Source organism: Dendropsophus ebraccatus, chromosome 7, assembly GCF_027789765.1.
Source record: "Dendropsophus ebraccatus isolate aDenEbr1 chromosome 7, aDenEbr1.pat, whole genome shotgun sequence".
Classification (NCBI taxonomy): Eukaryota; Metazoa; Chordata; class Amphibia; order Anura; family Hylidae; genus Dendropsophus; species Dendropsophus ebraccatus.
In genome coordinates, this window is record NC_091460.1 from 118,558,408 (window position 1) to 119,711,840 (window position 1,153,433).

Sequence of the window (1,153,433 nt, forward strand, 5' to 3'; positions counted from 1 at the left end):
GATGCCTTCTGGCTCGGAGGAGGAGGGAATCTGGTTGGTTGGGGGCCGATCTTTTTTTAGAGTGGGCTTGCAATAGACCGCATCCTTGTTGTACTTTTTTGTGCGGCACATTTGTACCTTTCTGTGCACCTGGGGTAGAGCAAGCTCCTCGGAAGAAAAGCAGTTCTGTATTGAATAGACACTAGACAATGTTTTAAAATAAGCAATTATCTGCCAATAAATGACGGCCATCCAATAAATTTTAGTGTGTGAACATAGCCTGTGTTTTCAATCCACTCCTGGTTTTGGTTGCAAAATACTGAATGGAAAGAAGAAAAGCAATATGTGAACAAGATTCACATATTTTGCAGCCCTCCCTCATCCAAAACTATTATTTGCCATTAAATAATGGTCATCCACCCAATGTCAACAGTGTGCAAACATAGCCTCTCTGTGTTTTCAATCCAGTACTGGTTTTGGTTGCAAAATACTAAGAAAAAATACTGCGTGGGAACATAGCCTGAGGCTGGGTTCACACTACATATATTTCAGTCAGTATTGTGGTCCTGATATTGCAACCAAAACCAGGAGTGGATTAAAAACACAGAAAGGCTCTGTTCACACAATGTTGAAATTGAGTGGATGGCCGCCATATAACAGTAAATAACTGCCATTATTTCAATACAACAGCCGTTGTTTTAAAATAACAGCAAATATTTGCCATTACATGGCGGCCATCCACTCAATTTCAACATTGTGTGAACAGAGCCTTTCTGTGTTTTCAATCCACTCCTGGTTTTGGTTGCAATATGAGGACCACAATACTGACTGAAATATACGTAGTGTGAACCCAGCCTAAGGCTATGTTCACACTAGGTTTCCGGCCGTAGCGCGTTCCGTGAATAAGCAGCAGTTTTACATAGTTTGTGTACAATGGAAAGTATACGATCTACGCACAGTTCACACTACGTACGAACTTACGCCCGGATCGAATGCGGCGCCGTAAAAAATTAACCAGACCATTGTTTCAGGACGGAAATGCTGTAACTTACGCCCGTAGCGTAACATGCGGTCCCGTACGGAGTGGTGATTTCTTCATTTTTGCACTTTGATTTGCCGATCCAAAAGGTTCTGTGGGATGTCCGGGGCTAGCCAAAGATATCCAAGTAAAAGACCGCTGTCAGATCGCTACGTACGGCGCTCGGGAAGCGTAAGTAGACTACGGGCGTAAGTTCGCAGACCGTACGTAGCCGGCCGCAACTTGCGTAAGTCCCCGGCCGGAGTTTCACACGTATATGTCTGGCCGCATAAAATATGCGGCCAGACAAATACGTAGTGTGAACATAGCCTAAAGCTGTATCATGCAAAGAAGAAGCCATAGGTGAATAAGTTTCAGAAATTTTTTCGTCCTCCCTCAGTCAAAACAAATTTAAAATGGACTGAGGCAAAAAGGAAAACTGTTCTGTGGTCATATGAATTAAAACTTTGTTTTGGAAACCATCCCCAGTGCACCGATACGCGTCCGGGTGCCCCTTCTAATGAATATGAACAGAGACGGACATCTGGGGACAGGCCACAATTATGCACTGTGTACAGTAGCCCCGCCCCCAGTGCACCAAAACACCCAATTGGCATAAAGATTAAACTAATAGCAGGGAAATGGCGTTGAGGATGCAGTTAAGAAATATACCTTCATCGCCCTGTGCACAATAGACACATATTAGCAGGTGAGGTTCTTCTAACCTGCCGATAGTTTCCCTTTAATGCCTCTGATGCAGGAATCTTCAATATCTGGAAAGTCACTACCAATGCACAACAGTATATAAAGAATTATAAAACATATACTCCCATCGAGACAATGTCTCTTTTAGGGAAGGAACTCTTGATTAAATTCTAAATGAGTAAAAGTTTTTTTATCACATAGTAAAATGTCTCACCGATACATGTTCTATCTTCTATTGTGAATAAGAGGGGTATATGAGATTTGCAAATTATTGCAGTTGTTTTTTTTCTTACATTTTACACACTGCCACAACTTCTTTAGGACGTTGGGTTTGGTAAAATGGAGAGTTTCTGCTCTTATATACTAGGAAAATACACAGAAAATACACTAAGATTTTTCACGTTTTAAAAAGGTTTATTTTCGTGTACAATGATGACGTTACATTAAAACATTATTTCTTCAGTATATATTTTGCTACAAATGCAGCCAGGAGGTCCTTATAAGGCGTGTCGGAGTCAGTCTTTGTGGGGGGAATACGGAACAGGCGACGAACAGCTGGAGCACGCAAGAGCAGATTGTGAAATAGACCCACAAAACTGGATGAAACCCAGTAGAGTGCCATACTCTGCAAAGAAAAAAAGATTCATTAACAACCATAAAAAAGTCTTTAAGCGGGCTAAAGAGCAATCTTTAAAGCGAATCTGTACCCACAATCTGACCCCCCCCCCAAACGCTAGTACCATCAGATAGCTGCTTTAAATCCAAGATCTGTCCTGGGGTCCGTTTGGCGTGGCCTAGAGTACCCATGTCCTAGCATTATGAGACCCTTCTGTCCCTCCTCCCCGCCCTCTTCATCATTACGAATGCCCCTAGAACAATTTCTCCTATTCCTCACCTGTCTGAACACTGCACATGTGCTGGATCGTTAAGGCATATGTGCTTTGTTCAGACAACTGATGAATAGGAAAAATCCTGGCCAGGGGCATTCTTAATGATGAAGAGGGCGGGAGTAGGGACAGAGGGACGCAGACACTCTTGGCCACACCAATTTGACACAGGGCTGCAAGTTTAAAAGTTGTTTTATAGGACAATAACTGCAAAAGCAGCAATCTAACGGTACAAGCGGTTGGGGGGGGGTCAGACTGTGGGTACAGAGTCGCTTTAAACTCACGTACTTGAAAAATCTTACCGGATTAACTCATTATACACAAATAAAGTTTACCATTGATACAGAAAAAGAAAACCCTGAGCACAGTATACCTAGGACAAGCTGGTTTAGTCTAGCCTGAAAGAATTTTCCAGTAAGAATCGTGTCTCATGTGGTTATTGTATATAATGATACTTGTGGTATACCGAACAATAGTGCACAAAAACTAAATTGTGGCACCATTGCTTGTTATTGCTGACTTTCATATTACTTTGATTAGCCTCTTAATGGCTGCCAAAATGACTTTTCACGGCAGTCATTAAGGGTTCTTAATCTAGGTCACCATCTTTTTACGGCAGGCTTAGAATAAGGAATTGCGCTCAACATAAAAAAATAAGTATTAGGTGTTGCCACACCCGTTATGACTCGAACAATAAAATTATATTATCACTTATACCGCACAATGAACGCAAAAAAAAAAAAGCTTGAATTTTTGTAGCATGTTATTCCGCCTCCCAAAAACAGTGAAAAAAATGGTACAAATAAAAAGTACAACAATAAATAAGCCCTATATGGCTATGCTGGTGGAAAAAATAAAAAGGTTATACCTGTCAATAAAAAGGTCATACCTGTCAATGCTGGGTAGATATTGCACTGAAGGGCAATGAAAGCAGCTGACATAGTGTAACTGTCATTTAATTTTATTTTTTTTGCAGAAATTTTTAGTACAAGCGATTTTAATAAACTCTGTAATAAGTTTTATTAGGCAAAGAAGCCTCTTTCTATACTCAAAAAGTTTCCCAGCATCCCCCCCTCACTTCTTATCTGTTCATTATCAGGCAAAGCCGTCTTCATTACTGAGGAGCAAAGTGAAGACGGGTTTATGAGTCCATTATAACCTATGGAGGGGGGAGGCGTCTAGGGGGATGAGTGAGCAAGAAGAACAGACAAGTAGCCCATATGTTTGGAGACTGTCTGGGCACAAAAAACACTGGACTCAGAGGTCAGAAAGGTCAGTGCTTATCTGGGAACTTGGTGAGAGAAGACTGCAGGATGTTGTGCTGTACAGTGCTGCCTTTTCTCCTCTCTGTGGTCACTCACTCCCCTCGGCCCCTCCCATCTCCATAGAGCATAATGGACACAGAAATCCAGCTTCATCTGAAGTGAGGGTGGGGGGAGTAAAACAGCTTTTTGAGTACAGGAGAAAACTCTTTTGCTTAATAAAACCTATTACAGAGTTTCTTAAAATTGCTTGAACTATTCATACTATTCATTGATTGCTGAAAAGTGACATTTCAATGACAGTTACACTTTAAGATGCTGCCTTTTGTACTATATCCAATAACATCGGGAGGTATAAACCGTTAAATACACATTCATGAAACATTTAAATGAGGTGAATGTTATAATCTCACATTATATAAATTATGACACATGCAGGGTTCCTATATGAGGGCCCCAAAAGTGAGTTACTTACTGAGGGAACACTGGCAGCAATAGGAATCATTACAATAGAAATTACTCGAACAATGTTGGTTACGTATTTCTGAAATCTAGACAGCTCCACTGTCCGCAAGGCAAACATCTGTTTAGAGGTGAAGAAAAATGGGGCATTTTTGAAACGTCTATTATGCGTGATAACATTGGCATCATCTGTATATTTTCTAGTGTTTAAGAGCCTGCGGCTAATGAAACGGTACAAAAACAATAAAGAATTACAAGATTATATACAAAAGTGCCCTTTAAAAGTTAACCTCTTTTAGTAGAGAGGGAAGGCTGGATTCTCTAGACCAAATGGCTTGAACTAATGGTCCGTTTACACTAAGCGATAATTCGCCCAATCAATCGTTTATCAATCGATTTTGAAGCAACGATTTGGTATTTTATAACGATCAGCGTTATATACAAATAAATTGTTAGAAAAATCGTTATTGCGCTAGTTTTTAAGATCACTTAAGCCCATCTCATACATAGGGAGAGTCTTTGAAAGACTGTTTACACAAAGCGATCTACGAATTTTTAGAGAACGACCAACGATTTGAAAACATGTCGAAAGATCACAATAAACGAATTTTCGCACTCGTCGTTTGATCGTTCGCTGTGTTTACACAAGCCGATTAATCGCTCAAATGCGATCGTCACAGCGAAAATTTGAACGATAATTCTTCCGTGTAAACGCACCATTAGGTATCTTTGTTCTCAAACCGAACACATTCCCATTGATTTAAACTTATTATTCCAGGCAAGTTTCCCACCCTTTAAAGCGACTCTGTACCCACAATCTGACCCCCCAAACCACTTGTACCTTCGGATAGCTGCTTTTATTCCAAGATCTGTCCTGGGGTCCGTTCGGCAGGTAATGCAGTTATTGTCATAAAAACAACTTTTAATCCGGCAGCGCTGTGTCTAATGGCCGGGGCTTACATTTGTATATGCATTAGGCTGGCACCACCTCTCTGTTCCTCCTCCCGGCCCTCCTCATCATTAGGAATGATGCAGGCAGATTGCTTCCTATTCCCCACCTGTGTGTATAATGAACATGGGCTGGATCGTTAATACACCTGTGCAAAGCTCAAACAGCAGTAAATGTTCCTGGATCATTCCTAATGATGAGGAGGGTGGGGAGGAAGGACGGAGAGGTGGTGCCAGCCTAATGCATATACAAATGTAAGCCCCGGCCGTTAGACACAGCACTGCAGGATTAAAAGTTGTTTTTAGGACAATAACTGCATCCCCTTCCGAACGGACCCCAGGACAGATCTTGGATTAAAAGCAGCTATCTGAAGGTACAAGTGGTTTGGGGGGTACAGATTGTGGGTACAGAGTTGCTTTAAGGGTCATTTCATACAATGCAATGTACACCTGTGTACCTGATTTTCACAACCACATAACAGGTCAAATCGACCAACGAAAAGAACCTAGAGCTGGCCCAGGAAAGGCATATCTGTAGTGTAGGGTGAGAGGTCACCTTACGTGATGGGATGTTACACACTATATTATCACATGGAACCTTATTCTGTCTATAAAAATATATACACAATGCAAAAACCTTCGCATTTACAGTGTGCTAGAGTACTTTGTATGCCTACATCTGTATTTCAGCCATGGCTGCACGCACCTACTTAGTTCTATTGGATGTGCTAAAGAGACCTGTTAAAAGTTTGGATCAGTTGGAGGTCTTGGTGCTAAGACCCACATTAATTGCTTGAACAAGTGTGGAAGACTGGCTGAGCACTTCCCTCCCCGTTACGCTACAGGAGATGGCCTCTATGGATTGGGAGCATTCACACAGTTCACAATTACAGTCAGTGCATAGAAGATTTGATACAGACCAGAATCACAGAACTCCCATCATCACGATACATGATGTGGCCGGGAGCTCCAAATCTGCTTAAACCTTCTCGCCGCTGTATCAGTACAGTAGCACATAGATTTAAACAGTTTCGGAGCTCCAAAAATCATCCTGAATCATGATGCCGTTCCGTAGCACGTGGTCCATATTTACAGAACGTGTGAATGCCTCCTAAGTCTTTGGCGCGGGTCATAAGGATGATTTTAAAAAATAAAATAAAGTCTTTTTTTTTTTTTTTTTGCAGGAGCAGTGCCAAGTGTCAAGTGGTTCTATATGGTATAGTCCTGAGACAGTCCACATTTAAAGTGGCTACATTTGGGAAAATAATAGAATAAAACAAAAAGTTTGTTACTCAATATCCATACCTCAACTAGCAGCAAGTTGATAGAGCCCAAAAGTACTGGGAGAATCCAAGTGGAATCTGGCATTGTGAGGTCTGGGAACCACAGCGCTCCCCCATTCTGTAGCTGCCTGTGAACCAAATCTGAAAACAAATGATAACAAATGAAGGAAATGGTTAATATAAGGCCCTATTTCTATGGTACAAAGATTACCAGTGTACAACAGTGTATAACTGCGACTACACCCTACCACTGGGGTTGTAGGAGCGGTTATAGGAACACTAACAGTACTAACATAGTAGACCTGGAGGACTCCACTAGGCCCTCAACTGCAATGACTGGCACTGTGAATGAATGCACAGAAGTCATAAAGAAGTTTCCATGATTAATGATTAAAGGTCCTATTCCACCAACAGATCTGACGACAGATTATCTGCCAAAGATTTGAAGCCAAACCCAGGAACAGACTATGTAATCAGAGAACAGGTCCTAAAGGAAAGACTGGATTTCTCCTCTTTTCAAATCCACCCCTGGGTTTGGCTTCAAATCTTTGGCAGATAATCTGTCATCAGATCTGTTGGTGGAATAAGGCCTTTAGGCTAGCTTCACACGTACCGGATTCACAGCGGATTTCACAATGTGAGTTTGCAGCGAAATCCGCTGCGAATCCTGGTTGTGTGAAGTTCTTTGGGGTTACATATCCGCTGCAGAATTTTCATTTCACTGCCAGTATGTGACCCAGTCCCTTTAAGCCCCCACTGCCCCGGAACATAAATTACCTGCTCGGCACAGCGAAGGCTGGGTTACATATCAGCAGCAGAATGAAAATTCCGCAGCGGATATGTAACCCCAAAGAACTTCACACTACCAGGATTCGCAGCGGATTTTGCTCCGAACTCGCAGAGTGAAATCCGCTGCGAATCCGGTACGTGTGAAGATACCCTAGGTCAGTGCTTCTCAATTCCAGTCCTAAGGCCTCACCAACAGGTCATGTTTTGAGGATTTCCTTAGTATTTCACAGGAGATATAATTATACTCAGTGCATCAGGTATCATCACAGCGGCTCTTTGTATGGGAAATCCTAAAAACATGACCTGTTGGTGAGGCCTGAGGACTGGAATTAAGAAGCACTGCCCTAGGTGGTATTCCAGCATAACGGCATCCCCACTGATCAGCCATATATAATAGGGATGGGATTTGCGCAGTTTGGAGCAAGACGTACAGGAAAACCCTGCCAAATACACTAAGGGCTCTCAGACATATAATAAATCTGAAACTAAAAACCATAATGTGTAGGGATTTTAATAACCTGACAATCTTAATAAATCTGAGCCAATAAAAACAAAACAAAGTTTGCAAACAGTGTCCCCCCCCCACCACCACCACCACCACAACTTAGGGGGCTTGCACACATTCCGTGATTACAGTCCATGCATGGAAGATGTGCTACGGACTGGGATCACGAACCTCCCAACATCATGTATCATTAGGATGCCGGGAGCTCTGCAACTGTTTCAATCTTTGTGGTAGTGAACTGACACAGAATATCATTACAGTACCATGAAGATTTAAACAGTTGCAGAGCTCCCGGCATCATAATGATACATGATGGGAGTTCCAACAATCCATTCCACTGCCTACTGTGCACGGAACATGGGAATAAAGCCTAAGGCTATGTTCACACTACATAGAGAATGCCTTGAGAAAGCGCCTGACGGCGAGAAACGTGCGTGGGCGGGGAGTGAACCCCTCTCAGATGCTGTCTGATGAAATAAAGGTGAAGTGCCGTTCTACGGCTTCTTTATATTGTATATTCATGGACTTCTGTCAAGAACAGAGCACCACCAGGACCATCTAAGGTGAAGGTAATACCTATCTGACAACGTGGGGCAGCCGTGATCCCGTAGTGCCGGTGTAATCTCTGTGTGTGTGTGATATATTTTCGTAAAACTACCGATTGTAGAACTGTCGATTGCAACAACGGCTGTGATTAATACGAAAATATACGTTACGTTGCCGCCTATGGAATCCAGGACGGAGTGTATACACATAGTTTACACTCTGACGGGATTCCTAGCGGCACCGCGAGAAACTGACATGTCAGTTTTTTCTATTTATTGAATAGCGGACGCAGAAAACCCTGTCAGTGCACACTATGGAGCGAGCGACTCCGGACGCAGGGCCCATTGTGTGCAGTGGGAAGTTCTGATGCAGGCGCGCACGGATGTGTCCGCATCAGAACTCAGCTGCGCTAAAGATTATCCGGCTGGTACTGCAGTACCGGCCGGGATGATCTTTTCTGAGACCAGCCGTTCCGCAAGAATGTCCTGTCTCATACAGTGTGTGAACATGGCGTAAGGCTGGATTCACACTATGTTTTTTCAATCCAGTTTTTTTTCATCTGTTTTTTTGTAAAAAAAAACAAAAAAAAAACGGATGCATCTGGTGTATCTGTTCGGATCAGTTGTCCATTGACTTACATTATAAACGAATGGATCAAAATGCATCAGTTTTTTAACGTACATGAGTCAAGTATGCTTTTTGGTACGTTAAAAAAAAAAAGGATGCATTATGATCCTTTTTTTTTATAATAGCAGCCAATGAAAAAAACGAATAAAAACAGATGCACACAATTATATCCATTTTTCAATCCGTTTTTTTGCAGAACCGGATGAAAAAAAAAAAATTATTGCAAAATCGTACTTTGAACCCAGCCTTAGGGTGGGTTCATACTATGGAATTTGAGCGGATAAATTCCCCCGAATTCTGTTGCTAAAATGCGCTCACGGCCGCGCGCCTTTCCGCCGGCTCCATAGACACCATTCTATGGGCCGGCATAAATATAAAGGACACGGACGGGACAGATACTAAAAGTGGCAGAATAATATTACCTGTGTTTGAGCCGTTCATATTAAAGCTGAAATTCCTCAGAGCCAAGGAAACAAAGATCCACATGGGTATTTGGATCCACATGATGAGACTGGCCTTAAAGGGGTGACAGTTATCCCGCACATAGAGCTGCGTTATTAACCTCTTCATGTTTTTACGAAAATGAAACCTACCATTAAAAAAACAGATTACAAACATAAAGACCCAGTTATATAACAATGTAATGTCAGCTACTAATCCCAGAATATTCTAAAAGGACAAAGGTAAAGAGAACACTCAAAATCCCACTAAACAATGCAACGTTATTAGTCACAGAACACACAATGGGGTCATCTTTGAGTAAGTTGTGATATGTAAAGCAGCTCTCCCACCACCACTTGTCTCAACTAGGAGTATAATGGTGGTCATACACCTTCAGTAACCGACAGCTGCTCATTCGTCCGTCAGTTATCATTCCCAACCGAGTGTTCTCTATGGGAAAGGGGAAGCTCTAGTTGGTTTCACATATATCCCTAGTAATGTTTCTTCCTACAATATGTATATTTTGCTCCTGGAGAGATCGCTGGTTTCACATATATCCCTAGTAATGTTCTAAGACTCCTAGTTGGAGTGAAACATTGAATTGAAGGGAAAGCTGGAGCGCATACACATAGTAAATGCTCCTGCCGGGATCTCTAGTGGCGTCACAAACAACTGACATACATTGAATAGCGGCCGTAAAAATCCCTGTCAGTGCACACAGCGGAGCAAGTGGCTCCGGCCGCACGCTCCATAGTGTGCAGTGGAGAGTTCTGATGCGGGTGCGCACGGATGCGCCCGCATCAGAACTCAGCGGCTCTAGAGATCATCAGGTGATCTTTTCTAAGGGTCACGGAACGGCTGGTCTCATACTAAATGTGAGCATAGCCTAATAAATAAACTAGACAAGCCTTTCACCTGCAAGACGAAAGGTCACAGGTTATCTATCAAACGTGTAACATTTAAAGCAGAATATTCCAGTCTGGTCTTGATGGTACTGAGGCATACCAAGGTCTGTACAGCTCTGTGTGGCTTTGAGCTACATTGTTTTATTAAATCCATTTCTACTCAACTGACTAATGACTGCCCTTCACTGTCCGTCCATCCCATAGACTCCATTCTATGGTCAGGCAGATTCCGCCGTCCACCCAAAAAATTACAGGTTCATTCTTCAGGCAGACGGTGGAATCTGCCTGACCATAGCATGGACAGACAGTGAAGCGGGGGCGTGTGAGGACGAACAGCGGAATCCACGTGATTTCCTTAGTGTGAACATACCCTTATTGCTGGGTTCACGCAGCCTTTTTGGCAGTGAGTTTAACTGACTGCGGATAAGTTTCAATCTGTTTTTTTTTTTGTAAGTCAATGGAAAACGGATTCTACGGATTGCATGCAACAGTACAGTACACACCGACGGCTCTCCATGTGACTGCAGTGAGAACCGGGATCGGATCGCAGTGCGTGGCGCAGCAATATTGTTATTCTGGTGCACAGTGTGTGATAAAGTGATCGCAGTACATGGATCAAGGCCGCTGCATCTATCGGGCTACAATAACAAATCAAAACAAAACTGGTCATATTTACTGTTGAGCGGATCTGTCAAAATGTTCAAGTTTGGCAATTTTATCCGAACCGAATGCAGCAGTTGCAGAAGTTGGATGCCGACCCAGCGCTGCCTATGGCCGTATCCATTTTTCCCAGGACTCCCTAGTGCTGCATCCAACGTCTTCATCCACTGGTTTTCCAATGCCGAACGTACTACAGTCGCGCTCAGTTCTAATAACGTGTAGTAAGAGACATCAAAGCATGAGAAACCTACCTGGCAACTTTGTCACTCCAACCATGCTGCTTCCCATACACAGCCACCTCATACCGCAGCTCCTTGGCTAAATTTTGTATTTCTGGCTGTAATTTTTCCACCTAGCTGAAAACAAAGAAAACACTTTAACACAGTCCCAATCACTTCAGTCCTTTAGTGTCCACATCAGCAGGTGTCAGAACGTATGGTGATAAAACGTTGGGACTTCGAGTCCTATCACACGGAGCGATAATCGTCCGAATCGGCCTAATAGAGACACCATCGGCTGATCGTTTCTTTAGGACCAGACCTAAAATCACTAGCCGTTGACCGCACATTGCTATGTGTAATAGCGATATGTGGCCAACAAACAGTTAATACTTCACCTGTCCACACTCCCTGTTTTTTCCTGCGTGCCGGCCATGACCAACAATTGGCTGAGCGGCCTGTCAGCTCAGACAGGCCACTCTGAAACTACAGCGCACTGTGCCAGGACGCATACAGAGCACAGGAGAAGAACAGGAGCGTAGACAGATGAAGTATTTACTGTATGGGCAAAGGCTGCACGGACATCGCTAGCGATAGCTGTGCAGCCCTTGTTAAACAATTAACAGGCCATATAATAGGCCTAGTAAAAATGTGCCGATCTGTTTACAGTATAGTCGTAATATCGGACCCCTACACTTCTATGAAGTAGTAGAATACGCACCTTACCCAGAATGTGCAATTGATATACAGACAGAGGGAGAGTGACAGCGGTCCTCAGTGCTACTGTCGTGCACATTATATTCGCCCACCATGGCAGCCCTGTGACTTCCTGAATAGACATTAGCACATTCTCAGCCAGATGAACAGGAGCAGAGTCGGCCATTTTTGCAAAGACGCCATAATTGCTGCCGATTTCCCCTGAAGATGCGGCAGCAAGAGGAGCTCCTGAGCTGACAGTCCGGTGATGGTGGGAAACAGGCACATAGGGTGCAAGCAAAGGACTCTTACAGCTAACAGAACAGCAGCTGTGACTGTGCAGCAGGAACTGCCCCGGATTGTTTAGTCCTCGATCATGGTTTCTTATGTCGGTGGTTCCAAACGACCTCGCATGCCGACATCTGTTTGAGAACAATACTTTGGAAGAAAGATGTTCAGTGGCTCTGGTCCAAATGGTCAGGGTCTTCATGGACTGAAAAGACATTGCTTCAAGTCTAAAGAAATAATAAATACATTGTATAGAATTACATTTATTCACATATATTTTTCTTTCACATGTATTTCTTAAAGGGGTACTCTAGAGAAAACAAAATCTTTACAAATTTCTGGAACTAGGTGATTTTAATTTACTTCGATTAAAAGTTTCAAGTCTTCCAGTACTTATAAACTGCTGTATGCACTGCAGGAAGCAATGTATTCTATCCAGTCTGGAGAGCAGGTGAGGTTTTGATTTTTTTTTTTTCTCTGAGTACTCCTTAAAGTGAACTGGCGACAACCTGTTTTGCACGCTGGTGTACATACTCTTCTCCCCGTTCTGGGCCATGAAGAAGCATCTTCTGAGATCTATGCGGTCTCCCCCGGTAAGGGGGCAGAAGTCATGCATTCGCTTTCTATGGTAGTGGTGTCAAACTCAGGTCCTCCAGCTGTTGCAAAACTACAACTCCCATCATGCTTTGGCTGTCCAGGCATAATGGAAATTGTACTTCTGTAACGGCTGGAGCGCCTGTGTTTGACACCTGTGTTGTATGAGAACCGATGAAGAAGTTGGTTCCCTTAGAGAATGAATGGTACAGCAGGACATTGCACTCTCAGGGGAGACCTCTCCATTTCCAGAGAAGAGTCTGTCCTCTGTTGTAGAGTTTGCAGGGCTCCCAGCAATCGGACCCCCACCGTCAGCTATTTATCCCCTATTCTCAGAATAATTTGTATTCATAGGCAAACCCCTTTAGTACTGATGCTTGGTAGAACAAAAAGTTAAGGTCATTAAAATAAAATAAAAAAACTTCAGCCATTATAGAGAGAGTTGGGTCAGGGTGCTGTGACCCCCACTAGTTACTAGAAAGATGGAGGAGAAGCCCTGGGCTGTGCCCTTCTTCCTACACACTGGGAGAGGTGGGATACATAGAGTTGCTGGACCCTCTCACAGATCATGCCTCTCATTGTACTGTTCCTATGAAGTGCAATCTGTGACATGGGGCTGGGCTTGCTGCAGGTCCTGAGGGGGCGGGGCCTGACAACCTGACAACCTTTTATACACCTCCCCCAGATATTAGGGTATAGATTACAGCCCTTATAAATGCTGCGAAACTGGACTTTAATAAGCTGCTCTGATCAACCAGGCCAAACCTATAGGGACAGAACCACATGAGTGCCGGATGACTGGGACTGGCCTGGTATCTGCTCACAACATAAACAAGATGTCACACCCAGGAGCCCCGCCATGTCTTATCACTGACCCTTGTACAGAGAACCAGACCCGCACAATATCCCTGACAAGGTGCTGACTTACTGTTAAGCGCGTCCATTCAATCAGGCTATTGCTTATGTGCACTACCACCGCACAGCCAGCAGATGGCGCCGGTGTTAAGGAAACACGACGTTGACCTTGCTCTGCGTATAAGAGAGTCGCATGCTTTCCTTCGCTTTCCCAACTCTAAAATCACGTAAAAGTCCCCACTTCCTGTACACGTCACCGGTGACTTCCGGAGTGCGCGCGGCGCTTCCTTATGACCGAGCGTACGACTTCCTGTGATGGCGGCGTCCTCATAACCTCGGTGGACAGCGGCTGTTCACCTCAGTATTATAGTTGTCCGGTCACACCTCAGTGAGCTCGGACACTGCCAGGCTCTTATTGGCCCCCGGTACTTTCGCCTCATTATATTTTTGATAACGTAAACACAATGAACTATCTACCTGACCGGACACTTTTATATTTCTCTAGTACGTGCAGATTTCCAAGCTAAAATCGCCTTTAATTTTTTTTTTTTTTTAGTATTTTTTTGAAAACATATAGCATTGCTTACCTATCTATCCGTTTTGAAACAGCTAAAAATCCATTTTTTTGTTTGTTCTGTTTTGTGTTTCTGCACTTCCTGGTTGAGCAGTTGTACACAGTACTACAGGTTCCAGAATGCAATGCTTTCCCTCAGCTGTTCATCACAGTCCTCCATCTGCACATTTCCCGCCCAAACGGTTGCAGAACATCTAAGCTGTATTCACACATTGCAGTACTTTATCATTTCATTATAGTCTCACCCACACAGCACGCTGTATTCTCTACCTGTAACACCACTCAGCACGCTGTATTCTCTACCTGTAACACCACACAGCACGCTGTATTCTCTACCTGTAACACCACACAGCACGCTGTATTCTCTACCTGTAACACCACACAGCACGCTGTATTCTCTACCTGTAACACCATACAGCACGCTGTATTCTCTACCTGTAACACCACACAGCACCCTGTATTCTCTACCTGTAACACTACACAGCACACTGTATTCTCTACCTGTAACACCACACAGCACGCTGTATTCTCTACCTGTAACACCACACAGCACACTGTATTCTCTACCTGTAACACCACACAGCACACTGTATTCTCTGCCTGTAACACCACACAGCACTGTATTCTCTACCTGTAACACCACACAGCACGCTGTATTCTCTACCTGTAACACCACACTGTATTCTCTACCTGTAACACCACACTATATTCTCTACCTGTAACACCACACAGCACACTGTATTCTCTACCTGTAACACCACACAGCACACTATATTCTCTACCTGTAACACCACACAGCACACTGTATTCTCTACCTGTAACACCACACAGTACACTGTATTCTCTACCTGTAACACCACACAGCACGCTGTGTTCTCTACCTGTAACACCACACAGCACACTGTATTCTCTACCTGTAACACCACACAGCACACTGTATTCTCTACCTGTAACACCACACAGCACTGTATTCTCTACCTGTAACACCACACAGCACGCTGTATTCTCTACCTGTAACACCACACAGCACGCTGTATTCTCTACCTGTAACACCACACAGCACACTGTATTCTCTACCTGTAACACCACACAGTACACTGTATTCTCTACCTGTAACACCACACAGCACACTGTATTCTCTACCTGTAACACCACACAGCGCTGTATTCTCTACCTGTAACACCACACAGCACGCTGTGTTCTCTACCTGTAACACCACACAGCACACTGTATTCTCTACCTGTAACACCACACAGCACACTGTATTCTCTACCTGTAACACCACACAGCACTGTATTCTCTACCTGTAACACCACACAGCACGCTGTATTCTCTACCTGTAACACCACACAGCACGCTGTATTCTCTACCTGTAACACCACACAGCACACTGTATTCTCTACCTGTAACACCACACAGCACACTGTATTCTCTACCTGTAACACCACACTATATTCTCTACCTGTAACACCACACAGCACACTATATTCTCTACCTGTAACACCACACAGCACGCTGTATTCTCTACCTGTAATATCACACAGCACACTGTATTCTCTACCTGTAACACCACACAGCACACTGTATTCTCTACCTGTAACACCACACAGCACGCTGTATTCTCTACCTGTAACACCACACAGCACGCTGTATTCTCTACCTGTAACACCACACAGCACGCTATATTCTCTACCTGTAACACCACACAGCACGCTGTATTCTCTACCTGTACCACACAGCACCCTGTATTCTCTACCTGTAACACCACACTGTATTCTCTACCTGTAACACCACACAGCACACTGTATTCTCTACCTGTAACACCACACAGCACGCTGTATTCTCTACCTGTAACACCACACAGCACACTGTATTCTCTACCTGTAACCACACAGCACGCTGTATTCTCTACCTGTAACACCACACAGCACGCTGTATTCTCTACCTGTAACACCACACAGCGCTGTATTCTCTACCTGTAACACCACACAGCACGCTGTGTTCTCTACCTGTAACACCACACAGCACACTGTATTCTCTACCTGTAACACCACACAGCACACTGTATTCTCTACCTGTAACACCACACAGCACTGTATTCTCTACCTGTAACACCACACAGCACGCTGTATTCTCTACCTGTAACACCACACAGCACGCTGTATTCTCTACCTGTAACACCACACAGCACACTGTATTCTCTACCTGTAACACCACACAGCACACTGTATTCTCTACCTGTAACACCACACAGCACACTGTATTCTCTACCTGTAACACCACACTATATTCTCTACCTGTAACACCACACAGCACACTATATTCTCTACCTGTAACACCACACAGCACGCTGTATTCTCTACCTGTAATATCACACAGCACACTGTATTCTCTACCTGTAACACCACACAGCACACTGTATTCTCTACCTGTAACACCACACAGCACGCTGTATTCTCTACCTGTAACACCACACAGCACGCTGTATTCTCTACCTGTAACACCACACAGCACGCTATATTCTCTACCTGTAACACCACACAGCACGCTATATTCTCTACCTGTAACACCACACAGCACGCTGTATTCTCTACCTGTACCACACAGCACCCTGTATTCTCTACCTGTAACACCACACTGTATTCTCTACCTGTAACACCACACAGCACACTGTATTCTCTACCTGTAACACCACACAGCACGCTGTATTCTCTACCTGTAACACCACACAGCACACTGTATTCTCTACCTGTAACCACACAGCACGCTGTATTCTCTACCTGTAACACCACACAGCACGCTGTATTCTCTACCTGTAACACCACACAGCACGCGGTATTCTCTACCTGTAACACCACACAGCACGCTGTATTCTCTACCTGTAACACCACACAGCACACTGTATTCTCTACCTGTAACACCACACAGCACACTGTATTCTCTACCTGTAACACCACACAGCACACTGTATTCTCTACCTGTAACACCACACAGCACACTGTATTCTCTACCTGTAGCACCACACAGCACACTGTATTCTCTACCTGTAACACCACACAGCACACTGTATTCTCTACCTGTAACACCACACAGCACACTGTATTCTCTACCTGTAACACCACACTGTATTCTCTACCTGTAACACCACACTATATTCTCTACCTGTAACACCACACAGCACACTATATTCTCTACCTGTAACACCACACAGCACGCTGTATTCTCTACCTGTAACACCACACAGCATGCTGTATTCTCTACCTGTAATATCACACAGCACACTGTATTCTCTACCTGTAACACCACACAGCACGCTGTATTCTCTACCTGTAACACCACACAGCACGCTATATTCTCTACCTGTACCACACAGCACGCTGTATTCTCTACCTGTACCACACAGCACCCTGTATTCTCTACCTGTAACACCACACATCACACTGTATTCTCTACCTGTAACACCACACAGCACACTGTATTCTCTACCTGTAACACCACACAGCACGCTGTATTCTCTACCTGTAACACCACACAGCACACTGTATTCTCTACCTGTAACCACACAGCACGCTGTATTCTCTACCTGTAACACCACACAGCACGCTGTATTCTCTACCTGTAACACCACACAGCACGCTGTATTCTCTACCTGTAACACCACACAGCACACTGTATTCTCTACCTGTAACACCACACAGCACGCTGTATTCTCTACCTGTAACACCACACAGCATGCTGTATTCTCTACCTGTAACACCACACAGCACTGTATTCTCTACCTGTAACACCACACAGCACGCTGTATTCTCTACCTGTAACACCACACAGCACGCTGTATTCTCTACCTGTAACACCACACAGGACACTGTATTCTCTACCTGTAACACCACACAGCACACTATATTCTCTACCTGTAACACCACACAGCATTCTCTACCTGTAACACCACACAGCACCCTGTATTCTCTACCTGTAACACCACACAGCACACTGTATTCTCTACCTGTAACACCACACAGCACTGTATTCTCTACCTGTACCACCACACAGCACGCTGTATTCTCTACCTATACCACACTGTATTCTCTACCTGTAACACCACACAGCACGCTGTATTCTCTACCTATACCACGCTGTATTCTCTACCTGTAACACCACACAGCACGCTGTATTCTCTACCTATACCACACTGTATTCTCTACCTGTACCACCACACAACACACTGTATTCTCTACCTGTAACACCACACAGCACACTATATTCTCTACCTGTAACACCACACAGCGCGCTGTATTCTCTACCTGTAACACCACACAGCACACTGTATTCTCTACCTGTAACACCACACAGCACGATGTATTCTCTACCTGTAACACCACACAGCACGCTGTATTCTCTACCTGTAACACCACACAGCACGCTGTATTCTCTACCTGTAACATCACACAGCATACGGTTACTACCTGTAATGCAGATATTGGAATAAAGTAAAGAACTTTTTGAATTTTATTTTTAAAAAAATTCTTCTAATCTCCAATTATCAAGCATCTTTAACCCTTTAAGGACAGAGCAAATTTTGATTTTTGTGTTTTCGGTTTTTCCTCCTTGTGCATAAAAGGCCATAGCAGTTGCATTTTTCCACCTAAACACCCACATGAGCCCTTATTTTTTGCGTCACTAATTGTACTTTGCAATGACAGGCTGAATTTTTGCATAAAGTACACTGCGAAACCAGAAAAAAATTCAAAGTGTGGTGAAATTGAAAAAAAAAACGCATTTTGTTTATTTGGGGGAAATGTGTTTTTAAGCCATTCGCCCTGGGGTAAAACTGACTTGTTATATATGTTCCTCAAGTCGTTACGATTACTATGATATGTAACATGTATAACTTATATTGTATCCGATGGCCTGTAAAAAATTTAAACCATTGTCAACAAATATACGACACTTAAAACCGCTCCATTCCCAGGCTTATAGCGCTTTTATCCTTTGGTCTATGGGGCTGTGTCAGGTGTAATTTTTTGTGCCATGATGTGTTCTTTCTATCGGTTTCTTGATTGCGCATATACGACTTTTTAATCGCTTTTTATTACAATTTTTCTGGATTTGATGCGACCAAAAATGCGCAATTTTGCACTTTGGGATTTTTTTGCGCTGACGCCATTTACCGTGCGAGATCAGGAATGTGATTAATTAATAGTTCGGGCGATTACGCACGCGGCGATAGCAAACATGTTTATTTATTTATTTACTTTTATTTATAACCTGGGAAAAGGGGGGTGATTCAGACTTTTATTAGGGGAGGGGGCTTTTTACTAATAATGACATTTTTTTTTTTACTTTTACACTTATACTAGAAGCCCCCCTGGGGGACTTCTAGTATAAGTGCTTTGATCTCTCATTGAGATCTCTGCAGCATAGATATGCTGCAGATATCCATGAGATAGGCACTCGTTTACTTCCGGCTGCTGCAGCCGGAAGTAAACGAGTGCCGAGCCGGGGACGGTGCCATCTTGGAGCGGTCCCCGGCCGGCTTCATTCACGGAGATCGCTCCTCCGGGATAACATCCCGGAGGAGCGATCTCCCCACTAGACACCAGAGATGACGCTGCGTCCGGTAATCGGATGCAGCTGTCATGTTTGACAGCTGCATCTGATTACTGTATTAGCGGGCACGGCGATCGGACCGTGCCCGCTAATACCTACGGTCCCGGGCTACACGCGGCATCGGCGCGGTTCACCGCTCTGAACTCCCTTACCGGCATCAGGGCGTAAATTTACGCCCGATGTCGTTAAGGGGTTAATGTTTGAAGTTTAGCACCACAACAAGGACTTTATTAGATAAATTAGATGATATACATGGGATATACTGTTTATGTCCAGCTTTTGTCCAGATGGGATTGGCAGTGCCTCTCTGCCGTTTAGCATCATTTAATTGTGTTACTGCATCATTTTTGTGAAGACACTGCAGTACTGCAATGACACTCCAACATGTGTGAACACAGCCCTAATTTCCATAGTGGGCATTGAGAGAGTATTTTGCCCGGTCTGTGGAGGTGATAGAAGACAAAATCTATTAAACCGGAAAGGTAATTGGATTCTTATGCTTAAATCTTCATCTCCAAAAGGACTGAATTATAGACTGGATTTACTCATGAATTATTAAATGTTTATTGTAATATTGTATTATGTATTTCTATGGAATGTTTTATGCACCACCTGTGTATGTCTATGCTTGAGCTTAATGGGAAGCAGGTGGAGATTGGGAGGGACTATGTTTGTATTCCCCTACTAATGTCCTAGCTTACGTGTGTACAGAATATCTATAATTAAGGACTTATAACCAGAAACGTGTTTGTTATGTTTTTCCTATTTTTTTTAATGGATCGAAAAATAAAGATTTTATTGGATGTGCTTACCTGCTTCTACTTCCATTATCCAGCCTTTACTTTGGTCGTGCACAATTTGGGTGAGCTGAACTGCTTGATTCTTAACATAGCCCTAAATTCACTGCAGACTTTTGCACAATCAGTAAAGTTGCAGCAGTTTCTTTTACTCCTTGTCTGCTTTGGTGTAGGCTGGAGAGGCTGGTCAGGTATGGGGAATCATTCAGGGGGGTGGGAGACAAGATCCAGCCAAGCCTCCTGTGACATCACGCCCTGCCCTCAGTCTTCATCATCGGCCTGTGCTCAGCAAACACACACAATAAGACAGAGGCATGGAAGATTTGTCTCCTGAGGGGGGATAGCAGAGGGAGCAGGAGACAATGTGGATTGGCACAGGGGCCAGTTTCTTCACTTCCTGTATGTCAATCAACTACCAAATGAGGCAGAACTGCACAGATATGGTACTACATTATGTAGGAACATCTATATAACTTTTAATTGATTTTTTTTTCCCTTTAAAGTGGTATTCCAGGAAAATCAACTTTTTCCCTATCCACAGTGGCTCATTCCTGGGGAGCGTCGGAAAGAGTTGAGTACACCAGAAGAGCACTGTCCTCATCTCTTTCCGTCTGCTCCATAGAAATGCTAGGGCTGCGGGTCACGCGACATACCTGCTGCTCTATGCATAATACAGGAGCCAGATACGGAGATCAGCGGGGAGTACAGAGGTCAGACTCCCAGCGATCTCCTGCTTTTCCTCTATACCTTGAATGCACATTTCCTAGAACCTGCTGCACCTCTCCTAACATACCAAAATCCCATGAGAGGGTGGAACCAGTGCTGTGTGCCTGTCAAGTCTGTATAGAAAAAACTGTGATCATACTTTCATCAACATTCTCCTAAATAATCAGAGAATATATGCACAGACCCTGGGAGCAAAAACTGTGATCATCTTATTAAGTGTGAAGGCAGTAACAATAGAAATCCCCTGGAGAGGCTGAAAAAGCTGAAAGGAAAGGTGTTTAGATGTGTGTGTATAGGTGTGTGTGTGTGTGTGTGTATAGGTGTGTGTGTGTGTGTGTGTATAGGTGTGTGTGTGTGTGTATCTCTATCTCTATATCCATCCATATATCCATGCTCAGGTAGCGCTAAAATAAAACAAGGAAACATTGTATGCTTATTAATAGTTTAATGTATGAAGGAAACATCCAGATTTCTGAATATGAAGGTACATCTCACATTAATTTAAGTCTACATAATGTAGAGCCTCTATACTGACATACTGAATTCTCTGCTTAGCCATTTCTGTTATGTAAACAATTGTACATTTATTTGCCATTCTAAAACTTCAGAATCAGTTAACGTAATTTTTGCTAATTTTTCTGTGTTTGCTCAGAAGCAGTTTACAGTACTAAAACCAACCAGCCAAACAGCTTCAGGGAAAAGGAAACGTTATGTCCATAAACAAAGAAAAAAGGGGGAAAAGTAAAAGAAAAAAAAAAGGAAAAATAAAAAGGTGGGAGAGGGCTAACTATAGTGAAATTTGTGGTAATGAGAACTGGGCGGTCACAACGGTCACAGAAAAAGGTCAGTTAGTAAGTTCATCTGCAAAAAGCCTACACACTTCAGTCAAGCACATCAGTAGAATGATCTGGGAGTATGTCATCTTTTTGCCTCTGTGGTATGAAGGTATTGTATTTTATTTGCCCTACTCGCTGAAGGATTTTCCATGCTAGCGAGGTCATTCAAATCAACCCATCTGGTTCATGTGTACACTGTTCATGTGGGGATTCCAGGTTCCAGTCCATACCTGCAACAACAAGGAAGAATATGTTAAGTTTACAAACAGATTTTAGGATGAAAAAGTAAACCTAGCCGGGATGTTTACTCCATGTTTCCTTCACACCATTTCTGACTGGGGCGCCCGAACACGGATCAAATAAACTAAGGGTCTGTGTGCAAATTTAAAGAAGTCCGGTGAAATTTTTTATTAAAGTATTGTATTGCCCCCCCAAAAAGTTATACAAATCCCTAATATACACTTATTACGGGAAATGCTTATAAAGTGATTTTTTTTCCCTGCACTTACTACTGCATCAAGGCTTCACTTTCTGGATAACATGGTGATGTCACGACCCGACTCCAGAGCTGTGCGGGCTGTGGCTGCTGGAGAGGATGATGGCAGAGAACACTAAGGGGCACAGGGCACTGGAGGGACACTGAGCATCCCTCTGCCATCATCCTCTCCAGCAGACACAGCCCGCACAGCTCTGGGAGTCAGGTCGTGACATCACCATGTTATCCAGGAGGTGAAGCCTTGATGCAGAAGTGCAGGGAAAAAAGCACTTTATAAGCATTTCCTGCAATAAGTTTATATTGGGGATTTGTATACATTTTAAGGGGGTAATACAATACTTTAATAAAAATTTTTGCTGGACTTCTCCTTTAAGTCATGGAAACTTATCTTCAGATTTAATGTTTCTTCCCAAAGTCACTTTTTTTTGTACACAAAAGATTAAGTTCCCCTAGGGTACTCTTAAAGGAATCAATATATTGCCAACACTGGTCAATGCTATGCCATGCTATGCTGAGGCAGACTATGAGAAGATAGCCAATCGGACTGCACGGAGGTGAGTATTTTACTTAATGCAGTGAGGAAAAACCATCAGGATCCCCAGTGTCACACTGCAGGGGTCTTGATCAGACAGTGACGCTTAAAATGCTGCCAATCACCGTGTTTATGGGTGTTAATGGACAACAGTGCAATTGCTACTGCCAATCATTAACATTCAGGACCTGGCTTCTGCTATTAGCTGCTCCCCCTCTATGAAACTAGCTTAGCTCCCGAGCTGGCTTCCTAAAACCACTGGACTTAACAGCATAGTCCTATGCCATTGGTCCTTAAGAGGTTACATGATGTGTGGGCCATGATCAGTGTAAACAATATTCTTCAATTTAAAAACTTATTTTTACTTTTTTTCTTAACCAACTTACAGTTTGAGGCCCATTCTCTGTGGAGTTTGATACCATCTTTATGAGTGAATTCCAAGAAGGATCAGCAGCATGAGGTCCATTGAAAATCGGTCCCCCAGTGCCATCCGGCATTGGAGCTACAGAAGGAATCATTGCATTTCCATACATTGAGAATGGCATACCCTGTAAACAAAACAAAAACTTCATATGGGCAAAAATACAAGACAACCGATCAGAAATAAACATCAAGACAGTTGTGGTTTTAAGTTAACAAATGGGCTTTGACCCGCAGTAAGCCATAAATGAAAACCAAGTAAAGAACGACTATTACCCCAACTTTTGGAAAGTCCATGTAGCCAGCAGGCACATGTTGATGGAATGCTCCTGAAGCCGTTACAATGCCAGATGTATCTCGCTCAATTCCTTGATGTTGGGAAAACACTCCTGGATCGGACATAGGCCTGTGCATCATGTGATTTCCCATGCCTGTGTGGCACCAGTCTGATACTTTATCTATAACAAAAAGTAAAGACTTTGTTGCTGGACATGTACTATCAGTAGGGACATTATAGGTACTAAGATTTAAACCTAATAATCTGAAACAGGGATGGGGAACCTTTGGCCCTTCAGTGGTTGCAAAACTACAATTCTCTTCATGTCCAGGCTTAATGTGAATTTTGCCGAAGGTTCCCTATCCCTGGTCTTAAGCATGCATAATGACCAAAATAGAACAGGAGAAAAAGTCTAGAATCCGTGAAACACAAAAACAATTTCTTTGTACACCAATCCTTTAACCTCCTCACGACTGCTCATAGTATATTTACATTGGTGGTCGTAAGGTGGTGTATAGGGTAGGCTCAGAAGTGGAGCCTTCTCCATATACAGGAGGTGTCTGCTAAGGACTAAATCCCACTGACATGATTAAACTTTTTAAATGCTGCGATGATCAATAGTGTGTTTACAATATTTAAAATATCCAAATGTCCAAATAAAAGGGGCTGCACCTCTGATCTGCACCCCTGCAATGTGACTCCACTCTGCTAACAGGGGTCACTCACTTAAACCTAACATTATCTCACTAACTGAAAACAACTAATTTAACTTTTAAAATTATCAGCCAATCCTAAAGCTAATCCTAATATGTTCACACATATTGTTTAATTAGTGATATTTTACTGCAAATTGTAAAATTGTGGTTTAATATAAATACTTTCTTTATAAATCGTGGCAAAAATAGCGCGATTCTAGCGCAAACTGCACAATTCAAAGCAAAAACAGCACTAATTAATGCTGTGTGTAAACATAGCCTAAATGTTCACATACTTTTGCCCCACACATATATGATAATGGGTCAATCTCTACAATAAATGTCTAAAATTTTAGTTTTTTAATGAATTCATTTACTTGACTTGTTTCCCTTCAGCTCAATTTAGGACTTGGAGAATTGAGTTTTAGGTGAATTTGGGTATAAATTAAGTTTGCCAGCCCAACAGAACTTTCTAACACCAGTGTTTGACCGATGCAGGGCCAAAAAAATAAATAAAATAAAAATAAAAAATTGTGAAGTTTCAAATATCCTGGTGCTAACAGTGTATAAGAATTGCCTCTTACATGGACTTTGTTGCTGTATCCTGAAGGTCTATGTTCAAGTACAACTGTATATACAGCACAATTACACCAACACAAATGAAATATTTTCCCGTTACCTTGGCTGCCTCCCATTCCTTCAAAAGACCATATTCCACTGTGTCCCACGGACGCTGCCAAGTTACTCCCAAGTACAGATGGTGTAGAAGTCCCAGTCTGCCGTATTCGTGCAGATCGCTCTGTTCCAATTGGCACAGGGACTTTCCTGTCTTGAGACACAGAATTGGGTTTCTCAGCCACCATAGGAACTCCTGAAGGTGAAGGAGACTGTGCTCGAACGCCAGTAGACACAGCCTGGGCTGAAGAATCTAACAAAAAAAGTATAAAAGCACAAAGCGTTTATTTTTTGTTTTTTTGAGCAGCTTATACAGGCCTCTGTACATAAATGGCATTTTCCAATAGTTGCACCTTTCTCCAATCTGTGACTGCAGATCAAACATGACTAATACTGCACCTGGTCCTGACATACACCGCCCAGCAGTACATTAACATTTTTTTAAATTGCGTTATTTTACTCTTTACTAGGCCCACAGGGGGTCTACAACAGCGATCAGTAGATCTCTAATACAATACACTGCACTACTCCAGTGCAATGTATTAAGCCTGTCAACATAACACAATGTACCCAGCCATGCTGAAGCCATGGCTGGGTAGTCGGATGTCCATGGAAGTTCTGAGGGCTTTTACAAGGTCCCCAGCTGCAATGGAAACCTTTCGCCACCAAGGATCCTTGGTGATGGTGAGAATGGTGCACACAAATTGTTCACATTTCATGGTCACGATTTGACTGTAGCATGAAAGGTGTGAATCTACCAGGAACTGAGGTGTCTGAGCTCATAGTAGTTACAGTGAAAGCCAGCCTAGCTGTCATACTACCAGCCCAGCTTCAACAATCGTAGCATAAAAACAGATAAACCAAGCGTAGGGGTGGTCCAAGCACACAATGCACTTGCACTTTTAACGTGACTTTTTAACACTAACTTGGTAATTGAGTTGTGCTATTGGATAGGCACAACTCTACTGTGAGCAGACTAAGTGACAATCCTGCAGCCAAGCCTGTGAACGCAGCAATCCACTATCCATCATAATATGATGGCCCAAACATGTAACCTCCAAACGACCAAAAGAATGCCCTCGGTGCAGGAATATAGGGACAGCTGAACTTAAAAGCAACATTTCATAACCAAACGTGAGCAGCAAAAAAAAAAAAAAGTGTTTCTACACCATACAGACCTAATCCTCAGGCTCTTCGGGCCCTATTCCACGGGTCGAGCAATGATGTAAACGAGCGCCGATCTAATAGATCGGCGCTGGTTTACTGGGCCTATTCCACGGCCCCGATGATCGTTAAGCGACGGCTGCAGGGACATAGTTACCAATGTCCTTGCAGCAATACATTACCTGCAGGGCTTCTCCTCTGCTCAGTCTTCCTCCCCGGGTCACGCTCGCAGCATCTGCTCTGGAGCAGCCTGACTGAGGTGACAAACCGCTCAGCCAATCACTGGCCGCGGCGTTCCTGGACAGTGATTGGCCGAGCGTCTGACAGCTCAGTCAGGCCGCTCCGGAGCTGATGCTGCGAGTGGGACCTGGGGAGGAAGACTGAGCAGAGGAGAAGCCCTGCAGGTAATGTATGCTGCTCTGCTTGAATCGTCGGTCGCCCTCGCGCACCGCTATTCCACCGTAGCGATGCGCGGGTGGCAAACGATTTTAGGTTTAAACCTAAATGAACGATCAGCCGATGACACGATCATCGGCTGATCGTTCTCTCTATTCTACCGAGCGATAATCTGCCCCATTCAGCCGATTATCGCTACCGTGGAATAGGCCCCTTAGGCTCAAGGAGAGGGAGACGCTGGTATGGTTTAAGCTCAAGTTTGGTTATTATATTGCTTATAACCAGTTAGACTGTCTCTATATTCCTACACTGAGGCAAAGCAAGTGATTCTTTAGGTCGTTTGAAGATATTTGCATGGAAGACCTGTGTCTCGAATATATGCTGGACTAGAAGTTTAATAACAGCATAGGTGTTGGCTGATGTGCCTTTTTACAATTTTTAGACATTCAATCAGTATATAAAGCAAAAGTTAAGTGTCACTCTTGTGTTTTGTTTTTTTGGGGGGGCAGAAATCAATAGTCCAGGCGATTTTAAGAAACTTTGTAATTGGGTTTATTATTAGGCAAATATGCCATTATCTGCATTCAAAAATACCTTCCCCAGCCCCCCCCCATCCCTCATTCACTGCTCATTATCAGTAAATCTCAGCTCTTAAATCAGTCGAGCCCTGTGTAACCTATGGAGAGGGGAGGGGGGAGATTAGTCACCAGCAGAGAACAAAGGATTTCACAGTGGCAGCTGTGTGAAAGCCAGTATTCAGAGGTCAGTGCAGACTTCAGAGGAGATAGCCCGGTTATGTAGCTGTAAATTAACTTTGTTGTCGTGTTTTAGTGCCTCATCTCCTTCCACCCCTTCCCTCTTTATAGAAAACTATGAAGACAGGGGGGAGAGCTTCAAACTGCTTTTTCATGATAAAAATACATTTTTCGGCTAATAAACCCAATTACAAAGTTTCTTAAAATCACCTGTACTATTGATCTCTGCAAAAAAATAAATAAAAAAATAAGGAAACAGTGACACGCTCACCGTTAATGACACGCTGCAGCGTGACATTAAAGGGGTAGTGCGGCAGTAAAGAATTATTCACAGAATAACACACATTACAAAAGTTATACAACTTTGTAATGCATGTTATGTCTGTGAATGGCCCCCTTCCCCGTGTCCCACCACCCCCACCCGTGTACCCGGAAGCATGGTGCGCAGCCGATGACAAGGCAGAGGGCCGTCCGAAGATGACTTCAATGACTGAAGATCGGAGACGAGTCGGCACGTGACAGGTATGTATAGCGCACCACACTTCTGGGTACACGGGTGGGGGGTGGTGGGACACAGGGAAGGGGGCCATTCACAGACATAACATACATTACAAAGTTGTATAACTTTTGTAATGTGTGTTATTCTGTGAATAATTCTTAACCGCCGCACTACCCCTTCAACTCCTTAAACGCCGCGGCGTTTAAGTGTGACAGGGGGCGTCCCCTTTCACTTACCGATCGGGACCCCTGCAAAGTGACTGCGGGGGTCCCGATCTTTAAAACGGATCGCCGGAGGTCTCTCACCTGCCTCCGTGCGGTCCGATTGGCTCAATGAGCAGAGCGCCGATAACACTGATCAATGCTATGCCTATGGCATAGCAGTGATCAGTGTAAAAATCAAAGTTATTTATGTACGAGTCCCCCAAAGGGACTTAAGATGTGTAAAAAAAAAAAAAAAAAAAAAAAAAAAAGGTAAAAATCACTAAACACACTACCCCAAAACCCCTCCCCCAATATAAGTTTAAATCACCCCCCTTTCCCATTATATGAATAAAACATATAAAAATAAACATATAATATACCGTAGTGTGCGTAATTGTCCGATCTGTTAAATTATAACAAGCGTCATTGGGAACGGTGTACACGAAAAGGGGAAAAAGTGCGCGGATTACCGATTTTATGTTACATTATATATAAAAAATTTTTATAAAAAGTGATCAAAGTGTCCGATCTTCAAAAATATGGTAATAAAAACTAGAGATCATGGCGGAAAAAATGACACCCCATACAGCCCCATAGGTGAAAAAATAAAACTGTTATAAGCGTCACAATAGGCCCATTTTATTAATATTTAATTGCCAAAAAAAAGGATTTCATTAAAAAAAGAGGATTTTTTTGTACTCACCGTAAAATCCCTTTCTTGTGGTTTCATTGGGGGACACAGCACCAGTGGGTATAGGCTACTGCCACTAGGAGGCGACACTAGACAGAAGAAGTGACTCCGCCTGGCAGGCTATACCCCTCCTACAGGCACCAGGCTAACTCAGTTTAGACACAAGCAGTAGAAAGTAGTAACAAAAACAGGCAAAAAAACAGGCTGGTCCCGGGAACGAAAACCCCAACAACAGAACAAGCCCCGGGAGCACAACCTCAAACAGGGTGGGAGCTGTGTCCCCCAATGAAGCCACAAGAAAGGGATTTTACGGTGAGTACAAAAAAATCCTCTTTTCTTGTGCCTGTCGTTGGGGGACACAGCACCAGTGGGACGTACAAAAGCAGTCCCAGAGGGTGGGGAAAGAAGATTACAATCCCCATGCGGCCTGCCTAACGCACGGCGGCCTGCAGAACCTTGCGGCCCAGACTGGCATCAGAGGAAGCCAGGATATGGACCTGATAAAACTTTGAAAAAGTGTGAACTGAAGACCAGGTGGCGGCCTTGCAGACCTGGGACACTGAGGCCTGATGGCGAACCGCCCAAGAGGCCCCCACAGCTCGAGTAGAATGAGCGGTGACCCGAAAAGGTGGAGCCCTGCCACGAACGCGGTAGGCCTCTGCGATGGCTGCCCTGATCCAACGCCCAATGGTTGTCTTGGAAGCCGCCAGCCCCTTGCGCGGACCCGACGGGACCACGAACAAGGAATCCAAGCGGCGGAAGGAAGCAGTGACGGACAAGTAGATCCGTATGGCCCGGACAAGGTCTTAACAATGCAGGGATCGTTCCCTAGGATGGGAGGGCGCAGGGCAAAAAGAGGGGAGAATGATGTCCTCATTAAGGTGGAATGCAGACACGACCTTCGGCAGGAAGGAAGGAAGAGGACGAAGCACCACCTTGTCCTTGTGAAGGACCAGATAAGGGGAGCGACAAGAGAGCGCTGCCAGTTCAGACACCCTACGGATGGAGGCAATCGCCACCAGGAAGGCAACTTTCCAAGAAAGGAAACAAAGAGACACCTCCCGAAGAGGCTCAAAGGGAGGACCTTGTAGAACCTCAAAGACTAAATTAAGGTCCCAGGGCTCTAAAGGCTGACGAAAAGAAGGGGCCAAATGGACCACCCCCTGAAGAAAGGTCTTCACCTGAGGGCAGAAAGCAAGAGCCCGCTGAAAAAGAAGAGACAGGGCGGAAATCTGCGAATGCAAGGTGGAATGACTGAGGCCTTTATCCAGCCCGGATTGTAAAAAAGAAAGAATCTTGGGCGTGGAACACACCAAGGAGTGAAAATTATTCTGTTCACACCAAGAAAATAAGGCCTTCCACACGCGATGGTAGATCCGAGCTGACTTGAGGCTTACGGGCCTTAAGCATGGTTTGGATGACTGGTTCCGAGAACCCACGAAACCTCAATACCGCGGCTTCAACAGCCACGCCGTTAAACTCAGCTGAGGTAAATTGGGGTGGAATATTGGCCCTTGTGAAAGGAGGTCGGCCCGCAGGGGAAGGCGCCAGGGGGCGTCGGCCAGGAGGTGCACTACGTCGGCGTACCAGGACCGGAGCAGGCCAGTCTGGAGCGACAAGAATGGCGGGAACGCAGAGTGCCTTGATGCGCTTCAGGACTCGTGGGAGAATGGGCAGAGGAGTAAAGGCGTAAACCAGGGAGAACTGCTGCCATGTGGTCACCAAGGCGTCGACTGTGAACGCGCAAGGATCCCGGGCTCGAGTCACATAGATGGGGAGTTTGTGTTTCAGCCTGGAGGCGAAGAGATCCACGTCTGGGAATCCCCACCGCCGGCAGATTTGAAGAAACACCTCGGGATGTAGAGCCCATTCGCCCTGATCCAGTCTTTCACGGCTGAGGTAGTCCGCCGCCCAATTGTCCACCCCGGGAATGTGGACTGCAGAGAGAGCTGGAACAAACCGCTCCGCCCAATGGAGAATGCGAGCGGCCTCGGTCATGACAGAGCGGCTCCTGGTGCCGCCTTGACGGTTCAGATAAACAACGGCGGTGACATTGTCGATCTGAACACTGACCAGGTAACCCCTCAGGAGATCGGTCCACTGAGACAGGGTGAGAAAGATGGCCCGGAGCTTCAGGATATTGATGTGAAGCCGAGCCTCCATCGGCGACCAAGAGCCCTGAGCTGTGTGGCTCCCGAAGACAGCCCCCCACCCGGACAGGCTGGCATCCGTAGAGACGACCAGCCAATTGAGGGGGAGGAACGAGCGGCCGAGGAGGACCACCGGAGACGTCAACCACCAAAGAAGCTCCCTGCGAACAGCAGGGGACAGGAGGATCTTCTTGTGGAGAGACAGAGGGGACCTGTCCCACTGAGACAAAAATCGCCCGCTGCTGAGGGCGCGAATGAAACTGAGCAAAGGGGATCGCCTCAAAAGAGGAGACCATCTTGCCCAGGACTCGCATGCAAAGGCGAATCGAACAGGGGGCGCCTGAGCGGAGCAGAGAGACTGCCGAGCGCAGGGAGGCAACTTTGTTGGGAGGAAGGAGGACGCGGGCCGTCTCGGTGTTGAATAGCATCCCGAGAAACTCCATAGAGCGGGAGGGAAGTATGGAAGATTTTTGGTAATTGATCACCCAACCGAAATTGGTCAAGAGATCGAGTGTGATCTGGAGGCTGGACAAAGTGTCCTGTTTGGAGCAGCCCTTTACCAAGAGGTCGTCCAGGTATGGCAGGACAGCCACCCCCTTTGACCGAAGCAAAGCCATCAAAGGTGCAAGGATCTTGGTAAAGACCCGAGGCGCCGTGGCGAGCCCGAAGGGCAGGGCAACGAACTGGAAATGTCCAGAACAGACGGCGAAACGTAGGAAATGTTGATGACTGGCTGCGATGGGAACATGCAGATAGGCGTCGTGGATGTCTATAGATGCAAGAAATTCGTCCTGCTCTAGAGACGCGACCACCAACCGCAAGGATTCCATGCGGAACCGCCGAAGACGAACAAACCTGTTCAGCCGTTTCAAATCCAGGATAGGACGGACCGAGCCGTCCTTTTTGGGGACTGTGAACAGATTGGAATAGAATCCCTGGAAGTGCTCGGAGGGAGGAACTGGGACCACAACTCCTTGAGCTAGGAGATTCTGAACCGCCCGAAAAAGCTCGGAAAGCCGTGCCGAAGAGCGTGGGAGATTTGATGGAAAAAAGCGAGGAGGTGGAATGCACACGAACTCTATTTTGTACCCTGAGGACACCACCTCCCAAGCCCACACATCGGACACATAGGCGAGCCAAATCTCCTTAAAGGAGAGCAGACGACCCCCTACTTGAGGGAGAGACCTGAGTGGGGAAGGACCCTCAGGAAGAAGACTTGGGGGCAGGACCCTTAGAAGGGCGAGAACGGGGCTGCCAGGAGGGGCGGGGTTTGAAGGAGGGCTTCCTAGAAGGAGCTGGAGGCGTATCCTTAGCCGGGCGACGACGCGGCGGAGGCTCAAAGGAGCGGAAAGGGCTGGAACGCCTGGGAGGCTGAGGGCGCCGGGATCGGTTTTGAGGAAGCAAGGAGCTCTTCCCCCCCGTAGCGTCCGAGATTTTATCCAGCCGCTCCCCAAAAAGTCTGTTTCCTGCAAAGGGAAGAGAAGTCAGAGCCTTCTTGGAGGCGGCGTCAGCTGACCAGCATTTTAACCAGACAGAGCGTTGGATGGCTACAGAGTTTGCCAGGGCCCGAGCAGACAAACGAGCAGCTTCCTGAGAAGCGTCGCACAAGTATTTGGACGCATGTAGAATCTGTGAGGCCAGAGACAGGAGATCCTCATGCGGGGTGTCCAGGGAGAGGTCATGGACTAGCTGCCTGGCCCAAGACGAACAAGCCTTGCTGACCCAGGATGCAGCAAAGGTAGGACGTAGGGCCGAACCAGCTGCAACAAAGAGACTTTGAAAAAGCGTCGATTTTCTTGTCCACCGGGTCAGTGAGTGAAGCACCATCTGCCAGAGGCAGAGTAGTTGACTTGGAAAGTCGAGAAACCGGAGGATCCACAGATGGGGGCACTGTCCATGTAGTGACCAAGTCAGGGGAGAAGGGAAACAAAGCCTCAGCACGCTTAGAGGATGGAATCCGCCGGTCAGGGTGATTCCACTCCTTGGCTAGGAGATCCTCAAAATCCTTATGGCTGGGAAAAACCAATGGCTGTCGCTTATGGCGACGGAAGGAAACCTCACTCTTGGAGGTAGAAGAGGACTCTTCCTCAATATGTAAGGTGTCTCGCACTGCACGGATCAAGGCTTGCACTGCAGAGGCCAGCTGATCCTCCCTGTCAGACTCTGAAGCAGAGTCAGAGGGGTCCCCCGAGGTGGCGGAGAGGGGTCGCTGGGAAGCGGAACCGCCTGCAGTGGATCTGGGAGGAGAAAGGTCTGAGGAACACCTAGAGGGCGACCGTGAGACAGAGTCTAGGTCTCTTATGAGACAGTCCTCTGGAAGGGGAGTCAGGAGATACCCTGGAGGGTCCTGCTGCTGGAGGCGCGCTGGAGCTGAGGCACGCTGGAACGGCTGCACTGGAAGCTGTAGCTGGTGCACGCTGGAATAGCTGCACTGGATGCTAGACTGCTGCTGTGCACAGGGAGCTGAGGCTGCTGTACTGGCAGACAGTGATAACAGTAGGTGGCCACGAGCTGAAGCTGCTGCCGGCAAGAGGAGGAGGAAGGGAGGGGGAACAGGAAGAAAAGGTGGGGGCTACAGAGTAGCCAATAGGAGAAAGGGCTGTGGCGGGAAGAGCCGAAAAACGGGCGGGCGCCCCCAGTGACATCACTAGCCTGCGCCGACGCAGCCTAGCTCCGGCAGAAGCCGGGGCCTAAATTTGTGGGGCATGCCGGCAGCAGTGAGACGGCGCCGCGGAGCGCCAAAAAACGCGACCGCCGGAGGCAAAAGGAGGAGAGAGGTGCCCAACAACCCCCCAGCTGTCCCCTATGAAGCCGCTGCGTGCTGCAGTGGCTCCGTGGGAACGTAGGAGGGTGATGAGGAGGGGGAGCAGGAGGCAAGCTGTCCAGCTAGGACAGGGGATAGGGGAGGGAGGGCTGTGCTGCAGGGAAGTGTGCCCCTTTGGCAATGGGGAATAGGGAGAGCAGGGAAGAGGCTACTGGTTGCCCTAGCCAGGATGACCCCCCGCCCCCCAAGGACAGGACTACTCACCTGTCCGGCATCTTCGGGTGCTCGCAGGGTCACCCCCTCGGTAACCTTGCACCATCCTGCCGCAGGGAGCTGACAATGGGGGACGGGTGACCGGCGCATGGGAAGTGAAAACTTCCAGTGCACCTTTAGGGGGAGGCTACGTCTGGTGTGGCAGCCCACGCCGACGGTCCCCCTGATAACCTAGGAAAGAAGAAAAAGAAATAAAACTAAAATAAAGAGGTGCGTGGCACCTGTGTCTACCTCCTACGGAAACTAGACTAAAACTGGGTTAGCCTGGTGCCTGTAGGAGGGGTATAGCCTGCCAGGCGGAGTCACTTCTTCTGTCTAGTGTCGCCTCCTAGTGGCAGTAGCCTATACCCACTGGTGCTGTGTCCCCCAATGACAGGCACAAGAAAGATATATATATATAACATTAGAGAATATGTGTAAACCTGCATATGGTTGTGTTCGGACTGACATATAGAATAATTGTATCATGTCGCTTTTACCATATAGTGCATTACGTGGACACGGGAACCCCCCAAACGTTACTATATTGCATTCTTTTTTTTACGATTTCACCTATTTATATCTTCATAAATAATATATTTGGGATTCCGTCAAACATGTAATGGTAAAATGAAAAAGACGCCATTACACAGTACAACTATTCCTGTAACAAACAAGCCATTACTGAAAGTGCAAGAGCTCTTAGAAGGGGAGGAGGGAAGAACGAAAGTGCAAAGATCAAAATTTGCGCGGTCCACTGGGTCATTTTGGGCCTGGTCCTCAAAGGGTTAAAGGAGGTACAACTAAGCACAAGGCCATACTCCAAGCCTGTTTGCGTACGCCTAGATGGGCTGGCTAAAATTAGGTTGCCGCCGGATTGCCAGACCTTTTACAGTCAATGATCAGGGACAAATTGTCCTACAAACATTTGTTTGATAATCTCTATGTGTGAAAGGGCCTCAAAATACACAGTATGCATATGCCTTCTCAACTTACCACTAGATGCTGATGAACACGGGGTCAGTAAACTGAGGGGAGAAAAATGTTGTCTGTTGAAATTAGCAGCTGCAGGTGCTCCTCCAGGCACATACATCTGACCGCCAGAGATGTTCGAGGCAAAGGTACCCAAATGAGTGGTGGATGAGGCCACAGATGTGTAAGAGGAATCCATGTTCACAATACCTTCAGTAGAAGAAAAGCAATTTTAATATATTAAAAGAATCAGCGCTGTTATGAGAACTTTTTGACACATTTCTTCACAAATTTTTTATAAAAAAACAAAACAGGAACGTACAGCACATTTATGGATCAATAAATAGATCATTCATTTAGTAAAAATATAATATATCTTACCTGACTGACTTGGAGTTGGCCTTTGCATTGGTGGCCTGAAACCTGGGGCTTTGGAAGTATCAGATGGAAGCATAGACTCTGGATTTGGCAAATATGAAGACTGTGTGGAAAGCATGGAATCTGAAGCAGACTGTGAGGAAACCATAGATCCACCCCAGAAGGGATGTGTGGGATTTGGATTGTTTTCAAAGAGTGTGCTAAATGGACTAAAGGGTAAAGGAGAATTGAAATTGGGGGCCATGGGCTTAGCTGACGGATGACTGGAACTCTGAGCAGCACTTTGTGTACTTAGATTGGAAGGATGTGGACCTGAAGGTACACTTTGGGGTCGCTTAATATTTGGGTGAGAAACAATACCTGACACAGAGGAATTCTGAACTGTGACTTGGTTCTTATGTGCGGGGTTTGTTCCGTGTAGATGAGATCTAACTGCAGGGGATTCGATTTTAGCAGCAGATGGTGTAGACACTATAGAGGACTGGGTCAGGGGATAAGATGCTGGGATATTAGAAGGAATGGGAGCAGGCTGGTGAGTGGGACCACTGACTGCCATGTTGAGAGATGGTGCCATTCTTGGGTCTGGAGGTGGAGGGACTTGTGTCTGCATCAGTGAAGGTCGGGAATCCTGTGATACAGACACTGGTGGGTGTGGATGAGCCGAGTGCATTGTGGTACTCCCAGAGGTAGAACTCGCTTGCTTACTGTTGCCTGAGCTAGTAATCTCCATGACAGGTTGGATAACCAAATCCTGTTCAGTGGAAAGTGAGGTCCCTTTGTTTGGAGAACACGTCAGGCAATCAGAGGGACTGCTTCTAGATCCCCCTCCAGGCAAGGATGGTGGGGAAGGTGATGAGGGTGATGACATAGGATGATGTTCTTTGGCAGTGGGAACAGGGCAGGTTGAGGCTGTCGGTGTGGTGATGTGATTGCTTGCAGTTGTGGTAACTGTGGTTGTAGTAGCATTAGAGGTTTTGACAACTGTGACAAAAAGTTGTCTCCTGACTGAAGGTGAGTTGAGGCTCCCATTTGTAGACGAGACAGGCACTGAGGCCGCAGAGTTTGTGGTAGCTGTTGGGCTAGTAGACGAAGGGACTCCTGGGATCACCTGAGGGCTACTGATATTCTGGTTAGTATGACGAGGCATCACGTGAGATTTAGGAGAGTTGGTAGCTCGTGCAGGACTTAGAGGCCTGACAGGAAATGGGCCCCAGGTGGATTGGGCTGGGGGGAATGGTCCTCCAAAGTGTGTCATGGGTAACCGTGGAGGACGGATCTGCTGGAAAGTCTGAGCAGCAAGTAAAGCATGAGCAAACTGTGGAGGTGGGTACGCCAAAGGTAAAGATACTGGAAATCCTGGCCGCACATTATTCACTGGGTTTTTTATGGGCTTGTGAGCAGTCGCTGAAGTAATAGCCGGTACAGTGAGGGCGGAGGCAGCTTGTGATGACGAGGAAACTGTGACAGCTGTTACTTTGATTCCCATTACTGAATTGTTTACAGAGCATACAGTGGTAGAGGTTGAAGATACTGAAGCTTTAGAATTTGCAGAGGAGCTTTTTAAGCGATTCTTTGGGATCAGTTCATCTATTTCTTTATCAGGATCCTTAATAAGTGCATTAATCAGATGTGTAGCTTGTCTGGTGGATTCTGTTCCTCCCCTGTGGAATCAAAGAAAAAAGAGCTAGGAATCAGGTGACACTCAAAGAAGTTTGCTCAAATCAAGACAAGTGTAAAATGGCACAAAGGGGGAGATTTATGAAGCTTGAAAAAAATTTAAAAAAAAAAAAAAAAAAAAAAAGTGTTTTGCTTGTTGCAATTTCATGCTTTGTTGATACAGCTCGAAAGATGGAGTAACAAAACCTGCCTACCCTTTCCTGTTCTCTGCCAACATGTATAGCAACAGTTTATATAGCCAAAAAAAAACCCACATCTATCCAGTGCATTTCGGAGGTTTGTAACCGCACTCCTCATCCGAGGTAGGTGCTCTGTGGAAATGGGTTCCTCAACCTCTAGTCAGCATGTAGGAAAAACCATGGCACTAGTAGTAATGCAATGTCACACTCCACCAGATCCAGGACCGTCCTAATACTTCTCACAGACTTCTCAGGGACTAAATCGTTGCCATAAACTATTATTGTCTGCCGTTTCTGGTTGGAATTAAGGAATAAAGCACATTTTCTTTGTAATAAACTTTCACCTATATTGCATTACTATTAATGCATACATACATCTATCCAGGGCAGCTGTCATCCTGCAGTTTTCAGCTAGACTCTGACCACTAATCATCCCTCTTCAGTCTGTTTACCTGATGGTTATGATGCGATCACCGGTTTTGTCCTTCTGCTTGTCTATATCAATGTGGGCTCCTGTGAACTCTCTGATAGCGTTGATGTTACAGCCACCCCTGCCAATGACCCGTGAAATGACTGTTGATGGTACAGACACTTTCTTTGACCTACAGGCAAAAAAAAGAACCAACAAGTAGTTAAACTACTTCATCTGCAACGGCTTGATTTAAATGGGCAATACACAAAAAAAACAACCCCTGCTAGAACAAGCCAGTAGTAGTGAACATTCAAAGGAAAAACATCATCTAAAAAATATCAGAACCTAACCTGCTGATATCTCGATATATCACACGGGGTGCAGAGGATGAAGGAAAGTTACCCTCATTATTGGTCTGTTACGGTTTAAGACTCATGCTAATTAGGGTTTTGGGGTTCTGTAATAATTCTCCCCCCTCCCCGAGTCGTGACATTAGAACCCAGGGAAAAAATGAGTTCCAGCGGGGGTCCGGGAGCCTGCGACACAGCACTTCAGGGGAACGGCCATAAGTAAGCAGTGCTTGTTTATAATGTTCCTGCCTGCTGGAAAATGTTCCCTGGATTTCTCCTTGAAGGTAGGAAACTTATTTAAAAAGGAAAATATCAGCAAGTTAGATACTTCATATATCCCTAAAGTGCACAGGGCGCTGAGAATGAAGGTGTGTTTTCTTCTAATCTCTGTGCGCTGGAGACAGACTCCTAGTGCAAGTTTAAGGCAGTGCTCCTCAATTTCAGTCCTCAGGACTCAAAACATGTGAGGCCTGAGGATTGGAATCGAGAAGCACTGGTTAAAAGGGACCATCTTGTGTTGGGTGCACAGAATAAGGAGAGAAGTGTTCAGCTGTGAGCTCTTCCACACTAGTGTTCAGTTGGGGTCTGAACACCCAGGCCAACAAATATATATATATATATATATATATATATATATATATATATATATATAAAAAGTCAAAAGTATACATCAATAAAGTCATTAACAATAGTCTAAATAATAAGCCTTTGCTATAGTAGCAATTTTTTTGTCATAACATCTTGATTATGCAGTATGCTCCTAGGCTCAGAGCACTGAAACGTACCTTCTAACCACTTCTTTCCACCCTTCTTCCCTCTTCTGTCCTCTTTTAGGACTGGCAATAGTTAATTTTCCATTAGGAGATGAAAGTGGAGAAGGGCCCGTTTTACTTGTGGACAATGAATTGCTTGTTGTTTCAATTATAGATTCTGATAACCTTCAAGACAATGAAAAATATAAATGAAAATATACAACGCATCAAGAAACAATTCTTAATAATTCACAACATGAAAGAAGAAATTACAAGACACCAATTGAACCCTTCCGCTACCCCATATAATACTTGATAACTTAAAAATGCTGTTTTCAGTAAAGCAATTTAGGTTTCTGTGCGGTTTTTCTCCACCACAGATCTGATCACTCTGGACACAAACGCTTGTTCATTTGAAATGTGTAATGTTTACATAATGTATCAGCTTAAAGTTTTCTTAGGGTGCATTCACACGTTAACGACTTGCAGCTTATTTTCCGCAGGAAATACGCATGGTACAAATAAACGCACATAACACGCTGCCGTGGGAATACGTTGCCATTGAGTTACATAGTAATCATTATCGCAGCGGATTTCATTGCAATAAACTCACAGCGTGAAATCTGCTGTGATATGCCTCCAGTGCTTCATGCCCGGCCAGTACTCTGGAATAGACCAGCACTGTGCACGGGCCCGCAGTTCAAAAAAAAAAAAAAAAAACCCGCCTTTTAAAGGGGTTATCCAGCGTTGGCAAAACATTGCCACTGAGTTGCAAAGCACCATGCAAACTGGAGATCAGAGGGGTGCTATCTCTTGAAGAAAGTGGCAATGTTTTTTGTATGCTAGATGAGTTTAACACCTAAGCAATTTTAATTTTATATTCAGCTGCGCAACAAGTAAAAATAAATACCTAGAACTATAATAACACTAGATTCACACTGCCCTTTTGCAGTCTGTTTTTTATTCTATTTATGCCAAAAAAGGGAACCAAACGCATACAAAAAAACCTGGTCTTTCACGTTTTTGTTTACATTAAATTTTTTTTTTTATTAAATGGATAAAAAAAAACAACTGCAAAAGAAGTGTGAACCTACCCTAACCCTTTAAGGAAACCGATACGTTTATACTTTTTTTGTTATAAATTTTTTTTTTACTTACAGAATGCACACAAAAACATGCACAAACTTACTTTCCCAATGTTTTAGAAGGTATTTTTCTTTCTTCCTTTGGGGAGGAGACTAGAACAGACGGCTTCTTTTTGCTCTGCAGACCACCATCATTGGTAGAAGAATGATTGTCACTCTTATTGCTGCTGTTGCTGCTTTCATCGCTGCAGCTCGAGATCCTCATGTTGTCACTGTCTCCGCTTTCTGAGGTGCTGCTACTTTTGGACTCTCCATTTAACTTTTCTTGTTGTGCATAAGATATGGGGAGCTGGTCCTCAAATATTATCTGCACATTTTCAGCAATTTTATTCTTTCTGCTTTTCCGTTTCGTGCTGTTTGTGGTTATAGTGTTATTTCTTTTCCCATGTGAGCCCGCCAATGTGGTCCAGGTAGCAGATATCCCAATAGTGGTGGTGGTCGTTGCACTGGGTGGCTCTGTTAACACTTGCGGCTCATCTGTTATCCAAAAATAATGATGAATGTTCATTATTTGTGCCCATTTCTCACATTAGCAGAGTACTGAACATACAGATTGCTAGTCAAAATGCTAATAAAAATGCCATTAAAGCAAAGTAGTGCAACTCAAGGATACATGCACATTGGTTTAGGTCATAAATATAGGTAAAAAATGACCCTCATTACCTTCAACCTTTTGCTTCTCTTTCTCAAGAGCGGCCTGGAGCTCAAAGTTCTCTTTATTTTTAGCCTCAATTTCCTCGAGTTTCCTTCTCTGCTCCTCTTTCTTCTTTCTTCGTTTCTCCTTGCGCTTCTCTCGCTTTGCTGCCAAAGCCAACCTTCTGCTTTCTTCTCGAAGCTACAAATAGAGTTAAAAACAAATAAGGGGATAGGGGAAGCATGAATATTGTGCTAATAGGTGTAATTCAAGTTTTTTATATATTTTCTGCAACAATAAAGCAGCTCTGTCAGGTTTATGCTGCCCTATTTTCAATTTAAGGATTGCATAAACTAGTGAGAAAGAAGCTAGAGAGAATGATGTATCCCTTTTTCGGAGATATCCTCCTAGATATTCATGAGCAGCAGAAAACTCCGCCCACCAGCTGCTGACTGGCAGTTATCTATCCATGCTGTGTATATGCAGTCAACTGTCAATCAGGGGCTGGAGGGCGGGGGGAGTGGTGAAGTAGGAATCCCATTCTCCAGCATATGAGGAGAGCCGCTGAATAGAATGATATCACTAGTTTTGCTATCCTCATTTAAGGCAGCATAAACTTACTGACAGATTCCCTTTAAAGAAGCAGTCTGGGGGCGGGAGGGCCTTTCTTTAAAGTGAAAACTTTTTAAAAACTAGTGTTTGCATTGGTCATTTGGGCCATGAACTTGAATGGATGAATGGATGTGCGTATTTTAGTTTTTGAAGCCAAAGTCAAGAATGGACTTGAGGAGAGGCCTCCATTTACGATCTGTTCCTGTGTTTGGCTTCAGAAACTACATAAAGAAAAACCAGATGCAGCCAAACGTCAGCAACCTACATTTATATTAGCAAAGTCCTTAAGCACATTTACCTTCTCTAGATCCAGCTCCTCCAAGAGGATACTTGCATTCTTGTTAGCTTCAGCAGCTTGCCTGTCTTTGGCTTGTACAATTGATTCCATACAAAGGTGGCACTTCTTCAACATCTCCTGAAATTACATCATACATAAAATTGCTTGCCCAACAACAATCACGTGAGTCATCAAGACCTAATCTTGATCCCTACGGACAATGCTGACATTTTCTTTAAACAGAAGAACAAGAAATACTACTTGCAACATCCCTAAGTAAATGGAAATTTTTGGACCTGAAATGTAATCCTAAATACAGCTGGTCCACACTGGGTGCTTACAACCTTACCAGCTATGCAGATGTACACCAACTACTGTTTGGCTTTTCTAACGTGCCTATAAAACAGAAACGTGAGTACAACTGATATAAGCAGAATTCTAATATTTTATACACTGTAATACCCTTGCATTCACTACAAGCGTTATGTAGGTATAAAGGTTAAAAAAAAAACACAGAAAATGACAGCTGCCTCCATCAACTGATAACAGGTGGTGTAACCTATACATAAATGATTTGTGCGATTTATACTAGACATGCTAACATACTTGCTAAGGCCACCTTACCTTATCTGTGATGGTAGCAATGTATCTCATGCACTCAGAATCTGATGGGAACTGGTTTACCTCTTTTACAAGGTACCGCACTACTTTAACATGACCCTGCAATAGAAGACAGAAACAATGTTAACTGCAAACCAACCACTTTAAAGTGTACCCATCACGATGGGCTGCCTCTAAAATCAGCAGCGACATCCTTTACTGATGCAGAAGCTATTGTGGCCTCATTGTGCCTCCATATCCATGGAGACCCGAATTTTCCAAATGATTATCGACTGTACTAGGCCGATTACCAGCCATTTCGGCCAATAATTGCTTGGTTTAATAGGTCATGTTAAAAGAAAATGATCCACAATAGGGACGGTCGGTTATCCGTGTATTAAAAGCGGCAGCAGAAAACCACCGCTATATTCCATCTGACAGGTCGGCGCCCGCTTGCTCATTAATATCGGGCTGTGTAATACGGCCCTAACAGAGGCTCTTGCCGCTGATCTAAAAGAGCAGAACAGGTACAGTTTAAATGGGTACTGTCAGTACAAATAACTTTCAACACATCTGACGATATGTCAGCAGTGAGACCCTCTGTTATCAGTAACTTAAGACCCAGTCTAGCCATGGCGAGATTGCGGCAATGGAACCACGCTCCAGCCTGCTGCCACTTATTTCGTCAATGTTTTCTCATAGACTTCCATTTACTTATATTGATGGAATGAGTGGCTGGGGAGTGCCACAATCTCTCCACAGCTATATCACCTAATCACAGTGGGTCGCAGGACATGTCTAAAGTTATTTGTAGTGATAGGTATGCTTTACCATAAGCAAAATGGACAATTTCTGACACATAAAACAAGTTTACAGGTCATAAATACCTTTCTGAAAGCTGCCATTAGTGGAGTTATTTTTCTATTATCTGCTGCATCCACATCTGCTCCGGCTTGAACAAGCAGCTGTACGACATCTAAATGACCACCATTTGCAGCCAGCCAAAGTGGAGTATTGCCCTTCTTGTTGCGCACGTCAATGTGAGCTCCCCTGTAAAAAGAAAACTGTTCAACAAATACTGCCTTATGTATTAGATCCTTCAAGCAAGTAAAAACCTCTGACAAGACAAAACGCCAGTAGGAATTTTAAATGATGGTCTGGTCGTAAGTGGGGACAAATACGAATGGACAGCCGGATGAGAATATCAAACACACAGTGATAATAGTTTCTGGATGTACCTGCTAATAAGTAGCTCACAAAACTTGTAATGGCCCTTGTCAGCAGCAATGGTTAAAGCGGTGTCCCTCGAGGATGGCACAGGGGGGGCATTAACATCTGCACCTTTGTCAAGAAGAACCCGTCCTACTTCTGCATAACCACCAGATGCAGCTTCCATTAACGGCGTTAGGCCAGTCTGTAAGAGGAATGGACAGCGAAAGACAAGTCAGTATATTACACAGACATCAAAGCAGTCCTCATTCTATACTAAAAAATGGGAAGGCATGTAATCTCTGGTGCCTTAGAATACAAGGTAGGGCATGGCAATCGTATTACTAAGCTGCTTTCCCGTAAATTGTTACAGGATGGAAGTCATTTGAGAAAAATACTTGTCAAGGGCAAGGGTGACGCTTAAGACATCAAAGCTGGTATAACAGCTGTATAAATGGTGCAATATTAAAAGTCTTATCCTTGCTTACAGGGAACAATAGCTTTATTAAAGGGGTGCTTCAAAGGGAAAGAAAATATGTTTTTAAATCAACTGGTGTCAGAAAGTAAAACAGATCTGTAAATTATGCTAAATGCTAAAATCTCAAGTATTCCGGCACTTATCAGCTGCTGTATGTGCTGTTTGTATAAGATTCTGGTTCTTACGTTTTATATGTCGGAAATTTATTATAAAAATTAAAACAAAAAAAAAAAGCTGCTGTATGTCCCGGAGAAATTTTTGTATTCTTTCCAGTTTGACACCGTGCTTTCTGCTGCCACTTCTGTCTGTGACAGGAACTGTCCAGAGCAGTAGCGAATCCCCAAAGAAAACCTTTACTGCTCTGGACAGTTCCTGTCACGGACAGAGGTCACAGCATATAGCGCTGTGTCAGACCTGAAAGAACACACAACTTCCTGCAGGACATACAGCAGCTGATAAGTACTGAGGAGTTCCCCTTTAACTGCACAAGAGTAATTGCAACCTGGAGGAGCTGACACTCCATTTCTTCAATGGAATTGCTCACTGTAAGTAAAATAAGTGCCATTCCATGACCAATACTTAAGCTTGCATATCTGTGCAACAACCTCCAGAAATACCAACACTTACTATATGGAGCACTCTAAGCAAATTCTACAACCTGGCTACTAACATTCCATCCGTGTTATTTACCTTTGCTCGATGCTCCACATTAGCTTTCCTGTCAAGCAGCAAGCTAACCACTTCGGTTCTTCCCTGAAAGCAGGCAAGAGTAAGTGCTGTATTTCGATTAGTTTCTATCTGTGCGTTAATATCTGAACCCATATCCAGGAGTAACTTAACAGCAGCAGTGTGTCCGTTCATGGCTGCCAACATCAAGGGGGATATTCCCAACTTGCTTCCAGTTCTGGAAAAGAAAAAGACCATGTGATTTTTTTTACATTTACAGCAACAGTTTAATCTTTCCTTAATGTGACCTTAAAGGAAAAGACGACTCTAACCTGCTGTTATGTTTCTATAGGGCTGAGGACACTAAAGAGAAAGAGAATTTTCTTATCTTTATCCTCAGCTCCATTTTAGTGAAATCCTCAGTAGTATTAATATGCTAATTAGGTGGTTTGTGCACTGGGGTCGGGACTAGGGCCCTTGGTGCACCAATCCACCTGCCTGTCCGCCCCTCTTCATGAATATTCATCCAATGATCTGCAGTGATGAGCAGCCTGTGTCTTTACTGCAAAGCACCACCTCAATATTCATAAAGAGGATCAGCTCAAAAGAATGGGGGGGGGGGGGGGGGGGGATGTATGTTTTTTGACATAGAAAATCAGAGTTTTTGCGCAATCACTCTACTGCACAAAAAGTTGTACCTTTTCTAATGTTAACATTACTCACATCTGTTCTCAGAATTGCTCTATTTGTATGTATATGTTAAGTGCTATGTTTGATTTTGATTTGATTTTAAATCCACTCCAGCTCGAAAGCACACTAACAAGTAGGGCAATGTATGCCTTAAAATGGCGCAAATATGAAGATGAACCATTTTATTGGGCGAAATGGCGCAGATACTCCAAGTCTTGTCTGCTCCAAATTTATGACTGTGCCTGTGCACTGTGATAAACTTAGCGCAGGGAAAAAGTGCTCTGTTAGCAAAGGCACAATATAGACCCTTTTCCATTTATAACTATTTACATGTTATCCAGGAAGTGAAGCCTTGATGTGCAGGGAAAAAGCACTTTATAAGCATTTCCTGTAATAAGTGTATATTTTTGGTGATTTGTATAACTTTTGGGGGCAATACAAAATTTTAACAAACATTTTCGCCGGACTTCTCCTTTAGGGTGCGTTCACACCTACAGGATCTGCAGCAGATTTGATGCTGTGTTTAGTTATTTAAATGAAATCTGCTGCAGAAAATCAGCTGCAGATCCTGTAGGTGTGAACGCACCATTAAGGTCCAACTTAGAAGTTCTGCACGTACCTGGAGTTGATTTCAGCACCAGCATTTAACAAGATTTTGATGATGTTGACATAACCACCAGAAGCAGCCAAGCTTAGAGGGGTATAGTCTGAAACATTTCTATGTTCTTTATTTGCTCCACGAGCCAATAGCAGCTCAACAACCTAAATTAAAAAAAACACAATTTTACAGATCAGTAAATTATTGGCGTCACAAATTGATGTTGTAGTGGGGGAGAGGAGTCATATTTCCTGTTACTTTTTATTCTCCACAATAGTCTAATTATAGACCGTTGACCCATACAAGCACATGTTGGTGTTTTTTGGCAGCCAAATCACTGATGTTAAAGTGTCACGGCCGTTTACTTTTTTTTTTTTTTTTGCAGAATTTTTATTAGCCAAAAATGCATTTTTGCATGAAAAAAAAAACTGTTTGAAGCTCTCCCCCTGAATTCATGGTTCTCTTATGGAGAGGGGAGGGTTTGAGGGAGATAAGGCACCAAAACAGGACAACAAAGTTAATTTACAGCTACCTCACCGGGCTATCTCCTCTGAAGTCGGCACTGACCTCTCTGACATCTAAATACCGGCTTTCACACAGCTCCTAATCCTTTGTTCTCTGCTGGTGACTGATCTCCCTCCTCCCCCCTCCATAGATTACACAGGGCTTTACTGGTGCAAAATAGTCCAGATTTCCTGATAATGAGCAGTGGATGATAGAGAGGAGAGGGGGGGACCTTGGGAAAGGCTTTTTGAATGCAGATGACGACATATTTGCCTAATAAACCCAATTATAGTTTCTTACAAATCGCCTGTACTATTGATTTCCGCAACAACGCCACTAATAAAATAGATCAAGAATGATTCTGATACCTCTTGTCTACCGCCAGAGCAGGCCAATGATAACGGTGTGTCTTTGGTCCTTTCAGACTGAGCTTCTATATCGGCACCATTGTCCAACAAGATTTCAACTACGCCAACATGACCAGCGGTTGCTGCCAAGATAAGTGGTGTAAAACCTGGGGAAAAAAATAAAAAGTAAAAATGTGTACAAGTAAAAGATGGCTTATTGTTAATACAGACTTCCTTATGCTGTATCCAATCATTTCTTTGACAAAGATAAGAGGATTCTAAGGCCAACCACTTATAGTGAGAACCTGTACCATTATCAATAAAAGAACGCCTTTACCTTTTTTATCTCTGTGCTCAATGTTGGCTCCTCTTTCCAGAAGGGTTTGCACAAGCTCTTCATGCCCACCAGCACAAGCAAGCGTTAAAGCTGTATCGTGATTACTTTCAGTCTGTTACAAAAAGGAAACACTGCAGTAAGGACATACACAACAAAATATCTAAACACCTAATAGCTTAAAGGTAAGGTCTGGTCAAAGAAGAACACAATGCAGGAAGGGGATTGGGGGGGGAAACATAAGAATCAATTGATATCCTTGCCGGCAGCGGTGCATCACCAACTCCCTGACCACTGCCGGGCTCTAATTTCTCCCAAGTTCTGATGTCGTCACAACCTAGCAAGAAGGGCCCACTCAGCCAGTCAGTGACTGGGATCCCACCTCAGCCACTAACAGGCTAAGCAGGCATTCCTGAACCCAGTTGTGATAGGAGAGAGCTGTATGAGGCCAGCGCGGGTCCGGAGGTGGTGACATAGGGCTGAGGGATGGGTAAGCATTGATTCTTTATGGAGTGTGACGACTATGCCACTGACTATGTCAACCTGTGCATATACTTCTTTTTGTCAGCTCCAACAGCAGCATTTGCTTTTAGATATCTTACCTGTGCATCAATATCTATGGAAGGGTAGATTGGTAGCATGGCTGAAGGGGATATAATGGGACTTGGAGTTGGCGTCTGAGGTTGGGATATCGAAGTTGCAATGCTGTGGGTAGGAGTGTTTGAGATTGCAGACGTTCTTCCACTCACTGCTGTTGGATAAAATATCTAAACTTAGTAGTGCTAGGAAAAAAAAAAAGTACCTGGTTGCATCAAAAGTCATGTCGGATGTCAAACTTGGTCGGTCATAAAGATGCTCCCGAAGTGGTTCACTACATTTCCCGACACTTCTTACATCTGCATTGTGGCTCTTCTATAAAATGGAAACTACAACCCCCTGTCAAAGCCCACCGACCTAAGTGAGGACTGTCAAGGTGTCACTGCACAAAGTCATATGAAAACAATACTGCAGATAGGAACAGATCCATTACATTCTAAACTAATAATGGAACCTACATGACAATGTATTTTCAAACCCAATTCAAATAAATTTGGGATGTTGCCTCTGGAACGTGTGCTACATCTAACGTTAAAGGTCAGGCTGTTACAGGGGGGCAAGCCTTCAGCTCTATGCATTAGGTAAGCACCAAATGGAAATGGTAACACAACATTGCTAGGTTATGGGTTGCCAAGAAGATATTCTGCTTCCATTCAGTGCACGGTAAGCTTTATATCATATACTTACCTAACAGGATAAATAGAGGCACTTACATTATCAATAGGTGTTCTAAAGTCTACACCAGCAAATGTGGCAATGCATAATCCTAGCATGTACACAACCACCTAAAGCATACCTATCCTTCTATATTAGTAATCCAGAGCCATCCTGATAAATAACAGGCAACCCGCCTCATTGCATCACATAGAATGTCACTATACTATAGGCCAAACAGTGTAAAACTATCTATGATAAAGAGTTAAAGGGGGTGGTGAGGGGAAGGGGAAGGTGTTTCAGCAAACGGAGCTTATTTACTGCATAAGGGTCCTTGCACAGTGAGGAAATCACGCAGATAACTTACTGCGGATTCCCTGCCAATCCCATAGACTCCATTCTATGCTCGGTCGGATTCAGCCGTCCACCCAAAGAATTGATACGTCACTTCTTTGGGTGGACGACAGAATCCGCCTGAGCGACGGAACCTGTGGCACTTTATCCACAAGATTCCCTCAGTGTGCAAGGGCCCTAAGTTGTTATACAGTCAATTCCTTTTTATTATTATTAGTTGTGTGATGATCACCCAGGTACATGGCTTGTCACAGAGGCAGACCAGAAAGCCTGGGTTCACATGCCATGGTGGGTGTGCTGAAATGGTTTTATGGTGAAGTGCTGAAGTTTTGCCTTGAGGTTATTGGCTGAAAAAGCCTATAACCAAAATGCAAAAGTGCAAGTCACAATAAATAAAAAAAAAAAAAAACGCCTGCAGACACTTATTAGGCAGTCTCTCCAATGAGCCCTGCATGCATCACATGAACCCAACACATGCTCTGGAAGTTAAAAGGTGGACGTTGTTGCTGAATGACTGCACGACCTTTCATTACACAGTGAATATTTCTCATCTGCTGAAACACGACACCCTAACAGATCTAACTGCGAAAAGAAATTTACATACATTAGCGTGAGACACTGAAAGAGAAGCTTTACATCTATAACCTCTCTCATAGGTGGCTACATAACTGTAGAGGTTAGGAGATGGGTACATCTCCCCAGGAAATCAGAACTTTTGTAAAACTCATAAAGAATTGACCAGCTGACCCCTAGGCTTTGTTCAGATAGGTTTTATGGTTTAGCGCTCCTTTAGAAGATAATGAGAATTTTAATAGCAATTTTTAATAGCAATTTTAAAAATTAAAGAGACACAAGAACATTAAAGTGTCACTGTCATTTAAATTCTTTTTGCAGAAATCAATAGTACAGGCAATTTTAAGAATCTTTAAAATTGGGTTTATTAGCCGAAAAATGCATTTTTATCATGAAAAAGCAGTTTGAAGCTCTCCCCCGTCTTCATGATTTTCTACAGAGAGGGGAGGAGTGGAGGGAGATGCGGCACCAAAACAAGATAACAGAGTTAATATACAGCTACATCACTGGGCTATCTCCTCTGAAGTCAGCACTGACCTCTCTGACCTCTGAATACCGGCTTTGACACAGCTCCCGCTGTGTAATCCTTTGTTCTCGGCTTTCTGCTGGCAACTAATCTCCCTCCTACCCCTGCCCTCCTCATAGGTTACACAGGGCCCGACAGATGTATAAAAAAAAAAAAAAAAAAAAAAAAAAAGGGTCGAGATTTCCTGATAATGAGCAGTGAATGAGAGGGGGGGGGGGGCTGTGGAAAGTCTTTTTGAATGCAGATAATGGCATATTTGCCTAATAAACCCAATTACAAAGTTTCTTAAAATCGCCAGGACTATTGATTTGGACAAAAAAGATAAAAATAAAAGAATGAGTGACACTTTAAGTCACAAAAGTTATAAAAAGCAAAGTCGTAAAGATATTTTATTTGTCAAGGTTATGAGGAGGCAATTTGTATTAAAGGGGAACTCCGTGAAAAAAGGAAAGTGGTGTATTCTTCCCAGTCTGACACAGTGCTCTCTGCTGCCACCTCTGTCCATGTCAGGAACGGTCCAGAGCAGGAGAGGATTCTGTATTGCTCTGGACAGTTCCTGTAGTGGCAGCAGAGTAAAGAAAACACCACTCCCTGCAGTACATACAGCAGCTGATAAGTACTGGTGACTTGAGTTAAAAAATAAAATGGTTACACATCTGCATAACTGTCTGGCATTTTTTTTTATATTTCCCCCTGGAGTTCCCCTTTAAAGTATTTAATAACCAAACCTGCTGGTATGTACCTGGAAGCAGTATGATGCCAAATAAAGTTATCTTTATCTTGCCAATCCGTTGTGCCATTTATAACTTATAAAAACCCAAATAGAGATATGAGGTCCTTTGAAGCACCCCTACTTTAGCATATGCATAATGTAGTGTCATCTCCTTACCCCACCGCCTGGAGAGAGTTACTGTGGGATGTTGGGCTGGGGAAGAAGATGCCACTGAAATCATACATATGCATAAGTGGGCCGCGCAGAAACAGCTGGTGGGTCAGGGAGCGCCCCCAGTGCATCAAAAGACCTCACTTATTTATTTGGATATTTATAAAGTTATAAATAAACAGAAAAGCATATCTTTGAAAAAAAGCATCAAAATGCCTTCAGGTATCCATCAGCGGGATTGTATGTACAAACCTGCTGCCACCCTGTAACATAATCAGCACTACAAGGGTATATTTACAGTGAGTAAATTAGGCAGAATTCAGAATCCCACCTGTCTCAGTGTGCCATAGCCCATCTATGGGGGGAGTGTGCGCTCCTCCGCTGCCACCACTCTCCGCTCGGTAGAGTGGCATGTCACTTCTTTGAGCAGAGCGGTAGCAGCGGAGGAGCATGCGCTCTTCCATAGAGATGCTATGGCACACAGACAAGCGGGATTCAGTGGCGGGAAGTTCTACCACGGAACTCCACCTAATTTACTCAGTGTGAACATACCCTAAATTAGAAAACATATACTTAGAAAAGTACCAAATGGTTACATGCACATGGTATGACTACCTAACTACCAGGAATGTTCTACTCGATATGATAACAGATGGGCACCAACTTTCTTTCCATTGTAAAAACTTTTGCAACACTAACTGCGCACAATAGTGTCAACTCTAGAACTGCATTGTATTGCAATGACATGGATGGAGGAGTGTGATGTCACCCTGAGGGGCAGATTCCCAAATAAACTTTTTCCTTAGAAAGTCATCAGGCCATTACAGTAGCAAGACTTTTTTCTGGCTACAATTAAGCTGGCACCTAAAAATAAATAAATAAATGCCTACCCCGCACAGCCACTGCATGCATCCTGGTTAGTTAGGGCCCTAGTACATGGAACGATTAAGAGCCAAGGTAGGCTGATATCTCCCTGTATAATAGGGCTAGCAGTCAGCCAACAAATAAGCAAACTTGCTTGTTGGCCCTTAGGCCTGCTCTGACATGTCCCCATAGGGAAGAACCCTACTGCAGCGCTGGTGCAAGCCCAGCAACTGGTTTACATGTTTAACTGGTATAAGCTAAATGATAACTAAGAAAATTGGGATGTGGTGACAACTTCTTACACTTAAGGAATCTGCCTATGTGTTCACAGACTAATATTTTTGGCATTAAATGAAACATCGAAGAGCACAGAATAAATATAATTTCCAGGAGCCTAAAAATGAATGCAAGTTAATGTTAGAGTTCTCAGATCAGATCTGAGCTAAGGTCACAGTCAAAGTAAAATTAAACAATTATTGGGCAATCATGTGCATGTGTAAATAAAACGGAACTATGTTGAACCATCATACCCACCTGCCATGATGTCGTCCAGCGTGTCAGTGAGGGTTTGAGCAGGACTGGCTATCATTAACCCTTCTTGTGTTTCTGCCAGGACACCTTGCCCAAGCCCTGTTAGCTGTGCTTGACCCAGTTCTTGCTGTCCCACTATAACTCCTTGGAGGTCTGCAAGATTTGCAATGGGCCCAGGGGATAATGTACCTGCTGCCAATGGCAAAGCTTGAGGCATTGCCAACGGCTGCATGGGAGTAAAGCCCATAGGTACTGCAGTCTGCTGGGAGTCCTGTTTGAGCAGGATGGTGTCAACCTGCTGTAAATGAGCATAGTCTACCTCTGTGATCTCTTCCCCATCCCCTACAGGAGTTAGCAGTCCAAGATGTTGGCAAGACTGCTGCTGTTGCTGCTGCTGAAGCTGGATCCTCTGGGCTTTGACTTCTAGGTACTGCTTTTTAAGCTGCTGTTGGGTTTTTAGCTGCAGCTCTCTTTCTACTTTCTGGAGCTCCTCCAGTATCTTTTGCTTCTTCTGGATCTGCTCTTCCCGAGTTTTGTTCAACTCCTCGATTTTCTCCTTCGTCAACTGATCTGCATGGGCAAGCTCCAGAGACTGTAACTGGGCGTTCTTTTCAATGGCTTCTTTGATCCTCTGCTCCAACTCGGTCAGCTTCCCCTGAGCTTCTTCTACAATGCTTTCCGGAGACTGACTGTTGATGTATCCCTGTGCATCTTGGCCGCTGTCTGGCACATGGCCACTGGACTTCTGCTTAGATGCAGCTGTGTGAAAAAGAAACCCCCTCAGAACCAAATGGAAGCGCAAAAAAAGGAATGGTAACCTCATGACCGCTACTGCCAGTCATGGGGAAAGTGGAAAGGACAGGCACAATAACTACATCCACACAACTATGACACTATTACAAATGGAAACCAGAAGCAGCCACATATTGGTAACAGTACAGAAATGCATTGCCATAGTATTAGGAGACCTAACGTATTAAAGTGATGGGGAAAACCTGTCTACTACAGAGTTGTAGATGATGGGACTAGTATGCTCCATGATTTAAAAGTAACCATATTTATTAGTAACCTGCACCTCACAATTTCCATTGAATTGTTACACAAATGACTGCCCAAAAACTAAAACGGGTTAACAAAAAGGCTTAAAGTGTACCCAGCATATCACGCTGGCGGCAGGATGAGCTGTCTGTTCAGGCGCACTGGCAGCATTTTTACAGTGTATCCTGTCGCCAGCATGAAATCAAAAGGTACGCTTTAAAGAACTAAATTCACTGCTACTGTGCTTCTCCAGTCTGAGCTTGAGACAGACACTGGTGCTAATATCTTACATACAACTATAGGGACTCTCAAGCAAGGAAACCTTAAATGAGCAAGAATGTGTTTTCTCTCCGGACCTTGAGTTACCAATACATAAATAAAATAGGGCAAAAACTATGGCATTAAAGCAAGTCTGATGAAGACATCTTGCAAAAATAGTACAATCAGATTAGATATACATTTCTTCTTTAAATCAACAATACCAGCTTCATGTAAAGTGAAAAAAGACACATAAGTGTTTTGGGAAAAGCGTATAAGATTATAGGGGTACTCCGGAAACTAAAAATGAATGTTTAAAGCGACTGTACCCACACTCTGCCCCCCCCCAAACAACTTACCCAAACAACTTATACCGTCAGAGATAGCTGCTTTTAATCCAAGATTGGTTCTATCCTGGGGTCCGTTTGGCAGGTGATGCAGTTATTGTTCTACAAAACAACTTTTAGACTTGCAGCCCTGTGTCAAATTTGTGTGGCCTAGAGTGTCTGTGCCCTAGGCCTGTGACGCCTCTATTCCTCCTTCACACCCTCTTCACCATTAGGAATGCCCCCGGGCAGGATTTCCCCTATTCATCACCTGTCTGAACACTGCACATGTGGTGGATTGTTAAAGCACATGTCCAATGTTCAGGCAGGTGATGATTAGGAGAAATCCTGCCTGGGGACATTCCTAATGATGAAGAGTGCAGGAAGGAGGGCCGGAGAGGCAGTGCAAGCCTAGGGTGCAGACACTCTAGGCCACACCAATTTGACACAGGGCTGCAAGTCTAAACATTGGATCTTGGATTAAGAGCAGCTATCCGACGGTACAGGCGGTATTGGGGGCGGGGTGGGTACAGAGTTGCTTTAATACATTGCATTAAAATAAATACTTATATTACTTTGTAAAATAACCTTATTTGAAAAAAAGAAAAAAGTTGACTGACATCAATAAGGGCGACACGGCCCACTCTGCTGCCACCGTTTGTGTGGAGAACTGCAGGACTACGTCCTGCAGTGCCTGATCCCCTGCTCCGAGTCCCTTCCCCCCCCGTGTACTGCATAAATTATACAGTACCCAGGGCATGGATGGACAGGGACCATGCTCTGTAAAGTGCTTTTTGGCAGTACTTAAGCAGAGCTGGGGATCTGGAGCAGAGTTCCCACCACAAATGTTAAAGGCAGCAAAGGGGGCCGTGTGACTCCTTACTGGTGCTGGTCAGTGCATAAACAAAAAAAAAAAAAAAAAGTTATATTACAAAGTAATATTACTTAATAATGCAACGTATTAGGAAGAAAAAAAAACCTTAGTTAACCCCTTTATATAAAAATCCCAGGCTTTGTGTGTTTAAAAAAAAAATAATAATCTGCCCATCTTGAGGACATTTTGTGTACAATCCCCCATAAATTTTCTGGTTATTCACATGGCACTATACAAATTTACAATATTACCCAAAAGGGGCAACTAAGTACCTATAAGTCACTAAATAAAAACCTACTGGAAAACATTAAATAACCCCTTGTTTGTCCAGCTTTCTGTCCTGTCCTAATGGCTCTCAAGTCCACAAGATGTTCGCAGACCGATGGGACATGTGTCATTCTACCTTCTCCTTTAAAGGGGTTGGCCACTTTATAGTAAAATTACTCAGCGTACTCACTGTATATACTGACATCAGCTCCCTGTGTACCTCAAAGCTAAAATCACACTCCCCTCCTTCGGGCTGTGCTGAGGCGGTGCATTAGATGGCCGACATGAAGAAGCACGCGACTATGCCCCGGATGCCCCGCCCCCCAGGGTCCACCATAGAAATATACACGGATTTCACTTACAATTCTAGGGCATTATTCTAAAAATGTATTTACAATGTAAAGCATTAAGAAGCTGGTATCGCTGTTTGAAGAGAAATGATGTGCAGGAAAAACATGGACACAGGTTGCAAAACACAGCAAACTCCAAGAAAAAAAGACAGCTATACATATTATAACACTATTGCTATAGCTATTAATGGTTTGATAAATATTACAACATTTAAGTACTGAAACTAAGAAAATAATAAGAAAAAAAAAAAAAAACAGAACAATTGCTGTGAGGAAGGTAAAACTTCACCCCATCTTCTAAAGAAGCCGTAACCTTTCAGGTTACGTTCACACACCATCAAAATATGACGGACTTTATATAAAGGCAAGTAGTGTCCGATATTTTATAACAACTGCCGTTATAATGTGAATAATGGCCATTGTTATAAAATAACTGCCTTCATTTTGAAGGTGTGTAAACATAACCTTAGAAAGCAAAAGATGCCTAAGTATTGAGCCCAGGAGTAACCAACAGATGAGGACCAATTCCCATATTGCAAAAGGGAGAGAACAAAATGGGTCTTTAAACCAGCAAAGACAATTCACACTCACTAACATGACAATAAACCTGTATGAACCCTCCCACAGGATCAAAGGCTTAGGCCCCTTGCACACTAGTGTGGTTTGCAGTCCACACACTGTTGCATTTGCAGACAGTATTGGGGCCAATGCACATAACCATGGATTCCATTAGCCCAGAGGCCGCAGGGGGCCATCCATTCATTTTGTGGTCCATGGTTTTGCAGACTGCAAAAGCACATGCATACTAACCTTTCAGGGTATGTTCACACTGAGAAAATACGGCGGAATTCCGCAGCAGAGAATCCCACCGTGCTCAGTGTCCCGCTGTGAGTAAATGAGAGGGCACGCGCTCCTCCGCTGCCGCCGCTCTCCGCTCAAAGAAGTGACATGTCACTACTTTTAGCGAAGGGCGGAGGCTGCGGAGGAGCGCGCACCCTCCCATAGACTGACTATGGGACACAGACTGACTAATGGGAAAATGTATCTAATGAATGTCAGTGTGCATGCGGCCTTCCCTGAAATTTAAGATCAAGTAGAGGTTACCATGCCGAGTACCTCTGCAATATACTCAGCTGGATATGAGGTTTTCAGTGAACTAGATCCAGCTGTAAATTGTGGAGGGCCATTGCACCTGTTACTGACCTAACAATCTACCATATAAATTTGCAATCCAGAAGAGTGGGCAGCTGTCAGATATTAGATGGGACAAGCCCTTTAGAGCTCATAGTTCTTGCAGAGTTACTGAGCACTAACTTTTGCAAGTAAAAAATAGGGAATAAAAAACTTCTGACTACATGTAAACTTATTGCAGCTTGCCTTAATTTTTTTTCATTATTATTGAGGTCCAATGTCTAAAAAGCAGATGGATGCGGTAACATAACATTTTAAGTTTGAATAGTTGGGTGTGGACGGCAGCTAAGAAACCAGAGTAAAAGCAGGTATAATACTAAAACTGAGCTCTGAAACTGAAATAGGACTTGTGATAACTTGAAAAAGATATTTACCCAGATCATCTCACTCTTTTGCAGTATGCAGCCAACACCAGGTTCCCCAAGACTGGGTATACATTGCATTTACTGGCTTCCATGGGAGGTATATGTTATTCACTATACACAGGACAATTGCTATGGCTTAGATGTACAGCCTAATAACGGCCTTATACCTAAAACATTCTTATTCTGCTTAAAGTGCTGTTGTGTGGAATATACACTAAAAGTCACCTTCAATTTGAAATGTGCGCACCCTTACTTTCTAAGTTTGTGTGCCGGTACCTTAGTAAACATCCCATCAACTAAGCAACATACACAAAAAGTTTGATAAACCCAGCAGGAGAATGCTGCCCAGATAACTAACAGACTTAGGATGTATACATCCAATGGAAGCCTGTAGTGGGCGCCATAATTTCTATATAGCTGAAAGAGTATGCGGATGCCTAACAGTGTGATGGGTGCCTATGTACATATTTGACATATGCTGGAAGCTTTTCCTAAATTAAATGCAGGAATTTTGTGTGCAAACACAATGGAGCATAGTGTGACTTGCTTATCACATGACTTAGTGTATACACGTCTAGTATGACATAGCAGTAGAAGAGAAAGCTGTGGACGCAGAAACTGACCTTTATTTCTGATGGGAAGGTTTGTAGCAACATTTGCTGGGGGTTTGTCTGGCTCTTGGGGTGGTACAACCATTGGCAGTGCCTGCATTGGAACACGGGGAGCCTAGAAGATTTGTAATTATGGATTTAAATATATAGTTATATCAGGATTGAAAGTTACCAAAAAAATAAAATAAAAAAATAAAAATACCAAAATCATCATATCCTTATAACTAGAAGAAAAACAGTAGGTTACCCGATTCAAGTCATGGGAAGGAGGGGTGAACTGTGTAACATCAGGTGGGGGAGCAGATAGGAGGTTATTAGGATAATCCAACAGGTAGCAAACCACACTGGTGTGACCTCCTTTGGCAGCTTCAATTAGCATTGTGGAACCATCCTAAAAAAAAAAAAAAAAAAAAAAAAACTTTTAGAATTAAAAAAAAAAAAAAAAGTGCAATGGAAAGTTACTGAACATATATTACAGATATTCATCCATATTATTAATTATTCACTTTATGGCCAGGGTGTGATTTTATATTACAGTGGGACTTTCTACAGCCTGTTCCTGCAGCATCACAGGCAAAGTTGCTATAAATGTCAGCTTCTTTATGCTAACAGATGCTTATGGCAATGGAGAAAAATTCCCCAGGAATACATGCTCTTTGATACAAAGCCTGGGCTTTAACATTTAAACCAAAAAAAATTGGTATTATCAGACCAAATGTATAAAAATGTTTTACCTTTAGCCTGTGCGTTGGATCAGCCCCATGAGCTAAAAGCAACTCAACCACAGCTAGATGCCCTCCAGCACACGCAAGAGACAGGACAGTGTGGTCATTGTTCAGTGTTGTGCGATTCACATTTGCACCTAAAAGAGAATTTAAACAATTACTTATCACCAGTTGTCCGTAAAGGCGCAAATGTTCATGATTTGATGTCAATTTGACAGTATCAGCACAGATGGCTTTGCTTTTTTAAATGGATTCTCTGGAGACTGAAGGATTTCCCCTTCCCTCCAGTACACTACTTTAGTAACAATTTTTTAAAATAACAATTTTTATAATATAAACTTGTGTTTAAAGGGACCAATGAGGCCTCTACCAATCATCCCTGCAGAGCGCTGTGACTAGTCACAACCTGCACACCTCCCAGATGACTAGTCATGGCTCTCCCCCTGAAGCATGTGCCGGATTAAACAACGTTTGACCCCGATTTAAAGCTACCAAGGAAGGAGACCTGTTTACCCCATCTATGCAGCCTTGCTGGGAGCAGTCACTGCTATCACTGCTCCCGCTGCATCTAGCACAGTGACAGCAATTACAGCTCCCTGAGTAGAGGCTGCTGGACATTGCAAACACAACTTACAAATTGCTAGAAGAGGGCTTCTTTCTAGAAAACTACTCAAAAATGCACAAAAAATAAAAGATCACTGTATGATTGTGAAAAAAAAATATTTGAAGTAATAAAATGGTGACTTTGCATATGTACCTTTACTAATGAGAAACTGAACAGTACAGACATGACCAGCCCTTGCAGCTTTCATTAGTGGGGTCCGCCCTCCCTCAGATTCATGCTCCTGAAACAAAAAAAAAAAAAAAAAAAAACACCACATCAAGATATTTGAATGATTCTTACTTTATACTGAACAAGTATAAAACGATAAAAAGAAAACGTACCAAATCTGCACCGGCCTGAAGCAGAACATCGGCCACATCAGTGTGCCCATTTTCACAAGCATACGTTAGAGCTGTATCACCTGTTGCGGTTGTTGCATGGACATTTGCACCTACAAAAAACAAAACATTATTATTCCTGAATGTTATTGTAAATGCCAACTTCCTAAATGCTTTAATAACCAATCCAATGTGGGTCTTATTGCAGACACTGTTTTATTCATTTTTTTCGCCATCATTGACATTCTGAGGGCTGTTATTTTACTTCTTCCTTTATATAGCCGAACCTACTGCATATGAATATCGGCGGCTTAAAGCGTAACTATAATTTCAGTAGCCAAAAAATGAAATTCCTCAAATAAAAAGCCCATGTGTTACCCTTTATAAAGAGCCCTAAACTGTGTTGGTAGTGTGTGCGCTTGCTGAGATATCCCCAGTTGTTTGGCTCAGAAGAATAAATGAATTTTTCTTCTGGCTGAGACAAAGTGGGCGTGGCCTATCCCTCATCTCCCTGGCTGCGTCCTTCTATCCACTGAGCAGCACCTTAGCAGATGTATCACACACAGTGGGATTAGATACAGCCCCAGCATACAGTATCACACAGTAAGATTAGATACAGAGCCCCAGCAGATGGTATCACACACAGTGGGATTAGATACAGTCATCTGCTCTCATTACACTGTAGGATAATGTCAGCCATGGAGGTGGTGGCACCTGCTGCAGACATCTGTTAGTGAGTGTTATATGTACTATGGAAGGACTACAGCTGTGTTGTGCTGGGACTTGTAGTCCTCCCCTCAGTGACTCACCCACTCTCCCTTATGCAGTACATTGGAGTCATGGTGGCACTGGATACACTTGTCCCTCCATCCAGCTCTTCCCCTGCGCTGCTCCTCACACACAACACCCTCAGCTCTGCTAAATCGTGCTGCTAGGAGGTGAGGGGAGGGGGGAGGAGGTTTTGTTTATGTTTCTCTCTGTGTCAGGTCTGTTATCTGATCCTCCTGTCAGAGTCTGTACACTAAGTATGGGTCTGCAGTGAGGGGGAGTGTCCAGCAGGAATGCAGAAATAAGTCAGAGGCTAACACTGCTTAATGGGGACTTTATGCTTCATGTATTTAAAAAACTGTTCATTTTAGGTTATTAATATATATTGCAAAAATTCTTATGCCCTAAGCTAACTAAAACTGAAAAGGTCAAAATATTTTTATAGTTACGCTTTAAGTTGGATGCAGCAGTCTCCAAGTTTCCCAGGATTCCCTAGGGCTGCATCCACCTTCTTCAGCCGCAGGTAATTAAATGCAGAGCATTTTCTCATTTCTAGAATGGGTAGTTAAAAACATGGAGATCCCAAATGTGTCTTTTTTTGTTTTTTGTTTGTGATTCCCTAGCAGTTTGTGCAGTTTTGGCAACTTATCCCCATAGGGAAAACAGTAAAACCATGGTGGTCATTAAAGGCTTTAAAGAACCCAAAAACACGCCATCACATATTTAATAAAGAATAAGAACCTACCAGCTGCAAGCAGGTATTTGACCAGTTCCAGGTGACCCTCTTGTGCAGCTTCCATCAAAGGCGTTGAACAACCGAGCTCTATGTCAGCTCCAGCTTTAATGAGGAAGTCTGCAACTTCTAGGAAACCTCCACAACAAGCCAGAGTCAGGGCAGTTTCTTGAGTCTCTTCAGTCTGAGCATTGATATTTGCTCCTGTAGAACAAACAGTGATTGAAACAAACAGAACATTTAAATTTAATTTTTCGTAGAACAGTGTAGATCAGGTTTGTTTATTTTTTTTATGCCTATTTCACAACAACTTTTTTGGCGCTGGAAAAACACGCAATGCCATTAACGCTTTCTTGTTCGTTTAATCGCTAACTGCTATTCAACCGAACAATTATCGCTTCAGTCTGAACAAATTAACGATTATGCGAACAATAATCGTCCCATGGAATAGGGCCCATAGTTTGCAGATCTTTTGCCATTTTGGATGTAGAGGACTCTGGTTTGGCTAGTATAGAAGCTTTCTTCCCTTTAGAGGAGAGTGTAATTTGCATGGTGCATTGCCCCACTAAGGTGTTTTCTAATTATATATATTTAAAATGTAAGAAAGGTGATTGCTAGATATACTAAGGGCCCTATCAAATTTAAAGTATAATCGTTCTGTGCAATTGCAGGCAACGATCGATAAATTGTTCGTATGTCGTTGATCGTTGATTTAGAGCTGAACCTAAAATCATTGTTAATTGTTCGCTAATCGTCCGCTGTAATTCCACATTCGTTCGCTCAAGTTCCGAATTTTTTCACTAATCGTTCAGTGTAATTGCACATTGTTCATTGTTTTGCTGGGATCAGGAGTAAACAATCATAGTAACGATCGTAACTAACGACCATCGTTCTGTGTAATATGGTGAACGATTTCAGGTTAACAGTAAACAATCTCGTTTGCGATCATTTATCGTTAGCCGTTAAAAATCGCTGTGTGTAATAGGACCCTAAAACAAGTAGGAGGCATGTAACAAAAGCTTACCTTGCCCAAGTAATAACGCAACCATTTCTTCATGTCCTTCCCGTGCAGCCTCCATGAGAGGTGTATATCCTTCATCATTTACCTCCTCTAGATTGGCACCTCGCTCTATGAGTAAAGCTGCCAGCTCTACATGGCCACCACAAGCCGCAAGAGTCAGTGGAGACTCAAACGAATCAGCTGGCATATTCACCTGGGCTCCACTATCTAGCAGCAGTCGTGCCACCTCAACGTGGCCATCCTATAGGACATAGGAAAAAGTTATTAAAGCATGCAAAGTGTGTCTGTCAGGCTTCTAGATGTCACTACTAAATGATACAGTCTCCACATCCTGTGGCTGAGATCAACAGTGGTGATCAGTCTTATGACTGCTATTGACACAGACTATACTAAACTTGCATAATAAGTGTGAACATAATTGTGAGAAGATGTAAAAAAGTTCTGTTCAGAAACCATATGCATTAAGTTAAATATGGACATTAAAACATTTCAGTACCATGCAAGCTTCCATTAAGGCAGTGTGCATCTCATCTGTTTTATGTTCTTGGTCGGCCCCGGCCTCCAACAAAAACCGCACCATTTCTAAATGTCCTACAAGGAGGAAAACACACAGCTAAGATACATAAAAAATGTATCACAAACAATGTCCTCCAACAATCTGGATGACACTGATCAATTCAGGTGCAAATCTAGGGTAACCGATTTCTACACACCGCAGTATACTTACCTTTATAGCAAGCCAATGTAAGTGCACTCTCTTTAAATTCATTGGAATGAGTATTAATTCCAGCTCCATTCTCCAGAAGAACTCTGGCCACTTCCACATGCCCAGCACTCCCTGCCTCCATAAGGGGAGTGTGACCATTTTCATTGTGGTCCTCAATGCTAGCACCTGATTCTAGCAGCACCTTTACAACATCTACATAGCCGCCAGCACATGCATAGGTAAGTGCTGTGTTTCCTGGGTAAGTAAGAACAGATAGATTGTAGTGTAATGAAAAAAAGAACAACCACAGTGAATAATAATATTATTATTATTATTATTATTAATTATATATTTATATTATTATTAATTTATTTATTTTTAATGCACATACATACATTATATAAATGCATTTTTTTTAAATATATGAATATATATTTTAATCCGTAGATGTTAAGAAACAACAATATACCTGTGGATGACTGAGAGTTCACGTCAGCATCATGAGCTAAGAGCAGCTTCACAATTTCAACATGTCCCCCATTAGCAGCAGCCATTAAAGGCGTAATATCTCCTTTTATACCTCGATCTTCCACATTAGCATGCATAGCCAAAAGAACCTATAGAAGGGTTTAAAAATAAAAGTGCAGGTTGGTGCCTGTTAACTACAACTTACAACTTAAACTGGTATCAACTTTAGTTTAGCAAAGGCTGTGTTCATTTTCACACATTTCCCAGTACAGCCAGTACAGTGAAGGTATACTTTGGTAAACCTGTCATACAGGTAGTCAGCTAGACGTGTCTTCCCGAACTGTTCTAGTGCAGCTGTGAAGTGTCAGAGGTGTGGCTTGGGTACTTATGTGCACTATACTGCACTGTGGATCAAGCACTAGGGTGAGCTTTAAAGGGGGATATCTAGCACTACAAAAACATGGCCACTTTTCCCTCTCTCTCGTTTTCAGATTGGGTGAGGTTTTAAACTCTGTTTCAGTAAAGTAAATGAAGCTTAACTGCAAACCGCACCTGAACTGAAGACAAGAGGGGGGGGAAAAAGGCCATATTTCTGAAGCGCTGGATAACCCCTTTAACACTCACGTTGATCTTGTGCTGACACCAAAATCATTGTTAATCGTTGGCTAATCATTCAGTGTAATTCCACATCCATCACTCTTTTGCTGGGATCAGATGAAGCAAACGATCATAACTAATTACTATCGTTCTGTATAATATGGTGAACAATTTCAGGTAGCTCTCATACGCGATCGTTTATTGTTAAAAATTGATTCGCCTAATAGGACACTAAGTCCGGCCCTGTTGAGTCTTTAAAAAAGGCGCCTGATGCCTTGGTTAGGGTAAAGAATGATCTTTTAATCTGCAGCAAGTCAATGTGGCGTGGCTGAGTGTCTGTGCCCCAGGCTAGTGACACCCCTCCATTCTTCCTCCACGCCCTCCTCTTCAATAGGAGTGGAAGAAAGTGGGGATGGTGGAGGTACAGTCACTTTAAACTGTGCAAGCAGTCTACTGTCATAGGAAGGTACATACAGCTCAGAATAAAAAAAATAAAACACATAGATAAAAAGAGAGGAGGGGGGGGGGTATATATATTCTCACCTGTGCAAGTTCATAATATCCAGCAGAACAGGCAAGGCAAAGGAGTGATTCCCCTTCTTCTGTGTGCTCATTTACACTGCGGCCTTCAATAAGCAGCTTCCTCACAGCGTTCACATCTCCTTCAGAGCAAGCTTCTGCTAAACTGCGGCTGTCAAATCAACATCATTGTTAGTATGATAAACGGAAAAATATAGACCTGACACTGACACAGCAAGCTCAGCCACCAGAGATCATGCCATGTCGACTGAGAAAACCTCTCTAAAGGTGCCTTCACACCTACCGGATCCACAGCGGATCTCACTTCTGCGGATTCGAAGCGAGAACCGCTGCAGATAAGGTATCAATTCACCCCTATGATAGCACATATTCGCAGTGGGATTAACATCCCGCTGTGAATATGTGCTTTAACTCCCTGGCGCCCGCAGCCCCGCCGTCGCATCCCCCATCCCAGACGGCGGCACATCCCCCCCATCCCAGCCACATCCCCCCATCAGCCCATCTCCGGCCCACCGCCGCAAGCTTACATTACCTTATCAGCTGATCTGAGCAGGACCGGAGCCGGCAGCCTCACTGCAGCCGCGCCGCCGAGCAGGTACTGTATGCTCTCGGTGGGGTGGGGGTGGGCTGATATTGGGGGGGGGGGGGGGGAGGGGGGGTGATGCGACGGCGGGGCTGCGGGCACCAGGGAGTTAAAGCACATATTCACATATTCCGCTGCGAATATGTACTATCATAGGGGTGAATTGATACCGGATCCGCAGCGGTTCTCGCTTCGAATTCGCATAAGTTAGATCCGCTGTGGATCCGGTAGGTGTGAAGGCACCCTAAGCGTGCATTCACACGTACAGGATCCGCAGATCTGCTGTGATACAGTGTTTGTGAAGCTACCCTAAGGGGAATCTGTCTGCTGAAATTATTGTCCCATACTGCTGACAGTTAGGTCAGGTAAACACATAGGGGGAGATTTATAAAAGGGTGTAAATATACATCTGGTGTAAACTGCCCACAGCAACCAATCACAGCACCTCTTAATTTTGCCAGAGCTGAAAGCTGAGCTGTGATTCGTTGCTGTGGGCATTTTACACCAGGTGTAAATTTGGGGCTCAATTTCCAGTCAATCCAGCAGGGACAGGAATGGGAGGAGTAGTCAGGAGGTATTTCAGCTTGTAGCAATTCAGAGGCTAAGGAACACCTCGGATACTTTGCACAGGAGCATAAAAGCATCCAAGTTCTGGGAGAGCAACTGGGTATATGAAAGGTACTGTGCGTCTCCTCAACGTCACAGCTATCGAAGGCTGCATCTATTAGCACAAAGAAAAAAGAATAAAAGCAGTGGCTTTCCTGGCGCAGTCCGTCTGGACAAGGAGTCTGACGTCTGGATCACTGGGTTTCCTTAATGTTACCGGACACGGACTCCACGTTCTGGTGAAAAGTTCTTTATTTGCATTCAGCTACGCGTTTCAAGGAGGCAACCTTCATCAGGCATGCCCGATGAATTGGAGGGTGGCCTCTTAGAAACGCGTAGCTGAATGCTAATAAAGAACAACTTTTCACCAGAACGGAGTCCGTGTCCAGTAACATTGAGGAAATCCAGTGATCCAGATATCAGACTCCTGGTCCAGACGGACTGCGCCAGGAACACCACTGCTTTTATCATTTTTTCTTTGTGCTGAGTTACCGGAAGTTGGTGGGTTGCAATCCCACTGCAATTTCAAGCTCTGAATAGTGTTGTGCCTAATTCAGTATGACCACATCAGGTGAGCGTGCATACTGTGTACTTGTGTTTGTGGCTCCCTCAGTTAATTTTCCTGCACATGCAGCGCTTATTGCTTTTTTCTTTCATATATCCGTAATGCTGCATCTACACACAAATTGACCAATTTGACAGTTTTTTTAAGCCAAAGCCAGGAACTGGACTACAAACAGGGAACAGGTCATAAAGGAAAGACTGATATTCCTCCTTTTTTCAACTTCATGCCTCGGTTTGGCTTCAAAAATCTGTTAAATTGGTCAATTATCTGTGTGAGTAAACGCAGCCTAACAGTGTCAGCAGTTTGGACTTGCTGACAGATTCATTTTTAAGATAAGGAAAGAAAACTAAGGGCCCTATTACACCAAAAGATGTCTGACAGATTATCGAACAGATTTTTTCACCCAAAGTCAGGAATGGACTATAAACAGAGAACAAGTCGTAAAGATAAGACTGAGATTTCTCCTCTTTTCAAATCCATTCCTGGCTTTGGCTGAAAAATCTGTAAAATTATCTGTCAGATATCTTTTGGTGTAATAGGGCCTTAAAGGGTTAAAATCCAACCCATTCCACTATTTCCTATGATGGGTATACCAAGAGATAGTCCAATCCCACTAACTACATACTTCCCCCCGCTTGTCTGTGCTTTACAGGGATTTTTAGCTGTTACTTGCCATATGCAAATAATTGAAGTCTAAGGGCCTTATTACATGGAGCAATAATTGGCCAAATCAGGCTGTTTTGGGCAATTATCGCTGCATGTAATAGAGAGAACGGTCAGCCGATGAAGCAATCGGTTGATTGTTTCTTGATGTCCAGACCTAAAATCATCGGGCGTCAGGTGCTCATTGCTACGTGTAACAGGGCTGAGGATTGTAGCATAAAATAAAAGTATTAAAGAAGCATTCACAAAAAATTATTATTGTCCCTCCCCCCCCCCAGGGGCTGGCACGTATACTTACCGCAGCTGATCAGTGGTCCCACGGCGCCGTTCAAATCTGGCACTCGCTCAGTTCAGCCTCTGCTGTGACTCCTCTTCTGTCTCCTGTGATTGTATGCTGGAACTCACACGCTTCAATGCATTCTCTATGGAAGCACGTGAGTTCCGGCGTTCAATCACAGGAGACAGAAGAGTCGTCACAGCAGAGGCTGAAGTGAGCGCGCGCCGGATCTGAATGCCACCTCAGGACCGGAACGAAGCCGCGCCACAGGGACACAGATCAGTGGCGGTGAGTATACGTGCCAGCGCCTACCAGGGTGACTGTAATATTTTTTTTTTGTCAACTGCTTCTTTAAGTTACCTTACCACGTTCCTGGGTGTCCTTGGGCCTTCCCTGGTATCTCCCGTTCTGCCTTCTGCTCCTTTCTTTTCTGATCTCTGCACTGGCAGGCCACGGCCACTCAATGTACAGACCGGAACAGAAGGCAGAACTGCAGACATCGGGAAACAACCAGAGGACACCTGGGAACGTAGTAAGGTAAGTAAATACTTTTACACTAAAAGGCAAGGGCTGCAAGGACATCACTAATGTCCGTGCAGCCCTTGCTGCTAAAAGTCAGCCAGGGCAATAGCTAAGTAAACGAGCGCCAATCTAGCAGTTTATCATCGAACCGTCTAATAGGACCCCAAGCGACACATTTCTATTGTCTAAACTTGCCCCATGTATCGAATTTCTATCGTCTAAACTCGCCCCACGTACAGGACGCAACAAACATAAGATTTCTACAGTGTTGACAAAATCCACTTACTTGTCCGTCTGCCCTGCACTTGAGGTGCTCTCAGCTCTCATTCTCGTAAGTGCAGCAGCAGCTTCATCCAACGCACAGCTGACCGAGGACGTCAATCTGCGAAGTACCTCAGGATCTGCGAACGCTTTACCATCAGCAGTGGATAATTTACCAATTCCTTGTTAGCACAAGTCGCCAAGCCAGTTAGTAGGTAAATGTAAGAAACCAAACAAAAATAGGGAAGAGGCCTACTGTTAGTTCAGTCATGCAAAACTAACAAACAGCTAAGCTGAAAGCTGACTGGCTGCTAAGGAAATTAATTCTTAACATGCTGCAGAGACATCTGCTTGGCGCACAGTGGCAACGCAAAATACAGGAACTACTGTCATTTATCAGCCAAATGAAAAACATATACATCCTAGCGAAAAAGCACAAAAAGGTTCATGTTTTAAGCAAAATGAAAGTAAATTGAAGGGCATTTCCACAGCTGATGACTTTACTAAATCTACATAAAACACCTAGGAGCTCTGTAAATACATTGCGTTTCTTCATCTTGTCCCGATTCTATTACAAGCTACATACACAGGATTGTGGTGTGTCATTGAAAACAATTGACAAGCTTGTTGTGGGCACATTCCTAACAGCTCAATTGGGTGCCTATAGGGAAGCATGCATATGGCGTAGGGAAATTGCTTTAGAGCGATGCAATTTTCTCCGTTTTTCAATAGGTTTTCATCATGTGAACACACCCTATTGCTGTATCAGTTCCTTTCCTATTTCAGATCACTAAACAGTACACAGAACTTTACAGACGTGATGTCTCAAGCCGCAGCTCAGCTATTCAGCGGCTGAGGAGAGACTCCGCTCCACCTGCTGATTGGCTTAGCTGCCTTGAGAAGTAACGTCTCAAGCCGCAGCTCAGACCAGGAAGTGGCGGACGGACGGGAGAACGGGGCGGTGCGATCCGGAACACAGCGCTGGAACTAGGGAGGTAAGTGACCGGCGGCCTCTATTTCCACCCCTTCCCCGGCCGTACCCTAAAAATAATTCCGCTTAGAGTACCCCTTTAAATGGGTATTTATATAGATTTGTAAATTACTATTTACAAATCTTCAGTCTTCCAGTACTTATCAGCTGCTGTACTTCTTGCAGGAAGTGGTGTATTCCTTCCAGTCTGAGACAGTGCTCTCTGCTGCCCCCTCTGCCTGACAGGAACCCTCCAGAACAGGAGAGGTTTTCTATGGGGATTTGCTACTGCTTCGTACAGTTCCTGACATGGAAAGAGGTGGCAGCACTGGGGGGAAAAAAAACTTTCTGCAGGGCATACAACAGCTGATAAGTACTGGAATACTTGATTTTCAAACAGAAGTAATTTACAAATTTGTAAAGCTTTCTGGCATCACTTTAAGGGGTTATCCAGCATTAGAAAAACAGCCACTTTCTTCCAGAGAAAGCACGGCTCGTCTCTAATTTGGGTGGGGTTTTAAAACTCAGTTCCAATGAAGAGAATGGAGCTTAATTGCTCTTGAGAACTGGAGACAAGAGTCATGTTTGTCTCTGGTAGAGTGGCTATGCTTTCCTAATGCTGTAAAGACCCCCTTTCATTAAAAAACATTAGAAATAGCACATTTTTTAAGGATTTTGACTACCCCACTGAGGTCACCAGGGAAAATCCACAGTAAATTTGCAGTGTTTCTGCAGCGAAAATTGGCATAACGCAGATTTAAAAGGAGAAGTCCAGCAAAAATAAAAGTATTGTATTGCTCCCTAAAAGTTATACAAATCCCCAATATTCACTTATTATGGGAAATGCTTATAAAGTGCTGTTTTCCCTGCACTTACTACTGCATCAAGGCTTTATTTCCTGGATAACATGGTGATGTCACTTCCTGGATAACATGGCGATGTCACTTCCTGGATAACATGGCGATGTCACTTCCTGGATAACATGGCGATGTCACTTCCTGGATAACATGGCGATGTCACTTCCTGGATAACATGGCGATGTCACTTCCTGGATAACATGGCGATGTCACAACCCCAATCCCAGAGCTGTGCGGCTGTGGCTGCTGGAGAGGATGATGGCAGAGGGATGCTCAGTGTCCCTCCAGTAGGGCTGGGCGGTCTACCGTGAAAATACCGATACCGTCTCTGGCGTCGGTAAACAGACCTCAACTGCGCCAGGACAGTATTTGCGGTATTTCAGTGCTGCACAGTGTGCTGTATGTGTCATAGCACTTGCTGTCCCGCTATGCCTGACAGAGCGCCCCCCAACGGCCCCTGCCAGCCCGTCCCTCAGTGCGCCCTGCAATCCTGCACCAGCCTATAACCTCCCCACCCCCAGCCGGACAGGCGCTGACCCGCTCCACATACCCGGGATAGAACGGCCGGGGGTACATAAGCTGTATCTCCTCCTCCCCTTGTAACCCGCTCAGCATTGGTATGCTTGTGGCCCCGTCGGACGTTTGCACAGGCAGATCCCGGTCTCTGGAGGAGGAGACTGCAGGATCATGTGATGGCGTCCCTGCGAGTGCTGGAGCTGAATAGCGGGATCGGGGATCTGCACTGCGGCCCTAGATCCCGCTATTCAGCTCCAGCACCCGCAGGGACGCCATCACATGATCCTGCGGTCTCCTCCTCCAGAGACCGGGATCTGCCTGTATGAACATCCGACGGGGCCACAAGCTGCCCCCCCCCTTCTGCCCAGATCCCCCCCAGCTGCTCCCCCCCCCTTCTGCCCAGATCCCCCCCCCCCAGCTGCTTTCCCCCTTCTGCCCAGATCCCCCCCAGCTGCTTCCCCCCCCTTCTGCCCAGATCCCCCCAGCTGCTCCCCCCCCTTCTGCCCAGATCCCCCCCAGCTGCTACCCCCCCCTTCAGATCCCCCCCAGCTGCTTTCCCCCTTCTGCCCAGATCCCCCTAACTATTTCTTGTAATTCCATAATACATATGAATGCTCAGCTTAGCTGAGTGTGCATGAGTTATTAATGGAAAATCTGCATAGCTGTATACCTGTATATACATATCTTGTAGTGTGTGTGTGCATAAATACATAAATACTGCCACTACAGGACTTGCATATTTGAGTATACAGCTACGTAAACACTACAGAACGTGTATATACAGGTATACAGCTATGTACACACTACAGAACATGTATATAAAAGGTATACAGCTATGTACACACTACAGAACATGTATATAAAAGGTATACAGCTATGTACACACTACAGAACATGTATATAAAAGGTATACAGCTGTGTACACACTACAGAACATGTATATAAAAAGGTATACAGCTATGTACACACTACAGAACATGTATATAAAAAGGTATACAGCTATGTACACACTACAGAACATGTATATAAAAAGGTATACAGCTATGTACACACTACAGAACATGTATATAAAAAGGTATACAGCTATGTACACACTACAGAACATGTATATAAAAAGGTATACAGCTATGTACACACTACAGAACATGTATATAAAAAGGTATACAGCTATGTACACACTACAGAACATGTATATAAAAAGGTATACAGCTATGTACACACTACAGAACATGTATATAAAAAGGTATACAGCTATGTACACACTACAGAACATGTATATAAAAAGGTATACAGCTATGTACACACTACAGAACATGTATATAAAAAGGTATACAGCTATGTACACACTACAGAACATGTATATAAAAAGGTATACAGCTATGTACACACTACAGAACATGTATATAAAAAGGTATACAGCTATGTACACACTACCGGATGTATATATACTGGTATAGGGCTATGTACACAGTACAGGACATGTATACAGCTATGTTGCTGTATACCTGTATATAAACGTCCTGCAGTGTGTACATAGCTGTATATACAGATACTGTACTATGTACATAGCTGTATACCTGTGTATACATATCCTGTAATGGCTGTATACCTGTATATACACGTCCAGGTCTCTGCTGAGACCCCTAATAATGACAAATAATAATAAGGACAATAGCCTATATGGCCCAGCCTTGTGTTGCTGCTCAGTGAGTTATTTTTTTTTAATAAGAGTATAAAAAAAAAAAGTATCACCAGGTTTGCACGGTCAAGTGGGTGTGGCTTGCAAAAGGGGCGTGTCATAATTATTGCTCAGTTATCGTTACCGCGGCTATATGTACGATTAACCGCGATAATAATTTAGGCCAATATCGCCCAGCCCTACCCTCCAGTGCCCTGTGTCCCTCTGCCATCATCTTCTCCAGGAGCCATAGCCCACACAGCTCTGGGAGTCGGGTCGTGACATCATTTTATCCAGGAAGTGACATCACCATGTTATCCAGGAAGTGAAGCCTTGATGCAGTAGTAAGTGCAGGGAAAAAAGCACTTTAAAAGCATTTCCCATAATAAGTGTATATTTGGGATTTGTATAACTTTTGGGGGTCAATACAGTACTTAAAGAAAAAAAAAAATTGCCAGACTTCTCTTAACCCCTTAAAGGGGTAGTCCACCCAAAAAAATTTTCTTTCAAATCAACTGGTGCCATAAAGTGCCAGCGATTTGTAATTCACTTCTATTAAAAAATCTTAAGTCTTCCAGTACTTATCAGCTGCTGTATGCCCAACAGGAAGTTGTATTATTTCCAGTCTGGAGAGCAGGGGAGGTTTTCTATGGGGATTTGCTGCTGCTTTGGACAGTTCCTGACATGGACAGAGGAGGCAACAAAGAGCACTGGGTCAGACAGGAAAGAAAACACCACTTCCTGCTGGACACACAGCAGCTGATAAGTACTGGAAGACTTAAGATTTTTTAATAGAAGTGAATTACAAATCTCTGGCACTTTATGGCACCAGTTGATTTGAAAGAAAAATTTTTTGGGTGGACTACCCCTTTAAGGACAGAGCCTGAAATGGCCTTAAGGACAGAGACAAATTTTATAAATGTCACTTTATTCATTAATAACTTCGGTATGCTTTTACCTATCCGGCTGATTCTGAGATTGTTTTCTCGTGACATATTGTACATTACATTTCTGGTAAAATGGAGTCGATACTCACAACGAATCTTTATGAAAAACACCAAAATAACGTGAAAAATTGTGAAAAAAAAGGCATTTTTCAAACTTTGAAACCTTTCTGCTTATGCAGAAAATGGTTATGCCACATAAATTATATATTAAATAGCATTAGCAACATGTCTACTTTATGTTGGCGGCATTTATTAAACTATATTTAATTTTTTTTAGACAATAGGAAGCTTAAAACATAAGCAGCAAATTTTCTGTAAAATTTCAAAATCAGATATTTTTAGGGACCTGTTCAGGTTCTAAGTGTATTTGAGGGGACTGTATGTTAGAAAGCCCCACAAAGCACCCCATTTCAGAAACTGCACCCCACGAACTCTGCAAAAGCACATCCAGAAAGTTTTTTTAACCCATTAGGGGAGTCACAGAAATAAAAGCGAAGTGTGTAAGAAATCAGAAAAAAATTATTTTCTGTGCAGAGATTTTATTGTAATCCAATATCTTTCATAATGATAAACCTATTAGCAGAGAAATGCACCCCAATATTGATTGCCCCGTTTCTGCAGTTTATAGAAATACCCCATATGTGGCCCTATTGCGCTATTTGACGCAACCACAAGCCTCAGATATAAGGGAGCGCCTAGTGAATTTCAACGCCTCTGTTATATTATACCTGACTTCAGGTTGGCAGATGCTCTGGGGTGCCAAAACCTAAGACACCATTTAGAAAACTACACCCCTCAAGGAATGTAACATGGGGTGCGGTGAGCATTTGGACCCCACAGGTGCTTCGCAGATTTTCAGAACAATGTGGTGTAAAAAAGGGAAAATTCTATTTTTTACACTAAAATGTTGTTCTAGCCTTAATTTTTCATTTTTGCAAGGGGATAAAAGAAAAAAAAAAAAAAAAAAAACACCAAACATGTAGCGCAGTTTCTCCCGAGTACGGAAATACCCCACATGTGGACATAAAGTGCCAAGCGGGCGCAGGACGAGCCTCCAAAGGGAAGGAGCACCAATTGGCCTTTGCAAGCTGGATTTTACTGGAATGGATTTCAAGGGTGTTTTTTTCTCTTTTAACCCCTTGTGAAAATGAAACATTTAAGGCTAAACCAACATTATAGTGTAAAAAATGTAACATTTCATTTTCACGCCATATTGTTCCATATTTGTGCCCATCACCAGTGGGGTCCATATGCTCACTACACCCCTTGTTACATTCCCTGAGGGGTGTAGTTTCCATAATGGGGTCACTTGTGGGGGGGTTCAACTGTCTTGGCAACACAGGGGCCTTTTAAATGCAACATGGCCCCTCAAAATCCAATCCAGCATCAAAAAGCCAAATCGCGCTCCTTCCCTTTGGAGGCTTACCCTGCACCCGCATGGCCTTTATGTCCACATGTGGGGTATTTCCGTACTCAGGGGAAATTGCTCTACACATTTTTTTATCTTTTAACCCCTTGTGAAAATGAAAAAAAATCAAGACAAGATCAATGATTTAGTGTAAGAATTAAACATTTTTTACACTAAATGTTGGTCTAGCCTTGATTTTTTCCTTTTCCACAAGGGGTTAAAAAAGAAAGTGAACACAAAACGTGTAGGGTAATTTCCCCTGAGTACGAAAATACCCTACATGTGGATATAATGTGCCATATGGGCACAGGGCAAGCCACCAAAGGGACAGAGCACCATTTAGAGGCTGGAATGGAGGATGGAAGCCATTTCGCAATTACAAAGCTCCTGTGCTGCCAGGACAGTAGAAACCCCCCACAAGTGACCCCATTCTGGAAATTACACCCCATAAGGAATCTAACGAGGGGTGCAGTGAGCATATGGACCCCACTGGTGACGGGCACATAAGTGGAACATGTGCCATGAAAATAAAAAATACAATATTTTCATTTTCACGTCCCAAATGTGGCAGTCACCAGGGGGCCATATACCTGCTGCCCCCCTTGTTAGATTCCTTATGGGGTGTAGTTTCCAGAATGGGGTCACTTGTGGGGGGTTTCTACCACCCTGGCATCACAGAGGGTTTATAATGTTGAAAAGGACAGGTGTCCATCAAATTCAACCTGTGTTGATCCAGAGGAAGGCAAAAAAAACCCTCATAAGGCAGACGACAGTAGCCTCATCACAGGGGAAAAATTCCTTCCCGACTCCATAATGGCAATCAGAATAATCCCCGGATCAACGTGACCCCTGAAATAGGAATAAGGGACAGAATTTAGATAATTTGGAACTCAGATGACGTGTGGTGCACCTTGAAGCGATCCAGTATGCAGAGGCCAGGGGGGGTGATCAGGACAGGTGTCACACTGGAAAATGGTGTCCTTCCTGATCCCCCTGTTACGCCACACTCTGCACTTCTTCTGGGGTCTCCTATTTTCCAGTGTGGGGGACGTCACGTGGAAAATGTTGTCCTGGTGCGATACGGGGTCCTTCATATCCAGAAGCGCCGGGTCCGCTCCATGGCTGCTAAATATTAGGGCTTTATTACTACTTCTGATATTTACGGATCGTGCCGCAAGCTACAGTAGCTCGGGCAGCGAGGGACCGGAAGAGGGGGTGCTGGTATAAAAGTTATCCCCGTACGGGTGGTAACCTTTATCCAGCAGTGGGAAGATCAGTTCCCGGACAATCTTTCCACTTGTTCCGAGGATGGGGGAGGGGGCATCTGGGGGCTGGATTCGGGTGTCCCTTCCTTCATACACTCTAAGGGTACGTGCACACTGCGGAATGGCGAAGGATAACCCTTTGTGCATTCCGCAGCTGGCACCCGCCGGCGGACTGATGGAGGCGCGTCTCCGCTCGTGTCACACTCCATTATATGCACGGGCGGATTCCGCCCTCTGTCCAATGTGTTCATTCTTTGGACGGACGACGGAATCCGCCCGTGCATAGAATGGAGTCTATGACACGGGTGGAGACGCTCGCCTCTATCAGTCCGCCGGCGGGTGCCAGCAGCGGAATGCACAAAGGGTTATCCTTCGCCATTCCGCAGTGTGCACGTACCCTAAATCTGTAAGAGTACCCTGAGGTACTCTCACAGAGTTTGTAGAATTTCACGCCATACCGTGATCTCTTATTGGAAAGGTACTGGGGGAAAAGACGTGTCTGGGGGGCAGCGTACGCTACTCTACCCCCCAGACACGTCACTGGATGATGAGGATTATGAGGATGAATGGAGGAAAGAAGGATCCCCCCATTCATCCTCACTGGCTGTTTCGGTGTCGGAGGAAATAATAACGTATGCGTCCGACACCGAACACACCCTGGGGGCCATCTTTATACGGGGATTGGTATATGGGGTATGTAAATGTGTAGTGGTGTAGTGTAAAACTTTATTTAATGTAGTGTAGTGTTTTTTACGTGTTTTTTTGACAGTAAGAAAAAATATCCCTTTGCCAAGAAAGGAGCTGCTGCTAAATGCCGCACTTATGTGCGGCACTTATCAGCAGCCAGTGGCGGTAGGATATAGGGGGGAAAAACGCCCCTACGCCAAAAAGGAGGAGTTGCTGATCAGCGGCGCACTTACGGGGGATGCTGATCAGCACTCAGCGGTGTTAGGGCGCAAAAAAAGGAAAAAATCTTTTTAACCCAAAGCAACTGATCAGTGAATGATATTCACTGATCAGCCGCTAGGGGGCGGTAGAGCGACGCTGCCGGAGATTACCGAGGCCCGCCAAACACGAGGACCCGAGCGATTACGAAGATTTCAGACGCTGGACGACCGAACCCGGAAGTGACCCGAAGACGACGTGAAGACGGCACAGACCGCAGATCATCGCTCCGGAGGCCCAGATCAGGTGAGTATGCTACAACTGCACCACACACACCTGTTTTGCACCCCTCAGCTACCTAGCTGAGGGGTGCAGAACGCGACTAAACTTTTTTTTACAGTTTGATCGCCATGATGGGCCGGCCGGTACTGGCCGGCCTATCACGGCGATCGTGGGGGTGGCATCGGCGCCATCTTTGGTGGGGACACTAATGGCGATTGGTGCTGTCTCGGACAGCACCAATCGCCATTGCTTTCCGGGTCACCGATGACCCGGAAAGCTGTTTTCAGCTGCTATATGCTGATCTGTATAGATCAGCATATAGCAGCGATCGTCGGCACGGGAGGGGTTAATCACTATAGCAGGCCATCTTCCCCGACCGCTGTGTGTGAACACACAGCGATCGGGGAAACATCGGGCGTAAGTATACGCCCGTTTGCGTTAAAGCCCACCCTGCAGGGGCGTATACTTACGCCCGATGTCGTTAAGGGGTTAAAGGGAATGTTTCACTTTGAATTTCTTTTACTGATTATAGAGTCAGAAAGGGTGGGTTCACACTAAGGAATCCGCGCGGTGAAGTGTAAATTCTTTCCGCGAATGGCAGAATCAGCCTGTGCATACAATAGAGTCTATGGCACAGACGGAGATGCGTGTGGCCGCGAGTGAGGACGAGCGACGGAATCCAATGGCACTTGTCCGCGCGGATACCTCAGTGTGAACCTACCCATACTCAAATGAATTAGATACTTTTTTCTGTTTCTATTTTATGACTAATTTTTTTTATTCCTTTTGTATATTGTTATAGGGGGCTACCATCTTTAGTGACAAGCTTTACAGGAAGCCTCATGGCCATAGACAATAGACTTTCCCCTTGAGATGATTGGGAAACATTACTCTGACCTTTGCAGAGGTCATTCCACAGAGGAGCTGCTGTATTGTCGTATACTGATGCTAACTATACGCTGGTGTCACCTGATGCTGCAATGCTGTACAGTTCACTTTACAGCAACCTCCTCTTATCTCCACAGACACAACAGGAAGTCACAGCTCAGCTTTAGCATCAGTGGTGAGAATAAAAACTGCAAGATATCACGATTAAATTAAAAAAAAAAAAAAAAAAAAAGTTTTTGGATGAATACACCAGGTACACACTTACAGCTCAGCCTGGAATGCTGCATATCTTTATTAGAATGTGAAAAGAGTAAGATTAAGGATCAATCAGAAGCAGCAGGTAAGAATATTGGAAATGTAACATAAGGCTAGTAGATCCTTCCATAGACATGAACAGGACATGACCATCACAAACCTAAAATAGCCTATGAAAGATGAAACTAGCCGGCTATGTGTGAACCTATTGAGGACTATGAGAGGAAAACTGGCAACAGCTGCATTAGCCAACAGAAGGCGGCAAATGAAGGCAAAAGTCAATATACGTATACTCCAGTATCCTTATACGATAAAATAAAACTGGATCTAGCTTAAAAGGGTTGTCCCATGGCTAAATAGTCAATGTTAAATCAAACAAGGCTACTTTTCAATTGGAATCTTTCTTTTTTAAATGTTCCTAGCTAGACATTGCTGTTGTACAACTGTTATGGCGCCTCCTAGTGTTTTTTTTTTTTTGTTTTTTTTTTTGCTTCTCTCTCACAACTTCCATCTAATGTTAGTGACAGAGGATACCCATGGCCAGTAGCCTGGTCCTACCACTCAGATCCTCTTGAATACAGGTAACAGAGTGATTACGGCTTTTAGACAGGTACTGGAGTACTAGAAGAGGCTTCTTCTCACCAGCACAGACCAAACTGGACCAGATTTACTAAGATTTTAAGATTTCTAACACATTAAGCTGGTGATTTTTGTGTGATTCTGAGAGCCAATTCCCCCAATGAGTTTTAAATTGAGATTAGCGAACAGGGTTCGGGTCGATCCGAACCCCAACGTTCGGTATTTGATTAGCTGGGGCTGCTGAACTTGGATAAAGCTCTAAGGTTGTCTGGAAAACATGGATACAGCAAATGACTATATCCATGTTTTCCACAAAGCCTTAGGGCTTTATCCAACTTCAGCAGCCACCGCTAATCAAATGCCGAAAGTTCGGGTTCGGATCGACTAGCATGCTCGAGGTTCACTCATCTCTAGTTTTAAACACTTCCGTTTTAAATTATGTGCAAAATTGAGACGTGACCTCGATAGAAGGCCCCAGCTTTATAAGAGGGGGTGTGGCCTAAAGTAATACTGTCTCACACCCTCTAAGGCTTCGTTACTGAGCAAAAGTAGCGGAATTCAGTTACCCTTCCACTCATAATGGGAGTCTATGGGAGGTGCGCGCTTCTGCTCTGTCCGCGCTGAAGAATGAAGCCTTACTTTATGTGCATCTCTCTGCCCCATCCACAAGCTTTAACACAGCATAATTGATATACTGTATATCAATATAAAACTTTTGTTTCTGTTTTCTGCTCTAAAATTGCTTCATCAGTGAACAGTGTCATCTAGGTGGGGCTACAAAGACGGCAGATGGGGCCCAACTGCTGTGAAGCCCTGCTCAGGCGACACTGTTAAATTAAATAAAAAGAAGAGTAAGGGGGTGACAGGATGACTAAGATGCTACAATGTGCTCCAGAAATGCACCAGAATTCTGCAGCAAGGATGGAGCAGTTTAACAACTAATAGTCGGACTGCCTCAGCCTCCGTGATAAAGCCGGACTCTCTAATCCAAGCTTTTATTGTTTAAGAATTAGACAGTTTCTCAAAACCCCTGCGTCATCAGCCGCTCAGCCGCGATCGGCTGAGCATAACTGTGCTCAGCCAATCGCGGCTGAGCACAGTTATGACGCAGCGGAGGGGGAACGGCAGCAGCGATTTGGCCGTCCATCCGAAGATGACGTTTGGCACAAGATGGCGGACAGGCTCGACACGAATCAGGTAATTTATAATGCACCACGCACTTCCGGGTATACGGGTGGGGGTGGTGGGACACGGGGAAGGGGCGATTCACAGACATAACATACATTACAAACTTGTATAACTTTGTAATGTGTGTTTTTCTGTGAATAATTTTTTAGCGCCACACTACCCCTTTAAAATCAGCTATCTGAAGGTACAAGTGGTTTGGAGGGGTCAGATTGTGGATACAGAGTCACTGTATGGGGGCAGACACACACACCACGACTGGAGAGGGGGAGAATGAGATCACTGCAACACATCAAAAGTTTTTTTTCTAGGCTATGACCAGACCATGTTTTTCAACAGCCATTATTTTAGACTAAAAATAACAGCTGTTGTCTAGCATACTTTGGCGGCTGTCATTGCAGTGACCGGCAGTGGTTCATTAATCAGATTCAGGTGTAATACTGGCCGCTTTTAACAACCTTTTGGGTTCAGCTATTAAAAAGTTAAATTGAGTTTAGGGAATAAAAAGATTGAATGATAAATAGAAACTAAATCATTGAATGATAAATAGAAACTAAATCAATGTGTGAACCACTAAAAATAACAGCAGGAAATCAAACGTCATGATCGCTAATTTGACGGCTGATGCGAAGAACGGTCGTTATGCTATATATTGTGTGAACAGGCAGCCATTGTTTGCACTGACTTCAATGGGAATCACAGAAGACTGAAAACAATGGCCATTATTTTAAATAAATTTGGCGGCAGTTATTCTAGCAAAAAAGTGTGTGAACATGGTCTTATAGTGACAAGTGCACTGAAACCTGTTCTGTCTGTGGTGACAAGAGGAGGCTGCTATAAAGTGATCTGTACAGCATTACAGCAGCAGATAGATAGATAGATAGATAGATAGATAGATAGCATCATTATAATACAATAGCTGCTCCCTGTGAAATGACCTCTTCACAGTACACAGTCACATTAATTTCAATGACTGTCTATTGTCGCCTGTGTCAAATGAGGCTTGGTGTAAAGCAGGTCACTAAATGCTGTTAAAAACTGGTGTATTTTATCAGTGCAACTACACTACGTAAAGCCACTTCTGCAATTATGATATGGCATTACAGTTTGCTTCCCTCTACACTCACAAAAGATATATTGCACAAAAATCATAAATCCTACGTTTTTAGGGGCAAATAAAGTGTAAAAATCATTGAGGAGTTAATAAATGTAGAAGTGTCTGCTAACCGTACCTGCAGCTTCTAGAAGAGCCTCTAGTCTTGCCTGTGTCTCTGGATCGACTGTTCTTAGATCTGTCCCATCGGCTGTGCCTGATAGGAGGAGCTTGGATGCAGTCTCCAGCATGGGATTCTCCAAATCATCTTGGTCCAAAATGAAAGATTCCACCTGTGTACAAGAATGGTAAGAAAATACAGCTTAAAATACTGCATTTAATGACAAAAATTATAACGGCTCCTTGAGAAGACCAACTAATTTCTATAGACTGTGTTCTGCAATATTTTTGTAGCCGCCCCTCCATCCTCTGTAGACAGATATACATAGACACTAGCTGCCCAAGAAAAACGTCAGAACAGATTTATCCTGTCAGCCATGATAGCCAGCGAGTGTGCAGGACCTACAGCTTGTAACATCTGTGGGATGCCACACAGAACCTGTATCCTCCACGCCCAACTATATGTGGTATTGTTTTACAAATGTCAGGTTTTCACCATGAAACTTGTCCTTTGGCTCTAAATATTGTAATCACTTACATAACCATTAGTCACACATTTTATTTGATTCAAACAACATCTTAGTGCATTAAAGCGACTCTGTAGCCACTGTGGACCCCCCCCCCCCCCAAACTATTATACCTTGTTGTAGCTTAGGCTTTCTGGTGGTATGTTTTGTAAAGCAGGTTAGGCTTTGATGAGGCAGAAAATCCACTTTTAGTAGCGGGGCTGCCGTGTCTAAGAGGCGAGGCCGAAGCGTTCGTGCCCTAATGCAGCGCCGCTTTGTGGTGTTGCTGGTCGTCTCCCCTGCCTCCCGTGCCGCCCCCTGCCCGCCTTCACAGGGTTCCATGTAAATGCGCATGCAGCATTTTTTTGAGCTCCGGCGCCGCTGTAGTGACATGGCCGGGTCCGCACCGCCTCCTTTGGCCATCTTCCACGCCCTGTTTAGTGACGCTCTTGGCCCAGCCCCGGCTCACATGCCTGTCAGCGGCCACCCCGCCCCATCGCGTAACATGTTGGCGCACACTGCCTACGTCATCTTGTAGAGTTCTTGGGATCTGGCGCACTAGTTATCAAACTAGTCTAGCCGTTCGTGTCAGTGCGCCTGCGTGGGATCCGATCCCAAAAACTCTACAAGATGACGTAGGCAGTGTGCGCCAACATGTTATGCAATGGGGCGGGGTGGACAGTGATAGGCATGCGAGCCAGGGCTGGGCCAAGAGCGTCACTAAACAGGGCGTGGAAGATGGCCAAAGGAGGCGGTGCGGACCTGGCGGCACTGCGGGGGCACGTAGACAGGCAAGTATACACTTATGTTCCCACATCCCCCTGAATGCTGAGGATTTTTATTTTATTTTTGCACAAGTTAAAGTGTTACTGTGATTTGTAGTAACTTTTGATATGGCACGAGACGTCAAAAATTACTGGGTTTTCACTTCATTAGTCTATGCAGAAAAAGAGTGGGAAGTTCAGACTGCAGAGGGTCTCAGGGGTGAGACCAGATGCAATCAGTGACTTGCGACATACCTGATGACAGGTCAAAAGTTACTACAAATAACAGTAACACTTTAAAGTCCCTGTTAGAGGTGACTTCTGAAAGCTAGAATTTTTTACTCAATGGTTATGTGACAAAAAGCACACAACTGCAAATCACAAGAGACGAAGAATCATTAGTCAAACTGGACTTTTACTGGGGAACCACTCATTCACATAATATGGCACAGTGGGCACCAACAACAAACTACTACAGGAATTGGCTATCTGGTTCCTGCAGCTTGTCATGTTTTGTGTTAAATCCAACCAACCAGACAGGGTTCCAGATCTCAGCAGCAGAGATATGTATTGTCAGATGCCGGCAGTAGGTCAAGTTATGCAACTAAGGCATTTACTTCTATGTTGCAATAACACACTGTTCATATTTCCTTTCAATATGTAAAAGAAGTATAAAGTTCAGGGCTTCGTATGACAACTAAATATTAGGGAAATGCAAATTTCAAGACCAACCTGCACACTAGTCTTGCCTAAATACCCACCCCTATGCACAGGCCTCTCAATAAATCAGGCAAATCTGAGGCTTCCATGTGGCAGGCACTCTCAGAAATCTTTACTTGTTGTCTGTGCCTTTACATGGCACAATCAATAGAGTGACCGAGACGCATGAACGATGTGCGGACATTATTGATAATCTTACCCCACAAAAGATCAAGCCAGCCGGTGAGCGAGCCTTTCTACACGGTCCACAGACCAGGTGAATGAGTGCTTGGCCCGGGTAAAAGAGCCTTTAGACAGCTCAAGCCTAGACAGATGTAGGTGTCTCATCCATCTAGCAAACTAATCCTACAACGTGGTCTAAGTTTCTAAAATTTTTGGCTGACTTACCTTACAACATCTAATAAGGCTAAAACACAGGATAAATGTTGTGCACGGCACATGTGTCAGTCTTCTGGCATATAATGAGCCAGCTTCTGGAGCGTAATACAGATAGTTTTATAGATTTGTAATTTACTTCTATATAAAAATCTCAAGCATTACAGTACTTATCAGCTGATGCATGTCCTGTAGAAAGTGCTGTAATCTTTCCAGTCTGACACAGTGCTCTCTGCTGCCACCTCTGTCCATGTCAGGAACTGTCCAGAGCAGGAGAGGTTTTCTATGAGCATTTGCTACTGCTCTGGACAGTTCCTGGCAGGGACAGATATGTCAGCAGAGAGCACTGTCTCAGACTCATAAGCTGCTGTATGTCCTGCAGGAAGTGATGTATTCTTACAAGTATGGGAAGGCTGGAGATTTTTAAATAGAAGTGAATTACAAATCTATATAACTTTAATAGATTTTTGATGGGGTACGCCTTCAAGGACACCTTAGTACCCCATCATGTGCGGTGACCATATGAAGGGCAGAGCAAGCTGCAGGTGTCAAGAGTAGGGAATAAGAGAGATGCGGTAGAGTGGTGCTTCGCCCGTCTGGCCGCCCTTGTATCCTACCAGAATCTTTGCCCTTCTCTGCCTCTCAGATCTCGCTGCTGTCTGATGGTTTTTATTAATTTTTTATTTGGTATGCATTGGAAGAGGGGTAAGTGTTATACGGCGAGTATATCACTATATTTTAACTTGAGTATATCCCTATGACTATATTTTAACTTGAAAAGGTGTGCATTGTCTTATACGCCGGAAAATAAGGGGCAACAAGTGCATCAAGAGAGCCTGCCTTCTATATAAGGTATACTGTTTTTCCTTATTTAGAGTCAAAGCGTGAATTTGCAGGGACGCCCCCTAACTGGAACACCTACTGGTCATGTGCAGCCCACAGGAGACAGCAGATCTCCTAAAAGAACACAAGAGCAGTAGAGGCCTACATCATCCCCCTGTATGTTTGAATATATAAAGGCAGCGGGCGGATGTAGACTACATAAATAGTATTTAGATATTGTACAATAAGTCTTTTTGGAGGGGGTTGTTATGGGGTCCTGTAAAGCATTTTACTAAAGCCAAAAGTGACACAAAAGCGGATATAAAACTCCTTCAACTGCTGTCACCTACATTATTATACAGTTTTCTACTGACTACTATTGTGGTCACATGATGGTCTGATTGACACTACACACATTGGGATCAGGGATGTATAGAAATTAGTAAATAAAAATGGCACAAGGCCCTGTGGAAGAAACAGTATTGGGGGGGGTCCTCCTGCTGGAAAGGAAAGTTGCTTCCATAAGATTCTTCGAGAGAGAGAGACGGATACTTTACGGTGTATGGCAACGCATTTCAGGAGATATATCTATCTAACCGATACATGCCTGAGGAAGGGACTGGCACAGTTACGTAAACTTGTCCCATTCAGAATAGAGGATCCATCTTTCTCAAGTGATCTTGTGGGAGCAACTTTCCCTTCCAGCAGGAAGACCCCTTCCCCAAAGAATCAGGCCCTAAGTAGTGTTGTGCCTAAAAGTAAGACGTACCAAGGTGAGTGTACATTGCAGTTCACTACTCTGTATCTGACTGCCTCAGGTAATCGTGCCTTTTTGTGGCTTTTTTTCCCCCCCATATTTGCTACTATACCATCAGGTACATTGGCTTCAAGATCGACGCTGATGCAGGGAAGCCGATTCCGCAGTCCATTTTTTTTAAACCGCGGCCCGGTTCCCGTGTACGACGCCGTTCTATCCATGTTTACTGGGTCTGGCTGATGCAAGCGGAAACCCCATGCCCCTCTACGACGCAGCTCCGGTAAAATCATTGGAGCCGCAACACAGATGGGCCTGGCCCGCCTCCAGTGCTTCAGGCCCTGCCCGATACCAGTGGATAGAACAGCGCAGTACACGGGGAACTGGGCCGTGGTGCAAAAAATGGACCGCGTCGCAGATCTATCCATGGGTCAAGTTAAAGCGAATGTACCTGATGGTACGTTCGCTTTAAATATTTTAAAGGATTGGTACTCCAGCAGGAAAAAAAAAAAATCTATCATCATATCAGTATCTATCATTCGCAGTAAGCAGTCATGTCAAACTTAGGAGAGGCAGACTGTGGAAGTGAAAAGTCCTGGACAGCACACGTGCCTAGTAATGACTTCGGGTTGTACAGATCCATAGATGTGTGACTGGTCAGGTGGTATTATGGAGTAGCTCCCCTTATGACACAAGCTGCAATAAATGCAAAGCTGTATATTTTTATAGAGCTTTCCGGGCTGCGGTTCGCTCAGATTTGTACCTCTTTGCTGAGTAGATACAATACACTTCAGCTGCTGACTTCCAGATTCTCTTTAGTCTGTCTCAAACTGGCATTGTGGGTAGAAATGTCAAGAAAGATCACTATGAAACATCTAAAAGGAAGAGACTAGAGGCAGATTATTTTATAGTAACTAAGCTCATAATAAGCCTGCGAGAGGTTCTCAGGAACGTCAGGTGATTCATTCGCTTATGTAGTACAAGCTAAAAGCTGGAGCATTTCTTTTCTTGCAAAGTCAGCTCCAGGCAGAGCTAAGGACGACAGAATCTGCTCATTGATCGGGCGGCTTAGTGTGACTAATCCTTCCCCTAAAATCGGTAGCTGCGGTAAACTGAGGCTAAATACACGAGGTGGGAAGGCTACGGATTTACACAAGTAAAACCTGCAGTGGATTACGGTGGCAGGATAAGGAATCGACAGCATGCTCACTCTGTTCTGGATTTGCTGTGGCATTAAGTCTGTGTATCTTATACTAAAGTCAGCCGACAGTATAAGGTGTATGGGGGCCTCCCAAATCTCTACCGACAGATATGTTGGGGAAGATAGGGCATGGGCATGATAGGGGTTGGGCAGTGAAAATCCATCATGTCTGACCTCTATCTTCACCAACATCATCTTGGTTCTCAGAGATAAAAGCCGGCAGCGGACCTACTTGGGGCGGCTTACCCTTCCCCTCACCATAAAGTGTAGATGAACGTTCATGTGTATGGAAAGGACCGCACAGACATCAGTCAGCCGACAGATACTGAAGGTGTCTAGGCATCCTCTTTACTCTTCCTTCCATACACATGTATGTTTGGCTTAGCTGTGTGTTCATGTGTTCCTAAGGCCGGGTTCACACTACATTTTTGCAATCAGTTTTTTTTCCGCCTATTGTTTGCAAAAAGTGGATGAAAAAAAAACTTTTGACCCGTTTTTCCATTGACTGCCATTGTAAAAAAAAAAAAAAAAAAAAAAAAAAAAAAACACCAGATCAAAACGGATGCACTCAAAAGGCATCAGGTTTTTTTTTGCAAAAAACGAATTGCAAAAACGTGGTGTGAACCTAACCTAACAGGGAGGAGGTAGCAGCACCAGACAACTCCTAGCTGGTTATCTTGCCAAGAACTACAGTATTACGTGGATGAAACCCACCAAGTTCAATCTTTTACTACCACATCTGTTGCAGGGATTGACCATTAGATGGTTAACGGAACCTGTAAACATTGGCGAGGTTACCGTCATGTTTCTTAGGTATATGAGAGCCTTTAGGCCGCCTTCACACAGATCTATTGCTTCTTATACTTTTCCTTTATGGTTCTCTCAATTTATGCTACACTAAAAATACCAAACTAAAGAAGAACTATCAGCGGGTTAGACCAGTGCTTCTCAAACTGTGAGGCGGGCCTGACCAGTGAGGCGCCCCTAGTTGTTGGCGAAGCCCAGCTGGGGAGCCAGTTTTTACAAATTAACTATGATCTGCACAGTCCTTTTGCTTGTTTGCAAAAATCTCTATTTTAGCAATATTAATAATATATTTTGTACTGATTTATTAGTATATAGAGCTTGGGAGGCATGTGAAAGCATTATTTTCAGCTTTTAAATAGACTTTCACCACAGATAGTGAGGCCCAGGCACCCTCTTGGTCAGTCTGGTGAGGCCTAGGCATTGCCTTGGTCTGTTGGGTGAGGCTCCAGTAGAAAAAGTTTGAGAAGCACTGGGTTAGACGACTCTAATCTGCTTATAGCCCCCCCAACAGCACAGAAGTTCATAGGATGAAGGTATGTCTGTTACCTTCATCCTCCGTACCATTCCTGTGCAGTTAGTAATTTACTCTTCGGGTCCAGTAAGACTATTAGGAGCACTGCTTGCCCCCATAGGGAAGACAGGTCAGAAAGGACAAACCTGGCAAAAATGAGCACAGCTGTGGGCTTTGTGATCCCTACTGACAACTAGACTATAAAGGGCTGCAGCTCTCCTCCAATGGCTCCACAGCTCTGCATCCTACTGTACCACCACCTAATTCTGTCAGCTTCCAGGAAAGCTGGGTGACAACCAATAGGTTGGAGGATGCTGCACTTGCATAACAGGACTGAAAAGGCCAGGGAAGGAAAAAAACATTGGTGACAGCTGTCCCTCCACTATCCCTTGTGTAGAGAAAAGTAACTTGTATTATGTGCCCATGTGACTGGTACACGCACAATGGGATGAGTGCCACTCCAGCCCAGTAGGTTTTATAATGTGGTTATAAATGTGTGCCAGTCCCCGTCCTGTCCTGGGTGTCAGCCCCCCCCCCGTCCTGTCCTCCTGTCCTGGGTGTCAGCCCCCCGTCCTGTCCTCCTGTCCTGGGTGGCAGCCCCCCCCCCCCCCCCCCGACCTGTCCTCCTGTCCTGGGTGTCAGCCCCCCCCCCCCTTCCTGTCCTGGGTGTCAGCCCCCCCCCTCCTGTCCTGGGTGTCAGCCCCCCCCCTCCTGTCCTGGGTGTCAGCCCCCCTCCTGTACTCCTGTCCTGGGTGTCAGCCCCCCGTCCTGTCCTCCTGTCCTGGGTGGCAGCCCCCCGTCCTGTCCTCCTGTCCTGGGTGTCAGCCCCCCCCCCCTCCTGTCCTGGGTGTCAGCCCCCCCCCCCCTCCGGTCCTGGGTGTCAGCCCCCCCCCCTCCTGTCCTGGGTGTCAGCCCCCCCCCCGTCCTGTCCTCCTGTCCTGGGTGTCAGCCCCCCGTCCTGTCCTCCTGTCCTGGGTGTCAGCCCCCCTCCTGTCCTGGGTGGCAGCCCCCCCCCCCCCGTCCTGTCCTCCTGTCCTGGGTGTCAGCCCCCCCCCCCCTTCCTGTCCTGGGTGTCAGCCCCCCCCCTCCTGTCCTGGGTGTCAGCCCCCCTCCTGTACTCCTGTCCTGGGTGTCAGCCCCCCGTCCTGTCCTCCTGTCCTGGGTGGCAGCCCCCCGTCCTGTCCTCCTGTCCTGGGTGGCAGCCCCCCGTCCTGTCCTCCTGTCCTGGGTGGCAGCCCCCCGTCCTGTCCTCCTGTCCTGGGTGTCAGCCCCCCCCCCTCCTGTCCTGGGTGTCAGCCCCCCCCCCCTCCTGTCCTGGGTGTCAGCCCCCCCCCCCTCCTGTCCTGGGTGTCAGCCCCCCCCCTCCTGTCCTGGGTGTCAGCCCCCCCCCTCCTGTCCTGGGTGTCAGCCCCCCCCCCTCCTGTCCTGGGTGTCAGCCCCCCCCCCTCCTGTCCTGGGTGTCAGCCCCCCCCCCTCCTGTCCTGGGTGTCAGCCCCCCCCCTCCTGTCCTGGGTGTCAGCCCCCCCCCCCCTCCTGTCCTGGGTGTCAGCCCCCCTCCTGTACTCCTGTCCTGGGTGGCAGCCCCCCGTCCTGTCCTCCTGTCCTGGGTGGCAGCCCCCCCCTCCTGTCCTGGGTGGCAGCCCCCCCCCGTCCTGTCCTCCTGTCCTGGGTGGCAGCCCCCGTCCTGTCCTCCTGTCCTGGGTGGCAGCCCCCCGTCCTGTCCTACTGTCCTGGGTGGCAGCCCCCCGTCCTGTCCTACTGTCCTGGGTGGCAGCCCCCCGTCCTGTCCTCCTGTCCTGGGTGGCAGCCCCCCGTCCTGTCCTCCTGTCCTGGGTGTCAGCCCCCCCCCCTCCTGTCCTCCTGTCCTGGGTGGCAGCCCCCCGTCCTGTCCTCCTGTCCTGGGTGTCAGCCCCCCCCCCCTCCTGTCCTCCTGTCCTGGGTGGCAGCCCCCCGTCCTGTCCTCCTGTCCTGGGTGTCAGCCCCCCCCCCCTCCTGTCCTCCTGTCCTGGGTGTCAGCCCCCCCCCCCCCCCCCGTCTTGTCCTCCTGTCCTGGGTGTCAGCCCCCCCCCCCCCCCCCCCCCCGTCTTGTCCTCCTGTCCTGGGTGTCAGCCCCCCCCCCTCCTGTCCTCCTGTCCTGGGTGTCAGCCCCCCCCCCTCCTGTCCTCCTGTCCTGGGTGGCAGCCCCCCCCCCCTCCTGTCCTCCTGTCCTGGGTGTCAGCCCCCCCCCCTCCTGTCCTCCTGTCCTGGGTGGCAGCCCCCCCCCCCTCCTGTCCTCCTGTCCTGGGTGTCAGCCCCCCCCCCCGTCCTGCCCTCCTGTCCTGGGTGTCAGCCCCCCTCCTGTCCTGGGTGTCAGCCCCCCCCCCTCCTGTCCTCCGGTCCTGGGTGTCAGCCCCCCTCCTGTCCTCCTGTCCTGGGTGGCAGCCCCCCCCCCTCCTGTCCTCCTGTCCTGGGTGGCAGCCCCCCCCCCTCCTGTCCTCCTGTCCTGGGTGTCAGCCCCCCCCCCCGTCCTGCCCTCCTGTCCTGGGTGTCAGCCCCCCTCCTGTCCTGGGTGTCAGCCCCCCTCCTGTCCTGGGTGTCAGCCCCCCCCCCTCCTGTCCTCCGGTCCTGGGTGTCAGCCCCCCTCCTGTCCTCCTGTCCTGGGTGGCAGCCCCCCCTCCTGTCCTGTATGACATGGAGGCCTCCCCTCAGGCGCAGGTTGTAGGGCCGGAGGCCTGGCTGCCGCTCGGGGAGTCGTGTGCAGCCGCCGCCGGGGAGCACTAGGCCTCTGGCCGGATTGTATAAGCTCCGCAGACCGCACCTCCTAATGAGTTAATCTAAAGGTCACACACGCAGCATTAGTGTAATGGAGGCCCCGGCTGCCGCTGCCAGGATCCGGCCACCACACCGACAATCCGCCGCACCGGACACAGCGGGGAGACGGCAGCGGCCAGCAGCACGGAGCGGGAGGAGAGCGGACAAGGTCCAGCTCCCCGTCTGCCCTGAGCCCGGCCGCCTCCCCCCTCCCCCCGCCGTACCTCCAGGATGTCCTCCAGAACATACGCTTCCATGTCGGCCTCCATCATGTTGTCACTCAGCCATAGCCCGAGCTGCCGCTGCACTGGGATCAGCTCTGTGCCAGCAGGATCCCTCCTCTGTCAGCCCGGGAACAGGAAATGGAACGTTCTATTCTGTCCCGGAGCAGCTCTGCAGTCACCGCGCAGGCCGCTACCATCACACACGGGGGGAGGCACGCAGCCGGATCTTAAAGTCACACGCTTGTTTTTCCACCCGTGGTTCTGTGTAATATGGACGCGGTGACCGTGGCCGGCACGTGACTGCACCTACAGTATCATATAGCACCCAGGGCAGGACGGAGGAAACCACTGCACAGGGGGCGCCAACTCCTGCCCCAACAGGGAGCGATCAGTAGACCCGGCACCCCCCCCTGTACATGGCACAGTACACCCGGCCAGTGCCCCTCCCCTGTACATGGCACAGTACACCCGCCCCCCCTATACATGGCACAGTACACCCGGCCAGTGCCCCCCCCCTTGTACATGGCACAGTACACCCGGCCAGTGCCCCCCCTGTACATGGCACAGTACACCCGCCCCCCCTATACATGGCACAGTACACCCGGCCAGTGCCCCCCCCCTTGTACATGGCACAGTACACCCGGCCAGTGCCCCCCCCTGTACATGGCACAGTACACCCGCACCCCCCCCCCCCCCGTACATGGCACAGTACACCCGGCCAGTGCCCGCCCCCCCTGTAAATTGCACAGTACACCCGGCCAGTGCCCGCCCCCCCTGTAAATGGCACAGTACACCCGGCCAGTGCCCGCCCCCCCTGTAAATGGCACAGTACACCCAGCCAGTGCCCCCCCCCCTGTACATGGCACAGTACACCCGGCCAGTGCCCCCCCTGTACATGGCACAGTACACCCGCACCCCCCCCCCCCCCCCCCGTACATGGCACAGTACACCCGGCCAGTGCCCGCCCCCCCTGTAAATGGCACAGTACACCCGGCCAGTGCCCGCCCCCCCTGTAAATGGCACAGTACACCCAGCCAGTGCCCCCCCCCCCTGTACATGGCACAGTACACCCGGCCAGTGCCCCCCCCCTGTACATGGCACAGTACGGCCGGCCAGTGCCCGCCCCCCCTCTACATGGAACAGTACACCCGGCCAGTGCCCCCCCCCCCTCTACATGGCACAGTACACCCGGCCAGTGCTTGTCCCCATGTATCCCAATCCCTCCCCCCATACACATCCTATAACCACCATGTATCCCAATCCCTCCCCCCATACACATCCTATAACCACCATGTATCCCAATAACCCCCCATACACATCCTATAACCACCATGTATCCCAATAACCCCCCATACACATCCTATAACCACCATGTATCCCAATAACCCCCCATACACATCCTATAACCACCATGTATCCCAATAACCCCCCATATACATCCTACAACCACCATGTATCCCAATCCCTCCCCCCATACACATCCTATAACCACCATGTATCCCAATCCCTCCCCCCATACACATCCTAGAACCACCATGTATCCCAATCCCTCCCCCCATACACATCCTAGAACCACCATGTATCCCAATCCCTCCCCCCATACACATCCTATAACCACCATGTATCCCAATCCCTCCTCCCATACACATCCTATAACCACCATGTATCCCAATCCTCCCATACATATCCTATAACCACCATGTATCCCAATCCCCCCATACATATCCTATAACCACCATGTATCCCAATCCCCCCATACATATCCTATAACCACCATGTATCCCAATCCCCCCATACACATCCTATAACCACCATGTATCCCAATCCCCCCCATACAGAGATCCCTTACTAGCCATGTATCCCAATCCCCCTTATATACAGAGATCCCTTACTAGCCATGTATCCCAATCCCCCCATACACAGAGATCCCTTACTAGCCATGTATCCCCCCCCATATACAGAGATCCCTTACTAGCCATGTATCCCAATCCCCCCCATATACAGAGATCCCTTACTAGCCATGTATCCCAATCCCCCCCATATACAGAGATCCCTTACTAGCCATGTATCCCAATCCCCCCCATATACAGAGATCCCTTACTAGCCATGTATCCCAATCCCCCCCATATACACAGAGATCCCTTACTAGCCATGTATCCCCCCCCCCATACAGAGATCCCTTACTAGCCATGTATCCCAATCCCCCCCCATATAGAGATCCCTTACTAGCCATGTATCCCCCCCCATATACAGAGATCCCTTACTAGCCATGTATCCCAATCCCCCCATATACAGAGATCCCTTACTAGCCATGTATCCCAATAACCCCCCATACACACAGAGATCCCTTACTAGCCATGTATCCCAATCCCCCTTATATACAGAGATCCCTTACTAGCCATGTATCCCAATCCCCCCCATACACAGAGATCCCTTACTAGCCATGTATCCCCCCCCATATAGAGATCCCTTACTAGCCATGTATCCCAATCCCCCCCCCCATATACAGAGATCCCTTACTAGCCATGTATCCCAATCCCCCCCCCCATATACAGAGATCCCTTACTAGCCATGTATCCCAATCCCCCCCATATACAGAGATCCCTTACTAGCCATGTATCCCAATCCCCCCCATATACAGAGATCCCTTACTAGCCATGTATCCCAATCCCCCCCATATACACAGAGATCCCTTACTAGCCATGTATCCCCCCCCCATACAGAGATCCCTTACTAGCCATGTATCCCAATCCCCCCCCCATATAGAGATCCCTTACTAGCCATGTATCCCCCCCCATATACAGAGATCCCTTACTAGCCATGTATCCCAATCCCCCCATATACAGAGATCCCTTACTAGCCATGTATCCCAATAACCCCCCATACACACAGAGATCCCTTACTAGCCATGTATCCCAATCCCCCTTATATACAGAGATCCCTTACTAGCCATGTATCCCAATCCCCCCCATACACAGAGATCCCTTACTAGCCATGTATCCCCCCCATATAGAGATCCCTTACTAGCCATGTATCCCAATCCCCCCCCCCATATACAGAGATCCCTTACTAGCCATGTATCCCAATCCCCCCCCCCCATATACAGAGATCCCTTACTAGCCATGTATCCCAATCCCCCCCATATACAGAGATCCCTTACTAGCCATGTATCCCAATCCCCCCCATATACAGAGATCCCTTACTAGCCATGTATCCCAATCCCCCCCATACACAGAGATCCCTTACTAGCCATGTATCCCCCCCCATATAGAGATCCCTTACTAGCCATGTATCCCAATCCCCCCCCCCATATACAGAGATCCCTTACTAGCCATGTATCCCAATCCCCCCCCCCCATATACAGAGATCCCTTACTAGCCATGTATCCCAATCCCCCCCATATACAGAGATCCCTTACTAGCCATGTATCCCAATCCCCCCATATACAGAGATCCCTTACTAGCCATGTATCCCAATCCCCCCCATATAGAGGAAGATTCATGTGTCCTCAGGGGAGAGAATATTAAAGGGATTATCCAAGGCTACAAAAACATGGCCACTTTCTTCAACACCCCTCTATTAACTTTAGTCTGGGCGAGGTTTTGAAAATCAATTCCACTGAAGTGACTGGAGCCTAATTTCAAACAAACACCAGAACTGGAGACAAGAATGGTGCAGTCTCTGGAAGAAAGTGGCCATGTTTTTGTGGATAACCCCTTTAAATGGGTTATCCAGCGCTACAAGAACATGGCCGCTTTTCCCTCTCGTCTCCAGATTGGGTGGGGTTTCAAACTCCGTTCCATTGAAGTAAATTAAGTTTAACTGCAAACCCTACCTGACCTGGAGAAAAGAGAAGGGGAAAAGTGGCCATGTTTTTTGTAGCATTGGATAATCCCTTTAAGCCACTAGCAGACGGCTCTGACCTTGACCTATCTGAGAAAAAAAAAAAAAAAAAAAAAAGGGTCAGGTAGCCAAAACCCAACAAGCCCACCCCATGATCTTTCAGGGTGTACTCTGCACCATAGTGATATGTGTGAGATGCCTAATTTACCATTTAGTAGATGGGGCAGAGGTAGTGGATAAGCAAACATCCAAACCTAAGTGTCCATTTGATTACAGCTTGCTGAAGTTGGATGAAGCCCTAGGAATCCTGGAAAACAAGGTTGACCCTTCCACTTTTTAGAAGTTCTGCATCAGTTTCTGCGATCAGGAGAAGGAATACAAAGTAGAAGGAATACAAAAAAATTTTAAAGTATATCATAAAAAAAAAAAAAAAAAAGGTATATTAGGGGTTATCCAGGATTATAAAAACATGGGAGCTTTTTTCTAGAAACATGGCTGGTCTCCAGTTTGGGTGAGGTTGTGCAATTTACTCATTAACTTCAATGGAACCAAGTTGCAAAACCCCCACACAAACTGGAGACAAAAGTGGTATTATTTCTATATAAAAAAAAAAAAAAAAAAAAAAAAAGAGCGGCCATGTTTTCTCTAAGCCTGGATAACCCTTTGAAGGCCCCCATACACTGTATAATTTTATCGGCTGTACCAGCCACTTAAAGCGACTCATGGACCCACAATCTGACCCCCCCCCCCCCCCCCCCCCCCCCCAAAACCACTTGTACCTTCGGATAGCTGCTTTTAATTCAAGATCTGTCCTGGGGTCTGTTCAGCAGGCGATGCAGTTATTGTCCTAAAAACCATTTTTAAAAATTACAGCCCTGTGCCCAATGGCTGTGGCTTGAAGTATCTGTGCCCTAACTTTGCACTACCCCTCTGTACCTCCTCCCCACCCTCTTCATCATTAGTAATGCCCCTAGAACATTTCTCCTGTCTGAACATTGCACAGGTGCCTTAACGATCCAGCTCATGTGCTGTGCTGACACAGGTGGGGAATAGGAGGCAATCTGCCTGGAGCATTCCTAATGATGAGGAGGGTGGGGAGGAAGGACAGAGAGGTTGTGCCAGCCCAAGGCCCCGTTCCCACTGAGCAAAGGTAGCGGAATTCTGCGATGGAATTGTCCGCCGTGGAATGCCGTTAGCCTCCCGCTCATAATGGGAGTCTATGGGAGGCGCGCGCTCCTGCTCTGTACGCGCTGAAGAATGAACATGTTGCCGCCTGTAAGCGCCGACACCAGTGAGGGGGTATAGTCATCAGGGGGTGAGCTCTGGGGCTGGGGCCACACGGTGCGGGTGACAGGGGTGGCTGCTGTTAGAAAGGGAGACAGTGACCGCTGCACTGATCACTGTCTCCCTCTCTTACAGAAGCCATCCCCTGTCAGTGTCCTCCATCACTTCTGTTTGGCTGGGATAGAAGTGCTAACCCGGCCCATTGAAGAGAAGGGGGACACGTGATGCCGTCTCGGAGGGTCGGGGCCAGGAGCAGGGAGTGTGTCGGAATGGACTGAGAGCTGATTATTCTCTGCAATCCGTGGGGGTGAGTGCTTCTAGATAACAGCAAAACTGTGCAGAATCCATTATAACTTTATATTGGAAAGATAGAAAGCTACGGGTGGGCAACGTATTAATGCAAAAAAAATTTAATACCCCTTTAAAAAGCTCTATTTAGACCAGGCTACAACCTACAACCACGCTGCTGTCATCTCCCTGCACTGTAACTAGATAGTTTTGACCCCTTTAAATAAGTCATTACTGATATAATTAACATGCACCCACATAACACCTTTTAAATGGCTTATGGTAATGTTACCAGTGAGAGTCAGCCCACTGGGACCTCACAACCCACAAGTTCCGTAATACTGTGTAGGTTCCGCAAAGGCCACCAAACCTGCTCTTACTAAGGGTGCACACTAAGAAATCCGGGTGGATCACCTGCCGCGTGTTCCGCCGCTCATCCCCACCCATGCCATAGACTCCATTCTAAGGTCAGACGGATTCCGCCATCTGCGGAATCCGCCCGACCATAGAATAGAGTCTATGGCGCAAGTAGGGACGAGCGTCGGAATCTGCAGCGGGTGATCGGCCCAGATTCCTCAGTGTGCACATACCCTGATGGTGGGTTCACACCTACAGGATCTGCAGCTGATTTTCTGCAGCAGATTTCATTTAAATAACTGAACACAGCATCAAATCTGCTGCAGATCTGCTGCAGATCCTGTAGGTGTGAACGCACCCTAACAGAGTAATATAGACTCCACAAGACCTATGACCTATAAAGCAGAAGTTCGTTTAAAAGGGAACCTGTTACTAGATTCATGAACTGCATAGGCACATGAAGCGCTGCCAGGGACTGTTAACACACCATTTTAAGATGCAGTCTGAGGGGCCATGTGGTTTCACAGCAACCATAGATAGGAGTTAAGCCAGAGCTTAGAGTGGTCTGGACAGATCTTTCCCTATACACATATAGGTTCCCTTGGCACACTGCTAGGATACAGCCTCAGACTACGGAAACCTCCCACCAAGAGTAAATTCAGAACTGCGGCCCCTCACCACCTTCCCCTGCACAGTGATTCCTCCAACTTCCAGCTCTGCAGACAAACTCCATCATAGCTCTGTTTAAGGGAATGGGGGCTGCTACAGTTTCCTGCATGACTAGGAGCGACACCACCGTGGCCCCCTCATTCTCAAGCTCTGCATTATGTTTGGTTCCAATTCCCAATGCAGTATATGCCCAACGTAACGCTGCACTCACACTAGCACAGTACTGAAATGTGTTGGTCACGCCACAGTTCAGATTCTCTTTATAACATGCTGCTAAGCTTTGTCATGATATAGATCTGTAAAAATTAAAGCAAGCTTTACCGTGCGCCATTTTCACAGAGGATACAAAAGAGTACTTGTAAAAGTGCATGAAAATCTTGGTAGATTTGAGTCTACTGTTTTCATGGTAAGTTACTATAAAAGATTAAAGTTCTTTCGACTGCATTGTGATGAAATATTCCCTCCCGGAGAGTCAATGTATTGTTTGTATTCATGGACAAGTGGGATACAATCAGCACTTTATACACAATTCTGTACAAATGATGTCATGCTCTGGATTTAGTTCTCGCACTGATATTCACCAGTACAGACAACCATATCTGAAGAATCGCTCACTACCCTGATGGACGCCAATACTGGGGTATCAGGACAGAACGGAGGCTTCACTTCTCTGCATACAGCCCCCTAAGGAGATTTTATACCACCCACTAAGCGCATTTCATTGGCACAGAGACAAGTGGGAGATGGTGTTTGTCTGGGCAGCATTGTGTATACCAACGCTGCACCTTCTTCTCAAAAGGTTTTATTGAGAGTCAAATACTAAACTATTGAATAAAGCCAGAGACTGCTGCATGGAGCAGAATAGAACAAGCCTATTAGTTATATCAGTCCAACTCCTAACCAGTACATCTCGTTACACAACAGTACATGGTCGGTCGGTGACATACGTCGCAACAAACCTCATCTGTGTCATGCAACTTGTCGCCTGACAAAATATAGCTAAGTCACAGAGAAGCTTCAAGCAGCAATGGGGGTAAAGACACATGTGACTTCTCACCTGCTGCCAAATATCCAACAAAACAGGGTTTTTTTGCGATTTTTGTGCCGCAGTCACACTTTGTCGCATGTCACAGTGGGTGTGACTATAAGAGTATAGTAAGATTCATAGAGCGTTTTTCAGGCCCACAGAACCCAAACTCACTCTTTACTGCCAGATTTCTTTTCATATAAGATTCCTTACTGGGATTTTTTTTTATTACAGTCATAGTTTAATATAAATTTTACCTGTTTTTGGTGAATAGGAAGAAAGGCTTAACTGTTACTGAATGGTAAACTGTAATTGACACCAGTATTACATGTAACCATGCGCAATGGTTGTTTCACATGACCAAAGTTGCTGTGCGGTCTTATCATTAGGGGAACGGTGGTTATAAGCCGCTCTCCTTCCACCCAACCTTATGTTAAATACTAGTTTCTAGCACAGTGGGATATAAGGGTGCTACTAAGGAACAGAACTGAAAGACTAGAGAGAAAAAAAAAAAAAAAAAAACACAATACGATATAGCAAAGTATTAAAAATGAGAGTGTTTAGACCCCAACCAAACAGGAGAATGACTTAGGAAAAGAAATTAGCACATTCTTCCCCGACTCTCATGACCACTGTATAATGTAAGAATATAGGGCCATCTTGTTGACACTGATGATTAGTCATGGTCTATACCAGGGATGGGGAACCTTTGGCCCTGCAGCTGCTGCAAAACTACAATTCCCATCATGCCTGGACAGCGAAGCTTTGCTTTGGCTGCACAGGCATGATGGGAATTATAGTTTTGCAACGGCTGCAGGGCCAAAGGTTTCCCATCCCTGGTCTATACACTCGGACCCTGACCAATAAAAACTTTTGGCACATCAACAGTTTTTATTTGTGACAGGTACTCTTTAAAGCGTACTTATTTAAAGAAAAAAAACTTCGGACATGTCAGAAATTTGCCTCGGTCAGGGTCTGGATGCTTAGAACCTCGCCGATTGCTTGAACGAAGGTGCAGCTCTGCCCCTTAGAACCCCGCTGATTGCCCACGCTCTGCCCCTTCATCTCTGCTTTAAATGCTAACACAAAATGGAATGATAAAGGGGGCCTATGAAACTCCGGAAAACCCGGAATGTCTGTAGGCTCCCATTATAATTCCGTAGACTCCTCGTATTAGCAGTTACAGCAGAAATGAAGGGGCAGAGCGTGCAGTGTGGCTTCATTCCTACCGCAAATCCGCTCATCTCTAATGACCTCACACACAAGACAGCCATCATCTAAACATCGATATTTCTACAGATTATCCCAAACGTGAGCTTGGCTTGAGAGTTCCTTTATTCTGAATATGGAAAAGGGGAGGAAGCCACTTCGGTGGCATCATAACTCACAATAAAAAAAAAACAAAAAAAAAAAACAGGCTCCTGAAATCCAAAGTGTCTTACCCCTGCCATCTGTCATTGGGAGAGACTTGGCAGGCCACCACATACCTCAGATACCTGCTGAAATTAACTAGCGCCAAGAGAGGTGGGAAATAAAAAAATAAAACACCTCTCTTTCTCCACTGCTGGTGCCGGGACCGTGCAGCTCTATTGTCTGTTTCAGAAGGATTCCAGTTTTGTGGACATGACGTGTTATTAAAACAAAGACCAACTCTTCCCAAGCAAAACCTGCACTGTGTAATCTACAGCGAATGAACCCCTTCAAGACAGGACCCCTTCCTGACCCCCTACATGCACCCCCTTCACCTGCCTAGCCTGTTCATTAATGTGGGGTAGGGGTTAGGGGTGTAGGGTTTAGGCACATGCGAACTTACCCTAAATACAACAGGAAAGTCAGTAACCTTGGGTAGCAGTCTTTAAAAAGGATTTTAAATCTAAAACAATACATGAAAAGTTTAATCAGAGTTTATCAAATTAAAAATTAATAATTAAAAATTGCCACCACAAGGGAGACAATGGAGAGCACAGCTGTAAAGGGCTGTGTTCCAACATTTGCATTTGAGAAATGCAGAGATAAACACTCGAAAAACGCATTGCAATAAATAAATAAAGTACATGCATTTTTTTTAGATTGTGCTTAATGATCTGGAGCTGGGAAAAATGATTTGGCAACAGTCTTTAATACAGATAATCCGACAAGCCCGACCAATGTCCAGACAATTTAGGATCTATGAGGAAACAAATCAAAATTGCCAATGTGAGACCCCAACCAGAAGCAGTAGTCTCATACTGCAATGAATATATGTGGCTGAAACCATGCCCCCATGCATTTATCAATAGCCAACACTGCGATCTCCCTCCTACAGACTGGCCTACTGGTGTGAGATATCATTGCGACCATACAGGGAAAAAAACAAGCGCCGATCTGCTAGATTGGCGCTTGTTTACTGAGCCTATTACATGGCACGATAATAGTGCAGCAAGGGCTTAACGGACATCGTTAACAATGTCTGTGCAGCCCTTACTTAGGGGGAAAATTCAACAGGTTAGACGTATTTAGCCTTCTGATTGCCCCTATTCATCCTCAACGCCCCCGGCACAATAGTGGGCTATCAGCAGGTTGAATTTGTGAAAAGGTACGTATAAACTTTTTTTTTTCACCACAATCGTCAGCCGCGCATCATTATTGCACATAGTGATGCACGCCCGGCAGCTGATGATTTTTAGGTTGGAATAAGTGACAATGATCAGTCGATGATTGTTTCATCAGCACGCTGTGTAATTTGGCCCTAAGGTATATCGGTACCTTTAAAGGGGTTATCCAGCGCTACAAAAACATGGCCACTTTTCCCCCTACTGTTGTCTCCAGTTCAGGTGCGGTTTGCAATTAGGCTTCATTTATTTCAATGGAACAGAGTTTCAAAACCCCACCCAAACTGGAGACAACAGTAGGGGGAAAGTGGCCATGTTTTTGTAGCGCTGGATAACCCCTTTAAAAGGAAAATCCACATCTTGCTCACATCTAGGTCTGCTAAGAAGCGTCCATCACGTAACCAGCAGGACGCAATGTATACAGCGATGGTAGGAAAAAAAAGTCTCTGCTTTCTCTTAGGCCAGTTGGCTTCCCTCTCCTGTAGCTGTACAATTTCAGTAAAAAAGTATGTTTAGAATGAAGTACTCTATATTATAAAAATATAAAACTAGGAATTCTTTAAAGCAAAAAAATAGCATATAAAAATTGGCATCACCACACTTGCAACTATGGCGTACTATAAGACTATCACACTATTTACCAGCAAAGAAAACTAAAGGCGGCAAGAAGTACTCTTTTCCTCATCAAGTGTCACTTTTTTTTTTTTTTTTTTTTGCAGAATCAATATTCCAGGCGATTTTAAGAAACTTTGTAATTGGGTTTATTAGGCAAATATGCCATTATCTGCATTCAAAAAGACTTTACCCAGGTCCCCCCCCCCTTCCTCTCTCTCATTCACTGCTCATTATCAGGAAATCTTGGCTCTTTTACATCAGTCGAGCCCTGGGTAATCTATGGAGAGGGGAGGGGGGAGGAGGGAGGTTCTCTGCTCTCTGCTGGCGACTAAAGGATTACACCGTGGGAGCTGTGTGAAAGCTGGTACTCAGAGGTCAGAGCTGACTTCAGAGAAGATAGCCCTGTGATGTAGCTGTAAATTAACTCTTTGTTGTCCTGTTTTGGTGCCTCATCTCCCTCAATCCCTCCCCTCTCCATAAGAGAACCATGAAGACAGGGGGGAGAGCTTTTTCATGATAAAAATGCATTTTTCAGCTAATAAACCCAATTACAAAGTTTCTTAAAATCATCTGGACTATTGATTTCTGCAAAAAAATATTTATATAACAGTGACACTTTAAAAATAATTCTTTACTGAGGATTTGTCAGAGATGAAAGGACGGGGCACACCGGCTATAATTGTTGGTGCTGTACATGCAGCCATGCTGATCTGTACTTTCTATCCTTCCCATCACTTGTCCAGGCTTGTACATTAATGAGGCTGTCTATATAGCATTCTCCCAAGACAATAAACCCTATGGAGAGGGTTTACAGGTAAATTACACATAGATCATGACTAGCCAAAAATTCTGAAACTGACTCTTCATAACACATGGAAGCTGTTTAAAATAAATATTTTCACAGTTCCTTTGTTTTATGTATAGAATATATTACGTTTTTTTTTTAATATTATGGTATAGTCCCTCGTGGCACATTTTGACTTTCATTGAAGTTAATTGGGAAAGTCTGCACAATGGGTCACAATGGGTCTGCACCTTAGGATTTTGCTACATCTGAATTAGGGCCGCCTGCTCGTCAAATGTCGTGTGACCATGTATAATGGATTTTTTTATTCTTCTGTTTTTCAGTTATAAACAGTTCTTTATGGAACTTGCTTTGGAAATATTAAATTATGTTTACAGGGGGAGCATATGCTGCAGATTTACAGCAGGAAAGTAGATGGGATCATTAGGCCCCTCGTCCATGTGCTACAGAATAATTTAAGACCCCCACAGGGACTGACCAGCACTACAGATCTTACATAATCACTCCATATGGCGTATACGCTGAGCTTTTATTTTTCTATTTTCCGCATTGACTTGGGTAAGGAATTTTAAGGTAATTTTCAAAACTGATGACTTTATTAGATATTTGTTAGGTCAAGGAGACACTCTGTACCTTTCATATATCTGAGACTTTAGAACCTAGAAAAATGTGGCAATTTTTTTTTTTTTTTTTTTTTTTTATTAAAAAAAACAACACCACACCCTCAGCATGCTGCCTTATGGAAAAACTGCCACTGGGCCTCAAAAAACCCCAGAGGGGAGAGAAAAACGTCACAAAAAATGAAAACAGGCCAATCTCAACCCCTTCCCCGCTTGAGGGCGTAACTGTAAATCCCGGGTGCTATCTGCAGCCCGGGTCCGCGGCAATTAGCGGGCACGGTCCGATCACCGACCCCGCTAATTAGCCTTTTAAATGCAGCTTTTCCCCTTCCCTGGTGTCTAGTGGGGGGGGGGGGGGGGGGGGGAGCAATCCTCGCAACTATTAAACGACTGGGGTCTGCGCCATAATGGCGCAAAATTGTAATAAAAAGCAATCAAAAAGTCGCACATGCGCAATCAAGGTACCGATAGAAAGTAAACATGGAGCAATAAATGACACCTCACCCCATAGACCAAAGGATAAAAGCGCTATAAGCACAGTTAGAGAGCAATTTTAAGGGACATTTATTTTTTAAAAAAGGTTTCAATTTTTTAAAAGCCATTAAGTTAAAGTTACACAAGTTACATATCGTTGTAATTGTAACAATTTGAGGAACATGCAAAACAAGTTAGTTTTACCCAAGAGCAAACGGCATAAAACATCCCCCTCCCCACCCCAAATTAAAAAAAAAAAAAAAAGTGGGGTTTTCCTTCTTTTCAATTTCATCACACGTTTAATTTTTTTCTGGTTCTGCAGCATACTTTATGCAAAAATTCAGCCTGGCATTGCAAAGGACAATTAGTGGCACAAAAAATAAGGGCTCATGTGGGTCTGTAGGTGAAAAAATGCAAGTGCTATGGCCTTTTAAACACGTGGACAAAAAAAAAAAAAACGAAAGTTAGCCCGGTCCTGAAGTGGTTAAACTTCCATTTACATTGACTTCCAGCTAACATCTGGCCGTTGGCGTTTTTGCAAAAAAAAGCCATGGCATTTTCATTGGCGTTTTTCAGAGATTTTAAGGCAGTGTGAAGCAAACCTTAATATACAGTATAAGTCAAAGCAGTTTTCCTGAGCTTCTGAAGTGCAGCAAGCTGTAAGACCTCCTTAGGGCCCTATTCCACGGGCCAAGGAGGGCCCGATCAACGTTGTAAACGAGCGCCGATCTGCTAGATCAGCGCTCGTTTACTGGGCCTATTCCACGGCCCGATGATCGTTGAGCGATGGCTTGCAGCCCTTGCACCATACATTACCTGTCCGGGCTTCTCCTCCGCTCCACTCTTCCTCCCTGGGTCCAGCACGCTCTAGCTTCAGAATGGCCTGTCAGCTGACAGGCCACTTAGCCAATCATAGGCCGCGGCGGTCCCGGCCTGTGACTGGCTGAGCGCTCTGACAGCTGGCAGGCCATTCTGAAGCTAGAGCGCGCGGGACCCAGGGAGGAAGACGGAGTCCAGGAGAAGCCTGGACAGGTAATGTATAAACGATCAGCCGATGACACGATCATCAGCTGATCGTTTTCTCTATTCCACCGAGCGATAATCGGCCGATTCAGCCGATTATCGCTCCTGTGGAATAGGGCCCTTACTCTCCCTCTGATACCTGACCCTGCTTGGGACTCCAGTTGGTAATCCCGCCAGGGAGGGGGGTGGGGTACATTCCAGCTTGCAGCAGATCAGGATCTTGGGAAAGGGTCTGACACTTTGTACCACAGAATAAAAGCTCTCTACATCCTGGAAGCACAGACAGATACCTAACAGCATTTAACAGTGCCAGCAGTTTGAAACATTAACTATAGCTGACAGATTCCCTTTAAAACCCTCAGTGCAGTCTTTGCTGGAGAAATACTATGGATCTACACCAGATAACAACTTTTCAGTTTTCAATATTTATTTCATCCTCGCCTTCTAGAAACCCGATTATTCTAAGGCCTTAATCACACATTCTATAAATTTGATCAGAATTGCGAATCTGCAGTTAGACAAATTTAGGGCCCTTATTTTAAAGTGTCACTGTCGTGAATTTTTTTTTGGCAGAAATCAATAGTCCAGGCGATTTTAAGAAACTTTGTAATTGGGTTTATTATCTGAAAAATGCATTTTTATCATGAAAAAGCAGTTTGAAGCTCTCCCCCCTGTCTTCATTGTTCTCCTATGGAGAGAGCTAAAGAAAAGACCAAAACAGGACAACAAAGAGTTAATCTACAAATCCCTCACGGGATATCTCCTGTGACAGTCACCAGTGACCTGTCTGAGCTCGGATTACAGCTGTCACCCAGCTCCGTGCCTGTAATCCTCTGTTATCTGCTTTCTGCTGCCGGCTAACTCCCTCCTTCCTCCTCCCCACTCCCCTCTCCCTAGAGCAGACAGGGTACGTCTCCTGCAACAAGTCACAATTTTCTGATTTTTCAGAGTGGATGAAAAAGAGGAAGGAGGGGGGGACCTGGGAAAAGGCTTTTTACATGCAGATAATGGCAGATTTGGCTAATAAACCCAATTACAAAGTTTCTTAAAATCGCCTGGACTATTGATTTCTGCCAAAAAACCTAGAAACCCCCATGACCCCTTATTTTTTGCGTCACTAATTGTACTTTGCAATTACAGGCTGAATTTTTGCATAAAGTACACTGCGAAACCAGAAAAAAATTCGAAGTGTGGTGAAATTGAAAAAAAAAAACGCATTTCTTTTATTTGGGGGAAATGTGTTTTTACGCCATTCACCCTGGGGTAAAACTGACTTGTTATGCATGTTCCTCAAGTCGTTACGATTAAAACGATATATAACATGTATAACTTATATTGTATCTGATGGCCTGTAAAAAATTCAAACCGTTGTTAACCAATATACGTTCCTTAAAATCGCTCCATTCCCAGGCTTATAGCGCTTTTATCCTTTGGTCTATGGGGCTGTGCGAGGTGTCATTTTTTGCGCCATGATGTGATCTTTCTATCGGTACCTTGATTGCCCATATACGTCTTTTTGATCGCTTTTTATTACATTTTTTCTGGATTTGATGCGACCAAAAATGCGCAATTTTGCACTTTGGGATTTTTTTTGCGCTGACGCCGTTTACCGTACGAGATCAGGAATGTGATTAATTAATAGTTCGGGCGATTACGCACGCGGCGATAGCAAACATGTTTATTTATTTATTTATTTGTTTACTTTTATTTAAAACCTGGGAAAAGGGGGGGTGATTCAGACTTTTATTAGGGGAGGGGGCTTTTTACTATTAACACTTTTTTTTTTTTTTTTTACACATATACTAGAAGCCCCCCTAGGGGACTTCTAGTATATACACTCTGATCTCTCATTGAGATCTCTGCAGCATAGATATGCTGCAGAGATCCATGAGATCGGCACTCGTTTGCTTTCGGCTGCTGCAGCCGGAAGTAAACGAGTGCCGAGCCGAGGACGGCGCCATCTTGGACGCGTCCCCGGCCGGCATCAGTAACGGAGATCGCTCCTCCGGGACAAGGTCCCGGAGGAGCGATCTCCCCCACTAGACACCAGGGAAACGTTGCCTCCGGTAATCGGAGGCAGCTGTCAACTTTGACAGCTGCCTCCGATTAGCTAATTAGCGGGCACGGCGATCAGACCGTGCCCGCTAATAGCGGCGGTCCCGGGCTACACGCGGCACCCGGGATCGCGGCACTTCAAAGCGGGGCCGCCGCGCGGCCCCGCTTTGAAGTGCAAGTGAGGACATAGGACGTACCGGTACGTCCTATGTCCTTAAGAGGTTAACTACCACTATTACAGATGCACCATGACTTTTTGTGGATTGCGGACATAATATGTGGCCCTGAAAAACTAATGAATGTTTGAGTGAGGTCTTATATTTTTTCATCTACAGAATCATATAAAGGCTTGTTTATTTGCAGCACTAGTTGTATGTGGCCATTACTCTTATGTTACTAGAAAATGTACAGCAAAACTGGGGGGAAAAGTCTGGGGTGAAATAAAAAATAAAACAGGGGGCGAATTTTGTTCTTACACGATGCAAGTTACAGTAGAACTGACATTACCTGTATTGCGTAGTTCAGAGCGACAACCAAGTAATATAGCTTTTTTTTTTTTTTTTTTTATTACTTTTGAAAATTTACCATGCAGGATTAACATGATATTTTAATAGACTAAACAATTCTGCATGCAGAGGCACTAAATAGGTTAACTTTTGTTTGAAAAATGGGAACACTGAGGTGATTTAAACTTTTTTTTTTAAGTGAGGGTTTTTTTTAAAAAAAACTTTACATTTTAACACTAGGTCCCCCTCTAGGGATCTTTCATAAGCGATTGTTACGTTGCTAATACTGTTATATGCAATGCTACAGCACCACATAGATCAGTGAAATGGGTGCTCTGCTGATGGCAGCGACAGGACATAAGTATGGACCTCTGGCTTGTGATTTCACCCATCAGCACCTTGCAATCACACTGGGGGGTGCCTGTCTGACACCTAATAGGTGTGGCACACTGGAGCCGGTAGGCACCAATACACATGGATGGCCTACCTCATAATTTGTCACTGCAGGGCGCTGGATGAATATTCATGAGAGAAAGGTGGACTGGTGGGGTGGATCAATGCACTGAAGATGGTAATGAAGTCCTCTTAAATAGCCCAATATGGGGCCCATCTATGGCAGTAAGTGAACGCTGATCAGCAAGATCTGTACTTGTTTAAATGTATTACTACTGGCCAAACATTCCGTTTACACAGGGAGATGTACAGTCGATAATAAATTTTACCGCCTGTACAAAAGATGCGATGAGCGGGCACTTTCCAGCCCTCGGCTGATCGCTGGTAGATTGGCTGAGGAAGTGTTTTGAGCAGCACTCCTGGCCTATAATCGGTCTATGTAAAATGCCCTATAGACTTGAGTTCTATCAAAAAATGGTTAAACCTATCTCCACAGATAACATATAGGTGTTAGCGCTTTGGTGGGCTCTTACCCCTTAGTGACAAAGCAATTTTCTTAGCAGTTTCATCAGCTTCCAAAAGCCAAACCCTTTTTTAATTTTTAGTTAACCCCTTCAAGACATAGCCCTTTGATGCCCATTGATTTTTCCACCTACAGAGCTAGTTGGGGTGTCATTTTTTGCGCCATGAACTCTAGTTTTTATTAATATCATATTGTTGTAAAATAAAAATTGCTAGTTTTTTTTTCTGATATATAATTTAATAAAATCAGCAATCCTGGTGTTTTTTTTTAAATTTGTTTACGCCATTCACCATGCAGGAACAAGAATGTTATATTTTATTGGATCAGACAATACGCATGCTATGATATATAATATATTATTTATTTCATATTTATTCTTTTTTAATTTAACCCCTTAGCGACCCATGACGTATCTAATACGTCATGGTGCCGCTCGGGGTGTTCAGAGCGGGGTCCCGCCGGGACCGCGCTCTGAACGACGCTGATCCCGGCTGACACGTGCAGCCGGGCAGTGCCTCTATTAGCCGGCGCGGGTCCCGTTGCCGCGCCAGCTAATTAAGCCTCTAAGTGCAGCTGTCAAACCTGACAGCTGCACTTAGAGGCACTGCGCCGCACGTCCCTGGTGTCTAGTGGGACGGATCTCCCTCCCGCGATGCGATCGCGGGGGGGAGACCCGTTCTTCTGCCAGTGCCGGGCCTCAGCGTCGGAATGACGCTGATCCCGGCTCGGCAATAGATTGCTATGGCCTGCAGCAGGCCATAGTAATCTATGACCGATCTAATCGATCTTTGCTGTGTATATACACAGCATTGATCTCTATGAGAGATCAGTGCTGTCTATATACAAGTCCCCCAGGGGGGCTTCTAGTTACAGTAAAAAAAAAAAAAAAAGGTAAAAAAGTGTTTTTATTAATAAAAAATCCCCTCCCCTAATAAAAGTCCAAATCACCCCCCTTTTCCCATTTTATAAATATAAATTAATAAATAAACATATTTAGTATCGCCGCGCGCGTAATCGCCCGAACTATTAACCACATTCCTGATCTCGCACGGTAAACGGCGTCAGCGCAAAAAAATTCCAAAGTGCAAAATTGCGCATTTTTGGTCGCATCAAATCCAGAAAAAATGTAATAAAAAACGATCAAAAACTGACACCTGACACAGCCCCATAGACCAAAGGATAAAAGCGCTGTAAGCCTGGGAATGGAGCGATTTTAAGGAACGTATATTTGTTAACAATGGTTTGAATTTTTTACAGGCCATCCGATACAATATAAGTTATACATGTTATATATCATAGTTATCGTAACGACTTGAGGAACATGCATAACAAGTCAGTTTTACCATAGGACAGACGGCGTAAATGCAAAACTCCCCGGAATCAAAACAAATTCGTTTTTTTTTTTCAATTTAACAGCGCAAATGATTTTTTTCCGGTTTCGCAGCATATGTTATGGAAAAATAATGCCTGTCATTGCAAAGTACAATTGGTTTCGCAAAAAATAAGCGCTCATATACATCTCTAGGTGAAAAAATGCAAGCGCTATGGACTTTTAAACTTAAAATGGAATAAGCAAAAGCGCAAAAACGAAAATAGGCTCTGACCTTAAGGGGTTAAACTTTAATTGGGAGGGGGGGGGGTTCATAAGAGGTTTCATACTTTTAAAAACTTTTTTTTATTACATTTTTTTTCCCCACTGTAAAACATGCGATCATTAGATTGCATGTACTGATCTATGCCATCTATAGGCGATCTGTACATAGAGCCTGCCGGAGAGCAGACTATGCACAGATCGCCGAAGTGACAGGACAGAGGTAAGAGGCTTATCCCCGCCCGTCGGAACATGCTATCGGGACCCCTGCATCATTTGTTCCATCACCGAGCAATCGCTATAGATCACGGCGTTCAAGGGGTTAATGAGACGCAGCTGCCTCTCATTACCTCCGGACCCGGTGTGCAGGACCGCTTTCACTGCAACGGTACTGTACACATCAGAAGCCCCTCAGTCAGAAACGTATAATATATATATATATATTCTTACTGCACGGGGTATGTGCAGTAGGAACGTATATATACGTATTACTGACGGGAAGGGGTTAATATAGCCATACGAGGGCTTGTTTTTTTTGTGTGACAAAATTTTAATTTTTCAAGAGAAACTGACAACACGGATATGCATGAATGATGACAGCAGGACATCTTCAGCTATGTTACAATTCTATGCAGCCTAAGGCTACGTTCACATCAGCGTTTGACCATCCGGCACGATTCAGTCTAACTTTTCCGTTTTGGAGTAAGCAAACCGGAAACTGTCGGATCCGTTAAAATCCCCATAGACTCCCATGATATTTTAGTGTGCTCCGTTTGCCCTAATTGTGCTCCGTTTGCATGCAATCCGTTCAAGATCTGTTTTTTTGAACGGAAGAAAAAAATTGTGTTTGCAGTATTTTTCTTTCCGCTTAAAAAAACGGATCACGAACAGAAAGTGCACTTCCGTTTTTTTTTTACATTGTAGTCAATGAGGACGGATCTAAAACGGAAGGTATTTCAGTTCACATCCGTTTTTTTCATCCGTTTTTGCACTGAGCATGCGCAGAAGCAGCAAGAAACCAAAGAAGAAAAATAAACGGATAGAAAAACGGATGCTGACTGATGCAAACTGATGTACAAAAGTCAGTTTTTTTAAGCCAAAATACAAACGGACCATAAAAAAAAGAAGATGAACATTTTGCAATCAGTTTGCATCAGTCTGCTCATCAGTTTATGCTCATCCGTTTAATTAATAGACGGATCTGTAGAAACAAAGAAAACCGCTAGTGTGGCTGAGCCCTAAGATGAGCAGTCAGTCATTCATTCTCGGAGGACGCGGGTGTGGCCTTGAGACAGAAGTAGCAAGAGAATGGGGCAGGAGCAGACAGGGTCACATTTACACATTCTGCAATTACAGTCCGTGCACAGCACATGTGCTGCAGACCAGATTCCCAGACTGACGGCATCATGTATCATTATGATGTCGGGAGCTCCAAAACAGTAAATGTTCGTGCTACTGTAGACACAGCCATGCTACTATGCATGTACAGTGCTGCAGAGATTTAAACAGCTGCAGCGTTCCCGACATCACAATGACACATGATGGCAGGAGGTCCGTGAAGCCAGTCCGCAGCACATGTTCTGTGCACTGACCATATTCAAGGAGATGTAATTGCGGCCTAAAGGACTGATCCAAAACCAGAAAACACAGCTCGTGTTTCCCCAAAACAGTACCACACTTATGTGGGATACTGCAGGTCATGTCCATTCATTTCAATGGAGATGAACTGCAATAGTAGATAATACACAGACGTGTATGATGATGTCGCAATAAGACAGCAGACATGCCTTTAGGATCCTGAACAAGGCTTTCCTCAAACAAATAATTTTGCTTCTGCAAGCAGTTTTTCTAGTTTTCATTTTAGTGTAAATTACTACAGGTGTTTTTTATCTGACGTTTTATCCCCTTTAAATACTGCCTGTCGGTATTTTGTTTCTTTTTTTCCCTTTGTATCTCACATATAACAGCTGGCCCGCAACATATTTGAGCCAAAAAAAAACATGCACCATGTTTTTAGATGTGTCTTTATGGAAAAGCACCTATCCAGCCTCAGAGTCCATGGACACATACAGGATGTGCAGAGTTAAAGGGGTTATCCAGCGCTACAAAAACATGGCCACTTTCCCCCTACTGTTGTCTCCAGTTCAGGTGCGGTTTGCAATTAAGCTCCATTTACTTCAACTGGAACTGAGTTTCAAAACCCCACCCAAACTGGAGACAACAGTAGGGGGAAAGTGGCCATGTTCTTGTAGCGCTGGATAACCCCTTCAATGCCATCTTCAATCACTGACACTGATTTCTGCAGCAGATCCTGTACCTGTGAATGTGCCATTAGGGTAACTTATAGGGGTATTCCACTATAAAAAAAAAAAAAAACAAAAAAAAAGTGGACGTCTTTTACCTCGGCCACCTCCTCCCCGATCCCAGCTAAAAAGTGCCCCCCCCCCCCGCTGGAGTACCCCTTTAATAGTACGTAAAAAGTTAAATATATATGGGCCATTCCATCCAAACTGAACCTTTCGTAACACCTAGTTAAACCTAGTAAAACTGCAATTTAAACACTAAAGTTATAAATATACATTATGAGTCTTAATGTATATTTATAACTTTTGTGGTTAAATTGCATTTTTTTTTTTTATTAGCATAAAACTAGGTGTTACGAAAGTTCGGATGGAATGGCCCATATGCAATTGGATGTTATTACAACCTCTGCACCATTTTTGATATTTTTTTATGTCTTATCCCATGTCAACACAAAAATGCTGTTGCACTGAGACTCCTCCGTCTTGTTTATTACTCTTCCCTCCAAGACGATGGTCACATGTCCTCTGTCTCTGTTGTGGGCTGGGTTGTAAGGTTGAACCCTGCTGCTAACCCAGCCCACTGCAGAGACACAGGACAGTATAGGCATGTCTGCGGTGTGAGGGGTGACAGAAGATACAATACCCCAGCACTGCAGCCCCTGCGTACGTCTCCCTGGCTGAGGACTTCAAATTAGGGCTGGGCGATATGGCCAAAAAAATAAAATCCTGTTTTTAAATTTTGGACCATTCTCAATTTAAATCTTGATTTTTTTTTTCTTTTTGCTAAATAAACAGGACATTTTTCTCCCTGCAGCATCAGATACTATTTTATTAACGTTTGAGACAACTGTATTGCTTCCCAATGTAACAGTGCTCCTCCTGTGCCCCCATGTAGTAGACAAGCCCCCTCTGGCCCCATATAAGTAGTTTTCTCAAATATGTGCCCTATGTACTCTGTACCCCCATACTGTATAGTATAGGAGATCTTCTATGTGCCTCCATCTAGGTAGGGTGTAATAGTGGGGGTATAGTGGATAAGGGGTGTTGTAGTACAGGTAAAGATGAGGGGTGTGGTAGTACAGGAATAGATTAGGGGGACTGGGGCAGCTGAGGGGGACTGAGGCAGACTGGGGGTCACTGAGGGGGTATGGGGCAGCTGAGGGGGGCTAAGGCAGGCGCGGTAAAGTGACGGGTCCGGCGCGGTGAGGTGCAGGGCCGGCACAGACTGCAGCAGAAGGATAATGTCGCTGCCCGCTGTACAGCTCCAGGACCCTATCTCCTTCTGCTGCAGTCCGTGCCGCCTCCTCCTCAGACCGGGGACCTGCACGTGTGACAGAAAGAGAGCGGGACGCCGCTCAGCGCGTCTCTGCCATGTAAGGGGCGGGGACAGCTCAGCCTCGGCTCTGTGGAGAGGCTGGAGCCGCCGGTACCACATCTCTCCTGACTGCCGGCCCTGCACCTGACAGCGCAGCCCTGACACTCCCCGGACCCGACACTTTACCGCGCCGCCCGTCCCTGCACCGCTCCGCCCGCAATGATTTTTTATAAAAATCGAACTTACGATTTTCAGAAAAAAATCTAATCGATTCTAACTTTCTGGGCGAATTAATTCGATTAATCGCCTAGCCCTACTTCAAATTGCGGTGGCAGCAGCAGGGACCCTGCAAGGCAGCGACCCCGCACCTGTCCACAGCTCCCCCAGCTAAACAGATCCCAAGCTGCACCAGCAGCAGGGACCCCTCAAGGCAGTGACCCCAACACGTCCATAGCTCCCCCAGCTGCCAATGGCCGCCATTACACTGCACCCCTGATGTCTTCCTGCACAGCATGGCCCCAAATACAAGTACACTTGCAGCCACTGACAACGCTGGTAACGCAGGAGCTATGGCGGGAACCACTCTGGGCAACAGGAGCCCACTCCTGACTCACTTCATGGAGCCACTGCAAGAACAGAAGCTCACTCCTGACTTCTTCCCACAGTAGCTCTATATAGTCTGTCAGGAGTGAGCTCCTGTTCCTGCAGTGGCTCCATGTAGTGTGTCAGGAGTGAGCTCCTGACACAGGAGCCACTGGGCAACAGGAGGCCAAGTGGTTCCTGCAGTAGCTCTATGTAGTCTGTTGGGAGTGACCTCCTGTTCACAAGCTGCCACCCCCAGGAGCGTTACAATGGAAGCTCCCATTAGTGGCCACAGGTATAAGTGTATTTGGGGTGCCACGCATTCCCCCTCTGTCACCCCCCTCCCTCTGTTCTATCGGACGGCCCTCCTGTGTGTCCTATAATAGATATTGATAGTGGTTGAGTGCCTATAAAGCACCAATCACTGCCAATCTTTGTTTTAGTGGGCTTGCTCCATGGATGACAGGATGGATAAGGGGGAGGGAGAAATAGGAGGTGTGGTGCATGCTGGGAGTTGGAGTCTCCTGGCCAGCGCCATATTGAAAAGCATGACAGAATTTTAAAGACTTTGATATGGAGAACAGAAGCATGCAGAAATGTAGGAATGGTGTCAAAACACTCAGGGGGACACAGTGAATACAACAGGGCTGCTTTTGTAATTCTTTTTTTTTTTAACCTGTATTGGGTGGAATACCCCTTTAACACGTAACATGCTTTTGGCAGAGATTTCTATGAGTGCAAGTCACTTCCATACATAAAAGAGGATGTAATTTCTGCCACGCGTGAATATTTCAACTTAACAGTAGGATTTACAAAAAAAAAACCTCCAAAAACTTTTGTAATGCAACGGGTGTTTTTTTTTATCAATCTGAAAAATTGTGTTCCTATTGTAAAAAGTGCAGTCAGTGCTTAACAATTGGATAATGACAATCCCCCTGACTGTATAGGGAGCAGAATAAACGCACGCACAACCCCCTTAAACCGCTGAGCTGTCACACTACACTTCTGCATGCATGGATTAATAACCCTTGAATGTAAAAGTGGGCGATCGGTGAAACATTCACATGCTGAACAGCTGTTATGTCTACCAGTGCCAATAGTATTGTATATATACATTGTCCATCCAGTTTTATAACTGCTTATACTATCTAGTGATACAACTGAATACAGAGGCAACAAGGAGTAAGAGAAACAGAACTGCTTCACTGTTCTCAGCCATGAACTGGTCAGGTTCTTTCTGCTTATGATCTGTGGAAATCTACATGCTACTCAATGGCGTTCTCCAATTCAAGTGAAATGGGGCAGCACTGCATTACCTTGCTCTTCTGCAATAAACAGTACAGCAATGCAGGTACGTTGACATCGTCACCATAAATGTTATGTAATATAATGTTTAACTTTCGTTTGTTCTCCCTTTAATAAACAAAAAAAAGCAGAGACAGAAAGGATACAAACCAATATGAACTAATACAAAAACAGAAGAAAAAAAAACACAATGGGATCAGTTCATTTCAATTTCTCTGATGCCAGAACAGATAGGCAAGATAAGGGTCCATTTACACAGATTATCTGCCAAAGATTTGAAGCCAAAGCCAGGAATGGATTTGAAAAGAGGGGAATCACAGGCTTTCCTTATGACCTGACCTCAGTTTATAGTCTGTTTCTGGTTTTGGCTTCAAATCTTTGGCAGATAATCTGTCAGATAATCTTTCTGTGTAAATGGACCTTCAGAGGAGAAATGCAGGTGTCCACTCATCCAAACCATATTACACCTTCATATAACCTTTTAGATGTGCAACAGGGCACCTACAGACCTCTCCCTGGTCTTACTATACATCTGTATGCCTCTAAGTTCCCATGTTTTTCTACCAAATTTTTCATGAAAAAATTGAGCAAGCTCCATGGGAAGCGTTATTATGGAGGACTTCTCCCTTAGAGAAACTGCTTCTAGAGAAGAAACCTCAGACAATACTTCACAGAGCACAATATGGCGGCTGACAAGCTGCTCAAAGGTCTACAACGGGGGTGTCAACTGGACAAAGTCGCTGGACAATCTTGCTGTTTATTGAAGTATGTGTGCACCTGGCGCTGTGCGCTACGATAAATTATATCATAAATTGCTATGACATTACAAGTATAGGATGGGATGTTACAGGGCAAGTACAGGAGAGGAAAGCTGCACGTACCATCATCCTATGGGGATAGCCTGACTGCAGCATAGGATGCTGGCTCCCCTATGGCAGGAAGCATCCAGCATCATGGGCATTACCTATGGCAGTGACGTGGCTATAGAGAGGTGTCAGCTCACCAATAGCACCATTCATGTGAAGCACAGCAGACCAAGACAGACCGACTCCTGATAAATTGACTGTAACAGGCAAGAATGTCTCTGGCTTCAATAGATTAAAACTTACATTAAAAACAATAGATCGATGCGTCCAAACAACAATGCATTTCGGAGCGCAGCTCCTTAATCATAGCTAATGCCATGATTGGTGTTTGGCCACATCAATGTATTGTTTTTAATGGTTCTGTTCCGCTCCTCCAGCCACCCGCTCTGCCCCACTGTCCGTATTTTGAAAAGATCCAATGATGTGCCGCTCCCACTGGAAATGACCGCTCAGCGTAGAGTCCATGCTGGCCAGCCACTTCCTATGGAAAACACAGACAGCAGCGCAGGCAACGTGGAAACCGGCAGTGACAGGGGAGCAGGTAAGTATACATTACTGATACATCCCCAACAGCATGGCTAACTTTGAATTTCTACTGGACAATCCCTTCAAACGCAGAACAAATGTATATTTGCATAGGATCTTCATGACAGTTTTCCTGTGGCCATTGGTCTTGAATACTATAAGGACGGTTTCAATTCCCAACCTGGAGAGCACCATAATAAGTGCATGTCTCAGGGGAGGTTAAAACTATGCGTATAGGCTGCATCATTTCTGCAAAGAGCATACAAAAGGGTGAGATTTCCAGAAATCCTATCCATACACTTCAGAAAAGAAAAAAAAAAAAAATTGCAGAAAACCTGTGCAGAAACTGATCCAAAGTGTGCCATGTAAAGCCATGTACAAGATGACCACCAGTAAGGCCAGGGCTACGGATGGTGATTCGTATACCATCTGTATTTTCCCTTACAGACCCACTGACTTCTATAGGCTCCTCAGCACTGCAAATAAGGACCATATAAGTGCAGGTCTGGATTAAAAAAAAAAGAAATGAAAAAAGAAAAATGGAGGAGTGCATGGGCATATAGACATTAATGGGTCCACACAGTGTTTGCAATTGTAGACAGAACACCCAGCTGTGTGCATGAGGCCTAACGCTGGATATGCAGCTACATTTACTGGTCTTTATTGAATGGTTGATGAATGATCCTTTTAGCAGAGTGATTACAGAACTCCGTCACCTGAAAACAAGGTCGCCATGTTTAATATTTTTGGCTGATTCATTAAAGAATATTCTTTACATAACCAGAAAGATTATTGGTTCTTAGCCTGGTGTTGGAGATCATGTATGACAAGCTGGAACAACTACCATAACTTGTATGGACAGACATGTGTATGGCTCAGTTTGTGAAATGATCGCTCACCTGTAGAGATGAGCGAACCTACAGAAGGACCGAGGCGACGCGCTTCCCTCCTATCTGCATTCTGCTAATCAGGCTGCGGCCTCTGAAGACTGCTCCGTGCCGCTCCTCACCAGGTGCTGGGAAAAGATGGATCCAGTCCTAAAAACCCAGTTTGGATCCATCTTTTACCAGCACCCGGGTAGGAGCAGCAGGAAGCAGAGCAGACTTCTGAGCAGAACACAGATAGGAGGGAAATGCTTCACTTTGTTCCTACAGTAGATTCGCCCACCTCTATTCACCTGCTATGTAATGTAAACCCTGTTCACACTATCAGGTTCCATTTCATCAAATTCCAGTTCTCATAGCACCTGTGAAGCTGCACACAAAGAGAACCAGATCTAATCTATAATAATCCCATTGGGTACCTTACATATCTGCTGAAGGAAAGAGTCAACACAAATGGGAAATAAAAAAAAAAAAGTGCAAACCAATTCCTACTGGGCCCGTCCCCATCTCTATGGTTTGTAAGCTCACATACACTAAACAGAAAGCCCTGATGGTCGGCCTGGTCCCTGTGAGCCAGGCACATGCCGCAGCCCTTCCCAACACCTTTAATGATCCAGACTGAAGAATTTTTTACGGATTGGGGTGAACAGAGGCGCCATGAGAGGGAAAACATCAACATTTTACCCCGGCGGCGGGGAGGTTTACCTTCAAAGCTGCGAAAACCCTTGCACCTACACCCAAAGGTGCAGGGAGCGCGGCCTGCCGGCATCATACATCAGCGGGAGGTGTATGAGCCCCTTACTCAGAATAAAGTCACAGAAAGCAACACAACTCAAGACATTGGTACCGATGTGGCATCAGCCCATCGTGGACATAGAAGATTGTCAGCAGAAAAGAGACCTCCGGGTCCATCCTGTCTGCCCCCTTAGTGATGACTCATTACCTTAGGCCCCGTTCCCACTGAGGAAAGGTAGCGGAATTCCGCGACGGAATTGTCCGCCGCGGAATGCCGTTAGCCTCCCGCTCATAATGGGAGTCTATGGGAGGCGCGCGCTCCTGCCCTGTCCGCGCTGAAGAATGAACATGTTCATTCTTCAGCGTGGACAGAGCAGGAGCGCGCGCCTCCCATAGACTCCCATTATGAACGAGAGGCTAACGGCATTCCGAGGCGGACAATTCCGTCGCGGAATTCCGCTACCTTTCCTCAGTGGGAACGGGGCCTTAGGGTAGATATAGGTTCATCCCAGGCATGATTAAAGTGACTGTACCACCAGGCCCAGGCTGAAGCACTGGAGGCGGGCCGACCTACCCCCAGTGGGAAGAAACTCCAGCCCCTCCATGACGTGACTCCATTAGAGTCAATGGAACCCTATCATAGAGGGGTTAGAGTTTCCTCCCACTAAGGGTGGGTCAGCCCGCCTCCAGTGCTTCTGCCTGGGCCTGGTGGTACAGTCACTTTAAAGTCAGAAACCATAGACTTACCAACCACATCTGCTGGAAGTTTGTTCCGAGCATCTACTACTCTTTCAGTAAATATATTATAATGTAGTAGATGTAGTAGGGACATGTCATGGCCACTAATGAGATTATGTATGAGCAATGTCTGCCCCCAGGTGAGGCTGTGTGCTGCCCCTACACCAGGCCCTAGCCTCAGCCACAGGTAGGTGGGCAGCAGCAGGGGTGCCGGCGCTAGGACCATGGACAGCCCCGCCGCCCGACCTTCACACACACGTGCCCTCCTCCCTCCTGCCCGGGGCTCCCACCTCGGACACCTCTTCTTCCTCCTCCTCCTCCTCTTCGTCGTCGTCGTCCTGGCTGCTGCTGCCGCCGCTGTCGCTGCTCTTGTCCGTGTCGCTGCTGCTGGCCGTGCGGCTGCTCCTGCTGCGTTTCTGCCTGCGGCTTCTCCCCGGGGGCCCGGCCCGTGTGGGTGAGGCCGCCCCGGCTCCTTGCTGTCTCCGCTGCTGGCGCTGTTGCTTCTTCTTCAGCAGCAGGTCGCACATCCTGACCAGGCCCCGGGCCGACTTGCTGAGCTCCGCTGGCGGCTCGCTGGCCGCTCCTCCGTGGCCTCCGCCAGTGGGCCGGCTCGGGCTCTTCTCTTCGTCGTCGTCCTGGTGGTTTCCGTTCGCCTGCTGCGGTTCTTGGGTTGGCGGTAACGGCGGCTCCATCATCATCATGTCTCCCTGGCCTCCTCCTCCTCTCAGACACTGCGCTGCCTCTCCAGCCAGGATCTCGCGAGAGCTATGACGTCACCGAGTTCTCACGGACCGGACCTGCAAAGAGGGAGGGGGTGAGGGTGACTAAGCGGGCGCCCGCTGCTTATAGTGACAACGCTTTATTACTCGCTCCAGACGGAGGCGGCGCCTTTCTACGTACACCTCTCAGTCTGTAGATAGATACTGTATATATTTACACGGATACAGCTTGTCTTTCCTTAGTTGGACACGGGCCGCACGGTCCCCGCGTATTCTGCCCGCGGGTGCCCGTCTCTGCGAGTCCCCTGGAGTGTCCTCTGCCTCTTACGTTCACGTGACGGGGCCTGTGCGCGCGCAGTGCTGCGGTGGGCGGGGCCAGGGGTCAGGTGAGGAGAAGCCGGGCGCGGGCGCCACCTAGAGGCGAGAAGCCGCTCCCCAGGCTCTCTCCTCTCCTCACCGCGTACTCTCCTTATGTAACACCTCAGCATCCTAGCGGCCATACTCCCCGACTCCCCCCTTATAAAACATGATGCAATGAAGTGAAGCATTACATAGCTCCACATGACGTCAACGGGACTGTCATATGACGTCATATAGCAGGCTGCTCTGTGCGCAATTCACGTCAGACACAAACTGCATCACATGTGCTACATACCTCAAGTAATGCTGCTTCTAAGGAGCCACATAGGGAACAATACTAACTTTAAGGGGAACCAGGCAGCCCAATTGGGCCAATATGGTTCCCTGGAACTCAGTACAAAGCTCCTGTGCAGCTTTATACCCGAGAAAATGACGTTTAATCCCAACACACACGGCAGGTAGTCATCTGGGCAGCTCCCCGCCCGTGTCTAGTCACCGCTCTCTGTCCGTCACTCATGACTACCTGCCATGCACAGGGAGATTAAAGGGGTTATCCAGCGCTACAAAAACATGGCCACCTTCCCCCTACTGTTGTCTCCAGTTTGGGTGGGGTTTTGAAACTCAGTTCCATTAAAGTAAATGGAGCTTAATTGCAAACCAACAATAGTGGGAAAAGTGGCCATGTTTTTGTAGCGCTGGATAACCCCTTTAAACTTTATTTTCTCGGGTATAAAGCTGCTGCAGCCATGGCCGTTACACCCCACAAGCCGCACAGGAGCTTTATACTGTGTTCCAGGGAACCATATCGGCCCAATTAGGCTGACTGGTTCTCTTTAATACTGTGTAAAATTTATGCCCAAGCCTCCAGCTTCCCCAAATCCCTCTGTAATACCGTGTTTCACCGAAAATAAAACACCCTTCTAAAATAAGACACCCCAACTACTCTACCCTCTAGCCTAAAGTAAGGCATCCCCTACTCTAAACTAGGGAACCCTCTGAAAGTAAGGCCGTCTGTTGCCGCAGCCCCCCCTCTGGCAGACAGCTGCACATCTAACTACTCTGGCGTTCTATCTGTCTGCCAGAGCGCCCCCCTAGCTGTCCGCTCACCCTTCGAGCACAGTGGTTGTTTTGGGGCGCTCCTAAAGACAGTTCCGGTAAGCCCCGCCGATAAGCCCCGCCCCCGGCGCGTACCGCGAATACGGACTCTCTCCTTGAAGTGTGGCCATGAGATTATCTGGGTCCCCCTCACCATGTCATCCTCTGTGCCTCCTCCTGTCTCCTTCCAGCACCCCCATCAGTATCTCCACGTTACCGACCTCCATAGTGTTATGTGGACACTGATGTGGTTGGGGATCTCAGACATTAGGAGGATTGTACAGCATTAGAGAAACATGGCTGCTTTCCTCCAGCACACAGCGCCACCCCTGTGCACAGGTGACACCAGGTATTGCAGCCCCCTCCAGTCTCTTCTCTGGGGCTGAGCTGCAATACCACAAACAACCTGGAGCGGTGCTGTTTTATTTTTAAGCAAATTAAATGAAATCCTTTGATGTTTCTCACAGCTGAGGGTTTGCTATTCCCTGACAGACAGCAGAGATACTGGAAAGACATGCAACTATTAGAGAGTTCCAGAACTTTTCATACAATAATCCCTTTAATTCCCCTCTGACCTCGGGAGTCTTTGCCGCAGTCACTCGTGACCCCTCGGTAACTCTCCATTTAAATCAAAAATTTTACGTTAATCTCTGTCAGTGTGGAGTCATCTTCCTGTACGGCGGTGGCGGCTCTCAGGAGCTGAGGTACCGAGCAGCCAGGACAGTTCCCTGAGGAGCCATGAGGGGGCGATACTGAGAGCTCACTGATTGGTCACCAGGAGCGGCTATCTCCAAGGCCTGATGATAGACATGGAGGTCACGCAGCGCCGTTTCTAGGTTACGGGCTCTCTGTGTTATGGCGGGTGTCTGTGCGCCATGTTATCCTGTATGTGCTGAAGCCGCAACGTGTCTGCTGTGGTGCTGATACAGTATCTTATACTCAGTATGATGGAGGTCACGCAGCTTTCCCAGTATCTTATACTTAGTATAATGGAGGTCACATAGCTTTCCCAGCATCTTATACTCAGTATAATGGAGGTCACCAGCTTTCCCAGTATCTTGTAGTCAGTATGATAGAGGTGACCCAGCTTTCCCAGTATCTTGTAGTCAGTATGATGGAAGTCACCCAGCTTTCCCAGTATCTTGTAGTCAGTATGATGGAGGTCACCCAGCTTTCCCAGTATCTTGTAGTCAGTATGATGGAGGTCACCCAGCTTTCCCAGTATTTTGTAGTCAGTATGATGGAGGTCACCCAGCTTTCCCAGTATCTTGTAGTAAGTATGATGGAGGTCACCCAGCTTTCCTAGTATCTTATACTCAGTAGGATAAAGGTCACCAGATTTCCAGTATCTTGTAGTCAGTATGATAGAGGTCACCCAGCTTTCCTAGGATCTTGTAGTAAGTATGATGGAGGTCACCCAGCTTTTCCAGCATCCTATAGTCAGTATGATGAAGGTCACCCAGCTTTCCTAGCATCTTGTAGTAAGTATGATGGAGGTCACCCAGCTTTCCTAGTATCTTATACTCAGTATGATGGAGGTCAGTATAATAGAGGTCTCACAGCTTTCCCAGCATATTGTACTCAGTATGATGAGGGTCACCCAGCTTTCCCAGTATCTTGTATTAAGTATGATGGAGGTCACCCAGCTTTCCTAGTATCTTATACTCAGTAAGATTGCGGTCACCAGCTTTCCCAGCACCCTGTAGTCAGTATGATGAAGGTCACCCAGCTTTCCCAGCATCCTGTAGTCATTATGATGAAGGTCACCCAGCTTTTCTAGCATCTTGTAGTAAGTATGATGGAGGTCACCCATCTTTCCTAGTATCTTACACTCAGTATGATAGAGGTCACACAGCTTTCCAGCATCTTGTAGTCAGTATGATAGAGGTCACACAGCTTTCCTAGCATCTTGTATAGTAGGCAGTATAATGGAGGTCACCCAGCTTTCCCAGCATCTTGTATAGTACTCAGTATGATAGAGGTCACCCAGCTAGATATACTGTAGATTGATAGGTAGATACCTAGATAGATAGATATAGAGATACAAAGAGAGATAGATAGTCTGTTACTATTGGGAATATCAACAGAAGGGGCACCAAAAGAAAGTTTCGCACAGGGCGCCATCTACCCTAAGGCCGGCCCTGCACCCAGGACTCACCTAATCCCCTTGTGGACCTCCAAAGTCTGCACCACGGGCAGCCTGGTCCATGGCCCCCATGTTCTCCACAGGTCCCGACGCATGCAACGGCATGCCGCCGCATGCTTGATGCATGACCCACTTCCGGCTGCTGATGCACTTTTGGTCCCGAGGTGAGTATTCAGGGGAGAATGTCTTATTTCGAAATAAGGCATCCCCCGAAAATAAGACATAGGGGAGATTTATCAAACATGGTGTAAAGTAGAATTGTCTAAGTTGCTCCTAGTAACCAATCAGATTCTATCTTTCATTTTCCAAAGAGTCTGTGAGGAATGAAAGGTGGAATCTGATTGGTTACTAGGGGCAACAGAGACAGTTTCACTGTACACCATGTTTGATAAATCTCCCCCATAGTGCCTATTTTTGAGAGGAAATAAATATAAGGCACTGTTTATTTTCGGGGAAACACAGTATTATATTAAGATTTCACACCGCGCATATTGCAGCTAATCCGCTGTGATACTCGTTACCATTAGAGTTTATAGGCCTGCATTCTAAATGAGATTTAAATTCTGCTGCGAGAATGTAGTGGCAACAGGAGAACTCCAGGCTGGGGTGATTGTTGCACAGTGCTGGGGAGGATGAAAGAAGTGACATGCTCTCACCTCCCCCTCGCTCCAGCGCTGGTGCCGGTTAGAGATGAGCAAATTTACAGTAATAACGAAGCACTTTTTTATCTCTGCAATCCGCTCATCAGCCTGCTGCCTTATAACTGGAAGTTTCCCAAGACCGGATCCAGCTTTTCCCAGAGAAAATTTGCAGAGATAAGAAAGCGCTTAGCTTTGCTATCAATGTGAATTTGCTCATCTCTAGTGCTGGTATCCTGCAGCTTTGGTCCCCTGGTCCCTGATGCTTCTGGGTCCTCGGTCTGGGTCCCTGATGCTTCTGAGTAAAGACTTGGGAAGTGACGTGTTAGGCCTGCTCCGTCATTTCACAGCCGAGATGGGTCCCTGCTACAGCCACTGACTGGCATGTAACTTCCCAGGTAACTACTCAGACCCAGAAGCTCCCGGGATGGGAGCTGCAAAATACCTCCCTATCACCACTGCCCGGAGTTCTCTTTTAACTACTTTTATGCTGGGTTGGAAAAATAATAAGGCAAGTTTCACGCTCATTGTATGTATAAAAAAAATGGACAGAATAATATACAAATATATTTTGAATCTAGGATCACAAAATACATACAAACACATAAAATATAATGAAAACCTAGAGAAAAAGAAATGGCTGCACCTCACACCAGGGCTGTATTAACAGCTGCTGCTGCCCAAGGCACTAAACCTGAAGACGCCCCATCTTCACACACCTATTGGCGATACCAGACCTGACCAATACCACCATACCCCCTACCTCCCTGGAAAAGACACCAGATTTACTGGCAAGTCTGAACGGGAGGAGGGAAACTAAAAAAATAAAAACAAAAAAAATAGTTTTTTCTGTCCCCCTGCTCCCTGGTGCTGCCCCCCTGCAAGGTGCTGCCCTAGGCACCAGACCACGGGTGCCTAGTGGTAAATACGGCCCTGCCTCACACCCTCTAAGCCTCGGCTACATTTAAAAACCAAGGCCAGGATGTTGGTGTATAATTTGATCAAACCATATTGCCTCATGTACCGCGTGCAGGTCTCCTAGCCCACATGAGTCCCTACACTAAAAACAACACTGTGCTGGTCAGCAACCGCCAACCCTGCCAAGCGAACACCAACAGGGAAGGGGGGGCACAGAATGGCCCTGCAACCCCACTGTCACAGGACCACAGGTCACACAAGTGTCTCTAGGTTTGCATTTTACATGTTCTCTTTTCTCTGTGTGGCTATCACTCATCCCCAATCAGCACGAAGCACCTGTGCATATATGGTAAGTACCTCCTCTTTCTCACATTCTACCTGCTGGGGCATTGGTGAGTAGTAATACCTTGTTCACACTTGTGTTGCTTGGCAGCCACCTTCTCCGCCGGCGGGATATGGGGGGGCCCATGGGGTTTGATCCTGTGACAGTGGGGTTGCAGGGCCATTCTGTTGCACCCCCCTCCCATTTTGGCGTTGGGTTGGCGGTCACTGACTGGCACAGTGTTGTTTTTAGTGTAGGGACTCATGTGTGCCAGAAGACCTGCACGCGGTACATGAGGCAATATGGTTTGATCAAATTATATACCAACATTCTGGCGTTGGTTTTTAAATATAACCAAGAGGCATTAGTGTCACCATAGGTGCGAGGTGGAGCCACTTTCTCTAGATTTGCATTTAACATAAAATATAAATAACATGATGTTACAGAATTCCAGATAATACTGACATGGTATGATGTGGATTATCACTAAGCCGAACCAGTCTCTACACTCCCAAAAATATCAGGAGTGTATAATACTATATAATATCAGGAGTGTATAATACTATATAATATCAGGAGTGTATAATACTATATAATATCAGGAGTGTATAATACTATATAATATCAGGAGTTTATAATACTATATAATATCAGGAGTGTAAAATACTATAAAATATCAGGGGTGTATAATACTGTATAATATCAGGAGTGTATAATACTATATAATATCAGGAGTGTATAATACTATATAATAAGGAGTGTATAAAACTATATAATATCAGGAGTGTATAATACTATATAATATCATGGGTGTATAATACTATATAATATCAGGGGTGTATAATACTATATATTATCGGGGTGTATAATACTATATAATATCAGGAGTCTATAATACTATATAATATTAGGAGTGTATAATACTATATAATATCTGGGTGTATAATACTATATAATATTAGCAGTGTATAATACTATATAATATCAGGGGTGTATAATACTATATAATATCAGGGGTGTATAATACTATATAATATCAGGGGTGTATAATACTTTATAATATCAGGAGTGTATAATACTATATAATATCAGGAGTCTATAATACTGTATAATATCAGGGGTGTAAAATACTATATAATATCGGGGTGTATAGTACTATATAATATCAGGAGTGTATAATACTATATAATATCAGGAGTCTATAATACTGTATAATATCAGGGGTGTATAATACTATATAATATCTGGGGTGTATAATACTATATAATATCAGGAGTTTATAATACTATATAACATCAGGAGTGTAAAATACTATAAAATATCAGGGGTGTATAATACTATATAATATCAGGAGTGTATAATACTATATAATATCAGGAGTGTATAATACTATATAATATCAGGAGTGTATAATACTATATAATAAGGAGTGTATAAAACTATATAATATCAGGAGTGTATAATACTATATAATATCATGGGTGTATAATACTATATAATATCAGGAGTGTATAATACTATATATTATCGGGGTGATAATACTATATAATATCAGGAGTCTATAATACTATATAATATCAGGGGTGTATAATACTATATAATATCTGGGGTGTATAATACTGTATAATATCAGGGGTGTATAATACTATATAATATCAGGGGTGTATAATACTATATAATATCAGGGGTGTATAATACTATATAATATCTGGGTGTATAATACTATATAATATTAGCAGTGTTTAATACTATATAATATCAGGGGTGTATAATACTATATAATATCAGGGGTGTATAATGCTATATAATATCAGGAGTGTATAATACTATATAATATCAGGGGTGTATAATACTATATAATATCAGGGGTGTATAATACTTTATAATATCAGGAGTGTATAATACTATATAATATCAGGAGTCTATAATACTGTATAATATCAGGGGTGTAAAATACTATATAATATCTGGGGTGTATAATACTGTATAATATCAGGGGTGTATAATACTATATAAAGAAAGGACATATACTTCTGCTGGATACATACAATATACTACTGGACCCACTTCTGGCCTTGGCTCAAAAACTGCCGTATGTGATAGGAGCCTTAAGACACCATGTTTACGGGCTCCTATTCCTCCAGTGCACTCCCGTCTGCTTCTCCAGGTCCCGGCTCACTGACAGTCCGCTTAGCCAGTTAGTGTGCTATCCCACTGCAGACAGTGATTGGCTGAGGGGACTGTCAGTGAGCTGGGACATGGAGAAGCTGACGGGAGCGCACCAGAGGAAAGGGAGCCAGTAAGCATGGTGTCTTTATTATTTCTACCAGCCTGGCATGGAAGTAGATAAAGAAAGTTGCCACTACATTCTCATAGCAAAATTAAAATCCGCTGTGAGAATGTAAGGCTATATTACCCTTATTTTACCCTAAATAAACATCTGATCCAAAGCCCTGCGGTACCCCACTTGCACGGGGAGGGGGTGGGTAGAAAAACAATGTGCACTTACCTCCCCTGCTCCAGAGCTGGTGTCTACTGTCCTCCACTCCAGTTCCCCAGTTGCTTCCTGGTGTAGAGAGGGGACTGCTTAGCCAGTCAGCAGCTGTAGCGGTGTCCTGCCTCTGCCGCTGACTGACTGAGCAGGCCTGCAATGTCACATCCCAAGTCCCCTCTCTACACCAGGAAGAAACTGGGGAACTGGAGCGGAGGACAGTGGACACCAGCGCTGGAGCAGGGGAGGTAATTGCATGTTATTTCCTCGCCCACTTCCTCCCCGGCAGTTTAAAAAAAAATGTCCCTGCTTGGAATTCTCCTTTAAGGGACAAACCTTTCATGCAGCACAATTTCAAATACAGATACACAACATCCACAGCCTCCCCCATATCCAGTCGATAGCTAACTTCCTCATAGAAGCTGATCAGATTAATCTGAGAGGACTGATCCCTCATAAACCCATGCTGGTGCTGTGTTATAAGGCTATTGTCATGAATCCGAGTTGAAAACCATAAAATATTTTACCGACAATAGATGTTAAAGGGAAACTGACAGCACAGATATTCATATAACCGCAGTGCCAGTCCCCCATTGTCGATCACATGAGCTGTGTATATATAATGTCCACGCTGCTCTGTGATCCAGCGTATTCTTAAAAAACATTCTTTTTTTTATCCCCGGGCTGATAGTGTGACACTGAGCGCCCAAACCGCACAGCCACTGCCCACTCACCTCTGGCTTCCACCCACCTCCTCTGGCTGTCAACTATTCTGGAGGAGGCAGACGGCAGCCTGAAGATATTGCACTGGCTGGAGAGTGAGAGGCACTGAGGCTGTGCGGGGTGGGCGCCCATTGTCACACTGTCAGCCTGGGGATAAAAAAATTTTTTTTAAGAAAACACTGGATGACAGAGCAGCGCAGATGGTACATATGCACTGCTCATGTGATCAACAACGAGAAAGTTATATGCATATCTGTGCTGTCAGTTTCCCTTTCAATGCACAGTCCTAGAGTTTCCAGGGTTTTGCTCAAAAATGGAACCAATATGTACAGGATATAGGTGGACGAATAATTAGGAGCACACTTCCCCGATGTCCTTCTATGGGTCTCTGGGTCGCCCGCCGAATGGTCCCACCTCCACTTCCAAGATGGACTCGTCTCGACAGTGACAGCCCGCTCAGCCAATCACAAGTGTGTCTTAGAAATGAAGGCAGGATCATTAGGCAAAGGGCCCAGAGACCCATAGTAGGACACTGGCTGAAGTGCGGAGAGGTAAGCATAACTTTTTAATTGTTTTCTATATAATTGTAAAAGTATGTAAAAATTTTCCATCGGTGGATAATCTAGGAGGCTGAACACACACCCTAGAGTCCAGAGAAAGAAGTGTAGCAGAGTTGGAAGCATGGAGCCCAGGCCAGTAGGAGAGAGGATGCTAATGGACACCAGCTGTCATGGACCGAGCAAGAAGTGCAGTGGAGGAGCAGGCAGGACAAAGCCTGAAGGAATGAGCAGCAGCACAACTGTTAAAGCGACTCTGTACCCACAATCTAACCTCCCCAAACCGCTTGTACCTTTGGATAGCTGCTTTCTATCCTAGATCTGTCCTGGGATCCGTTTAGCAGGTGATGCAGTTATTGTCCTAAAAAACTACTTTTAAACTTGCAACCCTGTATCAAATTGGCGTGGCCTAAAATACCCCTCCGCCCCTCCTTCCCGCCCTCCTAATTATTAGGAATGCCCCTAGAACAATTTCTGCTATTCATAACCTGTATGAACACTGCACATGAGCTGGATCGTTAAGGCACTTGTGCAGTGTTCAGATAGGTGAGGGGTATAAGAAAAATCCTGCCTGGGGCATTCCTAATGATGGAGCGTGGGTAGGAGGAATGGAGGGGCATCGCAATCCTAGGGCACACACACTCTAGGCCATGCCAATTTGACACAGGGCTGCAAGTTTAAAAGTTGTTTTTTTGGACAATAACTGCATTATCTGCCGAATGGACCCCAGGACAGATCTTGGATTAAAAGCAACTATCTGACGGCAGTTTGGGGGGGGTCAGATTGTGGGTACAGAGTCGCTTTAAGGCCATTTTACACAAGCCAATTGTCAGCAACTAGCCGCCCTAGAAACACTTAGCTGGAAATAGTCCCCCAAGTGGCAGCTATCATCCGATGAGCCGTAATACACCTGCTCATCGGCTGATCACCTCAACTCCACGTCTCCCTCTATAAACAGGATGTTCAGCCACTAGCGAATTAATTGGGCGCGCAAACTATGCAGAGATTGTTCATGTGGCACGGCAACTTGTTTTCCCATACCTTGTGAGGCACTGCAAACTGCTGATCGGTGATTGTGGCTGTGGACAGCCAAAGATTTTTATGTCTAAAAGGACCTTTAACCCTCAAGTGATGACTAGCAGAACATTGTCAGTGGCTTACAGTACTCCTACCTTCCCAGTCTTGGGCCTGAAATGGCAAAATAATTCTTGAAGAGGACAGGTGCATGACTATTGTATTTTCCAGGATCTTTCTTCAAACCTGAAATTCTTCCAATTCAGCAAGAAATATCCCTTTCTAACAACCTTGCAATCCAGGATATTCTTGACCTCATATTCTGCAGGGGCAGATGTGGATGGAGATGTTTTAATGTACCTGTTGAGGATTGATGATTTGAGGAGTGACACATTAACCAGGTGTTAGCAATGGGAAGAGAAGGTAGTAATCTGCGTTTGTAAGAAATCAGATTAATTCTCTTCAAGACCACAAAGGGACCAAGAAACTCCTTTATCCTTTCCTTTATGACCTGTTCTCTGTTTATAGTCTGTTCCTGGCTTTGGCTTTAAAAATCCATCAGATAAATCTGTCTGTGTAAACGCACCCTTACCTTTATCTTCAGAGCTCTGTGCACAGTAGGGGGCTATCAGCAGGTTAGCTCTTTAAAGAGGTTGTCTGGGAAAAATTCATAGTTAGCCATGTTGCCTTGGCTACAGGGAACATATCAGTAATGTATACTTACCTGTCCCACTCCCCTGCTGCTGCCAATTCCTTGGTCTTCTGCTCTGCGCCACTGTTAGCGATTTCCTATTGGAACATGTTAAAATACTGACAGAGGCACAGAGCAGGCGGCTCAAGAACTGGTAGTGGTGGGGGAGTGACGGTGTTAATAAATGTCCTTTTAATTTTTAGGATCTTATAGGGTTCAGGAGTTTAGCTGCCGATTTTTCCGACGTGTGCCGGAAGACCTGCAGCAATGGGGGAGCATAGAGGTGATTTTTTGTTGTCGTTTTTTTTTTCCCATCATTTGATGTGGGCAGTTTGGATGGATGTGGGCCCCCCTAGGAGCCTCGGGCCCCAGGCGGTTGCCCAAATCTACATTATAATCCGCCACTGGGCGGATGGAAGTTTGTTAGACTGCAGAGATGCCCTGAACCTAGCATACCCCATCCCTCAGATAAATTACTGAAAAATACGTTCCAACATCCATTACATGTTTTTAAAACTTGAGCTGGGTAGTGTAGATGAGTGGAGCAGGCATTTTTGAGCCTGGACCTGACATCACAGGACCAGGAGCTGCAGAAGACTGGCAGGGGTCTGTGAGTGGTGACGCTGTGCTGCAGGAGCTTGCGGACAGGTAACCATACATTACTGACATTTTCCCTGCAGCCACAGAAGCATGGCTAAGTAACTCCGGAGCTCTCCTTCAACAAAAGGTCAGTGAAAAACTATCAAGCCCGAACGCTCTCTCCACCGACATCATCTTTCAGTGAAGAGTTAAGAGGCCCCTGTACACTTTATACTGTAGCAAGAGGGAGAAAAAACAGGCAGAGGGCGGCGCCTCGTGTGATACCGTAAATGTTGGTGGTGATAAGAAACCGGATGATAACCAGCGCTGCCCAACAAAGTATACAGGAGTAGAATGGGAGTAAAAAATGTGAACATTTATTAGATAATGCACATATAACACGTTTCAAGAGTACTAGGCTCTCTTCATCAGATTGAGTGCATGGTACAGGTAATAACAGGAAGGTTTAAATACAGAAAAGGGCGCCAATCACGCCCCCTAGCTGAGAGAGAAGAAAAAAAAAAAAAAAAGAGTGTAAACAATAACACACTGGACACACATGTGAAAGCAGAATAGCGGGATGGAACTGTATAGTGATCATATGGATACCGGTGATTGTATAGTCTGGGGAGCGGACTATACTTTTGCACTTTATACTGTCACAGTCATCAGTGATATACATTTACTGGTGTGGTACCTTGGTTTTAGAGTAACTTGAATTAATAGCGTTTTGCAAGAAGAGCTCACAGTTTTTCAAAATTGTAACTTGGTTTAAGAGCATTGCTTTGTAATAAGAGCTCCCTGTACTGGGTGGGAGAGCAAGTGGGGGAGGGGCATGGTCTGCATAGCGTGGTCTACAGCACTGTACTCTGACCCAGGAAGTCTCCCCCACCTTCCAAATCATAGTACATCCACTTCAGGCTGGGGCTTGCATCAGGGAAAAGGACTGTGGAGGTAATCTCTTCATAGCTGTAACCCCGCTCTACCTGGACAGAGAGTGTTGCTATACTGTGCCCATTGTGGCTACTGTGCTCATTCCTTCATGCTCCCTGCAGTCTCTGTCAGCCCTTGTGTTTCTTATCCTCTCCATTGCTGCTATAAGGTGCCTGCACTTACACTCAGCTATACACACTGCTGCTATAATCTGCCTGTACTTACACTCAGCTATACACACTGCTGCTATAATGTGCCTGCACTCACACTCAGCTCTGTGATTCTCACTTCCTGATTGGTCCATGCTGAACACACACCCCTTCCCCATTGTGTTCATGTGACCACACAGACCTCTGACAGCAGCCCTGCTTCTCTATTCTAGCCTTTTATACTACACTACTGCATTATGGGGATCTGCAGTTCCATCCTTTATCTACAAACTGCTGCTGTGTTATCAGGTTTATGCTCTTACTATACATTATACATCACATGCTGGTTGCTATACTGTACAGTAACTTATAATATCACATATTCAGTTGTTTCTAAATGTTTGTTTCACTTGTTTTACCTGTTATTCAGAATAAAAAAAATCATTATTTTTGGAGTGTGGAACCAATTGTCTGCATGTCAATTATTTCTTATGGGAAAATTTACTTTGGTTTAAGAGTGGATTTGGATTACAAGCACGGTCCCGGAACGAATTATGCTCGTAATCCAAGGCACCACTGTACCTGGTGTGGGGTCTAGTGGTCTGGTTTGATTAGTTTAGGGGTCTGAAATAAAAGTCTTTTCCAGGACTTTCATAGCACGTACGTTCCTTAGGATACACCATACATTTTAGAACTCCGGGATACTGAAACCTGTAAACCTGGCTGTTTGACAAAGCTGTGGCATTGGCTTATATACAGTGAACAGAGCAGGAAGCAGATGGCTCCATATATATTTACCAGGCTGGATAACTGAACCTCAGCTTCTATCAACACCCCAAAGATAAGATATTTATGGCCTACCCTGAGGAAAGACCAATAATATAAAAGTCTATAATATAAGTCTTCCACAGGATAGCTCATCAGTCACTGAGCAGTGGCTTGCTGACACCCAGCATCGGCACCAATTAGCTGTTCGGTGCCCGAACTAGGACAAACTCCATTCACTGTGTAGCGCTTGGCTCCTGTTCACTTGAACAGGAGCTGAGTTGCAGTTACAGGTCACCACTGCTACACACAGACATTCAAAAATCTACAAAAAGCAACAATGTTGGCACTGTCCCAGCAACAGGAATCCATATGAAGACCTCAGCGTGACACTCCCATATGCAATACCACTCGACCACTCGTGGTGCTCTGCTTTAAAAGTCCAGCAATATCTTGGCAATAGAGAATATAATGAAGGCGGCACTCACCAGTATTGGTTAAAAGATGCTTTATTGGAACAGTAAAGGCATCAGCAGTAGGTGCTTTCCACAAAAATTACAGAGCAACGGCTGTTTCACGTGTAAAACACTTCTTTTTGGCTCACACAACGTTTTACACTTAAAACAGGCGTCGCTCTGTATTTTTTTGTGGAAAGCACCTACTGCTGATGCCTTTACTGTTCCAATAAAGCATCTGGTGAGTGCTGCCTTCATCATATTTTCTATCGTCATGACATTCAAAAATCTGTCATTTTTTTATCAGAAAGAAACCAGTCACAGTTTATGAAAACTGATCTGTGATTGCTTCTTCGGGTATGTTCACACTACAGAGTAGGCGAGGACTAAAGGCCCTATTCCACGGAACGATTATCGGCCATATCCACCCGATATCAGCCGTTACGGCCGATAATCGTCCTGTGGAATTGACAGCAACGATCAGCCGACATCATTCATGTCGGCTGATCGTTGCAGTCGTTTGTTTTTTAACATGTTGAAAAACAAACGACTGATACAGCAACGATCTGCTGCCAGCGCTCCGTGGAATAGGAGCGTCTGCAGCAGACGCTGCTGTATCCTACGGGCTGCCCAGACGATCAGCGAGCCCCCCGTAGCTTCCTGGGCCCCCCCCCGACTCACCCGCTCGCTGCAGCCGCGTGGAGTAGCAGCAACAGCAAGCGGGGAACGAGGAGCAAACGAGCGCTAATAGCGCTCGTTTGCTTCTGTCAGTCTGACCGTGGAATAGGGCCTTTCTGCCTGTCCCATTGGTTCAATGGGATTTCTCAAACACAATCTGCACCTGCCTAAAGAACTGACATATGAGATCTTTAGGCGGATTGAGGGTTGCGCTTGAGAAATCCCATTGAATCAATGAGACTGGCAGAATTTCAAATGAAATTCCTTGCCTATTCCGTAGTGTTAACATACTCTAACTTGTCTAGGAAGAAATCGAGGCCGATGTTTTTTTTTTCTTTTTTTTTATCTCTGTCTGCCACTAGGTGGCAGATGTGTTTCATTGTTCAAACCAGCTGTTTGACTTTCTAATATCTTATAAGCGCCACTGAGATCACTTTTAAGACTATAGATATTACATTAAACCATATAATAAGATAATAAGATATAATAATTGTATGACAGCATACAAATATGAAAAACTATTAGAGAAAAAAAATTATTATTCCTGTAAACCATATAATAAGATATGCTAATTGTATGACAGCATGTAGAAAAAAATATAAAAAAAACTATTAGAGAAAAATTTTAATTATTCCTGTAAAGTGAAGGAAGAAGCATGCTTTGCGTCTATGGGAGTGAGATGGTCCATATCTATACATGCACATGATGACTATAGCTGTGACCACTGAGACCTATCCTGACTGTGCCTGGTACGCCACAGTTAAAGTAGGGTAGAATGTAGTGCCCAGGAGTAAGGTTATCATGGACATTTGTGGACATTCGCTATAGTGGTGACATGAAATGCTGGGAATTGTAGTGTTTAGAAATGTTTGTGAACCACAAGTGTCCCTCCAAAAAGTTGGGCGGTATGGAGGAAGGGCTGACTGCAAAGCATTATGGGGAAGCTTGATGTCATGTGTTTGCAGTCATCATCATTATCATAAGCTTTACAGCAATGGAGCAGCTTTATCAATCTGCCAGAGACAAAACACGGTCTGATTTGCCCATAGCAACCAATCACAGCTCACCTTTCATATCTTAACAAGTGTTTATAAAGTTAAAGCTGAGCTTTGATTGGTTGCTAAGGGCAAGTCAGACTGTCTAGGTTGCGCATAGGAACCAATCACAGTTCAGCTTTTATTTTACCAGAGTAATTTGAGAAACAAAAGCTGAGCTGTGATTGGTTGCTATCGGTCACATCAAACCATATTATTTAGTGTTCTTAGTGTGGCCTAACCATAAGCTGTTTGCTTGGTGACCAGTGTGTTTAATGACCTCTGCAGCGAAGTGCATCGCCAGTCTGTAATGGGTTAATGTTTCAGATGTGTTTACCTGCAGTAACCATGGCAACCGTGCACTGTGATGACAAGCTCTTATGTCATAAAGACGGTTCCATAAAGCAATGCGCCGCACCCTGATCAGTGCCATCTTGGCCAGAGGACCTTGAGCTTGACCACTTTACTGCCTCCTACCCTTGATGTAATTTGGAGGTTCTAGCAGGGGAAAGGGATGGTCTGCTTTAGACTACCCCTCCATCGAGTCTCCAATTTCTTTAAAAGTGAACCTGGATCTCTGAGAGAGAAGAGATACATCTGCCTAGCGAACAATAAGGTGACAGATATTGCAGCCGGATTTCTCTCACATCCAGTTTATTATTTTTATAGCACAGTGAGCGGGCAGAACATTAAAGCGATCAGAATACATATTCCCTCCCATAGGCTGCCGGCACTTCATACCAGCAGCCTATGGGAGGCCGGGACGTGACCTCTCCGGCAGGCGTGATGATGTGACGTCATCACGCCTGCCGGAAGTCCCGTCCCTGCGGCTCGCAAGATGAAGCCCGAAGAGGAGGAAGAGCTGCTGCCTGCAGCCACAGCGCGGATTAGGTGAGTTTTTTTAGGGGCACCTCTGGGGGCATTATTAGTTCATGGGGGCACCTCTGGGGGCATTATTAGCTCATGGGGGGCACCTCTGGGGGCATTTATAGTATATAGGGGCACCTCTGGGGGGCATTATTAGATCATGGGGGCACCCCTGGGGGCATTATTAGTTCATGGGGGGCACCTCTGGGGGCATTATTAGTATATAGGGGGCACCTCTGGGGGCATTATTAGTTCATGGGGGCACCTCTGGGGGCATTATTAGTTCATGGGGGCACCTCTGGGGGCATTATTAGTATACGGGGGCACCTCTGGGGGCATTATTAGCTCATGGGGGCACCTCTGGGGGCATTATTAGTTTATAGGGGGCACCTCTGGGGGCATTATTAGTTCATGGGGGCACTTTTGGGGCATCATTAGTATATGGGGGCACCTCTGGGGGCATTATTAGCTCATGGGGGCATCTCTGGGGGTATTATTAGCTCATGGGGCACCTCTGGGGGCATTATTAGCTCATGGGGGCACAGCAGGGAATCCTACATACAGGGGGCATCCCACACAGCGCAGTTACTTTGGGAGCCTACAGGAGGGAGAAAGGAAAGGAAGTTGCTAGAAATGTGTGGAGCCTAAATTGTTTTTCTCGCAGGTTCTGAAAAGATGAAACATATCTGGAAGAAATCATCATGGAGGTCTGGGCCAGATGGAGAGGAAAAGGGAAAGTGACGCCTCAGATCAAAGAAGACGTCACCTGTGAGTCCCTGTATGACACTTTTCTTATTTTGTAGAACATTATTTAGTAGGGGTGCCCCGAGGTGACAGCTACTACATTATCTGTACTCAGAGATATCACTGTGTTATCTGTGGTGTTACATAGGACTGCAGGTGACAGCTACTACATCATCTGTACTCAGAGATATCACTGTGTTATCTGTGCTGTTACATAGGACTGCAGGTGACTACTACATTATCTGTACTCAGAGATACCACTGTGTTATGAGGTGTTACATAGGACTGCAGGTGACTACTACATTATCTGTACTCAGAGGGATATCACTGTTATCTGTGGTGTTACATAGGACTGCAGGTGACATCAGGTGACTTCTCCAGGTTGCAGAAGTTCAAACTTCATCGTGCCCTGCTGACAGTTTATTATGGGAGTTGTAGTTTTGCAGCATGTGGCTCTTCAGGTTGCAGCACTACAACCCCCATCGTTTCCAACTGGTAGTTTATGATTAGAGTTGTAGTTCTTCAGCTGGAGAGTCAAAGATTGGAATACAATGATTAGACAATGACTCAGTACAGTCCATTAATTATAGGGGGCAGTAGTGCAGTACATGAGGTGGAGGCAGTGACAGTGCATTAGAACATGGTGGCACATTAAAGTAATTGGATATAACGTTAGATATGACTTTGCCTGATCGGGTGAGATGGGGGGGCCCCAAGCTAACATTTTGCACCAGGGCCCATCAGTCTTTAGCTACGCCCCTGGGTAGCACCCTCTAAGCCCAGGGGAGGGGCAACTCTCTAGCCATGGCTCCCTCAAGGTTTTCCCCACAGGGGTTTTTTCCTCGCCTGAGTGCTGGAGGGTGACTCTTCGTGAGTCGGGGGTCTGCCATTTTCAGTGTCATGTATTTTTAAATAAAATTGGGACCCTTTGACAGCTGATTGCAATGTATTGTGTCTTTATTTTGCGTTCTTTGGTAGAACTTATTATGCTTGGGAGTTGGGGATCCATCACCGCCTGAACTTCCAAAAGTGTGAACGACCCCTCCCCCCCGTTTCCATCTCAACTTGCCATCCGAACCATCACCCCACCGTCAAGGATGGCCAGAGCAGGATTAAGGACATTATGCCCTCCTGACAGTTCATAATGGGAATTGTAGTTGTGTAGCCTGTTGCTCTCCAGGCTTCAGAACTACAACCCCCACCATGTCTTATTGGCAGTTCATAATGGGAGTTGTAGTTTTACAACAGATTAGAGGACAACACAGTATAGGAGCTGGGAGGCAGTGGCACAGTAGAACTACATCTTCCATCATGGTGTGTGATAATATGCAGGACTACATCTCCCAACATGGTATATAGGGTAGGCTGTAGAACTACATCTCCAAGCATGCTGTGTGGTAATATGGAGGACTACATCACATAATGGAAGTTGTTGTTCTATAACAGATTAGAAGATGACACATGGCATGAGGGGGACATGGTGGCACGGTACACGAGGGGGGAGACAGTGGCATGGTGCACAAGGGAGACAAGGTGTCATGGTTCACGAGGGGAAGACGGTGACACAGTACACGAGGGGTAGGCGGTGGCACGGTGTACGAGGGGAAGACGATGGCACTGTACACAATATAAATCTGGTGGCACAGTGCACAAGGGGGAGATGGTGGCACGGTACACAAGGGGTGATGTGGTTAGTTGTGCTGTAAGTTGGCATACTAGACCATAACAAAAACAATTGTTTTTGTTCCTGATCAGGAAATCCTGAAAGCATTTCTTGATGTTTTAAGGAAATTCTGATGCTTTCCTGAAGCCTATTGAGGCTCTATTCACACGTCCGTGTCAGGCCCCGTCTTCACACGTACCATAGGGGTACATTAGTGATGGACACTCTTCAGGATTTTTCCTGAAGGGTTTCCATTCCAGAAAAAAGTCAGGATTTTTTCGATCCTGTCCTATTTTTGTTTGGAATTCCGGCATTGGACGCCCCCATAGAAGTCACAGATGTACATCAGGAAAGCATCCGCGATTCCGGAATGGTTGAGAGCGCCCCCAGTAGCTGCCCCCTCTCTTCCCCCCCCCCCCCCGACATCCGCCGGACATAATCAGCGCTGCCCCTGACCCCTCCAAGGTACACCCCCCCAGACCGCGGCAGCACTTAATCACGCCTTCCTAACCAACCGACCTACCTGCACTATGCGAACCATCACCATAGGTCACCGTCAAGTGCAGGATCCAGGACAGGTGAGATTACCCCTAAACCTGTAACCCCCTCCATGTTCTGCTAACAGTTCATGATGGGGTTTGTAGTTCTGTAACCTGTGGCTGTCCAGGCTGCAAAACTACAACTCCCATCAAAGGCAAAGGCAGGGTACACGAGGGTGAGACGGTGGCAGGGTACACGGGGGGAAACGGTGGCAGGGTACATGAAGGGGATACGGTGGCAGGGTACACAAGGTGCAGACGGTGGAAGGGTACACAAATGGGAGACGATGGCAGGGTACACGAGGGGGGTTGACAGTGGCAGGGTACACGAGAGGGAGGCGGTGCCAGGTTACACAAGGGGGAGATGATGGCAAGATATACAAGGGGAAGATAGTGGTACAGTACACAAAGGGCTATGGTGGGCTTGGGGGGGGGGGCCGTACCGAGACCCGTCCGGCAGGCCGAAGTCCGCGGGACAGGATCCTGCGCAGCCAAGGTCCGGGGATCGGGCTGTGCTGATGTCTGCAGATAGATGAGCGCTGCTGCTGTCTCTCTGCCCCCATGGAGAAAATGGATGCAGCCACTGTGCTGTCTCTCACGTACAGGGGAAGGGGGGGGGGGGTCACTCCCTGCAATCACCAGCCTGTCACACTAAATCGCGAAGGGTGTCTGTCACTAATGTACCCTTGGTCCGGAAATCCGACCAGATTTCCTGATAAGGAATCCAGGCGGGTTTCCCGAACGTGTAAAGGGGGCCTGAGGCCTCCTGATCAGGATTTCCTGATAATAAAAACTGACACGGACATGTGAAGGGGGCCTTATTCATTTTATTGGAGCCGGCTGCAATAGCAAATACAATCCTATAGACAGTGTCGGACTGGGGTACCCGGGCTCACCAGAGGAAATGATCCTTGGGGCCCACCAATATAGATCCACGAAACGGCCTGCTGACCAGCTTCTTTCCTGGATTCATCTGTATCTGTGACAAATCCCTTGTGAACATTGACGCCACCATCTGGCCTCCCGAACATCATGGAGGTCTCTGCTGATTGAAGGATACGAGGACTCTAACAGCTGCCATGCTGGAAGCAACGATGGGGTCCATTTAAGTATCTTTTGCACTTGGGTGTGAATTATTTTCATGAATTTTCTATTGTAAAAGTATGAAATACGGAATATAAAAGAAAAGAGAACTGCAACAGTTGTGTCAGTATATTTTATTTTGGAGCAACATTTTCAGTCGAACTCTCAGAACAACCTACTTTTTTACAGCTCTCAGGGTATGCTGGGCCGCCATCAGGGCATTACTGGCAGTACAGGTGTATGGGGCCCGGCCTATGGGGGGGCTCGGGCCTCCCACACACTTCACTTTGTGAGAAGCCTGGTATACAGACCCCTCTACTTAACTAATATCATGAGGCCCTCCTCCCCCCTGCACTGTCTGTGGACCGGGCTGCAGAATCCCCCCCCTCCACAATGGACCGGCCCCCTCCTCAGCAACTCCCAGGCTCGTGCAGAGCTGGTGACTTCTGGCCTGTGTGCTCTCCCAGGTGACAGGAAGATGCAGCGGGCCCCCTCTCCTCTCTCCTGCCTCCCCCTCCCTCCCTCCTTCCATCTCACAAACTTCTCTGGCTGCCGTCGTCTCTGCTGCAAGGTCGGAACATAAGGGGGAGGGGCGGAGCCGCTGTGTGAGGAGCACTGAAGACTGAATGGGTCCTGGAGCTTCCCTGCTACTGAGCCTGCCCAATGTGACCGACAACTCGGCTCTGCTGTGCCTGCCCAATGTACCCGACAACTCGGCTCTGCTGTGCCTGCCCAATGTGACCGACAACTCGGCTCTGCTGTGCCTTCCCAATGTAACCGACAACTTGGCTCTGCTGTGCCTGACCAATGTAACTGACAACTCGGCTCTGCTGTGCTTGACCAATGCAACAATGCGTCTGAAGCACAGGAGGCGGGCCGGCTTGCCCCAGTGGGAAGGAATTCCCTCCCCTCTATGACGGGGCTCCATTATAATTAATGGAGCCGCGTCATAGGGGGGCAGGGGATTCCGTCCACTGGGGCAAGCCGGCCCGCCTCCAGTGCTTCAGACCTAGCCCGGTACCCGTGGATAGAATGGCGCCGTACACGGGAATCGGGACGCAGTTCTAAAAACGTACCACGGCATCGGCTTCACCGTGATGGCGGCGTTCTATCCGTGGGTCATATTAAAGAGGATGTGTGTGTGTGTGTGTTGATTTCTGTGGACATGGAGTCTGGAGGGGTGATGCTGTATGGCTATCTGTATATTATATCCAGGCTGTATGGTATCTGTATACTATCTCCTGTATGGTATGTGTTTACTATATCCCAGGCTGTATGGTATCTGTATACTATATCCCAGGCTGTATAGTATCTGTATACTATATCCCAGGCTGTATGGTATGTGTATACTATATCCCAGGCTGTATGGTATGTGTATACTATATCCCAGGCTGTATGGTATCTGTATATTATATCCAGGCTGTATGGTACGTGTATACTATATCCCAGGCTGTATGGTATCTGTATACTATACCCCAGGCTGTATGATATCTGTATACTATATCCCAGGCTGTATGATATCTGTATACTATATCCCAGGCTGTATGGTATGTGTATACTATATCCCAGGCTGTATGGTATCTGTATACTATATCCAGACTGTATGGTGTCTGTATACTATATCCCAGGCTGTATGATATCTGTATACTATATCCCAGGCTGTATGGTATCTGTATACTATATCCCAGGCTGTATGGTATCTGTATACTATATCCCAGGCTGTATGGTATCTGTATACTATATCCAGGCTGTATGATATCTGTATACTATATCCCAGGCTGTATGGTATCTGTATACTATATCCCAGGCTGTATGGTATCTGTATACTATATCCCAGGCTGCATGGTATCTGTATACTATATCCCAGGCTGTATGGTATCTGTATATTATATCCAGGCTGTATGGTACGTGTATACTATATCCAGGCTGTATTGTATCTGTATACTATCTATCTATCTATCTATCTATATATATATATATATATATATATATATATATATATATATATATACACACACATAATCAGCAGCGGCTGACCAGGCATGCTGGGGGTTGTAGTTGCAAATCAGTGGCTGACCAGGCATGCTGGGGGTTGTAGTTGCAATGCAGCGGCTGACCAGGCATGCTGGGGGTTGTAGTTGCAAAGCAGCGGCTGACCAGGCATTCTGGGGGTTGTAGTTGCAATGCAGCGGCTGACCAGGCATGCTGGGGGTTGTAGTTGCAATGCAGTGGCTGACCAGGCATGCTGGGGGTTGTAGTTGCACAGCAGCAGCAGACAGCACATCTAATTTCAATTTGTAAGCTAAGTGTGCTGTTTGTCTGCCGGTGCATCCCCGCCCCAGCTAGCCGGGAGTGATGTGCCCTGTGCCAGCAATCTGTAAGTGACAACCATCAGCCCTGAAGGTCCAGCAATACATCTGTCTACAGCGGCTATTATCAGAGGATCCTCTCTTTAGGGTGCGTTCACACTACCAGGAAACTCACAGCATGAAATCCGCTGTGGATCCTGTACGTGTGAACGCACCCTTACTGTACTACCAGCATATCCTGAGGGCTGCAGACTGTCAACTTGGGCCTCGACCAAGAGATATATACATATACAGTATATATATATATATTTATATATACATATATATCTTGGTCGATGCCCAAGTTGACATTACCGACAAAATCCTGTTTACTGACCACTATTGCCAATTATACCAGTATACAAGAGGGAAATATTACTGCCACACCACAACCACTACCATCACCACCACCATATTGTTACTGATCAAATCCTGTATACTAAGACAAATAATACCACCACATACTGACTAAGGCTATGTTCACACTGCGTATGAGTCCGGCCGTAGTGCGAACCGCGAATATACGCACGTACTTTTGAGGTTGATGCAGTCGCTTGAAAGTATACGATATACGCCCGCACAATGCACACTACGTATGAGCTTACGGCCGGATCGTATGCGGCGCCGTGAAAAATTAACAAGACCATTGTTTAAAGACGGAAATGTTCCAACTCACGGCCGTGGATTTCCATGCGGTCCCGTACGGAGTACTTGTTTCAGCCAAATTGAATATGATTTTTCGATCCAAAAGGTTCTATGAGTTTTATTGGGCTGGGCGAAGATTGCCAAGTACAAGCACATGGCGGCCGGACTCATACGCAGTGTGAACATAGCCTAATACCCCCACATACTGACTAATGCTACCGAATAAAATCCACTGTACACAGATCACTGTCACCTCACCCAGTCATATAGAGGTAGGCGCAGCTCACAGTTTCTGTACACCATTTACATTCAGTGCAGTTATATCAAGTGACTCAGAGGGGACGTCTCCTCTGATCAGCGTCGTTTTCATTTTCTTCCCCATCTGCCCTGGGCCATCATAAGAACTTCTCCGAGCCACGAATCCACAGAATCTGCCAGACAGACATATCAGGCTCCTCACTCTGGCACCATCCTCATCTCTCTACAAACTGCACATCTGTATTGGCCCCTTTAAACCCTCATTTAGTGGGTTTTATCACCCTTATAGATGTCCCCCTGTATTATTTCCCCCTATAGATGCCCCCCTGTATTATTCCCCCCTATAGATGCCCCCCCCCCGTATTATCCCTCTTATAGATAGCTCCCCCCTGTATTATCCCCTTTATAGATGGCTCCTTCCCTGTATTATGCCCCCTTATAGATGGCTCCTTCCCTGTATTATGCCCCCTTATAGATGGCTCCCCCCTGTATTATTCGACCCTATAGATGCCTCTCCCCCTGTATTATTCCCCCCCTTATAGATGGTTCTCCCCCTGTATTATTCCCACTTATAGATGGCTCCCCCCTCTATTATTCCTCCCCTATAGATGGCTCCCCCCCTGTATCATTCCCACCCTATAGATGGCTCCCCCCCTGTATTATGCCTCCCTATAGATGGCTCCTTCCCTGTATTATGCCCCCCCTATAGATGGCTCCCCCCTGTATTATTATTATCCCCCCTATAGATGGCTCCCCCCCTGTATTATTCCCCCCATAGATGGCTCCCCCTGTATTATTCCCCCCTTATAGATGGCTCTCCCCTGTATTATTCCCCCCTTATAGATGGCTCTCCCCCTGTATTATTCCCCCCCTTATAGATGGCTCTCCCCCTGTATTATTCCCTCTTATAGATGGCTTCCCCCCTGTATCCCCCCCCTATAGATGGCTCCCCCCTGTATTATTCACCCCTTATAGATGGCTCCCCCCCCCCTGTATTATTCCCCCTTATAGATGGCTCCCACCCTGTATTATTTCCCCCTATAGATGGATTTCCCCCTGTATTATTCCCCCATATAGATGGCTCTCCCCCTGTATTATTCCCCCCTTATAGATGGCTCTCACCCTGTATTATTCCCCCCTTTATAGATGGCTCTCCCCCTGTATTATTCCCACTTATAGATGGCCTCCCCCCTGTATCCCCCCCCATAGATGGCTCCCCCCTGTATTATTCCCCCCTTATAGATTGCTCCCCCCCTGTGTTATTCCCACTTATAGATGGCTCCCCCCTCCTGTATTATTCCCCTTATAGATGGCGCTCCCCCTGTATTATTCCCCCCCCTATAGATGGCTCCACCCCTGTATTATGCCCCCCTATAGATGGCTCCCCCCTGTATTATTCCCCCCTTATAGATGGCTCTCCCCCTGTATTATTCCCACTTATAGATGGCTCCCCCCTGTATTATTCCCCCTATAGATGGCTCCCCCCTGTATTATTCCCCCTATAGATGGCTCCCCCCCTGTATTGTTCCCCCCTATAGATGGCTCCCCCCCTGTATTATTCCCCCCTATAGATGGCTCTACCCCTGTATTATTCCCCCTATAGATGGCTCCCTCCCCCTGTATTATTCCCCCTATAGATGGCTCTCCACCTGTATTATTCCCCCTATAGATGGCTCTCCCCCTGTATTATTCCCCCCCTATAGATGGCTCCCCCCCATGTATTATCCCCCCTTATAGATGCCCCCCCCTGTATTATTCCCCCTTATTGATGGCTCCCCCCTGTATTATTCCCCTTATAGATGGCTCCCCCCCTGTATTATTCCCCCTATAGATGGCTCTCCACCTGTATTATTCCCCCTATAGATGGCTCTCCCCCTGTATTATTACCCCCTAAAGATGGCTCCCCCCCTGCATTATTCCCCCTTATAGATGCCCCCCCTGTATTATTCACCCCTAATAGATGGCTCCCCCTGTATTATTCCCCTTATAGATGGCTCCCCCCCTCCGTATTATTCTCTCCTATAGATGCCCCCTCTGTATTATTCCCCCCTATAGATGGCTCCCCCCTGTATTATTCACCACTTATAGATGGCTCCCCCCCTGTATTATTCCCCCCTATAGATGGCTTTCCCCCTGTATTATTCCCCCATATAGATGGCTCTCCCCCTGTATTATTCCCCCCTATAGATGGCCCTCCCCCTGTATTATTCCCCCCTATAGATGGCTCCCCCTCTGTATTATTCTCTCCTATAGATGCCTACCCTGTATTATCCCCCCTATAGATGCCTCCCCCCAGTATTATTCCCCCCTATAGATGGCCCTCCCCCTGTATTATTCCCCCCTATAGTTGGCTCCCCCCTCTGTATTATTCTCTCCTATAGATGCCTACCCTGTATTATCCCCCCTATAAATGCCTCCCCCCTGTATTATTCCCCCTATAGATGGCTCTCCCCTGTATTATTCCCCCTATAGATGGCTCTCCCCTGTATTATTCCCCCCTTATAGATGGTGTGTGTGGGGGGGGGGGGGTTTGGAGGGCTGAGGAACCCTGAACACTGATGCTGTCACCAGACTAGGTGAGGGCCCAGTCAGGTGACAGCATTGTAGAAGGGGCAGCATTGTGTCTGTCGGGGGGCCCTGCCGCCCAACAGTCAGTGTGCCCCTGCGTGTCGTGTCCTCCGGTCCTCCGATGCCCCAGTTCGACACAGCCTATAGATAGGAGTGGAGCTGTTTCTGGGAGAAGGCTTTGTTCATACAATGCGTATATCTGTTGCGTTTGTAACATACATTTTTATTGGTGAACTTATTGAGAGACTTGGGTGTTCACGAACCAAAGCGCCAAAAGCTGCAGGAGTGTTTGGGTTCGGATAACGTTACTGAACCCAAACATTTTGACAGATCTGCCCAACACAACTCAGCAATACGCCTGGAATATGTGACATTTCAGCCTTCTTATATAATGTATATAAAAATACAGTGTGAACTGTCGCATGTACTGTAGACATCTCATACATTTTTTCAGCACATATTTTGGTGTGTAATAGTTGAGAGGTGCTTTTTTCTAATATATATTTTATAACATTTGCTGCTCTTTACATTTTTTATTTTAGTTGTAGAAAACTCCTTTAAAAACTTAAAGGGGAAGTCCAGCATATAAAAAAAATCTTTCAAATCAACTTGTGTCAGAAAGCTATATAGATTTGTTATTTACCTTTATTAAAAACCCTCAAGCTTTCCAGTACTTATCAGCTGATGTATGTCCTGCAGAAAATGGCATATTATTTGCAGTCTGACACATTGCTCTATGCTATCACCTGTGTCCATTGCTCGGGACAGTTCCTGACATGGACAGAAGTGGCAGCAGAGATTACTGTGTCAGACTGGAAAGAATACAACGCTTTATGCAGGACATACAGCAGCTGATAAGTACTGGAAGACTGGAGAATTTCCAGGTAGGGATCCCCTCCTTCTCTATTCATTTTAACAGCTTTATTTGTAATACTCTTTGGCCGCCCTTTCCTCATACAATTACATCGGATTGTCAGCAGTCTCCTTCATATTAACAAATCTGCCGTATATAACTGTATACCAGGGGATTGTAAACTAAGTCACAGGAAATGCTGGGAATTGTAGTGTATAGTAGTGATGAGCGAATAGTGAGATATTCGAATATTCGATATTCGTACGAATATCCCGCGAATATTGATCGAATATTCGATCCCATTAAAGTCTATGGGAACAAGTATTCGATTAGTGAAAGACATCTATTTGACAATTTGGAGGGTGAAACCGGAAGCTGGGGGACTTGAACGCTTATCGAATATTTATCGAATATTCGCGGGATATTTGTACGAATATCGAATATTCGAATATCTCACTATTCGATCGAATATCTATTTGATCGAACAGTATTTGCTCATCACTAGTGTATAGAAATGTCTGTGAACCACAAGTGTCCCTCCAAAAAGTTAGGAGGTATGGAGGAAGGGCTGACTGCAAAGCATTATGGGGAAGTTTGATTCCATCATAAACTTTACAGCAATGAAGCAGCTTTATCAACCTGCCAGAGACAAAACACGTCCTGATTTGCCCATAGCAACCAATCACAGCTCACCTTTCATATCTTAACAAGCTCTCATTAAATTAAAGATGAGCTGTTATTGGTAGCTAAGGGCAAGTTAGACTGTCTAAGTTGCGCATTGCCACCAATCAGAGTTATTTGAGAAACAGAAGCTGAGCTGTGATTGGTTGCTAGGGGCCACATCAAACCATATTAGTTAGTGTTGTTAGTGTGGCCTAACCATAAGCTGTTTGCTTGGTGACCAGTGTGTTTAGTGACCTCTGCAGTAAAGTGCATCACCAGTCATTAATGGGTTAATGCTTCAGATGTGTTTGCCTGCAGTAACCATGGCAACCGTGCACTGTGATGACAAGCGCTTATGTCATAAAGAAGGTTCCATAAAGCAATGCACCGCCCCCTGATCAGTGCCATCTTGGATGTGTCAGAGGACCTTGAGCTTGACCACTTTACTGCCTCCTACCCTTGATGTAATTTGGAGGTTCTAGCAGGGGAAAAGGGGTGGTCTGCTTTAGACTACCCCTTCATTGAGTTTCTACCTCCTTGAGAAGTGGACCTGGATCTGTGAGGGAGAAGAGATACATCTGCCTAGGCATCACTAAGGTGACAGATATTGCAGCCGGATTTCTCTCCCATCCAGTTTATTATATTTATAGTATGGTATTACCCTCTAAGCCCAGGGGAGGGGCAACTCTCCAGCCATGGCTCCCTCGAGGTTTCCCCCACAGGGGGTTTTTCCTCGCCTGAGTGCTGGAGGGTGACTCTTCATGAGTCTGGGGTCTGCCATTTTCAGTGTCATGTAGTTTTAAATAAAATTGGGATTCTTTGGCACCTAAATACAATGTGTTGTGTCTTTATTTTACATTCTTTGGCTTAACTTATTATGCTTGGGAATTGGGGATCCAGGTTTTTTCTAGTGACAGGTCACATCAACCATAGCATATTATAGCAACATGGACGCCTCCATAAATATACATCATATACACACAAACCAGTGGCTCTTGTGTGTGTGGGCAGCATCAGGGGCAGGGCAAGCTATTGCGCCCCCACGCACATACATCCAGGTGTGGCCTAGGTAGTTGCCCCTTCTCTCAAATAAACAGTAGGGATGGTGTTCCATTAATTCTCTATCGGTCTTGTTATTACTTATCTACAACCAGATCTTAGCGGATAGTTAATGGGGAAAAACGCAATACAATTCCTCTGCTTTGGTGTTTTTGTTTTGTTTTTTTGTTAAATCAAAGCAGGCCATGTGTTTGGTGTTTTGCCACAGACTTCTATGGGGGGGGGGGGATATTGTGATGTGTATATGGAAATTAGTGTTTTCTCCTCAGTTCTTTAACAGAAAACCTGGAATCACATGATAAAGAATCACATGACTTGTACTGAAAAAAGAATAAAACACCAATAGTAATTTACACTAAAAAGAGGAAATAGCAGAAAAAGTAATAGAAATAGAAGTAATTTAAAAATCTATTTAATTTTCAAATAAGAAAAAAACTTTTTGCTGAAGTACCTCTTTAAGAGTGCGTTCACACATACAGGATCAAATCTTCTGGGAATCCTGTACGTGTCAAGCTACCCTAAAATAAATAAAAAAAGTTAACGAGAAATTAGCTTGGCTGTAGAAACTTAGACTAGAAAGTCTAAAAATGTAACTGCACTGTAATAACTTATGTGGGGTGCAGAACCTGTGTAAAGCTGGTAACTACCTCTATATGGTATGAGGTGTGTGAGGTCTTTTTGCAGGGGATTTTATTTAGTAGCAATGGTTCTATTAGTATTAGTCTTAGGGCCCTATTCCACCGGACGATTATCGTTTGCATAATCGTTAACGATTAACGATCTCAAACGACCACTATTGCGAAAGACCTTTCAATGTTCACTCATTTCCATGGAACGATAATCGTTACTTATGATCGTAATTGCGATCGTTTTTCTTCGCTATTTATTCGCTATTGCGTTCATATCTATTGCGAACAACCGAACGATGTCTTATTCAATGCGAACGATTTGCAACGTTTTGCGAACGAGCAACGATAAAAATAGGTCCAGGTCTTATAAAGCGATCAACGATTTCTCCTTCGGTCGTTAATCATTAACTGCATTTCAACCGAACGATTATCGTATAGATTCGAACAATTTAACGATAATCTGAACGATAATCGTCCGGTGGAATAGGGCCCTTAGTATACTGGATTTGGTTTAATAGTATGCTGGTAGCAGTAGTACAAGTAATGTTGTGGCAATATTTTTTGCCCTCTGTATACTGGTATTATTGGTAATATTTGTCCCAGTTTATTGGATTTCTCAGTAACAGTGTGAAGGGATTTTCCCTTTATATAATACCTGTACCAGGAGTTAGTCTCTTCTCCAGGACCTAGCATTAGCATGGCTGTAGGAAGTTGATCATAGATGGAAGTAGACAGGATAGAGAGAACTGAATATAAAATGCTGAATGTCTGGCATATACACATTTAGAATATTATAACCTTGTTGTCGCATAGCTTCTATATAGTATGTGAAATTTGTGCCCATCTGGGCTGGCAGTCCTCCATTATTACACAACAGGTTGCTTACATTCAGATGTTAAAGGGGTTGTCCAGCGAAAATCTTTTTCTTTCTTATCAACTGGTATCAGAAAGTTATATAGATTTGTAATTTACTTCTATTAAAAAAATCTCTTTAAAGTCTTCCCATACTTATTAGTTGCTGTATGTCCTGCAGGAAATGGTGTTTTATTTTCAGTCTGACACAGAGCTCTCTACTGACATCTCTGGCCGAGACAGGAACTTACTAGAGAAGGAGAGGTTTTCCATATGATATGCCTATAGAAAACCTCTCCTGCTCTGGACAGTTCCTGTCTCGGCCAGAGATGTCAGCAGAGAGCACTGTGTCAGACTGAAAATAAAACACCACTTCCTGGTGGGAAGTATGGGAAGACTTGGAGCTTAGGTGGAGGGGTTCTTATTTAGGGTGTGTTCTCAATTACAGGATTCACAGCAGATCTGCATCAGATTTGATGGCCCAGATTTGATTTTCTTTAAATCTGCACCATCAAATCTGTTGCAGATCTGCTGCGGTTCCTGTACGTTTCAATGCACCCTTTAAGAGAACCCTGGGCAAATGTAAAAAATCACAGGGGTTGGTTGGAACATCAACAAACAAGAGATACTTACATGTCCTTGTACCCCCACAGTATAGCAGCACAGTACCACCTTAATCATGGTATGATGATTAAGGGGGCATAGCCTGAAACATGTTGGTGTACATGGACGATAGAGTGTTCTTTTAATGACTAAAGATGTAGTGGGCTCGTAATCCGTCATTCATGGACATTCATCTTTTCCTGTAGAAGTGATTGGTTGTTATGGACAGTTTTCTCTATTTGCTATTATTCCCACCTTGATAAATCTAGGCCTGGTTTAAACAACAGAACATCACAATGTATTACCTTTTTACATTTTTTGTTTGTAAATTAGCTAACCCCTTTTTAAGTGTTTATTCAGCCATATAATATTGGTGGCTATCTTTGGCATTAAAGAGACTCTATCAGTAGGTTTATGCTGTCTTATCTAAGAGTAGCATAAACTAGTCACAGCTGAACAAAAGGATCTATCACTCATATTGTTCTGTGCAGTTGATTTGGAGATATCCTCTTGAATAACATTGACTTTGAGCACCGCACACTAGTCCTCTCCTTTATGTGCATGAGTGGTGGTTTCCTGTCTATACTGTGTATATAAACTGTGTATAGGCAGACAGCTGTCATACATTAAAGGAGAAGTCTGGCGAAAATTTGTATTTAAGTATTTTATTGCCCCCCAAAAGTTATACAAATCACCAATATACACTTATTACGGGAAATGCTTATAAAGTGCTTTTTTCCCTGCACTTACTACTGCATCAAGGCTTCACTTCCTGGATAAAATGGTGATGTCACGACCCGACTCCCAGAGCTGTGCGGGCTGTGGCTGCTGGAGAGGATGATGGCAGAGGGATGCTCAGTGTCTTTCCAGTGCCCTGTGTCCCTCAGTGTCCCTCTGCCATCATCCTCTCCAGCAGCCACAGCCCGCACAGCTCTGGCAGTCGGGTCGTGACATCACCATGTTATCCAGCAAGTGACATCACCATGTTATTCAGGAAGTGACATCACCATGTTGCAGTGTCCCGGAATAGCCATTTCTCATGCTCACACTTTCAGTATAAACAGTTCTGTTCCGGAAACCTATGGTCCACTGCAAACTGCGTGTATTGTGTCACCCCTGCAGTATTCAGGTCTGCCATGTCTGTCATTCATTGCATAGATATTCAAGTATCAGTGTCTAATGGTATTATGTCGCCTCCTAGTGTTCAAGGATGGTATTTCTCATGCAGATTTCTCTGTATGTGCCTAATGGTGTGATGATGCAATGGCTGGATGTCACGTGACTGTGCCCTGCTTCCATGGTAACACCAATGGTCATCGAGCTTTTGGCTGGGTTACCATGTGACTTCCTGTGCTACCTCAGTGTATTCCCCACCATCAGAGGGAATAGGTTGTGTCTGTCCTCTCTCTCCCTGCTAAGGAGAGGGGCCTGTATTGTGCTCTGCTGCTTCAGTCCACTGGCTGTGTTCCTGTCTCAAGTCTCAAGATCCTCATCTGGGTGTCGATTCTTCAGTCATTCTTCAGTTCCTCTCATCATCATCATCTTCTCAAATCATCAACAGCAAGTATTTCATTCAAGTCTCATTCCACCCAGCATCTCTACTTCAGTATCACTACAACTCCCATTATTCAGCACGCTTATCTCACAGCCTATTGCAGCATCACCCATTACTCCGCTTCATTCAACATTGCCTTATTCCCGGTTGCATCCGGAGAGACTGTTACTACTAGTTACCACCGTTACAATAAATACACAACTACCGTTGTTTCTGAACCTTGGCATTGGTGTGTTCATTGGTGCCCTGACTAAGGACAACGAAGAATCGCATGCCCAGTAATCCCGCATGGTCAGGACCCCGGTTTCCAGCTGTAGCACCCTCGTGCCTACACCGTGACAATATTCTCCTACAGCTGCCCTGATTCCTGCACCCTCACAACATCTGTATACTGCGGAGTGGCCCCTAGGGGCCAGGGCATCGCATCTGGCGTCACGAACAGGATTATCGTTTGCATTGTGTCCCCAAGTCTGTGCCGCAGCCCCAAAAAGACTTTGCCATATCACCATGGGGATAATCGAGGCACTCAGGGCCCTAGACTGTACACAAGATGGCCGCCGTCTTCTTCAATTTCTGGCTGCGCCATACCCCGGAGAGGAGGGGGTTAATTGCCATGCTGCCAAAGCGCGGGAATCGCCCGGCGCCATAGACTTTGCATTGAATACTCCTGATTGGCTGCCTGGACTGGATGACGTCACTGTTGCCGGGCAGACTTTGGAACCGGATCCTCCAGCCTGGCGCTCCTCCCCTTCCTGCTACAAGTTCCGGCCAGAGCGTGACAAGATGGCGACCCCCGAGGAGTGCATCTTCGCTGCTGCTGCTCCCGTTGTGCCTGAATGGCCTACAAGCCTAGCGGAGTTAGATCCTGCCTGTCTCCTAGCTCCGCTACCTCCAGACAGCGACTCCAGCTGGTGCTCCGTTGCGTCGGACGACATAGGTTCCACCCGGGCTTCCACTCCACTCTGCACTGACCCGGACGGGGGACCATCATCCGACACCAGTCCTTCCCCGGAGCCCGGCCGTTCCAGCGAGTCCGACTTGGCCTTCTCCACCGGAGGATCGACTTCACCGGAACGGGACGAAATAGTGAATACCGGACCTCCGGACACCCCGTTACCCGGCCCTAGTAAAGGGAAAAAGCCGAAGGCCTCCTGTTTCACCAGCCCCTGGCGACTCCCTGGGCCCGAGACACCTTCCTTGCCGCAGTGGGTGTTTGGTGATGACCCCATCATCAGAAAAATAGCAGAGGAGATTCAGCAGGCCCTCTCTCTCTTGCCTCCGGTGACTCAGACCGCCCCTACCATGGCTAGCACCATGACGTTTAACTCCACTACGGCCCAGCCACCCACTGCTTCTTCCACTAAGGGGGGCATGCCTGCCAAGTCTGGCCTAGTGCCGGAGGAGCCCCCGACTGTGCCCTATCCAGACTATGCTCCCCTGTGGGACCATCCATATACTCCATTTGCTGAATCCAACGCTGCTTCCGAGCGACTGTTCATCCGGAAGCTGGAGAGGCCTAAGCCAGGTGAGGCTCCCCTAGAGCGGAGACGGGGGACCGTTACTAAATTTGATAAACAGCGGGGGTATGGCCTCATCATGGATTCCTACACCAGCCTACTGGTACTCGCTAACAGAAGGGCCGTGATGCGCGAGTATCAGCCGGGCTACCTGAATAACCTCAGTCCCGGAGAGGTGGTAGAGTATACCCTGGTGGGTTCCCCGAAAGGCCCCTGGGCAGCCGCTATCACCAGGCCAAAACATGCGGTGCAACGGCCCTTCCTGCCTTCTCCATCAGAGCAATTGGATGAGGACTGGCCTGATTTCAAGCCCCTGGGCTCACTTGTCGCCGCGCCTGCTGCTCTGGGCCCATCTACTTCGGCTGCTAGCACCGCTCCTTCCCCTGCCGTGGCTAAAGCTGCTGTCTCCTCCACTACCACCACCTACCACGTGGCCCCTACTGTCTCTCCTGTAACCACCGTAGCCCCTACTGTCTCTCCTGTGACCACCGTGACCCCTAGCCTCGTGGTCACCACCGCAGCAGACGATGCTCCTGCTCCGGCTTCCTCCCGGTATTACCCCTGGGAGAAAAAGAGAGGTGCCACTTGGGGTCCTCCAGGACATTTCTGTTAAGTGTCCTCCCAAGGGCTGAGTTCTATGACTGTGTTTTTTTTTAGGGTTTGTATGCTGTTTCACCGTTTTGTTTATGCAACGTTCAAGGTTCGTGCCTGGTCCTCCTGATCAAGTTCCCTGTACTAACCAGCTATGTGCTGATGGACACTCAGTGCCTAAACTGTTCTTCAGTGCCTGTCCCAGAGCCTTTACATGGACTATGGTGTATATTGCCTAAAGAGACTCTACCACACAGAGACACTAATCCATTCCTTCCTAAAGCATTTTCCAGAGTATGTGATTGTCAGAGGTTTATTATTGCATTTCAGTATTGCATTTCAGTATTGCACTTCAGTATTGCACTTCAATAGTCAAGTCTATTTTCTTGTCAGAGTCATATATATATTTTCCTACCTCTGAGTAAGCAGACAAGTCATTTAGATAGTCTCAGAGTAAAGTGTGTCTTTTGAAAAGGTATTTCTTCGCATAGTGTATATTCTCATGTCAGAGTCAGACAGTTTCCTCCTCCTCTGAGTAAAGAAGTCAGTCTACATGTTTATATCTATAGCCTCAGAGAAAGTCTATTTTCTACAAGTGTATTTTCTAAAGAGTGTATTTTTCAGAAGGATTTTCTATTTTCTCCATGCATAATCTCATTGTGTTTTATTGTCATATCTACAGCTGGAAAGATTATGTGAGCCAGTTCTCCTCAGAACCTCGCAGTGTTTGTTGTCTTTTGTATTTCCCTTCCTTTTTGTTTCCAGTATTTGTTCACCTCTGTCTTGTCTCAACATAGTAGTTGCTACACATAGTAATACTCCAACATTTACACTTGTCCATACACATTGCACCTTGGATGCCTTTTCGTGTGTTTGGCCTATTGAGTGCTTGTGCCGCATGCTTGCTTGTGTGTATGAGGGATCCCAAAACTGTGTGCTTGCTTTTGTTATTTTATTCTTTCTCTTCCAGGTGTCCAAGACATTTCACAAACACGCCAAGGGAATACACAGGTCTTCACAGTTCTCCTCCAGTAGGGTAACACTTTATACAGGAAACCTACTGTCAAACTGACTGGAATATGGAGGGTCGCCCGCCAGCAGTTAAGTTGTCCTGACTTCCATGTCAGATGGTCCACGCACTAACTACCTGTAACCAGAGTACGTTAGGCACCCCTAGGTGAAGTCCTGCCACTAGGGTTTTCATTCTCTCTCTCTCTTGTCACCTGTGCCTTGAGCGTGGGAAACACACATCTACACATTCACTCACACTAACATTCCTTCCTCTTTTCCTGTTGTCCTGGTCCTCTATGTTCATTCAGCCACATCTACCTCAGCTTGTGGTTCGCCGAGGTCGGCTCATTTCTAGTAGGGAGGTATGCAGTGTCCCGGAATAGCCATTTCTCATGCTCACACTTTCAGTATAAACAGTTCTGTTCCGGAAACCTATGGTCCACTGCAAACTGCGTGTATTGTGTCACCCCTGCAGTATTCAGGTCTGCCATGTCTGTCATTCATTGCATAGATATTCAAGTATCAGTGTCTAATGGTATTATGTCGCCTCCTAGTGTTCAAGGATGGTATTTCTCATGCATATTTCTCTGCATGTGCCTAATGGTGTGATGATGCAATGGCTGGATGTCACGTGACTGTGCCCTGCTTCCATGGTAACACCAATGGTCATCGAGCTTTTGGCTGGGTTACCATGTGACTTCCTGTCCTACCTCAGTGTATTCCCCACCATCAGAGGGAATAGGTTGTGTCTGTCCTCTCTCTCCCTGCTAAGGAGAGGGGCCTGTATTGTGCTCTGCTGCTTCAGTCCACTGGCTGTGTTCCTGTCTCAAGTCTCAAGATCCTTATCTGGGTGTCGATTCTTCAGTCATTCTTCAGTTCCTCTCATCATCATCATCTTCTCAAATCATCAACAGCAAGTATTTCATTCAAGTCTCATTCCACCCAGCATCTCTACTTCAGTATCACTACAACTCCCATTATTCAGCACGCTTATCTCACAGCCTATTGCAGCATCACCCATTACTCCGCTTCATTCAACATTGCCTTATTCCCGGTTGCATCCGGAGAGACTGTTGCTACTAGTTACCACCGTTACAATAAATACACAACTACCGTTGTTTCTGAACCTTGGCATTGGTGTGTTCATTGGTGCCCTGACTAAGGACAACGAAGAATCGCATGCACAGTAATCCCGCATGGTCAGGAGCCCGGTTTCCAGCTGTAGCACCCTCGTGCCTACACCGTGACAATATTCTCCTACAGCTGCCCCGATTCCTGCACCCTCACAACATCTGTATACTGCGGAGTGGCCCCTAGGGGCCAGGGCATCGCAATGTTATTCAGGAAGTGACATCACCATGTTATTCAGGAAGCGACATCACCATGTTATCCAGGAAGTGACATCACCATGTTATCCAGGAAGTGACATCACCATGTTATTCAGGAAGTGAAGCCTTGATGCAGTAGTAAGTGCAGGGAAAAAAAGAACTTTATAAGCATTTCCCATAATAAGTGTATATTGGTAATTTGTATAACTTTTGGGGGGCAATAAAATACTTTAAGAAAAAATTTTGCCGGACTTCTCCTTTAGTAATCATACATTTCTGTCACTAGTTTATGCTGCCTTCATTTAATACAGCTCAAACCTAGTCTTTTTAATATTAGATTGATGGGGATCTATCTCCGAGCACCCCCACTGACCCACACTGAAGGCGCAATAGCACTTGTGGGAGCTTTAAGTGTTTTTACTCATGCTTGTAGCTTGCTACCGCAGCTCTCCCCCATTTAAGTGAATGGAGCACTGTTGTAGTACATTGCAGCACTGCTACTAAAAGTACCACAATGCACGTATGAGCATGGGTAAATGAAACTATTTTAATACTATTATTTTGATATTGGAACTATACAATTTGCTCACAAGTGTAAATTAGGATTCCTTATACACTATTAATGTTTGTGTAAGACAGCCTGATCTTTGATGCCGTCGTCGATCACATGACTATAATTGACAATGTGCCGTAAGCTAGTTTAACATTCCCTGTGCAAATTTATACTAGAGAACAAATATTGACTGTTTTCTGCTCAAGAGTTCAGTGATATTTTGAGTGATAAATGATTTGCGTAGCATGTGGGTGAGCAAAGTATTGCTGTCAGCATTGTCATTTATTGGCACAGAACCAGATTGAGCTCAAGATAAAGAATGAAAAGAAAGTTAAAATATGCTAACATCATATGTTTTTCATTTGTACGTGACTAAGCTTAGAGTTCACAACACAGGAGACCAATAGCAATCCTAAATATTTATAATGCATGTATCTCTACTATACCCTCTCTATTTATTCTATAGACTCAAAGGAGTATTCCCATCTCAACTAATATAGTTAGGCCTTATTCACACGTTCCGTAAATGAATTCATAATGGCAGATCCCCAATTATGGACAAATTTAGGGGATATTGATTTCTATTTGGGTTATTCAAGTTGTCCATACTTTTTGTCCGATTCAAAATCCATCCTGCCATGAAATACAACATGTCCTAGTACTGGCCGCAGCACAGATTCACTGTCCGTGGTTTTGTGGAAGAAATGTCTATAAAAAATATGGATCGTCTTAAAGGGAACCAATTATGCCGAAAATCACCCTAATGATAAGGAAACGTGCTGGCACATCACCCAGCACGCTTAAAAAACATCCCCCTGTACCCTCCGTGCCCCCCCTCTATTAGACCGTATTCTTACTTTTATGATGTCAAGCGCTGTATGTAAATGCCGGGCAAGTAGTCGTGGGTGGTGGAATCGCTGTAATCACGCCCAGAGGGGCATGATTGAAAGACCTGCATTCCGCCGACGTCACCCGGGGCCTGCGTTCCACGGCGGCGGTGTGCCAACGTCTTTAGGACGCCGTGCATGCGCAGTACATCAGCATCTTTTCTCGCCATACAGTGCATGCGCAGTGTGCTTAAGACGTCGCTGCGCCCCCAACGTGGAACGCAGACCCTGATTGATGTTGGCGGAACGCAGGTCTTTCAATCACGCCCCTCTGGGCGTGATTACAGCGATTCAACCGGAACGTGACTAGATACGCCCAGGACCGTGACTAGATACGCCCACCCTCACTACTTGCCCGGCATTTACATACAGCGCGGGACATCATAAAAGTAAGAATACGGTCTAATAGAGGGGGCACAGAGGGTACAGGGGGATGTTTGGGAAGCGTACTGGGTGATGTGCCAGCACGTTTCCTTATCATTAGGGCGATTTTTCAGCGTGATTGGTTCCCTTTAATTTAACTATCAATTTCCCATGTTTAGCGGATCTGCAAAAAATACGAATTACAGATGCATTACAGACAAAAAATTTTTTGTATTGCAGGCAATTATTGCAGCCATAATATACGGTCCTTAAAAACAACTGAATGTGTGAATGAGGCCTTATACTTGTAAAACTTTTTTGAAAATACATTCATTTAGCAAATTTGCATACACAGCATATATACATTATGGGGCATGTGTAACTCTTTTTGTGCCATTATTTTTTATATATCAATCCATTTGCCCTAATTTTGAGCAGTTTATGTTGGCTGCACGTTTTTAATTTTTTTTTTGCTCTGTGGGGAGCGTGGTTTATATTAGCTATTTTTTTAAACCAGTTTAATCACATGTAATTTTTTTAAATTATTGCACAGCAGTACTCCAGTCAGATCTAGGCATAGTTTTTTAGCCAAAGGAAAAAAAGCAAAAATTGGGCAATATTTTTTAAGGCCCATGCTTCTAATGATAATTTTTGTACATGAACCAGAAATTGTTATATGCAAACACCACTGCGGACGCACAGCCCTAACAGTACTCCCCCTCTTTCTTGTCTGCAGGACTTTCTTGATGAGATCCCGATCCAGGATGTTGGCTTCAGGCTCCTAGGATCTCTCTCCTGGACCGAAACCCTTCGAGTCGACCAAGAATAACTGTCTCCCTCTGATCGTCTTAATGGCCAGGACATCCTTGACAGTATAGATGTCAGACAATACTGCTAGTGGAGGAGGAGAGACAGGCTTTCTGGAAAAAACGGTTAAGGACCACTGGCTTTAGAAGAGAGGCGTGGAAGGAATTTTAGATCCGCATGGTGGATGGTAGACGGAGCTTTTAGGTGGCCGAGTTATTACGCTTCAGCACTGTAAATGGTCCAAGAAACTGAGCCCAACTTGTAGCTTGGGATCTTCAGCTGCACGTACTAAGCAGACAGCCAGACTTTGTCACCGGGAGCAAAGGTTATAGCAAATCTCCTCTTCTTGTCTGCCTGGGACTTCATCCGACTGGTGGCAAGCGTCAGGGATTGATGCGCCTGTTCTTAAATGGATGAAAAATCCTTACCAGTTCATCCATGGAAGGTACCTTGGAGGGAGTTGGCAGAGGTAACGGAGGTCAAGAGTGTCGCCCGTACATGAAGAATGGTGACTTGCCCGTGGAACTTGAGTTCAGATGGTTATAGGAGAACTCAGCCCAGAGAAGCAGACTAGACAAGTTGTCCTGGCGAGCAGAGACAAAATGGTGGAAATAATTTCCCAGGACCTCGTTCACTCTCTCAACCTCTCCATTGGTTTCCGGTTGGTAGGCCGAAGAAAAATCCAACTTGACCTGAAGCTAGAAACACAGGGCACGCCAAAACCTGGAGACAAATTGAGGCCCCTGTCTGAAACGATATGTAGTGGCAGGCCATGCAGATGGAAGATATGCTGAAGGAAAAGACTGACCAGAGGGGGAGCAGCAAGCTGTGAAGAGGCCCGAAATGTGAAATCTTAAAAAAACGGTCTGTAATTACCCAGATGATAGTGTTACCCACAGATGCAGGAAGATTGATAACAAAGTCCACAGCAATGTGCTCCTAAGGGTGATTGAGGATGGGCAAGTGCTGGAGCAGACCAGCAGGTTTTAAAGGGAAGCCTTGGTTTGGGCACAGGTGGTACAGGAGGCCACATAGTCCTTGATATCCTTGTAGAGACTTGGCCGCAAGTAATTTAGAGAAATCAACTGCTTCATCTTTTTGAATACTGGGATAAACAACGACCAAGGAGACATGACCCCATTTCAGTACCCTCCTACAAAGTACAGGGCACACATAGGTCTTGCCAGGAGGGATGGTCTGCAATATAGAGGCGGCCACAAGAACCAGGCACTCAGGTGGAATGATGTGACGGTGTGCATCTTCTTGCCCCAGGACATCACATGCCCATAAAAGAGTGTTGGCCTTGTTCTACTCTACCAGACGGAAATGGTTGATAAAGTTGAACCTGGTGAAGAAGAGCGACCAGCTGGCTTGTCTTGGATTGAGACGTTTCGCTGTCTGAAAGTAGAGGAGGTTCTTGTGATCCATATAAATATTAATTGGATGCTTCGCTCCCTCAGGAGATTACACCACTTTTCCAGAGCTAACTTAATTGTCAGTAGTTCCCGACCTCTAATGATATAATTTCTCTCGGCCTGTGAAAAGGCTCCCACCAAAGAGGCATCCACCTCCAGGGAGAATGGCCTAATGTCGTCTGGGCAAGACAGAACAGGAGCTAAAGCAAAGGCAGACTTCAACTTGGTTAAAGCTTGCTCTGCTTCAGCTGGCTACCGCTTAAGGTTAATCCCCTTTTTGGTCAAGGCCACAATTGGTATGACTAGGTTGGAAAAGTGGGGAATGAATTACAGATAATAATTGGCAAACCCTGCGAACCATTGTATGGCTTGTAGTCCAGTCTGGTGTGGCCACTGAAGAGCTACTGAAAGTTTCACAGGGTCCATCTGCAGACCACAGTAGGAGACTATGTAGCCAAGAAAGGGAAGGCTGGACTGGTGGAACATGCATTTCTCTAACTTGGCATACAAGCGATTTTTTTGTTAACTGTTGCAGCACCTGACACACTTGTCCCACATGGGTCCGCAGATCTGGGGAGTAGATCAGGATGCAGTCCAGATAGATGACACAGGTATAAAGGAGGTCCTGAAATATATCATTGGTAAACTCCTGGAAGACTGCTGGGGTGTTGCGCAAGCCAATCTGCTCTAAAAATATATCTGCCAGATCCTTCTGTTCTGAAAATATATCTGCTAGATCTTGGTATTGAGCCGAGAGACCAGGAAATGGCTTTAAGGAATCTGACAGTGGCGATAAAGTCTGGGCCTGAAAGGACCGCAGACAGCAATGAAAGATTGGGGCGTGCAGCTGCAGCAAAGGAAGACCCAACAAGATAACCGAGGAAGAACAGGACAAGTCATAGAAGGCAATCTTGTCTGAGTGTAGTGTCCCTTCTGAAGGGTTGTTGGTTCGGTCTGGGACTAAATGACTTCATGCAAGGACACAGGAGATGGTTAACAGTTTAGTGAGGTGAACCACTGGGAGTCGGTACTTCTGGGCCAGGGATGCCGCAATAAAATTGCCTGCTGAACCAAAGTCTAGGAAGGCAGTAGACTGGAACCGCTGTCCAGAAGGAGGAGAGAGGGTGACTGGCAAGGATAAGCATGGAGAGGCTGCATTCACATCTAGGGAGGCCTCTCCTACCAGACCTAGGTGTTGGAGTTTCGCTGGCGCTGCGGACACTGAGGGCAGTTCTGGCGGAAATGGTCGGGGCTGGCACAGTAGAGGCACAGTTTGAACTCTTTCCACCTGCATAGGCTCCTCAGATACTGTCGGGGACACAGAAATGGGCGGCTTCTGAAATGCTGGTGCCAGCTGGAATGGGCTGTTAGGACGGTGCAGCTCATGTTTTTGTCAGACCTCCTCCTCTCTCTTGGAGAACCGGACATCGAGTGGACAGATGGATCAGGTCAGTCAAGGAGGTCGAGAGGTCCTGGCTGGAAAGCATGTCCTTCACTTAACTAAAAAGGCCCTTTTTGAAGGTGGCTAAGAGGGCAGTATTATTTAGGTCAAGATCGGCTGCCAGCGTACCAAATTGTACAGCATACTCTCCAACGGAAGAGTTCCTTTGGTGTAAATTGAGGAGGGCAGTCTCTGTAGACGAGGCTGCAGACGGTTCCTCCAACACTCACTGGAACTCCAATAAGAAAGAATGGAGGTAAGGGGTGACTGGATCATCTCAATCCCACAGCAGTGTTGTCCAAGCCAAGGCCTTCCTCTCACGGAAGCCGATTACAAATTCACAATAAATAACCAACACCGCACTAAATCTATAGAATGTAAAGTCCATCCACATCACACCGGACACCCACTCTGTCCGAAATAACTCAGCAATAATGTATACCAAGATGTGTATAGCGTACGAGAAATACCTTGTGTAGCAGTTCCTCTGTGTTCGCTCTCCGTATCAGCCTGTGAGCACCTTACTACCTTGTCCTGTACGAGTAACCGAAATAAACAGTTAAAGTTTACTTGCAAAGCCAGCACTCGTGTGAGTATATGTTCTCGTGACTACGGAGAGCGAACACAGAGGAACTGCTACACAAGGTATTTCTCGTACGCTATACACATCTTGGTATACATTATAGCTGATTACAAATACCACCTTGGAACACTCTGTGGTGAATTGGTAGGCCATAAGCTTGATGTGCATGGTGCATTGAGACACGAAACCTCTACACATCTTCAGATGACCACCATACTTGGATGGCAATGCCAAGCACAGATTCAACCCAAGAGGAGGTGCTGGTGGAGCCTGCTGAGCTGTAGCAAGCTGCTGCGGCATGGCAGACAACTGCTGGAGCTGCTATGACTGCTGTGTGATCTGCTGAGTCTGCTGGGCAACCATTCTGGCAATCTCGTAGACTTCTGGCACCTTGCCTGTATCCATGGTTGGAGCTTACGTGTAATGGCATGAGCCACTGAAGTACCACTAGGGATAGCATAAGCCACACTAGGGAGCAGAGCCCAAGGGCTTGCTGTGTCAGATGACCCTTAGGTCACTACCCCTTGCTTGGCATGCTAGCAGAGGCAGGCGAGGTGCAGCTGGTGACATGCAGGTGGCAGGCAGGACCACAGTAGCACTCACGGCTAGAAGCAAGGCTGGTACCATGAGCAGCAGTCACAATGACACAGACGGCAGGAACCATGGGCAGGAATCACGGGCAACATGACCACATGTTAGGAATCAGGCAGAGGCTCGAACATAGGGGCCAGGGAGGCGCAGGGATTTATAGGGAAGTGTTAGGTGCAGCAACCAATTAGGCACGTACTATCCCTAAATCTGTGAAAGTCAGCACGGGCGCTTGTGGAGGCGGGGACGCGCGGCAGGCGGGAGGCCACTGTATGGAAGTGTGGAGTTGTAAGTTGAAGATGAAGCTCCGATGGGCCCGGACACGTGGGCCCATCAGGAGGAGAGGAGCCAGGAGAGTAGGTGCACCGTCAACCTTGAGCACAGGACTTCATCATAGCCCTAACAAAAACTTTAGAGCAGATTGGTGGTCGGTAACCTACACAACAAGCTATCAATTCTAGATGTGCTAATGTTTTCCTTTTTTGTTTGTTTGTTTTCGAAAAAAAAATAATGCTATAGATCACTTATGGCGTTTAGCCCCCCCCCCCTTTTTTTTTTAAATATCTTGTGTGAAACCAGCGCTCTGAATATGAAGGTCTCTTATGCTGTTGTTTGGTATATATCATGACAGAAGAACCATAATCAGAATTCTTCATGGCTTGAATCACAAGGGTTCTAGATAGTTCTGTCAGTAGAAATCCCCATTTACACTGAGACAAACAGCAGTATCTAAAGTCAATTAGGTATAGAGGAACAAATAACACGAAAGCAAACAAGCAGGGACCAGGTTAGAGTAACATAGTTACAGTCTAGACAGCTTGCCAAAAATCAAAGTCAAGTCACCTTTGTAAGGTCACAGTTAAGAGGAAGAAGAGAGAAGCTAAATTAACTGAAATAAGAATTGGACACTTCAGAAAGACACATTAAAGTGCACCTGTTGTTCCAAAACGTAAAACAAACAAACAAAAAAAAAACAACAGCATTTTTTATTAGATTAGATCAGGAGTGGTGACAAGGTGATGTTAGTGCTATCTCTGTCGTGTATACCTATTTATCATTCTCTCCATTTCAAGGCGTGGTACAAAATCTGGGCTGTTTCATATTTCTTTACACACAGGGACTGCCTCCCTTACTGCTCTGGTCAATCACTGTACATCACATGTACCACTCTGCTATGCCTTGACATAGTGCTGGCACAAGTGCACTGAACAGGTTGCACTGATGATTAAAGGGGTTATCTAGCGCTACAAAAACATGGCCACTTTCCCCCTACTGTTGTCTCCAGTTTGGGTGGAGTTTTGAAACTCAGTTCCATTGAAGTAAATGGAGCTTCATTGCAAACCGCACCTGAACTGGAGACAACAGTAGGGGGAAAAGTGGCCATGTTTTTGTAGCGCTGGATAACCCCTTTAACACAGTACACTACTATAGATGATATTGGGAGGGAGAAGGGATTACTGATGCACTAGGTTTTTACAAGGTGCTATGTCAGCAGACAAAGAAACTGCAGGTTAACAGTTCCCCTAAGCACTGAACAGACTGGAGCTGTGCTGGGGGGGTTATTTATAAGGTACACTACTATAGGTGGCATTAAGATAGGAATACCCATTTGTACAGGTGAAGAAGAAACAAGATAGGTAAATAGGGTACACAAGGCCCTTTAAATCCAGGAAAGCTTGAAGTACAGGCAAGGAGAAACAAGGACAGTGGCAGGCCCCCACCACCATGGACCAAACAGGGACTGTGGGAGAAGAGGAAGCAGGACTAGACTGGTAGCAAAGAGACGCAGGGTGCCAGCCTGCCAGCGGAGAGGAGCCAAGACCAAGACGGCACACACACCTGACAGCAATACAACAAAGTATGACTTTGGAAACGTAGGTGTTTCAGGACCTAGTTTTTCTGAAGTTCTACGTGCTAATATTCTGTGTATAATAGAGCACATTATGGGGCAATAGTTTCTTTCCCATTAGTTGCCTCTTTTTCATGGAAATTATTCTACCTTAAAAAAAAGTATACTAAAGTATATTAAGAGAGTATAAAAGTACAACAGCTACTCTCTTGCAAAAACAGCACCACAACTGTCTTCAGGTTGTGTGTGAAATTACATTTCAGCTCTATTCTCTTAAATGGAACAGAGATTCAAAGCCATACCCAAGAGAGAGGTGGTATGCTTACATAGGCTGAAAGGGAGAGATGGGAGAGCTGGCAGACTGCGCTGCCATGATCTCTGCCACCTCCCCCCTCTTCCCTGCACAGGATGTACACAGATGTACAGTAATAGAATGGTGTATAAAGGTGATATAATAGAAAAGTGATATAATAGAATGGTGTATAGAGCTAAAGCCAATGATGTAATAGAATGGTGCATAAAAATGATACCAGTGATGTAATAGAATGATGTATAGAGCTGATACCAGTGATGTAATAGAATGGTGTATACAGCTGACACCAGTGATGGAATAGAATGGTGTATACAGCTGATACCAGTGATGTAATAGAATGGTGTATACAGCTGATACCAGTGATGTAATAGAATGATGTATACAGCTGATACCAGTGATGGAATAGAATAGTGTATACAGCTGATACCAGTGATGTAATAGAATGATGCATACAGCTGATACCAGTGATGTAATAGAATGGTGTATACAGCTGATACCAGTGATGGAATAGAATAGTGTATACAGCTGATACCAGTGATGTAATAGAATGATGTATACTGCTGATACCAGTGATGTAATAGAATGGTGTATACAGCTGATACCAGTGATGTAATAGAATGATGTATACAGCTGATACCAGTGATGTAATAGAATGGTGTATACAGCTGATACCAGTGATGTAATAGAATGATGCATACAGCTGATACCAGTGATGTAATAGAATGGTGTATACAGCTGGTACCAGCGATGGAATAGAATGATGTATACAGCTGATACCAGTGATGGAATAGAATAGTGTATACAGCTGATACCAGTTATGTAATAGAATGGTGTATACAGCTGATACCAGCGATGGAATAGAATGGTGTACAGAGCTGATACTGTACTTATGTTATACTGTATTCAGTTCCAAGAATAGTTTTAGGGCTGTGCAATACTTCCCATATGTAGGGATGTATGACAAAAAGTTCATAAAACAGTCCTGTTTGCTGTATGATGACTGTCTCATTAAACACATGATAAAAGACATGATTATACATGTACATGTTCCTGCTTCAATTAGACACTAATTCTGCATTTTCTATCATTTGTTTTTAAACCTTTCACTGTAGTTATACTTGTCGGGCGCATCAAGTTACATATTTTTGCAAGTTCATTTATTTATCAAACTTGCCCCCTTCTCCTGATATGCTGCTCTTTTCCTCCCATTGTTGACAGCTCATTGTCTAGGTTACCAACCACCACTCTGCTCAAAAAGCAGTGATCTAGCTGGTGTATATATAGATATTTAGCACTTTTGGGCATAAACGTACACTGGGCTCATTTCATAGCCTGTGAGTCCTCACTGTCAATGACAAGCCACAGCAATCGTTCTGCAGCATGTCATTAACCCCTTAAATACCGCGACCGCAGCATTTAGGGGAAGTGACAGGAATGGCTGCTGTCACTTACTTTTTGGGGACTCCCGCAGCATGACTGTATGGGTCCTGAACTGTTTCCGTGACTGCTGGAGGTATACTACTTACCGCCGTGCTGTCTAAACGCCGATCTTCTCATCTTCTGAGTCTGGCTCAGGCAAAAAAAATTTTTTACTGTAAAAAATCTATATAAACATGCATACCGCTGTATTCAGAGTGACCTATAGGATAAACATATGTCAGTTTTACTGAAAAGTGCATAATGTAAACACGGAACCCCCCCTTCCCCAAAATATTTTTCAATTTCACCCCATTAATAATAATTTGGGGGTTTCATCATTGATTTCATGGTACATTGAAAGGAGCTATTAACCCCTTAACGACCAAGGGTGTAAATGTACGCCCTTGCATCGTTAAGGGTGTTCAGAGGGGGCCGCTCGGTGCTATTTGCAGCCCGGGACCGCGGCTATTGGCGGCCACGGTCCGATCGCCGTTCCCGCTAATCAGCTTTTTAAATGCAGGTGTCAAAGTCGACAGCTGCATTTAAAATGCTTCTTTTCCTGGTCCCAGGTGGTCTAGTTGAGGGAACCGCATCTGTACCGTGCTGGGGTCTGCGCCGTAATGGCGCTGATCTCAGCTCGGCATTCTATTGCTTTCGGCTGCAGCAGCCAAAAGCAATAGAACACTGATCTCATCAATCTATGCAGTATATCTATATCTCAATGAGAGATCAGAGCAGTCATACTAGAAGTCCCCCAGTGTGTGTGTGTAAAAAAAAATTATTATTAAAAAATCCCCTCCCCTAATAAAAGTTTGAATCACCCCGCTTTCCCCATTTTATAAATAAAAATAAATAAATAGTTTGCCTGAAAAATCCAGAAAAATTGTAATTAAAAGCAATCAAAAAGTCGCATATGCACATACAAGGTACCAATAGAAAGTACAGATCATGGCGCAAAAAATGACACCTCACCCATACACCAAAGGATAAAAGCGCTATAAGCATGGTAATAGAGCAATTTTAAGAAACATATATATATATATATATATATATATATATTTTTATTAAATTTTTTTTAAAAGCCATCAAATAAAATAAAAGTTATGCAAATTATATATTGTTGTAATCGTAACAACTTGAGAAACATATATAACAAGTCAGTTTTACCCTAAGGCAAACGGCATAAACAAAAAACCTCCCCCAATGTTTTTTTTTCAATTTCAGCACACATTTAATTTTTTTCTGGTTTTGCAGTGTACTTTATGCTAAAAATTCAGCCTGTCATTGCAAAGTCCAATAATAAGGGCTCATGTGGGTCTCTAGGTGAAAAAATGCAACTGCTATGGCCTTTTAAGCACAAGGAGGAAAAAATTAAAGTGCAAAAATGGAGGGGGTTAAAAAAGGATACTCGTTCCTGAAAAAAAAAATGCTTTTTTTGCCTACGGCCAGGGAGGAGGTGGATGAGGGCAATGACGTCCCCTTACCTCCCCGGTTCCAGCGCAATTTCCCTGATCGCGCCGCCCCGGTCCGTGCTGCCCAGCCGCTTCCTGGTCTCTGCAGAGGCTTAAGACGAGACATTTCAAGTCCGCTCAGCCAGTCAGTGGGATTCTGCCTCTGCCACTAACTGGCTGAGCGGACTTGAAACGTCACGTCTGAAGCCCGTGTCAGAGACCAGGAAGCAGCCGGGCAGCACGGACCGGAGCAGCGCGATCCGAGACACGGCGCTACACGTCATTGCCCTTGTCCACCTCCTCCCCGCCCATAGGCAAAAAAAGCCCCCCAGCCCCGCGTACCCCTTTAAGTGGCCCTGTAGATGGAAAAATAAAAGAGCTATGGCTATTAGGCCATGTTCACACGGCCTTGTCAAAGAACGGCCGGTGTCAGTGAAGATCGTCCCGGGCAATCTTTTTTTGTGCTGAATTGGGATATGGGGGCGCATCCATGTTCGCCCGCCCCCCAATTCACCATAGCCAACAATGGAGAGTGCGGCCAGAGCCACACTCTCCATTGTGTAACCTGTCAGGCTTGTGCAGCCGCTATTCATTGAACCCAAGCATGCTCAAAGTTTTCTCAGTCCTACTCCGCACATCTACAGTACATTATAAATACACCCACCAGCCAGACAACCACTTTTAGAACATAGTGGTGGTCAGTAGCCTAGATAATGAGTTGTAAATAAGGAATGGAAAAGAGTAGCATACTGGGAGGAGACACATTTGCTAAATTGATGTATTTGCAGAAATATTTAGCTGGACAAGTACTACAAGTTTAGCTATGTTAGCTGAGATGGGAGTATCCCTTTAACTGCTGGTTTTATAGACTAATGTGTATCTGATCTAAGTGATTTGTTAAAGGGAATGTACCATAAAATAAAGTTCAAATAATACGGAATTTTACAAACATGAAATCTCATTTAAACAATTTGGTAATTTGAGGCCAAAGAACAGCCAGTGAAATTTAGGAATAAACATGGACCCTGTATTTCAAAACTCTCATATTTACCCAACGAGAACTGCAGATTCTTGCAGTATGTAAAGCTCCGAGCCAGTTAGAGCAAGATTGCAAGTATTTGCTTTTTTATTTGTTTGTTTGTTATATAACTATTTTTTTTTTAAACTATTAAACTTTACCATCTAGATTTATAGCTATTACAAGACCACCTATAACACAGCAAAGGCTTTATTAGACATATACCTTTTAAAAAGTGTAAAAAAATGAATGGAATTGAACGGTACACTAGTTACAATTGCTTTCAGTTCAGTTGATATTTATTTGATGGATTTTCTTTTGAAGGTTTTTTTATGGTGGATCGGAAAAAAATTATACATATATATATACTCTGCTCAAAAAAAGGGAACACTTAAACAACACAATATAGCTCCAAGTCAATCGCACCTTTATGAAATCACTATGTCCAGTTATGAAGCAACACTGAATTAATTTTCTCCTGCTTTTGTGCAAATGGAACAATTAAAGTGGAAGTCTGGTGAAAATTTTTATTAAAGTATTATATTGCCCCCCAAAGGTTATATAAATTACCAATTTACACTTATTACTAGAAATGCTTATAAAGTGCTTTTCTCCCTGCACTTACTACTGCATCAAGGCTTCACTTCCTGGATAACATGGTGATGTCACTTCCTGGATAACATGGTGATGTCACGACCCGACTCCCAGAGCTGTGCGGGCTGTGGCTGCTGGAGAGGATGATGGCAGGGGGACACTGAGGGACACAGGGCACTGGAGGGACACTGATCATCCCTCTGCCATCATCCTCTCCAGCAGCCACAGCCCGCACAGCTCTGGGAGTCGGGTCGTGACATCACCATGTTATCCAGGAAGTGACATCCCCATGTTATCCAGGAAGTGACATCCCCATGTTATCCAGGAAGTGACATCACCATGTTATCCAGGAAGTGACATCACCATTTTATCCAGGAAGTGACATCACCATGTTATCCAGGAAGTGAAGCCTTGATGCAGTAGTAAGTACAGGGAAAAAAGAACTTTATAAGCATTTCCCGTAATAAGTGTATATTGGTGATTTGTAGAACCTTTGGGGGGGCAATACAATACTTTAATAAATTTTTTTGCCAGACTTCTCCTTTAATAGGTAGAAATGATAGGCAAATAGCAGGACAACCCCTATAAAGGAGATTCTGCGGGTGGTGGCCACAGACCATTTCTCTATTCTCATCCTTTTTGGCTATTTTTTGGTCACCTTTGCACTTTGTCATTTCCCTTTGCACTTTGAGGTAAAATGAGGCGGTGTCTACAACCCACAGAAGGTGCTCAGGTAGTGCAGCTCATCCAGGATGGCACATCAGTGCGAGCTGTGGCAAGAAGGTTAGCTGTGTTTGTCAGCACAGTGTCCAGAGCATGGAGCAGATAGCAGAAGAAAGGCAAAACCCCAGCAGAAGGACCGCTACCTCCCCCTTTGTGCAAGGAGGAGAAGTGCCAGAGCCATGTAAAATGACCTCCAGCAGGCCACGAACATGCATGTGTCTGCTCAAACTGTCAGAAACCGACTCCGTGAGGGTGGAATGAGGGCCCAACTTCCACAAGTTGGTGTTGTGCTTACAGCCTAACACCGTACAGGACAATTGGCATTTACCAGAGAACACCAAGAGTGCCAGATTCGACATTGGTGCCTTGTGCTTACGGATGAGAGCAGGTTCACCCTGAGCACATGTGACAGACGTGACAGAGTCTGGAGATGCTGTGGAGAGTGATCTGCTGCCTGCAACATCCTTCAGCATGACCAGTTTGGCAGTCGGTCAGTCATGGTGCGGGCTGACATTTATTTGAAGGGCCGCACAGCCCTCCATGTGCTCGCCAGAGGTAGTCTGGTGCATCATTGCACTTCATACAAACACATGGTTCTATTAAAGATCTGATCATTTATGGTATAGAAAAGGTGATCTAGCTAAATATCTTAGAGACAAAGAAGCCTACTGGAAGTATATACTTAAAACTAGTATGCCGCAGCGTCTGAATATTCGCAGGGAATTACTCTTTCATTACTAATTATATAGCGTTTGGAAATACATATTACTTTCATAACAAAAATTGGTTCCTACTGTGAGTCTTATTGTAGTTTTCTAATCTTATAATTTACTCTGGCTGCACAATTTCCGTTTTACGCACATAAGTACATAATAAAATACATATTGTTATAGGTACGTATTCAGACCCATATTTTGGATCTGGTGCGTTTTTCGGAACAAAGAAAGTATTCTGCTCCTTAGATAATATAGAATATAGCTGTACAAAGCATAAGGCTATGATCACACTACGTAAAAGTTTGTGCGGTGTGTAACATAGCCTATCTTCTATGGGATCCCAGCTGGAGCGTATACACATCGTATACTCTCCAGCCGGGATCCCAGGTGTCGCCGCAAATAACTGACATGTAGGAATCCCTATCAGTTCACACAATGAAGCGAGCGGCTCCGGCCGCTTGCTTCATTGTGTGCTGTGGGAGGTTCTGATGCGGGCGCACGTTGATGCAGCCGGAAAGATCATTCGGCCGGTACTTAAGTGATCCGGGCAGAGACAGGCCTTTTCGTGACCCAGCCGGAGTCACGGAACGGCCGGTCTCTTACGTTGTGTGATAAATGTGCATAAGAGTTAATTTGAGCCATATTATATTGTATTGTTTTGTATTTGGAATGTTCATAGTTTGAATTTTCATTCCATAAGTATTTTACATCTTAATATATGCTATGTACATAGCATACAGCAGTAACATGTATATATTTTTTTGCGTTTATATATTTTTAACGATTGGTATTGTAGTTTTGTATTGCACAATGAATTTAACTCTCAAAGGTTTCTTGCACCTATGTAATTAGTGAAATCACCTGTATATTGTGCATTTATACCTATTAGGAGGGTTGGGCTGTAGTCTGTGAGCAAGGGCGCATGCGTCCGAAACGCATCATCAGAGACTGAAGGGTGTACTGCACGATGGTGTGATTTGTCCTGGTTTTATGTGAAATGGAAATAAAGCAATAGCAGAAGTTTTACTCACAAGTGCTGGATCAAGTTGTCTTTCTTCTGGCTCACCTGACTGCCATTAGTCAGGATCCTCAGACCCCTTGTGAGACCATATGCTGGTCTGGTTGGTCCTGGGTTCCTCCTAATGCAGGACAATGCTAGATCTCATGTGGCTGGAGTGTGTCAGCAGTTCCTGCAAGATGAAGGCATTGAAGCAATGGACTGCCCCGCCGATTCCCCAGACCTGAGTCCGATTGAGCACATCTGGGACATCATGTCTCGCTCCATCCACCAACGTCACGTTGCACCACAGACTGTCCAGGAGTTGGCAGATGCTTTAGTCCAGGTCTGGGAGGAGATCCCTCAGGAGACCATCCACCACCTGATCAGGAGCATGCCCAGGCATTGTAGGGAGGTCATACAGGCACGTGGAGGCCAAACACAATACTCAGCCTCATTGTGACTTGTTTTACAGACATTATATCAAAGTTGGATCAGCCTGGAGTGTGTTTTTCCACTTCAATTTTGTGTGAGACGCCAAATGCTGACCTCCATTGGTTAATGCCTATGGTTCCTGCACCGTTTCTGCCGTTCCTGGTTCGGGCAGCAGCCTGTGGTTCCAGTCAGGGGCGTAGCTAGGATTCATCGGGCCCCATAGCAAAAAATTTTAACGGGTCCCCCTCCCCTACGCACAACACAAAGCACTTTCCATATATCTGCTTTACTGCTGGTCCACTGATAACCCCTGACCTCTGCCCATTTTACTTTCCTACTTGATTGCTGGCTGGAAAACAGAGGTAAGAGGTTATCAGAGCAGTGAAGCAGAGATCTCTGCCTTCTGCTTGTTAACACCTTTTTTTGTGTTGCAGCATGTAAGTAAACATTGGGTCACTTACACACTGCAGTACATAAGGGGATAAGCAGAAGGACACAGCTCTTACCTTCTCTCCTGGGCCCCATAGCAACTGCCTACCGTGCCTCTATGGTAGCTACGCCACTGGTTCCAGTCTGTGACTGCTGCCCTGGTTTCAGCCGTGAGTCCTGCTGTGTTCCTGCCCGCCTTTCTGCCTATGTGTCACCAACTGCACCTCGTCTTCCGCCGCTAGCAAGTTCAGCATTTCTATCACTAGTTTGTGCTGCCCTCACTTAAGGCAGCATAAGCCTAGTTACAGAATCCCTTTCAGCACCCTTATAGGCTGCAGCCTCTCATCTTCTAGGGACGTCCTGTTCACTTTGTTGTTCCGCTGGCCCTCTGTAACACAGGGTGAACCGGCTAAAGATTAAAGTGAACAGAATGGAGCAGTGTCCTGCTTCTTCACTCATTCCCATACACTGCAGGCACTTCAAGCTTGCAGCCTATAGAGCGCCAGAACATGATCTCTCCAGCAGGTGCAATGATGGTGAGGGAGGAGTCTTAGTTGAGATTCTGTGGAGAAAGGACGCAGCTCGGATAGCTCTCCACAGTGGTTCTGCCTGGGCCCTGGCCCTCTGCCAGGTCCCTTCTAACAGTTGCAGTCTTAGTCAGTGCCCTGCATGGGTAGGACGCAGGACAGTCACCTTTTACAAACTTCTTTCTTGAAGCACCCGAACCCTGCATAATGCAGTGCTTAACCCCTCAGGAGAGGACTAGCAAACAGATAATCTCAACCCACGCCGTGGACTAGGAGAACTACAGTGCAGGACAGTATCCATTAAAGAGCCAAAGAGCTAGGAACTGATCCGGGCGGAGCAAAGTTACTGAAAAGTCTATGAACTCCATCTCGCAGCACAAGTGTCAGCCAGGGATTCCTCAACACTCTGCTCATCCCAGGTAACAAGGTCTGGGGCCTGTGTCACCCATTAATACGGTTAAGCCAAAGCTAGTGGGCATAAGGTGGTGTGAAGACTATAAGAAAAGGTCAATACATGGGAACAGGTTGTTTCTTCTTCTTCTACAAGTATCATTCTATACACTCCAACATCCCAGCAGAGCACATTACTACTTGGGTTGAGACTCTCACGGCACCCCCCTCTCTACTACGCTACCTCTCTACTACGCCACCTGGTGGTTCTATGTTCGAGTATTTATTGGAACTGTATCAAGTGTATATTAAGATCCATTGTATTACCTGCTGCACATTTACAAGAGTAAACCAAATCAACGTTATCAACTGAGTCTGTGATTATTCACTACCACCTGCACAGAATTTACACCGCAACCTTGGGACATCTCCCCTTTCTGTGGGTAGCGGGTCCTTCCACTATTCGGGAGGGTCATTACACTGCTCTGGCTATCTGTGACTACACCATCCGTGACTACACTATCCCAAGGGACCCAGCAGCAACCCGACAGGACACCGACCACAGGGGAAAAGGGTACAACCGGCCTTACACCTTAAAAGCAGGCGTGAAATCACATCTTTGTGTCCACAGGCACTGGCGTCATGTGACAAAACCCAAAGGTCTGGCTGTATCTCCGCCATTTACCACAGTAGTATCGTCACACTTCCATCTAGCAAGTGACCGTCTGTCCCACTGCTACAACGTCATCCGGGGGCTCACCACATTAGTACTATGGAGGGCTAAGCAGGGGGCATTATTACTATGCAGGAAACAGCAGATGGCATTATTACTATGCAGGGAACAGCAGATTGCATTATTACTATATGGAGGGCACAGGGGTTAATACTATGAAGGGCACAGCCGTGGGGCATTATTAATGTGTAAAATACAGCAAGGGGGCATGATTACTATTGAGGGCACAGCAGGGGGCATTACTACTAGTATATGGAGGAAACAGCAGGGACATTATTACTGTATACAGGCATAACCCACAAGAAAGGAAGAAGGTGGTTTGGCAGGTTTTGAAGGGATGAATTGGAGCTGTAAGTAATGATAGCGGTATCCCAGACCAGGTGAAAAAGAAAAGTGAAAGTGAACGTCTTAGATCGAAGACAACATCACCTGTGAGTCTGATGTTTTTTGTATTTTGTAGAACTTTTCTTTTAAGGGGTGCCCCGAGGTAGAAAAGGTTGGGAAACACTACCTTGGTGGATGTGCAGTATTATGTAACATAGGAGAAAGGAATTCAGGGGCATTATGGGTGACAAAACCATAGTTTAACATTCATGGCCATTTGTACTGTTGGTTAGGTCTGACGAGGGTAGTAGTCCCTTGGGCAAAATCTATAGTAATCTCACAGATGACTTTGCAGCTTGCTAACCCTGTAGATCCCCCTGTGGACCTCGACAACCATTCATAAATTAGGGTCTTCACAATATAGGAAGTCTTTCACCCTGGGGTACACTTGAGTGAGGTGGCTGGGGATTTACTTGTGATGGTGTATGTGCAATTGAGACACAAGCTGCAAACAGGGGTCAATGTTAATAAATGGGGTCAATGTTAATAAATGTGCTCACAGTTCCCTTGATAGTTGCTTTATTAAACCAATGGAGATGCCACACGGTGCCATAATCACAGCAACCAACTCAGCAGGCTTAGCAGGAAAACAGGTTGACTAAACTAGGCCTAAACCTGTTCTCCTAATCTGACTTAGCATGACAGACTCTGACTAGATGTTTACATGTCTCTGGCCAAGGCCAGACCAACTGCTTTCTGGGTAGAGAGGCTTGGACTTTGGTTAGAAGTGATTGGTTCCAACTTGGAAAAGAGATTTAGAACAGTATTCTAGAAAGTGCTGTCTAATGAATGGTCATGTGGCCAGAGTTTCATGCACCCTCTACAAATGTAGCTTACTAATAGTGATAGTAAAGATGAATGTTTTAACCCTTGCGTGTCTTTAATACCTTAGTATATGCAGAAAGGGCATTGTCAGTGTGACAGATTTTACATATAAGACTCACATTATCAAATCCCACAGCATGATGCTGCTTTAGGCTATGTTCACACTACGTACGTCTCCGGACGTAGCGCGTTCCGTGAATAAGCGGCCGGAGACTTACGTAGTTTGCGTACAATGGAAAGTATACGATGTACGGCTGCACAGTTCACACTACGTAAGAACTTAAGTGAGGATCGAACGCGGCGCCGTAAAAAATTAACCAGACCATTGTTTGAGGACGAAAATGCTGTAACATACATTCGTAGCGTAACATGTGGTCCCGTACATAGTGGTGATTTCTTCATTTTTGCAGCTTTTTGTGCCGATCCAAAAGGTTCTGTGGGGTGTCCGGGGCTAGGCGAAGATTTCCAAGTAAAAGACCGCTGTCAGATCGCTACGTAGGGCGCTCGGGAAGTGTAAGTAGACTTCGGGCATAAGTTCACGGTATGTAGCCAGCCGCAAGTAGCGTAAATCTCCGGCCGGAGTTTACCGCGTATATGTCCGGACATATACGCAGTGTGAACATAGCCTTACTGTGGAGATAGTATTGGACAGGCCCATGTGGGCTTTTTTGCGTTGTTTTCTGAGAAGAGGATTTTTCTGGCCACTCTACCCTAATGCCCAGGATGGTGAAGTTCTGCAGTGATGATGACCTTCTGGAAGTTTCTCCCATCTGCACACAGGATCTTTGAAGCTTAGCCAGAGTGACTGTTGGGTCCTTGGTAATTAAGGGATGTTGCTAGGATCTAAAAACAATCAGGAACACAAGCCCTAAGGCATGATATATATATATATATATATATATATATATATATATATATATACTGTATATGTGTGTATGTATATATATATATATATATATATATATTAAAATGGGGCGGCGCACCTGATCAAGTGATAGACAAGATTTACGCACCGATAAAATGTGCAGAGTTTCAATCTCTTTTTCTTTTACTCAAACTTAAAAAAAGATCTCATTGAGAAATGTAAACATTGCACATTTGATGGGTGCGTACATCCTGTTTATCACTTGAACCTCGTTGGAGTATATTTTGTGAATCGGGCAGCCTGGGTCTGGCTATCTGAGGTTGAGCACCCACCAGAGCTTTTGAGCCGCACAGTGCCATTCAGCAATTCCATTTGATTGTATATATATATATATATATATATCTCAAATTGTAAAATATATGCATAGCTACACCCCATCTCCTGACACAAATACTTTAATATAAACCCTGTAATCAGTATTATTTGTCCCCTTTCCCTTTTCTTGTAGTAATAATGTCCCCATGTGTTTTTGTAATAATAATATCCCCCTGTGCCCCCATATAGTTGTAATAACTCTATCAATTATACTACTGTGACCAGACTAAACAACAACATTTAATACTTACCTAGCCTAGTGTGGACTTCCACAGTACGGCCTTCAGCTCCCGGCTTGCATCACATCATTGCACCTGGTAAGGACCCTTTTCCCATTTGTTGGGGCAGCCAGTTCTGGGAGTCTTGGTTGTTCCAAATGTTTCAATTTAAGAATTATGGAGACCACTGTACTCTTGAGAACTTTTCGTGTAGCAGAATTTTTTTTACCTTTCTCCAGTAGTGTTTTTCCCTTCATATTCTTGACATAACAAAGCAGAAGGACTCACCACAACACAATTTGAAAAAGTGAAGGTGTCTGAAGACTTTCTGAATTTTATAACTCTAATTGTCATAGAGTGATATTGGCCAGATGTGTTACTAAACTGACATACACCGGTAGATCTATTTTGACTGCATTGGAAAGCCTAGGATGCTGCATTGGAAGCATAGGATGTTCACTCTGTAATATAATATAATATAATATAGGGGTTTCACTTTTCAAATTTAAAGAGGACCTGTCACCCCCCGTGCCGGGGTGACAGGCTCTTGACCCCCTGTTAGATCCTCCTATACTCACGTGATCCCGCCAGGTGCCGCTTCCTGAGCCGGTCGGGTCACGGAGATATCAGTGCCTGAAGCCTGGCGCGCGCGCTGAGAGATGAGTCCGATGCCCATAGAGAATGAATGGGGAGTCCGATGCTCCGTCATTCTCTATGGGCATTGGACTCAGCGCGCACGCCGGGCTTCGGGCGCTGAAATCTCCGTGACCCGACTGGCTCAGGAAGCGGGACCCGGCGGGATCACGTGAGTATAGGGGGATCTAACAGGGGGTCGGGAGCCTGTCACCCCGGCACGGGGAGTGACAGGTGTCCTTTAATTACTGAAAAAAAAAGCTAAACTTTTTGATGATATAATGTATGAAAATGCACCTGTACTTTGAAGAATATAAGATATTAAATATATTCTGGTTTAACATGTTTTTTATTTACTACTTATAGGGGTTATCCAGTGCTACACAAACATGGCCACTTTTGCACTACTTTTGTCACCAGATTGGGTGGGGGTTTGAAACTCAGTTCCATTGAAGTAAATGGAGCTTAATTGCAAACCGCACCTGAACTGGAGACAATAGTAAGGGGAAAGTGGCCATGTTTTTGTAGTGCTGGAACCCCTTTAATTCCTTATTCCTTCAGAGTTTTTATGTCTTTAATATAAATCTACAATGTAGGGAAAAAACTATAAAAGCTATGGAAAATTTAGATGTGCCCAAACTTCTGACTGGTCCTGTTGATAACTGTATGAACATATAGTTACATTCACCAGAGAACACATGCGCCCATATTGTGTAGGCCAAAAATGTGTAGGCTGACAAAGAACGATGGATCTTACACAGACATTTTATTGTGCGTCTCCCTTCAATCATTAATATTACTCTGTATGCTTAGGATCTCTATGTGTTGCCTTTGACCTAAATATTGCCTTTGTACGTCTATGTACTATGCACTTAGCACTTTAAGCCAGTCTACTCAGTGTGCAATGTGTACATACTTTTTTTTTTATGACACAATTAACTCTGTGTACTCTGTGATCCCCTTTGCTGCTTAGTTGTTCCACCTCCTATATTGTATATTTTGTCTGATATATTTATTTGCAAACCAATTTACTTCCCATGTTTAAATTCCTTATTAATAAAGAGTATTTTATGCATTAATTTGTGGTGTTTGGCCATATATTTAAGGTGTTACTGTTGTTATAACTTTCAAAATCTAAATTTAAAGGGAATGTGACATAAAGCATGTTTGCAAAATTCTTTTTTTTCTTTTTTTGTTATCATGCTTTAAAATAAAGCTATACTTACTTGTATCCAGGTTCAGTATCCCGAAGCTTTTTAGTCTTTAACACATGAAATCCCGGCCAGTACCGAGAATCACGGCTTAATGCATCCATCAGTCACATGATTAATGCTATCTCTGTGAGCGTGCTGATGACTTCCTGCGTTTAGTCTCTTTTTTTCAACCAGCACAAGGCTAAAAAGCTGCCTTCAGGAGACTGGACCTGGATAAAAGTAAGTATAGCTTAGTTTACAGCATGAGAACTAAGAAAATAATTATTAATGTAAATTGCAAACCTGCTTTATATCACATCCTCTGTTCATTAAGATTTTAAAAAGTTTTAACTACAGGTATACTTTAAACCTTTGGTCACTATAAAAATTAGTCCCTGAATAGAAATCTACAGTGGTACCTTGGTTTAAGAGTAACTTGGATTGAGAGCGCTTTGCAAGAAGAGCTCGCAGTTTTTCAAAATTGTATCTTGGTTTAAGAGCCTTGCTTTGGTTTAAGAGCTCCCTGTACTGGGTGAGAGGTAAAGTGGGCGAGGGGCATGGTCTGCACAGTGTGGTCTACAGCCCTGTACTCTGACCCAGGAAGTCTCCCTCACCTTCCAAATCATAACAGATCCACTTCAGTCTGCTAGTTACATCAAGGGACAGGACTGTGGAAGTAATCTTTCCATAACTGTAACCCCTCTATTCGCGGGCAGAGAGTGCTGCTGTACTGTGCCTACATATGTCCTGCTCATTCCTACATGCTCCCTGCAGTCTCTGTCAGCCATTGTGTTCCCATCCTCTCATCCTATCATTCCTGATATATTGTGCCTGTACTTACACTCAGCTATACACACTGCTGCTATAATGTGCCTGCACTTACACTCAGCCAGTCACACTGCTATATAGAAAAGTTTCTGTCACTGTACTCCTGCACAGCTCTGTGATTCTCACTTCCTGTTTGTTCTATGCTGAACACCCCCCCCTTCCCCATTGCTGTCATGTGACCACACAGACCTCTGACAGCAGCCCTGCTTCTCTATTGTAGACTGTTGTACTACATTACTGCATTATGGGGATCTACAGCTCCATCCTGCATCTACAGACTGTTGCAGTTTTTTCATTCTTATGCATATAGTATAGTTTATACACCACATGCTGATTGCTATACTCTACACTAACTTATAATATGACATATCCAGCTTTCTAAATGTTTGTTTCATTTGTTTTACCTGATATTCAGAATTTAAAAAAATCATAAATTTTGTGGTGTGGAACCAATTGTCTGCATTTCAATGATTTCTTATGGGAAGGGAAAATTTGCTTTGGTTTAAGAGTGATTTGGATTACAAGCACAGTCCTGGAATGAATTATGCTCATAATCCATGGCACCACTGTATTTCCAATTGACTTAAATGGGTACTCCAGCAAAAGGAATTTCTTATAAACTAACTGGTGTCAGAAAGTTGTGTAGATCTGCTATTTACTACTATTTACTAGGGGAGTGCCATTTCAAGTTATGCCTCAGGCAGCAAAAAAACTAGAATTGTCCCTGCACCTCTGTCCATGACAGTAGCAAATCCCCTTAGAAAACTTCTCCTGCTCCGGACAATTCCTGACATGGACAGTGGTGGCAGCAGAGAGCACTGTGTCATACTGGAAAGAATACATTTTTTGCAGGACATGCAACAGCTGACAAGTACAGGAAGATTTAAGATTATTTTAAATAGAAGTAAATTACAAATCTATATCATTTTCTGACACCAGGTGATTTGCAAGATTTTTTTTGCCAGAGTACCCCTTTAAGTATTACCTGAAACCAAACTGATCAAAGAAATTTGGTGACTATAAAAAGTAGTCCGTGGATAGTAATCTACAGTGATATCTTGGTTTAAGAGTAACTTGGATTGAGAGCGCATTGCAAGAAGATCTCACAGTTTTTCAGAATTGTATCTTGGTTTAAGAGCATTGCTCTGGTTTAAGAGCTTCCTGTACTGGGGCGGAGGGGGAGTGGGAGAGGAGACGGTAATCTCTCCATAACTGTAGGCACAGTACAGCAGAGAGTGCTGCTGTGCTGTGCTTACATATGTCCTGCTCATTCCTTCATGCTCCCTGCAGTCTCTATCAGCTATTGTGTTTCCCATCCTCTCCATTCCTGCTATAATGTGCCTGCACTTACACTCAGCTATACACACTGCTGCTATAATGTGCCTGCACTTACACTCAGCTATACACACTCCTGCTATAATGTGCCTACACTTACACTCAGCCATTCACACTGCTGTATAGAAAAGTTTCTGTCACTGTCCTCCTGCACAACTCTGTGAATCTCACTTCCTGAATATTGCAATCTGAATGCACATCTTCCAGCAACTACTAATAGTAATATGTCAGAAAAAAAGAAACTGGAAAAACAGATTAATATTATATCTTTTTTCCCCATTATTTAACCTTTATACACATTTGGAGTAGTGGATGAACTACGACTGAGAAGCTGTCATAATCCAGGATCACTTTACTTAACCTTTTGTTCATTGCTTCATAGACTAATTACCAAAGTCTGATTTAGTTCATCTGTGGACATCTAGCTGATATACAAGGACTTTACAAGAGATAGGTGCCAGCACTAACCAAATACATAGTTGATTAAATATTGTGTTTGCCATGCTGTTATGTCAGTCTCAAGGTAAGTATTAATAATTTATAGAATCAGTCTGGTTAATCATTTGCACTTGGTTCCAGAAATCATATATATTCATCAGCTTTTCTCATCTTCTCCAGGCTTCCAAGAGGTCCTCCCCAAAGATCTGCAGCCATGAAGTTGGTCACTCTGATTTGCTTGCTCCTCTGCACCATAGTTACTGAGTCAAGACATCTGCAAAAGAGGGATGCAGGTAAGCATTGTTTAGTCTCAGAACTACTTAATAATAATGTAGACGGCATTATTCAGCATTTTATATACTTATTTTATATTTTTAAGTTAAAGGGACCTTGTCAGGAAGAAAAACTTTATAAAAACAGCACATAATAGCTCTCCTGATACGGAGCCCTACTATGTGCCATAGAGTACAGGTTGTTTCCAATATGTTTAAAAAATAGTTTACATATATAAGTTTCATCTGTTTCAGTTTTTTTTGTAAGAAATTGACCACAATTGATAAGTTTATTCCACTAGTTATGACCAGTTTTTTCCTCCTTAGCCTTACAGGGGGGGCATCTATTATAGGGGGCGGCAGCACAGGAGGCCATCTACTTTAGGGGTACACCTCACAATAGGCCATTTACTATAGGGTCAGCTACTATAGGAGGCAGCACCAGAGAAGGTTATGTACCATAGAAGGGACAACTCACATCGGAGCCCTCTTCTGTGGGCAGCGGGACATGGAGACATCTCCTATAGGGTGCTGCACATGTAAAGAGGAGCTGCCAGGGGCCACTCTGCTGCAGGGCCAGGAACACAATGGTTAATGGGGGGGAGGCTCATGACATTTTCTCTCCTTGGAGCGCCGGAGTCAAAAGCTGGAGGAGGCACAATACACTCCTCTGTAGACGGCATGCCTGTGGCGCTCCATAGACTTTCATGGATGAGTCGCCGGATAACCGCAGCGTTCCAATGTGCGGTCTGTCTGGCGGTAGTATTGAAAACAATGGGATCAGTTCAGAGATGCATTTCCCTCTAGCGGTTTTCTACTGTGTCAGAGTGAAACGCTGCCGGATATATGTAAACTAGGCCTAAACTGGTGCACGCTTTATGGTAATGACCAAAAATTAGTCATCAGGATGGGCAACTCCCAAGAACTAGGGTGTCACGCCTGTTATCACACCTATTGAGACTTGATTGGTAAATCAGAGAGACCCCTGTCATCTACTCTGCATGCTGGGAACTCCAGGGGAAGGCAATGGCTAATGCCTTGTCAATCATACCTCAATAGGTTTGGTTACAGCTGACGGGAACTGTCGGCCTTCATAGGAATAAGACATTTACATGTATATTTTACAAAGTGCTTAGTCTAATAGTAGTGTCAAAAGGAGATGACTGTGGTCTACAACCAAATGTTGCATAACAGTGTAATACGTAGGCTCATATAGCAAATGTTTCATACAGTAGTGCCTCAATTAGCCTTTCAGTGTGTTTACACCTAAGTGATTTTTGTTAAATCCATCCACAATTGTAAAAACAACTGAATTCATAAATTACTAATCTGCCAGGTAATCCGCGACTAAACTGCCAGGTATGAACAAGGGGGTGGAGGGAATCTATCAAGACTGACATATGTCATCCCCGCCAACTCATGGGCATGCTGCATTTATGTAGAGGCGCAAAAGTGGAATCTGATTGGTTGCTAGGGGCAACTGAGCCAGTTTCAATTTAAACAATGTTTGATAAATCTTCCCCTGATTCATAACCCTATCACATACACATACTGTCCACCTACATTTGGACCACCCTGTGTATATATATATATATATATATATATATATATATATATATATAATGTGTACTCAAATACATATAACTAATACCTTCCTTTCCTTTCCCTCCGCCTGTATAGAACATCATTCCCGGCATATTGGTCAAATATATGTTACTGTAGGTGAAAACAACTTCAAGCACTTGTGAGTATTATTGATCTTCTTCTTTCATAGTTTTCTATTAAGCTTTAAATAATTCTGCATTGTATTATATGTGGTCAAACAATAACTTAAAAAAAATAATAAAATAATAAAAAAAATTATAATTATTCTACATCTATATTCCCTAAAACTGTATGAAAAAAATTAACTCGCACCTGGTACACGGTAATGATAGTGCCAAGATTTGAATTCATTCATGAAGATCTAGGTATAACAGATAAATAACATGTTGTAGAGTTTTAAGAAAAGGTGCTCCAAGATTAATATATTATGGAGACTACAATAAATTACGGTACTTGGACTGATGAGTGACAGGTCCTCATTAAATGAATCAATATTACTATTCCCATATGTACAGGAGATTTTCACATACAAGTTGCCCATCTGCAAGAAAGTATGTGAACCCATTGCTGCCCATAATCTAATGTGTCATGAGTAAGGGACTTTACCATACAGTTCTTTTCTCTTTCCATGTCCCTTACATGCTATGTAGTATAAATTAGGAGGTGCCAGGTCCCCTTGCCTCCAGTGCCCTGGTGCAAGTAGGTGATGTCTGCCCTTAGTGGGCTAGGTAACAATAATTTACAATATATATATAAATATAATTGATAAAATTATATATACAATATATAAAAAATGTATATAAAGGTATACCCTTATGGATATCAAAGTATAAAATATTTTTATAACCGTAGTTACAATTCCAGGAATAAAGATGTCATTGTGCTGATAATATTCCCATGTTGTTATTTTGTAGAATGATAGTTATTCTTGCTCAGAGCTTCCAGGGATGTTCAGTTGAAGAACATGAAAAAGAGGCAGATGAATTTACCGCCTTTGCTAAAGACTGTGCAGATCACGAAGAAAAGGAAGAATGCAAGAAACCAATGGTAGGAAGGTTTGCTAGTGATAATACCATAGTGATGCTTTCTACAACAGCCCCACCTTGCACTCTCAATAGAAATCAGTATAAATGATGAACCTTCAATCATTTTATAGTAACACAGAAGACTGAAAGCCGAAAAAGATCACCTGCTCCTTCTAGTCCGCCCTTTTAGTATTTCCCTTCTTATTATCTTGATATATGTTCATCCAAGGCAGGTTTAAATTCAGTTATTGTAGATTTACCTACCACATCTGCTGGAAGTTTGTTCCAAGCATCTACTACTCTTTCAGTAAAGTAATATAATGTAATATAATGTTTAAATTTAGTTATTGTAGATTTACCTACCACATCTGCTGGAAGTTTGTTCCAAGCATCTACTACTCTTTCAGTAAAGTAATATAATCTCAAGTTGCTTCTGGTCTTTCCCCCAACTAACCTCTCACTGTGTCCTCTTGTTCTTGAGTTCAGTTTTAAAAACACTCCCCTCCTGAACCTTATTTAGTCCTTTAACATACTTAAAGGTTTCAATCATGTCCCCCCTTTCTCTTCTTTCCTCCAGACTATACAGATTCACATCCTTGTTTTTATGCCTGACACCCTCCACCATTTTTGTAGCCCATGTTTGGACTTGTTCTATTTTATCAATAACCTTTTTTAGGGGAGGTCTCCAGAACTGGACACAGTATTCCAGATGTGATCTCACTAGAGCTCTAAACAGCAGGATCACAATCTCCCTCTTCCTACTGGTTATATCTCTAGCTATACAGCCCAGCATACGATTTGCTTTCCCCACCGCCTGGTTGCCCTGGTGACTCATTTTAAGGGTGTCAGAAATCACTACCCCTAAATCCTTCTCTTCTGAAGTCTTTGCCAACACAGAACTGCCGATATAATATTCAGATTGAGGATTCCCTCTCCACAAGTGCAGGAGGAATCCTGTATCTGAGTATAATATAGGCATATCTATGGGTTGACACCAATGCCAGTAGAGAAACATTCCATATTACAGGATCTTAATGGAAATAAATCTGTTTGATACTTGATTTTAAGATGCCTCACACATCATCTCACACCCAAATAATAAAATGCCATATCTGATTACTTTTCTTTTGTGTCCTTGCAGATAACTATATTCCACGATAAAATGTGTAATCTTCCAGGATTGAAAGACCGTTATCCCTGGAGTGAAACGTGTTGTCCCATGGCAGAGCCAGAGAGAGAGAAGTGCTTCCATGACCACAGAGATATTATAGAAGAGGAATATCAACCGCCAGAAGCTGAAGCTGCATGTAAAAATCATAAAGAACATCATGAACATGCTTACCACCTGTAAGTGCTTACACATATTCATTCTTTTCCTTCTTTATCACAACTTCCTTCTCTAGTTCTGTATTTTTATTTAGTATATAAAGTAGAGATGAGTGAACCGAACTTTACGAACCAAGGCTTATTGTGAACGTACAAGAGAACCAAATTTATTGCAAACTTCATAACCAGTTTGTAAAGATGGCAGCTGCACAATTTAATAGGCATAAAAAACAAAAAAGAGCCTATGCTTACCTGTTTGCACTCCTCCTAAGGGTCTCCGGTGTCCCCTGCCAGCTTCTTTTGTGTATATTTATTTATCACAGCATGTTTTTGTTCTAATGTTGCTGTTGGAACCAAAAAATATCAACACTGGAACCAAAACATGCTAGTAGAATGAAATATACACAAAAGAAGCTGGCGGGGGAGAAAGCAATCAGCGTATATAGCCTCTGTTCAAAGCAAGCATACAGAAAACTAACTGTATGCAACTGTTTAATCCCCTAAAATAATATAATTTACATGGGGCAATCGATGACAGGGTGCAGATACCTGGCACCCACACTGATAATCTGGCCAGCATCCACATTGTGTAGCTGTGGCGATGTGTAACTGCAGCTCATGTCCTGTTTACTTGAACGGGACCTGAGCTGCAGTTGTGCATTGTCACCTCTACACAATGAACGGAGACATCTATGTAGTGTGGGCACCTAACAGCTGTAGTGTTGGCACCCCATCCATCAGTCCATTAGGCCCGGAAAACACTGGGGTTTATTGTTATTTATTGCCCAATAAATTGTTTTGAAACTTTACATTATACTTTATATTTTTATTCCCCACAAATTTCAATGCTTCTGCTTACAGTCAGTGAATGGAAACAGATTTTTACATCTAGAGGCTTATATAAGCTTGTCTTGATCATGTCCTTACCCGGCATCTACTTTTAGCTGGGAAAGTTCCAGAAACTGATTAGTAATTGAAGCAGAAAGTATATCGGGAGCTGCATAATTTTTAGCATATAAACAGGAAAGCCTATTGTAGTAAATTAGATGTATGGTTGTTCCCACTATACTAACTGCATTACTTGTATATTTTTAGCTACATTGATAGTGTCGCTAAGAGGCACCCAAGTATGTACCCCCCAGCAGTTTTGGGAATTGCTGATCAATATGACCATCTTATCACTGAGTGCTGTGCGGCTGAAGAGAAGGCAAAATGTTTCCAAACTAAGGTACGGCATAAAGATCTTACAGCAACATTATAGTTATGAATATGTTAAATAAAAAAAAAATGGGTGCAGCATGTGCAGGAAATTAATTTGAGTAAGAGAGCACACATATGTCATACGACCTGGACCGGTAGTACTATTAGGCACACCACTATATAAAGGGGAGAGCACCCCTCCACCACCCGACGTCTCTCAGCTGAGCTCAGTAATGATACAGGTCCATCCACCAGCTCCACTTCCGAGGGATTTGCACCACTGAGTGCACCCTTCCTCCTATTCTTTATAATATATCTTATAGTATTATAATAGTCATCTTATGCAAAAAGGGAGTAAACAATTACAGTTTTATTTTTTTGTATATTTAATTTATAATACCAAGCCACATATAATATAATATAATATAAATAACTTATAATACCGAGGCATAAATAATAAAATATAATTTATAATAACGAGGCATATATAATATAATTTACAATACCGAGGCATATATAATATAAATAATTTATAATACCGAGGCATATATAATATAATTTATAATAACGAGGCATATATAATATAATTTATAATACCAAACCATATAAAATATAATATAATTTATAATACCAAGGCATATATAATATAATTTATAATACCAAGGTATATATAATATATAATATAATTTATAATACCAAGGCATATATAATATAATTTATAATACTGAGGCATATATAATATATAATATAATTTATAATACTGAGGCATATATAATATAATATAATTTATAATACTGAGGCATATATAATATAATATAATTTATAATACCAAACCATATATAATATAATATAGTATAATTTATAATACCAAGGCATATATAATATAATTTATAATACCGAGGCATATAATATATAATATAATTTATATTACCGAGGCATATATAATATAATATCATTTATAATACCAAGCTATATATAATATAATTTATAATACCAAGCCATATATAATATAATTTATAATACCGAGGCATATATAATATAATTTATAATACCAAGCCATATATAATATAATATAATATAATTTATAATACCGAGGCATATATAATATAATATAATTTATAATACCAAGCCATATATATAATATAATATAATTTATAATACCAAGCCATATATATAATATAATATAATTTATTATACCAAGCCATATATAATATAAAATAATTTATAATACCAAGCCATATATAATATAATATAATTTATAATACCGAGGCATATATAATATAATATAATTTATAATACCAAGCCATATATAATATAAAATAATTTATAATACCAAGCCATATATAATATAATATAATATAATTTATAATACCGAGGCATATATAATATAATATAATTTATAATACCAAGCCATATATATAATATAATATAATTTATAATACCAAGCCATATATATAATATAATATAATTTATTATACCAAGCCATATATAATATAAAATAATTTATAATACCAAGCCATATATAATATAATATAATTTATAATACCGAGGCATATATAATATAATATAATTTATAATACCAAGCCATATATAATATAAAATAATTTATAATACCAAGCCATATATAATATAATATAATATAATTTATAATACCGAGGCATATATAATATAATATAATTTATAATACCAAGCTATATATAATAGAATTATGCCTCATTGGTGCCGTTCTTTTCACTATACAACAGACATCTATCACATTATCTGTCCGTTATTGTATTTTTTTATGTACAATGCATTGATAAATGTTCTGTGTGAACCTTTCCGTAGAGAAGTTCAGACACAGTAGTTGCAGTCCCTAGTATATGTTCTCAGGAATAAAAGAAGAATTCTAGGTCTTTAGTTTATTTCTCCCCCCGCAGCAGGCAGGCAGGCAGGCAGGCAAAAAACATGATATCGGTAGGACGGTAATGTCTTGCAGCAGGACAACGATCTTCATTGGTTAGTTTATGTGCCAGTCTGCAGCGGAGAGAAAAATAAAAAGAAAACTGGAGTGCTTCTTTAAGTGGCTACAAAAGGAACCCATTTAACTTGACTTTGCTTTTACTTTTTGTCATTAACCTTTTTTTTTTTTTTCCTTTTTGTTTCGTTTCTTTCAGTTCCCTGAAATCGTAAAAACTACACTTTACATTGAGCATAAGCAGAAGCATGTTTGCCATATTCTTTCCAAATTCCCAGAAAGAGTCTATTCAGCCATGTAAGTTCCACCTACAGAAAAAAAAAACAGCTTGAATATTGCTCAATACAATCATGGTAGAGAGAGCCAAGGGATTGTATTTAAAGGGGTTATCCAGCGAAAATCTTTTTCTTTCAAATCAACTGGATTCAGAAAGTTATATAGATTTGTAATTTACTTCTATATTAAAATATCAAGTGTTCCCATACTTATCAGCTGCCGTATGTCCTGCAGGAAATAGTGTTTTGTTTTCAGTCTGGCACAGTTCTCTGTGCTGCCACCTCTGTCTGAGGCTATGTTCACACAACGTCAAAAATGGAGAAAAAACTTTTGATTTCGCTATTTAAAAAAACGTCCGTTTTTGCAGTAATTTAACTGACTTCAATGCAATTGTATTGAAGTCAATGGGAAGACGGACGTCCTATGCACACAATGCATTGAAAAACGGACGTTTTTGCCGCGGACGTCAAAATAATGAACATGAACATTATTTTCGGACGATTTTTGCAAATAGCGGACGTTTTTAATTAGTTGTTCACACACAGCTCTTCTTTTGTCACCGTTCTTTCTCCGTTTTTACTATTAAACTCAATGGATTATTCAATTAAGCCACAATCAAAGGCCAATTAGTAACCCCAAACTAAAATAATGTGCAAACACCCGTCATTGCACTAAGGGGATGCCAGGCTTCGAAAAACGTCGGTTATTTTAGACTCAAAATAACGGACGTCATTTTAAACGTTTTTTAGTGAGAATTAGGGGAGGAACAGAAAGCCATATACCTGCAGAGTCTATAAAGGCACATACGTTGACTTGTAGGAAGATGTAGACCATTTCCAAAATTGCTTCATTTTTCATTTTCGATGCTTGGAAACAATGAAAACACATTGATTGAAAAAGTGAACGTTCCCCTTTAAATGTGATTAAAGTGTTTCACGTTTGGCGCTGCATCAATAAGACACTAACCTGTTTTTATTCCCCTATGTGTTTTTCTCTACATCAGGAAAATAGCCAAAATCTCCCAGAAACACCCTGCCGCTAGCTTCGAAACTGTGCAAAAATTCACTGCTGAATCTCTGCATATGAGTAAGGACTGCTGTAAGGGCGACGTGGTGGAATGTATGGTGGAGAGGGTAAGACGACTGTCGCATATATAAATGGATGTAGTTAGGTGGTACATTGATGAAATTATCCTATAAAGCAGGGGCAGGGAACCTTCGGCCCTCCAGCTATTGCAAAACTACAATTCCCATCATGCCTGGACAGCCAAAGCGATGTAGTAAAGCAATAGATAGTGTACATAAAAATGATCTCATCAATATAAAGCAGTCTGCATTCATTACAGCTGTTAAAGAGGTACTCCAGCCTGGGGTTATTTTTATTGTATGGCCGGGGAAGGGGTGGATATAGAGGCGGCCGGTCATTTACCTCCCCAGTTCGAGCACCGGGTCCCAGATCGCACTTTCCCATTCCCCCATCCCGCAGACGCTTCCTTGTCTGAGCTGCCTTGAGACATCACGTCCAGACCAGACCAGGAAGCAGATGCGGGACGGGAGAACTGGGCGGCGCGATCCGGGACCCGACGCTGGAACCAAGGAGGTAAGTGACCGGCAGCTTTTATATCCACCCCTCCCCGGCCGTACACTGATAATGACCCCAGCCCGGAGTACCCCTTTAAGGACTAGAGATTCAGGATTATAGATGTGCTGTTATATATTTTATATACGTTGAATCCCACAGGTTCACATTTTAGAGACATAAGGGGGGATTTAAGAAGACCGGCCGATTCACTAAGAGGCGCATGCGCCCGACGTACCAGATCCAGCAGTTGTAGATTTGAATCATGATTTACACCGTAAATTATGATAAGAGAGGCGTGGGAGGAGGCCACGCCTCCTCCCCGCCTTGCCGCCTTCCCGAGCCATGCCTCCTCCCCGCCTTTCCACGCCTCCCGAGCCCTTCCACCCGCCCATCCGGGAGCAGGGGATACGCCAGGGAGAAGGGGCGAATCTGCGCCTTCTCTTTGGCGTATACCTCGGACGCGACATTCATAAATGTCCCCATTGTATTCTCTACTTGTATCAATTCTCCCAAGGGTAAATACCACTATAACATAGCATACAATGGAACATTCCACAAGTCATATACAATCAGGCAAACAGAAGTACACTATATATGCCCTATAGTCTAATAACTATCTACTCCTCTGGATTGGTCATCGGTATTAGATCAGAGAAAGTACCATTAATTAAATTTACTATAGGCCCTGAGCTGTTCACCAAGCCTGGGCCCCTCAACCCCACTGTAACTATGGCAACACTAGCGTGGTGTTCCTAGTACAGGACAGATAATGTCACGATGCCCTGATTTGTGCAAAATTGTGGTAAAAAAGCTGCGATTCTTTGCAAATCATGGCAGAACTGTAGCCAGGAGACAATACACCACTGAAAATATAAGTCTTTTTGGGTGGCCATGTACCCCCTGGAGCTCAGGGCCCCGGGCTACCACCCGAAACGGACCTATTATAATCCGCTACTGGTACCACTCCTGACACCCCCCAGAAGCGCTGTGCTTGCTCAGGCACTGCAGACTCCTTAAAGTTTATTACTTCTCATCTTTGCGATACTGTATTTTTATTAGTGGTATCTTCTTCTAGGACCGATTTTATTGTAGGTGGTTAAAGTATTGATATGGCCATATAGCGTTGCACATATGGTTAATACTGTATATCTTTGCTTGGCAGATGGAATACACCCAACATATCTGTGACAATAAGGAAAAGCTTTCACCCAACTTGGCCCCTTGTTGTGAAAAGCCTTTACTTGAGCGCACACCCTGTATCATGGCCTTACCTAAAGATGACATCCCAGCAGATCTGCCTAAAGAGATTAAGGAGTTTGTAGAGGATGAACATGTGTGCAAGAATTTTGCAGATCATAAGGACGTTCACCTAGCCAAGTAAATATACATATATTGACATTCAGAAAAAAAAAAAAAAAAACAACCCTGTCCTGGACTCTCAGCTTACAGTGTTCAATACTGCTCTATAATGTCATTAAAGGGAAACCGTCACCATAAAAAAAAGCATCATATTATTGAGCAGAGTGATATACTCTATATATTTATGGGAAAAGATTCTGTATAACTTTTAAGTTATTGACTGAAATATCTAATCATTTAATGATAAAGAGTCCAGTCTATTGAGTAACACCGCCCACTGGACTCCTCAACACAGAATGATCAGGGATTTCAATCAACATGTTACAAGTTATACTGAGTCTTTTCCCATAAAGATATATATCAATCTACTCAGCTCTTCCTGTTCTATAACATGATAGCAATAGATTAAATAGCATTGTCTTGGTGACAGATACCCTTTAATGCTGCTGTTGCTACTAATCTCCATCCCACGTATTATCAAAACATTTGACACGTCATCAGGCATGTCAAAAGTAAGTTGGTCTCACTGCTGTGATCATGTCATTTATTCCTGACAATGTAACTCTATGAGACTACATTGTCGGCACTTGTGGCCGGCCCAGGGAGTGGATTGCACTACTGCCGTGCTCTCTTCCCGACTATATCTCTTGATCACAGCAGGTCTCAGCAGTGTTCAAAAACTTTTGATACTTTATATCAGAAAAACGTCTTTTTCTTATGTACAAACACATGACAACTTTAACATGTCATAGAGACGTGAAGTTTTGATCGGTACGGGTGTTAGTACCAATCGGGAGAACGAACGGGAGAGGACCCCGCTTTGTGTTAGGCTCATAATGGAGCTCTATGGAGCCCGACTTTTTTTTTTTTTTTCTTAGACCGAACAGGGCTGCAGTGAGGTCTCCTCCCGATTGGTACGGGTCTGAACACTCAGACCTAGACCGATCAAAATTTTTGACATGTCTCTGACATGTCAATTTTCTTTTTTTTTTACAAATGACAGGTACACTTTAAGTTTTCAGATGTTTTATTCATATGAGGTTTTAGTATCTACCGATCTATTGCCTAATTTGTATTTTCTACATATTAAAAATTTTTATGTCAGTTTTTCCCTCTGTGCGAAATGTTGTGAAAAGTTATAAATAAACCCTATAAAAATGTAGTTAATTAGGGTAATATCATAAAATATTACTATTTTATGTATATGAGAGGAGATAATGACCAAATGCTTGCAATATACCATACAATATACCTCTAATTCCATACAAATGTACACCCAATACCATGCAATATATCCCTAATATTGCTTTAATGTTTGTGCTTTTGTAGATTTCTTCATGAATTTTCAAGAAGGCATCAAGAACTGTCTGTGCTGTCTCTTCTGAGAGTCGGTAAGGGCTATGAGGGTGTCCTTACAAAGTGCTGTGCACAAGAAAATTCTCTGGAGTGCCTCAAGCCTGTGGTATGACTACTTACCCAGACACTTACCTCTCAGTTAAAGTGATACTGTACATCCTGGAGTTTTTTTTTATTTACTGTGATCTTTTTGTTACTTTGCAGCATGAAATGCTTGCAACTGGAATCAAAGACAGCCAAGCTCTAATAAAGCAAAACTGTGATATTTATGAGCATGTTGGACCTTATGGGTATCACATTGTGTAAGTGTACACAAAAATGTTAAATCTTAAATTATCTGAGAACACATCATCTGCCTTGATAAGTATAGTGGAACTAGGAGGGTGGGAGGTACGTACAGGTCCGTAAGTACAGGTAAAATCAGGGCAAAAAATTTGCTGTGGTATAGACGACAATAGGGGGCAGAGTTTCATTAAAGGGGTATTCCAGAAAGGGAAAATAATTTATATATATATATATATATATATATATCACATTAAAAGTTATACAGATGTTTCTAAATAATGTATTACCTCGTCTGTGCAGTCCTGCGACACTGGTGGTTCGATGACATCTGGCCTCTGCAATCTCCTGCTCCCTCTGCTCCCCCCATTCTCAGGAGACAAAGATCATGTGACCACTGTCTCACATTCAGTTTGTTTTCTGAGCACAGACTGAGAATGCAGATTTGACAGGGGCGATGGGGGGTTAAGAGGAGTCAGGCATGGGCGGAGAGGAGCAGAAGGGCCTTAAAAGGAGGTGGAGGAAACAGGACATTCTAAGTGTGCACAGCAAAGACTACTGGGAAGTAGCCTGATAGCAGTGTAGAGGAAGAGATACAGAGCAGGCAGAAAACTGAGCAGGACTACTGTAAAACCACATGAAAAGTGTCGGGGGGAACATAGGTAGGGACCTTTAACTGTTTGGAAGTTTTAGTTTTTTAATAATGCTACTCAAAGTTTCCCTTTAAGGACTGATAGGTATAGAGGAAAGTGTTAAAGTATAAATGAGCTGGATTTGGAGGCTATGGGGGAGATTTATCAAACATGGTGTAAAGTGAAACTGGCTCAGTCGCCCCTAGCAACCAATCAGATTCCTCCTTTCATTCCTCACAGACACTTTGAAAAATGAAAGGTGGAATCTGATTGGTTGCTAGGGGCAACTGAGCGAGTTTCACTTTACACCAGTTTGATAAATCTTCTCCTATATTTATTGAGATACACAGAATCCAAGTGCTTCAAAATTGCAAAATAAGCACAGAACACATATAATATCATTCTACTTAGCTTTGTGTAGGGATAGTCAACATTTTTTTTCCAAAATACTTAACAGGAAAATGTGGGAGATGTATGGGAGATTAAAATACTTTTTTTTTGTTGTTGGTATCAGGTTGCTTCAACGCTACGTACCAAGGATGCCGCAGGTGTCAGACAAGACTCTCTATGAAATTACTGGCAAAATGGCGAAATTTGCTGGCAAGTGTTGTGCACTTCCTGAGAACCAAAGAATGTCTTGTGCTGAAGACAAGGTATTTTTTTTTACTTCTAGGCTTACTTCCTGAATCTAAGATCTGAAGTTCTGTTCATGTTCTGTGCAGTCATGAATCAGGTGCCTGCAGGAAAAAGAAATGAAGAGAAAATTATACTATCCTAAAACAACATAGTACAGGCGATTTTAAGAAACTTTGTAATTGGGTTTATTAGCTGAAAAATGCTTTTTTATCATGAAAAAGCAGTTTGAAGCTCTCCCCCCTGTCTTCATGGTTTTCTATGGAGAGGGTAGGGGTGGAGGGAGATGAGGCACCAAAACAGGACAACAAAGAGTTAATTTAGAGCTACATCACCGGGCTATCTCCTCTGACAGTCAGCACTGACCTCTCTGACCTCTGAATAATGCTTTCATACAGCTCCCGTTGTTTAATCCTTTGTTCTCTGCTCTCTGCTACTGACTAATCTCCCTCCTCCCCCCTCCCCTCTCCATAGGTTACACAGGGCTCGACTGATGTAATAGAGTTGAGAATTCCTGATAATGAGCAGTGAATAAGAGAGAGGAGGGGGGAGGGGCAAAGTCTTTTTGAATGCAGATAATGGTATATTTGCCTAATAAACACAATTACAAAGTTTTTTTAAAATCGCCTGTACTATTGATTTCTGCAGAAAAACTTTAAACCCTAGAAATTACCTAGATATTGTAAAATGGTCTTAGAAAGTCAATGCAAAAACAATCAGCTCACCATCTTAGCTAAAATCCTAGGTGCCTCCTCCACATCTGCACACACATAATGTATAGAATTAGAATGATGCAAACTCCAGCACATTCACCCTCATGAAAAGAGATGCATGTTTTATTAAAACCTGGCTGTATTACACCTTAGTTTTTACTTGGCTAATATGACTACCACAGAGATCCATAAGGTCCTCTGACAGATATTCTCTGTTAGGCTGGGTTCACATTCCATTTTTGCGGTCCATTTAATGGATCCATTTTTAAATGTTTTAACGCAGAGAATAGAGATGAGCGGACCGGGTTCGGGCTCGAGTCGATCCGAACCCGAACATTCGGTATTTGATTATCTGGGGCTGCTGAACTTGGATAAAGCTCTAAGGTTGTCTGGAAAACATGGATACAGCCAATGACTATATCCATGTTTTCCACATAGCCTTAGGGCTTTATCCAAGTTCAGCAGCCACCGCTAATCAAATGCCGAACGATCAGGTTCCGATGGACTCAAGCATGCCCCAGGTTCGCTCATCTCTAGTAGAAAAACACATGGCAAAAAAACGGATCTGTTTAGATTTTTTCTATAAGATGGATATGTTAAACGGACAACAAAAACTCAGTGTGAACCTAGTCTTAGAAGCACTGGCCTATGGAATGAACTTGACTATACATTTAGTTCCCACAGGGACTTTTATAGCAGCTCATGGAGGCCTTAGGGTACTATACATTCTACTTGAGCTTCTATAAAGCCCTTGAACTCAACTGTATGTATGAGTCCTAGGATTAGGCGTTTCCAGGTGTCTTTTTATATAATTTTATATCAAGCACTGGTATCTGTATAATGTTTAGTCATTTAGTCACAGATCCAGGCCTGCTGTTGAAAAAAAGCTCTAATGAGAAATAATTTAGCTAATCCCAAAGTACAAAATTCCAGAAACATCTCTCCTACACTGGGGCAGAATTTACTACAAGCTGGCGGAAATTGTAGCGGAAATCCATGCCAGCTCTGAGCTGACATAGACTTTTGAGGCAGCCTCAGATGTGCCAACCAAAAAATCTGGGGCGGTACTTTACTTTAGTTCAGGGATGGGGAACCTTCGGCCCTCCAGCTGTTGCAAAACTACAATTCCCCACATGTCTGGACAGCCAAAGCATAAGCTTTACAGGCATGATGGGAATTGTAGCTTTCCAACAGCTGGAGGGCCGAAGGTTCCCTATCTCTGTTTTAGTTGCTCAACTACTGCATAAGGTTATAAGCCTTGGTAAATTTACCCCTTTAGGCTATGTTCACACAACGGTTTTTCATCTCCGTTTAAAATGACGTAAGTCATTTTGAGTCTAAAATAACGGACGTTATTTAGCTGCCTCCCCTTAGTGCACTGATGGGTGTTTGCACATTATTCTAGTTTGGTTACTAATCGGCCGTTGGATGGGGCTTAATTGAAAAGTCCATTGAACTTAATAGCAAAAACGGAGACAAAACAGTGACAAAATAAAAACTGTGTGTAAACTACAAATAAAAAACGTACGCCGTTTGCCAAACCCGTCCGAAAATTGTTCATGTTCATTATTTTGACGTCCGAGCAAAAACATCCGTTTTTCAATGCATTGTGTGCATAGGACGTCCGTCTTCCCATTGACTCCAATGCAATGGCATTGCAGTCAGTTAAATCTCGGCAAAAACGGACGTTATTTTAAATATGAAAATCGTCCGCCTTTTTTAATATTTTTGACGTTGTGTGAACATAGCCTTAGAGAGTTGTGCATTGATAAATTCCGAATTATATGGAATAAAGAGAACACAATTTATTAGATACAGATTACATCCTTTTTTACGCTCATTAAAGGGGTTCTCCAGCAAAAATCTTTTTTCTTTCAAATCAACTGGTTTCAGAAAGTCATACAGATTTGTAATTTACTTCTACTTAAAAATATCAAGTCTTCCAGTACCTTTCAGCTACTGTATGTCCTGCAGGAAGTGGTGTATTGTTTCCAGTGTGACACAGTGCTCTCTGCTGCCACCTGTCCAGAGCAGGAAAGGTTTTCTATGAGGATTTGCCACTGCTCTGGACTGTTCCTGTCTCGGACAGAGGTGGCAGCAGAGAGTACTGTGTCAGACAGGAAAGAATACACCACTTCCTGCAGGACAAACAGTAGCTGATAAGTACTAGAAGACTTGAGATTTTTAAGTAGAAGTAAATTACAAATCTATATAACTTTCTGAAACCAGTTGCCGCCTACGGGTGTTCAGAGCGGGGCCGCGCCGCATGTAGCCCGGGACCGCAGCTATTAGCAGGCACGGTCTGATCACCGTGCCCGCTAATTAAGTAATCGGATGCAGCTGTCAAAGTTGACAGCTGCATCTGATTACTTGTATGCAGCCATTCCTGGTGTCTAGTGGGGTAGATCACCTCACACAGCCCCATAGACCAAAGGATAAAAGCGCTATAAGTCTGGGAACGGAGCGATTTTAAGCAACATATATTTGTTAACAATGGTTTGAATTTTTTACAAGCCATCAAATAAAATAAAAGTTTTACATGTTACATATCATTATAATCGTAACGACTTGAGGAACATATATAACAAGTCAGTTTTACCCCAGGGCGAGCGGCGTAAAAACGAAAAAAAAAAACAAATAAAAGAAATGCGTTTTTTGTTTTTTTTCAATTTCACCACACATTGAATTTTTTTCTGGTTTCGCAGTGTACTTTATGAAAAAAATTCAGCCTGTCTTTGCGAAGTCCAATTAGTGGCGCAAAAAATAAGGGCTCATGTGGGTTTCTAGGTGAAAAAATGCAACTGCTATGGCCTTTTAAGCACAAGGAGGAAAACCCGAAAACGCAAAAATTTAAATTGTCCCGGTCCAATAAGGGTTAAAGTTGTTTGAGAATTAAGATATATATATATATATGATATAATATAATATAATTCTTTTGTATTTCCAGCTGGATTTATTGTTAGGAGAAATGTGTGCAAAACAAGATAAAACATTCATAAATGACCAAGTGCGTCACTGCTGTAATGACAATTATTCGGAAAGAAGACCGTGCTTCGCAAAACTTGGAGTTGACCCATCATACAAAGCACCAGCATTTGATGAAGGTGCCTTTCAGGTTGGGGCTGAGATCTGTGAAGGTACAGAAGATCAGCAGAAAGAAAAAAGACTTGCGTAAGTTCTGAAAAAAAAATTGAATGACGGTTCAATCCAACATCCTTATTGTATTGGTTCCCAGGTATAGGTGACTAACATATCATCTCATTATGGAGAAACTCTGCATTTTATATATCCCATTATAGCACGAAATGATTTCTAGGTGTAGAAAAGTTTGGGTGCCAAATATGGTGCAGCTGTAAAGAAGTAACCCATAGCTCTACAGCCATGAGTAATAGAGTAAATAGGAAATAAGCTGTAATTCTTTTAGTTAGTTCTTGTTGCCTTTATAAGAAACATTGCAGATTGGTGGAAGAAAAAGACCACCTGGCCTCTCTAGTCTACCCTAATATTATTTCCTTATTATGTATCCCTGGCAGGTTTAAAATCAGTTCAGGTTTACCTATCACATCTGCTGGAAGTTTGTTCCAAGTATCTACTACACTTTCAGTAAAAGAATATTGTTGCTCCTGATCTTTCCCCTGAATAACCTCAGAATATGTCCCCTTGCTCTCAATTTCTTATTAAAACAATTTCCTCCTGAACCATATTTAGTCCTTTAACATGTTTAAAGGTTTCGATCATGTCCCTTCTTCACCTTCTTTCCTCCAGACTACACAGATATAGATCCCTAACCCCTTCCCGCACGAGGTGCGGTCCCGGGTGTGACATGTAGCCCGGGGCCGCGGCTATTAACGGGCACGGCGATCGCTATAAAGTTGACAGCTGCCTCTGAATACTGTATTTCAGCCTTCCCTGGTGGTCTAGTGGGGAGATTGCCCCCGTCCGCAAACCCCCCCCCCCCCCCGCGACGCTGTCACGGAGGAGCGATCCCCGTGTCTGGTGCCGGTCGGGGTCTGTGCCGTAATGGAGCTAATTTATAAATGTTATAAAATGGGAAAAGGGGGGTGATTCAAACTTTTATTAAGGGAGGGGATTATTTATTAATAAAACAACTTTTTTTTTTACACATATACTAGAATGGGGTTTGGGTTATTCCCCCTGGGGGACTTCTAGTATATACACACTGATCTCTCATTGAGATCTATGCTGTATAGTTATACAGCATAGATCGATGAGATCAGTGTTTTATTGCTGCAGCCAAAAGCAATAGAACACTGATCTCATCGATCTATGCTGTATAACTATACAGCATAGATCTCAATGAGAGATCAGTGTGTATATACTAGAAGTCCCCCAGGGGGAATAACCCAAACCCCATTCTAGTATATGTGTAAAAAAAAAAAAAAAGTTGTTTTATTAATAAATAATCCCCTCCCCTAATAAAAGTTTGAATCACCCCCCTTTTCCCATTTTATAACAAAAAATTAATAAATAAATAAACAAACAAACATGTTTGTTATCGCCGCGTGCGTAGTCGCCTGAACTATAAATTTATTTAATTCCTGATCGCTCATGGTAAACGGCGTAAGCGCAAAAAAATCCCAAAGTGCAACATTTTTGGTCTCATCAAATCCAGAAAAATTGTAATAATAAGCGATCAAAAAGACGTATATGCGCAATCAAGGTACCAATAGAAAGAACACATCATGGCGCAAAAATGACACCTCACACAGCCCCATAGACCAAAGGATAAAATCGTTATAAGTGTGGGAATGGAGCGATTTTAAGGAACATATATTTGTTAACAATGGTTTGAATTTTTTACAGGTCATCAGATACAATAAAATACATGTTACATATCGTTGTAATCGTATCGACTTGAGGAACATATATAACATATCAGTTTTTCCATAGGACACACAGCGTAAAAACTAAGCCAATCCAAAAAAAAATTATTGCGTTTTCTTTTTCAATTTCACCGCGCATAGAATTTTTTTCTTTCACAGCATATTTTATGCAAAAATTAAGCCTGCAATTTCAAAGTACAATTAGTCACGCAAAAAATAAGGTCTCATGTGGGTCTGTAGGTGTAAAAATACAACTGCTATGGCCTTCTAAGCACAAGGAGGAAATAATGAAAACACAAAAACGAAAATTACTCGGTCCAGAAGGGGTTAAGTCTTTCTTGATATGTTTTACGCTTTAGCCCGTCCACCATTTTTGTAGCCCGTCTTTTATTTTATTTTATCAATATAGCTTTTCAAAGCATTTTAATATGTTAAAATCGGTTATGTTAATATGTTAAAGGTTATGATAAGGTTAAGGAGGATATATATTTCTAATATCTTTATGTAGTTGAGGTCTCCAGAACTGGACACAGTATTCCAGATGTGATGTCACTAGAGCTCTATACAGCACACAATTTCTCTCTTCCTACTGGTTATATCCAGGGCCGTATTAACAGCTGCTGCTGCCCTAGGCACTAAACCTGAAGACGCCCCATCTTGGGGTGCGTGGTTTCAGAATCGCGATTTTCATGGTTTTTAACTACTTAAAACATAAATACATTTTCACATTGAATCAATGATTAGAGCCGTCTGCATATTGTCTGAAGGAATTTTCACCACAGGATTGGTAGGTAATAGCTCCAGGCGGCACATTTACCAAACACCAGACCTAAATAATTCCACCATACCCCCCCTCGAAAAGACACCAGATTTACTGACAAGTCTGAACAGGAGTTAAGAGATTAAATAATATAAAAACAAAAATAAAGTTGTTTCCTTCCCCCTGCTCCCTGGTGCTGCTGCCCTAGGCACCGGACCACGGGTGCCTAGTGGTAAATACGGCCCTGGTTATACCTCTAGCTATACAGCCCAGCATATGATTTGCTTTCCCTACTACCTGGTTGCACTGGTGACTCATTTAAGGCTGTCAGAAATCACTACCCCTAAATCCTTCTCTTCTTAAGTCTTCACTAACACAACTGCCAATACAATAATTAGATAGAGGATTTCTTTTCCCCAGGTCCTTTCCTTTGTTTGACTAGTTTCTAGGAAAACTAAATCATTTTGTATAGTACTGACACCTCCAGGAATATCAACCCTATTGCACACACTGAACAATAACCATTAGTAATAACCCTCTGATATCTATTTTTAAGCCAAGCACAAATCTACTGAGCCAAGTGATTAAAATGGTATTCCTATCTGATCTTGTAAAGAAAAAGAAACTGATCGCTGCCAGGACCCCCAGTGATCCAGAGAACAGGGATGCAATCACCCCACAATGAATAGTGTATTCAGCACAGTCCAGAAGCTTGGGACCCTATTGATCAGCTTGTTGCTCCCTATTCTATGGATAGGGAATAACATGCTCAGATGGGAGTACCCCTTTAAGCCCTATTTTCAGTAACTTCTCTATCAGCTCTATAAGGGAACTATATAAAAGGCTTTGCTGAAGTCTAGATAGGCAATATCCACGGCCCCACCTTCGTCCAGCTTCTATGTTATGCTCTTAGTAAAGACAATCTGGTTTGGGTCCATCAAATTGTTGATTTTTAGTTGACCGATTATCTTTTTTAGAAGAGTTCTCATCACTGCAGATGTCAAGCTAACTGGCCTGTAGTTTATTAATGTTATCTTTATAATTACAGATTACTCACTCATGTCCTAAAAACAAAGCCTGACATCTCAACGGATAAAATGAAGGGAACCATTGGCGAATTCTCAACAGTAAGGGAGAAATGCTGTGCCGCAGCAGATCGTCAACTTTGCTTTAATACAGAGGTAAGTCACTTATGCTGTTTGCTTATTTTTTATGCAACTATTTCTTTTAGATTTAAAGTGAGTAACCTGTGTGAAACAAATCCTTTACAGATAAATTTCTCTTAAAGTTTAGAAAACTATATTTAAAGTGCCACTCTTCTCTGTTGACTCATTGACTTATTCAGCTGAATTCGATAGGTCGGCTTAAAGAGGTACTCCAGAGATTTTTTTTTCTTTCAAATCAACTGGTGTTAGAAATTTATATAGATTTGTAATTTTTTTTTTTATTTGAAAATATCGAGCTTTCCAGTACTTATGAATAGCTGTATGCCCTGCAGAAAGTGATGTATTTTTTCAAGTCTGAGACAGTGCTCTCTGCTGACACCTCTGTCCATGACAGGAACTGTCCAGAGCAGGAAAGATTTTCTATGGGGATTTACTACATCTCTGGACAGTTCCTGTCACATACAGAGGTGGCAGCAGAGCAAAGTGTCAGACTTAAAAAATAAATTCCCATGTCTGACTGGAAAGAATACACCACTTCCTGTAGGACATAAAGCAGGTGATAAGTACTGGAAGGCTTGAGGTTTTTTTTTAATAGAAGAACTAATTTACAAATCTGACACCAGTTAATTTAAAAACATTCTGTCTCTGGAGTACCCCTTTAATAAGGACAAAGCTCTGATCAGTGACTGTACTTTTGCTGTATTAGTATAAACTGCAAGGGTATGAGGTAGTGTGAAACACACCTCAAGTCTCATTAGTGCCCCAGACTACTACTCTGTTTATCCCCCATACTTTAGTCTGGGTTCCCACTTAGTATTTGGTTAGTATTTTAAAACTAGGAGTAGAAGTGACACAGAGAAAAGCTAGAATGGAAAGATTTGCATCTTTTTCTGTGTCTATGACCAACTCCTTGAATTGGCTAAAAATACTGATCAACAGACTACTTGTGAACCCAACCTCATGTTGCTTAAAGTGTCACTGTCAGTATAACTTTTAAACTTTAAATCAACAGTACATGTAATATAAAGCATATTTGCAAATTACATTGATTATTTTATTCTTAGTTATCATGCTGTTAAACAAAGCTATACTTACTTGTATCCAGGTCCAGTCTCCTGAAGGCAGATTTTAAGTCTTGTGCTGGTTGAAAAAAGAGACTAAACACAGGAATTCTGTACAGTACAGAGAGTCACGGCTCACTCTGTCCATCAATTAAATGATTGATGCCTTCCTTGTTCACAGATGACCGGGACTTCCTGTATTTAGTCTCTTCTTTATCAAAGAGTCAGTAAACAGGAAGTACCGTGTTTCCCTTGATAACTAAATAAAAAATAATGAATGTAAATTGCAAACTTGCTTTATATCACATCTACTGTTGATTTAGATTTTGAAAGTTATAACGACAGGGACACTTTAAAGAAGGGTTGTGTTTTATTGGAACATGTATGCATGTCTCTTAGAGTCTTAGCTGATTGGTTCATTTTATTTCCCCTTTTTCATCCCCAGAGACCAACTTTGCTTCTGCATTTGAAAGAAGCGCTAGCACACTAACATACAAAAGGTAAATATGTCATATCTGACTGTGTTCTCCAGCTAAGGAAATTATAGGCCAATAGGATTAATTTACTTGTATAGGCAATGCAGCTGTGTACTTTTTGCATAACAATGCTAAATTTCTTAAGGGTGCATTCACACGTACAGAATCTGCAGCAGATATGATAGCACAGATTCGAAATTGCACATTCAAAGCAAATCTGGGCCATTAAATCTGCTGCGGATCTGCTGCAGATCCTGTATGTATGAACGCACCCTAAGGCTATGTTCACACTGCGTAAGTTCCGCAGAATTCACGGCCGTTGTTACAAGCTAAAGGAATCCCGGCCGGAGTGTATACACATAGTATACACTGCGGCCGGGATCCCTAGCGACGCTGTAGAAAACTGACATGTTAGTTCAAAACCCTGTAGGTAAGATGGGATGTGAAGGGGGGATCCTTCACATCCCATCTTACCTACAGTATGGCTACATTGGCCTGAGGAAGGTCGGACGCACGACCGAAACGTCGCCAGTAGCATTACCTTTTTGCAATTGTCCCTTGCATCTTGATCTGGTCGGATTGTGACACTTTTCATTTGAATAAATATTTCTTCACGCGCAACAATTTTTTGGAAGTGCAGTGTTTTTGTCTATATGCATTACGGGATTGAGGAATCCTTTTACACTGGCACCCAATACTACTAAATTATAAAAGGGAGTGTGGTCTGTTGCTGCTGTAAAAAAGATCATCTGCACTAGCGGCCGGGATGATCTTTTCTAAGACCATTCGTTCCGTGACCTGGTCATGGAATGGCCGGTCTCATACTACGTGTGAACATATCCTAAAGGAGTTATCCAGTGAAAATCTTTAAAATCTTTCTTGAAAAACAACTGGTTTCAGAAAGTTATATAGATTTATAATTTACGTCTATGTAAAAATCTCAAGTCCTCCCATACTTATCAGCTGCTGTATGTCCTGCAGGAAATGTTGTAGTCTCTGCAGACATCTCTGTACAAGACAGGAACTGTCCAGAGCAATAATATATTCCCATAAAACCTCTATATATCTTTCTGAAACCAGTTTATTTGAAAGAAAAAGTTTTCCACCGGACAACCCCTTTAACATCTAACCAAGTCTAAGTTTGCTGGTTGCTTATTTGTCTTATTTCACTATAGTAAAATCTATCTTTTAATTCTTTCTACAGACTGCAGCCTCACTGAGGAGGAAGACCAAAAACTTGTAATGTTTGATCATTGATACAAGTTTCGGAAGACTCAAGTAAAATGTATACTGAGCTATTATACAACGTGAAATAAAGCTCGTGTGACTTAATGCAGTCTCTTGTTCTCTCTGTTATACAATTGGTACATATAAAGAAAGTGAATGGGGAATTTTACATGTTACTCCTACAGTGGCTAAATAATACCACCATACTGTTACTAAATAAAAACCACTATACAATCACCAATGTTGACAAACAATAATATCAATATACAAGGGACAAATAATTCTGCCTCACCATGACCACTACTATTACCCCCACATAGTCACTGTATAATACCATCATACCGATACAACATAAAAACCATTGTACACAGACACTGCCCATTTAGTGGTGATCCCAGCTCTATACAAGCTTTCAGACAGAATAAGAGATTACACTGCAGTGACATCCAGTGATTCACAGGGGGCATCTTCTTGGAATCATTCTGTTTCCTTTTCTTCTCTGTCTGGCTCAGCCCACCATGAGGATATCTTCCAACCATGGGTTGTCTCCACAGAATCTTTAAGACAAATATCTTTGGCTTTGCATTTTTAGCACATTTCCCACCCTTTCCCAACCTCCTGTGTCCCAAATATTGCTTCCTCTGGTGCCCCGCATTGTAAGAGTAAGTAGATAAGAGGGTTGGGGGAGGGGTTGAGGTATGGGTGGGTAGGTCTCTAGTGGGTAGGTCATTTCTCTCATTAGGTAGAAGCCCTATAAAGAAGCTAATCCCCCCATTAGGTTGAAGCCCTTTCTCAATTAGGTAAATGCCCCTATTAGCTAGATCACCCTTGCCCAATTAGGTAGATACCCCCAGACTCCATTTGGCAGCAGGTTTTCCCACTACCTTAGCATCTTTCTTGCAGTCCATAATCAGGGAGACTAATTTGTTGCCAAGACCCCCTTAACTGATTTGTTTGCTGTCTCCCTGGTGCCAGGATGTGGTAGAAAGTGTGGACAAATTACTTGGGGGGCTGGGGATGACCCAGCTGTCGTGGTCCATGAAAATGCTACCTAAGCTGTTGGCATTATGTTATAGAGCAGAAGGAGCTGAACGGATTGATTTATATCTTTATGGGGAAAATTCATTATAACTTAATTTATTGATTGAAATGTTTCCATGCTAAAGAGTCCAGTCCCATGACACCGCCCACTGGACTCCTTAACACAGAGTGGGCAGGGATTTTAATGAACATGTTACATGTTATACAGAATCTTTTCCCACAAAGATATATATCAATCTGCTCAGTTCTTCCTGCTCTGTAACATGATAGTGATAGAATAGATGACATTGTCTTGGTGACAGGTTCCTTTAAATCCATGTATCCATGTCCATCCTAGGATCAAAGTTCACTCAGTCCATGTATATCAGTTCCACCTAGGATGGAAGCAGCTCAGTCTGTGTATCTCAGGCCACGTATCTTAGTCAATCCTAGGATTGACGTCCACTCAGTCCATGTGTCTCAGTGGGTGACTGGTTAGGGTGATCGGGGTTGTGGGTCCCAGCTAGGGGCTCCTATACAGTAAGTGGCTGAGTGTCTGCAGCTTTTTCCCGCCCTTTAATCAGCAGCAAATCCCCATAGAAAACCTCTCCTGTTCTGGACATTTCCTGTCTTGTACAGAAATGTTAGCAGAGAGCACTGTGTCAAATTGGAAAGAAAACAACATTTCCTGTAGGGCATACATCAGCTGATAAGTACTGGAAGACTTGAGATTTTTAAATAGAAGTAAATTACAAATCTATATAACTTTCTGAAATCAGTTGATTTTTTTTTTTTTTTTTTTTTGCTGGACAGAAGAGATCTTACTGTTTTTGGAGGGTTTAATGATAGTCCTCTCCTCCTCCTTTATGATGAAACAAAATATGTTAAAGAGGTTATCCAGTGCTACAAAAACATGGCCACTTTTCCCTCTCTCTTGTCTCCAGTTCAGGTGCGGTTTGCAATTAAGCTCCATTTACTTCAATGGAACTGAGTTTGAAACCCCACCCAATCTGGAGAGAAGAGAGGGGGAGAAAAGTGGCCATGTTTTTGTAGCGCTGGATAACCACTTTAAACATTTTGTGTATATATATGATCATTTTATACCAGAGTGTTGGGTGAAGTATATTTAGTGACATGTGTTACCTATAGTTCCCTTATTTCTGAAGGTGAAGTCAATACATAGTTCACTAATTTCACTGTATAATGCATAGACAATTTGTAATTGGGATATCTGCGGCTGCGGACGTGCAGACCACTCACATTATGTCGCCGACGCCATTTTGGCGTAGTCCTATATTCAATTGAGGTGACACCTGCATGGGGATTCCATTTATATTGTGGGCACAGTTGTGAATCCAAGTTGCACATGCGCTGATCTCTATTAGCGATGTGTGTCTGCGCTCCTATGAGAGAGTATATATGCCTGGGCTGCACATGCACAGAAAGCTTGCTACACAACACAGCACTATAGCACTTTTTGTATTGGTATTCACCATGCCTCTATATTGACTTTACATGCTTTGGTTATTAGGGGGACATTTAGAGTGAGTACATATTGGTATTGTGGGTCCTTGGGATTCTATGTATCAGGTAGATTCCTTTGTTGGGAATTTTTAAAAGGATTTGTGCTCTTTCTCATGTTTTTGTGGATGTAACAATAAAGACTTGTATTCTTTCCACCTCTGTCCATGTCCAGAAGTGTCCAGAGCAGCAGCAAATCTCCATAGAAATTATTTCCTGCTCAGAACAGTTCCTGACATGGACAGAGGTGGCAGCAGAGAGCACTGTGTCATACTGGAAAGAATACATCACTTCCTACAGGATGTACAGCACCTTCTGTTAGTGTTATACTGGGCGTTGTCCATGGTGGCCTGTATTCTTTCTATAGAACAGTTTTAACTATTAATGGTATGCAATAAATAGTGTGACAAAGTTAAAAACCGATGTACATAGTCACCAATATACATTATTGAAGTGTTTAGCAGTACATGATAGGCAGGGTGTACACTTTATTAGATGACAGGAATTTCAGGTATAATTTTGTTTCTACACCAAGGACACTAGAGGTCAGTATAATACCTCATGAAACATTACAATATTCAGTTGTGTATACATACACTATATATACAGAAGATAGTGGTTCAGAGAGATAGGGGAAGATTTATCAAACATGATGTAAAGTGAAACTGGCTCAGTTGCCCCTAGCAACCAATCAGATTCCACCTTTCATTTTCCAAAGAGTCTGTGAGGAACGAAAGGTGGAATCTGATTGGTTGCTAGGGGCAACTGAGCCAGTTTCACTTTACACCATGTTTGATAAATCTTTCCCATAGTCTCTATCTATCTAATAGCAATGGTAGAATGCCAGGATAGGAGGAGAGAGGGATTCACTGTTCTTAGTGGTCATAAACCAAGTCAGTCAAGTCCTGCAGAAAGGCACTGACGCTTGCCAGCGTGAAGCGTGGGAGTCACAGCAGGCGGACCCCACTGATCAGCTTGGTCTCCCCTATTCTATGCATAGAGGATATCAAGTTTAGATGGGAATACCCATAATAAAATGAAAGCTAGCAAAAGAGCAGGGTTGCCTAAGCTCTTATTTCAGGTGCATCGAGAAGGCCTGTGGGCTCTAAAGTGGAACCATCAGCAGGTTTAACAAATCTAAACTGCTGATAGCCCCTTATAGCACCCGGAATGCTGAGGAGGAAGGTATGTGTGTGTGTTACCTTCCTCCTCGGCACCGATCCCATGCTGTTAGTTGGAGTAATCTTCGCTCCAGTGCAGTTAAAAGTACTGTCGCATTACATAATGATAATCAATGGAGCGGGAGGGCTGGATGATGTGGCAGTGCTCCTAACAGTGCACCGGAGCAAAGATTACTCTGACTAACTAACTCTGATTACTCTGACTAACAGCGGGGCCAGCGCCAAGGAGAAAGGTAACACACATACCTTCCTCTTCAGTGTCCCCAGGGCTATAAGGCACTATCAGCAGGTTAGATTCGTCTAGCCTGCTGATAGTTTCCCTTTAAATTGTTTGTCCAGTAATTAATCAAACACATTTGAAAAATATTTGCACAATAACTTTTTATTATGGGGGGAGGGGAGGGATTTACTAACCTTTACTAACCAACCTGTAGGGTAGCTTCACACACACACCGTATCGCAGGGTATTTTCTGCTGCAATACGCAGCAGATACGCAGCAGATTAGATCTAAATAGCTGAACACAGCATCAAATCTGCACCATCAAATCTGCTGGGTATCTGCTGCATACAGTATATGGTGTGTGTGTTTGTACCCTTAGGGTGTTATTACACGGACCGATAGGGACCCGATAACAACTGTAAACGAGCACCGATCTGCTAGATCGGAGCTCAGTTACTGGGCCTATTACACAGCCCAATAATCATTTAACAAGGGCTGCAAGGTTACTGATGTCCTTGCAGCCCTTGCTCAAACTATATACATTACCTATCCACGCTCCAGGGCTGCTCCTGCGCTCTGCTTCTCCCCCGGTCCCGTGCGCTCTACCTTCAGAGCGGCCTGTCAGCTGACAGGCCGCTCAGCCAATCACAGGCCACAGCGGTCCCGGCCTGTGGTTGGCTGAGCGGCCTGTCAGCTGACAGGCCGCTCTGAAGCTACAGCGCGGGATCTGGGGAGAAGCAGAGCGCAGGAGCAGCCCTGGAGCGTGGATAGGTAATGTATATCTTCAGTCGCCGGCCATGCACCGCTATTACACGCAGCGGTGCGCGGTCGGTGCCTGACAATTATAGGTTCTAACCTATATCAACAATCAGCCGATGATCGTTGTCATCAGCTGATCATTGTATTTATTACATGGAGCGATGATCAGCTGAATCGGGCCGATTCAGCCGATTATGGTTCGGTGTAATAGTACCCTTAGTGTCTTTCAATTATTTGATCTTTATACACATGTTGAGAACATGAAGAACTAGGACTTATGGTGTGTTTACACAGAGCGATAATTAGCCCAATCGTACGATTAACGATTTTGAAGTAACGATGTGTTTTTTTTATAACTATCAGCATTTAGACAGAACGATATATCGTTTGAAAAAAATCGCTATTGCCATCATTTTAAGATCACTTAAGCCCATCTCACACATAGGGTGAATCTGTGAAAGACTGTTTACATGAAGCGATCTGCTATTTTTTTGGGAACGACCAACGACGATTTGAGAACTTGTTGAAAGATCACAATGAACGATTTCTCATTTCTCGTTTGATCAATCGCTGTGTTTACACAAGCTGATTATTGATCAAATGCGATCGTTATTGCGAAAATTCGAACGATAATCATTCCGTGGAAACGCACCATTAGCTGCTGTCATAAGCCAGGATCACTTTACTTAAAGTGTCACTGTTTTTTTGCAGAAATCAATAGTCCAGGCAATTTTAAGAAACTTTGAAAAAGCATGAAAAAGCAGTTTGAAGCTCTCCCCCCTGTCTTCATTGTTCTCCTATGGAGAGAGCTAAATAAAAGACCAAAACAGGACAACAAAGAGTTAATCTACAAATACCTCACCCTTTATTTCCTCTGACAGTCAGCACTGACCTCTCTGAGCTCTGATTACGGCTGTCACCCAGCTCCATGCCTGTAATCCCTTTGTTCTGGCTTTCTGCTGTTGGCTAACTCCCTCCCTCCTTCCTCCTCCCCCCTCCCCTCTCTATAGGAACAGACAGAGTGTGACTCATGCAACAAGTAACAATTTCCAGATTTTTTGCAGTGGATGGAAAAGAGGAAGGAGGGGGGGACCTGGGAAAAGGCTTTCTAAATGCAGATAATGGCATATTTGGCTAATAAACCCAATTACAAAGTTTCTTAAAATCGCATGATTTCTGCAAACAATAAAAAGTAAAAATACAACAGTGACTCTTTAACCTTTTGTTCATACTGTTGTAGACTGTAATTACCAAAGACTGATTTGGTTCATTTGTGGACATCTACAGTACCTGATATACAAGGACTTTGGAAGGGATGGGTGCCAGCACTAACCAAATTTTATAGTGTTTTTCCCATTCTGTTATTTTAAGCTGAAAGTAGATATAAATAATTTATAGAATCAGTCTGCTTAATCGGTTATTCTAAAAAATCATATATATTCATCAAGTCTTCTCATTCTCTCCAGGCTTCTAAGAGGTCGGCCCCAAAGATCTGCAGCCATGAAGTTGGTGACTCTGATTTTCTTGCTTCTCTCTGAAGGTCCATCAATAAATTATTCTCCAGCACCAGCAGTTATCAGAGGATTGTCTGCTCATATGTACTACAACTCCCAGCATATCCTGAGAGCTGTAGACTGTCAGTAAATGCTGGGAGTTGTAGTGTTTACAGCTGTTGTAGTTGGAGGGTCTTTGGTCCACTGTATACTGGATGCTTTGTGGGAGGCTCAGTGTGTTAAAAAGGTCCCAGAACAGCACTTATAGGGATAGAACAAATACACACACATATATGTAATATTAACATGTTATCACCGTTACACTGATACTGGCCCAATTCTGTAAACCAAGACTAATATTACCAATAATACCGGCACATAAGAAACAAATATTATCACAACACAGAGACCATTATCATTCCAACTAAGTAGTGACTAATACCGTCATACCAGTACTAAACTCCTTTCTTAGGTCCATTTTTACCCCCCCCCCCCCCCCAGTTCCCTTGTATGGATGCGCTGGCACATCCTTGAAAAAAACGGCCACAGAAGCTGTGCTTATGCCATCCACAGCTGGTCCAGCTGTCAGTGACAACCTGGTGCCAGTTAACCCTATAGATGCTGCAGTTGGTGCGACCACAGCATCTATAGGGTGAACAGAGGAAGAATTTGCAGAGTCCCAATGGTAGCTATGATAACTGGAATCCTTCAGCGTCATAACTATGAAAGCCCTAAGGCAGAGTCTATTCAGCTATGCGGAATTCATTGCAGTGTAGAATGCTTCTGCAGTGTATTATTTATCGGATCAGACAGCCAGAAAGTCTAGTCCCCTAGGTGAAACAGTAAAATAACAAATAAAAGTAAAAAAAAAAAAAAACCACAAAAAATAAAGTAAAATAGACACATAATTCCATATTCACCAATGCAAATAATTGTAGGAAGTAAAAAAAAGTACACACATTTGGTATTGCCAAGTGCATAACGAATTTGGCAGTAAAGTTATATGATATAACCGGCATGATGGCCACAGAAAATGTAATTTTCTTTAAATGCTAATGCAAATTTACACGTACTGAGTGTGAATTCACAGCAAGCGTTGCATACATTACATTCAGCTCTTGCTCCAGATCTTGGTACAGATTCGGGCTTTGTTTACACTACGTAACTACCGTAGTGATCAGAGCCATTGTTGATCACGGCCGTGATTACTACGGTACTTACGTAGTGCTGCCGCTGAGGGAATCCTGTCCGGAGTGTATACACATAGTATACACTCCGCCCAGGAAGTCCTAGCGGCGACGCAAGAAACTGACATGTCATTTGGTGAATAGTGACCCTGTCAGTTCACACAATGGAGCGTGTGGCCGGACGCAGTGGGGAATTCTGTGCCAACATCCGAATTCAGCGGAGGTTAAGATCATCCAGCCAGTACTGCAGTACCAGCCAGGATGATCTTATCTGACACCGGCCGTTCCGTGACCCGGCCAGGTCATGGAACAGCCGGTGTCATACAAAGTGGGAACATGGCCTGCAACAGAAATAGACATGCTGTGGATTTTGATTCTATGGGGAAAATGTTCACAGCATGTGAAAGAGATAAGTAAAATCTTATCCTCTGGCTTGCTACTATATTTTTCTTCAGATTTTTAAAGGGAACCAATCAATTTCCTAAGAAGGGATGGGGCGGAGCTGTAGAGGCATGAAGTCATGCTGCCGCCGCCGCCCTCTTCCCAGCCGCTCGCACTTGATTGGCAGTTTGAGGGCCCTATTCCACAAGACGATTATCATTCAGATTATCGTTAAGTCGTTTAAATCTAAACGATAATCGTGCGGTTGAATAGCAGTTAACGATTAACGACCGAACGAGAAATCATTGATCGTTTAATAAGACCTGGACCTATTTTTTTCGTTGCTCGTTCTCAAATCGTTCGCATTAAATAACACGTCGTTCGGTGGTTCGCAGTAGTGACGAACGCAATAGCGACGACAAGATGACTGCGAGAACGATCATGAGTAACGATTATGTAAATGGATGAACGATTTCAGGTCTTTCGCAATAGCGGCGGTTTGGATCATTTATCATTAACGATTATGCGAACGATAATCGTCCCGTGGAATAGGGCCCTGAGCGCTGAGAATCAACATGCCCTACCATCCAGAAAAAAATACTCACAATCATGAAATAAAAGTTTATAATTTAAGGCTGAGGTTTTCTATTAATAATTTTTATAAACCTTGAGATTTACATTAAAACGTCTGTAGACAGCGGAATCAGTTTATTCCTTGTCAAATAGATGCACTTTAAGAAGTCCGATCATTTGTCCGTCTCCATTCTGAGCTTGTTGCATTGCAGTGTTACAGTAATAGTCCAAGCACTGACAGCACTTCATTTGTAAAAATTATTTTTTCAAAAATATTTGATCACAAAAAAATCCTTATGATGACTGATGATATTTCCTAAGAGTCTGATAGTAGTATTATAGATGAACTCCCAACATCCATCCCGTTGTAAAGTATGAGACTGAATAGAAAAGTTCTGCGTAGACTCTTGCCATCTAAAACATTGACAAGTTTTATGGTCATCCAGATCCTCTTTAGAATTGATCCGCATCTATTATTATACTGTAGTTTCAGTCTTTTTAGCAGTTTTTGAACTAAGATATTGATGCAATATGGCTTTCTCATGGACATACCTAGAAGCACAAAACAATAACCTGTTAATACAAAGTATGCAAAGGGAAAACACAAATGTAAGGCTATGTTCACACAACAAATGTTTTTGTAAAAGTACGGCCGTTGTTGCAATCGTTGCCTCGCTTTATAGTATACGCTCTGGCCGGGATCCCTCACAGCGCCGCAAAGAACTGACATGTCAGTTTTGTGCGGCCGCTATTCAGTGAATAGCGCCCGCAGAAAGCCATGTCAGTGCACACTATGAAGCGACCGGCTGCGGCCGCAAGCTCCGTAGTGTGCTGTGAGGAGTTCTGATGCGAGTGCGCTCAAATGCGCCCGCATCAAAACTTTGCGGCGTGAAAGATCATCCGGCTGGTACTGCAGTGTCGGCCAGGATGATCTTTTCAGAGACCGGCCGTTACGTGACCCGGCCGGGTCACAGAACGGCCAGTCCCTTACAACGTGTGAACATGGCCTAAGGGTGCGTTTACACAGAGATTTATCTGACAGATTATTGAAGCCAAAGCCAGGAACAGACTTTAAACAGGGAACAGATCATAAAGGAAAGACTGAGATTTCTCCTCTTTTAAATCCATGCCTGGCTTTGGCTTCAAAAATCTGTCAGGTAAATCTCTGTGTAAACACACCATAAGTAACGTTTTGCAGGTTCATACTAGTTGCTCTGTCTTTTACAAAAAAAAAAAATCAGAACAAAGTGCTGGAATTTTTCTTTCTTCCTTATTCTTTCTCATTTTGAGTAATCATATTTTTTGTGTGTAAAAAGGTGAAAACATGCAATCAGGTTGTGTTGCAAAGCTTTGGTTGTCCAGCCATGATGGGAATTGTGGATTTACATAAACTGTAGGGCCATAGATTCCCACCACTAGCTTAGGCTGGGTTCACACTGTGTTTTTTCCAGTACTTTTTTTTTTGCAAAAAAAAAAAAAAGATGAAAAAACGGATGTATTTGTATGCATCCATTTCAATCTGTTTTTCTATTGACTTCCATTATAAAAAAATAAAAAGGATCAAAATACATTCTTTTTTTAGCGTACACACAACTGTGGTTGACCGCATATTTGTGTATGCTAAAAAAGGATCAGTTTTTATCCATTTTTTTATCCTTTTTTTTTATAATAAAAAAAGGCAATGGAAAAAAACAATCAAAACGGATGCGCACATATACATCCGTTTTTCATCCGTTTTTTCATCCACTGATAAAAGAAAACAGACTGCAAAAAATGCAGTGTGAACCCAGCCTTAGAGTAACAGCTGCATCTAGTGTTAACTCAATAGGGGACAATGTCTCATGTTTTTTTATAGTGGGTCTTACACAATGTACGTGGGTAAATTATTAGAAAAGTCCTTTTGCCTCTAAAATAAAAAATAAGCCATACTTAGCAATTGTTCTTTGTATTTCTTGCTCTTCCTCCTCATTCAGTCGCTGCAAAAAGGTTTCCAAAAGAGGAAGGCTGAATTTGATATATTGTGCTACCTGTTGAGTATAAGACATACGTTTTGGTCATTGTTCTCTAGCAATGCTAACCATTATGTTAGAAAAGAATTGTGCACATACATCACTGCTGATCTCTTCTGCTTCTCTGTCCATGAGGAACATCCGCGCTATGTTTCCTGAAGGGCCTTGTAACAGCCTTTCCCATAGCGGACAGTCTGTGCTCTTCAGTTTTTTCTTTTCTAAAAAAAAAATAAAATATGTAGAGCATATACAGCTCCCTCTAGTGGCAGCAACAATAAACATGAATATTTCTGTAAAGATTTTTAGATGCATAGCACATATTGCACTGTGACCTTTGACCTGCCTAGCTGCCAGGCGCACTTTTTTAGTAAGTGCTGGGGAAGATATAAGAAATAACATGCTCTTACCGCCCCTGCTCCAGTGGCCGAATGCTGCTGCTCTGGTCCCCGGCTGCTTCCTGGTCTGAGTGGGGACCCGGGTCCAATACAGAGATCGCCGGGGGTTCAGGGGGCGGACTTTCAATATCTCCTACTTTTCACTTTTCCTGTGGATAGGGGAAAAGTAAATTTCTCCCGGGATAACCCTTTAAGGAGGTTTTCCACTATCCACCGGATAAGAGACAAGTAAGAGATTGCAGGGGTCCAACCTCTGTACCCCTTGGCATGTGACCCGCGGGGAGAGGGGGCCCAACTGTCCCACCTAGGTGACACTGTCCACTGATGAAATGAAACAAGAGTGGGGGGAGGGGATGACAATATCATTTTAAGTACTTTGCCCCCTCATTTCTAACCAGCTGTCCTTTAAGACTCAAATGAACTGTTTGTGAGTTAGATAAATAGTCTTTCCGACTTTTTAAATCCTTACAGTGCACGCTCTGCACTCTAAGAAGAGTTTCGATGAGCACTTCTGCCCCTTCATTTTATCAATTAAAAGGGTTCTCCACACCCAGACCCCAATGATCAAAGCTTATGACATGTCAAAAATGTTTTAGGGTATGTTCACACTTAGTAAATTTGGTGGAATTCCGCAGCAGAACTCAATTCTTTGAGTGGAGAGCGGAAGTGCGCGAGCCCTCTCATAGACAGGCTATGGCACATTGAGGCAGGCGGGAACTCTCCACCTCAGAATTCCGCCACATTTACTCAGTGTGAACATAACCTTAGTCTTTACCAATTGTAAAGGAACCTTCATTTATGTTATATTTATACTGATCTCTGATGCTATGTAGGCAGAATAAGGACTGTCCTCAAGCTGTACCCAAATAGTCTCTTCAAAGGTGAAGAAAAAGGACAAAAAATAAATAAATACTCACCACCCGAGGCATGAATTATGTAAAGTGCAAATTCATTCGGACTAGTCTCAATCTGTCAAAAAAAGAAAATTTTGAAAATTAATGGCTGATTCTAAAGAGCTAATACAAACTTGGAACATGAAAAAGGTATAATATATATGTGATTTTGTGAATTTTGGTGCAAAGTAACTAACTGATAGAGATCATGCTGGAGTCCGATCCTTCAGTATTTGAATACCGGTGGCTAAAGAAGATGGATGCAGCCCTAGAAAGTCCAAAAAGACATGGATACAACATACAGCCTATGCCCATGTTCTCCAGGACTCCCTAGGCCTGCATCTTCAGCCACTGGTATTCAAATGCTGAACAATTGGACTTAAAGGGAACCTGTCACCTGAGAACAGAGGGAAGAGCCCTAGAGCAGTGATTTCCTATGGACGTCGGACTCATCTCTTCCCATTTACATATCGCGTGAGCAGACCATCGGGCGGGAGGTAAGTATACGGGGCTCTTCCCTCTGTTCTCAGGTGACAGGTTCCCTTTAAGCATGCTCATGGTGGAATCATCTCTAGAATAGACATTTATTTACTAGAGCAGGTGCTTCTCCTGCAAGTATTGTTTCGCTAGGGCTTATTGTTCAGAAAAACAATGGTTCTGTGACAGCAGTTCCACTAGGTGGGGGCGGGAAGTTTAATATAAAGTAGATGTCAAAGGTTGGCAGAGAAAGCAGGGAGAGGGGGTCAAGCCACACCTTGAGGTTCACACATGCTTTACACATGTATTATAGGCAATGTGGTAAAAGAACTAGAACAATGAACATACAATACCTTACTTACCTTAAACTTGTGCAATAATTGTTCAATCACTTCTTTTGTTTTCATATTGCTGTTGATCATGACTTTTGTCTCTGATCCGAATGCTGGAGTGAAGATTGAGGTCTAGGGATAAGAATGAAGAAACTAGTTAAGAAATCTTTAGTTAAGAAAAACAGTATCCATCCAGCCATGGACCAGCCATGGACTATGCTTGTGTCCATGATTCCAGGCTAATTTTTATTAAAATATATTTATAAATGTTCAATTTTATAATCAACACCTTAAATTTATAAGTGTATGTCTAATAAATGCTGACATAACAGGCAAGAAACGTATGCAGTAGTGCCCCCGTCATATAGCCTTCATCCTTTCTCCCTGCCTCTTGGAGTTCCCAGCCCCGATAAGGGATTTCCCCAACCAAGGAGACATTCCCTTCTTTGTAATGCTGAGAGGGATAATCTGAGGTCAAGTTGCTGATGAACTCATTATGATTAACCCTACCAGCGGAATCTACAAGGTTGCAGATAAAGCCTGCCAGGGAATTTACATCAGCCATCTGAGAAGGGGGAGGTGGGAGACAGAGAGGAAGGCTCACACACAGATTTTTGTGTTTTTAGCAGGAAGCAGCAGCAGATAACTGGGTGAAGGAGACTGAATAGATAATAACAAGTATGGACGGAATTGTTCGTCGGACCATGGGCAGCAACATGTCAAAAGTTATGTTTAAGTGGAATACCCCTTTAACATTGCATGTGGGCGAAGTTTTTCCTGTATTTGATATGGTTGTGACTTAGTCTTTCCATATCTAAGAAGGCTTATACCCAAGATGTGCAATCTCAAGAAGTGAGCTATAAGGAGCAGAAGGCTTCAGCTATCTTCTGCTCCCCAGATAACACATGCAAAGAATTTTTTTTTTTTAACTACACTAAATATTTTATTATTATTATTATTAACGCTATAAATTATATTAGCTACAAAGTCCTTACTCTGAGTAAAAAAAAAAAAAATTTATTTTGTCTGCTGGAGGAGGTGACCTCTCCTTACCTTGAAGTTGTAGAAGTGTCCATTGATAGAAAACCGTTGCTGCTGTAAGTGAGTTCTATCCGGAGTGTTGGGGCGAACCCTTTTTTTCACTAAAGCAGCATCACTCATGGTTCTGTACAAGGATGGTGAATCAGGAGCGTGATCATTAAGGTTAGGCCGGAGAGTGCTGGTGTCATAGTCATATTTGGAAGAGTCTAAGGATCGTAAAAAGAGATGCCATTGTGAATTTAGTAGTAAAATGGTATGGGCTATAAAGTAAATTAAAGATAGATAGAATGATCTGTCTATTGTATGCTGGTCTTTAATAAGTTCCAGTCTACGGCTATGTTTACACAACGTATATTTCCGTAAAATTATTAAGAAAAATTACGTTATTACGAAAATATATGTTACCTCTCCGTCTATGGGATCCCGTCCGGAGCGTATACACATAGTAAACGCTCTGGCCGGGATCCCTAGCGGCGCCGCAAACAACTGACATGTCAGTTTTCTGCGGCCGCTCACTCCATAGCGTGCAGTGGAGAGTTCTGATGCGGGCGGGCTTTAATTGTTTTATTATAATCTGTTGTGACGTCAGGCGGGCCAGATTTAATACAGCAATGGAAAAGCTCAGCGGACCAAAAACAATGGCACCATGAGCCAGAGTTTGACAGGACTGACTTACATCGTTTGTTATTCCCCCCCCCCCCCCCCCCCCCCCCCCGTGCCCTGCGGTTTCTAAAAAAAATGTTGTCGCCAGATTTCTCCTTTAATGAAAACACATATTGGTTTATTGGAAGACAGGTTACAATATAATGGCATTCCAATATAGTAGGAGATAAGTAGTGTAAATAATTAAAAAGAAAGATACAAGACTGTCCAATAAAGAGTCCTGGGGCATAAAAAACCTGAAATCCTAGCCTGTGTACCTGTGTATACCTGTCATAAACACGTCAATAGAGCCCTTTGTAAGCCTAGAGCCTGTGCCCCTATATCACATTACCTTTTGTCCAGCAGATATCAATTACATATTTGAACCTCGTCAATGGCTCTTCTGCATATACAGGGCACTAGCGTTTTATGTACTTCCCAGCATAACATGAAAAAAGAGTCATGTGACCAGCGAATGAAGCAAATACTGTATACAGCCATTAACACTAAGGATCCACTTGTAATATACACTAAGAAAACTTGACGCTACATTGTGAACTATAAGGCCAGCTATTTAGCATGATCTTTGTAATTAGGAAGATTTTAAACCAGCATGGCTTCATAAATATCTGCATGCAATATTATAATTCCACCAGAGATGTTCCCGATCCTTTTATTACAACATGTTTTGAAAATAGACGCACTCTTAGCCATAGTTCATAGCATACCTTTTATGTTATTTGCAACAACAACAAAAGAAAACGCCATGTGGTGCGGTCAACAAATTTCTATAGCTCCGTTCATAGGGCATCATACTGATTATTTTGATCAGTTACAAAATATTTATATATAGAATTAGAATTGGTGAGAATAGCATGTTTATGATTTAGGACTCTCTGACCCCTATTCCTATTTGGTGTAGGAACTCAGTGGAAATGGGAGTGGAGAGCTAGCCTCCTCGAATTAATACCCTGGAAATCATAGCAGGTTCTCTTTAAGGGTCAGTTCACACGAACAGACTCGCAGCGTAAATCTTGCTGCGAGTCTGTCAGATCCTGGTAGTTCAATGTCACTACATACTCGCAGCTGTCTGAACGACCGCTGCGTGTATGTAATTCTGCTGGCCCCTTAACCCCTTCTGCTGCTGCCCCGCTTCCGCTCTGTATACATTACCTCTCCTCGCTGCACGGGGTCCCGGCGTACTGCTCTCCCGCCCGGCCAATCAGTGTGTTGCCCAGCCCCAGCCACTGATTGGCCGGGCGGGAGAGCAGTACGCCGGGACCCCGTGCAGCGAGGAGAGGTAATGTATACAGAGAGGGAGCCGGGCGGCAGCAGAAGGGGTTAAGGGGCCAGCAGAATTACATACACGCAGCGGTCGTTCAGACTGCTGCGAGTATGTAGTGACATTGAACTACCAGGACCTGATAGACTCGCAGCAAGATTTACGCTGCGAGTCTGTACGTGTGGACAGACCTTAAATGTGTTTTAAACTTCAATGAAACTCTGCCACCTAGTGGTTGCCACTCAACATATACGCTTTGAAAATAAACATAATTTACCAGTTAAGGTAAAAAAAATCATGTAAAATCCCACACCTATTCTGAGTCTTGTAGAGGTTTGTTAGTGATGTTATTTGGGGGAAATATCCGAAGCAACATGAGAAAATATTACTTTACTGAAAGAGTAGTAGATACTTAGAACACACTTCCAGCAGATGTGGTTGGTAAATCTACAATAACAGAATGTAAACCTGCCTAGGATATACATATATCTATCCTAAGATAATAAAAAAAGGAAATACTAAAAGGGCAGATAAGATGGACCCAGTGGTCTTTTTCTGCCGACAATCTTCTATGTTTCTAAATATATAAACACAGTTAAAAATCAGTTATGTATTACCATCTTTTGAGTCCAACTCATAATCTGAATTCATTACAGGCTCATCTATTTCTGCAATGTGATAAAGGTCATCAAATTCACCCCAGCGCATCATTCCACTAGAAAAAAAAAAGACTAAGTTATAATATGGTTGACAACAATAAGATACAAACATACCTGTTTGTTAAAAAAAAAAAAAAAAAAGCTGTCAACTAGGGATGGTCCGAACCTTCCGAGGTTCGGGTTCGTATGAACCCGAATGCTCGCCATCAGAATTCCCGCTGTCTGCCCGTTCCGTGGAGAGGGTGGATACAGCGGGAGGACCGCCTGAAAAACTGGGATACAGCCTATGGCTATGGCTGTATCCCAGTTTTCCAGGCGGTCCTCCCGCTGGATCCGCCTGCTGCACGGAGTGGGCAGACAGCGGGAATCATTACCGAGAGTTCGGGTTCATATGAACCCGAACCTCGGAGGGTTCGGACCATCCCGACTGTCAACCTTCACACAGAACCCTAATCCTGCTGCATAGCATGTCTGTGTTCTGAGCTGGGACTTAGAATTGCTTACACAGCCAATCAATGACCTCAGCAGTGTCAAGCCTCTGCTTGATTGGCTGAGCGGGCAATTCCACATGCCAGTTCCGATACTCTAAGCACTGCAAAAGAAGACCAATGTTAAATATTTTTATCAAACAGGATTAGGGTGTTCTGACTCCATCAATCACTTAATAGATCACTTAATAATTTGCTTACTTCACCACTGACAGAAAATGGAAAACAGAAGAACTACAAAATGTGTATTGTCTAAAGCTTCCCAGTTCCTTCCTCTCTCCCAAGACAATGCAGCATCCACTGATGTCACAGGGGTCATGGCTGGATTGTCAACCTCACCATGCATCACCATCTCCCTGAGCAGACAAGGAGTGAAAAAAGCAGGTGCTACAACTCTAATGATTGTGCAGTGAAATGATATGTTCAGATTTGGGAATTGGCAGGAGTGCTGTGGGAGGGGAGTAGGCAGGGTGGGAGAACTGTGACGAACAGCTGAAGGAAAGTTAATCATTCTGCTCAACCAGGAATTACTACCACAAAGTACAGAATAAGACCCCCAAGACTTTTAGTTCTGCAGCATGTTTTTTTTTTTTACCTGATGTCTGAGTACACCTCTAATGACAGTTCTGAGTATGATATTTACGTAGACATTCATTATCCTCAAGTAGAATACAAAGCGAATTCTGGAAATAAACCTTATTATATGTTTTCACTTCTCATGAAGCTCACCTCTTTGTCATACTTGATCCAATCACTTCTGGAAGTTGAATAGAATCTGAAGAAACACATTTTTCATCTTGCATTTGGAATCTAATGGGTCGTTGAACTCCCCAAAAAATCTCAATAAGTCCAGATAAAACTATTTTCTCTCTGTCATCCTGCAAAAACATACATTGTTTTGTATTAGACAGTCACATAAAAAAGTGTTACAACTTTTTATAATTATCAATGTTACTACTGCTTATAATGTTTTCATCATTCTTAGAATCTTAGGGCCCTATTACACAGCACAATAATCCAGGGGAAGTAAGCGCCGACCTGTCAGTTCAGCCCGTTGACTGTGCTTTTACACACACAGACAGCGAGCAGGGAGCAGCAGGAGGGGCTGCCTAAATGATCCTTAGATTGTTTGGGTGGCCCATTGAAGTCAGGCTACATATGAAGAGGCTAAATAAACATTAAAGGTAAGGTACACATTCAAAGCCCAGTTTTCTTATTATCACAATGAAAGTAAAATCAAGAAATTTTGCAAAATGTCTTTATTAATCATTCCTTTTTATACCATTAAAGTGAACCAATCATGGCGAAAATGCCCCTAATGATAAGGAAACATGCTGGTACATCACCCAGCATGCTTCCCAAACATCCCCTTGCACCCACCGTCCCCTCCTTGATTACACTGTAATCTTACATTTCTGAAGTCCCACGCTGTTTGGTCCTGGGCATAGCTAGGCAGGGTCCTGGGCGGTTGTGAGGCTGTAATCACGCCTAGAGGGGTGTGATTGAAAGACCTGCGCTCCGCTGACGTCACCCAGGGCCTGCGTTCCACATCGGCTGCGCGGCGACGTCTTTAGCACGGCACGCATGTGCTGTATGGCGGGACATGGAACGCAGGTCCCAGTTGACGTCAGCGGAATGCAGTTTTTCAATGATGCCCCTCTGGGAGTGATTACAGGGCTCGCAACTGCCCAGGACCCTGTCTAGCTACGCCCAGGACCGTGACTAGATCACCCCCCATGACTACTTACACCTAAATACAGCACGGGACTTCAGAAATGTAAGATTATGGGTTAATCAAGGATGTACCAGCACGTTTCCTTATCATTAGGGGCATATTCGCCGTGATTGGTTCCCTCTAATCTGAAAATGAAACATCTTCATGGTGGCAGCAAATAACATTCCCTAAATCTACCATTAGCCACTGGCATGATTTAAAGCGACTCTGTACCCACTGATTCTCCCCCCCCCCCCCCCCCCCAACTACTTATACCTGCTTGTAGTTTATCTGAAGTGCTGTCTCCTGGTATGTTTGTCCCCTCTGTTTGTACTTTCTTTCGGCTGAAAAACAACGTTTACTTGAGTATATGCCGTGTCTAAGAGGCGGGGCCGAGAGCGTTCGCGCCCAGGGGAAGCGCCGCCTGTGTGGTCTTGGGCTTGCCTCCCCCTGCCTTTTGTTCCGCCCTCAGCCCACCCTCTGCGCCATGGCTGCCGGGTCAGCGACGTTCCCGGTTCAGCGCCGCCTCTGTGGTGTGTCCCTGCACCGCCTCCCATGCCTGTGTGCGGCCAACCCGCCCCCCAACACCCCCACCCCTCTTATGCTGTTAACGTCCGCTTCCTGAGTACTCTTCTCGGCTTCCGTTGTGCGCAGGTGCAAACCAACTAGACTGGCTGGAGAAGACCGCTTGAATCAATGCGCCTGTGCGGGATACATTCACACCTGCGCACAACGGAAGCCGAGAAGAGGACTGAAAGAAAGTACAAACAGAGGGGACAAACATACCAGGAGAAATAAATGGAAATAAGTGGGTACCCATCCTCAAAAAGCTCAAAAGCTTTGTCCAGCTACCAGCCTATCTTACTTCTCCACTTTGCTTTAAAGCTTCTTAAATAGTATGTCTACCTTGAACTTTCTTCCCATTCCCTCTCTGCTGACACCTCTGTCCGAGACAGGAACTCTGTCTCGGTTTTCTATGAATCCCCATAGAAAACCTCTCCTGCTCTGGACAGTTCCTGTCTTGGCCAGAGATGTCAGCAGAGAGCACTGTGTCAGGCTGAAAATAAAACATTTCCTGCAGGACATACAGCAGCTAATAAGTATGGGAAGACTTGAGATTTTTTAATAGAAGTAAATTACAAATCCATATAACTTTCTGATATCAGTTGATTTGAAAGAAAAAGATCTTCGCTGGACAACACCTTTAAATCATGACATACAAGGTTGTCCACAACATGACCTGATCTCCCAATACCACCCCTCACATAATCTCCAATCCTCTCACACCCTTCACTTGTGCTCTACCCTTGTCCCCTCCTCAATATCTCCCATGCTTTCCCCATACACTGTAACTGATTTCCCCTGCACATGGGGCCCTCAACAACCATCAAGACCCCCGCTACTCCTGCTTCCTGTCTGTGCTCAATAGCACATGCAGCAAGCAGGGAATGAGGAGGAAGCGAGCACTGAGCTGACAGGTTGGCACTTGCTTCCTCCTCTAGATCGTGCCTTGAAGATGACCATCTCCATCTCCTACTGTTTTCCTCCCCTCCCCTTGTAGTTTGTAAGCCCTTACTGGCAGAGCCCTCTTTCCTTTTTTTACTAGTATTGGTCTTTTACTGTTGTTCTTGTTTGTGTTATGATAAATGTTTTAATCCATTCAGTGCCCAAGGGTATTCTAACAATAAAAAGCAATCCTGACATCTTTTCCACTAACTTTATGCTAATATATACTTGATAGGTTAGCCAGAGAATGACAGATAAATGGGAGTGTGGCTGCAGGGTTTGTTTGTTGTCTGCTACCATTGAAGATATGGAAACAAAACATTTGTAATTAAGACCTATTGCATTGTTACGTCCTTTCTGAAGGACCTACAGTATAAGAAACACAAATAAAGTTAGTTCTGAGTCTTCAATATATTACATACTTTATCTTAACTTCGTCTTATTGCTATTTATATGGTTGTTTAATTATCCACAATATATATATTGAATGTACAGTACTGTGCAAAAGGTTAAGGCAGATGTTGAAAAAATACTGCAGAGTAAGATACCAGTGTTAATAGCATTTTTATCAGTAAACAATAGAGATTAGCGAACTTTTCAAAAAGTTTGGGTTTGTCTGAACTGAACCTTAAACGGACCAGTCTAAAACAGCTGAACAATTGTGTTTAGCTGTTTTAGTGCGGTTCAGCAGGTTTGCTCATCATTACTTCCCCCTCGGTGTCCACCCGATTGTAGCCACTTCCTGACCGAGATGAGAGTGACAGCCCACACAGCCAATCACTGGCTGCACCTCTCTCCTGTCTCAGTCTCTGATTGGCTGAGTGGGCTGGAGGTGGCTGCAATCAGCGGGGGAGTAGGGACAGGTAAGTATTGTTCTCTATCTGTATTAAAACGTTGCTATTTTTATGAATTTTTCAAAGTTCGTCACTAATCTCAGTTCATAAAGTTTGGTTCGCTCATCTCTAGTTAACAAAATGCAAAGTGAACAAACAGAAAATGTAAATCTAATCAATATTCAGTGTGACTGCCCTTTGCCTTTAAAACAGCATCAGTTCTAAGTACACCGGTCACACCAAGTATTGATTGGATTAAGATTTCTCTTTAGATTTTTTTTTTCACTTGGCATTTTGTTATTTGATAAAAAAAAAAATAAGCAAATTAAACTTACATTTTTTTAAATTTATTTCTCACTTACTTGCTGATATGTTATTTGTAAGTTCTTTTTGTCCTTGAAATAACAGTTGTATGACTTCAGAAGTGAATCAAGCTGACCTCTAAAATACAAGAGAATGTTTATATGGATAACATGTACATTAAAATGTCTATAAAGCTCATGAAGCTATCAGAAATATAATGATGTTATTAAAGTTGTCAGGACACAACTGTGCTGGCAGGAGGCGGGACAGCACTGTGGCTGCTGATTGGATGAGCAGGTCTATGACATCATGTCCCTAAAACCTGAAGTGGCGCTTAGTATTTGCTGAGCATATGTATACACACAGTATATGCACTCAGGGAGTGCTGAGCGCCACTTCAGTTTTTTTTTTTATAGTGATAAATATATTACTATGCACATACCAGTGGCGTAGCTACCATAGGGGCAGGGTAGGCAGTTGCTATGGGACACGTGCAGGAGGGGGGCCCGGGGGAGAAGGTAAGAGCGTGTGTCCTTCTGCTTAACCCCTTATGTACGGCAGTGTGTAAGTGACCCAATGTTTACTCATATGCTGCAACACAAAGAAAGGGTTAACAAGCAGAAGACAGATCTCTGCTTCACTGCACTGATAACCTCTGAGCTCTGTTCTCCAGCTGCACAATCAAGTAGGAAAGGAAAATGTGCAGGGCTCTGTGCAGAGGTCAGGGCTTATCAGGGCACGAGCAGTAAAGAGAATATCTCATTGTCTTCTGAGCTTTGGGTCACTTACACACTGCAGTACATAAGGGGTTAAGCAGAAGGTAGTCTGCTCCTGCACGTATGTATTTAACCAAAAGAGCTCCTAATGGGCTGTTATAGGCAAAAACAGTAGACTATCATAGCATGCAGCCATTGGCTCTCTACTCTGCCAGTCACTCTTGTGGCTGCAGCCAGGTTTCTGCCACAATAGATTGAATTTTTTTGGCCACATCACAGAGCATATAGTGTATATATATATATATATATATATATATATATATATATATATATATATATATTAATATGCAAAGTGCTTTGTGTTGTGCATAGGGGAGGGGGACTCTTAAAATTTCTTGCTATGGGGCCTTGTGAATCCTAGTTACGCCCCTGGCACAGACGGTATTTTGCGGACATGTGAGTGGCCTCTCAGGTTGCCTAGAGATTCTGCTTGAAATTTCTGCCCAAATTCCGTATTGTGCACATACCCTAACCTGGTAGTGCATTAAGAAAAAAACACATTAACCATTCCTGCAATTAGATTTCTGAAAAGGTGTAGTAAGATCCCGCTAGGCAGTCCCAGTTTATGCAGGGAAATGTCCCGGTTTAGTTAAAATTTTTGGAGATTTAGTTAAAATTTTTGGAGACATTTGCTTTTGGTATTTACTCCACATTTAAGTCAAATGACAAACTAATTGTAGTAGTTACATCATGGAGAAGACAATCTAGTAGTCTTCTCTTTATGTCCCAGAATTACACTTGTCTGCCGAGAGGTCTGGGATAACAGAATTCGGGTGCCGTTCATGATAAGATCGGGATGGCTATGTGCATTTCTCAGCATCTGATATCTTGTATTTGGCTGCCCGAGTATCTTATTGTATAGTGACTATGGGCCGGAGCCATTATCTGTATGCATATACCAGTGATTATATTTCAATGTAACTGTTTGCACCTCTTATCTGACGCTGCTATAACCTATTGTGCTCAGTACTCTGAACCCTGTTATAATTAAATAGGGAAAAACACATATAAGCTACGCTCTCTGGCATCTCCTCTCTGTCAGGATACGGGATCGTAAGGGTGGCTCCTTGTGCCCTGTGTAATAAAACCCAACGAATTAAAGCTGAATTGAACGGTGTCGGCTGATCGTTGTAGTTGTCTGTCTTTCAACATGTTGAAAGACAAGCGACTCATATAGCAGCGATCTGCTGCCATTGCTCCGTGGAACAGGAACGGCAGCAGCAGACCGCTGCTATATGCTATGAGACCCCCGCACCTCTCCGCCCCCCGCCCCCCCAGCTCTCACCCGCTCGCGCTCCTCGGTCACCCCGTTTAGTAGGGGCTTTAGTCTCCTGATGAGCTCACATAATGGGGGAAACACGTCGAGAGTTTGCAGTAGCGCAGACTGTTACACAACTTGATGCTGCGCTTCTATATATTACTGAGAGGTGGATATATATTTTTGAGTTAACGCCCTTAGGTACACATGCACCTGCCTAGGTTATGTTTCACGTGTTACCTTGTAACCCCACACCCTATTTCTTACAATTCTGGAGTGTTTTCTTTTTGATGTATACCAATAAATCTTAGTGATAGTTTGTATAAGCTATGACATGTATTGAGGTACATAGTATCTGAGAAGTAATTACAGAATGTAATAATACAGGTGGTCCTCGACTTACGACGTTGATCCGTTCTTGCGCGGCGTCGTAAACCGAATTTCGACGTAAGTCGGATCATACATTCATACAGTACTGTACCATAATAACAGTACTGTGCTGTAAACACTTAGCCTATCCTAACACCTACTGTATGCTAACACAGTACCTTACATAAGTATCAATAAACACATAGGTACAGTAAAATGTTGTGCAGTATGTTTAATAATGATAAACAGTATTAAAGAGTGTACAGTACTGTAATGAAAAAACAGTACATACGTACTGTACTGTAACAAAGAGAACAGTACTGTAAGTACTTTAACAGTAATAAACAGTGTACAGTACTGTACAGTAAGAAAAAAAAATTCTAAAGAGAAGAGGCTTATTAGGAGGAAGCTGCAGAAGGTGCAGGAGATACTGGGGCAGGTAAGTCAAGAGGGGCAGCTGAGGTAGAGGGTACAGGTACAGGATCTGTTGCAGGCCTCTCAGCCGTCTTGAAGTACTGCTGCAGGTTAGTCTGGAAGGAGACCATCTTCTTCTCCTCTAAGATCTCCTTGTAACATCTAAGGGAATCCATGACTCCTCTGGCAACACTACTGTACCTCTCCATGTTGGGATCCTCAGCCTCAAACTTAGACAACCCTTCTTTAATCAGGGCAAACCCTCTTGCCAAGCCCTGCCTTGTGAATCTCTTGGGTTGTGGGGTTGGCATGTCTTCCTCTTCCTCTATGATTTGCTTCTCCAGCTTTATAAGGTCCTCAGCAGATAACTCCTCTCCATGAGATGCCAGTAGCTCTGTGACATCCTCCTCCTCCACCTCCAGATTCATTGTCTTACTCATAGCAACAACGTTCTGTATGACACTAGTCACTGACTCTTGAACCTCTGTGACATCAGTCACAAACTGGGGACACAGTTTTTTCCACACACCATTCATACTGGTCTGCTTCACCTCATCCCAGGAATCAGCAATGTTCTGCACAGCATCAAGGATGTTGTATTTTTTCCAAAAGTCCTTTAGAGTTAAGTCCTTATTTTTTTCAGTTGCTTGTAAAGCATTGCCAATGACCCTTCGGAGGTAGTAGGCCTTGAATGTAGCAATGACTCCTTGGTCCATAGGCTGTATTAGAGCAGTGGTATTAGGTGGAAGGTAAACCACCTTGACATTAGGGTGAAAGTCATCCACATCAGCAGGGTGTCCAGGGGCATTGTCCAGAAGGAGCAACACCTTAAAGGGGATATCCTTGGAGGTACAGTAGCGCTCCACGCTTCCCACAAAATAGTTGTTGAACCAGTCCTCAAACACTGCAAGTGTCACCCATGCCTTCCTGTTAGACTTCCAGATGACTGGTAGTTGAGCCTTAGAAATGCCCTTGAGTGCCCTGGGATTCTCAGCCTGATACACCAGCATGGGCTTCAGTTTGTAGTCACCAGCAGCATTGCCTCCAAGAAGCAAAGTCAGTCTCTCCTTGCTGACTTTATGACCTGGTGCTGACTTCTCCTCCTTGGAGATGTACGTGCGGTTAGGCAAGCGTTTCCAGAACAAGCCTGTCTCATCCACATTAAACACTTGTTGGGCACAGTAATCCCCCTCCGCAATTATCTGAGCCAGTGCTTTAGGAAACTCTCTTGCGGCTTTGTCATCACCACTAGCAGCTTCACCTTGCACTTTAATGTTATGGAAATTGGCACGCTCCTTAAACCTCATAAACCAACCTCTACTCGCCACAAACTCCTCACTTTCACTTTCTTCTCCCCTTTCTCTTTTCAGCGCCTCAAACAATCGCCGAGCCTTCTCCTGAATGACCATAAGGCTCACAGGGATACGGCGTTGGTTTTGGTCTTCCAACCACAGCACCAGCAATCTTTCCATCTCAATGATAAGCCCACTGCGCTGCTTTGTTATCACTGTGGCTTTCATAGGAGCAGATCCTTTCACATGTTCAAGAATACGATCTTTATCCTTGATAATCGTAGCGACAGTCGAACGACTAAGTCCTAATGACCGACCAATGTCTGTCGCTGTTTCCCCCTTATCATATCTCTTTATGATATCTAATTTCACCTCCATGGTGATAGCCTTCCTTTTCTTTGATGCACTGGCATCAGCAGAGTCTGGCTTAGGTTTGGGAGCCATAATGCAGGGCGTTATAGCAGCCAGGAGACTCGTTTTTCTCAGTCTGGAACCTGTCACTGTATAGTATAGTACAGTACTGTACTGTATTCTTCCGCCACTGCACGTACTCGACTTACGACGGAACCGCGTAGGTCGGAACAAGGCGTCGGAACAAAGCGTCGTAACCACGAAACGTCGTAACTCGAGACCGTCGTAACCCGAGGACCACCTGTATATATCCTGTTCTCTGCATTTAGGTGGTAGCCAACTTTGGCTTGTAGCGTCGGATGATGGCTGCCGGCCAAAGGATCCAGGAAACGGGACTCTTCCAGTGTCGGGACCCGTGGTTTCATGCAGTGGAGAGAAGAAAAAAGTACCTGGGTAGGTATCCTGGCGCTGCTAAAAATTCCAACGTGTGGAGTATAAAACATAAAACGGCTGATTTATTGGATGAAATCAGTACAATAAGCAATTACGCGTTTCGGGAGTTGGATCTCCCTTCATCAGACTGCATGTCATCTGATGAAGGGAGATGCAACTCCTGAAATGCATAATATTTACATTTGTACTGATTTTATCCAATAAATCAGCCATTTTATGTTTTATACTCCACTTGTTGTGAAATTTTTGTTGGCAGTGCCAGGATACCTACCCAGGTACTTTTTTCTTCTGTCCACTGCATATTTTTTGAAGAAACACAGATGTCCCTACACTGTAGACCCAGTCTATAAGGTAGTAGCTACAATACTGTGTGTCCCACTATTTTATACAGTATATCTCCCTCACTCTTCTGCAGGTAGTACCCATACAGTATACATCCCCCTTCTAAAGGTAGTCCTCATACTTTATCCCTCATTCCCCCTCTGTAGTTGTCCCACGTACCCTCTGTCTCCCCATATTCAATGTCCCCTACTGTGCTTCTTCTTACCACTCTTCCCTCCCTGGAGCTTGTGCTGAGCAAGTGGGGGCGGAGCATAACAAGTCTGGTACTGATTGGCTGATTCTCAGCCACCCAGGATCAGGTATCTGGTCAGCTGACTGTTAGTACGGCTTATATTTCAAGCCTACTCCAAAAAGCCTGCAAAATGAAGGTAGGTCTTATTTTCGGAAAAACAGTGTCGTTTTTGACCAGTTATAATTTTGGGGAATTGTATCTTGTGAATTATTTAAAGCTTAGTTTCACTTATCTTCTCCTAATTTATGTTCAGTGGGATAAGATCTTGATAATTTACTGTTAAACAACTGCAGCCATCACAAAGTAAAAATGAAAAAAAGTTAGAAACAAAAAAAACTAAATTCCTCTAAATGTTGTATATGTTATACTTGTTTATATGTTGCACTTAGACTAAAGTACAATGCAATACATGTAAATGAGGCATTGAAAAAATTGATTTTCGATTTTTTTTTTCTAGATGTGCCACATAAGGCATCAGGGCATTGCATCTTTAATCACAGGGGACAGTAGAACCACAGTCTATGGCAGGGATGAGGAACCTTCGGCCCTCCAGCTGTTGCAAAACTACAATTCCCATCATACCTGGACAGCCAAAGCTAAAGCTTTGGCTGTCCAGGCATGATGGGAATTGTAGTTTTGCAACAGCTGGAGGGCCGAAGGTTCCTCATCCCTGCCATAGACTGTGGTCCTTGGTCTATAGGAAAGTGTACGGGATGTGTAAACAAGGATGAATACAATGTGCTCCACTACAAATAAACTCCAGTCATTCGGCTTATTTGATAAGCTCCAGCCTCAGCTATTTACATTACTCCACACCCAAATGAGTTTCACGGACATGCCCTGCAAAATCCTTTGTGCTTATAGTTACCAGGATCATATGCAAAGCAAAAACCATGACAACATCTTTGCATTGTAAATAGGCTTTTGTGTCCTTTTCGCAAGCTTTCACCACAATTTCCTATGACAATAGGACGGGTTGACCAGATTTTTAAGCATCTTGTTTCTCTGTCATCCCTGGCATTACTCAGCTCCATAAGGGGACTTCCATTTGAATCTGTCTTATCCTTTTTCCTGAACATGTCACTGTCACTAAGTAATCATATAACATACCACCTCTAAACTGCCTACTTACCATAGCACTACTGCTTTATTGTTACTGTGCAGCTCCCCGAGGCTACCAGCCATGTCTGTGCCAGTAGCTTTAGGTGGGGAAAAAGGTAGTTTCAGGTGCACAAGGTCGGGAGAAGGGCGGCAACTATTCATTTGGGTGGGGAGCCACCCATGACTAGTCATGGCTCTCTGCCCTGTCAGCGCCCAGTGCAGGGGAGCCGTGACTAGTCATGGGCGGCTCCCTGTCCAGATGACTAGTTGCCACCCCTCTACCAGCAAAGCGCCTTGGATTAAAACTACTTTTTCCCCATCTAAAACTACTGTCACAGACGTGGCTGGTAGCCTCGGGGAGCTACACAGTAGCTCTATACTGTGCAGCTGGGAACCGTGTCATCACAATCGTGCTGATTGGTTCCCTTTAAGTACATGTATGTGATGGGTAAATAAACAAGCCCTATTTGGAATACTTTGGAGTGCTGCTACCTGAAAGTGACTCTGTACCCACAATCTGCCCACCCCAAACCACTTGTACCTTTGGATAGCTGCTTTTAACCCAAGATCTGTCCTTCGGCAGGTGATGAAAGTTATTGTCCTAAAAAACAACTTTTAAACTTGCAGCCCTGTGCCCAACAGCTGTGGCCTAGTTTGTTTATGCATTAGGTTGGCACCACCTCTCTGTCCCTCCTCCCCGCCCTCTTTATTATTAGGAATGCCCCACGCAGGTATTCTCCTATTCATCAGCTGTGTGAACACTGCACATGGGCTGGATCGTTAAGGCACCTGTGCAGTGTTCACTGCAGAGGAATAGGAAAAATCCTGCCAGTGGCATTCCTAATGATGAAGAGGCTGGGGAGGAGAGACAGAGGGGTGGTGCAAGGTTAGGGCACTCAAGGCCCTAGGCCACGGCAGTTTGAAACAGGGCTGCAAGTTTAAAAGTTGTTTTTTAGGACATTAACTGCATCACCTGCCGAACGGACCCCAGGACAGATCTTGGATTAAAAGCAGCTATCTGAAGGTACAAGCAGTTTTGGGGGACAGATTGTGAGTACAGAGTCACTTTAAGTGAATTTGTCTGTTATTAGACCCTGGCTTAGGTCTGCGGGAGCTCTGCGACCACTTTGGACTATTAGGGAAGGGCTACATGGCAACTTTGCACACACTACCTCATACCAAATATTAGTTAATAGTGTCACGACTGGCCTGTGATTGGCTGAGTGGTCTGTCAGCTGACAGGCCGCTGAGGCACTGCAAACTCTGGGACTGGGAAGCTGCAGAGCACAGGAGAGAAGACTGGGAGCGGGAAAGGTAAGGTATCAGGTGTTTGGACAATTTTCAGGTGTCGGCTTCACATTGCTATTACACCTAAATCAATGATCGTTTTATTGGTTGATCACTGTCTCTATGACACGGAGCGATAATTGGCCGAATTATCGCTTTGTGTATTAGGGCCCTTAGTCTTTGTTCACACAGTGCCATTCTGCTTTGACACTTTTGAACTTCAGTAGGACAGGATGGTCATACATCTTCCATTTACAAGGCTTACCTAGTGATATACTTTGATTCTTTAATGAATGCTACAGGAGACTCCGCACCAGAATTTTTGGCCATTTTAACTTAATTCAAGTCAGCTACAAACCTGAAAAAAAGAAGAGAAAAATAACAATGTGCTAGTTATGTTATGAGAATGTAACCTACCTACATGTCAGAGTACATTAAAGTCATTTGCTGTGATTTTTAAATGTGCTCTGTCATTACCAATAAATATTGTTAGATCAGCAGGGGAGGTGATATACTACAACATTGCATAAAATGCAATGCTATGAATTCCGCCACTAGGTGTCTCACTTACTGGAAAAGTGCAGTTGAGGCTCTGTCCAGGCCATTTGGTCTTTAGTAACCGCAAAAAAAGAGACCAAATGCAGGAAGTGATGTCAGATATCTCTCTGCTCTGCACAGATTTCTATTTTTATTTCAAATCTCCAGTCTTCCAGTACTTATCAGCTGCTGTATGTCCTTCAGGAAGTGGTGTATTCTTTCAAGTCTGACACAGTGCTCTCTGCTGCCACCTTTGTCTGTAACATGAACTGTCCAGAGCAGCAGTAAATCTCCACAGAAAACCTCTACTGCTCTGGACAGTTTCTGTCATGGACAGAGATGGCAGCAGAGAGCACTGTGTCAGACTGGTAAGAATACACCATTTCTTGTTGGACATTCAGTAGCTGAAGACCTGTGGAGTCTGATTCATTGTAGAAGGGCTTCGCTGTAACTCTATAGAGTCCATCTCCTGCAATTAGAGTATGAATGAACAGAGAACCAGGGGGTGAAGCACATAGCCATGCACTTCTCCTCAGTATATCTAGTGATTGGTGAGTGCATTACATTACACAGCTATTTATTAGGAGACACGGCGGTCATGATTACATGTAAATTACTGGTTTGCTGACATTGTCATTTCTCCCTTTACAAAATATCAAGCAGCTCTGGAAACTACCAGACTTCCCTGAGAAGAAGCTGCACATACAAAGTGTGTATTTGTACATTATGGGGAAGATTTATCACACATGGTGTAAAGTGAAACTAGCTCAGTTGCCCCTAGCAACCAATCAGATTCCACCTTTCATTCCTCACAGACTCTTTGGAAAATGAAAGGTGGAATCTGATTGGTTGCTAGGGGCAACTGAGCCAGTTTCACTTTACACCATGTTTGATAAATCTCCCCCATTGTGATCAAATCCATAAGCAAATATTTTGTTGCTAGTCGCGCACTGTTTGATAGCACGCCTAACATGTTTCAACTAATAATAAAATAATGTAACCTTCAGCATTCTGTCACCTCTCCTGACCTGTTTCTTATAGGAATTACTAGTGCCAGTAAATACATTTAGAGCACGTTCACACGTAACATATCCCTGCCCAGTAAACTCTATGGGCAGATGAACTTGCAGCATGATGGACATCCCGCTGTGAGTATGTCAGTAGCCCACCGTTAACCCCCCGGCCGCCGGAGCGTATACTTCACCTGGTCCCCGCTGCGGCTTGCTTCGGGGCTTCCTGCCATGTCCCGCTCGGCCAATCGGTGCGCTGCCCCGCCACATCGCACTGATTGGCTGAGCGGGACGTGAAGACACCGGGAGTCCCGAAGCAAGCCGCAGCGGGGACCAGGTGAAGTGGCGGCCGGGGGGTTAACGGTGGACTACTGACATACTCACAGCGGGATGTCCATCCTGCTGCGAGTCTGTCTGCCCATAGAGTTTACTGGGCACGGACCCTCAGTGGATCTCGCTGCGAATACGCAGCGAGAAATCCGCTGCGGATCTGTTACGTGTGAACGAACTCTAAAGGGGTATTCCGGAAAAAAATTACTTTTCTCCTATCCACAGGTTCAGGAAACTGAACACAAGAAGAAGAGGACATAATATGAGGTTAGTTGGGGGAAGAATCAGAAACAACACAAGAAAATATAAAAAAATTACTGAAAGAGTGGTAGATGCTTGGAACAAACTTCCAGCAGATGTGGGTAATAAATCTACAATGACTGGAGAATAAACATATATCGAAGATAATAAGAAAAGTAAAAAGCAAATACTAAAAAAGCAGATCAGAGGGACCAAGTCGTCTTCTTCTGCCAACAATCTTTTTTATGTTTCTATGTTTTAGATGTAACTATAGTTCAAGGAAAAGCCTATGTGAAGGTACATATGCTACTTTGGTCCATCTAAGAAAATAAGAAAGAATTCCATGAGATAACAGCACATGATATGGGCGCTTCCCACATTGACCTTGGGCGCTACATTCTTTGGAGAAAAGGAGCAGAACATGAGCTTATAAATTGCAAGGACTATGTGGATAATTTACTCTAACCTGTGTATCACACCCTGGTCTTAAAGAGACACTCCAATATCAAATAACCCCAAGACATATAACTTAGTGTTATCATTAGTATCAATAGTATTGGCTTCAACTTTTGCATAATTCACCACCCACAGGGAATGGAAAATAGTAGAGCGACAAAATGTGTATTGTTTACAGCTCCCCAGCTCCTCCCTCTTTCCATAGACAACACAACAACATCATCATCATCATCTTCTGATGTCACAGGAGACTTGGCTGAATCTTCTCTTTGAGCTCTAGCACTGCCCTCTGGGTGAAGTTACCATCTCTGACCAGTCTGTTTAGCCTACATCCCCATCTCCCTCTCATATACCTTTATTGGGACATTTAGTTAGTGTGAGGTATGTTTAGAGCATTGCCAAAGCAGAAGAGTAGACAGCGTCTAAAAGAAGCAGGTCCTGTAACCTCACTGGTTGTCTAATAGTCTGCAGTTAAAAAGATGTTCTGCAACATCTTTGGGAGGGAAACTGGCAGTAGTGCTGTGGGAGGGCAACAGGCAGGGTGGGAGGACTGTGATGAAGAGCTGAGAAAAAGCAATGCACTCTGGGAATTGTAGCACTGAGCAACTGCTCAACCAGGAAGAACAACCAGGAAGTACAGTAGTAAGACGCAGAAAACAAATTAATTTTTAGTAGTTTCAGAACCAGGCAGAAAGGTAAGTAATTCTATCTGCTTCTGCAGCATGTTTGCTTTGTACCTGAGGCCAGAGTTCCTGCTGCTGTTCATCTAGGCAGATTTATTTAGAGGTGCTGGCCACTTCATAAATCTGCCTGTGTAAAGGTGGCCGAGCAGAGCTCATTGAAATCTATTAGCTGAACTGGTGTAGTTTTCAGCTATGGTTTACACCAGTGCTTATGACCTTTTTACACTGGCTCCACCCACTTTAAAAAATATTTTTCCTTTTTCACGCCAGAAAACAGGCTAATAATCTTGTTGAATTGCTCCAATCTTGTGTGTAGGAACCCTAATAGTTATTATGTCCCCTACCCCCGCCCACTGTCCCTGCCTACTTGCCACAGCTCTATGTGGCTGCGGCACATAGAGCTCCTTAAACTGCGCTATCTGTACAGATGTTAAGCAACCTGGACAATGACAATACCACAGTATCTCCCCCCCCCCAGAATTAATTATTGTTGACAACACTAGTAATAATACATACCTGCATCAATGAACATCAATAATTATTATACTCTAATATTCAGCTCAACCAATTGGCAAATAAGGTTACTGCACTAGAAGTTTTTCTACTACACTTCTCATAGACCCATACCGTGGCCCCTGAAATTTATTGACTTACACACCTTATTCCCTAAAAGTTATTATATTATACATCGGACCCCCTAAAATTAATAATATTACACAATATGCTCCTCCAAAACCCATTATATTACACATTAGGCTCCCAGAAATTCATCACATTATACACCGTAGTACCCCCGGATGTTACTATAATACACACTGTACTCCCTGAAGTTTATTATAATATACATCAAGACCCTTGAAATTCATTATATTAACCCTAATAACAAAAATCAGCATGATAATAAATATAGGTAAGGGATACAGCCTGTAATGATCACAATCACTATGAGGTAAGAATTGCAATGGATTACTGAAATTTATCTATACTGAAAAATGGAGTTCAAAGGCTAAACATATACTTTAAAGGGGTACTCTAGCAGAAGTAAAAAAAAACAACAACAACAGGGAGAAAAGGGGAGGTGGGGTGGAAACATAATAAATAAGTGATACTTATCCATTTAAGTGCCCCAACAGTGCAGCATCACCACTCATGGTCTCCTGAAGCCCCTGATCTTGTGACTTTACAGCCCCGCTCTTAAGTGCTCGCTGACTGGCTGAGTGGTTAGTTTCTGTGGTGTTGTGATGACACAGAAACCCAAAAGATTCAGGAGACCATAGGCTGACTGTAAGAGGGGACACTGGGACAGGTAAGTATCACTTATTTATTATGTTCCCACCACCCATTCCTTCCTCATTTTTTCCCCCCTGGAGTACCTCTTTAAACTCTCTTTTTGTTGTACACTGTTTATCATCTCTCTAAATGAAGCCAACATTTATGGACCCCCAAATATACAAATAACTGCACTAGGGATGGTCCAAACCGAGTTCAGTTCGGGTTCGTACGAACCCGAACCCTCGGTAATGATTCCCGCTGTCTGCCCGCTCTGTGGAGCGGGCGGATCCAGCGGGTGGACCGCCTGGAAAACTGGGATACAGCCATAGCCATAGGCTGTATCCCAGTTTTCCAGGCGTAACTCCCGCTGGATCCGCCCGCTCCACAGAGCGGGCAGACAGCGGGAATCTGCTGCCGAGCGTTCGGGTTCATACAAACCCGAACCTCGGCAGGTTCGGACCATCCCTAAACTGCACCTATCAGTGCAATGTAGCTTCTGTTTATAGTGGAGCCATGACAGCTATGCTGAAACCCTGTAAGAAATCCATTCAAAAAGTTGAGCCTAAGATTGTACATAGAAGTTACACATAGTCATAATATATCATATTACTCTCGATTACAAAATATCTTTTAGGCGCAAACCTTTGTTCGTAGGTACGGTAATATCTCCCATTGCAATAAAAACTACAAGCGTTGCTTCCTGTGAAAGGGTTGAGGCCGTTCAATAAGTCAGCACATGTTACGCATGGCTTCATGGCAAAAGACACAGTGTAGACTTTCATCTCTATTCTGTAGACGCGGACTTAGTTAAACATTGATTCAAAAGGGATGAAGCTGAATTCTTTGATAAGTACATAAGGGAAAAAAAAAAAACGCATGGAGGATTCTATCCTGTTATGGTAACGGCATGTATGTCCTCAATGTCATCCGAGGAGCCTATCGATTCACTAACCCACCATCTATAACCTTTAATAAATCTAAAGGACCTACTGAACATATACTTTCTATAGACAGGAGAGGTTATATTCATTCAGTTCCAAACAATCTTAGAAATCGACTTGTCCGGTCTAAGTGAACAAGCAGCAGATGTCTCTTACCTTTTTTGAGGAACCCGGCCACCACGCGTTTCATTTTCTGATCTAGAGCTTCCCCAAGAAAACATGACAGTCTTGGTATGACCTGACGGCTCACCTGAGTAGTTTATAAAAGACAAAGGAAGGAAAGTTAATTATTACTCCTCCAGCCGTCCAGGTATAGGAAATCTTAGCCACTCCTTATTGCCTCAGTGCATTTTGGGAGTGTTTACCAGAGCTGACAGCTGACAGGAACACTCCTGTGTGCACATTCATCCATACCTGAGGAAGGGGTGTGATCTCGCTCTCGCTAGGAAGAGGTTTAATGCTGCAGGGCATGTAGACTTTTCTTGAAACTTTTTTTTTTTTTTAAGGTTGATTTAAAAAAAAAAAAAGAAATAACAATGAGTAATATGTACGCCTTGTGTTATACACCACTATGCAAAAGTAAAACTGGAATTAGAGACGATTACTCAAGATTTATTTACAGCAATTACTGGAGAATGAAAGAGAAACAATGCCGGGAATTTACAACATTATCATGTGAAGGAAAGTAGTTCTGGGCAAAACTGAAAAGGGTTTTTTCCTCTTCACACTTTGAGGCTATGATGTTGTTGCGAAATGTGATCATGATCATTAATAATGCCCGTTATTTGGCCTTATTTTAACAATCCGGGAACATAGCCTAATGGAGAAAACAATGGTACTAAAATAGAAATGGACTACTATATAAGTACTCTGATATATATAGTGTGGTAATCAGGGCTGTATCAATATTTGCCGCTGCTCTAGGCACTAAACCTGAAGCCCCCCCATCTTCACTGACCAATAAGCATCATGATTTTCTAGTTTGTGAACATGATATTGATATCTGATCAGTCTTAGGCTGTGTTCCCACATTTACTGTACAACACCACGTGCAGCTAAAAACTGCTTAAAACATAAAAAAAATTCCACAAATCAATGATTAGAGCAGTTTGCATATTGTCTGAATGAATTCTCACCACAGGATTGGTAGATTGGTAGGTAATAGCTCCAGGCGTCACATTTACCATCACCAACAAAGACCTGACCAATACCGCCATAATGTGACTGGATACCACCACCATACCAGATCTGACCAATGCCACCATACTGTGGACTGGATAACACCACCATACCAGACCTGAACAATACCGCCATAATGTGACTGGATAACACCACCATACCAGACCTGAACAATACCGCCATAATGTGACTAGATACCACCGCCATACCAGATCTGACTAATGCCGCCACACTGTGACTGGATAACACCCCCATACCAGACCTGAATAATACTGGCATACTGTGACTGGATAACACCACCATACCAGACGTGACCAATAACACCATACCACACACACCCCTTGAAAAGACACTAGATTTACTGACAAATCTGAATGGGAGGTGGGAGACTAAAAAAATAAAAACAAAAAAAAAAGTAGTATCTTTCCCCCTGCTTCCTGGTGCTGCACCCCTGAAAGGTGCTGCCCTAGGCACCGGACCACGGGTGACTAGTGGAAAATACGGCCCTTGTTATAATAAAATGTGGCTTCTGTGGCCCCCGCCAAGTACAGGCACCTAAGTCTCCCTTTAGAATGTGCACCGCCACTCATTCATCATCGATGGAAACAGCCAAGTACAGCGTTTGGCACTAAAACGTCCAACTGATTGTAGGCGTTTAGCTGTTTTAGTGCGGTTCATCATGTTGACTCATCACTTCTTTTCTGTCCGTGCTCCACCGGTGTCCTCCTATGGGTCTCCAGTGTCCCCCACTGATCGTAGCTGCTTCCACATTTCAGTAGTGACAGCCCGCCCAGTCAATTACTAACTGAGATGGGACAGCATCACAGCCAGTGATTGGCTGAGCAGGCTTTTACTCCCGAGCCGAGTTTGTCTTAGAAATAGAGGCGGCTGCAATCAGCGAGCGACTTTGGAGACCCGTCGATCAACCCCAGGACAACACGTACAGGTGAGCATAGATTTTTTTTGTTTTCTATGTGTGTTAAAATGTGTGTCCGGTTCATTACGAACTTTGCAAAAAGTTTGGTTGTGTAATGAAAGAAACCTTTTGCAAGGTTCGTAACAAATCTTGGTTCGTCAAGTTCAGTTCACTCATCTTTAGTAGCAACGTGTTTGTATGTACCATTGCTCCATTCTATCAGAAGATGCAGGTCACTGTTCTCGAGATTGCGGGAGGCCCCAGCAGCTAAACAGACCTCCCAGGATCAGATAAGTGTCCCCTATACTGTGGATAACTTTGTAAGATGGAAAAAATCTGTTTGAAGCAGACAATGGACACCTGCACATTACACCTACATGAACTTTTAGGACATCCCTTTCTAAATCTATAATCCGTAATATGGAGTCTCCCTTTGCAGTTATAATAGCTTCCAATCTTCTGAGAAGATTTTGTAGAAGACTTTGGAGTATGGGTGCGTGCACACTATGGAATCCGCGCGCATGACCTGCGTCGGATTCCAGCGCTCGTACCCGCACGCGGCGGCGTGCATCTCCGCCTCTGCCATAGACACTATTGCATACACGGGTGGAATTGACATAGTGTCTATGGCACAGGAGGAGATGTGCACCGGCGCGTGCACGCGCCCTGTGTCTGGGAATTTTTGCTGGATGAGTAGGCCTGGCTTAAAATTTCCATTCTGGGTTATCTCAAAATTGTTTAATAGGGTCGAGGTCGGTGCTTTGTATAGGCCAAACAAATTCTTCCCCACCACATATTTGGAAGCATACAACTGACTAAAATATGTTGGTACACTGAAGCATTAGGATTTCCCTTCAATAGAACCAAGGGGACATGGCCAACACCTGAAAAATCTAATTTTTGGGTCTGTTCCTGCCTGCCTCACTGTCTCAATGTGATGTCTTGCAGGGAGCGGTGGAGCTCAGCGGAAGCGCGCGGGACATCACATAGAGACAGTGACGCAGACAGGATTCCTAGAAGAGCCCATGGTGCGGGTTCTCCTTGGAATTTCCGCCTGCACAGTATACAGTACCAGTTTTCTGCCATGCAGAAACTGCAATTTATTGCATATTTCTATGCCATTCTTAACCTTAAATAAAAAGAAAATTGGCTGTGCCCTCTACTGCCATGCAAACTTGCAGAAATTCACACCCAAGAATAGTACATTAACAAGACCAAAAAAATAAAAGACTAAACAAAGGGGAGGAGACAAGGAAGTCCCAAACTGACAGGGAGGTGTCTAGTTTGTCAATGAAGAAGGCTGTGAGGTATTGTGATGACTAAATCTCTTTGATTCTCCTATAAAGATCTAGTCCAGAGGGAGGGTCTGGCTGTTTCAAAGTCATAGGGATGAGGGATTTAAGTATGGACAATAAAGTAAGATGTTTCTATAAGTCTTCAGGAGGAACATTGAGTAGGTAGGTCACAGGGTCTAAGGGGATGGTCAGATGAAACAGAGATTCGAGCAGGGAGTGGACATTAGACCAGAAGGTGATAATCAGAGGACAAATCCAGAAAATGTTACAAAAAAGGTACCTACAGAGGAGGGAAATGTCCAGCCATAGGGGGTATAGAAGCGTTTAGGGAATTCAAAATTGCAGGAGTATGGTGCCAATGAGAAATAAGCTTATATTGAGTCTCTTTATACATACAGAGGGAAGGGCGGGATACTTTGAGGGACCTATAAGTGGATTCCGCCAATTGGGTGATATCTCTGTTGTGTGGGGGATACGATAGGGGATAACAAGCCCAGATAAGAATACCCCTTTAAGTTTTATCTGTGGTCTAGGTTTCCTGGAATAGTAAGTTAGGTTAGGCATTGTTCCCCAAAAAACTTGGCAGGAGACCATTCCAAGTCATTGGAAAGGCTGAACAAGACCAGAATAGGCTGAACAATCCAGTCAAGGTGTTACGTCTATGTATTTCGGAGGGGGGGTGTATAATAGGAGTCCCAATGAGTTGACAACACCTAGTCATGTCACTCCTATGGCTTGTCTTTAAACATATACCACCAAAATAAGCAAGGCCCATGTGTATATTAGACCAGCTAAATTAACACAATGCCATTCCTTAATATGCCAAGTCCTCAAGAATGTCCTTTATTCACAATCCCTAATTGTCTGGCATGTCAAGTTCAGCAAGCCACAGCCTGCTAGGAATCTGACAGCCTATGGGAGGGATAAGCCAAAAAACGAGTTCACTGTTAACACACAACATACATTGTAATCCTATGTACCCTAAAACATCATACTGTGTTGTCACATTAGCTTGATCAGGTCCAGAGTGATGCCTGTTGGATCAATAAGTGAGTAAGGTTACATTGTGTGATATAGGGTATTACCAAAAAATGTTTTTTCCACACTTGCATTTTATTGTAATAAAGTCCAAAGTTTGAGAATTTTCAGGCTATATAGCATAGTAAGGAGACTACATCACCCATTGCTGACACTATTGTTAGCCCCACCTGTTTTAAACTTGCTAAGTGGATGGACTTTGCAATTTCTTGCTGTCACAATTCATGGTTATGTATACAGGTGACATGGTCCATTCTAGAGTATTTAATACCTTCTTCTATGTCACTCCATGCATCATTTATGTGCTGTACAGGTGGCTGGATCATCCAATAAACATGCGGTGATCTATGCACGCTCCATCAATGTGAGTGTGCATGTGTACACTCGCAAGCTTATTAGGGTACGTGCACACTACGGAATGGCGACGGAAAACCAGTCTCGCATTCCGCAGCTAGTACCCGCTCACAGACTGTAGCGGGCACGCGCGTCTCCGCTCGAGTCATAGACTCCATTTTATGCATGGGCAGATTCCGTCGTCCGTCCAAAGAATTAACATAGAGTCTAGGACACGGGCAAAGACGCGCACTTGCCACAGTCCGCGATCAGGTGCGAGCTGCGAAATGCACAACAGGTTTTCTGTCGCCATTCCATAGTGTGCATGTAACCTTACACGGAATGAATCTTCTGCACATGAGCCACATTACAGGCTGGAAATGTAGTATTTAGTATCATCCTCAAGTTACCAACTCACCCCATTTACCGATTTAAACAATTTTAAAAACAGTTGCACATGTTCACACGAGAGGCTGCAGTGTGTTCAGAAAGTCATCAGTAGAGGCAGGACATCATCAGGTCAAAATGGTTGCTTAAAGCGTACCTGACACTAGGCTGAGAAGAATTGCTGTTATAAAGTAAGGCCCTGGCGCCGAGATAGAAGCCCAGGGGGCATCCCCCTGATGCAAAAGACCCACTATATATGTCCCACTGCTTGCCTGCAAAGCCCCTGTGCACACTGCTATCCATCTCTAGAATGACATCCACTAACCGTTCCTTCCACCTTTGATAAAAATAATGGATGTGTCTCTTAAAGGGGTTATCCAGCAAAAATCTTTTTCTTTCAAATCAACTGTTTCAGAAAGTTATATAGATTTGTAATTTACTGCTATTTAAAAATCTCAAGTCTTCCAGTACTTATCAGCTGCTGTATGTCCTGGTGGAAGTGGTGTATTCCTCCTAGTCTGACACAGTGCTCTCTGCTGCCACCTCTGTCCATGTAAAAAACTGCCCAGAGCAGCAGCAAATCCCCATGGAAAACCTCTTCTGCTTTGGACAGTTCCTGTCTTGGACAGAGATGTCAGCAGAGAGCACTGTGTCAGACTGAAAAGAAAACAACAATTCCTGCAGGACATACAGCAGCTAATAAGTACTAAAATACTTGAGATTTTTAAATAAAAGTAAATAAAAAATCTATATAACTTTCTGAAACCAGTTAATTTGAAATAAAAAGATTTTCGCTGGATAACCCCTTTAAGGTACAAAAGCCAAGAAGGCCTTATATTGCTTGATGCCTATGTGGTATGAAGTGACAAAGCACAGACAGCTCCAGGGCTGGGATGATAGGTATGTTACAGTACATACCCTAGAGAGGTACAGTGGCCCAGGGGAGAGGCGCAAGTGCTGGCATTCACTAATATCGGGGGATCCAGAGTGCTTGCCCTAGACCCCTGTGTGAGCGTGCAACACTTTTCACACTTATGTTGTTCATTTAACCTCTTAAATGCCGTGCTCAATAGCTTTTAAAGGGGTAGTGCACCCAAAAATTTTTTCTTTCAAATCAACTGCTGCCATGAAGTGCCAGAGATTTGTAATTTACTTCTATTAAAAAATCTCAAGCCTTCCAGTACTTATCAGCTGCTGTATACCCAGCAGGAAGTGGTATTATTTCCAGTCTGAAGAGCAGGAGAGGTTTTCTATGGGGATTTGCTCCTTCTCTGGACAGTTCCTGACATGGACAGAGGAGGCAACAGAGAGCACTGTGTCAGACAGGAAAGAAAACACCACTTCCTGCTGGACACACAGCAGCTGATAAGTACTGGAAAGCTTGAGATTTTTTAATAGAAGTAAATTACAAATCTCTGGCACTTCATGGCAGCAGTTGATTTGAAAGAAAAAATTTTTTGGTGCACTACCCCTTTAAGAGGCGACAAACAGCTGCAGCCTTTCTAAAGCCTCTGTGCCTGCTATGGTAGAAGAGAACCAATTAAAATGATTAATGCAATAGCATTGCATGGTATAGTATAACCAATCTCTTGCTTGTAAAAGGCTCCTAGGGACTTAAAGGGGTACTCTGGAGAAAAAAAAATCTTAATACATTGCTTTAATAAAGTTATATTGCTTTGTAATATAACTTTATTAAAATAAATGAACAGTTTTTTTTCCTTGCATATTCACTTCTGTTGAATGGCAGCAGTAAGGGGTGACAAGGCCCCTCTGCTGACATCAACCTGCCATCTAAGCCTTGCCAGTTCCCAGCTGGACGTCCTGATCAGCCAATCAGTAGCTGCGGTGGGGCAGCGCACTAATTGGCTGAGCGTGCAGGCACCGGGAACCCCTGAAGCAAGCCAGAGCGTGGAGCAGGTGATGTATGCTCCAGCCGGCGGGGGGTAACTTATATACTCTCAGTGGGATGTCAATCCCACTGCAAGTATGTATTATAGGAAAGAACTGGATCTGCAGCGGATTTGGTACGTGTGAAGGCACCCTTAAAATAGTAAATTAAACTAAAAGCTACATATATTTGGTATCACTGCAATCGTGATGTGTTAGTAGAGAAGGAAATTAGTTAAAAAATCTCTTCAGCTTTATTTCTCCATAATTAAAACAAAAAATTCAGGACAATGTGCAGACAATACATGAGCAAACGCCAAAGAGATGTTGGTGACAGACTGTTTCACGCCCTCATGGCGCTTCTACGGACTGTAATCGTGATGACTTAAAGAATCAATATAATATGGTAGTTTTATTGTAAAGTGCACTGCAAACGTTTTTTACTTTGCAGTACACTTTAGAGCGACTCTGTACCCACAATCTGACCCCCCAGACCGCTTGAAGCTTCGGATAGCTGCTTTTAATCCAAGATCTGTCCTGGGTTCCGTTCGGCAGGTGATGCAGTTATTGTCTTAAAAAACAACTTTTAAATTTGAAGCCCATGCCAAACGGGAGTATCTGTGCCCTAACTTTGCACCACCCCTCTGTCCCTCCTCCTCCCCATCCTCCTCATCATTAGGAATGCCACTGGAACATTTTCTCCTGTCTGAACATTGCACAGGTCCTTAATACAGATGAGCGAACCTGGAGCATGCTCGAGTCCATCTGAACCCGAACTTTCGGCATTTGATTAGCGGTGGCTGCTGAAGTTGGATAAAGCCCTAAGGCTATGTGGAAAACATGGATATAGTCATTGGCTGTATCCATGTTTTCCAGACAACCTTAGGGCTTTATCCAAGTTCAGCAGCCCCCGCTAATCAAATGCTGAAAGTTCGGGTTCGGATGGACTCGAACCCAAACCCGATTCGCTCATCTCTAATCCTTAACGATCCAGCCCATGTGCCAGGCTGAAACAGCTGATGAATAGGAGACAATCTGACTGGAGCATTCCTAATGATGAGGAGAGTGGGGAGGAGGGACAGAGAGGCTGTGCTAGCCTAATGAATACACAGTCTAGGCCATGGCAGTTTGACACAGGGCTGCCAGTTTAAAAGTTGTTTTTATGACAATAACTGCATCACCTGCCGAACGGACCCCAGGACAGATCTTGGATTAAAAGCAGCTATCCGAAGGTACAAGTGTTTTTTTTTTTGTTTTTGTTTTTTTTGGGGGGGGGGGGGGGGGGGTGTTAGATTGTGGGTACAGAGTCACTTTAAGGTAAAGTGAAATCCTCATGTGGCTCTGTGGATGAAAAAAAGTGTTATGGCTCTTAGAAAGCTAGGAGGTAAAAATGAAAGCAAAAATAAAAATTGGTTGTGTGTTCAGGGGTATAACACATCTAAAACACTGACAGCATAAACTTTAAGTTGTCATATTTTACCTAATCATATTAACCAGAAATGTGAATAAACGTAGAAATAAATCACTAATGTGTACGATGAAACACCATTTGGGAACAAGTGACGGAAAGCATATTTTTTTTTTCCTGTACAACACTGCCCTCTGCTGATCATACAGAGGTAGCTCCTTTTTATTTATTTATTTTTTTTATTTTTATCTTTCCATACATTTTATTTTCTTACAGACATTGCAGCAGCATCGTAGAGCGGTTTTGACATCAAATAAATTTTTCACATGAACCACTAGTAAAAACAATCACAAAACCTCAGCAATGCATAGTAAAATTCAGTGACTCCCAGGTGATAGCTCTTATTGTAGACATTCTCTTTTCTTCTAAATCCAGATCACAGGGAAAACCTCTCCTGATGATAACTGAGTTATATGAGACATCTTTGAGCCTTCACTTTTGAAGCTGTCCCCAGCCTCTACAGCAATTCGGACCTCTAAACTGATTTCAGACCCAGGACCACCCCTCTCCCGATGCCAATAATAAGGGGAGCATTCACATGTTCCATGATTACCATCCGTGCACGGATGATTTGCTACGAACTGGAATGTGGAGCATCATGATTCATGAAAGGGGTTTTCCAATAAAAACTTAATTTTTCCCCCATACACAGGATAAGGGACAAGTAAGAGATCATGGGGTTCGACCTCTGTGCCCCCCTTGGCGATCTCCAGATTGGCCCCCAGTTCCATTGTTTTGAATACAGCATGTGAGTCGCGACTCCATTAAAGGGAAACTCAAGGTAGGGCTATGTTCACACAACGCAAGTTCCGTACTAATTACGGCCGTTGTTGCAACCAGGGCAGGCCTTTGGGGTGTGCGACCTGTGTGTTTGCACAGGGCGCATTACTCCCGGCCAGCTGGGGGGCGCTTTGGCAAACATTTAGAGATAGAGATTTCTTATACTGCGTTTACACGGAACGATTATCGTGCAGATTTGCATGATAACGATCGAATTTGAAAGATAATCGTACGCGTAAACGCAGCGAACGATCAAGCGACGAGTGAGAAATCGTTCATTTTGATCTTACATGTTCTAAAATTGTTGTTCGGCGTTCGCAAAAAATTCGCAGATCTTTCCATTTGAACAGTTGTTCACCGATTTTTCCTATGTGCGAGATAGGCTTAAGCGATCGCAAAACGAATTTTCCGTGCGATATATCGTTCTGTCTAAACGCTGATCGTTATAAAAAAAAAAATTGTTACTTCGAAATCGTTAATCGTACGATCGGGCGAATTATCGTTCCATGTAAACGCAGTCAGGTGTGCTGTCTGCCTGCTGCAGCGCCCCCCTGACTGAATGCCTCCGGCAGACAGACAGCACATCTAACTTAGAAATCTCTATCTCTAAGTGTGCCATTCCTCTGCGGGTGCGCCCCTGGCCGCCCTCCTCCGGCAGGGGATAGTTCCCTTGCCTTCTCCTATACGGCCCGGCAACGTAGCATGAGGTGACCCCACACCTGCACTGCACATCGTTGTCCCCTGCACTCTGGTACGAATGGGGTGTGGCGGGTTGTGGGGGTTAGATTGGCTGAGGGGCAGGGGGCTGAGGGGCAGGGGGCTGAACAGGGCCGTCTTAACAAAACTATGGGCCCCTGGACACAGCTGTAAACTGGGCCCCCTGACCCCAAATCAAGTCCCCGCACCCACCCCCACCCCCCCTGACCCTTTAACCTTGTGCTGTGCAGCCCCATGTGGGGGGAAAATAATATACTTACCTTAAACATTCCTCCCCAGCTAAGTCTTCTTCCGTCAGGAGCTCCGGTACCCAGCAGCTGCGGTGGCCCCTGAATCCTCAGCGGCACGTCCAGGAAGTGACGTCAGTCGCCGAAAGGGATGTCAGGGAAGCAGGAATTTAGGAATTTAAAAGTCAGTGGTCCATAAATGTTAATGGGGAGAGGGGGGTACAGCGTGGCTCATCAGCTTCCCTGAACACGGCATGTCTGCAGAGTAGCAGTAAAAGCCGCGGCCCATAAGTGTGTGTTTGGGAAATCTTTCCCTTCCTGCAGGGTAGGCCCCCCATGAGTCATAGGCCCCCAGGCAGCCGCCTACCCTGCCCAATGGGAAAGATGGGGCTGAGAGGCTGAGGGGGGGTGCACTGCTGTAAAACTACAACCCCCAGCATGCCAAGGGTTCAGATAGTTGTTCATATTGCTGGGGGGGGGGGGCGCTTTCTGGGCTGAGAGGCTGAGCGGCACTGCTGTGGAACTACAACCCCCGGCATGCCAAGGGTTCAGGTAGTAGGCTGGGCTGAGGGGGGTGTTACAGTGCTGTGAAAGTACAACCCCCAGCATGCCTGACAGCATGCTGAAGAGCACTGCTGTGAAACTACAACCCCCAGCATGCCTAGACAGCTGCCCTTTTTAAAACTACAACCCCTAGCATGCCTAGACAGCTGCCCTTTTTAAAACTACAACCCCCAGCATGCTGTTGTTGTTCAGAGGGGGTGGGGGGGGGGTGGCTGTTTTTTTGTATGGCTGGGGGGGGGGGGGGGTAGGGTTGGGTGGTAGGTGGTGGATGTCCTCTTGAGGGGTGGGAGGCTGTAGGATTTAGTGTGTGGGGGGCACCGAAAGAAATGTTGCACAGGACACCATCTACCCTTAGGCCGGCCCTGGTTGCAACAGCCGTGATTAGTACGGAACTTACGTTGTGCTGAGGGGTAAGGGAATCCCAGCAGCCCGCACGGCTCTGGGAGTTGGGTCGTGACATCACCATTTTATCCAGGAAGTGACATCACCATTTTATCCAGGAAGTGACATCACCATGTTATCCAGGAAGTGACATCACCATGTTATCCAGGAAGTGACATCACCATTTTATCCAGGAAGTGACATCACCATGTTATCCAGGAAGTGACATCACCATGTTATCCAGGAAGTGACATCACCATTTTATCCAGGAAGTGACATCACCATGTTATCCAGGAAGTGACATCACCATGTTATCCAGTAAGTGAAGCCTTGATGAAGTAGTAAGTGCAGGGAAAAAGCATTTTATAAGCATTTCCTGTAATAAGTGTATATTGGGGATTTGTATAACTTTTAGGGGACAATACAATACTTTAATAAAATTTTCGCCGGACTTCTCCTTTAAGTGATTAATGGCCATAGGGTGTATCCATGTTTTTTTTAGATCTGAGAGTCAAATTTGAGAGCATTTGGGTCTGGATACCTGAACAGTTTAGCCTCGGCATCAACACTACTTAGATTAATACTTAAAAGCTGAGCTGTGATTGGTTCCTATGGGCAATAAAGGATTTTTTCCTATAAGCCTTCCTGTACTGCCTGATTTTGTTTGTTCTTCCTATACGATGGCTCAATAAATCTCCCCCATGCTTTTTAAAGTGAATGTACTATCAGGTACATCGCTTTAAGATTTTTACATTAATAGACTGGCGCTGACATGGGGATTCAGGTGCAATGGTCCTTTCTCTGAACCACGGCCCGCTTCCCGCTCACAGTGCCTGTCTATTCCCGGCCACTGGCACGGCCTGAAGACCTGGAGTCGGGCACACTGGAGAGGGAAGGGGAGATCGGCACACTGTGCAACAGTGCTTCAAACAGCCTTACTGGACACAAACTTACACTACAAACTGCACGGGGATCGAGGATGAAGGTAAGAGACATACGGCACCTTCATCCTCAGTGGTCCTTGTGCAATAGGAAGCTATCAGCAGTTAGAGTAATCTAACCTGCTGACAGTTCCCCTTTAAAGTGATTCTGTATTACCGTACACCACCCCCAAACTCCCCGGTACAGTTTGTTAGGTCTTTTCAATCTATGCCTGGTACGGGGGGGAGGGCGGGGATGTCTAGCTGTTTCCTGGGGCCAATATTCCGTCAGTGTCAAAGGGGTGGGGTGATGCCTCTCTCCCTCCCTAGGTTGGACGTTCATCTTCAGCAGGCCTAGGGTACGGATTCCCTAGGTCCCGCCTCTTTACCAACGCACTGACCAAATAAGTTTTTTTTTTACATAAATACTGGCCCAGGAAAAGGCATGGGAAAACCTAACTTATAGTAATAAAATTCCATAAAGCTGCAATGCATTGGGTTTATTTATTAAAACTATGTAAAAGCAAAACTTTGTTTCTATAGCAACCAGAGCTCAGCTTTCCAGCTTTTCCTTTACCAGAGCAGAGGAAATATAAGCTAAGCTGTGATTGGTTGCTATGAAAGCTAAACTGTGATTGGTTACCATGAAAGCTAAGCTGTGATTGGTTGCTATAAAAGCTAAGCTGATTGGTTGCTATGAAAGCTAAACTGAGATTGGTTGCTATGAAAATTAAGCTGTGATTGGTTGCTATGAAAGTTAAGCTGTGATTAGTTGCTTTGAAAGATAAGCTGTGATTGGTTGCTATGAAAGCTAAACTGATTGGTTGCTAAGAAAGCTGAACTTTGGTTGCTATGAAAGCTAAGCTGTGATTGGTTACTATGAAAGCTAAGCTGTGATTGGTTGTATTGAAAACTTAGCTGTGATTAGTTGCTATAAAAAGCTAAGCTGTGATTGGTTGCTATGAAACCTAAGCTGTGATTGGTTGCTATGAAAACTAAACTTGGATTAGTTGCTAAGCTGTGATTGGCTGCTATAAATCCTAATCTGTGATTGGTTGCTGCGAAAGCTACGCTATAATTGGTTGTTATGAAGTCTAAGCTGTGATTGGTTGCAATGAAGGATAAGCTGTGCTTGGTTGCTATAGAACAATCAAGTTTTCATAAATCTGAAAATAAAGTAAGATCCCCCTGTACACAGCCAGCGCGGACCCGCTGTGACCATAGTCCTACAGGGACTCTAGAGATGGCGGTTCCGCCTCCAGGACAATGACGTCACGACCACTAATGAAGTAGCGGCGGCCGGAGACTCCCACACGACCGGAGATGACAGGACCCGCCCCCTCCCCCGCCCGCCCACTGACGATCTGCCTATGGGCTATCCTATTGGCTGCTGGTTGCTGTCAAGCGCCCCCGCCCCCGTACTGCGAGGCGTGTACGCGTAACTACTATTGGCTGAGCTCGCTGTCAGTCAGAGAGCAGAGTGGGCGGTGCTTGTGTGGGAGTCGCTTGGTAAACTTCCCTGTTATTATGTGACAGAGAGGCTGGGAGGTCCGTGTGCCCGGGGACAGGTAAGCCCTGTGCACACTGTATACACTGTGCGGTGCGTTATGCTGCTGCTGCCGCCTGTGGCATGGGATATAGCCGTGCTTCTATAATGCCTGGCACTGACAGTAATGGCTGATGCTCTGGGGGTGAGCTGTGTGGTAGTGCCCGTCATGTCTCTGGGCATCTGGTGTTGCTGAGGGGGGTCAGTGCTAGGGGTGCTGGGGTGGGTGCTGGGTGTGCTGGTGTGGGTACTGGGGTGGGTACTGGGGGTGATAGGGTGGGTGCTGGGGTCAGTGCTAGGGGTGCTGGGGTGGGTACTGGGTGTGCTGGGGTGGGTGCTGGGTGTGCTGGGGTGGGTACTGGGGGTGATAGGGTGGGTGCTGGGGGTGCTGGTGTGGGTACTGGCTGTGCTGGACTGGGTGCTGGGAGTGATAGGGTGGGTGCTGGGTGTGCTGGTGTGGGTGCTGGGGGTGATAGGGTGGGTGCTGGGGGTGATAGGGTGGGTGCTGGGGGTGCTGGGTCACTGTCAGGGCACTGGTGGCCACTCACCCCGGCTCCTCCTAGTGAATAGGATGTGGCAGCTGCTGGCAGCAGGGATTTATGTGCAGTAAGCTGTGATCAGGACTGGGAGTGCCATAAAGCTGCTGCCTGGATGATAGTACGTGGTCACACATCTCAGTCCCTGGATGGGACATCCCCAGCTCTTCTGGTCATTAGGTGTGTTCCCTGGTGTCCTAGAGGTTAGGACGTCTCTGTGGTCATTCAGGACACCCTAAGAAATCCTCTTCTGATCCCCAACTTCTACTGTCAGGGGCGCTCGTATAACCCTAACCTAGGGGGGCAGGCATCTTCACCATGCCTCCTCTATACTGTGACTAGCTCTACAACTGCTGAGCTAGTGCTTCATGGCCACTCAATATTACTGCTGGTCTAGAGGTTAATAGTAATACCATCCCTGGTGGTCTAGAGGGTAATAGTAATATCATCCCTGTTGGTCTAGAGGTTAATAGTAATATCATCCCTGTTGGTCTAGAGGTTAATAGTCATACCATCCCTGCTGGTCTAGAGGTTAATAGTAATATCATCCCCGCTGGTCTAGAGGTTAATAGTAATATCATCCCTGCTGGTCTAGAGGTTAATAGTAATATCATCCCTCCTGGTCTAGAGGGTAATAGTAATATCATCCCTGCTGGTCTAAAGGTTAATAGTAATATCATCCCTGCTGGTCTAGAGGTTAATAGTAATACCATCCCTGCTGGTCAAAGGATGAGAACTTTATAACAGAGTAATGGGGTAACCTAGGTGGTCTACAGCAATGGAAGGGTTTAAAGTATTGATGACCTTCCATTGGTCATAGCTGGTGCTGAGTGGACTTGTCAAACTGTTCAGGTTCAGCAACGTTCTCCATACATGAGCTCTTGGCATTTGATTCCATGCGGCTGCAGAAGTTGGATGGCACCATAGGGAGTCCTGGAAAATATGGCCTATGGCTATATTCATGTTCTTCTGGTAGACTTGATGAGAGGGGCAGCACATTAATGGTAGGGTGACACTAGAGATGGCCGCCTGCTTGTGGTATATGTTGGAAAGCTGACCCACCACTATCCCAATATATATACCCCAGCATATAACTGTGGGATCCTCAGAACGCATGGCTAGTACAAAGTATAGGTGAGGAGTCCGGCACCCCAAGACCTGTAATTCTTGTAAACCATAGATTTTGTTCATCCATTATAGACCAACCAGGTGTGAACAAACCCCTAGGATACGTCCACACTTACATGATCCAGATCTAAGCTTACCATGCTACATATTGGCAGCAGATATTTACTAACCATATACGTCAATGGGTTTGAGGCAGTTCTATAATATTGCACGTTTGCTGCAGGCCCATTGAGGCCAGTTGGCAGAGAATTATGAATGTATCTGATGCTGTTAAATAAATATCAAGAAATAGTTGAGCGCGGCACCAAATCCGCAGCGTATCCGTACGTGTTGAGGTACCCAGTAATTACCCTCGGCACATTTGTTGGTATATAGGGGGGCATTTATTAAGTACAAGTGAACCAGTCTCCAGCCCACATGCCCGTGCTGGACTGACTGAGAGGTGCGGGAGGAGGCCACGCCCCCTACCTGCCCATCAGGTAATCAGGGTGTATGGTTGCAAAAAGTCTCCGATTTTTTTTGCGTGTACACCAGGCGGAAATCCCCCTACTATAATTTTTTTTATTCTGGGACTTAAAGGGGTACTCCAGCGAAATTGTTTTATTCTTTCAAATCAACTGGTGTCAGAAAGTACCAGAGATTTGTAATTTACTTCTTCATTCTTCCAATACTTTTCAGCTACTGATGCCTTGCAGGAAGTGGTGTATTCTTTCCAGTCTGACACAGTGCTCTCTGCTGCCACCTCTGTCCGCGGCAGGAACTGTCCAGAGCAGGAGAGGTTTTCTATGGGGATTTGCTCCTGCTTTGGACAGTTCCTGACACGGACAGAGGTGGCAGCAGAGAGCACTGTGTCAGACTGGGAAGAATAGAGCGCTTCTTGCAGGACATACAGCAGCAGTTAAGTAATGGAAGACTGGAGATTTTTTCTTTTTAAATAGAAATAAACTACAAATCTCTGGCACTTTTTTGAAAGATTTTTTTTTTTTTTTTGCTGGAGACCCCCTTTAAAAACACGGCCACCCACACTGGTAAGTCCTACAGATAAACCCCAAGCGGAAGACTACTAAGAGAACCATCTTTCTTCTCCCTTTCATTTACAGATCTCTAGGCGGCAGGGAAGACGTCTTCAAGCTTTCCTGGCTCAGTGCTGTACAGACTTTCAGGTAACATTACAGGACACAGGAGAGCTCGCCCGGGAGGGGTGTGGCTGACATCAAGCTTGTTGACTGTTTCCATTAGCGGCAGGCTGTTAGAAGTATGTACAGAGTTACCAAGGATCTGTCAGCCGTCCTGATATGTCTATTATAGTACATGCTTGTATTCCCTGTAAAATAACTATGCCGGAAATGTATGAAAAAACCTTTCTTGTAGTTACTAGGACTTAGACAGTAGGGGGGACATTTATCAAACATGGTGTAAAGTGAGCCTGGCTCAGTTGCCCCTAGCAACCAATCAGATTCCACCTTTCATTTTCCAACGTGTCTGTGAGGAATGAAAGGTGGAATCTGATTGGTTGCTAGGGGCAACTGAGCCAGTTTCACTTTACACCATGTTTGATAAATCTGCCATATGTGTACGCCATCATGTTGTATGCTTCTAGCTGTAATACGATACAGACCACATTCATGTTATGTTTTCCCCCAATGTTTAGTGTGTACATCGGATAAGCACCCAGTGTACGTACTAAACATGACTACAGGGGGCAGGTGTCAGTAGACTGCAAATATTACAGTATGAAGTAGAGTAATATACTAGGGATGAGCGAATGTACAGAACTAGAGAAGCCGGCTGTCTTCAGTAACAGATTATAATAGGTCCTTTTTGGGCGGTAGCCCGGGGCCCTGAGCTCCTGGGGGGCCCATGGCCACTAAAAAAAAATTATACTTTTAGTGGTGTGTTGTCTCCTGGCTACAGTTCTGCCATGATTTGCAAACAATCGCTGCTTTTTAACTGCAATTTTGCACAAATTAGGGCATCATGACATTATCTATCCTGTACTATATACACCAGGGGTGTCAAACTCAAATACATAGTGGGCCAAAATTAAAAAATTGGACAAAGTAGCGGGCCAACCATGATTTTTAATGAAGATTGCATGCAGCGGTTCTGGCACTGTCAGAACAGCGTGCGGCATTCCTGGCACTGCCTATCCTAAAGTAAATTTCATGACATGAAATTTATATCTTATTATATCCCTCAAGCAGTAGGTAATCCCATAATTGTGCCCCATGTAGTAGCCACCCCAAATAGTGCCCCACATACTAGCCAGGCCTACTATTTGAGACCTACATAGTAGCCAGCCCTCCTAAGTACTCAATATAGTAGCCAGCCCTCCCAATAGTGTCTTATATAGTAGCCAGTCCTCCCAATAGTGTCTTATATAGTAGCCAGTCCTCCCAATAGTGTCTTATATAGTAGCCAGCCCTCCCAATAGTGTCTTATATTGTAGCTAGTCCTCCCAATAGTGTCTTATATAGTAGCTAGTCCTCCCAATAGTGTCTTATATAGTAGGTAGCCCTCAAAATAGCCTCTTATAAAGTAGCCATCCCTTCCCAATAGTGTCTTATATAGTAGCCAACCCTCCCCAATATTCTCTTTTGTAGAAGCCAGCCCTCCCTAATAGTGTCTTATATAGAAGCCAGTCCCTAAAATAGTCTCTTATATAGTAGCCAGCCCTCTCCAATTGTTTTATAAAGTAGCCAGCCCTCCCCAATAGTGTCTTTTATATAGTAGCCAGCCCTCACCAATATTCTCTTTTGTAGAAGCCAGCCCTCCCCAATTTTGTCTTATATAGAAGCCTGTACCTAAAATAGTCTCTTATATAGTAGCCAGCCCACCCCAATAGTTTTTTTTATAGTAGTCAGCCCTCTTTAGTAGCCAGCCCTCCCTAACAGTCTCTTATGTAGAAGCCAGTCCTCAAGAATAGTCTCCAAAATAGAAGCCAGCCCCTACTGTAATTGTTCATGACTGCCCCCTTAGCTTGGACTCATTTTTACTGCGGCTCCAGAGGCTGCAGGAGGCGCCCGTCAGAGGATGCGCACGTTGACTTCACCACATTGCCAGCGTTGGAGCACTACTGAGATACTTCTAGGCCACAGGCTAAAAACTGCCTGCTGTCTATGAGATTATAATATGGGTGGTCCAAGCTCTATGGACCACCCATGTTATAATCTGCTGCAACGTCATGTGGGCCAAATTTAACACAGCAATGGAAAAGCATGGCGGGCCAAAAATAATGGCACCACGGCCCAGATTTGGCCCGTGGGCCAGAGTTTGACATGACTGATATACACCATGCTCGTGCTGCCATAGTTACAGGGTGGTGCGGGCGGGGGCAAGGTTTGGTGAACAGCCCGGGGCCTATGGTAAAGTTAATCTGCCCCTGGCTGTCTTTGAACTCTGCGCCCCTTTGCTGTAGGTGCCTTGAAAGCTGGACCCAGTCCTAGGAAACTGGGAGAAGCTTCCCAGGACTGGATCCAGATTTTCCAGGCACCCGGGGAGGAGCGGCACAGAGTTCAGAGTCAAAGACAAGCCGACCACCGAGCCTAGTGAAGCACTTGGCTTTGCTAGTACTGTAAATTTGCTCATCCTTTTAATATACTATACTGTTCCAATCCTCGAGATGTTTAAAGAGGTTATCCAGTGAGTAATGCACACTACTATTCACTAGCACTACACTAGCCATGTTAAAACGGCCACAATTGTTGTGTCGTTTTCATTCTTTTTAGCCTAGCAGTATTCCCGAGGTATTTCCATTGACCCCTGGTAATTGCCTACTTACCGCAGCTTACCTCTCCTGTGTACCTCCACTGACCTGTATAGAAAGCAGTCCCTCTCACACAGCTCCAGATCTCACCCCTAGTAACCACCTACTTTCCGCAGCCTGCTTCTCCTGTGTACCTCCACTGACCTGTATAGAAAGCAGTCCCTCACACACAGCTCCAGATCTCACCCCTAGTAACCACCTACTTTCCGCAGCTTGCTTCTCCTGTGTACCTCCACTGACCTGTATAGGAAGCAGCCCCTCACACACAGCTCCAGATCTCGCCTCTAGTAACCGCAGCTTACCTCTCCTGTGTACCTCCACTGACGCTTAGTTACTGCAGCTTACCTCTCCTGTGTACCTCCACTGACCTGTATAGAAAGCAGTCCCTCACACACAGCTCCAGATCTAACCCCTAGTAACCGCAGCTTACTTCTCCTGTGTACCTCCACTGACCTGTATAGAAAGCAGCCCCTCACACACAGCTCCAGATCTCACCCCTAGTAACCGCAGCTTACTTCTCCTGTGTACCTTCACTGACCTTTATAGAAAGCAGTCCCTCACACACAGCTCCAGATCCCAGCCCTAGTAACCGCCTACTTACCTCTCCTATGTACCTCCACTGACCTGTATAGAAAGCAGTCCCTCACACACAGCTCCAGATCTCACCCCTAGTAACCGCAGCTTACTTCTCCTGTGTACCTTCACTGACCTTTATAGAAAGCAGTCCCTCACACACAGCTCCAGATCCCAGCCCTAGTAACCGCCTACTTACCTCTCCTGTGTACCTTCACTGACCTGTATAGAAAGCAGTCCCTCACACACAGCTCCAGATCTCACCCCTAGTAACCGCAGCTTACCTCTCCTATGTACCTCCACTGACCTGTATAGAAAGCAGTCCCTCACACACAGCTCCAGATCTCACCCCTAGTAACCGCAGCTTACCTCTCCTGTGTACCTCCACTGACCTGTATAGAAAGCAGTCCCTCACACACAGCTCCAGATCTCATTAATATATAGGATCTCTTTTCCCTGAATTGTCTTAACTGTCAACAAAAGTTTATTCCTCATATTTCATATTTGTGCTTCCCTTACTTCCTTCTCTCAGCCCGTATAAATAATGAGGGTAAAAGACCTCTACACACACACACACACACACCGCTACACAGGACACTGTGCTGTCCTGCTCAGTGAGCCGGACCATGAACCATCCATAATATGGCTGAACACCGTAAGGCGAAGTGGCACCAAGTATACATGATAGCAGCACAAAAACTTTTTCATACGGTGACTTTATTTCAATAAACTGGAAACCCCCTTTAAGATATTCAGCATTGCAAAACGTTCATATTGGAGGAAAAGGGGGTAAGCAACAGCAAAACGTCTCTGGCGCCTCCTTATCTCTCTGGCGATAAAAATCCATTGCGGCGGACCATGTTAGGCACCCCGATAGCAGTCCCTGTTCATGTAATGCAGGAGAGACCAATATCTAGAGATCTATGACTGTATGAAAGCAGGTCAGGAAATAAACAAGCTCTGGGTTGTGTAATTCAAAAGGGAAAATGAAAATGCAGCCTTTCTAGATTACAGGCTGGGGAATAGCTTGGGGAGTTTTATCCTCTCCCCTGACGTGCCGTCCCTGTTCTGGGGATTTCCAGGGATGTGAAGGTGCAGATCTGTGAAGCATTGTGAAGAGTGCTGCTCCGGGGAATTCCTAGCTGCAGCCTGCGCTACAACCTAAGGTGTGGCATACGTCCAGGTAGCCATATATGACTAGACAGATGAAATGTGCCCTCTAGTCTGTAATAATAATCTAATAAAGCTCAGAGACATCGGCCACGACAGGGCTGTGGAGTCGGAAAAAAATCTGTTCATATGAATTTTATAAATGTAAGGCTGGGTTCACACTATGTTTTTGTAATCCGTTTTTTTTGTGTGCAAAAAACAGATACAGATACATGTGTGTGCATCCGTTTTGATTAGTTTTCCATTGGATTTCATTATAAAAAAAGGATCAAAACGGATCAGTTTTTAACGTACACAAAAACGTAGTCTACCTCATTTTTGCGTCCATTAAAAAAACGGATCCGTTTCTTTTAGAATGGAATTCAATGGAAAAACTGATCAAAACGGATGCACACACGTTCACACAGCGTTTTTTTCTATCTGTTTTTCATCCGTTTTTTGCACAAAAAAAAAACCGCATTGCAAAAACGTAGTGTGAACCCAGCCTTACTCATCAATAAAGTTTGTTTTAGCAATCACTCGCATACATTTAGTAGAGGGTGAAGCGTTTCCTCCATGTATCAGTAATAAAGCACTGGCCCTGTTAGATGTGTGTGTGTGTGTATGGGTGCTATGATGTCTTTGACAAAACCCAGGACTCGGATGGCCAACACACCTAAAAATGCTATCACATTTATCAATATGTCTTATTGTGAGAGTCTGTTGTTTTCCATAGCAACCAATCAAAGCTCATCTTTCATTTCACCAGAATGCATTGAGATATGAAAGCTGAGCTGTGATTGGATGCTATGGGCAACAATATTCTTACTTAAAGGGAAAGTCTGGGCAAAATAATTTTAAGATATGTTATTGCCCAACAAAAGTTATGAAATTTTCTAATAGACACTTATTATGGGAGATGCACCTATAGTGCATTTTCCCTGCACTTGGTGACATCACGTCACATCAACTGCCGACTCCTGCTGCTCCAGTCTGTCCCACCGCTGCAGCAGGTGTTGGCAGTTTATGTGACGTGACATCACCAACTTTACAGACACCTGAACACGCCATGCTGTAGGAAGCGCATTGAAAATGCACTATAGATATGTTTCCCATAATAGGTGTCTATTAGTAATTTTTATAATTTTTGTTGGGCAATAACATATATATATATAAAAATTATTTTGCCCGGACTTCCCCTTTAAAGGAATTTTGTCACAAAGAAAACTAGATTGATAGCGATGCTTTATATTAAATAAAACACATTTGCAATTTACAAGCATTTCTTAAAAATATCTTGTTACTTATATTTACTAATCCCCCATGTGTTGCTTTGTTTGATGTGGCCCTTGGTTATGGCCCAACAGACGTCCACTATCTTCTTGGGTCACTTATGCTGAGTTTAGTCACCGTCACATGATCTGTCCTATTAGTACTGGCAGTTGGTTTTCACTTCACATGCAAACAAGGGGGATTATGGGAAAGTGTCTGCACTGTTGCATGGTAACACCAGGGTCACAGTTAAGAGAGGAAACCAGGAAGTGAATAGATCCATAGGGAAGAAAAATGGTACAGGGATGTAAGTTACTTTCCTAACAACGGCATATTTGTTCTCCCGTACATATATGTATGTGGTACACATCTGATTTTACCTTCTTAGCTTTGAGACATAAACCCTTTAAGACTGGTGTTCTGGTACTTGAAGTGTTTTGTAAAGTCTACAGAAATTAGTGTACAGTTGATCTTGACAAAAACTGGAAAACCCCTTTAGTTTTCTCCTTTTAAGGGTGCGTTCACACGTAACGGATCCGCTGCGGATCCCTCCCCTGTACACTCTATGGGCAGACAAACTCGCAGCATCCCGCTGTGAGTATGTCAGCAGCCCACCCCGTTAACCCCCCCTCCGCTGGAGCGTATACATCACCTTCTCCATGCTCCGGCTTGCTTCGGGTTTTCCCGGCACGTCCCGCTCGGCCAATCAGTTGACTGCTTCCCCACAGCGCACTGATTGGCTGAGCGGGACGTGAAGACGTCAAGAGCCCCGAAGAAAGACAGTGCAGGGAGCAAGTCATGTATACGCTCCGGCGCCTGGGGGTTAACAGAATGGGCTGCTGACATACAGTGGGATGTGCATGCCGCTCCGAGTTTGTCTGCCCATAGAGTGTACAGGGCAGGGATCCGCAGCAGATCCGTTACATGTGAACGCACACTCAGAAGGCACTTTTTGTGTCACAGAATACATGCAGCAGGAAATCTGTATAATTTTTTATCTTATAGTCACAAGAAGTTTGCATATCAGATAGGTAGGAACTCATTGTAGCTACCCAACAAACATCAATATTTTTTCGTAGACAGCCCAGTTTAGCTCAGTTATTCTTACAATCGCTGTGTGTGTACAAATAAAGTGCAAGGTGTAAAAAAAAGTATAATTATCAAGCATCAGCTATCTTACCCGTGATAGCTGGTGCTTTGGTGACCTTCAGGTGACAACACCTGCTCTCTGTCTTCTTCAAATTTAAAGGGCTTGTAAGAAAAAATACATAAATGTACCTACGTGTATAAATGCTCACCATAGCCCAAAAGGGATAATTCTTTTTAAATTATTATCTGGCCTAGTTCTGTATACCGCTTTTGCTTTGTGCGGCTGAGATTACTGATGTGACTACAGTTCGCTTGAGTCCTCTCCCTCCTCACAGACATCACATATAGCTGCATGCATGCTCCTCTACTACAAGGTGTATGGTATTTTTACATTTACACACTGGTTTGGCAAGCATTCCTGCTACTGTAAAATTCCTCTGCTCTGCCTCTAGTCACTGGACACTGCTGCCCAGGATGTAAAACAGGATTCTTCCTTAGACTTCATTAGACTTGGCTACTTCCGTTAAAGAGGTTAATAAGCCACTTAAAAATGCATGTTTTTTACATTAATATTTCAGGGGAGGTGGGACCAGAGTTGGGCTGTTTGCCAGTAGAACACACACAGGACTTCCTTTCCCTTACTTCATTGACCAATGACAACAAATTACTTACTCCTCTTTGCTATGCCATGACAAAGTGCTGAAGCAAATGCACTGAACAGGCTTGCACCGTGCTGGGAAATGATTTACATGGTACAGTACTATAGATGTAGGAGCAGAATGGGTTGCTGATACACTGAGATTGTAAAGTGTAATGTGAGCAGAAATTAAAGAAACAGCAAGGAAGGGGTTAAACTAAACCCTGAACTAAGCAGCTACACAGCCCTTAGCCTCTCAGACACTCTCCCTCTCCTCCTGCATACAGCACATACTAAAGTCCAACCTTACTTTCTGTGCTTTGTCCTGCTCTAGCTGTTACTAGAGACAGATTTCTGTCTCTGTCCTGTGCTTTGTCCTGCTCTAGCTGTTACTAGAGACAGATTTCTCCTAACAATAGGCAGTGGACATCAGATTGCAGGGAAACAGCTCACTTAGTACACAGTACACTTTTTATTTCTGGGGATGTATGATTTATCCAGAGCCATACAATATAAGACATCCCATACCTGCATTTTCTCTAAACAGATGTGCGCACCAAGTTAGTTCCCCTGTGGGAACAATGTAAGTTGCTGCTTTATCTCCAAATACGGTGAAGAGTGGTAACTCAGTTGGAGTAGTACTCTGGAGGATACATTGGAGTGATGTGTAATAGCTTGTGCATAGTAGTACACAATCGTAATAGCGCTGCTAACAGTATGTCGCTTGTGTCATTTTATTGCTAATAATAAATCTGCTGTTTCATGTTAACTTTATGACACCACAGCGTACAACATGGAGAGCAAACAAGGGAGTGTAATGCACACTGCACTCCCAGAATTGGATAGGACACCCTCTGGAGGTAAAACAATGGTGCAATAAGCCACAGTCTAACAATAACAAACCAATGTTTTCCTATGAAGACAAGAGGGGTGAAATGTTCTGGGGCTGCACTACTGATCTGCAGGAACCTCACAATGCTCTTACATGCTAGGATGATTCAATTTGTAGCTCTGTTTTTGAAGGCAAGGGTAGGATTGGATTAACCCCTTAAAGGGGTTGTCCAAGCTTAGAAAAACATGGCCGCTTTCTTCCAGAAACCACACAAAAAACTGTGTGTAAGCTTTGCTCTCCGTGTCCCCCCTCCCTTCCGAGATAACTGATGTAAACAAGTCCCTGACTGGCTGTATCTGCAACTTTGTATCTTATTTGTAATGCTGGGAGTGTTAAACTGAGGTCAAGTTGCTGGGATTATCCTTCCCAGCATTACAAAGTTGTTTACATCAGCCGTCTCAGAAGGGAGGAGGCAGGAGGGGGAGACAGAAAGAAAAGCTCACACACGGTTTTTTGTGTCTTTAGCAGAAAGCAGCAGCTCAGAACTGGAGGAAGGAGACTGAATAGATAATTAAAAGTATGGCATGAAGTGTTTCTCACCATGGGCAGCAACATATGAAAAGTTATGTTTGAGTGAAATACCCCTTTAATTCCTGTTTTTGTATTTTTTAGGTATCGGGAACTTTATGACTAGCCATGTTATGTTGGGGGCACTCTGCTTTTGGACAACTTGGATTTAACCATGGATCTTTAACTATTATCCCCGAGCCCAGAAAATCGACTTTCCCCCTTTCTTTTTGTATCAAGCAAGTCGCCTGCGGAGAGAGTCATTCAGTGTTTCTGCTAGAAGATGGGCGAGTGTACAGCTGCGGTTGCAACAGTGCGGGACAGCTTGGTCGCGATCCTGAGGATGTGTCACCAGGTAATCCTGGTTTGTAATATGAAAGAGCTGTACAGATTATAAGATTGTGTAACATTACAATGTCTAACATAGAGGTAGGCCTGAGAATGTCATCAAATACGGGAAGCTGCAGAATATACCACGTGCGCTTCCTTCACCACAGGAGACTGACTCAATTGTTAGTCTGTGAAGCCCTCTCCTGCATTATGTCAAATCGAGAGGCGAGCCAGGAAGTGAAGCGCACAGCCACGTGCTTCTGCTGGCTATATCTAGTGATCAATGGGGTCTCAGCACTAAAAACCTTTAAAGGGGTACTTAGGCTCAAGTGTTTTTTTTTTGTTTTTTGTTTTTTTTTCAAATCAACTGGTTTCAGAATGTTATGTAGATGTGTAATTTACTTCTATTTAAAAATCTCCAGTCTTCCAGTACTTATCAGCTGCTGTATGTTCTGCAGGAAGTGGTGTATTCTTTCCTGTCTGACACAGTGCTCTCTGCTGCCACCTCTGTTTGAGACAGGAACTGTCCTGGGCAGTAGCAAATCCCCATAAAAACCCTCTCCTGCTCTGGACAGTTCCTTACATGGACAGAGGTAGCAGCAGAGAGCTTTTTGTTAGACTGGAGAGAATACACCACTTTCTGCATGACATACAGCAGCTGATAAATGCTGGAAGACTTGAGATTTTTAAATAGAAGTAAATTACAAATCTATATAACTTTTTGAAACCAGTTAGTTTGAACATTTTTTCGCTGGACAACCCCTTTAATTCCTACTAGTTATACTTGGACACATAATTGTAAGAGCAAAGCAGTTATGGACTTTGCGTCTTTTTTCTTCTTCTAGGATATGTGAATGCTTTGGCAAATGAACATATAATTCACGTAGCATGTGGACAGGCACACAGTGTTGCCCTCAGTAGCCAAGGTCAGCTCTTCTCATGGGGTGCTGGGAGTGAAGGACAGCTCGGTCATTCAACTACAGAGCCTTCTGTTCCAGTTCCGAGGTATGAAGCTTCAGATCCTTCAGATCCTAGTTCTTTATACCATGGCTATCTTAGCTTATACTTTCAGTGCCATAATATTGAGTTTCTCACCGCCGGCAGAAGCCACTCCACACTGGAAGCTGTGATTTACCTTTTTTTTTTTTTTGTGTTACTTCTAGCCCGCTGCTCCTGTCCCACAATGCATTTATATGATAACATCAGCATAAAGTAAAGGTTGTGTTAGATAGCCCGACACGTGCTGCAAGAGCCGATTTGCTCTTGACAAAAATGCGACCATGGCTTGCACGGACATCACGATCAGCCATCGCCAACACATTTCCTGTTACACAGAGAGAAAGCAGCACAGATCTTCCAGGACCTTGAAATGCCGTTATGAAGCCACTCCTTAGTTACCCTGGCTGTTTGTTTCAGGTCACTTGTCATGCTGGAAGACAACAGTTGTTGCTGCTATCCTATTGTCCTTAGACCATCCTAGCCTTGTGCAGGTCTACAGTTCTGTTCCTTAGACAGCTCTTTGGTCTGGGCCATGGTAAAGAGGTTTGAGTGTGATTGATATAATGTGTGGACAGGTGTTTTTTTTTTTTATATATAGGTAACGAGTTCAAACAGGTGAAATTAATACAGGTGATGAGTGCAGAGTAGGAGACCCTTCTTAACTCCTTCACATATATGTTCCTGCTGCACACACCTCGTGCAGCAGGAACATATATAAACGTTCCTGACTGTGAAGGGATTTTAATGTGTGCAGGGCTGTTTTTAATGCGATCATCCCTGCACACATTACAGTCCCCAGACCCGGGCATAATGACAGGCAGCCACGGCCATGCAGTTACCTGTCATTAACCCTCTTAAACGCCACATTGCATAGTGATTGCGGCATATAAGGTACTCAATGACAGGACTAGCACCTTTCACTGACTGATCGGGACCCCCGCAGCATGGCTGGGAGGGCCCCAATCACTTGTACCAGCAGGTGAGGGTAAGACACTTTCCTCTGTCCTGTCGGATCTTTGATCTGAGTATATAGTCGATAGTATATGGAAGCATAAAACCCCTAGATAGATGACAGCTCTTGCCCTGGTATATAGAGGGCAGACCCTTGGTAGAGCATGTGGACATGTATACTTTATTTATACTTGTACAAAGCTATATAAACCCTGTATTCCCACTAAAGTGATCTGGGTTTTGTATGACTTGTTGTCAGGGCACTAGAAGCTTCTTTGGTTAGGTTCCATTGTGGCAATCACTGGAATTGGAATCTGACACTAAACAAGGATTTATAGTGCGTGTGCCAGATGAATCATAGTTGTGAAATGTGAACAAACAGTACAGAACACCTGATGGCTAGTAGACAGAATGCGGATGTGTATGTAGCACTGTTATTAGAAATCACATCCCAGCAAACAGCCCCAGCCAAGTGTACATGTATATTATGGCTGGTGTAAGGTGTGCTACCGGCTTCTTGTAGAGTGATTCATTATATTCATTCTTACATCAAAGGAGAAGTCCCACGAAGACTAAAATCAACAGGGGTGAGGGTGAAAATAATAAACATGTAAAATCACCCCTCCTCGTCCCTTGCTCTGTTCCAGGGTCCTGAAGCCAGCTGCCTGGAAACCAGGTATGTCACGTATTTGACTGCAATGTCACGGCCCGGATGAACTATTGCCCGCTCAGCCAGTCAGTGACTTTGGTGGTGTCCCGCCCAAGTCACTGATTGGCTGAGAAGGCAATCACTTAGCTAGGCCATAACGTTGCAGCTAGCAGAGCTGTAGGACCCTGGCTGCGGTGAGGGGGACCCCAGAGCAGCGCTACAAGACTCGAAGAAGGGTGAGTTTCCATGTTTATTATTTTCACCCCCACCTGCCTACTGACTTCTCCTTTAACTTCAAAGATTAAAAGATCAATGTATCTCTTATCAGTGGCAACAGGTTTTGCAGAAGGAAGACTGAGTCATATTGTAAACCCACAAGTATGTCATAGCGCCTTCAGATCAGTGGTTTGACGGGAATGTATCACCTAGATTTGTTACTCATTAAAGACCAATACTGGAACATGTTCTTTTCCTAATCTTTGTGTTTTCTGATTGTAATATAGATATATTTGTTTGTACATTATTATAAGAACTGTCTTGCCTGAGCTGTTGTAACAGCATTTAGCAATGTGCTTTACAGCAAGCCCTGTGGACCAGAGGGCATAGTAGACAGGATCTGCCCCATTTAGATGAATGTGAAAGACTTTCATGGAGATCCTTATACAGGGAGGGGGCACTAAAGGCCCCATTACATGAAACAATTATCGTCCATATGCGACCGTTAATCATCTTGTGTAATAAAAGGCAACGATCGACCGACATGAACGATGTCGGCTGATCGTTGCTGTTGTTTGTCTTTCAATAGGAATAGGAGCGGTGGCAGCAGACCGTTGCTATCTGCTATAGGCTGCCCGAATGATCTACCGATCACTCGGGCAGCCTTCCCCCAGCTCCCTGCTGCCCCCCCTGTACTTACCCGTTCTCTGCCAACACGTGTAATAGAGGCTTAAGTTGGGAGAACACAGCTCATCGCTGTTATCTATATACTGGTGTTTAATCAGAGCTGTAGGCGTCAGGCTGCAGTGACACACCCCATTGACAAGAGGAATGCCGATACCCAGTTGTCAGTTTCGTAAAATATTTTCTGCTGCAATAAAGGTCCCCATACAATACATCTTATAGTTTTGTCAGCCGTACCCATCATTCGGGGAATGGGGCTCTACTGACTGACCACTGACAAGTGATGTTGGTGGAGCTCTCTGGCTGCGGCTTAACCCTCCCCATAGAGAACACAGAAACGCTCGCCCATGCTAAACTTTCCTGTTTATGGGGAGGATGGGGGGGCGGAGGGTAGACATAACTGATGGCCAAACAATAGCTATTGAAGGTGTAAAGGGGTTATCCAGTGTTAGGGCCTTATTCCACGGGACGTTTATCGTTTAGATTATCGTTAAGTCGTTTGAATCTAAGGTTGAATAGCAGTTAACAATTAACGACCGAACGAGAAATCGTTGATCGTTTAATAAGACCTGGACCTATTTTTATCGTTGCTCGTTCGCAAATCGTTCACATTGATAAAGACGTCGTTTGATCGTTCGCAGTAGTGACGAACGCAATAGCATAAGTAACGATTATCGTTCCATGTAAATGGGTGAACGATTTCAGGTCTTTCGCAATAGCGGTCGTTTGGATCGTTTATCGTTAACGATTATGCGAACGATAATCGTTCCGTGGAATAGGGCCCTTAGAATAACATGGGCACTTTCTTCCAGAGACAGCACCACTTTAGTCTCCAGTCTGAATGGGTTTTGCACCTTTTGAAAACCAAACCTAAACTGGAGACAAAAGTCATATTTTCTACGGAAGAAAGTGGCCATGTTTTTCTAACGTTGGATAACCCCTTTAACAGAGAGACAGCTCACGGCTCAGCTGAATTAATTTTTTTTTTCAAGAATTGTTATTTTATCTGGAATGCAGCAGGCATGCCAAGAGAGCTGACAGACGCTGGGAGTTCTTTGTTTGCTGCTTAGAATGCAGGCTTGTGTGCACGCTTCTATTACTAAATACTAAATATTTCCTTGTTCTAGGCAAATAAAGAAATTAAATCAGCAGAAGATCCTGCAGGTATCATGTGGAAACCAGCACTGTTTGGCGCTCTCAGATGGTAGGATATTTTTTACCAACATCATTATGCAGCTTGACTAAGTAAAAAAATACTATATTAAAAATGATGGGAGTCTATGGGAAATAATCCTGGTGTTTACCACTTTGATATTATGTGAACAGAGCCTAAGGGACCTCTTACATGGGCAGACTACGGCCCAATCATTTTAGTAAACGGGTGGCGATCTGCTAGATTGGCGCTCGTTTACTGGACCTATTAGATAATCGGGCAGTAAGGGCTGCATGGACATCTTCAGCTGAAAGGACACTCAGACACTGGGGAGCTGCGGCGCACAGGAGAGAAGACCGAGAGCGAGGAGAGGTAAGGTGTCAGGTGTTTGGGGAATTGTCAGCCGCCGGGCGCGCGTCTCTATTACACATAGCGATGCGTGGTCGGCGCCCAACGATCTTAGGTCCAAACCTAAATTAACGACCAGTCGATGATCGTTGTCTCTATTACACAGAGCGATAATCGTCCGAATCGGGCAGATTAGGCCGATTATCGCTCCATGTAATGGGGCCCTAAGGGTCTTGTAAGATGTCTACCTTATGAGATATGGGTCTAGAGACACACAACACTGTGCTTTTGTTTCATGTTTGTGGACACCTTTTATTCTCTATTTATTTATTTATTTATCTTTTTCTTTATCTATTCCAGATGGACAACTATTTACTTGGGGCCAGAATAACCATGGACAATTGGGTCTTGGCCCTGGATTTACCCAACAGTCCAGTCCTCAGCGTGTGAAATCTTTGGAGGGGATACCACTCGCTCGGGTCACAGCTGGGGGTTATCACAGTTTTGCCTTGTCCCTGTCGGGGGCTGTGTTTGGCTGGGGAAAGAACAGCTCAGGACAACTTGGCTTGAGTGACGAACAAGGTAAAGTAACAAGACTATTAAATCTAAGCTGAAAATTGACAATCATTTTAATATGTATGGAAAGAAGAGGTTTGATCCTGCATAGAAATCGATGCTCCACTTAAAAATCCAAGGTGCATTGATTGGAACCAACCTCTTTTATATGTCTATAACAGGGGTACTCAAAATTTTTAGTGAAGGTCCACTTACCGGGGTCTATTGTCAGGTGAAGGTCCGAGCTGAACATCAGTAGGAAATGTGTTTTGTTACTTTTCACAAATGTTGTTCAACTATTTACATACAAATTTGCTGCTTATTAGTGGCAAAACTGACATTTTTTCTCTCTCACCAGCCCTTTGAAATTAGGTACAAAGCAGGTGACTGCCCTAGTAGTATATGGCCCCCCTGTGAGCTCTCCCCCAGTAGTATATACCCCCCTGTGCACTCTCCCTCAGTAGTATATAGCCCCCCCTGTGAGCTCCCCCCTGTAGTATATAGCCCCCTGTGCACTCTCCCCCTGTAGTATATAGCCCCCCCTGTGTTCTCTCCCCCAGTAGTATATAGCCCTCTGTGCACTTTCCCCCTGTAGTATATAGCCCCCCTGTGTGCTCCCCCTGTAATATATAGCCCCCCTGTGTGCTCCCCCTGTAATATATAGCCCCCCTGTTGCTCCCCAAGTAGTATATTGCCCCCCTGTGTGCTCTCCCCAGTAGTATAAAGTCCCCCTGTGCGCTCTACCCAGTAGTATATAGCCCCCCTGTGTGCTCCCCCAGTAATATATAGCCCCCCTGTGCACTCTGCCCCAGTAGTATATAGCCCTCTGTGTGCTCTCTCCTGTAGTATATAGCCCCCCTATACGCTCTTCCCCAGTAGTATATAGCCCCCTGTGTTCTCTCCCCCTGTGCGCTCTCCCCCTCCCATATAGCCCCTTTGTGCGCTCTCCCCTGTAGTATATAGCCCCCCCTGTGCGCTCTCCCCTGTAGTATATAGCCCCCCTGTGCGTTCCCCCAGTAATATATAGCCCCCCTGTGCACTCTGCCCCAGTAGTATATAGCCCCCTGTGTGCTCTCCCCTGTAGTATATAGCCCCCCTGTGCGCTCTTCCCCAGTAGTATATAGCCCCCTGTGTGCCCTCCCCCTGTGTGCTCTCCCCAGTAGTATAAAGTCCCCCTGTGCGCTCTCCCCCAGTAGTATATAGCCCCCCTGTGTGCTCCCCCAGTAATATATAGCCCCCCTGTGCACTCTGCCCCTGTGTGCTCTCCCCTGTAGTATATAGCCCTCCTGTGCGCTCTCCCCCTCCCATATAGCCCCTCTGTGCACTCTCTCCTGTAGTATATATCCCCCCATGTGCGCTCTTCCCCTCCCATGTAGCCCCTCTGTGCGCTCTCCCCTGTAGTATATAGGAGTACTGAAATCTAAGGACAGTACGCCTATGGGGCGGGAGGTGGGGGGGAGCGGGACACATGTGGGCCGCCGGATCTGGGCGGTTTTCGAGTCTGGGCGGTTCGGACCGCGGTTCGCCAGTTTAGGACCCCTGGTCTATAAGAACATTTTGATATGACATGTATGTTTTTTTTTTTATTTATTTTATTTTTTTTAAGGGAACACTAAACCTATCTAGGCTGTAAAAAGTTTTTTATGGATATACAAACACAGACACAGATATCATGTGATTGCTTTTATTAACATCTGCCAGCTTTTGGGATTTTTTTTTGTATTTTTGGTGTGTCTTAAAGCGTAACTGTCATTTCAGGGTCATTTTTCTGAAAACATTAAATATCAACAGTACAAGCGATTTTAAGAAACTCTGCAATAGGTTTTATGTACTAAAAGAGTTTCCTTCTGTACTGAAAAAGCAATCTCCCAGCCTCCCCCTCACATCAAATGAAGCAGGATTTCTGTCTCCATTATGTGGCTATGGAGAAGGGAGGGGCTGTTAGGAGTGACTGAGCACGGAGGATTTCTGCACAGCACAACACCCTGCAATCTTCTCTCAGTAAGTTCATAGATAAGAACTGACCTTTCTGACACCTGAATTTAGCAATTTAGGTGCCCAGAGAGTCTACAAACAGCTGACCTTCATGTCACCTCTTCCTGCTCCCTCATCTCCCTCAGCCCCTCCCCCCTTCATAGGCTTAGGGTATAAACACACACACCGTATACGCAGCAGATACGCAGCAGATTTGATGGTGAAGACTTGATGCTGTGTTCAGTTATTTAGATCTAATCTGCTGCGTATCTGCTGCGTATTTGCTGCGTATCGCAGCAGTAAATACGCTGCGTATACAGTGTGTGTGTGTTTGTACCCTTACAATGGAGAGAGCAGAACCCGTCTTCACTGGCTTCTCTGTAATGAAGACGTGTTTGCCTGATAATGCACAGATAAGAAGTCAGGGGGGGGGAGGCTGGGAGATTGCTTCTTGAGTACAGAAGGAGGCTTTTTTGGCTGATGAAACCTATTACAGAGTTTCTTAAAATCGCTTATACTACTGATTTCTGCAATAAAAAAAAACATGACAGTTACGCTTTAAATTTTTTTTTACCTTGCAAAGCCAGTGCATCAGTATACCCTTCTCCCCCCACATGCTATCTATAGTACTGTACTATGTAAATCACCCCCAGCACAGTGCTAACCTGTTTAGTGCTTGGGGCACCCTTTACTTGCTGTCCTGCTGTTTTTTATTTGCTTACATAGCATGGTGCAGAAACTAGGTGCATCAGTAACCCCTCTTCCCTCAACATGCTATCTAGTACGGTACTGTGTATTTCACTAGCCCACTGTCAGTCTGTTCAGGCCACTTTCACTAGCACCGTGTCATAATATAGCAGAAAGGAGTATATGGTGTGTTGTGCCGTGCTGTGATTGGCTAGCGACAATTAAGGACGGAAAATAGCTGTGTGTGGACTACTTGCAAACAGCTCAACTTTAGTCCTGCCCCCTGAAATGAGAACTAATTATTTTAGGAAAATGTATTATTTTATTTTTTTTTTACTTTAGGTATAAGACCTGTCTCTGGGATCTTCATGTACTTAATCTTTATTGTAATTTTTGGAATATACTATGTATGAACAGTGCATGCCTGAAACTGGTTGTATCAAGGCTATGCCATACATCTATGGTATGGATCCCAGCCTTCAGCTACCAGGAATGTATATAAAGACACAGACAGTCAACACCTACCATAGGATAACTATAATATAACTTTTATTGTCCTATTTTTTTTGTGTGATGAATAAGTACAACGCTGCTACAGCTGTAAGCGCTATACGGAGCAGGTATGCATGGCTTATACTTACAGCCGCCATAAACTGATCATCATCTTTATAATTGGTTTTGCAGACCGGGTATCGCCATGTCATGTAAAACCTTTGCGCTCCCAGAAAGTTGTGTATATTAGCTGTGGGGAGGAGCACACGGCCGTCCTAACAAAGGTAACGGTCTCTCATAGAAGAAATATTATAAGAGTCGTTCTGCGGGAGGTCACTGTCTCTGCTTCTTGTTCTAGACTGGGGGTCTGTTTACATTCGGAGCTGGGGACCATGGGCAGCTGGGACATGACTCGCTTCACAATGAGATCAATCCAAGGCGTGTACTGGAACTGATGGGCAGTGAGGTTTCTCAGATCGCATGTGGAAGGTGAGAATACATTCTGTAGAGTTGTGCTGACACTATGCACCCTGTGTCACATTCCATGTGCCTCATTTTACATAGGACTGCTGGGAAAACTAGTTCCTATAGTGCACAAAAGAAACTGCTATGTGACAAACAGAACGGTCTCTTACTAGGTTTCCAACTAGGCTATCTAAGGGCAAAAGTACTGTTTAATCCTAAAATAGCTCTTTAATCCGTAATCTGATTTGAGCCCAGGTCCTAACTTTTAATCTAACTCTAGACTGAAAGCTAAACCAGTCAATTGCTAATCTTCTAAAGATGGTTTATTCTGTGAATCCATTCTATGAATCAGTATTAGAGCCCCCCATAGCTCATGCATACCTCAACATTGTGGATTGTCCTGTTTGGATTCCTGCAGTTTCCCCTTAATAAATCTATCAAGGGGTGGGTTATAATGGACAGTGGGGAGGACACCAGGGGAGCATGGTGAGCTAAGAACAGGGCTGGAGTGGCCCTTTGAATATCTGCTTGATTATGAGTGTGTATATCTATTTATCTATCACATGTGTGTCTATTCAGATATTGTCATAGGAAGAAAGGAGTACAGTGGTATATTGGTTTAAGAGTAACCTGGATTAAGAGCGTTTTGCAAGAAGAGCTCACAGTTTTTCAAAATTGTAACTTGGTTTAAGAGCATTGCTTTGGTTTAAGAGCTTCCTGTACTCGGTGGGAGGGGGGAGGGGCATGGTCTGCATAGTGGGGTCTACAGCACTGTACTCCAAGAAGCCTCCCTCACCTTACAAATCATAGCAGATCCACCTCAGGCTGGGGCTCACATCAGGGGACAGGACTGTGGAGGTAATATTTCCATAGCTGTAACCCCCATACAGAGAGTGCTGGTATCCTATACCCTGTTCATTTCTTTGTCCTGCCGAAAGTCTCTGTCAGCCTTTGTGTTTCCCATCCTCTCCATTCCTGCTAAAGTGTGCCTGCACTCACACTCAGCTATACACACTGCTTTTATAATGTGCCTGCACTTACACTCAGCCATTCACACTGCTGTTTAGAAAGGTTTGTGTCTCTGCCCTCCTGCACAGCTATGTGATTCTCCCTTTCTGATCCATGCTGAACACACACCCTCATGTGACCACACAGACCTCTGACAGCAGCCCTGCTTCTCTATTCTAGCCTGTTGTACTACGCTACTGCATTATGGGGATCTGCAGTTCCATCCTGTATGTACAAACTGCTGCTGTTTTTTTTTTTTCAGGTTTACTGCACTTACTGTACAGTAACTTATAATATCACATATCCAGCTTTCTAAATGTTTGTTTCATTTGTTTTACATGCAAATGTCTGCATTTTATTGATTTCTTATGGGAAAATTTGCTTTGGTTTAAGAGTGGATTTGGACTACAAGCAACGTCACGGAACGAATTATGCTCGTAATCCAAGGCACCACTGTATTTGTATTTTATCGCTAGCTATGTAACATCATTTTTTTTTCTTAGCTAACACTAGGTATCTTATCTGTAAAATTGCTGTTTCTTTCTTTCTCTTGCGTTCTCTGTCTCCGGAGCTATCTCTCTTGCGCACAAGCAGGCAAGAGCGCGCGCAAGAGAGTGAATGAGAGTACTCGCACTCTCTCTTGCACGCTCTCGTTCACTCTCTTGTGTGCTCTACCTTTCTGTTGCTCCCGCTCTCTCGTGCCCTCTTGCTCCCGCTCTCTCGTGCCCTCTTGCTCCCGCTCTCTCGTGCCCTCTTGCTCCCGCTCTCTCGTGCCCTCTTGCCCCCGCTCTCTCGTGCTCTCTTGCCCCCGCTCTCTCGTGCCCTCTTGCCCTTGCTCTCTCGTGCCCTCTTGCCCCCGCTCTCTTGTGCCCTCTTGCCCCCGCTCTCTCGTGCCCTCTTGCTCACGCTCTCTCGTGCCCTCTTGCCCCCGCTCTCTTGTGTCCTCTTGCCCCCGCTCTCTTGTGCCCTCTTGCCCCCGCTCTCTCGTGCCCTCTTGCCCCCGCTCTCTCGTGCCCTCTTGCCCCCGCTCTCTCGTGCCCTCTTGCCCCCGCTCTCTCGTGCCCTCTTGCCCCCGCTCTCTCGTGCCCTCTTGCCCCCGCTCTCTCGTGCCCTCTTGCCCCCGCTCTCTCGTGCCCTCTTGCCCCCGCTCTCTCGTGCCCTCTTGCCCCCGCTCTCTCGTGCCCTCTTGCCCCCGCTCTCTCGTGCCCTCTTGCCCCCGCTCTCTCGTGCCCTCTTGCCCCCGCTCTCTCGTGCCCTCTTGCCCCCGCTCTCGCGCATGCTTGTTTTTTTGGGTGCTCACCCTCTTTTGCGCTTGCTCTCTTGCGCACTCTCTTTTCTGAGCACAAGCCGTACTGAATCAGAATAGGTCTTGTAAATGGAAGCACCATATTGTAGTCATATTTATAGTTACACAAACTTCCGGTGGCAGAAGTATCTGCACTCCAATCGGATGAGGAATCATAATAACCGGTATGCTTTAACCACCAATAGGGGGGTTAGATAAAGGGCTATATGAACTGAAAAGTTTTTGAAAACTATTCTAATAATTTATGTAGGAGAATGTAATTTCTGTTCTCCCAACATTAATCTTGTATTTTTTATTTTTATTTTTTGCCTCCAGACAACACACTATTGCCTTTGTGCCTTCTTCAGGTGTTCTCTATGCGTTTGGCTGTGGAGAACATGGCCAGCTCGGTACTGGATGCACAAATAATGTGATTTGTCCTACAGCAGTAAAAGGGAGATGGTTCCCTTACAATGTCCGGATCCCACCTTCAGTAGGTTAGTAAGGGAAGCAGTTTGCTACCTGTTCTGTACCCATACTTATACTCAGCAGTTTAAAATAACGTAAAGGGAATGAATTGACTAGATTTTTTTTTTTGTTGCGTTTAGGGAACGGTTTGTCCTCTAATGCCAAGTTGTCCTAATAACTTTTCTGACTATTCCTTTGATTCCTTGAGGTGCAACCTTTTGTTCCCATTTTCTGCTTGTAATTTTATTTTTTTTCTTGTACTTTAATTTGGATCATCATGTCTGAGCTGTATTTAACAGCATTTAGTGTTATGCTTTACAGCAAGTCCCATGGTCATAGACATGATAATCGCTTTAATTTAAATGGGAGAGGTTTCTGGCCATGCTTTGTGACCTGTATGGAGGTCATTCTAGGTGGAGACTGAGCCCTAAGCATCAGCTATTGTGAATAGATGTCTTATCTATCTGTCTATCTGTCTATCTATCTATCTATCTATCTATCTACTAGTCACCTTTCACTGTACTTCTCTCTGTAATCATAAAGACACTGCTTGAATGTCATCTGTATAAAGAAGGTCAGCTCACTTTTAGGCTTAGTGGTTAGAATGAATACTGCAAGAGTTCAGGGTTATATTAAAATATAGCTAATATACCTGAAAAGGGAAAATAAGAAAAAAACTTCACCACAAATGTAAAAAATAATTTGTACAACATTATGTTGTTTAGTAGAAATAGGTACTTACCGCCCTGGCTCTCACAATGCTGCTGGTACTATGCCAATCCAGTCGCCGTTGTGGGGCCACTTCTGGGTTCACAGACATTACATGGCTGGCCCACTTAGCCCATCAGCAGCTCTAAAGGTGTCCCACCTCAGCCACTGATTGACTTAGCGGCCCTGTGCTGTCACGATTCTGAACTTGGAAGGGTTTCCCAATGGGGACTGAAGCAGTATATGGTGCTAGCAGCATAGGAGCCAGGGTGGTGAGTACTTGTTCTTGCCCTGACGAAAATAGAATATGCTGTAAGATGTTCCACACCAAGACATCTCTACCATCTATTTATTGCCAGTACAACTATCTACAGAACAGGGCTGAACAAAAAGTACCAGCCTTACTGGAGGATCTCTTGTTGCACCTAGCCACCTGGCAACAATACCACAACAGCCAGGCTGTGCATGATACATTATTTCTTAGCCTGGGCATTGTAACTACTACATGTATCCCTGTCATACAGGGGGATGTATACATGCTTCACCAAGTGTGGCTACTGACTGTACTGAGCAATTTCTCTAATTCTCCCCTGATGATGATACTACACAATGGCAGAAACATGTTGTGAGAAATTGAAATTTTGTTAGGTGTTGACTTGATTACTTAGATAGCTTGTGTATTCCCCTATATGATGCAGTAACAGTTTTGACGATACCTGGCTAGCTATTACTACTATAGTTTGGCTTGCTTGAACACAGTAGCTAACCTTATGTTGTTGGTGATGGTTTCACTATTTATTGGTGGCTTTTAAGTAATTAGAATAAAGGTTATGGTTTAAGCCACTTCCTTATTTGTAATATTAACCAGACATCCCCTTCAAGGCTTTGTTGGGAGAAATCCTCGCTGCATCCATTACATTGATCTCACACTAACCCTCTGGTTCTTCTCCTTACACAGATCCATCTTTGTTCAGCATCATCAAACACATTTTTTCCGGATGGAATAAAACATTTGTGATTTGTTCAAAGCCAGAGGTGAGTTAGGATTTATCGCCTCATGTAATAGGCATCAGGTTTGGGCTTCATGTCAGAAGCATATGCCTGGGAATACAGGCAAAAAGGTATTCTGCTGTAAACTGTGGTGCTTTTGCCGCCAGCTCATTCCCATTTAAAGGGGTAGTACTACAACAACAACAGCAAAAAATTCTTTAACTGGTGCCAGAGATTTGTATTTTACCTCTGTTAAAAAAATCTCCAGTCTTCCAGTACTTATCAGCTGTTGTATGTCCTGCAGGACGTGATGTACTCTTTCCAGTGTGACACAGTGCTCTCTGCTGCCACCTCTGTCCCTGTCAGGAACTGTCCAGAGCTGCAGCAAATCCCCATAAAAAACCTCTTCTGCTCTCCAGACAGGAAATAATACACCCCTTCACCATTCAGCAGCTTTTCTGACCTATACCTCCAAAATGGAGCCCAAACGTGATGTGAGCCTAGCCCAACAGAATGTTACTGTGCGTACGCTGTGTAATGTCCTAGTGCTGTATACAGTGTAGGATGCAATGAAGCATCTTCCTCCCAGTTACAGCCCAGATTATTAGCCTGTACAATTTGGAGCTTGCTGTGTCTGTGTATAATATAATATCAGTATTATCATCCTGTCCTCCTGATTATCCTAATCCCATGAGATGGTCATCGGTGCTTCCTGTAAGTAATGTTTAATACTTTCCTGATGTAATTTTCTTCTTCCAGAGCCCCGAACCTGCAGACGATTTCCGCCTCTGCCAAAACGGCAATTACACCAGTCTGATCAACAATGAGACCATTGATGGGTGGAGGCAGAAAGTGATTGATAACAGTAATTCAAACACTATCAAGTATGTATTTTCCAGCAGTATTCTGTATACACATCTGTTTGTGTCTGCTTTAGAAAATACTTGTATTCTCCATGAAATAACACTTTCTTTTACCAGAAAAGTTCTCTTATTCTTCCTGGCAATACTATGACATTACAATTCCTCTTGTCAATGGGGTTTGACTTTAACCCCTGCCGATGCCCCGTGCAGCAGGAACGTATATAAACGTTTCTCATTTCAGGGGCTTACTGATATGTGCGGGACCGCTGCAGTGAGAGCGTTCCCGCACACATTAGTGTGTCTGGGGACGTAGATAATGACAGGCAGCGTTTAAGGAAGTCAGTGACAGGACAAGCTCCTGTCACTGACTGATCAGGACCTCCGCAGCCATGCAGGGGTAAGCCACTTACCTCCTTCCTGTCGAATGGGCTATCTATGCATAGAGTCTGCTCTCAGGCAACAGACATGTCGTGAGATCTGACAGGTTTTCTTCCATTTAGAGTTATACACAGACATGGATGCATAGAGGTGGCCAGGGAGTGACAGCTAGAGGTTGTACTAACATAATAGCTGTTTTAGGGTGCCCTTAGGCCCCATTCACACTACGAAATTGGTGGCAAGATTCTGTGCAGAACCCCCCTGTGTGGACTCAATGCCAAATCCTGCCTGCTATCAGTTTGAATGGGAGGGCTTGCGCGAGTCTGGGTGGGGGTTGTTCCGCACAAAGTCTCAGCGCCGATTCCGTAGTGTGAACTGGGCCTTACACAGAGAGGTTTAGCTGACAGATTTTTGAAGCCAAAACCAGGAACAGACTATAAACAGAGAACAGGTCATAATAGAAAGACTGGGATATCTCCCCTTCTCAAGTCCAGTCCTGACTTTGGCTTCAAAAATCTTTCAGATAAATCTCTCTGTGTAAAGGCCCCCTTGCTGTTGCGCAGTGCATCCGAGCCTCCTCTAGGTGGCATTCTGTGCTCAGGTGTACAATAACTAATCTCTCCCCCATATATGTTACAGTGGCATTGTGCAAACACTGTCCTCTTCAGCTTGCTGGAATGGGAGTTTCTTGGATAAGAAGTAAGTCTAAATACATCAGTCTTCTGACAATGAGTGATATGAAACATAATGATATTTCAGAATCCTCCATTTCCTTGTATTTATCCTTATAAACCTGATATAGCGAGGGGCAGAGGGACGGTCAGATTAGTCAGGTTCTTCTTCTACATACTGTATATCCCGCTTTCTTTTCTGTTTATTTTTATATTAATGTAATACACTACGATAATAGGTGTATTACGATGGCATACCCATTGGTATAGCTACCCTGAAAACTCCATGATCACAGGGCAAGGGGGCAGTGAGCGGCTAACAAAGGGAGCCTTTTTTATATCATATCTATGTAGCGGTTATTACGTTGTATACATTCATCTAAGGACTGTCTCCATTTCTGCTTTGTGAAGCAACGTGTGCTGTTCAATACTTACAGAAACGATGAGCATTTTAAGACCAGTCCCAAGATCCCAGGACTTGACATGCTATCTGTTAAAGTACTGTTTGAGAAGCTGATGAACAGCCATCATTCCAGATTACTAGAGCAGGTAACCTCCAATTTCTGGTGCAGGTGTGAATTGAATTATTTTAGATTTTGTACAGCTGATATATATATATATATATATATATATATATATATATATATATATATATATATATATATATATATATATATAAAATTTTCCAGTACTTATCAGCTGCTGTATGTCTTGCAGGAAGTGGTGTATTCCTTCCAGTCTGACACAGCGCTCTCTGCTGCCACCTCTGTCCGTGTCAGGAACTGTCCAGAGAAGTAGCAAATCCCCATAGAAAACCTCTCCTGCTCTAGGCAGTTCCTGTCCTGCAGCAGAGAGTACTGTGTCAGATTGGAAAGAATACGCCACTCCCTGCATGATATACAGCAGCTGATAAGTACTGGAAGACTTGAGATTTTTAAATAGACGTAAACTACAAATCTATTGATTTGAAAGAAAAAAATATTTCTGAGTTCCCCTTTAAACTCTATGGTGTAAAACCCTTTGGTGTAGGAAAATAGTACTGCAGCCTCTTTTAAACTGAGCCATGACTGCTGTGCCATATCCATATTAATTTGATACCAATGAAACCTGATGACGACAATTGACTTGTCAGTCAAAGTTCCAGAAATCCTGATAGCAAGAATAGTATTACAGACTGTACTATTCCTGCTGATAAAAGTCGTATAGAGCACCCAGCAGAGACTGTGAACACAAATCTAACAGGAGCCTTATATCAGGCATTTGTTTATTGCTATTTTATCATTGATGAAACAACTTTTTTGTTGTCAGATCCTTAAGGGCTTTGAAAGTTTTCTGATACCACAGTTGCCCAGCTCTCCACCTGATGTAGAAGCTATGCGGATTTACCTAATTCTCCCAGAATTCCCTCTGCTCCAGGACTCCAAGTACTACATAACGCTGACCCTCCCATTAGCCATGGCCATACTGAGGCTGGACAGGAACCCCAGCAAAGTGCTAGGTAAACATGTCATTGGCTGTACATTGTATCATTTCCCGTACATTGTTATGTCTATTTCAGGGGTGTCAAACTCAGGCTCTCCAGCTGTTGTAAAACTACAATTCCCATCATCCAGACATGATGGGAGTTGTAGTTTTGCAACAGCGTAAGTATCCCGAGTTTTATACCTGTGATCTAGGTTTTCCTAATTTTTTATTGCACATATATCCTCATTGTCCTATAAGCTGACATGGGATGGGAGAGAGAAGTGTTTACACCAGTCTTATGATAATATAGTATTTTTCCGTCAGATAACTGGTGGTCTCAGGCCTGCCCAGACTACTTCTTCAGATTAATCGACCTGTATAAAGGAGCAGTAGTCTACCTTCTGAATGGACGCAAGACCTTGCTGATTCCTGTGCTGTTCACCAGCTACATCACCGCTGCTTTACGACTCCTGGAGAAGCTGCACAAGGTGACTATAAAACTATTCTACAGAATGCTGAAGATGCATGTGAGGGATTGTAGATTACTATTAGAGATGAGCTTGTCTCAAGCATGCTCAAGTCGGATTAATCGATGGCTACAGAAGTTGGATGCAGCCCTGGGGAGTCCAGGAAAACATGGATACAACCATAGGCTGTATCCATGTTTTCCCAAACTCCTTAGGGCTGCATCCAACTTCTTCAGCCACCGGTAATCAAACGCTGAACGCTCTGCCTTGAGATGTCCAGTTGTCCTCATCTCTAATTACCATGTCATACATCTCTTTACAATGGCTAACTGTCCTGCTAAATGCATTTTTACCCATAGTAATAGTGGCTACTGGTCTGCAATAGGATTCCTTACATGTCAGGATTGTAATGATTTCATGTAACCCCAGGTGAATGTGAAGGTCCGGCATGTGGAACATGATAAATTTTACATTCCTGAGATCTCCAGCTTGGTGGACATACAAGAAGATTACCTCATGTGGTTTCTCAACCAGGCAGGACTGGTATGCATGATTATTTTTCCCTTTACTTTTAACTTTTAGGCCATGTTCAGACTCCATATGAACATTGGCCGTTGTTTGATACGGCCGCAGTTTGACGTGTCAAACAACCGCCAATGTCTCAGATGTTCAGCCGGCCAATACTGCAGTATCGGCCGGGTGAACATCACTTTGTTTTAATTGAAATGCGGGTATATTCGGGTGTGCCGCACTCCATTTAACCATAGAGCACAATGTAAAGTACAGCCGGGAGCCGTACTTTACATTGTGAGAACAGGTTGTTCTGTATGGCCGCTGTACACTGAAAAGCGGCTGCGCAAAATAGACCTGTCAATTGTTTTGTGCAGCCGCATAGAACACCGTCCGTAGTGTATACAGTGTGTATCCACCACAGACTCTATTCTATATACTTCAGTGCAGTTGAGTATTGTTATTTTACAACGGCCGTTGTTGCAAGCTGCAACAACAGTTGTTGTTTTACTAACAAATACCTTGTGTGAACGTGGCCCTAAAGGGAATTTCTGATGTCAACAAATAAATGTAATTTTTTTGTATAAAGAAAAGGTATACATTTTTCCAGTACAGTTTTTGTACTCCTCACTTGATCTATCTGCACAGTTATGTAAGGCTGGGTTCACACTGCGTTTTTGCTGTCTGCTTAATGGATCTGCTTTATGGCAAAAAAATGGATGCATAAACTGATGCAATTGTGTGCCATCCGTTTTTTAATTGCAGTATAGGAGCAAGACTGCACTCTGTAGAGAGATGGTGCTTGTGGTAGGAATAGATCCAAGCAATTAGTAAAGAATTATCCCGGCACTCACCAAAGTGTGTTAAAGGTTGTTTATTAGTGTCACATCAAGCAGGTACAGGTAAAGAAGACGCGTTTCAGCCTATGGCCTTCATCAGCTCCAAATGAGCTTTACCTCTTTACCTGTACCTGCTTGATGTGACACTAATAAACAACCTTTAACACACTTTGGTGAGTGCCGGGATAATTCTTTACTAATTGCTTGGATCTCTTCCTACTCTTTTGCTATCTGTTTTTCAATTGACTTCCATTATTTAAAAAAAAAAAACTGATCCTTTTTTTTTTTTTAATTATTTTTTTTAGTATACACAAAGGCGTGGTTGACCACATTTTTCTGTACGTTAAAAGTAACCATTTAAATGGAAACTAAGTGCAAAAACGCAGTGTGATAGGAGGAAAACCCTTCCTGGTGATGTGATGTGAGACTGGTTACAGAGCACAAATCTGCAGTCGTGTGTCCATCACATGACCAGGAGAGCTTTGTATGTTCAATAAAGGTTCTTACTGGATGATTGCAGGCTGAGAACGTGAAATCACAAGGAATTCATATAGAATTTATATCGGAAAATTGCATTGTGTTTCCTTATACAAGGGATAATTGTTATTTGCTGAAACTGGAAAATGCTGTTATAGTGTCTGTACCAAACAAGGGGCCTGGAATGGTTATTTCTTTCTTTTCTTAGTAATTTAGTAGTCACAAGTTTCTTTGAAATCTGTAGTGAATGAATCCTGTTGGTAATGCATAGACAGCAGTGTTAGATCTCTCCTATTCCTTCCACAATCCAGTGTATTTCATGGTCATGTTCACTTTGACTAAGCTGTCCTTGTGTCTTGTTTGCCTAAGGCTAGGTTCACACTGCGTTTTTTCATCTGTTTTAATATGTTAAATTTCAACATACAGAAAATTTACATACGTCAAAAAAAATTATGTTTTGATCTTCTTTAAAAAAATAAAAAATCATGAAAAAAGCTCCGTTCACACGGAGCAAACCTGGCGGAATCTGTCCAGCCTCCCTGTCATAATGACAGTCTATGGGAACATGTCCATTCTTCAGCGCGGACAGAGGAGGCGCACCAGCCTCCTATAGACTGTCATTATGACAGGGAGGCTGGCAGGAGTCTCTGCCGCGGAATTCCGCCAGGTTTGTGTGAACGTGTGAACGTAGCCTACGTCAGTGGTGAACGAATTCTACGGTATACCATACTACATCATCCGTTTTTGCTATCTGTTTCTTTCCTTTTTAACGTACACGTTGAACAGATAGAAAACACATTGTGAGCCTAGCCTAAGATCATCGCCTTAAAGGTCAATCAGATCTGTTTGTTTGCATGCAAAGAAATTACAGCAAAACATCAACAATTTCTGCTTTCTTCTTTTTATTTTTATTTTTTTATTTTTATTTGTTTTTAGAAAGTCCGTCCTTCAATTATGCAGGTAATTGTTTTGCTTTTATTTATTTATTTTTGTAATTGTGCAATATGTTTTGGTCTGTATAAATGTTTGTTGTTTTTCCCCCCTTTTTGTAAAAAAAAAAAAAAAAAAAAAAGGGGGGGGGGCAGCTTTAGTATCCGTAACATCTAGGGGGTATAGGTTTGTTGGCGTCTGTTGCTCGACCGATTTATTTTTATTTATTGCTTTTTCAAATGTTGAACAATGGAACACAATACAATGGCCGTATTACACGGGACGATTATCGTTTGAAAAATAGATAGTTCGGATTTAAACGATAATTGTTTTGTTGATAGAATCTCGACCTATTTTCATTGTTGATCGTTCAAACAACGTTTTGGTGAAATAACACGTCGTTTGGTCGTTCCCTGGTCTGTCAGCCAGGAAAAGACGAGCGCAAGAACGACCATAAGTAACTGTCATTGTCCTGTGTAATAGGGTGAAGGAATTAAGGTCGTTTATCGTTAATCGCTAAAGAATCATCTAGTGTAATATCACCCTAAAGCCCCTATTACACGGGGGGAGTCAGAGGAGCAAATAAGCTTGCTCCTTGTTCCCTGCTCGCTGCTGGCACTATTACGGGTAAGAGCCGGGGGGTCGCGGGGAGCTGTGTATATAGGTGTGTGTGGGGGGGGGGGGGGGGGCTGCCCGGTTGATCGCTAGATCGTCCAGGCAGCCTATAGAAGATAGCGGCGGTCTGCTGCCACCGCTCCTATTACACAGTGCGCCATCGGAATATAGCTGCTATTGGGATCGTTGAGCCTTTTAACATGTTGAAAGGCAAGGATCAGCCGACATCGTGCGTGTCAGCCTATTGTTGTCTTCTATCACATGAGACAATTAGAGTCCGTAATGGCCGTGACCTATAATTGCTTCGTGTAATAGGGGCTTAACTGTCAGATGCAACAACGAACCTGGCAGCACCATAATGACCGCTTCATTAGAATGTAATGTATTGTGATACTGGTACAAGGCATCCATTGTATGTGCTGTGCCAATATCTATTCTACAGTGAGACCTTTTTTGAGACAACCAACCAAAATTTCATTAAAAAGTGTGTGAGGATGGTCTTCTCAAGGCAAAAGAAGACTATACATAATGTTTGATGGACTGGAAGTTATCGTGTGTGGATACGGAGGTGTGGTGTGGATGTAGAGGTTTCACTGTAGTTATAACTTTTTTTTTTCCTCCTTACCTATAGACCAGTGTTATGGCTTTTATCCCCTTCTTTATATTCTCTCTCCAGGATTCAGTGACCCTTTGCTCTTATCCATTTGTGTTTGATGCTCAAGCCAAGACCAAAATGTTGCAGACAGATGCGGAGCTACAGATGCAGGTATACAACAGGGCAATGCATTGTGCAATGTACATTACAGATACACTGGGGTAAATGCCTGGCACCACATTTATTATGTGTTTTAGACATTTTTGTGTCTCCCTTGAAAGGAGTGTACTTTACCTGGAGAAGAGGCCATTGTTTTTTTGTGCCAAATACATGGCAGCATTAGCCACAAGCACCATAATTGCCACAGTATTTTATATTGACTGAAAAATCAGGTTTTAAGTGCAAAGTAGAAACCTACATAATGGCCCGGCTTCTATACTCCTACACTTTTACAAAGCATTACTAGTCCATAGTAACCAATGACGCCATTTGTGCTTATAGGTGGCAATAAATGGAGCTAACCTACAGAACGTCTTCATGCTGCTGTCTCTGGAACCCATGCTGGCCAAAAATCCTTATCTGGTCCTGCACGTGAGGAGAACGAACCTGGTGTCTGATGCGTTGCGAGAACTCAGTATTCACTCTGATATCGACTTGAAAAAACCTCTTAAGGTATGGAGAATCATTGACTGTGTCTGTTGCATAGGATTTAAAGTGTATCTGTCGTTATAACTTTAAAAATCTAAATCAACAGTAGATGTGATATAAAGCATGTTTGCAATATACATTCATTATTTTTTTTTGTTGTTATCATGCTGTCAAACAAAGCTGAACTTACCAGAAATCAAGGTCCAGTCTCCTGAAGGCAGATTTTCTGACTTGTGCTGGTTGAAAAAAAAACCAGACTAAACACAGGAATTCTGCCCAGTACAGAGAGTCACGGCTCAATGTGTCCATCAGTCACATGACTGCCTTCTCTCTGTGAGCGCTCAGATGATCTTGAAAATACAGGACTTCCTGTTTTCTAACTCTACGAGAAAAAAAGTCAGAAAACAGGAAGTGCCGTGTTCTCCATGATAACTAAAAAAAATTAATGTAAATTGCAAACTTGCTTTATATCACTTCCGCTTTTGATTTAGATTGAGAAAGTTTAAAGGACATTGACACATTAAAAGATTTGAAGTCAGTTTCTAGTTCTTTGAAATATATACAATATGTGCGTATTTTAAAGGGGTTCTCCAGTCATAGCAATTAAGCGGTCACCAGGTTAGGATATACCATCACTTGCTAATAGATTGGGCACCAACTGCATCACTTTAATTGGGATAAGTGGAAGTTCCCTGTACGGCACCTGGACAGAAATGACGCTGTTCAGAGAAAACTTCTGTTCTATGATTATCAGGGGTGTCTGCAGTTGAATCCCCATGAACAAGTGAAAGCATATACTAACAAAATGCAATGATATCTGCTAAGGGCCCTATTACACCAACTGATGTCTGACAGATTTTTTCAGTCTGGAACGGACTATAAACAGAGAACAGGTCGTAAAGATAAGACTGAGAGTTATACTTCATCCCTTGATGGGATGTTTAAATTAAATATACAAAAATTTGAACAAAAATATGTAATAGGTTTAAGACACATTAGAACTAGGTTCACAAGGCACCCTCTATTGTGTTGAGCAGGGGGCACCTGGTTAAATGCTCAAGTCTCACATTCATTTTAATGGAGTTCATTACTCGAGTCAGGCACTCAGCCGGAGTTCTAATGTGTCTCGCAGAAACCTATTGCATTTTTTTAGTTCTAATTTTTGTATATTTTGTTTACACATCCCTATAAGGGACAAAATATACAAAAATTAGAACAAAAAATGTAATAGGTTAACCAGGCATCCACAGCACTGCTGAGCAGGGGAAACCTGGTTAAATTTTTTGAGTTTCCCATTGATATCAATGGGGCTTGTTACTCGACTCAAGCACTAAAAAATGCCTCGCTAGTATAACCCTTTAAAGTGTTATGGTCATGTCACCCCCACAAGTTATAGTGGTAGTAATTATTAACAAACCTCATTATTCTTCTGGAAATAAATTGGAATGATCACATCTGTTTATTACAGGTGATATTTGACGGGGAAGAAGCAGTGGATGATGGTGGCGTCACCAAAGAATTCTTTCTCTTGCTTCTTAAAGAACTTCTGAACCCCATCTATGGAATGTTCACCATCTATCCGGATTCCAACCTGATCTGGTTCTCAGATATAGTAAGTGACAAAGCAGTACAGACTGTTACACCTTTAACTTTTTTATTGTCCGATGTAAAAGAAATCTCTGCGTTAGTATGGATTACAAAATAAAAGAGATCCTTAGGCTGGCTTCACACACTTTTTTTGTAATCCATTTTTCTCAAACGGATCAAAACGCTTCTGTTTTTTTGACGTACACAAAACCTGGTTGAATTTTTGTGGAATTTATGCGTTTTGATCCGTTGTTTTTTTTTTTTTTTTATAATGGAAGTCAGTGAAAAAACAGATTGCAGGATTTACACAAATGCATCAGTTTTTCCATCCGTTTTTGGACAAATGGATGAGAAAAAATGCATTGCAAAAACATAGTGTGAACCCAGCCTTAGCCAAAATTAATATTTAATTTATACTTGTACTTTCTTTTACTCCTTAGTGTTTTGTAGAGCACAACTGGTTCCATCTGATCGGTATTATGTGCGGTTTAGCCATCTATAACTTCACAGTGGTTGACCTCCACTTTCCTATGGTGCTATATAAGAAGCTCCTGAATGTGCCAGCCACTTTAGAAGATCTCAAGGAGCTGTCGCCTACAGAAGGAAGGTGAGTGACTCAAATCTTTAAACTTAGACAAACGTGTGAAATAGATTTGTTTTCTAGAAATTATTAGTTTTGAAGCATGCGGACTCTCACTCTTGCTTTTGCAGCACTGGGGTCCTAGGCAATGCACATATTCTCGACTACCTTGGCGGATAGCTATTAGAGATGAGCGAACCTGGAGCATGCTCGAGTCCATCCGAACCCGAACTTTCGGCATTTGATTAGCGGTGGCTGCTGAAGTTGGATAAAGCCCTAAGGCTATGTGGAAATCATGGATATAGTCATTGGCTGTATCCATGTTTTCCAGACAACCTTAGAGCTTTATCCAAGTTCAGCAGCCACCGCTGATCAAATGCCGAACGTTCGGGTTCGGATGGACTCGAACCCGGTTCGCTCATCTCTAATAGCTATCTTTCCCAATCCCACCATACACTTGAATGCTTGGTCGGAAAAAGAAACGTTTTTTAAAGGCATGGCAAACCCCTTCCCCCAATAAAAGTTTAAGTCACCCCCTTTCACAAAGAAAAATATGTAAACAAAATAAACATATTTGATATCGTAGCATGTGGTATCGTCCAATCTATTAAAATATAACAATATTAAGAGTGTAGAGTGTTAACCAATTATTATTATTATTATTTTTTTTTTAAGACCAGTTTTATTTATATGTGTGTATATATCAGGATTTTTTTCTATTATATATCATTAAAAAAAATTATTAAAATGCAATCTATAACTTATATGACCAATAAAATATGTCACCAATAAAAATTATAGATCTTTTAGAAGGTGAAGAGGAGGAACGCTGTTTCATTGTGACCTGGACATCCGGGCATCAATGACCTTTGGTCAAGAAGGAATTAATGACCAAGCCATTTTTTGGTTGTAAGGGTGCCTTCACACCTACCGGATCTGCAGTGGATCTCACTTCTGCGGATCCGCTGTCTGCAGCCCTGCCGCCGCATCCCCCATCCCCGGCCGCATCAGCCTATCCCCGGCGCATCCCCCATCCTCGGCCGCATCCTGCAGCCCGCCGCCGAGAGCACACATTACCTGCTCGGCGGCGCAGCTGCAGTGAGGCTCCCGGCTCCGGTCCCGCTCAGCTGCTGGGGATGGGGGGATGCGGGCTGCTGGATGCGGCCGGGGATAGGGGATGCGGCGGCAGGGGGTTAAAGCACGTATTCACAGCGAGATGTCAATCCCGCTGCGAGTATGTGTTATCATAGGGGTTAATGATACTGGATCCACAGCTGATCTTGCTGCGAATCCGCAGAAGTGAGATCTGCTGCGGATCCGGTAGGTGTGAAGGCAATCTAAAGATGTTTTGTCATGAGGTTTATGTAAGAACCACGATAAAACTTTCCTGACTGCCATTATCTCCTTGTTTTCAGCTGTATTTCTATTTAGTGATGGATATGATAGCTGGATATGCCCCCGATACAGTCTAGATTATATACAAATCGCTGGTCAGCCAACTCAGCAATTCACTGTAGTCCTTTCAGTGTGAGACGGCTTGCCGAGAGTGATCAACCTTACCTGGGATAAGCAGCCTCACACTCATGGGACCGCTTCAGAGGCTGAAAGAGAACTCCGACTGCAATAAACCACTGGCTCTCACACCGCTTTGGCTAACAAGTGTTAAAAATGTTTAATTTTGTTAAATGAAAAAAAAAAAAAAAATACAAGAGTGCCTGGGTGGCATTTTCTCGATGCTCTAGATGTTTCCTTTCTGGACTATAAGCCGTATACTGTTCCAACCCAGTTTCTGTTTGTGAGATATATGTTTATTTCTTTTTTTTACATTTCACCTCTAGGAGCCTTCAGCAACTCTTAGACTACCCCGGAGAAGATGTTGAGGACACGTTCTGCCTTAATTTCACAGTAAGGAGATGCCAGATTATAGTTCACTATTTGTCTACATTGCGGTTATTTCACACGCTCAGATGCCTCTGGTTGTATAACTTAATAGGCTGGATGTTAGAAATACTAAATGGCTAAAGAAAGGCTTTTCATACATGTAGCTGTATTATCATGGCTGCCTCTGCACGCTAATGGGCACAGGGATTTTTCATCATGGGTCCCCTTTAACTGTGTGGTTGTCTGACAGATGCAAATTACAGGAGAAGCTTCCCCATCAAATGCATGTCAGCTGATGACAGGAGCTGTGCTGTTTCTGGAGGAAGGCAGCCATGTTTTTGTTAGCCTGGAAGACCCCCCCTTAATGCTAAAACATACAATTGTAGGGTAGAAAACGTCCAACTTCTGAATTCATGGAAACTGTGGGAGAGGGCACTATTAGTAGAATAATAAAAAGAACTAGCTACAGAGGTTGATGAATGGAGTCAGGGCTTTATGTTGGCTAGTCAAGCTCTTCCACCCCAAACACCTTTTGGATGAATATATTGGCCACTCAGCATTTATACTTACCCTCACTAATGTCTCACCTAATGAACACCATCCTCTCAAACCATGTTCTAAAATCATATTAGAAAGCATTTAAAGTGGCACTGTTGTTTCAAACAAAACTTTTGACTCGTCAGAGACATAAACAGAAAGAAGCAACAGCAACCTGTAAGTGCTAGGACTTACTGAATACGACCCCCCCCCCCCCCCGCATCATGTACACAATAAAGATATTTGAAATGGAAAAACTGTTCAGATTTATTTAAGTGTCGCAAAGCTGTACTTACCAGAAATCCAGGTCCAGTCTCTTGAAGGCAGATTTTCAGACTTGTACTGGTTGAAAAACACTAAACACAGGAATTCCGGCCAGTACAGAGAGTCACGGCTCAATGTGTCCATCCGTCACATGACTGCCTTCTCTCTGTGAGTGCTCAGATGGCCTGGGATACACAGGACTTCTGTTTTCTGACTGTTTTTACAGAAAACGGGAAAAGCTGTGTTTTCCATGATAACTAAAAAAATAATGAATGTAAATTGCAAACTTGCTTTATATCACATCTTTAGATTTTGAAACAACAGGGACACTTTACATTAGGTTCTTACCAAACAATTTGCTCAAATAGAGTGTAGCGTCTCACCACTTTAAGGTGACCGCAGAAAGGCTTGGTCCTACACTAACGGCCTCTCTTGGACTAATACAAAGCTTGCAAAACTGGGTATAAAGGACCCAACTAATCTTTATTTAAAATCTTTAGGAGTTGGGTGGAGTGCAAGCCGAAAGGAGGTAGCCACTACCCCCACATATAGCACAATAAAAACTAAAAATAATGGCCAGCACTCCAATACCACTGTTCACACTGTGCAGGCTGCTGTGGCCAAAATTCAGAAAAATGCTACAGTAACCTGCAAGTTCTAGGACTTTCTGTACGCAGGTTTCTGTTGCATCTTTCTGTTCTTGCTTATATTCTGGCCACAGCAGTGTGCAACCTGCATAGTGTGAATAGTGGTATTAAAATGCTGGCCACTTTTTCATTTTTTTTTTCTGTCAGAGAAACATGACAAAAGTTTTGATTGGTCTGTGTCTGATTGTTCAGACCTGTACCGATCATAAGAACATAAGCGGAGAGAGGGTTGTGCTGCAGCGCTGTCCGCTCCCTGCTCTGTATCAGTGAAAGAGTCGGGCTCCATAGACTAACATTGTGAGTCTGACTCGTCATGTGACACAGAGCCAGGATCGGACCATGCCCAGCTCGCTCTCATGATCGGTACACAGACCACACTGAACGCACAGACCCGGACCGGGGGGGGGTCTGTCGTATATATGAGACGACTTCTCTCAGGCAGACACTATTCCATAGACATGCTGTGTCCACAGAAAGCGTTGGAATTTACATATACAAGATCTATTAGGTCCAATAGACTCTTGAATTAATTACACTGCTGTCTTGGAAGTCTCCATGTAAATCAAATGTATATGTGTATTTATAGATCTGTAGGGAAAGTTATGGAGTGACTGAGATGAAACCCTTGGTGCCCGGAGGAGACCAGAGAACTGTGAATAAAGATAACAGGTGGGTCATCCGTCCTGCGCTTGCTGTTGCTAGACTGTACACTAACGCTCTAACCATTTTGCCTGAACTCTGCTTGGGCTGAAGGTTAAGCCCAATACAGCTTTGCACGAGCAGAGTTCGGGTTGATCCATGCGAACAACCATTTCTCTGATGTTGCTTGTGGTCACATGACCTGTACTATATAGTTGTTCAGGGAAATTTTGGGATTTTATTGAGCTTTTTCTTTTGTAGGAAAGAATTTGTCGATGCTTATGTTGACTATGTCTTCAACCGGTCGGTACAAGAATGGTATGAAGCATTCTCCACAGGGTTTCTAAAAGTTTGTGGAGGGAAAGTGTTGGAGCTTTTTCAGCCATCTGAACTCAGAGCCATGGTCGTTGGCAGTAGTAACTATAACTGGCAAGAGCTGGAAGAGGTAAGGACTATGACAAGTAGGATGATGTAGACAGATCATGTCATATTGAAAGATTAGTGAAAGGAACTATCAGCAGGTCAGAAGAATTTAACCCGCTGATAACTCCCTATTGTGCACAGTGCGCTGAGGATTAGGGCATGCCTCTTACCTTCACCCTCTGCGCCATTCCGGTGCTATTAGTAGTTTAATCCTCAGTCTGGAGCACCATTAGGAGCTCTGCCCACCCACTTCATTGATAATCATTAGAAGAAGTGGGCTGGCTTGGACGTAGATCAACACTCTGGGGGGGGGGGGGCGGGGGGAGTGCCCCTAACAGTCACATGTTATGATCAATTTCCATTTTCTATAGTAGATCCTGAAAACAACCAGTGAGCTGTAATGTAGTTTTGGTCATTTCTTAAGAATCTGCACTTAGGGTACAAACCCACACACCGTATACGCAGCAAATACGCAGCAAATACGCAGCAGATTAGATCTAAATAACTGGACACAGCATCAAATCTGCACCAAATCTGCTGCGTATCTGCTGTGTATACGGTGTGTGGGTTTGTACCCTTAGCATACGTTACTAACAAGAAGACGTTACTTGGATCTTTCATAGAACGCTGTCTACAAAGGTGACTACTCTGCTGTGCATCCTACTGTGAGGATGTTCTGGGAGACATTCCATGAATTCCCGCTGGAGAAGAAGAAGAGGTTTCTATGTAAGTTCTCATGGATTTTACATATTCATTGGAAAGATCAAACAATATTTAAAGATAAATAGCGGCTTGTGCAGAAAACATATGCTGTAGCTTCCCAGTGCCCTGAATCCTCATGTGCTGTGCATTAGTGTAAGGCGCAGTTGTTTGCTATACAGACTTCTGATTTGTAATTTAGTTGCTAGATCTTGATGATGAGGCTGCTTGGTTCTTCGGTCCCCCAGACTATCCAATACCACTACCCCCCTTTTCTCTGCCAGACACAGTGGCACATGGGGAGGGTAGAAATGTGTCCATAGACACCTTACTATTTTGTATATTGGTATCCACTCTGGAAAATTGGCTCTGTCCAGTCCTTTAGCTAGTACTGGGATCAAGTTACAAGTAAGTGGGAGAGGGTTCTGTAAGTAAACATAAACATAATAACCATATTACTGTATTTTCCGGCGTATAAGACGACTTTTTAACCTCGAAAAATCTCAGAAGTCGGGGGTCGCCTTATACACCAAATATGGTTGCCGCATACGGTGGAGGAGCTAAAATAACGGCCGCATCCCTAACGTATGTGGCGACCCCTATAAGAAAGACAAACAATACAACTCACCTGTGACCTGTACCCGACAGCCCGCGCGTCTCCCATCGTGTTTCCGGCACAGGCAGTCTGATGCAGAGACACTGCCTGTGCCAGAGGTCCCCAAAACTCTCCCTGCAGCCGAGTGTCTCATCGGAGAAGCTCAGAGACGTTTGCCTGCCAGGAACTTCAGTTAACCTCTGCCTGACCGCAGCTGGGCTCCAGCTAGTAAACCCTGCTGTGGTCAGGCAGGGGTTAACATTTTCCGGCGCATAACACAAACCCCTGAAAAACTTCTTAAAAGTCAGGGGTCGTCTTACACGCCGGAAAATACGGTATTGTGCTTACCTCTCTGTACTTCCCCGATGTCTCAATGCAGCATCCCCAGTGTTCCCGCTGACTGCAGCTCTGCACATGCTCTAATGCAGAATATCCTCCTTTGTGTGCACCGATACCACAGACATTAGGCTCCATCCATCAACTGCGGGAGAAATGAAAATGACAGATTTAATCAGTAGTAAATGACAGAAAAATACTATAAGGTGTATGATGGGCAAATATAGTGTTGCTCCTCATGTACTCACACGACAGCTTATCCTGAAAAGTCACCAAAAAGAACAGATACACCTTAACTGGAAACTCTGGCAAAAAAAAGCTATACAGATTTGTAAATTACTTCTATTTAAAAATCTCAAGTTTTCAAGTACTTATCAGTTGCTGTATGTCCTGCAGTAAGTGGTGTATTCTTTCCAGTCTGACACAGTGCTCTCTGCTGCCACCTCTGTCCTTGACAGGAACTATCCAAAGAAGAAGAGATTTTCTATGAGGATTTGCTACTGCTCTGGACCGTTCTTGTCATGGACAGAGGTGGCAGCAGAGAGCACATTGTCAGACAGGAAATAATACACTATTTCCTGCAGGACATACAGCAGCTGATAAGTACAGGGAGACTTTAAAACGTTGCCACTGTGCGCTGTTACAAGAGTTATAAATTCCCTCTTAATGGCCATTCACACGTCCACAAGATACTATCCATCCACAGACATTATTCTGCAGACCGGACCTCAGAGCTCCCGGCACCAGTATTCATTATGATGCTGAGAGCTCAAACTGTTTAAATCTTTGTGCTGCTATACTGACACGCTGTTTTATTACGCATCTGTCTCGATTCCTATAACCTGCTGTCTTTTCAGTGTTCCTCACAGGCAGCGACCGTATTCCTATCTACGGCATGTCCAGCTTGCACATAATCATCCAGTCTATATCCTGCGGGGAGGACCACCTGCCTGTAGCCCACACATGCTACAACCTTTTGGACCTGCCCAAATACAGCAGCAAAGAAATCCTCAGGAACCGTCTCACCCAAGCCATAGACCATTACGAGGGCTTCAGCTTAGTATGAGCCATAGCCCCCCTGAGTTTCCATGCTTCCCTCTGTCTATTTGCACTTTATCTCTGATGGGCTTATTTAATATTAATGTAAAATACACTCATTGTATACATAAAAATACTTTAGTTTCTATTTTTGTAAAGGAACCAAGTTTTAAAAAAAAGATAAAGAAATCCGATGTCGATAGCATAACATATAACTTTTTATATGTGTTATGATATCTGCCGTTTTTATTTGTAGTTTTTATTCTTTGCATTTGACTCATTCTATGTGAATAGCATTCTATCTTGATGTAGTGAGAGCAGTGTTATCAAGAATATACATGTCTCAGGCTTATGATCAGCTGATCGTCCCACCAAATGATTCCATAGCTGCATAATTCTCTTCAGGCCATTGAAGGCTTCAGGTATAAGAAATACTGTGTTGGTATGAAGGTTGATCTGATGTATTCCTAGTTCTGTTCAGGAGACATCGGTAGGTAACTTCCATATGAACTTCTGAAATGAAGTGAATATAAGGCAATGTTTCCATTTGGATGGAGACAGTTATCAATTTTTTTTAGTACAAAAGCAAAAAAAAAATATATATATATATATATATCTGTATGCAAAGTAAGAAGAACGAACAGTCATGGCTGTACTGCCATTTATTGCATGGGCCTTTGCCAAGTCCCTATGTTTTAGGGCCTGATAATCATATCAGTCAGTATAAACCTGTAAAGACTCTGCTACCTGCATATCCGCAGTACTGATTTTCATCTTACATTTTCCAACCTGATCAAAATGATTTACTAAGATCTGAAGAAGCCGGATAAAAACAAAAATTTCTGGTTTTGTATAGTTCTTCAAATGAATAAAAAAATGTTTTAAAGTTGAAGTGTTTGTCTAATTTTTACTAGAGCAAGTTGTCTTCTCGACGGATATACAGACTCCAGCCTGAACTCAGACTAACAATCCCATTCTTTTCCAACTCAGGCGTGGGGAACCTTCGGCCCTCCAGCTGTTGCAAAACTACCATTCCCATCATGCCTGGACAGCCAAAGCTAATGGCCCTATTCCACGGAACGATTATCGTTCATTTTCGGACGATATCGACCGCTACGGACGATAATCGTTCCGTGGAATAGAGTGCAACGATCAGCCGACATCGTTCATGTCGGCTGATCGTTGCAGTCGCTTGTTTTTCAACATGTTGAAAAACAAGCGACTGATATAGCAGCGATCTGCTGCCGTCGCTCCGCTGAATAGGAGCATCGGCAGCAGACGCTGCTATATCCTATGGGCTGCCCGGACGATCAGCGATCCTCCGAGCAGCCCCCCCGCAGCTCCCCGCCGCCCCTCCCGCACTCACCCGCTCGCTGCAGCCGCGTTGAATAGCGGCGGCAGCGAGCGGCGAACGAGGAGCAAACGAGCGCTAATAGCGCTCGTTTGCTCCTCTAAAACGGCCCGTGGAATAGGGCCATAACGCTTTCCATTGGATAGCCAGTGGGATTCCTAGTATTTACATAAATAACTTCATTTACCAAAAATGACTCCAGAATAAAAAGCTCTAAAGTCTTGGCCATTAGGTGTCTCCCTTCCTAATCTGCCTTTGTTAAGGGAACTGTATCTCTAGTAGCAATGTGCGAATTTGCCGAATGCTCAGCACCCTAGGGCTGCATCCAACTTCTCCAGCTAATAGAAGTCAAATACTGAGTGTTCAGGCTTGTCTGAATACGAACTTTCGATAAGTTCGCTCATCATTAATCTCCAGCCAGACACAGCAAGACAGAACACCAAAATTGGATTGGGGACAATGCACATGAGGGAGAGGCTGTGAACCTACAAAGCTGTGTCTACTCTTCAGAGGGAGGTAAATTAAGGCTTGCCTCATTACTAGAGATCTTCGAACATCGGAAAATCTTAGGTTCTATCGAACATTTTCGAACCTGCAGCATTTGATTCCTGATGCCTTCCCGGTCCGTGGGGAAGGAGGAGGCAGCCCAGGTACCGCCTGGAATTCCGGGATTCAACCTAGGTAATAGCCGGGCTGTCTCCTCCTTCCCCACCGACCGGAAAGGCATCAGGAATCAAATGCTGCATGTTCGAGTTCCATCGAACCTAAGATTTCTCGATGTTCAATCATCTCTACTCATTACAGCAGTATTTTCAGTGATCAGTGTAATCTGTTCCTTTACGTGTTGTTGTTGTCTCATTCATATCTACTGGCATCCTGCAAAACCAGTGCATCAGTAACCCTCTCCCACGTACCTTTTATAGTAGTGTACTTCACTAAGCCATGGCATAGCAAAGAGGTGTACTGTATTTTCCGGCGTATAAGACTAATTTTTAACCCCGAAAAATCTGCGTAATTTTGCACTTTGGTTTTTTTTTGCGCTGACGCCGTTTACCGTGCGAGATCAGGAATGTGATTAATTAATAGTTCGGGTGATTACGCACGCGGCGATAGCAAATATGTTTATTTATTTGTTTATATTTATAAAATGGGAAAAGGGGGGTGATTTGGACTTTTAATAGGGCAGGGGATTTTTTATTAATAAAAAAACATTATAACTTTTATTTTTACTTTAACTAGAAGTCCCCCTGGGGGACTTGTATATAGACAGCACTGATCTTTCATAGAGATCAATGCTGTGTATATACACAGCAAAGATCGATCAGATCGGTGATAGATTGCTATGGCCTGCTGCAGGCCATAGCAATCTATTGCCGAGCCGGAATCAGCGTCATTACGATGCTGAGGCCCGGCACGGGCAGAAGAACGGATCCGACCCACTAGACACCAGGGATGCACGGAGGAAAGCCTCTAAGTGCAGCTGTCAGGTTTGACAGCTGCACTTAGAGGCTTAATTAGCCGGCGCGGCAACGGGACCCACGTCGGCTAATAGAGGCACTGCCCGGCTGCACATATCAGCCGGGATCAGCGCCGTTCAGAGCGGGGTCCCGGCAGGACCCCTCTCTGAACACCCCGTGCGGCACCATGACGTATCAGATACGTCATGGGTCGCCAAGGGGTTAACTGCAGTTAACCCCTGCCTGATCGCCGCAGGGCTCCAATTGATAAACCCTGCTGTGGTCAGGCAGGGGTTAACATTTTCTGGCATATAAGGCAAACCTCTGACAATCTTCTTAAAAGTCAGGGGTTGTCTTATATACCGGAAAATACGGTAGGTCCTGTGACTATGTGTGTATTACTTCTCAGCCTCACCCTCTAAGGGTGGGTTCACATTGAGGAGTTCTCGCGGATAAACTGCGGAATTCCGCTGGCTCCATAGACACCATTCTATGGGCCAGCTGATTCCACATTCCGCCGAAAGAATTGACACATAGAATGGTGTCTATGGAGCCAGCGGAAAGGAGCGCGTCCGGCTGGCAGAATTCCGTGGAGTTTATCTGCGAGAATTCCGTAGTGTGAACCCACCCTAAGGGCCGGTTCACACTGAGCAAACACGGTGCAATTCCGCTCCGCTCCCTCTCCTCTCAAAGAATGAACATGTTCAATCTTTGAGCGGCGGCAGCGGACAGGCGCGCGCTCTACCATTCACTCAAAGCAGCACACTGAGCACGGCGGAATTCACACTGAGCTCTCCGCCGCGGAATTGCGCTGTTTGCTCAGTGTGAACCGGCCCTAAAATAGATTAAAAAATAGCTGTGCTCCATGTAGCACTAGTGCAAATCACTTTGTCATTATTCTGAAGAGTAATCTAACAAAACCATGCAGGTTTTTAAAAATTGCTTGAATTGTTCACTGTTGTAACCCCAATCATGACTTACTCTAAGGAGTCTAGGAAGTCAAGATGTGGGGTTCTATTTTGTAAAGTCCTTTTAAAGGACTTGTTCTAATAAGTAGAGTCGACATGGGCAACAGTAAATTATTTTTCTAGTAGCTTTGCAAAAGCCAAACATTTTGGGGTGGAGCAATTAATCCACTAGTGACCCACTTCCTTCTTTATCAGCGCTGCCTACTAGGTGGAGTACTGCCCAAAATAGGTCACTGTGACCTGCAAGGTGAGGCCGAACATCCTTCTATGGCCAGTGCTGGTATACGCACGTCTAGTTACTCACATATATCCTCTTGTGCATGGGTGGTGGAGTGATTCCCATTATTGTGCAGGGCAGCCATTAAGAATACACAAGGGCAGGTTCTACCTAATTGTTCCAAACACTAGGTGCACTATAAGTCTATGTTCCCACTTCAACATTGCAGTGGCAGATTAAGTTCATTCCCCTTAAAGAGAACTCGTCAGATCTCTTCCGCTATATAATCAATCCCCAGTAGATGCCTCCACCTTCTCTTCAATCGTTTAGGCTTGATTGACACCTGGAGTGCTAGAATCATCATGCACAGCTCAGCACCTGGTGCCAAGCCTTGGTTGGTGGGTGGGAGGGGGACGGAGGCAGAGGGATTACATACCACTGTGGCTCCGTCTCTACGCCTACTTACTAAGAGGGGGGGATTAAAGTTTAATATTTTGAAAATGCTGCCACGCAGCAGACTACACGTCTGAGTGCTGTGCTCCAACTTCTATAAGGTACTGGGGAGGGGGTTATATAGCATACGGGACCTGAATGGTTTTAAACTGTGGTTTACACAGCTATGTTGATCTTTGATGTCAGCAACTTGTTGTAACTACATTGTATGGACTTGATGTTTGAGTTTACTATAAGCTTGAAAACAAATTATTCACAAGGCCTCCTCCTTAGTTCTATTTTCTTCACGTCAGGACATTGAGAAGTCAGCACTAAATTGCTCAAAATCTTAAAGTCCTTTTACCCTTCAACTTCCCACTCTTACTAAAAAATTCCAAGCAGCTCAAAAAAGCTCAAATCCTGGAGGCAATTTGACCTTTTTGAAGAATATTTCCAGTCAATGCAGCTTACAGCAGGGCTGGGTCAGTGTGGGTCACGGGACATCACATGTGCAATGCTGTTATTCCACTTTATTATCTCATACTACAGGGATTTTCACTAGTTAATAAGGGGGTCTAATCCAGGAACATACATAAATAGGTCATTTGAAAGTGACAGCGATAGTTCAGCTATTGAGATCATAGCCATCTCAGTCTAGGCAACCTATGTATTCTTCCTACAATATGCCAACATATTAAGGCTTGGATGACATTAGTTTAACTATTTGCAGGAACAGAATCAGATACAAAAAGAATAAACTCACAAATTCTCACAAAGTTTGTTGCATTCAAAAATAGCTTTTATTTTTTTTATACAAAATACAAAAATGTACACTTTGTTTTCTTTCTGATGCACATACAAAAAGGGACACATCTATCCATTCCATACAAAACAGCTTGAAAATACTATGAGCATGGAACTTGAACATACATAGTAAAGAGCATTGTACAACTGTGCAATATATAGAATAGTCGATGGCTGGCTTATTATTCTGAATGAAGCTTTATAATCACCATTTGCTGCTATCTGGATAGTTAGTTGTCTGATCACCGTAATTTGAATATGTAAGACCAAGCACATTATATGTATATTACAAAATATATAGATATATAAACAGAGTTGATTCTGCCTGCACAGTATAACATAGCATGGGACAGAAATAGCAGAGCACAAAAGGTTCTAAGGCTGGTAAATCTTTGGGAAATCTGGTGTCCTAGTCTAAAATCTCTAAACCAAATGGAAATTCTCTGTAGTCACAAGTCATATTTTCCCATTTGTGGAATAACGGCCACTGTTTTTAAATAATGGCCGTTATTTGGACGTAAAAGGAGGGCCGAAATGGCCAAAAAACAAGACTGTGTGTGGTCGTGGCCTAAGGAGTGTCTCCACGTGTGTTCAGATTTCCCCCGTTCTTTCCCAACAGCGACGTGATGTTGCCAAGATTATTAATAACACTGCATGGCTATTGGGGGAGGAGGGTGGGAAGTTCCAAAATCTGAACACATTTGTGAAAACGCTGCCTAATGGTGCGTTTACACAGGCAGATTTATCTGACAGATTTTTGAAGCCAAAGCCAGGAACGGACTATAAACAGGGAACCGGTCATAAGGAAAAGACTCAGATTTCTCCTCTTTTCAAATCCATTCCTGGTTTTGGCTTCCAAAATCTGTCAGATAAATCTGCCTGTGTAAACGCTGCCTTACTGAAACAAACATGTGAAGCGATACACCTGTAAGGTATTGATCTAGAATAATCTGACCGTGAGAAAATATCTTAAGGCTCAAAAGTGAATATCCGCTACTTATCATGATGCCAAAAAATTCTTAAAGGGGTTATCCAGTGCTACAAAAACATGACCACTTTCTTTCAGAGACAACACGTCTCCAGTTCAGGTGCGGTTTGCAATTAAGCTGCATTTACTTCAATGGAACTGAGCACCTAAACCCCGCCCAAGCTGGAGACAAGAGTGGTGCTGTCTCTGGAAGAAAGTGGCCATGTTTTTGTAGCGCTGGATAACCCTTTTAATATACTTTCATTTTATAGTGGTCAAACTTTGTTTTTCTAAAACAGAGGTCCAAATCCTTTCTTAGGCATAAACCTAACAGAGAACATGCTGGCGCTAACGGCATAATGTGTTATTATTAGAGATGAGTGCAACTGGAACATGCTAGAGTCCGATCATTCAGCAACTGAATACCCGTATTCAAATGAGAAACGATTGGACTCGAGCATGCTTAAGTTGCGCACATCTCTAGTTTTTATTAAAGAAATTGGCCACCATCAAGCCTGTTTTTGTAAATGAATAGTAACCATGCGAGACGGTCACTGATATCCCCCATTTATTTCTATTATGCAGCTCAGCCCCTTACCGATCCTGTGTCCCCTGTGTGGCTGCACGGCTCCTCTGCCCATCAGAGGTCTGGCTATCTGAACAATAGCTTTGCTTCTCCCTAGTTATAGAACGGCTCCATGTGGTACATATGACCAACGTCCTGCACATTAATTCACTAGAAAAGGTTATCCTGCATTTACCCACAGAACCCAATCCCAATTTTAAAGCTAAATATATAGTTCCCACATGAAGGCATAATCCGTAAAGCCCAATCCTAGATGTGGTCCATTAATGCAGGTACAGAATATCTAATACTTCAACCCTCCTTGTAACAAACATGCTTGCACACACAACACAGGGAGGCCAGGCACACTACTACTGCCACAGTCGGGGGATTCACTGCATACTAAATGGACTTTATTGGCCATTTGACACTTACAGTAATGTTATAAGATCCATAACCTATATTTCTATATTATGTATATCCATTCACTACAGAGTAATGCCAAAAGAAGAAGATATACATCCCCAATTATTGCTATGTTTTCAGTTTTACGGCAAGTGCAGAGAACAAACAAGCAGATTTCCAGTCAAATAGTCGGTTATGGTCCCACTACCAAAAAAATTACGGCTATCCTTCTGGACAGACGTCATTTTATCACCAAATGACGTCCGTCTATTGGCAACAAATCACGATCATGGACATTATGTGCAGCAGTCATTACCAAACGGTGGCCGTCTGGAAAGGCGGACATCATCTTTACATAGTGGGACCATAGCCTTCGGGGGTCTTTTTCACATCAAGAACAACAAAATATGGCCAACATATCTGTAACGGCCAAACAGAGATGGAGAGTTGGAGGTAAATATTCATCTATAACTCCAGTAGTAGTGGCAACAACTTTATTACTGGACCATGGACTGACAAGTATGTATTCTGTTCTTTATACTTTTAATGTAGTGTATTTGCAGACTGGGATAGGGGAAACAAATAGTCTCCTAATGTTTTCTTCCCAACACATGTAAAGTAATAGGGACACATTACAGAAATATTGTAGGCTCACGTTTGGCAGGGCCATCTGAATTGGTCTGGAAGATGTATATCTATAGAGTTGCTTAATGTCGTCTATTATAGAAAATGTATATTATGCAAGACTAGGGATGAGCACATTTACAGTAGAAGCAAATCACTTTGCTAGGTTTGGCTGTCGGCTGGTTGCTTTTGAACTCAATGCTGTTCTGGGTGACAGGAAAAGATGGCCCCAGTGCTAGGAAACTTGAAGAGGTTTCCCAAGACTGGATCCAGCTTTTTCAGGCATGCAGAGCATCAGAGAGTTCAAAGGCAGCCGGCTGACAAGCTGACCGCCGAGCCTAGCAAAGAGATTTTGCTTCTACTGTAAATTCGCTCATCCCTATGCAGGACAAATTTCTCTTGCATAGAGTTGTTATGCTGAAAAGTGTTTGTCACTATACCCTTGTTTCCTTGTGTTAAATGTACAGAAAAGGTCAATCATATGCCAAAAAGACACTTGTTGGCCAAGATCCGTCAACTGACACTTAAGATGTATTTATCTAAAAAATTCCCAGAAAATATTGTGAACATACTGTACACGTAGTCCAACATGATGTGAAGTTAGATCTAACCTACTGATACCTCCCTATAGTGCGTGGGTAGTTTTCTTACCTTCATCCTCGGCACTGCTTCTGTGCTATTAGGAGCTTAATCACTAAGCCAATACGAATACCAACCCCCAGTGCACCAAACTGCCTAATGAGCATAGCGATTAAACTCCTAATAGCACAGAAATAGCACCGAGGATGAAGGTAAGAAACGTACCTTCCTCTTCAATATCCCGTACCCTATAGGGACATATCAGCATGTTAGATGCCTCCATTCAAACAGAATTTATCACTGTGCTAGATTATAGTTATTTTTGACCAACTTTAGTGATAAAAAGAGAAGTTTGCTAATAAAGACATAACGGTGTGCTTGTGCACTTGCCTTTATACAACAAAGCTGGGCAGATGTCACCTTCAACAGACAGAATCAAATGGTTAACGCACATCAGTTTTTAATGTTTTATCTAAACCAAGTCAAACATTACTATGAATTATTCAGACTCCTTACAATGGGTTCTGGAGGATATAACTAGAGATGAGCGAACCGGCCGAGGTTCGGGTTCGTATGAACCTAAACGATGCATAAGCAGAACAAGTAGTTCTGAATAAACACTTGAAATTCAGTGTTTTTAAGATTGTCTGGCACCAGGCAATGTGCCGTGTATATTGTCTACACAAATTCTAGCAAAACACACAGTGATAAGACCGCTACCTGAGACTTTCTTTTTTTTTTTTTTTTCCAAACGCCACACAATTTTTTTTGTGCCCACTAAATCAAAGCCATTCATCCAACCCAACCAAATTGTATGTATATGTCTTGGGTGAAAAATTGTCAGGTATACAATGAAATATATTTGGTATTTCAGAGGTAAAGTCATCACTTTAGTGGAAATAGTTCCCATCTATAAAACATAAAGAAGCATTATATAAGGAATCACAGAAGACGCCTTTCCCGATTCTTACATTCTGTTATCCGCACTTTGCAATGTGCAAGGTGGGAAGCGCTGCAAACCGTTTCCCCAGCTCTAGACTATGGGAGAAGTTACCATGGAGACAAATGGGCTCAGGAGCGTTATTTTCAAGGCGGAGAGACAATGCTGTGTTACATGTTCTTTTTTTTTACAATATAGATTAAAATGATAAAATCCCCATTATCTAGATAAGCTGAAATATTTTAACCATCACTGACTTTCTCCTAGCTCAGCGCATGGATTCTCCATGTCGTGAAAATGGCGAACAGTGTCTTTACCCCATTAAAAGCAAATCTGTATCCAACCCTCCCAAACCACTGGTACTGTTTGTTTACCGATTTAATGTCATATGTTTCAAGTTTCTCCTGGTGCAGTCTTTATGGTTAAAAATTATCTTTTATTCAACTGGAGCAAGTGTCAAGGAGGTGGGACCCAGAGCGCCTGTGCCCAAGGCCTGCAACGCCTCTCGGGTCTTCCTTCTCGCCTTCCTTGTCTCTATTAATGCCCCCGGATGGGATTTCTCCTTTGCAATCCTAAGCGGCTGGGCTCCTTGGTCATTGCGCCTGCGCTGTCTTCTTCACCAGCGTTGATCCGCACAAACGACAGATTCCGAATGCTGGTAAAGACAACCACGCAGGTGCAAAAACACGGCAGCTAGAACAAAGAGCCCCCCTGCATCAGATCCTCGCCACTGCCGATCTCTTTGGGGAATGAGGAGAGTTTAAAGAGCAGGCTGAATAAAAGAGCATTTTTAACCCTAAAAAAAAGGAACCAGAAGCAATTTGAAACAGATGACAGGGGGGAGTAATGAGCAGATACAGATTCGCTTTGCTATTATGCCTATAGTGTAGTTACTTGAATCACTGTCTTTTTTTTTTTACATGGCCAAATTAATAATTCTTTTTTTTTTTTATTTCATTTCACTTTCTTCACGGGACATAAAACTTTCATTAAAACTGCCCTATAAAGTCTACAGACCGTTAAAATGAATAGTTTTTTTTTTTGCAGGCTACAAACAACGTTTTCAGAATACTTTTCACGATTCCTCTCGGTCTGCCATCACAACAATCCTAGATTAGCAAAAAAAAAAAAAAAACACAAACAAAAAAAAGACAAATCTAATTTGTTTTTGTTTTTTTTAAAGATACAATTTTGTAGTGTCGGAGGATCACACCGAATATGAAAATTCACAAAAATAAATATCTTAGCAAATGGATACATTAAAAATTCAAATTGGATAATTTTTTTTTTTCAAAACTAGATTCATTTATTTATTTATTTATGTTACCCCTGAAACATTTCTCTACATTAGGAGTAAAAACACTAAAATAAAATGCCATCAATTCACCATCAAACAAGTGGAGAAAGTGGAACTGGGAAGTGACGTCCCTGCTCATACACTAAGCACATGAAATACAGATATGAGAATTCAATGCCCTTTGGCACAATGTATCCACATCAACCTCATTTTGTACTAAAAACTTTAAATTGGATACTTGAAGAAATTACTTTAAAGCACAAAAGGTGTGTATGGGATTTCCATAATAATTCAGGCATATGTGAATATATATAGGTTATACCACACTCATTGTATACAGATGTTGGTTATTCTTACATGAATATCATGAGCTACCAAAACCTCATATGTAGTGGCATTGTTGGTATAGGCAGTCCACAGCGGTAAGGATGGCAGAACTAGAATAATATTCTCTGAAACATTACGGAAATTGCTGGGCTGAATGTGCTAGAATAATCACTCTCATGCTGGTAGATGGAGTTGTAGGAAAGAAACTAAATACTACTCTCCAACAAGTCAGGAGGAAAAAAATGAGCCCTCGTGGTTTGGGGTAGACAAAGCGAAATGTCGCTGGACAGGGAGACCAAGCTTAATGAGAATATATACTGAAGAATCACGGGAATTTGGTAGAACACATGTAGTCTTACTGGAGAGATTGGTAGCATTATAAATTACAGTCATAATATAAAGAAGAAAGTGCATGCTGCAGAAAAGGATAAGGGGGGCAAGGTCTTATACACGTGTAACCCCCCCGAGACAAATCAACTCAGTTATGTCATCCGTTAGCTGATAAGAGTGTCGAAAAAACACCATGAGTAAAAATTGTCCATCAGGCGCCAACGCAATTTGCAATGGCCATTCACCTGAATATGTTCTCAAGTTTTTCCAACATGCTCTGGTATAGATCTTGTTCCAGAACGGTTTGTTAATGCAAGGTTTTTCATCCATTTGCCACAAACCATGACAAGGGCCACTGATGAATCACCAAAGTAGTGTTCAAATGAGGTAATAACTTGTCCTAGATATGTGTTTCAGTGTCAGTACTTGGAACGCATACCCGCAACAAAGGTTCATAATATAAAGTAATATGGCAGGACCCAAGAGTAGGCCTGCGTTTCCACTGGGAGAACCATGTGATCATCGCTAAGAGGTCACTGACCAAAGCAATGGAGCAGTTCCTACGGTAAAAAGTAGACCGGGAGCGTCCATCATTCTTGTAACTCCAGTTAGTTTTCACCTTTATTCGTACCTTTAATTTGGAGTGCACCAAAACTAGAGGAGGAAACTCCATGTTAAATCCAGTTGAGCGGTATACAAGTTGATTTCTAAAGCCACCGTGCGTAATCAGAAACTGGCCATCGTTGATTGTTACATACATGTGAGATGGTGGGTTCCTCTGCCCCCTGTTCTTTCAAACTTGAGTGAAGTTTTTTTTTTTTCTCCATAAAGGCCGCCTTAAACATCACACCGTCTGTGACGTGCCTCGCTTGCTGATTAGGACCTCAAGCAGCCGGAGTTTAGCCTTCATGTGCTTGTACTCGCTGTACTCTTCTGCCATGGGACTGCGGTCTTCTTTTTGAACATTTCTATTGTGGCAAAACAGAAAAGTAATGTTTAGTCTGTTAGAATTTTTTTGATCATTGGGACACAGGCTACTAGGCTAAAACAAGCAATAATAATAATAATAATAATAATAAGAATGTTGAAATATCTGAACCATAAATGCAAAAGATGTTAAATGTTATGAGAATGGCAATGCTCCTTGTTCCCCGCTTGCTGCTGGCACTATTACAAGCGCCGCAGGGAGCCCATAGGAGTTAGCAGCAGTTTGCTGCCGCTGCTCCTATTACACGCTATTGTTTTATTTTATTTTTTTCAACATGTTAAAAGACAAGGATCAGCTGACATCGTGCATGTCAGCTGATAGGTTGCCTTTTAACACTATAACACCAAGCGATTATCTGCCGTAACAGCCTATAATTGCTTGGTGTGATAGGGCCTTTATCCTTCCTTGGACCACTATTCGAGAAACACCCCAAAACACCTGCCGTTTTTGTGATGCCCTGACCCAGTAGTTCGGCTATTAAAATTTGGCAAAGTTGCTGTGATTATAAAAGTCGTATTTATAAAAGTAATTTTATAAAGTAAGCCTCATGACCTTTAACATACAGGACATCACCTTTAAATGGTTATATAACAAGGAAGCTTCCACAAAATAAAATGAGGGTCAAAGGTCCTGCTCACACATTAACTCACCTTCCATTTTGTCTAAAAAAATTATCTTCAAAATCTCTGAGTTTTTTACGAATTCGCTTTTTTTCTTCCCTAGCTTCCTGAAGCTGCTCTAGAAGTTCTGACCTGGAAGAAATAAAACACAAAATTGGGTCATGCAATAGATTCCTAGTATTAGATTCGGTTTACATTGGTGTCATGGCTTCCTTTTTAATATGGAGACCAAGGGTCGAGTACAGCCGGCTTCTTAGAAGGTAGACAGGAAAGCTCAAATGTGAACAGTGACTAGTGTGTATGTGGTGCTCATTCAAACTCCCTGTCTTTTATATACTAAAATGTGTATAAAAGCTGAATGAAAAGGGACTGTGAAAAATAGTTTAAAGCACAGAAACAAATCATTGAATTTGAGGTCTCTCGCACTCTTGCGACTCAATTTTTAACATAAATTTTTAAATCCAACATACACGGATGCAGAATGCAGGTTGCCAAGTCCGAGGTCTTGAGTACTCTTTGATGGGGTCTTGTCATCTACCGGAGAAACAAAGCCATCAGCTTCATCTTCAAGTTGGTCCAAGAAGCTTCGAACAGTAAAACCCGGCTTCATGGTTACGGCAAAGTCAGTGTTTTCATTGCCATCATCTTCAGAACCTTCCTCTTCCTCCTGCATATACAACAGTCACCAGGTCACATGATTTAAATTCTAAGAGACTGATGTTAGCAAAGTTTGGTCTTTAGGGAAGTGCGACAGGATACAAAAAGGTAAATCAGGTTAGTACATTTCAACAAAACACCAGCACAGAGTTAGTAAAACACACAACAACAATGATTCCTTACATGCTACTAAGACCTATGACTGTTTCTTATTTATTTCTACAAAATATTACAATTTTACCCCAAGAAATCCTAATGGCGGGTAAATGATAAGCTAATTTGCAAAGAGGTGAACATGACTAATAAATTCACTCATCTATATCTAATAATTTCTCCAGAGCTGACACAAGTGTTAGGGCCTTACTAGAACAGTAAATAAATGTACTGCCAAAAAATAAAACCTGTGCTACTATGAAAAAGATCTAAAACCATAAGAGACTGTGTGGTCGCTCAGAGGCCTTGCAGCACCCGCACCTGACCAAGCCAACATCTGCATGGAGCTTGCACATCTTTGGGGGTGAGAAGCCATACGCTGTGCTAAATTGATTAAGAAGTGCACGCCTCTTCGGGTTCAGCAACGTTATCGGAACCTGAATGTTCTGCATTTGATTCCCCGCGCTGCAGAGGTTGGATGCTCCCCTAGGACTACCTGGAAAACATTGATAATAGCATGTGGCCGTATCCCTTTTTTCCAGGACTCCTTAGGGCATGGGTCTCCAAACTGCGGCCCTCCAGCTGTTGCAAAACTACATTTCCCATCATGCCTGGACAGCCAAATCCAAAGCTTTAGCTGTCCAGGCATGAAGGGAGTTGTAGTTTCACAACAGCTGGAGGGCCGCAGTTTGGAGACCCATGCCTTAGGGCGTCATCAAACTTCTGCAGCCGCTGGGAATCAAACGCAGAACGTTCAGGTTCGAAAGACTTGCTGGATCTGAACGCTTTGACAGATCCTCTCAATACTGCTCTTCATACAATGCCATGCCCCCCTTCCTGACTACTTGGCGAGTGCGGTGCAGACCAGGAAAAATTGCTAAAATTCTGTGCAAAAATTTGCAATTTTTTTCCAAGTATTTGGAAACAGAGCTACCAGAGTTATCATTTATGGTCTTTCAGCTGTAGACGAGGAGACTTGCAAAGCTAAATTTTTTATTTAAATGGCGTAATGTATAGCCGTAAGCAGAACCTGTCATCCCTTTCACGCGGCCTGAATCCCAAGTCATAGGGCAGTCCCGGTGGTTTCTGCCTACACTGTCAGCTGTGACTGATGGATCTTTCCCCCCATTTGGGTATAGGGAGACAGCCATCAATCAAGGATGGAAGGGCCCTGTTGACTTGTGGTTCAGGCAGTGTAAAAGTGATGGCAAGTTTCTAATAATATATATAAATATGCACAGTGTGGGGTGTTACACTGGTTTGGAGCAATACAGTGCAATGGTCCCGAGCAGTAATTTCAATGCAATGCAAATAACCTTTTGGTGACGTCACACAGTTAAATGAGGTCCAGTGTGAGGTTCATTTCCTTTTTAATGGAAGGAAATGCACGGCCTGCTGCTATATTCTCGCAATGAAGGAGAAATAGGAACGCTGACTACACTCAAAAATAGCAGCTGCAGTGTCTGGGAACTTCCAGAATCTAACTGGATGAACTCCACATAAAGGTATATGTACTTACACGTGTACAATAGTATTACCACCAAATATGTAGGGCCACTGTATACACCTTTAGGCTGGGTTCACACTATGTATATTTGAGGCTGTATTTGGTCCTCATGTCAGGTCCTCATAGCAACCAAAACCAGGAGTGGATTGAAAACACAGAAAGGATCTGTTCACACAATGTTGAAATTGAGTGGATGGCCGCCATATAACGGTAAATAACTTCCATTATTTCAATACAACAGCCGTTGTTTTAAAATAACAGCAAATATTTGCCATTAAATGACGGCCATCCACTCAATTACAACATTGTGTGAACAGAGCCTTTCTGTGTTTTCAATCCACTCCTTGTTTTGGTTGCTATACAGCCTCAAACATACGTAGTGTGAACATAGCCTTAAACTAGAATGCCATTACAGGCTATGTTCAGGCACAGTATTTTTGGTCAGTATTTTGCAACCAAAACCAGGAGTGGATTGAAAACACAGAAAGGCTCTGTTCACACAATGTTGAAATTTAGTGCATGGCCGTCATTTATTGGCAGTGTGTGAACATAGCCTTTCTGTGTTTTCAATCCACTCCTGGTTTTGGTTGCAAAATACTAATCAAAATACTGAGCAAAAATACTGTGTGCCTTATATTAGCCCTCTTCATTATATTGGTCTGGAACTACAAAATATAGCTTCTACATTTGTAATACTTGCTAAGGTAGAAAAGATTTCATTTTCATGTAACATGATGACATCTTGTTTTTCACATGTTTTTTTTATTAAAGGGGTACAGATATTAATATTTCTTCATACATTGCTGACGGTTGCATATAAAAATCATATCCTCACTACTTCTGAAATGGATTAATCTCTGCAGTGACAGCCACTCAGCCAATTAGTGACTGAAGTGGGACAGCGCCGTGACCAGTGATTGGCTGAGCGGGCTGTCACTGCGACTGAAGTGTTTAATGGGAGACTATGGTAGGTAAGAATAGGCTTTTTCTTATAATTTTCTATGAAACCCTCAGCAATATATGAAAAAATATCAATGCCTAGGGTACCCCTTTAAGCATAAATGAAAGAAAAAGCTCCAGATTAATACAGGCATTAAAACATAGGCTGTGAAGCATGCCATTCAATGGCATTCTTCATCCACAGGTATCTAGAATCCAGTTATCAGATAGTTCATGAGCTTGTCTTGACTTGATGCCATAATATGTAATGGGTGATGGCTGCCATTGTTAGTAATCCATCGCGTATAGGCTTTTGTGTTGGAACAGCATGTAATAGCTTAGACTAATACTTTTTTTCCCTTCTACTTTCAGGATACTCATGAACACCAGCCAGTGGTCCAAAGAACAAACTTTTGGCCTCCATCTGACTAACAGACCACCGTGGAGACATTCTGGATGTATGTCTGGAGCTTTCTCAGGGTACACACAATATATAGAAATAAAGCACCATGTTAATGGTGCCTTAAACTTGGAACAAGCACAGTATACAGTGACAATATATATATATGCATTCTAAGTAACAATGAAGAGGATAAATATGTTCTCATGTGAAAAATATCTACTTGCCCAATAAATCTTTTAACTAGCTATTTGACAGGACAATCCCTTTTTGTTAAAGGGAGCAACCAATAAGCAGATGAAAACTGGACTGTATAATGCTGGAAACTCTTCTACTAGAGATGAGCACAACTCGAGCATGCTTGAGTCCGATTGAATACCGGTGACTGTAGTAGTTTGGAAGACATGGATATAGCCATAGGCCGTAACCATGTTTTCCCAGACTCCCTTGGGTTGCATCCAACTTCTTTGGCCACTGGTATTCAAATGCCGAATGACTGGACCTGTGCTCATCTCTACTCTGTACCTTACACTGCCCCGATAACCCACGTGGTCATTTCCAGTTTTCTGCTGATATTTTTACTATGAAATTGTAAAGTTGTCTTGGCCCCCAGTACATGAGTTTTCGAACGCTGGACATGTTTTCCTCTTCGTCGGACACAGTACATAGTTTCCAGTAAAACACATCTCGCTTCCCTAGGCAAAATGATTGTATTTGATGCAGCGAGTAAATCATATCTTTAAGCAAACATCAATGCAAGACTAACAAGGAGAGTAGGAAAGCAAAAGTCACAGGGAAATAAAGAAATAAGCTGCAAAATCATGTAGGACTTTAAAAAAAACACAAAAGCCGACGCAACCAGAGCCATGGGCAACGTAAGGAAGCTTGGAATACAATTGGCTTAGCTAAAGCGGCTACTGATTTTGAGAAGCACTGCAAGGAATCAAAGCACTAGGTACAGAAACACAGTCAGTATTAAGTGGTTGATCGCTTTGTGGGATTCGGATGCAAATTTAGCAGTCATTGTCATTAGCAGCTGAAGTCTTATCTTTACCTCCTTGAAGAAGGATGCTGTTTCACCCTCGATTATTGGCTGCAGCAAAGGGCTTCTCCTCTTGCTTGAGGGGGATCCCTGTGATGAGTGTTAACAAGTAAGTTATACTGTGACGCCCTCTCTCTGAACACATCCCATGCTCAACAGCTATCGTGTTTACGGTGCGCTCATTGGTGTGTCTTCATTGGTAACAGGTGGTGATATTTTTTTTAGGTTTGGCATTAAATTATGAACGACAATGTGATAAACCACCAGTGTGTGTGTCATGAAAAAAAGTGACTATTCGTGTTAATCGAACCTGCCAAAATGTAGGGGTTCGGCAACACTGGCCGAACCCAACCGCTCAGCGTTTGATTCTCCGCGGCTGTATAAGTTGGATGTAACCCTAAAGCTGGCAAGAAGACCTAGATATAGGACTCCCTAGGACATCATCCAACCCATGCAGCCTCAGGGAATGAAACACAGAGCGTTCAGGTTCGCTTACGCTGCCAAACCTGAACATTTTAACAGGTTTGTGTAATACCAGTGACTATGGTAATTGGAAACATTCACTATATAAAATTCCTTCCCTCCAACTTCATCTATCAGTAGTATAGTAAACTTGCTAACCTACAGACTTAGAGACCATTTATTCTATTATAAACAATCAGATATGTCCTTTTCTTTACGTCTTCTGTTCTGTTTTACTTAGCTGGCCATATACATTAGGTGTCAGCAGAACCAGCGGGGTGGGACCAGCTGACAATCTGATGTGAATGGCGGCCTCCCAACTCTCCACCGACGACAGATGTCCGAGGAGAAAAGGATCGGGCATGTTGGATTCCAACTACAAATCTTTTAGTTCTTATAAATATAGGCAAAAGGAGCCTGAACACATGCATATATTGTATTGGGAGGCACAGCTGTAGGCTGAATACTTTTTAACTTATGTGTATGGCCAGCTTTACACTACACAACATTTACTATTACGTTACAGAAAATACACAACATCGTTCTAACTAATGGCTATAAAGATGTATGGAGCATTATCAGTCCAATGGGCACCAAAAGGAAGTATACTGAAAATTATGTTCTACCCTTCATACGCAAAGCAGCTTAAAGTGTCACTGTCAATACAAAAAACTTTTGACATGTCAAAAGTTTTGATCGGTCCAGGTCTGAGTGTTCAGACCAGCACCGATCGGGAGAACAATGAGGGTGAAGACGCGGCTGCAGTGCGTCCTCTCCCCGCGAATTAGAATAAAAAAAAAAAAAAAAAAAAAAAAGAGTCGGGCTCCATTATAAGTGCGAATCTTTTTTTCTGACTCGGAACGGAGAAAGGACGCTGCAGCACATCTTCTCCCCGCTCGTTCTCCTAATACTTACCAGTCTGAACACTCGGAACTGGACTGATCTCTATGACATGTCAAATCTTTTTTTATAACAGTGACACTTTAACATAGACAAGTTATCTACATTTGTAAAAGCATAACATGACAAATACATATATCAGAAACATCACCACTAAACTATTTAGCTATTAACTTATATCACAGTGAACTTCGAAGAATGCACTGATCCCTAAGGACCAGTGGTTAAAAATTAAATGAATATAATATAGATTGGATATCATGAGCACAGGCGCTATATTTCTACCTGGAAATTCCACCTGACCACCAATATCATCATAGACCACCATTAAGGTCCAAGAAACAGTCCTACTTTATACACCAATGCTGATTTCCTATGTTGATGGGTGGCCATTGTGCCAAAGTGTTACTGCCCAGTTACAAGCCTTACCTCTATCGACGAACCATTTACGTGGCAAAGGATTGCGACTTAAAGGGTCACAATTTTTTATTAGAGTAATCAAATTTTTTGCACGCTCAGGTTCATCAAACCCGAATGTGCGGCATTGGATTAGCGTTGGCTGAAGTTGGATGCAGCCCTGGGGAGTCCTGGAAAACATGGATACAGTCTATGGCGTGCTTGAAGTTTACTTAACTCTACTCTTTATGTTGCGTGCTTCCTTTTACACTAAAAAGAAATCTGTCAAATTGCACTGGGTAACCCTGACCTAAAGCTATTAAAGCTGATTTCTCCACTTGGGATAACCGTATTTGTCTATTGAAAAGGTATAGACTAATATGGTTTATGAAGGGTCTCAGCTATACCTGATGTACGGATGGAGGTACCATATTTGACTACACATGGTCTCAGAAGATACCCCAGTTGATCAAGGACTACACACATACAGCCTAATGTTAGTAAATGTTTTACTGTGAATGAGGCCACAACCTACTGAATCATAAAATCTGCCTCTAAAAACACCATGTCAAAATAGAAAATGCTCTCTCCAACATAAAGTACGCTTACCATACAGCAGTCACATATGGCACAAAATATTTTACAGCAGACAATCATGCATACATCAAAATAGGGGGGAATTACTAATACAAAAAAAAAAAAATCAGCTGCTTTACGGCCCAAAATACTGTGTACGGTGTGTGAACTAAGCCTCAAGAAAGGAAAGTGGTGTGGTTTAGAGGGCCCATTAAACACATTAAAGGGAAGAACCATAGTTAAGTGCAAGCTATTGGTCTACATATGAATGGTAAGCCGCAGTCCTAATTTTAATAAATATGGTGCCACTTTTGGAGGCTTGTAAAATCATGCATCTTACGGTAATCGGAAATCTTCCACAGTGCATGAACAACAACAATATGGAACGACAGACACCATCCTTAAAGCTGGACCTGTCAGCAGCTAAGCAGGGGTATAAAAAAAAACAAAAAAAAACAAATGGCAACGCTTACCTCCTGTAATTCACCACCACCATGCCCCCTGTCACTCAAAGAGAGGTAGGTGTACACGCAAGCAGACACGAAGGAGGTGAAACAGAGGAGATGGGCTGCCTAATGCAGAACTTTTGCCGCACTGGGAAACAACACCCCCACCCCCCTTCCCCGGCACTTAGGGTACTATTACAAGGCCCGATAATAACTGTAAACGAGTGCCAATCTGCTAGATCGGCAATCGTTTACTAGGCCTATTACACGGCTTGATAATCACTTAACAAGGGCTGCATGGACATAGTTACCGATGTCCTTGAAGCCCTTGCTTAAACTGCATACATTACTGTACCTATACATGGTCCAGGGCTCCTCTTGCAGTCCGCTTCTCCCGGGTCCTGCGCTCTGCAACTTCAGAGCGGCCGGTCTTAGCTGACAGGCCCCTCAGCCAATCACTGGCCGCGGTGGTCCCGGCCAGTGATTGGCTGAGCGGCCTGTCAGCTAAGACAGGCCGCTCTGAAGCTGCAGTGCATGGGACGCGGGGAGAAGCAGAGTGCAGGAGGAGCCCTGGACCATGGATAGGTAATGTATGCACTTTGCAAACCGTCAGCCGCCATCCGCGCACCGCCATTACACATAACGGTGCACAGTCGGTGTCTGACAATTATAGGTCCGGACCTATATCAACAACGATCAGCCGATGACAACGATCATCGGCTGATCGTTGTGTTGATTACAAGGAATGATAATCGGCCGGATAGGGCCGATTCGGACGATTATCGTTCCGTGTAATAGTACCCTTACAAGCCTTTTTTTATTAACATAAAGGCTCATATCTGGAATCACTGGCTCTGGCTTATTTTTTACCCCTGTTTAGCCACGGACGGGTCCATTTTAGGTGAAAAAAATGCTGCTGTGCTATTGTAAATATAATGTACAGTAAATAACGTGCAAGCAGAAAAGAATGTTAACCCACATTCATAAAAGACTGCCTACACTATATACAGCTCCAAGCTGGCAGGAACAGCCTAAGGCTACATTTGGCACATTAAATGTTGCATACTTCTACAGCCTACATTACTATACAGCATATGTAGGGAGCAACGCAAAGAGGGCATCAGCAGCTAAACAGCTATGCTATAGAGAGTAACTTCACTAATTTTCTCCATTCTCTACTGGTTGATTCTGCAGGATCTGCTGCTGACCTTACGTATAGCAGAAGCTGTCAGATACCTTTAAATCGGCAAGATTAGCCTATTGCCCTATAGACAGTCCACATGTGATACCAGAGGTGTCTATTATCTTCTTTCTTCACTTTGGGATTACAATTAATGTCCATTGACCACTAAGCTTAAAGAGAAACTGACATCACGGATATGCATATATACCCGTGCTGCCAGTTTCCAGATGCTGATAAAGCATTGCATACATACTTTTGCTAATGCTCTTCAGTAAGATGCGTTTTACCGAAGATGCCAGATAAAACAGCACCGCTCAAGGTATATATGTGATGCTCCTGTGATCAGCATCTAGAAACTGGCAGCGCATATATGTGTTGCAGTGAAATGATCGAGAAATCCAGAGAAATTATGAAATGACCGCGCTGTTCCATCATTTCCCTAGGGAATTGATCAAATCCCTGACCCCTTTCAGGGAAATGAATAAATTCCCCCCTGCGACATAGAATTTGCTTACCGTATTGCCTCTCTGCTCCCCCCAGCCTGTCCGCTCTGCTTCCCAACCACCTCCGCTGCCTCTCTGCTCCCCGTCCCGCTCATTTCCCCTGCTACACGCCTCCTGCTCCCCGGCCTGCCCTCCCTGGCTGCCATATGCCTGCCGGAAGGTGTGCCACTCTGTTCCCCGTCTGCCTCCGGTCCAGTCCGCCCCACCGCCATATGCCTGCCGGGAGGCGTGCCGCTCTGCTCCCCCGCCATACGTCTGCCAGGAAGGTGTGCCGCTCTACTTCCCTGTCCGCCTCCGCCACCATATGCCTACTGGGAGTTTCCGTCCGCTGCCGCCGCCATATGCCTGCCGGGGAGGTGTGCCGCTCTGCTCCTCAGTCCGCCTCCACCGCCAAACATAGAGCCGGGCGACTCCTCGATCGTTCATTCCATCATTTCCCTGAAAGGGGTCAGTGATTTGATCAAATCCCTAGGGAAAATATGGAACAGCATCTTTGTTTCATCATTTCCCGGGATTTGATCAAATCCCTAGTCATTTGATCAAATCTCTGGATTCTATCATTTTACTGCAACATATGCACATCCATGCTGTTAGTTTCCCTTTAAGATCCCCTTACACTTTATAGGTCCACTGACAAATGATGTTGGTGGAGATAAGGACTGGACACGTGGGGTACGCTAACTAGGCATCGGAGACAGGGCCGTGACTAGTCATGGTTTTCTGCCTCGGTGACTGACAAGAAAAGAAGCTTTTATATCCCATCAGCATGTGATGCAAACACCTCTTTTCCTGTCAGTCACCGAGGCAGACTACAGAGTCTCTGCCCCGTACCCCATGCAGCATGCTGTAATAAAAGTCTGTTTTCCTGCACCTAACATTACCAAAACAGCCAATGAAGATATATGGTAGGAAAGCGTGTTAGCGCAACTACTGGCCATTGCAAGTACCTTTATCTGTAATATTACTGTGATTGGTCCCTTTAAGCATATACACAGTCAATTCACATTATTATGATCATCAGCTAAAATCCAGAGTAATAGCCGTATGCAGCACAGACAGCAGTGGCTCAATAAGGTTCTGGTAGGTTGTCCCTTATCTAGATCCATGCTGACTGCAGCTCAAGCCACAACTGCTAGAAGGTGCGTGAGAGAAGATCAGTAGAGTGAACACATCGACAATCACAGGGGTCCTCAAGACTGAGCAATAAGGGGGCCAGGTGTACTTGGAAGTCTTGGTCATCCAATCAATGTCAGACACTTCTAGCGAGGTGACATGTTACATTGTCTTACTGGAAGATCCCATCTTCTCCTGCAAAGTAATTCATGTATGGGTCCATCTAAAAGGATGGATTCATTACCAAATTCGTTCAGACTGCCGTCTACGTGGATGAGTGGGCCCAGATAATGCCATGAAAACTTTCAGTAGTAGATGTAAGCATTCAGTAGACCTCAAAATAGTGGATCATCTACTAATAAAACTGTTTCATCAACCAACTAGTTCTCCGTGCACTGGGATTAATAGACTTCATGGATCATACATAATGGATGAATAGATGCCATACAACACCAGGTTGAGCCAATCCATTTTGTGTGTATTGACAACGAAACCATTCCCGAGACCATGATGCTGCCACCATTAGCTTGTGTCCTTCCAGCACTAGTTGCAGAGTGCTTCGCTGATGCTTCTTGTCTTACAAGCCAACATCCAAATAATCGATGAAGCGGAAAACATGACTCATTGGAGAAGGCAACCCTGAAAAGTGAAGCCTTTTCTGACGATGCAGCTTCATCAGGAGACATGAAGTGACCACTCGTCTCCTTCGGAGCCCCTTACACAGTAGGGATCACTGAGCTGTTTCAGACTCTGGTAGCCCCTGGTGGTAAGCTGCTCCACTGTGGCATGCTGGTTCACCTTCTTGCAACTTTGTAGTCAAAGTTTACTTCTCACATCAAAGACACAGGTTGCTCTGCAGTTTCTACAATGGTCCCATTGGTTCAGTCACCACAAGCACATCAACAGTTCACAAACTACCGAATGTTCCAATAGTTAATAATAATCAATAAACAATATTCCTCCCTTTTGGCAACTCTGAAAAAAATCACCCCCCTTATTCAACAATGACAGCAGCAAAAGATAAGTTTGCCAGACAGCCTATTGCACACCTTACATACCCACCAAGCCAGCTCGCGATACGTAACTTTTTTAAAAAGCTAAGTGCTGCTGACGTCGAAAATAGTCATAATAATGTGACTTGACTGTGTAACAATCCCATCACTATTGCCAACAAGTGCTTCCATTTACTATTCTTGATATCCAGTTAAACAGTACGTCTTTCTCTGCCGAGATTAAATTCCAGTGAAGTCCACTTTCCCATGGGAGCAGCAGCAGCTCCAAATAAATGGACAAGGAAATAAATGAGTGATGTCAGCAGCTCCATAAATAAGACATGCAAACAGGAAGCTCAACTTACAATGACGGGTATAGTGTTTGCGCGATAGAGGATCTGCTTGAACAGTCTGTAGCGATCATAGAGCGGCTTCATCACTTGTCTCTCGCCCTTTGTTACCTGGAAAAAATAAAAACACAGGTAGCAAAGTTAACTAAGTATAACTGATGGCTTCCACTTAGTAGATGTTTTATTCCATAGCAATCCATAAGAAGTGGGAAGATTATCTGAAGCCTTCTTCAGGCCCTTTGCATCCAGACCCTAAATACACTTTGACTATGAATGGTAACATGCTCGGGAAGCTCTTAAATTCCTAAACGTGTAACTTGTCGCAATGCATCATGCACTATTTGTAGTTTTGGCGCACAACTGTATTTTAGTTGAAACAATGGACATATATTACAAAGGTAAACAGAAATACAGCTCCGCAGCACAAGCAACTCAAGGATAATGATGGTTTTGGGAGATGTGAAAACATTTAAAGGTTTTATACGTAGATCCATTAACCACACACCAATAGGGGGACATGCCCTAATTTAAAGGCGACGGACGTCTTTTTTAGTACGATGGGCACAAACAGCAATCACATTTAGGCTATGTTCTCACTACATACTAGCAACGGCCATTTTTTAGTGAACAGCCATTGCTTAACGCTAAACTACATGTATTGTTGTAAAACTACGGCAGTAAATAATGATCATGATTAATTCTGGATGTGGTTTTACAACAATGGCCGTTGTTTGCTCTCATCTGTACTCATTCGGAACATAACCTAACTATGAGTTTTTGACACTTTTGTTAACAATTTTCTGTTGGGCCCAAAGAGGGGATGTGGTCTACCTAAAATGGGGTGTGGCTTCAGCAAAACGGGACTTTAGCTTTAGATGCAACAAATTCTGGCCCAAAATGCAGCGTATGTTTAACTAACATTTGGTGTAAATTGAAATCAACAATTTTAGATGCACCGGATTTATTAATGAGCCAGATACATTGTGGTAAATGTGGCACATGTAAAGTAAATGTGGCACATGTAAAGTCTGTCTGTTTGAAGGAGAGGTCCGACCAAGATGAAAAATCTGTTGCAGGCAGGGGGTGCGGGAACATAATAGAGCGGCTCACTGACTGCCATCGGGCTCCATTTTCTCCCAGGTCCTAGATTTGTCACTATGCAGTGGGAAGGGCCTGCTCTGCCAGTCAGTGACTGCAGCAGTGTCCCACCACAGTCGCTAACTTGCTGAAATAGCATACCTGAACCGGGTTATGATGTTGCGGGAAATCCAGAAGCCTGGTGGCAGTCAGTAAACCTGTGACATGGGACTGTGGCGACATGGGGAAGGGTAAGTAGAACTTTTTTATGCTCCCGCAACCCCCCTGCCAGCAGACGATTTGTCATTTTGGATGGACTTTAGGTCTTTTAAGTTTGAACTGTCTAAGTCAGTTTCACTAAATTTTGGCCACTGAGTCTACCTAGCTCAATTCAATTGACTGTATTGGGGACAAATGAACCTCTAGAAAGATGAAATATTACAAATGTTTTAGTTATTTTAAATAATTTTAAGTCAATAACTGGGCCATATTTTAGCCAGTCCATCCAAAACGTTCACAGGCTACATGGCAAATGGCACGTACATGTATAAATTTCATAAGATCTCCTGCAGCTTCCTTTAATTCTCCAGAAAGCACAAGCTTTGATACGTGATTGGTTCTAAATTAATAGGCTTACAATACTTTGTACTCTTTGGCCTCCTCATTTTTGGCTCAACTGGATTTAATAATGAAAAAAAAGCACTCGGTACTTTTCCACATACCAACCGTGCCAAGACAGGGGCAAGAACAAAGTTATTTTAATTAAAGTTTTGGCATGAGCTGACTGGCTTTATAAGCAAGCAGGTAAAAGGAATTCATTGTCATTAGAACACTGGCACTTTAACCAAGGTCATCTGGATGAAGACATCCATTAAAAACTTAAATCTGGGATTACAGAAAAAAACTTCCCTCTACAACCTTTCTGTAAAACATAACAGGGCCACGCTTCACAAAAAAAAAACCTGTCCATCTGTCCACATAAAGGTCTGACACAGACGATTGAGCAACAGGCCTCATCATGTGGACCCCCCTTTCACAAGAACTAAGGAACCGGCATGTGGAGCTCCACCCACTAATGGCTCATCCGTCTATTCATGGCTATGAATGGACACTTTACTGAGCCTGCTCTATAGCAGTACAATGCGTATCATCACATGCTCCTCCATAGGCAGACACATATGGATGGAGGAGGCATCCATCTACATATAAGGATTTTGTGAATGTGTGTGTGTGTGTGGGGGGGGGGGGGGGGAGAGGGTACGCAAAGAATGGAGATTCCTCAAAGAGAATACACCCTGTAGCAGTAAGCCATACACTATACTACTGTTTATCCTAAAATAAATAAATAAATAAATAAATCTTGTTAAAACGTGGCCAACTACTGCTCTAAACTGTTTCCATAATAAATTAAAAGACTGGACATAATCTACTGATGCATACGTGACTGTGAAAATTAAGTGTTTTTATTATAAAAAAAAAGAATGCATAACACGTTGAAAGAGCATCTTGTAATAGCATTATTAAAAGACTATTTCCTTATGCTACAGATTTGCAATATATATATAATTTATTTTTTTACATGTTGCTTATTTATATGCTAATTAGGCATATTGTGCACTCATCTGGTGCTCCCTAGGCCGGCCTGCTCCACTGATATTCATTAGATCTGGGTGGATCTGTAGTCCCACCCCCAGTGGGGCAAAACGCTGAATTAGCATAAAGATTAAACTTCTAGCAACATGGAAACGGTGCAGAGGATAAAGGTAAGAAACCTGCATTTATCCTCAGCGTCCCATGAACAATAAGTACAGATCAGCAGGTTAGATTCTTGTAACCTGCTAATAATTTCCTTTTAAAACTTCATCTTTCAAAGAATTGCATGTGACCACCACACAGAATAGTTGTATGACAGAAAAATTTTCGTGCATTTATGTTCTCAAAAGTTGAAGAAAACAACCCAAAAAGTCAGGAGTGCGAAGACTACACCACTGGAGTTGTGTGTATTCCAGCTATGTGGCCTTTTATTCTGTTACAATGGAGATTAAAAATAAGAAAACTTCATAGTATACAATGGGATCAAGAGGAATACTCACCGGTCTGCCGTGAATACTTTCATAGTAAAGCAAAGCTTTCTGAAGTGATACTTTTTCAGCTGCGATCTGATCTCTGGTCATATCCTGCAAATAGGGGCATATGGTTATATTGGTTCAAACTACTGCTGCCATTCTCAACAAACTACAGACAAACACGAAAAGGACAAAAACAATAAGATAGAGAGCTGCAGCACTTAGCTTTGTATCGCACTATTTAAAGGAATAAAGATGGCTGCCTATGTTATATAATTGGGTACACTGCACTCATAGAGATTCAATAAATGATACATTGCTATGGAGGTGACTGAATACTGTGGCATGCATAAGGGTCCAGTCAACAATACACACATATAATTTTTTTTTTTACCTTTATATCTTCTGGCCGGCTGACCTCCGCTCTCTTCTCCTGTAACTTCTTTTGGATGGTTTCCATTGTGGCTTCTATTGAGGGTTTAGCTACTTTCTCTGCCTCTTTTCGCTCTTCCTCCCTCTCAAGCTGAGACCCAAAACTTTTCGGAAGTGTGTTACTTCTCTGCCGCATTTGAGGAACTAGATCTTCTTCAGAAATCTTAATTTTTGACTCTAGATAATAGAAAATCATGTACAATCCATCACAACAATTTCTTCTTATCATAAGCACAGAAGATACGGCGGCAAAACAAACCAGAAAGCAATGTATTCACACAGTGAATGTCGTGACTAAAAAAAACGACCTAAAATTCTGGCATTATGGAGCAAGAAAATGAGCCACCAATCAGCTTTGTAGACATAAAAAGATAGGGGTCAGAATAAGGCAATTTTATAATTTTTTTTATTTTTGTAAAAAAAGTTTTTTTTTAAATTCAGTGACATGTCAAAAGTTTTTTTTTTTTTCAATGATGGGTACGCTTTAAAAGCCATATACTGTACACATCTGTAAAGCATTTTCCAAGGAAAACATACTGATCAGCAGCACCCCAGTAGATCAGCGTTCGCTAAACTAGGCTGGAAGCAGTTGTCTCCGTTCAGTGTCCAGACCTGGTTACTGCAGCTCAGCTTCCCCTTCTTCCCCATTCCGACTTTGTACTGAATAAAACATTTTCTTATTCATCATTATGTTTTACTGCATCTACAGCCGTTACAGTTTACTCTATGAGCTCTATCTTCATACTAGTTAACATCCTATATAATTCTCCACAACCTATAGACTGGTATCTGGCTTGTCAGACTTCAATTAAAGTAAGTCCGCTCCAGTCAGGACGTGCCAGAAGAAGCACGCTGCGCATACGCGCGAAACTGCTGTAGCCATTCTTGTCAGCGTCCATGACCCAATTCTTCATGGAATAAAGTCTGTTATTGCAAGTATTAAGTCCGGTGAGTGCCACCTTTCTTGAAGTCTTCTGTCATTTATGTTTGGTTAGCAGCTAAATGGTAGTTAATTTCTAATAAAAACTATGTAGAAAGTTGCTTTATTTTGAATTTGCGAAACAAACCAACAATAAAAAAAAAATTTAAAGGGGTACATCGTGGAAAATGTTTTTATTTAAAATAAACTGGTGTCAGAAAGTTATATAGATTTGTCATTTACGTCTATTTAAAAATCCAGTACTTATCAGCTGCTGTATGTCCTGCAGTAAGAGGGGTATTTTTCCAGTCTTACACAGTGCTCTCTGCTGCCATCTTTGTCCATGGCAGGAACTGTTAAAAGCAGTAGCAAATCCCCATAGAAAACTTCTCCTGCTCTGGACAGTTCCCGACAGGTACAGAGGTGGGGGCAGAGAATGCTATGTCAGACTGGAAAGAATACACCACTTCCTGCAGAACATACAGCAGCTGAATGTACTGGACGACTTGAGATTTTTAAACAGAGGTACATATTTTTTTTACACCAGTTGATTTGAAATAAAGATTTTCTTTTGCCGGAGTACCCCTTTAATTTCCAGATTAGGAACGACTGAAGACCAAAAGAGCATGCATGTTACTGTAACGATACTAATGCTTCTGGTCTGATTTTCTAATTACCTTTAAGCTGCTTCCGGAACTTGGTCAGCTCATTCATCCATTTCAAAACCTCGGGATTTGTAGCCTTGTCTCGATGGGACGGCTGGAGGGGGGTAAAGTATGTGAAAAAAAAATTAAATACCCAGTTTTCTAGGTTATTCCATTCTATTTGGGAGCATTAATCCAAAAGTTGCATTACAGTCAATAAAAAATAATTCATGGTAAGGCCCTTACTCTGTATTTACGGTCTTCCTCAAACTTCTCCTCAAACTTGCGAATCTTTTTCTTCAGGCTTTGTATCTTGCGTGTGATCTGAGCTGGTGTTAAGTCCTCATCTCTATCCTCTTCATGTGAACCCAAGGAGGAGCTCCGTCTCCTGCTGAAAGAGCAACAAAAGGATTACCAGACACATACAGGTCTGACCTTAGGAGCCTGGCTTAACCTAGTAAAAATCAGGTCAGTATAGCAACAGACAAGCACAACACCAATAAAAAAGGACTGGGTCCAAGTGTAATGGTATCAAACTATGACCGGATACTGCAAGTTTCTGGCAAGTTGTATAAGATTTCATTTTCTAATTTTGTTGATTGAGAGCTGTCTGTCTAGTTGCAGTATAGACAGACAACTGCCAATCAGCAGCTGGTGGACTGAGTGTGCTGGTGCTCATGAATATCCAGGACTACTGAGCGCACACACATAATGGAAAAAAATAATATGTGGTGCTTGTTGTTAAGGCCCTATTACATGAAGCGATTGTCAACTGCTTTCGTCTGATACTAACCGTTATGGACGATAATCGCTTTGTGTAACCAAAGACAACGATCAGCTGACACGCATGATGTCGGCTGATCATTGTCTTTCAACAGGCTGAAACGCCAACGATCAGCCTGTTAACAATCTGCTGCCGTTGCTCCGAGTAATAGTCTTCCATGAGCTGCCAGGATGATCTGACAAACACCTGGGCAGCCTGACATGTTTAAGAAGCTCAATAAGGTGCCCCTGTGCTTTATGTTACATGATACAAAAAAAAAACCCTAAAAACATTTAACAGAAAAGATAAAAGAAGAAATAATACCTCATAAATGAATGTGAATTAGGAGGAGATGGAGGCACTTCTGTGTCATCTAGATATTGCTGACTATGTCCGTATGCATAAAAACGAGGCGATAACATAGGGTCACTGTCTGCCTCAAGAAGGTGACGGATAAGACGGCCGGCCTGAGGGGAGAGCCGGGCTTCATCTGAGTCTGCACCATCACGGTCCCATGATGCCAGGACGGGAGCGGGTTCTGTAAATGCCATACAACCATTAAAGGGGAACAACAAAATACAAAAAGGTATACGAAATAAACCTTGTCAGATTAGAAACACATTAGCTCCTCACCTTAGTGCAGGAGGAAAATATTTTAAAAATTATATGTAAAGATCCTGACGGAGGAATTCTGTTCTACTAAACTGGTTTGTTCCTCACAGGGTTATCCAGGTTTCCGGTAGTGGAAAAACATGACTGCCTCCTTCCGAAAACAGCATAACGTCTGTCCTTAGGTTGTGTATAGTGTTACAGCCTGGCTCCACTCACTTCAATGGAAGCAATACCAAGTCACAAAGTCTTACTTTTTTAGAAATGTGTCCACTGCAAACTTGGCTTACAGAAATAAAGGGACAAGGGGGAGATTTATCAAACATGGCGTAACATGAAACTGTCTCAGTTGCCCTTGGCAACCAATCAGATTCCACCTTTCATTCCTCACAGACTCTTCGGAAAATGAAAGGTGGAATCTGATTGGTTGCTAGGGGCAACTGAGCCAGTTTCACTTTACACCATGTTTGATAAATCTCCCCCAAGGTTTTCAACTAAGCGCTTTGAAACCCCTTTGTTTAAGCAATTGGTGCAGGACCTGCGCACCTGAATCCCCACTGATCAATACTTTGTCAACAGTATCGGAGCACCAAGTCCTTCCCCCAGTGCCTTGAACTGCCCAATTACCATATTAATAAAAAGGGGATAGCCAGGAAATGCCGAGCATGAAGGTAAGATAACTAGCTTCTTTATCAGAGTATCCTGTCCTATAGAAACAAAGAAGCAGCTTACATTCTTCTAGCCTGCCATTACTTTCCCTTTAAAAACATTTCTTTTACTATCAAAAAGTTACACAAATTTGTATTTAACCATTTAAAAATATCAACTATTCCATCACTTATCAGCTACTGCATGTCCTGCATGAAGTGCTGTATTCTTTCCAGTCTGACAGAGTGCTCTCTGCTGCCACCTCTGTTCATGTCAGGAACTGCTCAAGGTGGGAGAGGTTTTCTAGGGGGATTTTCTACTACTTTGGACAGTTCCTCTCATGGACAGAGGTGGCAGCAAAAAGGACCGATTAAAAAAAAAACAAAAAAAACAGCACTCCCTGCAGGACGCAGCTAATAAGTACTGGAAGGCTTGAGATTGTCAAAAAGTAGTAAATTACAAATCTATAGAACTTTTTGACACCTGTTGATTTGATAGAATTTATTTTTCTCCCCGCTGGAGTACTCCTTTAAGTTTACATTTACCAGAACCATAGTACTGCAGGAGAAACCAAACAAGATGTAGAAATATGACACATTGGGGGAAAAGCAAGTCTCTCATAATTCTATTTTCCAGAGCGTATTAGGATATACTGTTTGTATACATACACACACACATACATGCACACACACTTATTTATTTATTTATTTTATTTATTTATTTTTTTTGGGGGGGGGCTAAAAGTAGATAAAGAGCTTTTATGGTATATAAAACACAAAAGACAGGCCCTTAAAATAACAGATCAACAAAAAAAAAAAAAATACAACACAAGAACAGAAACCTTCCTCTCTTCAGAATTATTTGACCCAGAAGTTTCCACCTTGACTAATCTGATTTGCGTGCTACTGCTTAGTATGGCTGGATTAAACCGGGGCTTTGATCATGCATGCTCTAATAAACGGCCAGCGTTGCCAAATGGAGGAAATGGTTTTCATCACCTACATATAAACAACCTTTGTTACTATTCTCACCGTCCCTAGTTATCTAGCTCTTCCTTCTCTTATCAGAGCAAGAAGCCTGAAATGGCGCATAATCTGCTGGTACTTACATAATGTGTGCTCATATACAGTCATACTGCTGTCAATAAATAACAATAATAGTAATAATAAATATTATATATATATATACACTCACCGGCCACTTTATTAGGTACACCATGCTAGTAACGGGTTGGACCCCCTTTTGCCTTCAGAACTGCCTCAATTCTTCGTGGCATAGATACAACAAGGTGCTGGAAGCTTCCTCAGAGATTTTGGTCCATATTGACATGATGGCATCACACAGTTGCCGCAGATTTGTCGGCTGCACATCCATGATGCGAATCTCCCGTTCCACCACATCCCAAAGATGCTCTATTGGATTGAGATCTGGTGACTGTGGAGGCCATTTGAGTACAGTGAACTCATTGTCATGTTCAAGAAACCAGTCTGAGATGATTCTAGCTTTATGACATGGCGCATTATCCTGCTGAAAGTAGCCATCAGATGTTGGGTACATTGTGGTCATAAAGGGATGGACATGGTCAGCAACAATACTCAGGTAGGCTGTGGCGTTGCAACGATGCTCAATTGGTACCAAGGGGCCCAAAGAGTGCCAAGAAAATATTCCCCACACCATGACACCACCACCACCAGCCTGAACCGTTGATACAAGGCAGGATGGATCCATGCTTTCATGTTGTTGACGCCAAATTCTGACCCTACCATCCGAATGTCGCAGCAGAAATCGAGACTCATCAGACCAGGCAACGTTTTTCCAATCTTCTACTGTCCAATTTCGATGAGCTTGTGCAAATTGTAGCCTCAGTTTCCTGTTCTTAGCTGAAAGGAGTGGCACCCGGTGTGGTCTTCTGCTGCTGTAGCCCATCTGCCTCAAAGTTGGACGTACTGTGCTCGAACCAGTCTGCCCATTCTCCTCTGACCTCTGGCATCAACAAGGCATTTCCGCCCACAGAACTGCCGCTCATTGGATGTTTTTTCTTTTTCGGACCATTCTCTGTAAACCCTAGAGATGATTGTGCGTGAAAATCCCAGTAGATCAGCAGTTTCTGAAATACTCAGACCAGCCCTTCTGGCACCGACAACCATGCCACGTTCAAAGGCACTCAAATCACCTTTCTTCCCCATACTGATGCTCGGTTTGAACTGCAGGAGATTGTCTTGACCATGTCTACATGCCTAAATGCACTGAGTTGCCGTCATGTGATTGGCTGATTAGAAATTAAGTGGTAACGTGCAGTTGGACAGGTGTACCTAATAAAGTGGCCGGTGAGTGTGTATATGTATATATATATATATATATATATATATATATATATATATATATATATATATATTACACACACACATACACACATATATTATATATACATATATACACTAAACCAGCAATCACTGAACTCCATTCCAATGGAGTACTCATTTACGAGTCTCCATTGATTGTCCCATACAAAATTTGAATATGCAAAAAAGGGGTCCGTGGAGCCTCAGTTACGAGTCTCAAAACACGGGAATAGCCAGATATTTCTCTCTCCAGAGAAGGAAGCCCATTGCCAAGGGGTGCCTCCTAGTGGGGAGAGCACCAAACCACCCTGATACGTAGTCCCTCAGGTCCTCACTCTGTTGCAAGCTTTGGGACCTAAATAGGGAAACACCAGGGTGGCCCCTGTAAGTCAAAGTCTAACTCTGTGGCGAGTATAACGACATAAGACAAGGGTTACCAAGGCTAGGCATCCATCCACAGACTGCAGTTTCGGGGTATTTGCCCCTCGTCAGCGTGGAGCAGGATATATATATATATATATATACACATGTAGAGTAAAGAATATATACCATAAGTATAAAATATACAAACACAAACTATACCCAACCGCTTAAAAAGCACAAGTCACTGTACGTACTAGGAATGACTTCACTGATGTGATGGCATTTCCTTTGTAAGTCAGCTGGTCAAGTCGGAAACTAGCAAATTCCATAATCATAAGACCAATAACCGCAAATATGAATGAGCCATCAAATGACACCTGTATTGTTCTTCTGAGGGCTTTGTGCTTTTACATTAGGAGATAATGGATTGAATGGTGATAACATCCCGTACATGGGAAGACCATGTAAGATATGCGGAGACCTGGTAGAGATCTTTCTATGACCTACTATAGAGGAATGAGATTGTAAGACCAACCCGACCCTCGCTAGAATACAAGCAGGAAAAGAAGGAAATGTGCAGGTTAGTTTCACAATAGAGACATAGGCCCTTTATAGGCCATGCCCTGTCAGGCTGGAGCGCATGGCAAGATGGAAATGAATCATTGATGAGATCTCAATCTGTGCATTACATTCCCTGTCTGGTTTGGCTCATAAATAAGAAGGGATACACACCAGCCTTTCTAAGTGACCGGGAAAGTGCGACAGCTATCACATACTGAGTGGTGGCGTATGACTGTCCAGAATATACATCCACCAACGTCTTATTGAGGCTTCATGAACGCTCCCTTTATGGGTTATTTCATATGCTGCTGATCTGTTCTGAATCCATGAGCAGTTGTTCACACCTCCAGTATTGAAAGTGTAACTGTCTGTTGTTGTTTTTTTTTTTTTTTTTTTTTGCAGAAATCAATAGTACAGGCGATTTTAAGAAACTTTGTAATTGGGTTTATTAGGCAAATATACCATTATCTGCATTCAAAAAGGCTTTCCCCAGCGCTGCCCCCCCTCCTCTCTCTCACTTACTGCTCATAATCAGGAAATCTCAACTCTTTTACATCAGTTGAGCCCTGTGTAACCTATAGAGAGGGGAGGGGGGAGAAGGAAGGAGGGAGATTAGTAGCCAGCAGAGAGGAGAGAACAAAGGGTTACACAGCAGGACCTGTGTGAAAGCCCTATTCAGAGGTCAGTGCTGACTTCAGTGGAGATAGCCAAGTGAAGTAGCCGTAAATTAACTCTTTGTTGTTCTGTTTTGGTGCCTCATCTCCCTCCACCCCTCTCCTCTCTATAGAAAATCATGAAGACAGGGGGGAGAGCTTCAAACTGCTTTTTCATTGGCCAAATTATATACTAACTTCTGATGTTGGTTTTAAATGTAGCTGAATAAGCTTTCGTGCCATGGGTGCGATGTGCAGCCATTTCTGTCTTTTTGGCTTGTGTATATTTTATGTATTCTGGTCCTTTTTTTATTGTGGCTAGCACTCGTGCTTTGTAAGACCCATGTGATCCAAATTAGCAGGAAGCACCTGTGTACATAAGGGGAGGATCTCCTAGTATTCTCTCATTCTACCTGCAGAGGAATGAAGAGAGAGGTAAGAGCTTGTTCACACTTGTGTTGCTTGGCGTCCACTTTTTCTGCCGGTGGCGCCTGCGGGGTCTGGGGGGGCCCTTTAGGGTCTGGTCCTGTGACAATGGGGTTGCAGGGCCATTCCGTGGCCCCCCTTCTCTGCTTGCGCACGTTTTGCGGGGATTGTGGTCGCTGACCGGAACAGTGATGTTTTTTGGTTAGGGACTCAGAAGACCTGCGTGGTACATGACTCAGAAGACCTGCGTGGTACATGTGTATCAGAAGACCTGCACGTGGTACATGAGGCAATATGGTTTGGCCAAATTATATACTAACTTCTGATGTTGGTTTTAAATGTAGCTGAATAAGCTTTCGTGTTAGCCATGGTTGCAATGTGCAGCCATTTCTGTCTTTTTGGCTTGTGCTTTTTCATGATAAAAATGCATTTTTCGGCTAATAAACCCAATGACAACTTTTCTTAAAATCGCCTGTACTATTGATTTCTGCAGAGAAAAAAATTAAACAATGACACTTGATATATAATACAATATGCTGAGGACTAGACTTGAGCGAACCCAAGTGTGCAACATTTGAATACCGGTGGCTGCTGAAGTTGGATGCAGCCCTAGGGAGTCCAGGAAAACATGGATGCAGCCTATAGTTGTGTCCATGTTTCCCAGGCAGCATGCTCGAGATTCGCTCATTGGCCTCTTTTGCCAAATCCAACTTCAGCAGCCACAGCTAAACGAATGCCGTACGCTCAGGTTTGGGCGAATCAGAGTATAATCAAAGTCTGCTCAACTCTACTGAGGACTGAATGTACAAAGCTTACATTACTGCTGTCAGCTGTACTGTATGCAAAGCTAACACTAACAAATATGGAGGTGGTCGGGAACATGACTTAATATACATCAGTTGCTATTTCAGCAACACCCCTAAAGACCCGTATATTCATTCCTGCAGAGAACAATATAACATTTGCCAACAAAACACAGTCAGTACTTTGTTCTGAGGTTTAATACACTACTAATTCGTATAATCAGTGAACAAAAAGCTTTATAGAATTACATATACTTTGATAAATCTCTCCCATAGTGTACAATGTACAAACATGCTGTAAAGTGAAACTGGCTCAGTTGCCCCTAGCAACCAATCAGATTCCACCTTTCATTTCTCACAGACTCTTTGGAAAATTAAAAGTGGAATCTGATTGGTTGCTAGGGGCAACTGGGCCAGTTTCACTTTACACCATGTTTGATAAATCTCCCCCTATGTCCCTCGCCAGCTTTCGTATATTTTTGTTATGTACTTTACTTAGTAGATTAAAATGGAATATGCGCAAACATCCATTCACTGCCATACCATTCCATATCAGACAGTGATTCCCTGTAACCGATACGATTCTAGGGGACTATCTAGGGGCCTTCTTACCAAGTAGACAGGGTAATCCTGCACCAAATCTCCCAGTCTGAGGTCACTCCCAATGGATATGGGCAGGGGACAAGTTAGGACAAGTAGGATGTCCAAGAACTGTCCTATGGGTGAAGGTCTCAACTAGAGACGAGCGAATTTACACTATAAACTAAGTGAAGCGCTTCATTAGCTCCGCAGTCAGCTTATCGGCCCCCTTTGAACTCTGTTCTGCTCCTCCCCGGGTGTCTGGAAAAGCTGGATCGAGTGGTGGGAAACTTCACCAGGTTTTCCAGGACTGCATCCAGCTTTTCCCAGCACCTGGAGAACAGCAGCACAGAGTTCAAAGGCTGATAAGACGACTGCAGAGCTAACGAAGCGCTTCACTTAGTTTATAGTGTAAATTCGCTCATCTCTAGTTGAGACCTTTAGGACTCACACCTGATTTCATAATAGCGGTCCCCCAACCCCCATCCAGCCTGACAAGTCATAAGAGATGACCATGTACGTCTGCAGCTAGGGGAAACAGTCCCTCAGGTCAATCACAGTGCCAGTGACCATCTTACTTGGTGGAACAGAAGTCCGCGGATCCTTGTTTTAATGAAGGCTGTTGGTTCCAGAGGTAGGAGCTGCCTCTATTAGACATATAGGACAGCTTCTTTGTAAATAGAGGGGCCATTTATAATAATAGAAGCAACACCTGTCCAGCTCAGCTTCCTTAGTAAATCAGTACAGAGAAGGAAATAAATAGCATCTTAAAGAGACTCTCCCAAAACCACTTGCTGCTTTTAATCCAAGATCTGTCCTGGGGTCCGTTCGGCAGGTGATGCAGTTATTTTCCTATAAAACAACTTTTAAACTTGCAACCCTGTGCCAACCGGCTGTGGCCTAGAGTATCTGTACCCTAACTTTGCACTACCCCTCCGTCCCTCCTCCCCACCCTCTTCATCATTAGGAATGCCACTGGCAGGATTTTTCCTATTCCTCTGCAGTGAAAACTGCATAAGTGCCTTAACGATCCAGACAATGTGCCGTGCTGACACAGGTGCTGAATAGGAGACAATCTGCCTGGAGCATTCCTAATGATGAAGAGGGTGGACAGGAGGGACAAAGGTTGTGCCAGCCTAATGCATAGTCACTCTAGGCCACGGGCGTTTCGCACAGGGCTGCAAGTTTAAAAGTTGTTTTTTTAGGACTGCATCAGCTGCCGAATGGACCCAGGACAGATTTTGTATTAAAAGCAGCTATCCGAAGGTACAAGCTGTTTGGGGTGGGTCAGATTGTGGGTACAGAGTCACTTTAAAAGGCAAGAAGGGCTTCTGACCAAGTCTCAGGTCTAAGGCCTTGTTAGGGGGCACCACCGATGTCCATGCACACTGACAGATCCGACATAAAACACATTCAGAAAGGGAGACGACCAGAGATCCACAGCTATTACATATATCACATCATCGAATGTAATTGCTACATAACTAATGACTATATATAATAAGTATAGTAAATAGAGCATGCTCAAGTCAGATCATTCACCATTTGATTACCGGTTGAACGCAGCTCCTGAAAAACATGGATACAACCATAAGCTATATCCACTTTTTCCAGCATTCCCTAGGGCTGCATCCAACTTCTTCAAATGCAAAAGAAATGATACATCTTGAGCATGCTCACCTCTGCCAAACATTCTTAATCTAATAATATTGGGGGGAAAATTATCAAACATGGTGTAAAGTGAAACTGACTCAGATCAGATTCCACCTTTCATTTTTCAAAGAGTCTGTGAGAAATGAAAGGTGGAATCTGATTGGTTGCTAGGGGCAACTGAGCCAGTTTCACTTTACACCATGGTTTTTGGTCATTGATTTTTTATTTTTTTTAATTCTGTACATATTTCTATTTTACTTTTTACTGTAACAATGTCATACAGAAGAAAACTTTAAATGGGCGACCCAGGTTTTCTGTCGTTGTACACCCACCCACACGTACAAGATCAATTACATTCTGTCATCCTCAGCCACTTAATGACAAGACGAGGACTGCGACTGTTGTGCCATCTGCACAGATATGCGAAGCAGAACGACAAGGACGCGGCCACAGGCACCGGGATGCAAAGAAAACATGGAGACACATGCCCCAGAAATGAGAGGGAACTGGTAAATTAGCCGCCAATTACTATCCTATAGATAATGTACAGGAAGCTTTTCATCAAACTTATAAGCTATTGTAAAATCACAAGGATTTGTTTATTTCCCCATCATCATCATCATCCTCATCTGCAGGCTAGGTGTTATTTGCAATATGAAAACGTGTGTCGCTCTCCCGAGTATTTATTTGCCATGGTAACCTTCAGCACTGGTGACTGAGAAAACAATTGGAAATAAAGCGGAAATCTTCTAAGCCTAAAGAGATTAGCATAACTGTAGTAAAACTTTTGAGTGGATTGTGTGGCCGTTGCTTCATACACAGACTGTCATCACAAATGAATTGTAGCCTATGGTTGTACCCTTTTTTCCTTTGGGAACAGACTGGACAGTTCAGTGAAATAGTAGTGTTCCGCGACTTGTGATATTCTTTTAAATAAAGAAAAACAATAAATGCAGAACAGCAGATGTCTAGCAACCATCTGTTCGGCGCATGCATTACATTTACACTCTGATATTTTCATCTGAATCTGCTTCTTGCTGAGAAAGTTCAGCACACAGTTGTCATGGGAGAAAGAGCTACTGCGACCAAATGACCTCTTGCTACTTATTGTACTTTTTACCTGAATTTATCTGCTAGAATAATATATACATTTATATAGTCCTGGATAAAGTGACACAGCAGAGAAGATCTACTGGATCAAACGTTTTACTTTTATGAGCAGTGTGCCCAAATGATCAGATAAAGAAAGATGTCAAGTATATGAGATTTCCCCTAGTACACTTAAAGGATTACTCCAGTGAAAAATAAAATGTCACCCCCCCCCCCCCATATATCAACTGGTGTCAGAAAGTTGTACAGATTTTTAATTTACTTCTGTTTAAAAATCTTAAGTCTTCCAGTACTAATCAGCTGCTTTATGTTCTGCAGGACGTGGTATATTCTCTCCAGTCTGACACAGTGCTCTCTGCTGCCACCTCTGTCCATGACAGGAAGTGTCCAGAGCAGGAGAGGTTTTCTATTGGGATTTACTACTAGTCTGGACAGTTCCTGTCATGGGCAGAAGTGGCAACAGAGAGCACTGTGTCAGCCTGGAAAGACTACCTCACTTCCTGCAGGACATACAGCAGCTGATAAGTATTAGAAGGCTTGAGATTTTTAAATAGAAGATTAAAAAGAAGATTGACCAGTTAACCTCTTGCAGTCTCTGACGACAACCTACTCTTCTGCGGCTGCTGGCTGAGACTGTCCCCTGAATACTCACCTATGCATGTCACTGTATACTGTTACATGTTAGTGTATGTCATATATGAGGCAACAGATATATCGTACCGTGGGATTCTTGGTTAAATATAAAAAAGCACAGATTTCTGACCTTGTTTTTAAATGAAAACCTCAAGAAATGGTGATGCAGATTCCAGCACCATAATGTGTGTGGGTGAAGTCTGGTGACAACTCATGACAAGCAGGTGCAGAACAACTAAGTGTCTGATGTGTCCACATCTACAGCTTCATAACCCAAAGCTCTCTAGCATTTCATACGTGGACTATGTTACCTTCCCGCCACTCCAGTATATACCTTATGTAGCATGGATATAACTGTGCTCCACAGCTTAGGCTAGGTTCACACTGCGTTTTCAGCATCAGTTTAACGGATCCGTTTTTTTAACAGTCAAAAAAGTAGTGTCAACGGTACTTTATTGTGCGTCAAAAAAAATGCATCCGTTTGGATCCGTTTTTTTTTTTTATAATGGAAGTCAATGGAAAAACGGATCAAAAACGGATGCACACAAATGCATCCGTTTTTTGCAAAAAACGGATCCGTTAAACGGATGCTGAAAACACAGTGTGACCCTAGCCTTACTGACTACATCTTACCCACACATGTACAGGTCATACATAGTAAATCATGTTTATTCTGAAACTATGGTACAACTCATTCTCAGATTAAGGAGCGCAAGTAATAAACTACATTATATAACAGTTTTGCTATGTATGTAAGGAAAGTATTATACTGTGTGCTAAATTCGCTGAACCGTATCATATAACAGCGGATGATCAAATCAGTCGGACGGTACTTCTAACATCTCAGATCTTACTGCATTATGTACTGAAAAGGACAGATCTACAATAAATTCATGGATCCATCTGCTTTAAAAGTTTGCAGTGTATCGACGTATGGTCCATAAATCTTTAAAACCATACAGAAAAAGTTAAAAAATAAATAAATAATTTTTTTTTTATTATTTTTTTTTTTTAATAGATGAGTAGCTTACCTTCCCAGTTGCGGTCATCACAAAGAGAGGTGAGGTCCAGGCGAGGGACCTCCGGGACAAAGCCCTCCTGACCAACATCAACCTCGAGGCTTCTTTGTGGTCGGATTTCAGAGTTATTCTGCTGCTCCTGAATCTTCATTTTCACAGTCTATAAAACATAAAAATCCCCCTTTATAAATAGAAATCAGCAGCACATTACGTGGGCTGGCGAATTCCCGACAATGCAAAGGACACAACATCCCCAGCTCAATCTTTTCGCCTGCCCGGCGGTGAATCCATGCTTTGTGACCCTTGCACGCTAATTGGTCAAATGATCTGTCTGAAGGATACAACGCCCCTCTGTGTGCCCAGAACTTTCCCTCCCAGCCGCCTCGTTCCTCAGACCATTCGCTTATTCGGCAGCATCACTGTTATTTTGCACAAATTCTCAGATTGGTCTTTGAGGAATTACCACTCCCTTTTGTTGACAGCAGCAATGACAAGACAAAAAAAAAAAAAAAAAAAATCCACAGGCACGGTAATATTCTTGCTGTTGCTAGGGCTGATGCAGCAACGAGCACTTTGCAGGACTCCCTCAGGCGAGAAGAGCGAGCAGACGAGAGAGAGCGAGGGAAAACAAGCCTAAGATTCTCCCCTCTGTAGGTGCCGCTGAGCAGGTTCGGCCAACTTCATGGTGTTCTGGTGGTGTCCTGTGGAGATTTTCTAGCAGGGTTGTATGAGGAGGAGGAGGGCACGCTCGCATTCTATTTATAGGGGAGCTTCGGCTATTGAGACTGCATGGAGCTTATACAGCCAGCAGTGGAGTTTGGCAACTCAGCTGGAAACAATACAAGTGTTGGGCTGGAGCCAAAATCACACAAAGATTGTACACTGGATAGCATGAGAGAGAGGAGTGTCAGATCACTTGGAAAACTGCTGCCTCTCAAGGATCCAGAACAGCTGACGTTAACCCACTGGAAGCCAGGGCACTTGTTCCCGCGTGTATATAACAGGCTTATCCTTGCACGGTAGGATATTCACTTATCACACCCTGCAAGGAAATACCTGATCTTATACTTAGATGTATATTGTTCTAACATCTCTTGTGGCCTAAGAAAAAGAATTGAGCCTTACATTGTAGTATTTATGACCACAAATACAAGACCAGACCGTTATGTCTATATACTAGGCTCTAGCTGTGTCAGTACAGTAGCACAAACATTTACACTGTTTTAGAGCTCCTGGCATCACAATGACACATTATGCTGCAAGCTTTGCATTTTCTGTTCATATATCTTTCACGCATGGACCGTAATCGCAGAATGTGTGAATGCCCCCTAAGGCTGGGTTCACACTACGTTTTTTTTTTTTTTATCCTTGTGTGCATCTGTTTTGATCCGTTTTTCCGTTGACTTTCATTATAAAAAAAATTAAAATAAAAGGATCAAAACGGATGCACACAATGCAATCCGTTTAAAAAAATAAAAAAAAAAGGATGAAAAAACGGATTGCAAAAACGTAGTGTAAACCCAGCCTAAGGCCACGACCACACTAGGTTTTTTTATTGGTCATTTGCCTTTCGCTCTTCTGGACGGACGTGATTTTGCTGCCATATATTGAGTGTTACTTTGGGATATCGCCCGCTACTTTTGAGATAACGCCTGTTACTTTTGGGATAACGAACGTTACTTTTGAGATAATGAACCTTACTTTGAAATAACAAACAATTCTTTGAAGTAACAAACATTATTTGTCCACAAAATGGCGGTCGTTCCATAAAACAAGGGGAGATCAAACTGGTGTAAAGTAGAATTGCGCAGTTGCCCCTAGCAACCAATCAGATTACACCTTTCATTTTTCAAATAGTCTGTGAGGAATGAAAGGTGGAATCTGATTGGTTGCTAGGGGCAACTGAGCCAGTTTCACTGTACACCCTGTTTGATAAATCTCCCCCATTGTGTGGTTGTGGCATAAGGGTGATATCCAGTAAAGATGATCAAACGTCATGTGATATAAAAAGATTGAGAAATCACAGGAATTCAAATCCTAAAATCGCCAGACCGCCAGAAGCTAATATATTGCATGAACATCAGAACCCATCTAAGGGTGCCTTCACACCTACCGTATCGCAGTAGAAAATCCGCTGCGGATCCGCAGCAGATTTAACTAAATGAATGAACACAGCATCAAATACGCACAGTCAAATCCGCTGCGGATCCGCAGCAGATTTGTAAGTGCGGATTTAATGCTGTGTTCATTCATTTAGTTAAATCCGCTGCGGATCTGCTGCGGATCCGCAGCGGATTTTCTACTGCGATACGGTAGGTGTGAAGGCACCCTAAAAATCTTTTCCTCCCACTCCTAAGCCTAATCTGAGCGCCCATCGGTGATCCAAGTGACAAGTTTGTAGCCGGTTGTATGTTTACCAGCTCTCCCGGCAACAAGCTTATACCGCACGTAGGAATTCAAAGGAATTTCACATTCATTTGACCTCTTAAAACCACCTAATACGATTTTGCTGCCGCTGTAGATGTCTTTTGTCCGTCTTTTCAGTAAAATCTCCTTTTTTTCCCTCTCAATACTCTTATTCCTGCCAGATTTAGAGGTTTTCAAGAAAAAAAAATCACACACAATCTACTTTACGGAATGTAAGTAAGGAGAAGACAGATGATGTCTCTGTACATACTGTAACAACAGTAACACATCGGCGTGGTCCCTACGGAATCACATCAATCTCTATCCCAAACTAGAGAGATTCTTCATCCATCGCCGTACACAGCTGATGAATGCAGAGACGCATAGTGCTTCTCGCTGCTTACTCACCACGTGCGGATTGTTAGTTGTGCCTCCGGGCCATGGAAAATTCTGTAAGCTTACATGAAGACCTAACACTAAAAAGCTAGCAGTAGCATGGTGATAGGGAACTGTCAGACAGCTGCCTGTTCTTACATTGGCACAGGGTGTCACTAGCTAGAACAGTACACACAATTTCTGGCACTAGGATCTAAAAGTGGCTCTCCAAGCGTAAGTCAAAATACCCAGTGCTCTTCCGATTCCATTGTTTCTCTTTATTTAGGTGAATGAAGTGATAAGTGATTACCTAAGACATGTCAGTATTTTAAAGGGAATATGTCAGCTGTAGTTTGTGTTCCAAACTAGACACCTAATAGTTGTTAGGTCTAGGAGACACATGGCCCCTCATCTATCTATCCATCTATCTATCCTCAAAAATTATCTGGTATAAAGCTCCTGATCTGCTGCACGTTGTAATGTCTCCTCTCTCCCCTTCCTCCCTGGTTGATTGACACCTGGAAGCTGAGTCCCAAGCACGGTCAAGTATGGGAGGGGGGAGTACGAAGGTGTTACAGCTTGCTGCACTTCAGGACCTCGGGAAAGCCTCTGGCTTTTTGAACTATACAATAAAAACACAACTGGATATATAAAAGGTACCATGTGTTTGCCTGATCCAATGGATATCTAAAGATGACAGCAGTTTGGAATGTGAATTGCAGCTGACAGAGTCCCTTTAACTGTACGGTCGTTACGTATAGACAGTGTGGCATAGTTAATTTTTATAATGCTGAGAGCACCGAATCAGTTTAAATCCTGGCGGTACTGAACTGACACAGCGGCATGGCTGTGTCAGTACAGTAGCGTGAAGGTTTGAACACTTTTGGCGCTCCAGGCATAATAATGATACATGATGCCAGGAGTTCCGATAATCCGATCCAATGTACTGTATGTCTCTATGTACTGAGCGTACATGGAATGTGTGCACAAGGCCTTACACATGAAGAGGGCTGTAAACTTCAAAATCTAAAATGGCCCTCAAAGAACTACGGACACTCGAAGCTGACTAGCAATGGGTTTCATGATTATCTCAGATTCTATATTCCATTTTATTTTTAAATTCCACATGACTGTGCTGACAGGAATACTATAGATCAGTGGGAAAAATGTAACCAACATCCCTGTGACACCATACCCCATAAAGGCTACACAAACACTATCCAGATGTAGCTAGGAAAAGAGCAAAAGCATCCAATGCCTTATGTGTTGAGAGCACCGACATGACAAAATCTTATCTTCATAGGTGGCAGCGTGAGGTTCACACAAGGAAAGACGTAAGACAAAAGATTCTGTCCAATTCAATCTTGGTGTTCTTAAATCTAAATTCACTAACACACGCAAAACACCAAAAAAAAAAAAAACGCAACAAAGCAATGATCTGTAAAATACAGCCTAACAGCCTTAGCAAAGAGCCTTTGCTTCCATTTTAAAGCATCAAGCATAATAATATTGCACAATTACCATGCACCATAATGCCTTTACAATACTAAGACAAGACTCATAAGAGAATCTCACCGGTGGTAGTCGCAGACTTTCTTTGTCCTGGTCATTCTCTTTGCTGAAGTAGGGAGGAAAAAAAAAAAACAGATTACAAAAAAGAAAAAACAGATTTATTATGTATCCAACATGAAATAATGCAGGATGCGTTTCGGCTATGCGCCTTTTTCAAGGGCTTAGGCAAAACGTGTCCTGTATTGTTTTGTGTTCGATACACAATAATACTTCAGCAACTACACTGGTGAGTGCCGAGACTGCTGTGATTTGCTACGTGTGGATCCGTTCTAAGTGCACCAACACCCAAGGAGAGCCGATTACTTCTATTTTTGGATTTCCAGTCATTTGGTCATCACACTTTAGGTCTTGTTAAACCCACTCAGATCCTTACACTATTTATCCTGCTTCTAATACGTGAACTTTAAGGGTGCTCCTACACACAATGCTACTGGTGGAAGCACTTGCTACTATTTAAAAGTTTCAGGTCTAGTTCCAACCTGTAGGATTGTAAGTACAGTACAGTTGTAGAATGGTGAATGCAGCTCTACATATTCAGTTTTCCTGACTATGTAGAGCCTCCTAAAAACTACCCATCTCACAGTATATGTATACCCCTATAGTAAAGAAAACCTCTCCTGCTCTGGACAGTTCCTGACATGGAGAGAGGTGCCAGCAGAGAGCACTGTGTCAGTCAGGAAAGAATACACCACTTCCTGCAGGACATACAGTAGCTGCTAAGTACTGGAAGACTGGAGATTTTTTTAAATAGAAGTAAATAACAAATGTATGTAACATTTTTGCGGAGTTCCCCTTTAAACATGCTCCACAATGCAACTATGTATGCTGTTCATACCTTCCCTCAGACAACACTTCCATGCCACTGAACTCTTGTCTGTCCACACTCCTGGAGGTGACAAAGTTTTCTGTATTCTGCAACGGAAATGAAGATAATAAATTTCACTTAAGTAACACATCTATGCTAAAGATATATGCAATATAAGCATCACAGATAATTCCTTATGTGCAGACAAGGGCATACGCAGGATTTTCTCAAGGTTTTTCTATTATTCCCAATAAGTAACTAGTAAGTTGCTGGAGGTCTGGCACCATCATCTTTATCAACGTCAAGTGCTCCCTCAGCAAGGCTACTCACCCAGTGACAAAACTTATTGGCTTCCAGCTAAGAAGGGTAAATTTACCCAGAAAGAGGGGAAGTTGTCCATACATTCAGGCATGTGCTTCAGAATATGTACTGACAGGCTGAAGCAGTCAGTCCTCCCCCCACCTGTCCGACTAGTACTGCTCCACCTGGAGTATGAACACTTGTCAGCTGCAGCACTGCAGAGCTAGCAGGACAGGATGGGGAAGCAAGCTGTTCCAGCCTGTACAATGGCTGCGATCATCAGTGCTTGCCATTAAAAAAAATAAGACTCCAGCCAGGACAGAAGCAAGCTGTCCCACCATTTATTATTACATTTCTCTGTTAAATCAGATAAGACTTTGTTTGCCTAAGAGGGTCCATGAAATGTGCCCTGGTGTACCTGGCCTGCACAAGTAGTGGGAATTCTTCTGCTCCCATACAGGTAAGGATCCAGGTGGTCGGGGCTGAACTACTGTTCACCAGGCCTGGACACACTAGGGAAGGTTCTGCGATAGAAGCCAAGGCAAGTATGTAAGGCTAGGTTCACACTGCGTTTTTGCAATCCGTTTTTTGCTAAAACGGATGAAGAAAAACGGATGCATTTGTGTTCATCCACTTTGATCTGTTTTTCCAATGACTTCCATCGTAAAAAAAAAAAAGGATCAAAACGGATCCAATTTTTTTGACAGACACAAAAACGTAGCTGACACTACTTTTGTGTCCGTTAAAAAAACAAATCCGTTTTAATCTGTTTTTTTTTTTTTTTATAAGGAAGTCAATAGAAAAACGGACCAAACGGATGCACACAAATGCATCCGTTTTTTGCAAAAAATGGATGGAAAAAACGGGTTTCAAAAACGCAGTGTGAACCTAGCCTAACAGTGATAGCCAGATACAGTTTAAGCTGAAGACCTGGAAAACGACTGATTATCGGCTGATCGCAACTTTAAAAATGTAGCCGCATGTTTTCCTGTGTAAACAGGGTATTTGCGGCCGAGAAAGACAAAGGGGAATGGACAACATATATATGTATATGTCCGTGATGTCAGTTTCCAGATGACAAGCAGCAGTCTATACTTACTAGCCACACTGCTTGTGATCCGGTATCTGGCTCTCTGGTCCTCATGCCAGCTGTCTGTCAACTCTGGCTGTCAATCATTCCAGAGAAGGCGGGGCCTGAAGTTATAGCAGTGTCCGGAGGACCGGAGAACCAGATGCCGGATCACAAGCATCGTGGTAGGTAAGTATAGATTGCTGCTTGTCATCTGGAAACTGACAGCACGGATATATACATATCCTAGATACATATATATCCTGTCAGTTTTCCTTTATCTTTCTAGGCCGCACAGACCCATGTTTACACAGAAAAACGTGCGGCTGATAAAGATGGATTTTTAAACAGGCTCAAAAGATGCGATCAGCTGATAATCGTTTTCCCAATCTTCAGCTGATCGCTGTCACTTTTACATGGGCCTATTATGGGCTGAAGTAATTATGGGGCCGAGGTTCGGGTTCGTATGAACCTGAACTATCGGCTTCTGATTCCCGCTGTCTGCCCGCTCCGTTGAGAGGGTGGATACAACCTGAGGACCGCCTGGAAAACTGGGATACAGCCTATGGCTATGGCTGTATCCCAGTTTTCTAGGCGGTCCTCAGGCTGTATCCACCCTCTCAACGGAGAGGGCAGACAGCGGGAATCAGAAGCCGAGAGTTTAGGTTCATACGAACCGGAACCTCCGCCGGTTCGTTCATCTCTAATAATCAGTCCAGTTATTCAGTTATTCCTGCATCCCCTGTATATTTTCTTCTTTCTATATTGATACATAAACTAGAACAGCAATCACGTCATGATAAAGGCTGCTGAAAAATCTTGTCTTGTTAGTTTATTGGTGATGCAGAACATCACATGGAAACAGTAAGTGTTCCACACCTACACACAGATCTGGTGAGAAATATACTGTCAGCACAACTATAGACGCTGCCCTATATACAATGAGCATCCAAATGTTATAACAGGCACGTGGCTGCTCTTTGTTTGCAAGTAGCTCGTGTACCACTGGCCTCGCCATATTGTAACAAAATCTTTAAAAATCTTGAATATTCTATTAAAAATTGCTCACTTGAAGATCAATACACTCAATACATCAATATCTGTGGCCAACCCCCCAAATATGAGCTTTTCATTACATAGTGTCGAGTGCCCCAGATACCCAAAAAAAGGTAGCATGGGGGCCCTTAAAAATGAGGCAACTACACCTGCAAGCCTCCACAGCTGCTGTTCCAACTGCTCCGAATCTCCGCGGCTTTACGCTTCCTTTGACCCGCCAAGCCTGCAGGAAATGCCTTCTCAGCCACTCGGAGGCAGGTCACAGATCTGGCTGGTGACATTTCCGCTGACATGTCAGAGGAAGTAGTGAGAACCTGGAGAAATCAGATCGGCAGCTATGGGGGAATCAGGCCAGGTGAGTATGCTTAGTTTTGGAGCCGCGTCATAAACAGGAGGAGGTTCCTCACCCTGCTTCAGGCAGGGGGGAATGGACCCGCGCCATGTGCAGGAATCGTGTCACAGTTCACAAAAAGCACAGCGCCAAGAACATCCCCGTGCCAGGACCGGTCTATTCATGGTAAAAACAGAAAAGGGATGTATTCGCTTAATAGTAATTCTTTTCACCAAACTAGTCTGACCATATTACACCTACCACGGTGCTGTCCTGATTGTCATTGAGCTCGGACAGCTTGCTGCTGGACTTCTGTCTCTTTGGTTTGCTTCTTTCATCTATGTATCCAGAACAATTCTCCTGGAGCTTCTCCACTTCCTGCATCAAACCACAATCATCCAGGCTTCCACACCCAGAGGGGATATTTTCTTTATTAATCATCTCCCTAAAAACACCATAAGGGAACAAAAGTAATTGATGAATGACTATAGAATATTACAGGGATTGGGGAGCAGTAACCTGAAAGCCGAAACCTTCTGCTCCCCGTCATGATTATGAAGTAAGACCTTCAGAGATGTGGAATCGCCAGAAGTGAGTGCCGGGGAGCAGAAGGCTTCAGCTGTCTTCTGCTTCTTGGACAAGGGATTATCCAGAAAAACACGGCCACTTTCTTCCAGAGACAGCACCACTCTTGTCTCTAGTTTGGGTGCAGGTTTTGCAACTAAGTTGCATTGAAGTGAATGGAGCTTAATTGCAAACCGCCCCTGAACTGGAGACAAGAGTGGTGCTGTCTCTGGAAGAAAGTGACCATGTTATTCTAACACTGGATAACCCATTTAAGAATAGTTTACATAAGGACCACTGAATTAAAAAAAAAATAAAGAAATCAGAAAACAACAAGCAAGAATCATGAGATGCAAGTACAGGGCCGCGATGAAACTGTTGTCCCCAATCATACAACATTGAAGTAGATCTCTTGCCCCCAGATCAGTGAGTGACGATCACATTGGATAGTTGAATTTTAACTGCCCAACCCTTTTGTTTTTGGCAAGATAAGCTGTTGCCAGAGCTGCCTGACCTTCCCTCTCTGCATTCACAACACATGAACGTTCGGCTGAGCTGAAGGCTGATGTGTATGGACAGATGGGGAGAGATAGATGTTGGCTATCAGCCCACATGTATTAAAGGTGTATGGCACCTTAGTTAAAAAAAAAAAAAAAAGCACCTGAGAGCTGCTAAATACTCTGGGAGGAGGAGGGGTGATTTTTCATCATTGCGACTGCGTGCAGACTGCACCACTTAGACCTGATGGGTAGGCATGGGGTGTGTGGCATAGAGTGCAGGAGAAGGCCTCGTACTCCACGCTAACAGGCGTACGCCAGAGTTATTGAGAGGCCTAAGTCTCCTAATAAATCTGGTGTAGGCAGGGATTAAGTTAAAATCAGGAAACAAAGACGCCAGCCTTGATAAATTCCCCCCTTACCTCAGCTTACTTTGGGAAAGAATTGTCTAGGAGTATCCCTGATTTAAAGGGAAACTTTGGAGAAGAATCAACTGGTATCAGAATATAAAAATCTCTTCTATTACTTATCAGCTGCTGTATGTTGTGCAGGAAGTGGAGTATTCTTTCTAGTCAGACATAGTGCTCCCTGCTGCCACCTCTGTCCTGGAGAGGTTCTTCCCCCCCCTCAATATTTATTTATTGAAAATTTTAAAATGTTTACAACAAAACAATAAGGAATAAAAAGGGAACAGGGGGTACACAGACCAATCCCAAATACAGCCTGTAAACTAAGAGCACGGTAAAGGTGTGAATTACAATTCACCAGTAATCTTAACTAAAGGAATAGATAATGTAGGGAGAGTCTTGGGAAGAGAAGAAAAAAGGGGGAGGGATGTTAACAAAAACTAGGGGAGGGAATATAGGGATACAAGAAGGGAGGAGGGAAGGCCTTACATCTCACCACATTAAGTATTCGGCATAAAAGACGATTACAAAGAGGTTTTCTATGGGGATTTGCTACTACTCTGGACAATTCCTGACATGGACAGAGGTGGCAGCAGAGAGCACTGTGTCAGACTGGGAAAAAAACATCACTTCCTGCAGGACATACAGCAGCTGATAAGTACTAGAAGACTTGAGATTTTTAAAAAGAAGTAAATTACAAATCTTTATAACTTTCTGGTACCAGTAGATTTGAAAAAAAAAAAAAAGCAGGAGTTTCCCTTTAACATAGTAAATAATTCTTGAAGGTCAAGTAGTTGTATTTGTAGGGAACACCATATTCCTGTATTGAGAGTACTGAAAAGAATAAATTTTAGGTTACAATCCTATACAACGCCACCAATTCATCCTACGTTTAGACAAGAACAAATGTCTATTATTTAGCCGTAAAGATTATGAGAGAACACAAGAGACGGATGAGGGCAGGCATGGCTGGGATACAGAAAGTGCCCATTATGGAGATCTCATAACAGGTGATTTCAGATGGCAAACTACAGTGAGCAGGCCCAAACATTTCTAAGTGCTCTCAGAGGATACAATACAATATCATTAAATACTGTTTTTACTCTTTCCACTAAAGACTAAATCACATAGGAAAAATATATGAATTATTCACTAAATTACCTTAACATAGTACTGTGGGAACCTGCTAGGGGGTGCTATGTCATTCCTGTGGGCAAGATGGTGACAGGGTGCGCTGTGTCGTCTATGGCTGTGGATGCGGTGCTCTCCAGCTGTTGCGAAACTACAACTCCCATCATGCATGGACAGCCAAAGCTTTAGCTTTGGCTGACCAGGCATGATGGGAGTTGTAGTTTTGCAACAGCTGGACAGCACAGCATCCACAGCCATAGACGGTTAGAAGGTTCCCTACCCCTGAACTAGATCAATGGTTGGTGATCACTTATATCTACTAAGTGTTAACCAAGTAACATTTGCTTTTACGCTTTCAGCTACTGCTAAAAATAATTTGTGTGCCATCAACTTTGATCAAGGACAAACAAGAAATCTATTGTTGTTTCTGGGTATTTATACTAAACAATAAAACAGTCATAACAACTGTCATTGTTACCGTTAACACATCATAACATAATCATTTGGTTTCAGAAAGTGATATGTTTGTAATTTTCTTCTGTTAAAAAAAAATAAAAAATATCTCCAATCCTCCAGTATCAGCTGCTGTATGTCCTGCAGGAAGTGGTGTATTTTTTCCAGCCTGACACAGTGCTCTCTGCTGACACCTCTGTCTAAGACCGAAACTGTCCAGAGCAGGAGAGGTTTTTTTTATGGTGATTTGCTGCTGTTCTGGGAAGTTCCTGTCATGGACAGAGGTGGCAGCAGAGAGCACTGTGTCAGAATGGAAAGAATACACCACTTCCTGCAGGACATACAGCAGCTGATAAGTACCAGAAGACTGGAGATTTTTAAATAGAAGTAAGTTACAAATATATTATATATATCTTTCTGAGTTGATTAAAAATAAACTGGAGTACCCCCTTTAAGAACAATATCAATACATATACGTATACATTTAAAAATGATGGTGAATGCAATGGCTGCTTTTTCCCAGAGGAAGTAAGCTGTAAATAAAACTCTTGGTATGATATACAAGCGGATGCTTACATGTCTCTGGGCTTTTTCCTACTCTCATCCTGCTCCTTCAAATGTCTCCTCCTCTGTCTTGCAGACAAGCTTGTGGAAGGGGAGGATGTTCCAGACTCGGATTCCTCTGAACTTTGACTTCCAGGGCCAAGTACGTCAAAGAGATGCTGCTCCACGGCAGTCCTGATTGTTCTCTCCAAGAGTCTGTGAAGAAGAGCAGAAAAAATACAGAAGGAGGAAACCTACAGCTAAGGGCCCTACTACACGAGACTATTATCGTTCGAAAAATCATTATATCGTGTAATTGCAGGCAAGGATCGAAAAATCATTCGTATGTCGTTGATCGTTGATTTAGATCTGAACCTAAAATTATCGTTAATCGTTCACTGTAATTCCACATTGCCTGTTGTTTTCCTAAGATCTGAAGGAATAAACGATCGCAATAACGATCGTAATAACGATTGTATCTAACGACCATCGCTCTGTGTAATATGGTGAACGATTTCAGGTTAGTGATAAACAATCTTGTTTGCGATCGTTTATAGTTAGTCGATAATCGTTAAAAATCGCTCCATGTAATAGGACCCCAAGGGGCCTATTCCACAGAGTGATAATCGGCCGCATCGGCCTGATTCGACCGATTATCGCTCGATGGAATAGAGAGAACGATCAGCCGTTGATCGTGTCATTGGCTGATTGTTTATTTAGGGCCAAACCTAAAATCATCGGTCACCCACCGCATTGCTGCGTGGAATAGTGGTGCGCGGCGGGCGACCGACAATTTGAGAAGCAGCATACATTACCTAGCAGGGCTTCTCCTCCGCTCAGTCTTCGTCCCCGGGTCCCGTGGCGCAGCATCAGCTTCGCTGCGGCCTGACTGAGCTGTCAGACCGCTCAGCCAATCACTGTCCGGGACCGCCGCGGCCAGTGATTGGCTGAGCGGTCTGACAGCTCAGTCAGGCCGCTCCGGAGTTGATGCTGCAAGCGAGACCGGGAGGAAGACGGAGCGGAGGAAAAGCCCTGTATGTATTGTATGTAATGTATGCTGCAAGGACATCGGTAACGATGTCCCTGCAGCCCTCGCTAACGATTGTCAGGCCGTGGAAAAGGCCCAGTAAACGAGTGCCGCTCTAGCAGATCGGCGCTCGTTTACATCGTTGATCGGGCCCTGCTCGACCCTAAGGTTTTCTGTAGTACACAACACGGTATTGTCCCGTGGCTGTATCCAAGGAACATTATCTAAGGAGGTATGCCAGTTATGTGGACACCGGGATTCTGCCAAATGCAGAGATTAGGTGGGCCGCCAAAATAGAGAGCCTAACCCTAAAGAACTAATATTATTGGGGGCTATTATCTACAAGAGGGTCTTGCAGAGTGAAAAGATAATTGAAGCTTAAAGGGCCCCAGTCATGATTCTCCGTCACCTGATCGGTATGATTGCATGGATAGGACCACACCAAGTCTGTCCTGTGCACGAGCTCTATTAGATTAGGAGCAACTGCACGCCAATGGGGTGAGGGAACGTCATGACCTGTAGCTTTTGAGCTGGACATCAAATAGCCAAACACTCTTTTAGCCTAAAGCCATCCCTCCCGATTTCTTGGCTGAAACTAAGCGACCATTGCCAAAGCGACTTATTTCTTCTAAGATGAGGATGATTGGGCATATAGACATCCAAGTCAGGATGTTACCATACTCATTAGATGGTCAACAGGTCCCGCCAAGAGCAGCAGGGTTAGCCAACAATGATCCAGTTTGTGTGACTAGACTTAGACTATGGCCATTTTCTAACTTTTTAGGTAACACTACAAGCACACTAATAAAAGATAAGTAAATGGTCAGACAGTGAGGAATATTACACACATTGGGGGAGATTTATCCAACATGGTGTAAAGTGAAACTGGCTCAGTTGCCCCTAGCAACCAATCAGATTCCACATTTCATTTTTCAAAGAGTCTGTGAGGAATGGAAAGTGGAATCTGATTGGTTGCTGGGGGCAACTGGGCCAGTTTCACTTTACACCATGGTAGATAAATATCCCCCAATATATATATATATATATATATATATATATATATATATATATATATATATATATATATATATTATATTATATTATATATAGAGAAAAAGTCCAGAAAAATATCCAGAAAAAGTCAGGGGTTCCTCTTATAAGGCGGGTGCCAAAAAAATTCACAATTGGCCTGGAGTATCTGGAGTCACCGCATACGTCCGCATCCCCACCATATGCGGTGACTGTATAAAGGGCAGAGCAAGCTGCAGGCGTCCGGGATATGGAAAAAAAAGAGACACGGTAGAGTGGCGCTGTGCCCAGACAAAAACACCAGTTTCACCCGTCTAACACAGGCTCGTATCCTACCGGTACTACTGTACCTCCTTCTCTGCCTCTCAGATCTCGCTGCTGTTTTTTATACATTTTTATTTGGTGTGCATTGGAGAAGGGGTAGTCTTATACACTGAGTATACCCCAAACTCTATATTTTAACTGGAAAAGTTAGGGGTCTCCTTATACGCCGGAAAATATGGGCGTGTGTATGTGTGTGTGTGTATATATATATATATATATATATATATATATATATATATATATATATATATATATACACACACACACACACACACATATACATACACACATATACACACACACATTATATACATTATACACACATAGAGAGTGATTACACTGGATATCTCATCAGGCTCATAGAAGTGCACATGAATGCCATTAGGAAATGTCATTAAGAGGGCTGGGTCCACACTGCGCTTCTGAGTACATTTCACTGTCTCCATTTCAATCTTTTTTTTATACACAAATGTGGTTACTTTAAGTCAATGGAGTACAATTCTTTTTTTTAAGCAAGCCAATGGAAAAACAATCATTTTTTTCCCTTTTCAACAGTATAAAACTATATAGTATATAAATAAATGTACACATAAGCGCAGTGTAAACAGTACAAAAATAAATAATATTCTAATATACAAAAGGTGCACTGCTGGAAGTATGGTGGCGCACAGTAAATGCACAGAGAACACAGCTACAGAGAGAGGCGCTGCCCCTGCCATCACGCTAAGCTTCTATCACACAGACAGACACAGATCTTTGTGACTTACTCTCTACCAGCAGGGACGGTGCTGACTTGGGCCACGTGACCGCTGCAGAAAGAAGACAAGAAGAATAAAGTTGCATTAAGTGAGGCAGCTCTGTCAGAACGGCGGGTAAATAGGAAGGAGTCTTGTTTGCTTCCCCTGTTCCAGGAGGTTTGCATCATCTCCAAAAGTGGATTAAAACGTGATCCTCTGTGAGGACCTAATCCCCGGCACACACGCACCATGCAAACTGCTTTTATATTGAAGTCATCCCCATGTTAGCATAATGAGATTGACTGCAGGGTAGTGAATGCGCTTGTCATTTCAAAAGAATGTATCAGTGCTTGTTTATAACATGGTCACTGGCACAATGGGCCTTTCTACCGGGATACTGAGGGGTCATGTCTATGGGTTACCACAAATGTATATAAGACACAGCTTCAAATCAACAAATTATATTTTATATATATATATATATATATATATATATATATATATATATATATATAGTTTTGTTTGTATGCTACATTAGATCCCATAGAAAGAATTTGCATGTTGCGAAAAACATGTTAAAGCAAATCTAACGTCTCATTCCTCATTACTGAATCTCATTACTGAATCAAAGAAATAGGATATTCATCTTGTATCAAGGCAAAACTATAAAAGGTTTTGTTACATAAGACCGCAAATGCAAAGCTGACAACAACACATGGGGTTAGCTGCGTTCCTAAACAAGTCGAATCTCGGGGGGAGAGCGGCGTCCGATCTCTGGGGATATTTTAAGAGTTACGCAGATCCCAATGGAACTTTGAAGCTATTATTAAAGATGAGCTTAAAATGACCATATACTAAAGAAGTGTACAAGTCAGACTTACCGGACCCTGATCGTCCCACATAATACACCCAATAATGCAGGCAGCAGCTATAGGGAACAATTCTATTACCTTAAAAATGCATTGAGTTAATAATTTACTGCACACGTAACTATTAGAGATGAGCAAACTTGCCGGATTTCTGGTTCGTATGAACCAGAAATCTCGGCGTCTGATTCCCGCTGTCTGCTTGCTCCATGCAGCGGGTGGATACAGCGTAAGGAACGCCTAGAAAACTGGGATACAGCCATTGGCATTGGCAGTATCCCAGTTTTCTAGGCGTTCCTTACGCTGGATCCACCCGCTGCACAGAGCGAGCAGACAGCGGGAATCAGACGCCGAGATTTCTGGTTCATTCGAACCAGAAATCCGGCATGTTCGCTCATCTCTAGTAACTATATACCGTAAGCCGTAATGCAGGCGACGCTGCAGCTTCCAATAGGACATGCTTCAAGCACTGCTATAAGGGTAAATGCAGACTGAGGAATTCTCATGGACAACTTGCCACGGATTCCGCCACTCACCCTCGCGTGACTCACCGCCCGTGCCATAGACTCCATTCTATGCTCAGACAGATTCCGCCGTCCGCCTAAAGAATTGACACGTCAATTCTTTGGGCGGACAGCAGAATCCACCTGAGCATAGAATGGAGCCTATGGGACGGGCAGAGAGTCAAGCGGGAGTGGGCTAACTTAATGTGGCCTATTTTTAAAGGGGTACTCCAATGAATTTTCTTTCAAATCAACTGGTTTCAGAAAGTTAAACAGTGGTGCAATTTAAAAATCTCTAGTCCTCCAATACTTATCAGCTGCTGAATGACCTGCAGGAAGTGGTGAATTCTCTCCAGTCTGACACAGTGCTCTCTGCTGCCACCTCTGTCTGCGACAGGAACTGTCCAGAGTAGTAGCAAATCTCCATAGAAAATGTCTCCTGCTTTGGACAGTTCCTGACATGGACAGAGGTGGCAGCAGAGAGCACTGTGTCAGACTGGAAAGAATACACCACTCTCCACAGTACTGGAAGACCAGCTTTTAGATAGATTTAAATTACAAATTTATATAAAAAAGAAAAACTTTCTGAAACCAATTCATTAAAAATAAAATTTCGCCAGAGTTCCCCTTTATCTGTCACTTGAGATAGGGATACCCCTTTAATATACATAGTAGGTAATACTGACCACTTAAAGGGTTTATTCAGTGCTACAAAAACATGGCCACTTTTCCCCCTCTCTTGTCTCCAGATTGGGTGTGGTTTCAGACTCAGTTCTATTGAAGTAAATGGAGCCTAATTGCAAACTGCACCTGAACTGGAGACAAGAGAGGGGGAAAAGTGGCCATGTTTTTGTAGTGCTGGATAACCCCTTTAATACATATAATGGCATACAAGATATTTGTAACAGACTGCTTGCACTTTTGTGCACGTGGAGGGGAAAAAAAACAAAGAGTGATTGTAATTCAGGTAATCTTATTAATGGTTTAATTTTGCCACAATAAATAAGGGGATTTACTTTTGGGTTCATGAGATGTTTGTAGTGCTGGCACAAGAACTAGAAATAGTTGATGAGTGACAACATTCATTCTACATAAAGGACATATTGTTGTGTTGCATTTACATTGGATGCTACATAAAACACTGTGTTCAGTGACCTACTCTTAGGACTTATTCCCATGTTCCGTGACTACGGTCCGTGCACAAAAAAAAAAAATCATGGACCTCCCGGCATCATGTATCACTATGATACCAAAAGCTCTGAATCAGTTTAAATCTTGGCTCTGTTGACACAGCCAATGTGACTCAGTACATAAAAGATTTGAACAGATTCGGAGCTCCCGGCATCATATTGATACATGATGCCGGAGCTTCGTTCTGTTGCACACAGTCTGTATATATGAGCAGTGCGTGAAACTTGAAAATAAGGCCTTAAAGCAGGGGTGGGGAACCTTTTCCATGTCGAGGGCCGGACGGGCATTTATAAAATCATTCGAGGGCCGCATACCGTGCGCGGCAGTTAGTAGCGGGGGTTTGCAGCACCCAGGGCAAGGCAAAGTATTGTTCGCCTAGTGCCCCTGCTATTGTAGTTAACCCCTAGCCATGTCCCTGGTAGTCTAGTTAACCCCCCCAGCCATGTCCCTGGTAGCCTAGTTAACCCCCATCAGGCATGTCCCTGGTAGCCTAGTTAACCCCCATCAGTCATGTCCCTGGTGGACTAGTTAACCCCCATCAGTCATGTCCCTGGTAGCCTAGTTAACCCGCATCAGTCTTGTCCCTGGTGGACTAGTTAACCCCCATCAGGCATGTCCCTGGTAGCCTAGTTAACCCCCATCAGTCTTGTCCCTGGTAGCCTAGTTACCCCCCATCAGGCATGTCCCTGGTAGCCTAGTTAAACCCCATCAGGCATGTCCCTGGTGGCCTAGTTAACCCCCTTCAGGCATGTCCCTGGTAGCCTAATTAACCCCCATTAGTCATGTCCCTGGTGGCCTAGTTAACCCCCAACAGTCATGTCCCTGGTGGCCTAGCTAACCCCCATCAGGCCTGTCCCTGGTGGACCAGTTAACCCCCATCAGGCATGTCCCTGGTAGCCTAGTTAACCCACATCAGTCATGTCCCTGGTAGCCTAGTTAACCCACATCAGTCATGTCCCTGGTAGCCTAGTTAATCCCTCAGTCATGTCCCTGGTAGCCTAGTTAACCCCCCATCAGGCATGTCCCTGGTAGCCTAGTTAACCCCCCATCAGGCCTGTCCCTGGTGGCCTAGTTAACCCCCATTAGTCATGTCCCTGGTGGCCTAGTTAACCCCCAACAGTCATGTCCCTGGTGGCCTAGTTAACCCCCAACAGTCATGTCCCTGGTGGCCTAGTTAACCCCCAACAGTCATGTCCCTGGTAGCCTAGTTAACCCCCAACAGTCATGTCCCTGGTAGCCTAGTTAACCCCCAACAGTCATGTCCCTGGTGGACCAGTTAACCCCCAACAGTCATATGCCTGGTGGACCAGTTAACCCCCAACAGTCTTGTCCCTGGTAGCCTAGTTATCCCCCCCCCCCCATCAGTCATGTCCCTGGTGGCCTAGTTATCCCCCCCCCCATCAGTCATGTCCCTGGTAGCCTATTTAACCCCCAAATAAAAAAAAATAAACATCCCTCTCACCTTTCCTCCGCTCCCACGCTGCCCAGGTCCTCTTCTCTCCCAGGTCCTCTGTGCCGGTCTTCTCCTGCAGGCGGCGCGCGATGAAATGACGTCATCGCGCGCGGCCCGCAGGAGACTGAAGACACGCGCCGCTTTGGAGGAGGAAGGAGCCAACACAGACAGCACGGCAGCTGTCACAGAGGATGCTGTGTGCGCCGGCTCCTTCCTCCACCAAAGCAGCGCGTGTCACAGGGGAGCCGCGGGCCGCGGGCCGCATCGGGAGGTCTCAGGGGCCGGATGCGGCCCGCGGGCCGGAGGTTCCCCACCCCTGCCTTAAAGGGTATCTGTCACTGTTTTATAGTTTAACAAAATGTTGTCTTGTGAATACTGAGATGAAGTATGTTTTTGAATACTTTACAACTAGAGATGAGCGAACCTCGAGCATGCTCGAGTCCATCCGAACCCGAATGTTCGGTATTTGATTAGCGGTGGCTGCTGAACTTGGATTAAGCTCTAAGGTTGTCTGGAAAACATGGATACAGCCAATGACTATATCCATGATTTCCACATAGCCTTAGGGCTTTATCCAAGTTCAGCAGCCACCGCTAATCAAATGCCGAAAGTGCGGGTTCGGATGGACTCGAGCATGCTCCAGGTTCGCTCATCTCTAATTACAACAAATTTCACAGTTTTTTTTTCACAAGTTTTATGTTGAGGATAAGCCTAAAACTAACCAGACATTAGAAATCAATGGCCATGACAACTATTACCTCCAACTCCCCCTAGGACCTGACAGGTGCAAATCCAAGCAAGCTAGCCATACACATTAATGTGGCTGAACCCAGTTATTTCATTGGGGTCAGCCGATGATTTTATGCATATGGCGGTCTGAGATTACTGGTAATAATAACCTATAAGAAGTTAAATATTTCCCAAAGTGGTATTCGTGTCAGGACCAAATGGTCATTACCGCTAATGGGGAACATTAATTCCCATGTAGAGCCCCATTCATGATTAATAATTCACTATTAAGAATGCTACTGTATATATGGCCTCACGGAACACTATAGAACTCACTAGCCATGTGTAACTCCTCCGTCCTCTCATGACCCCCCCCCCCCCCCCCCCCTGCTACAAGGATTTCCAAACTTGTTTGGTTTAGCAGATTACTAGAGTAGGCCTTCCATTTCGTATCTTCTTATACAATCAGTTTTCAATGGGCCTGCCCAATCATTACAATGACAACTGACATGGTAGAAGTTTAACTGTCATTGCAAATATGTTTTGTTTTGTTTTTTTTTAACAGTGAGAATTTTTGTATTTTTGTGATATTTTATTATCCTATTCTGAGCACAGGGATGCAATGTTCCTTACTTTACCCAATGCGCTCTCTTGTTCTCAATAGCTGTACTGGATGCCATACCCGATGCTTGACACAGAGATCATCAGGTACTGGATGGCTACGGCTAAGGGTCTTTTTACATTATGCTTTGCAAACAATGGCCGATCAGTGAGATTTGCGCTCATTTGCACTGCCTTTACATACCACAAGAAATTGAGGGGCTGGGCAGCACTAACAATGCTTGTCAGTTTCCAGATCGCACAGCATTACATACTTACCTAGTGCGCTGCTGCTGTAATCTGGCATCCTGTTCGCCCGCTCTCGTATCCAGCTGCTGTATCTTCTGGCCAACCAGCCTCCTCTAGTTGACAATTATTCTGGAGAAGGCGGGGCCTGAAGATAGAGCAGGTGGATGGGAGAGCTGGAAAACAGGATGCCTGATCATAGCAGCAGCCCAGTAGGGAAGTATGCACTACTGTGTGATCTGGAAACTGACAGCATGGATATAGGCATGTTCTTGCTGTCAGTTTGCCTTTGTCGTCATCGGCTCCACATCCCTTGCTTACACAGGAAGATGTGTGGCATGATGAATTTTAACGCCAGCGCTAAAGACGTAATCAAGTGAGGATCTGGAGTTTCCCACTCATCGGCCGATCGATCACTTTTACACAGGTTGATTATCGGCCGACTGAAAGCACTGGGAACAGCCAAGCACAATGCAGGTGTGGCTCTGCTATCTTGAACACGGGCAGTAGCAGGGCATGTCAGGGCACTCTTCTAATTTCTCTAAAGCTGCCTGTATAGAATCTTAAGGGTGGTATACAATGCCTCTGGACTCGTCCTCCACACAACAGCACAAACACAAGGCCTAAGGCAGAACCACACCTGCAATTGTGCTCAGGATAAAGACAAGCATGGGTATGCTCACAACACACTAATTATGAGCAGTAAAAAAAAAAAAAAATCTATACTTTAAATGACATGCCTACATTACACGCAGACCATACAGCAGACGCGAAAGGAGATTGATCAGCTATGTTCACTACCTGACTAATGAGAATAATCGTACAGAACAGTATAAATTTGGATTCCTTATTATTTACCAGAAAGGATCCCGCTGACCTATTAATGTTACCACTGCATATTCATGTTTTCAAAGCTTATCTTTAATACAAGGCTTTACACAAATCCCAGCAGAACGATGGAGATAGATGGGAGCCAGATGATGTAAGGCGATCATTAACCAGCGGCCAGTGTGAAGTAGCTGCCCGTGATAAGACTGGGAACAAGCCGCGCTCTATAAACCTGGCCGGCAGCACTCTGGAAACACCCGAAAAAAAGTTTTCTTCTTCCCCCCTCAACAGAAAGCAAATATAAACCACGGTTCAACATAACAAATGGGCAAAAGGTCATACATCCTGCTGCACGACTGACAAGCGCATTAATAAAAGAGGTGAATGGGGATTCTGTAGTTTGCCCAGTGGTGGGCAGCTGCTCCCGGCAGGTCTCCACACTAGCGGCCTATGGTATTTATCATACACTGGGATAAAACTAGACACTTGTAGCCCACAGCTGATGTAATAAGAGCCTATAGTTCTCTATACAGAATGTGTGTTTTCTGGCGAGTTTTAAAAACCATATTTAATAATAAAATCTGTTATTTGTAGACTGCTTTTTTTTTTTTTTTTTTTTTTTTTTTTTTTACAAGTTAGTTCATCCTGTGCTTCTTAGACACTTAGAGAGGTAATATCGTGATTTGGTTTTCTTTTAAAATCCAACTGGTGTCAGAAAGTTACAGATTTGTAATTTACTTCTATTTAAGGCTGCGTTCACACTACGTATATTTCAGTCAGTATTGTGATCCTCATATTGCAACCAAAACCAGGAGTGGATTAAAAACACAGAAAGGATCTGTTCACACAATGTTGAAATTGAGTGGATGGCCGCCATATAACAGTAAATAACGGCCATTATTTCAATATAACAGCCATTGTTTTAAAATAACAGCAAATATTTGCCATTAAATGGCGGCCATCCACTCAATTTCAACATTGTGTGAACAGAGCCTTTCTGTGTTTTTAATCCACTCCTGGTTTTGGTTGCAATATGAAGACCACAATACTGACTGAAATATACGTAGTGTGAACCCAGCCTAAAAGGGGAACTATCAGCAGGTTAGACAAATCTAACCTTATAGCATCGGGGACCCTGAGGAGAAAGTTATGTGTCTTACCTTCCTCCTCGGCGCCGGGTCCAGCACTGTTAGTCGCTCCAGTGCACTGTTAGGAGCACTGCTGCAACATCCGGCCTGCCAGCCCTGCTGATTACATTAGAAGGAGGGGGTCGGTGACGCGGCAGTGCTCCTAACAGTGTACCAGAGCAAAGATTACTCCAACTAACAGCACGGGACTGGCGCAGAGAAGGAAGGTAACACACATAACTTCCTCCTCAGAGTGCTGGATGCTATAAGTGGTCTAACCTGCTGACAGTTCCCCTTTAAAAATGTCAAGTCTTCCAGTACTTATCAGCTGCTGTATGTCTTGCAGCAAGTGCATTTTTTCCAGTCTGACAGTGCTCTCTGCTGACATTTCTGTCCGTGACAGGAACGGTCCAGGGCAGGAGAGGTTTTATGAGGATTTGCTACTGAACTCACGGACAGATGTGTCAGCAGTGAGCACTGTTTAAGAATGGAGATATACACTACTTCCTGCAGGACATACTGCAGCCGATAAGTACTGAATGACTGGAGATTCTTAAATATAAGTAAATATATATAACTTCCTGACACCAACAGATTTGAAAGAAAAAGAGAGTACCCCTTTAAGTTGAATGCCTAGGACATAGTAAGATCAATTATCACCGGCAGATGTGTAACATATGTACGTGTGAAGGTAATTTGTCACTCTCAATATCAAACCCTATCCTAAGTCAATGACCATAACCAACAGTTTCTATATACATACTCCGCCAATTGTAGAATTTGTGTACTGTATCAGACAAATGGATCTGAATAATTTATAAAATGAACGCTCCACTCCCAATTTTATGCACTAAAGTTCCATTTACTAGCAGACAAGTTACGTGCCAGAAACCACACGTACTATAGTCTACATGGAGCAAGAATCACTAACGCTAATCACTTTACGACTATATTGCCTGCCGATAGCACATACAGAGTGTGACAATGTGTACAAGGCAGGCACACCTGTTACTGGGCACTATTTAGGAGAGCGGCAAGGTGCCTGGGACTGTCATCCTTTTGGAATGTCATCTACCGAGGAGAGGATCCTGTTTCTGGGAACCTATGACAACTTCAGGGAATGTGGTTACATAAAGGACTGATGATAACATTTATATGCAGTTATAAAGGGAGGCATCTTATGACATCAGGCCGCTCGCTGGGCACAGATCTTATGTCTCATACTTAAGCAGCCGCAATGCTGAACGGTCACACCCACATACACTAAATCAGCCCTCCGAATAGCTACACTAATGCCTGGGGAGATTTATCAAACATGCTGTAAAGTGAAACTGGCTCAGTTGCCCCTAGCAACCAATCAGATTCCAACTTTCATTTTCCAAAGAGTCTGTGAGGTATGAAAGGTGGAATCTGATTGGTTGCTAGGGGCAACTGAGCCAGTTTCACTTTACACCATGTGTGAAAAATCTCCTCCCATATCTACATATTCATATCCACAGTGATATCTATGGGGCCAGGAGGGATCCCTAACTGTACCTCTAACTCTACATATAACACTCCTATAACTTACAAGTCAAGGTGGCTGGGAAGCTTGTCCTGTGACAGTCCCCTCTCAGCTCTACTAAACCAGTTACAAAGAAGCGAACAGAACACGGCGCACCACAACACAACAATGCACAAGTCATCTTGGTCTTACAGAGTCTTAAAGTGAAACTTAAAGTTAAAAGCTGCTCACAAGTAGTCATCTGGGCGGTGACTTAAAGTGAATGTACCAGTTCAGTCCACATATTAGGCTTCTCATACGACCTTATGGGTGCCACTGCGCTGATTCTGCTGGTGTGGTCCTTTTTTTCAATCCCCTGCCAGATTCCCATGATCTGTGCAGTTTAATTATGCAAATGAATTCGCTTGATGCACTGGAGGCGGACCCCGTGCTCCTAGCGCATGGATACGCAACCTTTTTTGTATATTTAGAAAAAGGCGCAGATCGCGGAAACCAGGTGGCGGTTTAAAAAAAGGACCACATCAGCAGAATCGGCACAGCGGCACCCATAAAGTCGAATGAAAAGCCTAATATGTGGAATAAACTGGTACGTTCACTTTAAAGTCCTGCTTAGCGTAGTTAGCGCTGAGTTCACATGACATCAGTATGTCATTTTAAAGTGGGTATGACAAGAGCCAGGACAACATGACTATTCACGGCTCCTGCAGTGCCCAGATGGTAACATGTTCACAGTGAGATAATATCCTGATGCCTGATAATAACGGTGGTTAACCCTAAAAACGCATAACATTACAATAAGGAATACATCTGGTTGGTAATACCAGGAATCTCTACCTCTTGATTGAAGTGGAATGACTGTGCCCGAGCTTAGAGGTTTGAGCACCAAGGAATACACCATTGTTGCAAGGTTATCTGTCTAAATAAAATTTGAAGGATTCCCCTATATTCACATGTGTTTCTCCCAAGTAGTCCAGTCTGCTCCTATACTTAAACTGGCACTGTCATTGCTAATAAATAATGTTAAATTTAACAGGTGAGGTGGTATACTACGTATTTACAAATTTTTGTGCCCTTTTTCTATATGAAATACAATCCTTTAAAATTGCCCACTAGGTGTCTCACTTACTGGAAACTGCAGTAAGGCCATTTGGTCTTTAGTAACAGCAAAAAAAAAAAAACCAAATGCAGGAAGAGATGTCAGTTGTCCCTCTGCTCTGCACAGATTGGCCCAGAGAAGATGAATGCTGATTGGCCAGCAGCCCTTCTAGTCTTTATACACTTCTGCAACTATGTAAACTAATGGTGTGTTTATACAAAGATTTATCTGACAGATATGAAAGTCAGGAAGAGACTATAAAGAGAGAACAGGTTATAAAGGAAAGACTAAGATTTCTCCTTATTTAAAACCCATTCCTGGCTTTGGCTTCAAAAATCTGATAAATCTGATACATTTTTCTGAAAAAAAAAAAAAAGTCAGATAAATCTGTCTGTGTAAACGCAAAATAACTCCACAGCTATGTAAACTAACTCCACCAAGTGAAATCAAAATCCACAACATACATAAGGCAAGCATTCACTATTGGAGATGAGCGACCCCCTCCCCCCTTTTTTTTTTTCAATATGTCATGACAGGTACACTTTAAAGCATGTGCATAAATAGATGGCTTCCAATGAGACTATGCCTAGTGAGACTGGAAAATTAACTCAGATTAAATGTGCCCCTATATAAACAAAGGCAAATGGAAAAATATTTGGGCGAAAAGGTATATAATTTTTTTTTATAAAATAGTGGGAAAAAAAAATAACAATCCTACCTCATAAAGAAAGGAGACATGGGCCGGTCATCTTCCTGAGAGCTGTAGAAAAAAAAAAAAGAAAAATAGAAGTAAATAAAGGAATTAACATACATCACATAAATCTATACAGAATGAATGGAGAACTATCATACATTAAATCAATTAACTAGAGCTTCTGCACAATACATATAATATAATGACAAACTACAAAAAAAAAAAAAAAAAAAAAACGATAAACAAGCAGCACAACAACAGTAAGGTAATACAATACATCAAGCCCAGAACGCCACCTACTGGTGGATACGCTTGGCTGGCGACAGGGAAAAGAAATGTACACAAGGCACATAGACTATTAGCAATGAAGCGTGCAGGACAAGTTTATGAGATGAAAAGTGTCAGTACACGTTCATAATCTGCACTAAATGGAACATAAATTTAAAGATGTATATCAGTGATATAACTTTCCTGTGAATGAAAAATACACAGACACATAGCAACATAGCAATTTTTTATGCAGTCTTTTGCCTAGACACAATATACAAATAAAACTATGCTCACATGTCCGGACATGACGACTTATGTAAGAGAACAAGCTCATGTAACATCCAAGAGATGATTCACCGCCATTCAAGAAGCCTCCTAACCATAGCGGAATGTATGTGACGTCTAGCAGCAATAACAATGGAAATACTTTAAAACAATTCCCTTACAGAAGGCTAAAAAATGCGTGCATACATACATACGGGCATGTATCCGCCAGCAGAGAGATTCCCATGCTATGGCCGGACGGGTGCAGCAAGTGTTGTGCTTCTCTTGTGTTCTGGAAAGAATACGGCAGCTGTTCCCTGTAGCAGGCACTAAACCACCAAGGTCACTTTTACAGCTCCTGACGGAAAGCTAGACTAAAGAAGTCAGAGCAACTAACTACTCGCATGCACTTTTGCGGGAACCCTTGTAAACGGCAAAACAATAATAGCCAAGTGCACTTCTCACAATCCGCTGTTTTACAACTCTGTGGAGACTATTCTGTCCATTGTCAGTCAGAATTTTTATTTTTTTATTTTTAGCTTTCGATCCTTGAGTCTAAAAAGAGAGTGTGCATCTGCCAGGGTCACCGAGCTGTGGAATGTGAGTGAGGAACAGTATACAAGTGTTTACTGTACACACACCGCAAGCTGTCTGCTCCGCGCTGCCAATATGCCAGGCTATGACTGATCAATGTGCTAGCCTCACCAAAACACCGCTCTCTACCCGATCAAAGTCTATGTGATAAAAGGACAATGAAAACTGATCTCATGTCATATATTAGCTACGTAAATCTCTGGTACTAAAGTCAATTTGACAAGATATGTTCATAGGCTGATAGGGTTCACAGCTGCGTTGTACCAGACACTATATCCTGTAAAATGCCAGACACAATGTTGAAAACCTGGTTGACCCCCATTATAGTCAAAGAGGTCCATCCGGCACTGTTGGCGTTTCATTTGTTCTTATTTTTGCTCGGTCCGGTGGTCTTTTAGCTTAGAGTTTCGGAACGTCCAATAAATATAACTAAGGCAAAAAACGGATGAAAAATCGGATGCATTTTTGTGCATCTGTTTGATCCGTTTTTCCATTGACTTCCATTGTAAAAAAAAAAAAAAAAAAAGGATCAAAACGGAACTGTTTCCTTTTAACAGAAACAGAAGTAGGGTCAGCTATGTTTTTGTGTACGTTAAAAAAAATACGGATCCATTTTGATCCTTTTTTTTTTTTTATAATGGAAGTCAATGGAAAAACGGATGGACACAAATGCATGTTTTTTGCAAAAAACATGAAAAAGGATTGCAAAAACGTAGTGTAAACCCAGCCTAAGGTCTACGGACACACTGGCTATAAAAGCATGCGACAACTGGTTTGTTATTCATATGACATCAGCATTTCGCAGATAAACACAAATGCCCAACCTTCAACAAGCTGGAATCGGGTCAATGCACTTGGCATTGTTCTAGCGTTTTGCTGGAGGGAAGGAACACATTGAACAACGTGTACGGTCTCCACCCATACCATTTACCCACAACTTTATTTTCTCTCTCAGAAAAACATTGGTTACCAGGTCAGTGAGAGAGAAGTAGGTTCTGGCACATTTCCCTACAATTACATGGTACCGAAGATGTCGTAATTCTCCAAACCCCAACTAGTGCGAACGCTGGTGAATACAGTTCAGATACTGAACCTCTGTATCTGCCACAATTTTGCAGGTGTACCTAGATGTTCCATCCAGGCAGTATGCTCCCCCCATGTTTGTGTGGGTTTCCTCCCATGCTCAATAATAGGTGAATTTGGAATTTAGATTGTGAGCCCCAATCGGGACAGGAGCGATTTGAGTAATGACAACCTTGTAATGCACTTGTAATCCAAATCACTTGTTTATCAAAGCACAATCTCCCTTAAAGTGTCACTGTCGTTTAATTTTTTTTCAGAAATCAATAGTACAGGTGATTTTAAGAAACTTTGTAATTGGGTTCATTAGCCAAAAAATGCATTTTTATCATGAAAAAGCAGTTTGAAGTTCTCCCCCCTATCTCCGTGGTTCTCTTATGGAGAGGGGAAGGGTTGAGGAGATGAGGCACCAAACAGGACAAAGAGTTAATTTACAGATACATCACCGGGCTATCTCCTCTGAAGTCAGCACTGACCTCTGAATATGGCTTTCACACAGCTCCCACTGTGTAATCCTTTGTTCTCTGCTCTTTGCTTGCGACTAATCTCCCTCTTCCCCCTTCCACTCTCCATAGGTTACACAGGGCCCGACTAACTTAAACAAGACGCGATTTCCTGATGAGCAGTGGATAAGAAAGGAGGGGGGGGGGGACCTGGGGAAAGTCTTTTTGAATGCAGATAATGGCATATTTGCCTAATAAACCCAATTAAAAAGTTTCTTAAAATCGCCTGGACTATTGATTTCTGCAAAAAAATAAAAAAAAACGACAGTGACACTTTAACAAATGAAATGCAGATGACTCGTTCCGCAACTCCCCGGATGGCTGCAAACCTGCTGGTACTACTGCCGGCTGCAGGGGTTAATTCAGGGGTTAGAGGAAAGTAGGAGTCATGCGACTGGTCAGCAGAGGAGACCTGGAAGAAGTCTGATCACCAGCCAAGTTGATCAGGTAGCAGTGGGTTAAAGAGGAACTATCAGCAGGTTAGACTAACCTGCTGATAGCCCCCTATTGCGCACGGGGTGCCGAGTAGGAAAGTATGTCTTTCATCTTCCTCCTGACTGCGCCAATAGCAGTGTAATCCTTGGCCTGGAGCACCATTAGGAGCACTGCCCCGCCCCAGAGCTCCAATACACATGTAGCCAAAAGCCAGATAACACTAGTATAATATAGGCAGTGTTTGTATTACAGCCACAAGCCACACCTGACCCCAAGTCTGATAAAACTGACCTTCATCAGGCAGAGACTTGCAACAGTAATACGGATTAAAACACACACCTGTATTGGGGTCCTATTAGACAAAACAAATTTTTGTTTTCTCAGATTAACGTTTGAAAACGACCTGAAAACTTTCACAGAACGATAGTCATTAGTTACAATCGTTGTTGCAATGGTCAGTATACGCTATACGCCTTCTGAACCCAGGGAATGAACGACCGAAGTGTACATACACCGAAAAATTTGCGAACAGTTAAATGATGATTGATTAATGACACACGAACAAATTTTCTTTACTCGTTTGATCGTTGCCTGCAAATCTGAAGATTAGAACGATATTTATCAAACATGGTGTAAAGTGAAACTGGCTCAGTTGCCCCTAGCAACCAATCAGATTCCACCTTTCATTCCTCACAGACTCTTCAAAAAATTAAAGGAGGAATCTGATTGGTTGCTAGGGGCAACTGAGCCAGTTTCACGTTACACCATGTTTGATAAATCTCCCCCAAAGTCCATAAAACAAACACGATTAATCGTTACCCACTCCTGATACATCTGCAATACCAGTGACAGTGACAATGACCATTTTACTTTACTAGCTTACCTAAAGTATATTTTGCAAGACTCAGGAGACAGATGGGAAAGGGACAACTGCAGGATCGAACCACAAAGGGTTTGTATACAATGTCACCCAGAGACACACAAAGCTATAGGCACGACTATAGCAGAGAATCCTGGGAATGCTCACATTGTATGGTCAGCTCTCCTGTCAGACAACACCAAAGCCTCTGTAACTACACAAAAACATTATACTGACTGAACTGTTGCATAACAAAGAGCATTGTCTCCTGGTAGGCATGCAGAGCCTACCAGTTAGCAAAAGTTAATAATATAGTTACCTAAGGTAACTGCCCTCAGTTTATATAAAACCTTCATGGTGAACAGGTGCCTTTCCTTGTGTGAGCACAGCACAGAGGGAGCACGGACCACAGTTTGGCCATATGTATAATGATTATTTGAACATAGAATACAAAAAAAAGAGAGTCTATTACAAAACTGCTTGAGATCTCAACCCCTGTTGGGTTCTTAAAAAAAAAAAAAGTCTGACATTTTGGATACACAGGGATATTAAAATAAAAAAAGGGTTGTAGAGGTTGATGTAACCTTTAAAGTGTACAGACGATTTTTGGAAACTTTGTAATTGGGTTATTAGCCGTTTGAAGCTCTCCCCCCTTGTTTTCATGGTTTTCTATGGAGAGGGGAGGGGTGGAGGGAGATGAGGCACCAAAACAGGACAACAAAGTTAATTTACAGCTACATCACCGGGCTATCTCCTCTTAAGTCAGCACTGACCTCTCTGACCTCTGAATACCGGCTTTCACACAGGTCCAGCGGATCCACTTAATAATGTATTTAATAGGTGTGTTTTTTCTGTGAAATTAATTTTCGGCCAAGGTAACATATGTAACGTATCCTTGGAATGTGCACGATAAAAAACATATCCAGCATCTTTACCTTCATTCAAAACTTTCCATTACAAATAACCGAGATTTAACCAAGCTGGAGAGTCATCAATATAAGTGTAGTCCTGCAGGGGCATCCCGACCACTATCCTCCAGATATAATACAGAGAACAATAGACTGCACTGGCTTATGTAATAATAATGATAAAGAAACCAGTGTCACAGGGCAGATTCTACCAAGAATAAAGTCCTTAATACTCCTCAGAAGATAATGTGTTATACTAGGCTTAGTGCGTATGATGAAAGTAATTTGGACTGAGCTGTCTGAGGCAATGATGCAAGATTAACTTCTTGAGCTATCCATTTTATGAGACTACTGTAGAGATAATGTCTGCGGGGCTGAACAATGACTGCCGCTATTATACATCATTTTATTAGCTGGAATGAGTTTTGGGCCGCCTCCGACTTATACAACGCTGGCTGAGGGGAACAAAATAAAAACTGAAAGAAGACTACAGCACAAGTGCTAAAATGGGTTTAAAACTAAATCCATTACATTGGCCAGCTAAGTTACCAAGAGACGCTGTTTGAACTTTACATCATGCCACCCTCAATACCGGCCACCAGCAAGGCAGGCACCGGAGGGAAAAGAGGGGACACCTAGATAAAAAAAAAAAAATAATAATAATAATAAAAAAAAAAATAGTATATATATTATACACACATATATACACTTACACATAAACATATCCCAACATAATACCATCATAAATGACTCACATTTCATTAAAAATTAAAACTGGTTGAAATATAAATCACATTAACTGCTAATTACCTTAATGGATAAAGATTACCTTAGTTACCTTAGAGGGTACCTGTAAGTAAGGGGGCAATCACATGTTCCGTGATTATGGCCGTGCTATGGACCAAAATCACGGAACTCAGCATTGCGACAGCCACATGGCTGTCTCAGTACTGTAGCGCAAAGATTTGAAGGGGAACTATCAGAAGGTTAGACTAGTCTAAGGAGGAACGCTGAGGAGGAAGATGTGTCTGTTACCTTCCTCCTCGCACTGGTCCAGCGCTGTTAATCTTCGCTCCGGTGCACTGTTAGGAGCACTGCGGCGTCTTTAGCACACTACTTCTAATGATAATCAATGGAGAGGGGGCGGGACAGATGATGCGGCAGTGCTCCTCAGTGGGACCGCTGCCGAGGAGGAAGGTAAGACACATACCTTCCTCCTCAGCCTCGCAGGTGCTATATAGGGGTATCAGAAGGTTAGATTCCACTAACCTACTGATAGTTCCCCTTCAAACTAATTCGCAGCTCCCAGTATCATCATAAATCATGATGCCAATAGCTCTGTTATTCCGGACCATAGTACATCGTGCACGGACCATAATCACAGAATTTGTGAATGTCCCCTTACTCTGCAAGCTCGAGGAAAAAAAAAAAACAACAACAACAACAACAACTACTATCTATGATTTCCAGTTGTTCCTGAACTAGTCAGTGGAGTCTTTTCAAAGACAATTATGAATTTAGTGGGAGGGAAGCAGGAAAAGACTACATGCATGTTTCTATGTAAAACTATAACAGTTTCTCGTATTTGCTTCTACTATTGATTTGTACAAAGTCCTAGACCCCTATACTGTCATCCTGGTCACTCGGTGGTGGTGACACAGAACATCCCTGAAGTCCTTTCCAAAGTCTCTCATTCCTCCACCCCATTTTCTCCTCCCATCCTCCTTCCACTTTCACCAAATTCCCTTTCTCCCATTACACTTCCTTATTATAGTACATTATAACTTAATCTAATAAATGTTTAAGCAAACCAGTCTCCCGAGTTTACGGCATCCCGCATCTTCTCCTCTTTTCTGCACGCCATGACTCACGCACTGACGTAGTTATTTTCCAACTATTGCATTGCTTTATTGCTCATCAAGAAAGTCATTCATAATAATGGTTTTCTCTTTGTAACTGCCTTTCCTCATTGTTGAAGTCTATAAGGCGAGTTCACACAGTACTTTTCTCTGGAGGGGAAAAATGCAGCATGCAATTACGTGACAGAAATTCTGAGGGTGGCCTTGGATTTCTATCACATATTTTACTAGCCATCAGGGACGCAGAGCAGCCGCACAGAGTAATTCAGATAAAAAGATATGTTGTACGTGTTAAAAGTGGAGATAAGAGGCGGTACAGTATGGACCTATATAGAGTTGTATGGGTGCCAAATCACAGATCCATACATATAACAGTGTGCATGAGCTGTAACAATAACCAAATTAGATAGAGCAGTCGCTTCTTTACACAGTGCAAGCTGGTGTCATTCTAATGTTTTACTTTAACAAATAAAATGTATTATGTGAAATCTATTATACTTAATTTAGAGGTTGTTTTAAAATCCAAAAAAGTTTGACTAACATGCAAAAAAAAAAAAAAATTTTTTTTCGAAGTGGCAGAAAAAGTATTTAAAGGGGTATTTCACTTGGGTAAAATGCATGTTGAATCATCCCCCCTCCAATCTGTTCCATAGTTATTGGGGGGGATTTATGGAGACCAGCGTACAAGTACGCCAGTCTTATATTAAGCTCCGTCCCCTTTTTCTTAGCAGGATTCAATAAGAGGCGTACGCCTGAATCTGCGCCCGGTGTAGATTTGCATCATGATTTGCGCCTGTGAGCAGGCGAACATCATGATAAATGAGGCCACACCTCCTCCCCACCTCATCACGCCCCCGCAAGCTCCACCAGCCCGCCCATCAGGCGAGCAGGGCGTACAGGAGGCGTACGCCAGGGAGAAGGGGCGAAACTGCACCTTCTCCCTGGCGTACGCCTCAGGCGTACACTTCGTAAATCCCCCCCATTATCTTTTCAGTCTCTTTCCCCAAATTGTGAGCCTACTGCTGATGTGTGCTGAAGACACAAAGCCTGTAATGCAGGGAGGATTAATCACAGTTAGGTCACCAGCAAAATGATTAATTGTCCTGGCATCACAGAGTGCAGAGACAGCCAACCAGGGGACACTGTTTACATGAGCAGTCTCGGAAGGGAGGGGGGAGAAGGGGAGGATGGACAGAAAAGCTCACAAACTGTTTTCTGTGTCTTCAGCATAAAGCAGAAGCTCAGAACTGGGAGAAGGAGACTGAATAGAGAACAAGTATGGAATGAATTGTTAGTCTCCAGGAGGAGGGGGTGAATGATGATTCAACATGTTAACTGACCGGAACACCCCTTAAAAACTAATCAAATGTTATTGGGAGTTATGTAAGACTTCTACAGCATTTGCAGCAATAATAATAATAGACAGTAAATCTGGAGCATAGTTATCCTTTCCACTGTATAATGAGTGATAAACTTAATATTTACAAGGCGATTTACAACAGACAAAATCCACGCTCAGCACTTTGTCATCTTACATTTGTTCCTGCAATAATAATGAGCGCGCAAGGAAGAGAAATGACAGCATCTGAGAAGACACGGTACAATTATATAATGTAGTTACATAAGCATAGCCTCTCAGGTCTGTCAGCAGAAACATCAAAAGGTTTGATTTCCAGTCAAGCATACAGGTTAATAACTGCAAGGACTACACACGCCACAGTCCCAGTCTGTGAAGACCTGTAAATGCAGACAACAGACGGGAGCAGCTGGACTGGATAGTGCAATGTAGATGTAAAAATGAAAAATAATAGATTACTGTAATGATAGAAACTGTAAAAGGAAACTGAAAGGGGTAGATCACCAATAAGATGTAAATTTCCCTGTAATATAAGTATTCTAGTACTTATCAGCTGCTGTATGTCCTGCAGGAAGTGGTCTATTCTTTTCAGTCTGACTCAGTGCTCTCTGCTACCACCTCTGTCCATGACAGGAACTGTCCAAAAAGGTAGCAAGTCCTACTGAGGGGACTTTTAAAGGGTTTATCCCCCTAAGAGCTAAAAAATGAAATGCTAGCTGGTCTTGGGGCCCTATTCCATGGGACGATTATCGTTCGCATAATCGTTAAAGATAAACAAGCTCAAATGACTATTGCGAACGACCTGAAATCGTTTACCCATTTACAAGGAACAATGATGGTTACTTATGATCGTTCTTGCGGTCATCTTGTCGTCACTATTGCGTTCATCGCTACTGCGAACGACTAAACGTCTTATTCCATGCGAACGATTTGCGAACGAGCAACGATAAAAATAGGTCCAAGTCTCATTAAGCGATCAACCATTTCTCGTTAGTCGTTTAATCGTTGACTGCTATTCAACCGAACGATTATCGCTTCGTTCCGAACGATTTAACGATGATGATAATGACGACTCACCAAGTTCAGGGTCCGGGTTACCAAGTCAACAACTAATACAGCCCCCAGAGAGAAAATCACATGTCCTGTGTCTAAAACAGGGGGGGGGGGGGGGGGGGGGCAGGAAAAGGAAGCAGCGTGTTGTCAGAGTGGACACAGAATTGATGATTTTAGACATCTGGAGCGGGTAAATATGAGAAGAAAAAAAACTCAGGGAAAGGGTGCAAGATAGGTTATACATGTATATTAGACATAGGGTGGTATTAGGAAGGGGGATTGTTTTTGTTACACAAATAACCCCTTTAATTAAACAGAACAAAAAAGGCGGGACTGACAGAGACCAGAAGCACAGCCGTGCAATCATCAGGTACAGAGCTGGAGGGGGATATGAGCCTAGACAACCAAGGATCCTGGCAGTAACCCCTTTTAAATATACAGACATAAACTTTCCTAGACCACTAGAAGTGCAGACAAACTACTTCTCTACCCTAGACCGCAAGGATGTTACTATCAACCTACTAATTACCCTTGCTAATCAATGCTTTGGAGTAAGGGTAATAATACCCAGAGTCTAACAGCCTTGGTGCTTGGTAATCTAAAAGTGAACAGCTGCTTAACCTTACTCTTCTAGCTTTCAAGCTCCTCTTCAGGTCCTGTCTAGGGATGGTCCGAACCCGCCGAGGTTCGGGTTCGGCTTACCGCTGTCTACCCGCTCCATGCAGCGGGTGGATACAGTGGGAGGACCGCCTGGATAACTGGGATACAGCCTATGGCTATATCCCAGTTTTCCAGGCGTTCCTCCCGCTGGATCCGCCCGCTGCACGGAGCGGGCAGACAGCGGTGATCATTGCGGATGGTTCGGGTTCGTACGAACTCCGTACGAACTCGGTTCGGACCATCCCTAGTCCTGTCACATTAAGCCCCATCAGAACCCAGTGGCATGGCATCTGGGCCCAAAGGAGAGTCTGTGAGCAAGAAGGGTAAATATATAAACCTGGGGGTTAAAAAAAAAAATAGGGATCTGGGGCAGCATGATGTGGCAGTGGGAAAGGAAGGGTCCATGTTCGAGGAACAATCCAGGGTCTACTTAATCCTTCAGTGAGTATCCCTTTAAGTTGCCCTGTGATATCCCCTTTGCTAACAAGGTCATTGCCAAGTACCATAAAAAATTTGTATAATTCCTCAGATAAAGCTCCGTTTTGTCAGGAGGCTCAAATCCCCCACAGGTATGTGCTTAAGATATTTAGTTCACCCTAGAGATGAGCGAACCTCAAGCATGCTCGAGTCCATCCGAACCCGATCGTTCAGCATTTGATTAGCAGTGGCTGCTGAAGTTGGATAAAGCCCTAAGGCTATGTGGAAAACATGGATATAGTCATTGGCTGTATCCATGTTTTCCAGACAACCTTAGAGCTTTATCCAAGTTCAGCAGGGGTTCGGATGGACTCGAGCATGCTCGAGGTTCGCTCATCTCTAGTTCACCCCTATTACGTCTTTGTTCCCACCAAAAGTAAAGCATAAAATTAAGATCTGAAATGTACAAACAAATGAATGAGGGATATTATTCAGATTACAGCAGCTACATGGAGTATGATGAGAGGTGAGCTTCTTTCCCTATTCTACAGTGTGAATAATTGTTGTTGTTAAGCAGGCAAAACAAGCAATAGCTAATAACTCATGTTATCTATATAATAAAAATGTCCGTTCCTCTGTCCTCTAGAGACTTCTGAATGCCTGAAAAGTATGATCGCAAATTTGGCATGCAGGTACATTGAGTAATCGGGAAGGTTAGAGTGAAGCTCCAGTCCCTGCCAGATGTACAAGAAGGGGGGTGGGGAAGAGCACCCCGTAGAAATGAATCGGAGAATCTCCACACACTTGGCATCATTAGAGCTGCGTGTCTCCCCCGCAATGCACAGGTGAGGGAATTGGCCTCAGCCAGAGCTATAGAGACATGAATGTGCAGATCCAAAGAATCAAAATCACAAATATGACAGCCAGGCCTGTTGGTAGCTCATGAGGAGAGGGTTGGGGGAAAACAGACCAATAGAAATAAATAGTAGAATATTCTGGAGATCAGATTTTACCTCACAAAGGTGATGTCAGTGTCTGGAGACCAGATTTCGCTTACTTGACAGGAAATCTCACATGGCTATGAGGAAAACTGCATCACGAGCTGCAGAGACACCTCAGCAAACTCACCTTGCTGCCTGAGGTGTTTCAGCAGCTCAAGCAGCAGCATGCTGTATTTTATTGATTTTCAATGTGCCTGAGGCGTGCCTGCTCCAGAGTTGTATCAGGTAAAATCTTTGGGGGAGATTTATCAAACTATTGTAAAAGTAGAATTGTCTTAGTTGCCCCTAGCAATCAGATTCCACTTTTCATTCCTCACAGAGCCTTTAAAAAATAAAAGGTGGAATCTGATTGGTTGCTTGGGGCAACTAAGGGTGCATTTACACGGAAAGATTTATCTGACAGATTTTTGAAGCCAAAGCCAGGAACAGACTATAAACAGGGAACAGGTCATAAAGGAAAGATTGAGATTTCTCCTCTTTTCAAATCCATTCCTGGCTTTGGCTTCCAAAATCTGTCAGATAAATCTCTCTGTGTAAATGCACCCTAAGACAGTTCTACTTTACACCAGTTTGATAATTCTCCCCCTTTAGGTCTATGCACCTGGCAATAAAGCTGCTAATGTTGTTTATAAACAGGCTCTGCCATAAAGTCTTATGACATGACATCAAGTTTGGCTATTAGGTATTTAGGAAGTAATTTATTTATTTTTTTTCTAATGTGCAGTGCAGAACTGACAGGTATATAGGGCAGTTCCCTTATAAACAAAAAAAAACGAGGGCATGGATTGGCCTCCTGGGCACCCTTGGAACAAATCTAATTTACACACTGACACTTTATATACGGGCAGCGCCGAGTACATTTTCTAGTACTTCATAAAGTACAGTAACAGATGCCGCAATGCATCACTCAAATCATCGTTCACATCCAGCTATGCTACAAAGGGACATAAAAAAAAAAAACCTGGGCAGAAATGCCTGAATAGGCATGGGAGTCCGGATTAGAAATGAGTGCAACTTGAGCATGTTTAAGTCCGATTGTTCGCCATTTGATTACCGGTGGCTGGAGAAGTTGGATGCAGCCCTAGGGAGTCTGGGATAACATGGATACAGTGGGAAAGTAACAAGTAAACTCATCCCTCCACGTGCCTCGTAGTGCCGCTCCCCGGGGCCCGTTTACAGCAGCCAGGAGGTTTGCAGCTCTGCTAGCTGCAACGGCAGCTGAGTGATTGCCTGCTCAGCCAATCGGTGACTGGGACAGGACACCGCCCCAGTCACTTACTGGCTGAGCAGGCAATCTCAGCTGGGTCGTAACATTGCTGCAACAGAGCCCGGTATGTGACGTACCCAGTTTCCAGCAGATGACGACATGTTGCTGCTGTGAACGGGACATGGGAGTGGCGCGACGGAGGCCAATTTTTGTGTTCAGGGGACTTCCTCTTTAAGGCTTCATCCAACCTCTTCAGCCACCGGTAATCAAATGTTGTACGATAGGACTCTAGCATGCTCCAATAGCGCTCATCTCTAGACAGGAAGAAAACCCAAGAGCCCACAAGACATACAGTCATGTTGATAGCAAAGGCTATTAATCAGGGCGGACAACAATGTATGTCAGCTGCCATTCCTTAGGATATTAAAGGGAGAAGCAAAACAAAATTCTGACCTAATAACAGTGAACTCGCATTACCAGTGATGGAGGCATACACATAGCCATTCCCATTATTATTAATAAACTGAAATGATTGCTATGGATAAACTGGCAAAATGGTCAGAAGCAGCAAACTCCATCATAATCTAAACTAAAGCAAAAAAAATAAAAAATAAAATTATTGTAATAATAGCATAAATGGTCAATGCAATGTAGAACCCTATTCTGCTCCAATGGGCACAATCTTTTCATTCCCATTCTGGCTAACTGTTTAAGTGTATTGTAAATGTGTCTCTCCCTCCTTACACAGAAGCCTTCTCCACCCCCCTTACTGCTTTCCTACTTATTCTTCCCACACTCGCCTGCTCAGCCTTGACATGTGTACACAATGCTGTGTTTATATACTGCTTTTGTGCAGTCAAGCTGGAATACCGTTACCACCCCCACCCCCCCACCCCAAATCTCACACAAAAATTCCACCCACAGACGCAAAACTATTTCCCCGTATAAGAATCTCAGCAGGAAAAAAATTCTGCAGCGTAATGGTTTACGCTATGACCTCCCTCTCTCTGCGCTGTATGATTCTTCTAGACTTTTTTTTTTTTTTTTTTTGCTGTATGACAGGAAGTAAACAAGATGAAAAGCAAGCTAGCAACTGTACGGCAGTAGCACTGCAGTCTCACCAGAGCAGCCCCATGCACCTGCCTGCGGTATACCACTGCACTAGTCTGCGGATGGATGCACAGGAGCCAGAGATGCCGTAATATGCTGAATACAAAATAAGAAGATTCCGGCTTCTTATGCACAATACCATATTCCCTTGCCTTTTGTATCAATGTTAAATATTTATTATACACATGTAACTAACCATAAATATAGAAACAGAAGAAAAAGAAAAAAAAAATTATACATGAGTGTGTGTGTATATATATATATATATATATATATATATATATATATATATATATATATATATATATATATTTTACACACACACATATTTTTATATATATATATATATATATATATATATATATATATATATATATATTTTACAAACACACACACACACACACATATATATATGTGCGTGTGTTTGTATGTACAGGTGTGTGTGCGCGTATATATGTGTGTGTATATATATATATATATATATATATATATATACATACACACATACATACACACACATATATATATTATACACATACATACACACAGCGCAGTATATAAAGTGTACAACCATTAGACCAATATAAGCATGCAGCCGTGCTATAGTATGGCGATAAATTCAGTATACTATAACATGATCTCTACATGCATCCAAACGCAAAGTAGCCATCTGTGCAACTCCGAAGGTAGAAACGATTTGCATCACTAAAGAGAAGTATGTTCTAGAAAAGCAACATGACCAAACCCATAGAACACCAAGACTAGAAGAAAATGGACTATATTACATATATATACATACACACACACACACACATATATATATATATATATATATATATATATATATATATATATATATATATATATATATATATTTTAGCCATTTCCTTCGCGAATGCAATTTTGTAAAAAACTTAAATAAAAAGAGACAAAGGGCGAGTAACGCTAAGGAATATACTGTATACCTTTGTAAAGACATGAGTTCACAGGCCATCCCAGTGAGAAGCCGCCTGTGCTGCGTATCCTGGCTCTCCAGCAGCTTGCCTTGCAGTGACTGCCTGCTCACCAGCCCAGACACCGCCTTCTCCTTGTTCTTGTTCCAGTGAGAACAGGGCGGAACTGGAATATGTGCATGGAAGAAAGGAGGGATGAGGATGTGGAGGCTTTGTCATGAAGTCAAAACTTCTTTATGAAGGAGAGCTTCTCTTATCTGCTGGATTTCTGCGCCCGGTCCCCTCCTTCTACATATATATATATATTTACAACTGCAGCTTGCAGGAAATGTAGCTGTCAGGAGGCTTGGCTGGGCTCGCCCGCCTTCCTTGTAACTTGACTCCCATCGGCAGCTACACAGTCAGGTCTGTCAGTCACCTCCGCAGGACCAATGGCTGCTGTTCTACACTCTGTCTCATGAATGGGGAAGTGCCCAGCAACAAGAGGCAGTACAGGCACTATTACACAGAGCTCACTAGGCCTTGTCACCTTGTAGTTCACATGCTACGTTCCTCAGGGCACGTTATGTATAGCTCCAAGGTACATACTCCTCTATTTACACCAAACCACAACGTTTAAACAATAGAAACATTCTTTTGTGTCAGTGATTGTCTACCATTTAGCATAGAAACATGCCGCAATGATGCTACCTGCATGCTGTACAGTCACCTAAGAATCCATCATCCCTTATTCTATTCAGGAAGGGAATACAGAATGTACAGATTGTCAGGCTGGCCGGAGACATGAGATGAAAGCTGAGGCCACATACTATGCCCAATACTAACACATACATAGAGCCCTCTTACACTGGAAAAAACAAACAAAAACGTTATACCCTTTAAATTTAATCGATAACATACGGGCAACGATCAAACGACTAACGAAAATTAGTTTGCATCTTGTGAGCTGACCATAAAATCATTGTTAATCGTCCGCAAATCTTTCAGTGTACGTACACATCGTCCGTCCATAATTACGATTGTTCGAATGCTAGAGTTTTCCAGAAAAATCTTTCATCACAATGTCCAGCTGCTACAGCACTGTATAGGTCTGTATGTTTTTAGGGATTATTTATTTATTTTTTTACTTTACAACATTGGACATTTCAATCTTATTTTCCTCAGTTCTAACGACGATTATTTTTACTTGTATTTTAAAATTTTAGGCCAGTTTAACATCCAAACTGCATCCAAATTATGGCCGTGTGTCCTGGTCCAACCATGGCTCTAAATACCTAAACTGTCTGCATCCTATGGATCTACAGCCACGTTTGCGTCATCAGGCAAGGATTTACATCCGTAACATGGACAAAGAAATATAGCTTTAATATGGTAGTCTGAAACTGGTCTTAAAGGGGTTGTCCAGAAAAATTCATACTTAGCCACGCTACCAGGGCTACAGGGGACGTGTCAATAAAGAATACTTACCTGTCCTGCTCCCCCACCGCTGCTGGTTCTGGAGCCGCCCGCTCGGCGTCGCTGTCAATGTTTCCCTAACATCCGACAATGTCCCGTTCCCATAGGAGATCGCCAGTCTGCATATGTCTGACTATGTTGAGAAGCCATTTCCAGTGGGAGCGTCAGTGGTGCAGACTGGGCAGTGAAGCAGGAAAGGGAAGTATACATTACTGTCATGTCCCCCGCAGCATGGCAAGTATGAATTTTTCTCTGATAACCCCTTTTATGTCTTCAATGTATACTCAGTGGGAAATTAACCATGCTTCCTGGTCAAAAATGTCTGGCTGCATGAAATCCTATTTTAGTCTTAGTTTTATTAATGTGTGCAAACTTTATTTATTTTTTTCACCACAGAACATTCTAGAAGATCAGATAATCAAGTCATGTATATAAACACTAGTCATGACTTCTGAAGAACAGCCGTTACTGTTTGCGAGTAGACATGTGGAACAGGTCTTCAATTCCTCAAGGGACTGTATTCTGAAACTGCTTATGGACATCTCATTCCTGAGAGGCCACAGCGCCAGGCGAGACGTGCCAGCATATCTGCCGCTCTCAGTCATGGGCCAGGAGCGAGAACAGATCAGCTACATAATACTGATGTAACCTGTCATCCTTATTTCATACTCTAACAGCACATTTATTTCAGGAAGTGCGCCGGCTCACTTTACCAGCACAGTCCTATTTAAATGGCAGCTATGACGGAGATATTAGTAAGGAGCCCTCTATATTTACCCCAAGCATGTCCGCTCCCAAACCATTGGTGACACCAAATGACTCACCATTCATATGTTAAATGGTTGTCTCTTCTATGACGACCATTTGCCACATACCCCCCTTGCTGCCAGTTCTGATTTTCAGGTAATGAAATCATATAGGGGAAGCTTTATACCTCTTTCTTCTATAGTGGATCCTCAGATAAGCCCCTTAGTATGGACTTACAATCAAACGGCAGATTTATTTAAATTTATTTCCATATTCCACACCAAAATCCACAACAAATCCTCCAAATTTGGTGCATTTTTGTTTCTGCGGATATCCTTGAGAAAATTTGCAACATTCATGCTGTGTGTAGGGCATCTTAAAGGGGTTATCCATTGAAAATCTTTTTCTTTCAAATCAACAGGTGTCAGAAAGTTATATAGATTTGTCATTTACTTTTGTTTAAAAATCTCAAGTCTTATCAGCTTCTGTATGTCCTGCAGGAAATGTCTTCTTTTCGGTCTGATACAATGCTCTCTGCTGACATCTCTGTCCGAGACAGTAGGAGCTGTCCAGAGTAGGAGAGGTTTTCTATGGGGATTTGATACTGCTTTGGAGAGTTTCTGTCTCAGACAGAGGTGGCAGCAGAGAGCACTGTGTCAGACTGAAAAGAAAGCAACATTTCCTGCAGGACATACAGCAGCTGATAAGTATGGGAAAACTTTATATTTTTAAATAGAAGTAAATTACAAATCTATATAACTTTCTGAAAACAGTTCATTTATAAGAAAAAGATTTTCGCTTTATAACCCCTTTAAAGCGAACGCACAGAGTGTTTTTTCTTCTTCTTTTTTTTTTTTTTTAACACAGAGATCATGGTGGCGCAGCCAGTTTTTCAAAACGCCAGCTGGTTAACCATGATCTGCACTGTTTTCTTCATGTCCACTGGCCCGCCCTATGCGGTGGAGGAGGGTCCAGCGTCCCCCAGTGTAACAATATCCTCTCCCCTCGGTGACACAGCCAGACTTTATTCTAATGGCGGCACGCTTCCGAGGAAAGGGGATATGGTTACACTGGGGGCACTAGGCCCGACTAGTGCATAAAACAGGTGGAAGTGCACATGAATAAAATAACGCTGTTCGCTGGAACCGGCCAGCGTTTTGAAACTAGATTTGCATTTCCAGGGAAATACATAGTGCTTGAAAAGAGCGCTCCTTTACCAGTGACTTCCAGAGCGCCCCTTTACCAGTGACTTCCAGAGCGCCCCTTTACCAGTGACTTCCAGAGCGCCCCTTTACCAGTGACTTCCAGAGCGCCCCTTTACCAGTGACTTCCAGAGCGCCCCTTTACCAGTGACTTCCAGAGCGTCCCTTTACCAGTGACTTCCAGAGCGCCCCTTTACCAGTGACTTCCAGAGCGCCCCTTTACCAGTGACTTCCAGAGCGCCCCTTTACCAGTGACTTCCAGAGCGCCCCTTTACCAGTGACTTCCTTTTAAGAGAAACTTTAATCCTGGGTGCCGTCTCTTTAAGACTTGAGTCGCATCCCTTTAAGAGCAACTTGGCTCCCGTCCCTTTAAGAGCGACATGGGTCCCTTTAGGAGTGACCTGGCTCGCTCTTAAAGGGAGCAAGGTCGCTCTTAAAGGGACATATTTCGCTCTTAAAGGGACCCAGGTCGCTCTTAAAAGGACATATTTTGCTCTTAAAGGGACCCAGGTCACTGTTAAAGGGACCCAGATCGCTCTTAAAGGGACCCATTTTGCTCTTAAAGGGACATTTTTCGCTCTTAAAGGGACATTTTTCGCTCTTAAAGGGACCCAGGGCGCTCTTAAAGGGACCCAGGGCGCTCTTAAAGGGACCCAGGGCGCTCTTAAAGGGACCCAGGGCGCTCTTAAAGGGACCCAGGGCGCTCTGAAAGGGACCCAGGGCGCTCTTAAAGGGACCCAGGGCGCTCTTAAAGGGACCCAGGGCGCTCTTAAAGGGACCCAGGGCGCTCTTAAAGGGACCCAGGGCGCTCTTAAAGGGACCCAGGGCGCTCTTAAAGGGACCCAGGGCGCTCTTAAAGGGACCCAGGGCGCTCTTAAAGGGACCCAGGTCGCTCATAATGGGACCCAGGTCGCTCATAATGGGACCCAGGTCGCTCTAGCAACATGGGTTTCTTTAAGAGCGACATGGGTCCCATACCTTTTGGAGTGACTTGGGTCCCTTTAAGAGCAACATGCGTCCCGTCTGTTTAAGAGCAACTTGGGTCCTGTCCCTTTAAGAGTGACTTGGATCCCTTTAAGAGCTACATTTGACCATTTAAGAGCGACTTGGGTCCAGTCCCTTTAAGAGCGACTTGGGTCCCTTTAAGAACGACTTGGGTCCCTTTAAGAGTGTCATGGCTCCCGTCCCTTTAAGAGCGACTTGGGTCCCTTTAAGAGCGACATGGGTCCCTTTAAGAGCGATCTGGGTACTTATAATGGTAAAGATCATTGCTCGGTTACCATGACAATCTTACTCATGTCAGTGAGACAAAATCGTTAAGGACCTTCCATATATTACATCTTCTATTGGCCAATAGTGGACATGTGACTGTGGATGTTGTGATACATGCCTGACAGGACCTTAGAGTTCCTATTGGCTGCTATATTTCAGCTATTTGCATATGTGCTGTGATTGGCTGTTAGTGGTTAGAGTGTGGCCATTATTTTCTATGGGAAATTCGGGGTCTTTAAACGTAAATTTCTTAAAAACGACAAATCCGATCGAAACGAAAAATAGATAGCACACCACACACCGCCGAGGGCTTCGAAACGCAGTTTGAACGGAGTGTGTGCGCGAAGAAGACGAAAGAAGAAAGAAGGAAGAAGGAAGAAGGAGGAAGAAGGAAGAAGAAAGAAGAAAGAAGAAAGAAGAAAAAGGATTACAATATAGTGCTTTTCAAGCACTATAAAAAAGGATCGCACCACTGGGATCTCCTCAAATTAGTACTTTTGCTTTAAATAGATGTAAACAGACTGCCTGTTTCCCTGGCTTAAAGGGGTTATCCAACGCTATAAAAACATGGCCCCTTTTCCCCCACTCTTGTCTCCAGTTCAGGTGTGGTTTGCAAGTAAGCTCCATTTACTTAAATGGAACTGAGTTTCAAACCCCACCCAATCTATAGACAAGAGCGGTGCAAAAGTGACCATGTTTTTGTAGCGCTGGATAACCCCTTTAAAAGGTGTTATCCAGTCCTACAAAAACATGGCCACTTTCTTTCAGAGACAACACGACTCTTGTCTCCAGTTCAGCTGCGGTTTGCAATTAAGCTTTATTTACGTCAATGGAACTGAGCAGCAAACCCCGCCCAAGCTAGAGAGAAGAGTGGGGCTGTCTCTGGAAGAAAGTGACCATGTTTTTGTAGCACTGGATAACCCCTTTAAACTGACTGCCCAGTTCCAATGCCGTAGTGGTGATATACTTATGTGGAACCTTCTTGAAATCCAGAATATTCCTGGAAAAAGCAAAGTCATAGATCCACTAAATTTCAATGCACAATGTGCTGACAACCATTATTCCAGCAATCTTTACTGTTGATGACTAATCATGGCTGTAAAATTATTTCAGGGCATTTTAATCACGGTTTGGGGCAAAGTGCACCGAGCAAGAAACGCACTTATTAGTCCATATTCACGTGCTTAGTAGCTGATAATAGCTTCTCAAAGGTATTCTGGTATCAGAAAATTGTTATTATAAGAAACTACTGTCCCAATTTCTATAAGGTTTTAATATAGTATTCTCACTAGAGATGAGTGAACCTTGTCCAAACCTGAATGCTCTGCATTTGATTACCGGTGGCTGTAGAAGTTGGATGGAGCCCTGAGGCTGCCTGGAAAACATGGATACAGCCAAAAGCCCCCTTGCTTCCCTATTTTGCTTTTTAACTTTGCCCAGAATATCTATTTAAGTCTTTCCTGATATGACTCTTCAGACCTTCCACAATTTTTGTAGCACGTCTTCGGACCAGTTCCATTTTATCAATACCCTTTTTTCGGTGAGGTCTCTAGGACTGGACACAGTATTCCAGATCACTGGTGACTCATTTTAAGGCTGTCAATAGCCACCACTAAATCCTTCTCTTCTGAAGTCTTTACTAACACAGAACTGCCAATATGATACCCGGATAGAGAATTCCTTCTTCCCAAGTGCAAACACTGAATGGCAGTTTTTACCGTTTTGACCACTTATCTAGTAATGCTAAATCATTTTACATATTACTGACACCTCCAGCAATATCAACACTATTGCACACTTTTGTGTCATTGACTATTAACCCCTTAGTGACCGCCATGCTGTCTTTTCACGGCGGCCACTAATGGGCTTTATTCCAATGCGTACACCTTTTAACGGCAGGCGCATCGGAATAAATTACCGCCCGGCGGCGGCTGCAGGACGGGTGGTCAGTGTGACCGCTGACACCCTCCTGTAACTGCCCGGAGCGGAGGATTCTCCGCTCTGGGCAGTTTAACCCGTTAAATGCCGCTGTCAAACCATGACAGCGGCATCTAACGGGTCCCGGTAGATCCCGGACGGCGCCGTGGGTCATTTACATGATCGCGATGTCCCGCGGCGCCGTCCGGTCCTCCGATGTCTCCATGGTGATCCCGAGGTCCTAATGAAGGTCCCCGGGGTCACCATGGAGATGCCTCATGCTGACAGGGGTGGCTGTGGCTATTGCCTGTCAGCATGAGGCATGATACAATACATTGTAGTACATCAGGTACTGCAGTGTATTGTATCAGTGATCTAAGTATTTTACACTAGTGTACAGTAATGTACACTAGTGTAAAAGTAAAATAAAAGTGGAAAAAAAATGTGCGCCAAACACAACACAGCCCCCCCCCCAATAATAAAGATGCATTACATTCCCCAAACACTATAAAACATTACATAAAAGTGATCAAAAACACAAATTATATTCATATTTGGTATCGCCACGTCCGTAACGACCCAATCTATAAAACTACATCAATAATTATATCGCACGACACGCTGTAAAAAAAAAAAAAACAGTACCAGAATAGCTGTATTTTATCCATCCACTTTAGAAAATACGTCATAAAAGAGATCAAAAAGTCATATACATATAAAACTTGGTATCAATAGAAACTACAGATCTTCCTGCAAAAAATAAGCAAAAGATGAGAACGCTATGGATCTTGCAATGCGGCGACAGTTTTTGTGGGTTTTTCCTAGGAAGATGGTTTCTATTGCGCCAAAGTGGTAATAGTTAAAAAAACCTACACAAATGTGGTATCGCCATAACCGTAGCGACCCAGAGAATACATGTATTATGTTACTAGTGACCGCCGATACGAATTTTTACGGCGATCACTAATAGGCTCTATTCTGCTGCCATCAGCTCTTTATGGCGATGGTGCAGAATAATGCAGCGGCGCCGGTAATGCCCGCAGCCCCCTCCTCTCAGCTACCGAAGGTAGCTGAGGGGTTGGGGCAGAGTGTGGGGTCAGTCCCGGCAAGTCCCCTCACCGGCGATCACCGTTATTATCAGTATAACGGCGGCCACCGGTAACAGACATTGCCAGCGCAGCTGAACGCTTTCATCTCTTCTCACCGTGAATCCACAGTGAGAGGAGATGAGAACATGTCCTGCCCCCCTGTCCCCAGAATTAACCCTAGTGACCTGGTCACTGACCCTCCCCTCCCAGGGCGGCCATCTGATCCAAGATGGCCGCCGCCATCACTGTGAACAGACTCTGTTCACAGTGATGGATTCCTGAAAATGATCAAAGCTTCATTCTCTCCACCACCGGAGGTGGCGGAGAGCATGGGGCAATGATCAGTGACCACCCGGTGTGGTCCCAGTACAAGTGATCAGCGGTATATACTATATACCACTGATCGCTTGTTCCAAATGGTGCCGGCACTTTTTTACGCCTGTCACCAAAGTCAAGTGCCCTGGATTACCCCTAACCACCCCAGATTGCCCGTAACCACCCCAGATTGCCCGTAACCACCCCATATTGCCCGTAACCACCCCAGATTGCCCGTATCCACCCCAGATTTCCCGTATCCACCCCAGATTGCCCGTATCCACCCCAGATTGCCCGTATCCACCCCAGATTGCCCGTATCCACCCCATAACCATCTCAGACAGCCCATAACCACCCCAGACAGCCCATAACCACCCCAGATTGCCCGTCACTACCCCAGATTGCCCGTCACTACCCCAGATTGCCCCTAATCTCCCCAGATTGCCTGTATCCCCCCTGATAGCCCATAACCATTCCAGACAGCCCATAACCACCCCAGATTGCCACAGACTGCCTGTAACTACCCCAAATTGCCTGTAATCACCACAGATTGCTCGCAACCACCCCAGATTGCTCGCAACCACCCCAGATTGCCCATCACCACCCCAGATTTCCCGTCACCACCCCAGATAGTCAGTGAACACCACCAGATTGCCCATCACCACCCTAGATAGCCAGTAAACACCCCAAGATTGCCCATAACCACCCCATACAGCCAGTAAACACCCCCAGATTGCCCGTAACCACCCCAGATTGCCCATGACCACCCCAGATTGACCGTAACCACCCCGGATTGGCAAAGACTGCTCGTAACCACCCCAGATTGCCCATAACCCCACCAGATTGCCTGTTGCCACCTCAGATAGCCAGTAAACACCCCGAGATTGTCTGTTACCACCCCAGATAACCAGTAAACACCCACATATTGCCTGTAACTAAAATGACACTCCTTCTCTTCTGAGCCCTGCTGTGTGTCCATACAGTGGTTTATGCCCACATATGGGGTATCATTGTACTCAGGAGAACCTCAGTTACAAATTTTGGGGTGCTTTTTCTCCCCTGTTCCTAGTGAAATTGAGAAATTTCAAACTAAACAAACATGTAATTGGAAAAATTCAATTTTTTTCATTTTTACGGTCTAGTTTTGAATACTTTCCTCCAATACATGTGGGGTCAAAATGCTCACCACAACCCAAGATGAATTCCTTGAGGGGTGTACTTTCCAAAATGGGGTGACTTTTTTGGGGGGGTTCTATTCTGCTGACACTACAGGGGCACTGCAAACGCACCTGGCGCCCAGAAACTTCTTCAGAAAAATCATGCACTGAAAATGCTAATTGGCGCTCCTTCCCTTCTGAGCCCCGCTGTGTTCACACAGTGGTTTACTCCCACATATGGGGTATCGTTCTACTCAGGAGAACCTGCGTTACATATATTGGGGTGAGTTTTCTCCCCTGTTCCTCGTGAAATTGAGAAATTTTAAATTAAACAAACATATTATTGGAAAAATTCTATTTTTTCATTTTTACTGTCTTCTTTTAAATACTTTCCTCTAATACCTGTGGGGTCAAGATGGGTCACCACACCCCAAGATGTATTTTTTTGAGGGGTGTACTTTCCAAAATGGGGGGACTTTTTTTTGGGGGGGGGGGGGGTCTATTCTGCTGACACTACAGGGGCTCTGCAAATGCACCTGGCGCTCAGAAACTTCTTCAGCAAAATCTGAACTGGAAATGCTAATAGGCGCTCCCTTCCTTCTGAGGCCTGCTGTGTGCCCATACAGTGGTTTACGCCCACATATGGAGTACCATTGTACTCAGGAGAACCTGCGTTACAAAATTTGGGGTGCATTTTCTCTCATGTTTATTATGAAAATGAGATACTTTAATCTTAACAAATATATTATTGGAAAATGTCTATTTTCCATTTTTTTCCGGCCTAATTGTGAATACTTTCCTCCAGCCCCTGTAGAGTTAAAATGCTCATTAAACCTCTAGATTAATTCTTTAAGGTGTCTAGTTTCCAAAATGGTGTCGCTTATGGGGGTTTCCAGTATACAAGCCTCCTAAATCAACTTAAAAAAAGAACTGGTCCCTAAAAAAAATCAGTTTTGGAAATTTCATGAAAATTTGATAATTTGCTGATACATTTCTAAGCCCCGTAACACCCTAAAAAAAGTGAAGTATGTTTACGAAATGAAGCCAGGATAAAGAGGACATATTGATAATGTGACTTACTAACTACTTTTTGTCATGTGCCTTTTTTTTTTAGAAGCAAAGAATTTCAAAGTTCGTAAAGTGCAAAATTTTAAAATTTTTCATTATATTTTGATGTTTTTCACAAAAAAACACACAAGACAGTGACCAAATTTTGCCACTAACATAAAGAACCATATGTTACGAAAAAACAATCTCAGAATCGCTAGCATACGTTAAAGCATCACTGAGCTATAAGCGCATAAAGTGAGACAGGTCAGATTTTGAAAAATGAGCCTGGTCATTAAGGCCCAAACAGGCTTGGTCCCTAAGGGGTTAAACCTTCTTCTATGTCACTTACAAACATATTAAAAGGAACTGGACCCAGAACAGACCCTTGTGGCGCACCGCTTGTAACCAGTCTGGTGGAATATACACCATTAACAACAACCCTCTGATATCTATCAACCATCAACAAATCCACTGAACTATCCAGTTCACTGAAATTTTTCACAAAATTTCTCTATCAGATTTTTATGGTGAACTGTATCAAAGGCTTTTGCTGAGGTCCAGATATCCACGGCACCACCTTCATCCAGCACAGTCAAATAAATCAATGAGATTAGTTGTATACCAACCAGCAATGAACATATACCAGTTGTGATTACACCCCAGTGCTTTCATTAGGTCACAGTGTGGAAGAGACAAGGTGACATAACCCCTCTCACTCTTAAGTAACAAGGATGAAAAAAAATCCACAGGAAATACACTGTCCTAGTAACACCACATCAGCTACTACTGTATAATGTTTAACCCACTCTCACTGACACAGTGGAGCCTTCTCAAGGAAATTACACTTATGTCATCAGCTTGCACTGTGCTAACAAAAAAAAAAAAAAAAAAAGTCCTTCCAAGGGAGAAGAATACTCAACAATAGCTCACAATGTCGGAGTACTCCAGAGACATTTTTATTTTTTCAGATCTATTTATGTCAGAGTGTTATATAGATTAGAAAATTACTTCATTTTAAAATTTATCAAGTGTTCCAGTACTTATCAGCTGCTGTATGTCCTACAGGAAGAGGTGTATTCTTTCTAGTCTGACACAGTGCTCTCTGCTGCCACCTCTGTCTGTGACAGGAACTACCCAGAGCGGTGACAAATCCCTACAGAAAACCTCTACTGCTTTAGACAGTTCCTGAAACTGATGCCACAACTGATGGCGAAAATTCATCAGTTGTCATCAGGCGTTGTATCCTTTTTATTTTTCATTACCATTAGCTGTTTGACAGGCTGGATGGAAGAACGCTACAAGATGTGTTCCTCAGTCAGCTGCAGAAACATCTGCTACAATTTAAAGGGCCAATGTACTATTAATTGGTGCAGACCCTATTCCAGCCCTATATAGGCCAAGGCTCTTTCTAGGATCTTTAGTGCCCATAGCCTATGGAAAAAGCATTGCAGTGTGGCAGTTCCCTTTGCTGCCATCCCTGGACTCTGTTCTTGCCTGCCCTGACCTGTCCCCGACTATGCTTCTGCCCTACGTTCCCGGACTTCGGCTCCACCTCACCACCTACGCAAGTACCGGTAAGTACCAGGAGTAGTGCGGCGGGCTCTAAGGAAGACAGGCGCCCGTTTAGACTCTGCTCCCTGGTGTGATTTACATCATCGCTTGCGAAGAACAGCGGATCCACTATACTCCAGCCATTACATCTACAGGTATTCTTGTATCTACTGTCATCCTATGAGTACATAAAAACAAGCTTTAAAACAGTGTGTGCTGTCAAGTTTCACTATTAGAGATGAGCGAACCGGGTTCGGGCTCGAGTCCATTCGAACCCGAACGTTCGGTATTTGATTAGCTGGGGCTGCTGAACTTGGATAAAGCTCTAAGGTTGTCTGGAGAAGATGGATACAGCCAATGACTATATCCATGATTTCCACATAGCCTTAGGGCTTTATCCAAGTTCAGCAGCCACCGCTAATCAAATGCCGAACGTTCGAGTTCGGATGGACTCAAGCATGCTCGAGGCTCAGTCATCTCTATTCACTATATACATTTAGTCAGAAGCTGACTACCTACAAGGAATAAAGCTTAAAGGCACTGCAGGTGACAGCTTAGAAGAATGGACTGGTGTGGACTATGCGGTTCTACTGAAGCACTGCTCCATTCTACTATATGCTCTTAGGCTGGGTTCACACTGCGTTTTTGCAATCCGTTTTTTTCATCCGTTTTTTTTGCAAAAAATGGATGAAAAAAAAAAACATTTGTGTGCATCCGTTTTGATCTGTTTTTCCACTGAACTCCATTGTAAAAAAAAAAACGTATCAAAACGGCTGACACTACTTTTGTGTCAGTCAAAAAAAAACGGATTTGTTTTGTTCCGTTTTTTTTTACCACAATGGAAGTCAATGGAAAAACAGATCAAAACGGATGCACACAAATGCATCCGTTTTTTGAAAAAAACGGATTGCCAAAAAGCAGTGTGAACCCAGCCTTACTGGGCTCTTTGTCCAAGACTGCTAAATCTTTTTTCTAATTATATTGCATCACCAAAATGTACAATATAACAGCTTATATATTAAGGATACAGATTTGATGGTGCAAATTTAGCCAGTATAGATACGGTTTGATAATTTGTTAATACCATATAAGATGACTTTTCCTGCCTCCCGCTTAATTTAACCCCTGCCTGACCGCAGCAGGGCTCCAGCTGGTAAACTCTGCTGCAGTCAGGCAAGGGTTAACATTTTGCAGCGTAAAACACGAACCCCTGAAAATCTTCTTAAAAGTCAGGGGTCATCTTATACGCCGGAAAATACGGTAATACATTTGTATTCATTATACAGAAGCAACATATCCCGTAACAACGTATGAACAAACAGTGAGACAAAATGTGAGAGGTTGAGAAAGAAGTGGTCCTGGTCTACAAGGGGGAAAAATCCACCTTACCCTGTAAACAGCAACAGCATTTATAAGTTAAAAGGGCAAATTTATCTGTCCAAATATAACATCCAGTGAGTAACACGCAGATCCATCACAGGCAGGACAGGTTAGGTACAACACACTCATGTAACTTAAGACCAGGCAGAAAGGACCCAGTCCACGCTGGAAATATCCGGTGCCTCTTGCAGCTATTCTATAGGATCAGCAAGATTGGTTTACAGTACACAAACATGACCATAGCCTCCCCTCCCAGTGTGCCTCAATATCAGCTTTGTAGTAGTCTCTTCTTGTAAACCTTGGTAACACTACTCCTATTGTTTCACGGAGAACAGCAGCAGAGTTTGTGGGTTTTTTTTGTTTTTTTACATTCATCCAGTTCAGCAAACTACCCTTCACTGACCATAAGTATACATTGGTATATATAGTCACTCTATTTATTTATGATAACAAGAGAATGTAAATAATTATAAGGAGAAAAATAGATTTGATTCTATTAGGGCTTATTCCCACATTCCTTGATTAAGGTCTGTGCCCGGAAGATGTACGAGGGATAAGAATCCCGGAACTCCAGCATCATGATATGTTATGATGCCGTGAGCTCCCAATCACGTTGACTGTTCGCAGCCGCACCATGTGACCGTAATCACGGAGCATGGGAATATGCCCTTACTGTGTTCTATGAAATCACGATCACTTTAGTAACAATGGGGGAAATTTATCAAACATGGTGTATAGTGAAACTGGCTCAGTTGCCCCTAGCAACCAGATTCCACCTTTCATTCCTCATAGTCTCTTTGGAAAATGAAAGGTGGAATCTGATTGGTCACTAGGGGCAACTGAGACAGTTTCACTTTACACCATGTTTGATAAATCTCCCTCTATATGCCTATTATATGATGCACATTTTTTTTTTTTTTTTTGGGGGGGGGGGGGGGGGGGGGTTGAGGCGTAAAATGGCCTAAAAATAAAACACGTCTAAGTAAATAACCCTTGCACCCCGATTCCCTGACACAGGCAAGGATGGGTTTACAGTATGTTACCTGCCTGAGTGAGCACCGTTGTCTTGAAGGGCAGTGCCGGTATGGAAAGTTTAGGTAGTGAGGGAATTGCCCTAACTAGCTCACAGTGCCTATGCTACTCTGCAAGGATATCCATTGTAAGCAGATCCATGTCTGTGTCAGATAGCGGGGGACAGCAATAGTGACATAGAGGCACTGTGCTCCTAGGGCACAGCAGACCCTAGGCCCTGTCTCTATAACACTTTAATGGCCCAGTAAAGAGTGTTCTTCTCTAATATAAAGCCAGGCGGAAGACTTTGTGCAGGAACCATAGATGTTGTATTATTGCCCTGGCAACTTAAGCACCCAGCTTGGAATCTGTGCCTTTCCTTAAGGCCCTATTACACCAAACCATTATCTGCTGTACTTGTCCGATAGTCGTTGGTGTAATATCGGATATTAAAAGACAACGATCAGCCGACGTGCACGATGTTGGATGATCGTGGTCTTTTAACATGTTGAAACGGCCCGATCATGACAGTGACGGTATGCTGCTCGTGGCACCACATAAGCAGCGCCGGCAGCAGCAGACCCCCGCTGACTTCAGTTGGCAGTCCGGACAATCTAATGATCGTTCGGACAGACGCTCCTGATCCCTGCTCACTGTCTGTGCGTGTAATAGCACAGGCAGCGAGTGGGCGCTAGGGATAAGCAAGCGCTGACCTGAGAGATAAGAGATGAGCAAATCAGATTCATTTTGCTTCTTACAAAGCAAAACTAACCTGTGCTCATATCCCTCAGGCTGCCGACTCCATTCAGAGGGAGGATACCGCCGGAGGACCACCTGGAAAATATGGATACAGCTATGGCTTTATCCATGTTTTCCAGATGGCTTCTGGGCGGTATCCACCCTCTGCACAGAGCCGGCAGACTGAGGGAGATGAGAGCAGGTTAGTTTTGCTTCGTACAAATAAAAACAAATCCGATTTGCTCATCTCTAGGAGGCATACAAATGTAGATGGCTATTTTGTTTTCCAAGCACTGTGCAATGTAGGCTGAACGGTTACAAACAAGAAGTCCTGCCAAGCGTACATCACAAGTTTTGCAGAGTCACTGGCTTGCTGCCACATCTGCATGTTCCTACACATTATGTCTGCGGGGATATTTCATTTATGCTATTGCTTCATTGTCTGAGGGTAGAATGCCTTGTTCTTTACTTTCACAAACAACATCCCGAAGACTGGCAATTTGTGTCTTCTTCTAGAACAGCCACTGACGTGAATGCTACCTACGACGTAAGCTTTTAGCGTTCGGTCTATTGTGCATTGTGTAATGGCTGAGTGGGAGCAGTCACTTAAGGAGATGGTTTCTATTGGGTGATTGTGTATGCTCCTAAAAAGTAACAATTAGTAAGAAAGGAACTTAAATAGTGGATCAATGCTGAAGGAAGAGAGCAATTCTTCTAAAGCAAATAACTAAGAAAAAAAAATTAGGAACAAGTTCCTTCATGTGGAGATGTGGTTAAATAGGGTTGGAATGACCTAAGTCCCCACGATCTTTTAATGGGCTCCAGCACTGACATGCCCGCCTGTTTTTAATGTAATGATAGCATAATAGAGTGCAGGTTATCAAAATTATTTATAATGGACCAATTTACTGTATCCCTGCCTGGCTGGATCCTTCCTCCCCCAAATCGAAATAGAACAATGCATGGCTACAGCATGCAACAAAATAAGAGGAGCCTCGTTTAAGAGTCTCAAAACACAGAAAACACAGGACTAGCCAGATATCCCCCCGGGAAGGACCCAGTCAAGGGGTGGCTCCCGTAGGGAAACCACCAAAACCACCATATTGAGTGGCCCTATAAGTCAATGTAATGACAAGGGAAAAACCAAGGCCAGGTGTCCATCCACAGACAGCTTTTTCAGGGTGTTGCCCCTCATCAGTGTGGAGCAGGATTCTGGCTAGGAGGGAGCAATGTCTGGCAGAGCCATAAGAGGAACAGATCACTGGCTAGTCCTGTGTTTCGAGACTCTTAAACGCGGCTCCACGGGCTATTTTTTTTTTATTATTCATGTTTCCCAGGGAGCAATGCACCTAGGATTTCACGGTGTTAAGCGCTTTAACCAGCAGACAAGAGTGTTATCTTTGGCTAGTCTCCCTGAGATTAGTGATCTGCTTCCCACATGGCTACAACGAAAGTTATGTAATCACACCTTCTAAAAAATATATATATTCAGATGTCACACAATGGTATAATGAAAATGATGTAATATATTCACCTTATTCATTCTGCCCCATTTCTACACCATCAATGTAAGTCACCTCCCAGCCCTGTTTAAACCTTGATATTACAATAAGACCATCAATGTGTTCGGCATTTGATTACCCGTGGCTGCAGCCCTAAGGCTGCCTGGAAAACATGGATACATAGGCAATAGCCATAGGCTGTACATCTATGTTTTCCAGGACTCCTTAGGGCTGCATGCAACTTCTGCAGCCACCAGTAATCAAAAGCTGGTTCGGACGAATCCAAGCGTGCTTGAGATTTGTTCATCTCTAATGTTGACCAATCATCATTACTGTGACTGACCGCCATAGTCACATCATGTAGCATAAATATCACATCTACAGTTCAGGAAAGCGACAGGTGAGTATAAAATAATTTTTTATCCTGCCATTCGCTTACATTTAAAAAACACTAGTGTTATAAAGGGGGAATTCCGGTTAAGAGTCAGTTAAAAGAAACGCTGCTATAAAACACGTCCCATAAAAAGCAAATTGTAGGAAATTTAACCCCTTAACGACATCGGGCGTACCCATACGCCCCCGTTGCCTGGGCTTTAACGCAAACGGGCGTATGGGTACGCCCGATGTTTCCCCGATCGCTGCGTGTTCACACACAGCGGTCGGGGAAGATGGCCTGCTATAATGTATAGCAGGCCATCTTAGCTTCACGGCACGGGGGGTGGTTAACACCCCCCGTGCTTACGATCGCCGCTATAGGCTGATCAATTCAGATCAGCCAATAGCGGCGATCGGAACCTTTCCGGGTCATCGGTGACCCGATGACCCGGAAAAAAATGGCGGTCGGTGCTGTCCGAGGACGGCACCGACCGCCATTACTGTAAAAAGTAATGTTGATCGCCGTGCCACCGGCCCGATCGCCGTGAACGGCCGGCCGGCCGTTCACGGCGATCAGAGTCCAGCAAAATAGTAAATACCTGCCCTGGACCCCTCAGCTAGAGAGCCGAGGGGTCCAGAGCAGGTATTTGTACATTACTCACCTGTCCCGGGCTCCTGATCGGCGTCTTCCGGGTTCGCGGCGTCCTCCGTCATTCCGTTCGGTCTTCGGGTCTTTCCGGCGGTCCTCGTCGTCTTCTTTCGGCTATTTTCGGCTCCAGCCTCGTCATTTTCCGGATTTTGCGCTCTGCTGCCCCCTAGCGGCTGATATGTGTAATACACTTATCAGCAGCTACAGGGATATTCAGAATATAAAAAAAATTATTTTTTTTTCCCAAATTTTTTTTTTTCTATTTTCCGCACCCTATCGCCGCTGAGTGTTCATCAGCATCGCACGAAAGTGCGCTGCTAATCAGCAACTCCTCCTTTTTGGCGTAGGGTGTTTTTTTTCTATATTCTACTGCCACGGTCTGCTTATAAGTGCCGCACATAAGTGCGGCATTTATCAGCAACTCCTTTGTTGGCGTAGGTTTTTTTTTATACTTACTGTAAAAAAAACACGTAAAAAACACTACATTACACCACACTACATTGAATAAAGTTTGACACTACACCACTACATACCCCATATACCAATCCCCGTATAAAGATGGCCCCCAGGGTGTTTTCGGTGTCAGAGGGATACGTTATTATTGCCTCCGACACCGAAACAGCCAGTGAGGATGAATGGGGGGGATCCTTCTTTCCTCCATTCATCCTCATCATCCTCATCATCCAGTGACGTGTCTGGGGGGTAGCGTAGCGTACGCTGCCCCCCAGACACGTCTTTTCCGCCAGTACCGTCCCAATAAGAGATGGCGGTATGGTGTGAAATTCTACAAACTCTGTGAGAGTACCTCAGGGTACACTTACAGATTTCGGGTACGTGCAAACTGCGGAATGGCGAAGGATAACCCTTTGTGCATTCCGCAGCTGGCACCCGCCGGCGGACTGATGCGGGCGCATGTCTCTATCCGTGTCATAGACTCCATTCTATGCACGGGCGGAATCCGTCGTCCATCCAAAGAATGAACACGTTGGACGGAGAGCGGAATCCGCCCGTGCATAGAATGGAGTCTATGACACGTGTGGAGACGTGCGCCCGCATCAGTCCGCCGGCGGGTGCCAGCTGTGGAATGCAAGAAGGGTTATCTGTCGCGATTCCGCAGTGTGCATGTACCCTTAGAGTGTATGAAGGAAGGGACACCCGAATCCAGCCCCCAGATGCCCCCAGATGCCCCCCCCCCCCCCCATCCTCGGAGTTAATGGGGAGATCGTCCGGGAACTGATCTTCCCACTGCTGGATAAAGGTCACCACCTGTACAGGGATAACTTTTATACCAGCACCCCCTCTTCCGGTCCCTCGCTGCCCTGTAGCTTGCGGCACGATCCGTAAATATCAGAAGCAGTAATAGCGCCCTAATATTTAGCAGCCATGGAGCGGACCCAGCACTTCTGGATATGAAGGACCCCGTATCGCACCAGGACAACATTTTCCAGGTGACGTCCCCCACACTGGAGAAAGGGAGACCCCAGAAGAAGTGCAGAGTGTGGGGTAACAGGGGGATCAGGAAGGACACCATTTTCCAGTGTGACACCTGTCCTGATCGCCCCGACCTCTGCATACTGGATCGCTTCAAGGCGCACCACACGTCACTGGGGTTCTACATTATCTAAATTCTGTCCCTTATTCCTATTTCAGGGGTCACGTTGATTCAGGGATTATTCTGATCGCCATTATGGATTCGGGAAGGAATTTTTCCCCTGTGATGAGGCTACTGTCGTCTGCCTTACGAGGGTTTTTTGCCTTCCTCTGGATCAACACAGGTTGAATTTGATGGACACCTGTCATTTCCAACCTTATAAACTAATAATTGGCCTAATACCCCCAAATAAATTAATAATTGTCCCTTTTCCCCAGCTAAATAGGTATGGCCGCCATTCCCATTAGAGGATGCCATGATGCAATTACAAAGCCTCTGTGCAGCCAGGACAGTAGAAACCCCCCACAAGTGACCCCATTCTGGAAACTACACCCCATATGGAATCTAACAAGGGGGTCAGCGGGGATATGGCCCCCTGGTGACGGCCACATTTGGGACGTGAAAATGAAAAAAATTGTATTTTTTATTTTCTCGGCACATGTTCTACGTAAGTGCCCGTCACCAGTGGGGTCCATATGCTCACTGCACCCCTTGTTAGATTCCTTATGGGGTGTAGTTTCCAGAATGGGGTCACTTGTCGGGGGTTTCTACTGACCTGGCAGCACAGGAGCTTTGTAATTGCGACATGGCCTCCATCCTCCATTCCAGCCTCTAAATGGCGCTCTGTCCCTTTGGTGACTTGCCCTGTGCCCATATGGCACATTATGCCCACATGTGGGGTATTTTCGTACTCAGGGGACACTACCCTACACGTTTTGTGTTCATTTTCTTTTTTAACCCCTTGTGGAAATGGAAAAAAATCAAGGCTAGACCAACATTTAGTGTAATTTTTGTAAAATTTTTACTCTAAATTATTAATCTTGTCATGTTTTTTCATTTTCACAAGGGGTTAAAAGATAAAAAAAAACATTTAATGTGTAGAGCAATTTCCCCTGAGTACGGAAATACCCCACATGTGGACATAAAGCGCCATGCGGGTGCAGGGTAAGCCTCCGAAGGGACGGAGCGCCATTTGGTTTTTGAAGGCTGGATTTGGATGGAATGGATTTCGAGGGGCCATGTTGCATTCAAAAGGCCCCTGTGTTGCCAAGACAGTTGAAACCCCCCACAAGTGACCCCATTATGGAAACTGCACCCCTCAAGGAATGTAACAAGGGGTGTAGTGAGCATATGGACCCCACTGGTGACGGACACAAATGTGGAACAATGTGGCGTGAAAATGAAATATTACATTTTTTACACTATAATGTTGGTCTAGCCTTGAATTTATCATTTTCACAAGGGGTTAAAAGAGGAGAAAAAAAACAAAATGTGTAGCGCAATTTCCCCCGAGTCCGTAAATACCCCACATGTGGACATAAAGCGCCATGCGGGTGCAGGGTAAGCCTCCGAAGGGAAGGAGCGCCATTTGGTTTTTGAAGGCTGGATTTGGATGGAATGGATTTCGAGGGGCCATGTTGCATTCAAAAGGCCCCTGTGTTGCCAAGACAGTTGAAACCCCCCACAAGTGACCCCATTATGGAAACTGCACCCCTCAAGGAATGTAACAAGGGGTGTAGTGAGCATATGGACCCCACTGGTGACGGGCACAAATGTGGAACAATGTGGCGTGAAAATGAAATATTACATTTTTTACACTATAATGTTGGTTTAGCCTTGAATTTATCATTTTCACAAGGGGTTAAAAGAGAAAAAAACACACAATATGTGTAGAGCAATTTCCCCCGAGTCCGTAAATACCCCACATGTGGACATAAAGCGCCATGTGGGTGCAGGGCAAGCCTCCGAAGGGAAGGAGCGCCATTTGGATTTTGGAGGTTGGATTTGGCTAGAATGGATGATGAACGCCATGTCGCATTTACAGAGCCCTCGTGCTGCCAAAACACTGGAAACCCCCCACAAGTGACCCCATTCTGGAAACTGCACCCCTCAGGGAATCTAACAAGGGGTGCAGTGAGGATATGGACCCCTTGATGACGGACACATTTGTGCCATGAAAGTGAAAAAATGAAATTTTTCCCTTTCACGTCACATTGTTCCACATTTGTGCCCGTCACCAGTGGGGTCCATATGCTTACTGCACCCCTTGTTAGATTCCTTGAGGGGTGTAGTTTCCAGAATGGAATCACTTGTGGGGGGTTTCCAGTGTCTTGGCAGCACGAGGGCTCTGTAAATGCGACATGGCCCTTGAAATCCTTTTCAGTGAAATCCAGCTTCCAAAAGCCAATTGGCGCTCCTTCCCTTTGGAGGCTCGTCCTGCGCCCCCTTGGCACTTTATTGCCACATGTGGGGTATTTCTGTACTCGGGAGAAACTGCGCTACACATTTTTTGTCTTTTTTTGCCTCTTATCCCTTTAAGAAAATGAAAAATTGAAGGCTAGAACAACGTTTTAGTGTAAAAAATAATTTTTTCTTTTTTCACGCCATATTGTTCGGAAAATCTGTGAAGCACCTGTGGGGTCCAGATGCTCACCGCACCCCTTGTTACATTCCTTGAGGGGTGTAGTTTTCTAAATGGTGTCCCTTTAGGGGTGTTTTTTAGGTTTTGGCACCCCAGAGCCTCTGCCAACCTGAAGTGGTACAGTCAGAAATGACCAAATATAACGGAGGCATTGAAATTCACTAGGCGCTCCCTTATATCTGAGGCTTGTGGTTGCGTCAAATAGCGCAATAGGGTCACATATGGGGTATTTCTATAAACTGCAGAAACGGGGCAATAATTATTGGGGTGCATTTCTCTGGTAATAGGTTTATAATTATGAAAAATATTGGATTACAATAAAATCTCTGCACAGAAAATTAAAATTTTCAAATTCCTTACACACTTCGCTTTTATTTCTGTGACTCCCCTAAAGGGTTAAAACACTTTCTGGATGTGCTTTTGCAGAGTTTGGGGGGTGCAGTTTCTGAAATGGGGTGCTTTGTGGGGCTTTCTAACATACAGGCCCCTCAAATACACTTTAAACCTGAACAGGTCCCTAAAAATATCTGATTTTGAAATTTTACTGAAAATTTGGAAATTTGCTGCTAATGTTTTAAGCTTCCTATCGTCTAAAAAAAATGAAAGATAGTTTAATAAATGCCGCCAACATAAAGTAGACATGTTGCTAATGCTATTTAATATATAATTTATGTGGTATAACCACTTTCTGTATACGCAAAAAAGTTTCAAAGTTGGAAAAATGCATTTTTTCACATTTTTTCACATTATTTGGGTTTTTTTCATAAAGATTTGTTATGAGTATCGACTCCAATTTACCAGAAATGTGAAGTACAATGTGTCACGAGAAAACAATCTCAGAATCAGCCGGATAGGTAAAAGCATCCCGAAGGTATTAATGACTAAAGTGACACTGGTCATATTCATAAAATTTGTCTCTGTCATTAAGGCCATTTCAGGCTCTGTCCTTAAGGGGTTAAGGAAATGAAGAAGTACCAGACGCGTGTGACAGCGACTTATCTCCCTGCTCCTATTAAGAGAGACATGCAAGCTCTGCCAGTCCAAGAGGCTCATCTGTGTATTTGGATACTGACCTTTCAAGACAAGATATTCCTGAATAGCAGCCTTATCTTGTCCAACTATCTCCTAACATGTCCCCAAGCAGGACTTAACTGGGCACATTTAGGTGGCAGGTCATTGGCAGACTTACCTGACTGCTTCCCTAATTAATGGCAAAGCGCATATTAAAAGAGTTATCTAGAATTACACAGCTACTTTCTTGTCCCCAGGTTGTGCGCGGTATTGCAATGTAGCTTCATTCACTTCAATTTAATGGAGCTGCAAAACCACAGAGGAAGAGGAATGTTTAAAACACGGCTTTTGGCTTTTTGGCTTTTCAAAAATATGTTCAAAAATATGTTGTGTGAACATACCTTAAGGGGTTATACGGAATTATAAAACCATTCGAGCTTTCTTTTAATAACAGCACCGCACCCATTTTCAGGTTGCGGGTGGCATTACAACTCTGCCCCAGGCTAAGAGTGGAGCCAGTGGCGTAGCTAGAGGCAAGGTAGGCAGCTGCTATGGGGTCCCTGGGGGAGGGGGGCCCAGGGATGCACAGGGGAAATAAGAGCTTTCCCGTGTCTTACTGCTTAACCCCTTATGTACTGCAGTGTATAGGTAACCCAGTGTTCACTTACAAGCTGCAACACAAAAAAAGGCTTAATAGGCAGAGGACAAGGAGATCTCTGCTTCATTGCTCTGATAACCGCTGACCTCTGTTCTCCGGCTGCAGCAATCAAGTAGGAAAATGTGCAGAGCTCCATCCAAAGGTCAGGGGTTATCAGTGCAGGAGCAGTGAAACAGAGATCTCCTTGTCTTCCTCTGTGTTGTGCAAAGGGGAGGGGGGCCCCTTACAGTTTTTTGCTATGGGGCCCTATAAATCCTAGCTACCCCACTGGGTGGAGCATTAAAAAATAGATTGCAATGGGTGTACAATGGCATAAAATGAAAGGGTATGTGAGAAAAGAAGACAATGCAACACCACATTGTTAAAATAAATATGAAAAAAAAATTAAAATAAAAATTAAACTAACAATATAGTACAAATCAGATTGTACTATATGGTTACATGCTCCTCCACGCCGGATATCTTATAGGCAGACTCACCCAAGAGCAGGGCCGCTCAGCCTGGGGGAGGGGAGTCTTATCTTAGCTCTATGAGGTACATAGGGAGCTGCGGTCAGTACACTTACTAATAATGTACACTGAGCAAATTAAAACAGGCTACATATACAAAGGGATATCCAAAAATTAATGATTATTTAGAAATATGGTTTGTTACAGTTTATGCTTCTTTGTCAGAGACATTCGGGCTGGGAAGAACAAATAATGTCAGCTGAAATGCGTTTAGAGAACAGGCGGTAAGAACGTTGGCAGCCGCAGACTGCTCTCAAGTGTCACTAATGCCAAGTGGAGGGAAAAGAGATTAGACTTTGGCCCATGAACCAATTTGCAGTGGAGACTTTCATATCAGATGTAACTATATTTGTCTGTCACAGCTGAACTCAGCAGGCAAACATTTAATGTGTTGAACACGATGTTCCAAATTGTTGTCTTGCCTAAACTGGACGATGTATATAGCCTTAAAGGGGTTATCCAGTGCTACAAAAACTTGGCCACTTTTGCACCACTTTTGTCACCAGATTGGGTTCTGACACTCAGTTCCATTGAAGTAAATGGAGCTTAATTGCAAACCATGCCTAAACTAGAGACAAGAGTGAGGCCATGTTTTTGAAGTGCTGGATAACCCCTTTAACCTCTTCCCTCCACACGACATACTGGCACGTCCTGCGCTTTTTTGCAGCCTGGGACTGCGGCTATTAGCCATCGGCCGCACCTGCTAATTAGGACAATTGAATGCAGCTAAAAAACCAGAAGGTGCAACAGCAACCCAAAGGTGCAAGGGCTTACCGAATATACTCCTCCCAGTGTATTCATGATAAACACCTGCTCTGTAGATATTAAAAAGTGAGGATCTTAGCAAACTATTTATTCAGAGTGTCACATGTCACCAACGTTAAGGTGTCCTCAGAGATAACGGTCCCTACTCTAGCATTTTCACACTAGCAATGGCCTCTCCTGGGCTGAACAAGCCTACAACTGGGCAGATAGGAGCCAAATGATCTCTTTTATAGCAGCCTTGGGACATGGGTGGAGTGCAACCCAACAGGAGGTAGCCACACACCCCACATTCAACTGAAAAAAAAGGAAATTTTGGCAGCACATCTATGACTCTGTTCACACTGCAGGTTGCACGCTGCTTGTGGCTTAAGTACAGACAAAAAAAAAACAGAAGGTGCAACAGCAACCTACAGGTGCAAGGGCTTACCGTATATACTCCTCCCAGTGTACACACGGTAAACACCTGCTCTGTAGACATTAAAAAGTGCAAACTATTCAGCCCAGTATGTCATGTGTACACTAGGAGGAGTACATACGGTAAGCCCTTGCACCTGTGGGTTGCTGTTGCACCTTCTGTTTTTTTGTCTGTACTTAAGCCACTAACAACCTCGTGCAACCTGCAGTGTGAACAGAGTCATAGATGTGCTGCCAATTTTTTCCATTTTCTCAATTAAATGCAGCTGTCAAACATGAGGAACACCCAAGGAACAGGCAGCAGCGGGAGAGCAGGACAGGTTAGTATACATTACTGACATGGCCCCGGCAGTATGGCTAAGATTTAAATTTTGTAGATACATTTTTATAGCATTAGACTACTATGGTCGTAAAAACTAAGGAAAAAAAATCCTGCCACTTTTGTTCCAAGAATCTCTTTATGGACAATAATAGTACAGGAATTCAGACCCGTCCGGGTCTTGCTCAACAGCAGTTGAGAGTGCTGGGATTCTTATTCCTTAGTGATATTTGTTTTCACAAGCACCACAATACGCTGCAAGGAAAATAATTTTATAGATAATCATTAACAAATCTTGACAGACAAATTCCTGGGTCTAAGCCAGCTTTTAGACCTCAAAGAAGGTCAAACAACTACATAAAGCAGCTAGTCAATAAACATTAATATATACACATTAATCTGCACTGAATATACTGGCTCATTCCTGACAAATGGTGCAACAAGAATGCTGGGCTGTATAGCTAGGAGGTATAATCATTTAACAAAATTAATTTTGGTTATCTTAAAGTGACTCTGTACCCGCAATCTGTCCCCCCCAAACTACTTGTACCTTCCGATAGCTGCTTTTAATCAAAGATCTGTCCTGGGGTCCGTTCGGCAGGGGATGCAGTTATTGTCATAAAAACAACTTTTAATCCGGCAGCGCTGTGTCTAACGGCCGGGGCTTTGTATATGCATTAGGCTGGCACCACCTCTCTGTCCTTCATCCCCACCCTCCTCATCATTAGGAATGCTCCAGGAACATTTACTGCTGTTTGAGCTTTGCACAGGTTTATTAACGATCCAGCCCATGTTCATTATACACACAGGTGGGGAATAGGAAGCAATCTGCCTGGAGCATTCCTAATGATGAGGAGGGTGGGGAGGAAGGACAGAGAGGTGGTGTCAGCCTAATGCATATACAAATGTAAGCCCCGGCCGTTAAGACACAGCGCTGCCGGATTAAAAGTTATTTTTATGACAATAACTGCATACCCTGCCGAACGGACCCCAGGACAGATCTTGCAGATTAAAAGGAGCTATCCGAAGGTACAAGTGGTTTGGGGGGGGGAACAGATTGTGGGTACAGTGTCGCTTTAAGATAACAAAATTTGTGGCATGATTTTGGTTAAATGGTACAGAGTCGCTTTAACACTATTGCACAATTTGCAGCAAAATCCAACACACATAATGGAGGAGATTTATCAAACATGGTGTAAAGTGAAACTGGCTCAGTTGCCCCTAGCAACCAATCAGATTTCACCTTTCATTTTCCAAAGAGTCTGTGAGGAATGAAAGGTGGAATCTGATTGGTTGCTAGGGGCAACTAGGCCAGTTTTACTTTACACCAGTTTGATAACTCTCCCCCAATATGTTTATTACTGACTTTGTAGAGGGGCTACAGAGTAGCTACAAATGAGAACATAGTTTTGCCTCTTTATAAATCACTGGTCAGACCACACATGGAATACTGTGTACAGTTTTGAGCATCGGTATATAAGAAGGACACAGCTGAACTAGAGCGGGTGCAGAGGAGGGCAACATAGGTCATCAAAGGAATGGGTGGGTTACAGTACCGGGACAGGTTATCAAGCTTGGAATCATTTAGTTTAGAAAAAAAGATGTACAAATATATGAATGGACAGTACAGAGATCTTTGTAGTGATCTAGTCTAGGTCTGTAACCATGACAAGGGGGCATCCTCTACGTCTAGAGGAAAGAAGGTTTCACCACCAGCACAGACACGGATTCTTTTCTGTAAGAGCAGTGAGACTATGGAACTCTCTGGCACATGATGTTGTCATGGCTGATTCATTGAATAAGTTCAAGGGAGGCCTGGATGGTTTTCTTAAAAAATATAACATTAGAAGTTATGAGCACTAGATTACATGTAATAGGAGGTATGATTATTCATTCAAGCCTTTCCTACTATTAGGCCCCGTTCCCACTGAGCAAAACTAGCGGAATTCCACGGCGGAATTGTCCGCTGCGGAAAGCAGTTAGCCTCCCGCTCATAATGGGAGTCTATGGGAGGCGCGCGCTCATGCTCTATCCGCGCTGAAGAATGAACATGTTCACTCCGCTAGTTTTGCTCAGTGGGAACGGGGCCTTAAAGGGAATCTGTCAGGTCCCTAGTAGGTACAGAGCTGCGGATACATGTGAAACTGCAGCTTCCAAGGAAAAAAAAAAAAAAAACTCACTTGCTCCCCTGTTCCCCACTCACTGACTGCGTTATTACACGCATTGACAGTGAGCGGGTAAGACCCAGGGGGGCCCGGGAAGCGGCCCGGGTGATCGCTAGATTGTCCGGGCAGCCCATAGAGGATAGCAGTGGCCTATTCCATGGAGCAACAGCAGCAGATCGTTGCTATCTTTTTTTGTCTTTCAGCATCGTTCATGCCAGCCGATCATTATCTTCTATTACTCGTGACGATTAATGGTCGATACAGGTCCTATTCTACAGAGCGATTATCGACCGTTACGGCCGATAATTGTCCCGTGGAATAGAAGGCAACAATCAGCCGACATCATTCATGTCAGCTGATCATTGCAGTCATAAGTCTTTCAAACATGTTGAAAAACGACTGATATAGCAGCGATCTGCTGCCGTCACTCCGTGGAATAGGAGCGGCGACAGCAGACCACCACTATCCTCTATAGGCTGCCCGGACGATCTAACGATCACCCGGGCAGCCCCCCGCAGCTCAGGTGGCCTCCCGCACTCACCCGCTCACTGCTGCCGTGTGTAATAGTGTTGGCAGCAAGCAGAGAACGAGCAGCAAAGAGCGCTGACAGCGCTCGTTTGCTCCTCTGAGTTGGCCCATGGAATAGGGGCTTTAGTCAGAACAATAATTGGAAAGGATGTTTGCTGGGGCCTATGTTTAATTCCAGGTTATTTATCCACTGGGATAATAGATAAAAGGTAGACCTTTGTAAAGCAAACAAGAAGACAAATCTTTCTTAATCTCTACACAATAGGCCTCATAATGACCCACTGAGCTACTATACAGCATCTGAAAGCAACGAACCTGTGCAGGGAGTCCGAACTACTGGCCACAAAGTGATCCACTAGATCCTTGTATTCAGGAGACGTTGCTCGGTTTGTCACAAGAACGCTGGGCTGAGGGACTCCCACAGACTGCTTTGGTTTTGGCACCTCAATTTGCTGTGGTTCTTTTTCACAACTGGGCTTGTTGGTCTAAGGAAGAAAAAAAAAATAAAAATAGGTAAGCAGCCAGAAATGAATAAAATGGACACCTGTGCTTGTCAAACACATAGCTGTAAGAAATACAACAGCTGTAGTGAAACAGAAGGACCCGGTGACCTCTAGCAAATAAAAAAAAAAAAAGAATGATAGAAAACACACACACAAACAACAAGTTTATCAGCAGAGCCAGAACAAACAACTGGCAAAAAGCAAGTGTCAGGCAATGAGTCATGTAGGCAAAAGGGAGACGGCATCTTCGCACAAGCACAGATTTACAAACTAGTTTTACAGTCAAAAAATGCAAAGCTACTCAAACCATAAACTATGTTAAAAGGGGTACTGCGGAGATTTGTTTCTTTTCTTTAAAATCAACTGGTGTTATATAGGAAAGGGTTATATAGATTTGTAATTTATGTCTGTTTAAAAATCTTCCAGTACTTATCAGCTGCTGTATGTCCTACAAGAAGTGGTGTATTCTCTCCAGTCTGACACAGTGCTGTCTGCTGCCACCTCTGTCCATGTCAGGAACTGTCCAGAGCAGGAGAGGTTTTCTATGGTGGTGATTTGCTACTGCTAAGGACACTTCCTGTTATGGCAGCAGAAAGTACTGTGTCAAAATGGAACGAATGCACCAATTTCTGCAGGGCATGCAGCAGCTGATAAGTACTGAAACACTTGAGATTTTTTAAAAAGAAGTAAATTACAAATCTATTTAACTTTCTGGAAGCAGTTGGGGTTTTTTTCCTCCGAAGTACCCCTTTAAGAGGTTGGCTGGTCCCAGTGGTTTCATAAAGACATTCTTCTAACATGTATGCGCGGTTTAAGCACATGGGGGAATTGACCATAGACTTTTTTTTATGTGTATAAAATGTATCTATTTTTCTCATAGCGCAAAAACTTAAACAAGAGTGAATGTTACTCCCTACCAGGAGTTGACGATCAGCTGTGCAACAATTTTGTACAATTTATACATTTTTGAGCAATAAATTAGTCTAATTTAACAGCACAATCCACTTTACACTTAGGTGAATATAAATACTGTCCCACGTACTCTACTTTCAGCATGCTCAGTTTGATCGTTCGACATTTGAATACCGCTTATGGCTGTACTCACATTTTCCCGTACTCCCTAGGAGTGCATCCAACTGTAATCAAATGCCGCACGCTTGGGTGTGGGCGAGCAGAGCATGCGCCAACTTTGCTCAACTGTACACTGTACCATAGCTATAGGAAACTCAAAACTCAAAATATAATTAAAGACTCCCATACACACTGGAAAAGGTTGTCTGAACCTGACAATTTTGGCAGGATGATCAGACTGTCTAATGAATATTGGGCCCCTACGGAGCGCTAAAGGACCGGGCAGTTCCTTTTCTTTCCGAAAAGATGAGCCACAGCCTGAGGCATCTGGCAGTGACTTATCTCTCCTCTCTCCATTTGGAGAACAGGAATACTGTTCCGATATTTGAATGTTCATATGTATGGAGGCATTGGGGGGGGGGGGGTGATGTCAACTGAAGAAATGTTTGGCTGACATATGCCAAGTGTATTGGTACTTCGAGGGATATTACTGGAGCATAGCCATAGGCCGTATACGTCACTCTGGCTCCCTAGGGCTGCATCCACCGGTACTCAAATGCCAAACAATCAGACACAAGCATGCTTCAGTTGCTAGCAGGCTGTAATTTTTTATACATATCTCAAACAAACTCTTTAAGGCTTAGTTTACACATATCCGGCTGCATTTCCCTCCGGTGCAAGAGAGAAGCACCGGAGGGAAACGCATCTCTGAACTGATCCCATTGTTTTCAATGGGACAGTTCGGATGATCCGTTCTACAACTGATGCCGCTGGACTGACCGTACGGGAGAACGCAGCATGCAGCGTTCTGACGTACGGCCCGCTAGGCTATCCGGCACCACATCCACTTAAGTCTATGGAGTGCCGGAGGCATGCTGTATGCAGACACATGCATTATGCATCCTCCGGCGCTCCATAGAGAAGTCCCTGTCCCTGCCCTCCCTGTCACCCTGGCTCTGCAACAGAGTGCCCCCTTGCAAGGGGGAAGCCCCCCAGCTCCTCTGTACAGGTGCAGCACTATAGGACAGGGGTAGGGAACCTCGCATCTCCAGCTGTTGCAAAACTACAACTCTCATCCTGTCTGGGATATCTAGGCATAATGGGAGTTGTAGTATTGCAACAGCTGGAGAGCCAAGGTTCCCTACCTCTGCAGTAGGAGATGTCCACATGTATTGCTGCCCAAGGAAGAGGGCTCTGGTGTCCTGCTGCCCCCCTATATAGATGGCCCCCTGTAATGCCGTGGGAAAAAAACTGATGAAATAAACGTATGGACACTGGTACAACTGATAGAAACTGATAGAAAACGGATAGAAAACCTGATGACAACTGATGCCTTTTTGGCATCAGTTGTGACATCAGTTGTGGTCAATATCTACAAAAAAAAAGGATGCAACTAATATATGTAAACTAGGCCTAAGCTGTATAAAGCATAAATGAAAAGTGTTTTCCACTTTGTATACATCTAGGCCCAAGTAATAAAGATTTGCACTATTGACGACTCTGCTCGTGCAAGTTTAAGTTTGGCCCATTTTAGCAAGTAACTTAAAAGGGAAACTTCAGCAATTTTTTTTTCTTTCAAATGAACAAGTGTCAGAAATTTATAGAGATTTGTAGGAGAGGTTTTCTATGGGGATTTGCTACTGCTCTGGACAGTTCCTCTCACAGACAGAGGTGGCAGAAGAGAGCACTGTGTCAGACTGCAAAAAATACACCACTTCTTGCAGGACATACAGCAGCTGATAAGTACTGGAAGACAGGAGATTTTTAAATACAAATAAATTACAAATCTATATAACTTTTTAACACCAGTTGATTTGAAAGAAGTTTTTTTTTTTTTCTGGCGTTCCCCTTTAAGGGGGTTTAACTTTCTTCCTGGCCACTAACTCCCAATGGCAACCTGGCTAATTAGTCAATTTACTGGTAATAAACGTTCCCTACTGTTTTGGCTCTGGAGAAACCATTCAAGTGACCTCAGAAGCAGAACGTTCTCCTGGTTCTCCTCTAATGAGGTGTCATTCATCAATCACATGATCTTAATTGTCATTATAAAGGCCTTTATGTACATGATGTCCCTGTGTTCTTTCCTGCTTGCCCACCCACAGCCTCAATGCCCCGACACTCTTTTATGTGACATGTGCTGTTATTATACAGATGTGCTTGTGCCATACTATTTACTGTGGTTATGCACATTGCTGCAAAAATGGTGACGTTTCCTAACAGAAGTGGGTGGGGACACATGGGAGCAAATAAAGCCTAAAGGGCACAGGATATGGTATTTCTAGTGAGGGGTTCAACTTGTCAATGGGATGAGCTGGAGGGGGGGGAGCAGTCTGCTAGGAGGATTAAAGGGGTATGTCAGCAACAACAACAAAAATTCTCACAAATTCTACTTAGAATATCAAGACTTGCAGTACAGTACAGCTGCTGTATGTCCTGTAGGAAGTGGTGTATTTTTCCCAGTCTGACACAGGTCTCACGTCTCTCTGCTGCCACCTCTGGAAGTGTCCAGAGCAGTAGCAAATACCCATAGAAAAATCATCACCTGCTCTCGACAGGAGTGGCAGCAGAGAGCACTGTGTCAGACTGGAAAGAAAACACCACTTTATGTAAAGCATACAGCAGCTGATAAGTACTGGAAGACTTGACATTTTCAAATAGAAGTAACTTACAAATCTAAATAAACTAAAAAAAAAAATCAGCCTAAGTTCCCCTTTAATGGGAGGGAGCAAGCTGAGAAAGACTAACACTCCTCGCCCCCAACCAGAAAGGGTTTCTGCACAATGAGCAGCTGAGTAATGGTCCATTTACACGGAACGAATTATCGTCCGAATTAGCACGATAACGATCGAATTCGAACGATAATCGTACGTGTAAACGCAGCGAACGATCAAACGACAAGCGATATATCGTTCATTTTGATCTTTCAACATGTTCACAAATCATCGTTGATCGTTCGCAAAAAATTTGCAGATCGTTCAGTGTAAACAGTCTTATAACGATTTCACCTGTGTGAGATAGGCTTAAACGATCGCATAGCGAATTTTCCGTACGATGTATCGTTCCGTCTAAACGCTGATCGTTATAAAAAAAAAATTGTTCATTCAAAATCGTTAATCGTGCGATCGGGCGAATTATCGCTCCGTGTAAAAGTACCATTAGAGTAATGTGGAATAATGTGGAGTACCTGGATGACCCCTTTAAGGCTGAGTTCACAAGTTGCGGTCATGGGACAGAAGTATGTTGCAAGAAAAACTATTGCAGTTTACCAAGGTTTTTATGGGTTTTAGCTGTACCTACCATTTTGTAACCAACTTGTCCATGTCTAAAATATAGCTGACTGTCGGAAATTAGTCTGAACAATTGCTGTGGCCTAGAGTATCCGTGCCCTAGGCCTGCACCGCCTCTCCATTCCTCTTCGTAGGATTTCTCCCTTTCATCACTTGTCTGAACACTGCACATGGGCCTTAAAAGGACCTTTGAGACTGAGTAAAACACATTTCCTTTTTCAGAGTGAAGCATGCTGGGATATTGGCACCGAGCACTTGTGTACAGCTATACAATATTACCTCTATAACCAGTTATATCAGCCCAACTCAAGCACACCGGGTAAACCAGATCAGAGGCGGCATAAAGGAGTGCGGATCAGTGACTGGCGTCTGTTGGCTTCAGCTCTTGACATCTATACACGTCTACCTGACCTGTAATTCATCAGACCGTTTGCCTTTATCGTGTGGTGAACGGCTCACAAACATTTGCAATACAAAGGAGGGAGATGTGGAACATACAGAAGCATGCAAATCTCAGAATTGGCATCTGGTGTTCTGTGCGTATAGCATCAGTGAGCGCTGCCTGCAAAGCAAGGAATGAGTTACCAAAATAAAGCCATCTTATGCTAAATCAATCTGGAAGAAAAAAAAACAAATTACACATTTCTTCTGATAAAGACATTTACGTTTAGGCCTACAGGGCGAGTCCAAAGTCTCAGGACACCCTCTTATTTCAGGGACCGCAAGGAGGGAAAATGACATATGTGCCTACCCCAGCATGTGATGGGTGAGGAGGCCAATGTTTTAGGCTATGTGCAGAGCATGGTCGCCATCTTGAAAGCCAACATACTGGATCACGGAAAGTTCTTCCAATGGGAAGGTGGTCATGTAGCAAAGCAAGACCAGATGGACCAGAACTGAATCAGATTTGCATGATCTATTGTGGTTCAAATGGAAACTAGTTCTCTTTAAGGTGAGTCCGCCATAAAGTCAAAAGACATGTGGAGACTTAAAAGGGGTTGTCCAGGATAAAATTATTTTTTACTATGCTGCCGGGGCTGCGGGGAAAATGTGAGGGACATATACTCATCTGTTACACTCATCCGCCATTGCCGGGTCCTGCGACACCAGGGATCTGAAAACATCCGGTGACGCGACGTTCCTGACAAAAATGCAAGCTCAGTACAGACCATGCTTCCCATTTACATTGGGTATATTTTCATGATATTTACCTCGCAGCATTGCAGAATAGAATTATGCAAGCATAGAAGGAAGATGAAACTGCACTCACCAGTTAAAAATTCTTCATCTTTATTGGCACATCGTAGTAAGATTCAGACAAGGTGCAGACGATGCGGCGGCAGGCGCCACGGAGGTTAGGTTACAGGCTGTTTCACGCCCTTATGGCGCTTCTACGGACCACCCTCCTTCAAGACGTCATCACGTAGCTTAAATGGATTCACTACCAGTGACCTCAGTATCATGTGAAAACAATAATATATACAAAAACATATACACACATATTAAAATATGACATCCACTATATCCAATGAGTTACAACAGAAGACTACGATCAACTCTATCATTCAAGCCTCCTGGACCCTCTGCCTCCGTTCGAATAATCCATGACAATTCTGTTTTCAACAAGGCTTTTTGTCTGTCTTGTCCTGCTCTGGCTTGAACCCTTTCTATGCCAGCAAAGGTGAAGACAGAGTAATCATTACCGTGGCTCTCCTGCATATGATTAATTAGCCGGGTAGCTCCTACCCCAGTCTTCAGGGAATATATATGCTCCCTGAATCTGGTACACATGGCTCTTTTAGTTTGGCCGATGTAAAAATCGGCCACACGGGCAGCAGATGCAATAAATCACATGAATAGACTTGCAGCATATAAAATCCATTACATCTATACAGTGGCGGTCTTTGGCACCAAGCACCCCAAGCGATCGCTTGGGGCCCCCAACATCCAGGGGGCCCCCACGCCCTGCTCTTGTGCTCAAGACCGCTGGACAGGGCCTTTGCCCCGCTCGCTGCTGCTATCTGAACTGTAACTATGAGCACTCGTAATGAGCGCTCATAGTTACATGCAGCAGCACTGACAGGGCAGGAGATATTGGCCCCCTTCCTGTCAGTCACTCTTGTGGCCGCAGGAAGGGTTTTCCCTGCAGTCACAAGTGGCAGCTTTGTCCTGCGGCCACAAGAGTGAAGAGAAGAGGAGACGCCCGGACCCAGGTGAGTATAAGTGTTTGTTTTATTGTGTTATATACTATATGGGAGGGGGAGCACACAGGGGTCTGTTTAACTGGGGGAGCGCACATCGGGGGTCTATATAAATGGGGGGGGAGCACACAGGGGGGCTATATAACAGGGGGAGCACACAGAGGGGCTATAGACTACTGGGGCTTCACAGAGGGGTCTATATACTCCTGGGGGCAGCACACAGGGGGTCTATATACTACTTGGGGCAGCAGAATGGGGTCTATATACAACTTGGAGAGTACACAGGAGGTCTATATCCAAGTGGGGGAGCACACAGGGGGGCTATATACTACTGGGGGAGCACACAGGGGTCTATATACTACTGGTGGGGCACCCAGGGGGTCTATATACTACTGGTGGGGCACACAGGGGGTCTATATACTACTGGGGGAACATACAGGGGGTCTATATACTACTTGTGAGGCACACAGGTGGTCTATATATATATATAACTGGGGGAGCACACAGGGGTCTTTATACTACTGGGGCAGCACACAAGGGGTCTATATAATACTGGTGGGGCACACAGGGGGTCTATATACTACTGGGGGAACCACACAGGGGGTTTATATACTACTGGAGGAGCACACAGGGGTCTATATCCAAGTGGGGGAGCACACAGGAGGTCTATATCCAAGTGTGGGAGCACACAGGGGGGGCTATATACTAGTGAGGGAGCACACAGGGGGTATATACAACTGGGGGACAGCACACAGTGGGTATATACGACTGGGGGCAGCACACAGGAGGTCTATATCCAAGTGGGGGAGCACACAGGGGGGCTAAATACCCCTGAGGGAGCACGCAGGGGGCCTGTATACTAGTGGGGGAGCACACAGGGGTATATACAACTGGGGGCAGCACACAGGGGGTCTATATCCAAGTGGGGGAGCACACAGGGGGGCTAAATACCCCTGAGGGAGCACACAGGGGGTCTGTATACTAGTGGGGGAGCACACAGAGGGTCTATATACAACTGGGGCAGCACACAGGAGGTCTATATACTTCTGGGGGAGCACACGGGGGGGGGGGCTATATATAACTGGAGGAACAGACAGGGGTCTATATACTACTGGGGGAAGCAAACGAGGGGTATATACTACTGGGGGCAGGACACAAGGGGTATATACTATTGGGGGCAGCACACAAGGAGTATATATTACTGGCAGTAGCGCTTGAGGGGTATATACTACTGGGGGCAACACACAGCGGTCTATTGTTTTGGAACGCGTGTCGAGGGGGGGGCCCCAGACATAACTTCGCTTGGGGCCCCAGAAATGCCAAGACCGCCCCTGCATCTATATGTAACCCATTAAGGCATAACGTAGGGCCCTTCATTATCGCTGAGCACCACTTACAGGAGCCACATCTATAGTTCCTCTTTAATTCATTCTTTAGCCAATGTTCTTTTTTTGTTTTTGAAACATATTTGCTATGAATTAAATTATCCTTTAAGTTGGCACTCCGTCTAAATGTCACATATGGTTTATTTTTAACCCATTCTTCCAAACTAGGATCACCCTCCAACAAACTCCAGTATTTATTTATAGTACTACTAATCTGTGGAGCCATCGGAGATAACTTGAACGTAAACGCAAATCTGTTGTTCTTTTTCATTCGCTTACGGTTGGAAGTACCTGAAAGGAGGAGGTTTCTATCTTTCATTTTAGCTCTTTGGCATTCCTCATCAAGTAGTGCTCTCGGGTATCCTCTCTGCAACAGGCGTAGAGTAAGATCGTCCGCCTGGCGCAGAAAGGATTCCATGCTACTATTTATCCCTCGTAGTCTGAGATATTGGCCATACGGTACTGCTCGTTTAGTTGTTTCTGTATGGTAGCTGTTATAGTGAAGTAACGTGTTGGATGATGTCGGTTTTCTAAAAGCTTCTGTTTCTAGGCCCTTTCCTTTTTTACACACCAATACATCCAAAAATTCTAATTTTTCTTTATCTGTCTTCGATGTGAAAAGCATGTTCATGGTGTTTGAATTATTTAATGTGTCTACAAATTGGGAGAATCCATCTGCTGTGCCCGTCCACACTATAAATACGTCGTCGACAAAACGCACGTATTTATGAATGCAATGCAATGCAATGAAAGCAATGCTTTTCAGTTCGATGGAAAGTGGTACCTGCAGGTCTCCGGAGTTGCCAAGGGCACTCCGGTGGCTTGCAGTGTTGCCAATTTATTTTTGGCTGCTTTTGAGATGAAACATGTCTTCGCCCTCTCTAATCAATTTCTTGGATTAATTCATAAATACGTGCGTTTTGTCGACGACGTATTTATAGTGTGGACGGGCACAGCAGATGAATTCTCCCATAATTTTATATGCTGCAAGTCTATTCATGTGATTTATTGTATCTGCTGCCCGTGTGGCCGATTTTACATCGGCCAAACTAAAAGAGCCATGTGTACCAGATTCAGGGAGCATATATATTCCCTGAAGACTGGGGTAGGAGCTACCCGGCTAATTAATCATATGCAGGAGAGCCACGGTAATGATTACTCTGTCTTCACCTTTGCTGGCATAGAAAGGGTTCAAGCCAGAGCAGGACAAGACAGACGAAAAGCCTTGATGAAAACAGAATTGTCATGGATTATTCGAACGGAGGCAGAGGGTCCAGGAGGCTTGAATGATAGAGTTGATCGTAGTCTTCTGTTGTAACTCATTGGATATAGTGGATGTCATATTTTAATATGTGTGTATATGTTTTTGTATGTAATATTGTTTTCACATGATACTGACGTCACTGGTAGTGAATCTATTTAAGCTACGTGATGACGTCTTGGAGGGTGGTCCGTAGAAGCGCCGTAAGGGCGTGAAACAGCCTGTAACCTAACCTCCGTGGCGCCTGCTGCCACATCGTCTGCACCTTGTCCGAATCTTACTACGATGTGCCAATAAAGATGAAGAATTTTTAACTGGTGAGGGCAGTTTCATCTTCCTTCTATGCTTGCATAATTCTATACGTGCCTACATACTTTGAAGCTAGCACCACCTGGTTTTATCGCTGTTTATGGACTGTGAGCAATTGGATTGCTGGGAGTAGTGGTTCCACCTTTTTCTGGTTGTGGAGGCATTGCAAAATATAATTTCATCCCAGACAACCCCTTAAAAAAGGACATTCCTGCTTTACTGGGAATTCTGGGAAGAAATTATATGCAAACAGCTGTCAAAACACATAGGCAAAGTGGTGTCAGTTTTTCACTCCCTCTAGGAGTCTTACAACATTGACTAAAAAGTTATCAACACAGAGGGGGAGATTTATCAAGAGTGGCATACTCATAAGAAAGTCTAAAATTAAAGGGGTACTCCGGAGGGGGGGGCTTTTTCCGATCTGGCCGGGGAGGAGGTGGCTGAGGGCAACGACGTACACTGACCTCCCCTGTTCCAGCGTCGGGTCCCGTATCGCGGCGCTCCGGTCTCCACTGCACGGCCGCTTCCTGGTCTCTGACGTGGGCTCGAGACGTGACATTCAAGTCCGCTCAGCCAGTCAGTGACGGAGGTGGGAGTGGACCTCGTTGCCTTCGGCCACTTCCTGCCCGGCCAGATTGGAAAAAAGACCCCCCGCCGGAGTACCCCTTTAAGCATGGTCCCTTTTTCCTTGCTGGATTTACTAAAAAGGTGTATGGCTTTTAGTAAAGCCGGCCGGCCCTGCGCAGGCATTGCGGCACAAGTCTACACCTACTTGGGAGGAGGGGTAGATTTGTATTATGATTTATACTTGCATAAATTCTGATAAATCTAGCGTGGGAGGAGGCCACCTTTCTGATTAAAGGGAACCAATCAGCCCAATCGGGCTGATATGGTTCCCTGAAGCGCTGTATACAGCTCCTGCAGCAGTCGCAGCACATACCGGCCGCGGCTGCAGCAGTAGCTGTATACCTGGAAAAAAGGACTTTAAACCCTTGGGCGCGTGACAGGCAGCGGCAGGAAAGTAGTCATCTGGGCGGCTCCCCGCCCCGTATCTAGTCCGCGTGCTTGGAGGGATGATTAACAGGCAGAGAGGCCAGTAAAGGACCTCTCTGTCTGTTATTCATCTACTACTTGACTACATGACTACTTCCCCGCCGCTGTCTGTCACGCGCCCAGGAGATTTAAGTACTTTTTTTTCGGGTATACAGCTACTGCTGCAGCCAGTATGTGCCGCGGCTGCTGCAAGAGCTGTATACAGCAGTTCCCTTTAACACTACGCCCCACCCCACCCGCCCATGAGGTGAGGGAACACGGCTGTAGCAAATATAATCACCAAAAAGTGAGTGACAAGGCCCCAAATGAGAAGAGTTCTAAACAATAATAGTGCCCCCTTTATGCCTCACACAGTAACAGTTGAAGTAATGCCCCGAACAACAACAAAAAAGTGGTCCCTAGTCCCCCTTGCTCCACCACAGTACTCAATTACATCTGGGTTTCAAGGTCACAGTTGGAAGGAGCACGAGAGCTCACTTTAACCGCCATAGTGAGTGCCCTACCACGTACGTGGCTTGGAGCCACCGCTCCCCTTGCCCACGTATGAAGTACGTCTAGAATATGACCAGACCAGGGAAAAAGCACAATAATGAGAAAGGTGCAGAATCCTTCTACACAGTAGAGGACAGGAAACACTCTCCTAACGCAGTCATAAAGAATGGGAAACACCCAACCTCTATTAATAATAACCCAATGGCCACTTCTGATTCCTGTAAACAATCCTCAAGTCTACAAGTAACAATGTCCACTGGTCAATGGAAATCAAAACCGATCATAGTAGATTACTGGATGACATATGGAAGAGCACACAGCTAGATCGACCGAAATTATGCTTCACATGTAGTTTACTTCTCAAATCAAAAAGCAGCATTGCCAAGGATCCAAGACAATACACAGCCCTACAGCGGTCCTGATGTCAGCAGAATGACAGATGTCTTGTGGTTTTCCTGCTTTTTAACATTTTGTACCCTGAACAACACTGACAGACACACCGGAAACAATTAGCGAGTGCAAAGAGGCCATCGACGTGTAATCTTTAAAAATCTGTTTATTTTTAGTCCGTTCACAGAAACATAATGCAGTTTTGTTTTACTTTGGTTCAGGCCTACGGAGCGTACGTGCTTTATATCACTTCTCCAGAGAGCTATAATTCTATAAACACAGGCTGTGCTTTTAATCTCTTCTCGTGTTAAAAGTAGTATGCGGCAAGCTAACTGAGCAAATACAAAGACGTATCCCCATGTGATAGAAGCTCCGGCTTACCGAGAACGTTTTGTGCTTGTGTATATCCAGAAGACCAAAGGGGAGATCTGTAGCAGTCATTATTAATGAAATATGTGACGTAGAGAGTGCTCAAATACTGTATTTAACACAGTAGGATAACTAATGGAAAGCTGGAAAAAAAATCATTAAAAATGTCGACTTTTGACAATAGGCTGCACTTCACCACTTCCAGTTTCTTAACATGGATTTGTACAGAATTAACCTTTATCCATTTTTACAAGGGGTTCAATAAATAGGTGTAATTATTTGAAAAAGTCCAAAAAAAAACAAAAAAAATAAAAGGTTTTCAAGCGCTGATAATACTCCAGTAATAGTATTTGTGAACTCTGGCAGGATGCCTTCATTTGCCGGCATCCCACCTGCATTCTAATGTGTTTTGTCGAACATTTTTATATATTTTTTTTAACAATTGTTTAGCCATCATCCCGCAGAAGCATAGTTACATTTCCCACATAAGCATATTTAATTTTTATGCTGTAATTTTTGTATATTCTCACATACAACACCTTGCCAGCAAAGAGGGCACCACAGATAGGGGAATAGGAAGCTATATAAGGCATGCGGGTGCACAAGTACATATAGCACATTTCATCTAATACAGGTGTGAATATTTATCCGACACTACAATATACTACAATTATGCCATATATCTAAATTTTACCTTTTTCCTTGGTGAAATTATTTCTGGATCAGTTCCATGCCTTACTGGAGCATCGGCCAAAGTTTCCTGCCAAAAAATAATCCATTAGCTTTTACAATTCAAACCAACACACTTTGAATACTGAAATATTTATATATGTCCCCCAATTACAAGAGATGATGTGGCACTACTGCAATAACTAGACAGGATATCGGACTTTACACTTAAAGGGAACCAACCACAGAGCTGCTAAAGTGTTCTCTTACTATACTTTGAGTGCCGTCCTCCTAGGCGGTATATAGGAGAATGCACGCACTAAAGCAAAGGAATGCCGGAACTAGTTATAGCTCTCTGCCTGTCAATTGACCCTGCAGAGCGTGCCTGCAGGCAGGGAGGCGTGACTGGTACTGGATGTGCCTGGTAGACAGTGAAAATATCAGCTGATTAGTGGAGGTGCCAAAAGTTGGGTGCAAACCAATCTGATATTGATGGCCTATCCTAAACATAGGCCACCAATACTGGAGTCTCAAAAAATTCAATCAATCACCATGAAATTGCTTAAAGTGACACTGTCACCCCCTTTGTGCATTCTGACTTCTCTACACAGGTGTAAAGGGTAAATTTAGCGTTTTTCATACCTTATTTCATATCATACTTCATGGTGTGTGTTCAAGTAAAAAGTGTCTTTTTATCAACTGCAGATTGTATTAAGTGGGCGTGGCCTCGCGGCATTAGCGCCACTTACCTCCGCCCACAACGGCACCGTTGGCCCCGCCCCCTCTCCGGCCATTGGAACAGGCTGGCCGAAAGGTCTAGACCCCACCCCCTTACGTCTGCCAACCAATGGACGTCAAGGGGGCGGGGCCAACTGTGCCATTGTGGGCGGGGTTAAGTGGCGCGAATGCCGTGAGGACACGCCCACTTAATACAATCTGCAGTTCATAAAAGGACACTTTTTACTTGAACAAGCCCCATGACATATGATATGAAATAAGGTATGAAAAACGCTAAATTTACCCTTTACACCTGTGTAGAGATGTCAGAATGCACAAAGGGGGTGACAGTGTCACTTTAAGTCTAATCTATTAGCATCATGTTATAGTGGGGGAATATTGGATTGATAAATATCTTCGTCGGAAAAGATTCAACATAATTTGTAACATATCGATTGAAATGCTTGCTCATTCTAAGCTTAGGAGTCCAGTGACTGTGCCACTGACGCATCATTGACTTGAGTCCTACGCTTGAAAGGATCGGTGACTTCAGTGAAATAACAGCTATACTGAATCTTTTCCCAGAGATATATAATCAACCAAAAAGTAAAAAAATAAGAAGAAGGTCCCAAACCCTGCTGGTTTTACTCACTGCTTCCCCATGATTTTTTTGAGACCTCGCCCATGCTTGTTGAAAAGCATGTTCATGGTGTTTGAATTATTTAATGTGTCTACAAATTGGGAGAATCCATCTGCTGTGCCCGTCCACACTATAAATACGTCGTCGACAAAACGCACGTATTTATGAATGCAATGCAATGCAATGAAAGCAATGCTTTTCAGTTCGATGGAAAGTGGTACCTGCAGGTCTCCGGAGTTGCCAAGGGCACTCCGGTGGCTTGCAGTGTTGCCAATTTATTTTTGGCTGCTTTTGAGATGAAACATGTCTTCGCCCTCTCTAATCAATTTCTTGGATTAATTCATAAATACGTGCGTTTTGTCGACGACGTATTTATAGTGTGGACGGGCACAGCAGATGAATTCTCCCATAATTTTATATGCTGCAAGTCTATTCATGTGATTTATTGTATCTGCTGCCCGTGTGGCCGATTTTACATCGGCCAAACTAAAAGAGCCATGTGTACCAGATTCAGGGAGCATATATATTCCCTGAAGACTGGGGTAGGAGCTACCCGGCTAATTAATCATATGCAGGAGAGCCACGGTAATGATTACTCTGTCTTCACCTTTGCTGGCATAGAAAGGGTTCAAGCCAGAGCAGGACAAGACAGACGAAAAGCCTTGATGAAAACAGAATTGTCATGGATTATTCGAACGGAGGCAGAGGGTCCAGGAGGCTTGAATGATAGAGTTGATCGTAGTCTTCTGTTGTAACTCATTGGATATAGTGGATGTCATATTTTAATATGTGTGTATATGTTTTTGTATGTAATATTGTTTTCACATGATACTGACGTCACTGGTAGTGAATCTATTTAAGCTACGTGATGACGTCTTGGAGGGTGGTCCGTAGAAGCGCCGTAAGGGCGTGAAACAGCCTGTAACCTAACCTCCGTGGCGCCTGCTGCCACATCGTCTGCACCTTGTCCGAATCTTACTACGATGTGCCAATAAAGATGAAGAATTTTTAACTGGTGAGGGCAGTTTCATCTTCCTTCTATGCTTGCATAATTCTATACGTGCCTACATACTTTGAAGCTAGCACCACCTGGTTTTATCGCTGTTTATGGACTGTGAGCAATTGGATTGCTGGGAGTAGTGGTTCCACCTTTTTCTGGTTGTGGAGGCATTGCAAAATATAATTTCATCCCAGACAACCCCTTAAAAAAGGACATTCCTGCTTTACTGGGAATTCTGGGAAGAAATTATATGCAAACAGCTGTCAAAACACATAGGCAAAGTGGTGTCAGTTTTTCACTCCCTCTAGGAGTCTTACAACATTGACTAAAAAGTTATCAACACAGGGGGGGAGATTTATCAAGAGTGGCATACTCATAAGAAAGTCTAAAATTAAAGGGGTACTCCGGAGGGGGGGGCTTTTTCCGATCTGGCCGGGGAGGAGGTGGCTGAGGGCAACGACGTACACTGACCTCCCCTGTTCCAGCGTCGGGTCCCGTATCGCGGCGCTCCGGTCTCCACTGCACGGCCGCTTCCTGGTCTCTGACGTGGGCTCGAGACGTGACATTCAAGTCCGCTCAGCCAGTCAGTGACGGAGGTGGGAGTGGACCTCGTTGCCTTCGGCCACTTCCTGCCCGGCCAGATTGGAAAAAAGACCCCCCGCCGGAGTACCCCTTTAAGCATGGTCCCTTTTTCCTTGCTGGATTTACTAAAAAGGTGTATGGCTTTTAGTAAAGCCGGCCGGCCCTGCGCAGGCATTGCGGCACAAGTCTACACCTACTTCCCCGCCGCTGTCTGTCACGCGCCCAGGAGATTTAAGTACTTTTTTTTCGGGTATACAGCTACTGCTGCAGCCAGTATGTGCCGCGGCTGCTGCAAGAGCTGTATACAGCAGTTCCCTTTAACACTACGCCCCACCCCACCCGCCCATGAGGTGAGGGAACACGGCTGTAGCAAATATAATCACCAAAAAGTGAGTGACAAGGCCCCAAATGAGAAGAGTTCTAAACAATAATAGTGCCCCCTTTATGCCTCACACAGTAACAGTTGAAGTAATGCCCCGAACAACAACAAAAAAGTGGTCCCTAGTCCCCCTTGCTCCACCACAGTACTCAATTACATCTGGGTTTCAAGGTCACAGTTGGAAGGAGCACGAGAGCTCACTTTAACCGCCATAGTGAGTGCCCTACCACGTACGTGGCTTGGAGCCACCGCTCCCCTTGCCCACGTATGAAGTACGTCTAGAATATGACCAGACCAGGGAAAAAGCACAATAATGAGAAAGGTGCAGAATCCTTCTACACAGTAGAGGACAGGAAACACTCTCCTAACGCAGTCATAAAGAATGGGAAACACCCAACCTCTATTAATAATAACCCAATGGCCACTTCTGATTCCTGTAAACAATCCTCAAGTCTACAAGTAACAATGTCCACTGGTCAATGGAAATCAAAACCGATCATAGTAGATTACTGGATGACATATGGAAGAGCACACAGCTAGATCGACCGAAATTATGCTTCACATGTAGTTTACTTCTCAAATCAAAAAGCAGCATTGCCAAGGATCCAAGACAATACACAGCCCTACAGCGGTCCTGATGTCAGCAGAATGACAGATGTCTTGTGGTTTTCCTGCTTTTTAACATTTTGTACCCTGAACAACACTGACAGACACACCGGAAACAATTAGCGAGTGCAAAGAGGCCATCGACGTGTAATCTTTAAAAATCTGTTTATTTTTAGTCCGTTCACAGAAACATAATGCAGTTTTGTTTTACTTTGGTTCAGGCCTACGGAGCGTACGTGCTTTATATCACTTCTCCAGAGAGCTATAATTCTATAAACACAGGCTGTGCTTTTAATCTCTTCTCGTGTTAAAAGTAGTATGCGGCAAGCTAACTGAGCAAATACAAAGACGTATCCCCATGTGATAGAAGCTCCGGCTTACCGAGAACGTTTTGTGCTTGTGTATATCCAGAAGACCAAAGGGGAGATCTGTAGCAGTCATTATTAATGAAATATGTGACGTAGAGAGTGCTCAAATACTGTATTTAACACAGTAGGATAACTAATGGAAAGCTGGAAAAAAAATCATTAAAAATGTCGACTTTTGACAATAGGCTGCACTTCACCACTTCCAGTTTCTTAACATGGATTTGTACAGAATTAACCTTTATCCATTTTTACAAGGGGTTCAATAAATAGGTGTAATTATTTGAAAAAGTCCAAAAAAAAACAAAAAAAATAAAAGGTTTTCAAGCGCTGATAATACTCCAGTAATAGTATTTGTGAACTCTGGCAGGATGCCTTCATTTGCCGGCATCCCACCTGCATTCTAATGTGTTTTGTCGAACATTTTTATATATTTTTTTTAACAATTGTTTAGCCATCATCCCGCAGAAGCATAGTTACATTTCCCACATAAGCATATTTAATTTTTATGCTGTAATTTTTGTATATTCTCACATACAACACCTTGCCAGCAAAGAGGGCACCACAGATAGGGGAATAGGAAGCTATATAAGGCATGCGGGTGCACAAGTACATATAGCACATTTCATCTAATACAGGTGTGAATATTTATCCGACACTACAATATACTACAATTATGCCATATATCTAAATTTTACCTTTTTCCTTGGTGAAATTATTTCTGGATCAGTTCCATGCCTTACTGGAGCATCGGCCAAAGTTTCCTGCCAAAAAATAATCCATTAGCTTTTACAATTCAAACCAACACACTTTGAATACTGAAATATTTATATATGTCCCCCAATTACAAGAGATGATGTGGCACTACTGCAATAACTAGACAGGATATCGGACTTTACACTTAAAGGGAACCAACCACAGAGCTGCTAAAGTGTTCTCTTACTATACTTTGAGTGCCGTCCTCCTAGGCGGTATATAGGAGAATGCACGCACTAAAGCAAAGGAATGCCGGAACTAGTTATAGCTCTCTGCCTGTCAATTGACCCTGCAGAGCGTGCCTGCAGGCAGGGAGGCGTGACTGGTACTGGATGTGCCTGGTAGACAGTGAAAATATCAGCTGATTAGTGGAGGTGCCAAAAGTTGGGTGCAAACCAATCTGATATTGATGGCCTATCCTAAACATAGGCCACCAATACTGGAGTCTCAAAAAATTCAATCAATCACCATGAAATTGCTTAAAGTGACACTGTCACCCCCTTTGTGCATTCTGACTTCTCTACACAGGTGTAAAGGGTAAATTTAGCGTTTTTCATACCTTATTTCATATCATACTTCATGGTGTGTGTTCAAGTAAAAAGTGTCTTTTTATCAACTGCAGATTGTATTAAGTGGGCGTGGCCTCGCGGCATTAGCGCCACTTACCTCCGCCCACAACGGCACCGTTGGCCCCGCCCCCTCTCCGGCCATTGGAACAGGCTGGCCGAAAGGTCTAGACCCCACCCCCTTACGTCTGCCAACCAATGGACGTCAAGGGGGCGGGGCCAACTGTGCCATTGTGGGCGGGGTTAAGTGGCGCGAATGCCGTGAGGACACGCCCACTTAATACAATCTGCAGTTCATAAAAGGACACTTTTTACTTGAACAAGCCCCATGACATATGATATGAAATAAGGTATGAAAAACGCTAAATTTACCCTTTACACCTGTGTAGAGATGTCAGAATGCACAAAGGGGGTGACAGTGTCACTTTAAGTCTAATCTATTAGCATCATGTTATAGTGGGGGAATATTGGATTGATAAATATCTTCGTCGGAAAAGATTCAACATAATTTGTAACATATCGATTGAAATGCTTGCTCATTCTAAGCTTAGGAGTCCAGTGACTGTGCCACTGACGCATCATTGACTTGAGTCCTACGCTTGAAAGGATCGGTGACTTCAGTGAAATAACAGCTATACTGAATCTTTTCCCAGAGATATATAATCAACCAAAAAGTAAAAAAATAAGAAGAAGGTCCCAAACCCTGCTGGTTTTACTCACTGCTTCCCCATGATTTTTTTGAGACCTCGCCCATGCTTGTTGGTACCGCCATTCTACCATCCTATTTTGAAAAGCCGGTCTGTTTCTAAGATGGCGTTGGGCGGGAAACTACATTTCCTGACATGCCGGGCACCTCCTTGTGGTCTATGCAATGCCCAAGGAGGGCTGTACAGGAGGCAAAGCCGGAGTTCCTACCCCCAGCGATGATGTCAGTGGCGGGGCTAGCTTGCTTGTACAAGGCCAAGTCAGCCTCTGAGACAAAGACCAAGTGGGCGCGGTCTACAATTGGGGGGGAATGAATGAGACAGAGAGGAGCAGCAAAAGAGGGCTTTTCAGCATTTCAGGGATAAGTCACTCAGAAAAGCCCTGGAACACTGTTAAGCCCTATGTTAGAGAATATTACATACTTTCAGAGCTAGGGGTTTACGGTTTATTGCTCAAATAATTTTTTTGTGCGTAATACCCCTTTAAGCCTCACAGGTGGTGCGTTCATTACGGACCAATAAAACAGTCATCCCGCTGGCATAGCTCTTTAGTTATATTGCTGCCGCAAAACTTTAGCCTTTACTCTTGAACATCTGGACGTACAGGTACAGTCAAATAATTACCCAACATCCTATTGTGAAAAAGTAAAACGACCTCCTACCGTAAATCTTGGAGATAATTTGGGTACGTCTAATTCCACATTACTTGTCTTCAGTGGTTGTTCTTGGAAGAATGCCTGCGTAAAAGCAGAACTTAGTAATTGTATAAAATTAGCAGGTACAGAACACACACCTCTGCTCACAAACACGGGTTATGACTAGAAACTCAACTCGGCCACACTCAAGTGCCACCGTTCGCCATTCGAATGCTGGTGGCTGAAGTTGAGTGCAGCCCTAAGGAGTCCGGAATTACATAGATACAGCCATAAGCTCCTCAGGGTTACATCCAACTTCTTTCAGCCACCAGTATTCAAACACTCAAATGATCGGACTAGAGGATGCACGAGTTGTGCTCATCTCTAGTTATGACTGGGTGTGACTTATCTTAGACTGTTCTGTAATCTGGCTTTCTTGCCAGGTTTGGCCCATGATAGAAGTGTGCTTGAAAGTTTAAGTGGCACTGTTGTATTTTTTTTGCAGAAATCAATAGTACAGTGGTACCTCGGTTCTCGAACTTAATTGGTTCTGGAAGGCAGTTTGAGAACCAAGCAGTTTGAAAACCGAGCAGTGTTTTCCCATAGGAAATAATGTAAATGTGATTAATTGGTTCCAGCAGCCACCAATAATTACCTACAATACTCATTTATTACTCAGTATAATCACTACAGTACAGGACAGAACAGCACTATACTGTACAGGACATTAAACATAAGAAATGTTCATCAGAACCAGCAATTATAGTCCAGTAGTCACCAACTCCTCACCCATCCTTTACTGTATAGCGTCCCCCCATCCAAGCACCATAATGTATGGGAGATGGTGGTGCACTGCCTGTACTACTACTGCACTGTATATGCACTCCAGCAGTCTTATACAGCACTGTACTGTATGTGAAGCCTCACCACTGCTAAACTCGCCAGGTACAACCCACCATCCACGCTCGCAAAAACGTTCGAAAACCGAGCAAAGTTCGAATTCCAAACACTATTTCTGGGTAAATTTTCGTTCGAATACCAAGCAGTTCGAGTTCCAAAGCGTTCGAAAACCGAGGTATTACTGTACAGGCGATTTTAAGAAACTTTGTAATTTGGTCTATTAGGCAAATATGCCATTATCTGCATTCAAAAAGACTTTCCCCAGGTCCCCCCCTCCCTCCTCCCTCTTATATACTGCTCATTATCAGGAAATCACGTCTTGTAGCATCAGACGTGCCATGTCTAACTTAGAGAAGGGAGGGGGGAGGAGGGAGATTAGTCGTCAGCAGAGAACAAAGGATTACACAGCGGGAGCTTTGAGAAAGCCTCTATTCAGAGTTTAGAGAGGTCAGTGCTGACTTAAGAAAAGATAGCCCTGTGATGTGGCTGTAAATTAACTCTTTGTTGTCCTGTTTTGGTGCCTCATCTCCCTCCCTCCACCCCTCCCCTCTCCATAGAGAACAATGAAGACGGGGGTAAGCTTCAAACTGCTTTCTCATGATTAAAATGCATTTTTTGGGGCTAATAAACCCAATTACAAAGTTTCTTAAAATCGCCTGTACTATTGATTTCTGTAAAAAAAAAAAAAAAAAAAAATTAAAAACGACAGTGACACTTTAAAGCAGACACTTGATTTTCTCATGTACTGGTAGGCTTCTCTCTCTCTGACACCCATAAAGACCATCTGATCAGCACATCCCAAAGTGTCTATATTGTGGATGGCTTATCACCAGCTATCCTCATTTACAGGATGTGCTAACCGAAAACTCCAACTACTCTGAAGGACCTTTTCCTTCACTATTGCTTGTTTACAATTTGCTTACAATTTGCTGGCCTTTCTGACCTACCACAGTTCATGTGGTCCTGGGAAAGCGAGGTATCAGTATGTGCACGAAAAAAAAAAATCATACTGGTGTCCTCTACTGGTATATGTCATATATCCCTCAGTACCTGAGGTGTTCAGGCTCTATGGCCCCAGGGAGAGGGGCAATGATTTACATGTACTGACAGTGTACAAGGCTACAAATCTCCTGGGTGTGTTCAGGAGATCAATTCCATGATGGGGATGGAGGAGTTGGTGGCAGAGGACTTTGATTATCCCAATAAGTGCTTTATACTTTGGGAACCATGGTCTACTTTCCGAAACACCCCAGACAGAATAAATAAATAGAAACAAGTAATTTCTATGTCCCCACCGTCCTCCTTTCCATCTTTCTACTTCCAATTCCTTATTTTGCCTTCCCAAGGCCATTACTTGGTTAGAGTTATACCGGGACGGTTACAATAAACCTAACATCAGGTAATGGACAAGATTCAGGGACGATGGGTGTCATTTTCACTTATTCTCCCTTCCACCATCCTCTAACACTACCTGTAGATTGCTTACATGTAGGGCTGGGCGATATTGGCCTAAATCAATATCGCGGTTTATCGCATATGTAGCTGCGGTAACGATAATTCAACGATAATTATGACACGCCCCTTTTGTAAGCCACAACCCTTTTTACAAGCCACACCCACTTGGCCGTGCCAAACTGGGGATATTTTGTTTCAATAAAGTTAAAAAAAAAAAAAAAAAAGTACAGTAACTTAATGAGCAGCAACCCAAGCTATGTACACACTATAGGACTTGTATACACAGGTATACAGCTACGTAAACCCTACAGGACACAGAGTATAACTGATGGGTATACAGTATATACAGATGACAGTGCAGGAATATACAGTATAAATGATGGGTAAAGATTATATTATATATAGGTGACAGTACAAAGGCACTGTTATGGGGACACTATTAGTAACACATTATAGGGGGGCTGTAAATGGCACTGCGCTCAGACACGCCATGGAGATATCTATCTATCTATCTATCTCTCTCCTATCTATCTATCTCCTATCTATCTCCTATCTATCTCTCTCCTATCTATCTATCTATCTATCTATCTATCTATCTATCTATCTATCTCCTATCTATCTATCTATCTCTTATCTATCTATCTATCTATCTATCTATCATCTATCTATCTATCTATCATCTATCTATCTATCTCCTATCTATCTATCTATCTATCTATCTCCTATCTATCTATCTCCTATCTATCTATCCATCCATCTATCTCTCCTATCTCTCTCCTCTATCTATCTCTCTCTCTCTCCTATCTCTCTCCTCTATCTATCTATCTATCTATATCTCTCTCTCTCCTCTATATCTCTCCCTCCTCTCTCTCTCTCCTCTATCTATCTCTCTCTCTCTCCTATCTCTCTCCTCTATCTATCTATCTCTCTCTCTCCTCTATATCTCTCCCTCCTCTCTCTCTCTCTCTTCTATCTCCATCCTCGTTACATGTCCCCTTTAAATCTCTGGCAGGATGCCGGGCGGGGAGGCGGTCCCACGGGACGGACAGGTTAGAGGCCGCTGGGATGGACAGGAGGGAGCGGGGCCAGTCTCACACTCCCGCAAGTTCGGGGAGCCCCTGCAACGTGCGGGCAGGCATTCTCACACGCCGGGCAGCAGTGACGGACGGACGTGCGGGGGCCGGTCTGATACGTCGGGCAGCTGGGGGACCGCTGGGACGGGCGGAGAGGCAGTCCGACACGCCGTACAGGTTGGGGCCCGCTGACATGGACAGCGGGGTGGGTAGGTAGGCGGGCGCTCTGACACGCCAGGCGGAGGATGGACGGGGGGCTTGGGGTGGAGAGGAGAGAGGCGCTCAGACATACAGTGCAAATCTCCTATGTGCTGTCTGTGCGTCCCTGCACAGACAGCACACAGGAGACCTTCAACCTGTGCAGCTCAGCGCTCAGACGGGTTGATAGTGAAAATACCGCAGATACCGTCCTGGCAAAGTTAAGCTCGGTTAACCGACGCCAGTGACGGTATCGGTATTTTCACGGTATACCGCCCAGCCCTACTTACATGTTTGTTCTAATTCCATGTAGGTTTACACACATTTCAATAAAAATTATAGAAAACAAAAAACAATGAAAAATGCCTTCAAGAGACCTGAAATAGTCGACTAACCTTTCTTCTAGGGGACAGAGAATCTACTTGAATTTTAATCAATCTTGGAGGGACCAAGGGCTTGTCAGAGTTGTATTCCTGTGAAAAAGCAAAAAACGCACCATGGATATACAGTATCATGAATTTAGAACACTCACCCAAACAAAGCAGGGGAAAGACTGGTTTATTTACCGGAACGGATATTTAACATGCCTGAAATGACCTGACAATTTACCAGAGCATTACTGAACAGCGGATATAAATGAGCGCTGTTATTAAAACAGAGGCATCAATATCTAATACACTTGTAACTCACTTTACTTAAAACAAATGTTGTTTTCTGTGTGTAACTCTAAGTTACACACAGCCTGATTATGCATTTTTTTTTAACAGACCACTGTAAATGTAAATTTTTTTTTATACTACTTTCAAGCTCTCCACAGAAACGTCTATCCTGGTGCGTTATTAAACCACAATTGTGAAATTTGCAATAAAATAACAAAATTTCTGCCTCGATTTTACAAAATCTGCTGCAAAATCACTGGAAAAATGGCTTATTTGATGTCTATGTCATCATACATACACTGAGGGAATCCTGCTCTTCTACATCCCTATAGCCCAATAAGAGGAGCAGCAGCAGTAGTATGGATGACATTATAGACCTGTACTGAGCAGTCTAAGCTGTGAATCAAGGCCTGAGGTGATATAGAACACTTACTAGGTCTTTCAGCAGTGAATTTCAGAGTCTCTCCAGCCACTGCTCCCTACTCCCTATTCTCCTCCCTCCCCTCTATACCAACTTTTATACTGTATGACTTCATGTACTATGTAAAAACCTGTGTCACATAATTGGAGAGTTTAGAAAAGCGAGAAAGAAAGGAGCCTGATAAGTGGGAAAGGGGCATTTTCCCTTATAAGATATATTAAAAAGTCACTTATACTATTGATACATGCTATTTGTTTAAAGACTGATGCTCATCAAGTATAGTTTGTCCTCCCTGACAACTTTTATTCTATCCAGGATTCTTATACACAAGATTATGCACTCTCTGCACAGCCTCCACGGCATCAGCAGCCTGTAGTTGTCCTGCAGGTCTCCACTCCACAAGCTAATACAGATGAGCGAACCGGCCGAGGTTCGGGTTCGTATGAACCTGAACTCTCGGCTTCTGGTTCCTGCTGTCTGCCCGCTCCGTGGAGAGGGTAGATACCACCTTGAGGACCGGCTAGAAAACTGGGATACAGCCATAGCCATAGGCTGTATCCCAGTTTTCCAGGCAGTCCTCAGGCTGCATCCACCCTCTCCACGGAGCGGGCAGACATCGGGAATCAGAAGCCGAGAGTTCAGGTTCATACGAACCCAAACCTCGGCCGGTTCGCTCATTTCTACAAGCTAATACATTTCCAGATAAGTAAGAAATCTAGAAGGTTATTGTATATGTCTGGAGCTATTTATCGGACTTTTTGACCTACATCATCATCTCACATGACTCTGCAAGCTGTTTAATAGGGTAGGGCTGTAAACCCACCATAAACTAGGAAACCAGAAGGAATAACCCAAGAAAATATCACACAGTAGGGTAATTATTAACAGGGAATCTATAGGCAGGTTAGGGCATCCTGCTAATACATCCAACAAAATATGTGTGTTGCATTGTGATAATTCGGCAGCAGCTGTATATGCGCTACTCTACCAAGCCCCTAATGAATACAGGGGCCTCCCCTGTATAGTACTGGAAGATGAAGGGGGGCAGCCTCCATAGAACACAGTCAAGGGCAAGTACATGGTCATGTAGTATATTAAAGAAGACCACCAAAATTAGCTGCAAATCAGACTTGGATCCAATTTTTTAAACTTTTGACTGAAAACAATATCTAAATGTCTGATCAGTGGGAACCCCATTACTCATAAAAACAGGGGTCCACAGCGTCCCCATTTGAACAGAGCAGTAGCGGAACATGTGCATTGCCACTCAACTCAAACTCTTTGGGACTGCCAAAAATAGAGGCGCCCTGTACTCTGCCATCATAGGCAGCCCCACAGAGCAGCAATGCCTAAACAACAGCTACTAAGTATGAACAGGAGCACTCTAGCGATGCTCTTGTGATCTCAAGAGATCCCGGCAGTTGAACCCTTACCATTTAGTTATAGATCCCTTACAAGGGGATAGTAGACAGGCTGTCAATATAATACAATCCCTTTAAGGGTCACTGCCATTATGTACTGCCTAATCAACCTGGTCTCCTGACGTGAACAGCATCTCTCCATATCGAACTGTGGAAAGCGCACGGCAGCACAGAGTGGCAGTGCTAGATTAAACATTCCATGTCCAGTACTGGAGCGTGAGAACGATTTTACCAGTGAGTTTAGAGTAGTTAAAGAGGCATGGAACGTTGTTTAGAACTTAAAGTGTTATTTTAATTTTACCCCCAGTTCTAAACAACGTCCCATGCCCCTTTAAAGGGGTAGTGCACCAAAAAAAAATTTCTTTCAAATCAATTGCTGCCATGAAGTGCCAGAGATTTGTAATTTACTTCTATTAAAAAATCTCAAGCCTTCCAGTACTTATCAGCTGCTGTGTGTCCAGCAGGAAGTGGTGTTTTCTTTCCTGTCTGACACAGTGCTCTGTGTTGCCTCATCTGTCCATGTCAGGAACTGTCCAGAGAAGGAGTAAATCCCCATAGAAAACCTCTCCTGCTCTCCAGACTGGAAATAATACCACTTCCTGCTGGGCATACAGCAGCTGATAAGTACTGGAAGGCTTGAGATTTTTTAATAGAAGTAAATTACAAATCTCTGGCACTTCATGGCAGCAGTTGATTTGAAAGAAAATTTTTTTTGGTGCACTACCCCTTTAACTACTCTAAACTCACTGGTAAATAGTTCCTAGCTCCAATACTGGACACGGAATGTTTAATCTACAATTATAACAAATCAAATAACACTTCCATCTAGGAACAAGATAGGAAACAGCCTGTTCCAAACCTACAGTAAAAGCAAACAAATACAAAAACATATCCAGTAAGTTGATAACAACAAGATGCTGATATTGCAGAAGACAGAACAGCATGCAGGCCGCCATGTCCTGACCTGAACGTCAATAAGTGGTAGAAGAACCAGACTATACTTGTGCAATAACAGCTTAAACTACTGGCAGACAATTTGTTGCTTGTAGTAAAGCATCTGATGGCCGCACTTAAGACAAAATTTGTGGATGTCACACCAGTGTTTTATCCTCCGCCACAATTCAGTTTTTTCCTCATTTTGATAACAAAGAAATAGAAACTAGTAGAGATGAGCGAACCTTGAGCATGCTGGAGTCCATCCGAACCAGAGTGTTCGGCATTTGATTAGCGGTGGCTGCTGAAGTTGGATAAAGCCATAAGGCTATGTGGAAAACATGGATATAGTCATTGGCTATATCCATGTTTTCCAGACAACCTTAGAGCTTTATCCAAGTTCAGCAGCCCCCGCTAATCAAATGCCGAACGTTCGGGTTCGCTCATATCTAGAAACTAGCAGATCTGTCTTTTGAACTCCCCATTAATTTAAATAGGTTTCTATTAAGTTCCGTTTATCAGAGTTGTGCTCTGTTTTCATCATCAATTTTCATATTGGACACTTACACAAAGACACGTCCTTTTACACAGGCCGATTACGATGACGATCAAAAAACTAACGAAAAGTTGTTTGTATGTCGTTTATTGCATCTCTTGAGCCGCCCTCAAAATCATTGTTAATTGTTTGCAAGTCATATAAATATATATATATATTTTTTTTTATTTATTTATATGCGATATAATAATACATATCTTTTGCTTACTTTTACAGTGATAACTCTGGCCATGTCATCACACAATGTGTCCTTCTCTGTATGCTCAGATTCAAAGAACTTTGCATAATCTTCTAATAACTTAGCCAAAATTTTGTTGCATATTTCCTGCTGTTTCATGCCTTCAAAGCCGGGAGACACGCTGTGAAGAAGAGAAAATATATACATTATAGAGCCTACATTTTCCCCCCCGTTTTTTTTTTTTAGGTCTCTACATTTAAAAATGGAATTATGTGCAATATTATATAAACATATATACACACACACACGCACGTACATATGTGATGTTTATGATGATCCTGCTTGTCTGAATGTTTTCAATTTAAACATGACCATACAAGTTAGACTGTCGGCCAAGCTCAATGATTTTAGCAGGACTGGCCAATCATAATGTATGTCCCAGAGCCTCCTAACTCTTCTCTGACAGCAGAGGTCAAGGAGTAGAAGTGAAGGGTAGATGAAATATCAAAAATCTGGACGCAGCTCTCCCTTTAGAACACATGCTTGGAGTAAGAAGAAATACTGCAGCTTCAGCTGACCGCTATCTGAACTGTATGGTCACCATTAGAGAACAAGCAGCAATGTACATGCAATCAGGATCCCTTCAATTATCACTGTGTTCCTTTTACCGACCTTGATAACAAAAGAAAGCCTTGTGTACTTTTGACTTTGTCTTGTGTTTTGTACAGGACTGTACCTGTACCTTTCACTCTCAAATAATCAAATAAACCCTATATATAATATATAAAATAATTAAAAAACAAAAACACAACAACCTTCCAGCTATGATTCCCAAGATCCCAAAGGAGACAATATTTACAATAGTGTAACTCATTTTCCAGTGTAAAAAGTCACTCTATCAGTTTTGTGGTGCACAATCAACTTTGTTCAGAACAGTGGTGCCTTGGATTACGAGCATAATTCGTTCCAGGACTGTGCTTGTAATCCAAATCCACTCTTAAACCAAAGCAAATCTTCCCATAAGAAATCACTGAAATGCAGAAAATTGGTTCCACACTGCAATAATGATTTGTTATTCTGAATAACATTTAGGGCCCTATTCCACGGGACAATTATCGTTCGCATAATCGTTAATGATAAAGGATTTCAAACGACCGCTATTGTGAACGGCCTGAAATCATTCACCCATTTACATGGGATGAAAATAGTTCCTTATGATCGTTCCTGCGGTCGTCTTGATTTCTCGCTCATTGTTTAATCGTTAACTGCTATTCAACCGAACGATTATCGTTTAGATCCGAACGATGTAACGATAATTCGAACGATAATCGTCCCGTGGAATAGGGCCCTTAGAACAGATGAAACAAACAATGAGAAACAGCAGAATATGTGATATTATAAGTTACTGTACAGTATAGCAATCAGCAAGTGGTGTATAATGTAAAGTAGGTGTATAAACCTGAAGAAACAGCAGCAGTTTGTAGATACAGGATGGAGCTGCAGATCCTCATAATGGCGAAGATGGGAAACACAAGAGCGGACAGAGACTGCAGGGAGCATGAAGGAATGAGCAGGGCAGATGTGGGCACAGTATAGCAGCACTCTCTGGCCAGGGAGAAAGAGGTTACAGCTATGAAGAGATTACCTTCACAGTCCTGTCCCCTGATGCAAGCCCCAGCCTGAAGTGGATCTGCTATGATTTGGAAAATGAGGGAAACTTCCTGGGTCAGAGTACAGTGCTGTAGACCCCGCTATGCAGGCCATGCCCCTCCCCCACTCCCCTCCCACCCAGTGCAGGGAGCTCTTAAACCAAAGCAATGTTCTTAAACCAAAGTCACAATTTTGAAAAACTGTGAGCTCCTAAACCAAAACGCTCTTAATCCAAGTTACTCTTAAACCAAGGTACCACTGTATTTTTATCCAAAACTCAAATCACTGCCTCGTGGGTAATACATGGCTTCCACCAACGATATCTATGTGATTCAGCCAGAGCATATACATTGTACCCAGGGCAATGATAATAAATACTAGTTCTGTAGCCTTCGTTTATTGCAATAAGTCCACTTTAACAGACTAATAGACTGAATGGGCTTAAGTGTAACATTCGGTGTGGTGTTGGCATTCCCTGCATCGCCTGATGTTTTAAGGGTGTTGATCCCTTACTCATGTATTAACATAACATTGCACACCTGTGGTAAATGGAGTCCTATGGTATCCTTTAATAGGCAGTAAAAGAGGTATTCCTATCTCACCTATGAAGCTTCTCAGTCCCCTCTGGTCTGTTTGGGGCCACTGGTGATGGTTAAGATGTAGAGATGAGCGAACCGGGTTCGGGTTTGAGTCGATCCGAACCCGATTGTTCGGTATTTGATTAGCGGGGGCTACTGAACTTGGAAAACATGGATACAGCCAATGATGATATCCATGTTTTCCCACATATCCTTAGGGCTTTAGCCAAGTTCAGCAGCCACCGCTAATCAAATGCCGAAAGTTCGGGTTCGGATGGACTCGAGCATGCTCAAGGTTCGCTCATCTCTATTAAGATGCCAAAAACTGTCAAAGCCAGGGAGTTACGCTATTTGCATAAGGGGACTTTTTACATAGACTGATAGGAGGTTGCAAACAAGCAGTGTTCGTGTCCAAAGTCTTTACAAGGCACGGACAATTGTGCTGCCTGGATGCACGAACGATTGTTCGATTGTTCACATGACCATCTCAAATGCATTGTTAGCCACCGCACACCCTTTTTAGTGTTGGCTATAACAATAAATAATATGGCCACACAAATGATTCCATCAGCCAAAAAGCCTAGGAACATTGAATACCAGGGCATTAACTCCTATTGACTTTAATGGGAGTTGCTGTAGTCCTTGCCGGAAAGAGCCGGAAAGCCAAAAGGGTGAGATGGAAACACCCCATTATTGTTTTCTTCATTTTTAGTGCCACACTGTGCTAGGACCAGAATACCATTATATCGAGGTTTTGTACAGGCACAAGTTGTCAATGACATTGCAAACTGCTGTAATTCATAGGTTTTGTTTTTGTTTGTTTTTGCTGCGCTACAAAACAGAACTTAACATAAAATAAACATAGGTTTTATATTCTACAGGATATTTAATAGCCTTTTATCTAAGGTATGCCTTCCTATTCTGTTTGTTGAAAAAAAAAAAAGACCCCCCTGAACTATTGTGCATTTCAATAATAGAAAACCAAACCTTATTAACGCCACTTAAAGGGGAACAGGAAAACCATGTACAAATAAAACTGCCCCCCATTAGTGTTGCGTATGCTTCCGTTACCATAATCCACTCACGCACTGGCTCTCATAACAATACACTGGGAGAGTATTAGATCAGAATCTATTGAGTATTGTTCTAAACAAGTGTGCACTTCAATTGCAATTTTAATAGCTTTTTCTTTGCCAAAGTGGATAAACCTATACATCACCATAAAGGTTTTCTTTTATACAGATTACATTGGCCATCTGAAGCATACTCTACATAACCATGGTCTTTTTTTGTTACTAACCCACTCATTCCGGATATACATGGGCCTTTACTAATACTGATGGCTTGTATTCCGGATAGGCCATCCATTTTTATTCAGCTGTATGAAGGGGCACTTGTGCGGGCGTTGCAGCCTCTCTCAGCGCTTACCTCTGCTCACCCTTGCAATTGCTTTGGCTTTTAGCTGTGGTAGTACTGGGCACTTGTTCTATATAATCTAACAGACTTTCACCAATGGCCCATCCTGAGGAATAGATAACCTTTTTAGCTACCATAACTTCTCTTTTGCTAGGATGTGAAATTGGTTGCACTTATGCTACGTTTACACGGAACGATAATTCGCCCGATCGTACGATTTCGGAGTAACGTTTTTTTTCCATAACGATCAGCGTTTAAACGGTACGATATATCGTACGGAAAATTTGTTTTGCGATCGCTTAAGCCTATCTCATACATTGGTTAAATCGGCGAATGACTGTTTACACGGAACGATGTGCGAATTTTTTGCGAACGATCAGCAACGATTTGAGAAGTTGTTGAAAGGTCAAAATGAACGATTTCTCGCTCGTCGTTTGATCGTTCGCAGCGTTTACACATACGATTATCGTTTGAATGCGATCGTTATCGTGCGAATTCGCACGATAATCGTTCCGTGTAAACACAGCATTGGAGACGAATGCAACTCGAGAATGCTCAAATCTAATCATTTGGCATTTGAGTATCGTTGCTGAGGAAGTTGGATGCAGCTGTATCCATGTGTTCCCGGACTCCCTAGGGCAGCATCCATCTTGTGGAGGTGAGGTGCTGACTAGTGTTGAGCAGACCCATCAAACAGTTCAGGTTCGGAGAACGTTGCTTAACCACAATGCTTGGCATTTGGTTCCACACAGTTGCAGAAGTTGGATGCTGTCCTAGGGGTCCTGGAAAACATGGATAGCCCTAGGGCTGCATCCAACTTCGGCAGCTGTGGGGAATCAAATGTCAAGCATTTGGGTTCGGAGGATATTCCCGAAGCCAAACAGTTTGACAAATCCACTAGTGCTGACTTTATTGATTTTAAACCTCTGCTAAACTCCTATGTTGGTGGCAGCTAAACTCCTATGATGGGAAGAGGCTGACATTTGGCCGGTTCTAATGAAAATGTCCAACTTTTTTTTGTATTATGTAGGAGGGTTTTTAGCCACGCCACTTTGCAGACAATTTTGCTCAACTCAAATGGAAACTTTGCCTAATATGAAGGAAGTACATTTTTCTTCGTAAACTTCTCACGTACTATAATAAAAGAGAAAATTCAAAGATGCAAAGATTTAAGGGCCTTCTACACGGACCAAAAGGGACAACGATCAGCCGCTGTATGTTCAGGCTCTGACTGTCAATCGTTCTGGAGTAGACAATGGCCTGAAGAGGCCACAGAGGTGGCTAGAAAATAGGACGGTAGAACGGGACAGCGGAATCACTCAGCAGCACAGAAGGCAGGTATGTTCTGCTTCTGACAGCCTGGATATATACATATCTGCGTTATCAGTTTCCATGTCCGCACAAACAATAAAAGGATTGTTTGTGCAGCCCTGCCACTCGATTAACTGTGACGTGTAAAGAAACTGCAAACAAGCATCGGCCAGAGCTTGTTTGTGGCCACCTGTGGACAAGAAATCTTTTTGTGTAGAAGGACCTCTACACAACCAAAACCAGTTCAGATTTACACTTTCACATCGAGGTGTTCTTATCATTGCTCTCCACATCACTATCTCAAGTGCTAATACATATAGATGTACCAAGCTGGGTGCAGCATAATTACCGGTGACACAAAACACAAACACAATAGGCAAATATGAGTCATAAAACACTAAGAGCACACTACAGAGTGACCCGAGAGTTTAATTTATAATGACAGCAAGGCTTATTGCACTATTCCAAGTCCTGATAAAAACAGCATATCAACATATAGTCACGCAAAGCAAACTCATTGCTTCATGTAAAACAGATGTGACACATGCAGCGAGCTACTGTACAATTCACAGGCCTGGCAGATTAATGTGTATACCAATATAGTCAGTGACAATAGCTCTGATAGTGTGAGATTGATCAACTAATGTGAGCATAGGAAAACAAGTAGGTAACCTCACCCACTGCCCACAAATAGCCAAAATCAATACTCAGTCCAGAGGACAAAGATAAAACTATAAAAATACCAACCTACTTCTACCTGTCAATATTCATAGTACAAGCTTTAAAGGGATCAGCTATAGTTTTATTTACTAGAGAATAACAAATACACATTTTATTAATCTGTTCTGTGGTCTGTCGGTCAGGGGCTTAGCGTTCAGACCCTAACAGATCAGTAATCGTTGATCGTTGCGTCACTTGTTTTTCAAACATGTTGAAAAACAAGCGACTATGATAGCAGCAATCTGCTGCCGTCGCTCTGTGCGACAGGAGCAGCGGCAGCAGACCGCCACTATCCTCTATGGGCCCCTCCCCCTGTAGCTCCCCGCTGCCCCTTCAGTACTCACCCGCTTGCTGCCACTGCGCGTAGCGGCGGCGAGCGGGGAGTGAGGAGCAAACAAGCAAGGCCCTATTCCATGGAACGATTATCGGCCGTATTCGGCCGATAATCGTCCCGTGGAATAAAGAGCAATGGTCAGCAGACATCGTTCATGTCGGCTGATCGTTGCGTTGCTTGTTTTTTTAACATGTTGAAAAACAAGCGACTATGATAGCAGCAATCTGCTGCTGTCCCTCCATGATGTAGGAGTGGTGGCAGCAGACCGCCACTATCCTCTATGGGCTGCCTGGACGATCTAGCGATCACCCGGGCAGCCCCCCCCCCCCTGCACTCACCCGCTCTCTGCCACTGCGTGTAATATTATGACGTAGGAGGACATCGAGGGAGCACAGAAAGGTAAGAATAAGCCATTTGCTATGTTCTCACCAGGTTCAGCACTCAACAGTATTTAGTGCAAAATAATTCTTTATTCCGATATGGTGCAGTTACATCTTAGCTGCACAAGCAGAGGAAGATGCCAGCATGTGATCAGGTAAGTATTAGTTACAGTTGTTTCACACTAACATGTGTCTAGTTGAGCCCCACCTGAATTGTGTTTTTACTTATTCCTTGAAAGATTCTATGCTAGTACACTTTACATGAAATAGCCTCCATAGGTTGAACCCTATCTGAATTCTGTTTTCACTTTTACTGGCCCCCCAGTAGGCACTGGAACGTATACTCACCGCAGCTGATCGGTGACCCACGGCATGGCTTCGTTCTGGTCCTGCGGCACCGTTCAAATCTGGCGCAAGCTCACTTCAGCTTCAGCAGTGACTTCTCTTCTCTGCCTTGTAATCGAACGCCGGAAGTCACACGCTTCCATAGAGAATGCATGGAAGAGTGTGAGTTCCGGCGTAATATCACAAGACAGAGAAGAGGAGTCACAGCAGAGATGGATGTGAGCGCGCGCCAGATATGAACAGCACCGCAGGGCTGTAAAGAAGCCACGCCGTGGGTCACCGATAGCTGCGGTGAGTATACGTTCCAGCGCCTACCGGGGGAGGGCAATAATAATTTTTTTTTTTGTGAACTGCTTTTTTTAAAGTCTTTACGTTGGGCAGAATAGCCCTTTAACCCCTTCTAGACCCAGGCTAATTTTCATTTATTCCTCCTTGTGCTTAAAAGGCCATAGAAGTTGCACTTTTACACCTACTGACCCACATGAGTCCTTATTTTTTGCGTCACTAATTGTACTTTGCAATGACAAGCTGTATTTTTGCATAAAATATGCTGCAAAACCAGAAAAAAAATTATATGCGCGGTGAAATTGAAAAAAAAAAAAACAACGCAATTCTTTTTCTTTGGTGGGGCTTTGTTTTTACGCTGTGTGCCCTATGGAAAAACTGACTTGTTATATATGTTCCCCAAGTCAGTACGATTAAAACGATATGCAACTTGCATAACTTTTATTTTATTTGATGGCTTGTAAAAAATTTAAACCATCGTTAACTAATATATGTTCCTTAAAATCGCTCTATTACCATGTACCATGCTACAGCGCTTTTATCCTTTGGTCTATGGGGCTGTTTGAGGTGTCATTTTTGCGCCATGACGTGTACTTTCTATCGGTACCTTGATTGCGCATATGCGACTTTTTGATCGCTTTTTATTACAATTTTTCTGGATTTGATGCAACCAAAAATGGAATGTGGAATGTGATAAATTAATAGTTTGGGCGATTACGCATGCAGCGATACCAAACATGTTTATTTATTTATAAAATGGGAAAAGGGGGGTGATTCACACTTTTATTAGGGGAGGGGATTATTTATTAATAATACAACTTTTTTTTTTTTTTCAAACACATATACTAGAAGCCCCCTGGGAGACTTCTAGTATATGCACACTGATCTCTCATAGAGATCTATGCAGTATAGTTATACTGCATAGATCGATTAGATCAGTGTTCTATTGCTTTTGGCTGCTGCAGCCAAAAGCAATTGAATGCCGAGCCGGGATCAGCGCCATTACGGCGCAGACCCCGGCCGGCACAAGACGCAGGGATCGCTCCTCCGTGACAATGTCACGGGGGGCGATCTCCCCACTAGACCACCAGGTATGGGCTGCAGTAAGTCTTCAGATGCAGCTGTCGGTCCTGGGCTACATGCCGCACCCGGGACCGCGGCGGTTCAGAGCAGGGTTGCCGTGCTGCCCTGCTCTGAACACCCCCACCTACGTGAGGATGTACAGTTACGCCCTCGTGTGGGAATGGGTTAAACAAACCAGTAGTTTTCTGACAACACATTCATTCTAATGTATCTCATACATAAACCTGTTTATCGGTATGTATAAATTTTGCCTTATTATTAACATGCTATATATCGTGTGCTATGTAGTTTATAGATCACTACCCTGTGCCCTGAACAATTCATGTCAAACAATACCATCCCTGGGGAAGCAACAATTGAATTTAAAAAAGTAATTATAGATAGATAGATAGATAGATAGATAGATAGATAGATAGATAGAATAGAATAGATATACACACATACATACACAGATATATATATATATATATATATATATATATATATATATATATATATATATATATACACAGATATATATATATATATATATATATATTTATTTATTTTATTTTTTTTTTTTTTTAAACAGTACATGAAACAGTACACAATGCAAATTTGAGTCCGATTTACCTTAAAATGTACTTGTAGTAATACTAAGATTACAAAATAGTAATGTATCTACAAATGAACACCATTAAACCTTGTATAAGTGGAAGATGTGCCATCTAGTGGTACTATATTAGAATAGAAAAGAAAAATCCTTCAATAAGCCTTCACAGGCCACGTTCATGAACATGGCCTGTGAAGGCTTATTGAAGGATTTTTCTTTCCTATTCTAAGCCAAAGCCTGCAACCCAACTGTAGAGTAAAAACCGGTGCTCATTCATATGCAAGTATGTGCAAATTTTCTAATCGGTTTTTACTTCAACCCCTTCACGTCAGCAATACGTAGATAGACGTTGCTGCGGCACATAAGTGCAGCAGTGTAGTAAAAAGTGAAAGTGTAGTAAAAAAACAAAAAAAGTATTTAAAAAATCTTATACCTCCACCCCCAATAAAAGTTCAATATACCCCCTTGCCCATTATAAAAATAATATTAATTACCATATTATATATTGTAGCGTGCGCAATTGTCTGATCTATTAAGATTTTACATTATTCTTCCTACACGGTGAACAGCGTAAACAAATAAAAATATATTAATAACAACAAGACATCACTGCGCATAAAATGACACCCCAACCAGCCCTGTAGGTGGAAAAATAAAAACGCTATGGCTCTAAGAAGGCGGGGAGGAACATTGCATTAATTTGACCCAGACTGTTGTGCATCAATGGGCTCAGTCTTGAAGGGGTTAAAAAAAAAAAAAAAAAAAATCACGTTTTGGATACTTCTATGGAAAAATTGCAATTGCTTTTTACATAAACATGTATACATCATTTTTTCTTCCTGAATTTAATAAGGAATGAGAAAACCAAAAACCTTTGGCAGGTAAAAAAGGCAATAAATTCACAGAGCAAGGTGGATTTTCATATATTTTTTTTTTGTTTTACATACATGCACACATATTGACAATGCAAATGATCCACTGTATAAACAAGGCACAAATATACAAGCTGTGAACCTACAATAGCTACTTAAAACTTACTGGAAACAGCTGGGCCCAAAAACTGTAGACAAATTGTACACATTCATTTTGTTTTCTGCATGATGCTGAACGACCTGTGTCAGAAAGTGGCAGAGATACTTCAGCAGGCTGTAATGTGTGTCCGGCAATTCTTTTATGAGCTCCTTCAAGCTTCTTTCCCTGCGTGCGTCACTCTCACTCTCTGTGGAGACAAGTAACAGCAACTTAATATAGTCAATGCTGAATGTAAACCAGTGCAAATCCAACCTACTAGATTCAGGATAAAATGCTGACAATCCCAGGGGACTAGCCAGAGGGGTCATTACTCAAAGCTCCTGGGCCCGGCACCTCTCATATGTCGCTTATAAGTACCCTCTTATATATGTCACAAAGGGTCTTTGTGATCCCGCAGCCAAAGCTATATATTGAGATGACGTGGAGACACAACTGTGTGACCACTGACAGCACAGCAATGTAATGTAATCATGGAATGCTACGTTTACACACAGCGATAATTTGCCCAATCGATCGTTTAACGATTTTGAAGCAACGATTTGGTTTTTATAACGATCAGCGTTTAGACGAATTAATCGTTAGAAAAATCGTTTGAAAATTCGTAAGAGAAATAGTTATTGCAATCGTTTTTAAGATCGCTTAAGCCCATCTTTTACATAGGGTAAATCGGTGAAAGACTGTTTACATGAAGCGATCAGCGAAATTTCAGCGAACGACGAACAACGATTTAAGAACAAAGATCAAAATTAACGATTTCTCGCTCGTCGTTCGATCGTTTGCTGTGTTTACACGGTACGATTATCGCTAAAATGCGATCGTTTATGTGAAAATTCAAACAATAATCGTTTCGTGTAAACGCAGCATTATACAAACCTATTAGGAATGTCCCCGGGCAGGAATTTTCCTATTCGTCACCTGTGTTAACACTGCACAGGTGCCCTAACGATCCAGCTCATGTGCAGTGTTCACACAGGTGATCATTAGGAGAAATTGTTCTAGGGGCATTCCTAATGATGAAGAGGGCGGGGAGGAGGGACGGAGAGGCATCGCAATCCTAGGGCACGGGTACTCTAGGCCATGCCAATTTGACACAGGGCTGCAAGTTTAAAAGTTGTTTTTTAGGATAATACCTGCATCACCTGCTGAACAGACCCCAGGATAGATCTTGGATTAAAAGCAGCTATCCAAAAGGTACAAGTGGTTTGGAGGGGGGGGGGGGCAGATTGTGGATACAGAGTAGCTTTAAGGGGATTAAAGACTATGGAGCCCGGACCATATAAGTACAGGTCATATTTTGGGGGGTTTGGGCTCCTGGCAAGTGCACGTACTGTAGAATTCACAGTTGTATACACTGGCCCAGACTGTAATGTGTAAAAACAGTCCGTATTTGCAGGTTGGCAAAGTACGGCTGTGTGGACAAGCCTGAAGTGTATGCACACTAGATTAAGTTGTAGTGAAAATCATGAATACTTAAAATATTTTCTTTGGGAACAAAAGACAGGACATATTGAAAGCAAACATAAAAAAAAAAACAACCACTCTAACACCAAACATTACCCTAAACACATTGAATAGTCAACCAATTTGCTGAAATCACTGTGTTCTGCCTGTATCTAATGTGTACAGCTATCTTTAGGCCATGTTCACACTCTGTAAGAACATCGGCCATGTCAAACAACGGCCACTGTCTTACATGTTCACCTGGCCGATACTGCTGTATTGCCCAGATAATCATCATTTGACTTTAACTGGAACGCAGACACATTTGGGTGTGCTTGCACTCCAATTTACCATTGACAACAGCGTAAAGTACGTCCGGGAGCCATACTTTACACTGTGAGCACAGCCGCTGTTCTCTGAACTGTGAGGGAGATTTATCAAACATTGTGTAACGTGAAACTGTCTCAGTTGCCCCTAGCAACCAATCAGATTCCACCTTTCATTTTCCAAAGAGTCTGTGAGAAATGAAAGGTGGAATCTGATTGGTTGCCAGGGGCAACTGAGCCAGTTTCACTTTACACCATGTTTGATAAAACTCCCCCCTCTCTGGCCGTAAAATATAGACCTTTCAGTTATTTTCTACAGCCGCAGTAAACAACGACCGTAGTGTATACACTGTGGACGTTGTCCTATTCACATCAATGCAACTGAGCAAATAAACAACGGCCGCTGTTTAACAAATACAGTGTGTGAACATGGCCTTAGAATGTAATATGAGACGATAAATTGGTATTTATATATGAAAAAAAAATTATTTCCGTGACACTCCAAAGTGCATTATTTTTGCTGAATAGTTCATAAATCCTCAGTGTAGCAGAAACCAATCTAAACAAAGGCTTGTTTCATTTCAAACCTTCATTTGTTACGAAAGTCCATTTCATAAGGACCTATTGCATAATATATGATAAAGATTGCTTAACATATCCCCTGAATAAGTGCAAAGCAAGTGAGAGAACAATAACAGAGACTGTGTTAAGCTATCAGGATGAAGCCAAGAGACTTTCCTGGCAGTCTCCATTCTGGACCAAACGCTCTCAATAGCAGGCCCTCTATTCAGCACTTGAAGCAACGTGTGTTCAGACACTCCAGCCCATTCACTGACAAGACAGTGGGATCCCTCGGAGAAGTATACCACATGGCATGCCTGCAGCCTTCACACAGTTACTTGCCAACAGCAGCGGCGGGTTGCCAGTACATCAACTGAATAAGACTGCATGCTGATCTAAAGCAATAAACCCTATCATTATAACAGTACACTAGGCTCGGTTATGTTCACAGAGATTAAAGCGGACCTTCAATTTAATATGAAAATGTTAGAATATTACAGTGACTCGAAAAAGTATTCTAACCCCTGAACTTTTCCACATTGCAAATGTTACATTTGCAAACGTAAATGTATTTTATGGGATAGACAAACACCATAGTAACAAGTACAATGGTCCTTCAACTTACAATGTACTCAGTTTACAATATTTTCAACATACAATGTTCCTTTCTGGACCATCGCAACTTGAGTCCAGACTCATGTGAATAATTAGATGATCGATCGATAAAAGTGGCCATTTTACTGATACAACCCCAGTATATTAGTGAAGTCCCTGCAGTGACTGGCTGTCTAGTATCTCCTCTCTACAGTATAGTGTGATACTACATGTCCTGTACTGCTGTGTGTCTAGTATCTCCTCTCTACTGAACAGTGTGATACTACATGTTCTGTACTGCTATGTGTCTAGTAATTTCTATGTACAGTATAGTGTGATACTACATGTCCTGTACTGCTGTGTGTGTCTAGTATCTCCTCTCTACAGTATAGTGTGATACTACATGTCCTGTACTGCTGTGTGTGCCTAGTCCCCATCCCTGTGATAAAGGGTTAAATACATATAATACAAACACAAGTACAATGAACATAAAGCAGTAAATGACTGACTGACAGGGAGAGAGGGCCCTCCCTGCACAGGCTTACACGCTACAAGAGAAGGATCACTGCCTTGTCCAAGGTGCAGAAGATGACTAAAGCCTTTTGCTTCCCGGCACCAAAAATCCCCTCTCCCCTTCCAAGGCGTGCTTTCAAGTTGCGGCCATCGCGTGCGGGCAAAACACATCCGCACATAACATCCAATAGCTGCAGTGTCTCCACAACAGACACTGTGCAGTTATGTGACATTGTGTGTGGGTGTAGCTAATGATTGCAACTTAGACCTGCCCTACTTACTGAAATGTGGAATTTCAGTAAGCGAGCTCCGACACAACCCCTAATACATAGCCACCTCTTTTTAACACTTTTCAAATGTTTTGACAGCAAACCGGTCATATGGTATGTACTATGTATCTGCAAGCAGCATGTTATAAAGCAGGAGGAGCTATTCGAAATACAAGTATTTTACAGATATAAATCCCTCAGCCTGTCCACAGACAGCCCCTACTGTGATTGTCAACTATTTCTGTCCACACACTCAGATTGCACTATGCCCTATTCCACGGGCCAATGGGGCCCGATCAATAATGTAAAGAAGCGCCGATCTGCTAGATCGGCGCTCGTTTACTGAGCCTATTCCACAGCCAGATAATCGTTTAGCGAGGGCTGCAGGGACATCCACGTAGAGATGCACGGTCTGTGCCTGATTATTTTAGGTTTGCACCTAAATAAACGATCAGCCGATGACCCGATCGGCTGATCATTGTCTCTATTCCATGGAGCAATAATCGGCCGAATCGGGCCGATTCAGCCGATTATCGCTCCGTGGAATAGGCCCCTTAGGCTCAGAACAAGCAGGTATCGTACCCAGGATATCCTTATTTTTTTTTCTGCAGACTACACATCAATATACTCAGCATCTCCTGCTCTAAGATATGCTGTCTGCAGATCAGACAGTATTTACCAGGAGACGTTCCCTTTAACATTTGGAGCCAATGAGACCATCTTGGGACCAAGACCCAGAGAGCAGTAAGAGAGGCACTCGAAAATCATTCAGACCCGGACCAAAAAAACTTTTCACATGTCTCTAAGCCATGTCAAAAGTTTCTTTAAAGTGACAGGTAAATCTAGATAGAGAATGGTGTACTTACCCTGATAAACCTGAATGAACCTGGGCAGCATTGCAGAACTGATAACTCCGTCTGGCATCTCTCGGAGAAACAACTTAAGCAGACTGGCAGCAGAATGGACATCTCCATCCTCCGGCAATGTCACCTGTTCCCCATTTTCATATTTTACTCGCAGTTGTTCAACTACTTTAACATTTCCATTTATTCTGAAAAGGCCTTCCTGAGTAATCCCTGGAATCATACAACATGTTAGTAAGTGAGCATCCGTATACATCTACAGTCAGTATTCCGCAATAAGTTTTTATAGACCATACAGTGCTAGCACTCATGCACAAGCAAAGCACCATTTTAAAGTAACTTTTGGCACATAGATCTACAGAAGTGTGATGAATAGGACACATTCAGATACCTGAAATAAAAGTAAAAAAAAAAAAAACCGAACATGGCAATGGCACTGTCAGTGTTTGGCCATGCAGGTATTCTTTGTGTGTACAGCCATGGAAGAGGTGCTGATCAACAGGGACTGGGCACCAACAGAACAGCAGTAGCAGCAGGTGAATTTCCCTTATTTTGAATCCAGCCTGAGCTCTTTGAGAGCTGATCAGCCTATGACCATATCCATGTATTCCAGGACACCCTAGGGCAGTATCCAACTTCTCCGGCCATCGGAAGTCAAACGCTGAGCGTTCTGAGAAACATTGCCGAACCCTAAACAGTTCAGAAAGTTTACTCAACACTAGAGATGAGTGAATCGCTTATCTAAATGAAGTGAAGCTCATCAGGCCTGCCGGCTGCTGTGTCACCATGGGTTCCAGGGAAAAGCTGGAACCAGTCCTGAAAAACTGGGAGAAGTTTCCCAGGATTGGATCCTGCTTTTCCCCCCTGCACCCGGGGTGAAGCATCAGGAACCTGAGCAGCGCTGAAAGCAGGTGGGCTTGATGATCGGCGGAGCACTGATCAAACGAAGCGCTTCGCTTTGTTTAGATAAGCAATCCACTCATCTCTAGTCAACACTAATTATTCCTAATATCCAGTTGTACAAGAGGGAAAAATAAGATAAACTGAGGCTAATGCATAGGATGTAATCCCAAAAGCCCCTATTACACGGGGCGATTTAGAGGAGCAAACAAGCGTCGACCTGTCAGGTCAGTGCTTGTCTGCTCCTAGTTCCCCGCGTCGGCAGCGAGCAGCTAAACGAGGGGGGACTGCGGAGAGGCTGCCCGGGTGATCGCTAGATCACCCGGGCAGCCCATTGAAGACAGCAGCGGTCTGCTCCCGCCGCTCCTGTTACATCTTTGTTGCTTCAACATTTTGAAAGACAGTGATCAGCCGACATTGTGCATGTCAGCTGATCGTTGTCTTCTATTACAAATACGTTCGATAATCGCTTTGTGTAATATTGCCTTAAGGGCCCTAATATACCATGCACTATATCGTCTGATCGTTGTCTTTCAACATCTTCTAAAAAAACAATAACGATAGCGATAATCTGTTGCACGCCACCCTGTGCAATAGGAACAGCGGCAATAGACCGCCGCTCTCTTCAATAGGTCACCTGGACAGCCCCTACCTTCCTCCTCAATATCAGCCCATGTAGTAAGGCCCAAAGTCTTGCATTCAAATAGAAAAATTACAATGGCTCGTCTCTGCCATAGAATGTATGCTCGGAAGCTTCCCCCCCAGCTTATGAAACAGGCAGCATGAGGCAATGTATAGCATTTATTTGCCACTGCATATTTCTGTCCATTAAAACGTGAGGCATGTATATACCTGTGCTATATCTAAACAGCTCCCTGCAAGGCTTCCCTGACAACGCTCAAGCCAAAGTACATTTACGACCCAAGGTAAAGTGTAAAGCAATTTTTTAACACTACATCTTGCGGCATATATATTTATTCTAAGCTATATGTCACAGAGATCCCCAATCATATACATCTCTCTCTGTGAAATCTGTCATTGACAGGCACCTATATTACGCAGACTATACTGCACAGCATACCTTTTCTCTCTGCACCGCTCTACAGAATTGTGTAGCTCCAATGATAATTTATACTGCAAACTCCAATATATAACACTCTTTGGCCTCTAGGTTATAGGAGCCTATAGATACACATACCGGCGGTATTCCCTATGGGTATGGTGGCATGATCCAGGAACAGGAAACCTTGGCTCTCCAGCTGTTGCAAAAGTACAACTCCCATCATGTCTCGACAGCCAAAGCTGTCGCTTTGGCTGTCCAGGCATGATGGGAGTTGTAGTTTTGCAACAGCTGGAGAGCCAAGGTCCCCCACCCCTGCCATGATCTATTAGGCAAACTACATACTAGTACTTATCCGTAAACTGTGCTCTAATATCAGCATGGATACGACTTACCTTCACTGCGCAAGTACTCTACCACGCTCCACACCACGGCCGGCACACCGTTCATGACAAGACCCTCCTTATGCAAGTCTTTGAGGGGAACGCCAAAAACTTTCCTGCCCGGCATGGGGGGCTGTGCTCTTCCAGGCCGCCCCACCACTTTTTTCATATCTTCCTTCAGTCTCACGGCCGCTTTGCTTTGCTTGAAGGAGCAGAGGAAAAGAGAGCAGTCGTGAGCAGAAACAACAGGAGGCTGCATTTCTGGTCCGAGTTTTGGACTCAGTCGCTCAAGCATGTTGTGCCATATCAGAAACAAGGCAATGAGGAGAGGGTTAAGGATCTCGAAGTGGAAGATGTGTGGAGGCTGGGAGTGATCCTTTCACAGCAGCACAGGCGGGGGGCGGTGCACTCACACAACTTCCCTGTAACTAGGATATCAGGCAGGCTTTCCTCTCAACACAGACGTCTCCAAGCCGTATTACCACAGTAACGTCTGGGCGGAACTAGGAACCACCGCACAGCCTTAAGCCTCTGCGGCAGGAGCAGAACTCATGTGAGATGGCAGGCAGAGGCTAAAGCAGGACTGGTGTCTGGACAGGAAGTGTGCGGTGCAAGAGCCATACCAGCACCTCTACTACTACTCACATACGGAGCACACAGGAACCAGATATTTATCATGGGACACTCAGATCCATCACACAGGGAAACTATTACCATTCTACAAACTAAATGAGTGTACATGTATAATAGCTGCAATGCTACAAATGTATATGTATAATAACTGCAAGGCTACAAATGTATATGTATAATAACTGCAATGCTACAAATGTATATGTATAATAACTGCAAGCTACAAATGTACATGTATAATAACTGCAAGCTACAAATGTATATGTATAATAACTGCAAGCTAGAAATGTACATGTATAATAGCTGCAATGCTACAAATGTACATGTATAATAACTGCAAGCTACAAATGTATATGTATAATAACTGCAAGCTACAAATGTACATGTATAATAGCTGCAATGCTACAAATGTACATGTATAATAACTGCAAGCTACAAATGTACATGTATAATAACTGCAAGCTACAAATGTACATGTATAATAGCTGCAATGCTACAAATGTACATGTATAATAACTGCAAGCTACAAATGTATATGTATAATAGCTGCAATGCTACAAATGTACATGTATAATAACTGCAAGCTACAAATGTACATGTATAATAACTGCAAGCTACAAATGTACATGTATAATAGCTGCAATGCTACAAATGTATATGCATAATAGCTGCAAGGCTACAAATCTAGTCTACCTCATTTTATGTGACAAGAGGAGTTTACTATAAGTATCAATCTTTCTTTTATACTGTTTCTCTCTTCTGTATCCACTCCCGGGTTTGGCTCAAACACTCCATGAAAACTGCATGTGTGAACCTAGTCTTATGTTGATGAGTTGGTGCTGATTACTTAATTTTACACACATGCTATAATATGGGATGGGGAGGGGGGGGGGGGTATTAACCCGTTCTCTACCAGGGACATATAATAGTTCCTTCTGCAGACTTCACTGGCTGAATTTCCGGCATAAAAATAAAGATTATTGTAGTTAAATTCACAGGTTTTTAAAATAAATATGTACAACTTTGTTATGTACACACTAATGCGGCGTTTACACGAAGCGTTAATTCGCCCAATCGATCATTTTCTGAAGCAACTATTTGGTTTTTATAACGATCAGCATTTAGACGAATAAATGGTTAAAAAATTTGTAAGAAAAGTTGTTATTGCGATCGCTTTTAAGATTGCTTAGGCCTATCATTCACATAGGGTGGATCTTTAAAGGACTGTTTACACAAAGCGATCTGCGAATTTTTTGCGAGCGACGATTCAAGAACATGTTGAAAGATCAAAATGAACGATTTCTCGCTCGTCGCTTGATCGTTTGCTGTGTTCACACAGAACGATTATCGCTCAAATGCGATTGTTATTGCGAAAATTCAAACGATAATCGTTACGTGTAAACGCAGCAATAGTATTTGTCAGTGTTTTTTCAATCAAAACCAGGAGTGGGTTGTAAATACAGAAACTGGGCAAATCTTTCCATTATAATTTAGCCCTGTCAGTTCCACGTCTGATTTTGTTTGAAAAAAAAAAAGACTGACGGAAATACTATGTGTGAACATAGCCTAATGCTGCATTTACACAGAACGATTATCATTCGAATTTTCGCATAAACGATCGCATTTGAGCGAGAAATCATTCATTTTGATCTTTCAACATGTTCTTAAATCGTCGTTCGCTGAAAATTCGCAGATCGCTTCGTGTAAAGTCTTTCACCAATTTACCCTATGTAAAAGATGGGCTTAAAGAGTAATTGTCATGTTTTTTTTTATTGCAGAAATCAGTAGTATAAGCGATTTTAAGAAACTCTGTAATAGGTTTCAACAGCAAAAAAAGCCTCCTTCTGTACTCAAGAAGCAATCTCCCAGCCTCCACCCCCCCCCCGACTTCTTATCTGTGCATTATCAGGCAAACACGTCTTCATTACAGAGAAGCCAATGAAGACAGGTTCTGCTCTCTCCATTGTAAGCCTATGAAGGGGGGAGGGGCTGAGGGAGCAGGAAGAGGTGACATGAAGGTCAGCTGTTTGTAGACTCTCTGGGCACCTAAACCGCAGGATTCTGGGGTCAGAAAGGTCAGTGCTTATCTATATACTTACTGAGAGAAGATTGCAGGGTGTTGTGCTGTGCAGGACTGCTCCGCGCTCAGTCACTCCTAACAGCCCCTCCCCTCTCCATAGCCACATAATGGAGACAGAAATCCTGCTGCTTCTGCAGTGAGGGGGGAGGCTGGGAGATTGCTTTTTCAGTACAGAAGGAAACTCTTTTAGTACATAAAACCTAATTACAGAGTTTCTTAAAATCGCTTGTACTATAGATATTTAATGTTTTCAGAAAAATGACCCTGAAATGACAGTTACGCTTTAAGCAATCTAAAAACGATCATAATAACGATTTTTCTTACAAATTTTCAAACGATTTTTCTAACATTTATTCGTCTAAACGCTGATCGTTGTAAAGCCCAAATCGTTTCTTCAAAATCAATAAACGATCGATTGGGCGAATTTTCGCTCCGTGTAAACGCAGCATAACTCGCCTGTATTAGAATGTTTCAAGTTTTCTGGTATTTTTATGCCCCCCATATTGTCTGCAAGTAGTAGTGCACAGAGATCTGACACAGTCTGCTGCCACCTGTGAGTCGGCTAAGTGAGCTTGATGTCATAATATTTTGCTGCTATTTGCCACATACCAAAGCCCTGCTATACACAGCAGTCTGATCTGCCGGAGATAATGTGCACACCTTGGAAATTTGATGGAAAATCAGTTGCGGAATCCGCCGCTCGCGGACTGCGGCGGGAACATGTGGATGATGGAATCTGCCAATGCATAGAACGGAGTCTTTGACACGAGTGGAGAGGCGCCCAACCTCGGCAGTCCGCGAGCGCCGGATTCCGCAACAGATTTTCTGTCAAATTTCCGAAGTGTGCACATACCCTTACTGTGAGTAGCATCCAGTTACTGTGCTGTGGCAATTCAGAGAGTTTCCCCGCTGCCGGTATGATGCTGACACATAATGCCGGGTGGGGAACTAATCCATGACGTTCCTTTCCCGTCTGTAAAGTCCGCGTGAATGCCCCCTTAGGCTATGTTCACAGTCACACACCATCAAAATGACAGCCATTTTTATTGCTTAAGGGTACAAACCCACACACCGTATACACAGCAGATACGCAACAAATACGCAGCAAATACGCAACAGATTTGTTGGTACAGATTTGATGCTGTGTTCAGTTATTTAGATATAATCTGCTGCGTTTTTGCTGCGTATTTGCTGCGTAAATACGCTGCTTATACGGCGTGTGGGTTTATACCCTAAGGGTACAAACCCACACAACGTATACGCAGCAAATACACAGCAAATACGCAGCAAATATGCAGCAGATGTGATGGTGAAGATTTGATGCTGTGTTCAGTTATTTAGATCTAATCTGCTGCGTATTTGCTGCGTATCGCAGTAGTAAATACGCTGCATATACAGTGTGTGGGTTTATACCCTGAGCGTACAAACACACACAACGTATACGCTGCGTATTTACTGCTGCGATACGCAGCAGATTGGATCTATATAACTGAACACAGCATCAAATCTGCAGCAGATCTGCTGCATATACGGTGTGTGTTTGTACCCTTAGGGTACAAACACACACACTGTATATGCAGCAGATCTGCAGCAGATTTGATGGTGAAGACTTGATGCTGTGTTCAGTTATTTATATCTAATCTGCTGCGTATCTGCTGCGTATTTGCTGCGTATCGCAGCAGTAAATACGCTGCGTATACGGTGTGTGTGTTTGTACCCTTAGGGTACAGTCTGCCAAATCTTAGGGTACAGTCTGCCAAATCTTTGGCAGATAATCTGTCAGATAATCTTTCCGTGTAAAAGGGCCCTTAGGGCTTATTGCCACGCCCTGTATTTTCTGGACGCTACAGACAGAGAAGGCCTGTAGTGGAGTGCTCCTCCGCTCAGCATAGTGTATCAATACGATGCCGGGAGCAGAAAAACTGTTTGAATCTCTGTGACAGTGTAGTGTGCCATTACAATGCCGCCGGGATTCAAACAGTTTCCCCTCTCACGACATGATGTTGATACATCATGCTGGGCAGGGAAACACTCTACCTCATGCCTTCCCCGACCGTAGCGTCCGTAAGATATGGGACATGGAAATAAGTTATTAAACTGACTGGCTTTTGCCATATGATTACTAGGCTATTTGTATCCTAGCTAGACTTATTGTCATGTTTTCCACTTTGTAAAGGTTTTCTTTTCTTTCAATAAAGAAAAAAAATAAGATAAATCAAATTTCTCATCCTAAATTCCGGCCAGATCTGAGTACAAGGCTTCCCTTTTTCTCTCAATGCGTTGTATTTGCAATTCTCAAACAGCAACAACAGCTGCGTAAGATGGCGCCCTAAGCTTCGGCACCTCCTAATCTCCGAGCCTCCTAATATGGTTTATATAGTTACGTTATTAAATGGCCACAACAGCTGAACAGACAAATGTGCGGCCGTAAATGTTCAGCAGATGTTGTGATCTCTACAGCTATGTGTGATTCTTTTGTACGTGTGACTATCTGAGTAATTTACATATCCAACATGAACACTGTCCGTACGCTACTAAGCCTTTTATTATTATATAGAAGCAATTTCTCACATTTATTCTGGATGGTTAAATGAGCACTTAAAGTAATAGCATGCTGCTTACAAGCTGAAACATGAACAGATATCTCTACATTAATAAAGTAGCGATTATGGAGGCAGACATTGGGGGAGATTTATCAAACATGAGGTACAGTGAAACTGGCTCAGTTGCCCCTAGCAACCAATCAGATTCCACCTTTCATTCCTCACAGACTCTTTGGAAAATGAAAGGTGGAATCTGATTGGTTGCTAGGGGCAACTGGGCCAGTGTCACTTTACACCATGTTTGATAAATCTCCCTCATTGTTCTTAAAGTGACTGTACCACCAGGCCCAGGCTGAAGCACTGGAGGCGGGCCGACCCACCCCCAGTGGGAAGAAACCCCAGCCCCTCCATAACGTGACTCCGTATCATAGAGAAGCTAGGGTTTCCTCCCACTGGGGGTGGGTTGGCCCGCCTCCAGTGCTTCAGCCTGGGCCTGGTGGTACAGTCACTTTAAGTTTCTGATTCTCATCCCATTGAATAACAGGACAGGCTCCCCCAGCCTCAAATGGCTGCTAACAGAGCAAAGTAGAATATGACGTAGATTTAATGGGAAACAAATCTGATCTGCTGGGGATGAAGTCTGTTACCTTCATCCTCCGCACTGTTTTTGTGCACTTTGCAGTTTAATCCAGCGCCTAGGCCCTTTGGAACACTGGGGGCGGGCTAACACCCCTAGAACACCCATCCACCCCCCTACTGATTAACAGTGGAGTGAGTCGGCTAGCGGCGGGCTGGATAAGTGCTATATGGGCAGTAGCCCCACCCCCAGTGCTCCAACCAGCCTTACTAGACGCTGGATTAAACTGCAAAGTAACGTTAGATTCATCTGACTTTCTAATAGTTACCCTTTAATGTTACTTTAAAGCGAATGTACCATCAGGTACATTCGCTTTAACATGACCCATTTCTTGAAGCACTGGAAGCGGGCCGGCCCCTTTATGATGCGGCATTGATTCTAACTGAGCCACGTCATAGAGGGGCGGGGGATTCCTCCCACTGAGGGCGGGCCGGCCCGCCTCCAGAGCTTCAGCCCCGGCCCGGTACCCGTGGATAGAACGGCGCCGCACATCGTAACCGGGCTGTGGATCAAAAAATAGACCGTGGCACCGACTTCCCTGCACTATCGCCAATCTATCCATGGGTCATGTTAAAGCAAATGTACCTAATGGTACATTCACTTTAACCATCCAGAATAAATGTGAAAAATTGTCCTTTTAAATCCTTTTAAGGGATGTACCCTTTTGGGGAAAGCACTTTCGCACCCTGTTCTGGCAAGCTCTCATGTCTAGTCAGACCACACCTGTAATCATTTACATAACTACCTCTACCTGACATCTGCATGCCTAGTTCTGCATCAATCCAACATCTCAATCTAGGTGTGTTATTTTATTTTTTTGTTAAAGAGGTTGTCCCCAGGATAGGGGACAAGTAAGAGATCACGGGGGGTGGGGGTTATGACCTCCGTACCACCCTGCTGATAGCCATATTGGCCCCCAGCTTCTTCGTTATGAATACAGACGTGGGTGTGGCATGTGGCCCATGGCTCTATTCATTCCTATGGAGACACCGGAAAGAGGAGAGTGCTGTACTTTGTCTGGCAGCTCTATAGCGAATAAATAGAGCCACCAGAGAGAGACAAGTACAGCACTTGGGTCTTTACAGCGGCTCCATGGTAATGAACAGAGCCGCGGGTTATGTGCCGTACCTGCGGCTGTATTCATAACAAAAAGAGCCGGGTGCTGATATAGAGATCAGCGGGGGGTATGGACAAATCTCTTACTTGTCCCCTTATCCTGTGGATAGGGTACAAGTTAGTTTTGCCCGGACAACCTCTTTAATGCACAAAAGATTGCGGCACTCCAAAAATAGCAGATCGTCAAACGTGCAAGCCATGCAGGACTGTAACAAAGAGGGAACAGAAATATCACTGTAAAAACTGAGCCTAAAGTACTACCCCTCCTAACACTACACAAAGGCCTATGCAGTAACCATGGGGCCTGTAACACTGATACCAGCTACAAAACAACATACACTGGAACGTATCAAAAGACTAATTACAGTAACAGTTTCCTAGTAAATATTTCATTATCCCTATCTCCTAAGCCAATATTTAATAATGAATCCCGGAGCGCTCACAGACGCAGCATAGTGTTATAGTACTCACAAGTCATTTTACCCAGAGGTGGGAAAAGTGGCAGCTAATAGTGCCAGGCTCCAGTGACTCATAGGACATGTCTGTACTCACACATATAGTAAGCGCTCCAGCCCCCATCCTCTCAGGAAGCGTCTGGAAGAACTGATGGATATGAGGAGAAGAAGAAAACAAACTCCGCTTCGTGTAACGCTGCAGTAATCCCGGGCCGGAGAGGATTAATCATAGGAGGCACTGGTGAAGTTTTCGGCGTCCATCATATACACTACTCACTAACCCTGATTTACAAGCATGCACATGGCAGAGAAGAGCACCATCCAGGAGAAATCCGAGGCGGTAATTGTAACGGGGTCATGTGACAACAGCTTATACCCTTAAACCCCAGAAGAGGTTGAGCCATGTAATCCTACTATCACAATAGCATTCATTGTATTAGGAAATCGCCATAACACATGTCAATCTGGAAGCAATCTTCCGTCAATCTTTAAATTTTTTTTTTATCTATTTCCAAATGAAAAATTGATAAAAACGGATTATAGATGGTTTCTTTTTTGTTTGTTTTTTAAAGGGGTACTCTGGGGAGTGATGATTTTTTTTTCTTTAATTTTTTTATTGCTATATTACTTCTATAACATAATTAGAATAAATGTATATTTTTTAATGTATAAATAATGTTACGAGCAGCAGGAAGGGAGTGATATGGGCCCCACTGTTGCCATCAATCTTAGTGTCGGGAACTGCAGGGCTGTCCAAGCCCTAATCCAGACCTACTGCACAGCCCTATTGATACAGAACATATAAGAATATAAAATACTCAGGGGGAAGCTGCCTGTCAGTGTTGCTCTGTCTGGATGGCCTCTGCACAGTAAGCAACTTTATCAGTAGCTCTGTGTGGCAGCAATGGATCAGAGTAGGAGACCAGGGAGACCAGGGTTTGGACAGCCCTGCAGTTCCCAACATGAGGGTACGTTCACACTTACCTGATCCGCAACGTATTTTCTGCTGCGGATCCGCAGCAGATTTCATTTAAATAACTGAACACAGCATCAAATCTGCAGCATCAAATCTGCTGCGGATCTGCTGCAGATCTGCTGCGGATCCTGTAGGTGTGAACGCACCCTGAATGTCGTGGCACCAAGGGGGGCCAGTGTCGCATCTTCCCGCTGCCGCTTAAAATAATATGATGTAAAAATAAAAAATATATATAAATTATCATTTATTTTAATGACATTATATTACAAATTAATATTACTTTATTAAAGGGAAACCATCAGCAGGTTAGAAGAATTTAATCTAATTTTATTAGAATCTTACCTACATCCTAGGTGCTGTTTCCATGATAGTAGCAAATAAATCCCTATGCTAATCAGGTGTTTTGGAGCACTGGGGGTGGGACTACAGAACCCAGTGCACCAATCCACCACGGCCAGCCCACTCTGCTGATGTTAGTTAGAAGGGGTTGGACGGCCGGGGCAGTAGCCCACCCCCCATGCAACAAAGCACCTAATTAGCATATGGATATTAGGGTCCATTTACACAGAAAGTATATCTGACAGATTATCTGCCAAAGATTTGAAGCCAAAGCCAGAAACAGACTATAAACAGAGATCCAGTGATAAAGGAAAACCTGAGATTTCTCCTCTTTTCAAATCCATTCCTGGTTTTGGCTTTAAATCTTTGGCAGATAATTATCTGTCAGATAATCTTTCTGTGTAAATGTTACTGTTACTATCACAGAATCAGTGCTGAGGATACCTTCATCCTCAGCACCCTGTGCACTATAACTGACCTGACATCCTGCTGAATAACCCATCCTGTGCTGCAATGGTAGAGACTGGTGCAGTGTACGATGTACTGGCTCCAGGTATGGTGTACTGGGGCAGAGTATAGTGTACTGGTGCGGTGCAGTGCAGGGTATGGTGCACTGGTGAAGAGCAAGGTGTACTGGTGCGGTGCAGGGTATGGTGTACTGGTGCAGGGTATATTGTACTAGTGTGGGGCATGATGTACTGGTGTGGGGCATCAGGATATGGTGTACTGGTGTGGGGCATCAGGATATGGTGTACTGGGGCAAGGCATGGTGTACTGATGCGCTGCAGGGTATGGTATACTGGTGCAGGGTATGGTGTCCTGGGGCAGGTCATCAGGATATGGTGTACTGGGGCACAGCATGAAGTACTGGTGCGCTGCAGGGTGTGGTGTACTGGTGCGCTGCAGGGTACGGTGTACTGGTGCGCTGCAGGGTGTGGTGTACTGGTGCGCTGCAGGGTAAGGTGTACTGGTGCGCTGCAGGGTAAGGTGTACTGGTGCGCTGCAGGGTACGGTGTACTGGTGCTCTGCAGGGTATGGTGTACTGGTGCGCTGCAGGGTATGGTGTACTGGTGCGCTGTGGGGTATGGTGTACTGGTGTGCTGCAGGGTATGGTGTACTGGGGCTCTGCAGGGTAAGGTGTTCTGGTGCGCTGCAGGGTATGGTGTACTGGTGCTCTGCAGGGTAAGGTGTACTGGTGCGCTGCAGGGTATGGTGTACTGGTGCGCTGTGGGGTAAGGTGTACTGGTGCTCTGCAGGGTATGGGGTACTGGTGCGCTGCAGGGTATGGGGTACTGGTGCTCTGCAGGGTACGGTGTACTGGTGCTCTGCAGGGTATGGGGTACTGGTGCGCTGCAGGGTACGGTGTACTGGTGCTCTGCAGGGTAAGGTGTTCTGGTGCGCTGCAGGGTATGGTGTACTGGTGCTCTGCAGGGTACGGTGTACTGGTGCGCTGCAGGGTATGGTGTACTGGTGCGCTGCAGGGTACGGTGTACTGGTGCTCTGCAGGGTATGGTGTACTGGTGCGCTGTGGGGTAAGGTGTACTGGTGCTCTGCAGGGTAAGGTGTTCTGGTGCGCTGCAGGGTATGGTGTACTGGTGCTCTGCAGGGTAAGGTGTACTGGTGCTCTGCAGGGTAAGGTGTACTGGTGCTCTGCAGGGTAAGGTGTTCTGGTGCGCTGCAGGGTACGGTGTACTGGTGCTCTGCAGGGTACGGTGTACTGGTGCTCTGCAGGGTATGGTGTACTGGTGCTCTGCAGGGTAAGGTGTACTGGTGCGCTGTGGGGTAAGGTGTACTGGTGCTCTGCAGGGTAAGGTGTTCTGGTGCGCTGCAGGGTATGGTGTACTGGTGCTCTGCAGGGTAAGGTGTACTGGTGCTCTGCAGGGTAAGGTGTACTGGTGCTCTGCAGGGTAAGGTGTACTGGTGCTCTGCAGGGTACGGTGTACTGGTGCGCTGCAGGGTACGGTGTACTGGTGCTCTGCAGGGTATGGTGTACTGGTGCGCTGTGGGGTAAGGTGTACTGGTGCTCTGCAGGGTAAGGTGCTCTGGTGCGCTGCAGGGTATGGTGTACTGGTGCTCTGCAGGGTAAGGTGTACTGGTGCTCTGCAGGGTAAGGTGTTACTGGTGCTCTGCAGGGTACGGTGTACTGGTGCGCTGCAGGGTACGGTGTACTGGTGCGCTGCAGGGTACGGTGTACTGGTGCGCTGCAGGGTACGGTGTACTGGTGCGCTGCAGGGTACGGTGTACTGGTGCGCTGCAGGGTACGGTGTACTGGTGCGCTGCGAGGTACGGTGTACTGGTGCGCTGCGGGGTACGGTGTACTGGTGCGCTGCAAGGTACGGTGTACTGGTGCGCTGCAGGGTATGGTGTACTGGTGCAGGACACTACCACACATACATTCTGCTGGCCTCTTGTGACTGCTCCGTAATGTCCATGCCGTATGTAAGGAACGGAGCTCGGATCGGACACATTCTTGCAATTTTTTTCTATAGAAACGCATGAACGAAAGCAAACGTGCCCGACATGTCCGGAGCCGCCAGCAGCACACACCCACGTGTCACACAATACACAGCTACACGGCTATACCGGACACTACACGCCCCCCACTCGGGACACAGACACGCAGGAGGCCGGAGCCCACAGCGCCCTTACCTGGAGCATCCCCCCGCCGCATATAGCGCCCAGCATGGTGACCCGCGGCCCGCTCCTCCGTACACCGCCGACACTCCCACACCACTGTTTGTAAACACGCCACACGTGCGCACGCCAGCTCTACGCCATTCACAGAAGCCGCTCCCTCTACATCTGCTGTCCGCCCAATCCGAACAGCTCTCCGCTACGTAAAACTGTAACGTAATTAGCGTACAGAGGAGACAAATATAATACAGCCGGACGACCGTGTGTCTGCGAATCTGCGAACTATTCTAATAATAATAATACAAGATACATATAAACTCACAGACATGAAAACCCACATACATTATATTGCTATATACATATGCACATATATTGGTATATATATATATATATATATATATATATATATATATATATATATATATATATATATATATATATATATATATATATATATATATATATATATATACACATATAGGGCGCATTGCAAATCATGTGCATTTTCTTTTTTCAACCAAATCCAAGAGAACTGCAAATCTGATCATTATAATTTGCCCTGTCAGTTCCACTCCTAATTTTGGTTGAAAAAAGACTGACAGAAATACTATGTGTGAACATAGCCAAAGGGTCCTATTACAAGGTTGACTACGGCTCGTTCGTTTTAGTAAACAAGCGCCAATCTGCTAGATTGGTGCTTGTTTACTGGACCTATGAGATGGCCCAATTATTGTGCAGTAAGGGCTGCATGGACATCGTTAGCGATGTCCAAGCAGCCCTTGCCCACACACCTGATACCTTACCTCTCCCTGCTCCCGGTCTTCTCTCCTGTACTCCGCAGCTTCCCGATCCTGGCGGCAGCATCATCTGAGCGGCTTGTCTGCTGCCAGGCTTCTCAGCCAATCACAGGACAGGACCGTGATTGGCTGAGCGGCCTGTCAGCTGACCAGCCCCTCAGACGCTGCAGCCACCGGGACCAGGAAGCTGCGGAGCACAGGAGAGACGACCGGGAGCGGGGAGAGCTAAGGTATCAGGTGTGTGGGAAATCGTCAGCCGTTGGCCATGCATCGCTATTACGCGTAGCGATCATTGGCACCCGGCGATCTTAGGTCCAAACCTAAACCAACAATCAGCTTATGATCATTTCATTGGCTGATCGTTGTCTCTATTACACCGATTATTGCTCCATGTAATAGGGCCCTAAGACTGGGCTTACACTAGGCATAAAAAAAAAAAAAAAAGAGCCAATAAGTATGCCAGAATTGGTGCATGGCCTTTTTGGAGATAATACACCTATAATCGTTTACACTAAAATAAGAAAACACCAGAAAAACTGCCAGAAAATACATCTGATAAGAAAAAGGGAAAAAAAACCAAAAAGTATGGTCCTAGGTCAGCGCTATCCAAAGGCAGTGCCCAAAGACGTCCGGTGGTAGGTGACTAAAAGAAATTTGAGTTTCTTTGACGCAAAGAAAATGAGTCGTTTTGGGAGTAATACCCCTTTATCAGATAAAAGTGTATGATTTGTTTGGATAGCGCTGACCTAGGGAGTACCATACTTTTTTGCCTTTTTTTATCTCTAAAGTGATGCCTCTGATTATGAGCATGAATTGTTCCGGGGCCGTGCTTGAAATGCAAATCACTTTTAATCCAAAGAACATTTTCCCAATAGGAATCATTGAAATGCAGACAATTGGTTCCACACCTAAAAAATTATGATTTTTTATTCGGAATAACATGTAAAACAAAAATTTTGAAAGGTGGATATGTCCTATTATAAGTTACTTTACAATATAGAAATCAGCATGTGGAGTATAATGTAAAGTAAGTGCATAAGAATAAAAAAACAACAGCAGTTTGTAGATACAGGATGGAACTGCAGATCCCCATAATACAGTTTAGTAGTACAACAGAGAAGCAGGGCTGCTGTCAGAGGTCTGTGTGGTCACATGACAGCAATGGGGAAGGGGTGTGTGTTCAGCATGGACCAATCAGGAAGTGAGAATCACAGAGCTGTGCAGGAGGACAGTAACAGAAACTCTCTATACAGCAGTGTGAATGGCTGAGTGTAAGTGCAGGCACATTATAGCAGCAGTGTGTATAGCTGAGTGAGAGTGCAGGCACATTATAGCAGGAATGGAGAGGATGGGAAATACAAGTGCAGACAGAGACTGCAGGGAGCATGAAGAAATGAGCAGATGCAGCCCATCTCTGTGCCCTCCTGTTTTATGTGGACCTTACTCTGGCTCTTAATCTGGATGTCTACTGTACCCTTGGTTTCATAAGGGGTGATAGGCACAAAGCCCAAGGGGCAATCAGATGAGCATCTCTTTACCTACACATTCTATCCACCCTCCTAAGGTGTTGCGTGGGGCATCTGGGCCTTGTTTTTTCCAGCTTATTTTATTAACTGAATTGTCAAACTATAATGATGCGTTTTCACAGACAGATTTATGTGACAGATTTTTGAAGCCAAAGCCAGGACCAGTCTATAAACAGAGAACAGGTCATAAAGGAAAGACTGAGATTTCTCCTCTTTTCAAATCCATTTCTGGCTTTGGCTTCAAAAATCTGTCAAATCTGTCTGTGTAAAGACACCATAACCTAACATATCCTGTAAAAGGGAAGGAATATAAAAAAACTGTAATACGGTGTAATCAAGATGTCCCACACTATTTAATGACCCTCTTTAGTGGATACTAAAAGAAGCACAATGCTTTGTTCCTGCAGCCGTATCCTAAATAAATGGACATCTGTTCTCCTGATTTTTCTTAATCATAATCCACTTAAAACCCTATCATGGCACCCTGCTCTACACCATGTGCATATCTGTGCCGCCATCTCATTACTGCTTTGTGGGAAACAACTGCTGGATTCTCCAGGCTTCTGATCTATTTCAGAACACACATAACAGTAGATGACTCTAAGAATATTTACAGTGATATTTGTTTATTTGTAAATAAATATAAATATAATAAATAATATTTGTAAATAAATATAATAAATAATATTTGTAAACAAATATTGTAAATAATTGGGGAGATTTATCAAACATGGTGTAAAGTGAAACTGGCTCAGTTGCCCCTAGCAACCAATCAGATTCCACCTTTCATTTTCCAAAGAGTCTGTGAGGAATGAAAAGTGGAATCTGATTGGTTGCTAGGGGCAACTGAGACAGTTTCACTTTACACCATGTTTGATAAATCTCCCCCAATATTTGTATTATTTACAATGTATGTTTCTTATAGGTGGCGCTGGCTGTCTGTAAAATTTTTTGTTTAGGATCCTTGAAAATCCACAGTTTGTACTTCAGCTCCGTCACGACGAAGCTGTTTTTCCACATTTGCGGCCAAGATCACGCCCTTATTTTTTTATCCGTGCAATGTTACTGTGGTGTGAGCCCCCGGTGATGTTGTGTCGGAGCATTGGCCGGTGACTTGCTAGATGGTAAAGTATGACTCCGGTGGTGATAGTCCGAGATACAGCCGGACATTGAGGTGTTATATTGTGACACCAGTGCCGGTTGGGCACACAGGTGTTATGGCACGCCTGTTTTTATTTTACAAGGCCGGTTGTACCTTTTTTCCCTGTGGTCAGTGTCCTGCCGGGTTGCTACGGGGTCTCTTGGGGTAGTGTAATCACGGATGGCCAGAGCGGTGTAGTGACCCTCCTGGACTATCGGATCTGCCACCCACAGAAAGAGGAAATGTCCCAAGGTTGCGGTGTGTGTTGTGTCGGTGTGAGGCAAAGGATCACGGGGTCTCTTTACCATAAATGAGCTTGTTTTTACTAGAAAAGTACGTGTTTTCAGCAGGATACACAATTATGATGTTTCTCTTGATAAAACACTTGATAATACTCTTGACAACACTTGTAGACAAATACTTGACAATACAGCATCTGCGATAGGAATGTAGTATAGAGTACAGTCGTACTGATCGAGTAGCGTGTTGAGTGATGCAAAGAAGCAGAGAGGACGATGTTGTGAGAGTCTCAACCCATGTAGTACTGTGCTCTGCCGGGATGTTGGAAGATGAGGTAGAAGAATACTTAGAAGAAGAATACTTGTGCCCGTGTATTGACCTTTTGTTAGCCTTCACACCACCTTATGCCCACTAGATTTGGCTGAACCAATCCCCCATCATAGGGGGTGGCACAGGGCCCAGACTTTGTTACCTGGGATGAGCAGAATGCTGAGGGTTCCCTGCTGACAACCGCGCTGCGAGATAGAGTTCCTAGGCTTTGCGCAACTTTGCTCTATCTGGATCAGTTCCTATCTTACTGCTATCTGTGGATACTGTCCTGCTCTGTGACTCTCCTAATCCACGGCGTAGGTTAAGGTTGTGTCTGACTTGTCCTCTCCTGAAGGGGGTTTAACAGTGCATAGTGTTGTCTAGCGTTACTGAGAAGAGAACTGTTGGCTGTCTTGCGTCCTACCCCTACGGGGTTCTAGCTAAGGCTGACCCTTGAGGGTACGGGGACCTGGCAGAGAGACAGGGCCCAGAGAGGACCACTGTGGATAGCTGTCTAGCTTGTGTCCTTCCTCTACAATGTCCAACATGAAAGACATACACACTTCCTCTACCCATGTGACTTCCTTCCTCAGCGTACCGTGCCCTGTGAGTGGGTGAAGAGTGCAATAGAAGAAGTAAAGAGAGAGAGATGATAGGAGAGAAGAACAGATTTCTATTGGTTTGAAGACCCATGTGATACAGAGAAACCATAACCCTTTATACACTTAAGCTGTGCAGCATCTAAACATACATATTCAATACAGCGACATTTAGTGGCGAAACTTTATCACTATTTTCATTACCACACAAGTACAATAAGTACAGGCTTTTACGAAGGGTGTATATAATAGTAACACGGTAACACCTGTGGTAGGACACCATATTACCAATAATCATGGTCATGATTAGGTGCAAAAAGCATTGGTTATGCTGAGAAGCCAGGTTTTTAACTTGGATACATCTAATAAAGGACTAATATTTTAACTTTTTTTGGAGTGCTATTTTTAAAGCTTCTTTTGGACTTGGTTGGTTGGATCCATGCACCCTCATAAGTGAACTGTGACCACATGATATTATCAGTGTGAGCCAACTACTATTTTTTGATTAATGTGTCAGTCATTGACCTCAGTTCAATCATTGTTCAATCATTGACCTCAGTAGTAGATGGCCAATAACTAGGCATGTAATGGGCATGCAGGGAAGTACACTGCTCAAAGAAGGGAACACTCAAATAACACATCCTAGATCTGAATGAATGAATGAAATATTCTCATTGAATACTTTGTTCTGTACAAAGTTGAATGTGCTGACAACAAAATCACACAAAGTTCATCAATGAAAATCTAATTTATTAACCAATGGAGGCCTGGATTTGGAGTCACACACAAAATTAAAGTAGAAAGCACACTCCAGGCTGATCCAACTTTGTGACTTGTTTTAAGGACATTACATCAATGAGGCTGAGTATTGTGTGTGGCCTCCATGTGCCTGTATGACCTCCCTACAACGCCTGGGCATGCTCCTGATGAGGTGGCGGATGGTCTCCTGAGGGATCTCCTCCCAGACCTGGACTAAAGCATCTGCCAACTCCTGGTCTGTGGTGCAACGTGACGTTGGTGGATGGAGCGAGACATGATGTCCCAGATGTGCTCAATCGGACTCAGGTCTGGGGAACCGGCAGGGCAGTCCATTGCTTCAATGCCTTCATCTTGCAGGAACTGCTGAAACCCTCCAGCCACATAAGGTCTAGCATTGTCTGGCATTAGGAGGAACCCAGGACCAACCAGACCAGCATATGGTCTCACAAGGGGTCTGAGAATCTCATCTCGGTACCTAATAGCAGTCAGGCTACCTCTGGCAGCACATGGAGGGCTGTGCTGCACTCCAAAGAAATGCCACCCGACACCATTACTGACCCACTGCCAAACCGGTCATGCTGAAGGATGTTGCAGGCAGCAGCTGGTTTCATAACTGGTTTCATAAAGTTATATAGATTTGTATTTTACTTCTATTTAAAAAATCTCCAGTTTTTCAGTACTTATCATCTGCTGTTTGTCCTGTACCAAATGTTGTTTTCTTTCCAGTCTGACACAGTGCTCTCTGCTGCCACCTCTTTCCAAGACAGGAACTGTCCAGAGCAGGAAAGGTTTTCTATGGGGACTTCTGCTCTGGACAGTTCCTGATATGGACAGAGGTGGCAGCAGAGAGCACTGTATCAGACTGAAATGAAAACACAATTTCCCACAGGACATACAGCAGCTGATAAGTATGGGAAGACTTGAGATTTTTAAATTGAAGTAAATTACAAATCTGTAGAACTTTCTGAAACCAGTTGATTTGAAAGAAAAAGATTTTTGATGGAGTATCCCTTTAACATAGCCCAATTCCTTTCCTCCCAGCTGCAGGTACCTGCATCCTCTATCTAAGGGGTGTTTCCCATGTATTATTATGCGCTGCCTGTGTGTTAGGGTATGTTCCCACTACGGAATATGCACAGTAATTTCAAGCGGAGGCGGCACAGCGGATTCCACTTGAAGTTTCGCCTGTTCCTTTGACTTAAAGATATTCTCAAGCTCAATCCGCAGTCCTGCCAAAGAATTGATATGTCAACTTCCGTGCATATTCCGTAGTTGGAATATACCCTCAGGCTGTGTTCACACGTGCAGTAATGCAATGAAAATGCAATGTAAATGCATCATGAAATTGCAGGAATTGATCACTTCTTGAAGTAATTAAAGAAGAAGTCCAGCGAAAATTTTTATTAAAGTATTGTATTGCACCCCAAAAGTTATACAAATCACCAATATACACTTATTACGGGTAATGCTTATAAAGTGCTTTTTTTCCCTACACCTACTAATGCATCAAGGCTTCACTTCCTGGATAACATGGTGATGTCACTTCCTGGATAACATGGTGATGTCACTTCCTGGATAACATAGTGATGTCACGACCCGACTCCCAGAGCTGTGTGGGCTGTGGCTACTGGAGAGGATGATGGCGGAGGGATGCTCAGTGTCCCTCCAGTGCCCTGTGTCCCTCAGTGTCCCCCTGCCATCATCCTCTCCAGCAGCCACAGCCTGCACAGCTCTGGGAGTCGGGTCGTGACATCACCATTTTATCCAGGAAGTGACATCACCATGTTATCCAGGAAGTGACATCACCATGTTATCCAGGAAGTGACATCACCATGTTATCCAGGAAGTGAAGCCTTGATGCAGTAGTAAGTGCAGGGAAAAAAGCACTTTATAAGCATTTCCCGTAATAAGTGTATATTGGTAATTTGTATAACTTTTGGGGGGCAATACAATACTTTAATAAAAATTTTAGCCTGACTTCTCCTTTAGGGTATAAACCCACACACCGTATACGCAGCAGATATGCAACAAATACGCAGCAGATTTGTTGGTACAGATTTGATGCTGTGTTCAGTTATTTAGATCTAATCTGCTGCGAGTTTGCTGCGAGTTTGCTGCGTATCGCAGCAGTAAATACGCTGCATATACGGTGTGTGGGTTTATACCCTTAATCATTTAAATACCGTCCAACCGTCCTTCATTGCATTAACTCAATAAACTTCAACGTGAGTGAACATACCCATACATACATATTTCTGGACAATAACATAAATTAGCATGGAGCATTTGGGGAGTCGTGGCAAATAAACAGTTTAGTTTTTGGGGAAAAACTAAACAAAACAAAACACCTATATAAACCTTGTTCATAATTCTTGCAATACCCCTATGGTGTTATAAGCCAAATACACATTAGAAAGATTACTTGTTTCTTTTATTAAGTTTTAAGATTTTAGTGACACATCTCAAATAGTATTTTGTGCAATGTTTTTCTCGTAACTGTATTTTTTTATCTTGTCCTCAACCCACTCTCTGTAGGCCGATACTTTGGTGAAGACCTGAGGTTTTCTTTCCACAAGACAATTATTAGGTCCAAAACTTGTAATTCCTTGAACTTCCCAAGTGGAGTGTGAAGCAGATTGGCAGATCAGTGCTCCCTCAGCCCCGCTCTGGAAAATACAGGCAGTAACATATTACAGACATAAATGAAAACTACAATGAAGAAAGCTAAAGGGGTTGTCCAGTGAAAATCTTTTTCTTTCAAATCAACTGATATCAGAAAGTTAAATAGATTTGTAATTTACTTCTTTTAAAAAATCTCAAGTCTTCCCATACTTATAAGCTGCTGTATGTCCTTCAGGAAATGTTTTATTTTCAGTCGGACACAATGCTCTCTGCTGACCTCTCTGGCCGAGTCAGGAACTGTCCAGAGCAGCAGCAAATTCCCATAGGAAACCTTTCCTGCTCTGGACAGTTCCTGTCTCGACCAGAGGTGTCAGCAGAGAGCACTGTGTCAGACTGAAAATAAAACATTTCCTGCAGGACATACAGCAGCTGATAAGTATGGGAAGACTTGAGATTTAAAAAAAAAAGTAAATTACAAATCTATATAACTTTCTGACACCAGTTCATTTAAAAGAAAAAGATTTTCACTGTTCAACCCCTTTAATTCTCAGACTTTAGAGCCCCACTAACCATAAAGCATTGACATATCCTAGCTCTACGTCTTTGCTTTATGAGATGGCAGTACCCCTTTAAGATTTTAACTTACCCTGCAAGTAGACCTTAATTTTTCTGGAGAATCAAAGCCGCCACAAACCATGGATGCAGTGAGCTCGTTCTGCCAAAAGCTGGGCTGGCTGCACATTTTGTAGGACATGATAGGTATTAGCACCTGGAATTTTGTGCTGGTAACTTCCCCACCTAGAAAATAAATGTCATATTAATACTGCAATACAGACTCCCTGATGTATTTTTTTCTTTTATGAAGTTTGTCTTAAAGGAGTACTCCAGCGAGATTTTTTTTCCCTTTCAAAACAGCTGGGGCCAGAAAGTGCCAAAGATTTGTAATTAACTTTTATTTAAAAATCTCCAGTCTTCCTGCTCTTATCAGCTGCTGTATGTTTGAAAGAATTTTTTTTTTTTGCTGGAGAACCCCTTTAAAAGGAGAAGTCTGGCGAAAATGTTTATTAAAGTATTGTATTGTCCCCCAAAAGTTATACAAATCACTGATATAGACTTATTACGGGAAATGCTTATAAATTAATTTTTCTTTGCACTTACTACTGCATCAAGGCTTCTCTTCCTGGATAACATGGTGATGTCACGACCCGACTCCCAGAGCTGTGCGGGCTGTGGCTGCTGGAGAGGATGATGGTAGGGGGATGCTCAGTGTCCCCCCAGTGCCCTGTGTCCCTCAGTGTGCCCTGTGTCCTGCCATCATCCTCTCCAGCAGCCACAGCCCGCACAGCTTTGGGAGTCGGGTTGTGACATCACCATGTTATCCAGGAAGTGACATCACCATGTTATGCAGGAAGTGAAGCCCTGATGCAGTAGTAAGTGCAGAGAAAAATTACTTTATAAGCATTTCCCGTAATAAGTGTATATTGGTGATTTGTATAACTTTTTAGAGGCAATACAATACTTTAATAAAAGTTTTTGCCCGACTTCTCCTTTAAGTTTTTAAATATCCTTACGTGTTCATAGAAAATGACTCTTTGTCGTTTAGAACAGTGCTTCTCAAACTGTGAGGCGGGCCGCACCAGAGAGGCGCCCCCTAGTTGTTGGTGAGGCCCAGCTAAGGAACTAGTTTTCACAAAATAACTATGATCTGCACAGTCCTTTTGCTGTTTGCAAAAAACTCAATTTTAGCAACATTATTCATTTATTTTGTACTTATATGTACTTTATTAGTATATAGAGCTTATGTGATGGGTGAAAGGAAGCCCTAGCATTATTTTTTAAGCTTTTAAATGGACTTTCAACACAGATAGTGAGGTCCCAGTGTCCTCTTGGTCAGTCTGGTGAGGCCCAGGCATTGCCTTGGTCTGTTGGATGTTGCTCTAATAGAAAAAGTTTGAGAAGCACTGGGTTAGACGACGGCACAACACTTTGTTTCTGCAGCAATGTCTTTTTAGATAATGGAAATTAGTTTTCCTAATTTTCCTAATGATAATCCACTTAAACCCTAATCATGTCACTCTGATCTTCACCAATTGCAAATCTGTGACTTCCTGCTTTGGGGGGAAGGGGGGGGGATTGCTAAATTCTTTATTAGAGCACACAAAAACAGTAGATGAGTGACTCTGAAATGTGAAATATATAGATTCATATGTTTTGTATTATCCACCTTGTACATTGTTATACATGATGCCAGCTGGTCTTCTCTGAGGAAGTTACTTAGTAATGATATGCATGGGGTTTCTACTTTATTCTTTTTACAGGTTTGTTTATTTATTTTATGGTTAACTCAGAAAGTTATATAGATTTGTAAATTACTTCCATTTAAAAATCCAGTTCTTCCAGTACTTATCAGCTGCCATATGTTCTACAGGAAGTGGTGTATTCTTACCAGTCTGAAACAGTGCTCTCTGCTGCCACCTCTGTCCCTGTTAGGAACTGCCCAGAGCAATAGCAAATCCCCAAAGAAAACCTCTTCTGTTCCTGACATGGACAGAGGTGGCAGCAGAGAGCACTGTGTCAGGCTGGAAAGAATACACCACTTCCTGCAGGATGTACAGCAGTACTGAAAGGAGTGAGATTTTTAAATAGACGAAACTTTGCTAGAGTGCCCCTTTAACTTCCCAGGGTTCCCAGTTTTACCTGACTTTCTATTTCACTTGTGTTGTGGGAATCATTGTTTGTTTTTTGTTTACTTTGTGTATCATTCTTTATTATGGCACATGATTTAAATTGATGATAAAAACACAAGATGTACATTGCAGTAAAGTGCGGAGATTCTTTGTTATGTATTACTTTGTGCACACACACACACACACACACACACACACACACACACTCATATCCAGATTATCCTGTTTGTTTTTTATCTTAAAGCGACTCTGTACCCACAATCTGTCCCCCCCAAACCACTTGTTCCTTCAGATAGCTGCTTTTAATCGAAGATCTGTCCTGGGGTCCGTTCGGCAGGTGATGCAGTTATTGTCCTAAAAAACAACTTTTAAACTGGCAGCTCTGTGTCAAACTGCCGTGGCCTACAATATCTGTGCCATAACTTTGCACCACCCCTCCGTTCCTCCTCCTCACCCTCTTCATCATTAGGAATGCCACTGGCTTTTCCTATTTCTCTGCAGTGACCACTGCACAGGTGCCTTAACGATCCCGCCCATGTGCAGTGTTCACACAGCTGATGAATAGAAGAAAATCTGCCTGGAGCATTCCTAATGATAAAGAGGGCGGGGAGGAGGGACAGAGAGGGTGTGCCAGCCTAATGCACACACACTCTAGGCCACGGCCGTTGGGCACAGAGCTTCCAGTTTTTGGGTATAAACCCACACACCGTATATGCAGCGTATTTACTGCTGCGATACGCAGCAAATACGCAGCAAACACGCAGCAGATTAGATCTAAATAACTGAACACAGCATCAAATCTGCCCCATCAAATCTGCTGCTTATTTGCAGCGTATCTGATGTGTATACGGTGTGTGGGTTTGTACCCTAAAAGTTGTTTTTTAGGACAATAACTGCATCACCTGCCAAACAGACCTCAGGACAGACCTTGGATTGAAAGCAGCTATCCGAAGGTACAAGCGGTTTGGGGTGGGTAGATTGTGGGTACAGAGTCACTTTAAAGGGGTTGTCCGGGATAGTATGAAAATTGGGCATCCTGCCAGAGCTGCGGGGGACATATCAATAAAGTATACTTACCTGTCCTGCTCCCTCACAGCTGCTGAATCCCAGGTGCCTCTACTCCATGTTTTTTTAGTGTTTTAGCAAAATCCTGTGATGTTCTGCACCCTCCAGAAATAGCCTGTCTTCATGGAGTCTATGCTGAGCAGCCATTTTTGCTGAGAGCAGCAAGTCATCGGATGTGTTCAAAACACTGACAGCAGAGCAGGTGGCCTGGGATCCAGCAGCAACAGCAGGGGAGCAGGACAGGTAAGTATACTTTATTAAATGTCCCCCGCAGTATCGGCAGGATGCCCATTTTTCATATTATCCTGAAAACCCCTTTAAGCAATGCACTTTGCCAGACGCGGCAGACAGAAGGAAAAACACACAGACTTTTACGGACTGTCCATAAATTCATAGACAGTTAACAACTCTGCCTATGGCATCACCTGTGTAACTGCACCCCATCTAGTATATGAATAATTGGCCTGTATTATATGTGACTGGAAGCAATGATGATACTGTACCTGTTTCGTCAGTATCCCAGCCTGCCCAATAGCAAATCTCTCCAGATGAAACCGTCTCCTCGGCATCAGGCAAGCAGACAGGCTGTATATTGGTCACCTTATCTGACAAGTGCAATAGGGCTATATCATGAAAATAGACATTGCCCTGTGAATGTACAAAGTCTTCATGTCTGATAAAAGCGTCAGTCCCAACACATGTCCCAGTAGCGTCAGATGCCAAACAAACCCTCCATGAATCAAGCTGCTGGTTACTGCAAAGGAAGAACAAATCCTGCATATTATATCGCATTCAGGCTTTGTTCACACTTGTGTCTGAGCTTTAGCTTTGGCTTTGGCTTTCCAGACATGATGGGAATTGTAGTTTTGCAATAGCTGGGGGGCCGATGGTTCTCCATCCCTGTTTTAGAGGGTCACTCTGGTTATACTGTTATAAGGGCTATATAATGGGTTCTACTATGGGTGCACCATGGCATATGAAGAATGTGTTGTGGTATGCTGCATGCACCACGTAAAACCGTCTCTGTTCTACAGAAGAAATAGTGGGGAAGGCCTTTAAAATAACATAGCAATATACAGTATCTGAGAAGGCGGCTTCTGCAGGAACAAGTAAGAAGGATCAGCTGCCAGAGGGGGAAGGAGACTGATTCTGTCCAGAGCCCAGCTCAAGCTGCACAGCATCAAGGGGGAACAGAAATCATTTGTAATGAGGCAGACAATGATATATCCTGAGATGTAACTCTAATACTTACCTGTCTATACAATGAGCAGGAAGAAGGATCCACTCTGAATGTATTAGTGACCCTGCACATTTATGCTGGAATGGTAGATATAGTTTGGAGTGAGTCTGTAACCAATTACATAAGACAATATTTTAGTAAAAAGGCAGAGGACAAGTATATGTAGTTTAAAGGGGTATTCCGCTCAAACATAACTTTTTATATTTTGCTGCCTATGGTGAGACTAACAATTCATTTAGTACTTGTTATTGTCTCCTCAGTCTGTTTCTGCTGAAAACACAAAAATCCATGTGTGAGCTTTTCTCTCTGTCTCCCCCTCCTCCCACCTTCCTTCTGAGACAGCTGATGTAAAGAAGTCTCTGGCTGGCTTTATCTTGTAGCTTCATTGTAATGCTGTGAGGATTATTCGTGAGTTCATAAGCAACTTGACCTCAGGTGATCATCCCTCTCAGCATTACAAAGAAGCTACAATGTTGCAGATAAAGCCAGCCAGGGACTTGTTTACATCAGCTGTCTCAGAAGGGAGGGGGAGGAGGGGGAAACAGAGAGAAAAGCTCACACACATTTTTGTGTCCTCAGCAGAAACTGGGGGGAGAACTGGGGGAAAAAGGCTAAATAGATAACAACAACAATTATTAGTCTCCCCGTGGGCAGCAACATATGAAATGTTATGTGGAATACCCCTTTAAGCTGTACATCACTCTCCATTTAGTTCTCTTCACAGTCATAGCTGCTTGTTTCATGCATATAATGCATTCCAGTGACAATGATAGATTTTTTTTTTACTTAACTTTTTTCAGAGATTTTTATTTTTCTAGCACTATTCTTGCTAAAAGGAGTGTTCAAGGAAAAACAACTGTTAGACACCTCCCTGCACACTGAAAAAATAAATAAAAATAAAATGATTATATATATATATATATATATATATATATATATATATACACCCTGCATACTCACTTCCACCGATCCCTAGACGCTTTTTTCCGACAACATTTCATGTAGACAGAAACTGCCCTCTCAGCTTAGTGTTTGGCTGAGCAGGCTTGAAATGTCATGAGAAGTTTGAAGAGGAGACCTCAAACGGGGATCTGAATACTTCACAGCAACAGGGGGAGGTGAGTATGGGGGCTAATTTTCTTGAATTTTCCTGAATTACTGTTTTCATATTTTTATGTGTTTTCCCTGCTAAACACTGCAGTTAATCTGCTGCCATCTAGTGGATAAGTAGTATCACTACAAGATGATTGCGGTTTCATTTCCTCAAACATACTTAAAGAGAATCTGTCAGCAGCAATGCAGATTTCAAACTGCTGAAATATAGCTGTTAGATTAAGAAGACACATTATACCTTTTATATATGTGTCTGTACTTCAATAATGCTAAAAATGCTTTTATTATATACTAAGAAGAGTCAAAGAGGCTTTCCTGAGCTCCTGAAGTGCAACAAGCTGTAAACCCATCCTTACTCCCCCTTCCCAAACCTGACCCTAATTGGGCTTCCAGGTGTCAATCAAGCAGGGAGGGGGAGAGAGGAGACATTCCAGCTTGCAGCTTTTCAGGAGCTTGGGAAAGCCGCTTTGACTCTTTGACTACCAGAGAATAAAAGCATGTATCTACATCCTGGAAGTACAGCTGGATATATGAAAGGTACCAGGTGTCTTCTTTATCCAACAGCTATCTAACAGTGTCAGGCATTTTGAAACTGAATTACAGCTGACAGATTCCCTTTAAAATGAAATAAATAAATGGGATAAATAAATGGGTTACATTACCCACTAGTATTTCTTACATCTCTCCTATATGGCACAGTCCCTTACTAAGCGCCCCATAGTCAAAAGTTGACTAGAAAGGAGCACATAATATCAGACCAAATAGTCCTAGCTCCTATCTCTTAAAGGGGTTTTTCTGATTAAGGCTATGTTCACACGTTGTCCTTTTTCAGTAAAGAACGGACGCTGATTGCAATGGAATCAGCGTCCATTCTTTACTGCAGGGGCAGAATTGCATTCTAGTCAATGTAATGCCGTCCGCTGTATGCACACATCGCTATTTTAACGCCCGTTCTTTAAAACGGGCGTTAAAATAACGTACATGCCGGAGTCCGGAAATAATATCTGTTCACACAATGTAAATTCGTCCGGCGGCTGCACCTTACAATAAATTGAATGGCTAATTGATATGCGGGCACACCTGACAGTGCCTGCAAGTCAATTGTAAAAAAAGAACGTTCCTGCAGCCGATACAGAGGTATCGGCTGCAGGAACATCCTGATTGCAGCCCAGCGGCCAGCATGTGTTAACATAGCCTAAACCTACTTGATCCCTATCCACAGGATAGAGAACGAGTATGAGATTGCAGAGGTCTGACCTCTGTGCCCCCTGATGTGAAATCATGTCAAAATTCTACAAACAGAACGCTGTGTGTAAGGCTACAAACACACACGGCATATACGCTGCATATTTACTGCTGCGATACGCAGCAGATTAGATCTAAATAACTGAACACAGTATCAAATCTGCTGCGTATCTGCTGCGTATTTGCTGTGTGTGTTTGTACCCTGTATGACGCTCACCTGTATAGAGACATGCCAGTTCTGGTGTGAAGAACCACTGGGTATGACTGATTGTAGATGACAGTGTGCAGGCCAATCTAAAGTAACAGAAAAGGTCAGTGGACTGTGATTGATATTTGATAGCTTGCTTCAAATTAACTCTTATTGCTTTCAGTTATTTAATGGTGATTGCAAAAGCAAATAAATGTTTTGGTTTTTTTCCATGCAAAATGCAGATTTCACATCAGAATGTGTGCAAATATTGGGTAGACACTGGACGCAAGTTGTAAGTCGCATGCAATTTTGCTTCCTCAATGCAGGTCACCTGCGACTGGGACTTTCTTGTGACCTCTTTGCGACTTGTCTATTTTGTAAACAGCCAAGTCACAACTTAGATTAGACTTACTGTCGCACAACCAAGCTTGACATTGCTCTGATACCACGCCACATGCTCGCCTCAGATCCACCTGCAGAGACGCAGCTCATGCCGCAGGAACAGGTCCCGTCGGATTCTGTGCATGAACCCTATTCCAATTAATAAGGCTTGTGCATATCTGTGTAAGGAAGCAGAGCTCTCTCTATAGTGGGAGGGCTTCCCAAGCCAGCCCAGCTGAGCCATCCAAACAATCAGTTAGGAAAACCCCTGTAGCAGGTACAGTATCTTCTCCCTCACAGTACTTTCCAGTCTGACACAGTGCCTATGCTGCCACCTCTGTCTGGACAGTTCCGGACATGGACAGAGGTGGCAGCAGAGAGCACTGTGTCAGATTGGAAAGATGTACCAATTCCTGTAGAACATACAGCAGTTGATAAGTACTGGAAGATTGGAGATTTTTTTTTTAATAGAAGTAAGTTAAAAATGTTTTGTCACCAGTTGATATTAAAAAGTTTTTCTTTTTTTTGCTGGAGTGATCAACTAATGGGGTGATCACCTATTTCCTATGAAATCCTGGGAAATGTAGTGTTACATGCCACCCATACTGCTTGTCTTGTCTCTGGAGGATTTCCAGGTAGGGATCCCCTCCTTCTCTATTCATTCCAACAGCTTTATTAATATTACTCGTTGGCTGCCCTTTCCACATACAATTACATCAGATTGTCAGCAGTCTCCTTCATGTTAACAAATCCGCCGTATATAACTGTATACCAGGGGATTCTAAACTGAGTGACATGAAATGCTGGGAATTGTAGTGTATACAGGGCCGATTCTATCTTGTCTGCTGCCTGAGGCAAAAATGTAAATTTTGCCCCCCCCCCCCCGACTCTAGATTAAATTATGTAGCAACTATTCCCACATCACCCCAGCTATCAATAAACTTATTATTTTGTCATTTTGTATTACGAGGGTCTGTAGTTGTTGTGCTGTATTATGATGTTCTGCAGCAGCTGTGCTATATGCTGGCACTTGTAGTACAACAATTGCAGCTAAAAGATGATGTTTTTATAAAGTAAGAGGCCATTACTTTTAAAGGTGAGCAGTGCTATACAGATATCATAATGCACATAGATTATTGTAATACACCTCGGCTGCTGCAGAACCTCATTACACATCTCAGATGCCGCAGAACCTCATAGGTCTCTTACTTTAAGGAACCAGAATCATCTTTTAGCTGTAAGTGTTGTACTACAAGTTCCAGCATATAGAACAGAGGGGCTGAGAGCTGGATTCTGACATAATAAATGATGAAGCTGTGCACACCAGTGCTACCTGCCCTGCATGAAGTGGCAGCCTGGCTGTCTGGATACAGCAGGACAACTGCAAGTTTACAGCAGAAAAATACTTAAAAAAAACTGCAGCAAATATGAAATATAGAGCAGCTGAAGCTTGTGTGCATGCACTGGTATACACACTGTACATATGAGGTCTCTGCCATGATGAAGGGTCTGTGTACAAATGAGGGGAGCAGTGAGGGAAGTGCTGGAGATCTTCTAAGAGGTTCAGGACAGGACTTACAGATTGTTATGGTCCTAAGCCTGTGTTTTCTGCCTGCCCTGTAAGAACTGAGCAGCCTGTTGCTATGGACAGACTCTCCCCTTACTGTTTTATCCCCCGACTCGACTGCTGAGAACATGTTATAGGAGTCAGGACACAGTAACTGCATGAGAGAAGCAGAGCCCTTCTATACAACTAGGAGGAAGGGAGGGGGTTAACCCTTGGATGACACTGACAACAAAGAACAGTAGTGCAGAGCAGCTGTATCTCTACTGCCCGGCTTTCCTGCTCTCTGCATGACTTATCTCCTGGTTGCCCTGTAACATAGATGAGTGTTAGGGATTACACTCACCTTAGTTTTTAACTTTGCCCACCAGTGCTGCATGCCAGGAACAGATCGATAGCCTGTATGAGCAGCTGTCCGCTCTCAGAATACTGCCCCCTGCAGGCGGGGAGGAGCCTTGTCTGAGGCAAAACGCTATCTGCTTCTCTGCCACAGATTACACAGATGTCGGACACTGCTTGGGGAGGAAGCTGAGACAGAGCACAGGGACACAGCACACTGGGCTGCAAATGACAGCAGCAGGGAAGATTCTGCCGCCCCTGCAGGCTCCCAAAATCTGCCGCCTGAGGCGGCATCCTCATTCTGCCTCATGGCAGAAACGGGCCTGAGTGTATAGAAATGTCTGTGAACCACAAGTGTCCCTCCAAAAAGTTGGGAGGTATGGAGGAAGGGCTGACTGCAAATCATCATGGGGAAGCTTGACATCATGTGCTTTCAGTCATCATCATCATCATAAGCTTTACAGCAAAGGAGGAGCTTTATCAAGCTGCCAGAGACAAAACACAGTCTGATTTGCCCATAGCAACCAATCACAGCTCACCTTTCATATCTTAACAAGCTCTTATAAAATGAAAGCTGAGCTTTGATTGGTTGCTATGGGCAAGTCAGTGTTGCGCATGCCCACCAATCACAGTTCAGCTTTTATTTTACCAGAGTAATTTGAGAAACAAAAGCTGAGCTGTGATTGGTTGCTAGGGGCCACATCAAACCATATTATTTAGTGTTCTTAGTGTGGCCTAACCATAAGCTGTTTGCTTGGTGACCAGTGTGTTTAGTGACCTGTGCAGTAAAGTGCATCATCAGTCATTAATGGGTTAATACTTCAGATGGGTTTACCTGCTGTAACCATGGCAACCGTGCACTGTGATGACAAGCGCTTATGTCATAAAGACGGTTCCATAAAGCAATGCACCGCGCCCTGATCAGTGCCATCTTGGATGCGCCAGAGGAACCTTGAGCTTGACTACTTTACTGCCCCCTACCCTTGATGTAACTTGGAGGTTCTAGCAGGGAAAAGGGATGGTCTGCCTTAGACTACCCCTTCATCAAGTCTCCAGCTTCTTGAAAAATGGACCTGGATCTGTGAGGGAGAAGAGATACATCCGCCTAGCCATCAATAAGGTGACATTGCAGCCGGATTTCTCTCCCATCCAGTTTATTATATTTATAGTATGGTATTACCCTCTAAGCCCAGGGGAGGGGCAACTCTCCAGCCATGGCTCCCTCGAGGTTTCCCCCACAGGGGGTTTTTCCTCGCCTGAGTGCTGGAGGGTGACTCTTCCTGAGTCGGGGGTCTGCCATTTTCAGTGTCATGTAATTTTAAATAAAATTGGCACCCTTTGACACCAGATTACAATGTGTTGTGTCTTTATTTTGCGTTCCTTGGTTGAACTTCTTATGCTTGGGAGTTGGGGATCCATCACATATTGCATAAAACTGGACATCTGCCTGCTACACAGATCTATCACCTGCACAATGAGCGCAAGTAGGATGGAGGAGTGGATAGAAGAACTACTGCATGTATGTGCATATCCCTGGATAAAAGGGACAATCAAATCCTGAAGAAAAAAAACACGAATTGCAAGGTTTATACTTACATCTGCAAGGTTTGCTAAAAGGTTTTATCAAATGACAGGGTAACACCAATCATAGCGTATCATAGCAACATGGACACCACCATAAATATACATTATATATACACAACCCGGTGGCTCTTGTCTGTGTGGGCAGCATCAAGGGCAAGGCAAAGTATTGTGCCCCCAAACACATACATGCAGGTATGGCCTAGGTAGCTCCACCCCCCCCCCAATCCACAGGATAGGGGATATCAAGCTGATTGGGGGTGTCCCAGTGGTCACTAGAATGTGGGGAACCTGTCCCCCCTCAAATAAGCAGTGGGGAAGGTGCTCCATTAATTCTCAATAGGTTTTGTTATCCCTGAGAGTATGTTCACACTGAGGAATAGGTGAGTATTCAGCAAGGAATTGAAGAGGAAACTTTTCTGCTTGAAATTCCTCACCTATTCATCTCTGTCAGAATTCGAGAGGAATACAAGCGGAATGCAAGGGCAATTTAAGCTGAATTTTAAGCAGAATTCAAGCCCCATTGACTTCTATAGGATTCCTCTAGTGGAATCCGCCCAAAGAATTGACATGTCAAGCGGAAAGCCCATTAAAGCCAATGTACATTCACAATGTTCATTTTTTACAGGCGGAATTGCGGGCGGATTCCGCCGTATTCCTTAGTGTGAACATATATATATATATATGTGTGTGTGTATATATATATATAATGTATATAATTTTTTGTGTGTTAAATCCTAGCAAGTTATGTGTGTGGTGTTTTGCCACAGACTTCTATAGGGGGAATATTGTTATGTCTATTAGTGTTTTTTACCCAGTTCTTCAACACAAAACCTGGAATCTAATGTTAAAGAATCACGACTTGAAAAAAAAACAAAAAACAACTCAGGATAAAACACCAATAATGTTTTACACTAAAACGAGAAAATGGCAGACAAAGTGCCAAAAGAAAACACCAAAAAGTAGGAAGTATCAGAAAGTTATAATGATTTGTACTTCTTTTCTATTTAAAAATCTCCAGTCTCCCAGTACTTATCAGCTGCTATATGTCCTGCAGGAAGTGGTGTGCTCTCTCCAGTCTGACACAGTGCTCTCTGCTGCCACATTTTGTCCATGACAAGAACTGTCCAGAGCAGGAGAGGTTTTCTATGGGGATTTGCTACTGCTCTGACAGAGAGCACTGTGTCAGCCTGGAAAGAATACACCACTTTCTGTAGGACATACAGCAGCTGATAAGTACGGAAAGATTTTTAAATAAAAATTATTTATAAATCTATATAACTTTCGGACACCAGTTGATTTGAGAAGATTTTTTTTAAATTATTATTTAAAGAGTATCTCTTTAAATAAAAATAAAAAAGTAATTGAGAAATTAGCTTGACAGTGGAAACTTATAGTAGACAGTGTAAAAATATGCCATATTAGGGTCTCGTTTTAGGCTCCTTCCATCTGCTCTCTGTGCTGCTGCTGGCAGTCAGGACACAGGAGGAGGGGCAGGAAAGGGTCTGCAGCCTGTACAGTGTGGCATTGGAAGTTCCTGTACCAGAGGTAAATCTGTGAACATGAATTATGTATATGAGTATGTTTGTATGGTGCATGTGTGTATTATCTATGTATATATGTAATGTGCATTTGTTTATATCTGTATATGATGTGTGTATGTACATATCACGCACATGAGTGTGTACTATGTATGCATAAAGGTAATGTGTATTTCTTTATATGTGTATGATGTGTGTATTGTGCATGTGTGAGTGTACTATGTATGCATATGTGGTGTACTACTACTACTTGACCGGTGACGTGCTAAGTTGTTACTTGTTACAGCGTAGTTGTACAGCTCAGCCAGTGATGTCAGTCCAGCACACAGGTGTGATGTTAGTACCCGCTTTTGTTGTGGCTGGCTGTACTCCCCTGAAATGGTCAGTGACCTGCCGGGCTGTGAAGGGACCCTTGTCACGGTAGTCCTGAGTGGCAATTGACCCACCCGGACTATCAGTACCGCCACCCACAGAATAATGCAGAACACTTTGGCAGCAAATAGATAACCTTGGTACAGGCAATAGTGCTCAACTGGGTCTGTGCTGCAGAGATACTTGAAAGTGCTGAATATAGTGGAGGTAGTTGAAGCAGTGCTTGGAGAGTTTAGAGTGAAGTGGAGCAGCATAGAGTAGAGGAGTTTGTCAAGAGAGTCCCAACCTAAGGTAAGTATGCTTTTGTTATTATGCTCCCGCACACCCCTGCATGCCTGAGATTTGTTAATTTCATGATCCTTCTACTTTCAAGAAAACTAAGGATCACGCTATGCTGTTGGCATAGACTGACCAGTTAATAGGAGTGAGATAGCATCGCTGGTCCCATACACAGCTCTGTGCCAAGTCCCTATAATAATGTGAAAGGTTTTGTGCTGGTCACATCTGGTATATGTAGGGTGGGCGCCTAGACCTAAATTCCCTGGTGGGCCCAAGTACCCCAGTCCGACACTGTCTGCACCACATTATCAGAAGAGTGCGATCTGTCTCACAGGCTGCAGTCACATTATCAGAAGAGTGCGATCTGTCTCACAGGCTGCAGTCACATTATTAGAAGAGTGCGATCTGTCTCACAGGCCGCAGTCACATTATCAGAAGAGTGCGATCTGTCTCACAGGCTGCAGTCACATCATTTTTCTATGTCATTTGTCCTGCAGACTACAGTCCCATATCTTTAGTCACAATAAGCCCTGTGCTGATATTCTGAGTGCTGACCATACAACTTATGTCTGTTATGAAGAACCAGGAAAGATGGCTGTAATTACCTTAACTGTCAATGCAGAATGGGATAAAGAAAATGTAGAATCTTTTCTCATCTTTTTTTTATTGGTGGAAAAAAGGTTTGGTGATGATGATTTACAGTTTGGGATGATTAAGAATCTTACCACAGAAGGCATATCAGCTCAGTGACATGTTCGGCAAATAGTCCAGATCTCAATCTCATTGAAAATTATGATGTACATAAAAAACCCTGACCCCATGGTAAAGCTCAATTTCTCAAAGTTCATGTGTCTACTACTCTCTGAAGAAATTATAACCAGCTTCATCTACTATATTCCTTATTACTGAAGACCATGCCTCAAATAACTTTCTTAAAAAAATAAAATAAATAAATATATATATATATATATATATATATATATATATATATCATGTTGTGATTTCCTAATTTTTGTCAGGGTTATAGCATACATTAATAAAATTCATCAACCCACCTATGACAGTGTTATCCCACGGTTTGGGCTGTGTCACTTCTTTGGTTGGAATGTCAGTTAGATTTGTCGTCCAATATCCATAGAAGCCTCTGGCGTTCTGGACATGATTGCTGACAAATTTAATAACAGCCGTATTCCCTGTGGTATTTAGGGTTTTTGGTACTGTAGTACCACAGAAGTGACCTGTAATACAAATCAGAAGTAAGATATGAGCCACTTATTTGTCATAGACTAGAATAATTATCGGAAGATAAAGATATACTGGATTTGCTATAAACCCTTAAACTCTAAATCCCATAAATTATACCTGAAATCATTCCCCGGTCATTTTTTCATATATATATATATATATATATATATATATATATATATATATATATATGTATGAAATGGAAGTAATAGAAAACAGGGACACTTATCTTGGCACTGCTTTATTTAACCAAAATATTCAACATGGACTCTTTCTTATAAATAAAAAAAACGCAACTTTTTAAAGGAGAACTCCATCCGGGAACCATTTTTTCAGAATGGCCCAGGGAGAGAGTCTGTGAATAAAATAACATCTACTTACCTCCCCTGCTCCAGCATTGCCACCAGCATTTTGCCACTCCATCTTTTCCCTGGCTGCTTCTTGGTATTGAGACAGGCCTTGGGACATGATGTGTCAGGCCCAGTCAGGTATTCAGCGGCAGAGGCGGGACACAGCTACAGCTGCTGAATGGCTGAGCGGGCCTGCCACGTCATGTCTCAAGACCAGAAAGCTGCTGGGGACCAGAGTGCTGTAGTGTGGGCGATGGAGCCGGGGAGGTAAGTGGATGTTATTTTGTTTCATTTCATCCCCTCCCCAGGCGTTTTTGAAAAAATGGGTCCTGAACAGAGTTCCACACATATGGTGAAATAGATTGGGGGTAAAAGAAATTCTCCACTCTTCATTTCCATTTATGCACTTTCCAGAGCCTTGAAGATATCACACAAGGTTCTATACTTAAAGGGAACCTGTCACCCCCCATGCCAGGGTGACAGGCTCCCGACCCCCCGTTAGAGCCCCCTATACTCACCTAATCCCGCCAGGTCCCGCTTCTGGAGGTGGTCGGGTGATGAAGATCTCAGCTGCTGCAGCCCGGCGCGCGCGCTGAGAGATGAGTCCAACACCCATAGAGAATGACAGGAGAGTCCAGCGCTCCGTCATTCTCTATGGGTGTTGGACTCATCTCTCAGCGCGCGCGCGCCGGGCTGCAGCAGCTGAGATCTTTATCACCCAACCACCTCCAGAAGCGGGACCCGCCGGGATTAGGTTAGTATTGGGGTCTCTAACAGGGGGTCGGGATCCTGTCACCCCGGCACGGGGGGTGACAGGTTCCCTTTAAAACATATTTATTCAACAAATGTATTATGAGGCCTGTGTCTCTGCACATATATTATTTAATGCAGCCATTCCTCTGAGATCTGTTCAAATATCCAGAACACCACATTCAAAAAAGTAGTCCTCCCCATTATGTGTGCATGCTCGGTAGTCCTCAATATTCATGAGGTCTTGCTCATCCCATCAACTGGCCACTGACTGACAGCTATCTGCCTATGTTTTGTATAGGCAGACACATCTCAATCAGTGGTGGGTGGGGCTGTGCAGTGTTACGCTCAGTCTCCAAGATAATTTACTGCATTATACAGTGTAATAAGTGATAAGCTTCTCTGTCACTAGTTTATGCCCTCAGGGTAGCATAAATCTAGTGACAGATTCTCTTTAAGCTTTCCTTAGTGGTATTAGATGTACAGTAAATAATTTAAAGGGGTATTCTAAAGGTGGATATACACCTTTAATAACTCATGGCCACCCCTTCTTCCCATACATAGGAACGTTCAGCACAGTTCCTGTTTTCTATGGGGAAGGGTAAGTTGCAGAGAGAGGAATCTCACTGCGGCTTTTTTTTCTCCGAACAAATGTGGCAGGGATGATTTTCCATCACGGTGGACCCTATCACTACCGACATCATCTGTTGGTGGTTGTTCAGGATGGCCCTATACACCTTAGATTGATGGCCAAATCTTCCACGAGGAGCGGGTTCGCCATCTAAAGTCTAAGGTGTATGAGAAGACTGAGATAGCAAACAAAAAAAAACAAATACTTAACTTCCTCCCACCATGGTTTAGCTGACCTCAACAGAAGAACAGCAACAGTCGTGGGAGCGAGAGAGGTAAGTATTTGTTTTTTTTTGTTTTTTTCCCCAACAGGCTGTGTCTTTAATAACTTTGGATACCTCGTTAATTTTATAGCTATGTAAGAGATTTGGAATCCTATATATATGTTACAAATAATTAAACATAAAATAAAAAAAAATGTAAAAATCAAAACAGTGTATAAGGGTGTCCGCTTTAAGTCAATAATGGGTCAGTGTAAAAGGCTTTTGTTGCAAAGTCTCTAACCAGTTGTGGGCATACAGATGAACCATACTTACCCAATTTAGTTGCTCCAGGCTTTTCTCCATCAAAAACTTCTACAAAATCTTGACAACCGCCTGTCAGGTTTGCAAATTGTAGGTTAAAGTTTGTAAAGACGATGTGGATGTTGTCACTTGGGTCAACTGTTATTTTCCAGGTGCAAGCTTTACTGCTTGGATAGGAATTGGGCCAGTTTGGTGAGGTAAGCACTCCTTTATCAGCAGTAAAATGTCCTCCACAAGTTGTAATGTCTGAAAAAAAAAATGCATCTATATTTTAAGACATTCATTGCATGATGTCCTACAGTACAGTCCCATTGACGGGATAAGTGTCCCCACTTTCTGCTGGGACCTTACAGTTCCTGAGAATGGACCGAAAATTGCTGAGTGCACCGAACATAAGTGGCCAATGCTCAATTCATTCTCTATGGGAGCTCAGGATCTTGTAGTAGTAATAAAAAGAGGACTTTTAGATCGAAATAACATAACACAAAAAAGTGTAAATTTTTGTAGGAATGTCTGGAAAGTAGGAAAAGTTGTGACTGATAAACTGGAGATTTTTTTTTCAAATCAACTAATGTCAGAATGTTATACAAGTTTGTAAATTCTTTCTATTTAAAAATCTCAAGTCTTTGAGTACTTATCAGCTGCTGCATGCCTTGCAGGAAGTGGTGTATTCTTTCCAGTCAGACACAGAGCTCTCTGCAGCCACCTCTGTCCATCACAGGAACTGACAGCAAATCCCCATACAAAACCTCTTCAGCTTTGCACAGTTCCCGTCAGGAAGAGCTGTATATTACAGGCGACACTTATGGTGGAATCATAGTTAGTATGGCCTATACTTATCATTGCTTTAGGGGGCAGAGGTAACATTATAACTAGCGTATATGGAAGCACAGGGGACATTTTTACTCTATAAATCGGCATTAATACTACTGTTTGGAGGGGCAGGGGACACTATTATATTCTCTTATGGCTCTACTAGGCATTGCTCCCACCTAGCCAGAATCCTGCTCCACACTGATGAGGGACAACACCCCAAAACAGCTGTATGTGAATGAATACCTGGCCTTGGTTTTTCCCTTGTCATTAAATTGACTTATTGGGCCACTTAATATGGTGGCTTTGGTGGTTTCCTTACAGGAGCCACCCCTTGGCTGGGTACTTCCTGGAGGGATATCTGGCTAGTCCTGTGTTTCGAGACTCTTCAATGAGGCTCCACATGCTCTTCTTTTGGATATTCATGTTTCCCATGGAGCAATGCACCTAGGATTTCACTGCATTGAGCGCTTTTACTAGCAGCGGACAGTGTTATCGTTTGGCTGGTCTCCCTGAGATCAGCGATCTGTTACTATTAAAATGTGGAGGTACAGGGAGGCATCATTGCTATACAGAAGCACAGAGGGATGTTATTACTGTATGGGCACTGTTTCTGTAAATATAATGTTGTATATTACTATATATAAATATATATATTTTTTTTTTTTTCTTGGAGGGGTGGGGGTGTGTGATGTGGGGTGGGGTTTGAACATGCCTTAGGGTCCAAGCTTCTGATATCTTGAAACCCTACTGAACCCTCTGCTTGCTGTAATCCTGATGCTGTTTCTTTCCTTCATTTTGTCTCACATAACACCTTACAAAGTCAGTGTATCAATAACCCATTCACCCGATTCATGCCATCTAATACTGTCCTGTGTAAATCATGAACCCAGCACAGTGTAAGCCTGATCAGTGCTCTTGTTGTGGCGTAGCACCGAGCAGTATGTTGTGTTTTGCTGTAACTGTCGAGAGAAGTAAGGAAGGAAATACTGTACGTCTATGTGTGAGTGTGTAAACAGCCCAGCTCTGGTTCTGCCCCCTGAAGTGGAGTGCATGAGAAATAGCTGTGCTCCCTGCAGGCACTAAAATCAACTTGTCAGTGCTCTGAAGGGTTAATCATTTAAAACCATGCAGTTTTGTAAAACCCTTATGAAATGGGAGGTATGCTTTAACAGTGACGCTGTCTTTTATTTATTTATTTATTTTACCTCTTTTTAATTTAACTTACTTGGTATTGAAGCCGGTTTCATAAATTGCCAGCTTGCACGAAATCCAACATCTACCAACCTACTGTTGGATCTGAAGTTCACAGATAACTTGTTGCTGAAACTAACTAGATCAGCTGGTAAAAAGTCTCCACAGTGGGCACCTAAAGAGGAAACACATGGCAGAAATGCAGTTTAAAGGGGTTATCCAGCGCTACAAAAACATGGCCACTTTCCCCCCCTCTCTTGTCTCCAGTTCCGGTGCGGTGTGCAATTAAGCTCCATTTACTTTAATGGAACTGAGTTTCAAAACCCCACCCAATCTGGAGACAACAGTAGGGGGAAAGTGGCCATGTTTTTGTAGGGCTGGATAACCCCTTTAAGGAAAAAGTTACTGATACTGTCAAAAGAGTACACAGACATGTTTAAGTATATGTCAATACCAACGGCCACTGGTTAACCCCTTCATGACCGAGGTAATTGATGCCCGGATTTCTGGGTCAAATTGAAGCAATGTCGCCTCCTTGTTCTCTATATCCCCTATTCCACGGGCCGACAGTGAGGAGCAAACGAGCGCTGTGACTAGCGGCAGCGGCGTGGAATAGCGGCAGCACCGAGAGGGGGAGTCCGGGGAGGGGCGAGGGAGCTGTGGGGGGGCTGCCCGGGTAATCGCTGATCGTCTGGGCAGCCCATAGAGGATAGTGGCGGTCTGCTGCCGCCGCTCCTATTCCACAGTCCGATTGCAGCAGATCGCTGCTATATAAGTCCTTTGTTTTAAAAACGACTTCAACGATTAGCCGAATAAGGCCAATAATCGTTCTGTGGAACAGGGCCTTAAGAGTTACCTGTTTTTTTTTCCACCTACAGGGCTGGTTGGGGTGTCATTTTTTGGGCCATGATCTCACCTTTTTATTGGTGTTATATTGGTGTAAAAGAAAAATTTTTATTGTTTTTTTTTTAAATTTTATTTCTTCTAATATATACAGTAATTTAAAAAAAAATTGCAATCCTGGGGTGTTTTTCCTGCTTTTCATTTACGCTGCTCAGTGTGCTGGAACAATATTGTTATAGTTTAATAGATTGGAAAATGTTGCATGCTACGATATGTAACATGTTTATTTTTTATGTTTTCTTTTTAATTTTTTTGTATAATGGGAAAATATAGATCTTTATTGGGGCATTTTATTAGTTTATTAAAAAAAAAAGTTTTAAAACTTTTTTATTTATTTATATTTACACATTTTCCATTGCATATATAAGTCCCTTAGGGGACTTATATATGCACTGCTCTGATTGCATATACTGATGAATGCTATGCCATAGCATAGCATTTATCTGTGTTATTGGCAATCTGTACATAGAGACTGCATGAGAGAAGACTCTATGCATAGATCAAAGATCCAACAGGACGGAGGTAAGTGGCTTACCCCCGCTCTTGGCACATGTCACCAGTCAGTGACAGGTCCTTGTCCTGTCACTGACTACCTTAAACGCTGTGATCGCTTTACATAGAGGTTTCACTTTTTAAATTAAATTGCTGAAAAAAAAAATCTTTTTGGTGATATTCTAATTTATTGGAATGCACCTGTACTCTTGGAACCAGAGGCGTAACCTAAAGAGGTTCTCTGATTAAAACTTACTTGTCCTGGTTCCTACACCAATTTCCAGATCGCCCCCTGACTCCTTTGTTTTGAATACAGCCACGGGTTGGCATGTGACCCTGGGCTCTATTCATATTCTGTGGAGCTGTCAGAGAGAGAGCTGAGTACAACACTGGGCTCTTTCCTGCGGCTCCACAGAGAATGAATAGAGCATTGGGTTGGCACGTGTATTCAAAACAAAGGAGCCGGGGGCCAAACTCGACATTTGCGGGGGGATACCAAATTTGGAACCCCCACAATCTCTTACTTGTGGATAGGGGACAAGTAAGTTTTACATTTAGTAAGATGAGGCTGCTTAGTGCAACAAAAGCTAGTACTTAGCTTAGTGCACCGAAACAGCTGCCTATCCACTACCATGCCCCTAATGAAGCAACCGTCACTGCAGAGGGGCAGCCTCAATATTCATTAGGGACATGGTAAGAGGAGTGAGCAGGCGACAGGCAACAGATTTGTATATTAATAAAACATTTATTTCATATGAATGCTGCACTGGAGCACAGAATTACTATATGACTCTTCTCAATGTCCCCTATAGGGCTGGATGGATTCCCTTTAAAGAGGACCTGGGGTCAGTCCATCCAAATAGATTTTTTTTTCTTTTTAACCCTTTGAGGACCAAGCCCTAAATGACCCAGTGGACCGCGCAAATTTTTGTGTTTTCCTTTTTCCCTCCTCCCCTTCTAAGAGCTCCAGCACTTTCAGTTTTCTATCTACAAGGCCATGTAAGGGCTTATTTGTTACAGGAATAGTTGTACTGTGTAATGGCGTCTTTCATTTTACCATAACATGTATGATGGAATTCCAAATATATTATTGATGAAGAGATAAATTGGTGAAATCGTAAAAAACAATGCAATATGGTAACTTTTGGGAGGTTCCTGTGTCTACGTAATGCACTATATGGTAACAGCGACATGATACCATTATTCTATAGGTCAGCCCGAACACAACCATATGCAGATTTACACAGATTCTCTAATGTTAAATATTTTTTTTTTATTAAATCCTTTTTTTCCAATTAATTATTAATAAAATAAAATAATGCTTGTAGCGTTTATTAATATACATACAAAAAAGAAAAAACAAGTGAAAAGAAAACTTACCAACACTGCCAAGTTCATCTGATATCACAACCCTGTCATTGTTGCAGGATCCACTTTCCTCAAGCACAAAGCTATTAAAATGCAAATGAATGACTTCATCAGCAGGGGCAACGATATTCCAGATACAATTGGCGTTATTACTGTATGTGGCGGGATATCGCATAGATGTAATTTCCCCAGTTCTGTCACTGAAGTCCATGGCACTGCCACAGCCAGATGCTGTCGATTAAAAGAGCACAATTTATTAATGCCGAGCCGGGATGCCGGGATGCCATTACGGCGCAGACCCCGACCGGCACCAGTCACGGAGATCGCTCCTCCGTGACAACGTCACGGGGGAGCGATCTCCCCACTAGACACCAGGGATAAGCTGCTCTGAAGTCTTCAGATGCAGCTGTCTGATCGCCGTGCTCGCTAATAGCCGCGGCCCTGGGCTACATGCGGCACCCGGGAGCACTGCGGTTCAGAATGGGGTCGACGCGCGGCCAGGGGCAAAGAGAAGGGGGGAGAGAAGACAGCCCTGATGTGTACCCCTGCCAAGCATGAAGCACTCAGATGAATGACCATTAAGAGACACCCTCGCCCTGGGTTTACAGTAAATAATTTGCAACCACCTCAAGAATACGTCCCTGAACCCGAATTCCCTCAGTGTCCTCCAGAGATAAGGCCACTCAACACTATCAAACGCTTTAGCTTCGTCAAGGGACAGTATAGAATGGCCCCCCTCTGGTCTGCCCCCCTGGATGTTTGCATGTACACGTCGGATGTTATCATGTATAGCTCTTCCAGGCACAAACCCGCATTGATCTTTACCAATGAGGCCAGAAAACACCTTCACCAATCTATTAGCTAACCTTTTAGATAGAAACTTCATGTCAGCAATAATCAGCGATATAGGTCTATAGGATTCGGTGTGTCATTTAAGATTCTTACAGTTGGAGAATGCAATAAAGGTCACGGATAGGGATGTGTGTTGGACCACAAAAATTTCAGAAGGCATTTTGCAAATGGTCGAAATGCCAGGGAATGTAAAAGGGAAGGTCACAAAGATGTATAAGGTTTTGGGGGAATTATATAAAAATAAAGTATGTATTATTGGGGATAAAGATCAGGAATTTGGGGTAAAAGTGTGCGAAAAATGATATTACTGATAAGAAGCCATACGGTACGTGTGAAGATACCCTTACACTAAAAATTGCACTTTATTGAAAATGTATCTAATGAGCACCTACAGTAAGTATCGTATATATCCTTTTTGATAATGTTATCTATCCAGTCAAGGTGAGCAGATGTACGAGTAAAAACACTTGGTTTTTTATCCATAATACAGCCTATGGGTCCAAAACTGGTGACTCCATGAACTTCCCAGATTGAGCTGTTTTTTGTAGATGGACAAACCAGTGGTCCTCCCGAATCTCCCTGGAGCAGTAAAAAAAAGAGAGAGTGAGAGATTAAAAAACTACTTTTTTTTCTTATATATGGTAACATAGCCTATTATTAGAGAATAATGTAGAGGTTCTTGCCTTCCAAACTTAGCTGGTAATGCTTCCAAACCTAGTTACAAGTTTTTCTAAAAGCCGATCTATATCCAAGATGGTTCTGGCCAGGAAATAACATTTCCCATCATGCATCTGCCTGATTGGTCCATTTGCGTACTCGCCTCCTTAGCTTTCTTTCCTGCCCCCTGCTGTCATTACTATTGCACAGTAAACACAGGACTGTTTTTTTCACTGATTTTGCATCACATCACCCCAGTATGTATTCCATACTAGCTGATGATGTAGCAGAGCTGATGCGTGCATGGTGTAGCTATGTGCTGCAAAACGGACATCTGTTTACCAGGGGTTGTAGTGTAGTTTTAGATTAGAGATGAGGGAATCGCTCATCTAAACTAAGCAAAGTGCTTCGTTTGATCTGCATTCTGCTCATCAAGCCACCGGCCTGTAAGTGCTGGAAAAAGCTGCATCCAATCCTGGGAAACTTCTCCTAGTTTTCCAGGATTGGATGCAGCTTTTCCCTGGCACCTGGGAATGGAGCAGCGAGGAGAGGCTGGCAGCTTGGTCAGTGGAGTGCAGATCAAACAAAACGGTTCATTTAGTTTAGATTAGCGATTCGCTCATCTCTAGTTTAGATCTCTGCTTACTTACTGTGAATAAAAACATTTTAGTTCCATCCAGTCTCTAAGAACATCCATAACACTTACAATTTACAGAGCTGTAACACAAAGACAAGTACATATGCCTGTATTCACACAGCAAGCAGAGATTGAACTATAACTTTTCATATTACAGAAACGGAGGCTCGGGGACACATGTAAGTCTATGGAAACAGCACTTTTACATTCACCAGCAGTGAACGGGTGCAGATGATGTCTCCTGGGGGCCAGGTTACCAAGTCAATAGACATCTAACCTGGCCCCCAGAAAGGAGATCACGTGTCCTGTGTTAACAAAGGCCGGGGGGAAGAGAGAGCAGCGTGTTGTCAGAAAGGACACAGAGAAGATGATTTTAGACATCCAGAGTGGACAAGTATGAGAAAACAACACGGAAAGGGTGCAAAATATAGGTCATACAGGTATAGTAGACATAGGGCGGTATTGGGAAGGGGGATCTTTTAGAATATTGTTTCTGTTAGCCAGATAACCCCCTTAAGGAACTGAAAAGGCAGGTTTCACGAATTATCCAGTATAGGTAAGGTTACAATGGGCCTGAAGAGTTGGCAAACTCAGCCTTACTTATAATAGGAGAAAAATACTAACCTGACAGACAGACTTTAACTCGTCTGGTTTAACATAGCCAGCACAGATCATTGATTCCTTAATTTGGAACCACCAGTATGCGGGTGTTTTACAGACTTCATATGCAATAACTGGTAGTGCCACCTGATTTAGCCCTTCAGCTGCTTTTGGTACCGTTGAATTACCTGCATGAATCAATATTACAGAATTCTTAGCTATACTTCCATGTTTTATTCATTTGATGTAGAAGACTGTTTGGTATAATGGTTTAATTTCTTTACACCGTATTTTATATTACTGTGGTAACATTACCTGTCTCATCTCCCCATCCAGTTGCATGACAACGATAACTTTCAGATAGAACCTGGTCGAGTGGTGGCAGACAGGCAAAATCGATATAGTCATTGGCCACCACTTCTCCATCTAGCCTCACCAAAGCAATGTCAAACTCTAACGCAGGTATTTCTGGGTAGACGAACCCTTCATGACGGTAGATACCCAGGATTTTGTAGCACTTTTCTGTAGGTTCAACCAGAGTTAAATTGTGCTTCCCAAGACACATTTGCCAGCGATGTAATTCATCTGCGTAACTTATAACATAAAAATAATACATTAAACAGTGCAAACTGGACGTGAATAGAAGAACTCAAATGTGATCATTCATATACAGGATAAACTAAGTAGCTGGGGAACACAAGTCTAATTATCATGTTTATGAATAACAATATTAGATATTCTAGCTATTGGATATCTACATATAAAACATAGGACTGTGTGGGAATACACAAAATTTACACAATTACCATAGGCGCTTCCTATAAGGCATGTAGAGGAAACTATATTGTTAAGTATCTTGCTGTTGGGATCTCTTAAAGGGGTACTCCAGCGGGGGGGGGGCACTTTTTTGCTGGGTCCACTCACCTCCCCGGTTCCAGACGTGACGTCTCAGGTTCGCTCAGCCACTCAGTGAAGGAGGCGGGATCCGTTTCAAGTCCGCTCAGATCCTGCGCCGCGATGCGGGACCGGCCGCTGGAACCGGGGAGGTGAGTGGACGTCTTTTCTCTCGGTCCCAGCAAAAAAGTGCCCCCCCCGCTGGAGTACCCCTTTAAAGAGGCACTGTCGCAATTTTATTTTATAAAGGAATCAACAGGTTGTGATCGCATGCAGTTTTGCAAAATATTCGCTTTATCTTTTTTTAAGTTTTCTAGGTTTAAATCAATGTTAAACATATGGCCACTAGGTGTCTCCCTTTACTGCATATGTGTACAGCTGCTGCACACTCTCATTCGGTAGCAGAGAATCCTGGGGGTGCTTGCATTGTATGGTCAGCTCTCCTTGTACAAAGCACCAAAACCTCTGTAACCACACAGTGACATTATACTGACTGAATTGTTACATAACAAAGAGCATTGTCTCCTAGTAAGCATGCATAGATAATATTATAATTAGCAAAAGTTAATAATATAATTAGACTAAGTTAATTGCCCTCAGTTGATATACAACCTGCATGATGAACAGGGGTCTTTCCTTGTGTGAGTGCACAAAGGACTGGGACTTCCTGTGTGTGGTCTCTCTTTTTTTTTAATAGAGAAAAGACCAAATATCATTATTGGGCGAAATTAATTGGCTAGAGGCCGTAGGAGAGTGAGACCTGGTGTGATCAGTAACTTTTGACATGCCAAAAGGTACTCCAAATGACAGTAACACAGTAAGGACATGACATTTTGGGAACTTGGGTACACTTTAAGTATGAAAGTAAAAGCTTTCTCAGTTACTAAGCTTTCCTTGACACAAAAAAATTATCCTGAAAACAATTTTGAAATAAATGATAGACTTACTTAATGAAGCAATGGGCAGCAGTAAGCACCCAATTCTTGTGGATGAGAGTCCCTCCACATGTGTGGAGAAAAATGGTTTCATTACGTGAGCTTGGCCACACCTAAAATACAAAGCATAGGTATAAGGAATTGCTATAGGGCAGAGTTCACACAGTCTTTTTCTGCATAAATTGTAGCTCCTATTATGCTGCAAAATATGCCCCAACAGAACACTGAGAGTGGTGGCATACAGTATATTTTTTAGTGTGTATTTTAAAGTCATAAGAATAAGTGACATGTCACTTTCTTTTCCCACATTCCGCATGGCTATTCCTGTGTTAATTTTTTTTTCCAATGATTACCGAGAGACATATGACTGTCTAATATAGTGTTATTACTAATGTATTGGCTTCAGTATGTTTTTGTTTGGTTCACCCGACAGGAAGTTGAAAATGAAAGAACTTCATAATGTGGTGTTGTCTCCAGTTCCCTGGCTCCTCCCTCTCTGAGACAACACATCATATTCTACTGTTTCAGAAGGCTTGGGTGGAGCTTGTTTCTGAGCTCACACCCCACCTCCAAGTAATGTCATCACCTCTGTCTAGCCCCTACTTCCCCATCTCCCTGTCGAATACACATATACATACATATATTTATTTATTGGGACATTTGGGGAAAAATGAGGTGTGTTTAATGCCTAGTGCCTAGAGGTGAAAAATAATACAAGCAGAGGAGCAAATAGTAGATTTTCCAGACTTGCTGTGTGGAGAGAGAGAAAATCTTCTGTTTAAAGCAATGCCCTTCAGCTAAGAAGAGGAGAGGGAAACTGGCAGTAGTGCTGTGGGAGGGTAGTGAGCAGGGTGGGAGGGCTATGATAAACAGCTGAGGAAAAGCAATGCATTCTTGATGTTGTAGTACTGAGAAACTGGTCAACCAGGAAGCACAGACATGCAAACATGCAAAACAAAATGTTTTTTTGAGGTTTTAGAACTGGGACAGACAGGTAAGCAATGCTATATGCTTTTTCAGTAGTTAATTTTCTTTAACCCGAAGCAGTGCCCCACCTCCAACCATATGTAAAAAATGGTATCTATCTAAACGACAACTTGAAAAAGGACCTGTCATAATTAGAGATGAGCGAACCTGGAGCATGCTGGAGTCGATCCGAACCCGAACTTTCGGCATGTGATTAGCGGTGGCTGCTGAAGTTGGATAAGGCCCTAAGGCTATGTGGAAAACATGGATATAGTCATTGGCTGTATCCATGTTTTCCAGACAACCTTAGAGCTTTATTCAAGTTCAGCAGCCACCGCTAATCAAATGCCGAACAATCGGGTTCGGATTGACTCGAACCCGAACCGGGTTCGCTCATTTCTAATCATGATGTTTATGTATGAGAGCCAGTGGCCAGCAGTGCCTGAAATAAATAGCCTAACACTGATAGGATGTAAGAGGCTAAAATTGAGCTCTGCAATAAATTGCTGGTGTTTGCACCCTCCTGGCTAGCCAGAGATTAATTTACATATAGTATGTGTGAAGCACTAGGGGGATATATCTGTTTTACTGTGGGTCAAGGGGCGTCTGCTTATAAAGAAATAAAAGTCACTCAGGAGGCCATGAACACCAGTTAGGAAAGCCTATTGGTTCCTGTACATAAACCTCATGACAGGTCTTTAAAGCGACTCTGTACCCACAATCTGAGCCCCCCCAAACCACTTGTACCTTCGGATAGCTGCTTTTAATCCAAGGTCTGTCCTGGGCCCCATACTGAACATGGGCTGGATCGTTAAGGCACCTGTGCAATGTTCAGACAGGAGAAAATGTTCCAGAGGCATTCCTAACAATGAAGAGGGTGGGAAGGAGGGACAGAGAGGTGGTGCCAGCCTAATGCATTTATAATCTAAGCCCCGGCCGTTGGGCACGGGGCTGCAAGTTTAAAAGTTGTTTTTTTAGGACAATACCTGCATCACCTGCCGAACAGACCATAGGACAGATCTTGGATTAAAAGCAGCTATCCGAAGGTACAAGTGGTTTGGGGGGTCAGATTATGGGTACTTTTTCCCTTGACTTCGGCCATTGATCTGAGCTGTGCATGCCAGTTTTATACTATATATCTTACCTGCATGGACACTTGCCAAGGCCAGGTGTGAGGTATAGCAGGTTCACCATTGACAATTCTAGAATAAATTTGGGGAGGAAAAGTGGGCTGTCCACATTTGTTTGGCCATTCTGAAAACAATAGTAAAATAAGCAAAATACAGAAAATTCCAAAAATCTAATTTATTTATTTTCTATGACACCTTAATGCTAATTTATGTGCATGTTCGTCTGGGTGATAGATTAACTTTAAGTGATGTCAGCAATTGAGGACAGATTAAAGTGTAAAGTAATGTAAGCAAGTGGCGACAGGTCCTGGCAACCTGCCAGGGACCAATCACTGCTCGCAACAGCCAGGGATTGCTGTGATTGGTCCTTTATCACAGACGGGCCAATCACAGTGTAAAATGACAGGAGGGGCCAGCTTCTGACAGCCCTTCCGACTCATAACACACAATACAGAAATTAACACCTTACTACCTTGATTGTTGCCCCTGTCCCCTGATACTGTACCTAATAGTTTCCCTTGTCCCCTGTTACTGTACCTAATAGTCTCCTCTGTCTTCTTTTGCTGTAACTGATAGTCTCCTTTGCCCCCTGTTTGCTGTACCTTACAGTCTCACTTATCCTTATTACTGTACCTTTTGTCCCTCCTGTTATTTAACTGATTGTGGTCACTGTCTCCTGTTGCTGTACATATTGTTCACCCCTGTTAGTGTACCTGATCGCCGCCTCTTTTAATGTACCAGATCGTCGCCTCTGTAAGTGTACCTGATCTGCGCTTTTGTTACAGTACCTAATCATCGCTCCAGTTACTGTACCCAATTGTCGCCACTGTCACTGTATGTGACATCTGAAAAAATTTACTGCTAAAAATATTAGCCCTTTGAGGTCCAAAATAGTAGAAGGACCTTTACCAAATAATGTCAACATACAAAGAGTAAATATATTATAAATGCAAATATTATCTCATTTCTGTTGCGGGATTTTACATGCAGTTACAAGCAGAGTATTCTAAACCTAGAAAAATGCAAATTGTTCAAATTTTTTAAAGGGTTAATATATCAACCAAAATTTAATACTATGAAGTTCAATTTGTCATGAGAAAACAGTCTCGGATTCACTTGGATAGCTTAAAGTGAACCCTTTTTGCATTATGATTTCTCTACACAGGTGTAAAGGGTAAATTTTGCAGTTTTCATACCTGATTTTATATGATACGTCATGGTGCTTGTTCCAGTAAAAAGTGATCTTTTATAATCTGTGAATTTTGCTACCTGGGCGGGGCTTCACGTCCGCAGTGTCACTTAGCCCCACCCACATCTTCACCATAGGCACTGTCCCTCTGTGACATTATCGGCACTTCAGTGGACATTGGTATGGGCCGACCTAGAGGGAGTGGGGCCTAGAACTTTAGTTCCAATGGCCGTCGGGGGGCGTCACAGAGGGGTTGGGCCTACGACACCATTGTGGGCGGGGCTAAGTGGCCCTTTGGTCAAGAAGCCCTGCCCAGATGGCACAATGTGCAGATGATAAAGATCACTTTTAACTGGAACAAGCACCATGTCGTATGATATAAAATGAGGTATGAAAACTGCAAAATTTCCCCTTTTACACCTGTGTAGAGAAGTCAGAATGCAAAAAGGGGGTGACAATGTCACTTTAAATTTCACAATCTTATTAGCAAATAAAACAGATGTTGATTTGAAAAATAGGTCTTGATCTTACATTCACCTGTATGTTTGTGAAACCAGAATTAAAAATTTTACGAAATTTCAACTTTGGTTACTCCTCTATATGCCAATCTTGTCAATGTTGGATTATATGGTGATTAAAGCAATACCTATTTGTATATTGTCCCATGGATTGGGGGCCGGAGGTGCTTCAGTTGGAGGTGTCTGTAAGAGACTGGTGCTCCAGTAGGCTCTAAATCCTTTTGACTCTGTGAAAATGTCACTGTAGAAGCGAAGTATAAGGGTGTTGCTATTACTAGTGATTCTAGTTGGCACTGTAGTTCCACAGAAAGGACCTAAAAAAAAAAATAAGAGGATCAATAATACATGATATCATATAACTGATTTTATATTACACAGTAGTCAATATAATCAGTAGTAAGTATGTAAACTTATTTAAACTGACAGTACTGGGAATTTCAGCGGATTTCACTGCGGAAATCGCATCGGGAAATCCGCTGCGATTCTGCAACGCGTAAACCCACCCTTACTAAAAATAAAAAATTTTTAAATATGAGAAAATTTTTTGAAATGTTGCACAGCTATCTGTTATAGACCTATAATTAATAGGAAAGTAACATAACGGGGGGGATTTACAAAGGGTACGCCACAGTGCAGATTCCCCCCTTCTCCCTGGCGTACGCCTCCCGTGTGCCCCGCTCGCCCGATTAGCGGGCTGGCGGAGCTTGGAGGGGCGTGATGAGGCGGGGAGGAGGCGTGGCCTCCTCCCGCACCTCATTTATTATGATTTACGCCTGCTCCAGGCGCAAATCATGACGCAAATCTACACCTGCTGGAAGCAGGTGTAGATTTGTTACGCCAGGCGCAGATTTGGGTGCCTGGCCGGCTGGATTCACTAAGAGGCGTACACCTCTTAATGAATCCTGCCGCGAAAAAGGGGGCGGGGATTAATATAAGACTTCACAAATCTGCAGAAATCACCCCCAATGTGTTGCTACTGGATGAGCCCTAGACGTTTACTGATGACAATTACAAGAACATACCGCGTTTAATGGTCTGTCCGGAGCTCTCTTCATATGCTGCCACGTAATCATAACACAGTTTACTTGTTATGTCTACGTCTTCCAAGTCAAAATGAGTGAAAGTTAGGATAATCTTTTTCCCTTCAGGCACTTGAAGATGCCATACGCACAGTTTGTTAGGTGCATAATTATTCGGCCAGTTTGGGGACTTAATGACTCCACTTTCCTCGGTGGAGCCACCGCCACAAGACTGGATTTCTGTGAAAAGTCAGTTAAGGTAATGTTATATATACATATAAATACAGTATCTTTTGAAGTATTAAATTATATGTTGTTCAATAACGTGGTCGTTAATAGTGTTGAGTGGAGACGCCAAACCGTTTGGGTTTGGCAACGTTCTTTGAACCTGAACGCTCGGCATTTGACTCCCCGTAGCTGCAGAAGTTGGATGGAGCCTTAGGGCCAGTTTATACAGAGTGATCAGCTGAATCAGGCCGATTCGATGGATCATCACTTCGTGTAATTAAGACAACGATCAGCTGATCTCTTTTGGTCCTGACGTAAAATCATTGACCACCGGCTGCGCATGACTACGTGTAATAGTGTTGTGCGGCCAACTGCTAATGAGTGTGTATAGAAAATCATAAAGGTCATACATACCTGTCCTCCCCTGTGCTTCTGCCCGCTGCCCTAACTTCCTGTCATCTGCCCGCTGTCCACAGCCGCCAGTGGAACTTCAGAACTGGTCTCTGAAGTGACAGGCCTATCACTTCAGAAGCCGGCTCTGCAGTTCTCTCGGTGGGTGCAGGACCGGGTGAGAATCGGGTGATAGCTGAGCTGTGTATTGGCCCAGTCACAGTAAGCGAGAGCCAATCTAGCAGATCGGTATTGGCTTACATTATGGGGGAGATTTATCAAAGGGTGTAAAATTTAGACTGGTGCAAACTACCCACAGCAACCAATCACAGCTCAGCTTTAGGCAGTGCTGAAAGGAAAGCTGAGCTTTGATTGGTTGCTGTGGGCAGTTTGCACCAGTCTAAATTTTACATCCTTTGATAAATCTCCCCCTATGTCGTCGGGCTGTGTAATAGGGACCTTATCAAGTCTTAGAAAACATGGATAGAGCCATATGCTGTTTTCAGGACTTCCTAAGGCTGCATCCAACTTCTGTAGCTGCACAGAGACGAATGCGGAGTGTTCAGATTCGGAGAGTGTTACCAAACCTGACCAGTTTGGCCTCTCTACTCAACACTAGTCTTAAATACATAACATAATGGAGGAACAAATGGTCAACAACAGTTGTTGTGGGTGCCAAAAAATAAATAAATAAATAAAGCTGCATAAAACTGGGAAAAAAATTTTTATCCTCTGAAAAGTACTTGAGAAGATCCTTTATGTCAACTAAAGGTTAAAGGGGTTATCCAGCGCTACAAAAACATGGCCACTTTCCCCCCTACTGTTGTCTCCAGATCAGGTGCGGTTTGCAATTAAGCTTAATTTACTTCAATGGAACTGAGTTTCAAAACCCCACCCAAACTGGAGACAATAGTAGGGGGAAAGTGGCCATGTTTTTGTAGCGCTGGATAACCCCTTTAATGCTGTGTATCTCTTAGGCTTGAACATGCAGACACTCTAAAAGAAGTCAGACAGTCTACCAAGAACATAGATTGACATATAAACAGTAGACTGATTGCAGACCACATGGCCCCTCTAGCAGGAGGAACCATATGCAAACATGGAGAATACATTGGAACTCCATGCAAATACTGCCCTCTAATTCAGGATAGCTGAATAACAATTCTATCACCTGACTAGCACAGAATGACAAAAAGGTATTTTTTTTTTGTAGATAGTGGGTAATAACATACCTTAAGATGAATTTGAGTTTTTACCAATAATTACCTTCTATATCATCGGGCTTGACCTCTTCCCATTTTAACTCGAAACCATGATCGGTTATAACTTTATCTGTGGAGAATTTCAGGAAAAGCTTGTTGGTTGAGCTGATGATCACCGGAGGCTTCAGAAACCCACAGTAAATGCCTGGGATGACAAAAGAGATTAAAGTGGCATCCTGGATGCTCTGTTAGTCATTAAAAATGATAAATAACCTGTCATATTTGGAAGGATGACAGTGGAAAGAACAATGACCCTTGGGGTCCACGGATGGAAAATAAGTGCTATATCAAAAGTGACTTTTATGTGCAAAGTTAATCACAGAAGAAAATTGGATATTCACTGTACTAAGCTGACCTCAGTGGTTGGTACATTTTGTCGGTGCCCCTATAACACCCCCTATTTTTGTGGATGGTCATAAAGTGTGAAAACTGCAATACCGTACAATGTCTGATTATACAGTATGGTGCTCAAAAAACAGCACCAAACTTTGACCAAATAACACTTTCATACAAGTGCCACCACTATCACACACTGCACAAATATTTTACTGTATTCAAAGTAGCAGTGCCACGCAATGCCTAAAGCATTACTGCCATTGACTGTAATGCTTCCATACAGTCTTCCAATAGTATCAACACCGACCAAACATAATTTAAAAGGGTATTCCTCTCAAACATAACATGTTGTTGCTCATGGTGAGACTATCAATTCCTTCCACACTTGTTATTATCTATTCTGTCTACTCCCCCCAGTTCTCAGCTGCTGCTTTCTGCTAAAGACACAAAAATATGTGTGTGAGCCTCTGTCTCCCCCTCCTCCCTCCTCCCTTCTGTGACAGCTGATGTAAACAAGTCCCTGACTGGCTTTATCTGAAACATTGTAGCTTCTTTGTAATGATTGGAGGGTTAATCACAGAGAGTCCATCAGCAACGTGACCTCAGAATAACCTTGTCATCATTACAAAGAAGCTACAGTGTTATAGATAAAGCCAGTCAGGGACTTGTTTACATCATCTGTCACAGAAGGGAGGAGGGAGGAGGGGGAGACAGAGAGAAAAGCTCACACACAGATTTTTGTGACTTTAGCAGAAAGCTGTAGCTCAGAACTGGAGGAAGGAGACCAAATAGATAATAACAAATATGGAAGGAATTGCTATTCTCACCATGGGCAACAACATGTCAAAAGTTATGTTTGAGTGGAATACCCCTTTAGGCAATCTAACAACAGTGTTAAACAATATGTAAATAATACAAATTATACAATAAACTCATGGTAGTCAGTTTCCTCAGGTATGGCCTTCATTGGTAGGTATGACCATCAGGCTAGCCGATAGCCGATAGCCGATATGGCTTGTCCAAACATTGCACAGGTTGCTTTCCCTTAAAGCCCATCTGCTGACCATTGTATCTGCCTATTTTAATTCTAAATAGTTTTTTGTGTTCATGAGAAGCAAAATTCTCATATCTCCTATGCACTCCTCCCACAGTTTTCTGCATCCCCCCACTCTGACCCTTTCGCTGTCAGTGCGTATAATAGTCCTGGCAGAGAGCGGAGAACGAGGAGCAAGTGAGTACTGATCTGACTGATTGGCTCTTGCTTGCTCCTCACCCTCGGCCTGTGTAATATGGGCTTTAGTTCAAGTCTAAGGGAAGTGGTGGCTTACCTGGTTTCATAATTTCCACATGTTTTCATGAAGTGTGTGGATCAATATGTGGTTGCAAAAGGGCTAAGAGCCCTATTCCACAGTAACGATAATCGGCTGGATCGGCCCCATTTGGCCTGATTCGGCCGATTATCGTTTGGTGAAATAGAGAGAACGATCAGCTGATGATCGTGTCATCGGCTGATCGTTCATTGAGGGCCAGACCTAAAATCATCGTTCCCCCACCGCGCATCGCTACGGTTGAATAGCAGTGTGCGGCGGGCGACCGACGATTTGACAGGCTGCAGCAGCATACAATACCTGTCAGGTCTTCTCCGCGCTGTCTTCATCCCCGGGTCCTGCGCGCTCTATCTTCAGAATGGCCGGTCAGCTGACGGAGCGCTCAGCTAATCACAGGCCGGGATCGCTGCGGCCTGTGATTGGCTGAGTTTGGCCGGTCAGCTGACCGGCCATTCTAAAGATAGAGCGCGCGGGACTTGGGGATGAAGACAGCGCGGAGAAGACCTGACAGGTAATGTATGATGCTGCAAGGATCCTGCAGCCCTCGCTCAACGATCATCGGGCCCTCCTCAACATTGATCGGGCCCTCCTCGGCCCGTGGAATAGGACCCTAGGAGTCTAAAGTCTCAACCTTATCTCAGCTCTGAAAATCTTTTGTGAAGCTAAAGGGGCCCGACACGAGGCCATGCAAGGACGCAAATGGCAGCGATACAGAAAAATCTAAACAATAGACCCATTGACGAGTTCAATCTGCCAAATAGCTTTTAAGTGTTTTCTAGACTTTTGTTTACCTATCATATCATAGCTGTCAGATATTTCCAGCTTGTCTCCGGTACATTGTCCTAATTCCCCATCCATAGAAAGGTCGAAGAATGTCAGTTTAACAAGCCATCCTGGAGTAACGGAGATGTTCCAGTTGCAGGTGAGATTAGCTGGGTAAGTATCAGGGTAATTCATGGAGTAAAGAAAACCCTTGCGACCTTTCTGTAGGGCATTACTTCCACAACCCGAATCTGCGGGTAGCAATGCAAAGAAATACACAATACATTAGTAACATAATTGATGAATATTTTTCTGAACTATAACCTGTCATTGAAATGTACTAACAACATCAGCCATGGAAAACCTATAAGGGTGCTTTCACACCTACAGGATCCGCAGCAGATTTGATGGTGCAGATTTGATGCTGTGTTCAGTTATTTAAATGAAATCTGCTGGTAATCGGATCTGGTAAGTGTGAACGTACCCTAAACAATCTTTTTTTGTGCTGTGATGCATCTAAAATAAAGGATAAAGCAACTTTGCAAATAGTTTGCACTGGTGTACACACACACACACACGCATTCCCATATACACACGGGTGTACACACACACACACACACGCGAAATTCCCACATACACACACGGGTGTACACACACACACGCACCTACAATGCATTTAAAAAAGCCTCTCACTATTTTAAAATTTAGATCTGTTATGGCTTTGTGCTAAATAAAACTAAGAAGATTTAAGCAATTCAAGTTTTCTCATCATGATTCTGCACTGAATACCAAATTTAATACAGAAAAAAAAAAACAACTAAAATTTTGCATTTACATGATCATCGAGATGTTTCATCAACTGAACTGGAGTTCACTTGTAATTTAAATTAGCTGGACATGATTAGTAAAGATACACGACTGTCTAAAGGAGGTCTGATAATGTCTGAGCAAACGCAGTCAAGAGGAGGAAAGGATTGCCTGTAGAGCTCAGAGTAAGAATTTTTTTCTGAAGCGCACAATTTCTTTTTCTGATGCACTGAAAATTCTCTAGATTATAGTGGCCTTCATAATTCTTAAACGGAAGAAGTCTGCAACAACCATGCTGGAGATGGCCACCCCACCAAACAAAGTCATTGAGGGAAAAGGTCCTTGTTAATAGAGATCACTAGGAACCCAATGGTCCCTTTTAGCTGAACTTCAAAGATTCTGTGTGCAGAATTCTGTGTGCGTTTTGGCATCAATTCTAAGTGTCATGTATGTGTGCTGTGTTTTTTTTTTTTTTTTCGGCGGCTGGGACAGGCAGACTGGTCAGGGAAGAGGGAAAGGGGAATCGAGCAAAGTACAAAGATATTGTAAAAGAAAATCTGATGTATGTCAATTTAGTTTTTTTCTTTTCAATTAATTTATCACATTCTTGTTTTTCTTCTTATTATGGGTACTAATGGTACTTTTACACGGAGCGATAATTCGCCCTATCGCACGATTAACGATTTTGAATGAACAATGTTTTTTTCATAACGATCAGCGTTTAGACGGAACGATACATCGTACGGAAAAATCGTTATTCGATCGTTTTACGATTGCTTAAGCCTATCTCACACGGGTGAAATCGTTGAAAGAATGTTTACACGGAACGATCTGCGAATTTTTTTCCAAACGATCAATGACGATTTGAGAACATATTGAAAGATCAAAATGAACGATTTGTTGCTCGTCGCTTGATCGTTCGCAGCGTTTACACGGAACGATTATCGCTCAAATGCGATCGTTATCGTGCAAATACGAACGATAATCGCTCTGTGTAAAAGGACCATAAGTGTAAAATAATGGGGGAAAACTTTATATTTTTTTTTATTTTAGCAGATGTAAAACAAAATGTAAAAAAAGTGAAAGGGTCTGAAGACTTTCTGAATGCATTGTATCTCCATAGTAATAGTCTATAAACCCACCCTGTATAGCTTCGTCCTGCAGCCATACAGTACTCCTTTCCATCTCATTCCTACTAATTTGTTTTCCTACATTACCTATTATTCCTGTATATTCCTAGTTTCCCCTTATGACTTTTTGTCCACACTCCTCCCTCTGATGAGTTACCTGGATTTCCTGGGATTCCATTCCTATTGCTCAATTAGTTTATTTGTCATTACTGTAAAACTTCAATAAAAAGTGACATGAAATATGTAGCTAACTATAAAAGCACAATGATAGTTACCAATATAAGACGGACTTTCAGTTGGGATAACACTTCCTTCGAATGCAATGTATTTAGCTTGGAATGATCCTCGTACACCCCCTTGATTTGCTCTGAAGCGGACTAGCATTGAGTTGGAGCTAGCAGACACAGACTCCGGGATTTCTTTGCCACAAAACTGTCCTGTTAAAAAAAGCGATATCATTATATAGGTGAAGAATGAATGCAGGTCAACGTGTCGGCTAGTGTGTTGCAGGATGGTTTCTTAGCTATATAGTGTCTTGGTAAGGGTGGTCTACTAAGTGCCAGGTGTCAGGTATCGCACTTAAGGGTAGGCAATGTGATATGTATTTTTCCCACTAGGTGTCACTGTCTTATTTATTTTCTGTATTGTCCAAAAGCACAGCTGAAGGAAAGTCATGGGTTAACTGTTTATGTCACATGTTGTTTAACCAATCACAGGTGCAGGTGTTTTCCCTCACTTTTCTGCCAGTTACACTTCTTCTCTCTCTTCTCTCCTTCAACCCTGCCAATCACAGTGAAGCTTAGTTGCTCCTATAAAAGGGAGGTCAGTTCCTGGGGGAGGGCTCTTGTCATTTAGTTTGGAGGGAGTAAGACACAGCCAGAGAGAGTTCTTCTGAGCAAGTAACCTGTTCCAATATGCAGTGCTAAACCCTCAGGAGGTGTAGCCATCCTCTGAGGAAACCTTATCCACATCTGGGATCCCTTTCCTATATTCTCAGAGCAGTATCCACAGCTAGGTTTTGACCCCCCAGTAGGACAAATAGCTGAGGCTGACGCATCCTACTGACTAACGCACGGCTCTTCTGGGAGGCCTTGGAAAGTCTGCTACACCCAGTTGTATAGGCTTGGGGCTCATACTACCCAGCTTGGCACTAGCTGAACTAGTTGGGCAAAGGGCGGTAAAGTAGCACACTGTCTAAACATGAGTATGGGTATTCTTCTCTTCCATACACTTGTACTACAAGCTCATCCCAGCAGAATACACTACTACTTGGATAAGATCCCAAGATTGTCCCCAGCTCACTTCTCAAGCTACCTCAAACTCTACTTTCTCCTTACTCTGTCACCTGTTCCATGCTCATTAAATGGGTACTCCTGCCAGGGGGTATTTTTAAGCTATGGTAAGGTAAGTTACCTCCGCTGTCCATAACCACCCCCTCCCCGATTCCAGCACCAGGTCCCGCGGCCGCTTCCTGGTGTGAGCTGTCGTCATGACGTCTCATGGCAGCTCACACCAGGAAGCAGCCGAGGGACGGGTGTACCGGGCGGCATGATCTGGGACCTTGCGCTGGAACCGGGAAGGTAAGTGACCTCCACCGTCCATAACCACCCCCTCCCCGCCCATAGCTTAAAAATGCCCCCGGAGTACCCCTTTAAGTTTTTGTCAGTATTATAGTATTGTTAGCAGGAATATACCATATGGCATGGCAATATTATCTTTATATATATATATGTATAACTGTTGAGACAATACTGATTGCAGAGTAACTATATTAATTCAATAGAAGGAACATACCCAATTTCTGAGATCCTTTTTTTTCACCATCGTAAATTTCCACCATTTCATTACAGCCCGCTGGTCCTGGAAGTTCTAAGTCGAAGCTTGTAAAGGACAGTTGTACTCTATGGCCAGCATCAACCGAGATTTTCCACTACAGAAAAAGAAATAACACAACTTTTGTGCAGCACCTAAAAAACACATAACCCACAGAGTGCTAGGGTACTTTTGCAGGAATACTTGTTGCTGATTGCTGGCCTGTGTAAAAGGGCCTTTAGGATATTACAGCAAAAGGACAGTACAGAGAGTAGGAAGAGACGGGGAACGCTAACAAACATATATTATAATTGTGTGTGTCTATATAAATGACTAAGACAATTGTGGTATATTGGATTTTCACCTTTTGCTTTATACAACTGTTCATTTATTGTTTCAACCTGAGTGATAGTTACATTAACAACAAACAGTCAGATGCCTGAATGATAAGACTTGAGTGATATGATGGTAGTTTTGGCCTTGTTTCTATAGGACACAATTTACCTGGTAAACAAGGCCGCACCTGGTGTCAATTCCTAATTCAAATAAGGCAAGCCAATACTGTAGAAATCCTTCAGCACCCTTTGATAGAGAGGAGTAATTACCTGGTACAGGTCATAATTCTTGTTGTTATATGTGCTCGGAGATTGAAATTCTCCTGTGTTGCCCTCTAAGAATCCTCCACCTCCCACAATATCTAGAAAAATAGTTTAAAAAAATAAAAATAAATAATAATTATAAAAAGTATTTACGTTTTTCTTCCATAGTCAACCCTATAAAACATAGCAAGACATAAAACTATCCAGTGCACTACTTACTTATTGGAAATACAACGGATTAGTTTAAAGCAAAAACAGACAGATAGATATTATGGATTTGGAAAGCAATTCCAACCTCCAGTCCTCTTGGATATGATGCCACAAGGTTTGTACATCTGGATTTGAGTATTTTCTGTCACTAATCCCCCATGTGCTTGCATTGTTGGCCTAGAAATGGTCAGTTTAAAATCTTGGTCGTGTAATTCATGGATAGGTTGAGGCCTCCAAAGAAGATGTTTTTTTGTAATCACTGGGAGGTGCTGGTTAAAGCAAATGTACCACTAGGTACATCGCTTTGTGTTTTTTACATCAACAGAGCATTGTCGGTTTTCGCGCACTGCATCGGTCTATTCCCTAGCACCGGCCCAGCATGAAGCACTGGGCGCGGGCCCGCAGGCTCCCCAGTGGGACTAAACCCCCTCCCCTCTGGGACAGAATCAATGGAGCCGCATCACAGAGGAAGGATTGTCATACTGAGGGCCAGCGGGCCCACTCCTAGAACTTCATGCTGGGCCGATGCTTGGGAATAGACCAGCCCTGTGCGCAGGAAATGGGCGGTAGTTCAAAAAAAGGACAGCAGCACCGGCATCCCCGCACCGGTCTATTAATGTAAAAAACACAAAGCGATGTACCTAATGGTAAATTCCATTTAAGGCGCTAAAGGATATAAGCCTAGACATATCAATGTGTTTGAGACAAAACTAGGACATGTTTTTGTATCAGACAGATAGAAAATAGACAAGAGTGCGACTCCAGCATGCTTGAGTCTACTTGTTCTCCATTTTAATAGCGGTAGCTGACAAAGCTGAATGCTGCCCTAGGGAGTCCTGGAAAACATGGATACAGCCAAAGACTTGCATGGCCATGGACGAGATGAATGCCAAACATCTGGTCAGTAATTGCTGGCATTCTTTTTTAGGGGTTGTGTTGTGATTTAAAGTGTACCCCTAGTGGTGGGAATCTCTTTTGTAAAAAATGACTATCCTGCAGCACTGTGCATGGTAGACATTTCTATAATATACATCTATTTTTTATTTGACATCGGAATAGACTTTTGATCTCTCGTTCTCCCTGATCCCCATAGCATATATTATATACATTATGATGAGACAGGCTTCCTGCTGTGACTCCATAGCTCCCAGGGGCGGATTAACTTTATCATAGGCCCTGGGCTGTTCAACAAGCTTGGCTCTCCCACCCTACTGTAGCACTAGCTTTAGTCTTTTTCCTCCATAGTGCAGACAATAAAGGACCTGTGGTGATATCATGTTAAGGTCCTTCAGTATGTTCTCTGATGTTACTGCATTGTCTCCTGATTTGTGCAAAATTGCAGTAAAAAAAACTGCGTATCAGTCTGTTTGGGCAGCCATGGGCCACCCTGGAGCTCAGAGCCCTGGGCTACCGTCCAAAACAGACCTATTATAATCTACTACTGATAGCTCTCATCTCTAGTATGAGGACAGGCACCATAGATTTACATGAAACTAAGTCTCGTGATTGAGACAGGAACTATGGAGAAGCTTCAGGGGAAATATCAGCAGGTTAGAATCTAACCTGCTGATAGCCCCCCAATGTGCATGGGGTGCCGAGGAGGAAGGCGTGTCTCTTACCTTCCTCCTTGGCGCCTTTTCCATGCATTAAGTAGTTGAATCCCCATCCCGGAGCACCATTAGGAAGACTGCCCCGCCCCCATGGTACCGATCCGGAGCTGGAGAGGGCAGGCTTGGTGCCATGTGGGCGGGGCACTGCTCCTAACTGTGCTAGAGCATACATAAACAGAGTATATTAAGAAGCATAAAAAATAATTGCTTGGTGTACTCACCTGCTATATTTTTGGGATCTACAGCTTCATACTTGGCATGAAATCCTTTATCACTGGTTTCACTATTAGTGATGAATGTCACAAAAATTCTGTTCCCAACTGACACTAGAGGCTTGGGAAGAGTGTGCCCACAGTGTGTACCTGATCATAGAGGAGGAAAAAAATCTATTTAGCGGAGCAGATTTAACAATAAAAACGGTTGAAACGGTTAAAAACTGTAAAAAGTTGGGCTGCTGACAAGTTTATTCCTGCTGAGTTGCTCAGTTAAACTAATGATCAAGGTCAAGGAGAAATAAAACTTTACGTAAAGTAGCATGAACTGCTGACACTGTTAGATAGCTGTTAGGTCAAGGCGACACATAGTACCTTTCATATATCTATTTGTGCTTCCAGAATGTAGACAAATGCATTTATTTTCTGGTGGAAAGTGTCAAAGAGGTTTTCCCAAGTCCCTGAAATGTTGAAGGCTTTAATGCCTTCTTGCTACCCCTCCCCTCCCTATCCCTGCATGGTAGTTTCCAGTTCGGAGCCTGTCCTGTGCATAAAATTGTGTATGGGTGGAAGATTTGGAAGCAGGGCTTAGCCAGTCAGTCAAGCAGGTATCTCTATTTGAAGCTACAGTAAAAGTTGTAGCTACAATTGCAATCATCATTAGGGAGAGGATATGTCCATCGCATCAACCCTTTTTTTCACCTTTTATTCAAAGATCTAAAATTTTAAATATATCAACTAAACTAAGGTTAGGTTCACTCTACATTTTTGCTGTTTGTTTAATGTATCTGTTCTATATAAAAAAAAATAAAATGGATGGTTAAAACGGATGCAGTTGTATGCAATCCCTCTGGATCTATTTTTCGGTACATTATAAAAGAAGTCGATCGAAATGAAACATTTTTTTTTTTAGCATACACAAAAACGTGGTTGACCACGTTTTTTCTGTACATAAAAACTAAACATTTCAAAACGGATCAGTTGAACAAACAAAAAACTAAGCCTAGGTTCACACTGCGATTTTGCTAATAGTCTTTGTCTTAAATCTAATAGTCTTAGGGCCACATGTATCATCCGGCGAATGGATGATTTTCTGCGGAAAGTGCCGATTTGCGTCTTTTTTTAAGCAAAAATGGCGGATTTGCAAATAAAATATTCGCAAATCGGCACTTTCCGCCGAGTACGCCAGGGGGCGGAAAGGGGGCGGAAAAGGGGTGGAGAGTGGGCGGAATGTACGCCGAAAACCTACTCTAGTCCTCAGCTGGCGTAGGTTTTCGGCGGTGCGCAACGGCGCGCACGGGATTTATGTAGAGGCAGTCCGCCTCTACATAAATCTCCGTAGCGCCGGAGCTGCGGGGGCATTTTTACGTCCGGCGTAAAAAACGCCGGACTTAATAAATGCCTCTCTTAGTCTTTTGTGCTTAAATCTACTATACTGGTTTTATTTGTGCTTTTAGTTGCCTGTCCTAATTAAAGTAGCTTTTTTTCCATATTTAATAGTTTGGGACAATATTATAAAAACAAGTGCAACTGTAGATGTGTATTGCTAGACCTATTTATTTGACTTCTCATCCAAGAATTTCCGTCATTTGTATATACTTACCTTGATTTTTCAAGCATAATATTTTTTTTTGATAACTTTTTTTTTTTTTTTACACATATTTTGCACTGGTGGTGACATATAGGGTAAACACTCCTATCATTTCACCTGCACAGATGGACATTGATTTACTCCTATAGAAGACAGACATAATTGTTGATGGACATTTGTTTACACCAATGAATTGGGACTTTTGATGAATGACACTTGTATTTAAAGTCTGTGAGGGACATTTATGAATGGTCCACCCTTGGTGTACTCCAGGGAGAAGGTGCAGATTCGCCCCTTCTCCCTTGCGTACGCCTGCTGTACGCCCCGCTCGCCCGATAGGCGTGCTGGGGAAGCTTGGGGGCGTGACAAGGCAGGGAGGAGGCGTGGCCTCCTCCCACGCCTCATTTATCATGGCACCCGCTATCTGACTGAAGCTCCAAGCTGTGCTGCTTACTTTCCTGTTCACTAGACCTATTTAAAGATATACTGTACTTCTGGACTTTTCAAAACTAAATTTTAAATCTTACATATTTGCCATGTACAGGGAATTTTTTTTAAAACAACTTTGTTCACTCTACATACCTAAGACCCCAACATTGTCTTCAATGGTGACACGATCTTCACTACATAATGTGCTGGCTTCCACGTGAAACTCCTCAAACCAGAAGTGGACAACCTGCAAAGTCACATTTGTTAGAAAGAGTTCAGTTATTATGAGTTTGCTTGCTATTCCATCATGATTTTAGGAACTTTTTGCACTAAAAGGGTGCCTTAATATGTACCATATGGCAGCGGATTTCACACTGCGAGTTCCGCAGCAAAATCTGATGTAATACTCTACTGTACTATACTGTTAACCACGGCTTACTTAACTCAGCAGCTGCCAGGCTAACAAGCGGATAAGTTACCTGTCCGCACTCCAGCTTGCTTCTCCGGCTCCCGGGTCACTACCGTCCTGCTCAGTCAGCTGCAGAGAGAGGGGGGGGGGCAGCTCACTGATTGGGTGAGCAGGACTTCAGTGACCCGGAGCGCGGACAGGTAATGTATTCACTTGTTGGCCTGTCAGATGCTGAGTTAAAGGAGAATTCCGGCACCTGACATTTTTTTCAGAAGAACTGCTGGGGTCCGCTGTTGTCCGATGTGTCAACCCCGCTCAGCCAGACAGCGGTCCCGGCTTGGCCCGCTGACTCAAATCAGGAAGTGGCTGGGGAGCTGGGAACCGGAGGGACCGACAGTGGACTTCAGCATTGGAGCCGAGGAGGTAGGAGCATATGGTTAGGTTTAGCCACCTCCTTCATGGCTCTTTTTTAAAAAATGACGGGTGCTGGACAACTTCTTTAAGTAAACCGTGGCTACATTCTCACAGCGGAATCAAAACCAGTGTAAGAATGTAGAGCCCATTGGCCTGTAACAGTCACAGTATTGCAGCAGATTTCGCTACGGAACTCACAGGGTGAAACCCGATGTGATACGTTACATGTAAAGGCACCCTAAGAAGGAATGTGGTTGTTGAAACGCAATGCATTTATTGCTGTGAGCCAATTAAGCCTGCTGCCTTAGATTAGGCCTAGGACCACTTACTTTATTATCAGGAACAGTGATCTCCCATGCGCACGTTTTACTGTTCTCATAATTCGATGGATAATTTAGACTGTAAATACTTCCTGAAGTTCCCGAGAGATGATGTATGGAACTGCAGGTGTCAGGTTCTAGAAAATTTTCAGATAACACGATTATTTCAATACAGCTTATTGGTATCAGCAAATGTGTTTCATGGACACATTACACGTAACATTATTGTTTTCTGTCTTTTTATACAAAAAGAGTGCTGGAAGCGATGCCCCCTTTATGCCAAGCCCCCCACTTTACGCATAGACCTGCCCACTTAGTAAGCATAGCATAAAGTGGCAAAAAGTTGCACATTTTTGCACAGTATCTTGCTTGTACAATTATTTGAGGGGTTTACTTATACTGGACAACTGGTACACTTTCTTAATACCCCCCCCCCCTGTGTTTCTAAAACTATTGTTCTACTAAAAAAAAAGTTGATGGTCTTGGTCAGCAACAGGTTGCAAAAGCGCTGTAAATCTGTCGGGGGAATTTCCTGTCTACTGCCCGTTTCAAATAAACATAGATTTTTAATTAGATTTAGGCTTCAACTCTTTTTGGGCCATTTCAAAACTTTGAACTTTTGTTGATGTAGAGGTATGCTTTCGGACACTGTCATGCTCAATGAAATTCCTCTTTATCTTCTGCTTTTTAGAGAGGCCCAAAGGTTTTGTACCACAATTGACTGAATTTTCCTAATTCCCTCCACCCTAAATAAACCCCTAGTTCCATTTAGCCTTCACCATGCTTCATGTGGGTATAGTGTTCAAGGGTAAAAGTTCAACCTTGGTTTCATCAGCCCCTAACAAAGTTTTCCACATGCTTTTGGTGGACATGCTTTTCTTTATAAGAAAAGGCTTCAGTCTTGCCCCCTACCCCACAGAACAGACATTGGAAGAATATTGGATACTATTGTCACATGCAGTACACAACCAGTACTTGTCAGAAATTCTTGCAGCTTCTTTAATGTTACTATAGGCCTCTTGGCAGACCAATTTTCTTCGTAACTTTTGTGACAAATTTTATCCACTTCTTGATGACCATCCTCATTGTGTTTCATGGTAATATAGAATACAATTAGATCCAATTGATGTGTTTGCAGCCCATGGTTTTTGCTGAAAATGGCATAAAAATCCTTCTAGAACATGTTATTTTAGTTTTTAATTAAAAATCTAAATTTAAAAAAAAATTACAAAATTTTTTATCCCCTTTAAATTATTTTTGTTTGTTTTTCAAATGGAATTGTATAGATTATAGGTCACATTAAGGATATTTTGCCACTATGTCTTTTTACGTAAAATAATGGGCGTTATTTTATAATGGTAGCTGTTAGAGATGAGGGAACCGGGTTCGAGTCCATCCGAATCCGAACGATCGGCATTTGATTACCGGGGGCTGCTAAAGGTGGATAAAGCTCTAAGGTTGTCTGGAAAACATGGATACAGCCAATGACTATATCCATGTTTTCCACATAGCCTTAGGGCTTTATCCAAGTTCAGCAGCCACCGCTAATCAAATGCCGAAAGTTTGGGTTCGGATGGACTCGAGCATGCTCCAGGTTCGCTCATCTCTAGTAGCTGTACATATTGATCATGATTATTATTAACAGCCATCATTATCAAACAATGGATGTTTTTTTCACCTAAAAATGACGTTGTGGAAACATAGCCCGAAAGTGGAAATAAATCTAAAATAATTTGTCTTGGTCTGATTATTTTACATGACAAAAACCTGGCATATTAATAGGGATGTGTACATGTTTTATACCCACTGTAACTCCCAAAAACTTTAAGTGCCTCTCATCTCTTCATTTATTTCAAAGGGCAAAATAAGTCTCTCACAGCCATTCTGAGCCAGCAGACAGGGTTGTTGGATTTCCATTGATCGTCACTCAATGTTAATGTTCTGCATTGGATCAGAACCATAGTCATTTATCAGGTCTGCACCGCAATGATGTATGGAAGCTTTCCAGTGTGTGAAACAGCAACTCTCAGAATACCTGGAGATAACGTTTCCATGGCTTTGTAGAGAATCTATTACAAAAAAACATAGCTCTAACCTTTGACCCTCAGTCTCTAATGAATTCACTGGGGAAAAGGTGTTGTTGACAGCAGCTTCGAATTAGTGAATGGGGAATTCTATAGCTATGTCCAAAGAAGTGGGGGATTTGGAAGACTTTTACAGAAAATACTGAGCTCTCGTCCTCTCTAAAGTTCCTTAGTATGAGTATTGTTTGGCCCCATAAAATATTTGCAAAACTTTTTTTTTTTTTTTTAATTTAGGTCTTTTTATTTTAAATTTAAAATCAAACAATTTAATACTACTCTTATGGTTGTATCAACTTATAATCACCACTATACAGTAGACAATAGACATCCAATATCTTCCAATTAGGTCCTCCCTTTCCTTCTCCCCCCTTCTTCCATCCATAATTCACTTTCCGTAAGGGCAGATTCGGACAAGCAGGTATAATAAAAGAAATCAACTAAACCTAATTACTATTTTGCTCCCCCGATCTCCACCTTCCAATCGGCCATTCCCTTTCTCTCAACCTCTCTCAACCAATAGCGAATACCACCTCACTCCATTCTTTCTGGACTATAAGCCAATATTATCTCCTAAACTCCCAACTTTACTTTCTTATTGTACTTTATTCTTTATGGACTATAAGCCAATAACTAATTTTACCTCCTAAATTCCCAACTTTACTTTCTTATTGTACTTTATGGGGCAACACTTTTCCGGTCCAAGAGGTGAGCAGGAAAGGCCAATTCCTGTCTAGATCTCTCATAACTTATAAATTCCATTTGCGCTTTAGTGCTTGCCATATCCCGACCTCTCAAAGACCCTCTTCCCCTTTTTGATTTTCCCCTTTACCAGGGAGGTACCCTTGGGGGAGTTGCCTTCTTTTCTATGCCACACCTAGGCAACCTGAAGACCACTATGAGCATAGGTTTCTACTGGATAAACTCCACAAACTCTTCAGCTTGATAAAATCCAAAATTATTATTTCATATTCATCATAAAATTGCCGACGCATTTTGGACCATTAGGTCCTTAGTCATGGCTCTACATAAAACATATAACAGTGGACAAATGTCAAATTAGTGACAAAATAGGTTTGTGAATGAAAAAGAAAAACACAATTAAAAAATATAGACTCAAGGACATACAATACATATTATTTTAAATGCTGAGGAGTTCATTAATAAGGCTTTTTACGCATATATAGAAACAACTTAGAAGACGCAAAACTTTCATGTGACAGCACTTCTATGGTACACCACTTTGACATAGTGTTGATGTAGAATGTATGTCCTTGAGTATATATTTTTAATTGTGTTTTTCTTTGTCATTCACAAACCTATTTTGTCATTATTTTGACAGTGTCACTAACATTTGTCCACTGTTATATGTTTTAGGTAGAGCCATGACTAAGGACCTAGTGGTCTGAAACGCGTCAGAAATTTTATCCAGTAGAAATCTTAAGCCTTGGAGTCCAACTGAGTCTCTTCGCGCTGATTTATTTATGTTGATAGCTCAGGGGGCCCAATGTATTGCAAGAGTGGCCCATGTGGCCCCCTGATGCGGCAGGCCCTGTAGCAGCTGCTATGGCTGCTACAGTGGTAGTTACTAGAGATGAGCAGAACTTTCGGACTTTCGGTCCGAAAGCCACTCACTCCAGTGCGATGCCTGCGATTCCGGGTGCATAGTTGCGCTCCCGGGAATCTGCGGCCGGGATCTTCCACGGAATTCAAGATACATTCCCTAATTGAGCGAAGATGCCGTCGGACCAAAAGTCTGACGGTTCGCTCATCCCTAGTAGTTACACCCCTGCTGTTCTAATGCTTCCTGAGTTTCCTGTAAATTTTTACCTCCTTCCTGACCCAGATGTGACCACTGCAGCATATTACTAGTTGTAGCTTTAAGCCATTGCAGCTAATGAGACGCTCCAGCAGTTACGTAATCATATCAGAAGTAGAGACTGGTAGGGAACTTAGGAAGTGTTTGACTGTGGGATCAATAATAGGGATGGTACGAAACCGCACTCGCGGCAATGATTCCTGCTGTCTTAAACCTCCGTGCAGAGGGTGGATAAAGCGGGAGGACCGCCTGGAAAACTGGGATATAGCCTATGGCTATGGCTGTATCCCAGTTTTCCAGGCGGTCCTCCCTCTGTATCCACCCTCTCCACAGAGGTTTAAGACAGCAGGAATCATTGCTGAGAGTCCGGGTTCGTACGAACCCGAACCTCGGCAGGTTCAGACCATCCCTAATCAATAAAGTTATCATGATTCTTTTTGTCATGTTAGGACATTGATTTATTTTCTTATAAGGGGAAAGCCCTTTACTTGCTAAAATAAAGCTAAATGCGCTTATTTACAGGGGAACATTTTTAAGAAAAAATCAGAAAACCATTTTCATTATATTTTTGTTGTACTTTTACCAGCTGGAAACAAGACTTTGTCTTTTACAATCCAGAGTACTTACTTATCTATGTTGTTTATCCCTGTCTTTATACTGTACGAGTAGATAAATTCAGGTCTTTTTAAGATAAGAAAAGATTTGAAATATTTGAAGGAGAAATGTGTCATAATAAAGGTCTGTTTGAAGATAGACATTATCTATTCACCTTTCATATTATAGATAGAATTACATCAGGTCATGAGAAGTAACTACAGGATAAGTGAAAGCAGGAACCACCCAAAATAAATAAATAAATAAATAAATAAACAAATAAAATAAATAAAAATAAATAAATATATGCACAGCTGTTATTAATTGACACATCAGTTACTTTCATGGCTGCACGAACAACTCCCGAACACCAAACAACTCCCTACGTGTAAACAGGGTGGTGGCAATTCACTGATTTCAATGCAATGCGCGCCAGGCTGAAAAGAACGGCTGTTGTTTTCTTGTTTTCATTGAAACAGTGACCGTCCTTTTTTTTTTTTTAAAAAAGTACATTTTGTGAACATACCCTAAATCAACAGGGGATTTTATATTTTTTTCCTGTTCTGATGTTTAAAAAAAAAAAACAAAACAAAACAAAAAAAAACCTATACTTACTTGTATCCAGGTCCAGTCCCGCAAAGGCAGATTTTTAGTCTTGTGCTGGTTGAAAAAAAGAGACTGTACTGGCAGGGACTTCCTGTTTTTAGAGTGTCACACATCAATGTGTCTGTCTATCGAATCACTGTCTTCTCTGTGATCGTGTAGATGATCGGGACTTCCTGTATTTAGTCTGTTTGTTTTAAACCAGCACTGGATGGGAAATCTATAACATAAGGAGTCCAACTAGTCAGATATAGGCTATGTTCACACTAAGTAAAAAAAAGAGAAAAGGCGTCTGCAATGCAATGTACTGCATTGAAGTCAATGGAATGATGGCTGCCCAATGCACACAGTGTATTAAATAACGGACGTTGTCTGCGCAGACGTCAAAATAACGATCATGACAATTATTTTCCGACATCTTTTGCAAACACTGGACGTTATTTTTTAGTTATTCACACACAGTTTTTCTTCTTTCACCATCTTTTCATTGTTTTTACTATTAAACTCAATGAACTTTTCAATTAAAAACACAGGACAATTAGTACAATTAGTCCACCTACACTAGAAAAATGTACCAAACAGCCTACATTGCCGTCATTTAGCCAGGCGGTTAAACCGTGAAATGACGGACCTCAAAATGACAGGCGTAAATTTTTTTCTTTAAAAAAACAGACAGGAAAAAACATCATGGGAACATAGCCATATGATGTAGTCTTGTACTCCAATAATTATATTTGTCAGCTGCAAATAACAAGCCATGCCTATGTGACGACCATCTGATGCCCTTTTAATATATACAATTTTTTTAAAATTTTTACATCATTAGTGCTTTAAAAATGGTGCTAATATGTGATATAATTTGGGACCCTCTTCAGTTTATAATGTGATGCATTAGTAATTCTGTCTGATTAGTTGTATTATGCATTGCACATAGCAGCTCTGCTACCTAACAATATAGCAAATTTTATTTTATTATTAATAATCTTTGTATCTGTTCTAGTTCTGCTATCTGGAGTGTAACATTTATATAAACGAAGAATTAGAGAAGACAGTGCCCTAACCTTTTCCTCCAGAGCTGAAGGGCTGAGTACAGATTTGACCTCTATTTCTTGGTGACTGCCTCCTGCACACAGTCTTTAATTTCCATCAGTCATTCTTAATGAAGTCCCCATTGGGGCTGCTCTATACTTAATTATTCTCACCTACTGTACATTTTATTCAGGTCACTGTACAGGAGAGATCATTATAATGTCTTGTGACTAAGATGTGTAGATGCTGTAGGCTTAACTGAAGTCTCCCCTGCTTCTGTGCTGAATAATAGGTAGCATCGTCATTGATGGTTTGAAACAGAACAAAAAACACAAACCAGCGATAAAAATGTAGAATGTAGTGAAAAATTTTCATTTCAGTCTATTGTTATCAAGCTTTGTGTTTTTTTTTTTTTTTTAATTAAAGCGCACCTGCTGCAAAACAGGGTTTGTGATCACAATATACTCGCTTTATTTATCTATTTTTTTTTAATTTTTCTATGATTGAATCAATATTATACATATGGCCACTAGGTGTCTCCCTTCTCTGCCAAACTGTGCTCCCTGTTCCCTCCATGTTGATATTTGGTCTTTTCTCTCTTCAAAAAAAAAAGAGACCAAACACAGGAAGTCCCAGTACTTTGTGTACTCACGCAAGGAAATACACCTGTTCATTATACAGGTCGTATATCAACTGACAATTAACTTAGGCTAATTATATAGCGCCAAGGAGGAAGCATGGACTGCAGTTTGATATAAACATTGAAAAAATAAAGACAATATATTCTAAACTGCTTGCAATCAAACCCCCTGTTGATTTCTTAAAGCGAATGTACCATCAGGATAGATTGGCGCGGGTGCAGGGAAGCTGGTGCCGCGGTCCATTTTTTGAACCCGTGTATGGCGTTGTTCTATCCACGGGTACCGGGCCGGGGCTGAAGCACTGGAGGCGGCCCGGGCCGGGCCGCCCCCAGTGGGAGGAATCCCCCGCCCCTCTATGATGCGACTCCGTTAGAATCAATGGAGCCGCGTCTTAGAGGGGCAGGGGATTCCTCCCACTGGGGGCGGCCCGGCGCCGTTCTATCCGTGGGTCATGTTAAAGTGAATGTACCTGATGGTACATTTGCTTTTAAAAAAAATTGTGACAGGTACACTTTAAGGCTGGGTTCACACTACGTATATTTGAGGCTGTATTTGGTCCTCATGTCAGGTCCTCATAGCAACCAAAACCAGGAGTGGATTGAAAACACAGAAAGGATCTGTTCACACAATGTTGAAATTGAGTGGATGGCCGCCATATAACGGTGAATAACTTCCATTATTTCAATACAACAGCCGTTGTTTTAAAATAACAGCACATATTTGCCATTAAATGGCGGCCATCCACTCAATTACAACATTTTGTGAACAGATCCTTTCTGTGTTTTCAATCCACTCCTTGTTTTGGTTGCTATACAGCCTCAAACATACAGCCTCAAATATACGTAGTGTGAACATAGCCTAAATGTAATTCACTAAAAGAGAATGGCCCATAACAACCAATAAACTTTTATTTTCTCTGATCTGAATGCTGAGCTGTGATTGGTTGCCATGGGCAGTTTACACCAGACTTCAGTAAACCTGGGAAAATACGTATTTAACTAATGAAGCATGAACATTTATGATAAGAATATTCAAAGGCTATTTTTTTTTTTACATTTTTTGGTAGTTACTTTGAGCTGAATGTTAAATTTGAGTCCAAAATCTTCATTCCTTTATTCATTTTCAGACAACCAATCTGCTCCTAGAGTCAGACTTTTTTGGTGTGCAATGCCAGATGTGTGTTCTGTGTATTCAGGAGTTTAGAACTTGCTCTGGGTGTTTTTTCGCTTATGACTTGTACAAAGCCCATCTGATTTTCCATTCTCCTCCTCATCCTGTAAATTGCCCTGTATCTACTTTCCTCCCTATCTACAGCTTGTGTGTGCTATCCTCCATGTATACTTTGAATAACTTTCCATTCCTTACTGCTGGATCATTTTTTTATTAAGAATCAGAGGACCCCTTTGTAGTGACCTTTTGTAGTAACACTTTTATACATAATAAGGGGGCATTCACATGGAATTTAGAACTCCCGGAATCATCATTCATTATGATGAACAAAGCTCCAAAACTGTTTCAGTGTCAGTACAGTAGCGTAAAGATTTAAACAGTTAATGAGCTTCCGGCATAATTATGAATGATGGTGCCAGGAGCCCCAAACTACGTTCCGTAGCTCATTGCCTATGCAGGGAAGGTGGAAATCCCTCCTAAGTCATGCTTAGCCATATTTCCCCCCCCCAAAAAAAAACACTAAATAACCCTGATTTAATAATGTTTTAAAGGTAGTGTAAACAACCAAATCCATGTTTTACTTTCCTTTTCTAATTTTGCACAAAAGTCTTCTAAGCCTTTCTTCTGTAAAGACGGTGTTTAAAAATGTATTCCATATGTGGATGGATTGTACATCTGTGACCCTTGTGATGCGCCCCATTACTTGAAGTTATAAAAAAATTTAGCTACTAAATAGACTACGCCATGTCTAAAAAACATTTTTTTCCCATAATTAAATTAGGTCATAAATATATATTTAGAACTTACCATTTCTTTTTTCTTCGGGTTTCACAAAATGGAGCACTATCAATGCAATGCAGGCCCCGGTCATCAACACAAAAAGGACAATTAAAAATATCTCCAAGGATGTTAATTTTTTCGACTTCATCCTCTTTTTTACTTGGAGCCCACTGTGCCTGGACTCAAATCCCAAAGTCTGATGGAAACATGTATGAGGTGACGTGCTAGTGAATAAACAACGGCATATTATACTTCACTTTATCATTTTATCTATATTGCTGTGGACTTTGATTGCATCTCTAAAGATTCTGCATTGCATTGTAATCTGTAAAGGTTCTGCATTGTACAGTACAGCCAATGGCTGTTACCTATGCTGCGTAATTACAACCTGCAGGTATTTGTGATGCATTACTGCACTGTGTAAGAGCAGCCGAAAATGTGATATTTCAAATTGTATTCGTAATTACTGTGTACAAAATCTATAAATCTGATTTTCATTTGTTATTTGGGAATATTTTGTGCAAATTAAAGGAGAAGTTCTGCAAGGGGGAGGGGGGGGGGCAAAAATTCATAACGGGCCAATATGCTTACCGCTCCCAGAGCCTGCTTTGTGCCGCATCATGGAGCTCCAGTCACTGGCTGGCTGAGCGGGACATCCGTCAGCCGGGTCGTGACATAGCCAGAGAGGAGCTCAAAAGATAGCTGGCGGGGTCCAGGAGCGGGATACGGCTCTGCGTTGCCTTCAGGACAGGTGACTCCTGTTTTTTTTTTATTTTTTCTCCTGTTCTTTTTTATTTCTACTTCTAACAGGAAGACACTTGCGAGATGCAGTGTTTTCCTTGTTGAATTTAGGTGAAATTTAAAAGAAATAGACTGTGTATACAGGCCTGTATTTGCCTGTTTCTTGCTAGGGCGAGAGTGTTGAGGGCAAAAACACTTAAATTAAAAAAAATGGTAAATGTTTCGATGTAGATCAGCAGTGTCAAGCTTGCGGTGTCCCATCTGTTTCAAAACTACATTTTCCATCATGCCTTAGCTCTCCATGCATGATGGGAGTTGCAGTTTTACAACTGGAAAGCCACAGTTTGTCACCCCTGATGTGATCTGGAGGAAAAAAATAAAGTGGGAACTGCTAGAAAACTGATGCCTCAGTAGTTGATTTCACAAGACATCCAGCGTGGAAACTAAAAAATCATTAAGGGCAGGGGGGTGGGGGGAAATAAAAAACAAGTTAAAGTTACCTGTCCCAACTCCCACACAGAGCCGCGTGTTCCGCTCCTGGACCCTGATGGTTGTCTTCTGAGCTCCTAGCCGGTTACGTTACAACCCGGCTGACAGAGTCAGGCAGTCAGTGACTGGGGTGGACACCACTGCAGTCACTGCTTGGCTAAGTGGGCTAAATCTCTCCTTTTGGTGACATGGAACCTGGGTCGTGATGTACCCATAATCGGGGGAGAAAATTACCACCTGTAGGGTCCAGAATCCCTGTGATGTGGTGCAGTGTGTATTTCAGGAATGGTAAGCATAGTGTGTTTTTTATTCCCCACCCGTCCGTAGCTATTTTTAAGGTCCCTTCCGGACTTATCCTTTAAGTGGTGGCTGTGCTGTGGCTCTTTGCAAAATTAAAAAATCTAAGTATGGTGCTAGGGTTCTACGTGCTGTGCCCCACATTATAAAGTAAAACGCCTGTTGCCTGCTGTAGGACATTCTTGCATCATATTAGTCAGGGTATATGGCTGTATACTCCTTGTGTGCCAATTTAAAAAATCTAAGCGTGGAGCTACTGTTCTGTGTGCTGTGCACCACATTATAAAGTAAAACGCCTGTTGCCTGCTGTAGGGCATTCTTGCATTATATTAATAAGGGTATATGGCTGCATACTCCTTGTGTATCCTTGACCCCCGGTATAAAGATAAGGAGTCTTTTTTTATTCCGGTGGAGGAGAGGAGCCATCGATTTCAAGAATACCATAAAGAAATCTTGCAGAATATGATGGAAATATTGCCACCTACCATCGCTGGCGGCAGAGAGGAGAGTTCCTCCCAAAGGCTGACAACATCCATCAGGTTCACAGCCACCAGGGGAACACTCTCCAAGGTGTGGGATACGTAAATGGCACCCCTCGCAAATCTTCCATCACTGCTGGGCCTGTAGTGAGCAGAAGGGAGAAGTATCGGTGGATGTTGAGGGAGTCCCTGGCTGACCACAGCCCTATCCTCCCCGATCCCTCAGAGCCCTACACTTACTGGGTGTCCAAGTTGGACACGTGGCTGAAATTGTCTCTGTACACTTTGGAGGTGCTGGCCTGCCCTGCCGCCAGCGTTCTGCCAGAAAGGGTGTTCAGCGCAGCTGGGGGCATAATCCAAGCCGCCTGTCAACTGACAGTGGTGACCGGCTGATGCTGGTAAAAATGAACAGCCACTGGATTGACCCAGACTTTGCTTCTCCACCAGTGGAAAGCAGCCGAAAGTGAAATGCCATGTGTCTGCTCCAGCTCATTTCCTCTTCCTCAACCACTGTATAAAAAAACAGCATTGAGGCTCACCTGAAGGGCTATGCTCATATTTTTTTCAGAGGCTTTTTCAAGGGCCTCCATATAATTTTTAAGAGAGTTATGCTCATAATTTTTTCAGGGGCTCTTTCAAGGGCCTCCACAGAATTTTTTAGAGGGCTCACTTTAAGGGCCATACATACAATTTTTCTGAGGGCTTACCTCAAGTGTCTAAAGCTAATTTTTGGAGGGCTCACCTCAAGGACCTCAAGCTAATTTTTGGGGGGGCTTACCTCAAGGGCCTCTAACTTCACTTTTAAATGGCTCACCTCAAGTGCCTTAAGCTAATTTTTGGAGGACTCACCTCAAGTGCCTCAACTCTGCTTTTAAAAGGCTCAACTCAAAGGCTTTGTGAGAAGGTACAAGGTGTCATAGTATAGCATGCTCAAGACATCAGAATACAAGAAGCTGGAGGCTGATACAGAGATCGCTGGGGGGTTCAGAAGTCAGACCCCCCCCCCAATCTCTTACTTGTCCCCTATCACTTTAAGTATCCCTTTAAGTATAGTAGCATCCATACATGTTATTGTTAAGAAAAAGAAAAAAATAATAGCTGTTGAAGCAGATATTTTATCTATGAAGGACATCAACCTTTGGTCTGATAAAGAAGAATACGCTGAAGCCTTACTGATTGCTGCCCTTTACACGTATGAAGCTAAAACACTTCCATTATATAGTTATAAAAAGGTAAAGCAAAAAAAAAGAACAAAAAACTAAAACAAAACGTGTTTATTACATAATATGTGAAAAACAAAACACAGCAACATTTTAATCAACTCTCGGGATCCTTAGCAAGCAAGATGTGTCTCAAAAGTGCTCACAATATAAAGCATACAAACGTGTGCAAAACCTCATGATGTGTTAATGAGATAACCAAGTACTATTAGTCAACCCCAGTGCAAGTAAACATTGTATCACATCCTCTATTGTACGAGCAAACATTGTGATATAGTCAGCCAAAAAGATATAGACATTGTGATATAGACAGCTATATATTAAATGCATAGTCAATGGAGAAGATTTATCAAACATGATGTAAAGTGAAACTGGCTCAGTTGCCCCTAGAAACCAATCAGATTCCACCTTCCATTTTCCAAAGAGTCTATGAGGAATGAAAAGTGGAATCTGATTGGTTGCTAGGGGCAACTGAGACAGTTTTACTTTACACCATGTTTGATAAATCTCCCCCAATATATCTATTTGTACATCGCTTCATTCTGATCATGTGACTATGTGGGTATAATAATAAGCATAGCAAAGAGGATGGGGGCATCCCATGCACCACAAATACGGCATCATGTGTAGAAATCATATGAGTGTATAGTGTACAAGTGTACTGGCATGGGGCAGTTCCCAGCATGTATGTCTAAACACAACCACCCACCGCAATTTTTGAGAAATAAAACCTATGGGATCTTGGCCAAGGAGCCAGTTAGTGCCAGCCCTCAGTGTTACTAACAGACAGAAGTCTGGTTTGAAGAAGAACTGATTAGTGCAATCAGGGATGGAACGGGTAAGTATGGGTAAGTATAACATGGATTGCAAGTTATTATTATAGTAATGATATGTTGTGAGCAGTTTTGAACACACATTTGGCTTGATAAGGATCCTGAGGGGAGACTGAAACATTGCTGTGTTTTTCTATGGCATATGATATAATAAAGCACATCACTTATTCGCTTCACTGTTATGTGGAGTGCTGCTGTTTTTTGTATATTCTTTAGACTCTGGGCCCTATTACATGGTGCGATAATCAGCCAAATCGACCCTATTCGGCTGATTATCACTCAGTGTAATAAAGACAACCATCAGCCGATGAAATGATTGTGCATTGCTACGTGTAATAGCGATGCGTCGCCAGTGGCTGACGATTCTACAAACAGTGCCAGCCCCAGTCCCGGCCAGCGATTGGTGAAGCAGTCTGAAGCTGCAGCGTGCAGGACCGGGGAGGAAGCATGCAGAGCGCAGGAGGGGCCCTGGAGCATGGATGGATAATGAATACTGTTTGGGCAAGGGCTGCAAGGACATCGGTAACAATGTCCATGCAGCCCTTGCTTAACGATTATCGGGCCCTGTAATAGGCCAGGTATAAGCGTCAATCTAGCAGATTGGCGCTCGTTTACAGTATCGGGCCCCCATCGGCCCGTGTAATAGCACCCTTAGATTCTGCTGTGCTGCTCTTCTCGCTTATTTATATAAAAAAGGTGAGCTAGGTTATGGCTAGCTAATTGTGGACAGTATAGTACCCATTGATTTAAATGCACCCTTTTACACGTCCGTAGTTGCTACAAATTCGTCAAAGGGCCGTGATCTGTGCCGAAAGAAATACTGTCAGGCTATAATATATACTCAAGAGGTCAGTGCAAATGTGAACGGGGACGGATACACATCTGAATCTTGTCCGTAGTAGCGGGTCCGCAATTACAGACAGGATTACTGATGTGTGAATAAGGCCTAAGTCCTTCTTTTAGATTTCCCATTTCATGTGAATCTGCTCCAGGTTTGGTTAAAAAAAACTGAGTAAAAAACTACAACAACAAGTTTTGTGATCTAGAGTTTCTTTTTTTTTAATGTGGGTTATATTTTACGTTTTAGAGTTCTTTAGAGTGCTGAACCAACATGTTTCCCAAGTAACTGATTACCACTATTTGTGTTATTTTATTGCACTGTCCTTGCTGAGTCACAGATATCACCTGGTACCACGATCCACTATCTAAGCAACATATAATATACTATCAATAATATCTTGGAGCATTCTCGCAAGACTTTTATTACCCCAAAATGGAACAGCTGTAAGAAGGTATTTAGAGTTAATCCATTTAGTGCCTTTCTGGTATGTTAACACATTGCAATAAATGAAAACTAAGCCAGGAATGTATTTAACATGAATAATTTAGGGGGAAATTTACCAAGGTTTTTGTACCGATTTTTAGGTGAATAATTGAATTTTTCCACCATTTTTGGTCTATTCTATTCGTGAACCAGTATTTGTCGGGTAATTATTTTTTAGATGCGCCTTTTTTTAATCTGACAGTTTTGAATATTTTGCAAAAATTTGCATAATAGCTGATTTGCGCAAAATTTGTCATTTGCAATTTTTTTTTTTAAAGTCACACAAACAGATGCAGGCCTATGTGTCGTCAGTACTAGCAACCAGTAACATGCTTGTGCAATTTTTTGCAACTATACTGTAAATATTCTGCAAATATTCTATTCACAAATTCCTGAATAATTTGTTAAATAAGTCCTGTTTGGCTGGGTAAAAAAACTCTGTACAAAAATCGCACATTTTAGACTCAATGGGAAATGTCCCCCTTAGTCTTTTATGAGCAGTACTCCATTTATAATCTGTTTCTGACTTTAGCTTCAAAAACACACGTAGGGTATGTGCGCACTACGGAATCCACGCGGATCACCTGTGGCGGATTGCGCAGCTCGCCCCCGCTCGCGGCCACGGGACGCATTTCCGCCCGTGCCATGGACTCCATTCTATGCATGGGCGGATTTCGCTATCCATCCAAAGAATGAACTGGTTAATTCTTTGGACCGACGGCAGAATCCGCCTGGCCATAGAATGGAGTCTATGGCATGGGTGGATATGCATGCGGCCGCGAGCGGGGTTGAGCTACGGAATCCGCTGTGGGGGATCCTTGTGGATTCCGTAGTGTGCACATACCCTTAGGGTAGCTTCACACGTACCGTATCGCTGCGTATTTAACGCTGCGTTTTTATCGCTGTGTTTTTTGTGCGATTTTTACATGCGAGTTTTTATTCTCACATGAACGCAGCGATAAAAACGCAGCGTTAAATACGCAGCGATACGGTACGTGTGAAGGCACCCTTAGGCTGTGTTTTCATGTTGCAGTTGAACTTTGATCGTCACAGCCCCTTCAAACAGCTCATCAGCTAGGTTCTCGGAAGTCAGATCCTCATCAATCTAATGATAATGACTTATCCAGATGATGGGCCATCAGGTATTACAGATATAAAACCTATTACCCATTGAGCACTTTCCTCATTATAAATCAGCAGGTTAGACGACAATAACCTGCTCATATGTCCCTATTGCGCAGAAGGCAACAAGGATGAAGTTATGTCTCATACCTTGAGGCCCTATTCCACGGAACGATTATTGGCCGCACAAGGATGAAGTTATGTCTCATACCTTAAGGCCCTATTCCACGGAACGATTATTGGCCGCACTCGGCTGATATCGGCCGTTATGAGCAATAATCGTCCTGTGGAATAGGAGGCTGATCGTTGAATTCATTTGTCTTTCAACATGTTGAAAGACAAGCGACTTATATAGCAACAATATGCTGCTGTCGCTCCGTGGACAAGAGCAGCAGCAGACCACCACTATATCCTATGGGCTGCCCGGACAATCAGCGATCACCCAGGCAGCCCCCCCCCCCGGACTCACCCGCTCACTGCTGCCGCATGGAATAGCGGCAGCAGCGAGCGGGGAACGAGGAGCAAATGCACGCTAATAGCGCTCCTTTGCTCCTTATTGTCGGCCTGTGTAATGGGGCCTTTAATCCTCTGTGCTGTTCCTGTGCACTTAGCCGTTTACTCTACGGTATGGTAAGACTGTCAGGAGCTCTGCCCCGCCTCCATAGCGCAGATCCGGCAGTGCTCTTAATGCTCTCACTGTACCATGGAGTAAACAACTAAGTGCATGGGAACTGCACTGAGGATTAAGGTAAGAGGCATACCTTCATCTTCAGCGTCTCCTGCACAATAGGGAGGTATCAGCAGTTTACATTCGTCTAACCTGCTGATAGTTTCCCTTTAAGGTGAAATACAGTAAATGTCCCCAAAAGCTGCAAACACACATTTTAGTTACAAAAAATAGTATAGCAGGAAAAATCCATATCGTGGTAGATACTTGTGATCAAAGTATTTTGGAAGTGTTACCTTTATTGGCTAACAAAAAATTGTTAGAATTGTGAGCTTTTGGGATTCAAAAACATCCCTTCGTCAGACAAGTTCTCAAACTTCTCTGACAAGTACACCAGTCTTGATAAATCCCCCTTATGTTTTGAAAAATTTGCCACTGACCCCAAAAATGCCACAAACACAAAAAATTCAAATGAAAAAAAAAAAAGAAAAGAAAAATATGGCACTTGTGATAACCAGCACTGTTCAAAGGATTTTCACAACAGCCAGAGCAGGTAAACAAGAGTTTATTCCTAATACCTAATATTCCTAATACCACAAGTATTACGTGTTTTCCTCACACACAGTAATTTTATCATGCACTGCATATGAGGAAAGGAGCTAAGCTTCCGAAACGCGTGATACTTGTGCTAATATACATATTGTATAAACTCTTTTTTTACCTACTCGGGCTGTTGTGGAAAAAATGTGGACAGTGCTGGTTATCACAAGCACTATATTTTTCTTTTTTAATTTGCACCTACGAGCCCCTTTTGGAAGCATCCAGTCTACAGATACAACCGGCTTCAGCAGTCCTTTGGTTCCCAAGCTACACTTGGATATCGTCCTGCAAACCACATTGGCAGTTGTACCCCTCATATGCTGCAAGGGTTGATATGCATCTAGCTCAAGTGAAAAATGGGTTATACATTATTAACTTATTTGTTTAATCTCCAAAGGATTCACATGAGGTGCCTGGCCATCATTTTCTCTCCTTCTATGCCTACAAACAAAAAATACTCAAAAAAAAAAATATATTTTTATATTTTATTTGCTTATAATATTTTTATATTTTATATTTTTTTTATGCTTTTTTTAAGTAACCACATGTGTTCCCCATTGCATTTTTTTTTAAATAACTTTTCCACAAAATGTTATGTATGAAGCTGCCTTTGTAGCCCCCAATGATCATCTGCTTGTGTGATCAGCCGTATCTCAGGGTTACCAGGCTGCACATCCAAGCTGTACTGGGTATTTTTTACCATGAAATTAACTAAAATTATATATCATAATTTAACTTTTTAGCATAGTCTAAAAAAGTTCTAAAGATACACTAAATATTAGTATTTACAGATACATCATGTTTTTTGCAGAATAAGGCTACGTTCAGACGTTTTAGGAGACCGGCCGTTCCATGACCAGGCCGGGTTACAGAGTGGCCGGTCTCAGAAAAGATCATCCTGGCCGGTACTGGAGTACTGGGTGGATGATCTTTAGCGCCGCTGAGTGATCATATACTTACTGTATAACTTAGACACTTATGTCCTTGAAAGGCTAGGTTCACACATAGTTTTTTTTTTAGTAAAGAACGGACGCTGATTGCAATTGCCTCAGCGTCCGTTCTTTACTGCAGGGGCGGCATTGCATTGAAGTCAACACAAGCCAGCTGTGTTCATACATTGTTATTCTAACGCCCGATCTTTAGAACGGGCGTTAGAATAATGTGCCTGTCAATTATTTCCGGAAGCTGTTCACACAACGCAATGTGCAGCGGCGGCACATTGCATTGAAGTAAATGGTTAATTGATTTGCGGGAACAACCGCCGGTGCAAGAATGGGTTGTGTGCAGCCCGGCGGCCGGCTGTTAAACGATGTGTGAACATAGCCAAAATATGTATTAGCCGCGTATCTGGTTTATGCAATTTTTTTTTTTAGTATAATCAGAGTCAAATTCAGTAATACAGTTTCGTTTTATTATAATTAGTAAATGTACACAATTCTAGGCTATGTTCCCACAACATCTTTTTTTTGACTGTTCGAGGCCAAATAACTGATGATATTTGAAAATAAGACACTAGCAGAAACATAGCTTTAGGCTATGTTCACACACAGTCAAAATGATGGCCGTTATTTCATATAACGACTGTTCTTATAAAATTATGCCTATTATTTGCATTGTTTGCATGAATGGTCGTCCAATAAAAACAGCTGTCATTTAGAGAGTGTGTGAACATAGCCTCAGAAGGCGGCAATTGACCTGGCAATTCTAATTTTGTTTATAGTGAAAGTGGACTACAGTCCAAAGGGACAAACCTGTGTGACCCCTGTCAGACAATACAAATTCCATGCAAACGTTGCTAGATTGGAATTTATGGTCACAGTGTCCAAGGTAACATTGTAAACCGTTAACCCTTTAAGGACAGAGCAAATTTCGATTTTTGCGTTTTCGGTTTTTCCTCCTTGTGCATAAAAGGCCATAGAACTTGCATGTTTCCACCTAGAGACCCACATGAGCCCTTATTTTTTGCGTCACTAATTGTACTTTGCAATGACAGGCTGAATTTTTGCATAAAGTACACTGCGAAACCAGAAAAAAATTCAAAGTGTGGTGAAATTGAAAAAAAACCCGCATTTTGTTTATTTGGGGGAAATGTGTTTTTACGCCATTCGCCCTGGGGTAAAACTGACTTGTTATATATGTTCCTCAAGTCGTTACGATTAAAACGATATGTAACATGTATAACTTATATTGTATCGGATGGCCTGTAAAAAATTTAAACCATTGTCAACAAATATACGTCACTTAAAATCGCTCCATTCCCAGGCTTATAGCACTTTTATCCTTTGGTCTATGGGACTGTGTCAGGTGTCATTTTTTGCGCCATGACATGTTCTTTCTATCGGTAGATAGATTGATTGATTGATTGCGCATATACGACTTTTTGATCGCTTTTTATTACAATTTTTCTGGATTTGATGCGACCAAAAATGCGCAATTTTGCACTTTGGGATTTTTTTGCGCTGACGCCATTTACCGTGCGAGATCAGGAATGTGATTAATTAATAGTTCGGGCGATTACGCACACGGCGATAGCAAACATGTTTATTTATTTATTTATTTATTTACTTTTATTTATAACCTGGGAAAAGGGGGGTGATTCAGACTTTTATTAGGGGAGGGGGCTTTTTACTAATAATGACATTTTTTTTTAAACTTTTACACTTATACTAGAAGCCCCCCTGGGGGACTTCTAGTATAAGTGATCTGATCTCTCATAGAGATCTCTGCAGCATAGATATGCTGCAGAGATCCATGAGATAGGCACTCGTTTACTTCCGGCTGCTGCAGCCGGAAGTAAACGAGTGCCGAGCCGGGGACGGCGCCATCTTGGAGCGGTCCCCGGCCGGCTTCATTTACGGAGATCGCTCCTCCGGGATAACATCCCGGAGGAGCGATCTCCCCACTAGACACCAGGGATGACGCTGCGTCCGGTAATCGGATGCAGCTGTCATGTTTGACAGCTGCATCCGATTACTGTATTAGCGGGCACGGCGATCGGACCGTGCCCGCTAATACCTACGGTCCCGGGCTACACGCGGCACCCGGGACCGGCGCGGTTCAGAGCGGGGCCGCCGCGCGGCCCCGCTCTGAACTCCCTTACCGGCATCAGGGCGTAAATTTACGCCCGATGTCGTTAAGGGGTTAAAGAGAAACTCTCAATTTTTTTTCTTCAAATCAACTGGTACCACAAAGTTAAAAAGCTTTGTGAATGACTTCTATTTAAAAATCTCAAGTCTTCCAGTACTTATCAGCTGCTGTATGCAGTTACGGACTGGCCCACCAGAGGACCAGTCCGACACTGGCTGTATGTCCTGCAGGAAGTGGTGTATTCTTTCCAGTCTGACACAGTGCTCTCTGCTTCCGCCTCTGTTCATGTCAGGAACTGTCCAGAGCAAGAGAGATTTTCTCTCTCTGATAAGTACGGGAAGTCTTGAGATTTATAGGTAGAAGTAATTTACAAATCTATTTAACTTTCTGATACCAGTTGATTTAATTTCTTTTTTTTCTGATGGAGTTCACCTTTACAGAAGTACTCCAGCGAAAATCTTTTTCTTTCAAATCAACTGGTGTCAGAAAGTTATATGTATTTGTAATTTACTTCTATTAAAAAATCTTATGTTTTCCCATACTTATTAGCTGCTGTATGTCCTGCAGGAAATGTTGTTTTATTTTCATTCTGACAAAGTGCTCTCTGCTGACATCTCTGGCTGAGACAGGAACTGCCCAGAGCAGGAGAGGTTTTCTATGGGGATTCATTGAAAACTGAGACAGAGTTCCTGTCTCAGCCAGAGATGTCAGCAGAGAGCACTGCGTCAGACTGAAAATAAAACAACATTTCATGCATGACATATAGTAGCTAATAAGTATGGGAAGACCTGAGTTTTTTAATAGAATTAGATTACAAATCTATATAACGTTCTGATATCAGTTGATTTAAAAGAAAAATATTTTCGCTGGATAACCCTTTTAAGCCATCCAGGTGCACATACAAATGAGTAAGACTCTCAGTCAATTTTAACTAACTTGTTTGGGAGTGTATATACTGTAACAGTTTTCAATATGTAATGCTTCCTTTTTCCTTACCAATCTATATTTTGTAACTAATGTACTTAGGTACACATTTTTTATGTATCTCAAGAGAGGAAAAAAACCACATAAAAGGAGCTGGTCTGCTCCCATCTAGTGGCAATCTTACACCACTACATCATATAATAAAAATTCTGATTTCATAACTTAAATAATATTTGAACAGAAATTATATATATATATATAATATATATATATATATATATATATATATATATATATATATATATATATATATATATATGGGGCAGCATTATATCCGGCCGTTATCTTATATACGGAATCTATATACTGGTGTCACCTCCTGTACTCCTGTCGGTGTTATCTACAGGTATATACTGATGTCACCTGTATAGTGGCATGCCAGTTCAGGTGTTGGTGTGAGTTTTGGTTTAGTTATTAGTGGCAACTTAATTATGTACAACTAATTTTGTAGACTCATGTGATCTATGTTTTTTTCTGAAATGGTGAAAGAACATTACAATCACCAGTTATCAGGCAGTTGTCTATACAACGTGTTCTACTATATGAAAATGCTGCCTGTAAAACTGTAAAACAGGACAAATTGTAACATACAGTTGTGCTAAAAGGTTTTGATACCTTGGCAGAATTTTCATCCTCTCCAGCAGCCACAGCCCGCACAGCTCTGGGAGTCGGGTCGTGACATCACCATGTTATCCAGGAAGTGACATCACCATGTTATCCAGGAAATGACATCACCATGTTATCCAGGAAGTGACATCACCATGTTATCCAGGAAGTGAAGCCTTGATGCAGTAGTAAGTGCAGGGAAAAAAGCACTTTATAAGCATTTCCTGTAATAATTGTATATTGGCGATTTGTATAACTTTTGGAGGGCAATACAATACTTTAATAAAAATTTTTGTGAGACTTCTCCTTTAAACAAAAGAGTTTCCTACTGTATTCAAAAGGCTGTTTTGCAGCCCCCCTCACCTATCTGTGTCCTTTATGGTCTATAGAGAAGGGAGGGGTCGAAGGGATGAGGGAGCAGAAATTGAAGGCAAACAGCTCATGTATAGCAGAGTGCACAACAGAACATCTTGCAATCATATCTCATCAAGTTTCCAGATAAGCAATGATCAATTTGACCTATGAATCCAGCATTTTATGTGCCCAGACACACAGTCTCCAAACTGCACAAGCTTGTCTTTGTCTTCTCTTCCTGCTCACTCATCCCCCTTGGCCCCTCCCCCCTTTATAGGTTATCATGGATACACTTTGATCCTGCAGATAACAAGTAAGGGGGGATTGTTACTTGTACACAGACTGTAGTATAACTAATTACACTATATAAAGGCTTAATACCTGATGAAAAATTATACACTAATGTTTGAGGGCTCTATGAGCAATTAGATATATGCAAAATAATAGCTCATACATGACATCTATATAGGCAGGCAGTAGCAAATTATGAACATCAAGATTTACATTTGAAAACAACTGATGCTTGGACACAGACTGATTTAAAAATAACAGTGCTGTGTAAATACTTGATGTAGACTATATGGCAGTAATATCCATTCCATATATGCAAAACAATGAGTGGCTACACGTCCATAATACATTGACATCTGTTTCACAAGGCAGAGCAAACTATCAGTCCTGTGACTTATAAATCTATGTGCATAGCAGGCAACATTTCAGCTTAGTCCGGAGCCCTTTTTGGATCGTCTTGAATGCATATAATTTTGGGTGCTGTGATTCTTCTCTGTTATGTTGCTTATAAGGCTGTATGAACCCATCCCAAGACAAGTAGTTACCTCTCGTATAGTTGAGTCAATGCTTTCACCTTAACTACAATGCATGACACATAAGTTTTAGCAACACATTCACATCTAGCTTCACTGTGTTAGTGTAATTATGTGTGTGTCTATCTGCATTATTATGAGATAATTACATATTATATGGCTTTATTATCTTCCACTTTAGTAAGAAATTGATTATATGCAACTGTTTCATCCTAGGTGATAGTTACGTTAATAGACAGTCATGGAAAACATGGGCAGAATTGCAAAACTTGAGTGATTTGAAGGTAATTGTAGCCTTATTTCCATAGGACATAATTTAACAGGTAAATAAGGCCGCACCTGGTTCCAGTTCTTAATCTAAATAATAGAAAAGATAGGGGTGCACAGCAGGACTGGGTGGTGCTGGTTACGGATGGATCTTCATCCAAATATAATCCAATATAAAGACTCCGTAGCACTCGTTTTCATATGCAAAGTGTTCAAACGTTTATTTACAGCGTGAAAAACGGCAAGGCCAGGAAATATACAATCATTGTCACACAGCGCTTGACACGCCACGGACCAGCGCCAGGAGCGCATCACCCTTCTACACACCTAGCGACGTTGAGAAAGACCCTGGATAGGGTCGAAACGTCCACTGTCGCCATAACCCAAAGTATTTTGCAATGATTGTATATTTCCTGGCCTTAATCTAAATAAGGCAAGCTAATTGTCAGACTAACACAGACACAACCAGACAGTGGGCCCTATCTGAACCACCCACTGTCCCTGCCTAATTGCCTCAGCCGACCCTAGGTGGTCGCGGACAACCACGGAGACGTTCCCTGCGCTATATACGTGATACACAAAACAATACGGACAGACGAACACAATAAGGAATAGTAAACCAGGCCGGGTCAAACCACACGGGCAACGTAGTACAAAATCAGTAATCCAAAAGAGTAGTCACAAGTCAGGCAGGAGGTCATAAAAACGAGTCGAGCAGTAGAAGGGATAGGACGGGGAGCGCAGGAATATACAAGGGAGAGCTGGGACCAGGAATACACCTAAATTAGCCAGCGCTGGGACTCAGTCTGTGCTTAGCTTTTATGCTGACCAAGAGCCCGGTCTGGATCCTCATTGGACCGGCGCTCTGATCTTCCAGGTACAGACAGGCAGAGAAACCTGTCAATCACAGCAACAACACAGGTGTAAAATCAAGACCAGGAGCTTCTCAGCTTAACTCCTGCATAGCCAGAAGCTGAGAAGCAATCGGGTGTGGCACACAAAGGAAAAACACCAGGTCCAGTTCACACAGGCTACTGCAGATTCCTGACAGTACCCCTCCTCTTATGAGGGGCCTCAGGACCCTTATTGAACGGACCTGGCTTAGACGGATTACGTGCATGAAATTGTCGAACCAGACGTGGGGCATGCATGTCTTTCCCAGAAACCCACGTCCGTTCTTCTGGGCCAAAACCCTTCCAGTGGACCAAGTACTGCAAAGACCCTTGTACCCAGCGAGAATTTAGAATTTTTTCTACCTCATACTCCAACTCCCCCTGGATGACCAGGGGAGCAGGAGGAGAAGACGGCGCAACCGGAGGAACATACTTTTTCAGAAGTGCTTTATGGAACACATTATGTATGCGAAATGATGCAGGCAGTTTTAATCTAAAGGTAACAGGGTTAATCACTTCCACAATAGTGTATGGTCCAACATATTTAGGTGCCAGTTTACCGGATTGTACCTTTAACCTCAGATTTCTCGTAGACAACCAGACCTTTTCCCCTACTATGTATTGATGGCCAGGTATGCGTCTTTTATTAGCATGTTTTTTGTATTGCTCTTGGGCTTTAACCAAGCTCTGATGAGCTTGGGCCCAAACTGTGCACAGTTTAGAGAATATGCCTTCAGCGGAAGGGTTAACTGATTCAGCAGCATGAGTAGAGGAATACCTAGGATTAAAACCAAAATTACAAAAGAATGGCGACATACCAAGTGAGCGCTGTTCATGATTATTTAAGGCAAATTCAGCTAGAGATATAAAGTCTCTCCATTTGTCCTGGGCATCAGTCACGAAACACCTCAGAAATTGCTCTAGGGACTGGTTAATTCTCTCGGTCTGACCATTCGTCTGCGGATGGAAGGCAGACGAGAAAGATAACGAGATACCCAACTTTTCACAGAATTCTCTCCAAAACTTTGCCACAAACTGAACACCCCTATCGGAAACAACATTCTAAGGGATGCCATGCAAACGTAGAATATGAATAATAAATAGCGTAGCTAAAGTACGAGCATTTGGTAGCTTAGACAGAGGAATAAGATGGCACATCTTGGAAAATCTATCCACAACTACCCAAATGACAGTTTTTCCCCTGGACAGGGGCAGGTCAGTAATGAAATCCATCGATATATCTGTCCATGGTCTCGTACAGGGTCGGACTGGGCCACCGGGGAGCCGGGGGATCCCCCGGTGGGCCCCACCCCCTCCTCCCTCTTGCAGGGCCCTTCCCCTAAGCCAGAGAGGGGCCTCCCGTTTGGAAGCTGCCTGGTATCGGGAGCTCCCACACTGCTGGGTGAGTTAACCACGGTATCAGGGCCCGTTCTTTCTGCAATCATGGGCCCTCCCCTCCCCCTGCTCACCTGACTCCCTTACATCTGCTCCCATCTTCAGCGCTGCCCTCTTCCTGCCTGTCACAAGATGCCGAGAGCAGCAGCAGCAGCAGCAGGGCCCTCTGCCCCCCCTCCCCTCTGCAATCATGTGACTCTCCTGTTGCTGTGTGCAGTCGGTGCACAGGAGATGGGGAGAGGCTGGAGGCTGCCCGGCCTAGCTGGGAGAAGAGAAGATGGAGACAAGAAGACTGAAGCCTCCTGCCCTGCTGAACATGTGAGTGTTTGTGTATATTCTTGTCTAACTTTGTCATCAGTGTGTGTCTGTACATGTGTCATGTGTTTATGCATGTGAGTGATATATGTGTGTGTGTGTGTGTTTTCTATCATGTATATAGTGTATATATTATGTGTAATCTGCATGCTTTTGTATCTGTGTATCCATGTTGGTGAGTCTGTGTGTGTTAGTATGATTAGATGTATATATGTAAGGTGTGTTGTGTCTGCATGTTTGTGTATGTCTGCAGTATGTCTATTTGTGTATATATGTATACAGTGTGTATGTCTGCAGTATGTCTATTTGTGTATATATGTATACAGTGTGTATGTCTGCAGTATGTCTATTTGTGTATATATGTATACAGTGTGTATGGCTGCAGTATGTCTATTTGTGTATATATGTATACCGTGTGTATGTCTGCAGTATGTCTATTTGTGTATATATGTATACAGTATGTATGTCTACAGTATGTCTATTTGTGTATATATGTATACAGTATATATGTCTGCAGTATGTCTATTTGTGTATATATGTATACTGTATGTATGTCTGCAGTATGTCTATTTGTGTATATATGTATACTGTATGTATGTGATGAGAAGTTCACACTATGGAGGTGCAGTTGTGCCGGAGATCCGTGAGGCTTGGGCTCTGATCAGCTGAGGATTCTCACATCACAGATGATAGGAGTTGTAGTTGATATAATAGTAAGACTTTAATCAATGGATGACGGGTTTCATCAGATGAGATCATCAGATCTATTGAGGATTCCCTTAGAAACACATTATCCATTGATTTAAATCTTACTCCTACGTCTACTACAACTCCTATCATCTGTGATGTGAGAATCCTGAATCAGCTGATCAGCGCCCAAGCCTCACGGATCTCCTGCACAACTGGGACCTCCAGAGTGCAAACTTCTTCTCAACTATTGTACCGACTCAAAAATAAAGATATAAGCAGCAGACACATACACAAGTGGGATAATGCCCCCCTCACCTGACTGCACCCCCTCTGGAGCAGCAGTATCAGTGATAGGTAGGATTATGCCCCCCTCACCAGACTGCACCCCCTCCGGAGCAGCAGCAGTATCAGTGATAGGTAGGATTATGCACCCCTCACCAGACTGCACCCCCTCCGGAGCAGCAGCAGTATCAGTGATAGGTAGGATTATGCCCCCCTCACCAGACTGCACCCCCTCCGGAGCAGCAGCAGTATCAGTGATAGGTAGGATTATGCACCCCTCACCAGACTGCACCCCCTCCGGAGCAGCAGCAGTATCAGTGATAGGTAGGATTATGCCCCCCTCACCAGACTGCACCCCCTCCGGAGCAGCAGCAGTATCAGTGATAGGTAGGATTATGCCCCCCCTCATCTGACTGCACCCCCTCCGGAGCAGCAGTATCAGTGATAGGTAGGATTATGCCCCCCCTCATCTGACTGCACCCCCTCCTAAGCAGCAGCAGTAGTATCAGTGATAGCATTATGCACCCCTCATCTGACTGCACCCCCTCCGGAGCAGCAGTATCAGTGATAGGTAGGATAATACCCCCCTCACCAGACTGCACCCCCCCCCCCCGGAGCAGCAGTATCAGTGATAGGTAGGATTATGCCCCCCCTCACCAGACTGCACCCCCTCCGGAGCAGCAGCAGAGGCAGCACTAAAGTAGTAAAAATTATTGTGACTTTATTCTCACTCTCTAGCGCGATGTTTCGTTTTAGCTCTGATAAGGCAAAACATTGCACAAGAGGGAGTGAATAAAGTCACAAGATTTTTGACTACTTTGGTGCTGTCTTCGCAGCTGAATTATTGTACCAAGTCTCCTGGTTCCGTTGAAAGGGCTGCAAGCGGCATCAAGGTGTACAAACCACCGCTAAAGTGACTGGCGGTGTTGGGCTTGTAGCATGATCGCCCGAGGTGAGCAGCAAGTTTAGCCACTTACACACATTTGTTCTGCAGTAATACGCTATGTGCGCCGCATGGTGTTCTCTCTCTTCTACTAGTAGATGTATAAAATGGCAGATTACATTTTAAAGCCAGGTTTACACGCTGACCACTGATATGCCTTTCATGATGGTCCTTTAAAGTCTTATTCTAGCCCAACACCTTATGGTGAGGCTAGAATAAACCGTCATGGGTCTCCTCTGCTGGAGATTGTAATAGAGGAGCAGACTAGATGGTCATTTTTTCCTTCTTCTTCTGAGGCTGTGTTCACACATGACATTTTTTATGTGTTTTTACAGCAATATTGTTGGAATTTCATTAAAGTTTCTACATAAATGGTGCAGTTTTACCACAACTGCATAAATCAGTAACAACTGTATAAGTGACTGGCACTGCACTAGCGTTGCTGGTCACATACACAGCTCTATGCAAAGTCGCTGTACTAACGTGAAAGGTTTGGCGCTGATTATGTCTTTATATATTGGGTGGGCCCCAAGAATCAATTTCCCTGGTGGGCCAATGTACCCCAGTCCGACACTGGTCTCGTAGGCACCGGTAGCGGATGTAATAATCCTTCAGGTGGCCTTCGAGGGACCTTGGACCTAGCACAAGTCTCACATGCCTCAACAAAAGCTTTCACATCTCGGGCCCAGGAAGGCCACCAGTAGTGGCGCGAGAGCAAGAACCTGGTTCCTGCCACCCCTGGGTGTCCAGCCAACACAGAGCTATGAATCTCCTCCAAGACCCGGAGACGAAGATCCGGAGGTACAAACAAGCAGGAGTCCGGAGTATTTCGGGGTGCCAAGGACTGAGACTCAGCGATCTGGGTCACCAGGTCCTGTTGTAGGACAGACACCACCACACCGGGTTTTAAAATCGTATCGGGCTGGTTCATGGGAGAATTTTCTATGTCAAAACTACGAGACAGGGCGTCAGCCTTGACATTTTTGGAACCAGGCCGGTACGTGATCTCAAAGTTAAAACTTGAGAAAAACAGGGCCCACCTGGCTTGACGTGGGGTGAGACGTTTAGCACTGTCTAAGTACATCAAGTTCTTATGGTCAGTAAGCACGACCACCTTATTTTTGGCACCCTCCAGGAAGTGTCTCCACTCATCAAACGCCAACTTGATAGCCAATAATTCTCTATTGCCAATATCATAATTACATTCGGCCTGGGAGAACTTCCTGGAGAAGTAAGCAACAGGACGAAGGTTGGTAAAAGTGCTAGATCCCTGGGATAACACTGCTCCCACACCCACCTCAGATGCGTCCACCTCCACTATGAAGGGGCGCTCAAAATCAGGCTGAGCCAGCACTGGAGCTTCTGTAAAACATCGCCGAAGTTTATCGAATGCCATGATTGCTTCTGGGGACCAGTTAACTAAGTCCGCCCCCTTCCTAGTCAAATCCGTAAGGGGTTTGGCTACCAGTGAGAAGTTTTTAATAAATTTTCAATAGTAATTTGCAAATCCCAAGAGCCTTTGCAGGGCCTTCAGGTTATTGGGTCGCTCCCAGTTTTCAATGGCAGTAACTTTAAGGGGGTCCATACCAAACGAATTAGGGGTAATGTAGTAACCAAGAAACGAGACTTCCTGGATACCAAACTGGCATTTCGATAACTTGGCATACAGATTATTCTGCCTCAGAAGGTCCATTACTGTACGTACATGTAATATGTGAGAAGCCCAATCAGGTGAAAAAATCAGAATATCATCCAAATAGACAACAAGGAATCGTCCCAAATGTTCACGAAATACATCATTCACAAAGTGTTGGAAGACCGCCGGAGCATTACATAACCCAAAGGGCATAACAAGATACTCGAAATGGCCCTCTGGGGTATTAAAGGCGGTCTTCCACTCATCCCCCTCCCGGATCCTTATAAGATTATAAGCTCCACGTAGATCCACCTTAGAAAACCATTTGGCACCGACAATTTGGTTAAACAAATCCGGAATGGGGGGAACGGGTGTTGATTTTTAACCGTAATTTTGTTCAACTCCCGGTAGTCAATGCAAGGCCGAAGCCCACCGTCTTTTTTGCTGACAAAAAAGAAGCCCGCCCCCAAAGGAGAGGAGGAAGGACGAATATGGCCTTTACGTAAACTATCCCTTATGTACTCTCGCATGGCCTCCCTCTCAGGACATGATAAATTAAAAATACGACCTCTAGGATATTTTACACCAGGAATTAAATCGATAGGACAATCATACGGTCTATGAGGAGGCAATACTTCTACTGCCTTTTCATCGAACACATCCGCGTTGTCAGACAGGAATTCTGGAATCTCTCCCTCCCCAGGGGAACATTCTGCCAGCGACACCGGGATAAAATGGGAACTACATTCAGGACCCCACCGAGTAAGTTCCCTACTAGACCAATCAAAAACAGGGTTATGCAGTTTCAGCCAAGGCAATCCCAGAATCACATCTGATGACAAATTATGCATAAGGAGAAAATCAAGATGCTCCACATGAACAGATCCCACCTTGACTTCCAAGCGTGGGGTTATGTATCGTACGTCCCCCTGGGCAAAAGGAGCCGAGTCAGCCCCAGTAACATTCACTGGGCACCTGAGTCGGAGGGGACATACCTCTAAACCGGAAAAAAACATGGGGTTAACAAAGTTCGCTGACGACCCAGAATCGATCTGGGCGTAACCTGAAACACTCCTATTCCCTATTACCAAAGAAATAGGTAACAACAATTTATTCTTGAAGGTTACCTGTGCGCCTGAGAGACCCCCTCGATAGTCTCTCAGGCGCTGAAGTTTTCCGGCGGTGATCCGGGCCTGGACGGACACTGCCGCACCCGATGTCCTGCCTTCCCACAATACAGACATAGGTTGTTCTGTAACCGATGTGTTCGTCTGGCCTTGGCGTCAGTAGTGTCCACCTGTATCGGTTCTTCTGGTGTGGGCGTAACAGGAGGGGAAGGTTTAGGGTAGGAGCCTGGAGTCACTGGGGTTCTGGGAAGGTCTGGGGTACCTCTCTCTCTCTGCCTGTCTCTCAGACGTCGGTCAACCCTGATGGCTAACGTCATACTCTCCTCGAGTGAGGCAGGAGTGGGGTAAGCTATCAGCATGTCCTTTAGTCGGTCACTTAACCCTGCCCGGAACTGGAATCGGAGGGCTGAGTCATTCCAAGTGGAGAGGACGCTCCACTGTCTGAACTCAGAACAATATTCTTCTACGGGTCGCCTGCCCTGCCTTAACCCTGTCAGCTGACGCTCAGCATTGGCGGCACTGTCAGGGTCATCATATAGTAAACCCAAAGCCCCAAAAAACTGGTCAACTGAGAGTAATTCTGGTGAAGCAGGTGGTAAGGAAAATGCCCACTCTTGAGGTGCCCCTTGGAGAAGGGATATGATAATGCCAACCCTCTGAGACTCGTCTCCCGAGGAGCGGGGGTGTAATCTAAAGAACAGCTTGCACCCCTCCTTGAACACACGGAACCTCCTCCTGTCCCCCGAGAACTTATCCGGGAGCTGAACGGGTGGCTCAGGAGGTGGCGGAGGGGTCACCGTGATTTGTCGGGGTGTCGTCTCCTGATCCTGAACCCTTACAGCAAGCTCCTGCACCATGGTGTTGAGCCGCTGCATTTGGTCCACGATGTTCGACATGGCGGTCCTATTGTCCATGGGGCAATGGCAGTATATATGGCTGACTAATATGTCAGACTAACACAGACACAACCAGACAGTGGGCCCAATCTGAACCACCCACTGTCCCTGCCTAATTGCCTCAGCCGACCCTAGGCGGTCGCGGACAACCACGGAGACGTTCCCTGCGCTATATACGTGATACACAAAACAATACGGACAGACGAACACAATAAGGAATAGTAAACCAGGCCGGGTCAAACCACACGGGCAACGTAGTACAAAATCAGTAATCCAAAAGAGTAGTCACAAGTCAGGCAGGAGGTCAGAAAAACGAGTCGAGCAGTAGAAAGGATAGGACGGGGAGCGCAAGAATATACAAGGGAGAGCTGGGACCAGGAATACACCTAATTAGCCAGCACTGGGACTCAGTCTGTGCTTAGCTTTTATGCTGACCAAGAGCCCGGTCTGGATCCTCATTGGACCAGCGCTCTGATCTTCCAGGTACAGACAGGCAGAGAAACCTGTCAATCACAGCAACAACACAGGTGTAAAATCAAGACCAGGAGCTTCTCAGCTTAACTCCTGCATAGCCAGAAGCTGAGAAGCAATCGGGTGTGGCACACAAAGGAAAAACACCAGGTCCAGTTCACACAGGCTACTGCAGATTCCTGACACTAATACTGTGGAAATTGTAAATGACTTGGGCTGAGACCTTCCTTCAGCAATTTACTGTACACATTAATGAAGCATTAACTTATTGGCAGAGAGACTGTCATGCTCTGCCCCTTTATGGGAATAGCATCTTGCATCAAATAGCATCATAGTATCATAGCATCAAATGATCTTATAAAACTGTCATGCCAAACCCGTGGGCCTAATCTAGCCCGCAGTGCCATTATTTTTGGCCCGCCAGGCAATTCAGAGTTTTAATTACATCTGGCTACTATATAAGAGACTATGGGGGAGGGCTGGCTACTATATAAGACTATTGGGGAGGGCTGGCTACTATATGAGAGTATTGGGGAGGGCTGGCTACTGTATGAGATTGTTGGGGAAGGCTGGCAATTATATGAGACTACTGAGGAGGGCTGGCTACTATATAAGAGACTATTGGGGAGGGCTGGCTACTATATGAGACTATGAAGGAGGGCTGGCTACTATATAAGACTACTGGGGAGGGCTGGCTACTATATACGAGACTATGGGAGAGGGATGGTTACTATATGAGACTATGGGAGAGGGCTGGCTACTGTATAAGAGACTATGGGGAGGGCTGGCTACTATATACGAGACTATGGGAGAGGGCTGGCTACTATATGAGACTATGGGAGAGGGCTGGCTACTGTATAAGAGACTATGGGGAGGGCTGGCTACTATATGAGACTATGGGGGAGGGCTGGCTACTATATGAGACTATGGGAGAGGGCTGGCTACTGTATAAGAGACTATGGGGAGGGCTGGCTACTATATGAGACTATGGAGGAGGGCTGGCTACTATAAAAGAGACTATTGGGGGGGGGGCTGGCTACTATATGAGACTAGTGGGGAGGGCTGGCTACTATATAAGAGACTATGGGAGAGGGCTGGCTACTATATGAGACTATGGGAGAGGGCTGGCTATTATATGAGACTATTGGGGAGGGCTGGCTACTGTATAAGAGACTATGGGGAGAGCTGGCTACTATATGAGACTATGGGGGAGGGCTGGCTACTATATGAGACTATTGGGGAGGGCTGGCTACTATAAAAAAGACTATTGGGGAGGGCTGGCTACTATATGAGACTATTGGGGAGGGCTGGCTACTATATGGGACACTTGGGGGGCTGGCTACTATATGGGCACTATTGGAAGGGCTGGCTAATATGTGGGGCACTTTTTGGGGAATTGGCTATTATATGGGTTGGGGTTTAATCATGTCATAGCAATTTATCATGTTGTGTCGTTTATCGTAGTGCATGGGGCTGGGAAACAAACACCACTGACAGTGCCAGGAACAATGCACACTGCTCTGACAGTGCCAGGCATTCGCGCTTCATAATTATCAAGGTTGGCCCGCAACTTTGGCCAATTTTAATTTAAATTTTGGCCCATTGTATATTTGAGTTTGACACCCCTGGCATAAAAGGTCACAGACTTATGGGATCTCCAACAAGTGGACCTATCGGCTAATTTGAAAAATCCTAAGGTAGCATGATTCTGCTCCCTGCACAGGAGAGAAGGCAAACAATAGAGAGATACAGCCAGCTCCCTGCTCCCTGAATATCTTTTGGTTTGTTCAATGTAGATCCAAAGTAAAGAACAGGATCAGCGCTGGTGAAGTTTCCAGTGTAGTTAAGGCCCATTAAACCAATGTGTGAGTCACAATAGAAGTACCAGTCTAGGGCAACGTGTTTCTGGTTACACATAGAGATGATCAAACATCGGGAATTGTTAGACCTTCATCATTTGATTCCCGATGCCTTCCCGTTCCGTGGGGAAGATGGAGCAAGCCCGAGTACCGCCTGGAAAACAGGGATAAAGCCTATAACCTAGGCTGTATCCCTTTTTTCGAGACAGTACTCGAGCTTGCTCCATCTTCCCCACGGAACGGGAAGGCATCGGGAATCAAATGATGAAGGTTTAAGAAGGTTCGCTTTTGATCGAACCTTACAATTCCCGATGTTCGATCATCTCTAGTTACACACTCTTAGTCATAGCTGGTGAGAAACCTAGAATGGGACTTCCATCCTAGAAACCTGGACTGGGACTTCTATCGTGACTCACCCGTTGGTTTTATGGACTTAAATAAACTACACTGGAAACGTCACCAGCACTAATCCTGTTCTTTACTTTGGATCTACGGAAGAGAAAAGCCAGGGGCTCTGGATGAAATCACTATTACATAGAACTTCCATCATGCATATGATTTTTGTAACCATACCAATTATCTCAAAGGTGATACAAGAAGATCAAACAGGGACAAGGTCTCAGTCATTGTCATCTGCCCTTATTGGCCCAACAGACCGAATCTTGATAATGTCCTGAGGAAAGTTATTGGAGGCTTTCATAGATAACATATCTCAGGAGGGATTGTCCTCACTTAGGTGGCCTGGAAGTTGAAGGGTCTATATGCCTAGCAAGCTCTGGCTGCCCAAATCCATGATTACCTATTTGTCACAATCTTGAGAATTAGGAGAGTCTTCTCCAGTTGGTATTGCATGAATAAAGCTCCTTTTATTCCTCCCCAACTATCCAGAATATCCTGGGTAGCCTTAAATCCCTCTGTGGTGAGTCTGTCCATAAGATGGCCGTCATGGAGGAGCATGTGACCCTGCCCCACCCTCCAGTGTCCACCACTGAGCCTGTATATGCCTATTGTGAACACTAGGGGGGGGGGGATGGTTAGATACTCATCGGCCATCTTATGGACAGACTCACCACATACTATAAAGTGGCCAACCCTTTAATGATTGTGTCTCTCAGCTGCAAATAGACTGTACTCTTGTCAATAACATAAAGTAAATAATAATATAATATATAATATAAAGTTCATCCAATTTTTAGGTTCAACTAGCTCTTAAATAATGGCTCCAATATATAATGATTTGGACACCTCTCCCACAATAGTTTAACATGATGCATTAGTAATTCTGCCAGGTATATTAGCAGTCTCACATTTGTCATTACAGATATCAATCCTTAATATCTTTATCTGCACTAGTCATAATATCTAGAGCGTAAAATGTAAGTAAAGGAAGAATTCTGATAATACTCCTAATATATAAAGTATTTCCATTAGAGAAGACAGTGACCTAACCTTTTCCTCCAGAGCTGAAGGGCTGAGTACAGATTTGACCTCTATTTCTTGGTGACTGCCTCCTGCACACAGTCTTTAATTTCCATCAGTCATTCTTAATGAAGTCCCCATTGGGGCTGCTCTATAGTTAATTATTTTCAACTACTGTACTTTCTATTCAGGTCACTGTACAGGAGAGATCATTATAATGTCTTGTGACTGCGATGCAAAGTAATATATTAGATATGCTGGTAATATAGTTTGTCTTTTGGAAACATAACATGATTATTCAGAGAGTTCTTGATTGTTATTGATGATTATTATTAGAGATTATTTATTATTACTTTATTGAGTATTATTATTATTATTATTGATTATTTATTAATAGAGTGGTACCTTGGTTTAAGAGTAACTTGATTTAAGAGCGTTTTGATTTAAGAGCTCACATTTTTTTTTTAAATTGTGACTTGGTTTAAGAGCATTGCTTTGGTTTAAGAGCTTCCTGTACTGGGTGGGAGTGCGAGTGGGGGAGGGGCATGGTCTGCATAGTGGGGTCTACAGCGCTGTACTCTGACCCAGGAAGTCTCCCTCACCTTCAAAATCATAGCAGATCCACTTCAGGCTGGGGCTTACATCAGAGGACAGGACTGTGGAGGTAATCTCTTCATAGCTGTAACCCCTCTCTCCCCAGACAGAGAGTGCTGCATGTATGTGCCCACATCTGCCCTCCTCACTCCTTCATACTCCCTGCAGTCTCTGTCAGCCCTTGTGTTTCCCATCCTCTCCATTACTGTACAGTAACTTATAATATCACATATTCTGCTGTTCCTGAATGTTTGTTTCATCTGTTTTACATGGTATTCAGAATAATAAATCATTATTTTGGGGTGTGGAACCAATTGTTTGCACTTCTATGATTTCTTATGGGAAAATTTGCTTTGGTTTAAGAGTGGATTTGGATTACAAGCACAGTCCTGGAATGAATTATGCTCATAATCCAAGGCACCACTGTACTTGACTATTGAGTATTATTATTAATTACTTGATTATTGAGGATTATTAATATTATTATTATTAATAATAATGATTATTTGTAATGGTACAGTAATTAAAGACACAGATTTTATCAAGATGCTATATTGTAATGATTGTGGTCTGAACTTCACAGTAATGCGTTCCAACGTGAGCATCAAATATTTGGACCTTTTAGGCATGCATGACAGGCTTATTTTACATAAGTTAAATAGACTCCGTACCCACAATCTGACCCCCCCAAACCGCTTGTACCTTCGGATAGCTGCTTTTAATCCAAGATCTGTCCTGGGGTCTGTTCGGCAAGGGGATGCAGTTATTGTCCTAAAAACAACTTTTAATCCTACAGCGCTGTGTCTAACAGCTGGGGCTTACATTTGTATATGCATTAGGCTGGCACCACCTCTCTGTCCTTCATCCCCACCCTCCTCATCATTAGGAATGATCCAGGAACATTTACTGCTGTTTGAGCTTTGCACAGGTGTCTTAACGATCCAACCCATGTTCATTATGCACACAGGTGGGGAATAGGAAGCAATCTGCCTGGCGCATTCCTAATCATGAGGAGGGTGGGGAGGAAGGACAGAGAGGTTGTGCCTAATGCATATACTAATGTAAGCCCTGGACGTTAGACACAGCGCTGCCGGATTAAAAGTCGTTTTTAAAACAATAACTGCATCACCTGCAGAACGGACCCCAGGACAGATCTTGGATTAAAAGCGGCTATCTGAAGGTACAAGCGGTTTGGGGGGGACAGATTGTGGGTACAGAGTCACATTAATGAAAATTAAACTTCCTATTGGTCAATTTAAAAGAATAGGAAGAAAATTGTATTGAGGACATATGTTTTTCTAAGTTGTTAATATCCATTTTTTGGGCAAAGAATACTGGTAATGTGATCCTTTCAGAGGGTATCTAGATGTTCTGTTTTGATCCTAATTCTAATCTCCCCAATAACACCACTTATACCAAATATATACTAAAATATATAGACTATGCACTACAGTATACAATACAAATGACAAAGTCATTGAAGGGAATCCTAAAGAATCACTGGCTGATTTGGAGATTGCTCAAGCCGACATCCTGATAGGCCAAAACATTAATCATTTTGGCTTAGGACACCCATAGGTCCCATAAAGTGTAACAATGAGCAAGGTAATTCTAAAAGTGGCAATGAGAGAGGTAAAGATGTGTGACAAAATTACTGTTATTCCAGCTATTCCACTGGTCAGCAATTCAATATTAAAGTGGACCTGTCAGAAACTTTTTGCTGACTAAAGGTAGTGTACAAAGGCTTCTTACCCTAAATTAGGATATATAGCTCAGTATTTGTTGCTCCAATGCTGAGATATAAGCTTTTATATTAAAATTAGGCGATAAGGCCTACAAAGCTGTCCCCTGGGCTGCAGAAGCACGTAAATGAGGGGGGTAGTAAGGGAGCCACCCCTGCCCCTGAGAGGAGGGGGGGGGGCGTAAGCCCCCCCCCCCCCCCCCCCCAATACACAGCACCTCTGTCAGAAGCCTTATTGTGACTGAGGTGCTGTGTATATGAAGCCATTTGTATACATACATTTTTCATTTTCTTGTAGTACACCTTACATATTGTAAAGGCTACTACACAAAAATTAGAGTCTGCATTGCAGAACACCTTGTGGACATTTTGACTGCTACTAGCCTGGTACCCCATAAGGCAATGTTGGGTGTCTCCATACATTTTATGGAACACCACTAGAGTGATGTGACTGGTTTTAAGGTGTTCTAGGAGAGCTGACCAAATTTGTCTTTTTTTCTGGTTTTAGGCTATGTTCACACTACTTAAGTTCTGCAGAAATCGAGACTGTTGTTACAATGATTCCTGCGGTACTTACGTAGTGCTGCTGGCTGAGGGAATCCCGTCCAGAGTGTATACACATAGTAAACACTCAGGCCGTGATCCCTGGCGGCGCCGTACAAAACTGCTCCGGCCGCTCACTCCATTGTGTGTAGTGGGGAGTTCTGATGCGGGCGCGCACTGATGCGCAGAAGATCATCCGGCGCAGAAGATCATCCGGTTGGTACTGCAGTATGATCTTTTCAGAGACCGGGTCACGGAACAGCCGGTCTCTTATAGCGTATGAACATAGCCTTAAGATATATCATATGGAGAAATTACGCAAACCCAGGAGAGGGGGAGATTGTCCCAAGCAGTACTAACCCGGAAGCCTTTTGAATTCTGAAATTAGGTAGTAGATATCCACAGTTTCTCAATTAAAGACGTGAAAATTTATTTTTATATTATAAAATACTATACGGAGGTACAGAGGGGGCTTGTCTTCTATTTGGAAGCACATATTGAGAATATCTGCTTATATGGGAGTGCAGAGGGGCACTGATACTGTGTGAAGCAATACACATGGGGTGTTTGTGTAGAGATGAGGATAGTCAAGGGGGAAGGGGGACAAGTTTACCTCAGGTCTCATGAGATGTTAGCTACACCCCTGGCTATATGTTTTAAGGGGTACATATGTACAATACAATTTCATGTGTAACTTACCTTTTAACATGATATAGCAAGTTGCTAGTGGCTTTGAATAGCCGAGCCGCACCATCCCGTGGAGGGGTTGCTTTGGCCGTATCATGGAGGTGGGCCACCCTCTGCCACACAGACCCCATAGCAGCTGCGTGGCCTGCCTTCATGGTAGCTACACCAGGTGTGCTTTGCAATTAAGCTCCATTCACTTCAGTGGAACTGAGTTGCAAAACCTGCACCCAAACTGGAGACAAGGTGCTGTTTCTGGATAAAAAGCAGGCATCTTCTTCTAATTCCGGATAACCCTTTTAAGTTAATAGATGATAGACATGTGGTTAACTGCACATTATTGTGCTTACACATTCTCAAAATAATATGTTGTTGGCATAACATGGAGGATTATACGATTTCTTTACAAATTGGAATTGCAAATTCATCTTTTGTAAAGCAGTAAAAATGTATCTACCTTAGCTTTCAGACCGCTCATAGTGAATGTTCTAGACGGTATATGCTGTCAGAAGCAGTTTTCTGAAAGTTCACAAATGCCTGGGAATTTTGCAGAACCAGAAATAACCAATATCCTGCTGCTCTATTTAACAGGGCTTTCAAATCAATGCCTTGTGTACACAGTTACAGCTGCCTCACTTTAATTAATCACAGTATCCTTGCTACCTACTGTATGACACACTAGCACAGTTTTCTACCATTCCATTCTCTGTCAGCCTACATAGTCTACAATATATTAGCATTCTATTGTTCTGTTTTCAGTCTGATATATGTTACAGATATAATTGGAAAGCAATCCTAGCATCTGTATTTAGATGTAGTGCACTGGGGGACATGCACAAAAAAGGTCACTCGCTCTTCAAGAAGTCATTGGTAGCATTGTGACTCGCGATCACAAGAGTGTCACCTCCGCCCCGGGACAACATAAGGGGGCTATATAGGGGGATGGACAATAAAAGGGGGCTGTTTAGGGGGATGGACAACAAAAGGGGGCTATATAGGGGGATGGACAACATAAGGGGACTGTATAGGGGGATGGACAACATAAGGGGGCTATATAGGGGGATGGACAACATAAGGGGGCTATATAGGGGGATGGACAACAAAAGGGGGCTATATAGGGGGATGGACAACATAAGGGGGGCTATATAGGGGGATGGACAACATAAGGGGACTATATAGGGGGATGGACAACATAAGGGGACTATCTATATGGGGGATGGGCAACATAAGGGGGCTATCTATATGGGGGATGGGCAACATAAGGGGGCTATCTATATAGGGGATGGATAACACAGGGGAGCCATTTATAAGGGGGACAACATAGAGGAGTCATTTATAAGGGGGACAACACGGGGGTGTATACAATAGGGCATGCACAGAGGGGGTCATATACTATAGGGCAGGGATAGGGAACCTTGGCTCTCTAGCTGTTGCAAAACTACAGCTTTAGCTGTGGCTGTCCAGGCATGATGGTAGTTTTGCAACAGCTGGAGAGCCAAGGTTCCCTACCCCTAGGGGATGCACAGTGGTTGTCATCTACTATAGGGGGACTGCACAGAGGGGGATTTCTACTATAGTAGATGCACATGGGGCCATCTATATGGAGGACTGAACAAGGCACCCTATATAAGGTGTCTACAGAGAGGGGGTATATACTATAAGGGATGTATATATATTACATAGTGTCAGGGCTACCCAGCCCATAGTGACTCCATAGTGCATCTCATTGCATATACCACCCATAATGACATTGCATCCCATAATATATACAGCCCATAGTGACAGTGCATCCCATAATATATACAGCCCATAGTGACGGTGCATCCCATAACATATACAGCCAATAGTTACAGTGCATCCCATAATATATGCATCCCCATATTTATACAGCCCATAGTGACAGTGCATCCCATAATATATACAGATCATAGTGACATTTCATCCTATAATATACTTTACACAGTAAAGTATAGTGCATATATAGTGCCCATATAGTGCATCCCATAATATAACAGCCCATAGTGCATGCCATAATAATACAATAGGTACATTAAAAATACATAAGGGAAGATCTGTAACACTGAGGACCAATCATATCCAGGCATGTCTGATGATGTCACAATGACAAAGTAACAGCATCAGTGACATCATCGGCTTCTGAGCCCATATAATCCCCTGCCGGACAATAATCTGCCTTCTTGATCTGTGACAGCAGAGACAGAAGATCATGCAGATCCGCGGTCTGGCATTCCTGCCTGTTATCTGGGTTCTATGGAATCTATGGGGCCTCTATGTGCTTGTTATCCTGACCGTCATCTCAGGACACAACCACAGGCCATTCATCAGGTAAGATTCCTAGGATTACTATCATTGTTGTATTATTATTATTATTATTAATATTATTATTATTATTATTATTATTATTATTACTATTATTATTATTATTATTATTATTATTATTATTATTATTATTATTATTATGTTATTATTAAGCTCCATGTTAAAATGGATGGGAACATAACAATGACTGTCAGTCTTTAGAACTCAGAATATAGATGGAGGGAATTATTATTATTATTATTTTTTTCCTAATGGATGTCACCATGTTCCTCTCTTCTCCCTGAGGATACCATTGGATGTATTGGGCAGGTGAGGAGTATATGATGGGTCCGGTAAGGCTTCACAGCGTCTTCTCTGCTAGATGAGACAATTCCTCTTGTTTCTTGATAACTCCCAATATTTCCCTCTCTTTCAGTGACACGGCTATACAACCACCGGAGTCAGTGATATATCGAGTCGTCTTCCTGGTATCATCCATCCTAGGTAAGTGGCTGCAGCTTCCTATAGGGAGGTGACATTATGAAGAGCTCAGCGGCTCCAGCGCTCAGTGATGGCGGTAAATCTCTGATCACTATATACCGCTGACCGGCAGCCATCACTGCAGATTATATCCATCACTGGGTCCTGGAGCATCTATAGGCCTGATCTGTGCAAATCTGGGGCTGATAACACTTGTTCTCTATTTCAGGACCTGGCGTCGCTTTCCTCCACTATAAATTCATGTTACATCGGTCTGAACCATCGGAGAAGGGCTTTGTGATCAGCCAGAGAATCCTGTTTGTCATCGGATGGATCGTGTCCATTGGCACCTCTGTGAACGCCATATATACAGTGAGTTATCAGTTTCTGTATACAGTATATAGTGGTATACAGGACCTCAGGCCAAGTGATATATAGAGGGGCTATGGCTTGTATGACACTGACATGTCTCTTTATGTTCCAGATGAGAAGCAATCCCACAGCCCACAGGGTCGGCGCAGCTATGGGGTTTGTTGGCGCATCAGTATACAACCTTTGCCAAGCTGTATACCTGTACAAGAGATCTTACAGCAGCCGATTGTTGTGCCCAGGGCCGCCATCAGGAATTTCGGGGCCCCATACAACCAAAGTGTCTGGGCCCCCCACATTAATAAAAAAAAAAATAGTGTGTTCGCCCCACGCCTTGCTGGGAGGTATAATTTGGTTTCGATCAATTCTAGAGAACTGGCTCATATACCCCATCTTCCCCAGTGGCTTAAAATGTGACCTCTGTTATACAGTTATAAAATTGTAGAAACTAAATGTGAACAAGGTGCAATGTAAATGTCACCATACAGACACTTACTTGTATAGCTGTCTCTTGTGCTCTGTATGCAGTGCATTATATTCACCCCTGCAACGTACAATTTATAGCGTGTCTACAAGCCCAGCGGGGCTCATTATGATGGAGACTAAAACTTATACAAGAGCGGGGTAGGGGTTCCCCTGTATTCAGAATGCTGTTAAGTACTAGGCAATGCCCCGTTTGGGGTTATTGAATTTCGATACCCCCCCCCCCGGTATGCTCACTAACATAGAATATGTTGATAAGGCTAATATAATGAGGCTGTTCCATGTTAGTGAGCATATACAAATCACACCACCCCCAGGCAGACTAGTTTAGCTCACCCAAGACAGTGATAGCGAATACATGGCGGTGAGAACGCTTTCTAGGAGATCCTGTTTGTGCAGCAGAGGTGTCTTTATCCTGCTCTGCATAGACCCTCGAAATTCAATAATCCCAGACGGGGCATTGCCTAGCACTCAACAGCATTCTGAATACAGGGGAACCCCTACCCCACTCTTGTATAAGTTTTAGTCTCCATCATAATGAGCCCAGCTGGGCTTGTAGACACGCTATAAATTGTACGTTGCAAGGGTGAATATAATGCACTGCATACAGAGCACAAGAGCCAGCTATACAAGTAAGTGTCTATTTGAATTGCACCTTGTTCACATTTAGTTTCTACAATTTTATAACTGTATAACAGAGGTTACATTTTAAGCCACTGGGGAAAATGGGATATATGAGCCAGTTCTCTAGTATTTATCTCACACACAGACACCAGCACACATGTATACAGACACCAGCACACATGTATACACACATACAGACACCAGCACACATGTATACAGACACCAGCACACATGTATACACACATACAGACACCAGCACACATGTATACAGACACCAGCACACATGTATACAGACATACAGACACCAGCACACATGTATACAGACACCAGCACACATGTACACAGACACCAGCACACATGTATACAGACATACAGACACCAGCACACATGTATACAGACACCAGCACACATGTATACACACATACAGACACCAGCACACATGTATACAGACACCAGCACACATGAATACAGCACAGATAACACAGTGATATCTCTGAGTACAGATAATGTAGTAGCTGTCACCTCGGGGCACCCCTACTAAATGATGTTCTACAAAATAAGAAAAGTGTCATACAGTGACTCACAGGTGACGTCTTCTTTGATCTGAGGCGTCACTTTCCCTTTTCCTCTCCATCCGGCCCAGACCTCCATGATGATTTCTTCCAGATATGTTTCATCTTTTCAGAACCTGCGAGACAAACAATTTAGGCTCCGCACATTTCTAGTAGCTTCCTTTCCTTTCTCCCCCCTGTAGGCTCCCATAGTAACTGCGCTGTTTGGTGTTATGTGCAGTAAAGCGAGTAGGAATGTGGGATTCCCCTTGTATGTAGGATCCCCTGCTGTGCCCCCATGAGCTAATAATGCCCCTAGAGGTGGCCCCCATGAACTAATAATGCCCCCGGAGGTGCCCCCATACACTAATAATGCCCCCAGAGGTGCCCCCATACACTAATAATGCCCCCAGAGGTGCCCCCATACATTAATCATGCCCCCAGAGGTACCCCCATACACTAATAATGCCCCCAGAGGTGCCCCCATACACTAATAATGCCCCCAGAGGTGCCCCCATTCACTAATAATGCCCCCAGAGGTGCCCCCATACACTAATAATGCCCCCAGAGGTACCCCCATACACTAATAATGCCCCCAGAGGTGCCCCCATACACTAATAATGCCCCCAGATGTGCCCCCATACACTAATAATGCCCCCAGAGGTGCCCCATAGCTACCCCCATACACTAATAATGCCCCCAGAGGTGCCCCCATACACTAATAATTCCCCCAGAGGTGCCCCCATGAGCTAATAATGCCCCCAGAGGTGCCCCCATACACTAATAATGCCCCCAGAGGTACCCCCATACACTAATAATGCCCCCAGAGGTGCCCCCATATACTAATAATGCCCCCAGAGGTGCCCCCCATGAGCTAATAATGCCCCCAGAGGTGCCCCCATACACTAATAATGCCCCCAGAGGTGCCCCCATACACTAATAATGCCCCCAGAGGTGCCCCCATATACTAATAATGCCCCCAGAGGTGCCCCCCATGAGCTAATAATGCCCCCAGAGGTACCCCCATACACTAATAATGCCCTCAGAGGTGCCCCCATACACTAATAATGCCCCCAGAGGTGCCCCCATACACTAATATTGCCCCCAGAGGTGCCCCCATACACTAATAATGCCCCCAGAGGTGCCCCCATACACTAATAATGCCCCCAGAGGTGCCCCCATATACTAATAATGCCCCCAGAGGTGCCCCCATACACTAATAATGCCCCCAGAGGTGCCCCCATACACTAATAATGCCCCCAGAGGTGCCCCCATGAGCTAATAATGCCCCCAGAGGTGCCCCCATACACTAATAATGCCCCCAGAGGTGCCCCCATATACTAATAATGCCCCCAGAGGTGCCCCCCCTAATGCCCCCCACCCCCCCCATACCTAATAATGCCCCCCCCCCCCCCCCCCCACCCCCCCCCCCCCCCCTACCCCCCCCCCCCCCCCCCCCCCCCCACCCCCACCCCCCCCCCCCCCCCCCCCACCCCCCCCCCCCCCCCCCCCCCCCAGACCCCCCCCCAGCCCCCCCCCCACTGCCCCCAGCCCCCCACCCCCATAAAAGCCCCCCATACCCCCCCACCCCCTGCCCCACCCCATACAATGCCCCCAGGTGCCCCCATATACATAATGCCCCGCAGGTCCCCCATACAGCTAATAACCCTGCCCACATACACCCCATACACACACCATAACCCCCCAGCCCCCAAGATCCCCCCCCGTGTCGCCCCCATATACTATATAACCCCCCCAGAGGTACCCCCGCACCTAATAAATACCCATATAACACAAATACCAATTAATAAACCCCCTCCCCCCAGAACAATAACAGAGGTGCCCCCATACACTAATAATGCCCCCAGAGGTGCCCCCATATACTAATAATGCCCCCAGAGGTGCCCCCATACACTAATAATGCCCCCAGAGGTGCCCCCATACACTAATAATGCCCCCAGAGGTGCCCTCATATACTAATAATGCCCCCAGAGGTACCTCCATACACTAATAATGCCCCCAGAGGTGCCCACATACACTAATAATGCCCCCAGAGGTGCCCCCATACACTAATAATGCCCCCAGAGGTGCCCCCATACACTAATAATGCCCCCAGAGGTACCCCCATGAGCTAATAATGCCCCCAGAGGTGCCCCCATACACTAATAATGCCCCCAGAGGTACCTCCATGAGCTAATAATGCCCCCAGAGGTGCCCCCATACACTAATAATGCCCCCAGAGGTACCTCCATGAGCTAATAATGCCCCCAGATGTGCCCCCATACACTAATAATGCCCCCAGAGGTGCCCCCATACACTAATAATGCCCCCAGAGGTGCCCCCATACACTAATAATGCCCCCAGAGGTGCCCCCATACACTAATAATGCCCCCAGAGGTGCCCCCCATGAGCTAATAATGCCCCCAGAGGTGATCCCATAAACTAATAATACCCCCAGAGGTACCCCCATATACTAATAATGCCCCCAGAGGTGCCCCTAAAAAAACAAACATCCTACTCACCTAATCGGCGCTGTGTAGCTGCAGGCAGCAGCTCTTCCTCCTCTTCAGGCTCCATCTTGCGAGCCGCAGGGACGGGACTTCCGGCAGGCGTGATGACGTCACATCATCATGCCTGCCGGAGAGGTCACGGCCCGGCCTCCCATAGGCTGCTGGTATGAAGTGCCGGCAGCCTATGGGAGGGAATACAGGAGGAGGACGCTGACAGGTCCTGCTCCTGTATTCTGATCGCTTTAATGTTCCGCCCGCTCACTGTGTGGGCGGAACATCGAAGCGATCAGTGCATCCCGAGAAGCTGCGCGGCCACAGCTTCTCTGGATGCTCAAAAACAAGTGGCAAGGGGGGCCGTGCGGGCCCCCCTAGTGTAGCGGACGGGGGGGCGGCGGCCGGCGGGCCCCACCCCATGTCTCTTAGGGTCCGGGCCCCATACGGCAGTACCAGTTGTACTGCCCTATCGGCGGCCCTGGTTGTGCCACTTCAGACTGGCCGCAGCCTTGGTGACCAACCTGATACTTGTTCTGCGTAAGTAACATGTTGTGTGCTGGATATATTGGAGATTTGCCGCTGCTCTGTGACTCCATTGTAAAATAGATCAGACATGACGGTATAGGAGGCGATATAACAGTATGATTCTGTTTCTTTCCAGTTGCTGTAGGAATGGCCTCCTTCAACGCTGAGCTGTGTACAGGAAGGTGTTTTGAGGTGAGTTCCTGTCACTATTCCATGGCCACACCATCTTGAGTAACCCACATGTGTCCTATGTAATATAGAAACTCTTGGTGGACATGTCATCTTCCATCTCCCTCCACACCAGAGCCCCTGGTCAGTACAGCCGGACACTAACATCCTCTATTCTTTCCTTCTGCAGATCTTCTATGTTTCTGTCCTGCTCTGCGAGTATGTGGGATTCTCCGGCCTGACGTTAAACCACCTAAACAGCTATACAGATCTCCAGGTGAGTAGATGACGTGTGAAGGTCTCATTGGGCTCCAGATATCATCCTATTCCTCATATATAAGTTTCTGGAGATTAGTGATGTCTGATCATTAATGTTCTTTTTTCTTCTTCTTTTTCTTAGTGTTTGACATTAAAGATCTCCCGAGAAGGCATGTCCATCTGCCTCAGGGAGAAGATCCAGGACCCTGAAATCCCTGTTTAAGATCCAGGAGTAAGAACGAGGGCTGTATAGAATGTACCGGACGATGTGGTGAGGTGAGTTCCTGTCACTATTCACCATCTTGTGTAATCCTCATGTGTCCTATATAAGAGTAATATAGAAACTCTTGGGAGACATGTCCTCTTCCATCTCATTCCATACCAGAGCCCCTGGTGAGTACAGCCGGACACTAACACCCTCTATTCTGTCCTTCTATCTCCTGCAGATCTTCTATGTTCCCGTCCTGGTAGCTGAATATATAGGACTCTGAGACATGACTTTATATCAAGTAACTATACAGATCTCCAGGTGAGTAGATGACCTGTGAAGGTCTCATGGGCTCCAGATATAATCCCCTCCCTCATATATTCATAGAGTTTCTGGAGATCAGTGATGTCTGATCATTAATGTTCTTTCTTCTTTTTTCTAGTGTTTGTCTGTAATGTTATCCTGAGAAGGCGTCCCCATCTGCCTGAGGGAAAAGACCCAGAACCCTAAAACCCTGAGTAACATCCAGGGATAAGAACAAGGGGACTGGAGAAAGATAAAACAGCAACCATCCGGACAACGCTGGATTATAACATCTCATCAAACTACAGAATCTCCCACATGTCATCTCTGTGGACGGAGAGTGGAGACGCCCGAGAAATCCCATTGAAACAATGGAACAGCGGCTTGAAGTGGCTTGAAATTCCACCACTCTTGCTCAGTGTGAACGGCCCGGATAGCTGGAGTCATCCCACCCAGAGAGTAAATCTTAGTAAATCTGGCAGAGTGAATGGGGGCAAGGTTTTCTTTATGACCGATGTACAAGTTTTGATAAATCTCCCCCTATGGGTCCTAAAAAAAGATTTAAAAAAATGACCACTAGTGTTTTCTTCATGATTTGTAATAATTCTGTATAGTAACCACAGCGGGAAAGTGCGGACCTTGGCAAAATTCTATGAAAAGAAGAACTTCTATGTATTAGTGGGCACCATGTTAGCCCCTTGCTACTATCTTAAAGCCCACAAGACCTCCTCCGGCCTCCTAATGCTGAGCGTCACCTTAGAAGTGTTTAGAGGCAGTGAATTATCTTTTCACTCCAGATGGTTGAATTGTGTGAAAAAAAGGGACTAAGCTATTGTGCCTTCTGTACAATAAGGTCAAAAGCCACTGGAGCCAGGACTATTAGTGATAGTAAGACTATGTTAGTAGGTTATACATATTGGGATGATAGTTTAATAGAAATACATGTTCTTAAACCGGAGTACCACTTTAACCCCTAGGCGACCTAGGACGTACCGGTACGTCCTGGAAGTCTGTCCCCAGACGACCCTGGACGTACCGGTACGTCCTGAGCAGGTGGGGGCCGGCTACAATCAGCAGCCGGGACCTCACCGGTAATGACGCGCGGCCGCGGCGTTTAAGTGTTAGTAACAGGGGGAGTCCCCTGTCACTTGCCGATCGGGTCCCCCGCAGTGTGACTGCGGGGGTCCCGATCGGTAAAATGGACCGCCGGAGGTCTCTCACCTTCCTCCGTACGGTCCGATCGGCGATCTGCTGCACTAAGCCTGCACAGGCAGGCTCAATGAGCAGATCGCCGATAACACTGATCAATGCTATGCCTGTGGCATAGCAATCATCAGTGTCTAAAATAAAAGTATTGTATGTACAAGTCCCCCAAAGGGACTTAAAATGTATAAAAAAAAAAAGTTAAAAACACCAACACACAACCCCAAAACCCCTCCCCAATAAAAGTTTAAATCACCCCCATTTCCCATTATACAAATAAAACATATAAAAATAAATAGATAAACATATAATATACCGTAGCGTGCATAATTGTCCGATCTATTAAACTATATCAAGCGTCATTGCGAATGGCGAACAAGGTACACGAAAAAATGGAAAAAAGTGCGCGGATTACCGATTTTATGTTACATTATATGTAAAAATTATAATAAAAAGTGATCAAACTGTCCGATCTTCACAAATATGGTATTATTAAAAACTAGAGATCATGGCGGAAAAAATGACACCACATACAGCCCCGTAGGTGAAAAATTAAAACCACTATAAGCATCACAATAGGCCCATTTTATTAATATTTAATTGCCAAAAAAAAGGATTTCATTAAAAAAATATATAACATCAGAGAATCTGTGTAACCTGCATATGGTTGTGTTCGGACTGACCTATAGAATAATGGTATCATGTCGCTTTTACCGTATAGTGCATTACGTAGACACACGAACCCCCCAAACGTTACCATATTGCATTGTTTTTTAAGATTTCACCAGTTAATCTTCATAAATAATATATTTGGAATTCCATCATACACGTTATGGTAAAATGAAAGACGCCATTACACAGTACAACTATTCCTGTAACAAATAAGCCATTACGTGGCCTTGTAGATAGAAAACTGAAAGTGCTAGAGCTCTTAGAAGGGGAGGAGGGAAAAACGAAAACACTAAGATCAAAATTTGTGCGGTCCACTGGGTCATTTTGGGCCTGGTCCTCAAAGGGTTAAGCATTGCTTATTGTGGCAGTGCATGCAGCAAACCAGTTATTTTTAGTATATAAAACCACTTCATTTGGCGAGTAAATGAGATACTAGTTATAAATCACTTGTGTACTAGATATGTCAATGAGGCTTTTGTAATTGTTGCATGCGGAAAATGACAGCAGAACGCACTGAACTTTTGCAGTTTTATAATTAAGTTTCATACAAGTGTAAACAACAAGACAGTGACTAATTATTGGGTAGCATCTAGCCACAAATGAGGCAGCTAGTACGACAAAACAACTAAAATCAGAGAGAACGAGACTGAGAGAAACATCATTCATAGTGTTATTTAGGAGGACTCTGTACTGTGGATGTATAGTGGTGCTAGCACAGGTATTATGGTTAAATTAATTGTCCAATATGGAGAATACAGAACCTTCGCAGTATCCAGGCTTCCAGAAACAGGTTGGTTATGGGGTTACTTTTCTGGGATCCCATCAGTCATCTCTTATAGCCAAGAAATGGCAACATACAGTAAATGCTCAGGTTCATTTTTAAGCCACCAGGCAAAGGAAAAGAATACCTCTTTTTCAAAACTCGTTGAAGCTTTTTTGTCCTGTTTTGCTCCCGTACAGACTGCTTGTGACATCACAAGAACTGAGGATGGAAGCTTGTGGTGCACTCGGCCAGCCAGAGCGTGGTCACAATTGGAACTGCGCATGACCCTGCCATCCATCCAACTTGTGTAGACAGCTGGATCTGCAATAGAAGTGCCACCTGAAAACCTAAAGTATTTTATCCTGAATGGAAACATCTCCACAGATCGTCTCCAACTTGCACTCCGGACTCCCTACTGCGTTCCAAGTTACCCAGGTATTGCCAAAAAGTTTTCCTGGCAACCTTAGAGCCCTATAACACGGATCAATAATTGATTATCGCTCCTTGTGATAGAGACAATAATCAGACGATGAAATGATGGACCTAAAATCGTCAGGCGCCCGACTGCGCATCACTACGTTTAATAGCGATGCACGGCCAACAGCTGACGATTGCCCAAACACCTGATACCTTACCTCTCCCCGCTCCCGGTCTTCTCTCCTGTGCTCCGCAGCTTCCCGGTCCCAGTGGCAGCAGCATCTCAGCATCCTGCTCAGCCAATCACATAGCGGTCCCAACCTGTGATTGGCTGAGCAGCCTGTCAGGTAATAGGCTGCTCATAGGCTGCTCAGAGGCTGCAGCCGTTGGGACCGGGAAATTTCGGAGCACAGGAGAGAAGACCGGGAGCGGGGAGTGGTAAGGTATCAGGTGTTTGGGCAAAGGCTGCATGGACATTGCTAATGTAGCCCTTGCAGTCCAATTATTGGGCCATCTCATAGGTCCAGTAAACTAGTGCCGATCTAGTAGATCGACGTTCATTTACTAAAATGATTGGTCAGGAGTCGGCTCATGTAATAGGACCCTTAGTGCGGTATCTACAAGCACTTAGACCTGTGCATGCAGGCATTGGTTGGTGACTGGTTTACCCACCTTTACCTGCACTGCCTTATTTATAAAGATGGCCGGACCATGCTAAAAAGGAAGGACTTTGCCCCTCTGCCATTTTGTCTCAAACCCCCTCCTAATAGTCTGTAAGCTCATGCATGCGAGCAGGGACCTCACTCCTCATGTATAGATATTTATATGTATAGCTCTATAATGTATGATTTTTGTCTATGTATGTACCCCAGAATTGTAAAGTGCTACGGAATCTGTTGGTGCTATATAAATAAAAATTATTATTATTATTATTCACCCTACTAAAGTCAAACGCCAAGCCGGAGAATCTTGCAGAACCTAAACAGTTTGGTGAGTCTGCTCAAGACTACTCTAAGGCTTTAATCATGCCATTTTACTTCATTCAGATAAGGCACTTGGGTAACCACATGAATATGCACCCCAGAATTTACTGTATGTTGCCATTTCTTGGCTATAAGGCACAATTGATGGGTCCAAGAGAGAAGCCCCATACCCAATCTGTTCTGGAAGCCTGGAAGTGAAGGGATTCTCCATATTGGACAGTTAATTTAACCAAATATACCTGTGCCAGCACAACTATATATAAGTATCCATCACACAGTACAGAGTCCGCTCAACACTATTTAGGAGTCATTAGCAGTAGGGGATGTCTGCAGTGGACCTAATATATGTTTTTATGTGTGTTATTTTTTATTTTATACACTTTATTTTATTGTCCCACCATGGGGACTTCGGGGACTTTGGGGAAGCCTCCTGACGTCATAGCAACCACTGGGGCTGTGCGATCTCAATGCACAGCCCCGATGGGGGACGAAGGGAGGATTCTCCCTTCTTGCAGCACTATAGGTGCTGCGATCGCACAGATCGCACCACCTATAGCGTTAACAACCCATCCCCCTACGGATGACACAGACACAGCTCCTTGCGCCAGTGTCATCCCTCTCACGTACTGGCACGTCCACATGCCAGAACGCTGTGCAGATTTGGACGCGTCGATACGTGATTATGCGGGAAGGGGTTAAAGGAGAAGTCCGGCGATTTCTGAAAGCCGCCAGCCTGCAAGGGGAGGGAGGAAATTGATTACAAGGAGAAACTTACCTCTTCCTATGCCTGTGACGAGTGGCTGCAGCGGCCGCTGGATACCTGCTGGAAGTAATTTCCCCCCGAGGTGTGATGATGTCACGACTCGGGGAAAAATGCCTGTCCTGGCTGATGGACTGGCCACTTAGCCAATCAGTGACTGGGGCGGCGTCCCACTCAAATCACTGACTGGCTGAGCAGCCCGTCTATCAGACGGGTTGTGATGTGTCAGCTTCAGAGATTCCAGGGCACAGTGGGGGTCCGGCAGCCGCTCCCGCCACTCACCGCGGGCACAGGGAGAGGTAAGTTGTCACTTGTAATAAATTTCCCCCCTCCCCCTGCAGGCTGATGGCTTTTAGAAATTAGAAAAGAATTATTTGTTTCACTCTAGGCTACAAAACTCAGGCTACTTTCAGGCTACTTGTTGGCATTCATGTAATGAGTGTATGGTAACATTTTGCTTGAGATTTGCTATAAATACAAAAAAAACTTCCTCAAAAACAAAGAAAACTTGGCTCTGCCACTTCATTAGTTTGACATAGTGCAGGAAGCACAATTTCACCTTCGTTGTCAGCATGATTTATAGCTTAAGGCTCTGTTCTCTGCACTACCCAGAATTCTTGTACATTCTACTCTCTAACAAACTTAAGCTGCCAAATTCTATTAGAGAAGGATGGTAGCAGTTGTTGGCTAATTAAAGAATAAATCACAACAAAGTCCGACATAATTATACATGTCAAGTGATCAGCCTTTTATAAGGACAATACCAGAGCCCATGACGAAACCCTGTAATGTCTGTCATTTGGCAGACCTAGAGGTCTAAAGTTTCATAATTTTATAGTTCATGTTATGATTTATAGAGATCAACATTGTAGTGGTCATTAATGATGTGATGATGAGGACTGAAAGTGATCAATCTTAATATATTCATATTAGGCCTGTATTTGGAAGTCATGTTGCCCAAGGCTCTGGTCTGGTCCTCTATGCCACCTTTGTTCACTTCCCTGCAGAGATTACATGTCCAGTCACTGGCTTCTGGATCTTGTGCCATCTTGATTGACTACAATATATACAGGCACATCTGCAGGGAAGTAAACAAAGATGGCGGGAAGGCCTGGAGCAGCAGCACTGGACATGACGGAGCTAAAACCAATGAGTATAGTGTAATTTTTTTTTTTTTTATAACTCCGGCATGAGACACTGTGTGACAATAATAGGTAATAGTATAGTGTTGACATCTGGGCAGCAAACTTTGCATACAGTAGATGAGGTGTGACTAGGGATGAGAGAACCGGCCGAGGTTCGGGTTCGTATGAACCTGAACTATTGGCTTCTGATTCCTGCTGTCTGCCCACTCCGTGGAGAGGATGGATACAACCTTGAGGACCGCCTGGAAAACTGGGATACAGCCATAGCCATAGGCTGTATCCCAGTTTTCTAGGCGGTCCTCAGGCTGTATCCACCATCTCCACGGAGCGGGCAGACAGCGGGAATCAGAAGCCGATAGTTTAGGTTCATGGCAGCCTGGGCTGGACAAAGAAGACATCACCTCTGAGTTACTGCCATATAACTTCATTCTGCCTCAGTGTGACAATGTTTCTCTATGGGAGGGCTCGCACGCATCTGCTCGCTACGGCTGTCCGCTTAAAGAACTGACAAGAATTGAGGCAGGCGGGATTCTGCTGCAGAGAGTTCAGCCACAAAATTCCACCAATTTTACTCAATGTGAACTGGCCCTAAAGGAGGGGGGCATGGGATGAGCCTTTAGCTACACCCCCCCCCCATATGGACACTAGGACTTGAACAGTTTTACTGTTTAGGAGCCATGATTGTTTGGCACTAGTGATGAGCGAATACTGTTCGATCGAATAGATATCGAATAGTAGGGTATTCGATCTGTCCAATATTATCAAATAGTTTGCCGAATATTCGAAAAATATTCGATAAGCATTCAAATCCCCCAGCTTCCGGTTTTTACCTCCAAGTGGTCGAATAGATGTTTTTCAATAATGGAATACTTGTTCCCATAGACTTTAATGGGATCCAATATTCAAATATTTCACTATTTGCTCATTACTATTTGGCACTTAAAATCTGGAATGAAAATGCAGATTTACCTCTATTGTTGTATAATATTTTTTTCTCTATTTTTATATAAAAATTCTTGAATAAAAATTCTTGAAATGAAAATGCAGATTTGAGTAAACTTTACCTTTGTAAGTAACACACAAAGTGTCAGGTTAAGGTTATTCATTTATTTTGTATAATCAGATAATCTCTCTTTCTGGTTAAAACAAGCCAGAAGGTCAGACAGCAGCATAGTCAGGCCTATGGCCAATATCTGGTTTAGGACAGGAATCAATAGTGGGAACAATAGTCAGGCAATGCTGTACTTTGCTCTGTGGATTCCAGGCAGCCTCCCACTTTAAATAAACTGACAGCCCTGATGTCATCATGGCAACCCAACACAGTACGCAGATAGGAACAGAGAGCCACAGTTACTGAGACATCACTGAAGCAGGAGAGGCAAAGGAGATTTTTTTGTTGTTGTTGGTTAACACCCAGGCCTGGCTGGCAACTGGAGTTGATTTTGAGTTTATTTTGGCTGGAAGAAATAACGCTGTTGCTTTCTACAGCTGCTGCTTTCGTCCCTATTACATTGGCCAATTAGTTGTCAAATCAAGCTGAGTGACTCAATTCTGACATCATTAACAATCATCTTAGAGATTGGCTAGAAGGGGGATTACTGATGGCCCTATTCCACGGGTCGTTTTAGAGGAGCAAACGAGCGCTATTAGCGCTCTTTTGCTCCTCGTTCGCCGCTCGCTGCCGCCGCTATTCAACGCGGCTGCAGCGAGCGGGTGAGTGCGGGAGGGGCGGCGGGGAGCTGCGGGGGGGCTGCTCGGAGGATCGCTGATCGTCCGGGCAGCCCATAGGATATAGCAGCGTCTGCTGCCGATGCTCCTATTCAACGGAGCGACGGCAGCAGATCGCTGCTATATCAGTCGCTTGTTTTTCAACATGTTGAAAAACAAGCGACTGCAACGATCAGCCGACATGAACGATGTCGGCTGATCGTTGCACTCTATTCCACGGAACGATTATCGTCCGTAGCGGTCGATATCGTCCGCAAACGAACGATAATCGTTCCGTGGAATAGGGCCATTAAGGAGGCATTACCTACATGCAGGATACAATTTATTGGTGCAGGGCTAACTTCTAGGGGTCTACCTACAGGGAGTATACCTACATGATGAATAATACCTACTGGGTGGGCTAACAACTGGGGGGATTAGTACATTGAGGCCTAACTACTATATGGTTACACAGGGGGATCATATAGACTCTGTGCTGGCTCATATACACACAAAAAATGTGATCCTGCACGTCTAACTCACTGTAGCGAGCCTTCAGAAGTTCCTAGACATAGTCTAACCAGTGAATCCAGCGTTTTCTCTGGCCAGAAAGTCTGCAAACTACATTGGCTGCTCATCAACTCTTGTTTCTTACTCATTCTCCTCTTCCCCTCCTTAGTGGTTCATGGACAATGCAAACCCGTATTCATCCTACTTCACTCTGCTGTAGCTGGCTTTCTCTAAGGGATAAATAGATAAGATGTGAGGTGGGACAGTCTTGTGAGTACAGAAGGATGCTGTTTTGCCTAAAATCCATTACATACTTTCTTATATTCTTTTGTACTACATTTTCTGCAAAGTTGTTCGAAATGAGCTACCCTTTTTTAGGTTTTTAAACCTTTTTTTTACAATTTTATTATAAGCAATCTTTAGACTGTTTTTTAGGGTACAAACCCACTTGACGTATTTGCGGCGTGAATCAGTCTTAAAAATAAGCAGGCAAAACGCAGGTTGGCTTTATACAATTGTTCTGTGTTAAAATCCGCAATTGCGTATTTTTGAAGTGTGAAGCTACATGCGTTTTTCGCACAGGTTGTTAACAACTGATGCTTTGCTAACAACAAGCTTCACGCTTCAAAAATACGCAATTGCGTATTTTAACGCAGAACAATTGTATAAAGCCAACCTGCGTTTTGCCTGCTTATTTTTAAGACTGATTCACGCAGCAAATACGTCAAGTGGGTTTGTACCCTTAGAACTATTATAAGCAATCTTTAGATTGCTTATACTGATCAATGCTATGGTAGATCATGCTCAACTAGTAAAGCCTGCCTGTGGCAAACTTGATCAGCAGATTTACCAAGACTGGTACGAAGGAAAAGGCCTCCAGCTGCCATAATAACCAATCAGCACCACAAAATTGCGTTCTACTGATACCTGCAGGTACTCACTCCTCAGTTACTCCTTGACTTCTCAGTCATACCTCCCCATGACTTATATGCTGTACAAGGTACAGAGCATTATGGGTTTTAACTTGAACGTGTTTGGCCATAATGCTTATATAAGCCTTACAGTCCATCCATGGATATAAGGAGACTCAAGGTGTGCCAAGGAAAGGTAGGTATAATTTATTCATTGCTGCTGTTTGTGGCAAATACTGACCCTCCCATGGTGCAACAGAAATCTAGATTTGTCTGCTCAGTGTTTTTCCCCTGGACAGTTTCTGACATGGACTACAACCTATACCATTTCTGCATCACACTTTGCTGCCTGCACTTTACCTACTGTTTCTCTCCCCGTCCCTTATAGATTGTAAGCCCTCACGGGCAGGGTCCTCTTCCCCCATGTACCAGTCTGCCATTTTCCTTCAAGTAATGTGTTTTTAATCTTGTAATGTTCCTGTTTGTTACCCTTATTGCTTGTATAGCTCTCTGGAATTAAGGGCGCTTTTTAAATAAATAATAATAATTATGGACAGAGGTGGCAGCAGAGAGCACTGTGTGAGACTGGAAAGAATACACCACTTCCTGCAGGACATACAGCAGCTGATAAGTACTGGAAGACTTGAGAATTTTTTTTAAATAGAGTAAAGTAAACTACAAATCTATATAACTTTCTGAAACCATTTGATTTGAAATAAAACATTTTAGCCAGAGTATCCCTTTAAGGCCCATTACTATTACACAAAGGAGTAAACTACTCTCAAATGCCTGGAGTACCCCTTTAAGATCAATGGGCTGCTAATATAATGATGGACATGATGTAGACACTCTCTATGCACGCTAGTTGATAAGGATATCCAATATGGGACCCTTCCTCCTCCTACTACAAGTAAAGGATTTTGAAATCTTGTAAACCTGTCAAACCCTTTAATATCCTACAGAACTAATACGAACACATGTCTCTTTAATGAGTCCAGGTGTGCTGAAAATATTAAAAGGTGACCCATGGAATCTCCGATAACATTCTTTAGCAGCAGTCCTTCCATTTCTTGTGGTTTTCCATGTGTGACCAGAGTTTTTTTTCTATATGATCAAATAAATGAAATAAAAAAATAACTAAAAGTTAAAATATCAAACTAAACAATTGTAGTAATATATAATACATGTGTGCAATATCATGTCTGATGGGACAGGTCTCCGTTAGAAATACAATGCAATGCATGATTCGATTTATATTTATTACAGATCTGTGACACAAGTGCATTTACTTATTCCAGATATATTTTCATAAATGTTACATACTAATATAATAAAAATCAACGTTGTTTATAACATTTCCATTGTTTGTTTTTTTTTTGTTTATTGTGATGATGTAGCTTTGAAAAATGTGCCAGAAAATATTTCTTCATTCAAATAGAAAAGTTTTTTTTTTTCCGCTATACACGTAAAATGACATTCTTCTTTTTCGATAACGTTTTTTTTTTTTTTACTTTATAACATTACAATACATACAAATTATATGGATTTCAATGCGACGGATGAAAACTATTCAATAGCTTTATGTAACATTGTTTACATCGACATCAACATCAACCAACTCCATCTTTCTATATCACAGGTTGGAAAAACACTGAATGTGACCTAGGTCAATGGGACAAGAAATTCTATTAGTACACCTTGGAAACGTTTGCATGAAAATTTATGGGGGGAAAAAAACAAAAAAACGACAGTCACACAGACTCACAGATTGTTTCACGAACCTCTTCGGTGTTAGTATACATTAACACGATGAGAGCAATCATTTCATCATGGAAGGGAAATGCACATCTCGGATACATTGAGAAAATACATTGCAAATTAAATCAATGCATATATATTTACATTGAAGAGCTTTTATATTGCTTTTAGAGGAAGCACGATCGACAGAGGAACAATAGATTGAATTCATTTTAAAGAATAATTAAAAAAAAAAATCCACTCCCTGTATTCTCTTATTTACTTCTGGGCAGTATGCACAGTTGTACCCAGCATGCATTTGGGTCACACCGCAGTGTTAAGCATGTCCTAGGATTAGCATGGATTGATAATTTGGTCATTCTGATTAATCCTCCTATACTCATGAAAGGGAAAATCCTTTAAAACTGCAGTTCTGTGTCTGCTGGAGACAGAAGGTTTGAAAACGAAAAAAACAGTGGTCATTTGGAGGATGGAAGATATTGCTCAGTAGTAACCCATTATCCTGTTTGCATGCCTAAGTTCAGTGTATTAACGTATACAGTTTAGATAGAAATGAGGTCAGTGAAAGAGCATTCGAAATCGACTACTACTACAGATTTTCCGCATGACTTCATTGTTTCCTCTAAGAGGTGTCAGCCGTAGTCTCATGCCTCCTATATTTATAGGCATTGTTACACACGCTACAAACATGTTAGTTGTCGACAGAACTCATCCCTCCCTAACGCTTTCCGAATTACAAAAATATAGTGGTCCATGGGGGGACGGCACAATTGAACATTGCTGTGGTATAACTGTCAGGCTGGTAAATCATGCTGTAAAATACTTCGGCAGTATGGCGTGTGCCAAACATAATTTTCTGTGTTATCTGGAATTACACACTGACAAACGACACTGTCTTAAGTGGTCTTTTTCTTCCCTTCTTAAAGGGAATGTGTCATGAAAATGACATTTTGTTTAAATAATGTTTTTATGATAACCCCCTCCCGCTGCACAGTAAATTAACGTCGCTGCAGCCCATGCCTGAGGCTGCAGCAACGTTAACTTACAATCGAGGATAACACAGGTGCAGAAGCTGCGCCTGTGTCATCCCCGGCAGGTCCCGGCTATCAGTGATAGCCGGGGACCCACCGCAACTCTCAGCACTGGAGCCGCGCTCCAGTACTGAGAGTAAGCCCTATAGATACTGCGGTCAACATGACCGCAGCATCTATAGGGCTCCAGACAGAGAGTTCTCCCTCTACAGAGGGAGAATTCTTCGTCCTGTGTTCATCAGGGCTCTGCAAAGTGATCGCAGAGCCCCAATGGTAGCCATGGAAACCGGAAGCCTCAGGCTTCCAGTTTCTTGGCTACGGAGGCCGGTGGGGGGAGGGTGGTAATCCAGGGCGCACACCGGGGGGAGAGAGCGAAGGCTGGGCACGTAGCAGGGGACAGAGGAGAGGTGGCAGACATAGGGAAATCAGCTTATGGGATCATTATGATCCCATAAGCTGATGTCCAAAAACAACCTGGGCATGGAGGAATCAATGACCCATGGTCGTGAAAGGGTTAAACTAATTTATTTTAAAGAATTTTTTAGAATTTTTTCTAATTTTCCATTTTATTGTCTGTATTATAAAATAATACTAAAATCTTGCAGTTTTCATTACCACTGGGGCAAAAACTAAGCTGGGACTTCCTGTTCTGTGTCTTTTAATAAGAGGAGGCTGCTCTAAAGTGATCTGTACAGCATTGCAGCGACATGTCACCAGTATATGACAACAGAAATCCGTGTAGAATTACCTCTTTAAAGGTCACAGAGCACACTCAGTAATGTTTGACATTCATCTCAAGGGGACAGACTCTGTTTATTGTCCTCTGTGTCCATGAGGCATGCTGTAAAGCATGTCACTAAATGCTGTTAAAAACAGCTCAGCCAAAATGGCAGCCTCCATAACAATGTATAAAAAGGGAAAAAAATTACAGACAGAAAATAGAAACAGATTGGAATCAGTAAAAGAAAATTTAGGTGACACATTCCCTTTAAGAATATATAGTTGAGCTTAAAAATGAATGCAACTAAACTGAATGCAACTAAAAAGTAAAGGTGATGCAAGGTACATCATAGGACTAAAGACTGAAAATTGAGTGATAGTTATAGGAAATGCCTCCATTTTGTTGCACTAATTCTGATAAATACCATTCATTATTTAGGATAAGAATAATTTTAAGGGGGTACTCCGGATTTTTTTTTTTGCTTTGAAATCAAGTGGTGTCAGAAAGTTATATACTGTAGATTTGTAATTCAAATCTATTTAAAAACTTGAAAAAATGCACCAAAAGACTGGAAAAAATGCACCATTTCCTGCAGGACATATGGCAGCTGATAAGTACTTGAAGACTTGAGATTTTTTAGATAGAAGTAAATTACAAATCTATATAACTTTCTGATACCCCTTGATTTGAAAGCAAAAAAAAATAAAATAAATTAAAACATTTTTAAGTAATGTGCTGGGGTCTCCAAATGATAACCTGAAATATTGTATAACATGTTTTCTATTCTACATATATTTGTGGTTTCCATGGTATAATTTGTTACAAACAAGTTATTTAAACTGGCTGACCTTTAAGATTAGGCATGATTACTTTGATTTTAGAAGTCAATGCCAGAGATTGTTTTGTCCCATTGATTTAACGCCAATAATATAATTCACAAGAATACACAAATTTTACTACTGTACCATGGCTGCAACTGTGGGACAATCCATTGTCACTGTTTGAGGGGTTCCGGGGCAATCACCACTGTGGGAGTAATATGCCTGGTATATAATTCAGCGTGTAATATCTTATTCAGATGTTTCTTTCTATCTGAAAATTCCTGGAAACCTTTTCTTTAGTTGAGTCATGTGATCTCATGGTGACCCCCTGGAAATGACACATGTTTCTGAGCTTCCAATGCAATCATCATCTTAGCCAGAACTTCCTGTATGAAGAAGCTGCATGCTTTATTACTTTAGAGTTACTGATGATGACTATGCATCTCCTGTTACACAGTTATAATGGATTTGATGACAGTTCAGTCTCCCTGAATGTATAGTTATAATCTCGTAGATGGTATTGGCTCTAGCTGCCCACGTGATGCTATGCTAATGCATCATGGGATTGGCATCAGATTTGAAAGGGGGGGGAATGCAGTTTGAAATCTGAAAGTCAAGATGATAGCTGTTGAGCGGTCACATGACCCAGATCAATTGTATGGATGCAGCAGAGCTAGGATGAAAGAGACGACACTGCAGGAATAGTGATGGTCAGTGTGCATTATATGGGCAAAAAATAAAATCAATCAATCGATCAATATAGAGCTGCTTCTTTAAAGGGAACCTATTACCACTCCTGACCTGTCTGTTTTAGTAAATACTTGTAGTACTGGAATATTATTTCCCTATCGCTCTGTGATGTTTTATTCCTGTTTTATTCTTAAAGGGGTTATCCAGTGCTACAAAAACATGGCCACTTACTTTCAGAGACAACACAACTCTTGTCTCCAGTTCAGGTACTGTTTGCAATTAAGCTCCATTCACTTCAATGGAACTGAGCAGCAAAACCCCGCCCAAGCTGGAGACAAGAGTGGGGCTCTGGAAGAAAGTGGCCATGTTTTTGTAGCGCTGGATAACCCCTTTAATAACAATGACTGGGTGTTGCCAGTTGGAGGCGTGTCCCTACACTATTTGGCACTGTCAGCTCTGATTGGATCGTGCCAGACAATATCCGGAAACGCCCCCAATTGGTAACACCCAGTTGGTTATTGAGTCAGACACCTCTAGTTAGAATAACACAGGAACAGCACAACACACAGCTATACAAATAGCTGATTCAGAATTTTCAGAAATTTCATGGGCATTGCATTTATTTACTAAAACAGACAGATCTGGAGTGGTGACAGGTCCTCTTTAAAGGGTGGGCACAGTAGTTGTAACTCTTTACAGGTAGCACTATGCCTTTTGCTGCATTTATGGTGGAACTTTGATAAACAGTGTACTAAGTGACATTGTGCACAGAAGGATAGTATTATAACCATTAGCGATCATGGTATGCTTAAAGGAGAAGTCTGGCATTTTTTAAAAGCCTTCAGCCTGCAGGAGGAGGGGGGGGAAATTGATTTCAAGTACGCACTTACTATACCTCTCCCGGTGCCTGCGGTGAGAAGCTGGATCGGCCTCAGGACCCCGCCGGAAGTCATTTTCCCCTGAGTTGTGATGATGTCACGACTTGGGGGAAAATGCTTGTCCTGGCTGATGGACTGGCTGATCAGCCAATTAGTGACTGGAGCGATGTTCTGCCTAAGTCACTGACTGGCTGAGGGGCCAGTCCATTAGCTGAGTTGGGAAGTGGACACCCTGGAGATCCATGAGCTCGGGCGGGCCCTGCGGACGTTCCCGCTGCTCACAACAGGCATGGGGACAGGTGAGTTGTTACTGGAAATAAATTTCCCCCCTCCCCCTGCAGGCTGACGGCTTTTAGAAAACACCAGACTTCTCCTTTAATGTGTTGGTAGTTGTAATATTAGTACTAATTTAAGTGGAATATATGTACTGCTGTAGTAAATGTAGTGTGCTTACTGCCAAAGTAATTCTCATAGTAATAATATTTGTATTGTTACCATTGTTACCTTTAGGATTGTTAAGTAAGTCAACGAAAAGACTCTGGAGGGCCCATAAGTGTAAGCTAAAATGCCGATTTAGCCCTAGTAGTCCTACTACTGTAGTGTAATGTACCATTAGCAATAGAAAAATCATGTAGATTCTACAGTGTGATACTGTGCAAAATGTAACTCTTACTTGGGTGGTTATTGGATGTGTCTAGACTTTTCTTCTCTTGGGCTGCTTGTCGTACCAAGACCCTATTTCTGGATTAGGAGAGTGTACTAATATTGAAGGTGAGGACGTAATACTAACACGGTGCAGACATCTGTGTTGCTTTTATATTGCTCTTATATACAACTCATCACCACTCATTCTTTTATTAACGTCAGAGTCAAAAAAGGCCGTTGTGAAAAGGCGTTTCTGGCACTGCATTTAACGGCACACTTATTGACATTTCAGCAGCTTAGCCTAATTCTGTTTGCCTATCGAGATGAAAATACAAATTCAACACATATAAAACAGTTATCAAATGTTGGTGCTGGAAAGACAACGTGTGAATTTATCTATTAATATCCACCCTATCATGAAAATAAAAATGGTATTGAATTACAAAAAAAAGGGCGATGCAGCAATCACCCTAAACCCTGTACAGTAATCAAATAAAAAAAAAAAAAAACACAAAATCCATGACATTCTTAAGTGCAAGGAAACATATTCGTCTACTAGTTGATGTGGCAATAAATTTTAACAATTTTAGAGGTTACTCTAAGACAGCAGAAGGAGGGGGATGACTACAGCAGTTGGGCCGTCTAAAATTCTTCAGTATGGATTGAAATACCCTGTGCTGTCGTCTTTTGTGCTTTTTCCCTGAAGAATCGGAACAAATTGATTTACGGTTTTGCTTTAATTGAGCCCTAATCATCTTCTCGTGTTCTCTGATTTGTCTTTGCAAGTGGTTCTGTATAGCAATCCCTAAGGCCTCTGGGTCCATAGAAGCTCCATAAACTTCCCACGTCATGCCCTGTTCATCCCATACCACATCTTTCACACTTTTTTCTGGCTGCTTTGCCTGGCTTTTAGCCTCTCCACTTGAACTTGGACTTGACTTTTTCCCATGTGACTTTGGAGGCTCAGAGGTAGGTAAGGTGACCAAAACTGGTTCCTTTTTCTCTTCTCTAGCTTTTCTTAGTCGGGGTGTGAGCTGAACTGCGCTTTGATTAAAGTCCGTTGCTGGTCTGGTTTGCAGACTTAAACTACTCGACCTTTTGGCATTTTCCCCTTCATCTTGATCCTTCCTCACCAAAACTTCAAGGATTTCTTCTACTTGACCTCCGGTGGCTCCAATAGTGCTGTTAACTTCAACTTCAACATGAAGTGGTGTTGGCCTTTCTTCCTTCTTTGGCTTTTTTATATCTGTCGTCATAATAGCCTGGGTGGAACCCTGTTCGTTGGTAATTTTAAAATGAAAAGGTTTCCGATCAGAACTACCTTCTCCCGGGACACTTAGAGTATCCGTCTGTTCATTGTCTTGACGAATGTTATGTAGCTGAATGTGTTCTACTCCGCTTAAATGATGGAGCCTAGCTTTGCTGCCGAGATCATGAGCTGCCCTAAATTGGGGCTGCTCATTGAACTTGTCCTTCGTCATCTGCGAAGCTTTAGGTTGATTGCTATTCTCTATGTTGATTTGGTAAACAGGTTTTACATTCATTAAAATTGGAGAGGCATTAGCCTTTTGCATCTGTGGCATTGGGTGATTGGGGTGATTTTCTCTAATACACAGTCCCTGTCCATCTAATTCACTTCTATATAAAACCTGTGAATTTCTCGGCAGCTCTGGTCTCTGAAAGGGGGACCGTATCACATCAGGAGGACTTTTTGTGTGCAACTGGAGAGGCTGAGGACCCATTGCGTCAGGAGGCTGGAAACATACTTTCGGGGTCAAGTGGTTTTGAGAGAGTTGGGAATGCAACGCAAAATTAGCACGGTCCATCTGAGGATTTCCCGGGTTGCCCTGATAAATTATACACACTTGTTCTTGCCTTTCTTTAAGTAATGGAGAGGCTTTCAGAAATGCAGAATATATGCTTGGGCTTGTCGAGACCGATTTATTTTCTACATTTGCTACAGCTTGTACTTCGGCATCCTGCTTAGCCCAGCTCTCCAGCTGGGACGTCATTGTACCCATTTCCTTAAACTTGCAAACCAACTGCACTTCCAGAGTATCATCCCCATTTGTATTCACCTCTTCCTCAGTCCGACTAAAAGGAGAACATTGATTGGGTAAAGCTTCATTGTCACGATCCTCTATATTTGCTACATCTTGTACTGGATCTGAGTTGAGACTTGTTTCTGTCTGTGTATTCTCGCTTATCGTTTCTTGGCTAGGGGAAGGAATGTGTCCATTTTTATCATTGTCTAATAACGTAACGTCCACATCTTTTGACATTTCGGATATCTGTGTGCTTGTTCTACTGCTCCCTACTTGATTTTCTGTTGCTATTTGTAACTCAGTTACATCTTTTGGCAAGTGACTCTCTTCTATTGCTGTTTGCTGGATTGGCAATGTCAAGTCTGTAACAACAGATGGTACAATAGTTGACTGTGGCTGTATTGTGTTGTCATCAGTGGCAGCATGTTGACTAGTCTCATGAATGGCTTGTGTCTCTTTACTTGTTGAACATAAGGGATAAATGGTATCTGATTGTGTACAAGTCCTGAATGATGACAATGTTTTATTGATTTGCTGGTCGTCACATATATTTTCATTGCCAGGACTTTCTGTGGATAGTTTGCAGTTTAGATCTGAAGAACATGTACCTGTTATTTGTGCAACATTCCCGTTGCTTGAGGTTGCCCGTTTAAGCTCGAGAGTATCCTCCTGGGATATATCTCCAGCGGGGCATTCCTCTCCTATTGATGTAGGGGATGACTTGTCAGATCCTGAAGGATCTGTTACAGTCCCCATGGAATCTGACTTTGTGGTACAGAATCTTCAGGCAGAATTACTATGTTTTATAAGGCAACAGATCGGGTCTTCAGTTTTCAAACCTGTGTAAGAAAAGAAGAGTTTTAATGATAAATTGGAAAAATAATGTACACTATTATAAGAAACAAATCTGATAAATAATAGGTATATCAACATCATGAAACATCAACATATACAATGAGCCATGACATTAACCCCCTAAAACCAGGACTGAAAAGGCCTTAATTACCAGCTAATTTTTTTTTGTTTTTTATTTTTTTCCAGTTTTTTCATACTTCATTTGTTAACTTTATTTTTTTTTTTGTTCATTAACTTTTTTCTTTAGCAATATAAGGGATCACTATTAAATAACTTTAAAGTTATAATGTATTAGCATACTCCTGTATGCTAATACATTATGTCTGTGTCTCTGTGACACAGGCTGCAGAGTTGATAGACAACCCTAGGGTCCTTTCTAGGTCCCCAGGGCTTGCTGTGGAGCATTTTGCTTGTGTTTGATCGGGTCACTGTGGAAACCCAGTAGATCTGATTAGATCAGGGAATCTCCTTTTATTATGCCGCGACACTTGAAGGGTTAAACAAGCAGGATCGGTGGTTCCTCTTGTGCTCTAGACGATACCTTGGTGAAGGAGCAGCCCTGGAACTGCTACCCCCCTCTAAACCCCCTGGAGCCGTAATTCCCCCCAGGCAAACCGCCATAAAAAAACAGTGAGTGGTCGCAAAGCGGTTAAAACTAGGGATGGTCCGAAACTCCTGAGGTTCGGGTTCGTATGAACCCGAACGCTCGGCATCAGATTCCCGCTGTCTGCCCGCTCTGTGGAGCGGGTGGATACAGCGGGAGGACCGCCTGGAAAACTGGGATACAGCCTATGGCTATGGCTGTATCCCAGTTTTCCAGGCGGTCCTTCCACTGTATCCACCCGCTCCACGGAGCGGGCAGACAGTGGGAATCATTACCGAGGGTTCGGGTTCGTACGAACCCGAACCGAACTCGGTTTGGACCATCCCTAGTTAAAACCATTAAAACCATTAAAACTCGTAACATCTCATGACAATAGCATGACATTGGCAAAGGGTAAGATAATAGGGGTAAGTTACAGACAGGGCAAAAAAAATCTGCCCTGGGATAATTTGATAGGCCCAAATTGAGTTAGGGCAATTTCACAATGGCAAGTCTTGTGGGTTGCTCCCAGTATGCAGTGGTTACAGCTTACCAAAAGTGGTCCAAGTGAATGATGACATGGGTCATAAGCACCTAAAGTCCATTGATGCACAAGGGCAATGAAGGACAAACTAACAAAAAAGATAAAAAGGAGCTGAAATGCAGAATGCCTGTGCTAACCCCTGCCCACCCCAAGTGCCTGCAATGGGCATGTAAACATCCTGGTTTGCTGGTGTATGAATATTTTTTTCATGTCGATGAGCGGGTACATGTGTGTCACTTTCTTTGAGGAGTCATTATCCTGTTATACACTTTGAGAAGAGGGGAGGGGGACTGGCAGAGGCAGTGTGATAGCCTGCTCAATGTTCTGCTGGGAAACATTTGGTTCTGTTATTCATGTAGATGTAACGTTGATATTTACTATGTAATATGCATAGCAACTACATCCTTCATGGCAACAGTATAGCAGTGGCCTAAACAATGTCCAGGAATAGTTTGAGCAAAAAACATGATAAAGAATTTAAGATGTTTTTTTGGCCTCTAAATTTCCTAAATGAACCCCTTCACGTCAGCCATCCGGCTATAGGCTATGTTTACACAATGTATGTCTTTGTAAAAAACGGCCAATGTTGCAATCGGCGACAATGGCCGTACTTGGTACGAGAACATACAGTATGTTGCCTTGCTTTCTATGAGATCTCGGCCGGAGCGTATACACATGTCAGTTTTCTGTGGCCGCTATTCAGTGAATAGCAGCCGCAGAAAGCCCTATCAGTGCACACTATGGAGCGAGCTGCTGCGTCCACAAGCTTCATAGTGTGCTGTGAGGAGTTCTGATGCGGGTGTGCTCAGATGCGCCCTCATCAGAACTTTGCGGCGTCAAAGATCATCAGGCTGGTACTGCAGTATCAGCCGGGAATCGGGATGACCTATTTAGAGATCGTCTCTTACGACGTGTGGACATGGCCATATACTGTACTTTCCTGACATAGGGGTCATTTAATGTGTTTGAGGCCGCTTAAGTGTGATCAGCCTTGCACACATTATTGTGCCAGGAGTTGGGCATAATGACAGGCAGCAGCAATCACACAGCTGCCTACCATTAACCCTTTAAACTGCAGGGGTACCAAACTGTTTTCCTGACAAACAGAGGAAGAATTTTTACCTTTTTACCTGTTGGATAAGTGATTTGCATCTAGAGTCTTCCTCAGGCAGACTCTATCTACATGGAGAGCACTGATCTCACTAATCAATGCTAAGCAATGGACAAGTATGAGATCCTAGGATGTCTCACCTCCTTGCTCCTTGGGGGATATCTCTATTGGCGACCCTTTGTTATGAATTAAGCTTTGGGTCAGCGGGAACAGAACTCAACCCCGGTTGCCTGAGGGTTTTTGGGGGTAGGGGGGACCTTTGGGTTTTGGTCCTGTGACATTGGGGTTGCAGGGCCATTCCGTGGCCCCCCCTTCTCTACTTGCGCATGCTTTGTGGGGATTGTGTTCACTTACCAGCACAGTGATGTTTTTTGGTTAGTGACTCATGTGTATCAGAGACCTGCACGTTGGTGCATGAGGCAATATGGTTTGATCAAATTATATACTAACTTCTGATGTTAGTTTTTTAATATAGCTGAACAAGCTTTTGTGTCAACCATGGGTGCGATGTGCAGCCATTTCTGTCTTTATGGCTTGTACAGCACTCAACCCTTTCCAGTGGCTCCATTGGGTCACGCCAAAGCACAGATCCATTCATGACAAAGAGAGCACCGATAGAGAGATCCCCGGGGTACTCCAAGGCCAGACCCCCTGCAATCTTATACTTGTCCCCAGCTCACTGCTCTGTGTATTTCACTTTTAGACCACAGGCTGCATTAGGCCCTGCAGTCTGGTAGTGATCCGGAGCAGCTGGTGATGTCTGCCTAGCACACTTACACTTACTCACTTGAGGGCACAGAAGGGGTAAAAGGCAATCATGGCTAAAAAAAAAATCTTCATGATGGCCCAGAATAAATGGAGAAGAAAAGATAAAGTTAACAACTGATGAGAGAAGATGTCACCTGTCAGTCACTGGTAGAGATGAGCGGACTTTTCAGATTTCTGGTTAGTGAGAACCAGAACGATTGGCGCCGGATTCCCGCTGTCTGCTTGCTCCGTGCAGCGGGTGGATACCTCCTAAGGAACGCCTGGAAAACTGGGATACAGCCAATGCCAATGGCTGTATCCCAGTTTTCCAGGCGTTCCTTAGGAGGTATCCACCCGCTGCACGGAGCGAGCAGACAGCATGGAATCCGACGCCGATCGTTCTGGTTCTCATGAACCAGAAATCAGAAAAGTCCGCTCATTTCTAGTCACTGGATGTAACTGCAGTTTAATCACAATATTGTCATGTGGGGGTAATGTAGGACCCTGTACGGTGTTTTTTATGCAGTAGCACTACTGGTGGTATAATTCAGTAATTAGCCAGTGGTAGCATGTAGTCAGGATACAACGGTATTATTTGTACCTTGTGTAGTGTTACTATTAGTGAAATTGGTAGTAGTATTTAGTCACTATGGGGTGTTAATATGTGGTCATTGTGTGGTGGTATTATTTGCTCCTTTTATAATGTTAGTAACAATTCTATGTACAGGGCAGCTGTCAGGCAGGAGGATAAGAGTAGTAGAAGAAGGTTCCGATACTAAATATGTATTTATGAAGAAATAAATGTTTGTCCATATTTACAGATATTTATATGCATCATACTGTATATCCTTCATAGGTTTGTGTATGCCCATATGTATGTATCAATACAGTATATGTATCTGCTCTATAGTTTATATACACATTGAAAGGGTTGCTAAGAAAATCTGGATATGTTTAAGTGTGTGTGTATTTTGTACCATCTGGATGTACTATGCAATGTTTGTATAAGGATAAATTATCCTGAGATAAAAAAGGAGGGGTTTGCATCACAATAGACATCCAGATGGTCATTATGTGGCATTAGGGAAGCTTCTGATTAGGAACTTAGCCAATACTTGACTTAAATTAGAAAAAACATCATTAACATTATTATGGCTTAACTTGTCTATCGAGGTATCTCTTCTATTCTTTTAAAAAAGGACCTGTAGTCCACCCCTCCACAAATATGATGTTACTATCAATACATACTGTAGGGTGTCCCTTTTTTTTTTTTTTAACGGTTTCTTGATATGCCCTTCTGTTCTCAAGACGTTCAAGTTTATAGTTTCTCTGCCAACTCAGTTAACGAGGTTGTCCAACATTTTTTTCTTATTAGAAAAGGGAATAATTTGTAATCTGTCCCTTTCCCTTAGTAGTTTCCTTGTCCCCAGGCCTCCTCCTCTGTTGCTGCTTTTTGGATTTGTGTTTGTTTACATAAAGACCTTCCAGGTCACAGGGGTCAGGAGTGACATCACAGTTCTACAAGCCTATAGCTCCACCCCCTCCTTTCTAACTCTAGCTCCACCCCCTCCTTTCTGACTCTAGCTCCACCCACTCTACCCATAGGCAGGAAATGTCTGTATTACTATAAGTGTCTTTTGAGCAGCATGGTGGATCAGCGTCTGCCAAATACTTATATTATCAAATACAATATTTAAAAAAAAAACTTTTATCCATTGTAGGACTATAAACCCCAGCACACATGTACATGTTAGGAGTTGTAGTCCTGGATTACATACACACTACAGCATACCTTCCAAGTGTCCCTATTTTGGAGGGACAGTCCCTACTTTTGACCCACGTCCCTCTTTGCCCCTTACATGTCCCTCTGTTTGACCAAGGAATTAGATTTGCATCAATAAACTTTCTATTTTGCTCTAGAAAGTGTCTGATTTCTTTCTGTATAATAGTCCCAAACTTGCATAATATCATATTACCTGGGGCAAAATCCTAAAAATTGTTATATTCAGATGTAGGGATGGTCCGAACCTGCCGAGGTTCGGGTTCATACGAACCCGGACACTCGGCAATGATTCCCGCTGTCTTAAACCTCCGTGGAGAGGGTGGATACAGCGGGAGGACCGCCTGGAAAACTGGGATACAGCCACAGCCATAGGCTGTATCCCAGTTTTCCAGGCGGTCTTCCCGCTTTATCCACCCTCTCCACGGAGGTGGAAGACAGCAGGAATCAATGCCGAGAGTCCGGGTTCGTACGAACCCAAACCTCGGCAGGTTCGGACCATCCCTATTCAGATGAATCATGTGACGTTATGGCCGCTGTGACACATCATTTCGCACATGCAGAGTCATTGATTTCTACGGCCCCATACACACTTCTGTGTTACTGATCTGATTTGGGGACATGATCCGTGCTGCAAAAAAATGATTAAGCCATTGTATGTCCGTGTCAACTATCTGACAGTGAATCCTTGTAAATGCAGACAGTAAAGGCCCTATTCCACGGAACGATTATCAGCCGTATTCGTAATCGTCCCGTGGAATAGAAGACAAAGATCAGCCCACATCGTTCACATAAACCCACATAAAAAAATGTATAATTAGTGCATTCTATGCTATTTAAGGAGAATAACAGCTCATTTTTGGGGGCCATATCATAGGTGCATAGAGGCTAGCAATATATACCCTGGTATGTAAGAATATATCCTAGAGGGTCCATTTTTACTATATATCCAATATGTAAATACACAGACACACATGTATAGATATATACAAAGACAAACCAATCAGCCATAACATTAAAACTACTGACTGGTGAAGAAAGTAACTATGGCACTTGTCAGTTCTTGCAGTTGATGTCCAGGAAACAAGAAAATTTGGCGCGTGCAACCTTGTCACATCTCCCAATCTGCAGCTCTTGTGGGGTGTTCCCAGTATGCAGTGGTTATGCTGATTTCACATTGTAAGCAGTGTTCCTTGAAGGCATATGTCTGAGGACTCCCTGATGTATACCTCCAGTGTATACCTATGACAGATGACACTTAGTGGCATCATACCCAAAAAGACTGGAGGCTGTAATCGCTGCCAAAGGTGCTGAGGAAAGGGAGCAAATACTTAGAGCTATTGGAACATGGCTGAAATGCAAACGCCTATATGAGAAAAGTTTGCAGCAGCCACTGTACATAAAGGCACCACACACCATAATCCCTGGATTAGGATCAATACGACGTTACCTGAACAACATGGAAATTGCAAAACAAAAAAAGGAACAAGCCATAAAGTTATGAAGCAAAGCAAGACTGAAAAGGGGGCTGGATTGGAGTCTATTCTCTTCCCCAGTTTTGTCCCAGATGCCATAATAGCCTGATATCTGTCTGGAGACCACATGGGCAATGCCGAGAAGAGGCCTTCAAAAAACTTCACACCTATTCTCGGGTGGTATCTGGTGGGGTGGTATAATGTATGGTAGCCAGACCTTTTTACTCTTCATTTCAGTACACTAACAGCTCAACACCACATTGACTTGGTCATGAGAATAGTGATACTGCTTCCCAAGCCAGACCACATGTAAGCATATTGTGTGGCCTAAAAGTGGCCTACAGCATCTCTGGACCTGTCTCTTATTGAGCATATCTGAGACATTATTGGTTGACAACTGCAAAGGGAGCTGTCAACAAAGGATCTTGATAATTTGCAAGCTTAATGGTCCGTTTACACAGAGCGATTATCGTTCGAATTTTCACGATAACAACAGCATTTGAGTGATAATCGGCTCGTGAACGATCAAGCGGTGAACGAGAAATCGTTAATTTTGGTCTTTCACCATATTGCAAATCATCAATGGTCGTTCACTGATAAAACGCAAAACGCGAATTTTGCAGATTCACCCTATTGTGTGAGATGGCCTTTAGTGATCTTGAAGCGACTCTGTACCCACAATCTGTCCCCCCCAAACTACTTGTACCTTTGGATAGCTGATTTTAATCCAAGATCTGTCCTGGGGTCTGTTCAGCAGGTGATGCAGTTATTGCCCTAAAAAACAACTTTTAAACTTGCAGCCCTGTGTCAAACTGCCATGGCCTAGAGTATCTGTGCCCTAACTTTGACCACCCCTCTGTCCCTCCTCCCCACCCTCTTCATCATTAGGAATGCCACTAGCAGGATTTGTCCTGTTTCTCTGCAGTGAACACTGCACAGGTGCCTTAACGATCCAGCCCATGTGCCTGGGGCATTCCTAAAAATAAAGAGGGTGGGGAGGAGGGACAGAAATGTTGTGCCAGCCTAATGCACAGACACTCTAGGCTATGGCAGTTTGACACAGGGCTGCAAGTTTAAAAGTTGTTTTTTAGGACAATAACTGCATCACCTGCCGAATGGACCGCAGGACAGATCTTGGATTAAGAGCACCTATTCGAAGGTACAAGCGGTTTGGGGTGGGAAAATTGTGGGTACAGAGTCACTTTAAAACGATCAAAAAAACGAATGTTTTCAATGATTTATCGCTTTGTCTAAACGCCGATCGGCATAAAAACAAAATTGTTGCTTCAAAATCATTAAATGATCAATTAGGCGATTTATTGCTCCGTCTAAACGGACCATGAGTGCAGTCACTAATAACCTCTTTGATAGCATGCCAAGACATGTAAGTGCTTATATTTCTGTTCATGGAGCCTGTACTGGATACTGAGTAAATCAAGATGGTTTGGATATTTTGTTTCCATTTTATATCCCTTGAATATCATTAACATGTCTAACAATCCTATGTTTTCCATATTTCCATGACACTTCCTTTTTGGTGCTGCAATTTCAAAGTTGAGTAGTGTTTAAATGTGCATAGACAAAAGTACTGGGACACACACACACACAGCTTACAAATACACCGTTTAGGATATCTCATTTTAAACCCATAGTCATCAATAAATGTGAATTTGTTCCAACCTTTGCAGTTATAACAAGCCGACCCCTGAAAAACCACATAGAAATTGCCGCCGCTCCCCGCTGTCTACAGGTAGGGTCACACCTGTGCACAGATTGCTGAATGGCAGCTCCAACTCCAACGAACGCAATAGAAGAAAGTCAGCATGATGGACTTCCAATCGGTTACGTCTTTATTTACAATAGAAAACACACTCCATAGTCCCAGGCAATCAGTAGCAGTGGATGGAATTATAATGGAGCCCTACGGAACGTGGATTACCGGAGAGGCAAAGTGTGCGCTGCTGCACCGTCTGCCCCTTCATTCTAAAGATCAGCGGGGGTCTCAGCACCCCGACCCTGACTGATACAAACCTCTGACATGTCACTATGACATGTTAGAAGTTTGTTAAATGATATGTACCCTTTAAAAAGAACCTGTCTTTGACTGATTGACTTTCAGGGTAGTGCCGTCCTGACTTGGCTCATCTCCACAGAATCTGCCAGACCTTTTAGGCTCTTCACTTCAACACCATACTTAACTCTATACAAAATCCCTGTCGGTATGGCCCCACACAGTAATAGTGCCCACTTTATGTTCTGATAGATCCAATTTGTGCTTAAAAATAATAGCCAGGCCCCTATGTGCCCCCATATAGTACCAAAGCCTCTTCTGTTTCTTTATTTAGTATCACCTCGCTCTGTACTCCCCCATATAGTATTAGGCCCCCTCTGTGCCTTTTAGTGTTAGGCTACCTTTGCCTTTAGGCTCCTATGGTACTGAACCCTTTCTATGTCCACATAGAACCCAAGCCTCCACTGTGTCCCCATTTGGTATTAGTCCCCTCTGTAACCTCCTCTGTGCCTCTGTAATCTCCTCTGCGCCATCATATAGTATTAGGCTCCCTCTGTGCCCTCCTATGATATTATGTCCCCATGTAGTAGTTAGGTCCACCTGCCATACTAATGCCAGTACTATTGCTTTGCATCTTGTCTGCCTATAGAGAACAAAAAAATTCTAAATAAACACAATAAAAAAAAAATATTAGGCAAAAAAATAAATAAATAATAATATAGTAAAAGATTTAGCCTCCTTCTAAAACTTACCGAGCTGGTGGCACCACTGAATAGTTATCAATAAAAAACATTAAGCTTTGTTACCTATGCCTGTGTTGTTATTCACATTAAAAAAATCTTTATTTGAATGCATGCCACTGTTTATGCAAAGGAGATGTTTATTTTCATCATAAGGGGGTACAGTGAGTGAGGCGATAAAGGAGAGCCATTCTGTTGTTGGGGCAGCCTGAGGCCTTTTGTGGGTGTCTTGCTGTACCAATGGAGCGCTTTGTCTGCTGTGATGCCCTGATTTGAATGTTTTTTGCTAATGCAAATTTTTTTTCTCAGGGGGCGAGGTGATCCAGCTTTACGCCCACCCTACACATTGATTCATGCCCCTTCACCCTCATACTTACCCTGAGCTCAGAACTCACACTACTTTTTGAAGTAAAGTCCATGTCCATATAATGTATCTTGGGAACAGGGGCGACGGGAAGGGGGAGTCGAGATAGGAACATTACTGAGGCTACAGGATGATTTTCAAGATAATCAAACACTTTTAAAACTATAGATAATTTTAAGTGATATACAGTATATATATATATATATATATATATATATATACTATAGAATTCAAATTAAATTTTATGAGGAACAACATCAACCAAAGCATACTATTTTAGTATAAAGCACAACCATCTCACAAATTTTAACAAAGTTTTAAACCTCAGAACAAAGAAAAGCACAATGGGACCATTATTACTGTGGCCTCAAAGGGGCATTATCACTATATGGAGGCCCATTTTAATTTAATCTTTTTGTATCCATTTAAAGGGGTATTGCCACCATGGACACTTATCCCCATTCCACACAATAGCGGATAAGTGTCTGATCACTGAGGTCAGGCTAATGATCCATGGTGACCCATGATCTTGAGAACAAAACTCTCAAAGCACCCAGCTGAATTCTTTATACATACTTGACCACTTCTCCAGTCACTGTTTAGGGAAGTGCTAAAGTTAGCCAAGTACAACTTACATTATCTTAAGGGCAGCAGAGAAGGTATTAGAGATGAGAGAAGCAGGCTTTGTTAAGGTTCGTATGAAGCCAAACTATCGGCTTTTGAGTCCCACTGTCTACCCGCTCCGTGGAGAAGGTGAATACATCTCAAAGACCGCCTTAAGAAACATGGATACAGGATGGCATATAGCTGTATCCATGTTTTCAACTTCTCCATGAAACGGACAGACAGCAGGATTCAAAAGCTGATGGTTCGTTTTTGTATAAACCTTAACAAAGCCCGCTTTGCTCATCTCTAGAAGGAATGATATGTATCTTCCATGCTTGTCAATTCCATAAAAATCTAAAAAAAACAATCAAAGTTTCTCATATTATTACCAGCAGATGTTAATGTTATATACTGTAGAAATAAAGTAATGTGACTATGTATTACACAATAATTATGTATTAAACACTAAATGTATTTGCCTAGGGTGGATTTACATGTAGAGTGGAGTATAAAATAAACCGAGTACTGCATCTTTTAGCTGTTTTAGAACTACAACCCCCACCATGTACGTGCTAGAAGTTATTGTCCTGGAATACATAAAAAATATAGATAGTAGGCAACCTGAGGAGATCAGTGTTGCTATTAGAATAGGTGTTGCATCCGTCAGTGCTGACACTTAAAGGGGTACCGAAGAGGTCGGCACTGAAACTGGGTGAAAGTGCTGTGGTGGCCTGTGTTGCCATTGTAGAGGTGCTGATGGGGTCAGTGCTGCTATTGAAACAGGTGTTCAGAACTAAAACTGCAAAAGGTGCTGAGGAGGTCAGTCCTGATGTTAGAAGAGGTGCTGAGGGGTTCAGCGCTGCCATTTAACAAAGTACTAAAGCAGTCTATGGTGCCATTAGAAGAGGTGCGGAGGGGGTCAGCACTGCTACTGGAGCTGTGATATGGATGCTCCATGGTGGCATTTTGTGCAATAGATTCCTGAATGAGGTCCCAGCATAGATTGGCTGGTGAGGCCCAAGTAGAACAAGTTTGAGAAGCTCTGTTCTTGAGGGACCGTAAACAGCTTGCTAGATACAAGGATAAAATCCCTACTTGTTGTCATATTTTACATTGAGCCTTTGGTTTTATCTAGTGCAGGACAATGCTTGGCCTCATATGTCCCTTTCATTCATAAATCTTAGGATGTTATATTTCAGTGCATTGAAAGCTGCCAAGTAGCTTCATTGGCTTTCCAAAAGATCCCTGATGCCCTGATCTAGATTTAGGAAACGATCCTTTAGGAGACAATCTGCTGCCTGTTCCGTATGATATTGCAATTCAGCTCCATTAACTTCAATAGAACTGAGCTGCAAAACCCACCACCAAACTGAAGACAATGTTGGTTTGACATATGGCAGTTTTTTGTTCTAAAACCATAAGAGGATCCCACTTGTAAGAGAAGTCCAAGTCCTCCCTTTCTATTTTCCATCCCTTTTGGATCCATTTCTGGCTTTGGCACAAAAACTGCAGTGGCAGTTTTCCAAAAAAACTGCCATGTGTGAAACCAGCACATGAGTGGTCCTTCTTCTGGAAAAAAGGGGCCATGTTTTTTCAAGCCTGGATAACCCCCTTAAATTGCCATGATGAAATTTGCCTGTGATCTGTGATTTTAATGTTTTACATTTTTTCTTTGGAATTTGGTTTTCGTTGCTCTGTTAATGTGTCATTTTATTCTGAACGAATTACACAATTTATATCAATAAAGTTTTTTTTTTCAACTACATTAATCTTTCATGTCTTCTTTTCCTGCCAAGGAGGTATCCAATACATCATGACAGAAAGAAGCTTCAGGAGCACTTTAACCAGTAGCTGACAGTGTTATCTTTGGCTGGTCTCTCTGAGATTAGTGATCTTCTTCCTGTAAGGCTCTACTAGGCATTGCTCCCACCTAGCCAGAATCCTGCTCCACACTGATGAGGGGCAACACCCTGAAACAGCTGCCTGTGGATGAACACCTGGCTTTGGGTTTTCCTTTGTCATTACATTGACTTATAGGGCAACTTAATATGGTGGTTTTGGTGGTTTCCCTACAGGAGCCTAGTCCTGTGTTTTGAGACTCTAAAATGAGGCTCCACTGCCCAGTCAGACCCTGGCATTGTGTTTTATCCTTTTTTTTTTCAACAAAGGTGCAAAATTGTGCAATATTTATCAAGGCCCATGCTTCTTATAATTTTGTGCATGTTTGAACAGGACCTAAAAGCGCAATCTGCTGCATGTTTGATACCCACGCATTTCTAGGAAATGGACCCACAGTTGATAAAACAACAATGTAAAATACTTAATTAGTAGCAGCAGTTTCTTTATCCCCATCAAATAGTATTGATATAGCAATATCATGTGCACCAAGAGCTGTGTGCAGTGATTACCAGCAGCTCTTACAGCTCAAGTGCTTAATAAATATGGAGCAAATACGACTAGTAGTCCATGTCATGCTGCTCTTATTGCTGCGGTTTCTACTGGGCTCCGATATTATCGCCATCTACAGCGGTGGGGCTAAATCAAGGTGGATGCATAGCCCCACCCACCTGATGACTCTTACTGTGTTCACAGGAACAGGAAACAAACAGGGAACGTGACATCACAGGGAATAAAGAAAACACAGGCAGAGTGGTCATGTGACTGAGCCTGAGAACACAATAAGCGCCCTAAATAAAAAATGAAAGTGTGTATAGAGCATACAACACCCACAGAAGTCAATGCAATGCTAGTTTATTGAAAATCCTGGACAACCCCTTTATGCATGTACTACACATCCTATAATGTTAGTATAGTTTAGGAAATATTCTTTAAAGGGTACCTAGTTTTGTTAGTAGTTTTTATTGGTAGGGTAACTGGTGCTGAGACCCCTTTTGGAAGCGTGGTATACGTAAAAAAAATTACAAATTTATAAATTCTTTGCCCAGTGTAAAAAACTTTAAACAATAGTTATTACAATGAGAATTTTAGGAATTTACTTATTATGCTTAGAATATGTTCTAAAATGTAAACCCTAAGAATTTGGGTACGATCCCCAGCATAGTAGTAACATATGCACTGAAGAGTTTGGTACATCGGATAAGATGTAGAATACATTGAAGCTATGTGCAAAAGCTTCAGAGGTGGTTTCTTTCATTTCACATATTTCTGAATTCTAATACTCCCATGCAGTTGTCTTACACAACAGATCAAGGATATATCCTCATGGAATCTTCGTAGAAAGGTCAAACACAGATTTCTGGGTAATTGCCATCTGTTGCCTTCTAGGAAGTGTAAGACCCAACCAAATCTACAGTATCTTCTTAGTCACTGGTTATTATGTAACACCCACATGGTAAAGTCATGCTTTATCAACCTTTCTATTAGTCGGTCAAAGATAAATGGGTAATAGCGCATCATTATGGGCATATTATATATATACATGTATAAATTATTTTGTGCCTTCTTTTCTAGCCCCAGATAAAGCCATCACGTCAGCCAGAGAATAAAAAAAACCGGCAAGCTTCTATGACATTTACTTTTTATGATAAGTCTTATTTCATTCAGATTGTCGTGTTACGTTTGGCTCTGTCTTAGGCTAGGTTCACACTGCGTTTTTGCAATCCGTTTTTTTCATCCGTTTTTTTGCAAAAAACAGAGGAAAAACTGGTGAAAATAAACGGATGCATTTGTGTGCATCCGTTTAGAGCCGTTTTTCCATTCAAAATCAAAAGATCAGATCAAAACGGATCAGTTTTTTTTAACAGACACAAAAATAGCGTCAGCTACGTTTTTTTTTTGTCCGTCAAAAAAAACGGATCCCTTTTGATCCGCTTTTTTTTTTCAATGGAAGTCAATGGAAAAACGGATCAAAACGGATGCACACAAATGCATCCGTTTTTTTCATCTGTTTTTTGCAAAAAACGGATTGCAAAAACGGATTGCAAAAACGCAGTGTGAACCCAGCCTTTTACTACAGATTAGCCCAATTAAAAAAACAAAACGAATTGTCACTTTATTAAAGACCCTACACTTTTCTTATATCAAGAGATAGGCAGGAGGCTCAGCACTTTAAAATTTAACCCTTAAAGGGAATCTGTGTGCTGTAATTCACATTCCAAACGGCTGACACTTAGGCCCTATTTACATGTCTGTGGTTCTGCTCGTAGTTGCAGACCTGCAACTGCAGATAGGCCATAGGATCAATAGATTGCAATGGCTGCGTTCACACGTCCATATGTGTAGGTGTGTATGGGGCCACGATCTGTGCCACAAAAAAAAAGCACAGATACTAGTCGGCGGCCACAGGTCCACAGTCATGGGCTGCACTATGGACGTGTGAATAGGGCCTTAGATAGCTTTTAGATCATGGGACCTTTCCTCTATCCCGAACATAGGAAAACACTTACTGCACTTCAGGAACTTAAAGGGGTTGTCCAGCGAAAAAATGTTTTCTTTCAAATCAACTGGTATCAGAAAGTTAAATAGATTTGTAATTTACTTCTATTTAAAAATCTCAAGTCTTCCCATACTTATAAGCTACTATATATCCTGCAGGAAGTGTTGTTTGTTTACATTCAGAAACAGTGCTCTCTGCTGACATCTCTGGCGGAGTCAGGAACTGTCCTGAGCAGGAGAGGTTTTCTATGGGGACTTGCTGCTGCTCTGGACAGTTCCTGACTCCGCCAGAGATGTCAGTAGAGAGCAATGTTTCTGAATGTAAACAAACAACACTTCATGCAGGATATATAGTAGCTAATAAGTATGGAAAGACTTGAGATTTTTAAATAGAAGTAAATTACAAATCTATTTAACTTTCTGAAACCAGTTGATTTGAAAGAATTTTTTTTTTCGCTGGACAACCCCTTTAAGAAAGCCTCTTTGACTCTTTTTACAATAGTGCAAAACCATTTTTTACATTATGGAAACACAGACAGATATATGAAAGGTACCATGTGCCTTCTTGACCCAACAGCTATCTAACAAAAAGTCAAAAGTCAAAAGTATGAAATGTGAATTACAGATTCCCTGTAATAAATTATTTGACATATAACATATTACACACCATGTTTTTTTTTTTTATAAATGTAAGTAATAATCTCTGTCACAATCCACCAGTTTTATTGTTTTGCGTCACTTTTAGCTAGTATCATGTAAATTTATGTAAAAAAACAACAAAAAAAAACCTCTGCCAGTGTCTCAGTGGCAAAGCCTGTTGTATACTTCAAGCTTAACACAATATAAAGACTAAAAAAAATCTGCGTAGTGATAAGTGAAGGCTATGAATTCATTATTTGTAGAATAATTAGCAGTTTTAGTGTTTATGCGAGGATAATGGCAATTACGCTTTCAATGCCTACCTTGGTGTTAGTATAAACACACATTTAGAGGATTTGTTTAGCTAATTAATATTTTTATTGCTCTTTGACTGTTAGCTAAAAGAATCTAGACTCTATGAAATTAATGCTAACGAAAAGCATTTTATAGTTGTGGAAATCTTAGCAAATGACGGAAGTAACACTTGTCCAATATTGGCCTAAGCCCCATTAAGATTTAATTAAATTAAAGCTTCTGCATGAAACTATTTTACCTCCTATTTAAGGGAATAACATAATACATTTCACAACAAAATATAATATATGGCAATATAATATTAAATAATAATAACTCATATATTGTAACTACTGGGATCAATTTTTAACTTCTTCCTTAAAGACTTCATCTACGCCTGTTATGATACCTTCCATCGATCAGCGAGAACACCACTCAGAGAAACTTAAGTTTTGCTTGAATAAAAATGTTGTGCTGAGATCAGGAGACAAAAATAAATTAACCCTCAGCAACATTTTGTTTTTGTGCTTTTGTTTTTTTTTATCCTTATGTTTAAAAGGCCATAGCACTAGCATTTTTTCACCCACAGACCCATATGAGAAAATCATTTTTGCAACAATGACAGACTTAATTCTTCTAATGGGAAAAATTACTTGCACAGTAAAAAAAAATATATATATATTCATTTTGGGAATTTTTGTGTTTACGCTGTTCACCCTGGGGTAAAAATGGTTTTTATTACAATTTTTCAAAATTTGATGTGACTGCCATTTGCACTTCGGCGGGTTTTTGCGCCTAAGCTGTTTACTGTGCGAGTTCAGGAATCTGATAATTTAATAGTTCGGGCGATCACAGAGACAGCGATAGCGAATATGTTTGTTTTATATATTTATTTATTTTTATTTGTAAAGTGGGTGACTTAAACTTTAGATATGGGATGGGATTTTTTTTAATTTATTAAATTTTTTTTTTTTTTTTACAGTAACTTGAAGTCCCCCTGGGGGCTTCTATTATGACTGCACTGATCTCTCTAGAGATCAATGCAGTACATATGTACAAAATGGACCAAACCCTAAGGGGGCATCCATGTGTTCCATGATTACGGTCCATGCCAGGAACATGTGCTACACACCGGAATGCAGAGCTCCCCGCATCATGATTCATTATAAGTTTTGCATTCCGGTCCGTAGCAGATCTTCCTTGCACGTACCGTAATGAACGTGTGAATGCCCCCTAAGAGGTTTAATTAGAAAAACATCTCTAGGAAAATCTTCTATGAAAATACAATAGGAAAATCGTATAAGTTTGTTCTCCATGGTGTTTTGAGCATTATGATGATCATGATATGACAAATGTTTTAAAAGTCTGGCCGAGACCACAATTGTTTCACGGTAGTCATTCAACATCACCCTAATTAGGGCAGAGGTCACATTTAAATTCAGGCATCCATTCCCAGTTTATGTTCCAATGTTCTGACTTTAATAGACTGAATGTATTCTAATGACTCAGGTTACTCAGTTTTCCCAAATGAATATATTTTGCTTGTGAGGCAGAAAGTGTGACAGAAAATCCGAACATGTAATGGTGACTGAGAAACATGATGCCTTAAAAAATATACAGAAGCTTACAATATAATTTATATATTGACAGAATAAAGTCCTCTCTTTTTTAACCCCTTAACGCCCACAGGCATACATGCCTTAACAGAAACGGGCGTATATGTACGCCCGGCTGGGGATACAAGCTATGAAGTGAGCTCAGGAGCCGAGCTCGCTTCATAGCATGTGAGCAGGGCCCTCACCCTCAATGGTGAGCTGCCATGATAACATGGCATCCCGCCATTACCCCTTAAACACCACAATGGCATAGCAGTAATCAGTGTCAGACATCTAAAGTATGTATGTGAAAGCCCCCTAAGAGGACTTAAAAGTGTAAAAAAAAAGTTTAAAAAAATGTGCCAAAGCCCCTCCAATTAAAGTTGAAATCAACCCCCCCTTCCCATTGTATAAATAAAACACAAAAAAATAAAAACTAACTTAATTAACATATTATATACCGTAGAGTGTGTAATCGTCAGATCAAAAATTATTGTTCCCGCATGGTGAACAGCATAAACAGAAAGCAGTAAAAACACGCCAGGATTGCTGGCTTTTTAATCATATTTTACATATAAATTTTTTTTATAAAAAGTGATTAGTACGTCTGATGTACACAAATATGTTATAAATGAAAACTAGAGAACAAGGCGCAAAAAATGGTGCCCCACACAGCCCTGTAGGTGAAAAAATAAAAGCGCTATAAGAGTCACATTAGGGACATTTTAAATATACCTATTTGCAAAAAAAAAAGTTTTACAGTTAATAAAAATAGTAAAACATTAGAAAAGAGTTATAGTTCTTAAAAGGGAAGAAGGAAAAAACTTAAATGCAAAACTGAAAACCCATTTTGGGTTCTGTCCTTAAGGGGTTAATGACTAGTAATCTTCAAAATGTACTTTCAGAGAATAAACGTTTGTCCGGGTCTGTTTTGTTTATGTTTCTGTTGTCGTATAACGGTTTATTTTCTTGTGCCATAGGATGAGTGGATGCCACATAAATTTTTAGATACGTTTCTTTTGAATCCCAAAAAAGGACATGGCCTTGGTTAAAGGGGGTGTGGCTTTGATAAAAGGAGCGTGATTTAAGATTTGACTTTGCATCACATCTTCCCAGGATTCAGGGGCAAAATGGTGGTGCAGTTTACACCAACTATAAGTTGGTCTAAATTTAAACGGCTGGTCTGTGCCCGGATCATCGCGGCCAGCAGGGCCGGTTTTAGACAAAATGTGGCCCTGGGCAAAGTTGAAGGTGGGGCCCCAAATGCTAAAACATTGTAGCAGCAATTTAAGGTCCCGATACTTTTTTGTCAGCGGTTGGCGCGCTGCTCGAGGTGGGGTGATCTTCTGTGACCTTAAATAAGACCCCTCTGTGCCCTATATAGTAGATAGGTCCCTCTGTGCCTCCATAGTACATATAGTCGGTATCCCTCTGTAGGTAATTCTTCTGGTAGTTACCTCCACCACCCAGTATGTAGTATCCACCAATATAGGAGGCATCTCACTGTAGGTTTTACACCTGTTAGCTAGCCCCCTGATAGTTGCCCCCTCAGCAGATAGCAGCTCCCCTGATAGTTACCCCCCCCAGCACATAGCATCTCCCCTGTTCCCCCCCCCCCCCAGCACATAGCATCTCCACTGATAGTTGCCCCCTCAGCAGATAGCATCTCCACTGATAGTTAAATGCCCCCCCGCCCCCAGCACATAGCATCTCCTAGGGCTGGGGTGATGTGGGCAAAAAATAAAATCTCGTTTTTTCTTTTCTCGATTTTTTTTATTTATTTTTTGATGGGTGTAGTAGTATAGGCATAGTGGATAAGGGGTGTAGCAATAGTAGAAGCATATAAGATGAGGGGTGTAGTAGTAGATAAGGGGAGTAGCAGTTTTGGGAGTAGTAGTAGTATCAGGAGTGGAGGTAATAATAGCAATGGTAGTAGAGCAGTATTGGGGGTAGTAGTAGAGCAGTATTGGGGGTAGTAGTAGAGCAGTATTAGGGGTAGTAGTAGAGTAGTATTGGGAGTAGTAGTAGTAGAGCAGTATTGGGGGTAGTAGTAGAGCAGTATTGGGGTAGTAGTAGAGCAGTATTAGGAGTAGTATTGGGGGTAGTAGTAGGGCAGTATGGGGGTAGTAGTAAAGCAGTATTGGGGGTAGTAGTAGAGCAGTATTGGGGGTAGTAGTAGAGCAGTATTAGGAGTAGTATTGGGGGTAGTAGTAGGGCAGTATGGGGGTAGTAGTAGAGCAGTATTGGGGGTAGTAGTAGAGCAGTATTAGGAGTAGTAGTAGGGCAGTATTGGGAGTAGTAGTAGAGCAGTATTAGGAGTAGTATTGGGGTAGTAGTAGGGCAGTATTTGTGGTAGTAGTAGAGCAGTATTGGGAGTAGTATTGGGGGTAGTAGTAGGGCAGTATTGGGGGTAGTAGAGCAGTATTTGGAGTAGTATTGGGGTAATAGTAGGGCACTATTGGGGGTAGTAGTAGAGCAGTATTAGGAGTAGTATTGATGGTGGTAGTAGTAGGGCACTATTGGGGGTAATAGTAGGGCAGTATTAGGAGTAGTATTGAGGGTAGTAGTAGAGCAGTATTAGGAGTAGTATTGGGGGTAATAGTAGGGCACTACTGGGCGTAGTAGTAGGGCAGTATTAGGAGTAGTATTGGGGTAGTAGTAAGGCACTATTGGGGTAGTAGTAGAGCAGTATTAGGAGTAGTATTGATGGTGGTAGTAGTAGGGCACTATTGGGGGTAGTAGTAGAGCAGTATTAGGAGTAGTATTGGGGGTAGTATTAGGGCAGTATTAGGAGTAGTATTGGGGTAGTAGTAGGGCACTATTGGGGGTAATAGTAGGGCAGTATTAGGAGTAGTATTGGGGGTAATAGTAGAGCAGTATTAGGAGTAGTATTGGGGGTAGTAGTAGAGCAGAGAAGAGATATGGGGGTACTTTATCATACAGGATACTGTGTGATTCAGCACCCACCTCCATCATGTACTGCTCAGGGCCTGGTGGCCATAGATACAGAGGGAGGAGGGCCCTGAACAGTATATGGTGGAAGGGGGAACTGCATCATACAAGATCCCCTGCCCCCTTCCTGTATACTGTTCGCTAGGCTAGTATATGGGGAGGGGGTTATTGTTTGTTTTATAAAGACACCCGAGGCTCCGCCCACCCGCGACCGTAAGCACCGCCCCCTGGCCGCAAGTCCCGCCCCCAGTCTCCGTGACCCTCTAACCCCCCCCCCCCCTCTATTTATTTACCTGGGCTTGCCGTTCCTCCTCTTCTGTAGGGCACAGGCAGCTCTGCAGGAGGGGCGCTCCGTCCTCACAGCTCAGCTCCTTCGTTCATTAGTGGAGCAGGGGAGCTGCTTGTGCTGCTCTGCTTCCTGCTCCACTAATGAAGGAAGGAGCTAGGGGGCCCCTGGGGGATGGGGGCCCTGGGCAAGTGCCTACTTTGCCCCCCCCTAACGCCGGCCCTGGCGGCCAGTACCGATCCATCCAGTCGCAGAGCTCTGATGTAGGCACATCAGCGCGCGCCCGCATCAGAGCTTTCCATAGCCCACAGTGAAGCGAGCGGCCGGAGCCGCTCGCTTCACTGTGTGCACTGACAGGTCTTTCTGCAGCCGGAAATCACTGAATTCCGGACGCAAAAAAATGACATGTCAGTTTTTTCCGGCGCCGCATGGGATCCCGGCCGGAGCGTATACGATGTGTGTACACTCCGGCCGGGATCCCATTGCCCATAAGACTATGTTCAACTCTTCAAAACTATGGCCGTAGTTTTGCAGCGAGAACTACGGCCGTAGTTTTATGTAGTGTGAACATAGCCTAAAGGTGTATTAACCCCTTTATATCACAGCCAATGTTTGCTTTTGCATTCTTATTTTTTCCTCATGTTTAAAAAGCCATAGCGCTTTCATTTTTTCACCTACAGACCCATATCTGCACTTATTTTTGGCTAAACCAATAGTACTTTGTAATGACAATCTTTATTTTTCCATAAAATATGCAGTGAAACTGAAACACCCACAAATATATATATATATATATATATATATATATATATATATATATATATATATATATATATATTATTGGGGTGGGGGATGGGTGGGTTTGTTTTTACGCTGCTTGACCTGTGGTAAAACTTACATGTTATCCCAAGTCAGTATGATTACAAGGATAGGAAATGTATATAACGTTTATTTTATGACTGCTTTTTTTTTTTTTTTTTTTTAAATCTTTGAAAATAAAGTAAATGTATTTAAAATTTCCCTATTACCATCCTTATAACTCTTTTATTTTTTGGTCTATGGGGCTGTGTGAGGCATCATTTTATGCACCATGATCTCTACCTGTTATCACTTTCTTGCTTGCATATTTGTGACTTTTTGATCGATTTATATTCGATTTTTTTCTGGGATGTGATGTGACCTAAAATCAATTTTGCGTTTTGGTGGGTTTTCGAACTTACACCGATTATCGTGTAAGATCAGGAATGTTATCATTTAATAGTTTGGGAATTCTACATGTGGCAATAGCAAATATGTTTATTATTATTATTATGATTATTATTATGAAAAGGGGAGCAATTTAAACTTTTACTATGGATAGGATTTGTATTTTACATACTTTTGTAGCCCCCCTAGAGGACTACTATGAGTAATACCACGACTGCTCAAAAGGATCAATGCAATACATATGTGCTACATTGATCCATTGAATCTGCACCTGACTGCAAGGGGCTGCTGAGGGCAGTCTCTAAAAATCACCGAATACAGGCAGCCTGGGAGGTATAAAAGAGGACCTAGGCTGCCTGTACAATGGAACTGCTCCTCAAAATCTCCCTGTGGGGAGCCAATCTGGACCACTGGACCACCAGGGAAAGGTAATACAGGCTATTTAAATACCACTGTCAGAGAAACTGTCAAAACTGACATTGCTCAGTCTAAAAAAGAAAACGATCTGCCAAGGAGACGATCTTCAGCTTATTATTGTCTTTCAACAAGTTTAAAAATCATTGGCCACTGGCCGTGCATCACGTGTGTAGTAGGTGATGTAAGTCTGACAGCTGATGAAAGGGTATAGGGGTACTCCAGCAGAAAAAAATTTCTTCAGATCAAATGTTGTCAGAAAGTGCCAGAGATTTCTAATTTACTTCTATAAAAAAATATATCCATTCTTCCACTACTATGTCCTACAGGAAGTGGTGTATTCTTTCCAGTCTGACACAATGCTCTCTGCTGCCACCTCTGTCCATTACATGAACTGTTGCAAGCGGTAGCAAATCCCAATAGAAAACCTATGGGGATTTGCAGTGTGTCAGAATGGAAAGAAAACACCACTTCCTGCAGGATATACAGCAGCTGATAAGTACTAGAAGACTTGAGGCTTTTTGATCAAATAAATTACAAATCTCTGGCACTTTCAGGTACCAGTTGAGTTAAACTAATTTATTTGTTTTGCAGGAGTACACCTTTAACAGAGTCAGCACTTGCTGTGCATATAAAAAACATACATGAGTGCTTAAAGGGAACCAATCACATAAAAAACGCATGTAAAGCTATGGGAATGTGCTGTAGCAGCACCCAGCACACTTCCCAAACATGCTTTTATACCCCCCGTCCCTGCAATGTACAAGCCAAAAAGGTACTTTATAAACTCGGCGCCCTGTATGTAAATTACCCCCAAGTAGTCCTCTGGGCGGGGAGCTGCGGGCAAGTAGTCACGGTCCCTGGGCGTTCTGCAGTGCTAATCACGCCCCTCTGGGCGTGATTAGCCTGCATAATTGTGGCGGCGTCATCGGAGGCGCGCTGTCTCTAACGTTAGCACGCCTACGTTCTTGCTGTGCCGCTCATGCGCAGTACAGCGGGTCCGGTCTGCGCCGTACTGTGCACGTGCAGAAAGCCTCAAACTCATTGCTGGAGATCCGGCAATGAGTTTGAGGCTATTTTGCACCTGATTGGTTCCCTTTAACCCCTTCAAGACCAGGCTAATTTTAGTTTTTGCATTTTCGTTTTTTCCTCCTTGTGCTTAAAAGGCCATAACACTTGTATTTTTACACCTACAGACTCACATGAGCCCTTATTTTTTACGTCACTAATTGTACTTTGCAATGACAGGCTGAATTTTTGCATAAAATATGCTGCGAAACCAGAAAAAAATTATATGCGCAGTGAGGGGGATTGTGTTTTTACGCCGTGTGTCCTATGGAAAAACTGACCATTAAAACGATATGTAACATGTATAACTTTTCTTTTATCTGATGGCTTGTAAAAATGTCAAACCATTGTTAACAAATATACGTTCCTTAAAATCACTCCATTCCCAGGCTTACAGTGCTTTTATCCTTTGGTCTATGGGGCTGTGTCAGGTGTCATTTTTTGCGCCATGATGTGTTCTTTCTATCGGTACCTTGATTGCGCATATACGACTTTTTCATCGCTTTTTATTACATTTTTTCTGGATTTGATGCGACCAAAAATGCACAATTTTGCATTTTGGGATATTTTTGCGCTTACGCCGTTTACCGTGCGAGATCAGGAATGTGATAAATTAATAGTTCGGGCGATTACGCACGTGGCAAACGTGTTTATTTATTTATTTACTTTTATTTATAACCTGGGAAAAGGGGGGTGATTCAGACTTTTATTAAGGGAGGGGACTTTTTATTGACAACAACACTTTATTTTATTTTTTTTACACTAAGGCTACGTTCACACAGAGCAAAAGGGGCGGATTACGCAAGGAAATATTTCCGCCTGAATTCAGCGAGTATTTGGCGAGTAAACTAGACTATACCAGAATATATACATACTAGAATCCTCCTCCCCCCCCTTTTTACCCATTTCCGCGCTGATTCAGCGCGTAATTTCCGCTTGTATTCCGCTTGTATTCCGCACTGAATACGTGCGTATTCCGCGCTGAAACAGAAAATCAGAGCCCCATTGGTTTGTATAGGCTTGCGCTAGTGGAAGAATGAACATGTTCATTCTTCTGGCGGAAAGCGGATTAGTTCAGTGCGGAAATTCCACCGTGTGAACTGCAGAGCAGAATTTCCATTCAACACAATGGAAATTAGCTCTGCATCTATTTTAACGGCTGAAATTTCAGCGCTGATTCAGCGCAGAAATTCAGCTGCTTTTGCTCAGTGTGAACGAGCCCTTATACTAGCTAATAGCCGCGATCCCGGGCTACATAAGGCACCTGGGATCGCGGCGGTTCAGAGCGGGGTCTATAAAGAACAAGACAAAGAATAAGCTTTATACAATAAAAGCTTTCCTATACAATAAAAAGAAGGGTATACCAAGGTATACTTCTGTAGGGTAAATCTAAATCGCTAGGGATACATGTGTTGGATATGCAGGAAAAAGCTATATACCAAATGTATGGATCCAATGTGCTACTAACAGGGTCTTATATTAATATTATCATCATTTTATGTACATGTTTATAGGTAAACACCGTGTTTAACCGCTCTGTAAAAATGTTTCACATTCTACACAAGCCCTTTCTGTTTAATTTACTGATAATCTTTAATGATATTCATGTTGAAAGCATTTGCGCACTGACTGTGACGCCATATCTCAAGGAGAAAAAAGGTAAAAAATTAAACAGCGTTGACTCTGGAAAGATGTTTTGCGCAGAGCTATCTTGAATAAGATTAGATAAGGTTCCTAGACTTTTCCAGGGCATGGTGTTACCAGGGGGACATTAAAAACATAACTACGAAACCTTTTATTTACATTTGTATTAAGCAGATTGCTCACAGCCATGTTCCTGCACATAGATGGAAGGACAGGGCTGGTTTAAGGGACCGTTCATACTATGGAATCGGCGCCGAAAATCCATGCAGAACCACCCGCACGGACTACCAAATCCTGCCTTCGAATGGGAGGGCTCGCGCACCTCCGCTCTCGCATACGGAGGTGAGAACAGGCCCTAAGACTGAAGGCCCAATTCTGAAGATTAGCGCTCCATGCAATAAAGACAACGAACAGATCGGCGCTCGCATATCTGGAATATGGGGCCGTGTAATCGCACCCAAAAGGTGGCCTTGGAAAAAGATTGGCAGCTCAAATATGGAAATATTTCTCAGAAAACAGATCAATGTAAATAACACTGCAATACAGGTTTTATGTACTAACAGGTTTGTTATTCGGGTCTCTAAAGATCAGAGGTGGTTAGTGGCGGTTCAGTGGATCCATGACTCCAGTCCAAACCATTATGATATCACTATACAAGGCCCAAATAATACTGCCACACAATGACATCTACTGTATCATAACTAGAGATGAGCGAACCTATCGAAAGTTCAGGTTCACACGATTGGCATTTGAATCTCGATGCCTGGAGAAGATGGATGCAGCCTGAGGACTGCCTGGAAAAAATAGATACAGCCTACGGCCTATGGCTGTATCCATGTTTTTCAGGCAGTCCTTGGTTTTCCCACTCTTACTAAATAATGTAAATAATACAAATACTAATACTACTACAACACAGTGAGCATGTAACGGTAAATACCAGTCCCACATGTGATTGTAGTTCTTCACTTTTAGGCTATGTTCACACTACTGTACGTAAGTTCCGTAGTAATTGTAACCATTGTAACAACGGTTGTGATTTCTACCTTACTTACACAGTGCTGCCTTCTAAGGAATCCCGACCAGAATATATACACAGTGTATACACATGGGGGGGGATTTATGAAGACCGGTATACAAGTATGCCGGTCTTATATTAGGCCCCGCCCCCTTTTCCACGGCAGGATTCACTAAGAGACGCAAACCTCTTAGTGAATCCGGCCGAGCGCCTGAACCTGCGCCCAGTGCTAGTGTACTAAACTTCCAGCAGGTGAACTTGTGAATCCTGATTAACGCCTGTGAGGCCAAGCCTCCTCCCCGCCTTGTCACGCCCCCCAAGCTCCCCCAGCCCACCCATCGGGTGAGCGGGGCATACAGCAGGCGTACGCCAGGGAGAAGGGGCAAATCTGCACCTTCTCCCTGGCGTAGGCCTCGGACGGACCATTCATAAATGTCCCCCATAGTATACACTCCGGTCGGGATCAATATCGGCGCCGTGAGAAACAGACATGTCAGTTCGGAATTTGGATGCGGGCGCGCAGGGATGCGTCCGCATCTGAATTTAGCGGCGCAAAAGATCATCAGCGGCGCGGATGATCTTTGCTGTCACCGGCCATTCCGTGACCTGGCCGGGTCACGGAACGGCCGGTGTCATACAATGTGTGAACATAGCCTTAGGCTATGTTCAAACGGTGTAAAAGTACGGTCGTTGTTACCATCGGCAACAATGGCCGTGTTTTGTACGCCAAAACACCTTGCATGTTCTTTTATACGCTCCGCTAGTATACGCTCCGGCCGGGATCCCAAGCGGCGCCGCAAAGAACTGACATGTCAGTTTTCTGCGGCCGCAATACAGTGAATTGCGGCCTTAGGAAACCCGGTCAGTTCACACAATGAAGTGAGCGGCTCTGGCCACTTGCTTCATTGTGTGCTGTGAGGAGTTCCGATGCGGGCGCGTGCTGATGCCCCCGCATCGGAACAGCCGGTCACATACGCCATATGAACATGTCCTTATTTCTTCACCTACAATAACTCCCCATTCTGCCGGGACACAGTACCCTTAATCACTGTACTTGGTGTCAATGACAACAGTTAGGCTCCTATTAGACTAAGCAATTTTTTGTTTTCAACGATAAACAATAAACGATTTGCAAAGGATCGCTTTGCAAACTATCTTAGATCATTCAGCATAATATGATAATGGAACGATGGGCGTTAGTTGCAATAATAATTACAATTGTTTCTAAGCTAAAGTATACGAACGATCATAATTACCAACGGACAATGTGTACGTACACCGAAAGATCCGCGAATGATTAATGGTGATTTTATGGGTAGCTCATAAAATGCGATCAACAACATATAAACTAATTTTCTAGTCCTTTAATCATTACCTGCATACATGGAAAGATTATTGCTTTATTTCGAATGATATAATGATTTTTTGCACAATAATCTTTCCATGTAATAGGGCCCTTATTGGCGTACAGACATTGCTCTTGAGAACAATAGTGCCCCTGTAAAATAATAGTGCCAAACAGACAGTGCCCTTCATTGGTCCACAGACAGCGGTGGTGCCTCAGCTGGAAGTTCACAATGATGGCCGCCTTTCATAATAACGACCATCATTGTTCGAAGAACGTCCGTTATTTAAAAAATAACTGACGTTATTTGCACATTGACGACTGTTGTTTCTAAAGACAGCCATCACTTTTTACACAGTGTGAACATAGCCTAAAAGTGCTCTCTTTAAACCATCTTTTGTAGCCAACCTCTTAATGCCCCACACAGTAACAAAGGCCAACTTTGTGAATCCTATATAGTAACAGTGCCCAAATAAGGCTGGGTTCACACTAAGTTTTTGCAATCCGACGAAAAACAGATGGAAAAAACGGATGCTTTGTGCATCCGTTTTTCTCCATTGACATCCATTATAAAAAAAATGGATCAAAACGGATCAGATTTTTTTTTTTTGACGGACACAAAAACATGGCCGACCACGTTTTTGTGTTCATGAAAAAAAAAAACTGATTCGTTTTGATTCGTTTTTTTTTATAATGGAGGTCAATAGAAAAACGGATGCACGCAGTTTTCCGCGGGTTTTTTTTTCTTCAAAAAACGGTGTGAACCTAGCCTAATACTGCCACACAATGACATCTATCATTGCATCTATCATTTACCCTATATAATGCCCACTATTGTGCCCCCAACAAAATAACAATACCCTTTGTATTACTCCATGTCCCCTAGATGCAGGTGCCACCTCTGGGACGCTCACCCATCTCAGATAGATGTTGGTCACAAAGCTGGGACCCGCACCTAGGGGACACTATAAGAAAGCTGTCATTTTGTAGTTCATATTATAAGTGCAAAGCAGTGGCCTATGTGAGCTCTTTATCCTTGTCTTTGCACTTGTTTTCATAGAAGGAGGCCCGCTGTGTGTGAGCTTATGGTGTACAAAGATATATAGAATTATACATTACTCATTGTTATTCCTGTATGGAGGATATACAGATATCCCAGAGTGAAACTTCAGGACAGGTATACCGGGGTTCTCAGGCTTTTATAGTAATATGAGATGAGCCCACAATGTGCTCCAACCAGGCAACTCAGAGAACAGATCTAAGAGCTGTCGCTACAGACACATCTAGGGCAGGTTAGTACATTCAGCTCTGTGTAAGCATAACTCATCCTCATTTACATATTAGGCCTCAAAATGCAAACTAGCAGTGAGAGTGTTTTATGCCTCTGTTTAATAATGTTAAAGTTATACAGATTTACCATTTACTTCTATTTAAAAATCTGAAGTCTTCCAGTACTTATCAGCTGCTGCATGTCCTGCAGAAAGAGGTGTACTATTTTCAGTCTGACACAGTGCTCTCTGCTGCCACCTCTGTCTATGTCAGGAACTGTCAATAGCAGAAAAGTTTTCTATGGGGATTTGCTACTGCTCTGTCACAGACAGAGGTGGCAGCAGAGAGCACTAAGTAAGACTGGATCAAATACACTGTTTCCCGCAGCACATACAGCAGGTAATAAGTACAAGGATATTTGAGATTTTGAAATACAAGTAAATTACTAATCTGATATTAGTTGATTTAAAAGAAAAATACTTTTTCTGGAGTACCCCTTTAACTAAAGGACTGTGTATCCAAACACCCCATTGGACTGCAACCCCTCTCCCAAAGCCATTGAATATAGGACTGGGGACGTGGCTTTGATGAAGTTCGGATCACAGGACCTTTTGTGCTCTCTGGATAATCCCTTTATTGATAGAGATAACAAGCGGAGGAGAGGGGCCTCCGCTTGAAATTTCCATGCCTGTTCCGTAGCGGGAATATACCCTAAAGGGGTATTCCACTCAAACATAACTTTTAATATGTTGCTGTCCATGGTAAGACTAACATTTCATTCCAAACTTGTTATTATCTATTCAGTCTACTTTCCCCAGTTCTGACCTGCTGCTTTCTGCTAAAGACACAAAAACTGTGTGAGCTTTTTTCTCCATCTTCCTGTCCTCCCATCTCCTTTCCGAGATGGCTGACGTAAACAAGTCCCTGGCAGGCTTTATCTGCAACTCTGTATCTTCTTTGCAATGCTGGGAGTGTTGATCTAAGGTCAAGCTGCCGACAGACTCACTATGATTATTCCTTCCAGCATTACATATTTGCTACACAGTTCCAGATAGGGACTTGTTTACATCAACTGTCTCGGAGGAGAGGGGGAAGGAGGGAGAGATGGAGAGAAAAGCTCACAAACAGTTTTTTGTGTCTTCAGACAAAAGCAGCAGCTCAGAACTGGTGGAAGGAGACTGAATAGTTAATAACAAGTATGGAAGGAATTGTTAGTCTCAGCATGGGCAGCAACATATAAAAAATGATGTTTCACTGGAATATCCCTTTAATGATCTAAACAGTTTTTACATTTTGCAAAAAATGAGCCCTCACACAGGTCAGAGGGTGAAAAAATGAAAATGTTATATGAAAAAATAGCCATGCACAGATTAAAAAAAGTATAACAAAACAACAATTATCCAAATGTTAAGGTACATTATGAGTCTTAGGTGAGGAGGAAGGTAAAGAAATGTGAAAGGTGAAGAAATGAGGAAGAAAATGTAAATTCAGGGGTCAGGAGGGAAGTTAAAAGTAACAGATCTGATGAAATGCCATCAGTAAGGGCCGGTAAAAGTCCTTTTTTTTTTAATTAACGCCTTCATGACCACAATTCATATATATATATATATATATATATATATATATATATTTATTTATTTATAAATATGTTCCTGATACACATGCCCCGTGCAGCAGGAACATATATATATACATTCAGTACAGTAAGGGGCTTTGATGTGTGCAGGATCTATAGCGACTGTGGCGTTTAAGGAAGTCAGTGACAGGTTAAGCACCTGTCACTGACTAATTGGGACTGGTTCCGATCGCTTGTACCGACGAGCGGGGGTAAGCCACTTATCTCCGCCCCGTCGGATCGGCCATCTGTGTATAGAGTCTGCTCTATACAATAATAAAAGTGCTATGGCACCGCGGTCCTGGGTGACGTATGTAGCCCAGGACTGCGGCTATTAGCGGGCACGGTCCGATCGTGGTGCCCGCTAATCAGGTAATCAGATGCAGCTGTCAAAGTTGACAGCTGCATCCAATTACCTTATGCAGCTGTTCCCAGGTGTCTAGTGGGGTGGATCACTCCCCCGTGAGGTTGTACGGGAGGAACGATCCACACATCTTTACCGGCCGGGTGTCTGCACCGTAATGGCGCTGATCCCAGCTGGGCAGTCTATTGTTTCCAGCTTCAGCATAGATCTCAATGAGAGATCAGTGTACTTATACTAGAAGTCCCCCAGGGGGGCTTTTAGTATAAGTGTAAAAAAAAAAAAAAGTGTTATTATTAATTAAAAGCCCCCTCCCCTAATAAAAGTCAGAATCACTCCCCTTTTCCCATGTTATAAATAAAAATAAATAAATAAACACGTTTGGTATCACCGTGTGTGTAATCGCCCGAACTATTAATTACTCACATTCCTGATCTCGCACGATAAATCCCAAAGTGCAAAATTGCACATTTTTGGTCGCATCAAATCCAGAAAAATTGTAATAGAAAGCGATCAAAAAGTCGCATATGCGCAATTGAGATACCGATAAAAAGTACATATAATGGTGCAAAAAACTGACACCTCACACAGCCCCATAGACCAAAGGATAAAAGCGCTATAAGCATGGGAATGGAGCGATTTTAAGGAACATATTTTTGTTAACAATGGTTTGAATTTTTTACAGGCCATCAGATACAAGAAAAGTTATACATGTTACATATCATTGTAATCGTAACAACTTGAGAAACATGCATAACAAGTCAGTTTTACCCCAGGGTGAACGGCGTAAAAACAAATACCCCCCAAATAAACAAAATGCGTTTTTGTTTTTTTTTTCAATTTCATCACACATTTATTTTTTTTCTGGTTTTGCAGTGTACTTTATGAAAAAAATTCAGCCTGTCATTACGAAGTACAATTAGTGGTGCAAAAAATAAGGGCTCATGTGGGTGTTTAGGTGAAAAATGAGTGTGATGGTCTTTTAAGCACAAGGAGGAAAAAACAAAATTGGCCCGGTCCTTAAGGGGTTAATATGACCTCAGTCATGAAAGGGTTAAACGCCATTTCTTTTTGAAAAAAGGCCAAAGAATAAATAAAAAAACAAGAGCATTGTGTAATTAATAATCTGTTCAGACATGCCTGTGAGTGCAATTCCTATAGAGCTAATATTGGGCCCAAGCCAAAATATTTGTCATTAGATCTATTACCACCAGTGGAGACAACAAGGGAAAGTGGGAACCATGAAGGCTAGGAGAGAGGTTTGCATGAGCAGTTCTGTAGCTACTATAGAGGCAGGGTAGGCAGCTGCTATGGGACCCGTGGGTTAATAAGTAGAGGACAAGGAGATCTCTGCTTCACGGCTCTGATAACCCCTGACCTCTGTTCTCCTGCTGCAATCAAGTAGGAAAATGTGCAGAGCTCCATCCAGAGGTCAGGGGTTTTTAACTCTTTTTTTGCATCATGTAAGAGAACATTGGGTCACTCGCACACTGCAGTACATAAGGGGTTAAGCAGAAGGTAGTCTGCTCCTGCATCTACAGTATATATTTAACCATAAGGGCTCCTCATGGGCCCTTATATTTTAAATACAGTGGACTGACAGAACAAGCAGCCATTGTCCCTCTGCCAGTAAATTTTGTAGCTGCAGACTGGTCACAAGAGATTTTATTTTTTGGCCACATTACCATGCAGTTTTTTGCTATGGGGCCCCATGAATCCTAGCTACGCCCATGTGCATGGGGCTAAGATGTAGATAAAATCAAGTATGTGGGTTACATTTGGTTCCCTTTAAAAGGGTACTTCAACAACAACAAAAATTGTTCAACTCAACTGGAAAGTGACAGAAATTTACAATTTAATTTATTAAAATTTCTCAAGTACTTATCAGCTGCTGTATATCCTGCAGGAAGTGTTGTATTCTCTCTATTCTGACACACTGCAAATCCCCAGAGATTTTCTATGGGGTTTTGCTACTGCTCTGGACAGTTCCTGTCACGGAGGTGGCAGCAGAGAGCACTGTGTCAGACTGGAAAGAATACACCACTTCCTACAGGACATACAGCAGCTGATGAGTACTGGAAGACTTGAGATTTTTGAATAGAAGTAAATTACAAATTTATATAACTTTCTGACACCAACTGATTTGAAAGAAGCATTTTTGTCCCCTTTAACTACAGTATGTTAACTGAGATGAAAAAAGCTTAATAGACCATATCTGTTGGGAGCTAAACATTGGTATCAGGTGTCCTGCCATGCTTCGCAGCTGGTCCTAAGGAACGATGATCAGCCTGCAAGGGTAATTTTAGGGTTAGAGGGGGCTGTCTGCTCCATATAGCCTCAGACTCTCAACCTCTCTGGATAGGGTACATCTATTCTCAGGAAATCTGTTAAAAGCCAATAGGCATTTGTTGGAATGGGACACTATATGGGAGGTACACTACATTCTTTTAGATGAAAGAAAAGATAACACAGAAAGACAATGGCTTAGGGAAAAGTCAGAAGACATTTAAAACAACAAGACTTTCGCTGTAGGTCAGACTAACAAAACACACAGTGCAAATCATTTTAATAAGTGTTGAAAGTCCCCTCTGGTCATTGGAGTTTACATCAAATCAATAGATTTAGTCGGAAAAACAAACCTCGCTGAAGCTTAATTGGAAGTAATCTAATCATACATTTTGCCAAATGCTTCCAGTCCCTCCAGTCAGCGGGCGGCAGAAGTAATTCCACAAACTGGCATGTATCAGTGGAATATAAATGCATGGAAAATAGGTCACACATTGACACTAAGGCCACTAAGTAGGTTAGATATTATATTATTCACTCTATAAAATAATATACTAGGATGGTTTTCAGACCACAGCTGCGTGGAATAAATCCATCATAAGAACTAGTGGTAAAGAGCACCTCACCTCACCTAATAAAGTAATAAGAGGACAAGGTATCATTTTTTTTTTCAAATACATATAATTATGATAAAAGCTGCGGCCTTTCAACTGCCCGTGCCATATGTTTACATCGTGAGAACTAAGCGATTCCTGCGACCTGACATAACTGTGTGGCATAGTAAAGGCAAGGGCTCATATAAAAAATCAAGTCTTCCAGTGCTTATCAGCTGCTGTATGTCCTGCTGGAATAGGTATTTTCTTTCCAGTCTGACACAGTGCTCTCTACTGCCACCTCTGTCCATGAAAAGAACTGTCCTAAGCAGGAGAGGTTTTCAATGGGGATTTGCTACTGATCTGGACAGTTCCTTTCATGGACAGAGGTGGCAGCAGAGAGCACTGTGTCAGAATGGAAAGATTACACTACTTCCTGTAGGACATACAGCAGATGATAAGTACTGGAAGACTGAGATTTTTAAATAGAAGTAATATACCAGTCTATATAACTTTCTGACCCCTTAAACAAGTTTGATACAGTAGTTAATAATAACTGTAGCATCTAAGAGACTAGATAATAATAATAATAATAATAATAATAATAATAATAATAATAATAATAATTTTTATTTATATAGCGCCGACAGATTCCGCAGCACTCTACAATTCTGGGGGTACATAAATAGACAAAAATCAGACATTGCATAGATATACATATAAATATCCATACATGAGGAGTGAGGGCCCTGCTCGCATGCATGAGCTTACAGACTACTAGATGCTGGATGAGTCAAACACAGCAGTGCTCTAGAGATCACTAAAGGCCAATGAGGAAGATGTCGGTCTGCGACCACAGGACTGGGGCGGGTGAATATTTTTTACTGGGGCTGCTCAGCAAATCTTGAAGCAAATAAAAAATATGGAACAAATTGGATTAGTTTTGATTCGATTCGATTTGCGCATCGCTAGTAACAGATATCTAATCTCTCCCTGGTTGAATTCAACTTGAGAATTAAAAAGGGGGTTTGTTGTTTTTAATGTTCATGGCTGTAATTCTATGTGCTAATAATAAAGAAGAAGTCCGGCCACAACTAAAAAGCCAAGGCAGGCCGGGGGCATACTTACCTATGCCTAAATGCATACTTACCCATCCCTGTGCCCCTGCAGCACCACATCACTGCTCTCGGACTCTTGCCAGCCTCCTCCAGCTCCTGGCCATGCAACATTATGACCTGGGCTCAGGAATGCCTGCTCAGCCAGTCAGTGACTGAGGCGGGACACAGCTGCAGCCACTGACTGGTTGGAGAGGTACCTGTAGGGGTAAGCATTCCTAATTATGTTTCCCCACACCCCTAACGACACATTTTTTTTTAGTTGTGGTCTGTAGTTCTCCTTTAATGAAATTGTCAAATTAGGACAATCTTATGGTCCATTTACACAGAAAGATTATCTGACATATTATCTGCCAAAGATTTGAAGCCAAAGCCAGAAACAGACTATAATTAGAGATCAGGTCATAAAGGAAAGCCTGAGATTTCTCCTCTTTTCAAGTCCATTCCTGGCTTTGGCTTCAAATCTTTGGCAGATAATCTGTCAGATAATCTTTCTGTGTAAATGGACCCAAAGGGGGATATTCATCAAACATGGTGTAAAGTGAAACTGGCTCAGTTGCCCCTAGCAACCAATGTGATTCCACCTTTCATTCCTCACAGACTCTTTGGAAAATGAAACGTGGAATCTGATTGGTTGCTAGGGGCAACTGAGCCAGTTTTGCTTTACACCATGTTTGATAAATCTCCCCCTTAGTTTACAAAATCAGCTCAAACAAGTGACAAGTTGATCTGTGGAGGTTACCCTAACCATACTCAATCCTATGTCTGCCATTACTAATGCTTGTCACAAATAATCCCATAACCCATATAAATCATTCTGTCCCTAAATATGTTTGCATGTACTTGAAGCGGCTTCATGACCTTGTTAACGTGACAGTATTCCAATACGAATGGAACGTGCTGAAAAATATCCACACAGGATACCCATGTAACATAGTAACATAGTTATTAAAGGGGAAGTACGGGTATGTTATGTTATTGCCCAACAAAAGTTATGAAAATTACTAATAGACACTTATTATGGGAAACTAGTGCATTATAGTGCACTATATAGTGCACTATAGTGCATTATCCCAGCACTTACAACAGCATGGTGTGATCAGGTGTTGGCAGTTTATGTAACATGACATCACCAACTTGACAGAGACCTGATCACACCATGCTGTTGTAAGTGCTGGGATAATGCACTATAGGTGCGTTTCCCATAAAAAGTGTCTGTTAGTAATTTTCATAACTTTTGTTGGACAATAACATATCTTAAAATTATTTTACCTAAACTTCCCCTTTAAGATAAAAAAAGAAAAGAATCCATCAAGTTCAACCCACTTGACAGGTTTATATGTATTTAAATCTCTCTTTTATTTGGTCTGGACTGATGTCTTTTTACAGCTCCATGTCATATTTCTGCCTCTGACTCATACAGTCTAGCGATATCCTTATATGATATAATTCCTTCACATTATTATTTTACTGTTAGGTTCTAGAGAAATGGGATTTCAGATTTAGAGAGAGGTTTTTGATGTGTTATTTTAGTGGATCTTTTTTTTTTAAAGTCTGGCAGCCGGCAAAGTTAGGGGGGAATTTGATAAGTAGGAACTTACTTCTTCCCATGCCTGTGGTGAGTGACAGGAACGGCCTTGGGTGCCCAGCCAGGCTATGGGATCTTGGCGCTGCACACATCACGATTCGGCTGATGGACTGGCCGCTCAGCCGAATCGTGAGGGGGGCAGTGACAGGGGCAGGACGACACTCCAGTCACTAATTGGCTTAGGGACCAGTCTATCAGCTGGGACAGGCATTTCCCCCCGAGTCGGGATTCCATCAAAACTCGCGGAAAAATGACTTTCAGCGAGGGTCCCTAGGCCGGTCCCGCTGCTTACTGGAGGCACAGGGAGGGGTAAGTTCCTACTCATTATCAAATTCTCCCCTGCCCTTGCCGGCTGCTGGGAAACTATTAGCAGGTTATAAGTATCTAACCTTCTGACTGTCCCTATTGCGCACAGGGCGCTGAGGGTGAAGGTAAGTTTTTTACCTTCATCCTTGGCTCTGTTTTCATGAACTTTGTAGTTTAACCAATATGCTAATGAGGCAATTCGATGCACTGGGGGCAGGACTACGACCCTCAGTGCATCAATCTGCCCCAGCGGCCCATCCCTTCTAATGAATAGGTGCCCATCACTGCAGAGTGCCAGATAATTGTTCATTAGGAGGGCAGGCCCCCCCGTGCACCAAATCACCTCATTAGCATAAGAATTAAACTGAAAAGTACATGAGAATCTCAATGACCTGCATTATGGTACTAGAAAATATCCATAACTAATCCCAATCAAGGTAAGTAAACCTTCATCCTCAGCCCCCTGTGCATTAGGATGTTTGCTGCTCTTAGTTTCCCCTTAAAGCTATTTAAGCAGAGATCAACGAGAGCAGTGAACAAAAAGTATAGCTTTACTGCCCCCGAGCTGCTGCCCCGTACATAGGTAACTGTGTGCCAGCCGTACATAGCAACTAGAGATCAGCGAAAGTGTGGGTTTGCATGAAGTTGGATCATTTCTAACAGCAATGGCTCTTTATAAATTGGGGAGGGGGGGGGCGAATGTTAAGCAAGGATTTTCTCAATAAAGGGGCCACAGTAGGTTATTTAAAAAAAAATACAGAAAAATTGCATATATACTGTAACAAAAAAAAAACAAAAAAAAAAAACTTTTTAACATTGATTCACGGATTTAATATTTGCTATATGCGGCATGTTTACCCAATGAATGCATGAATGCGCATAAGTCATGGACAGTGTCACATTTGTAATCAATGACTGGAAATGTAGTACACTGCAGACACCCGGACCTGCTAGTGCCCTATAATGGAACCAAAGTGAATGGCACAAGATAAACATTTTTCACATAGCTGAGATTTATTGGATTTGCTTTTACGTCATGCTATTTTTATTTCATAGTTAAACTAGCACTCGAGTTATTCTAGAAATTGTAAAGACAGGGCTGAAGAATTCTAAAGTACCAGGAGGTCAATGTGCCTAGGAATCTGCTGTTGGCATCTGCAGTTCTTACCACTGACCTGCTTGGCTGCTTTCTACTGATATCCCTAACAGTACCTATGGATGATGAAATAGTACGTCTCATAGGAAGTAGATTTTGATGAGCATACACGGCTCTATTTTATTCCAGAAAAACGGGATTGTACAGTTGTCTGATCTATGACCGCAATGATCAGTTTAGGATAGTGGGGATATTTATGTAGACTGAAGTTTTATTAACCAACAGAAGTCTTCTGTAGTAACTAGCTTATTTAACCTCTTAAAGGGGAACTATCAGCAGGTTAGACACATCTAACCTACTGATATGTCCCTACTTCACAGGAGACGCTGAGGAGGAAGGTATGTCTCTTACTTTCCTCCTTCCCTTTCGGTTCAGTCAGTCTTTTGCTTCTTAGTCTGCTGAGATCGGCCCACCTGTTTCTCATGATAAGGAATGGAATGGGACGCCTGGGGATGGTCTGGATCGGCGCTATGGGGGCGGGCAGTGCTCCTAACCGGTGCCCTAGTGCTCCTAAAGGTCTCACTGGACCATGGAGCAAAAAACTAACTGCACCAGAACAGAGCCAAGGAGGAAGGGAAAGGACATCCCTTCCTCCTTGGCTGCTACTGTACAGTAGAGACATATCAGCAGGTTATGTTGTGTTTACACGGAACGACTATCGCTCGAATTTTCACGATAACTATCGCATTTGAGCAATAATTGGCTCGTGTAAACACAGCCAACGATCAAGCGACGAGCGAGAAATCGTTTATTTCGATCTTTTAACATGGTCTCAAATCGCCGTTGGTCGTTCACTAAAAATTCACAGCTCACTTTGTGTAAAGTCTTTCAAAGATTCATCCAATGTGTGAAATAGGCTTAAGCGATCTTAAAACGATCGCAATAACGATTTTTCCAAACAATATATCGTTCCATCTAAACGCTGATGGTTACAAAAAAAACACATCATTATTTCGAAATCGTTCGATTGGGCGAATTATCGCTCTATGTAAACGCAGCATTAGATTCATCTAACCTGCTGATAGTTTCCCTTCAATCACCAGCCAAATTTTAGGCCTTTACCACCTAATGACCAAGGCCAATCTTTTAAATATTACCTGTCTCAATTTATGTAGCAATCACTTTGTGATGCTTTAACCTATCCAACTAATACAAGAAGGGGGGAAGGGAAATGCACAGCCTACAACTGGGTGCTCATTACCAACATACCAGTAATAACACATAGCAAAGAGCATAAAGAGCAAAAGAGGAAAGGGGTATGTTATAAATTGTAAAGGTCCTATTACATAAAACAATTATTGGCCTTACTTGGCTGATTACCAGATGTTTAGGCCTAGCACATGTACTAGTGCATTTTGAAAGGCAACGATCCACCGACATGCTCAATGTTTACTGATCGTGGCGACATGATTGCACTGAAAGATCCTGATCATGTAGGCAACGGTCTGCTGCTCATCGCTCCTAGCAAACTGCGCTGACTTTAATGGGCAGCCTGAACGATTTAAGGATCATTCGGGCAGCCCCTTCCCCTCCTCCCTGCTTGCTGTCTGTGCCGGTAATAGCACAGGCAGCGAGCTGGGAGCGAGAGGGAAGTGATCGCTGACCTAGCGGGTTGGCACTTGCTTCCCCCGGAAAGAATTGTGGCTTATAATACAGCTTTAAGGCACACCAACAAATTGATGAATGAAAGGTATTATTGGAAGTCACACATAACAAAGCCTAAAACATGTCCCTATACCCAAACTAAAATCACTGAAAAACTCCCCACTGCAGAGACCAAATCAGAACAATAAATCCCTAAGGTCCACAACCTGGTAAATGTAATGTTAACCCCCTAGATGTAAATGAGCAACACATGTGTGGTAATACAGGAGTTCCTGTAGTGTATACCTGCATATAAAATGCAAGGGGAGATTTATCGAACATGGTGTAAAGTAGAATTGGCTCAGTTGCCCCTAGCAACCAATCAGATTCCTCTTTTCATTTTCCAAAGAATCTGTGAGGAAGGAAAGTGGAATCTGATTGGTTGCTAGGGGCAACTGAGCCAGTTCTACTTTACACCAGTTTGATAAATCTCTCCCAAAGTGCTAATAATTGTAGGCCTTCATCACCCAATGACCAAGGCCCCATTTTTTAAATCTGACCTGTCTCAGTTTATATAGCAATAACTTTGCGATGCTTGAACCTATGCAACTGATTCTGAGAAAGTCTTTTTCATGATACATTGTACCTTATGTTAGCGGTAAATAGCTGGTTGATATATTTAACATTTATTTGTGGGAAAAACTCCAAAGTTTTATGAAAATTGGAAAACATTGTTTCTCTAAATTTTTAAATTCTCTGCTTGTAAGAAAGATAGGCCACATAAATTTCAATCACCTAAACCTTTGTTAGATGATGGGGAATGCAAAAGAAAGCAATTTAGCAAAACCCATTGCGTTAGCAAAATTGGTTTCTTTTGATGTGTGGGTTGCCATGGATCCCGACCACTGCTATCATTGGTGGTAGATAATAGAGATGATCAAAAATCGGAAAATCTTAGGTTCTATAGAACTTGAACCTTGTTGAACCTTCCGTATTTGATTCCTGATGCCTTCCCGGTCTATGGGGAAGGAGGAGGCAGCCCGGGTACCGCCTGTAATTCTGGGATACAGCCTATTACCTAGGCTGAATCCCGTAATTCCAGGTGGTACCCGGGCTGTCTCCTCCTTCCCGACGGACCGGGAAGGCATCGGAAATAAAGAACTTTCGGCATTTGATTAGCGGTGGCTGCTGAACTTGGATAAAGCCCTAAGGCTATGTGGAAAACATGGATATAGTCATTGGCTGTATCCATGTTTTCCAGACAACCTTAGAGCTTTATCCAACATCAGCAGCCACCGCTTATCAAATGCCGATCGTTCGGTTTCGGATGGACTCGAGCATGCTCCAGGTTCGCTCATCTCTAATCGGGAATCAAATGTGGAAGGTTTGAGTTATATAGAACTTAAGATTTTCCGATGTTCGATCATCTCTAGTAAAGAACTAGTAAGTATGTATTTACTTATTTCATGTCTCTGTCTGACATCCCACATGTCTTTAGGGCTTGGATTGTCCTTGAAGACCTTGAAGACACATGTTATATCAGAAGGAGATACAGCAGAGCCGAACACATTCAGCTCTGCACTACTGCATCCCATCCTTGCTCCCCTGTGTCAAACCCAGAAGTGAGAGTGGGTCGCAGCAGAGCCTAGCAGATTGTGGGGAGACGGGACAACCCCTTCAATAACTGACATTAACAATATGTCTGTCAGGACACAGAGATAGGGATGAGACACAACAGTTAGCCCTAAGCCTGAACACTGTCCATACCTACTTGCCTCAAATGGCCCTAGGCAGCGGCGGACAACAACGAAGGCGGTCCCTACTCTGGTATAACACAGAACGAGACAGACAAATAAACACAAAGGTAGAGTCAACAAGCCAAAGTCATAACCAAACGGGCAGCGCAGTACAAAACCAGGAAACAATGGGGTAGTCAAAGGTCAGGCGGGAAGTCAGGTAACAGGTCGAGTAAGCAGAGGAATTAGGAACGGGGATCACAGAAATAGACAAGGGGAGCTGGGATCAGGGGATCACCTTAATATCCAGCAGGGAAAGACTAGCTCAGCTTTCATTTATGAGGATCAGGAGCCCAGTCCGGATCCCCACTGGACCGGCGCTCTTATCCTCAAGGCTCCGGAGAGGCAGAGGCATGTGTCAATCAAACCACACTGCTCAGCTGCAGCAATCAAGGCTAGCAGCTAGCAGTGTAACTCTTGCAAGTGCAAGCGGGTGTGTCAAACAAAAAGTAAAAACAGGCCCAGTTTACACCAGGCTTACTGCACTTTCCTGACAATGTCTACTTTATGTTGCCATCATTTAGTAAATGTCATTTTACTTTTTCAGACAATAGAAGGCTTAGAAGCAAATTTCCATAATTTTTTTAAAGAACTAGTTTATTCCCAAAGTCAATGTGAGAGGCCTGTATGCTAGAAACCCACATAAGTTACCTCATTGTAAAAACTGCCCGCCTTAAAGAATTTACAAGAAGATTTGGGAACTTTGTTTACTCTTAAGTTAACAATGTAGCACATTGTTAGAGTAAAAAAAAAAGTCCACGTTTTGTACCTATTTCACTGTCGTATTTTGCTTTTATTGTACTGTGGCTACGTTTGCTTGTCTTTTTAATAGGAGGAGAGAAATAGTTCAGATCTCCCTAAGGAAGGAAGGCTGGGGCAAGGTAAAATTCAATTAGTCTGATACTTTGTGCCCTTGAGAAACTGCAAAGACAAGCTATCAAACGCATTCTTTTTTTTTGTCAAGAGCCAGATGGAACAGCTAGAATTCACAAGTAGTAGAATTGGAGGAATGGCTAATATGTATCTTTTTAGAATGCTGTAAAGGGCTATTTTAAGCATTAATAAATAAGACGTCATCTAATAAGCCTATTTTCCAAATTCGACATATACATTTAAACTTTAATTTAGAATGTAAAGGTGGGATGTATCGGTTGTTTGGCTCTCTTCTCTTGCAGGCTGCACTTTCCATTATTAGAAACTACTAGCTAAATGTATTAAGTTATGCGCTTATAGTAGACTCTGTGCTAATACAAGCAGTTTATGGCAGTGTACAAAAAGGAACACAAAAGAGAAGGTGGTGCAGGTATAACAAGAATTAAAAAAATTAAATGTGACAAAGCTGCAACTAAAGGGCACAGCTAAGGATTCATGGGCCCCATGCAAAAGCTTGGCTAGTATCCCCCACCCCCCATCTATTATCTTACAGATATGCAACATAAAAAATAAATAAATAATACAATGCTAATATTGCCTTGGCTATACAGTAGCTATATATTATTAAAAATTATTTATTTTAATCCTTTTCTAATCCAGTTCTTCTTGTTTTACGACTTTACTTGTTTTAAGTCTTCACTCCTCTGATCTGTGTGACTTATTTGCTCCTGTTAGTGCTGCTGCACAGAACTGTATATACTGCCGAGCATTGGAGCTGATTTTTAGCAGGTCGGGCATAATCAGTCAATCTTAAAGTGTACCCGTCGTTTAATTTTTTTCTGCAGAAATCAATAGTACAGGCGATTTTAAGAAACTTTGTATTTGGGTTTATTAGCCGAAATATGCATTTTTATCATGAAAAAGCAGTTTAAAGCTCTCCCCCCTGTCTTCATAGTTCTCTATGAAGAGAGTAGGGGTGGAGGGAGATTAGGCACCAAAACAGGACAACAAAGAGTTGCTTTACAGCTACATCATTGGGCTATCTCCTCTGAAGTCAGCACTGACCTCTCTGACCTCTGAATGCAGGCTTTCACACAGCTCCTGCTGTGTAATCCTTTGTTCTCTGCTGCCAACTAATATCCCTCCTTCCTCCTCCCCCTCCCCTCTCCATAGAACAGACAGGGGCATGTCTGATGCAAGAAGGCATGATTTCCTGATAATGAGCAGTGGTTAAGAGAGGAGGGGGGACCTGAGGAAAGTCTTTTTGAATGCAGATAATGGCATATTTGCCTAAAAAAACCAATTACAAAGTTTCTTAAAATCATTTGTACTACTGATTTTTGCAAAACAAAAAGGGGCAACAACTATTATTAAGGTACTGAATGTTCACACAAAGTGGATAGAATGAGGATTTTCAGCAGTAAAGAACCTGCAGCTTTCATACACCAAAGTCTGCAGCAGAAAATCATGCTAATTTGTTCCTAAGGATTTGATCTGGAGACTATGTTATGATGGTGGTAGAAAAAGACAATGTATAACCACAGTTGTGGATATTGCCATGGACCAACATAACTTCCACAGCAACATCAGTAACATCAAGGACATAAATGTTGCATCTTTTCATCTTTACGCCATTTGCTCTATGGTAAAACTGACATGTTCTCTGTGTTCCCCAAGTCAGTATGGTTACGATTACAGCTCATTTTATCTGACAGCTTTTAAAACATTAAAAACCTATAAAAAAAGTAAATGTGTTTAAAATTGCTCTATTCTGATCCATATAACTTACTTATTTTTTGGTCTATGGGGCTATTTGAGGCGTCATTTTTTGCCATGATCTGTACTGGTAGCTTGCACTGCACTTTGGTGTTTTTTGGGCCATTTATCATGCAAGATCAGGAATGCTATAATTTAATAGTTCGGGCAATTTACAAAATGGGAAAGGGGGGGTGATTTAAACTTTTAATATGGGAAGGGTGTTTTTATTAATAAAAAAACCTTTTTTTTTTTTACACAATAACTTTTTGTCCCCTTAATGGGCCTCAATGAGTAATGCACTAAATGCTCATAGGGATCAATGCAGTATGTACGTACTGCATTGATCCATGTATCTAGTGCTTGATTACTAAGCACTGCTGAAGCCCACAGTAATCGAGCATCGAGAAAGGACCAACGTCATTGTGTTGTAACAGCATTTAAACTGTTAATTAGCTGCAATGGCAATCAGGCCACGCTGGCTAACAGCAGTCAAGAGTGGCATGGTACAGAGCAGGGTCACGATGTGGCCCCAAGGAAGTTGGATGCAGCCCCAAGGAGCCCAGGAAAACATGGATATCGGCATGGTTAGGTAAAAATAGGATTTTCTTTTCTGTGCACCTGCAATATTTAAAAAAAACATAGATAGAAAGAGTACCCCTTTAAGCTTACTCCCTACTGCATTGTTTCCAGTTGTTTGTAGTAGCTGGGAGATGTCGGTAATAGCTAATAATTTATTATTTCATGATGGAACAACCTCGAAACAACCTAGAATTATACCAAAAGGTTTCAGTCTCTTCAGTGCAAATCAATGGATTGTTGGCTAATGTGAATATTATAGTAAGTACAGTATTAGATCTACTAGGCTGCTCAGCCTTTTTCAGTGTAAAATTTTAGGTACAGTATAATGTCCTAAACAATCAGAACCATGTATGTAAAAGCTTGAAGGGAGTGCAAATGGGCTGCCGCATCTCATGTCTTATTGAGGAGCAATTGGTTGCTTACAGTATTACAGCTGGGAGAACACATGGTGCTTACCCAAGACACCAATCAGAACCTTCTGCTAGTTCACTGAAAGCAGACAGAGAATTGCCGGTTCTGGCACAGGATATAAAGTTTCTGAGCATGGAACTAAATTATAGCCAGTCCCATCTGAAGCTGACCCCATTAAGGATGGAATCTGTAGGGATTGAAAAATCTGACAATGAACATTATGCTAAAGAATAATTCTATGGCTCAACATCACAGTGACCTAGTTTAAAAAAATCACCCAAATTCACTTTTGTATTGTAGTTATTATTTATTTTTAAAATTAATTTTATAGTATTCACCACATAGTTTATATAATAACATAATATAATAATTATTCTATGGGTCATTACGATTATAATGATACAAAATTTATACAGTTTATGTATTCATAACTAGTGTTGAGCGGACTAGCGGAACCCAAACAGTTGAACAAGGGGACTGTGGGGATATGCAATTTTTTATATTGTAATCTAGTTACAGATAACACTCTATTTATCTTCTTTTTTTAACTTATTTGATAATTGTATATCCACACTTTCACCAAATATTACTATCCAAGGAGAGGGTACAATTTCCTTCACTAACTTTTTAGCTACTAAAATGCCAGAAGTATTTAATTTTTCTACAGTCCCAAAAGACGTGTGAGGCCTACTGAAAGTTCTCCACATCTACAACACCCAGAAGGTTGTCCCCTTTTGATTTTTTGCATACATTTTGGAAAATAATATAATCAGTGTATGATATTACAGAGTGGAGTGCAGTTCTCTTTGGAGCCTAAGACCACCAGTATGTAGTGCTGAGCCCTTAGAAGTGCAGTAACCATGGGTTGGACACCCTTGTCTTTGCCGTGGATCTTCTTAAATGTCAGGACAGTCACCTCCTAAAAGAGAGGAAGAGTGACTGATCCCCAGTAGGACAAAGCTGCTAAGTGCCGACGTAACTTACTGACAATGCTCATCCATTTGGGGTAATCTTCAGTCGGAGCCCGACCTAGAGACAGAGACCTATGACTCTTACTAACTCATATGGCAGTCTTCGAACTTGTGTAGGCAGAAGGCGGTCATATATGTCCAGTTCATATATATATATATATACATGAAAAAGAGAAGTTATTCTTTTAACTATCTACACTAAAATCCCGGCAGGGTACCACACTAACCTTGCTACAAGTCTTTCTCTACCTTCTTCACCTCTGCCTAAAATCTACCTCCAGAGTTGTATTATGCTTGCACTAGCACCTGTAAGCAGTTCCTTTTTTGTATATCCTTTGTATTCCACTGAAGTGTCTACAAGTAAAAGTATCAGCTGTTGGTTAAGTGCTGGACTCTGTCACCTTACTTGCGCTGCACCTGCGCTAGAGATGATCGAACAGCGCTGATGTTCAGGTTCGTACGAACTCGAACCATCGGTATTTGACTCCCGCTGCCTTCCTGTTCCGTGGGGAAGGTGGAGACAGCCCAAACAGGAATACAGCCTGGGCCATAGGTTGTATTCCTGTTTTCCAGGCGGGACTCGGGCTGTCTTCACCTTCCCCACGGAACGGGAAGAATGCGGGAGTTAAATACTGATGGTTCGAGTTTGTACGAACCTGAACATCAGCGCTGTTCGATCATCTCTAACCTGCACCCTCACACAACTGTCCTATTTTCAAGTGCAGTGCCCATGTGTCCAGGGGTGGGAATTGCCACTCCTGGCCACCATGACAAAACCCACCCCAAACACCAGAAGCCCACCAGCTGCCACAACACCAATGGACCATGGCATTTTTGCCAGAAATTAGCCTTGCTTTTTCTAATCCAGGATCCCCCCTTTAAGGTTACTAAATGAGCAGAATCCAGAAAGTCATTTATTTATAAGAAACTACTTCTTAAATAGGGCAGTCATTTTTCACAGTGCATCTTCCATGGGTATGCGTTACTGTTTATACTGTCGGAACTAGCTGGGGCAACCGAGTATTGTGATCTTTCTCAATGTTATAGTTTTGCAAGAAGTATGTGAACTCACAAGGGGATACGGTGGCCTACATTTAGGCAAATAATTTATATTGTGTAAAATATGGCATCATACCATTCCATTCCATTATTCATTGAGAAGTGAGTTAGATCCTTTGAGTAATTTTTATCGGAGCCATTACTTCCTAATGTGAAGTGGGACTGGATACATGTGGCTTATCAGCAGGGGCTTTTCACCTTGCTTGTTTCACTGCTGCTCTGGAGAACTTAATCATTGCATCTAGGTCAGATGAGTGAAACATGGCTATGTCATACTATTATATGATCCGGCCTCCTACCCGCTGTACTGTATTTGAAACACAAAATCCATAGCTTGAATTTTTTCCTAGAATCCATCAGGATTGATGGGATTAAAGAGAAGAGACATTTAGAACATGTGTGGAGCCAGATGGACATTCATATGCAATGTCAGAAAAACAGCATGATATTGTCATGGACATCACAGTCTGAGAGAATACAGACGAAAATGAGGAAATTCTTATAGTTTCTTATTGGACGGAATAAAATAAAATGCAATTTCAGTCCTGTTCAAAGTTTTATAATAAATGGGAGTAATATATGTTCTACATTGTAAAAGACAAATATAGGGGAAAGCGATCGTCACTTAAATGGGTCATGTACACAGCATGGATCTTTAGACTGTTCTGTATAGCCAATGTTCACGCCTGTAAAGACTGGATTCCCTAGAATATGGTCTGATGGAGTATAACAATTTTTTTTCTGCCAGATTTATATGGCATCTGACAGGACGGCATCTGTAGGTCTGCATATCAAACTGAAGAATTATGATGGTAGAAAAGAAGTGTCATGTAGTATAGCCCCGACAAAACAGAAATGTAAAACTATTATATTATATATATTTTTATATATAGCATTTTATATTGGTGTTTGTATATAGAATTTTATTATATTATATTATATTACTATGTTATATTATATATTATATCATATTATATTTTTATATATAGCATTTTATATTGGTGTTTGTATATAGAATTTTATTATATTATATTACTATGTTATATTATATATTATATCATATTATATTTTTGTATATAGCATATTATATTGGTGTTTGTATATAGGGCTGCAACCTACTATGGTATATAACAGGGTTAGGGAACCTTGGCTCTCCAGCAGTTGCAAAACTATAACTCCCATCATGTCTGGACAGCCAAAGCTAAAGCTTTGGCTGTCCAGGCATGATGGGAGTTGTAGTTTTGCAACAGCTGGAGAGACAGGGTTCCCTACCCCTGTTATATATGTTGTTATTCATACTGTGGTAGATAGTATGCGGCTGTTCTCACTGGCAATGTAATGAGATATAGATGTTCCGATACCTTGATAGACTGCAGTGCCCTCCATCCCGCACTTATAGATAAACTTCTCAGTCCTTCTATTATCTGTGGGAGGTCAGCAAGATAGTTGGGAGTGTGATCCCAACTACAGTATATTCCTGAGAAGTTTATCTATAAGTGCGGGATGGAGGGCACTGCAGTCTATCAAGGTATCGGAACATCTATATCTCTTTACATAACCAGTGAGAACGGCCGCATACTATCTACCACAGTAGGTTGCAGCGCTGCTTGCAAGTTTATCTTGAAGTACAGGATTGAGGACGTTACGGTTTATTCAAGTATCAGAACATCTTTATTACAATATATTGCCAGTTAGAAAAAACACATATTATATACCGGGGTAGGTGGCAGCGCTATATATGCAAATACCAATATAATATCTTTGTTTGCAGTACGGGACTCCTATGGTCATATTAGCAGCAAGCAACATCCCCTGCAGTACAGCGCTATGTTTATGTGTATTATGCTGAGTTAAACTGTGTTAAAAACACATAATAGAAATGTAAAACTGCAATGCCCATGAGCCCTTAATGTGAGCCTATCTACACAAATTAAATACATGACAATGCTAATCCTCAAAAATAATGGGTTTACATAACCCGTTGTCTAAAAGTTACTGATCAGTAAAAAGATTTTCTGGTGTAAATATAACAAACAAGTTATTCACACCTGACCTAAAGCCACTGCTCCCGCCCCCCTGCTGGTCATGTCACTACAGCCAATCAGAGACTGAGGCGGAACACCACTGCAGCCACTGATTGGCTGAACAGGTATTTCCTGTGGTTCTGTGACGACCCAGGAACTGTTAAATAGAGGAGACCAGGAGTGGCAGCGAGGGGACTGGGAAGGACTTGTTAATTATGTTTACATCATACCCTGACATTTTTTTAAATGTTCCCTGGACACCCCTTTAACAAATCATTACCCTAAAAGGCTATGTTCACACTATGCAAGCGAACGGCTGTTCTGTGCCCCAGCCAGGTCACGGAGTGGCTGGTCTCAGGAAAGATGACCCTGGCCGGTACTGCAGCCGCAGAGTTCTGATGCGGGCGCATCCGTACGCGCCCACATCAGAACTCCCCACAGCACACTATGGAGCGTGTGACCGGAGCCGCTCGCTCCACAGTGTGCACAGACATGGTTTTCTGGTTTTATACGTTGTGTGAACCTAGCCTAAGGCTATATTCCCACTACGGAACAGAACGGCCATTCCGTTACCCCGGCCGGGTCACAGAACGGCCAGTCTGTGCCCGGATCATCGCGGCCAGTACTTAAGTATGTGCGCCCGCATCAGAGCTTCCATTAGCCCACAGTGAAGTGAGCAGCCGGAGCTGCTCGCTTCACTGTGTGCACTGACAGGGCTTTCTGCGGCCAGAATTCACTGAATTCCGGCCGCAGAAAACTGACCTGTCAGTTTTTTCCGGCGCCGTATGGGATCCCGGCCGGAGCGTATACGATGTGTGTACGCTCCGGACGGGATCCCATTGCAAATAAGGCATTGTTCCACAACGCAAAACTACGGCCGTAGTTTTGCGGCGAGAGCTACGGCCGTAGTTTTACGTTGTGTGAACATAGCCTAATAATGTAATGTTTGAGCTAAAAAAAAAATCAGATAAAAATAATCTCTATCAGATAAAAAAGTCTATCAGATAAAATTAATGATAAAGTGCTGGGACAAAAACTGCAACTTTCACATGGATTAATGAGAAAATAGACGTATAGACTGCACAAAAATTGGAGTTCTCTATTTTCAATAGCAAATTTCCATCCGAATTGAAAAGGTATTGAATCTGTATTTTTTTGCTGATGCTCAAAAATTTTAATCCCATAAGGTTCTATTGGTGTGTCTATGGAGGAATTTCAGTCCACACTAGGACTAGGTAAGGATCATGGCCCTGCAGACAACTATGGATGTGTGAATGAGGCCATTGAAATACATTGATCTTATTTTCTCTTCGCAATTGCAGATGTGTGAATAGGGTCTAAAAGGGGGATTTATCAAACATGGTGTGAAGTGAAACTGGCTCAGTTGCCCCTAGCAACCAATCAGATTCGACCTTTCATTTCTGACAGATTCTTTTATAAATGAAAGGTGGAATCTGATTGGTTGCTAGGGGCAACTAAGCCAATTCTGCTTTACACCATGTTTGATAAATCTCCCCCTAAGTCTTTCCTTTATATTCCCAATTGCTTTTAAATCCACTTTTATGGGCACATTCACTCGTTCCGCAAGATATTTAAATTTATACAGTTATTTTTATTCCCCTGGCTGTACCTATGCAGTTTGCTATGAGGCTTTGGAGAGAGGAGGCCCAGCTTGGTTGAAACTAATAAACACTAACTTTGTTGTGGTGCAAAATCAGATGTCATAACAAGAGGCCTATAAGGTCCTGTTTATTCTAGGTATGCCAGTGGCCAGTGCTATTTGCTACCACCTGTTACTGACTGTTGTATTTGTTTGTGGTCCCTCCAGGGCCGGATTAAGGTTGGTGGAGGCCCTGGGCAACAATTTTGTTGCCCCCCCCCATTTTCTTCCCCCACAAATAAACCATACAGCAATCTATACAGGTGGTTGATTACTGTAGCAGACTTAGCACCTACCCCTCCTCACTCCTGGCTGTATGGCTCAGCATCCTCCTCTGTTCTGCATATGGTGGTCCCTAGAGGCTGCAGTCCAGAGGAAGATGCCAGGCCCTAGAGACAGGATGGGGGAGGGGTGAGCATCGAGGTGTGTTCCCACTTAATTCAATGTGAGAACACAGCACTTAAGTACTTTCTGTGCTCTCTTGCCCACTGTGTTAGCCACCACAGCTAGCATATGCAGTTGTAAATCGCAGGCAGAACCTGGACTTGCAAGTCTAGGTCCCATCTTCAGTTCCCAACCATATAAACTACCTGAAGCAGTAAGGAGTACCCAGAAAGTACTTAAAGGCTATGTATAATCTATAGCGGATATGGTACATGTGAATATACCCTAAGGATCATGGCATATATAGCTGCACACAGGCTACATGTCATATGCTGCACACAGCTTATATATACACCATATGCTGCACACAGGCTACATGTCATATGCTGCACACAGGCTATATACAGTATCATCCACTGCACACAGACTATATACAGTATATACCATATGCTGCACACAGGCTAAATATCATAGGCTGCACACAGGCTACATGTCATATGCTGCACACAAGCTATATATACCATATGCTGCACACAGGCTAAATATCATATGCTGCACACAGGCTATATATCATACACTGCACACAGGCTATATGTCATATGCTGCACACAGGCTATATATCATAGGCTGCCCACAGGCTATATACCATGCACTGCACACAGGCTATATATCAGAGGCTGCACACAGGCTATATATCATAGACTGCACACAGGCTATATATATATCATACACTGCACACAGGCTACATGTCATATACCCCTGCTCTGATATATGCCCCCATAGTATATACACCCCTGCTCTGATATATATGCCCCTATAGTATATGCCCCCTGCTCTGATATATGCCCCTATAGTATATACCCCGGCTCTGATATATGCCCCTATAGTATATACCCCGGCTCTGATATATGCCCCCATAGAATATGCCCCCTGCTCTGATATATTCCCCATAAAGTATAAACCCCTGCTCTGATATATGCCCCTATAGTATATATCCCTGCTGATATATGCCCCCATAGTATATACCCCTGCTCTGATATATGCCCCAATAGTATATACCCCTGCTCTGACATATGCCCGTATAGTATATACCCCTGCTCTGATGTGCCAATACAAAACAAAACCTCTTACTCACCTGATCTGGGCAGATGACAGGTCTCTCTTCTGGCTCTTCTCTGTTCCTTTAGCCTGTCAGCCACTGTGACAGATCCTCCAGCATGCTCCATGATGTCACATCCCTGCTGCAGAGATCAGGTTTCCTTGCTGAGGTCCCACGCTGTCCTCTCCTCAGTGGGGGGGGAGGGGCGAGGGGGGAGTGAGGACCGTCGCAGGAGAAAGGCACCCGGAAGCTTGACAGGAAGAATCCATTCAAAAACCCACCAGGGGGGTGTCTGAGCCTGCCGGGAGGGAGATGCTTACACAGGTTTAACCCTACACCTCCCTCCCTCCCTCCCTGGACAGCATGCAGTGTGGCCAGTGCTGTGTCCAGGCAGGGTTTCCACATGCTTTTTGTGCGTGGGACTGGCTCCCAGACACCACTCCAGGGTTTGGGCTGGTGGAGGCCCCCTAGTGGTGGAGGCCCCTAGACACGTGCCCCTGGTGCCCTCCCTTTAATCCGGCCCTGGGTCCCTCTCTTCTTAATATGCATCGCTAACCATGGTAAGTTATTGACCCTGTTATTGTTTGTGTCCACCTGCGCTACATTTGGCATCTGTCTTCCTCTGTTCTGACCCCAGCTAGTTTTTTTGACCATGTATTTGTCTTTAAAGCGAATGTACCATCAGTGCAAAAAGGACCGTGGCACCGGCTTCCCCAAACCGACGCCGTTCTTTCCATGTGCAAAGCTTAAAGCGAATGCACTGATGGTACGTTCACTTTAAGGCCTACTGTCCTGTACTTGCTGTTCAGTAGTTGACTACAAAAACTCCCCCTGAGACTAAGCAACTGCCTTCAGCTTTACAGTTCCCTTAAAGTGTTATATAAGGGGGGGGGGGGGGGGTGTTGGGGAATCACTAAAAAACACCATCTGAAATCCTGATGCCAAGAGACCATAGACAAAGTTAAAGAAAGAGGAGTGCTACAGGTGATGGATACAGTCTGGTACAGTTCTTTTCCATACCTTATTTTTTTTTGCATATATTTTACTATAGGAGAACTGTGACCTGATGCAACAATTTCTGTTGCTGGAAGCAGAACACACAGTGGTTAAAGGGGTTTTCCAGGCAAAACATGCTAATGAACTATTCACCAGATAGCTCATCAGTAACTGATCGATGGGATACCGACACCAGGCACCTGCATCGTTCAGCTGCTTAGGATGTTATCACAGCCACCCAGGCTCTCGTTGGCAGCTGCGTCTTCCTACAGAAGTATACAAGCCCTCACAATGCTTAAAGGAATATTCAGTGGCATACCCTTTATATGATTCAACCATTTCTCTTCAGAATACCCCTTGAAAAAAAATACATGTGTTACACACAGACATGTTTTTAGGCCTTCATTCAATTTTGTAAACTCTTGGTCCTATATCTTCAGTATGTTGGCACAGGGAGACTGGTTTGTGCTGTAAAAAGTGGCTGATCTACCAACCTGGTCACTCCTCTCATCCAGCAAATACTATCACACAAGGTCCGTTTTTCTATTTCTTCATAGATTATAGTTATCATCCACTATATTATCTTACATAGTATGAGCACAGGGGCGTAGCTAATGTTCCTTGGGCCCTGGTGCAAGAGTTCAACTTGGGCCCCCCCTTCCTCGCCCAAGCGATGCAATAGATAGATAGATAGATAGATAGATAGATAGATAGATAGGAGATAGATAGAGACCAATATTACCAATCATACCAGTATATAGGAAATATTATAACCATACATATTACCGCCACAGTGTTACTGTCCAAATTCTGTTTCCTGAGACCAATATTACCAATAATACCAGTATACAAGGAAAAATATTACCACCACAACCAGCACCACCATATTGTTACTGACCTAATCCAGTATACAGATTACTATCACTTCATACAGTTACAAAGAGGTAGCCCCACCTCCACACAGGGTCTATAAACCATATACATTACAATGCAGTTATATCAAGTGACTCACAGGGGACGTCTTCTCTGATCAGAGTTGTTTCCTTTTCATCTTCTTCTCCATCTGTCCTGGGCCGTTATGAGAACTTCTCCGAGCCACGAATCCACAGAATCTGCCAGACAGACATTTTAGGCTCCACACTCTGGCACCATCCTCATCTCTCTACAAACTGCACATCTGTATTGGCCCCTTTACACCCTCTTTCAGTAGGTAGGCTGACTCTATGTGATCCCCCCTTATAGTAAATGCCCCCCTCTGTGTAGCTGGCCCCTTGCTGAGTCTTCCATATAGATGGCCCCATGTGCATCTCCTTGAGAGCCCCTCTCTGTGCAGCCCCCCTATAGTAGATGCCCCCCATGTAGTCCCCCTTATAGATTGTGCCCTCTGTGTATCCTCTATAGTATACGCCCCCCTTTGTGTAGTCCCCCTTACAGATGCCTCCCCTCTGTGTTGTGTCCCTTACAGATTGCCCATTTCTGTGTATTCCATCTTATAGATGGCCCCCTCTGTGTAGTCCTCCTTACAGATGCCCCCTGAGTTGCCCTCCTCTGCCCCCCTTTTAGATGCCCCCATGTGTTATTCCCCTTATAGAACCCCCCCTTATAGATGGCCCCCTTATGTTCCTACCCATTATAGATGGCCCCCTCATGTTGCTCCCCCTCCCTTATAGATGCCCCCCGTGTTGTCCCCTTAAAGATGGCCCCCATAAGTTGCTACCTAATATAGATGGCCTCCTCATTTTGCCCCCTCCCATATAGATGCCCCCCTGTGTTGTCCCCCTTAGGGAAGGCCCCCTTATGTTGCCCCCCCTTGTAGACGGCCCACTTATGTTGCTCCCCCTCCCTTAGATGGCCCCCTGTGTTGCCCCCCTTGTAGATGCCCCTCCCCCTGTGTTGTACCCACTTATAGATGGCCCCTCTGTGTTGCCCCCTTATACATGCCCCCCCTTATAGATGGCCCCTGTGTTGTCCCCATTGTTGCCCCCCATGTAAATGCCCCCTTATACATGCCCCCCGTGTTGTCCTCTTATACATTCCCCCCTGTAGATGCCCCCACTGTGTTGTCCCCTATACATGCCCCCCTTATACATTGCCCCTGTATTATCCTCTTATATTTGCCAATCGCAAAGCAGATAAAAACAAAGAAAAAAAAACCCAACTCACCTAACACCTCGCTCCTCCGTGGCAGCTCGCTTCTCATCTATTCTTCTGTGGTGTTGGACGGGCCCCGGGTGATGCTCAGCTCCCTGGGGGTGTCCCTGGGATTCCCGGGCAGAACACGCGCCAGGGAGCTGTGTGCACTGGGGATGTTACTTTCAGGTCAGGGAGCGTACCCTGACCCGGAGTAACAGTCTCAGCGCACACAGCTCCCTGGCGCGTGTTCTGCCCGGGAATCCCGGGGACACCCCCAGGAAGCTGAGCATCACCCGGGGCCCGTCCAACTGACTCTTGTGACCGCAAGCAAATCACAAGAGTGATCAATCAATACGACGGGAACCTGAGGGCGGCCGGTGGCAGGGGATAGGTTGTGGTGCGCGGGCCCCCCTCGACGCCGGCTACGCCACTGTATGAGCAGTGGATTATGTTAGTGCTATTAAAAACCCCAGATATTATCATTGCACAATAGTTATACGCTTCTAAAAGCGCTAAGAGATACAGGTCTCTGCAGTCTCAACTAAGATCTGGGCTCATATCATACAATATTAAATGGATTGGAGTAACCATTGTTATCCAAGGTTAAGCAAACATAAGGGATAGAATTTTTTCTTTAGTCATTTTAGGCCGTAACTCTCACATTCCAAGAGCAGTAACATATATTTCGTTTGACAAAGCCAAAGGAGGGTAACCTTTACAAAGACATCCTTTTGGGGGGTTTATATACTTTAAAGAGTCATTATCATTAAAAATAAGTTTTGATATGTTATCAGACATGTTAAAAGTTGTTGATCACAGCGAGTCTCACTGCTGTGATCAGGAGATATAACCAGGGAGAGAGCACAGCAGCAGCACCATCCAGGCCCGGACTGGTAATCTGGCAAGCCGGGCAAATGCCCGCTGGACTGGCCAGATTACCAGTCCGTGGGCCGCCCGGGCTGCATAAAAAAAAAAAAAATCACCGCCGCGGCCCGTTTCTCTTTCCTGTCCGCTTCTGCCCGCTCCGGTCACTGCAGCCCGCTCTGTCCGCCTCCTGTCACCGGATCACAGCCTCTGCCCGCTCCGGTCACTGCAGCCCGCTCGGCCCGCCCCTGACGTGCTCCGCTAATCCAATCAACGTGGAGCAGCGTGTGGCCGCTGAGGCCGGCCGTGGAACGCGCGTTTCGTGCACCGCAGCGGCCCCACGCTGCTCCACGTTGATTGGATTAGTGCACGTCAGGGGCGGGCCGAGAGGGCTGCAGTGACCGGAGCGGGCAGAGGCTGTGATCCGGTGACAGGAGGCGGACCGAGCGGGCAGCGGTGACTGGAGCGGGCAGAGGTGGGCTGCGGTGACCGGAGGGGGCAGAGGCGGGCTCCGGTGACAGGAGGCCACAGGAGCGAGCTGCGGTGATAGGAGGTAACAGGAGCGGGCTGCAGTGACCGGGGGCCATCTATAAAGGAGGGGGGAGAAGAGAGAGGGGGCCATCTATAAAGGAGGGGGGAGAAGAGAGAGGGGGGACATCTATAAAGGAGGGGGGAGAAGAGAGAAGGGGCACATCTATAAAGGAGGGGGGAGAAGAGAGAGGGGGGACATGATGTCCCCCCTCTCTCTTCTCCCCCCTCCTTTATAGATGTTCCCCCTCTCTCTTCTCCCCCCTCCTTTATAGATGTCCCCCCTCCTTTATAGATGTCCCGGACATCTATAAAGGAGGGGGGACATCTATAAAGGAGGGGGGAGAAGAGAGAGAGGGGGCCATCTATAAAGGAGGGGGGAGAAGAGAGAGGGGGGACATCTATAAAGGAGGGGGGAGAAGACATAGGGGGGACATCTATAAAGGAGGGGGGAGAAGACATAGGGGGGACATCTATAAAGGAGGGGGGAGAAGAGAGAGGGGGGACATCTATAAAGGAGGGGGGAGAAGAGAGAGGGGGGACATCTATAAAGGAGGGGGGAGAAGAGAGAGGGGGGACATCTATAAAGGAGGGGGGAGAAGAGAGAGGGGGGACATCTATAAAGGAGGGGGGAGAAGAGAGAGGGGGCCATCTATAAAGGAGGGGGGAGAAGAGAGAAGGGGGACATCTATAAAGGAGGGGGGAGAAGAGAGAGGGGGGACATCTATAAAGGAGGGGAGAGAAGAGAGAGGGGGCCATCTATAAAGGAGGGGGGAGAAGAGAGAGGGGGGACATCTATAACAGAGGGGGCCATCTATAAGGGAGGGGGAGAAGAGAGGGGGCCATCTATAAGGGAGGGGGAGAAGAGAGGGGGCCATCTATAAGGGAGGGGGAGAAGAGACTGTATGAGGTGATAGTGATATGTGTACAGTGGAAGTTATTTAGTAGCAGCGGTGGTGTTAGTCAGTATGTGATGGTATTAGTCAGTATGCGGTGGTATTAGTCAGTGTGCGGTGGTATTAGTCAGTGTGCGGTGGTATTAGTCAGTGTGTGGTGGTATTAGTCAGTATGTGTTGGTGGTGTTAAACTGAGCACAGTGACCAGGCCAGAAGCAGTCTGTCTCTGTACACTGTGTAGTGGTGATGACCTGTAACTGCAGCTCAGCTACACAGTACAGAGACAGAAGCTTCTGACCCCATTTACTGTGTTATTATCTGTAATTCCAGTCATGACCGTGATGATACAACATGTAGCCGTGCTGCGCTCACAACATCCTTTCATAACCTATCACCGCACGGCGAGTGGGCCTGTGTGCTCTGAAATGCCAGGGCTGATTTTTAGTCCCAGTCCGGCCCTGGCACCATCCACTCCTGGATCTCCGTAACAGTCAATTCTGAGAATGTAAGTCGATGAGGCTACATTGTTGGAATTAGTGGCCGACCAGGGAGAGAGCACGACAGCAATGCAATCTACTCCCTGGCCGGCCACTAATTCCAACAATGTAGCCTCATCGACTTACATTTTCAGAATTGACTGTTACAGAGATACAGGAGTGGATGGTGCTGCTACCGTCTATATCTCCTGATCACAGCAGTGAGACCCACTGTGATCAATAACTATTAAAATGCCTGATGACATGTCAAAAGTCATTTTAATGACAGGTGCTCCTTAATAATTAGCTTTATTAACTTTTATAAAATGTGTCATCAAGTAATGCCGATAGGAAAAGGATGACCTTAGTGACCTCCTTAAAAAGTTTATTGCCAGTCATTATGGGGTTAAAGGGGTTACGCAGAGAGCAGAAAAGGTCCTATCTCTTCTGCTCTTCTACGCTCCACTTCCTCCCTCTGACTGTCTCTGGTGATAACTTCCTAGACGAGGGGAGGGGGAAGCATGTTGCGGGCATTGCGTACTGCAAAACCACGCTTAGGGTCCTATTACACTGAGCGATTTTTAACGATAAACGACTATCGATCGCAAATGAGATTGTTTATCGTTAACCTGAAATCGCTCACCATATTACACAGAGCGATAATCGTTAGTTACGATCGTTACTATGATCGTTTATTCCTTCTGATCCCAGAAAAACAATGAACAATGTGCAATTACACTGAACGGTTAGTGAACAAATGCGGAACTTGAGCGAACGAACGTGGAATTAGGGTACAAACCCACACACCGTATACGCAGCAGATACGCAACAAATAAGCAGCAGATTTGATGGTGCAGATTTGATGCTGTGTTCAGTTATTTAGATCTAATCTGCTGCGTATTTGCTGCGTATCTCAGCAGTAAATACGCTGCGTATACGGTGTGTGGGTTTATACCCTTACAGCGAACGATTAGCGAACAATTAACGATAGCGATCTAAATCAACAATCAACAAGATACAAACGCTTTTTCGATCGTTGCCTGCAATTACACAGAACGATTACCGTTTAAATTCGAACGATTTAAAGGACAACTCCGGCAAAAATTTTTTTTGCTTATTTAACACACATTACAAAGTTATATAACTTTGTAATGTGGTTAAATACCCGGTCTGGCCCCCTTCCCCCACTTTCCGACCCCCCACCCCGGAAGTTAAAGAATGTATACATTACCTATTACGGTCGTCACGGTCCTCTTCTCCCGGGCGGCATCTGGTGACGGGTGACGTCAGAGCTGGGGGCGGTCCGGGTCTTCTTCCTCTTCGGTGTCTCCATTGAGAGTGAATGGGAGAGAAAAGGCTGCTGGTGCACATGCGCACCAGCAGCCTTTTCAATGGCTGGAGCGCATCACATGGCTTCCAGCTTGCTCAGCCCTGATTGGCTGAGCTTGCTGGAAGCCATGTGATGCGCTCCAGCCAATGAAAAGGCTGCCGGTGCGCAAGCGCACTGGCAGCCTTTTCTCTCTCATGGACCCGGAAGCAAGAGACATCGCTGGACGGCGGACGCAGGTGACGGTGAGGCGGACGGCGGGCGAATGGAGTGGCGATCGTCACTGGAGGGATGGTGAGTATGGTGTCTGTGTGTGTCTGTGTTTTTTTTTGGGGGGGGGTCCCGCGGGAGTTGTCCTTTAACGATTTTTAACACGCTAATAGTAATAGGGCCCTTACTTGCAAAATTGAACAGCTGCTTGATGTCTCCATTAGTAACATCACTAACATTGGGCAACTTTTGATCATTGCCTGAACATGCTCCCACCCCCCTCGTCTCAGAAGTTATCACAGGAGACAGTAAGAGGGTGGAAGTGGAGCGCCGGAGAGCAAAGAAGGTATGACCTTTTCTGTTGTGCAGATATCCTCTTTAGGTTACAAACCCACTTGGCGGGTCTGCAGCGAGTCTGCATGCTGCGTTTTTGCAGCGAGACTCGCTGCAGATCCCAGCCCTATACTTTCAATGGCAGACAAACACGCAGCAGGGATGTACATCCCTGCTGCGAGTTTGTCTGCAGCCCACCCCATTAACCCCCCGGCCGCCGGAGCTGATACTTCACCTGATCCCGGCTCCGGCGGTTCCCGATGTCTTCAGCAAGCCGGAGCGGGGACCAGGTGAAGTATATGCTCCAGCCAGCAGCCCGCAGCCCCGGCCGCCCGATCGCCCTCCCGCAGCCCCGATCGCCCCCCCGCAGCCCCGATCGCCCCCCCCCGCAGCCCCGATCGCCCCCCCCCGCAGCCCCGGCCGCCCGATCGCCCCACCCGCAGCCCCGGCCGCCCGATCGCCCCCCCGGCCGCCCGATCGCAGCCCCAGCCGCCCGATCGCCCCCCCGCAGCCCCGGCCGCCCGATCGCCCCCCCGCAGCCCCGGCCGCCCGATCGCCCCCCCGCAGCACCGATTGCACGCCCCCCCGCAGCACCGATCGCACGCCCCCCTGATCGAGCGGCCGGGGCTGCAGGGGGGTGTGTAAGCGATCGGTGCTGCGGGGGGGCGTGCGATCGGTGCTGCGGTGGTGCGTGCGATCGTTGCTGCGGTGGGGCGTGCGATCGGTGCTACGGGGGGGGGGGGGGGCGATCGGGCGGCCGGGGGGGCGATCGGGCGGCCGGGGCTGCGGGGGGGCGATCGGGCGGCCGGGGCTGCGGGCGGCTGGAGCATATACTTCACCTGGTCCCCGCTCCGGCTTGCTGAAGACATCGGGAACCGCCGGAGCCGGGATCAGGTGAAGTATCAGCTCCGGCGGCCGGGGGGTTAATGGGGAGGGCTGCAGACAAACTCGCAGCAGGGATGTACATCCCTGCTGCGTGTTTGTCTGCCATTAAAAGTATAGGGCCGGGATCTGCAGCGAGTCTCGCTGCAAAAACGCAGCATGGAGACTCGCTGCAGACCCGCCAAGTGGGTTTGTAACCTTAAGAAGAATGGCCACATATAGCTGGTTACTGCCACCAGTTAATAAAGAAAAACTCCACTGTCATACCTTACTTATAACATGCCTCACTTTAGATCTATATAAAAATCTGAATAACTTTCTACTTTTCTTCACTATTGCTTTTAAAATTTACAAAGTTTTATTGTCTCTTCAGACAATGTTAAACTCAAAATACTGCTGGACTCTGGGAACATAACAGCAGGTTAAAGTCTTCTTTAAGGGCACAGACTGCCTTAAAAAAAAGTTATACTTACCTGCCACGCCACTCCACTGCTGCTATTCTAATGGTGCAGAGTCTCTGCTTTTTGTTACACCTCTCAACATAAAGGAACTGCCTGCTCAGCCAATCAGTGACTTCCTGTGTCTAAAGACATGAAACCAGAAGTGCTGATCAGTGGAGACCAGGCAGCATTGCAGTGGCAGTGGTGAAGGATTGGCCAGGTGAGTATAACTTATGTATTATGAAAAAGCATTTTTTTCTAATGCTTGACAACTGGCCCCTTAAAATAATAATATTCTAACAGTCTAGGGCACAGCTGTCAAACTCATGGCCTTCTGGCTGTTGCAAAATTAAAGTTCCCATCATGCCTGGCCTTTGAAAGCTAAGCTTTGGCTGGCCAGGCATGATGGCAATTATAGTTTTGCAACAGCTGGAAGTTGGACACCCCCGGTCTACGGGATGTATGCAGCTCTTAAGCCCCCTCTAAAGCTTGGTAAAGACATCCAGAGTGTAATCATTTAACCCTTTAGTTTAGATCAGGCACATGAAGTTCTGATCACTATTCAGGTATATTAGGATACATATCCCCCTGAGGATAGGCTATCAATAAAACCCTTTTACATTATGAAATCACTACTTGCACTGAAACTTACATATACCTTTCTTCTATATCTTATCCAACAGTACAGTACAAGAACTTTTCTACAGTAATGTCAACAGGACCACTTAGATCTCATGAATATTTGATGGCCCTGGTAAACAGCATTGGCTTTTTGAGTAAATGACCTTGATTTGGTTAATTAAATGACAGAATGGAGCTGGATGTTAATGAATGTTTCTAAACTGAGACAACAGCCACTTCATTCAATTGTTTTCGTTCATACTCCTTTCCTTAGCCAGAGATAATATAAGCAGATTTCTATTTCAACCATACTTAAAGAGACTCTGTCAGCAGGCCTAGGCCGTCCTATCTCAGGGTAGCATAAAGTAGTGACAGTGAAGCTGAACAGAATGATGTATCACTTACAATATTCTGTGCAGCTGATTCGGAGATATCCTCCTGAATAACATGGACAATAAGAAGTCCTTATAAGAAGCAGAAAACCCCGCCCACCAGCTGCTGATTGGCAGTTATCTTTCTGCTGTGTATAGGCAGTCAACTGTCAATCAGCAGCTGGAGGTCGGGGGGAAGGGTGTGGCAAAAATTCTATTCTCCTGCATATTAGGAGAACAGAAGAACAGAATAAAATGATGTAAGTAATACACTGACCTGTTCAGCATTCATATCACTAATTTAAGTTGCCCTCATTAAAGGCTTCATAAACATAGTCACAGATTCCCTTTAAAGAGTTCTACAGTTAAACTCACATGAACAACCCAAACCTATTTAAAAGGTGCCCGAATGAGAAGTTCATTGAAATCACTGGTTCATCTCTGTGTCACTGACCTATGCTCCTGGTGTGGAGATACATAAAGATGACTGAGCAGGAGACTGCCCTTTCATTGTATCCTTATACACTATTAACCAGTTAGATAATAGAGACAATTCCTTTAATAATCAGAAAACTAGATTAATTACTAAAGTTCATGATATATAAAGCTCTCCGCATCATACTACATATCATGCAGATGAAGCAAGCATTAATCATGTTTTCTACAACTATATCCCAAAAAGTTTAGTCTTTGATGTGAAAGTAGACCTAACTTTACCATCCAATAATTGTGTATAAACCATCAAATCGTTATTAATGTATCTAGCATAACATCTCAGCCATTGCAAATATAGAACAATCCAGTATTACTGCTATATTACCTGTAAATATAAATAGTGTACCTGCAGTATACACCGCCTATTGATTGAGATGCGTGATCGCAGCTGCCTGTCATTATCCCTGGCTCTTGGCACAGTAATGTGTGCAGGGCTGATCACACTGAAGCAGCCCTGCACACATTAAGATCCCTTCATGCCAGGAATGTTTATATACATTCCTACTTCACAGGACATCTCCAGTAGGAGCGTATAAAGCTGTATGGCTGATGTGAAGGGGTTAATAAAGATTAGATTTTTATACACAATTATTAGATGGTAAATTAGGGCTTTTTGTGGCCACCTATGTAGTTAAGGAAATGATATCCTCCACCCAATGGTCTGCAATTTTTGTTTGTTTGCGAATACAGACACAGGCTCCTCCAAACTGACATGGGCTATGTTCACACAACGTCAAAAATAGAGAAAAGACGTCCGCTTTTGCAATTTAAAGTAATGTCTGTTTTTGTAGCAAATTAACCGACTGCAATGGCAATATATTGAAGTCAATGGAAAGATGGACGTCTAATGCGCACAATGTATTGAATATTGAATCAACGTGGATCCCAAATCCAAATTAGAGTAATGTATCAACAGCCGTCATTGCACTAAGGGGAGGCCAGGCTGCTAAATGATGTCCATTATTCAAGACTCAAGATAATAGATGTAATTTTAAATGGAGCAGAAAAAACGTTGTGTGAACATAGCCGTGTAACGTTTTAATAAAACCATCATACAGTGATTAAATGACAGTAGTGTACTATACAAAAACAATGACATTAAAGCACGTCTACTACTAGGAACACTATTGCTTTGTGTTTTTTAACATTAAAAGATCGTTGTCGGCACAGGGATGTTGGTGCCGTGGTCCTTTTTTTGAACCGCAGTCCAGTTACCGCGCATGTCGCTGGTTTATCCCCAAGCACTGGCCCAGTATGAAGCACTGCGGGTGGACCCGCTGGCCCAAGTGTGATCAAACCCTCTTCCCTCTGTAATGCGGCTTCACAGAGGGAAGGGAAGACGAGCCCCCAGTGCTTCATGCTGGGCTGGTGCACCGCCATCCCCGCACCGGCCTAGTCATATAAAAAGACACAAAGCTATGTGCCTAGTGGTACATTCGCTTTAAAAAGTTCTATACAGTGTCCAAATAGTCCTGCAGTAAATTGATAGAACAGTTTCAATAGTACAACTATCTTGTGTGTGAATATGTACCACTATTTTCATTTATTGCTGCCAATCAAAATCAAATAAAATCTGTATTCCCTTGTCCCTTTATAATACTTGACATTAATGCGATTTGATGTGCGAATGTAAGTGCTGCCCAACGGATGCCTAGCAGATCAGTGGATGGAATGGGGGTATCTGTTGTAGGCATACTGGCAAGGTTTGTACCTGTGGTTGGTTCACTAGGGGCAATTGTTGCTGAAATAGGGGCATCTTTAGCTATGGCAGGGCATCTGGGGGTATCTGTCACTGGCACTCTAGCGGACATTGGTGGATGACACTCTATGGAGCATTTGCATCCCTCACTTTGGAGGCGTGATTACAACACAAATATTTTCCAATAAGAGAATGTTTCCACCATGTTTTTACATCCTGTACGAATCTCCGTTTCCTCTTTATTTCAAGGTTAAAAAAAAAAGGAAGTACATTTTAAACAACAGGACACAACGTGATTCCTTTCCTGCTGTTTCCTGTTGCCATTGGAACCGGCATCATTTTTGTTTAGTGCTGTATTCTGTTTTTATTTGCCCCCACTCCAAAAAAACAAACAAGAAAAACACCCAAACAACAGGAAAATGTTACATGAAGGCTCCGTGCAAATGGAGCAAAAGTGTCGGAATGCCGCCAGCCTCCCTGTCATAATGACATTCTTAGGGAGGCTCACGTGCCTCCTCTCTCCGCGCTGAAGAGTGGACATGTTCATTCTTCAGCGCAGAGATAGAAGGCACGCAAGCCTTCCATAGACTGTGTAGGGATCTTCCCGGGGGATGGTGTGTTTGGACACAGTTCACAGCAGACTTGGATTAATAAAAGAGCAGCTTGGCGTTTATTTGCAGCATAAACCGTCCAGCAAACAGAAATACTGCAACACCGTGCTTTTCAGTATTCAACAAACAAAAACGTCTTGTCCGTCTGAGCGCTTACTAACAGGTTTCTTCACCTATCTGCCACTGTATAGCATGGCGTCTTTCACCTGGATACCGCAGGGTGTATATTAGCTCCAGCCGTGGCTGCGTTCACAGTTTCCACCAAACACACAGGCTGTTCACTCCTGGCTGAGAGCAACCATCTGCACACTCTGCAGAGCTTTTACCCTCTCAGGCTCATTAGAGCGCACCTGATGACAAAACCCAAACTGGATCAGGGGAGAGGGAATGACAGGTCCCCCTACCAAACCTACCTGCCATTCCATGTAAATCCAGGCCCGGCAACAATAAATAATAACTCAGCAGCATAACACTGCTGAGCAACAGATCCATCCTGGACTTACCATCTCACGCTGTGTAGTAACCTAGGTGAGATGTACACCCCCTCGATCACTTCTCCAGTGACATCTCTACAACTGTCATTATGACAGGAAGCCTGGCGGCATTCCATGGTGGAGAGTTCCGCCAAGGAATTCCGCCACTGTTGCTCTGTTTGTAAGAAGCACAAGAAGCTATAATTTCGTAGGCAGGTTTGGGCTATGTTCACAGAGTGAGTGATTTTTTTTACAAGAACGGCCTTTGTTACCGATTTTAATGACAGCTGTTCTTGTAAAAAAAACTGAAAAAACACTGTGTTGAATCCTATGGGAAACAGTGGGCGCTGTGCACACAATGTATTGCACAAAGGCCACTGTTCCCCTACGGCCGTGGAAATAATTAACTTATTTGACTCAATTATTTCAGAGCGGCAGACCGAGCAAGAGCCGTTGTTTACATTCTGTTCACACAATCTATGGCCGTTCTCCCGGCTGTACACTGAAGGTAAATGGTTAACTTAGTTATAGGCACACCCAACTGTGCCCACAATTCAAATAACCATTTGGTAATGTTCCTATGGCAGTATCAGCAGCAGGAACATGTAAAAATGTGGCTAATGCTGCGCTGTAATACAACGGCCGTTGTCCCAGAGGACAGAGTGTTGTATTGACCATAAAAGATTTTTCTAGAATTTTTCAAATAGTGTATTGTTAAAAATGACTAACACGGAACGATAATTCGCCCGATCGTACGATTAACGATTTTGAAGTAACGTTTTTTTTTATAACGATCAGCGTTTAGACAGAATGATATATTGTACGGAAAAATCGTTTTGCAATTGCTTAAGCCTATCTCGCACATAAGTAAAATTGGTGAACGACTATTTACACAGAACTATCTGCAAATTTTTTGCGAACGACGATTTAAGAACATGTTCAAAGATCAAAATGAACGATTATTCGCCCGTCGTTTGATCGTTCGCTGTGTTTACATGTACGATTATCGTTCGAAATTCGATCGTTATCTTTCAAATTCGCACGATAATCGTTCCGTGTAAACGCAGCATAAGGCTGGGTTCACACTACGTATATTTCAGTCAGTATTGTGGTCCTCATATTGCAACCAAAACCAGGAGTGGATTAAAAACACAGAAAGGATCTGTTCACACAATGTTGAAATTGAGTGGATGGCAGCCATATAACAGTAAATAACGGCCATTATTTCAATACAACGGCCGTTGTTTTAAAATAAAAGCAAATATTTGCCATTTGCCAAGTGGTGGCCATCCACTCAATTTTAACATTGTGTGAACAGATCCTTTCTGTGTTTTTAATCCACTCCTGGTAGAAAAAAAATCGAGCTGTGATTGGTTGCTGCGGGCAGTTTACACCAGGTGTATATCTACACCCTTTCATAAATCTCCCCCGAAATGTGACAGGAGGATCCCAGAAGGAGCATGACTGGTTAGAATGGGCAGTTTATTATTTTTTATGCAATCACAATAATATATATAAAAATATAAATTCCTACAGTACTCCTTTAGGGTATATTCACACGAACGGGCTCGCAGCGAGATTCTCGCTGCGAGCCCGGCAGGTCCTGGCAGTTCCCATACACTACATACTTGCTGCGGTCTAAACGACCGCAGCGAGTATGTAATTCTTCCGCCCTTAACCCCTTCTGCTCCCGGCCGGCTCCCCCGCTGTAAGCATACTTTACCTGTCCTTGCTGCATGGGTCCGGCGTCCTGCTCTCCCGTCCGGCCAATCAGTGGCTGCGGCTGGGCAACACACTAATTGGCCGGACGGGAGAGCAGGACGCCGGGACCCCGTTCAGCAAGGACAGGTAAAGTATGCTTACATCGGGGGAGCCGGCCGGGAGCAGAAGGGGTTAAGGGCGGCAGAATTACATACTCGCTGCGGTCGTTTAGACCGCAGCAAGTATGTAGTGTATGGGAACTGCCAGGACCTGCCAGGCTCGCAGCGAGAATCAAGCTGCGAGCCCGTTCGTTTGAATATACCCTTAAGGCCATTTTACACACGCTGATGCGTGGAGGACGCATTTAGAACCAGCTGATGAATGGTTGCTACTTCATCGGCTGATTGCTTTTTACACGCGCTGATTGCCGGCAATAGGCACTTCTAATGGTCCGTTTACACGGAGCAATAATTCGCCCAATCGATTGCTTAACAATTTTAAAGCAACGATTTGGTTTTTATAACAATCAGAGTTTAGATGAATAAATTGTTAAAAAAATTGTTAGAAAACTCGTAAGATTCGAACTATAATCGTTCCGTATAAATGCAGCATTAGAATGCTCATTTGTCCCATGATCGCGGTCGGTATGCTTCTAAGTATAATGCTACTGTTTAGCCAGTCTTTCAGAAGCCATCCATCACGTTTGGCTTAAGGCACTGTCAGAGCGGGCGGCCCCCCTTTTGCAAGTGCCGACTGGCGTCCCTGACTACCGGCCCGACCAGTTGCTTGGTGCCAATTAAGGGAAACTTTCAGCAGGTCCATCCATGCAAACTTGCTGATATGTCCCCGTAGCTGACTACCTTCTCTTTCAGCCATCGTTTTTCCAATTTTCGTAGGTGCCAACGTTTTGGAGCTACTTGCTTCTAAAGAAATATGCTAATTAGTTCCTTTGGTGCAATGAAGGCGTTCCTCGGCCCCTCAACTTACTGTCCTGCTCATCCACCTGCGAACTCCAAAATGCATGCCTACTTATGTATATTCAGCTATGCATAAGCAGGCAGGTCTCGTTCTTCTGTATGGAACAGTGCATGTACAGAGATGTCAGAATCAGGACATCGGAATCGGTAGGCAGAACTGTGCCCTGAGGGGCCGAGGAACACCCCCAGTGCACCAAAGGAAATAATTAGTATACTTCTTTAGATAATAATTGATCCTAAACAGAGGCACCTAGAAAAATAAAAACATTGACTCCGGAACAAAGAGCTAGGCAGCTACAGGGACATATTAGCAGGTTTTTATGGATGACCCTGCTGATAGTTTCCATTCTTCTAAGATCATTCTAATTCACCGGCTGAACACAGATATGCAACACAGATGAATCCTACACAACGGGTCAGATAGTAGACAGAAGGAGACAGGCCAAAGACAGAAGCTTACACAGGCTGGAAAGAGAGAGAAGAACAGATACGAGGCTGCCAGCTGGTGAGAATCATATAGGCTGTGTGGACAAGTCTAGAGAGTAAGCACAGGTCATATGGCACATGGTAGATGTCTTTAAAGAGATTTGAGGGAATTTTTTATTGCATTCCTTGAAAAAAGGAAAATATATTTTTTAGGCTATGTTCACACAACCTCTTTTGAGCTCTGTTATTTGAGTCTAAAATAACGGACGTCATTTAGCTGTCTGGCCTCCCCTTAGTGCAATGACGGCTGTTGGTACATTAATCTAGTTTGGGTTACTAAATGGACTTTGGGTGCGGCTTAATTGAAAAGTCCGCTATTCAATACATTGTGTGCAATAGACGTCCGTCTTCCCATTGACTTCAATGCATTGCCATTGCAGTCAGAACGGACGTCATTTTAAATTGCAATTTTTAAATTGTCCGCCTTTTCTCTATTTTTGACATTGTGTGAACAAAGCCATAAACAGATTCTTGTTCTATGTAAATGGAATTGAAAATGATTTGCTTTATTTTGAGGAGTAAGAAATGATATGACGGTGAAAGCAAATATGCTCGCTGTGATATGTCAGAGAGAGATTAATATATAAAAGGCAGCACTTGTTCTGAGTTCAAAGTCCAAAGAAAACCTTCCATAGATACAAAAATATGAAAACACAAACAGAATACATCACCAGTATGGAAGAGCAATGGAACAATTTTTCTTTCTATTGAAATATTATTGCAGCTTGAAGCACAAAAGTATGATTTTGGTATAGTATTAAAGTATAACAAATGTAAAAACAGTTTATAATTAACCCCTAGATGACCCTTGACGTACAGTTACGTCATGGTTGTCTGTCACCTGACGACCCTGGACGTAACTGTAAATCCTAGGTCTCTAAGGAGCTATGAAGAGCTAACCGGAGCGGAGCGCGCTTCATAGCAGGTGGGAGCCGGCTGCAGTTAGCAGCCGGGCCTTCACCGTTAATGACAGGCTGCAGCAATCGCACTGCAGCCTGTTATTTACCCTTTACACAACACGATTGCAGCATTTAAGTGTAAGTGACAGGAGCAGCTGCATGAGTAGTGTGACTGCGGGGGTCCCGATCGCTTTCACGCACCGCCGGAACGTCTCTTACCTTCCTCCGTGCAGTCCGATCGGCGCTTTACTGATTAAGTCTGCCACAGGAAGAGCGCTGATAACACTGATCAATGCTATGCCCATGGCATAGTAATGTACAGTGTATGTACTAAACATCTTATATACCAAAGTATATAAAATAAACATCTTATATACCAAAGCTAAAACTAAAAGCGTTATAAGCGTCACAATAGTACAATTTTATTAATAATTACAAAAAGTAAAAAGGATTTAATAAAAAATATATATATAACATAAGAGAATCCGTGTAAACCTACATATGGTTGTGTTCTGACTGACCTATAGAATAATGGTATCATGTCGCTTTTACCATATAGTGCATTACGTAGACACAGGTACCCCCCAAACGTTACCATATTGCATTCTTTTTTACAATATCACCTATTTATATTTTCATAAATAATATATTTGGGATTCCGTCATACATGTTATGGTAGATTGAAAGGCGCCAATACAAAGTACAACTATTCCTGTAAAAAACAAGCCACTACATGGCCTTGTAGATAGAAAACTTAAAGTGCTACAGCTCTTAGAAGGGGAGGAGGAAAAAACAAAAACGCAAAAATGAAAATTGACGCGTTGGTCCATTGGGTCATTTTGGGCTTGGTCCTCAAAGGGTTAAAAAAAACAACAACACAAAGCTGTGGAGGTACAGGTCACAATAAAGTTTTTGTCTTTCTAGGAAAAGTCTGCTAAGGACATTCCTACTGAGATATCACAAACACTAGGGGAGAAGTGTCCTTCCTACAGCACCAAAATCTCGGTTTCTTGTTTCAAGACGTGGTATTTCTCTGTTGAAGATGAACCCTGCAGTGGTCGACCCACAACCTCAAGTAGCAACAAGTGATGCTGTCCATAAGCTGATTCTTATGTCTGCCAAAAAGATACTGGACATCTCCCTGGAGTGTGTTTCACTATTACCAAAATTCTAAACATGCGTAAGCCTTCTGCAAAGTTTTTGGCCAGTGAACAATGCACCTTCACACACCTCCAAAGTAGTGGCTGTCATGTTAAAGGGGTTATCCAGTGCTACAAAACCATGGCTACTTTCTTCCAGAGACAGCCCCACTCTTGTCTCCAGGTCAGGTGTGGTTTGCAATTAAAGGGAACCTGTCACCCCCCGTGCCGGGGTGACAGGCTCCCGACCCCCGTTAGAGCCCCATATACTTACCTAATCCCGCCGGGTCCCGCTTCTGGAGGTGGTCGGGTGATGAAGATCTCAGCCGCTGCAGCCCGGCGCGCGTGCTGAGAGATGAGTCCAACACCCATAGAGAATGACAGGAGAGTCCAGCGCTCCGTCATTCTCTATGAGCGTTGGACTCATCTCTCAGCGCGCGCGCCGGGCTGCAGCGGCTGAGATCTCCGTCACCCGACCACCTCCAGAAGCGGGACCCGGCGGGATTAGGTAAGTATATGGGGCTCTAACGGGGGGTCGGGAGCCTGTCACCCCGGCACGGGGGGTGACAGGTTCCCTTTAAGCTCTATTCAATTTGTTGTTACATTACCATGAATATGGGGCTCGACCCTGAAACGCGTCGGCGTGTTGATTTTAACCTGTGTGTTTTTTAATATGCTTCGGAAATAAAGAATTTTTGATATTTTTTCTACTTTTGCTGGAGCTGTGATTCTTTCCTTATTTTTAAGCTCTATTCACTTCTACGGAACTGAGTTGCACAACCTGCACCCAAACTGGAGACAAGAGCGGTGCTGTCTCTGTAAGAAAGTGGCCATGTTTTTGTAGCACTGGACAACCCTTTTAAAGACCTTGTGTTTCCACCACCACTGTTCACCTGACCTGGCCCCTTTAGACTACTATTTCCAGACTGGTAGATATACCTAAAGGGTCCATGTTATAACATTGCTGACGTCTAGCATGCCGCTGAGAGCTGGTTTGACAACTTTTCACATGATTTCTTTTTAAATGGACTAGAAAAGCGGCAACAGCGATGTAACCAGGGCATCAGTCTGAGGAGGGAATATGGCGGATAAATGTGTCCTTTCAAAACTCTGAAGCGATTATTTTTATGTAAAGCCAGGAACATCTTATCCCCCTCCCCCCCTCGGACATCTAAAATTTCGTCTTGCTCAATACCATTTTCATAGAATTATTATCTAATAAAACATGAAACTTCCACTAACGTTTGCCCGTTTCCTAACTATAGTAAAGCTGCATTACTTTAGTCAGCAAACATACCGAGATAAGCTGGATAACAGGTATGGTATCGACATAATAGTCCGCATAATGAGTCAGTACAAACTAGCTTGTAAATCTCTGCTAATGATTAACGGAATGTTTTTACAATACATTGTAACAGATCTTCTCCTAAACTCTGCGGCAGCCTAATAGGGGGAGTTCTCTGAGGCGCCCACCAAGCGATCAGGGTACTTGTACAATGTACAAATTACTGTACATTGTGGTGACTAATAATAACGCATTACTGTATGCTTTAAAGCATAATAATATAGTTTGTCCAACTCACATCACGTTCAGATGCATCATGTGAGGTCCTTATAGTTTCTGTGGGCCAAATGTAACAGGTACTTTTTACAAAACATTATTTTAAAATGTTATTTTCAGGGCATGATGAGCTGCAATAGGAAGACTCCAGGCACTCACCAAGTTAAATTATGCTTGTTAATTCAGTGCAAAACATCATAGAGAAGAGGAGGGCATGTTTCAGCATATATCAGCTATGAGCTGATGAAGGCTATATGGCGAAACACATCGTCCCGTACCCTGTGATGTTTTGCACTGAATAAACAAGCATAATTTAAATTGGTGAGTGCCGGGATTCTTGCTATCACTATTTCTGGGACGCTGCCCTGCCGAGAGCATCACCACCACAGAGTGCCGTTTCCCCAACTATACACAACATAATGAACTATAAAGCATACGTTTTCGGATCAGCTCTTGTAACTGAAGACATTGGATGAAGACCTAGGGAGTCTGGAAAAAATGGATACAGCCTATGGCCTATGGCTATATCCATGTTTTCCCAGACTCTCTAGGTCTTCATCTAACTTCTTCAGGTAAGGTATGGTTCATATAGCTGTACAATTCTCTTATAAAGTCCTAATAATAAATGGGGACAGCACTGTCTCTATGGTGTATTTGATCTGTCGATGGACAGCTATCCTCATCACATTTCAACTCTCCTATTACTGTAACACATTGGCTTAAAGGCTATACACATCTTGGAGTGGAGTTTTTGTTCTTGGTTTGAAGTTATGGTAAAAAATGTTTTTTGTAGGTCTTTACTAAAAATTTATGTTAGGTTCTGTGTCTTTTACAGTGCAGCCCTGTACTACATAAGGATGTTTGCCCTGTGTCAGTTTCCTTTCCTTTCTCTTCTTCTTTTTTTTATTTATTTATCTTTATTTATAATTAGGGGGAGGAAAAAAAATACATCAGTATTAAGTTTCAGGGGGGGAGGGGTATCCCTGAGAATGCATCCAAAGTCATATCACTTTTATTTAGCTCTATACTAGCATATAGCACTTAAAAGAGAGCCTTGCCTCACCTCCCCCACCTCTTATTGACATCCTTTAGAAACAGAGGTATTATTAGCTTACTACTACTGAACAAAGTTTAAAGGGGTAGTTTACAAAAAAATTCTGTCAAATCAACTGATATGAGAAAGTGCCAGAGATTTGTAATTTACTTCTATTAAAAAAATCTCAAGTCTTATTAGCTGCTATATGTCCAGCAGGAAGTGGTGTATTCTCTCCAGTCTGACACAGTGCTCTCTGCTGCCACCTCTGTCCATGTCAGGAACTGTTCCGAGAAGCAGCAAATCCCCATAGAAACCCTCTCCTGTTCTCCAGACTGGAAATAATACACCACTTCCTGTAGGACATACAGAGGCTGATAAGTACTGGAAGACTTGAGATTTTTTAATACAAATAAATTATAAATCTCTGGCACTTTCTGGAAACAGTTGATTTAAAAGAAAACTTTTTGGGTGAAATACCCCTTTAATCTCACCAAACTGTAATAGTACCTAAGGGAAACTTCTCAAAGGAAATAACACCAGTAGGTAGCTTATTGCACTAGTCAGGGAACAGGACCCAGCGGTCCTCAGTCTCAAACATACTATAGGTACATTTGTCCAAGAAAGCATTCGTGTCATCTCACTTTTTGTGGGTGCACCTAATCCAACTTGGTACAGCGGATGTCCTTATATTCCTTATCACTCTTCCCCTGAAATTACACCTACATTGATTTAACATCAGATCTAAGGTCACGTTTGATGTGATCTAGTTTCTTCAAGGGAGAAAGAATGGCTGATAACAAAGCCATTAGAAAAAGGACTTCACTGCAGGAGGTTACAGAAGGGAAAGTGAGCAAAATTTTTAATAAAGACCTGTGGAGAACATACTTTGTTTCTTTGTACCATAACAACTGCAAGAATAAAAAAAAAAAAGGAATTCAAAGCCTTTAAAACAATGAGAGTATCCTGCTGATTATACCTGGATGAGCAGATTCAGTCGTTTTGATTTCCCTAGAGCTGCTCCCAACTATTATGTGCATTGTATCGCCATGTAAAGGAAACGTTTGGGAATTGGAATATATTAGGAATGTTATCCGAAGAGGGAAAATGTATCTTTTATGTAAAAAAAACAAAGATAGACATTAAAATAACGCTGATGTACACAGGGCCTAAACTAATCCCGTGTAATGGCCTGAGCCTTGTAACAACAGATGCTATCTCACGGTGGAAACAATACAAGCCAAATTATTAGCAATAAATTGTTTTCCCACATGCGATAGCATCTGCATGTTTCATTTCAAATCATCCTTCATCAAGGTCACAAACACCCTGCAGATGTCTATTCTCTTCTCTGACTATGGTATCCCCCTAGCTGAACATTGTACTGTGCCTCATTCTGACGGGTTAAAGGTGGCCAGAACACAGACACATTTTAAGGTCTGTATTAAAGCTAAAATGACCGGACCCCCCCCCCCCCCCCCAGGGTACTGCTGAAGTATTATTACGGCAGAACCTGCTGTTCACTTGAACTAGATAGTCTGGGTCTTGTGGCCATAAGACATTTCTAATCTGCTGTGAAGTGGTAAAAAATTTTTTGCATAGCTTAAAGGGAAACTAATAGCAGGTTATAAAAATTTGACCTGCTGTTATGGTGCTATAGGGCCGGGGACTCTGACCACTTTTGTGGGTGGAGTGCTTTGTTTGTATATATACCTTGTTTGGTTAGGAATAGAATGTTGCTATCATTATGTACAACTACTGATAATGCTAATTGGTTACCAGTTTGGCGGCAACCAACATTGTGCAGCTACTGGTCACCGCATATGGCTGAGGCTTTCCCTGCATGGGGTGGAGCACCGAAAAAAAAGAAAAAGTATTAATTTTCCTTCTCCAGGAGACCTGTTTAACATGATTCCATGTTTAGGCTATGTTCACAAAACGTATCAGACCGGCCGTTCCGTGACCCCGGCCGGGTCAGGGAACGGCCGGTCTGTGCCTGGATCATTGCAGCAGGTACTTAAGTGGGGGCATACTTAATGGGGGCGCATCAGTGCGCGCCCGGATCAGAGCTTCCCATAGCGCACAGTGAAGCGAGTGGCCGGAGCAGCTCGCTTCACTGTGTAAACTGACAGGTCTTTCTGCGGTCAGAATTCACTGAAATCCGGCCGCAGAAAACTGACATGTCAGTTATTTGTGGCCCCCGTATGGGATCCCGGCCGGAGCGTATACGATGTGTATACGCTCCGGCCGGGATCCCATATCAGATAAGGTTATGTTGCACTCCGGAAAAAGTACGGCCGTTGTTGCCATCGCCTAATGGGAGGTATGGGAACTCTTTTTATGAGACATTTATAGGACATCCTACAGAAAAGCGCAGAGGGGAAGGGGGCACTGACATTTGATCTGATGCTATTCATTTGAATGTTGTGTTCTTCCATCCATCGTCTTGAACAAGTGATGGTCAATGAAAAAAAAAGATAGGACGCCTGATGACAACTGATGCATTTTTTTTGGTATTGGTTGTCATCAATTTCTGGTAAAAGAAGGATGCCGGAACTCCTGATATATGGGAACCCAGCCTAATTCCCATAATGCTCCCTCTAGCACGATATGGCACCTGTGAAGTATGCTGTGCAGAATGAAGGCCCCCTTAAAAGGAATCTTTCAGCTCCAGGGCCCTACCTAAGGTGCTGACAGTGTGCTGTAGTTGGAAGTCCCCTTGTGAGCACGGTACCTTTTGTTAATTTGTCTGTGGATTATGCACAATCTCAGGATAAGGCTATTTTCACACACTGCTGAAATTTAGTGGATGGCCACCATATATTGACAAATACTGGCCATCATTTCAAAACAACAGCCTTGTTTTAAAATAACCGCAAATCAGGGGATTTGAACAAGAGAATGAACTGCTGGCAGGTCTTTAGACAGGTGTGTCACCCCTAGAACACAGCTCCAATTTGGGCTCAGAGATTCAACTATATCTGAGTATAGTATGCCTACAGAGGACTGATCTGCAATCAGAGACACTGGCTAACAGCAGAGCGAGCAGGAGGATGAGCAAAAGGAAAGGGAGGAGGAAGGAGTGGTGAAATGTGGCACAAACATCTCCTCTTTGACACTTCATTACATTGTGCATAATCCACGGCACAGACAAATTACCAAAAGGTACCATGCTGACAAGGGGACTGCCAGCTACAAACCGGGAGCTGAAAGATTCCCTTTAAATATCCAACAATGTTTCTTCTCTTTTGCGATATCTACAAGATAGGGAATAACAAGTAGATTGGTCATCTATTGCTGTGCTGTGTATATACGATGTGCAGCAGTCATACTGGCGACAACTTTGTCCCACCTCTTGCGGCGGGTTGGGGGGGCGGTCGCTTACATATTCGCAGTGGGATAAAAATTCTGCTGCAAGTATGTAAAGCTATTGAAACTAACGGTACGGGAATTGCAGCAGATTTTCGTTGCAAACTCGCATCGTGAAATCCGCTGCGATTCTGCTATGTGTGAACCCACCCTAAGGCACAACGTATATTTCCGTAAAACGACGGCCGTTGTACAACGGCTGTGATTATTATGAAAAGATACGTTGCCTTGTCTTCTATGGAATCCTGGGCTGAGCACATATATATAGTATACGCTCCGGCCGGGATCCCTAGCGGCGACCCAAACAACTAAATAGCGGCCGCAGAAAACCCTGTCAGTGCACACTGTGAAACGACCGGCTCCGTTCGCTCGCTCCATAGTGTGCAGTGGGGAGTTCTGGTGCGGGCATGCATGGATGCGCCCGCATAAGAACTCTGCGGCTGCAAAGATCATCCGGCCGGTACTCCAGTATTGGCCGGGATGATCTTTTTAGAGACCAGCCGTTCCGTGACCTGGCTGGGTCACGGAACGTCCGGTCTCATACGTTGTGTGAACATAGCCTTAGGGTGCATACAGGATCTGCAGCATATTTCATGTTGCAGATTTGAAGCTACATAGTTTATGCTGCAGATATCATTGTAACTAAAGGATGGAGCCAAGCATTAAATCTGCTGCAGATGTACATGAGTATGGACCCTAAAGCCTGCTTAAAAAAGCTGGTGTGCGGTTGTTGTTGCAGTGTGACGCTAGAGCCTAGGGACGCACAAGGATTGCTCCCTGACATGGTTCCTTGTTCTTAGTGCACGGTGCTTTCAGGATATGGCTTTATCAACATTTACTGGTTCTTATCCGCTATACTGTACAGAGAGAGAGGAGAAAGCCAGGGGACAGATAACAGTAATGTGAGTTGTACAAAGCCTCCGAGCTTTGGAGGAACTATTGCATTCTGCAAGAAAAGAATGCACCTGGTGTGAACTGTATCATTGCATTGCCAATGGACTGCTGTCCTGTAATCTGGGACCAGGACTCTCCTCCCCCTGCTATGTGGTGATCCACTTAAAACTTGTCCTTAACCCACTACAAGACTAATGCTGGTTTCACACATAGTAGTTTTTGGAAAAGCACCACTGCAGTTTTTGTGCCCAAACCAGAAGTGGATCCAACAGGAAAGGAAAGTACAAGTCCTCCCTTATTTTCCATCCTACTTCTGGCTTTGACCCAAAAATTGCAGTGGCAGTTTTCCAAAGAACTGCCATGTGTGAAACCAGCATAAGGAGTCCTTATGCTGGTTTCACACATGGCAAATCTTTAGAAAAGGACCCCTTTTTCAACAGGCTAATCCCTTAAACCCTTCTTTAATCCTCTCCACTGTACATCACATGATAACGAGACAAAAAGCAATAGCAGTAAGTATCAATTATTAAAGGAAAAGTCAATGAAAAAAAAACACAGAGGAGTATGGGAAACATAATAATGAATCAATACTTACCCATCCCTGTGCCCGTCGCCACTACCGAACCCCTGCAGGCCTCCTGTAGATCCCGCTGCTGCCTTGTCATGATTCGCTGGATCGTGACAACATCAGAGCCCAGGAGGAACTGGAGCCCGGAGTGGGGGGGGGGGGGGTAGCTGGTGACGCAAAGCTGTGAAGGCACAGGGACAGGTAAGTATTGCCTGCAATACATTTTTTCTTTTGGCCAGATTTCTCCTTTAAATGTAAGCCTGATTTGGATCTAGGAATAAGTGAAAGTCACGTAATCTTCTGACATCAACTGATTCCCACAGAGAGCTTGTTACTACCGTCGTACCAGCCCGGGCGGCAACTGGGCAACAGATGTCCAGAGCGGTGACTTATTATTCCTGAAGCCGTTTAATCTTCTACACACAGATATGAATGAGACATGTCATAAAGTGTGCCAACTTATTTACAGTTGTCAATGAAGCCTGTATAGGTAATACTGTCACCTCTGGTGATTTTCACTGCAGATGCCACAACAATCACATGGGGGAGAATTTTTTTGCATTGTCATTGTCTCATTGTTGTTAATATTAACCAATCAGAGCTCAGCTTTCCTTTCTCATATGATTCTAGTAAAATCAAAGCTGAGCTGTGATGGGTTACTATTGGGCAAAAAATTAATCTTCCACTGTATCATATATGCTTTAATATGATCCTGAGTAGTGCCCCCTATACAGATCCACTATGTGAACTCCCCTATACACACCCACTACGTGCACTGATTAGTGTCCCCTACACACACCCACTATGTGGACTGACTGGTGCCCCCTATACACACCCACTATGTGAACTCCCCTATACACACCCACTACGTGCACTGATTAGTGTCCCCTACACACACCCACTATGTGGACTGAGTGGAGCCCCCTATACACACCCACTAAATGGGGGCGAGTGGTGCCCCCTATGCACACCCACTATGTGGGCTGAGTGGTGCACCCTATACACATACAATATGTAGACTGAGTGGTGCCCCCTATACACACCCACTACGTGAACTGATTAGAGCCCCCTACACACACCCACTATGTGGACCGAGTGGTGCCCCCTATACACATCCACTATGTGGACTGAGTGGAGCCCCTATACATACCCACTATGTGGGCGAGTGGTGCCCCCTATGCACACCCACTATGTGAGCTGAGTGGTGCACCCTATACACATCCAATATGTAGACTGAGTGGTGCCCCCTATACACACCCACTATGTGGACCGAGTGGTGCCCCCTATACACATCCACTATGTGGGATGATTGGTGCCCAATATACACACCTACTATGTGAACTCCCCTATACACACCCACTATGTGCACTGATTGGTGCCCCCTATACACACCCACTATGTGGACTGAGTGGAGCCCCCTATACATACCCACTATGTGGGCGAGTGGTGCCCCCTATGCACACCCACTAAATGGGGGCGAGTGGTGCCCCCTATGCACACCCACTATGTGGGCTGAGTGGTGCACCCTATACACATACAATATGTAGACTGAGTGGTGCCCCCTATACACACCCACTACGTGAACTGATTAGAGCCCCCTACACACACCCACTATGTGCACTGATTGGTGCCCCCTATACACACCCACTATGTGGACTGAGTGGAGCCCCCTATACATACCCACTATGTGGGCGAGTGGTGCCCCCTATGCACACCCACTATGTGAGCTGAGTGGTGCACCCTATACACATCCAATATGTAGACTGAGTGGTGCCCCCTATACACACCCACTATGTGGACTGAGGGGTTCCGCCATACACACCCACTATGTGGACTAAAAAGTAAGCTACAGGCATGGTTACTGCCCATGAAGAGGAAAGATAAACAAGATTATCTTCATACTCCAGGGATTAATAGGAAGTCAGGCTATTATCTCCATATGCCTTTATATTTTAACCTACTGATATAAATCCCTTTTTCTTTTAAGATACTGAACTCTCTAAATAGGACCGTAATCTATTAATCTCACATTTCATTTCAATCACAGACTCAAATTTTATTTCTCGTTTGAAAAAAAAAAATCGACATACATAATTTATCTTATATTGTTACTGTACAATAATATTTATCGGTTATAATAAGTAACTTGTGTTCATTGTGTTTCTGACACTTTCCTTTAGTCTCAAGTACTCCAAATCTGAAGTCTACAAGCAGGCTTGACAGGCCATCGTCCTTGAGAGAGAAAGCCTGCAGCAACAGTAGTAGTCAATAACTTAGGGTCAGTTCACACTGAGGAATCAGCTCTGAAATTTTGAGCGCAATCCCCGTTGCTGACTGCGCTCGGAATTCTGCCTGCCTCAGTACATCAATGTAAGGTATAGGGCAGGCGCCTCCGCTCTCTTATTAAAGAATTGACATGTCAATTCTGCACTCTGCAAAGCCAGGGCATCAATAACTCCCTTGTCCCTCCACGTGTCATTTAGTACTGTACCATTTAAATCAGCACTAAAATTTACCTAACAAAAGCATTTAGATTTATAAAAAAAAACAAAAAAAAAAACAACTTTCCCCCTTTTTTGTATTTCCAATGTCTTCCTTTCAGAGTTAACTTACAATTTATATCTGACAGGAAGAACAGTGCAGTATGCATCTCTAGCCTATGAAAATGACGGCCATCAGGGTCCGTCCATCAGGGCCAGTCATGTGACAAATCTGGCGTCCATTTATGATAGAAACCAGATAAGAGCCCTAGCCGTAGTGAATGCAGCGAGGCTAAAAACACCGTCCAGGTGACTGTACTCTCACCTGTCTATAGCAACAGATCAGCTGCAGTCAACAAAGTGTTTGCCATCTATTAACCCAGGCTGATCTAGTCACCGACCGTGTATATAAAAGAACATGTTGTCACAGAGACAATGCTTGCATATTCCACATAGATAAAAGCACAAATGAAAAGCAGAACTTCCACAAGTAAAGAGAAGATATGTGGATATACAAGCAAACATTTAGCGACCTAATGAAATTATGTTCAATCGACATTTACTTGTATAATACAACTTTACTTGTTGGAGCAGTGCTTCTTCTCAGCACTGAGCTGTTCAATGCAGTAAGTAGCAAGCTGGAACCTCCATGGATCAAATTTTCTTTCACTGATTAAAGGGGTACTCCAGCAAAAAGCTTTTTCCCAGTAATTGAAACATTATAAAGTTATGTAACATTGTAATATGCTTCAATCACCTATCTGCCCCCCTCCCCATCTTTTCACCCCTTAATCCCCCATCAGGAAGTGAAGTAAACTCATTCTTTCCTAATGACTGTTGACCCCAGGCTGCTCTGTGGCAGCCATTTTGTGACAATAACATCATCAAGAGGGAGGCGGGTCTAAGCCCTGTGAGGCCAGCCTCCCTTTGTCAGATGACTCAGGTTGCTCAGCTCTGAACAAGCTGTAAACCATCTAACAGTTTTAAAGAGTCAGTTAGACATAACAGAAGACAAAGTGCATCATTGTAAAGCCCAAACCAGGAAGTAAAGAAAAAATGAAGACACAAACTGGAGGTTCAGAGACCTGCAAACAGTGGGAAATTCAAATAGAGACAGACTCGGGAAGGATGATAAATGTAAAAACTATGTTTATTATAATTGTTTTGTTTTTTTTATCAGCGCCGGAGTACCCCTTTAAACTTCCATTCCTTTTTCCATTCCTACTGGGTCACAGTACTAAAGCTGCTGCATTATCTCCGACCTCCCAAATAATGGGCCAGGTATCAGACATAGCTCTCCTCAATCAGTGTTATTCATGGGGCTCCAATAATAGTTCCAGCCTGTAATGGCAATGCCATGTGTAATGGCACTTAAGTGTATAGTATTAGTAAGTGTATTTACTGTATATACTGACAGCATAGAGCTAAAATCACAGTCCCCTCTTCCAAGCTGTGCTGTCCTGCTCTGTGGTGATTCTGTCCATAAGGCCAACATGGAGGACCATCATGTGACCATGTCCCAGTCTCAACCACTGAGCCTGTAAATTCCTATGGTGGACACTGGAGGGCAGCGCATGGTCACTTGCTCCTCCATGTCGGCCATGTTATTGACAGCCTCACCAGTGGGCAGGGCAGCACAGGCTGCAGGAGGGGATTGATATTAGCTCTGTGAGGTACACAGGGAGCTGCTGTCATTATATACAGTGAGTACACTTACTAATACTGTGCACTAAAAAATGTTACTATAAAGTGGCCAACCCTTTAAGAATGCTAGCTATACTGCACTTCAAATAGTGCTAGTCTTAATACTCTCTGCAAATGGCATTACAATGTGCCACCCAGAGGAAACCTATATTTGCCTGCTCCACACCCATTCACCACTGAGCACACACAAACAATGCTTTAAACTGGTATAAGAGCATAGGCTCCTATTTCTAGGGGTGTAGCTGGAACTATCAGCAGATTAGATAAATCTAACCAGCTGATATCTCCCTATAGAGCACCATTGCTGTGCAGTTTTAATGTAATTCTGTGTCCAGTAAGGCCATTTGGAGCACTGCTCTGCCCCCAGAGCACCAATCCCTTCCCCAGCCAGGCCACACCACTGATAATCATTAGAAGGGGTAGGCTAGCCAGGGGAGGATCAGTGCTCTCTGGACGGGGCAGTGCTCCAAGCGGCCTTACCAGACACAGGTTTACATTAAAATTGCACAGGTACTGCACCGAGGATGAAGGTAAGAGACATAACTTCATCCTCAGCGCCCTTAACAGCCTGGCTAAGCAGCCGCTCTGAAGCATACAGAGCGCAGGAGAAGACCGGGAGCGCGGAAAGGTAAAGTATTTATTGTTTAGACAATCGTCAGCTGTCGTCCGTGCATTGCTATTACACGTAGTAATGCGCAGTCGGCAGCTGATAATTTTACGCCTTGGCCTATGATCGTCAACCAATCGTCAACCAATGATCGTTTTCTCAGCTGATCATTGTCTCTATTACACGCATCTATAATCGGCCAATTATCACTCCGTGTAATGGGGCCTTAAGTCTATGGAGCCTGACTCTTTTCTTTCTCGCAGAGAGCGGTCCTTTCCTGGCTCGTTCTCCTGATCAGTACAGGTCTGAATACTCAGACCCGGACCGATCAAAACTTTTGGCATGCCTCTATGACATATTGAAAGGTTTTTATAACGTTTTTTTTTTATATGACACGTTAAAGTTACTTATTCTGCAAATGTTGGGGGAGATTTATCAAACATGGTGTAAAGTGAAACTGGCTCAGTTGCCCCTAGCAACCAATCAGATTCCACCTTTCATCCCTCACAGACTCTTTGGAAAATGAAAGGTGGAATCAGATTGGTTGCTAGGGGCAACTGGGACAGTCTCACCTTACACCATGGTTGATAAATCTCCGCCGTTGTGTCTGACAGCATTAAGGAGCAGACTATCTATCTATCTATCTATCTATCTATCTATCTATCTATTTATCTATCGATCTATCTATATATAATTTTTTATCCCTTTAACTATATTATGCCCACTGCTCACCTTGCTTATTTAAATTTACCATTTGGGGAGAGCTTAAGTAGCCGTACAATTATGGGGCATCAAAATGCTCCATGCAACTATGTGACTTTAACTATGGGTGGGGTTAGAATTTCGGGTCAGCTGTAGTCACATGTCAGTTCCGAGGCTTTGAGATAAGTTAGGCTTTAATCAATGCTTGGCTTCTTCAACACAAACACAAATCATAAATAATCCATCACAAATATACCAATATAAAAGCAGCGTTGTAAAGCTCAATGGCCATGAAATACAAACCTCTGCCAGATGATCCTCTAAGGTTTGTCTTTCAGTTGACTGATGTTTTATTTCTCGCCACCTTTGTTTAGTGTTCATGTAATCAATTATTTACAGTTTTTCTTTCTTTCTTGCTTTCTCACAGTATACACTTCTTTCAGTGTATTGATATGACATATATTATATTTATACAATTTTTGCAGCATTTATTTATTTATTTTAAGAAAGAAACATAATCCATAGCGTTATCCCCTGACATGGTTTTAGGTTATGTAAGCTGTTCATATAAGTCTTGTTTTAATTCCCATTCATCCATCAGGAAAAGGCTTAGAAATCGACAAATGATCTGTGTCAATCACATCTAACACCCCACTAAGCCCTTATAAAAGATATATATATATATATATATATATATATATATTTTTTTTTTTTTTTTCCGTGCGACATTACCAGCCTGGGCGCCAGACATTCCTTTCTCAGATGTTAGATTCCCTTTTAGAGCACGTAGAAGCTACTAATTGAAATCACACCGGCTTCCAACAGCTTATAGTCTCTGTTGTCAATACCTTTCGCTTTCCACAGAATCAGACAGATTTCAAGTGACAACCAAACCCTCAAAGGATTTTTCTACAGCATCAATGCATGAAAACACCTTGTCTTTTCTTAACTAAATGTTAATGTAAAATTCAATGATCTGGAAAAGATCTGTCTAGAAATTCACAACAAATGACTGCTAATGTTACACTACTCTAAGCCACAATGAGGTTAGTGTAGGCTAGACTGGGGTAAAGAGTCTAAAGCCCCTATTACGCGGGGCGATCTCCAGGAGCAAGCAGCGCTGACCGGTCAGGTCAGGGTTCGGTTGCTCCTCGTTCCCCGCTCCCTGCCGGCGCAATATGTTGAAAGACAATTGAAGACAAAGATCAGCTTCCATCATTGCCTTTTATTACACAAAGCAATTACTGGCCGTAATAGCCGATAATTGGCCAAATATGGCCGATAATCGCTTTGTGTAATAGGGTCTTAAAGGACAACTCCGGCGCTGATAAAAAAAAACAAACCTGAACTGAAGCTCCAGTTGGTGTCTTCATTTTTTCTTTACTTCCTGGTTCGGGCTTTCCCATGATGCACTTTGTCTCCTGTGATGTCTAACTGACTCTGTAGAACTGTTAGATGGCTTACAGCTTGTTCAGCAAATCAGAGCTGAGCAACCTGAGTCATCTGACAGTGGCTGGCCTAACAGGGCTTAGACCAGTTTCTCTCCTGATGATGTCATTGTCACAAAATGGCTGCCACAGAGCAGCCTGGGGTCAACAGTCATTAGGTAAGAATGAGTTTACTTCACTTCCTGGTGGGGGATTGAGGGGGGAAAAGATAAGGAATGGGGGGCAGATAGGTGATTGAAGCATATTAGGAAATTATATAATTTTGTAATGTGTTTCAATCACTGGGAAAAAGCTTTTCACTTGAGTACCCCTTTAAGTTATCTCTTCCTTGTTCAAAACCCTAAACCCTATGCAAAGAGGTATAGACTTTACCTGTTGGATTTCTAGGTCCTGCTTCTCAGAATATTCACCAACTGGTATCGGTAATGTTGATGCATGGAGCCATGGGTCATCACATGGAGAATGGTAATAATTAGTGTTGAGCGAGTGGTTCTCGGGTAAAGGTGGCCATACACCTTCAATAACTGATGGCCAAATTTATGGCATAACGCGGGAGTTTTTATGTGTCTTGCAGTAACTTATTGCATTTTGTTCGTTGAAATTTTTGTATAATCTGTTCAGACATCCCTTCAAGGGTTGAAATAAACAAAAGTTTTAACAAAAAATGCAACTGGTTACTTAAAGGTGAACCAGGCACCATCTGCTCTGCAGGAGGCACCTGGTTAAATGTTTAAGTCTCTCATTGATTTCAATGGAATTTGTTACACTAATCGAGCCTTTAAGCACTCGAAATAACAAGCACTCGAGCATTTTAGTGCTCGTCCAAGACTGATCACAATATGATAGAGCAGAGGATGATGGGAGATTGTTCAGGAATAGAGTCAAGGGTCAAAGCTAGGAGAACAAAAGTTACCAGACAAACAATCCCAAGGGCGAGGCTTAAGAAAAATTCAAGAACAAGGAAAAGGTCAATGTCGGCAAAGATTAATAAGAGGGAATATGTAGAAATTTGTAGAGTTTTTTTTATATAGATTCCTATATAAAAGCACCTCCTTTCTAACACTGGATGTCCATGTCCATCATGAGTTATACAACTAGAGACGACTTGCACCTCCATCCCAATTGCTGCCTATTTAAAAAACAAAAAACTATCTTTTGCAGGGAACCAGGCAGCTCTCTTGATCCGTCTGTTTTAGTACATAGTTGTTTTTCCCAAATAACAATTCTGGTGCCATAACAACCAATCACAGCTCAGCTTTCAGCTCTGGTAAAATGAAAGAGGAGACGTGATTGGTTGTGGTAGACAGTTTACACCAGCGTATACTTTACCCCCTTTGATAAATCTGGGAATCCGGGCCGATGTGTCCTTACACAGTTGGACACTCCCTGTTTAGTGCTGACAGTAGCAGACGGTGTAAGGGCAAAAGGAGTAGTAACACTTGGTTGTTATCTATTCATAAATGGGGGAAATAAATAAAGGTATGTCATGCCAGTTGACATAAAACATCCCTTTAAAAAAAAAGAAAAGAAAAATTAATAACACATAGTTTTCAGCTCAAATAGAGGAAAAAATATTACAACTCGAAAAATGTTAAGAAATTATCATAAAATCAATGAAACGAATACCACTACTGCACAAAATGAGAAGAAACAGAAAATATGTGTGTACTGTCAGCCATATTATGAAGCTTTCCGTAACAGGAAAATACATCTGACCCCGGAATCACATACTGTAGTTAAAGGGGATATCCAGTGCTACAAAATCATGGCCACTTTCTTTCATAGACAACACAACTCTTGTCTCCAGTTCAGGTGCGGTTTGCAATTTAGCTCCATTCATTTCAATTTAACTGAGCAGCAAAACCCCAACCAAACTAGATACAAGAGTGGTGCTGTGGCCATGTTTTTGTAGCGCTGGATAACCCATTTAGAACACAGTGGCATGCTTTAGAATTTAATGAGCTGTAAAATAAGTAATCACATAGGGGGAGATGTATGAAATTTTGTGCAAAGAAACGGTTGCCCATATGAACCAAATAGATTTGAGGGTTCATCTGAAAAGTTGAAGGGGTTGTCCAGCAATTTTTTTTTCTTTGAAATCAACTGGTGTCAGAAAATTATATAGATTTGTAATTTACTTCTATTTAAAAATCTCAAGTCTTCCCATACGTATAAGCTGCTGTATGTCCTGCAGGAAATGTTATCGAATATGTCCAAAAATGAAAGATCAGAATAATAATGTAGAAAAAAACCCTGTGGAAGCACATAAAAAAAGAATATGAAAGGAGTAGTAACTCCAAGAGTACTATTCACAATACAAGCCTTAACAATTCTGTGCCTTAGTATGAGTCTCATGCATCATGACAGCTTACTCAGGGGCGGATCTGGAAAAACATATCAATTAATTAAAATAATTTACTTTTATGGGTATGATGTTTCATGAAGTCACATGACCAAGAGCTGAGCCGAGACACACTGCTTCCGCCCCTATTCAAGATGCAGTGCGGATGCCGATCAGTTGATAGGTGCCTGTGCCAGGTGTCGGTAACCCACCGATCAGTGACTGGTGAGCTATCCTGTCGACAGCTTATCAGTATATTTTGGCCAGAAACTCCTTGATTTGCGTAATGTCTGTGATTTTTGCCAAGGGTTTGCAGAAAGTAAGTCTTTCATTCAAAAGGGTTATCCAGCGCTACAAAAACATGGACACTTTCTTCCAGAGACAGCACCGCTCTTGCCTTCTATTTAGGTGTGGTTTGCCATTAAGCTCCATTCACTTCAATGGAACTAAGTTGCAAAACCTGCACCTAAACTGGAGACAAGAGTGGTGCTGTCTCTGGAAGAAAGTGGCCATGTTTTTCTAGCAATGGATAACCCCTTTAAGTTTCTTATTTGCACAGTGCTGTCCCTGCCATAGATGTAGATCATGTCAATGCTATATGGCTCCAGGTAAAAAAAAGAAAGAATCTTTTTGGTTTTGTATTGTTTTATTATGGAAAAAACCTTAATAAAAATTGAATGTGAAAAAAAAGAAAGAAATATATATATATATATATATATATATATATATATATAAAAAGATTAATAACGTTCTATTTATATACAGAGTGGTCTAAAAGTATGTGGACAGTATGTTTAATAGGGTTATGAAAGAGTTATCCCCTAGCAACCAATCAGATTCCACCTTTTATTCCTCACAGACTCTTTGGAAAATGAAAGGTGGAATCTGATTGGTTGCTAGGGGCAACTGAGCCAGTTTCACTTTATACCATGTTTGATAAATCTCCCCCTTCATAACCCTATTATACATACTGCCCACCTACTTTTGGACCACCCTGTGACTGGACGGTGACTGACAGATACGATTCAATAAGGCATAACCACCCAGTAAAAAAATAATAAAAAAATACTTTTTAACATGGAATCCTATAGGCAGCCAATGCCCAAGTGAGATATGACTACGACTGTAAGCTCAAAATCTAAAACATGAGCCCCTCCTACCATGTGTTATTTATACTACTAGTGTCTTATGTGGAAGAGGAACCTTTCCTTCCCTTCAGGCACCAGGTGTATTTATTTATGTATTACTAGGTAATGCTGGCATCTGTAATACCTCAGTGTTCTACTATGTAATTATTTACTACTAGGTTATACTACTCGGGCTGGTCGTATAGGAGCCTTTTAGAATTGCATTTGAGAATTACAGTTAAAGGGATTGTTTGAGCAGCAAACTCTATACACATATGCTCGCCGAGGGGGTCATTTAAAATAAATAAATAAATGTACTACCTTTCTCGCTCCCACCCTGCTGCCTATACCATTCTCCAGTCTCTGCTGTGTGGAGCTTCTAGTTTAGGGATGGGACATCTCGGGCCTGCTCAGCCAATAAGCAGCTTCAGCGTGTCCTGTATAAGGCACTGATTGGCTGAGCAGGCCTGTGACATCACATCCCCCAAACCCGGAGTTGCCGCTCAGCAATTAAAGGAAGGATCTCCATGGTGGTGCTGGAGCAAGTAAGGCACAGGTGTAGCAGACGTAACACTGACAGTTCCCGCCATCTGCCAGGGTTTCTCAATCTGTATATATAGGGCTGCTCAATGAACTGGAGGCGGGCCCAGTGCCCCAAGTTCACCGATATTCCCTACTCGAAGATGCGCCTCTTTCAGAAACAAGTCTGGCTGTGTCACCGAGGGGAGGGGATATCATTGAACTGGGGGGTGTTGCGTCCACCTCTGGTTCCCCGGGCAGCCCTAATTGCAGATCAAGAAACTGGTGCAGATGGCAGGAAGCGGGCGGCAATATGAAAAATGGGCCGCGCCACTGGGATATACGCAACTGTGACGACCAGGTGATATAAAAATTAGCTGGTTGGCTGATGTAAGAAAAAAAAAGATGTACCTGATGGTACATCCCCTTTAATATTGCAGAAACGGTGCTGAGGATGGAGGTAAGAGACATACCTTCATCCTCAGCCCCCCATGCACATTAGGGACATATCAGCAGGTTAGATACTTCTAAGCAGCTGATAGCTTCCCTCTAATATTGCAGGGCCATATTTGTACCTGAAACCTCTCTATATGCAGGTGCCTGATTGGTTTCTGACGGCGAGATCATGTGGTCTTCAACTAGTCATCATGGGGTCTTTGACTAGAGATTAGGGGGCATCTAATACACATATGGTCCTACCTCTTGTCATATGCATTTAAAATCTTTCTGGACAGAAATTAATATGCAAGCATGGTCTCCCTCCAGTACATGTCTACAGATGACAGTTCACTTTACAGCAGTTTATATTCTGCCAACATGATACGATATATCCCTACCAGCCATAACCTATAAGCACACAAACTTCTTTCCCATACACAGGCCTCTCTGCTTTTAGTTGCAAGGGTTAAATTTCACTCCCAGTCCAGCACTAAACCAAATCATGGTTGAATTCTGAACTGACCCTTTAAACTTGAATACATGGCAGCCATCTTTTTTTTTTTTTTTTACCCCAAGGCTATATTACCTGGCATGATGGCTGAAATCTATAAATGAGTTTCATATTTAAATAAAAAAACAACCTTGTGGAGGCAGCACTGTGTATAATAACAATAGACCTTGCAAAACAATAGCTCCTGATCCCTATCTATTTGTAGTCATGTCATGCGGTCTTACAGTAATATGGTGGTGTTACAAACAGAATAGATAACATAAAAGATGAATAAATAATGGATGGAATACAGACACAAAGTGGATAGCACTGGTAAAGTACCACAAGAAAAAAAAACGTGATACAGTATACAACGGGATGGCAGATTTTCCAAGAACTATACTACTGTACATTCCCATTGTCACTCTACACCTGGCGAATATATTACCTGTATGTGCGATGCATGCAAGGAATCAATGCATCTTATTATATATCTTATATATCTTTATTAGCATAACAGCGTGATGTTTTTTTTTTTTTCAAAGGAACTCTTTATTCTTGCAAGTTTACGATGTATTAATACCACACTGCTACAACTATACCTGTCTCACACCAGGCTGCTGCCTATATATGATTCCTGGGATGTTGTATATGTGCGCTTCGGAATCTATTGGCACTATAAATATTATTATTATTATTATTATTATTATTATTATTATTATTATTATTATTAGTGCAACATTATAAAAGATCTATGTTTCTTTATCTGTATATATAAAATTATAAAAAACAATAAAAAAGATTAAAAAAAAAATAATTTTATATATATATATATATATATATATATATATATATATATATATATATATATATATATATGCACAAGGTGAAAAGACAAAAAGCAGCCCATATATGATGCATAAACAGTAACCTAACAACACGTACACTTTCATATATGTCCCCTTATGTATTCAGGTAAGTTTTACACTTTATTTTAGGATTCCATTGGAAATCAATCCCTTATACTGTCCTCTGCAGCCAATAAATCCCTAAGAGCTTGCAGCATCCCAAGCTAGGCAACATATAGATGCAGTCTATTAGTCAGTCATGTCCACAGAGGATTAACTCTGCTTGGTAAACATGGGAATAAAGAGACATTTCTCCCAGAAGTGTGTCCTAGTTATTGAAGGGTATCCCTGCAATACATGTTCTATGCTCATAGACCAGTATACATGGAGCCTCTGTCACTGGCTATTAGCATTCCTAGGCACATCCACACTGCAGTCACAGAACACTAAGATATTAGTTGCATTTTTTTTTGTTTTTTACCATGCACTTTCTATTATTAATTCTGGTGTTGGGAAGAGATGACATAAGGAATGCTACTACATAGTGATGCATAGAGGTCATCATCATCATCATCATCATCATCATCATCATCATGATGACAGCAGCTTTGTCCCTGCTCTGTAATTAAACATACTAATACGTGATGCTGCATAATCCCCTGAGTCCAGTCTGGAGAGATGACAAGTAACAATCATTGGGAGGTTACAGGAATAGCTGCAGCAAATACCTGGAGCAGCACATACACTGTATAGTACAATGCTGGAAACAAAGGCTCACAATGCATCTCTTACCCTCAGTGCTGCACACAGGAGAGACAGCATTGACCTTGCAGGGAAATTCATCATCATCATCTGCTGCTGCTACTGTAAATGATAATCCAATAGTAAATGAGGAGTCACTGGTGATGATATCCATCCATGGATGTTACTGACAGGGCATCCTGGGGGGGCAGGTAAGCCACAGGAGGGGGGTGCTGGGGCAGATCAGCCACTGCTTGCCCTATATGTGTGTTGTGCTTTTCCCAGCGTTTCCCCTTGTCCTGGAGCTGAGCACAGCAGCAGCAGCAGCAGCTCCACAGGGAAGCGTTCCGGCTGTCAGTGCTGCCCCGCCCCTGATGATGCTAACTGCCAGTCAGTGCAGGGAGGAGGAGGAGGGGACCGCCTCTCTTCTATCCAATTCTGTAGGCAAGGTCTGCAGTGTGTACAGCTGGATAAGGGAAGTAGCCTTCAGTAATGTCACTGATGATTGTGAATAAACCGCTTTCCCCACTAAGGACCTATATTACTTGGATAAATGTGGGGACTGCCCCTTTATTAAAGATGTTATACTGGTAATGCCTGCTGCTTTACCTGGGCAAAAAAAAAAGACAGGCACAAACCTGTTCTGTTATCCCAATGATGGAGAAGCAAAGAAAAAAATGGACACACTCACCTTAAAGGAGAAGTCCGGAATTTTCTTTTTAATTAAAGTATTGTATTGCCCCCCAAAAGTTATACAAATCGCCAATATACACTTATTATGGGAAATGCTTATAAAGTGCTTTTTCCCTGCACTTACTACTGCATCAAGGCTTCACCTCCTAGATAACATGGTGATTTCACTTTCTGGATAACATGGTGATGTCACTTCCTGGATAAAATGGTGATGTCACTTCCTGGATAACATGGTGATGTCACGACCCGACTCCCAGAGCTGTGCGGGCTGTGGCTGCTGGAGAGGATGATAGCAGAGGGATGCTCAGTGTCCCTCCAGTGCCCTGTGTCCCTCAGCGTCCCCCTGCCATCATCCTCTCCAGCAGCCACAGCCCGCACAGCTCTGGGAGTCGGGTCGTGACATCACCATGTTATCCAGGAAGTGACATCACCATGTTATCCAGGAAGTGACATCACCATTTTATCCAGGAAGTGAAGCCTTGATGCAGTAGTAAGTGCAGGGAAAAAAGCACTTTATGAGCATTTCCCGTAATAAGTGTATACTGGTGATTTGTATAACTTTTGGGGGGCAATACAATACAAACATTTTCGCTGGACTTCTCCTTTAATGCCGGCTACTTTTCTTTTTTTCTTTTAAATGAACTGGTGTCAGAAAGTTATATTGATTTGTAATTTATTCTATTTAGAAATCTCAAGTTTTCCCATACTTACAAGCTGCTGTATGTCCTGCAGGAAATGTTTTATTTACATTCAGACACAATGCTCTCTGCTGACATCTCTCCCAGTACTTATCAGCTGCTGTATGTCCTGCAGGAAGTAGTGTATTCTTTCTAGTTTGACACACTCTCTGTCCCTGAAAGGAACTATCCAGAGCAGGAGAGGTTTTCTATGGGGGTCTGCTACTGTTCTGGACAGTTCCTGTCAGGGACAGAGGTGGCAGCAGAGAGCACTGTGTCAAACTGGAAAGAAAACATCACTTCCTGCAGGACATACAGCAGCTAATAAGTACGGGAAGACTTGAGATTTTTAAATAGAATTAAATGACAAATCTTTATAATTTTCTGAAACGAGTTGATATAAAAAAAAAAAACTTTCTCCTACCAGAGTACCCCTTTAGGAGGTTGTGCTGCAAGCACAACACCATAGAAAATATATGGACTATATTAGCAATGTAGTTGTGCCTGTTTGAGGTGCAGTGTGTGATGTGGCAGTGCTTGGAGTCCAGGAGTATCCATGGAAGATAAAAAAAAATGGACTGTGTCTAAATTAGGCTTGGGAGGAGGTCACACACCCCTTGTCTTGCTGCGTCCCCATGCCCGCCCATCAAGCAAGCTAGGCATACATTCTAAAAAGAATCTGTGACGTTTGGCAGACATATGCCAGGTAAGGAGATGTAGAGTCTCTCCAATTGTGTATATACTATATCTTTAGTATTGCTCTTCCATAGTGCAGACTGTACAGGACCTGTGGTGACATCATAGTCACATATTAGGGTTCTTTAATGTTACAGAATTGTCTCCTGGCTACAGTTTTGCCCTGATTTGTGCAAAATAATGGTGCAGTGATTTTTTGCAAATCATGGCAGAACTGTATCCAGGAGACAATACACCACAGAAAGTATAAGTCTGTTTGGGTGGCCATGGGCCCCCCAGGAGCTTAGGGCCCCATTATATTCTGCTATTGTATATATATATATATATATATATATATATATATATATATATATATATATATACCATAGCTATGTAAATACCAGTCAGAACACTGTTTTAGAGTACATTTGTGGTTGGTAACCTAGGCAATGAACTGTCAACAATTTGCTAAGTGATTGTATTTGCAAAACTACTTAACTTGACGAGCCCAAAACTCCTATCACCAGCATCAGTGGATTAATGCCAGCACTGGAACGTTAAATCCCAGGTACCAGTACTTACTTGTGGTTCCAAAATCCTGGGATGTTGTTCCATCTTCATGTCATGTGACACACTGTGATTGATGGATCTGTCGGATCCACCAATCACAGTGCAGGGAGGGAGGGACCAGCGTCACATGATGCTGGTGCCTCCCTCCCTGCACTGTGATTGTGTGAATATACCCTTAAAGGGGAAGTCCCACAGAAGTACAAAAACTCAAGACAAGCTGGTGGGGACAGGAAAATAATAAACAATCGAACTCACCCATCGCCGTGTTTCCGATGTGCCGCTCCCGGGTCCCATTCTCATCAACTGGTGAGCTTTGCTAGCTACAATGTCACATTCCTGGCTGAGTGATTGCTCACCTAGCCAATCAGTGACTTGGGGCAGGACATTGCCCCAGTCACTGACTGGCTGTGTGAATGCTCAGCTAGGTCGTGACATTTCAGCTGGAGGAGCTGGGTACGTGACATACCCGGTTTCAAGCTGAAGATGACAGCTAATTTATGAGAACTGAATTCAAGAGCGACATATTGGAGGCATGAGGACGGTTGAGTTCAGATGTTGATTATTTTCCTGCCCCCACCAGCCTACCTGCAGTTTTTGTACTTCTGTGGGAGTTCTCCTTTAAATTATGTCTTTGGCTGCAATGCAAGAAAAAAAAAAAAAATTAATTGTCCAACTTAGAGGTCAAAGAGGTGTGGTTTGCACACTCAAGTGCACAGGTACACTTTAAGAATTAGGAAACACCATGGGGGACATTTATTAAGAACGCCGGTCTTAAATTAGGTCCCACCCCCTTTCCTCAGCCAAATTCACAAAGAGGCACACGTTTCTTAATGTATTAGACGGACGTGTGCCTAACGCAACAATTTACACCTGCTTTGGGAGGAGGTCACGCAGGAGATGCGGCAGGCGTACACCAGGGAGAAAGGGTGAATCTGCGCCCTCTCCCCGGCTGTAAGCTTGAATAATGTCCCCCCATATGTTTTTCTATTGAACATTTTCTTTATTGGTTGTGTCTGTGCAGTGTCCCAGAACACGCTGTCTGTTTCTCACTGTCAGTTTATTTTTGCTATTACAGCCATGCCTGTTCTAGAAACTATTTGCACTGCAACTGTGACTATATAGTCCCTATTACTCTCAGGTTCCTGTATATTGTACATGTGTTTAACTCTGTGCAGTGGTATGCAAAGGCTGAGGATCACGTGACCAAGCCCTGTAACCATGGTTCCTCCAATGGCCGTCGAGCTTTGGCCAGGAGTACCATGTGACTTCCCCTTGCTAGTTAGTTCCGGCCCCTGCTCCCAAGCAAGGAGGTCGTGTGTTTTGTGTCTCTCTTCACCTTCAGAAGAGAGGCTGGTGCTCTGCTGTAACAGATTCTGGCTGTCCGTCTGCTCAAGTGCCTGGAGTATCTTCTCATCTGGGTGTCGTTCCTGTTATTCATCTCCTCATCAAGTCAAGATTCATACTGCAAGTACTCTAAATCCACCCAGCATCTCTATTCTTCTCTCACTACTACTCCCATCATCCGGCACGTTTCACCTCAGCCTATGCAGCACCACCTTTGCTCTGTCTATATAAGTCTGCTATATACCCGGTTGCATCCGGAAGAGACTGTTGCTACCAGTTACCTCAGTTACAATAAAAGTGTAACCACCGCTGTTACTGAACCCTGGCATTGGTGTCCCGTTTACTGGTGCCCTGACTAGGTACAGCGAAGAATCGCATGCCCAGTAGCAAGTATAGCGCAGTATCTGCAGACCGGTCCCTCAGCTGTGCCATCCTCAGGCCCTGTACTGTGACAATCCTATACCCTGCAGCTGCCCCGGTTCCTGCCCGCTCACAACACCTGCACTGCAAAGTGACCCACACGGGTCAGGGCATCGCATCTGTTCCATAGTAGCCCATGCATGTTGGATATGTAACCCTTGGTACTTGTCACAGTACCTTATTTATCACATTGTTATCTTTAGATCTTATCTTCTTCCTCTTTTTAATTCCGGATTTTCGCACATTTCCATAAAATATTTGCATTGATGATTCTTATTGTGTATCTACTGTATCAAGTTAAAATATTGCACATGTAACAGCTTTGCAAGTTTACTTGGTTTACAACCATCAACAATCCTAGATTGCCACATACAGTTATGCTATGAGATGATATTTTAATGGATACAAACCATAATGGCGTTAGTGCGGGCGGATCATGTCATAACGACATGGAGTAAAAATAGCTGCTGCACCTCACACCTATGGCTGACACTAATGCCTCTCGGCTACATTTAAAAACCAACGCCAGGATGTTGGTATGTCATTTGATCAAACCATATTGCCCCATGTACCACCTGCAGGTCCTCTGGTTCACATGAGTCCCTACACTAACTCCACACTGTGTCGGTCAGCGACCGCCAACCTCGCAAAGCGTGCAGAAGCAGGGAATGGGGGCCATAGAATGGCCCTGCAACGCCAATGTCACAAGACCAAACCCAAAGAGCCTCCCCCAAAACCCAGCAGGCACCATCAGCGGATAAAGCTGTCACCAAGCAACACAAGTGTGAATATGGTCTTGCTACTCACCATTGCTCCTGCAGGTAGAATAGGAAGGATAGGAGGTATTTGCCATATGTGCCCAGGTGCCTCCTGCTGATTGCGGTCACTTGGGTCTTACAAAGAGGAGTGCTAACTGCTCAGAAAAGTGAAAAAAGTAGAATACGACATGGAGAGAAAAGAGCTGCTGAACCTCACACCTATGACTAAAACTAATGCCTCTCGGCTGCATTTAAAAACCAACGATGTTGGTATATAATTTGATCAAATCATATTGCCCCATGTACCACGTGCAGGTCCCCTGGTTCACATAAGTCCCTACACTAACTTCACACCGTGTTGGTCAGCGATCGCAACCCCGCAAGGCGAGCACAAGCAGGGAAGGGGGGCATAGAATGTCAGACTAATTTCATTGATTTCTTCGATTATGTCACAAAAGTGCTGGACGAAGTTGGTGCCGTGGATATCTAGACTTCAGCAAAGCCTTTGATACAGTTCCCCATAAAGAGCTGATAGAAAAGTTAGAGAAAGTTGGACTTAATCCCTGCATAGTTCAGTGGATTTGTTGTTGGCTGAAGGATAGATACAGAGGGTTGTGGTGTAATGGTGTATATTCCGAGCAGAGACTGGTTACGAGTGGTGTGCCACAAGGGTCTGTTCTAGGTCCTGTTTGTCTTTTTGCTGATGACGCAAAAGTGTGCAATAGGGTTGATATTCCTGGAGGTGTCAGTAATATGAAAATTATTTAGCTTTACTAGACATGTGGTTCAAACAATGGAAACTGCAGTTCAATGTTTCCAAATGTAAAATAATGCACTTGGGAGGAGGAATCCTCTAAGTATCATATCTTTGTTCTGTGTTGACAAAGACTTCAGAAGAGAAGGATTTAGGGGTAGTGATTTCTGGCAGCCAGTCACCAGTTCAACCAGGTAGTGGGCAAAGCAAATCGTATGCTGGGCTACTGTATATAGCTAGAGGTATAACTAGTAGGAAGAGGGAGATTGTGATCCTGCTGTATAGAGCTCTGGTGAGGCTACATCTGGAAGACTGTGTCCAGTTCTGGAGACCTCACCTACATAAAGATATTGAAAAAATAGGGAAAGAAGGAAAAGGGGGGGGGGGGGCATGACCAAAACCATATGTTACAGGACTAAATAAGGACTGGATTCAAGAACAAGGCAGCATACTCTTAGGTTAGTTGGGGAAAAGATCAGAAGCAACATGAGAAAATATTACTTTACTAAAAGAGTAATAGCTGCTTGGAATGAACTGAATGTAACCCTGCCTGAGATAAGCCTATATCTATCCTAAGATAATACTAAGGGAATTACTACAAGGACAGACTGGATGGACCAGGTGGTCCTTTTCTGCCAAAGATCTTCTTAGTTTCTACCATTGCATGCTCTTTATACCATTCTATAAATAAAAAAAACGTATATTTTTTTATTTGATACTATTTACCGACGTATTGCCAACTTAAGTTCTTAAGGCACTATTCCAAGTTTTTTTGTGACATGCCATAAATGCCTGCCTCTGAGAGCATCATCTATTAGGATGACAGAGATTACCTTGATTGATTGACTGATTGACCCACTCTGTGTTGGGTGGATGACGGAGCCTACATGCAGGGGCCTGGCGCCTCCATCTATTTGCCCCCCAGGGCACCTAACCTTTCCCCAATTCTGTCGCGCTGTTCACATGTCCCCATCTCCTAGGGTGCACGCACGGTGGGTGCTTGAGATTTAAAGGGCCAGTGCATCCTTAATTAGTTGTGCACCCAATCACCTCCCCTATAAAGCTGCACCTTCCCTTTCACTCCCCGTTGGAGCCTCTGCATGCTAACCCTAGCCTGTGGTCCCAGCTGTTCCTGTCTGGGATTCCTGCCCCTGAAAATTGCCTTGGTGCCAGCTGTGAGTCTTGCTGCAATTCTGTCTGTTTGCCTACGTGTCTCCAGCTGCACCTCGCCTGCCAGCGCCAGCAAGCCAAGCCAGGGGTAGCGACCTGGGGGTTGTTTGCAACAGCAAGTCCAATCCATCTGGTCGGGGCTCGGCTGAAAACCAGCGGCCCCTTAGACTCCACTCCTTGGCACGGTTTACGCCATCGCTAGTGGTGGTACATCGGATCTACGACCTGTCCTTACACCAGTTAGAATTCCGGGCACCTTAGTTCTCTTAGTACCCTAACCAGGTCAGTTAATGCGCCATATCCTAAAGATATTTCATGTCTCAGATTTAAAAATCTCTTAGACTTAAGACTCAAGACTTAAAGGGGTAGTGCGGCGGTAAAGAATTATTGACAGAATAACACACATTACAAAGTTATACAACTTTGTAATGTATGTTATGTCTGTGAATGGCCCCCTTCCCCGTGTCCCACCACCCCCACCCGTGTACCCAGAAGTGTGGTGCGCTATACATACCTGTCACGTGCCGACTCGTCTCCGATCTTCAGTCTTCGATGCCGTCTTCGGACGGCCGGGCCGAATCCCTCCGAGTGTCCTGAGTGCCGGCCGCCCTCTTCAGCGTCATCAGATGCCCAGATCTATGACTCCTGTCCTTACACCAGTTAGAATTCTGGGCACCTTAGTTCTTTTAGTACCCTTACAGGTCAGGCATATGTGGCATATCCTAAAGATATTTCACGTCTTAGATTTAAAAATCTCTTAGTATTTTGAATAAAATTATTTGGTAAAAAACACTTTTCTCAAGAATCATCTCAGATTTGCACATTATGTACTTAATGGGGTATCCTCAACTGACAGGGAATAGGGGCTATCAAACTGATTGGTGGGGGTCCAACCACTAGGAGCTAGGTGTCCCACCACGGGGGTCCCAGCAGTCAGTGTGCATAATGAGGTTACTATGCCCACATAATGAGCAATAGCTCAGTCATCTAGATTTTCTTTTACGTTCTGTAAATAACAAAGGGGCAGGTGCACCTTCAAATTTAAAAATTTACTTTTGTTGATCATTTTTTACATTTTGTGTAAACATCATTTTTATGTTTTATGTATTTTTTTTCTTTTGACATATATTTCATAGTTTATATTTAGCAGTGCTATTTCAAAATCTCCGCGCTCCACCAAGAAGCTTGCCTAATGGTGTAGTTACTAATAATGTGTAGGAAGAAAAGAACAAAGATGAATAATAATTAAATAAAACATCTGTCTTGTTCTGGGAGTTGCCTGACATTTTATTTGCTAATGTATTTTTACAGCATGCTGTCTGAATCACCGTGCCCTCAATAAGTCAGAGGTTTATTCTAAAGGGAACAGAAACAGGTAAAATGACATACTGTTTCCTCGCTATAGACATTTGCCAGGGTGATATAGTAGTATAAACATTATCTTATGGTATTTTCTAATTTTACATGCTGATGCCTCTGTTCAGTAACAACGATATTGCCTGCTATATTACAGAGATATCCTAGGGGACAATGCCGCCCTATTACAGACTACAGAAAAGAGACCACAATTATAGTGACTCTGTACCCACAATCTGTCCCCCCCAAACCACTTGTACCTTCGGATGGCTGCTTTTAATCCAAGATCTGTCCTGGGGTCTGTTCGGCAGGTGATGCAGTTATTGTCCTAAAAAACAAATTTTAAACTTGCAGCTCCATGCCCAAGACCGGGGCTTAAAGGGAACCAATCACCCAGAAAATCAATGTAAAGACAAGGATAGATCACCCAGCACACTTCCCAAATATGCCCCTGTAACCTCTGTGCCCCCTCAATTAGACAGTAATCTTACTTTGTTCAGGTCACGCGCTGTATGTAAATTTTTGCTAAGTAGTCCTGGTGGGCGTATGTAGTCCTGGTGGGCGTATGTAGTCACGGTCCGGGGGCGTATGTAGTCACGGTCCGGGGGCGTATGTAGTCACTGTCTGGGGCTGTAATCACGCCCAGAGGGGCGTGATTCGGAGGCTTGCGGTCCAGTGACGTCATCCGGCGGCTTGCGTTCCGCGTCGCGGCCGCGCCGACGTGTTCGGGAACCCGCGCATGCGCAGTACGTCAGCGTCGTCTCCCGCCGTACTGTGCATGCGCGGGTTCCCGAACACGTCGGCGCGGCCGCGTCGCGGAACGCAAGCCGCCGGATGACGTCACTGGACCGCAAGCCTCCGAATCACGCCCCTCTGGGCGTGATTACAGCCCCAGACCGTGACTACATACGCCCCCGGACCGTGACTAGATACGCCCCCGGACCGTGACTACATACGCCCACCAGGACTACATACGCCCACCAGGACTACTTAGCAAAAATTTACATACAGCGCGTGACCTGAACAAAGTAAGATTACTGTCTAATTGAGGGGGGCACAGAGGTTACAGGGGCATATTTGGGAAGTGTGCTGGGTGATCTATCAGCACATATCCTTGTCTTTACATTGATTTTCTGGGTGATTGGTTCCCTTTAAAGTATCTATATCCTAACTTTGCACCACCCCTCCATCCCTCCTCCCCACCCTCTTCATCATTAGGAATGCCTCTAGAACATTTTCTCCTGTCTGAACATTGCACAGGTGCCTTGTCGATCCAGCTTATGTGCCGTGCTGACACAGGTGATGAATAGGAGACAATCTGCCTGGAGCATTCCTAATAATGAGGAGGGCGGAGAGGAGGGACAGAGAGCCTAATGCATACACAATCTTGGCCACGGCCGTTGGGCACAGGGATGCCAGTTTAAAAGTTGTTTTTAATGACAATAACTGCATCACCTGCCGAACGGACCCCAGGACAGATCTTGGATTAAAAGCAGCTATCCGAAGGTACAAGCGTTTTATTTTTTGGAGGGGGGGCAGATTGTGGGTATAGAGTTGCTTTTATTCAGATTGCAGGCCAAGGCTATGTTTACATACAGTATTTTTGCTCAGTATTTTGCCCAGTATTTTGCAACTAAAACCAGTGGATTGGATTGATAACACAGAAAGGCTATGTTCACACACTGTTGAAATTTAGTGCATGGCTGCCATTGACTGGCAAATAATTGCTGTTATTTCAAAACAACGGCCGTTGAATGATGGCCATTCGCTAAATTTCAACAGTGTGTGAACATAGCCTTTCTGTGTTTTCAATCCACTCCTGGTTTTGGTTAGAAATTACTGACCAAAATACTTAGTAAAAATACTGTATGTGAACATAGCCTAAATCTTGAATTAAAGTCAGACGGCAAATCAAACCTAAAAATGAATGGAAACTTCCAAACCACACCAGAAAACATTTATAGACCCCAGAGAAACTATGCAATTGACCCCAGGCAAAACTGCAAAATAATTCCAGATTCCCAGATTTGACCCCAAAGTCAATTCAGACATTAAATCACATTAACTTCCTCTTCACTCCTAGATCAAGTCCATCTTTAGGTGGGACCACCAGTCCGCTGGCTGCTCAGGCTTTTTAGAGTCTGTTTTTCTATAACACGAGTCGATCCGAACCCGAACTTTCGGCATTTGATTAGCGGTGGCTGCTGAACTTGGATAAAGCCCTAAGGCTATGTGGAAAACATGGATATAGTCATTGGCTGTATCCATGTTTTCCAGACAACCTTAGAGCTTTATCCAAGTTCAGCAGCCCCCGCTAATCAAAGGATCGACTCGAACCCGAACCCGGTTTGCTCATCTCTAGACAGGATCAGATGTGGTACCAGGTACAAGAGGTATGTGTAGAATCAATGGAGCGTGTCACAGAGGGGAGGGAGTTTCGCCACACTGGGATTTTTTTTGTAACATTATATATGTGATCAAAACGTCCGATCTACACATATATGGTATTAATAAAAACTAGAGATCATGGTGCAAAAAATTACATCCCATACAGCCCGTAGGTGAAAAACTAAGACTGTTATAAAAGTCACAATAGGCCCATTTTATTAATTTATTACTATATATATATATATATATATATATATATATATATATAAATTGGACAATCTGTGTAAACCTGCATATGGTTGTGTTCAGACTGACCTTTTGAATTATGGTATCATGTCGCTTTTACCATATAGTGCATTATTTAGACACAGGAACCCTCCAAAAGTTACCATATTGCATTCTTTTTTCTAATTTCACCAATTTATATTTCCATAAATAATATTTTGGGGTTCCGTCATACATGTTAGGTAGAATGAAAGACGCCATTACAAAGTACATCTATTTCTGAAAAAAACAAGTCATCACATGGCTCTGTAGATAGAAAAATGAAAGTGCTAGAGCTCTTAGAAGGGGAGGAGGAAAAAAACAAAAAACACAAAAATAAAAATTGGCGCGGTCCACTGTGTTATTTTGGGCCTGGTCCTCAAAGGGTTAAGATGAAGAAATTAAAGAAATACCTTTTCATTACAAATATATGAATTTAACTTGGTACTTGGTTTCTTGAAATCCCAGTTTTGCTCAAACAGCAAAGCATCAATCTTTGTTTCACCTCTAATATGAGCAGGCCGATCATTGGTCTGTGAATCTGGAAATAGTACAAGTTAATCAGCAGGGATCTGCTGTGCTAGAAAGCGGTAATGGTTTCCAATAGAATAATAAATCATTCAGTTTCTCATATTATTACTATGTCAGTATCGATGTATAGGAGATGTTCGTCAATATTAAATAAGCATCTCCTCTCAGAAATAGCCCCTGTTTAGGAATAAAAATCAAAAACAAAAGCAAAGAAATATTATAAATAAATATTATAATTTTCCTAATAATAACAACAAAAATTCTTACAGGTAATACAATTTTCAGCTTATATTTTTCCTCTATACTTGGCAACTCTTCTTATTTCCCAAAATAAATGTACTCATTTACTACTTATCAGCTGCTGTATGTCCTGCAGGAAGTGATTTATTCTTTCCAGTCTAACACAGTGCTCTCTGCTGCCACCTCTGTCCATGTCAGGAAATGTCCAGAGCAGTAGCAGGTGCCCATAGAAAAAATCTTCTGCTCTCCAGACGGGAAAGTATAAGCCAAGGGTTCCATGTGATAGATATATATTCAGTATTTCATGGAAGGACATAGAGATAGAGCTTGGTAATGACCAAATAGTTCCAAAGAAAATATAACGGTCCACTCCATAGTTGTGCATAGTTTTATTTTCTTTGTAACTAATATGCTCATATGTTTCCCTTTACATCATTGCTCATTTCTGCTGAAGAGCAAAGATCAAGAATACATCTATAAGATTATTATCCTATCAACTCCATTGCAGTACAGTAACATAATATTATCAGAAACTTTATTCCAGGGGGTTTATGTTCTTATTTATGTCCTATACTTTTTAAAGTGAGCCTGTCATCATAAAAAAACTTTTGACATGTCACAGTAGGTGTCCCCACTATTGAGTGCCTTATGCACCTGTCACAAAGTTCTCACTCCAGGTTAAAAGTAGTGATGAAGTATTCTGAAGTTTCACCACTAGGTGTCAGTATTTTCTATATGTCTGTGTATTGCATAGCTGAAGTTAGTATTGGGTTAATGTTTCTGTTGTACCATGTGTTTTGTGCTAACCAGTAGGAGACTTTCTCTCTCTTTCTACCTCTCCTTGTTCTCTACACATTTACCCTCTGTAGGACGGGTTAATTAGCTCTGTGTTGGAGGAAGTGCAGTACAGTCTAGTCTAGACACTGTAGTGTACAGATGCAGCTGGAGACCAACAGTTCCTTATCTACTCCTACTACCTTTAGTATGCAGTGCTAAGCACTTTAAATGGAGAGGTCACCAAGGAACACCCTAACCCACGCCGAGAACACATCTAAAAGGAGCAGGGCAGTATCCTGAGCACAAGAGGAACTAGCCTCGATAGGACAAAGCAGCCAGTATTGAAAGCCTAGGTATCCTATCGTGCAGTGCAGGTAACTGGCACATCTTGGACAATTAGCTACATCCAGAGAACCACGACTGGGGCTTATATTACCCTGACAGGACGGGTAACTCGCAACTGTAGGGCAAAGGGTGGTCAGACCAAAGTCTAAACTCAAATACAAGTAAACACTTCACTACTGAGTATATCTTCAGGTTCCGGCATAGTACACAGCTACATTGGGTTGGGACTTCTCTGGCAAACTCCTCTACTCTTCAAGCACCACTACAACTACCTCTCTTCTCTCTTGCTACTCTCAAGCACCTTCTCAAGCACAGCAAGGTAAAGCACTAAAAGTCTGTGTTAAGATTTATCCTGGATATTAGAGAACTTGACAGTTCTAAATCAAACGGCCGTGATCTATAAAAAACATACGTTGTATGTGAATGACGTGTGTGTGAATGAGTGTGTACGAATGACGTAGTGTATACCGGGATTCCATCCAGGCGTACGAAAAACTGACATGTCAGTTCTCTGCGGCCACTATTCATTGGATAGCGGCCGCACAGAACATGTCAGTGCACAGAATGGAGCGTGCGGCTCTGGCCGCACCCTCCATTGTGTGCAGCAATGAATTGGGGTGTGGACGCACACAGATGCGCTCGGATCAGAATTCACCAGAAATGAAGATCATCCATCTGGTACAGCAATACCGGCCTGGATGAACTTCAGTAACACCGGCAGGTGTTAAAACATAGTGTGAACCCGGCCTTAGGATGTAAGGAATTACCCAGAAAGGATATTGCTAGTAAATTAGGCTTATACGTGACTTAAATTTGCTCTTTTCTAAGCTTTCCTATATCAGATTACTGTGCATGTCCTGTGGTAAAGACATATATCTCAGGATACACATCTGAGATATGACCCGAGGAAGAGGGGACCCTCTGCTAGCAATTCTTGTTCAATGCCTACGATAGTATTGTGTTTGTATGACGACAACACAAGGTGAGCATATACCTGCTCTTGTCATTTAAAGGGGCACTCCAGCAAAAAAAAAAATTCTTTTAAATCAACTGGTGCCAAAAAGTGCTCGAATTTTTAAATTAATTCTATTAACCCTTTGAGGACCAGACCCAAAATGACCCAGTGGACTGCGCAAATTTTGATCTTAGTGTTTTCGTTTTTCCCTCCTCCCCTTCTAAGAGCTCCAGCACTTTCAGTTTTCTATCTACAAGCCATGTAAGTGCTTGTTTTTTACAGGAATAGTGGTACTTTGTAATGGAGTCTTTCATTTTACCATAACATGTATGACGGAATCCCAAAATTATTATTTATGAAGATATAAATTGGTGAAATCGTAAAAAAGAATGCAATATGGTAACGTTTGGGGGGTTCCTGTGTCTACGTAATGCCCTATATGGTAAAAGCGACATGATACTATTACTCTATAGGTCAGTCCGAACACAACCATATGCAGGTTACACAGATTCTCTAATGTTATAGATTTTTTTTTAATTAAATCCTTTTTTTTGGCAATTAATTATAAATAAAATGGGCCTATTGTAACGCTTATAACAGTTTTATTTTTTCACCTACAGGGCTGTATGGGGTGTCATTTTTTCCGCCATGATCTCTAGTTTTTATTAATACCATATTTGTGAAGATCGGACGTTTTGATCATTTTTTATAAATTTTTTTTAATATATGATGTAACATTAAATCGGTAATCCGCGCACTTTTTCCCCTCTTTTCGTGTACGCCGTTTACCGTTCGCAATGACGATTGTTATATTTTAATAGATCGGAAAATTACGCACGCTACGGTATATTATATGTTTATTTGTTTATTTATTTTTATATGTTTTATTTATATAATTGGGAAATGGGGGTGATTTCAACTTTTATTGGGGGAGGGGTTTTGGGGTAGTGTGTTAGTGTTTTTAACTTTTTTTTCTTTAAACATTTGAAGTCCCTTTGGGGGACTTTTACATACACTACTTTGATTTCTACACTGATCATTGCTATGCCATAGGCATAGCATTGATCAGTGTTATCGGCGATCTGCTCATTGAGCCTGCCTGTGCAGGCTTAGTGCAGCAGATCGCCGATCGGACCGCACGGAGGAAGGTGAGAGACCTCCGGCGGTCCGTTTTAACGATCGGGACCCCCGCAGTCACACTGCGGGGGTCCCGATAGGTAAGTGACAGGGGACTCCCACAGCGTTTAAGGAGTTAATGACACGCAGCAGCGCGATCGCTGCAGCGTGTCATTACCGGTGAGGACCCGGCTGCTGATTGCAGCCGGCCCCCACCTGCTATGAAGCGCGCTCCGCTCCGGAGCGCGCTTCATAGCTGGAGAAACACCCAGGACGTATAGTTACGCCCTAGGTCGTCTGGGGATAGACTTCCATGGTATAACTATACGCCCTGGGTCGTCTAAGGGTTAAATCTCCAGTCTTCCAGTACTTATCAGCTGCTGACAGTATCAGCTGCTGTCCTGCACAAAGTGCATGTTATTTAATATGTAAAATGGTGTTGGGGCCCAGGTGTACATACACTCGAAATAAGTGACTGACGTAGAGCCCACATTAGCTATTTTATACTTTGGCATTTGTCAAGAGAAGCTGTGTGTAAAGTTCAGAATTATCCCTAATGAGAAAAGGACCTGACAGATTTCATGCTTTTGCAGTACGGCCAAGAGAAGATTACTTATATAGCAATTCTGCTGGATTTCACTTTCTTAATTCAGCCGACTGGTTCTCAGGCTAGCTTTGAGCATTTATCCTCCCGGAGAAGATAAAAAACAAGTCAAGTGTAAACAATTCGCTTTGCCGTTCTCTGTGCATCAGTGATATACATATTACAAGCGGGGGTCTCACCCACATTTGTATTTAAAAAAGTATCCATTACAGACATTTCTCCATAATCCGAGCTCTTTACACATTACAGAGAAAGTTAATTATTCTGTCCTTTCTAAGCATGATGAAGCTTTTAAACCTCCTCATCTAAAAAGCTCCAGCCTACCCTAAGTCAAATGATTTCAAGCTTGCTCAAGTACAATCAATATAGTACTAAAAAGATTACATATATTCTCAACTAGCTTGCTGTATGGCTTTCTATGGAAGACTAAACAAGAGAAATAACCAAAACTGTCTAGTAATCTTTTGTGAAAACTATGGAGGAGATTTATCAAACATGGTGTAAAGTGAAACTGGCTCAGTTGCCCCTAGCAACCAATCAGATTCCACCTTTCATTCCTTACAGACTCTTTGGAAAATGAAAGGTGGAATCTGATTGGTTGCTAGGGGCAACTGAGCCAGGTTCACTTTACACCAGGTTTGATAAATCTCCCCCATTGCTCGTTACTCGAGTCAAGTGTTTTCAAATGCTCAAGTGCTCGATTCAAGTAATGAGCCCCATTAAAGTCAATGGGGGGGCTCAAGTATTTTTTTCAGGGGACTCCTTTTCGGCAGAGGGGAGGGTGTCTGGTGCACCAGAAAACCTCAGAAAGTGATGGAAACATCATGGAAATCCAACTGGTACAGCAGAAGGAACATGCATGGATGCATTAAAGAGTCCAAGGTCCTGTATCAAAAGGACTTTTTGATGAGAGGGGGCAATATTGTAGACCAGCCTGTGCTGCCACACTATTAGTGCCAGGTCAGGGACCACAAAGCTACTCCTACAACACCTCCTGGCATTACTCCTACAACACCTCCTGGCATTACTCCTACAACACCTCCTGGCATTACTCCTACAACACCTCCTGGCATTACTCCTACAACACCACCTGGCACTATTCCTATAACACCTCCTGGCATTACTCCTACAACACCTCCTGGCATTATTCCTAAAACACCTCCTGGCATTATTCCTACAACACCTCCTGGCACTATTCCTATAACACCTCCTGGCATTACTCCTACAACACCTCCTGGCACTATTCCTATAACACCTCCTGGCATTACTCCTACAACACCTCCTGGCATTACTCCTACAACACCTCCTGGCACTATTCCTATAACACCTCCTGGCATTACTCCTACAACACCTCCTGGCACTATTCCTATAACACCTCCTGGCATTACTCCTACAACACCTCCTGGCATTACTCCTACAACACCTCCTGGCATTACTTCTACAACACCACCTGGCACTATTCCTATAACACCTCCTGGCATTACTCCTACAACACCTCCTGGCATTATTCCTACAACACCTCCTGGCATTCCTCCTACAACACCTCCTGGCACTATTCCTATAAGACCTCCTGGCATTACTCCTACAACACCTCCTGGCATTACTCCTACAACACCTCCTGGCATTACTCCTACAACACCACCTGGCACTATTCCTATAACACCTCCTGGCATTACTCCTACAACACCTCCTGGCATTATTCCTAAAACACCTCATGGCATTATTCCTACAACACCTCCTGGCATTCCTCCTACAACACCTCCTGGCACTATTCCTATAAGACCTCCTGGCATTACTCCTACAACACCTCCTGGCATTACTCCTACAACACCTCCTGGCATTACTCCTACAACACCTCCTGGCATTACTTCTACAACACCACCTGGCACTATTCCTATAACACCTCCTGGCATTACTCCTACAACACCTCCTGGCATTATTCCTACAACACCTCCTGGCATTCCTCCTACAACACCTCCTGGCACTATTCCTATAAGACCTCCTGGCATTACTCCTACAACACCTCCTGGCATTACTCCTACAACACCTCCTGGCATTACTCCTACAACACCACCTGGCACTATTCCTATAACACCTCCTGGCATTATTCCTACAACACCTCCTGGCATTCCTCCTACAACACCTCCTGGTATTACTCCTACAACACCTCCTGGCATTACTCCTACAACACCTCCTGGCACTATTCCTATAACACCTTATGATTATACTTCTGAACATCTAGTATAACTCTTACAATACCTCCTCGCTTGAAAATGACAGCGTAGAGGCTGTCGAAACGTCGCGTATATTGCTACATGTTACCACTACTTTATGTTATGATTTATTTGGAATAAATTTCACGTTTGCTTCACTATTCCGGAGTGCTGCGGACTATTGTTTGTCTATCTATCTATCTATCTATCTATCTATCTATCTATCTATCTATCTATCTAGTTCAATAGAATATATGTATTGCATTGGATATCTATCTATCTATCTATCTATCTATCTATCTATCTATCTATCTATCTATCTGTTTTTGTCTGTACAGTATATCAACCACAGCATTGTGCACCTTCATAGTGTGAAAAGTGGTATTGGTGTGCTGGCCATTTTTTATTTTTTATTGTGCTATATGTGGGGGTATGGCTACGTCATTTTGGCTTGCACTCCACCCATCTCCTGTGGGTGTTTTAAGCAGAGATTTGTTGGATCCTTCATGCCTAGTTGCAGGCTCAATGTGAGCCCAAGAGAGGCTATTGTTAGTGTAGAAACCATCTCCTTCTGAGGTCATCTTAACATGGTAAGATGGTATGCTGTATTTAATCAAATGGTTTGCTAAGAACCTTATTTAAAAAAAAAAAAAACACTCTAGAGCAGGGGGGTGGGGGTGGTGTGTGTGTGTGTGTGTGTGTGGGGGGGGGTTGTATATGTTAACTCCTAGCACTTGCAGGTTGCTGCACTTTCCACTTTTGTCTGTATATTAGCCACAGCAGAATGCCCCTGCATAGTGTCAACAGTGTTATTGTTTTGTTTTTTTGTTTTTTCTTCATTTTTCATTTTATCCACCGTTTCCCAGAAAATAAGGCATCCTCCGAGAATAGTAGTGGAGGAATTACAGGATAGCTTAAAATAAACCATCCCCCTGAAAATAGGGCAAAATAAGACTCCCCTCTGGAGGGGGGAGGGAGTGGTGGGAGATGGTGTGTTGTCTGGTTATGCTGGTTTGGGATGACAACTACTATACAGTATATAATAAATGTTCATTTTTTTTTGTTCAACAAGAATTGTGAATTCTTCTTCATGGAAAAACAAGACACCCCTGAAAATAAGACTTAGTGCATCTGTGGGAGCAAAAATTCATATAAGACACTGCCTTATTTTCGGGGAAACATGGTATATATTAATCTACATAGATTAGAGAAAGAGAGATGAAACAACAGTGTCTCCTTCTCCTTTCCCTATATTAATCAGGAGAGGCTGTTGCTTCCCCACCTTTGGCCAGGTGATCACTATGTGATGTCAGTGGTGGGTGGGGTTACAGATGAGGTGTTACAGCTTGCCTGGAAACAGAAGAGACAGAGATCATGTGACATCTGTCTCAGAAGGGAGGGGGAGGACAGAGGAATGGAGACACAACATTACTATTAGATTAAGGTCAGAACTTTGCCTTGGCCATTCTAAATTGTAAACTTAATCCTTCTTTAACTATTCTTTGGTAGAATGATTTGTCTGGTTATCAAGGTTGTCCTGCTGCAGGACCCACATTCTCTTGAGATTTGGCTCGCATAGATGTCATTGTTTAATTCAGAATTCATTTTTCCATCAATAAAGGCAATGTTTTTTTTAATGCTGGAATGCAGTGCTTTTCTTTCTCCAAACATAACACTTATTCCAACAAAAACGTCTATCTTGGTCTCATCTGTTCAAAACACATTGTTCCGTCAGACTTTTGGCTTGTCCAGATGATCTTTAGTAAACTGCAGATGGGCAGCAATGTCATTCAGCTCTGTCTTTGCAATCTTGCCAAGTACACCATTGTTCAGTGTCCAATTAACCTGACCTCAGATTAACCCTCCCGGCATTACAGAGTGCAGAGACAGCTTACCAGGGACACTGTTTACATAAGCCGTTTAGGAAGGGAGGGGTCAAAGAGGAGAAGAACAGTTTTTGGTGTCTTCAACAGAAAGCAGGAGGCTCAGAACTAGAGGAAGGAAACTGATAAGATAGTAACAAGTATGGAAAAAATTGTTACTCTCCTGAAGTGGAATACCCCTTTAAGCATTTTTTTTTTTTTTTAAGTTTTAATTATTTTAAATTAGTAAAATAAAAGCTATATAAACTGGATATTGTTGTAATTGTGCTGACTTGAGGAATATAGATAAGTCCAAGAAGAAATATTTGGGGGGTACTCAATGGTATGTAGAAGTGACGATTTTATTTTTCTTCTTAGGGGGAGATCAACATTTAGATAACAGGCATGGACGAAGACACGGGCATGAGCGACAGTTTTGCATGCATGCATACTTACCAGATGTCTAAAGAAGCGTACATGCACATGAAACATGCTGCGATTTTGACAGATTTTTCACTTCAAAAATGGCAATATTTTACTGCAATTGTGTAATTTGCTGTAGTTAACCCACATATCCTCAGTCCCCCCATATTCAAAGTCCCCTACTCTACATTCTACCACTCTTGCCTGCCCTGTAGTTTGTGCTGAGCAGATGGGGGCGGAGCATAAAAGGTCTGGCACTGATTGGTTGATGCTTAGCCACCCAGTGCCAGGGATCTGGTCAACTGACTGTAACTGGGGCTTATATTTCAAGCCTACCTTAAAAAGACCTGCAAAATGAAGCTAGGTCTTATTTCTGGGGTAGTTTTATTTTCTGAAAAACATGAATAATTGCCAGAGCTGTATTTACAGCTTGTTCTGCTCTAAGCACTTAGACTTAATAAATCCCATTAGTTAGCTAGCGTTGCATGGAATAATATTAGCAATCTAATGATGGTTTATGAAAGTGTCCAAAAAAAACCCCGAACATATTTGGTATCACTGTGCACGAAATTGTCTTAATTAAATTAAAATATTATGTTTATTCTTAACAGAGAATCTTGGAAATAATTTTTTTTTTTTTAAACTTTTAAAATCTAGTACTTATGAGCTGCTGTATGTCCTGCAGGAAGTGGTGTATTCTTTCCAGCAGGAAAGGTTTTATGGGGATTTGCTACTGCTCTGGACAGTTCCTGTCACGTACAGAGGTGGAAGCAGAGAGCACTGTGTCAGACTGGAAAGAATACACCACTTTCTGTAGGATATACAGCAGCTGATAAGTACTGGAGGTCTTCAGATTTTTTTTTTTAAATTAGAAATTGCAAATCTCTAGCACGGTCAGGATGTGGTACCAGGACAAAAAGGACAGGTGCAGCCCTTACACTGGCATCCACCCCGCTGTCCCTGCCTAACTTGCCTCAACAGCCCTAAATGGCAGTGGACAAGTGGGTGACGATCCCTATCCTATATAGTGTGGACACCTAACAAGGACAAGACAAACACAACACAATAAGCCAAGGTCAGAAGTCCGAGTCAGAAACAAGATAGCAGCACAGTACCAAACCGTGGCCGCCCCCCCCCCCCTGCAGCTCACCCCATACTTCCCCCCGCAGCTCACCCACGGCCAGTCACCAACCCCCCCACGCAGTTTACCCGCGCCTGCTGACCCCGCCCCCTGCTCACCCGCAGAAGCCCCACCCCATGTCGCTGCCTCAACTCTGCTATGTCACTGCCTCAACTCTGCTATGTCTATTCCTCAACTCTGCTATGTTACTGCTTCAACTCTGCTATGTCGCTATCTCTGCTACATCATGAACCAATCAGGCATAAGCATTGCATGATGGGAGATGTAGTTTTCTGGCTGGCCCCATATATGGATATAGATCGGCTTTTTTTTTAAAAAACTTGTAACTATGGAACAACAGCAGCTAGAAAGACAGGAAACTGCTCAAAATACTCAGGGAAACTTGGTGACTAAGACCAGCTAGGTTTGGGAGCATTTTATTTTTTTAGCTGTTGGGGGCTACAACAAAAAGAAGCGCTGTTGCATTCCTAGCAACTGGTTGGCCCAGTAGCCAGGGACGCCGTTGGCGTTTCGTGCACCTGGCCGAGATGGTTACCAGGGATGCTGTTGACAGGGAGTTGGCCACGTGGCCTGGCAATGCCGTGGGACTGGTGTGCGGTCCACTCTTTCACAGACACTTTCTGGAACCAGTTGATTTGAAAGGATATATATATATATTTTTTTTTTTTTTGCTGAAATACTCCTTTTTATTTTGCAAAAACTAAATCTCTTCGTTCCTCAAAAATGTTATATGCAAGACTGGAAAAAATCTGTAGAGTAGCCATATCCATGACCCTTGTAAAATACTGTACAATATCAAAGCACCATAGAGTGTACCAAATAAATAAAATCTTACTTCAAAAAGAACTGAGTGTAAGAGTGACATTTTTCCATTACAATATAATTGCCTTCCTAGATGTGTGATTTTCCAAACCAGTTGGCTGAGCACTCATCACTTTAAACACTTCAGTATTTAGTGAAGACATTGATGATTAACCTTCATGGCTGAGATGCTATCCTACATATGTAGCTGTGCCACAGACAAGCAGCTGAATGGATTAGTAAAAAAAAAAGTGCACTGCTTTGAAAAAAAAAAAAATCACAGAAAATGTGTCAGCATGAGTTATTGTACAAGGACAAAATCAGATAGCGAAATAATATGAATAGGACGCAATTAGATGTGATATCATTTTCATATTTTTCAATGGAGCTTGATCTTGTTCTATTTTCATTTTCGTTGCTTAGACTCAGGAACGAGACAGGAACTGTCCAGAGCAGGAGAGGTTTTCTATGGGGATTCATAGAAAACCGAAACCGAGTTCCTGTCTCGGCCAGAGATGTCAGCATAGAGCAGGGTGTCAGACTGAAAATAAAACAACATTTCCTGTAGGACATACAGCAGCTAATAAGTATGGGAAGATTTGAGATTTTTCTGACACCAGTTGATTTGGAAGAAAAAGATTTTCGCTGGACAACCCCTTTAATGAAGAATTGTAATAAGGATTGTCCAGACAGGGGTCTTTTTTGATATATACCCAGGGAGGGGGTGTTTGAAGATAATGTTATTACCTTACCACTTTGTTCCATCTGTGCTCCGTTTTCTGTGTTCTAGGGCCATGACGTCACATGCCTCCTCAGCCAATCAGCAACTGAGGTGGGACACTGCTACAGCTGCTGAGTGGATGAGAGAGCTTGCTGTGTCACTGTCCTAGAACACAGAAGGTAACGCACAGCTGGGACAAAGTGATAGGAAACCCACAGCACAGGAGCCAGGAAGGTAAGTGCATTTCCCTGGGCAGATATCAAAAAAATTCTTCTGCCCGGACAAGCTCTTTAAAGGGGTTATCCAGCAAAGATCTTTTTCTATCAAATGTATGTCCTGCAGAAAATAGTGTGTTCTTTTCTGCCTGACACAGTTCCTGTCCAAGAGAGGAACTGTCCAGAGCAGGAGCAAATCTCCATAGAAAACCTCTCCTGTTCTCGAGAGTTCCTGTCTTGGATGTCAGCAGAGAGCACTGTGTCAGACTATAAAGATTACACCACTTCCTGCAGGACATACAGCAGCTAATAAGTACTGGTAGACTTGAGATTTTTAAATAGAGGTAAATTACAGATCTATGTAATTTTCTGAAACCAGTTGATGTGAAAGAAAAAGATTTTTATCTGAGTACCCCTTTAATAACAGAAAAAAAAGAGAACAAATGCAGGATGTCAGTAACTGGCCCAGTAAAAATGAATGCTGATTGGCCAGCAGCTGTGCACTACTGCAGATTAGTAAACTAACTGATAGGAAAAGGCTCACCTGCCAGCTCAGAGTGAAATGCAGTAGTATGAACAGCGCAATGAGGCGCTAAAGCTGCAGAGTAAAAAAAAAAAAAAAAGGACTACATACATAATCCAAGCATTAACTGCCGTATATGTTTGCTGTTTTTTAAATTATTTTTTTATGTGACAGTTATACTTTAATTATTTAATCAATATACACTAAATGCATAACTGCACCATTGTCTCTAGTTACCATTTATCATGTATGAAGATTTTTTATTTAAGGAATCCTAAATATATTAATTATGCATTCTAAATATTATTTAAACTATGTATCGTCATGAATTATAGCATAGTAATGTACAATATATGTTAAGAAATATGAATAATGCTAAGGTATGCTTTTTTACATATCTTGTCACAGGGAACGCAATTTCTAAATTATGTTAATTTTCTAAATTTACAGATGTGAAGAGCCTATATGAATAGTTACTACCAGAGGCATGACTAAGAAATGCAGGGCAGTGAAACTGTGTGATGAAGGACCCCTAGATCCTTAAAGGACATCTCCGGTCTAAATGTTATTTACGTTATTACATATTATTACATAAGCAAAGTTAAGCAAATTCCTAATGTACACTAATTATGAGAAATGCATAAATAGTGCTATCCCCCTTAATTTAGTAGATCAGACAGGCTTCAATTTCTCTGAAAATAAAGTGACATCACGACCCGGTCAATACCTGAAGGTTCCAGCAGGGGGCACAGTATATGTAAAAATTACATGAAAAAAATGATGTTATTATTTTTTACATGTAATTTCTACATAAACTTCTGGACCCTTAACCCCTTAGCGACCCATGACGTATCTGGTACGTCATGGTGCCACGGGGGGGGTGTTCAGAGCGGGGCCCTGAACGGCGCCACTCCCGGCTGTGATCTGCGGCCGGGGAGCGCTTCTATTAGCCGGCGATCGCGGGGGGACGGGGGGGGGGACACATCCGTTCTTCTGCCCGTGCTGGGCTTCAGCATCGCAATGACGCTGATCCCGGCCAAAGCAATCTATGACCGATCTAATCGATCTTTGCTGTGTATATACAAGTCCCCCAGGGGGACTTCTAGTTCATGTGAAAAAAAAGTTTTAAAGTGTTTTTATTAATAAAAAATCACCCCCCCCTAATAAAAGTCCAAATCACCCCCCTATTCCCATTTTACAAATATAAATTAATAAATAAACAAATAAATAAACATGTTTGCTATCGCCGCGCATGTAATCGCCCAAACTATTAATTAATCACATTCCTGATCTCGCACGGTAAACGGCGTAAGTGCAAAAAAATTACAAAGTGCAAAATTGCGCATTTTTGGTCGCATTAAACCCAGAAAAAATGTAATAAAAAGTGATCAAAAAGTCGTTTATGCGCAATCAAGGTACCGATAGAAAGAACACATCATGGCGCAAAAACTGACACCTCACACAGCCCCATAGACCAAAGGATAAAAGCGCTATAAGCCTGGGAATAGGACAATTTTAAGGAACATATATTTGTTAACAATGGTTTGAATTTTTTAAAAGCCATCACATAATATAAAAGTTATACATGTTACATATCGTTGTAATCATACCGACTTGAGGAACATGGATAACAAGTCAGTTTTACCATAAGGTGAACGGCGTAAATGCAAAACTCCCCGAAATCAAAACAAATTCCTTTTCTTTTCAATTTGACAGCGCAAATGATTTTTTTCCGGTTTCGCAGCATATTTAATGGAAAAATAATGCCTGTCATTGCACAGTACAATTGGTTTAGCAAAAAAATTAGCGCTCATATACGTCTCTAGGTGAAAAATACAAGCGCTATGGACTTTTAAACATAAAATGGAAAAAGCAGAAGCGCAAAAATTGGCTTTGACCTTAAGGGGTTAATGTATAGTCCGGGTCGTGATGTCACATTTTCTTTTAGAGAAATTGAAGCCTGTCTGATCTTCTAAATGGTAGGAAATAGCACTATATGCATTTCTTATAATGTGTACATAAGGAATTTGTCTAACTTTGCTTATGTACTGTATTTTTCTGCGTATTAGACTACTTTTTAACCCAGGAAAATCTCCTCAAAAGTCAGGGGTCATCTTATACGCCGGGAGTCATCTTATAGGGCAGGTGTTGAAAAACTGACCAGACTGAAGAATCAGTGGTTGTCGCATATAGTGGGGCGATCAGCGACCGTATGAAGGGCAGAGCAAGTTGCAGGCGTATGGAAAAAAGAGATATGGTAGTGTGGCGCCGTGCCCCGAAAAACACACCTCTTTCACCCGTCTGGCCGCCCTTGTATCTTACTGGTATTACTGTACTTCCTTCTCTGCCTCTCAGATCTCGCTGCTGTCTGATGTTTTTTTATTAATTTTTATTTGGTGTGCGTTGGAAGAGCCTTATGCGGCAAGTATATCCCAAACTGTATATTTTACCTGCTAAAGTTGGGGGTCACCTTAAATGCCCAGTCGTCTTATAAGCCGGAAAATATAGTAATAGCATATTAAAAAATAAATTTTGGCCACAGTTCTCCTTCAAGTTGGTAAGGACTCCTTGGTTCTGTCAGTTATTATTGGCATCCTCTTTTTTACATACAGTGTACATCAACTTTTTTTAAATGATGGCTTATAGTGGCTTTCCTCTGTAAAGAAGCTTATAGGAGTAATGAGCAAGGGAACCTCCTCTGTGCACATATTTGATGTCAGCTCACCCGCTTCATCCTAGGGCACGGATCCAGCGTGCAACAATGCATTCAAGAAGTAGGAGGGAATGTAGCACTTTGGGTAAAAACTTGTAAACTTTTATTAAATGTCCGTCTAAAATTCACTGATAACACCCAAGTGCAGTGATTACAGTGATTTTGGATACATTCGCACCATTTGACATCTATGTCAAAGGGTGTGCTTGCACCTGAAATGCTGGATCCCCTTCTACTTCTTGAACCTCATCTGTGACATCTATATTTCCTGATAGGGCATATAAAAGGCATTTGTCTTTGTGAGGGTCAAATGGGATAAAAAAAAACTCATTAAATATAACTGAGCTTAGTTAGTGGGCCCATGATTTCACTAGGAAAAGTGGTGAGATATACAGTGGCTGGCAGTGGGGCCACAGAGAGGACATCCCATGAGATAAATATACCTTACTTGCTGACCTTGTGACTTGTTCATTTGTCTTCATGGCTAATCAGACTAGCACACCATAAATCTGTATTGGCAAAATATATTTATCACGATTTTGTATGATCATGTACTTCACATTTATTGGTACTAATGCTGTAGCTAAAGGAGTATTCCACCAGAACGATAGAAAAAATTAAATGCTTCCAAACCTAGATTGTTTTACCAAATCCCCCTTAGTATTTTGAGTCATCTCTTTTTTGCTGCCACTGTTCCTGAGTTCCAAGTTTTTCTAAAAGCCGGTCTATATTCAAGATGGTGCTGGCTGGTAAACTACATCTCCCAGCATGCATTGTACTAGAGCCAACTGACAAGTATCCCCATCTCTGGCTCAATTTGCTTCTGCTTTACACTGTAAACAAAATATCTATCTATCTATCTATCTATCTATCTATCTATCTATCTATCATAGTGGCAACGAAAATTACAACTCATCCTGCAAAAAACAAGCCCTTAAACATTACCTTTTTTGACTGAACAATAAAAATTGCCTTTGGAAAAGTCAGGAAAGGTCATTATTACCTAGAGCATAAAGTTTGCATTTTATTTATTTCACTTAGTGAACACTGTAAAACAAAACCCAAAAGACAATGGCGGAATTCTATTTCCTCAAACAATTATTTAAAGTTATGCAAAACATTGTATATACACCACAGTGGTGTAACCATGAAGACAAATCAATCATTCAGCTACATCTATGGAAAAATAAAAAGTTATGCCTTTCAAAATAAGAAGATGGTTAATAACTGAGTTAATAAAATTATTTTGTTATGTCTCATCAGTTGTGCAATGCCTATGCAAATTAAAGTTCATCTCAAGGTTAATGTGATGGCAGATGTGTGAAGTGGAGGAGAAAAGAAGTAAAGGCGAAGGAACAGTGAAGTAGAAAATACAGATAACAATAAGTGATAAGTGTCCCTGTGTAATCTCCGGATGCCATGCACTTTTATATTAAGATAATCTTAAAGTGTCCCTGTGGTTATAACTTTTAAAATCTAAATTAACAGTAGATATGAAATAAAGCAATTTTGCAATTTACATCCATTATTTTTTTTACTTATCATGCTGTGAAACAAAACTTTACTTATCTGACATCCAGGTCCAGTCTCCTGAAGGCAGATTTTTAGTCCTCTGGTGGTTGAAAAAGGGGCTAAACACATGAAGTTTGGCCTGTACAGAGAGTCACAGCTCAATGTGTCCATCAGTCAAATAACTGCCTTTTCTGTGAGTGCAAAGATTTTAATAATAGGAACAAAGATTTGAATAATAGGGTAAATGAGAGGTGTCATGGTTTTTAAAGCGTAACTGTCATTTCAGGGTGATTTTTTTGAAAACATTAAATATCAGCAGTACAAGCGATTTTAAGAAACTCTGTAATAGGTTTTATAAACCAAAAGAGTTTCCTTCTGGACTGAAAAAGCAATCTCCCAGCCTCCCCCTCACATCAGAAGAAGCAGGATTTCTGTGTCCATTATGTGGCTATGGAGAGGGAAGGGGCTGTTAGGAGTGACTGAGCACGGAGCAGTCTTGCAAAGCACAACACCCTGCAATCTTCTCTCAGTAAGTTCATAGATAAGCACGGACCTTTCTGACCCCAGAATACTGCGTTTTAGGTGCCCAGAGAGTCTACAAACAGCTGACCTTCATGTCACCTCTTCCTGCTCCCTCATCTCCCTTGGCTTCTCCCCCCTCCTTAAGGATAGAATGGAGAGAGCAGAGCTCGTCTTCACTGGCTTCTCTGTAATGAAGACGAATTTACCTGATAATGCACAGATAAGAAGTCAGGGGGGGAGGCTGGGAAATTGCTTCTTGAGTACAGAAGGAGGCTTTTTTGGCTGATAATACCTATTACAGAGTTTCTTAAAATCGCTTATACTACTGATTTCTGCAATAAAAAAAAACATGACAGTTACACTTCAAGGGTAATTATTAATTAATTGTTTACTCTTATATGTATGTTTGCCCCCTGTATGTAGGCTCTCCTGCTGTGTCCCATATAGTAATGAGGCCACCTGCTATGCCCTTCATATAGTAATAATGTCCCTGCTGTGCCCCCATATAGTAATAATGTCTCCTGCTGTGCCTAAATATAGTAATAATGCCTCCTGCTGTGCCCCTATAGTAATAATAACTCCTACCCTGTTGTGCCCAATAGTAATAATGCCCTCTAAGCTGTGCCTCATAGTAATGATGTCCCCCTGTGATTTGCCCCCATAGTTATAATGCCCCTTGGGCTGTGCCATAAGAGTAAGAATACACCCTGTTCTGTGCCCTCATATAGTAATAATGCCCCCTGCTGTGCCTCTTTATAGTAATTATGTCTCCTGCTGTGAGAAGTAATGCTCCCTGTCCTGCAGTGCCTCATAGTAATAATGCCCCCTAAGCTGTGCCCCATATTAATAATGTCCCCCTGTGCTGTGCCCCCATAGTAACAATAGCCCCTCTGCTGTGTCCCTATAGTAATAATGTTCCCCTGAGCTGTGCCCCCATTGTAATAATGTCCCTTGTGCTCTGTCCCCATACTAATAATGCCCCCTGTGCTGTGGCCCCATAGTAATAATGCTCATTGTGCTGTTCCCCTATAGTAATAATGTCCCCTGTCCTGCCCCCAGGGTGGGTGTGGGTGGTGAGCTCAGTGGGGTTGCAGGGGATAGTGGGTGCTGGCTGGTGAGTTTAGTGGGGCTGGAGGAGAGGGAAGGTGCTGGCTGGTGCTGATGATCAGCATAGAGCATCCGTGCTGATGATTAGCTGACCTGCTGACATCAGCTGATTGCAGTGGGGGTCGGGGCGCTGTCAGGTGCCACTAGATGAAGTCTGGGGAGAAGCTATAGGGGTTGGCGTCAGTATCCCGTGCAGTGGCTATGCTCACCTAGTTCTAGAAACGGTCCTGATCCTTTTTCTCGAAAAAACAAATATAAGAGTTTTATTTATTCACGGTATAGCAACAGGTACTCTGCAAACCAAAATGCATACCACAGAGCTGTGCAGATTGTTGCAATGTAATCTACTTTAATTTTCATCTTATATGAGACAACCTTTATATCAATTAGTTGTACATTATTAATCATAATATTCCTTGGCCCTTTATAACAGTGATTTATAATTTAAATTCATTATTATGTAAAGAAAATATACTATGTGACAAAGACAGTTCTGCTGTTTTTCCCCCATCGACCAGATTGTTTGTGGCTCTAGTTCAGAATGGCTTGTAACTTTTTAATCAGTACTAAGTGCTGCATGCTGTTTAGCTGCAAGATTAAATTGACTCTGAAAATAGGTTTTACAGCTCTTTCCTAATCTGTGGTAGACATATTCATGATAAAAATGAAACACTCAAACATTCTTTATATAGGTTATATTGTATTCAATATGTCACTTGTCTGGAAGCTTCATTTGTTATCATGTCAATAGTAATTTTTAAATCATTGTATTACTTATACCAGAATAATTTTTTTCCACTTGAATTCAGTATATTTTTTATATTCAGAATATGAACTTTCATCATTAGAGATGAGTGAACCGAACTTCATAAACTGAGATTCGTTCAGAAAGTTGCAGAAAGTTTGGTTACAGGACCCAATTTTTTGCAAAGTTTACAACGAGTTCGTAAAGATGGCTGTCAGGTAATTTAACTGCTAACTGGATATTTAAAGGGGTAGTCGGGCGCACCCCTACCCCCCCCCCCCCCAAAAAAAAAACAAAAACAAACAAACAACAACAAAAAAAACATAGATATACTGTACACTGAAAATATACTTACCATCCCACCGGTGACAATCACCGTCCAAATTTCCTGCTGGCCGCGTCCCCGCCATCTTCGGTCGCCGTCATCACTTTCGGGTCAGACAGCTTATTAACATACATTTATACAACTTTGTAATGTGTATTAATTAAGCAGAAAAAGTAAAACATTCCATAGCAATGATTGTGATAGGTAAATTCATAAAATAATGGCCGTGGTTGCAAACCTGCAACTATTGTTTAATGAATTTACAAAATATGGACTGCGTTTTTATAAATGCTTCTTCAGGGGGTTGGAACACATGCAAAGCAGAACCACTTTCATGACTGAAAGACCAATTCATTAGATTTCTTACCGTAGATGCACTAAGCTAATAAACCAGAAATCAGCCCTAATCTGTGGGAGAACACAGCACCAAGTGCTGAATTTTCCTTCAATGCCCCCACAGGAAGAGGTAAGTATTACACAGTTGTAATCAATGGCATTGTCAGGCTGGGCAAAGTCCTAAAGCTATCATTGCAGCTAAAGGTGATCCTAATAAGTATTGATGTGGGCGTGTGAATACATATGCATGCCAAACTTTCGAGATTTTCATTTTAAAACATTTTTATTCATCATTTTTTTTACACTTCACAATTGCTTGATAGTTTGTGTTGGTCTACCACATTAAATACGAATATAAAACTTTTAAGGTGATATATGCAGGATTTTACCATGTAAGGGTTTCATAAAGAAAATAAATGACACCACACCATAACAACTTATCACCATACTTTTAGTAAAAATAAAAAGAAAATACACAGACCAATATGCCCCCATACTGTGGTAGATATCAGCTCTACACAGTCTCGGAAGAGCATATAAGCGATTTAAAGGGGAAGTCCGGCAAAATAAAAAAAAAATTGAGTGACGGCAGGGGGTGGGGAAAACATTATAAAGAAAGTATGCACAAGCCAAAAAGACAGAAATGGCTGCACATCGCACCCATGGCTGACACGAAAGCTTGTTCAGCTACATTTAAAACCAACATCAGAAGTTAGTATATAATTTGGCCAAACCATATTGCCTCATGTACCACGTGCACGTGTAAAGAAAGTATACTTACCGGACTCCACACAGCGCCGCATCTCTGGGCAAGCAAGCCTTCACTAGCCTAAAGTCTGCCTTTGCCTCTGCTCCTGCTCTAGTCCGCCCGGATGCCACCAAGCTGTTTTCGCTTGAGGTCGACGCATCTTCAGTGGGCGCTGGAGCCGTCCTATCGCAAAGGGATGCATCAGGCAAGAACAGAACCTGTGGGTTCTTCTCAAAGACTTTCTCTCCTGCCGAGAGGAACTATACTATTGGTGACCGAGAACTCTTGGCGATTAAGTTGGCACTGGAGGAGTGGTGTCATCTCCTAGAGGGGGCTAGACATCCGGTCAACATCTACACGGACCACAAGAACCTTCTCTACCTCCAATCGGCCCAATGCCTCAATCCCCGGCAGGCCAGGTGGTCGCTCTTCTTCTCACGATTCAATTTCCTCATTCATTTCCGGCCAGCTAAGAAGAATGTGAAAGCCGATGCACTTTCCCGAGCATCTGATGTTATGGGACAAGAGGAATCCCCTCGCCACATTATATCTCCCGATTGCCTAGTGCTAGTCGCCACCTCTATTCTTCAGAGAGTGCCTCCCGGAAAGACCTATGTACGCCCTGCACTTCGAAGACGAATTTTGAAGTAGGGTCATTCCTCTTTGGTGGCCGGGCATCCGGGAGCTCAAAAGACCAGGCAATTGATCTCCCGCCACTACTGGTGGCCAAATCTCCTTGTGGCTTCCTGTGCCATTTGTGCCACAAACAAGTCATCCCGTAAAAGACCTGCCAGCCTACTTCAGCCCTTGCTAGTTCCAGACCGTCCCTGGCGCCACATAGGGATGGACTTCATCACTGATTTGCCTCCATCTGCGAGCAACACAGTTATTTGGGTGGTTACTGACCGCTTCTCAAAGATGTCTCACTTTGTGGCTCTTCCTGGACTTCCATCTGCTCCCCGTCTGGCCCAGTTGTTCTTTCAACACATCTTCCGCCTCCATGGTCTTCCCCTTCACATCGTGTCCGACAGAGGCTCACAATTTGTCTCAAAGTTTTGGCGTGCCCTCTGCTCACAGCTCCAAGTGAAGTTGGACCTTTCGTCTGCCTATCACCCCCAGACCAATGGGCAAGTGGAGAGGGTCAACCAGATCCTGGGCAACTATCTACGTCATTTTGTCTCAGCTTGCCAAGACAACTGGTCCAGCCTACTTCCATGGGCAGAGTTTTCCTACAACCATCTGGACTCAAGTTCCACAGGCAAGTCACCCTTCTATGTGGTCTATGGGCGTCACCCTCATCCTCCTCTGCCTCTCTCTCCATCCTCCGAGGTCCCAGCCGTGGAGGAGTTGTTGTCTGACCTGCAGTCGATCTGGGAACAGACTCGACAGTCTTTATGCAAGGCATCTGACCGCATGAAGGACCAGGCGGATAAGAAAAGGAGACCTGCCACAAACTTTCTCCCTGGTGACAAAGTCTGGCTCTCGGCCAAAATATGTTAGACTCAAGATTCCAAGCTACAAGTTGGGTCCTCGATTCCTTGGTCCTTTCTCGGTGCTAAAACGCATCAACCCAGTCACCTACAAACTCCGTCTACCCCCTATTATGTGGATCCCGAACGCCTTCCATGTTTCCCTCTTAAAGCCAGTGGTCCTCAACCTATTCTCCAATAAATCTTCGTTCTCTGCTCCACAAGCCGTCTCAGACGACGTCTTCATTATTAAAGACATTCTGGCGTTGAAAACTGTCAGAGGAAGACGTTTCTTACTAGTGGACTGGAGAGGTTTTGGTCCTGAGGAGAGATCCTGGAAACCCGAGTCTAATATCCTGGATCGGGACCTTCTCAAGAGATTCTTGCAGGTTAGAAAGAGGGGGAGGCCAAGGGGGGGGTACTGTCAGGGCTGTGGCGGCGTCCCGTGCTCCGGACCGCCGCCGCACCCCCTCACCTTGTCCTGCAGCCGCCGGTGTCCACATGCAGGGACCCGGCGCTGCTGCCACTTCGGCCTCTGGGGGCGCCTCACCTCGCCCCGCTCCTGTCCGTCGCTGTGCCAGCTAGCGCGCGCATCCCCACCTCCTAGGGCGCGCCGGCTGTCTCAGAGTTAAAGGGGCAGTCCGTCCCTAATTGGTTCCTGCTCACACACTCTCCTATAAATTCCAGCCCTGCCCCACCACAGGTGTTGGAGCCTCTACATGCTTTCCATAGCGTTTGGCCCAGCTCCCTGGTGATCTTCTGCCTACTGCTCCTGCTACGCCTCGCCTGCTGTCACTAGCAACCAAGCCAGGGGTAGCGACCTGGGGGTCACCTGCCGCAGCAAGTCCATCCTGCCTTGCGGCGGGCTCTGGTGAAAACCAGCGGCCCCTTAGACTCCGCTCCCTGGTGCGGTTACTGCCATCGCTAGTGACGGTTCAGTGGATCCACGACTCCAGGCGTTACAGATAGTCCCCAGTAGGCAGTTTCTCCTTGTAGATAGCCCCTAGTAGGTGGGCTCTCCCTGTGCTCTATCATCTAAATAAAAATAAATAAATAAATAAAAATAAAAATGTAATGGCATTCTTCCAATCATCCTCCAGGCAATAGGTAGCTTCCTGTCTGCAGCCAATTGAGGTCAGAAGCATATATTAAATAATAATAATAATAATAATAATAATAATAATAATAATAATAATAATAATTATTATTATTATTATTATTATTATTATTATTAACATTATTTACATTTAATTCTATGCAAAAATCCATATTTTATAATTAATAATAGTTAATCAATGTAGTTATAGCATGTTTCTTCTTTCATTGTTTAAATGTATTATAGCAGTGCCACATAGTGGAGTTCCCGGAGAATAGCCATAAATATTTTTGCTTCACAAACAGCATTTCTCTGGGAAATAGCACACTTTTCATTGTTTTTTTGTTTTATTTTTAATTTGTGGCCAAATATAACTTTAACGTCTATATTGAAATGTGAAACACTAAAACACTTCTTAAGTATTTTGGTTTGTAGCATTTTTTGGTATTTTATATCAGTATTTGAAGAGTCAATACCAGGAGTGCGTCTGAAATAGCGAAGCATAATACTGACCAAAATACTGCCATGGAAAGGTGCCCAAGGGAAAATACATTCCTATTCAATCAATGACTCTCCAATTTTGGTGATTTTCTTCTCCATCTATCTCAAACTCCTGGTGCTACCATTAACCCCTTCACATCAGCCATATGGCCAGTATGTTCCAACTGCAGATGCCAAATGCAGTTAGAATGTATTAATATATTCCTGGCATGAAGGGTATCACCGGGCTCCCCAACCCCAACGGCTGACGCTTTCTACTGGCTTCAGGGTACGTTATGACCTGGCTAACACGTCACTGGAGGGTAGGACTTAGCCTGCTCAGCTAATTAGTGACTGCAACCACTGACTGGTTAAGCGGGAATCCATCAGCGGGATTGTAAGTAAGCCCCCCCCCCCCCCCATACTTGTTAAATGATCTATTTATCTTTAAAAGAAATACATAGGATCCCCACGTTTCCTCTATCTTCCAGAACCAGACAGATACTGTAAAAGCCCAGCAGTAACAGCCTGGCTTTGGCTTGCATCTGTATTGTATTAAAGCATACCTGTTATCATTAAAAAATGTTTAACTAGTCAGAGAGTCAAAAGTTTTGATTGGTCAAGATATGAACACAGTCATGAGAACGAGCTGGGAGAAAACCACACTGCAGTGAAGTTCGCTCCCCACTCTGTGTCAGTGATACCAGTTGGGCTCCATAGACTTACATAGACTGATGACTTGACACAGAGCCGGTTTTCTCCCAGCTCGTTCTTACGGTCAGTATGGATCTGAACCCTCAGACCCAGACAGGACAAGTCTCTTTGATATTGCAAAAGTTTTTTTTTATGATAACAGTGACACTTTAATATGTAAGACTTCTGGCTGACAGCTTGTCAGGGTTTTCCGCTACTCCAACCATGGAATGCATTAGTTAGAAACATACTCCCTTATGTACGTATTACTCCCTTATTTATTCTGTATCAAACTTATAGTTTTAATAAAGACTGATAGATTAGTTAGATTGGTTACTTGTGACTCCTTTTGCACTCAACTTAAAAATGGATCAAAAATGCTACTTTATTTGAGTAATAGGGCCATAAATCCCTTCTAGATGCAACTCTACTTACCCACACTAAAAACATCATAGATCACCATGATGTTTTTATTTTGGATACCAGTGGTGAGGTCAGCACTTTGATCTGTAATATGGACGTAAACATGCATCCATAATCTGCTCTCAAAAGGATCAATGAATGTTATCACCCCTAGGTGGCAGCATTACTCCACTTATTTCTGTAGTCAGAACTGTAAATATATTTTTGGAGTACAAAAAAAAAACCATTTGAGTTTGCAAATAATAAAAATCCCTATGTCTTTATAGTTTGTACGTATGCCGCACCAGTGACTGACCCACGACATACGTGGAGAGGCAGTGCCTAGCTGCTAAATTGCTCTTTTCACGGTCTTCATAGTTTTTGTGAAGTTATTTACCAGGCTTTATGGTTTTATAATAAAACCCAATAACCGGAGAAAGGGGGAAAAAAAAGGAAAGAAAAGGAAAAACATTTTCTTTTTCTGGCAAATTCTGCAAAGGAAAATATTTGCCTCTTGTGGGTCTAGTCTTATCATTTCAATAGACAGCATCATAGTGAAGCTAACGCTTTCAGCTTGGTTCATGCAATAGTATTCTGTGTTGGGTGGGAATGTGCTGTACGCGGACTGTACACTGGTGGGCTGTTACCGCAGAGGTGTTGCCCTGCCGGTGAGCAGTGACATACGGCCGGTCACAGGTTAGCTGAAACAACGTGACTCCACTGATGTAGTGGTTGGCCGAGGTATAGCCCTTCCCTGCGTTCTGTCGTGACGCCACAAGTATAGAGGCACACCTGCTATTATTTTTTGTGGGCTGGCCATACCTTGTTCCCTCGGGACAGTGACCTGCCGAGCTGTTGCGGGGTTCCTTGGGCAATTATTACGGTAGTCCGGAGTGAAGTAGTGACCCACCCGGACTATTGGCATTGCCACACACAGAAAGGGAAGATACCCAAGGAAGTGATGATTACTGTGTCGGTGCTTAGTGAAGAATTACAGAGTCCAGTTAAAATAAATATAATCTTGTTTACTCTCAAGATATTTGATACAGAGGAATACAGTACACTTTAGTCTTGATAAGTTACTTAATGCTTTAGGGTTCAGATTTGTATTGAAAGTAGAAGGAGTGATACAGCCGTGCTGACTGAGTTGCGTGATGAGAGGTAGAAAAGAAGATCAGAAGAGTAGAGAGGAGGATGTCAATAGAGTCCCAACCAAAGTAGTACTTTGCTCTGCCAGAACTTCAGAGGTAGAATAAGAAGAATACTTGAAAGTAGAGAGAATACTCTTTGCACCACCTATTGCCAAACAGTGTCGGGTGACCCGTTCTAGAGGGTAACACAAGCCCCAGTTCTTGTTACCTGGGATGGGCAGAGTGGACAGAGTTCTCTGATTACACCCGCGCTGTGAGATAGAGTGCATAGGCTTCTAGCAACTTTGCTCTATCCGAATCAGTTCCTTTACTTCTGTGTGGATACTGTCTTGCACTGTGTTCCTCTTTGTTCACTGGGTAGGTTAGGATGATCCCTGACTTGTCCTCTCTAGTGGTAGCTTTACACTGCATAGTGTGGAATACGGTTACTTGAAATGTGTAGAACATCCTGCCTCTACAGAGTCTAAAGGAAAAAGACCTTACACTTCCTCTACCCATGTGACATCCTTCCTAAAGCTTGTGTAAACTGTGCTGTGAGTGGGTAAGGAGTGTGTGTGAAGAAGTAAAGAGAGAGATGATAGGTTAGAAGAAAGGACTCTCATTGGTGTACAGATCCATATGGTCATAAACAAAACAATAACCCATGCGTTACTACACCTGTGCAATATCTGGACATACATACTTATAACAATGACATCTTGTGGCAAAACTCTGGTACTGCTACATTACCACTTACACTTAAAAGTACAGGCTTTTACGAAGGGTGTAACACCCTGCACAATGTGTGTGTGTTGGGGGGGGGGGGGGGGGGGAAGGTGGTTACACTGGACACTGTGGAGAATGTGTATACTAAGGGAGGAGGGTCAATTTGTGGCTTTTTAGGTTGCAGAACCCTAACCCCTATTATGAAATGCTGATAGTTCGTGATGATGGTTGTTGTTTTGCAACATGTAACACTTCAGCTGGCAGGACTACAACCCCCATCATGTCATGCTGACAGTTCATTATAGGGGTTGTAGTTTTGCCACAGCTGGGGTACCATTTGGTCACAGTGGTACATCATTAATGGACAGTGGAGTAGATAATTTGGGCACAGTGGTACATAATTAGAGGACAGTGTAGATCAGTTCACAATGGGACAATGGCGCTTGGGCGGGATGGAAAAGAAAGCAAATATGAACTCTTATCAGGGAGGATGTCACCTATAAGTCACTGCATATAACTGCTTATTCTGCCCTTGACCCCATCTGACTGTGGGGGCCCAAGCTGAAAATTTGCACCAGGGCCCACAAGCCTTTAGCTATGCCCCTGCTTTATTGTACTACATAACAAAGAACAATAGGAGGATAATGTGCTTATTTTAAATTGTTTAGGAAGTACAGTTGTACTGAAAGTGGGAAGAACTACAGCAGAGAGGAAGCTTACAGCTATTCAGGATGTCAGATATTTTGCAAGAGATGAGGTACAAAAGGGTAGAGAGTATCAAATGACCATGTACAGTATTTATTTAAGGTCCTATCCTCTAAACATGCAACATGGAACATTTGTATTGTCTAGTGCTGAAGCAAAGGAAATCTGCATAAACTCTGCATAAACTCTGCCCTTTTCTATCATCCATTCTGATCACCATATTTTTAACTGATCACAAATGGAACAGATATTTATAGTAAATATTACACTGAACAAATTCTGAAATGAGATGCCACATAGTTATATTTAAATATATCTTTGCCAGGAAAATTGGCTTTTTTTAGTGCAAATGTTCTGTACTGAACTCTACAGTCAACCAGCAGCGAAAAAAAAATAAAAAAAAAATGAGTGAGGCATTTTACGATAATGGGAGGAATTCCAAACAACAATCTTAAACAAGATTTTCTGGGTTTATTAAGGGGTGCACAGCAGTTTGCAGTGTCCCAGATGCCATGTGCCACTGCTGGTTCTGTGTATGTTTAGGTCGGCACTGAAGCTGTGTATTGGGTATTTTGTTAATGGACTATTGTATTACTGGATTTTGGACACTAGATGTCAACCTGTTTTCTTCTATTGCAAAGCACATCTGAAGGGAGCTATTTAAAAAGTGTTAATGGTGTTGATCCCTAGGCACATGTATCAGTAATACGGTGAGTATTTTATTATTCTTCCTCCCTCCCCTGATTTCCACCCAAAGAGACTCCACATTATCATCACATATATCCTCCTGCAGAATGGGTTTAAGGCAAGATTTAACATATAGGAATACCCCTCCCCTTTCTAATTTGCACGGTCATTTCTGAATAGGCTTTACCCCTGCAGATTAACTGCCCAGTCATAACTATCATTCAGCCATGTCTCGCTTATCCCCACTATATATCATATTTCTGTTCTACCATTATCAGTTCTGATTCCTCAGTTTTATTATTGAGTTTTCTGGCACTAATATACATACACTTAATATACTTATCCATATCTCTTTTTTTCTTATGACTACTAACAGTTCTATCTAGAGATGAGCGAACCGGGTTTGAGTCGATCCGAACCCGAACGTTCAGCATTTGATTAGCTGGGGCTGCAGAACTTGGATAAAGCTCTAAGGTTGTCTGGAAAACATGGATACAGCCAATGACTATATCCATGTTTTCCAGATAGACTTAGGGCTTTATCCAAGTTCAGCAGCCACCGCTAATTATATGCCGAAAGTTTGGGTTTGGATTGACTCGAGCATGCTCCAGGTTCGCTCATCTCTAGTTCTATCTCCTCCGGCCGCTCCACTCCCAATGCCTTTATTTAGCCCAAGCTCTCCATCTACTTTGCCTTCACCTTCTATGTAGTAGTTGCCCTCCCCCCGGTCCATAGTTTAAAGGGAACCTGTCACCCCCCCGTGCCGGGGTGACAGGCTCCTGCCCCCCCCCCCCCCGTTAGAGCACCCTATACTCACCTGATCCCGCCGGGTCCCGCTTCTGGATCCGGTCGGGTCACGGAGATCTCAGCCGCTGCAGCCCGGAGCGCGCGCTCCTCAGATGAGTCCAACGCTCATAGAGAATGACGGAGCGCTGGACTCTCCTGTCATTCTCTATGAGTGTTGGACTCACCTGAGGAGCGCGCGAGCCGGGCTTCGGGCATCGATATCTCCATGACCCGATCATCTCCAGAAGCGGGACCCGGCGGGATCACGTGAGTATATGGGGCTCCAACGGGGGGTCAGGACAGGTAATATTTCCTGAAATAATATTTAAGGACCCCCCACCTACCTCTAACTTTATCATTGATGCCAATGTGCATCATGACCACTGGGTCTTTGCCAGCCCCTTCCAGTAATCTGTCAACCTGGTTTGCATGGTTGAGCGCTAGGTAGGCAAAACACTGTTAGATGATCCTGGTCCTTCAATATCAGTACCTGTCTGCCCTGCAATCTAATTCCCCACCTTACTGAAGCAGACACCCCCCTGGCTGTCAGAGGCAGTGTCCTGTGGCATCAATGCCACTCCTGAACCAACATCCCTTCCACCAACCTGACAAACTTGTTGGGATGTGCCAGATCAGGACTAGCCTCAGTGTCACTCTTCCCTTTACCCCATCTTCTAACTGTCACCAAACATCTGCTTCATCTACCTGCACCTCCATACTATCACTCTGTCCACCCTCTGCCTCTGTGAGTGCTTGCTCAGTCAGCAGCTGACTCCTTTCCAAGTTGTTAATGGATCTCAATGTTGCCAGCTGCTCATTTAGATCCATAATCTGGGCTTCCAAACCAGCTTAAGGCCATGTTCACACAACGTAAGTACCATACTAATCACGGCCGTTGTTGCAACGGCCATGATTGGTACGGAACCTACGTTGTGCTGCAGGCCGAGGGAATCCCGGCAGGAGAGTATACACAGGGTATACACTCCGGCCGGGATCTCTAGCGGCGACGTAGAAAACTGACATGTCAGTTTTCTGCAGCTGCTATTCAGAATTCTGAATAGAGGCTGCAGAAAACCCGGTCAGTGCACACTATGGAGCGAGCGGCTCTGGCTGCACACTCCATAGTTCTCATGCAGACGTGCATGGATGCGCCCACATCGGAACTCAGCGGCTATAGAGTTCATCCGGCCGGTACTGCAGTACTGGACGGGATGATCTTTTCTGAGACCAGCCATTCTGTGACCCAGCCGGGTCATTGAACAGCCGGTCTCATACTACGTGTGAACATAGACTAACAGTGCATACCCTCAAACAGTTGTTCAAGGATTGCATACATCGTACAAGATGTCCATTAGACCCCTTTGTACATATGGGGATATAAGATATAGATAAACAAAAACACATTTTAGATCATAACTACTCGCACGCTCCCAAAAATCGATTTTTTTAGTTAGTTTATATGCTCCACTGCAGTATCTGCTGCAAGTGTCTCCTTTCTTGCCAAAAAATGTTCCTGTATGCTAGCCTTGTAGGGTGAGGCTACCAGGGACTAAATCCCAGGGCCGGGACAAAGGGTAGGCCAGGGTAGGCGATGGCCTAGGGCGCCATCTAGTGGTGAGTTACAGGGGGTGCAATTTCAATCTCCAAAAAAAAAAAAAAATTACTCCAGGCTCCTGTACTCCTGGTGGCCTCAGAGTGCTACCCCTCCCTGCTCACCTTCAGCATCCTCATGTCCTCCCACTCTCTCCCCTCCTGGGCAGGCAGTGTGAATATCCCCTCACCCCGAGCAGGATCATTGCTCTGCCCTGAAGATGGCCTGCTAGGACCTGCTAGGACCTTTCACTCGGACTAGAGGCTCCGCCCCCCTCCTCACCATGTGACCTCCTCACTATCTGACTGCTGGAGGCCGTGCCGACTGCTGGGGCTAATGTCTGGTGAGTTCACTGACTGACTCTCATCATCCTGTAGGTGTAGGGAGGCTGGGAGTGCTGGGAGAGGGAGGTCACCTAGGTCACAGGGCTGCCCCATATAACACTGCCCCATATCCCTGCACTGCTCCTCTATACACAGCACTTCCCATATTGTTCCCCAACCTGTGGGTCACCAGCTGCTCCAAAACTACAACAGTCACAACATGATAGGAGTTGTAGTCCTGCCACAGCTTGGGACCCACAGGTTGGTGAACACATGTGTTTATTATGTACAGGCTAATTCTCCTGACACTGGTGCTTTATATCCTTATTGTATTGGGTCCTTGTACTGGGTCAGGCAGGATCAGTATATGATGTGTATATGGCGCTGTGCTGTCATGGTATAGGGGAGGCGTATGTGGCAGGATCAGTATATGATGTGTATATGGCGCTGTGACTGTGCGGTCATGGTATAGGGGAGGTGTATGTGGGAGGATCAGTATATGATGTGTATATGGCGCTGTGCTGTCATGGTATAGGGGAGGTGTATGTGGCAGGATCAGTATATGATGTGTATATGGCGCTGTCAGGGCCGGCCTTAGGGGTGTGCGAGCAGTGCGGCCGCACAGGGCGCTGTGCACTCCCGGCAGGAGGGGGGCGCCACCTGCATCCCCCTGAGGCCATATATCCGTCCCCTGCCTCAGCACAGCAGCCGAGGAAGCTCTTCTCCCCGGACATGTGACTGCAGCCTGGCCCCCATCCCCCGCCCCCCACAGCGTCTCCCAGCTCACAGAGGCCCATAACCCCGCCCCCTCCCCCGACGGAGACATCAGCAGTGTGATCCTCCGCTCTACCTGCTTCTCCTCATGGGCAGAGACATTCTCCACTACTACTGCAGTGTGACTGTGAGTATATCTATCTATCTCTGTCTGTGTGTGTTAGTGGAGTTTGTGTGTGCTCTGTGTGTGTTAGTGCTCTGTGTGGTAGGACAACAACTCCCAGCATGCCCCTGTGTGGTAGGACAACAACTCCCAGCATACTCCTATGTGGCTCTGTGTGGTAGGACAACAACTCCCAGCATACTCCTATGTGGCTCTGTGTGGTGGGACAGCAACTCCCAGCATACTCCTATGTGGCTCTGTGTGGTAGGACAACAACTCCCAGCATACTCCTATTTGGCTCTGTGTGGTAGGACAACAACTCCCAGCATAATCCTGTGTGGCTCTGTGTGGTGGGACAGCAACTCCCAGCATACTCCTATGTGGCTCTTTGTGGTGGGACAACAACTCCCAGCATACTCCTATGTGGGTCTGTGTGGTAGGACAACAACTCCCAGCATACTCCTATGTGGCTCTGTGTGGTGGGACAACAACTCCCAGCATACTCCTGTGTGGCTCTGTGTGGTAGGACAACAACTCCCAGCATACCCCTGTGTGGCTCTGTGTGGTAGGACAACAACTCCCAGCATGCTCCTGTAAGGCTCTGTGTGGTAAGACAACAACTCCCAGCATACTCCTGTGTGGTAGGACATCTCCCAGCATACTCCTGTGTGGTAGGACAACAACTCCCAGCATACTCCTGTGTGGCTCTGTGTGGTAGGACAACAACTCCCAGCATACTCCTGTGTGGTAGGACATCTCCCAGCATACTCCTGTGTGGTAGGACAACAACTCCCAGCATACTCCTGTGTGGCTCTGTGTGGTAGGACATCTCCCAGCATACTCCTGTGTGGTAGGACAACAACTCCCAGCATACTCCTGTGTGGCTCTGTGTGGTAGGACATCTCCCAGCATGCCCCTGTGTGGTAGGACAACAACTCCCAGAGTGCTCCTGTGTGGCTCTGTGTGGTAGGACAACAACTCCCAGCATGCTCCTGTGTGGCTCTGTGTGGTAGGACAACAACTCCCAGCATACTCCTATGTGGCTCTGTGTGGTGGGACAACAACTCCCAGCATACTCCTGTGTGGCTCTGTGTGGTAGGACAACAACTCCCAGCATACCCCTGTGTGGCTCTGTGTGGTAGGACAACAACTCCCAGCATGCTCCTGTAAGGCTCTGTGTGGTAAGACAACAACTCCCAGCATACTCCTGTGTGGTAGGACATCTCCCAGCATACTCCTGTGTGGTAGGACAACAACTCCCAGCATACTCCTGTGTGGCTCTGTGTGGTAGGACAACAACTCCCAGCATACTCCTGTGTGGTAGGACATCTCCCAGCATACTCCTGTGTGGTAGGACAACAACTCCCAGCATACTCCTGTGTGGCTCTGTGTGGTAGGACATCTCCCAGCATACTCCTGTGTGGTAGGACAACAACTCCCAGCATACTCCTGTGTGGCTCTGTGTGGTAGGACATCTCCCAGCATACTCCTGTGTGGTAGGACAACAACTCCCAGCATACTCCTGTGTGGCTCTGTGTGGTAGGACATCTCCCAGCATGCCCCTGTGTGGTAGGACAACAACTCCCAGAGTGCTCCTGTGTGGCTCTGTGTGGTAGGACAACAACTCCCAGCATGCTCCTGTGTGGCTCTGTGTGGTAGGACAACAACTCCCAGCATGCTCCTGTGTGGCTCTGTGTGGTAGGACAACAACTCCCAGCATGCTCCTGTGTGGCTCTGTGTGGTAGGACAATAACTCCCAGCATGCTCCTGTGTGGCTCTGTGTGGTAGGACAACAACTCCCAGCATGCTCCTGTGTGGTTCTGTGTGGTAGGACAACAACTCCCAGCATGCTCCTGTGCGGCTCTGGTAGGACAACAACAACTCCCAGTGGTGGGTATGTGTGGTGTGTATGTGTATATGTGACTGTATGTGTGCCTGTGTTTGCAGGATATATATACTGTGTGTCTGTATGTGTCTGTGTAAGCAGTATATACACTGTGGGAGAGATTCATCAAACATGGTGTAAAGTGAAACTGGCTCAGTTGCCCCTAGCAACCAATCAGATTCCACCTTTCATTTTCCAAAGAGTCTGTGAGGAATGAAAGGTGGAATCTGATTGGTTGCTAGGGGCAACTGAGCCAGTTTCACTTTACACCATGTTTGATGAACATCCCCCGTGTGTCTGTATGTGTATATGTGACTGTATCTGTCTGTGTAAGCAGTATATACAGTGTGTGTCTCCAAGAGATAGGCTTGGGATGGGCTACAATCAGCCGGGAGGGGGGGGGCGCCAAAAGAATATTCTGCACAGGGCGCCATCTACCCTAAGGCCGGCCCTGGGTGCTGTGCTGTCATGGTATAGGGGAGGTGTATGTGGTAGGATCAGTATATGATGTGTATATGGCGCTGTGACTGTGCTGTCATGGTATAGGGGAGGTGTATGTGGCAGGATCAGTATATGATGTGTATATGGCGCTGTGCTGTCATGGTATAGGGGAGGTGTATGTGGCAGGATCAGTATATGATGTGTATATGGCGCTGTGACTGTGCTGTCATGGTATAGGGGAGGTGTATGAGGCAGGATCAGTATATGATGTGTATATGGCGCTGTGACTGTGCTGTCATGGTATAGGGGAGGTGTATGTGGCAGGATCAGTATATGGCGCTGTGACTGTGCTGTTATGGTATAGGGGAGGCTCCTGTGCTGCATCATTTTCTCTGTTCCTGAAGTCTGTAACGCTGTATATTCCTGTTATACCTATAGCACAATGTGCACCATCATTATACCCGAGGGGCCTGGTGTGTGACACCTAAATTCTCAGGATGCCATGTGTGACACTACTACATTCAGGTGGCATGGTGTGTTACAGTCAGGGGGTACAGTATACACGGTCCTGTTACAGTCAGGGGGTACAGTATACACGGTCCTGTTACAGTCAGGGGGTACAGTATACACGGTCCTGTTACATTCAGGGGGTACAGTATACATGGTCCAGTTACAGTCAGGGGGTACAGTATACACGGTCCTGTTACAGTCAGGGGGTACAGTATACATGCAGGGGCGGTCTTGGCATTTCTGGGGCCCCAAGCGAAGTTATGTCTGGGCCCCCCCCCTCGACACGCATTCCAAAACAATAGACCGCTGTGTGTTGCCCCCAGTAGTATATAGACCTCTCTGTGAAGCCCCTGTAGTCTATAGCCCCCCCTGTGTGTTCCCCCTGTTATATAGCCCCCCTGTGTGCTCCCCCCATTTATATAGACCCCCGATGTGCGCTCCCCCAGTTAAACAGACCCCTGTGTGCTCCCCCTCCCATACAGTATATAACACAATAAAACAAACACTTATACTCACCTGGGTCTGGGCGTCTCCTGTTCTCTTCACTCTTGTGGCCGCAGGAAGGGTTTTCCCTGCGGTCACAAAAGGCCGCACTCCCCTTGTCCTGGCGCCGATGCTCCAGTGATGTCACTAGAGCGCCGACACCACAAGGACAAAGCTGCCACTTGTGACCGCAGGGAAAACCCTTCCTGCAGCCACAAGAGTGAAGAGAAGAGGAGACGCCCGGACCCAGGTGAGTATAAGTGTTTGTTTTATTGTGTTATATACTATATGGGAGGGGGAGCACACAGGGGTCTGTTTAACTGGGGGAGCGCACAAGAGTGACTGACAGGAAGGGAGCCAATGTCTCCCGCCCTGTCAGTGCTGCTACATGTAACTATGAGCGCTCATTACGAGTGCTCATAGTTACAGTTCAGATGGCAGCAGCGAGCGGGGCAGCGGCCCTGTCCAGCGGTCTTGAGCACAAGAGCGGGGCGTGGGGGCCCCCCTGGATGTTGGGGGCCCCAAGCGATCGCTTGGTGTGCTTGGTGCCAAAGACCGCCACTGTATACATGGTCCTGTTACAGTCAGGGGGTACAGTATACACGGTCCTGTTACAGTCAGGGGGTACAGTATAGATGGTCCTGTTACAGTCAGGGGGTACAGTATACATGGTCCTGTTACAGTAAGGGGTACAGTATACATGGTCCTGTTACAGTCAGGGGGTACAGTATACATGGCCCTGTTACAGTCAGGGGGTACAGTATACACGGTCCTGTTACAGTCAGGGGGTACAGTATACACGGTCCTGTTACAGTCAGGGGGTACAGTATACATGACCCCCACATACAGTATAGCCTCCTGGCTGTCCCCGCATAGCGTACAGTCTATTCTGGGGGGGGGGCGCCATTTGTCTTCTCTGCCTAGGGCACCAAAACTCCTTGTCCCGGCCCTGCTAAATCCTATCCACACTGAGGGGCTATTCTGTTCTTCTTCTTCCGAGCCCTGCAACTTCCACAGGAGCTTCAGTCTTCAGTCAGTGGATTGGGAAAGTGCAACTAAGGGTGCGTTCACACCTACAGGATCTGCAGCAGATCTGCAGCAGATTTGATACTGTGTTCAGTTATTTAAATGAAATCTGCTGCAGAAAATCAGCTGCAGATCCTGTAGGTGTGAACGCACCATAAAGCTGGTTTACCCCACTACAACCCCCTCCCCAGGAACCCCGAGTGGGGCCTGTACTGCTCTGTGCCCTTGACCAGCAACAGGCAGAGACAGGTGTTTTCTTCAAGTTTATAGCCACTCCAAAGTGGTTACAACCCCTCCAGCTGATTACAAGACTATTTGGAGAGGACCCCCACCACTTGGTGGGGGGCGTGTTGTTACCCACGGAGGGCTTATACCCTCCAGTACCTTACAATCAGCCTTTGCAAGTACCAGCTAACACTCCTGGGTTTCCATAAGTGGCTGTCCTCGCGTTTGGGAATCTATGTCAGCTCTTTAGTTACAATTTTAGTTACGATTTATGATGTACTTTTTATGCCAAACTCAGCAACATCTTCTCTAAGTGGCAAATGCGGTGAAAAAAAAATATGCTGAAAAGTAGCAAAGAATTGTGACTATCTTTACTTCAGAAACCAGGTTTATACTTTTAAATGTCCAACTGTTCGGTGTTTCAGTAATTTTTGCACAATTTGCTGTTCTCTAACAAGGTGCTTGTTAGAGAGGGATGCCATGCCTCAGCAGACAATAAGTCGACTTCATTTTCAAGCTGTAATTGATTCTCCAGGAACATGACAAGTTATTGAGACATTGACATTATTGGGGGGTATACCCACCACAGGTGTTGGCTTGTGTTTTAATAAATTGTTTGAGATGAGGAAATCAGCATTGCTGCTTCTCCACAAAGGGAACCAATCAGCTAATCTGGTTCCCAGCAGCACAGTATAGATCTACGGCTGCAGCAGTATCTTTATGAAGGGGAAAAAGATGTTTTAGGGAACAATGTTTTCAAGGAAACAATTGCTTAGATACATAAAGAAGAGACGATAACAATGATAGATCATGTTTACCAATGAAAATGTGCCAAAAACTGGTTTACACCAGTTGATGCACACCACATTTATTATGTACAGGGCCGGATTAAGGTTGGTGGAGGCCCTGGGCGAAAATTTTGTTGGGGACCCCCCATTTTTTTTTCAAATATAACCCATACAGTGCTCTATTTAGGTGGCTTCTTACTGTAGCACCTAAACCTCCTCACTCCTGGCTGTATGGCTCAGCATCCTCCTCTGTTCTGCTTATAATGGTCACTAGAGGCTGCAGTCCAGAGGAAGATGCCAGGCCCTAGAGACAGGACAGGGAGGGGTGTGTTCCCACTTTGTGTTTATGTTAATAATGTATAATGCGAGAACACAGCACTTAAGTACTTTCTGTGCTCTCTTGCCCACTGTGTTAGCCCCCACAGCAGTATATGGAATTGTGAATCTATAACATAGAAAATGCTTTTAGTCTCAAAGAGTTGTTCACAAGCCCCTGAATTGCTGCAAGCTAAAAAATACCTCCTTACTCCCCTTCTTATCCCTGACCCTGCTTGGAGCTCTGTAACGGATGGACCAGGGATGAGGAGTAAGATCCCCTGGATCACTGTGCTGAGTGTTGATGTACTTTCTCCAAGGAGCCCCTGGCTTCCACCAGAAACCACTGCAAGTCAGGATGGGCTTTGCTGTACAAAACTCCCAGGTTGCTACCCTCAGAGAAGGGTGACCACCTGTTGACCACCGAGTGATGGAAGTGAAAAAGTACAGAAGCCTGGAACTAGGTGCTCTTCTTCTGCGGTCACACTTCAATTATGAGAAGATGCTGTTTAGACTGGAGCTGAGCTAAGAATTAGAAATGGGGCAAGATCCAAACGGCTTGAAAGAGAGCACGGCACAGACATGGTTTAGAACACACTAACAAAGGATCCCAGAGGTGTGGAGGTGGTGACAATATACAGTATAACCTCAGGTGAACAGCCTTGCATTCTCCAGAAACTGTGGGCTGAGCTATAAATACAGGTGAACAGGTTTATGCTTGCCACTAGAGGGAGCCAAATCCTCCAAAAGGCTAGGAGAAACTGCCGGAAGACACGCATGTTAAAGGCGAGGTCTGGTGATTGATAAAATCCAGCAGCCGGCAGGGGCAGGGGGGAAATTGATTACAAGTACTAACTCATTTGTCCCTGTGCCCACGGTGAGCGTCGGGGGCAGCCTTGGGGCCCTCGCTGTGCTACGGGATCTCTGGCACTGACATGTTACAATTTGAGGCAGGACACCGTTCCAGTCATTGATTGGCTGAGTGGCCAGTCCATTAGCCGGGACAGGCCTCTATCCCCAAGTCGTGATGTCATCACAACTCTGTGGAAAATGCCTTCCGGTGGGGGTCCCAAGGTTAGTCCCGCTGCCTACTGCGGGCACGGGGAGAGCTAAGTTCATACTTGTAATCAATAGGAGCGAGGGGGCTTTCCAACTTTCCAAGCGATTTAGAGACTATAAACAAGGATGAGCTGACAGCAAGGATGAGGCTGAATAGATGACCTGGCTTTTAGAACATTTCCTTTATGTTGACATCAGAAAGGACAGGGAAAGTGTAAAGTCAAGCCACGTACTATGGCAGATAAGTAATAATAATAAACAATAGACCGGTGGTTGTGCTTTGCTGCTCCATGTCTACTGAACTTTTGAACATACTGTTACAGCTCATGTACTTGTTGATGATAACCTATTGTTTAGTACTCTGTGCTCTTACACAGGAAGAGCGGTGTTCTCATGAATAATGCGTTTTGATGGATAGGTCTACAATAATCAAGAAACACTTTCCTTTACTTCTATTTGCCCTTTCAGAAAACTAATGGATCAGTCAGGCTGCAAGTAATTTAATCCCGATAGTGACTTTTTTATATATTTTTTTTATAATTCTATGATCTTTTATTACACATCATTGTCTGCTGATTGTATTATTTGATGTTGAGACTTCTATCCAGGGATCCTGCTTTTTATGTTATTCCATTAAAATACAGAATAATAAAACATGAATCTAAATGTGCTATAATGTACTCTAATCATTATATTTATTCGTCTCCATGCATTTATTTCTTTTGACTTGTATATATATTTTTTCTATTCAAAATTGACAATGGGCAGGCGTATACGTTGTATATTGTTAAAAGCATATGCTGTCAGAACGTAGATAGGGTAAAACCAGTGGAGGGAAAGGCACGGACAGTGAGCCCTCGCCTAGTCCATTAGCTAACGCTTCCTACTTGCCTCAGCAGTCCTAGGCGACTGTGGACAACCGCGAAGACGGTCCCTTCTTGAGGATACAGGGATAACACAGAACAAAGTCAAGACATACATGGGGGAAAACCAGATGGGCAGTGAAGCACAAAATCAGGATCCTGTAGTAGTCAGGGAAACAGGCGAGATTAGGAGTAATCTAGACTAATTCTGTCATCCAGAGGGGATTGTATATAAATTTATGTAGTAGATTTATAGGCTTAAAAGTGTAAATGACCACAGTGATATGACCTCAGAGTAGTGATAATCACAGTTAGAATGAAGTGGTTGTGGTACATGACGGGCAACAATGAGGTGCAGTGTACTGTATGTTCAAACCTTTTGCTTCTGCCCAGGAAACCCCATGGCAAGCCAATGATGGATACACAAGCTACTGCTTGCTGTAGTTTGGGTGGGGAGTCAATTCCTAGGATCGAGTCAATACCTGGGCCTGAAAATCTACTGACAGTAAAATAGGGATGCATAAAGCATCCCTAGTTTACTGTCCCTACAGTTGTCTCCATAGCACACTATGTTACCATGGAAACTATGCAAAGGAGTATGGACATCTGACAAATGCTGATGTCCCTTCTTCTTGTAAATAATAGCATAACACATTTTACTTTAGATGTAAGATGCCAATGTCATGTTAGTGCTGGCTACATCTGTATACACACATTTTCTTTAACCCTTTGATGAACTGGTCATTTAGGCCAAAATGGCCTAAATGACCAGTTCAATTTTAATTTTGCCTCCTCGCCTTCTAAGAGCTATAGTGCTTTTATTTTTTAATCTACAGATCCATGTAGAGGCTTGTTATTTTTTTCCCCAAGAACAAGTGTACTTTTACTTACTACTTATTAAATGGATGACAGAAGCCAAAAATATTGTGTTTGGGGTGAAATTGGGAAGAAAATTGCAAAAATGTTTTTTTTTTTACTTTTGGGGAGTTCCCGGGTCCACGTAATTCACTTTGTGATAAAACTGACATGATATTATTATTCTATACATTATTCTGAATACAGCGATATGCATGTTCAAATGGATTTTCTGTTTTACTATTTTTTTCTACAGTAAAACTTTTTTCTGTAAATAATTTTTTTTTAATTTTAAAATTGCTCTATGGAGACTCCTATAAGGATTTTTTTTTTTCAACCTATATGGGGTAGTATGGGATGTCATTTTTTGCGCCATGATCTTTAGTTTTTATTGGTATCAAAATTATGTAGATTGGAAGTTTTTATCACTTCCTATAATTTTTTATATGTAATGTAACAAAAAATCAGAAATCCTAACATTTTGTGTTCCCTTTCATTTACTCTGCTCCCTGTACAGGAATACTATTTAAACATTTTAATAGATTGGACAATTGCACTGGCTACAAGATATAATATGTTTTTATTTAAAGTTTTTTTTTATTTACTTGTATAATGTTGTATAATGGGAAAGAGGGGTGATTTAAACTTTTAATAATGGCGGGGAGCTTTGGCATATTTTTTAAAAACAGTTCTTTACACTTTTTAAGTACCCCTAGGGGACTATTGTCAAATATACAGTATAGTGTTATCTGTGATCTTCTCATAGAGTCTGACAGAGTCAGACTCTATGAGAAGATCGTGGATCCAACTGCACTGAGTTAAGCAGCATACTTCCATCAGTCATGGAAGTTGATCGGAATCCAATCAGAGAGTGATAGGAGTGGCTCATTTTACTTACACGTAAAGTAGACCGACCCCCCCCCCCCCCCCAACTGCTGGAGCCCCTTATACTTACGGCTTCCACAAAGTCCCGGTCCCCGACCCAGTCCCGCCGCCAAGATATTCCTGTCGGAAGCCGTGTGCGCGCTCACCAGAGATGAGTCCGACACCCATAGAGAATGACTGCTCCAGTCGGGGTGACAGGTCTACTTTAAACACTACGATGGTTGTGTTTAAGGGCTTAAAGGGGTTATCTAGCGCTACAAAAACATGGCCACTTTTCCACCTCTCTCTTGTCTCCAGTTCAGGTGTGGTTTGCAATTGAGCTCCATTTGCTTCAACAGAACTGAGTTTGAAACTTCACCCAATCTAGAGACAAGAGAGGGGGCAAAGTGGCCAAGTTTTTGTAGTGCTGGATAACACCTTTAATATTGGAAGCGGCAGAGACAAAAGGGGTGCTGTCTCTGGGAAAAAGTGGCCATGTTTTCTAACCCATTCAATATTTAATAAGAAATAAAATAATTATGGCCATTACTTTATACATTTTACTTACAAAACTATGAATTAAAAAATTTGTTCTCACATTCAGTTTTTTTCTAGCAGTTTTTTAAGCCGAAGCTAGAGACAGATTTTTTTTAAAGGAAATACTGAATTGATTCCTCCTTCATAAATCCATTCCTGGCTTTAGCATACATACCATTAAGTGATGAAAAAAAATATTGCAATTTTATTATTTATCTTTATTATATTAATTACAAAGATCGTGCTCTCAGCTCTTAATATACTTGGAATATTTTTTTTCTTCCCATCATTTTACTTTTTGATAAGAAAGCATGTATCAGGGTTTCGAATCATCTGTTTCCCTTAAGTATTTCCATACCAATTAGCTGCTTAACATGCTTCCCACACATTCATTAGTCTTAGTCAACGCCATCTGACTTGGTGCGTTTTTTTAGCCTTCTGTCATTGCAACATTGCTATTGTATATAAAAAAACTGTACTGTACAAGGAGGAGTCTTTGTAAAAATCTATTCCCAGTCTGCTATGTTGAGATTGATTGTTGCCAATGTTTTTTTTTTTTTTGTGGTAACGTGAGCCTATTATTCACCTTCATTTTACAATAACGTTTCCACCCTTCTGACAATTCAATGAAAAGTGTAGACAGACAGGCCAAATAGTAAAATCCTTATATCTCGGGAACCAGGGGACATAGAAAGAAAGTAAAAATTATTGTTGGAATTGGAGGACCCAGAAATAGCATATGTTTTTTTGGTCTACAGGTCCTCTTTAAAGGACAACTCCCACAATTTTTTTTTTTTGCTTATTTAACACACATTACAAAGTTATATAACTTTGTAATGTGGTTAAATACCCGGTCTGGCCCCCTTCCCCCACTTTCGGACCCCCGACCATAAACCCCCGCCCCCCCCCCGGAAGTTAAAGAAATTATACATTACCTATTACGGTCGTCACCGTCCTCTTCTCCTGGGCCCCATCTTGAGACGACGTCAGAGGCGGGGGGGGGGGGGGGGGGCGGTCCAGGTCTTCTTCCTCCTCGGCGTCTTTATGGAAAGTGAATGGGATAGCAAAGGCTGCTGATGATTGGCTGAGCTTGCTGGAAGCCATGTGATGCGCTCCAGCCAATGAAAAGGCTGTTGGTGCGCAAGCGCACTGGCAGCCTTTTCCATCCCCTGGACCCGGAAGTGAGAGACATCGCTGGACGGCGGACGGTGGTGATGGAGAGGCAGACGGCAGGTGAATCGAGTGGCGATCGTCACCGGAGGGATGGTGAGTATGGTGTCTGTGTGTGTCTGTGTTTGTGTATGGTGTCCTGTGTCTGTCCTTTAAAGCTATGTACCATATATAAAAACATGATTTTGTGATGCTCTGTCAAAATATATGTATATGCTATACATGTCATTGTCCGGCCACCCACATCCATTACGCCCTTTATAAATCCTGTAAAGCTAGAACCAAAGGCAAGATTGACAGTGTAAAATAAAATACTGTAGTTGCAATAGAAACACTTCTGAAATACATGTTCTACATGTTCTAGAGAGGTATTTTGTTGCAGGTGTTTTTGAACCTCATTGGAAACTTTTTTTTTTATTATTGATAAGTTTTTATTGATCCTATTGATTTCAGTAGAAGCATGAGATGAAGTACTTGTGTAAATAAGGAAGCAAAAGCATCGCTTTATTTATTTATTTATTTATTTTTTTACACAACGAAAAAGTGCCGAAAATAGCACATATTTCATTCTGTTCCAAAATACATGTGAAAAACACCATGTAAATTTGACTTTAGAGGAAAGTTTGGTTTAAGTTTTATTTCCCATGCCACTTCCCATAAAACATAAAAACATAGAAGATTGTCGGCAGAAAAAAGACCACTGGGTCCATCTAGTCTGCCCTTTTAGTATTTTCTTTCTTATTATCTTAGGATAGATATATGTTTATCCCAGGCATGTTTAAATTCTGTTATTGTAGATTTACCAACCACCTTTGCTGGAAGTTTGTTCCAGGTATCTACTACTCTTTCAGTAAAATAATATTTTCTCACGTTGCTTCTGATCTTTCCCCCAACTAACCTCTCACTATGTCCTCTTTTTCTTGAGCTCAGTGTTTTTTTTTTTTACTAAAAACACTTCCCTCCTGAACCTTATTTAGTCCTTTAACATACTTAAAGTTTTCAATCATGTCCCCACTTTCCCTTCTTTCCTCCAGACTATACAGATTTAAATCCTTAAGTCTTTCCTGATATGTTTTATGTTTCACACCCTCCACCATTTTTTTCAGCCCGTCTTTGGACCCGTTCTATTTTATCAATGTCCTTTTTTAGATGAGGTCTCCAGAACTGGACACAGTATTCCAGATGTGGCCTCACCAGAGCTCTATACAGGGGGATCACAACCTCCCTCTTCCTACTGGTTATATCTCTAGCTATACACCCCAGCATATGATTTGCTTTCCCCACTGCCTGGTTGCACTGTTGACTCATTTTAAGGCTGTCCAAAATCACTACCCCTAGATCCTTCTCTTCTGAAGTCTTTTCCATCACAGTACTGCCGATGTGATACTCGGATAGAGGATTCCTCCTCCCCAGGTGCATTGTTATACATTTTGAAACATTGAACTTCAATTTCGACAGTATGGACCACTTATCTAGCAAAGCTAAATCATTTTCCATATTACTGACACCTCCAGTAATATCAACCCTATTGCACACTTTTGTGTCGTCTGTAAACAGACGAATTTTACCTACCAAACCTTCTCCTATGTCGCTTACAAACATATTAAAAAGAATAGGACCCAGAACAGACCCTTGTGGCGCACCACTTGTAACCAGTCTCTGCTCAGAATATACACCATTACCATTACCCTCTGATATCTCTCCTTCAGCCAACAACAATTCCACTGAAGTATCTAAGGATGAAGTCAAATTTTCTCCATTTCTCTATCAGCTCTTTATGGTGAACTGTATCAAAAGCTTTGCTGAATATCCACAGCACCACCTTCATCCAGCACTTTTGTGGCATTATCAAAGAAATCAATGAGATTAGTCTGACATGATCGGCCCTCAGTAAAGCCATGCTGGTTTGGATCCATCAAATTGTTGATTTTTAGGTGATCCATTATCTTATTTTTTAGAAGAGTTTCCATCATTTTCACTACTACAGATGTTAAGCTCACTGGCCTGTAGTTACTGGGCTCTTCTCTACTCCCCTTCTGGCCATTGTTGCAAAAAAACAAAACAAAAAAAAAACGGTCGTTATTAATGATTGTGATCATTAATAAAGATTGTTATTTTGCAACAACGGATGGTATTTGCCCTTATTTTTACATTGTGGGAACATAGCTGAAAAGTGTTAGTGTTTCCACTAGAACGCTCTCTGTGAAAATCCATATTTTTTTTTACTATGAAAGAGAAAATCTATGACCACACAATGGGGGAGATTTATCAAAGGGTGAAAAATTTGGTGCAAACTGACCACAGCAAACAATTACAGCTCCTCTATCCTTTCACCAGAGCTGAAAGCTGAGCTGTGATTGGTTGCTGTGGCTAGTTTGCACCAGTCTAAACTTTACACCCTTTGGTAAATCTCCTCCAATGTTTTTTTTTTTTTTAATGGCGTTTTTTTTTTTGGACGGTTGTCAGTTCGTGGCCAAGTAGTGGCTGTTGTTTCAAAACATGTGTGAAATAGGGGCTGTAGTTTTAAAATAAAGGCAGTTGTTTGGCTGCTAACTGATTGCCGTCCAAAAAAACAGTCAACCGTCAAAGTGTGTGCGTTACAGTAATATTTACCCCTCTCAAAAGTCTGTACTTATTTTACTTGTGTAGTGATGAAGGTAGTACTTAAGTTTTGCCACTAGATGTCACTGCATTGTATATGCTTATATGTAAGCATTGTTTCTCTATGTGTCACCTGAATCTGTAGACCAGTAGGAGTCTTGTTTTCTTCTCTCCCATCACCTCTCTTCTTATTTCTTCTGTTGCACTCTTCACCCATCCACAGGGTACCTTAGTTAAGCCCCTATTTCACGGGTCGTTTGAGAGGAGCAAACGAGCGCTCTCAGCGCTATTCAATGCGGGTGAGTGCGAGCGGGTGAGTGCGGGAGGGGCTGCAGGGGGGAAGGCTGCCAGGGTTATCACTGATCGTCAGGACAGCCCATAGGATACAGCAGCGTCTGTTGCCGATGCTCCTATTCAACGGAGCAACACCAGCAGATCGTTGCTGTATCAGTCGCTTCTTTTTCAACAACTGATTGTTGAAAAACAAGCGACTGCAACGATCAGCCGACATGAACGATGTCGGCTGATCGTTGCACTCTATTCCATGGGACGATTATGGTCCATAGCGGTCGATATCGGCCGAATACGGACAATAATCGTTCCGTGGAATAGGGCCTTTATGCAGGAGACAGGAAGACAAGCTCAGTCTTAGCTAGAACCCTGCATGGGAAGGATGCAAGACAGTACACCTCTAACAACTTTGTGAAGACTAAGGTCAATACTTCTTCTTCTAAGTATTCTACCTCATCCTCCAACATCCTGGCAGAGCAAAGACCTACATAGGTTGAGACTCTCACGGCATGCTCCTCTCTACTACTCTGCTTCTTCGTATCACTCAGCACACCATACAGTCGGCACGACTATATCCTACACTGCATGTCTATTACAGATCAGGTTTTTGTATTGTCAAGTATTTGTCAAGAACTCTTGTCAAGCGCGATATCAAGTGCTTTATCCAGAGAACTATTATACTGTTCTGTATGACCTGCTGGACATTTGCAACTTTAAGTAAACCAAACTTATCCACGCTCAAGAGACTCTGTGATCTTTTATTATTCACTGATACAGCACACACCGCAACCATAGGACACTTCCCCTTTCTGTGGGTTGCAGTTTTGCTAATCCGGGAGGGTCACTACACCGTTCTGGCCATCCGTGATCACTCTAACCCAAGGGACCCAGTAGCATCCCGGCAGGACACTGACCACGGGGGAAAAGGGTACAAACAGCCTTTTCAACTAAAAGCAGGCAAGCCATCACACCTGTGTGCCACCAATGCTCCGATATAACACCACATCGGGGGCATACCACACCACAGAAAGCCAAAGGAAGATGTTGTGCGGTTGTAGCCAAAAAGAGACTGTCTCATTTTGTCTCTGTCCTATTAAACAGCAAGGTCCTGACTATTGTGGAGCAGACCTGTCAAACTGTTGCGATGTTATTGAAACCCAAACACTCGGAATTTGATTAACTGCAGGTGGAAAGCTTTGATGCAGCCATAGGACTGCCAGTAAAATATAGATACAGCGTATGGCCAGGACCACACAACATTTTTTTTTTTGACTGTTTGATGACTGTTTTTTGGATGGCCATAGTTTTGCACCCAAATAGTGGCCGTTATTTCAAAACAACAGCCGTAATTTGTGGAATAAAGGCCAGTGGTATAAGGGCCATTATTTGGGTGCAAAATGGCGATCGTCCAAAAAAAGTCAGTCAAAAGGCCAATAAAAGACGCGTGGCCGTAGGATATAGCTTTATACATGTTTTCCAGAACTTTCTAGTCCATCCACCTTCTACAGCCTTGCAAAATCAAATGCTGAGCATCAGGGTTTGGGGAACAGTTTGACAGGTCTGCTCAACACTAGTCCTGACAGATCAAATTTTTCTTTGTACAATGCAATTCTATGGCAACAGGATGCTACAGGATCCTGCATTTTGTTCATGATACATTTATGAATTTATTCAGCTATGATGTGTGTTCTTGGTGATAAGAACAGGAACAACGGCTGCTGTTAAAAGAATCCTTTGCATTTTTGCCTCTTTGTTCCTTCAGAGCTGGCAGTTCTTTGAAATCAGCATAATGTTTCAAAGAAAAAGAATGAGACTAAGCTAAGCATAGATGTGCAAATTCACCAAGGTCTTTATCCCACTCATTCTTGATCTTTTAAAGGGGTATTACCATCTCAACTAACATAGATAAACCTGTAGACACTTCACTTAAAGAAAGGTGGTACTCACCGTACTTCATACTAATAAAGGTAAACCTTATTCCATAATGAATGGGGTCATGGACCTGACTAGTGTGGCTTCAGCTGTTTCGTGCGCATGCGCGGCCCGCTTCCTCTGGCCCTTGGGAGCATTTTGCGGGTGCTACAGGCATTGCATGTGGGCGAAATTCAATGTCACCGTGACATTGGTAGCATCGGTTAGACCTCTCCTACTTTGCCGATAAGCCCTTAAAATTTTAGACTGCCCTGGTTAACCATTGCCAGATTTACCAGTTGCTGGTGGCTGCCAAACATCAGCTGAGTATGCTTTTTCTAAAGTGAGCTAACCTTGCAGTCATTTCCAACTAGGTGTCATAATGGTGAAGTTAAAAGCCACTTTTCAAGAAGGTTATATCATTTGTATGTCTTTATTCAATCACCTTACTTTAGCATATCATTTCCATATTAATGATGAGATGTGAGTTTTTGACCACCTGCACCCCGAGAACATTGTCTATCTTTCATATAACATTATTTAAATGAAAGGAATTTTTCATATGCAAAATGAAGCAATGTGAAAATGCAAAAGGAAATATAGTATTATTATTCCAAACTCATTTCTCCAAGTTGTATGTCATTAAAATCTCATTTATCAGTATGCCTTAGAAGCCATTTCTCTAGAGATACGGCACATCTCAAGTTGGATTATTTAGAGAAAAAAAAATGAGCAAACAAGTTATTGCTCATCTAAATGGGACTAAAAAAGTGTAAAATAATAAAAAACGCTTTTTTTAAAAAAAATAAATCCACGCCATAATAAAAGTTTAAAGGGGAACTATCAGCAATTTCATGTTCACACTGCTGTAACTGATTTTTCCCTGTGTCCCGTTCTTGCCGAGCTTTTTGACAAAAATTAGCAAATCGGGGGGGGGTTAGGAGCACTGTGGGCATTAGGAGCAACCACTTGGCCCGCCCCTCCCACTATCTCCACTATGCATAGTAATGAGTCTCATAATGGCGCACATGCAGGGGAGACCTCGCAGACAAGACACCTGTTTCAGACGCGTGTGCACTTCTTCCGGTGTTCAGGCTGTATGAGTTTTGTAGCTCTGTTCCATTGAAGTGAATGGAGCTGAACTACAATGACATATACAACCTTGGGACAGGGGTTCATTTTAAATATTTCTCCCTTACACGTATGGCAAAACTTTTATTCAGAAATAACGTACAACTGAGCTTCAGAATCACACTTTTGACATTTATTTCTTGTTAGATTACAATGAATGTACAACATAATAACATTTCAGAGTTTTTTTTTCTCCCATAAAGTTTACAGATCTTCAATTGTATTCTATATTTTAGTAACAGTTTTTTTATGGCAAGCAGCATTATTTCCATTATTCGATATAGACTAAAAATATATAAATTCTTTCTCCCCAAAATAAAAAAAAAGCTATAAAAAGGGATATGGTGGGAAATAGCTAAATTCACAATTGAACCTACATTTAGATTTTTTATGTAAATCCCCTTTATGTATGAATTTCATGCGTTATAATTCATAGTTGCTGAGCATATTTAATTTCAACAGCCTTAGGCGTAAATTTTCTACTAATCACGGCTGTTGTTGCCGATTTGCAACAACGGCTGTGATTGATAGAAAATTTATGTTGCACTGCAATCAATGGAATCCTGGCCGGAATGTATACACATGGGCGAGATTTATCAAAGGGTGTAGAATTTAGACTGGTGCAAACTGGGACCAGCAACCAATCACAGCTCCTCTATCTTGTTACCAGAGCTGAAAGCTGAGCTGTGATTGTTTGCTGTGGGCAGTTTGCACCAGTCTAAATTTTACACCCTTTGATAAATCCCCCCCATAGTATACACTCCAGCCGGGATCCCAAGTGGCCACACGAAAAACTGACTTGCCAGTTTTCTGCGGCCACTATTCAGTGAATAGCGGCTGCATAACACTGACAGCTCACACAATGGAAAGTATGGCTCCGGCCGCAGTTCTCATTGTGTGTTATGGTAAATTGGGATGTGGGTGCACACGAATGCCCCCATCCCAATTCAGCATAAAAGTTCATTCATCCGGTACTGCAGTTCCAGCCAGGATGATCTTCACTGACACCATCGGTTCTGTGACCCGGACGGAACACAGAAAGACCGGTGTTTTACAGAGTGTGAACCCAGCCTAAGGCTGGGTTCACACTACGTATATTTCAGTCAGTATATTTCAGTCAGCATTGAAACCAAAACCAGGAATGGATTAAAAACACAGAAAGGATCTGTTCACACAATGTTGAAATAGAGTGGATGGCTGCCATATAACAGTAAATAACTGCCACTCCTGGTTTTGGTTGCAATACTGACTGAAATATACTGACTGAAATATACATATACTGACTGAAATATACCTAGTGTGAACCCAGCCTAAAAGTGTACCTGTGACAATTAGCCCTTCTGAATCAGTGGTGAGATCCTCTTCTATTCCGGAAAGTAGGGTCTCCGTGGATACGGAGATGCAATCAGATGATGCATCATCGTCTGATTGCGTCTCTGTATCCATGGAGACCTGACCTTCTGGATTAGCAGAGGAGCTTGCCACTGATCTGGAAGGTCTGATCATAAAAGGTACACTGTTTGCATGAGGTCAGGAGCGGGAAAAGTATACTTACTGCTCTGGTCTTCTGTCTTCACTATTGCCACTGAGCGGTGTCCTGCCTCAGCTGCTGATTGGTTGAGCAGTATTAATGAAGACAAATAGAAGACCAAAATAGTAAGTATACTTTTCCCGCTCTACCCTTCACACTAACAGAGCATGGTCTAGCCTCCAGGGGGTTAACTTAACCCTTTGGGAGCCATACTGTCACTTTCAGATTAACCAGATACCCATGAGGGCACCTGGTTAAATACTCAAGTCTCTAATTGATTTCCATGGGGCTCGTTACGGTGGGCAATCGAGTGTTGGAAAATACCTGACTTGAGTAACGAGTATTTTGGTGCTTGCTCATTTCTGTTTCATACTAGTGATAATCGAACAAGATGCCAAACACTCAGCATTTGACATGTGGCTGAAGAATTTGGCTGCAGCCCTCAGACGGCCAGAAAAATAGGGATACAGCCTAGGGCTATGTTCACACTACGTAAAAGTACGGCCGTTGTTGCCATCGGCAATAACGGCTGTACTTAATGCAGTGTGGAACATTGCCCCTTGTTCTATGGGATCCCGGCCGGAGCATATACACATAGTATACGCTCCGGCCGGGATCCCATGCCGGGCCGCAAAGAACTGACATGTCAGTTTTCTGCGGCCGCAATTCAGTGAATTGCGGCCATAGGAAACCCTGTCAGTTCACACAATGAAGCGAGCGGCTCCGGCTCATTGTGCGCTATGGGGAGTTCTGATGCAGGCGCGCACGGATGTGCCCGCATCAGAACACTACGGCCATAAAGATCATCCGGCCGGCAGTGCAGTACCGGCCAGGATGATCTTGGCAGAGACCGGCCGTTCCGTGACACGGCTGGGTCACGGAACGGCCGGTCTCTTCTGGTGTGTAAACAAGGCCTAGGACTGTATCTATGTTTTCCAGGACTCCCTAAGACTACATCCAACTTCTTGTTCCCAAACTAGTATCCTTCTTTATGGCTAATGACAGAGAAGGGGGTTGTATTAGAGGTTTCAAGCACAGGAAAGACACAGTGGAGGGGAAAGCTTTCTGCTTGTATCAGAACAAATGTGTAGGTGGGTGTGCTAGGACTGCAAAAATGTTTCTGGAATTGGGACATCAGTGTAGTTTTAATATTTTACATTTGGGAAAACAACCACATTTTATGTCCCCAATCAAAGGGTGGATAAACAGTAGAGAGTAAAACATTAAACTTTGGGGCTACCACCAATGTTTGTAGTCTGTAATAATGGAGAAATCTATCTCTGCATAGTATCTGTACTCATGCAGCATTAAAATATTTTATTCAGATACATTTGTACATTGAAAAATATATGTGGGATGTGTGGTAAAACAGGAAGATAGGTGTTTTATCTATTCTTTTTACATCCATCTTGATTTGAGCCTGCATGTGGCATTATACTGTTACTTATCCCAGTGGTATATATCATATATCAATATTTAACCTTCCACCAAAAATTGTTCAAAATCTAAAAAAAAAAATCCTGTAAAGCACACAGCTCTGGAAAAGTTACTTATCCCTTCCATTGCCTCAGTCATATCAGAAAATGGATGAAATCCATTCATGCTGTAGACTGAGGTTTGAAGTACCTCCTGGGGGACAACATAAGTTGCCATAGAGGATTGTCTCAAATAGAAAGGCTCTGTGAATCATTCATGAAGTATTGATAGATTTTTATATAAATATAATGATTGTTGTGCTTTGTCTTTTAAACTATAGAACACAAATATATAGTAAACATATTCAGCCGAATCTTATACCTGTATAACTAAAACATTATTGAATCTTTAAAAGGATTTTACTCACATACTGTATAATATAGACTTTCCATTCAGGCATGCCCACAAACAGATGATTGTGTTCATTTCAATAGTTTTATAGTTTTTTATGTTTCATATTTGGACTGTATTGTTGGTCAATGTCCAGTATCATCATTGAAGAAACGTAAACCATCGAAAAACGTCGGGTGTTGAAATTGTTTGGTGCATAGATCATGCTTACAGTCAGAAATACTAGTTACTTAGAAAGAGATCCCACAATGTCATGTTACAGAAGACAGTAATAACATATGAAACATACAAAAGCATAGGAAAAATAGAAACATTACGAAACCACTAGGAAACAAGCAATATTACAGGTAGTACAGTAAGTTAGACATTAATAGACACTTAGGTGTTTTTGTTTCTTTTTTTCTTTTTCTTTTTTTTTGTTATTTGAAGCCACGACATCCATAGCACAAAATAACCACTCATTGTTGACCCCCAGAGTGGAATTGTCTAACCCGGAATGGAAACCAAGGTTAGTAATACTTTGCTGATGGAAGACTTCCATTAACAGTTGAAAATAAAATATAAATAAAATCTTAGGACTCGGTACATTGGAATGCATCATGATCCATTGAATATTTTATGTGTTTGACGACTGCTCACAATATTCATGCTTCAGGATCGTAATCTTGATATTCCACCTACACAAATTAGAATAATAGAGTATTAATAGGGTGCCAACAATAGACCTCTTGTTCGTGGAAAGAACTGCTCTCACTACGAACAGTAAACAAAATTACAATGACAAGTCTGTTTATTGCAAAACAATGTGTCATTCATGTTCCAGACAGTAGAGTTGAATATGACCATTTGTTAGTTACAATTATCTTGGCTACAATACAAAAGGGGAAGACTAAACATAAGGCACACACCAGCCATCAACATTCTCCACCATAGTCCCTATAAAGCATGTTTCCTTCCGAAAAGGAGTAAGAAATAAGTGGTTGGCAGACCATGTTGTCATTCTGAGGAAACACAGGATCAAATCCTGTGTTTTCACCAACAGGAGACATTGGAGACAGCTGGGCTGTCCCAATACACATTAGGAAGTAGATATGATCTGCCAATGATAATCTAATGTTTATACCCAGCATTCGGGGGTATAGTTCTTTACTGAGCTGGATATTTCTAGTCTATTGTTGTTGTTTTCCTTGATGGCACCAGGGCTGACCAACTGTGCACCAATGACCATATAAATATGTATATTTGGAAGACCCCATATCTGCCAGTCCGCACTGATACTTTCACAGACGAGAGGGGGCAGCGGCATATTGTGGGCACTGCAGGCTTTGCAATGTCCAATAGCTGCCTAATGTCGCTGCAACATCAGTAACATTGGACAGCTATTTATCATGGTTTATCATTTATCTGGTTGAGAACTCAATAGTTTGTTTAATAGTTTTAAAGGGAAACTATCAGCAGGTCAGAAAAATCTAGCCTGTTGTTATCTCCCATTAAGCTGAGGATGAAGGTACCGTACGTTTGTTACCTTCATCCTTGGTGGTGTTTATGTGCAGTTTGTAGTTAAATCCCAAGGCTAGAAAGGGGGTTTGGTGCACTGGGGGTGGTACTGCCGCCTCCAGTGTACCGATCCGGCCCGAATCGGTGTGGGTTAACCAGGGGTGGATTGGTGCACTGGGGGCTGTAGTCATGCCCCCAGTGAACCAAACCGCCTTACTAGCCTTGGGATTTAAGTACAAACTGCACAGAAATGGTGCCAAGAATAAATGAAAAAAAGATGCTGATAGTTTCCCTTTAATAAAATAGGTCTAATGTTTTCCAGGTATTCCCTCAATCCATAACAGAATAAAAACAAACATATATTAGAATTCATGATAGCCTGCAAGTCTACACTGAAAAATTGACTGCATAATAAGCGATGAAAGGAAAAATGGTTAAGAAGATATACTGTATTACAAACATGCAGACTTCACATATGCTCACCAAAGCCATTGTTAATCTTTGGTGGAACTTCACTTTAACTGAAAAAAAAGCATTTAATCTCAATTTAAAACAATGAAAAAAAAAAATGCAAGAACACATTACTTTTTATACGATTTTGTTATTTCAGAAAACTGTCAATAAATTGTCAGAGCTTTCGAAATAGCTGGTATGTTACGGCTCCCGATGCAATACTAATTCACTTGTCATTTTTGTTATTACATTGTCTCTGTGTTTTATGAGTTTCCTTTGATTTGCATTGACAAAATGATGATTATAAAGATAGAATTGCACCATATTAGGGACCACATTTATAATTCCTTAGTTTACCTTTCTATCGATTAAGATTTTTTTTTTATCATCAAATATTCATGACATCCAACATGTTCCTTCATTGTTATTGTGAGGTTGTCAGGGCTCTAGTTATTTGCAAGCAATGTCAGAGCTCGGAATACCAAAAAGTTCTCTTCCAATGAGCTTAAAGTGACACTGTCACCCCCTTTTTGTATGAGGACTTCTCTTCACAGCTGTAAAGCTTAAATTCTGCATTTTTCATACCTAACTTTATAATAAATTTCTTGGTGTTTGGTCCAGTGAAAAATGCTTTTTATTGTTGGTGGACTGTGCCACCTGGGCGGGGTTTTGCGGCCACTGTGCCCCTTCACCCCGCCCTCATCAGCATATTGGACCACACCCCTCCGCGGCATCATAGGCGTCTAGGCCCCCCTCAGCAGCCATCGGAATGGTCCGTCCTAGACCTCTAGGCCAGATCATTCCAATGGCCGTCAAGGGGCAGGGCTTAGACCACAATGATGTCACAAAGGGGCAGGTTGGCGCCGGTGTGGGCAAAGGGAAGTGCAGCCCCACCCAGGTGGCATTATATTTTATATTTATATTATAAAGTAAGGAATGAAAACTGCAGAATTTAGGCTTTACAGCTGTGTAGAGAAGTCCTCATATAGAAAGGGGTTGACAGTATCACTTGAACACGTTCAACATAAAACGTAACAATGTTTCCAATTGAAAAATTATCAATAGACTGTTTTAGGATCAGAATATATGAATTTTTTACTAAAAATGGACAAAATGTTATTTCCTTGGATCTTCATATGCAAATGTACTGTAGTTAAAATAACTAATGAAATTACCATATAAAATAGTTGTCTGTGTTCCTACACATAATTTAACCAAATATGTATATATGTTTTGTCAGATGACTTATCCAATATGCCAAGCCAGAACATAAAAATGGTGGATAAAATGGTGATGTCAAGACTAGAGATGAGCGAACCTCGAGCATGCTCGAGTCCATCCGAACCCGAACTTTCGGCATTTGATTAGCGGGGGCTGCTATACTTGGATAAAGCCCTAAGGCTATGTGGAAAACATGGATAAAGTCATTGGCTGTATCCATGTTTTCCAGACAACCTTAGAGCTTTATCCAAGTTCAGCAGCCACCGCTAATCAAATACCGAACGTTCGTGTTCGGATCGACTCAAACCCAAATCCGGTTCGCTCATCTCTAGTCACGACCCAACTCCCAGAGCTGTGCGAGCTGTGGCTGCTGGAGAGGATGATGGCAGGGGGATGCTCAGTGTCCCTCCAGTGCCCTGTGCCCCTCAGTGTCCCCTGCCATCATCCTCTCCAGCAGCCACAGTCCCATAGTTCTGGGAGTAAGGTTGTGACCATTTTATCCAGAAGTGAAGCCTTGATGCAGTAGTAAGTGCAGGGAAGAAAGAACTTTATAAGAATTTTCCGTATTAAGAGTATATTGGGAATTTGTATAACTTTTTTTTTTTCGGGGGGGCAAGACAATAAAAATTTTCACTGCACTTCTCCTTTAGGAAATATCAAATGTCATGAGAAGATAATTTCACTGGTTGCCAATCTGTTTTGTGCTAAATGGGACCATCATTTGGTTTTTAACAGGACTATGACCCGAAACATATTTCCAGGGTATGTAAGAGCTGTTTGACCAGGAATGGAAGTGATGGAATGCTCTGTCAAATGACATGGCCTCCACAATTACCCGATCCAGTTGTGATGGTTTGGAATTAATTGGACTGTTAAATGAAGGAAAAGCAGACAAATGCTGAGCTCCTCTAGGAAATCTTTCCTGAGAGACAAAGGTGTAAAGTTGTTAAAGCAAAAAGGTGCTACTTTAAAAGTTTAAAAGTATTTTTTTGGGACAATAACTGCAGCTTCAGCCAAACGGACTGCAGGACAGACCTTGCTTTAAAAGCAGCTACCTGAAGGTACAAGTGGTTTGGAGGGGTCAGATTGTGGGTACATAGTCGCTTTAACCCATCCTGCTGGTCCCACTCCGGATACCAGTCCTGCCGCGGAGATATGGCTGACCACTCAAGTGCACGCCTTTATATCATTGGAGCAGTATTTTCTTATGGACAGACTCATCTCCACTCATTTGCGTATTGAGCACGCAGATAAGTGGTTGGTGGTATCTCCGCATTGTAATCAGGATCTGGAGCAGGATCAGCAGGATAGGGTAAGTATGAGGGCTGTATCCAGCTGAAGGATATCAATCCAGAGTTGACAGGTTTCCTTTAAAGAATTGTATTTTGTTTTGTTTACTACCTGTAGTCTCTGGTAACCTGATTACAACTGTGTTTTTATTTTGTTTCTATGATTCAGTAGCAACTGGGCACCACATTTTGATAAAGAGGTCATGTGAATGGGGGGAAACATTTTGTAAGATTTAAATAGGCTAAGCTTGAGATTCACCCATCTTGAAACTCAGAACCATAACGGACTAAAAGTATTTCGACCACATGAATTTATTTTTCGGAATAAGTTAGGGTGCTATTAAAGTGTCACTGTCAGAGAGACGTGAAAAGTTATGACTGGTCCAGAATGTTGGGATGGAAGTAGCAGGGGATCAGGACAGATGAGGTAAGCACAGGTTACTCACTAAAAAAAAAAATTCTAGGACTATAATAAGCCCTGACAATTCACGCCCTATTACAAAAGAAAGTTACCACAAAGTTGACTATTGTGAGAAATGTGAAGATTAGCACCCAAATATAAAAATTTGGGGGTTCACAAAAACTCCAGATCAGGGCACCAGGGGCTACTAATTCATATGAATAACTGTTTCGAAAAGGACTTATTGCATGCCATAATAGAATCCCTTTGGCATATGCTTGGGTGGTATGCTTCAATATACTTTTTTTTTTTTTACCTATGTTGAAAATGATAGAAGATGGTTTTCAAAAAGGAGATGACATTGTGGATGACGTCGTCATGTGTAATTGTTGCATATATTAGGGCGCTATGTTCGGCAGAGAGCCTTAGCTCCTAAAAATAATTTTTTACTGTTGTAGTGTCAAGCAAAGGATCTAGTGAAAAATAATCAAAAGATCCTGGCAGCTTATTAGTATGTTCAGTTTTAGGTAAAGATTGAATGGGGAAAAAGGAAGAAGGCGATCTACAAGGAAAGGTCCATCAGATGTTTTAATCATATACTGAAAAAAGTGTTTGACTTTCCTTGTGCTTGATGTACAGCCAAATCATTACAGTTCTGTAAAACAGCTACATCAAACATCCCATATGTCGCACCATTTAGTTGTCCTTACTTGTAGCTCTGCATAATTTCTTTGCTGTGTATATCACTATGGTAACACCTACAAATAAAATACCGTACAGTATACAGTAACACTTATCTGGATGAGAAGAGCATAAAAGAAAATCATTATTTTATATATGTGTATACTATATTAACCCTTTCACGACCAATTGGCATTGATGCCTCAATGCCCAGGTTGTTTTAGGATTTCAGCTTATGGGATCATAATGATCCCATAAGCTGAAGTCCATAGATCTGCTTCCTTCCCTCTGCCGCTAGTGGAAGCTTGTAACCGCAGCAGGGGAGAGAGGGGAGGGAGAAGAGCTCGCGGTCGTTCGCCGGCCTTACCTCCCTTCCCTGCCGGGATCCGTACCAAGGCTACCGTTGGGGCTCTGGGATCACACCACAGAGATCCGATGGCTAACGGACAGAGAATTCTCCCTCTGTAGCGGGAGAATTATCTGTCTGGAGGCCTATAGATGCTGCGGTTGTACTGACCAGTACAATATCTATAGGGTTAACTGTTGGCACCGGAGCATGACACTAGGTCTAACAGTTGCGGCTGATCCCTGGCTATCACTGATAGCTGGGACCAACAGCAGATGACACAGACACAGCTCCTGTGCCTGTGTCATCCTGGATCGTAAATTAACGTTGATGCAGCTTCAGGCATGTTAATTTACTGTGCAGCAGCAGGAGGGTGTTAAAGAAGTCCGGCATTTTTTAAAATTTGTCAGCTGGCAGGGGCAGGGGGAATTTGATTACAAGTATGAATTTTCCTCTCCCCGTGCCCATTGTGAGCGGGGTGCTCCGATGCTGACAAGTCATGACTTGGGGAAAAATGGTGTGCGCCAGCTGTTCCTGACGCTCACCGCAGGCACATGGAGAGGTAAGTTCGTATTTGTAATCAAATTTGCGACTTTACACAAAATCTTAGTCTGAAATGTTACCTGGGGTGAAACAGTGGGTTCAACACATCATGAATAAGAAACCCCAACTCATATCCTGTTGAATATCTAAGATCTCCAGTGAAAATGCCTGAGATTCATCTTTTTCCAAAATCTTTAGACAGAAGTGACATAATGACTTATAACCATGTGAAGCAACCTATAAGTGTTATACCATTTTACTAAAATCACCATAGTAAAGTGCTGTGTACAATAGTTATTTTATCACTTTAATTTTGAATTTGGTGGCAAAATGGAGCACCAATCCCACGCTCTCTGCCATTCCTAAATGGGCATTAGGAGAAGGAGCTTCCCACTCCATCTCCATAGCAACATAGGCAGCGTAAGATTCATTGGCAAAGAACCACTTAATACTTGCTATGGGTGCCATGGAGATGGAACAGAAGGCTCAATTTCCTAATGCACACGAGCATCAGGTAACTTTGCATTAGGTACTCTATAAAGGTATTTCAGCACCAAATTAAAAAATATCAAAATTACCATTGTATTCTTTATAAGGCCATGTTCACACATCGTTAAAACAGGGGTAGTTCTGTGACACAGCCATCACACAGAACGGCCGCTGTCTGTGATGTTCTTCCCACCATCACTTGAACATCACTTTATTTGAATTTTAATGTGTGCACATTCGGGTGTGACTGCACTCCAATTAGCCATAGCACACAATATAAAGTATGGCCCGGAGCCATACTTTACATTGGATGCACAGTCTATTTTTCGTGTTCGCTGTTCCTTGAATAGCAGCCGCACAAAATAGACATGTCAGTGTTCTGTGCGGCTGCATGGAATCCCAGCCGGAATGTATACAGTGTGTATACACCACGGCCTCGGTTCCATAGACTGTAATGTAATCGGCTGCTGTCATTAAACAATGGTTTAATGAAAAATACACTGTGTGAACTTGGCCTAAAGCCGCATAACACTTTAGAAATACATTATAAAAGGCTTATTGGAGATTAAAAACATTTTTATGATTATAATTATCTGCATCTGGTATTGCAGTATAATCCCAGTCAAGTGAATGAGGCTGAGGGCATGTTTCATACCTGAGGGGCAATTTCATATGTCTCATCTGGGTTCATATTGTCTGTATGTTCCAACATTCCCTCTTGTCCAAATCCTTCTTCATTCTGAAATAAATATAAGAATATTAAAATACAAAACCATAGGAAGAAGTAAATTTTAACGTATGTATTGCTACTAGATTTATCAACTATGTCTTGAATAAAGTCTTTTTTGTTATGGAACATATCTCTGAAAGGAACAGGAATAGAACAAAGGAAATATTTGATACTTTTTAGGTCTAACACAGCAGGCTATTAGACAGGAGAAAACACATCTGCAGCAGATCAAATCAAATCTGCGCCATCAAATCTGCGCCATCAAATCTGCTGCAGATTCAAATCTGCGCCATTAAATCTGCTGCAGATCTGCTGCAGATCCTGTATGTGTGAACCTTCACACGTACTGGAATTTCAAAGGATTTCACGCTGCGAGTTTGCATCGAAATCCACTGCAAATCCATGTACTGTGAAGTTCTATGGGGTTACATATTTCCAACGTAATTTTTATTCTGTTGCGGATATGTAACCCAGCTCTTGTAACCCCCCTCGCCACCCGCAGCCCAGAGCATTCATTACCTGCTCGGCGCTGCGGCTGTGTGTGAGGCTCCCGGCACTCCTCGCTCCCCATCAGCCAATCAGTGCTGCCATGCGGCGCCGACCAGGTAATGTATGTTCCGGGACGGGGGCTGCGGACGGCGGGGGGTTAAAGGAGGCGGGTTACATATTCGCAGCAGAATGAAAATTCTGCTGCGGATATATAACCCCATAAAACTTCACAGTACATGGATTCGCAGTGGATTTCACTGCAAACTCGCAGCATGAAATCCACTGCGAATCGTTACGTGTGAAGCTACCCTAAAGGGGTATTTCACTCAAACACAACTTTTCCTATGTACTGCTCATGGTGAGACTAACAATTCATTCCAGGCTTGTTATGATCTATTCAGTCTCCTTCCCCCAGTTCTGAGCTTCTGCTTTCTGTCAAAGACAAAAAAAACTGTGTGTAAATGTTTGTCTCTGTCTGTCTTTTTCTCCCCCCCTTCCTTCCAATATGGCTGATGTAAACAAGTCCCTATCTTTAATTTTATAGCTTTTTTCTGTAATGTGGAGGTATAATCACAGTACATTCATCAGCAACTTGACCTCAGATTAACCCTCCCTGCATTACAAAGAATCTACAAAGTTGCAGATAAAGCCTGACAGGGACTTGTTTACTTCAGCCATCTCCAAATGGAGTCAGAGGAGGGGGAGACGGTGAGAAAAGCTCATACATGTTTTTTGTGTCTTCGGTAGAAAGCAGCAGTTCAAAACTGGGGGAAGTAGACTGGACAGATAATAAGTATAGAATGAATTGTTAGTCTCACCATGGCAGCAACATATGAAGAGTTTAATACCCCTTTAAGAGCTTACCAGCTATAGTTTTATGGTTGGATTTTCTGGAAAAATACACACGTCTTTGTTATGGCTGGAAAAATACGCTTGACATATGGAAGCAGAGTAATTGATTCAAAAGAAAGGGTCCTAACACTACTAAATCCATTAACATTAAAGGGAATCTGGCAGCCCCGTACCATGCACAGAGATGCAGACACAGGAAGATGTTACAGGTTATATGAAGCTAAAACACCTGATGTCTTTGCTGATCATCAGATTTATAAAATTTTATAAGTGTTATAGAAATGATACTGAGCCACAACATACAAACTGACAAACAGGGCTAATTTTCTAGCCCTCTACATCAATTGGTCAAGGAAAGGAGATGCCTGTGCCTGCAGCTCTGTACTTCTGAAAGATTAAGCGTACTTCTGCTTGTTTTCTTAATAGGGAGAGGGGAATAAACTACAGTCAGGTTCCTCTGGCAGCAGTCTACCTCCATTGAGAAGAAAAGCATTGGCTATTGAAATCCCAGGCAACTCTCCTATTCATAATATGGCCTCATATTGGGGCGTACATGAAGATACATTGTTCTGCTTCCCTGCTGGAGCGCAGTGTACTGCTATGCTATGCTTCTCTATAGGTGGCCATGTATGGATGGACGAGTTGCCCGGCCAGACACTGGGACAGAGGATCGGAGGAGGCTGAGCTACAGTATATACTGTAATTATACTGAATGAGGCTACACCAGAGCACTACTATATGAGCGAGTGCTTTATTGTTTGGTCTAGTATGCCTCAGATACAGAGCGGACAACCCTTTTAAAAACAAAAAATGATGTACCTAGTTATTAATATATTTGTAACTATTCCATCAGAAAATTGTGCAGGAACCTTTGGGGCCCAAGACCCTTTGGACAACAACCCATCAGATTATAATAAACATACTGTAAGAAACGACGTGACTATACCATGAGAAACAGTAGGCTTTATTCATTTTAATGGCCCAAATTGAGTCAGGCCAATAAACTTTCATTCAGGCCACTATCTGCTGGTATATGCTAATTTAACAGGACTCAATAGTGTGGTCTGTTGTGCTATTGAGTCAAGTTAAATTAGCATATACGTTCAATTTAGAAGTCTTCTATGGATAACTAAAGAAGCTAACCATCACAGCATTGTTTTGGAGAGAGTTCCGTAGTCTCACTGCTCTTACAGTAAAGAATCCCCATCTGTAATAATAGTTTCTTTGTACTGTTCATTTATACAGTATATTTGATCACTATACCTAGATTATCCCTAAACCAACTTTATTCCAAACTGAATAATCCCATTAATAATTGGAAACACAGGTTTGTTTTTTGTTTTTTTCTTTTGTTTTGGATAAATCTATTTATATTAGCTATATAAGAGTAACTTGGTTTAAGAGCATTTTGCAAGGAGAGCTAACAGTTTTTCAAAATTGTAACTTGGTTTAAGAGCTTCCTGTACTGGGTCGAAGAGCGGGAGGGGCATAGTCTGCATAGCGGGGTCTACAGCCCTGTTCTCTGGCCTAGAAAGTCTCCCTCACCTTCCAAATCATAGCAGATCCAATTTAGGCTGGGGCTTGCATCAGGGGACAGGACTGTGGAGGTAGACTCTTTATAGCTGTAACTCCTCTCTCCCCGGACAGAGAGTGCAGCATGTGCCCACATATGTCCTGCTCATTCCTTCATGTTCCCAGCAGTCTCTGTTAGTCCTTGTGTTTCCCATCCTCTTCATTCCTGCTATAATGTGCCTGCACTTGCACTCAGCTATACACACTGCTGCTATAATGTGCCTGCACTTACACTCAGCTATACACACTGCTGCTATAATGTGCCTGCACTTACACTCAGCTAAACACACTGCTGTTATAATGTGCCTGCACTTATACTCAGCCATTCACCCTGCTGTTTAGAGAATTTTCTGTCACTGTCCCTCTGTACAGCTCTGTTACTCTCACTTCCTGATTGGTCCATGCTGAACACACATCCTTTCCCCATTGTGTTCATGTGACCACACAGACCTCTGACAGCAGCCCTGCTTCTCTTTTTAAGCCTGTTGTACTACGCTACTGCATTATGGGGATCTGCAGTTCCATCTTTTATCTACAAACTGCTGCTGTTTTTACTGGTTTATGCACTTACTATACATTGTACACCACATGCTGGTTGTTATACTGTACAATAACTTATAACATATTCTGCTGTTTCTGAATGTTTGCTTGATTTGTTTTACATGTTATTCAGAATAAAAAAAAGTCATTATTTTTGCGTGTGGAACCAATTTCCTGCATTTCAATGTTTTCTTATGCGAAAATTTGCTTTGATTTAAGAGTGGATTTGGATTACAAGCATGGTCCTCAAACAAATTATGCTAGTAATCCAAGGCACCACCACTGTATATATATATATATATATATATATATATATATACAGTGGTGGTGCCTTGGATTACTAGCATAATTTGTATATATATATATCACATTTCAATGTAATGTAAAGTCTTCCCTGGACAACACCTTGTGAACTATATTATTATACTTTATACTAATGTTACTGCATTGGATTATGTGCATTCAAGCAAACCAATGTAGTTAGAATAAGAACCCCCTTGACAGTGATCGGCTAGAAGGGACGCCAAGACTGCATAAGTAAAGCTAACGGGGAGAACCTGAGCAGTGGTGCTGGGTGCAGCCAGGATGCAGCAAGTGTGAAGAGTGTGTTTTTTATTTGATCTCAAAAACAGGCTGTAAAAATAATCCAGACATTGTAAAGTGACTCTGTACTCACAATCTGTCCCCCCCAAACCACTTGTACCTTTGGATAGCGGCTTTAAATCCAAGATCTGTTCTGGGGTCCACCAGCAGGTGATGCAGTTATTGTCCTAAAAAAACAACTTTTAAACTTGCAGTCCTGTGCCCAACGGCCGTGGCTTGGAGTATCTGTGCCCTAACTTTGCACCACCCGTCCGTCACTCCTCACCACCCTCTTTCCTATTCCTCTGCAGTGAACACTGGACAGGTGCCTTAACGATTAAGCCCATGTGCCGTGCTGACACAGGTGATGAATAGTAGAAAATATGCCTGGAGCATTCCTAATGATGAGGAGGGTGGGGGGAGGAGGAATGTAGAGGTTTTGCCAGCCTAATGCATACACAATCTAGGCCATGGCCGTTAGGCACAGGGCTGCAAGTTTAAAAGTTGTTTTTTAGGACAATAACTGCATCACCTGCTGAACGGACCCCAGGACAGAACTTGGATTAAAAACAGCTATCAAAAAGGTACAAATGTTTTTGGGGGGTCAGATTGTGGGTACAGAGTCGCTTTAATGCTAAAATAAGAATTAGCAAACTGACTACATTACAGTTCCTATTTAAAAAAAAATTATCTATAACCATGGACTTAAAATTTTGCCATTTTAATTTATCATAGCTTTAAAATAAGAATGAACTTTATACATTTTAAAAATACATGTAAAACATCTAAGTGTGTCTGGCCTTGTCTAGAAGGGGTTAATTTACAGCCAGTCCCAGTCTAACATCTGACTTCTTACAATATAATGACACGATGACAAATTAAATAAGAAGATTCTTTTGTGTATGTAAATGACTTGGGCTATAGTCAGCTTTGAAATAGCTATTACAGGACTGGAGGTTAATAGAACGGGTCATAAGATAATAAAACGAGGGCAGATCTCAGGTTAACAATGAGCTCAAGTGTTTTCTAACACATCAATTACAGACATTACACTCATGAGCTGCTTAGATTTTTATTTTTTACATCTAATATGCTTTCCAACATGAGGGAGACTTGAACTGAGTATTGGGGCCCTATTACACCAAACGGTCTGCTGCTGGTCAGTCCGTGTAACAGTAGACTCAACCTTTAAAGGGGAACTATTAGCAGGTTAGTCGAATCGAACCTGCTGATAGTCTCCTATAGCACCGATAGCAAAGATTACTCCAACTAACAGAGTGGGACTGCCACCAAAGAGGAAGGTAACACTATAAGGGGCTATCAGCCAAGTGGATTGGTCTCAGGGCCCTATTACACAGAGAAATAATCCACCCAATCCGGCCAATTTGGATGGTTATTGCTCCATGTAATAGACACAACGATCAGCCGATGAAACGATCATCGGCTGATTGTTGGTTTAGGTTTGGACCAAAAATCTATGACGCATCGCTATGTGTAATAGCGATGCACGGCCAACAGATGACAATTGCCAAAACACCTGATACCTTCCCTCTCTCTGCTCCCAGTCCTCTTTCCTGTGCTCTGCAGCTTCTCAGTCCCGGCGGCTGCAGCGTCTGAGTGGGTTTTCAGCTGTGGAGCACAGGAGAGAAGATCAGGAGCAGGGAGAGGTAAGGTATCAGGAGTTTGGGCAAGGGCAGCATGGACATTGCTAACAATGTCCATGCAGCCCTTACTGCTCAATTATCAGGCCATCTAATAGGTCCAGTAAACAGGTGGCGATCTAGCAGTTCGGCGCCCATTCACCAAATTGATTGGGCCGTATTTGGCCCGTGTAATAGTACCCTTACCAGTTGATAGTTCCCCTTTAAGGTCCCCATACACCTTAAACTTTAGTCACTCGCAGCGCTGTGCCGAGCGTTCCTGTGTCGTAGGGAGAACGGGTGTCAGGCGGCAGAGAGAACTGACAGCTAAACAATCCATCAGTGGCGACGGCTGCTAGTTATTGAAGGTGTATGGCCAGCTTTAGATATCCCCTAGAATACTAAAGTCTATTTCTAATCTGGACAAGCTCACAATCATTTATTTCAGCCATATAGATTTAGACATTTTTTCCCGCTTTTGAAAGAATGTTGAAGTCTACATTGTTCCTTTATATCTTATTAAAGTTGGCGAATGGCAGTTATATAAGGCATGGCACTACACAATAGAAAAATGGAGGGCAAACGCCAAGCTCCACTTGAATAGCCTCCTTATTCATACATTTCTGCACTACCAAATGGATAGTATGTGAAGGTATTGATTTTGACATTTTGCAGACAATGTAAGATCTGTTATCAGAAATCAAGAAGAATCTCTGGGGGGAATGTAAGCCATCCAGATCTGAGATTCCTCAATATGAGGAACACATTGGCAACAGAATTGCTTTTATTTAACATTTCTATTTATGAACAATGTCCTTTGACTGTAGATAACCTCATGTTTAAGAATAAGGAAAAGATGCTAAATAACTAAAAATAAAAAACAGAATATCAGGGCAAAAAGTTCTTTATGTTGTAAACTTTAATTGCCCCCCCCCCAAACAAGCAGCAGAAGCACTGAACCCAAGATCTGATCCCCAAATGAATTCAGACCCAAGACCAGACAGAAGTAATTCAAACCTCAGACTAGTCTGCTCCATTTACTTATTATTACTGGTCCTCTTTACTAGAAATGAGGAGGAATAAAAAGCTTGAGTGCTTGTTACTTGAGTGGAGTATTTTTCAATGCTCCTGTGTTAGAGCAACCAGCCCTATTAAAATCAATGGGAGACTTGAGTATTTAACCATGTGCCCCCTGCTTGGCAGAGCAGAGAGTGCCTGATTAATCCAACAGCTACAGTTAAGTTAACCCCCTAGGGGCCAGACTGTATTATACATTTAGTGTACCTCTAGCTTTGCATAGAGGCAGTCCCTGTGTATGTCAATAGCTTTGTCCCTCGCAAGCTTCTTTTGTGTATGTTTATGACAGCATGTTTTTATTCCAATGTTGCAGTTTTTTGCTTCCTAAAACAACATTGGAAAGAAAACATACTGTCATAAGCAAATATACACAACAGAAGCTGGCAGGGAGAAAGCAATTGTTATACTTGGGAATCACTTGTATGCAATGCTAGCATACAGAAAACTGGTCATCTGGGGGCCAAAATAATATAATTCATATTATTTTTGGAGATAAAGCAGTTGCATACAGTTAATTTTCTGTATGCTAGCTTTGCATACACACGATCCTTTAGTCTTGCTTACTATCTGCCTGCTTTTTATGTGTATATTTACTTATGAGAGCATATTTTCGTTCCAATGTTGTAGGTTTTTTTTTTTTTTGTTTCCAAGAGCAATAATTCCGTCTATTAACTTGTAGTACTTAGCAAATGAACCTTGTAAATGTGTTTTTATTATAATTCAATCAGAAAGAATTAAAAAATAGAACATCGTGACACCACCGCATCTGTATTCAAACATATAAATTAATTTATTGCATGACTCTTCCCATGCCAACATTGTAAAGAGAAGGTCTCAGTTATAGACTACGCCAAACTGCATATAAATCAAAGAGAGATGTCCGTAATTGCATTTAATTCTGTTCTGTATGTCCCTAATCCATTATTATATTTGAAAGCTGCACAAATGAATTACATTTTACATCTGCTCTTTGGTCAAGATGGTCCCTTGTGGTCTGGAGAGGGAAATGTCTCCGTGGCTCCATTCCAACTAATTAGAAATCCATCAATACCTTAACCTTTACTTAAGCATTTTACATTCAAAAGCCCTTTAACATTTCCCGCAGTAAGAAGATACAGTGATGTAAGGCAGCTTATGTTAATAGACAAGGTTATTTGCTGCTTGTCACACAGTCCACTGATCACACCATAAATACCCATCTTGTCATGTAGTGGATCATGTCATCTACCCAAAACACAAAGCTTACATCTGTAAAATAAAACTTCTATTTTCAAATGCAGTCACATTGATGTCTCTTTTTTTTTACCATGCAATGCTCTTATTTAGTTACTACAACAACAACAACAACAACAACAACAACAAAAAGCACTTGTATGTATTTGCAATATACTCTATCTGCAATATGTATCTGCAATATGTATCTGCAATATACTTTTTTAAGTTATCTATGTTTAAATCAATGTTATACATATGGCCTCTAGGTGTCTCCCTTCACTGCTCATGAGTACAGATGCTACTGGTCTACATTCAGTAGCAGAGAATTCTGGGGGTGTTTGCATTGTTTGGTCAGCTCTCCTGTCACACAGCACCAAAACCTCTGTAAGTGCACAGTGATATTATACTGACTGAATGGTTGCATAACAAAGAGCATTGTCTTCTGGTAAGCTGCATAGTTAATAAAATAATTAGCAAAAGTTTATTATATAGTTATCCTAAGTTAATTGCCCTCAGTTGTCATACAACCTATATAATAACCAGGTGTCTTTCCTTGTGTGAGCGCAAAGAAATACATATACACACAAAGTATAATGAAAGTAAAGGTAGGTTTACATCACAAGTTTGCTATCTGTTTCATGTATCGATTCTATAAAAAAAAAAAAAAAAAAAGATGCAAAAACAGATGGTGTCAGGCTGGGTTCACACTATGTATATTTGAGGCTGTATTTGTGAGGCTGTATAGCAACCAAAACCAGGAGTGGATTGAAAACACAGAAAGGCTCTGTTCACATAATGTTGTAATTGAGTGGATGGCCGTCATTTAATGGCAAATTTTTGCTGTTATTTTAAAACAACGGCTGTTATATTGAAATAATGGCAGTTATTTACCGTTATATGACGGCCATCCACTCAATTTCAACATTGTGTGAACAGATCCTTTCTGTGTTTTCAATCCACTCCTGGTTTTGGTTGCTATGAGGACCTGACTTGAGGACCAAATACTGCCTGAAGTATACAGTGTGTGAACCCATAAAAATGGATGCTTTTGTATGCCATACATGTTGATCAATTTCCCATTGACTTACATTATAAAAAACAGGATCAAAACATATCACTTTTTTTTTTTACACAAAAACATGGTTTTTCGTAACATGTTCCAAAATGTATACAGTGAGATGCCAAAACTGAATTTGGGAACAGTAATATTCTACTAAAATGAATGTATATACTAAAAAGTTATAAAGTATCCACGGCTAGAAAAAAAATCACAAAAAACAAAAAGTGGTGGACCAAATAAAACAATAGTGAAAGATGTACAAAATATAGTACAATGCTACATTGCTACATGCTATTAGCAAAAGAAATATATATATATATATATATATATATATATATATATATATATATATTTTGTGCTTGAAATATTTATTAGTGGTGTCCACCTAGTATATATTGGAAGGAAAGTACATGATTTTATGTTTTAAAGATAGTTGTATAGTATATGTTAGTGCTTTTTAACCACTGTGTGGTTAATTTGACTATTTTGGAGCTCATAGCATCATAATGGAGGATGATGCCGGGAGATCCGAATTCCATTCTGTAGCACAATGTCTGTAAATACAGTCCGTGTATGGAACATGTTATTCAGCCCTTAGTGTCTCTGGTGCACTGTCGGACTGGGGTATCTGGGGCCCACCAGAGGAAATGATCCTGGGGGCCCACCAACGAAGAACCAGTGAGAAACAACATGTCAGTCAGTGTTTGTGCAGGTACTAAAGCTATGGGCCACCTGAGGATTCTCCAGTCCTCTGGTGGGCCAGTCCAACACTGCTCTGGTGCGACACACTGTGCTGCGTTTGATAAAGAAGTCTCTGATATCCTCAGATTTATAGGTTGTAACCATTTACACACAATTTCCCTCCACATTTTGCTCAAGTTACTGATATTTCTACCCCCCCCCCCAGTCTTTACATCACAGTATTTATTAAATACCCCCTCAATTTCTGCCAGGGCCAGGCTTTTTACATTGTCTGTGATTAAGATCTTAAAGAGGTATTCCAGAAAAAACTCACAGGAAAAGTAGGAGATCATGGGGGGGTCTGACCACTGTAGCCCCCGACTATTTACAAATCAGGCCCCACCGTCTCTATTCATTCAGTCTGCGGGGCAAGATATGAAGATTGGCAGGGTGTACAGAGGTCGGACCCTCTGCAATCTGCTACTTTTCCCTGTGATTTTTTCCTGAGCACTTTATCTATCTTTTCCAGTTTCCACTACAGGTTTTTGCAGGCCTTAGGGGTGACAGAGCCTCAGCGGGCCCCTCATTCATCCACTATGCACCCATCATCAACACACTATCATACCTCCCAACTATCCCTCTTTTGGAGGGACAGTCCCTACTTTTGACCCACGTCCCTCTGTCCCTCTTTTCCCCTTCCATGTCCCTCTTTTTGACCTATAAATCTATGTTATTTTAGAAAGAGTCTCGTTTGATACTTTATAATAGACCCAAACTTGCATATTATTCTATCATGTAATGCAAGTTGGATTCTAAAAATTGTTATATTCGGATGAATCATGTGACATTGTGGCCCCTTTCACACATGTAGATTTCTATGGCTCCATACACACATCTGTAAGTGTTACGGATCTGTTTTGGGGACATGATCCGTGCCACAAAAAAAACAAAAAACGATTAAGCCATTGTGCGTCCATGTCACCTATGTGACAGTGGGTCCCTGCCAATGCTGACACACATTTTTAATCCTGTCCACAATTGTGTGTCCGCAATTACATACAGGGCTACTGAATGGGACCTAAGGATGCAATCACACACATACACACATACACAAACACACATTATTGACACAGACAGTGACTGACTGACTCTGACTGACTGACACTGACTGACTGACACTGAGACACTCAGACATATACAGCACAGTTTTCTCCCTCTTCCTCTCTGCCTGGCTGCACTCCACACTGTAGGGTTGAGGACCTTCAGGTCATGTGATCAGGTCCTTCACCCTTTTCTCTCTCTGTGCACATCCTACTCCATCACCTGTGTCTTCTGATGTTCAACCCCTTACCCTGCACTACATAAGCAGGTTAAAAATTAGAACAGTGGGTTCTCTTTCTCTCTGGGCCCCTATAGGCTATGTAAGCTCAGGTAAACGCTGTGCTGATGCCGGCCCTGCTGATACTACAACAGCTGTACTCTCCTTATCACTGTGGCAGAGTGTGGCTTTCTGGTGAACTACAACCCACAGTTAGAGGCCATACACATAATATCACATACAACTTATACAAATACACATTTATTCCCTGTCGGATAAGCAAAAATAAAAAAACCTTTAATATACTGTATGTCATACAGAAAAATACTTCTTGCTCCACTCATCAGACTCCTATACTGCTTCCCTCTACATTCTGTACTGATCACTTACTTTTCAATTTGTACACAGTCGTCCTTACACTAAGAGATCAAGTAACAAGGTCACCTATCAGGTCCTTTACCTGTTCAAATATACTGTATTTATTTATGGCTAAACTGGTATATAGCAGAAGATACATCCTCATAAGTATACATATATACATATCTGACTGTAACCATAGAAACCGAATAAGAACATCCATTGCCTACATATCTGGTTGCATTCAGAGAACTGGATATTGAAGCATAATAAGACGTATATTACAGAATGACTTCTTCCCCCCTTTCATGAGTAAATAGCTTTATACAGTATATAAAAGGTTTACAGCTTTTTTTTAGGTAACACAGCAATCGCTGGCTGATAAAGATAAATGGAATCTAAAGTAAAATGTAACATTAAGGCTATGTTCACACTACGTATGAGACCGGCCGTTCCGTGACCCCGGCCGGGTCACGGAACGGGCAGCCTCTGGCCGGATCATCTCGGCCGGTACTTAAGTACCGGTCGGGTGATCTTTCCGGACGCAGAGCTCTGATGCGGGCGCATCAGCGTGCGCCCGCATCAGAGCTTACCATAGCCCACAGTGTGAACTGACAGGGCTTTCTGCGGCCGGAATTCAGTGAATTGACTGACCTGTCAGTTTTTTCCGGTGCCGTGCGGGATCCCGGCCGGAGCGTATACGATGTGTGTACGCTCCAGCCGGGATCCCATTGCACATAAGGCTTTGTTACGCACCACAAACCTACGGCCGTAGTTCTGCTGTGAGGACTACGGCCGTAGTTTTACGTTGTGTAAACATAGCCTAAGGCTATGTTCACACTACGTATATTTTCGTCCGTAGTGCGAACAGCGAATATACGCCTGTAGTTATGAGGTTGATGCGTACCCTGGAAAGTATACGATATATGGCCGCACAATGCACACTACGTATGAGCCTACGGCCGGATCGTATACGGCGCAGTGAAAAAAAACCAAGACCATTGTTTGAGGTCGGAACTGTTCCAACAGTTCCATGGATTTCAATGCGGCCCCGTACGGAGTACTTTTTTCAGCCAAATCGAACTTGATTTTTATATTAAAAGGTTCTGTGTGGATTACTGGGCTTGGCAAAGATTTCCAAGTAAATGACCTGCTTCAGATCGCTTCGAAACAAGCTAGGAAGCATAACTGTACTACGGGCGTATGTTCGCAATTCGCCTGCATGTCTATTTTTCACACGGCCGTAGTTTCAGCCGCACATGTCCGGCCATGTACGAACTACGGCTGGACATATACGTAGTGTGAACATAGCCTAAAGCTGTACTCTCACCTTTAAAAGTGTATCACTTGGATGTGCTAGTGCTTCATGATCAGTGATCTGTAGCTGGAGTATGGAAAGTAAACGGGCATGTAAAAGTAGCCATGGGGGATGGCCAGGAGTCCTAAATCAAGGATGCATGCCAACTGCTGTACAGAATATAAAGATAATGTGGTGGCTGCCCTGTAGCTGCGATTGGTCACTTGCTAGGTGGTCATGTGTGACACCACTTCTACGGTGGATGGTTGGTGGAATATAGCTCAGCCGGTTAGGAGGTTGTCGTGACGACAGTGATAACTCAGCACACAGGTGTGATGGTATACCTGCTTTTTAGTTTTTTTGTGGCTGGCTATATTGCTCCCCAATGGTCAGTGACCTGCCGGGTTGTGATGGGTCCCTTGGGCGCTTGTCATCATGGTCCGGAGTGGAAATATGACCCACCCGGACTGTCAGTACCGCTACCCACAGAAAGGAGAAATGACCCAGGGACAGTGTAGCTTTTGTGTAGGTGCTGGTGCAATGATCACCAAGTCCCAGTAAAATAAATAACACTTTCTTTACTAGCAAGTCTTCTGTGATACAGGTGAATAATATAATTTGTGACTTATACAGACTTGCTGTCACTAGATCTGTACTGAGAGATACTGAGGTACAGGGTGGGATAGCAGTGCTGACTTGGTTGCATGTTGAGAAGAGTAGAGAGTTCAGAGTAGTGGAGAGGAGTTTGTCCTGAGAGTCCCAACCCAATGTAGTACTGTGCTCTGGTGGAACTTTAGAAGAAGAAGAATACTTGTGAAGAATACTTGAAAGAAGAAGAATACTTGTGCCCGTGTTTCGACCTTTGTCGCTATACCACCTTTTGCCCTGTAGTGTCGAGTTACCCGTACTGCCAGGGTGACACAAGCCCCAGTCCTAGTTACCTGAGTTGAGCAAAGTGTCCGAGGGTGTCCCAGTGTCACCTGCCCTGCAAGCTAGAGTATGTAGGCTCTTGGTTGCTTTTCTCTATCCGGATTAGTTCCTCTGCTTTAGGATACTGTCCTGCACTTTAAGAGATGTACATGGCGTGGGTTGGGGTGATCCCTGACTTGTCCTCTCTTTAGTGTTTAGCACTGCATCATGAGGAAAAGTGTTGCTCTGAGAAAGGAAGTCTCTGTGTTCTCCATAAGTGTCTGTACACTACAGCTGGTCTGGCCTGGACAGGGAACCTGGCAGAGCCAGGCTCCTGGTTAAGCTCAGCAGGGATGCCTGATCAGTGTGTCTTGCTCCACTGAGAAACAAAGCAAAACTAACTTACACTTCCTCTCCCCATGTGACTACTTCCTACAGGGTGTATACAACAACATCTGTGAGTGGTGGAGAAGAGAGTGTGAGAACAAAAGAGAGTAGAGATAGGTAGAAGAAAAGAGTCTCTCTCATTGGTGTACAGAATCACAAGATACAATACACTAACCCTTTCATGACTACAGCTGTGCTACATATATACATAAATATTTATAATAAGTACCAGGCTGTTGCGAGGAGGTGGTCAAAGTAGAAACACCTGTGGTGGGACACCACACTAATACCAAATTGTGCATTGTGTGTCAAGTTTGTTTTGTTAGACACTGTATTTGGTGCTATTATGTAAGGAAAACCTATAATGTATACCAGACTTTTATTTATCTGGGGTAAAGGTTCAGTTTGTTGCCCTAACATTGTACTTAAAGTGCATCATGTAGGCTTGATGTGTAATACTGTTTCAAATGGGGTACATGGTGGTTTGAAAATCAAAACATGACCCCAAACAGGTGTATTTGCTTTAAAAATAAGGTGCAGAATACACACAATTGAAGGCCAGGTCCCCTTGGCATGCAAGGTACAAAATTCACAATATTTTGGTGCAAATTCTTAAAAAATTTTGTGCAATAAAGTGTCTGCTCCTTTTTAATATTGCATTCATTTGTTGAATTTTAAACTATTAAAAGGGTTATCCAGGATAAAATGATATTCAGTTATGCTGCTGGAGTTGCATGTGTACTTTCCTGTCCTGCTCCGCTGCAGCTGCTGTGTTCTGGGCCGCCCTCTCTCCACCACCGTCAGCAATTTCAAAACAACTGGTGATGTGCAGTGCCCCCTGGAAATGGAAGCTCAGCATAGACAGTTTAGAGTTTACACCAAGCTTCCATTTCCGATGGGAGCAGCACATTACCGGATGTTTTAACATAGCTGACAGCGATGGAGAGTGGGCTTTCCAGAGCAGGGCAGCTGGGGTGAACTGGGATAGGTGAGTATACATCATTGACATATCCCCTGCAGCCCCTGCAGCACGGCTAAATATCATTTTATCCCGGAAAACCGCTTCAAAAATCTGCAAGTAGATATTATGGGGGAGATTTATCAAACATGGTGTAAAGTAAAACTGGCTCAGTTGCCCCTACCAACCAATCAGATTTCACCTTTCATTTCTCACAGACTCTTTGGAAAATGAAAGATGGAATCTGATTGGTTGGTAGGGGTAACTGAGCCAGTTTCACTTTACACCATGTCTGATAAATTTTACAACCCCATTTAAAAAAAGTTGGGATGCCATGTAAGGTGTAAATAAAGACACAACACAATCGTGTTCAAATCTCGTAGACCCATATTTAGTTCACAATGGAACATATAACAAAACATAAAACATATGTTGAAAAAGAGATTTTTTTTTAACAAAAAACTAATAATTTATTTAGAACTTGTTCTAAAAAAAAAAAAATCTTGGGACATGGGCAATATAAGTAAGCAGTTCTAATAAAAACAGCTGGAGGAATAATTTGCATCTAAGGCACATGACTGGGTATAACCAGAGCATGTTTGAGAGTCTCTTGAAAAAAAAAAAACAGGGGGGGGGGTGTTTGCCAATCAGTGAGAAGCTGAAAATTGTAGGACAATTTCAGATAAATGTTCCTCAACATAAAGTTTTGCAGACTTTGAATATCCCACCATATACAGTGGTGCCTTGGATTACGAGCACAATTCACTCCGGGGCCATGCTTGTAATCCAAATCCACTCTGAAACCAAAGCAAATTTTCCCATAAGAAATAATAGAAATGCAAACAATTGGTTCCACACCCCAAAAATAATGATTTATTATTCTGAATAACATGTAAAACAAATGAAACAAACATTCAGGAACAGCAGAATCTGTGATATTATAAGTTACTGTACAGTAATGGAGGGGATGGGAAACACAAGGACTGACAGAGACTGCAGGGAGCAGGAAGGAATAAGCAGGACATATATGGGCACAGTATAGCAGCGCTCTCTGTCCGGGGAAAGAGGGGTTACAGCTATGAAGAGATTATCTTCACAGTCCTGTCCCCTGATGTAAGCCCCAGCCTGAAGTAGATCTGCTTTGATTTGGAAGGTGAGGGAGACTTCCTGGACCAGAGTACAGAGCTGTAGGCCCCGCTATGCAGACCATGCCCCTCCTCCACTCGCGCTCCCACCCATTATAGGGAGCTCTTAAACCAAAGCAATGCTCTTAAACTAAGTCACAATTTTGAAAAACTGTGAGCTCCTAAGCCAAAATGCTCTTAAACCAAGTTACTCTTAAACCAAGGTACCACTGTATTGTCAAAACATTCATAGAAACTGGAAAAGTCCATGTGCACAAGCACAATTACTGCAAACAAGATCCTGTACTGCAAATAACTGCACAATGGAAGATATGTCCCTTTCCTACCTTTTTTTTAGATGGGTTGCAACCATCAAGTTCAAAATGAATTAATTTTTTGATATGGTAAATGTCTCTTTTTCAACATCTGATGTGTTCTGTTGTGATGTGGATCTATGAGATTTGCAAATCAATTGGGGTTGGTTTTCCATTAAACATATTGTTGTTTTTCAGCTATCATCTTTCTCCCACTGAATTATCGGTTCACTACCTGTAGTTTAGTCAGCCCCCGCAGTACTAGAGACTAGACCTGTGTTTCTCAAATCTTGTCCCCAAGTACTCCAGGCCATGATTCGACAAGTATGTCACCTGTGAAATCTTGAAAAAAATCCTGAAAACATAATCTGTTAGGGGTACTTGGGGGGGGGGGGGGGTGAAATAGAGAAACACTGCTCTAGACAGAATACAAGAAGTAGAGACAGGGTCATTATCATGGACGCATTGCAGTGTACAGAGCCTGCCTCTGCCATCAGCCATAAGACTGCATTTCTCCTGCCTCTGCCATCAGCCATAAGACTGCATTTCTCCTGCCTCTGCCATCAGCCATAAGACTGCATTTCTCCTGCCTCTGCCATCAGCCATAAGACTGCATTTCTCCTGCCTCTGCCATCAGCCATAAGACTGCATTTCTCCTGCCTCTGCCATCAGCCATAAGACTGCATTTCTCCTGCCTCTGCCATCAGCCATAAGACTGCATTTCTCCTGCCTCTGCCATCAGCCATAAGACTGCTTCTTTTCTGCCTTTCCTGCCTGATTTGACTTTGTAATTGGTTATATTACTATCTGCCTATTTCTGTGTACTAGATTGATCTTGCAGGCTTCTCCATTGAACTTCTTCCAGGCATGCTCACTTAGCTAAGCTGTGTGTATTCTTACAATTCAAAGTATTCTTACTCATCCTCGTATTCGATGTGTATTGAAAGTATTCTTACTCATCCTCGTGGCCTGTAGCGATACTCCCAGGTTCTATTGACACCGGCTGGCCTCCTGCAGCTCTTCCAGCTGCAACGTCACATACCTGGGTAACTAATTGCCCGCTCAGCCAATCAGTGACTGGGAGGGGGGGAAACTGCTGCAGTCAATGACTGGCTGAGCGGGAAATCACTCAGCCGGGCTGCGCCGTTGCAACTGGAAGAGCCAGGTTTGTGATGTACTCGGATTCCAGACGAATATGAGATTAGGTGCTCGTCAGAGGGACCTGGGAGCGGAACTATGGAGGCACGAGGATGGGTGAGTTTACTTTTTTTTTATACTTTATACTTCACATCTGTTGTCATCTCACTTTTTCTGAATTGACTGTCAGTTAAAAGGGTACTCCAGAAAAAAAAATTGTTTTGAAATCAACCGCTGTCAGAAAGGTATATAGATTTGTAAATTACTTCTTTAAAAAATAGCAGGAAGTGGTGTATTCTTTCCAGTCTGACAGGGTGTTCTTTGTGGTGACCCAGAGGTAGCCAGGTGGTTGTAGCTAGGGTTAATTGCACTTGCCATGGGGCCTGAATGGTGTAAGCTTACTCTGGGTCCCAGACACATGCAGTTAAACAGATAGTCCTTGGTTGTGTGGTGTAAGGATGGAGTCCTAGATGACTTAGCCACTTAAATAACTTTACTTGAAACACTTCTTAAAGTGACAGTACAGTCCTTGGCATACATTTGTATACAATAGTAGCAGTTTTGCAATTTTTAGGACTTTAGGAAGGTGATTTGAATAAAAAAGTCTCTTAGTTAGCTTGACTTGACTTATCTGACTAGAGGGCTAACAAGAGGACCTGTTTTTGTAGTAAAAAACTCTGTCAGGGGACCATGAAAACATAAAACATACAGCAGCTAATAAGTACTAGGAGGCTTGCATATTTTTTTTTATAGAAGTCATTTACCAATCTGTATAACTTTCTTGTACCAACTTATTTAAAGACATAGGGGGATATTTACTAACAAATGTAAAAACATGATTTTGTCAAAGATGTTTTGGTATAATTTCCAATCTAATGTGTTTAGTCACATTTATGTAAATTGTCTAATAGCATAGTAAATGTGTCTTAAAAATAATGGTCTTTTAATTAGTCTAATAAATTCACCTGGTTCAGAGCAGACGTAGCGATGCGCCAATATATGCGACTTCTTAAAAAATTGCGCAGTTAATAAATTTAGCTAAAAAAGAATTCTGACGCACTTTCGTTCTAATTAACAACAAAAAATCTAATTCAAAAAGTCGCATCTAATTTGGATAGTCTTGCCTAAAAAAGCTACATAAATTCATATTAGATTTATTTTGAGCGCAAACTAGATATATTAGACTAAAAACAGGTGCAATTAGTTTGATAACTGTCCCCCATGGTTTTCTCTAGAGTACCCCATTAAAGCTGTTTCATAAAATCCTGGCATGCAGAGGTCCCATTTATGCACATTGACACCACCACCCTGCAACATGGCATCATTAAAGAGGACCAATCACCTAAATGTAACTGTCCCTATTATGAAAGTATATCTCTCCCTAACTCTATTCATGAAGATACAGACTGCATTTGCAGTCTGTATCTTTATACTTTACCTGATCCTCTGTTCCCTGGCTGTTCCGGTGGGCGCCGCCATCTTGATGACGTCACTTGCGTTCCAGCGGTGCGTTCCAGCGTGACGTCATCAAGATGGCGCCGCCGCCGGAACAGCCAGGGAACAGAGAATCGGGTAAAGTATAAAGATACAGACTGCAAAGGCAGTCTGTATCTTCATAGATAGACTTCATGAAGATACAGACTGTATTTGCAGTCTGTATCTTTATACTTTACCTATCCTCTGCTTCAGTGCCGCACGGCCGGGCGCCGCCATCTTGATTACGGGCCTTGCGTTCCACCGCTGGAACGCAAGTGACGTAATCAAGATGGCGGCGCCGGCCTTGCTGCACCGAAGAAGAGGATAGGTAAAGTATAAAGATACAGACTGCAGAGGCAGTCTGTATCTTCATAAATAGATTAGAGGAAAGGGACTAGAAAATACACAGCGATCTTGCGCTGTATAGCGCGAGATCACTGTGTATTAACGGAGCGGCGGGCAAAGGATCATGGGAACCTTTCCTGCCGCTCTGCATGACGGGAGTTTCCTGTCTCGCGCCGGCTCTTTTGAAAAGAGCCGGCTCAAGACAGGAAAATAAAAAGTGAATAATTAAAAAACGTGATAATAAAAATAATTGATTATATTTACAAATGTTAATAAAATGATGATTTACATCTAATTAGGGAAAAAAAAAATTTTAACTTTCGTCCATGATTGGTTCTCTTTAAGGAACTATAACACCCGGCCAGCCTCCAACACACCATTGGTTAATAACTAAAGATGAGCGAACCTCAAGCATGCTCGAGTCCATCCGAACCCGAACTTTCGGCATTTGATTAGCAGTGGCTGCTGAACTTGGATAAAGCCCTAAGGCTATGTGGAAAACATGGATATAGTCATTGGCTGTATCCATTTTTTCCAGACAACCTTAGAGCTTTATCCAAGTTCAGCAGCCCCCGCTAATCAAATGCCGAACGTTCGGGTTCGGATGGACTCGAACCCGAACTCTGTTCGCTCATCTATATTAATAACCCTCCACCCCTGGTTAACACATTATCATTTGTTCCAAACTAGTCAAACTGTGGACTTTGTTATGTTTTGCTAGAGAACCTTCACTAATATATTCAAACTGAGAAAGGTAAAGGCATAGAAATGTGATCAATTTGCCTTTGTTTTCAAGCTGTGTCTCCGCAGACAATATAAGCCCCTGCTGATGGAAGTGCTAGCCTGATCCTGACAGATCTATTGCTTGCTGATAACTTCTGGGACTGTTGCTGAATATTAAAAACAATAGAAGAAATGTCTTGTATTCTTCTTCTCACAGACCTTTATTTATGTAAAAAATCTCTTCTGCTGCCATAAGGAGCAACTTTATAGCAAAAAATAGTTGAATCCCTCTAAGTGGTTATGTATGGTAAATAGCAAACAGATGCAAATACATATTTATTGTAAATGCGTTCTCATTATACATCAGCAATCTGTCAAAAAAATAAATTTTAAAGGGAAACTGACAGCGGCTTAAAAGCATCTAAGACCTTATTTCCACATTCCATATTTCACAGACGACCCGGACATGGAAGGCCTGCAGTGGAATCCCCCCTTCCCCCCGCACGGCATCATTTCCAATATGATGTTTGGGGCAGGGAAACTGTATGAATATGTGCAGTGCTGCAACGAAGCAGTCGCATGGCTGTGTCATTATAGCGCCACGCATATTCATAATGTTTTCCTGCTCCCAGCATCATAATGGAGATGCTTCCATAGGGGGCTAATTAACCATTTAAATGCAGCTGTTAAAAATTACAGCTGCATTTAAATGCTAGTAAAACTCCATCTGTGATGGCCTACTGGCCATATCGCCCCTTCGCTCCCATGATATGACCACGGAGGGGGATGTGTGTTTGTGGCACTCCAGCAACCCAAGGTAATCGAGCACTTATCTTATAGACCAGTGCAGTACATATGTACTTCATCGATCTCTATGTGTATTTATCATAGAAGTTCCTCAGGGGGACTTCTAGTTACAGTGTAAAAAAAAAAAAAAAAAAAAAAAAGTTTTTTCATAAATAAAAAAAAAATCCCCTCCCTCCTTCTATTTTATAAATAAAATAAAAAAATAAACATGTTTGTTATTGCAGCATGTGGAATCGCCTTAACTATTAAATTATGACATTCCTGATCTCTCATGGTAAATGGCGTAAGCACAAAAAAGTCAAAGTGAAAAATTGCTGATTTTTGGTCAAATCAAATCCAGAAAAATTTTATTAAAAAGTGATCAAAAAGTCGCATACTGTTGCCTATTGTTGTAATCGCACTAACTTGAGGAACATAGATAATATGTTAGTTTTACCATAGAGTGAACTGTGTGAACATGAAACATCCCAAAATGGAAAAAAAAAAATGGAAATTTCAACTTAGTGAATAAAATCCAGAAGGCGTCATCAAATGCCAAGATCCATCAGTGTCACGGTGCAGAGATATGTAAAGGCTTTTATTGGTCCTTACACTTGCCTTGTGAATTGAATGGCTTGAGGGAGTAAATTTGCCATTCTAATTAGTGCTGGGATAAGCAGGTAGGATTGAAGAGTGAGCCAAAGATTTGTCAGCTATAATCTAATTACATATTTAGTATTGGTTTTCTGCCAAAATTTCTTGCATTAAATTGTCAGTACCTTAAAATAGTTGGATATTCAGTTAAAAAATAAAATGTGAAAGTAAAATACGGCTGGGTTCACACTACATTTTTGCTGCTCATCTAATGGATCCATTTACATCATGTCTTTTTTAAGGCCATGTTCAGACCTTGTAAGAGACCGCCCATTTTGTGTCTGGGCCGGGTCATGGAATGGCTGGTCTCAGAAAAGATCATTCTGGCCGGCAGTGTAGTACCGGCCGGATTATCTTTAACGCTGCAGAGTTCTGATGCAAGCGCATCAGTGCGCGCCCGGATCAGAACTCCCTACTGCACATAATGGAGCGTGTGGCCGAAGCCGCTCGCTCCACTATGTGCACTGACAGAGATGTCAGTTTCTCGCGTTGCCGCTAGGGATCCCGGCCGGAGTGTATACGATGTGTTTAAACTCCGTCCGGGATTCCATAGACGGCAATGTTACGTATATTTCCATAATAATCATGGCAACAACGGCCGTAGTTTTACGAAAATATACGTAGTGTGAACATAGCCCAACAATGTAAGTCAATCCATAATTTCCATCCGTTTTTTCCCCATAAAACAAATACGATAAATAGATATAAAAAATAATAAAATATTAAAGTTTTAAAATAAAAAAAACATATAAAACACAAATGTTTACAAATAATCAGAGATTTTAGTGTAATGCCATGCGTGCCTCAAACATATTAATTTTATGCGTCTGTTTTTATTTTTCCGAAGGATCACAAATAAGTGTTTACAGCATTTAACCCCTTAACGACATCGGGCGTAAATTTACGTCCGATGTTTCCCCGATCGCTGTGTGTTTGCACACAGAGATCGGGGAAGATGGCCTGCCATAAATCATAGCAGGCCATCTTAGCTTCTCGGCACGGGGGGTGGTTAACACCCCCCGTGCTTACGATCGCCGCTATTGGCTGATCAATTCAGATCAGCCAATAGCGGCGATCGGAACCTTTCTGGGTCATCGGTGACCCGATGACCCGGAAAAAATGGCGGTCGGTGCTGTCCGAGGACGGCACCGACCGCCATTCCTGTAAAAAGTAATGGTGGTACCGTCCGGCCGTTCACGGCGATCGGGCCGGTGGCACGGCGATCAGAGTCCACAAAAATAGTAAATACCTGCTCTGGACCCCTCAGCTAGGTAGCTGAGGGGTCCAGAGCAGGTATTTGTACATTACTCACCTGTCCCGGGGTCCTGATCGGCGTCTTCCTCCGTCTTTCCATTGGGTCTTCGGCTATTTCCGGCGGTCCCCATCGGCTTTTTTCGGCTCCAGCCTCGTCTTTTTCCGGATTTTGCGCTCTGCTGCCCCCTAGCGGCTGATATGTGTAATACACTTATCAGCAGCTACAGGGATGTTCAGAATGTAGAAAAAGTTTTTTTTTTTTCCAATTTTTTTTTTTCTACTTTCCGCACCCTATCGCCGCTGAGTGTTGATCAGCATCGCACGAAAGTGCGCTGCTAATCAGCAACTCCTCCTTTTTGGCGTAGGGTGTTTTTTTTCTATATCCTACTGCCACGGTCTGCTGATAAGTGCCACACATAAGTGCGGCATTTATCAGCAACTCCTTTGTTGGCGTAGGTTTTTTTTTATACTTACTGTAAAAAAACACGTAAAAAACACTACATTACACCACACTACATTGAATAAAGTTTGACACTACACCACTACATACCCCATATACCAATCCCCATATAAAGATGGCCCCCACGGTGTTTTCGGCGTCAGAGGGATACGTTATTATTGCCTCCGACACCGAAACAGCCAGTGAGGATGAATGGGGGGGATCCTTCTTTCCTCCATTCATCCTCATCATCCTCATCATCCTCATCATCCAGTGACATGTCTGGGGGGTAGAGTAGCGTACGCTCCCCCCCAGACACGTCTTTTCCGCCAGTACCGTCCCAATAAGAGATGGCGGTATGGCGTGAAATTCTACAAACTCTGTGAGAGTACCTCAGGGTACACTTACAGATTTAGGGTACGTGCACACTGCGGAATGGCGAAGGATAACCCTTTGTGCATTCCGCAGCTGGCACCTGCCGGCGGACTAATGCGGGCGCATGTCTCTACCCGTGTCATAGACTCCATTCTATGCACAGGCGGATTCCATCGTCCATCCAAAGAATGAATACGTTCATTCTTTGGACAGAGGGCGGAATCCGCCTGTGCATAGAATGGAGTGTGACACGAGCGGAGACGCGCGCCTGCATCAGTCCGCCGGCGGGTGCCAGCTGCGGAATGCACAAAGGGTTATCCTTCGCCATTCCGCAGTGTGCACGTACCCTTAGAGTGTATGAAGGAAGGGACACCCGAATCCAGCCCCCAGATGCCCCTAGATGCCCCCTTCCCCCCTATCCTCGGAACAAGTGGGAAGATCGTCCGGGAACTGATCTTCCCACTGCTGGATAAAGGTTACCACCTGTACGGGGATAACTTTTATACCAGCACCCCCTCTTCTGGTCCCTCGCTGCCTAAGCTACTGTAGCTTGCAGCACGATCCGAACATATCAGAAGCAGTAATAGAGCCCTAATATTTAGCAGCCATGGAGTGGACCCAGCGCTTCTGGATATGAAGGACCCCGTATCGCACCAGGACAACATTTTCCATGTGACGTCCCGCACACAGGAGAAAGGGAGACCCCAGAAGAAGTGCAGAGTGTGGCGTAACAGGGAGATCAGGAAGGACACCATTTACCAGTGTGACACCTGTCCTGATCGCCCGGCCTCTGCATACTGGATCGCTTCAAGGCGCACCACACATCACTGGGGTTCTACATTATCTAAATTCTGTCCCTTATTCCTATTTCAGGGGTCACGTTGATCCAGGGATTATTCTGATCGCCATTATGGAGTCGGGAAGGAATTTTTCCCCTGTGATGAGGCTACTGTCTTCTGCCTTACGAGGGTTTTTTGCCTTCCTCTGGATCAACACAGGTTGAATTTGATGGACACCTGTCATTTCCAACCTTATAAACTAATAATTGGCCTAATACCCCCAAATAAATTAGAATTGTCCCTTTTCCCCAGCTAAATAGGTATGGCCGCCATTCCCATTAGAGACTTGCCATGATGCAATTTCAAAGCCTCTGTGCGGCCAGGACAGTAGAAACCCCCCACAAGTGACCCCATTCTGGAAACTACACCCCATAAGGAATCTAACAAGGGGGGCAGCAGGGATATGGCCCCCTGGTGACGGCCACATTTGGGACGTGAAAATGAAAAAAATGGTATTTTTTACCACATGTTCTACGTAAGTGCCCGTCACCAGTGCGGTCCATATGCTCACTGCACCCCTTGTTAGATTTCTTATGGGGTGTAGTTTCCAGAATGTCACTTGTCAGGGGTTTCTTCTGTCCTGGCAGCACAGGAGCTTTGTAATTGCGACATGGCCTCCATCCTCCATTCCAGCCTATAAATGGCGCTCTGTCCCTTTGGTGGCTTGCCCAGTGCCCATATGGCACATTATGCCCACATGTGGGGTATTTTCGTACTCAGGGGAAACTACCTTTTGTGTTCATTTTCTTTTTTAACCCCTTGTGGAAATGGAAAAAATCAAGGCTAGACCAACATTTAGTGTAATTTTTGTAAAATTATTACACTAAATAATTAATCTTGTCATGAATTTTTCATTTTCACAAGGGGTTAAAAGATAAAAAAAAACACTAAATGTGTAGCGCAATTTCCCCTAAGTACGGAAATACCCCACATGTGGACATAAAGTGCCATGCGGGTGCAGGGTAAGCCTCCGAAGGGAAGGAGCGCCATTTGGTTTTTGAAGGCTGGATTTGGATGGAATGGATTTCGAGGGGCCATGTTGCATTCAAAAGGCCCCTGTGTTTCCAAGACAGTTGAAACCGCCGACAAGTGACCCCATTATGGAAACTACACCCCTCAAGGAATGTAACAAGGGGTGTAGTGAGCATATCGACCCCACTGGTGACGGGCACAAATGTGGAACAATGTGGCGTGAAAATGAAATATTCAATTTTTTACACTATAATGTTGGTTTAGCCTTGAATTTATCATTTTCACAAGGGGTTAAAAGAGGGGAAAAAAAACAAAATGTGTAGAGCAATTCCCCCTGAGTCCGTAAATACCCCACATGTGGACATAAAGCGCCATGTGGGCGCAGGGCAAGCCTCCGAAGGGAAGGAGCGCCATTTGGATTTTGGAGGTTGGATTTGGCCAGAATGGATGATGAACGCCATGTCGCATTTACAGAGCCCTCGTGCTGCCAAAACACTGGAAACCCCCCACAAGTGACCCCATTCTGGAAACTACACCCCTCAAGGAATCTAACAAGGGGTGCAGTGAGGATATTGACCCCTTGATGACGGGCACATTTGTGCCATGAAAGTGAAAAAATTAAAATATTCCCTTTCATGTCACATTGTTCCACATTTGTGCCCATCACCAGTGGGGTCCATATGCTCACTGAACTCCTTGTTAGATTACTTGAGGGGTGTTGTTTCCAGAATGGGGTCACTTGTGGGGGGTTTCCAGTGTATGTTCACACTACGTATATTTCAGGCTGTATTTGGTCCTCATGTCAGGTTCTCATACCAACCAAAACCAGGAGTGGATTGAAAACACAGAAAGGATCTGTTCACACAATGGTGAAATTGAGTGGATGGCCGCCATATAACAGTAAATAACGGCCATTATTTCAATATAACAGCCGTTGTTTTAAAATAACAGCAAATATTTGCCATTAAATGGCGGCCATCCACTCAATTTCAACATTATGTGAACAAATCCTTTCTGTGTTTTGAATCCACTCCTGGTTTTGGTTGCTATACAGCCTCAAACATACAGCCTCAAATATATGTAGTGTGAACAGAGCCTTAGTAAACCTGAACAGGTCCCTAAAAATATCTGATTTTGAAATTTTACTGAAAATTTGGAAATTTGCTGCTAATGTTTTAAGCTTTCTATTGTCTAAAAAAATGAAAGATTGTTTAATAAATGCCGCCAACATAAAGTAGACATGTTGCTAATGCTATTTAATATATAATTTATGTGGTATAACCACTTTCTGTATAAGCAAAAAAGTTTCAAAGTTGGAAAAATGCATTTTTTTACGTTATTTGGGTTTTTTTCATAAAGATTCGTTATGAGTATTGACTCCAGTTTTCCAGAAATGTAAAGAACAATATGTCACGAGAAAACAATCTCAGAATCAGCCGGATAGGTAAAAGCATGCCGAAGTTATTAATGAATAAAGTGACACTGGTCATATTCATAAAATTTGTCTCTGTCATTAAGGCCATTTCAGGCTCTGACCTTAAGGGGTTAAAGTCCTGGATTTTTTTTTTTTTACATCCATTATTAGACTTTACTTCAAGACAAGTTTCACAGTGGATTTCATTTGCAAGTTCTGCAGCAAAATCTAGTGCGATACTCTTTCTTGTCATTTTCTATGGCTTTACATACTCACAGTGGAGTATTCATTCCGCTTGCTTTTCAGGCTCCTGGCTCCCTGACGTCCCACTCAGCCAATCTATTCACTGCCCAGTTGCGCTGCCTTCCTAGGGTTGCCTTCAACTTCAGAAGCCACTGCGAATCACATGCCATACGCTCAGGTTCAGACAAACCCAAGCGTGCTAGAAGTTTGCTCAACTCTAGTGACAACTAAGACTATTTTCACAGCGTGTCGCTTTCCATTCTTGACCTACTGTATATAAAATGTAGGCTAAAAAAATAGGTGAATGAGAGCCTAAAAAATAGGTCAACTGACGGAAACCAAAAAAGGCTAAAAGCAATGATTTGCTTGCATATTGCGAGCAGTAACACTTTAAGATGTAACATGAAAACAATGCTTACTGTGAGATTTTAAGACTGATATCTCTCTGTGGTGGCAGTGCAGCCGAGGTGCCGCTGTGACATCGATGAAAAACAGTGATGATTTTAAATTAGTTTGTAATAACTGTGTGGGTTTGCCGGTAAGCCGCTGTTTAACTTGCAGCCATTAGCAGATGTCCGCACAGTTTATTTGTAAAAAGCGCATGGCCATTAACCCCTTCACGTCCACACTATATATATATTTCTTCTAAAACAAAAAACTGCCATGTGGGAAACCAGGCTTAAAGTTAGGATCTAAAAGGAGAATTCTTCTATTCACTGTCGTAAATTTTTTTTTTGCAGAAATCAATAGTCCAGATGATTTTGTAATTGGGTTCATTAGACGAAAAATGCATTTTTATCATGAAAAAGCAGTTTGAAGCTCTCCCCCCTGTCTTTATTGTTCTCCTATGGAGAGAGCTAAATAAAAGGCCAAAACAGGACAACAAATCTCCTCTGACAGTCAGCACTGACCTCTCTGAGCTCTGATTACAGTGTTCACCCACCTCCGTGTTGTGTAATCCTCTGTTATCTGCTTTCTGCTGTCGGCTAACTCCCTTCTTCCCCTCCCCCCTCCCCTCTCCCTAGAACAGACAGGGTTGTGTCTGATGCAACAAGTCACAATTTCCTGATTTTTTGCAGTGAATGGAAAAGAGGAGGGGGGGGGGGCGGGAAAAGGCTTTTTAAATGCAGATAATAGCATATTTGGCTAATAATCCCATATACAAAGTTTCTTAAAATCGCCTGGACTATTGATTTCTGAAAAAATAAAACGACAGTGACTCTTTAAATGCCCTGATGCATTAAGGGCAATTTTGCATGCTTAGACACAGATGAAAGATTTCTAGTACTACCATCTGAAATTTGCTTAGACATTCAGTGCTTGTGCTCCATAAGACAATCAGGGGCAGATGCATAATCTGCAAAAAATTTTTAAGTAAGTGCTTTTTTGAGCTATGCAAAATTTTATGTTTGTTGCCCCCAAATGATCGTTAGGGGCAAGTGAGTTGATAAATCTTGGGCAACTTTGGCAATTTTTTTTTGCGCAAGCAGTTGGCTAAAACAGCTTTGCTGTGCAATTGTTTGCACAAAAATGCAAGAATTGAGCATGATAAATCTCCGTAACAAAGAATTAAAGAAACTATGCCTCCTCACGAGATAAGCTCCCGAGCTTGCTTCATAGAGCTCCTGTGCATTGTGATGTAGCGGTACGTCATGTTGCGGGAATTCACTTCGGCAAGCGGTTTATACACCCCTTTAGGGTGTTTTCACAAATGCTATATAAATTAGGTATCACTGCAATTGTACTGACCTACAGAATGCAGAAAACATGTAATTTTTACCATAAAGATCACCACATAAAATTTAAAGCCCAAACATAAGCAAAAAAAAAAAAATTCCCCCAATTTTACCTCACAAATAACTATCTTTTGTTTTCGCAGTACATTTTGTGAAAGTGTTACTACAAAGTACACTTTACACTTTTGGTCCATAGATGAAAAACTAAAACTTATGGCTTCTATAAGTTCTAAAAGTTGTTGTTTTACGACCATAAGCGTTGGTGAACACCAGCATCAGTTAGGTGCGCCTCCTGGTTTTCTTTTGTTCAACTAGTGACAGGTAATCTTTAAGCCATTCCTGCCATTAAGTCCATGTGCATAATCCATCTTGTTTTTCTTCTGGCAGTGACCTCCTCGTCGTAAAGGGCTATTTTTAGTCCTGCAAAGACCTTCTATGAATCACTGCTAAGTACCATTCTAATGTGCTCAGTATGTCTAGAAGAGCAGACTCCTGTTTTCTCCTAGTGCAGTGTGCCGGGTTGAAATGGTTCCAGTACTATACCCAAGACTCTGTTGAGGGGTCACCTTGTATCAATGGCCTTTGGAAGAGAGATACCCCATAAGGAAATAAGTCCAAAGAGTCAGGGTACAGAGTAAACAGTGTGCTTCTTTACTGAAGAAATCACACGTACAAAACAGTACAGGCAAAGCACTGAGCTGGCTTCTCCAGTCTCCAGTCTGCAGCAGAAGAAGTTTTTTTGTGCAAGGCAATAGCCTAAGCTACCAGTCTTAGTCTTGGTGTCTTCACACCTGTGCTCTAGTCAAGAGGCTGGTGACCCAGGGTCTGTAGTCAGCCTCTTCTTTTTGGTCTTCTGAGCAGCCTAGCAGAGTCTCTTCACCTCTCTGGCCTCTATCTGCAGAACTGTAGGCTACTGACTGACTATTCATTTTATACTGTTTGTGAGAAAACTAGAACCTTCTAGTGGACAGGGTGGAGTAGTGAAACACAACGGACATAATGTTTCAACCATAGACCATATACCATTCTATTGAGTTTCCATTTAAGTCTATGGGACTTAAACAACATTCCAGATAGTGAAAAGGTCAACATGTCTGTTTTTTTCCCTCCAAACTTGAGCCCTGCACACTGTCCCACAGCAACGGTAGAAAACTACCAGCTTCTAAGCTTCTTGTGGTATAGCTTGGCTTTGTATTAACCCCTTCTAAAGTGTGATGTAGGTACAGTGCAATTACAGTGAACAACGCAAAGGCACATTACATACAAAACATAGATCAAGTGAGATGGTGATGGCCTTCCATTATAGCAAATGCCGACACGTGACCCGCAGCTCTATTCATTTCTATGGAGTGACTGAAAGAACCGAGTATGTCGAGTGCTGTACCCATCTCTTTCCACTGCTCCTTAGAAATGAATAGAGTCGGGGGACATGTAGCATACCCATGGCTCTATTCATAAATCATAAGCCAGGGACCCGATAAGGAGATCTATGAGGGGCACAGAGGTTAAACCCTCCACAATTGTAATAAAACTGATCAAAAGGTCTAATTATAGCTCGTAAAATGTAATTTCCAGGGTTGTTAAAGGGTTAACCCAAGGCACACTTGTCAATCTTTGCCGTTCATTCGAGACTGTGTCATTTCATGATAGGAGTAGACCCTTTTTTACTCGCTTGTAGGCTTTGTGGCGCAACAGTTTTTGCTTTGCTTATGCAGTAGTTCAAATGCCCAAACAGGCACTGAATGGGTAAAGAAATATCTTTTGTAAATATCTGAGCAGATTTGAATGGAGGCAATGATGACATTTCCCCGCTATGTAGGAGGTGAAGAGAAACACTGTTAGATGTGTGTTATTGCCTTGTTAGTACTTGGCACATTTAATTTTCTCATGTGATGCTTTTCAATAACAAGTGAGATGAAAAGATTATTGTCCAATACACTATCTAATTTTCTACCATATGCCAACAACAAATGGCACATGTAAGTATACAAAAGGAATTTTCAGGAGACAACATAACTCAGCATAAAATACTGTAGATACATGCAAGCAGGCTCAGACTGGCTTACTGGAAAACCAGGGAATTCCCCGGTGGGCCCTGAGTTAGCGTAGGCCTCCTGGTCCAGCATCAGAACTCGGCTCCCAGAAAATCAGCAATGCTATTAGGCACTGTGTGTAGCTTTATAAATGGTTCCCTTTAAGGCCCAGTTCACACTGAGCAAAAACATCGGAATTCCGTGGCGGAGCTCCGTGCTCTGTGTCCTGCAGTGAGTGAATGAGAGGGCGCGAGTGTGCTTCCTCCCCTCTCCGCTCAAAGAAATGACATGTTAATTTTTCGAGCGGAGAGCAGCAGGAGCGGACACGCGAGCACCCTCTCAATCACTCACTGCAGGAAACTGAGCACAGCGGGATTCCAACGTTTTTGCTCAGTGTGAACTGGGCCTAACTGTGAGCACCCCTGATGAGTGCCTACAGTTAAATGTGATTCCCATTTGCCATTGGTTTACCACTTTGCCACTCACTCTTGTGGCTGCAAGCAGCATTAGGTTACCTCTCCTTCCTCCAGAGCACAAATTATGTCACCTGTGTGCTTGCAGAGTGGTAATGGTAGTGGTCAAGATAGGGCGATAACTAGGGATGGTCCGAACCCTTCAAGGTTCGGGTTCGTATGAACCCGAACGCTCGATATCAGATTCCCGCTGTCTGCCCGCTCCGTGGAGCGGGTGGATCCAGCGGGAGGACCGCCTGGAAAACTGGGATACAGCCTATGGCTGTATCCCAGTTTTCCAGGCGGTCCTCCCGCTGGATCCGCCTGCTGCACGGAGCGGGCAGACAGCGGGAATCATTACCGTGAGTTCGGGTTTGTACGAACCTGAACCGAACTCGGTTCGGACCATCCCTAGCGATAACATTTGTTTCTTATATACTTTTAATGTTTGTAATATTTGTCTTAATTTACTGGATTTAGTCAGTAATAGTGTGTAAGTATAGTGATATGTAGGGTGATATCGGGGGACATTTATCAAACCTGGTGTAAAGTGAAACTAGCTCAGTTGCCCCTAGCAACCAATCAGATTCCACCTTTCATTCCTCACAGACTCTTTGGAAAATGAAAGGTGAAATCTGATTGGTTGCTAGGGGCGACTGAGCCAGTTTCACTTTACACCATGTTTAATAAATCTCCCTGATTGTGTTTAAATATATGTCTGTGTGTGTTTTCCAGTCTTAAAAAACTGCCATTGCAGTTTTTGAGCCAAACCCAAAAGGGGATTTAGATCAATGGGTAAAATAAAGAAAGCACTTATACGTCTGCTTCTTGCCAGATCCATTCCTGGCTTCAGCTCAAAAACTGCAGTGACAGTTTTCCAAAAAAATGCTGTGTGTGAAACCAGCCTTAGGCCCAGTTCACACTGAGCAAAAACAGCAAATTCTGCGGCCCATGACCCAGCATCCACGACACATACGGTGGGATTTAGCCTGCTCAGCCAATCAGTGACTGCAGCGATATCCCACCTCAGTCACTGACTGGCTGAGCGGGGCATCCGTCAGCCAGGCCGTGACGTAGCCGGCTAGGAGCTCACAAGACAGCTGGTGATTTATAGATTAAAATTAAAGATTTGTTCATCTTTATTTTTACTTTTTATCTAGGGTCAAAGAAAGAATCCCCATTCAGGGCCTATTTGTTTCCATTACTACATGCACCTGATCAGACTATGACATCAAACACATAAAATAAAGGAATAGAAATGAAGGAAACACAAAGAATGAGGAATAGAGACGTTTTTAGCATTTTCTTTGAATGCTGTTTTTCAGTTGGATTGTGGAAGAATCCAATGAACAATGTTGTTTGCTCAATTCAATTCCCCATGTGTTTCTCTCCTACAAATATTTTATATATTATTTGCATTCCATGGCTTATATAGTAGCAATATATTCCACACTGCTGTACAGAGACTGCCATCATCCACATCAATCCCTATCCCCAATGGGGCTAACACATGACAAAGTCTCTACAATCTCTTTGTTCTTCTATGCGCCTTGGTTGAATAAGGCCCTCAGAAATTCACAACCAATAAATACTTTATGGCGTTGAAAGTCATTGTGCCAAAACTGCTGTAAGAATTTTTTTTCCAAACATATGTGCAAAGCTAATCTTAAAAACAATTTATAACTTTTTGGTGGTTTTAAGCCAAGCTGACCAAACACAACTTTGCTGTTTTACAAGGATAGACACTTGTGTAGACTCTTACCGAAAAAGGAAAAATGGCAATATAGATAGGTGTGAAACAATTGTATGGCTATATTGGAGTTATAACTCTTTTTATGCTGTGATTGCTATTAAGACTAAGGGCCCTATTACACGGGATGATTATTGTGTGAAAAATCGTTATATCGTTCGAATTTAAACACTAATCGTTCTGTGTAATTGCAGTCAGCGATCGAAAAATCGTTCATATGTCGTTGATCATTGATTTAGATCTGAACCTAAAATTATCGTTAATCTTTCGCTAATCATTCGTTGTAATTCCACATTCGTTCGCTCAAGTTCCACATTTTTTCACTAATCGTTCAGTGTAATTGCACATTGTTCATTGTTTTGCTGGGATCAGAAGGAATAAACGATAATAGTAACGATCATAACTAACGCCGATCGTTTGTGTAATACGGTGAAAGATTTCAGGTTAACGTTAAACAATCTCCTTTGCGATCGTCAGATAAATCTCTCTGTGTAAAGGCACCCTAAGAAGAACAGTGAGCTCAACCTACACCTGTTTCACTGCCTCTGCCTGCTTGGCCAATCTGTCCCATATGGCAGCTCCGGCTGGGTGGCATACCCTACACTGCTATTTGCACAGGATAGTCAGGGAAAAAAGACAAAGAAGTCTAAGTCAACACCAGTCGTTCATGCCAAGGGCCAAATAAGAACACGGAGGCAAAGTTACAAAGCACAACATGAGTCAAAAACAGCAAAACCAGAAAATCACCATAAGAACAAAATCAGAAAGAGTTAATACCAGAATGAAAGCCAGGTCAATCCGGGAGGTCACACATTAAAAGTGTCACTGTAGTTTCACAAAACATTTTGTGTTTTATAGAACCATGTCAAAAGTTTTGATTGGTCCAGGTCTGAATGTTCAGACCCATACAGATTGGGAGATAGAGCTAGGAGAAGACCACGCTAAGCACAGTCCTCTCCTGGTTCTGTGTCACGTGATCAGTCAGACTTATAATGGAGCTCCATAGAGCTTGACTGATAAGTCCAATTGATCACTTGACACAGAGCTGAGAGAGGACCACGCTTAATGCCCTATTCCACGGAACGAATATCGTTCGTATTCGGCCAATATCGGCCGCTACGAACGATAATCGTCCCGTGGAATAGAGTGCAACGATCAGCCGACATCGTTCATGTTGGCTGATCATTGCAGTCACTTGTTTTTCAATATGTTGAAAAACAAGCGACTGATATAGCAGCAATCTGCTGCCGTTGCTCCATTGAATAGGAGCATCGGCAGCAGACGCTGCTGTATCCTATAGGCTGCCCGGACGATCAGCGATCACCCGGGCAGCCCCCCCCGCCCCCCGCAGCTCCCCGCCGCCCCTCCCGCACTCACCCGCTCGCAGCAGCCGCGTCGAATAGTGGCGGCAGCGAGCGGGGAATGAGGAACAAACGAGCGCTGAGAGCGCTTGTTTGCTCCTCTAAACGACCCGTGGAATAGGGGCTTTAGTGTGGTTTTCTCCTGGCTATATCGCTCGATCGATAGGGTCTGAACAATCAGACCCAGACTGATCAAAACTTTGGACACGTCTATATGAAAATATGTCAAAAGTTTTAAATTAGTTATTTAAGTTTAAAATTAACAACCAGGGTGTGAAGTCAGGAAAAGGGAAGTACAGATGGAAACTCCGGATAAATGCTGGTGACAGGCAGGAGCTCACAATCACAGGTGTCTGTCAGTAGCAGACCCCTTTTTAAAGGAAATATTCAGGCTTAGAAAAACATCGGCACTTTCTTGTCAAAACAGCATGACTCTAGTCCTCAGTTTAGGTGTAGTTTTGGAACTCAATTCCGTTGAACTAAATGGTTGTCCAGGAAAAATGACTACTTGTCCAGGCTGCCTGGGCTGCAGGGGACATGTCAGTAATGTATACTTACCTGTCCAATTCCCCTACCACTGCCAGATCCTGGGCCACCCGCTCTGCTCCGCTGACTGTGTTTGTAATCACATACAATGATGTCCTGTTCCCACTGGAAATGCCCACTCAGCATAGACTCTATACTGAGCAACCATTTCCTATGGGAGTTGGAGGTAATCACAGGCAGCAGTGCAGAGTAGGTGGCCCAGGATCCAGCAGCGACGGTGGGATGGGGAAGGTAACTATATATTACTGACAATTATTTATTTTTTACAGACAACCTCTTTATTGCAAATCACACCTGAGCTGGAGACAAAAGTTGTGCTGTATCTGAAAGAAAGTGGCCATGATTTTCTAATCCTGGATAACCCCTTTAAATCCCTCTTGCAGGGAGAGTGTGGAATGCTATAACCATCTCTATCTCTAGTGCTCTGCTCTATTTGTTATTGACCTTACTGCCATTAGGGTCCGGACTCCCTTCTAATAGCACCAGCCCAAAACAGAGGACACCATGGACGTGCAGAGAGTGTAAATGAATTCTCATATTTTCATGTGCCTAGTCCAAGAACGTCCTTCTAAAAGAAAAGCTTTGTTCATCCATGCCCTTTTAAAAAAATTAGCTATAGGCTATGTTCACACACCATCAAAATGGCGACCATTTTTATTGGACAGCTGACATTTGACGGCAAATAATCACCAAAATTTAAAAACAATGGCCGTTATAATACAAATTATACAATATATAATAATATATACAATAACACATATACAAAGGAGATTCCTGGCACTAGACCCCTACACACTGATGGTCACAGTCTTCAAGTACTATCGGAGGTGCTCTACCAAAGCATGCAGCCCAACGGCATAAAAAACTTATCAGGAGATAGAAAGGTGGCACTCACCGAGATAGCAAAAAAAAAAAAAGGCCCTTTATTCCATCACCAAACAGGTTACATATAGCAGAGGAAATAATTAGGTGACAGCGGTTTCGCACGTCACATGCTTTCTCTCAGCAGGGCTGAAAGAAAGCATGTGGCGTGCGAAACAGCTGTCACCTATTTATTTCATCACCTGTTTGGTTGGAATAAAGGACCATATTTTTTGCTATCTCGGTGAGTGCCACATTTCTATCTCCTGATAAGTTTTATATATATATATATATATATATATATATATATATAAAACTTATCAGGAGATAGAAATGTGGCACTCACCGAGATAGCAAAAAATATGGTCCTTTATTCCAACCAAACAGGTGATGAAATAAATAGGTGACAGCTGTTTCGCACGCCACATGCTTTCTTTCAGCCCTGCTGAGAGAAAGCATGTGACGTGCGAAACCGCTGTCACCTAATTATTTCCTCTGCTATATGTAACCTGTTTGGTGATGGAATAAAGGGCCTTTTTTTTTTTTTGCTATCTCGGTGAGTGCCACCTTTCTATCTCCTGATAAGTTTTATATATATATATATATATATATATATATATATATATATATATATACAATAACAGTCGTTATTTGCTTCTAAACATCCAATAAAAACAGCAGTCATTTTAATGGCATTTGAACATAGCCTGATTCTATGTCTAGAAAAAGCAATGGATACACAAGAAGATACAGATTCATGCAGGTTTTGATTTAGCCACGTACTTTCGTAAATTTTAAAGCACAGATGGCAACTTCGAGCTACAAATGTAAACCACAGATTAAAACACTACTTAAGAGCACATCTATTAAATTGCCATTTCATTCGCCTGTACTCGAGCTAGCACAAATGCTTCATTTATCCACCATAATGTTTCAGGGTTACAAAACCCCGGCGGCTAATTTTTCGAAGTCCTTTATAATTGTTATACATTGCACAAGAGCTAAACATGATACCAGCAGGTCAACATCAGCAGCTATTGCTACAGGCTCGGTTGCTGAAGGTCATTACATCAGCTTTGGAACAAAATAAATGTAATTGTCAGGGGCCGGGGCTGACTCATATCCAGCGCATTGCTTCTTCAGATGGAGGGAATATAAAAAAACAAAATTCAAGAGCATAAACTTCAATTAATTAAGAGCCAATTCTGATATAATAACAGCCTTCCCTCTAACACATGGAAATACTGCACATTAGGGCAATGCATCTGTTTAGTTCAGTACTGTCATCAGTATCACCCTGTGATATTTTGCAAGGCCAAATGCCAGGCTCCTGTTGTCTCTGCTGCTTGTGGTGGGGTCACCGATGTTTCAGTACTCTTCATCTGCCCACTACAGCAATTCAACGAACATGAATGGACGGTTTGCCATTGTTGTTCCAGCCATGTCTCACAGCAGACACTTTATCTGAATCATAGGCAACCATACCACTTCTTTCAATGTGCTTTTATGTCTGGAAATTGCTGCCTTGGAGCTTTTTCATGTTTGTTTGTTTAAGTCATCATTACATGTTGTTATACACACTCATAAATAATGTTCATAAGACAAAGGAAAAACTGTATACCATAGTTACCAAGATAAGCAGAAAATTATTTACACAAGATTAAGGAGAAGATGCTTGAAACATGCAATAAAGCATTTTTGTCTGATAAGGTATATTACAGGGTTTCTTACAGTTAATAGCACATAACATTTAAAAAAAGAAAAAAAATTGTGTGTAAAAAAATTAAGTACAGGAATGAAAATAGATGTCCCCGAGATTGGCCATCTTGAGTCCAGCTGCTGAAAGCTCATTTGCAAGGGAACAATAATAGGTCATTATGTAATTCTACCACTGAGACCGACAGAGAAGAGATAACCTAATTTATAGTAGTGATGAAGCGGAGCGCTTCCTTAGCTCGGCAGAGGGCTTACCACCTGGCTGCCTTAGAGCTTTGTGCCGTGTGCCTGGAAAAGCTGGATCCAGTCCTAGGAAACCTCCCAATTTCCCAGGACTGGATCCAGCAGCTTTCTACAAGGCTAATAAAGGATGATCCTCAGTAGGAAACATCACAATTTAAAAGTCTATGTTCTCCAATCTCCAATTAGGAATATCTTACTAGATGGGCACACGGTGCATTGTATATTTTTTAGACAAATATATTGGACACAAAGTAAAATACACATTCAACTGATCTGTCCAAAACCATAACCCCTATTATATAGCATACCTTTTATTCAGTAACATAATTATGTTTAGTAGGATGCACTAAATAATTTTTAGAATATTTTTCATAACTAGTTTGTATCCATTTCAATATAAAACAAAACAAACAAAAAAAACAGATCCAATGTATTTCTGTTGGGGTGGCTGTAATAGTAGGGTTTAAGGTGGACCTTTTTTGAAAAGGAATGTATATTATTATTATTATTATTATTATAATATATTTTTTTACAATATCCCATACATCTACTTAAGGCCCTGTTACACAGAGCGATAATCTGCCAAATCAGACCCATTTGGCAGACTATCGCTCCATGTAATAAAGACAATGATTAGCTTATTAAATCATCATCAGCTGATCGTTTATTCCAGCCTAAAATTGATCTTTATCATGAGCCGGTCAACTTCTGAAAAGACAGGCTGCTCAGCCAATTACTGGCTACGGCACTGTCCCGTCTCTGCCAGTGATTGGGTGAGTGGAGTGTCAACTCAGAGGCAAGCCCAGAAGTTCCAGCTACGGCAGTGGGCGTTATTATTTTACACTAGGGCAAGGACTGCACAGACATCGCTAACAATATATATACAGCCCTTGCTGCACGACTATCAAAAGGTGTAATAGGCTCAGTAAGCGAGCGCCAATCCAAGACATCGGCACTAGCTTACATAAGTGATCGGACCGTGTAATATATCCACCTGAAAATGAGAGAATGACTTTTTACATTCTGCCCTTGGAATGAATATTTCCCTTAATGTTGTTTTTATATAACACATACCTGTTTACCCTGATCTTTCTTCACTAGTCCTGTGGCAGCAGCGATATTTCCAGCCCCCTCCACAGTCTTCTGTGCAACTGCAGTCACTCCTGTAACTACTGCACCACCCACATTAGAAACTTGTTCTTTGGTTTTTTCTGCCACTAGATACAAACCAAAAAATTATAAATGTAAGAATACCTTTATATATAGTGGAAACAACAACGTACAGAACTTATTACTCACATTGCTTCCTGTTCCCAATGGATTACAATCTACATTTCAAGGTGACCTATCGGTATGGTTTGTTTTGTTGGAGTTTGGGAGAAAATCACCTGAATACAAGGGGAACATGAAAAAACCATGCATGTTGTCATTGGTGGGTTGGTGAAGAAGGCAGCAAAGCTAGCCACTAAGCCACCATGCTGCTCAATACTACCAGACCTGATAATAACACTGTGTACTAATAATCAAACTCTCAAAAGATTTGAGAGTAACGGAAATAACAACTAAACCACTAGAAATAACCTATAGACCTACAGTGCCTTGAAAAAATACTCATACGTCTTGAACCGTACACAATAGTTGGAGGTCAGATGGGATGGAGAGCATATGTGAAAAGCAATCTTTAAAGCGACTCCATACCCACAATCTGTCCCCCCCAAACCTCTTGTACCTTCGGATAGCTGCTTTTAATCCAAGATCTGTCCTAGGGTCCGTTCGGCAGGTGATGCAGTTATTGTCATAAAAACAACTTTTAATCCGGCAGCGCTGTGTCTAACGGCCGGGGCTTACATTTGTATATGCATTAGGCTGGCACCACCTCTATGTCCTTCCTCCCCACCCTCCTCATTATTAGGAATGATCCAGGAACATTTACTGGAGTATTCCTAATGATGAGGAGGGTGGGGAGGAAGGACAGAGAGGTTGTACCAGCCTAATGCATATACAAATGTAAGCCCCAGCCGTTAGACACAGCGCTGCCGGATTAAAAGTTGTTTTTATCACTATTACTGCATCCCCTGCCGAACAACCCCAGGACAGATCTTGGATTAAAAGCAGCTATCTGAAGGTACAAGTGGTTTGGGGGGTCAGATTGTGGGTATGGAGTCGCTTTAAGTCTTGTCTCAGGTTCTCAAAGGATTGCTTTAAAAAATGTCTTTTGTCTTGCCACTCTACCATTAAGACCAGATTTGTGGAGTAAACAAGTAAGGGTTCTTCTGTGGACAGATTCTCCCTCCTGAGCTGTGGATCTCTGCAGCTCCTCTAGGGTCCCCATGCGCCTCTTGGCTGCTTCTCTAGTTAGTGCTTTCCTTGCCTGGACTGGCAGTTAAGTTTAGCTTTGGTGCATGGCCATGTCTTAGTAGGTTGACAGTTGTTCCTTTATAACCTAACCCTGCTTTACACTTCTCTATAAATTTACCATTGACCTGTCTGGTGTGTTCCTTGGTTCTCATGATGCTGTTTGCTCAATAATGTTCTCTAACAAACCACTGAGGCCTTACAGAACTGCTGAAGTTATACTGAGAAGACATGACAGATGTGCACTCTGTTTCCTATGTTGGTGACTTCCGAATTAGATTGTACAGCCAAAAAAAACTAAAAAGTGCAACAGCAACATACAGGTGCAAGTGCTTACTGGCATTCTTAAATGTGTCCTGTGGGTGCTATAAATAAAGATTTGGCTCCTATCTGCCCAGTTGTAGGGTTATTGTTAGCGCAGGAGAGGCCATAGTGTGAGAATGCTAGAGTAGGACCATGTCTTTGAGGACACCCTAACGTGGTGACATGGTACACTCTGTTCGATCAAATTTTTGTTAAGATCCTTATTTTTTAATATCTAGACAGCAGGTTGTTATTGTGTGTTCACCGGGAGGAGTATTACAGAAAGCACTTGCACCTTTAGGTTACTGTTACACTTTTTCGTCTGTACTTTAGCCACATGTGGCGTGCAACCTACAGAGTGTGAACAGAGGCATAGAGGTGCTGTCAATTTTTTCTTTTTTCTGAATCTGATTGGTCACGCTGGATTTTATTTATGGAAATAAGAGTACAGGGGCAGAATACAAATACACATAACACGCCACCATGTTTTTATTTACTTTTTTTTTTTAAAGCATGAATCATTTTCTTTACACTTTAAAATTACTTACTACTTTGTATTGTTCACACATGAAATCCAAATAAAATCCATTGAATATGTAAGTGTAACATGAAAAAAATGTGAAAATGTACAGTCACTCTTAATATATACCAGTCACTACATTTTCCAGTTCATTGATGTCACTACTTTAGAGGGTTTATAGGGGATTAGGAAAACATAGCTGCTTTCTTTAAAAAAAATAGCACCTCTCTTGTCCTCAGGTTGTGTGTGGTATTACAAATCAGCTATATTCACCTCAATGGAACTGAGCAGCTGGTGTTTTTGAAACAAAGCATGTTTTTTTTTTAACCTAAATAACCACTTAAGGCTATAACCACACAACGTCTATTTTTTGGCCTTTTGACGACTGTAATTTTGCCCCCAAATAACGGCCATTAAAAAAACAAAACTGTATCTATTCCATTTATAGGTTGCTATTATGGCACATGGGCTGTGGCATGGTAAGCTAGGGATCTGTCTGATCTTGCCAATGCGCCGCTTGTCCATATCTTGTTTATATCATTTTTTAGAAGTGTGGTGCAGACACATTAGAACATCTAGTCCATTGTATATTTTTAAAGAATGATCTCCCCTTAAGGCTAGGTTCACACTAAGTAAAAATGACGACCATCTTTCATAATAACAGCCGCCATTGTCCGTTATTGCAAAAATAATGAATGTTATTTGGGCATTGATGACTGTTGTTATAAAAAACGTCTGTCGTTTTTACATAGTGTGAATCTAGCCTAATAGAAACATTTTGATCTTAAATTAGGCTCTTAAAGGGAACCTGTCACCCCCCGTGCCGGGGTGACAGGCTCCCGACCCCCCGTTAATCCCGCCGGGTCCCGCTTCTGGATCTGGTCGGGTGACGGAGATCTCAGCCGCTGCAGCCCGGCACGCGCTGAGAGATGAGTCCAACACTCATAGAGAATGATGGAGCGCTGGACTCTCCTGTCATTCTCTATGGGTGTTGGACTCATCTCTCAGCGCGCGCGCCGGGCTGCAGCGGCTGAGATATCCGTCACCCGACCAGATCCAGAAGCGGGACCCGGCGGGATTAGGTGATTATAGGGGGCTCTAACGGGGGGTCGGGAGCCTGTCACCCCGACACAGGGGTTACAGGTCGTCTTTAATACTACGACTCATTGGCCCCATGCTATTCTTCGAAACTTGTAGCACATGTGTGAACAGAACCTAATTGTTAAAGTGATATTGTCACCCCCTTACTCTGTGTGGTTCTCCGCACCAGCCACAAGCTTAGATGCTGCACATATAATATAAACAAGTATTAAACTTGTCTGTGCCTTCTTTTGGCACTAAAAGTGCTTCTTTTCATCCGTGGACAGTGTCACATAGGCGGGGCTTCACTTCATTTAGGCCTCAACTGCCGTGAAGCCCTGCCTAGGTGACACTATCCACTGATGAAATTAATCGAGAGTAAGTGGGTGGGTGGAGGGTAAGAGTGGACAGTATCACTTTAAAGCTTTTCCCTTTGTCCAAATATGCTCTCAAACTGCTCGCAGCATTTTATAGTTGACACAACCAATATTGCATCTGTTTACTTTTCTCTCTTATAATCTGCAGAGAGTCATTAGCAAAAGACACTGAGCTAGACTGTATCTTCTGGCCAAGTGCTAGATTGTAGGAATGTGAGATGTGTTGACATTTGCATCTGTGTTCATGATATTGATGGTGCAGAGCAGCTTGTCAATTATTTTATTGGTGTGGAGAGTGCTGAGGAATATTTCTACACGCCTGACTCACTACACTGCTCGGCAGCCTTGTAGACTCACTGAAAACCTATTTGCATTTTTGGCAGAAAAATGTTACTTTATTGCCATATTACTGAGGTTCTTTATGTTGTTTATTTAACTAATATCTTTCTGAGTCAATTTTATTGTGCTGTCAGCCATTTAGAGAGGCATATGGCCATGACAGTACTGCTTTAGAGAATGTACTCACGCAGGTACAGTGTAAGGGTCCCATTACATGGCCCAAGGATGCAGACGAGCACTGATTAGCGAGATCGGCTAATTGCATGACCGGGCCTCACTAATGATCACTGTATCATTTGTGCGGCCATTTAAATGGTGCGGCCAATAGTGATACATTTTGCCACCGCAAAAAAGATGTGATCAGCCAACAGGCGTTTTCGCACTTCACAGCTAATCGCTGATTCTTTTACGAGGGTCAATTTCTATCAATGCTCCTTGACGATAATTGACCCATGTAAAAGGGGCTTTACTCCAGGAAATAACCGGTTAGTATCATTTCACCACTCTAACAATGAAGACATAACAGGGGGTTCTCACTTCTAGTATCTTCAGATCATGATGGTATTAATAAACATAACATTTAACAGGGTCATTACTCCTTTCTACAGAGGATGGCATGTACCATAATAAAATTGTACCTAAGATGACCTGTGAGCAACCCCCAAAAATCAGATGGTGGCGTGGCATAGGGTCTTTAGTGGCCTAGGGCAGCATTGCCTCTTTGCATGTAATCCCTACTGTTAGGCAAACAGAGCTAAGAGTGTGTACTGTAGTGTATCATAGAGTCTTGTATATTAATGAGGTGAAAGGTCGGGATTGAGGGCAGTGTGGCTCCAGGACACAAAAGTACGAATTTCAGATGAATAAGGAGACATAAACATATTTCACAAGTATAATAAATATATATATATATATATATATATATATATATATATATATATAAATAAATATATATATTCCCTTTTATTTTAATAATGGGGGTGAATATTAAAGTGACACTGTCACCTCCTTTGTGCATTCTGACATCTTTACACAGGTGTAAAGAGTAAATTTAGCGTTTTTTTATACCTTATTTTATATCATACGTCATGGTGCTTGTTCAAGTAAAAAGTCATCTTTTATCAACTGCAGATTGTTTTAAGTGGGCGGGGCCTCGCGGCATTGGCGCCAATTAGCCCCGCCCATAACGCCACCGTTGGCCCCGCCCCTGGCCTAAATGTCTAAAGGTTTAGGCCTACCCCCTCTAGGTCGGCCCAACAATGGGCCTCAAGGGGGGCGGGGCCAACGGTGGCGTTGTGGGCGGGGCTAAGTGGCGCTAATACATATCTCCTGACTGTATACTAACAACTATTACGCCTGAATCTGTCACCATGAAAATGCATGTTAAAGCAACATCCCTATTACATCATACCAACAAAGCTTAAAGAATAAGCCTGTAAAATATGTTTGTCTCCTTAGTCTGCTAAAATGTGTACTTCAGGGTCTTAGGGAAATTTTACAGCAACCATCACTGCAGAGTGGTGGCCTCTATACTATTTTGGGGACATTTTAAAGGGAGACAATGGATAATTTAAAGGGACCCAATCATGGCAAATAGCTATTGGCCGAAAACATACTTTTATTAGGTCCTGTGCCGTATGCAAATAATCTTTATCTAGGCATCAGGAAGGTCTTTGGGGGAGATTTATCAAATATGGTGTAAAGTGAAACTGGCTCAGTTGCCCCTAGCAACCAATCAGATTCTACTTTTCAATCATCAAAGACTCTTTGGAAAATGAAAGGTGGAATCTGATTGGTTGCTAAGGGCAACTAAGCCAGTTTCACTTTACACCATGTTTGATAAATCTCCTACTTTGTCTTCCAAGTAGTAATGGCTGGTGGGCAGGCTCTGTGTAGTTTTCAGTCTTGTTTTTTTAAAATGGTTTTAATTTGTCTGTCTTTTTTTTGTTGTGTTTAATAAAGGATTGTTATAGTTTTCCTATATTTCTTGAGGTGCAGTCCAACACTGTGAATCACGTCTAGAGAGGTGTGAATAAAGCGGATTACAGGCCCAGGACCGTGACTACTGGGAAGACAAAGACCACCCCGATGCCCAGATGAAGATAACTTGCATGCGGTTTGGGACCTAATAAAAGTATCTTTTCGTCCAATAGCCAGCCGGGGCAAAATAATATTTAAAATATATGTTAAAGTGACACTGTCACCCCCTTTTTGCATTCTGACTTCTCTACACAGGTGTAATGGGTAAATTTTGCAGTTTTCATACCTTTACCAGATTGTACTAAGTGGGTGGGGCTTCTCGGCAACAGCGCCACTTAGCCCGTCCACAGCGCCACCGATGGCCTCGCCCCTCCGTGACGTCATCGGCACATAGGCACCACCCCCTCGACGTCCATTGGTATGGACTGACCTAGAGGGGGTGGAGACTAGACCTTTAGGCCAGCCTGTTCTAATGGTTGACGAGGGGGCAGGGCCTATGTGTTTATTGCGCCCTGGAGGGGCGGAGCCAATGGCTGTGCTGTGGGCGGGACTTGGTGGCACTGTTGCTGTGGAGCCCGGCCCACTTAGCACTATCTGCAGTTGATAAAAGATCACTTTTAACTTGAACAAGCAGCATGACATGATATAAAATAAGGTATGAAAACCGCTAAATTTACCTTTTACATTTATGAAGAGAAGTCAGAATGCAAAAAGGGGGTCACAGTGTAACTTGTAGGCTGATTGTAGGATTCTGTATTAGGAAGAATTTTTATGCATATACACATCACATTTTTGGTGTATGTTTAAAATTAATGTTGGCATATTGGCAAAACGGTGTACTGGCACATACCACAGTATACATCTGAAGGGGCCAAGTTAGCTTATTGGACTTGAATATTGGACTGGAAGTCTGCTAGTGACTGCCTTTAGTCTTTAGTCTTTAGTCATATTGTTTCTGTGTGGGATTAGGTCTTTTAAAGTGATATTGTCACCCTCCTCTCGATATGTGCAGTTCTCAACACCATTTTACAGAAGTTAACGTGCTGCAAAGTTCATATTAACCTATATAAAGCGTGTCTTTCTGGTAACTTTTTTTTTTTTTTTTTTTTTTAAATAATTGGTAGACAGTGTCATCTGGGCGGGGCTTCATGGCTTCACCCTCCTACCTATGTCGGCACTGTAGTCCCCGCCTCCCTCCATGATGTCATTGAAATGGGCCACTCCTACTGCAGAACAGATATGGCAATGTCACCTGCACCACAGAAGTTGGTAGTTTCAGGAAGATAGACAACATTCGTTCCATTAAACATAGTTAGGCAATGGGAGGCTGGCAACAATATATGTCAACATTTCTTTTTGCCAAAATGCCAACATATAGGCCTTCAACTGGATGTTTTGGAACTAAGATCAAATATACAATACCTGTTGTTACTCCATGTACGACACCTTCTTTTGTTTTGGAGCCTGCAAACCATAGAAGAAAACACGTATTTTAATTCTTTTGCATGATAAACTTAATCACAAAAAGTAATCCACATTCTATCCTAGGTGAATTGTTTCTCAATGATCATTGACACAAGGTAATAGAAATAGAGCTCAGCACTTGCTACTTATAGTAAAGGCCTGTAATCTTTGTGAAAATGATGTCTTTACAGTGCTCTCACTTCTCAGCTTGATGCCTGGAATCCTGTATTAGCTCTCAGTATCACACTTCACATCTCATTTCATGACTCATTTGTCATTCTCACTTTTTGTATGGAATCAGATTAACAGGCACAAGTGTTGTCCATCTGTGGTGCTAAAATTGCACCTTATTGAATTTCTGCTTCCTGGCAAGCTAACCTTTTAAACAAAATCATCACCAGCAGTGCCACATCATGGGCTAGAAGACACTATAGTCTTCCCACTATCGAGGCTGGATCAAGGTTAGTGGAGGCCCCTAAAGAAAAAAAAAGTTTTTGTGTCTGGCGGCTCTTTGTTCTATAACAATAAACAGACATACTCAACCAGTAGATTTCATCTAGCTCGCAATGACGGCAGGAGAATGGAGCATTGCCCAGTTGATATTGTTTTATTAACTGTAATAATTTATTTTCGCAAGTGTTTGTACTTTTTAATATGCTTTCAAATCTTTACCAACTGTCCAGTATTTTACAAAAATTGGGGAAAAATATAGGTGAATGGGTAAGCAACTGGCTGAGGTATAGGAAACATAGGGTGGTCACTGATGAAACATACTCAGATTGGGTCACAGTTAATAGTGGGGTACCGCAGGGGTCAGTATTGGGTCCACTTTTTAATATGTTCATTAATGACCTTGTAGAGGGGATACAGAGTAGAATCTAAAACTAGGATGCATAAAGTATTCACCGCAGAGAAGGGTAATATAATATTACAGAGAAATTTGGGGAAGCAGGAGGCTTGGGCAGATAAAATGTGGATAAATGTAAGGTTATGCATTTGGGCCATAGTAATAATAAGTACAAATTTGTGCTAAATAGTAAAACTGCTTCTGAAAAGAACCTGGGGGTATTGGTGGACAGTAAGCTCAACTTTAGGGAACAGTGGCAAGCGGCTGCCAAGGCTAATAAAATCATGAGATGCATTAGAAGAGGCATGGATGCTAAAATTGAGAACATAGTTTTGCTTTTTTTTTTTTTTTAAATCACTGTTAGACCGCAAATGGAATACTGTGTACAGTTTTGGGCACCGGTATATAAGAAGGAAATGGCTGAACTGGAGGAGGTGCAGAGGAGGGTGACCAAAGTCATTAAAGGAATCGGTGGGTTACAGTAACAAGACAGATTATCAAAAAAGATGTATTATGGGCAATCTAAGCACATATACGAATATATGAATGGACAGTACAGAGATCTTTCTAGTGGTCTTTTTACACTAGGCATGTAACCAGGGGAATCCTCTATGTCTAGAGGAAAGAAGGCTTTACCATCAGCAAAGACGCAGATTCTTTACTGTAAGAGCAGTGAGACTATAGAACTCTCTTCTCTGCAGTTATAGCTGATTCTTTATTTAAATTTAAGCGTTTCCTTAATGCCTTTCTCGATTAATATAATATTAAAAGTTTTGGGCACTAGATTACATGTGGTAGGTTGCTAAGCCATCTATGGGATCTATTCTGATTACTATAGTGAAGTCAGGAAGGAATTTTTCTCCCTACAATGGGGCCCTTGGCATCTGCCTCACAAGGGTCTTTGCCTTCCTCTGGATCAACACAGTAGGGTTATAGGTCGAACTTGATAGACTCTTTTTTAAGCCTTATTAACTGTGTAGTAGAGATGAGCGAACCGGGTTCGGGTTCGAGTCGATCCGAAACTGAACATTCGGTATTTGATTAGCTGGGGCTGCTGAACTTGGATAAAGCTCTAAGGTTGTCTGGAAAACATGGATACAGCCAATGACTATATCCATGATTTTCACATAGCCTTAGGGCTTTAGCCAACTTCAGGAGCCCCCCTAATCAAATGCCGAAAGATCGGGTTCGGATCGAATCGAGCATGCTCCAGGTTCGCTTATCTCTACTGTGTAGCAATGGAAAAAATTGGGCGAAGGAGACCCAAGGCAACGTCCCATTTTGCACTCTTTATATTCTGGCCCTGTCTGTCACACTAAGACTACATGTTCTGCAATTTTGGACAATTTTTTGGCCCATTGTTTTTAATTGGGCTGTTCACACTGTCTATATATTTCCGCAATCATTGCATCTGCAAAAATTACTGACAAGCTCTAGTACGGACCGTAAATCCAACACAGATTGTCCGGTAGAAGTCAACTGGAGTGTCTGTAATTTTTGCAGATCAGTAATTTTTATGGATTAAACGTCTTTAACGTCAGCAAAAAATTTGAATGAGTAGTCATTTTTAACCATTCCCACTCATTTACCTATTACAACCATTACCTTCCCCTTCTTTGCTGATCCTCAAAAAATACAGATACTGATGTAGTAGGTTTGCATTGTGGACAAATTATTTGCGGATTGTGGATAGAGTGGATGATTGGGGACATCATGTACAGTCCTGAATAAGTACTGAATGTGTGAATGTAGCCTAAGTGATGACTTTGTTATCTGCACTGAGAAGACTGTAGAAGATTTTTCAGATTTTTCCCTGCTTTTCTGGTCCAGAGCTATGAATCAACTGTAACCCAGTTACCACTGATCTGAAAGTTACCACTGTGGAGAAGAAATAACTTACTGACATATAGTTGTAGAATACCTATTTTATTCTAGACCACTGTGGGGAACTATTAGACAGGACTAGTAATTTACTATTATAAACCTATATATAATACTATATTATAATTCCAGGATCTCAATTTCTTTCCGGCTTATAATATAGAGTTTGGCATGATACACTGAACATCTGATTTCCTGATTTATACAATCCTTTCTCCTCCAGGCTACACATTCAGACAGGCCGCCTGATTGGTGTTTGACTGCACACTGCCTTAAGCAAGCATATCATTAGAATCCATAAAAAGTGGGAGAAGGAGAAAACATTATTGAGGCATAAAATTGTATGAATATTTTAAGGTTGCTTAGAAGCTAGAGAGGAATATAGCTATAATGAGTGCAGAGGTAGCAGTAGCACCCAGGTCCTGGTGTCATAGAGTCCAAATGACCCCCCCGGCATATAAGCAGTATTATAAATGACGCATAGAAGGTGGAAGTCCTGTTATACATTTTGCAATGAGTCCAAGGAGCTTCAGGTAATCTATATGACACCGAGCAACAATTCAATGTTAGAGAAAGAGAGATGTAGGGTTATGAAGAGAAGGACATGATAAAGAGTGAGAGAGGGATAGAGAGGAAGCGCAGAGGAAGGCAGGAGAAGGCATCGGAGAAGGAACCAACAAGGTAGGGGAGAAAGATGGAGGGATGGAAGGAGCAAGGTAGAGCAAGTGCACATGAGGTGAGAGATAGAAAGATGGAGGGCAGGAAAGAGAGGCATAGAGAGCACGAGTGAGAGTGGGAGAGAGCAAAAGATGGAAGAGCACGAGAGGAGGAAACAGCAAGGTAGGGGACAGACCAATAGAGAGAGATGAAGGGAGCAAGGTGTAGCCTGCAAATTAGGTGAGATAGAGAGAGATGAAGGTTCAAAAAGAGAGGGATAGGAAGAGTGAGAGCAAGGAATGGGAAGATGCAGAGTGCAAATGAGTTAGGAAATAGGTAGAAATATAGAAAATAATTAAGAAAGGGATAGAGAGAAAGCAAGAGACTGAGTGAGAGCAAGGAAGGAGAAAACAGCAAGGTAGGGCAGAGAGAGATAGAGAGACATGGAGAGGGAGAGGGAGCAGGGTAGAGGAAGATAGAGAGTGCAAATGAAATGAGAAACGGATGGAGGATAGTAAAAAGAGGGATAGAGAGAGTGAGTGAAAGGCAGAGAAACTAATAGAGAGCAAGAAGAAACACTAAGGTAGAGGAAAGACTAATAGAGAAATGAAGGGAGCGAAGCATCAAACTGAGGAAGAATAGCTAATGTATTTGTTGTATCACTATCTATCTTCTAGCGCTCCAGCCTCCAATGGATGAATTTTAAATATGGGGAAAAAAGCCTGGAACGGTCCTTTCCAATATAGATTTTTGGTATTGAAGATTAATGATCTTTGTTTACTCTGTTCACATGCCCATGTTGGACTATTTTCTGGACTGAAGCAGCACCAGAGGTACTGGGGATTTCTTATAGCCATTAAAGTAACATGCAAATGTATCTGTGAAGAAGAATCGTCCTTTTCAAGAAGTTATAGTAACTTTTGTGTGTGTGTGTGTGTGTGTGGGGGGGGGGGGGGGGGGGGGGGGCAGGGGAGCAATCACATTTACCATATTATTCAAAAAAATTGTCTTTCTGTGTTCTTGTAGGGGGTATTGACACTACTGTATATCTGCCAAGATATGTGGACAGTGGCTTGAGGAACATTCTGGTACTTATGGGACACCGGTGTATCTTGGGTAATGTTCTTTATCAGGACACTGATATTTGTCCTAAAAGTAGCGGCCTGCTTGCTTGGCCTTCTATGGGGAACTCCACAAAGAAACCTAACATGTCTTTGTGTATGTGTGAAGACATTGGGGGGGGGGGGGGGGGTAGTTATCAAGACCAACCTGCTTCTCTTAAAGGAAAACTATCAGCAGTTAGACAAATCTTACCTGCTATTGCGCACAGAGTGAGGAAGGTAAGTATTTTACCTTCATCCTCTGTGCCATTCCTGTGCAGTTTGTAGTGTAAGGCTATGTTCCCACAACGTGAACAACCTGCCGTTCCGTGACCCCGGCCAGGTAACGGAATGGCTGGTCTCTGCCCGGATCATCCCAGCCGGTACTTAAGTACCGGACGGATGATCTTTCCGGCCGCAGAGCTTCCCATAGCACACAGTGAAGCAAGCCGCTGTCTTCACTGTGTGAACTGACAGGGTTTCCTATGGCTGCAATTCATTAAATTGCGGCCGCAGAAAACTGACATGTCAGTTATTTGCGGTGCAGCACGGATCCCGGCCAGAGCGTATACCATGTGTATATGCTCCGGCCGGGATCCCATTGAAAATAAAGCATTGTTTCACCCCGGAAAAGTATGCCCGTTGTTGCTGATGGCAACAACGGCCGTACTTTTACGTAGTGTGAACATACCCTAATTCTGCATTTGGTAAGGCCATTTGGTGCATTGGGGCCCCGAGCTGGTCCGCCAGTGGAGCAGGACGGCCAGGGGCTGGCTGGATCGCTGCTATGGGCGTGGTAGCCCCACCCCCAGTGCTCCAAACAGTGGACACAGGATTACACTACAGACTGCACAGGAACCAAGGGTAAGAGACATTCCAACCTCCTCAGCACCCTGTGCCCCCTAGGGATGTATCAGTAGGTTAGATTAGTCTAACTTGCTGATAGTTTCCCTTTCAATAATCCCTTATTAATGTATGGGCTTTATAGATTTTTGAAGATAGAAGTCTCTATACATAAATGTGATTAATACAACAAGAATAGAAGCCACGCACCCTCCTCAAACAGCTGGACCCACCATTCCAACCCTTCACTGCCACATTGGCATGAGCACAGAAGGCAAAAATTTTCAAAATTTTAGATGCGGCCTTCTAAGCTACATCTAGATAGGAGGGCTAGAATCCAGTTTTTACCTTTTTACACCAATATAACCAAATATTTTAGAAGTATATTTCATTTAGTAACTTTTAGTCATATACCAAAACAGGTAGTATGAACTTATAAAACACCAATAATAGCAATGTACTCTTTGGCATCTATGAAATTCCATTAGGATTTGTAAATAGAATCATAGAACATAAAACTAATATTACGTAAACCTGTGTAATAATTTTATCCATGTAGGCACCAAAAATAAAAACTAGTATAAAGACATTACAAAAGGACCAAAGTGCTCCTTGGGCTATAAGACCTGTTACTCTTGAGGGAAATCAGAATCCTAATTTCACAGCTGGCAGTTTATTGATCCATTTCTACCTACCCACGTAAAGGACGCCCTCTTTTGTCTTTCCTGCCGCTTCCGCCACACCCTGCTTGGTTTTTTCAGCAGCTGCCACGACTCCCTCTTTAGCTTTGGAAAGCCCTTTCATGAATACATCCATAGCTAATGACTGTGCTTCACAAGTGCTGGGGAAAAACATATACCAGTCATAGGAAACAGTCAGCTTAAAAATCAGTTTATACTGTTACTGTGTGTGTGTGTTTTTTTTATATATGGATCCGACAACAGGAATTGCTTCTGTTATCTGGTAACATTTTATGTAGTCAACCAACAAAGTATGTCATGGGTAACCAGGTCAGTGGTTGTATAGTGTACAGTATTACAGTACACAGAACATCATACAAAATAATTTACTGAAATGTGAGATTAGTAATGGTTGCCTAAAGGTACCAATATAGACAGAAGATATTAGAAGAAAATGGATAGATAAATCAATCTTGTTGCTAGATCTTCATGAAATATGTATTTCATTTGGGATCCATTTATGATCTATAACTAGATAGATAGAACATACCTGCTTAGTACAAAGTATATATATATATATATATATATATATATATATATAGTGTATATATATATATATATATATATATATATATATATATATAGGTATCAGGAGAGATACAGGTATATAAGGCATCCACTGGGAATGTAGATACGGTGATTAAATATTGTATGGCTATGTATTAGTCAATGAGCAGTGTAATGAAGTAGTCAATGAGCAGTGTAAAACATATCCATAAATATCTATAAATATAGTAATACTTACATAAACCTTTGGTTCTTGTGGGCTGACCGAGAAGGATGATATCCGATCTTCCAGAACAAGTTATAGAAAATTCAGTACATCTCAGTTAAATAATTTCCCATCTATGTTCATGTGCAAAAACCCCGATAAAACGTAAATCATTCAGATCTAGTAGTAGCAGGCACTCAGTGAAGAATGAATAAAAAATACTGTCAACAAAAAGTGGATGGAAAAAAAATGGTTAAGAGATGACTTTTACTCTACAGGAGCAGCTCCTTGGTGTGACTCGTCTTCCCTTCTTCCCCAACACCCTCTTCTTCTCCCTCCTCCTCTTTCTTTCCTTTCCACATGCCTGATTTGTCAGTGTGAAAACTGAAAAATCGCAGGCAGCCTCCCAAGCTGGACCACTTGTAAGCTGGCTGCTCCTCGGCTAACAATAAAAGCCATTATCAGCAGGATTCCTCCAGATTCAGGTCACAATAGAAAATGATGGCATGGATCATGTTAATTAGCCATGCAGATGCAGAATAGCAGCGGCCACATCTGTCTAGAAGCCCAAGCTTTAACAAGGTGCATTTGTCAGCCACACACATTGCTTATGAAAAGCTTCCTCACTCCGCCAGCTAAGGCAGTCACAGTTTGCTGAATTATTTATTGCCAAATTAACATGATTTCACAATAAGCATCTTCCAACCACAGATCTACAGTCACTTGGACTCAGCTCAGAATCAGGGTGGATTATAAGAGACCTCAAAATCATGTCCAGGACTTTATAAAGAATTTAAACAATAAGGAAAATACATACTTTTCATAATAAAACACAAGTATGGTAGAAGAATTAAAGTAGATGTCTAGCGTCCGGACATTTTTTTTAAAAGAGTCGGGGAGGAGGTGGCTGAACCTAACTACATGTACCTACCACCCCGAATCCAGTGCTGGGGTCTGCTGTTGGTTCCTCTGGTTCCCGGTACCCCGGCCGCTTTCTGGTCTGAGCTGGGACCGGGTTGTGACATGCCAGCTCCGCTCAGCCAGTCAGTGGCCGAGATAGCGTCCCCACGGGAACCGAAGGGGCCGACAGTGGACCCCAGCACTGGAGCCAGGGAGGTAGATGCATGTATTTAGGTTCAGCCACCTCCTCCCCAGCTCTTTTGATCTCCTATAATTGTGGGTGATCATGTACCTTATGTACTTGACTGTATTAAGGCTGCCAATATAACACAGCTGGAGATATAGATACTATATGAATATGTGAGAAATATGTCATGTCAGGCCATAGTACGGACATATGTAGAGTATTGACATTCTTAGAATGAAAAACAAGCACCTCGTAGTGTTGAGCAGCCAATGAAAAAGCTTTAAAGCGAATGTACCATTAGGTATGTGCATAACTTTGTTTTTTTTTAAATGAACAGGCTGAAGCCGGTGTGGGGGTGCCGATGGCGTGATCCTTTTTTTTTTTTGAACCGCCGCCTGGTTCCCGCCTGTGACCGAGCACCAACCTGGCATGAAGCACTACCCCGCCCCAAAGCACTGGGGGGGCAGGCCCACAACCCCCCAGTGTGACAAAACCCCCTCCCCTCTTTGACGTGGCTCCTTTAGAATCAATAGAGCTGTGTCACAGAGGGGAGGGGAGATTGTCACACTGGGGGCTGGAGGACATGCCCCCAGTGCTCCTTGGCATGATAGTGCTCGGCAACAGACAGGAACCGGGCAGCAGTTCAGAAAAAGAACCACGCCACCAGCATCCCTGCTCCGGCACCGGTCTGTTCATGTATAAAAAACTCAAAACAAGGTGATTAGGGGTACATTCACTTTAAGGGTATGTGCACACTACGCAATCCCCGCTCGCGCCAGTGCCATAGATTCCATTCTATGCACAGGTGGATTCTGATGTCTGCCCAAAGAATTAATAGGGAAATTCTTTGGGCAGATGGAGGAATCCAACTGTGCATAGAATGGAGTCTATGGCATAGGCGCGATTGGCGGAATCCGCAGGGATCCGCTGGTATTCCGTAGTGTGCACATAACCTTAGGCTGTGGAAATGCATTATGGGGATTATACTTATCTCTCTATCTTCTCTCTTAACTACTGCCTCTAAGTCAATCAGCAGTTGCAGTGGCTTACCTTCTCAGCCACTGATTGGCTGAGCATTGATAGTAAAGAGGTATTAGAGACCAAAGTGGTAAGTACTGTATACCCTCCTTCCCCCCTTTAGAGCAATGTCTGGCCCCCAGGGAGTCAGCTTAACCCCCTGGGGGCCAGACTATCACTTTGTAAGATTTCAGGTTAACCAGGTACCCTTCACTCTTCTAGGCAGGAGGCAACTAATTAAATGTTCGAATCTCCCTTTGATTTCAATGAGGTTCATTACTCAAGTTAGACACTTGATTATTGAAAAATGCTCTACTCGAGTAAGGAGCACTTGAGCATTTTAGCGCTCGCTCATCTGAAAAAGCAATGCATATAATTATAGGTTAGATATGCCTTGGTGTATGCCTCTGCATTCCTGCTATAATCTGGTGATAATATGGCTTATACTATGCATCTTATTAGTGAAAGAATTACACACTATTATCTGTATATTGGTTGGAAGAAAGCCAGTTTTTCTGTCATTCTGACTAAATGAGGTAAGTGTGTGCAAAATCAACAATCAGATGTAGCACAGCTTGGTCGGCACTTGACAAATTGTGATCACGGTGTTGACCTGCTTTGAAAAGTAAACCAAATTACTTAGACTCCATATAATTAGGGCAAAATAAAAACATCAGAAAACAAATTCAGCCTATCCACCGAATATCTCCTCACTGTATATCCTTATATTCAAGAAATAGTAACAGCCTAATTATGGGGCATGATCTGACAATATACCAAGGGAACCATCACTGGTAATCAGGTTTAATTACAACCCAACACAGCTTCTCCATGGTTCACGCATCAAATGGGAATGGATTGTAATTGTAGCTATAATGCTATCTAGTCAAATGGGAACATCTAGCAAACCCTCACGCCCGAAATAAACTGGCTCAACATTCTCATTCCACATCACAAACGGCAACCGACAGAGACACATTATGTTCCTTTATTAATGTTACCATTTTCCAACCATGAGAGACCATACGGGCTTTCATATCATTGCCATTGTTAGGGAATAAAATAAAACTTAGAAGATGAATATGTTAACAGCTCTATTTTACCCTTAGACATTAATCATTCTGTCAAATATAAATCACATATTGATTTCCCCTTTTATAGCATAGACACTTGTTCCTCATTTTTTATATCTCAAGAGATTCAGTTCTCATTTATAGTGTTGCTAGCCTGCCAACATATTCAGGTTTATGGAATAATAATCCCAGAAAACGGTAAAATGTGAAACCAAAGGTATTTAGCAATTCATGATACAGAGCACCTGTATGCGTATTCTGATGCAATAACCCACTTGAATATCATAGAGTTTCTGTTGGTCAGATTGTTGAACCAACCCGGGCCCTGATACGACTATCTTCACAGTAGTTATCACAGAGGCGTATCACAATCTAAAACATCAATTGGCCCCTACAAGAAATATGGGGAAAAGATGTTCCAGGTAAAACCCCCTCAAAGGACAAGGGGCACTGCCTCCGCCTGGAGAAAAAAAACCTCCGGAGGCGACAAGTCTTCTTTACCATGAGAACTGTGAATCTGTGGAACAGTCTACCACAGGATCTGGTCACAGCAAAAACAGTAGAAGGCTTCAAAACCGGCCTAGACAAGTTCTTAGACCAAAATAATATAAATGCATATGTATAGAACCTATCACCCCTCCCCCTTCCCTGTATCCATCCCCTCCTTGGTTGAACTTGATGGACATGTGTCTTTTTTCAACCGTATTAACTATGTAACTATGTAACTTTGTATTATAATCGCTAAAAAGGAACCGATTTCCTGAATCTTTAAAGTTGCAGTACAGAATGTTACAGTGTCTTTAACCCCTTAAGGACCGGGCTAATTTTCGTTTTTGCGGTTTCGTTTTTTTTCCTCCTTGTGTATATAAGGCCATAGCAGTTGCATTTTTACACCAACGGACCCACATGAGCCCTTATTTTTTGCGTCACTAATTGTACTTTGCAATGACAGGCTGAATTTTTGCATAAAATATGTTGCGAAACCAGAAAAAATTATATGCGTGGTGAAATTGAAAAAAAAAACCCCGCAATTCGTTTTTTTGGGGAGGGCTTTGTTTTTATGCCGCGTGTCCTATGGAAAAACTGACATGTTATATATGTTCCACATATGTTCCACAAGTCGGTACGATTAAAACTTGTATAGCTTTTATATTAATTGATGGCTTGTAAAAAACTAAAACCTTTTACAGAAAATAAATGTTCCTTAAAATCGCTCCGTTCCCAGGCTTATAGCGCTTTTATCCTTTGGTCTATGGGGCTGTGTCATGTGTCATTTTTTGTGCCACGATCTGTACTTTCTATCGTTACCTTGATTGCGCATATGCGACTTTTTATCGCTTTTTACTACAATTTTTTCTGGATTTGATGCGACCAAAAATGTGAAATTTGGCACTTTGGAATTTTTTTACGCTTATGCTGTTTACCGTGAGGGGGGAGACAGAGAGAAAAGCTCACACACAGATTTTAGTGTTTTCAGCAGAAAGCAGAAGCTGAGGACTGGGGGAAGGAGACTGAATAGATAATACCAAGTATGGAATGAATTGTAAGTCTCACCATGGACTGCAACATATCAAAAGTATACCTCTTTAACTCTTTTGTAGCTTTTTTCAGCTGTGCTAGGTAAGACATAAGATACAGTGATATCAAGTGGTGGGGGTACCATACTACATAACCCAAAGCATATACACACATAAGTACCGACCTACACTTCTGTATACACTGCTATAAACCGCAGTGGACACTCTGGGACACTACATACTGACTGTTCTCTCATCTTCAGTGCTCTAAGAGGGAGAACATTCAGGACACCCTCTCATGCAGCATTGCATCCCAGTGCTTACAGCAGAGCACTTACCCCATGTAGTAGTGAGAAAGTTGCATATGACTCACTGGCAGAGAGTAAAACATATTTACTACTGATTCTGAAAAGAAAAACTTGTACTTTAGTTTTTTTTCCCAGCAACTACTTCTAACATTCTAATAAAAGCTGCTGGATGCACATTCAGTCCTCATTCCATCAGATGAGTGCTCTGACGGCTCAGTTTGCGGCAACAACTCTGTGGTCCGGAACATTAATCTGACATTGTTACTATTAATTAAAATAAATTTTAATTGTTAAAAACATCAGCTCAGATTAACACCAGGGGCTTCCATACAAATTATCTAGAACTTCCGCAACAAAAACAACTATGCTCAAATGACACTAGTTGGGAGCAATAACAGTGTGCTTCATTAACAAGCATAACATATATAATTGCTATAAAATACATGTGAATGTAGAGTTTCATTCAGCCACCATGTTTTTGTCAATGGCTATATGATGTTGCTGAGAATTTTTGCAACATTAAACAATCATAACCGAAGACATGGGTGAATAATTTCATTTGTGTGCATTCATGGGCATGTGGGAGCATGGCCTTACACACAGTTCTGCTACATACACACATAGACACAGCTCTGCTACATAAACATACATATACAGTTCTTTTATATACACACAACCACACTGCTACATATACACATACAGCTTTGCTGCAAATACACAACTCTACTACATACACATAGCTTTGTTACATATACACACAGCTCTGCTACATACATACACACACACACATTTTCCCTTATGAACCAGTATTCGACAGGTGAATATTTTTAGATGCGACTTTTTTGTCCCACTTTGTCTTTTAAAAATACAAACTAAAGCTATGTTCACACTGCATATTTTTTTAATGACAAGAACGACCATTGTTGCCAATTAAAACAATGGCCGTTCTGGTCATAAAAAATGTGCTCCATTGAAATCTACTGAAACAACAGACGTTGCTCATGCAGGGTATTGAACAAAGGCCGTTGTTCAATCTGGTCATGGAATTAATTGACCTGTCAATTATTTCCGAGTGCTGTTTCCAAAAAGCGGCCAGAAATAATTGACAGTTCACACAGTGTGTGGCGGTCTATCCAAATTCGATGTATTTAAATAATGTTCCTGCAGCCGGTATGACAGTATCGGCCGCAGGAACACATAAACCAGCGGTTGTTGTTTGAAACTACCAACAACAGTCGTGTCATACAACAGCTGTTGTAATACACTGTGTGAACATAGCCTAAGGCTATGTTCACACAACATCTTTTTTTGGCTGCCTTATAGACATAATTTTAGACAGCCGTTACTTTGAGACAAAAATATTTCAGTATTAGGCAACTTATGACCGTAAAAAACAAAAAAAAAGATGGCCAAAAAAAAATCTGAAATACAGCCAAAAAAAAAAAAAGACATTAGGGGAGATTTATCAAACTGTTGTAAAGTAGAATTGTCTTAGTCGCCCCAAGCAACCAATCAGATTCCACCTTTCATTTTTCAAAGAATTTGAGGATCTGATTGGTTGCTAGGGGTGACTAAGAAAATTCTACTTTACAACAGTTTGATAAATATCCCCCATTTGTGTTAACATTGCCTAAAAGGCAAGCAGAAATTCCCATCTGCCCCAAAATCGTAGTAATTAAATAATTACAAACCATCCCACAAATCAAGAGCTTTTACAGTGCTTTGTAGACAGTACAATAAAAACGTTATAGGAGTCAGCATACGGCAAAACTCGTAAAACATGAAGTAATAAGGCAGTGTTACTGCTTGAGGCACTGTGAGATGTCATCATGGTCCCGGTCAGATCTGAACGTAATAAACTATACTGGCATTACATTTGTAGATTCCGTCCTTGAGCTTTGCTTTAAAGCAAAACTATTGCCATTGATTCTGTCCAAAACGTCACAATGGGTAAGGGGGGAAAAAATTACATTGCATTCGTACAAAATTTTGCTTTGAACAATTGCCGGAGAAATGAATATTCCCCAGTGTTAGTCACATCTCGGTAAAATTGTTTCATTTACACGGCTCGAGTTTAAAGAAAACACAAATCAATTAAATGCTAATGAGGCTCCCTAATCCGCTACACACTGGGTTAATTTATAGCTTTTGCTACCACTGAAAAAACAATTTTGTCTTGAGTAGAAAAAGGGAGAAGAAGACCCGGCAGACAGCTCGGAAACATGTATTTAATCTAAAGAGCACAGGATGGGAAAGAAACAAAATGACGTTCCTGCTCAAATAGAATAATGTTATTTGGAGAGGACGCATACAATTAAGTCCCATGAAAGCCCATGGTGCGGTCTCATTAAGTGCAGTCAGCTGCCGCGTCATTTACAGCTGATGAGTGTAATTCCTAAGGATATGGAGGCAGATTGGCTAATTAAAAGGATGTGTTTCGGTTGCCCAAACGATTACCGTAGTTTCTGTGAGCAACGGCATTTTGTATCTAGAGCCATCGTTGTGTTCCGCAAGATTATAGAGACGTGTCGGCCATTACTACCTCATTGCAAAAATGCTGCACAAGGAAAATAATATAAGAAAATCTAAAATGAATAAAAAGGGTAAATCTGTAACAACATGGATACATTTTTAGTTGGAAGTTTTGCCTTTCTTGGCTTTAGGGCTCATGCACACTGAGCAAAAGGTGAGGAATTGAAGAGGAATCCACTCTTAAATTCTGCTCTAAATTCCTCCCCAAGGGCCCTTGCACACTGAGCAATTCTCGAGGAATTGTAGCTGAAAGTTTTCAGGCAGAATTCAAGCAGAATTTAAGCCCCCCATTGACTACTATAGGATTCCTCTAGCAGATCTACAGCAGAAAATTCTGCTCGGAAATTCTGCAGTGGGAACAACAGAGCAGAAAACCCATTGAACACAATGGGACTTTGCTCTGCACATTTTTTACGGGAGGAATTTCAAGCTGAATTTTGAGCTGAATTTCAAGCTGAATTCCTCGCCTTTTCCTCAGTGTGCACATACCCAAAGGGTATGTGCACACTGAGCAATTCTAGCGGAATTCTGCCCGAATTCCGCCATAAAAAGCGGGCGGAATCCGCGTGGAATTCCGCCCGTGTAAATGCAACATTGCTCTTTCCATAGAGAACAATGGGATTTCCGACTGTCCGTGCACACAGAGTAAATTTCCGTCTGGAATTCCGCGCTGATTCCGCGCAGAATCCGCATTCCGCCCGAAGAATGTACATGTCAATTCTTTGGGCGGATTCCGCTAGAGGAATCCTATAGAAGTCAATGGGGTTTGAATTCTGCTGGTAATTCCGCTTGCATTCCGCTTGATTTCCGCGCGGATTCCGCTCGAATTCCGCTCAAATTCCGCTCGAATTCCGCTCGAATTCCGCCAGAGCAGAATAGGCGAGGAATTTCAAGCAGAAATTTTTCAGCTACAATTCCTCGAGAATTGCTCAGTGTGCAAGGGCCCCAAAGAAGTAACATGTCACTTCTTTTGGGTATGTGCACACTAAGCAATTCTCGAGGAATTGTAGCTGAAACATTTCTGCTTAAAATTCCTCACCTATTCTGCTTTGGCAGAATAGGAGCTGAATTTGAGCGGAATTTAAGCGGAAATTGAGCGGAATTCAAGCGGATTTCAAGCAGAAGTTTAAGCGGAATTTCAAGTCCCATTGACTTCTATAGGATTCCTCTAGCGGAATACGCCTAAAGAATTGCCATGTCAGTTATTTGTGGCGCCGCACGGGATCCCGGCCGGAGCGTATACAATGTGTATACGCTCCGGAAGGGATCCCACAGAAGATAAGGCTATGTCCATACCGATGGCAACAACGGCCGTACTTTAACGTAGTGTGAACATAGCCTAAAGGGGTACTCCAGTGGGAAAAAAAAGTTTTCAAATGAAGTAATACAGATTTGTAAATAACTTCTATTTAAAAATCCCAAGTCTGCCATATGTCCTGCAGGAAGTGATGTATTACTTCAAGCCTGACACTTCTTTCTGCTGCCGCCTCTGTCCCTGTCAGGAACTGTCCAGAGAAGTAACAAATCTTCATTTAACTTTCCTGCTTTGGACAATTCCTGTCACAGACAAAGGTGGCAGCAGAGAGCACTGTGTCCGACTGGAAAGAATACACAACTTCCTACAGGACATACAACAGCTGATAAGGACTGAAAGACTTAAAGGAGACCTGTCACCCCCCGTGCTGGGGTGACAGGCTCCCGACCCCCAGCTAGATCCCCTTATACAGACCTCATCTGGCCAAGTCCCGCTCCCGGAGCCAGTCCCGGGATGGAGATATCCCGGTCAGAAGCTGGCGCATGCGCTGTGGAGATGAGTACGGCTCCATTCATTCTCTATGGACGCCAGACCTATCTCCACAGAGCGCGCGCTGGCTTCTGACTGGGATATCTCCATCCCGGGACCGGCTCCGGGAGCGGGACTCGGCCAGATGGGGTCTGTATAAGGGGATCTAGCTGGGGGTCGGGAGCCTGTCACCCCGGCATGGGGGGGTGACAGGTCTCCTTTAATATTTTTAAATAGAAGTAATATTTTTAAATAGAAGTAATTTACCAATCTGTAAAATGAATTGCCAAATATCTATTGAAATAGTTATTGTAAAGATACTGTCTTGTAATAAAAGAAAAATTATTTTTTAAAAAGAGCAAAAATTATCATAGATTTTATAAAGAAAGAAAAAAAATGTATGAGTGATTATACCTTAGTCATACAGTCCTGAGGGTATTCTAGCTATTGTACTAGGCAGCTAGGATTGCCTGCTGCAATATCATTTCTAGTTACTTAAATGTGTTTAAAAAAAAAAAAAATCTGCCTCTGAAATAAGTTCTTGAGGAGAAAAGCTTCAAAAAGAAAAGATGACAGCCAGTGCTTAGTTTCCTGCTCACATCCATGCCTTCTCACAAGTTATCTCAGAATATGTATTGAAAACAGCATGACATTGCTATTGCAACATCAATGAATATAATGGTAAAATAGATTCTCTCCACTGAAAAAAAGCTTAATACATCTTTATTGCACAGTGTATTATGCGGTGATAGCTATATTTAGAAGCCTACACTCAATAATGAAGATTTTATCACAATTCTCTGACAACAATTTTCTAATTAAAACTGTCACATACCAGATACTGTCAGCACACACCCTATACCACAACCAGACTAGCACAGAAAAACAAGGTGCTAAATCTTAGCGACCACTTTGTCTACACTTTTTTTTTACCCACAGAAAGAAGTTTGACATTACTGCACTAAGGGTTCCTCTGATCAGAATAAGAAGGACAAAGTGCAGCAGGCCGAGGTGGTAGGCAGCACAAGCCAAATATACTTTGTGCTCATAAAAACCATGGCTGTTTTCTTTTAGAAACATCACATCTCCTGTTGTCAGTTTGGGTTTGGCTTTACAGCTTAGTTCCATTGAAGTAAATGGAACTGAGTTGTAATACCACGCACAACCTCAGAGCAGGGGTGGTGCTGTTGTTAAAAAAAAAGGTGCATTGTTTTCTCTAATCCTGGAACCCCCCCTTTAAAAATATTTGGTGAAGATTCCTGAAATTAATTTAAAATCAATTAGCCATTTGATTTGATAGAGGTTAAAAGAAAAGTCTCGTGAAAATTGATATTAAAGTATTATATTGCCCCCAAAAAGTTATACAAATAACCAATATACACTTATTACGGGAAATGCTTATAAAGTGTTTTTTTTCCCTGCACTTACTACTGCATCAAGGTTTCACTTTCTGGATAACATAGTGATGTCACTTCCTGGATAAAATGGTGATGTCACTTCCTGGATAACATGGTGATTTCACTTCCTGGATAAAATGGTGATGTTAGGATTGGGACAGTGAGACACAAGGACAGGTGAGCCCTGAACCTGACACCCACCCCACTGTCCCTACCTTCTTGCCTCAGATGCTCTAAAATAGCAAACGGACAACTGGACGGCAGTCCCTAGGCTGGCTGAGTGAAACACAGAACAATACAAGACAGACAAAACACAATAAGGAGAAGTCAGAAGTCCAAGTCAAATACCAAACGGGCAGCACAGTACAAAATCTTGTCCAAAGGGGTAGTCAAAGGGTTAATAGCAGAAGTCAGATAACCAGGAATCAAATACAGACTAAAGGCTAGGTCAAGTAACTCTAGGGTGAACCAGGTACTATCGCAGGCGAGGAATGAGAGCTCAGGGCTGATACTTATGGAGCCTGGAGTCCTAGCCCCAGACTTGATTGTGGCTGAGGCTCCAGGTCCTGCACAGATACCGACAGCTTACTGGTGAGTAAGCTGTCAGTCAATAATTAGTGAACACACACAACATCTAAGCTGATCAGCCAGGGGAGTGAAACCCTGGCCTCTGCTACAACACAGAACAGCAGAGCAGAGTGAGTGAAAAACATATGGCTGCTATGGACGCCGAGCCGAATGCCCGGCCCGAGTCCTAACAGGTGATGTCACTTCCTGGATAACATGGTGATGTCACTTCCTGGATAACATGGTGATGTCACTTCCCGGATAACATGGTGCTGTCATGACCCGACTCCCAGAGCTGTGCGGGCTGTGGCTGCTGGAGAGGTTGATGGCAGGGGAACGCTGAGGGACACAGGGCACTGGAGGGACACTGAGCATCCCTCTGCCGTCATCCTCTCCAGCAGCCACAGCCCGCACAGATCTAAGAGTCGGGTCGTGACATCACCATTTTATCCAGGAAGTGACATCACCATGTTATCCAGGAAGTAAAGTGAAGTGAACAAATAAAGTAATAAATAAATAAATATATAAGTATATACCTGTATATTAAAAAAAATGAAGAAAAAACAGTTACTACACCAGATGATCTACGTCCCATCGCCGGTCTTCACACTTTCTTTGCCCCAAAACTTCCACCACAAATTTACACATTCTCAGTACCCCCTTATTTCCTTCTGATTTCTCCTTTTCCAAAGTTCTGCTCTTAGTATGTTATTGCCCACATTTCTCCATTTGTCAATATGAGGAGCACTAGTAGCTGTCCAATATATATTATCTTTAAAACCACGCAACTCTGTTTTGTTTTTACCCCCACACCGTAGTGCACATAATTACCTGTCTTTTATCTCCATCTCAAATACATAAACATAACTTCAAAAACCTCTCCCCAATTGTATTTTTGCTTTGATTGGTAGTTATAGGCAACTATATCAGTTTTTTATTTGATTTTCAGATTTTAGCTATAGGTCTTTAATTTTGCACCATTATCTTAGTAGTAGCCTATTTAGCGTATCAGTGGGAACAATGTAATTCATTGCCATAGTCATTATGCATTACAACAGTTCTCTGAAGTACAAGTTTTAACTCTTAGTACTGCATCGCAGAGGATTTTCTGCTGCGGATCCGCAGCAGATCAGATCTAGATAGCTGAACACAGCATCAAATCTGCACCATCAAATCTGCTGCAGATCTGCTGCGGATTTGCTGCGAATCCGGTGTGTGTGAAGGCAGGGGCGCTTCTGCCATGAGGCAGACTGAGGCTTCCGCCTCAGGCGGCAGCTCTTAGGGTCCTGCAGGGGGCGGCAGAATCTTCTCTGCCACTGTCATTTTAGTGAAGTTTAACTTCGCTAAAATGACAGCAGCCCCGATCTCCTAACCGTACTGAGTTCAGTGGCGTTGCTAGGCATTAAGATTTGGGGGCAGTGCCCCGAACAGGAAGTTCACTGCCCCGAATCTTTTGCCTAGGGAATCTCTGTACTGCACTCTGCACTCCGGGGCTTGGTGCATCCGGCCACCGGGTCCTGTGCTCAGCTCCCTCCAGTCTTTTCACAGGGGGGGGGGGGAGTGACGGAGGATTCAGCAGACCACCTGCTGAATGACAGTTATCTGCAGAGTATGTAGAGAGAGGGAGAGAGAAATCCCCTGCGCTCCCCCCCCCCTCCTGTCACTGTGAGGAGAAGCCGCTCCCTTATCTGTACGCTGCGCTGAAGATGACCTCCGACCTCCCTCTCCTGCCGGGACCTCTGTGACTGCACCACCTCGGTAAGTATACAGCACACTATCACTGATATGAGGTGTAGTGTGATGTTCTGCAGCAGCTGAGGTGTAGTGTGGTGTTCTGTAGCAGCTGAGGTGTAGGATGAGGTTCTGCAGCAGTTGGGGTGTAGTGTGAGGTTCTGCAGCCGCTGAGGTGTAATGTGATGTTCTGCAGCAGCTGAGGTGTAGTTTGATGTTCTGCAGCAGCTGAGGTGTATGATGAGGTTCTGCAGCAGCTGAGGTGTATGATGAGGTTCTGCAGCAGCTGAGGTGTATGATGATGTTCTGCAGCAGCTGAGGTGTATGATGAGGTTCTGCAGCAGCTGAGGTGTAGTGTGATGTTCTGCAGCAGCTGAGGTGTATGATGAGGTTCTGCAGCAGCTGAGGTGTAGTGTGATGTTCTGCAGCAGCTGAGGTGTAGTGTGATGTTCTGCAGCAGCTGAGGTGTATGATGAGGTTCTGCAGCAGCTGAGGTGTAGTGTGATGTTCTGCAGCAGTTGAGGTGTATGATGAGGTTCTGCAGCAGCTGAGGTGTATGATGAGGTTCTGCAGCAGCTGAGGTGTATGATGAGGTTCTGCAGCAGCTGAGGTGTATGATGAGGTTCTGCAGGAGCTGAGGTGTTGTGTGATGTTCTGTAGCAGCTGAGGTGTAGGATGAGGTTCTGCAGCAGCTGAGGAGTATGATGAGGTTCTGCAGCAGCTGAGGTGTAGTGTGATGTTCTGCAGCAGCTGAGGTGTATGATGAGGTTCTGCAGCAGCTGAGGTGTATGAGGAGGTTCTGCAGAAGCTGAGGTGTAGTGTGATGTTCTGCAGCAGCTGAGGTGTATGATGAGGTTCTGCAGCAGCTGAGGTGTATGATGAGGTTCTGCAGAAGCTGAGGTGTAGTGTGATGTTCTGCAGCAGCTGAGGTGTATGATGAGGTTCTGCAGCAGCTGAGGTGTATGATGAGGTTCTGCAGAAGCTGAGGTGTATGATGAGGTTCTGCAGCAGCTGAGGTGTATGATGAGGTTCTGCAGAAGCTGAGGTGTAGTGTGATGTTCTGCAGCAGCTGAGGTGTATGATGAGGTTCTGCAGCAGCTGAGGTGTATGATGAGGTTCTGCAGAAGCTGAGGTGTATGATGAGGTTCTGCAGCAGCTGAGGTGTATGATGAGGTTCTGCAGAAGCTGAGGTGTAGTGTGATGTTCTGCAGCAGCTGAGGTGTATGATGAGGTTCTGCAGCAGCTGAGGTGTATGATGAGGTTCTGCAGAAGCTGAGGTGTAGTGTGATGTTCTGCAGCAGCTGAGGTGTATGATGAGGTTCTGAAGAACATTATAATACATAATGAGAAAAAATTAGTTTACTAATAGCTGAGATATCGACGTGAGAATAGTTCCTACACAAATGATACTAGTATCGGGGGAGGTGGGGGCGCCATTTTAATTTTCGCCTCAGGCAGCAGAAAAGCTAGAATCGGCCCTGTGTGAAGGCACCCTAAGGGTAGCTTCACACATTCCGTATTGCAGTCGATTTTGATCCGCAGAAGGTCCGCAGCTGATTTGATCTAAATAACTGAACACAGCATCAAATCTGCACCATCAAATCTGCTGCAGATCCGGTGTGTGTGAAGGCACCCTAACTCTAATCCTAGGCTGCATGATTGTTCACGCTATAGTAAATTTGTGAGTTAAGTAATCACAAAAAACTGTCAAAAAAGGCATACTGATGACGACTAAGGGGTTAAAATTGTAAAACATGGAAGTTCCATCACTCTACTAAATATTATTTTTGGATGTTTGAAAAATGTTGAGAGTTCTTCCAAAACTTTATCAGCCTTATCATTATTTATAGTCAACAACACAGATGTGAGTGCAGGAAGAATGGTTGGTGACCTTATGGTGTCATTATATTTTTGACAGTATGTTTCAAACACTAGTGTTAAGTAGCTAAAACAAACTTTAGGTTCCTCAATTGTTATTTAGGCAGGTTTAAATTGTGAAACTAAGTGGGTGATGCTTTCCATGTCCCAGTATTTATATATTTAAATAATACAGTATTTCGGCTGTGGAGGAAGAGTTCCCAAGTCCAATCCTTAAACCCCAGACTCCCCCTATTTCCTTAAAGGGAATCTGTCACCCCCGTGCCGGGGTGACAGGCTCCCGAGCCCCTGCTACAGCCCCCTATACTCACCTGATCCCGCCGGGTCCTGCCTCTGGATCCGGTTGGATCATGGAGATCTCAGCCGCTGCAGCCTTGCGCGCATGCTGAGAGATGAGTCCAACACTCATAGAGAATGACAGGAGAGTCCAGCGCTCCGTCATTCTCTATGAGCGTCGGACTCATCTCTCAGCGTGTGCAGCGGGCTGCAGCGGCTGAGATCTCCATGACCCAACCGGATCCAGAGGCGGGACCCGGCGGGATCAGGTGAGTATAGGGGGCTGTAGCTGGGGGTCAGGAGCCTGTCACCCCGGCACGGGGGGGGGGGGGGGGGGGTGACAGGTTCCCTTTAACCAGTCAGGTAAAAAACCAAACAAGAGCAGCCTTGTAGTAGCAGGGTGGGAAAGGCAATTTATTTTGGCCCTCTTCAGCCTTATAACACCAGCCTGCCACTGTCCAGTCAAGGAGCATACTTTTTGATGCTTTGGAACTACTGGTTCCTGGCTTTTTTCATGGTGTTGGGTGCTGGGGTAATATTGTGGGGGGTAAGGGGGGAGTAGTGTTTGCCATTTTGCCAGCTAACACTAAGCACCGTCTGAGTAATGAATGCCATCAATCAAACGGCTTCCACTAGTAAGCCTGTAAAGTATGTAGCATCTGTACTGATTGCTGCTTACATTCTGCTATCCAGGGGGTTAAGTGAGCATGCATTGAATCTCCATTTAACACTTTGGTTGCCATACTGAACAATCTGGCACCCAATGGGCTAAGTGAAGATACATTGCATCCCCACTTAACCCCCTGAAAGCCCAAAAGATCTCACACTGCACCTATACCAGCAAAGAAAGGGTTTAAGTGACCCTCTTTCTTACTGGGACCGGCGCAGTACGGAGGGAGGGGGTTTATATTCACCATAGACTTCTTTCTTTACCAGACCTGACACTTAGAGTTTGAAGTGCAGCAGGCTCTGGCTTTTCAAATGTCTGCACAGCCATTCAGTGGCTGAGATGGGACAATGCTGCAGCTGCTGATTTGTGATGTTAAACAGCACAAGTCTCTGCTCAGCCAATCAGCGGCTGCAGCGGGTCCCACCTCAGCCACTGATTGGCTGATTCTGTAAACACCGGCCAGACACCGCAAGGGAAGCACAGTCTGGCCCACAGGGGGTTAACCTAACCCCCTGGGGATCAGATTGTCACCACTTGGGTCCCCCAACCCCCCTATGGTGCACAGTTTGGCCCACATGGGGTTAAGTGAACACCCTTAGAGTGAGACAAACACCTTCAGCATGGTGTGTTTTGGAAAAATTGCCACAGAGCCTCATAAACACCAGAGAGAAGAAAAAAACACCCCAAAAAAGGGCAAGTAGGTAAGACATATCATAAACTTCTATTGACTTTCAGTTAACATCTGTCCGCTGGAGTTTTTCCAAAAACAAACAAAAAACTCCATGGCATTTTTGTTGCTGTTTTTCTGAGATTTTAAGGCAGATTTTAAGTGTGAAGTCAGCCTGAATAATAAAGCAGTTGTCATACTAACTGTTTGTTACTTCACAGTTATAATGGATTTTGTTTGTAAATGTCATGGAAATGTTCAATCAGTTCTAGTAAAGTACAATTTTGAATTGTATATTTTACAGCACAATTACATTTATAAAGTAAATATTATTAGCAAATAACACTGAGCTTTCCCTTTCATTTCCAAGATTTTCATTTGTATAATAACAGTACATACTGTAATAATATAATACATTTGATATACAAGACAAGCTGATGAAATTATATATATATATATATATATATATATATATTTTTTTTTTTTTTATTTATTTTTTTTTTTATTTCCAGCTGTTTGTGTCAAATAGACAAGCTAAAGGGAAAGAACTAGCAGAAATTTCAGAATTCTGCAAAGGCACAATTTAAGTTAATAGGACCCTAACTGAAGAACACAGTACAAAGCACAGTATGGTGCTATGATTTACTAAGAGAGAACTTACAAGGCTGTTAGAAATTAAAGTGAACCAATGTCTTCAAAAGATTTTTAAAAATAGTTTTGTAACATCAAACCTTCAAAGGATGGACTAGTGGACTCATCAAGCCAATGCACCAAGTGCAAGGCCTGCCAAAAATTGAAAGGAAAGAGGTAATTTCATACACCCTTCATTACACACAAAGGAGGAACTCATACAGACTCAGGCTATGTTCACACTACGTAAATAACCGCAATTCAATTAATTGCGGCCGTAGAAAACCCTGTCATGGAAGCATCAGAGCTCTGCGGCCGGAAAGATCATCCTTAAGTACGGGCCGGGATGATCCGGGCACATACAGCCACATACAGCCTCAGTCTGTTGTGACCCTGGTAAAAAAAATTGTAGATAACAGCCTGTTGTAACCCTGTTAAAAATTGTTTGCAAGAACCCTGTGTTTCCTTGTTGAAAATTGTGGGGGAAAGCCTGTTACCCTCTCAAAAATATGTGGGGTCAAAAGCCTGTTTTGACCCTCTCAAAAATTGTGGGCAAGGAGGAGGTGGAAGGCAGTGGTGTGACCCTGACTCGTAGGTGCTCACAGCGAGTGGGTGCTCTGGAGAACGCTTGTGGGGCCATTTGGTATGGCCCACCCTATTCCTCTGGCCACACTACTGCCTTTTTCAGACGGTGCCCTAAAACATTGGGTCCAGTTGGTCCAACAGTCAGACCAGACGCTTCCACCCCCTTTTAACTACCCAGAGACAACAGTAGGTAAACACTTGGGGGATTGGTGGACATAATCTCTGGTGCCTCCTGAATTTCAGATCTATCAGTGTTATCTGACATCCACATTAACACCTGCTCATGCTACTTGAGATTGCACTGGGTTGGACCTACTTACCCCCTGCCGATCTCTGTATCGGGCCCTTGGCTTCTTTGTTTTGAATAAAGCCACTGGTATGGCATGTCACCCTATTCCTATGGAGCTCTTGGAAAGAGCCGAGTAAGCCAGAAAGTGCTTAATCGGCTCTTTCCAGCTGTTCCATAGAAATTTTTAGAGCTGTAGGTCACATGCCCTACCCAGGGCTCTACTTGTCCCCTTTACTGTGGATAGAGGACAAGTTAATTTTCCCTGGACCAGCTCTTTAAGTATGAAAGTAAAAATTAGATTTTGATATTTTTCACCTTTGTAATGGATATTTTTCATCCAGCAATGACATTTAAACTGCAGGTTTTAACACTTCCACTGAAATAACACAGCAAGCTGTCATTCTGTCTGCCAGGTAATCCTCTTCCTGTGAGCCATCCAGTATCTGACACCATTTCAAACCATACCACACTATTGTCTCATCTCATCTGTAATAAAAATTAAAAAAAAATAGTCACTATCAAAGTATGATTAAGAAATAAACAAATATGAACAAGGAAATTATAAAAAAATGTAAGATCTCATGCAAAGTGAGATTTTGTAATACAGTAGTCATGCCATTGCATTTTCTGCTCAGCATGCATACTAATCCTAGTATAAAATTTTCACCTTCAAAAGAGACTCTTTCAGCAGGTTTGTGCTGTCCTGTCTCAGGGTAGCATAAACTAGTAACAGAGAAGCCAAACAGAATAATGTATCACTCACATTGTTGTGTGCAGCTGACCCAGAGATACCGCACTGAATAACATGGAGGATAAGTAGTCCTCTCCATTATGTGCATGAGCCCAATAGTCCTCAATATTCATAAGAAGCTGAAAACTCCGCCCACCAGCTGCTGATTATCAGGGGGGAGGGCTGTGGCAAGAATATTATTTTTCTGCATATTAGAAGAACGGCTGAACAGAATGATGTAAGTAATACACCCATCTGTTCAGCATTTATATCACTAGTTTATGCTGCCTTTACTTTATGCAGCATAAGGCAAGTGACACATTCCCTTTAAATGTCATGTTAACCTTCTCAAAGAACTGTGTTCTTTGGGATGTGTTGGTGGGTTAAGGTAACAGGAGTGGCCAGTTACAAGCAGACAAACCATACTCATGTGCAATGGTCAATAGCTGCATGATTTACCAATAAAATCACGCTATCAGTGGCCATCGCTTGAGATCATGTGGCCGGCTGTTCATATGGTTTCACCCTAAGGCTCCGTGCACACGGAGCAAAAGTGGTGGAATTCTGCGGCGGAGATGCCGACAGCCTCCCTGTCATAGTGACAGTCTATGGGAGGCTCGCACGCCTCCTCTCTCCGTGCTGAAGAATGAACATGTTCCGCCACTTTTGCTCCGTATGCATGGAGCCTAATTCATTCAGAAAATGCAGATATTGGTCTAGTAATTTCTAGTAATTTTTTTTAATGTTGAAAGCCTGTTTATATTTTAGGGAGTCAAAAAATACAATTTAACTGAAACATAAAAAAAACTGTGAGAGGTAATGTTCACATGATGTACAAACCCCGGCCTTTATTAACGTTCATGATCATTAATAATGGACGTGGTTTAGCTAGTTGTTTGTACAGTGTGTGAACATAGCCTAAAGCAGTGTCAGAGCTACCATGGAGGCAGACCACGCAACTGCTACAAGGCCTGTGCAGCAGAGGGGCCTGCGCCACCCCCGGAAAAAAATCTGCCTTCATGGTGGCTATGGCTCAGAGCACCCACTACCAGTCTCTTCTGTGGCCAGAGGCAGCATTGCACCTCCAGCCACAAGAATCCCCCCCCCCCCGGGCAGTACCTTGTTGTTCCATTCTCCTAGCTTCCCAGGATGCCAAGAGCACAAGTTACTTGTACCCCCAGGGACTGCCAGCTGCCAGGCCATGTGAGTACATGCATCAAGGGGGGGGGGGGGGGGGGAATAGTGTCCTCCTATGGGGCCCCATGAATTCTAGCTATACCCGTGGCCTAAAGGCTCAATAACACTGTGTACTAGTAAGTCGAACAGGCTGAGGTCATCCTGCTTACCATGATCTCCTGACAAACAAGCCAACTTATTGAGCTCATAGTATTGATGAATCCAAACCCGTTCGACTTTAAATTGTCGAAATTTCATGAATAAATAAATTTGAAAAAAAAAGGTAAAAGATAGAATTGTTCAAACCAATTCTTCAATCTGGATGTTTCTGGTACAATTTGATAGTTTCATTATACCTTCTGAAAGCTGAATGCCACAGCCATGATTAAATGCATCAATAATACGAGGCTCATAATAGAACAATCACATGTTCTATTCACAATAGAAATATAGTCGTTTTCTTCCTACTCCTTTGAATAAGTTGAACAAAGTATACCTTAGGAGAAGATAACCAAAGAAGAAGAGATCAGCATATCGCTTAATTCTATCCATTTGTGTAATGGTACACTTTATGTCAGAGAAAGGTTTAGCCATTATGGATAATAGGTAATGTATTTCTGTATTTGTAGAGGAACATTTCACAAGAAAAATGTTGGGTCAAATGTGTAGGTTTTGGAAAAAGATTTAAGAAAATATGATATTTCTACCCCTGGTAGTTGTAGGTTACCCTCCCAGTGATGCCCCTGGTAGCTGAAGTCAGCCCCCACCCCTAAGTTATGCCCCTGGTAGCTGTAGTGAAACCCCCCCCCCCCCCCCAGTGATACCCCTGGTAGCTATAGTTCATCCCCTAATCCCCAGTTGTGTTCTGGTACCTGTAGTAACCCCCCAGTGATGACAAAAAACATGAAGTGCAACAGCAACCTACAGGTGCAAGTGCTTACCGTACATACTTTACCCGACGTACACACATATAAAAACCTGCTCTATAGATTTTAAAAAAGGAGGATCTTAGTAAACTATTTGATAAAACAGCATGTACCATGTCACCACGTTAAGGTATGCTCAGAGACATGATCCTACTCTAGCATTATTACAATGGCCTCTCCTGGACTAACAATATGCCTACAACTGGGCAGATAGGAGCCAAATCTCTATTTATAGCAAGCACAGGACATAGGTGGAGGTTTTAGGCTTATTGTTAGCCCAGGAGAGGCCATTACTAGTGTGAGAATGCTAGTGTGAGAGGTGCGGGGATGCGGATGCCGTGGTCCTTTTTTTGAACCCCTGCTCGGTTCCCATGCACGGTGTCGGTCTATTCAGGAGCACTCGCCCGGCATGGAGCACTAGGGGAAGGCCTGCTAACCCCCAGTGTGACTGAACCCTCTCCCCCCTGTGACACAGCTCCATTAGAATCAAAGAAGGGGAGATTGTCACACTGGGGGGCGGCGGGCCAGACCCCAGTGCTTAATGCTAGGCCAATGCTCGGAAGTAAACTGGCACCGTCCGCAGGAACTGGGCGGAGGTTCAAATAAAAGTACTGACATCACCGCACCGGCGCTGGTCTGTTCATATAAAAAATACAAAGCGATGTACCTAGTGGTACATTTACTTTATTGTGTATAAAGGGAACCTGTCACCCCCCGTGCCGGGGTGACAGGCTCCCGTCCCCCGTTTGAGCCCCCTATACTCACCTAATCCCGCCGGGTCCCGCTTCTGGAGGTGGTCGGGTGATGAAGATCTCAGCCGCTGCAGCCCGGTGCGCGCTGAGAGATGAGTCCAACACCCATAGAGAATCTCTATGTCATTCTCTATGGGTGTTGGACTCATCTCTCAGCGCGCGCGCCGGGCTGCAGCGGCTGAGATCTTCATCACCCGACCACCTCCAGAGGCGGGATTAGGTGAGTATAGGGGGCTTTAACGGGGGGTCGGGAGCCTGTCACCCCGGCACGGGGGGTGACAGGTTCCCTTTAAAATTGTTTCTAAATAGACTTTAAAATAGTGGGCACACTCATGGAAACCCTATACTGGGCCTACCATGTGTTGTTACATAAATCAGTACAGATATTTGAATCTATTTAAATTTAAAAAAAATTTTTAGGGGTTGAAATGAAAGCTTACTGTCCTCGCAGTTGTGTTTCCATGTTCTGCTTTGACAAACAGTCAAATATGATCCAATATTGTTCCACTTTCTTTTCTTCGTAATATTTCCCATCCTCAACATTTCTCTAGGTGAGAAGGACAGAAGGCTTTGCAGTAACAGGAAGCAGTGTTTCCTCCGCTCATGACTGACATGTTATAACCTGCTTCCTTTTCATGCAAAGTGAGAATTGGCATGCAAACCTAGAGTTTGGTCCGAACAAAAACAGATGTCATAAGTCTAGAGACATAATAGAGCTAAACTAACCTAGGATAGTCATTTTATCTTCAAGATGATGTCAGTTTTGCTACTGACTATATGTCTCACTTTGCACATTGATGGTGGAAGAACAAGGGGGGATTCATTCGATGTGACTGGAGACCCATGGACAGAAGGTGCGGATACCGACGTGGAGCAGCTTCTCTTTGAGATAGATAGTAAAATACTCAGGGATACCACCCAAAGGAGTATCACCGAAGAAACGACTTTGTTTGAAGAAGAATTCACCACAACACAGTATTCAACTACAACTGCCCCTCTGTTACCAAATACAAAAAGAAGAGAATACAAACTTTTTGATACAATTGTAAGGATGCCAATAAAAACTCCTGCAACTGCAAAAGCAGAAACTGAGAAATCTAGTAATGAGCAGATTGGGACTTCAGGAAAGACAACTAAAGGCGCTGGGGAAGTCGGAGCAGATAGTTCTTCCCGACTGAATTACATCAATAAGAACAACCAGAGATCGAGCTTTGAAACAGCACGTGGAAAGTAAGATATCCTTTTCTCTATATTTAGCAAAATAATATTTGTTAAACATTTTGGGTTTCCGGGAAAAAACACACAACCCTCTACCTCAGGGGACTATGGAACTCAACTTATTTTTTTGCCCAAAGTACTTAAACCCCATACAAAATGATAGGATTAAACAATTGGATAAACCCATTTACAGTATTTTTTGAGTAACTATTAATGGCAACATTATTGTAAGATATAGTAGCAGCACATTTAGTCAATGGTCAGAGGTCTGGTGGTTCACTCCTTACTTCTGTAATGGAATATCTCAGTTTGCTGTCTATTTCTAAGAAGCAGTTCAAAATAAAAGGGTAAATTGTTCATTTAACAGTAATTGTATTTTGTTCAAGTTATTAGACTCTAGCTGTTCTGTAAGACCATGTTAGTTGTGAGAGCCGTCTTATGCTTGGTTCAATTGCGGCTTGTAGTATTATAAAAAAAATGCTTATTTGGTATTTTTAAGGCGTGTTATTTGAAGACATTTTTTTAAATACTTAAAGGATAATCCCAGCAAATATATTTTCTTTCAAATGTCGGAAAGTGCTAGAAATTTGTAATTTACTTCTATTAAAAATTCTCAAGTCTTTCAGTACTTAACAGCTGCTGTATGTCCTATCTATTTCTATGTCTGTGACATACAGCAACTGATAAGTACTGGAAACATTTTTTTTTATTTTAATTTTTTTTTTGCTTTAGTTGCCTTTTAAATTGGAAAATCCAAAAAGGAAAAGCATTGCTGTACTCCGGTGAGCTCAAGTGGTTTATTCCATTGGAATTGCTTTAACTGGATTTTACATGTAGTAGGGTTATACTGTAGGATGAAATGATGGACTATGTAACATAAAAATTGAGAAAGACAAGCAGAGAGATTTTTTGTAGCGTGCATGAGTATATGTGGCAAAAATGGTGTACTGTAAAATTGTGTATATCGCATGCTTAGTATGCTGCAACTTTATTGGCGTTATACATGTCCATATCCCACCTCATGGATGGTATACTACTTATAATCCGTCATTATTGCTCATTTTCTAGAAACTTTTTAAGGCCATGTTCAAATAATGTAAGTTCCGTACTAATCAAGGCCGTTGTTGCAACGGCCATAATTTTTACGGAACTTACGTTGTACTGAAGGCCGAGGGAATCCCGGCCGGAGTGTATACACATGTTATACACTCCGGCCGGAATCTGTAGCAGGGCCGTACAAAACTGACATATCTGAAAACCCTGTCAGTGCACAGGGCAAATTGACATATCTGTTTTCTGCAGCCACTATTCATTGAAGTAAAGAAAACCCTGTCAGTGCACACTATGGAGTGTGCGGCTCCGGCCGCACGCTCCATTGTGTGTAGTGGGGAGTTCTGATGCGGGCGCGTACGGATGCACCCGCATCAAAACTCTGCGGCGCTAAAGATCATCATGCAGATACTGCAGTACCTGGCCAGGTCATGGAACAGCCGGTCTCATACTAAGTGTGCACAAAGCCTAGAACTGTTTAGGTTCATAAAAAGTATACATAATCAATGAATAATCAATTCAAAGTATTTTTTGCTTCTTAACTATTTATGCTAAAAAATCACTCCTGAATTTGGATTACTTCCACACCTACAAACTATTACTCATTTCATACTAAGTTCGTCAGCCATATACACCTTAAGAAGTTCACAACTTATACATTCAACAAAATCTACATCAATGGAAAATTGTGGAGGTCCACATTATTTTATTCCGCACACCAAGCTGCAAAAATCCCAATTAGTGTCTAAAAATACACCCTTTTGGTTTCGATTGGGTATATTGGGGTCTATTGATCCATTTAACCCCTGCTCCGGGTCCGAAACTGGCACTTATGTTAAATGGAGCCTGCTGAACATCATCATCATCACTAACATCAGCGGCGCGTGTGCAAAATGATGGCAATATGGCAAGATGGCAATAGTATGCAAGTGGGAGGAAGAAGGATTGTGACCATGGCACAAGCACTATACACCAAGACTCGTCTTTGGCTTACAATAGAAGAAATGATATTGTGTAGCATCGCTTCCACTGACACATTAAGCAAAAGTAATGTACACAGTCAGCACCTCGAGTCCGGTTCGGGTGCTGACAGATTTCTATTAAGGAAAAATATCTCACTCAGCAGCCTTATCATATTTACATGTATCCAAGCTGGTTCAATTATTTAACAATTTTTATCCCTTGTTTTGTCCTTTGTAACCCAGTAGCACAGTAGCTGCTATTGGGCCCTGGGGAGGGCTGGAGGGGGATCTCTAGGCAGGCTCAGGCAAAAACAAAGGGGCCACAGGCATTTTTTGTACTTTGCAATTTTGCCAAAATTTTGTGTAAATGGTTACAAAGTTGTTGCCAGTGATTTTGTATGAATCGAATTGGCATAAAACCTGTGTGCTGACAAGTAGTATTAGCATTAGTAAGGAACATCAAGTAGGCTTAAGGACAAATAAGTGTGGTCCCTGTGACTATGGCACCATGTGGTCACAGCTGTTGACGTAGATTATCCACTGTAAGGTCTTGTTCACACTGAGCAAAAATGGCAGAATGGGAGGGCGCGCGCATCCGCTCCTGCCGCTCTCCCCTCAAAGAAATGACATGTCAATTCTTTGAGCGGAGAGGGGAGGAAGCAAATGCGCGCGCGCCTTCCCATTCACTCACTGCAGGACACTGAGCACCGAGGGATTCCGCTGTTTTTGCTCAGTGTGAACGGGGCCTAACAAAGTGAGTGCATAGGTATGAGAGAAAAAGTCTTTTGTGAACAGATAGCTGGCAGTATGGAGAGTTGCCTTAAGTTAATATAACTGCATTTCCCTATTGTCTTCTGCTGGCCATTATCTACGACACTGTGGAAACCCTGCTGGCTGAGAGATACGTATGTGGAGGGTTCTCTGTGGCCACTTAGGGACAAATCGTGTTATAACTTTATATGCTACCACATTGACCGATCACCAGAGATGTAAGACCTCAGACTTCTAAAGGGCAAGTTTGGGTGCAGAAGACCCAGTATACACTATCTGAAGCTCTGCTACATCATCAGTTAGAATGGACTACATACTGGGGTGATGTGATTCAAAATCAGAAAAAAAAAACAAAAAACAGGGAGATGCATGATGGGAAATGTAGTTTCCTGGCTGGCACCATCTATATAGATCGGCTTTTAGAAAAGCTTGTATCTAAGGAACGACAGCAGCTAGAAAGACAGGAGACGGCTCAGAATACTCAGGTGGACTTGGTGAGTGTAAGCAGCTGGCATATCATTTTTTAGCTCTTAGGTGGATAACCCCTTTAAGATAGAGATTCTATATTTTTACCATTTCTTGCCTGGATGCCATACTGGCTATAGCTGTAGATAAAGGAGGGTAAAAAAATAAGTTACAATATACCAAAGAGAGTGCAGAAAACTCCAGACTGATTGGAAAAAGTCTGAAGATGCAATGACATCAAAATGGAACTTTCTTACATACAGACAATTCATCGGATTGCATGTAGTATAATACGAATTTGATTGACATCTCCAAACAGTAAGTGCATTACATCTTGGTGTCAATATTTGAAAGATTGAACACAGAGCACACCACATGAAATAATCCTCTGCTGAGAAATAATAGTAATAAAAGACTTTGCATCTGGCTTGTTCAGTAAGTGATATCCTGATTAAACACAGCGTGCCGTTAAGATCAATTCTTATTCAATAACCACATGGGGTAGTTTCAGACCATAGCTATTATTACAAATCATACTTATTTTTGCACATTTTGGTAAAAGAAGATACATAGATGGACAAAATAACTCGAAAATCCCTATTATATTGTCGATGTGAACTCTTTCTGGTGTACCTTCCATCACATCCCATATATCACTGTCTATTAAGGTGCCATTCTTAACCTCAGTTTATTTGTTTTAGGGACGTGATATGTCAGACCTGACATATTTTGATCGTTGCTGCACATCTGTGACCCAGGTAGCTCAGTTGATGGGTGTATTGAAGACTACTGTTTCCTTGATCGCATCTCAGTATGCAAAGACTGGCAAACATCTGCAGACAGAAGCCTCTGTGGTTAAAGTCAAAGCTTGACGTGAAGGACAGAAGAGCACTTTGTCAAGCTTTAGCCTTCAAATTATTGTAGAGGGAGATGCAAGTTTAAAGGCACAAGTATCAGCAAAAACCGACAGGCATACAATGTACAAAGATGAGTTTTTTTCGGTTACAAATCCATAACAATATTTGTGTAACGCTGGCTGTTTCCTCCAACCAGCATCCTGCTCTCTTTGGTGGGCATATCGACATGTCAGCAGCTTTTGCTATCGTTGGGCTATCTGTTCTTGGTGTTTACCGGTGCCTGCCTCCTCCTCTCTCCATGTCTCTGATCACCCTGTTCCTGCAGCCATTTTCAGTCCAGCCTTTAGGGTGAATGCACGACTCTTAAGGCTATGTTCACACGTAGTAAGAGACCGGCCGTTCTTTAACCCAGCCGGGTCACGGAATGGCAAGTCTCAGAGAAGATCATCCTGGCCGGATGATCTTTAGCGACACTTAATACTGATTGCTGCCCTGTTGGTAAACATAATGAACGTGTTATGCTTATCTGTCCACGCTCCCCTGATGTCCTGATGCGGTGTTGCAAGTGTCCCCCACTGACTGCAGCCCCGCTACTTGTTTCAGGAGTGACAGTCCGCTCAGCCAATCCATGGCTGAGATGAGATGGCGCTGTGGACAGTGATTGGCCAGATTTTATCTCTGAAGTAGCAGAGCTACAGTCAGTCGGGGACACCAGAGAGGCTTCATCAGGACACCAGAGGAGCGTGGAAAGATAAGCATAATGTTTGTTATGTATACCAGCAGAGCAGCAATATATATATATATATATATTTTAGTGCTGGATAATAGGGATGGTCTGAACCTGCCGAGGTTCGGGTTCGTACGAACCCGAACGCTCGGCAGCAGGTTCCCGCTTTCTGCCCGTGGGAGTAACGCCTGGAAAACTGGGATACAGCCTATGGCTATGGCTGTATCCCAGTTTTCCAGGCGGTCCTCCCGCTGGATCCGCCCGCTCCATGGAGCGGGCGGACAGCGGGACTCATAACCGAGGGTTTGGGTTCGTACAAACCCGAACCGAACTCGGTTCGGACCATCCCTACTGGAGAACCCTTTTAAATTATGAGATACATCATTAGCATTATTACGCTAGTTTAAAGTGTCCCTGTCGTTATAACTTTCAAAATCTAAATCAACAGTAGATGAACAAGTTTGCAGTTTACATTCATTATAATTTTTTTTAGTTGTCATGGAAAACACGGCACTTCCTGTTTTCTGACAATTTTTTTCTAAAAAAACAGGAAATAGTCAGAAGAACGGAAGTCCTGTGTATTCCAGGTCATCTGAGCGCTCACAGAGAGAAGGCAGTCATGTGATTGATGGACAGATAGAGTCTGTACTGGCCAGAATTCCTGTGTTTAGGATCTGGATTTCTGGTAAGTATAGCTTTGTTTTACAGCAAGATAACAACAACAACAACAAAAATTGAGAATGTATATTGGAAATTTGGTTTATATCACATCTACTGTTGATTTAGATTTTGAACGTTATAACGACAGGTACACTTTAACTACCTTAAACCTTCTTCTATCATATGGTGCAATTTTAAAAGAATCGTTGATTTGAAGGAGAATTCTTTTAAGTGTACATTCACTGAAAGAATGTACTATAAGGATTGTACTACTTTCATCCTGGAGCGTGTGATAATAATATCTCCTTTGTCTCTGGGTGGGAATAATTTTTCATTTCACCTTTAGAGTTATGTGATCTGACAGAGTTGTCATAAATGACAAAAGAGAAAACCTTAAATACTTTATAAAGCACAACATAAGGAGAAAGGCACAGTCACATGTATGAGATATTGACTAATCATAGATAGTGGAGATTAACCTGGACATAGAAATGTGCGCTTCATACCATTACATACAATATACAGCTATTATTCTGTCCTTCAGCCCACCAGTATTATACATGAGACATCCAGGCTCTGTTTGTCAAGCTGATTAATGGCTTTAAGTTGGTCATGACGGCAACAATTTTTCAGTGATTTAACAGAAGAAGAAAGAAAAAGCTCAATAGGGAAAGAGCATACACAGATAAACACAGTATGTACCAAAGTATTAAATATTATTTCCAATGAAAAAGTATTCATATGGAAGGAGCATTTGTGCCATTGCTTTGCACTGTGTCTACTTTATATTAAAGCATCTGATACGTAAAGAGGTTGTGTGATTTAGGAAACCAATTTTTTTTAAATACCCTTGCAGGGAAATCGGACTAGAAGGGTATTTACTCATATACCTTTTATTATTATATTCAAAGACACATACTGTTATCTGGGATAATATTAAGATTTTTAGTTTTTTTTTTTTTTTTTCTGTACAACTTGCCCATAGGTTGTACATAAGCCCATGATCACGGGTGTACAATACCAGAAGAGATAGTGTTTTATTTATAACATGTTTCTCAGAAAATAAGACCTACACTGAAAATAAGACCTGGCTTAGCTTTGTAGGCTTTAGGCTATGTTCACACTATGTAAAAGTCAACAACGGCCGTACTTTTTGTGGAGCGCAACATAACCTTATCTGATATGGGATCCCAGCCGGAGCGTATACACATCATATAGGCTCCGGCCGGGATCCCATAGGGGGTGCAAATAACTGACATGTCAGTTTTCTGCGGCCGGAATTCTGTGAATTCTGTCCGCAGAAAGCCCTGTCAGTTCACACAGTAAACCGAGCGGCTCCGCTCGCTTCATTGTGTGCTGTGGGAAGCTCTGATGCGGGCACGCGCTGATGCGCCCGCATCAGAGCTCCGCGGCCGGAAAAATCATCCAGTTGGTACTTCAGTACCGGCCGCGATGATCCGGGCACAGACCGGCCATTCCGTGACCCGGCCGGTCTGATACGTAATGTGAACATAGCCTAATGGAGTAGGCTCGAAATATAAGACCTACTCCTAAAATAAGCCCTAGTTACAGTCAGCTGACCAGATCCCTGACACTGGGTGGCTGAGCATCAGCCAATCGGGACTGGACTTGTTTTGTCTCTCCGCCCCCATCTGCTCATCACAAGCTGCAGGGGAGGGAGGAGTGGTAAGATGTACAGTAGGCGACATTGAATATAGGGGGAAGGAGGGTACATGGGTCAACGACAGAGGGGGGAGGGAGATATTAAGTATGGGGGGGCCTTACTGCAGAGGGGGATGTATACAGTATGGGGGAGGAACTACAGAGTGGGGAGCAGTGGCGTAGCCACCGTGGTCGCGGGGGTCGCCGCCGCGACCGGGCCCGCCACAAGGGGGGCCCGCGGGGCCCCCCGATCAATCACTCTTGTGACCGCAAGCATTGTTTTGCTTGCGGTCACAAGAGACTGGCTCCGTCTTTCCCACGGCTTCTGCGCGGCTGCCGGGGGTGTCGCGTCTTACCCCCGGCAGCGCGCGCATCCCAGAACTCCCTGCGCGCCTTGGGCCCTGACTTCCGGTTTCCGGCGCGCAGGGAGTTCTGGGATGCGCGCGCTGCCGGGGATAAGACGCGACACCCCCGGCAGCCGCGCAGCAGCCGGGGACAGACCGATGGCGAAGGAGTGAGGATCAACGTGGGAGCGCGATGTCAGGTGAGTTAAGTTTTGTTTTTTTATCAGCCTGTACGGGTGGGGGGAAAGGAGGGGGGGCATCTATGAGGGTGGGGGGAAAGGAGGGGGGCATCTATGAGGGTGGGGGGAAAGGAGGGGGCCATCTATGAGGGTGGGGGGAAAGGAGGGGGCCATCTATGAGGGTGGGGGGAAAGGAGGGGGGCATCTATGAGGGTGGGGGGAAAGGAGGGGGGCATCTATGAGGGTGGGGGGGAAGGAGGGGGGCATCTATGAGGGTGGGGGGGAAGGAGGGGGGCATCTATGAGGAGGGGGGCATTTATGAGGGTGGGGGGAAAGAGGGGGGCCATCTATGAGGGTGGGGGGAAAGGAGGGGGCCATCTATGAGGGTGGGGGGGAAAGAGGGGCCATCTATGAGGGTGGGGGGAAAGAGGGGCCATCTATGAGGGTGGGGGGAAAGGAGGGGGGCATCTATGAGGGTGGGGGGGGGAAAGGGGACCATCTATAAGGGAGGGGGGAAAGGGGACCATCTATAAGGGAGGGGTAGAAAGGGGACCATCTATAAGGGAGGGGGGGAAAGGGGACCATCTATAAGGGAGGGGGGAAAGGGGACCATCTATAAGGGAGGGGGGGAAAGGGGACCATCTATAAGGGAGGGGGGGGGGGAAGGGGACCATCTATAAGGGGGGGGGGGGGAAGGGGACCATCTATAAGGGAGGGGGGGAGGGAAGGGGACCATCTATAAGGGAGGGGGGGGGGAAGGGGACCATCTATAAGGGAGGGTGGGGGGAGAGGGGACCATCCATAAGGGAGGGTGAGGAGAGAGGGGGCCATCTATAAGGGAGGGGGTAGAGGGGGCCATCTATAAGGGAGGGGGTAGAGGGGGCCATCTATTTGGGGGGGCAACATAGGGGGAGAGGGAATACACAGAGGGGGGCATATATTAGGAGGTCACATAGAGTCAGGGCTACCCACTAAATGAGGGTGTAAAGGGGACAGTACAGATGTGTAGAGAGATGAGGATGGTGTCAGAGTGTGGAGCCTAATATGTCTGTCTGGCAGATTCTGTGGATTCGTGGCTCGGAGAAGTTCTCATAACGGCCCAGGGCAGATGGAGAAGATAATGAAAAGGAAAGAACTCCAATCAGAAAAGACGTCTCCTGTGAGTCACCTGATATAACTGCACAGTAATGTATATGGTGTATAGAGCCTGTGTAGAGCTGGGGCCACCTCTATATGACTGGATGAGGTGATTTAGTATACTGGATTTGGTCAGTAACAATATGGTGGTGATGGTTGTGGTGTGGCGGTAATGTTTCCTCCCTATATACTGGTATTACTGGTAATATTGGTCTCAGTATACAGGATTTGGTCGGTAACAGTATGGCGGTAATAGGTAATATCTGTCTTGGTGTGTGTGTGTGTATGTATATATATATATATATATATATATATATATATATATATATATATATATACAGTGGTACCTTGGTTTAAGAGTAACTTCGTTTAAGAGCGTTTTGGTTTAAGAGCTCACAGTTTTTCAAAATTGTGACTTGGTTTAAGAGCATTGCTTTGGTTTAAGAACTTCCTGTATTGGGTGGGAGGGCGAGTAGAGAAGGGGCATGGCCTGCATAGCGGGGTCTACAGCACTGTACTCTAAACACCTTCCAAATCATAGCAGATCCCCTTCAGGCTGGGGCTTACATCAGGGGACAGGACTGTGGGGGGGGGGGGTAATCTCTCCATAGCTGTAACCCCTCTCTCCCCGGACAGAGAGCGCTGCATGTATGTGCCCACACCTGCCCTGCTCATTCCTTCCTGCTCCCTGCAGTCTCTGTCAGCCCTTGTGTTTCCCATCCTCTCCATTACTGTACAGTACAGAATAATAAATATATTTGGGGTGTGGAACCAATTGTCTGCATTTACATGATTTCTTATAGGAAAATTTGCTTTGGTTTAAGAGTGGATTTGGATTACAAGCACGGTCCTGGAACGAATTATGCTCATAATCCAAGGCACCACTGTGTATATATATATATATATATATATATATATATATATATATATAATACACACACACACACACACAACAATAGCATCACTTGGTCGTGAAAGGAGGGGGGGGGGGGACGGGGGGGTCGTGAAAGGAGGGGGGGGGGCCCAAGTTGGCCTCTCGCACCAGGGCCCAGGAGACATTAGCTACGCCCCTGGTGGGGAGGGATGTATATAGTATGGGAACTACCTGCAGAGGAGAGATGTATATAGTACGGGGGAAGAACTACAGAGGGGGGATATATACAGTATGGGGGATCAACTACAGAGGGGGAGGGAGGTATATTGTATGGTGACAACCTGCAGATGGTGATGTATACAGTATGGGGGAACAACTACAGAGGGGGAGGGAGGTATATAGTATGGGAACTATCTGCAGAGGAGAGATGTATATAGTACGGGGGAAGAACTACAGAGGGGGGAGGGAGGTATATTGTATGGGAACTATCTGCAGAGGAGAGATGTATATAGTACGGGGGAAGAACTACAGAGGGGGGATATATACAGTATGGGGGATCAACTACAGAGGGGGGAGGGAGGTATATTGTATGGTGACAACCTGCAGATGGTGATGTATACAGTACGGGGGAAGAACTACAGAGGGGGGGATATTCAGTATGGGGGAAGAACTACAGAGGGAGAGGTAGGTATATAGTATGGTGACTACCTGCAGATGGGGATGTATACAGTATGGGGGAAGAACTACAGAGGGGGGGATATTCAGTATGGGGGAAGAACTACAGAGGGAGAGGTAGGTATATAGTATGGTGACTACCTGCAGATGGGGATGTATACAGTATGGGGGAAGAACTACAGAGGAGGAGGGAGGTATATAGTATGAGGACTAGGAAGGCCTGGGTATTACAGTGTAATACAGATACTAATCTGCATTAAGCCTTATAAAATGTATAAAGCTGTGATAGAGCACTTATCCACCTGCTTGGGAGGACATTCTATACTGTACCTCTGTAGACCTCTACAGTGGACCGCAGAGAGCTGCGGGAGGGGCTCCCTGGATAATCTTTGGATCGTCTGGGGAGCCCATAGAAGTTAGTGGTGGTCTCCTGTAAGGTTTTTTTTTCTTTTCTTATATGCTCACCTGGTGTGTTGTGGACTATCGATTGATTCCAGTTTAGCAGGGCAATCAATAAAATATGCTGCTATTAATATTAATAGTGCTGTAGTGCACGGTATATTCTATACATTCTTCCCTCTGTGAAGGCCACATGTTTACTGGCTGACAACACGCTATAATTTTCCTCTGCTCACAATGCTAACCAGATGGCATCTCAGATGTCAGCAGTGAACAGCAGAAGTACAGAGACAACTTATTCACAATGAGCTCCTATGAGGATGCGAGTCCTATAGTAACTTATACTCGTGGTTATTAACATTAAACTGTACGTACATCAGTAAAACGCTCATAAACGCAAAGTTAGTCAATGTAATGGTTGCTGCTTACTGTAAAAAAAATAAATGAAGAATGATATTTTACATATACAATATCATGCGTCCCTACCAGACAATAATGCGATTCCACAGGAATGTCCTTTAAAATGAGGAATTATTATTTATTATACATATAGAAACCCATTCTATTATATTTACAGTGATAATAAACAAGTAATAATTTCTCTAATTGGACGTTCCTATGGAAAGCAGATATTGATTGTCAGATACTGATCTGGAAGGAAGGAACACATAACACAACAATGGCTTCTTCCTAATAAATGTATCAGTTATTCCCATTGATTTGATGATATCACTAAAAACAATAAGGCTGGCATTGATTATGATTTGTAAAGAGTGTGTATTGAAGATACTGGAGCACAGTGCTGGCATGTGAATTTTTATTGTTATACTACAATGATAGTTAATTCTGTTTCCATGGTAACAAAGCTGTAAGAAGCCTCATAGCCGTGGTCTGCCGCTGACAGTCATTTAAGATATAAATGTGCCCTACTGGGAATGCATCTCGCACTGTTCTACCACCTTTCTGTGAATTAAGGCTCATATTCCCTGCCCTCTGCAGGGATGACGCTTCACTACACATGCCCTTGATTTAATGTTAGCCATGCCACCAGACAATTGCACTGAAAGAACAGCATGCCGATATAAAATCATATGAAAGGAACAATATTATGCTCTTTATAATTTAAATAGTTAGAGTCAGTGCCCCCCACATCCTGAGAGCAAAGAATCTTCCTCACCCACTGCTATAGACAGCCCTCTCACTGGTCCAGACTGGGGCAGCAGGTTAGCCTAGTTTCTATAAAAGAATTAAAAAGCCGGCTAGTCACAGGTAGAGATTAGAGATGATCGAACCTCGGGATTTTGCAGGTTCATTCGAACTTGAACATTCTCGATTCTGCAGCATTTGATTCTCGATGCCTTCCCGTTCCGTGGGGAAGGAGGAGACAGCCCGAGTACCGCCTGGAATTCCAGATAAAGCCTAGGTAATAGGCCGTATGCCAGATTTCCAGGCGGTACCCGGGCAGTCTCCTCCTTCCCCACGGACCAGGAAGGCATCGGGAATCAAATGCTGCAGGTTCGAGAATGTTCGATTGAACCTGCAAAATCCCGAGGTTCGATCATCTCTAGTAGAGATGAGCAAATTGTTCATCTAAACAAAGCAAAGTGCTTTGTTTGATCTACGCTCCGCTCATCAAGCCACCAGTGCTGCTTCAGTGCTGCTCCGTTCTCTTCCGCTTCACCCCAAATGCCGTGGAAAAGCTGGATCCAATCCAAGAAGTTTCACAGGATTGGATCCAGCTTACCCCAGCATTTAAGGAGGAATGGCAGGGAGCAGAGCAGCGCTGAAAGGTTGGCAGCTTGATGAGTGGAGGGTAGATCAAGATCAAATAAAGCGCTTCACTTCCTATAGATGAATGATTTCTCTAGTCTCCGGTAGTGATGAATGAACGTATTCGTAAATGTTCGAACGAACATGATGCTAATTGTTTGCGATCGCTGATCATAAACAATTTGTTCAATGATCGGAATGGTTATAACTGTTATTTTAGAACATATTCGAACTTGGGAACGTACGCATCTGCAAAATTTACGGTCTGCACCTGATTATCTGTACAGATGTGCTTAACTCTAGACCGGAACGTACTAAATCTGTATGCAAATGAAGTGCGTAAGCCACTGCGCCATTTACGCTTTGCGCCTGATAATCTCTCCGCATGTGCGTAGACCAAAACGTACGCTTCTACTGCACGTTCATTATTTGCTCGTGAATGTTTGGCGAACACAAACATGAACCGATCACAATATTTTTTTTTTATGTTTGTGTTCCGTTCGGGATCCAAACCGAATATCAGGATGTTCGCTCATCACTATTCACGGGTTATCAGCTTTGTTAGACACAGTCCAGCACCTGTACAGCAACAGTATAACTAGCAGATCCAAAGCGCCCAATTGTAGCCAACATACTGCTCATGTCTCCAATGGATCCAAGTCTTGTGATTCCTATTGGGCCTGTGTGATGTGATGGGAATTGAGGGTGGGGTGTGGGAGAGGTGTGGCATTAGGGGGTAACTAGCCATCTACAATGAACTCCTTCTAGATTCCTGCAGTCACCACTTTTTGCCATCTAGAAAAAAACTGAGCAGCTGGATCCATATTTCAGTAAATGACCCTCTGCTGTTTATTATATGGCTTCTAATAAAATTATTATATTTCTTTCAAATTAACTAGTTAATAAAGTTATATAGATTTGTAATTTACTTCTATTTAAAAGTCTCAAGTCTTGCTATACGTATAAGCTGCTGTATGTCCTGCAGGAAGTGGTATTTTCTTTTCAGTCTGACACCGTGCTCTCTGCTGACATCTCTGTCCGAGACAGGATTTCTTAGGGATTTGCTACAGCTATGGACAGTTCCTGTCTCTGACAGAGGTGGCAGCAGAGAGTACTGTTTCAGACTGAAAAGAAAACAACATTTCCTGCAAGACATACAGCAGCTGATAAGTATGGTAAGACTTGAGATTTTTAAATAGAAGTAAATTACAAATCTATATAACTTTCTGAAACCAGTTTATTTGAAAGAAAGAGATTTTTAATGGATAACCCCTTTAACTCTGTAATAAGAACTGAACCTATTAACAAAATACTGGTGAAGCAAATTTGCAGAGGTTTACTTGACTGTGGCATAGCCTAGATGTGCTGTGGTTACTAGTGATGAGCGAACATGTTCATAAATGTTTTTATGTTCATAAGATCATGATGCTAATTGTTTGAGTTCGTATAACTGTGGTGTCCGACCACGGGAGTTATTAGCTTATACACCCCTCGCGAAAAGCCTGTATTCTAAGTCAAAGTGGCAATGAAGTTGTACCTAAGTTTTGCCACTAGATGTTGCTAGTATGTATATCTTGTACTCAAATATTGCACAGCTTTAGTACTCAAGGGGTTTGTGCACCAATGAGAGCTCTTTTCTCTTCTCCACCTATCTCTGTTCTCTTTCTTCTTTTGCATTCTCTTCTCACCCACTCACAGCAGGTATTAAATACCCTGTAGGAAGTTGTCACTCAACACTCACCAAGTAGTTCTGCTAATTTATTATATGCAGTAAGCATTGGGTACAAAAGGATGCATTTTGGCCAAGCATGGTCAGGAGACACAGGTCTACTCCTTAAAGCGCAACTATAATTTAAGTGACCAAAAAATGAAATTCCTCAAATAAAAAGCCCACGTGTTACCCTTTAAAAAGAGCCCTAACTTGTGTGTATATCTTGTGCGATTGCTGAGATATCCCCAGTTGTTCGGCTCAAACAAATAAATGAATTTTTCTTCTGGCTGACAGAAAGTGGGTGTGGCCTATTCCTCATCTCCCTCAGTGCACACAGCTAGCTCTACTATGAATCAGTGGGCTGCTGGTGGAGGATCAGGTGATGGAAGATGGGCGATCTGGGAAAGCTGGGTTACCTCTAACTGGCAGAAAGAGTTACTACTACATGATGTACAGACCATTTGCATTCTGCCAGAGTACCCACCCATGTAATTCATCCCCCTAACCCACTGTTATATGTAGTGTAGGGCAGGGCTGGTATATGTACAGTAGGACAGGGCTGGTATATGTAGTGTAGGTAAGGGCTGTTATATGTAGTGTAGGTCAGGGCTGTTATATGTAGTGTAGGGCGGGGCTGGCATATGTAGTGTAGGGCGGGGCTGGTATATGTAGTGTAGGGCGGGGCTGGTATATGTAGTGTAGGGCAGGGCTGTTATATGTACAGTAGGGCAGGGCTGGTATATGTAGTGTACGGCAGGGCTGGTATATGTAGTGTAGGGCAGGGCTGGTATATGTAGTGTAGGGCAGGGCTGTTATATGTAGTGTAGGGTAGGGCTGGTATATGTAGTGTAGGGCAGGGCTGGTATATGTAGTGTAGGGCAGGGCTGTTATATGTACAGTAGGGCAGGGCTGGTATATGTAGTGTAGAGCAGGGCTGGTATATGTAGTGTAGGGCAGGGCTGTTATATGTAGTGTAGGGCAGGGCTGTTATATGTATTGTAGGGCAGGGCTGGTATATGTAGTGTAGGGCAGGGCTGGTATATGTAGTGAAGGGCAGGGCTGGTATATGTAGTGTAGGGCAGGGTTGGTATATGTAGTGTACGGCAGGGCTGGTATATGTAGTGAAGGGCAGGGCTGGTATATGTAGTGTAGGCCAGGGCTGGTATATGTAGTGTAGGGCAGGGCTGTTATATGTAGTGTAGGGCGGGGCTGGTATATGTAGTGTAGGGCGGGGCTGGTATATGTACAGTAGGGCAGGGCTGGTATATGTAGAGTAAGGCAGGGCTGTTATAAGTAGTGTAGGGCAGGGCTGGTATATGTAGTGTAGGGCAGGGCTGGTATATGTAGTGTAGGACAGGGCTGATATATGTACAGTAGGGCAGGGCTGGTATATGTAGTGTAGGGCAGGGCTGGTACATGTAGTGTAGGGCAGGGCTGGTATATGTACAGTAGGGCAGGGCTGGTATATGTAGTGTAGGGCAGGGCTGGTATATGTAGTGTAGGGCAGGGCTGGTATATGTAGTGTAGGGCAGGGCTGATATATGTACAGTAGGGCAGGGCTGGTATATGTAGTGTAGGGCAGGGCTGGTATATGTAGTGTAGGGCAGGGCTGGTATATGTAGTGTAGGGCAGGGCTGATATATGTACAGTAGGGCAGGGCTGGTATATGTAGTGTAGGGCGGGGCTGGTATATGTAGTGTAGGGCAGGTCTGGTATATGTAGTGTAGGGCAGGGCTGTTATATGTAGTGTAGGGCAGGGCTGGTATATGTACAGTAGGGCAGGGCTGGTATATGTAGTGTACGGCAGGGCTGGTATATGTACAGTAGGGCAGGGCTGGTATATGTAGTGTACGGCAGGGCTGGTATATGTAGTGTAGGGCAGGGCTGGTATATGTAGTGTAGGGCAGGGCTGTTATATGTAGTGTAGGGTAGGGCTGGTATATGTAGTGTAGGGCAGGGCTGGTATATGTAGTGTAGGGCGGGGCTGGTATATGTACAGTAGGGAAGGGCTGGTATATGTAGTTTAGGGCAGGGCTGGTATATGTAGTGTAGGGCAGGGCTGTTATATGTAGTGTAGGGCAGGGTTGTTATATGTAGTGTAGGGCAGGGCTGGTTTATGTAGTGTAGGGCAGGGCTGGTATATGTAGTGTAAGGCAGGGCTGGTATATGTAGTGTAGGGCAGGGCTGGTATATGTAGTGTAGGGCAGAGCTGGTATATGTAATGTAGGGCAGTGATAGCAGATAACAGTATGCACATTCATTATACATGTTATTCCTATAAGTCTCTGGTGGTCTCTGCTATGTTAGGGAGGCAGCAGGTGCACTGTCCCCACAGACCCCCAGCTTCCCACTCCTACCTCAGTGTGAAGCCGGCAGCACTGCATCCCCACTGAGCAGGAAGTAGTGGAGGCTGAGGGGCTGCAGTCAGTGTAGGACAGGCTGAGGCTGGGGGCAGGCTGTCAGCAAAGGTGGGTGATGACCCCAATATTACTGATTGATGTACAGCCCAGAGTACACCACCCGGGGGCGGGGCTTGCCGTCCGGGGGCGGGGCTTATCAGGACATTAATTTTCCCCACACAAACAAATGGATATCCTGATAAGCCCCGCCCCCTGCTCCGGATGCGGGTTGTGTACTCTGGGCTGTACATCAATCAGTAATATTGGGGCCATCACCCATCTCTGCTGACAGCCTGCCCCCAGCCTCAGCCTGTCCTGCACAGCAAACCCCTCAGCCTCCACTACTTCCTGCTCAGTGGGGATGCAGTGCTGCCGGCTCCACACTGAGGTAGGAGTGGGAAGCTGAGGGTCTGTGGGTACAGTGCACCTGCTGCCTCCCTAACATAGCAGAGACCACCAGAGACTTATAGGAATAACATGTATAATGAATGTGCATACTGTTATCTGCTATCACTGCTCTACACTACATATACCAGCCCTGGCCTACACTACATATAACAGTGGGGGGATTACAGTGTGAGCTGCCTGTCATGTCCTTGCTGGCTGAGAACCTGTACATAAAGTACGGATCTTCAGGGGGGCGTGGCCAGCAGGAATGGACAAGTAATGCACAGGCAGACAGAGGGCTGAGAGCACAATCAGCCACATGTATTAGAAAAACTGTTCATTTTAGATTATTATTGTATGTTGCAAAAATTTTTAAAATGGCCCTAACTAATTAATACTAAATGGTCAAAATATTTTATAGTTACGCTTTAAGCTGATGAAGGACATGCTTGGTTGAAAAACATCCTTGTTGTACCCAATGTTTTGCAATGTAAAAATGAGCAGGACTACTTGGTGAGTGCTGGGTCTTCTTTACTACCTGTCTGTTTACATAAATATAGACACATCTAAGGCTGCTCATGCTACCTTAAAGGACAACTCCCATGAAAAACTTTTTCCCAGTAATTGAAGCACATTACAAAGTTATATAACTGTGTAATATGCTTCAATCACCTATCTGCCTCCCTTCCCTGTCTTTTCTCCCCTCAACCTCCCCACCAGGAAGTGCACTAAACTCACACATACCTAATTACTTTCGTCACCAAGCTCTTCTCTCAGCTTCTTCTTGTGACAATGAGTCATCAGCAGGAGGGCTGCTCTAGCTCCTGTTACACCAGCCTCCCCTGCCTTGTCAGGTGACTCTGCTTGCTCAGCTCCCATTGGCTGAGCAACTGCAAGTCATGTCACTTGCTTATCTTCTCTCCGTTACTGACTCACAGCACATAGGCAGCCCCCCCCCCTCACCTCATACTCTCTCCTGCTGCCGAGTGGACTCTGTGAGTGAAGGAGTCCTGTCACTTTATCTTCCCTCCTTGACAGACCCTGTCTTATCTCTCCTGCTGCCCTGACCTGATTAGGGACGGCCATCCTGCAGATGTCACTTTGCTATGTACACTACATTGCAAAGTGACAGTATGTGTATGCAGCTTCAGTGCAGGGGCTGGCAACCTGTGTGAATATACAGCAGCCTGATTGAAGAGAGAGAGAGGGGGTCATGTTTAGTGTATGATGGGAGTTGAAGTGAATTGAGGGGCAGGCGCTTGCAACGTCACAGCAGCCTAAGTGCATCATGGGAAGCTGAAACCAGGAAGTAAGGGAGAAATGAAGACTGAGAATGAAGCTCAGGCGGCGTGCAGACGGTGGGAAATTCAAACAGTAACAGCTCAGGAGGGATGATAAGTATATAAACTATGTTTCTGATTTTTTTTTTTTTTTTTTCTTAGCACGGGAGTTGTCCTTTAATTCATTATATACACACTCAGAGCGTGAATACTGGTACACTCACTTCTGCATGCAGGTGCAAATTGTAGTAAATTTTGCATAGCCATGATAAATTTTCCTTCATGGTGAATTGTTGCACACAAAAAATACAACAAAATAAATGCATGTGAATGGGCTTTAACAAACCACGCACATAGAAACATAGAAGATTGTTGGCAGAAAAAAAAAAAACACTGGGTCTATCTAGTCTGCCCTTTTAGTATTTCCCTTGTTATTATCTATGGTTTGATATATGTTTTTCCCAGGCAGGTTTATGCTGCGTTTGTTCACAGGGAATGTTTATCGTTCGAATTTTCACATAAACGTACCATAATCGTACCATGTAAACATAGCAAACGATCAAGCGAGAAATCGTTCATTTTGATCTTTCAACATGTTGAAAATTCGCAGATCGCTTCGTGTAAACAGTCTTTCACCGATTTACCCTATGTAAAAGATGAGCTTACGCCATCTTAAAAACGATCGCAATAACGATTTTTCTTACGAATTTTCAAACGATTTTTCTATCGATTTATTTGTCTAAACGCTGATCGTTATAAAAACCAAATTGTTGCCTCAAAATCGTTAAACGATCGATTGGGCGAATTATAGCTTCGTGTAAACCTAGCATTACTTTCTGTTATTGTATATTACCAACCACCTCAGCTGGAAGTTTGTTCCAAACATCCACTACTCTTTCAGTAGAGTGATATTTTCTTGTGTTGTTTCATGCCTTTCCCCCCAACTAATGTCTCACTATATCTTCCTGTTCTTGTGTTTTGGTTTTTTTTTTTTATGAAAAACACTTCCCTCCTGAACCTTACTTAGTCCTTTAGTCCATATTTAAAGGTTTCCATCATGACCCCTTTCCCTTCTTTCCTCCAGAGTATACAGATTTATATCCTTAAAGGGTGTTTTCCATCTCCCTAATTATATCTAAAATATTAGGTGAAGTTAAGAAAGTTAAAATGTTTATTAATGTTTAGCTCTGGCTACCTGCTGCTAGGCCCTTTGATGTGTCTGTTGTGTTTGCAGCTGTTTTCTAGGTTTCTGACCACCTCTGTGTTATCAGCAGTGGCCAGGCTCAGGACTCCCTCCCTGCTCAGATCTTGGAGTGTGAATACGTGCATGTACAGGCTACCCAGTGCCATGGAGCTATCATATTGGTAAAGCTAAGCTCAGCACAGAACAGCAGAACTCGTCTGATAGCAGAGTCGTCTGACCTGTTAATCCAGCATTTTATATGGCTAGACAGCCTCCAAATTGCACAGGCTGTTTGTCTCCTCTTTCTGCTCACTGACCCCCCTTGGTCACTTTGCTTCCCTGTAATGTAGATGTCTTTGCCTGATAATGAAAGTATAAGAAGTGAGGGGGGAGACTGGAAAACAGCTTTTTGCCTAATAAAACCTATTACAGAGTTTCTTAAAATCTATTGTACTATTGATTTCAGCAAAGATAATTTAAATGACAGTTACACTTTAAATTATGTGATTGTTTCAGCCATGTGACACTGGGCCAGATAGAGAGATTGTGCTAAGTGTGGATTTCTCCCAGCCCATTCTCCTGATTAATTGGGCTCTTTTATAATGAAATCAGTGGTAGTCTGCAATCCACAAGTTTCCTGATACTATATACTGCAGAATTCAGGCTATGTTCCCACTTCAGGAACATAACGGGGAAAGGCAGCCGTCTATACTACCAGGTGGCCACCTTTCCCCGCTATGTTCCCGAAGTGGGAACAAAACCTAAAAATATAACTTATACCAATGCAAGCGAGCTTTATTAAGGGGATGCTGGAAATGTTGAATTCAGAAAAATAAATTAAAAAAATGTGTTCTCATTCAGCAATACCTATGTAAAGTTAATTCTTTAACACTTTTTGTACAGTCAGTAGAGTCTGTTTACTTAATGCGAATGAAATTGAACTAAAATTGCACTTGATTTCACGAACTAGTTGTAATTGTTATGGCAAGGACAATGCAATCATCCAATAATTTGTTGATTAAACTGAAATGGGATTTTTTTCGGCAATGTTTAGTTGTTAAGAACCAAGTGACTGCGACGGTGGCTGCATTTCTGCTAATGTGGTGGAACACTGCCATCTAGTGAAATGTTATTGCAAGTGTAACTTTTTCACACATAAAGTATATTTTATTCATTGAAAAATAGTAACTACACTAAAATATTAGTAAAAATGCAAAACAAAAAGTGATACAATAAGGAACCAAACTGAATAAATTGTAAAAAGAAACAATCTGTGTTACAAGTCTTTATTTTTGAGGGAGGCCCTATACTGTATGTACAGGAAATATTATTTTCTGGTTATATTTATGAGGCAGATAAATTGAAATATGACTTAATGGAGAAGTCCGGTGATTTCTAAAAGCCGGCAGCCTGCAAGGGGAAGGGGAAAATTGATTATAAGTACTAACTTACCTCTACCCGTGCCTGTGGTGAGTGGCTGTGATGGACTGGCCGCTCAGCCAATCAGTGACTGGAGCGGCATCCAGTGTTTCTTTTTTTTCTGCAAAATAAGCACTGAGGGCTATAATGCCTCCTTATACCTGTCCTAGCTTTATTCCTGCTTAATTGGCATTCAGGGACAGCTGACTGTCAATCAAGCAGGAATGGGATGGGAGGGTAAATTTATGCCTTCATATGTATGTCTTTATAATATATGTTTTCATAATGTGCCATGTGTCTCCGAGATCTGACAGCTATCTAAGAGTGTCAGCAATTTGTAAAGTAAATTACAGCTGATAGATTCCCTTGAAACTTGGGATATGTGTAGGCAAAGAATTTTACTTATTTTTTGCCATGGAGTCCCAGCTTGTACGTTGTGCATTTAGTCAAGGTCTTGGATGTGGCTTATGGTCCTTGGGTCGCCGCAAATAAGCATCGATCAGAGAGATCAGCGCTTGTTTGCAGTGCCTTTACACAACATGAGAAATCGAGTGGCTATGTATTGTTTGTGCAGCCACGAAAACGGAGAACACAGATATATACTGTATACACTACTGTTCAAAAGTTTGGGGTCACATTGAAATGTCCTTATTTTTGAAGGAAAAGCACTGTACTTTTCAATGAAGATAACTTTAAACTAGTCCTAACTTTAAACTAATACACTCTATACATTGCTAATGTGGTAGATGACTATTCTAGCTGCAAATGTCTGGTTTTTGGTGCAATATCTACATAGGTGTAAAAAGGGCCCATTTCCAGCAACTATCACTCCAGTATTCTAATGGTACAATGTGTTTGCTCATTGGCTCAGAAGGCTAATTGATGGTTAGAAAACCCTTGTGCAATCATGTTCACACATCTGAAAACAGTCTAGCTCGTTACAGAAGCTACAAAACTGACCTTCCTTCCAGATTATGTTTCTGGAGCATCACATTTGTGGGGTCAATTAAACGCTCAAAATGGCCAGAAAAAGAGAACTTTCATCTGAAACTCAACAGTCTATTCTTGTTCTTAGAAATGAATGCTATTCCATGCGAGAAATTGCTAAGAAATTGAAGATTTCCTACAACAGTGTGTACTACTCCCTTCAGAGGACAGCACAAACAGGCTCTAACCAGAGTAGAAAAAGAAGTGGGAGGCCGCATTTCAAAACTAAGCAAGAAGACAAGCACATTAGAGTCTCTAGTTTGAGAAACAGACGCCTCACAGGTCCCCAACTGGCATCTTCATTAAATAGTACCCGCAAAACACCAGTGTCAACATCTACAGTGAAGAGGCGGCTGCAGGATTTTGGCCTTCAGTGCAAAGTGGCAAAGAAAAAGCCATATCTGAGACTGGCCAATAAAAGAAAAAGATTAAGATAGGCAAAAGAACACAGACATTGGACAGAGGAAGACTGGAAAAAAGTGTTGTGGACGGATGAATCCAAGTTTGAGGTGTTTGGATCACAAAGAAGAACGTTTGTGAGACGCAGAACAAATGAAAAGATGCTGGAAGAATGCCTGACGCCATCTGTTAAGCATGGTGGAGGTAATGTGATGGTCTGGGGTTGCTTTGGTGCTGGTAAGGTGGGAGATTTGTACAGGGTAAAAGGGATTCTGAATAAGGAAGGCTATCACTCAATTTTGCAACGCCATGCCATACCCAGTGGACAGCGCTTGATTGGAGCCAATTTTATCCTACAACAGGACAATGACCCTAAACACACCTCCAAATTGTACAAGAACTATTTATAGCAGAAGCAGGTAGCTGGTATTCTATCGGTAAAGGAGTGGCCAGCGCAGTCACCAGATCTGAACCCCATTGAGCTGTTGTGGGAGCAGCTTGACCGTATGGTACGCCAGAAGTGCCCATCCAACCAATCCAACTTGTGGGAGCTGCTTCTAGAAGCGTGGGGTGCAATTTCTCCAGCTTACCTCAACAGATTAATAGCTAGAATGCCAAAGGTGTGCAATGCTGGAATTGCTGCCAAAGGAGGATTCTTTGATGAAAGCAAAGTTTGATGTAAAAACAATGTTATTTCAAATCAAAATCATTATTTCTAACCTTGTCAATGTCTTGACTCTATTTTCTATTCATTTCACAACATATGGTGGTGAATAAGTGTGACTTTTCATGGAAAACACAAAATTGTTTGGGTGACCCCAAACTTTTGAACGGTAGTGTATATATATCGGTGGTGTCAGTTTACAGATCACAAAGCAGTGCAGACTTACCTAGTGCGCTGCTTCTGTGATTCGTCAAAGGAGCCAACGGCCTGAAGATGCAGCGGCTGAGTGGGAGAGCCAAAGAAGAGGATTCCAGATTGCACCAGCAGTATACAGCGTTTGATTTGGGCTGTATTTTTTTGACATCCGTCATTTTGAAGTTAAAATATGGATGTTATTCTTAAATAATGGATGTTATTTGGCCGCAAAATGATAGTTATCCAAAAATAAAAAAAACACACGTCAAATGACCAAAAAAAGACACTGTTTGGTTGTGGCCACTTTGGGAACATAGCAGGGAAAGTCCCCGTCTTGTTATATAGATGGACCCTAATAAAGATCACAATCATTATTAGCAGACATCTATATAAGGAGACTGCAGTCATTTATCAGAAAAAGGATGGGATTTTTTGAGTATAATGACGGCTGCAAATAATGTGATCATGATCATTCTTTGCGGCCATCTATATACGCTTAATCTTTCTACAGTATATTGTATCGGGAATCTTGTGGATTATAGACTACCTCCAATTTCACTATATATATATATATATATATATATATATATATATATATATATTGTAGTAAAATTAGTGTCATCTGAAGAAATAAAATTTCTTTAATTTAAGTTTATGGAGCTGTCTTGCTAAGGCTAGGTTCACACTGCGTTTTCAGCATCCGTTTAACGCATCCGTTTTTTGCAAAAAACGCATGAAAAACGGATTGCAAAAAACGGATTCATTTGTGTGCATCCGTTTTTCCATTGACTTCCATTATAAAAAAAAACGGATCTGTTTTTTTTGGCGGACCAAAACGGACCAAAAAACGTTGCTGACCCTATTTTTCTGGACGTTAAAAAAACCGGATCCGTTAAATGGATGCTGAAAACGCAGTGTGAACCTAGCCTAACACTAACACATGGCATACAATGGGGGAGATTTATCAAACATGGTGTAAAGTAGAATTCTCAGTTGGCCCTAGCAACCAATCAGATTCCACCTTTGGTTTTCAAAGAATCAGTAAGGAATGAAAAGTGGAATCTGATTGGTTGCTAGGGGCAACTGAGCCAGTTCTAATTTACACCATGTTTAATAGATCTCCCCCAATGTATGCATTTCCCAAAATTGTTCTGATAGGTCTCATTTAAATCCTGTCATGGGATTTCATAAGATCTGCTTCAAGGAGTATAAGTGCTACTTGCAATACTGAATATGAACACCAGGCTTTGATGCAGAAACCAGTTATTCTTATGGTACCTTATTATCCAGCACAATGGCAGTATAAAGAAAATGCATTCTTTTATTTGTATAAATGCTGTTATAGTCAGGGCCGTATTACCAGCTGCTGCTGCCCTAGGCACTAAACGCCCCATCTTCACTGAACAATTAGCATCATGATTTTCTTGGGCGTATTGCCAATAATCCTGGTAAACAATGATTAGAGCAGTCTGCATATTGTCTGAGGGAATTCTCACCACAGGATTGGTAGATTGGTAGGTAATAACTCCAGGCATCACATTTACCACCGCCACACCAGACCCGATCAATATCGCCATACCCCCACCTCGAAAAGACACCAGATTTACTGGCAAAGGCATCTGAGAAACTAAAAAAAAAAAAAAATTGGTTTCCTTCCCCCTGCTCCCTGGTGCTGCCCCCCTGCAAGGTGCTGCCCTAGGCACTGAACCACGGGGGATTAGTGGTAAATACGGCACTGGTTATAGTGTTATTATTTGATCAAGTTAAACATGTGAAGCAAAAGCTTTAGGAATTGTTTCTTCACAGGAGCACAGTACCAGTCCAGACCATATGTTTGCTGCTCACTATACTGGTTACTTACTCAGCTCTCATGTCATCCTAATTGCTTTAGAACTTGGACCTGACTATGTATACAATTCTAGCTCAGAATCAAACTATTATACAAATTTTTCTTTTCTGACTTCTATTGACCATCCTGTTCCTATAAGACCTAATAACTTCTCTAACAATAACTGTTCTCAATTCTCGCTTTTATTGCAGGTATTTAGCATTTTTTAATCATGTTTATCTAAAAAGAATCCTTTCACCATTGTCTATAATTTATTCCTTGCATTGCTATACAGTTTTTGTAAACAAACTAAATAAGAAAAGAAAAAAAAATAAAACTGGCAGATTCCTTATCTAATATTCTTAATGTACAGACATTTCAAAAATTGTATTTACCACATTGAGGCTATATACATACGTGTGGTGTATACCCCCGATGATGTTGTGTCAGAGGATCGGCCGGTCACTTGCTAGATGGTAGTGTGTGACGCCACTCCGGTGGTGGTTGGCCGAGATACAGCCGGACCTTGAGATGTTACTTCGTGATACCAATGTCAGTGGGACACACAGATGTGGTGGCACACCTGCTTTTATTTTAGAAGGCCTTTTGTACCCTTTTCCCCTGTGTCCTGCCGGGGTCCCTTGGGATAGTGAAGTCACGGATGGCCAGAGCGGTGTAGTGATCGGAACTGCCACCCACAGAAAGTGGAAATGTTCCAAGGTTGCGGTGTGTACGGTGTCGGTGTGAAGCAAAGGATCACAGAGTCTCTTTATCATAAATAAGCCTGTTTTTACTTGGAAAGTATGTGTGTGCAGCAGGTTATACAGTTGTGCCTTGACAGTAGATGTTTCTCTTTATAACGCACTTGATAATACATGTAGACAAATATTTGACAATACAGCAACCAAATCGTGCTGACTGAGTAGTGTGTTTAGAGATAAGGAGGAGGAGGATGTTGTGAGGTCTCAAACCAAGTAGTACTGTGCTCTGCCGGGATGTTGGAGAATGAGCTAGAAGAATACTTAGAAGAAGAAGAGACTACTTCTTCCCGTGTATTGACTTGTTAGTCTTTACACCACCTTATGCCCACTAGATTTGGGGGACCCGTCCTAGAGGGTGACACTAGGCCCAGACCTTGTTACCTGGGATGAGCCGAGTGCTGAGGGTTTCCTGCTGACAACGCAGCAATATAGAGTTCCTAGGCTTACTGCAACTTTGCTCTATCTGGATCAGTCCCTAGATTACTGCTGTCTGTTGATACTGTCCTGCTCTGTGACTCTCCTAGTCCATGGCATGGGTTGAGGTTGTCTCTGACTTGTCTTCTCCTGAAAGGGGTTTAACACTGCATAGTGTTGTGTAGCGTCAATGAGAAGAAAACTGTTAGCTGTGTCCTATCTTGCTTTCTACCCATACGGTGTTCCAGCTAAGACTGACTTGAGTAGGGGACCTGGCAGAGGGCAAGGGCCCAGCGAGAACCACTGTAGAGAGCTGTCTAGCTTGTGTCCTTCCTCTACAATATCCAACACGAAAGACCTATGCACTTCCTCTACCCATGTGACTTTCTTCCTCAGCGTATCTAAAGTGCGCTGTGGGTGGTGAGGAGTGCAATAGAAGAAGTTAAGAGAGAGATGATAGGAGAGAAGAACAGATTCCTATTGGTTCGCAGATCCATGTGACATACAAATAAACAATAAACCTTTTCACACTTCAGCTGTGCAGCATCTAAATACACATATCTAATACAGCAACATCTAGTGGTGAAACTTTATCACTACTTCTATACAATAAGTACAGACTTTTCTGAAGGGGGTAACCAATAGTAACACCCGTGGTAGGACACCAACACGCTGTATATACATTGGTCATTCTGTGTGAATGGCTGTTGTTTAACACTACCTACAGCCGGAACTAATGATCATGATCATTAATTCCGGCCACAAGCAGTGTTAAACAATGTCTGTCAATGGCGGAATGGACATTGTTTATAGAGCGTGTGAACATAGCCTGAGGCTGTGTTCACACAAGATACAGGCAACGGCCGTTGTTTGACACTCACAAACAACGGCTGTTGTATTGAGTTTCAAGCAACGCCATTGTTGCATTGAAAATTGCATTGAAATCAATGCACAATGGCTGGAAATATTACATTGTGTGAACAATGGCTGTTGTTTACATTCACTTCAATGCAACACATTTCACTATGAAAAGATCGACCGCTGTTTTAATTAAAAATTAAGGTGTGGTAGCGTGACAAGGGGCCAACAATAAACTCAATAAACAGGGGCAGCAAAAATTTTACAGACATAACCCATTGGCTTACTGTAGGGATCTTCCCGGGGGATGGTGTGTTTGGACACAGTTCACAGCAGACTTGGACTTATAAAAACAGCTTGGTGTTTATTTGCAGCATAAACAGTCCATCATAACAGAAATATAGCAACACCGTGCTCTTAAGAACAAAACAAAACAAAAGGTCCTGCCCGTCTGGGCACTTACTAACAAACAGATCACCTATCTGTCACTTCGATAAACAGTATCGCAGGGTATGAATAAGCCCCAGCAGCGGTGGTATCCCTTGCTCCCAGCAAACAGAGCATGCAGGCTGTTCACTCCTGGCTGAGAGCAAGGACCTGTACCCTCTGAAGGGCTTTTACCTTCTGAGGCTGATTAGGGTGAGATCTCACCTGATCCCAAAACCTGAACTGGATCGGGGGGAGGGAATGGCAAGTCCCACTACCAACCTACCCGCCATTCCAGTAAATTCAGGCCCGGTAACAATAAATAACACCTCAGCAGCATAATACTGCTGAGTAACAGATCTCTCCCAGATTTACCATCTGACACTAAGCAGTAACCTAGGTGAGATGTATCTCCCCTCGAACACTTTACCAGTGACATGTTCACACTTACAAACAGTGGAATAATTTGTGAAGTGGCCAAAGCCACATGAAGTCCAGGAGAAATCTTCCCAGCCATGTTACCAAACTGCACAGGCAACATAGCAAGTGCAACATGTATAGCCAACAAAATACCAATACATCTTACAATATATGAAAGTCTTTAATGCAAAGTACAATAAAAAGCGCAGAGGTTAAAAAATCGTGTCGCTTACAGCAATATACTCTTGTTTTACCTCCTTACATCCAATGCTTGTAGCATAGTTTTCTACAATATCTAGTATTCCACAATTGTTTTTCGTATTAGATTCGTATGAAATCTGACAGGAAAAAAATTCTGCATTATCCTATAAAAAGTTGGAGACCTACTAAAGAACATTCACCTTTATGGAAGTCCATATTACATGGAAAATTAAATCATTATATGACCTTGGCATGAGCCCTTAAAGGGATATTCCATATAATAGTTTTTATTATTATATATTGCTGGGGTCACACTGGGGAGGGGGGGCAGCACACACTTACCTGGGTTCTCTGGGCCCCCCAAGACTTGTGAACTTTCCGTTGCTGGCTGCTACTTTTACAATGGACCCATCTCAGCGGTGACTGCCCACAGGTCAATCACTGACTGCAGTGGTGTCCCTCCTCCATCCGTGATTATTGAGTGGGCCATCGCTCTTGATAGGGCTGATCAGGAGTGTGATCTTGGAAAAACACAATAATTATAATGTTGTTTAATTGGTTTACTAGTTGGATTATCACTTCATGGGCAACCACACAATGTAGTAAGAAACTAAAATATAAAACCATTCTCCAATATTCTCATAAGGTTCAGGCTTCTGGGAGGAGGTTTTTGCTGTATCATTGCCCATTAGATACATTGGCGAAATAATTCACCAGATTTGTTTCTTGTCAAATTGAAGATTATTGATGAGTGAATTTACAGTACTAGTGAAGAGACTTGCAAGGCTCGGCCATCGACTTGTCAGCCTGCTTCCTTCCAACTCTGTGCGGCTCCGCTTTTGGTGCCTGGAAAAGCTGGATCCAATCCTGGGAAACTTATAATACTTTCCCAGGGCTGGATCCAGCTTTTCCCAGCACCTGGAGGGGATCAGTACAGAATTTAAATGCGGCAGGCTGACAAGTCGATGGCCTAGCCTACCAAATCTCTTTGGCTCACTAGTACTGAAGATTCTCTCATCACTATTAATGATAAATAAGTAAATAAATAGATACCCTAAATCAATAGATTCTCTCTTTCTCTCTCTGCTAAAATTAACATACTACCCATTTCCCTGTAATACTAAGACCTCATTTACGCGATTCGTGCCGCAATCCTCATGGATCCCCCAATAGAAATGCAGCCCCCCTACCGCCGCCTGGCAGCAGAGCGCAGAGACAGCAGGAGGCAGAGGACAACTACTCGCCTTCTTTCCCCATGCTGGCCGGCTCACTTGTTCAATGGCACGGGAGGAGTAGGCGAGTATTTGTCTTCTGCACGCATGTCATCTCTGCTCCCGGGTGGCGGGGGTATCTGTGCCGCCATCCGCAGTAGGACATGTCCTATTTTTTCGCAGTAGGGGTCGCGGCATGGATTGTGTGAATGGCTGCATTTATTTGAATTATTCCTAAAATTTTCCATGGTCACAGATCAGGGATCGGGATTTACGGGATGTGTGAATGCAGCCTAAGGGAAATCACCAAATTTACTTATATGTATTGGAGTCTTAGAATTCCATCTTCTTTGACTTCTTGAATAGGTCCTCCTTAAAATTTAACTTTATTCATTGACGTTTGTTTAAACTCAACTTTCAAGTCATGTCACATGGGGTGTCAAAGATAAAACAATATTGTCTGTCATCTCCTGTTTTAAGATTTAAAAAAAATAAATATATATCTACGTTGTAGCCTTGAATACTAAGAATATAATTTTGTTTTCTGTGGCAGGTGCACGGAAGACAAAGAACTGCCTGCATCCCCATTGATCTTGAATGTGCCAGTAACATGATTTGTTAATAATGAATGTAATGATACTGTCTACCAAGAGATAAGACAGTATACCAGATTAGAGGGGAATCATTATACCAGGAGATTTGATGATGCCCTCCTGAATAATTTACCAGTTTTAATGGAATTAATTTTACAAAGCCTTGGGGTATCTTCCTATTAGAAATCACTCACATGAAGAAAATGACTTTCAAAGTTAGATTTCTTTGAGGCTAATTTGTTTTCTCTTTCATTTTTCCAGGTGTCATTAAAATATGATAAAGCTTTTTTTTATTTTCACCTATACTATCATTTCTGAATACTCTATAGCTATATAACATATTTAATGTTTTTTTTTTTTTTTTTTACATCTTTTGTCATTAATCATAAACTTTCTATTAATGTGGAATTTGCATAATATACACAATACATTTAGAATATAAATACAGAGTATAAATTGTTATAAAAAAATAGTGTTATCGTAAAATGGGGTGGGGTATCACATCCCCAAAGCCTAACATTCACACCCCATTTACCAATAATGTTCCTGCCTATCTGGCTATTTAGTGAGAAGTACAAATAGTCAACCTGATAATGAACCCCCAGGAGGCATAGAGAGAAAGTAAAAGCTCAATTGGAATCAGTGCATCAAATTTTTTTTTTTTTTTTTTGTATTGCTCTCTCCTTGGAATGCAGTCAATAAATATAAAGCAAAACTTAAAGAGTTATTCAACCTCAACCAAGACTTCCTATCATGGGTCAGGCTGAATAATAAGTATATATTATACTGTGTTTCTTAAAAAAGAAGAAAAGACCTACCCTGAATATAAAACCTTGGGTCATTTTGCTGGCTTTTTGGAATATATAAGCCCTTCTCCAAAAATAAGTTACAGTCAGCTGACCAGATCCCTGACATTGGGGGGCTGAGCATCAACCAATCAGTACCAGACTTGTTATGCTCCGCCCCCACCTGCTCAACACAAGCTGCAGGGGAGGAAGGAGGGGTGAGAAGATGTACAATAAGGTACATTGAATATGGGGGGGGGGGGGGTGAGGGTATGTGAGCCCAACTGCAGAGGGGGAGGTATAGGGCCCTATTACATGGGGCGATTATCATGCGGAAAATTGTTATATTGTTCAAACTTAAACGATAATTGTCCTATGTCGATCCAAAAAATGTGCATTCCTATCTGCATTCTGCTTATTAGGCTACGGCCTGCTCCGCTTCCTGCTGGGAAAAGATAGATCCAGTCCTGGGAAACTGAGAGAAGTGGATCCATCTTTTCCGAGCACCCGCGAAGGAGCGGCAGGGAGGGGAGATGACTTCAAAGCCCACAGCCTGATGAGCAGAATGTAGATTCACTCATCTCTAAAAAAATAAATAAATAAATTTTATATGGTTTATATATTTATTTTAAATATTAATAGTATTTTTTAATATTTTTGCAGAAACTGGTGTGCATATGTTCATACAAGACTCTCACCCTCTGTTGTAATGGAAAACACACAAACATATGTATCTAGCGGAACGAATCCCTGTGCCTGGAATATAGGAGCATGCTCTGTGAGGTATGTGCTCGCTATCAAGTAAGGTTCAACTCCTTTATCATAAGATTATTGTGCACAATGTGTACAGCATGAGGCTATGTTCACATTCTGTATCAGACCGGCCATTCCGTGACCCAGCTGGGTAACGAAATGGCCAATCTCAGAAAAAATCATCCTGCCCGCTACTGCAGTTCTGATGTGGGTGCATCTGTGTACGCCCGCATCAGAACTCCCCACTGCACACTATGGGGCGTGCGACCGGAGCTGCTCACTCCACAGTGTGCACTGACAGGGTTTTCTGCGGCCTCTATTCAATGAATAGTGGCTGCAGAAAACTGACATGTCAGTTTCTCGCTGCCCTGCTAGGGATCCCGGCTGGAGTGCATACTATGTGTATACACTGTGGAAGGGATTCCAAAGGCGGCAATGGCACTTATATTTTCATAATAATCATGGTCGTTGTTGCAGTTGTCAACAACGGCCGTAGTTTTATGAAAATATATGTGGTGTGAACATAGCCTGACAATGACAATTCGCCTAAGTGGTGTGAGAGCTATTTGCATATCCTTTCTTACCAGAATTCACAGTGGCCTCAAAGTCTTCACACATTTTTATTCTCCTTAAGGAGAAGTGGTATCCCTTTAACCCACGTCGATAGGCCTCTCACTACCCATTCAACCCCCTGCTCTGCACCATGGGGACCGCGGCAACAACCCTGCAAATGTGCAGTCTTTCCTTCTATAGAGATTTCTGGCTTGGCATACATCCCTAGTCGATGCTCTAAGACTCCTAAATGGAGTGAAACACTGACTTGAAGGGATACCACTTTGCCTAAGTGGTGTAAGGGCTATTTGCATATTCTTTCTTGAATGACAATTTAATAAATCCAATGGTCTACTACTATACTTCACTGTAGATTTTACCTGAGCAAATTTGCATAATAAATCTGCTACATTTGCATCCCTTTTATAAATTAACCCTAGAGAAAATTTTTCCATGTAATATAAATAATCACTCTGGACAAGTAAAGCAGTCGCTGATCGTAGAAGTGGAACTTTGGGTTATTTATTCACAGACATGGACTATGGGGACAGATGTCCTAAAAGCGCAGTGGCAGAGATTCAGAGAAATGAACACATCAGATCCCTAAAAGCTATTTCTCTGGTTGTGCAGCGTATATTCAAGTGATGAACAAATAACTCACTGTCACACTTTAGGCCATTAGTATAAATGCAATAATAAAATTCACCTTGGGACTTTTGGTATTAACTTAGAAACAAAGGTGGGAAATGGCATATTTATCATGTTTAACCCTTCTTGCATTAAGAAATAGTCACAGTTTTCTCTATTCAGCCATGTAAGTGTATTTTTTTAAGGGAAACTGACATCACTTTCATGTTTCCTGGACCTCGAGTCATTGAAAGCAGCAGCAGGGCCATAAAGAAAGCTGCAATGACTTACCAAATGGTATTCGAGGTGGGGGGTCAAAAATTCATTATGGACAGAGGGTTGGGGGAGAATAAAAAAAGAAGTTACAGTCACCTGTACCGGCAACCACGCAAAGCCACATCCCGCTCCTGGACCCCACCGGCTATTGTCTTAGCTGCCCTCCGTCTACGTCACGACCCGGCTGACAGATGCCCTGCTTAGTCAGTTACTGGGGTGGGATACCGCTGCAGTCACTGATGGCTAAGCAGGCTAAATCCCACTTATCTGTGATGTTGAGCCCGGGTCATGATGTACCCGGAACCCAGTAGAAGATGGCAGGTGGGTCCAGGAGTGGTAAACATATTGGCTTTTCTATGAATGAATTTTTACCCTCCTACCGGACTCCTTTAAATATATTTAGTCCAAAGAATCTGGTGTGAAATGGGCCTGGTCTCTGTTCAGTATATTAAAGTAGGTAAATTTATTATTATTATTATTATTATTATTATTATTATTATTATTATTTACTTTGTCACCTAAATTCAGAATCTCTTTATACTCAGGAGTCGAATGATTTCACAGCCTGTTTATAGACTGAAACATAAAATAGTGACATCACTGGAATGGAAATGCTGCCCAGGCTACAGCGGAGAGCAGTGTAAAGTAACAGGTTTGGATCTCATTTATATCCCTTTTTTTTCAATATATACTAATTGGTTATGGAATTAAAGCCACCAACATAATATTAAGAAGACCTGTGACTCACCAATTGGTTATGCTCATTTATTATAGTGCAGTATTGTTAGGAACCGGACAGCAGGACAAGACAAGACAGTGAGCCCTAAGCTCAGCCCCGCCCACTGTCCTCTACCTACTTGCCACAATCCGCCCTAAGATGGCGGCGATAAACTGGGCGGCAGTCCCTGCACTGGCTAGGTGGGACACAAAGACAAGACAGACAGACAAAACACAATAAAGAATAGTCAGCAATCCGGGTCACAACAGTCTGGCAGCAAAGGGACAAAATCAGGATCCAAAAGAGTAGTCAAATAACAGGCAATATGGTCAGGGGCAGGTGGCAAGCAAGCGAGGTCAAAAGATACAAAGCTGAATTCAGGAGGAGCACAGAAACAGAACCACAAGCAGGCAGATACAAAGTCAATAACCGGCAAGGCACAGGCAGAAACAGAAATCTTAAATAGCACACCAGGAACCAAGTACAGAAGATGATTGGAGGGACCAGCTGTCAATCACTGAGGCAAGGCAGGTTAACTGTTACATGACCAGGGAAGCTTAGAAGCACAGACACGGGTGGGGCAGGGAAAACAATTAGCAGAACAGAAGAAATAAGACACAGTTCAGACAGGGCAAAAACAAGGCAAACAAAACACAGAATAAATGGAAGATTATGGCCAAAATCGCAGTCTTTGGCGCAGAGGTTGAATCTTCGCAGCAGAGGGTGGCACTGATGCCTTTTCAGGCACGATCATGACAAGTATGCATCAGGTTACAGTAAAGACGTGTTTCGGCTAAGCATGGCCTTCATCAGTTAAGCTTAGCTGATGAAGGCCATGATTGTCTGAAATGCATCCTTACCCTAACCTGATGCATACTGCAATATAATAAAAGAGGATAACGAATTGGTGAGTGCCGGGTCTTCTCTACATTCTCCTGGATACTACTCTACATCGAGCCCCACCGACCTCCAGAGTGCCATCCCTCCTACATCTATCAACCAGAATAATATTGGCTCACTAAAGTAGTATTCCTCAGGATAGGGTATAAATGTCAAACATTATGTATGTAGCTGTCAAATAAAGCCAAGTTTGGCAGCTCTACAGACAATGTATGCAGCAGAGAAACATACTGTGTGTGCAAGTCACCTCCCCTTTCAAAACAAAGTCGCTACGTTATGGAGATCACTGGGGGTCCCAGCAGTCAGACGCCCTGTAATCTGACACTTATCCCGTATCCACAGAATAGGGGATGTTAGTTTAACTTTGAATACCCCTTTAACCCCTTAAGGACCGGGGCAATTTTAATTTTTGCTTTTTCGTTTTTTCCTCCTTGTCCATAAAAGGCCATAGCATTTGCATTTTTTCACCTAGAAACCCATATGAGCCCTTATTTTTTGCGCCACTAATTGTACTTTGCAAAGACAGGCTGAATTTTTGTTTTTAGTGGATATGTGTTTTTACGCCATTCGCCCTGGGGTAAAACTGACTTGTTATATATGTTCCACAAGTCGTTACGATTAAAACAATATATAACATGTATAACTTTTCTTGTATCTGATGGCCTGTAAAAAATTAAAACCATTGTTTACAAATATCCTTAAAATCGCTCCATTCCCAGGCTTATAGCACTTTTATCCCTTGGTCTATGGGGCTGTGTGTTTGTAATTTTTTGCGCCATGATGTGTTCTTTCTATCGGTACCTTGATTGCGCATATACGACTTTTTGATCGCTTTTTATTAACATTTTTCTTGATTTGATGCGACCAAAAATGCGCAATTTTGCACTTTGGGATTTTTTTTGCGCTGACGCCGTTTACCGTGCGAGATCAGGAATGTGATTAATAGTTCGGGCGATTGCGCACGCGGCGATAGCAAACATGTTTGTTTATTTATTTACTTTTATTAATAACCTGGGAGAAGGGGGGTGATTCTGACTTTTATTAGGGGAGGGGGCTTTTTATTAATAACAACACTTTTTTTTTACTTTTACACATAAACTAGAAGCCCCCCTAGGGGACTTCTAGTATAAGTGCTTTGATCTCTCATAGAGATCTCTGCAGCATAGCTATGCTGCAGAGATCCATGAGAGAGGCACTCGTTTACTTCCGGCTGCTGCAGCCGGAAGTAAACGAGTGCCGGGGCGGGGACGGCGCCATCTTGGAGCGGTCCCCGGCCGGCTTCAGTAGCGGAGATCGCTCAATGACGCTGCAAACGGTAATCGGATGCAGCTGTCAACTTTGACAGCTGCATCCGATTACTCTATTAGCGGGCACGGTGATCGGACCGTGCCCGCTAATACCTGCGGTCCCGGGCTACAAGCGGCACCCGGGACCGCCGCGCGGCCCCGCTCTGAACGTCCTTAACGACCGCAGGGCGTAAATATACGCCCGCTGTCGTTAAGGGGTTATGGCATGAAAACAAAGGTCTTCCTTAGTATCTGGCACCAAAACTGTGACAGTAGATCTTTTAAGCCCTGTAAGTTTCAAGTTGGACTTTCTTGATATAAAACTTCCATGGCATTGACTTGCTTTTCCAGCACATCCCATAGATGATCAATTCAAAGTGCAGGAGTCAACACATTAAAATCTTTGTCAAAAGAGGGACTATAGAACCCAGAGTAGCATAGTCCCGGCATAACTAAACTAAATTTGGCCCATAGGGAAGAGGTTAGGGGGTTGTAGGAAGCCCAGTCTAGTAAATGGAGTAGGGTAAAGGAGGAAGGGGTGGGAAAAATGACATGGATCACGACCCAATTTAATGAAGGTAGTTAAGAGAAGAAGCATCTAAAGGGGGGCTTCAGAGATTGCTAAGTGTCACGGCCGCGGCGGCGTCCCATGCTCCGGGCCGCCGCCGCGACCTCCCCCCATCTCATGCAGCTGCCGGGGTCCCGGTGCAGGGACCCGGCGCTGCTACATGTTCGGCCCCGGGGGGCGCCTTACCTGGTCCCGCTCCTGCCTCCGTCTGTGCCGGCCGGCGCGCGCGCCCCCGCCCCCTCGGGCGCGCGCGCGCCGGCTGTCTCAGATTTAAAGGGCCAGTCCGCACCTAATTGGCCAGTTGCACCAATCACTCCCTATTTATTCCAGCCCTGCCCCACTACAGGTGTTGGAGCCTCTACATGCTTCCCATAGCGTTTGGCCCAGCTCCCTGTTGTTCCTGTGTCCTGTCCGTTACCTGGTCCCTAGTCCCTGTTCCTGAGTCCTGTCCGTTACCTGGTCCCTAGTCCCTGTTCCTGGTTCCTGTTCCCCTGTCACTCCACCTGTTCCTGTGTCCAGCCTGTCACGTGCTCTCTCATCTGCAGACTATTGCCTGTGCCATCTCCTGCCACGCCTCGCCTGCCGACACCAGCAACCAAGCCAGGGGTAGCGACCTGGGGGTCGCCTGCCGCAGCAAGTCCATCCCGCCTTGCGGCGGGCTCTGGTGAAAACCAGCGGCCCCTTAGACTCCGCTCCCTGGTGAGGTTTGTGCCATCGCTGGTGCCGGTCCAGTGGATCCACTACTCCGGGCGTTACAGTAGGCTCCAACCATGGATCCCGGCGAGGTGCCTGATATCCGCGAGGTAGCCCGAGTGGTCGCCCTACAGGCTCAACAGATTCAACAACAGTCACAGCTGATTCAACAACTGACTGCAGCCGTTCAACAGCATACCACAGCTCAGCAGTCATCACCTCCGGCAGCCTCTTCAAAACTACGACTGGCTCTCCCAAGTAAATATGGAGGTGACCCCAAGTTGTGCAGAGGGTTCCTGACCCAATGCACTATGTACATCGAACTTTTAAGCAGTCAGTTTGCCACCGAGCGCTCTAAAGTGGCTTTCATTATCAGCCTATTGGAGGGAAGAGCTCTGGCCTGGGCCACGCCACTATGGGACCGTAATGATCCGGTTGCTGCCAATTTTCGAATCTTCCTGGACGAGTTCCGCTCTGTCTTTGAGGAACCTGCCCGTGCGTCTTCGGCTGAGACTGCTCTCCTCAATTTATCCCAAGGGACTTCCTCCGTTGGTGATTACGCCATCCAGTTCCGCACCCTGGCTGCGGAACTAGACTGGAATGAGGCCGCTCTGATTGCCACCTTTAAAAAGGGCCTGTCCAGCCAAGTGAAGGATGTGCTCGCTGCCCGGGATCTGCCTACCTCCTTGAACGATCTTATTCTACTGGCTACCAGAGTCTACACCAGGTTTTCCGAGAGAGAGGAGGAGGTCCGGCAAGGACGGCGTCTGAGTCTGCCCCGTCGCCATCCTCGGCTGGCACCGGTGTTCCAGAATCCTGTTGCTCCTATGTCCCAGTCGCTTCCAGAGGTTCCTATGCAGGTGGAACGTGTTCGCCTGACGACTGATGAGAGGAACCGTCGACTGGACCAGAATCTCTGCCTCTATTGCGGTGGCGCGGATCACTATCGACAGAGATGTCCCCAACGCCCTCAGCGTCCGGGAAACGCCCGCACCTAGGTCCGGTGGGAGAGGCCTCCCTAGGTGTGAATGCCACCTCTCCAAGGTTGACTATGCCCGTCTCCATCCAGACACCCTCTGGGCAAGTTTTCCAGACTACTGCCCTCATCGACTCTGGCTCTGCTGGCAGTTTCATCTCTGCTTCGTTGGTCCAAAGATGGCGGCTACCCGTGATCCAGCTAGCCCAACCCCGGTCTATCTCTTCGGTTACGGGGGAGGTTCTTACCGAAGCGGTGTACAGCCAGACGGCACCCCTAGTCCTCCAGGTGGGAGCCTTACATCAGGAGAAGATCTCCTTCTATGTCTTGCGCCATTCCTCTTCCAACCTCCTGCTGGGTCTTCCTTGGCTGCAATTCCATACCCCTAGGCTGGACTGGAGAACTGGGGAGGTTCTCAGCTGGGGCCAGGACTGTCATAACCGGTGTCTGAGATCCCCTCAATCCAAGTGCTCTACAAGGTCACCTGCTAATGTCAAGCCTCTATCCGGGCTACCAGAGGACTATCAAGACTTTGTCGATGTTTTCTCGGCCAAGGAGGCGGACTCACTACCACCTCATCGAGCCTATGATTGCCCTATAGACCTTCTTCCAGGGGCTTCTCCTCCACGTGGTCGAGTATACCCTCTCTCTGTGCCCGAGACTGAAGCCATGTCCTCCTACATCCAGGAGAACTTACAAAAGGGCTTCATCCGTAAATCCACGTCTCCAGCTGGCGCTGGATTTTTCTTTGTTCAGAAGAAGGACGGTTCCCTCCGCCCATGTATAGACTATCGGGGCCTGAATAAGGTGACCGTTAAGAACCGCTATCCTCTTCCGCTGATTCCTGAACTATTCGACCGTCTTCGTGGTGCTAAGATCTTCTCCAAGCTGGATCTCAGGGGAGCGTATAACTTGGTCCGTATTCGTAAAGGAGACGAATGGAAGACCGCTTTCAACACCAGAGATGGGCACTACGAATATCTGGTCATGCCATTCGGCCTATGCAATGCCCCAGCGGTCTTCCAGGAATTCGTGAACGATATCTTCCGAGACCTCCTCTATGTCTGCGTCATTGTCTATTTGGACGATATTTTGGTCTTCTCCCCGGACCAGCAGACTCATGTGGCACAAGTGCGTCAAGTCCTACGAAGACTACGGGCTAACCATCTATACGCCAAGCTAGAGAAGTGTGTTTTTCATCAGCGCAGTCTTCCATTTCTTGGCTATATCGTTTCCGACCAGGGTCTACAAATGGATCCAGCCAAGCTCGCAGCTGTCCTTCAATGGCCACGCCCTGTGGGACTTAGAGCCATCCAACGTTTCCTTGGCTTCGCCAACTATTATCGGCAATTCATCCCTCACTTCTCTACCCTGGTCGCACCCATAGTGGCTCTCACTAAAAGAAGGCGGACCCCAGACGTTGGCCTCCAGAGGCCGAACAAGCCTTCAATAGCCTCAAGTCTGCCTTTGCCTCTGCTCCTGCTCTGGTCCGCCCGGATGTCTCCAGGCCGTTTTCTCTCGAGGTCGATGCTTCTTCTGTGGGCGCAGGAGCCGTTCTCTCGCAAAGGGACACATCAGGCAAGACCAGAACCTGTGGGTTCTTCTCTAAGACTTTCTCCCCTGCCGAGAGGAACTATACCATTGGGGACCGTGAACTCCTGGCCATTAAGTTGGCACTGGAGGAGTGGCGTCATCTATTAGAGGGGGCTAAACACCCGGTTAACATCTACACGGACCACAAGAACCTCCTCTACCTCCAATCGGCTCAACGCCTCAACCCCAGGCAGGCTCGGTGGTCCCTCTTACATAGTTAATACGGTTGAAAAAAGACACATGTCCATCAAGTTCAACCAAGGAGGGGATGGATACAGGGAAGGGGGAGGGGTGATAGGTTCTATACATATGCATTTATATTATTTTGGTCTAAGAACTTGTCTAGCCCTGTTTTGAAGCCCTCTACTGTTTTTGCTGTGACCAGATCCTGTGGTAGACTGTTCCACAGATTCACAGTTCTCATGGTAAAGAAGGCTTGTCGCCTCTGGAGATTGAACCTTTTTTTCTCCAGGCGGAGGCAGTGCCCCCTTGTCCTTTGAGGGGGTTTTACCTGGAAGATCTTTTCCCCATATGTCTTGTAGGGGCCATTTATATATTTAAATAAATTAATCATATCTCCCCTTAAACGTCTCTTCTCCAGACTAAACAAATGTAATTCTTTTAATCTCTCCTCATAACTAAGATGCTCCATTCCCCTTATTAGTTTAGTTGCCCGTCTTTGTACCCTCTCCAGCTCTAGAACATCTTTTTTATGAATCGGATTCCAAAACTGGACGGCATACTCCAGATGAGGCCGCACCAAAGCTTTATAAAGCGGTAATATTATATCCCTGTCCCGTGAGTCCATGCCTGTTTTAATGCATGACAATATCCTGCTGGCCTTAGAAGCAGCTGACTGACATTGTGTGCTGTTCTGTAGTCTATTATCTACAAGTATACCCAGATCCTTCTCCATCAGCGACTCTCCCAGAGTAACTCCCCCTAGGACATATGATGCATGTGGGTTATTAGTACCCAGGTGCATAACTTTACATTTATCCACATTAAACCTCATTTGCCAAGTGGACGCCCAAACACTCAGTGTGTCTAAGTCATCCTGTAACATCTGCACATCCTCCATAGACTGTACTGTACTACAAAGCTTGGTGTCATCTGCAAAGATAGAAACATTGCTGTTAATTCCATTCTCAATATCATTAATAAACAAGTTAAACAGAAGAGGGCCCAGTACTGACCCTTGGGGTACACCACTTATTACCGGGGACCATTCGGAGTAGGAATCATTGACCACCACTCTCTGGGTACGATTATTAAGCCAGTTTTCAATCCAGTTACACATTAAATTTTCCAAACCGATAGAATTTAACTTACCCATCAGACGTCCATGAGGAACTGTGTCAAACGCTTTTGCAAAATCCAGGTACACGATATCCACAGCCGCGCCGCCATCCAGGCTTCTACTTACCTCTTCATAGAAACATATCAGGTTGGTTTGACAGCTTCTGTCCTTAGTAAAGCCATGCTGGTTATCACTTATAATACTATTAGCCACTACATATTCCTGGATGTAGTCCCTTATAAGCCCCTCAAATAGTTTCCCCACAATGGACGTTAAGCTTACGGGTCTATAGTTACCTGGGGAAGTTCGAGAGCCCTTTTTGAAGATCGGCATTACATTTGCCTTACGCCAGTCCCTCGGCACAATACCAGTAAGCAAAGAATCACAGAATATTTCATACAAGGGTAGTGAAATTACAGAACTGAGTTCCCTAAGAACTCTGGGGTGCAATCCATCAGGCCCTGGAGCTTTGGTTACATTGAGTTTGTTTAATTTATCTTGGACCATATCTATAGTAAACCAGTTCAGTACATTACTGGCCCCAGTACTGGCCCCACCCACCGTAGTACTAGCCCCACCCACCACAGCTCCATCCTCTTTTGTATATACAGAACTGAAGAACTTATTAAGTAACTCAGCTTTCTCCTGATCCCCAGTTATTAATTCCCCTTCACCATTATTTAGGGGTCCTACATGCTCTGACCTTGGTTTTTTTGCATTAATATATTTGAAGAATTTTTTGGGGTTTCTTTTGCTTTCTATAGCTACCTGCCTTTCATTGTGAATTTTTGCTGCTTTTATTACATTTTTACAGGTTTTGTTGACTTCTTTGTAATGTTTAAATGCTACAGCTGACCCCTCTTCTTCTCTCGGTTCAACTATACCATCCACTTCCGTCCAGCCGAGAGGAACCTAAAGGCCGATGCATTATCCCGAGCATCCGATGTCATGGGGCAAGAGGAATCTCCTCGTCACATAATACCTCCCGACCGCCTAGTACCAGTTGCCACTTCTGCTCTGCAGAGACTGCCTCCCGGGAAGACTTATGTGCGCCCCGCACTCCGTAAACGCATCTTGAAGTGGGGGCATTCCTCTTTGGTAGCCGGGCATCCAGGAGCCCAAAAGACCGGGCAATTGATCTCCCGTCACTACTGGTGGCCCAATCTCCTCCAGGATGTCAAGGATTTTGTGGCTTCCTGTGCAGTCTGTGCCAGGAATAAATCTCCCCGTCTAAGACCTGCCGGCCTACTATTGCCCTTGCCAGTCCCGGATCATCCCTGGCACCACATTGGGATGGATTTCATCACTGACCTACCTCCATTTGCGGGCAATACAGTTATTTGGGTGGTGACGGACCGCTTTTCTAAAATGGCTCACTTCGTGGCCCTTCCTGGTCTGCCCTCTGCTCCTCGTCTGGCTCAGTTGTTCTTCCGACACATCTTTCGCCTGCATGGACTTCCTCTTCACATTGTGTCCGACCGAGGCTCCCAATTTGTCTCTAAATTTTGGCGTGCCCTATGCTCGCAACTCCAAGTGAAGCTGGACTTCTCATCGGCCTATCATCCTCAAACTAACGGGCAAGTGGAGAGAGTCAATCAGATTCTGGGCAACTACCTACGCCATTTTGTTTCAAGCCGCCAAGACAACTGGTCCGATCTACTCCCCTGGGCAGAATTCTCATATAACCATTTGGACTCGACTTCCACAGGCAAGTCCCCTTTCTATGTGGTCTACGGGCATCATCCTCGTCCTCCTCTGCCTCTCTCTCCATCCTCTGAAGTCCCAGCCGTGGAGGAGTTGTTATCTGACCTGCAATCGATCTGGGAACAAACTCGACAGTCCTTACTCAAAGCCTCTGAACGCATGAAGGACCAGGCTGATAAGAAGAGGAGACCTGCCACGAATTTTCTCCCAGGTGACAAAGTCTGGCTCTCGGCCAAATATGTCCGACTCAAGATCCCCAGCTACAAGTTGGGTCCTCGATTCCTCGGTCCTTTCTCGGTGCTAAGACGCATCAACCCTGTCACCTACAAACTCCGCCTACCCCCCACTATGCGGATTCCGAACTCCTTCCATGTTTCCCTCTTAAAACCAGTGGTCCTGAACCGGTTCTCCGATAGATCTTCGTTCTGTACTCCTCAAGCCGTCTCTGACGACGTCTACGCTGTTAAGGACATTCTGGCCATGAAGACTGTCAGAGGGAGAAGGTTCTTCCTGGTGGACTGGAAAGGATTTGGTCCTGGGGAGAGGTCCTGGGAACCCGAGGCTAACATCCTGGACCAAGATCTCATCAAAAGGTTCCTGCAGGTTAGAAAGAGGGGGAGGCCAAAGGGGGGGGGTACTGTCACGGCCGCGGCGGCGTCCCATGCTCCGGGCCGCCGCCGCGACCTCCCCCCATCTCATGCAGCTGCCGGGGTCCCGGTGCAGGGACCCGGCGCTGCTACATGTTCGGCCCCGGGGGGCGCCTTACCTGGTCCCGCTCCTGCCTCCGTCTGTGCCGGCCGGCGCGCGCGTCCCCGCCTCCTAGGGCGCGCGCGCGCCGGCTGTCTCAGATTTAAAGGGCCAGTCCGCACCTAATTGGCCAGTTGCACCAATCACTCCCTATTTATTCCAGCCCTGCCCCACTACAGGTGTTGGAGCCTCTACATGCTTCCCATAGCGTTTGGCCCAGCTCCCTGTTGTTCCTGTGTCCTGTCCGTTACCTGGTCCCTAGTCCCTGTTCCTGAGTCCTGTCCGTTACCTGGTCCCTAGTCCCTGTTCCTGGTTCCTGTTCCCCTGTCACTCCACCTGTTCCTGTGTCCAGCCTGTCACGTGCTCTCTCATCTGCAGACTATTGCCTGTGCCATCTCCTGCCACGCCTCGCCTGCCGACACCAGCAACCAAGCCAGGGGTAGCGACCTGGGGGTCGCCTGCCGCAGCAAGTCCATCCCGCCTTGCGGCGGGCTCTGGTGAAAACCAGCGGCCCCTTAGACTCCGCTCCCTGGTGAGGTTTGTGCCATCGCTGGTGCCGGTCCAGTGGATCCACTACTCCGGGCGTTACACTAAGAAATGCTGAGTAGTTATTTAAAGGGGAACTTTCAGCAGGTTAGCCGACTCTAACCTGCTGTAAGCCCCCTATAGTGCCCAGAACACTGAGGAGGAAGGTATATGTGTCACCTTACTTCTTGGCATCGGTCCCACGCTGTTAGTTGAGGCAAACTACGCTCCAGAGCCCCTCCATTGACTATTATTAAAAGGGGTGGGCTGGATGATGCAGAATGATAGTTCGGACAGGGGAAGAAGAGTAGTGAGGAGAGACTGGGTGGTTAAATAGGGGCAAAGAGTCGTGTTGGACACAAAACAATGTCCGACTCTGAATGGCTTAAAAAAAATCAAGATAAACGTTTCAGAGGCCAAATTCTCAATTCAAACCCCTACCAAGTTGTTGCGTATGTCCAATCTGGCCCATACTGTATGTCTTTCAAGTATTGTAAAAAAAACCTGACCTTTTATTGTTAAACGTACAACAGCCAGGTGTGTTTTATATATATATATATATATATATATATATATATATATATATAATTTAAAAAAAACATCTGCTGGGGTGGGGGAAAGTAGAAAAAAAACAACAACGAAATGTCGCTTCAATAATGGCTTATTGGCCGCTCTGATGTGCCTCTACATAAATATTACGTGCCCATGCATCGCTGGACCATCGTATGAGATGCCAGTTTATATAAGCCCCCATCCCTATTGTGTCTACTGATTTACATAGTAAAATGAATGATATTACTTTGGTTTTAGCTCCACAGCTTCAACAACAGATGCATAGGAGCCAAGCAGAAAGCAGTCTTGCCGTAAATGCAGTAGATTCGGGAGATAAGAGAACATCGACATATGACCCAGGTAAACCTATTAGTAACTACATAGTAACTAACGATTCTATGTAAAAAAAAAAAAAAAATGTATAAACATTTTATAGGCCATGGTATAGGCCATGGTCTCTTATTAGAGATTGTTCATGACAGACAAAGATTAAAGGGACGCTTTGCCTACAATGCAGCTACAGATAGTGAATGTGGTTGTGTTGAGACCCAACCTTTAGTAATAATAATCAATAATCCATGCAGGTTGTTCATTATAGATAAACTGTAATATATATGTACATTCACTAATTGGGCAAAAGTCTACACTACACATCAAACTAACATGAGACTTTAGGACACCCTTTTCTATATCCATGGGCATTAATATGGAGTTGATCTCCCCTTTATAACAGCTTCTACTCCTCTTGAAAGTCTTCCAAGATTTTGGGGTCTTTTTTCCCATTCATAGCACAGATTATGTAATTTACCCAAGCAACCATTTACTCTACTTTCACTTTCTGCAACACTATGCTCAAGTATCTGTACATTTAGGATCAAGTGTACATTGGATAAATACAGATATAAACACGGGGAGTAGAACAATCACCGGCACTGCTACCATATAGCCCTTAATAGGCCTTGGATCTACTGTGGACTTGCAATCAAATCACACCGGATCATTGCGATACTTCTTTATTTCAACACGGTTAAAACCTTTAGTTGACACATATCATGGGACGGCAGACGCCACAATCCTACATGTACAACACACACATGAGGGCCATTTCACGCGCATGAGCGCTTCATCTGATGATGAAGCGCCCTCAACTTTTACTTACTTACTTCATAAATACAGATATACTTACTAAGATTTTTTGTGACACTTCTCAGGAACATATAATTAATCATCAACAACACCACCACCACCACCACATACCCCCTTAAAGTGTCACTGTCATTATAACGTTCAAAATCTAAATCAACAGTAGATGTGAAAAAAAGCAAGTTTGCAATTCACATTCATTATTTTTGTTATCATGCTGTAAAACAAAGCTGAAATACAGGTCCAGTCTCCTGAAGGAAGATTTTCTGACTTGTGCTGGTTGAAAAAAAACACTAAACTCAGGAATTCTGTACAGTACAGAGAGTCACAGCTAACTGTGACCACCAATCACATGACTGCCTTCTCTGTGAGCGCTCAGATAGTCTAGGAAACACTGGACTTCCTGTTTTCTGACTCTTTGAGCCAGAAAACAGGAAGTGCCTTCTTCTCCGTGTGAACTTAAAAAAAAAGAAAAAAAAGTGTAAATTTAAAACTTGCTTTATATCACATCTACTGTTGATTTAGATTTTAAAATTTATAACGACACTGACACTTCAAAGCATTATTTGGCTTGGAATACCTGTTATGCATTTCCACTTTGCTCCCTCAGCCAGCAGGAAGCATGACCCCAATGCAACCATTATCTCATTGCTGGTATCTCCACTTCTATTTCTTTCCTTTTTAAATAAGCTGAAGAGGCCATCAGAAACTCTTACCAATTGGCTTTAAAGAGTCACTATTGTTAAAAATATCTTTTGATATGTCATCAGGCATGTCAAAAGTTATTGATTGCAATTGGTCTTACTGCTGAGACCTGCTGGGATCAGGAGATATAGCCGGGGAGAAGACTCAGAACCAGGGTGATCAACTCCGGTGCGGCTACAAATTCTGACAATGTACAATTTTGGAATTAGCTGACCAGAAGGGAAGTGAATTGGACTGCTGCCGTGCTTTCTCTTCCACTATATTTCCTAAACACAGTGGGTCTCATGCCTGGTGACATGCCAAAGGTTATTTTTAGAGATGAGCGAACCAGGTTCGGGTTCGAGTCCATCCACACCCGAACATTCGTCATTTGATTAGCTGGGGCTGCTGAACTTGGATAAAGCTCTAAGGTTGTCTGGAAAACATGGATACAGCCAATGACTATATCCATGTTTTCCACATAGCCTTAGGGCTTTATCCAACTTCAGCAGCCCCCGCTAATCAAATGCCGAAAGTTCGGGTTCGGATGGACTCGGGCATGCTCGAGGTTCACTCATCTCTAGTTATTTTTAATGACGGTAACACTAACATAGAGAGAATGTGAATGTGAATTGGTTGATCGCTGTCTCTATTCCACGGAGCGATAATCATTAGAATCGGGCCGATTCGGACGATTATCGCTCCGTGGAATAGGCCCCTTAGGAAGCTGTTGAGGCTATGTGATGTTTGGGAACACCTTATTACTGTGATGGACATGGTACTTCTTTCACTGGACAAGAGTGATCAGTCTTGGACAGACTCATACATGCACGCCACTATGGTCAGCCCTAAATTTATTAAAATGGAGCACTGCCATAGTGAAGTAAAAAGTTACAAAAAAAAGTTGCAGAAAAAGTCACAAAAAAGCAAAAATTGCACAAGCATATTTACCTGTTACTGACCAGACGTAGGCCTGCATCTGTTTGTGTGACTTTTTAAAAAGTCGCAAATGATAAATTGGGAGCTAATCCGGGATTATGCAAACTTTTGGGTGAATACTCAAAACAGATTTTTTTTTTTTTTTTTTTAAAGTGTCATCTAAAAAATATTTGACCTGTCGAAAACCGGTTCATAAATAGAACTTAGACAAAAAATTGGCGTAAAATCCAATTATTCACCTAAAAATAGTCGCAAAACCCTTGATAAGTGTCCCCCTATGTGTTTTTTAACGCCTCGGTTTTTCCCAATGTTTTTGTCAGTAGTTTGTTAGCAATTGCTCAAGCATAAGTACCTTCAAATATCTTACTCGCTTGTCAGAGACAATCATCCATCACTTATCTCTGCACAAACACTTCAGCAAAGGCCCCGCTAAATTTATATAGAGATAAGGATAAAGCCAGAGAATGGCTGTCAATGATTCTGTGAGAGTTTCGAGATCCATTATATTAAACTAATAGCTTTTGTTTTATTGTTCTACAACATGATATGAAGCACTGCAGCAAAAACTGACTGATCAGATTTACAACCAAGAGATGAAGCTAATCTTTCTCCAAAGAAATGCTGAAAATATATCATCGAGTCTGAACAATGTACATAGAACACTGTATTCTCTGGAAGAGAAAATCAATGAAGCTGATAAGGAGAAAAATCTGCCATCAGTCCTGAAAGGTAAATAGGAATAAAAACTGGCTACAATTGTGTGTCTCTATAAATGGAACTGTTTCTATAAAGAAAAAGACAATTTAGGTTTATGTGATGTACTGAATCTGAATTCTATATGAAGACATTGTTAACATTTCTTTTGTAAGTTTTTTAGAACATGACCTTGGTGACAGTGAAGAGGAGAGGTCATTTATGTATAAAAATAAAAAGCAAACAAACAAGCAGAAAAACTACTAAACAAACAGATAAATAAACACATAGTTAAAGTGGCTAATAATTGGCTCTTGAGAGCTAATGTGCATGTCACCTGTTCTAAAAGGAAAAGTAACAGACCTTCTATCTAAACTGGCTAATAGAAAGGAGCAGTGACAATGAGGAGGTGCATTGTTAATACTTTACCATAGCCAGAAATGGATTTCAAAAGAGGAGAAATCTCAGGCTTTTTCTTTATGACCTGATCTCCGTTTATAGTCTGTTCCTGGCTTTGGCTTCAAATCTTTGGCAGATAATCTGTCAGATAATCTTTCTGTGTAAATGGACCCTAAGGGCTAAACCAGTCCAATTTTGCAGCTACAGTTATGTATATTAACCCCTTTACGTCAGTAATCTGTGTATGTACGTTCCTACTGCACATACCCCGTGCAGTAGGAATGTATATATACGTTCCTGATTGAAGGGGATGTAGATGTGTGTGGCCACGCAGCAGTGAGAGCGGTCCCGCACATCAGTGTGTCTGGGGCTGGAGGTAATGAGAGGCAGCTGCGATCCAGCAGCTGCTTGCAATTAACCTCTTAAATATCGCGATCTATAGCGATCACAGTGTTTAAGGTACTCAATGACAGAACAAGCTTCAGTCACTGAGTGATCGGGATCGCTTGGGCCGACGGGCGGGGGTAGTCCACTTTCCTCCGTCCTGTCGGTTCGGCCATCTACTGTATGTATAGAGTCTGCTCTCAGGCAGGCTTTATACATAGATCACCGATAACACTGATCTATGTTATGCTATGGCATAGCATAGATCAGTATATGCAATCTATTGATTGCATGTTTTAAAGAGAAAGTAAGTGTAAAAAAACCCTTATAACACCCCCCCCCCCCAATAATAGTTTCAAATACCACCTTGCCCATTATAAAAATAAAAATATAAAAAAAAAAAAAACCAAACATATTATACAGTATATCGTAGAGTGTGGAATTGTCCAATCTATTAAAATTTTACATTATTTCACCTGCACGGTGGACCGCGTAAAGGAAAAAAAAAAAAACAAAACACAGGATTGCTGATATTTTAAAAATTATATATCAGAAAAAAAATGTATAAAAAGCAATACAAATTTTTCTGTTACACCAATATGGCACTAATAAAAACTAGAGATCATGGCGCGAAAAATGACACCCCAACCATCCCTGTAGGTGGAAAATAAAAGCAATATGGCTCTTAGAAGGTGAGGAGGAACATTGCATTAATTTGACCCGGACAGCCGGGCATCAATGGGCTAGGTCTTGAAGGGGTTAAAGGGTACTTTGAAAACAAACAATCAGATGCTGTATGTCCTGCAGGTAGTGGTGTTTCATTTCAAGTCTGACAAAGAGCTCTCTGCTGCCACCTCAGTCCATGACAGGAACTGTCTAGAGTGGAAGAAAATTCCTATGGAAAACCTCTCCTGCTCTGGACAGTTCCTGAATGAGACAGAGTTGGCTGCAGAGAGCATTGTGTCAGACTGGAAAGAATACACAGTTTTTTGCAGGACATACAGCAGCTGATATGATTTTAAGATTTTTTATTTTATTTTATTAAAATACGATCAGTGTAGGTGGGAAAGCAATTTACAATTCTGTATAACTTTCTGACTCCAGTTCATTTGAAATATTATCTATCTATCTATCTATCTATATCTATATATATATATATCTATATATATATATATATAATATATTAATATATATATATATATATATATATATATATATATATATATATATATATATGTGTGTGTGTAGAACAAAAACAATTTCTCCGGAGTACACAAATGAGACTCAATTGTCTTGAGGGATTTTTATGAAGTCATTTTTGTCTGCCTGTCACTGGTTTGCCATGTGCCAAGTCACAAATAAAAAATTAAGAAATGAGGCATACAAGGGCATGGCACACAAAGAAAAAAATGGAAAAAAGCGCAAGCACTTACAAATCTAGAACCCGATTGTGCCCGCATTCAAATTCAAATCTCAGACATCTCCGACTACCGCTGTTGTTTGACCCGGCAGGGTCAATGAACGGCCAATATTCATACAATGTGTAAACATGGCCTATGGGTAAATAACAGCTGTAAGCAGATGTTTTTTTTTTTATTGGAACTCAGTAGAAAAATATAAACTGTACACTTTCAACACTTTTGTCTATGTGTCATTTTCCCTAATGGTACATTTCTGTCAGTTTCAGGCACACTACATACAGTACAGTACACACCTGCACATATACAAACACACAAATAAGCACATTACATACAGTAGATACACACATGTGCATATACATACACACAAGTATACTAACTTGTTATATAGGGAAGGTCCAGGGTGTTCAGGTGGGTTACAGTCACACCTTTTCCCCTGCAGCAGCAGCTGTCAGTGTTCGGCTTCTCCACCCCTCCTCTTCTGCTACGACATGAGAGGGAAGCAGAAAGAAGCCTGAGCTCATAGTGAGAAGGTGAGGAAGCGGTCCAGGGGTTCAGGGGAGGGGGGTCTGCCTCTCTACATCTTCCTGTCTGTCATAATCACTGTTTCAATACAGTATTCACAGTCTCTGTATAGTAAGCAGGGAGTTATCCAGCTTACTGTATAGAGCCCGTGACTAGGATGATAGGCAGGAGTATACTGAGTTGCTGGGCCCGGCAAACTTTTAAACTAGGAGGCCAGCCCTGTTGGGCCCCCTGATGTCATGGGCCCCATAGCAGCCGCTATGGCTGCTACTGTGGTAGTTCAGTCCCTACAATGAATACTGAACAAATATCTAAATCAAAGAAAAAAGTTGATGCCTACATACTTGGAAAGTATTATATTTATAGGGATATTTCCATCTGAACTTGTTGCCCCTATCCATAGGATAAGGCATAACATGCTGATCAAGTACTGACTTGAGGAACATAGATAACATGTTAGTTTTACCACAGGGTGAATGGCGAAAACCCCAAGGTTTTGCAGGGCTCATGTGGGTCTGTAGATAAAAAAGTGCAAACGCTATGTCCTTTTAAACACGAGAAAAAGGCAAAAGCACAAAAGCCTAAAACTTTGCTGCAGTTGAAAACAATAAAGCACACAAATTAAGGCCAGGTTCACACTTTGTAAAAACAATGGGGAAGATTTATCAAACATGGTGTAAAGTGAAACTGGCTCAGTTGCCCCTAGCAACCAATCAGATTCCACCTTTCATTTTTCAAAGAGTCTGTGAGGAATGAAGGGTGGAATCTGATTGGTTGTTAGGGGCAACTGAGCCAGTTTCACTTTACACCATGTTTGATAAATCTCCCCCAATGCAAACAACGGCTGTTTTTATGAAATAGGGCCATTGTTTTAGATAGTGTGAACATAGCCTAAAATTAAATCTGGAGCTAATAAATGAGCTTTATTTTTTTTATTTTAGATTTGAAATCGAAGAGTATTTCCGAAGTAGTAAAAGAAATAGTTAAGGAGCAGCTGACGTTGATGCAAGTTGACGTGAAGGAAACAGTAGCTCAGTTGTATAAAAGTATGTCTGAAATATCTCTCGAAGTTGAAAAGACCAAGGAATTTGTAAAAACATTGAATCACACTCTAATTTTGACCCATGAAAAGTGTATATTAGAAGAGGAGAACAAGGCCACAATGGATGATGTGGTGGAACTTAAAAACCGAGTAGAGACTTTAAAAAACACAGCTTTTGTTTGCACAACTTCTTTCAAGGAAATGGAGAAAAAACATTCGGCGCTAGAGAAGGAATTAGAACATGAGAAATTCAGAAACAGGGGCTACTTTGAAACTTTGAATAACACATTGAACAAGATAAAGGAAATTCACAGTCAAATGTTAACGGAGGAACATACAAAGGAACCAACAGTTTCAGTAGAAAACAGCCCCGTGCATGATAACATAACTGAATATCTCACCACTTTGCAAGAAAGATTAAAAAAACAGAATTTAATGATGCTACAACTGTATGATGATATCAATTCACAAGACGGCAAAATCAATAACCTCACAATAATGTTGGATCTTCAGAAGCAATCGATCGAGAAAGCCTGCGAAGACAGATTTTCATCCTGTAAGAACGATTTTCAGAAGCAATTACAGGGAGCCGAAGAGAACATGCACGTCCTAAACAAAACCGTCTCTGACGTCGTCCTCCCCCTGGATGACAAGATTGATAAGATGAACGAACAAATAAGCGACCTGTGTTACGACATGGAAATCCTGCAACCTTTAATAGAAAGAGGCGCGCCATTTAGCATGACAACCGAATACGAACATAGGGCGGATATAGGTGACGTCAACAACCAGATTAAGAATATTTCGAAATATCTCCATGATCTGGGTTCGAGAATGCAAGAACTTGCGAAAGGGCAGGAGGAACTTCGTAGCAAAGCTGAAGCTCAGGCGCAGATGTTTGAACAGCGCCTTAACGAGTGCTTTACGGAAGCTGAAGATGGTCTTAATAGCACTATGGATATAATAAATAATGCTGTCGATTCTATCCATGATAATTTTGTAACAAGGTCAACTATATCGGACATGGAAAATGTAGCTGATCTCTACAACAATGCAACTACTGAGAAACTTGAAAAGCTTATATCGACCATTGCACAGCTGAACGAAACCTTGCAGGACCTTGTCAGAGCATCAGGATTGGGTCAAGAGGATGGTGAAAGTAGAATACATTATGCTAGGGCATCGAATGAAAATAACATCAACTTGTTGACTTATGTTGATCTGTCTCAAAAAATAAATGCCATGCAAGTCATATTGGAGCAAAATCGACAAAACGTGACCCATATGGAGGAAAAACTGCAACTTTCCGAAATGAAGGCGAACAACTGCCAGTCACAGGTGCAAAGTATGGAATCCAAAGTAAATATGATCCTGGCTAAGCCTACTCTTCTTCCAAAAACCAGAAAGGATGAAACAGATGTCTCGAAAGGCAATGCCCAACAGGACGTAAACGCAAGACTTAAAGCCCTCGAGTTTAAGTCTGTACGAATCTCGTCGAGTATACCGCAACTAAATAAAACGGCCAACGAGGCAAAGGTCTTGTGTCAAACTGTTTTTATTACTGTCAAAAAGGTCAATGACAGTGTCCCCCGTTTGATTAAAGCTGCCCAGCTAAATATTACACAGTTGCAGAAAGGTTTTGAGGAGCTGATTCGTTCCTTAATGGAAATTAAAATAGAAACCGTCTTGTCCAATGTGACCTCCTATGTGGACAATTCACTATCTGATGTAAGAAGTAATATTGCCAAGCTTCAAAAACAGATGAAGCCTCCGGTAAAGAAAGTTCCACCGAAAAAAATTATGGTAAATCCAACTCCATCTGTCATTGGGCGTAGCCAGAGAAACACTGATATAGCAGATCAAGGTGAGTGATGTATTACAGCATTTGTTTGATTACAATGGAAGGAAAGAATGGTAGCTTAGGGGTTAAAGGGGTACTTCGGCGAAAATCTTTTTCTTTCAAATCAACTGGTTTCAAAAAGTTTTTATAGATTTGTAATATACCTTTATTTAAAAGTATCCAGTATTACAGTACTATCAGCTGCTGTATGTCCTGCAGGAAGTGGATGGATTCTTTCCAGTCCGTGCAGAGCAGGAGAGATTTTCTACGGGGATTTGCTACAGCTCTTGACAGTTCCTGTCTCGGACAGAGATGTCAGCAGAGGTGTCACACTGAAAAGAATACACAACTTCCTGCAGGACATACAGCAGCTGATAAGTACTAGAATACTTGCGATTTTTATATAGAAGTAAATTACAAATCTATATAACTTTCGGAAACCAGTTGATTTGAAAGAAAAAGACTTTCGCCGGAGTATCCTTTTGACACTGACACCTTGCAGCATTGGGGGCTTGGGCTCTAATTTGACCATGGACACCATTTGCATAGAGTTTGTATGTTCTACTTGGTGTTTGTATAGGTTTTCTATCGGTACTGTGGCTAGGGTCAGGGCCGGGACAAGGAGTTTTGGTGCCCTAGACAGAGAAGGCAAATGGCGCCCCCCGCATAAAAAAAGACATATGTTCACATAGTGTATAGCCCCACACAGTATAGTCCCCACATAGTGTGTAGCCCCACACAGTATAGTCCCCACATAGTGTATAGCTCCCCCATATCACCACCCCATAGTGATTAAATATTACCACTACACAATTGAAAAATAATTTCTTGAACACACTACCACTGCTTAATGACTGAACAATACCAGTACTGATACTAAATAAAAAAAACACTGTACAGAGTGCAGCATTACCTCCCCCCCCCTACACACACACACACACACACACACACACACAGTAACAGTATAGTGATCAGGATGCAGTTACATACAGTGACTCACAGGTGACGACTTCAGAGTCGTTCACTTTCTCTTTTCTTCTCCATTCGGATCCGGCTCCATCATGAAGACTTCTGTTAGCCATGACTTGTCCCTGCAGCATCTATCAGACAGACATTTTAGGTTTCACAACGTACCAACACTCTCCTCACCCCTATACCATATCTCATCCATACTGCCTCAACATGAACAGTTCCCCCTATCTGACACCTACACAGTAACTTGCCCCTTCTCTTCTCTATGCTGAAAATACTTTCATTTTGCCCTGACACTTTATGAGATCCCTTCTGCACCTCCACACTATTAAATGTCCCCCCCATGTCTCCTAATGGAATCATAATGCCCCCCCATCCTGTGCCCCCCCCCATGTAGTCATAATCCCCATCCTGTCTCCTCATGTAGTCATAATCCCCCATCCTGTGCCCAGTGGTAGTCATAATCCCCTATCCAGTGTCCTTGTTTAGTCATAATCCCTCCTGTAGTTCCCCTCCTGTGTCATCATAATTCCCCTGTAGTCGCCCTGCTGTGTCCCCCTCCTCTGTCCTCATAATCTCCCTGTAATTCCCCTGCTGTGTCCCCCTCCTCTGTCCTCATAATTCCCTTGTAATTCCCCTGCTGTGTCCCTCTGTAGTCCCCCTCCTCTGTCCTCATAATTTTCCTGTAGTCCCCCTGCTGTGTCCCCCTCCTCTTTCCTCATAATCCCCCTGTAGTTCCTCTCCTCTGTCCAGGGCGCAAGGCTGAGGGGGGAGGGGGGGCGCCAACAACCCTGTTAGAATGAAAGCTACTGACAGTCTGTGTGAGCAGAAAGCAGGGCCGCCTGTACAGAAAATCAACAGACAGCAGCTCAAGAGCTTCTCTCACAGGTACCTCCAGATCACCTGCCCATATACTGTGTTAGCCCTGTCCTAGGCAGAAACCTGGCCAGCAGCACTATGAGGCTCCACACCCTTCCCCTTACTGTATACTCTGCATGCTTTCCCTTCTCTAGTCCTCTAGGAACCGGCAGGGGCGGATTAACTTTACCATAGGCCCCAGGCTGTTCACCAAGCCTGGGCCCCCCCACCCCACTGTAACTATGGCAGCACTAGCCTGGCGTTCATAGTACAGGACAGATAATGTCATGATGTCCTGATTTGTGCAAAATTGCCATAAAAAAAACTGTGATTTTTTGCAAATCATGGCAGAAGTGTAGCCAGGAGACAGTACACCACTGAAAGTATAAATCTTTTTGGGTGGTCATGGGCCCCCCAGGAGCTCAGGGCCCCGGGCTGCCGCCCTAAACGCCCCTATTATAATCCACTATTGGGAACAGGCCTTGTACGCTCAGCGGTAAATGAGTGTTTGGGGATGCCATACTGAAACTTTGCCCCGGGTGCAGGAAAAGCTAGCTACGCCTCTGCTCCAATGTCCCTGTGTCCCCCATTTCCTGGAAAAGTAAAAAAAAACAAGCTATCTACTCACCTCACCAATCGTTCCCACGCTGCTGTGGCCTCCTGGATGCTTTCTGGTTCAGGCTGCTCACAAATCTCATAAAGCAGCAGACATCCCTGGATGCTCCAGATCACTTCTAGATTGTAGGCTTAATGCAGCCTGCGATCTGGAAGTAATTGGCACAGAGCAGAGAGCTGATCGCTCCCTGCTCTGAGCCTCCTGTTATAAGGACACAGACACAGCTGACAGCGGGGGCCTCCATACAGTGCAGGAGCAGGGAGACCGGTGTCAGACTGGAGTCCCTGCTTCTGCACATATTCCTGGAATATGCATACAGGAGCAGAGACATCATTTAATATAATGCAAGGCCACTCACTGTGTGAACACTCACTGCGCCCCCTGCCATTCACCACAAGATGGCGCCCTAGGCCATCGTTTACCCCTGCCTACCCTTTGTCCCGGCCCTGGCTAGGGTACTTAGATTCTTATAAAATTAGATCTATTGTCTCAGAAATGAGTGAACGTGGACTAATATGAATTTATCTTGAACATTATGTTATAGCTTTGGGCATTTGTGAAAAGTAGTCAAACCTTTAAAAAGAGTATGGTCATTGTTATACAAATAAATAAATATGGCGTGTCATATACTGTAAAATGTAGGAGATTCTTCAGTTATATTAAATAATAATCTGCTATTTCTCCTAATAGACGAATATATCAGCTGCAATAGTGGACCTTGCCTGAATGGTGGAACTTGCATTAATGACCTCAAAGGCTTTACATGTGCCTGTCGCCACCCTTTTGGAGGGATGAATTGTAGTCTAAAGATGTCAGATGACAATGCTCAGTCATTGGGTAAGTATTATTTTAATTATGTGTATGGACACCGCCCCCCCCCCCCCCCCCCAAATAAATAAATACATAAATAAAAATAGAAGCTAAGAATCAAGGTGGGTCAGATTAGACCTTATTCTGTTATAGCTATGGAGGTTACTCTGATATAAGGTTGATAGAACATATAGTGGATACCTGTTGTACCGTACATAATGCTGATTAACAGTAAGGGTGCCTTCACACATACCGACTCGCAGCAAAAAACTCGCTGCGAGTTTCTGCTATGAGCCGAGGTCCTGGAAGGCCCCTATCACTACATACAAGCAGTGGTCTGAAAGACCGCTGCGTGTATGTAATGCAGCCGCCCCCTTAACCCCTGTGAAGGCACCCTAAATATGACTGTGTAAGGACAGTAGCATAGTGCTTTAGCTGTTTCAGAGCTTACTATATTATAATGACTTATGATGCAGGGAGTACCGGAACAGTTGAAGTGTTTACTCCATCATATACTGTACATCCAGGAGCCTAAGGCTACTTTCACAGGTTATGTAGATTAGAGATGAGCGAACCTGGAGCATGCTCCAGTCGATCCGAACCCGAACTTTCGGCATTTGATTAGCGGTGGCTGCTGAAGTTGGATAAAGCCCTAAGGCTATGTGGAAAACATGGATATAGTCATTGGCTGTATCCATGTTTTCCAGACAACCTTAGAGCTTTATCCAAGTTCAGCAGCCCCAGCTAATCAAATACCGAATGTTCGGGGTCGGATCGACTCGAACCCGAACCCGGTTCGCTCATCTGTATTTAGTATTTTTTTAGGATCCTATATAATGTCTGCAATCAGTACAAAAATTCATCCATTATGCATCCATAATCTATATTTTTGGGGGATCAGCAAAGAAAGGAAAGGTGATAGTTAAATCAGTTGGAACGGTGTTAAAATGATAACTCGTCTGTATCTTTTTGCAGAAGCTATGGACTTTTCATCTGCAAATATTACAGACACTCCTATTTACTTTTATGGGACAATATGTGCTGCAATTATGGTCCATACTAGAGCTTGTCAGTAATTTTTTTGCAGATTTGTAAAACACATATCCTCCTTCCGCCGCTGGGCAGTAAATTAACCTTGCTGCAGCCAATGCCTGATGCTGCAGTGACATTAATTTATGCCGCAGGATGACACAAGCGCAGGAGCTGCGCCTGTGTCATCCGCGGTGGGTCCTGGCTATCAGTGATAGCCGGAGACCCGCCGCAACTCTCAGCACCAGACCTCAGCACAATTGCAGCATCTATAGTGCTCCGGACAGAGAATTCTCCCTCTACAGAGGGAGAATTCTCTGCCCGCTGTCCATCGGGGCTCTGCGAAGTGATGGGTAAGGAGGCCAGCGGGGGGAGGGAAGACTGGGCGCACGGGGTGCATGCCCATGAGCTCTGTCCCCTCCCCTCTCTCCCCTGCCGCTGTCACAAGATTGTAACAGCGGCAGGGGACAGAGGAGAGGGAGCAGACATGGGGACATCAGCTTATGGGATCATTCTGATCCCATAAGCTGATGTCCTAAAACTACCTGGGCATTAATGCATCAATGACCCATGGTCGTGAAAGGGTTAATAATCCGTAAATCTACGAACAGTGTGAACAGCCCAATACAAGTCAATGGAATCTAATTGGGGAGCCGCAATTACAGACAAGCTTACAGAATGTGTAAATGTAGCCTTAGGCCATGTTCACAGAACGTAAGTTTAATACTAAACTTACATTGTCCTGCAGTTAGAGGGAATCCTGGCCGGAGTATATACACATGGTATACACTCTGTCCGGGATCGCTAGCCGACGCACATCCCTGACAGGTCACACAATGGAGAGCGCAGATCCGGCCATTGTGTTCAATGGTGAACTGGGATACAGGTACACAGATGTGCCCGCATCCCAATTCAATAGAAAAGAAGATCATCTGTCCGATACGCCCTTCACTTACACCGGCCATTCTATGACAGGACCGAGTCACAGAACGGCCAGTGTCATACCATGACTGTATGCAATCTCAATATTAAATAAATGTATATGTTTCTATTTTTTTTTTCTCCAAGACCACGTTAAGTATAAAGTTGAAATCAGTAATTTTAGCTCCATTTTTGGATGCACTTTCTGGCACCAATGCAAAAAGGTAAATCTTTTATGAACTTCCCTTTCATATAATGTTTTTTTTCCACAGATTTCTCAAAAGGATCATACCGTTATGCACCAATGGTGGCGTTTTCAGCCTCTCACACATATGGGATGACAGCTTCTGGACCAATTCGATTTAACAATTTATATGTAAATTATGGCTCCTCATACGTACCCAGCACTGGAAAGTTTCTTGTGCCGTACCTTGGAGTATATGTCTTTAAATTTACCATTGAATCCTATAGTCATCGTGTTTCTGGTTATTTAGTGGTTGACGGGGTTGACAAGATTGCATTTCAGTCTGAGAATATTAACAGTAGTATGTACAGTGATAGAATGGTGACAGGAGATGCTTTGTTAGAATTAAACTATGGTCAGGAAGTATGGCTCCGATTAACCTCCGGTTCTATTCCGGCACAGTACCCACCTGTGACAACATTTAGCGGATACCTATTGTACCGTACATAATGCCGATCACAGTCCAATTCTATAAGCATTTTTGGATTTTTGTCCCAGAGTTTACAAGCAGGTTTAGTTTAGCACTTCAGGATAAGATGGGAGTCCTAATATATAATGCAATGACTAAGAAGGGTACTATGTAAGGCTAAACATAACTTTTTAAAATTGTGTGTGATTAAACCTAAATGCAAATGTCTATTCTTATGTATGGTGATATATCTTCATATATAGAAAGAATATATTTTACATCTATGCATGTAATTTATGGTAAAAATCTAATAAAAATGGATATGCAAATACAACATCAAGGTTTCCTAAATAAATAACACCTCTGCTTACAATGGGCAGATATTATTTGGTACAATGGCATACAGCATGGGTCTCCAAACTGTTTGGAGACCTATGGCATACAGTGTCATTTCTAGAAAAAGATAATCACAGAACTATGGAGAGAATTATACACTTATACTGCAAAACCAGGCAAAGTCATTTCCTAGTATATTGAGCTAAACCAGATAAGAAGTAAAGAGGCCACAGCAGTGGCGTAGCTACCATAGAGGCAGAGTAGGAAGCTGCTATGGGGCCCATGCAGGAGGGGGGCCCGGGGGCCCCATATACTCTGTGGGGGAGATTTATCAAACATGATGTAATGTGAAACTGGCTCAGTTGCCCCTAGCAACCAATCAGATTCCACCTTTCATTTTTCAAAGCGTCTGTAAGGAAAGAAAGGTGGGATCTGATTGGTTGCTAGGGGCAACTGATCCAGTTTCACTCTACACCATGTTTGATAAATCTCCCCCTGTGTGTATAAATATATATAAATAAATATATACAGTATATATGTATATATATATATATATATATATATATATATATATATATATGTATGTATATATATATATATATATATAGAGAGAGAGAGAGAGATCATATATATGCAGTATTTTGTACTGTGTTCAGGGAAGGGTGGGCCCTTACAATTTTTTGCTATGGGGCCCTGTGAATCCTAGCTACGCCCTTGAGCCACAGTGCTCGTGCAGTGTCCCAGAACAGCCCTTCTCATGCTCATACTTTTATTATAACCAGTTCTGTTCTGGAAAACTATGGTCCACTGCAAACTGCGTGTATTGTGTCACCCCTGCAGTATTCAGGTCGGCTATTTCATTCATTTATTGCATGTATATTCAGGTATCAGTGTCTAATGGTATTATGTCACCTCCTAGTGTTCAAGTATAGTATTTCTCATGTATATTTCTCTGTATATGTCTAATGGTGTGATGATGCAAAGGCTGGATGTCACGTGACTGTGCCCTGCTTCCATGGTAACTCCAATGGTCATCGAGCTTTTGGCTGGGGTTACCATGTGACTTCCTGTTCTACCTCAGTCTATCTCCTATCCCATAGGGAATAGGTTGTGTGTTTGTCCTCTCTTCCTGCTAGGAGAGAGGCCTGCGTGTGCTCTGCTGCTCCAGTCCACTGGCTGTGTTCCTGTCTCAAGTCTCAAGATTCTCATCTGGGTGTCGATTCTTCAGTCATTCTGCAGTTCCTCTCATCATCATCTTCTCTAATCATCAACAGCAAGTATTTCATTCAAGTCTCATTCCACCCAGCATCTTATCTTACGTATCACTACTACTCCCATCATTCAGCACGCTACTCTCACAGCCTATTGCAGCATCACCCATTACTCAGCTTTATTCAAGATTGCCTTATTCCCGGTTGCATCCGGAGAGACTGTTACTACTAGTTACCACCGTTACAATAAATATACAACTACCGTTGTTTCTGAACCTTGGCATTGGTGTGATAATTGGTGCCCTGACTAAGGACAACGAAGAATCGCTTGCCCAGTATTCCCGCATGGTCAGGAGCCCGGTTTCCAGCTGTATCACCCTTGTGCCTACACCGTGACCACTTTGTCCTACAGCTGCCCCGGTTCCTGCCTGTTAGCATCATCTATACTGCGGAGTGGCCCCTAGGGGCCAGGGCATAGCACTCACACCAACACAGCGGACACTTCAGTAAGTATGGAGTTAGACCCCAGCTATTGACTATTGATGGGCTCTCCTAGAGATTGGCCATGAATAAAAAAATAGCCCTTTTAAGGATTAATAAAACCATCTAGAGGTGGATGTATCTGCTGTTCTCAATTGCATTTCGGTCACCTATGCTTAGTTGATGGGTGGTGAGTGTGCAATAAAGTCGGGTGTAGTAAATTGGCCGTGACCTATTGGAATATTCCAATAGATAAATGTCCCCATTGGGACAGTTTTAGCAAATTTCCACTGTTGGATACCATGCAGCTATTTATGTCTCTTTCAGATTACCGGTATCAGATCTCCCGATCCGTTCTCCTGATCTCCTCATAATTGACCATGAGGCTGGGAGCTCCACAGGTCCAGTTTGCAGACCACCATCCATGTACTGAGGGGCAATAGGTATAAGGGGGAAACTTGCTAACCCCACTCCTGCATACCCCAACAAACACAATAAAACACATTTCTGGCGGAAATTGCTGCATACGCTGCACTTTATTAAACATTGTAACAAACACCAACGGGGAGGCCCGACGCAAATCACGACCCTTCAGCCAGAAAACTAAAGTGCCTATCTACTGAGGGTAGCCCGTACCAGACTGGCCCTCTCCCATTGGCAGCAAGTTTCATACACAGCAGTTTTCACAAAAAATGCAGTGGCAGTTTTTTGTTTGTTTGTTTGTTTGTTTTTTTAAGCCAGAAGTGAATGAAAAAAGAATGGGAAATATAAAGGGCGGACTTATACTTGTGCTTCCTAGTGAATTCACCTCTTGTTTTGACGAAAAAAACTGCAGTGGTAGTTTTCCTGTGCTGTGTGTAAAAAATTAGTCTAAAGCTGCCTGGTTATAAAGTGTTGTTTTCCTGGGGCCGACTGCTAATGCCAGCACTGGTTGTACGACAAGGACCAAGCCCATCACACCGCATTAGTGTGGCCCTCCCTAGCCCCAAGACATTACATTTTATAATAAGATAGAGGTATTGTAATTGGACAATGAATTAGGTTAGGCCGTATTTCTATGTTTGTATGCATGGCTGCTACTAGAGTAAGCGAATCGCCCCTCTAAATGAAGTAAAGAGCTTCTTTATCTCGGCAATCCGCTCATCAGCCGGCTTCCTTTTAACTCACTGCCGCTCCTCCACGGGTGCTGGGAAAAGCTGAATCCAGTCCTGGGAAACTTCTCCCAGTTTCCCAGAACTGGATCCAGCCTTTCCCATCAGCAGCAGCAGGCTGATGAGCTTACTGCAGAAATAATAAAGCGCTTCACTTTATTATTTCTGTAAATTCGCCCATCTTTAGTGAACACTATAAAAAATGGCAAAAAAATAATGCTAGAATGACAAAAGAGTGCAATAAAAAAAGTCAAAAACAATACAAATAAAAACTTTTTTTTATTTTTGGTCAAAAATTGCCCCCACTTGGCTCTATCAAGAAAAAATAATTCTGTGCACACATATTTTTAAAAAAATTGTTCATTTTTACAATCATTTTCCCCTAGACTAATGCAGTACATAATTAGATAAGAAAAACTGCAGTATTTTTTCTTATTATTACTTTTATTTTACTGTGTGAAGCTAGCCCGAATGTAGCCTAGTTGTTATCACCTGTGTTTATCTTTGCTAAACCTATACATTCCTACAAATTACAATTTGCATATTTTTGCCGTGAATTAAATCAGTGGGCAGTGATATATTTTAAAGCCAGTAGGTGGCGCTATTATCAGCTATAAGATAATGTATTGGAAAATTATCACTTCAAAAGCTGAGTAGGCGAAAGAAAATGCTGCATGAATAGAAGGAATTCTAAATGGATTGAATTGAAATCGGTTTTGTATAATAGATATAGCTTCCTGTTTGTTGTTGTTAAAAGAAATAAACCTAAAGTGAATGCTACCTCACAAATGGCTTATACTAGAAAGAGCTACTCCGCACAACAGTACAAAGTTGCTTGGGATATTTATTTGGAAAAGCAATCAAGGTCTTATACTATTGTCTTATACTTGCAATAATAGAATAGACCAGCAGATGGCAGTATACAAACAAACGAGTAAATGGTAAACACTCTTATTATTATAACATGTATAATATGTAATCTATTATGCTACATGTGGCTGTGGGAAAGTGTATGTAGGACTAACCTCTAGAGAGTTAAGAATAAGGACGAGAGAACATGTGAGAGGGATCATTGCAGCAAAAGATGAGGAGGACTTTGGACAACTTAAGACCATACCAAGGCATTTCAAAACATTCCATAATTGTGACCCAAAAACATTTAAAGTGAGAGGAATAGAGAAGATCAACAGTGGCATCAGAGGGGGGAACATGAAAAGGATTCTTGCCCAAAAAGAATGTAGGTGGATAACAACTCTGGGTACGCTACACCCTATGGGTTTAAATGAGCAAAGAAGTTTTGTACCATTCCTGTAATATCAGTTTTTTAAAATTTGTGTTTTAACCTTTGTCTTTTTGTATATAATTTTTAGTGATTTTCACTTTGGTTGCTGCGATACAAGGAATTTTTTTCCCACCATTGGGGCCAGGGATGAGGAATCATGGAAAGAAAAAGGAATAAGAACATCATATGATCAACCTACCATAGAGATGGATAAAAATTGAAGTAAAGAAGACCCTATAAAGAGGATAAAATAAGATTAATGATGGGAAATTCATGGACATTGGATATGGACTATGGTGTAATAATATGATCTACCATGACATAATGATTGGTGTTGGATTTTAGTGCGCATGGATGTTTGTATGTGAGTATGAATGTATGGGGTGGTTTAGTTATGAGAGTGTGGGTTGAATATGTAATCGGGGTAGGGGGAGGAGGTAAATTTGTGCTCTGTGCGTGTGAGTGGTGTGGGGGGGGTTTGGGTGTGTAGCTTCGGGGTGGGGGTTGAGGGTGTGGGGGGGGGGGGTGGAGGGGAGGAGGGGAGGGTCATAAATGGTATTAGGGTTTTTATGGTATTTATTCACACTAAATGGAGTTTATGTGGTTGTTCATAATATATGAATTGCAGTGAGCTATTTGTAGTGGATTTTGCACTTTTTTCTATATGCACTAGCACTAGCACTTTTTCCAATAGGAAATATATACATAATTATTTTTACTATCACTATGCACTTTAATTCGTTTTTGTACTATTACAAATATCTATTTACAATATATATAACACTATGTCTAATCAGTATAGCACATGGGTTAGTTATTTATTATGGTTATACATGTAGATTTATGTCTGTAACTCATGCTTTTATGTCTTGGTAGATGAGAATATAATTAGGTATGATCTATATATTTATTTGTTGTTATTATTTCTTTTTTCATTATTATTTATTTGATTAGGTGATTCATTATTCATTTGTATATTGGTATATTGAGATTAGGTATCCATGGTTCATGTTAGGTTTTTACAACATCCGGGGGTAGATCTAGGTAGATGTGAGAGTAACATGGATTATTTCCTACCTATTTTTGGCTCCAATGGTGGTGCGCCAAGAACCGGGATTCAGGTACGGGCATCCTTCCAAAGCGGTCTCAAGAGGCGCAGTGCGCATGTCCGTGTGCGTTCCACACAGCGGATATGCGTTCCAGCGCGGAGTGCCGGAAGCGGAAGTGATGTGTGACTCGTGCGACCCGGCGCTTGGCGCCGATGTCATCAGCGGCACCATATAAATAGTGGGATTAGACGGGGGTTAAGCTATACCCTCCTGAGGAAGCGAAACCAACGCGAAACGTCGTTGAGGGGTGCTTGGTGGCAGATACACAACAAACAAGAGATGGGTGAGTGTTCAGGACTACTTGATGTTAATGTATTTTGGGGTTAGTAAGCCGGTACTACTAGTCCCAATGTGGACGACGGTGACATTATACATACTATCCTATATATAAAGAGTTTTTAGAATAGTTAACACTACCCCAGATGTTATAATAATAAGAGTGTTTACCATTTACTCGTTTGTTTGTATACTGCCATCTGCTGGTCTATTCTATTATTGCAAGTATTTTTGTATGTTGTTATTTTACAATAAAGTATCTGTTTTTAAATTTGTAAACTAGCCTCAATATGGTTCTTTTTGTATAAAAAATGTTTAAGAGGTGTTGATGTTAAAAAAGGTGTACTGGATTTAACCTGTGTTCAAGACAGGAATAATTTGGTGTTTTCCTTGCTATCCAGGTGGAATTAGTGGTATAATTATTGTCTTATACTATTGTCCTTTCTTAAGAAAATGTATATTTTAGCATTTACATCACCAGTAACATTAAAATGCCAGGAAGTGGGACTTCTTACAAATAATTCTTAATGTATTTATTCCAGTTCTGGAAATGAGGTCAGACCATATTCACACACTGTTGTGGCTATTGTTTTCACCTGTGAAAAAAATAAAACGGCCAAAATTATTGATTATGAACATTAACCAATTAATGGCTCCCGCCCTGTCAGTGCTGCTGCAAGTAACTGTAAGCGCTCATTACGAGTGCTCATAGTTACAGTTCAGATCACAGCAGCGAGCGGGGCAGCGGCCCTGTCTAGCGGTCTTGAGCACAAGAGAAGAGCGGGGCGTGGGGGCCCCCCTGGATGTTGGGGGCCCCAAGCGATTGCTTGGGGGGTGCTTGGTGCCAAAGACCGCTACTGAATATGAGTATTAAGTTGTCATGCTGGTAGTACAGGTTCACCACGGTTTCCATTACTCGCAACTAATTGCAATTTCCCTTTAAATATCTGTCATTAGGGTGTGTTCACACAGTCAGGTTTTTAATTGCAACTATTGAAGCAAAAGCCAGGAACAGATTATATATGGAGAACAGACCATGAAGGAAAGAATGACTCCTGACATTCCTAGATTTGTTCATTAATTGCCATTAAAAACCTGAACGTGTGAACATAGCATTACCTTGTGAGGTACTGCTGGAATTTGCAACTACTACAGCTGGTCATCTAATATCATCTGCAATAAGGACTAAAATCTTCAATGGCTACAATCATAGCAGACAACAGGAATTACATCTGAAAATAAAAGTTTTAATAGGAGGTTAGTTTGCCTAATAAACAATGAATCTATCCACTGTCCATCACTAATGTATAGGCTTGAGCGTTACGCTGTGCCATTAAAGGTATACTGTAGGTGTAGTTTGGTAAATGTACTGAAGCCCCAGAATGGTGATAATCTCCAGCCACTGCTGTATATCTAGTACCCTCTGTATAGTCTTTCATCTTATTACCTCCTCATTTTGATGTGTCTTGCTATGACTACCAGTCTGGTGTGATAGAAGACTCTAACTTATTGTTATGCTCCCATAGTACATAGCATAGAGCATAGTTGAGAATTAAGGCAATTTTCTTAACTTCATCCTCAGCTCAATTTTTGCAAAATTGTATCTTCAGTTAATATGTAAATTAGGCAGGGTGGTGTACTGGCAGCAGGACCACAGCACCAATGAATTTCAAGCAAAGCCCGCGCCACTTGATATGAGCGAGCCCTAAATCTGGTAAATCTGGGGCAGCAGTGTCAGCAGATCTGAGCTAGCATAGATTTTAACTTGCTTGCAGGGGTGAATCAGATGTGAGAGGAAGCCACGCCCAGGGCTGGCTTTAGGGTAGATTGTGCCCTGTGCAAAATTTGCTCTTGGCGCCCCCCACCTGCACACAGCATTATCAGACGCAGCATTATATTAGACCCCTTGTGTGCTGTCTCATTAGTACAGACCCCTCATGTGCTGCCCCAGTAGCATATAAACCCCTTGTGGGCTGCCTTGTGGTATATACACCCCCTGTCTGCTGCCCTGTGGTATATACACCCCCTGTCTGCTGCCCTGTGGTATATACACCCCCTGTCTGCTGCCCTTTGGTATATACACCCCCTGTCTGCTGCCCTGTGTTATATACACCCCCTGTCTGCTGTCCAGTGAGTGGAAAAACAAACAAACAAACAAAAAAAAAAATCGCATACCTCTCCCTGACTCCCTGCATCTCTTATCTCCCGGAGTCCATCGTCATCTCCAAACTTCTGAGGCAGGCAGCCTGATAAACAGAGGCACCCTGCACCTGGGGCCTGGACGTTCCCTCCACAGTGCAACAGTGATAGGGATATATGGCCGGGCAAGGGATGCTCTGCTATAAACTGGAGACAACACTTGTGGGAATAGAAGGGGGACTCGGCCAGCGGTAACCTGGGCGCTCAGAGACAGGGGACTGTAAGCAGCAGATACAGCCTAGTGTGTAAGAGAGGGTGCCATACTTACAGCAGTGGCAGATGACAGGTATAGAGAGGACTGTGCGTATGCACGCATGGCCGACAGGCTGCCCCTGGGTATAGAGCAACCTTTTGTGACCGCAGGCATAACGCTGCCTGCGGTCACAAGAGTGATTGACAATGCAAGGAGCCAATGGCTCCACAGTCAGGGCACCCTATTTAATTATAGGCATGTTAATAGACATGCTATAATTAAATGGGGCAGCGCAGCAACGGTGGTGGCCCCGGCACTTGCCTGGGTTGTGTGCTGGCGCCCCCTTTTGACTGATGGGGTGATGCGCCCTTTGCGGTCTCACAGGTCGCACTCCCCTAAGGCCGGCCCTGGCCATGCCGCCTCCACTACATGCCGCAACAAGTCACGTATTTTTTGTACAAAACAGTTGTAAACAATCACTGGCCTCTTCGATCCCGGACAGTGGTTGGCTGAGAATCTTGTCAGTTTTGAGAACCGCTTTGAAGTTACAGTGGCTGCTCCTGGAAGCCAGCAGAATAACCCTGGGGCCGTGGACATGTAATGTACAGTACACAGTTTAGACTACACGCACATCACTCATGATGTCCATGCAACCCTTGCTAAACGATTATCGAGCCGTGTAATAGGCTCAGTAAACGAGCGCCTATCTAGCAGATCAGCGCTCATTTACCTTATTTTCCGGCCGTCATTGGGCCATCCAATAGGACCGTTAGGCTATCTTCACACACCCAGTATTTCCGTCCGTCTTTTGAGCAGTTTTCTTTTAACAAAAATAAGGAGTGGAACTGGCAGGGCAAAATAACAATGGAAATATTTGCCAAGTTTCTTTGTTTTTAACCCACTCATTGTTTTGGTTGAAAATTGACTCACCAAAAGGCTGGCGGAAACACTATGTGTGAACATAGACTTATGGAGATGGATCAATGTGGTTAATCTCAGACCATAGTTCAAAAATAGATGATCGGCACATCACACAGGGGTCCAAGTAGATGTTACTAGGTTTATCCCTGTGAGAATTCATAGACCATACCAACATATTACACAAATTTTAGCCATCTTTTGAGCAGGAGTAGTACCCTTCCTCGTGCTAGGAGAGAGTAAGCAGAGGTAAAGTTTGCAGAACAGACATGGAGTGTGGAGCTTTCAAGACTCAGACTTGGCACAGTGTGCGAGCTTGCTCTCCTCTGACCTGAGGAAGGACACTCCTGCGCGAAACATTGCTAACATTTTTGTAGTATGTTGCCACTGTATAAATTCTTACACAGATAAACCTAAGAGAATCTACTTGGAGTCTTGCGCGGTGCGACGATCATCATTTCTATTTTTGAACTGTGACCTGAGGTGAACCCCATTGATCAGGCAATGTTTCTTCAATTTAATGTACTGTATTTTACAATAACAATTAGATTCATATTAGTGTAAGACAGTCAACATAAAATAACCTTTTATTTTACTACCGTAATCTTACAAAGAAAGACATTCGGCAGTGAATTTCTTGTTTATGTGTTTAGTTGTGTACAGTATATCTGTTTAATTTGCTATATGTTGTACATCTAATTACAATGTAATTACCGCTCAGCAGTTTCTCTACCAATAAAGCCCTTAAAATGCAATCTCTTCTTTTACCTGATTTGAGCCAGACTTTCCTGCTGCGTATAAATTCATCAGCTTCCTTCTACTTAATTAGGCAATCATTGGAGTCAATGCTTGCTAATGCACAAACATTCCAAATGCGGTTTTGCAAATTGTAATGCATTTAATAACTAACGGCACATTCATTAAAAAACACTCATTCTATGGCTTGGGCATCCCAAGGTTAGAGTTCAATGCAGAACATCCATCTTACAGACATTTCTTAAAGAAAAAGCTATTAAGATTAGACAACATCAAATTCTAGCTGCTTCATGAAAAAAAAAAAATACAGTTAAACAGTTAAGACCACATTTTAAAGAGAAATCCATGTAAAAGCATCTTTCAATGACACGGTGACAAGTCGATGGAGAGGTGCATGAGAACACATATTCTGAAAATGAAATTGCAATGGATTGCTAGTTGCTTTGCCTACTTGTCGTCCCTGCATTTGTCTCACCACTTCCACCTCTGGTTCTCCATGCTGCAGCTCTGTGTCCTATGTTAAAATCTTAGGCTGCCTTTAGGCTAGTTTCACACTACCTCAAAATATTGCAAAAAAAAAAAAAAAAATGCCAGCATTAGCTGGAAGTCAATGGAAGTTTATGAAATGAGGCGATGTGTCGGTGTTTCTAAAAAGCAGCATTTGAAGGGTATGGCGTTCTTTTGTAAATTCAAATTGTGGTATTTCTCTCACAGAGAAAAAACGCCATAGCTTATGTGTATCACATTTTTTTTTTGTGTGTGGCATTTTTTGGTAGCCAAAAACTGACAGTCTAGTGTACAGGGGGTTAAGTTAACCTCCTGGGGGCCAGACTCTGTTCTGATAGGGGGCTTCAAACTTACCCCCCCCCCATATCCTCCCAGTCTTTAATCAATCAGGCAATCAGCAGCTGAGGTGGGACCCCACTGCAGAGGCTGATGCAGAGACTTCTGCACTTTCAGTTCAGCCAATTAGCAGCTGCAGCGGTTTTCTACCTCAGCCACTGATTGGTCAAGCTCAGTGCCAAGTATTGTGAAGAAAGAAGACGTCTATGGTAAGCATGAAAACCCATTGCCCATCTTAGCAAGGAAGGGCTGGGACTTTTTTTTTTAAATCAACATTAAAAAAAAAATAATAAGCATGCAGGTTTTCCCCTTCCCCTTTTCATAGCCCACCAGGTCAAAACAAAAACAGCAGCAGCAGCCTAGTAGTACCAGGGCAAGAAGTACCATTTATTTTGGCCCTCCCCAGCCATAATACCAGCCTGCTCCTGTCCAGTCCATAAATACCATTTTTTTAAGCTCTGGGACTACTGGTACACAACTCTTCCCAGTACCCCTGTGGCGGTAGGTACTGGGGCAAAATGTGGGGGTTAGTGTTAGCCATTACTTAGCCTGTAAAGAAAAAAAGACAATAGACAAGTGAAATATATTTGTATCTAAAAAAAAAAAACACCCCTTGTTGATAATTTTACAAAACTAAAAACAATCTGCTGATCAACTTATATCACTATTATGCTCTCCCTATTTATCTGATCACTTGCAAACACTTTCCCACAGTCTACTTTGCTGGCAAGTGCAATGGAGACTGTCAATACTTCTGACACCTATTTACCTTGCTAAGAAAACCTGTGAGAAATCATCATATACTACTACCCCCCTCTTCTTCTTTCTTGACGTCTATATTAAGAAAAAAGGCTCTTCTCTTGTACTCCACCTCTTACTTGTCTGGAAAAAAGTGGACCCAGTTCAATGATTCCCAACTACTGCATTTTCCATACAGTTCAGGGGAGAGGCTTGCACATGACCACTAGATGGAAGTCTATGAAAATTACAGAAAGACCTGAGCAAACATGGCTGCACTTTCCATAAAGTTTAAAGAGAATCGGCAAACATGTCACTGACCCCCCCCCCCCTTTACATCCGATAAGTGACTTTCCAGAGGATCACACCAGTAAAGTAAATTGATGCTATATCATACATTTCTTTCTAACATATAGAAACTTGAATCATTTAAGATTGCTTTTAACCTTTCATGTGATATAGAAAGAAGTTCTGAAATGCAGAAATAGAATAAGAAGACAGTTGTAAATCATTGCATGGGATTACGGGTTGATAATCCATTCGACTTAACGTACCATAGTGGAACTTAGGGTCATACAAAGGACATGCCTGCTTGATATGTCTATAGTGTCCGTCTACTGTAACACACACCGGACTATTAAATATTTAAAGCCTCAGTCGTTCCTGCAGCAGCTGATAAAGAAACTAACAAGTTGAAAGTGAGAAGAGCCCTGGACAGCTGAATTATTTACACAATTTCTGTATCAGGATGGTTATTACTATACCGTATAAAATGTCAGATGCAAAATAATGCTTAAATTATTCATTCAATTAAAAGAAGAAAAAGAATAACAAAACGCACATAATAAATGCAATTTGTATCTAAAAGAAACAGGAAAAAAAAAAACTTAAACCAAAAGCAAGTCTTATTACCTAATGTCATTTCATGCAGTCAGCTCTGCGCAAGGAAGCAGTCAACTTATCAAGTGTTCAGCTTTCTATCTACAATACAATTAGAGGAATCTAACCTACTGATAGCCCCTTATAGTGTCCGGGACGCTAAGGAGGAAAGTATGTGTGTTACCTTCCTCCTCGGTGCAGGTCCTGCAATGTTAGGGTATGTTCACACTGAGCAAAACAGGCGGAATTCCCCCGCCCCATGTCAATTGGATGCCTTGGATCGTGTCATCGGCTGATCATTTATTTAGGTTCAAACCTAAAATTACGGTCGCCACTCGCGCATCGCTACGTGAAATAGTGGTGCGCGGCGGGCGACCAACTATTTAAAAATATCATACTTTACCTCACCAAGCTGCAGGTCTTCTCCTTCTCCTGGTCCTGCGCGGCAGCATCAGCTTCGGAGCTGCCTGTCTGAGCTGACAGACCACTCAACCAATCACTGTCTGGGACCGCCGCAGCCAGTGATTGGCTGAGCGGTCTGTCAGTTTAGACAGGCAGCTCCGAAGCTGCTGCGGCGCGGGACCGGGAGAAGGAGAAGACCTGCAGCCTGGACAGGTAAAGTTGGAAACAAGGGCTGCAAGGACATCGGAAACGATGTCCCTGCAGCCCTAGCTAAATGATTGTTGGGCCGTGGAATAGGCAAAAAAAACTGATAGAAAAATCGGATTGCAAAAAGGCAGTGTGAACCCAGCCTAACTCCGACTAACAGTGCGAGAAGACACATACCTAGATATAATCTAATGCTTCATTTACACGGAACGATTATCGTTCGAATTTCCGCAATAACGATCACATTTGAGCAATAATCATTCCGTGTAAACACAGCAAACGATCAAGCGACGAGCAAGAAATCGTTCGTTTTGATCTTTCAACATCGTCGTTCGCTAAAAATTCGCAGATGGCTTTGTGTAAACAGTCTTTCAAAGATCTTAAAAATGATCGCAATAACGATTTTTCTTACAAATTTTCTAATGATCTTTCTAACAATATATTTGTCTAAACGCTGATCGTTACAAAAACCAAATTGTTGCTTCAAAATCGTTAAAGAACGATGTATGGGTGTATTATCGCTTCGTGTAAACGCAGCATAACTGTCAGGAACTCACCTGACCTGGCTCCTGCGGCGTCTTCCCCGGCCTCTGCTCCGGGAACGCGCCGGAGCTCCGCCCGCCGGAGCGGAGTGACGTCACGGAGACCCGACGGCGTCCCTAGTAACCGGGGACGCCGCGGTCTCACGTGACAGTCAGTCAGCCGGCCGGCACAGCTGATGCGGCGTCGTGCAGGCTGAGTGGCAGATCGCTCTGCCACTTGGTCTGCAGCACCGCAGCTGCAGTGATTGCTGGATCAGGAGACCGGACCAATCAGTGTCTGGTCCGGGCTCCTGGTCCAGTATAAAGTAAAGTGAAAGCCAGCTGGTATTTGCTGGCTATTAGTTATTCTGATCCCAGCTCCCCTTGTCCTTCTCCTGCGTATCCCGTCCTAATCCCTTCTGCCTGACTGCTCGTGTTCTGACCTCCGCCTGACCTCCGACTATCCCTTGTGTTCCGACTTTGTACTGCGTTATCAGGAATTTCGGGGCCCCATACAACCAAAGTGTCTGGGCCCCCCACATTAAAAAAAAAAAAAAATTGTGTGTTGGCCCCACGCCTTGCTGGGAGGTATAATTTGGTTCAGATCAATTCTAGAGAACTGGCTCATATACCCCATTTTCCCCAGTGGCTTAAAATGTAACCTCTGTTATACAGCTATAAAATTGTAGAAATTAAATGTGAACAAGGTGCAATTCAAATAGACACTTACTTGTATAGCTGCCTCTTGTGCTCTGTATGCAGTGCATTATACTCACCCTTGCAACGTACAATTTATAACGTGTCTACAAGCCCAGCGGGGCTCATTATGATGGAGACTAAAACTTATACAAGAGTAAGGTAGGGGTTCCCCTGTATTCAGAATGCTGTTGAGTACTAGGCAATGCCCCGTTTTAAGTTATTGAATTTCGAGGGTCTGGGGGGCTGTTTGATTTGTATATGTTCACCAATATCCCCCCCCCCCCCCCCCGGTATGCTCACTAACATAGAATATGTTGATAAGGATAATATAATGAGGCTGTTCCATGTTAGTGAGCATGTACAAATCATCCCCCCCCCAGGCAGACTAGTTTAGCTCACCCAAGCCAGTGATAGCGAATACATGGCGGTGAGAACGCTTTCTAGGAGATCCTGTTTGTGCAGCAGAGGTGTCTTTATCCTGCTCTGCATAGACCCTCTAAATTCAATAATCCCAGATGGGGCATTGCCTAGCACTCACCAGCATTCTGAATACAGGGGAACCCCTACCCCACTCTTGTATAAGTTTTAGTCTCCATCATAATGAGCCCCGCTGGGCTTGTAGACACGCTATAAATTGTACGTTGCAAGGGTGAATATAATGCACTGCATACAGAGCACAAGAGGCAGCTATACAAGTAAGTGTCTATTTGAATTGCACCTTGTTCACATTTAATTTCTACAATTTTATAACTGTATAACAGAGGTTACATTTTAAGCCACTGGGGAAAATGGGATATATGAGCCAGTTCTCTAGAATTGATCTCACACACAGACACCAGCACACATGTATACAGACACCAGCACACATGTATACACACATACAAACACCAGCACACCAGGGCACGATGAAGTTTGAACTTCTGCAACCTGGAGAAATCACCTGATATCACCTGCAGTCCTATGTAACACCACATAACACAGTGGTATCTCTGAGTACAGATAATGTAGTAGATTTCACCTGCAGTCCTATGTAACAGCACAGATAACACAGTGATATCTCTGAGTATAGATCATGTAGTAGATGTCACCTGCAGTCCTATGTAACAGCACAGATAACACAGTGATATCTCTGAGTACAGATAATGTAGCTGTCACCTGCAGTCCTATGTAACACCACAGATAACACAGTGATATCTCTGAGTACAGATAATGTAGTAGTCACCTGCAGTCCTATGTAACACCACAGATAACACAGTGATATCTCTGAGTACAGATAATGTAGTAGCTGTCACCTGCAGTCCTATGTAACACTACAGATAACACAGTGATATCTCTGAGTACAGATAATGTAGTAGTCACCTGCAGTCCTATGTAACACAACAGATAACACAGTGATATCTCTTAGTACAGATAATGTAGTAGCTGTTACCTCGGGGCGCCCCTACTAAATGATGTTCTACAAAATAAGAAAAGGGTCATACAGGGACTCACAGGTGACGTCTTCTTTGATCTGAGGCGTCACTTTCCCTTTTCCTCTCCATCCGGCCCAGACCTCCATGATGAGTCCTTCCAGATACGTTTCATCCCCTTAGAACCTGCGAGACAAACAATTTAGGCTCCGCACATTTCTAGCAACTTCCTTCCCTTTCTCCCCCCTGTAGGCTCCCATAGTAACTGCGCTGTGTGGGATGCCCCCTGTATGTAGGATCCCCTGCTTTGCCCCCATGAGCTAATAATGCCCCTAGTGGTGGCCCCCATGAACTAATAATGCCCCCAGAGGTACCCCCATGCACTAATAATGCCCCCAGAGGTGCCCCCATATACTAATAATGCCCCCAGAGGTGCCCCCATATACTAATAATGCCCCCAGAGGTGCCCCCATATACTAATAATGCCCCCAGAGGTGCCCCCATATACTAATAATGCCCCCAGAGGTGCCCCCATATACTAATAATGCCCCCAGAGGTGCCCCCATATACTAATAATGCCCCCAGAGGTGCCCCCATATACTAATAATGCCCCCAGAGGTGCCCCCATATACTAATAATGCCCCCAGAGGTGCCCCCATATACTAATAATGCCCCCAGAGGTGCCCCCATGAACTAATAATGCCCCCAGAGGTGCCCCCATGAACTAATAATGCCCCCAGAGGTGCCCCCATACACTAATAACGCCCCCAGAGGTGCCCCCCATACACTAATAACGCCCCCAGAGGTGCCCCCCATACACTAATAATGCCCCCAGAGGTGCCCCCATATACTAATAATGCCCCCAGAGGTGCCCCCATACACTAATAATGCCCCCAGAGGTGCCCCCATACACCAATAATGCCCCCAGAGGTGCCCCCATACACCAATAATGCCCCCAGAGGTGCCCCCATACACCAATAATGCCCCCAGAGGTGCCCCCATACACCAATAATGCCCCCAGAGGTGCCCCCATGAGCTAATAATGCCCCTAGAGGTGCCCCCATATACTAATAATGCCCCCAGAGGTGCCCCCATACACTAATAATGCCCCCAGAGGTGCCCCCATACACTAATAATGCCCCCAAAGGTGCCCCAATACACTAATAATGCCCCCAGAGGTGCCCCCATATACTAATAACGCCCCCAGAGGTGTCCCCATATACTAATAATGCCCCCAGAGGTGCCCCCATACACTAATAATGCCCCCAGAGGTGCCCCCATACACTAATAATGCCCCCAGAGGTGCCCCCATACACCAATAATGCCCCCAGAGGTGCCCCCATACACTAATAATGCCCCCAGAGGTGCCCCCATATACTAATAATGCCCCCAGAGGTGCCCCCATACACTAATAATGCCCCCAGAGGTGCCCCCATATACTAATAATGCCCCCAGAGGTGCCCCCATACACTTATAATGCCCCCAGAGGTGCCCCCATATACTAATAATGCCCCCAGAGGTGCCCCCATTCACTAATAATGCCCCCAGAGGTGCCCCCATACACTAATAATGCCCCCAGAGGTGCCCCCATACACTAATAACGCCCCCAGAGGTGCCCCCCATACACTAATAATGCCCCCAGAGGTGCCCCCATACACTAATAACGCCCCCAGAGGTGCCCCCCATACACTAATAATGCCCCCAGAGGTGCCCCCATATACTAATAATGCCCCCAGAGGTGCCCCCATACACTAATAATGCCCCCAGAGGTGCCCTCATACACTAATAACACCCCAGAGGTGCCCCCATACACTAAGAATGCCCCCAGAGGTGCCCCCATACACTAATAATGCCCCCAGAGGTGCCCCCATACACTAATAACGCCCCCAGAGGTGCCCCTAAAAAAACAAACATCCTACTCACCTAATCCGCGCTGTGCAGGCAGAAGCTCTTCCTCCTCCTCTTCGGGCTCCATCTTGCGAGCCGCAGGGACGGGACTTCCGGCAGACGTGATGACGTCACATCATCACGCCTGCCGGAGGGGCACATGATCACGGCCCGGCCTCCCATAGGCTGCTGGTATGAAGTGCCGGCAGCCTATGGGAGAGAATACAGGAGGAGGACGCTGACAGGTCCTTCTCCTGTATTCTGATCGCTTTAATGTTCCGCCCGCTGTGCGGGCGGAACATTAAAGCGATCAGTGCATCCCGAGAAGCTGCGTGGCCGCAGCTTCTCGAGATGCTCAAAAACAGGTGGCAAGGGGGTCGTGCGGGCCCCCCTAGCGTAGCGGTCGGGGGGCGGCGGCCGGCGGGCCCGCCGGGCCCCCCCCCGTGTCTCTTAGGGTCCGGGCCCCATACGGCAGTACCAGTTGTACTGCCCTATCGGCGGCCCTGCCTGTGTGGTTTGACCCGGCTTGTTCTACTATTCTTATTGTGTTTGTCTGTCCGTGCTGTTCTGTGTTTCACTTACGCAGCGTAGGGAACGCCTTTGTGGTTGATCGCGACCGTTTAGGGTCGGCCGAGGCAATTAGGCAGGGTCAGTGGTGGGTTCAGATTCAGGGCGCACTGTCTCTGTCCTGTCTGTTCTTGCCTGTCCTGACAATAACACTATTCATTTATTTACTTAATGCAATATGTATATAATAATAACCCTAATGTAGAATCCATGATATTGCCCCCAACTATGATGTGCCATTTATAAAACTTATCTTTTTCTATGAGGTGGAGAAGCTCTACTACTACTAGTACTTTTTAAGGGCCACAAACAGTACATTGTTGGAGAAATATCCTGAAGCTGTATTAAGTGCATGTGATGTATAAGCACTGGAATCCAGTAGTATAAGTGATGAAGGATATGAAAACATATGGTGTTTTATGATAAATGATCACTAGTGTTTCAAAGCACGTGGTGAGGTGTGAAAAGACTCCAATTTCCAGAATATGTCTGATTCAGCTTCATCACAAGTTACAAAGTCTAAAAGCAGATAGTAAGATGATAGATTAAGCAATTCCAGTAACTGTATTTTCCATATGGGGCACTTTTGGATGGTACTGTATGTGGCGCATTGGTGATTTATCATCAATAGAGAATTTATGGGACCAGCTGGGGCATTATCTATCTATCTATCTATCTATCTATCTATCATCTATCTATCTATCTATCTATCTATCTATCTATCTATCTATCATCTATCTATCTATCTATCTATCTATCTATCTATCTATCTATCTATCATCTATCTATCTATCTATCTCCTATCTATCTATCTCTCTATCTCCTATCTATTATCTATCTATCTATCTATCTATCTATCTATCTATCTATCTATCTATCTATCTATCTCCTATCTATCTATCTATCTATCTATCTATCTCCTATCTATCTATTATCTATCTATCTATTTATCTCCTATCTATCTATCTATCTATCTATCTATCTATCTATCTATCTATCTATCTATCACCTATCTATCTATTATCTATCTATCTATCTATCTATCTATCTCCTATCTATCTATCTATCTATCCATCTATCTGAAAAAGACGACGGAGGTCGTCGAAACGTCGCTTTGACTTTTTGTGCTGTTTCACTATGCAATAAACCACGTTTGTTTGATATTCTGGAGTGCTGTGGGAATCTCTACGCATATTCAAGTGGAAGCCGTGGTCTCGGCCACCCGCTGGCACCCACCCCAAGCGATCTGGTAGTGCTGCTTCAAGATATAAGCTTTCTATCTATCTATCTATCTATCTATCTATCTATCTATCTATCTATCTATCTCCTATCTATCTATCTATCTATCTATCTATCTATCTATCTATCTATCTCCTATCTATCTATCTATCTATCTATCTATCTCCTATCTATCTATCTATCTATCTATCTCCTATCTATCTATCTATCTATCTATCTATCTATCTATCTATCTATCTATCTATCTATCTATCATTGCATGCTTTTCACTAACACAGTTGTCAATTACCAACTGTAGTTCTAAATCACTGATTCATACAAAAATTAAAAAAAAGTAAATTAGGCAACCTCTAATAATTCACACTTTCTGCAAAAGAAGGTTTGTCAGTCCGCCAGTTCAGGGCCTGTCTTACAAAACTAACTCCAGTCCATTTACCTATTAGTAAAGCAGTGAAAAAACATTATAATAAATAAATAAAGCATTCTAAATCTGTATGTCCATTCCTCTTGTTTGTTTGTAGTGATGTTGTATGTGTGCCTTTGTGTCTTTTTGTAGTTTTCCTGTGATACTTCCTATTAGAGCAGATGGACATCATGGACTTATGTATGAGTTAGTCCCATTCTGAAGGACATGAACTGACCTTGAATTACAAGGATGCCCATTCCTCTGAATGGCTAACATGTAATAACTACATTGCTCCTGCCTGCAAAGACCCCTATCTGACCCATTCCACTGTATGGTATTGCCGGCCCCTTGAATCCTGCGTGATGCACATTATGTATACGTTATTATTGTTTGGACAGACAGTTGCCCTCAACTACTTTTGCATACTGCTTCACTTCGTATGGTTTTACACAGTTTGTTTTGTACTGTTGACAAATTTATAATCCATTGTTATGTAATCATTGCAAACACCTGTTTAAGCTGATTAGCTTCTGTTGCTTGTGCAAAAGATATTTAGGACATCAAGGTCTTAGAGCCGTCTCACACATATTTTAACATTGAATTAATTAGATAAAAACATAGCAAACTGGCCTTTTATACTCCTGTAGAGCATTTGTAGCTCATGTAATCACATATTTTAGGTACAAAATTTTTATATATATATATATATATATATATATATATAATCACTACATAAAATGCTAAAAGATGGTGCATGTGGGGTTTACGGAACTATAGAAGTTTAACACAATTTTCAAATAGATTTAAGTCCATACCTTGAATTTTACAAACAAATAATCGTTTTAGTCTTGATGGTAGGTAGGGCCTAGGATTTCTGTGCCCTGAGCTCAAAACGGTCCTCTATTCACACCTCTTAAATATTCATTCTTTCCCACCTCCAGGACACTATTTTCACTAGACTGAAACCTTCTTTAGTGAAATTCAATTACAGACACAACTTTCCAAGATTCTAAGTTAAGTTCTCAAAGAGGTTATCCAACGTTAGAAAAAAAATGGCCACTTTCTTTCAGTTCAGATGTGGTTTGCAATTAAGCTCCATTTACGTCAATGGAACTGAGTTGCACCCAAACTGGGAACAAGAGTGGTGCTGTCTCTAGAAGAAAGTGGCCGTGTTTTTCTAGATTTTAGGGGAAAATATTTTTTATTTATGTATTTAATACATTTAATAAATTCTTAATTTAAAATTAAAGAAAAAAGGGTACATATAGTAAAGGGTCAGAGAGAAGAAAGTAGAGAGAGAGAGAGGAGGAGGGACGCAGTAGGAGAAAGGGGATTGGGGATTATTTCAAGATCACAAATCAGGAGAGGGGTGGAGAAGTCTTGGCAAAAAGCGATCCCGTTAGTGATCATCAAGAAGGTCGGTCTGGAATTCTATTGAATAGGAATTCTATCCACAGGGACCAGGTGCAAAAAATGTAGCATGAACAGAGGATATAAGGACCTCCACGTAAAATAATCTTTGATTCCCAAAGGAAAATCACAGGATGTTCTGATTATTTCCAGTATAGAGTAGGCTCTAAAGAACTTAGGAGTAATGGTCATCGATAGGGTCATTGTCAAGTGAATCAATAAAAAAATTTCCAACCAGAAAGGGGAAAGTCTAAATCTGGCCAAAAAATGTAAAGAAAAGTAACAGAGTGATACAGTATGTCCAACATGTTTGAGCATCCCAAGGAAACATCTAATGAAGGAGTGTGGGCACTCTGTATCATCTGAACAATTTAATTTGGGTATAGTACTGTATACTCAACAGAGTTAATGAGGTTGTCCGGAAAAAATTAACTTGTCCCCTATCCTGAGGAATAAGAGATCTCAGGTGGGTTCCCTGGACAACTCCTTTGAGTTGACATCTTCTTTCCATTGCGATAATAATGGTTGTGGAGTCAGAAGGGGGTTGTATTATGGAGTAGATAAATGACTATGTTAACACCAACACGTTAAAAATTATAGAAGAAAAAATAGAGATATAAAAAATGTATTGGGTATCATTGAAATCATTGGGAAAAGAGATGGTAACATTTTTGCATCAGGTTTTATCATTTCATGCCCTTACTTAGGTCAACCACTATGTAGTGTTATAAAGTTTTCTATTGATGTTTTACAATACACAAAAAAAAGCTTTAAAATTTGTTTTTCAAGGACAGACAAAAACATTAGTGTTGACTTGTACAATCAACATCTGCAGGTTTTGATTTGCATTCGGCCATATGTGACAAGCAGAAAAGCTGATAAAAACCTTGGGGGTGTAATTACAGATCATGCAGAATTTGGGCTGAATGTCTTTCAAGGTTGTAGGAGTTAAGTAGTCCTAATCACATGCCATGGTGAGGAGTATTATGTGCCACTTGTTTACCAGCTGAACATAATTATAACTAAGAATATAAAGTAGCTTCAACGACGAAAAAAAATCTAAAATGATTGTGAAAGTGGAATAAATCTATAATTCAGAATAAACACTAAAAAAATTTTAACCACAAAATGTATTTTTTAGATGTAAAAAAAAAAAAGAATCCCAATGAATAGGCCCTAGTATCTTCTACCTAGGAAATATTACTCTGTGAGCAGGAACACGTCCAGTTCCAGATTTGTGCGGCCCTCTAGACGACAGAGCCATTACCAGAGCAACGGCAGAAAAACTGCAGAAATTACTGACACAGAATATAATTGCTGGGCGGCTTTCAACCTTTGCATTGCAAAGGATAAAAGCAGCAGGTAAAACCCACAATAATAGCTGGCATGCTCGGACATAATACTACAGGGCATATCACCTTAGCCTATGGGTTTTACATATCCTATGTATGTTCCATAAATATCCCAAACAGAAATACCCTTCAATGCTCATAGTCCAAAAATATTCTCCTTTGGAAATGCTTGGTTTTGCCACTATAAACAGCAAAAGGTGACATACTGTATTTTACTGCGTATAAGACTACTTTTTAACACAGAAAATCTTTTGAAAAGTCAGGGGTCATCTTATACACCGGGTGTTGTCCCCCCCACACACACACACATATTCGGTGACCGTATGAAGGGCAGAGAAAGCTACAGGCATCTGGAGTGTGGAAAAAAGAGATACGGTAGAGCGGTGCTATTCCCAGAAAAACACACCTCTTTCACCCATCTGGCCCACCCTTGTTTCCTACCGGTATTACTGTACCTCCTCCTCTGCCTCTCCAGATCTCGCTGCTGTCTGATGCTTTTTTTTATTTTTATTTGGTGTGCGTTGGAAGAGGGGTAGTCTTTTACAGAGAGTATATTCCAAACTCTATATTTTAACTGAAAAAATTGTGGGTCGTCTTATACGCCCAGTCATCTTATACACTGGAAAATATGGTAGTTTAAGAAAATTACACCAGCTGCATTAGTACAGTAGTGTGAACATTTAAACAGTTTTGGAGCTCCTGGCATCATATTGAATGCTGACGCTGGAAACTCCACATTCCGTTCTGTAACACATCATCCATATTTATGGGCAATGCACAGAACATGTAAATACCCCTTTATGGCTCCTAATAGGCAAAAATGGTCAAAATCCCTGTATCCACAAGGCCAAAATCCAGTTAAAGAAGTAATAAATGTCATAGATAAAAGTAAAAATAAAATGTTGTTATGTCCACATACGTTTACATGCAGTATCTGTCCTTTTTTATATGACTGTATAGCACTATAAGCTGAAAATCCCTTTGGGCCCTGTATGTGAGTTTTACATGATAATAGATGCATTTCCTTTTGGGCTATGTTCACACAACGTAAAACTACGGCCGTAGTTCTCAAAGCCTTATATGCAATGGGATCCCGGCCGGAGCATACACACATCGTATACGCTCCGTCCGGGATCCCGCACGCCGCCGGAAAAAACTAACAGGTCAGTTTTCTGCGGCCGGAATTCACTGAATTCCGGCCGCAGAAAGCCCTGTGAGTTCACACAGTGAAGCAAGCGGCTCTGGCTATGGTGTGGGCTATGGTAAACTCTGATGGCCGGAAAGATCACCTGGCCGGTACTTAAGTAAGAGATGATCCGGCCAGAGACCGGCCGTTCCGTGACCCGACCGGGGTCACGGAACGGCCGGTCTCATACATTGTGGGAACATAGCCTTGGATATGATACTATATATTGTTTGTTTGAAAAAATTGGGTACACTTTCTAAGAAAATGTGGATATTCAATTCATGGGATTATATACCAAAAGTTAAGTAGTAGTCTACTTTCACAGTACTTAAAAAAAAAAAAAAAAAAAAATATATATATATATATATATATATATATATATATATATATATACACACACACACAATCCTCACACATTGAGGATGTTGATAGCCCAATATGTTATTCTTGTACTTTGTAGAGTAGTTTGTTTTTACTCTCTTCCTCATAGTAGAATGTCCAGATGGTAAGGCACATTTGGCAAGCAATATCATCAGGAGCAGAATGGACCCATCACTGGGGGACACAAGAATTGCCAATTAACTTTCCCAGGCCCACTAGCATCGAAAGCCATTAAAAAAAAATAATCATGAAATGCTTCTTCAGAAGTATGGTGTCATTGTAAAAACTGTGAAATCTGTTCTTTTATGCACTAGCTAGTACATTATTCTCCTATGCCAATGCACAAAAAGGCTCATAAATGTACTTTATCCAAACAGTTGTTATCTTTGGATACATTTTATAACTAATGAATTAACTTTAGATAACAAGGATTTCTACTTTTTATATGTAGAAGATTTTTACATATTTATGAACTTCGGAGTGAGTCCGATTAAATTTCATTACATACTCCATCTAAAAGAAGTAGGTCCATAAATATGTTTTAGATGATGATCCATTATGTGCCCCGTTGAACTAATATAAAAAATAACCAAATTAATAAGTAGGATCCCTTTGTGCCCTCATACAGTATTAGGGCCTTTCTGGGCCACCAAAAAAATTAAGATCCCCGTGGGCCCCATATAGAAATTAGCTCTCCTGTGACTCTATAAAGAATAGGCCCCCCGTTCCTCCAAAAAGTAGTTAGGCACCTCTTATCAGCCCCCATATAGTATTAAGACCCTTTATGCCCAGATGCAGTAGTTAGGTCTATTGGTGCAGCTGTGTCCCGCCAGTAGGTAATATGCTCCATGTAGGCATTCCTCTATAGGTAATCCCCCTAGTTCCCTAGTAGATAGCATGCTCCATATAGGCACCCTCCTTGTAGGTAGTCCCCCCGGGTAGTTATACCCACCAGTAGGTAGTATCCCTTATGTAAGAATCCCCCTGGGGGTAGCCCTCGCTAGGAAGCTATACCAGTAGCTAGTATCCCCCATGTGTTTAGTCACCCCTAGTTAGTAGTATCCCCATGTGGGCATCCCCCAGTAAGTAGTATCACACAGTGAACAGTATCACTCAGTGGCTGACCTACTTGTCAGTATGTTTTACCCAGAAAACCCTTTAACCCCTTAGGGACAAAGCCTATTTGGGCCTTAATGACCAGGCTCATTTTTCAAAATCTGACCTGTCTCACTTTATGCGCTTATAGCTCAGTTATGCTTTAACGTATGCTAGCGATTCTGATATTGTTTTTTTGTAACATATGGTACTTTATGTTAGTGGCAAAATTTGGTCACTGTTTTGTGTTTTTTTTGTGTGAAAAACATCAAAATATCATGAAAAATTAGAAAAATTTGCACTTTACGAACTTCGAAATTCTTTGCTTCTAAAAAAAGAAAGTCACATGACAAAAATTAGTTAGTAAGTCACATTATCAATATGTCCTCTTTATTCTGGCTTCATTTCGTAAACATATTTCACTTTTTTAGGGTTTTACGGGGCTTAGAAATGTATCAGCAAATTATGAAATTTTCATGAAATTTCCAAAACTGATTTTTTTTAGGCACCAGTTCTTTTTTTAAGTTGATTTAGGAGGCTTGTATATAGTAAACCCCCATAAGTGACCCCATTTTGGAAACTAGACACCTTAAAGAATTAATCTAGGGGTATAATGAGCATTTTAACCCTACAGGGGATGGAGGAAAGTATTCACAATTAGGCCGGAAAAAAATGGAAAATAGAAATTTTCCAATAATATATTTGTTAAGATTAAAGTATCTCATTGATACTTTAAAGTATCTCATTCTCTCAACATGAGAGAAAATGCACCCCAAATTTTGTAACGAAGGTTCTCCTGAGTACAATGGTACCCCATATGTGGGCGTAAACCACTGTATGGGCACACAGCGGGGCTCAGAAGGGAAGGAGTGACAATTAGCATTTCCAGTTCAGATTTTGCTGAAGAATTTTCTGAGCGCCAGGTGCGTTTGCAGCTCCCCTATAGTGTCAGCAGAATAGCACCCCCGCAAAAGTCACCCCATTTTGGAAAGTACACCCCTCAAAGAATACATCTTGGGGTGTGGTGACCATTTTGACCCCACAGGTATTGGAAGAAAGTATTCAAAACTATACCGTAAAAATGAAAAAAAAATAATTTTTCCAATAACATGTTTGTTTAGTTTGAAATTTCTCAATTTCACGAGGAACAGGGGAGAAAACTCACCCCAAAATATGTAACGCAGGTTCTCCTGAGTACAATCGTACCCCATATGTGGGAGTAAACCACTGTATGGGCACACAGCAGGCCTCAGAAGGAAGGGAGTACCAATTAACATTTTCAGTGCATGATTTTGCTGAAGAAGTTTCTGAGCGCCAGGTGCGTTTGCAGTACCCCTGTAGTGTCAGCAGAATAGAACCCCCCCCCCAAAACTCACCACATTTTGGAAAGTACACCCCTAAAAGAATACATCTTGGGGTGTGGTGACCTGGTAATAGCGGCAATCATCGGTGAGGGGATCGGCCGGGACTGACCCGACATTCTACCCCAACCCCAACTGTTACCCAGTCACAGTTTGGTATACCTGTCCTGTAGTGTCCTGTATATACATGTACTGTATAGATGGAGTAGGGGGTCCTGTATACATGTACTGTATAGATGGAGTAGGGGGCCCTGTATATACATGCACTGTATAGATGGAGTAGGGGGCCCTGTATATACATGCACTGTATAGATGGAGTAGGGGGCCCTGTATATACATGTACTGTATAGATGGAGTAGGGGGCCCTGTATATACATGTACTGTATAGATGGAGTAGGGGGCTCTGTATATACATGTACTGTATAGATAGAGTAGGGGGTCCTGTATATACATGTACTATATAGATGGAGTAGGGGGTCCTGTATACATGTACTGTGTAGATGGAGTAGGGGGCCCTGTATATACATGTACTGTATAGATGGAGTAGGGGGTCCTGTATATACATGTACTGTATAGTTGGAGTAGGGGGTCCTGTATATACATGTACTGTATAGATGGAGTAGGGGGTCCTGTATACATGTACTGTATAGATGGAGTAGGGGGCCCTGTATATACATGCACTGTATAGATGGAGTAGGGGGCCCTTTATATACATGCACTGTATAGATGGAGTAGGGGGCCCTGTATATACATGTACTGTATAGATGGAGTAGGGGGCCCTGTATATACATGTACTGTATAGATGGAGTAGGGGGTCCTGTATATACATGTACTATATAGATGGAGTAGGGGGTCCTGTATACATGTACTGTGTAGATGGAGTAGGGGGCCCTGTATATACATGTACTGTATAGATGGAGTAGGGGGTCCTGTATATACATGTACTGTATAGATGGAGTAGGGGGCCCTGTATACATATACTGTATAGATGGAGTAGGGGGTCTACCAGTTATTACTGTGGATGTTGTGAGGCAGCTTCCCTAGCAACCATTGCTCCCTGTGAAAATGAAAGCAGTAATCCTATTGGTTGCTTAGGCTCCAACTGCCGTGTCTGCTGCAGCTAATTATATCACCTGTGTTTGCAGTGAGGAGGTTTTCCAATTCATCTCTATGGGGCGCCGCTCTTCCCCCTCCCCCTCCTCTCTTGTACATCTGGCGGGGATGGGACCTTCGCTAAAACCTTCCCGGGCACCCAATGTACCTGTGTGCCAAATTTGGGGTCAAAAGGTTCAGGCGTTTGGAAGTCTATTTGGGACAGACAGACTTTCATTTTTATTATATAGATGTATTCTCTGGGTCGCTACGGTTACGGCGATACCACATTTGTGTAGGTTTTTTTTAACTATTACCGATTTGGCGCTAGCAAAAACCCACAAAAACTGTCGCCACATTGCAAGATCCATAGCGTTCCTATCTTTTGCGCGACAGAGCTGGTTTTGGGCTTATTTTTTGCGGGAAGATCTGTAGTTTCTATTGATACCTAGTTTTATATGTATATGACTTTTTGATCTCTTTTATAACGTATTTTCTAAAGCAGATTGATAAAATACTGCTAATTCTGGTACTGTTTTTTAATTTTTTTTTTTACAGCGTGTGTCGTGCGGTGTAATTATTGATATAATTTTATAGATTGGGTCGTTACGGACGTAACGATACCAAATATGTATATGATTTGTGTTTTTGATCACTTTTATGTCAACTTTTATTGTGTATGGGGAATGTAATGCATTTTTATTATTGGGGGGCTGTGTTGTGTTTGGTGCACACTTTTTTCACTTTTTTTTTACTTTTACACTAGTGTACATTACTGTACACTAGTGTAAAATACTTAGATCACTGATACAATACACTGCAGTACCATCATCATCATGCTGACATGCAATAGCCACGGTCACCCCTGTCAGCAGAGGCATCTCCATGGTGACCCCAAGGACCTTCATTAGGACCCCGGATCACCATGAAGACTACCAGGACACCGGACGGCACCGCGGGACATCGCGATCGCGTAAGTGACCCGCGGCGCCGACCGGTTTGACAGCGGCATTTAACGGGTTAAACTGTCCGGAGCGAAGAAACCTACGCTCGAAGCAGTTACAGGAGGGTGTCAGCGGTCACACTTAACGGTGATCACCCGCTCTGCTGCCGCCGCCGGGTGGTAATTTATTCCGATGCGCCCGCCGTTAAAAGGCGTACGCATCGGAATAAAGCCCATTAGTGGCCGCCGTGAATATGGGTGCGGCGGTCACTAAGGGGTTAAAGGGGAACTCCGGTAAAAAAAATGAATCTTCTGCAGAAGCATAAAACAATACTTGCCTATCTATCACAGTTTTGAAACTACCAAAAATCCATATGTTTTTTTTTTTTTTTTTCTGTTTTGTGTTTCTGTACTTCCTGGTTGAGCAGATGTACTCAGTACTACAGGTTCCAGAATGCAATGCTTTCCCTCAGCTGTTCCATCACAGCCCCCCACCCTGCCTATTCCCCGCCCAAATCTATTGCAGAACATCTAGGCTGTGTTCACACATTGTAATTTCATTGTGTTACTGAATTATTTGCATTACTTTATCATTTCATTGTGGTCCCACCCGCACAGCACGCTGTATTCTCTACCTGTAATGCTGATATTGGAATAATGCAAAGAACTTTTTAAATTAAATTTTTATTTTTTTTATTTTCATCTCCACGCACATATTATGATCAAGCATGTTTTATCTTTTAAGTTGATTTCCACAAAAAGGACTTTATCCGATACTATCATACATGGGATATACTGTTTATGCCTTGTTTTTTGTGCAGGTGGGATTGGCAGGGCCGGCTCTTATCCTCTGTGCTGTTTAGCATTATCTTATTGTGTTACTGCATCATTTGTGTGCAGATGCTGCAGTACTGCAATGACACTCCAACATGTGTGGACACAGCCCTAATTTCTCTGTAGACTTTTGCACAATCAGCGAAGCTGAAACACCTGTTTCTGGCCAGTCTGAGATGGTGAATCACGCCCTGCCCCCTCTCCGCATCATCAGCCTGTGCCTAGCAAACACACACACACAATGTGAGACAGAGGCATGGAATATTTGTCTCCTAGGGGAGGATAGCAGAAGGAACAGGAGACAATGTGGATCCGTACAGGGGCCATATTTTTTCACTTCCTGGATTTCTATCAGCTACCAGTGTGGCAGAACCGTACAGATACTGTAATACATTGTATAGACACATCTATATAACTTTTAATGTACTTTTAATAGAAAACAAGTTTTTCTTATCCGGAGTTCCCCTTTAAGCCTAGCGGGGTCTTTTGTGATAGCAGCCCTAGGAAATCTTGTATAAAAGACACGAGGTGCTGCAGTCCCTGTGGCGTCTGGGGGGGGGGGGGGGGTTAAATGGATTGGATCAGAGTTATTTCTCCACTTAGCCTTGTGGAAGACATTGAACTCTAAGAAGAACCAGATGCTTAATTTGTAGTTGGTGCCTTTTCTACTCCTGAGGTATATACTATTATATATAGTATTTACTAGATTTATTTTTATTTCTAATTCCTGAAAATGCTCTATACCTTCCAGTGATATATAACATGTCTAGGAACTTGGCAAAAGACTTGGGTAACAGGATATTACATTAGTAAGTTGCCAGACAAACATGAAGTCTATTTATTAGTTGATTTGCTGCCAAAAGTCTCTCCATCCATACAGTATAGTGCCAGCAGCAGCAGGAGTATAGATTTACCCTGCTGACTCTTTTGAAGTAATTGATAGGTGCAACAGGATGTTTTATTCCTCTGGTAAAACGCCATGATAATTTTGTGCTGTAGCATTTCTCACAGACAAAACTTGAGACTTTTCTTTGTTGATATCCTTAATGGACATTTCTCTAAGATAGGAGCATTTTTGTTGTTTTTGTTGTTGTTTTTTGCTTGTTTTTCTTTCCTTAGATTTTTTGGGAGTATTTTTTATTTCGGCAATTTTCTGCACTGAAAATGAAATGCAAATTCTTGTATTTGTACAAGCAGCCAGCAATCACATTTTAATCTGCTGAAGGGTTCGGTGGCCCATCTAAGATGTGCAGGGCTCTCTCGACCATCCACCGGCAAATGATGTTGGTGGAGATAGAGGTAGGGCATGATGGAAACATTTTTGACCTTTGTTTCTGGAGAGATAAGCCCAAACCCTATAGGTTTCCCCTCCCCATAGAAAACATAGGAACACTTAGCTGTTGCATACGTTTCTGTGTATGGGGAGGACAAAAGCCGGTTGGGAAAGATAACTGAAGACGTTTGGCCTGCTTAAGAGGAACATGATATCTGTAAGGTAATCTCATTATAATCTCAAAAACAAGATAGCGGTCGGCACCACAGACGTGCAATAAGCAGATGGAACAGAGACCACTGAATAGATCCTACGGGGTTCTCCATACAAGGGAAGGACCAATGCATAAGCAACAGCAGAAACAGATGCGGGCACTCACCAATATTGCTGGATTCTTTCTTTTTCAGGCACTATAAACAGCAGGGAAGGGAGGACAGGTGGAGGTGCGGGCACACGCTACCCTGTTTCCTGGCTGATTGCCGCTTCCTCAATCTAGAGTATCTTATTATAATAATGGGTGTAAATTGGAATGACAGAATATCAGAGTGACTGCTCTATTGTTCTCTTGATACAGGGTAGATCAACATGGCTCACACCAACAGTGTACCTATTTAACAAAATAGTTAACAGCTCTAGCCAAATTTCTCTTCCCCTGCAGGCTCAGTCATGGTCGCACACTCAGTAACACAAATGTTAAACCCTAGTGCACACACATAAATCATACTATTATGGCTGGTGATGATCAAAGACTTTGTTGGTTCACCCTTAACCCAAGGAGATCAATATGTATCAGTATGCCAGGATCTTGAACTATACTTCTCGGTATTAAATAAAAACAACACCCAGCTTTCCCAACTCTTGATGTACATGCATAGCAATGGTTCTGACACTTGTAGGCAGAAGCTTCTAACTCTCTGCATCGCACTTTAGTTCCTGCTACCATCATTATTGTGAAGACCTTTACACAAGCGCTGTGGGTTGCTAGCTTTTTAGTAGCATCTAGGACCCCACTATTCTACCACACCTCAAGAAAGGTAGCCCCTGCTTCAGCCATACTTGTTTCTTATGTTTCAAAGAGACGATACCTCCTATTTTGAGAAAGACTTTTTTGCATTTGCACCACTCCAGTATCTGGCTTCTTGTTTGCACCATAACATCAAAGGCAGCCTACTGTACATACACTATCATGCCAGGAACTTGGAAGTATTACTACTTATGCATAGTAGAGATGAGCGAACCTCGATCATGCTCGAGTCCATCCGAACTCGAACTTTCGGCATTTGATTAGCGGTGGCTGCTGAACTTGGATAAAGCCCTAAGGCTATGTGGAAAACATGGATATAGCCATTGGCTGTATCCATGTTTTCCAGACAACCTTAGAGCTTTATCCAAGTTCAGCAGCCACCGCTAATAAAATGCCGATCGTTCGGGTTCGGATGGACTCTACACCTGAGTTGTGCATCAACTACAATTTTGTATATTTAAAATCTACAAAAGCTGACAATTTTTGAAAAGATCTTCCAATTTTATTTGTGACCATTAGGGGGTTAACCTACAATATAAATACACCAGTGAAAATGAATGTGGTTACTCCTCTACAGGATCTAAAGAGATGAGAGGTTGCAGCTCAAGAGGCCTCATCTATCTTTCATAATCGAAGCGTGAACTTGGGCAAGGACCCTCTTCATTACAGGTAACCAACCAGGAGAAGGAAAACCAGTCAATCTTCACGTCAGAGTTCTCTCACTTTTGTGGTTGGATAATTGATATATGAGCCCGATTAGGATTTAATCTCATCTTTTGTTTCATTCAGATGTAAATTTTTGGATCTGCAAATTAAAAACAAATTACTTTCTATATTACAATTCTTATTTGTTAATTTGTCATATTGTTTAAGATTCAGTATATCACATAACATTTCTTTGGAGTACCCCCATTTCTTTTAGTAAAATCTTTCTTAAATTTTCAAATTGTGTTCATAATGATGTATGTAATTGGTCTTAGTGGCTGGTCGATAGCTACATATATAATGGATTTCAGCCTGGTGTTTCAGAGGTTGGTAGCAGTGATGTGAAGCTAAACAAATAGACTTTCACAGAGTATAAAATATCCAGCAATGATTCAATGCCTCCTAAATCCCCTTCAGAAGGTCAGTGCCGAATGATTTTGCCAGGCAACCAGGAAGACTGACCGAATTTATCCCAAAGTTGGATGTAAAAACGATATTTTAATATGCGTCATAGTAAGTAATTTATTAGCAAGCTTATAGTCATAGCATAGTCATTTTAGACTTAACTTTTTCAAATTGGTGACAACTCTTAAAGCTTGGTCAAAAAAGGATGTATGTTTATGTAAGTATTCATTGTAAGGTCGGATTGACACTATGTGAAACACCAGCCTTTTTGTGACCCGGCCGGGTCACAGAACGGCCGGTGTCAGTGAAGATCGTCTTCATTTGTGCTGAATTGGGATGCGGGCGCACCTGTGTGCACCTGCATCCCAGTTCATCATAGCCAACAATAGAGAGTGTGGCCGGAGCCGCACTCTCCATTGTGAGACTTGTCAGGCTTGTGTGGCCACTATTCAATTAATAGCGGTCGCACAAAACTGACCTGTCAGTTTTTTTGTGTGGCCGCTAGTGATCCCGGCCGGGGTTCATATTACCTGTATACACTTCGTCCGGGATTCCCTCAGACTTCTATTCAACGTAACTTTTCTAATAATCCAGGCCGTTGTTGCAAATCAACAACAACGGCCTAACAGTGCTTGTCCATGGGCTTCTTACACATGGCAACATTGGCCTGTTTGGCCAATAATTGCCTAAGCATCAAAAGAGGTGTGGCTAAGCTACTGGGCATGTGTGACTAGGAGCACTGAACACATTGGGTGGGTGATTTATCAGTGTACCCAAATGTTGGTCTTATATAAAGCCCCACCCCACGCCTTGTGGTAGATTTACTAAGCTGCCCATGCCTCTTAGTAAATCCAGCAGACCTGAGGCTGCTAGCTGGCATAAATCATGATAAATCAGGTGTGGTAGGAGAACACACCTCCTCCCCGCCCTGCTCAGAGGTCAGTAGGGAGTACATAGGGGAAAAGGCACATATATCTGGTGCTATGGTTTGCGCAAACATTTGCGCCTTTTCACCGACATATGTATTTGGGCACCATAATATGTATGTACCAGTAATATCCAGACACACTTAAGAGTGTGGAGTTATTTGCTGTGTCATATATACTGCAGTAATAACTTTGGTCAGTAGATGGCAGCAAAATAGTAAACTACCCTTAAGTATATGTAGTTTTGCATGTGAATGTAAATAATGTTCTAAGTCAGAATATATGTAATTCCTGGCATGTTTTGGACTCCTAACAGCATGATGAGTTTTGATACTTCCTATGGAAGATAACTTACTGCATCATCACCTAGCAGGAAACAGGAAGTGGCTGTGGTTGTCAAGGAGATACTTCCTGTTAGTTGCTGCCTATGCTTTGGAAGAGTGAGGATACGTCCTGGCGCACATTTTAAGGCTGAGATTGGGGAGAAGTGTAGCGTGTCCCCTGAGATTCAGAAAGAGGAATTAAGGAAAGGACTTGTAAATAAAGCTTTGCTGCATTCAAGTACATCATTCAGGGCTAGTGATATAGGGACTCATACACAGATACTGATCTGCATAACAAGTGCTTCGCTCTGAGGAGATGGATCAAGGAGTTTAACTATAAGGACCAGTTCATACTGAGTAAATTTGGCGGAGCTCTCCGCCGTGGAATCCCACCTGCCTCAGTGTCAAAGACTCTATGGGAGGGCTTGCACGCTTCCGCCCTCCACTCAAAGAAATGACTTGTCTGTTCTTTGAGCGGAGTGGGGAGGAAGCAGAGGTGCGTGAGCCCTCCCAAACAGACATTGCGGGACACTGAGGCCGGCGGGATTTCACAGCAGATAGCTCCGCCGCGGAATTCCGCAAATTTACTCAATGTGAGCCCAGCTGTCCTTTATGGGGAGGGGTTGGTAAGCCACAGCAATAGCGCTTGTATCTTTTTGAAGGAAGGGATAGGCCATGATTTTTCATTATCGGTCATTGGTTGTTCAGGACGGCCCTATACACTTTAGCTTGACAGCTGAATCCACCACAACCAGCGGGTTTGGACGATCAAAGCATACATAGGAGATGACAATTTTATGTCAATTCAGCTTTTACTGTAATTTAATAGGCTCTGTTCATTTCCTGTCTCTGCTTAAATACTCAAAATTCTCTCAATTTTCGCTTCAATATGATCGGAACAATTCGCTTTTTATAGGAAAAACTGTTTAGTGCTCCTCTCGAATGATGTAGATTCATCACGGGTAAGTATACAATTAAAATCAAAATCACAAAGAGTTATGCAAATGGAAACACAAGCCATCTGACTAAATCTCCCAAAAAAGAGACAAGACCACATCAAATCCCTTTAGTGTGCATCCCAGATGAAATAAAAGTAGGCTAATAACCATATGGAACCAAATGATGCAAAATACAGTGGCGTAGCTTCTTAGGAATTATAGCATAGATCGTATATGTAAAGAAATAATTGTGAAAATGAAAACTTATTTATCTCTGGAAAAAATGTAGCGTGAATAATGAACATTTTTTTATTTATTTAAGTGTCATATGATAATTATAATTTTAATTATTCTTTCTGAATGATCATATATACATTGGCCTAAATATGTTCCTTTGAATGTCTTGTTATATGGCATTCTGTTTTCCTACGACAGAAGCATTCTAGCAATGTCAACTAGTAGATACTGTAGATCTTCAAATAAGAACTGTAACAGGCAACATATACCGTATCATACAACCATACCGTACAGTGTCATTGTAATAAATATGTGTCTCAAAATCTGCTGTACACAGCCGATAAACAAAAATTATTTTTCCTAGAATGAGAAAAAAATAAATTCTATCTAAATAATAAGCTGATTTAAATGGACACATGTCTTTTTTCCAGCCTTAGGCCATGTTTACACAAGGTATATTTTTGTAAAAGTGCCATCGGCAACAACGGCCGTGATTAATACGAAAATATACGTTGAGTTGCCGTCAATGGAATCCCGGCCAGAGTGTATACACATGGTATACGCTCTGGCCGGGATCCCTAGTGACCCCGCGAGAAACTGACTCTGGCCGCACGGTCCATTGTGTGCACTGGGGAGTTCTGATGCGGGCGTGCACGGATGCGCCCGCATCAGAACTCAGCGGTGCGAAAGATCATCCATATGATCTTTTCTGAGACCGGACGGTATTGTTCCTCCTCAGTGTGGAGCAGGATTCTGGCTGGGGAGGAAGGGCAATGTGTCAATGGAGACTCTTGAGTGAGTGCTCCATTGGATTTTTTTCCCCGCTGATCTTCCTGAGCTCAGGGATTGCTGTGTTTTGTCAAGCCAATGTAAGGGTATTTGGGACTGTAACGTTGCGCACTGGTGAATTGCTGTCTCCTCTACTCTTTATTCTGTTACAGAGCCTATCACCACTCTTACCTTTGCATTTTCTTCTGCCATTTTTGAAGACTTCAAGGCTGGCCGGGGGCCATACACGCAGGCAGCGGGTTTGGCCAAAAATAGTCTAAAGTGTATGAAGACCTTAAGATCAGATAAAATCAGCTACTATCACTCTTTTATAGATGTTACCTCTTGCCTGATGGACCTGTGATAGGTCAATGCATCAGAGGGAAAATAACTTAGTCTTGGACCATGAGCATGAGAAACTTTGCAGTCTTGTATTGTATATCCTATATAGTAACCTATCCTAACAGTTCCAAAATGCAGGGAAAACCTTTATCGATGAACTTGTTTGCCATGGAGAGTATGAGATAGAGTGCTCTGTGTGCAACCTCAATCATCTTATACAGAACCATTGGTAAGGATCCCATGGGTCTAAAATGCGTTGATCAAAATTACACTTTTCTTTTACCTCTCGTAATATTTGATGATGCCTTTGGATTCTGCAATATTGATTATTATTTTTTCTTTTTTAAATGACTACAAGATTATTAATTTAGTGAGTGCTAGCCAATCCTAGATGTCTTGAGCAATGTTCACACACCGTCCTTTAAAAGCAAAAAAACAGCCAATATTTGCCGGTAAATAACAGCTGTCCAATCAAACAGACGTCATTTTAAAAGTGTGTGAACGAAGACTCACACTGATTGTAGCAGAGAGCTGGAGCTGTGCACCACCAAGCCTCATATTGTTTTATGATACGGCATCGTTCCTCTGCTAGACTGAACTGTAAAGAGGCACCTAACGTTGCACATTATTAACCTCTTTATAACCAAAGGTCATTGATGCACGGATCATTTTTGCCCACCATGGGTTATGTTATCTCAACATCTTTTTTGGTCGTTTTGCAGTGGTCCGGAACAGGATATCTGTTCACTAGTTTTTATTTACCTCTTTATTATAACTAGTCTTGTTCTGGGAAGGCCATGGTCCACTGCAACTGTGTGTTGTGTAAGCCCCTGCAGTATTCAGGTTTTGTCATTACACCCATGTCTCATGTATATTTCACTGTATATGCCTAATAGGGATAATGCAAAGGCTGGTGATCACCTGACTGTGCCCTGTTGCCATGATACCCCCAATAGCCATCGAGCTTTGGCTGGGGGATACCAAGTAACTTCCTGCTGTACCTCAGTCTATTCCCTACCACAGAGGGGATAGGTTGTATGTGTGACTCCTCTTCACCTTCAGAAGAGGAGCCTCGGTGTGCTCTGCTGCTACAGTCCACTGGCTGTGTTCCTGTCTCAAGTCTCAAGATCCTCATCTGGGTGCCGTTCTTCAGTCATTCCTCTCATCATCTTCTCTAATCATCTAATTCATCTCAGTTCCATTCCGCCCAGCATCTTATCCTCAGTATCACTACCACTCCCATCATTCAGTACGCTACCATCACAGCCTATTGCAGCATCAGCCATTACTCTGCCTTATTCAAGCCTGCCTTATACCCGGTTGCATCCAGAGAGACTGTTGCTACTAGTTACCACCGTTGTTTCTTAACCTTGGCATTAGTGTAATTATTGGTGCCCTGATTAAGGACAATGAAGAATCGCATGCCTAGACTCCGCTTGGTCAGGAGCCCGGTTTCTAGCTGTGATCCCTCGTGCCTAAACCGTGACAACCCTCTAGCTAGCAGCTGCCCCGGTTCCTGCCCGCAACAACATCCTCTCAGCGGAGTGGCCCCTAGGGGCTCTGGCATCGCAGTTTTGTTACTGGTTTTTTTTTTGGGGGGGGTGGCCATTTTGGTGCTAAAACGCAGCCAATTTATGCAAATTATGACACACACACACACAAAAAAAAACTTGTACGGTATATCTTTTCATAGTAAAGGTGAAGTCCTGCTGCTTCCAATTAAAATGAAACATTTCTTGTGAACAGATAAGATACTGTAGACTGCATGCTACTATGCAAGTCCTTGTCATGTGGGGTTGATATTATCTAACCTGAGGCTATTATATAGATCTGCTCAAGTCAGAATATTGACAGAAGAATATAGCACTACAATACTTTAATTTGACATTTTGACAATTCAAATTTTTGACTTCTTGTATAAGATTGTGACTGAAGTGTGAGCAATGTTATACATCAGGATGATTTCCGGAATATGACTTTATACTAAAATCCTGCAGCAAGAATGTAGAGTATTTGGGATAACAAATATGCAACTTTTTCTGAATATGCCTGAAGGAGGACTTTATCTCTTTCATTTTTTTTTTCTTCTGGCTTCTGGCTGTGATGAATGACTTCTCCCTTCCAGATCATTGCTATTTAAACTTGGTTAGCAGTACCCCCCTCTGAGAGGTTTCAGCACCACAATGCACACTGTTTCCCTATGGTATACCTTTCAATATATCATGCATACTTGGCAATGGTTCACATGCCACCTCCACAGGGGACAGAGCTGGCCATCATTTTGCAAGCAGCCATTTAGAACTTGGCACTTTCTAACCTTTTGAGTATTTATTTTATTTTCTATAACCATCCTCCATAGCAGCCAATCGTGCATTCAAAGTAAACTATGCATCCAATTTTATAGAAGCAATGACCTATATAACCTATAATTTTTGGTTCTTATATTCGTTCCTATTGTGCCTATTGTGATACACCTTGAGTATATATTACATTATGCTGCCTTGGGGTCTGAGTTTGCAGTTGTGTGCAAACTGCATTGCTACAGTATGTTCTATATAGCCAGCCTGTTTTGTGTCTTTTTTCATGGACACATTGCCGTTGCATTCATATAGTATGTGTGATAATGTACATTTATGAGTTACTATACCATTACCTTCAAGAGTTCATGTGGATGTTAAATTTTTGCTACAAGCTAAAGTCAGAATCTAGTCAGTAGTCAGAATCCTGCTCCACACTGATTAGGAACAACCCCCGAAACAGCTGTCTGTGGATGCCTGGCTTTGGTTTTTCCCATGTCATGTGTCATGTACAGACCTGTGGGTTTTCATGTGGACTACCTCATAAGGTAAGAGATATGGCCCCATCAGGGTAAGCAGGCTCAGTTCATGGAGTCCTAAAAATGCTCTGGTCATAAGGTCCATTATTGTAATCTACATAGTAGCTCAGTTCTCATGGTCCATATGCTGATATTGCACCTAAACAATAGGCAAGTCCTGCTATGCAGAGTATGTGATTGTCTAGCACAGTTTATCTAATGGCTGGAGCATAGACCAATATCCATGGATGTCCAAGTAAATAAGGCTCTTACCGGTCTAGATGAAACAGCTGAACATGATGAAGTTGTCAAGCCCTTGTGGTTTCATTGACCGTAGCCTATAAGTACATTCGGCCTCTTTCTGCAGGATCAGATTTTCCCAGCTGCTGCCTCTTCTGTGTAGATGGAGAACTTCCAAGACCTGGAGAGAGATGTTCCGTGGGTCAAAATTATCCATTTCTTTGCAGTAAAGTCCTATGGGGGTATCTCGTCCATGTGATATGTCCCCTACATGTGTCCTCATTGCACTTCAGGTGCTTGAGAAAGCCTCTTTGACATTCTGTACTGGAGAATAAAATCATTTGTCTATGTTATGAAAGCACAGATGGATGGCTGAAAGGTACCATGTGTTGCCTTAACAGCTATTTAATAGTGTCAGCCATTGGGATAGATAACCTCATCCTCCCATTGGCCCAGATATAAATTAGAGTAACTGGGCGCAAACTTGGTCCCCATGGCTGTACTCCACTTCTGTCTGTAAAATTCTGCAAGTATTGTGGGTTAATATAAAAGAAATACAATCCGCCATAAATGTGACCTGTTTCTTGTCAACAAATCTTCATGGCTACCTATGGATATAAAGAAATAAATAATGAAAAAAAATATTAATCTGGGTCACTGTATAAATATAACATCCAACCAATTTATAATATTAGCCTAAAGTAAAGTATAAAACATAATTCAGAGACAATTAAATAGCTGCAAGATAAGAATGAAAAAAAAAAAAAAAAAACAGAAACAAACAGAACTGGAAAGGTAACAGAACCTCAGCTATAGTATTCCGAGCTGCTCAGCTGCGATTGGCTGAGCACAGTTATGCTAAGCCAATCGCAGCTGAGCTTCGGATGACGCTGCAGAGGGCGGCCGGCACTCGGAAGATCCGCCGGCCGCCCGAAGAAGATGTCACTGCTGAGGATCGGAGACCGTGGTCGGCACGTGACAGGTGAGTATAGCGCACCACACTTCCGGGTACACGGGTGGGGGGGGTGGGACACGGGGAAGGGGGCCATTCACAGACATAACATACATTACAAAGTTGTATAACTTTGTAATGTGTGTTATTCTGTGAATAATTTTTTAGCGCCGGACAACCCCTTTAAAGGGGTTGTCCAGCGAAAATCTTTTGCTTTCAAATCAACTGGTTTCAGAAAGTTAAATAGATTTGTAATTTACTTCTTTTTTTAGATCTCAAGTCTTCTCATACTTATCAGCTGCTGTATGTCCTGCAGAAAATGTTGTTTTCTTTTCAATCTGACATAGTCCTCTCTGCTGCCACCTCTGTCCGAGACAGGAACTGTCCAAAGCAGGAGAGGTTTTCTATGGGGATTTGCTGCTACTCTGGACAGTTCCTATCATGGACAGAGGTGGCAACAGAGAGCACTGTGTCAAACTGAAAAGAATATACCACTTCCTGCAGGATATACAGCAGCTGATAAGTATGGGAAGACATGAGATTTTCAAATAGAAGTAAATTACAAATCTATACAACTTTCTGAAACCAGTTAATTTGAAATAAAAAGATACACAGCATACATAACCAGTTGCAATCACTCAGACGGTCCCTATTGCAATGCATGACTTGTTCATCAATGGCTCTCAGTGTAAACACCAGAGTTGTTACTTAGTGATATAACTTAAAATGAAGACATGCTTCCCCTAGAATATTCTGCACGCATCCTCTTCTTTCATCCATATAAAATCATTATTAAAGTGACTTTCATTAAAGTGTAATATATTCGAGGACACATTCACCGAGGCTTCCTTTCAACATTTACAAGGATACAGATAGCAGTGTGTGTACTCTGAAACCAAATGAAAACTACAAGTCTAACAATAGAAAGCCGCCGTCTGGATATGCAAATGATACTTGGTAGATGAATTCATGATGTGCTATCATATCTGCCGTACGCCACGAGTGCGCTCACTTATTTTGAATCTTCGGTATGAAATCGCTCAGCTGTATAGCAAATAATTGTCGGCATTCACTGTAATAAAAATGCAAAAAGGGCTCGGCTTTTTATTGGAAATAAGTATTTGCAAACATCTCTAAGCCAACAGTGAACCAAGCTTGCCCTTTCTGTGTGTTTATTACTAGCAGTCACTGCCGGTATCACATTAACAAAATGGAGAGTGGCTATTTTTTTACAATGTCGTATTATTTCGAGGTCAGCGCTTACTGAACTGTAAGGTAATAAACAAGAAAATACCAGGAGGAATAGAAGTTGCGGGATGAGCTCAATATAGGCTACCTGGGGACTTGTCATGTAAAATCCAGGGTGAACTGCCTTGAATAAATCTATTTCAGAAAGAATGCTTAGATTTTCTAAAGAAAAAAAAAAAGACTCATTGCATTATGTTGTTTGGTTTATTGTAATACAGGACAAAAAAAAAAAAAAAAAAAATATATATATATATATATATATATATTAGATATTGGCCCAGATGTACTAAAACTTTCTATATACAAACATTGGGGCACATTTATCAGGGCGGCAGGTGTAGGTCCCATCAGACTTACTAAGAAGCGTAAACATCTTATTAATGCGTTTGGCTGCAGGTGGGCTTTATTTATTACTTGTACACAACATACTATTTTTGAAAAGAATGGCTATTGTTTTACCATTAAAACAATACAATGTGTGAAAACAACGTCTGTCGTTCCATTGACTTCAATGCATTTTAATGCAATATGAAAAGAATGGCCATTGTTTTCCATTAAAATAATATGCTGTGTGAATATAGTCTTAAAATGTGTCAGATATATCATCGTGGTGCAAGCTGTTTAATAAATTCTGTTGCATCTGAAGACTCCTCCATACTGATGAGGGGCAACACCCTGAAACAGCTGTCTGTGGATGGATACCTAACTTTGGTTTTTCCCTTGTCATTACATTGACTTATAGGGCCACTTAATATGGTGGTTTTGGTGGTTTCCCTAAAGAAGCCACCCCATGGCTGGGCCCTTCCCGGAGAGATATCTGGCTAGCCATGTGTTTTAAAACTCTTAAATGAGGCTCCACTGGCTTTTTTTTCCCCACATATTCATGTTTCCCAGGGAACAATGCACCTAGTATTTTACATCTAGGCATCTGAAGACTTTTGACATGTAGACCAACTATTAGTTTGCTTAAAGTGCAACTGAATTTTGACCCAGATTTTGAGTGGCACATTTAAGTCATGCCCCCTTCCCCCATGTCATGTGATGTGATGGAAAAGTGTTCCTAAAGAGTCTAAAGTAAGTCCAGTGTGCCTCTTTGTGGACACATTTCTGTCCCATTCACATTAGTATATCTGGGTCATCGTATCTGTCAGTTAAAAAAAAATCAAATAAATAATAATAATAATAATAATAATAATAATAAAAAAATATATAGGCATCCATCATCAACATCTAACATCTAAGGGATAACCTCTTCATATAATATATATATATATATATATATATATATATATATATATTTTTTTTTTTTTTATTCTATCAATTTTTACAATTCCCAGTACAGTAGTACATTCTGTATTTGATGGCTTCTTTGACTCCCACCCAGAGGTGGCCATGTATATATAAAATAATGGCCATTATTTGCCCCCCAAAAGACGTCCGTTTAATAAAAACACCCGTCTTCTTAACGTTATGTGAACATAGCCTCATAGTGCATTCACATGGGTCAACTAATTTTGTTACACTTCTTTAAAACATTTAGCCATATAAGCTTGTTTTCATGCCTGTGATCCACCTAATGTTGCAATCTAGCAGCAATGCAAAGCTGTGATTTCTTAATGCAAACATCTGTTTGGTTTTAATATTAATGCTTTATTTAACATTAATACTTTATAAAAAAACAAAAAAACAGAAAACTCTCTTTTCTCGAGGCATATGATAAAACCAAAGGCAGCATATGTTTTGCTTAAATTCACAGTAAATTAATGCATGTTTAACAATTACCAATTTCAACGCATATTAACCATATAGTTATTATTCTCTGTGCCATATGCTGGGAATAATGTTACCATACAGATAATACTGTGCAAGCTGTTTATTTTAGAATTTATCTCTGGTTAATGTGGTGATTAGTACAATGCTGCAATACTTTACCAAGACGGGCTTCGGGAGTGTAACACACACAAAAAGAAAATGTCAGTGAATGAGAAAGAAAATCCCTTTTATTACCAAGATTACGAAATTTGGTTTTATATTACCGTATTTTCCGGCGTACAAGGTGACTGGGCATATAATACGACCCCGGACTTTAAAGGGAACCATTCACCCCGTGGCCCCCGTTATAAACAGACAAACAGTCACATAAAGGTCAATATACTTACCATATCGCTCCCGGTCCCGTCCCGGATCTCGTTGTTGACACGGAGAAATCGCCGAATCTTCTTCTCGCGCCCATTATGGTAATGAGCGCCGCCGGCCCGAAGTCCAGCCTTCTCCCCGCCTCCGACACTTGATTGACGCCGGGTCTTCTTCGTCTTCGTCTTCTCTCTTCTCGCCGGATCCCGCGCAGGCGCCGTGACGGTCGTTTTCGGCGCATGCGCAGTTCACAATTGAAGCCGCTCCACAGCTTCAATGTTTACTGCGCGTGCGGCGATTGTCAGAGCTGGTGACGTGTTGGACTTCGCGCATGCGCGGTACACAGGAACGTCAAGAGCACGTATCCTGTTTACCGCGCAGGCGCAGAAGAGATGACGAGACCTTCGCAACGGCGCCTGCGCGGGAATTCGTGAGGAGACTGAAGACTGAAGACGTCAATCAAGTTCCAGGAGGCGTGGATGGGCGGCGACGAGAAGAGGACCTCATGAATAAGTTGGACTCGTCCGTCGTTTCCTATGGACGTTGGACTCATCTCAGCTCATTACCATAATGGGCGGGAGAAGAAGATTCGGCGATTTCTCCGTGTCAACAACGAGATCCGGGACGGGACCGGGAGCGATATGGTAAGTATATTGACCTTTATGTGACTGTTTGTCTGTTTATAACGGGGGCCACGGGGTGAATGGTTCCCTTTAAAGCGACTCTGTACCCACAATCTGTCCCCCCCCCCAAACCACTTGTACCTTCGGATAGCTGTTTTTAATCCAAGATCTGTCCTGGGGTCCGTTCGGCAGCGGATGCAGTTATTGTCATAAAAACAACTTTTGATCCAGCAGCGCTGTGTCTAACGGCCTTACATTTGTATATGCATTAGGCTGGCACACCCTCATTGTCCTTCCTCCCCACCCTCCTCATCATTAGGAATGCTCCAGGCAGATTGCTTCCTATTCCCCACCTGTGTGTATAATGAACATGGGCTGGATCATTAATACACCTGTGCAAAGCTCAAATAGCAGTAAATGTTCCTGGATCATTCCTAATGATGAGGAGGGTGGGGAGGAAGGACGGAGACGTTGTGCCAGCCTAATGCATATACAAATGTAAGCCCCGGCCGTTAGACACAGCGCTGCAGGATTTAAAGTTGTTTTTAGGAAAATAACTGCATCCCCTGCCGAACGGATCCCAGGACAGATCTTGGATTAAAAGCAGCTATCCGAAGGTACAAGTGGTTTGGGGGGGACAGATTGTGGGTACAGAGACGCTTTAAAGATTGTCAGAGGTTAGCCTTATACGCCCCAAAATGTTAACCCCTGCCTGACCGCAGCAGGATTTACTAACTGGAGCCCTGCTGCGATCAGGCAGGGGTTAACTGCACTTAAAGGCAAAAAAAACAAAACTGTTAATTCACCTGTGACCCATTCCCAGCAGCCGTGCCTCCTGTCCCATTCCCAGTGCAGGCAGTGGGATGTACACTGTCTGCACTGGAGGTTCCCGAAGCTCTCCTGGGCAGCCGAGGGTCTCATAGGAGAAGCTCGGAGATGCTCGGCTGCCGGGAGAGCTTCAGGAGAATTGCAGAGGCTTTGGAGACATCCGGAAGGAGGCGTGCGGCTCCCAAGTTAACTAAGTTTGTTTTTTTATAGTGGTCGCCACATACGGTGGGGATGCAGCCATTTTTGAGCTCCCCCACCATATGCGGCGACCATACCCGTCGTATAAGACGACCCCTGACGTCTGAGAAAAGTTAAAAAGTCCTCTTATACTCCGGAAAATACGGTAGGTAGTGGAACAGAATTTTTTTTTTCAGAATCAGATATCAATAAAGCTGTACATCAGTTTATATAAGTAGTGAGACAATAGACAGCCAGCTACTGTACTTAGGAATAGCTTTTTGTGTCCTAAAGTCCAAGAAAACCAGGGATAAAAAAAAAATTAAATAAATAAATAAAATAAAATACAATTATATATAGAATTCAGTGAAATAAGTTGGTGAAATAAGTTGGTTTTCTATATATGAAAGATATATATACATATACATCTTTCATGTATAGAAAAACTTATTTCACAGAATTCTCTATAGCTGGTCATCAATAGAAAATGCACAAGCCAAAAAGACAGAAATGGCTGCACATCGCACCCATGGTTGACACGAAAGCTTGTTCAGCTACATTAAAAACTAACATTAGAAGTTAGTATATAATTTGATCAAACCATATTGCCTCATGTACCACGTACAGGTCTCTGAGTCCCTAACCAGGTGTGAGGTGCAGCGCTCCTTTCTCTCCTTATCCGTATCATCACAAAAAAAATTGGTCCCTGTCCTCAATAGGAAAACGCTGAAATGCATTACGTTAATAAAAGTTTCTTATTTTTTGATTCACACTGAAGTCCTGTCTTGTTGCTGTGGCTGTATCTGGCCTTTATATGGTCACCAACAGAAGGGTCCATACAGAAGGGCCTCGATCCCAGATAATTCTGGTTAGGATCATCTACCCATATTGTTCACTCTGGCTTGGAGCCAAGGGTACCCTAGAGCAAGCTGCGGTGGAGGAGGTGTATATATGCTGTTTATAGAATTGTGCCTATATATCTGCAAAACTCCCCTAGGTGAGTGAAACCACTCATATCTATTGTTTTTTTGACTGACTAAGATTTACTACACCAGAAGACGCTCCCGTCTCTCTTTTTCTTCAACTTCACTTTGAATTTTTCTCCTCACCTTATCTATTTACAAGATTTAGTCATTCAAAAAGTATTTTTTGTAAAAATAAAACACCTATTTTAGGCTATGTTCACACTGCGTATATGTCCGTCCGCGAAAATTTTTGCGGCCAGACATATAAGCGGTAAACTCCGGCCGGGGATTTACGTTACTTGCGGCCGGCTACGTACGGAGCGCGAACTTACGCCCGAAGTCTACTTACGCTTCCCGAGCGCCCTACGTAGCCATCTGACAGCGGTCTTTTACTTTGAAATCTTCTCCTAGCCCGGACACCCCACAGAACCTTTTCAATCGGCACAAAAAGCTGGCAAAATGAAGAAATCACCACTACGTATGGGACCGCATGTTACGCTACGGGCGTAAGTTACGGCATTTTCGTCCTCAAACAATGGTCTGGTTCATTTTTTACGGCGCCGCGTACGATCCACATGTAAGTTCTTACGTAGTGTGAACTGTGCCGCCGTATATAGTATACTTTCCATTGTACGCAAACTACGTAAGTCTCCGTCCGCTTATTCACGGAACGCGCTACGTCCGGAGACTTACGTAGTGTGAACATAGCCTTAAGTTAGATAATAAAAATAATATAATATACAGAACGTAAACAGATGTATACACTAGATTGTATGATTCGGACTACAATACTGAATGCCATCACTGCAAATCCAATACTTTCCATGACAAAAAAAAATTCTTGGAAAGTCAGCAGAATTTTCTACCCCAAAATTCTTTTTTTTATTACTTCACTGAAGCCATATTTTCTCCGCTTATAAATGCATAGTCTTATCAGCCAGCACACATTCCAAAATAAAATTGAGAAGTTATTGTTGCCTACCGGTTGCCGAGATTTGCGGAGGTTAATCTCTGCGATGTCAGGAGGTAATAAAATATTTCAAGCCAAGTTCTGTCATAAACTCACCTTTTTCATAATTCTATCATACATAATATTTTTCTTCTCGACTTCTCATCAGCCGCAGAGTTAAACGACGAATTCCTACAGCGAGTTTCTGCAAAGTATGACGAGTGACTAATATTTAATGGCATATCTTTTCAGGCACTGTATCACCGTCATTCATCAACTCTCTTAGCATAAAACCACTTCCCACTGTGCAATTTTTTTCAGCATTGTTCAAACGAGTCTTGATCCATAAGGACAACATGAAAATCACGTAATATAATCTGTATGCTTCAATGAATAGATGCACACTTTAGGTTACCATATACAGGGAAGAAAAGGGAGAAGATGACATTTGAGCACAATGACATTCAAAAAGGCAGAGTAAATTCTGTAAAGATACTAATTTTGTAATCTAAACCTGTCTATACCCTGATTAATGAAGTGTCAAGTAGATGTGCCAAGCATTCATCCATTCAAGCAGTCCCTTTTCAATCCTTTTTAAGCATTTTACTCATGAAGCCAGTCATATAGTGTGGCCATAGAAATAATACAAAGAAAATGGGACATTCAAAATCTAATAAATTTAAAGGGCAACTCTAAGTAATGAAATTTTTAGATGAATCGGTTTACAACTAGTAGTACTGGAAGTATGAATGTTTCTATAAATATCACAAATGCACCTTTCTCACCCCAGGGACCCCAGTTTCTAAATAATGTTATTTAAATCAGCCCCATATTAACCTTTGGACAGAATTTGAACTCGAGCTGAATACTCTTTGGGCCACAGGTATCATCCGGCGAACGGATGATTTTCGGCGGAAAGTGCCGATTTGCGTATTATTTTATACGCAAATGGCCGATTTGCGAATAAAATATTACTACTCCCAGCGTACACACAATAAACACCTGCTCTGTAGATATTAAATAGTGAGGATCTTAGCAATCTATCTGATCAAACAGAGTGTACCATGTCGCCAACATTAAGGTGTCCTCAGAGACATGGTCCCTATTCTAGCATTTTCACACTAGCAATGGCCTCTCCTGGGCTGAATAAGCCTACAACTGGGCAGATAGGAGCCAAATGATCTCTTTTATAGCACCCTTGGACATGGGTGGAGTGCAAGCCAACAGGAGTTTTTTTTGTCTATATATATATATATATATATATATATATATTGTCAGGATGGTATCTCTGCAGAGCATTATGCGTCCCTCTGCTCGTGCTGTTCGGCCGAGAAGGCACTGATTTTCTTGTATCCTGTTTCTGTGTTTTGTTTTGCTGTGTGTGAACTCTGGTTTATTGCTCACCTGGGTTGGGAGACACACCCGACTTCACCTGCTGAGTTCTGTCTGGCCATGTCATGGTTAATCTGTGTTTTGGTTCTGCTGTGACTGACAGGTCTTCCTGCCAGTGGATCTGTTTTGTTCTCAGCTGTCTGTGCTTGGAGATCAGGGGGATGGTCCAATTATGTTCTGGATCAGAACCCTGGCCTCCTATATAACTACCTCAGTCTTGGATATCATTGCTGGTTATTGACTTGTCTCTGCCTGCTTGTGTGTTCTGTTTTCTGGTTTCTCCTGACTCCTGCTTAGTATTTTTGACCTCCCTTGTTTGCCGCCTGCCCCTGACCTCATTGCCTGTTTTCTGACTACGCTTTTGGATCCGATTTTGTACTTTTGCTGCCAGACTGTTGTGACCCGGATTGCTGACTATTCTTTATTGTGTTTTGTCTGTCTGTCTTGTCTTTGTGTCCCACCTAGCCAGTGCAGGAACTGCCGCCCAGTTGCTCGCCGCCATCTTAGGGCGGATTGTGGCAAGTAGGTAGAGGACAGTGGGCGGGGCTGAGCTTAGGGCTCACTGTCTTGTCTTGTCCCGCTGTCCGGTTCCTAACAGGATAACCAGCCCTACTTTTTTTTTTTTCTCCACCTTGCTATGGACCCCATGAAAGCTCTGGTTGAGCAAATGCAAAGTCTCAACCAGCTTGTTCTGGACCTTACGCAACGGGTGCAGCAGGTAGAGTCTTTCCTGGGCCAAAATGCCATGCTATCTGCTGCTGTTCCCCCAGAACCTCCTGTGCAGCTTCCTGATAGGTTCAAAGGCGAGAGAAGGGCCTTTCGAATCTTCAGAGAGGGATGTAAGTTGTTTTTCAGACTTTGTCCCCGGTCCTCTGGGGATGAGAGCCAGAGAGTGGGCATAGTTATGTCACTCTTACAAGGACCTCCGCAGGAGTGGGCCTTTTCTTTGCCTCCAGATGCCACTGAATTGTCTTCTGTAGATCAGTTTTTCTCTGCATTGGAGTTACTCTATGATGACCCTGACAGGGCAGCAGCAGCTGAGAGGCAGTTGACAGTTTTGAGACAGGGCAAGCGACCGGTGGAGGAGTAATGTGCAGAGTTCCGCCAGTGGTGCGTTCCATCCGGATGGAATGATCCTGCACTTAGATGCAAATTTAAGCAGGGGTTATCTGATGACATTAAAGATGCCTGGACAGGACATCCAGATCCTTCTACCCTAAAGCAGGCCATGAATTTGGCTATTCGCATAGACCGTAGACTCCGTGACAGACATAGGGAAAAAGTAGGCTCTGACCCTTCTAAGACCTCTGTCCCCTGCTCTGTCAAACACTCTGTTGTTATCCCCGATATTCATGAGGATGAGCCCATGCAGCTGGGACTATTGGACGCCAGGACCAGGCGAGAACACCGGAGACACAACGGTCTGTGCTATTACTGTGGTGACAGTGGCCACTTTATCAGTTTCTGCCACAAGCGTCCCAAGCGGCAAGAAAACCTGCACCCAGATCATCGGCGTTCAGGTGACTCCCAGGAAGGTCACTTGGGCGCACAGGTACCCTCCAGCGAAATAAACATTGCTAGTTCTACTGTATCTGATGCCAATTTATCATGTTCTTCTGCTCGTCCTGTCAGTAAGCCTGTTCTTCATGCCATGGACTCTTCTTCTGATGAATGGGAGTCAGATGGCAATCTTCTAAGTGAAGTTGAGTCCTGTGAGGGTCCTGAGGCCCCTCATAAAAGGGGGGGTACTGTCAGGATGGTATCTCTGCAGAGCATTATGCGTCCCTCTGCTCGTGCTGTTCGGCCGAGAAGGCACTGATTTTCTTGTATCCTGTTTCTGTGTTTTGTTTTGCTGTGTGTGAACTCTGGTTTATTGCTCACCTGGGTTGGGAGACACACCCGACTTCACCTGCTGAGTTCTGTCTGGCCATGTCATGGTTAATCTGTGTTTTGGTTCTGCTGTGACTGACAGGTCTTCCTGCCAGTGGATCTGTTTTGTTCTCAGCTGTCTGTGCTTGGAGATCAGGGGGATGGTCCAATTATGTTCTGGATCAGAACCCTGGCCTCCTATATAACTACCTCAGTCTTGGATATCATTGCTGGTTATTGACTTGTCTCTGCCTGCTTGTGTGTTCTGTTTTCTGGTTTCTCCTGACTCCTGCTTAGTATTTTTGACCTCCCTTGTTTGCCGCCTGCCCCTGACCTCATTGCCTGTTTTCTGACTACGCTTTTGGATCCGATTTTGTACTTTTGCTGCCAGACTGTTGTGACCCGGATTGCTGACTATTCTTTATTGTGTTTTGTCTGTCTGTCTTGTCTTTGTGTCCCACCTAGCCAGTGCAGGAACTGCCGCCCAGTTGCTCGCCGCCATCTTAGGGCGGATTGTGGCAAGTAGGTAGAGGACAGTGGGCGGGGCTGAGCTTAGGGCTCACTGTCTTGTCTTGTCCCGCTGTCCGGTTCCTAACATATATATATATATATATATATATATATATATATATATATATATATATACGTTCAACCCTTACAATATACTCTCAGGCTCCAGTTCTCTTTCTTTTAATGGCAGAATTTTAAAAGAAGATTGCAGCTCAACAGACTTGGGCATCAGAGCAATGATTGGGGACTAACAACTTTTGTCTCTGACTATTTAGACATTTAGATTCCACTGTCAATAGTCACTGTGGTATTTAAGGTGTTTGATGGGAGGAGGGGGGGGGGCTATCTACAACTGCACGTCTTTTGGTTGGTATGTACTACCTTTGTATAGCTAGAGGCTGAAATAAAAGCCTATTACATGGCATGATAATCCAGGGGAAGCGAGCACCAACCTGTCAGTTCATCACTTGCTGCCTGTGCTATTACACATACACACAGCGAGCAGGGAGCAGCAGAAGGTACAGCAAGAGGCAGCGGGAGCGACCACCCAAATGATCCTTAAATTGTTTAGGTTGCCTATTAGGTTGCAGTCTGCTGACGCTACCATTACGCAGATTGATGTGCAGCAAACCGTTGCGGCACAAATCGTGTTCTTTTAGCCTGTTGAAAGACTGTGATCAGATTGTTGCTGGTAATCGGCCAAGTAAGGTCGATAATTGTTTAGTGTAATAGGGCCTTATTTTTCATTCTTCTTAGCAAGATTATTGGAATGTAAACCTCCACTATAGTCTCTTGCAGCCTTGAAAAAAGGTTTTCCTAAAGTATTTAGCTCCATCCATCTTCCCATCAACTCTGACCAGCCTTCCTAACCTCACAGAGTAATGCTGCCACCACGGTTTGATGGTAGAGATGATGTGTTCAAGGTGCAGTGTTACTTTTCTACCACACACACAGCTTTTGCATGTAGGCCAAAAAAATTGGTCTCATCTGACCAGAGCACCTTCTTCGACATATGTGCTGTGCCCCCTAACATGGCTTGTGACAAACTGCAAACAGGACTTCGTATGGATTGCGTTTTGCCACTTCTCCATAAGGGCTAGATTTGTGGAGTAGTCAACTAAAAGTTGTCCTGAGAACAGAATCTCCCGGCTGAGCTGTGGATCTCTGCAGCTCCTACAGAGTAACCATGGGTGGGGCAGTTGCTTATACCTTGGCTGGGAGCAGTTTTTCATTAGCTAGCTGGTGAACATTAGGGCTCCATAGCTAAACCAGAGTTTTGTGTGCACTTTGAATTTGCTGTGGCTGGAAGAGTTGGGTGAGGTGCAGTGCGGCCACAAGAGGGAAGAGAAGAGGAACGCGTGGACCCGGGTGAGTATAACTGATTTTTTTTTAATGTTATATGGGAGGGGGAGCAGCAGCGAACGGGGGGGGGGGGGGTTGCACACAGCAAGGGGGCTATTATATACTATTGGGGAGGGCACAGGGGGGCTATATACTGTTGGGAAGAGCCCAGGGGGGTATATACTGTTGGGGAGAGCACAGCGGGCTATATACTGTTGGTGAGAGCACAGGGGGGGGCTATATACTATTAAGGAGAGCACGGGGGGGGGGCTATATACTATTTGGGAGAGCACAGGGGGGCTATATACTGTTGGGGAGAGCACATGGGGGTTATATACTGTTGGGGAGAGCACATGGGGGCTATATACTGTTGGGGAGAGCACAGGGGGGTTATATACTGTTGGGGAGAGCACATGGTGCTAAATAATATTGGGGAGAGCACAGGGGGGCTATATACTGTTAGGGAGAGCACATGGGGGCTATATACTGTTGGGGAGAGCACATGGGGGCTATATACTGTTGGGGAGAGCACAGGGGGGTTATATACTGTAGGAGAGCACATGGGGGCTAATTACTACTGGGGAGCGCACAGGGGGGCTTTATACTACTGGGAAGTGCACGGGGGGCTATATACTACTGGGGATAGCACACAGGGGGGCTATATACTACTGGGGCGAGCGCACAGGGCGGCTATATACTACTGGGGAGAGCGGACAGGGGGGCTATATACTACTGGGGAGAGCACACAGGGGGCTGTATACTTCTAGGGGAGTGCACAGAGGGGCTATAGACTACTGGGGAGCGCACAGGGGGCTATAATCTACTGGGGTAGCACACGGGGGGGGGGTCTATATACTACTGGGGTGAGCAGACAGGGGGGCTATATACTACTGGGGAGAGCACACAGGGGGCTGTATACTTCTGGGGGAGTGCACAGAGGGGCTATATACTACTGGGGATAGCGCACAGGGGGGCTATAATCTACTGGGGTAGCACACGGGGGGTCTATATACTACTGGGGAGAGCACACAGGGGGCTATAATCTACTGGGGGAGCACATGGGGGGTCTATATACTAATGGGGGGGTAGACAGGAGGGCTGTATATAACTGGAGGAGCACACAAGGGTCTATATACTACATAGACACCTTAAAACTATGGAGGCCAGAGGGGTGTAACTATATAGGGGTACGGAGGGGTGTAACTACTATATAGGGGTACAGGGGACCTAACTACTGTATGTGTTGGAGCCTAAAATATTTCTCTGGCAGATTCTGGAGAGAAGATTTACAGCCAGGAGAAGACTTCAAGGTGGCCCAGGCTGGATGGAGAGAAAAAGAAAAGGTGACAGACTCTGATCGGAGAAGACGCCCCCTGTGAGTCACTGGATGTAACTGCACTCTGTTATAGGGTCTGTAGTTATAGGGGTCATGGTGTGACGGTATTATGTAATGGTATCATTGGCGATATCTTTGTTTTGTTCAGTGCAGTTTTCATGTAATATGTAATCACTGTATGGTGGAAATAGTGTTATAAGGTAACTACTGTATGTATTGGGGCTCTTAATACAGTGTGGGGGCAAATTCAGTACATTATACCATGTGCCGAAAGGGAAGAGGGGGGCCTACTCTTGAGGGCTGTGCACCGGGCCCACCAATGTATTAAAACGGCCCTGGTGAGGTGCAGCCATTGGTAGTAGAGCCAAACTAAAAGGAATCTGTCATAATTGTCATGCTTTCTTAACATTGAGTAATTTGGGTGGTTCCTGCAGCTTCTTCCTATTCCACATTGGGGAGCACCCCTATGACTCATAGTTATACAGCATAAAATTCATAACAGGTTCCCTCTGTTACTGATAAACATCACTCTGTGTGGGTCAACTAGTGACCTTTGTGGCTAGATTAGCACCCACTCTGCAGGGCTAAGCTTCTAAAGTGGGGTAACAGGAAAACTAGGACCAACCCCTGCCTATGCCGAGGATTCTTCAGTCAAGACAGTCACCCCATAAGCCTAAGGAAAGTCAAAGGGACTGATCCTCAGTAAGGCAAAGTTGCTAAGAGCCAAAGTAACTTACTGAAGCGCGCTTGTCCACTCAGGGAAATCATCAGTGGGAGCTCAACCTAGAGACAGAGACCTAAGACTCATATTACCTCACAAGTCTCCGAACTTATGTAGGCAGAAGGCGGTTTGATATATCAATATATCTGTATGTGAGTACTTCTCACATACTTCAAGTATTCTTCAGCACACATCCCAGCAGAGTACTGTTACTAATTAGGCAAGGGCTCCTAATCGGCCGCTATATTACCCTCGCACACAAGTCTTCACTTCTGTCTACTCTCTCAAGCCTACCTCAACAGTCTACCTAAAGTAATGTTGTATTTTTTGCACTAGCACCTGTGAGCAGTTGTCTGTCGTATTGTGTACTGCAATGAAGTTCTTAAGTAGACCTCAACTCATGGTTAAACCTTGGATTCTGTTATCTCTTGCAGTGCACCTTGCACCTGCACTAGCACCTCACACCAGTTCTACCAAGGTCTGATGCCCGTGTGTCTGGGGTTGGGTTCTATCTCTCCTGGACACCGTGACAGGTTGCCCCAAAAGCACCATAGCCCACCAGCTGCACACCACACCTGCAACCAGCACTCCGGGCCATGGCATATGTGACATACAAAGTGCAGACAAGACAGACACACACAATAACGGAGGGTCAGAAAGCAGTGTCAAATCAGAGGATAGCATAGGTACAAAATATGAGGCAAACGGAAAGTCAGGTCACGTAGCAAATTGTCAGGGCAGGGGGAAAGCAAGGATAGTCTAGGTAACATAGTAAAAGGTCAGATAACCAAAGGGTAAATGTGGAATAAATGCAGGCAAAGCTAGACTTGCTATCGGAATGCTAGCAAGTTAACATACTGTAGATGTTTGGTAGGAAATCAGGGGTCTGTTCCAGTGTTCAAGAACATGAATGGACCATCCCCCTGATCTCCAACCACAGACACCTGATAACATAACACACTGACTGGCAGGGAGTCAAGGAAAGAGCTCACGGTTGGGGCAGGTAAGTTAAAGGGGTTCTTCCAGAGACAGCAACACTCTTGTCTCAAGTTTTGGTGGGATTTTTAACTCAGTTCCATTCAAGTAAATGGAGCTTAATTGTAAACCACTAGGGATGGTCCAAACCTGCCGAGGTTCAGTTTCGTATGAACCTGAACTCTCGGCAATGATTCCCGCTGTCTTCCACCTCCGTGGAGAGGGTGGATACAGCCGAAGGAACGCCTGGAAAACTGGGATACAGCCATAGCCATAAGCTGTATCCCAGTTTTCCAGGCGGTCCTCCGGCTGTATCCACCCTCTTCACGGTGGTGGAAGACAGCGGGAATCATTGCAGAGAGTTCAGGTTCATACGAACCCGAACCTCGGCAGGTTCGGACCATCCCTACAAACCACATCTAAACTGGAGACAAGAGCGGTGGTGTCCCTGGAAGAAAGTGGCCATGTTTTTGTAGCGCTGGAAAACCCTTTTAATAAGCAAAACAGAAGGAGTAAAGGCCCTATTACACGTAATGATTATCGGCCGTATTTGGTTGTATTCGGCCGTTATGGCTCATAATCATTCCTTGTAATAGAAGGCAACGATCAGCCGATCATGAACGATGTCGGCTGATCATTGCAGTCATTTGTCTTTCAACATGTTGAAAGACAAACAACTCATATAGCAAAGATCTGCTGCAGTCGCCCAGTGGAATAGGAGCGGCGGCAGCAGACCTCCACCATCTCCTATGGGCTGCCCGGACTATCAAGCGACCACGTGGGCAGCCCCCCCCCCCCCTGCGTCCCCCCAGCTCTTATCAATAGGAGTGGCAGCGAGCGGAGAACGAGGAGCAAACGAGCGCTGACAGTGCTTGTTTGCTCCTTACAGCAGCCCCGTGTAATAGGGGCTTAAGGTAGTTTTCAGACTAAGCTAACAACACACAGAACAAACAAGGCTCTACTCACGTCTTATCAGCCACGGACATAACACAGACTATACAGATTCAAATCCTTGAGTCTTTCATGATATGTTTTATGCCTGACATTCTCCACCATTTTTGTAGCCCATCTTTCAGAGCTCTACATTTTTACAGAGATCTACATTAGTCATGTATATTTGGGCCAGTGATTCAACATGAGGAATCTGTTGCACAAAGGACACAAAAAAAAAAAAAAAAAAGGTGAAGAATGTGTTACAGAAAAGATTGGGAGAGTCTGCCTGTCCCCTTAATGGTGCGTTCACACCTACAGGATCTGCAGCTGAATTTCTGCAGCAGATTTCATTTAAGTAACTGAACACAGCATCAAATCTGCTGCAGATCCTGTAGGTGTGAACGCACCCTAAGATGGCATTTTTATTCGCTACTAAACATTCCATTTGTATGCTTTTCACAAACAGTGGTTGTTAGGAATTCAAGAGGGTAATGTAACACCTGAGTGCAGTTAATATGCAATCTGAGTTACTACTTATTCAAGTGTGTGATATGGATACCTAAATAGACTCCATACAGATGAACAATGGTGTTTTAACTCCATTATCCTCTCCACTTAGTCAGTATTTTAAAAAAAGGAAAGGAGACCTGGAGAGAGCCAAAAAAACAAACAAACAAAAAAAAACAACAACAACAAGAATTGTAGAATACTAACAAAGTAGCATGTAGAAGGTATATTATCTGGAAAAAAATGCTTATAATGAACATATGAAATTATCCATCATGGAATTTTTTTTCTGGAAAAATGCCACCCAAAAAGACTTTAAAATCAGGAAATATTTTACCAACCAAAAATAAACAAAAAAAGTGAGAGTGGCCTTAGGGGTACACAATTCAGTTTCCTAGTGCTCTGTATACTGTATGAAAGCACATGTTCCAAAATTGGCTCCAGTTTTACAAATGCATGCAATATGCAAATTATCAAATGCAAATGAATGAGGTCTTTTTCTTACATGAATACAGCTGACTACTCTTCTTTCAAAATGCAATTCTAAATAACAAGATAGGAATATCAATCCAAAATTCAATTCTATTATTATTAATCCAAATTCCCTCATGCATTGTACAGTGATATTTAGACGGTTTTTAGTTGACTATAAAACCTAATGTTTTAGAACATTTGAAGTATTGTGAGTATTCATTACTTTTTTATTTATTCAGAATTAACTCTTTTAATAATATTGTGTAATATTTTATTATTATATCTGTAATATTTTATAATAATGTAGTCATTTTATGTAACTGATGGCAATCCCTTAGGGTGTAATAATATATATATATATTTTTTTTAATAATTCACTATAGATTTACAATAATGGTCAGCATTTTTACCAGTATTTAGAAGACAAATCCAAATTTCTTTACAAAGTATAAAAGATATACACGATTCCATTCTCTACTATGGGCTATAGCATATAAACAGTGGTACCTAAATACTCACATAACTTACACTTTATCTACTTATAATATACAGATTCCTTATATTTCTATACATGGTAGCTAGATATTGAGTGTTACCTATATCAATCACTATGCCTTTGTATTACAGAACCCAAGGCATTCCATGTGCTGGTGTATGGTAAATCTGTTACACACCTATTCTTCCATGTACCAAGTAATATTTGTAAGGCAGAATACCTCTGTTATACAGCACTCAAGATTATTACACAAACCATCAGAAAAAAAAGCTCCTTGGGTCTTTTGTGTAAGGGCTCGTTCCCACTGAGCAAAAGCAGCTGAATTTCTGCGCTGAATCAGCGCTGAAATTTCAGCCGTTAAAATAGGTGCAGATCTAATTTCCATTGTGTTGAATGGAAATTCTGCTCTGCAGTTCACACAGTGGAATTTCAGCACTGAACTAATCCGCTTTCCGCCAGAAGAATGAACATGTTCATTCTTCCGCTAGCGGAAGCCTATACAAATCAATGGGGCTCTGATTTTCTGTTTCAGCGCGGAATACGCGCGTATTCAGCGCGGAATACAAGCGTAATACAAGCGGAAATTACTCGCTGAATCAGCGCGGAAATGGGGAAAAGGGGGGGGGGGAGGAGGATTCTAGTATATGTTCTGGTATAGTCTAGTTTACTCACCAAATACTCGCTGAATTTCAGCGCTGAATGCATGCGGATTCAGCGCGGATTCCTCGAGTATTCCGTGCTAAATTTGTCAAGAGCTGATTATGAGCTGAACACTTTCCTAGCAGAATACGCAGGGATTCTGCTTATATTCTGCTCGGAATTCAGCGTCAGTTGATTTCAGGCGGAAATATTTCCTTGCGTAATCCGCTCCTTTTGCTCTGTGTGAACGTAGCCTAAAAGTAGAATCTCACGTGGATACAGTATTGGCCCATAGACTACTAAGGGTGTTATATTACAGGTCTGTACAACTGAATATATATAATATATATACTCTGAAACATATTGCCTGCTGGTTGTGGTGACAGGCTGCTCAGCCAATCACTGGCCAGGACCACCATGGCCAGTGATTGACTGAGCAGCCCGTCAATTCAGAGACCACTCTGAAGCTGCAGCGGCAGCTCCAGGAAGCAAGCAGAGGACAGAAGAACACTGTGACCATGGAGAGGTAATGTATGCAAATTTATTATTTCTTTTTAGATCGATGACAGGCATTACAGATTCATTTGCAGATTGAGGCTGGGTTCACACTACGTATATTTCAGTCAGTATTGTGGTCCTCATATTGCAACCAAAACCAGGAGTGGATTGAAAACACAGAAAGGATCTGTTCACACAATGTTGAAATTGAGTGGATGGCCGCCATTTAATGGCAAATATTTGCTGTTATTTTAAAAAAACGGCTGTTATTTTGAAATACGCCCGACCGCTCACGTGACTGTGCCGGATCCAGACGCCGCTACACGGAACCGTAAGCTATCAACAATATTTTGTATTTTAAACACTGTTTATGGATTTTAATTACTATTTTTGCTCTATATGTCCTATTATGTCGTGGTGATCTATATGTATGCAACCCGGAAGTTATTGGCGCTATTGACCTCCGGGGTACCATTTAAATTGCTGGTTTTGGTTTTTGATGCTAGCTTGAAAAAGGCCCCCTTGCACATGGTGGCCAAAACGCGTTGTGTGTTATAAAATAAATCTGTTTTATGGACTATACCACGTCAATCTGTGGTTTACTCTGCACCAGCGCCCGTTACAAGCCGGGATTTCCACGGTCCTTCACTACCTTATTTTGAAATAATGGCAGTTATTTACCGTTATATGGCGGCCATCCACTCAATTTCACCATTGTGTGGACAGATCCTTTCTGTGTTTTTAATCCACTCCTGGTTTGGGTTGCAATATGAGGATCACAATACTGACTGAAATATATGTAGTGTGAACCCAGCCTTAGTTTGACCAGTGTGGGTAATAGTGTCTTGTATGACAAGACTAAAGGCCTCTTACACATTAGGGAAATAACCATCTTATATGTATACAGACCCCCAAACGTTCTACTAAAATCGGGGGAGAGAAGAATAGGGCATGTATAAATGTTTTATTTTTGGCAAGATAAGCCAGAAGATTCTTCCTATTCAGAACGCATGAAAACTCAGCTATGCTGGATGTCCATATGTATGGGATTAGAGATGAGCCCCATTAAAGTCTATGGGAGAAAATGCCAATTTCTTGGAAATCTAAATTCGACCACTTGGAGGTTGCCAAGTCCTCAATGGCACCCTTTAGAAAATGGTGCAAATACCTCAATGCAATGGGGACAGCAGGGGAAGTATGCCTGGGTGCATCTAACACACCCAAGTTGCAGTATTACTCCACTATCATAGCCTTTCAACAATACAATTATTTTTAGGTGCTTTTAATAAAAAAAAAAAAAAAAAAAACACATCAAAATTTGTATTGAATTTGATGGAATTTAAAATTGAAGATAAAAAAAAACACCCACTACTACCACTTCTACTGACCTGATTGATCCTGCCTGCTAAACAGTGTGTTCTTCCACCTAAAGGCATAAGGAGAGAAAATTAGCACTCCTGTCTTGGAGAAGCAGTGACAAAAAATAAGGTTCACTTGCCAGAAAAAGAGTTTAAAGGGGAACTCCGGAAAAGAAAAACTTGTTTTCTAATAAAAGTACATTAAAAGTTATATAGATGTGTCAATACAATGTATCAGATTGTTCACACTACGTATATTTCAGTCAGTATACTTCAGTCAGTATTGCAACCAAAACCAAGAGTGGATTAAAAACACAGAAAGGATCTGTTCACACAATGATGAAATTGAGTGGATGGCCGCCATATAACAGTAAATAACGGCCATTATTTCAATATAACAGCCGTTGTTCTAAAATAACAGCAAATATTTGCCATTAAATGGTGGCCATCCACTCAATTTCAACATTGTGTGAACAGATCCTTTCTGTGTTTTTAATCCACTACTGGTTTTGGTTACAATACTGACTGAAATATACTGACTGAAATATACATATACTGACTGAAATATACATAGTGTGAACGCAGCCTATTACTGTATCTGTACGGTTCTGCCACACTGGTAGCTGATAGAAATCCAGGAAGTTAAAAAAATGGCCCCTGTGCAAATCCACATTGTCTCCTGCTCCCACCACTCTCCCCCCTTAGGAGATAAATCTTTCATGCCTCTCTCTCACATTGTGTGTGTTTGCTGAACACAGGCTGATGATGCAGACAGGGGGCAGGGCGTGATGTCCCAGAAGGCTTGGCTGGATCCCCCAATACCCTGAGTGATTCACCATCACTGAACGGCCAGAAGCTGGTGCTGCACTGATTTCTCTAATTGTGCAGAAGTGTGCAGTTAAATTAGGGCTGTGTTCACACATGTTGGAGTGTCATTGCAGTACTGCAGCGTATTTACAAAAATGATGCAGTAACACAAGTAAATGATGCTAAACGGCAGAGAGGATCAGAGCCTTATTGTGGGGCTCAACTTCAAAGATAACAGATGCTTGATCAAATGAAAAGAAAAAATTATTCAAAAAGTTCTTTACTTTATTCCAATATCAGCATTACAGGTATACAGCATTACAGGTATACAGCAATACAGCATGCTGTGTGGTGTTACAGGTAGAGAATACAGTGTGCTGTGTGGTGTTACAGGTAGAGAATACAGTGTGGTGTTACAGGTAGAGAATACAGCGTGCTGTGTGGTGTTACAGGTAGAGAATACAGCGTGCTGTGTGGGTGGGACCACAATGAAATCATAAATTACTGCAAATAATTCAGTAACACAATGAAACCGCAATGTGTAAACTCAGCCTAGATGTTCTGCAACAGCTTTGGGCGGGGAATGGGTAGGGTGGGGGATTGTGATGAACAGCTGAGGGAAAACACTGCATTCTGGAACCTGTAGTACTGTGTACAACTGATAAACCAGGAAGTGCAGAAACACAAAACAGAACAAAACACCCCAAAACAAATGGATTTTTGGTAGTTTCAAAAATGGAATAGATAGGTAAGTAATGCTTTATGCTTCTGCAGAAGTTTTATTTTTTTTTAACCTCTACCTGGAGTTCCCCTTTAAGGCTCTTGAGGTGAGCCCTCCAAAAATTGATTTTGAATTTTGAATCAGGTTATTTTAATAATTTCAAAAGCTAATTTTCGATGGAGGATGATTCCCTCCTTCTCTTGTTCGAACCAGCGCCTGTTTTTCCCCCCGACATTTTGTGCTTTGCAGTAATAGTGCAATATTAGCAATATTGTATCAAGGTCGCCCAAGAACTTCATCAAAATACAGACAATAAATTCCTATGCTTGGGTCAGATTGATGTGCCCCTGAATCCCAAAGGCAAAGTTTGCTGTGTCATTTCGAATAGTGTAGTTTTCGATCGAATATCTACTCGATCGAATACTAATCGCTCATCTCTATATGGGATGCATGGTAGAGCTTGCTGCTAACAGCTATTAAAGATCTATGGGCACTACAACCCTGTCATACTTGGTTATTCTTTCCTTCAAAAAACAAAACAAAAAAAAAAATAAACAAACCAGTATGCTGATGAGAAAAAAATATAACAGAGCCTAGAATTCTAAGAAACAAAAAGTGTAATGATCTCAACTGATGAAGTCTATAACATTATTGTAAGGTACAGTCATTCCATTACAGAAATACCATCAGTGATAACAATAATAGACTGCATTCTACAACTCAGGCTCATTAATGCTGTCGGAGACAGACAGCGAAATGACGTATAATGTAACATTGTCACATAATCATTTAGCATTCTGAAGAAAAGACAAAATGAATTATTTATTGTCAGACACATGAAACGTTGAGTTTTTGCATAATTTATTATCAGATAAGGCACAACAGCTGTATGATAAGAAAATACATACAACTGCATAGAAATAGAAGCTATAGCTCATTAGGAAGGCATCGTACCCAATCAGTTCAGAAAGCTAATCAGGGCACTAATAAACAATGAGGTGTAAAATCAGAAGACAGAACAAAACCATTAAAGGATATGAAGGCATATAAATGTTAATTTTGAAAAAATGTCAGAATTTGAATAGGATAATATACACAATAAATTATGGCAGGTTAAGTGGAGGCTGTTATAATTATCGGTTACAGAAATTCTGTATAGAATGCTATAGAGGCTAGTCTGTCATCCACTAAGATTCACACATCTGAAGTCTTCAAGTGTATAATACATCACAATAAGACCTGTCAGTCAAGTGTGCCGCCTTCTCTAGACCTTTCCTCCCATCATTTCCTAATTATCCATGCCATGTTACTCTTATCTTCTCAACAATACACTAAGATGGCTAGTGGATGACACTCCAGTAAATATTACTCCGCAAGGCAATATTTTCCTCTTTTGGTTTCCTGTAGATAAGTGTTTCGAAGACTCCAGTGTTTCTTTTTTTCCCCAGTACTTGATGGGGCTTTGCATGCTCCCCAAGTATCTCAGAGGTGCCATTCCCCTATGTTCCTATCCACAGACAGCTGTTTCGCGGTATTGCCCCTAATCAGGGTGGAGCAGGATTCTGGCTAAAGGGGCAATGAAATGTAGACCAACAATACAGCAATCACAGAGCTCAGGGAAATCAGTAAAAAAAAAAATCCAATGAAGGGCTCACTCAAGTGTCTCCATTGATACATTGCCCCCTATAAATTAAAATATGCAAAAAAAGGGGCCCATGGAGCCTCAGTTGGGAGTCTTGAAACACTAAAATATTTAACTTGATGAGTCCTACAAGTATAACTATGCTAGCGGAGATGGGAATAACCCTTTAATTTATCTGATAGCGAATGAAATTGAAACATCTTTTCTCTTCATTTGTGAAATTGAATTCTGTTAAAGCTTTATGAAAAGATTAGCATCTATTTGCTGGTAAAGAAAGTGGATTTTATCAAAGATTATTGTAAAACATTGAATTATGATATTGCAATTCATACTTGCTGCAGATTTATTCATTGATGGCACAATATTCAAGTTTTTTCTTTTCGGAGTCCCACTGTGAGGTTCTGATAGTTTTAATTGCTAATGTTATTCATGCTTTCTAGTAGATTCTTAAAAGGAACATGGCAACACAAATTATTGTGGCTAATTTAAATTTACTAGTAAATTGATTTTTCATTACCTTTTCATTATCAGTAATTCTTTATTAGTAACTTTTCTGTAATTTCCCTGAAAATGAAGGCAAGAATCTTTGTTCTTAGCGTGCGTTGTGCTATGCTAAAGTAACAGCAGGTTAGAGTCTGCTAAAGAGTCTTTAAAGGGAACCTGTCACCCCCCCCCCCCCCCCCGGGCCGGGGTGAAGGCCCCCTGACCCCCCGCTAGAGCCCTGGATACTTACCCCATCCCGCCAAGTCCCGCTCCTGGAGCCGGTCCCGGGACGGAGATATCCTTGTCGGAAGCCCAGTGTGCGTGCTGCATAGATTAGTCCAATGCCCATAGAGAATGAATGGAGTCGTCATTCTCTATGAACGTCACGTCGGAATCATCTCTGCAGCGCGCACGCTAGGTTTCCGACAAGGTTATCGGCATCCCGGGACTGGCTCCAGAAGCGGGACTTGGCGACATGGGGTAAGTATCCGGGGCTCTAGCGGGGGGTCGGGCGGCCCTCACCAAGGAACGGGGGGTGACAGGTTCCCTTTAAAAAAGAAGTCCTGCAAAAAAAAAATCACCTGCAGGCAGGGGGTGCAGGAACATGAATATGAAGAATGTATACTTAACCATCCCTGTACCCCATAGTGCTGCCTTACCGCTCTTTGACAGCGACGAGCCTCCTGCAAAACCAGGACCTGGCTGATGGGTTGTTCGCTTAGATGGGTCGTGACGTTGTAGTAGCAGGAGCCAGTGCCCTGATGTACCAGGAAGCCTGGGAAAAATTACATCCAGTGGCTGTCAGAGAGCAGTGAGAGCGGTACTATAGGGGCATGAGGATGGGTATGTATACATTCTTTATTATGGTCCTGCTTACCCCTGCCTGCAGGTGATTTTTAATTTTTGCAAGACTTTTCCTTTAACTATAATGTATCAGTACCAGATTGGCTGTATGGCCTGCAGAGATATGTAGCTCCAGTCTAGACTGTAATAATAATAACAACAATAAATCATAACTCCTATGATATCCTTACCATTGTGCAGGTTGTGTTGAAAGTTGTAGTTTACTGTATATGTTAGAAATCATAGAAAACATTGCAATTGATCTCTGTACTGAGCTTGTTCCAGCACTGTACGTAGGAAGTATGCTGGGTTCTGGTGCTGTATATATGTATTGTGTAGTGATAAGCAAGCATGCTCGTCCGAGCTTGGTACTTGATCGAGTATTAGGGTACCCGATGGTACTCGTTACTCGGACGAGCATCTCGCAATACTCGAGAAAATCTCATCATCCGTTTCCTGTAAGTTTGGGCGCTATTTCTCAGCCAATAAACATGCAGGAGACTCTTTGGTACATCCTGCGATCACGTGGGACCCATACATGTCGATAGCAGCGATTGGTTGGCCAGATCAGATGACCCTGCCATATAAAACGCGCAGCTGGCAGTACTCGCTTCAGACGCATGCTGTGAGAGATCAGGGACAGAGCTGCTGCTTCTCAGGGAGAGTGTCAGTGTAGGATTTAGCATTCCAGCAGGCAGGGAATACTAGCAATATAAACAAACAGCCCTTTTAAGGGCTTCAAATAATTTTTTAATACTAATACTACAGACTGCTGGCTGGGACTTGCAGTGCTGCTACCACGATTTCAGCAGCACATTGTGGTGATCGGTTGCTGGCAAAAAGGGGACATTCGGTGTTGCATACAGACCCTGAAGAAATGCTCAGTGTACTCTTTTTTTTTATTTTGGGGCTGGTGGTCCTGTTGTACTACATTAGATTGTTGGGATTTGTAGTACACCTTTATAAAAATTCACTGCTCATTGTAAGGGGGTATCACAGCATGTATCTAGGTCCAACCACTACCAGATTGTACCGTACAGCCCCCCCAAAACTTATAAAGTATTTTTCCTGATTTCTGTATTTCATACGCAAGGCCTATCTACGTTCCATACTGTACAGTGTCCATAAAATGGCGAACCCCAGGGGTAATGGTCGAGGACGTGGGCGTGGGGTTCCAAGTGATGTGGTTGCTGGAGGCCGTGTTTCAGGGTAGGGTGACACAGCAGCACCTGTTGAGGAGGTAGCAGTGGCACACCGCAAAGCAAAGAAGTCTTTCAGCAGCACAAAAAGTCAATTTAAGGAAATGTGGGTGCACGCCTCACCAAACCGGACCAGGTCAGCATCAGGGAATCTGCAATATAATAGTAGAGACAGCACTTCCAAAGAATCCAAGTGAAGTTTATTGTACAACAGTGCGACGTTTCGGCATGATAGCCTTTTTCTCCTCCTCCTCCTCTTCATCCTCTTCCTTCAATTCTCAGCCAACAGCCAAGTCTTCTTCCACTATGCAGTGTCTGGCCTAATTATTGGGAGGCTCAATTGCTTCCTCACTCACTTCTAATGCTTCTCTGTGTCCTCACTGTCATGCTCTGATGTCACACTACGTCTATGGAGGAGCAGGACTGGTTGCCGGGGGCCCGCCGATCGCATCCCCGCCAACCAGTCAGCTGTTTTTTTTTTTGTTTTTTTTTTATTGTCTAGCCATGGCCGGGGCCTCACCACCCCCGGTTGAGAGGCATCAGGTTTACCCTTGATGGTGATTGACAGCTGGCCTAGCCAGATTGGACCGTACAGCCCCCCCAAAACTCGTGGGTACTACACTGTATTGATGGGATTTGTAGTACACCTGCATAGCACTTCACTGCTCACTGTAATGGGGTGTCACAGAGTGTGTATAGGTCCAGCCACTACAAGATTGTACCGTACAGCCCCCCAAAAACTTGTGGGAGCGCAAGTATTTTTTTCCTGATTTCTGTATTTCATACGCAAGGCCTATCTAAGTTCCATACTGTGCAGTGTCCATAAAATGGTGAACCCGAGGGGTAAGGGTCGAGGACGAGGGCGTGGGGTTCCAAGTAATGCCGGAGGCCGTGGTTCAGGGCAAGGTGACACAGCAGCACCTGTTGAGGAGGTAGCAGGGGCACACCGCAGACGTCCACTCCCTAGCTACTTTGCCCAACTTACGGGGTCTCAAGGTAGACCGATATTGAAACCGCAGCAATGTTAACAACAGGTGATCACGTGGATAGCAGATAATGCGTCCAGTAACTTATCCACCACCCAGTCTTCCACACAGTCCAGCCATGCTACCCAAGGGAGTGGAACCCTTGCTCCCTTACCTCAGCCTCCTTCCCCACAGCCTGGCCCCTCCAGGAAAAGAAGGGAATCAGATGCACCACCATGCTCCCAGGAACTCTTTTCTGGACCCTTCCCTGAGTCAGAGCAACCGGAGCAGTTGATCTGTCCTGATGCCCAAACTATGCAGCTCACGCAGTCAGTGGGTGATGAGAGTGGGGACTTGTAGGCAGGGTTGGAAGAGGTGTCTGTTGACGATGAGACCCGGTTGTCAGACGGTGAGGTTGTTGTCATGGAGGTAACTCAAAGTGAGGAGGAGAGTGAGGAAATGGAGTTGACAAAAATGACGTTTAGGATACACATCGCCACAGTTAATAGTTTGTTAATGCTGTTTGTGCCTTAAAGGGGAGGGTAACTATCACCTCATCGAACAAGTGACATGGCTATATCTTTCATATTGACATGTCAGCCTCCTTACCCCCAACAGTTGCCAAAATTGGGCAGAGGTGTTCAGGTCGTCACCTTTTTGTTTCTGTTTGTCTATCCGGAAAGTGATGATCAGGAAGGAACAGATGCCGCACTTTGCTGAGGGCCCTCTGCTCCTTCCTTTAAGCAAGTAGGGTTAGGGTCAGCACTTGGACCCTAACAAGTTTGGTGACATGTCAGAAATTTGGAAATGATGGTTACTCTTCAGTTTAATAAGTTTGCACAGTATGAGAGAGAAATCTATCTAGCTGTGCACATGCTTGTTTGTTAGCACTTAAACCAGTTAGCACTTAGAATTGTCACATTAGTCAAGTAGGGAATGGGATGTCACTATTGTTGGGTGACTGTTTTCAGTTCATAGTTCACATTGTAAAAGTTTAAAGTTCTGCACTTATCTCACTTTTCATTGGTTGTTGTTTGATTGCACAGTTTGTGTTCACTTTTACCACTTTGATAGTTTAGAAGGATGTGTGCTTCCCCCCCCCCCAAACATTTGCACTATGATGTACCACAGCACCCTTTACTAAGACACCATGTATAGATATATTGTACTTTTTTCTTAATGTAATATTTTCTTGTTTTTTCTTAAAGGGGAACTCCGGATCGAGGCAAGAAAAAATGAAACTTCTGCAGAAGCATATAGCATTATTTATTACCTATCTATCCCAGTTTTGAAACTACCAAAAATCCATTTGTTTTGTGTTTTTTTTGTTCTGTTTTGTGTTTCTGTATTTCCTGGTTGAGCAGATGTACTCAGTACTACAGGTTCCAGAATGCATTGCAATGCAAATGCAAATATAAGAGGTCACAGTCAGAGGTTAGATGGGGAAAGATCAGAAGCAACGTGAGATTTTATGCACAAGCCAAAAAGCCAGAAACCCATCGTACCCATGGCTGACATGAAAGCTTATTCAGCTACATTTAAAACCAACATCAGAAGTTAGTATATAATTTGGCCAAACCATATTGCCTCATGTACAACGTGCAGGTCTTCTGATACACATGAGTCCCTAACCAAAAAACATCACTGTGCCGGTCAGCGACCACAATCCCCGCAAAACGTGCGCAAGCAGAGAAGGGGGGCCACGGAATGGCCCTGCAACCCCATTGTCACAGGACCAGACCCTAAAGGCTCCCCCAGACCCCACAGGCACCATCGGCGGAAAAAGTGGGACGTGAGATTATATTACTTTACTGAAAGAGTAGTAGATGCTTGGAACAAACTTCCAGCAGATGTGGTAGGTAAATCTACCATAACTGAATTTAAATACGCCTGGGATAAACATATATCTATCCTAAGATAAATTCTAATTAGATACTAAATGGGGAGACTAGATGGACCAAGTTGTATTATTCCTGCCGACAATCTTCTATGTTTAAGAGGTGGGGTATGGGCAGTGGCTCCTTCAAGTAACGTATGATCTTGCTACTCTTTGCTCTGTATGATAGCCATTCATTTCTTCCATACAGAACAACTACTGGTGATGAAAACGGCTAATGTGTATATGCAACTACAGTATATGAAGTTATTAGAAGATACTTTATTCTTTCTAAATAACAAGTAAAGTTAGGAGGTAACATTTTGCCTACCTCCAACCACAATTAAAAATAATATGCTGATCATGTCGCCCTTAAAATTAGGCAGAACTAAGTAATGGGCAACATTTGTATGCACCACAGGTACAGTCTAGACAGAGAATAATAGGAACACATAGTAAAGGAAGTTTATGCTCCCAGAACAATGCATTTAATGGCCATATTCCAATTATATTTGTTTGTTTGTGATTGGAACATTTTTTTTTTTAATGAATCTCTTTGTGTCAACATGCTGAACATTCTAAGGCGCAGAACGTTTTCACGCCGCGATAACTAATGAAACTGCTAATTAACGTGCCGCGCATATAGCAAGAGGTCATTTTATTTAGTGCTTTTACCGCACAGCAATAAAGTCCAGTTGTCACACTCAACTATTCCCAATAGTGTAATGTAACCAGGCATTATCATGAATAATAATTCCAATAAAGTATGCATACTGTTCATAAGAAAACAAAGAAGGCTAAAAATGCATAAAAGAAATAAAATAAATGCATGCACCTAAACAGAAACCATTGCTCTCTTACTAATCCGTTGCTATCCTAACGTATCCTTCCCTTCACTCCTCTGTATTGTGTTACTTTATCAGCATATTTAATCTCCCAGAATATGTTTCCATTTTATTTCTGCCTAGATAGAATATAATTATGGCAATGAGAGTTCAGGATGCAGAGCTACTTTAACCAACCATTTGTTCTAAACAGAAGGAAGGACGTAAATCTAAGTGTGGTTTGGCAGAGTGCTGTTCTCCAATGTTTCCCATTAATCATCCCGGGCTTGTGGAACCAGAATTTAGTTTTTATAGTGAGAAAATCTGAGTATAAAAGGGCTATAAAGCTGCTGAATAACTCATATCTAATTACCTTGTGAAAATAATAATCCCTTCTGTTGCCAAGTTGCTGTATGTGCCGAGATCTCATGTGGCACACTTTAGTTATTTCACCTATACTCAACCATCAATATGCCCTAAAAGCTGAGATCTAGTAAGGTGAAATCATCTAAATTCCTTCTTATGTGGTTTCAGTATGTTAAGTATCTCCCTTTATGCACCACTAGTAGTCATATGGTTCTCAGGGTAATGAACACCATCATGACTCCACAAAAACTTGAAAAGGTGTACAGAGCTCTAACATGGCACCTGGTCTTTGAGGCCCTTGTGTAGCTCTAAATGCCTACAATGTTATACCGAAGTACAATATCGCCCCACAAACTCCATTTGTCTCTCTTTATAAAGTACAGGTCCAGGGGCGTAACTAGAAATGGCTGGGCCCCATAGCTTTTAATTCCCCCCCCCCCTTCCAGTTAAATCAGTGATGGGGACCCTTCGGCCCTCCAGCTGTTGCATAACTACAATTCCCATCATGCCTGAACAGCTGTGCAGGCATGATGGAAAACATAAGGGACATTTAGAGAACCTTGGAAACTCAACTGCCCCCCTGGTGCTGCAAATGGTAACGGTTCAGGGGGCCTATTCTGTGGCATCTGTGTGTAACAGTGAGTATGGACCTGTTGTGCTACTCAACTGGTGTGGCTTTGGGCCATGCCAGGGAATGAAGGCTAAGGGACCTATTTTGTCTTTACCCTTCATTCCACTCCATTTCTGACACCAGGTCACCCCACAAGTGTGGTCTTGGTGTGGGCAGTAGCTTGTCATCAAGGACCAGAGTTGGTGCGAGGCATCAGGTAACGTATGTTAAAACTAAACATTTAAAAATGGATCCGTTAAACATCAAAACGTTAAAAATCAAAAACACAGTGTGAACCCACCCAATGAAGAGTTTCAGAGAGGTTCTCCCAAGCTCTTGATCTTCTGCAAGCAGGAATATCTCCTAATTACCCTTCTCATACCTGAACATGCTTAACTGTCAGTCAGCTGCAAGCAGAGCTCCAAGCAGAGTAAGAGATGGGAGGAGTGAATATCAGAAGAATAAAAGCATTTTTCTATGTTCTGGAAGTACAAACAGACATATGAAAGGTAACATGTGTCTCCTTGACCTAACACCTATCTAACAGTGTCAAAAATTTGAAACATGAATTACATCTGACAGATTCCCATTAAAAACATGTCAAAACATGGGGGAACCGCAAGCCTTTGACTGGCTGCTAACGTACTGTACATTTTTGGCCGGCTTTATACAAGCCCACACCACATCTCCTGGTTTCCAGTGCACCTGCACCAAAGCCGCTTTCTTAGGGCTAGTTCTCCAATACACAATCCGACAGGGGGCGTCTTAATAATGGAGAGGATCTGTCTTATTACAGGAGATGTCGATATACCAAACAAGGGGGAGGGGGGTACAGCAGGCAATTTTCTATTTATATAAGTCATCTATTTTCCTCTAGAGGTTGCCTATTTTTCTACAGGGAACATCTATCTTTCCCCAGGGATCCTGTAGGCATCCTACCCACCTACAGGAGGTATCTAGCTACTTATAGGGGTCACCTACCTACAGGAGGTATCTAGCTACCTACAGGAGTACTTGTATATCTACTGGTGGAACATAGCTTAATACGGCAGGCCCCTATGCTCCTATTTAACTGCTGGGGGACCTATTGTATCTAGCTACTGAGGGTGCTATCTACATACTGGAGGCCTACTTGGAAACTACATACCAAGAGGGACATTACTATTTGTTGCAATAAGAGTGGGTGAAAAGTGAGAATTTGGCTGGAAATATGTGGCGCCTGAGATGTTTGTCTGGCTACTTGCTTTACCTGCCTAGGGCACCTGTGTCAAATCTGTCCCTTTTTTGTTGTTTTCTTTTTAATGAAGTTTGGGATTATAGTGGTTTATAGTAAAGTTGTATTTTAGGTCCTTCAGTGGTATAGGAGCATTTTTTTTTAAATATCTATTTGATAAAGAAGCCAATTTATACACCTAGCATATACATCAGGAGCTTTGCAGACATATACTGCACTTTACTGTGAACAGCACAAATTACCGTATGGTTTTCTTCTGCCAGGCGGTGGGAAGGGGAGGAAAGCTACATTGAAATGCATAGTTCACCACCTAAAAGCAACTGTGCATGTAAATGTCGATAATTCACTCTTGGGGTCAATTTGTTCTTTTTTCAGGTTAGTAGGAGAAGAATAATTTCACACATTATCTGAACGTCAACGCTCTCTGCAGCCTTTCGCATTATAAACTGCTTATAATAGCCCAATTACAATGCAGTCAGTTTGTTCCAGGTAGGAAGCCTTCCTAAAATTCTACATATGTATTATTAAAACTAGAATTTAATATCGTCTTGTACGAGCAAATCGGTTAGCATTCTAAAAGCGAGTCGCTAATAATGATTGGTATCGTCTTTAAGAAACGGTGGCTGTGGTATTGGCTCACCTTCCATGTTACAATGCATAAGAGCAGAGCGGTGTGAAATACACATCTAAGACATGTCAGAAGACGTTATTGTTGAGAATCCATGATCTACCACCCCCACAATCGCAATTGGACATGACGCTCTTAAGAGCAACGTGTCCTTTTAGATTCTATTCACTCTTCTAAGCTGTTTGTGGAATGAAGCTGATAAGACATTACAACTCCATTGATTTTATGTCCGAGTGGCATCTCGGAAATCGCTTAATGGTGCACCTTCCCTTTACCTTACAGTACTTATCCAGACAAATCATTTCCTATAAGCAGCGTGAAATAAACATAGCATTAGACAATGAAGAAACTAATACATTGCTTTCCCAAACAATTAAATATGTAGTTTCTAATTTCAGAATTTACAATTAGAAAATATACTTGGGATGATTACGTCTTGGTGGGGAACTAATCGATCAAAAAAAATATAATGAGATGCAAATTATATGCAGATTAACTAAGTCTCATATTATCTTTCACACTCCTTTAGCCTTCTTAAAAAAAATATATCGTAGTGTAGTTTAGTTAGGAAAGGACGCTCCTTTTCCGTCTTTGTTTACTACAAGATAATACGTAGATTGAATTGTGGAAGTTGTTGTCATGTTTAATAGGTATAAAACTGAAAAACAGAAATAATCATTTAGAATAATTTTGCTTTGGGGATAACAAAGAAAAAAAAAACTTAAATGACTTGATGCATAAATTTGCATGCATTCGTATCATGTAATATATATTAACCTCCATGAGAATAACGTATTTTAATGAGATCGGTTACAGTCGATCAGTTGCTTATAATTAGTTTTAAGAAAGATGGTAAAGTTATTTAAATTTGAAAATTTCAGCTTTTAATGTATCCTGATCCTAGAAATTCCAGAGACGATGTCTCTCCATCATGGCGCCAGATTCTATCGGCTTCTGGTTTAAAGCTTAATAAATCTGCCCCTTTCATTCCATAATTATCTTTTGTAATTATAACCACATTATTTCTAGGGAATATCATTACAGGTCAGTATCTACATAAATAATCTTCTGCTCTTTTTTTTTTTTTTTTTTGCTCTTCTGATTTATTTAAGACCGTACAAAGCTAAAGCTAAACTCAGTGGCTTTTTTTAAATTTCTTCGCCACTTAGAAACTGGCAAAAGTTGATGCCAGGTTGGATTATACGAACACTGATATGACAAAATGCATTGGGTTTTAAACTTATGCTAAACAGTGTTGCCCAAAGTTCAAAGAGCACAAAAAACAAAAAAAACTTTCTTAGGCTGTGCTTACACAGAAGGACCTAACTACTATATGGGGGCACAGAGGAAGTCTAACTACTATATGAGCGTACAGAGGTGCCTACTTTATGGTGGCACATAGAGGCCTGAAAGCTATATAGGAGCACAGGGCAACCAAACTACTATATGGGGGCACAGAGTACTCCTAATACTCTACGGGGGACATTAATGAAAGTTACGTCTTATTCACCTCTTCTCCCTGGTGTACCTCTGCTGTGCTGGGGGTGTAAATCATGATCCAAAGCAGGGTCTGGTGCCCAGCTGGCCAGATTCGCTAAGAGGCATGTGCCACGTAGTGTGTCCGTCCTGGGAAAAGGGGGCGGTCTTAATAAATGTCCGAGTACGCCGGTCTTAATAAATGTCCCCCTATGTCTTTATAAATGTCAAAAGCACAAGTTGTGGCGCTTACCTATAATGGCCCAAAATTACAAAGATGATGTGTATATAGGCAAATGAAATGGCGGTTGCCCACATATTCTCCACCATGCTACCTGCTTTTAATAAAAGAAATGCTTTTCCTTGGAGAATGCTGCAACTTGTTTTATTGCTGTTTATGAAGATTTAATGAACTGTGGTGTTTTCTGTAGGGTCATTGAGCACCACATGGGGAGAGTAGTCTGATTTCTTAATGGACTGATCAATGGGAGTGAATTAAAGTGGTGAGCAGTAGTGTCAATGCCATTTACACTCATTTGTTGATGCTAATGCTATATGTGCTGGAACAAGAAATGCAAAATGTTTATCTGGCAGATTCTGGAGAGAAAAGTCACGGCCCAGGCCGGATGAAAAAGAAAAGTGACTCAGAGCAGGGAGTTACTATTAGTATTATTCCCCCCTGTATACTGGTATTATTGATAATACTGGTAATGGTATATTGGATTTGCCAGCAACTAATGTGCTGTAATCTGTAGTGGATAAAATTTACATATCGTATCCACATACTGAGACCAAAACCTACAGTGCAAGGTGATTTGCACTGCAGGATTCATGCTGCACCATATTCTTGCAGGTTTCAGACAATGTTTTACCTTTGAAATGGTAAGTTTAAAACCTACAGGACACCCCTTCCCTCCCAGGCTAATTTTCGTTTTTGAACTACACACTGGGCGTATCCGCAGGGGATTTCTTGCTGCGAATTCGCATACAGATCCCTGCCCTGTATACTCTATGGGCAGACAAACTCGTAGCGGGATGGACATCCCACTGTCAGTGTGTCAGCAGCCTGCTGCGAGTTTGTCTGCCCATAGAGTATACAGGGCAGGGATCTGCAGCAGGTTTTGCTGCGAATTAGCAGCTTGAAATCCCCTGCGGATACGCTCAGTGTGTTTGTAACCTAAAAGGCCATTACACTTGCATTTTTTCACCTACAGACCCACATGAGCCCTTATTTTTTGTGACACTGATTTTACTTTGCAATGACAGACTTAATTTTTCCATAAAATATGCTGTAAAGCAAAAAAAAAAATGTGTGGGGAAATTAGGGGGAGAAAAAAGCTATTTGTTTTCATTTGGGGGATTTCGTGTTTATGGCATTTACCCTATGCTTAAACTGAGATGTTATCTATGTTCCTCAAGTCAGTACGATTAAAATTATATGTAACTTGTATGACTATTATTTTATCTGACTGCATTTAAAGAAAATAAAACCTTTAAATAAAAACTAAGGGGGAGATTTATCAAACTGGTGTAAAGTAGAATTGTCTTAGTTGCCCCAACCAATCAGATTCCACCTTTCATTTCTGAAAGATTTTTTTCTGAAAGAATCTGTGAGGAATTATTCTACTTTACACCAGTTCAATAAATCTCCCCCATATGTGTTTATAATTGCTCTATTTGAATTTGATGTTATAAAAAAAAATCTGCAAATTTTGCACTTTGGCGGGTTTTGCAATGCGCCATTCACCGTGTGATATCAGAAATGCAATAATTTAATACTTTGGGCGATTACACACATGGCGATACCAAATATGTTTATTTATTTATTTATGGACAACATGGAAAACATGGATACAGCCTATGGCTGGGTTCACACTATGTATATTTGAGGCTGTATTTGTGAGGCTGTATAGCAACCAAAACCAGGAGTGGATTGAAAACACAGAAAGGATCTGTTCACATAATGTTGTAATTGAGTGGATGGCCATCATTTAATGGCAAATATTTGCTGTTATTTTAAAACAACGGCTGTGGTATTGAAATAATGGCCGTTATTTACTGTTATATGGCGGCCATCCACTCAATTTCAACATTGTGTGAACAGATCCTTTCTGTGTTTTCAATCCACTCCTGGTTTTGGTTGCTATGAGGACCTGACATGAGGACCAAATACAGCCTCAAATATACATAGTGTGAACCCAGCCTAAGTCTGTATTGCCATTTTAGCAGTTTAACTTAAAGGGGTACTCTGGGCCAGCTGTATAATCCGTATCTGGCCGGGAGGGGGTGGAAATAGAAGGCTCCGGTGACTTACCTTCTTGATTCCAGCGCCGGCTCCCAAATCACGCTACTCCGTATTCCCGTCCCGCGGCCGCTTCCTGGACTGAGCTGCGGCTTGAGACGTGACGTCTCGAGGCAGCTCAGCCATTCAGTAGTCGAAGCGGGACAGGAGTACGGGGCAGCGCGATCCGGGAGCCGGCGCTGGAACCGAGGAGCCTTCTATTTCCACCCCCTCCCTAGCCAGATACGGATTATACAGCTGGCCCAGAGTACCACTTTAACTAAAATTACAGCAGCCACTGCCTCCTAATGGACCCTAACTCCCCACTTACTGCTGACCCCGCTCACTGCCGTCCACTCCCCACGTAGTTCTGGGCAGCATCTCCACCCGGCAGTCTTCCTGTCATTGGAAGCGTGCGACGCAGCGGCGCTACGCTCCCGCCAGTCTCCATCCCCAGCATGCAGCAAGACTCCTCCTTTGCTCTGATGAGCACAAACCTGGGGGAACTGAAGTGGATAATCCAGGAGGGGAGGTGGGGGGGCAGCGTCGGGGATCTGTCTGCTGGAGCTGGAGGGGCAATGGGTATGGGGGTGACCTGCAAGAAGGGGGGAATATACAGTATGGGGGCTACCTACAGGAAGGGAGGAATATAAGCAGGTGTAGATTTCCACCATGATTTATGCCTCCTTCCCGCCTTGCTTTGCCCCTCGAGACCCCCCCCCTTGCCCGCCCATAGGGCAAGTGCAAGCAGGGGATAAGGCGTCTTCTCCCTGGCATGTGCCCCGGCCGTAACTTTGATAAATGTCCCCCATTATGTCTAGTTTGCCCTTATACACATAAAGAAAACCTGACACAATATGAAAGTGATATAGTAAACAAGACAATATAAAGCGATATTAGAAACCCATTAAAAAAAAAAAAAATACAGCAATAGGGGATGCCATCACTTGCTGAAGGTCTTGGTGGGCGTCTGTTCTTGGAGATTCAGTCAGTGTCTGGGTGTCTCTGTGCAGGAAGAGAAGGAGGAGAAGCACTGTGGCCCCCTTATTCTCAGATGTTGGACCCTCACCATTCATAACATTATGCACATATTAGCGATACCCTATCATTTCAATAAATGAAGAAAAGAGTCTATATACTTTTGCATATTATACCTTGTCATATCATGATTCTAAATATTCCACCTCTACTCTGCCTTATTCTTATTTTTTACTTTGTGGAAAAGTGGTGAGAAAAAAAATTAAGTGTCATTGTCAAATGAAAAAAAGTACTTCTGTTAGCCAATAGTCATTAAGCTGAAACACTCAACAGGAGAGAAAAAATTAAAAAAAAAAACAAAAAAAAAAAAAACGTAGAATGTGAGACAATGTATATTTAATAATACTGGGAGAATCAAACTAGCAGTGCAACATAATATTCAATGTCAGAGGAGTTAATGAGCTGTAACCTGTTCTGAGTTTATTGAGCAACCAAATGACAAGACTGAGCCAGTGGGGCATTAATTACACCATTCATTTCTATAGAAGAAGCCAGAGTTTTGTTAGAAGCTTTTGAGTTAAATAACCTCTATGGTGCCAAATCAGTTCCCCCATATAAATCCATTTCCTAATGACCGAAAGTAAATGAATCTCTATGACACCTATCTTTGCAATTATTTCTCATTATATTGTCGCTTCCTGCATTTGTATAATCACATATAATAATTCATGGAATCATAAAAAATTTAGAAAACTATTTTGTTCATGATAATTAAAACAGTAACATGGCCCTAAAAACTTGTATTTACTGAATATTAGGAAGCTGTATACATATGTCTGATATAATATTACAGTTTCCATAATTAGAATAGGGGGCAGCAGAAGTGGCAGAGTATATACCCGTGGCTTTGTAGGTTAGCAGGGTGCCAAGAGCTAATAATATTTTAATTAAAGGGGTAGTGCGGCGGTAAAAAATTATTTACAGAATAACACACATTACAAAGTTATACAACTTTGTAATGTATGTTATGTCTGTGAATGGCCCCCTTCCCCGTGTCTCACCTCCCCAACCCGTGAACCCGGAAGTGTTGTGCATTATACATACCTGATCCGTGCCGACACGCGTCCGCCATCTTGTGCCAAACGTCATCTTCGGCCGGCTGGCCCGAACACCTCCGATCTTCCCGAGTGCCGTCCGCCCTCTGCCGCGTCATCAGCTGCTCAGCCGCGATTGGTTGAGCATAACTGTGCTCGGCCAATCGCGGCTCAGCGGCTGATGACGCGGCTGATGCACTACACTTCCGGGTACACGGGCGGGGGTGGTGGGACACGGGGAAGGGGGCCATTCACAGACATAACATACATTACAAAGTTGTATAACTTTGTAATGTGTGTTATTCTGTGAATAATGTTTTACCGCCGCACTACCCCTTTAAGTAGTAATTGGGTGTACTATACAATTTTGGTAACCTGTTCAATTACTGGAGAAGAAGATTTATACTGAGTTAAAAAAAAAAGTTGTATGTCACTGTATGACAGTCAGAGGCATGAAGATGCACCTTTATAAAAATCCTTTACAGGATAAGGAGACCTTATATGTTCCTATGCCTAATCCAGGGCCAGACTGGGACTAAAGAAGCCCTCACACACGAATCCCACCAGCCCAGACAAATCTCCCCTACACCATTACGCCAACTTTGCCGTGAAGAACAATATATTTGCTTTTCTTTGTCCCCTCACTTTGTCCTTATACTTCATATACTCTGTGCTTCTATACCATTTGTATAAAACCCCTCTGTGCCCCCAATTAGAGATGAACTATCGGCTTCTGATTCCCGTTGTCTGCCCTCTCCGTGGAGAGGGTGGATACAGCCTGAGGACCACCTAGAAAACTTGGATACAGCCTACGACTATGGCTGTATCCCAGCTTTTCAGGAGGTTCTCAAGGTTGTATCCACCCTCGGCCGGTTCGCTCATCTCTACCCTCAATACGTTATGATAAACCCCTGTGCCTCCATACCATTCAGATACCCCCCCACGTTCCCATACCATTCAGATAATCTCAATTGTGCCCCCATACCATTCAGATAACCCTCCATGCCCCAGTACCGTTTCAATAACCCCTGTATCTCCATACCTTTCAGATTACCCCCGTGTCTCTCTATATAGATAACCCCCCTGTGCCTCAATACCATTCAGATACTCCCCATGTGCTCCCATACTGTTTAGATGATCTCCATTGTTCTCCCATACTGTTCAGATACCCTTTCGTGCCCCAATATCTTTTTGTTGTCCCTCATGCCTCCATACCATTCAGATAACCCCCTGTGCCACTATAATGCTTAGATAGCCCCCGTGAGCCCATATCATTCGGATATCCGAACCACCACTCACCCCCCCCCCCCCCCCAATTTCCCACCACACTGTTCAAATAAACTCCCTTTGTGCCCCCACGGAAAAAAACAGGCAAACCAACAACTCACCTGTCACCCGTTCATCAGCAGCTCCTCTCCTAGCGGCGTGCTCTCTTCTTCCGGTGCAGTGGTACAGAGACACTCTCCGTGTTGGATGTCCACGCAGCTTCTATCCTTCATCTGCATGTGTGCCTTTAAGATGCACACGCATAGATGAATGACAGAGGGGTTGCAAGGGACCATCTGGTGCAGGTAGTGTCTCTGTACCATGCTGCCTGCACTGGAAGATGAAAGAGAACACGCCGTTGGGAGAGGAGCTGCTGGGGAACGGGTGACCGGTGAGCTGCTAGTTTTTTTTGTGTTTGTTTGTTTTTTTCCTCCAGCTGGCGGCCCACTGACAGCAAAGGAGGAGGAAGCTGGTGGAAATTGTTAGACCAGCAGTGGCCCTTGAACCGTTAATTAAGCAGCACAGCAGTGGGGGCCATGGCGGTTCTGTTAGTTTTTAAAAATGAAGTATTTAATTATGCAGCTTGGGAGGGCCACGGACTCTCAATCTGGGCGGCTCCCCCAGGCATTTGCCCGGTATACCAGATTGTCAGTCCGGGCATTGCCTAACCGCTTAGGCCTTAGGCATGCTGCAGAGCTGCAGTACAGTATTTTCACACAGCTTGCACAGAGAGCAAATGATTTCCTTTAAGCTATATTTGCAGCATTTAAGGGATTAATGGCAGAAAGTGTTATCTCTCATAAAGCTGTGTAGATCCAGCAGCACTAGACTGTCCTTGTTAGATAGCACAATATGCGGATGCACGCTGGGGCCCACTATCTCAGCAAGTGGGTAGAATACATAGACCAAAAATGTGTATCCAACAGCATCCAAACTTCTAGTAAGTCTTCAAAACTTTATTGTGCTCACAAGCAATACGACGTTTCGACTCGCATTTCGAGTCTTTGTCAAGTATGTTTGGCAAGTATAATTGACAAAGACTCATTGCGAGTCGAAACATCGTATTGCTTGTGAGCACAATAAAGTTTTAAGGACTTACTAGAAGTTTGGATACTGTTGGATACACATCTTTAGTGTTATCTCTCATGTCTGTCATTGACTCTGAGTATCGGCTATTGATAGTAGTTAGTACTCAACAACATCTATGAAGCAAGCTTAGCTCCTGAGCTCCTGCATTGTATTATAGGAAAGGCATAATGTACATATACTGAACGCATCCTTAAAGCCCAGGTAGCCGTGCCGTACATGTATACAATATGTCTCAAAGAGGTTAAAAGCTAGCCAGCCAGTACCCTGCTCTGTATGGAAGGGAGACAAAAACCTCAGATCAGTGTTTACTAGAGATGAGCGAATTTGCCGAAGTTCGGGTTCGTATGAACCTGAACTATCGGCTTCTGATTCCTGCTATCTGCAGCCTCTGTGAACGGGGTGGATACAGCCTGAGGACCGCCTGGAAAACTGGGATACAGACATTGGCATAGGCTGCATCCCAGTTTTCCAGGCGGCCCTTAGGCTGTATCCACCCTGTTCACGGAGACTGCAGACAGTGGGAATCAGAAGCCGAGAGTTCAGGTTCATACGAACCCGAACTTCGGCAAATTCGCTCATCTCTAGTGTTTACAGATAGAGGACATTCCGGTTTGGCATATAGTCCCTAATCATGTCTTAAGGCTCTCTAACCTTTTCAATGACCCTGGAAATTTAAATGTTTATATTTTTAGTTGTTCCATCTCCATAAATAGAGATAAGCGAAGTAGCCGAAAAATTTGCTTCGCAAGCTCCGAAAACTTTCGGTCAAATTCGGTAATATTTGCATATTGAATCTTTAATTTCATTAAAACAGCCAAAACTATGGTAGCTACAATACTGGGACTATTACAGAAGGACGAATTTGTTAAAGCATGTGTCAAAAATCAGAAAATCACAATTGAAAAAAAAATGTCAATTATTCAATTTCCGCCATTCCTCTCCTCTCTGTTCCTATATCTCTCTGCTGCAGATAAGTAACCTAACTGATCAGAAATGGACCGCTGGAGCCGTGAAATTAAAATAAAAATTACAGTGTACATAAGGCAAGCATTAGCTATATATTTGTTTGGGTTAAAAAAAAATTATTTGTTATGACAGGTACACTTTAATTACAATAGCTAAGACAATCTAGCCTTTGCTTCCCACACACTAAAGAACTTTTGGTAATCATGTTCATGTTCAGTTTCTTGGACCATTTTTAGTAGGGACTAACCACTAAATAGCAAAAACACCTTAAAGCGAATGTACTATCAGGTACATCGCTTTGGGTTTTTACATTAGAGGATCGGTGCTGTCGCTGGGATGCCAGGGGTGCAGTCCTTTCTTTGAACCACCACCCGATTCCCATACACGGCGCCGGTCTATTCCTGAGCACCAGCACAGAGCACTGTGTCAGGCCCGCTGGCCCCCAGTGTGACAAAACCCCTCCCCTCTGTGACACGGGTTCTTTGATTTTAATGGAGCCAGGTCACAGAGGGGAGATCATCACACTGGGGCAGGCGGGTCTGCCCTCAGTGCTCCGCGGGCAGGATGGTGCTCGGGAATACATTGGCACCGGGAAACGGGCAGCGACTCAAAAAAAAAAGAACACACAAGTGGTATACCCGCGCCGGCGCTGATCCATTAATGTAAAAAAAACTAAAACAAAGAGATGTACCTAATGGTACATTCACTTTAAAATACATGCCATTTAGGAAATTCTCTAATCCAATTGTCTACCCATCACAATTTGGCCGTTGTAAAAGTCATTAAGATATGTACTCTTGTCCCTTATATGTCCAAGCCCTGTTATTTCCTGTAACGATTAATAATTTTAGTGTTATAGCTGAATTGTGCTTGTATATAGTATTAATATATGATATGGACCATGCAAAAAGAATACATTTTAATAACTTGTCTAACAAAAAATGCTTAGAATCTAATGTTCAGGTCATAGCAACTTAGCCATGTATGAGGCTCATGGTGATTGATAGGCGGCCAATATAAATATAAAGGGCCTAATGAAATATGTTATGAGACCTGCCTCCATCAAAAGTGTATGTCATGTGGAAAGGAGCGAGGATGCGAGGATTCAGACACTGTTGTGTTGTATGTGAATTAATTATCCATAGGGAAGGCTTTACATTGTCAACTTACTTTTACAACTGTTGACCCTACACAAGTCATTTTATAGAGTGTTTGGTTATTCAATAAGAAAATGTTTTGACAAAAAAATTAATATTTTTTAAATTGCTCCTTAGCATGCAATTCTAGACAAAGGGTCTCGATTATAGCATGTACAATGCATTCCCAGTTGTCCTTTGCACTCCTGAGTCTAATTGGAGTCTGCTGAGAGCTGAGCCCCAGGGTTTTAACAGCCTTGTGTTCTGCATGAGATGCCTGTCACTGAGCTTCATCCAAAAAAAAAAAAAAAAAAAAAAGTAAGCAACGCTCACCATGGCTCTCCGTGGCATGTGTGACCTTACATTTTCTCACTCTTGCCCCGTCTGTAAAATGTAGACACATGAAAGCCAATTTAGCCCGGATTCACATTTATATAAAATGACCTTTGCCCTTGTAAAGAATATATTAACAGTTTAATGGTTATAATTGTCTTGGTGTATGGTGTATTATTCCAATCACTATAAGCTACACTCCTGGAGTTTGTTATATATTGGCTCAGAATTTGGTGGAAATAATAGTTAGTATTTATATAAATTTAGGAGCTGGAATAAGTCTGATTTACTATTGTAAGTGAAATAAATGCAATGCACTAAATATTTTCATTTAGGGTGCGTTCACATGTAGGGTGCAAATTCACAGCGAGATCGATTGCAGATCCCTGCCCTGTACACTTTTGGGCAGACAAACTCGCAGCGGGATGCACATCCCGCTGTATGTCCGCAGCCCGCCCTGTTAACCCCCCGGCTGCCAGAGCGTATACATCACATTCTCTAACAGGGCGGGCTGCAGACATACAGCAGGAGGTGTACAGGGCAGGGATCCGCAGTGGATCTTGCAGTGAGAAATCTGCTGTGGATCTATTACGTGTGAACACACCCTTAGGGTGCCTTGACACCTACTGGATCCACAGCGGATCTCACTTCTGCGGATTCGAAGCGAGAACCGCTACGGATCCGGTATCAATTCACCCCTATGATAGCACATATTCGCAGCGGGATTGGCATCGCGCTGTGAATATGTGCTTTAGCTCCATGGTGCCCGCAGCCCCGCCATCTCATCCCCCATTCCCAGCTGCGGCACATCCCCCCCATCCCGGCCACATCCCCCCATCAGCCCATCTCCGGCCGGCCGCCGCGAGCATACATTACCTGCTCGGTGGTGCGGCTGCAGTGAGGCTCCCGGCTCCGGTCCCGCTCAGCTGATCTGAGCGGGACCGGAGCCGGCAGCCTCACTGCAGCCGCGCAGGTACTGTATGCTCTTAGTGGTGGGATGCGGGCGGCGGCGGGCTGGGGGTGGGCTGATGGGGTGATGTGGCCGGGATGGGGGGGATGCGCCGTGGATGCGACGGCGGGGCTGCGGTCACCAGGGAGTTAAAGCACATATTCACAGCGGGATGTTAATCCCGCTGCGAATATGTGCTATCATAGGGGTCAATTGATACCGGATCCGCAGCGGTTCTCGCTTCGAATCCGCCGAAGTGAGATCCGCTGTGGATCCGGTAGGTGTGAAGGCACCCTTAGGGTTTTGTTTTTCTTAAAAAAAAATACAAAAATTATATATACATCTAATAATCGTTAAGGTTTGATTAAAAAAATAAATAAATAAATAATATAAAAATAAAATATATATATATATATATATATATATATATAATCAAGCTTTAACAATTATTATATCTTATATGAAACACTCAAAGTGTCACTGTCGTTATAACTTTCTAAATGTAAATCAACAGTAGATGTGATATAAAGCAAGTTTGCAATATACATTCATTATATTTATTATTTTTTAGTAGTTGTCATGCTGTAAAACAAAGATGAACTTCATAGAATCCAGGTCCAGTCTCCTTAAGAGATTTTCCGATTTTCCGTGCTGATTCAAAAAACTGACTTGGCACAGGAATTCCGGCCAGTACGGAGAGTCACGGCTCAATGTGTCTGTTAATCACATGACTGCTTTCTCCGTGAGCGCTCAGATGACCTGGGATATACAGGACTTCCTGTTTTCTGGCTCTTTGAGAAAAACTGTCTGAAAACAGGAAGTAGGAAGTGCCGTTTTTTCCATGATAACAATGACAAAAAAATTGCAAAGTTGCTTTATATCACATTTACTGTTTATTTAGATTTTGAAAATTTTAACGACAGCGAAACTTTAAGATTGATGGAAAATCTATTAAATAGAGAAAAATATTATTCTGTCAATATTTATCCTGCACAAATATGTCATTTTCCTGCTGCATGAAAAACCTTTACCATTTACTTAGCCTATGGCAAACTACATAACTCCAGTCAGTTTTTAGTGTCATACGACGTCTACTTTGTCTACAGGAAAAAAGGTTTCTATATTATAGAAGGGGTTTCTATGCTGTTAGGGCAGTGAGACTGTGCCACAGAGCGCCATTGTTCTACATGTTTTACATGTTTATCCGGCCGAAACTGCATTATTGGTCGGATGAACATTATTTAAAACGTTAGCAATCCGGCCGCTGTACGAGTGTGATTGAGAACAAATTAAGTATTTTTTCTTACACACTACGGCCTCAAGGCAACCACACTGCGTGTGAACTGACAATTATTTCCGGACACTGTTTGGAAACAACGGCCAGAAATAATTGACAGGTTAATTATTTTCACTGCCGTATTGAACAACGGTTGTTGTTCAATACACTGTGTGAACAATGGCAATTGATTTTACTGATGCTCATTTTTTTAATGACAAGAATGGATGTTGTTTTAATCGGCAACAATGGCCGTTCTTGTAATAAAAAATACATAGTGTGAACATAGCCATAGACTGTATCCATGTTTTCTAGGACTCCCTAGGGCTGTATCAGCCACTGGTAATGAAATGTAGAGTGTTTGGGTTTAGACTTGTGCTTGAGGTTCACTCATCTCTAGAAACCAGTACTATATGCATAAGGCCATGTTCATACAACGTAAGTTGTGTATATTAATCACGGCCTATGTTGCCAATTTGCAACAACGGCCATGATTAATACAAAAGTTAGGTGCAGAGTATTCTGAGGGAATCCTGGCCGGAATGTATACTCATGAAGGGAGATTTATCAAACTTATGTAAAGTAGAATTGTCCTAGCAACCAATCGGATTCCACTTTTCATTCTTCAAAGAGTCTTTGAAAAATGAAAGGTGGAATCTGATTGGTTGCTAGGGGCAACTGAGCCAATTTTACTTTAGACCAGTTTGATAAAACTCCCCCATAGAATACACAATCCGGCCAGGATCTCTAGCGGCTGACATGTCAGTCTTCTGCGGCCACTATTCATTGAATAGCGTCCGCACAAGCCTGACAGTTCACATAATGGAAAGTGCGGCTCTGGCCGCACTCTCCATTATCAGCTATGGTGAATTGGGATGCGGGTGTACACGGATGCACCCGCATCCCAAGTCAGCACAAATGAAGATCATCAAATGAAGGTCCTGCAGTATCCGCCGGCATGATCTTCACTGACACTGGCCGTTCTGTCACCCGGCTGGTGTTTCACGTATGTGGTTTCACACATGGCAGTTTTTAGGAAAACTGACACTTAATTATTTGAGCTGAAGCCAGGAGTGAGTCTGGCAGGTAGGTTATTTTTACCCATTTTGGCTCAAAAGCTTCTAAAAAAAAAAAAAAAACCTGCCAGCCTTAATGTTACATCATTTTTAAATTTATTTTTAACTAAGTCAATGAAAAACACATCATCTATAGTATGCAAAACGTCAGACAAACACATGCTCTATAACTAGCTAATATAACAGCTAAAAATAAATGAATAAATAAACACTACTAGGGAATAGAAAATTATATTCTTCCATTCCCAGGCAGCATCTGACCTCTGTGGTTATTAAGATAAAAGATGCAATTTAGCAGGTAGAACAATTTCCCCAAGTATGCAGCTTATTAAATGACTGGCAGAACAAAAGCTTAAAGGATGAAGAACGTTCAAATGAAGATATCCACAGCTTGTAGGTTACGTGTCAATCTTAATAGCTGATACCTTAGTGTGATCTGATACGCTCCAGCACTGGTGGGATTATGGAACTCGTCATTCACTGTCATTTTAGTTCCATGATTCAGCTATCAGTCCGCGTAGGAACAAGAAGCTACTGCACAATATATATATATATATATATATATATATATTTTATTATTACATTATTATTATTATTATTATTATTATTATTATTATTATTATTATTATTTCAATATACTTGAATAAAAATAGTTAGCAATAAAAAGATTCAATATTTGTCTTTGAAATCTTTTTTATATTTCTTTCCTGTAATGTAAATTAATTCACAGTAAAAGAGACAAAGCCTCCAAGGCAAAACATATGTATGTGAGTGTCCGTCATGAGATAATCTTATGATTTTTTAGCATTGCACAAATATGAAATGCTAAAAATTCTTTAAAGATACTGTACTACTGCAACTATACAAATGGCATGGAACGATGAATACACATATAGATAGACACAGACATAGTCCTAATATTTATAAAAAATATATAGTGTGAACATAGCCATAGGCTGTACCCATGTTTTCATTGAATAGCGGCCGCAGAAGCCTGACACAGGCTGGCTCTGGCCACACTCTCCATTGTCAGCTATGGTGAATTGGGATGTGGGCATACACGGATGTTCCCCCATCCCAATTCAGCACAAATGAAGACCATCTGGCAGGTCCTGTAGTACCGTCCGGGATGATCTCCACTGACACCGGCCATTCTGTGACCCAGATGGGGGTTTCACGTAGTGTGAACCTGGCCTAATACTGGTTTCACACATGGCAGTTTTTTGAGCTGAAGCCAGGAGTGGGCCTGGCAGGTAGGTTATTTTTACCCATTTTGGCTCAAAAACTGCAATGACAGTCTTCCAAAAGAGAAAAATAATAAACTGCCAGCCTAAAATTTGCATAAAAAATGAAAGGTGGAATCTGATTGGTTGCTAGGGGCAACTAAAACAATTCTACTTCACACCAGTTTTATAAATCTCCCCCATAGTATACGCTCTGGCCGGGAACATGTTGTGGGGTATTGCTTGCAGGCAAAACAATTCCCACACCCAGTGTTCAACTGCTGCCCAATGCAGCATTGGTAACATCGAACAGCTATTGATCACTGCCTACAACCAATACAACTGCCTATTTAGTGAAAAATCAAATAACATTGTTTTCTATGGAAACCCGGACGGAGTGTATACACACTGGGAGGCATTTATAAAGTCCGGCGTTTTTTACGCCGGCTGTAAAAATGCCCCCGCAGCTCCGGCGCTACGGAGATTTATGTAGAGGCGGACTGCCTCTACATAAATCCCGTGCGCGCCGTTGCGCACCGCCGAAAACCTACGCCAGCTGAGGACTGGAGTAGGTTTTCGGCGTACATTTTGGCGGAACGGATGATAAATGGCGCGGACTCTGAGAGCGCCCTCCGTTCCGCCCACTCTCCGCCCCTTTTCCGCCCCCTTTCCGCCCCCTGGTGTATTCGGCACTTTCCGCCGAAAATCATCCATTCCCGGGTGATACATGTGGCCCACTGTGTATACAACGGGATTCCATGCGGCCGCACTCAAAACTGACATGTCAATTTTGTGCTGGTGCTATTTCTTGAATAGCGACCGTGCGAAATTGACAGTGCAATGTAAAGTGCGGCTCCGACACTTTCTAGCAGCAGAGTGATGGGCACTGGATCAGTTTCAGTAGCCCCAAGAGGTAAAATCGTCTCTTTCCTGTTGGCGTGACCTTTTTGCAGGTACTGATAACATCAATGGACTAGATTTAGAGGACGGAAGCGAAAAATATTTGGCTTGACCCACTCTCACACAGTAACTGTAGGTTAATACTGCATAATTTTACTTGCAATGGAAGTCAATAGTAACAGGGATCGAGTTGCATTCATTTCTGACAGTATACATTGATTTTTAGTATGTAGTTGTCAGGGCTGCGGCGGCGTCCCGTGTTCCGGCCCCCGCCGTAACTCCCCTCTGTCCCAGGCAGCCGCCGGTGTCCGTGTGCAGGGACCCGGCGCTGCGGCTAGTTCGGCCCCTGGGGGCCCCTTACCTCGCCCCGCTCCTGTCTCTGTCTGTCCTGGTCGGCGCACGCGTCCCCGCCTCCTAGGGCGTGCGCGACGGCTGTCACAGATTTAAAGGGCCAGTACGCCCCTAATTGGTAGTTGCACATAATCACTCACTATAAATTCAAGCATGCCCTGTCCCTCGTGTTGGAGCCTCTACATGCTTCCCTTAGTGTTTTGGCCCAGCTCCCTGTTATTCCTGCCCCGTTGCCCTAGTCCGTTGTTCCTGTCCGCTGCCCTTGTCCGTTGTTCCTGTCCATTGCCTCTGCCACCTGCGGTTACACCTAAGACCATCACCTGCCTACTGCTCCTGCTCACCTTGCCCGCCGTCACCAGCAAACCAAGCCAGGGGTAGCCTGCCGCAGCAAGTCCATCGCGCCTTGCGGCGGGCTCTGGTGAAAACCAGCGGCCCCTTAGACTCCGCTCCCTGGTGCGGTTTATACCATCGCTGGTGACGTAACAGAGGATCCACTACCCCAGTTGTGACAGTAGTAAAAAAAATATGTACGTGAAAGTAGACCAAGCCTGACAATAGCTCTTTAGTAGTTCTGAAAACGAATAGGAAGCTTGGGATCACACACTGTAGTTATGTTATTTTACAGTTCCACATTTATGCTTTTCTTTTTCTTTTTTCTTTTTTCCTTTACTGGGAAAATAAAGAACACATCCAAAATGGAGCACAGTCCAACAAGAAAAATCATCCACTTTTTTCCATTTTCTGTCTTTTGGCTATATTCCCATTTTACCCTAAAACAACTGAAGTAGAGAACTACACAACCGTATACTATGAACCTGATACTTTCTCTTCACCCATATTTATGGACTGTGTTATTTGTGCGCAGTTACCTACAGAGGTTTCACTTTCTTTATACAGTTAATTGTTTAGACTTTGACCTATGCACAAGACTCTTTTAAGCAATTACAATACATAAGGGACCATTTAGATACATGAGTTTAGTTTGTCCTTACTCCTATATAAGGCATTGTTCAAGCAATCGTTAAGTGTTTTTTTTCCGCCAAAGCTAGAACTCATTCCTAAGCAGACGGACACTAAAATGCTCGATGCTTAAATAGCACTAACATATACCACCGCACTTTAAGACATCACCTGCATAGGAATGATAATTTCAGACAAAGCCTATTGGTAAAATTTTGAAGTGTGAAAGGAAACACCTGGACAGGGAATGTACAAATTCCATGCAGGGTGTTCTTGGCTGAATATTAATCCAGGACCCCATTGTTACAAGTCTCCACTCTTCCTTCTGCTTCTGTTTTCCTTGATCCAGTACTGTTTTTTTTTTATATGTTTCTTGGGACAGGATAAACGAATAAATAATAATAATAATAATAATAATAATAATAATAATAATAATAATCTCAAAACACGGGAATAGCCAGATATCCCTCTCTCCAGAGAAGAAAGCCCATTGCCAAGGGGTGCCTCCTAGTGGGGAGAGCACCAAACCACCCTGATACGTAGTCCCTCAGGTCCTCACTCTGTTGCAAGCTTTGGGACATAAATAGGGAAACACCAGGGAAACACCTATGTTGTGTTTTGTTGGTATATATATATATATATATATATATATATATATATATATATATAAGCCAGCAAAATTACCGCAGCACTCCGTAGATAAATTTTCAAACCGTGAAGTTTATTGCTTCCACAAGTGCATTTAGCAACGTTTCAGCTCAATCGGTATGAGCCTTTCTCAAGCTTGAGAAAGGCTCATACCGATTGAGCTGAAACGTTGCTAAATGCACTTGTGGAAGCAATAAACTTCACGGTTTGAAAATTTATCTACGGAGTGCTGCGGTAATTTTGCTGGCTTGTATACTCTTATACCCTCGGTCCGCAAGGGTATTTACTGCAGGCACCAACCACACAAAGATTTCTGGAGTGCTGCGTCCACCTTATGCTATTTATATATATATATATATATATATATATATATATATATATATATATATCCAAAAAATATAACGATATCTTGAATTGCTGTGTGTGGAACTATTAAATTATAACACTTACTGATCTCACGTGGTAAACATGAGGAGGAAAAAATAAAAGTGCAAAAATGAAAAAAAAAAAGGCACAAAAAATGTGACATGAAGGGGTTAAAAAGAAAAAAAAAACATCATAATAATAAACAATTCATGTAAAAGTTAGTTGAAGTAATAAATGAGTAACCAAACAGACCTCTGATTTTGAATCTGTTATTAAAAGAAAGAAGCAAGAAAATATATGAAAGAGAAATGACACTTGACATCGCACAGTTGGGCTCCATTTTACACAAATGGAAAGAGAGTCACAAAGAAAACGGCCAATGAAAAATGTAGTGATAGAGTAACATGAAGGGATCACTGGTAGAGCAGGTAGTAATGCACACAGTTGTCATTACCTGTGGGTGTGACTTTGTACATACCATTACATCACTATGGGCAATGAAGTACAGTCATTTTACTGCTCAGCAAATGATCATTATCATCATTACCAGAAGCTTTTATCTGTTCTAATACAGGACGATTCTTCAAATTATGTTTCATAGTCGTAGTTTAGGTTTAACAGGGCAGCTCAGGCAAAAGTTAAAGTGGTTATGCAGAGAAAAAAAAAATCTTTCCAATCAACTGGTGCCAGAAAGTTATATAGATTTGTAATTTACTTCTATTTAAAAATCTCAAGTCTTCCAGTACTTACCAGCTGCTGTATGTCCAGCAGGAAATGTTGTTTTATTTATATTCAGACACAGTGCTCTCTGCTGACATCTCTGGCGGAGACAGGAACTGTCCAGAGCAGTAGGGGTTTCTCTTTGGGGATTTGCTGCTGCTCCGGACAATTCCTGACATGGACAGAGGTGGCAGCAGAGACATATGCATATTCTTTATGAAATTAATAAATCCTATTTTTGTTTGTTTGTATGGTAATACAAAATATAATAGGAATACTAGTTCTTTGAAAATTCATTAAAAAAAAAATACATTTTTATGATACATTTTGGTACCTGATGTTACACGGCACAGGGACATATCAAGCAAATTTCCAGTGTGAGAACCTTTGATACAGGTGAGTGACATAGAAAGAGGAAATCCCACCAAACTGGAAAATGGCTGTGAGGCGGCGGGGGGGGGGGGGGGGGGGGGGGGGCGGGGGGGAAATAATAAACAAGTAAACTCACCTGTTGTGCCTCTGTTGTGCCGCTCTGGGGTCTCGTTGGCAGCCGCCAGATGTCATCCTTAGCTGGAAACTGGGTACGTGACATTACAGAGAGGAGAGCTGTAGGTCACTCGTGGCTGTCAACGGGACGCTAGAGAAGTGCTAGGGGGCACGAGGATAGGTAGGATAGGTTTACTTTGATGACTAATTTCCCCACCCCCTGCCTCCCAACTGTTTTTCAGTTTGGTGGGCTCACAAAACAGGCCTCGCAAGGGAGGACATTTATTGTGTGCTTAAAGGGGTTATCAAGCGAAAATCTTTTTTTTTTTTTCAAGTCAACTGATATCAGAAAGTTATATAGATTTGTAATTTACTTCTATTAAAAAATCTCAAGTCTTCCCATACTTATTAGCTGCTGTATGTCCTACAGGAAATGTTGTTGTATTTTCAGTCTGACACAGTGCTCTTTGCTGACATCTCTGGCCGAGACAGGAACTCTGTCTCAGTTTTATATGAATCCCCATAGAAAACCTCTTTTGCTCTGGACAGTTCCTGTCTCGGCCAGAGATGTCAGCAGAGAGCACTGTGTCAGACTGAAAATAAAACAACATTTCATGCATGACATTTAGTAGCTAATATGTATGGGAAGACTTGAGATTTTTTAATAGAAGTAAATTACAAATCTATATAACTTTCTGACACCAGTTGATTTAAAAGAAAAAGATTTTTGCTGGACAACCCCTTTAAAAATGTCCCCACAGCGTCTATGGTTCTACTTAAAGGAAACCTGTCACCCCCTGTGACGGGGTGACAGGCTCCCGACCCCCTGCTACAGCCCCCTATACTCACCTGATCCCGCCGGGTCCAGCTTCTGGATCCGGTCGGGTCACGGAAATCTCAGCCGCTGCAGCCCGGCGTGCGCGCTGAGAGATGAGTCCAACGCTCATAAAGAATGACGGACCGCTGGACTCTCCGTCGTTCTCTATGAGAGTTGGACTCATCTCTCAGCGCGCGCACCAGGCTGCAGCGGCTGAGATCTCCGTGACCCGACCGTATCCAGAAGCGGGACCCGGTGGGATGAGGTAAGTATAGGGGGCTGTAGCGGGGGGTCGGGAGCCTGTCACCCCGACATGGGGGGTGACAGGTTCCCTTTAAATCCTGTGCACGCAGAAGGAAATCTATGCCAGCTAAAGGCTGGCATATGTTTCCTTATTATACATCTGACAGACCCAGAGTCCGCGTCCCCTTTTCCGCCCCCTTCCCATCCCCTTTCCGCCCCACCTCCTGGCGCAACAGGCGGAAAATGTAATGATGCAAAAATTTATTTAAAAAAACGTTTTCATCTTGTCTTTTTCTGACAAAAAATAACGCTTTTTTTGGTTAATAACCCCCCCCCCCCCAAGGTATTATTTGGTATTATGAATTACAAAATCCCACTGTGGCTGATTAACTATTGCTAATTCTGACATAATTTGCACACAAAAAAATGGCTTACACAACTTACCTGTGCTACATTTATAGGCCATGTTCACACTTTGCACAACACCGGCTGGAGCTGCATGCTCCATTGTGTAAACTGACAGGTTCCCTGCGGCCGCTATTCACTGACATGTCAGTTTTCCATGCGGCCGGATGGAATCACGGCCAGGATTCTATTCATTCAAATGCAACATATATTTTGCATAAATCAGAGCAATTTGCCGTGATTTATGTAAAACATACATTGTGTGAACATGGCCATAATGTGTATTAGACATTTAGACTATGTCCACACAATGTATAAACAACAACCGTTATTTGGCACTCAAAACAACGGCCGTCGTTTTAGATGAAATAATAATAAAATAATTACCATGATCATTATTAGCAAACAATGTTCAATACATTGCGTGAAACAACTGCCGTTGTTTGCATTGACTTAAATGCTAATGATTGCATTATGAAAAAAATGGCCGTTGTGTAAGTTGAAAACAACGGACGCTCTTTTAAAAAAAAGTATGTTGTGTAGCCTTAGGGGCACATGTATCAGGGTCTACACCAAGCGCAGACTTCTGTAAAAAAAAGTCTCAGATTTTTGCGTAAAGCCCTAGCTTGCGCAAAAAATTTGCAACTTTTTACACTTTTGCAGCCCATTCACCATGTGGGAGGGGTGGTAGGTTGCATGGCATTGCAATTATATATTTTATAGAATATATTATAATTTTCGCCTCAATTCGGCACCTTGTCATGCTAATTATGAGCAAAAGTATCTTAATGGTAAATGCCTGCGACCTCCATGCAGACACATACTATTCTCTTGGGGATGGTGACTTTGTAATGTCTTTACAAATTCTTTTTTCTCCTATTACTAAGGAAGCATGAAAGTCAGCATAAAATCACTCAGTCGTAAAAACCCATCTATTGTAGTTTTTGCTATGAATTATATGCTGAGTTTTACAGAAGTATAGCACGCTTGTATAGTACTTATATCGTATGCAGATTTCACTCCATGGAACAGCTGTTCTTCTGCATCTTGAAATATAGGCAACACTTATTGTGTCATATGCATAGAAACCAACTGAATGCTGAATTGAATGATTTTGTCTTTTACTTAGTTTCTTTTCATTTATAATCAACCTGTAAAGTTATATGAAAAATGATTATGGTGCAGTATTGTGCACAATAATCATTTGTATGTATGAGAACGGCCGTTCCATGACCCCGACCCCGGACAGTACTCAAGTATTGGCCGGATGATCTTTCCGGCCGCAGAGCTCTGATTTGGGCGCATCAGCACGTGCCCGCATCAGAGCTTCCCATAGCACACAGTGAAGCGAGCGGCTGGAGCCTCTCGCTTCACTGTGTGAAGTGACAGGGTTTCCTATGGCCGCAATTCATGTCATGTCAGTTATTTGTGGTGCTGCACGGATCCCGGCCGGAGCATATACAATGTGTATACGCTCCGGCCAGGATCCCATAAAGAAACAGGCCATGTTCAAAGGCGCATAAAGTACAACCGTTGTTGCTGATGGCAACAACGGCCGTACTTTTATGCAGTGTAAACATAGCACTATCAGCAGGTTCGGGCCTGTGAACCTTTCTGATATGAGCCAGCCGCTATTTTTAATTCTGGAATCCCGGGCTGTCCTACTTATTCCGGTGGGGTCCGGTATAGTGGCGTTTTCAGCTAATTGCTGATATGCTAATTAGATTGTTCGGGGCATTTGAGGCGTTCCCCATGCTCCCGGAGCACCTGCTCGGCCCGCCAAGCCCTCCCCCTCCCGGCCCGCACACTATGCATATTCATATATGCATAGCTAGGCCGCTTGTAACGCTGCATGTGCAGGAAGCAGCCCGTAAGTAGACGTTGTCTGCACTTCTGACCGCTCATTATGAGACCAAGCACCAGAGAAGGAATGTGCAGGTTCTATGGAGCAGAAGGCAGCCAAGAGCATGGTCAATAACGCTTTGTACGGGTGCTTAGATGATGATTTAAAATTAAGGTAAGAAAAGTTATTATTGTGCCCACAATCATCATTTTTTCATATAATTTTACAGGTACTGTCAGGATCGGGCTATACAGACACAACAAGACAGTGGGTCCTAGGTCTGAACCCACCCACTGTCCCTGCCTGCTTGCCTGGATCGGCCCTAGGCGGCTGTGGACAACCACGTAGACGTTCCCTACGCTGATAAAGTGCACACACAACAAGACGGATGAACAAACATAAAGGAATGGTAAACAAGCCGGGTCAAATCCAAAGAGGCAACGCAGTACAAAATCAGCAGGCAAAGGAATCATCAAATCGTCAGGCAGAAGGTCAGATAACAAGTCGAGTCAAACAGAGGGATTAGGAAAGGGGTTCGCAGGAATAGACGGGGAAGCTGGAACCAGCAGTTAACCTTAATAGCCAGCGCTGTAACTCTGCCTCAGCTCTGTTTTATGCTGAGCAAGAGCCCGGTCCGGATGCTCATTGGACCAGCACTCTGATCCTCCAGGCTGCAGACAGGCAGAGAAACCCATCAATCAAACAGACAACCCAGCTGTGTAATCAAGTCCCACAGCTTCTCAGCTTAACTCCTGCATTGCCAGGAAGCTGAGAAGCAAGCGGGTGTGTCACACAAAAGCAAAACAGACCCAATTCAGACCAGGTTACTGCACAATGCTGACAGGTACATTTTAAACTATTTCACTATATATTTCCCTAGGCTGCTGGCCTAGAAGTGAGTGGCCTGCCACATCAGGTGACCTGGGTGTATATTGTGTAACTGGGGTACACAGTAAAAGTACTAGAATTAAAGGGGTAGTTCACAAAAAAAAAAAATCTTTCAAATCAACTGGTACCAGAAAGTGCTGGAGATTTGTAATTTACTTCTGTTAAAACATCTCAGGAAGTGGTGTATTCGCTCCCGTCTGAGAGAGTGCTCTCTGCTGCCACCTCTGTCCATGACAGGAACTGCCCAGAGCAGTAACAAATCCCCATAGAAAACCTCTCCTGGTCTCCAGACTGGAAAGAATCCTGCTGCAGGACATACAGTAGCTGATAAGTACTGGAAGGCTTGATATTTTTTAATAGAAGTAAATTACAAGGAATAATGAGCATTTGAGTATTTTAGCGCTTGTTCGTCTCTAATATGTATCGGGCACCACATTGGGCCAAGAAATGCCTGGATCCTCTGACACTTGTACAAGATTTCCTGCCCGAGACGGCAGTCTGGATTATTTCCACAAAACTCCAATCTAGACCAACATAATTAATACATAACAAAATAAATACTGACAGGTTCCTTATGGTTATGAAATGTCTGTGGCAATTTCTTATGAGATTAATGAATAAATAATGCGTTATTAAATTATTAAACCAACAATTAACGGTAATAAGACACAGCTAGCCATCCCTGCCTAAGAAGTTCAATGTCAAATAATCACATCTATATACCGCTTATTTAAGCTATGGAGCCCCCCAGAGTGCTGCCAAGAACCAGATTGGACTGTCTTAATAAATATTGCTCAATGTGAATGGCGTTCTTGCTTAGATTTTGTATGGCCGTGTGACTGTGTATATCTTCGTCTAACAATTTCAAATTATGCTGTATATCTGTGTATGTACCTTATTATGGTAGGGGGATTGGTAAATGCGGAGCTTGGAGCAGTTGTGTCCCTCTTATTTGCACGGAGCAACCGTAATAGTAAAAATAAATCCTCTTATCTGGCAGCAGACACGTTCAACATTGATACTGTTTGAAGGGGTTGTTCAACTTTAAAAAAGAAAAAAAACTTTATTACTTTTTATTGTGCTAACATAACAAAATAGGCTGCACTCACGAGTTTAATTCCTACCACATCCAGAGCCAGGTCTTTGGGGGGAGATTTATCAAACTGGTGTAAAGTAGAATTGGCTCAGTTGCCCCTATCAAAGCCGTCTCTGAGTTGGCAGACTGTTCAATCACTGCCCGTGGTCAGGGCCGCTTTAACCAGAGGGCAAATGGTGCATCTGCATCGGGCCCACTGGTTAAAGGGCCCCCTGAGCAGGCCGACCTTTGCTACGTGCAACCAGTAGGGCCGCCAACCTGCAACCTACTTACCAATCAATGGCACAACCTGCAGGCCCCCCTCGCCCACTGCTGCGCTGTACACTGTAAACGCAGTGCCGTAGCAAGCACTCATAGTTACCTGCAGCAGCAGAACTGACAGGGAGGGAGCCATTGTATGTGCTGGAGCCTAAAATGTTTCTATGGCAGATTCTGGAGATAACATTCACAGCCGGGGGAGACTTTAAGGTGGCGCAGGCTGGATGGAGAGAGAAAGAAAAGTGACAGACTCTGATCAGAGAAGACGCCCCCTGTGAGTCACTGGATGTAATTGCACAGTTACTGAGTTGTAGTGATATGGGTCATGGTGTGGCGGTATTGTGTAATGGTATCATTGGTTATATCTTTTTGTTTTGTTCATAGTGTTATAAGAGACCTACTGTATTGGGGCTCTGATAAAGCGGGGGGCCACTCTTGAGGGCTTTGCACCGGGCCCACCAGTGTATTACAACGGCCATGCCCACAGTGGTCCTGTACAGTGATTGGCTGAGCGGCCTGGTGCTGGGAAGCAAGAAGAGGGCAGGAGAAGACGGGGGGCGTGGAGAGGTAATGTATTAACAGTTTAGGGCAAGGGCTGCATGGACATTGCTAACGATTGGCACCCATTTACATTATCGATCGGATCGGCATTAGCCGAACAATAAGACCCTAAGTGGTGCAGATACAAGTATGTGACCAAAGTAGCAAAAGAGAACCTAAACAGTGTTGCTGGATGCAGTGGAGATTAAATAGGTGAGAAAAGGACAACCCCTCTTAGTGTTTAACTTAACCCCTTTCAGTGCAAAAGGCATGAAAATGTTTTATTTATGCCTAGTAACATTTCAAAATATTCATAAAATAATATATATATATATATATATATATATATATATATATATATATATTATACATATAATACTATAGTTTTGTAGTGTACTATATAGTAGTCTCAACACTATAAGGCTATGTTTACACTACATAAGAGACCGGCCGTTCCGTGACCCGGAAAGTACCGTCCGGATGATCTTTAGTGCCGCAGAGTTCTGATGCGGGCGCATCCGTGCGCACCCGCATTAGAACTCCCCACTGCAAGCTATGGGGCCGGAGCGGCTCGCTCCATAGTGTGCACTGGCAGGGTTTCTGCGGCCGTTATTCAATGAACCATGTCAGTTGTCTACTGCGCTGTGAGAGATCCCGGTCAGAGTGTATACTCTGTGTATACATTCAGGCCTGGATTCCCTCAGAAGGCAGAACTATGTAAGTTCCGTGGGAATTACAACCTTTGTAACAACAGCTGTGATACCCACTGAACTTTCATTCTGTGAACATAGCCTAAAAATGTGCTGTTCTCCTGCTGCCCGGCCATGATTCACTCCTTCTGTTTACCCCAGTGAAGCAGCTTGAGGTCAGAATACAGTGGACGGATTTCTTAAAGCTGTGATTATAGAGGACCTATCATGTCATAAACTGCTGTCATGTCATAGGAATCGGTGGGGGTCCTGATGCTGAGTCCTCCACCAATTGCTAAAATGATTGTCCAAAAACATTAAGCTGAGACGTTTACTAGGTTGTTAACATTTTGAGTCATTCCCCTCCCCCCCCCCTTCAGAATGATGTACAGTATTTACATTAAGTTTCTATTCTGTCAAAATAGCAGCATGAAGATATTTGGTATGGCAAAAACAAGCAGATTGTAGCAGATCGGCGCTCGTTTATTTTATTAATAATATTTATAATTGATATATATATATATATATATATATATATATATATATATATATATATACAATAAACACATACAGATATAATACAGGCTCCATTCTCGGTCCAGCCTTAGGGGCACCCACTTTCAGTATACTGCATATATACTCCTTGATTGGTATGGGAGGTGATACCATAAATATTCCTGCATCACCCCTGAGCTCAATAAAGACTGTACAGAGAGAGTGACTCTTTTTCTTAACAAAGGACCACAGAATTCCGATAAAAAAATAAAATAAAATTAACAACATTTTCATCATATTGGAGTGCTGCATTCCTTTGTTGGATTATTTCTCAGCACGGTGATCGTGGCCTGGGACCTGCTGGCACAGGACTGTCTAAAGTTATACTGCTTCTTTGTAAATGTATTTTACACAAAAAAAACGGGTAAAAAAAACTGCAGAGTAAATGTGGGCCTATGCCTCCTTATAGGAAATATTGGGAGAGATTTATCAAACATGGTGTAAAGTGAAACTGTCTCAGCTTCCCCTAGCAACCAATCAGATTCCACCTTTCATTTTCTAAATAGTCTGTGAGGAAGGTGGAATCTGATTGGTTGCTAGGGGCAACTGAGCCAGTTTCATTTTACACCATGTTTGATAAATCTCCCCATTGACTCTAAAAACACAAATAGTAGAACCAGAGTAGTTATAGTTACTCATTCTAACTACCGTATTTTCCGGCGTAAAAGGTGACTGGGCATACAGTATAACAGTGATTTTCAACCAGTGTGCCGTGGCACACTAGTGTGCCGCGACACATGGTCAGGTGTGCCACGGGGAAAGTTTCCTAAACTATGGTGCCCCTGCAGATCGCCCCGCTGCTGCTGTCCGCCTATCCAATTAGCAGAGACCGGGAGCGTGGTGCGCTGCAGCGCACCACGCTCCCTGTCTCTGCTGATTGGAGGAGCACGTCCGGGCCCTACGGGCGTCCAGTAGGTGAGGCGGACAGCAGCGGCGACCATCTCAGAGGAGGTGCGGAGGAAGGGGGGGGGGGGGAGAAACCTGGGGATGGGGGAGAGAAACAGGAGAAAATAATGGGGGAGAGGAACCTGGGGATGGGGGAGAGAAACCTGGGGATGGGGGAGAGAAACCTGGGGATGGGGGAGAGAAGCATGGGGGAGAAACAGGGGGGGAGAGACGGGGAGAGAAGCATGGGGGAGAGAAACCTGGGGATGGGGGAGAGAAACAGCGGAGAGAAGTAGGGGGGAGAGAAGTTTGGTGGAGAGAAGCAGGGGGGAGAGAAGTATGGTGGAGAGAAGCATGGGGGAGAGAAGCACAGGAGAGAAGCATGGGGGAGAGAAGCACAAGAGAAAAGCAGGGGGGAGAAGTATGGTGGAGAGAAGCAGGGGGGAGAAGTATGGTGGAGAGAAGCATGGGGGAGAGAAGCACAGGAGAGAAGCAGGGGGGAGAAGTATGGTGGAGAGAAGCAGGGGGAGAGAAGTATGGTGGAGAGAAGCATGGGGGAGAGAAGCACAGGAGAGAAGCAGGGGGGAGAAGTATGATGGAGAGAAGCAGGGGGGAGAAGTATGGTGGAGAGAAGCATGGGGGAGAGAAGCACAGGAGATAAGCAGGGGGGAGAAGTATGGTGGAGAGAAGCAGGGGGAGAGAAGTATGGTGGAGAGAAGCATGGGGGAGAGAAGCACAGGAGAGAAGCAGGGGGGAGAAGTATGGTGGAGAGAAGCACAGGAGAGAAGTAAGGGGGAGAAGTATGGTGGAGAGAAGCACAGGAGAGAAGTATGGTGGAGAAACGTATGGTGGAGAGAAGCATGGTGGAGAGAAGCATGGCGGAGAGAAGCATGGGGGAGAGAAGCATGGGGGAGAGAAGCACAGGGGGGAGAAGAAAACAGGCATAGGTTTCACACTGAGTAAGTATAAATACATTTAGAATCTATATTATTAACTATATGTATAATATGTACTGTTTTAGTGTCATTTTGTGCCATTTTGGTTGGTGGTGTGCCCCGGGATTTTTTATGTACAAAAAGTGTGCCGCGGCTCAAAAAAGGTTGAAAATCACTGCAGTATAAGACGACCCCTGACTTTTAAGCAGATTGTCAGGGGTCCGCCTTATACGACGGAAAATGTTAACCCCTGCTGCGGTCAGGCAGAGGTTAACTGTAGCTAAATTAAAAAAACAAACAAACATTTAACTCATCTGGGCCCCGTTCCCGTCCTCCGCGCGCCTCTGGTACCTTTCACGTCGCAGGTAGTGTGACGTACACTACCTGCGCTGGAGACGGAGATTGCCGAACCTCTCCCTAGCAGCCGAGCCTCTCTTCGGAGAGGCTCGGAGATGCTTAGCTGCCGGGACAGCTTCGGGAGAATGAGAGAGGCTTTGGCAACTTCCGGTGCCTCTCTCATTCTCCTGCAGCTGTCCCAGCAGCCGAGCGTCTCCGAGCCTCTCCGATGAGACGCTTGGCTGCTAGGGAGAGGTTCGTCGATCTCCGCCTGCAGCGCAGGTAGTATACGTCACACTGCCTGCGCCCTATGTGAGGTAAATGTTGTTTTTTTTTTACAGTGGTCACCCCATACGGTGGCAATGGGGTTGAGCCCCCCCCACCGCATGGGGTGACCATACCCAACGTATAAGACGACCCCCGACTTTATCCCCAATTTTTAAAAAGTCGTCCTATACGCCGGAAAATACGGTACATACTGCTACAACATCAAGCATACAGACTTTACTAGGACTATCCACTAAAAAACACTAGGTGCAAGATAAAACAGAACTATGGGCATTTACATACCATTATTATAACTACACTCACTAACAACTATTTACATCATTAACACTATTTTAATTAAGACTATTAATTACAGTCCTAGGAAGCTAATGAATTCCCTGAGGTGGCGGGATTCTCTAATATGAGAATTCTCAGTGCAGCTTATAGAAGTTTTTCCTTTATTCTTCTGAGACACCAGCTGCTTCTCTTTTAGCTTCTTGCCTCCATATCCACAATGAGGGCCCATCCTCTCCTTCTGGAGCACCTCAAATGTAGGGTGCTGTAAGTTGTAATGCTTCCTTATGGGGGTTTAGAGCTCTCCTAGCTCTCTTTTCTGTCATCACAATGCTCCATGTTGGCTTTTGTTACATTCTGCTCCATCAAAGCATTGAAAGGAACCACAGTATGTAGAAGACACTGAAAGACAGCATGTATGTTCTAAAGATCGTATTACACGGCCCTATATCTGCTAGATCGGTGCTCGCTTACTGAGCCTGTTACACGGCTCGATAATCGTTCAGCAAAGGCTGCACGAACATTGTTAGCAATGTAAGTGGTAATATAATAAACTTTATACATATCTCTCATATGCTTTATGACGTATTGTGAATCCAGTATTCAATTAATTATAGCTGTTTTTATTCTGGTTACGCACAGGCCTTTCTGTCTGGATAAGGCATCTACACACTGCCAGCTTTAATCCACATGCAAAAATTGTGGATGTATGAAACCTTGGCACCAGAAGCCTTGAATTGGCATTTGGATGGTCACTGCTATTAGAACACTAACCATGTAACATTATAAAGCAGATAGAAAATGGACAAATATTCCTTTAAAGGGGTAGTGCGGCGCTAAAAAATTATTCACAGAATAACACACATTACAAAGTTATACAACTTTGTAATGTATGTTATGTCTGTGAATCCCCCCCTTCCCTGTGTCCCACCACCCCCGCCCGTGTACCCGGAAGTGTGTGGTGCATTATACATTACCTGATCCGTGTCTAGCCCGTCCGCCATCTTGTGCCAAACGTCATCTTCGTCCGCCCTCCACCGCGTCATCAGCTGCTCAGCCGCGATTGGCAGCGATTCGGCCATCCGTCCGAAGATGACCTTTGGCACAAGATGGCGGACGGGCTAGAAACGGATCAGGTAATGTATAATGCACCACACACTTCCGGGTACACGGGCGGGGGGGGGGGGGGGGGGGACACGGGGAAGTGGGCGATTCACAGAAATAACATACATTACAAAGTTGTATAACTTTGTAATGTGTGTTATTCTGTGAATATTTTTTTAGCGCCGCACTACCCCTTTAAATAGGTTATTCAGTGCTACAAAAACATGGCCACTTTCTTCCAGAGACAGTACCGCTCTTGTCTCCAGTTTGGCTGAGGTACTGCAACTGAAGGGTGGAGTTCTGCAACTCCATTGAAATGAATAGAAATTAATTGCAAAACCCCACCTGAACTGGAGACGAGAGCATTGCTGTCTATGGAAGAAAGTGGCCATGTTTTTGTAGCACTGCATAACCTCTTTAATCAGGAATACCTCATACTATTTCACTATAATATGAGCACAGTATGATATTTTAGTTGAGTATTTGCAGTAAAAAAAATTGCTGACTGTATACTGCACATTCAGTATAAAAAACAAGTGTTCACATGGTGACATGATACACCCCTTTTCTTTTTTCTTTACTTCTCTGGACGTCATAGCCGCCTTACACTGCACGTATAAACACCCTAAACTGGGTTTGGGCCAGACAACATGAGTGTTTAGTTATCTCTGACACTTGTTGATATTGCTTCTTAGAATTTTTTTTTTTTTTTTACCTTGTGCCATCACTAGAAGCAATACAAAACTAACTGGTTTTACTGAATGTGTTTTTTAACGAAAAGATTAATATTTTCTTTCTTTTACTAGTTACATAGTCTCTAAATAACAGTACCTCATAGACTATGTTCACACTACATAAGTTCCGTTGAAATCACGGCCGTTGTTTCAACAGCCGTGATTTCCGTGGAGCTTAGGTAGTGCTTCAGACTAGGGATGGTCCGAACCAAACCCTCGGTAATGATTCCCGCTGTCTGCCCGCTCCGTGGAGCGGGCGGATCCAGCGGGAGGACCGCCTGGAAAACTGGGATACAGCCATAGCCATAGGCTGTATCCCAGTTTTCCAGGCGTTACTCCCGCTGGATCCGCCCGCTCCACAGAGCGGGCAGACAGTGGGAATCTGCTGCCGAGCGTTCGGGTTCATATGAACCCGAACCTCGGCAAGTTCCGACCATCCCCACTTCAGACTAAAGGGATCCCTGCCGGAGTGTATACACACAGTATACACTCTAGCCAGGATCCCTAACAACGCTGTAGAAAACTGACATGTCATTCAGTGAATAGCGGCCGGAAAAAAAACCCTGTCAGTGCACACTATGGAGCGTGCGGCTCCAGCCGCTCGCTCCATTGTGTACTGTGGGGAGTTCTGATGCGGGAGCGCAGTGATGCACCCGCATCAGAACTAAGCAGCGATAAAGATCATCCGGCCAGTACTGGCCGGGAATATTTTTAGAGACCGGACGTTCCATGACCCGGTCGGGTCTCGGAATGGCCGGTCTCTTACATAATGTGAACATAGCCTTATGCAGTGTCCCAGAACATGCAGACTACTACTCCTATTATGGCCATTTCTCTTGCTGTGTCAATGCCTGTTCTGGTAAGGGTTTGCACTGCAACTGCTGCTGGTTTTCCCCTAGTATTCTCTGGTAATGTGCATTCTCATGTGTATTCTCATGTATTCCTGTGTATTATTGCATTGTACAGTGGTATGCAAGGCTGTTGATCACGTGACCTGTAACCATGGTTCCTCCAATGGCCGACTAGCTCTGGCCAGGAGCAACCATGTGACCTCCCACTTCCTCCTAACAAGGGAGTCTTCCCCCTGCTTCCAAGCAAGGAGGTTGTGTGTCGTCCCTCTCCTGCCTCAGAGGAGTTGGGCTTCTTCTCTGCAGCTCCCACTTCACCACTAGAAGTGTGGATCAGGTGCTCTGCTATATTCAAGTCTTCGGCTGTATCTGCCTGCTCAAGTGTCCGGAGTCTTCTCTCTCATCTGGGTGTCATTCCGTTATCTCTAATCATCGCTACAAGGATTCACAGCAAGTATTACTCTCAAGCTAATCCACCCAGCAACGCTATTTCTCTCATACTCCTACTCCCATCATCCGGCATGTATTCTCACAGCCTATGCAGCACCACTCCTGCTTTATTTGTCAAAGCCTGCTATATACCCGGTTGCATCCGGACAGAACTGTTGCTACTAGTTACCTCATCTATAATAAAACCGCTGTTACTGAACCCTGGCATTGGTGTCCACTAACTGGTGCCCTGACTAAGTGCAGCGAAGAATCGCATGCCCATCATCACCCGCAGATTCCACAGACCGGCCCTACAGCTGTGCCGCCCTCAGGCCTATACCGTGACAAGTATAACCCCTGCAGCTGCCCCGGTCATTGCCCGCTCATAACACCAGCACTGCGGAAGTAGCCCCCAGGGGCCAGGGCATCGCACTTATGGCCCTATTCCACGGGTCGTTTTAGAGGAGCAAACGAGCGCTATTAGCGCTCGTTTGCTCCTCGTTCCCCGCTCGCTGCCGCCGCTATTCAACGCGGCTGCAGCGAGCGGGTGAGTGCGGGAGGGGCGGCGGGGAGTTGCGGGGGGGCTGCTCGGAGGATCGCTGATCGTCCGGGCAGCCCATAGGATATAGCAGCGTCTGCTGCCGATGCTCCTATTCAACGGAGCGACGGCAGCAGATCGCTGCTATATCAGTCGCTTGTTTTTCAACATGTTGAAAAACAAGCGACTGCAACGATCAGCCGACATGAACAATGTCGGCTGATCGTTGCACTCTATTCCACGGAACGATTATCGTCCGTAGCGGTCGATATCGTCCGCAAACGAAGGATAATCGTTCCTTGGAATAGGGCCATTAGACTGTAAATAGTTTATACAGGTCCATACATTTTTAACTCATATGAACTAATATTAACTGACGTCCCTTGCTCTATTGTTTGCACGTATCAGCCATATCTGGGAACAGTTACGATCATAAAAAACTATCGATCCACATTTTCCTTATTGTACCGTATCCTCTTCCATTGCTCAAATGCCTCCGTATATCAGTTGCTTCCTGTTTGTAGACCCTGAATTTCTAGGAAAATGTTTTTTTAATAAATAATTCATATCCAAGTGTTTTCCTGTAACCATGTGAATGCCGGATGGTTCTCGATACACGCTCCAAGGGTTGCAGCATGCACCGTGATAATATTAGTCTATCTAATCTACGATTGTGACTGCGCACACGAGTCCCCCCGACACACGTCAATAAGCTGTCTGAGATATTTGACGAGAAAGATGAGAGTACGTTCCTTTCTCCTAGCTGCATTTTCTTTCAGTGTCCGTTCAATAAAGCTGTGAGGGAAGAAGGCCGGACAGAAATCCAACGTAAGAGCTAAGGGAGGAGAGACGGAGACGAGAGGTTGATCTTGAGCTGCTTTACTTCTGAGGTGGCAGTGCTGGATTCACATAGTATATACACACACACATACATAGACGCACACATAGTTGTGTTCCTAATCTCAGTGACTGAGCCCTCCCTTCTGCTCCTCCTCCTGCTCTCTTCTTCCCCTTCACAATCAGCTGCCTGAGAAGCTACCAATCCGTCCACTTCACAACTACTCTGCCGCCTTACCAGGCTGAGAGGACTTGGCATGGAGACCCCTGGCATGAGGATTTTTACTATGATCAACTAGAACTGCGCTCTACAGCTCATCAGCAGAAAGAGCATTTAAAGGCGAACAGAGGGAGCTGACAGAGATCTGATATACACAGTAAGGTTGCTTGTTACTGCCAATGCAGATATTGCCCTAACCCCCCCTTCCTTTCTCCTTGACTTGTTGGAACAGATGGGGAGTTCTTGTCGTAGAGACAGATGACCCTCATCCTCCTTTCAGGTGTGCTTCAGCTGCATGCTCCCAGGCCTGCGCCGTACCTCCAGGATTATGTGACAGGTGCCTGCGTAGGTTGATGCAGGGTCACCGCCAGTGTTGTGCATGCTGATGACCATCAGGCAGGTGGATGGTACTGTAGCTGTTGTCATTGGCATGCTCTGCAGTGCCAGTAACCTGATTCTCCAGTGCTGTCATGTGCGGTGTGAGCACAGCTGAGCGTGTTTGTGTCTGTACTGCAGCATGTGAGCTGGAGGAGGCTGCAGAGATCCCGGAAAAGCCGCAGTCCTTTCAAACAAGGAATTGACCATGAGGAGGGGGGGGGGGGTGTTAAGAGTAAATATTGCTCGCTTCCCCATTTGATGGGCTATAGCACGCTTTGCCAATCTGGGAATTATACTGAACAAATTGCTTTGTTCTGCTTGTTTAAGCCCTGTGTGGGATCTGACAGTAAAGTAAGTCACACACTAGAGCTGTCAGCCCCATCCTTAGTGAGCGCCTGCCAGTCATTGAACACCCTTACTATATAGAGTGCTAAACAATAGGCGGCAACAATGATACCAACTATACAAGTATTACTAGTTGTGTTATGACTCATAGTAATAATTTCATAGTGCTCGCTCCTTTCTCACTCATCATTATCTCTAATGTACAAACCCAATAAGCTCATTAGAGCTCATCCCATTTACTAAATGATATTGTCTATGGGAATACAGTCGTAGTTTCTAAGTGTAGACCAGAGGCAGATATTGTTCAGCAAGATTTACCCCTATAAATAATTAAACACCCTATGCAAACTTTTACATGTACTCCTCTCAGCGCCATACAGCGATATGGACAAGGCTCTGGGTCAGAAGTGCAATGTCAACTGGTTATGAATTATTTTGTGGGTTTATTTCTTTATTTATTGCTATGGAATGTAGTGTTTGTTTGTTTTATGCTTTATAATAAGGCTATGCAGGCCCTAAAATAGAGGAAATTGTTGTTTTTTTATGATTCTATATCTGGAATGTTCTGAAGTTTTGCTGTGCTGAACACATGTGTTTCCTTTGCGTTGTGATGATGACAATGTCTATGTATGCAAAGCTGTTCTTTTTCCATTACAAGTTACACTGTATGGATTGGTTGGGTAAAACTTCAAACTGTAGGTTACCCTATTGGAGCATAGGAGAAATATAGTGAATCATGAATATACTATTATGTTACAACCCCCCCCCCCACACACACACACACACTGTAAATTATAGGAATATTAGCAGTCACAGAGAAGTTCTCTGACCTTATAAAAGCATGCAGTTGGAAGCTTAGAGCATTCACATAGGATATGAAACTATAGTACATGTTGACTTAAAATTCTTAAAGGAGAAGTCCAGCGATTTTTTTAAATCCAGCAGCTGGTAATTTGACTACAAGTACTAACTTACCTCTCTCCGTGCCTGCAGTGAGTGTCAGGACCGGTCTTGGGACCCCTGCCGGGCTCCGGGATCTCCGGCACTGACATGTCACAACCCGACTGAGGCACTGCTCAGCCAGTCAGCAACTGGGGCCGTACACCACTGCAGTCACTGACAGGCTAAGTGGCCAGTCCATCAGCCGGGACAGGCCTTTTCCCTTTAGTTTTGATGTCAACTTCTGTAAAGGTGAACTTTCTGTCCACATTGACTGACTAATATAATGAAGGCCTGCAGCAGCTAAGGCATGGCGCTGTATAATGCACATTTAGGCTATGTATTCATTAAATACTGTCAGTGCACACTATGGAGCGAGCGGTTTCGGCCACGCGCTCCATACAGTACATACACTACAATACAGTAAACACTGTCAGTGAACACTATGGAGCGAGCGGCTCCAGCCAAGCGCTCCATACAGTACATACACTACAATACAGTAAACACTGTCAGTGCACACTATGGAGCGAGCGGCTCCAGCCAAGCGCTCCATACAGTACATACACTACAATACAGTAAACACTGTCAGTGCACACTATGGAGCGAGCGGCTCCGGCCAAGCGCTCCATACAGTACATACACTACAATACAGTAAACACTGTCAGTGCACACTATGGAGCGAGCAGCTCCGGCCACGCGCTCCATAGTGTGCAGTGGGGAGTTCTGATGCGGGCACGCATGGATGCGCCCGCATCAGAACTCTGCGGCGCAAAAGATCATCCGGTCAGTACTGTAGTACCGGCCGGGATGATCTTTTCAGAGACCGGCCTGGGTCACGGAACGGCCGGTCTCATACGAGGTCTGAACATAGCCTTATAATGACAGGGAATTGCTGTCACTTATTCTTGCCTGGGTGTTTGCATATGTCACTGCATGAGAGGTGGAGAAGTACACAATAGCCAAAGGCAGTGATTGATATGATTGTAATGAAGACATAGAACTGGTTGTAAAGCCCTCCTCTCTCCACTCCTGACAGCCTGGGACGTCACTTCATACTTTCATAATACTGAGTCTGTCATTCTTTAACCAGACGTACTTCAGAGAGGAATTCCTTGTAAGAAAGGTGTGATGGGACATGTGACTTCAGGAAACGCCTTGCCCTTTATGTTTACTTGGGGTTTTAGACACTTAAGTATGTATCAGCTGGAATTATCCTGCTCTGCACTGTAAGCCTGAGACTTCTGGCCGTGTAATACGGTCAATGATAAGAAGCTATAATGTACAGTATGCATACACTGATCCGCCATAACATTAAAACCATGGGAGGTTGTCAGGTAGTGGGATGTGTCAGGCAGCAGGTGAACAGTCAGTGTGTGACGTTGATGTGGAAGCAGAATCTTGGATGACTGGGTATTCCTGATATAAAGTGGTTAGTATGTTATAAAGCCATGATCTCACAAACTTGGGAACTTTTGATATACATATAGCTGCAAACCAGTTAAATATCTATTGACATGTGGATCACTGCCCACAATGGGCAAGTTAGCATTAGAACTGGGCCATGGAGCAAAGGAAAAAAGTGGCATATTCCGATGAATTGCATATTTTTTTTTTTTACAACATGTGGATGGATATATGTCCATTGCGAAAGGGTAGGCATAATAGTGCACCATGGAAAGAAGGCAAGCTGGAGGAGCATCATGGGTAATGTTCTGCGGCCTAGGATGCCTTGGGTACTAGCATTTACAATATGTGAATATTACTTTGACACATTGGATCTGCTTGAAAATTTCTGCAAAGTACTGTACTCCCCTTCATGACAGCAGTATTCCCTAAAGGTTGTGTTCTCTTTCAGCATAATGTCTCTTACCATGTTTAGGAATAATTTAAGGAATGTGGCAAAGACTTTGTATTGTCCAAATACTCTGGATATCAATTCAATCGAGGTCTCACCTTACAACCTATAGAAATTAAGGCCCTTTTACATGGCAAGGAACCAGTGTCGGACTGGGCCACCGGAGCACCGGAGGATCCTCCGGTGGGCCCCTCCCCCACTCCCAGCAGCTGGGGCCCCCAGACAGCCATAGTGTGATGCTGCCTGTCCTCAGTGGGCCCCAGGGCCGAACGCTGCAACAGCTGTCAGGCCTACATGTGGACACCATGTCTCGGGTATGTCCAGGGAAGCCCCGCCCCCTGCCGGCGCGAGTGAACTCACTCATGCAGAGCAGGGAGAGGAGTCGCTGGGGGACTAGAGGAAGCATACAGGTGAGGTAAGTATAGTTGTTTTTTGTTTAAAACACAGATGAAGGGGCAGGAGAATGATAAAGTGGGTAGTAGTATGGTGATGAGGGGCAAAAGGATGAGAGGGGAACTACTATGATGATGGAAGGGCAGGAGGATAAAGGGGGTAGTAGGATGATGGGGTAGGAGGATGATGGAGGGGTAGTACTATGATGGAGGAGCAGGAGGATGAAGGGGGTAGTAGTATGATGATAAAGGGGGCAGTGTGATGATGGAGGGGCAGAAGGATGAATAGGTAGTAGTATGATGATAAAGGGGTTGTATGATCTTGGAGCTGCAGAAGGATGAAGGAGGTAGTAGTATGATGATGGAGGAGCAGGAGGATGAAGGAGGTAGTAGTATGATGATGGAGCTGCAGGAGGATGAAGGGGTAATAGTATGATGATGGAGGAGCAGGAGGATGAATCGGTAGTAGTATGATGATAGAGGGGCAGGAGGATGAAGGAGGTAGTAGTATGATGATGGAGCTGCAGGAGGATGAATCGGTAGTAGTATGATGATGGAGGAGCAGGAGGATGAAGGAGGTAGTAGTATGATGATGGAGCTGCAGGAGGATGAAGGGGTAATAGTATGATGATGGAGGAGCAGGAGGATGAATCGGTAGTAGTATGATGATAGAGGGGCAGGAGGATGAAGGAGGTAGTAGTATGATGATGGAGCTGCAGGAGGATGAAGGGGTAATAGTATGATGATGGAGGAGCAGGAGGATGAAGGGGTAGTAGTATGATGATAGAGGGGAAGGAGGATGGAGGATGAAGGAGGTAGTAGTATGATAATGGAGGAGCAGGAGAATTTATTGTTCTTTGTGTACTGGATTTGGTCAGTAACAGTGTGATGGTATGTTGATAGGTACAGTATGGTGATATATATATATATATATATATTTATTTATTTATATCTATTTGGGGTCACTTCCACACACTGAGCCCCCACATAACTATGTGTTCTGATCTCCCACAAAGCTTCCAGTGTACAACGTACCTAAGACTCCCCAACTACAAAAGCTGCAGGCACTACAACTCCCAGCATTTACTGATAGTCTGCATCCCTCAGGATATGCTGGGAGTTGTAGTACATATGAGCTGCCACTGTAGAAAGATATAGTGCTGGACCTTCAGGGCTGATGCTTGTAACAGATTACGGCCACCAGAAGCTTCTGCACAACAATCAATTGTTAAAGGTTTGTTCTCTCTGAAACTACAACTCCCAACATACCCATTATTAAAGCTTTATGAGTGTAGGGTATTCTGAGAGTTATAGTTCGACTGAAAACATGTCATTCAAAAGGGAGTTGTCGCAGATCCAGATGAATGCAGGATAGGGCCGGGTCAGTATGTCGCTTTTTACCGATTCTTTGGTGGGCCCCAGGGATCATTTCCTCTGGTGGGCCCCAGGTATCCCAGTCTGACACTGCAAGGAACGTTGCTAGAAACGCTCATTTAGCTGATAATGGTCCCATGTAAAAGTGACAGTGATCACCTGAGAAGCGAGAAAACACCAATCCTTGGCTGATCATATCTTTTGTTTATCGGCCTCACATCTTGCTTTGTAAATGGAGGATGTGCAGCAAATAACAATGTAGTAAAATGGCCAAACAAACGATATAATGATTGTTTGTGCAGCCCAGCAGCTTGATTAGTAGTGCAATATAAAGGTACTGCAAACAAGTGCCGATCTCCCAGCATGGCACTCATTTGTGGCCATGGACGGCTGAAGATCGGAGTGTCTAAAAAGATCCTTAGGATTTGCACCTAGCATCTTTGTGTCACATACCTTGAGGAGGTCTTGAGGAGTTTACACCTCAATGGGTCAGAGATGTCTGGATGACACTGGGAGCCTTACATGATATTAGGCAGGTGACCATTACACCTGATCTGTTAGCATGAATTTGCCTACTAAAGTATACCTTTTCTTATTGATTTTTTTTAGTGATATGCAAATGATCTGGAAGTATCTAGGAGGGTGTTCCCCAGCCCAGAGGAGCCAATCCCTAAACATGTTACATGTTACTGTTATTTTATTACTGCAGTTATGTTGAGAAGTCCTGACCGCTTGCCCTGGAGCACTATCTGCCTCTGCTGGGTTTGGGGGCCATAGTCCTGTGTTACATTGTATTAAGCATGTGCGTGGTGCATCCTTGTAATTATAGCTGGTGGGGATCTGTAAAAGTTAGGGGTATAGCAGCAAGGGCCTACAGAAATGCAGAATGATTTTACTAGTATGTGACTGGTGCAACCCCATGAGTAGGTTGGGTAAGCAATGCCAGAAAGAAGCCTCTCAGAAACCAATACTAGCACAGTAGACTGGGGAGCTGACGGTGCAGGCCAACCTCAAGCAGGTCAGTGATCTCAGTTACATGTTTGGTATCAGTACTGAGGCCTCATAAATATAATTTCATAGGCATTGTGGCGGTGATTGGTTCCCTTTAATAAAACATCTTGTTCAACAGCAAGGTCTGTATTATTCTGGGCAGCCATACGTGTTTTACAAGTCATTTTCCATGTTTAATGAGAATCACAAAAGATTTGATTAATGTTATTTAAAGTGACACTTTAAATGGTTCATGCAGTCTCAGAAAGCAATATGAAATATTACTATACAAGAGCCACTGGCAACTGTATAACAGTATAGTTATAGCTAGAGGAGTCTCCGCCATGTCGGTAAACTGCAAAGCTAGACAGATTTAAAAGTAAGAGACCAGTGCAACTTTTTTTTTACTGGCAATAACAAGCGGTAGAAGCTCTGACTATATGTCAGCTTACAGTATATACACTCTTCACTGGACACTGAGACACTGGGCCCCACTCAGGGGTGTAACTACCACTATAGCAGCCATCGCAGCTGCTATGGGGCCCGCCTCCTGCAATACACTGGGCCCCCTGAGCAGTCATCATTTGCAGCACCAGGTGACTACACCTGACAGCTTAGTGGTCAGTTGGGCTTTGGCTTCAAAAATCTGTAAGATAAACCTTTCTGTGTAAAGGCACCCATACTGAAGAGCCTTCTGCAAGTAACAGCCTTCACATTGGGATTGCACCCGCTGTCTCTTCTCCCCTCTACCTGCTGTACTATGTAAGTTTTCCACAATAAACAATATATATATTCTAATTGTTTATGCTGAGCACCTTCAGTCTTCTCTGTATATATGGACCCATGCCTCTTGTGTAACACTGCAGCATATGTTGTATGTTGCATAGTGCCGGACCATTGCCTTGGTGGATTTGAATTAGGTCAATTGTGAAATTGGCGGCAGCTGGAGATTACAGCGAGTAAGATAACAGAGAGCCGGAGACGTTCACATCAGCCAGGCAGCCCGTCTGTGCACCGAGAGAAGGCACTGTGCATAACATTATACAAAGTTTACATTTTGTCCGCTTTTATATGACTGTCCTTGTAATACGATCAAGCTGAGATAAGCGGAAGGGTGACACTTGCTAGAAGAAACTGAAAACAATTATATATATATATATATATATATACATATATATAAATAATTGTTTATTTGTATAGTGCACACAGATTCCGCAGCGCTTCACCTATCTGTATGGGTTTTCCTTTTGGGTGTGGGAGAAAACCCACGCAAACACGGAGAGAATATATATATATATATATATATAGAGAGAGAGAGAGAGAGAGAGAGAGAGAGAGAGAGAGAGAGAGAGAGAGAGAGAGAGAGAGTGTTACGGCCGCGGCGGCGTCCCGCGTTCCGGGCCGCCGCCGCGACCGCTACCTGCCCTATGCAGCAGCCGGTGTCCATAGTCGGGGACCCGGCGCTGCTGTCACCTCGGCCCCGGGGGGCGCCTCACCTCTCCACGCTCCTGTCTCCCGCTGTGCCGGCCGGCGCGCGCGTCCCCGCCTCCTAGGGCGCGCGCGCGCCGGCTGTCTCAGATTTAAAGGGGCAGTGCGCTCCTAATTGGTAGTTGCAACCAATCACTCCCCTATAAATCCCAGCATGCCCTGTCCTTAGTGTTGGAGCCTCTACATGCTTCCCATAGCGTTTGGCCCAGCCCCTGTTGTTCCTGAGTCCTATCTGTTACCTGGTCCCAGTCCCTGTTCCTGAGTCCTATCCGTTACCCGGTCCCCAGTCCCTGTTCCTGGTTCCTGTTTCCCAGTCACTCCATCTGTTCCTGCGTTCAGCCTGTCACGTGCGCTCTCACCTGCAGACCTTTGCCAGTGCCATCTCCTGCCTACTGCTCCTGCCACGCCTCGCCTGCCGTCACCAGCAACCAAGCCAGGGGTAGCGACCTGGGGGTCGCCTGCCGCAGCAAGTCCATCCCGCCTTGCGGCGGGCTCTGGTGAAAACCAGCGGCCCCTTAGACTCCGCTCCCTGGTGAGGTTTGTGCCATCGCTGGTGCCGGTCCAGTGGATCCACTACTCCAGGCGTTACAGTAGGCTCCAACCATGGATCCCGGCGAGGTGCCAGATCTCCGTGACGTCGCCAGAGTGGTCGCGCAACAGGCTCAACAAATCCAGAAACAGTCACAGCAGATCCAGCAACTCACTGCCGCCTTACAGCAGCAGACTACTGCCCAGCGCACACCATCTCCTGACGCTGCTTCTTCACTCCGACTGGCCCTCCCAAGCAAGTACTCTGGGGACTCTAAGTTGTGCAGAGGATTCCTGACTCAGTGCACCATGCACATTGAACTTTTGAGTAGTCAGTTTTCCACCGAGCGCTCTAAAGTGGCTTTCATCATCAGCCTATTAGAGGGTAGAGCCCTGGCCTGGGCCACGCCACTGTGGGACCGTGATGATCCTGTTGCTGCCAATCTCCGGGCCTTCCTATTCGAGTTTCGCTCCGTCTTTGAGGAACCTGCCCGTGCTTCTTCAGCCGAGACTGCTCTCCTCAACCTCTCTCAAGGCAGCTCCTCTGTTGGTGACTACGCCATCCAGTTCCGCACCCTGGCAGCTGAATTGGACTGGAACGAGGCCGCCCTATTGGCCACCTTCAAGAAGGGCCTGTCTAGTCGTGTGAGAGACGTGCTCGCTGCCCGAGACCTGCCTACCTCCCTGAACGAACTCATTCTACTGGCCACCCGAGTTGATACTCGTTTTTCGGAGAGGGAGGAGGAGGTTCGGCATGAACATTCACTAACCCGTTCCCGTCGCCATCCCCAGCTGGCGCCAGTTTTCCAGAATCCTGACCTTTCGATGTCCCAACCCTCTCCTGAGATTCCTATGCAGGTGGAACGGGCTCACCTGACGCCTGATGAAAGAATCCGGCGCCTGGAGCAGAATCTCTGTCTCTATTGCGGTGGTTCCGATCACTTCCGGCTGGGATGTCCCCTACGTCCCCAAACATCCGGAAAATGCTCGCACCTAGGTCCGGTGGGACAGGTGTCCCTAGGTGTAAATGCCACCATTCCAAGTCTGTCTATGCCAGTTTCCATCCGGACTCCCTCAGGACAAAATCATCTGACTACTGCCTTCCTCGATTCTGGGTCAGCAGGCAGTTTTATTGCGGCAACATTGGTCCAAAGATGGCGGCTACCCGTGACCCGACTAGCCAGGCCCCTGACTATCTCCTCGGTCACGGGCGAAATTCTTACCGACCGTGTGTACTACCAGACCGCATCTTTAGTCCTCCAGGTGGGTCCTTCACATCAAGAAGAGATATCCTTCTACGTTCTGCCCCATTCTTCCCCCGCGGTCCTCCTGGGACTCCCGTGGCTACAAGAACATGCCCCTCAGCTGGACTGGAGAACCGGGGAGATTCTCAGTTGGGGTCAGGACTGTTCCCACCAGTGTCTCAAGTCACCTCAGACCAAGTGTATTTTGTCATTTCCTGTCCCGGCCAAGCCTCTATCCGGCCTACCGGCAGAAGACCAAGACTCGGCGGATGCCTTCTCTGCCGAGGTGTACCCTCTCCCCGTACCCAAGACTAAGGTCGTGTCCTCTCACCACCGGAAGAACTTACAGAAGGTCCCTTGCCACGTTATACCGCCTGATCGCCTAGTACCAGTCGTCACCTCCACTCTTCAGAGAGTACCCCCCGGAAAGACTCATGTTCACCCTGCGCTTCGAAGAGGTATTTTGAACTGGGGACATTCCTCGTTGGAGGCCGGGCACCCGGGAGTCCGTAAGACCGGCCAACGGATCTCTCGCCACTACTGGTGGCCCAGCCTATCCCAAGATGTCAAAGACTTTGTGGCTTCCTGTACCATTTGCAGGCAAGAAAGAGGGGGAGGCCAAAGGGGGGGGGTACTGTTACGGCCGCGGCGGCGTCCCGCGTTCCGGGCCGCCGCCGCGACCGCTACCTGCCCTATGCAGCAGCCGGTGTCCATAGTCGGGGACCCGGCGCTGCTGTCACCTCGGCCCCGGGGGGCGCCTCACCTCTCCACGCTCCTGTCTCCCGCTGTGCCGGCCGGCGCGCGCGTCCCCGCCTCCTTGGGCGCGCGCGCGCCGGCTGTCTCAGATTTAAAGGGGCAGTGCGCTCCTAATTGGTAGTTGCAACCAATCACTCCCCTATAAATCCCAGCATGCCCTGTCCTTAGTGTTGGAGCCTCTACATGCTTCCCATAGCGTTTGGCCCAGCCCCTGTTGTTCCTGAGTCCTATCTGTTACCTGGTCCCAGTCCCTGTTCCTGAGTCCTATCCGTTACCCGGTCCCCAGTCCCTGTTCCTGGTTCCTGTTTCCCAGTCACTCCATCTGTTCCTGCGTTCAGCCTGTCACGTGCGCTCTCACCTGCAGACCTTTGCCAGTGCCATCTCCTGCCTACTGCTCCTGCCACGCCTCGCCTGCCGTCACCAGCAACCAAGCCAGGGGTAGCGACCTGGGGGTCGCCTGCCGCAGCAAGTCCATCCCGCCTTGCGGCGGGCTCTGGTGAAAACCAGCGGCCCCTTAGACTCCGCTCCCTGGTGAGGTTTGTGCCATCGCTGGTGCCGGTCCAGTGGATCCACTACTCCAGGCGTTACAGAGAGAGAGAGAGAGAGAGAGAGAGAGAGAGAGTGCCTTGGATTACGAGCATAATTCATTCCGGGGCCATGCTTGTAATCCAAATAAGATAAGAAATCATTGAAATGCAGACAATTGGTTCCACACCCCAAAAATAATGATTTATTATTCTGAATAACATGTAAAATAGATGAAACAAACATTCAGAAACAGCAGAATATGTGATATAAGTTGCTGTATAGTAATGGAGAGGATGGGAAACACAAGGGCTGACAGAGACTGCAGGGAGCATGAAGGAAGGAGCAGGACAGATGTGGGCACATAATGCATCTCTCTCTCTGTCCGGGGAGAGAGGGCTTACAGCTATGGAGAGATTACCTCCACAGTCCTGTCCCTTGATGTAAGCCCCAGCCTGAAGTGGATCTGCTATGATTTGGAAGGTGAGGGAGACTTCCTGAGTCAGTACAGTGCTGTAGACCACACTATGCAGACCATGTCCCTCCCCGACTCGCTCTCCAACCCAGTACAGTGAGCTCTTAAACCAAAGCAATGTTCTTAAACCAAGTCATAATTTTGAAAAACTGTGAGCTCTTAAACCAAAACGCTCTTAAACCAAGTTACTCTTAAACCAAAATACCACTGTATTTGAAACCAAATCTACGCTGTTTTTACTGTTCTTTATTGATCACTTTAACCAGTAAGCAATTTTCCCTGTGAATGACTGCACAGGATTAGTTGAATCTACTTAATAATCACTAAATTGCTTTTATGTCCTGTATTTTTACTGCTTACAGAACTGTATCTGAATAAATGCCACCTGAAAAGAACAAAAGCATAACTGGAAAAAAAAAATCCATATTGTATTGAAAGATGAGATTTGGCCTGTGTATGCAGTATTGGTTTCCTACATGCATTTCTGCACTTCTGCATATCACTTATAGTATATATTAGTAATTCCTCAAATATCTGCTTTTAAAACAAGGAATAGTAAGAGAGTGAAAATTCATTGAGACTCCTATCCCGGTGCTGTAAGGAGAACACATGGCTGTAAACGCTATACTCTGTCAATATAAGGGAAAATGCTGTTACCACCTCATTAGAGCCCCTGTTTGTTCAGAGAATACAGATGGTGTAAATAGTGACTGTACATAGTGGCTGAGAGTGCCAGACAATTATATATAATGCAATAATTACAGTAATGTACAATAGCACTGGGGTCCTGGGGTCCAGTCTAAGGACAACATCTGCGTTTCTGCATCAAATTTGTATGTGCTCCTTGTGCCTGTGAGCTGCAGAAGTGGGATGGGGAATACCGAAGATATGGTGGAATTAAAGGGAATGTTTTATTTAAATAATGACCTGCTGTTTAAATGAAGACGTATTTTAAACATATACTTAAAGGGGTTATCCAGTGTTAGAAAAACAAGGCCACTTTCTTCCAGAGGCAACACAACTCTTGTCTCCAGTTCAGGTGTGATTTGGAATACCATGATGAATAGTGAATTTTTTGTTTCCTACCACCTTCTCGGCACCAGCATGGTGATCCCGGTAGCGCAGTCCTATTTTCAAAACATCGTAATTTTCTTCTATTTAAAAAATCTCAAGTCTTCCAGTACTTATCAGCTGCTGTATGTCCTGCGGGAAGTGGTGTTTTTTCCCCAGTCTGACACGGTGCTCTCTGCTGACACCTCTGTCCAGGACAGGAACTGTCCAGAGCAGTAGCAAATCCCCATAGGACACCTTTTCTGCTCTGCAAACTGGAAATAATACACCATTTCCTGCAGGGCATACAGCAGCTGATAAGTACAGGAAGACTTGACATTTTTAAATAGAAGTAAATTACAAGTCTCTGACACTTTCTGGCATGATCCCATAAGCTGATGTCCTAAAACGACCTAGACATTGATGCATCAATAACCCATGGTCGTGATAGGGTTAATATTCTAAAGGGGGTTCACCATATGTGTAAGTCTTCCCACATATAGTGACGAAATAAGGATATAGTCGTGTGGTTGAAAAAGCTTCCTTACACCTTCCCAACACTTTCATCGTCCCTTTCAGTTCCTTTCTCATATGCTCTCTAACATTTCCTCCATCCATTGCAGTTATATCTGTGGGGTTAGTGTTCTGTGTTGCTTATTGTTGTATGTTGCTATAGTCACATTACTTACAGTGATAGAATAAAACATACTGTACATATACATTTGCTGTGGATGTGTTTCTTTTAGATGTTGTGCTGTTTCACAAACCTTGTAGAAAGTCAATAAAGGTTTGGCCTTTGGGTCAACAGTAATAGTCAATAAGTGATGAGAACTTGTTGCCTCCTCTCCATGTCTCTAGAATTTCCAAAAAGTCTAACATTCTAATGCTGGTAATGTCCTTCATTACAACAATAAAATTAGGCTGGAGCTAGGTTCAGGACATGTAGTAAGAGACACATCTCTTAAAGGGGTTGTCTGGCCAAGACCACTTTTTTCAGAATGCCCATGGAGGGGATGGATAAAAAAAAAAACACCCACTTGGCAGGGGCGTAACTAGAAATGTCTGAGGCCCATAGCAAATTTTTGATTGGACCCCCGCATTCCCGACTGACCACTAAGCCATCACGTCTAGTCATAACTGCATGACAAGAGTTCATCAGAAGTGCTTGCAGTTAAAGGGACATTTGCAGAACCTAGGAGGCCTGCTTGGCCACCTGGTGCTCAGGGGGCCTAGTATATTGCAGGGGCGGGCAAAGGGGCCCCTGATGAGGCAGGCCCCATAGCAGCTGCTATGACTGCTACAGTCATAGGCGTAGCTAGGATTCACTGGGCCCCATAGCAACAAGGGGCCCCCCTCTTCTACACAAAGCACTATGTGTGTGTGTGTGTGTGTATATATATATGCTTGTTACACACTGCAGTACATAAGGGGTTAAGCAGAAGGACACATGCTCTTACCCTCTCCCCTGGGCCCCCTTCCTGCAAGGGCCCCAAAGCAACTGCCTACCCTGCCTCTATGGTAGCTACACCACTGGCTACAGTGATGGTTACGCCCCTGCCACCTACCTCCCTGGAAATTGAGCTAACACCCGTCCATGTCACCCCCATGTCACTTTCCCATCAGCAAATATGGCAAATAAATGTCTGAGTAGAATCCCTATTTATCCACATTTATCCAATTCTAACAAATCATGTAATAGCAAAGTGTGGATAGAGAAGAATTGCTGTGGTGCATATTAAAAAGGTGTTTTTTTTTTAACTGGAATTTAAAAAAAAATCTTCACTTAAAGGAAAAATGCCCTTTAAATTGAACCATTGTGTGACATTGACCTCTTTCTTCACCCGGCACATTGGCAGTGAATAGAATGCAGAACCTCATTCTTTCCAGCAGACTGAGTGCACCAATGTTTAGGAAAAATAAACGTATTAACCGCTATCAATGCGGAATATTAATTAGGCATTGGAGATGAAAGGATGCCGGGGCTGTAGACTCTGGGTAGGGACACAACAGAGAGCTGTAAAGTGATATCATTTCAACTGCTTTTGGCATGTAATTGGCCTTAGATCTTTCCATACCATGGGATCCATGACCATGTATTATCCTCCCATACAAGAGCAACCTCATTGATTTTCCTTAATTTAATAGATTTTTTTCACAGCGCCATCCATGTTTCACAAGTCATTTTCCCGGTGTAATAAGAATCACAAAAGATTTGATTAAAGAAATATACAGTGGCGCTTTAAATGGCCCATGCTGTCTCCGACAGCGAGATGAAATATTACAATACAAGAGCCAGTGCCACCGGCCCTGTTTTTAACATATGGGAAAAGTGCCAAAGGAAAAATGTTCAGTTAGCATATTTTAAAGGACAGATTCTACAGGAGGTTAGTGTCCTGCGGTCTAATCCGGCTTTATTGGATTTCTTTAGTAATTTTCTGCTGCTATGGTAAAATCTGCTTGATTATAAAGGTTATTAATCCTCCTTTTAGGAATATAGGTGGCCTCAGCTGTTTTCTTACAGGACGCTAAATGCTCTAAACCCTTCCCAACATGGTTTTCGGAAAAGAATGAATAAGAAAAAAAAAAAAAAACAGCTAGAGAACTAAAATGTGTTTTTGTGGATGCTCATAATCAGTACTGTGGTGAAAAAACACATATTTATAGTATATCGCCAAGCATACTAGGAGTACAGGAGACATTATGGTATTTCTGTTGTTTTATTGATCTATAATTATTACCAGTTATGGTTAAGTTTTTAAAATGTTACTATATCTTAAAAAAAAAAATAACAAAACTATCCATATTTTGTGTAATGCTATACCACTACGGGTGTATTGGTGTAAAATAATAATAATAATATAATAAAGTTTCAAAAGACTGGTTGCCCTCTAACATAAAGGGGTACTCCAGCTTTTTTTTTTCTTCTTTCAAATCAGCTGGTGTCAGAAAGTTATATAGATTTGTAATTTACTTTTATTTAAAATCTCAAGTATTCCAGTACTTATCTGCTGCTTTATGTCCTGCAGGAAGTGGTGTTCTCTTTCCAGTCTGACACAGTGCTCTCTGCTGCCACCTCTGTCCATGTCAGGAACTGTCCAGAGCAGTAGCAAATCCCTATGGAAAACCTCTCCTGTTCTAGACAGTTCCTGTCTCGGACAGTGGTGGCAGCAGAGAGCAGTGTCAGACTAAAAAGAAAACTCCTCTTCCTTCAGGACATATAGCAGCTGATATATACTGAAAGACTTGGAATTTTTAAATAGAACTAAATTACAAATCTATGTAGTTTTCTGACAGTTTATTTAAAAGAAACCCTTGTTTGCATTGATGGTGAAGAATGTGACCACAAACAGCAGAGGGAATTTAGTATTTACATGCTAGTGCTGATGAGCTGAGAGGGAATAGTGGAAGCCTATTAAGCCACGCCTTAAAAAGCTGAAAATAAGATGAATAACATTAAATCAAAATAACACATTGCTTAAAGGGGAACTCCAGTTAGAGGTTAAAAAAATGAAACTTCTGCAAAAGCATGTAGCATTATTAACTTGTCTATCCCAGTTTTGAAACTACCAAAAATCCATTTGTTGGGGGGGTTGCTCTGTATTGTGTTTCTGTCCTTCCTGGTTGAGCAGTTCCCAGAATGCAATGCTTTCCCTCAGCTGTTCATCACAGTCCCCCACTCATCACAATCAGTAAAATTAGTTCTGCAGCTGCTTCTGGCCATTCAGAGATGGTAAATCACCCTGTCTGCATCATCAGCCTGTCCTCACCAAACACACACAATGTGAGACAGAGGCCTGAAAGATTTGTCTCCTAAGGGGGGGATAGCAGAAGGAGCAGGAGACAATGTGCATTGGCAAATAGGCCATTTTTTTCACTTCCTGGATTTCTATCAGCTACCAGTGTGGCAGAACCGCACAGATACGGTAATACATTGTATAGACACATCTATATAACTTTTAATGTACTTTAAATAGAAAACAAGTTTTTCTTCTCTGGAGTTCACCTTTACTAAGGCTGGGTTCACACTACATATATTTCAGTCAGTATTGTGGTCCTCATATTGCAACCAAAACCAGGAGTGGATTAAAAACACAGAAAGGCTCTGTCCACACAATGTTGAAATTGAGTGGATGGCCGCCATTTAATGGCAAATATTTATTGATTTATTGTTATTATTTATTGTTTATTGCCATATTGAAATAATGGCCGTTATTTACTGTTATATGGCGGCCATCCACTCAATTTCAACATTATGTGGACAGATCCTTTCTGTGTTTTTAATCCACTCCTGGTTTTGGTTGCAATATGAGGACCACAATACTGACTGAAATATACGTAGTGTGAACCCAGCCTTAAACTGCATAACGTATGGCATGAAAAAATATGCTGCTTTGTAAAAAGATTAAAGAAGCAATATTCTTGCAATGTAATGTTTTAACCTCAACTTGGCTGCATCTATACATATTAAATCTGTTTACGTATTCACAACCCATGTGCCTTTTCCATAGCTTGGCACTGACTTGTTTTTCTTATTTACTTGTATTGGTCAGTAGACACTTCTAAACACTTTAACATAACTCCAACAGAGGTTAAAAATAATTGTGTAAAGAGCAATAAATCAAAAGATCCACTAAAAAGGAAAGGCGCAGAGATATGCCTCTGTTACCATGAGAGGCCCAAACTGAGACCAAGTGTGTCAGATTTAGTAACTAAATGTCTATCTGTGTGTCACATGCGGCGGGGTTGCAGGGGGGGGGGGTGTTGTTGGTAGAGGGGGGGTTCTGTGTTTTACAGTGGTTATTGTACCATATACTTTCACACTGCTGTAACATAAAACTGAGTGCAAGTCCTTGAGACATTAGACAACAGACTCTGCTGGGGTCTCAAGAGTATAAAGGGCAAAGAGCAGTTCCTGTTCGCAATGTTCAGATGTGTGCCTACCTGCTAGGAAGAACGCAAAGCCTTTTGTAAGGTGTGACTGGTAAAGACAAAATTCTGCAGTACCCAAATGTCTTGTCTAGTTTTCGTTGTCCCCTGAATCAGGACCAGGTGTCCAGTAGCGTAGAAGGACATCCTGCCTCCACCCTGTGCCACCAGGCCACCATTACACTACCATCATACAGTTTTGTCAAGGGAAATATTAATAATTATGGATCTCGGAATGAGTTGATAAAACAAAAAAAAAAAAAAAAAAGTGTTCTGTACTGATGTTGACCAAACACTTTTACAACCGTTATCTGAATGTACATTCAGCCTACAGTTGTCTCTCCTGATTTCCCCATACACATAAATGTTTGGCACGTTATCGTTGTGGTAGGAAGCAGTAAGCCGCAGCCAAACAGCTCTGGCATTGGGTTATCCATCTCAGAACTAAAGGGTCAGGTGGCAAAAACCCAGCATGCCTGACCCTTGTCTTTATCTATCGATAAAGAGTTGGGAGGCTGCCATATACCTTACAGAGTCAGACAAACCCTCTAGCGGTGGTTGGTTCAGCTGACTTTAGCATTAAGGTTAGGGGAACCGTATAGCCTAAACTAGGTCAGATCCCAAATGATTTAATAGTCATCCACTGTGGTGAATGGGAATGTTTTGACACAGTAACTTACACAACAGATAACTGGTGAACTGGTTTCTCTCTCTCTCTCTCTCTCTCTCTCTTTCTCTGCTAGGCTTACCACTTTCGCTCTTAGCACCCATGACCTTTAAGTGACCTTTAGTTGTGGCTTCCGGTATATATTATGCAGCTTAGGGCCATTTTACACAGGAAGATGATCTGACAGATTATCTGCCAAAGATTTAAAGCCAAAGCCAGGACTGGATTTGAAAAGAGGAGAATCTCAGGCATTCATGTATGACCTGATCTCTGTTTATAGTCTGTTCCTGGTTTTGGCTTCAAATCTTTGGCAGATAATCTGTCAGATAATCTTTCTGTGTAAAAGGGCACTTACTTATCCATAATGGGCCAAATCATGAAGTACAACACAAAAATGGACATAATCTTAAAATAAGAGTGCACACCAAGTACATAACATGCCCCAGGCCCACCTTACACAAGGGACTAGGTATGCTGCATTCTTTTTTTTTTCTGGAATTCCTTATAGGTTATACATTCCATACAAACGCAGCTTTCAAATCTTGGAGATGTCCTAACTGTGCAAAACTATTCTTAGAAAGAAGCCTCTCTCCAGCGATCAGCTGTTATGTCCGTGGAAGCTGTGTGCAGCACAGCTACGTATTATGTGAAAAGGAGTAGAGTGGATCTGCAAGAAGTGGAGCTCCTTCTAAGATGTCCGTACACCCTATTAAGTTAAAAGTTTTCCAAATGCCTTTTTTATGAAGAATGACTGCGGTTCCCTATCTCTTTCTCATGATTAGGTCTGATTTCAGTGGTTGGACGACCACTTGATCATACAATTAATATCCATCCAGGGGCGTAACTACCACCAAAGCATCCATAGCGACTGCTACAGGGCCCACCACATCAGGGGGCCTAATTGCCTCTTCTGCAATACACTAGACCCCCTAAGCCATCATCATTTACAGCACCCGGTGGCTGAGCGGGCCTCCTAGGACCTTCAAATGTCCCTTTAATTGTAAGCACTCCTGACGAGCACTTGCAGTTAAAGGTTATGACTACACTTGACGGGTTTGTAGTCAGTCGGTGTGGGGGGGGGGGATTAAAAGTTTGCTATGGGGCCCAGCCATTTCTAGTTACGCCCTTCCATCCCTCATGTGATTGAAGTAATGCCCTGACCTTTTAACTTTGGCTTGTAATATTTTTTAGGACTTTTAGGAACTTTTCATGAAATTGTGTGGATATTTTGAAATTCTAGTATAATTGTAGACCATTAAAGAGGTATTTGGAGAGTTGTTTTTTTTCAAGGATTGTGATCAGGCAGGTGTAAAAAAAAACCAAAACTTTACTTACCTCCCTCGCTTTCCATCTGCCACAGTTTTCATGGTACTTCCGGGGTCAGGTTTGGCACTTGGAATTGCTTCGAACACAGTAAAAAATCTAATATATTTAATATCTATCTATCTTTCTATATATCTTTGCCACATTTTTTTTTTTTTTTTTTTACATCAAATGCATTTTTATATTTTTGTGTGACCAAGAAGTCAACGTTACTTTGCAGCCTTGGCCTACTTCTAACCTTTCATCTGGCATTGCAGTCTTATGTCATGCATAGTTTTATCTTTCATCCCTTTTTGTCTTACGCACATGCGTTGTGCAGCTTTGATTCAGCCTACCTGCTGTTTATTTTGATCAAGGACATAAAATTTCAAAATTGCTATTTTTCTATTAAAAAGGGACAAATATGATTTTCAGCATAAAGCAATTCCATCCTAGCAAGGGAAACCGGATTCAATGAAAGTAGCGCTATATAACAAGCGGAATAAATTATTAGAAAATTCTACTACTGCGCTTGTGTCCCCTGATGTTTTGACACTGAAGAAGAGTACACTGTGTTTCGCTCGATGGGTGGTTTGGAATGCATTATCATAACTAGGCTATAGCTGGGATATTAGAATACATTGCCAGGAACTTTACACTTTTATATTCTTTTTCATATAAAATTTATATATGATCATTAAACTTATCGCATTGGATTATTTTATATCATTGATGTGGAAATGTACAAGGCAGAAAATCATTTTGTACCGAATGATTTTTTTTTTTTTTTTTTTTATTTCCTTTCCACAATTCCCTATAATCTAATTGTATACCAGTAATGTAAAAATCTTGGATCCTGCACCAGTAATGTAGGTTAAAGATATCTGGTTATATTGCTTACGTATGTTACATTGACCTGGCGTTCTCCAGTTTGCTTCTTGGACAGGACAGGAAGGGGTCGGCACTTTTTTAGGCTTAGCAGCCTTGTAAGCAGGCAAACAATATGACACCAGGCTCGGTTGTTGAGTGACCAGGCTGGTCTGCGGTTTTCCCTACAGATGGCCATGTTGAGCTATTGACAGCCCTGTCACTTCCCTGATCAATACCTTGACTAAATGCAGCCTCATCGTGTCAGTCCTGATTTCCCTGCAACATTTGTACTTTGTACACCTGTGCTATCTGCATACTGCCTGACAACAGCAGCAACTGTAATAGCACAGAAAAGGAAGGCCATAAGGAAGATATATATATATATATATATATATATATATATATATCTTTATATTAGAGATGAGCAAATTTTTACAAAAAAAGTAGTGAACTTCGCAAACTGAACCTTAAGAAATCTATACTATACCTGAACGCACTCCCCCAGTGTCCTCTTTTCCGTGTCTTCATCTGCCTCCAGCCCGCTCAGGCAATCACTGATTGAGGAACAGCGCCACTGTCAGTTATTGGCTGAGCGGCTGTTACTCTTGAGACACAAGAGTGTGACAGCCCGCTCAGCCAATCACTGGGCGTGTTGCTGTCCCTTCTCAGTCAGCCAGTGATTGGCTGAACAGAAAAGGAGTCAATCATGTGCTCTGCCCCTTCCTTTCTGCTCTAAACTTCTAATGCAAGCAGTCTATGATTATAATGGAAATCTAGGGAACTTAAAGTAGACAACTTTGCTGGAAATTCCTTAGGCGTCCATGATAATTCAACTGCTACTTATAGCAGATATAGCAGTTTAGAGTGGAGAGGACGGGGCAGAACTTGGGTTGCTAAGCATATCTGTCCTTTTGTCCTAGCGATCATCGTGGGTCTCAGCACCCAGACCTTCACCAATAAACGTGTAACATGTCACTATGACATATTAGAAGTATGTTTAAATGTTGGGTACACTTTAAAGAGGTATTTCAGATCTTTCTAAAAAAAAAAAAAAAAAATTGGGTCACTGAGCTATTAAAAAAAATAAATAAATAATACTCACCTGTCCCGACCTTCTGGCACTACAGTTGTGATGGCTCCTATTACTTGTTGCTCGCTTCTTCTTCTTACTTCCTGTGACATGTCATCACTGCCAGAACTGCCCGCTCAACCAGGGAAACGCTTCCGCCGCTAACTTACTGAGTGAGCATTTCCTGCAGGGGTAAACCTGTTTCAGGAACCAGAAGGCAGTGGTGAGCATCTCTTAGAATGGGGAAGGGTAAGTATGGTTGCTTTATATATATATTTTTTATAATACCCTGCCTCATTCACTTCTAATAACCCTTCTGGGACTGAAATACTCTTTTACCTACTCTTTAAGTTTTTCAAGGAACAATTAAACTGTTAAATTTTTCAAGGGGCCTTTCAGTTTTCTTTTCTTTTCTTTTTTTGAGACTTGGCAAGTATGTCTTGCCTCCAGGGGTTATCAGTATGCCAAAATGATGCAGGCCAGTGACAAATTTGACTCTGCTGCAGCTATACCTGCATGCCCACTCACAAACTAATATATTTGGCAGAATTATAGTTTACATGACATTACTGATATAATTTACTGTGCAAAATTATTAATTGCCCCCAAATAGTTTAGCTTTAGGTCACCTTGTTTGAGCAAGTTAAGACTTCATTCAAAGAAGCAAGTTAAAATCCTATTCTTCATTACCTGGGGGTTGTGATCTGAATCTTTGCCTTGGGTGAAGGAAAGCTACAATCAATTCTCTAATCTACAATCTATTCTCATGTAGGTCCAGCTGTTTCAGTTCCAATATGACTTGGATATATAGGCAGTTTTTTTTTTTTACCTTAAATGACCTCCTTGAGTATTTTCTTTCAGAAATTATACGACTCCAAGCAAGGATACAAACCTAGTAATAACCTTAGATTTTACCACACCAAAAAAAAAAAATATAACACATTTTATAAAAATGTATTTCTGTAAACAGTGCTTGACATAATCTCCCCAGATATGGCAGGACACCACTGTGTAAGGCTTGTCACAATAGCACAGAGCTCCATTAAACAATACACTGGTTTGTGCAGCCCTGTAGTACATTAGGCTTCTGTCATCCCAGGGAAGCTTGGTTAATCTCTTCTAAATCCTGAAATAATTTAGGCTCTCACTGATCTGGAGACATTTCCTTGGAAAGCATGACAAATGATAAGGATTAAGATAAAAAGTCTCATTTTTAACATATAGAAAACGTTTTCTGCTAATCTTAACTAGGGAAATATTACTAACACCTTAATTTTCCTTCCAAGCAATTTATCCAGCTTATATATAAAATATTCTAATTAACGCATTACAATGTGTAACCAATGTATTCAGGATATGTTATAATAGGTGTTTTTTTCTCCCATTAATCATTAACTGTAAAAATAATAATAATAATAATGTTGATAAATTATATATATTTTTTATTTTTTTAACAGTCAACAATAAAAAATCTTTAAGCAGTCTATGCAAACAATTGTGTTCAGTCATTACCTAAGAGGCCTATACTAGGAAATATGGTGGAGATAGATTATCTGCCAGTGACATACCATGGAGCAGGAGGAGGCGAGTTTATTGATTTATAGTTGTATATACTATATACATACTAGCCAAAATTTAAATTGTTGAAATGAAAACATTTAAACTCCATCTTCAAGAATGCCCACATTTTGTCCGTTTTGCCCCTTTTATAGTCTGGTTTGCAGGACTACCTCACTAAAATCGAGACTGTTGACAAAGAAATATATAGATGTATAAAAAAAAATTACAAATATGATTATGTGAATGCAGTCTTACTAATAAGTTTGTCCAACAGAGGACCTGTATTCTAGGAATTACCAAGAGCAGGGCTTTTATAAATTTTTGTTCTTCGGCCTCACCAGGCGATCCATATTGATGCCCAACAACACGCTGCACCAATAAATACTGCTCCACCTGTATAACCCAACACTACACTGCACCAATAAATACTGCTCCACCTGCATAACCCAACACCCCAGCGAAACCAATAAATACTGCTCCACCTGTATAACCCAACACTACACCACACCAATAAATACTGCTCCACCTGTATAACCCAACACTACACCACACCAATAAATACTGTTCCAACTGTATAACCCAACACTACACCGCACTAAAACATAATTCTCCACCTGTATAATTCAACACCACACTGCACAAAAACATACTGCTCTACCTCTATAACCCAACACCATGCTGCACCAATACACACTGCTTCTATTCTACTGCCGTCTAGGTTAAGGACCTTGGAGATCATGACTTCATCATAGGTTCTTAACCTTCTGTTTGTACAGAGCCTATACTGATGATGCAGAGCTGTCACTGTCACTTTGCAGCCCCTGCTGTGTTCCGATGTCAAGCACAGACAGGGAGAGACCCTGCGCCTTACCAGACTGTGAGCTGTGATTTATAGCTTAAGAAACGCTGACCTAGAGTATATTTTATATGATGATGAGGTACAAACTGTATGCTATTGATTCACACTGTACTGTGAAATCTCCAGGCCAGTACATATGCACATATTGTATTTAACTGGTAGTGTTCTATTAATTTTATATGCTGTTTAATGCTTTTATGTGTGTTTATGTTCTTTTCCTCTTTACTGCTGAGTTATTCAGTATTAGTTGTGCATTTTACTGATACCCATCAATAGCATGAAGATGTTTCATTGCTTATTGCACAATAAGGCTGGGTTCACACACTGTATACTTCAGGCAGTATTTGGTCCTCAAGTCAGGTCCTCATAGCAACCAAAACCAGGAGTGGATTGAAAACACAGAAAAGATCTGTTCACACAATGTTGAAATTGAGTGGATGGCCGTCATATAACGGTAAATAACTGCCATTATTTCAATATAACAGCCGTTGTTTTAAAATAACAGCAAAAATTTGCCATTAAATGGCGGCCATCCACTCAATTACAACATTATGTGATCAGAGCCTTTCTGTGTTTTCAATCCACTCCTGGTTTTGGTTGCTATACAGCCTCACAAATACAGCCTCAAATATACATAGTGTGAACCCAGCCTCAAGCTTTAAGTAAACCTAATCAAGTCTTAATTTTAATTATTTTTTCAATTGGTGTTTTTTTTCTTTTTTATGTTTTTTTTTATTTTTTTTGTATAGCCTGAAATCCAATTTATTGGATATAGCTAACATGTGTACAGGATAATGACTAATATGTTTCAAGTAGAGATAAGCTCAACTCAAACTTGCTCGAGTCCAATTGTTCAGCATTTGAATACCAGTGGCTGATGAAGTTGGATGTAGCAATAGGGAGTCCGGGAAAACGAGGCTAAAGCCCATAAAACCACTGGTATTTAAATTCTGAATGAATGGACTCGAGAATGCTTGAGTTGCGCTCATCTCTAGTATCAAGCTTTACTAGCTCTTTATAGCATATTTGGCATGCAAACAATTAAGGTTCAAAAATGAAACATAATTGAGTATATGACAATGTGAAGGCATGTAGATATAGGCATTAGAAATGAGTGAATCGCCCATATAGACCGAGCAAATCGCTTTGTTTCATCGGCAAGTGACTTAACAGCCGCCTGCCTTTCATCTCTGTTCCTCTCCCTTAAGCTCCTCCCCGGGTGCTGGGAAAAACTGGATCCAGTCCTGGTAAACGTCTTCCAGTTTTCCAGGATGGGATCCAGGTTTTCCTGACACCCGGAACAGAGTTGAAAGGCAGGCGGCTAATAGGCTGCTTGCCGATCAAACAAAGTAATTGGCTCATCTGTAATAGGCATAAGTTTTGCCTAAATTTTGCAAATCCTGAACTTTTATTTTTAGGATTTGTTGTGTCTCACTTTGAGCTACAAACATGATTTTTTATTTTCATTATTTACAAGCAGTGATGGTTTGATGCAAAACTGAATTGCCGGCCTCTTGGTAATATGTCAGATGTCTGTTTCCATAATATAAATGGGTATGTGGGTATACTATGATTTTTCTTTTTTTATTCAGCTTTTACTTTTGTCTGTCATAGCCATAGGTTGTATCTATGTTTTCTAGGACTCCCTGGGGCTGCCTCTAACCTCTGCAGCCACCAGTAACCAAATTCTGCAAGCTTGAATTCGCATGTTACTGTAATGGTAGTTGTGTGCTGCGTGCACAAGGTGTCCACTTGAATACACATATGTAAATTTGTATTTTTATGTTCTTTCATGTATATTCTCTGTTTGGTGCAAAGTGGCATGAAGGTGGTTAATAGAAACAAGCATCTAGGACATGCTTAGGTTTAGATCATTTCAAATATCCCAAGTAAAGTTCTCAATAGGGTTGAAGTTCCATTTTTCCTGTCACTGGGGATAGATTTGCATCCTATGGTTCTGTATTTTTTTAACTAATAAACAAAAACAGAAGAAGAGGAGGCATGGAACAAAGAGAAATTAGGAAGGTAGGGGAAACGGGTGAGGAGAATAAGTTAAGGGGGGTTGGAAAGTATATATGTTGGGGAGGTTAAGAGAAGTAAGAGCTCAGAGCTAGGGTCTACCTCCAAATTTTGCCCTGTGCCAAGTAGGCCAACTCCTCCAGCCTAAAAAGTTAATTCAACTTTCCAACCCAGTGTTGCAGGAAGCGGATGAAATGCATCTTGTTTCCAAGATGCTGCCGGTCAGAAGTCGAGCTGCAGCCAAGAGGGCTCTGATGAGTGTCTGTTCAGTTTGGGGGCAAGTATCGGGGAGCAAATGTAGCAGACAAATTTCTGGGTAGCAGGGAAATCCCCGGTTAGTCATTTTGTTTATGGTAGTAACAATCTGGGTAGTGATAATTTTCTAGGAAAAATTACACTTAAACACAAAATTTTATAGAGGTGCTTGAACACTTGGACCCAGATTGATCCAAACTTTTGACATGTCTTTGCTAGAGATGACCGAACAGGTCCAAGGTTCAAGTCCGTCTGACCCTGAACCATCGGTATTTGACTCCTGCTGCCTTCCCGTTCCGTTAGGAAGGTGGAGACAGCCCGAGTACCACCTGGTAAACAGGGATACAGCCTAGGTAATAGGCTGTATCCCTGTTTTTCAGATGGTACTTGGGCTGTCTCCACCTTCCCCACGGAACGGGAAGGCAGCGGGAGTCAAATGCCGATCGTTCGGGTTCGTACCACCTAAACCTCGGCCCTGTTCTATCATCTCTAGTCTTTGCAACGTGTCAAAAGTTTTTTTTAATTTTTATAATTATAGGGACACTTTAAAGAGTTTTCATTCTATCTAGTTTGTACAATAAGTCCTCTTTGTTAATGATGTAAAAAAAAAAAAAAAAGAGCACCTTACTTAAATGCCAAAATCACAATGTATGTGTTCATTTATAAAAACAAGTAACAATTTCCTGTTCTGTCCTGAAACAAAGGTTCTAAATTTATTCTATGTGAGTGTTGACCTAGATGTCTTCCTCAGGCTGGTGATTCATACAAATAATGTTTTCCTGGTATTGCAGCTACCAGCACCCCTAGTCCTCCACAGGGAAACCCATTCACAAAAATTGTAGGACTTTTCTCACATCCTGTTTTTCATTCTGTGTGACTGTTCATAAAGGTGTCACTGACTCATGTATTAGGAAATGTCCTCAAAGCAAGCGGAGCACTACGCATATATCAGGTGTGATAAGTAGGCGTGACTCTAGATAGGAACTGTTGTTGCCACAAAAATGGTGTGGTTGGTGTTTGGTTTGGTGCGGTATGTTATTAGCCTAGTACAAAATTTCAATTATAGATGCACATAAAATATATAAATAGCTCATCTCATCAACAGAAACCTTCTGATATAATTTTATAGGATACAATAGTAATGCCTGTCTGATTTAAAGGAGAAGTCCTGCAAAATGTTTTATTAAAGTATTGTATTGCCCACCAAAAGTTATACAAATCACCAATAAACACTTATTACTGGAAATGCTTATAAAGTGCTTTTTTCCCCGCACTTACTACTGCATCAAGGCTTCACTTTCTGGATAAAATGGTGATGTCACTTCCTGGATAAAATGGTGATGTCACTTCCTGGATAAAATGGTGATGTCACGACCCAACTCCCAGAGCTGTGCGGGCTGTGGCTGCTGGAGAGGATGATGTCAGAGGGATGCTCAGTGTCCCTCCAGTGCCCTGTGTCCATCAGTGTCCCTCTGCCATCATCCTCTCCAGCAGCCACAGCCCACACAGCTCTGGGGGTATTCTTGAAGTATTCTCTATCCCTCATACAAATGATGAATGGTAGTAGTATATACTGCTACACAACATATTATCAACATCTAGATCTATGAGCTATAATTCAAATATTAGCTTCATCCAGTGATAGTAGCAGAAAAGGTTTATAGACAATACTTTTTTAGTAGAAGAGACTCTAACAATGAGCTGGTCCCCAGTGATTAGCAGTAATCTGTATAGAAAGCTGGCAGGTACCATCCCTTTAGTTCCATTCAGAGAAAAATTTGCCTTACACAATACCCATACAAACAATAGGTTGTCTGTGAAATGAAGGGCAGTACAGGTCCTATAGAATAGTTGACTTTACACTATGGACAAGTAATAAGGATTTTGGACTGAGGATTTCCTTCAATTTGCCTGTAGAAGACATGGAAATATGTTTTCAAAACTTTCAAACCCTATAAAAGGAGAAGTCCGTGGGGAACAAAAAAATCTTTACGGGCAGGGGGTGGGGGAGAAGGTAACTGTTCTTACTGTTCCCAGTGGCTGGGCTGCACCACATCATGGAGGACCTGGATTCCGCCGGCTGTCATTTTCACCCTGATTCTGGGTACGTCACGACCCAGGTTCCACATCACCGATGGCTGCAGCGGTGTCCCAGCCCAGTCACTGATTGGCTCAGCAGGGCATCTGTAAGCTGGCTTGTGATGTAGCCGGCGGGGAGCTCAGAACACGGGCCAGCGGGGTCCAGGAGTGGGACGCGGCCTTACGCGGGCACCGGAACAGGTGACTATAACCTTATTCCACACTCCCTGCCCTTAAAGAGGTACTCCGGCACTGATAAGAGAAACAATCAATCAATCAATCATAAACATAGTTTTCCCACTTACCATCCCTCCTGAGTCTGTCTCTGTTTGAATTTCCCGCTGTTTGCAGGTCCCTGAAGCTCCAGTTGGTGTCTTAAATTTTTCTTCGCTTCCTGGTTTGGGGTTTCCCATGATGCTTTTTGTCTCCTGTGATGTCTAACTGACTCTGTAAAACTGTTAGATGGCTTACATCTTGATTAGCCAATTAGAGCTGAGCAACCTGAGTCATCTGACAAAGGGAGGCTAGCTTAACAGGGTTTAGACCTGCCCATCCCTTGATGATGTCATTGTCACAAAATGGCTGCCACAGAAAAGCCTGGGGTCAACAGTCATTAGGTAAGAATGAGTTTACTTCACTTCCTGGTAGGGGGTTGAGGCGGGAAAAGATAGGGAAAGGGGGCAGATAGGTAATTGAAGCATATTACAAAGTTATATAACTTTTGTAATGTGTTTCAATTTACTGGGAAAAAGCTTTTCGCTGGAGTACCCCTTTAATGATTTTTTTTAGCTCCCCAACGGACTTATACTTTAAATAAGAGGGAAAAGGACAACTACTTTAAATATGTATAATATCATTTGTTTTGTTTAAATAATTTCTCAATGAAAATGAACCAAAATATATTGGAACTCTGGGGACCGTGACACTGTAACGTTTGTAATGGATACCCTTTGTAAAGGGGTAGTTCAGTAAAAGTTCAGCTGTATGTCCTGCAGGAAGTGGAAATTCTTTTTAGTCTGACACAGTGCTCTCTGCTGCCACCTCTGTCCGTGACAGGAACTGTCCAGAGCAGTAGCAAATCTCCATAGAAAACCTCTCTTGCTGTCCAGGATAGAAAGAATACATCATTTCCTGCTTGACATGCAGCAGCTGATAAGTACTGAAAGACTTGAGATTCTTTAATAGAAGTAAATTAAAAATCTCTTGATTTAAAAATAATTGTTTGATTGGTTGAGCTGAAAGGGAACCTGAGGAGTTACTCACATTACTGCATGCTTCACCTAGCTCTATCAAAAGATTGGAGGAGGACTACTGAGAACCTGACCAATCATATCTGTGCGGAATGTCAAAAGTCATAAATACTGTTGAGCGAAGAGACCAAACTGGTTTTGGCACCATTCTTCAAACTTGGACGCTGGGCTTTCGACTTCCTGAGGTTGCAAAAGTTGGATGCTGCCCTAGAGAGCCCTGGAAAACATGAATACAGCCTATATAGCGCTGCCGAACCTGAACAGTTCAGCCTCTCCACTGAACATTAGTCAGAAACATAATCAACCAGAAAATAACAAAACTTATTATCAATGAAAATAATTTAAAAAAAACTATAAAAAGTGCTCGCAGAGGAGGCTTCTAGTGTTGTATGACTACCTAAGGGCCTTATTACACGGAGCAAAAATTGGCTGAATCAGGTGGATTTGGCTGATTATCACTCCGTGTAATAGAGAGAACAATCAGCCAATGAAATCATCATCTGTTGATGGTTTCTTTAGATTAGTATATTATAGTATAGTATAGGCTGATGACTGCACTATAATATAAAGTATTAATTTACCTTACTATGTTCACCGCTCTCCTTGGGCCTTCCCTGGTGTCTGCAGCTCTGCCTTCTGTTCTGGCCTCTGCACTGATAGGTCGCAGTCACTCAGCCGATCATTGGGCGAGACAGATCGCACCCAGTGATTGGCTGAACAGCTGTGGCCTGTCAGTGCAGAGACCGAAACAGAAGGCAGAGCTGCAGGCACCAGAGAAGGCCTCCGAGGACACTAGAGAATGTGATGAGGTGAGTAAATACTATTTTACACTAAAGGCAAGAGCTGCACGGACATCACTAACGATGTCTGTGCAGCCCTTGCTGCCCGATAGTTGGCCTGTGTAATTGCTCAGTAAACAAGTGCCGATCTGCTCTATTTACAGTTTATGATCGGTCGTGTAATAGGACCCCAAGTGAGGGCCATTATACCTTCTGTAAATTATGACATACAAATATTGTCATGTGTCTTTGAACAAAAGGTCGCTGGTTAATAATTTGTTATTCTTCATTAATGATTTTGTTTTCTATGTAATTTTAATTCAACAATCTTCCCATTTGTTTGATCACATTTTGAGCGAGCGTAGTAAATGAGATCCACCAAAGCGGCCTTGATTTAGGTTCAGAATGCTAAATGGTTTTTATTGATTCATGAGTTACAGAAGTGGCTGCTCACTGTCTCCTTGTCCAAATGATGTAGTGGCCAACTTGACCTAACAAGGACATTTCTATGTTCATTTAGTCTGGATATTAAGGTGACAGAAAATATACGCTCAACCAAAATACTTCTTCCACTTAACTTGCAAATAGAAAAGATTCAGAATAAAAAAAAAAAAAAAAAAAAAATCACTTTTTTTTTTTTGTTTTTTCTCGAATTTCTTACATCTTTGCGCCTTCCATGCCGAGAAAGTGTTGAGTCACAGATAAGAGACTCAGTTCAGTATGGAAATAGGAAAAATATGCCAAGCTGCACAATTTTTATAGGCTTCGAAAAAGTCCTTTTTAGAACATGTTTCTCAGCTTGTTTGTAAAGACAGGCAAAAATTCTAAATCCATCTGGGCTTAATGACATATGATCAGCGTTACATTACTGCTTCTCATTAGTGACAGTAAGACAATGTAATCTTGCCACTTCTAAAACAACATTATGGCTTGTGAATTATTATTCCCTCTGGTCACCTTTGTCCGCGTGTGTTCAGTACTGCTCGGTAAAGGTCAAGTTGTTATAAAATGACCTGCTTAAAGGCCTCGTTTTTTTTCTTTGTACATATAGAGTATATTTTGTGTAAATTGTCATTTTTACAGTGGCATGTACTATTAAGATTTAAAGGGGTATTCCAGTAATATTTATTTATTTTTAAATACAAATATCACCCCAAGACATATATTACCACATTTTCCAATGTATAAGATGACTGGGCGTATAAGACGACCCTCAACTTTTTCAGTTAAAATAAAGAGTTTGGGATATACTCGGAAGACTACTCTTCTTCCAACGCAAATGAAAATAAAAAATAATAAAAAAAATCAGACAGCAGCGAGATCTGAGAGGCAGAGAAGGAGGTACAGTAATACCGGTAGAATACAAGGGCGGGCTAGACAGGTGAAAGAGGTGTATTTTTCTGGGCACAGCGTTACTCTTCCGTATCTCTTTTCCCATACTCTAAACGCCTGCAGCTTCCTCTGCCCTTGATACGGTTGCCGCAGTATGTGGCGACTGCAGGTACTCCAGTCCAGTTACAATTTTTTTCACCACCCACGTATAGGTCAACCCCTGACTTTTCATTTTCCTGGGTTAAAAAGTAGTCTTATAAGTAGGAGAATACAGTACAAATATGATGTCATCCCTAGTTGTACTGGCTTTGACGAGTTTTTACTCGTCAAATAAGAAGTGAAAATCAAAAGAAATATACAATGTGGTATTATCTCCAAATCCTCAGCTCTTTTTTTTTTTGTCTGATAGAAGCCTAATAAGACCAGATAATGATATCTCCATAATGATATGAACAGACTGCACTATATTAAAACCAATTCTAATGATTAAAAACGAGTGCAACTTGAGTATGCTCGAGTCTTATCATTCGGCATTTGAATATCGGTGGCTGAAGAAAACATGGATACAGCGATTGGCCATAGGCTTTACCCATGTTTTCCCAGACTCCTTAGGGTCACATCCAACTTCTTCAGCCGGCGATATTTAAATGACTCGAGCATGCTTGATTTGCGCTCATCTCTGTGCTCATGCACAGAATCGGTCCGGTGTGGTCGTAGCCATAGTTACTCGAACTTCTACAAGCAGGAGTGTCTGCACATTGATTGGGCAAGGGAACATCATAACTAGTACCCTTTAAAGTCTATGGTGGGGGAGGGGCACTGAGCTGAAGCTTTGCCTTAGGTGAAGGAAAGTCTACAATTGATACACTTCTGCTTTATCTTGATCTAAAGGCCCTATTACACAAAGCAACTATCGGCCGTATTTGGCTGATTATCGGCCATTACGGTTGATAATCGCTTTGTATAATAAAAGGCAACAATCACCTGACATGGACCATGTTGGCTAATCGTTGTCTTTCAACGTCTTGCAACTTGTTGAAAGACTAACGACCAGGGGCGGGCTGGGCCGGGGGGCAGGAGGGCATGTGCCCCCCGGGCCGGTCTTCCCCACCAATGAGTGGGCCGCGACCCGCGGCCGACTCTCTGCAGTAGTTGAGACTGAAAGAATAGCGCGGCCGGCCGCCGCGCTATTCCCTCAGTCTCTTCCGGGCCGCCTGCTCCCCCCAGGAGCCGCAGACGTGCTGTACGCAGGCACGTCTGCAGGCACCTACATCAGGTCCCCAGCGGTGACGTCACTTCCCTGACGCGCCGCTGAGGACCTGATAGGAAAGGGAGAGGAGAGGAGCCGCCGCGCTGCAGCAGCAGGGGGAAGCTGCTGCACACTGAAGATCCGGCCCGAGGAGAGGTGAGTTGTTTTTCTTTTTTTTTAAATCCATTAACATGTGGCCACACCGGGGGGGTGGGGGCTATTCTATATTGGGGGGATGCGCAGGGGGGCTATTCTATATTGGGGGGATGCACAGGGGGGCTAGTCTATGAAGGGGGATGCGCAGGGGGGCTATTCTATAAGGGGGGGGGTGCACAGGGGGGCTATTCTATATTGGGGGGATGCACAGGGGGGCTATTCTATATTGGGGGGATGCACAGGGGGGCTATTCTATATTGGGGGGATGCACAGGGGGGCTATTCTATATGGGAGGATGCGCAGGGGGGCTATTCTATGAAGGGGGATGCGCAGGGGGGCTATTCTATGAGGGGGGATGCACAGGGGGGCTATTCTATATTGGGGGGATGCACAGGGGGGCTATTCTATGAGGGGGGATGCGCAGGGGGCTATTCTATGAGGGGGGATGCACAGGGGGGCTATTCTATATTGGGGGGATGCACAGGGGGGCTATTCTATATGGGAGGATGCGCAGGGGGGCTATTCTATATTGGGGGGATGCACAGGGGGGCTATTCTATGAAGGGGGATGCGCAGGGGGGCTATTCTATGAGGGGGGATGCACAGGGGGGCTATTCTATACTGGGGGGATGCACAGGGGGGCTATTCTATGAGGGGGGATGCACAGGGGGGCTATTCTATATTGGGGGGATGCACAGGGGGGCTATTCTATGAAGGGGGATGCACAGGGGGGCTATTCTATATTGGGGGGATGCACAGGGGGCTATTCTATGAAGGGGGATGCACAGGGGGCTATTCTATAAGGGGGGATGCACAGGGGGGCTATTCTATAAAGGAGAATGCACAGGGGGGGTATTCTATTAGGGGGGGATGCACCGGGGGCTATTCTATGAGGGGGGATGCACAGGGGGAGCTATTCTATAAGGGGGGGGGGGGTGCACAGGGGGGCTATTCTATGAGGGGGGGATGCACAGGGGGGCTATTCTATGAAGGGGGATGCGCAGGGGGGCTATTCTATGAGGGGGGATGCACAGGGGGGCTATTCTATATGGGAGGATGCGCAGGGGGGCTATTCTATATTGGGGGGATGCACAGGGGGGCTATTCTATGAAGGGGGATGCGCAGGGGGGCTATTCTATGAAGGGGGATGCGCAGGGGGGCTATTCTATGAAGGGGGATGCGCAGGGGGGCTATTCTATGAGGGGGGATGCACAGGGGGGCTATTCTATATTGGGGGGATGCACAGGGGGGCTATTCTATGAAGGGGGATGCGCAGGGGGGCTATTCTATGAAGGGGGATGCGCAGGGGGGCTATTCTATGAGGGGGGGGGTGCACAGGGGGGCTATTCTATGAGGGGGGATGCACAGGGGGGCTATTCTATATTGGGGGGATGCACAGGGGGAGCTATTCTATAAAGGAGAATGCACAGGGGGGCTATTCTATGAAGGGGGATGCACAGGGGGCTATTCTATATGGGGGGATGCACAGGGGGCTATTCTATATGGGGGGGTGCATGGGGGCTATTCTATATGGGGGGGTGCATGGGGGCTATTCTATATGGGAGGATGCACAGGGAGGTTATTCTATATTGGGGGAATGCACAGGGGGCTATTCTATGAGGGGGGGATGCACAGTGGAGCTATTCTATAAGGGGGGATGCACAGGGGGGCTATTCTATAAGGGAGAATGCACAGGGGGGCTATTCTAAATGGGGGGATGCACAGGGGGGCTATTCTATATGGGGGGATGCACAGGGGGAGCTATTCTATATTGGGGGGATGCACAGGGGGGCTATTCTATGAAGGGGGATGCACAGGGGGGCTATTCTATATTGGGGGGATGCACAGGGGGGCTATTCTATGAAGGGGGATGCACAGGGGGCTATTCTATGAGGGGGGATGGACAAGGAGGCTATTCTATATGGGGGGGTGCATGGGGGGCTATTCTATGAGGGGGGATGCACAGGGGGATATTCTATTAGGGGGATGCACAGGGGGGCTATTCTATAAAGGAGAATGCACAGGGGGGGTATTCTATTAGGGGGGATGCACAGGGGGCTATTCTATGAGGGGGGGATGCACAGGGGGAGCTATTCTATAAGGGGGGGGTGCACAGGGGGGCTATTCTATGAGGGGGGGATGCACAGGGGGGCTATTCTATGAAGGGGGATGCACAGGGGGCTATTCTATGAGGGGGGGATGCACAGGGGGCTATTCTATGAGGGGGGATGCACAGGGGGAGCTATTCTATGAGGGGGGGATGCACAGGGGGAGCTATTCTATAAGGGGGATGCACAGGGGGAGCTATTCTATAAGGGGGGATGCACAGGGGGGGCTATTCTATAAAGGAGAATGCACAGGGGGGCTATTCTATGAAGGGGGATGCACAGGGGGCTATTCTATATGGGGGGGTGCATGGGGGCTATTCTATATGGGAGGATGCACAGGGGGGGGTTATTCTATATTGGGGGAATGCACAGGGGGCTATTCTATATGGGGGGATGCACAGGGGGAGCTATTCTATATTGGGGGGATGCACGGGGGGGGGGGGCTATTCTATAAGGGGGGATGCACAGGGGGGCTATTCTATAAGGGAGAATGCACAGGGGGGCTATTCTATATGGGGGGATGCACAGGGGGGCTATTCTATGAGGGGGAATGCACAGGGGGAGCTATTCTATATGGGGGGATGCACAGGGGGGCTATTCTATGAGGGGGGGATGCACAGGGGGAGCTATTCTATGAGGGGGGGGATGCACAGGGGGAGCTATTCTATGAGGGGGATGCACAGGGGGAGCTATTCTATAAAGGAGAACGCACAGGGGGGCTATTCTATGAAGGGGGATGCACAGGGGGCTATTCTATGAGGGGGGATGCACAGGGGGCTATTCTATATGGGGGGATGCACAGGGGGGGCTATTCTATATGGGGAGATGCACAGGGGGGGGGCTATTCTAAATGGGGGGATGCACAGGGGGGGGCTATCCTATATGGGGGATGCACAGGTGGGCTTTTCTTTATGGAGAGATGTGCAGCGGGGGGGGGGGGGGCTATTCTATATGGAGAGATGTGCAGCGGGGGGCTATTCTATATGGAGGGATGTATTGATGAGGATGTTGCTGGAGCAAGAAGCCTAAAATGTCTGTCTGACAGATCCCGTGGAGAGGAGTCATGGCCAGAGAAGCCTTCATGATGGCCGGAGCCGGATGGAGAAGAAAAGGAAAAGTGGACGTCTCTTCATGCAGAGAAGACGCTTACTGTGAGTCACTGAATGTAACTGCACTATAATAACTTATAAGGTCTTATAACTTATCAGGGGTGTCAAACTATGTCCCTCCAGATGTTGCAAAACTACAATTCCCGTCATGGTTTATCTGTCCAGTCATGATGGGATTTGTAGTGTTGTAACAACTGGAGGGACGGAGTTTGACAACTGTGTTCTATTGTCAGTGTTCTTATACCGGAGATAGATAGGAGATAGATAGGAGATAGATAGGAGATAGATAGGAGATAGATAGGAGATAGATAGATAGGAGATAGATAGATAGAAGATAGATAGGAGATAGATAGATAGGAGATAGATAGATAGGAGATAGATAGATAGGAGATAGATAGATAGATAGGAGATAGATAGATAGATAGATAGATAGATAGATAGATAGATAGGAGATAGATAGATAGATAGATAGATAGATAGATAGATAGATAGATAGGAGATAGATAGGAGATAGATAGGAGATAGATAGATAGGAGATAGATAGATAGAAGATAGATAGGAGATAGATAGATAGAAGATAGATAGAAGATAGATAGATAGGAGATAGATAGATAGAAGATAGATAGATAGGAGATAGATAGATAGGAGATAGATAGATAGGAGATAGATAGATAGGAGATAGATAGATAGGAGATAGATAGATAGATAGATAGGAGATAGATAGGAGATAGATAGGAGATAGATAGATAGGAGATAGATAGATAGATAGATAGATAGATAGATAGGAGATAGATAGATAGATAGATAGATAGATAGGAGATAGATAGATAGATAGGAGATAGATAGATAGGAGATAGATAGATAGGAGATAGATAGATAGGAGATAGATAGATAGGAGATAGATAGATAGGAGATAGATAGATAGGAGATAGATAGATAGATAGATAGATAGGAGATAGATAGATAGATAGATAGATAGATAGATAGATAGGAGATAGATAGATAGATAGATAGATAGATAGATAGGAGATAGATAGATAGGAGATAGATAGATAGATAGATAGATAGATAGATAGATAGATAGATAGGAGATAGATAGATAGATAGATAGATAGATAGATAGATAGATAGATAGATAGGAGATGGATAGATAGATAGATAGATAGATAGATAGGAGATAGATAGGAGATAGATAGATAGATAGATAGATAGATAGATAGATAGATAGGAGATAGACAGATAGATAGGAGATAGATAGATAGATAGGAGATAGATAGATAGGAGATAGATAGATAGATAGATAGATAGATAGATAGATAGATAGATAGATAGGAGATAGATAGATAGATAGATAGATAGATGGATAGATAGATAGATAGATAGATATCCAGTAGGAAATAGCTATCTAGCAGTTCATTATGTATCTTTGATTACACATGAGATCACAACCAGCAGACACATTTTAATAATGAGAACCTTCTATGGGGATGATCCTGGTATTTGTACAGTGGATGTTAGTTAGTAATGGCGGTGGTGGTGAAGGGGTTGTGATATTTGTTTCTTTTATACTGGTATTATTGGTCTTGTTATACTGGATCTCAGTTATGGTGTGGTGGTATTAGTTAGTATGGGGTGGTAATGGTTGTGGTCACAGTGACAATATATGTTTCTTATATACTGGTGTATTGGATTTGGTCAGTAACGGTATATTTCTTCTATCCCCTATTAGTTCTGTTCTGGGGTCACATCCACACACTGATCCCCCACAGAACTCTGTATACTGATCTCTCACAAAGCCTCCAGTATACAATACACCAGGAATCCTCCAAGTACAACAGCTGCAAACACTACAACTCCCAGCATTTACTTACAGTCTGCAGCCCTCAGGATATGCTGGGAGTTGTAGTACATCCTCTGATAACAGCTGGTGCTGCAGAGATTCAGGGCTGATGGTTTTAACATGATAAGAGAACCAAAAGGGCATTACAGCACTGATAACAGGGTCACCGGGTACACAGCATGGTACCTGAAGGGTGCATTCACACAGACAGATTTAGCTGACAGATTTTTGAAGCCAAAGCCAGGAATGGAGTTGAAAAGAGGAGAAATCTCAGTTTTTCCTTTATTACCTGTTCTCTGCTTATAGTCTGTTCCTGGCTTTGGCTTCAAACATCGGTCAGATAAATCTCTCTGTTTAAAGGCATCCTAAGGTACTATGCTGTGCACCTGGAGCTAGGTTCCCTTTAATCCAATAGATGTATATCACAAGGGCTTTTCGTGGCTGGGAACACTGGCCACAATACTATAATTCTGTGGCGCATGTGTAATCTTCCTTTCCCGCACTTATTTGGGGAGGGTAATACCAGGTAAGGGCCAGGGTGGTGGATGGGCCGCTAGCCTGCCAGTCAAGGGCCAGTGCCGTGTGCTTGCCCCCCAGGCTAAAATCTGCCAGCCAGCCCCTGCTAACGACTAAGGTAGCAACTAGTTGCTGCCATTGCTCCGTGTAGCCATTGCAGCAGACTGCCACTTACACGGCACGTGTAATAGCATCGGCAGCAAGCAAGGAATTAAAAGCTAACAGGTTGGCGCTCGCTTGCTCCTGCTGATCGCCCCATGTAATAGGAGTTTTAGTGAGTAATTTCTCATTTGACAGCAAGTTTCTGAACTGATGAATGCTGCAATGACCTATTATCCGGAACCCCACCTGATTTGGCAGTTTACACACAGGATTTCTAATAGTTAAAAGTAAATCCTCTGCCAAAGGAGCCTGGTAATCATTTGCCACTCTCTTCTCTATAGAATAGATACTGTATGTGCTGTCAGCCAGGCTGAATATGTATGACAAGGGGATCAGTGGTGGTATCTTTCAACTGAGAGCTGAATGTTCTATATCTGAAAGCAGCTTTACCCACCCTCTATGCAAGGTGAGCAGATAAAAGTTATTGATCACTCTCTAATAGTTGAACTGAAATCTAATAATACAGACCACTGTCTGGCAATTACTGGAATCTCAGCCATGTGCAGAGATATATTGCTTCCTGTCATTTGGAAACTCCATCCTTCCCTTGGTGCATTAAAATGAAGACATGTTAGAGAACCGCTGTCTAGTGATACACTTACATGCCCTTTGCTCTTATGAGTCCAGTACAATAAAGTCATGGTAATGGTTAACGTATCATGTAAACACAAAAGTGCTATCAAATTTAGCTATAACGGTCACTGCTTTTGCTTTTTGCTTTTGTGTTAGCTTGATGAAACTTAATGAGACTTTGAGCAAAAAAAAAATGTAATCATCGTAAGGAGTAATTTCTAATACTACTATCTTGGAGCAAATGTACCATCAAGTACATCTTTTTATTTTTTTTAAATGGGATCCGGGTGGTGCAGTCCTTTTGTCGAAATAACCCATTCCCATGCTCAGTGCCATTTTTGTCTTGTGCACTTGCCCATCTCTTTGCACTGGAGGCGGGCCCAGCGCCCCCCAGTGTGATGATATCTCCTTGTTGACTCGGCTCCATTAGGATCAACAGGGCTGCGTCGCAGAGGGGAGGGGATATCATCGCACTGGGGTTACCAGGCCTGTCTCTACTGCATGATAGTATGTGCTTTAATGCGTAATAATAATAATAATAATAATAATAATAATAATAATTTGTATAGTGCCAACAGATTCTGCATTTGGAAAGGTGGGGAAAATGTATCAAATCCCTTGGTCCTGTATGTTAAAAGTTACAGTATATTTGGTCGGCAGTTTTGGTCTTTGATATGGGACTTCCTCTCTCCTATTAAACCATACTGTCCCATCTAAAAATGTTACTTACATAAAGCAAATGATTTTTACATCAATAGGCCAGCACATGGATGCCGGAGCTGCATTCCTTTTTTTGATCCCGGTCCGGTTTCCGCGCACAGCGTCGGTCTGTTCACGGTCGTTGGCCCGGCCTGAAGCACTGGAGGCGGGCTCACCCCACCCCCCTCCCCAGTGTGACGTTCTGCCCTCCCCTCTGTGACGTGGCCTTGTTAGAATCAATGGAGCTGCGTCACAGAGGGCGGACAGGCCCCCCTCCAGTGCTTCAGGCGGGTCTGGTGACCATTAATAGACTGGCATTGTGTGTGGGAACCGGGCCGCGTTGTGGCGGAGTGGCGGAGCTGCGGTCAGAGGGGGATGTTAGCAAGATGCCACATCAGGACACAGGGGGAGTGTTGAGAGGTAAGCTTAACATGATTTTTATGTTTATCAACAGGGCTACAATGTTTAAAAAAAAATAAAATGCTGGATAACCCCTATAACCTAGAAAGGACGGACCTAAACAAGTAAAGTTTAGGGTTGTTCCTAGGGCGGTATTAACAGCTGCTGCTGCCCTGGGAACTAAACCTGAAGACGTTCCATACGCTATACTGTGTCTGCCACACCAGACCTGAGCATACCACCATCCACCCCCCTCCCCCTTGAAAAGACACCAGATTTACTGGCAAGTCGGAATGGGAGGTGGGGACTATTAAAAAAAAAAAGTTGTTTCCTTCCTCTTACTCCCTGGTGCTGCCCCTCTGTACGTACTGCTCTAGGCACCGGACCATGGATGCCTAGTGGTAAATACAGCCCTGGTTGTTTCACAGAATTCTAGTGTAAGAAGTCATTTGCCTGCACTTTTTTTTATCACTGAAATAGCTCATAGATAAGGAGTTTGTGCTAAACTAGGAACGCTAGTATCACCACTCTGACACACGACACACTATCCCATATTACACCCTATTACTATATCACGAGTGAACGTGTGAAGCCAATGTATAGATTGTACTTGACAAGAATACTTAGAATTAACATGTAGAACCAGAGACTGACATCAACCATTTCCAGAAGAATGATTATATTGCGGTCCTTCTATTGATTCGCATGCAGCTCACACTGTGTGGGCAAAGTACTTCTCAGAACGACGCACAGTACAGAATGAGCAGAATTGTGATTCCCATTACATTGCTATCTCATGTGTCTGCACATGTCCTTGTCTTTTATAGACACTACATTACACCAGACAATGGGGCTCACAATTATTACATGATGGAATATATCTGGAAGGTTATATTGTATGCTAAATATGTCACACTTGCACTGTGTGCAGGGCCTGAAAGGGAACTACAAGTTATTCTGGTTCTAAGCTGTGACGTCCCTTTGTGAACTTCCTCTTCTGCATGAATGCATATTAACTCACTCAACCCCCTTTTACTCCAGCAGCACACGTCAGGCCTCGAATGCTTCAAGTGCTTTGCTATTCTTCAATAACCACTTTACATAGATGGTGTGCAAGCTAAGCTTTTTCCTTCTGCTTTCAGATATTGTTCACGTATTCTGAGCACGTGATGCATAATGAATGCTGCGGAGCATTGGAATCTCACTATTGTTTCTTTAGTTGTTGCTATTTCAAGCAAAATCATGTTGGTCGAAAGCTGACCAAAACCATTAGAATAATACTGGCCAATGATCATGTTAATGACATACATCCAGTCTGAAATAATATATAGTCCTATAAAAGACTTATCAAACTGTTATAAAGTAGAATTGGCCCAGTTGCCCCTAGCAACCAATCAGATTCCACCTTTTATTTTCCAGGGAATCTATAAGGAATGAAAAGCGGAATCTGAATGGTTGCTAGGGGCAACTGAGCCAGTTCTACTTTACAAGCCTTTGATAAATCTCTACCATATTTTCTTTTTTTCCCTTTTTTTAATGTTTTAGATATATATATGGATGTCTGCGTTCTAGATATGTTTATGTGCTATAAAATGGATTTATTACCTAGATGACCGGTTGTCCAAAAGACTAGCCATCCATTATGTTTAGTTGAATTTCTACATTATTCACATTATTCATTAGTCTCTTGACTTTTTTTTTTTTTTTTTTTTTTTACATTTTATGAGTAATGTTCCATAGGATTTTCATAACCTACACAATATGAGCAAGTTGGGTAAACAGCACAATTCGACTGGGGTCACATATGTCAATTCCTTGTGGAATTTCTTTCTTAAAGGGAACTTGTCACCCCCTGTGCCAGGGCAGAGCCCAGCCGACCCCCACTAGAGACCCTTATACTTACCCCGTGCGCGCACGAAGTCCCGCTCCTGGAGCCGCTGCCGCCGCCGAAATATCACCGCCAGGAGCCCGACGCGGGTGCATCAGAGATAAGTCCGACGCTGATAGAGAATGAATGGAGCCGTCACTCTTTATGATCATTTCTGATGCACGCGCATCGGGCTTCCGACGGTGATATCTTGGCAACGGGAGCCTCTAGCTGGGGGTGACAGGTTCTCTTTAAAATGCTGAAACTTAAAGAAAATCTGTTGGCTGTAATTCACATTCCAAACTGCAAATACTGTTAGATTAGATACTTGGACAAGGAGACACATGGTACCTTTTATATATTCAACTTTGCTTCCAGAATGTAGAGAATGCTTTATTTTCTGTTAAAAGAGTCAAAAAAGGATTTTCCAAACTCCGGGTTAGCTACAAGCTGGAAAGTCTCATCTCTCCCCCTCTCTGCCTGATTGACACCTGGAAGCTAAGTCCCAAGTAGGGTCAGGTATGGGAAGGAGGGGGTGGGGGCAAGCAGGTGTTACAGCTTGCTGCACTTCATGAGCTCAGAAAAGCCTCTTTGACCCATCCTACTACATAAGGCCTGGTTCACACTACGTATAACACCGGCCGTTCTCTGACCCGACCGGGTCACAGAATGGCCGGTGTTAATGAAGATCATCCCGGCCGTTACTGCAGTACTGGCTGAATGATCTTCATTTCTGTTGAATTCGAATGTGGGCGCACCTGTGTGCACCCGCATCCGAATTCACCACTGCAGACAATGGAGCATGCGGCTGTAGCCGCACGAACCATTGTGTGAACTGACATGTCTCTGCGGCCCCTATTCAATGAATAGCGGCCGCAGAAAACTAACATGTCAATTTCTCGTGCGGCCGGATGGAATCCCGGCCAGAGCGTGTACTATGTGTATACGCTCCGGATGGGATTCCATTCATTCACAGAAAATGTATGGTTTGTATAAATCATGGCCGTTGTTGCAAATTGCAACAACGGCTGTCATTTATACAAAACATACGTTGTTTGAACATGCGGGGGGCTGCCCAGGTGATCGTTAGATTGTCCGGGTGGCCAATAGTCGTTTCATGTAATAGGACCTTTAGGAACGTACAGCCAGAGGCAAGGAAGACAAAACAGTAGAGATGAGCGAACCGGGTTCGGGTTCGAGTCCATCGGAACCCGAACGATCGGCATTTGATTAGCGGGGGCTGCTGAAGTTGGATAAAGCTCTAAGGTTGTCTGGAAAACATGGATACAGCCAATGACTATATCCATGATTTCCACATAGCCTTAGGGCTTTATCCAACTTCAGCAGCCACCGCTAATCACATGCCGAAAGTTCGGGTTCGGATGGACTCGAGCATGCTCAAGGTTCGCTCATCTCTACAAAACAGTCAGATCTAGATAAGACTTATAGCAAGCACTGAATGAAGGGCCAGAGGTATTCTGATATGATGTCTAGGTCCAGGATGTGATTAGACCAGTCCACTGACATCCAGACCACACAGATCACAGGCTAGTAGGAAGGTGTGAGAGTGGTGAAGGGATCTGTTAATCACAACTGCTTAACCGTCTGCAGCCCAGAACCATGGTCATCAAGGGAAACAGACGGGTGTGGTGGAATCCAATTAACACTGCAAGGAAAGGAATGTGTGGAGGGTCTATGTACTCACTGTAGAAGCATGCTATTATCTTCTGTATAAATGACACCAGTACATTGATGGGAATTTCTGACTTACTGGCTTGTGAATTAGCTCTTATTTCTGAAGAAAATCTAATTGGCTGGTATCTCCTTAGCATCAATCCTCGAGTAATCTTCATCCCTGGAAAGCACAGGAAATGTTTCCCATCACGATAAACCTAATTAAAGAAAGCATTTAACAGTAGTAGGCAAATTAGTTAAAGGGAAAAATCATATCAATCTCTGGAGTTTTTTGGCTGATGTTTGCTCGTCATCTCATTCCATCCATATTCCAACGACCCTAATGGGACTATTAAAATTAGTTATAGCCCAGAGGTGTTAAACATGGTGATAGTAAAGTTAAGTGAGTTTTGTGTAATCGGGAAGATTATGCCAGCAATATTTCTATAGTCTTGTGAGGGATACCTATATGAAATGCAATTATATGACAAATTAGTAAGGGAAAATGACAGCACAGATATGCCTGTATGCAAAAGAAAGTATGTTTTTCTGACCATAACGGACAAAAAGAAAATGTCAATACATTTTATGTGCATTTATATGGATTTTGCTCAAAAAGCGTATGGGTGTGCATGGACACATATTAACTGCGTTATTGTTAATTTAGATAAAATTCAATAATAAAACAGGCTGTATCCACACAGTGTCCTTTTTTGACATGTTGTTTCATGGCCATCTTTAGGATGCCAAATAACAGCTGGATCCGCAGCGGATTTTACAGTGCAGATTTAAAGGGGTATTGCTGCGCTAAGAAATTATTCACAAAATAACACACATTACAAAGTTATACAACTTTTTTAATGTATGTTATGTATGTGAATCGCCCTCTTCCCCGTGTTCCCCCACACACGCACGTGGACCCAGAAGTGTAGTGCATTATACATACCTGACGCGCGTCGTCCCCGACCCAGATCTTCTGTCAACTACGTAATCTTCGGGAGGCCAGCCGAATCGCTGCAGCTGTCCCTGATGTCCCTGATTGTAATGTGTATTATTTGGTGAATAATTTCACTACCCCTTTAACCCCTTAGCGACCCATGACGTATCTGATACGTCATGGTGCCGCGAGGGATGTTCAGAGAGGGGTCCCGCCAGGACCCCGCTCTGAACGGCGCCGCTCCAGGCTGATATGTACAGCTGGGCAGTGCCTCTATTAGCCGGCGCGGGTCCCGTTGCTGCGCCGGCTAATTAAGCCTCTAAATGCAGCTGTCAAACCTGATAGCTGCACTTAGATGCTGTGCTCTCCCTGTCCCTGGTGTCTAGTGAGACAGATCTCCCCGCTCGATCTCATCGATATCCGTTCTTCTGCCCGTGCCGGGCCTCAGCGTCGCAATGACGCTGATCCTGGCTCGGCAATAAATTGCTATGGCCTGCTGCATGATCCATGGATCTCCGATCTGATGGATCATTGCTGTGTATATACACAGCATTGATCTCTATGAGAGATCTGTGCTGTGTATATACAAGTCCCCCAGGGGGACTTCTAGTTAATTTAAAAATAAAAGTAAAAATGTTTTTTTATTAATAAAAAAATCCCCTCCCCTAATAAAAGTCCAAATCACCCCTTTTTTCCCATTTTATAAATATAAATAAATAAATAAACAAATAAACAAACATATTTGGTATGGCCGCATGCGTAATCGCCCAAACTATTAATTACTCACATTACTGATCTCGCACGGTCAACGGCGTAAGCGCAAAAAAATTACAAAGTGCAAAATTGCGCATTTTTAGTTGCATCAAATCCAGAAAAAATGCAATAAAAAGCGATGAAAAAGTCGTATATGCGCAATAAAGGTACCGATAGAAAGTACCTGTCATGGCGCAAAAAATTACACCTCACTCAGCCACTTAGACCAAAGGATAAAAGCGCTATAAGCATGGGAAGAGAGTGATTTTAAGGAACATATATTTGTTAACAATGGTTTGAATTTTTTACAAGCCATCAGATAATATAAAAGTTATGTTACATATCTTTGTAATTTTAATCAATTGAGGAACATGCATAACAAGTCAGTTTTACCGTAGGGCAAACGGCGTAAATGCAAAACTCCCCGAAATCAAAACAAATTAATTTTTTATTTCAATTTGACAGCGCAAATGATTTTTTTCCGGTTTCGCAGCATATTTTATGGAAAAATAATGCTTGTCATTGCAAAGTACAATTGGTTTAGCAAAAAATAAGGACTCATATGGGTCTCTAGGTGAAAAAATGTAAGTGCTATGGCCTTTTAAACATAAAGTGGAAAAAGCAAAAGGGCAAAAATGAAAATTGGCTTTGACCTTAAGGGGTTAATGCTGTGTTCATTCATTTAGTCAAATCTGCTGTGGATCTGCTGCGGATCCGCAGCAGAAAATCAGCTGCGGTACGTTACGTGTGAAACTACCCTTACTGTCATTTTATAGTACTAAAAAATACAATTATACATTGTGTGAAAATAACCCCTTACAGACTATGGCTATGTTCACACTGCGTACGAATCTGTACGCAGGTCTTACGCTGCCGTACATGTGCGGCTGAAACTACGGGCGTGCGAAAAATCGACATGTGGCCGGATGCGTACACACCGCGAACATACGCCTGTAGTACAGTTATGCTTCCCTAGCTTTCGAAGCGATCTGAAACAGGTCATTTACTTGGAAATCTTCGCCCAGCCCCATAAACCACACAGAACCTTTTGGATCGAAAAATCAAGTTTAATTTGGCTGAAATAAGTACTTTGTACGGGACCGCATGGAAATCCACGGCCGTGAGTTTCAACATTTCCGTCCTCAAACAATGGTCTTGTTCATTTTTCACGGCGCCGTATACAATCCGGCCGTAAGCTCATACGTAGTGTGCACTGTGCGGGCGTATATCGTATACTTTCAAGCAAACGCATCAACCTCAAAACTACTTGCGTATATTCGCGGTTCGCACTACGGACGGATTCATACGCAGTGTGAACATAGCCTATAAGATACAGCTATATTATGGTGGTCTTTAAACTAACTAATGTCTCTGTTCACATTAAAGTTGACATTTCCTTCAAAAGTATACATTGGGACTAGAATTTTCAATGCATTCTACCTAACAAAAGGCTATAGCATACAGAATAATATACAGTAGCATGGGTGCAGTGTCATACTGCATACAGGGAAAAAAAATGCTAGATAGATAGATAGATAAAGAGAACCATTGAATATAAAAAGTATTGAATGTTTGCTTAAAATAATGACTAGAGATGAGCAAAGCAAATCTGACATATTCCGATTCACAGCAAATTGGTCATTAAATTCGCTTCATAGAGATTTGCGAGTTTGCCAGGTACTCTTCAAAAATTCGCTAAACACTGTGGCCGCACATGTTAGCTTACAGAACTGTCTTTTGGTGGGAGCAAGGGATTATCCATAATCCATCTGCCCGTCTAATCAGCTGCAAGCCCCTCTGTGATGTCAGCAACCCCCCCCCCCCCTTACCTTCTATATAAGGTGATTGGCTTCCTGGAGGCGGCCAGTCGGCTGTGTATAGTGGAGAGTAAGTTGCAGCAGGCAGAGCAGGGAGAGGAATACAGAGAGATGCAGAGGGACAGAAAGGAGAGGAGGGGGGATTGTGGGTGGTTTTTTGTGGGAGCAGTGATGCCATTGTCCAGTATACCAAGTAACTGGGTGACTGTCATTCATTATACCAAGTCACTGGGTGCTGGGTGTGCATTATAGGAAGTCACTGGGAACACAATGTCCATCTTAATACCTCACTGGGTGCTTCTTTACCAATGTCCATTGCTGTCCTGGGAGAAAATTGATATTACAGGAATATTCGCAAACTTCGCAAAACATATTTCCGAGTGATTCGCTAATCTCTAATAATGATGATTATGTGGATGACAGATCAAGCAGCAAATTTTGTTACAATTCTGTGTGATCTGTGCCGTGAAGAATAAGACCCAGCAGAATACGATCTGATGTACAGTAGGGGCAGCTATATCTTATTAATCTAAATTGAATTTCAGCTTACTGTCATTCTTTGTATATTTGGGCAGTACTGGCTAAAATGTTTACCCCGAAGGAGTACACTGTAGTTCATACCAAATTAATGATTTTCTATGGAGATGCTGCTATGTCATTCTATTCCTTTGTTCCTCAGTATGATTCAGAATGCCAGAAGAAAAAAAAACAATGCGCTTAATTTGTATGAGTTTGGATGTTGCCGTTCCTCTGGGTACAATCTCCCAAATGATGTGTCTGCATTTTCGCCCTCTTGGTTAAGTGATGGTGGTGCAGTGTGTGTATGCCTATTGTTGGTGCATTGATATGCATGGCTTTGCAGGATTACAATGCATGAAATCAGCTTGTGTTGATACTGCAGTTTCCAAGCTGAAGGATATGTAAGCAGGGCTCATTGCTTCCACCTGTCAGCTGCCTCTGGCAACCGACTTATCCACTGAATCAAGTTAAAAAAAGATTTTCTATTTAAAAGCTGGCCTGTTATGTTTTCTTCCAAAGTGAAAATTTGACGTATTGTCTGCCCAAGCAATGTGATTGTAACATTGGCATCTCATAGTGAAAGAACCGCTTAGGGCAACTGTTTTACAAACACGACCGGATAGAATTTTCAATTATATTGTATATTTCGGAGTTTATTTTCTTTGATATCTCCATGGCTTGGAGGGGATAGAAGTAATTTTTTAATCAGCTTTGACATATGTATGTCTGTATAGAATGTTGTGTGTATACTGGGACATATTAAACGTTGCCAAATTAAGACATTACTGTCAATTGTAGTAATGTTTGACATGTTATCAGACATGTCAGAAGATATTTATCACACCTGGTCTCTAGAGATACAGAGATACAGCTGGGGGGGGGGGGATCTTGAATTTTATAGACTATAATGAAGCAACATAGCTGGATTTGATTGATTGACAGCCAGGGAGGGACGTATGCGGCAGTCCACTCCTCCCGGCTGTATAACCACATCACAAAGGGTCTCAGGATGGACATTAGGTGTGATCAGTAGCTTGTGTTGTGCCTGATGGCTCGCCAAAAGTTACTAGAAATGTAAGTAACACTTTAAAGGAAAAAACTTACCTACAGTGCATCCTGATATAAGGGACACACCAGGGGTGTAGCTATAGGGAGTGCAGAAGGTACAGTTGCATCTGGGTCTAGAAGTATCAGGGGACTCAGAAAGTCATTTACCCCATGTAAAAAGCCAGTACTATTAACTAGGGATGGTCCGAACCGGGTTTGTAAGAACCCGAACTCTTGGCAATGATTCCCGCTGTCTGCCCGCTCCGTGGAGAGGGTGGATACAGCGGGAGGACCGCCTGGAAAACTGGGATACAGCCATAGCCATAGGCTGTATCCCAGTTTTCCAGGCGGTCCTCCCGCTGTATCCACCCGCTGCACGGAGCGGACAAACAGCGGGAATCTAATGCCGAGCGTTCGGGTTCATACGAATCCGAACCTCGGCAGTTTCGGACCATCCCTACTTTTAATAGTGTTGAGGGGACCTGTGTCTAATTCCCCAGTTATTCATCTTTATGGTGAAGATACTTTAATGGCCATGCCCCTATTCCTCTGTATGCTTAAAGGGGAAGTGTGGCAATTTTTAAAATTCGGCAGCCAGCAGGGGCAGGGGGGAAATTGATTATAACTTGGAACTTACCTTCCCCCATGCCTGCAGTGAGTGGCGGGACAGGCCTTTGGACCCCCGCAGGAAGGCATTTTCCCCTGAATCGTGATGATGTCATTACTCGAGTGAAAAAGGCATGTCCGAGCTGATGGACAGCCCGCTCAGCCAATCATTTACTGGAGCGGCATCCCACCCCAGTCACTGACTGGCTGAGTAGCCAGTCCATCAGGTCGAAACCTGGCGGGGGTCATGAGGCCGGTCCCCCCACTCACCGCGAGCACTGGGAGAGCTAAGTTCGTACCTGTAATGAATTTCCCCCCTGCTGGCTGCCGAATTTTAAAAATGGCCGGACTTTTCCTTTAAATTACTACACTGCAGTGATATAGTAACAGCCACAGGACAACCCAAATACATCATAGGAAAATAATACATTCCAATAATTTCAAGAACACAGGGGAAAAAAGGACTATAATATCACAAAAAGTTACTTTTTATTTCCAGCTAAATGTTCTATTGGAAAAGAGCACAGTTAAACTGGAACAAATAACTAAAAATAATGCAAAGACTGATACAGTAGGTCATTTAAATGGAGCAAAACTTCATACAGTATTTCCAGATTTAATTCCTTGACTATTTTATTCTATAAAACCCATAATAGATTTAGATAGAATATAATAGATTATCTGACTATAATAGAATATTTGTTTATAGGCGTATGGGGTTCTCAAGATGATGTATGTTTCTAATCCAGGCTTTTGTTAACCTTGTGTTTGTCTGTATTGTTGGCTGGATGTTTGTACCAGAGATGCACAGCCCTGTACATTATTGCAGCCGCTTATCGACAGCACAGTCTTGTGTCTGGGAATTCCCTCTGGTATTCCACCACATTTCATTGTACTCATACACATGACAGCATCATTCCTCACAGCGCTCTACAACATTACAATATGTTCTCAGACTGCGTGGCTGCTTTCTTTTAGGCTTGCTTTATTACATTTTTTTCCCATTAAACATCTATAACCCCCCCCCCCCCCCCCCCCCCAAAAAAAAGCTATAAAATACCAAACCTTGAATATGTTCACCCAGTTTTCTTTACATCAACATACACAAATGACACAATATACATAGGTCAAAGGGATACTAGTTCTCTTTAAGGAGAGTTTGTTATAAAGATGTGAAGAGAATTAAAGGGGTAGTTCACAAAAAAAAAAATAATCTTTCAAATCAAGTGGTCACTAGAAGTGCCAGAGATTTATAATTTACTTCTGGTAAAAAAAAATCTCCAGTCTTCCAGTACTTTTCAGCTGCTATATGTCCTACAGGAAGTGGTGTATTCTTTGCAGTCTGACACAGTGCTCTCTGCTGCCACCTCTGTCCATGTCAGGAACTGTCCAGGGCAGAGCAAATCCCCATAGAAAACCTCTCCTGCTCTCCAGCCTGGAAATAATACCACTTCCTGCAGGACATGTAGCAGCTGATAAAATCTGAAAGACTTGAGTTTTTTTTTTTTTTTATAGTAAACTACAGATCTCTGGCACTGATTTGAAAGAAAAAATTTTGGGGTGAACAACCTACAGAGTTTAGGAGAACTGCAGATAAAATGAGCAGAGGAAGGGCGAAAGCCAAGATGCCAAAAGCAAAAGATTAAAAAAATTATAAAGGCCATTCCTGCTCCACTGGGAATTCTGGAAAGAAAGGGTATGTAAATAGTAGAGCATGCTTCAAGTCCAATGGTGCAGTATTTGATTACCAACCCATGGCTGAAGAAGTTGATGAACCCCCTTAGGCCATAGGTTGCATCTAACTTCTTTGGACACCAATACCAAACAATAGGATTCAAGCATGCTCGAGTTGCATTCATCTCTAGTAAATAGCTTCCACACCACTTAGGTTAAATGGTATCCCTTCCAATCAGTGTTCCACTCCATCTATAGTCTTAGAACATTGACTGGGGATATATGGCAAGCCTCAAATCTTTACCAAAGGAAAGACTACCCATCTGTAGACAGCTTTTGGGGTTGTTACCACAAAGCAAGGTTTTGGCTTGTTGATAGGCCCCTCACTAGCTAGCCAACACCCTCCTTTATACTGAAGAGGGGCATCAAGTAGGCAAACGGGCAGTTTTTCCTTTTGGAGAGATTTTTGGCTTGGCATATATCCCCAGGCAATGTTCTAAGACTTCAAAATAAAGTGAAACACTGCCTTGAAGGGGAACTTTGGGACAAGTGGTGTGAGAGATATTTTCAATATACATAGTTTGAAAGGCTACGAAAGGACACATTCATCCAGTTACACTACACTGTTGATCCAGAGATTTTTTTTTTTTCTCGAAGTTATCTCAGTAAAATAGCCTAAATTTTGTGGGCCTGGAGAGCATGATGGTTGACCTCAGGGAGATAAACCAAGAAACCGCGGAGACACCATCACGTGTTTCTCAACATCAGTGAGACCTTTGCGGAGGAAGGTCTGGCTAGCTCACTGACGTTGAGAAACATGTGGCGGTGTCTCCACACTACTTTTGCATGTTTGATTTCCCAGGGGGCAATGTTCCTAGATTCACTGACGTTGAGAAACACGTAATGGTTTCTCCACAGTGTTTTGGTTGATCTCCCTGAGGTCATCTATCATTCTAAAGTCCAGTCATTTTTTGATTGTGGCTTGCTGGAAGGTTATTTCCTTGACTGGAGACTCCACTTGGCTTGGTTGTTCCTTCCCTGAGGAAGGTCTGGCTAGTTCCCCGACATTAAGAAACAGGTGAAGGTGTCTCTGCAGTACTTTTGCATATTTTGTAGGCCTGGACTTCATTAATAATAAATAATAATATATTGGATGAAACGGCTTGAGTTATAACACTTTTTGTCTTCTGACAAAAAAAGTAGGATGGGCCCTCAAAATAATTTCCTCTGGTGGTCTTATACTTGTGTCTCCCAAGATTAGACTAAATATTGGCAATGGGTCTGCATTACATTCATTTGACTTTTATTTCTTTGCTGAAATCCAACATGCATGTTCCTCATAGCTTCTAGTTACCGCAAAGCTGTAATTTAGAAAGTAATTGTGTCTAAAATAATTACAAGCAATAAAGGCAGAGTGATGTCCCCTGCTTTCATTAACCACTCCGGCTATTGTTAATTCTCATTGCTTTACAGCTTTCATCACAGCTTATATTAGAGACGTGATTTATCATGCAGAGATGAACTACTCCTGTGTCAGACAGACAGACCAGTTCTGAATTTTGGTCAGGCATACTACTAGAGATATGTGACTCGGGTTGTTTTGTCTCTCCTTCCTTCCAATTATTATTGTACAGCGAGAAAATTCTGGAAATCTAAATGACTGAGTTGTTGTCTTCTATGTAGTTGGTCGTGATTGCTCTTTCTGGAAAAGCTGTGTGACAATATGGTGGAGATTACAGTCCTGAACAGGATCCACACAGATACACACTTAAAAGACCTCTTATTGTTTATGGCTCCTCAGTCACCAGACTAAGGAACAGAGGTAGTACGTTCGTAGCATTGCTTTCCCAATGCTCATAAACTTGTTTTATAGGTGATGTTAATGGCCTTTGCATTGACTATTAATCCATTGTTTTTGTGGATTTATATAGGAGGCACAGGAGAATGCATTTTTAAGTCATGTTCAGACATGGTAAAACAGCGGCCATTCTGTGTCCTGGCCGTGTCATAGAGCTGCCACTGTCTGGGATATCCAACTGCAGTACCCACTAGCGGAACATTCGGGTGTGCCCGCACTCCAATTAGCCATAGCAGACAATGAAAAAGTACCACCGGAGCCGCACTTTACATTGTCTGCACAGTCTATTTTGTGCATCCGCTGTTCAATGAATAGCGGCCGCACAAGATAGACATGGCAGTTTTCAATGCGGCCGTGTGAAATCCTGGCTGGAGTGTAGACAGTTTGTGTACACTCCAGCCGGGATTCTATAGTAGTTTATGCGGTCGGCCGCTGTGATTAAACAACGTCCAATGTTGCAAACTTGCAACAATGGTCATTGTTTAATCAAAAAATACATTATGTGAACATGGCCTAAGGCTAGGTTGATACACCTGTTTGTACCGTTAAAAATAGCCCTTTTTTAAATACATCTATATATTAATGGTCATTAAAATTATCATTATTTATGGCCGTCCTTTACAAATAACAGTTGTTACTATAAAAGAAGAGGCTGTTTTTTATTATTATTATTATTATTATTACTATTATTATTATTATTTTATTTTTTTATTATTTATTTTTTTTACTTTAAAAAGCCTTAGGCTATGTCCCCACAAATTTTTATCCTCTCAAGACAAAAAATTATGTCCATTATTTCACTGTTTGGCTGTCCTTCAGTGCAGTGACGGCTGTTGGTACATTATTCTAGTACGGGTGGACTAATTGGCTTTTGAGTGTGTCTTTAATTTAAAAATCCCTTGAATTTAATATTAAAAACGGACAAAGGATGGTGAAAAAAGAAAAACTGTGTGAACAACTAAAAAAAAATCACGTCTGCTGTTTGCAAAAGACGTCCGAAAATCATTGTCATGATCATTATTTTGACATCCTTCCGTCATTTTATACACTGTGTGCATTGGGTGTCCGTCATTCCATTGACTTCAATGCATTCCATTGAAGTCAATTAAATCACTGTAAAATTGGACGTCTTTTTAAATAGAAAAAGCAGATGCCTTTGCCTGGTCCAGGCCAAGAAGTGTGTCAGTCGTTCTGATGGGACAATGTACTCCATCTGTCTGACATAACTAGTGATGCAAAGGTTAAAGAAGCACTAAGAAGAGCTGGTATACTGCTTTGTCCCAGCTGATAGGATCTCCTTTCATCAAATGTCTATATAGTATGTAATCAGCTGGTTAATCTCTCGTGTGACAGGGAGATGACAAGTAACACAGACCTCTATGGCATGTGTTCTGTCTGAGCTGACTTCATCCTACACTACAAAGCTGTTGCTTCTGATGTCTTCTTTGCAGATCTCTGAGCATGAAACAAGACAGCCTGTAATACTGCACTCAGGGCCGGCCTTTGGGGTGTGCGACCTGTGCAATTGCACAGGGCGCATCACTCCTGGCCAGCTAGGGGGCGCTCTGGCAGACAGAGAGCTGCACATATAACTTAGACATGGGAATCTCTAAGTTACATGTGCTGTCTGCAGGAGCGCCCCCTCTAGCTGGCCGCCTCCCCTCCTCCCATGCTGGTTTCTTTGGGGCGCTCCTGCAGGCACTCAGCACATGTAGCTTAGAGATTCCTATGTCTCAGCTAGATGTGCAGCCAGTAGGGAGGCGCTCCCCGACCACCAGCTTACTGGGGACCCGGTAAATTACTGTTCCTAGTATGTCTGGTAAGCTCCGCCCCCTGTATGCAAGCCCCGCCCCCCGGCGCTGGCCGCGAGTGGGACACTGGGTGCAGAGTCTTCATTATCCTGCTGAGAAGCATCAGGTTAGGAGAGGTAGATAAAGGAGAGAGTGGGCCTAAAGTGAGAATAGGGACAGCAGCAGCCACATCCCTCAGTGTCCATGCTATGAACCAGAGCCAGCAGCAGCAGCCTGTGCTCTGCACTGATACTACTGCCATATGCTGCTGGCTGGAAGGAGTCTTTCCTGGGCTAGTAAAATTATATGGTATTTGTGATTGGCAATGATTTATCGTAGTCAGTATTATGGGGGTCACCCAGCTTTCCCAGCATCCTGTATGTCAGTGTAATGGAGGTCACCCAGCTTTCCCAGCATCCTGTATGTCAGTGTAATGGAGGTCACCCAGCTTTCCCAGCATCCTGTATGTCAGTGTAATGGAGGTCATCCAGCTTTCTTAGCATCCTGTATGTAAGTATAATGGAGGTCATCCAGCTTTCCCAGCATCTTGTAGTCAGTATAATGGAGGTCACCCAGCTTTCCTAGCATCTTGTATGTCAGTGTAATGGAGGTCACCCAGCTTTCTTAGCATCCTGTATGTAAGTATAATGGAGGTCATCCAGCTTTCCCAGCATCTTGTAGTCAGTATAATGGAGGTCACCCAGCTTTCCCAGCATCTTGTATGTCAGTGTAATGGAGGTCATCCAGCTTTCTTAGCATCCTGTATGTAAGTATAATGGAGGTCATCCAGCTTTCCCAGCATCTTGTAGTCAGTATAATGGAGGTCACCAAGCTTTCCTAGCATCTTGTATGTCAGTGTAATGGAGGTCATCCAGCTTTCTTAGCATCCTGTATGTCAGTATAATGGAGGTCATCCAGCTTTCCCAGCATCTTGTAGTCAGTATAATGGAGGTCACCCAGCTTTCCTAGCATCTTGTATGTCAGTGTAATGGAGGTCATCCAGCTTTCTTAGCATCCTGTATGTCAGTATAATGGAGGTCATCCAGCTTTCCCAGCATCTTGTAGTCAGTATAATGGAGGTCACCCAGCTTTCCTAGCATCATGTATAGTAGTCAGTATAACGGCGGTCACCCAGCTTTCCTAGCATCCTGTATAGTAGTCAGTATAATGGCAGTCACCCAGCTTTCCTAGCATCATGTATAGTAGTCAGTATAACGGCGGTCACCCAGCTTTCCTAGCATCCTGTATAGTAGTCAGTAGGATGGTGGTCACCCAGCTTTCCTGGCATTTTGTACTCAGTATGATGGTGGTCACCCAGCTTTCCTAGCATCTTGTACTCAGTATAATGGAGGTCACCCAGATTTCACAGCACCTTGTAGTCAGTATGATGGAGGTCACCCAACTAGATAGATAGATAGATAGATAGATAGCTAGGCATGGTAACCTGCTTATGTTCCCTATGGGAAACAATCAGTTGGGGGCCCACGCAGACTCGCTCGCTCCTCCCCTAGGCTGAACCCCTAGCTACGCCCCTGTGTACAATTGTCTGCAGGAGCGCCAATCAGGAAAGCCATGGACGGCCGCGGAGGCACCTGTGCGTGGGTAAGTACCTTTATGGGGGGTCGGGTGGTTTAGAGGGCTCGGCTTTAGAGGTGGCGCTCATTGTAGTAGGATTTAGTCTACCATATCTAAATCCTTCAGCCTCCCACTACATTTGTGGTTTGATTGTGGGGGCTGTCTGGAGGGGTGGGAGGCTGTGGGATTTAGTCTAAGTCACTATTATGGGGTATCGGGGGGGGGGCGCCGAAAGAAAGTTTTGCACAGGGCGCCATCTACCCTAAGGCCGGCCCTGACTGCACTATGTAAAGTTATAGGGGGACATTTATTAAGTTCGGCGCTGGACTTAAAAATGTTCCCGCAGCTCTGGCACTCCGCTCTGCCTCTAATCCTGTGCGTGCTGGTGCGCACGGCAGGAAACCTATATTTCTGCCAACAAAATGCTGAAAAGCGCAGACTCTGAGTCCGCACCCACCTCCCCGCCCCCACCTCGCCCCCTGGTGTACCCGGCGGAAAGTGACGATTTGCGAATATTTTATTCGCAAAACTGCCATTTGCGAATAAAATTATTCACAAATGGGCACTTTCCGTAGAAAATTACGCTTTTGCCGCTTGATACATGTCCCCCATAGTCTATGCCCATTATAACAGATACACATGCAGCAATAGATGGGGCAGGCAAGTCTTGGTTGTTTTTTTCCAGGAGGAATATAAACAAAGATATGTCACTTGTATCTTTTAATACATATAGTAGCGTGGTCCAGCAGTATGTATACACACCGCTGAGTAGTGCATCAGAGTTTGAGAATAAAACTCCAACTGGTTTACAATTTAGCAAAATTTTAATCAAGTGAAAAGTTATTTAATGCTAATGTCCAATTAATTGGGTACTACAGTGAAAAAAAAGGTTTTCAAATCAATGGGTTCTAGAAAGTTAAAAAAATAAATAAATAAGTAAAGTATGTCCTGCAGGAATTGGTATGTTCTTTTATGTCTGACACAGTGCTCTCTGCTGCCACCTCTGTCCATGTCAGGAACTGTCCAGAGAAGGAGAGATTTTCTATGGGGATTTGCTACTGCTCTGGGCAGTTCCTGTCACAGACATACTGTAAGTGGCTGTAAAGAGTTCACTGTGTCAGACTGAAAAGAATACATCCCTTTCTGCACGACACACAGCAGTTGATAAGTACTGGGAGAGTTGAGATTTTTCAATAGAAGTCATTTAAAAATCTGTAAAACTTTCTGGTACCAGTTGATTTGAAAAAAAAAAAAAAAATGTTTGTTCCAGAATACCCCTTTAATAACTGATGTTTCATAGTAATACAGACAGTGACCTTTATAAAGAATACAATATAAAGTTATGATAGAGTTTATGTATTACAGCCACTCTAATGTTGAAGCAAGTCACTTGCCTAATATTGTTTTATTGTATTTCTTTTCCTTTACCTTTTCTTCCTCCTTTACCTTTTCTTCTTCCAAAGAAGAACAGAAGCTTGTAGCACTCACCCTTGGAGTATGGTTGTTTACTACTTAAAACATGGTCAATGATGCAAAACAGCAATGGGTGTTTGATATACCCACATGCTGCTTCTTGGCCTGAAAGAATTGTGTTGTAGAGACAAACGGCCATTGTAGTTTCTGTACCACTGTCCATGTTTTAGGAAATGAAGGATATTTCAAGGATGAGTGCTGCAAGCTTTTGTTCTTCTTAGGATGAAGATTATGATCACTTGCTTCTATGCTTGTCATGCATGCTGAGTACCACTGATTTGGAGGATTCAGCGAACTATTACTGTGTATAGTCTAGGGGCGAGTGCAGATCCACTTCGAACACTGGTTTTTAAAACTCTTACTTATTCTGCCTTTCTCTTTTTTTTGTTGTTGCTTGTTTCACTTCCAAAAACCTACTACATATATTCATTTTAGCCACCTTGCAACCATTGAGATTGATGCTGTTGCCATAGGTCACATGCAAAAATCTAATTACTTCATTTTAATAGGTTTTTACTGTGTAAACCATTATTTACATTTTTACTAAGTACTGCATTATTGCAGTAATATGTTATTAGTATAGCCATATTGTAATTACATCCCTTATGTATTCATTCCCCATACATTATTCATTACCATTTATTGTTTATTGTTCTGTAAATGTTAAGGTTCACACAAAACGGATCCACAGCGGATTTCACACTGTGAATCCACTGCGCATCCCTTGCCTGTCATTCTCAATCAGATTACATATTCGCAGCAGGATTGACATCCCACTGCGGGTATGTAAGTGACAGCCTATGTTAACTTCCCACTGGCCGGAACATACTGTTCCTGCTCCATGCTCAGACTTGCTTCGGGGGTTCCCCACTGGATGTCCGGCTCAGCCAATCAGTGTGCTGCTCCGCCGCAGCACACTGATTGGCTGAGCGGGATGTCCAGACTCCGGGAGCCCCTGAAGCAAGCCGGAGCATGGAGCAGGTACAGTATGTTCCGGCCGGCGGGGAGTTAACTAGGCTGTCATTTACATACATACATGTCAATCCTGCTGCGAGTATGTAATCTGATTGAAAATGACAGGCAAGTGATCCACAGCCGTGAAACCAGCTGGGGATCCATTGTGTGTAAATCTAGCCTTAAGAAGAAGTCCAGCGATTTCAAAAAGTTGGCAGCCTGTGGGGGAAGGGGGAAAATTGATTAAAAGTTACAACTTACCTTTCCCGTACCTGCGTTGAACAGCGAGTGCAGCCGTGGGACACCCACCGGGCTCCAGGATCTCTGGGGTGTCCACGTCATGACCTGGCTGATGGACTGGCCACTCAGCCAGTCAGTGACTGGGGCAGGATACCACTCCAGTCACTGATTGGCTGAGTGCCAGTCTATAAGGCAGGACAGGCATTTCCCCCCGAGTCGTGACATCATCATGAGTTCCGGCTGGGGTCCTTTAGCCGCTTGAGCCGCTCACTGCGGGCACAGGGAGAGGTAAGTTCCTACTTATAATCAATTTCCCCCTTCTCCCTGCAGGCTGACGGCTTTTAGAAATCGCCACACTTCTCCTTTAAATATATTAGTTTAAATTGTGGTTTTTTTTTTTTTTTATGTGATAGACGAGTTGTTGGATCTTTATCACACATAGACCAAGGTGTATATGTATTGGTGCACACAATAAACATAGCTGATATTCCTGATATATACTACATTATAGCTTTTCTGTTTACATGGTAGCACATCTTTTTCAGAATACTCCAGGAACCCTAGCAGATGCCTGCTCATTTAATTGCAGTCGGAGGTGTCACTGGTATCTTACTGTTACGCAGGGAATCACGAAGCATTTATTCATTGCTAACTAGATTTTCCTGCCAGGAACACCTCTGGTTTGCAATAACAGATGTCATTATCGAGTGTAAAATAGTCCAGAATCCTCATTCAGGCTTTTCCCACACTATCAAGGTGTTACTTTTGGGCAGATGCTTTTTCTCTTTGGTATTTTTATTTATTTTAGTGCTGACTAAAGAAATGCCTAGATGATGAGGATTTAAAAGAGGAAAATTCAGTAAAAAAAGAAAAATGTTTACGAATAAATTCTGTAATACATATAAACAGCATAGGTAACAACTTCACCACAACTTCTTAGAGCCGTAACTGGTATATGGACCTCAGTGTAATTCTATATAAAGGCTTAAAGAGGTTCTTCGTTATAAATTGATAATTGGGGATCTATACTTAACTTTCTCACTCCCCCGCAGCTGCAGGATCTCGGACCATCTTTTGTTCGCCAATGTCAGTTTTCCATCCGGCTCCCTGTGGAATTGGCCGGTCAGTGTAGACAGTATAGGGTCGACCATTAGCAGCAGAAAACGGGTGGCCGAGATCCAGCAGCCGTGGGGCAGGGAGGCAGGTATGTATACATTCATGACATGTCTCTGACAGACTCAGCAAGATGCCCAATTATCAATTTATCATGGACAACCTCTTTAAATCAATGTCAATACATCTCTCCCCTGAGATCATCAGTCAAGAGACCACATATACTTATGGTATATACAGTAGATGGTCAATTTCATATGAAATTAGACCCATTTTCCAGATATCAAGACAAAGGTCTTAATCACATATTCAGTAAGTGTATTGGTAATTGCGGATACATTAGGGGCACATTAATTTCTGATTAGCTATTAACACTGCCCATTGTTTTATGGATCTCCAATCCAATGCCTGAAAAAAAAAATGTTCTAGTTCTGGCCATGGATTTGCCCATAAAAGTCTATAGCAGCTGTAGTTTTTACATTCAGTGACACGGCCGTGTCACAGGACGGCCGCTGCCTGCAGTACCGGCCGGAATGAACTTTACTTCTTTTAATTTGGAATGCAGGCACATTTGGGTGTCCCCGCTTTCCAAATCCCCATAGCAGACAATGTAAAGTGCGGCTGGAGGCGCACTTTGCATTGTCTGCACTGTCAGTTTTTGGAATTTTTGTTCAATGAATAGCAGATGCACATAACTGATGTGTCAGTTTTCTATGCTGCCGCAACGGCCGTTGTTTATTGAAAATTTCCGTAGTCTGAACTTAGCCATAGGCTGTATCCATGTTTTCCTGGCAGCCCTAGGGCGGCTTTCAACTTCTCCAGCCACAAGGAATAAAATGGATATTCTATTACCTGGTGGGAACAGGGACACACCGCTGAGCGATACCCAGTGACTGCAGCAGTAATTCTGTGGTGCACGTACCCAGCTATTTTTATTTACAAGGAATAAAATGCAGAGTGTTCTGGTTGTTGCCGAACCCGAACAGTTTGACAGGTCCAGTAAAGACTTCTAATTAGTAGTGGGATTCATTGAAATAATTTTAGCTACATTGGTACCAAGTGTAGAACAAACCCACACATATATTAAGTAATTACATACACAATGTAACTAAAAATGGTCACAATATAAGATCTCACTCCAATGTAGTATTCCAAAAGACGGAGCTTACCAAACCCCCATACATTAATATCTGCAGATGGAGACGTGAGAATAGCTGCGTTAGAGCTCTTCACTCGCTGTATAATCATATTTCAATAGTCACCAGCATGAGAGCTGATTAAAGAAACAAACATTTAATATGCAAATAAATTCCACTTCAATTCAAAAGAACTGGATAGCTTCCAGAGCTGAAAATGTGCACGTTCACAGGGATGTCATCAACAACTTTTCCCATATTAGGAAGAATTCTAGCAAATAAGATTTATTTAGCTTACTTCATTCGACATATAGGCCTGAAGTTCACAAACCATTGTAAATAATGAGCTACATTGCCTATTATTTATCCAGGCTATAATTGCCCAGAGATCTCAATTATTCAGTATCTATCTCTATCTCTATCTATCTATCTATCTATCTATCTATCTATCTATCTATCTATCTATCTATCCTTTCTGAACTGAAATACAGACAAAAGTAGCATATTAGAAATATCATAGGCCAGACTCTCTTAGATTCTAGATGTCACAGAGTTGGAGGGAAATATTGCACTTAATGAAACAGACCCCAGAAGTGCCAGTCAGAGGTCTGGACAATAGCAAGGTACAAAATTCCCTTTGGCCTCATTCACACATTTATTAGTTTTTCAGGACCATATACTGTATTACAGGCTTTACAGAGCTAAAGGTCATAATGCCCACAAACATATGTATCCCATAGAATAGACACAATAGGGGAATTTATTAAGACAGGCGTACAAGTATGTCAGGCTTAAATTGGGCCCCCCCTTTTTTTCCCTGCCAGATTCACTAAGAGGTACAGTATATGCCTCTTAGTACACCTGGCCAGCCCTGCGCCTGGCACAGCAAATCTACACCTGCTTTCAGATTTTTGCTATGATTTACACCTGCTCACAGGTGTAAATCATGATAAATGAGGCGCAGTAGGAGGCCACGCCTCCTCCCCACCTAAACACGCCCAACATACCCGCCCATTAGGTGTGTGGGGCATACGACAGGCGCACGCCAGAGAGAAAGGGCGAATCTGTGGCTTCTCCCTAGTGTACGCTACAGGCACAAGGTTCATAAATGTCCTCCAAAAGAAACCAATGGAATATAAATTTTGTATTACAAACATATTTTGTGGATTTGTGTGAATAAGGTCGTGTGCCGAGTTTACACGGAACGATAATCGTTCGAATTCGCCAATAACGATCGAATTCGAACAATAATCGTACGTGTAAATGCAGCGTACGATCAAACGATGAGCGAGAAATTGTTCATTTTGATTTTACAACATGTTCTTAAATCGCTGTTCGTAAAAATATCGCAGATCGTTCCGTGTAAACAGTCGTTCACCGATTTAACTTATGTGTGAGATAGGCTTAAGCGATCGAAAAACGATTGCAAAAAGATCGCAAGATGATTTTTCCGTACGATATATTGTTCCATCTTAATGCTGATCGTTATAGAAAAAAAATCTTTACCTCGAAATCGTTCATCGTACGATCGGGCAAATTATCACTACATGTAAACGTAGCATAAGTATTTCACACAATTAGTAAATCTGCTTCACTATATACAGGCAGCTCCTCTGTAGACAGTCTCCGTTCTTTCACTGCTTGAGTTTCAGTCAATTTGGCATAGCACAATGGTCTGGAAGTGAGGACTGTCTGCACAAAGCACAAACCCTTCCCATTGTTCTACCTCTGGAACATGAGTACGTCTGCTAAGAGGATGGAGAGTGTAACTGTTATGTGATCCCCTCCTCCTGACATCTAAGAAGTAGGAGACAGGGAAATGCAGGGCTGCAAATGAGGTTCATTGATTTATATGACCCGAGAATACTGGTGATTGCATCAAGTATGAGAAGCTTGCTGGTATCCTGATGTCTAAGGCCATTTACTCTAAAAACCACAAACCACAGCGTAGATGTTGTGAATAAAATTATGGGCAAAGTACAGGCGTTAAGTATAAAAAAAAAGCAGATCAATAAATCAAGGCGTGATGAGTTCTCATTTATTTGGAAAGATATAAAACAAAACATTTTTTTTTATTGTTACAATCCCCCCCCCCTTTGGTTTTATAGAACCGACATGTTCAGTAGAACTGTACAAGGTTGGGATATCAATGAAAAGGATAATATAAAGTTATCCAGAAACCTCTGTTGTTTCATATCTGTGGTCAGAGGTCACAACATGTCACCGAACAATAAAATACAGAGAGATAATTAAAACATTCACCTCTAGGTACATCATTTATTTTTTTATATGAATAGACTGGTGCCAGCGCGGGGGTGCCCGTGCGTTTTTTTAAACGCAGCCCGGTTCCCGAGCACAGTCCCTGCATGAAGCCCTTGAGGTGGATGGCGGGCCCCACTGTGCTTATCTCCACTCTGTAATGCGGCTCCATTGATTCTAATAGAGCTGCGTCACAAAGGGGAGGTGGTACTGTAACACTGGGGTCGGTGCCGGCAGACCCATCTATTCATGTAAAAAACACAAAGCCATATACCTGATGGTACATTCGCTTTAAGTTTTCTATGTTAAAAAGAGCATTATACATACGTCCAAACTGTGGTCAATGCTCCATCCGTGCTGATATTTGGTCTTTTCTCTGTTTTTTTTTAAAAAAGAAGACACCAAACACAGGAAGTCCCAGTCCTTTGTGCACTCAAGGAAAGACACCTGCTCATCATGCAAGTTGTATATCAACTAAAGGCAATAAACTTATGCTAATTATATTATTAACTTTTGCTAATTATATTTTCACCTTTGCATGCTTACCTGGAGACAATACGCTTTGTTATGGAACAATTAAATCAGTATAATGTTACAGTGCAGTTACAGAGGTTTTGGTGCTGTGTTAAGGGAGAGATGACCATACAATGCGAGCACCCCCACAATTCTCTGCTACTGAACTAAAAGGGAGACGCCTATTGGGTATATGTATAATGTTGATTTAAACAGAAAACTTAAAAATAGAGCATATTGCAAAACATATTGATATACCAATGCCTGTTGATTTTTTTTTTTTTTGTAAAAAATATATAGCTTCTTTCTTGCAGAAGCAGCAACTCTCTTGCCCTAAGTTTGTGTGTGGTATTGCAGCTCATTTTCAGTGTGGTTCTGTTTTGGATAGAAAGCAGCCTTGTCTTCCTAATTCTAGATAACCTAGTCTTGGCTAAATTGGAGCAAAGTGTAAAATATATATTGGATTTAAAAAAAAAAAAAAATTTATACCCAGTACCCCAATGTGCAGTTATTAAATTATGTTCTTCGAGTGCTCCTCTACGTGACAGTGATTTAAAGAGAGCTAGTCAGAGTTCATGATAAGATAAGGGTTCATACCCTGTGGAATAGTTGAACTCCTGCTACCATCTAATGATATTACTAGTGTAATTGGAATCTCTTGCTACTGTAAGTTATTTATTTCAGACATGAAATACGGGCTGCTTGCTCTGCAGTTCGGTCGTTCTCTAGAGAATTTATAAGAAAAATATTATATCATGTCACTTTGGCCCCTTTTCTTGTATAACCATTGTGTGAATTAAGCAAAGCCATGAAAGTAAAGTATTCCATGTCACACTTTACTCTTGTCTACAGACACATGCCGTGTACACACAGGCTGAATACTGTGTGGTTCAAGTGAATTACACAAGCAGCTTGTTGGTTCTTTAGAGGTTAAATTGTCACTGTTATAATTTTCCAAATCTAAATCAACAGTAGATGTGATATAAAGCAAGTTTGCAATATACATTCATTATTTTGTTTGTTGTTATCATGCTGTAAAACAAAAGCTAGAAATCCAGGTCCAGTCTCCTATACAACGGCTGTGATTATTCCGAAAATATAGGTTACCTTGCCATCTATGGGATCCCGGCCGGAGCGTATACACAGGATCCCTAGCGGCGCCGCAAACAACTGACATATCTGTCTTCTGCAGCTGCTATTCAATGAATGGTGGCCGCAGAAAACCATGTTAGTGCACACTATGGAGCGAGCGGTTCCGGCCGCATGCTCGTTAGTGTGCTGTGGGGAGTTCTGATGCGGGCGCGCACGGATGCGCCCACATCAGAACTCTGGGGCCCTAAAGATCATCAGGCCGGTACTGCAGTAGCGGCCCTGATGATCTTTTCAGAGACCGGCCATTCCGCGACCAGAACTGCCGGTCTCTTACAGCGTCTGCACATGGCCTAAGGCTGCATTCACACTTTCCGTGTTCCAATGCCTGTAACGGACTCTCCCCCCACCCAGGCAGCATCTGTGATAAGATGCTGGGAGCGGGGAAACTGTACAGATACGCGCCGCGCAGTAATGAATGAGCCACGCAGCTGATTAATTACAGTGTGGCGCATATCTGTTCAGTTCCCCCGCTCCCAGCATCTTATCACAGACGCTGCCCGGATGGGAAGAGGAGTCCGTTACAGGCAATCCCCGTCCGTGTTCCGTATGGAACGTATGAACGCAGCCTAACTCTTCTAGTCTAAGATGAAAATTTTTACATCGGTTGATTTCCGACTGAACATCGGCACTGTCTTCTACTGATTTATGAGACAGCTCTAAAAATCTTTCTTGGTTGGCAGCAGATCCCCAACTGTACACAGTGGATGAGTGACCGACAGTGGTGCAAGTGAAGGGGGCAATAATCTTGTTAGTGAAGTGAAGCCATGGCCACGCTATTATTGAGATATGTCAAGGAGCACTGATCTCCTAGCTCCACACTTGTTTCCGGCATGCGTCTGCCTGTAGAAAGGATCCTAAGTGTCAATACCAGACAGGCTAATCGCTAGGAACAGGCTATTTTGCAGCACTGTTGCCAGTGTATTCCTTGCAAACACATTGTAAAACATGATTTAGTAGATTAGATCAAATAGGATTAGCACTGTAGTAACAAAAAAGCCAAAGCATATTAATAAGTCACCTGCTCCATTGCCACCTTCTGTTATTAATCTTTTTTTTTTTTTTTTAGTAAAAAGTAAAATAAACTTTGTGTTGATAATTTTATTCCTTTATTATTGTTACTCATATGTGCAAATATTATCGAATGAATATGCAAATAACTGCTGTATTTAGTAAAATAATGATATCCTTGTATTCACCCATGTGCAACTTAAGCACAAATTACTCAGGCAGGTTGGCACCATGTTTACTATACAGTACCTGATAAGTTATGCAGTACTCAACTTTCAATGTAACTGCCATGTCCTTTAAAGGGGTGCTCCAGCGAAAATCTTTTTGTTTCAAATCAACTGGTTTCAGAAAGTTATACAGATTTGTCATTTGCTTCTATTTAAAAAAAATATCAAGTTTTCCCGCATGTATCAGCTGCTGTATGTCCTGCAGGAAGTGGTGTATTCTCTGCTGCCACCTCTGTCCGATACAGGAACTATCCACGGAAGGAAAGGTTTTCTATGGTGATTTGCTGCTGCTCTGGAAAGTTTCTGACATGGGCAGAGGTGGCAGCAGAGAGCACTGTGTCAGACTGGAAAGAATACACCACTCCCTGCAGGACATACTGCAGCTGATAAGTACTGAAAGACTTGAGATTTTTAAATGGAAGTAAATTACAAATCTCTAAAACTTTTGGAAACCAGTTGATTTAAAAGAAAAAGATTTCCGCCGGAGTACCCCTTTAATATTAGAAAATAGGGATACTCTGAATAGAGTGTTATTTTAAGGAGGTAAATGCCCCCCTGACAATGCTTCCTCATACTTGGATCCTTTCCAGAAATGAATATAAGAAATTACATATTTTATGTAGGCAAAATACTGTCCCCATGCTGTGATTATAGTCAGACAGAGCCTTAGAAGACTGTTATTTATTTTAAGCTAGCAGTCCTCTTGTTGACCCCAATTCAGCACGCTGTTAACATTCTCGCCATGCGGAAGAATAATTTAGAGCCACACAAATGAAAAAATATGCTGACAAGTCCTCCCGCTGTGTCGGATGGTTTACTAATAAACCGAAAGCCATTATTTCAAGGTGCACGCTTTGTATCAGGCTACACCTTCAAGCAACAAATCAGGCGATACGTCTGTCTATGGAATATGATTTACCGTGGAGTCATAGATGTGGTGAGCTTGGGTTATTATCAGGCAGGAATTGCCTCGTTTAGTACTTGTTGCCTCCAGGCTAATTTCTAAGCCGCCCATTTTAAAAGACAATGGATTCGCCCGTCTCTTTGTTACACCTAAAAGTCGATTCAATCTTAAAACCCATATTTCACTTGCACGGAAGGCTTGGAAAGTTAATAAGTAAAGTGCTCGACAATGAAGGAGAAAGTGAAATCAGAGGACACCTGTCAATCTTTTTAATTACGGTTGTTTCCCTTTATCGTGAATGTGTCGCCTATATTTTTTTTTATTATTGATTCCAGGTACTGGAGCATGTTTTTTTTCTAAGTGTAACTTTTAAAAAAAATTAAATAGTACCTTTTTAGAGGGGACACCTTCTTGCCTGAACTGTTAGAAATATGCATTACAGCAAGCCCCATGGACATAGGCACAGTAGTCTGGACCAGACCCTATTCACAAGAATGGGAGAATTTTCTGGGTATGCTCTGTGACATGTGCAGAGGTCATTCTACAGGAAGGGGGAGGCTGAGCTGTGAGCAACAGCTATTGTAAGATCATTTTCTGAAGACAGAATCCCTTTAAGCTCTATTCACACTATGAATTACACGTTTTTCTAAAAGTCGTTCTTTAGCCTAAACTACTAGAAACTACTAGAGATGAGCGAACCGGGCTCGAGTAGATCTGAACCCGAACGCTTGGTATTTCATTAGCTGGGGCTGCTGAACTTGGATAAAGCTCTAAGGTTGTCTGGAAAACATGGATACAGCCAATGACTATATCCATGTTTTCCACATAGCCTTAGGGCTTTATCCAACTTCAGCAGCCACCGCTAATCAAATGCCAAAAGTTCGGGTTCGGATCGACTCGAGCATGCTCCAGGTTAGCTCATCTCTAGAAACTACATTTCCAATCATACATCTCTCTGAATGGTCAATATGTGTACTCGCCTCCTTAGCTTTCTAGCTTTCTTTCCTGCCCACTGCTGTCATTACTATCGCACGATAAACACAGGGCTGTTTTTTCACTGGTTTTGCATCACATCACCCCAGTATGTATTCCATACTAGCTGATGATATAGCAGAGATAGAACTATAACTTTTCATATAACCGAACCCTAGGTTCAGGGACACATGTAAGACTATGGAATCAGCACAGGTGCATGGAGATGATGCAGATTATGTCTTCTGGGGGTCGGGTTACCCCCACCCCCAGAGAAGATACACCCATGACAACAAAGGGAGGGGGAAGAGGAATCTGAGTGTGGTCAGAGTGAATGGAGAGTAGAGGATTTTAGACATCCAGAGTGGATAAGAATAATAAGAAAAAAAAAAAAAAACGGGAAAGGGTGCAAGATAGGTTATACATATACTAGACATAGGGTGGTATTGGGAAGGGGGGATTGTTTAGAATTTTGTTTTTGTTACCCAGATAACCCCTTTAATGTAGACATACAGATGTAGCCAGGGTTAACTTGATCACAATGACGCATTTAACTCAACATTCTAATTGACTTAACACAGCTCCCTGACACAATTGTTGCATCAGGGATCATGTTAACCCTGGCTACATCTGTATTATGGCCACCTTACCCTTCTATAGTAAATGGGATGTACAGTCCTATAAATTTTTAGTTATCCTTGCCTCTCCCCTCTGAGTACCTTTTTGTGCCACCTTGCCATGCAGGACACTGTGGGGGAGATTTATCAAACATGGTGTAAAGTGAAACTGGCTCAGTTGCCCCTAGCAACCAATCAGATTCCACCTTTCATTTTCCAAAGAGTCTGTGAGGAATGAAAGGTGGAATCTGATTGGTTGCTAGGGGCAACTGAGCCAGTTTCACTTTACACCATGTTTGAAAAATCTCCCCCTGTGTGTCAAGACAAAAGCAGGAAGCGTTGCTCAGCAGGAACCAACAAGGCAGCGAAACTGTCAGGACAGCAGCAGCACAAGTATCTGGCAGGCTACTTTTTTCTTGTCATTGTTAGGCTAGCATAATAAAAAGTTGCACAACCCCTTTTAATAATTTCAGAAATAATTATGTAAGTACGAGTTCAGTGTATTATAGAAATCATATAAGCTTTATAAGCTCGATAAATCTAATAATAAAGTAAGGTGTATTACCGGTATGTAATCATTATCACTATATTCATGATAATATGATAGGTGTATATTACTGAACTTTGATTAGGTTTAGCAACAGTGAATTTGCTGAATTGCGGAATTGATATTTCCTGGAGAAACTGATTTTTTTTTTTTTTCTTCTGGTAGAGATTTTTGTAATGTCATGTATAAGGCTGTGTTCAAACATAGTATTTCCGTCAGTCTTTTGGTCAGTCTTTTTTCAAATAAAAACAGGAGTAGGTTGAAAATACAGATGCTGTGCAAATCTTATCATTATAATTTTGGCCTGTCAATTTGACTTCTGCTTTTGGTTAAAAAAAAAAATACTGATGAAAATACAATGGTTGAGATTTATCAAATATGGTGTAAAGTGAAACTGGCTCAGTTGCCTCTAGCAACCAATCAGATTCCACTTTTCTTTCCTCACAGATGCTTTAGAAAATTAAAGGTGGAATCTGATTGGTTGCTAGGGGCAACTGAGCCAGTTTCACTTTACACCATGTTTGATAAATCTTCCCCTATGTGTGCACATGGCCTTAGGAAGTTATAATTTAAAAGGGCCTCATACATTCAGAAAAGCTCAACTGATTTTGGCACTACAAAACACAGCAATCACTGAGCTCAGGGAGACCAGTGAAAAAAATCCAATGACGTGCTCACTCAAGAGTCTCCATTGATACATTGCCCCCTATAAAAGGGGTTTGTGGAGCCTCAGTTGCGACTCTAAAAACACAGGAATAGCCAGATATCCATTAAGGGAAGGAAAACCTGTTGCCAAGGGATGTCTCCCAGTGGGGAGATCACCAAACCATCCTGATACATAGCCCCTTAAGTCCCACTCGGTTGTGAGCATTGGAACATAAATGGGGTGTTCCCTTTTGTTTCAAAGTCATGACAAGGGTTTACCAAAGCCAGGCATCCATCCACAGACAGCTGTTTCTGGGTATTTGCCCCTCGTCAGTATGGAACAGGATTCTAGCTAATTGGGGCAACGAAAAGTAAACCCAAAGTATTTTCAATACTCACAACCGAGTGGGACTTAAAGGAGACCTGTCACCCCCCCATGTTGGGGTGACAGGCTCCCGACCCCCTGTTACAGCCCCCTATACTCACCTGATCCCGGCGGGTCCCGCTTACTGAGCTGGTCGGGTCACGGAGATATCAGCGCCCGAAGCCCGGCGTGCGCGCTGACAGCAGAGTCAGATGCCCATAGAGAATGAATGGGGAGTCTGATGCTACGTCATTCTCTATGGGCATCGGACTCTCCTGTCAGCACGCGCACCGGGCTTCGGGCGCTCATTTCTCCGTGACCCGACTGGCTCAGGAAGCAGGACCCGGCGGGATCACGTGAGTATAGGGGGCTCTAACGGGGGGTCGGGAGCCTGTCACCCCGGCACGGGGGGTGACAGGTCCTCTTTAAGGGACTATGAATCAGGGTGGTTTCATGATCTCCCCACTGGGAGTCACGCCCTTGGCAACAGGTTTTCTTTCCCTGGAAGGATATCTGGCTATTCTCATGTTTTTAGACTCGCAACTGAGGCTCCACAGATCCATTTATTTTGCATATGTTCACACAACGTCAAAAAAAGAGAAAACGCGTCCACTTTTTCTATTTGAAAAGATGTCTGATATTGCTGCAATGTAATTGATGTAATCAGTGATGTAATTTAGGGTGCACCAATCGAGCCAACTAATCCTTGTGTGAAATATCAAATACTACAGAAAAGGATACGCTTAAAATAAATTTATTTTATCAAAAATTAAAATACCAAAAACAATCAAATAATGTATATACAAAATATCTCCAAGAATATGCGTAGTCAATAGGAGGATACGCTGCCAGACTATCCCTACTAGTATGGAGAAACCCTGTGCGAGTCAAGTATGCTGTCACAAGTCCAATACACATTAAAGGGTAGTCGGGACTCACTAGCGCCTCCAAGCTACAAGTATACCAATAATCAGGATAATAGTATACCAAATAATGCAAACAATACTCCTAAATATCGCTAAACCGTACTAATCCAGTTCAGGTCGGTCAAGGAGAATAAACAGACCACCTAGACCAGAGCTCAACGCACCAATGTCGGTATGCATCATCAGGGGCCAAACTGGTCAACAGGTCAAGAAAAGTCAGTGTATAATAAGTATTGCTACACAAAAAAATATGATAAATGGTAATTATTCACTCCATTATGCAACATATGTATAGTGAAAAACACCACAACAATAGCATCAGAACATATATGGCACTTTTACGCCAGCAAATGATGTCAGTGTGGTGAGATATAGTAAGCGCTGCTGTCCTGTACTCACTGTACCATTCTCCGGGATCTCAGATCGGATAACTGTCCCACCTGATAGCGCCGGTGTAGAGAAATGTGTCCTTAATAATGATCAGTATGGGTACAGGCTAACATCAGATAGGACAACTAGCAAGCGCTTCTATCAGGAGATGTTCTCCCGTGCTCCAGCTTCGGCAGAGTGTCAATTCAATGCATTGAAGTCAATGGAATGACGGACGTCCAATGCACTCAGGGGGACGTTTTCAGCGCTGGACTTAAAAATGTCCCCGCAGCTCCGGCACTTTGGAGATTTATGTAGAGGCGGTCTGCCTCTACATAAATCCCATGCGCGCCAGTGCGCACAGCAGGAAACCTACGCCAGCTCAGAGCTGGAGTAGGTTTCCTGCGTATTTTTTGCCGAAACTAAAGATGAGTCCGCGCCCCCCTTTCCACCCCCTCCACACCTCCTCCCTGCCCCCATGGCGTACGCGGCGGTAAGTGACGATTTGCGAGTATTTTATTCGCAAAACGCCCATTTGTGAATAAAATATTTGCAAATCGCCACTTTCCGACGAAAAAATAAAATACACTGCTTGATACATGTCCACCTCAGTGTTTAATATTACAGACGTTGTCTGCGCGAACGTCAAAATGCTGATTATGTCAATTATTTTCGGACGTCTTTTGCAAACTGCCAAGTTGTTCACACACAGCTTTTCTTTTTTCACCGTTTTTTACTATTGAATTCAATGGACTTTTCAATGAAAACACACACCCAAAGGCCAATTAGTCCACCCAAAGTAGAATAATGTACCAGCAGCCGTCATTGTACTGACGGACGGCCAATCCTCAAAGTCATTTTAAACGGAGAGGGGGAAAACATTGAATTCAGAATTCATTCTCCCTAATTACCGAAAAGAAACATAAAATATTCTTGGCCATTTGTTCAGCAGCGCTTCTAGCCTGAAACGTGTTATGTCTGCCAGCCAGCAAGTTGTGAAACGAAACTCCTCATCGACTGTCAAATATGTGATTATAATTTCTTCCTGTTTTTTTATTTTTTTTTTTTCAAAGTAAACCTGTTATTATTTTGCAGCATCTGACATAATTTTTTTTTTCTTATTTCTCTAGTCTTCAAGGACAGAGATGGGCACAGCTCAGCCTGCCATGCCTGTGTTATCCTAACTAAGCGACTACAGACTTGTTTGAATTGTTTGGGATCCATTTGATAATCTGGCTTTCGGATTTGAAGCAATTTGTCAGTGAAGTGCCGTACAGCATTATTGTTTGTAATTACTGTAATTGTTGATGGATTTTCGCAGCTAATGTTCTGTGCCAACGCAGTAGTGTGACATATTGGCACTAAAAAAACTGAAAAGGTCTGGAGAGGCAGAGAAAGTGCTTCGCTAGCGATTATCTGCCGGCTGCAGCCATTACGTGGTCCCAGAACCGCAATGTGTAGATCCTGTTAAATCATCTCAATAAGAAATACATTTTAGCCATAGACAAACAGGAATCAAATCATCTCCTGTCCGGGTTTCAAAGAAAAATTTCTACGATGGATTATTGTAAGCTTGTATTCACACAATTACAACGTATGTCCAAGCTCAAGATAGCAAAGCAGTGTATGAAAGGATTATGGTCACGTATTCTAATGGATTCCAGTTTTCCAAATATTATCACCGGACATGATTTGGATGCTTTGCAATTTATAGGCTGTAAAATCCAAAGTATTCGGAGACAGTTTTAAGGTGGCGTTATCTGCTGGCACTTCTATCTCTGAGACTGCAGGCGGCATAATAAGAGACTTTTTGGGCATGATAGCAAATAGCACGCCTGGCCTTCCAACCACTGTAAATGGAATCAATTAAACTCAGGGCCGCCTTAAATTAATAAGGAGCATTTCTATGCAATCACTTCGGTCCAGGACTATCAGTCCCTTTTACGAACAGCCAAATTGAAAAAGCTCCAAGATTGTGTGGGCTGTGCGATAGAAACAGTAAATGACATGAAAGTATGGCTCTAGGGATACAAGCTCTTTAAAGGCGTTGTCCCATCTAGCCAACTAGTTCTCCAATAAACACCATCTTTTTTGTAATGAGTTTGGTTACTGGATTGACTGTTATGGTCGGGTGGAGCTCTGACTAGTGATGAGCGATTATGTTCGTAATTGTTCCTGTGTTCATACAAACATGACGCTAATTATTCGTGTTCGCCTATTACAAAAATTTTTTCAATAATCGGAAATGTCCTAACAAAAATTTTTGAACATTTTCAAACTTGTGAACGTACGCAACTGCGTAATTTGCGTGATCTGTACGCGTTTGCGTAACTTTAGACCGAAACTTACTCAATCCGTACGCAACTGCGTAATTTACGCTTTGCACCTGATATTCTGTACACATGTGAGTAAACCAAAACATACGCTTCTACTGTACGTTTATTATTTGTTTGTAAATGTTCAACGAACGTGAAATGATATCAATAATTTTTTTTTATGTTCGTGTTCGGCATCCGAACCGAACATCGGGATGTTTGCTCATCACTAGCTTTGACTGGTTATACAGATGATGATACAAATTCAATACAATATGACATTGTGCTAGCAGAACTGTTATATCACAACCCCTTGATGGCCACACGTAGACACATAGGGGGGGATTTATCAAACATGGTGTAAAGTAAAACTGGCTCAGTTGCCCCTAGCAACCAATCAGATTCCACCTTTCATTTTCAAAATAGTCTGTGGGGAATGAAAGGTGGAATCTGATTGGTTGCTAGGGGCAACTGAGCCAGTTTCACTTTACACCATTACACCATGTTTGATTAATCTCCCTAATATAGCTCCTCCATAGTCATCTTGCACCACATATTTTGGGATACACTGAGCCACAAAGAAAGGTAAGGTTATATTCATACAGGACAGATCCACAGCAGATTTTACACTGCAAATTCGTAGCAAAATCCACTATGGGTCCAAAACTGTAATTTTTAGGCTATGTTCACACCATGTAAAACTATGGCCGTTGTTGCCGATGGCAACAACGGCTGTAGTTTTTGTGCAGTGGAACACAGCCTATTAAGCAATGGCATCCCGGCTGGAGGGTACACACATCATATACGCTCCGGACGGGATCTGTGCAGCCCAGCAAATAACTGACAGGTCAGTCTTCTGCTGCCGAAATTCAGTGAATTTCGGCCGCAGAAAGACCTGTCAGTTCACCCAGTGAAGCGAGTGGCTCCGGCCGCTTGCTTCACTGTGTGCTATAATAAGCTCTGATGCGGGCGCACGCTGATGCGCCCGCATCAGAGCTCTGTGGCCAGAAAGATCATCTGGCCGGTACTTAAGATGATCTGGCCAGAGACCGGCCATTCCGTGACCCGCCCGGGGTCACGGAATGGCCGGTCTCATACGTAGTGTGAACAAAGCCTTATTAATGAGATTACATACTCTCAGTGGGATAACAATTCTGCTGCAAGTTTGTAAATGGCGGCACCCTTAACCCACCGCTGCCCGGAGCATACTTTACCTGGTCCGCGCTCCGGCTGCATCTGAGGCCCCAGGTCCCCATAGGTCCTTCTCAGCCAATCAGTGCACGGCCTCGACGCAGTCACTGATTGGCTGGGTAGGAGCTGAGAGCCTCAGATGCAGCAGGAGCACGTACCAGGTAAAGTATGCCACGGAGGGCGGCATTTACATACTCATAACGGGATGACAATCTTGCTGAGAACATGTAATCTCATTAAAAATGACAGTTTGGCATCCGCAGCGGATTTTGCTGTCAACTCGCAGTGTCAAATCCGCTGCTGATCCATCCTGTGTGAATCTAACCTAAAAAAAAAAAATCATTTTATTTCCTATCTTCATAGTCTCAGGGAAATGTAGCATTCCATGTCTGCCATTCAATAGGATTACCAGCTGTGTGGTATATGGGAGAGTTAGATCTTCCAGAGCGAGAGATGCTCCTACATACAGTCTGCCTGATCTGCTCTTCCTACAAAAGGGAGTCATAAATGGTATATTTTCTCCTATGTCCATATACCCTAGAATGATCTAATATGTAAAGTAGGAGATTGTGGGGGGTCCGACCTCTGTATTGGGCCCCAGGTTCTGTATTATGAATAGAGCTGCGGGTACGGCAGCTGTACTTTGCTTTTTCTGTCGGCTCCATGGCAATGAATAGAGCCACGGGTCACATGCCATACCCACGGCTCTATTCATACCAGAGCTGGTGGGGCCTGATATGGAGATCAGCGGGGGGCACAGAGGTCGGACCCCATGCGATCTCCTACTTAAAAGTAAAATTTTCCTGGAAGACCTCTTTAAATGATGTTACACATATGACCACTAGGTGTCTGTCTTCATTGTGCATGTGTACATCTACTGCATGTCCACATTCAATAGCAGAGAATCCTGGGGGTGCTCACATTGTATGGTCAGCTCTCCTGTCACACAGCCCCAAATTCTCTGTAACCACACAGTGGCATTATACTGACTGAAATATCGTCATGGAGGGAGCATGGAGCAGATTTTGCCCGTATGTATAATGTTGATTTAAACATAGAAACATTTAAAAAAAATTATAAATAAAAAATAAAGCAAGTATATTGCAACAGTAATAAACATATAGATTGACTAACATATGAGCCTAAAATGAATGGCATGAATTAGGAACAATAATGAGGTGTACATCCTAGAAATCAGGACACCTGAGTATTGTACGAGTCGTCACACATACTGCCTTATTAAGCTTGTAAGTGGAAAATAACATCAAACAGTGACGTGAACTTTTCTTATTCAAAGCTTATTTGCGTTCACCAAGAGATTAAATTATAAGGGTAGAAATACTTTGATTTTGTTATTCTTACTGGGGAAAAAAAAGGATTGTTCTGGGAAGAACAGGACACATGGGAGCCTCATCAACAGCAGCAATTATAATATCAAAGCCAGAGGTGTTTGATGTAAGTCGATGGAGGTAATTGTGATAGTCATACCCCATATACAGTACAAACATATCAATATACACTTATTTTCTAAAGGTCATTAAAGACGTCTTTGAGGCTACAGAAGACACAGTGGTAACTTGGTTTAAGAGCATTTTGGTTTAAAAACTCAAAGTTTTTCAAAATTGTGACTTGGTTCAAGAGCATTGCTTTGGTTTAAGAGCTCCCTGTACTGGGTGGGAGGGGGAGTGGGGGAGGGGCATGGTCTGCATAGCGTGGTCTACAGCACTGTACTTCGACCCAAAAAAGTCTCCATCACCCTCCAAACCACTTCAGGCTGGGGCTTACATCAGGGGACAGCACTGTGGAGGTAATCTCTTCATAGCTGTAACCCCTCTTTCCCCGGACAGAGAGTACAGCTGTACTGTGCCCGCACCTGCCCTGCTCATTCCTTCCTGCTCCCTGCAGTCTGTCAGCCCTTGTGTTTCCCATCCCCTCCATTACTATACAGTAACTTATAATATCACATATTCTGCTGTTTCTGAATGTTTGTTTCATCTCTTTTACATGTTATTCAGAATAATAAATCATTATTTTTGGGGTGTGGAACCAATTGTTTGCATTTCTATGATTTCTTATAGGAAAATTTGCTTTGGTTTAAGAGTGGATTTGGATGACAAGCGCGGCCCCCGAACAAATTATGCTCGTAATCCAAGGCACCACTGTACATCCAGCGACTGATCTCACTAGCTGCAGTAACATTCATCTGACATGGAAACCCTGTGACTTTTAATACGGCATGAATAGTCCTGAACTAGAGTATAATTTTGGGTTTATGGTTAATATAACTACGGTATATTAAAATAGGAGCCCTTCAGGAGACTCATTTATTGCAGGATCTTCACTCCATTCTTATTTCTGTCTAAGAAAGCACTGTGTCTAGGATAGATTTTACAGGCGGTAATAACTTTTAGATCCTAATTAAAATATGAGCTAGAAATAAAGAATTGCGGCCATTACACAATATCAGTGTGTTGTTTCTTTAAACCCTGAAAGACCGGCGTCATTTTCGTTTTGCGTTTTCATTTTTTAAGGTAAGGTAATAGCAGTTGCATTTTTAAACTTACGGACCCACATGAGCCCTTATTTTTTGCGTCACTAATTGTACTTTGCAATGACAGGCTGAATTTTTGCATAAAATATGCGGCAAAACAAAAAAAAAATTATGTGCGCGGTAAAATTATTATTTTTTTCTTTTTTTTGGGGGGGGGGGGAGGGCTTTGTTTTTACGCCGTGTGTCCTATGGAAAAACTGAATGGGTTTATTAGCCGCAAAATGCATTTTTATCATGAAAAAGCAGTTTAAAGCTCTCACCCCTGTCTTCATGGTTCTCTTATGGAGAGGGGAGGCATTGAGAGCGATAAGGCACCAAAACAGGACAACAAACAGCTAATTTAGAGCTACATCACCGGGCTATCTCCACTGAAGTCAGCACTGACCTCTCTGACCTCTGAATACTGGCTTTCACACAGGTCCCGCTGTGTAATCCTTTGTTCTCTGCTGGTGACTTACCTCCCTCCTCCTCCCTCCGCCCCCTTCCCTCTCCATAGATTATACAGGGCCCAACTGACGTAGAAGAGTCGAGATTTCCTGATAATGAGCAGTGAATGAGAGAGAGAAAGGGAGGGGGGGGGGCCTGGGGAAAGTCTTTTTGAATGCAGATAATGCCATATTTGTCTAATAAATTCAATTACAACGTTTCTTAAAATCACCTGTACTATTGATTTCTGCACAAAAAATAATAAAAAAAAAATACGACATTTACACTTTAAGCTCAGTTCATGTCTCATTTTCTCACTTTATAAATGGGCTAAAAAAAGTGGCATAAAGACAAACCTGCATATAGACTTACAATGCCGTTGTAGCTGCCTTTCAGCACATGCAAACCATCCTGTAGGATGTGTATGCTGTCCCACGTGGCAGATAGATTTTGATTATTTGATTGATCAACGTGTTAAAAAGGCAGCCATCAGGGCTGGTGGCATTGTGCCATAGTAAACTCTGTGTGGTGTAAGTCACATGTCTTTATTTACCCGCTGCTTCGTTCATTCATTGTCTGCTTTCCTAGTGCCGCCCTCGTGCTGTTCAATCACTCCAGATATATGGACGACATATAAAGCATATTATTAATGAGCTCTCCGGCTATACTGCTGACTCGGCTTTTCTTTCAGAGCTTGTTACTTAAGTTGACAAAAGTGTCTGATGAAAATTATCCATCAGAATTACAGGTTTTCGTAGCGAAGGTAATTTCCTTCCCTGACAATGTGGAAATGTTAGTATATTAAGAGGCTGCTATAAAAACGACTCCTCCATTAGATCATTTGTCCGTGACCTTCACAGTACAGCACCGGGTACTAAAATTGGTGCTGGAGGTGAAAATTGTTTTGTCTCATTCTCACTGCCTACTGCTGGGATAAAACTATCGGGCGAGAGGTGATATGGAGAGTTTAATGCACAATTATCAATGGATTCTATAATTACAGACTTCATTTGCTTTATTTCTTACCATCACAAATAACTGGCGGACAGAAAAAAGCGGCTATTGTCTAAAATGGAATAAAAAAAAAAAATAGATGTCTTTTAATAAGCTTATAATCCTGTATTAAATACACATTCTAATTTTCTAGAACCGTATTTAGAATCATTGTGCCTTACTTGGAAACATTGTTGGGTTCCTTGGATTTTGGGCCTAAGGGTGGGTTCACACTGCGTTTTTGCAATCCGTTTAACGGATCCGTTTTTTTTAACGGTCAAAAAAGTAGTGTCAACAGTACTTTATTGTGCGTAAAAAAAAACGCATCCGTTTTGATCCGTTTTTTTATAATGGAAGTCAATGGAAAAACTGCACACAAATGCATCCGTTTTTTTGCAAAAAACTGATCCGTTAAACGGATGCTGAAAACGCAGTGTGAACCTAGCCTAACCTTTTTATATATACGAAAAGCTGTTCACATCCATTTTTAGGCTATGTTCTATTTTTATGACAAGAACGGCCATTGTTCTCAATTAAAACAGTGGCCGTTTTTGTCATAGAGAAATGTGTTGCATTGGAGTTAAAGGGGTTATCCAGCGCTACAAAAACATGGCCACTTTTCCCCTACTGTTGTCTCCAGTTCAGGTGCAGTTTGCAATTAAGCTCCATTTACTTCAATGGAACTGTTTCAAAACCCCACCCAATCTGGAGACAACAGTAGGGGGAAAGTGGCCATGTTTTTGTAGCGCTGGATAACCCCTTTAACCTCTTAAGGACATATGACGTACCGGTACGTCATATGTCCTCACTTGCACTTCAAAGCATTTTATGCACAAGGAGGAAAAACCGAAAACGTAAAAACGAAAATGGGCCATGTCCTTAAAGGGTTAATGCAAACAATAAGCATTGTCCACACAGTGAATTGAACAATGGCTGTTGTTTGGTAGGGCTATGGAAATAAATGACATGTCAGTTATTTCCGGCCATTATGCATTGCAATCAATGCAGTTTTTAGTGCAATTATGGGCGTTTTTTTTTTAACTTTCACTGCAAAAGCCGTTGTTTTTGAGGGCCAAAAAAAGGCCTTTGTTCATACAATAAGTAATAAGGTCTAGTCAGTTATTTGCAAAACAGCACACAAGAAATAGACCTTGGTTAAAGTGAATGGTTCCTTAGTGAGCTCCAAAGTGGGTTGCGTATGCTGGCAGTTTTTCCAGAACACAGCATGCTGAGGGTGTGGCTTTTTTTTTTTTTTTTGCTAATTGTGGCGTTTTTTCTCTGATAGACTTCAATGGGTTGTTCTGGTTGTCTCAAAAACGCCGTTGTTGTGTGAATGGCTTTGTTTTTCTGGTATTTTTGTCATCTTGTGTGGTCCCGCAAAAAAAAGTCCAGCACACAAAAATAGCTAAGTTCAGACGTACAGACTCGCAGGGTAAATCTGGCTGCGAGTCTGTCAGGTCCTGGCAGTTCACGGTCACTACATCAGAACGACCGCTGCGTGTATGTAATTCTGCCGACCCCTTAACCCCTTCGGCTCCCGCTGCCGCCCACTGTGTCTGTATACATTACCTGTCCTCGCTGCACGGGGTCCCGGCGTACTCCTCCCCTGCGTGGCCAATCAGTGTGTTGCCCAGCCGCAGCCACTGATTGGCCGGACGGGAGAGCAGTACGGACATGTAATGTATAGAGATACAGCGGGCGGTGGCAGCAGCAGGAGCCGAAGGGGTTAAGGGGCCGGCAGAATTACATACACGCAGCGGTCGTTCTGATGGCTGCGAGTATGTAGTGACAGTGAACTGCCAGGACCTGACAGACTCGCAGCCAGATTTACGCTGAGAGTCTGTATGTCCGAACTGACCCTTAATCACAAAAAAGACCGCTGTGTTTTAGTTGTTTTTGTACCTTCACCATGATTACTGGCAAACGTCTTTTGCGTTTTTCGTACAACACTGGTGATACTGGTGAGTTAGGTTGCTTTCCCCACCTACTTGTTTTTTCATTGGTTCGTTGCACGTTTACACCCATATAAGTCCCCCCCCCTCCATGCTCGGCCGAAACGTCGCTGCAATAAAGCTTTGAACTTTTGCTGAATTCCTGGATGCTGTTGGGTTCTCTTACACCTGCAGTAGGTTGCAGCAGGCAGTTAGGACAGGGAGAGAAATACAGAGATATAGACAGAGAGGAGAGGATAGAAGGGTGGAAAGTGAAAGTGAAGCCATTGTCCAGTATACAAAGTATACTGGGTGACTGTTGTTTATTATACCAAGTCGCTGGGTGCTGGGTGTACATTATAGGAAGTCACAATGAACGCAGGGGGAGATTTATCAAACATGGTGTAGAGTAAAACTGTCTCAGTTGCCCCTAGCAACCAATCAGATTCCACCTTTCAATCCTCAGAGACTGTTTGGAAAATGAAAGGTGGAATCTGATTGGTTGCTAGGGGCAACTCAGTCAGTTTCACTTTACACCATGTTTGATAAATCTCCCCCACAGTGTCCATCTTAATACCTCATTTACCAACCACTGCTGTCCTGGGAGAAAGTGGATATTTTGCAGCTGATTCACCAACGTCCACAACTGTCCATGGCAGAAATTTAATGATTGACAGGTTGATTGACATTTTCCAATTTTGACACTATCACGGGAACAGCTGTTGAAAACAATTACTACTCTGTAATAGTTCCACTATTGTAGCTACTATAGTTTGCCTGTTCATTTGTATGCGATTTGCTAAATTTGCGCAACAAATTTCTCTAACAATGACAGGTACTTGTTACCTAAATTTGAAAGAAAGGTAAATTTGTAAATCGTAAATATTTTTAGGCTATATAAGTACCTGGATGAATAAGTAGTCCTTTAAAATATATATTGTTTAAACACAGTAAGAAAGGAGTACTGGAGCTTTAGGTTTTATGATAAGTATATTTTTAGGCTTACCCTCTTAAAGACCCATGCCTTACCCGTAGGCCATGGAGTCCATCGGTGCTTTGACGAGAGCTCAGGAGCTGATCTCACTTCAAAGCATTTGGGGACTGGCTTCAATATGCAGCCAGGTCCTCACTGTTGATGATGGGCCGCCACGATCGCGCGCGCACCCGACATTAATCCCTGCAGTGCCGCGCCACTTAACACAGTGACAGGAGCTGCAGCTCCTATCACTGTCCAATCGGGACCCCCGCAGTGTGATGCGGGGGTTCCGATTGTTCTAACTGCCGGTGGTCCCTTACCTTCCTCCCGGCAGTCAGATCGGCAGTCAGTGTATAAAGTCTGTACAGGCCGGCTCTATGCAATGATCGCATATTACACTGATCAATGATCAGTGTATAGAGTGTAATGCAAAAATGTTAAAGTCCCCTAAAGGGACTTAAAAAGTGTTTATTTTTTATTTTTTATTTTTTTTAAGTTTTAGGTTACAAACCCACTTGGCGGGTCTGCAGCGAGTCTTCATGCTGCGTTTTTGCAGCGAGACTCGCTGCAGATCCCGGCCCTATGCTTTTAATGGCAGACAAACACGCAGCAGGGATGTACACGCCGCCGGAGCTGATACTTCACCTGATCCCGGCTCCGGCGGTCCCCGATGTCTTCAGCAAGCCGGAGCGGGGACCAGGTGAAGTATATGCTCCAGCCAGCCGCCCGATCGCCCCCCCGCAGCCCCGGTGCGATCGGTGCTGCGGGGGGGGGGGGGGCAATCGGGCGGCCGGGGCTTGCGGGGGGGCGATCGGGCGGCCAGGGGGGCGATGGGGCGGCCGCGGCTGCGGGGGGGCGATGGGGCGGCCGGGGGGGCGATCGGGCGGCCGGGGCTGCGGGGGGGGTGGCTGGGGCTGCGGTGGGGCGATCGGGCGGCTGGCTGGAGCATATACTTCACCTGGTCCCCGCTCCGGCTTGCTGAAGACATCGGGAACCGCCGGAGCCGGGATCAGGTGAAGTATCAGCTCCGGCGGCCGGGGGGTTAATGGGGAGGGCTGCAGACAAACTCGCAGCAGGGATGTACATCCCTGCTGCGTGTTTGTCTGCCATTAAAAGTATAGGGCCGGGATCTGCAGCGAGTCTCGCTGCAAAAACGCAGCATGAAGACTCGCTGCAGACCCGCCAAGTGGGTTTGTAACCTTAAAAAACAAACAATTGCCCCTCGCCCAATAAAAGTGTAAATCACCCCCCTTTCCCATTTTATAAATAAAACACATAAAAATAAAAAAATAAATAAACATATAATATACTGTAGTGTGCGTAATCGTCCGATCTAATAAGATAGATCAATATTGTTCCCGCACGGTGAACGACGTAAAAAAACGTGTTTAAAAACCGCCAGGATTGATTATTTTTATTACATTATATTTGAAATAAAATGAATAAAAATGATCAATTATGTCTTATCTACACAAATATGGTATTCATAGAAACTAGAGATCATGGTGCAAGAAATGACATCCAATACCTCCCTGTACATGAAAATCTAGAAACGCTATAAGATTCACAATAGGGCCATTGTAGTCACACCTATTTGCAAAAAATAAGTTTTACTGTTAATAAAAATAGTAAAACATTAGAAAAGCTATATAACCTGCATATTTCTGTATTTAGACCGACCTATAGAATAAAGATAAAATGTCAGGTTTACCAAAATGTTCATTACATAAACAGGGAACCCCCCCATAATTTTTTGAATTGTATTTTTTTTTCCCAATTTCACTCCATAAATGATATTCTGGGGTTTCCAGTGCAATAGAAAGGCCGGATGATACTTACATGTATATGCAGTGGTCAGCTGTGTTGCGTACAGACCTTCCCCAGGGGCTACACGGATAACTAATGCACCCTGCTTACATTACAGTTCTGGGAGAATATTCAGCATAAAGTACACAACAAATATAGCCTTTATTTTTTTACCTCCTTTGTATTAAGTGTGGGGTGAAACCCCATCTCTAGCTTCTCAGTGAGGGAGGAGAATGGCTTCTTCTTTGTGTACTGCTCAATATCAAAGTTCTAGTTTTTGCTCTCACACAAAGGCTAACAACAGAGCTACATACTAATTCATCTCTTAACTATCGCTTGACCAGGTTGTAGAAAGAAAAATTTTGGCTTTAACTTTTAGAAAATGTTGATCAGCAGAAATAATGCAGAAAATTGTATGTGTGTGTACATATATATATATATATATATATATATATATATATATATATTTATATTTATCTTTATTATTTTATTATTATTATTATTATTTTTTTTTCAAGGGGTTATTCAGCAAAAAAAATTCTTTCAACTCAACTGGTTTCAGTAAGCTTTATAGATTTGTAATTTACTTCTATTTAAAAATGTCAAGTCATTGAGTACTTAGCAGCTGTATGTCCTGCAGGAAGTTGTGTATTCTTTCCAGTAAGACACAGTGTTCTCAGCTGACTTCTCTGTTCCAGACAGGAACTGTCCAGCAAAGGAGAGGTTTTCTATGGGGATTTGTTACTGCTCTGGACAGTTCCTGTCTTGCACAGAGGTGGCAGCACTGTGTCAGACTGAAAAGAATACACCACTTAGTGGAGGACATACAGCACCTGAAAAGTATGGGAAGACTTGAGAATTTTTAAATAGAAGTAAATTACAAAATCCATATAACTTTCTGAAATCAGTTGATTTGAAAGAAAAAGATTTTTGCTGGATAACCCCTTTAATAATAATTTGCACACACATTTTTCAGCACAGCATTTTAAATCTCCGTCTACTGTTTTTCTTGAATTTATTCCAAGCATTTTCTGGCATTCAAGAAATTCTATTGAGCATTAAGTAAATTTCCAGGAAAAAAAGACATGCATTTAGACTTTTCAGGATTCAGCTAAAAACTATAAAGTAACATCTGCTCCTAGCAATGTTAAAAAAAAAAAAAAAACCTTTGATACATGCCAATGAAAAATACAATGACAAACGTTAAAGGGGAACTCCAGGTAGAGGTTAAAAATAAATGAAACTTCTGCAGAAGCATAAAGCATTACTTACCTATTTATCCCAGTTTTGAAGCTACTAAAAATCCATTTGTTTTGGGGGGTTTTGTTCTGTTTTGTGTTTCTGCACTTCCTGGTTAAGCAGTTGTACATAGTACTACAGGTTCCAGAATGCAATGCTTTCCCTCAGCTGTTTATCACAGTCCTCCACCCTGCTCATTCCTCGCCCAAATCTATTGCAGAACATCTAGACTGTGTTCACACATTGTGGTTTCATTGTGTTACTGAATTATTTGCATTACTTTATCATTTCATTGTTGTCCCACCCACACAGCACGCTGTATTCTCTAACTATAACACCACACAGCACACTGTATTCTCTACCTGTAACACCACACAGCACACTGTATTCTCTACCTGTAACACCACACAGCACGCTGTATTCTCTACCTGTAACACCACACAGCACACTGTATTCTCTACCTGTAACACCACACAGCACACTGTATTCTCTATCTGTAACACCACACAGCACACTGTATTCTCTACCTGTAACACCACACAGCACACTGTATTCTCTACCTGTAACACCACACAGCACGCTGTATTCTCTACCTGTAACACCACACAGCATGCTGTATTCTCTACCTGTAACACCACACAGCACACTGTATTCTCTACCTGTAACACCACACAGCACACTGTATTCTCTATCTGTAACACCACACAGCACACTGTATTCTCTACCTGTAACACCACACAGCACGCTGTATTCTCTACCTGTAACACCACACTGTATTCTCTACCTGTAACACCACACAGCACGCTGCATTCTCTACCTGTAACACCACACAGCACGTTGTATTCCCTACCTATAACACCACACAGCACGCTGTATTCTCTACCTGTAACACCACACAGCACGCTGTATTCTCTACCTGTAATACCACACAGAACGCTGTATTCTCTACCTGTAACACCACACAGAACACTGTATTATCTACCTGTAACACCACACAGCACGCTGTATTCTCTACCTGTAACACCACACAGCACGCTGTATTCTCTACCTGTAACACCACACAGCACGCTGTATTCTCTACCTGTAACACCACACAGCACGCTGTATTCTCTACCTGTAACACCACACAGCACACTGTATTCTCTAACTGTAACACCACACAGCACTGTATTCTCTACCTGTAACACCACACAGCACACTGTATTCTCTACCTGTAACACCACACAGCACGCTGTATTCTCTACCTGTAACACCACACAGCACACTGTATTCTCTACCTGTAACACCACACAGCACGCTGTATTCTCTACCTGTAACACCGAACAGCATGCTGTATTCTCTACCTGTAACACCACACAGCACACTATATTCTCTACCTGTAACACCACACAGCATGCTGTATTCTCTACCTTTTCATTTCTTTTCATTTCCATGCACATATTATGATCAAGCATCTTTTATCTTTGAAGTTGAGCCCCACAATAAGGCTCTGATCCTCTCTTCCGTTTAGCATCATTTAATTGTGTTACTGCATCATTTTTGTGAATACGCTGCAGTACTGCAATGACACTCCAACATGTGTGGACACAGCCCTAATTTCACTGCACACTTTTACACAATCAGAGAAATCAGTGCAACATCTGCTTCTGGCTGGTCAGAGATGGTGAAACACTCAGGGGATTGGGGGATCCAGCCGCGCCTCCTGGGACATCACGGCCTGCCCCCAATATGCATCATCAGCCTGATCTCAGCAAACACACACAATGTGAGACAGAAAAATGGAAGATTTGTCTCCTGAGGGATAGCAGAAGGAGCAGGAGACAATGTGGATTGGCACGGGGCGATTTTTCTTTACTTCCTGGATTTCTATCAGCTACCAGTGTGGCAGAACTGTACAGATACGGTAATACATTATATAGACACATCTATATAACTTTTAATGTACTTTTAATAGAAAACAAGTTTTCCTTATCCAGAGTTCCCCTTTAAAAGCCCACCCTTAAAGTTTACATAAATCAATATTATTTTTTTATCAATAAATCTCTTCCAGAGAGAACAATTGAAACAGAAGCTAGCATATCCCCTCCCCCTCACTCTGCTTCCATAACAATGCTGTATAATAAGATTAATAAGGAATATGGTATTAACCAATTGTTAATTTCCAACATTATAACACAGATTACACTTACTGTAGATGATAGTGAAACAGTTAACAGTGGGGGGAAAAAAAATTCATCAGGCTCATCCACAGACATAAACTATGTGACAGCCAGGAAAGGTTAAAAGCCTCAATCTAGATGAAATCAAGCGGAACAATGCGGAATCTCTACGGTTAGGAAGAGTTTGTGCACGTTATTACAGCCAGGCTGATATGGTTAGAGAATACCATCTAATTATGTGGAAGTTTCTGCGCAAATCACTAAGGAATAACGTTGGTTTACTTTACAGCTTAAGTCCAAAAAAACTTCAGACCTGACAGCAGTTAGGGAGCATCTCTCATCTGAATGTATATTTTTGCCAAAATGCTCTTGAATGATAGAAATTTGTACTGTACTCTTAAAGGGCTATTTTAAAAGGAAAGTTTTCAAATCTTTTCAGCATCCAAACTGTCTCCAGTAGCCTCATTTTGGGCTTACTCTGCATAGTTAGCATAACAGTATGGCTCCAGCGTAATGCTATGGAAGTTAGCTGCTGTGTGGAATAACAATACTGGGGCCCCGGTTTGTTCTATGGTCTATGTAGCAGACTAGTAGTAGTAAGTTAGTTTATCAATTGCCAGACGTGTTTCTGGGTCCTCTTAGACCCCTTCCTCAGTGGCTAGAATAGAGGCATATAGGAGAGGCAGTTGTGATGTCGCTTCTTATAACGCAGAGAGGTCTCTGATCACAGTCAGTGTCAAACTCAGGTGCTGATCTGAAGCTGTAATCAGTGTGGATCCAGAGCTGCGACGGCCCATCCCCATAGGGTGGCTATTACACCATTTTATCTATATTATATTGGATTTCTGTTTTAATATTCATATTATTGTTTATAGTAACATTTTATCAGAAGGGCCATTTGGTATTATTGTTTAAAAAAAAAAAAATATTTTAGGGAAAAAGTAGGAGATTAAGGTGGGACCAACCTCTGTACCTGCGTATCAGGCTTCTGTATTATGAATAGAGACGCAGGTATATTCATTCCTATGGAGCCAACTTAAAGTACGGCGGAAGAGCTCTGTACTCGGCTCTTCCACTGATGTGTGTGGGACCGCTCACATTGGAGTGGCCTCACACACATTAAAAGCCTCTTCACTGCAGGAACGTATATATACACATTCCTGCTGCACGGGCATGTGCGATAGGATGTATATATACATGTAGCTGACGTGAAGGGGTTAAATAAATTTTGAAATCTTGCTGTTTTCATGCTGGCTACTAAGCCTAATAATAATATTATTGTTTATACTATTGTTTTGTATTGAAACCTTTCCAGCATTACAGCTACCCTCCTTAACCTCCCTCTCGCAATGACCCAAGTTCAGGTCACAGAACATGACTAGTCAACTCTATCATAGAAGTCATCAAGTCCCCTACTACCTATTGTTTTCAGTGCCTATTTAGCTGCTGTAAGGTTTGGCTTTGCAAAGCACAACTATAGTCATGCTTCAAGAGACCCCACCACTGCTGTTGTTATACTCCAATACTGCCTGCTGGTCTCCACTTTCTGGCCCTGCCTCAACACACTGGAAATGCTTACTAGTGCAATCATAGGCTATAGCAGTGTACCACAGCATTTTGCATTGAGACAAGACCAGAAGTGGAGATCAGCCAGGACCTAATGAGCATCCAATGGTACTGGTGGGGGATTGGCGAAGTGAGTAATACAATTTTGGTAGTCTTTTTTAGGAATTGATTTTTCTTGCTGGACAAGCCATTCAAGGAAGATACAGTATGTTAAATATATGTATTTTGGATCAGAAGGAACTGGTTTGACCAAGCACAGCATATAGATAACATATATATATATATATATATATATATATATATATATTGGATAAATGTCACAAACAGTGAATTTAGGTAGGCGGAACAATGCCTTTAGTGTACTGTGTTCTGCATACGAATGGCGTTTAGAAAGAATTTTACATATAAGTGGCAGAAGCAGAATTCACATATTTGCAGCAATATTTAGACAGCTTGTGTGATGAGCCTGTTGTCAATGTGATATTCAGCTAAATGTAATGTGTAGTTCACTAAACTAGAGATGTAAGTTTAGTGCCAAACAAACTGCTTGTGTCGTGACAGTCAGGAGGTAGGGGAAGTCATGAACATATGGTACTCTTCTTAGACAAAATGGTACGCTTCCGTCAGTGTCAAGGAATGTAACAGTAGATATTATGTGATCCTTTAACAAGGAGACCTGTCCTGAAAAAATCATATTGTCACTGGTATCTATAAAAAAAATTACCTTAAAAATGAATATTGGGCAGAGTGGAGAGATTTAAAGGGGTTGTCTCATCTGCTGATATTTCAGATCGTCACCACTGCATCCCTACCCACTTCCTGGTTTGGAACGGGGGTCCGGAAGGGGTGCGGTGCTGGGTCACAGAGATGCCCAGCTGAATCAGCTTTGCTTTACGCTATCTTCCAGTTGACAGGTCTTTAGGCACAATCCAAGCCCAATGCAATCCAAAATGTGTCTGACTCTACTGGGAGAGAGAGAAAAGAGAGAATAAAATAATACATACCCCTTCTCGAGGTTCTGACCCCCCAACTAGCAGCTCAGCCCAGCCACCACTCTCATAGCTGAGATTGGTGGTTGGAAACCTAGGCAAGGACAGGGACACTAATGGGACACTTAAAAGGAATTTAAAAGATAACCTTAAAGAGAAAGAAATTTTGCAAATCCAGCGCATTTGCCAAATTGCTTTCTTTTGCATTTCCCATCACCTAACAAATTTTTAGGTGATGGGATTACCCTTTTAGGGCATCTTGGACTAATACTCAATGACAATGAAGCAGTTTGTTTGTGGTTATTAAAGGGGTACTCCGGCGGGGGGGGGGGGGCACTTTTTTGATGGGACCGGGGAGGGTGTGGCTGAGGAAAAAGACATCCACTCACTTCCCTATTTCCAGCGGCGGGTCCCGCATCGCGGCGCTCTGGTCCCCGGACCCGGCACTGGAACCGTGGAGGTGAGTGGAAGTCTTTTTCCTCAGCCACCCCCTCCCCGGTCCCATCAAAAAAGTGCCTGGGGTTATCCAGCGCTACAAAAACATGGCCACTTTTCCCTCTATTGTTGTCTCCAGTTCAGGTGTGGTTTGCAATTAAGCTCCATTTACTTCAATGGAACTGAGTTTCAAAAGTACGGTAAAAGTGGCCCCTTTAAAGGGATAATGCAAACCAGAGGTGCTTATGAAGAACACTTGGAGGATGAAAAATTACTGACCTCTTGACATTGTCCAGAACTGTGTAACGAGCAGAAGATGTGAACCCGCTGCACTACTGAACCGGTTCGGCTTAGGGTTACACCAAGAAGCAGAGTCTAAACAGGGTCCTATTACACAGAGCGATTTTTAACGATTAACGACTAACGATAAACGATTGCAAACGAGATTGTTAATCGCTAACCTGAAATCATTCACCGTATTACACAGAACGATGGTTGTTAGATACGATCGTTACTATTATTGTTATTGCAATCGTTACTATGATCGTTTATTACTTCTGATCCCAACAAAACAATGAACAATGTGCAATAACACTGAACGATTGGTGAAAAAATGCGAACAAATGTGGAATTACAGCGAACGAATAATGATAATTTTAGGTTCAGATCTAAACCAACGATCAACAATATACAAACGATTTTTCAATCATTGTCTGCAATTATACAGAACAATTATCGTTTAAATTCGAACGTTATAACGATTTTTCGCACACGATAATCGTCCCGTGTAATAGGGCCCTAAGTGTGCTCTAGGTCTTTACCCTTTATCCCATTTTAAAATGCAGAAGCAACAAATGAATCATCAGAGTACCAGGGAACGTTGCAGCACGTTGCTGATTTGCTAAAAAGAAAGAAACATGCCAATGTGGTCGGTTATTGATGGACCATCAATTGTCAGCCTGTTAGCACATGGGAAGTTAATGCATACTATATGGCTGTGTCTCAGCTGTCACTAAAGCAATACCATGAAGCACATTAGGGATGTGTAGACAGAGTGTATGCCATTCATATGGAATCTGCTAGATGTGATGGAATAATTAAATCAAATAATCGTTCACTGATGACTATGCGATTCATCACAGTCACAGTCCTTTATACTAGTAAATGAGATTGCTGCTTCTAATTAGAGAAATATATGATAAGCATCATTTACTTCTATAATAGACTGGATGCTGAGTAGTTTCTACCAAAGAACCTTGAAAAAAAAAAAAAAAAAAAAAAAATATATATATATATATATATATATTTTTTTTTTTTTTTTGTCTTTCCACTGCATTTATATATTTTTTGTCTGCATTTTTATATGTGAGGCAAAATTATTAAAAGGGTAGACATCAGGAAAATCTGCTGCAGCTGGAGAACACATGTAGCTTTATTAACCTATGCTACTTGCCATTTGTCATGTAAACCTCACCACCAACGCAAGAAGTCAATGACAAATATACAGCGGTACTATACAAGCATCAATATAACAAATACTTATAATGTCCACATACAAGGTCTTCAAGGCAGGAGTATTATTCTTCTGCAGACCATACAAGTGAGGAGAGTCCTAATAAGATGCAGTCCCATAAAGAATACATAACAAGGACCTGTCAGCTCTTAGGCCTTATTCCATTGTTATATGCACAGTTCTCAAATATGGACAGTGTTCTACAAAATTTAGTTTGGAGTTGCTGGCCAGTGACATAGCTACCATGTAGGCATACCGTGTAAATACTACGGGGGTCCCCTTACCACCACCTCTTGGTGAAGCATGGTCTGCCTACATGGTACACCACTTACAGCAACCCAGCAGCAGCAGCAGATCGCAGCAGCACCTATCACCTGCAGCCCCCCTCCATACTTACCTGGCCCGGCGCAGTATCCTCCTTTATCTCATCTCCCCATGACGTCACTTGTGCATCAAAGAGAATGAAGGAAGATCAGGAGACTGCATTGAACCAAGAGAGAAAATGGTGGTGGTGGGAGTACAGAATTCATGGGTCCCTGTCATTGAGCCAAGTGAGAAAATTGGGGGGGAGTACAGAATTCATGGGTCCCCGTTAACTTTTTTGCTATGGAACCCCATTAAGTGCTAGCTACGCCCCTGTTCCCGGTATCAAGTATAATTCTAAAAAGCCGGGAGCTCAGAAACTGTTTAAATGTTTGCTGTACTGTACATTGTGTACTGTATATTCATGCTACATTGTAGAATCAGAGGAGGGGCCTGGTGTCAAGTAGGCCCACACGGGGCTCAACACTGATGTACAAGAAGTAGATAGGTTAGGGGGCATTCGCACATTCCATACATGGTCCTTGAATATGGACAATGTGTTACAGAACAGAGTTCAATGTTCCCGGCATCATTATTGAACTCCGTTTCGTAGCACATCATCTGTATTTTTGAACTATACATGGAACGTATGAATGTCCTCTAAGTGAGTTAGTGCCAGTAGGACTTGTTGAATCCATAGTACACCAATAGATTGTATACAGTCATAGTGAGACTAGTTAGTGAGCTGCAGTAAGAGACTGGACAGAGACTTGGGCTAAGCAATGGACAGAGTTAAATGTGTATATCCTTCTGGGGAGCTATTTGTATACAGCATGTTGTCTTCTTCTATTGTATAATATAGACAGCTAACTTACTGTATTTCAACTCCATCTTTGAAGTTATCTATCATCAGTGTTGGACAGGGGTGTCTGGGGCCCACCAGAGGAAATGATCCTGAGGGCCCACCAATGAAGAACCAGTGAGAAACAACATGTCAGTCAGTGTTAGTGCAGATTCTAAAGCTGAGGGCCCACCGGAGGATTCTCCGGGCCTCTGGTGGGCCAGTCCAACACTGTCTATCATACATGGTCTGTGAAGTTTGCTATCTTGGATAACTATAGAAAGTTATATGAACTTGCTCTTTTGCCATTTACGTCTGTCAGATCTGTGTAAATTCCCACAATGTGTTCACACAAAGGAGTCCTAATGCTAATACCAAGGTAAAGAAATTCAGTACTGTGCAGATTGTCTTTACTTTCCTTAGTGAAAACCATATCTATTTGATAGTAATAGTATGTAATAGTAATAGTATGTGCCATGTGCCAAGTTTCTTGTACGTCCCTGTAGCTGGATATTCATTTGTAAATTGGAAACACCCATGCTACCCCCAAAGTTTTCATTAGCTCGAAAATGCTAATTGTTCCAATAAATAACAACCGTGATTAGTCTGTTGTTTTGTTCAACTATTTTTTTTTATGCATAATTCAACTTCACTTTTGCACAGTAAGAATACATTAATGCATTATTCATTCCATTTATGAATAAATCTAATTGCTATGCAGATGCAATTAAGTTGGTGGGGGGAAAAAAGCAAAAGAAAAATAGTAGACCATATGGTCCTTAGAGCCGAAAAAGAGGGACTAAACACAATTTACACATGAGGCATGCCGGCGCAGCTCTCACTCCTATCAGGTTACAATATTGCTGCGCTCGTCATTTAGGAATGTTTTAGTTATTGTGAGTTATAAATGAGGAATGTTTATTGTTCACTTAGATCCTACTACTAAACCTAAGAGCATTAGATGCAGAGTGTTAACCAAGAAATACTTAGGATTCTGTTTATAATGTTTTATCATTTTTAGGCTATTTTTGTATATTTTCGTAAAACTACGGCCGTTGTTGTCGATTGCAGCAACGGCCGTGATTATTAGAACTCTGCGGCTCTAAAGTGCGGTACCGGCCGGGATGATCTTTTCTGAGACTGGCCGTTCCATGACCCGGCCACAGTGGCCGGGACAAAGGGTAGGCCAGGGTAGGCCCCCTCCTCACCATGTGACCTTCTCTCTATCTCACTGCTGGAGCTGCTTTCGGGTGAGTTCACTGACTGACTCTCATCATCCTGTAGGTGTAGGAAGGCTGGGAGAGCTAGGACAGGGAGGTCACATGGGTCAGAGGTCAGAGGTCTACCCCATATAACACTGCCCCATATCCCTGCACTGCTCCTCTGCACACAGCACTTCCCATATTATTTCCCAACCTGTAGGTCATCAGCTTCTCCAAAACTACAAGTCAGGGCGTGATGGGAGTTGTAGTCCTGCCACAGCTCAGGAGCAACAGGTTGGTGAACACTTATAATCTGTTTATTATGTACAAGCTAATCCCGATGACACCACTGCTTTATATCCTTTTTGTATTGGATCCTTGTACTGGGTCATGTCAGTAGTAATGATGTGTATATGGCGCTGTGACTGTCAGGGTTAGGGGAGGTGTATGTGGCAGGATCAGTATATGATGTGTATATGGCGCTGTGACTGTCATGGTTTAGGGGAGGTGTATGTGGCAGGATCAGTATATAGCGCTGTGACAGGGGAGGCGTATGTGGCAGGATCAGTATATAGCGCTGTGACAGGGGAGGCGTATGTGGCAGGATCAGTATATGGCGCTGTGACAGGGGAGGCGTATGTGGCAGGATCAGTATATAGCGCTGTGACAGGGGAGGTGTATGTGGCAGGATCAGTATATGGCAGTGTGACAGGGGAGGCGTATGTGGCAGGATCAGTATATGGCGCTGTGACAGGGGAGGCGTATGTGGCAGGATCAGTATATGGCGCTGTGACAGGGGAGGCGTATGTGGCAGGATCAGTATATGGCGGTGTGACAGGGGAGGTGTATGTGGCAGGATCAGTATATGGCGGTGTGACAGGGGAGGCGTATGTGGCAGGATCAGTATATGGCGGTGTGACAGGAGAAGCGTATGTGGCAGGATCAGTGTATGGCGGTGTGACAGTAGAGGCGTATGTGGCAGGATCAGTATATGGCGCTGTAACAGGGGAGGCATATGTGGCAGGATCAGTATATGATTTGTACATGGCGCTGTGACTGTGCTGTCATGGTTTAGGGGAAGCGTATGTGGCAGGATCAGTATATGGCACTGTGACAGGGGAGGCGTATGTGGCAGGATCAGTATATGGCGGCTCCTGTGCTGCATAATTTTCTCTGTTCCCGAAGTCTGTAGAGCTGTATATTTCACTGTTATACCTATAGCACAATGTGCGCCATCATTATACCCGAGGGGCCTGGCGTGTGATACCTTCTCAGGATGCCATGTGTGACACTACTACTTTCAGGTGGCACGATGTGTTACATTCAGGGGGCACAGTATACATGGTCCTGTTACAGTCAGGGGGTACAGTATACATGGTCCTGTTAGATTCAGGGGGTACAGTATACATGGCCCTGTTAGATTCAGGGGGTTCAGTATACACAGTCCTATTACATTCAGGGGGTACAGTGTACACGGTCCTGTTACATTTAGGGGGTACAGTATACACAGTCCTGTTACATTCAGGGGGTACAGTATATACAGTCCTGTTACATTCAGGGGGTACAGTATACACAGTCCTGTTACATTCAGGGAGTACAGTATACACAATCCTGTTACATTCAGGGGGTACAGTATACATGGTCCTGTTACATTCGGGGGTACAGTATACACGGTCCTGTTACATTCGGGGGTACAGTATACATGGTCCTGTTACATTCGGGGGTACAGTATACATGGTCCTGTTACAGTCAGGGGGTACAGTATACATGGTCCTGTTACATTCAGGGGTACAGTACACCAACTGGACTCTCCCATATAGTCTGCAGTGTGGTAATACTCTGCAGAGCCTGTGACGACCAAGTATCAGCCCCCACATACAGCATAGCCTCCTGACTATCCCCGCATAGTGTACAGTCTACACTGGGGGGGGGGGGGACATTTGGCTTCTCTGCCTAGGGCACCAAAACTCCTTGTCTCGGCCCTGCCTGGCCAGGCCAGTTCACAGAACGGCCGGTCTCATGCAGCATATGAGCATTGCAACAATGCTACATTGCCTGATGAAGAGAACTTTCTAGTTCTCGTAGCACGTTGACGAACTCCCTTCTTTTTTAACTAAGTGTCCATGAATTTCTTCTTGATTTGGAGGTCAGGAGCTGGTATACAAAAGGGGCATTACACTATTTTAATCCACCAACATTCTGTTGTTTCCTTGTCCATCATAATGCAACGTTGGAGATATGTTGTGTGATGCAAATGGTGAAAATTTTTTAGTGGCTAGAATAGCACAACAACACCATCAATAGTGAGTGAACCTCCTACAGAAATTAGAACCATAATGTGAACAGAGCTTCACAGTTTACAATGCAAAACGGTGTCAGCTCATCTGTCATAATCAGTTCAATTCAATGGTATTGTATAAAGATGAGAAAACTTTTCAAAAGTTTGGTTCGGCAGATTCACCAAACATTGAAGTAAATTCGGGTTAGACTGATCCAAACCTCAAACAAACTGCAGTAAAGTGGCTAAACGATTGCAGAAGTTTTAGAACGGTTCACAGATTTTGCCTTCCATTGGTGTCCTCGGTATCTTTGGTGTCCCCCGCAGCCACCAAAAGCCTACTCAGCCAATCACTGACTGCAACAGACTAGCGCCACAGTCAGTGCTTGGCTGAGCACGCTGTCACTCCTGAAATAAGAGTGACAGCCTGCTCAGCCAATCACTGGCTGCAGTGCTGTCCTATCTCAGTCAGTCAGTCAGTGATGAGCGGGCTGTCACTCTCGTCTTGGGAGTGACAGCCCACTCAACCAATCACTGGCCATAGCGCTGTCCTGTCTCAGTCAGTGATTGGCTGAGCGGGCTGTAGACGGCTACGATTAGAGAGGGACACTGGAGACCCGGAGCACCAAGGTTTGGTTCGCTTATCTCTAGTATTTTTTTGATAGGTTCATGTAACAGAATCTTCAAGAGGTTGTCTAGGCAGGGGAGTTTTTAGATATATTTCCTGTATGTGATGTTTGAGGATTCCTACCTAATAGTTGAAGGCATGCGTTGTGTGTGTGCGCAGGACAGCATAGAATTCTGTCCTTTGGCTTTGAGATGTACTACACACTTAGATTTGGAGGGTTCTGCTCCATTCTAAAAGAATAGTCATGTATGCACTGAAATAATGACATCCTTTAAAGTCTCTGGGGCTGGGATTCACATCAATAGCTGTTGAGATTAAGTTGGAAGGAAACCATGTCTGAACGAGTTCTCTGCATCTATGGTCTTTCCTGAGAGTTGTCGTGAATGAGTTCATACAAGGTCACATTTTGTTGGTAATAAGTAGAGATGAGCGAACCTGGAGCATGCTCGAGTCGATCCGAACCCGAACTTTCGGCATTTGATTAGCGGTGGCTGCTGAACTTGAATAAAGCCCTAAGGCTATGTGGAAATCATGGATATAGTCACTGGCTGTATCCATGTTTTCCAGACAACCTTAGAGCTTTATTTAAGTTCTACAGCCCCAGCTAATCAAATGCCGAAAGTTTGGGTTCGGATTAACTCGAACCCGAACCCGGTTTGCTCATGTCTCGTAATTAGTAAATGTTTTAATGATCTTAGTTATTTCAAGAAGACATGTTTTTAGAAGGAATAATACTGCAGGGAGCAGAGCCGGACTGGGACCAAAAAATCATCCCTGGAATAGAAACTGCCCCACCAGCCCACAGAACAACGTAAGAATGGCGACATAGAGTTGTTTGCTGTATTAATGTAAAATGATGGCTTAGACTCCACGGTCCCCCATTCTTTGGGGGACTCCATTGAATGCTGAGACAGAATTGTCTTGGCACTGACATCCTGCTCAAGCAATCACTGACTGAAGTGCTTTGTGATTGGCTGAGCAGGCAGTCACTGCTGGGACAAATCTGTTGTTGATGCAGTGACAGAAGCGTTCAGCAGGGGACCCCAAGGAGCTGCACCCCGGTTAGGTAAGAATACGATGTTTATTAAATAACCTTTAAATATGTCAACAAGCTAAATAAGGTCCAGAATGGGAAGTGTTTTTACTAAGAAACTGAACACAAGAACAAGGGGGCGTTATCTGAGGTTAATTTTAAGGGAGAGGGGCGGGGACAATCTATACAATACATATACAGTATATATATATATATATATATATATATATATATATATATATATATACACACAGGGTGGTCCAAAAGTAGGTGGACAGTATGTGCAATAGGTCTATGAAGGGGGAGATGGGAAATTTATCAAACATGGGGGGAGATTTATCAAACATGGTGTAAAGTGAAACTGGCTCAGTTGCTCCTAGCAACCAATCAGATCCAACCTTTCATTCCTCACAGACTGTTCGGAAAATGAAAGGTGGAATCTGATTGGTTGCTAGGGGCAACTGAGCCACTTTCACTTTACATCATGTTTGATAAATCTCATCTCCCACATGGTGCAAAGTGAAACTGGTTCAGTTGCCCCTAGCAACCAATCAGATCCCACCTTTCATTCCTCACAGACTCACACCATGTTTGATCAAGCTCCCCCTTCACAACCCTATTACACATACTGTCCACCTACTTTGTATATATATATATATATATATATATATATATATATATATATATATATGTATGTAATATATATATATATATATATATATATATATAGAAAATTTATTAAGGGAAATAATAAATAATATAAGGGCAAACTAGATTTTCTGCCAATATTCTTCCATGTTTATTTCATGTTATTAATACACCCCCAGATTTGATGGAAATTTTACTACATTTGGTTATATAATAAAATACATTTTCAAGGATTCAGAGGAAGTGAATGTTTTAAGTTATTTTTAGAGGAATATTCGGTTCTGTGGGTTTCTGACAGGCTTCTTGCCCACTATTTGAATGCTAGATCTCTCAGCGCTCGTACTTCTTGCAGTTGTGGCAATACTAATTGGCTGGCGTAACGTCAGATGTAAAAATAGATATGGGAGATATTCTTAGTCAGCTGGGACGACTGCTCAGGAAGGAATAAGAGGGTTAAATCAGCCAGCTGTGTGTTGCGTGGGCTACAGGTTCTTCATTGTAGAGCAGTTTAAAGGATTTGATGTTTTATTGTTTGCAGACTTAATAATGTTTTCTTTCTGGATAGTCACAGAAATCATTGACAATCTGGTTTTTATAAACGGTATGTGCTACTGAGTAAGGGATGAAACCTATATAGACAGGTTATTTAGCCCTGATTGATCCATTGCTGCAGATTGTAGCCAGTGTGATACAAAATACAGTAGTTCTATCAAGAATTTTTTTTAAAGAGAATATTTCAGCCCCTCTGTACATTATGATTTGCAGACATGTTCACACAACGTCAAAAAAAGAGAAAAGACGTCCGTTTTTGCCACGATTTAATTGACTTCAGTGCGATGCATTGAAGTCAATGGAATGACTGACGTCCAATGCACACAGTGTATAAAATATCGGACGTTGTCTGTGCGGACATCAAAATTATTATCATGTCAATTATTTTTGGACGTCTATTGCAAACAGTGGACGCTGTTTTTTCTTTTAATTGTTCATGCGCAGTTTTTCCTTTTTCACCGTCTTTTTACCGTTTTTACTATTTAATTTAATGGTCTTTTCAAGTAAAGACACCCCTAAAGGCCAATCAGTCTACCTAAACTAAAATAATGTTGCAACAGCCGTCATTGCACTAATGGGCGGCCAAACAGGGAAATGACAGACATCATTTTAAACTCAAAATGACGGACGTAATTCTAAACGGGGAGGAAAAAACGTTGGGTGAACATAGACATAAAGTGACAGATAATGAATCTGATGTATTAACACAAAAGTTATCTATTATAGAGTAGTGATGAGCGACTAGTGAAATATTCGATTTTCGTACGAATATCTCCCGAATATTCGAATATTCGACCGAATATTTGATCCCATTAAAGTCAATGGGAACAAGTATTCGATTATTGAAAAACATCTATTCGACCACTTGGAGGTAAAAAATGGAAGTTGGGGGATTTTAACGCTTATCGAATATTTCTCGAATATTCTGCAATATTCGATAGATCAAATACCTTACTATTCGATCGAATATCTATTCGATTGAACAGTATTCGCTCATCACTATTATAGAGCTTATGTCCTTGGAATAAAATTGTATGGTTTATATTCCAGAATGAAGTGTCAAAGAGGAGAGGCTGAGCGGCTGAAGTACAATTTTGTGGCACTTCGGCAGCTGTGACCCACCTCCTTGACACTTCAGTCTGGAATACAAATCTTATTTTATCTTTTACATAGGCCATAAACGTTATGGAAAAAAACGAAACTTTTGCTATGGCATTATTATCGGTCAGCCTATGTCTGCAGCCTACAGGGTCACCTTAAAACATACCTGTCACAGTGTGGCCTTAGAGACTTGTACATGCAGATGGTGACAGAAGTTTGGGTTGCTGTGGAAACATCCCAGGGGTTGGCAAGTTCCATGAATGAAACCTTAGTTACAAAAGGACCCCCCAACACATCGGACATTTCCATGGCCACCCAAAATTCCATTGACAGCTTTGACTGTATCAAAGACTACACTGTGACAGGTATGCTTTAACCCCGTCATAACACAGCAAATTTTCTTTTTGCACCTTTGTTTTTTCTCGTGTTTAAAAGGCTATACCTCTTTCATTTATTTGCCTACAGACTAGTGTTGAGGGGACTTACTTAAAATTCAGGTTGAACTCTCTGTATGCTTCAGGTCGCCACAATTACAATGGGACACAATTCGTATAGTTTTTTTTTTTTTTTTATATTTTATTACTTAAAAAGAAAGAAAAACTTTCATCTAGATATTCTGACCCTTATAACCAGTTTTTTTCCTGTCTGATGAGTTGCTTTAGAGCTCATTTGTGGCTCATTAGTCTGTAGATTTTATCGGCACATGATGGAGACGACCAATCTGACCTCTAAACCACCAATGACGCAGCGTAGAGGTGAGCGAACCTCAAGCACGATCATATTCTCCTGAACACGAGTGTTCGGTATTTGATTATTAGTGGCTGAAGGAGTTGGATGCAGCCCTAGGGAGTCCTGGAAAACATAGATACAACCATAGGCTGTATCCATGTTTACCAGGACTCCCTAGGGCTTTGTTAAACTTCTTCAGTAGAGATGAGCGAACCTTGAGCATCCTCGAGTCGATCCGAAACCGAACTTTCGGCATTTGATTAGCGGAGGCTGCTGAAGTTTGATAAAGCCCTAAGGCTATGTGGAAAACATGGATATAGTCATTGGCTGTATCCATGTTTTCCAGACAACCTTAGATCTTTATCCAAGTTTAGCAGCCACCGCTAATCAAATACCGAACGTTCAGGTTCGGATTGACTCGAACCCGAACCCGGTTCGCTCATCTCTATTCTTCAGACACCAATAATCAAATGCCGAACACTTGGATTTGGACGAATCAAAGCGTGCTCATGGTTCACGCATCTCTAACATAGTAAATAGCTGTATAAATACCCCTGTCAGCACCATCTATACAGTTAAGTAGCTGGCCCTGAAGAACGCTTTGTGACAACTATTGACAACGGCTGTCGGCTTCTGTCAAAAACTACAGGAACTACACCACAATCAACAGGCTCTACCATCTCAATCATTTATGTTATTATCTGGGGCTATACCATAACTGGGTGATAGATAGGGGGGTCCGCCTCTGGATATTGGTAAAACAAGTCCACTGTCTAAAGAATCCCTCATCAAAGGGAAGAATTCCATAGGAATTCATTTGTGATATTTTTTGTAGACGTGCCGTCAATATCTAACGTCTAAATAATTTAATGTTCAGAAAGCTTAAGTGTGATGTTATTTCATTACTCTCTCAAGGAAGGGTCCGTGATTAATTTAGTTAATATTTCAGGCAGAGGCAATTAGCGTCTAAACGCTGTATATATCTCTTCATTTTAATTAAAATGTAACTAGTAGACAATTGGTGAAATCATTCCTCGCCGCTTCTGCTGAATGGTTCGGCACAGCATGGGGCATGTTTTCAATGCAATTAAAAAGCTTTAAATGTTTCGCTGGCTCAGCCAGCTCACTAACCCATGGTCCATGATACGCTAATGGACTTAGCACCAAGCATGACATGGCTCCCACCAGAGAGCTTAAGCATGGAGTTTGTGGGGGGGGGTGGGGGGGGGGGTTCTGGCAGACTTTGGCTGTGTAAGTGACTATATTAACATCGAGGTCTATGATAATTGTCTTCAGAATTTAAAAAATATTTGATTTGATTTTTAATTTGTGTTCATTGCATGGAAACATTTAAAGCTTGTTGGTTTGGTAGCTGAATTTTTTGCTCTGAAATATATCCCATTATAAGGAATATATATCAAGACATGTTTTGATGCTGCTGAATATTTTCCTCAAAATTAGATCAATATTTAAACTGTACATAAATATGGTCTACGACTGTCACTAATAATTGACTAAGAATTGGTATGTATAGTTCTATTGTCATAGATGTAATTTGAACCCTGAACCCTTTAAAATCAATGGGGACATGAATTGTCGGGCCTAAATAGTTAGTCTGGCCCCCAGGAGGTTAGGTGTGGAGACATAGCATCCCTACATAATGCCTTAGGGCCTACATTGAACAGTCTGGACCCCAGGGGGTTAAGTGAGGATGCATAGGATACCAACTCAACCCCTTGGGGACCAGGCTGAATATTCTGGCCCCCAGTTGGTAAAAGGGGTTATCCAGTGAAAATCTTTTTCTTTCAAATCATCTGGTTTCAGAAAGTTATATAGATTTGTAATTTACGTCTATTTGAAAATCTCAAGTCTCCTATACTTATCAGCTGCTTTATGTCCTGCAGGAAATGTTTTTTTTTCTTTTCAGTCTGACACAGTGCTCTCTGCTGCCACCTCTGTCCAAGACCGGAAATGTCTAGAGCAGTAGCAAATCCCCATAGAAAACCTTACCTGCTCTGGAGAGTTCCTGACATGGGCAGAGGTGGCAGCAGAGAGTACTGTGTCAGACTGGAAAGAATACACCACACCGTGCAGGACATACAGCAGCTCATAAGTACTGAAAGACTGGAAATTTTTAAATAGAATTAAATTACAAAGCTATATAACTTTCTCACACCAGTTAATTTGAAAGAAAAAGATTTTTGCTGGATAACCCCTTTAAGTGAGGATGCATAGTATTCCAATTTAACCTCTTGGGTGTCAGACTGAACAATCTGTTCCCCAGAGGGTTAAGTGAGGATGCATCCCTACTTAACCCACGGTAGGCAAGTCTCTGCTCTGTAGGGAGAGAAAGGGTTAAGCCCTCCCCCCTCCTTCCATGGGTAAAGGCTGTAGGAAATATATTTTAAGACCCTTAAAGCTTGTTGATTGGCAGTCTTTCAACATGTTTGTTTTTAAACCGGACCCGAACACAGATTTCTGCGCAGATATCTGCCCGGATATAAACTTTCCAGTTTGGGTCCGCTTATCTCTATGTTGTAGCAATAAAACATACCTTGATATGTGGCTTTTAGGGTTGTATGAAGGGGGCCCGCAATATAGCTATCCTATTTCTTTTACAGTAATCAGTCTAGATGCTTAACGAGTGTTTTATTTATATGTTGTGATATTTTACAGAACTTATGTGATGATATAAACTTCTGAAGCCCTGATCAGCTTATTACTGGGCAAAGCAGGTTATTGTTTGGCATAGATCGCCCTCTAGTGGCAAGCATTGAACATTACTTTACAGGGAATTCTTTATCATGTAAATGTTTACATGAAACAAATCAACAATTTTCAGCACTTTTTTGGGTAAATGTGGTCAAACATGATTCATTTTATAAAATAAAGAAGGGATCTCTCGGCTGGGTTCACACTACGTTTTTGCAAAAACTGTTGAAAAAGAATGGATGCATTTGTGTGCATTTGTTTTTCCATTGACTTCCATTTAAAAAAAAAAAAAAAAACAGATCAAAAGTTCAGCTACGTTTTTGTTAACGTAAAAAAAACAAACAAAAAAAAGATCCGTTTTGATCTGTTTTTCCTCAAAACGGATTTCAAAAACGTAGTGTGAACCCAGCCTAAAAGGGAGGTATGTAATCCTCAAATGCCAAATGCCATAAGTATATATATATATATATATATATATATATATATATATATATATATATAGTATTTATATGTTTAGCCTATGTTCACACACACACATATATATATATATATATATATATATATATTTTTTTTTTTTTCATATAGCTACGGCCGTTGTTGTTGATTGCAACAACGGCTGTGATTAATAATACACTGTGGCCGGCATTCCTAGCGGCGCAGCAAACAACTGACGGGTCACGGAACGGCCGGTCTCATAAGTTGTGTGAACATAGCCTTACTGTGTAAGGAAATAATAGTAACCTCAGTAAGGCTCAGAAGATGAAACTGGTGTCTTTCTGTTAACTGCCGCTGACTCTCATCATTAATAACGACTGCGCAATCTAACTGGGAATCTACTTAGATACTGGGTGCTGATCACTTGCAAATCACCCTTCGTTTCCACATTGTTAAATGAATTAAAATAAAAAAAAAATAAGAAAAAATATAATAATAATAATAATGATAACTATCATGTGGCATGGTCCAAACTATTACAATATGATGTTATTTATCAATTACACACAATGAATGTTATAAACACATATATAAACCCTATAGTATAAAAGAGTTACTAGTAAAAACTACAAACAACCATACAAAAATATAGTCCTCACATAATTTTGTAGATGGCAAATGAAAAAAGTTATTGTCAGACTATGGTGATATTAAAGACTAACAATAACAAAATCAATATATAATACATCTGTTATTGCTGTAATCACACTGATGCACAGAATAGAATTTCAGATTAAGGCTATGCTCACACTACGTATGAGACCAGCCGGATAATCTTTCCGGTCGCAGGGTTCTGATGCGGGTGCATCAGCGCATGACCGCATCAGAACTTCACATAGCACACAATGAAGCAAGCGTCCGGAGCCGCTCGTTTTATTGTGTGAAATTACAGGTCTTTCTGCGGCCACAATTCACTGAATTGCGGCCGCAGAAAACTGACATGTCAGTTAGTAGCAGGTCCGCATGGGATCCCGGCCGGAGCGTATACGCTCTGGCTGGGATCGCATTGAAGTAGAGGCATTGTTCCACCCCCCACAAAGTACGGCTGTTGTTTCCAATGGTAACAACGGCTGTGCTTTTACGTAGTGTGAACATAGCCTAAAGTGCAATTTTATTAATGAAACAAATTATTGTGTTTCTTTTCTAGTTTCATCCTACAAATTAATGTTGTTATTGTTACAGTACTATTACATCATTTCATGGCAAATTATTGCCGTTATTTTAAAACAATGACAAATACTGAGCAAACATACTGTGTATGAACATAGCCTTAATATACAATAAAATAATTCATTTCAAAATAATTTTTCTGGAATGCTTTGTTTACAAGATGGGATATAAGGAAATGGTTTGATTGCCCATAGCATCTGCCCATAGTTAACTTAGGGAAGAAAGGATATGCAAAATAGCTCTCACACCTGTTGGGCAAAGAGATGTCCCTTCAAGTCAAGTCTCACTCTATCTAGGAGTCTTAGAACACTGACATTGATACTATGCCAAGCCAAGCAATCTCTTGAAAAGAAAAGACTTCCCATCTACAGACAGCTGTTTCAGGGTTGTTGCCCCACTTCAGTGCAAGCCTTAAGGAGAGTACGTCAAAAAGTTGTGCGAAGACTTACAGGCCATTACGGCTCCATTTCTGGGAAGAAAGGATATGCAAAATAACTCACACACCTCTTGGGCATAGAGATGTCCTTTCAAGTCAAGTCTCACTCTATTTAGGACCCCCGTTAATAGACCTCTCACTAGCCAACCAACACCCTGCTTTGCACTGAAGAGGTGCAACAACCCCGAAACAGCTGTCTGCAGATGGAAATCTTTACTTTTGAAGAAATTTTTGGTTTGACATAATAACCCCAAGTCAATGTTCTAAGACTCTTTGCCCAAGAGGTGTGAGAATTCGTTTGCATATCCTTTCTTCCATGTCAATTCTTTGAGCAGAGAGGCGCGGAAAGAGGAGGCACACGAGCCATCCCATAGACAGACTGTAAGACACTTCTATTGCGGTATTCTGCCTCTTTTACTCCGTGTGAACTGGCCTTTATACTGTCAGTCTAAATTCTAGCCAACTTCTACAGAAGTTAGATTAAACAGGACCAGTATCTTGTGCTAAAGTGTTGGTGCATTGGATAAAAAAACAACTCATTTACAAATCAACAGATTTGTAAATTACTTCTATTTAAAAGTCTTCCAGTACCTATCCGCTGCTGTATGTCCTGCAGGAATTGGTGTATTCTTTCCAGTCTGACACAGTGCTCTCTGCTGACACCTCTGTCCGTGTCAGGAACTGTCTAAAGCAGGAGAGGTTTTTTTTACGGTAATATACTACTGCTCCGTACAGTTCCTGTCATAAACAGAGGTGGCAGCAGAGAGCACTGTGTCATGCTGGAAAGAACTCACCACTTCCTGCAGGACATACAAAAGCTGATGAGTACTAAAATACTTGAGATTTTTTAATAGATGAAAGTTAAAAAAATTATATAACTTTCTAAGACCAGTTAACTTGAATATTATTATGTCCAAACTACCCCTTTAAGCCACACCCCTTTCCCTAATTTACTCCTAGTATAGTGGAAACAATGGAAACCATTGTAACATTTCTAGTAGTATATTTGCTATGCTGAAAACCACTCACAAGAACAGAATAAAAAAATAGAAACTATAAGTAATCCTGCAATAAAAATGTCCTCATACAGCTATGCTGATGATTTATAAAAGTGCATTGGGCCTTTGAATGCAGTGACACAAAAAGATCCGTTTTTATTGAGCAAGTAGTTAAACACAACAAAGAGCATATAAATGTAAGTAGTGTCAATGACCCGTAAAATAAAGGGCAGTGTACTGTGTTGTTTATGCTGTATAGTTAACGCTGTAAGTTACTCAATAAATTGTATACACAGTAAGAAAATTCCTATATAAAATTGTAACTTGTCACATTAAATACATGTTGTCACACAGTTATACTGAGCCAACAATGAAAGAGCTATGACCACTGGAACACTGAGAGGGAAGACATTTTACTAAACTCTTAAAGGGATTATTCAGCCTGTACAAATTGATGGTCTAACCTTGGGATAGAAATGGTGTGGGGTACTTCAGCATTGTCCAGTTTACTTAAATAGGACAGTGATTTTGTACAGAGTACTATGTCTCCTTCAAACAGCTGTTTGGTGGGGGCTGATGTGTGTTAGACCTCTTCTCTACTAATATTAATGGCTTATTCTGATGATTTTATTAGGAAGAATATGATTTTGATTAGAGATATGCAAAGTTTTTAAAAGTTTGGTTTAGCAGGTTTGCGAATTTTGAGGCAAAGTTTGGGTTAATCCCTTAAAGGGAACCTTTCACCAAGACAGTGCTATCTAATCTATCGCCATCATATGATTGAGTAGGAAGAACTGAGTAGATTGATATGTAGCTTTGTGGGAAATATTCTTGTATCTTGTAACTTGATGATTTAAATCCCTGCTCATTCTGTGTTAAAAAGGTACTCCGGGCTGGGATCATTTTCAGTGTACAACCGAGGAGGGGGGTGGATATAGAAGCCGCCGGTCACTTGCCTTCCCGGTTCCAGCGCCGGGTCCCGGATCGCCCCGCCCCGTTCTCCTGTCCGGCTGCCGCTTCCTGGTCTGAGCTGCGGCTTGAGACATGACATCTAAAGGTAGCTCAGCCATTTATCGGCCGAGGCAGGACTCCACTACGACCGCTGAATGGCTGAGCTGCCTTTAGACATCACGCTCAGACCAGGAAGCGGCAGCCTGACAGGAGAACAGGGCAGCGTGATCTGGGACCCGGCGCTGGAATCGGGGAGATAAGTGACCATCGGCTTCTATATCAACCCCCTCCCCAGCCGTACACTGAAAATGACCTTAGCCCGGAGTACCCCTTTAACGAGTCCAGTGGGTTGTGTCACTCAATGGACTCGACTTTATTGATTTTAATCAATAAATTACTTAAGTTATACTGAATCTTTTCCCATAAAGATATATATCAATCTGCTCAGCTCCTTCCGCTCAATAACATGAAGGCGATAGCTTAGGTAGCATTTTCATAGTGACTGGTCCCCTTTAAATAAACCGCAATAAAACAGCAAAATAATTGCAAACATTTAGTTGTTTTAGTGTAGTTTAGCAAGTTTGCTCATGTCTATCTGTCTGCACTCCCTCAGTTTTCTCCTTCTCTGGTTTCCCCACCAAACTTTAACCCAATCAGCCAATCACTGTCTGAGATGGGACAGTGCCATGGCAAGTAATTTGCATAGTGGGCTGCCACTCTTGTCTATGGAATGACAGTCCAGTCAGCGAGCTGTCACCATGAGATGAGAGTGAGAAAACGCTCAGTCAACAATTGGCTTCGGCGCTGTCCAACCGCTGGGTGGACAGAGAAACACACCATTTTTATGTGTATTTTATTGTGAGACCTCAATCTTTACAAACTTTTTCCGAACTTTGCAATCAGTTGCAAAGCTTTATGTAAAGTTCGAAAGGAATCTTGGTTCGTATGATTCGGTTTGCTTATCTCACTAATACACTAATTTATGTGTCTTTTATCATGACTTTAAGGTAATTGATTTCTATACTTATGTTTTTACAGGCTGAAACCCTTAGTTCTGATGGGGGACGTAGGAACAAAGCGCTCAGCACTTGTCTCCAGGCTGCCAATATTTAGACGCACTTTAAGCCGCAGACAAGACTCCTTGCCTTCCTCTCCTTCTTCCAACAATACCAGTGGACTGCACAGTTCTTCCCCTTCAAGTACCAATTCCAGCTCAGGTAGCACTGGCAAACGCCGAAGTATATTTCGCACTCCATCTTTAAGTTTTCAACATAAAAAGGAGAGCAATCAAAGATATCAATGTAGCCAAGGTACAAATAACTCTGAGGCAGCCCAAAACACACTTAAGAATATTGATTTAGAAGAACAGTCTAAGGTTAAATTAAAGAGCTCTACAAGTATTCCAGGGTCGTGTAGAAAGAAAATCACCAGATCTTTAACGGAAAACTTTGAGGGGAAGAAAGAACATTCAGCTCATAAAAATGTGTTCACAAACTGCTTGGGTAAAAGTGAAGGAGACGACTCAGGATTTGCAGAGGATCAAACCAGGCGTTCTGTTAAACATTCCTCGAGGAAACTCCTTCCTAGGTCGTTTTCATCCCATTACAGGTTCTCCAAACATGGATCTCAGTGTGCAACATCTTCACCATCACAAACATCGGAGTGTAAAGAAGAAGTACATACCCATATTGAAACAAATACTTCACTTCCCAAGACAATACAGCATAGCAGCATTGAAGTAACAGATTATATAGAACACTCATTGCCATCACCACTTATATCAACTGATCATACCACTGCTCCACAGACACCATCAGACTTCACTTTTATGGATGATTCAGCCTCGGAAGCCGATTCTCTGCCAAACAGTACAACTCAGCATTCCAACAAGCAACAATTTTCCCATCCGGTTTCTACCTCACAAAATTCTGCCAGTCCAATCTCTATTACTACGCAAGAAAAAAGTGACGTAGCAGAAGACAAGTCAGAATGTGATGGTCTGTCCCTTACAAAACCCAAAGTAGAGGCAGTTGTAGAAAGAGCTGAGTCAAGCTCTTCTCTTCTTTACGCCAAACCACTGCTACCTATTTGTGAAGTGTCTTCAAGCAATGCTTACGTAAAAAATGGTATCGGGGAGCAACATATGGACAAGTCAGTATTTCAAAATGGAGAGCACTCCTTCTCCACACAAACTTTTCCAAAGAGATCAGAGCCAGCAGTATATCATCAACGCAGAGCAACCTCTACTATGCCAACTCATCATTCATTGCAAGAAACAAATGGAATTGCTTCTTATGAAACACAGTCTGCCATGATTCATCATGCTCATGCTAGAGGTATCCATTTTTTTTTACTTTACTTTTTTAACTTCAATCTTAAAAAGAATCTGACAGCAGTTTTAAGCTTTCAAAAGTTCTGACAGTTCCATATACAAAGGTGAAGTAATGGAGTTAAAATAAAACCTAAAGTTCATGCCATGCACACGGCAAAATTTTCTGCCCAGTCGGCTGATTCGCCTAGATAACGCCCTGTGTAATAACAACAATGATTAGCTGAGGACCAAATCATTTCAACTCTGTGTAATGGGAGGTGCGCAGACAGCGGTTGGTTAAAGGGCAGAGAAAATAATAATATTAATAATACTTACCTCTCCACACTCTTGATGTCCTTCCAGCTTCTCCTGGCTCACCGTAGCCACTTTTGAAGCTGTCTCTGCAATGACAGGCCGCTCAGCAAATTACTGGTTGTGGCTTTGTCCCGTCTTGGCCTGTGATTGGCTGACCAGCCTGTCACTTTGGAGACCTCTCAGAAGTTCCAGCGGCTGCTGCCAGGAGAAGCCTGAAGGATGGAAGGAAGCCGGGGAGCTTAAAGAGGTAAAGTATAGCTGTATCATTTTCTATATATGCAGCAAGGGCTGTATGGACATTTCTTACAATATATATTCGGCCCAAACGTTTGCGGCACAAATAGCCTTTCGTAATAGGATTTGTAAGCGAGCGCGAGCAAGTGGCCATTAAAAAATTAATATGCAAATAAGAGCCTGTGGATCATCATTTAAGAGTCTCCAAACACAGAACTAGCCAGATATCCCTCCGGTAAGGGCCCAGCCAGAGGGTGGTTCCTGTAGGGAAACCACCAAAACCACTATATTAAGTGGTCCTATAAGTCAGTGTAATGACAAGGGAAAAACCAAGGCCAGGCATCCATCCACAGACAGCTGTTTCGGGGTGTTGCCCCTCATCATTTAGTCATTACATTGACTTATAGGGCCACTTAATATGGTGATTTTGGTGGTTTCCCTACAGGAGCCTCCCCCTGGCTGGGCCCTTCCCAGAGGGATATCTGGCTAGTCCTGTGTTTTGAGACTCCTAAATGAGGCTCCACGGGCGTTTTTTTGCATATTCGTAATAGCAATGCCCCTAGGATTTCACTGTATTGAATGCTTTAACCAGCAGGTGACACTGTTATCTTTGGCTGGTCAGTGATCTGTTTCTCATATGATTAAAAAATGAAGACATTACACTATAATAGGAAGAGACAGTAAACCATCTGGTAAAGAAATGGAGAACCTGTCACCACCCATGGTATATCAATTTCAAGAAATGCTCTAAAATACTCTAGAATTTTTATTTTATGGGGAATTAAAGTATAAAAGGTCAAAAGAGGCCACAATTCCTCTTTATGGTGCACACAGCCCTATTTAAAATATGTAGAAAAAAAAACCTTTAAAGTGTCACTGTCGTGAATTTTTTTTTTTGCAGAAATCAATAGTCCAGGCGATTTTCAGAAACTTTGTAATTGGGTTTATTATCCGAAAAATGCATTTTTATCATGAAAAATCAGTTTGAAGCTCTCCCCCCTGTCTTCATTGTTCTCCTATGGAGAGAGCTAAAGAAAAGACCAAAACAGGACAACAAAGAGTTAATCTACAAATCCCTCACGGGATATCTGCTGTGACAGTCACCAGTGACCTGTCTGAGCTCAGATTACAGCTGTCACCCAGCTCCGTGCCTGTAATCCTCTGTTATCTGCTTTCTGCTGCTGGCTAACTCCCTCCTTCCTCCTCCCCCCTCCCCTCTCCCTAGAACAGACAGCGTACGACTCCTGCAACAAGTCACAATTTTCAGATTTTTCAGAGTGGATGAAAAAGAGGAAGGAGGGGGGGACCTGGGAAAAGGCTTTTTACATGCAGATAATGGCAGATTTGGCTAATAAACCCAATTACAAAGTTTCTTAAAATCGCCTGGACTATTGATTTCTGCAAAAAAAAAAAAAATACGACAGTGACTCTTTAAGGGTGCCTTCACACCTACCGACTCGCAGCGTTAATAACGCTGCAAGTCGGCTAGGTCCTGGCAGATCACTGTCAGTACATACACGCAGTGGTCTGAACGACCGCTGCGTGTATGTAAATCTGCCGGCTGCTTAACCCCTTCTGATGCCGGCCGGCCGCCTCCCGCTCAGCTCTGTATACATTACCTCCTCGCTCCACGGGGTCCCGGCGTCCCTCTCTCCCGCCCGGCCAATCAGTGGCTGTGGCAGGGCAAAACACTGATTGGCCGGGCGCGAGAGCAGGACGCCGGGACCCCGTGGAGCGAGGAGGTATGTATACAGAGCTGAGCTGGAGGCGGGAGGTGTCCGGCATCAGAAGGGGTTAAGCAGCCGGCAGATTTACATACACGCAGCGATCGTTCAGACCGCTGTGTGTATGTACTGACAGTGATCTGCCAGGACCTAGCCGACTTGCAGCGTTATTAACGCTGCGAGTCGGTAGGTGTGAAGGCACCCTAAGAAGTAATTGTGCCATTACTCAAGTGTAAGATGATCATACGTGAGTCCTGATATGCCCTTATTAACAGACTATGACCATTTTAATTATGGCTTTAACTTAAACACACTCTCTCTCATTGGTATACTTTCATCTCGAAAGTAAGTTCAAATGGAATTAAATGTCAGAGGAAACGACTGTGCCTTCTAACAAGTAATAAATCCTTTATGTAAATAAGGAATACACCAAGCTAATTAAATATTCATAGAACAGACGGTTCAAAGTTCTGCCCTTCCCAAACTATTATGTCTGAGCACCATCATAGTTCTATCAACTTGTGCAGAGGTATCTATTTTAATTGGACTTTCACATTCATATTACCCACTAATGATTTCTACCCTGTGGCAATGTAAAGTTGTCATAAAATACCACCATCGTCTGTAATTAGAATACCAAACGTGTTTTCAGCCCTAATTAGGTATAAGCCAGGTGAATTATTTGATATTTAATAGTGTACCAAGATGGTTTATTAACCTATGAAATGTTGCTCAGTTGATGCCAGTTTAATCATCAAAACATAATTAAAGGGGTTGGCCACTTTATAGTAAAATAATTCAGTGTACAGTATTAGTATGTATACTCACTTTATATACTGACAGCAGTTCCCTGTGTACACCATAAAGCTAATATCAGACTTCCCTCCTCCAGGCTGTGCTGCCCTGCTCTGTGGTGAGGCTGTCCATAAGATGGCTGACATGGAGGAGCATGTGACCATGCCCCACCCCCCCACCCCCAGTGTCCACCATAGGCATATAAAAGCTCAGTGGGACACTGGGGGTGGGGCATGGTCACATGCTCCTCCATGTCAGCCATCTTATGCCTGTTTCTCAGCTCCAAAGGGACCTATCAATCACGTGGTATAAAATCGACAGATCCATGGACCATTAAATGAAGGAGAGATAACATAATCCTTGTAAGATTACATAGTTATCCTCTGAAATGTTCATTAAAGTGAACAGCGGAGTCCAAGACAGAGAGTGGCAGATTAAATTGATAGCTAAGTGCATTTGACTGTATGGGGTCTAACTAATTCTAATGCAAGCCCTACTTGTTTTTAAGCCTGAATCTCAAATGTTATTTGACTAGAGCTATACTAAAAGATATAAACTCTGTTAAGATTTTGAGCAAACTTATTGTACATGTCCAAAACCAAACAAATAACTTATAAAATAAAGCTTATAAAATTCCACCTAGCCTTGATATTGTACTGCTGCAAGGTTGATAGATCTTGCCATCGTGTTGTGACTCCATATCAGTAATATGCCTATTAGCCTGGCATCAACTACTAGTAATATGGTTATAGACGGAGGCATGAGGGTTCAGCCTAGGGGAATGGGCACCCAACCTAAGTAACTATTGTTGCGCAGAATAAGGGCCCTATTACATGGTACAATAATTGGCAGAATCAGAAGGCAGCTTCAGAGCGGTCTATCAGAGCTGACAGGCTGCTCAGCCAATCACTGGCCGTGATAAGGTAGCTCTGAACGTGCAGCACGCGGGACCAGGGAGGAAGCAGAGCTCAGGAGCATGGAAAGGTAATGTAAACTGTTTGAGCAAGGGCTGCACGGACATAGCTAACAATGTCCGTGCAGCCCTTGCTAAAAGACTATCAGTCTGTGTAATAGACCCAGTAAACGAGCACCAATCTAGCAGATCTAGCTCGTTTACAGTATTGATCGGGCTGCCATCGGCCTGTGTAATAGCACTTTACAGAGGGAGAATTCTCTGCCCGCTGTCCATTAGGGTTCTGTGAAGTGATCGCAGGCTTCCAGTTTCCTGGCAATGGGAGCCGGCGGGAAGAGGGAGGGAGTGCTGGGTGTGCGGCCTTGAGCTCTGCCCCCTCCCCTCTCTCCCCTGCGGCTATGAAAAGGTTGTAACAGCCGCAGGGGACAGGGGAGAGGGGGCAGAGACAGGGACATCAGCTTATGGGATCATTATTATCCCATAAGCTGATTTCCTAAAATGACCTGGGCATTGAGGAATCAATGACCCCAGGTCGTGAAAGGGTTAAGGTAATACTATACCCAAAATAAACATTGCCTGATTCAATGATGTTCCTTGAATATCTGAAAAAAAAAAAAAAAAAAAAAAAGAACTCACTTGTCACACGCTCCCCCGCTGGGCTTGAGGCTACTGCTGTTTATCCTCCCCTAACAATTCTGCATTACACAGTTATATATTACATGCTCAGCAGTTCACCGTCTCTGCTCTGCTCTCACCTGTATGCCTGTAGCATGGCCTCTCAATGAGTGGCGCTCTTTCCTGCCATTACTGTACTCCTCTTTCACAGGGACTGCTGCTGAAGCAGGAAGTGCTCCTCATGGGCGGGGCCAGGCAGGGAGGGACTAGTTAGATGTTTTAGTAAGGCCAGCATGTTGTAGCTAAGGTGCTGCGCGCGGCACATGAGCTATACCAAGTCAATGATGAATTAAGCAGCCGCCCGCAGTATGGGCCAACCCTGAAGAGGGGCGGGACAGCCCTCGAATAGCGTTAAGCAGCAGTGGCGGGGCTCTGAGGCCTTCAACCAGTGGTCACCAATTGTGGCTCAGTCCTACAGCATAATATGCTGGGGGAAGACCGGCATAGGGGGAAAATGCCACCCTGGCCCAGCCCACCCCTTCCCTTGTATATTAATAGCCCCACTCGCTGCTAGAAACACTGTAAGTGTCAGAAGTCTCCAACAGCCTGTGAGCATCACTCAGCATTTAGTTTTAAGGGCACAAAAAACGTTGAATGGTATGCTCACCCGGTTATGCTTCTGGTTATAAGGTTTAGTAATAGTGCCACATCTTTAACAAAAAAATGATCTGCAGCTGCCAAGAGCAGGGGTGGAACACTACTGTATTGTAGTCACTAGATTGTTAACATAAAATTTTCTTGAAACAGCTTTAGAGCTACACAAATAGACATAGCTGTACTCTCTGATGATTATATTGGCATGCTATGTATAATATTGTAAGTAAAAATATATATAGTTTTCCCCAGTTTTACAAAGATTTCTATTTTAATAGGTATTTTTAATTGTTTTCCTGTTTTCTTCTTGTCAATCGCTTATTAGAGCTACCATCTGTGTCTTTACAGTTAACTATGCCAGTAGTTTCAGCCCACACAGAGACGGACGTTATTTAGAGAGACGTTTGCGTTCCTCCTCAGAGGGCACAGCAGGGGGCAGTAGAATGGCTTTCAAACCAAAGGAGGGAAGCCTAGACGAAGGGTCTCAATTCCGGAAACAGAGAACAATCTCAACATCTTCAAAAATGAATAGCATGGTAAGTGAAAGATATAATTTCTTATCATTTTACTGTTATTAAAATTTTTGGTGTGACAAAATTTTGTATATAAATTAGCAACCCACCAGGTTCTAAAACTTACAAAGCTACTCAGTCTATAGTAGTACCATTCCACAACACTTTATAACACAGAGGACATATGTACAATCTTACTAAAATAACAATCTATGTGACAATTCAAACAATAGAAGTAAGGGCCTTTCTTACAAGAGGTTAGCGAACAGTGGGGTGGATGAGCCAGTCACCAGCCAGTATCTGTGCACTGAAGAAGAGAAATAAAATGGGAAATGTGACATCTGCCTAAAAAGATGTGTTTTTATGGCACACTTAAAGGGGTACTCTGGCCAACTCACCTTTTTTTTACAATCACCAGGGACAGGATGGGTGAGAACAATTACATCCACTTACGTCTCCGGCTCCAGCACTGCCATCTGCATCCCACTGCTCTGTACTTGGGTCCCTGGTCTCCGTATGCTTCCAGGTCTGAGTTGGGACTTGAGATGTGACATGGCCAGGCCATTTAGTGGCTAGAGGGGTGTCCCACCTCTGCTGCTGAATGGCTGAACAGGCCTAAGTCCTGTCTTAGACCAGGAATCAGCCAAAGATCAGGGGCTGGAGCAGTGCGAAGCAGGCAGCAGTGCTGGAGCCAGGGAGGTAAGTGGATACACAATGGATGCTGAGAATTAATCTATTAGCTGGGGTATTACATTGCACAGACCTGTTGCAGCATGAGAAAAGTTGTGGAGATGAGAGTGGGAGGTTCGGAAAGTGAGGGAAGAAGATGTAGAGAGGTGCAACGCAGTGGAGCTTTGTAGGTGAGAAGTTTAAATTGTATTTTAAAGGGGTTATCCAGCGCTACAAAAACATGGCCACTTTTGCCCGACTCTTGTCTCCAGATTGGGTGGGGTTTGAAACTCAGTTCCATTGAAATAAAAAGAGCTTAATTGCAAACCGCACCTGAACTGGAGACAAAAGAAAGGGAAAAGTGGCCAAGTTTTCATAGTGCTGGATAACCCCTTTAATTGCAAACCGCACCTGAACTGGAAACAAGAGTGGGGCAAAAGTGGCCATGTTTTTGTGGCGCTGGATAACCCCTTTAACTGAATGGGCAACCAGTGACTGGCACGGGGGGAAGTACCAGGGTTGTGGTGGGGCAGAGCGAGGAGCCTGACTGCTACATTCAGGATGGATTTGAGTGTGGGGGGTTTAGTGAAAGTTAAAGACCTTTTACCCAGCTCAAACATAGGTAAAATTAGAGTTTGTGGTAAAACTCTTTCCTTATAATTGGCCCATGTAAAAGGGCCAGTTATCGGCCAATGATCAGGCAATAAAAAAGGCTAGTTTGGTGGCATTGGATGATCAGTATATAAAGAAGAATAGTTAGCTGACCGCTTATTACACAGGAGATATATGGCTGACAATTGTGAAATTAAAGGGCTGCACAAACAGTCCAATCACAACTGACCTGTACAAAGGATATTCAACTATAAGAGTTTTAGCTGTATAAACAACAAGATAGGTTTATGGAAGGGCAAGTGATGGAATATAATTTTCTAAATAAATTTTTCATTTGTAAAATAAGTAAAGTAACTAAAAAGAGCTAAGTGTTAACTCTTAATTTTATTATGTTCTGTTTTATTCTATATCCTTAATATTATTTAGTTAAAAAGAACTCAAACTTGTTACATTATGATCGCTTCCAAAATCAATTACAAAGTAATAAATGACTATAAACGGCTGAAAATGGGCAAAATTTCTTTGTTCGTAAAATAGGCCAAATTGGCTTCCTTGTTAATAACTGTATTATTATCAATGATTTCCCTTTGGAAAACAGTAACCTGATGCTTTTGGCAACGTCTTTACTTCTCCATTTGTGCTGGTTCTCATAAACTTACCCAAATGTGGGAGCTGAACAGTTTTGAATTGTTTTGAAGAACAGAAGTGTGAAGTGTTTCACCATATGCACCAAATGTTTCCAGATTTCCAATGGAGCCAACCATAGCACGGAGGCTTAGAATGACCTGTCTTTCTTTTAATTTAGAAGAAATGTAATTTTAAGAAAATAAATAAATATATATATATATATATATATATATATATATATATATATATATATATGTATCACAGACAAGATATACGTGTCTGAGGAATAATGTCCCTGGGGTGACAGCCAAGCCTATAGTCCAGGCAATGCTCTTTCAAAAACATGCAAAGCAACACGCCTCCTGAAAGAAAAGAGCAGCTTCCTCTTTAGCCATCTATTAGAGGTAACACCTAAAGGCTTCTCACCAGGCAACTAGCACCCTACCCTGCCCTGTTCTGATGAGTGACAATAACCTCAAACCAGCTGACTACAGATGGGTCCTCTAACTTTTAGTGGAGACTCTGATTTAGCTGAAAATCCCTTGTTATGTTTCTAGAAGTCAAGCTTTAAAGGGTAGATTTATTGTTTTTTTTATTAACTGGTGTCAGAAGTTATTCAGATTTGTACATTTCTTCCCCCAAAAAATCTCCAGTCTTCCAGTCAGGGGCATAGCTAGGATTCACGGGGCCCCATAGCAGGAAATTTTAAGCCTCCGCTCCCCTACACACAACACAAAGCACACATATATATATATATATATATATATATATATATATATATATATATATATATATATATTATATATATATATATATAATATTTATTTTGTGATGTACATATATCTTGTCGCCAGAGACAAAATCCTGGCTGCAGCCACAAGAGTGACTGGCAGAGCAGAGAGCCAATGGCTGCTTGCTCTGACAGTCCACTGTTTTTACCCATTAGGAGCCCTTATGGTTAAATACATAGGTGCAGGAGCAGACTACCTTCTGCTTAACCCCTTATTTACTGCAGTATGTAAGTGACCCAAAGTTCAGTAGATAAGGAGATATCTGCTTTACTGCTGTTGCCCTGATAACCCCTGACCTCTGCACGGAGCTCTGCACATTTTCCTACTTGATTGCAGCAAATGGAGAACAGAGGTCAGGGGTTATCAGAGGATATATCTTTGTCTTCTGCTTGTTAACCCTTTTTTGTGTTGCAGCATGTAAGTAAACGTTGGGTCACTTACACACTGCAGTACATAAGGGGTTTAGCAGAAGAACACACGCTCTTACCTTTTCCTCCAGGCCCCCCCACCTGCGCAGGGCCCCATAGCAACTGCCTACCCTGCCTCTATGGTAACTACACCACTGCTTCCAGTACTTATCCGCAGCTGTGTGTCCTGCAGGAAGTGGTGTATTTTTTCAGTCTAAAACAGTGCTCTCTGCTGCCACCTCTGTTCTTGACAGGAACAGTCCAGAGCATGAGAGGTTTTCCATGGGTATTTGCCGATGCCCTGGGAAGTTCCTGACACAGACAGAGGTGGCATCAGAGATCACCGTATCAGACTGTAGAGAATGCACCGCTTCCTGCAGGACATACAGCAGCTGATAAGTACTGGAAGACTTAAGATTTTTTAATAGAAGCAAAACATTTTGTTTTTCTCCAGATTACCCCTTTAAGATTTACAAAAACTAGCTTCAATAAAGAGCGTGCTTTTATCTTTTGGAGGAGAGCTACTATGCACAGTCAATAGAAGTTTATAGCTTGCATTATTTTGCCTTTGTAGTGCTATCTAATACCATGGCCGTTGTAGGCCATGCATCTCGGGATTTTCAGCCAGAGCTTGCTCATTCTATCGATTCAGAATCTATGGGTTTGACCCAATAAACACTAATTAAAGTGCAGGGCTGCTGTATAAAGATTTCCTTATTGTAGATTTAATCTCCCTTCATTAAAATGAGATGTAGCCTTCACGTGGAAACGGCTTCCCCTATTAATCACAAAATGTGCCGGAGAAATGACCACCGAGACTTTACGCGTCTGGCTAGCTGATGTATGAGCCGCACGAGATGTCTACATGATTAACCTCAGCCTTAATATGCGCTTTGTTTAAATCATTTCCAATATGCGGTGAATTGGATAAACCTCAGTTCCATTTCTCTAAAACGGGCACCGAGGATTTCCAAAGCATAGGAGAAAGCGAGCCGTGTGCACTGTAACCTGCAATGTTAAATGGTCTCGGAGCGAAAACTTCATTTATCTTCATTTAGTATCTTATTGTATTATATTCTATAGCAGTTGATGCATCATAGATTATAGGTCTCTTTTTTTTTTTAGTCTATTGAAGAATCTGATCTAGTTTCCATATCGGTATAATTAATTGGCAGACTTGTGTGAAAACATATCAAGTGGCAGCTGTGTCTTTTTCCCAATTGCACAGCATATTAACCTTCCTCCTGCAGCCAGAGAGTTTAGCCGTCCTATCTCTAAATACATAGCCGATTAGTATTTTCTAAATCTAGTAATAGGCACCAGTATTAAGGAAATAACATCATTTGGCAGCGTCGTTTGGCTGAATACCTTAACGGACTTCCATAAGCAGCGGAAAGCCTGGCCGGAGCCTATGGTAGATTGGATGTTCAGCCATTTGTGTAAATAATTAGCCATGTTTACCAGTCGCTCGCACTGCAGATGCCGGCTGTCGTATTTTATCCACAGGTCGTCATGCTGATTAGGAAACTGGAGCCGAGATTGGAATCAAAAGAATCCGAATGTAGGAATATACTTGACACTTTAGTTCTAAGTTGTTGCGTATGTTTCCTAGCATTTTTTTTTATTATTATTTTTTAATTTTTTTTTTTTTTATTATCATCATAATTCATAAATTACATACTGAATTCATCACAGAGTAACATACATTATCAGAATTTCTCCTTTAATTTATATACATATTTCTTTCTTTAATTTAATTCCTGGAGAAATCTGGAGAACCACTTCTTTTCATTAATATATAAAATACAAAAATAGGAAAAAAAAAAATTATTACATTTTTTACTTGTAAATATATTAGCACCGTAGAGAAAGTTCCAGCTCCCCACTTGCAACTACGTCTCACTATCAACCCCACAAATCCCCATAAGACTTGTTTATAGAGATGAACGAATCTACAGTAGGATCGAAAGGAAATCATTTTAGGGGGAGATTTATCAAACTGGTGTAAAGTAGAATTGTCTTAGTTGCCCCTAACAACCAATCAGATTCCCTTTTTCATTCCTCACAGACTCTTTGGAAAATGAAATGTGGAATCTGATTGGTTGCTAGGGGCAACTGAGCCAGTTTCACCTTACACCATGTTTGATAAATCTTCCCCTTTGTTTCTATCTGCATGCTGCTGTGGGCCTTTAAAGTCTGCTCCACTCTGTGCCGCTCCTCCTTGGGTGCTGGGAAAAGATGGATCCAGTCCTCGGAAAGTGATTTGCTTTGTTCCTATTGTAGATTCGCTCTTCTCTACTTGTAAACACTTGCAATAGGAATCCCTAATAATCCACCTTGTGAAAACATAACAAGCTTTATTTTTTATCCCTAAAGACAGCAATTTTAATGAAAGTAAAAGTTCCCCTACAGACCTAGCTTTTTTCACCCTTAGGCCATGTTCACACATGGTATAACACTGGCTGTTCTGTGACCCTGGCTGCACGCTTCTTTGTGTGAACTGACATGTCTGAGTGGCCTCTTTTCAATGAATAGCGGCTGCTAAAAACTGACATGTCCTTCTCTGGGGGCTCTCCCGAAAATTCACTGACTGATGATGTCAGTGGAGAAAGGGGTTGGTCTGATGCAAAAATCACTACAGACTCCTTTGTTCTTTGAGAGATAAGCCACTATCCGTGCAGTGGCTGTTCTAAATTTTCATATGTATGGGGAGGATGGGAGATATAAATATCATCCCAATGATCATTCCGCCGACAGTTATTAAAGGTGTATGGCCTCTATAACTCTCACCTACTTAAAGTGACTCTGTACCCACAATCTGTCCCCCCCCCCCCCCCCGAACCTCTTGTACCTTCGGATAGCTGCTTTTAAGATCTGTCCTGGGGTCCGTTCGGCAGGTGATGCAGTTATTGTTTTAAAAACGACTTTTAATCCTACAGTGCTGTGTCTAACGTCCGGGGCTTACATTTGTATATGCATTAGGCTGGCACCACCTCTCTGTCCTTCCTCCCCACCCTCCTCATCATTAGGAATGCTCCAGGCAGATTGCTTCCTATTCCCCACCTGTGTGTATAACGAACATGGGCTGGATCATTAATACACCTGTGCAAAGCTCAAACAGCAGTAAATGTTCCTGGATCATTCCTAATGATGAGGAGGGCGGGGAGGAAGGATTGAGAGGTGGTTCCAGCTTAATGCATATACAAATGTAAGCCCTGGCCGTTAGACACAGCGATGTAGGATTAAAAGTTGTTTTTAGGACAATAACTGCAACCTCTGCTGAACGGACCCCAGGACAGATCTTGGATTAAAAGCAGGTATCTGAAGGTACAAGTGGTTTGGGGGGGACAGATTGTGGGTACAGAGTCGCTTTAACAGAGTTCTAACCAACTCCCAATCTCAGAGGAAGCTATGCTTTGTGGTTGAAGGTCTTATCCCTTCCTACTCGAAGACTGGAGATTTTTTATTTTTTTTTAAATAGAAGTAAATTACAGTCTGTTGCAATTTCTGACACCAGTTGATTTGAAAGAATTTTTTTTTTTGCTGGAGTATATATATACTGTACATTAGATATATAGATAGAGAGAGAGAGAGTGTGTGGAAGCGAGTGGCACTACAAGTTCCAACAAGGCGGGTGCCAGCCGACTTAGTTCTTGACCACAAATCTCGATCAATAGGATAAACGATGATCAGCGGCACACCAATAACGTGGATAAATGTGATGATTTATTGTTCAAAGGTTCAGAACATTCAACAAGTGCAGCACAGCATAGCACGACATTTCGGTGGGGTAACCGCCACTTGAAAATGGCAGTTACCCTGCCGAAACATTGTGTTATGCTGTGCTGCACTTGTTGAATGTTCTGAACCTTTGAACAATAAATCATCACATTTTTCCACGTTATTGGTGTGCCACTGATCATTGTTTATCCTATAGATAGATAAAAGATAGATAGATAGATGGATAGATAGATCAACTAAGGGGGCAAAAAATAGTGTTTTGTTTCTTTCTATAGAAGCGGAAAATGTCAAATAATCTGGTTCTATTTTTCCAGGGAACACAACCTCCTACATGTTGGCGATTGTAGCGGCGGAGTTGTTATTCCTTACTTGTTGATAAACTGAGGTCCTGGCTGGCAGCCTGTTATTTATAGCTGCCATTCATATTCATTAATGTTTGACTACTACATACAGACTTTCCATTCAGTAATAGCAGTCACTTTGTGACCTCTATGGGAATTTACATACAAGGCTTGCCAGAGGCAGAAGGCTGTCTAATATCACCCTGAAGCTGGTAATAAATATTTGAGAGTGTAAGTACACTTCCCGCATTGGCATCTCCACTAACTCATGCTGCCTGCATCTCTAATGGACTGAGATGTTTATAGATGCTAATCAATATGCAATTAGGTCTTTATTATTGATTTATCACTTGTAAGACCAAATGTCTTTGTTATGGCTTGAAGGCTTTTTGTAGAAGTCACAGCTCATGTTGTCAACTAGAGCTTATCATTCTGCGCTGGACTATTGATGAGATTCTCCTGGAAGATGTACAGATACAATATATGGATAGGTCAGCTGTCTAATAGAAGATGTATGCCGCCAAGTATTCATCACTGAATCAACAAGAATACAGGGGGTCTTTTCCATAAACAGAGCAACATTTCTCCATTGACTTTGTCTACAGTTGTAGCAGGACCTTGGTGAACATGCAGCAGTGTAAAACAGGATTGCAAATATAGCAATTCATTAATCCATACGCTTACTTTGAGTTGAAGCAGAATGAGGGCAGGGGTCAACAGACTTCTTCACCTGTTACCTTCCAATCTTGTTCTTCCCGTTAAATTTAAAGAGCTTATCCAGCGCTACAAAAACATGGCCACTTTCTTCCAGAGACAGCACCACTCTTGTCTCCAGCTTGTGGGGGGGGGGGGGGGGGGGGGGGGTTTGCTGCTCAGTTCCATGGAAGTCAATGGAGCTTAATTGCAAACTTATAGAAAGTTGCCATGTTTTCGTAGCGCTGGATAAACCCTTTAAAGACAGTTATGGAGAACACAACATATTATAGCCACAGATCAGAAAAGTAAATCTGGCAGATCAAGATTCGCTGCAAAACGAGCTGTCAGTTTTGCGAAGGAAATTAGTTAAGGAAATTAACACACACACATGGCGGCCACACATTCTGTCTGGAGTGTTATTGGGTGGGAGAAAGGGATTAGCCATAATCCCTATCGCCCATCCAATCAGCTGCAGGCCCCTCTGTGATGTCAGCACCCCCCTCTATATAAGGAGGTTCGGTAATGATGGAGGTGGCCAGTCGGCTGTGTGTGGAGGAGAGAGCAAAATGACAGCAGGCAGTTACAGCACAGCAGGGAGAGACTAATAGAGTGATATAGGGACAGAGAGGAAAGGGATGGCGGAAATTGGATGATTGATTGGCTGATTGACATTTGCGAATCTCAAGAAACGAATGTCAGACTGCTTCGTTCAACTCTAATTGTAGCATCAGTATATATCAGCCTTGCTGATACGGCCCCCTCCTTTTTTTTTTTTTTTTTTTTAAGAAAAAGAAAATACCATCATTTTTATTACTATGTTTGTATAAAGAGGCGGTTCATTAATAGGCTTGCTTAGTTATGCACAGTTGTTACAGAACTGATATTAGAGTAGTGTTGAGCAGACTTATTGAACTATTAGGGTTCGTCAACCCTAATAGTTCCCAGTGCCTGGAGAAGTTGGATGCCGCCCTAGGCCTGCATGAGCTGTATCTCTGTTTTTCAGGACTCCAACTTCTCCAGACGCCAGGAGTCAAATACTGAGAGTTTGGATTCTGAGAAGGTCGCCAAACCCGAAGAGTTTGGTTAGTCCGCTCAACACTAATCAAGACTTTCCTGACTTGGGCCGGGGCTTCACAGTTATTCCTGGTTGCGCCACTCCATCACTTATACAAGTGAATGGGGTCACATTTCAACACACAAGTGGCTGCTCTTTTAGCCCAAAAGATGGCAATATGGCAAGACGAATATTATAAAATGACAGTAGAATGAAATAAATCCCGGCACTTACTGCTTTTGCTATTATTAAATAACATAATTCCATACACAAATCTTCTCTTCTATTGTACCCTTTTATACAGTTTTATGGTAACTGAGCACAGGCCCGTTCCTACCATGAGGCAGAGTGAGGATCCTGCCTCAGGCGGCAGCTTCCAAAGTCCCTGAGGGGGCGGCACAATCCTGCCGTCATTGTAGTAAAGTCATTTCTGACTTAACTAAATGACAGCAGCCGCCCAACAGTGTTACAGGACCCCCTCCTGCTGCCTTATCTGGGTCCTGGCTGCCTTATCTGCAAAGAAAACAGTGGAGGATGTGATCCCCATGCTTCCTCCACTGTGTGCTGCCTGAGCGTCGGGACTGGAAGCAGGAGCAGGAGGGGACTCAGCACGGCAGCCTGCCCCCCTCCCCTCTGTGTGCTGCCTGTCCTGTGCCCCCCTCCCCTCTGTGTGCTGCCTGTCCTGTGCCCCCCTCCCCTCTGTGTGCTGCTTGTCCTGTGCCCCCCTCCCCTCTGTGTGCTGCCTGTCCTGTGCCCCCCTCCCCTCTGTGTGCTGCCTGTCCTGTGCCCCCCTCCCCTCTGTGTGCTGCCTGTCCCCCCTCCTCTGTGTGTGTTGCCCCCCCTCATCTGCACCATGAGCTCTGTCTTCTGAGGTCCTGACTCTCCACAGCCTTCCAGGACCTGTGTAGCCAGGAGAGAGATCAGAAACAGAAGGTATGGTGTGAATTGCATAAGTGTGTGTGTGTGTGTGTGTGTGTGTGTGTGTGTGTGTGTGTATGTGCATGTGTGTATTATACAGTAGATATATGCTGGGGTGGGTATGCAGTGTTTCTAGGTGCTCACTGTGGGGGGAGGGGTGACTAACTGGTAAAGTGGGCTGAGGGAGGGGTATGGGTATCTTCTATTAGGAGGTCAGTATCACCAACAAAGATGCTGTTTGGGGGTATTAGGTGATGTCCACTATTACAGGGGGCACTATGCTTTATAGGTCACCTCCCCTGATCAAATGCAGTAATCCTCTATTAGGCACTCTGGAGGATTACTGCATTTGATCAAGGGAGGTGACTTATACAGCATGGTGAGGGTACAGCGATTATGCGGATCCCATGCTTTATAGTTCATCATCATCTCTCCATCTCATTCATTGAATAACGGCCGCAGAGAACCTGTTAGTTCACACAATGAAGTGTGTGGCTCCGGCCGTACGCTCCATTGTGTGCAGCGGTGAATTCGGATGTGGGAGCACATGGGTGGGCCTGCACCCAAATTCAGAAGGAATGAACATCATCCATCCGGTACTGCAGTGACTTGATGATCTTCAGTAACACCAGCCGCTCTGTGATCCAGCTGGGTCACAGAACGGCTGGTGTTATACATAGTGTGCACATGGCCTAAGGCACAGAGACAGGGGGAATGATGGTAACTGGTCACACAGCTAGTACATGTGTTTGCATGCAGTATACGCACTACTGGTACCTACTATGCAGTACATACACTGCTGGCATATATGTTTATGTGTCATACAGTGACTGCTGGTATATTTTTATGTGTGTGGTATATTTATAGCTAATAGATACCTATATGTGTGGTATAATTGCTGCTAGTATATATATGTATGTGTGCAGTTGATCACTAATTATTGGGGGGGGGGGGGGGAGACCACATTAATTTTCGCCTCAGGCAGCAGAAATGCTAGAATCGGCCCTGAATGAGCATTGTTATTTAAAGGAAGCCTGTTACCCTGATGACCCCCCTATTTGAGCCCCTTATACTTACCCCCTTCCTCAAAGTCCCGGTCCCTGTCCCGCCGCCGTGAAATCCCAGTCAGAAGCTAGGTGCGCTCACCAGAGATGAGTCAGGCGCCCATAGAGAATGACTGCTCCAGTCATTCTCTATGGGCGTCGGACTCATCTCTGGTGAGCGCGCGCACGGGGGCTTCACCGGGGGGTCGGGCGGGCTTCACCCTGGCAGCCGGGGTGACAGGTTCCCTTCAAGTACTGTGCACTGAATCTACTTTGTGTGGATGACTTAAAACAGGTTTTGTTTATAGAAATATGGCAATTATCTATCAAGTAGCTGGTGGTGCAATGGTTAAATCTGGTTTCTACCTGATACACAAGCCAAATGCAAGTTATGAAATAGAATTATCCCTATAAATTGGTTAATCTTCCACCTGGTTAATCAATTCTATCATCTCTTCTTCTATAGAAACACAGCTAGAAGCACATTCAGCGCATTCTTTTTAGTCTTCTTCTCTGCATGCAGTACACTCTAACAACCACTGGGTGTCACCATACCCCTGCAGTTTTATATATATATATTTTTTTATTATTAATTTATTTTTTTATCCTTTTGTTTTTCTATTGTCAAAGCAAATAACTTGTGAAAATAAATGATGGCAGATTCCGGTTTTGTTTAGGAACAGTCTGTTTGGACCTGAATGTGATGTTTATATTGATTTTTAAACCAGTATTTCTTTTATAAGCAGCTGTCAGATTTTGTCAAATAATGCAGAATATTTGATTACTGACAGTGCACGCTAGCGTTTCCTTGTCTTCAGATTGCTTACTGTACCTCTAATTTATTCCTTAGATGTAAAGCATGCCCACTTGCCCGTAGACATTGGCAGTCTACTTCTAAAAAAAAAAAAAAAAAATTCGTTCTGCTGGCACGATTTCCACCGTGCTAACAATGCTCGGCTCCCTTAGTAAATGTCCCCCGGCACCTCTCTTTTAAAAGTTCAGTTTCACAGATCGTGTTTCACAAGAAATAAACCTGACAGCATCAATTTCAGGGCAGCCTTGCTAAGAGCCCATTGAAATTATCCATTTTCCCCACAACTTTGTGACTTTGTGTGTGGGCATGGAGTTAATGTAAAACAAATCACATGAAATGGAACGAGTAGCCTATTCGACTGATACTGCACTACTTCACGGCCCGTAAGTGGATATCATAAATAGGCACAGAGCATGAAGAATTAGAGTTGTTTCACTAACCCCATAGAAGTGAATGATTAGATCGCTCCGTGAACAAGCTTCCTAATAATAAAGACACAATGTCAAGGTAATAGATGGAATACAGTCACAGATTAACCCTTTAAAGAAGGTTATCTATCAGATCCCTTTAAAGTCTCTTTGACTGCAAATGTATACAGGTTGCATATAGTCAATAAAGAGCTATTTTATAGTTTTGTACACATAGGCGGAGTATGTCTGATAGTATGTTTATGCAGTTGGCATCCCATTAGTTCGGCCACAGCCTTGAGGAGATATACGCCACAGGCAGAGAGTTCTCCTCGGTCTGTTTGGAATATATGATGGGGTCAATGATACTTTTGGGGTCTGATGGGGTCAGTGGTGATAGCTGACAGCTTAACGGTATGTTTCAGGATTTTTTTTATTATTGAAATATAAGCCCTACTCTAAAAATAAGCCCTAGTTACAGTCAGCTGACCAGATCCCTGCCACTGGGTGACTGAGCATCAGCCAATCAGTGACAGACTTGTTATGCTCCGCCCCTACCTGCTCATCACATGCTGCAGGGGAGGCAGGAGGGGTAAGAAAATCCACAGTAGGGGACACAACAAAGGGGGGTGGAGGGTACAGGGGCAAGAACAGGGGAGGGAGGTATATAGTATGGGGGAGCCTTACTGCAGAGGGGGATGTATACAATATAGGGGAACAACTACAGAGGGGAGAGGGACGTTTATAGTATGGTGACTGCCTGAGGAGGGGGATGTATACAACATGGGGGAAGAACAGAGGCAGGAGGAGGAAGATATACAATAAGGGGGGCTTTACTGCTGAGGGAGGATATATAAAGTATGTGGGAACAAATACAGGGGGGAAGAGGAAGGTATACATTATTAGGGGAACAGCTACATGGGGGAGGGAGGTAAACAGTATGGAGGACCTTACTGCAGAGCAGGATGTATACAGTATGAGGCTATGTTCACACACTGTAAGAGACCGGCCGTTGCGTGACCTGGCCGGTCTTTGAAAAGATCATCTGATTATCAGATGTTCTTTAGCGCCGCTTAGTTCTGATGCGGGCACATACCCTCAAAATAAGCCCTAGTCCTCCCTTTAGAGGAAAACATATAATATATGTCTCATTTTTGGGAGGAACAAGGTATCTCATGCTTTAGGCAGATTTACATTTTTTTTTACATAACTATACATGTAGCAATACAGCAATTTATATGGGGCCCAGAGCTGTGGGGGCCATTCAGATACTGGAAGTTTCTGTGAAAAGACAATATTTGCTTTGTGCTTTATGTAAGCAAACGCTTTTATGTTTTTTTTTTTTTGTGCAAAGAATTTGCTAAATGGTACTGCTGTTTTTAATAATGATGTGAGCCCACCCCGACATTACTTTATTTTTGAAATATTACTTTACCTCAGACGGCACCCTTCTTGTCTGTAGAGGTCAGAATTTTGGCAAATGTACAGCCCTTCTCTGCACTTTTACATCTTCAGCTGGCAGTGTCGGACTGGCCCACTGGAGGACCGGAGAATCCTCCGGTGGGCCCCCAGCTTTAGAACCTGCACTAATAATGACTGACGTGATTTCTTACTGGTTCTTCATTGGTGGGCCCCCAGGATCATTTCCTCTGGTGGGCCCCAGATACCCCAGTCCGACACTGCCACTGATCATCTGCTTTTCAGCACTATTAATACTAACATTAGGAGTTAGTCAACAATTTGATCAAAGTGTATAAGGATCCATTTACACAGAAAGATTATCTGACATTAGATTTGAAGATTTGAAGCTAAAGCCAAGAATGGATCTCTGTTTATAGTCTTTTTCTGGCTTTGGCTTCAAATATTTGGCAGAAAATCTGTCAGATAATCTTTCTGTATAAATGGACCCTAAGCCCACACACCACTTCACAGATCCTGATTCATGTGGGCCTCTATTCTAAAGTGGTGTAGCTTCTATCAAGCCACAGCGGGCTATTGGACCATGGAGTCCCGGCTTGGTGTGGGCGCAGATGCTCAGGGAACCACAGTACTGTGGTTCCCTGAGCAACTGTGCCCACACCAAGCCGGGACTCCATGGTCCAATAGCCCGCTGTGGCTTGATACAAGATTGTCTTCTGGACGTCTCTTCTGATGTACTACGGCAGGAGCTGCGGTGTTTCTTTCGCTTTATGTGCTGTATGGAGTTGTGCCTAATTGTTGCACAACTCTTCTAGGTGAGTGCAGTCCAGTACCCCTATCTATCGGTATTTACTTCCAAAAGCTATTACACCAGGAGGCGCCCCCGCTCTCTCTCTTTTGTCTCTACAAAGTGGTGTAGCGCCACATGGCAACCACCATCACCACAACAAAGGCGCCCAAAGGAGGGAGCAACCCAGTCTCCTAGCCACCCCAATGTTGCCGGATCTTGGCTCTCTGGGACCCCACAAACACAGTGCTGCAGCAGCACTGGCCACCACATGGCACCGCACCACTAAAAGGAGAAGCATATAGAAAAGCTCACTCTGTGTTTACAGCCAAAAAACTGAATAAAGCTAGTTACTTACCCTATATAGACTTCTATTAAAAACAACCCATAGAACTAGCAATTTTTTTTGTTTGTTTCCATTTTGGGAAGTTGCTTTGCAGAGGGCACTAGCAAAAAAGGATGCCATAGATTCTACCATCCACAGTGGTGTTGGGTTTTCGGCACTTCTAGAGTAGGCTGTATCCATGTTTTTTTTTCAGACAACCTAGGGCTGCATCCAACTCCCCCAGGCCACCTCTAATTATCGTAATTTCCAGCATATAAGACAACTGGGCGTATAGGACGATCCCCAGTTTTCTCGTTAAAATATAGAGTTTGGGATAAACTCGCCGTATAAGACTACCCCTCTTCCAATGCACACCAAATAAAAATTAATGAAAAACATCAGACAGCAGCGAGATCTGAAAGGCAGAGAAGGAGGTACAGTAATAGGATACAAGGGCGGGCATGATGGGTAAAAAAGGCATGTTTTTTGGGGGTCACTGTACCACTCTATCATATTTCTTTTTTCCACACCCGGACGCCGGCAGCTTGCTCTGCCCTTCATACAGTTACAACGTACGGTGTTGACGTTTTTGAGCCCCACCCACCATATGCGGCAACTGCCGATTCTCCAGTCCGGTTCCAAAGTTTTTCAGCACCCACCCTATAAGATGACACCCGGTGTATAAGACGACCCCTGACTTTTGATTTTTTTTTTCCTGTATTAAAGAGTAGTTTTATAGGCAGGAAAATACTGTGAATGCTGCACTGCATGCTTAAAGTTTTCTCAACTCTATTCATTAGTCATTCCAAGACCCTAGTGTATCATAACCTCAGTAATGTTTTGGTATACTAATTCAGAAACCAATGAGTCAAAGCAAATGCAAGGTACCGCCAATTAAGCCCTGCAACTTTAATATTGTGCTATGGTTCAAGTTTTATTTAGCCTCTAGGAGAGCAGCAGGTGCTATGGAAGCAGGTTCATTTGTCCCCTTTTTATTTGAGAGGAGCGCTGTTTTACCACTCAAGTGACCCAACTCATGGAGGACTCATTGTTGAATTTGTGCCTTTTTACAAAGAATAACTCATCATAAAGCCATCTACGTAAAGAATTAAATTTAATAAGCCAAAATGCATTGCTGTAGTGTATTGTGTGCAATTTCAGCCTGGCTTTCCTATATTATAGTGATTTTCTGACTGCAGTCTCTATGGCATCTAGCTGCTGCTGCTGGATACACAGAAACCGGATAATTACCAACACTGTTATTTTGGGAAGTATTTGCATTTCACTAAGTGAACTCTGGCAACCTAGAATTTATAAAAGATCACTGACTCATCTTCCTGGCCTCATGGCACTTCTCCCTGAATTATAGCTACTTTTTTAATGATTTAGTATATACTGAATTTTGTGCTCATTTTTTCTCGCCCAGTGCTGCCCAGTATATTGAGTATACCCAAGACAACAGTGTTACAGAAACATGTTCAGTATTTGAAGGAATAGTTTATTAAGTAATTCTTAATATTTTACAAAATATTATATTCTATAAAAATGTATTTGTGAAATATTAACAAAACAGTTTGCAGGTAAATCAAAAGGAGAACATTTTTCTACTGTGGCTTTACTTTCTTAAGCACAGTTGATGATTCTACTGTTCCTCTCAGGCTGTTGCTGCTGGGTATGATGATTCATTCTTACATACATATAAAGTCCCTAGATATCCCCTAGAATAAGCAAGATTTTTCCAAATAAAGGCATGTTAAAAGATGTTATCATGAAGATTTGGCTGGATTTGGTGTATTGTGCACTCTGCGCTTCTCACATTTTCATAGCTCCTATGTCATCAGGCTGAGCAGAGGGTATGGTTGTCTATTATCTGGTTCCTAGTCTTCTTTTCTGTGGGGACAGGCAAGGCAGGCTGTATATAATACATTTTTCCCAAGCAAAGCAGGCACATTATCTGCTTAGCAGAGTTGGATGTTCTATACACAATCTCTAAATATAATAGTCATATAGTTTCGATGTAATACCAATTTACCAGGCCAAAAAATATCACTGTATCAAGACCATAGGTAAATAAGTAAAAAAACAAAGAACAAACAAACAGCAGCAGCCTAGTAGTACCAAAGTGGGAAGGGCCATTTATTTTGGCCCTCCCCAGCCTAATAATACCAGCCTGCCACTGTCCAGTCCAGGAGCGCCATTTATTTGATTCTCTGTGACTACCGGTACCCAGCTGTTCTCATTTTACCGGCTAACAATAAGTCCTGGCTTAGTAATGGATGACATAAAACCAAAAACAAACTTCAGTGAATAAGTCTGTGTTCCAGTCTAAATGCAGACCCCAAAAATGGCAAATACTATTCATAAATAAAGGCTAAAAACACCATAAAGAGTGCAAACGCATGAAATAAATGCCACACACAGCATTGGCTTTTTGTGAAGGCTAGACAAACGCACAAAAAAACTGTGTCTGGGGGCACCCTATTAGAGCCACCCACATATTTCCCTTACATAGGAATTAAAGGGGTGGTCACATTTAATGGTGATCAATTGACAGCATTTGATTAATAGCACCAGGATTTTACTTAAACTCTCAATTCCTATGGAAGCAGTAAGTAGCTATAGACCACTGACAGGTATTTTTCTAATAAGTTACCAAAGAGTCACGTTGTATCGAACCTTTTCCAGAGGAGGATTTTCTAATCCTATATTCTAATATTCTAATCATCCCCCAATGGAGTGTATGTGTGTACAATATTTAATGCCAGGCATCTTTGTGGTATGTGTGAATGCAAAATTACATACTGGAAGTGCTGTAATATGGTGTGTCTCCACACACCTTTTGCAGGAAGTGGTGTATTCTTTCACATTTCTTTCTGCCGCCACCTCTGTCTGTGACCTGAACTGTCCAGAGCAGGAGAGGTTTTTCCTATGGAGATTTACGACGGCTCTGGACAGTTCCTGTCATGGACAGGGGAGGCAGCAGAGAGCATTGTATCGGATTGGAAAAAATACACCATTTCCTGAAGGACATACAGCAGCTGATAAGTATTGAAAAACTGACCGACATTGGGGCTTGAAGATTCCCTTACTCCCCACCCCATTCATTTGTGCAAAGTGGAGGCATAGGGGAAAACAAATGCATCTATAGGTATGGTGTAAATTAAGGCCAAGCTGCATAGTACACACATTAGATGAGGGGGTTGATATATATTAAATGAGGTGTTAAAATCCTGTAAACGAGTATTAATGGGTAGGGAGTGGATGTTCTGATCATGTAGGGTGGCACAGAGTTATTGAAAAATGATCAGGGCTGAACTATTTCCTAATGCAGCACCAGAATAAATTACATTAGGATGCCTTGATGTTGCTAGATTTTAAAACTCATTACTCAAAATATATAATATGTATGAACTGATGTATATAGGGGTTGCATCTTCTCTTCAGCAAGTCTCTTGAGTCTGGCTTCTAAAACCTGTGATTATTAGCTGCTGTTGCTGTGGGAAGCTCAAGGCACCTTCCGTAGGGGCATGTGATATTAAATATTGAAGGGGCGGGGGGTACAGCAAGTGGAAAGGTGCTCTTGAGTTTATACATATTTGAAAATATATTTGTAAAGTCCCCTAGAAAAGAGGGATATACACACGTTTTTTTCATCCATATTTAATGCAAAAAAATATATAAATAAATAAATAAAAATCTGTTTTTGATCCATTTTTTTTAACCTACAGAAAAAGGTACTTGACCTTATTTTTGTGTACGTTAAAAAAATTATGCTTTTTTTTTTTTTCATTAACAATGCAATGGAAAATTGGTTCAAAACTGATGCACACAAATGTATCCATTTTTCCATCCCTTTTTCATTCTTTTTTTTTTTTTTTTTTCAAAAACGTATTTAAAAAAATTATTCCAACAGTTATTAATGTGTCTGACCCAGTACATTTTAAGGGGTTATCCAGCACTAGAAAAGCATGGCCACTTTCTTCCAGAGACAGCACCACTCTTGTCGGCGGTTCAGGTGTGGTTTACAATTAAGCCCCAGTCACTTTAATGGAACTGAGTGGATATCTCCATATAGTGCAGGTGGTGCTAAGAAGGGAGGTTAGTCTCTTACCTTCATCCCAAGTGCAGTCCTTCCAATGCAGTTTTAATGTTGTGCTTCGTAGAATAAGGCCATTTGGAGCACTGCCCTACTCCCAGAATGTCAATCCGCCCCCGTCAAGCACACCTCTACTAATGATTATCAATGGAGTGGGCCTGGCCGGGGGAGGGGAGCTGGATCGGCACTCTGGGGGTGAAGCAGTACTCCAAACGGCCTTACTGCATGGAGCTTTATGTTAAAACTGCACGGGAACAGCGCCAAGATTGAAGGTAAGAGAAATAACTTAATCTTCATTTACTATAGGGAACTATCAGCAGGTTAGATTTGTCTAAGCTGCTGATAGTTCCCCTTTATTATTGAAATAAATAAGCAACAAAACAAAGGATAAGCCAAGTGAGCACTTGGGGACCCAAATTATCAATGTGGGTCAACAAATATTGCCATTACGTATCTTCCTTAGGGCCAAGTTGCATGTGTATCCGAAAGGTTTTACGTGAATCTGCCTTCTGCAATTCACATTCCAAACTGCTGACACTGTCAGATTGCTGTTAGAGCGAGAAGACACTTGATACCTTTCATAGCTTTTCAAAGCCCTTGAAGTGCTGAAGGTCTATTACCTCCCTATTCCTACTCCCATCTCTTTCCCTACTCGATTATCGGTTAGCTGGGAGCGGAGCCTTGACTGTCAATCTAGAAAAGTAAGCTATAAAAGGGGGGAGCGAGGAAATTTTAGCACTTAAAGGTCTTGGAAAAGCCTCTTTAATACAAGAATAAAAGCATGTTTTTAGGTTATTGGAGTGCTATACTGTAGTGATGAGCGAGTAGTGAAATATTCGACTTTAGAGAATTCGAATTGAATAGGCACCGACATTCGACTATTCAAACGAGTATTCAATCCCATTACAGTCTATGGGAAAAAACAATGCAAACACCTCCGTATTGGCACTGGGACATTAGGGGGAGCATGCCTGGGTGCACCCAACACCCCAAAATCGCAATATAATGCCACTCTCCGCAGTTGCGAAGGAAAAATATTTGCAAACGCTTTACAAACATTTATGGCAATGTTCACACATTTCGTTCATATTTCTTGCGCAGTGTTAAATACATGATTCCAATATGCGTCCACAGAGCCTAATGTTGTTCGCGCGTATCACGCGTAATGCTGTACGAACGTTAGTGGACCAGTATGTATGACGTGCCTTTTTCTGGGCTACTGGAACGGTATATATCAGGTGCCCTTAGTGGGCTACTGGAACAATATGTATAACATGCTCTTAGTGGTGTTAAACAGGGACACTATAAGTCACTTGTACACACAGGGTACTGGAATGAATACACCTGATGCTGATGCTGCTGATGCTGCTGTTATATCATCTATTTCTTGGCACTGAGAAGAGCTTTGGATTCAGAGATGACTTTTTTGCTTGATCTTAGCCCTGAAAAAGACTTTTGGGTTCTGTAGTAATCCTGCCTGACCAAAACGCTACTAAAACCTATCTCTCCCTGCTGCAAGATCTTTCCCTGGCTAGGTTGAAAGCTCATCTGCGGTCGAGAGGCAGGAGCGAAGTATTTAATATTCGAGGTCATGTGGTTCAGCTATTCAATGAGGGTAGACGCCGTTTTCGCGCTGCGTGCATCCTCCCAGGGTCCCTCACGGCCTCCCTGCATGGTCATTGGATTAAAAAAAAAAAGCACCAACTGCGATGGGAGGGCTTTCGAATGTTTCCCGCGTATTCGCCTCACTACTGGATTGAATACGAATCTTTCGAATACCCAATATTTGATCGAATACCTACTCGGACGAATCGTATTCGCTCAACTCTACTATACTGTATTAAAGTTACCATGTGTTTAGTGGTGTCAGAAGTTTGGGACATGGATTGAAAATTTTCTGCAAAGCGAATGTATTACAAGATACATTACATTGCTATTGGGCTACTACATCAACAGCGTTAACAGACCGGTGCCAGCGTAGGAATGCCGGTTGCACAGTCTTTTTTTTTTTTTTTAACCACCGCCCCAGTCTCGCACATGGCACCAGTCAGGCATGAAGCACTGGGGGTGGGCCCACCAGCCCCCAGCGTGACGATCTCCATTTACTCTAATGGAGCCGTGTCACAGAGGGGAGGGGGTTTTGTCACATTGTGGGCTGGAGGGCCCTCCCCCAGTGCTTCCTGCCCGACCGATGCTCAGGAATAGACTGGCACCGTGCGCAAGAACCAGACAGCCGTTCAAAAAAGGGCCACGTGCACCACCAGCATCCCCGTTTTGGCACCCGTAAAAGTTTTAATTCATCGAGGAGTACTTATCAGTCTAGTGCAGTTTTGATCCCTCAATATTCATAACATGACCTGCAGCAATATCACATATTTATTTTGTATTGTTTTACTTGATAAATTCCGGAAGCCAAAAAAAAGAAACCATAATTTAGTCTAGTAAATGCCTCCAGCGCAGCAGTCAGTACTAGGCAAACATCACATATGGTATCAGTAACATTCTGTCATTCCTCCTGCTTTCACCTGACAGAATAGAAGATAAGCAAGTTTCGGTTTAAACGATTATACAAAGCCCTCTTTGAGCGACTGTAGCGCTGTCGTATTTGATATTTAGCGGAACATACAACTACTTTTAGCAGAGAGAGTCCCTTTTCATGATGCCAGTTTATAAATTATGCATTTGTTGCCTTAGAATAGAGAAGGAGCCGTGTATAAGTATTAGAGCAGATTGTGCCGTCCTGATAACATGTGCCGCCACATTGTGCTGTGAATAGACCCTATCGGAGCTGTGACATTTTATCATCCACCGTAACCTGGTGACATTTCAAAGCTCGTGCTATCAGATATTGCATGAAAGGAAACATTTTTTTTCAGTGGACATCAGGAGAATAAGATATGGATACGGCCTAGGTATAGACTAACTGTTTCACCCCCTAGAAAGACATGATAATGGGTATGGCTATCCTGCTGACACATAGAGCGAAATACACTATGAGAAATAATATGTACGACAGAGTTTTTATCCCAGCATGTGTACATATAGGCCGGGGGAGCTTTATCAACCATGGTGTAAAGTAAAACTGGCTCAGTTGCCCCTAGCAACCAATCACATTCCACCTTTCATTTTCCAAAGAGTCTGTGAGGAATGAAAGGTGGAATCTGATTGGTTGCTAGGGGCAACTGAGCCAGTTTCACTTTACAGCATGTTTGATAAATCTCCCCCATAAACTCCAGCCAGCCCCAGGTACTACTGCACAGCTATTCATTCTTCTTGTTTTTAACTTTCTACTTAGATTCCTAGGACATTAACCCCTTAAGGTCAAAGCCTATTTTCGTTTTTGCGCTTTTGCTTATTCCATTTTAAGTTTAAAAGTCCGTAGCGCTTGCATTTTTTCACCTAGAGACGTATATGAGCGCTTATTTTTTGCGAAACCAATTGTACTTTGCAATGCCGGCATTATTTTTCCATAACATATGCTGCGAAACCGGAAAAAAATCATTTGCGCTGTCAAATTGAAAAAAAAAACTAATTTGTTTTGATTTCGGGGAGTTTTGCATTTACGCCGTCCGTCCTATGGTAAAACTGACTTGTTATGCATGTTCCTCAAGTCGTTACGATTACTATGATATACAACATGTATAACTTATATTGTATCTGATGGCCTGTGAAAAATTCAAACCATTGTTAACAAATATACGTTCCTTAAAATTGCTCCATTCCCAGGCTTATAGCGCTTTTATCCTTTGGTCTATGGGGCTGTGTGAGGTGTCAGTTTTTGCGCCATGATGTTTTCTTTCTATCGGTACCTTGATTGCGCATATACGACTTTTTGATCGTTTTTTATTACATTTTTTCTGGATTTGATGCGACCAAAAATGCACAATTTTGCACTTTGGAATTTTTTTTGCGCTGAGGCCCTTTACCGTGCGAGATCAGGAATGTGATTAATTAATAGTTCGGGCGATTACGTGTGCGGCGATACTAAATATGTTTATTTATTTATTTATTAATTTATATTTATAAAATGGGAAAAGGGGGGTGATTTGGACTTTTATTAGGGGAGGGGATTTTTTATTAATAAAAACACTTTTTTACTTTTTTTTTTACTGTAACTAGAAGCCCCCCTGGGGGGCTTGTATATACATAGCACTGATCTCTCATAGAGATCAATGCTGTGTATATACACAGCAAAGATCGATTAGATCGGTCATAGATTACTATGGCCTGCTGCAGGCCATAGCAATCTATTGCCGAGCCGGGATCAGCGTCATTCCGACGCTGAGGCCCGGCACGGGCAGAAGAACGGATCTCCCCCCCGCGATCGCATCGCGGGGGGGAGATCCGTCCCACTAGACACCAGGGCAGTGTGAACACAGCATCTAAGTGCAGCTTTCAGGTTTGACAGCTGCACTTAGAGGCTTAATTAGCCGGCGCGGCAACGGGACCCGTGCCGGCTAATAGAGGCACTGCCCGGCTGCACGTGTCAGCCGGGATCAGCGCGGTTCAGAGCGGGGACCCCGCTCTGAACACCCCGAGCGGCACCATGACGTATCAGATACGTCATGGGTCGCTAAGTGGTTAATAACATTAAAAAGTGGAGGAAAAAAAAGAACTTGTAGGGCTGGGTTCACACTACGTGTGCAATCCGTTTTTTTTTTTTTCATCAGTTTTTTGCTGTTGCAAAAACGTATGAAAAAAAGGATGCAATTGTGTGGATCCGTTTTGATCTGTTTTTCCATTGACTTCCATTCTAAAAAAAAGAAGGTCAAAACTGATCTTTTTTTAACATACACAAAAAATGTACTCAACCTTATTTTTGTGTCCGTTAAAAGAAACGGATCTGTTATGATTCGTTTTTTTTTTATTATGGAAGTCAATGGAAAAATGGAACAAAACTGATGGGGGAAAAAAACGGATTGCAGAAATATAGTGTGAACCTTGCCCAAGGAAAAAATGTCATAGTATAGTAAAAAAAAATGTAATATAAAGTCTGCACATAAAGCAACCATAGGATGCTAGTCACATGGCTCAGAGCACCAAGCTTACTTTCAGTCTATTAGTTACACCTATTCTTTTCAAACAGGTGGGCTATTCAACACATTTTAAGTGAGCAACATGGGTTAACTTAAAGGGGTGGTCTGGAAAACTTTTTTTTTTTTGGTCAGAAAGTTAAACAGATTTGTAATTAATTCTGTTTAAATCTTTCAAGCCTTCCAGTACTTATTAGCTGCTGTATGTCCTGCAGAAATTAGTGTATTCTTTCCAGTCTGACACAGTGCTCCCTGCTGACATCTCTGTCCGTGACAGGAACTGTCCAGAGCAGGAGAGATTTTCTATGGGGATTTGCTATGGCTCTGGACAGTTTCTGTCATGGACGGATGGAGTGCAATGGGTCAGACTGAAAATAATGCACCACTTCCTACAGGACATACAGCAGCTGATGAGTATGGTAAGACTTGAACCTTTTAAATAGAAGTACATTATAAATCAATATAACTTTCTGACAAATATAATAATTATTATTTTTTTTTTTGCACATAGTACTGCAACTCCATCTCATTTAAAGTGGTACTCTCACCCCATACCCTATGCTCAGTTCTGTGTAGTAGACAATGTTACCTAGGCAGGGCTTCACAGCAGTTGGGCCTCCTCTTACCACTATGCATTGATGAAATGAAGTGATTTTCAATCAGAAGACACAGACAAGTTTTATACAGGTAAATATGCAATGTGCAGCATCTAGGCCAGTGGATGGTGCGGGGAACTGCACATAAAGTAAGGGGGGGGGGGGTGACAATATCACTTTAAGTGACTTGGACACTATGTTCAGCCTCCTAAATAATTAAATCCACACCCCTTCACTGTGCTTATCCATGTTGATCTGACTATAACAACCACTGAGCATAGAAATATTTTAATATCTGCCACAGGAGCGAATAATATATATATATCTGAATGTTTTCTATGCCACAGCATGCATCAGCCTACAGATTTACATAGGATTTATGTTTTTATGTGCGCAGTTAAGAATCGGGAGGCCGAAAAGGTTTATATTAATATCTGTCTACATCAAGGAGGCTTATGCAAAGGTTCTGATATAATAAGAATCTATCAGATGAAAAATGCTTCTAAAGATTATATAAAGTTGATAAAAAAAACTAATGGCAAAGAGATTTTTTTATGCTTTAAGTAAAGCACCAACAACCAGGGAACAATAAACCGAAGTGGGCAAGCTGTGTATTCATAACCAGACATGAATGCAGGTAATAAACGTGTCTGCTCTCTGCCCCGGGTGGCTTTCCAGCAGCCAGAAAGTAAGCTCTGCGTGACAACAAAAATAAACAGATGCTGTTTATTGCATGGCACAAAAGATGAGTCGATCTCCTACCTATAATATCTCTGCAAGTTATTTCTAGTCTGCCTTATCCTCATGAATTCAGAAAGGCTCATTTTAATAACACATTTCATCAGCAAGATCTGTTTGACTAGGGCTAAAGATGTGGGACCTCTATTTTCTTAGATGAATAGTTGGCTTTTGATCACTTAATATACTTACCTGTCCTTTTAAGACACCTTTTCTATAATCGTGGAAAATTTGGTGTCTGTGATTACAGTACAGGTTTGCCCACCTTTCGGCTATGTTCACACACCTTAAATTTTCAATTAATCATGGCCGTGGTTGCAAATTGCAACACCGGCCGTGATTAATTGAAAATTTACATTGCACTGCAGTAATTGGAATCCCGACTGGAGTGCATACACAGGGTATACACTCTGTCTGGGATTCCAAGCGGCTGCATCGAAAATTGAAATGTCAGTTTTGTGTGGCCGTTATTCATTGAATAGCAGCCGCACAAAACTTAAAGTTCACACAATGTAGAGTGCGGCTCCAGCCGCACTTTACATTGGGTGCTATAGAAAATTGGGATGCGGGCACACCGGAATGTGCCCGCATCCCAATTTCAAAATGGATAAAGCTTATGTTTTTCCTACTGCATTACGGCCGGTACTGTAGTACGGGCCGGGATGAACTTCACTGACCTGGCCGGTGTCATACGCTGTGTGAACCCGGCCTTACAGTGGATATAAAAAAATTGTACACACGTGCTGCTAGGTCTGCTTGGCCATGTTTTTTCCATATTTTGGCAAGATTCACACACGGTAAAATAAAAGTAAAATACAGCCATAAATTAAGGTGAAAATGTGCTTGTTTTTCTTATCTAATAATGTTCTATATTCAAGTAGTATATGGAAAAACAGCCATCTGTGCACACATTGTAAAAACCTGTTCTTATTTATAAAGTGTGCACAAACAGACATTTTACCAGACTTTAATGTAGCACATTATACAAAAAGAAAAACACCATATTTTCTTTTTACTTATTTTACAGTTGTATTTTGCTTTTATTATACTGTGTGAACCTAGCCTAAACGTCACTTATAGGCCATGACCACACAATGTCTTTCATTGGCCATTTGATGCCATTTTTTACGGCCGTCATTACGTGTCCAAATGGTGGCTGTTATTTCAAAACAATGGTTATTATTTATAGATTAAAGGCTGTTGTATTTAAAGTGCTATTGTCACCCCCTTTTCCATATAAGGAGTTCATAGCACCCTTCCTAACCCCTTAAGGACAGAGCCCAAAATGGCCTTAACACCCAGGCCAATTTACAGTTTTACGTTTTCGTATTTTCCTCCTCGCCTTCTAAGAGCTTTAACTATTTTATTTTTTTCATCTACAGGGCCAATCTATCATAACATGTATGACAGAAACCCTCAAATATTATTTATGGGGGAAATTGGAAAAAAAAACCACAACTCTGTTTATGTAATGCACCGTATGGTAAAACTGACATGATATATTTATTCTATAGGTTGGTCTGAATACAGTGGTATGCAGTTTACATAGCTTTCCTAATGTTTTACTATTTTTTTTTTTTTACAAATAGGCGTGATTAAGATGGCCCTATTGGCACACATTTTTTTTATGTGCTATATTTAAAAAATGGGAAAGTTGATTTAGACTTTTATTTGGGGAGGGGCGATGTTGTATTTTTAAAAGCTTTAAAAAATTTTACTTTACACTTTTTATGTCCCTTTAGGGGACTTTAACTTTTTTACATTGGATTTCTGACACTGATCATTGCTATGCCATAGCATAGCATTGATGAGTGTTATCTGCGATCATTGCATTGAGCCTTCCTGTGCATCGATCGCCGATATGACTGCCGGAAGGAAGTTAAGGGACCTCCGGCAGTCAGATAGAATGATCTGAACCCCCGTATCACATTGCAGGGGTCCCAATCTAACAGTGACAGGAGCCACAGCTTCTTTCACTGGGTTAAGTGCCGCGATTGGGGCACTGCAGTGGTCGCGGCACTGTAGGGGTTAATGGTGGGCAGCCGCATAATCGCGGCGGACCCTCATTAACAGTGAGCACTTGGCTGCAGATAGCAGCTGGTCTCCATGTGCTATGAAGCTCACTTCATAGGGCTGCCGGACCCACTGGAATACAGTACATTAGGGGTCCTTAAGTGACAGGATTCCATGACATACCAGTACGTCATGGGTCCTTAAGGGGTTAAGCTTAGATTGTGTACATTTCATGCCTTACCATATAAAGGATTTCTGGCTGTTCCTGCCTTCAAAATTGCATGTTGTTGGTGGACAGTGCCGTATAGGCGGGGCTTCATGGCCGTTGCGCCTCATATCATCGCCTACATCTGCAATGATTTTTGGCTGGAGAAGTTGGATACCACCCTAGGGCTGCCAGAAAAACATGGATATAGCTTATGTTTTTCGGGACTCCCTAAGCATCCAACTTCCCCAGCAAATGCTGAGCATTCGGGCTTGGAAAACACTGCCCAAACAGTTCGACAAGTCGGCTCAACACTAATTACTATACATAATATGATCCAGTCCAGTTAGTTATGGCTATAGTGCTGTCTCTTTCCTTAGCTTTCATCATGGCTCAACATCTTACATGATTGAAGGTAAATCATCCAAAGCTCTTTGGTTTCTTGATCTTGTCGTAGCATCTAACATCATTACTACTTCTATAATAACTTTCCCTTGAATCGATGACATAAGATATCACCAGGTACAGTCACTGACATGCTGACTCCGGACAAACGGAGCAGAGCTTACCAATTATCCAGATTTCATCTAGAAGGATTTCAACTGTATATGATAAATACACCTCATATGATAACATGATCGCCTCGAAGCCTTGGGTTTTAACCAATGACCCAGTTAAAAGTTTGCCGACATATATCAGCTGCTAACATCCAAAGGTGATGACTGCCAGCTTGTGGGCTTTTTCTAAATTTATCACGTACAAGACGTCTATGAAGGTCCCACTTTAGCCCGGGACCTTTGAGCACAGCTGCTAAGTGAAGCTGTCAACCTGTGAAGTGTTCTCGTAACATTTGCACAAGGGTTGCTACAAGAGGTGACATCAGCTAATGGAAGGACTTCATAGAGGGAGAATCTCATTTGTGCATGGCTGAAGCCTTAAGACCAGCAATGGACACTTTGATTGTCTTTTAATTAGCAGTGTTTTGTATCTCTTAGGTTGATCACTGTATAAGCAACTACGAGATATGCAATTTCTCGTAGATCACGTCTTCTGGGTCAATTTCTGCTAAGAAAAGTGGACAGCTTAGAACAAAGGAGCAGCTAGGCAATCTATCCGGCTTGATTGCAAGATTCTCAGCTAATCACAACTATATCAGTCATGATTAGGGAAAGAGACTAAGTCTTTATCTAGAATTCCTGATTGCCTTAGCATCAAAACAGGAACATTTTATTTTTCAAATGAAGCCGTCTCCAGCTTGGAATTAGCAATGTCAGAAAATGATGCCGGGCATAATGCTAGCAGACTCTTCTTTTCACTAGATTCCTAGCCAAATAATCTTTTTTTTTTTCCGAGAAGCATCTAGTTTTACAATGAGACATGAAGCCGCACATATTCTCCGTGGGTGTGATTTATTATGAGACATAAAAAGGGATTTTTATGTAATTCAAAATGGGTTCTGCTATCTTAATAGTGGATATAATCAAAGTAAACTGTGCATTTGACAAGAGAATGAGTTAAATGAGTTGCTGCCGTAGTATTTTTCACTGCTTTTGACCCATGGAGATGTAACTGGCAATATCTCTATTTAATACTCAGTACACATTGGGTGATTTGTGGCTGCTCGCATCTACATTAACGTAAGAAAAAAAATCCTTAATACTTTATAAGCATGGAAGATTCAGATAATAGGAAGGAACAGCTGGAAGGAAATCAAATTTCCCAGTGCTGCTATCCCAGTGTTTACATGGCTACTCTGTTCTCTAAATGCAAAGAAGAGAGAAGCTGTCATAGAGTGCTGATGGCCATCACAGCTTGCTGTGACAGCTCCTCTCTTCTCTCTGTAAACGGCACCTGCAGAATGTTGATAGCACAAGGCAGAACAATCAGGCAACCTGAATCACTTCTTCTTCTTGCTCATCACATTTATCTGTGGATTTTCCAGTAATAACAATACATTAGGGAATTTAAAACATGCAGACCCATAACATGATGTTAAAGAGGAACTATCGGCAGGTTAGACGAATGTAACCTGCTGATAGTCCCCTATAGCGCCGGGGATGCTGAGGAGGAACGTATGTGACTTAGCTTCCTCCTTGGAACTATTCCCACGCTGTTAGGGTAAATTCCGCTCTGGAGCACTGTTAGGGGCATTGCTGCCCCATCCATCCTTCTAATATTAATCAATAGAGCAAGCAGGCCGAATGACGCGGCAGTGCTCCTAGCAGTGCTCCAGAGCAGAGTTTACCCCAACAACAGAGCAGGACCAGCGCCACAGAGGAAGGTAAAACACATACCTTCCTCCTCAGCATCCCCAGCGCTATAGAGGGCTATCAGCAGGTTAGATTTGTCACCTGAGCTTTACCTCTCAAATGCTCCAGTGATTTTTTTGTTTTGTTTTGTATCCACGGACAGGTGTTACGATCAAAGGGATTGATCTGTTGCAGTTACTTTTCATTGATGCTTATGACTAGAGATGAGCGAACCAGGTTTGGGTTCGAGTCGATCCGAACCCGAATGTTCGGTATTTGATTAGCGGGGGCTGCTGAACTTGGATAAAGCTCTAAGGTTGTCTGGAAAACATGGATACAGCCAATGACTATATCCACGATTTCCACATAGCCTTAGGGCTTTATCCAAGTTCAGCAGCCACCGCTAATCAAATGCCGAAAGTTCGGGTTCGGATCGACTCGAGCATGCTCAAGGTTTGCTCATCTCTAATCATGACATATCAAAGCCTATAAATGTTTGTCCCTCATAAAAAATGAATGTCAACCTCCCAGATCTCCAGAGGAAATCTGTGAAGAAGAATAAAACAAGACTGTTAGAGCATATAGCAACTCGCGCATGCATGGGTATGTCCGAACCCGAGCATGTGGCATTTGATTACCGGTGGCTGCCCTAAAGCTGCCTGGAAAATATAGATACCCCAATAGGCCATAGTCTGTATCCATGTTTTTCCGGACTCCCTAGGCCTACATTCAACTTCTTCATCCACTGCTAATCAAATGCTGCATGCTCTGGTTTGGATGAACCCAAGCATGTGCGAGTTGCTCTTATCTTTAATGATTTTTAATGGAAATTTAAAAAGTAGTGGTAGGACAGTCTACGCTTTTTAAGGGGAGAAAAGGGAACCAATAACCAAAATTTCAGGTAAGCCACTGGGGCGCATTTGGTTTCTGATATTGTTCCCTGAATCATAGAATAGAGCTACAGTATGCAGCTATAGAGCTATAGTATGCAGCTCGGTGCACGTACCAGAAAAAGTACTTTTATTCTGGCGCAAGGCAGAGAGAGTGTCGAAAACTAATCATCTGGGCCGGAAGCTGTAAATTTCACTTGGATTCTTTGAAATTGCTGTCTCTACTATTGTTTGTGGATTCCCTGATGCCAACCTGGTCCGGTTTGGTGAGGCGTGCACCCACACCTCTTTAATTTTACCTTTTGTGCTGCTGAAAGACTTTTTGCTGTGTAGTCCTTACGCTGAGTTCACACTGAATTCTCAGCCACGGAATCTCGCCTGCCTCTGTGTCATACTGGCTGTCTATGGGAGGCTCGCGCCTCTCCTCTCTCTGCGCCTCTCCGCTCAGAGGAATTGACATGTCCATACTTCCATGCAGAGTGAGGAGGTACACGAGCCTCCCATAGACAGCCAGTATGACACGGAGGCTGGCGGAATTCTCTGCTGCATAATTCCACTAGTTTTACTCTGTGTGAACTGACCCTTACAGTCTAAATAGTAAACAGTAGCCTTATGTTATTTTCTGTATGTAAAAGGTTTTTCCTATTCCTTGAACATTGCCTAAACGCAAAACTTGAATGTTGTTACAATGACTGATGACTGCCTGCTTGACTACGTTAATGTCTATGCGTCAAATCAGTGGGAGAAAGTATAGTGTCTGCCTTCTTTCAATGGTTGCATGAGCTGGTTAGTAATTACATTTGGATAAATACTAATGAAAATGATAATAGTTTATTTTGTGCTAAATGAATTAGGATAAACACGAGCCAGATATTAGTATTAAGATCTAGGAGGCCACCCACTCACTCAGTAAAATTAGTGAGTAGCAAGATCTTGTACAGACATTTGCAAAAGCCACATTGTGATTCCCCTAATTACCATGTAGGTGATATAGTAATTACCTACAACAATACAGTGTATATATTCATACTACTTACATTTTACAAAATGTACTATACATTTGTAAATGTTAGGGGTGTTAATAAGGCTTGACCCATAGTGAGTCATTTTCAATTAATAGTGATATTTTTACTTTTAAATGAAAAATTACCTATTGCTTAAATTAAGTTGTTATCTTAAACATATTTTTAAAGAATTTTTGGTAATTTTTTTCCCTTCTAATTTTGAATTTTATCAAATATATTATAAAATGTTCCTGAAATCATGCAGTTTTCATTCTGACCAATAGGTCCAAAACAGTGATGGGGAACCCTCAGCCCTCCAGATGTTGCAAAACTTCAATGTTCATTATGCCTGGGTAGCCGAAGCTTCCCAGGCATGATGGGAATTGTAGTTGTGCAACAGCTGAAGGGCCGAAGGTTCCCCACCCCTGGTCTAAAACCAAGTTGAGACATCCGGTTCTGTCTTGTCAGTAGTGGGCTGTTGAATAAAAAACAAAAGTTGACTCCAGTAAATAACAAACAGCAATAGCAACTCAGAGCCCCATCCTATGGAATGACCTTACATTAGATTAGAGTGATTGCTGCATTTATATAGTTTTTCCCCCCTTGTCAGCATGGATATGGCTTACCTCAAAGGTCATCATGACCTGATTAAATGTAAGAGCCCATTTACACTGAGCAAAAGAGGCAAAATTTCAAGCGGAGCCCGCTTAGTGATCGTGAAATTCCGTCTGTCCAATTGATTCAAGGGGCTTTCCCGTGTGCCTCCGTTCTCCACTCATGTTAATTCTTTGAGCGATGTGCAAGATAAATCCCCGTGAATCAATGGGACAGGCGAGATTTCAAGTGGTGTCCCAGGAGCGGGTTCAGGTTAAAATTCGACAGGGGCCCTTATAAAACATTATTCACATGTCAACACTCATTGTACAATATATCATAAACATAATAAAAATCATGGCATGTAAATGGGGGATTCCCTTCCACCCTACATTTAAAGATGGGTTGAGTGCACGTTAACTTGAGTATTTTTTGCTTGACTTGTATACTGAACAGCAAAAAATACAAAAACGGTCAGCTCACCTTTGTGTGCAGCAAAACCACATGCCTTCAGTGGAGCAAGATAAAAGCGGGCCGACTCCCGTCCAGATACTGTACTCAACGCAAAAATGGAGTGGAGGATGCCTGGTTCACATTCAAGGGATGTGTAAATGAAATGTACAAAAAGTTAGAATGAAAAAAAAAATGCAATATGTTACTGCAAGACACATTAGAACTTTAGAGGTATGACGTCAATTATTGGCATACCACCAGAGTGTCTTGCAGTAACATGAGCACCATGGAGTCCATAGTTGAGCAGAAAGCTTGATAGAGCATGCTTACTCAATACCAATAAACACCTCTTTAAATTAACTAAGTAACTTGGTTCCTAGCTAAATGGAGAGTAACTAAGAGTAAATGTGACCTTAAGTATATTTCCAAGGGTGGATGGGGGTAGTGGTAGTCCTGCCTCATTAGCATATGGATTTAACTACAAAGTACACAAAAATGGCACTGAGGATGAAGGTAAAATACCCTAATTCTCAGCGCCCGGTGCGCTATAGGGACATATCAGCAGGTTAGACGCTTCTAACATGCTGATAGTTTCCCTTTAAGACATATTTATAATACTTTTATGCTGGAAAATCCGCTTCTGTACGTCACTTTAGACAGTTTCAAATTTCTATCCGAGAAGGAGGTGTGTGTCAGTGTAGTGTACGAGACACATTTATCATCCAGTGAAAGCTCAATCCTGTCTTAAGTTTTTGTCCAAAGTAGACCATAATGAAAATGGTCAAAACCGTTTGTACAACTAGACAGATTTCTGGCGCAAGCTGTATAATCAGAGAATAGGAAAGATTTATTATGTGCCCTGCACCAGAATGATAGATATGTTGAAAACTAGGACAGTCAGTCTGAAAGAAAGACGACACAAAGATAAACCAAGTTATAAATTCCCCCGGTAGGTTTACCCAACAAATGCACGTTCTCCTGACATACAAATACTGTACCCCAAATTCTCTGAAAATACAAAAGAAGCATATATAACAATATTCCAAGTGGCACTATGAAACAGTATGTCCTACAGGATAGTATACAACACATTTTCAATTGTATGTAAAAGTGTGGGATTACTACAATACTTACCATCTCATTGACTGGCCAAATAAAAGTCCTTTCTGGAAGGAGAAGGGGAGTCCAAGGTGGGTAAAAAAAAAAAGGTTACCAAAGTCTGATCAAAAATATCATGAAAAAAAAAAACTAAAGAAAAGAAATTATAAAATGCACATTTATAGGAAAATAGCGCCGCTACGGGTAAGAGGTGTGGATGTAGCTACTTGCTCGTGTCAGTCGGGGTTTGGCTACGACAGGCGGTGCTAACTGTATATAGAGTAAGATGAAGTAACAATGAAGGATAAAGCCAGTTGCACTCACCAACGTTGTCTTCTGAAGCTTTATTTTTCTTCTAAAAGCATGGACATAGTGCGGACACAAGGTGAGCAGACGCCAGGTGAAAGGGGTGGTGACAGTCTGTTTGGCGCTCACGGACCTCTTTAGAAGCGCCGTTACCGTGAAACAGACTGTCACCACTCCTTTCACCTAGCGTCTGCTCACCTTGTGTCCGCACTATGTCCATGCTTTTAAAAGAAAAATAAAGCTTCAGATGACAACGTTGGTGAGTGCAACTGGCTTTTCCCTTCATTGTTGAAAAAATTATAAAATATTTTATGTGAGGTTCACACTGCGTTTTTGCATTTGTTTTACTGTATCCATTCCAGTGTGTTTAATTTTAATGTACATAAAAAAGCTGTCTACCACATGTTTAAGTATAAAAAAAAAAAAAAAGATTCATTTAGATTTTTTTTTTTTAATAATGTAAGTCAATGACAAACAAATCCTGCAATATGGCCTACAACAGCACCCATTTTTACCATCTGTGAACCTAACCTTAGACAGTATAGGATACAAATAAATTACAATATACAATATACAAAATACAAATAAAGAAAGGTTAAGAGATAAATATATAACAACTAAAAATATAGATGTGTTTTTATTTGTGCCTGGCTCAAAGTCACATGGAACTATGATGTATTTATAGTAAATAATTGGTTATATTCCCGTTTAGACATAAGTGCTTGGTTGACAAGTAAATTGTATGTACTCTGCTATGCCTGATTGTGTTATGACTGGAGCTTGAAAAGCATAAAATGCATACACAAATGCATGTGCAAACACAATTTCATGCCTAATAGAAAATGAAAGCATTTTTACCCATCTGATTGATGGAAAATCTTGCATTACAAATGGAGGATTAAATATATATATATATATATATATATATATATATATATATATATATATATATATATTTTTTTTTTTAATAACATTACATATATAATTACCTCCCGATGAAACTACACAGGTGTAGCGATATGCGTGGAGTCTATTCTTTACATTAATTGTATTCACTGATGTTCTTGTGTAATCCATTGTGTATTTGTATACTTATCCATTTTATCTTGTGCATTGAACCCTGCGTTTTTATTATTGTATTAATATTTATCCGGGAATTTTGTTAGGGCTTATTTTACCCACAACAGTGTTTTCACACACCCTGTACCAGGGAGTGTGTGTGTGTTTGTAATTCCCTTTTAAAGATTCACATATAGAGCCTATTAGACGTCTCGATGATCGTGCAGCCCTTGCTTTGTGCACTCAATCTATATAGAAAATAATAAAGATTATTATGTATTTGTCTACATTGCCTGAAGTCCTTCTGCCGCGTCTCTTCTTTCCACATCGACGGCCATTGCTGAACCCATCTCAGCAGTGACAGCCTGCTCAGCCAATCACTGAGTAATATGGGACAGCACTGTGGCCAGTGATTGGCTGAGTGGGCTGTGTTTGCAGAGAAGGATTAGGCAGCAGCGGTCAGTGAGGGAAGCATAGACAAAGCAGAAGGAGAGCTTAGCTTCTTCATTATTTTCTATCAGTCATCATCCGCACATTACATATAACATGGATTGATGCGCGGAAAGTGATGATTTTTAAATATTAAAAGACAATGATCTGCTGACAAGTGAATGATAGCTAGCTCCTTAGCTGTTTATTGCCTTTATTTCACGGGGCTCCATTTGCCAGATAATCACCACATGTAATAGGGCTTTTAGTCTCTGATTTACTCATCATTGCTGGGCCGGGGACAGTATTAGTGTTTTTTACTCAACATTTACTGATCATTATCAAATAACTCAGCTTGTATTTCCATCTCAATCTAGTATTAGTTCTTAAAGGGATACTCTGGCGTTGATTAAAAAAAAAAATCAATCATAAACATAGTTTTTACACTTACCCTCCCTCCTGAGTGTCTCAGTTTGAATTTCCCGCTGTTTTCAGGTCCCTGAAGCTCCAGTTGGTGTCTTTATTTTTCTTTACCTCCTGGTTTGGGGTTTCCCATGATGCACTTTGTCTCTTGTGATGTCTAACTGACTCTGTAAAACTGTTTGATGACTTACTGCTTGCTCAGCCAATCAGAACTGAGCAACCTGAGTCATCTGACAAAGGGAGGCTGGCTTAAGAGGGCTTAGACCCGCCTCCCTCTTGATGATGTCATTGTCACAAAATGGCTGCCACAGAACAATCTGGGGTCAACAGTCATTAGGTAAGAATGAGTTTACTTCACTTCCTGGTGGGGGATTGAGGGGGGGAAAAGATAGGGAAGGGGGGCAGATAGGTGATTGAAGCATATTACAAAGTTATATAACGTTGAAATGTGTTTCAATTTCTGGGAAAAAGCTTTTCGCTGGAGTGCCCCTTTGAGGCCCTATTTTACGGTCTGATGGTGAGGAGCAAACAAACGGCGACCTGTCTGATTTAGCGCTCACTTGACACTATTACACGCGCCAACAGCAAGAGGTTAAGAGTGTGTGTGTGTGTGGGGGGGGGTACAGTGTGCTGCGGGAGGGTCTCCCTGAACAATCTTTCAATCGTCTGGGGAGCCCAGAGGAGATAGCATTGGTCTGCTGCCGCTGCTCCTGTTGCTCAGAGTGACAGCCAGTAGACCGTCCTTATCGTTTAAAAATCTTTTAACATGTTGAAAGACAATGGTCAGCTGACATTGTGCATGTCCGCTAATCATTGCCTATTAAATGGAGCTATTACACCAAGCGATTAACGATAGTCGTAACAGCCGATAATCAGACGAATACGGCCAGTAATGGTTTGGTGTTATAGGGCCTTTAGTTCTTAGTACGTAGAAAGTTGGTTCTGACTTTAAAATAATGTTAGAAAATCGTGAATTGGAAACTCGCTGTATATACACTCACCATATTATAAAAGAATACTGTTAAGAAGGTAAAATGTACCTTGTTTAAAAAGATTATTGTCTATTCACGTCCTTAACAATCAATGTATGACTCATTTCTTTTTATATAGCGTTTACTGTGGAGAAGGTATGTAATGTAGGTGGGCTATGATTTCACCATTTCCTCTGCGCAACGTGTTTTGTATTCGCTTGATTGGCACATACTATTGAATTGTGTTGTCTAGGTGTTCCTGGCACGTAACTTCACAACTCTTGTATTCCATTCATTGCTGAAAATATATCAAACATTTCTATAGAAAACATTGTCATGTTTCTAAATCCAACATTCACCACTAATACTTTAAAGGTTAATGGAAGAAGTGGGAGTTCTTTAAGGGAAAGTATTATAAGATGTGAAAATTAAAGGCCACTTGTGTTTAATTGTTAAATCCCAAGCTTTTTTTTTAGTATATTAAGAGATTCTAAATTCAGGATGGTGGAAACAATACACTAATGTCTTCTATACAATATCTATTGATGATGTCTCCGATTGTAGTAGCTATTGCACACATAGTAAGAATGTGAGCAATAGGGAATTCATTGGCCAATTGTTTCACCTTTTTGCCTAAGTTTTGCCCTTTTCCATTAGCTTTATTATGTGCTTCCTCCACATTTCAGCATTCTGTGCTCTGTTCAGCATTTTGAACAATGGACATGGTTTGCTACTGTATGAAATAAACACAAGGCAGGGGATTTATCATCTGTGGCATTTCTCACACTAGATTCGTTATTGCATAATTTTCATCGACTTCAATGGATTACATTGAGGTCAATAGAATAACGGACGCCATTTGCACACGGACATCTTTTGCGGAGGACGTCAAATAGTGTCCATGACAATTATTTTCTGATGTCTTTTGCAAACGACAGACGTTATTTTTTAGTTGTTCACACACATTTCTTCTTTTTTCACCGTCCTTTCACTGTCTTTTCTTTAAAATTATTTACATCCTACAATGCTACTTTGATTCTTCCCCCTAAAACGTAGCAAAGTAGCATTGTAAGTATTTTTTTATAATTTGTTACTAGAGATGAGCACACCTTGAGCATGCTTGTCTGAACCCAGGTGTGCGTCATTTGATTACCATTGGCTAAAGAAGACGCTGGATGGAGCCTATGGCCTATAGCTGTATCCCTGTTTTCCAGGAAGCCTTAAGGCAGCATCCAACTCCTTCAGCCACCGGTAATCAAATGCCACACGTCCGGGTTCAGACAAACCCTGATAATAAAGAAGTAATGTTAGTATCACACCAGCTGCTTTATTTCAATAGCTTTATAGTATGAAGGTCGATATTTGACTTTGTATTACTCTTCTTTCCAGGTATGTGAAGGAATCCCCGTGTAGTAAGACAAATGCTTAGCACAGACACTTACTGTGGTGACACAGTAAATCTATTGGAAAGCAACAGCAGGTGGTACTACCGGTTTTTCCCCGAAGATAAGACATACTCCTAAAATAAGACACTCCAACTGGCCTACCAAGTAGCCTGAAGTAACGCCCCCCCCCCCCCAAAATAAGCCCCCTTCCCCCCCCCCCCAAAAAAAGTAAGAACGCCCGCTGCCACCCCTCGGGACTCACCTAATTCCATTGTGGACCTTCACAGCCTGCACTGCAGGCATACTGGTCCATGGCTCCCATGTCCTGCCGCATGTCCGGACACATGCTGGAGGTCACGTGATGCACGTCCCGCCACACGCTCCTGGTCCTGCTGAGGATGTTTGTGAGTATTCTAGGGGAGAAGGAGTATTCTGGGGGAGAATCCCCCCAAAAAATAAGAAATAGTGCCTCTTTGGGAGGAAAAATAAATTTAAGGCAATGTCTTATTTTTGGGGAAACACGGTATACTAACAGCATTTTTGGAATATCTGGTCATGTGCGCATGAGTATGTGTAAATACAAAAAAATGTTCACTATACTCTGTGTAGGATATCCTCTTTTAAGTCCCAACCCATGCTGCAAGTAAGTGCCAATCTGCTAGATCGGCAGACTCTAGCTAGGTCTGCACAGACATCACTATGGGTGTGCAAACAGTCCTTGCTTTAATCAGCTGTCACATTAATTAGGCTGCGTTCACACTACGTATATTTCAGTCAGTATATTTCAGTCAGTATTGCAACCAAAACCAGGAGTGGATTGAAAACACAGAAAGGATCTGTTCACACAATGATGAAATTAAGTGGATGGCCGCCATATAACAGTAAATAACGGCCATTATTTCAATATAACAGCCGTTGTTCTAAAATAACAGCAAATATTTGCCATTAAATGGCGGCCATCCACTCAATTACAACATTGTGTGAACAGATCCTTTCTGTGTTTTTAATCCACTCCTGGTTTTGGTTGCAATATGAAGACCACAATACTGACTGAAATATACTGACTGAAATATACATATACTGACTGAAATATACGTAGTGTGAACCCAGCCTTAAAGGGAGAAATCGTCCGTCTATTGATGATTTTTTTGACATGTTGAAAGACTGATCGCTCTCTCTCTCTATTACAAAGAGGGATATATGCTTGATTTGGCAGATCGTTATTTGTGACAGGGCTTTAACAAAAGTTAGATAACTTTAGATAATTTTTTTAACATGTAATATGATCAGCGGCAACAAAAAGAACTTTCAAAAAGTTTTTTTTTTTTTTTTTATTAAAAATATTCCTATGTAGCTGCAAACATAAACTGATCTCAATAGATTTGTCCCACATTTCACAAGTTAACCCAAGCAAGTACTTTTCACAGCACTTAGTAAATCCCTTCTCTATTGACGATAAATGTCTTCGGCTTGGGAAAGGAATCAAATTCCCTCAGATAGAAACGTAAACATTTACAGGCATAGTAAATAATTTAACATTGGATAAAATATCTATCATTGCATGGATAAGAAAAGATTAAAGTTACTAGGATTAATTTTGTTGAATTTATAACATACATACATACATAATGGAGAAAAAAAATACCTCAAAACTTTACATTTGAGTCATCTATTCCCAAGAGGAACTTCATTGTCATGGCTGCTTTAATGCCTTTTGTTTCACTTCAATGCTTGCAATCAATTTTTGTAGTTCTCTATGGGAAATAAGTAGAAGTAATAAAATAAAGTAAAAAATCTCCTATTTGATCTGCCGAGCAGCCTGTAAGGTTAGTCAGCTCTTCATTTGTGATCCAGTATAAATAAATGTTAGATAATGCTATTTATGGCTAACACTGAAAATAATAATAATAATAATAATAATAATAATAATAGTAATAACAAATTAAATGTAAATAATATGAATGAAAATAAATTGTTATGAACATTATTTGACATCCGCCTCAAAAGACTTCCTTCATTTAATACACTGTGTGCAAATGACGTCTGTTATTCTATTGACTTTAATGCAATCCATTGAAGTCAATTAAAATGATTTTAAATGAATTTAAAAAAATTATACACGGATAAGAAAAAACTTAGTAGCAACATAGCCCATGAACAGGGAACCCAAACAGTCAGCAAAAGTTTGTTCATCTGTAAAATTGGTTATTAACCCCTTCACGTCAGTAACATGTGTATATATATATATATATATATATATATATATATATATATATATATATATATGTTCCTACTGCACATACCCCGTGCTGTAGGAATATACATATACGTTCCTGACTTCAGGGGGACACATCAGAGTTCAAGGAGCCGAGGGTAATGACAGGCAGCTGCGATCCAACAGCTGCTTGCCATTAATCCCTAAAGGCTGCGATAACACTTATCTATGCTATGCTATGGATAGCATAGATCAGTATATGGAATCTAATGAATGCATGTTTAGGCTATGTTCACACAGTATATTTTCGTAAAACCATGGCCATTGTACAATTAAGAAAAATATATGTTTCTTTGCCTCTATGGGATCCCGGCTGGATAAACATACAGTATATATCGTAGTGTGCGGAACTGTCCGATCTATTAAAGTATAACATTTTTGTTCCTGCACGGTAAAAAAAAACACACACACACCAAGATTGCTGATTTATTAAAATTATATATCAGAAAAAAAAAAATTATAAAAAGTGATCAAAATTCTTCTGTTACACCAATATGATATTAATAGAAACTAGAGATCATGGAGCAAAAAATGAAAACTCAACCAGCCTTGTAGGTGGAAAAATAAAAGCGCCATGGCGAGGTCTGAAGGCGAGGAGGAACATTGCATTAATTTGACTCGGACATCCGGGTTAAAGGTTATCCAGTGAAAATCTTTTTCTTTCAAATCAACTGGTTTCAGAAAGTTATATAGCTTTTTCATTTATGTCTATTTAAAAATCTCCTATCTTCCCATACTTATCAGCTGCTGTATGTCCTGTAGGAAATGTTGTTTTCTTTTCAGTCTGACACAGTGCTCTCTGCTGACATCTTTTTATGAGACAGGAACTGTCATAGAAAACCTCTCCTCTCCTGCTCTGGACAGTTTCTGTCTCAGACAGAGATGTCAGCAGAGAGCACTGTGTCAGGCTTAAAACAACCTTGCCTGCAGGACATACAGCAGCTGATAAGTATGAGAAGATTTGAAGTAAATTACAAATCTATATAACTTTCTGAAACCAGTTAATTTGAAAGAAAAAATTTACCTGGAGTACCCCTTTAATGAATTATTGTTATTTTAAAATCTAAATCTGGGATTATGAAATGAGTTATACGCACACGTCACAATATTATAATATTATTATTAATATTATAATATTAATATCCAGAATAACAGTCATTTGCAGCATGGATAGCGGCTAAAATGTCTGGGAGTGTCTGGGTACTGCTTTGCATATAGCGTGCGCTCAGCTTCGGGCCGTGATTTCTCCGCCCAGAGACCAGGTCCAGGAGAGGGACTTCCAGGGAGGGTTAAGTATCTCGGACTCCACAGGGGGGTCCACCACGGCATCCCAGGTGACAAGTCCTCTTTAAGATAAGACATTGATCAAAAGCAAACTAAATACAAAAAAAGGAAGAATAGACGGTACATATGTGATCTATGTCTAGTTGAAATTTTTCTTTATGGCCAGTTTTCCAGGAGAGATAAATACATATCATTATACATAAATTATTTTAAATACAAAACTAGCCTGATATTAGAAAAATGTCCAGATGTCCACCACTGCGTTTTCAACAAAGTATTTTACAAACTTTCCCCCATATTTGCATATTTCTATGGCACGGGCACAGGAAGTCTTTGTGTTATACACAGTTGTCTAGATTTTACAATCAATAGTGCATTTGCATGTGTTTTTTTTATTTTTTATTTTTTTCTCAGCGAGCTTGAAATAAAGCAAGTATACATATTTAGCCTTATCTTTAGATAAAAGCCTGGAAGAATTCTTTTCCTTTTTTGTGAGAAGGATTCAATCTGATGAAACTCGCTAATAGTCAGTATGTGGCAATTAAATCTTCAACTCCCCACAGTTCTCCGATCCACAGGAGACACTTTTTGTCAGCTTTAGATTTGGTTTCTAATAAAGATGATGAGAACATGCTAAACACAATAGTCTTCTCAATTCACCCCTGGATCTTTCAATAATCTGCTTGATGCTGATGTTTGGGCTTCTGAAGACAGAAAATCCTTTAAGCGTTTTTCTCCTTTCATCCAATGCTCATCTTTTTTTTTTTTTTTTTTGCTGTTGTTTACTAACGTGATTCCCAGTAGAGTACCTATACGGGTTACAGACAGAGCAGACGCAGCCTAGAGCCTGAGGAAGCCCACAGGCCACTCTGTCACAGATGAGCTTATTCCTATGATATGTGTTCCATGTTGTTATCCTGGTGATATAGGTTACATGTTATTACTTTGATACTTGTAAAGACTGAAACCCTCATTGTCATGGTGTACTTACATGTGCCATTAAAGCAGAACTGCATCAGCATGCGCGGTGGCTAAAGTCAAGCACATGATTGATTGTATTACTTCTCTGCAGCACAAACCTTGGTCAGCTTAACAAGATTCTACTTCTGTTCTACAGAGGAGCAATCTTTCCTGACATTGTTCTTGTCTAATCTTGAAGATCAGCCATGCTGACAACCTTGTGATAGTACACAACCAAAGGTTGGAAGCGCAGTGGTATAAAGACGCATGACCACCTGAGCCATTGTATGGTAGATATAATTCCCGCTTTATTGCGAATAACTACTCATTCCTTTAAGAGATCAATATGTAAAGGGCATCACAATGGAAATCAATTAAATATAGAAGTGTAAAAATTTTTTTTTTTTGCTTCGTCAATTCTATTTTAATGATACGGTTTTAATGGAAAATCGCAATGCATTGTTCAATAAAACAAATCTGGTTTCTTTGATCTGGCAAAGTGAGAAACAAATAATACATCATACAATATTCTGACAATGTGGCACACAAGGAAGTCATTTCTAGCGGTAGCTTAATCTCGGCAAAACTGAGGTTTAATAATGTAGTGTATTTCTATCATGCAGTTGTTCTTTTCACTATTGTACTTGTTATGTGGTATTATGAAGGAAGTTAAATGTTGCTCTATTATTGTGCTTATTGTCCACTGATTAGTGATAGATAGATAGATAGATAGATAGATAGATAGATAGGAGATAGATAGATAGGAGATAGATACATAGGAGATAGATAGATAGATAGATAGATAGATAGATAGATAGATAGATAGATAGATAGATAGGAGATAGATAGAGAATAGATAGATACATAGGAGATAGATAGATAGATAGATAGATAGGAGATAGATAGATAGATAGATAGATAGATAGATAGATAGATAGATAGATAGGAGATAGATAGAGAATAGATAGATAGACAGATAGATAGATAGATAGATAGAAACAGGAAAAAGCCGCACATCCAAATGTTAATAGAGCAGGTGCTGTACAGAGTCAGTCCCCTGGCTCAGGGGTCCTCAAAAATATGTAAAGATGTTCCGCAGCACACCAGCATACGTGTAAAAGGTGATTTATTCCAAAAAATACAGAGAAGTACAAAAGATGCGACGTTTCGACCTCCTCACGAGATCATTATCATGCTTGATAATGATCTCGTGAGGAGGTCGAAACGTCGCATCTTTTGTACTTCTCTGTATTTTTTGGAATAAATCACCTTTTACACGTATGCTGGTGTGCTGCGGAACATCTTTACATAGATAGATAGATAGATAGATCATAGATAGATCATAGGATATAGATAGATAGATAGATAGATAGATAGGAGATAGATAGATAGATAGATAGATAGATAGATAGATAGATAGATAGATAGATAGATAGGAGATAGATAGATAAAAAAAAAATACCAATGAAAATATAATAAATTATTTTCCAAAAAGGTGCATGACTTCTATCTGTACTGTTTTTTATATCTCTGTGTCATCTACCATTCCTCAGTAGAGATGAGGGAACTGAACTTCCCGAAACGAAATTTGTTACGGACTTTTCAAAAAGTTTGGTTCATTACAGAACCATAATTTTTTTTGCTAAGTTAGTAACAAGTTCATAAAGATGGTGGCCACCCAGTTTAATACATTAAAAAGCAAGCAAACAAACAAAAAAGAGTCTATTTTTAACTCTCCATGTTCCCCCTGCATCCCCCACCAGCTTCTTTTGTGTATATTTACTAATCACAGCATGTTTTCCAGTATTGCTGTTTGAAACTAAAAACAGCAACATTGGAATAAAAAACTGCTGTGATGAGTAAACCTGCTGCTAGTTTCCTTTAAGTGCAGTAAAACCTAAAATATATATAAAAAATTGGGTATCAATGTAATCGTCCTGATCTGAAGAATACTTACAACGTCAATTTTAGCACATGGTAAACAATGCAAAAACAAGTGACATATTCTAACTTGGGAAATTTAGGGTATTGTAAGCCCTGAAGAAAGACAATGTAATGGTGTTATGATAGAACAGAGACCTCACAGTAGGCGGAGACAAGGAAAGTAGTATGTAAGACATTACAGTCTGTGCAAATTTTTAATATGAATAATACCACACAATGAACTAGATATAAGTGAATGCTAGACCTATCCCATTACCTGACGCTCGCCTGTGTTATATTAACCCTGAATATTCCAACATTCCCTCGCAGTCTTGTACTGGTTAGCAGTAGGATTTATGATACATCTGTATTGTTTTGCTTTTTTAATGTATGCCCAATTTACATTGCGGTCCGACCTTACTTATGTTAAGTTATGCTAACTTATTTACCCTTCACGAAACAATTCCTTTGTAAACAACAAGGTGAGCGAGTGTGTGGTCAGCACTCCAGGAAATACATTTTCACATAAAATTTCATCCTAAAATGCCGCTGGCAAGAATGACAATGAAAACTAGATTGTTTTAAACAGGACAACCCATAAAAATACTGCTGTGTAAGGTGGCTATGGTTTTATAGAAGTGTTTGAGAGTCCTGCAGCAGTGAATTTGTCAAGCTGTTTGCAGTTCAGCTAGTTTAAGGAACATATTGTTCTCCACTGAGTGCATTAGCTCACGGCTGTGAGAAAGGTCTTCACAATTCTTAAGGAGGCAGATAGCTTAGTTAAGGAACCTTTATTATTTCTTCATTTTCTGCTTCATTTTATATTCTCTTTATCTCTCCTCACATGATTAAATAGCATGTCGCTGAGCTCCCTGAGAATAATTGGGATGAGCAAAAGCATTACTAATGGGAAAAATGTGCTGCCTACAGCAAATACCTTTGCTTATTAGTCAAACTGCCACCTTATAAGAATGCGATTAATTTCATAGGAAAATAGACATATGTTGTACTGATGTACTAGAATACTTTCCTCATTTGTTCAGGAAGCGGGAAATTCATGGTCTAACAACTCAAGTTTTGTTTCATAGCAATAACGTCTCAATTTTATTATCTGGATTGTATGGGCTGAGAATGAAAAAAAATGAAAAAAAAAGTATGAAAACTTTATGGTAGATTGACTTAAGGCATTGGCAATGATCATGATACTCAATAATCTCAGCATTATGCTGTGTAAAGATATGTGGAAACTAGCTTATAGTAAAATCTATCTATTTTTTTTTTAGCTTATGTTCACATAGGGTTATATGTTATAGATCTGAAATTAGAAAAAACACAGCATATTACAGTACCAGCAAAGTCGAAGATCATTTAAGATATATGCAGTGTGGATGTTATATCTGCAGCTTATTGATTTACGGTGTGGAAATTCTACTGATTTAAATACATTAAAGGAGAATTCAGGGCAGACTAATTTTTTTTTTTTTTTTTTTACAAAAGTGTCGGGGAGGTTAAAAAAAAACATGCATTTACTTCACCGACTCCAGTACTGGGGCCCGCTTACCACTGCTCTGGTTCTTTGGTCCCTGGACGCTTCCTTGTTAGAGAGAGGACCTGGGATGTGATGTTCCAGGTCTACTTAGTCAGCGGCCTTAGCGTTGTCCCATCTCTACCATTGACTGGCCTAGGGGACCTGACACATCCCATCCCAGGTTCCCTCTCAAACCAGGAAGTGGGTGGGTTCTAAGTGACCAGAGGGGTGGTATAGAGGTACCAGTGCTGGAGCTGGGGAGGTAAATGCATGTTATATATTTTTTTTTTTTGGAAAAAATCAGTCTGCCCAGAATTCTCCTTTAAATCCACAATAAAATGTCCTCCTAAAGAAATGCTGCTGTATGCTGACCAGATGAGTAGAGATAAGGACTGTAAACAGTTCAGTCAAGGCAACTTCTCTGACAGACTTTACTCTGGAAAGGACACGTTAGTCGGCACTATGTGTGAATGTGTGAGGTTAAAGAAAAGAAAATAGTTTTGTAAAAGTTAGGCTATACTTTACTTAGCAGTAGCCTGGCCCGAGGGTCTTCGCAATCAGAAGAAATAGGCAAAGGCACTTGCTTTACTATGTGTCCAGCCTTTTCTTCATTTGTTATATTTAATACACAATTAATTTCAGTATTAAATATATTTACTAGAGGTCAAGTGTAGTCATGTGATCTGATCTAAGTACTGTTTTGTCTTGTGCTTAAAGGGGTTTGTCCTTCTGAAGAGGTAATATCATATCACTAGATGTCTTGGTAGCTGGACTCCAATCTTGAGAATTGAATAAATGTACGATGCAGCTGTACAGGTAACAGGATTAAGGGGTGTTCAATTGCCCATTCCTTTTTAGGACTGTCAGGACTCTCTTTTATCAGAAAGTGATATTCTCAAAATATTTTTGCAGTGTTGGCAATGTTCAGATGACTTAGACCGTAAAATATTGTTTCTGTTTTCCCTTGAGTGTATCTGGCTGTACCTGACCAACATCTGCATAATCTTCCATGTCCTCTCTGTTCTACAATATCATAAAAACACAATTCTGTAGCACAAACCCTTTAAATGGCTGCTGTAAAAAGCTGCATTGAAATAGACTAACTTTTTTTTTTTGAAGTGGTAAGACTGGAATAAAAAACAAAACAAAACAAAACATTACTCCCCTCTCTGCTGCCATTCTGATACTTGCCAGGTAAATGGTGAACACCAGTTTCTGATCTCATTACAACATAAAATGGCTGGAGAAACCTGCACAATCAATCATTGGCTAAGATGGGTGATTGCTGAAGATGAGCGAAATTTTCAAAAGTTTGCTTTGCCAGGTTCGCTAAACCTTGATCTACAGTTCAGGTTCATGCGAACTAAACTTTAAATGAACCGTACTAAAACAGCTAAATGATTGCAGTTGTTTAGCTGTTTTACTGCGGTTCCAAGCATTCAGTCATCATACTTACCTGTCCACATTCCCCTGTTGTCCTTCTTCTCCGATCCTGTTACCTCTTCTCAGGTGACAGCCCGCTCAGCCAATTACTGGCCATGGTGCTGTCCCATCCCAGTCAGCCAGTGATTGGCAGAGCGGGCTGTCACTCTTGCCTCAGGATTGACAGCCTGCTCAGGAAATTACAGGCTGACTGGGACAGTACAGCACTACAGCCAGTGATTGGACTTTCACTTCTGTCTCTAAAGTAACAGTCCACTGAGCCAATCACTGGCCATGGTGCTGTCCCATCCCAGTCAGCCAGTGACTGAACTTGTTCCGAAATTTGCGAAAAGTTCTGTTTTTAGTTCAGTAGCAAACCAAACTTTTTGCAAAGTTCAGAATGAAACTGAGTTTGGGAGGTTTGGCTCGCTCATCTCTAGTTGTTCCTGTCACCAGAGATCGGGCATTCCTTTTAGACAAGTCAGAAGCAGGCAATGGAGATGAGCCAGGACCTGGTAAGCATTGGAATGGTAGCATCAGAACAGACAGGTAAGCAATGTTTTCATCTTTTTTCCTCTATCCACAAACTTAGAATTTAAAGGGGTACTATCAGCAGATTAGACAAATCTAACCTGCTAATATGTCCCTACTGTGCAGCAGGCGCCAAGGAGGAAGGTATGTCTCCTCCTCAACGTTGTTCTGGTGCAGTTAGTCGTGTGCTCCATGGTCCGGTGAGACTGCCAGGAGCACTGGGGCACCCATTAGGAGCACTGCCCGCCCCCATAGCTCCGATCCAGCCAGCCTGCTCCATTTATTATCATTAGAAAGGGAGATGGCTGAGAGTGGATCAATGCTATAGGGAAGGGCAGTGCTCCTAACAGCTGCCATAGTGTTCCTACCTGTCTCACCGGACCATGGAGCACACGGAACACTGGAACAGCACAGAGGAGGAAGGTAAAAGGTATACCTTCCTCCTTGGCGTCTCCTGTGCAGTAGGAACATATCAGCAGATTAGATTTGTCTAACCTGCTGATAGTTCCCCTTTAACTTGAAGTAATCTAGCTAAACTATCTCCTCCTTCCTCTACTAACTTTACAAAAAGATTGTAAATTTACCTCTAAATAGACATGGATAATAGTCAGGACTCTGAATAGCACCGCATTTAAAACATTGTAATGTTTTTTTCTTTCCCCTCAGTTGTTAAACATTTCCTCACCTCTATGTAACACCATTAGGTCTAGAGTTATATGAATCTATGAGCAGATAACAGTTAAGATGCTATTAGATTAGGCCTTGGGCAGACAGATGTTTTGTAATCCAATTTTGCTGTTGATCTGTAATAAAAAAATACATGTAGTCAGATTACATTGTATTCAGCAGTATAAGGCACAGCATGGTTTGCTTTTTATTTCTACATGTTTCTGAAATGGTTGCATTTGTGTTATTGTTTATGAAGGTTGAAACAACCTGATAGAAGTAACACCTGTTTTGTATCCACAAAAATAACATTTGACTACTAGACTAGAAACGATTTCCAAGTCACTTCAACCCCAAGGCACCATGCCCCTTGCATTTAAAGGAGAAGTCCATTGAAAATATTTATTAAAGTATTGTATTGCCCCCCAAAAGTTAGACAAATCACTAATATAGACTTAGTATGGGAAATGCTTATAAAGTGTTTTTTCTCCTGCATTACTACAGCATCAAGGCTTCACTTCCTGGATAAAACGGTGATGTCACGACCCGACTCCCAGAGCTGTGCGGGCTGTGGCTGCTGGAGAGGATGATGGCAGGGGGATGCTCAGTGTCCCTCCAGTGCCCTGTGTCCCCCTGCCATCATCCTCTCCAGCAGCCACAGCCCACACAGCTCTCGGAGTCGGGACGTGACATCACCATTTTATCCAGGAAGAGAAGTCTTGTTCAGTAGTAAGTGCAGGGAAAATAGCATTTCCCGTAATATGTGTATATTGATGATTTGTATAACTTTTGGGGAGCAATACAATACTTTAATAAAATTTTTCACTGGACTTCTCCTTTAAGGTGGAGGGCGCAGGGAGTATATGTAGTGGCCTCAGGACCTAAGCCTGTTCTGTTTGCAGCAAGGATATGTTACAGCTGACAGTCTTCTCCAAATGCTGCCATAGGAAATAAATCTATTCCCAGGCCATTGAACCCATTAGAAGAGAAAAGGGATTTTAACCCAATAGGCCCTTGATAGGTAGTCCTACCATGGGGCTTAATGGAGACCCCTAGATCTGTCATCTTAAAAGGGTATTCCAGTATCAGAAAATTGTATTTCAATAAAACTATCACCCCCAGACATATGACCAACTAACGTAGTGTTTTCAAAAATTGTACTGGTTTCTATATGCTTTTACTTTACTTCAGCAGCCCCTCAACTCCTCCCTCTCTTCATAGATTATAAATCCTCCTCTACTGTGGCAGAAAACCTGGATGGGTCTTGTTCTTGAGCTCTAATCATCCCCTAAATGATGTTCATCTCTGATCAATGATGTTCATCTCTGACAAGACCCTACAGCCCACAGCACCATCTCCCCGTTGTATACACATATATCTTTATTGGGATATTTAGGAAATAATTAGATCTTTTCTTTTTAGAAAATGCTGAATAATGCCACAGGCAGAGGAGCAGACAGGAAGTTAATACAACAGTTGCTGCAGACTTATTTACTCCACTACCTGTGTAGAGCATTGTTCTGCTGTGTAAAACAATGTTCTTCTCCAGCTTTAAGCAGGAACTGGCAATTGTGCTGTGAGAGGGGAGTAGTCAAGTTGTGATGAAGAGCTGAGAGAGAGAAATGTATTTTGGGAATTGTAGTACTAAGCAACTGTTCAGTCAGGAAGTAGTCAGTTATGTCATGAAAAGAGAGTAGTATAGACCCGCAAAAACAAATGGATTTCTTTTTGGTTTAGAACTGGGACAGACAGGTAAGCAAGAACATAAGACTAACCATTCAATACTCCTATTAAGCCCAGGGACAGTGCATTATAGACTAACATTGTTAACCTCTTAATGGCTGCTGATACGCCTTTTCGCAGCAGTCATTAAGGGCCCTTTTTTGGGGCAGGCCTAGGATAAGGCAGCGATTTATGTGTGCTCAAGCCATACTTTTTTTTGTGTGTGTGAAATAACAAAAGTCACTGATGTAATACAAAAATGTTCAACTGTTTGTCCACCATTTGTCTGTTTCTTGATGGCTTAAAGGAGTACTCAGGCAATTTTTTAAGCTTAATTAACACACATTACAAAGTCATAGAACTTTGTAATGTATGTTATAAGCTTCCTGCCCCTCCCTTTTTGGCTGAGCAAGCTGGAGGCCATGTGATGTGCTGCAGCCAATGAAAGTGGTGTTCGTCATTGGAGGAATGCTAAGTATATTAGTTGTGTGTGTCTGTTTTTTTGTTTTTTGTTTTTTGAGGGGGGGGTGCCAGAGTACTCCTTTAACCGAGATGAGAAGCGAAGATTTTTTTTTTTTTAAAGCCAGACTTCTCCTTTAATTGAGTCTGTTCTGTAGAGGCAGTGAACTAAGACTGCATAAGGCCAGCGTAAGGCCTATATAGTTTATCTATGTGCTTCCAGGTTCAATAATATTACTGTAGCCATGCTGCAACTTTTCACTTAGAAATTGATCTCAACCTTTAGTATCCATCATCGTTGACAAGGTAAACTAAGTATGACAATTTACCCAAATGGATGCCCCACTGTGTTATACATGTAGAGGTTAGGACTGCCAGAGCAAAGCAGAGGGGCACATCCCTTCTATGATGTCCTAGTATAAAATGGACAGAGGTTGTCGTTAGAAGACAATACCTTTAAATACAATACCTTGTTACCCTACGTCAAACATTTTTATCGGTCAAGGTCAGTATTCAGACCATGGCTGATCTCAAGAACAAGTGTGAAGAGATTCACACTTCTATATGCCTCTCTCCCCACTTTGTGTTTGTATGAGTGAGACAGCCTCATAGACTTTTATTGAACAGCCTACTTTGTCACCAGACACAAGAGCTGGAGATAACACGTAACATGTGGACCTCTCCCGACTTGTTCTTCTAATCATATACGGTCTGAACACGTTTATATTATTTCACTTTATTCCCACTTTGTTTCTTCATAAAAACAGCATGATAGCCATGGAAACAGCAAGGACGTCAGCAACCCATGGAATGTGTCTACTGTTTTGCACGCGGCTGCGTACTTCCCCAGACCTGTATGCCTATCAAGCTGTTTTTATGAAGAAATAAAGTGTCACATCTTATGGTGAATGCCTTCTTACTATACTGTACATGAACTTACTATACTGTACATGCCCACTTGCTACTACAGCTAAACAGCTCACAGTGACTGAAGTTTGCTATACTTCACACAGTCAAGACTGACATCCTTACCCACATATATACTGAGCAGTATTGCGGTTGTTGTGTCTTTCTTATTCACACACATAATATGTTTCTATGATCTTTTTGGTGACAGCGCCCATTTAAGTACATAAATTGCCCCAAGATTTTTATTATTATTATTATTATTATTATTATTATTATTATTATTATTATTATTATTATTATTTAAAAATGTATAAAATGTTTGTTTTTTTTACTTTGCTGATACAATTTATTTATTTGTCTTTTCTTATACACATAGGCTTAGACACAAAGAGGCTCTAGTTGTTTATATTTTGTATTTTGTCTTACTCTATCCTTATTCATTATTAGCATAAACTTAGTACAAGCCGGAGCCATCAGGCTGCATGGTCTATGTCAAAAAAATAAATGCCTGAAGGCCTTTCCATGCTTGTAAACTGGCACACTGTTCACAGTTATTACATTAAAAGTATCTCCCTACTTTATTCCTTACTTCAGTGATCTACATTTACATACACAATATGCCTTTAAGGCGCTGTGTCCTTACCATAACACTGTGCCCAATGCAGGTGGATTCTGTGCCTAGAGCTAAACTTATCTCTACCCAAATTATTCAGTCAGCTTTCTGTACAGTCAGTGAAGCATTTTTTACTTTTACTTTCTTTCTATAAATGTAGTTTATTTTATAAATTTTTTGGGCAGTTAACACTCTTTCACTCTTTCATTTACAAGGGGAATTTGTCACATTGAAAACGCTGTTTATCTGCAGTCATCATGTTAAAGTGCAAGTAGGAATGAGCGTATACATATATAGTATTAGGGAACATTCTATTCATTTATTAACTTATTCTGGCCTAAGTGGTCAAGTGAGCGGTTCTGCTCAGTGATTGACAGCTTTGTCTAATATGTACCAGGGATTTCCTATGGATGTCAGACTCATCTCTTCTCATTTGCATATTGAACACGCAGATGAGCGGGCAGCTGTATCCCCACTGCAGGACTGGCATCAGGAGCCGGACTGACAGTATGTGGGGCCACATACAGGGGTAGGGTGGGTTCTGGTTGGGCAGTCCAGGGGTAAGAGGTTCTCTTTAAAGAGAAGCTTCATGAAATAAAAAGGCAGGCAGGGGGTTCTCATCTCTGTGCCTCCATTGTGCGGCTTCCGGTCCCTCTGACGGCTGCCGACTGTCTTTTTGGATAGAATACAGGTACATTAGGTGTCTCGCATCACCTGCTTTAACTTCACAGCCAGACTGAAAGATTGCCTGCTCCATTAGTCAGTCACTGGGGCGGTGTCCCGGAACTATCCAAAGCACAAGAGGTTTTCTATGGGGATTTGCTACTGGTCTGGACAGCTCCTGGAATGGACAAAGCTGACCCACCAGACGACCAGATGATCCTCCGCTGGGCTTTACAACATGCACAAACACTGATTTACATGTCTTTTCTCACTGTTTCTTCATTGGTGTGCCCTTAGGATAATTTCCTCTGGTGGGCCCCAGATACCCCAGTCCGACACTGTGCTGACCGCTCTCCACTCCAACAGTAAGTTACTGTCACTGTAGGGCAGGGGACCTCAACTGGCGGACCAGAAGGCCAGCTGTCCGCACCCCTGCTGCAGCTCAGTATACCTATATACTGAGCTGCGCTCTGCACAGTAACTATGAGCGCTCGAAAAAGAGCGCTCATAGTTACCATGCAGCAGCACAGAAAGGGAGCAATTGGCCGGACCCAGGTGAGTATGTTTTTTTTTTTTTTTTTAATGTTATATGGGAGGGGGAGAACAGGGGGCCTATATAACCGGGGGAGCACACAGCCGGGGTCTATATAAGTGGGGGAGCACACAGGCGGTCTATATAACTGTGGGAGCACACACCGGAGGTCTATATACTACTGGGGAGCACAAAGCGGGGGTCTAAATACTACTGGGGGAGCACACAGGGGGTTATATACTACTGGGGGAGCACACAGGGGTCTATTTACTACTTGGGGAGCGCATAGGGGGCTATACACTACTGGGGGAGCACACAGGGGGTGATATACCACTTGAGAGTGCACATGGGGCTATATACTACTGGGGGAGCGCACAAGGGTCTATATGGGAGGGGGAGTACACGAGGGAGCTATATACTACTCGGGGAGACCACAGGGGGGCTATATACTAATGGGGGCAGCGCACAGGGGTCTGAATACTACTGGGGAGCGCACAGGGGGCTATATACTACTGGGGAGTGCACAGGGGGACTATATACTAGTGGGGAGCACACAGGGGAGCTGTATATAAAAGGGGCGAGCACACAGGTGGGGCTATATGAGAGGGGGAGCACACAGGGGGCTATTTACTACTGGGGGAGCGCACAGGGGGCTATATACTACTGGGGGAGTGCACAGGGGGCTATATACTACTGGGGGAGGGCACAGGGGGACTATATAAGGACTAGTGAGAGACAAAAAAGATGCCAGTTTTCCCACAAATAAGCAATAATTCTGTAAGTAAATAGTTCCACAACGTTTGTAAACAGTTAACAAAACAACACGTTTACTACTGCTGTTCATCTTGGACCTTCACCTGACCATAGACCCCCGGTAAGTGGACCTTCACTAAAAGTTGTTGAGTACCCTTGCTGTAGGGGCTAACCTGACAGATTGTCCTGGGTCCATGAACAGCTCTGCACATCTCATTACTGCATTTTGCATCTATTTGCACATAATTGCGGTAAAACTGCTTTGATTTTGCGCAAAGTCATCAGACTGCTATAATGTAAGTCATGTGAACAGCTGAGGAGGGCATAGGGGGATCACAAACTATCTTTATTTACCTGCAAGGACCTGAAGTGACCTTCCTAATGATTTCATCAGGTCCTGGCAGGCAACATACAGAAGAAATCTACATACAGTACAGCACCCACAAGACAGCATACAGAGAGGAGGTACTGCTCCAGTATGCACACTGCTGATATATAGTGTAGGGTGGAGTTGGGGGTGGGGGGTGGAGCGCAGTTTCAATTTTCGCTTTAGGCAGCAGTAAACCTAGAATCGGCCCTGTTTCTATACAATGCCTAAGTAGTAAGGGGGGTTTGTATTGGGGGGCAGCGATGTCCAGGTCAGAAAAATGGTTCACATGCTCTGTTCTCAGGTTGCTCCTGGGTTTACTATTTACAGGCTTTGTCGAAAACAGTTGCAAGAAATAAGCACAAT

The 1,153,433-nt window shown here is 43.1% G+C and overlaps 12 protein-coding genes and 1 long non-coding RNA gene across 34 annotated transcripts in view; 6 read left to right on the forward strand and 7 right to left on the reverse strand.

Annotated features, from left to right (window-relative positions):
* Positions 1-2,106: 2,106 nt before the first annotated feature.
* COX18 (cytochrome c oxidase assembly factor COX18) lies at positions 2,107-13,902 on the reverse strand. 3 transcript variants are annotated; one of them, XM_069976778.1, is made up of 7 exons: positions 13,742-13,902; positions 11,957-12,446; positions 11,269-11,369; positions 9,434-9,600; positions 6,567-6,685; positions 4,327-4,434; positions 2,107-2,327 (listed from the first exon to the last, which is right to left on the reverse strand). In XM_069976778.1, exons 2-7 carry the CDS (start codon positions 12,434-12,436, stop codon positions 2,154-2,156), a joined length of 1,149 nt encoding a protein of 382 aa, XP_069832879.1. In that variant the 5' UTR covers positions 12,437-12,446; positions 13,742-13,902; the 3' UTR covers positions 2,107-2,153. The 3 variants fall into 3 exon arrangements, with proteins under 3 accessions (XP_069832879.1, XP_069832881.1, XP_069832882.1); XM_069976780.1 differs by lacking the exon at positions 13,742-13,902 and having other exon boundaries at positions 11,269-11,373; positions 11,957-12,044; XM_069976781.1 differs by lacking the exon at positions 13,742-13,902 and having other exon boundaries at positions 11,269-11,373; positions 11,962-12,042.
* A 7,905-nt stretch (positions 13,903-21,807) lies between these two features.
* On the reverse strand, positions 21,808-118,600 carry ANKRD17 (ankyrin repeat domain 17). Of its 6 annotated transcripts, XM_069978298.1 has the most exons (35): positions 118,450-118,600; positions 117,840-118,346; positions 80,178-80,331; positions 67,256-67,412; positions 63,757-63,904; positions 62,618-62,765; positions 62,170-62,403; positions 61,939-62,033; positions 61,446-61,683; positions 60,434-60,625; positions 58,924-59,033; positions 58,736-58,823; positions 57,988-58,115; positions 57,501-57,644; positions 57,266-57,368; positions 51,977-52,732; positions 47,594-47,742; positions 46,995-47,106; positions 46,679-46,824; positions 45,828-45,970; positions 44,543-44,756; positions 43,404-43,579; positions 43,053-43,215; positions 42,190-42,285; positions 41,587-41,703; positions 40,706-40,877; positions 40,087-40,519; positions 38,931-39,083; positions 37,836-37,985; positions 35,531-37,188; positions 35,174-35,359; positions 25,308-25,556; positions 23,933-24,114; positions 23,623-23,784; positions 21,808-22,438 (listed from the first exon to the last, which is right to left on the reverse strand). In XM_069978298.1, exons 2-35 carry the CDS (start codon positions 118,248-118,250, stop codon positions 22,379-22,381), a joined length of 7,827 nt encoding a protein of 2,608 aa, XP_069834399.1. In that variant the 5' UTR covers positions 118,251-118,346; positions 118,450-118,600; the 3' UTR covers positions 21,808-22,378. The 6 variants fall into 6 exon arrangements, with proteins under 6 accessions (XP_069834399.1, XP_069834402.1, XP_069834400.1 ...); XM_069978301.1 differs by having other exon boundaries at positions 67,256-67,370; positions 117,840-118,600; XM_069978299.1 differs by having other exon boundaries at positions 47,594-47,739; positions 117,840-118,600.
* A 62,084-nt stretch (positions 118,601-180,684) lies between these two features.
* LOC138797738 (albumin-like) lies at positions 180,685-648,097 on the forward strand. Of its 4 annotated transcripts, none has more exons than XM_069978324.1 (15): positions 180,685-180,810; positions 182,470-182,533; positions 183,309-183,441; positions 184,561-184,766; positions 185,841-185,973; positions 188,102-188,199; positions 189,182-189,311; positions 190,922-191,136; positions 192,448-192,580; positions 192,679-192,776; positions 193,903-194,041; positions 197,682-197,905; positions 201,387-201,519; positions 203,011-203,065; positions 648,086-648,097. In XM_069978324.1, exons 1-14 carry the CDS (start codon positions 180,732-180,734, stop codon positions 203,053-203,055), a joined length of 1,830 nt encoding a protein of 609 aa, XP_069834425.1. In that variant the 5' UTR covers positions 180,685-180,731; the 3' UTR covers positions 203,056-203,065; positions 648,086-648,097. The 4 variants fall into 4 exon arrangements, with proteins under 4 accessions (XP_069834425.1, XP_069834422.1, XP_069834423.1 ...); XM_069978321.1 differs by lacking the exon at positions 648,086-648,097 and adding an exon at positions 634,739-634,750; XM_069978322.1 differs by lacking the exon at positions 648,086-648,097 and adding an exon at positions 627,815-627,826.
* Positions 212,639-238,850, reverse strand: RASSF6 (Ras association domain family member 6). Its single transcript, XM_069978305.1, has 11 exons — positions 238,679-238,850; positions 233,319-233,411; positions 225,238-225,316; positions 221,552-221,700; positions 220,293-220,390; positions 217,764-217,957; positions 216,741-216,842; positions 215,926-215,977; positions 214,713-214,831; positions 214,534-214,631; positions 212,639-213,156 (listed from the first exon to the last, which is right to left on the reverse strand). The coding sequence occupies exons 2-11, from the start codon at positions 233,381-233,383 to the stop codon at positions 213,081-213,083; spliced, it is 1,032 nt and encodes a 343-aa protein (XP_069834406.1). The 5' UTR covers positions 233,384-233,411; positions 238,679-238,850; the 3' UTR covers positions 212,639-213,080.
* HERC3 (HECT and RLD domain containing E3 ubiquitin protein ligase 3) lies at positions 252,157-296,246 on the forward strand. Of its 5 annotated transcripts, XM_069978314.1 has the most exons (26): positions 252,157-252,182; positions 254,925-254,987; positions 263,815-264,064; positions 264,885-265,044; positions 268,666-268,742; positions 269,400-269,621; positions 272,940-273,031; positions 273,106-273,236; positions 275,842-276,002; positions 277,640-277,716; positions 278,431-278,555; positions 279,552-279,611; positions 280,021-280,132; positions 280,892-281,081; positions 281,372-281,535; positions 281,944-282,057; positions 284,277-284,300; positions 285,562-285,651; positions 285,982-286,152; positions 287,597-287,740; positions 288,156-288,322; positions 290,134-290,200; positions 292,211-292,293; positions 292,525-292,708; positions 293,310-293,412; positions 295,174-296,246. In XM_069978314.1, the coding sequence occupies exons 3-26, from the start codon at positions 263,839-263,841 to the stop codon at positions 295,380-295,382; spliced, it is 3,153 nt and encodes a 1,050-aa protein (XP_069834415.1). In that variant the 5' UTR covers positions 252,157-252,182; positions 254,925-254,987; positions 263,815-263,838; the 3' UTR covers positions 295,383-296,246. The 5 variants fall into 5 exon arrangements, with proteins under 5 accessions (XP_069834415.1, XP_069834417.1, XP_069834418.1 ...); XM_069978316.1 differs by lacking the exon at positions 284,277-284,300; XM_069978317.1 differs by lacking the exon at positions 279,552-279,611.
* FAM13A (family with sequence similarity 13 member A) lies at positions 304,304-460,855 on the reverse strand. Of its 6 annotated transcripts, XM_069978308.1 has the most exons (27): positions 460,783-460,855; positions 449,370-449,559; positions 447,018-447,227; positions 442,455-442,635; positions 432,753-432,903; positions 428,950-429,027; positions 424,956-425,030; positions 422,966-423,031; positions 418,004-418,069; positions 405,304-405,473; positions 362,632-362,673; positions 351,801-351,842; positions 348,687-348,869; positions 345,320-345,503; positions 342,333-342,409; positions 341,501-341,543; positions 337,157-337,304; positions 326,070-326,283; positions 325,229-325,373; positions 325,016-325,097; positions 323,382-323,596; positions 323,015-323,098; positions 319,860-319,955; positions 312,936-313,013; positions 308,696-308,892; positions 308,256-308,357; positions 304,304-307,585 (listed from the first exon to the last, which is right to left on the reverse strand). In XM_069978308.1, exons 1-27 carry the CDS (start codon positions 460,816-460,818, stop codon positions 307,462-307,464), a joined length of 3,279 nt encoding a protein of 1,092 aa, XP_069834409.1. In that variant the 5' UTR covers positions 460,819-460,855; the 3' UTR covers positions 304,304-307,461. The 6 variants fall into 6 exon arrangements, with proteins under 6 accessions (XP_069834409.1, XP_069834408.1, XP_069834407.1 ...); XM_069978307.1 differs by lacking the exon at positions 460,783-460,855 and having other exon boundaries at positions 325,229-325,370; positions 449,370-449,783; XM_069978306.1 differs by lacking the exon at positions 460,783-460,855 and having other exon boundaries at positions 449,370-449,770.
* Positions 326,836-335,048, forward strand: LOC138797734 (uncharacterized). The gene is made up of 3 exons (XR_011363982.1): positions 326,836-327,025; positions 330,124-330,287; positions 334,753-335,048. It is a non-coding gene; the product is annotated as an uncharacterized lncRNA (long non-coding RNA).
* Positions 468,552-522,817, reverse strand: LOC138797735 (ovochymase-2-like). Its single transcript, XM_069978312.1, has 25 exons — positions 522,617-522,817; positions 513,882-514,009; positions 512,883-512,976; positions 510,719-510,859; positions 508,684-508,775; positions 508,061-508,196; positions 506,542-506,703; positions 504,359-504,580; positions 501,908-502,048; positions 500,027-500,263; positions 499,133-499,318; positions 497,312-497,421; positions 495,214-495,314; positions 493,688-493,965; positions 493,397-493,560; positions 491,871-492,057; positions 490,639-490,857; positions 487,898-488,038; positions 485,869-486,102; positions 483,413-483,595; positions 476,328-476,404; positions 473,765-473,859; positions 473,016-473,266; positions 469,407-469,558; positions 468,552-468,804 (listed from the first exon to the last, which is right to left on the reverse strand). Exons 1-25 carry the CDS (start codon positions 522,735-522,737, stop codon positions 468,601-468,603), a joined length of 4,056 nt encoding a protein of 1,351 aa, XP_069834413.1. The 5' UTR covers positions 522,738-522,817; the 3' UTR covers positions 468,552-468,600.
* On the reverse strand, positions 571,081-670,345 carry GPRIN3 (GPRIN family member 3). Its single transcript, XM_069978319.1, has 2 exons — positions 670,058-670,345; positions 571,081-579,262 (listed from the first exon to the last, which is right to left on the reverse strand). Exon 2 carries the CDS (start codon positions 579,177-579,179, stop codon positions 576,972-576,974), a length of 2,208 nt encoding a protein of 735 aa, XP_069834420.1. The 5' UTR covers positions 579,180-579,262; positions 670,058-670,345; the 3' UTR covers positions 571,081-576,971.
* Positions 670,346-675,084: 4,739 nt separating this feature from the next.
* LOC138796596 (proteoglycan 4-like) lies at positions 675,085-687,890 on the forward strand. The gene is made up of 2 exons (XM_069976206.1): positions 675,085-675,206; positions 687,209-687,890. Exons 1-2 carry the CDS (start codon positions 675,085-675,087, stop codon positions 687,888-687,890), a joined length of 804 nt encoding a protein of 267 aa, XP_069832307.1.
* A 44,002-nt stretch (positions 687,891-731,892) lies between these two features.
* Positions 731,893-793,739, reverse strand: SNCA (synuclein alpha). Of its 2 annotated transcripts, XM_069976783.1 has the most exons (7): positions 793,436-793,739; positions 792,646-792,791; positions 786,581-786,622; positions 779,279-779,421; positions 740,403-740,486; positions 734,809-734,846; positions 731,893-733,505 (listed from the first exon to the last, which is right to left on the reverse strand). In XM_069976783.1, the coding sequence occupies exons 2-6, from the start codon at positions 792,764-792,766 to the stop codon at positions 734,838-734,840; spliced, it is 399 nt and encodes a 132-aa protein (XP_069832884.1). In that variant the 5' UTR covers positions 792,767-792,791; positions 793,436-793,739; the 3' UTR covers positions 731,893-733,505; positions 734,809-734,837. The 2 variants fall into 2 exon arrangements, with proteins under 2 accessions (XP_069832884.1, XP_069832883.1); XM_069976782.1 differs by lacking the exon at positions 734,809-734,846.
* Positions 793,740-815,654: 21,915 nt separating this feature from the next.
* Positions 815,655-875,894, forward strand: MMRN1 (multimerin 1). 2 transcript variants are annotated; one of them, XM_069978325.1, is made up of 8 exons: positions 815,655-816,223; positions 847,528-847,647; positions 849,618-849,724; positions 860,893-860,994; positions 863,944-864,129; positions 867,761-869,725; positions 872,838-872,984; positions 875,180-875,894. In XM_069978325.1, the coding sequence occupies exons 1-8, from the start codon at positions 815,745-815,747 to the stop codon at positions 875,599-875,601; spliced, it is 3,528 nt and encodes a 1,175-aa protein (XP_069834426.1). In that variant the 5' UTR covers positions 815,655-815,744; the 3' UTR covers positions 875,602-875,894. The 2 variants fall into 2 exon arrangements, with proteins under 2 accessions (XP_069834426.1, XP_069834427.1); XM_069978326.1 differs by having other exon boundaries at positions 863,953-864,129.
* Positions 875,895-982,218: 106,324 nt separating this feature from the next.
* The window catches only part of CCSER1 (coiled-coil serine rich protein 1), a 683,371-nt gene continuing 512,156 nt past the window's right edge, over positions 982,219-1,153,433 (forward strand). The window contains exons 1-3 of the mRNA XM_069978327.1: positions 982,219-982,532; positions 1,091,233-1,092,530; positions 1,098,104-1,098,291. Of these exons, the coding sequence (XP_069834428.1) occupies positions 1,091,252-1,092,530; positions 1,098,104-1,098,291 (1,467 nt within the window). The 5' untranslated portion in view covers positions 982,219-982,532; positions 1,091,233-1,091,251. The remainder of the gene's footprint in view (positions 982,533-1,091,232; positions 1,092,531-1,098,103; positions 1,098,292-1,153,433) is intronic.

What these genes read in the sequence shown, in the direction of transcription:
- LOC138797738 (XM_069978324.1), top strand. Translation starts at nt 180,732, where the DNA reads ATGAAGTTGGTCACTCTGATTTGCTTGCTCCTCTGCACCATAGTTACT. An exon ending in CATGAACATGCTTACCACCT is followed by an intron (nt 184,767 to 185,840) that starts GTAAGTGCTTAC and finishes GTATATTTTTAG; the next exon opens with CTACATTGATAGTGTCGCTA. An exon ending in CAAAATGTTTCCAAACTAAG is followed by an intron (nt 185,974 to 188,101) that starts GTACGGCATAAA and finishes CGTTTCTTTCAG; the next exon opens with TTCCCTGAAATCGTAAAAAC.
- LOC138797735 (XM_069978312.1), bottom strand. Translation starts at nt 522,737, where the DNA reads ATGAAGTCGAAAAAATTAACATCCTTGGAGATATTTTTAATTGTCCTT. An exon ending in GGATATATACGATACTTACT is followed by an intron (nt 490,858 to 491,870) that starts GTAGGTGCTCAT and finishes TTTAATCGACAG; the next exon opens with CATCTGGCTGTGGCAGTGCC. An exon ending in GTGGGATAACACTGTCATAG is followed by an intron (nt 476,405 to 483,412) that starts GTGGGTTGATGA and finishes CTGTTACTTTAG; the next exon opens with ATTGGCCTGCACACTGTCAT.
- RASSF6 (XM_069978305.1), bottom strand. Translation starts at nt 233,383, where the DNA reads ATGGCCAAAAATTCTGGTGCGGAGTCTCCTGTAGCATTCATTAAAGAA. An exon ending in GAATCAAAGTATATCACTAG is followed by an intron (nt 225,317 to 233,318) that starts GTAAGCCTTGTA and finishes CTTGTATTTTAG; the next exon opens with AGGTCAGCTTGATTCACTTC. An exon ending in GGATCAAGTATGACAAAGAG is followed by an intron (nt 220,391 to 221,551) that starts GTGAGCTTCATG and finishes TTTTTTTTCTAG; the next exon opens with TGGAATGATGCGCTGGGGTG.
- LOC138796596 (XM_069976206.1), top strand. Translation starts at nt 675,085, where the DNA reads ATGTCACAAGACCAAACCCAAAGAGCCTCCCCCAAAACCCAGCAGGCA. An exon ending in ACTCACCATTGCTCCTGCAG is followed by an intron (nt 675,207 to 687,208) that starts GTAGAATAGGAA and finishes TATTCCTATAAG; the next exon opens with ACCTCCTGGCATTACTCCTA.
- SNCA (XM_069976782.1), bottom strand. Translation starts at nt 792,766, where the DNA reads ATGGATGTATTCATGAAAGGGCTTTCCAAAGCTAAAGAGGGAGTCGTG. An exon ending in CGTACATGGAGTAACAACAG is followed by an intron (nt 779,422 to 786,580) that starts GTATTGTATATT and finishes GTTTGTATCTAG; the next exon opens with TGGCAGAAAAAACCAAAGAA. An exon ending in CATATGAAATTGCCCCTCAG is followed by an intron (nt 733,506 to 740,402) that starts GTATGAAACATG and finishes TAATTTGTGTAG; the next exon opens with GTGGAATATCAAGATTACGA.
- ANKRD17 (XM_069978298.1), bottom strand. Translation starts at nt 118,250, where the DNA reads ATGATGATGATGGAGCCGCCGTTACCGCCAACCCAAGAACCGCAGCAG. An exon ending in TGCGTTATTACTTGGGCAAG is followed by an intron (nt 60,626 to 61,445) that starts GTAAGCTTTTGT and finishes TTTGTTCTACAG; the next exon opens with GAGCAAATATCAATGCTCAG. An exon ending in ATCCAACGCACAGGCTAAAG is followed by an intron (nt 57,645 to 57,987) that starts GTAAAACATTTT and finishes TTTTTTTTTTAG; the next exon opens with GATGGTTCCACAATGCTAAT.
- COX18 (XM_069976778.1), bottom strand. Translation starts at nt 12,436, where the DNA reads ATGTCTTTTCAGTCCATGAAGACCCTGACCATTTGGACCAGAGCCACT. An exon ending in TATGAACGGCTCAAACACAG is followed by an intron (nt 6,686 to 9,433) that starts GTAATATTATTC and finishes ATTTGTTTTCAG; the next exon opens with ATTTGGTTCACAGGCAGCTA. An exon ending in TTGCTGCCAGTGTTCCCTCA is followed by an intron (nt 2,328 to 4,326) that starts GTAAGTAACTCA and finishes TTTTCTTTGCAG; the next exon opens with AGTATGGCACTCTACTGGGT.
- GPRIN3 (XM_069978319.1), bottom strand. Translation starts at nt 579,179, where the DNA reads ATGGGGACTGTAACAGATCCTTCAGGATCTGACAAGTCATCCCCTACA.
- MMRN1 (XM_069978325.1), top strand. Translation starts at nt 815,745, where the DNA reads ATGATGTCAGTTTTGCTACTGACTATATGTCTCACTTTGCACATTGAT. An exon ending in ATAGGAGCATGCTCTGTGAG is followed by an intron (nt 847,648 to 849,617) that starts GTATGTGCTCGC and finishes CTTTATACTCAG; the next exon opens with GAGTCGAATGATTTCACAGC. An exon ending in AACATCGACATATGACCCAG is followed by an intron (nt 860,995 to 863,943) that starts GTAAACCTATTA and finishes GTTCTACAACAT; the next exon opens with GATATGAAGCACTGCAGCAA.
- HERC3 (XM_069978314.1), top strand. Translation starts at nt 263,839, where the DNA reads ATGTTATGTTGGGGGCACTCTGCTTTTGGACAACTTGGATTTAACCAT. An exon ending in CCTTCTGTTCCAGTTCCGAG is followed by an intron (nt 265,045 to 268,665) that starts GTATGAAGCTTC and finishes TCCTTGTTCTAG; the next exon opens with GCAAATAAAGAAATTAAATC. An exon ending in TGGCTTGAGTGACGAACAAG is followed by an intron (nt 269,622 to 272,939) that starts GTAAAGTAACAA and finishes TTGGTTTTGCAG; the next exon opens with ACCGGGTATCGCCATGTCAT.
- FAM13A (XM_069978306.1), bottom strand. Translation starts at nt 449,652, where the DNA reads ATGCTTGAGCGACTGAGTCCAAAACTCGGACCAGAAATGCAGCCTCCT. An exon ending in AATTATCTCCAAGATTTACG is followed by an intron (nt 423,032 to 424,955) that starts GTAGGAGGTCGT and finishes ATTTTTTGGCAG; the next exon opens with GAAACTTTGGCCGATGCTCC. An exon ending in TAATTTCACCAAGGAAAAAG is followed by an intron (nt 418,070 to 422,965) that starts GTAAAATTTAGA and finishes ATTTTTTGGCAG; the next exon opens with GAAACTTTGGCCGATGCTCC.